The 1153433-nt window shown below is 42.8% G+C and overlaps 3 protein-coding genes, 1 long non-coding RNA gene, 1 other non-coding gene and 1 pseudogene across 7 annotated transcripts; 4 read left to right on the top strand and 2 right to left on the bottom strand.

Annotated features, from left to right (window-relative positions):
- Positions 1-18830: 18830 nt before the first annotated feature.
- Positions 18831-26199, bottom strand: GJA1 (gap junction protein alpha 1). Its single transcript, XM_040350331.1, has 2 exons — positions 26047-26199; positions 18831-20677 (listed from the first exon to the last, which is right to left on the bottom strand). The coding sequence occupies exon 2, from the start codon at positions 20659-20661 to the stop codon at positions 19522-19524; it is 1140 nt and encodes a 379-aa protein (XP_040206265.1). The 5' UTR covers positions 20662-20677; positions 26047-26199; the 3' UTR covers positions 18831-19521.
- Positions 26200-144436: 118237 nt separating this feature from the next.
- LOC120937265 lies at positions 144437-146900 on the top strand. The gene is made up of 2 exons (XM_040350330.1): positions 144437-144551; positions 144612-146900. Exons 1-2 carry the CDS (start codon positions 144469-144471, stop codon positions 146731-146733), a joined length of 2205 nt encoding a protein of 734 aa, XP_040206264.1. The 5' UTR covers positions 144437-144468; the 3' UTR covers positions 146734-146900.
- A 65903-nt stretch (positions 146901-212803) lies between these two features.
- Positions 212804-765795, top strand: TBC1D32 (TBC1 domain family member 32). 3 transcript variants are annotated; one of them, XM_040350328.1, is made up of 34 exons: positions 212804-212897; positions 225175-225360; positions 231932-232093; positions 268386-268563; positions 271874-271945; positions 279854-279979; positions 300784-300862; positions 328980-329083; positions 329184-329245; positions 331375-331510; positions 341105-341164; positions 346020-346119; positions 355838-355975; positions 359782-359871; positions 362943-363085; positions 371640-371761; positions 400182-400383; positions 455350-455432; positions 484528-484666; positions 500470-500557; positions 511142-511260; positions 515901-516017; positions 535284-535372; positions 583198-583320; positions 593056-593164; positions 603855-603948; positions 627570-627692; positions 638087-638170; positions 680108-680171; positions 682827-682942; positions 684281-684435; positions 688660-688800; positions 729084-729272; positions 764877-765795. In XM_040350328.1, exons 2-34 carry the CDS (start codon positions 225206-225208, stop codon positions 764988-764990), a joined length of 3876 nt encoding a protein of 1291 aa, XP_040206262.1. In that variant the 5' UTR covers positions 212804-212897; positions 225175-225205; the 3' UTR covers positions 764991-765795. The 3 variants fall into 3 exon arrangements, with proteins under 3 accessions (XP_040206262.1, XP_040206260.1, XP_040206261.1); XM_040350326.1 differs by having other exon boundaries at positions 359779-359871; XM_040350327.1 differs by lacking the exon at positions 212804-212897 and adding an exon at positions 220180-220329 and having other exon boundaries at positions 359779-359871.
- On the top strand, positions 449868-450599 carry LOC120937263 (annotated as a pseudogene).
- On the top strand, positions 468911-473211 carry LOC120937264. Its single transcript, XR_005748693.1, has 4 exons — positions 468911-469086; positions 470328-470440; positions 471752-471920; positions 472987-473211. It is a non-coding gene; the product is annotated as an uncharacterized LOC120937264 (long non-coding RNA).
- A 92441-nt stretch (positions 765796-858236) lies between the features above and the next one.
- TRNAT-UGU lies at positions 858237-858309 on the bottom strand. The gene has a single exon. It is a non-coding gene; the product is annotated as a tRNA-Thr (tRNA).
- Positions 858310-1153433: the final 295124 nt, after the last annotated feature.

The following is a 1153433-nucleotide window of genomic DNA, read 5'->3' as shown; positions in this document are numbered from 1 at the left end:
TGTTAAATAAAAACCTTGAAAGAGACTTTGTGTTGGTACAGACATTTCTTGTGGACAACTCTTCAAGGACAACCCCTGAAATGAGCATATGGAACAGTAAGGTAACGGCAGACCCTAAACGAAACCAGCAGCTTCTTCGGGGAGTAGTGCTACATATATATATACTGTATATGGCTCAGCATACAGAGTGCAGTGGTCAGGAGTACAGGTTCAGGAGTATGTATACAAGATAGTATTTAAAGACACTAACTATTGGAAATAAGAAAATAAATGATAAAATAGAAACTTCTTTGTGAAGTTGATTCATTTTCGAGTTCAGTAATATTTCCAGGGTCAGTTCTACAAAACTTGGGTCTTTTACTGTGATACAGTATTACTACTGCTCGATAATATCTTAAACCAAGAGTTTCCCAGACATAGGGTTTTATGGCTGGCAAAAAAGCCTGGCTGTGAAAGTTGCTCACTAGCCACCCATATAATGAACCTGCCACCTGGGTATATCCATAAATTCTTGGCCTTTATGTTCTTTCCCAGAAACATAGGGTCAGATTCACAGAAGAGATACGCCGACGTATCTCCTGATACGCCGTCGTATCTCTGAGTGTATCTATGCGACTGATTCATAGAATCAGTTACGCATAGATAGCCCTAGGATCCGACAGGTGTAACTTGTGTTACACCGTCGGATCTTAGGATGCAATACTTCGGCCGCCACTGGGTGGAGTTCGCGTTGTTTTCCAGCGTCGGGTATGCAAATGAGGTTTTACGGTGATCCACGACGGTTTTCGCGTTCGTTACGTCGTCGCTAGTAATTTTTTCCCGTCGCAAAGTTACGGCTGCTTTAACATGGCTTAACTTTAGATGAGCCATGTTAAAGTATGGCCGTCGTTCCCGGGTCGAATTTCAATTTTTTTATTTTTTTGCGTAAGACGTCCGGGAATACGAAAGTACGTTACGCACGTCGCCGTTCAAAAAAATGACGTCACTTCGCGCAAAGCACGGCGGGAATTTCAAAACGGAGCATGCGCAGTACATCCGGCGCTGGAGCGTGCCTAAGTGAATCAGGCACTTGCGCTGAAAACTTGCGGCGGTGTAACGTATAGACGATACGTTACGCCGCCGCAAGTATATGTGAATCTGGCCCAATGTTGCAATAACTTCACACATTCGTGTAACATTCACCCACATACCGCTCCTGCTTATTCATACATGAATATACTATTATAAAAAATTTTTTTCTTGTTAAATTACTTAATTCCTTATGAAATATTTTAAATTAGCAATGGAAGAATGACCGGTACCAATAAATGCCTGTAATGCAATACTTTCATCTGACTTGACTTTGGTAAACAGTTTTTTTGCTACAAGCATATATATTTGTTACCAGAAAAGTATAATTATTATATAATGTGTATGCAAGGATAATTGATTTAAGTGTTTATGTATTAAAATCATTTTAAATATATTTGCTGATTTTTTGTGACCCCAAAAATCACATAGAGTTTAATTACATCACCCTCCAATGTTTATGCATGAGCACAGTATTGAGGTACCAGTGCTTAAATGCCTCAATAGATGTGAAAGCAGACCTAGAGACCCATCTGGTCACTGGCACTACAGATCCCAGTGCACAAAGCACATCTTCACAAAACAACAGTCCATGAACCTCACACCATAACATCATTAACGTGAGGTGGAAAGGGTGGAACCAGGAGATTTGATGTGCCACGTAATCAGATGTTAATTTCATATGATCAGTAGGTCCTTTAATCAATGAGCGAATGAAAAATGTTGCCTAACAGAAAGGCTCACCATCATAGTAGCATAAAAGAGCAGGCCTCTGGTTGCTAGGGATGCGAGCAGGACATTTGTTTACAAATCCCAGCTCTTCCTTTATGAGATCCAGCCTACAGCTATCTGAGCCAATTCCTTGCCTGACAGAGCATGCTGCTTAATTAACACAACAATTTGTTTGGATTTATTTAAATGAATTGTGCTATACTGCCAAAGAATCCAGTACAAGGCCAGTGTTCGGAAGTGCTTGTATATATAGTATGTATAACTGTACTGTGTAGAGTATATATTAACGCATAAGAATGGCCACTGACTGGATCTAGATCTAATAACTTTCTTTTGATGCAAAACAGGCCGTGAAGTCTGCAAAATAAATGTAAACCATTCTTGTATAGTCACCGATATACTTTCAGTTTCACAAACATCTACAAAGTGTTGTCAGTTCTCTGCAGCATGATGTGCTGGGTCTTGCAATGTTTCATGTGGAATCTAGCATGTCATTATATCTGGCTAGGAAAGCTAAAAATAAAAATTTGAATGACAGTCTGTGGGTTGGAGTGAGGTTTTATTTTGTTTGCTTTTACAGGAAGTAATTATTCCTAGGCAAACATAAATGTTGAAACTGCTGCATTGCACACTCTTCATGCCATATCCAACTCCATGTTTTAAGTCAATAACACCTAGGAAATATATTTCATATTCTGCTTCTGTATTCTTGTAAGCGGCATTAACGCATTTTTTTCAATTCTGTTTATTGAACAGTTGTGAACAAGTATGAAGGCACACAAATAATAACAGTATCAATGAGAATTTGGAATCATCTGAATATGGAAGCACATCATAAAAAAAAAAAAAAAAAGAAATCTAGAAGCAATGGCAGTCTCTCTTTAATTCTTGGGATAATGGTGAGCTTTTGGTTCAGGTTGACCATGAGTTCGACCCAAACACAAGTCATTCACAGTTTGGAAAAATGGCAAAGCTTTGCCCAATCAGGGCACAGTGTAAGCTGGTTGTTAAGGAGTGGGGTCGGGGATCTGGCCGCGACATCCTTAACAACTTGTCTACAGGGTACTTACACCCCCTTCCTGCCCAGGCCATTTTTCAGCTTTCAGTACTGTTGCACATAGAATGACAATTGCACGGTCATGCTACACTGTACCCAAATAAAATGTTTATAATTTTCTTCACACAAATAGAGCTTTCTTTTGGTGGTATTTAATCACTGCTAGGTGGCTCTTTACAGAGATTGGGGTCGTGACGTGTCCTAGCAAAACGGCATGGCCACGATCGCAGCTCACAAGAGCAGCAGTTCTGGGACGACATCATATGACGTCATCCCAGAATGAGAGATGCATCGTCTCTCTATCATTTGAAGGTAGGCAGGAGGCAAGTGGTAAACAACTGATGAGTCATCAGCTGTCGATGGGTTTACCCGCTGTCAGCCGTGTCCAATCACAGCTGATCACGATGTAAACAGGAAGAGCCGTTGATCGGCTCTTCCTCACTTGCGTCTGACAGACGCGAGTAGAGGAGAGCCGATCGGCGGCTCTCCTGACAGGGGGGGTTTGCGCTGATTGTTTATCAATGCAGCCCCCCTCGGATGCCCACACTGGACCACCAGGGAAGCTCACACTGGATCACCAAGGAAGGGAGCAACAATATAAAAAGAAGAAAAAATGAGAATAGATGCCAATCAGTGCCCACAAATGGGCACTGACTGGCAACATGGGCACTGACTGGCATAATATAGGATAAAAAAGTGATGCCCAGCAATGCCATCAGTGCCACCCCTCAGTGTCCATCAGTGCCACCCCTCAGTATCCATCAGTGCCACCTCTCAGTGCCCATCCATGCCCAGTGCCCATCTATCATTGCCCATCTGTGCCACCCATAAGTACCCATCAGTGCCACCCATAAGTGCTGCCCATGAGTGCCCATCAGTGCCGCCTATGAGTGCCCGCCAGTGCCACCTATGAGTGCCCATCAGTGCTGCCTATGAGTGCCCATCAGTGCTGCCTATGAGTGCCCATCAGTGCCGCATACCAGCGCCACCTATTAGTGCCCATCAGTGCTGCCTATTAGTGCCCATCAGTGCCACCTATCAGTTCCCATCAGTGCCACCTCATCTGTGCCCATCAGTGCCACCTCATCGGTGCCCATCAGTGCCACCATATCAGTGCCCTTAACTGAAGAAGAAAACTTACTTATTTACCAAAAAAATTAACAGAAAAAAAGAAATAATTCATTTTTTCAAAATTTTCGGTCTTTTTTTAGTTGTTGCGCAAAAAAAAATCGCAGAGAAGATCAAATACCACCAAAAGAAAGCTCTATTTGTAGGAACAAAATTATAAAAAAAATTGTTTGGGTGCAGTGTAGCATGACTGCGCAATTGTCATTCAAAGTGCTAAAAGCTGAAAATTGGCTTGGGCAGGAAGGTGTGTAAGTGCCTGGCATGGAAGTGGTTAATAAAGGATTTGTCAGAAAAAAATTGTCTCCTGTTTTTATTTTTTGTATACTTTTTTGGTGAATGGGTAGGGGTACTACCCCTACCCCAAAGCACCCACCATGTTGAGGACATATGGCCTGGTATGGTTCAGGAGGGGAGCCACTCACTTGTCCCCTCCCTTTTCTGACCTGCCAGGCTGCATGCCCGGATAAGGGTCTGGTGTTTTTTTTTTACATTTTGGCGTGGGGGTTCCCCTTAAAATCCATACCAGACCTGACTTGCCTGGTATGGACTGGGGGGGGGGCACACAGTTTTATTTTTATTTTTCAATAGCCATGTGCCTGCAAATGTAAGCATGAGTAATTTTGAATGGGATTTGACTTTTTTTTTTTAGAAATGTCAGTTTTGCTACAGCATGTTCTGTACATGCTACAGATGTGTCACTTTACAGGCAGACTAAGGGGACCCCCCCCCCCCCAGCACTGTATTTTAACACATTTTTTATTTGTATTGTTGCACTTTAAGCATAATTAAAATCACTGCTCCTGAAAAAATATGTTTTTAAAATAATATTTGCATTGATACATGTCCCCCAGGGCAGTACCCAGACCCCCATACCCCTTTTAATTACTTGCATATAAGCCTTTAAAATGGGCAGTGTAGGGTCCAGGGCCATGTAAGATACAGCACAGAGCGCAGTAGCATTTTGCGGGTTACTACTGGTAAATATAAGCAAAGATGCCTCTTAGTTGGTGTAAAAAATGGCTAGTCCCTCCCGCATGTGTCCACAGTGAACCCCCAGTCCCTGCTTGTCTGCACGGGTGCACAGTGTGGGTACACAATATGGAGGAACAGCATCTCACCTCTTTCCCTCTCAGCAGCTCTTTCACTACTTCCTCTCCAGCTTCAGACCAGGACCCAGATTCACCCCCTAAGGAGGCATGCCTTGCTCCTCCACCATTTGCTGACACATAAATGAGCCAATTGATTAAGATGCAAATCCAGCAACAAATTCATATGCAAATTCTGATGCTTGTTCCTGGGACACAGCCATGGGGGGGGGGGGGGCAACCAAAGAAAAATCGGGACTGTCTCACCAAAATAGTAAACCTTCCTAGTGTCTCCCTGCGAAACTGCAGCCTAGTAAAACCTGATTACATAGGGCCAGATACTCGTAGGAGATACGATGGCGTAAAAATTTCTCTAAGATACGACCAGCGTAAGTCTCCTACGCCGTCATATCTTAACTGCATATTTACGCTGGCCGCTAGGGGCGTGTATGCTGATTTATGCTTAGAAATAAGTAAATAAGCTAGATACGCCTATTCACGAACATACACCCGGTCGACGCAGTACAGATACGCCGTTTACGTTAGGCTTTTTCCGGCGTAAAGTTACCCCTGCTCTATGAGGCGTATATGAGGCGTACCAATGTTAGGTATGGACATCGGAACAGCGTAAAAATTTTCACGTTTTACGTCGTTTGCGTAAGTCGTTCGCGAATAGTGCTGGGCGTCATTTACGTTCACGTCGAAAGCATTGGCTTTTTGCATGTTAATTTGGAGCATGCGCACTGGGATACTTTCACGGACGGCGCATGTGCCGTTCGTAAAAAGCGTCATTTACGTGGGGTCACAATAAATTAACATAACACACGCCCACATCTTCCACATTTGAATTAGGTGGGCTTACGCCGGCCTATTTACGCTACGCCGCTGCAACTTTGCTTTGAGAATACATCACTTGCCTGTCAAAGTTGCGGAGGCGTAAAGTAAATAGGATACGTTACGCCCGCACAAAGATGCACGCTCCTACGTGAATCCGGGCCATAGTGTGCATTGAGCCAATACAACATTTCTGGCTAATTTCTATAAAATAGCACACTGTAATTTCAAATTTCTTTGTTAAAACCTGCCTGGTGTCTTGCTGTTAAACTGCAGCCTAGTAAAGACTATTTACTTAGTTTGCATGGAGTCAGTATAATTCAGTTTTTTTTCTGTAAAATAATACATTCTAAATTTTGTTTCTGGATTAGCAACCTGGCAGCTTTTTTCAATATTCTTGGATTTTTCTGAAATAATAAATTCTAGCTTTGATTTCTTACCTATTGTCTCCCTCTGAAACTACGGACTACTGATGCTGCTTACATAGTGTGCATGGAGTCAGTACAAGCTTTCTAGCTTTTTTCTGTGAATTAATATACTCAAATTTTTATTTATTGAATAATAATCTATCTAGCCTCTCCCTCTAAAAATACAGCCTAGTTAAAGTGAGCCTGCACAGTATTCCTGGCTTTTTCTTTGTGAATTAATACACTGTTGATTTCTTGATTAAAAATTACCTGGTCCCAACCACTTAAATTGCAGCATACCAATCCATTTACTGTACATAATGTGCATCAATTCTGTACAGTTTTCATTCATTTTAGCCCTCGTTCATTTTGGTGTGATTTGACATGCGATCAAATGCCGGCAATGGTACGGTCCTAATCGGTGCGATGCTGCACCGACTTCAAAAAGTACTACTTTTTCCAATTTCAGGGTGCAATTTTCATTGGCATATGTGCAGAAACCCCCACAGATGTCTGTGAAATTGCAACCGAAATTTGGGACTGACATGCAGGAGTGAAAATCATACGAGTTAAGCTGAATGGCTTCATTCCTGCAGCTCATTGTGAACCTGGGCTTGTCTCTCCCTACCAAATTGCATCCTAATAAATCTGCTTATATACTGTCAGTTGACTGTATAATATTTCTAGCTAATTGTTGTGATTTTCTTTTCAATTCAGTAGTGGATATATATAGCCAGATTCAAAAAGACTTACGACGGCATATCAGTAGATACGCCGTCGTAAGTCCGAATGCGCGCCGTTGCATATTTAAGCGTATTCTGGAAACCAGATACGCTTAAATTTGGCTAAGATACGACCGGCGTAGGAGACTACGCCGTTGTATCTTATGTGCAGATTTTTGCTGGCCGCCAGGGGCGTGTACGTGGATTTACGTGTCGAATATGTAAATGAGCAAGATACGCCGATTCACGAACGTACATACGCCCATCGCAGTAAGATACGACGTTTACGTAAGACATACGCCGGCGTAAAGATAAACCACCAAAAAGATGGTGCAGCCCATGCAAGGTATGGACGACGGAACAGCCGTCGTATTTTACGTTGTTTGTGTAGGCGTACGTGAATGGGGCTAGGCGTAGATTACGTTCACGTCGAAAGCATTGAGCCGAAATTTGTGACGTAGGGAGTATTTGCGACGTGATTCTGAGCATGAGTGCACATGCGCCGTACGAACAGCCCTCATTTACATAGGGTCACGGGTAATTTAAATGTAGCCCGCCCACTACATGCCTACTTTGAATTAGGTGGGGTTACGCCAGGCCATTTGCGCTACGCCAACGTAACTTAGGGAGCAAGTGCTTTGTGAATACAGTACTTGCCTCACTATGTTACGTCGGCGTAGTGCAAATGGGATGCGCTACGCCGGCATAAAGATACGCCGCCATACGTGAATCTGGCTAATAGTTTTTATTTGTTTGCTTCAATAAGAAAAATCTCTTTATTAATCTTCTTTTCAACACTGTTGTATGTGTTACTTATTATTTCCTGTACTCTTTTATTGGGTTCCTTGAGTTACACTTTTAACTCCTTTGATATGTCATTGTTCACCTTTTCTATAACCCTATTAATACCCTCCTTCCACATTGTCAGAAAAGTCCAGGTAAGCAGTTGAGACAAAATCAAAAACTTCCTATTGCCATTATCTATCACCCAAGCCAGGCTATTGTCTGAGCTATATGCCTTATCTTGCAAGCACTAATTGTTTACATTTTACCATAGGGACAATGTGGTGCTGAGGCTAGTGCCCAGGTTGCATTGCCATTGCATCCAGTGTTCATTTTAACATGGCAGCGATGACAAGACAACAAAAAATAAAAATATTATTTAAAACATTTAAATACAAATAACGTTATAACAAAAACACCAAAAATGACCTTCTATCCTATGTGTAAAACACATGCAACTCACTTAGGCCTAGCAGATCATATTTTAAATGAGGAGGATTTTCTTAATGTCATGCAAAGTTGGAGGGAATCCTCCTCACCGCCAAAACATTTCAACCTTTTTTCTCTTATTGCAGTACTAGCAGAAGTGGAGGAGTGGGTGGGAGGTAGGGGAGGGCTTATTAGCTGTTTTTCTAAAATGTGAGTAGGAAGAGTAGAAACAGGAAGAAATAGGGTACACTAACAGTACTCTAAAAGAATATGGATGTTTTGCACACTTGAAGAACAAGAAGGATGCTTCCATCTTGTCTCATGGAGGTGCTGCTCCCATCTAGCTCTGCAGTACAGAGTTATGTGTTTCCTTATGCATTTTTTACCCAAATGAATGTTACTTTTACCAAAGTTGATATGCTTCAAGCAGAGGCTACAGATCACAATGGTGCTGTTGGCAGCAGATACAGTATGTAAAAAAAAAAAGGCCACACTACAGAGCCTTTTCTATTTGCTACCTATTAAAGTTGCCCACATACTGTCCTGTGTCTGGACAATTCAGTGTATGACAGCTGGAAGTTCTATCCAGGATCCCCTTGTCAATTTTCCCATTGTAGGAAGATGTGGGGAAAGTAGGGCAGCCTATGGCCATACACCTATTTTTTGTTGTCTGCCCTTCCCTCTAGCCATATAATTTCCCCACTGATTTTAATGCTGCCTAACCTTCCCCTTGTGCTATGGAAGGGTAAGTGGACGTTTTTATGTTTCCTACACTCCTCCTTCCTAATGGCAGTACCACATCCCTCCTCAAGGTCACCAACACTCCAACCCTAATTTTTTTTAAGTTTTTTTAAGTTTTATGGAAGGATTAGCAAAAGAGAAAGAGAAAAAATGGCACATCAGCAGTCCTGAAATTAACTGCTATACACCCTGGTGGAAGTAGAAATAGGAGCACTAACAGTCCTCAAAATAAAACACAATGAGATCAAGGTAGCACACTGAACTAGAGGACGCAGAGCCAGAGAAAGAAGGACAAAACAATGCAAAGGGCTGTAACAAGTCCAATAATATTCAGTCTTTGATATCAATGGAGGACAATCCTTCTGAAATTTATCCTAGGGCTACACCATGGCTGCCAGCTTGATAGAGTAGAAGAGGCTCTGTAAAAAGTCAATTAAAATCTCTGCCCACCACTGGAGGTCCCTCTCCAACCTTTCTAGCCATAAAAGGGATGTAGCATTGTTGTAAACGCTTGTGCCTCACTTGCAAGCATGTTCATCACAGACAAAAAAAATTCACTACAAAAGGCAAAACCTACTCATTGGATGCTTTTTACAACTGCTCTTCTGAGTTTCTCATCTGCTGCCTTTTGTCCATGTGGCTTGCTTTATGTTGGACGTACCATTAGAACCCTCGTGAAAAGGTTTGGCGAGCATCTGCACTCTGTAGAGGATGGTACTGACAAGTAGAATGCCGCTAAGCAATTTTTGGACATCCACCAAAAATCCTCAGCTGACCTGAGAATTTGGGTTATAGAATCTATTTCCCTAGGGCAGAGCATTTTAAACACCTTTGCCAGAGGGAGACATTTATACCCTTGACACTATGGCCCCAGGTGGTCAAATTTAAGATCTGGAGGTTCATTCCATTTTATAATATAAGCATGCCATTTGTATGTGTCTACACATATACATGGATGTTTAAATCTATACCCTTTCAGTTATTTTTTCCTCCCCTCACCACCTTACCTTTCATATAATATATTCAGATTCATGTATTAATACCAGGGCTTTTTTTCAGCAGGAACGCGGGGGAATGCAGTTCCGGTACCTCCAGCTCTAAATGTATGTAATGGTGCTCGGAGGTGGGTAGAAGGTTGAACCAAGGAACGGTGCTCAGAGGTGGGTAAGGGGTGGAACCAAGGAACGGTGCTCAGAGGTGGGTAAGGAGTGTAACCAAGGAACGGTGCTCAGAGTTGGGTAAGGAGTGGAACCAAGGAATGGTGCTCAGAGGTGGGTAGGGGGTGGAACCAAGGAACAGTGCTCAGAGGTGGGTAGGGGGTGGAACCAAGGAACAGTGCTTGGAGATGGGTAGGGAGTGTAACCAAGGAATGGTGCTTGGAGATGGGTAGGGAGTATAACCAAGGAACGGTGCTCGGAGGTGGGTAAGGGGTGGAGAAAAGGAATGGTGCTCGGAGGTCGGGAGGGGTGGAACCAAAAAATGGTGCTCGGAGGTGGGTAGGGGTGGAACCAAGAAATGGTGCTCAGAGGTGAGTAGGGGGTGAAACAAATGAATGGTGCTTGGAGGTGGGTAAGGTGTGGACACAAGAGGTGACAGAAGGAGGGAGTTCCTGCACCTATTCTCTGAGAAAAAAAGCTCTGATTAATACTAATTTTGATATTAAACAACCTTTATAGTACCCCATATATTCCTTCTCTGCGAGAGTGAAGGAGGTTCCTCCCTCTTATAATTTTTACCACCACCTCATACATCCATAATAATTATATATATATATATATATATATATATATATATATATATATATATATATATATATATATATATATATATATATAATTGTATTACAATCTATTCTATACAATGCATTTCATTTAATCCCATTTATTTGCTGTTTAAAAATTGCCTATAAAAGCTTTTTTAAAGCGGGGGTTCACCCTATATAAAAAAAAAAATAATTTTTTTTTCCTCTAGCATTAAATTTGGCATAGTAGCGCGAGCTACAGTATGCCTGTCTGTATTTTTTTATCCCCGTACTCACTGTGTAATTGTATATTGAAGATTCCGGGGAATGGGCGTTCCTATGGAGAGGGAAGGTGATTGACGGCCGGCCCTGGCACGTCACGCTTCTCCGCAAATAGCCAAAATAGACTTGGCTCTTCACGGCGCCTGCGCATAGCCTGTGCGCAGGCGCCGTGAAGAGCCGAGACCTACTCCGGCTGTCTTCGGGGAGCATGACGTGCCAGAGCCGGCCGTCAATCATCCTCCCTCTCCATAGGCACGCCCATTCCCCGCGGGAGTCGGAATCTTCAATAAACAATTGCACAGTGAGTACGGGGATAAAAAAGTACAGACAGGCATACTGTAGCTCGCGCTACTATGCCAAATTTAATGCTAGACTGTTGTTAAGGAGGGTGAACCACCGCTTTAAGTTGAAATGAATCAAATTGCTGTGATGCTGCGCCATTTAAGCTAAGCTAAATGCGAAAGCTAAAAAATAAATAAATGAAACATTCAAAATATGTAAAGCCAGACATACGGTGTCGCTGGTATTGTCCATCCCATAACACCACATACAGCTTAAATGCCTCTTCTTAGCATGTAGTAGAAAGGAACAGTGTTTTTTCCATGTCACCCTCAAAGTCATTTAAAAAAAGAGAACTCCCTTCCTGGTCTACAGTATTTTTTTTAAATGTTTTTTGGTATTGGTATATGTCCCCCATTGTAGTGCTAAGCTCCCTATGCCCTTTTTAGACGATACAATTTATTTTAGTCTTGAAAATGGTAACATTGTTTTGCACTTCATAGACTTCAGTGGGGTGGATAAAAGTTTGCAACTTTCAGACTATACGATAGGTTCATAGTAATGAACTGATCCCTGGCCAATTTGCTTATCCCTAGTGGTCAGTGGTTAAGTGCCCTCTTCTTTTGGTGTTCAGTGAAAGTTAAAGCAGGTACTCTGCGGGGGTGGATTGGAGTTCCTCTTTAAGTACTCAAAGCACTAAATGATGCTTTTATTTTATTGAACTATGCAAGAAGAAAAACACAACTCAAGAACACATATTACTAAAGTAGAACTTTACTGTCTAAATTAAAAACTTTGGAAACCATATGTTGACGATAAACCATGACTGCATACATGCAATAAAGCTGAAATCAACAGTAGTTGTACTTGACAGAAAAAATAAAATGTGTATTTATTTTTTGTCTGTATGGTAAATCTTTTTCCTGACGGCTCCATGTCAGCACAGCTGGTTGAGGCCCCGCCCACCCCCACGTCATCAGGACTTAACTATACATTTTTAACTCACCTCGGCCTCAGCATTGGTGTCCTTGGGGTTTAGAGAACCGATACTCGCGTACTTCCCAGACAGGACGGTTCTCATACCAATGCTCAAATTTGTGCCTGAACTGACCTTCGGAGTCCATATCACACAAGAGGTTTTTCCTCCTATGTTCCCTTTGGGGAGTATTCAAGAAGTTAGCCCATTGGTTGTGGGCTAAGCTCTAAAATATTTAATCAAGGTGACTCCTGCCATCAGGAAGTCTGTGCATCTGTTTGTCATTTTCAGGTGGAACACATAATGATTTCATGGCTTCCAGCAAGATCATTATCTCTTGGTTGGTAACCTCATCTCCTTGGCCTGCAGGTTATAGGGCAGGCTTTGCCAGGAGAATCACAACACTCTCACTAGAGGTGGTCAGGACCGTGAGAGTGACAGCAGGCGGGGTGTCTCAAACTATCTGCAATGCAGCTATGTGGACACCTAGTCATATTTATGGCTTAATGACTATTGAGTTTGTCAGGGGCATTATGGCACTGTTACTGTTTTAGTCAAAGTTGTGGAGTGTGTAGCATTATCCCTCCCCTGTTTTGGCTAGTTAAATCCCAGCTGTGCTGACATAGAGCCGTCAGGAAAACGGAAAATTGAATTCAAATACTTACTGTAATTTTACTTTCCTAACGAGCTCCATGTCAGCACAGAACCCACCCAGATAAGTAGTAATAGTTACGAAACGCTGAAGCCGAGGTGAGTGAAAAATGTATAGTTAAGTCCTGATCACGTGGGGGTGGGAGGGGCCTCACCCAGCTGTGCTGACATGGAGCTTGTCAGGAAAGGAAAATTACGGTAAGTATTTAAATAACATTTTCTGTTTTTTTTTTCATAATTATTTATAGTAAAACATTACATCTGGATCTTTATCACTAGATGCTGGCACTGTAATTTACCAGTAGAGATGGGTAACCCCAGGTGCTGTATAACTGTTCACACAGACAATTTAGCAGATGCAATGTTTTTAAATAAATAAGTTCTATGTGTTTTGATAGACAAGTATAATTCCAGACTTGCTTGCATTCTAAAAACATCCCAGTGCAAATATTACAATGGTTGCAGCAACCAGTCCATAATAAGATGTACACAATTAGTCTTTTAAGAGTAATGCATTTTAGTTTACAGTACAGGATTGCAACATATTTCACAATTGTGGGCTCTTTAAGAGGGAAATAAAACCTTCCAAATTGTTGTTGTCAAACATATATCAGTATGCCATTAGTTGCACAAGAATTTTTTAGAACTATTACCTACCATATTGTACAAAATGTCTCCATTGTAGGCTACACAGCTATTAAGAGAGTCAGGTTTGATGAGTATGCTAAATATAACTGTTAAATGGATAGACCTTTTTATATTGATATTAGTCAATCATGTACCACTGTACCTAGTGCACACCACAAGGTAAGGGCTTGAGATGGTAGCCCAAGACTGAGAATCATGAAAGAGGAGATGGGGCTTCTATTTGCCATTCAAGACTTACACATTTGAAACAGTAATTGTGGGCTCCAATGTTCATTCTGACCTGATGTCAGCTTACTGGGAGTCAATAATCTGCCAGCACATTTAGGAAAAAAAGGACACCGTGAATAAATAGGAAGGCAGGTAGACAATTAAAGCAGAAGTAAACCCAGATTTATCCGTTAAAAAAAGTTACATTTCCGGCATGTGCCAGGAGTGTAACTGTCATAATGGACGGCTCTCAACCAAACTGTCAAACCATCCAATGGCTGGTGTCAAAACTGGTCAAATCAAATGTGCAGTGTCATGGTAGTTGAAGATCAAACAGAGGTCAAGATTGCAGCTTTCTTTGCTGAAAACAATAGGAGGGTTTACTTACACTTTAAAGGAGAAGTCCAGCCTGAGCTCATTCTGCTGGGCTTTCCTATGGATCACATGAGTGCAATTCGTTTTGTGACCCGTTTTCAGCAGAGAGTGGTCTGAAGTCCGCTTTCTGCTGACGTCACCAAGATCAGTCCAGGCATCACATCACTCGGATCCGCCAGGTGCCTGGACTGATAGGCATCTCAGCGAGCCGCTGAGATGGCCGTTCCCCATCCCTCAACAGCTCAGCACTCCAATGAGCATGGAGGAGCAGAGCAAGAGAGCTGCTGACTGCTCTCCGCTCAGGGAGGTGAGAGAACCGAGCCATCGGTGGTGTTTGGTGGCTCGGTTCTCAGTGAAGAGGCGGCGAGGGACCAATGCAGCATCCGACCAATGCTGTATCCACCTAGGTAAGTATGATTATGGGATAAAAAAAATCCCATACTTCTGTTTTAAGCTAACATGATTAAAAATATAGATCTGTGAGGCCTCGTACAGATGACCGGATCTATCCGCTGGGATTGATCCGCGAATCAGTTCCAGCAGATAGATCCGGTCGTCTGTACGTCCGAGCGGACATTTCCCGGCGGATAAAAATCCAGCCGACGGATTCCCAGCGGATAAAAATTTTGTAGCATGCTACAAAATCTATCCGCTGGAATCCAGTCCAGCGGACTGATCCGGTCGTCTGTACAGACTCACCGGATCAGTCCGTCCGCTCCCTCGCATGCGTTGTAATGATTCGACGCATGCGTGGAAGTATTTACCTTCCAGCGTCGCGCACAACGCCACGTCATCGTCGCAGCGACGGCGCGACACGTCACCGCGGATGTATTCCGTGCGGATTTCGATCTGATGGTGTGTACAGCCATTAGATCCAAATCTGCCAGAGGATTTATCCGCTGGAAACGGTCCGGCGGACCGTTTCCAGCGGATATCCTCTCGTGTGTACGGGGCCTAAGGGCCTGTGTATGATATATTTAACATGTAGGATTCCCATCCTATCTGTGAACAGAGAGAAGATGAACCTCAATATATTATAAACATATTACTTGCACTGAAACTAGTAGTTCTTAGACTTTTCAAAAGTTATGTTAACCGACCAATGTATACACCAATATAGTACATTTATGCCAATTATATATTTTGAAAAATAGCCAAGTTTGGTAAATTGTATTGTTTATGGCACACTGCTATATATTTATCAGCATCTAGAAAGTCATATTTTCCCCCTTATGCCCATCCAGCTAAACAAAATCATGTTCCAGCGCTAAGCATTATTGTTAAATTTCTCACATAGAAAACACTTAAAGTAGGTGTTTTCTTTACTACACTATCTCTACAGTATTATTCAAGCATCTTTTGGTTACTTATTAAAAATGAAATCATTTTTAAGCCATAAATCTATTTCTCTCACTTAAAAACACATAAAAGAGCAACATTAAAATACCACATGCCAATCATTCGTATCCTAAATAGAATACATAAAAAAAATATGATTCTGAATAATGAAAATTAAAACTAAACAAGCAATAAACAAATGCTTCAATGGCACACCAGGGTAAACACCATATCATCAACTCTTCTCTGAGATACACATTGCTTTATCAAGCATGCAAAACTCTTAAACAAAATCTAATCATATAGTACAAAACAGCTGTGCTGTATCTGGTTTTTAATGATGAGCTTTGATCAGTGAAAAAAAGACCTTTAGATTCTATGTGCAAAGAACAAAGTTGGTAACCCTTAGTAAACATTCAGAAATAATCTTTTATTATTCTGGAATATTGGAAAAAGATTACCTCGGACTGGTTTCTAAGGGTTACCGAACAACTCTGTGTTTTGCCCTGTGGTATGTAAAGTCAAATGAGAATGACTGCTTACAGTAAGTCAGATAAAGACTTATTTCAATATAAATCTTTATCTGTATGGTAATCATGACATAAGTAAGCATTAAGTGGTCTTAACGAACCATTAACACTCTGTGAGGCCCCATACACACCATAGAATCTATCCGCAGATAAATCCCATCAAATGGGTTTCTGCGGATAGATCCTATGGTGTGTACACTCCGTCGGATATTTATCCGCAGATAAATCTCCCCTGGGATGGATTTCCAGCAGATGGATATTTGCTGACATGCTCAACAAATCCATCTGCTGGAATCCATTCCAACGGATGGATCCGCTCGTCTGTACAGACTTACCGGATCCATCCGCCCAAAGGGATTCCCCGCACGCGTCGTAATGATTTGACGCATGCGTGGAATTCCTTATATGACAGCGTCGCGCCCGTCGCCGCGTCATAATAGCGGCGACGGCGCGACACGTCATCGGCAGAGGATTTCAGCGCGGATTTCAATGCGATGGTGTGTACACGCCATCGCATAGAAATCTTCTGAAATCCTCGAGAGGATTTATCCGCGGATACGGTCCGCTGGACCGTATCTGCGGATAAATCCTCTCGTGTGTATGGGGCCTGAGTGTCACTATACATACACAAGGAGGGTTTCACTGCTAAGAAAATCCTACTGGGGTTACAGGTCTCTCTATTCAACAAACAGACTGACAAGCCAGTGTGCCACCATGACTGGCAGCTTAAAGTAAACCTATGTGAAGGATATCCCAATCAAAGTAAAAGTAACACAGTACAGCACACATTGCAATGTGCTTTTTTCCTATCCCTTTCAGGGTTGTTCTTGTCTCTCCCAAAAGCGAATGCTAAGTTTATGAAAATTGGGATTTGCATAGAACTTGCTACCTCTTAATTTTCTCTGGACAGTGTACAAGTATAGTAATGCCCCACTTAGGCACCAAACACTGAAAATAACATGTAAAGAGGGTGCAAAAGTGTGCCTATGCGTGAAAGAATCAGAAACCATGCTTATAAGTGTAGACACCTTATGATGTTTCGTTCATGTCTCACTCTTACATTGACAAGTTTATCCATAGTGCATGTTTACTTTAAGTTGTCTTTTGGCACTTAGCAAGAAGACTCATCAAAGAGCTTTGTTTGCTTAGTTAACATGTGATTCAGTAATATAATTATTACTGAATTCCAGTTTCTGCAAACCCAAGTCTTCTGACTCAAGTTTTTATTGAATCCAAAATTATTTTCATGGTGGTTTGAAAAAGTAAAAAAAGGCATCATCAAAAAGAAAACACTTTATACAGCATTTTACAGACCTATATCGTACCTCATTTTTGACCTGCTAATATGTCTGACATCTTTACAACTATAGATAATTAGTGCAGGCACTTGTCTATGATCACTTTAATTACATTGGTCACTATCAGTAATGATATGTATAAAGAATGTGTATAAGTAGAGAAAATCCATATATACATAATTAATTTTCACAAAAATTAAATATAATGTATCACTAGAACTAATATGAGACATATCTGAGAATGCACTGCAGGAAATACATTCAAAAACCCAAACAATCATATTCTGAATAATTTCCTTTTGTGCTATTGCTGTCAAAGTAGTGTTATCAGTCCAGAACATAAGCATGAAACTGAAATATGTGGTTTGTTTCAAAATAATAGGGTGCATAAGAACAAACTTAAGTAAAGTTTTTAGGAACTTGACCATAATAGGACTAACAATGTTTACCATATCTAGGAGTGCAACAACAGGTCCTGTTGAGTAGACAGTTAGGAATTGGACTGAAGAAATGTTCTCTTTCTTCCCCTCATTATGCCATAGAGTAGTTAGGCATTGATGACAGGTTTAATTAACCACGAGGACATGGCATGGGACCCTAGGTCACCTTTTTCAGTGGGCACCAGATATATTTAGCTACTCCTTATACTATAATGCTCAAAAATTATTAAATGTATTTAATTTTAAAATTTTACAATCAAGTTTATATTAGTAAATAACCCTCAGCATATTTAAAGTGGGACTGGGTTTTAAAATAAAAGTGTGGCCCTGTTGCACACACCTTTATAAAGTAATATGCAGGATTTACATCCCATACTCCCCATATGTAATAATGGGTGTGTGTGTATTTTTTTTCATTTACATCTTTCAAAGGCACCCATTAAATTGCATTGTGTCAGAATGGGTGGATGTAATACCAGTTTCTACCTGCAGCAGCTCAGCAGATAAATTGTGTAGTTGCAGCTCCGGATGTGGTAAAAAAACATTGGCTTAGTCAAGATTCACATCTGTGTGGGGGTTTTGCGGCTTCCATTTGCACAGGCACAGCAGCCCTTCATTTGAATGGGTTGATGAACCTGCATTTTGCGCAGGGAAATACCCTGACTCTATTTTTATAATGTGGGCGCATAGAACTGTGATGCATTTTCCTATGCGTGTGTGGTCCTAATAAGAATTAATGGCACCCCTACGTGTCTGCAAAAGAGCAGTGCATTTTGGCTGCAGGTGCCTGCGGGTGCAAGAACACTTACAATTTACACCTAGGAAATAACCTAAACCTCCAAGTAGCTATTTGTAGGGGTCAGTTGTTGGAATCCATTTTTAGTTTAAAGTGAGATAAATCTTTCAAATTTATGTTTTTAAGGGCAAAGGAATGTTTATGCATTTTACTAAGTGTGTGGGTTCACATTTAAGGAAATAGGGATCATGATAACAGCTACCAAAACATTGACATTTCAACTGCTTTTAGTAACTTGTTCACAGTGATGGCTAAAACTAAAGTGACTGTTGCAGAAAAAAGGGACAGAACATGTGAAAATTTAATTCAAGCAAAACATTCTGCTAATTCCTTGAAAGATAAAACAAAAAAAAAATATTTCCAGATAGTGGTAATCAAGGCAACGTGTGCAATGCATACTTTGTAAGTCAACTTTTTGGTGTCAAATTAAAGGTGCTTTTTCTGGAAGATGTCATTGTGCACCAGCTAAGTGTATTAATAATGGGTTGCTTTAGTTAATTTATTTAAAAAAAAAAAAATCACTCACACTAGACACCTTGAAAAATCACTGCTAAAAAAAAAAAAAAAAAAAACTCCTCATAGTGGTCCTAGGCTCTGTTTCAATCACAATATGGCCAAAACTTTTCCAGACAGTCAGAGTATTATTTATCTAGCTCACAAGATATCCCTCTTCTTATTCTAAGAAAAGTAGCCACCAATCAGGGCTGTGATACCAGAAATTACATGAACAGTTCTTCTTGTGTTGATGAATACAATACATGTTCATGATCTACTAAAACCTATGCTATTCCTGCTCTTAAAGTCTTTTAGTACTGTAAGGAATGCAAACCACTACTTAGACATCAATATGTACCTCCAACATAAAAAAGTACTTGACAAAAAAAGTCTTTCAGTCTTTGAAATCTCTGCTTTGAGACTGTGAAGCATCTCCTCCACTGAATAAAGTTTGCCTTCCAATAAGCTATGAGAATTAATTAAATCTCCAGGTCATCGGGTCTGGGCCTGCTGCTTGCATGGCTACTTGCTCTGCTTGATGGTCTGTGGTCCAGTATACTGAGAGGCTGCATTTCGTGTCCTGCTGGCATTTTTTTTACATTCTGGTGTTCATCTGCAAAATCAAATGGCTGAGCGTGAGTGTTTGAAATAGTGCTTCCAGCTTGGCCCATCCTGGTTTGTTCTGCACTATAATTAGCCCAATTTTGTTCACTTGCTTGTTTGTTATAATTACGACAAGAGGATTGGTTTCTGTCTTCAGTAACAAGCTTGTACCCTGGTGGTGACATAGGTGCAGTTGGAGAAGGACAGCCATTGAAATAAGCATACTTGGGGGAGCCACAATCCTTGGCAGGATTCACTGTATCGTTGGTGGTGGCATAGGGGTCCCTTTTTCCTTTAATGCCATCCTTGGCACTTTTAAAAGCAACATAGAACAACTCAATAATGTTTAAAGCAAGTGATACCATAGACACCACCAGCATAAACAAGATAAAAATGGTTTTCTCAGTGGGACGAGAAAGGAAGCAGTCAACTTTATGTGGGCACGGAAATCTTTCGCAGGCATAGATAGCTTCTAATGTGAACCCATAGATGTACCATTGGATAACAAGGAAAGCAACCTCAAAAAATGATTTAAACAGAATGGTTATTATATAAGTACGAAGTAGACCACCACGCATCTTGACCTTTCCATGTTCTTCCAAGCCATATTTGAATTTCTTTATTTCAATTTGCTTGAGATGCATGTCCACATTTCCTCCATCATTCTGGACAACTTTAAGCTCTTCTTCTTTTCGGTTCAGTTTCTCTTCTTTACGCATCAAATAAAACACATGTGCTAAATATAGGAGAGTAGGTGTAGAGACAAATATAATTTGGAGAACCCAAAATCGTACATGTGAGATTGGAAATGACTTGTCATAGCAGACATTTTCACAACCAGGTTGTTGAGTGTTGCATCGGAATGCAGATTGTTCATCACCCCACGCAGACTCTACAGCAGTACCTAATAACAAGATCCTGAAAATGAACAGGACTGACAACCACACTTTCCCTCCAGCAGTGGAATAGGCCTGGACCTTATCAAGGAGTCTTCCTAAGGCACTCCAGTCACCCATCCTTAAAAGCCGTTACCTAAAATAAAAATAAATAAAAATAAATAACTTGCGGTAATAGTACATGTAAAATCCCAGTATTTATTTTCACTTGCATTCTGAAAATATTTTTTGTAATGTTTAATCTGATCAACTTCTGAATAGACCGAACTAGATACAGTTAGTAAAACATTACCAAGTTCTTTTGGGAAAAAGACAAGTGCTTTATAAACTGAAAGGATGTTCACCTGTTTCGTTTATGTTGAAAATTAGGCAAACTATATTCATTTTAGGGCATCTGCAATGTGAAAAGTACTGTAAGGCTGGAAGACTGAAAAGACTGTGGGGACTGTTAAGCCCCGTACACACGATCGGAATTTCCGTTGCAAATTCCATCTGTGTGTATGCCCCATCAGAGTAATTCCATGGGAAATTCCGATGAATTCCATCAGAGTTTAGATAGAGAACATGTTCTCCTTTACTATGAAAATCATTATCTGTTGTATGATATTCCCATGATTCTGCCTGCCTATGTTTAAGAAACATAGTAACAAAAAGATTTGTGTCGGAATTCCAATGTGATTTTAGTCGGACAAAGGTCCGGTAGTGTGTACGGGGATTTACTGCTTGCATGCAACTGCTTATCTTTTTGTTACTATGTTTCTTAAACATAGGCAGGCAGAATCATGGGATTATCATACAACAGATAATGATTTTCATAGTCAGAGAGAAAGGCAAAGGAGATTGAAGGAGAGGTTATGAGAATAGAGGAGAAGGGGTGAGAGGAGAGGTGAAGAGACTCAGGCAGAAGAGAGTGGGGGAGAGGAGAGTTGGAGAGAGTACAAGAGGATAGAAGATAGGGTATGATAGAGGACGTGAGGGAAAGGGAGGAGAATAGTTGAGAAGAGATGTTAGAAAACAGGCAAGTGGGTAAGAGAAGAGGGCACAAGAGGAGGAGAGTAGAGGACAAAAGAGGTGGGTAAGAGGAGGGAGACAGACAAGGGGAAAGAAAAAAAAAGGTGGTTAAGAGATAAAAATGGGGAAGAAGAAAAGAATTGTGGGGGAGTGAGGATGGCAGCAAGTAAAGGAGGGGGGTATGAAGTCTGTCATTCCAAATATCTTATGCATGAATTATTCACATTTTTTGAGCACACGAGGAACATTTAAAGCATGCTTCTTTGTTCACTAAGAAATAGTGCTTGCATCTTTGACTCATGTATGGATGACTGCTCCAATAACTCGAAAAAGAAAAGAATGACAAATTTTATCTTTGAGGTCATTTTGTTGACCTTAGGACTCTAGGGATCACATTAGTATCCTCATTATATTATTAGTTAACGGAAGAATCAGTAGATTCTACTTCTTGCATATAAAATTAATATATCACTTTAGCAGGGTAAAGTGCATGAGCTAAAATGTTTAAATATATTTCATATATATCACATTCTCTGTTATTTAAACCCAAATAAAGATCTACAATTAAGCACTAAGTTAAAGCATTATTAAACCCAAAACCAAAAATGTTGTATATTGCAACTTGTGTGGCTGCATTTGTTTCTTAGGCTTTTTCCCTGTGTTTTCACCTGGTGGAGGGGAGTGTTAGATGTACTAGCAGATTTAGATACACTAACAAACTGAAGCCAAATTCCAGCTCGCACTGCAGTTACACAAGCAGTTACAGCAACAGTTTTTTTTTTCTTTTTGGACAAAGGTTTTACTTTAATAAGTAAAAGATGATCAATATAAGCACCCTGTTGGTGGTAAATGGTTTGTCTCAACACTCTAACGGATGCATTTGCAGGAGAGCCTGTTCTGCTGAAAAACAACAGACTTACTGGCCAGATCACCAGGTGAAAATAAAGGAGCGAAAGTCTAAAAAAGTAAACAAACGCCATCACATCTAAGGATTGGTACACTGCAATATTATAAACATTTGCTTCTGGGTTTCATACTGCTGTAAGGTGTCACCAAACACAAAACCTTAAGCCCCATACACACTATCAGTTTTCCTGCAGGTTTTTCTCTTCAGGTTTACCAAAACCATGTAGTGCAAGGGCCTGCCTGATTGCATACGAATTGAAACTCTTAAGGTTTGACCTCATATTAGATGGTTTTGGTAAATCTGAAGAGAAAAACCTGCAGGAAAACTGATAGTGTGTATGGGGCTTAAGAAATTGTTCATTATAAGGACCACCATATCTGAAAACTGATAAGTTCTTACTGAAATCAGTATATTAGTTTCTTTTATATATCTCCTGTGGTAGTTATGGATGATACTTCAAGTTCGCTCAAAGAAAACAACTGTCTAAAATCAGACTGAACTAATTACTCCATTGCTGATAGCCAGGAGGACTGCCACGTACAACAGAGCAGCATAGAGATAGATAGATAGATAGATAGATAGATAGATAGATAGATAGATAGATAGATAGATAGATAGATAGATAGATAAATAGATAGATCAACAGAGCAGCATATATATATATATATATATATATATATATATATATATATATATATATATATATATATATATATATATATAAAATAGATAGATCAACAGAGCAGCATAGAGATAGATAGATAGATATATAAATAGATAGACCAACAGAGCAGCATAGAGACAGATGTATAGATAGATAGATAGACAGACAGACAGACAGACAGATAGATAGATAGATAGATAGATAGATAGATAGATAGATAGATAGATAGATAGATAGATAGATCAACAGAGCAGTATAGAGATATATTGATAGATATATAGATATATAGATAGATAGATAGATAGATAGATAGATAGATAGATAGATAGATAGATAGATAGATAGATAGATAGAGTGATCAATCAACAGAGCAGTAGATAGATAGATAGATAGATAGATAGATAGATAGATAGATAGATAGATAGATAGATAGATAGATAGATCAACAGAGCAGCATAGAGATAGATAGATAGATAGATAGATAGATAGATAGATAGATAGATAGATAGATAGATAGATAGATAGATAGATAGATAGATAGATAGATATATAGATAGATCAACAGAGCAGTATATATATATATATATATATATATATATATATATATATATATATATATATATATAAAATAGATAGATCAATAGAGCAGCATAGAGATAGATAGGTATATAAATAGATAGACCAACAGAGCAGCACAGAGATAGATAGATAGATAGATAGATAGATAGATAGATAGATAGATAGATAGATAGATAGATAGATAGATAGATTGATTGATAGATGGGTAGATAGACAGACAGACAGACAGACAGACAGACAGACAGACAGACAGACAGACAGATAGATAGATAGATAGATAGATAGATAGATAGATAGATAGATAGATAGATAGATAGATCAGCAGAGCAGCATAGAGATAGATAGATAGATAGATAGATAGATAGATAGATAGATAGATAGATAGATAGATAGATAGATAGATAGATAGATAGATAAAGAAAGAGACAAAAAAGAAAGATAGAAAGAGAGAGAAAGAAAGAAAGAAAGAAAAAAAAAAAGAAAGATAAAAAGAAAAAAAGAAAGAAAGAAAGAGAGTAAGAAAGAAAGAAAGAAAGAAAGAAAGAAAGAGAGAGAGAGAGAGAGAGAGAGGAAGAAAGAAAGAAAGAAAGAAAGAAAGAAAGAAAGAAAGAAAGAAAGAAAGAAAGAAAGAAAGAAAGAAAGAAAGAAAGAATGCTGATATGCAGTGCACTGTTGCAGTGTGCCAGGACAAATGGTGATTATGTGCTTGTTAAACATTTATTCAGATTTCAAGTAGGTCGTATGTATGTCTGAAATTCTATATTGCCCAATGCAGTATCACTACCAGCTTATTACCAAGGCTCAGGGGCCCTATGGAAATGGGCCAATATTTCGATTTTTAAGTTTCTAAGAGAAAAAAATGAATAAACACTGTAAAATCTGGAAGTTTCAGTAGTTGAAAAGCAAAGTATGCTTAACAGATGTTATAATAGCAAAGCACAGAGAAAAGTTGTGATTTGTAAATGGGAAGCAGAGGATATGTGCATTGCAATGTGCAGCTTGGGTCTCCTCTCTCATTCCACAGGACAGCAGGGAAATGTGGGCATGACAGCCACTGCACAATGAACTTAATAAGTGCTAAATCTTACTCAGCGGGATTACTGACAATTAGTGCCTGAACACAGTAATATGAAAATTCCAAGTTCTGCATATTCTCACTTCAGGCATCTATAAACCTGGATCAGATTTGTAGAACAGCAAAACATGCACGTCTGTTTTTGTTTTGTCCTAGTTTTAAAGCTGGTAAAATCTAATTCCGTACAAAGTAAGGCAAGTATCCAGCTCTTAGCAGGAGCAGGGGAAACCACACAGTAGGTCAAGCATATAGCTTTAAATAGAGCAAAAGAAACCACACTGAAGCCATGATCTGGAACAAAAAAAACAAAAACCGTGGGCGTATTACCTGAGAAAACTTTGTGTAACTCTTCCTGAGTCTAACCCAGTTCAAATGAACCTTTTTAACTAAATTCAAAGCAAAGAGAACAGTAGAGTGCTGTAACCCATAGCAGCACACAATGCCAGCTTTAGGCGGTGCTGCTACATGAAAGCAGGCGTCTAACTGGGTACTATGGGTTACAATCTGTCATCTTTTTTTTTTTTTTTAAGGGAATATATTATCAATGGAATTTTTTTTAGGATGTGAAAATGCACTCTGAGAAAATAAGTAGAGATCACAATGATATCCACTTTCTAATAGCAAACTTGCATATTAATTAGTTATTATGAAAAGCTATGATGGCATAGAAAGCTATGCCATCAACATGTTAGCTTTCCTATGAAGAACTGCAGAGCTACAAGTTACTTGTATATTTTATTGTGTAGTAGTCTTCCCTTGGAAAAGCTGTTTGTAGCATCATCAGAAGTTGGCACAGTGTTGATGTGGTTGATCACTGCCAGGATACAAAACAGCCAGGAACAAAATGCAGCTGGCACACACACAATGCCCTACATGCCACATACAGTATATACTACCGGTACCATGGCATTATATATTACTAACATACATTGATACAGTTATTCTATTTCTATTACAATGTTATGTCAAAAATACATTTTTAGTCAAGTTAAAAGGTATTTTATGCCAGCCTTGGGGAAAATACAAATCCCTTTAATCCTGAGCAATCAGAGGAATAAAGTGAATCCTTTTGCAGTGAATTACACTGGTCCATTACTTCCAGTAGACTGTAAATGGGCAGTATTTATCATCAGCACTGCCATGTCAAGTCCTTACTGAAGGAAAAGTTTCTTTCTGAATAAGTGGTTTACTCTATCTTAAATATAAATCAAATCATTTAAAGTCAAATAACGTAAAGACAAGGGGGGGTTTATAGGAGCCAGACAATACCTTTCTTGTCCAAAGTGCTGAAAACAAACTCCAGGGAGTCCTTGGAAAGCAGCGTGAAAAAGTGACAGCGTGTCTTTTTAAAGTTTAAAAGCCTTTTGCTGACTCCAGACTTCCTTCTCCCAAAGAAGCTGTTGAACTTTTTTTTTTCAGCTGACTCTATCAAGGCTTTTAAAAAGTTTGCAATGTTCAACTCCACCTACAGGATGGACAGCCTGGACAGAAAAGGGAGGAGAAAAGAAGGAACGAAGTGATTAAGGAGTGAACAATATTAAAGTTTAGAAAGAATGAGTAAGGAGACAAGAAAGTTGAGAAAGAAAAAGAATCACTGTATTTAATATAATATACTGTATAAACCTGGATGAAGTTTATTAATGAAACAATACAATGATAAAAAAAAAAAAAAAAAGTAAATAAACATAAGATCGTATACTCTTTCCCCCAAAAAATGTAGAGCCCAACGTTTAAATATACAGGGCGTTACGTAAAATATCAGTGCTTAGATTATCATTTAAAGAGACCCTATCACACACCCTTTAGACTGCTGTATGGTGGACAGACATGTCACGGACACCGTATTGCTTTTATAATTCATGCTGCTATTTCTGATCCAGCATTGGAGAATCAGCAGGCATGGTGTCATTTTATAAATATCTTTGCTGACATTGGTCAATATAGTTTTCTAGAATGATGTGCATTAGATTTTAGCATTAAACTTAAAGTGATTGTAAAGTCTCGTTTTTTTATTTTTTTCAATTAAAATAACAAGCATGTTGTACTTACCTGTTCTGTGCAGAGGATTTCCACAGAGCAGCCCAGATCCTCCTCTTCTCGGGTCCCTCTCCTGTGCTCCTGGCCCCTCCCTCCTGTCGAGTGCCCCACGGCAAGCGGGGGGAACTCAAGCCGAGTCACAGCTCTGTGTGTCCTCTCAGATGGCCGAGGAACTTGTGGACATCACTAGATAGCGATGGGGCTCAGGTAAGAATTAGGGGTGCTGGTACAGAACTTGTGGACATCACTAGATAGAGCTCAGGTAAGAATTAGGGGTGCTGGGACAGAACTTGTGGACATCACTAGATAGAGATGGGGCTCAGGTAAAAATTAAGGGTGCTGGGACAGATCTTGTGAACATCACTAGATAGAGATGGGGCTTAGGTAAGAATTAGGGGTACTGGGACAGAACTTGTGGACATCACTAAATAGAGATGGGGCTAAGGTAAGAATTAGGGGTGCTGGGACAGAACTTGTGGACATCACTAGATAGAGATGGGGCTCAGGTAAAAATTTGTGATGCTGGGACAGAACTTGTGGACATCACTAGATAGAGATGGGGCTCAGGTAAGAATTAGGGGTGCTGGGACAGAACTTGTGGACATCACTAGATAGAGATGGGGCTCAGGTAAAAATTAGGGGTGCTGGGGCAGAACTTGTGGACATCACTAGATAGAGATGGGGCTCAGGTAAGAATTAGGGGTGCTAGGACAGAACTCGTGGACATCACTAGATAGAGACGGGGCTCAGGTAAGAATTAGGGGTGCTGGGACAGAACTTGTGAACATCACTAGATAGAGATGGGGCTCAGGTAAGAATTAGGGGTGCTGGGACAGAACTTGTGGACATCACTAGATAGAGATGGGGCTCAGGTAAGAATTAGGGGTGCTGGGACAGAACTTGTGGACATCACTAGATAGAGATGGGGCTCTGGTGAGAATTAGGGGTGCTGGGACAGAACTTGTGGACATCACTAGATAGAGATGGGGCTCAGGTAAGAATTAGGGCTGCTGGGACAGAACTTGTGGACATCACTAGATAGAGATGGGGATCAGGTAAGAATTAGGGCTGCTGGGACAGAACTTGTGGACATCACTAGATAGAGATGGGGCTCAGGTAAGAATTAGTGGTGCTGGGACAGAACTTGTGGACATCACTAGATAGAGATGGGGCTCAGGTAAGTATTAGGGGTGCTGGGACAGAACTCGTGGACATCACTATATAGAGATGGGGCTCAGGTAAGAATTAGGGGTGCTGGGACAGAACTTGTGTACATCACTAAATAGAGATGGGGCTCAGGTAAGAATTAGGGGTGCTGGGACAGAACTTGTGGACATCACTAGATAGAGATGGGGCTCAGGTAAAAATTTGTGATGCTGGGACAGAACTTGTGGACATCACTAGATAGAGATGGGGCTCAGGTAAGAATTAGGGGTGCTGGGACAGAACTTGTGGACATCACTAGATAGAGATGGGGCTCAGGTAAAAATTAGGGGTGCTGGGGCAGAACTTGTGGACATCACTAGATAGAGATGGGGCTCAGGTAAGAATTAGGGGTGCTAGGACAGAACTCGTGGACATAACTAGATAGAGACGGGGCTCAGGTAAGAATTAGGGGTGCTGGGGCAGAACTTGTGGACATCACTAGATAGAGATGGGGCTCAGGTAAGAATTAGGGGTGCTAGGACAGAACTCGTGGACATAACTAGATAGAGACGGGGCTCAGGTAAGAATTAGGGGTGCTGGGACAGAACTTGTGAACATCACTAGATAGAGATGGGGCTCAGGTAAGAATTAGGGGTGCTGGGACAGAACTTGTGGACATCACTAGATAGAGATGGGGCTCAGGTAAGAATTAGGGGTGCTGGGACAGAACTTGTGGACATCACTAGCTAGAGATGGGGCTCTGGTGAGAATTAGGGGTGCTGGGACAGAACTTGTGGACATCACTAGATAGAGATGGGGCTCAGGTAAGAATTAGGGCTGCTGGGACAGAACTTGTGGACATCACTAGATAGAGATGGGGCTCAGGTAAGAATTAGGGCTGCTGGGACAGAACTTGTGGACATCACTAGATAGAGATGGGGCTTAGGTAAGAATTAGTGGTGCTGGGACAGAACTTGTGGACATCACTAGATAGAGATGGGGCTCAGGTAAGTATTAGGGGTGCTGGGACAGAACTCGTGGACATCACTATATAGAGATGGGGCTCAGGTAAGAATTAGGGGTGCTGGGACAGAACTCGTGTACATCACTAGATAGAGATGGGGCTCAGGTAAGAATTAGGGGTGCTGCACACAGAAGGCTTTTTTATCTTAATGCAAAGAATGCATTTTTTGTTTTTTGCTGTCACAATGTAGATTATAAGATTTCCTATCATCTGTGCCCCGTCTTGCCACAAAGAGTTTTTGCTCTCTCCTTTTCACAGTATCTGGTTGATATGTTGTACTAAGGGAGATGCATTCCAAGTCCACTCTAATGTATTCCAGCGGATGACCTATTTTCTCGCGTTTTAACCTGCCTGGCGGTATTCCAGAGTGTGGCTCGGGGTGAGATTTTCAAGCTGCGATCGGTAACCCCGAGCCACACTCGGGCTTTCCTCGCTGGATGCAGAAAGAAGGTTTCTTACCTTTTCTCCGCGATCCAGCGATGAATCCCCGCAGTGTACGGCGGCCAGATGTCCGCCCGATGCTCTGTGTTCCCCTGATTCCCTTCCCTGCGAGCGTCGCGACGCAGGGGGGGCGGAAGGAGGGGGCGGCGCGAAATTCAAATCCTATAAGTAGAAACAATGTAAAACAAAGTAAAACACACTGATATTATTGGATTAAAATTAAAAAAAAAAATACAGTGACCTTTGATTGCCCCCCCCCCCAGTGCTTTCCAGTGCCCTGTCTGCAGAATTACTATACCAGTGTCTGTATACTGCACAGCAATCATGGGCGTCCGCTCCATAGGGCAAGGGGGGGCAATTGACCCCCCCTGGAAAATCGAGAAGGTGTTGAAGAGTTTTGCGACCACGGCTGTCTAAACGGTCCCGGGTTGGATGTCACACAGGCACAGCGATCAGAGTGAAGCTGCCTCCCCTCCAGTGTTTATGTGTACACAGGGGGAGGAAACCTGCTGTGCCTGTGCTGCGCTGATGGCTCACCTGAGGTACTGAATGGGATGGGGGAGGGGGGTTTGTGCTGAAGGGGGGTCTGTACTGAAGAGGGGTATTTGCTGAAGGGGGGTCTGTGCTTAAAGGGGCTCCGTCTGTACTGAAGGGGGGTCTGTGCTGAATGGAGGGGTCTGTGCGTAATGGGAGGGTCTGTGCTAAAGGGGGGTCCATTTGTGCTGAATGGAGTGTTCTGTGCAGAATGGGGGGTCCATCTGTGCTGAATGGAGGGGTCTGTGCTGAAGGGGGAGTCTGTGCTGAAGGTGGGGTCCACCTGTGCTGAAGGGGGTTCTGTACATTCTCTAGGCTATATTTATATGGGCATGGAGTGAAGCTAAATTATCTCAAGAGCTATTTCACACTGCCAGCTGGCCGCGTTATCGGTAAAGTGGCGCTTTACCATCGTTTTAGCTACGCTATTCGGCCGCTAGCGGGGCGCTTTTAACCCCCGCTAGCGTTTGAAGAAAGGGTTAAATGCGACTGTGTATCGCCGCTGCCGAAGCGCCCCTCCCTGAAAAAATTTCAGCGGACGCCCATGACAGCAATCATGGCAAAGCGTGCCTTTACTTCAAAATCATTATGCGACCTGCTGCCAAACAGCGACAGCGATACCGAATCCATTGCGGAGGAGCTGAGCGACAGCAACGTGTGGGAAAGTTCAAAAAAAGAGAAGGTTTTAATGCATCCTCACATGTAGTGAGCATGTGGATGCATAATAGTATTACGTGTGCCACGTCCTGAATAAATTCGAAAAAGAAAAATGACCTAGGGGCGAGTCATGGACTTTGCGGGCACTATAGGTTAGTAAAGATAATAGTCACCAAAAAGTAGGGATTTTGATAAAAAATATTTATTACAAAATGTATATAAAGAACAATAAAAAATCTCCATATAATTAAATTCACACAGTCACAGAGTTAACAGCGCAGCAGTATTCATTGAGAGCCTCCAGGAATTAATAATTAAACATGATCACATGAAAAAATAAAGTGAAAAAGGTTATTAAACATATATTGATAGAGGCAAAGACCAGCCTTCAACCACTTATAGATTGTATAACTCCTGGGAAGGGCCCGCAGACTGCATAGACTTGAGGTCTAGATGATGGCACAAAAATTGCTGTGGCCTGACATGTTTCGCGCTGAGATATGGCGCTTCTTCAAAGGGCTTTTTGTGACAGTGTGCTACAATAATGGAGAAAAGACATAAGTACATAAATAGAAATGGGAAAGTTCGTCGTCGGATGCAGAAAGCGATGTGAGTGACGATCCTGCACCTGTGCCCAGCGATGTGCGGACCTGGTGCGCAATTGATTGCGCTACGGAGCACGTAGCGCCCCCTAGGTTTCCATTCACAGGATCACCTGGGATAAAAGTGGACATAGAGGATGACAATCCCTTAGAATACCTCCGACTTTTTTTGACGGATGAGGTGATCGACAAAATCGTTTTGGAGACAAATCGGTATCAAGAACAGCAATCTGCTACCCACCAGCTATTTTCAAGGCGCAGAAATTGGGAGCCTGTGACCAGTGGCGATATATGGAAATTCCTTGGCCTCCTAATTTTACAGGGAGTGGTGGGGAAACCACTCCAAAAGTGGTACTGGACCACAAATAAATTATTGGCCACACCTTTTTTTGGAACTGTAATGTCCGAATATAGGTTTTCATTGATAATGAAATATTTGCACTTTGCAAATAACGAGGAATTCGATGAACGTTCTCATCCAGCTCCAAAGCTTAAAAAAATGTGGGATATTTACCAAATGATTCTGCAGAACTTCCAGCGGACCTATATACCTGAGAGGGACATTACAATTGACGAAAGTCTCATGGCCTACAAAGGTCGCCTCAGCTGGATTCAGTTCATTGCGTCTAAGCGCGCTCGCTTTGGAATAAAATCCTTTATGCTATGCGAGTCCAGCTCTGGATATATTTGGAACGCAGTACTGTATACTGGCAAAGGGACCAAATTCTCCCCGAGATTCAGCGATTATGGAATGGCAACCGCTTCAGTCCTTTCATTGATAGAGCCCTTGCTCAACCAGGGCTACTGTATCACTACGGACAATTTCTATACGTCCCCAGAACTATACGAGTTCCTTCTTCTAAATAGGACGGAAGCTTATGGGACTGTGAGGCCTAACCGGCGTGACATGCCGTCAGCATTTCCAAATAAAAAACTCGGGAAAGGAGAAGTGGCTGCATGGCAAAAGGGGAAAATGTTGGCTCTGAAGTGGCGGGACAAAAAGGACGTTTCTCTTTTGAGCACGGTCCATAACACCTCGACCGCCATGGTCCATACCAAAGGTGGAAAAGATGTTCGAAAGCCACAGGTTGTGTTGGACTACAACCACACGATGGGAGGTGTGGACAGGGCTGACCAGGCCATGACTTTTTACCCAGCAATGAGAAAGCAGCAGAAAAAATATTATAAAAAGATTTTCCGACATCTTTTGGAGCAATGTCTCTGGAACTCTTTCATCCTGCTGAAAAAAAAATGTCAGGTCTATGGTCCATGCAGACTTTATGTGGAAGATGGCAGAACAAATTTTCCTGAAACACCAAACGCCAACGGTGGTAAACCCTTCTGGACGACGGGCTTCTGAGGTTGCAAATCCTGAGCGACTGACTGGTCGTCATTTTTTGGACCACGTACCACCCACTCCAAAAAAACAGCACCCACACAGATGTGTGTGGTTTGCTGCTCCAAGCGCGACGCCAGTGGAAGGAAAATACGCAAAGAAACGCGCTACTGTTGTCTCGACTGTGATGTTGGACTTTGCACCATACCGTGCTTTAAAGATTTTCATACCCGAGACATTTACTGAATTATGATTTTGCACCCCTGTTTGACCCCCCAAAAAATCAGAGTATCTGAATATATTATTTGTTAAAATTTATTGAATAAAAAGTATTGTTATTATTAAATTATTATTTGTTATTATTTATTATATTATAATTTATGATTTTATGTTTCAAACTTTGTCATAGTCTAATAGAGACTCTGGTTTGGACAGATTTAGGTGAGTTATTCCTAAGAATTGCAGGCCTTCAATCTAAAAAACGCCAAATTTCCATGCAAAATAATGGTACCGCTTTCAGCACCTTTTTTCTGAAAGAATCATACCGCCAGGGAGGTTAAGGTATGTTACATGCCCATCTCCCGGCTGCCTTCAGCTGTCAGTACCCCCAAATCACGCCAATATTTAACCTTTAAATGGCTGTTAGCGCACAGTTGTGCGCTTAAACCCCCTTTTTGTGAGTCAGTTGGTTACTGATGGAGATGGCCGGTGTGTGGCTTTTTCCTCCTGCATGTATGTCTGGGCATTGTTTTACACACAGGGATAACCATGGTGAGGGAATGTCAATGCCTTCTGATGTCTATTTCTGGTATTCTATTTTTGCATCATTATTTATGTTTCCTTTTCCATTTCAGATTACACAGCGACAACCTTGCATTACCTTCGCCCTGATGAAGAGGCTCTACTCTCCATAGCCTCGAAACATTGGCACATCTGTCTTTACCGCAATAGACAGCTCTTTAGGGGGTCCTCTTGCATGCAATTTTTTCGCTATTATATATTGTTATTTTTGATGTTTTAAATCCTGTGACTTTTGTATGTCCGGATCTACATGTCCTCTCCTTTGGTCATTTGGATGCTTTTATTATATTTTGTAACTTTGGCCTTGATGTTTAGGGACACCTATACCCCCTTTTTTTGCCACAAAGAGTTAATCCAGCTCTGAGCAGCTCTTTTCTTTTTTCAGTGAGATAAACAGACAAACAGGAGAAAACTTGTCTGTTCTTCCCCTTGCTGTCAATGACAGGTTATTTACATATCTCATGCACTAGCCTGAAACAGGCATTATTTTTTAATTCCCACCCCCACTCCTTTTTTGAAGTCATGTGGTGACTTTTCTGAATTTTGACTGGATGTTAGTGATCATAGCAGAATTTAATGTAAGGAATACACAAGAGAAAATGCATGTTGACAAGGGGAGTGTAGAGGTGGGCGGGGAGTCTACTGACATCACGACTCGACCCACCGAGCTCCAGACAACAGACCCACCCACAGAATCTGCAGTTTTTCATTTCTTATAACAGACAGAGGGGAGACATTTGACAGGTAAGGATACATGCAGGAGGCATCTATATCCTTATAGATCAGCACTATGGCAGTAGTTTAGAAAGGATCAGAGTGGCTTTACATCCACTTTAAGATAAAGAACCTTCTACCTTTACAACTCATCTAAAGCTGTAACTCTTGTTTAAAATATGTTTAAACATTATTTTAGTGACAGATAATTAAAAAAAAAAGTTTAGTTTTAGTTTCGGATAGAGTGGGAAATTATTAAGAAGAGGAGATTCATCCTTGTCTTGCTTTGTCATAGAAACCACTGTCACTGTTACTGAAAAGTGGATGAAGAAATCCTCCCACTGTGTTTTTGTATTCTGATTCAGGGACTCTTTGCTGCCAGCATACACTAATCAGTACTTTGGCCAATTGACTGTAACTAACACATTTTTTCCAATAAGCCCGTTTATGAGAGGTACATTTTTAGATTGACTTCACATAAACAGGAAAAAACACAGATGGATCGAAATTCTGCCAGTACCTACCAAACTGGTCAAATTTTGATCCATCGATGGCTGGCTGTAGAGGGAGTTTTCCTTTAGGCTGGGTTCATAATGATGTGGCTGTAGCTCACAGCACGATTGATCGTATAAGTCTTCTGCTGTGTGTATAGTATGCAGAAGATATCGCCAACTAACTGTTCTTGGGAGAATTTTCAATAAATAGTGTTAATTTTTTATTAGGTTGGCAGTTAGGTTAATAGGCTTCTCTCCCCATTGCTCTTCTCTATCAACATGCACAACAGCCAACCAGTGCAATAAGATCAAAAGCAACAGGTTTGTTTTAGCCCCCCTCTTCCCAGGTGGCATTTACTTACCTTTCCAACATGAACCCGCTGCTCCATTCATCCCCAGGGGTCAAAGAAAAAATGTAGTAGTTCAAAGCCTATGGCAGAGTATGTGGCTTAATCCATGTAATAGTGCTTTCCAAACATTGCTGTCACACAGGGAGTCCATAGTCCTGTGTAAAATATGACATTGATGACTTTTAGCTTACACAAAGCTATACAGGACACATTTGATGTCTATGATTAGCTGAAATGTTTCTGCTTGTAATACAAGTGAGTTTTTAATGCATTCTCTGCAAACTGGTGATGAGAGCACATTAGTAAAGGGCCCTGTAGTGTTAAGTTCCTGGTTTTGGATCACAATGGTACCAATATGGAGTTTATATGTCCTTCACATTTTGTTTATTTCCTTCAGGTAACTCAGTTTTGTTCTTCCCAGTGGCGTACCAATGGGGGGTGGGGGGCGGTCCGCCACAGGTGCCACACATTGGGGGGTGTCAGAGGGGTCTTATTTAGCAGGTCAGCTTCCCTTTTTGAGCATAGTGAGCTTGTAGCGGTGAGCTAGTAGCGGTCTCCACAAAGATGGTGACAGCCCACGGAGGACAAATTATGCATACAGCGGCAGGAAGTGTCCACAGGCATTTATGTGGTAAGTGTGCCCACAGCGGTATTTCACTTAGATTATTGCCAGATTGGGGGGTGCCGGATGGGGGGGATGCAAGGTGGGGGGGGGTGCTAGATGGGGGGTGCCAGATATTGCCACCCTGGGTGCCAAATGTTCGAGGTGTGCCCTGGTTCTTCTAACTAGGTAAAATAATTTAACCCCTTAACGCCCGCCGCACAACTATTTACGTCCGCAAAATGGCACGGACAGGCAGATGGGCGTATATATATACGTCCCTGCCTTCTAGCGGGTGGGGGGTCCGATCGTGACCCCCTCCGTTGCGTGCGGCGGGCGGATTCCCTCGGGGAGCGATCCGGGACGACGGCGCGGCTATTCGTTTATAGCCGCTCCGTCGCGTTTGCTCCCCGGAGCTGAAGAACGGGGATAGCCATATGTAAACACGGCTTCCCCGTGCTTCACTGTGGCGGCGTATCGATCGAGTGATCCTTTTTATAAGGGAGACTCGATCGATGACGTCAGTCCTACAGCCACACCCCCCTACAGTTGTAAACACACACTAGGTGAACCCTAACTCCTACAGCGCCTAACTCCCAAACTGCAACTGTCATTTTCACAATAAACAATGCAATTTAAATTCATTTTTTGCTGTGAAAATGACAATGGTCCCAAAAATGTGTCAAAATTGTCCGAAGTGTCCGCCATAATGTCGCAGTCACGAAAAAAATCGCTGATCGCCGCCAATAGTAGTAAAACATTTTTTTTTATAAAAATGCAATAAAACTATCCCCTATTTTGTAAACGCTATAAATTTTGCGCAAACCAATCGATAAACGCTTATTGCGATTTTTTTTACCAAGAATAGGTAGAAGAATACATATCGGCCTAAATTGAGGAAAAAAAAAATGTATATATTTTTTGGGGATATTTATTATAGCAAAAAGTAAAAAATACTGCATTTTTTTCAAAATTGTCGCTCTATTTTTGTTTATAGCGCAAAAAAAAAAAACGCAGAGGTGATCAAATACCACCAAAAGAAAGCTCTATTTGTGGGGAAAAAAGGACGCCAATTTTGTTTGGGAGCCACGTCGCACGACCGCGCAATTGTCTGTTAAAGCGACGCAGTGCCGAATCGCAAAACCTGGCCTGGGCATTTAGCTGCCTAAAGGTCCAGGGCTTAAGTGGTTAAAGCAGAACTTCAGATAAAAAAATGGTCCAGCTATTGTAAAAATTATTAATAAAGCTTTTGGTGCAATTTTCACCATCAATAGATGGTGGTGGTAATTGCTTTGCACCACAAGATGTTGCCAGGTTGTCCTTGTTGAATGATGTCCAGCTTAGACTATAAACCCTTTTTGGAGTATGAATTTATATGAAGGGGTACTACATGTTCAGAACCACATAGTATGTTGGTACCATATAACTACAGGAATAAAAAAACAAGGTCAGGGTACTGTTTTACATTGGTGCTGAGCCTGTTCTGACCAGAAGAGGGAGGATTCTTATGGATGTTTTTTCTGACGGAATTCTGCTCAAGCTTGGCTTGCAAACACACGGTCACACAAACATTCTTTGAACTTTTGACCATCAAGAGCGCTGTGACTACGACGAGCCGATAAAATGAATTTCAATGCTTCCGAGAATGCGTCAAATTGTTTCCGAGCATGCGTCAGAATTTTGCGTGTCGGAATTGCTACAGACGATCGGATTTTCCAATAGGAATTTTTTCCTTCTGAAAATTTGAGAACCAGCTCTCAAACTTTTGCTGGCGGAAATTCCAACAGCAAAAGTCCGATGGAGCATACACATGTTCAGAATTTCCGTTTAAATGCTCACATCGGACTTTTGCTGTCGGAATTTCCGATCGTGTGTGAATGAATGAATGAATGAATGAATGAATGAAAAACTTATAAAGCGCGGCGCATGCGAACTGAATCGCTGTGTACGGGGCATAAGAGTCTGCCTCATGAGGCATCTCTTCTATAGTTCCTCAATCCCTATTTAATAGGTTTTGCTCAGTAAGGTTTGTGCAGCAAAGTGCAGTATTACAGAATTGAATCACAATTCAGAATACTGAAGTCAAATTAATTAGGATTAGATTTCTGACTGGTTCCTACTAAATGTGTTCCAGCACTTTACACATTTGCATTACTTTTGTTGCTGCATTATTTAATGCATTTCTCCATGCAATATAAACATAGGGCCAAATCCTCAAAAGAGATACGACGGAGTAACTGCTGTTACTCCGTCGTATCCCTGGTCATAACTATGGAACTGATCCACAGACTCAGTTTCCCATAGTTAGGACGAAGATCCGACATGTGTAATTGAATTACACTGTCGGATCTTAAGGATGCAATTCTAGGCCGGCCGCTAGGTGGCGAGGCCATTGCGGCCGGCGTAGAATATGCAAATGACCAGTTACGGCGATCCACGAACGCTCCGACGGGCCCGTCGCTCTAAATCTACGTCGTTTACGTCGAGTTCCGCCATGTAAATCTAGGGCTGAGCCCTAGTTGTCTTAAGCCATGTTAAGTATGGCCGTCGTTCCCGCGTCAAATTTTAAATTCTACGTCGTTTGCGTAAGACGTCCGTGAATGGTGCTGGACGCCATTTACGTTAACGTCTAAGCAAATGACGTCGGAGCGACGTCAGTTAGCGCAATGCACATCGGGTAAGTTACCCGACGGAGCATGCGCAGTACGTCCGGCGTGGGAGCGTGCCTAATTTAAATGGGACTCGCCCATTTGAATAGGAACGCCTTGCGCCGGACGGATTTAAGTTACAGCGCCGCAAAGTTCCAGGTAAGTGCTTTGTGGATCGGCACCTAACTTGGGAATTTTGCGGCGGAGTAACTTAAATCCGAAAAGTTACGTTGCGCCGCGGCTTTGTGGATTACCCCCATAGGGAGTAAGGTAATAACTAATATTTCGTGAAGTATTTGGAGTCTGTTTTTACATATGGGCCCCCTCTGACGCTGGTTTCACTTTATAGCTAACATCTTTTTGCTTTAACTTTGGGCACAAGCCTTGCCACCTACAGCTATGTTTCATCTACCTGCTATCCCTGGCTCAATGAGAGTACAGTAGTACAGAAGGTATTTACATGTCATCACTCCCATTACAAATCCAAAAAATAAGGGGTTTATTCCGCATTATGAATTATTATTTTCTTTATGCCCTTGGCGAAAGGCAGAAGGTATGGTTGAGGCTGGGTTCACACTGATACTACACAACAGTCATACGACTGTCATCCTACTTTGCTCTGCGACATATTTACTGCGGCTGTAATCACCATGTCGGATGTCACAAGTCAGATGGTTAGGACAAGGATCCTATTTTGATCTGACTTCAATGATCTTCAATGGGCTGAAGTAGGATCAAAGTCGGACCAAAGTAGTACAGGGAGCATTTTCAAAGTCGGACCGACTTGTGTCGGACCAGTTAAGACAGCTCTCATAGGGAAACTTTGATTTTCACACATCATGCGACATGAGCTCCCAATGTCAGAGCGTTTGTCGTGCAAGTGGGAAACCAGGGTAATAGCAGCGATGCACTCAAATGTTATAGAGTCATTTGATCCAAACTGCAATTATGGCCCCTATGGAGTAGGGTTCAGGGAACGATCAATTATTAAGCCTAGAAGATTATGGTGAATAGAGCTTCAAATTGTTTTTGTCATACAAGTGAGTATAAATTTTGCTGGATTGAAAAGTGGGTTTTAAACTAAGGATTTTCATGTGTTGACAGGGTCTCTTTAAATGTTGTGTCAGACCCCCAAAATGGTGTCCAGTTAAACAATCAAGTACTACTCTTAGGCCGTGGATATGTGCGGCTGCAGTTCCCAGCATGGGGTCCGGTGCGTCCCTGTTCACCAGTTCAGGTGCGATTCAGGTCTGAATTTTTGCCTGAATTCGCACCTGAACCAGACCCAAAGATGCGGAGGACCCTGTTGGATCTGTCCTGAACCTGTGTGAACCGGATCCATTGTGAGCCAGGCACACTCGCAAGTCATACTTATACATTTTAGACTAACAATTTTCCAGGCTATATAATACTACAGATACTATTACTTTAAAGCGGAGCTCCACCCTATAGTGGAACTTCTGCTCATCAGAACCCTCCCCCCTCCAGTGTCACATTTGACACCTTTCAGGGGGGAGGGGGGTGCAGATACCTGTCAAAGACAGGTATTTGCATCCACTTCTGGGAGTCCTCTCTGCGGGGACTCTGCGGGTAGTACATGACTTCCCGCCCCCGTCCGTTGTGTTCTGGGAAACACTCGGCTCCCAGAACATAACGGAAACCAGTGAGGACGGCGCTGCGCGACTCGCGCATGCGCCGTAGGAAATCGGGCAGTGAAGCTGGAGCACTTCACTTCCTGATTCCCTCACAGAGGATGGCGGTGGGGGCAGCAGAGTGACGAGCGATCGCTCGTCCTCTGCTGCCAACGTCGCTGGACTCCAGGACAGGTAAGTGCCCTAATATTAAAAGTCAGCAGCTGCAGTATTTGTAGCTGCTGGCTTTTAATATTTTTTTTCCGGCGGGGATCCGCTTTAAGTTTGAGCACTCTGTGCTGAGTGCTTTTTTGACACCTGCCAGCTTTTTTAAGGGAATATTTGCAACAGGGACACAGACATAAATACAAATCTAAGAGGGGTTCACGCCGTTCCCCACAGTCAAAAAGCAAAACATTTTTACGTCTGTCTGTTTTGCTGTTGGAGTGTTATCCTCACTTATATTTTGGTAAAACTTGATTTTTTAGGTAGCTTTAGCAGTAACGTACATTTTCATCAAAGTTTAAAAGACTTTCTTTGACCAGCTGATAGATATTAGCCAATATTTCAATAAAGCTGTCCCTGATCTCACTGATGCAAAACTGTCCTGCTGCAGGCTGCTCTCTATCAAGTTCTCATTAGGAAGTGGGAGGTCGTAGATAATACAGCAGTGTAAAACTTAAATACAATGAATGTAAGGGCGTGCATTAAGGTGCAAAATCTTTTGTGCTTCAGGTGCCCCCCAGACACACCCCCCCCCCTTTTTTCTTACCTGAACTCCCATCGTTCCAGCGACAAGCATGAGCCCAGCAGCTACAGCCGCTGTCTTGGGTCCTCATTGGATAGATTGATAGCAGCCGCTGCTGTCAGTCAAATTTAGTGACACGGGAGCGGGGGTGGGGTTGAGTCCTGCTGTCTGTATCAAAAGACGCAGTAGCAGAACTTGTGAACGCACCCGCATGGGTGCCCCCAGAGAAAGTGGCTTTCCGTGGGGGCAGGAGCCAGGAACGCCGCCAGGGCACCCCCAGAAAAGGAGGATTGGGGCTGCTTTCCGCAAAACCCTTGCACAAAGCAGGTAATTATAACATGTTTGTTATTTGACCACTTCAGCCCCGGAACGAATTGCCCTTTTAATGACCAGGCCTTTTTTTTGCGATACGGCACTGTCGCTTTAACTAACAATTGCGTGGTCCTGCAACGTGGGACCCAAACAAAATTGACGTTCTTTTTTTTCCCACGCATAGAGCTTTCTTTTGGTGGTATATTATCACCTATGCATTTTTTTTTTTCACATTAAACAAAAAAAGACTGACAATTTAGAAAAAAATTTTTTTTTTCACTTTCTGCTATAATACATATCCCAAAGATTTTTCCTCAAATATTTATCAGTTTAGGCATATTCTTCTACATATTTCTGGTAAAAAAAAAAAATCACAATAGGTGTATATTGATTGATTTGCGCAAAAGTTATTGCCTCTACAAACTGTGATAGATTTTTAGGCACTTTTAGTTTTTTTATTGTTTTTACTGGTAATAGCGGTGATCTGCGATTTTTAGCGGGATTGTGGCAGACAAATCTGACCCAAAATGACACTTTTTGGGGACCAGTGACATTATCACATTAATCAGTACTAAAAAATGCACTAATCAATGTAAAAATTACACTGGCAGGGTAGGGGTTAACACTAGGGGGCGAGCAAGGGGTTAAGTGTGTTCCCTGGGTGTGTTATAACTGTAGGGGGGATGGGCACATAAGATCTCTGACATGTCATCTGGCCTTGTTTACATAGGCAGCTCCCTGTTTTGCCTCTGTACATCGCGATCACGGGACCCGCCAGACCCATGGGTGCCCTCCCGTGGCGCGCTGACTATCTCCTATGCAAACACTGACGTACACCTACAGGGGTTTGCGCAAGAGAGCCGACCTGCCACAGTATAATGACAATGGCTGGTTAGCAAGCAGTTAAAGGGGTTGTATAGGTAAAAGTTTTTTCACCTTAATGCATTCTATGCATTAAGGTGAAAAAACATCTGCGGACTGAAGGCCCCCCGAACCCCCCTTTTACTTACCTGACCCCTCAAAAGTCCCACGCAGGATTCTCGGCCGTCTTCCCGGTCCAATCATTAGTTGATTGAAAGCAGAGCAGCCATTGGCTCACACTGCTGTCAATCACATCCAATAACGTGGCGCACCGGGGGGCGGGCCAAGTGATACAGTAGGCTATGGCCTCCGGCTGTATCACGGGAGTGTGCTCGCAAGAACTCAACACCATGCAAACTCGCTCGCATGAATGTGTTGAGTCCATGCGGGGGGCCGAGACAGCCTCCGAGGGACCCCAGAAGACCAGGTTCGGGGCCACTCTGTGCAAAATGAGCTGCACAGTGGAGGTAAGGATAACATGTTTGTTATTTAAATAAAAAATTAACTTTACTGATCCTTTAAAAAGAATCACTTTAAGGACATCCAGCATCTTCTAACCTGTTCCTTTCAAGGCTTATGCAGGCCATACACAGTTTAAATCTTGGTCAGTTCAGCAGGAACTACTGTCCCTGGCCTGCCCCTTACATTCCTTGTATTTTAGTTTTTTTAGTCAATGGTCTTAATTTGTGTAGGGGGGAGGCAGGGAAAGCATTATATGAGCAAAAAAAAACCTTATCTTTAAATATTATCCCAAAGATAATTTTATAATTAAAATGCATTAAAAAAAAAATGTCCATTTATTTGTGTCATGCATGAAATCATTAATGCAATGTATGAAAGTATTCATATGATTACATGTTATGTTAACTGTTAAGAGAGTTAACTAAGTTGCCATTTTAACACACATTTTACTTAAAGCATTCATAACAACAAAAGGCAAAACAAGCGAATTCCAAATATTTTCCAACATGCCTGTTTCAGTTTATATTGACAGGCAACAAAAGTTTTTACTAGGACTTAGCTAAATGTTTATATCTTTGGGCACATAAGAGTTTACTTCAATGTGAGCTGAAGCATGACAGTGAAAATACCTGCCACCAAGGAATTGGTGTTTACTATTCTACTAATCTGTAAAGGGTTCTTTAGCAAATATAAAGAGGTTTATTCAGTAAGACAGAGAGCAATAACCCAGTAAACCATGGAAATGTATCCGCCACCGATGTTTCTATAATAAATTAAAATATAATGACATACAACAGTTAAATACATTTTTTGGCATCATCTTTGCACTATGCTCCATCTTGATAAATAATCGTCATACTGTTGCACCTTTCTCTCTATATATTTACATATATAAGCAAACACGCATGTACTGGCCATTGGGACTACAGGGAGTTTCCCGGTGGGCCGATGGCTCAGCGGGCCGGTTTCGTGACATCCTGTCAAAGTAATGGCTGCGCGGCCCAATAATTTGAGCACCGCTGTACTGCCTATAAGAGAAATCAAGTAGAACTGCTAATGGCCAGTGTATAGGGGGGGCTTGGGTGGCCATCGAGGTTGGCTGGCCGGGGGGGGTGGGTTTGTCTGGCCGGCCGGGAAATAGGAGAGACCTTTCATCCGCACTGCCCATCACCTCACTTTATAGTGCGCAACCCAGGTCAGCTTCAGCGTCGCTGCATTGCTGAAAGGCAGCCAATGGCTGTGCAGCAATGCCGTTTTCTGAAATTCCAGCCAATGAGGCTGAAGCAATGGTCCTGCATGGCGTTAGCCCTCCTGCTTCACTTGTTTTTGTGCGTGTTTGCAAAATTAAAGTGGGCTGGTCCGGATGAAGTTCAGGGCCACATTTTTGTCCCAGTCCAGCCCTGTAAGCAAATCTATTCTACTTAATGCAGCTTTTAAGTTTATTATTTTCACAATTTCTACACTTTCGTAATAGACAACAAAAAGTTGCATGTCAAACCAAATATGACTTTCACGAAGAACCAAGTTGTTAATAGGATATTAAAGCAGAATTTGGGTCATCAGAAATATTAGACTATTGTTAAAGCAATGCCTTTTCTTATACTATTTTTTTTAATATATTCTTGCAGCTTCGAAGTGGCTTTGCCCAGTGTTGTATGATGACCAGTCACTTCTGCTTTCTGTATGAGCAAGTTAACTGGTCTATTTACCACCACCTTGTAGCTCTTATCTGGAATTGGTAGATCTGGCCTACAGTTGAACCCAGACTGTTACAACCTATAACACTACATTCCTTAAGGCTTATGGAAAATGTAGTCCCATCAGCACAGCTAGGTCCATGGGATTTGACATTGAGTCAGTGGCGGCCCATCCATAGAGGGCGCACGGACGGCGCCAGCCAATCTTTTGACAGCAGTCTATGGGAAGTTTCCCAGCTTGAAATTAGCTGATTGCAAGCTGGGAAGCTGATTTGCCCATGTTCAGGGCATGTTTGGGGTGCAAGCAATGCGCCCGCCAACACCTCTACTCTCCAGTGATTTGTCCCTGGCTCCTGTCCTGTTTTTTTTTTATTGACTGGGACCGGAGGGCGATGTCGCGTCACTTCCAATTTCCCGGCTGGCTTACTGTTGTGGAGTGCGGAGACTTGACTGCAACTGTCTGGGACCCTGTGATGTGAGGCAGGGAATGATCACAGATGCAGTGGATGGGTGTAGAACTGGTAGTGTACCAGAGCACCAGGTGAGTGCAGGGATCGGAGAGGATTGCAACAGCTGACCTTCTCTATTTGCTGTTGGCATGTCTCTCCCGGCATAGTGCTTCCCCCTCTTTGGACTCCTCTGCAGGGTGGCTACTGAGTGACTGCTACACCCAGGAAAGTACTGTGTCCTGCTGTGCCCTCCCAGCCTCTCCACCCTAAACACCCCTCCTCCCTGCCTCTCCACCCTAAACACCCCCCACCTCATCACCCTAAACAATAACCCCCCTCACTGCCTCTCGACCCTAAACAATAAACCCCCTCCCTGCCTCTCCACCTTAAACATCCCCTTCCTGCCTTTCCCCCTTAAATACCCCCTCCCTGCCTCTCCACCCTAAACAACCCACACTCCCTGCCTCTCCACCCTAAACACCCCCCCGCCTCTCCACCCTAAACAATAACCCCCCTTACTGCCTCTCGACCCTAAACAATAAACCCCCTCCCTTCCTTTCCACCCTAAACAACAACACCCATCCTTGCTTCTCCACCCTAAACAATAACCCCCTCCCTAGTTCTCCACCTTAAACAATAACCCCCACCTCTGCCTCTCCACCCTAAACAATAAGGCCCGGTACACACGAGCAAACATGTACGATGAAAGCGGTCCGTCGGACCATTTTCACCGTACATGCCTGCCAGAGGGCTTCTGTACGATGGTTGTACTAACCATCGTACAGAAGTCCGCGCGTAAACAATAAGCGGGGCGTGTCCGCGTCGTCGCCGCGACGATGACGCGGCGATGACGCGGAGACGTGGGCGGGCCTGCCATTTAAAGGCTTCCACGCATGCGTCGAAGTCATTCGACGCATGCGAGGGACGGCGGGCGCTCGGACATGTACGGTAGGTCTGTACTGACGACCGTACATGTCCGAGCGGGCAGGATTCCAGCGGATGGTTTTAAAACACGTCCAGGAATATTTGCCCGCTGGGAAAAGGCCCGGCGGGCAAATGTTTGCTGGAATTCGGCCCGCTCACGCCTACACACGACCAAACATGTATGCTGAAACTGGCCCGCAGACCAGTTTCAGCATACATGCTTGGTCGTGTGTACGGGGCCTTACCCTCCCCTCCTTGCCTCTCCACTCTAAACAATAACCCCCCTTTCCTGCCTTTCCACCCTAAACACCCCCCTGCCTCAACACCCCATCCCTGCCTCTCCACCCTAAACACCCCCCCTCCCTGTCTCACCACCCTAAACAAATAACCTCTGTGTTTAATGATGGGGTTTGTATGAGGGGGTCCTGTGTAACAATGGGGGGTAGTGTTGAGGAAGGGGTCCACTAATAACAGTTTGGCCACACCCACTGTTTGGCGTGATGTGTGTGCATGCTTACATCAGCCTCAACTACTAAAGTTGGGAGGTATGTACACTGTTATGTGATGCTGGGGCTGTATACTCTGTCCTGTGATGCTGAGCTGTATACTCTGTCCTGTGATGCTGAGCTGTATGCTCTGTCCTGTAATGCTGAGGCTGTATACTCTGTCCTGTGATACTGAGCTGTATACTCGGTCCTGTAATGCTGGGGCTGTATACTCTGTCCTGTAATGCTGAGTTGTATACTCTGTCCTGTGATGCTGAGCTGTATACTCTGTCCTGTGAGACTGAGGCTGTATACTCTGTCCTGTGATACTGAGCTGTATACTCTGTCCTGTGAGACTGAGGCTGTATACTCTGTCCTGTGATACTGAGCTGTATACTCTGTCCTGTAATGCTGGGGCTGTATACTCTGTCCTGTGATGCTGAGTTGTATACTCTGTCCTGTGATGCTGAGCTGTATACTCTGTCCTGTGAAGCTGAGCTAAATACCCCTGACACTATGGGTGGAAGCTAGTGGAATAGAGGGGACTGAGTAGGTATATTCTATAAGGAGGTGGGGCTTATGAGAAGTAGAATGGGTCAAACAGGAGGGGCGGGGTCAGGTGCCCCCCATCCTAAAACGTCACCAGCTGCCACTGCATTGAGTGCCTCAAAAAACTCTTAATCTGGTGGCCAAAGAGTGACAGGGTATTCTGGATTTAATGGCCAAAGGAGAAAGACATTTTAAACAATTTTTTTGTTTGCACATGTAAAAGGGAAGGGGAGGGGAGCCTTAATCCCAGAGTTCAGCTTTAAGCAAAATATTTTAGTTATATACTATAGGTTTGAAGAAAAAGAAAGCAATATATATATATATATACATATATATATATATATATATATATATATATATATATATATATATATATATATATATATATATATATAGGGCCGGATTCAGATACAACTTACGATGGTGTATCTCCAGATACGCTGTCATAAGTGTGAGGCGTCGTATCTTGGCGCCTGATTCAAAGAATCAGATACGCCTCACGGTTGCCAAGATACGAGCGGCGTAAGTCTCCTACGCCGTCGTATCTTGGGGTGCATATTTACGCTGGCCGCTAGGTGGCGCTTCCGTTGATTTCCGTGTCAAATATGCAAATGACCTAGATACGCCGATTCACAAACGTAGTTCCGTCTGGCGCATCTATATACGCCGTTTACGTAAGACGTCGGTCCGGCGCAACTTTACCCCTCATAAAGCAGGGGTAAGTCATGTTAGGTATGGACGTCGGAAACGTCGGAACAGCGTTGTATTTTACGTCGTTTGCGTAAGTCGTCCGTGAATGGGGATGGGCGTAGGTTACGTTCACGTCACCTAAACATTGAGCCGACGTATCTTAGGGAGAAAATTTGACGTGATACTGAGCATGCGTGCGCATGCGCCGTTCGTAAAGCGTGTCATTTACGTGGGGTCACAAATCATTTACATACAACACGCCCACTACCAGCCTAGTTTGAATTAGGCGGGCTTAATCCAGCCCATTTACACTACGCCGCCGTAACTTAGAGCGCAAGTTCTTTCTGGATACAGGCCTGCCGCTCTAAGTTATGGCAGCGTAGTGTATCTGTGATACGCTACGCCCGCCTAAAGATAGGCGATTCTCTCTGAATCTGGCCCATAGTTTTTAACAATGTTCACTTTAAGAAGCCTATCAGTTAAAGTGAAGCATTTACCCCAACAGAAAAACAAATCATTGTTGCATGCAGCTCTGCATGATGATATGAAATCATCTTAGTTTCTATAGTAAAATAAGGAATTAATCTGTTATTTACTACACTGCCCTTCCTGGATTCTAGAGGCACTGTGATATGGCCAGGGTCTATAAAATATGCATTCTGGGAAGGTTATCTCACTCAGTGCCTTCCTGGGAAATCTCATGTATGCACTGTAAAATCCTGCAAATTTTCTAGCAAAGACATTTTTTTCATTACCCAGATGATGTCTAGTGTCCATGGCCAAAAAGGTAGGTTAGAACTCCAGAATATAGGGAGGTTGAATTCTCTATCTGTTTCTAGAATTGCTGTTTGGAAGAGAATGCTTTAGAGAAGTAAAGTGTGAAAATTCACTAAAAGAAAAGGCTTCAACAAATTGTACGGGTGTTTTTTTTTGTTCCATTATGTATTTTTATAAATGTTTTCATTTTTCATGGTGGCTTTACTTTCATTGCTATGGTCCAAGGAAAGGTCTGCTTTAACACGATTGATTGCAAGGTGAGAACACATATTCAATCCTTTGGTAAAACTTAAGTGTAACGAGACCCTTGCTCGCTCGCTTCCGCTCTCCCGACACTCCTCTGCTACTAGTGAGTCAGCTTGCAGATTGCAACGTCTGATGGTTCGGTCATCCAAGGCTCCGGGATCCGAACTACAGCTATGTGCCATTCGGAATCCATTAGAACAAACACCAGGCAGGTTGTATGTAAGTTCAAACAAGAAGACCTTTATTGGAAGTACACAACACACTTTTAAACAGAATTTGGAACATCCCGCCCCCAACAATCGCTTTCCTATTGGTCAATTGTAAAGTACACGTAGTCCTCCTTCAGGTCCTTCTTAGCCATGAAAAATGAGGACTTGAAAATTAGTCAGCAGGGATTGGTCCGATAGCTTGAATGGAGGGACTGTTATGTGTAATGAGACAGAAGCCCCAGGGGTCAATCAATGTACACAATAGCCAGACACAGAACAATGGAGCCGTCTGGAGCTTTAAGACAGAGAAGAAGACCACCCACTGTGTAACAGCTTTCAAGGAGGAACACTTCTGCATTCCTAGGTCCATGACATTAAGTAAATACATTTAATATAGAAAACCAAACCACATTTTTAGCATTATCGACCTGTAACCTATTTGACTGTAGTGAGGCATGAATTGTTGAGATAGCTACGATGATTGCACAATTTGTTATTTGAGCAGAAAATCATGTAAGTCAAAAATAAATATTTCAGTGATTTTTGTTAAATTTGGGGTTCCTTTTCCTAATGGTAACAGATGCAAAGAGGCAGTTACTCATGTTATAATTATCATTCATGTTTTCCCATTATTAAAAACATATTTTTACATTCAATATTAACTTATTTCTACATAATTTCTAGCGTTATGTATTGTAATATTCAAAAACAATAAAACAAGTAATTAGGAGTTCCCAAATTACAGGGGCCCAGGGTTGCCAACCATCAGTAAATTTACAAACAGTTTGTAAAATCCGTAATTTTTGCATCTGTCCATAAATGTCCATTTCGGACATGCAGGCCCGGATTCAGAAAGGAGTTACGTCGGCGTATCTCCAGATACGCCGTCGTAACTCCGAATGCGGGCTGTCGCATCTCGGCACCTGATTCATAGAATCAGATACGCCTCAATGTTGCCTAGATACAAGCGGCGTAAGTCTCCTACGCCGTTGTATCTTAGGGTGCAAAATTTGAATTACGCGGGCTTACGCCGGCCAATATACGCTACGCCGCCGTAACTTTAGGCGCAAGTACTTTCTGAATACAGGACTTGCCTCTCAAAGTTACGGCGGCGTAGCGTATATGAGATATGCTACGCCAGCATAACAATACGCATTTGTATCTGAATCCGGGCCACAGACTACACATCCATAATGGACATTTATGGACAGATGCAAAAATTACAGATTTTACTAATTGTTTGTAAATTTACTAAAAGTTGGCAACCCTGCAGGGGCCTGACTACCCCGATCCAGGCCAAATCTAGAGGGGTGCTGGGGTGGGCTGCATCCCCAAGATTTGGCCCTCTAAGTTCTTACTTTTATCTCAATACTGCACAAAGACTGGACACAGGACATGCAGCAGAGCTCCTCCTTTCTACACAGAAAACAGCTAAGATTGGATTATTTTACAGACACAGTTTTGATCTGCACAATATGTAGTTGGTCACTATGTTAAAGTTCTGATCTGTGAAATTCCCAGTTCAGAATAGCAGTGAAGCTGCAGTAGCCAGCTACACACTGTGCAGATCGAGGGTATTTCTGTAAGTGAATCCGATCTCAGCTATGTGCTGTGTGAGGAGAAGAAGCACTGCTGAGTGCTCTGCCAGCAGTAACCTCTGTCCTCTGCTCTGCTGAACTCTGTACACTGTCCTAATGACCCCTGTACAATGCCCTGCTGATCTCTGTATACTGCCCTACAGACCCCTGTCCTCTGCCCTGCTGACCCCTGTCCTCTGTTCTGCTAACCTCTGTCCTTTGTCCTGTTAACCCCTGTTCTCTGCACTTCTTACCCCTCTCCTCTACACTGCTGACTCCTATCCTTGGATCTGCTGAGCCTGGCCTCTGCACTGTTGACTTATTCTTGGATCTGATGAACCCCTGTCCTCTGCCCTGCTGACCTCTATCTTCAGATATGCTGACCCCTGTACATTGACCTAGTGAAACCCTGTTTTTTACACTGCTGACCCCTGTCTTCTGCCCTGCTGCCCGCTATCTCCATATCTGCTGACCCCTGGCCTCTGCCCTGCTGACCACTCTACACTACCTTACAAACTGATGACCCCTCTCCTCTATCCTGCTGACCCCCTCTGCACCCTACTGACTTCTGAACACTGCCCTGCTGACCTCCCATTCTCTACCCCCCTGAATTTTGTTTTTTACAGTACCCACATACCAGACATTCTAGATCCTGCCCTGCTACTCTCATGTCTGGGCAAAGTCCCATCCACCTGTTTGCCACCAAATGCTCTCACTGGGCAGTGGAATGGCAATCAGGTAGGATTTAGCCATACAACCAGGGAATTCATGCCCAAATAACAAAGTGAAACTAACTCAAAGACTCAGGCAAATGAAAATTTTCTGATTAATAAAGATAGTAGTAGACAACTTGAGCTATTACATATTAGCTTTACAATTTTAAAGCACTTTAAAATATAATATTTATTAAATGGGATCTTGAATGGGCCAATCTAAACTTGAAAGGATAACAAACTGACAAAGCAGTAGTTAAAAAATTACTGCACATGCATACAGTATGTATAACACCTTTGTATGACACCTTCTAATATATTTTTAGTAAATATAGTTTGGGATGCACATATCTACATATGGAAGTGACATACTCCCCCTCCAGCAGCGCTGTAATTTTTTCCTTATTTCATTGTTTTCCTTATTTCACATATCTACATATGCCACATATGTAGGGCAGGACCACACAACCATACCCTAGACTAGGCAAGCTGTAAAATGTTTGTTATTATACATAGCCTATGATTTGCATGTAACTAAACTGCTATATTAGGCCGCGTACACACGGTCGGACAAAACCGATGAGAATGGACTGCAGTTCAGTTTCATCGGTCCAAACCGACCGTGTGTATAGCCCATCGGTCTGTTTTCCTTCGGTCAAAAATTTTAAAACATGCTTCAAAATCGAACCGATGGACCGCTGCCCGATCGGTCCAAACCGATGGTTAGTACAGAAAGCATCGATTCAAAACCCGCGCATGCTCAGAATCAAGTCGACGCATGCTTGGAAGCATTGAACTTTGTTTTATTCAGCACGTCGTGTGTTTGACGTCACCGCGTTCTGACCCGATCGGTTTTTGGAACGATGGTGTGTACGCACATCAGACCATCAGGCCACTTCAGCGGTGAACCGATGGAAATGGCCCGTCGGACCATTCTCATCGGTTTGGAACGACCGTGTGTACACGGCCTAAGGGTTCTTCTTACAGTAGATGTAACAGGTTGATGGTTTTAAAAACACATTATCATTTTCTTTTTATATTGTTTTGCTAAAACATAAGAAATACTTAGGGGTGTATTTCTAAAATATTTCAGAGCTATTCGTCCTGTAAAACTGCATGAACACTTGTTCTCTGAGAGTGCCAGCAAAACTGAATATTACTAGGCTATTTTCTCCCCAAGACGGGTGTTCTTCTTTCGCAAGAAAAGTGTGAATCAGGAAAATACTGCAGTATAGCCACTGGATGAAGGTGACAATTATAGTAACTATGTATTTTTTTCTGTTATCATCAGCTCCATCTATTATGGCCCTGCTCATAAGAGCTTACAATTTCGTATGGGGGGCCAAGTGGTTCAAAATATTCTAACTGTGGAGGATGAGCTGATGTAAGTGCAAAAAAAATTGTTGGAGGCGTGAAAGGTTTCCCTGAAGAGAAGAGTTTTCAGGGTTTGCCTAAAGGCAGCCAGAGTAGGAGATAGCTGGACAGATTGAGGTAGAGAATTCCAGACAATGGGAGAAGCTCTGAAGAAGTCCTGGAGATAAGCACGGGAGGAGGACATGCTCGTGAGCATGCTAGTGGGCATCATGCAACATTTTCCTGATTCATGCTATTTTATTAAATGAACATCTGACCAGGAAAGAAAAGAAAGCTTAGTAACATTCTATTCTGCTGGCATGTACACAAATAGAATGTATATGTAGTTTCACAGGATGAAAAGCATTTTCTTTTATAAATACATTCCTTAGAGAATTTTGTAATATTTTCCAACTTTCAAAAGCAGCCATGGTTTTATATTTTTATGTTTTATATGACCTGTTCTTTCTGTCAATCCCATTTCTGTGCTGTAAATGTTTTCTTAAATGACTGCCCTCTACGGTAGACAGAGACATCATGTATTGGAGGTCAGCACTGTTACACACACACACGGGTGGATGAAATAATGCCCTTGGTTGCAATATGTGCCCTTGCAATACAAAGCAATACATGCATTCAATATTCATACATAACATCCAAGGGAATTAGGTCATTTTTGTGCTTAGAATTCAGAGCATCCATCTAATGTTTAGGGTCCTTGAAGAGAACAGTTCAAACAAAGACCTTTCAGCCTTTGTTTTTAAAAGATATTTGTCTGGAGTACAGTACCTAAAATTCGAAGGGAACCCTTAAAATATCAGTACACGATTAAATGGATTTAAAAAAAACAACATGTCTTCTACGAGGATACATTTATTAGCAAAGTACTACATTATTTGATTGGCTAAATATCACACAAAATAATAAGTACATATTTGAATACGGGATCCAGCTGTAATAAATTTGCTAAAGCTATTTGATGAACTAATTCTCTTCTCTACTAATTCTCAGGAAAGCTCTGTCAAAACACAGATACTCTTGGCTTACTGTCCTAATCTTTCTGGAAAGTTTTGGTGTTTAGCCTTGTGAAATATTAAGACAAAGAATTGGAAGGACTTTTCCTGGCACAGCTGGGATATATAGACTTATACTTTTCTGATTTTTAGAAGAAGTTGATTTCGGCCCTGCTGAGTAGAACACAAGGGGATGTCTTGGAAAGTCTTTGATATTTCATCGATATTTCATTAAAAGGACTCTGTTCTAATGGAGTTCACCTGTGGAAGAAGCAAGTTTAATCCTTTCTTGACAGCTGCAACCCTAGGCTGTGTTGTAGTTTTTTTTCCTAAGATAAGCATGATTCAGATCTAATGTTAGCAGTGAAAGTAGCCATAGCATATAGAGGAGACCCAGCGTGGCAGGATCTCTTTACAAGGCTAAATATTGTTAAGGTTCTACAGTAGGCACTAATAAACTGGACCTAAGCTTTATATCAATCAGGAATGCTAGGAGTAGGACCAGTAAAACAAAAAATGTTCTAAGTAAAAGTATAATTCTCACATAGGGGTGTAGTTTTGGACACCGATGGCTTTGCACCTATGGTGACAGAAATCTGGTCCTGCTGTCCTTGATCTAGCCACAAATGAGAAATTTAGAATATGTAGGGTGCCACTGGCTGGGATAGTAAAAAAGAGAATTTAGCACTGTACCACCCTTTTGCATTTAGCAAAGCTTTAAGGCTCGGTTCACATATATGCGAATTGGATGCATTTTTAATCATAACCGATTCGCATAACATGTGAATCAGACTGGCTTATAATGTAACCGGTTCTCACATGTCTGAGATGGCCACGGTCCATATCTGAAAGGGGTCCTGTGCGATTTTGGGTCCAAGTTAGGATGTGAATTCAAGTAAAAATTTGCACCTGAATCGCACCTGAACCGGTGAACAAAGCCACACCAGACTCCAGACTGCAAACCGCAGCCGGACATGTGTGAACCTAGCCTTAAAGGGGTTGTAAAGGAATCATTTTTTTTTCCCTAAATAGCTTCCTTTACCTTAGTGCAGTCCTGCTTCACTTACCTCATCCTTCCATTTTGCTTTTAAATGTCCTTATTTCTTCTGAGAAATGCTCACTTCCTGTTCTTCTGTCTGTAACTCACCACCGTATGCAAGGCTTTCTTCCTGTTGTGGAAAAAGCCTCTTGAGGGGGCGAGCAGGCAAGACAGGACACTCTCTACTTTGCAGATAGAGAAAGGATCTGTGTGTTAGTGGGCGTCCTGACACTCCTGCTCGCCCCCTCCCCCCTCAAGAGGCTTTCTCCACACCAGGAAGAAAGCCTCACATTACGGTGGTGAGTTACAGACAGAAGAACAGGAAGAGAGGGTTTCTCAGAAGAAATAAGGACATTTAAAAGCAAAATGGAAGGATGAGGTAAGTGAAGGAGGACTGCACTAAGGTAAAGGAAGCTTTTTAGGGGAAAAAAATCCTTTACAACCCCTTTAAATGTATCATTTTATTCATTACATTAAAATATATAGCACAGTTTATGCGTACTTTACATACAGTATATATTGTACATTCATACCAGTCCCTTCCCTCAAGGAGCTTACAATCTATGGTCCCTAACTCACATTCATATATATACGTACAAGGGCCAATTTGGACAGGAGCCAATTAACCTACCAGCATGTCTTTGGAGAGTGAGAGGGAATCCAAGCAAGCAAGGGAGAACATGCAAACTCCATGCAGGTAGCGTCATGGTTGGGATTCCCACCCACGACCCAAGTGCTACCAGGCAGTAGTGCCACTGTGCAATATTTATGCAATAGGTTAGACCTATTAAAACTATTGAAAGAAAAATATATTTTTTTTTCCAAAACCTTCCAAACGGAAATCTGGTTTTATTTTTAACCCACCCTAACAAAAACATCTGGGCTCTGAATGGATGCTAATCTTTGTTTTCTCCAGTTTTTATAAATTAGACTCATCAAATTTAAAATAGCCTATAAAATGTTGCTGATCATTTTATGTTCTACTAGTCATCCATACCAAATCTTTAAGAACAAGTCCTACACGTTTAAATTTCTTTACATTTCCAAAACATAAACTGTGTATATAAATTTGCTTGTAGCTCCATCTTCTGTACAAAAAGAGAATGTCCATACACTACGGAAATAATGGAAGTAGTGTAGCTATATATCTGGACTGATGTTATAAACAATGCTGCTATTACCACTGTAACAGCTTTTTAATGCGTAAATTAAATTTGTAGTAGTTCTTGACACTGCACCATTGTTCAAAAAGTAGTATGTTACGTGTGGTAAGGCATAGCACATAATGTAAATTCCTCTTTTGTCCCAGCTGTACTAACCGTTGCAGAAATCAAATATTATTGGCTGATATAGGTTGTCCGTTAACCACTTACAAGGACCGGAAGCACTTACCCCCTTCCTGACCAGGCAATTTTTTTGATGCGGCACAGCGTTACCTTAACTGACAATTGCACGATCGTGCGACGCTGTACACAAATAAAATGTATGTCCTTTTAACTTTTTTCCCATGAATAGAGCTTTCTTTTGGTGGTATTTGATCACCTCTGCGGTCTTATTTTTTTCGCTATAAACAAGAAAAGACTGACAAGTTAAAAAAATATATATATATATTTTTATTTTTTGCTATAAAATATACTCAATAATAAAAAAAAAAAACGAATTTCTTCATCAATTTAGGCCAATATGTATTCTGCTATATATTTTTGCTAAAAAAAAACAATAAGCGTATATTGATTGGTTTGCGCAAAAGTTATAGGGGCAGATCCACAAAGATCATCCCCGGCGCATCGTATCTGAGATACGCTACGCCGCCGTACCTTACCTGGCTTTGGTTCGAATACATAAATATTTTGCGTCGTAAGTTACGGCGGCGTAGTGTATCTCAAGCGGCGTAACGACGCGGAATTCAAGTCGCGCCGAACGAACTGCGCATGCGCCGTCCCTAAATTTCCCGCCGTGCATTGCGAGAAATGATGTCGCAAGAACGTCATTGTTTAGACTTGGACGTAAATTACGTCCATCCCGTGATTCACGGACGACTTACGCAAACAAAAAAAAAAATTCAAATCAAACGCGGGAACGACGGCCTTACTTAACATAGCAAGTCTAACTATATGCCACGAAACAGCAGCTTTAACTATACGCCGTAAAAAGCAGACTAGAGACGACGTAAAAGAATGTGTCGGCCGCTCGTACGTTCGTGGATCGTCGGAAATAGCTAATTTGCATACTTGACGCGGAAAACGACAGGAACGCCACCCAGCGGACGCCAAAGAATTGCATCTTAGATCCGAAGGCGTACGAAGCCGTACGCCTGTCGGATCTAACCCAGATGCCGTTGTATCTTGTTTTGAGGATTCAAAACAAAGATACGACGCGGGAAATTTGAAAGTACGCCGGCGTATCAGTAGATACGCCGGCGTACTCGTTTTGTGGATCTGCCCCATAGTGTCTACAAAATAGTGCATAGATTTATGGACTTTTTATTAAGTATTAAATTTTTTACCAGTAATGGCGGGGATCAGTGATTTCTCAGTGATGGGACTGCGACACGTGCGCACCCACAGAGCCTCATGCACGAACCGATGTACACTTACGGTGATTCGCGCAGCCGAGCCAGCTTGCCTAAGAATAACTGCGGCGGCTGGTCGGCAAGAGGTTGAAGTGGTATTAAGACCAAAACCAAAATATAATATATTATAGCTTACCAATCAGTAGATCTTTTCACACTGGGGGACATTCCGAAAAGTCCTGCAAGCAGCATCTTTGGGGCGGGTTGGAATGAATGGGCAGTGGTTTCAAAGCGCCGAAAAAGTGATTTCAAAGCGCTACAAAACTGGAGTTTTTAACCCTTTTTTTGGGTTAAAAGCACCCCACTAGTGGCCAAAAAGCAAAAGAGCTTCTTAAACAGCGCTAAAACAAGCTGTGCTTTAGCACTAATGGCCAGCGCTTTCAGTGTGAAAGCAGTCTAGTTTACAGATATTGTCGTTTTTTGCAGGTTATACATTTATATTTCTAAACAAAATTGAAGATTACGGTAGGTTGTATTTTATATTATAAAATGTCTATTTTGTATTTTATATTATAAAATGTTATTTTGTATTTTATATTATAAAATGTAAATTTTGTATTTTATATTATAAAATTGTATTTTGTCATGTAAAACTACATCATATTGAATACATTTAATTATATGTTTAATAAACGTATCTGTATATTTTGATTCAATGGGTGCTCTATTTTTAGAAAATATATAATTTTGCAAATTTTAAGCAGGAAAAATGGCAAAGTTAACTCAAGTGCTTCAGCCCCGCACCATTTTGTAGCTAAAGGACCGGGCCACTTTTTGCGATTCTGCACTGAGTCGTTGTAACTGAAAATAGCGCAGGCGTGCGACATGGTTCCCCAACAAAATTGGCGTCCTTTTTCCCCCACAAATAGAGCTTTCTTTTGGGGGTATTTGATCACCTCTGTGGTTTTTATTTTTTGCGCTATAAACAAAAATAGAGCGACAATTTTGAAAAAAAGGATGGAGTGCCCATATTTACACTCCAGCCTCAGTGTGCTTCTGCAGGACAATTAACTACTTAACCCCCGGACCATATTGCTGGTCAAAGACCAGAGCACTTTTTGCGATTCGGCACTGCATCGCTTTAACTGACAATTGCGCGGTCGTGCGACGTGGCTCCCAAACAAAATTAGCGTTCTTTTTTCCCCACAAATAGAGCTTTCTTTTGGTAGTATTTGATCACCTCTGTGGTTTTTATTTTTTGCGCTATAAACAAAAATAGAGCGCCAATTTTGAAAAAAAAATCAATATTTTTTACTTTTTGCTATACTAAATATCGCCCAAAAAAATATAAAAAACGTTTTTTTCCTCAGTTTAGGCCGATACGTGTTCTACATATTTTTGGTAAAAAAATCGCAATAAGCGTTTATTGATCGGTTTGCGCAAAATTTATAGTATCTACAAAATAGGGGGTAGTTTATGGCATTTTTATTAATATTTTTTTTTATTAGTAATGGCGGCGATCAGCGATTTTTATCATGCCTGCGACATTATGGCGGACACATCATACACTTTTGACACATTTTTGGGACTATTGTTATTTTTACAGCGTTCAGTGCTATAAAAATGCACTGATTACTGTTAAAATTACACTGGCAGTAAATGGGTTAACCACTAGGTGGCACTGTAGGGGTTAAGTGTGCCCTAGAGAGTGATTCTTACTGTAGGGGGCATGTCCTGGCATGACACATCACTGATCATCGTTCCCGATGACAGGGAACAGACGATCACTGTCACTGCCACTAGGAAGAACAGGGAAAGGTTTGTTTACACATTAAATTTTTGGACGTTTTCTTAAATGATCCCTGGTGTGCTGGCGAATATGTATATATAAACAAAAATAGAGCGACAATTTTGAAAAAAATGCAATATTTTTTACTATAATAAATATCCGCCAAAAATATATAACATTTTTTTTTTTTTTACTCAGTTTAGGCCGATACATATTCTTCTACCTATTTTTGGTAAAAAAAAAACGCAATAAGTGTTTATCGGTTGGTTTGCGCAAAATTTATAGCGTTTACAAAATAGGGGATAGTTTTATTGCATTTTTATTAAATTTTTATTTTTTTACTACTAATGGCGGCGATCAGCGATTTTTTTCGTGACTGCGACATTATGGCGGACACTTTGGACAATTTTGACACATTTTTGGGACCATTGTCGTTTTCACAGCAAAAAATGCATTTAAAATGCATTGTTTATTGTGAAAATGACAGTTGCAGTTTGGGAGTTAACCACAAGGGGGTGCTGATGGGGTTATGTGTTCCCTGAAGTGTGTTTACAACTGTAGGGGGGTGTGGCTGTATGTGTGACGTCATCGATTGTGTCCCCCTATAAAAGGGATGACACAATCGATGCAGCCGCCACAGTGAAGAACGGGAAGCCGTGTTTACACACGGCTCTCCCCGTTCTTCAGCTCCGGGGACCAATCGTGAGTCTCCAGCGGCGATCGGGTCCACTGGTCCCGCGGTCCCGGTCATGGAGCTTCGGACCGGATCGCGGGAGCGCGCCTGCGACCCACGGCTGGGTACTAGTACAGGACGTACATGTACGTACATGTGCCCAGCCGTGCCATTCTGCCGACGTATATGTGCAGGAGGCGGTCCTTAAGTGGTTAAAAGGTAAATTACAATTTTCTGTTAGTACACTCTTCCTCTTTTAGCTGACCGGTTTGAAGCCATGTTGGAAGTGCATTCTCATTCTCGAGTTCGTGCTGCGTATGGGCTGTCTTCTGCAGTTCATAATGTTTCCTGATCTGTGGCCGTGAACAGGACGAGGAGGAGTTCATGGGCCAAGAATTTGTTGCGCCAGCTTGACCAATTTTCTCATATGCCTCTGCTTAGGGAAATCCAGGAGAATAACCCTGATGATTTCAGGAACTTTCTCCATATGACGGACCCCGTTTTTCACCGTCTTTTGCATATTCTGTTCCCCTATATCATGAGGCAGGACACTGTGATGCGCCAAGCCATCACGGCCGAGCAGAGGCTCATTGCCACGTTGAGGTACCTGGTGACTGGGAGAAGCCTGCAGGACCTCAAGTTCTCAACAGGCATCTCCCCCCAGGCGCTTGGGATCATCATCCCAGAGACATGTTCTGCCATCATCCAAGTGATGCAGAAGGACTATATTAAGGTAAATGTTCTCCTTTAACATCACAATCTATGTCTTTAATGTATGCTAATGTCTTGTATTTCTTGCATCATTTACTAATTACCATGATTGTAATATGCTGTGAATGTCCCCTTTGTCCCCATGCATGCTGTAAGCTTTGAATGCTCCTTTTTTGGCCTACATTCTCCCTTTCGTGTTTGTCGCGGATGAAGCTTTCGGGCTTGGACCACACCTCATGAGGCCGTTTCTCCAGAGAACCCTCACCCCGGAGAGGAGGGTTTTTAATTACCGGCTGGCCAGAGCCCGGAGGGTTGTTGAGAATGCCTTCGGGATAATGTCCAGCCAGTTCCGCCTGTTCCTGACAGCCATACACATGGCGGAATACAAACTGAACAGTATCATATTTTGCTGCTGCATACTTCACAATTGTTTGCGCAGGCATTCAGAGACCTACCTTACAAACCTTGGGCCTGAGGCCAGACATTCAGACAACCTTACTGGCCTGGACACTGGCCGTACTGGCTTGGCCCCCCGAACTGCTCAAGATGCCCAAGATAGATACGTGAAGTACTTCACGGGTAGGGGGGCCATCACTTTGCCAGAGCATATTTCTTTTTAAAAAAAATACAAAAAAACACAAAATAAACACAAAATTTGATCTTTGAAATTACAGTTTTGTCATTCTTGCTTGTGTTCCTTTTATCTGTCTCCCTGGTTCTCCTAGTGCACTTGTAGTGCCAAATGTTTTCCTGTGTTTTAGTAAATCACCACAATTGTCACATCATTCATAATCATTCACGTTTTAAATGTAGAAACTGCTATTGAGCATAGAAAGAATAGGCCACACAAATTTTTATTTTTTGGGGGTTTTATTCTGTGCACAACTTGTGCAATCTTAACATTTTCAGGTCGCAAACTCCCTTTTTTTATACTTTTTTGGGGGGGTTTTATTCTGTGCACAACTTGTGCGTTTTTAAAATTTTCATGTAGAAATTGTTTTATTTTTTTTGGGCCTAAAACCAGGATTTTTAAAAACAAGCAAATATCTACAAACAATGGAATTTACAAAGTTCAACCTTATTAGAAACACATGTGATGAGATGATGTCACCCCGAAACAAGCCAAAATTTGAAGATGCACACATTTTGAGCGGCAAAATGGGGATTTGTATCCTGATCCCATGCCAAATGTCAACATGTGCTATCTGCCATCATGGGGGATCAATGGATGTGTTTTGGGGGTGCAAACCCTTCCTCTCACCTACTTGAGTAGCGAGGAAGGGGTTGCACCCACAAAGCACAGACATAGATATCCTGTGATGGTAGATAGCACATGTTGACACACTGTGTGCATCTTCAAATTTGGGCTTGTGGATTATCCAATGCAAAAATTGGCGCAAAACACATCCTAGAAAAATATTTGGGGGGGGGGGGTCAGTCTACTATACGCCCCATCATGTCAATGATGTTTTTATATTTTTGTTCAATGACATTCATCCTATTCCTCATAATGTCCATTTCACTACTGCATTCCATTTTTTCTTGTATCACGATTTTTGCACTAGCACTGGAGAAAGGTGTACTAGTAGATGCTGTGACACCACTATGTTCATCCCCTAAAACAAAAAAAAGGGTTTATTAGAAATATGCAGGCCTACATCTCTTTACCTGAAGCTGTGGTGACAGACACTGACCTGTTGTGCTGATAATCTCCACTTCCCCTTCTTTCACCTCTCTTTCTTCCACACCTCCTTCTTCCACACCTCCTTCTTCCACCTCTCCTTCTTCCACACCTCCTTCTTCCACACCTCCTTCTTCAACCTCTCCTTCCACATCTACCTCCTCCACATGCTGAGGTTGGTGGTGTTTTTTCATGTCAGTGCTTCTTTACCTTCTCCGAATGATGTCCTCCCATTCTTCTATCCCCTAATAAAATTAAACAAAAGGGCAGAAATATAAAACATTATTTGTAAGTGGGGTACAATTGTCTGTTTGGGATCATTCCTAAAATCATCATCTTTTTTTTCTGGAGTTTCCACAAGCTGGAATACTGACGCTTTTTGTCAAAGTGACACACATGGGAGCACCCCAAAGTATCCTTTGTGTGAGACCCTAATAAAAAGCTTATTTTTGGGGGACACACAGGTGCTCCTGAGTCCAGATGTTTAACCAGCTGCTTATTATCCTCTCCTTTACACTGTGAATGAATCCGGTTTGCATTTCACATTCTAGTAAGGTCGAACAAACACATCATATTGACAACAATGTTTATAAGCGCTATTTTACGCCAAATAGGCATGACCCTGTGTGGTTTTCCTGGATCTGCGGAAAACATCGGATTTTGGCGGAACGATGTTTACTACGAACGAAAAAATACTACACTTTGCCCACTAACCTGAAAGTTGCCATGTTCAAAAATACAATCTGGCCAAACAAGCACATGGAGAAAAACATGCAAAGATATAATAAAGATAATTGCAACAAACACATAAAAAAATACCTACTTTTGTCAATATTTTTCTTGATCTTCCTATACTGCTCTGGCTCCCGCAATTTCAGGTCAGACCACCTTTTTCAGAGCTGCTCCTTGGACCTCCTGACCCCAAATTTCTCGTAAAGACTCCTCGCCACTTTGTAGATTATTTGAGCCTTCTTCCGATTAGGGGTGTGGTATGGGCCATGATCGCCATCGTAATATTTCCTCCGCAGTATGTCCACCATCTCCACCATCTCTTCAAGTGACATATTCGTGGCTTTGTATCGTCTGGGCCTGGACTGGGACGTTCCCGCCTCCGGGCTTCCCTTGTCGGTACGGGGTATACCACGCACCTGTGACACCGCCATATTGTCGTTTCACACTGAGAAGGAGAGTGGAATAGAGGAAAAGGTCCGTCATGGGCGGGCGAAGAGGGCAGCATTTCACGTATGCGCGGGGTATATAAGGAGAACGACGTGACTACGTTGGTTACGCGGAGTCTAGACGAGCGGAAGTGACGACCGACAGAAACAAAGGTAAAAAAGAAAATGGGGCCAGCAGAGGCCTATATATACTTGAGTCATGATATCAAGGCAGGGATGGGGGGTTTATGTTGATTTAACCCTTGACCAATTTAATCATGGGGCCCCCATGCAATTTTGCTCTCCATCTGCTCTGAGACATCTACAATATATATATATATATATATATATATATATATATATATATATATATATATGCGAGACTCAAAAACATATTATTTTACTGTGTATCAGATTAGGCAGTGATTGTGATGGTTGGACAGAGCTAATTAAGCAGTGTATCATCTCATCAATGCAGAGGGGCATGATATATACACATGAATGGTGCCTTGATGAATGCTCTCATTACTTTTGCATTTTAATGCCACTTATTTATTTAGATGTACACAGGGTCTGCAGTTAAATCATCATTACACAACAATGGGGCAGAGCTGGGCAGCATTTAGTGGCAGCAGTAGACACTGTGTTTAAAGGTCAAGATTGTGATAAGATTATGACAATTTAACCACTTGACCACTGGGCACGTAAACCCCCTTAATAACCAGACCAATTTTCAGCTTTCGGTGCTCTCACAATTTGAATGACAATTACTCAGTCAAACAACACTGTACCCAAATGAAATTTTCATCCTTTTTTTCACACAAATAGAGCTTTCTTTTGGTGGTATTTAATCACCGTTGGGTTTTTTATTTTTGCGCTATAAGAGAAAAAAGACTGAAAATTCTGTAAAAAAAAAAAAAAATTCTTTGTTTCTGTTATAAAATTTGGCAAATTTGGTATTTTTTCTTCATTCTTTTGCTTAAATGTGAAAGATGAAGTTACGCCGAGTAAATAGATACCCAACATGTCACCCTTCAAAATTGCACACGCTTGTGGAATGGCGCCAAACTTTGCTACTTAAAAATCCCCATAGGCGACGTTGCAGGGTATTGTGGAGTATTGTGGGGTATTGTAGAGTATTGTGGGGTATTGTAGAGTATTGTGGGGTATTGTAGAGTATTGTGTGGTATTGCAGGGTATTGCGGAGTATTGCGGGGTATTGTGGGGTATTGTGGGGTATTGCGGAGTATTGCGGGGTATTGTGGGGTATTGTGGGGTATTGCGGAGTATTGCGGGGTATTGTGGGGTATTGCGGAGTATTGCAGGGTATTGCGGGGTATTGCGGAGTATTGCGGAGTATTGCGGGGTATTGCGGGGCATTGCGGAGTATTGCGGGGCATTGCGGAGTATTGCGGGGCATTGCGGAGTATTGCGGGGCATTGCAGAGTATTTTGGGGTATTGCAAAGTATTTTGGGGCATTGCAGAGTATGGGGGCATAATTGCACAGTATGGGGGCATAATTGCACAGTATGGGGGCATAATTGCAGAGTATGGGGGCATAATTGCAGAGTATGGGGGCATTGCAGAGTATGGGGGCATTGCAGAGTATTGCACAGGGAGGGATGGCTGGATCTGTGACTGCATGTGTCACAGATCCAGCCTGCAGCAGCTGCTGCTGCATGCGCTCTCTCCCCTCTCCTCTCTCACACTGTACCGTTCGGTACAGAGAGGAGAGGGAGGAACCGGCGTCATCACATGACGCCGGTTTCTTTACTAGTGATCGCTCCGTCATTGGACGGAGCGATCACGTGGTAAATCGCCGCTATCAGCGGCGATTTACCGTGATCCGTGATCAGCCGGGTCCGGAGGACCCGGCGGTCACGGAGACTCCCGTGTGCGCGCCCCACAGGGCGCGCGGGAGCGCGATTCTGGGAGGACGTACATTGACGCCCTCCCAGAGTTAAGCAACCGCCTTGTAGACGTATTTCGTCTATAGGGCGGTTGCTAACTGGTTAAAGCGGGGGGTTACCCTAAAAAAAATTAACATTACATTCAGCTCACTAGCGACATTGACTGTATGCAGATCTTCTTTTTTTGCTGTACATACCTCATATAGCTATTTTCTTAGCTGGCTTCCGGGTAGTGAATCCTGCGGGAGTGGGCGTTTCTATGCAGCAGTTAGTGATTGATGTGATGACAAAAACTACCCCCCGTCGCATAAGGAGCGTCATGAGTTGCCGAAAGAAGCCGAATGTCGAGTCGGCGCTATACGGCGCCTGTGCACAGACGAATGATTCAGCAGATGAAGTACAGGAGCCAAAGCTGTGGTACTATAAACACCTCTGTTTTCTGGACGATCAGATCGAGGCCAGAGAATCACTTTCCAGTCTTCCTTCCACCCTTCCCTCCACCGTTCCCTCCAGCGTTCCTTCCACTGTTCCCCCACCCCTGCAGAGTGTGCCGAGGAGTTGGCTGAGATTGAGGAGCCAGATCTGAAAATCTTCAGTCAGGTATAGTAGTTTACAACATATTTCTTGGCCTCAAATTATTATTGTTGGTTTAACGAGATGTTTTTGAACCAAATTGAAAGCTTGAAAACAAAAAAAAAGTCGTGGGCAGAAATTATTGTGACAGGGATGCCAACTGCAGGGGTCAGATTGAGAGTCTGTTCAATTTACAAGAAAAAAGAAATGCAACAGTCATGAGCTTTAAAATGTGTGTGATTGATGAAGCAAAAAATAAAACCATGTCCCTTTTTTATACACAGGAAGAGCTCAGCCAAGAGGAGGAGGAGGAGGCTCCTCCTGTGACAGCCAGGAGGAGGAAGGGGTGAGTGGCAGACAGGAGGAGGCTGGGCCAAGTGGCAGTCAGCAGGTGCCCAGGCCCAGTGGGAGCACTGAATCACAGGTGCCTCCCCTCCAGATGTGCCCAAAAAGACCGAGGCGCATTTCACAACTGGAGGAGGAGTCTCTGCAGGTCATTAGGGAGGCAGCTGCAATTATGAAAACCCCCCTTAACCCTGTAGAGGGCTACAGCACCTACCTTGCTGACCAGCTGCAGAGAATGCAGGAGGGACAACGGGCACTGGCAGAGGATCTCTTTGCTTCTGTGATTCAGAGGGGGCTGCTGACTGAGACCACACACCTCAGTGACCTGGCCCAGTCTCATCCTCCTCCTCTTCCTCCTACTGCCACATTCTCACCACCTGCAAGGGGCCGTGGAGGGAGCCGTGGAAGGAACGCTGCAGGGAAGCGTGGAGGAAAGGCTTCAAGGAAGACCAGAAAGTGATTCCCTGGCTTCAAGCTGATCTGCCAGAAAACAGAGGTTGTTGTTGTAGTACCACAGCTTGGGGACATGTATGACATCTGCTGCTGCTTCTGATTTCTGGGATTTGGGGACCAGATTGGGATCCCAATTAGAGGGACTCCTCATGTTATTGATTTTGTTGTTTATCATGGTGAAATCTGCCTTTGGGGTCCAAAGTCTGCATATATTTGGCTGATTGCTCAATTCTTGCCCTTCATGTTAATTGTTTTGGTCCAGAATAAATGGAGATTTAATTTAAGTTAAATACTTGTCTATGTGTTTTTCTGGTGAATAGCCATAACATATTTCAGAAATACAATGTGTAATTAACAAAGGACACGACCTCCTTGAGGGGGGAAAAAATAAATAAAAACATAATGTTGTTGTGATAACTGAAATAAAAAAAAAATGTGGAGTACAAAAAAATATTTTGGAGATCTGGCTTTTTAAAAAAAAAAAAAGTATTATTCATGAGATCACAAGCAAAAAATAAAATAAGTCAGTATGTGAGTCTAAATACCATCAGCAAAACAACATCTTTATTCTAGCGATAGAACAAAGAAAAAAATGCGCTGCAATAAACAAGGCACTAATTTTCAAAATGTTGAATGTGCCAGCTCCATAACGAACATTAGTTTTACCAGAACGAGTGCTCCCGTCCCCCAATTTAGTCTGAGCATGCGTTAATTTTTAACTGATGGAGGTGGTGTCTATCCTGTAATCCACCGAGAGGTTGTAATCTCTACACATTACTAAGGCACCCTTTTGGATTGTGTTAATTTTATGAAACAATTTCTTTAGGAAGCAGAGTTCATGGGAGTTGGGTGCATAGAGATCCACAATGGTGCAGGGCTTATTGTTGAGTTCTCCTATCAAGATTAGTCATCTTCCCTCCAGGTCAGTCTGAACCTCCTGCAGGGTGAATGCTACAGAATTCCTGATGGCGATGATTGTGCCCTTTTGTTTTTTAGGCGCATAAAAATGCCATAAAAATGTGTGGAAAGATTTTGTGGTGAAAGGAGGGAGTATTACAGGTTGAAAAGTGTGTCTCCTGTATGCACAGTACATCAGTGTGATGGTTGAGGGCTTCTTTACAGACTGAGGGTTTAAACTGTGCACATTTAAGGATACTATTTTAATTAAATACCATAGGTGACAGGTAAATAGAAATGATGACAGTACCTTAACGGATCCATGGTGGTTTCAAGAGGGGCCAGTTCCAGAGGGTGAAGAATGGTAGTGAGAATGATTAGACAATTCCTGGAAGAGTTGTAGTCCATCTCAGGTAGGTCAGACCGGTGAGGAATAGGAAAAGAAAAAAACATCAAGGAAAAAAATCAAACAGCATGTATGTGAACAACTTGGTAAGAAGGTAGGATTTGAACGTGAATCTGGAGGCAGAATTACTGCCCATTACCCAGGAGGAGAAAGTTTGTGCTCTATAGGCTCCATAGTGCTGGACGAATTAAGTAAGTTGCTAATCATTTTGGGGATAGGGGGCCAAATTCTCAAAACCATGTGTAAATTTAGGATTATCTAACTTATGTCATTTAAGTTACGGCGCCCTAAGTTGGTGTCGTAACTACCGTATTCTCAGTGCATTTGCGCACAAAACTGCGCCATCCTTAACTTAAGTTTCAATGCGTAAGGCGTGGTTATGGCAAGTGGGAATGAAGTGGGCGTGCTTCATTGTAATGAGCCGTGACCCCATGCAAATGAAGTGCCGGCCGTACTGCGCATGCGCGCACAAATCTGGACCTCAATGCGCATGTGCAGAACTTTGGTCAGCGCAATCAGTGAGATAGGTAAAAGGCCAAGCGTACTTAGTTTGAAGATCGCCCTGTGTCTAAATAGCCCCAGTCAAACACACTTCAATTGCAAAAGTATTTCCCTGTGTTCCCTTCCTAAAGCAAGTTGCTTCTGCTTTGAACGTTTGTCAGTGTTTGTTGGTAAGATTGTTTTGTGAGAAAAGTGTTTGTGGAGTTGGAGGGTATAGTTGGTGTTTGTTTTTGCTAATTTGTTTTTTGTTTTGATTGTTTGCCTGTTTGTTTTTCCTAATTTTTTTTTTGGGGTTTTGTTTATATTTTTTGTTTTCCTTTTTTGCCTGTTTGTTTTCGAATTAATAGTAGCTGTCTGTCTATTTTTTATTTAGGCTTGTTTGTAGTTTCTTTGGTGTGTGTGTGTATTGTTGTTTGTTTGTTGGGTGAGTTCCCTGTTGCTGGGTGTTGTCTGTCATGGCTCCCAAGCGCAGGAAGCTAAATTTTTCACCGGCAGAGAAGCATATACTTGCTCAGGGCGTCATTAAATTTGGGCGATTTCTCCATGGCCCTGAGAGCCACACCACCACCCCGGCCAGGAGGAAGGAGATCCTTCAAAAGATCACCGATCGGATCAATGCGGCGGGGGGGGGGGAGACCAGGACCATCGCTGGAGTTCAAAAAAAAATAAATGACTTGAGGAGCGTGTCCCGGAACAAGCTGGCAACGCTGCATGCCCATACCAGGGGCACTGGAGGAGGGGGACCCTGCCCAGTCAGGATGAGTGAGGAGGAATGGGCAGTGGCCCAGTGTTTCCACCCACAGCAGGTGGTGGGCCTGCCTGGCTTTGACAATGATCCTCTTATGAGGACAGGTAATTTTTTTGAATTTCTATCTGGTGATTAGCATGTGTGGGTGGGGGAAGGGAAGATGTGCCAAGTGTATGGATCCAACAACCTGTGATTGTTTTGTGTCCTCCCCAGATGGCCAGGAGGTTGCAGCCCCATCAGCCCAGGAGGTGGCAGCCCCATCAGCCCAGGAGGTGGCAGCCCCATCAGCCCAGGAGGTGGCAGCCCCATCAGCCCAGGAGGTGGCAGCCCCATCAGCCCAGGAGGTGGCAGCCCCATCAGGTCAGGAGGTTGCTGGCCCATCAGGTCAGGAGGTTGCTGGCCCATCAGGTCAGGAGGTTGCAGGCCCATCAGGGCAGGCTGCTGCACCACCCCCAAGACAGGCTCATGCAGAGTCCCAAGAAGGGCAGGATTCGCCATGGGAGGGGAGTGCCCGCAACTCCCCTAATTTGGATGTTGAGTGGGAGGAGGATGAGGGGGAGGAAGATGACAATATTCTGATTGGGCAGGAAATAATGATGGGCCAAGATATGACCTTTGAATCATCCCCTGAGGGAACCCCACAGGCGCCCAGAAGTCAGGCCACCATCATGGGTCGCCCCTTCCAACCCTCCTCCAACATGCAGCAGCACCCATGGCTCACTCCAACTCCTCCTCCAAGGCCACAAGCCTCAGGGGCAAGTAGGATGCCGACCCCTGAAAACAGGGGGGGGTTGGTGCGTCTGCCGGTCAGTCTGTTGAGGGACAATGTCCGGCAGACCCGCAGTCTGTCTGCAATACAAAAAACAATGAGCAAGGTGGAGCGCAGCCTGGGTGCAATGAGGGAGTCACTGGGTGACGTGGCCACCAACTCCGTGGGGGTCATCACCTGTTTGTGGGACCTGAGGAATGCCACAACAGGTGTGGCCCAGGAGGTGACTGCCCTCACCCAGGCTGTGCAGGCCAATACCCGGGCTGTGCAGGCCAATACGGCTGACATAACTTCCTGTCTGACAAGGATAGCCGTTGCCTTGGAGGGAAGGCCAGCAGGAGGACAGACACCAGGGGAGGCTGCTTCCTCCCCTGTACAGTCCCCCCGCCCTGAAAATACTCCCTCCCCTGCACAGTCCCCCCCCCCCCCTGAAAATACTCCCTCCCCTGCACAGTCCCCCCCCCCCTGAAAATACTCCCTCCCCTGCACAGACCCCCCCCCCCGTGAAGATCCCCCAGTCGGCCGTGGCCGTCCCCGTGGCCGTCCCCGTGCCCGTGCCCGTGCCCGTGGGCAGCCCAGAAGGAGCACTCGGCAACATCCCTAATTTGCAGGGGTACTTTTTTTTTTTTTTTTTACACTGTACTTATGATTTGGTATATGTGTGTGAATGATGTGTGAATGTGGGGGGATGGCATTCCTGAAAACATAAGGGTGTCACCCTCAGTTTTGGTGGAGTAGGGATCCCCAGGACCAGGGAGAAGTCATCCTAGGTTCATGAATGGTGTATGAATGCACAGTGACATAATTGGAGCCGTGGCGGGGCGTTACTGCTCCCAAGTACCAAAGGGGGGGGGGGGGTACTTGGATCTAATCCAATTCGATGTGCATGTGATGTGTCTGTGCTAGGGACCACAGTGACGTGCATTCATGCATTCTCATTGTGAGATAATTAATGTGCGTTTTGTAAATAAAAATAAACATTCTCTTTGGCATATAAGTAATGTGCATTTATTTACCAAAATAAAGATTTAAACGTCACATAATCTCTGTGATTTGGTCTTGGCAAATCAAAAACAAAAATAGTATTAGGATGCATTTACTGGGCAAAGATGCCTTCAGACAGTTGTCTCCTGATTGCCTGGCCCTCAGCAGACCGGGTAGAGGGGTTTGGGGGGGGGGGGGTTGCCTGGGTGGGGGGTTAGGTCAGGAGATATCTCCACATGCATGCCCCTTCTTAATGCAAAATTGTGCAGTATGCAACATGCACCAATAATTTTGCATACAAAGTCTGGGGAATACAATAGTGTACCCCCAGTCTTGTCCAGGCATCTGAATCGTGACTTTAGCATGCCAAAAGTCCGCTCTACTATAGCCCGGGTCTGGCTGTGCACCTCATTGTATTTTCGTTCTCCGGGTGTTTGGGGGTTCCTAAAGGGGGTCATCAGGTGGGGTCCCAATGCATATCCTGAGTCACCTGTAAGGGAAAAGACAGGAGGATATTAGTCATGCATGTGCCCCTTGTGATGTCTCCATCATGGGGGGGGCATACCTGACACCAATGTCACTCACCAATCAGCCAGCTGTCTCCATACACGTTCATCTCAAAGTCTCTGTAGATCTTGGTCTGCCTTAGTATGAAACTATCATGGCACGAGCCGGGAAACTTGGCACAAACGTGCCAGATGAGGCCATGTGCATCTACGATCATCTGGACATTGATCGAATGCCAGCCTTTCCTGTTTCTGAACAGGTGTTCAGTATCATGGGGGGGCTGGAGTGCCACATGGGTGCAGTCAATCGCCCCGATGATCTTAGGAAAGCCAGCAATATTGTAAAAGTCTGTCATTGCTTGCACACGCTGGTCCTCCTGGGTGGGCATGACAAACTGGTGGCTCATGCGCCGCAATATGGCAGGGACCACCTGATGTAGGCATTTACTCATGGTTGACTGCACCATGCCAGCCACACCTCCAGATGCTCGCTGGAATGAGCCACTCGATAAAAAATGGAGGGTTGCCATAACTTTTTCAAGAGGTGTCAGGGCATGGGAACGTAGGGTTGGGGCGATTAGATCCTCATGAAGGAGTTGGGTGATCTCCAGGATGGCCTCCCTATCAAATCGGTAGTTGCCGATGACCTCATAAACTGGCATTTGCCAAATATCACGGCGTGGCCGATAAACACGCGCCTGTGCCCTCATCCTCCTCCTCTGTGCCCTCCTCCTCCTTTGTGCCTGTAAGGCAGCAAGTGCCGTCAAAATCATTGCTGGTCCTGGCATTTTTCAACAACAACCTTCACAACTAGAGCTGTAACTCCCTTCTGCAAACCCTTCCACAGCATGTGTAAAATTAGGGCTGGTTTTATAATGTGGAAATTTAGTCAGAAAAACTAACAGGTGCGCACAGGGCGGAAAATACGGCACACACACTTAATTCTGAGAATCGCCCTAACTCCCTCATTTGCATCTTTGCCTATCAAAAACAGCGGCGAGCCTAGCGTAATTTGCGCCCGGGAATGCGCAGGCGTAACTAATTTAAGTACGGCTGAAAATACGGAAATCTTTGCTTAAGTCGTTTTGACGATCGCGCGCAAATATACGCGCCGTGTAAAATTAGAAAAATGGAGTTAAGTCTGCGTATCTCTTTTGAGAATTTGGCCCAGAGTGTTTAAATGTTGTTTTTAGTTTTTCTTCTTATGTATTACCACTTGCCAATTTCAGCCTAGGAGGGCTTGGTCAGGTAGAATGCCCCAGGAGTGGAGCAGCATGAGGCCTTCATCTAGGCTTGTAATCATTGAGGAGTTTCCATCACAAGTAAAGGTTAGTCGGATAGACCCAGTGATACACAATGTTATGATTGAGCAGTGCGTTCATCACAGGTAATATGGATTTGCACTTTTGCATTGTGTATTGTGTATCGCATATAGTTGAATGCCGGAGTATTTATGATGAGGTTGTGCCTTTTTACAAAAGGCCACCATAAACTGCACCTTCATATGAAAAAAATTTACTCACATCAGCATATCCTTAGGGATGTTATCTGGGAGATGGGACGGCTTGGGTAGCTGGTGGATTCGATCAATGACCAGGTCTGATTTAGGTACTGAAGGCAAGGAAGGTTTTCATGAGGTCATGGGCATTTTTCTGTAATTGCACAGGTTGTATGGCCCCAGGAATCCCACAGATTTTTACATTGTTTCTATGTTACCTATTCTCAATGTCAGCTACTTTAGCGCTAAGCCAGGTTATGTCATCAGACTGATACTTGTGGGCATCCACCAGAGAATTATAAGGAGGCGTATTTGCCTCTTTTTCTTTTCAATATGATCAATCCTTCCTCCCATTTCCCCCACTTCAGCTTTAATGTTGCTTGTGCATTCCATCATGTCTGCATGTAGGGAGCTGCCAAGAGAGTGCAGTTTCACTTTTCAAAGAAACCCCAATGTGCAAAGATCATGTTCTTTGGCAAAAAAAAAGTATGCATATATATATATATATATATATATATATATATATATATATATATATATATATATATAGAGATATATATATATAGATAGATACATATACAGATAGACCTTTTCATACCACCTTCATGCAAAAAGTACCACTAACATTCCCATCTCTGCCCATATTCTACTTAAAGTGGTACTAAGGCCTTACGTTTTTTTACCCTAATACATGCTCTGCACTAAGGTAAAATACCCTTTATGTCCAGGAAAGCCCCCTTATACTTACCTGAGCCCAATCTTGGTCCAGGGTTGTGGTCTCTCTCCCTCCCCACAGGGCAGTATGATAGCAGTGGGAGCTATTGACTCCTGCTGCTGTCAGTCAAATCCTTTGATGAGGGAGCAGGGGGCAGGGTGTGGCTGTGTTTATGGATGCAGGCAGCAGGTCTTGGGAGCGAGGCCACATGAGTACTCTCCCTAGCAAATGCCTTGCTGGGGGGTATTTGGAGGAGCCAGGAGCACCGTCAGGGGACCCACAAAGTGAAGGATTGAAGCTGCTCTGTGCAAATCCATGAATCACTTTCAATTTCTAAAAGGCCAATTGTCTGTCATGCTGATCAAATGTATACAGTCCTTTTCTAAAGCACATATATGAGATATTTAAACAGATTGGGAGTTCTGACTTGACTGAATTCCTAATCTGCATGCTTGTAAACAGGAGGATTGGTATTCTTAGAAAAGGGTCAGCAATGAAACCCCTGCATTTCTCTCTGTAGGATATCAGGGCCAACACACTGTCGAACTGTAATCTTACAACCCAAGAATGGCCTGGGCAGAGACGTTTGAACATTTTTTAACTGATAAAAATAAATCATGTACTTACAATCACACAATCCAACTCTTTGATCATCAATTAATATTGAATCTGCATCATCTGTTGGCAGGAAGCATACAACATTGCACAATTGCTAGGCATCTCACCAAATCTGCCTTTTACAAATACCGGTAAGTTAAAGTAGAAAAATATTGATCCTTATTTGGTAAATCCTATGATAGAAAAGTGTAAACATTTTAGGAATGTAACATAAAAAATCTGACACTGATACCTATAACTATGAGATCAAATACACATAGGGGAAATATGCTAGAACAAACACTATTATTTTTAGAATATCTAGATCTTGCTTACATGACACCAAAGCACGGTTTTTAGAAAGTAGTATCAAACACCTAATGGAAAATATGGCATGTTCATCCCTGGCATTATTTATAATAAACATGTCAGTATCATATGATAGTCAATATACTGTTTGTCTTGTGGGCCTGCAAGTGATTTTTCCACTTCAAAAATTGTTTTATGATGCATTCAGAGAAGGTCCTGGGAGAACACTATAAAGAGGCACTTCACATAGGGATAGGAGTTTTTTTAAATGTTTTTATTTTTATTTTGGTAGGCCAATCTGTGCTTTACACATATAGGGCAAAGTGGCAGCATTTACATACTGGTAGACTTCTTTAGACACAAATGCTTACCTTCTTTTCACTCCGTCATTACTCTGTTAAATTACCATGAGTAAATAGAAAGCCTGGTGTAAGCTACTAGTCTCTGGAGTTTCAGCCTACATGGAGTTATGCACTCCAATTGTGACTGTTCATTCACCTGCAGTGCAGCTAAGGCTACAGATAAAGGTTTGGGTCTCTATGTCCTCAATCCCTTTTTTTGGCCCAAAATTAAGACATCAGAGGTCTGTAAGAGTCCCCCCTTACAGTGAAATAGAACTCTGTGTGTTCAGATGTAAAAGTGGAACTCTGCAGATTCAGATGTAAAAGGGGAACTCTGCGGATTCAGATGTAAAAGGTGAACTCTGTGGATTCAGATGTAAAAGGCGAACTCTGCGGATTCAGATGTAAAAGAGGAACTCTATGGATTCAGATGTAAAATGGGAATTCTGTGGATTCAGATGAAAAAGGGGAACTCTGTGGATTCAGATGTAAAAGGGGAAATCTGTGGATTCAGATGTAAAAGGGGAACTCTGCAAATTCAGATGTAAAAGGGGAACTCTGCAGATTCAGATGTAAAGGGGGAACTCTGCGGATTCAGATGTAAAGGGGGAACTCTGCGGATTCAGATGTAGAAGGTGAACTCTGTGGATTCAGATGTAAAAGGCGAACTCTGCGGATTCAGATGTAAAAGAGGAACTCTGTGGATTCAGATGTAAAAGGGGAACTCTGTGGACTCAGATGTAAAGGGGGAACTCTGCGGATTCAGATGTAAAGGGGGAACTCTGCGGATTCAGATGTAAAGGGGGAACTCTGCGGATTCAGATGTAAAAGGGGAACTCTGTGGACTCTGATGTAAAGGGGGACTCTTGTGATTAACTTCATATGATTTGAAATGTTATTTAATAGCAACATCTACACATAGTTTATCTATGCATACTATGAAAAAAAATTGACATGGAACATTAAGCCTCTGCGCTGTCTGTTTGACAACCAAAACAGCAGGGAGGGAGCTCAAGTACCTTGAGGATGGAGTGCCCATATTTACACTCCAGCCTCAGTGTGCTTCTGCAGGACAATTAACCACTTAACCCCCGGACCATATTGCTGGTCAAAGACCAGAGCACTTTTTGCGATTCGGCACTGCGTCGCTTTAACTGACAATTGCGCGGTCGTGCGACGTGGCTCCCAAACAAAATTAGCGTTCTTTTTTTCCCCACAAATAGAGCTTTCTTTTGGTGGTATTTGATCACCTCTGCGGTTTTTATTTTCTGCGCTATAAACAAAAATAGAGCAACAATTTTGAAAAGAAAATCAATATTTTTTACTTTTTGCTATAATAAATATCCCCCAAAAATATATATAAAAAAACAAATTCTCAGTTTAGGCCGATACGTATTCTTCTACATATTTTTCGTAAAAAAAATCACAATAAGCGTTTATTGATTGGTTTGCGCAAAAGTTATAGCGTTTACAAAATAGGGGGTATTTTTATGGCATTTTTATTAATATTTTTTTTTACTAGTAATGGCGGCGATCAGCGATTTTTTTTTCGGTACTGCGACATTATGGCGGACACTTGGGACACTTTTGACACATTTATGGGACCATTGGCATTTTTATAGCGATCAGTGCTATAAAAATGCATTGGATTACTATAAAAATGCCACTGGCAGTGAAGGGGTTAACACTAGGGGGCGGGGAAAGGGTTAAGTATGTTCCCTGGGTGTGTTCTAACTGTAGGGGGGGTGGCCTCACTAGGGGAAATGACCGATCTTCTGTTCATACATTGTATGAACAAAAGATCAGCATTTCTCTCCCTGACAGGACCGGGAGCTGTGTGTTTACACACACAGCTCCCGGTCCCCGCTCTGTAACGAGAGATCACATGTGCCCGATGGTGATCATGCCCGCAAGGCACGCGCACGGGAGTCGGGGGCAGGCGTGCGTGCCTCCTGCGGCGCGCACGCGCCCCTAGTGGCCTGCGCGAGAGCCGACGTATAGCTACGGGCTCTCGCGCAGGGGAGCCAACCTGCTGGCGGCTGGTCGGCAAGTAGTTAAAGGGATTGTAAAGGTTCACATTTTTTTTTAAATAACAAACATGTCCTACTTACCTCCATACTCACCTACCTGCATCTAGTTTTGCACAGAGTGGCCCCGAATGCCGTTTTCTGGGGTCCCTCGGCAGCTCTCTCGGCTCCTCCCCACAATAGCTATCCCCCTCTGGGAAACTCTCTCCCGAGGGGGTTACCTTGCGGGCGCTCTCCTGTGTCATACACTTGATGTACATAGCCGCCAAGTGTATGATTCGGTTCTGATCCCTGATGCCCACATCATTGGATTTGATTGACAGCAGCGCGAGCCAATGGCTGCGTTGCTATCAATCTATCCAATGAAGAGCCCAGAAGCCCGGGCAAAGGAAGAAAACGTTCGCGACACGGGACTTTCCAGGGCTCAGGTAAGTAAAACAGGGGGCTGGGGGGCCGGAAATTGTCAGATGTTTTTCATAGGATGCATTAAGGCGATAAAACATGAACCTTTACAACCCCTTTAATGTTTCTTTCCTTCCAAAGGGTACGTGAATGACTCTTCTTTGGGATATGTGTCATAGATTTAACAAACTGTTGAAAACTTTTTATATGAAGTAGGAATGGGATTTTAAAGGTGCAACAACACAGAAATATATACAAAAATATAAATGTATTGAAATACATGATAAAATGATATAAAAATTCATCCAGTATTACTGTACAATTGATAGATGTGCAGACTGAGAAAATCTCTCTACATATGTTTCGCCACACTTATGGCTTCTTCAGGGTAATGAGTTTGTCAGGCACTATCTACCTAGAATAAAGAGACACAATAATCAAAACACATAGAAGAACAAAATATACATAATTAATTATTGAGCAATACAAATTCAATTAAATCCAAACCCTGTTGGCTGGGAGACGAATAGAAGACCATATAGGAACAAACAATTACCTGCAGGTAGAATCAATCTGCCTATGGATGGAAATAGAGGCCAAGAGATCAGAGGGAGCCCTAAGAATATTGGATCAGAGGCCAGTAAATAGATAAATAGCCCATCTGAAGCCTGATCAAAGACCCGTTTTAAGTGTCTATTGGTGAAAGATCAAAAAATCTGTGTTCCAAAAATGGAAAACATAGATGAAAGGTGCCAATCAATGTAGTTGACTAGCTGACAATTTTTCTCTTAAGGTGTTGGAAACATTCCTCAGAGATTTTGGTCCATATTGACATGATAGCATAACGTAGTTTCGGCAGATTTGTCAGCTGCACATCTATGATGCAAATCTCCCGTTCCACCACACCCCAAAGGTGCTCTAACTGATTGAGATCTGGTGACTGCGGAGGCCATTGGAGTACAGTGACCTCATTGTTATGTTCAATAAACCAGTTTGAGATGATTTGAGCTTTGTGATATGGTGCATTATCCGGCTGGAAGTAGCCATCAGAAGATGGGCACACTGTAGTCAGGGATGGACATGGTCAGGAACAATACTCAGGTAGGCTGTGGCATTTAAAAAATGCTCAATTGGTACTAAGGGGCCTAAAGTGTGCCAAGAAAATAAACCCCACACCATTACACCACTACCAACCTGAGTCATTGATACAAGGCAGGATGGATCCATGCTTTCATGTTGTTTATGCCAAATTATGACCCTACCATCTGAATGTCGAAGCTGAAATTGAAAATCATCAGATCAGGCAACATTTTTCCAATCTTTTTTTGTCCTAGTTTGGTGAGCATGTGCGAATTGTAGCCTTATTTTACTGTTCTTAGTTGACAGGAGTGGCACCCAGTGTGGTCTTCTCCTGCTGTAGCCTATCTGCTTCAAGGTTCGATGTGTTGTGCATTCAGAGATGGTATTCTGCATACCTTGGTTGTAACAAGTGGTAACAAGTGGTTATCTGAGTTACTGTTGCCTTTCTATTATGTCAAAGTAGTCTGCCTATTCTACTCTGACCTTTGACATTGACAAGCCATTTTCATCCACACAACTGGTAAGAATATTTTCTCTTTTTTCAGACCACTCTCTGTAAATTCGAGAGATGGTTGTGCATAAAATCCCAGTAGATCAGCACATTATGAAAGACTTACCTGCAGGGCTTTTTTTCTGGCGGAACGCACCGGAACGCAGTTCCGCCACCTATTGCCAGAGCATTCATTTCCCTCCTCTCCTCCTTATTGTATAGCCTGCGCCCTGCCATGCTGCCAACGGAGGAATCAAACGCAGGGGAATCTCCGCCAGAGCACTCCACCCGTATCCTGTGTAGCCCCGGCTCCTCCTCCTCCTACAGTATGTAACCTGTTGTACACTGCCACTGCCCGGAGGGATCGAATAGTTGCATGTGAGAGTGGAAGGCTGAGTGTACTCCGAGGCTCTACCCCGCCTCTCAGTGCTGTCCAGGAGATCGATTTGGCGCTGTGTGTCACGCTATCTGATCGTGGATCAGGTAGGTAGCCAGATGGTCCTCCTCCCCACTAGCCTCCCTCATGTTATGTAATCTGGTCTGTTACTATTGTGACTGTGAGCAAAATGCTGCTAATGGGTTTGTGCTGTGGACTGGGCTGGGTGGTCTGTGGACTGGGCTGGATGGTCTGTGGACTGGGCTGGCCTTGGCAGTCTCTTTGCTGGACTAAGCTAGGTGGTCTCTTTGCTAAGCTGGGCGATCTCTTGCTGGACTAAGCTGTCTCTTTGCGGGACTAAGCTGGGCTGTCTGTTTGCTGGACTGAGCTGGGCTGTCTCTTTGGTGCACTGGGCTGGGCTGTCTCTTTGTTGGGCTGGGCGGTCTCTTTGCTGGACTAAGCAGGGTGGTCTCTTTGCTGGACTAAGCAGGGCAGTCTCTTTGCTGGACTAAGCAGGGCGGTCTCTTTGCTGGACTGGGCTGGGCTGTCTCTTTCTGGACTGGGTTGTCTCTTTCTGGAATGGGCTGGGCTGTCTCTTTCTGGACTGGGCTGGGCAGTCTCTTTACTGGACTGGGTTGGGCGGTCTCTTTGCTGGACTGGGCAGGCTCTTTGCTGGACTGGGCTGGGCGGTCTCTTTGCTGGACTTGGCTGAGCGGTCTCTTTGCTGGACTAGGCTGTCTCTGCTGGACTGAACTGGGCTGTCTCTTTGCTAAACTGGGCTTCGCTTTTTCTAAGGCGTGGTTCTAGGGGGTGGTGATGGGCAGTTCTACGGGCAGGGAGGGGGCGTGGCCTTGGAGGGGTGGGGTGAGTTCCTTCACCTTTTCTCTGAGAAAAAAAGCCCTGCTTACCTGTAAAACAGATCCCTCCAGTGGTGCACTGTCACTGCCAGGGCTTCCATCTTCACCCAGTCTTCCTTCCAGGTTTGCTGGCTCCAGCCATTTGAATGGCCAAACCACAAAGATGTTACTCCCGGGCATGCACACGGGAGTCACTGTCGTGGCACAGCGTTCTGGGTTGATGGCACATTTAGTGTGCCCTCAATTCAGAGCACATGTACTGGTGACGTCACCAGTTGGAAAACATGTGAATCTCCTAATGTGCATCATTTTACCTACAGGTGAGCTCTATTATAAACTTACCTGTAGATAAAAGGGACAAGGAGGAGTTTTACTACCATTTTAAAGAAGATATGTGATCTAAATAATAAACTGCATTGAAGTATTATTTGGTAAAAGCTTAAGAAGGTAAAACAAGTCATATAATAGAATAGAATATTCTCTGTTATTAACACAGAATTATACTGACTTATTGTTGATTCTGCATGTAGATACTTATCACTGCTTATACAAGGCACCGTGCAAAGTGTAAATCTTAGGGAGACAGGCATGTCCAGACTGAACAAGCTGTCTTATGTGTACTTAACTTAAGTGCGGTGGTCTGCCATCTTTATACTTTTTTCCAATAACTGAACCTACGTTTAAATTCACACCGTAGAAGCATATTTTGGACACTCAGTAATAACTGTTTATACACGGCACTTATTTCTCTAAGATATTATTATGTTAAAATAACATCAATAATCTTAATCTCTTCAGTACAACACTGAGCTAACTGTGAATAAAAATGAGTCAACACGGAAGAACGATATCCACAAGATCCTTTTTGCAGACAATAATCTCAAAAAAATATTTTAATTAAATGTTGGTACGCCATAATTATAGGAGAAATGAGACCCAAGGATGAGACCATAATGTTGTACAAAACCAATCTTTGGATCCCAAGGGTGAGAAATGGAAAGAGCTGGTATCTCTTGGGAAAAATTAAGTATGTGTGAAAAGTGTCTGACAGTTTAGCATGCTTATTGGGATAGAAAAAATGTACTTGTAAGACATAGTAATGATAAGTCATATCATTCAGGCCACCACTGCAATAAAATATCCTTTTGGCTCCTAAATTGATGACTTGCAGTTACAGTACTTAAAGCGGAGGTTCACCCGTATATATGACTTTTTCCCCATAGATGGATGCTCGTTTTGTCTAGGGGAATCCATACCGGAAGCGACGGAGAAGATGCATGGGGAACTTTCAAAGCCGTAAAGGTAATGGTAAAGTATAACTAAAGGTAAACCTTTTGTTTAGTTTTGTGGAGAGAGTGAAAAGGGATTTTTTTGCTGTCTGTGCCCTGTTTACTCTCTCTATTTGTCATGTTTACCATAGTCATTAAAAGTGAAAGTAAAAGAAAATCCCAAATTTTGGGTTGACAAGAAATTTTGGGTTAACAGGAATAGAGGGGAAGTTTCTCAATGGGAACACTAGTTCCGGTGACCTTAGTGACAACCAAGGATTCCCTTACTTTGGAAGGATTTCACCTCACTTCCTGTTTTGACTATGGGACAGAAAGTGAAAGGAAATCTTCCCAATGAGACACAGATGGCAAAAAACCTGATGGGTTATAACCCTCTCTTACTTTATCCAAAATAAAAAAAAATCCTTTAGTTTTACGTTAAAGCGTTTATTACCCCAAAACTTCATATTCCTGATATGTGCCTGGAGTACCATCTAATTGTATCTGAAAGTATCCTGTTCTCTTTGTATTGTTTCCTTTGTGTGAAATTCCTGGTGTTCCTGCCAGTCCCTCTGCTTTCCTATTTAAAACTGACCACACCAAGCATGAGAGCACAGCATGGTCAGTTCTCTAGCTATGCTGGGAACTCAGTGTACTCTTCTCCAATGATCAGACTTGTCTTGACACCCCCCCCCCCCCCGAAAATCCATTCACTGGAAAGCTCAGTGCTTCTCCTCCCCCCAGCTCTTATACAACTGAGAACAGAGGGAATGTGATCACTTATAAAGAAGGTAAAAAGGTATCATCTTGTTAGCTGAGGATTTAAATTATGTGCTGGAAGCTTCTTGGATGCAGCAATAGGCTTTACTTCAATGGAGAAATACATCACATGCCTTTTATCATAGAACAGGAAGAGAACACAAACAAGTGCATATACAGTAACACAATAAGGATGGTACTTCCTCTGATTACCTCATATCATATCATAGAATACATGAACAATAATACTTCAGTGCCACCTGCTGCATAGATAGGTATAATGCATACACTATATAGTCAGTTTATATGCAACCATGCTATTGTTCTTCCAACATTTATAATGTTTTTCCCAAAAATGTTTTGCATTTGAGTTCTATTTTAAACAAATGGGTTGCTTTACAAGGTGATCGTTTACAATCACTTTAACTCTTTAAGGAAGGATGCTCCACACTTCAACACAGGAATTCTCACATGGTCCGGACATAGAAAGGCTTGACAGATTGATATTTTCTTCTCCCTCTTTCTGTGGGTGGTGGTACATGGCCATTCTTAGTTGGCAGAGCAATTTGCCTGCTTAATTTTGATGACAACCGAGTCTCCTCCATGCTAACTAATTATGCAACAACTGACTACAACTTCTTTATGTTCTTAAAGTGATTGTAGTCTTGTTTTTTTTCTACAAATAACAAACATGTCATACTTACCTGCTCTGTGCAGTGGTTTTGCACCTAGGGCAGCCCACATCCTCCTCTTCTCGGGTCCCTCTTCAGCTCTCCTGGCCCCTCCCTCCTGTCGAGTGCCCCCACTGCAAGCAGTTTTCTATAGGGGCACCCGAGCCAAGTCACAGCTCCCTGTGAGCTGAGACTGAGAGTTCTGGATGGCCGAGGAACTCATTGACATCGCTGGAGAGAGGTGGCTCAGGTAAGTATTAGGGGTGTTTTTTAGAATACCTGTCAGCTGTAAATCGTAGGCATCACATCCCTTGCTTACAGAGTATACATAGAGAGGTTAAATGGGATTTTTAAGATGCAGAGATAACACGAAAAGCCTAAAAATCTGATTCAAAGCCGTAATTAAGTAAGTATTAGGGGTGACGGAGAGCGACTGCTGCACACAGAAAGTTATTTATCTTAATGCATTAAATGCATTAAGATAAAAAAATCTGACTTTACAACCACTTTAAACTTGGAAGGGGTTAGACCAGGGGTGTCCAAACTTTTTTCAAAGAGGGCCAAATTTCATGAAGTGAACATGCATGAGGGCCGACCATTTTGCCTGACTTTCTTTGAATCATTAAAATTAAATATTTTATGCTAAGTTTATAGCAAACGGCATACTTTTCATTTTGTAACATGGATGACAAATTTAAACAGGTGTTAAATTACTCTGACTTTCATATCTGAAGGCCGGATAACAAAAAAAAAATCCAGGAAATATAGTATACCAGTTCCTCTCACCAAGAAAGAGCTTGGGTGTTTAATGTACTTTTTTTAAACAATATTCTTTCCTTCTGCAGCCAAGTCTCCTTCAGCCAGCCAGCCAACCAGTGCATCTCACGAAGGATTAGCTTGGGTGTTTTATATATGTTTTTGTATTTTTGCAGCAAAGTCTCCTCCAGCCATTTAGCCCTCTCACTGCCTGAAAAGAAGGTCGGGCGTGTTCACAAGTAGATGTGCCCGAGCCCGCAAAGGAAGATGACATCGTGCAGCCAATCACAGGCACTGTGAAATTTTCCCCCCATCTCTGGCTCTGCGTGCCGAGCGCCGCTCTCATTGTTAGGATGAACGGGGCATGTAGTTGGGCGTGTATTTAGATATACATTGTAATGTGGCATTCTAAGTATATTCTCGTGTTATTTATTTTTTGGGATACATCTTCAGCATTACAAATCCCGAGCACCACTCTCAGTGTGTAGCGGGGCGTGTAGCTGGGCGTGTTCAGAAGTCTATTTGCCAGAGGCGCTTCAGCATTACAAATCCCGAGCGCCACTCCCACTGTGTAGCTGGGCGTGTTTAGAAGTCTATTTGCCAGAGCCGCTGTGAAGCTGACAGCGCGCAGAGCCAATCACAGGCACTGTGACATTTCCAGGTCTCTACATCTGCGGATTTGTAATGCTGAAGATGTATCCCAAAAAATAAATAACACACAGGTATACATGGAGGGCCACATTAGAATGTATTCCTAAATCCCAAGCGGGGGCCACATCAAACCGGAACACGGGCCGCAAATGGCCCGCGGGCCGGACTTTGGACATGCCTGGGTTAGACTGAATACTCCTATCTTTATTTAAGCAACAACATCCCTACCCTTGGTCTCTTGCAAAGACAATACATGTATATCAATAGCAAAGAGAACACAAGACACTAGATATCTAAGGGCAGGTTCCACATGCATATTCCCTAAGTAGGTTTTAGTCACTGGCACCTACTCTGCAGCACCTGCTTCTAATTGGTTGTAAATTTTGGCTACACTTCCATGGAAGATTTAGCCCAGCGGGAATTGCAATAGCAGGAATCTTCTGAATCTTTCTGCTACTGTAAACTCAGATGTACCTGCTGATCATGTTCACTATAATGATAGGTCACCAGCAGCTGCAGCTATTTGTGGCTGTCCACAGAGCCAGCAATTACCTGTGATGATTACGGTACTTCTGGATGCACTTTGTGTATGTCCAGCTGCGATCACTGCAGGTAATCATGGGCTTTGCCGATAGCTGCAGATAGCTGCAGACACTGGCTACCTGTCATTTTAGTGAACTGGATTGGCAGCCATAGCTAGCCGCTCACAGCAGCAGAAGGAATCATAAGAAAAAGAAGAATTTGCAACAGGCCAAATCACCCCTGTGAATGCTGCCTAAGGAAAGTACTTATTCCATGTGACAAATCTGCATTACCATTATGTTAGATCATTAGAATGAATACCTCATTTCAATTTTTTTTGTCAATTGTTCAAGTATATCACCTTTGTCTGTAGGCACGGTTGCATGAAGATCAAGTTTGCCAAATATGTTGAAAAAGTGAATAATTTTAATGGGGTGTGCTTATTTTTTCATATGACTATGTAAATTCAAATTTGGTATGTTTATTTATGAATTTGTTTATTTGTGTCACTTGATCTATTTTTAAAAGGGACAATGCAACAAATTTGTTATTGAGTTTGTATTTCCTGTTATATTCTGACAGCTGAATTAGTGCAGTTGCCCAAATTTATTTCTTGTCACTAAGTGCAGAGTTTTTGGTTATAAGTGTGTTCCCTTACTGCAAATTTGACAATCTGCGAATCCAAAAAAAGGTACGTTGCATATTCCACACCAATATAAGAAAGCTTTCAGTTCACAATAAAGGTGATGTGGCTTTTTTTTTGTTTGAGTAAGGAAGAACTAAATGTCAAAGAAATCACTCTGATTGCTTGACATAGTTTAAATATAGCTGCAAAAGATGAAAACCAGCTCTGCACATGTTGCTTATACCAAGCTTCCTCGGTTGATCAAAGCTGTGTGAGGCTGTGGTTAAACTGCAGAGACAGATCAGCAATCTATTCAGTGTGACATATGTCTTACATTTTTTACTTTTCCCAAACAATGCAGAGAAATATTTAACCTTAAAATATATATTGAATGACTGATATTATCAATATAGTATATGATACATTTGTTGCATACATGATGATGTTTTATTTCTTTAGCACATGTTTCTGCATAAGTAGGCAACAGAAATTGTCAGGTCGTGGTGGGAGCTATTGTAAACTCAAGATTGGAATTTGCAAATGCCCTTTACCTCGGACTCCCCAAGTACCAAATCGCTCGTCTACAAGTCGTTCAAAATACGGCCGCTAGACTTGTGACTGGGAAAAAACCTTGGGAATCAATCTCACCTTCACTGAGAACCCTTCACTGGTTACCAGTAAAAGACAGAATCACTTTTAAAGCACTCTGTCTAACGCATAGATGTATCTATGGGAATGCTCTCCATTATCTATGCGAAAAAAATAAAAGCTCATAATCCCAATCGCGTTCTGCGATCCACCAATCAAAATCTCCTCCAGATACCGAAAGCCAACTACAAGTCCAAAGGAGAAAGGAGATTCGCGGTCCAAGGGGCCTAGACTATGAACGCTTTACCAACCAGCATTCGGTTGGAGGAGAACCACTTGGCGTTCAGGAGAAAGATCAAAACTCATCTCTTTTGATACCAAAGGAGACAGGAACAACAAGCGCCCAGAGGCGATTAAGTTCGCATGTGTTGCGCTATATAAGTTTTCATTCATTCATTAATGACAATAGAAACTTCATTACATTTTTTGGGCCATTTACTGGAATCAAATGTCCCTTTGATGTACAGTAGATGACCAGCAATGCCCAAAAAAAATGCCTTAAGTAAAATCCAAATAAGCATATATGACTATGGCCTCGTACACACGACAGAGAAACTCGTCAGGTGAGACACATCGTTTTCCTCGACGAGTTCCTTGTTAGGCTTGTCGAGGAACTCGACAAGCTTGCTTTGCGTACACAAGACAAAATCTCCTTGTTCTCAAACGCGGTGACGTACAACACATACAATGGCAGGAGAAGTTCGATTCCACTGGCACAACCCTTGGGGCTGCTTTTGCTAATCTCATGTTACTGCGTGTTAAGTGAAAGTTTGGTCGGAGACGATTTGCACTTTTCAGTCTGTTACAGCGTGAAAAATGTGTTATCTCCATTACAAATGCTACTTTTACTCCTGTCTCATACTTTATTCTGAGCATGCAAGGGTTTCTTAGCATACACACGCTCGAGTTTCTCGTTGAAAACCAGCCCGACGAGGAACACGACGAGGAAATTGAGAATCCCGTCGAGGAAAAAGAGAACTCTCTTTTTTTCTCGTCGAGTTCCTCGACAGTTTCCTCGATGAATAACATACACACGACCGGTTTCCTTGGAAAAAAAGCTCTCCCACCAAGTTTCTTGATGGATTCTGTCGAGTTTTCTCAGTCGTGTGTAGGTTGTTTGCCTAACAATGTGAATATCACTAAATATGGGAAACTTTTGTTTACTTTGGCTATCCAATCATGTACAAGAAAAATGAAGCACATGATTGGGCTTATAATGTGCCAACTCAAAACTGCGCCTGGATGGTAATGCTATCCACAGTAAAAGATGACAAAAAGCAGCAGCTCTGCTGTGAGATATCTTCCACAGAACAGTAATAAAGTATGTAAAAAAGAGCCAGTGGTGGGCAAAATGTATAAATCAAAGATGAATCAAAGTTAAATTCCATAATACAATGATAATACAATGATAATTTAAATATTATATAATCTATTGTATAACACCTGTGCACAACAAAGTCCAAGTGCAAATGGAGCAATAAAGTGCAAAAAACTATGCAAAAATGAAAAAGGTGAAAAAGACTTATACAAATATAAAGTTTGTGAAGATTAGAAGTGATCCTCTTCTGAAATGTATAGGCAGTGAACAACCAATAACCATTCAGACCTCCAAAGTTGTGACACTGCCACCAAAGTAAAAATGCAGGCTTACCAAATTCAGTGGACTTTCTAATAAATGAGAGGTCCGATGGGCATGTAGCCAAACACCCTGGCCAGGGTATTCCCAAGGTTCTCATACAGGATTCACTCAAAGGTAGGGATATGTATTGTAATGCTCATCTTGATGGCATCCCAATAAGACAGTAATTAAACATGAAAGGAGAAGCTCCACATAATGTAAAACCCATCTAAATGTTTTATTAAAAGTAAAAGTTGCACATAGATCAAGAGGTACCGTAAATCACATAGTCCAAAGTTGCCGGCCAGCTAAGAGCAAAGAAACATCCCACACTTCCTGAAACATGCGATGATGTCAGCACTTTGCTCCATCCTATGTGTTTTGTCACAAGTGACATAGTTCAGGGCACCTTGATTGGGCTTACAAAGTGAACACAGCTTCACCAACATTGATTTCAAGTCATACAGATCATATTATTGTGTTGGTTTAGGTTTTTAGTTTAAGGCTTAGTATTTTTTTATCATTCAGAGTCTCTTAGCAGTGTTCTGTCTAGTATACTGTAGGTTTTATGGCTTTTATGTTATGATGCAATAAAAGACAAATTAGTAGAATTATAAATGTTGTACTCCCTGGTTACATTTATATTTGGCAAGCCAGAATTCACAGTACATTCACAGATTTGTGGCACATAAAATAAGGCAAAAAATACTTTTATTATAAATATAGTACTTTGTTCCAAAAGTAGAAAGAGAGAGTTATTTAAAATTGAATATGAAAAGCTTACATTTTTCACACGTTTTCAAGCATAGAAATCAACAGTATGTAACCATAACCAGCATTAAACAGCATTTTAATACTGTAAAATTATTTACCTAAATTTATATAAACACCTTTACCTTATTTATTTTTTACACTCTGCTTTACACCTGCTCTACAGGTCTGCTTTTTCATAGGTAAAATAATTTCTTCACAGCTATATGTTTTTTTACAAGAAAATTGACTAATTGGGGTTTATTTACTAAAGGCATATAATCTCTATTATATTCTTTATTTAACAAGGTCCATTTTTAAATGTGAATTTTAATGTAGCTTAGTAAAAAATAATGTAATCTGTATTTATTTTAAATACCCAGTCTTATAAAAGGGCAACTTAAGTTAAAGAAACATGAATTTCTCCTTGCACACGATCAAGTGAATGAAAAATCTCATTGCCCAAGCTAAATGCATATTTACCTTGTAAACAAAATATTCAGTTTACTAAGTGAACCGTCTATACATTCTTAGTAAATCAAGTCTATTACAGGTAGGGGGATTTTAATAAATTAAATATGTATAGCAAAACATAAAACATAATCATAAAACATAAGAAAGCTATAGTAGAACAATGGAACTAACAGAACTAAAATGAAAGTGAAGAAAAAATGTCTATCAGCACACCTTTTGGTTGTAATCATAATGAACTAAACATAAAGTTTAATAGTAAAAGAACAACAAAAAACAATAACAAAAAAAGCACAATACTTGTCTAAAAAATATATAGCAATAGGCACTTCTATATATTCATGTATAGTTCACAATTACATAAGGCACAGATTTACCTCCAGTACTTGTCTCTCCAGACATGAATATATTCCTAAGATTTTGAAGCCTTTATAATATCACAGATACTTTCAACACAGAGTGCCAACCCGTGGCTGTAAAAACTGCAAAGCACTTGTATCAGTATTTTAAGACAGAAGGACTATATTTGAAGCAAGATGTCTTGCTGTATGGTTTTAAAAAGGATCACATACATTTTAGAGAGAGAACATAAAATAATAAGAAATAAACGTTATCTGTTTTTTAATAGCGTATGTTTATTTTCGAGGCTAAAGCTGTTATTGTGTAATCTTCATCGTGGGCATTTCATCTTGGAAACTTAAAAAAAATGACCTATTTAGCTGAACATAATTTCAACACTTCAGGACTTATTCACAATACTGTTTATAGAATTACACACCAAATGTATCTCATCAGACAGCCATTATTTGGCTAAACAACGAAAGATCATTTCCCAAGACAGAGTGCTATAAAATATCATCTCAAGGACTGTTGACAGTTTAATTAGCATCTTGAATTGCTACTTCCTCCAAAGGCTACCACCTGCACTACAGCCATCCAGACTATCTATATAACAGATACACACCGTAGATCTCTGTGTACACAATACTGTATATCTTCTTAAAATATAATGCCCTTTGTAAGTTATTACTTTTAAACTAAAAAAATTCTGGTTGAATGAACAAGACAAGACTAAACACGGAAAGCTCAGACAATTGATACACTTTAAGCTGTCTTTTGAGATTAACATTGCTACTTTATTCCTGGAGCTGTTCCTCCACAGTGCAACATAAGCAAATGAGGGCATGGTCAAAAAGGTGAACAGCTAAAATTAAAGACGGTATGTGGAGTGAGAGTCCCTACTCGAAGTTGGGCAGAACATTAAAACATGTTAGTGACGATGTCTGTATGTTGAGGCTGTCACATAAGGGGTTCAGGTGTTTTATCCCTGCAGTGTTGGTCATTGTCAGGCTGTTAGCACTTTTCCTCTTCTCTAGATGCATACTTTTATAGAAGGAGAACACCAAGTCTGCAAACACTGATCCATGCTGTGAATTGTGCACTGTGGTGACAACTCTCATGCTTTGTGAGTGCAATTCTTTGCCCTTTATTATTGTTAATACATTGTTTTTACCTTTACTATCCAGCCTGCTTCGCTTGTTATTTTGTAATTTTTTTAAAATAACTGAAATATACTGTAGCACTTACCTCCGCTGGAGCCACCTGATGTAATGGGTTCTCTGTTCTGCCATGACACTTTAAGCTGCTAAGTTCCCACTGACACACCTGGCTATAGGAATGACATACCTGGCTATAGGAATGAAGGCTGCTCACACCTTTGTAAAGAGTTAGTAGGCTACCGCTCTATAACATTACACAGAAAATAGGCGTTTTTAAAGTGGGCTTCGAGATTCCAATAAGCCCCCTGCCCGCAGACCCCCACGACCACAGCTCAGGGTTGTGGGGATGAGGCCTTTGTCCCCATCAATATGGGGATAGGGTGCAGAGCCCCCCTGCCCATATGTTAACCACTTTAATACCAGGCACTACCCCCTTCCTGCCCAAGCCAATTTTCAGCTTTCCGCGCTGTCGCTGTTTAAACCACTAGCCGACCAGCCGCGCTATCTTTCCTTTTACTATTATTATTATGTCTATTTTTACCACTGTCAATCCGACTAGTATAAGGCATCTGGGACCACCCACTTGGGTGGGAGGAGTTGGTGATGACCCCTGGGAGGTCCTCAGTGACTTGCAATTGTGTATGGACTCTCATGAGTGCTCATATGTATATAAGGGGAGCCTGTGGAAGGGTCTGCACTGCTGGGCTCTGATGAAGAGGTCTCTGTAGGCTCGAAATGTGTCAGCCGGCAGTGACACACCTTCATTCCCCCTATTTGGAGTGTGGTTCGAGGGGTATCCACTACAGTGTTGTCGACAAGCCTACTATGTTGCTTCCTTTGTGAGTAGTTTTTATTACATTTTTAATTCATTAAATTGGTAACACACTAAATAATTCATTAAATATGGAACACACTAGGCTGGTGCGCCTTTTTTCTTCTCTTCCCCTCTTACTGATTGGCAGCTGCCTGGGTATTGATTGGCAGCTGCCTGGGCACAGATATGCATTTCCCTGGTGATCTATGGGGGGCATACCTGGTGGTTCAGTGTGGATGGCCATTCTGGTGGTCCTGGGTGGAATCCTGGTGGTCCTGGGCGGGATCCGAGGGGGGCTGTGCTGATAAACAATCAGCACAGACCCCCCTGTCAGGAGAGCAGCTGATCGGCTCTCCTCCACTCATGTCTGTCAGACTCGAGTGAGGAAAAGCCGATCAATGGCCTCCGTCAGAGGCTCTTTACCAAGATTGGTGTGTCAGACTGACACACCGCACCACCGATCACCAGGATGCGCTCCCCCATGGGCGCGCGGCAGCTGTTATCCTGCTGGATGTTCAGTCAGGATAATGCAACCACCACCTGGCCGTCATTTTGCTATAGGATGGGCGGTATGTGGTTAAGGGCATGTGGACTGGTATGCTAAGGGATGGCCCCCTTCCTGTTCTAGCATGATGCGCACCAGTGCAGAAAGTAAGGTCTAAAAGACATGGATGAGCGAGTTTGGGGTGCAGGAATTTGACAGGCCTGCACAGAGTCCTGACCTTAACCCAATAGAACACCTTTGGGATGAATTCGAGCAGAGACCGCGAGCCAGGCCTTTTCGTTCAACATCAGTGCCTGACCTCAGAAATGCGCTTCTGGGGAGAATGGTCCAAACATTCCCCTAGACACATTACTAACCTTCCCAGAAGAGTTGAAGCTGTTATAACTGCAAAGGGTGGGTCCAACTTAATATTGAACCCTACAGGGGGGCATGGCCTAACGGAGCATGGGATGTCTTTCTCAGCAGCTCCTCTGCACAATTCTGCGCAATCCTATATACTTGGCCGTCCATTTCGACTGATTTCTGGCTCCTTGGAGAGGGTTATAAAACATTCCCTCAGTGGTTTGGTGGATGGGAAAATGGAAGAAGAAGCAGATCCTGGCCAAGATGAGTATCTCCACCCGCTCTGGTCAAGGTAGCCGCCACTCCACCACTCCTCACTCCTCAATGGCATCCACCCTGTTTGGAGTGGCATTTAAGGAAGGTGAGCTTTCTGCTTCTATGTGTAAGGCTTTGATTGTAGTGTTGCCAAACCTGAGAAAGACAAATTGTTATGTGGGTCTTAGGCACCGTACACACGACCGGTTTTCTCTGGAGAATTCAGCAAGAAACTCGATGGGAGACGTATTCTGCAGAGAAAACCGGTCGTGTGTACACTTTTCGCCGAGGAAACCGACGAGGATCTCGTCGGGCCAAAAAGAGAACATGTTCTCTATTTCCTCGTTGGGCAATGGGAAAATTTTGCTCGCCGAGATCCTCGGCGGCTTCACAAGGAACTCGACGAGCAAAACGATGTGTTTTGCCCGTCGAGTTTCTCGGACGTGTGTACGGGGCCTTATAGTGAGTTGAAACTGTATACTTCTTTATTATTCACACTATATATATATATATATATATATATATATATATATATATATTTACACCGCGCAGCTGAATTGTCTAATTGATTGATGTGGGTTACTGTGCTTCCCAATGAGTATACATTTTATTTAACAAAGATGTAAGTTACCACTTACAAATGTTTCAGGGCATTACAGTATTAATGTAGCTAGAAGCTGAGATGTCGTGGTTAAATGAGAAATGTATCCTTTGTTACCATTTGTACAAATAATACATGGAAATCAGTGGTTACATCCACAAAGGTGATATTATCCAGATATTTGCAAGAAAATAAAGCAGATCACCAGCTAAGTTTCATAATCCTAACTTTTTATGCAGCTCTAAAATCATATTAATATTCATCTTAATATCTGACCGCTGAGACTGTTTTGAAATGTTGCTATGAAAAGGAAATGCAAGGCAATAAATCTAACTGTGGAAAAAAACTATGAGAATTCTATTTTTATTCGTCTATGTAAAAAAAAACAAATAAACAGCTGTAAGCACTGCCCTGCAGGGGCTGCTGAATTGACTTCCTGATTTCCCCACTGGTAATTTTCCTTGAAGCTGCACCAACACTCACCAACCAGGGTGGATCCAGGGGGGGTGCAATTGCCCCCCCGAGAAATTAGTTGCGGTTGAGTGTACGGGCAGCGTGGTGGGTGAGTCAGCGGGTGGCTCGGCGTGCAAGTGAGTGTGCGGGCGGCGTAGTGGGTGAGCCGACAAGCTACCTGTCCGCTTTGCACAATCATTCTGACTGTGCGAGCAGATGAATTGAGAGGGGCGGTCAGAGAGCGGGCAGGAAGCTGCCAGCTGGGAGGCTTGATGGGTAGACTGCCCAAACAGCGGGTGGTGGAGCAAGGAGAATTACATCATGTCTGAATTTCTCACTTCCTGTTTCTCCTCAGTAAGCTTGCCCCAATCATCTGGCTGGGGGTTAGTCAGCGAGAACAGATTACTGAGGAGGAACAGGAAGTGATAAATTCAGACAAAGAAAACAAAGAAAAAACATAACATTTAGAAGGGAAATCGACGGAAAAGGTTAGTGAACCAACAATGCACTAGCTTAACCACTTAAGACCCGGACCAATATGCAGGTTAAGGACCTTGCCCCTTTTTGCGATTAGGCACTGCGTCGCTTTAACTGAAAATTGCGTGGTCGTGCGACGTGGTTCCCAACCAAATTTACGTCCCTTTTTTCCCACAAATAAAGCTTTCTTTTGGTGGTATTTGATTTTTTGCGCTATAAAAAAATAGAGCGACAATTTTGAAAAAAATTCAATATTTTTTACTTTTTGCTATAATAAATATCCCCCAAAAAGATATATAAAAAAATTTCCTCAGTTTAGGCCGATATGTATTTTTCTATCTATTTTTGGTAAAAAAAAAATCGCAATAAGCGCTTAACGATTGTTTGCGCAAAATTTATATCGTTTTACAAAATAGGGGATAGTTTTATGGCATTTTTATTAATAATTTTTTTTTTTACTACTAATGGCAGCGATCAGCGATTTCTTTCGTGACTGCGACATTATGGCGGACACATTGGACAATTTTGACACATTTTTGGGACCATTGTCATTTTCACAGCAAAAAGTGCTGTGACGCACGGCTGGGCTATTAAGGCGGCGTACCTGTACTTGCCTGTGCCCAGCCATGCCATTCTGGCCGACATATATGTGCAGGAGGCGGTCCTTAAGGGGGTTAAAGGCGACGTACATGTACGTGCCTGTGCCCAGCCGTGCCATTATGCCAACGTATATGGGCGTTAGGCGGTCCTTAAGTGGTTAAAGGAACATATTTAGAAAATAAAAAACAAACCTTTACAACCCATTTTAAGCATTATTAAAATCACTGCTCGCGAAAAAACTGCAATTTTTAAAACTTTTTTTGCATTGATACATGTCCCCTGGGGCAGGACCCAGGTCCCCAAACACTTTTTATGACAATACCATGCATGTAAGCCTTTAAAATTGGCACTTTTGATTTCTCCCATAGACCTTTAAAGGGTGTTCTGCGTCTTTCGAATTTGCCACGAACACCCCCAATTGTTTGCTATTCGGCGAACAAGCGAACCCCCGATGTTTGAGTCAAACGTATGTTCGACTCAAACATCGGGCTCATCCCTAATAGGGAACTGCTCTGGGTTTGGTTTGAGTGGGGTTCATTGAACTTCAGTAGTTCAGATGCTAACCCAAACCTCATTGAAATTAATGGGAGCCAAATCTGTCAAATTAAAAAATTACCACTTCCTTGGCTAAGTTGAGGAGTCCCAGGGATTCCCATAAACCCGGGGTCTCCAATGAAAAAATGTGGGCAGGAAGGACTATACCGGTACTCTATGTAAAGGTTCAGAAAACCTAAGTAACTCATTTATAAGTAAGTTTAAGAAAATGTTTTTTCACATATAGACATTAAGACAAAAATAAATAAAAATTACATCACATTAAAACCATTACATACAAAACAAACTTGACCACAATCAGTCACCGTTGTGCAATCCCCATTTTGTGACAGACGGGGTAGGGTATCGGTGAAACAATTGGGGTCGTGAGACCAAATCTCGGAGTCTCGACTAGTTCGCTTTTTGCTTCGTCAGGAGACGTGTTTTTTATTATAAACGATGTTAAATTACCAATGTATTGAACTACCCGATACTACTTGATCTGTCATGTCTCCATACCCTAATTGTTCTGGGCTTCCATTTGGATTAGTTTACCCAGTTTTTCCCTTTCTCCTCCCACCCTTTCCCTTTGCAATTTGTTTCACCGAGCATTTGTATTTACTAAATGACCGCAACGATCACAAAACCAGCACATACTTTTGTATTGAGTATAAATGTTGTGCTTGGCCCTGGTTCCTTTTTCCTCTCCCTTTTGTCTCATGATGTTGTTCTTTAAAGAGCTTCACCCATAATTTCCTGTTATATGTGGAGATCAGCTGTTTCAGCATGGACAGACAGATTAGCCACGCTAGGCTCTATCTGCTCACACGCCCACTGGTGACGCCCACCAGCGATCACCTTGACAGCAGCGGGACGCTGCCTTCCCTTCGCTTCTTGGATCTGTATGGCTGTGTTTGGACGGACTAAGATTGTAAGCTCCGTCCATTCACAACGCCCATTGGCGACGCCCATCGGCGATCACCATGACAACAGTAGCTACGCTGCCCTCCTTGTCCACCGCGATTGCATGACTATGCACAGCTCCGCCCCTCATCTTTCCCATTAGACGTATCCCTTGCCTCTGATTGGTCAGCTGGACCTATTGGGTCCAGACCTAGTCAGGGGCTCGACTCCACCCTATGCACGGCGGCACGCTATTGCCTCCTCGGCGTCCCAATTAAGGGGATATGTAAACGCAGCTCCAATGTTGCAGCTCGCACCGGAGCCAAGTCCCAGGACATACAGGCATTACCACGCAACAAAGTAAGTTAATGGGGTGGGGGGCCCAGTGGTGCTGTACTCTGATACCACACTGTGGAGATCGCTGTTATATGTCTTGGCCTCATTTGATTTCCATTATTATTTTGTTTCTCCATCAGGCTTGCTCTCTGGTTATCCCCATGGTTTGGTGATTGCTATTTCACCAGTTTCCTGTATTGGACACTCATCCATAGTGCCATTACTGAGAGCATCCACACAGTCTGTTCATAGGACTTTTATGTCCTGGGACTCATACATACAAAAAACCCCCTAAATATTTTATGCCCGCCCGGGCATGCAGGTACTATTAAGATTATTCTTAAGCTTTATATCACTTTTCTGTGGGACTTGGGATAGATGCTTTTTCTTTCCTGCTTGGGACAAAAAAAAAACCTTTCTCCCCCCCCTTTTTCTCCCTTCACCAACCCCCCCCCCTTTTTCCCAAATAACCCCCCCTCCCCCTTTAACCCCCCCTCCCCCCCCCCCGTCCCCACCAACTCACTCACTCTTCCCCTTTCCCCCCTCTCCTTTCTCCCCCCCCCACACACTCCCCTATAAACCCCCCCCCCCTTTCCCCCCCCTTTCCCCCCCCCCTTCCCTCACTTCCCCCACTTTTTCCCCCCTATTCACACCGTTAATTCACCATGGGTCTTTTTGAATGTTGGTTTCACCCACTTCTTGGGGATCTTCACTTGTTCTTTTATTTTTTAATCCACTTCATCCAAGTCCACTCTGGTCTTATATCATCCTTATCACTTATTATCAATATTTATTATCCGCTGTTTCCCTCCCCCTTCCCCAACCTTCCCCTCCTTTCCCCCAACCCCCCCCCCCCTCTCACCACTTTACCCTCTTTTTTCCCTTCCCCCCCCCTCCCCTCCCCCCCTTTTTTTCCTTTCTTTCCCCCCCTTTTTTGGTGGTATCACTTCACCTTCAGCCTCGTTTGTGAGGTACACACTTGAGAACTCTCTCTCAATTGATTCACATCACTGCACTTCACACCCACTCGTCTGTAGTAGCTTTCTGCACTTACCACAGTCACAGAATCCATGCAATCAATTTATTATTTACCATTCTATTATCCAGGTCTGTTTGATTAGACTTTGGTCTTGGTTCACGTGTGACCTACCTCTTCACGTTTCAACTGGAACTCTCTCCCTGGGGCCAAGGAACTTTGTGCCTCCAGGTAGGAGACATGACATGAACTAATTCCCTCCCCTCCCCTATTATATACTATATTGTTCTTTGGGGCGCTCTTTTACACAAAGAACCCAAGATACAAATAACAATGTGTTGTTTCTAATGCCTAATGTTTATTTTATGTTATGTTTTTAGACCGTCTCCTGACGAAGCGAAAGCGAAACTAGTCGAGACTCGAGACTTTTGGTCTCACGATCCCAATTGTTTCACCGATACCCTACCCCGTCTGTAACAAAATGGGGATTGCACAACCGGTGACCTGATTGTGGTCAAGTTTGTTTTGTATGTAATGGTTTTAATGTGATGTAATTTTTATTTATTTTGTCTTAATGTCTATATGTGAATAAACATTTTCTTAAACTTACTTTAAATGAGTTACTTAGGTTTCTGAACCTTTACATAGAGTACCGGTATAGTCCTCCCTGCCCACATTTTTTCATTGGAGACCCCGTGTTTATGGGGAATCCCTGGGACTCCTCAACTTATATCATAAAACTAGGACGATGGTACACCCCCTATTATATTATATGCTTTTTTTAAATAAAAGGTTTAATCATATTCCACTTCCTTGGCTAAGGCAAGGGGTTGTCAAAAAAGCAATTGTACCAAAGTAAAAAAAGTTTTAAAAATTCCATTTGGCTGAAAGCAGTGATGTTCTGAATAAATGCCCAATTACTTTAATTGCCATGTCTGGGGGTGCCCAATCCTGCTTGTGAGGGGGGTGAATCTCTATGGTGTACAGAAAGCACTGACATTTACAATGGAAACAAGTAATTTAAATTGCTGGCAAATTCAATTTCTCTGTTGACTGCTTTAAAAAGAAAATATGTATCCTTTAAACGTCGCTTTTGCTGTAATACATCATACAGTGAGAATAACAAAATAAACCATAACAAATTAAAAAATATTGCACGAGGTTCTGCAGAAAATCCATAACAGACCCCCTTCAAAGGCTGGTATAGATTTTAAAGGGTATGACTACATAAAAAAATTTGTGGAATCCCTCTAAAAATCCATACCAGACCCTTTTTCCAAGCATGCACCTTTTTCCAAGCATGCAGCCTGACCAGGAAACAGGATTTGAGCGTGTGCACCCCCTCACTCCCTCCAGAACCTTACTGCGGTTTCTCACAGATAAAAAGGTAACAGAAGTTCTCGATTCTTCCCACTTACTGTTTACATGCACTGACTCCAGCATCAGCTGCAAAAATAATTATAAGCAATGAAGCAATGAAACATAAAATTCAACCTATGTAAAATTTGGTGTAGTTAATGTTATGGTATGTTGTTAAAGCTGAACTTTACCCATAACAATTTGATAAAAAAAACAATAATCTTTAGCAAGGAACGTACATTCCACATTAATAATTATGCTACCAAAATTAGTGCGTGCTGTAAATTGCCTCCAGCATTGCTCCTGTTTCTTCTTGCCGGAGGCTGCAACTTTGTTTAAGTCCAAAGCCCTATTGAAAAGAACAGTACATTCCTGGAATGCTAACTGTCACATTTGCTTTGCTAACTGTCAAACCATTAAATGGCCGGTGTCATAACTGATCACATGTGCAGCATCACCATGGCAGTTGCAGATCAAACAGAAGCAGCTTCATTGGCTGTAAAGAATAGGAGGGTTTAATTCCGCTTTTATGCTGGATACACACTATACAATTTTTTGTAGATTTTTTCCTTCAGATTTACCAAAACCATAAAATATGAGGTCAAACCTTAAGAGTTTCAATTTGTATGCAATCAGGAAGGCCCTTGCACTACATGGATTTGGTAAATCTAAATGTAGCACTACCCCCGAAGGAGCTGCTAGTTTGATTTGGGTGGCATGTTAGCTCTTGTCTGGTCACCGTCTGGGGTACTGAATGAGAGCTGCAATAAAATCAATGTCCACATGTGCTTTTATTATCCAGCCGGGTAAAAACGGTAGAAGTAGAAATGGGTGAAGGGATAGAAGAAATGGAAATGGCGGATTCAGGGTTAACTGGCGTGAAAACAGTCCTGCTTCCCTTGAACAAACTTCTTCGCCACTCTAGCCAGAGTAGGTATAGTGCACCTGGATAGGCCTCTCTCACCAGCCTAGCAGCCGGGGTGTCACTCGGAACTTCAGGTTAAAGTCTCTGCCACAGACTCTCCCAAAGGTGGAGACAATCTCGGTCCAAAATCCTTCTCAACTGGATTCAGCACCCGGATCTCCTTCAAAACAGCTTCAATTGCATCAATAACTGACAGGTGACCACCGTCCAGTCTCTCAGGTACGAAGTGTGCTTCGATGAGCAGATAGGCCTCTCCTGCGACACCAGCCTCGTGCTCGGTGTCCCTCAGACAGGTTCTCCATCAACCTGCTTCTTCCACTTTGGACAGACAGCACAGGACCACTTGTACATCTGTAGACCCAGTCTGCTTACTGAGCCTACGAGGTAGATTTGACACTCCAGACCAACGTGGTCCCAGAGCCAGGAACACAGCAACACCTGCACACTCCTCAGTCAGGAGGGCCACACCCAGGGGTGGTGGGATGACTGCCTAGGTGGAAGGCGTGAGGTGACGATGACCCGAACCAATGGCGTCTAACCCTTAAATACCCCTCCCCAGCATGCACAGCAAGGCGATCAACCCTCCTGATTGGCCGCCTAGGAGAAGTATCCACACTACCCTGATTCCACTGCTGCCCCCTGCCGTCTGGGGGTGACTGAAGTCCCCAGACGAAAGAATAGACATACAGCACAGCCAGGGCTGGAACAGAAGCCTATACAATTTGGCTAAATTAACATGGTCAAAGCCAATTAACTCTCTGACCCCCTCTAAATTTACAATAGCACCTGACATAAAAGTAAGCAGGCGCTACATAAAGGAAATCAGACAACAACAAGTTGTATAGTGCATAGGGTCTAAGACTGTCAACAGATCTCTACAATCTTGGCAGTGCCTAAAAATGCCTAAAAATGGAGAGAAACTGAGCATGTGAGGAGCAGAGTGAGACAATCTATTACTGGATTTTAAGCAATATAGACATTTATTTTTAATGTTTTACATAGCTATACCTGCAAAAGGGGCCATCTTAAAATGATGTAGCAGGACTTAATTTTCTGACTAAAGTTCCACTTTAAAGTAAGATATACAGTACAGTGCTTCACAGACAGTACAGTTACAATGCAATTAAATACAGAAGGAATCAGAGGGCTTTGCTAGTTAAGGCTTACAATCTAAAAGTTGGTAACACACACTCAGCACATCAGTGATCTTAGGGAGTACATGCCCATGATTCCGTGTGTGTCGTTGCACTGCACATGCCCAACACAGCACCAGCATTCTACCCTTCCTACTGTGTATGGACGCACTGGCAGCACTCTTGTGCTTTGTTCAGGCGAATGTGCAGTACAGGCAGTTCTCTGGTGCTGTGTTCGGGAATACCAGAGTGCTGCCTGTACTACATACTTGACCAAGCATGGCTGGGCCAGGAGCAAGCATGTAAAGGTGTTTCCAGTGGAACAGGTAAAGTAAGCATACCACCCTTTCAGAACCAAATGATGTTGCAAAGGCTGAAAATAAAAGGGTCGGGATGCAATAGTTATTAGTTATTTGTCTAAGATACAATATATGTTGCTTCATTACTTATTTTTATGTTTCAATGGAGGGTTTATCGACACTTTATTAGTCTGTTGTTATAAATCAAGTAACAGCTGTATTGGTCCAAAATATGATAAAGAGTCACTTTACCATGGTAAATAACAACCATTTGACTAAATTTACTTCAGTAGTTATGTAGCACCCAAATGCATAAAGCCAGGAGAAGTAAATTAAATTAATGAAATATCATGGCTTGAAAAAAAACCTGGAAGCTGATTGTTTTGTATCCGGATTTTGCATGCTCCCGTTTTAGTAAATAAACCCCATTTTTTTTTAGAGATGTTGGCAGTAGTTCAACAAATAGTATACAACATTTTTAATAAAATGTAATACATTTAAAATTTTAGTATTTAGTAGTATTTTGCTGAACTATTACCCAACTCTGATCATAATTTCTCAGTTCTTTGTCCCCATTGTGGCAACTTGCCTTCACAGGTAGTGAGGTGATTCCCCCCCCAAACAGGGCCCAATAAAAGCAACAGAGGTTCTATCTATTTACTCTTTTAATACAATTATATTTATTATTGTTTCCCTGTTATAGAGATTTCTTCACATGTTTAGTCCTGGTAACCATAAAATTGCTGGAAAATCTACCGTTTGTGAATGTATCTCAAAAAACTGAGAGAAAATTTCCCCAGTGAGAACACAGGCAGTGGCAGTAAAAACAAAAGTACACAAAGACTTATCAAAGAACAGATACAGTACACCATTAGGCTATAATTATATTAGCAGATACCATTACGAGACCTTAAAAAGTTAAATACAGAAAAAAAAGGCCTTTAATTAAAAAAAATAAAGTTATTTACTGACCATCAGAAACTAGATGGAGTTTTTCTTACATGTATAATGTGGCTTTTGTTCAATTATTAAGACCAGCCAACAAACGGCTTTGCATTTTTTACGTAACTATCATCCTTCAGGCAGAAGAAGAAATAATTTCCTGATGATATTCTGCCAATTTACACAAATCAGACCCAAAAACTCATTCCACCAGCAAATATCTGACCCATGATTTGGCAAACAGGAAAGTAAAGAATTAAGGCATTTTAAAGGAAAACTCTGATTTAATTTAAAAAAAATTATAGAACATATTTAATTGCTTCATAAGCCCATATGTATTTTTTTTTAATGAGCTGCTTAGTCTGCTGCCATTTGACTTTTAAAAAATGCCAAAAATAAAATGTTTCTTCTTTTTAACTATGGTATTGACACATTTCCAGCTCATGTGATTGCCCATCTTTTCCCAGCAGATTTTTCATCAGAAACATGTCACACCAGCGAGTGCAAAAATGTACAGTGAAAACATTCACCTTTTTTCATATGTCACTTTTAAGTAGGTGAGTATTTTACTGCCCTGCTGTGTCCTGCATTGCGATCCTACCTCTGGCCAGTTGTCACCAAGGACAGGATTTCTAACCTGACATAGCCCTTAGTACAGCACTGGGACTAATTATGTTATTATAGAAGACATCCAGCAGTCAAGAATTAGCAAGTGACTGGAATGTATGTGTCAGTTCCAACAGACCAGCAGTAAAACCGCAATAAAGAAAAGGGATCTTGTTGGAAGTGGAGAAAAAGAATGCACATCATGTGTGATTAATGTCTGGCACCATAAAAGTCCCACTAAAACAAATGTTGTAATTTTTGGTATTTTAAGGGATGCGGTGTCTATGATTACCATCCAATCTACTAGGTATATAATTAATTCATCCTACAGATCTTTCCGGTGTGTTTCATGAATTGGAACCCACCCACAATACTGTAATTAAAATAAAGACAAGGTCTAACTGACCTAGTGCATTAAAGATCCTTTAATCCCCAAAAAATCCAATAATTAAATGCGTTCACAAATGACTACAATGAATAGTGTTTTTTTTTTGTTTTTTTTTACCTAACAAGTAATCCTCTGTAAAAAAAAACAGGACTGCTTATGCCATAGTCATTGAAAGGGCAATTGGAACAGCATTTGGGAACACCAGGATCAGTAAGAAGGAATAAGCATGGAGCACCTGATCAGCAAAGGTGGACCTCATATATCTTTTATGTCACATTTTACTTAAGTGCCTTTAGAAACATTTTTTAATGGCCTTAGCTAGTGTGATATTTAAATAGTTAAAACAGTGTGGGCAAATTAATTACAGTCATATTTCTAAACAATTTGTGGTAACCCAATAGCATATGTTATAAATGAGTAGAATATTTGGTTACATCTATTAAATCTTTCATCATTTACATATGTCTCCATATTTGCTTGTGGTTCTCATTTATTTTCATAGCATTTTATGATGTGTTTTCATTTTGTCCTGTTTCTGCCTATAAAATGGACTTCAGACAAAACAAAAAATAAATAGAAAAAATAAAAAATAAAGACTTGCAAGTGTCAAGACGCTTGAGTTTAGTATCTCACAGATGAAAAGGTACCAGAAGTTCTCACTTCTTCCCACTTCCAGCTTACATGCACTCGCTCCAGCATAAGCTGTAAAACTAATTATAACCAATTAAATAAAATATAGAGTCTAAGTTCAAGCACAATGTTATGGTATGTTGTTACAGTAAGACATACACCCAATTATTAAAATTTCTTAGAAATTATATCTTGTCAAACAATGTTAAAGCGGAGCTCCACCCTAAAGTGGAACTTTCCGCTCATCGGATTTCTCCCCCACCCTTCGGTGCCACAATTGGCACCTTTCAGGGGGGAGGGGGGTGCAGATACCTGAAAAAGGGGCGGAAAACTGTGCTAAGCCAAAAATGTAAGTGAAAAAGCTGCCAGCACACAAACAAACAAAGTATAAAACAATAATGAAATAAAAGTGCAGCGCTAATAAATTGTGATCACTGATGGTAAACACAAATAATGAATATACAAAGATGTCTATAAATAAAGTCCACGTGAGAGCCTGGAAAGCTCTTAATGCTGGGTGAATAGTTGAAACACACCAGTGCATAAATGAATTCACAGTCCAACAAAGAAGTGACAGGTGGATGTAATAACGTGAAGCATACAGTTGCCTGAAGGGATCATCACAAAACATCAACTGGAAAGGTAAGTAAATGGATACTCTTACCGAAAGGTGTGGACTCCACTGTTAGTATTAACAACAAGTCTCAAAGGCGTGGTGGTCTCAGCGGACCTGGATGACTGCATAGATGGCCCCTCCGGGTGGCGATGGTTGTATGAATCCGATGAGACGAATACTACCAATCACGAAAACCTTATGGATGCAACTTCCAATGCAAATCGTATGGGAAGCCCCAAAGAATTTGTAGGGCAAGGATGAACACAAAATGGAAGAAAAAAGAAAAAGAGTGCTCCAAATGCTGCAGGTCAAATTAAACCATGACAGGTTTTATTTGGATATAAAAGTCATAAAAACACGTGCAAAGAAATAAAAGCAGTATGGGGTGCTGTAAAGCGAACTCAATGCGTTTCGGCTGAGAGAGCCGTCAACAGGGGCATATGAATTAATTTTAAAGATTGGGTTGATTTTCTAAAGACAAACAGACTTTTCACTTGCAGGGAAAGTCACACTTTGCAAATTTTGAGTTTTCCCAAGAGCTTTTTCAATGCAGTGAAGCTTTCCTGACTTCCATCATCCAATCATGCGCAAGCAAAAATGCTGTTTTTTTATTTTCTTTGCACAGGATTGGGTGCTCTTTACAAAGTGAAATTTCACCACATTCATTAAGCTCTGGAGAAAATTCACCTGCAAAGTGCATCTTCCCTTGCAAAGTGAACAGCCTACTTGCTGTAGGAAATCAACCCCATGGTATTTATTTATATTGACATGAATTTGTAACATATCTATCTGACTGACAGCGATCCGGTCAACCAAGGGTTCATCTATCCCACTAAACATATTATGATTGTGAAGGAGTACATTCCCTGTCAGTTTCTTGCAAAGTAAGTATTTTAGCTAAACTAAAACCTCTGAAAAAAACAAAGATGATGTTATATTTTCCTTCAGCAATTTAGAATTGCTGGTTTTGCTGGAGGAACAGAAACACTTAAATCTCCAGCTGAGTCAAGATGTGCAGAGGAAAAATACAGCAAGTGATGGAACATCTACAGAAAAAGCAAACATGCTATCTAAGATCACTGAGAGAGCTGAGGGGAGAGTATATAGCTAGGTTCCCATTAACTTAATAATAAAGATACAGTATAGACACTCTAAAATGCTATCAAATGCAATTTCGGTTACCTGCACGAAACAAGGATTAAAAGAAGACATTTATTCTAATTTACAAGTAATGGAGAATACTGAAAAACAAAAAATAGTTTTTCCCGGTGGCAAGAAGACATCGAGAATCTAGATGAGGAGGACTTGGCACGTGCCCTAGAAACACTTCCCAGGACATCTCTCTCACCCTCCCAAAGGTTATATCTTTATTATACATAGGGCTCATTTTTCCCCAAAAACTCTATGCTTGGGGAAAATATATAACACCATTATGCCCGCGATGTTCTCTATTTATCCACATGCTGTGGCGCTGTTCAAAGCTTCATCGTTACTGGGAAAAAAAATGATAACCCTAAATTTACTATGCTCCACTGAGATAACAGGGACACCCAAACTTGCACTATTGGGAATAATCTCTGATGGACAGTTACCAATGCAGATGCATACTATGTGGATAAGATTCTTATATTTAGCACGTAAAGTTATTTTACAAAAACGGTCATCTGCTGATCCTCCAACCCATAAACAATGGGTTGAGAAACTTAATTATGGAGAAATTTCCCCCGGTGGCTTTTAAGCGACATACTGTGTAAAGTATATTAAATTCAAAGACATGGAAATGTATAAAAGAAATCTTTACTAGGTTTCTGTATCACAGGTAATGCAGATGCAGATAGTTGTAATATTAAATACATTCAGGTTTCAGACAGTTTGAGACCTATCTCAACAATAATTAAATATTAAATGATACAATGGAATAGTATATAGTGCCATTGATAAAGTAGCTTCCATAAGAATACCCAGATGCGTTTCGACCACAAATTGGTCTTCTTCAGGGGTATTTGTATTCTGGAAAGATGTACAAAAAAGGTATGTTAGGATACTAACATTCAAGCTAAATGCTGGCACCCATAGTACAAATAGTGGGGATATATTTACAATTCGAAGCATATAAAAGATGACATGTAACCAAAGATGATGGCCGTGGTGCAGACAAAGGATCCCAATATCCCCATGAGGAACATCCCCCATCTCTTCAGGCGGGAGTCAACCAAACAGAGGCTTGCAGGGAGTCTCGGGTATAGACCTGCGAAGGGGGGGAGGGGGGCTAGGAAAAACAGACGACACCCATAATGATTCAATATGTATTTGTAATAAAAATGTAAAGTCATTGTGTACTAATAAGATCTTGGCATAAATATGTATAAAGGAATATGGTAGAGTATGAAGGTATTGTTGATACTAAAATCAAAATATCATGTTATTATTGTTTTTAAATATACCAGAACCATAGACATGGTAGGTATAATATATAAGTGAATGCAGAGTGAACATGCTGCAGGTGGATAAAGTGATTAAAAAATGACAGAAAATGTGTGGTGCAGAAGTAGGTATAATGTTATGATAAATAAGTGAATGCAGAGTGAACATGCTGCAGGTGGATGAAGATCTTTTATATGCTTCGAATGGTAAATATATCCCCACTATTTGTACTATGGGTGCCAGCATTTAGCTTGAATGTTAGTATCCTAACATACCTTTTTTTGACATCTTTCCAGAATACAAATACCCCTGAAGAAGACCAATTTGTGGTCAAAACGCGTTGGGGTATTCTTATGGAAGCTACTTTATCAATGGCACTATACACTATTCCATTGTATCATTTAATATTTAATTATTGTTGAGATAGGTCTCAAACTGTCTGTAACCTGAATGTATTTAATATTACAACTATCTGCGTCTGCATTACCTGTGATACAGAAACCTAGTAAAGATCTCTTGTATACATTTCCATGTCTTTGAATTTAATATACTTTACACAGTATGTCGCTTAAAAGCCCCCAGGGGGGAATTTCTCCATTTTTGTCTATACAACATTTTGGGGTGTGCGACCCTTGAACTCTCAATATGTGCGTTTTTTCTTGTCTCGAGAAACTTAATTATATACTTAAAAGAGAAAAATTAACATATAAGCATAAAGGTACAGCCCCAAAGGTTTGGTAAAATATGGTCATGTTGGATAGAACCTAGTAATCAATTATATGATGGTTTACCTAGTGGAGAGGAGCGAAGGTGGAGAAGATAGATGGGAGTAAAGAGCAGAGGTAGAGGGGTAAGGAGTTGAAGAGAAGAAATTAGCATGTCAAAGAAATATAATTTGATGTTGCATTGAGGAAGGTGCCATAGTCTGATGGTTGATATTAGGGGTGATCGATTTAAAGTTTAAAATGTATCCATGTTTCTATTATGTTTTATTTATTTTAATTTTTTTGATACTTTATGTGTTAATTTGACATATAATTTGTTTGTACGTTTAATAGTAAAAATAAAAATTATTTGATTAAAAAAAATTAAAAAAATACTTAATAATAAAGATAAGTTATAACTCCCAACTAGGCAGTTCACTTATATTATTGCTTTACAACCTCATCTAGATGAAAAACAGTAAGAAATATTTGTGAGTACAAATAGGGTTAACATGTACTTCTGCTTCAAAAGACATCTGCAGTAATGCACACAGGTATACAGTTTGTGATGTGCATATATGTTTGTACTAGAAATGTAAAAACACCACTTTTTTTAGTGTGTCAGGACTAACCTTGTGATGTTCTGAGACATCAACAATATTCCTTATTCCTCTAAATCTCTTCCACTTTGCACATTCTTGTTATTTACTGGAGGTCCTGTGTCTCTGGCTCATGCATTAGCCTGTCTCCCATGCACTTTTTTGGTTATGCATTTTCCATCGATCATCATTCTTTCCATAGTGGCTTCTTCTTTTCCTGTCCAGATCTATGCAACCAACTTGGTACATTAAGTAATCAAAAGTAGCCCATATGCTGTTGCCACAAATACTTACCAATATACCTGCAGTTTACTCTAATGCCGCGTACACACCATCACTTTATGTGATGAAAAAAACAGACGTTTTTAAAAACGTCACTTTAACCACTTAAGCCCCGGACCTTTAGGCAGCTAAATGCCCAGGCCAGGTTTTGCGATTTGGCACTGCGTCGCTTTAACAGACAATTGCGCGGTCGCGCGACGTGGCTCCCAAACAAAATTGGCGTCCTTTTTTCCCCACAAATAGAGCTTTCTTTTGGTGGTATTTGATCACCTCTGCGGTTTTTATTTTTTGCGCTATAAACAAAAATAGAGCGACAATTTTGAAAAAAATTCTATATTTTTTACTTTTTGCTATAATAAATATCCCCCAAAAACATATATAAAAATGTTTTTTTTCCTCAGTTTAGGCCGACACGTATTCTTCTACCTATTTTTGGTAAAAAAAAATCACAATAGGCGTTTATCGATTAGTTTGCGCAAAATTTATAGCGTTTACAAAATAGGGGATAGTTTTATTGCATTTTTATTAATTATTTTTTCTTACTACTAATGGCGGCGATCAGCGAATTTTTTTTGTGACTGTGACATTATGGCGGACACTTCGGACAATTTTGACACATTTTTGGGACCATTGTCATTTTCACAGCAAAACATGCATTTAAATTGCATTGTTTATTGTGAAAATGACAGTTGCAGTTTGGGAGTTAACCACAGGGGGCGCTGTAGGAGTTAGTGTTCACTTAGTGTGTGCGATCGCGACGGAGCGGCTATAAACGAATAGCTGCGCCGTCGTCCCGGAATCTGACCGCCGCATGTAGCGGGGGGGTCCCGATCGGACCCCCCACCCGCTAGAAGGCAAGGACGTACATGTACGCCCATTTGCCTGTACGTGCCATTCTGTGGACGTACATTTACATGCGGCGGTCGGGAAGTGGTTAAATGACCGTGTGTGGGGGAAAACGTTGTTTTATGTCTTGTGAAAAACGACAAAAAAAAATTTAAGCATGCTTCAATTTTATGTGTCGTTTTTCAAAACGTCGTTTTTTACTTCACAGAAATTGACCGTGTGTAGCAAAAAACGACGTTTAAAAACGACGTTTTTACACCCGCGCATGCCCAGAAGCTAGTTATGAAGTGAGCTTCAATGGAAAAAAGTGGTGAACGTAACCTCGTTTTGCTAGAGCATTGTGAAAAAACGATGGTGTGTAGGCAACTTCGTCTTTGAAAATTGAAGTTTCAAAAACGTTGTTTTTTACTTCACAGAAAATGTCATTTTTTTTCATCACATAAAGTGATGGTGTGTATGCGGCATTATTTCTGGCAAGAAATACAAAGTTGAACAAAATGGCAAGATACAGATTGTCAAGCTCGTTGGTTGCTAAAATAAAAATAGCCCCATTTTTCTGTATTGGCAAGATTGGTCTGATATATACCCAATGTATGATAACATTTTTTTTTCCAATACAATAATATTGTAAACAGTGGTATAGGCGAGAGAGAGAGAAACTTAGGGCCAGATTCACATAGAGCGGGCGCAGCGTAACGTAACCGGTTTACGTTACACCGCCGCAATTTTTCCGATTTAGTGCCCCGATTCACAAAGCACTTACCTGGAAATTTGCGGCGGTGTATCGTAAACAGGTCCAGCGCAAGGCGGCCCAATTCAAATGGGGCGGGTACCATTTAAATTAGGCGCGCTCCCTAAGATCCGACAGTGTAAAACAATTACACCTGTCGGATCTTCTGGCTATCTATGCGTAACTGATTCTATGAATCAGTCGCATAGATAGAAACAGAGATACGACGGCGTATCAGGAGAAACACCGTCGTATCTCCTTCGTGAATCTGGCCCATAATCTTTAAATCTAGAAAACAATAGTAAGTTCTTACAAAAGGCAATTCAGTTTTTGTGTTAATTAACAAAAAGGATGTTCTGAAACTGATGCCGCGTACACACCATCACTTTATGTGATGGAAAAAAACGACATTTTCTGTGAAGTAAAAAACGACGTTTTTGAAACTTCAATTTTCAAAAACGACGTTGCCTACACACCATCGTTTTTTCACAATGCTCTAGCAAAGCGAGGTTACGTTCACCACTTTTTTCCATTGAAGCTCGCATCATAACTAGCTTCTGGGCATGCGCGGGTTTAAAAACGTTGTTTTAAACGTGATTTTTTGCTACACACAGTCAATTTTTGTGACACAAAAAACGACGTTTTTGAAAAACGACACAAAAAATTGAAGCATGCTTCAATTTTTTTTGTCGTTTTTCACAAGACATAAAAACGACGTTTTCCCCACACACGGTCATTTTAATTGACGTTTTTAAAAACGTCGCTTTTTTTCATCACATAAAGTGATGGTGTGTACGCGGCATAAGAGTGCAGAGAAGGGTAACCAAATGAATAAAGGATGTGAAGGACCTTAACTATAAGCAAAGTGTAACCAAAACTGAAGCAAAAGATATGGATGAGCGAGTTTGGGGTGGAGGGACTTGACAGTCCTGACCTCAACCCGATAGAACACCTTTGAGATGAATAAAAGTGGAGACTTGCGAAACAGGCCTACTCATCCACATCAGTGTCTGACCTCACAAATGCGCTTCTGGAAGAATGGTCAAACATTCCCATAGACACACTCCTAAACATTGTGGACAGCCTTCCCAGAAGAGTTGAAGCTGTTGTAACTGCAAAGAGTAGGCCAACTCAGGATTGAACCCTACGTACTAAGACTGGGATGCCATTAACCACTTAAGCCCCGGACCAATATGCTGCTAAATGCCCAGAGGCGTTTTTTACAATTCGGCACTGCGTCGCTTTAACAGACAATTGCGCGGTCGTGCGACGTGGCTGCCAAACAAAATTTGCATCCTTTTCTTCCCACAAATAGAGCTTTCTTTTGATGGTATTTGATTGCCTCTGCGATTTTTATTTTTTGCGCTATAAACAAAAATAGAGCGACATTTTTTTTTAAAAATCAATATTTTTTACTTTTTGTTATAAGAAAAATTGAATAAACAAAATTTTAGTCAAACATTTAGGCCAAAATTTATTCAGCCACATGTCTTTAGTAAAAAAAAAAAACGCAATAAAAAAAAATTCGCTTCCTGGCGGCAACAGTGACACTAATACAGCGATCAGAAAAATGATCGCTTAGTGACACTGGCAATAGGGAGTGAAAGGGTTAACTAGGGCGGTGATCAAGGGGTTACAACTTTATTAGGGGGGGGTACGGGGCTACCCTGGACCTAACACTAACTGGCTGTCACACTAACTGTCACACTGACACTAAATGCAGTGATCAGTACATATATGAGCACTGCATTCAGTGACAGTGTGACAGGGGGGGGGGGGGAGAGGGGAAGGGGTTAAATGTGCCTGCGTGTGTGGTGTCAGTGTAGTGTTAGGTGTGACTCTTCTCTCATCTTGGCGGTTTAAAAATACCGCCGAGATGAGAGCTGCATCACTTCCTCTGCCTATGTTTACATTTTACAGGCAGAGGAAGTGACACGACGGCGGCTCACAGGATTGGCTGGAAGCGATCACGAGGGGACGGATAGAAACGAACAGCCATCCCCTCGAGTCGGATCGCTCCCGGAGGTAAGCCGCCCGCCACACGCAGCGGAGGGGGTCCCGATCGAACCCCTGACCCGCTAGAAGGCAGGGACTTATATATACGCCCATCTGCCTGTACGTGCCATTCTGTGGACGTAAATAGTCGTGCGGCGGGCGTTAAGTGGTTAAAGTTCATGTGAGTGTGAAGGCAGGCATTCTAATACTTTTGACAATATTGTGTAGTTCTGAAATACAAGACCAAATTTATGTAGGTGAGTGCTAATTGAGGAGATGTGCTAATGCATTATTTGGCATTTCTTCTTCTCTAAATGACAAGGGGGTTTATTTACTAAAGGTAAATCCACTTTGCACTACAAATGAACTGCAAGTGCACTTGGAAGTGCAGTAGTTGTAGATCTAAGGGGAAGATCTTAAATGAGGGGAAGCTCTGCTGATTTTTATCATCCAATCATGTGCAAGCAAAAATGCTGTTTTCTATTTTCCTTGCATGTCCCCCTCAGATCTACAGCGACTGCACTTCCAAGTGCACTTGTAGTGCAAAGTCTTTAGTAAATAAACCTCCATGAACGCTAGTTACATACAAACATGCATGCATAGAAGCAACTGGAGGGAGATGGTATTTTGGTGAGTTTTTTTATGGCTATAAATTTTAACTTGTGGGCTTGGTTAACTTAGATGGATTAGCATAACCACTTTAGGAGTGAAATCAAGTTAAAACAACGTTCTTACTCAGGTCATGTATAAAAGGCCCAGGACAGCTGAAGAGCAAAATGTTAGTAATTTAGAATTCACATAGTGCGGCAGAAAGAACATAAGGAAACACATGTACAGTCTATGAAATATTAATCAACAACATTTTGTCTGCTGTTGTCTTGCTTTAGTTCAGCTGCCAAGTAGAAATGTATCAAGTGTGTCATTTAATTTCATGCTGAATAAAAATATATAATTAGTGCAGTTATACAGTAGATAGAATGAAACATTTAGCACATATATGTATATAGTATATATCAACACACCTCATTTACATTTCAAGCTGCCTGTACGTTTAATGCAACCATTTGCAACTCTGCTCTGCAGTACAATCTCTTGGCAGTAGTACAGTCTCCCTTTTCTCTCATTGTGTACATAGATACATAGTTAGTCTGGTTAAAAAAAGTCCATCTAGTTCAACTAATAAAAGGGAAAAAATATCCTAAAAAATTTAAATAAAAAATCATACAATCCTAGATACACAATCCTATAACAAGAGGAGGGAAAAAACCCCAGCAAAGCATAAACTTATTTGCTCCAGCAAGGGAAAAAAAATTCTTAGTTAGTATGCAGTTATATTATGTACCTAGAGGTAACATATTATTATGGGGTTGATTTACTAAAACTGGAGAGTGCAAAATCAGGTGCAGCTGTGTATGGTATCCAATCAGCTTCTTACATAAAACAATAAATGCTAGCGCTGTCCTTACTTTGATGTAAGAGAAAAATGGGGATATGTGGGACTTTGAATGAGAACGCAAAGGGGGATTTTGCGCCTCCATCCCTAATTGCTATGCAAAAAAAGAAGCAGGGAGGGTGGGATTTTGAATGAGGTGCGTGGGATAGAGCCAGACAATTCCATACATGATTGTAAAAAATGATATTTAATAATAAACCAAAGGACATGGATCAACCCATATAAATGGAAAAAAGCACATTGGCATATGAAATACAAAATAACAGCATACATATTGTGAATTATAACCAACATGACACAGAAAATAAATATTGTACATCACAGTCCCCCAAGTGGAGTAGACCCTGACATTATATCAGGGTTGATAAGGCTAAAAAACCTTCTAGAATCATAAATATGAAGTGGATGCATCAAAATAAGCTCAACAACGTTTCATGGACTTCTATCCACTCATCAGGAGAAAGTGCATCGATATACTAAAAGGGGGGATAAAAATTGCCATTATAGTATGATGTAACTACCAATCTTGTGGGGGGGGGGGAGATATTAGGATAATGATAAACAGAAAGACGGCCATAACTGAAAATACTCACATAAGAACTGATAATGAGAACATGCGTTACCACCTGCCGGGGGTCGGCCAGATAAATATGTCCAGCACGGGAGCTGAGGAAAGGACCCAAGCAAGAACCAGGAGCACATACACAGTCCCACAAAGATGTGTTCATATGGGAAAATTCTTGATATAACTGTAGATTGGGGTATCTATATTGTATACAATAAAGTAAGTGGTTCGTTACCATAATGGTATAAATAGAAGGCAATGCACTATAGAATAAGCCCATCATCCCAGTATAAAAATATATATTTACCCACATGGGTCCTGATGGGATATGAACCAAAGCTGGAGTACAGCGTGAGTGTAACAAGTGCCGCCTCGCTACTCCTCCTCTCCCTGTTTGGGCGCTTCAGTGCCGTACTGCGTTCCACGATGCAGCGCATACGATGCTCGTGCGATGATGTCATCGCCTGGCGCCGTAATGCGTTCGAGCGTGGAACGCGAAAGTGCGTCCTATACGGCGCTCTATTGCAAACCTAACTGCAATGTGTTACACCTGATCTACTGCCTATAAAGGCCTGCATAGGAGATACAGGTGTTGTGCTATTATTGCCAGCCGTATCCCAGCCATTGCCAGTCGTATAGCAGTAATAGTGGGAGCTACATCTTGTCAGCATGGAGGCCCTGTTACACCAGTCGCTTCTTCAGCTCCCTATGCTGCAACACCGTTCCTGGAATCCACTACTCCTTTGCTGCTGATGTTTTCTCTGCAATACAGCTCTCTGCAAGGCAACTACAGGGCATTTGGCAACCATCTTCCTTCATGAGAACTTTGTCTCCAATCTATGGAAGCTACAAACGGATAAGTAAACTTTGCTACATATATAGTCCTATAGAAGATCTACTATTACTGTTCCAACTGCTACCATAATGTTACTACATATGCCGTCCACTTATCAACATATTATATGGAATATACTACTATGCTAAATCCTGCTTGCTAAATATTACCTTAAAGGCTCAGCAACCTACAACATACCATTGCTATGTCTACCTAATATATCCTGCTATAAATACCTCATCTATGCATAATACATACCTGAGCTATACAGCCTTTCTCATGCAACTAATAATGAGCTATACTGCCTCTCTCAAACAATACTAATGTCTCAATAGGAATTACCTCAAGTATGCTACTGTAATTACCTAAACTACTTTATTACGTATACGCAGGTGCTACTATGTTCCTATAGTACATGTGATATACAAGTAACCAGTTGTTACTACACCACTCAAATACGAGTACACATGTCTTATCGGCCTCGGCCTAATAGTTCGATCTTGTTCTCGTTAAAACTTTTCTTGGCTAAGGATTGATGCTATTTCCTGGCATCACCCTTAGTAACCTTATACATCCTTGCATGTTGCAGGTGATATCATGTAGTCAACCTCCAAACTCCTACTAGGAGCGACGCCTGGGGTTCCCTACTGGAATCACGTGCATTAAGCGGTGTATTGGAAATAATCCTTGAAGCTAAAATATATTTGGAAAAGAAAATGTAGCGCCCAAAAATATAAATAAACCCCTAAAAAGGGTGAATATGGTGTGTACCCTGAAGGTAAATGACTTAATATCTAAGTCTGGTACCTCTTAATACACAATGGTGAAATTGTGAGGTGGGTATTGGGAGCTGTGATGTGAAAAACTGCTCCTATATAGCAAACTTACATACAGATCCGTGCTATAAAGAATCAACAGGCAAATATACAAATGTGAAATAACTATGGTGTGATCACCATACATGTGTAAAAAAATATAATATACAACAAAGTGATAAATAAAACTAAACTGGATGTTTAGTGATAAAAAGAAAAAAAGTCAGTGATAAGGACAGTCCTCCAAGGCCAACGTTCCACTGTTGATCAAGTGTGCCTTAGTATTAAAGGCGTAAACCCAATCCTGTAAATATCAAGAAGTCTGCTAGGAAATGTGGAGTCTAAAATTGTGCATATAAACTTCCAATGTTGGGTGGAGCAAATATCTTCAATACCAAAGAATCTTCAGTGCTGGACACGTAAATAAATAAATGGGTGGGTACCCTTACCAGAACTGGTGGACCCTCTCAACCACCATACGGTGGGAGGGTCGTCAAGGCTTGTATAGACCGATTGTCTGGGTCCAGTGGTCCTCACTCCGCGTGTCCAATCCAGAAATGGTTAATGAAGCACTTGTTCTTCCAAGATAGATAGCCAAGGTTGGTTGATCGATAGTAGCTCAAAGCACCCAAAGTGGTAAAAAAGGAAAAATATAGAGGTGCTCCTCATAGTGTAAAAACATTTAATAAAAAAAGCATTGCAAATACACACACGTGGCAAAGAATGCAGTAATAATATAAAAAACTTTAAATAGCCACACGAGAAATAGATCACTCTGCTAGTAATCAAATGAAAAAATAGCAAAAGTAAAAATAAAAATATAGCAGCAAACTCCCACCTTGGATAAAGGTGTGGGGAGTGTTCCAACAAAGTTGAGAGTGCAATGGGGATGCAATGGAGTAATCACCCGACCGGTTTCGTCGCTAACGGACTTCTACTGGGGTATCTGGTCCTCCTTTGCTCCCCCCATTGCATTAAATACCTTACATCCAGGTCCCTGATTGCTGGCATCTGTTCGTCCATGTCAGACCGGCGTGCGTTCCATCGCAAGGAACCGGAAACACCGTCTGCGTTCCAAAGGCCGGAAGTAGTGGGGCGGGGCTTAGCGTAAAAACGCCAGCATCCAGACGTGCTTATCGTCAGGACATCCAGGATGACTCAGTCACTCCCCCTCTCCTCCTCCATGACAGGCAGGAGGTGTGGTAGTCAGCCGACCAATGGGCATTAATCAGCAGCCCTTCCGCAGCGTCATGACGTCAGCGCCGTACGCCGCGCTCCACGATGCGCTCCAGGCATGTCACAGGCAGACGTCAGTATCAACACACAGACGCTCCAGGACACACAGCGTCATGTATCAGCCCAAAGGTGGCAAAGAACCCGCCGGGGTTATCCAAGGTCACCCTAAGTCACCCCAATCTAGTTGGACTTTACAAAGAACAAATATAGTCAGTATATAAATACTATATATGGATCAGATAAAAGCAAGCAATCAAGGAGGTGAACTAAAGGCCCCACTTAGAAATGTAATAATTAAAGAGACATGCACATATAAAAATTCATCTTTAGAACCTCAAAAAAACTTATTAACTTATTGCCTCTGAACCTCAAAAAATTGACGAATCAGAAGAAACAAAATTAAGTATGACAAAACAGGTGATCCTAAGAATCGATTAAATTATAAAATTAGGACTGATTAATAAAAGCATTCACGTCCCATTCGACGTTGAGTCCAAATGGGGCGTAACTCTTGAGGGTATAAATCCAATATACTTCTAATTTCGAAACCCCTCTGGTACTCGGTTCACCCCTCCAGTGAGGAACAAATTTGTCGATAATCAAAAAGGAGGTACCTGTCAATGATTTGTTGTGAACCTGTAAATAGTGTCTGGGCACTGTGTGTTTATCGTTGCCTTTCTTGATTTTTGCAACATGTTCACCTACCCTTGTGGAAAAACTGCGGATAGTACGACCCACATATTGTTTTCCACAAGGGCAGGTGATCAGATAAACTATATATGTGGAAGCACAGGTGGAAAATTGCTTCATGGGATAGTCCATCTGAGTGACACTAGACCGGAAAGAGATGCTTTTCTTTCTCCCATGAATATTTTCAAGGCATACCTTGCATTTCCTGCATGGGTGATAGCCTTTGGATAAGGGAAAAAAAGTTGGTTTTTTAGGCGGGTCAATAACATTGGGGGCAACCTGATTCTTTAAGGAAGAAGCACCCCTATAGATAACTGTGGCATTGCTTGGCAGGGAAGGTCCCAACACTTGATCCTCTTTGAGGATCCCCCAATGTTTGCAAATGATATTCTTAATTTGCTTATGTTGACTCGAGAACGTAGTAAAAAATGCGTTCCTAAATTTAGGATCTGGTAACGCTTTAGTCCTTTCAAGTGTGAGTGTTGTACGGTCAACCCTTCCAATGTGTTGAATTTCTTCCTCAATTTGCTCTCTCGAATATCCCTTATCTAAAAACCTCTGTTTCAAGACCTCTGCTTGTAAGTAGAAGTCTTTAGTATCAGAACAGTTGCGTCGTATACGCAACAGCTGACTCTTAGGGATGGACTTCAGCCAGGCTGGATGATGACAACTGTCCGTAGGGATATAGCTGTTACGATCGGTGTTTTTAAAATATGTTCTAGTTACCAAACGATCATTCTTGGCTTCGATAACGAGGTCTAGGAAATGGATGTTGGAGAAACTTGCCTCGTATGTAAGAACAATCCCTACCTCATTATTGTTTAATGTGGCCATAAATGAAGCCAAAGAGTCCTGGTCACCCTTCCATAGGAGGAGGATGTCGTCAATGTACCGAGCCCAGAGGACAATTTCTGGTCGGTTTAAAGCATAGACGACATCCTCCTCCCATTTGGCCATAAAAATATTGGCGAGGCTGGGGGCAAACTTGGCCCCCATTGCGACTCCTCTTTGTTGCAGGAAAAAGTCACCGTTATACCAGAAATAGTTATTGGTAGTCGCAAACCTCAACAGGTCCATAATAAAATACTTCTGTACAACCGGGATGTTATCATTTCGACGAAGGAAACATTCCACCGCCTGGAACCCCAAATGATGGGCGATGCTGGTGTAGAGAGAGGACACGTCTGCCGTTACCAGCATAATGTCCCCACTATACACAACGTCGTTAAGGCGAGCAATAGTATGTCTCGTATCCTTTAAATATGACGGAGCATCTTTGACCATGGGTTGCAAGTGAAAGTCAATATATCTCCCTATTCGGGAGGTGATGGAATTGATCCCACTAATAATGGGTCTTCCAGGGGGGTTAACAACATCCTTGTGTATTTTTGGCAAAAAATACATAGTAGGGATGCGAGGAACTTTAGGCATGAGGTATGCTCGCTCCTTTTTGTCAAGTATCCCTTTTTGTGTTCCTGCAGTAAGTAATTTACACAATGAGGCTTTAATTTTAGAAGTGGGGTTTGAGGGTAATTTAACATAGGTATTAGTGTCACCCAAAATCCGAAGCATCTCTGCATGGTAGGCGGATTTGTCCAACACAACAATGCCACCCCCTTTGTCCGCTGGGCGGATCACCAAATCTTTGTGTTCACAAAGACTTTTCAAACCAGTCCTAATACTAGGGTCTGTGAAAGTTTTCTTCAGAGGTAACACCTCAAGGTCCTTGAGGACCATATCTCTGAACACCCTCACATTTGGAGCCATGGGGCAGGAGGGGTTAAAAAGGGAAGGATTAGAGAATCCTGTGTGAACAATTTGGGAGGAGGTATCTGGAAGGTTGGGTCTACAAGGATTACTAATAAAATATCGTTGTATGTTTAGTTTCCTTATATATTTTTGCACGTCAATAAACGTAGCAAATTTATTCAACGTTTTGGGTGGAACGTATTTGAGTCCCTTATCCAGTACTGCTTTCTCTGTATTTGACAATAGGACTTTACTGAGATTAAAAATCCCTGTCCCCTTTAAACTTTTCTTTTTTTGCGACCGGGCTCGTCGCCCCCCTCTCGAGCCCCTTTTGGTTCTCTTCCCCTGGGATGGTCTTCCTGGTCCCGATGAAAATCCCCCTGGTATTCCAACCTGGGTTGATCTTGATTGTATGTATATGGGGACCTGACCTGACGGTAGTCCTCTCTTTCCATATAGCCATATGTATGGTTAGACTGTTTATGGGGGTTGGGTGGAGGAGGTCTCCATCCCCCATATCCAGGGGTAGACTGTGGATATCTGGTGGAATATTCATAATAATTGTGACCACCATAAGGGGAAGAATCATAGGGGCGGGGATCATGGGGGGTATCCCTTCGGTTCTTGGATCTCCCCCTAGGTCCTTTGCCCTTACCTCTGTTAGACTGTCCTCTTTGTTGAGGATTGGGGGTTCTTGGGCCTGTTCCTCTATTGGTAGAGCCCTCATTTCTCCCTAAGGGGCCTAATGATGGACCGGGTTGGGAAAAAGCCAAAACTTTACCCTCACTGGAGGAGGGTTGGGATACCTCCATATCAAGATTAAGATGTTCGGTTTCATCATCCCTCGTAATAAGACTCTGCCATCTAAAAACTATACCATTTTTGTAATCAGCAACAACTTTATCTAAGTGGGTTTTTAAACTTTGGGACAATGTGCTGTATTCAGGTGTGGACTTGGAAGTGGATAATTTTTCTTTAATGTCTTTTATCTCTTTATCCAATACCTCCATTTTAAGTTTTTTCTTATCGTTTAAAAAATTCAAAAGTGATACCCCTTGATTATTAAAAAATTGGTACCAGGATGTTAGATCGAGTTCACCCTGTTGTGGGTGAACATCCCATCTCAATCCTCTGGGGACCATACGTTCCTTAATATATTGTTGTAAGAACGCCTGGTCCCACTGTAGGTGGAGTTCTGAGGTCATAAGATTTTTAAGCCTCATAAAAAGCCCCCCAATCTCTGAATCATTATCTGAAACAGAGAATACCCCCTCGATGTTCAACACCCGACTATTACGATAGTCGAATATATCCATGGGGGTGATTGAATCTGGTTGCTGCCATGTAAGTAGTCCAAAGAAATGTAAAAAAGTGTATATATAATGATGCGCAAACCAAATATTTAGCGTAGATCAGGCTGCCAACATACCATATGGATGTAAGGTGAAAAATGTGGAAAAGAAAATGTAGCGCCCAAAAATATAAATAAACCCCTAAAAAGGGTGAATATGGTGTGTACCCTGAAGGTAAATGACTTAATATCTAAGTCTGGTACCTCTTAATACACAATGGTGAAATTGTGAGGTGGGTATTGGGAGCTGTGATGTGAAAAACTGCTCCTATATAGCAAACTTACATACAGATCCGTGCTATAAAGAATCAACAGGCAAATATACAAATGTGAAATAACTATGGTGTGATCACCATACATGTGTAAAAAAATATAATATACAACAAAGTGATAAATAAAACTAAACTGGATGTTTAGTGATAAAAAGAAAAAAAGTCAGTGATAAGGACAGTCCTCCAAGGCCAACGTTCCACTGTTGATCAAGTGTGCCTTAGTATTAAAGGCGTAAACCCAATCCTGTAAATATCAAGAAGTCTGCTAGGAAATGTGGAGTCTAAAATTGTGCATATAAACTTCCAATGTTGGGTGGAGCAAATATCTTCAATACCAAAGAATCTTCAGTGCTGGACACGTAAATAAATAAATGGGTGGGTACCCTTACCAGAACTGGTGGACCCTCTCAACCACCATACGGTGGGAGGGTCGTCAAGGCTTGTATAGACCGATTGTCTGGGTCCAGTGGTCCTCACTCCGCGTGTCCAATCCAGAAATGGTTAATGAAGCACTTGTTCTTCCAAGATAGATAGCCAAGGTTGGTTGATCGATAGTAGCTCAAAGCACCCAAAGTGGTAAAAAAGGAAAAATATAGAGGTGCTCCTCATAGTGTAAAAACATTTAATAAAAAAAGCATTGCAAATACACACACGTGGCAAAGAATGCAGTAATAATATAAAAAACTTTAAATAGCCACACTGGGCTCGGTACATTGACGACATCCTCCTCCTATGGAAGGGTGACCAGGACTCTTTGGCTTCATTTATGGCCACATTAAACAATAATGAGGTAGGGATTGTTCTTACATACGAGGCAAGTTTCTCCAACATCCATTTCCTAGACCTCGTTATCGAAGCCAAGAATGATCGTTTGGTAACTAGAACATATTTTAAAAACACCGATCGTAACAGCTATATCCCTACGGACAGTTGTCATCATCCAGCCTGGCTGAAGTCCATCCCTAAGAGTCAGCTGTTGCGTATACGACGCAACTGTTCTGATACTAAAGACTTCTACTTACAAGCAGAGGTCTTGAAACAGAGGTTTTTAGATAAGGGATATTCGAGAGAGCAAATTGAGGAAGAAATTCAACACATTGGAAGGGTTGACCGTACAACACTCACACTTGAAAGGACTAAAGCGTTACCAGATCCTAAATTTAGGAACGCATTTTTTACTACGTTCTCGAGTCAACATAAGCAAATTAAGAATATCATTTGCAAACATTGGGGGATCCTCAAAGAGGATCAAGTGTTGGGACCTTCCCTGCCAAGCAATGCCACAGTTATCTATAGGGGTGCTTCTTCCTTAAAGAATCAGGTTGCCCCCAATGTTATTGACCCGCCTAAAAAACCAACTTTTTTTCCCTTATCCAAAGGCTATCACCCATGCAGGAAATGCAAGGTATGCCTTGAAAATATTCATGGGAGAAAGAAAAGCATCTCTTTCCGGTCTAGTGTCACTCAGATGGACTATCCCATGAAGCAATTTTCCACCTGTGCTTCCACATATATAGTTTATCTGATCACCTGCCCTTGTGGAAAACAATATGTGGGTCGTACTATCCGCAGTTTTTCCACAAGGGTAGGTGAACATGTTGCAAAAATCAAGAAAGGCAACGATAAACACACAGTGCCCAGACACTATTTACAGGTTCACAACAAATCATTGACAGGTACCTCCTTTTTGATTATCGACAAATTTGTTCCTCACTGGAGGGGTGAACCGAGTACCAGAGGGGTTTCGAAATTAGAAGTATATTGGATTTATACCCTCAAGAGTTACGCCCCATTTGGACTCAACGTCGAATGGGACGTGAATGCTTTTATTAATCAGTCCTAATTTTATAATTTAATCGATTCTTAGGATCACCTGTTTTGTCATACTTAATTTTGTTTCTTCTGATTCGTCAATTTTTTGAGGTTCAGAGGCAATAAGTTAATAAGTTTTTTTGAGGTTCTAAAGATGAATTTTTATATGTGCATGTCTCTTTAATTATTACATTTCTAAGTGGGGCCTTTAGTTCACCTCCTTGATTGCTTGCTTTTATCTGATCCATATATAGTATTTATATACTGACTATATTTGTTCTTTGTAAAGTCCAACTAGATTGGGGTGACTTAGGGTGACCTCGGATAACCCCGGCGGGTTCTTTGCCACCTTTGGGCTGATACATGACGCTGTGTGTCCTGGAGCGTCTGTGTGTTGATACTGACGTCTGCCTGTGACATGCCTGGAGCGCATCGTGGAGCGCGGCGTACGGCGCTGACGTCATGACGCTGCGGAAGGGCTGCTGATTAATGCCCATTGGTCGGCTGACTACCACACCTCCTGCCTGTCATGGAGAGGGGGAGTGACTGAGTCATCCTGGATGTCCTGACGATAAGCACGTCTGGACGCTGGCGTTTTGACGCTAAGCCCCGCCCCACTACTTCCGGCCTTTGGAACGCAGACGGTGTTTCCGGTTCCTTGCGATGGAACGCACGCCGGTCTGACATGGACGAACAGATGCCAGCAATCAGGGACCTGGATGTAAGGTATTTAATGCAATGGGGGGAGCAAAGGAGGACCAGATACCCCAGTAGAAGTCCGTTAGCGACGAAACCGGTCGGGTGATTACTCCATTGCATCCCCATTGCACTCTCAACTTTGTTGGAACACTCCCCACACCTTTATCCAAGGTGGGACTTTGCTGCTATATTTTTATTTTTACTTTTGCTATTTTTTCATTTGATTACTAGCAGAGTGATCTATTTCTCGTGTGGCTATTTAAAGTTTTTTATATTATTACTGCATTCTTTGCCACGTGTGTGTATTTGCAATGCTTTTTTTATTAAATGTTTTTACACTATGAGGAGCACCTCTATATTTTTCCTTTTTTACCACTTTGGGTGCTTTGAGCTACTATCGATCAACCAACCTTGGCTATCTATCTTGGAAGAACAAGTGCTTCATTAACCATTTCTGGATTGGACACGCGGAGTGAGGACCACTGGACCCAGACAATCGGTCTATACAAGCCTTGACGACCCTCCCACCGTATGGTGGTTGAGAGGGTCCACCAGTTCTGGTAAGGGTACCCACCCATTTATTTATTTACGTGTCCAGCACTGAAGATTCTTTGGTATTGAAGATATTTGCTCCACCCAACATTGGAAGTTTATATGCACAATTTTAGACTCCACATTTCCTAGCAGACTTCTTGATATTTACAGGATTGGGTTTACGCCTTTAATACTAAGGCACACTTGATCAACAGTGGAACGTTGGCCTTGGAGGACTGTCCTTATCACTGACTTTTTTTCTTTTTATCACTAAACATCCAGTTTAGTTTTATTTATCACTTTGTTGTATATTATATTTTTTTACACATGTATGGTGATCACACCATAGTTATTTCACATTTGTATATTTGCCTGTTGATTCTTTATAGCACGGATCTGTATGTAAGTTTGCTATATAGGAGCAGTTTTTCACATCACAGCTCCCAATACCCACCTCACAATTTCACCATTGTGTATTAAGAGGTACCAGACTTAGATATTAAGTCATTTACCTTCAGGGTACACACCATATTCACCCTTTTTAGGGGTTTATTTATATTTTTGGGCGCTACATTTTCTTTTCCACATTTTTCACCTTACATCCATATGGTATGTTGGCAGCCTGATCTACGCTAAATATTTGGTTTGCGCATCATTATATATACACTTTTTTACATTTCTTTGGACTACTTACATTGCAGCAACCAGATTCAATCACCCCCATGGATATATTCGACTATCGTAATAGTCGGGTGTTGAACATCGAGGGGGTATTCTCTGTTTCAGATAATGATTCAGAGATTGGGGGGCTTTTTATGAGGCTTAAAAATCTTATGACCTCAGAACTCCACCTACAGTGGGACCAGGCGTTCTTACAACAATATATTAAGGAACGTATGGTCCCCAGAGGATTGAGATGGGATGTTCACCCACAACAGGGTGAACTCGATCTAACATCCTGGTACCAATTTTTTAATAATCAAGGGGTATCACTTTTGAATTTTTTAAACGATAAGAAAAAACTTAAAATGGAGGTATTGGATAAAGAGATAAAAGACATTAAAGAAAAATTATCCACTTCCAAGTCCACACCTGAATACAGCACATTGTCCCAAAGTTTAAAAACCCACTTAGATAAAGTTGTTGCTGATTACAAAAATGGTATAGTTTTTAGATGGCAGAGTCTTATTACGAGGGATGATGAAACCGAACATCTTAATCTTGATATGGAGGTATCCCAACCCTCCTCCAGTGAGGGTAAAGTTTTGGCTTTTTCCCAACCCGGTCCATCATTAGGCCCCTTAGGGAGAAATGAGGGCTCTACCAATAGAGGAACAGGCCCAAGAACCCCCAATCCTCAACAAAGAGGACAGTCTAACAGAGGTAAGGGCAAAGGACCTAGGGGGAGATCCAAGAACCGAAGGGATACCCCCCATGATCCCCGCCCCTATGATTCTTCCCCTTATGGTGGTCACAATTATTATGAATATTCCACCAGATATCCACAGTCTACCCCTGGATATGGGGGATGGAGACCTCCTCCACCCAACCCCCATAAACAGTCTAACCATACATATGGCTATATGGAAAGAGAGGACTACCGTCAGGTCAGGTCCCCATATACATACAATCAAGATCAACCCAGGTTGGAATACCAGGGGGATTTTCATCGGGACCAGGAAGACCATCCCAGGGGAAGAGAACCAAAAGGGGCTCGAGAGGGGGGCGACGAGCCCGGTCGCAAAAAAAGAAAAGTTTAAAGGGGACAGGGATTTTTAATCTCAGTAAAGTCCTATTGTCAAATACAGAGAAAGCAGTACTGGATAAGGGACTCAAATACGTTCCACCCAAAACGTTGAATAAATTTGCTACGTTTATTGACGTGCAAAAATATATAAGGAAACTAAACATACAACGATATTTTATTAGTAATCCTTGTAGACCCAACCTTCCAGATACCTCCTCCCAAATTGTTCACACAGGATTCTCTAATCCTTCCCTTTTTAACCCCTCCTGCCCCATGGCTCCAAATGTGAGGGTGTTCAGAGATATGGTCCTCAAGGACCTTGAGGTGTTACCTCTGAAGAAAACTTTCACAGACCCTAGTATTAGGACTGGTTTGAAAAGTCTTTGTGAACACAAAGATTTGGTGATCCGCCCAGCGGACAAAGGGGGTGGCATTGTTGTGTTGGACAAATCCGCCTACCATGCAGAGATGCTTCGGATTTTGGGTGACACTAATACCTATGTTAAATTACCCTCAAACCCCACTTCTAAAATTAAAGCCTCATTGTGTAAATTACTTAATGCAGGAACACAAAAAGGGATACTTGACAAAAAGGAGCGAGCATACCTCATGCCTAAAGTTCCTCGCATCCCTACTATGTATTTTTTGCCAAAAATACACAAGGATGTTGTTAACCCCCCTGGAAGACCCATTATTAGTGGGATCAATTCCATCACCTCCCGAATAGGGAGATATATTGACTTTCACTTGCAGCCCATGGTCAAAGATGCTCCGTCATATTTAAAGGATACGAGACATACTATTGCTCGCCTTAACGACGTTGTGTATAGTGGGGACATTATGCTGGTAACGGCAGACGTGTCCTCTCTCTACACCAGCATCGCCCATCATTTGGGGTTCCAGGCGGTGGAATGTTTCCTTCGTCGAAATGATAACATCCCGGTTGTACAGAAGTATTTTATTATGGACCTGTTGAGGTTTGCGACTACCAATAACTATTTCTGGTATAACGGTGACTTTTTCCTGCAACAAAGAGGAGTCGCAATGGGGGCCAAGTTTGCCCCCAGCCTCGCCAATATTTTTATGGCCAAATGGGAGGAGGATGTCGTCTATGCTTTAAACCGACCAGAAATTGTCCTCTGGGCTCGGTACATTGACGACATCCTCCTCCTATGGAAGGGTGACCAGGACTCTTTGGCTTCATTTATGGCCACATTAAACAATAATGAGGTAGGGATTGTTCTTACATACGAGGCAAGTTTCTCCAACATCCATTTCCTAGACCTCGTTATCGAAGCCAAGAATGATCGTTTGGTAACTAGAACATATTTTAAAAACACCGATCGTAACAGCTATATCCCTACGGACAGTTGTCATCATCCAGCCTGGCTGAAGTCCATCCCTAAGAGTCAGCTGTTGCGTATACGACGCAACTGTTCTGATACTAAAGACTTCTACTTACAAGCAGAGGTCTTGAAACAGAGGTTTTTAGATAAGGGATATTCGAGAGAGCAAATTGAGGAAGAAATTCAACACATTGGAAGGGTTGACCGTACAACACTCACACTTGAAAGGACTAAAGCGTTACCAGATCCTAAATTTAGGAACGCATTTTTTACTACGTTCTCGAGTCAACATAAGCAAATTAAGAATATCATTTGCAAACATTGGGGGATCCTCAAAGAGGATCAAGTGTTGGGACCTTCCCTGCCAAGCAATGCCACAGTTATCTATAGGGGTGCTTCTTCCTTAAAGAATCAGGTTGCCCCCAATGTTATTGACCCGCCTAAAAAAACAACTTTTTTTCCCTTATCCAAAGGCTATCACCCATGCAGGAAATGCAAGGTATGCCTTGAAAATATTCATGGGAGAAAGAAAAGCATCTCTTTCCGGTCTAGTGTCACTCAGATGGACTATCCCATGAAGCAATTTTCCACCTGTGCTTCCACATATATAGTTTATCTGATCACCTGCCCTTGTGGAAAACAATATGTGGGTCGTACTATCCGCAGTTTTTCCACAAGGGTAGGTGAACATGTTGCAAAAATCAAGAAAGGCAACGATAAACACACAGTGCCCAGACACTATTTACAGGTTCACAACAAATCATTGACAGGTACCTCCTTTTTGATTATCGACAAATTTGTTCCTCACTGGAGGGGTGAACCGAGTACCAGAGGGGTTTCAAAATTAGAAGTATATTGGATTTATACCCTCAAGAGTTACGCCCCATTTGGACTCAACGTCGAATGGGACGTGAATGCTTTTATTAATCAGTCCTAATTTTATAATTTAATCGATTCTTAGGATCACCTGTTTTGTCATACTTAATTTTGTTTCTTCTGATTCGTCAATTTTTTGAGGTTCAGAGGCAATAAGTTAATAAGTTTTTTTGAGGTTCTAAAGATGAATTTTTATATGTGCATGTCTCTTTAATTATTACATTTCTAAGTGGGGCCTTTAGTTCACCTCCTTGATTGCTTGCTTTTATCTGATCCATATATAGTATTTATATACTGACTATATTTGTTCTTTGTAAAGTCCAACTAGATTGGGGTGACTTAGGGTGACCTCGGATAACCCCGGCGGGTTCTTTGCCACCTTTGGGCTGATACATGACGCTGTGTGTCCTGGAGCGTCTGTGTGTTGATACTGACGTCTGCCTGTGACATGCCTGGAGCGCATCGTGGAACGCGGCGTACGGCGCTGACGTCATGACGCTGCGGAAGGGCTGCTGATTAATGCCCATTGGTCGGCTGACTACCACACCTCCTGCCTGTCATGGAGGAGGAGAGGGGGAGTGACTGAGTCATCCTGGATGTCCTGACGATAAGCACGTCTGGACGCTGGCGTTTTGACGCTAAGCCCCGCCCCACTACTTCCGGCCTTTGGAACGCAGACGGTGTTTCCGGTTCCTTGCGATGGAACGCACGCCGGTCTGACATGGACGAACAGATGCCAGCAATCAGGGACCTGGATGTAAGGTATTTAATGCAATGGGGGGAGCAAAGGAGGACCAGATACCCCAGTAGAAGTCCGTTAGCGACGAAACCGGTCGGGTGATTACTCCATTGCATCCCCATTGCACTCTCAACTTTGTTGGAACACTCCCCACACCTTTATCCAAGGTGGGAGTTTGCTGCTATATTTTTATTTTTACTTTTGCTATTTTTTCATTTGATTACTAGCAGAGTGATCTATTTCTCGTGTGGCTATTTAAAGTTTTTTATATTATTACTGCATTCTTTGCCACGTGTGTGTATTTGCAATGCTTTTTTTATTAAATGTTTTTACACTATGAGGAGCACCTCTATATTTTTCCTTTTTTACCACTTTGGGTGCTTTGAGCTACTATCGATCAACCAACCTTGGCTATCTATCTTGGAAGAACAAGTGCTTCATTAACCATTTCTGGATTGGACACGCGGAGTGAGGACCACTGGACCCAGACAATCGGTCTATACAAGCCTTGACGACCCTCCCACCGTATGGTGGTTGAGAGGGTCCACCAGTTCTGGTAAGGGTACCCACCCATTTATTTATTTACGTGTCCAGCACTGAAGATTCTTTGGTATTGAAGATATTTGCTCCACCCAACATTGGAAGTTTATATGCACAATTTTAGACTCCACATTTCCTAGCAGACTTCTTGATATTTACAGGATTGGGTTTACGCCTTTAATACTAAGGCACACTTGATCAACAGTGGAACGTTGGCCTTGGAGGACTGTCCTTATCACTGACTTTTTTTCTTTTTATCACTAAACATCCAGTTTAGTTTTATTTATCACTTTGTTGTATATTATATTTTTTTACACATGTATGGTGATCACACCATAGTTATTTCACATTTGTATATTTGCCTGTTGATTCTTTATAGCACGGATCTGTATGTAAGTTTGCTATATAGGAGCAGTTTTTCACATCACAGCTCCCAATACCCACCTCACAATTTCACCATTGTGTATTAAGAGGTACCAGACTTAGATATTAAGTCATTTACCTTCAGGGTACACACCATATTCACCCTTTTTAGGGGTTTATTTATATTTTTGGGCGCTACATTTTCTTTTCCACATTTTTCACCTTACATCCATATGGTATGTTGGCAGCCTGATCTACGCTAAATATTTGGTTTGCGCATCATTATATATACACTTTTTTAAAATATATTTAAATCGCTAAGGTCTGGTCGCATGTTGTAATGCTTCCATCCTTAGTAAATCAATGCCCTTCTATATGTGACAGGAAGATGATGCAGAGACCCCCCAAACTCCTGTTGCTAGGAGTGATGCCTGGGGCTAATACTGAGTTGTCGCATACAGAAGCGCATTGAGGTCCTTGCATCCGCAGTTGTGATTCACTCCCGTTTCTCCAGTGCTGTTACAGTGAGACTGCTTAGCACTGAAGGGGAACTGTAGGGAGAGCCCAGCGTCCAGGGTCCCATCTAGCGTCACACTGGCATGACAATGAGGGAGAGACAGCACGGCAGCCGGCGGATCTACTCCCCACATGTCAGCCCAGCTACTTTGATGTAAGTGTTGGATACTTCTATTTTTATTGTATAGTAAACATTGCACTAAGAGCTTCTAATTTCAGCTTTTTCTATTAGGCTGGGTTCACACTACTACACTACTTTCATCCTACTTTGCTCTGCTACATTGGTCCTACATTTATCCTACATTGGTCCTACATCCATCCTACTTTCATGAACAGGATACTACTTTGGTCCGACTTCAATGATATTCAATGGGCCTGAAGTAGGATCAATGTAGGACCAAAAGTAGTACAGGGAGCATTTTCAAAGTCGGACCGACTTGTGTAGGACGCTACAAGACGCTCTCATAGGGAAACATTGAACACAGAGCAAAGTAGGATGAAAGTAGTGTAGTAGTGTGAACCCAGCCTTAAGCTGGGTTCACACTACTACACTACTTTCATCCTACTTTGCTCTGCTACATTGGTCCTACATTTATCCTACATTGGTCCTACATCCATCCCACTTTCATGAACAGGATACTACTTTGGTCCGACTTCAATGATATTCAATGGGCCTGAAGTAGGATCAATGTAGGACCAAAAGTAGTACAGGGAGCATTTTCAAAGTCGGACCGACTTGTGTAGGACGCTACAAGACGCTCTCATAGGGAAACATTGAACACAGAGCAAAGTAGGATGAAAGTAGTGTAGTAGTGTGAACCCAGCCTCAAGCTTTAACAATAAAACCTGGAAGCTGATTGGTTTATATGCAGAGCTGCGCCAGATTTTGCATTCTCCAGTTTTAGTAATTCAACCCCATTGTGTACATAACCATTGCTATATAGTTACTCATTCCAACCTCCAAGAACATTGGTGTCAAGCCATAGTTTAAATCAATGTGCTCCTTCTAATATCTGCAGTACTTGCCATGTCCTGCCACATACTACTTTATAGGGCTCATTTATAAGGGATATTGCTATCTGCTCTCTGTTATGCACTACTGCTCTACTAAAAATGGAGCCCACTTGTTAGGGATGTGATGGGCCATGTTTAAGTAGCACATGTTAACTAAATATTAATTTTAAAGAGAAAATGAAAGGTCTTTTTCTTCATAAACCCACTTGAGTCCTAAGGCTTCTTTATGAATGTTAACACATACAGTATCTTTTTTTTTATTAGAAATAAATGGTATACAATTAGGGTAAATTACCCTCAGGGTAAAACAGGTAACATGTTGCTAAAGATGAACGTATCTTTTAAGTACTATTCTGCATGTTTCATGTGATTGAAAACATCTGGTAGACTTATAAAAAGAGAATTGATTCAGCATAACAAAAACAATGTGCAACAGAAGAAGAACTAGAGCCTTTATAAGTAAAAAGGTGTAGCAGGACATCCTCCAATGGGACCTGCTGAATTAATTATGACGATGACTTGATTTCTCCCCTATTACAGAGGCTGCCAGCTCCCCAAAGTGCAATCTTAAGCACACAGACAAAATAAAAAAGTCAAGGGGAATGTATTTTATGATTTATTACTAAAACTTGAACAATGGAAGAGGGTGCAATGTTTGGGATACTCCCCGCTGTACCCTTCAATTTGAAGGACACGCTTCTCGGTGATAGATCTCCTGCTAAACATCAAAATGCAGTTCCCTTTGAGAGACTAAGGGAAGGCCAAAGGTAGGGACTCCATGAAAGAAGAACTATTTGGCTCGGATATCCCAATAGTACACAGTCACCAGAATCGTACAGCACAGTCAGTAACTATGTAGCCAGGGAACAGCTGTGCCCATTCAGCTTCCTCCAGATGCCTTCTCCTGAAGCTTTGCAAACCGGACCCGTCAGGAGAAGTCTCAGGGTGTTGAAGATAACTTTAGGTGTAGGCTCCCTAGCTCTGTCACAGCTGGGACCTCAAGAGGTGCAACTTAACTCAGTAGAACCCGATACACAGGAGGCGGTAGCCAACCCCCCCAGACTAGTGGAATCCCTACAACAGGAAGACCCTGTTGCTCTGGGTTTCACACTATGTATCAGCCTCTCCAGCCACCTACTGGGCCACCCCTCCCCAGGGATTAGCTGGCACTCAGTAATTATTAAGCTACCTATTTGACTCTCCTTTCCCTATGTTTCAGATGCCTTTAGAAACCAGGAAGTAGTCAAACCTACAACCTGCAAGACCCAGAAGGGCCCAAAGAAATCAATAGCTGATCCAGTGATTACAGAGGAGCAAAAAATAACTACATTTTCCTACTGTCCTAGCAGCCTATTTAGGTGTTACATCTGAAATATGGCTAGCCCCTTGTATAGTATATACAATATATTATTACAAACTGTTATATATAACAGCACCCAAGGAGGACTCCCTTCTGATCCTACCAACCCCATATTCTCTGACTTGACTTTAACTCTGCTCTAACACACATTGATAACTGTGTACTGTATACCTTTCAGTGATCTGTTCTATACTAAAAGAAAAACAAAAGATAATATTATATTTCCCCTTTAAAAAGACACTAATGAAATCAGGATTTTTTTAAATGTACATATGATGCATGTTGCCTTTATTGGCTAGTCCAAAAGAAATCCCAACATTGTGTTACAAAAAACAGCATTTGTTTCACTAGCAATAGTAAACAGATTTGTCTTTAAATGGATACACAAGTTTAATATTCCCAGAATACAAATCTGCATTTCCAGGCTCATCTGTCTTTACTGCTTGCTGTGTTGATGACATCCTCAGTTATTTTATAAAAGACAAACATAAATCATTTCCCTTGTCTTGTGTTTCCCATATTGTAAGAACTGTAAAGTCAGGTCAGTGCAGTAAAAGTTTAAAATATTAAAGCAGAGTGTTGTGCTGTGTTAACCATGCATGGAAGCAGAAAAATAGAAGTTCAAGTACTAACACTTGTATAAATCAATGCAGTGAAAATGGCAGATTTTGAAACATGTTAAGATTTTTGTCAGGCATACCACAATTCTAAATACAGGAGCTGTACATGTAAGGCCTAATGAAAGGCAAGATCTTCATCTAGGTAAGAAGCAATGGCTGGGGTGGAGTCAGGCCCACAATTGCCAATTGCCAGCTTACCTTAGGGATACTAAGCAGATAATCCAGATACTTGCCACTATCCCCAGCACTCCCAATACCATCTTGGTGACTGCTGATGTGGGGTCTCTCTATACGATCATTGGGCATGAAGCAGCTTTGACAGCGGTGCGTTGGGCATTGGAATCCACTTTGCTTAGCCATGATCATGTATGTTTCTTGTTGGATTGCCTTAAATTTTGTTTGTGTAGGAACTACTTTTGGTTCGATAGGGAATTTTTCCTCCAACTCTGCGGAGTTGCGATGGGAGCCCGTTTCACTCCCAGTGTGGCCAATATTTTTATGGCCCACTGGGAGCGTGATGTGGTGTTCCAAGATAGGCCGCCTCAGTTAGTATGCTACCGTAGGTATATTGATGACCTCATTATGGTCTGGGAGGGTGATTTACCTTCACTGCAGCAGTTTATGGATAAATTGAATTCCAATAATAAGAACATTGTTTTGACCTGGACAGTGTCTTATGAACAGATCAATTTTCTTGACCTGGAGATTTTCAAATCCGGTGATTTGCTGATGACTAGAAATCATTTTAAAACAGTTGACCGGAATGGGTACATCCCTTTAAGTAGTTGTCACCATCGCTTGTGGTTATGTAACATTCCGCGAGGCTAGTTCGTGAGGTTACGCAGAAATTGCACTCTTGAATCTGATTATCTTACTCAGTCACAAGAGTTATCTAGCAGGTTTTTATCTAAGGGTTATTCCTGCCCATCTATTATGCAGGGAATTGAGAAAGTCAGGGTTTTGGAGCGAAATAGTATTGTTGCTGACAAACCTAAGAATGACAATAAAGAACTCGCCAATTACAAAATGCTGTTGGATTATAATATCCAGCATAAAACATTTGAAAGAATAGTGGCCAAGCACTGGCCTATTCTTAAAGGTGACGCTATTCTTGGCTCTGTCCTCCCTGACCGCCCCCAGTTTGTTTACAGAAAAGCCCCCTCTTTGAGGGATAATTTGGCCCCTGGTGTCATTGATCCACCAGTGGTTGCACAACCTAAACTTTTTGGCTTCTTATCAGGTTTCTATGCTTGTGGTCGCTGTGCGACCTGCAAGCATGTTAGGCATAACATTAAGAAGCGAAAGAGTTTCTGTTCTAATGTGACCCAAGTTGAATATCCGATAAAACAGCTTATTACGTGTACCACTATTGGAGTAGTTCACATGCTCGAATGTGAGTGCGGTTTACAGTATGTCGGCCGCACTTCACGTGCGTTACATGTAAGGGTTGGGGAACACATTAGTAACATAAAGCGGGGGATCAGGAATCATAGTGTTTCTAAACACTTTAGGCAGTGTCACCAGAGAGATCCTACGGGCCTTAAGTTTTGGGGCATTGAAAAAGTGTCAAAACATTGGCGTGGTGGCCACTATATTAGCCAATTAAGTAGGCGCGAATCTTATTGGATTTATGAGACAAAAGTTTCTGCACCAGCTGGCCTGAATGTAGAGTTCGATTTAAATTGTTTTATTTCCAATAGGTAGTGTTTACATATTTTCCTGCAAATTTTTTAATGTTTTAGTTTTTTATTTTATTTTATTTTATCATTAATATTTTATTAATACGTTTTTTCATATATATGAATATTTTACATATAATGAATTTTTTTGATATATATATCTGTGCATATCTAGTGTTTAAAATGTCTTTTTGGACTTCTATGGTAATAATGCCCCTGGATGGGCTGTTCCATGGGTGTCTTTTAAGTATACACTTTGGGCCAGATCCTCAAAAGAGATACGCAGGCGGATCTGCTGTTCCGCCTGCGTATCCCTGTTTCTATCTTTGGAACTGATCCACAGAATCAGTTTCCAAGAGATAGACAGAAGATCCGGCAGGTGTAATAGTTTTACACTGCCGGATCTTAATATGCAGTACCGCGACCGCCGCTGGGGGCATTCATCGTCGAAATTACGCGTCGGGTATGCTAATGAGGAGTTACGTCGATCCTCAAAGCTTTTTCGTGTTCGCTACGTCGCCGCTACGTTAGTTTCCCGTCGCTTAGTTACACTTTTGTAAAGCAGCCCTACTTTTACACAGCAGGCGTACTGCTGTGTAAAGTATGGCCGTCCTTCCCGCGTCGAATTTTTAAATTTTACGTCGATTGCGTAAGCCGTACGGGAATACAGAAATACGCTACGCGCCGCGCCGATCAAAAAATGACATCACGTCGCGCAAAGCACGTCGGGAAATGTGCGTCACAAGCATGCGCAGTACGTCCGGCGCGGGAGCGCGCCTAATTTAAATGGGACTCGCCCCATTAGATTAGGAACGCCTTGCGCCGGACGGATTTGAGTTACACTGCCGCAAATTTCCAGGTAAGTGTGTTGTGGATCGATACCTAACTTAGGAAATTTGCGGCAGTGTAACTTAAATCTGTTAAGTTACGTTGCGCTGCGGGGCTGTGGATCTGGCCCTTAGTTTATATGTATTATGGTGTAATTTTTGTACTAGGTTGACGACTGCGGCTGTCGTCTTGTAATTTTTCATTTATTTTTAATCATAAGTGTTATCCATGATTGGCATTTCAATATGATTTGTTTTTGCCATTAATATTGTTGTATATTATTTACACCTGAATCCCCCCTATTGCTGCTCAGTTTAATACTGCCTTCCCGTTTGCCTACTTCCTTTGGCTGAAGGCTAGCATTTACATAAGGCTGTGCTTTTAGTATTAGCCTTGGGAGGAGTTACTGGGCATTAATGGTGTTCAGGCATTAGCTGTTTACATAGTTGTCATGGCAGCGCCTTTCTATATATACACGATGTGAGCGGGACGTCTGTTATCCCTTCTCTACCCCGCACTGATGAAGTCCCACCTATAGGGACGTGACGACGTATGAGGGGGAGGGGCTACGTGACGTCACCCGCGAACGTCAATCTCAGAGTTTTCTGAGCCGTCAGGACACTCGGTTATGTGTCCTTAGTCCTATGCTGTTTTAATTGCACTCATTGGAGAGTGCATTACCATGTGAGTGTTCATTACCTTTTAATTGTCGCAATAAATGTGTTACTGGCTTCAGAGAGCACTAGATATCCTCTCCTTTCTTTACATGCCCTGATTGCCCTGATTGCCTTGCTTATTGCCTAAGTCCTGCTGCTGTGCTATTGTGATCCCTGCTGCTTCTGGCTGCTTTTACTAAACGTCTGATTGCTGCTGTCTGCCTGAGAACAGGAGGTTCCCTGTCTAAATGCTTTGTGACCCTTAGCAGGTCAAATCATTAAGGTGAGAGGCCATTCCTATCATTTGGTGGAGGTTCTGTCAATCTTTTGGACATCACCCTCATCACCCTTTGGATTGTTGCACATTTTTTTGCTGGACTTTTTGAACTTTAGCACTTTATGGACTTAATTTCATGATGGTTTTCTTTATATATATTTTTTATCTTAGTTTATATTTATTGTTTTGCGCTGCACTATTATTTTTAATATTTTAATTTGTTCATATTTTGTGTCTGAGGTTTACAATCACATTACTATTGCAGGATGGGGGCTCAGATAGAGGGTTAAACTGATTTAGCTCCTGCTATAAGATTTTTCAAATACAGCAAGGTTACAGATCATTCACATAGTTGGCTGAATGAAACATACTGTAACACTGTCCCTAGCGGTTTCACAAAGAAAAATGGTGCACAAGAAAGATAATGTGGCCATACCTGAATTAGATAATGTTCATAACAACAAAAGGTTATATGTTTACCGAGTACATCAATGAATATCCAGCTCTGGAATTTCTGTATAACTTTTGTCATGTGTTTGAATGGAAAGCGAGTTCATAGCCAGCAGTAAAATATAATTTTATTTTAAGTAATGTATAACTTGTTTGTCTCTATTTCTGATGCAGTTCAGTGTTCTAAATCATATGTCAGTATTAGTTTACATAATTTTTGTGGCTTAAAGTTACTCATCAGTACCAGTCAGCAATGACAGCTAAGCAATTCATATATTAATCAGGAAATGTCAGCAAAGGCACCTGTCATGACAGGTTTCCTTTAAACTGGGAACCAGGGTTAAACAGACATATCAAAGAAAGGAACATAAGGTATGAATTATTAACAATCTTCTAAAACTCAAAACGTACACATCATTCTTTCTCTAAAATAAGTTGAAAAGTATTTTTTCATAGCTGAACATTAAAAAAATATATAATTCCAACCAGTACATGTACATGTTAACTGCCAGTGCCATCTAGTGAAACATAAAGGCATTAAAAATCTAATGTATGTTTTTTTAATAGCATTGCCACATTTTTACCATCTGAATGACATTTTCACAACTTTACTTGAGATACAAGACTCTAAAGTCTGGATATATCTGTATTACTCTACCTATAGGTACTCCCTGTCAATGCTGTATCCTGGCCTAGGCCAACAAGGCCCAGGTCCAGGGCAGCACTTTGTAGGGGGGCAGCACGATAAGAGTCCCCGACGGCTTGCACTACACTGTTAGTGTAACACAAGCTGCTTCTAATTTTGACTGTCCTATCATCCTGGACCACAAACCTTCCTCACTGTGCTATATGTTTTCTGCTGTACTATTGGCATGGTTATATCTTCTTAGTCCTCTCCATAAAATTATCAGAAATTTGTGCTTAAATTAGAACTATAGGCAACACTTTTTTTTCCATTTTGGATAGAGTAAGGGAGGGTTATAGCCCCTGTCCGTTTATTTTTTACCATCCCTGTCCCATTGCAGAGATTTCCCTTCACTTCCTGCCCCATAGCCAAACAGGAAGTGAGAGTAATTCTATGCAAATTAAGGGAGTCCATTGCCCCCTCCCCCAGGCCCTAAGAACTAGTTTCCCCACTCAAAAATTGCAGGGCGGGTTTTAAACAGAAAGGGGTGTGGCCTTGACAGGAAGGGCGGGTCATATTTTAGAGGGTGCACGAGTTTAGTCAGGCCTAGGGCAGCACAAAACCTAAATACACTACTGCTCCCTGTGAAGATGAGTGACTGCATTCTACTACTCGCAAGAGAAATGAGTCCATGAATGGTGGACCAGAAAATAGTGTATGAAATGTCTTCAAAGGACTTACAGTATGCAATAAATATTGTGTAAAAGACATAAATCCATTGGCTGCTACTATCAACACAGTTCTTCTCTCGGGCTCTTTCCCAACTAATTCTCTATAAGGGAAGAGGTAAGGAAAATATGAAATACTAAAAGTAATCTCAAATTCTCCACCCATACAAGTCAAGCCCCATACACATCAGTTTTCCTGCAGGTTTCTCTTCAGGTTTACCAAAACCATGTAGTGCAAAGGCCGGCCTGATTGCATACGAATTGAAATTCTTGAGGTTTGACCTCATATTAGATGGTTTTGGTAAACCCGAAGACAAAAACCTGCAGGAAAACTGATAGGGCCAGATTCACAAAAGAGATACGCCGGAGTATCTACTGATACTCCGGCGTATTTTCAAATTTGCCGCGTCGTATCTTAATTTGTGATTCACAAACAAGATACAACGGCTTTTGGCTAAGATCCGACAGGCTTATGGCTTTGTACGCCTTCGGATCTTAGGCTGCAATACTTTGGCCGCCGCTGGGTGGAGTTTGCGTCGTTTTCCAGCGTCGGGTATGCAAATTAGCTTTTACGGCGATCCACGAAGCTACTCGCGTGCGTTACGTAGTTTTTTCCCATCGCAAAGTTAAGCTATCTTTTTCATGGCTTAACTTTATACCAGCCATGTTAAAGTATGGCCGTCGTTCCCGCGTCAAATAAAACAAAAACAATCTTGGCGTAAGTACGGCGTAAGTACGTTACGCACGTCGCCATTCACAAACACGTCGGGGCTCTGTAATTTTGCGCAAAGCACATCGGGAAATTTACTAACGGAGCATGCGCAGAAGGTTTGGCGCGGGAGCGCGCCTAATTTAAATGGTACACGCCCCATTTGAATTAGGCGGGCTTGCGCCGGACGTCTTTACGTTACTCCGCCGCAAGTTTATTCTCAAGTGCTTTGTGAATCAAGCACTTACGAGGAAAACTTGCGGTGGTGTAACGTAAAGACGATACGTTACGCCGCCGCTGAAAGGAATGTGAAATGATGGAATATTATGTGTCTGACATTAGCTACTCCATTTTGAGATCTAGGATTCCATTTTATATAATATAGGTCTCTGTAGAGACATTTCAATATGTACTTTTGTTTTTTGCTTTTATTCTAACATTTAAGTTTTGCGGTTTTCATAAATAGAATATGTGCTAGATGGCTAGTTCCGGAGCAGGCATTCTGTATGCAAGTAACGTGTTCTTCTGTCTTTAAAGTTTAACAATTGTTCCATAAAATCCTCTGAAATCTGTAAGACTGAAACTTGTGAACTTGTTCCCCTTTTTCTAAACATGTAAGGAGGAGGAGATTTCTGTAACTCTCTGTATGTGTGTATAAAAGCTCTGTCGAAAAATATAGCAATTTGCAATCATCGATACAGCATAAGTGTCTGTGTCATCATTGTCTCGCTAGCGAAGGGAGTCCCACCTGTCAAAGGTCCAGCCTAGGCAACAGGATCAGAACCGAACCTAACAGAACTGGTTCCAGAAGTTCTCACTGCACTAGAGTGCATCGAGTGAATATACACAATCAGATACCGTTCACCCCACAGGAAAGTCTTAGAGAAGGCCTGTCCCCGGACGAAGTGAAGGAGATTGTGCAAAGGACAGGACAAACTTTAGTTGTCTGTCCCTTTTCTTTACCAGTGTCCCAAATATTTTAAGGAGGACTTGAAATACAGAGTACCGACATGGGTAATAAATTTGGGAAGGAAGATTCAGAAGGTAAGCTGAAGCAACCCTCCCCTATAGAGTTTGTTAAGAGTGAAATACCAATTGTATATTGTGATCCTTTTTGGGACTTGATAATGAAACAAAGCCACCAGTTGCATATGTCAGGATATAGTCCCGTGGGCCCCACTAACCGACAGCAATGGTATGAGGTAGAGAAAATGTGTGGAATAGGAAAGAACATATATCCACCAGGGGACTGGGATACGGAGTATATGAAAAAATGTTGTAAGAAGTGGAGGCCTTTAGTGGAAAAATATGAAAAGAAATATGCGGAGTTGGACCAAGGTACTGCCCTTACTAGGGAAGTTCCTCCACCTTATACCAGGCGCCCACCCCCAGTGCCAGCCGCGCCAACCCCACCGTCTTATGTTTTTGTTAAAGAGGAAGCTCCTCGCAGAAAATTATACCCCGTTCTTTCAAATCCTCAAGTTGCAATCATGGCTAATGGCTCAGCAACTGACCAGCAAAAACAACAATGGGAAGATAGAGCCAAGGAGGAGGCAGATAAAAGGGCATCTGAAGAGGGCAGGAGAATAAGAGAAGCTCAGAGAAGAGCGGATATAAAAAGGGAGTTTGAGGAGTTGCAAAGGGACTTAGACTCAGTTAATACTCAAACGAGAATAGCAGACATGAGAAATAAGAGAGATGAAATAGAAGAAGACGTGAGACGCCTTCGGGAACAGCAGAGGGAAATAAACTTAAGACATGAACAGATGAATGAACATAAACAAAGTCTAGATGCACAGGCCCAAGAGGTGAGGGACTATGGGGAGCAACTTAACAGGGAAAAGGAGGAGATTTTAGCACGAAAAAGTGACCTCGACCAAAGAAAACTTGAGTTGGAGAAAATTGCTAGGGAACAACAGGAGCAGTTGCGTTTAATAGAAGAGCAGCGGGTGCTTACTGCCCCTCGGACTAGGTTAGAAGCCTCTAAGGCTGCCAAGGCTTCAGCTCAACAGGCTGAAACTATACGAGAACAGCAACCTGACAGAGAGAGTGGTGATGAGGAAGAGATTACTGCTCCAAGTTTGGAGGGAGAAATGAAACATATTGCCATTACACAAGTAAAAGTCCAAACAGAACCCCAAGTTTCTCCACAACTTCCAGGGACGGGGGAATTCCCAATGATGACCATAGGCACCATGGAAGTGTATGTCCCCTTTACCATGGGTCAGTTAAAGGATCTTAGAGATACCTGTCCTACTCCAAAAAAGGACCCTAGAGGCGCAGCTACTTTCTTGGGTAGATTCTGTGCTGGTGCGGGAATGACAAAGGAAGACTTACTGTTAATCATACAGATGATCGACCCTGACCCTGGCCAGGATTTTCCTTTTGATAACACCTACAAATCTGCTCTTACAACTGAAGGACCGATACACCTCCAGGAGTTCTGGAGACTGACTGGCCATCATTGGATGACCATATACAAGGGTACTAGTGCACTCACATCCTTCATAACAAGCTCTCAAAAGACAGGGGAAGAGTATTTTGCATATGTTAAACGTATGCATTTAGCTTGGAAGGATGCGGGTCTAACAGACCATACCCTTTTTGTAACCACCACACTTAACGGGGGAAGCCAGAAGATAGCACAAATGTTAAAAATATTAGACCCTAAAATTATGAACATGACTCCGGAGGCCTTTGTATAACAGGTAAAGGTTAGGCATCAAACAGTCCTCTTTGAAGCGAAAGGAGGACTTTTCCCAGCTTTAACGGGAGAGCCCATGCTGGAGGAAACACCCCTGTTGGCGGCGCAAATGCCTTACCAACAACAGAATCAGTACCCTGTTGGCAATCAGTATCCTCCACGCTCTGTGCCATACCCTCGCCAGGGCCCACAAAATGATCAAGCATGTTTCCATTGTGGTGGCTTTGGCCACTGGAAGGCTAACTGCCCACAAAGGAGACAAAATTATAGAGGTAAAAAGGGAAACAGGGGAGCTTATAGAGGTCAAAACCCTAACTGGAATGACAATAGACAGATAGCCCAGTACCCACAGTGGAACCAACAGGCACAATCTCAAAACCAACCACAGCAGCTACAAGCTGGTGCCGGGCCTCTTCCCTCTTCCCAAATACCGGTACAATGGCCAAACAGACAAAACCCATAGGGAGGCCCGGAGCGTATCCCGTCCTTAGTTCTTTGCTCTTATTCTGGCACTTGGCAGGCTTTACCTATTATAAACCTTGTTATAGAGGGGGTGGACATCGCACTCCTCACAGACACGGGGGCTACGACCAGCTCCTTGAACAACAAGGCTTTTGCCAGTAGGGCTATTACACAAGGACGCTCTGTGGGAATTAATGGGATACCAACATCACACGACATAACATCAGATTTAGAAATCTGTAACCAAGATGGCAAGTTCCTATGTAAATGTAGTTTTGCTCTGTTATTTACTTGCCCAGTCTCTCTAGCTGGTAGAGACTTACTATCCAAACTACGAATCAAAATAATTTTTGAGCCCAATGGCACCGTGTCAGTTAAATCATCAGACTGTGATGTGTCAGTGCAGAAACGGGTGGACATCAGATCTTTCTTTGTGGCTCTACCCCCACCAGTAGGTCAGCATAAAATATGGGCAGAGTCCAAAGATTCTGTGGGTTTCCTAAATTGCACACCCTACCGGCCGACAATCAGACAGGGATGTCTCCCCATTTTTCAGAAACAATATCCCCTGTCTGAGGAGAAGTTGAATGGTATAGACCCACAGATAGAATTATTTTTACAAAAGGGCATACTGACTCCAGTCATCAGTCCTTGGAACACACCCATTAACCCCGTAAGAAAGGCAAACGGAACATGGCGCTTGGTACAAGATTTAAGGCCCTTGAACAAATGCATTACACCTCTACCTCCCCTCGTTGCAGATATTAGCACCATCTTTGCTCCTCTGACACCAGAACACAAATGGTATACGGTGATAGACCTTGCCAATGCATTTTTTAGTGTGCCCGTTGATGCTGCTAGTCAGCCCCTCTTCAGTTTCTCATGGAAACGTGGCCAGCTAACATGGACCAGGTTACCGCAAGGCTTTGTGGATAGTCCAGCCGCCTTCAGCATGGTGTTAAATCAATCCCTGACTGACTGGGTGCCTGAACATGGTTCAGTTCTGATCCAATACGTGGACGATCTTCTAATAGGAAATGGGACAGAAATTGGCTGTAGTAATGACTCTGTGCATCTGTTAGACCACCTCGCTGACAAGGGTCACTTAGCATCTTTCAAGAAGGTGCAGTGGTGCTCGTCTCGGGTGGAATACTTGGGAGCGGTCATCTCGGAAGGTGCCAGGCTGTTATCCCCTGCCAGAGTAGAGGCCATATCGGCACTGAGCAGACCGAGCGACAAGCGCTCACTGCTGTCTTTCCTAGGCTCAATAGTGTACTGTAGGCAATGGATTCCAGACTGTTCATTTCATGACTCAGTCCTTAGGAAGGCTACACTCGCCACAGCCCCCAAACAAATTACCTGGACCCCTGAGATGGTCACTGCCTATGACATGCTGGTGCGTTCACTTCGTAATGCACCCGCTTTGGGGCTGATACAACATGGTAGGCCTTTTTCACTGTATTGTCTCGTTATGGGGAATACCATGGCTGCTGTTCTGACTCAGGAGCATGGTGGTAAGCAAAGACCTGTAACGTATATTTCAAAAAAACTACCTGTTCAGGTTCAGGGTATGCCCGCTTGTCTTCAGGCACTGGCCGCCTGTGCCTTAGCAGTACAGGCGGCAGAGAAACTTGTTCTAGCATCACCCATGACCCTTTTTACAACTCACACTGTCACACAACTGATGCAAAACATGAACACGCAACATATGACAGCACAGAGGTTAAGTGGGTACAAGATAATTCTCTTAAACACACAAAATTTAGAGATTAAAACTTGTCCATCCACTACTCCTATAGTACGGTTTCTGCACTCCCTCCTTAAATTAATGCCTGAATCAGAACCAGTGCCAGAGCATAATTGCGAAGACCTAATTTCCCAAACAACCTCCCCAAGAGCTGATTTAAGGGAGAAACCCCTAGAAGGGGGCATTGACATATATGTGGACGGGAGTTGTACGCGCCCCGATGATAAAACCTACCGTACTGGTTATGCAGTTGTCCAGCTTCCTAACATTATTCATGAAGCAAAACCCTTAGTCGCAAAATCTGCACAGGAGGCTGAACTTACTGCATTAATACGTGCCTGTCAGCTGTTTGCAAACCAAATTGTAAATATATATACCGACAGTCGGTACGCTTATGGAATCGTATTCGATTATGGGAAGATCTGGCAAAGACGCGGCTATCTAACCGCAGAAGGAAAACCGATAGCACACCAAACCCTTATTGAAACATTACTAGATGCCATACACCTGCCTAAAGCGATTGCAGTGATTAAAGTGAAAGCTCATACTACGAGTAGGACCACGGAAGCACTTGGCAATGCATTTGCTGATAAAGTAGCCAAACAAGCAGCGGATACTATCCCTGCACAAGACACCCCTGTGACCTCTATGTTTTACATGAATGATTTTAGTGCACCAGACTTCAAAACTACGGTTATGCTTTTACAGTCCATGGCTTTGCCCATTGATATCTCTGACTGGATGCAGCATAATTTGGCCAAAGATCCCGCGGGTCTTTGGACAAATAAGGAGGGAATCATGGGTATTCCTAAGTCTGTGGCACCATTGATCATCTCATACATTCACGGTCCAGGTCACATAGGCCGTAAGCCCATCTTAAAACAGTACAGAGACCATTTTCAAACAGAAGGACTCATAAAAATAATACAAGACTTTGTAAGCTCATGCGTTACATGCGCACAAAATAATGTACAGGGAAAGGCAATGGGAAGACACGGAAATTTGCCCCCTCCATTAGGACCTCTTACAGACTTACAAATAGACTTTACGCATATGCCAAAACAGAAAGGAAATGTAAAATATCTTTTGGTAATTGTGGATAAATTTTCCGGGTGGGTAGAAGCAGTGCCCACTACTGGGGAAACGGCAGGAATAGCGGTACGAGCTATTATAAATAATTGGGTGAGTCGATTCGGACTCCCAGTGAATATCTGGTCTGACCAGGGACCAGCTTTTGCCTCTAAACTCACACAGGAATTCTCTAAGATTTTGGGGATACAATGGAAATTGCACATCCCTTATCACCCTCAGAGTGCGGGAATTGTCGAACGGATGAATAGAAATATTAAGGATAAACTGAATAAAGCTACTCAAGGTACTATGAAAAATTGGTCCTTATATCTCCCAGGTGTACTTTACCAGATAAGGGTCACTCCTAATTCTAGAGGGTATTCCCCTTTTGAGGTACTCATGGGAAACCCTCCAGCTGAGAATAGTGTAGGAAAGGATAATGATTTGTTTTCTCAACAGGAAATTTGGATGAAACATCTGGTAAGTACTATTCAACATACCCAAGAAGGAGTTGCTGTCACCTTTTCTCCTCTTTCCACAGATCCAACTCACCCTTTTATACCTGGAGATGAGGTATTGGTTAAGCAGTTGGCCGTAAGAAGAAAGACGGGCCCCATTTACCAAGGCCCATATACGGTGGAAAAGGTCTCCCGGACAGCCGTAAAGGTTGAAAGCCTAGGACCATGGATTCATGCGAGCAGATTGAAAAAGGGTCCCTTGAAGATAAAGACCCCAGAAGCCCCGATGGCTCCCCCCTTGGAGCGAGGGCTCGAGAACAAGGAGGACACAAAGCTAGAAGCCCCGATGGCTCCCCCCTTGGAGCGAGGGCTCAAGAACAAGGAGGACGCAAAGCCAGAGACCCTGATGGCTCCCTCCATAGAGCAAGGGTCCGGGAAAACCAGCACTTAACTGCCAATCAGGTGTACAATAGAATGATAAGAGGAGGGAAATACTGTGGACTATTGCTTATATTGTTTGTGGTGACTGCTACGGGGGTTTGCTACTTCACCCCAGGTTGCCATGGGATACATGGAATGCATGGGGTGGGAAAAGGCCAAGACCCAAAATTAGTCATGGTAGGGAAGAGATTCATTAGATGGCGAACCAGAGATCAATATTGGGATTCAAAGGGTAATATCTGGAAGCTTTGCTGTGTCAAATTTGACTGGGTGAGGAGGATTCCCAAAGGCCACCTAACGGGTTATACAGAGACGGACCTAGCCTGTAAAATTAAAGCAACCATGTTTTTCTATAATGACACAGTAGGGAAACCGCTTAGGTTCTGTATTCCCAGGGAACATACGGTAACTAAAACACTGGTGTCACGTTTGAAAAAGGTAAACGCAGGGTTGTCCACAAAGGAGGTGGTGGATGATCCTCTGTTCTTTCAAAGAATAGATGAATCTCTTAATATCAATCAAAGAGATAACAAACCTATAAAGAACAATGTTGACAAAGCGAAAGTGTATGGAACAAAGGTGTTTAAGTCCATGGGACCTGTGGGGAACCCAAAGAAATATGAGGAGGTCCCCACTGTTCCCCACCACTGGGCATTAATGTATAAATATGGACAATTAACAGGGCAGAAAGAGAACTGCTGGGTATGCTCCAAAATACATTCTAATGAGGGTAAGATCCCGGTTATAGGCTTACCAGTGACATTGCCTCAATTTGTGGCCGCTGCAGGTAAGACCCCCATGAGAAGGGTTACCAGGACTGATAGACCAGTGTACTTTAGAAAATTTTCTAAACACCCCAACCTCTGTTTTTTGAATGGTGTGGTAACACATGAAGGTCAGATAGCAAATGGAGAATGGTGTCGAGAATCTGTGATGAATATGACTATTAGGAATGTTGCGGCATGGGAGGAGGACAAGTCCTTAGAAATTGAAGGATTGGGAATTAAACTTACTGAGATGAATGATGGAGATGAGAGAGTGGGAAATATGAGTTTGTATAACATAAGCCATTGTTTTAGGATGAGGAAGCCCAATGACACTGTTAACCAGGTTCTCTCCTCCCTACATAATGTAAGTACTCCATGGATATCCCCCCAATCTGAGTTTGTGCCTCTTGTAGACTGGATGTGCCTGACGGGTCTACGAACTCCTATGCATGGGGAGGAGGTGGTGGAAGCACCACACCTTCCCCAGGGATTTATGGTCTGTTGTGGACTGGCTTGTCATACCACCATCCCATATCCCACCGATAGAAACACAGGGGGATGGTGTTCCCTTATGTACATGGTTCCTTATATGGGAGTAGCAAGTGGAGAAACCATGATGGAAATGAACAAACCGTCAGGGAGTTTGAAAATAAGATCCAAACGAGATGTAACAAGTCTCTGGGAAAAATTACTGACTTTACTCCCAGGAGGAAGTATTAATGCCCTAACCAGAGTAGATGAATTTTCAAGTCTGGTAATGTCTTGGATGAATAAAACTGACAAGGACATTACTGATTTGAATGAGGAAACTTATAAAATAAGACTGTTGCAAGAAATGACAAACCTACAGTTGGAAAAGATGGGAGATATTGTTGTAGGGCTATGTATATTACATGAACAAGCAGATATGTGTTGCACATTCATGAAAAATCTTACTAAGGCCATTGGAGAAATTACTGTTCCTGATTACCATGACCAAATAGAAGCCCACCACAATGAGAGAATGTCCCTGGTGAATCAAATGCAACACATGGGAGATGCTTGGGATCCTTTTTCTGGATCTCTGGGAGGATTGTGGCCTAGTATTGTGGGTTTCTTTAAAAAGGCAGGAATATTCATTATAATGATCTTGCTCCTGGCCTTGTGTGCATTCCTTTCAGTAAAAATGATATTCTGTATAATTGGGAAAACAACAGGATTAAAAATAAAGCAGAATCCCGAATCCAGCCAAGATTCCCAGGAGTCATTCATGCTGAAAAGGCAAAATTGGTATAGTGAGTGATCCCAGGAAAGTAAATATCCTTGGGATCAGAGGAGGGAATTGAAAGGAATGTGAAATGATGGAATATTATGTGTCTGACATTAGCTACTCCATTTTGAGATCTAGGATTCCATTTTATATAATATAGGTCTCTGTAGAGACATTTCAATATGTACTTTTGTTTTTTGCTTTTATTCTAACATTTAAGTTTTGCGGTTTTCATAAATAGAATATGTGCTAGATGCAGGGGCGGACTGACCATTGAGGAACTCGGGCACTGCCCGAGGGCCCCATGCCACTAGGGGGCCCCATCATGGTTGCCAGGCTCATTAAAACCAGGGACAGTATGTAAAAATCTGTGTTTTTTTTACATCTGTCCCTGATATGTCCAAAACCTACATGCTTTTGATGTGAAAATCCCGAGATCTTAGCTGCTCCGCCTCTGTACTGCTACCTGGCTTGGTGGCCATCTGTAAGCCTGGGGGCCCCATAATCTTCTATTGCCCGGGGGCCCCATGAGTTGTCAGTCCGCCCCTGGCTAGATGGCTAGTTCCGGAGCAGGCATTCTGTATGCAAGTAACGTGTTCTTCTGTCTTTAAAGTTTAACAATTGTTCCTTAAAATCCTCTGAAATCTGTAAGACTGAAACTTGTGAACTTGTTCCCCTTTTTCTAAACATGTAAGGAGGAGGAGATTTCTGTAACTCTCTGTATGTGTGTATAAAAGCTCTGTCGAAAAATATAGCAATTTGCAATCATCGATACAGCATAAGTGTCTGTGTCATCATTGTCTCGCTAGCGAAGGGAGTCCCACCTGTCAAAGGTCCAGCCTAGGCAACAGGATCAGAACCGAACCTAACAGCCGCATTTGTACCTGAATCTGGCCCATAGTGTGCATGGGGTTTAAGGGTGTAATAAGGATATTTAATTGCCATTCCTAAATAAAATAAAAAAAAGTATACATAAATGAACTAAATGAGGTGAACAAAAATAAAATCAAAGACAAATAAAGAAAAAAAAAACGTTAAATCTGTAAACATAATTCATGAGCTCTACCTTGTCCAATCAGAGAAAACTTGGAATTCACTGAAAAAGGTGTACTCCGAATGAAACAAGCAACCTCCTGTGTTCAGTAAGCATCAGGGCAGCTGCTCGGCATGGGACCGAAAGCTATCAGGAAACACTTTAGTAGATGTGCATACAGTGATTTCTAGCTTGCATGGGCATATGGAAGTTGGACCAATGTAACTACAGTATATACAATTTTGATAAAGTTAAACAGCTTTAAAAAAAAGTATTGCTATCTCCACATCTTGCTAATTGGACAGCAAAGAGCGGTAGAAGACTGATGAGATTATCTCTTTGCTCACTTTTCTTTCTCTCCCTTTGCTCTATTCTAGTGCTGCTCCTCCCCTACCAGCTTGAGTATTGTTTTGAAGAGGATTGCAAAAGGTCAATGTCAAATCAAACTGAGATACTTACTTTAAATATGTTTATTGTAAGAACGTATGGCACAAAAATTAGAGTTACCATTAGTGATGGATGAACATCCGATGGGACAGTTCGTCGCAAATGCTAACCGCAAACTTTCGCAAATGCAAATGCGGCAGGCCCCATAGACTTTAATGGCAGGCGAATATAAAAAACCTTCAGGTCATATTTGCAGCCACAAAATACTGACTAGCTGTGCACAAATAGTCCCAGAGCATGGACACTGACCTACCAGAAGTATTAAGGGAAAAACAGGATACATACTGTAAGTAAGTGCCGGCCATTACAAGCCCCAAAAATTAGCCGACAGGCGTTCACCTGACAGCAAACAACTTTGTATTCTGTGGCTGGAGGTACATTAAGCTATTCACTGGATACAGAAGTGTCGGCCATTACAGGCCCCAAAAATTAGCCCACAGGCGTTCACCTGACAGTAAACAACTTTGTATTCTGTGGCTGGAGGTACATTAAGCTATTCACTGGATACAGAAGTGCCGGCCATTACAGGCCCCAAAAATTAGCCCACAGGCATTCACCTGACAGTAAACAACCTTGTATTCTGTGGCAGGTGGTACATTAGGCATTCAACGGATACAGAAGTAAGTGTCGGCCATTACAAGCCTCACAAATTAGCCCACAGCCACAGGTGTTCACCTGACAGCAAACAACCTTGTATTCTGTGGCTGGTGGTACATTAGGCATTCACAGGATACATAAAAAAGTGTCGGCCAGTACAGGCCCAAAAAATTAGCCCACAGGCATATCACCTGAATTTGAATGAAACATGGTCTACTGGTCACATGTGTTGAATTCCTCCGAGATCCATGCTTCATTCATTTTTATAAATGTGAGGTAGTCAACACTGTTGTGAGCTAGGCGAGTGCGCTTATCGGTCACAACCCCCCTTGCTGCGCTGAACGTCCTTTTGGACAGGACACTGGATGAGAGGCAAGCCAACAGTTTCATTGCAAATTGTGAAAGCTCTGGCCAGAGGTCAAGCCTGCCCACCCAGTAGTCCAGGGGTTCATCACTTCTCAGTGCATCCACATCGGCCGTTAACCCGATGTAGTCGGACACCTGTCGGTCTAAGCCAGGGATCCTCAAACTACGGCCCTCTAGCTGTTGCGGGACTACACATCCCATGAGGCATTGTATCACACTGACATTCACAGACATGACTAGGTATGATGGGAATTGTAGTTCCTGAATGACTGGAGGGCCATAGTTTGAAGACCCCTGGTCTAGGCGTTCCCTCATGCTGGATCCGGAGGACAGCTGACGATGGGTCGGCTGAAAGAATCTCATATCATTAGTGACCAAGACATCTTCAAACCGCCCTCTTCTTGCAGGCGCTGTTGGATTGGTACCCCCGAAACTGTTTCTTTGTGAGTGGAAATTCCTCTGAAAGCCCTCGCAAAAGCAGAATGAAGCATTTCTCGAAGCAAGGCCTGGAAGTGCTGCATTCTGATAGCCCTCTGTGATGGTGGTAACATTTCCACCATGTTTTGTTTGTACCGGGGGTCTAAGTACGTTGCCACCCAGTACTGGTCCTTGCCCTTTATGCTTTTTATCTAAAAACACTGGAGCATGAAGGCCCCTATTTGCACTAAACTGGAAGCGGTGTACTGGCCTGGCTCCTGCTCATCATCCAGGATAATGTCGTCCTCGTTCTCCTCCCCCCATCCATGGACAACACCAGGGATCCCAGAAAGGTTTAAAGCATGCTCTTCACCATCCTCCTCTGACTCCTCTTCAGACTCCCGTTGACAAAAAGTATATAAATGTATTACACACTATCGTGTACTGCAGTGCAGAGCAAGTAGCACACCTATACCAGTGCTTGAAAGGACGTTTGTGGACCTGTTAGGTAGCGATTTGTGTCGCTAAACTCTGTCCCTGCTGGAAACGCCAACCTCGCCCTACACTGACAAAAAGTATATAAATGTATTACACACTATCATGTACTGCAGTGCAGAGCAAGTAGCACACCTATACCCAGGGGCGGACTGACCATTGAGTCACTCGGGCATTGCCCAAGGGCCCTATGCCACTAGGGGGCCCCATCAGGGTTGCCAGGCTCAGTAAAACCAGGGACAGTATGTAAAAATCTATGTTTTTTTTACATCTGTCCCTGATATGTCCGAAACTGACATGCTTTTGATGTGAAAATCCCGAGATTTTAGCTACCCCGCCTCTGCACTGCCTCCTGGCATGGTGGCCATCTGTAAGCCCAGAGGCCCCATAATCTTCTATTGCCCAGGGGCCCCATGAGTTGTCAGTCCGCCCCTGCCTATACCAGTGCTTGAAAGGACTTTTGTGGACCTGTTAGGTAGCGATTTGTGTCGCTAAACTCTGTCCCTGCTGGAAACGCCAACCTCGCACAACACTGACAAAAAGTATATGAATGTATTAGACACCTATATACTAGAGCAAATAGCACACCTATACCAGTCCTTAAAAGGACTTGTGTGGACCTTTTAGATAGCTATTTGATTGAATACAGCCTGTCCCTGCTCCAAACAGCAGCCTCTCCCTACACTGACAAAAAGCAGAATGTAAGATGGCCGCCAGATCAGGTCTATTTATAATGTAGGGTCTATGTCCATGTGCTGAAATGTCTCAATTGGCTGTCCTGCACCACCTGATGGATGTGTCATAGGTCAAAGTTCTTACCCATGTAACATTGCGGACCGCCGCGAACATCGCCAGATGTCCGCCGGTTTGGTGGACCGCGAACGACCAAAGTTCACCGCAAAAACGACCGCCAGGCGAACCAGCAGGCCATCTCTAGTTACCATGTCTTGCTTACTTTTAAAAGTGCTTGCTCCAGGGCTGTCATGCTTATCCTTCCTTTATTACGTTGTATTTTGGAGTCTATTATTTGTGCGTATGTGACAAACATTCACACAATCAGGATGAAAATTGCCATACTTATTATATTATGTGTGATTCCTATATTGTCAGGGCCACCTAGTGGCCACACTGCATTTTTTCCAGAAATATCTAAGCTAGGAGAGACAATATATTGTGCCCACCAGGTGGTACTGACAATATAAGAATCACACTTAATAGAGGAAGTACAGCAATTTTCACCCTGATTAAGCAAATATTTGTCACACCCACACAATGAACATTTTATACATAGACCCCTTTGCGTGTCACTGACTCAAGCCCTGTACACACGGGCCAGAAAACGACGGGAAAAACTATGTTTTTTCCTGACGAGATTCTTGGCAAGAATCTCTTGCCGCACGAGTGTACAGACACTCCTTTTTAAAAGAACCGCGGTTCTTTTGGAAGGCATCGCGTACGACGAGCATGTGCTCATCACATTCGATGCCATAGCCGCCATCTTGCTGCACCCTACCTATGCCTAGGAAGCTACCATGAATGCGTCAAAGTCATTTCGAGCATGCGCGGGGGTTTCCACGGCGACAGGTAAGTATACACACTCTTGGGTTTCTCGGCAGGAAAACACTGCCGAGAATCACGACAAGAAAATAGAGAGCAGGTTCTCTATTTTTCTCATAAAGATTTTAGGCAGTTTTCTTGACGAGAAACCTGAAAGCCTCGTACACACGCACGGTTTACTCGGCAAGAAAGCTCTGCCAGCAGTTTTCTTGCTGGTTCTTGCCGAGTAAACCAAGCGTGTGTACGAGGCTAGAACAAGCTGGTATGGGTCTTGGGACTATTTATGTGCACTTTCTTCTTGCTTTGGTTCCTTTACTCCCCAAATAGGATGAAACGCCTTGAACCAGCGCCTTCAAAAACAAGTCACTCATGGCAGCTCCCATATTTGTATCTTGCCATATGCTCTTAAAACAGAACTATGCTTCCTCCTTTTTATTAGACCAAATAGTTCCTATTTTGTTTGGGAATGGACTTTGCCAATGCTCACATTTTGAGAGCAAGTCGAGCATAATATAACATGAATGCCTCTTACTGTATGGACACCTTGTTAAAATCTGCTAAACCGTTTTTATATTTGTTATGTTTATAGCTCAGGGAAATATGCTCAGCTTTAGCTCAGTTGGCTTATAAAATAAGTAATAATTGGCCAAGGTATGAAAGCTGTCTATAAAATGTCTGTGTGTGGGGGGGACAGAATTTTATTGCAAGTATATATAAACAAAACGTGGTACAAAATAATGTTAACACTTAATCCTACTAACTGCCAGAATATCTACTATGCTCAGCAACTGCATATTATAAGACTATATTTAGCATCCCAAGTTATACACTTGCTTAGAAGCCTATCTAACTCACTAATATGAATAGTAATGCCCTCACACGTGTATCTGTGAAATGCATACATACAGTATACTTAGTTTGGAATGATGTACATGAAGATTCACTAAAGCCAAACATGTACTGTCTGTAACTCAAATGATATAAGGCTGAAAAGTGTTTAAAGTGGATGTAAACCCGATTCATGAAATTTGAGCTGGGCACATACATCTGCAGTGTTTTGTTAACTCTTTTCAATGAGCTAAGTCTTATAGCTCTCTTCTGAACGGTTCCTCTGTTATCAGACTGAGAACTCCTGACATATTTTTTGACTTTTTTGACAAAAGCAGCCTGAATCTTTTGTCAAAGGAGGTTGCTAAAATAGATTAGCAGAGAACAGCTCCTATTACAAAGAAGGTCTGAGAATCTCTGCCTATGAGAAGAGGGGGTGTGTGCCTTTCCACCAATGTTGGCTATCTTGGCTGTATGCCCAGACATCACACATAAGCCCCATACACACTATCAGTTTTCCTGCAGGTTTTTCTCTTCAGGTTTACCAAAACCATCTAGTATGAGGTCAAACCTTAATGCCGCGTACAGACGGTCGTTTTTTTGTGATGAAAAAAAACATCGTCTTCTGAAAAACGACCAAAAAAAAATTAGTCTGTGGGCAAAACGACGTTTAAAACGACGTTTTTAAACCCGCGCATGCTCAGAAGCAAGTTATGAAGCTAGTTTCAATGGAAAAGAGTGCTGAACGTAACCGCGCTTTGCTAGAGCATTTTGAAAAAACTATGGTGTGTAGGCAACGTCGTTTTTGAAAATGACCGTCTGTACATGGCATAAGAGTTTCAATTTGAATGCAATCAGCCAGGCCCGTGCACTACATGGTTTTGGTAAACCTGAAGAGAAAAACCTGCAGGAAAACGGATAGTGTGTATGGGGCTTCAGTGTTAACCAGGAAGAGAAAATCTCCTAACAGGATCTCAACTTTCTAAACTGTATATAAATGTGAAGACAGCAGATATACATATAAAACCTATGCAGGGAGATTTGGTTAATCTCTGTGTATCATCTGAGGCTGTTCACTTCACTGGGTGTATGGAGGGTTTACATCCACTTTAATCACAGAGTTTTAGCGTATCTATAGCCAAAACTTGCAATAAAATTGAAAAAAGTTGGAGGTTGGGGGGGTACTGACCCCCTGCCTCATGTGTGAATGCTGCCTTAGTGCTGTCTTTGTTTCAGCTTGGGAAATTCATCTTTTCAATTTTTACTGGCTACCATTGTTAGTGGAAAAAAAGTGCAGAGAAATCACAAATTTTATCATCTTATCGGAGCAAGAAGTCAGGAGAAATGTTCAAATGGGGACACCTGTTCCATTGACAACAAGATTTCCCCTTTCTCCTCCTCTGAGTAATGCCACAGTCATGCTGACTGTCCGTGTAGCTGTCGCTACCCCCAATACGGGCAAACATTTATACTCTGACAAGAAGCTTAATGAATTTCCTAAAGTGATCAACAGCACCCTAGTAGTTACCCCCCTAAGTCCTATCACACTCCCCAGATACCCCCACCCTGATCACACCTCCCACACACCCGCACTCTTATCACACCCCCCAGATCCCCCCACCCTTATCACACACCCAAATACGCCCCACTCTAATCACCCCCCAGATACACTCACCCTGATCACACCCTCAGATACCCCTCCCCCACTTTGATCTCACCTCCAGATCCCCCATTGTTTCCTTTCACTCTGATCACACACCCTTCCCAGATCCTCCTAGAACCCTACATTCTGATCACACCTCCATATACCCCACCAAATCCCTCCACAAGAAGGGAGAATGGTGAAGTCAGCACATAAATCACTGCTTGATACTAAAGTCTCCTTTTTTTTGTTAAAAGAAAAAAAAACATGTTATACTTACCTGGCCTGTGTAGTGGTTTTGCACAGAGCAGCTCAGATCCTCCTGTTCTCGGGTCCCTTTTTCAGCTCCCCTGGACCCTCCCTCCTGCTGAGTGCCCCTGCAGCAAGCAGCTTGCTATAGGGACACCCAAGTCGACCCGCAGCTCCCTGCGTCCATTTAGACACAGAGCCCTGCCCCGGTCGGCCCCTTTCTCTCCTTATTGGCTGACTGACTTTAACAGCAGCAGGAGCCAATGGTGCCGCACTGCTGTCTCAATGAGGAGGGGAGTCCCAGACAGCCGCATCTCTTGTGCAACATCGCTGGATCTAGATGGGGCTCAGGTAAGTATTGGAGGGGGGGGGGGGGCTGAGGGGGACTGCTGCACACAGAAGTTTTTGTATCTTAATGCGCAAAATGCATTAAGATTTAAAATAAAAAAAAAAACTTTCTGCCTTTACAACCACTTTAAGCAACTGGGACTGATTAGGCAGGTTTAAGGAAATAGATTTGTGTCCTTGAGCTGGAGCATTACTCTAAAAAGGATTTCCAGTATGTTAGCTTCAATAACTTTTCAGTAGCACAACCATTGCACATTCTGTGTTTTAGATTTATGAACTAGCTATTTATGGAGCATTTTTTTATTTACTGTAAGGCAACAGTACCTCTGGCAAACATTATGGTTTTAAGTCAGGATGTATAGCTCAAAAGTTAAGTCGCCAGATACTTAAATACACAATGAATAAAATGACAGTCTGAGTCATTTGTGATTTTGACAAAAATATTAAGCTACCAGATAATCCTTATTGTTTACTAAGAACTTCTTATTGCATTATGATATACACAGGGAACTGCTCTCCATCAAGAATATACAATAGCTTAAAGCGGGAGTTCACCCATTTCTAAAAAATTTTTTTTTCTTCCCCTAGATTCCTGCTCGTTCGGTCTAGGGGAATCGGCTATTTGTATTAAAATAGGTGCAGTACTTACCCGTTTTCGAGCTGCATCTTCTTCCGTCGCTTCCGGGTATGGTCTTCGGGAGCGGGCGTTCCTTCTTGATTGACAGTCTTCCGAGAGGCTTCCGACGGTCGCATCCATCGCGTCACTCGTAGCCGAAAGAAGCCGAACGTCGGTGCGGCTCTATACTGCGCCTGCGCACCGACGTTCGGCTTCTTTCGGAAAATCGTGACGCGATGGATGCGACCGTCGGAAGCCTCTCGGAAACCTGTCAATCAAGAAGGAACGCCCATTCCCGAAGCCCATACCCGGAAGCGACGGAGAGGATGCGTCTCGTAAACGGGTAAGTACTGCACATATTTTTAAATAAATAGCCGATTCCCCTAGTAATAACGAGCAGGAATCTAAGGGGGAAAAGTGCCCTCTAAGGGTGAACCCCCGCTTTAAATATGACATACAAATGATGTGAATTTCCACATTATGCAATCTATGAAAAAGAGCATTAGAAGCCTTTTTTTTAAAGAGGCTAATCATCTATTTTACGTTTCAGAGGTTCATTTGTTAAACATATTTATATATATATATATATATATATATATATATATATATATATAATAAATACTAGAACGCATAAACAATATTGTTTTCTCTTTAGTGTATATGGGTGGGAAAATATTTGTATAACTAAAATACTATGTGGGGTAGAGGGGCAGGCAGGTGGTACCTCCTCCATGTTTCCGGCCTCGTACACACGACCGTTTTCCTCGACAGAATCCATCAAGAAACTTGGTGGCAGAGCTTTATTGCAGAGGAAAACGGTTGTGTGTATGTTTTTAGTTGAGAAAACTGACGTGGAACTCGACGAGAAAAAAAGAGAACAAGTTCTCTTTTTCCTCGTCGGGAGTCTCAATTTCCTCGTCGGGCTGGTTTTCGACGAGAAACACATTCGTGTGTATGCTTAGAAACCCGCACATGCTCAGAATAAAGTATGAGACGGGAGCGCACCTTCGGTAAAAGTAGCATTCGTAATGGAGATAGCACATTCGTCACGCAGCAACAATTATTGCATCGTTTAAATGCTGCACATTTAAATCATCTTTAGAATGGTCCAAAAATGAACAATAATGATCTTCTTTTGCTGCTGATATTCACACAGAGTTCTGACTAACTTTTTGTAACATTTTCCATGCTGATCTCATGAATATTTTTGAATAATTTATATAGCCTGAAAAATATGTTTTTGTTTCAAATACAGATCTTCATTTTTAATTTGAGATTTTCCTAGCTTGTGACGGAAAATATTGATTATATGAAGACAGGAGGCGGTTATCTTATGCATTAATCTTCCTTTATTAATGCTCACAGCAGAATGTATTTCTAAAAATTCAATGTAAAAAAATTCTTAAACACACTACCACCCCCAGCAGTCCCCACAGTCACTAGCCCCACCCCTACGGAGGTCTCCATAAAAGGGGGCTGCTTGTGGTGGTTCCTCCTCTTTCTTGATGCGAATCCATCTAGGTAAACGGTACCACAACGGAGGATCCAAGCATAAACATCGGAGTCCAAACCGGCCGGTCGACGTCCGAGAACTTCCGAAAGTGAAGCACTAACCGTGACCCAACAGGGGTCTCAGGAACAGTTGATCCCAACGGGGTTCTTCAGGTGAGTTGTGTTCCAACGTGAAGGCAAGATTCACTCATTCTCCAAATTGGAGTATCCGTCTGCAAGATCCGAATCGTCGATCAGTAACCTGAGAATATGAAAAACACTCGTAATAGGGGGGGGAAAACGGGAGGGAAGATACTCGCCTCCTGTCTTCATATAATCAATATTTTCCGTCACAAGCTAGGAAAATCTCAAATTATATATCAGACAGGAGGCTCATATCTTATGCAAGTTCAAAGCTAGTGTTCACAACATGTAGATATGAAAAGTACATACAATATAATTACTGATAACCTTAAGAAAGGACCGACATAGAAATGTGGTCCTGTGGTCTAAAATAGAAATGACGGAACGTGGTCTCTGAAGACCAATCCGCCGCTCTCAAGAGATCTGAAAGAGAGCCTCCTGATACGATCACTTTGGTAGCCATGGCACCTCTGGTGGAATGAGCAACGAATAGGGTAATGTCGATCCCTGCCATATCCATGGCGGTTCTCACCCAGCGTGCTAGAGAGGCAGCTGAGACGGGAAGGTGAGGTTTGACATAGGAAATAAGTAATTGAGAGGAATCCGTGGGACGCAGAGCTGAGGTCTGGGACTCGTATGCCTGCAGACAACGCACTACGCAGAGTGAGGGATGTGGAGGAAAAGCAGGGTAGAATACTGACTGGATTCTGGTCTTGGTCCTGCGGACTATGGAGAATTCAACACCCTGCGGCGAAAATTGCCGCCTGGAGATGTCCAGAGCCCTCACATCTGATACTCTCTTGATGGAAATCAGACATAGAAGGACCGTAAGTTTTATGGATAAAAGTCTAAGAGATAGGTCCGTATTCTCCCCCCAATTGGCGAACATATCAAGCACCTTGGAAACATCCCAGGTCGCTTGGTATCTAGGCCTAGGGGGACGTTGAAACTTGGCGCCTCGCAAGAGTCGACATACTAACGGATGTCTGCCGACTGGTAGGGAATCCACGGGGCAATGGTATGCTGAGATAGCTGATCTATAGATATTGATAGAGCTGTATGACTTACCGGATTCAAAGGAATCCGCCAAATAATTCACTATCAGTGTTACAGGGGCGTGAATGGGATCAACCTGTCGTTGATCACACCAACGCACCCAGAGCCTCCAGGCCGATCGATATGCCGATCTAGTCCCGGGGGCCCAGGCCAGGGCGAGTAGGTTCTGAGCTGATTCTGAAAGGACTCTACCTGGGGTTGGGATCCCGATACCAACCATGCCAGAAGTGGAAGGTTGTTGTCGCGGATCAGTGGGTGGGGGTCCCCGTTCGGACTGGTGAGGAGATGTGGCAAGGGGGGGACAAGCCTGGGAAGGTCTATCGCCATCCCCAGTAGCATCGGGAACCATGGTTGGGAAGGCCACCAAGGTGTAATCAGTACTACCACCGCCCCCAGATGATTTATCCGTAGGAGGAGTCTGGGAATCAATTGGAAAGGTGGGAACGCGTAATGTGTCCCCTCTGGCCAGGATTGGCGTAGAGCGTCCACCGCATATGCCTCCGGATCCGGCCTCCAACTGAAGAAATGGGGCAGCTGATGATTGAGGCGAGAGGCGAAGAGATCCAAGGACAGCGGTCCCCAGAGACGCTGCAAGCGAAGAAATATAGATCGATCTAGTCTCCAGTGGCTGGAATCGCAAAGATATCGCGAATTCCAGTCGGCAACTGAGTTGGAGGTTCCCGGAATGTATTCCGCTATAGGGGTAATGTTGTGGGTTAAGCAAAAGTGCCAGAAGTCTTTCGCTATGTAAGCCAGTGTTTTGGATTTGGTTCCCCCTAGACGGTTGACGTATTGTACCGCCGCCACATTGTCCATGCGGAACAGGATACAGCCTGTGGGGGTATGAGGCATGAAGCTCTTGACAGCGAACAGGGCTGCCAAGAGTTCTAATGCGTTGATGTGCAAGGAGGTCTCCGCTGCGGACCATGTTCCTCCCGTGGAGGCTGTCCCGCACCGGGCACCCCAGCCCCGTCGACTGGCGTCCGATTCTATGACGACGTCCGGGCTGGGGTTGAAGATGGTCCGGCCGTTCCATTCGACGGCGTGGTGGAGCCACCATTTCAACTCCTCGATAGCCTCCTGACAGAGGGGAATCTCGTCTGAGTATCTGAGGCCCTGTCTTAGATGCATGATCTTGAGCCTCTGAAGGGCCCTGTAATGTAACGGGGCCGGAAATATGGCCTGGATGGAAGCCGCAAGAAGGCCCACCAACCGTGCCAGTGTACGGAGGGAGAGGCAGTCTCGGCGTAGTGCTGAACGAATCTCCTTGCGGATGAGGGCGAGTTTGGGTTTGGGAAGACTGAGGGTGGATAAAACGGTGTCTACCGTGAAGCCCAGGAATTCCATCTGTTGGGATGGTATTAGGATGGACTTGTCGTGATTGATAATGAAGCCCAGTGACTGAATCAGTTCCAAAGTCCATGACATGTGGAGGAGAGATTGACTCCTGGAATAGGCCATGATGAGAATGTCGTCCAGATAAATAATCAGGCGTACACCTCTGCTTCTTAGAGCTGCCACCACCGGTTTCATGATCTTGGTAAAACACCATGGGGCGGACGACAGGCCAAATGGGAGGCAAGTGAATTGCCACATCCTGTCTCTCCACGGGAACCGGAGCAGATGTTGCGAGTCTGGGTGTATAGGGACCGTTAGGTATGCATCTTTTAGATCTATCTTTACGAGCCAGTCCCCAGTGTGGAGAAGGTTTCGGAGGAAATGGATTCCTTCCATCTTGAAATGTCGATATTCGACGTATTGATTTAGACCCCTGAGGTTTATTACAGGGCGGAAGCCTCCCCCTTTTTTGTGTACTAAAAACAGGTTGCTCATGAAACCTGGGGAAGAAGGATCCACTTCTATGATTGCCTGTTTGGTCAGGAGGTCTCGAATCTCCTTGTCTATGAGAAGACAGTTCTGTGTCGTAAACCGAATGGGGGGAGGGATCTGGTTGAGGACCGGAGGGGACAGTATGTCTATAACAAATCCCTCTACTGAGTGTAATATCCACGCGTCTGCCGTAATCGCAGACCAGGCGTGGGTAAAATACTTCAGACGACCCCCCACAGGAACTTGACTGAGTGTGGTGTAAGGTATACTCACCGGTAGGAGGTCTGGATCGTGGGTATCCCCGTCCCCCGCGTCCGCGCCAGGGTCTGCCTCGGGGAGGAAAGAATGGTGCTGATTGAGCCACTGGGGCGGCATAGGACGGAGCCTGGTACTGATATTGAGCAGGGGGTCTGCCCTGCGGCCTATAGAAAGTGGCACGGCCGGCAGAACGGCCTCTATTTCTGCCGGCCCTGTTAAAAACCTTATTGGTCCCGGTTCGTCGTAAGGAGTTTTGGGCCTTGTCCAGGCTGGTGAACAAGCCCACAAATTTATTTATGTCCTTTATAACCGTTTCGCCAAAGAGCATGCCCTCGGCCGAGGGACCAGGCTCAGATTCCGCCAGGTGAGACAGCTGGGGATCTAGGCGCATGAGGATGGACCTGCGCCTTTCTACAGAGCATGCTGTGTTTGCCGTGCCGGCTAGACATAGGGCTCTTTGGGCCCAGCCTCTTAGTTGAGGTAGATCCACCGGTTGTCCGGAAGCCGCAGCTTGCTCGGAGAGGTTAAGGATCTTGGTGAGTGGGCCCATAAGGTCCAGTATGCGGTCTTGAATTGACCGAAAGGATCTTTCGATACCTTTCTTTTGGAACTTTCCCGTTTTGAGAAGATATTTGGTTAGGATCGGGTCCACCTCTGGGGTGGCCACAACCTTTTTTGGGATTGAGGGCCTAGGGCATTCGGCTCTCAATTTATTACGGCCCGCTCTATCCAGGGACTTCCTTGCCCACAGCTCAACATATTGTGATACGTGTGGTAAGGGAGTCCACTCCCCGGAGCGCGGGTGGGTAATTGCGTCCGGGGAGAAAAAGGGTTCTCCCAGGGCGTCCAGGAGGACTTCATCCTGCGTGGCAGGAGTGGCAGCTGTGTCAAGTGCCATGGCCCCAGCATCTTCCGTACCTGATTCGGACTCCGAGATCTCCGACCCATCAGAGGGGTCGGCAGAGTCATCATCAGAGGATTCGTCATAGGAATTAGGTTTAGCCCTTCTAGCGGCTTTGTACCCCGATTGTTGTTTCTCCCTGGGGTCCAGGGGTCGAGAGATAGTAGACTGATGCTGGGGTTGGTAGACCGTGTTAGGGGCTACCTGTGGCAAGTTATTTCCTTCCCCTGCCGGGGAGTCATGCACCACCAGGGTGTGCTTCCTCTTGTGAGAGGATTTGCCCTTTTTTGTAGGTGGTTCACTGTCCTGTGGTGGCAGTGGTGGAGCAATTGTGGGTTGTTGAGTCCAAGGAACTGGAACAGTGGAAGCCAGTGCAGCTTGGATGGACATCTGGATTATGTCCTGTAACTGGGAAGCGCTAAGTGTGTGTGAGTTGCCTGAGGGGGAGATTTCCCCATTGGGACTCAATTGAGTGGGGTCAGCCATGTGTTAATAGGCAAATCTTTCAGTAGTGAGAGATAGTCTGGTTGGCTAGCTCAGGTGGCTACAGGCAAAATAGCGCTGGATGGTTTGGGTAAGAGTGGCTAAATGTGGGTTTACCAGGGTGCAGAGCAGCGTTACAGGCTCCAGTCCTATCCTCCCTTCCGTTGGCGCCGGACTGGCAACGGAGGGGAGGTGAAAACGATAGAGAGGAGCGGCCCGTGGCGAGATATCGCGATATCTCGGCCGCTGTGTTCCGATTGGTTGAGCGGGGCGGGAGCCGAAAGCCCCGCCCCCCCGCAGCGCGCGTGTATTGTGGAGAAGAAGGGGAGAAGGTAAGATGGCGCTGAGGGAGCGGTCGCATAGGGAGAGTGACCAGCAGTGGGGTGGAAGGAACACAACTCTGTCACAGGGAGGGGGCGGACCCCCGAATTCTCCGATTGTCAGGAAAAGACAGTGAAGTAAAGAAAAGAATAGATGGCTGCAGAGACAGTCAAATGACAGAAATAATAGATATAAAAAGCGGCTGTATCAAACAGAAATACTAATAATAATAACATTTAATTAAATAATCATAAATTAAAACAATAATAAAATTAAATAATAATAAGTTAATATGATAGAATATTCCAATAAAATACTAGTCAAATACTGGTATAAAGTCCTGCTAAAAAACACAGTATTGACGAGTATACTTATCTTATCTAGCTGTGAGCAGAAAGAAAGAGGAGGAACCACCACAAGCAGCCCCCTTTTATGGAGACCTCCGTAGGGGTGGGGCTAGTGACTGTGGGGACTGCTGGGGGTGGTAGTGTGTTTAAGAATTTTTTTACATTGAATTTTTAGAAATACATTCTGCTGTGAGCATTAATAAAGGAAGATTAATGCATAAGATATGAGCCTCCTGTCTGATATATAATTATTAGTTAATTTCTATCTCCATGAGTTATTTTTTATTTTTGTTGTGTCAAGGTACCACTATTGTAACATTATTGTTTGGTCTTATCTGTTCCTTTATAATTAGACCTTTTGTCGTTTTTTTAAAGTTACCCTGCCTACTCAGCTATATTTTTGGGTTGATTAATAACACACAGGCAAGTATGAACTGTAAAACAAAATGACCATTTATTCTGGTAAAGAATATAAATAAAATAAATACAAGGCAGCATTGAAGAACCTGCTGCCATTTGTGCAACTCTGTGTGGACACTAAAATTGGGACATTGAGAGGCACATACAGGAGGGAGCCCAATCTGGTCATGGACTCCCAGAGGTCAGGAACAGCAGCAGGTCAGATAAATGTCCTAAGGTTGTGGTACTACATCAGGCTGCCTTATGTCAGACCACCTTGAAGCAAGGCCATCACTTCCTGGTCTTCCTGGTATCCTTCCCTGCAGCCTTCCTCGCTACCTTCTCTGCAGTCTGCTCTGCAGCCTTCTCTGCAGCCTTCCTTCACCGCTTGGCTGGAGGCTGTGCCTCTGGAGGTGTACTCTTGACAGGAGGAGGAGAAGAAGGTGGAGGAGATAAGGTGGAGGAGATAAGGTGGAGGAGATGAAGGTGGAGGAGATGAAGGTGGAGGAGGAGAAGGTGGAGGAGGTTGAGAAGAAGAAGGTAGAGGAGAAGAAGGTGGGGACAGTTGAGAAGAAAAAGGTGGAGGAGGTTGAGAAGAAGCAAGTGGAGGAGGTTGAGAAGAAGCAGGTGGAGAGGTTGAGAAGAAGCAGGTGGGGGAGGATGGCCGTGGCTACAAATGACCATGTCCTCAGTAAGTAGCCCCCTCACCCCCTTATTCTGCAAACTTATGAGTAGTGGCTCAAATATGAGGCGTTGTTCCTCGGTCATTTGGCTCATTTTGGCCATTACGAGGGTGCCATAGCCCTCTTCAGGGGTGGTAGGCTGCTGCAGGGTGGCCTGTGCCTCTCTAATCAGGGCCAGTGCTGCCTCACTCACCCTCATATCCCTCCTGGCCCTTCTTGTAGGAAGGTGGATGGGAGGCACTTGGCAACTTGTGCTGCCACTTGGCCCTGCCACCTCCTCTGTGCCACTCACTCCTGCCACCTCCTCTGTGCCACTCACTCCTGCCACCTCCTCTGTGCCACTCACCCTGGCCTCCTCCTGACTGACACTTTCCAGACCCTCATCCTGGCTGATGTCCTCCTGTGTTTAAAAAAAGACAGTTTGAGTTTTGGGTTAAAAAATCACACACAATTTCCAGCTCATGACTGTTGCAAATTGATTGAAAATAAATAGAAAAGACAATCATTCTGACCCCAGCAGTTTTTATTCTTTTCTCCCCAACTTTTTGAGCCACTTCTGTCTATTGATATGGAAAACACTTTTAGATCAAACATTATATATGTTTTACATATTAACATCTATTTGACAGCATTTTTTGTCCATAATAAATACATTTAAAATACTATACCTGGTTCCAGACAGCCAAATCCGGGTCTTCCTCCAGGATGGAAGGCTCCTCTTGCTCCTGAGAAGGCTCACCTTGCTCCTGAGAAGGATCAGCTTGGCTGCAGGGAAGGCGGAGGCTTGGCTGGAGGGAAGTCTGGAGCTTTTTCTGGAGGGTTGTCTGGGGAAAGGCTGGAAAGTGATGGCCTTGTTTCAAGGTGGTCATCAAGAAAGGACATTCTGCCATAGTGCCACAACTTCGGTACATATACCTTCCCTGCTGATGCTCCAGACCTCTGAGAAGCCAGGACCCTGTTACACGCAGTCCTGTATGTGCCTCTCAAGGTCCCAATTTTAGTCTCCAGCTGTTCAGCTGTTACATGGGGCATGCGAGTGTGCACAAATGGGAGCAGGCTATTCAGTGCTGTTGTCCTTAGTTCTTTATTCCTGTGGATGGGGTCTGTTGTCGCCCAAAGAACGGGCAGCTCCCTTAGTCTATCAATAAATTCACCCAGGAACTATATATATATATATATATATATACTAATGTCAATCACAGTCTATAAACTCTAGTAATCTTTATCCCCATATATCCCTTAAATCTATTTGAAGTATAGGCCACTGATGTCCCAAGTTCAAATCATACCTTCGTTCACACGTTCGTCGTTTCTTCCTCCGCACACCGAATGTACGTACGACACATGTGTGTTAAGCTTTATATACACTACGCATGCGTGACACTCCGCACACGTCACCCACCCATGACGTTCTTACTCGATGTTTCCCCGCTCCTTCTCTTTCGGCGCGCTAACGATATGGCGGAATCACATGAGCAGGTGTGTGATAATCGGCCAAGTTCATCAAAACACGACGACATGGCGGAATTAGATAAGCAGGTGTCTGATATTAGGCCAAGTTCATCAGAAAACAAAGATATGGCGGAATCAGGTGAGCAGGTGTCTGTAATGAGGCCTAGATCATCCAGAAAAGCCAACATGGTGGGATCAGATGAGCAGGTGTCTCCAATTCCGCCTAGATCATCCAGAAAAGCCAACATGGTAGAATCAGATGAGCAAGTGTCTGTAATTATCAATTTGTCTAACGATGACACAACAAGCCTGGAGCCTGATGAGGAAACGTTAGAAACGCGGAGCAGATACAAAGCATCTAACATGTCCTAAGCGGAAATGGTGGGCATCTTACAAAAGTCTGATTACAATGGCAAGCATGGGCCCTATACCCACCCTAATTTAAGGAAGGGCAAAATTATGGATAAAGTGCAAAGAAGTCTGGATCGTCATTTTGGGGTGAAACGATCGAAGGAGCAGCTCAGAAAGAGGTGGTCAGGCCTCAAACTCAGGGAGCCGGAACAGTTAAGAAGCATTAAGAGAATGCTTGAAAAAAGTAAGTACTTCTCCTGTGTCCCTATTATTATTATTGTTTTTCTGAACTTGCATGTTGCTCCATGTTGATGCTTTTGCATATATGACCTTAGAAAATAACGGTCGTTTCAGACACATCCGTTCGTCCACTACATACAATGTTTTCTGAAGATACAGGGTTAAAGGGGTTGTAAAGGAAAAAAAAATATTTTTCATAATAAGCATCCTTTACCTGCAGACATTCCTCTTTTCACTTCCTCATTGTTCGTTTTTGCTCAGAAGTCGCTATATTCCTTCTCTGTTCTGTTCACTTCCTGCTTGTCTGATTTTACTCACCACCGTGATGGGAGGCTTTACTGCGGTGGTCAGTAACGTGCTCACCCCCTCCTCTCTACGTGTTAGAGACTTCAAGGAGGTGTGAATTACTGGGCGTGCCGCAATTCATACTGGGAAATGTAGTTCTTATATGAACAAACGATGCAAACCAGGAAGTGAATGAGAGAACAGAAACTAAAATGCCGGAGGTGATATAGATGAAGGAATATAATAGGTATTTACTCGTTTTTTAACAGAATCATTACACTATTCTGTCTGTCTATCTTGCAGACATTAATTTTAGGCCAAATTTTTTTTTCTTTAGTGACCCTTTAACTAAATTCATATAGGCTTGATTATATACAAGAAATATGTTTAAATATGTGTCTAGCTGATGTGTTTGTAACTAGAATTCAAATCCAAATTACATCAGTCTAAAGGAGAGGGCACTCAGCAGCTGTTTACACATCTGCACTCAAGAGCACTAGTGTGTGCCACCAGAACAACCTTTTTAGGGTGACCCACACAGGTGCTCCTGTGCATTTTTGGGGTGTCTACATGTGTGAAACATGTCCCAAAAAGGTGAGTATTTAAGAATATTGTTTTGCCATAAAACATGTCTTCTGCTTGTAACTGGCCAAACAGACACTTGTACCCCACTTCCAAGCAATGTTTAATATTCCTAGTTTTGCCCTCAAATATGTGTGTGCTAAGTGTACTTTTTGTTTCATTCTCATAGGGGACAGAAGACCACTCCTCCGAGCCAGGAAAACACAGACCTCGCCAGGACCCCTCACCTCAGTGCCCACCTCGCAAGGAGCCCACACCTCACCGCCCACCTCACAAGGAGCCCTCACCTCAGCGCCCACCTCACAAGGAGCCCACACCTCAGCGCCCACCCAGACCTCAGGATGTGGAGGAAGGAGAAGTGGTTGAAATTACCACAACAGGTCAGTATCTGTCACCACAGCTTCAGGTAATACGAGATGTAGGCCTGCAGATCTCCTAATACCCTTTATTTATTTATTTTTTTAGGGGATGATTATGTGGCAGAAGAAAGGCCTCGATCCTCCCATTCCAAGACCCAAAATCTACTCCTCCAAATAAAGGCGTGCAGTAGGGAGATGTATGTAATCAAACAAAAAATTGCCTTTATTGAGAAAAGCTTGAAGGACATAATTGAGGACTTTGGGGGGGAAACTAAAAAAAAAAAACATTTTTTGTTCCCAGTTTTACTCAAAAAAAATTTAACTTTTTCTAACAAGCCAAAATTTGAAGATGCACACAGTGGGTCAACATGTGCTCTCTGCCATCTCTGGATATCTATGTCTGTGTTTTGTGGGTGCAACCCCTTCCTCACAAGTCAAGTAGGTGAAAGGAAGAAAACAAAACACGTCCATTGATCACCTATGATGGCAGATAGCACATGTTGACAATATGGATCAGGAGGGAAATAACCATTTTTAACCCTAAAAAGACTGTGTGCATCTTTAAATTTTGGCTTGTCCAGGGTTGACAACACCCCATCTTACTATGGGCAGGTAGACAATTAAAAAAAAATACAGGGCCAAATTCTCAAAAACTCGGCGTAACTTAAATTTCAGCAGTTAAGTTACACTGACTTAAAATTTCTACCTAAGTGCCTGATCGTCAAAGCACTTAGGTAGAAATTACACGCTGTGTAACTTAAGTGCCGCCGTCGTAAGGCGGTCCTCCTCTCCTGGGGGCGTTTTAAATTTAAATGAGGCGCGCTCCCGCGCCGGCCGTACTGCGCATGCGTGTGACGTCATTTTCCCGACGTGCAGCGCGCGAACGTAATTAACGCCGGTCGGCTTTGAGAATTTCGACGGGACACTAAAGTTGCGACGGGTGAAAAAAAAAGACGCGCCGGGAAAACAATTAATTATAAAAAAAAATGACAGCGTCGCTCAGCATGCATTCCTGAGAGGGAGAACTCCATGCCAATTTTCAAAGAAAAAACCGGCATGGGTTCCCCCCCCAGGAGCATACCAGGCCCTTAGGTCTGGTATGGGTTGTAAGGAGACCCCCCCACGCCGAAAAATTGACGTAGGGGGTCCCCCTACAATCCATACCAGACCCGTATCCAAAGCACGCTACCCGGCCGGCCAGGAAGGGAGTGGGGACGAGCGAGCGTCCCCCCCCCTCCTGAGCCGTGCCAGGCCGCATGCCCTCAACATGGGGGGGTTGGGTGCTCTGGGGCAGGGGGGCGCACTGCGGGCCCCCCCACCCCAGAGCACCCTGTCCCCATGTTGATGAGGACAGGACCTCTTCCCGACAACCCTTGCCATTGGTTGTCGGGGTCTGCGGGCGGAGGCTTATCGGAATCTGGGAGTCCCCTTTAATAAGGGGGCCCCCAGATACCGGCCCCCCACCCTAAGTGAATGGATATGGGGTACATCGTACCCCTATCCATTCACCTGTAGGCAAAAAGTAAAATGTAGTAAACACACAACACAAGGCTTTTTAAAATATTTTATTATTCTGCTCCGGAGGCCCCCCCTGTCTTCGTTATTAGCTCAATTACCAGGGGGGGCTTCTTCTTCCACTCTCCGGGGGTCTTCTCCGCTCTCCGGGGGTCTTCTCCGCTCTCCGGGGGTCTTCTCCGGACTCCGGGGGGCTTCTTCCATCTTCTCCCCTCTTCCGCTCTTGACTCGGCGAACCCCGGTTCTTCTGCAGCTCTCCGGTGCCTTCTTCTTCAGCGCTGGCTGCCTGCTATGTTTGTGTGTTAGCTCGATTTCAAACAGGCAGCCGGCGCGGTCTTCTGTGACGCCAGGGTCTTCTGGTCTTCTGTTCTTCCGATGTTGCCTCGTCGCCTGTTGTCGCTGTAATGATGGAAGCGCGCCTTGCATCACATTTATATAGGCATCACCGTCCCATCATGCTCCGGCAGGTACCCACGTGGTGGGTGCCTACCCACGTGCACCCACCACGTGGGTACCTACCGGAGCATGATGGGACGGTGATGCCTATATAAATGTGATGCAAGGCGCGCTTCCATCATTACAGCGACAACAGGCGACGAGGCAACATCGGAAGAGGGGAGAAGACCAGAAGACCCTGACGCCACAGAAGACCGCGCCGGCTGCCTGTTTGAAATCGAGCTAACACACAAACATAGCAGGCAGCCAGCGCTGAAGAAGAAGGCACCGGAGAGCTGCAGAAGAACCGGGGTTCGCCGAGTCAAGAGCGGAAGAGGGGAGAAGATGGAAGAAGCCCCCCGGAGTCCGGAGAAGACCCCCGGAGAGCGGAGAAGACCCCCGGAGAGCGGAGAAGACCCCCGGAGAGTGGAAGAAGAAGCCCCCCCTGGTAATTGAGCTAATAACGAAGACAGGGGGGGCCTGAATAATAAAATATTTTAAAAAGTCTTGTGTTGTGTGTTTACTACATTTTACTTTTTGCCTACAGGTGAATGGATAGGGGTACGATGTACCCCATATCCATTCACTTAGGGTGGGGGGGCCGGTATCTGGGGGCCCCCTTATTAAAGGGGACTCCCAGATTCCGATAAGCCTCCGCCCGCAGACCCCGACAACCAATGGCAAGGGTTGTCGGGAAGAGGTCCTGTCCTCATCAACATGGGGACAGGGTGCTCTGGGGTGGGGGGGCCCGCAGTGCGCCCCCCTGCCCCAGAGCACCCAACCCCCCCATGTTGAGGGCATGCGGCCTGGCACGGCTCAGGAGGGGGGGGGACGCTCGCTCGTCCCCACTCCCATTCCTGGCCGGCCGGGTAGCGTGCTTTGGATACGGGTCTGGTATGGATTGTAGGGGGACCCCCTACGTCAATTTTTCGGCGTGGGGGGGTCTCCTTACAACCCATACCAGACCTAAGGGCCTGGTATGCTCCTGGGGGGGAACCCATGCCGGCTTTGAATTTCAAAATTGCCGTGGAGTTCTCCCTCAGGAATGCATACCAAATGCCGTCGCTGAAATGGGCCTTTACAAGGTTTGGCTAACTTTCCACATTGTAAAACCAGCCCTAATTTTGCGCCGGCAAATTCGGAACTTAGGCAGAAATCAAAGTGCTGAAATGCTTTGAAAATCTACTTAAGTCCTCATTTGCATACGCAAAGCTGGATTTCAATGAGAAATGCCCCCAGTGGCGGATGCGGTACTGCATCCTAAAATCTGACCGTGTAAGTGTCTTACACATGTCAGATTTTCTGCCTAACTTTGGAAAAAGCCTTTTGAGAATCGTTTCCAAAGTTAGGCACAGAGATACGCAGGCTGAACAGCAGTTAAGTCTGCGTATCTCTTTTGAGAATTTGGCCCACAATGTCTGAGTTATTGCCTAGAGGTTTACATTGTTATATTTTGTGCTATGTAATATTATGTTTTTATTTTTGTTAAAAAAAAAGCCAGTTTATGGCAAATAATAAAAACCTAATTAAAAAATAATAATATTAAACACCACAAATATTTGAGAAAGACCATGTGTGTGAATATGCACCAAGTAAAAATTTGGTCAAACCAACAAGAAAGTGTGTCTTCTTTTTCTTAAATACCCTAGAAATTATGATGTGTTTTGTTTTGGTGTTACCTATGAAATGGTTGTTAGTTCATAAAGAAAATACACTTGACACTACAAGCAGTACACTAGGAAATACTAGGAGACAGTAAAATAAACACAAGCGAGACATCAAAAATTGAATTTTAAAATATTTTTTTAGGATTTGGCTCAAAATAATAAATTACAGATTGGCTGGCATATGAATGGTCCCCCTACCCGTGAAATATTCAACGTACTTATCCCGGACTGCACGGGCACTTTGGGGGGGCAAGCCAGTACGGGCATGTTCTAGGCCCGGCAAGGCAATTGCACCTGAGGTAAGTCCGGACTCGGGCCCAACTGTGGCCATATAGGTAGGAGACTCCTTAGGAAATTATGGAGAATACAGCAACAAAAAATAATATAGTTCCATTTATATTCCGCCATATGCATTGAGGTTAAAAACAGGCGGAACCGGCTGGCCATTATTCCGAAGGCATTCTCCACAACTCTTTAGGCCCCTGGCCAGCCGGTAGTTGAACACCCTCCTCTCTGGGGTGAGGGTCCGCTGGGGGAATGGCTTTATAAGATGCTTTCCCAGTCCAAAGGCTTCATCAGCCAGAAACATGAAGGGGAGTCCTTCCACATTCTCTGCATCCGGTGGCAATGCAAGATCATCACTCAGGAGATGAAACGCAAACTCCGTCTGCCTGAAGGCTCCCCCATCCAACATCTGGCCATTCTTCCTCACATCCACATAGAGGAATTCGTACTGTGCTGACACCACCGCCATCAGCACAATACTATTAAACCTCTTGTAGTTGTAGTATTGGGAACCAGAACGGGGTGGTGGCACGATGCGGACGTGCTTCCTGTCAATGGCTCCCCCGCAGTTGGGGAAGTTCCACCGCGTAGCAAACTCTGATGCCACAGTCTGCCATTCCTGTTGCGTGGACGGAAGCTGTGGAATCAAACAAGAAAAACAAAAAAAATTTACTTTTGCACATAACATTGCAAGCAGATTATAGAAACACATTATTGGCCAACATCATTCTAACATTTATTTTAAGGAGCATTTAAACACAAAAATATAACGCCCAATTATCACAATCCTCACCCCCTCTGATGGACCATTGTAAAAATTTTAGGGGGGGGCCTAGGTGAGTTTGGGACCTCTAAAAAATAAAAAAAGGTGAAGCTATACTGTGAAACACATTTTAGGGGGGGATAAAGCATTACCATGGATCTTACCAAATACATTGGGAAGTTACTAGGCTAGGTGTGTTTGGGCCCAGGATAGCATGCTGGAGAGGTTAGTGAAGGGAAATATGCATGAAGGCCAAAAAAGGGGCATTAAAAGCTTACAGCATGCATGGGGGCAAAGGGGTCATTCACAACATATTACAATCATGGTAATTAGGTTAGGGAAGGAAGAAATAAATACAATACATTACCTCACATTAAATACATTAAATGTGATATTAAAGGAGAAAACTTACCCTCATATAGTCGTCCTGCAGAACCTGTATTATAGCAGAACAGGTATCCGGGATTATGAGGCCCAGAGCCTGGGGGGAGATGCCCGTCGTGAACTTCAAGTCCTGCAGGCTTCTCCCAGTTGCCAGATAGCATAACGTGGCAACTAGCCTCTCCTCAGCGCTGATGGCTTCCCGCATAACGGTGTCCTGCCTGGTGATATATGGCGACACCAAAGCCAAGAGGTGCTGGAAAATGGGGTCAGACATCCTAAGGAAATTCCTGTAATCATCAGGATTATTCTCCTGGATCTCCCGCAGCAGAGGCATATGAGAAAATTGGTTCCTACGGAGCAACCAATTCTTGGTCCATGAACGCCTCCTCACCCTGTTCATGGACTCGTCTAGGTCTAAAACAAGAAGACCAACACACACCGACTGCATAACACAAACTCGACGATGAGCAGGTGCCTGCAACATGGCTAGAAACAAACGCACTAAACGGAAAGCACTGAAGAACAGCAAGTCCTATGAAGAACGACCTGAAAACCAGAAATGAGCGGACAGGAACGCACTGTAAAACAAATACGACCTGACCACACGCCCTGAAAGACAAGATACGAACCCAAAGCACAAACTGAACCGCAGAAAACGATCTGAAAGCACGAAGACTGAAAAGCGCGAATCGTGACCCACCAAACTTTTACTAACACGCGGCAACACGAGATTAGCAAAAGCAGCCCCAAAGGTGGCGCCAATGGAATCAAACTTCCCCTTTATAGTGCCGTTGTATGATTTGTACATCACCGCGTTTGAGAACGACAAGATTTTGTCTTGACAGTGTCTACGCAAAGAAAGCTTGTCAAGATTCTCGACAAGCCTGACAAGAAACTCGTCGAGGAAAACAATGTTTATTTTACGACAAGTTCCTCGGTCCTGTGTACGAGGCCTCCCTCTTTGTTGGGTGCCAAGTGTCGGTCACATATGAGGCCTACCCCAAGGTGAGTTTTTCTGGGCTACACTAGGCACCTTGGAAAGGGTCACTACCTTATACATCGGGTACCTTTACTTGAACAGATGACAGAACCCTAGTTGACTCTCTTGATGTTAATGTACACCACTACTGTCACTTGTTACATTCAGGAGGGAAATGCAGAGCCAATGTCCTTTCCACCCTTCCAGCATATCTCCACTACCTCAATCCCAGTAATAAAATGGCTGGGCACCTAGCGTGGACTCAATGGCCCGGATTCACAAAGCACTTACGCCGACGTATCTCGAGATATGCCGCATAAGTGTAACTATGCGCCGTCGTATCTGTGCACCGTGCCCACAATCTGAGATACGTCTAAAAATAGGCTTCCTACGACCGACGTATCTTGCCTACGCCGTCGTATCGTGGGCGCATATTTACGCTGGGCGCATTTTCCGCTCCCATTGATTTTCTATGCACATATGCAAATATGCAAATGAGGGAGATACGCTGATTCACGAACATAGTTGCGCCCGGCACATAATATACGTGGTTTGCGTAAGTCATACGTCCGGCGTAAAGTTATTCCCCATATAGGAGGCGCAACTCATGCAAAGGTATGGACCTGGGAACAGAGCCGTCGTATTTTACGTTGTTTACGTAGTACGTGAATATGGCTAGGCGTAGGTTACGTTCACGTCGTAGGCAGTGATTCAAAGTATCTTCGGCTGATGTTTCGACATGATTCTGCGAATGCGCACAGGGAGGGGCCACGGGATGGCGCATGCGCCGTTTATTTTAAGCACTTCTATGGCGCTTGGCCCATCATTTGCACGGGGTCACGCCTCATTAGCATGGCTCATGCCCACTTCCACCTATGCTGGCTTACGCCGAGGAAACCCAGCGTAGATTTGAGAGCGAGTGCTTTGTGAATACTGTGCTTGCCTCTCTGCACTGCGTCGGCGTAGCGTATATTCGATACGCTATGCCGGCATAAATATGCGCCGATGTATGTGAATCCGGGCCAATGTGTGCACTCACCTAACTCTTGCTCTTTCATACCTTTGCACGGGCTGTGGACCTACACAGTGCTGATTTGCTCTGATTGTGATGGACCTGCTCACGGAGAGAGAGAGTGCTGACAACAACTTCTCCAGCTATCCCACCTGCCACATGTACACACTTACAACAGGCTGCTAAAGAAATCTTTGTTACCCTCGGTACCTACTTTTGTTTTCACACTGTAATAACTGTTGTGCTGCTGTCTTCCTATCCCAATGTGTTTAACTGATCCAAGCTGTAGACTATATCTGCTGATCATTTGCATTTCATCCCTTTAGTAAGTCTAGACCAGGCAAAGGCAAAGTTTCAAAAGTTTCACTTATATAAAGTGCCATAACAGTAGAACAAAATAACAACAGTCTTTCTCTAAATAAATTCCTAACTCAGGCTTGTCAATGCCTCAGCGTACCAGCACAGGATAAAGTCCATTGTGGTAGAATTCTAGCATTGATGTCTTCAGGCATTTTGTAATTCTCAGTGGTCCCGTACTCTGTAGAGGTTCTTGATTCATAGGTAAAGAAAAAGAGCCGCTGCTCCAGGTGTATGATGATAACCTGAGGTGGAATATCTCGTAGAGTGCCAGCCCCAGCCCGCCTCGGTGGGAAACTTGTAAGAAAAGAAATGGCTACCCATCCAGGAATTTCCGATTGCCTTTTATTGTTCAAAGTGATAACGCGTTTCACACAAACATCTTGTGCTTAATCATTTTGATTCATAGGTGCTCCAGAATCGACAGAAGACCTTGTGGATGAACCCCAATAATGCCAACATGATGGTAACATGCGCACCTACTCACTCATTGAGCGTCCTCGAGCTGGGCCTCTGTCCATTTTTATATACAGTAGTACAGGACCAGGGTCGGTGCAAGGATTTTTGCCAACTGAGGCGAAGGTGCATTTTGCCGCCCCCCCCCCCCCCCCCGGTGCGCATGCACACACACGCGCACACACACACACAGGCGTATCTAAAAATGAAAATGGTGCCTATGGCAAGCACTGAGACTGCGCCCCTGTCAAAACATTGAATATCCATCTTTCAGAAAACCTTAACAAAAAAAAACAGAAAAAACAAAAATACAAGTGAAGCTCTTTAATCTTTCAATTAACAAATTATGGATACATAAAAATTACAACTGCAATTACACCGCATGTTGCTTTTAGCAGGTGTTTACAAATTCAAATGAATGGCAGCGCTCTTGCAAGCTCTTCAAAACTACGTGCAGTGTGGTGTTCAAGGGGTTAAAGCGCACAGTGTGGAGGAGATATGCCTCCTCACCACCTCTCAAATGCACGTGAAAGAGCCCCTACATATTCCTGCATCATGTCAATGGTGAAGGGCAGCTATACTGTATGTACATTGTGCATTTGCTCTTCCCTCTTTGGGTGCCAGAAGGATCAGCAAGGTGATCTCTATCCCAGTGTGCAGTGACTTGGTGTGCTGGTTACTTGATTGTGCAGTATGAGCTGAACACACAGCTTACACCAAAGCTGGGGCACAGGAATTTTGGTGACTCTTTACTATGACATAGATGGCAGCTTGGCATTTTAATTGGACAGGGGGCCTAGATTCGTGACAAGAGGGGCGGTACCTTGGCAGTGTGACAGGGCTGGGGGGTACCTGGGCATTGTGATAGGAGGGGGGGTACCTGGACAGTGTGATTGAAGGGGGGAACCTGGGCAGTGTGATAGGGGGGGTACCTGGGCAGTGTGATAGGGGGGTACCTGGGCAGTTTGATAGGGGGGGTACCTGGGCAGTGTGATAGGGGATGTACCTGGGCAGTCTGATAGGGGGGGTACCTGGGCAGTGTGACAGGGGTGGGGGGCACCTGGGCAGTGTGATTGGAGGGGGGTACCTGGGCAGTGTGATAGGAGGGGGTGCCTGGGCAGTGTGACAGGGGTGGGGTGGGTACCTTGGCAGTCTGATAGGAGGGGGGGTACCTGGGCAGTGTGATAGGAGGGGGTACCTGGGCAGTGTGACAGGGGTGGGGTGGGTACCTGGGCAGTGTGATAGGAGGGGGGGAACCTGGGCAGTGTGATGGGGGGTACTTGAGCAGTGTGATAGGGGGGGTATCTGGGCAGTGTGATATGAGGGGGAGTACCTGGGCAGTGCGATAGGAAGGGGCATAGTAACACAAGGACAGACAGTGTGACAGGAGGACACATGGAATGGACACACTATTCACTTTCATGTGCAGGGCACTGTGTCTTATGCTGACGCCACACACAACACACAGTAATCACAAAAAATGCTCCAGTGTGCAGAGTGATCTGACAGGTTGCAGGCCAGGCTCTGAAGAGGGAGTGGGCTGGACAGAGTTCACTGCCAGAATCCCTTTTCTTCAGCGGCTTCTTCCTCAGCATAAGCTGAGTTCTCAGTAAAGTCCTCCAGGGTTGGGATGCTCTCAGCTGAGGGTTGGGATGCTCTCAGCTCTTCTCCCCCCTGCAGGATCCTGGCATCCAGAGAGATGCCGACAAGGAGAGGAGGAGGAGGAGGGAGGGGAGCAGTGAGCACTCTGGCGCTTGAGCGCCCCCACCTATGTGGCGCCTGGGTGAACTGCACCCTGCGCAGCCGTCTTGGATCGGCCCTGCAGTTTTCCGCCCTGATCCCCTGGCGGCGCTGGCGCCGTAAGGCAAGTGCCATTGTACAGGGCCAGTGGTTTGGACCCAAGAAAGCCTGTTAAGAAGGAAGCAGGAAACATATTACCAGTAACCCTCCTAGCTGGGGCAGCATGATAAAACTCAACCTGCCTACAAATACATTTTTTATATACTGTAGTATGTAACTAAATATAGCCTACTCATTAGTGAGGCATGAATAATTGTATCTAAACCCAAGAACATGTAAAACACTGCAGCTTACCAGTACTTGAATGTGGTTGACTGTGCTATTTTTTTTATTACGTTATTTTTACATTGTGATCCTGCCAGTTACACAATCTGGAAGCTGGAAACAATGCTAATTGAAAATATGGTAATTGGGGGAACCAATGCGCAAACCAAAATAGACTGATAAATAAGGTGGGAAGTAGCTGCCACAACCAAAAAAGTGTTCACACACTCAAAATGTCATGAAAAATTGGGGGTGTTGTGGCGCTCACTACCAATTTTAAAATCAAATATAAATTAATAATATAAAAAGTGCTGTAATAATAAAATTCAATGTGCAAAACAGCAATTGTGCAAATAACTCTAGTGCAAAAAAAGGAGCTGACAGCAGTAAATAACGCTGGCAGAGATAACGTGCAATAAATGCTAATAATACAATAAATTATGGTGAAAAGTTCATAATGATGTCCAAACGTGAAATAAATGATGGGAAAAAATATTCTCAGTGCAAGTACAAGTCTCATGCAGTAATAACAAAGTGCAGCTGTGAATCTATGTGTAGTCAGGTTTCCAATGTCCAATAGCATGCAGAGTATTCCACCATCCACAAATAATCTACAGGTGCAGGTACTCCAATCCAAGTGACCCTATTTCCCCCAGCCTCTCACCTTGGCTGGCAATCAAGCCTCTTTTAATCCCACAACGGCAGAAGTAACTCCTCAGCAGCAGTCAACACCTTAAGGCCGGGTTCACACCTATGCGAATTGGTTGCGGCTTAAACTGCATCCAATTCGCATAACATTATAAAATACAATGATTTCAATGAGGCTGGTTCACATATGTGTGATGCATTCGCACTGTGCGTTGCCGAAAAAACGTGTGCGTTTTCTAGGCATTGCGGTGCGGCTCAGGTGCGAATTCAGGCCCATTATCTTCTATGGGCACTCATCTGATTGGCAGATGTGTTAATTTCTCTTCAGGATTTCTCTCATTCACCTCAATACACTTCCCCCCTCCCCCTCCCCTCTCACAGGTCTCCAAATTCTCAGCTAAAACGGAGATGATCTGCTGAACAGTTCACTTATCTCTCTGCAGAGATAAGAGAGCTGAAATTCGCACCGCACAAGTGTGAATCCAGCCTTAACCCAGGATGATGGCTCTCAATCGCAAATAGGGAACAAAAGGGACTCCTTAGTGTGATAACGTAATGATAAAATGTAATAAGTAGACATCAATACACTTACAGTTAGGCGATATAGCAAGCGCATATAACCATTCCACATAAACACCGGCACTTCCGCTCTCGGCCGCAAGCAAAAATGTCACCACTGGCTCTCCTCCCTGACCTCCCTTACGCGTTGCGTGGCTGTTCACGCCACTTAAGTGCTGTGAACAGCCACGTAACGCGTAATCGCGCCGAGAGCGGAAGTGCCGGTGTTTATGTGGAATGGTTATATGCGCTTGCTATATGGCCTAACTGTAAGTGTGCACCGGTTGGTTATTTGTGGATGGTGGAATACTCTGCATGCTATTGGACATTGGAAACCTGACTACACAGAGATTCACAGCTCCACTTTATTATTACTGCATGAGACTTGTACTTGCACTGAGAAGATTTTTTCCCATCATTTATTTCACGTTTGGACATCATTATGAACTTTTCACCATAATTTATTGTATTTTTATTAGCATTTATTGCACCTTATCTCTGCCAGCGTTATTTACTGCTGTCAGCTCCTTTTTTTGCACTATCGTTATTTGCACAATTGCTGTTTTGCACATTGAATTTTATTTTTACAGCACTTTTTATATTATTAATTTATATTTGATTTAAAATTAGTAGTGAGCGCCACAACACCCCCAATTATTCATGCTAATTGAAAATAGTCAGCAGAAGTGGAAAACACAAGAAGTCACCGGTCACAGGATTAACTTTTTTATCAGTGAATTTACTTTAAACTTGTAATCAAGAATCATGTGCTGTGCATGAATAAATTAAATGTGGGTACAATTTGAAATCCTCCAGAATAATTATTTGAACCCCTTCCCGATCAGCCACCGCTGCGGCAGGTTTAATCCCCTGGGCAAAATGACGTTACCTCTCAGGGGTGAGGAGACTGATCGTGTGTTCATACTAAGTATGAACACCGATCTCTCTCTCTCCTCTTAGTCACTCCCACCCCCCCCCCACACACACACAGTTAGAACACATCTAGGGAACACAGTTAACCTCTTGATTGCCCCCAAGTGTTAACCCCCTCCCTGTCAGTGACATTTATACAGTAATCAGTGCATTTTTATAGCACCGATCGCTGTATAATTATCACAGGTCCCAAAAATGTGACAAGTGTCCAATCTGTCCGCCGCAATATCACAGTCCCGATAAAAATATATGATCACTGACATTACTAGTAAAAAAAAAATTATAATAAAAATTCCATAAATCTATCCCCTATTTTGTAGATGCTATAACGTTTGTGCAAACCAATCAATATACGTTTATCGGAATTTTTTTACCAAAAATATGTAGAATATATATCGGCCTAAACTGAAGACATTTTTATTTTTTCAAATTTTTTTTATATTTGGGATATTTATTAACTACTTGCCGACCAGCCGCCGTATAACGGCGGCAGGTCGGCTCCCCTGACTCCCGTGCATGTGCCCGGCGGGCGCGATCGACCGCCGGGCACCCGCGATTGCTCGTTACAGAGCAAGGACCGGGAGCTGTGTGTGTAAACACACAGCTCCCGGTCCTGTCAGGGGAGAAATGCCTGACTGTCTGTTCATACAATGTATGAACAGCGATCAGTCATTTCTCCTAGTGAGGCCACCCCCCCTACAGTTAGAACTCACCCAGGGAACATACTTAACACCTTCCCCGCCCCCTAGTGTTAACCCCTTCCCCGCCAGTGGAATTTTTATAGTAATCCAATGCATTTTTATAGCACTGATCGCTATAAAAATGCCAATGGTCCCAAAAATGTGTCAAAAGTGTCTGAAGTGTCTGCCATAATGTCGCAGCACCGAAAAAAAATCGCTGATCACCGCCATTACTAGTAAAAAAAATATATTGATAAAAATGCCATAAAACTACTACCTTTTTTGTAAACGCTATAACTTTTGTGCAAACCAATCAATAAACGTTTATTGCAGGGTTTTTTTACGAAAAATGTAGAAGAATATGTATCGGCCTAAACTGAGGAAAAAAATATTTTTTATAAATATTTGTGGGGGATATTTATTATAGCAAAAAGTAAAAAATATTCATTTTTTTTTCAAAATTGTCGCTCTATTTTTGTTTATAGCGCAAAAACTAAAAACCGCAGGAGGTGATCAAATACCACCAAAAGAAATCTCTATTTGTTGGAAAAAAAGGACGCCAATTTTGTTTGGATACAGCGTCGCACAATGGCCTGGCCATTGAGCAGCCAAATCTCCCAGGGTTGAAGTGGTTAAAGTAAATAAGAGGCTGAGATGAAGAATAGAGAGGCATAAGGACCATTAAAAGGAAATTCCTGTCAAAATTGAAAATGTGCCCATGATTAGTATGTTAGATATGTTTAACTTTGATATTAATTATTTTCAGGTCTGCTGATTGTGTAGCTTAGAAAGTCTAATCTGAGCCAGACAATGACAATCGGCTGCTTCTTGTTCCTTACCGACAACACTTTGCCTGCTGAGTGCTGTCAAGCACTTCCTGAAAAGTCGATCTCTGTGTGTGAAATCCATCCTAGCTTTCAGTACACCCGCCCTGTCCTGCCCAGCACTGCCCAGCACCACCCCATGCCTTCTGCAGACTGTGCAGCAGCTCTTCTTTTCCAAACCTTGTTTTGACTGAGAGGAGAGAGAGAGAGAGAGAGAGAGAGAGAGAGAGGGAGAGAGAGAGAGAGGTCATTGTAAGGCTGCAATGCAACTGCTATCTGCCATGTATACACCAACACATGACACACACACACACTGCAATTTATACACCAACACATGGCTCACACACTGAAATGTATACACCAACACATGACACACACTGCAATGTATACACCAACACATGACACACACACTACAATGTATACACCAACATATGACATGCACACTACAATGTATACACCAACACATCACATGCACACTGCAATGTATACACCAACACATGACATGTGGCATTCTCTGCTTGTCATGTGTTGCACTCACACTACAAGGTGGTATTATATGGCGTTCTCTGTTTGTAATGTGTTGCACTCACACTACAAGGTGGTATCATGTGGTGTTAATGTATAGTTTTCATTATAGACTGTGAGCTGAGACCCCAGTGCACTTCCAGCTATACTTACAGTTCCCCCTGCGTCCAGAGCCCTTTTCCTGTGGTAGTTTTAATTCAAAGCCCTGCACAGCTATACTGCATATGTGCACTGGACCTCCCAGCCCTCCTGTGTGAAAGGTTTTTGTTATATTTCTTCATTTTCTCATGAATGAAGATGCACAATGCATTCTTATTGATGAGAAGAACCTATGACCAGCTCCTCCCATCCTGTACACACCCACTGGCTACACAGGGGTGTAGCCAGTAACAATATAATCACATATTACTGTATACTTCACAGGTGTTATTGTAGTTTCAGCTAAGAAGGGGACTTACAATACATTTGCATTCATCTGGTGTGCCAAGGGAGGGTTCGAGCCTATTAGAGGGGTGGATAGGTCAGAGAGTAGGCCAGAAAATCAAACCAGCGGCTCCTTCGGGGGTAGCGCTACACAAACAAATGGCAACCACTCCAACCTATAACTGGCCTTTACAACAAAGAGCACATGGAAGGGTTCTGCATGTCAAAGAACAACAAAGAACAATTCTCAGCTCACTTACCAACCAGCCTGCAACAAACCGACTTTGGAGACTCTCAAAATTTATAGAAATGGGACTGCAGTAATCTGGGTTTCCAGTGAAGTGGCCCTGCAAATTACTCATATATTTGCAAAGCTCCTTGCCGTAAAAGGCCAGGTTGGGGGTGGTTGCCATTTGTTTGTACTGTTGATTCATTGGTGAGGGGATTCACTGGATACCTTTGGTGCCATTGTAAGGTGAGATGGGCTCCCTCCAGGCATACCTGCCCTCAATCTATCAATATATATATATATATATATATATATATATATATATATATTTATATATTGTGACAGTATGCGAGGTGCGATACATGATCATAGGTACATTTCACCTCGCATACGTTCCATTATGAGAGACTGAACCGGAATCCATTCCGGGTTTTACAGCCTCTGGGCCTGGCTAGGATTCCGGTCCGGATGTTTGGGTCCACTGGAGTCCACAATCAGCTGGACTTTAAATGTCCAGGAAGAGAGCACAACAGGGCTCTGGCTTGAAACTCAGGAAGGGACCTGAGTGAGGGGAGCGCTGAGTGCTGGATTGAAAAGGTTTGCTTTACTGCATGTTTTGTGGGTGTCAGGGACTAGCCCCACACTGTATAGAGAGGAGATCCTGTTTGTTTAGTTTAGCGCCGGACGGCAAGGATTTAATTTACTGTTTTGTTTATTTTAATCTGCAAACCGTTTATAAATAAAATCTGGCATCCGCCAGACTTAAAAGAAAGTGCCTGCTTACAGACTGTGATTTCAGAAAAGGTGATCCCCACGAGCTAATCCCTCACACGTGGTGGATTCAGCGGGCACTTTTCTGAAAATGGAAGAAATGTTAAAGGCCCTGCTACAGGCCAATGCAGCCCAGCGGGAAACCAACCGCCAAGTCGCAGAGGCCGCTGCAGCACAACAGGCTGCCCAGCAGGAGATAAACCGCCAAGTCGCAGAGGCCGCTGCAGCACAACATCGCCAAGTCGCAGAGGCCGTTGCAGCACAACACGCTGCCCAGCAGGAGATGAACCGACAGTTCGCCGAAGCTCTGGTGGAACTGAAAAAGGGGTCCGCACCTCCGGTGTTAGCGGAACCAAAGATTGTACGTGCTTCCTACCACCTGCAAAAGATGACACCGGCGGATGATGTTGAGGCGTACATGGCGACTTTCGAGAGAGTCGCTGACCGCGAAGGATGGCCAAAAGAGCAGTGGGCGGGACTATTGGCCCCATTCCTAACAGGAGAACCCCAAAAGGCCTATTTTGACCTAGAACCAGATAAGGCCCAGGACTATGAGACTCTAAAGACAGAAATACTCGCACGCTTGGGTGTCACCATGGCAGTCCGGGCCCAGCGCGTGCATCAGTGGTCCTATTCCAGCAACAAGCCACCTCGGTCACAAATGTTTGACCTGGTCCACCTCACCAGGAAGTGGTTGCAGCCAGAGACTCTGACCAGCCCCCAGATTGTGGAGCGTGTGGTAATGGACCGGTACCTGCGTGCGCTCCCTGCTACCCTGAGAAAGTGGGTCGGACAGGGGGACCCCAACACTGCAGCCCAAATGGTGGAACTAGTGGAGAGGTACAGTGCTACTGAGGACTTGATAAACCCACCTACGCCCCACTTCGGTGTGTCTCGGGGTGCAAGATCTCCCAACGGTTCGGGTAAGACTGTTCCGGGGTTCAAGAGTTTGGGGAGAGTGGATAAGACTGTTGTTACAGCAGATGAGACTGTAGGTCCTAGACCTGGAGACTGGCCAAAGAAGCCAGGAAGGTTTTTGGGACCGTTAAAAGGACTGGGGGTAGGGCAAATACGGTGTTTTCGTTGCCATGCATTAGGCCATATTGCTGCAGATTGCCCTCTAAATGATGAACCTATGCAATGTGATTATGTTGATAGGGTAAGACGCATTTCTCTGTTTGCACAGGTCGCATGTGTTGCGACAAGTCAGAGTCGCCTTGAAAAACAAATGTGCGTTATTTCAATAGATGGCAAGCCTCTTACAGCCCTGCTAGACTCTGGTAGTGTGGTGACCTTAGTCAGGAGTGCGTGTGTAGACCCCGCAAAACTACACCCCAGTTGTATTGGGGTAATATGCATCCATGGGGACACTCGGGACTACCAGACAGCGGTGGTTGAGGTTGATACCCCCTGGGGCTGTGTAACACATTCAGTGGGGGTGGTACCTTCACTGCTCCATGAAGCCTTAGTGGGGAGAGACTTTCCTCATTTTTGGAAGTTATGGGAGAGTGAAGGGAGGCCCGTAGATAGCGCTCCCCCTACTGGGGAAACACGGGAACTCTCACCAGACCCGTTTTGCCAAAGGGAAGGGCAGGCTGTTGGTGGGATCGAGGAGGCCGGAGATCCTCCACCATTCCCTGCCATGGCTGGGGAACCGGAGGACTTAGAAGCTAGCACCCAGCCTGAGGGTAACGAACAGGAAACCTCGCCTGACCCTGACATGGAGAGTAGCCAAAATGTGGTACCCGACTTGGAGGTCAGGAGGGAGGATTTCTGTACCGAGCAGCTGCGAGAGCCCACCCTCATGAATGCCAGGGAAAATGTTAAGGTGTTGGATGGGGAACCGGTGGATCCTAATTGGGTGGTGTCCTTTCCCTACATGGCAATTAAAAACAATTTGTTATATCGGGTGATAAAACATGGAGAGGAAGAGGTAGAACAGCTACTGGTTCCCAAACCCTTTCGCAGGGTGGTGCTAGACCTGGCTCATGGTCACGTAATGGGGGGACATCTCGGGGTCGAAAAAACCAGGGAGAGAATCACCCAAAGATTCTTCTGGCCCGGTTTGCATGCAGAGGTCAAGGAGTACTGTGAATCGTGCCCCGAGTGCCAAATGTCAGCACCATCGCCCCATTTTCGCAGCCCCCTTGTTCCTCTACCAATAATTGAGGTCCCCTTTGAAAGGATTGGCATGGACCTGGTGGGGCCGGTCGTGAAATCTGCCCGAGGTCACCAGCATATTCTGGTGATCCTGGACTATGCGACTCGCTATCCTGAGGCCATACCCTTGCGTAACACCTCCGCCAAGGTTATTGCCAAGGAATTAGTCCAGGTGTTTAGTCGAGTGGGGATCCCAAAAGAGATCTTGACCGATCAAGGCACCCCTTTTATGTCAAGGGTTACCAAGGAATTGTGTAGATTGTACAAAATCTCCCATCTCCGTACTTCTGTCTACCACCCCCAGACAGATGGTCTGGTCGAAAGGTTTAATAAAACATTGAAGAGTATGTTGAAAAAGGTGGTCGACAAGGATGGGAGAGACTGGGATTTTTTGCTACCATATCTCATGTTTGCCATACGAGAGGTTCCACAGGCCTCCACAGGCTATTCCCCCTTTGAGCTCTTGTATGGTAGGCATCCCAGGGGCCTGCTAGATATTGCTAAAGAAACGTGGGAAGGAGAGGTCAGTCCATATAGGAGCATCATAGAGCATGTCTCCTTGATGCAGGACCGAATCGCAGCCGTTCTGCCCCTAGTACGGGAACATATGGAGCGAGCCCAGGAGGCCCAAAGGAGGGTCTATAACCGGGGTGCCAAGGTCCGTACTTTCAACCCGGGGGACAGAGTGTTGGTACTGGTTCCCACGGTAGAAAGCAAGTTTTTAGCCAAGTGGCAGGGTCCCTTTGAGGTTGTCCAAAGGGTGGGGGAGGTAAACTACAAAGTCTACCAGCCAGGGAAAAGGAAACCACACCAAATTTACCATGTAAATCTCTTAAAGCCCTGGAAGGACCGAGAGACTTTACTGGCCACGTCCCCACTTCCAACAGACCGGATACCCGTGATACCTGACGTTCCCATCACGGATTCCCTGTCCGTAGCACAGCAAAGTGACGTTAGGGCATTCGTGCAGAAAAATAGAGACTTTTTCTCCCCCTTACCCGGACTGACCAACACGATCCAACATGACATAGTGACGGAACCAGGGGTTCGGGTAAATGTAAAACCATATAGAATTCCAGAGGCCCGGCGAGAGGCAGTTGCGGAAGAAATAAAAAATATGTTAGAGTTGGATGTGATCGAGGAGTCTCACAGTGAGTGGTCAAGTCCCATAGTGCTGGTCCCAAAACCTGATGGCAGTATTAGGTTTTGTAATGATTTTAGAAAACTTAACAGTGTGTCCAAATTTGACGCCTACCCGATGCCCCGGGTCGACGAACTTGTGGACAGGTTGGGACAGGCTCGCTACATAACGACCCTAGACCTAACGAAAGGTTATTGGCAGATACCGCTTACTGAATTGGCCAAGGAGAAGACTGCCTTTTCCACTCCTGAGGGCTCGTTTCAGTATAAGCGGATGCCGTTTGGTCTGCACGGAGCCCCTGCATCATTCCAGCGAATGATGGACAAAATTTTGAGACCACATCGCTCGTATGCAGCGGCGTACTTGGACGATGTGGTCATCCACAGCCCAGATTGGGAATCGCACCTGTGGTATACCTGAGCAGGAAGCTGAACAAGCACGAGAAAAATTATGCCATCGTAGAAAAGGAGTGTCTCGCCATTAAGTGGGCCTTAGACTCCCTGAGGTATTACCTACTGGGGAGGTCATTTAAGCTGGTCACAGACCATGCTCCCCTGAAGTGGATGTGTGACAACAGAGAGAAAAATGCTCGTGTGACAAGGTGGTTTCTGGCTCTACAGCCTTTTAAATTTGCGGTGGAGCACAGGCCAGGGAAGCTCCAAAATAATGCAGATGCCCTCTCCCGTGTGCACTGTATGGTTGGGTCAAGTGCTCAGCCGCAGGGGCTTGAGCAGAGGGGGAGGATATGTGACAGTATGCGAGGTGCGATACATGATCATAGGTACATTTCACCTCGCATACGTTCCATTATGAGAGACTGAACCGGAATCCATTCCGGGTTTTACAGCCTCTGGGCCTGGCTAGGATTCCGGTCCGGATGTTTGGGTCCACTGGAGTCCACAATCAGCTGGACTTTAAATGTCCAGGAAGAGAGCACAACAGGGCTCTGGCTTGAAACTCAGGAAGGGACCTGAGTGAGGGGAGCGCTGAGTGCTGGATTGAAAAGGTTTGCTTTACTGCATGTTTTGTGGGTGTCAGGGACTAGCCCCACACTGTATAGAGAGGAGATCCTGTTTGTTTAGTTTAGCGCCGGACGGCAAGGATTTAATTTACTGTTTTGTTTATTTTAATCTGCAAACCGTTTATAAATAAAATCTGGCATCCGCCAGACTTAAAAGAAAGTGCCTGCTTACAGACTGTGATTTCAGAAAAGGTGATCCCCACGAGCTAATCCCTCACAATATATATATATATATATACATATACACAGTATGTGCTCCAACTTTGGAGACTCTCAAAATGTATAGAGTTGGGACTGCAGGTTACCTATACATTTGCAAATGTGTACAAATGAAACCCCTGCTTTTAATGTGAACTTTTAGAAAGAACAATTCAATTTGTTACAGGATGGGTTTTTTAGTTTGTTTTTTGACAAAAATATTTATGTCCCTGGCTTTTTTTAATTATTTTAATAGTTTTTACAAAGCTCTTAGGTAATTTAAGTTGACACACAATATATACAAAATGGGATAGTTTCTAATTCTTTTTCCTATTATTATTTTTATTATTAATAAAAGTAAGCCAACATTTGTTTTAGTTCATATGGAAAGCCTGTTTTGTCATACAGCCAGCTTTATTTTTTTACTTTATACTTATATACTGAGTTATATCAGACTGCAGATTGAAAAAAATGGAAATCTAATACTGTTCCCATTCCAGTCTTCTGGCTATATCTTCTTAACTTTCTGGTACTGGATCAAGTATGAAAATTACTTTCTAGTCTGCAGATTGTGGCAAGATTTTGCATCACTGAGGCCAAAAGACAATATCCAGTCGGTAAGTTGCAGAATATGGTAATATAATCTGCATTTATTGAAAGCTGGCATCAGCAATTTTATATTATTCCTTTCATTTAAGTGTTTTTTCTAATGCAAAACTGACAAGCTAATGTTTAGAACTGAACAATGATTGAAATGTCTAATGGAATGTTTGGGTGGGTTAATTTGAAATGAGACCAACCATAATGTCTGGCAATTTCACCATACTGTGCAAGGCAGAGAGCGAAAAGCATGTAAATGCAACCACTAAGGTATGTAATAATGTTGCAACCAGGATGGACCTTTACCACTAGTGACGTTCCTGATTACATTCATGTTTGAGAATTGAAAAGGTAAAAAAAATATAAGCTATAAACTTGACCACAAATTCAATTTGAGCTTCTGAATCATATTCACAGTTCATCGCAGGTTTCCCAGAAAGAATAAAATTGTTATCCAGAAATGACACATACTTCTTTCTTCTCGTAGCCTATAATTTTGCCTATTGATTTGTGGCTTGGAGCGTTGCAAGCAACACACCATCAGCATCAAAAGCAGCTGACTAAGAGCTGGTTTCAAAGTTTGTTTCAATAATCCAGCCCCATTATCACACACTTTTTCTTTGGCATGCTGTCTCCATGCACATGTGGAAATGACAACAGCATTCAAAACAGAATTATTTTTTTAAAGCACAAATATTTTGTTCCCATTACTTTTCATTTAAATGTAAACTTTGTGAACAGATCCTTCAATGACAGGACAGGGTTTAACATTTAGGGACATAATCTTGACTTCAAAAGAAGTTGTGGTGGCCCTATGTACAGTCTAGATGATGAATCTGAGGACCCACTAAAAGGGTAAGAGGGATCAACTAGAACGGGGATATGCAATTAGCGGACTTCCAGCTGTTGTCAAACTACAAGTCCCATGAGGCATAGCGAGACTCTGACAGCATCAAGCATGACACCCAGAGGCAGAAGCATGATGGGACTTGTAGTTTGGCAACAGCTGGAGGTCCGCTAATTGCATATCCCCGAACTAGAAGAAGAAGAAGAGCACAGGTACAGTACCTGCAGGCACCACAAGAAACCCACATTTTAGTACTATTTTTACCCTCCAAATATCTTAAGCCAGGAGGGGTTTACTTTAAGCAAGAGAATAATGTAATGTTTACACACTGAGAGGTGAGAGGGTATGCCTCTTTGCTGGATTTGGATGCTTATTGGCTGGATTAGGATCTCTCTTTGATGAATATATGGGGATGTCTCTGCTGGATTGGGTTGTCTCTTTGCTGAATATATGGGGCTGTCTCTTTGCTGGATTGGGATATTTCTTTTCTGAATATATTGGGATGTCTCTTTGCTGGTTTGGGGTGTCTCTTTACTGAATATATGGGGGTGTGTCTATGCTGGATTGGGCTGTCTCTTTGCTATATGGGGATGTCTTTTTGCTGGATTGGGAAGTCTATTTGCTGAATATATAGGGGTGTCTCTGCATCCCTATATATAGAATGCACTCTGCACCACTCAGCCCCTTATGCCCTAATGCATTCTCCACCCCCAGCGTCAGATATTATTATGCACTGTCCACCCTCCAGCCCCAAATGTCATTGTGTACTCTCTACTCTCCACCACTGAGCCTGTACTCATTATGCACTATTCACCACTGAATCTGGGACATGGTTATGCACTGCCCACCACCTAGCCCAAAGTGTATTTTTTATTTCTTAAAAATGCAATACCTGTTGGTTCCATAAATAACAATAGTAAAAGTTGCTCCAGTGATTTGTTTACTAAATCTCAGAAAACTTTTGGACACATCGACCATGGATTTTGTTTTCGATTTTATATGCAGTCTTATACTAAGTTATCCACCAATTAGTGCAGAATGTTTGAAGTTTATAGAAAAAAGTACCGGTATCCAATAGTCTGTAAGAGACTCCCATTGTGTGAACCACTTCTCAGAGGTTATTACTTAGATAGTTCTAAGGTCATTAAAAATGTTCCTAAAAACTTCACAACATGTTCTGATGATGACTCCTTCAGTTATTCAACTAAATTACCAATTTCACATATCTTAATAGCCAAAAGAGTGGCTTTTGCCAGAAGATGGAATTTAAGTGACACATCCAATATACATGAGTTAATCCAGATTTTAAACTAAAGTTAAAAAACTCATAAATACATGATTTATATTAAAAATCGTAAGACTCAAACATATTTTAAGATGACATCAGTGTTACTTCAGCACTACGGGGATGAGAGTGATTGATGACTGCCTGCACTGCGAGTCCACAGGCCACACATGTAACCCATCCATGACTCACACTCGTCCTTGTCAGCTATAACTAAGCACTGTGCCTGGTGTGAAACATGTCAGAGGATGTGCAGTTAGTCTGTACCTACCTTTGATGCCTTGATTTAAATTTTTCAATAAAGGTGAATATTTGGAGTGCGGCTATCCAGCTATTTATTTTTTCCATGATCTCTGTTGCAAACAGAGTGGGCACCCCGCTTGACTGTGGAGACAGCTGACCTTAGGAGAGATAATTACCCTGGAGCGGTGAACTGCCCCACTGCATCTGCATGCTAATAAGTTGTGCAGCACAAGGACCAACATTGTGAAGTCATCCTACCACCTCCTCTTCTCAGCAGTACCCGCACAGAGTGGTCATCCACTATAAAAACATTGCCACAACAGATGCAACTTGGGAGCTGCTGGAGGGTGCACTGCTGAGCTGGCCGGTCTTTCTATACGGGGTGTCCAGGTATCCAAGAACAGCTACCTGACATAGTTACATAGTAAGCCAGCCTGAAAAAAATAAGTGAATCCAGTTCAACCAATAGAAACAAAACATTTGAATACATATGTTGAATAGAAAATCTATATACACAGAACCCTATACTCACAGATGATCCAGAGGAAGGCAAAATAAACCTCCTAAAGCATGACCCAATTTGGTCCAGTATTGAAAAAAAATCTTCATGATCCCATAGTAGAAATTAGATATTTCTGGGTCAACAATTTCAGTTTTTTTAACCTATACATGATAATATCCAGTTGTAATTTGCATTTAAAATACAGCTAGGTCTTTTTTTTAACACTCTACTGTGCTGAACAGGACTAGTTTCTGAGGGAGCCTTTCCATATGTAGAGGTTAATTCCCTTTTCTTCCAGATCTAAAGAGTGCCACCCTTATCCTTTGTCATGACCTTAAAGTGGATAAAGTAACACCAAGTTAACTATATGGACCATTTATGTATTTATACATGTTGAGCAAATCCCCTTTAATCACTTCTTCTCAAGGGAGAATACAATCAGTTCCTCTAATCTGTCCTCATAGCACAGACAGCAATAAAAAAAACTCACAAGCGTTCTAATCCATCTTCCCTCTATTCAAAACAAAAGAAAAAGCCTTCAGTTATTCTTTAAGTCTATGATCTATCACAGGGGTCTTAAATTAAAACTCACGGGGGTCCAGTTGGTAAAATGTTCATCCAAATCTCATGTTTGCACTATAACACCACTCAGGCCCATTTTATACCACCCCTGTACATCAGCGTTCTTAGCCCCCTTCACATCATAGTCCCCTATTTACATCACTGTCCTCAGCCCCCCTTCACATAACAGCCCCCCCTTTACATAAGTGTCCACAGTCCCCCTTTACACCACAGACATCCTTCACATCACATCTCTCCTTTAAAGCAGTCCAACAGTGTCCTCAGTTCCCCTTCATATCACAATGCCCATTTACATTACAGTGCTCCTTTTAGACATCACAGTGCCCCCATTACACGTCACAGTGCCCCCTTTATGCATCATCGTACCTCTTTTTTTTATTTATGTTTTATTAAATTTTCAGATTGTACATACAGTTGTAGCCCACGCATGGGCAAGAACTAAAGGTCACATTAAAATACAATAATATGCAACCTAAGATCTAACCTAAAACAGTCTACTAAACTACTACCCCAATGTGGGGAGAGGTTCCAGTTCAGGATTAGCTATGCTCAAACCTGTGATATCAGGATAGGGTAAGGCAGTTACACCAGCATTAAGTGTGCATTAAGATAACAAAACTGTGTGCAGCAGCAGCCCCACCGCCCCCCTAATACTTACCTGAGGTCCCTCTAGCTCCAGAGATATTGTAGGAATGTCTCGGTCATCCAGGACTCCTATCATCATTGGCTGAGACAGCAGCGTGGCACCATTGCCTCCCGCTGCTATCAAAGTCAGTCAGCCAATGAGAATAAAAAGAGGGTGCTGTGACCAAGTCATTTATGCAGTTGAGTTGAAGTATCCTTTAAAAGAGGATCAGTAAAAGTGTAAGGAAGGTCCAACTGGCTCTAACATATTGAAACAAGTGCTGGCACATGCATGTGCATACAAAGATGTTTGACCCTGTGCTCAGGAAATGTGCCAGAAATGCACTAGCGAGCACATTTAAGTGTGCTAGACTGTGTGCCTTATAAAAATTTGTGTAGTGTTCATGCATGCTTGACATTTGTGTTGATACCAAACAATCTATAAAAACTGGAGCCTTGCAGAGAGAATGCTGAGTGATTTTCAGCTAATTCCTAATTATCAGTGATCTGACTTGCGAATTCTGCCTATGTATGACTTGGCCTGCCTTCTGACCTGCCTGTTGACATTTGCGTACTACTTGTGAGCACAGACTGCCTATTGGTCTCTGCTTACAGCCTTCTACCCTGTACTTCTACTGCCTAGGTGTGATCCGAACTTGGCTTGGCTTGACTTCCCAAGTTTATACCTTGCTGTCCACAGATACTGCCCTAAGCTTGTGCACCTGAATCTGCTTCTGTCTCATCATTTGGTAGCCCTTTGTCTGGCTCTTAGTGGTCTTGGCTTGTGTTAATGCTACATTCACCTTAACCAATTATGGTACCTCAGTGTACCTCCATTTGGTTCTTGCCCTTGGTCTACAGTCATTGACAACCTTACAGATAAAGTAAAGCCTTCAACAAAGGTAATCATGCCACTCCATGTCCTCACATTGCCTTTCACCAATTCTAGTTGTGGTGGATGGAAGGTGCAAGAGAAGTTTCCTCATCAAGCCAGTCTCCACCAGGTATGTGATAAGGTGAAGCGTTTTCCTGCTCTGTGTTACATCATGCTTGGTGACTATTAACTTGGGGGTTGCATCAGGAATGGGGCAATCAATGCTGCTTGACGACATTGCTTGATGCCTTTTGACATGAGAATGGCACAAGGAACCAAGCAATGCTGCTGGAGGATGTCACTGTGCTACATCATAATTGACCTGGGGATAGACTCAGGAATGGTTCTGTTGAAAATTCAGAGGTTTACAAATATTATGAATCCAGGTAAAGTTCTATACAATTTATAATGTATATTGTAATACCTTGCAAACAAACAAAAAAAAGAGAGAATAATTAACATACAACACTGACTATACTACATAGTTATGTGAGACCTGCAGGTGGAGCTCTATGACTCACCTCGGGTGCCAGCAGGGAGCTTTGACTCAGCTCGGGTGCCCTCAGAGCAAGCTGCTTTCTGTGGGGTGACCCAACAGGAGGGAGGGGCCAGGAGAGCCGAAGAGGGACCCGAGAAGAGGAGGATCTGGGCTGCTCTGCGCAAATCCACTGCAACAGAGTAGGCAAGTATAACATGTTTGTTATTTTTAATAATAAAAAAAAAGACTTTGCAATGACGCTATATACTGTAGATACCTGTAATAAATAAAGATAAACAAAAATTTAAGAACAGTGTTTTCGAAATCAGCAATCTACCAAAGTGAAAAGCACACTACTTAACCTCATCTAATTTACTAAACCTTTAACCTAAACCACAATAGATCATTTATTTGGGGGGTCACACAGGAATGTGTGTGATCTGGTCATATAAAAATTTGTAATCCACCAAAGTTAAAGACATATTTATTTCTTGGTTCAGTTAAAGTGGTTGTAAAGCCTTTTTTTTTTTTGTTAAAATAAATAAGATGTAAAAAAGATGTTATACCTAACTGCTTTGTGCAATAGGATTTCAGAGAGTAGTCCCTTACCTCTTTTGGAGTCCCCTTCTGGCACTTTCAGCTTCTCCTTTCCAGTATGTGCCCCCAAAACAAGCCATGTGCTATTGGGGAACACATGCAGGTGCGCTCTCGAGCTGGGATGTGTGTGTCCAAAGACACACACAGAGCATGGGTCAGCCCCACTTTGGGTCATAGGATTTGTCAGACAGCAGCAGGAGTCAATGGCTCCCACTGTTATCAGAGTATCCTGTGAGAGCAGGGAATGAAGAGAAAAGAGATGCAGCCAGGCAAAGCACTGGATCGATATATGACTTAGGTAAGTGTTGGGTGTGGGGGAACAAGTGATAAAACATTTTTTACCATAATGCAGGGAATGCATTTAGGGAAAAAATGTTTTAACTTTAGAACCATTTTGAGGCTGATTCTGATCTGAAGTGAGGGATTGGTAGGGAAGATATGGTGTGAATGACTGGTCTAATGAGCTAAGAGCTCCACCTGCTGGCCTCATCTGTAATTCCCATTATAAGGTACTAATTGAAGCTATATGTGACAAGTAGCTAAGAGCTCAACCTGCTGGCTAAAATAATTGCAACATTTACTATGTTTAATCACATGATTAAACATAGTAAATATGTAGTATAGTCAGTGTTGTATGTTAATTATTCTCTCTTTTTTTTTTTGGTTTGTTTGCAAGGTATTACAACATACATTCTAAATTGTCCTTGAATCATAATATTTGGAAACCTCACAATGTTCAACAGAACCATTCCTGCGTCTATCCCAAGGCCAACTATGATGTAGCACAGTGACATCCTCCAGCAGCATTGCTTGGTTCCTTGTGCCATTCTCATGTCAAAAGGCATCAAGCAATGTCATCAAGCAGCATTGATTCTTGATTCTTGATGCAATCTCCAAGTTAATAGTCACCAAGCATGATGTAACACAGAGCAGGAAAATGCTTCACCTTATCACATTCCTGGTGGAGACTGGCTTGATGAGTAAGCTTCTCTTGCACCTTCCATCCAACACAACTGGAAGTGGTGAAAGGCAATGTGAGGACATGGAGTGGCATGAGCACCTTCGTTGTAGGCTGTACTTTATCTGTGAGGTTTTTAATGACTGTAGACCAAGGGCAAGAAGAAAATGCAGGTACACTGAGGTACCATAATTGGTTGAGGTGAATGTAACATTAACACAAGCCAAGACCACTAAGCGCCAGACAGAGGGCTACAAAATGATGAGACAGAAGCAGATTCAGGTGCACAAGCTTAGAGCAGTATCTGTGAACAGCAAGGTATCAACCTAGGAAGCAAAGACAGTGTCAAGGATACAAGCCAAGGTCGGTGACACCTGGATAGCAGATGTACAAGGTAGAAGGCTGTAAGTAGAGACCAATAGGCAGTCTGTGCTCACAAGTAGTACGCAAAGGTCAGCAGGCAGGTCAGAAGGCAGGCCAAGTCATACATAAGCAGAATTCCCAAGTCAGATCACTGGTAAATAGGAATTAGCTAAAAAACACTCAGTATTCTCTCTGCAAGGCTCCAGTTTTTGAAGATTGTTTGCTATCAACACCAGTGTCAAGCATGCACAGTACACACATTCTATAAGGCACGCAGTCTAGCACACTTACATTTGCTCTCAAACACATTTCTGTCATTTTTTCTGAGCACAGGGTCACACATTGATGTATGCACACACAGGGCTTTTTTTCAGCAGGAACGCGGGGGAACGCAGTTCCGGCACCTTCCAAACTGAATGTATGTAATGGAAAGAGGTGCTGTGGTGTGCTGGAGAATCTATTGATGCTGGCTACTGGGGGATATATTGTTGCTGGAGGGGATTTATTTTTACGAAGGAAGGGTGTTTATTGTTGCTGGGGAGTTCTTCTGTTGCTTGTGGTGGATCTATTGTTGCTGGGGGGTCAGTCGTTGCTAGGAGGTGTGTACTGTTGAGGGAGGGGTCTTTGTTGCTGGCTGCTGTAGGGTCTATTGATGATGGCTACTGGGGAATCAATTGTTGCTGGATGGGATCTATTTTTGCAGGGGGTTCTATTGTTGCTCGGAGGTGGGTAGGGGGCGGAGTATAGTGTGGCTTGGAAGGGAGAAGTTCCTGCATCTATTCTCTGAGAAAAAAAGCCCTGTGCACACATGTATGTGCCAGCACTTGTTTCATTATGCTGGAGCCAGTTGGACCTTCCTTACACTTTTACTGATCCTCCTATAAAGGATACTTCAACTCAACTGCATAAATGTTGTGACAATTCTTCTTTTACTTGTCATAAACACTTACAGGATCGTGCAAAGCATAAAGCCTGAGGCCAATACCTAAAGCAGAACTCCGGGCAAGTTTTATTTTTCCTGAGCAGCGGGGCTGTTTTTGCATTCCTTGGGTTAACTCAACACTGTATCCTGGCATAGGCCAATAAGGTCCAGGCCTAGGGCAGCTTTTTGCAGGGGGGCACCATGGAAAGAGTACCAACCGGCTTGCGCTACACTGTTAGTGTAACACAAGCTGCTTCTAATTTTGGCTGTCCTATCAGCCTGGACCACAAACTGTCCTCACTGTGCTATATGTTTCTGCTGCACTATTTGCATGGTTTTATCTTCTTAGTCCTCTCCATACAATTATCAGAAATTTGTGCTTAAAGTAGAACTATAGGCATTTTGGATAGAGTAATGGAGGGTTATAGTCCCTGTCAGTTTATTTTTTTACCATCCCTGTCCCATTGCAGAGATTTCCCTTCACTTCCTGCCTTATAGCCAATGCTGTATCCTGGCCTAGGCCAACAAGGCCCAGGCCTAGGGCAGCACTTTGCAGGGGGGCAGCACAAACAGTGTCCCCGCTGGCTTTGTGCTACACTGTTAGGCAAATTAGTTTAGCACCCCCAAAAATCGGCCGCACTGCTTCCAGTATGTGGGCGGTTAGCATTCTGCAACTGTGGGGGGGGGGGGCTCACTTCTAATTTTTTACCATCCCTGTCCCATTGCAGAGATTTCCCTTTACTTCCTGTCCCATAGCCAAACAGGAAGTGAGAGGAAATCTATGCAAATTAAGGGGATCCCTTCCCCCCCCCCCCCCCCCAGTGTCCCCACTAAAAAAAAATCAGGGTGGGTCTTAAACCGCAAGGGGTGTGGCCTTGACAGGAAGGGGTGGGTCATATTTAAATTAGGGGGTGCACAAGTTTAGTCAGGCCTAGGGCAGCACAAAACCTAAATACACCCCTGCTTATAGCCAAACAGGAAGTGAGAGGAAATCTATGCAAATTAGGGAATCCAATGCCCCCTCAGGCCCCAAGAACTAGTGTCCCCACTCGAAAATTTCAGGGCAGGTCTTAAACAGAAGGGGGTGTGGCCTTGACAGGAAGGGGTGGGTCATATTTAAATTAGGGAGTGCACGAGTTTATTCAGGCCTAGGGCAGCACAAAACCTAAATACACCACTGGGTTAACTGCTCCTTTTCTACTAGGGGAGAGGACAGCAGAGATATTCTTACCTGACATGTCAAACACCTCTGCACAAGACTGGTCCGCCACGTCCTTGCTCCAGCGGTCTTGAGAATGGACTGGTCCTAACGTCAGCACGCCCAGAGCATGCACCATTGACAGTAACAGTCCGTCGCTGGAACATGGGGGCACAGTTTTCCATAGGATCTGTGGATCAGGTGAGCATAAACTTTGTGCTCACCCTTAGAGAAAATGAGCAGTTGACCCATGCGGTGCAGGCACAGCCCCACTGCATGGGGGGAAAAAATGTGCCCGGAGTTGGGCTTTAAGCTTAAGCAAGGTTTCTCCAAAAAATCTATAATTCTGTATATTTTAAAAATTACATGTGGGGTAATTTATTTAGACTTTATGTAGTATCATATTTATGTTACTTTTTCCACTTCTAAGTAGCAGTTACTTAAAGGTGAGTCCAGTAAAAAAAACGTTTCGGGACCACTGCAGCCATCACTGCGCAACATGACATCAGGAAATAAATGAGCAGTTAGGAGTCTCGGTGACAGAAAAAGACAAAGCAATGTTCTTTATTAGATACAGAAAACTTTGCTAGAAATAGTAATTAGAGTTTGCAGTTACGTAAATATTTTCAGTCTTAAAGGTAACTGCTGCCATCTTGTGTTAACAATGAAAAATGAAAACAATCAAAGTGGCATAAAATATTCATACACTATAGAAGAATTGTGGTTCTGCAGCAATCACCATACATCAAGACAGCCCAATTTAATTATACCTTGATCAATAAACCACTGGCTATGAAGTGGGGAGAATTGATATCCCTGGGGGCATGACCAAGCAGTGCTGCTACTATTTGAACGCATTTTATAAATCACCCTGCTCATTTTAAAGGTCTGCGTAAGTGGAAAACATTCACTTAATCAGTTTTTTTTTAATGAAATAAAAAGAAAACACCATCATAAGTGGAATGGTAAATCTGATGCACATTTATGAAGACCTAAAGGTGCAACAGGCTAGCTTGTAAGTATTATGCTGCGTACACACAATCAGTTTGTCTGATGAAAACGGTCTGATGGACCATTTTCATCAGACTAACCTATCGAGTGTGGGCCCCACCAGTTTTTTATCCATCAGTCAAAAAAATAGGAACTTGTTTTAAAATTATCTGATGGATAAAAAACCTATAGACAAAACCGATCGTCTGTAGGTACGTCCATCGGTTAAAAATCCATGCATGCTCAGAATCAAGTCGACGCATGCTTGGAAGCATTGAACTTCATTTTTTTCAGCACGTCGTTGTATTTTACGTCACCGCGTTCTGACACGATCGTTTTTTTAACTGATGGTGTGTAGGCACGACTGATCATCAGTCAGCTTCATCGGATAACTGATGGAAAAATCCATCCACCGTTTTCATCAGACAAACTGATCGTGTGTACAGGGCATTACTCCAAAAGAAAATATACTAAAGTTATTTTTAGGGCACACAAACACAATGGCCCAGATTCAGCATAGCTTGCGCTATATTTGCGGGGGAGCAGGGCAACGATTTTGCCCTGCGCCCCCGCAAATATTTTGCGCTGCCCTCGATTCACGGAGCAGTAGCTCCGTGAACTGCGAGGGCGCGCCGGCAAATTTGCCCGGCATAAGCGCGTAAGTTAAATGATCCCGCCGGGGGCAGGAATCATTTAAATTAGGCGCGCTCCCGCGCCGAGCGTACAGCGCATGCTCCGTCGGGAAACTTTCCCGACGTGCATTGCGGCAAATGACGTCGCAAGGACGTCATTTGCTTCAAAGCGTCCAGCGCCATTCACGAAGCACTTACGCAAACGCCGTGAAATTAAAATTTCACGGCGCGGGAAGGCCGGCTATACCTTAGCATTGGCTGCCCCTGCTATTAGAAAGGGCAGCCTTGCGCTAAAGTTGCCGTACGGTAACTCCGTACCTGGCTTGCACGGGGCCCGCGCAAGCTTGTGAATCAGTGGTAGTATGCAATTTGCATACTACACGCTGATACACGCTGATACACAATGAGAGCGCCCCCTAGCGGCCCCCGCAAGAATGCAGCCTAAAATCTGCGAGGCATAAGAGCCTTATGCCGCGCAGATTTTAGGCTGCAGCCGGTGTAACGAGGTTCCTGAATCAGGAGCACTCGTTACACCGGAGCAAGTAAGCAATTGCGCCGTGTAACTTATGGTTACACAGGCGCAATTGCTTCTTGAATCTGGGCCTCTGTACTACCCAATTTTTGATAAAATATAAAATATGAGGCTCCACCGAGTAAAGGCTCAACATGTCAAAAGACAGAATGTAAATGGGAAAAAAAACTGCACTTAAAAATGACAAAAGGTAAGAAAAACTAAATAGACAGCAGCGACTCAAATGTGTGATATCACAAAAAAAGCATAGTATAAAACAGAGTCAGACTTAACTAACACACATTATCCTCTTGACCACTGGGCACTTAAACCCCCTTCCTAACCAGACCAATATTCAGCTTTCGGTGCTCTCACAATTTGAATGACAATTACTCAGTCATACAACACTGTACCCAAATGACATTTTTGTCCTTTTTTTCACACAAATAGAGCTTTCTGTCGGTGGTATTTAATCACCATTGGGTTTTTTATTTTTTGCGCTATAAAAGAAAACAAACAGACTGTTTACATTCTGTAAAAAAAAAAAAAGATTTTTTCTTATTTCTGTTATAAAATTTTGAAAATTTTTAATTTTTCTTCTGACAGTTTGGCCAAAATTTATACTGTTACATATCTTTGGTAAAAATAAGTACTAATTGGTGCATATTATTAGGTCTTTGTGAAAGTTATAGCGTCCACACCTGAAGTACTGACGTCCTATCTCATTTCTTGAGACCCTAACATGCCAGAAAAGTACAAATACCCCCCAAATTCCAAGTTATTTAGAAAGAGGCATGGTGAGTTTTTTGAAGTTGTAATTTTTTCCCCACAATTCTTTGCAAAATCAAGATTTTTTTTCACAAAATGTTCATATTAGCAGGTTATTTCTCACACACAGCATATGCATACCACAAATTACACCCCAAAACACATTCTGCTATTACTCCCAAGTATGGCGATACCACATGTGTGAGACTTTTACACAGCGTGGCCACATACAGAGGCCCAACATGCAGGGAGCACCTTCAGGCGTTCTGGAGCACCCAGGACAATTCTGACATTTCTCTCCTACATGTAATAATCATAATTTATTTGCTAGAAAATTACATAGAACCCCCGAACATTATATATGCTTTTTTAGCAAAGACCCTAGAGAATACAATGACGGCCATTACAGCTTTTTATCTGGTACGGTATTTGCGCAGCAATTTTTGGAACGTGTTTTTTTTTAAAACTGTTTTGTGCTTAAAAAAAAACAAAACAGTAAAATTAGCCCAATGTTTTTGCATAATGTGAAAGATGTAGTTACGCAGAGTAAATAGATACCTAACATGTCACCATTCAAAATTGCACACGCTCGTGGAATAGCGCCAAACTTAGCTACCTAAAAATGCCCATAAGCGACGCTTTCATTTTTTTTATTGGTTACATGTATTTAGTTACAGAGGTCTAGGGTCAAAATTATTGCTCTCGCTCTAACGTTCTCAGCGATACCTCACATGTGTAGCTTGAACATATGTCGGCGGGAATTACGTATGCGTTCACTTCTGCATGCTAGCACACGGGGACAGGGGCGTTTAAAAAAAATAAATGTATTGTTCATTTTACTTTATTTTTGTTTTTAGTTTGACACTTTTTTCCCCAAAAATACATTTTTTGATCACTTTTATTCCTATTATAAGGAATGTAAACATCCCTTGTAATATAAATATATGGCATGACAGGTCCTCTTTACAGTGAGATGTGGGGTCAATAAGACCCCACATCTCACCTCTAGGCTGGGAAGCCTGAAATAAAAAAAAAAAAAAAAATGATACTGGCTTTGATCGTAGCGGTGAGTCTGTAAAAGCACCGGAGGGTGGTGGGAGGGGGAGGCGTATTGCGGAGTATTGCAGGGTATTGGAGTATTGCAGGGTATTGGAGTATTGAAGGGTATTGGAGTATTTGAGTATAGCGGAGTATTGCAGGGTATTGCAGAGTATTGTAGAGTATTTCAGGGTATTGCAGGGTATTGAAGAGTATTGCAGGGTATTGCAGGGTATTGCAGAGTATTGCAGGATATTGCAGAGTATTGCAGGGTATTGCATGGTATTGCAGAGTATTGCAGGGTATTGCAGGGTATTGCATGGTATTGCAGAGTATTGCACAGGGTATTGCAGAGTATTGCACAGGGTATTGCAGAGTATTGCACAGGGTATTACAGAGTATTGTACAGGGTATTACAGGGTATTGCAGAGTATTGCACAGGGTATTGCAGAGTATTGCACAGGGCATTGCAGGGTATTGCAGAGTATTGCACATGGTATTACAGGGTATTGCAGAGTATTGCACATGGTATTACAGGGTATTTCAGAGTATTGGGCAGGGATGGATGGCTGGATCTGTGACTGCAATTGTCACAGATCCAGCCCACAGTGCTTCTGCCATCTCTCCCTCTCCTCTCACACTGTACCGATCAGTACAGAGAGGGGAGAGAGGAACCGGCGTCATCACATGACGCCAGTTTGTTTACAAGTGATCGCTCCGTCATTTGACGGAGCGATCACGTGGTAAATGGCCGCTATCATCGGCAATTTACCGCGATCCGTGATGCGCCGGGTCTTCTAGACCCCCGGTCACGGATGATTCCGGGAGCGTGCCCCAGGGGCTCCCAGGATAACTTGACCGTGCTGTAGACGTCTTTTGTCTATAGCGCGGTCGGCAAGTGGTTATACAGCATAAAACATCTAATAGTGAACAGTCCTCGTTATTGGAAAAAAGTGAAGAGCAGTGTGATAAGTAGACAGTAGTGCCAACATTCTGGAATTAATAGTCCATGTGTAGACTTTCAGACACAATATGAGATCCCCTGTGCAATGGACACCATATGAGACCACCACCGGTTATAAGAAATGCCTGCTTATCAGATATACGAGACCTTTAGAAAGGCCAGTAGCACTTGTGGCTGATTACCCCGCCAGGGCCTTTTGGTTGCAATCCGACCAAAGATCTGTAGTCCTGAAGGCAATCTCTCTCTCTTCCGATGTTAGGAATGTCCCACTGAGTCCTGGAATGAGACCTCCTCTCTTCTGGCTGGGGCACCTCTGACCCCTGGATGAGATCTCCTGTCTCTTAGCTGGGGCTACCCTGACTCCTGGGTGAGACCTTCTGTCTTCCACATTGAGAGTTATCTCCAAACATGTCAAGCCTTAAATTTGTGTGTGCCCACAAAATGACGATCAACTTCGGTACCTTATATTTTCCATAGGTGACACTTTAAAAGCCCCTACAGGTCATCACTGTAGAGTTAACCATGAATATTGGCCCTAGAATGATTGGGCTTACTCCTGTGTGCGTGGTGATATATTACATGCGTATTGGAATCAACATTTTAGTATGTAGGCACCCACCATGGGTGTGTTTATGTTTGTGTGTGGGGTGTTTTTTAGGAAGGGTGGGGGGTTACGTGCTTGGAAAGGAAACGGAAAGAAAATAAAAAGAATTGGAAAAGGAAGGGAAAACAGAAAAGGCAAAGGGAAGTTAAAAGAAGGAAAGGAAAAGAGAAAGGAAATTAAAGGAAAGGGAAGGAAAAATAGAAAGGGAAAAGTAGGAATGGGAAAGGAAAGGAAATGAAAGGGAAGGAAAGGAAAGGAAAAGAAAGGAAAGGAAAGGAAAAGAAAGGAAAGGAAAGGAAAGGAAAGGAAAGGAAAGGAAAGGAAAGGAAAGGAAAGGAAAGGAAAGGAAAGGAAAGGAAAGGAAAGGAAAAGGGAAGGGAAAGGGAAAGAAAAAGAACAAAAGAAAGTTTTATTTTTTAGGCTTTCTTTTCTTTATTTTCATCTGATGAACCAGTCAGCAAGTCTGCTGCTTTTCAACAGAATGTGCTCTACTGCAAATGTATCTGTTACAGGGCTGAGGCAAACCATTTACCACTGACAGGGGTGCTAACAATGGTCAGAATGGGAAAGGGGAAAAGAAGGGAAAGGCAAAAGGAAATGGAGATGAAAAGGAAAGGAAAAGAGAGAGAAAGGAAAGCAAAAGGAAAGGAAATGAAAGGAAAAGGGAAGGAAATGAAAGGAAAAGGAAAAGGAAAGGAAAGGAAAGGAAAGGAAAGGAAAGGAAAGGAAAGGAAAGGAAAGGAAAGGAAAGGAAAGGAAAGGAAAGGAAAGGAAAGGAAAGGAAAGGAAAGGAAAGTTAGGAAAAAAGAAAGGAAATTTGTGAGTGGGAAAAGTAGAGTTTCGAGAGCTCGCAGAGGATGCTACAAAGAGCTGAAAAGCACAGTAAGCAACAATTTCATGAAAAATAGGTCAGAGGGCCATTAAGTATTGTCTGTGTGTATGGAATACATTTGGAGAATAAGGATATTATTTAGTGTGACTTTAAAGTAATTGTTAATTAAAATAAAAAATATTTTATACCTACCTGCTCTGTGTGATGGTCTCATATCTCCTATTCTGGGGTCCCCCTTCAGCACTCTCTGCTCCTCCTTTCGTATGGGTGCCTCTCATCAATTCTTGTTCTCTAAGGCACCCGTGCAGGCGCCCTTCTGAGCTGGGCTTTGTGCATCCATAGACACATGTACTGTATCAGCCCCCCTACTCACAGGACTTGACTGACAGCAGCAGGAGTAAATGACTCCTAATGCTGCCTCTGTGTCCTGCGAGGAGAGGAAAAGAGAGGACAGGACAGCAGACAGGACAGCACTGGATAGAAAGAGGACTCAACATGTTAGTCAGCTGTTAGTGTAGGACACTTTAAGTTTAAACCTGAGCTATGAATCTGTGTCAGAGTATAGTGAATCAGGGCTGGGCGACTCTTCAGAGCAGCTTCTCTGGTAACTCCCCCTGTTTTCTGGGACATTGGAGAATGTTCCAGACGTAGTGGGTGGAGGTTAGGAGGAGCTTCTTGGAATATGTATGAGCTCATTATGCTGACTTCGACAAAATGGCCGCCGCTGTGTCCAAGCAATCGGACACTATTTAAAGATGATACAGTGCTCTAGTTACCATCCCCTGATGAAGTCACGTGATGTGACGAACACGCGTCGGGACACCAGAGCACCAATCAGGAGCAGCACCAGACGGACGGCAGACGAGCGCGGCGCTCGTGGATTTGCGATCGTTCCATCACTGCTCCATGTGAGTTTTTTACCGCACCTTTGTGTTTCCATATACCTTTGTTGTACCATTCACGCGATGTGCCCCCCCTCTCTCACTTCTCCCTACCCCGGTTTCTTCCATCTTACCACGAGCAATCGGCTTGGAGGACACTGAGGGATTGGAGCTGAGACGGAGAGAAGTCAGAGAGACGAGCTCGGCGCTCGTGGAGATAGGCTCCCTTTTCTTACACGTTGTGTAAGTAGTGTAAGTGTATACTTACCCACCTTGGCTATACCCTTTTTCCTCATATGTGATAGGAGGACCAGGTTACACCTCATATTTTTTCTCCCTTATGTATGGCTAATCACCGATGAGTACACAGAGTGACAGCCACCTAACAGGAATTTGGAGCATTGGTAATTATCTTTGGCTTTAAGTGACAGCTGGGAGGTAAGCTGACAAGATCACTTATGGTGTGGGCTGCATGCTTTTGTGGATTTGATCAGACTGCACATTTTCCACCCACGTGCATTTGGATTTTGTTTTCACTTTTAACCATCCACTTACTCCATTAACTTCACCTGGAACTGTTTTGTATTTACTTGGACTAATCCGGGACTTTTCTTTGTGCATACTTTTTATCTTCATTTTTATATTTTCACATTTTTTCCATTATTCATATGGTTTTTCACTGAAGCATTTTCACCATGGATTTTTAACACAGTCCAGTTAGGACTGTACCTATAGATTGTCACTAAGGTCCCTTCCATTTTCTGTCTGTATAGTTTTTCACTTCCCAAGTTCACATCACTTTACCCCTTCCCCCCCCCCCCCCCTCTCCTTCCCTTCGCTCACTTATAACACCAGTTTAACTCACAGCGCAGACACATACACTTTTTAACCATTATTCACTGTCTGTATTGGACAGATTTTTTCTTTGTTTGCTGCAGTGTCCACATTCACTCCCTGGCCCCCCATCACCTCCCTCCTTTTCCCATTTATCCTACACAGCGCAGGAGTATCACCTAGTTCTATACATCACGTTATCCTTTACTCACTCCAGCAGCAGTCATGGATATTTTCAAATTTATTGAACAACGAGAGGTCAACCTTGACCTGGTGTTCAATAATGATGATCCCAAAACAGACAGTAATGTAGAACACCTCATTCGGAAACTAGGACATGGCCTAGAGAAGAAAATCAATCTGTGGTGGGATATCCATACCTTTGAACGTTATATCAAAGCCAACCTAGTGCCTAGACGACTTAGGTGGGATGTACCCCCTAATGATGGGCTAGGAGATCCAGAATCCAATGAGGAATGGTTTAGATTTTTCAATGGCAAAGGTATTGAACTTTTACATTTCCTGATCAAAAGGAAACAGAAAAAAGTTAAAAAAATAGAACAGGCCCTAGCAGAATTGAAGATAAGGTTGGACATACATAAAGACACTGAGGAATTTAAACGCCTCACTACCTTACTCAACAAAGACTTGACCAAAAAGGATTCTGAAGTACAGCAAAGGAAAAGCAAGAAGTATGCCAGGGACATTGGCGACTACAAAAATGAGGTAGTATACAAATGGCAGGCCAACAAAGGACCCACTGACCCCATTTCCACATTTTCAACACCAGAGAGAGTGGCTTACCAAGGTCTACCACCCCTAGAGGGTTTACCTACAAGCATTCCGCCAGGGATGGCCGACACCCATAGAGAAGTTAGGGAAGATGCCGTAAGACAAGGTCAATATAGGGACGGTCACAGAGAGGAGAGACAAGAACACCCTAGTGGTTATACTCCACGGAATTCTTGGAGGAAGCCTTCTCAGACAGCACCGACTCCCCAGCAAGGCTGGAAAAAACAAAAAAATCGGAAAAATAAAAAAACACACAATAATTGGAACAAAGCCAATCAAGGACCTAAAGACACAAGAGGCCCACCATATGAGCGAGAAAGGAGCCCAGAATACCGCACAAGGACTCAGGACAATAGAGAGTATAGAGGTGACCCGTCATATGACTATAGACCCTATAGAAGAAGTCCGGGACCAGCCCCATATTATGAACAAAGAGAGAGACATGGTCCACCCCCTCTACTTCCTAGACCAAGAGAAAGAAGTCCAGAATATTACTATAGTCAATATATTCCCCCAAGGGATCCCCGGGATTGGTACAGAGAAGAAAGAAGACTTCCTGAACATCGATATGAAGAAGGATACAGCAGGTCTTTTTTAGACCGGGACACGATTTACCATCCCCCGAGGAAAACAGAGGAAACAAGACAGAGAAGCCCCCCAAGAAAAGAGGATGCAGGGCAGGTAAAAGAAAACAAGAAAGAAAAAGAGAGAAATTAAGAACAATAGGAGAAGGGATTTTTAACCTTACTGCTACACCACTGACTCAAGAAGAAATCCTAGTACTAGACAAGGGACTAAAATACGCACCAGCCAGGAACATGGACAAATTTCAGACCTATATTAGTATAGAAAAATACACTAGGAAACTGAATATTAAAAAATACATGACTGGCAAGTCCTTCAAGACTACTAGGGGGGAGAACGATGCAGTGGTGCACAGTGAACTCAGGAATAAATCTACCTTCAACCCAAAAGTAAAAGACGGAAAATATATAGAAGTATTCAGGAATATGGTGACAGAGGAAATAAAAAACCTAGTGATCAAGAAAGTAGAGGAACCTACATCCATAAAGATTGGCATAAAGAAGCTTAGAACAAACAAAGATCTGGTGATTAGACCCTCAGACAAGGGTGGGGGAATTGTACTAATGACCACAGAACAATATCATAACGGCATGTTGAAAATTTTAGATGACCCTGAGACTTACAGTCCATTGTCAAAAAATCCAGTTTTCAAATGGAGAAAAGAACTTGAACAAGTCGTGCACTTAGGCCTTAAAAAAGGAGTCTTAGACAAAAAAGAGGCAAGGTATCTGATCCCAGAGGCGTGCAGGACCCCTATCATCTACGCACTGCCCAAAATCCATAAGAACAAGGAAAATCCCCCCTTCAGACCAATTGTAAACGGGATAGACTCCATAACAGCTAGACTTGGGCAATATATAGACCGCTTCCTCCAACCGGCCGTCCAACATACACGTGCATACCTAAAAGACACAAAGGAGATGCTGCAATTGTTGATTGAGATAAAAGAAGATGGGCCTCTTCTGATGGCCACGGCCGATGTCTCATCACTTTACAGCATTATTCCCCATCATCTGGCCTGTGATGCCACCAAATGGGGACTTCGGAACTTCACCAATCTCCCTTGTGTACAAAGGAAGTACATAATCAAGTGTTTAGATTTCTGTTTAAAACACAGCCATCTATGGTACAAAGATCAGTACTATCAACAACGGACCGGGGTGGCGATGGGAGCCAAATTTGCGCCAAGCGTGGCAGGTTTATTCATGTCACAATGGGAAGAAGAAGCTGTATTCAATCATCTACCAATGGATCTTTTATTATATAAAAGATACATTGATGACATTTTTATCTTATGGAAAGGGGACCACCAATCACTCGAGACTTTCTTGGAAAGTTTGAATATCAATTCGAGAAATATCAAACTTACTTGGCAGATAGAAGCACATAATATCGCGTTTCTAGACTTAGAAATCTCCAGGAACCATGGGATTTTTGACACTAGGACCTTTTTTAAAAATGTGGACAGAAACAGTTATCTCCCCCTCACCAGCTGCCACCATAGGAATTGGCTCTACAACATACCCAAGGGCCAACTCATGCGCCTACGACGCAATTGTACTAAGCTGGATACATTTCAAGTACAAGCTAAACTAATTGGTAGGGTTGTCCCGATACCACTTTTTTAGGACTGAGTACGAGTACCGATACTTTTTTTTTTAGTAGTCGCCGATACCGAATACCGATACTTTTTTTAAAATGTGTCTCCATATGCAGCCATGTCCCCCCACAGATGCAGCCATTGTCTCCCCCCATATGCAACCATTGTCTCCCCCCATTATCCAGCCACTGTCTCCCCCCCATATGCAGCCATGTCCCCCATATCCAGCCATTGTCTCCCCCCATATGCAACCATTGTCTCCCCCCATTATCCAGCCACTGTCTCCCCCCCATGCAGCAATGTCTCCCACCATATCCAGCCATTGTCTCCCCCCATTATCCAGCCACTGTCTCCCCCCATTATCCAGCCACTGTCTCCCCACATTATCCAGCCACTGTCTCCCCCCATTATCCAGCCACTGTCTCCCCCCATATGCAGCCATGTCCCCCATATCCAGGTATTGTCTCCCCCCATATGCAACCATTGTCTCCCCCCATTATCCAGCCACTGTCTCCCCCCATTATCCAGCCACTGTCTCCCCCCATTATCCAGCCACTGTCTCCCCCCATGCAGCAATGTCTCCCACCATATCCAGCCATTGTCTCCCCCCATATACAGCCATTGTCTCCCCCCATATACAGCCATTGTCTCCCCCCATATACAGCCATTGTCTCCCCCCATATACAGCCATTGTCTCCCCCCATATCCAGCCTTTGTCTCCCCCCCATATACAGCCATTGTCTCCCATATCCAGCCATTGTCTTCCCCCATATCCAGCCATTGTCTCCCATATGCAGACATTGTCATCCCCCTTACCTGCATCCGCTGCTGCCGCCGACTGTTTAACATGCGCGGGTAGTGTAATGATTGGTGCCGCGCTGCGTACAGACACTCCCCCTTGCTCGGGATTGGACAGTTCACCCGAGCAAGGGGGAGTGTCTATACGCGGCGCCAATCATTACAGCTGTAATGATTCGTGCCGAGCTGCGTACAGACACTCCCCCTTGCTCGGGATTGGACAGTTCACCCGAGCAAGGGGGAGTGTCTATACGCGGCGCGGTGCCAATCATTACAGCTGTAATGATTCGTGCCGAGCTGCGTACAGACACTCCCCCTTGCTCGGGATTGGACAGTTCACCCGAGCAAGGGGGAGTGTCTGTACGCTGCGCAGCGCCAATCATTACACTCCCTGCGTGTGTTAAACAGTCGGCGGCAGCGCGGATTTGGCGGGATGCGACGTAACGGCGGCAAGTATTCTATTTCGGTATCGGGGGGATTTGCGGGAGTACGAGTACTCCCGCAAATACTCGGAATCGGTCCCGATACCGATACTAGTATCGGTATCGGGACAACCCTACTAATTGGAGAGAGATTTATACAAAAGGGATACAATGACCTATACATCGAGCAAAACATAGAAGAAGTATCCAAGATGCCAAGAGAAAAACTCCTGGAGAATAAAACATCCACAGTTAGGGAAGATCTGGTCCCTGTAGTACTGGATTATAACGCACAATACAGGAAAATCGAAAAAGGTCATCCGAAAACATTGGCACATTCTGAAATGCGACAAAGACCTACAGGACCTTCTACCTGAGAAACCTAGGTTCATATATAAAAGAGCCCCCACACTACGGGATCATTTGGTGAAAAGCGTAATAAACCCTCCGAAGAAACAATTTACCTTCTTCACTGGAAAGAGTTTTTACCCTTGCAAAAGATGCTACTCTTGCACACACACCAATAAACCGAACAAAAAAGTGTCTACATTCAAGTCCAACAGTAATGGGACCGAATATGAGATAAGGGACTTTATTGGCTGCAACACGGAAGGGGCAGTTTATGCCCTTGAATGTAGTTGCGGACTACAATATATTGGTCGCACAAAAAGATTGTTACGGACACGCATCAAGGAACACGTCAAAAATATCGAAAGCGGGTTCCCTAACCATAGCGTATCCCGGCATTTTGCCAAAGTACATCACAAGGACCCTACACATTTGAAGTTCTGGGGGATAGTTCCATACTCCAGACCATGGCGGGGTGGCCACAAAGTTAGGGCCCTAAGCCAACTGAAATCCAAATATATTTTCAATATGGATACTTTCACACCCAGAGGCCTCAACATAGAGTTCGACCTGAACTGTTTCCTGAGTGATTTTTAACAGTGTGCTACATCTTCCCCTGGCCCACCCATGTTATGTCATCATTATTTTTGCAGTATGTGTATTAGATTTATCACTTCTAGTGAGATGCTCTCTGCATGCTTCGGTCGTGCGTCTGTTGTGCGTTTGGTGTTGCTCTATATGGTGCTACACTAGGCCTATGCCCCCCCTTTACCAGATGCTTCAGAATATCTGTGCTTACCCACAGGGGTGCTCTGCAGATACCTGTTTTTAATACACTTGTTTTTAAACCTCGTTTTTATAAATATTTGTTTTCACTATCTCTGCCTTTTGTGCTAGTTCACAATAGGTTTTTAAAATACATATGTGTTTTGACCGTCGGAGCTGAGGGCAACGCAGTGTGCTGCATCCCTATGCGATGGTCATTTTTACATTATTATACCAGATGGCGGTGACAGCATTTGCAGCACTTGTGCATCCAACTTGTGACGCTTTCCCCATAGGGATTATATGCTGCCGTCCACTCTGGCTGTAGTATTATTATTTGCTCCCGTTTTTTATAACCAACACACTATTAAAATGTTCTCCTTTTTTTGTACTCGCTCCTAGCATATGCCATACAGGCCCCTATGTTGCCCATGTCCCTGCATTTTTGTCCACTCCCCTCCCTGTCTGGCTTGTTCAGCAGTGTGTGACATTTCCAGGTAATTCAATGGTGCAAACACCGCGCCTGTCAGCTCATTATGCTGACTTCGACAAAATGGCCGCCGCTGTGTCCAAGCAATCAGACACTATTTAAAGATGATACAGTGCTCTAGTTACCATCCCCTGATGAAGTCACGTGATGTGACGAACACGCGTCGGGACACCAGAGCACCAATCAGGAGCAGCACCAGACGGACGGCAGACGAGCGCGGCGCTCGTGGATTTGCGATCGTTCCATCACTGCTCCATGTGAGTTTTTTACCGCACCTTTGTGTTTCCATATACCTTTGTTGTACCATTCACGCGATGTGCCCCCCCTCTCTCACTTCTCCCTACCCCGGTTTCTTCCATCTTACCACGAGCAATCGGCTTGGAGGACACTGAGGGATTGGAGCTGAGACGGAGAGAAGTCAGAGAGACGAGCTCGGCGCTCGTGGAGATAGGCTCCCTTTTCTTACACGTTGTGTAAGTAGTGTAAGTGTATACTTACCCACCTTGGCTATACCCTTTTTCCTCATATGTGATAGGAGGACCAGGTTACACCTCATATTTTTTCTCCCTTATGTATGGCTAATCACCGATGAGTACACAGAGTGACAGCCACCTAACAGGAATTTGGAGCATTGGTAATTATCTTTGGCTTTAAGTGACAGCTGGGAGGTAAGCTGACAAGATCACTTATGGTGTGGGCTGCATGCTTTTGTGGATTTGATCAGACTGCACATTTTCCACCCACGTGCATTTGGATTTTGTTTTCACTTTTAACCATCCACTTACTCCATTAACTTCACCTGGAACTGTTTTGTATTTACTTGGACTAATCCGGGACTTTTCTTTGTGCATACTTTTTATCTTCATTTTTATATTTTCACATTTTTTCCATTATTCATATGGTTTTTCACTGAAGCATTTTCACCATGGATTTTTAACACAGTCCAGTTAGGACTGTACCTATAGATTGTCACTAAGGTCCCTTCCATTTTCTGTCTGTATAGTTTTTCACTTCCCAAGTTCACATCACTTTACCCCTTCCCCCCCCCCCCCTCTCCTTCCCTTCGCTCACTTATAACACCAGTTTAACTCACAGCGCAGACACATACACTTTTTAACCATTATTCACTGTCTGTATTGGACAGATTTTTTCTTTGTTTGCTGCAGTGTCCACATTCACTCCCTGGCCCCCCATCACCTCCCTCCTTTTCCCATTTATCCTACACAGCGCAGGAGTATCACCTAGTTCAATAAATAGACATGATCATGCTGGTGGGGGGGGGGGGGGGGGTGTCAGATGGAGATGGAGTGCTAAGGAGGCTGTCGGTGGCCTTCAGGGTGTCCTGTAGTCTGGGGAGGGAGAACTCGGGCCGGGGCTCGGGTGCCGGAAAGATACTATTAAAACACACCAAGTAATCCCTTCCTGGAGGCACGAGAGCAAGGAGAGAGGACAGCAGGTCAGGCCTCGGGTTCCTGCCTGTAATGGGCCACCCATTGCTTCATTCTGACTGGGTGACTGTCGGGTACTCACAGTGTTCCAGCTGGGTTCTGTAAGCATGTGTGTTCTGGAGGAAGAAGGGGAGCTGTATATAGAGACCGTAAATAGGAAGTTGTACCTGAAGTTGTTGAAGTCAAGTGGGCATCCCATAATCTCCCATCCCTATATAAGTTATTACCCTCAATAAATAAAAACTGTTTAGTTTTAGTCTCTGAGCGCCTGTGAAAATTTGGTGTGCCTGGCTGTGCATGGTGGTTGATCCCAGATTACTTAGTAAGTAAGGATGAGCTCCAGCGTGTTCGCATAGTACACATGCAAAGCCCTCCAGGAAGTCGGCACGGTGCTGCGCTAACCACAGGCAGGGAGACATTCCCCGATCTCTGCAGCCGAGCATCGGGACAATGTCTCCCTGGCTGTGATTAGCGCAGCGCCGTGCTGACTTCCTGGCGGGCTTTGCATGTGTACTATGCGAACACGCTGGAGCTCATCCTTACTTAGGAGGTGCACTACAACTAGTTGAATGATTTTTACCTTAGTGCAGATATGACATTATGGTTAAAAAAATAAAAAATGTATTTGTTTAGAAACACTTACATTTTTACACGTGGAATATGCCTTTAAAATCCAGGTAAACCCTGCTTAGTGTGTTCCAGCACTGTGTATAATAAACAATTGTCACTGAAGGTATACACAGCTCTCTATATGAGCCTGACACCGTCCCTTCACCCAGACCTATTGCCGAAGGGGCACGCTGCAAGGACCGTACTAGGTGGAGCCACATCCATAGTGATGACGTTTCTTATAACTAGTAATACAGAGAGCCGTCTCATTGGCTACCTGCCCGTGAGAGGCGGCACACAACGCCCACCCTGTGTAAGCCCCGCCCATTATTGTGTAGGCCATGTAAGGAGTGCGTTCCACGCTGGTTCTATCAGGATCCATACAGACACTTGGGAGCAGTGGCCACGGTGAGTGTTTCCAATTGGTGCAGCGGCTGGGTTATGTAATGAGGGGTCCCCGTATGTGTGATTGTGTTCTATAGTGACAGGCTCATGGATTGCTGAGCTCGGTGATGTAACTGTATGGGCGATCGCAAGTGTCTGGGGGCATGATAGACGGCAGGACATGCTGGATCCGGTCACTGATGAGCGATGTCTGTACATTACAGTTGGTAGTAAGGCAGGGAGTGCAGCGTGCTCGGGTTCTATGGAGATCGGTGGAGCAAACATAGACGAAGCTATGTTGTTACTATAGCAATGGCAAACAGTCCCTGACTCGGCCTTACGTGACGGATGTGGGCGTGTCCGCTGTCAGTGTATCCAATACAATACACTGAGCTGTCCCTAGACTGATCTCCTTAGCATCCCTATAAGATCTGATCAATATATATATATATATATATATATAATATATACGCTGTCACTGTTAGTGTATCCAGTACTGTACACCGAGCTGTCACCTAGACTGATCGCCATAGGATCCCTATAAGATCTGATCAATATATATATATATATATACGCTGTCAGTGTATTCAGTAAAATACACTGAGCTGTCACCTAGACTGATCTCCTTAGGATCCCTATAAGATCTGATCAATATATATATATATATATATATATATATATATATATATATATATATATACACTGTCAGTGTATCCAGTACAGTACACTGAGCTGTCACCTTGACTGATCTCCTTAGGATCTCTATAAGATCTGATCAATATATATATAATATATACGCTGTCAGTGTATTCAGTACAGTACACTGAGCTCCCACCTAGACTGATCTTCTTAGGATCCCTATAAGATCTGATCAATATATATAATATATATGCTGTCAGTGTATTCAGTACAGTACACTGAGCTCTCACCTAGACTGATCTCCTTAGGATCCCTATAAGATCTGATCAATATCTGATCTCCAGTGCACAGCTGTGCAATTTCTGGTGTCATCTGTCTGCCAAGGTTGTAACAGTTGTGGTCTGATTCTATGTGTAGTGGGAGGAGCAAGTGCATCCAGTGAGGATGAGAGAGAACAGAAGTTGTCAGGTTAGGGCAGGACAGGAGTGAGATATTATCATAGAGGTGGTCAGTAGCAGAATAGAGAAGAGATGGGTAAAAGTGGTGAAGAATTCTCTGGGTAACAGTTTGATGCTTGGAAGGAGAGGTGGGGACACTAGTTCCGACCCTGGTGACAGACATGGATTCCCTCACTTTGGAGGGATTACTTCTCACTTCCTGTTTTGGTAATGGGACAGGAGGTTAATTTTAAATCTTCCCAATGGGACATAAGATGGAGAAAAAAAAATACTGACCAAAGCGAAAAAAATGCAGTTTATGCAGTTTTCTGACAAAACTAACAAAAATGCACTTTTTTTTTCTTTTGATCAGTGTTTTTTTTAAAAAAAATGTGTTGCTTTTGATAAAAAGTAAACATTTTATTTTATAACTTGTCCAGTTCAAAATTATAATTCAAGTAAAAAGTATTATAAAGTTATTATAAGTAAAATAAAGTTGTGTTTTTGTTTATTTGTTTTTTTGTGCTTTTAATGTGACACATTTTTATACAAAACAAAAGTAAAAAAAAAATATAAAATATTAATGGTTAATTTTTTTTTTTTAAATTGTATGTAAATATTTGATCAATAATTAATAATTATTGGCTGCTTGTTAAGGGGCTAAACAGAGACCTATTTTGTATTTATTTTTTCTTACTTGTCAGGTTCTGTTTACTGGCGCCATCATGTAATGAAACCGAGTAGATCTAAAAGAAACAATGTTGCATAGCTCTCTATTTCCTATCTGAACAGTGTACATTGTGTCAAATGGCTTTTTATTACAGCAGCAGCTGCTAGTGTAATTATACAGACACTCCCAACTTTTAAAGTGTAAACCCCAAACCAAAAATGTGATATTGCAGCTTACTATTTCTTGGTGTGGTGGCTACATTAGTTTTTCTTTTATCGAGCTTTTGATTTATTTTCATTGGGTAATCCTGCAAATAACACTTCCTGTCCGGGGGTGACACTTTATCTGTAGAGGGAGCCCGAGCCATGGTTGTTACCCTAGGCTGCTCTCTTCCTTATTTGGACTACAAACATGTCCCTATCTCTTCATATTTATTACGTGGGGGGGGGGGGGGGCTCAGGTAAATCTGTAGTTTACAGAAGACGACTAGGAAGTAAGGAAGGAAGCTAAAGTATTCTTCAGTGCAGTGTACAGAAAGTAACGAAGATACTGCATTTCTGTCAGGATCATTTTCTGTATTTGCTGAAAATATTGCGTCTGAACGCATTGATGCTATATACAGCATCAAGCTTTTTTAAAGGATCACTAAAGGATTTTTTTTTTTTAGCTAATTAGCTTCCTTTACCTTACTGTAGTACTGGTTTCATTACCTCATTGTTCGTTTTTGCTCTCAAGTTGCTGTAATTCTGCTCTGATCTCCACACTTCTTGGTTGCCTGTTTCCTTATAACCATGGTACTGGGAACTTTTCACTGTGTGTCTAAAACTTAACAGAACCAATCAGATTCATTTTTTTTAGAAACAAAACACTGCCCTGGATTTGTTTGTTTTTGTTCTGTGGGTCTCTTTACTTCACAGAAACATGAAACCAGTTTAAAACCGAAAGTGAAACTAGAGGCACATTATATGATTGAATTTAATCTATTTTTAATCATTTTTAAAAGGAATCAGTTAACTTTTATGTCTCTATACCCTGTAAACAGTCATTTCAGCAAAAACATTTTATTTTCTTTTAGTGACCCTTTAAGCCAGGGATCCTCAAACTACGGCCCTCCAGCTGTTGCGGAACTACAAATCCCATGAGGCATTGTAAAACTCTGACATTCGCAGACATGACTAGGCATGATGGGAATTGTAGTTCCTGAACACCTGGAGGGCCGTAGTTTGAAGACCCATGCTTTAAGCTGTAGTAATTGGATTTGGGAGTGGACAGTAGAAGAGGGCAGAGAAACGCTGCTAAAAGCTCATTAACGCCAATACAAAACACTTCTAAAAACGCGTTTTTACAGCCACTTTTTACTGGTGTCAGTACTGGTTTTGCAGCGCGTTTTTTTTTTTTTTTAACGCCCTGTGTGCATGAGGCCTTATATGGGCATGATCAGCCAATATAAAGTTTGTATTTACAGTAGAATAATGGTCCGTTACTTTGAGAGATGTTGGGTCCTTTCATTTTAGTAAGATTACCTTTCTGGGATAAAAGAGCAGTAGCCACAATAGCTTTTTGGGGTGTTTATCCATTATATGACATATAGAAAGTAGACGTATTTTCAGTAGGTAAGGGCAAATCACTGAGTGTGTCAATAGCTGGTGTATTTGTTGGCAGTTAGGTGATATTTAAACACAAGACATGTGAAATCATCTGTTGGTGTTGTAGAGCAATGGTAACATTTGGCCCAGTGGCTAATTCCTAGTTCATGCAATATGTAGAGGGTATAGTATAGAATTACCGTATTTTTCGCTCCATAAGACGCACTTCTCCCCCCCCCCCCCCACCCAAAAAAAAATGGGAGGAATTGCCTGTGTGTCATATAGAGCAAATACTGACCAGGACCGACTTCGCCGCCACCACCACCACATTAGAATACCAGGCGGCCGTCTCCTACGAGTGCCGGGCCACCTCCCGGCTGAGCCTGTCACCTGTCATTTGGCTTTGCCTGTCACAGACAGAAGACAGAACAGGCTGAATGGAGTGCGGCCGCGGCGCCGGCTCGGGCTGCTTTTTTGGATGTGGTGATGTCCTCGCCAGGCACAGGTCAGGCTGCAATGTATGGCACTGGTCAGGCTGCATTAATGGGCACTGGTAAATATTTTAGTACACCATTTGGTTCAGAATATTTTTTTTTCTTGTCTTCCTCCTCTAAAACATAGGTGTGTCTTATGGTCAGGGGTGTCGTATGGAGCAAAAAATATGGTATATAGACCTGCAAACAAAGAACTTGTGTATTGATAACTTTTAAGAAAAAGTTTTCCTCAACATCCTTAGTCCTGTTTTGTTGAGGTTGGAAAGTCTTTAGTCCACTTTGGCCAGACTATGTTGGGGTCTGTTGTTGGAGTAAATTGTACAGATTTGGCACTTATTTAGGAATAGCTTTTGCACTTAGGAGTCTTTCAAGACAATATTTAAAAGAATAGTTCACTTTTACAAACCAAATGCTTATGCAGGCAATGGATGTATGTAGATTAAAATTAACACAAAACTTAAAGGGGTTGTTTTTTCCCTAAATAGCTTCCTTTACCTTAGTGCAGTCCTACTTCACTTGCCTCATCCTTCCATTTTGCTTTTAAATGTCCTTATTTCTTCTGAGAAATCCTCACTTCCTGTTCTTCTGTCTGTAACTTCACAGAGTAATGCAAGGCTTTCTCCCTGGTGTGGAGAAAGCCTCTTGAGGGGGAGGGGGCGAGCAGGCAAGTCAGGACACTCTCTACTTTGCAGATAGAGAAAGGAGCTGTGTGTTAGTGGGCGTCTTGACACTCCTGCACGCCCCCTCCCCCTCAAGAGGCTTTTTCATCACCAGGGAGAAAGCCTTGCATTACTGTGTGGAGTTACAGACAGAAGAACAGGAAGTGAGTTTTTCTCAGAAGAAATAAGGACATTTAAAAGCAAAATCTAAGGATGAGGTATATGAAGGAGGACTGCACTAAGGTAAAGGAAGCTATTTAGGGGGAAAAAACAATTCCTTTACAACCCCTTTATTATAAAAATGACCAAGCGGACAATACAACTGCTTTAAAGGGATAGTTCACCTTTACCACAAAACTGCCTATGCATATAAGGGGATTCTGTAGATAAAATCAAACTGTGCAGCTCTGACTAAAGATGAATAATACCCTTGCTATAGGTCTAAGCCATTTACATACCTTATGAAGCCTGACTGGAATACTCCCAGGACATTGCCAAGCGAGGCCTAGTCATCACTGCTCACCTCCGCCCTCACAGGAGTGAGCTCCTTCTCTGATTCAAACCCTCTCACATGCGCGCTCTCTCTCCCCGATGCAGTAGCTCTGAGCTCAGCATTTAAGAGCTCACTCCAGTGATGGTGGAACCGTGGAAGTGAGCAGTGATGACTAGGCCTCACTTAGCAATGTCCTGGGAGTATTCCAGTTTGGCTTCATAAGTGCCTTGCGAAAGTATTCACTCCCCTTGGCATTTTTCATGTTTTGTTGCCTCACAGCCTGGAATTAACATGGATTGTTTGAGGATGTGCATAATTTAATTTACAGAACATGCCCACGACTTTGAAGATGTGTGTTTTTTTTTTTTTTTTTTATTGTGAAGCACACAACAATGAGGACAAAATAACAGAAAAAGTCATTGTGCATAACTGTTCACCCCCCTAAAGTCAATACTTTGTAGAGCCACATTTTGCAGCTATCACAGCTCCAAGTCACTTTGGATAAGTCTCTAGGAGCTTGCCACATATTACCACTGGGATTTGTGCCAATTCCTTCTTGCAAAACTGCTCCAGCTTCTTCAAGTTGGATGGTTTGTGCTTGTGAACAGCAATCTTTAAGTCTGACCACAGATTTTCTATTGGATTGAGGTCTGGGCTTTGACTAGGCCATTCTAACACATTTACATGTTTCCCCTTAAACCACTCAAGTGTTGCTTTAGCAGTGTGTTTGGGGTCATTGTCCTGCTGGAAGGTGAACCTCCATCCTCGCCTCAAATTAACACACAGAGTGGTACAGGTTTTGCTCAAGAATATCCCTGTATTTAGCGCCATCCATCTTTACCTCAACTCTGACCAGTTTCCCAGTCCCCACTGCTGAAAAACATCCCCACAGGATGATGCTGTCACCACCATGTTTCACGGTGGGGGATGGTGTTCTTTGGGTGATGTGTTGGGTTTGCGCCAGTCATAGCGTTTTCTTTTTGATGGCCAAAAAGTTAAACTTTAGCTCATCAGATCAGAGCACCTTCCTCCATACATTTTTGGAGTCTCCCACGTGCCTTTTCGCAAACTCAAAACATGCCATTTTGTTTTTTGCTAAATGTAATGGCTTTCTTCTGACCACTCTGCCATAAAGCCCAACTCTATGGAGCGTACAGTTTATTATTGTCCTATGTACAGATACTTCAGTCTCTGCTGTGGAACTCTGCATCTCCTCCAGGTTTACCTTAGGTCTCTGTGCCACCTCTCTGACTAATGCCCTCCTTGCCCGGTCCGTGAGTTTTGGTGTGTGGTCGTCTCTTGGCAGGTTTGCGGTTGTGCCATGCTCTTTCCAATTGGTTATGATAGATTTAATGGTGCTCCTAGGGATCATCAAAGATTTGGATATGCTTTTATAACCTAACCCTGACTTGTACGTCTTAACAACATTGGGGTTGATTTACTAAAGGGAAATCCACTCTACACTACAAGTGCACTTGTAAGTGCAGTTGCTGTAGATCTGAGGGGAAGCTCTGAAATGAGGGGAAGCTCTGCTGATTTTATCATCCAATCATGTGCAAGCTAAAATGCTGTTTTTTTATTTTTCTTGCATGTCCCCCTTAGATCTACAGCGACTGAACTTCCATGTGCACTTGTAGTGCAAAGTGGATTTGCCTTTCGTAAATAACCCCCATTGTCTCCTACTTGTTTGGAGAGTTCCTTGGTCTTCATGGCAGTGTTTGGTTAGTGGTGCCTCTTGCTTAGGTGTTGCAGCCTCTGGGGCCTTTCAAACAAGTGTGCATTTGTAATGACAGATCATGTGACACTTAGATTGCACACAGGTGGACATCATTTCACTAATTATGGGACTTCTGAAGGTAATTGGTTGCACCAGAGCTTTTTATGGGCTTCATAACAAAGGGGGTGAATACATACGCACATGCCAATTATCAATTTTTTATTTCTAAAAAATAATTTTTCTAATTTTACTTCAACTTAGACTATTGTGTTCTGATCCATCACATATAATTCAGATTTAAAAAAAAAACATTGAACTAAAGGTTGTAATGTAACAAAATAGGTAAAAAGCCAAGGGGGGGTGAATACTTTTACAAGGCGATGTATCTGTCATGCTATTTGATGAAATCCAAATTGAGGATATTTATCTATGAAATAATTTTACTTTCCTGTATTAATGTGTAGTATAAGAAAGGGGGCACATTAGGAGCCCACTTGAGTGGGATTGTGGCCAACACGGGGTTAATAGGTTAATAGTTGCTGGAGTATGGGTTGTATCTGTTTAAATGATGTATGTAATTAATATGCTTCTGTTTCTTTAAATTCTGGGATCATCAGCCAGCCAATAGGAGGTGTCGGAAGTTTCTAGGAGCCTGGGAAGGCTTTATAAGGATTGGCTGGGCTGGGAATCTCCCTCTTTCCCTTTGGCAGCAGCAGCTGTGGAACTTGGACTTCTCTGGTCTAGCTGCCCTTCTCTTTAAGGTATGGAGTCCCTCTTTAAAAAACTTTTGGAAAAGGCAGGCAGTGAAGGGGGGGAAGAGTGGCTTAAACGCTGCTTAACTCTGGGGGACATTGTCCCTGAAGAACAACCTGCAGAAGTGGCGTCAGACTCTGGGTTTGTGTCACCCATTGAGCAGCTGAGTGAGAGCGCGTCTGGGAGCAGGGAGCTCCCTGTCAGAGCACGGAGGAGTCAGCCTCCAGAACGCGCAGGGGAATCCCAGTCAGCTGTGGAGGCGGAGCGGAGGAGCGGCGAATGTGAGGAGGAAGATGGCGGGGGCGGACCCGCAAGCGTGCGCCACTCAGTGCGGCAGAAGAGGAACATTTCTCAGTCCCCTGCGAGGGGGAACGCCAGGAGAGGCAGGGCTGTGCAGCCCACAGCAAGCGTGGGGAGGGGGCGCCCGCCCCCCCCACGTTCACCCAGACAGCCGCAGGTCTCCGTTTGGGGACAGGAGCCACAAGTCTCACCTTTCAGGCAGGAGCCTGCAGCAGCCATGCTGTGTGAAGAGCCTAGTCCAGCCGTCAGTACACAGCCTCAAGCAGTGGGTGAGTGTGCTCAGTTGCAGGCTCTGAATGTCATTGTAGATTCTCTTTCTTCCCTAGTCAGAACAATGACCCCTGCTGGTCCTGTGCAAACTGCAAGTACTGTGTCACATTTAATGATTAATCCTTTACACAGCACACATCCCATTGCTCCAGTACATCAATCCCCCAATATGGTTATGGCCCCTGGGAGTGTGTCGGGGGAGGGTAACTCCGCCGGGAGGGGCAGCGTGCCTGAGGCATGCATGAAAGAAGTGATGCCCTGCGAAATGTCTCCCCTGGGGTATCACTTGAGCACGTTAGTGAAGGAAAAAATTTGGAGGGGGGAATTTATGGACATTCTATCCCTTTTACCCTCCCAGAAGGACTTTATGGCCAAAACGGAAAAAAACGACAAACATGATGATGACAGACGCAGACCCATACCTAGGTCTTTCAATAACTGGTTGCAAGCGTTTTGCATCTTTGCTGGTGTCATGTCGGATAAGTACCCGGAACGCAGTAGTGGTTTGTTCCAACATGTGGATCATATATTGGAGGCATACAAGAGTTTTGGTGGACTTGGCTGGTTCTATTACGATGAGTCGTTTAGACAGAAATTGGCGGTCCACCCCTCATTGCGCTGGGGTATGAAGGACGTCGGCCTTTGGCTAAATCTGCTGGCCCCGCAGAGGTCTGCTATGCCAAAGCCAGCTGCGGCTTCCACTTCTGGCGCAGTTTTCAGGAAAGGAAGCTGTTTCGCGTTCAATGATAGTCAGTGCCGCTGGAATGCGGCTTGTAAATACAGACACGAGTGTTCGTTTTGCGCAGGGGCTCACCCTGCGGCAAAGTGTTTAAAGAAGTCGGCAAATGCTGCTAGTCAAAGTACTAGGGATATTTTTCCAAAAAGCCTGCACGCCAGTGAGGCTGGAAAGTATGCGCCCATGGCTGGAAATCTATCCAGACCAGGAGACGGCGCAATTCCTCAGTAGAGGCTTTGAATTTGGTTTCCCCCTCCCTTCATTCTCAGGGGCAGGATGCACAGTGGTGGATAACTTAAAATCAGTCAGTCAGTTTCCGCAAGCGGTGAGGGAAAAGGTTGTAAAAGAAATTGCGGAAGGTCACATTGCGGGTCCTTTTGAGCACCCCCCCTTTGACAATTTCCGTATATCACCTCTAGGAGTGGTGCCCAAAAGGGAGCAGAATACCTATAGGATTATACATCACTTATCCTTCCCTAAAGGGGATTCGCTTAATGACGAGATTAATGTGGAACTTTGCTCGGTGAAGTATGCGACTTTCGAGGAGGCGATTGTTAAAGTACGGCAGTGTGGCCAAGGTGCGTTGCTGGCAAAAGCCGATATTAAATCGGCTTTTCGACTGTTGCCCATTGCCCCTGAGGCATTTAATTCGTTTTTATTTTGACGGGGCCTATTTCTTCGATAGGTGTCTGCCTATGGGGTGTTCAGTTTCTTGCTCCTACTTCGAGGAATTTTCGTCCTTCTTGCATTGGGTGGTTGGCTTTCGTTCAGGTAGTGACAAAATCGTCCACTACCTGGATGACTTTCTGTTTATAGGACCACAGGATTCGGGGAGTTGTCAGGAGTTATTGCAGGCGTTTCAGGATATGGCGGCGCAGTTTGGCGTCCCGCTAGCGGAGGAGAAAACGTGTGCCCCGGCGACAACCCTGGAGTTTTTAGGCATCTGTATAGACACGTGTAGGATGGGGTTTCGTTTGCCAGAGCAAAATTGTTGAAATTAAATTCATTAATAGCTTCCTTTCTATCAAGAAAAAAAGTGCTGCTCAAAGAGATGCAGTCGCTGCTGGGAGTCCTGGCTTTTGCGAGCAGGATCATGCCTGTTGGGCGTATTTTTTCGCGTCGTTTGTATTTAGCAATAGCTGGTTTAAAGTCCCCGTTTGCCCATGTCAGGCTGACGAGTTCGATCAAGGCAGATCTGTTGGTCTGGGCTTGGTTCCTGGAGACGTACAACGGCAGATCATTTTTTCAGGAGGAGTTTGTGGCAGCGCCAGATTTCAGATTATTCACGGACGCGGCGGGGTCCAAGGGCTTTGCTGCAATATGGGGAACACACTGGTGCTGTGCAGCATGGCCAGAGTCCTGGGTGGTTCAAGAGGTCACAAGTCACCGTGCACAGCTTACTTTTCGGTGAAACAGGCCTTAAAAGGGTATAGAAGGGCTAATTTTGTTCCAGACGACAGAAGGCCGATTTCACTTGACCTTTTGGGCAAGTTGTGCGAGACAGCGTCGTCCGTTTGTTTTTCAAGTTTTGAATCCCTACTTTTCAGAACGGCGTTTGTGCTCGCTTTTCACGGGGCGTTACGGATATCGGAGCTACTCCCAAATTCTAAACGGGGGGGGTCGGGCATTTTAGTCGACCACGTAACGGTAGATCCCACGGGAATTCAGCTATGGTTAAGTCGTTCTAAGACCGACGCTTTAGGTAAAGGCGTTAGGATTCGGTTGGCGGCCCAGGGTGTCAAGGCCGTTTGCCCCGTTGACGCGGTGACTCGTTTTTGGGTGTCAGGCCCCCAGTTCCAGGGTTATTTTTAGTTCACCAGAATGGAGGGCCGCTTACCAAATTTCAATTTGATGCGGTACTGCATAAGTGCCTGGTAAATTTAGGTTTGCAGAACATGCGAATATCCTCCCACTCTTTTAGAATTGGCGCCGCATCAGAGGCGGCCCGGAGAGGAGTATGTGAGTCAGCCATTAAAGACATGGGGAGGTGGAAATCAAATTGTTTTAGAGTTTATGTTCGTCCTAACTTGTTTGTTTAATTTTCAGGTCAGCCCCGCACGGTTTGGATTCTGGGGCATTCCTACATTCACTGGGCGCATAAGAGAGCGGCCTTGCGGAGGTATTCAACTAATTTATCACTTTGTCCAGAATCATTCCAGGTCTTTTGGAAAGGTGTGCGGGGACTTCAGTGGCACCAACTATATTTTCACTTAAGTAGGCTTAGTCAGCAATGGCCTAAGCCGGATTTATTATTAGTTCATGCTGGTGGGAATGATTTGGGTAAAGTAAGAACCCTGGATTTACTTTTTTTGATGCAAAGGGATCTGCAAAGGTTCTCGTTAGCCTCTCCAGGTACAATTTTAATTTTCTCAGAAATCGTTCCGCGCCTCTCTTGGCTCTCCTCTCCACAGAGAAGGGCCATGGAGAAGATAAGGAAGCGTATAAATCAGGCCATGTGCAAGTTCATGACCCAAATTGGTGGTTTGTCCTACAGACATGTGGATTTAGAAGGGGGTTTTAACGGGCTATACAGGCAGGATGGCGTCCACCTCTCGGACGTGGGAATTGATATATTTAATTTGGGATTGCAGTATGGAATCGAGAAGGCCGCGGAGGTGGGGTGGGGCCGGGCATGATGCTCAGGCCCGGCTTGTGGGACGTGATATGTCAATTATAATTTAAATTCTGCTTGAGTTACAAAAACTGAGCAGTTACACATATTTTGGTTTTGCTTGATTAATGGCAATTTATTGATGGTTGAAGTTATGTAATAAAAATGGATTTGAATTTTAAAATTCTTTGTGTTTAAACCAATAAAAGTTACCGCGGCCTTTATTCGCCAATAATTGGTCAGTGTGTTTATTTGTTATTGTGCCTGGAGTAAGGTGGTTGGTGAGGAGTATGGCCTACAGTCCCATAAGAAAGGGGGCACATTAGGAGCCCACTTGAGTGGGATTGTGGCCAACACGGGGTTAATAGGTTAATAGTTGCTGGAGTATGGGTTGTATATGTTTAAATGATGTATGTAATTAATATGCTTCTGTTCCTTTAAATTCTGGGATCATCAGCCAGCCAATAGGAGGTGTCGGAAGTTTCTAGGAGCCTGGGAAGGCTTTATAAGGATTGGCTGGGCTGGGAATCTCCCTCTTTCCCTTTGGCAGCAGCAGCTGTGGAACTCCCTCCCTCCTCCCCTGTCGCGGTAAAGTTTATGTGGTATGCGTCACCTTGGGATCCAGGGGGGACGTGATATGTCAATTATAATTTAAATTCTGCTTGAGTTACAAAAACTGAGCAGTTACACATATTTTGGTTTTGCTTGATTAATGGCAATTTATTGATGGTTGAAGTTATGTAATAAAAATGGATTTGAATTTTAAAATTCTTTGTGTTTAAACCAATAAAAGTTACCGCGGCCTTTATTCGCCAATAATGGGTCAGTGTGTTTATTTGTTATTGTGCCTGGAGTAAGGTGGTTGGTGAGGAGTATGGCCTACAGTCCTATGTCCCATTTATAAAATAATGCAACGTTTTGTTTTTGTTTTTTTAGGGGCTTTTGGGAAAATTTTCAGCTGCGTACAATGGCCACTCTTTCAGTTGATGATGAAATCTCGCTCCAGACAATGGTCAGACAGCTGCTTCAGAGTGTGAAAGAAAAACTGGCCACTGCACCGTCTGCTGAATGCGCTGAGGAGATCTTGCTGCACCTGGAGGAGACGGATGAGCATTTTCACAAGTAATTCCACCGTGTCTATGTATTTGTTCACAATACAATGTTTTTGACGAATGATGTATGTAACATGTGACAATGTGCAATCCGCAATCTGCATTTTAAAGGAGAAGTAGGGTCAAAGCTCCTTTTGGTCCTACGACTGTAGGTCACAGGAATGCACTTTGTTTTGCACTCCTGTGACAGGTATTCAGCCGACAGCAGGCTCAGGCCGCATTCACACCTGAGCGTTTTGTCGCCTGAAGCATGAAGCTCCAAAACGCTAGAGGGGAAAAAATACATTATTCTCTATGGAGATGGTTCACATCTCCACTCCAAAACGCCTGAAGCTCAAACAAGTTCCGGACCCTTTTTTGTTGCGCGAATTGGGCAGATTTGGGCGTTTTAGAACGTTTGGATTCCCATAGAAAGTAATGGGAACGCTCGATTCTAGCGCAACAACTAGCGTTTCTACGGGGGTTTTGTCGCTTTAATCTGTTCTGTGAAATAGAACATTTCACCCAGGTAGAAGATAAAAAAATCTACAAACATAGCAACAAGTGATGAAAGAGAAGAGCATATTTGCTAAAATAAAAAACCTCGGACAACGATGTATGCAAATGCGCAAATACGCACGACAAAACGCCAGAAAAAAAGACCAAAAACGCTACGCTCAGGTGTGAATGCAGCCTCAAGTCAGCTCTCGGCTGACGTCACTCAGCCAGTCCAGACTCTGGAGGGATCCTGACTTTAAAGGGGTTGCAAAGGTACAATTCTTTTCGCTTTTTTACGCTTCCTTTACCTTAGTGCAGTCCTCCTTCACTTACCTCATCCTTCCATTTTGCTTTTAGATGTCCTTATTTCTTCTGAGAAATCCTCACTTCCTGTTCTTCTGTCTGTAACTCCACACAGTAATGCCAGGCTTTCTTCCTGGTGTGGAGTGTCGTGCTCGCCCCCTCCCTTGGACTACAGGAGAGTCAGGACACCCACTAAAACGCAGCTCCTTTCTCTATCTGCAACAAAGAGAGCGTCCTGACTCTCCTGTAGTCCAAGGGAGGGGGCGAGCACCACACTCCACACCAGAGAGAAAGCCTTGTATTACTGTGTGGAGTTACAGACAGAAGCACAGGAAGTGAGGATTTCTCAGAAGAAATAAGGACATTTAAAAGCAAAATGGAAGGATGAGGTAAGTGAAGGAGGACTGCACTAAGGTAAAGGAAGCCATTTAGGGAAAGAAATTGTACCTTTACAACCCCTTTATGTTGGGATCCACTCAGATACCTGAGTCACATGCTGCTAAGAGCCTGAGCCAGCAGCTTCCGCCCCTGCGCAACCTAGCTCTGGAGAGACAGAGCAGAGAGCCGGTGACTGACAGTCACTACTCTCTGCTCAGTAATGACCGAGAACTGAGCGATCAGCACTGTATGATCTCTCAGTTCTTGACGTAGAGGCAGCAGGGATACAGATGCGGCATATTTTTTTTCAAAACCTACACTTCTCTTTTACAAATGGAACTGCATTGTAATCTCCCACTTACTAAAGCTCATGCTTCCTGCCGATTACAGAGCTCCAGCTCTGATTTACAGGGGCTTGTCGAACTGTTGCTTCCACATGGAGAGCAGCAAACTTTTTCTGCAGCATGACAACAGAGGACAGGCTATTTTACAATGACTGTGGCTTCTTTACTAAGTGAATGATAAGCCAGTGATCAATTAGGGTCTGCATTCCTGTGCATTTCCTTTGTGCTTCTGTGCAGTGCAATTTTGCAGCCCATTCATTTGAAAGGACTGGAAAGCATGCACTACTTTCCAAACATGTGCTGCACCAAATTGTTTGGTACTGCAGTGCCATTCGATCTGATCTCCTCCTAAATACACTGCATTTGCGTTATGGGTGCCGTTACCATTCCATTGGCATCCGCAGCACATTGCAATGGCATTGTGTTGTTGCGCACAGTGTGGGAAACGCGCACAGAAAGCGCCTTTCCCGCATCACTTCACTGTTTTGCTGCACCTTAATTCTATTCTCCGCATTTTACAGAAGAGTCCATTTGAGCTTTAATGACATTAGAGGTTTGTAATGGTATCATGTGCTTACTGACCCTGCATGTGTGCTTTTCTATAAGGGCAAGACTGCTGAAAGAAGAAACCAAACTCAATAGCGTTTGTACATAGTTTTCATGTTTAAAACATATCTAGGCTCAAAAACAAAATGCAATCTGTTGTAGTTTATAATGCCGCGTACAGACGATCGTTTTTTTTATGAAAACAATGTTTTTGAAACTTCATTTTCAAAAACGACGTTGCCTACACACCATCGATTTTTTCAAAATGCTCTAGCAAAGCGCGGTTACGTTCAGCACTCTTTTCCATTGAAGCTCGCTTCATAACTTGCTTCTGAGCATGCGCGGGTTTAAAAACGTTGTTTTACACGTTGTTTTAGCTACACACAGTGATTTTTTGTGACATAAAAAACAACGTTTTGAAAAACGACACAAAAAATCGAAAAAAAATGTTGTCGTTTTTTCAGAAGATATAAAACAACGTTTTCCCCCACACACGGTCATTTAAAATGACGTTTTTAAAAACGTTGTTTTTTTACATCACATAAAGCGACCGTGTGTACGCGGCATAAGTCTTTAGATGTGATGACTGCACTAGTTTCCTCTTCTCTTTTTTTTTTTTTTTTTTTTTTTTTTTTTTAGGCTTTTTCTCTTTTGCTTTGATTTGATGATTTTGCTAGTAGCATACTTCCTGTCCTAGGGTGACAACACTCACTGTACTGTATTAGGACAACAGAAACCGAACAGGAGTACTGAATCTTTCTCCTCTCCTCTTCTCCAGAACATAAATTGGTGACTTTCTGTAGTCCTCACAATAATGTAACTGAAGAATCAACAGATTATTTTTGAATTTATCAAACAGATTTAACAAAAATCCTTGAATTTGTTTATTGAAAAAGGCCAAGTGAGAGCATATTAGAAAAGTTTATTGTTGGGGGTTTACATGCAAGTTAGCACTAATGTCAATAGAAGCCACATACTACACAGTAAGTAAAGATCGAAGCTCCTGGCACATGCTTTTTTTTTTTTTTTTTTTTTTTTTTTTTTTTTTTCCAGACGTGGAGCTAAACTTGTCTGCAGGAAAAATTAGTAAAAGTGTGTACAGCTGAAGAATGTCATAGCACCTTTCAGCATTCAGTCCAATGTACAATGCACAAAGACATTGGATAGTACAAAGGAGTATTAATACAATAAAGAGACAGACACCACTTGAACTTAGGCTGGATTCACATCTATGCATTTTTAGTTATTTTTTGCATTTTTCAGATTTGCAATTCGGAATGTGTTCCATAGGGAACAATGTTAAATGGACTGTAGTGCAAATATGCAAAATGCAAAAAGCACTAAAAATGCATAGGTGTGAATCCAGCCTAAGTTCAAATGGACATAGGGGGGGCAGATTCAGATAGAGATACGACGGCCTAAACTTTTTTTTTTTTAGATCTTTTTTTGGGGATATTTAATATAGCAAAAAGTAAAAAATATTGCATTTTGTTTTCAAAATTGTCGCTCTATTTTTGTTTAAAGCGCAAAAAAATAAAAACCCCAGAGGTGATCAAATACCACCAAAAGAAAGCTCTATTTATGGTGAAAAAAAGGACGCCAATTTTGTTTGGGAGCCACGTCGCACGACCGCGCAAATGTCAGTTAAAGCGACGCAGTGCCGAATCTCGAAAAGGGGCCTGGTCTTTTAGCTGCATAATGGTCTGGGGCTTAAGTGGTAATTAAACAAACTGAAGTTAGTAGCTGATTGGTTACTATGCACAGCTGCACCAGATTCTGTGTACACCAGTTTTAGTAAATCTCCCCTATTGATTAACACTCTTACCGCAGTGCCCAGCATTATTTATTTAAGCTTTAAAGAGTAATGCTGGCCATACACTATATGAAAAATCGGCCAAACCCATTTTCGAAAAAAACGAACATTCGGCCATGAGAGCAAACAATAGGGCCATCATGTAATGACCGATAAATCTTTCATAAATGAATGCCTTTTTTTTGTTTTTGTTTTTTACATATACCTAGTGCAAACAGTTGGGACGAGAAACACATTAACCTTCCAATTTATCGTTTCTTCGGCAGAAAATTTCCAAACTTAGTTTTTTCGGCTCAAAAATGTCCCAACGATTATCGTATTTGTGCCCATTAACTGGTCGAAAAACAAGTGAACTGGCCAAATGACTGAATTTCGGAAGATTTTTCGTATAGTGTACAGTATGGCCAGAATAAGTCCACACACCACTAGATGCCTAAAGGGTCAGTCAGTTCTGTGTTCACAGAAGATTCAGGTATCTTTAAATTCTGGTTCACACTAAGGTGAATTGTTAGGCGACTGAGCTGCCAGACAAGTCCCGATTCACTCTAAGGCGACCGGTTAGGTGACTTAGCTGTTGGACAAGTCCCGGTTCACACTAAGGCGATCGGTTAGGCGACTTAGCTGCCAGACAAGTCCCGGTTCACACTAAGGTGACCTGTTAGGTGACTTAGCTGTCGGACAAGTCCCGGTTCACACTAAGGTGACCTGTTAGGCGACTTAGCTGCCGGACAAGTCCCGGTTCACACTAAGGTGACCTGTTAGGCGACTTAGCTGCCGGACAAGTCCCGGTTCACACTAAGGTGACCTGTTAGGTGACTTAGCTGCCGGACAAGTCCCGGTTCACACTAAGGTGACCTGTTAGGCGACTTAGCTGCCGGACAAGTCCCGGTTCACACTAAGGTGACCTGTTAGGCGACTTAGCTGCCGGACAAGTCCCGGTTCACACTAAGGTGACCTGTTAGGTGACTTAGCTGTCGGACAAGTCCCGGTTCACACTAAGGTGACCTGTTAGGTGACTTAGCTGCCGGACAAGTCCCGGTTCACACTAAGGTGACCTGTTAGGTGACTTAGCTGCCAGACAAGTCCCGGTTCACACTAAGACGACCGGTTAGGCGACTTAGCTGCCGCACAAGTCCCGGTTCACACGAAGGCGACCTGTTAGGCGACTTAGCTGCCGGACAAGTCCCGGTTCACACTAAGGCGACCTGTTAGGTGACTTAGCTGCCAGACAAGTCCCGGTTCACACTAAAGCGACCGGTTAGTCGACTTAGCTGCCGCACAAGTCCCGGTTCACACGAAGGCGACCTGTTAGGCGACTTAGCCGCCGGACAAGTCCCGGTTCACACTAAGGCGACCTGTTAGGTGACTTAGCTGCCAGACAAGTCCCGGTTCACACTAAAGCGACCGGTTAGTCGACTTAGCTGCCGCACAAGTCCCGGTTCACACGAAGGCGACCTGTTAGGCGACTTAGCCGCCGGACAAGTCCCGGTTCACACTAAAGCGACCGGTTAGGCGACTTAGCTGCCGCACAAGTCCCGGTTCACACGAAGGCGACCTGTTAGGCGACTTAGCCGCCGGACAAGTCCCGGTTCACACTAAGGTGACCTGTTAGGCGTCTTAGCTGCCGGACAAGTCCCGGTTCACACTAAAGCGACCGGTTAGGCGACTTAGCTGCCGCACAAGTCCCGGTTCACACGAAGGCGACCTGTTAGGCGACTTAGCTGCCGGACAAGTCCCGGTTCACACTAAGGCGACCTGTTAGGTGACTTAGCTGCCAGACAAGTCCCGGTTCACACTAAAGCGACCGGTTAGGCGACTTAGCTGCCGCACAAGTCCCGGTTCACACGAAGGCGACCTGTTAGGCGACTTAGCCGCCGGACAAGTCCCGGTTCACACTAAAGCGACCGGTTAGGCGACTTAGCTGCCGCACAAGTCCCGGTTCACACGAAGGCGACCTGTTAGGCGACTTAGCCGCCGGACAAGTCCCGGTTCACACTAAGGTGACCTGTTAGGCGTCTTAGCTGCCGGACAAGTCCCGGTTCACACTAAGGTGACCTGTTGGGCGACTTAGCTGCTGGACAAGTCCCGGTTCACACTAAGGTGACCTGTCACAGCTTGCATTGACTTCTATTAAAGAAGTGGTTTTCAAGCCACGCTGAAGTCACGCTGTGCGGGGCGGCTTCAGAGTTGGACGAATTTGAAGCCTCCCCAGTGTGAACTGGCACTAAGAGATCATATTTCCTTTTATATCCCAGTTCTGCTCCACTTAATTGGTCATGGCTTGTCACTTGCAAAGTGGCTAGACATGTATTCAGATGCCAAAAGTTGCAGAGGGTTGGCCAGCCCCACCTTTTGAGTATATACAGTATATGCAAAAAATTGCGACAGAGCTGTTTCCCTTAAAATAGTCTGATTTATGTTTATCAGACATCTCAATACTCTAAAAAAAAAGTTACAGGATCCCAAATGTTCACGTTAATACAAATAGTGGTATTGTTTTAATTTGTTACAGATATCAGCAGTTGCACTTACCAAATGTACCAGAAGATGGCAGCACAAGCTAACTCATAATCATTTCATTTTGTTCTGATTTGTTCACATTACTTGTTTCACCTGTAACCATGGAATTTAATTCTTGTCAATGTGATTCCCATTATCATTAATAGAAAGTAAAATTGTCTGATTATTTTATTTCACAATTTCCTACATTTTGTTTTCAGCTATGAACTGGTGAAGTACCTGAGACATTACATCAAGAGCTCTCTAGGATCCGTAATAGAAGATGAGACGGAGAGGTGCACCTTTGCACAAAGTCAAGGAGAGGGATCGGGCTACGACACGCTCGTACAACGTGTTACCAGGCGGACACGTGAATCCAAGGAGTGAGTTTTCGCACATTTTAATAATCCTGAGGCCTCATTAGGTAGAGAATGATGTATTGCTTTGCTGCTGACAATAGGATTACACAAGGGGTTGGCAACAAACAGACATTTTATTGCCGGAAGGTATTAATTGGTGCTATCTTAATATTTAAATAGTTGTCCTTTAAGGCATATGTGAACTATAACAGTGAATGTCTCTTTCCTGGAAAAAACAAACAAACATTGGAAGTGTTTTGTTAGGCTTCATGTACACGGGACATTGTTCAACCTCTCCTGAACGATGAAATTGAGCTAGAAACCCGCATCTAAAATCGCCCGTTTAGTCGCGTTTAGCCAGGTTTGCGTCTAGAAGCATTTGAGAAAAAAAATTACAAATTTTGTTTAACCGCTTCAGCCCCAAGCCATTTTGGTGGTCAAAGACCAGGCCACTTTTTGCGATTCGGCACTGCGTCGCTTTAACTGACAATTGTGCGGACGTGCGACTTAGTTCACAAACAAAATTGTCGTCCTTTTTTTCCCCACAAATATAGCTTTCTTTTGGTGGTATTTGATCACCTCTGCGATTTAAATTTTTTGCACTATAAACAAAAAAAGAGCGACAATTTTGAAAAAAAAAAATCAAATATTCTTAACTTTTTGCTATAATAAATATCCCCCAAAAAATATATATAAAAAAACTTTTTTTTTTCTCAGTTTACGCTGATATGTATTCTTCTACATATTTTTGGGAAAAAGTATCCGCAATAAGCGTTTATTGATTGGTTTGCACAAAAGTTATAGGCCCAGATTCTCAAGAGATACGACGGCGCATCTCCAGATACGCCATTGTATCTCTGCCTAGCGCTGTCTTATCTATGCGACTGATTCTTAGAATCAGTTACGCATAGATATCCCTTAGATCCGACAGACAGATACGTCTCTTACGCCGTCGGATCTTAACTGCAATTTTTTTTTTTGCCCGCTAGGTGGCGCTTCCGTTGATTTCCCCGTCGAGTATGCAAATTAGCTAGATACGCGAATTCACGAATGTACGCGCGGCCGACGCAGTAAAGTTACAACGTTTACGTTAGGCTTTTCCCGGCGTAAAGTTTCCCCTGGGTCTATATGGCGCAGTCAATGTTAAGTATGGCCGTCGTTCCCGCGTCAAATTTAAAAAGTTACATCGTTTGCGTAAGTCGTCCGTGAATGGTGCTGGACGTAATTTACGTCCAGGTCAAAACCAATGACGTCCTTGCGACGCTGGGATTTTTTAGGGACGGCGCATGCGCCGCAACTTTACACGCAAGTGCTTTGTGAATAAAGCACTTGCCTGAAAAACTTACGGCGGCGTAACGTAAATCAGATACGTTACGCCCGCCCAAATTTACGCCCATCTACGAGAATCTGGGCCATAGTGTCTACAAAATAGGGGACCGTTTTATGGCATTTTTATTATTATTTTTTTTTACTAGTTATGGCGGTGATCGGCGATTTTTATCGGGACTGCAACATTATGGCGGACACATCGGACACCTTTGACACCATTTTGGGACCATTTTCATTTTTACAGCCATCAGTGCTATAAAAATGCACTGATTACTGTAAAAATTACACTGGCAGTGAAGGGGTTAACCACTAGGTGGCGCTGCAGGGGTTAAGTGTTCCCTAGGAAGTGATCCTTACTGTTAGGGGGCCGTGGCTACACGTGACACGTCATTGATGACCGTTCCAGATCACAGGGAACGGTCATCAGTGTCATGAGGCAGAATAGGGGAATGCTTTGTTTGTTGCTGACCGCAATCGTGGGACTCCCGGGAACATCAAGTTCCAGTGACCCGCGGCATCACTCACGAGGCACGCGTGCCCGCTGGGCGGCAGATTTAAAGGGACGTATCAGTACGCCAATCTGCCTGCCCGTGACATTCTGTCAACGTAATAGTCGTGCAGCAGTCGGCAAGTGGTTAAAATGAAAAACGTCTGTAAACGAAACGCTGCTAAATGCGAGTTACCACGTTTGGCGCTGAAATGCCTCTGAACGCAGCTTCTAAACGCATTTTTTTTTTTTTTTTTGGGGGGGTTCCAGAAAAAGTCTCTAAACTCACACTGCCTGTAAACGACTATAAACGACCCTGTGTACATTTACTGATAAGATAACATAGAGGAGAGTTCAGGAGCAGTTGAAAAAAAATGCCCAACTTCTCCTAAACGTCCGTTTACCAGCAGCAGTGTACAGGAGGCCTTAGATCTGTTCAGAAGGTGCAAAAATGCCTGTTGATCCTGCCAGAAATTCTATCAGTTGATAAAGTCCTGTGCTCTCTGCCAGTGCTACACTCTTATTAGTTACATTGACCCCTGCTTTCTCTAAGGATTACAGAATCCCTACCCCCGGAGCAGAGGAGTGATGGTGGTGGTGGTGAGGGGGGGTTCTGTGGATTTGTATTATGATGACAGCATTGCTTCTCTATAGATTAAGTACAATGAATGAGTGTTGTCACCCTAGGACAGGAGGTGGGTTGCTGGCAGGACAACTAGGTGAAAAAAGGGGGGAAAAAGGCACCACATCTAAGGACTGGTAATCTACCATATGTTCCATTATATGTCTGTCAAACACATTTACGGTATTGTTTTTCATTAAAGTGGTTGTAAACCCTTATATCTACCCAGCGAAGTGACTAGCCTCAGGGGATACACATTGTACCTGTTTATCTGCAGTATTCTCTCTATCTGTTAAAAGTGCTGAATTATAAGCTTGTCTGAGCTTTTAGAAAAAAGGTGGCATAGAGCTGAAGTTACACTCTGCAGAGCTCAGTGGGGAGAGCTCTGACAGCTGATTGGAGGGAAGAGACACACCCCCTTTACACAGCACACAGGAACAGAGCTGAGGCTGCCAATCTGCTGGAGCTCCCTCCCCTGTCTCCATTTTTCTCTTGGTGTCAGGAAAATTTGTCAGAAGTGATTCATGCTGATAGAGGAACAAAGCAGCAGACAGAAATGAAACTTAGCCCCCGCTCCCACCAGTGTGACATGTAATGCGATTAGACAGGTCAAATTGCATGACAAGTCACAGTCTATTGTTGGTGCGACGCCGACTTTGCTTTCTTGCACTGATTTGAAAAAGTAGTTCCTGCACTACTTTTGGTGATTTCAGGTGCAAGTTACTCCACCCCCATCTCACTCATTCATGTCCTTATGGACCTTGCTTTGTACACTGGTGAATAGTCATGTTGGAACATGAAGGGGATGTCCCCAAACTGTTCCCACAAAGTTGGGAGCATGAAATTGTCCAAAATATCTTGGTTCCCTTCACTGGAACTAAGGGGCCAAGCCCAACCCCTAAAACACACACACACACACACATACATACATACATACATACATACATACATACACTACAGTATATTGTCAAAAGTATTGGGACACCTGCCTTTACACACAAGGGGTCAGATCCACATAAATTTGCATCGGCGCAGTGTATCAGAGATACACTACGCCGCCGTACCTTACCTGGCGTATATTCAAATCCTCAGCGAGTTTGCGCCTTAAGTTACGGCGGCGTCGTGTATTTCTGGCGGCGGATTTCGAATTGGGCGGGTTGGGGGCGGGTTTCATTTAAATGAAGCGCGTCCCCGCGCCGATTGAACTGCGCATGCTCCGTTTTGAAATTTCCCGCCGTGCTTTGCGCGAAATGACTTTTGCAACGACGTCATTTTTTTAACTTAGACGTGAGTTACTTCCATCCCTATTCACGGACGACTTACGCAAAAAAAATAAAAAATTCAAATTTTGACGCGGGAACGACGGCCATACTTAACATGGCAAGTCTATCTATACGCCGCAAAATACCAGCTTTAACTATGCGCCGGAAAAAGCCAACCTACAGACGACGTTAGAAAATGCGACGGCCGCGCGTACGTTCGTGGATCGTCGTAAATCGCTAATTTGCATACCCGATGCGGAAAACGAACTCCACCCAGCGGACGCCGAAGTATTGCATCTAAGATCCGAAGGCGTACGAAGCCGTACGCCTGTCTGATCTTGCCCAAAAGCCGTCGTATCTTGGTTTGAGGATTCAAACTAAAGATACGACGCGGGAAATTTGAAAGTAAGGCGGCGTATCAGTAGATACGCCGGCGTACTTCGTCTGTGGATCTGGCCCATGAACTTTACTGACATCCCAGTCTTAGTCCGTTGGGTTGAATATTGAGTTGGCCCACCCTTTGCAGCTATAACAGCTCCAACTCTTCTGGAAAGACTGTCCACAAGGTTTAGGAGTGTGTCTATGGGAATGTTTGCTTATTCTTCCAGAAGCTCAACCTGATGGAACACTTTTGGGATGAATTAGAGTGGAGAATGCGAGCCAGGCCTTCTTGTCCAACATCAGTGTCTGACCTCACAAATGTGCTTCTGGAAGAACGGTCAAACATTCCCATAGAGACACTCCTTGTGGACAGCCTTCCCAGAAGTGTTGAAGCTGTTATAGCTGCAAAGGGTTAGCCAACTTAATATTCAACCCTACGGACAAATGGCCCGTACACACGATCCGAATATCGGACGAAAACTGCCATCTGAGGAAGAATCGTATGATTTTCGGATCGTGTGTACACTACTTTCAAGAGCCGATCATGACAGTTCATCCGATTATTATTCGATCAGACAAGCACGAAAATTTTCTTTGTACGATACCAGATCGTACGATTTTCGTTTAGTCAGTAAAGTTGTCATCCGAAAATACAATACAAATACATTACAACACATGACATAACTTCCAATATTTTTTTTCTTCTATCGTATGAGAATTTGTGACTTTAGTAACCTATTCAATTTCGACTTGCGACTATTAAGCGAAAAAAGTCTTACGATCTGTCGTACGATATTCAGATCGTGTGTACGGGCAATAAGACTGGGATGCCATTAAAGTTTTCAAATGCTGTGCCTGAGTTAGTTTCGGTTGTCAGGCTTTCTTTTATTTTCTCCTTTTTTCTATAGTGATCCTGCCTCCTAGTTATTTCCTGTTGGCTTTCTACTATATTTATGGAGGAGCGCTGTTGTCACCCTAGGACAAAAAGAACAGGATGTTTGTGTAGGGACTACAGATAAGAGCTCAGTGCAGAGGACACAGGATGCTGGATTTCTGCCAGGGTAAACTGGTATTTCTTTGCAGTTATCGAACAGCTATAACAAAATAGGTTCAGTAGTATTTAAAGTGGAGTTCCGACTACAGAATTCTTTTTTTAAGGCATCCCCTCACACTGCAGTAATAACACACATAGGGCCAGATTCTCGTAGAATCCGCGGCGGCGTAGCGTAAGCCATTTACACTACGCCGCCGCAAATTACTGGAGCAAGTGCCGTATTCTCCAAGCACTTTCTCCATAATTTGCGGCGGCGTAGTGTAAATGGCCCGGCGTAAGGCCGCGTAATTCAAAGGGGGGCGGCTTGTATTTAAATTAAGCGCGCCCCCGCGCCGATCGAACTGCGCATGCGCCGGGCGGAAAAATAGCCCAGTGCGCATGCTCCAGCTCACGACGGAAAACGTCAATGACGCCGACGTGAGCGTCATTGACGTAAAGTCGTATTCGCGGACGACTTAGGAAAACGACGTAAACTATGGAAAAAGACGACGCTGACCCGACGCCATACTTAACATGGCATACGACGGACCTTCGTAAACTTACCCCTCATATAGCAGGGGTAAGTTTACGCTTACGGAAACGTCGTAAATTCACTGCGTCGTCCGTGCATCTCGCGTAAATAGCTAATTTGCATAGACGACGGGGAAAACGACGAGGCGACACCTAGCGGCGGGAAAAAAAATTGCATTTAAGATCTGACAGCGTAAGAGCCTTACGCCTGTCAGATCTAATGGATATCTATGCGTAACTGATTCTAAGAATCAGTCGCATAGATACGACGGCCCAGATTAGGACTTACGACGGCGCAAATGGCGTTGCGCCGTCGTAAGCCCTTTGAGAATCTGGGCCAAAATCTATATGTATTTGCTAGTGTATAGTAAGCATATTTAAAAAAAGTTTTTTTCTTAATTGTCTTCTGACCCTTGCCATGATGAGTGTGTTCATATGAAGCCCAATCGCAACCACTTTCTGTATAACCGATCGAGAGGTGCATGCTTGGTAACCAACATGCACCTCTCGATCTTGCGCATGCGCGATGCTCCGCAGGCCGTAGAGCTGATTGTTTAGCAAGTTGCCATAACAAAGGGCGGCGACGGAGGAAGGTCCCGCCCCGGTGTTATGACAGCATAGATAACATTATCTATGCAGAGGAAAACCAGGAAGACTTATCCTTTCAAGCAGTTAAATAATTTGCAGCGCTTGGATAAGGTGAAGTATTCCTAAAATCTTGGAACAAATACTTTAATATACTATAATATAATTATAGATCTATATGTAGACAATGGAACCTTGGATTACGAGCATAATCCGTTCCAGGAGAATGCTTGTAATCCAAAGCACCTGCATATCAAAGTGAGTTTCCCCATAGAACTCAATGGAACTGAAGACCATTCGTTCCACATTGATTTCTATTGTATGCAGTACAGCATGTGACCAGAGGTGGGGGGGTGACAGAGAGACTCGGAAATACTCGGAGATCGTTCGGAGCCACTCGGATGCACTCAGAAGCTCTCGGAGAGGTTTGGAAACACTCAAGTGTTTCCGGATGCATCTGAGTGTCACCAGCACCCTCCCACCATTGGCAAAATGGGGTGCTGCACACCGCAGAGGCTTGAATCCTGCTTGTTTTGTGATACAACTCTCGGAAACCGAGTTAGGATTAAAAAAAAATAATAGCTCGTAATGCGAAACTAACCCTGTTACTCGCACTATTACTGTATATATAAAACCAAACACAAAGATCGCCGCATTTCACAGAGGTCCTTCTGCTCGGCTGCTCTATATGGGACATCCAAGTGTTCTGCAAACAAAGGGCTTTGTTCCCTTTTTAAAAATGGCGCTGTGATCCGCCGGTCAGGAAATAACGTGATTTTTTTTTTTTCCACACACTCCTGCCCACTGACTCTTGGGAAACGATGACTCACATTTCCCAGGAGCACAGGCGAGGGAAGAAGTGACACGGAGCACCGCGGAGCCGGAAGTGGCAGATTAGGAGCCCCCACCTAGCAACAGGACACCTTTAGTAAATAAAAAAATAAAAATAAATTCACTGCAAATGTTTTTTTATTATTAATAAAGGACTGATAAAATGTGAAATCGGTTTCAGGGTGGAACGTCGCTTTAACAGGCCAAATGGCAGCAAATAAGAGAAGATCGCTGTTAGGGTTTACTTATACTCTGTAAATGTTGCCTTTGATGTAAAGACTTCATTCCCTTGGTATTCTTTGCAGAACAGCAACTACCGTAGTGTTCTGCAGCTCAATATTTAAAGTGGTTTTAAAGTAGATAAAGCTGTAGTGATATCCACTATTGCAGGAAGTTGCAAGCAGCAATGAGCCCATATAATTACAGCTGTACTCCAGACAAAAACATAAATGGAGCTCATTTAATTTCCAAAAGATTTGTATCTCTATCCATCCAGTACTGAGATTTATACAGCCCAGTCTGGCAGGGTAGGAAACCTGATTTTTCTCTGTAGCAGTTAAAGTGTCACTAAATCCAATTAAAAAAATATATATATCTTGTTCAATACCTTCATTTGAAGTACTCTATGTTCTAATGGTAGCATCAGACTGCACATCATGAACAAGTTCATTTACAGCTTTCTCTACCTCTGCATCCTTTATGGGGGAGGATTTCTGTTATTCTCCATTGTCTCAATAAATGTGGTAATGGAGCCACCCTCCTTGGTGAGTCTGAAAAAATGGTATATGAAATTATTTTGATTACATTCAAGAATGTAAAGTACTGAAAACTGGATTAAAATGTTATTTTTAGAATGAGAGTTCAGTGACACTTTAAAGCCCAACTTAAAAAATGATCCTTTGCATTGGGGTTTAACCCCCGGAAGAATTTACCCACTTCACGACCAGCCCATTTTTTGCATTACGGCACTGTGTCGGTTTAACTGACAATTGCGCGGTCGTGCGACGCTGTAACCAAACAAAATTGATATTTTTTTCCCACCACAAATAGAGCTTTCTTTTGGTGGTATTTGATCACTTCTGCGTTTTTTTTTTTTTTTAAATATTATTTTGTGCGCTATACACAAACAAAAAGTGACAAAAATCCAATTTTTACTTTTTGCCACAATAAATATAAAAAAATAAATAAAAAATGTCTTTATCAGTTTAGGCCAATATGAAAAAAAAGTGACAATTTTGAAAAAAACAAATTTGTTTCACTTTCTGCTATAAAACACCCCCCCCCCCCCCCCCAAATGTAAAACAACTAATTTATTAATCAGTTTATGTATTCTTCTACATATTTTTTTTTTTTTTTTAATCGCAATAAGCGTATATTGATTGGTTTGCACAAAGGTTATAGGGCCAGATCCACAAAAGGGATACGCCGGCGTATCTACTGATACACTGTCGTATCCCTGTTTCTATCTATGGAACTGATCCACAGAATCAGTTTCTCATAGATAGGCAGAAGATCCGACATGTGTAAGGGACTTACACTGCTGGGGGCATTTCGAGTCGAAATGCCGTGTCAGGTATGCAAATTAGCACTTACGGAGATCCACAAAGCTTTTCAGCTTCGTTTTTTCTCCGTAAGTATTAGTTTGCAAACGCAAAATTAGGGCTGCTTTTACAAGGTGTAAAGTTAGTACACCATGTAAAAGTAGACCCTTCTTTCCCGCAACGCTGTCTTTTTTTTTACTTTTTTTTTTTCCCGACGCAACTTTTTTTACCCGGCGCGATTCACAAAACTCGGCGTAACGTAAAACCGCGCAAAGCACGTCGGGAAAATGACGTCGGGAGCATGCGCAGTACGTCCGGCGCGGGAGCGCGCCTAATTTAAATGGGACTCGCCCCATGAAATTAGGAACGCCTTGCGCCGGACGATTTTAAGTTACACCGCTCAAAATTTCTAGGTAAGTGCTTTGTGGATCGGGCACTTAGGTAGAGATTTTGCGGCGGTGTAACTTAAATGGAAAAAAATACGTTGCGCCAGGTTTTTGTGAATCTGGCCCATAGTGTCTACAAAATAGGGGAAAGATGTATGGCATTTTATTTTTTTACTAGTAATGGCGGCAATATTTTTTTTTTTTAGCAGGACTGCGACATTGCGGCGGACAGATCGGACACATAATGGACATTTTTTACACTTTTTGGGAACCAGTGACATTATAACAGTACTGTAATCAGTGCTATAAATATGCACTGTTATTGTACTAATGACACTGGCCTGTAAGGGGTTATCAGGGGTGATCAAGGGGTTAAATATGTTCCCTGTTTGTGTTTTCTAACTGTGTGACTGGGGGAACACTTAGATCCATCTTCCTGCTTAGTAGAAAGACCGGATCTGTGGGATCTCCCCTGTCAAAACGGAGATCTGCCTTGTTTACACAGGCAGCTTCCTGTTCTGTCACTACGGGGAACAATTGCGGGTGGTGCGCACCCACAAAAGCGAGTTCCTGAGCCAACGTACAGAGATTTGTGGGAATGAGCCAACCTGCTGGAAGCAGCAGACTGATGAGTTCATCACTTTGTCATTCCGGGACTTTGATATTGTGGCGGACATTCTGACACTAATTGACACTTTTTCGGGACCAGTGACACTAATACAGTGATCAGTGCTACAAAATATGCACCGTCACTTTACTGACACAGGCTGGGAAGGGGTTTACATCAGGGATGGTCTAAGGGTTATCTGTGTGCCTAGCCAGTGTTGGTGCACTGTGTGGGAGGTGGTTTTACTAGGGGAAGACATGGATTCATGTCCCTGGTTTGCAGGAACACAGGATCCATGCCTTCCCTACTGACAGAACTGCAATCTGCCTTGTTTACATAGGCAGACTGCCTTTCTGCCTCTGTACTGGATGATCATTGGGGTGCCGGCGGACACCCGCAGTCTGTAGTACCCGCAGATCAGCTCCTGCTGTGTACAATCACAGTGGGAATGGGCTACTGGCAGGGCTCGTGCGCACCCCCACCCCGGAAGTGTCAGATCATGTACTAGATACGTGATCTGAGGGAAACCTTGCCGCCTTCCCGCTGTATGAGTGAGTGAGTAACTTGTATAGCGCAACAAATGCGAACCAAATCGCCTCAAGGCGCTTCCCGTCCAGAGTCCTTCCGGTCCTTCAGAAGAGGTGGGTCTTTAGTTTTTTCCTAAAGGCCTGATGGTTTTCTTCCAAGCGGATTGTAGAGGGTAGAGCATTCCAGAGCCGTGGTCCTTGGACCGAAAATCTACGTTCTCCCTTCGATTTGTAGCGGGATTTAGGAATTTGGAGAAGGTTTTGGTCGGTTGACCGGAGAACGCGCTTGGTGACGTAGGGTTTTATTTTCTCGCTTAAGTATTGGGGAGCGTTCCCCTGTATACATTTGTGGGTGAGGCAGAGTGTCTTGAATGTCACCCGGTCCTGTACGGGCAGCCAGTGGAGGGATCTCAAGGCTGGGGAGACTGATTCCCACGGCTTTTTACCTGTTACCAGTCTGGCTGCCGTGTTCTGGACGACTTTTAGACGAGGAATCTGGTATTTTGGTAGTCCTAAATAGAGGGAATTTGCGTAGTCGAGTCGTGAGTTGATGATCGTTCCCACAACTACTGCCGTGTCCTTTTCTGGAATGAAGGGGATGAGTCTACGTAGCATTCGGAGCAGATGATGAGAACCGCTGACAACTGATCCTATTTGTGCATCCAACGTCATGTCAGAGTCAAAGGTGACTCCGAGGCTTTTGGCTTTATTGCTTGGTGCGATGGTTTGTCCGAGGATGGTGGGTGGTGTCCCGGTTGTCCTAGAAATGGATTTCCTATTTGCGTGAAGGGTGAGTAGTTCTGTTTTGGATCCGTTAAGTTTTTAAATATTTGTATATTTAAGTTATACGGTCGACAAGTGGTTAATAGCCCATGCATCTATTGAAATCATGCTGCTACCCTTGATAGCCCTTGATTAACAAGATGAGATGGAGACTCATGCTCGGATGACCCCAGTATTCAGATATTCAAACGTCCAAGCAGAGAGAGAAAAAAAAACAGCACCACAAGGTCTCAAAAATAAAACATATATACAGTTTTATTAGATCTATCCGATAAAAGGGAATCAATACCTGTAATTAGTGACACATTTCAGCCTCTTACATTGGCCATAGCCATAAGTTATGGCTAAGGCCTATGTAAGAGCATGAAACACGTCAATAATTACAGCTTTTGATTCCTTTTATTGGATGGAGCTAATAAAACTGTATATATGTTTTATTTTTGAGACCTTGTGGTGCTGGATTTTTTTTCTCTCTTTGATTGGAAGTGGTTAATTGCCTGTAATGCACAATTTTAGGAAAACTTGATTACAGGGCTTACTCCACTTTTAAGTACACAATGGGACCAGAGCATGTATGTAAAACTAAAATGTACTTAAAGTGAAGCAATACTTTTTTTCACTTCTCAATGCATGCAACTGCATTGCAATAGTCATTTACAAGCATAACGGATTATTTAGGCAAGATGGCCGACCCTTTCACTTATGGTTTGGGAGAAGAGCCATGTCAAGCTGACCACGATTTCCCATAGACGTCAATGTTAAAAACCGGGAGCAGTGCCATGTCAAGCTTACCAAGATTTCCCATAGATTAGACATGTGCACACTGAAATATATATACATTTTTTTAAATGTATTTATTCAGTTTCTCCCAAAATTATTTTTTATTTATTTAGCTTTGTTAAAAAATGCATTCGTCCGAATATCCGAATGAATTAAGGTCGAATCTGTCATTGAAGGCTTATGGTGTCTGTCGAATGTTCTAAGAAGATTTGACGGAGCAGCTAAACTGTACAATGCCGCAATTGTACATATCCGGTCGAATGTTCCGCCCACAAGCAATAGAAGAATTCTAATGTTTTGTATGACACTAGTAATAATTATATTCATAAATTATTACTAGACAACCAACATTCAAATTCTTCTATTGCCCTTTGGCTCGAGCATTTGACCAGAAATGTACGATTGCGGCGTCGTACAGTTTAGCTGCTTGTCGAATCTTCTTAGAACTTTCGACAGAGACCATAAGCCTTCAATGACAGATTCAACGTTTGTATGTTTTTCGCTGCTTTGTCAAATCTTTGTCATTCATGTCATATGGTCTACCCCAACACTGTCTCTATAATGTCGACTCTTTCCTCTCTATGTAGAATACTCTTGGAGTAATAGAGTTAAGGTTAGGCACATTCGACCACAGGTTTGATAGGCACAGACAGGGATGGACTGGCCATTGGGACTACAGGGAGTTTCCCGGTGGGCCGATGGCTCAGTGGGCAGGCTTCAGTGACAGCGGACCGCTGCCCCCCTCCGCTCCTCTGTCTCTCCCTCCCCGCAGTGCTCACCTCCTCTCCCTCCCTGCAGCGCTCACCTGGGGGGAACAGAGAATCGGGGGGAGGAGCAGGGGGGGCGACAGAGGAGCATGGGGGAGGGGACAGACAGCTGACTCAACAGCTATGGCCTGGGAGTTTCTCACTTCTGCCTAAACTTGTCCCGGGAGCACCGAACTGATTCTTTGCCCCGGGTGAAATAATGTCTAGCTTCCCTACTGGTACTGCCTATAAGAGTACCAGTACCAACTGTTCTATTCTAATAAAGTAGAACGGCTAGTGAAGGGGAAGAGGGGGCTTGGGTGGCCGGGGGGGGGGGGGTGCGGGAGTTGTCCGGCCGCCATAGGAGAGACATGTCAAAGTGGGCAAGTCTGGATGAAGTCCAGGGCCAAATTTTTGTCCCAGTCCAGCCCTGGGCACAGATTGCTATTGTCAGCATCATGTCGAATCTTCTATCCATATCGAACTGTTGTAGCTACGAAAACAATTTTTTTTTTTAATGTCTGATCTTTCGGATTTCGTATTCTGCGCGTTTATTTTTGTTTGTTAAAACGATAACGAAAATACCCAAAATTTGGACGAAAATGCATTCGGACGAAAACGAATACACATGTCTACCATAGATGCCAATGTGTCTGTACTCGTGAGGGTATGTAAAGTGGGGTATGCCTGTACTGTGTTTTTCTGCCTTCTTATAACGTCCTCCGTGAGGTCTCAAGCTTCTTCGCCTTTTCCCCTTCACTTCTGTTTGTTTGGAACAGGCAGCACACATTAGTTGCAGTCATATGCCCACTACAAATCCCATAGTCCATGGTCCATCTCAGTAGCAAGAAAGAGAGGGTGGCTACCTTCCTACATAAAGTGGGACTTTGGAGAACGAGCTTAGCCACCCTCTAATTCAGTGGTCTCCAACTGGTGGCCCTCCAGCTGTTTGCGAAACTACCAGTCCCATCATGCCTCTGCCTGTGGGAGTCATGCATGTAACTGTCAGCCTTGCAATGCCTTATGGGACTTGTAGTTTTGCAACAGCTTGAGACCCCTTGATCTAATTGGAAGTCGGATCACAGGATCTTTGCAGATTTGGTGGAGGCTGAGAGAATAGGAGGTATATGTTGAGTTAAAAATAAATACTTGAATAGAATTTTTTTTTAACTAGAGTTTAGTTTTGCTTTAACCACTTGAGACCCGCGCTATTGACAAAAGACGTCAACAGCGCGGCTCTCAAGTGCCAACAGGACGTCTTTGGACGTCATTTAATAGCATTATCCGCGCACGCCACTGGGGGGCGCAGCGGGTAAACACTGTCCCGGCGCATAGCTGGGAAGCCGATGCGTGTACCTGGCGGCCGCGATGTCGGCCGGGTACACGCGATCGTCGGGAAGACAGCGGGGACGTGGAGCTCTGTGTGTAATGATGGAGTGTAAACACAGAGCTCCACGTGCTGTCAGAGGAGAGGAGACCGATCTGTGTCCCTTGTACATAGAGACACAGCATCGGTCACCTCCCCAAGTCACCCCCCTCCCCCCACACAGTTAGAACACACCCAGGCTACACATTTAACCCCTTCCTCACCCCCTAGTGTTAACCCCTTTCCTGCCAGTCACATTTATACAGTAATTAGTGCATTTTTATAGCACTGATCGCTGTATAAATGTGAATGGCGCCAAATTTGTGTCAAAAGTGTCCGATACGTCCGTCGCAATATCGCAGTCCCAATAAAAATCGCAGATCGCCGCCATTACTAGTAAAAAAAAAATAATAAAAAAAAAAACGGAAAATTGTATACTCACCTTTCCGTAATTTTCCTTTCCTGACGCATCTTCATGGCAGCACACAATGGGTTGTGACTCCGCCCCCACAACCTGACAGGATTGGTTACCTATAAATTTGAAGAGGGAACACCCCGCACCATTCTCTGTATATATCATCATTAAACAGCAGGGTGGGATCTGTGTGCTGCCATGAAGATGCGTCAGGAAAGGAAAATTACGGAAAGGTGAGTATACAATTTTCCGTTTTCCTGACGCATTCATGGCAGCACACAATGGGAAATAACTCGCCAGTCGGGAGGGTTTAATGCAATAGTATTTATTTCCTAGTGAGCGGAAGAATTGGCCCTGATGATGGATCTACCAAAGTCGGCTGTAGACAAAAGAGCAGCGTCCACTCTATAGTGGGATATAAACGTATGCCTGGAAGACCAGGTTGCTGCCCTGCAGACGGATTCTGATGAGACACCACAATATGCTGCCCAGGATGTTGCCACTGCCCTGGTCGAGTGCGCTCTGATGCCTTCCGGAACTGTAAGTTGTTGAACAGAGTAGGCCTTCTCAATAGTTTTGACTAGCCAGGAGGCGATGGTACGAGAAGTAGCTGCTTGGCCGCGTCTGGCTCCGTGTGGAATGATCAGGAGAGCCTCTGTCTTTCGAAGGTGAGTGGTAGCCGAAAGGTAGCTGGATATGGTAGTTTTAATGTCCAAGGCGTGAGGTTCGCCGTTCTCGTCCGTAAGATGTGGAAGGACGATATCCTGGTTGTAGTGGAAGGCAGAAGCAACCTTTGGTAGGAAACGGTCTGAAGGCCTTAGTACCACTCTGTCGGATAGGAAGACTAAATAGGGCTCCTTGGCCATCAGAGCCTGGATCTCTGACACCCTTCTGGCTGAAGAAATAGCGATGAGGAAGGATAATTTCAGAGTCAAGTCCCACAGGGAAATGGAGTCAAACGGAAAAAAGGGTGGTAAGGAGAGGGCCTCTAGAACCACCGAAAGGTCCCATGTAGGAAAGGATGGTCTTCTGGGGGGTCTGATCTTCAGACAAGCTCTCATGAATTGAATAACCAGAGGGTGAATAGCCCATCTAGTGCCTGTTATGGCAGACAGGGCGGATATCTGTACCTTGAGGGTACTTGAATTCAGTCCCTTATCAACGCCCGACTGCAGGAACTCCAGAATTTGGGATAGAGCTGGAGAGACAGGATCCCAGCCTTTTAATTGTGCCATCAGAATGAATCTTTCCCAAACCTTAGTGTAGGTAGTATTTGTGGAATTTTTCCTGGCTTGCATCAGTGTCGCTATCACCTCTTGGGAGCAACCTTGTTCTCTCAGCCTAATCCTCTCAACCTCCATGCTGTTAGGTGCAGTCTGTCCGGGGCCGGATGGAGGAACTGGCCTTGATATAGGAGATCTGCTGAGAACGGCAGGTGGATTGGAGGCCGGGTGTTGAGCTGCAAGAGGGTCGTGAACCACGGCCTCCTCGGCCAGAATGGCACCACCATGATTACTGTGACTGAGGACCTCCGGAGCCTGGCTAGGAACCTCGCTATTAGAGGAGTTGGGGGAAAGATGTACCCCAGGTTGAAGTCCCAAGGGTGTACTAGGCAGTCCGTCCCCTCGGCTGACCGAAAGGGTGCTCTGGAGAGGAACCTCGGGCATTTGGCATTCGCTGGTGTTGCTGCCAAGTCGATCTCTGGGATGCCCCATGCCTTCGTTAGGAGGGAAAATGCTCGGTGGTTCAGAGACCACTCGTTGTTTGAGAGCGATTCCCGTCTCAGATAGTTGGCTAGCACATTCTGCGCTGCCGGAACATATACTGCATTCAGGTCCAGAAGGTGTACCTGAGCCCACTCCACTATGGGACGAACTTCTTACAACAGCGTGCTACTCCGGGTATTACCGTGTCTTCGAATGTAGGCCACCGGGACCTTGTTGTCTATCCGGAGAAGGACACTCTTCCATCGTAGTAGAGATGCGAAGGCTAAGAGGGCTTGGAAGGCTGCTCGTAGCTCCAATACGTTGGAGACTACACCCTGAGCCGGAAAGTGCCACTGACCCTGGACCACATGGTCCTGATAATGAGCCCCCCAACCTCTCTGACTGGCGTCTGTTGTCACTATCTCCGGACTTGGAGGGGCTATAAGCCTGAATCTTCTGAGGTTGGGGTGGTGAGTCCACCACCAAAGCGAGTGCTTCACCCAGTCGGGAATACGGATGGACTGGGACATTGAGGTCCCGTTCCACTGTCTGAGGAATGCGTTCTGCATCGTTCTTATGTGTCACTGGGACCACTGCACCATGGGTATGGTTGACGCCATGGAGCCCAGCATGCTCAGGCAGGTTCTGGCTGACGGACGTCTGGAGGACATTAGATTTTGTACTTTCTGCACCAAAGGTACTACCTTCTCTAACGGGAGCTGTACCTTGTTCCGCTTGGTATCCAGCTCTGCCCCCAGGAATATCATGACCTGTGAAGGTTGCAGGCTGCTCTTCCGCCAGTTGATCAACCAGCCAAAGTTCTGGAGGGTCGATATTAGGGTCTCCCGCTGGAGGAGCAGAGTCTCCCGATCTTCTGCCAAAAGGAGAATGTCGTCTAGGTAGTGGTGCACCCGTAGCCCCTTTTCCCTGAGGAGTGCAATGAGGGGAAGGAGAACCTTCGTGAACAATCTGGGTGCCGAGGAGATGCCGAATGGTAGACATCGGAACTGGAAGTGGCACTTGTTGATGGAAAAACTGAGAAATTTCTGGAAGGCTGGATGGATTGGCACATGGAGATAGGCGTCCGACAAATCTACGGACAGCATCCAGTCTCCCAGATTCACTGCCAGAAGGATGGACTGGAGGCTCTCCATCTTGAAGGCCTCTATTCTGATTCTTGCGTTGAGCCGCTTGAGGTCCAGAACGGGCCGAAGATCCCCCGACTTCTTTCGCACCAAGAATAAAGGGGAATAAAATCCCCTGCACCTTAGGTGCGGAGGAACCTCTATAACTGCCTCTTTCTGAATTAACTCTGAGACGTACTGCAGGAGCAGTTTCCTCTTGTCCGGGGAAGAAGGTACTTTGGTAGGACGAAAGAAACTTCCTGGAAATGCCCCCATAAAATTCCATTTGTGGCCATATCTGACCGTGGAGAGTGTCCACGGGTCCCTTATGTGCTCCGCCCAAATTCGTGCAAAACTCCTGAGCCTGGCACCCACCTGAGCTGGGTGGGCAGGCGAGCCTTCAAAAGGACTTCTGCTGGTCTCCGGCGGTGAAGGCCTTGGATTTCTGGACCCTCGCAAAAGGACGAGTCGACCTCCAATCCCTTCTGAAATCCTTGCCCGGGCGATAGGATCTAGTATCCCTGTACCTGTCCGGCAGATTGCGCCTGAAGGCAGGGCCCTTCTGAGGCTTGGGTTTTCTGTCGGAGGGAATAAGTCCAGACTTTCCCCCAGTGACCTTAGAAATTAGAAGTGACCTTAGAAATTGCTGAGTCCAGCTTCGCACCGAACAGGTTCGTGCCGTCATAGGGTATTTTACACCAATTAGATTTGGAAGCAGAGTCAGCGACCCAGGGTTTCAGCCCCGGGAGCGGCTGCGATGTGATCGGCTATGCCTAGACCGATAATGACGAGAGGGTGATCTTGACCGACTTCTGCGTGAGCGTTTGCTAGATGCATGGCTGGATCTCCTTCTTTGCCGTGGACTTGCATCTCTAGGCCTGATGGGACTGCAAAAACAATGCAGTGTTAGTGGCCGGCACTCTTTTGTCTCTTCACTACTTACCAACTTGGACGGCCTCCTTACCTTGTTTGCTGGTGGTGGTCTGCTAGGGCAGTGGGCTCCATGAAAAGGATGCAGGGACAGCAGCAGGTGTCTGAAAGGAGAAAGGAAGATGTTAGGCTTAGGAGAAGGAGAAAGGAGCAGAAGGGCCTGAAAGGAGAGAAGCCCCCAAGTACCTGGAGAGCTTTCCTGAAATTTTTTAGGCAGAGCAGCAGCCTAGAGGGAGGAAAAACAGATTTCCCTATTTTTAAAATTGGCGCCGTAGTCGCGGCGCTGATGACGCGGCCACGCATGCGCAGTAGCGTCCCGCGCAGAGCGCCGCCATCTTAAGTGAGGGCGAAGGGAACCGCCGACGCCATCAGCCTGCTGCGCACATGCGCAGAGCGACCAGGAGACGCGGCGGCGAGAGGGACAGCAAAGCCCAGCAAAGCCCAGGTAAACTATTGGGCAAACTGGGAACTAGAAGTAAAAATAGACCACTAATAATGAGCCAGAGCAGCACAGCAGCCTCTAGAAAGCATAGAAGATAGCAAAAAAAGGAAAGGGGAGCCATGCCATATTAAGCTTATTTAAAGCTTGTAAAACAGCCAGGATAAATTGCCAGGATGAGACCTTGGACAGACCCCTGAGACCACCAGAGCGGGGTTCCCACCATATAGCTCTATTAGAGACTGTACAGGAGGGACTTCCAAACAGGAGAGGCCTGAACCTGCTGGGGCGATTGCGGTAAGAGGCAAATCTTCTTGTAACGTCCAGTCTTGTCAGGTGAGGATAAAAAAGAGAGTGGTGCGGGGTGTTCCCTCTTCAAATTTATAGGTAACCAATCCTGTCAGGTTGTGGGGGCGGAGTCACAACCCATTGTGTGCTGCCATGAATGCGTCAGGAAATCATAATTCTGTCCCCTATTTTGTAGGCGCTATAACTTTTGCGGAAACCAGTCGCTTATTGCGATTTTTTTTTTTTTTTTTTTTTTTACAAAAATACGTCGAAAAATACGTATCGGCCTTAACTGAGAAATTTTTTTTTTTTTTTTTAATTGGGATATTTATTATAGCAACAAGTAAAAAATATATATATATTTTTTTTAAATTGTCGCTCTTTTTTTGTTTATAGCGCAAATAATAAAAGCCGCAGAGGTGATCAAATACCACCAAAATAAAGCTCTATTTGGGTGGAAAAAACGACGTCAATTTTGTTTGGGAGCCACGTCGCACGACCGCGCAAATGTCAGTTAAAGCGACGCAGTGCCGTAAGCTGAAATTTTGCCTGGGAACAAAGGGGGTTTATGTGCCCAGTAAGCAAGTGGTTAATGTAGATTTACAGTTGTACATTGAATACAGAATATTTGTGTGCCTTATCTTGCTGGTAACTTTATCTTTTGGATATTCATGAATTGCGTTAAGCTGATCTGAGCAGTTCTATAATGCTCTAGAACAGCCACTTGTGTTCAGCCTGTCGTTCTCAGGTTCAGGTCTGATTGATAGTTGTGGCTTAATGCAAATAGCCCCTAATTGTGACATTTTCATATATGATGTCCTCTGTATTCAACCTGCCATTATCTTTCTATATCTGAATAATTTGCTGAAATGCATTTAAGGCGCCTATATATTATTTAGTAAGATAATTTGATCCCTTTCTGTAAAAATCAAAGCATATGCAGGCATTTAGTATATTTTGAAAAAAATAATAATAATTAGGCAGTGTGCAGTATGTCATTTTAATCTTGGAGACCATTTGCATGCAACATATAAAGCTTGCTCTAGTGAACATGTTAATAAAATAAAAACGTTCAATCGCCTTTTTTAGTTGTAGTCCAAATAAAATGCAGACGTGTGGAGCACCATAGACTGAGAGCCTTTGTCAACATGATTGGAATTTTCAAGTGAATAAACGGTACGCAATTGCGCGGCTTGCATTAGCCTTCATGGTTTGCGATGATAAATCATACACATAAGAGGCACTTAGGTAGACCTTGAAACCTTTCTGAGAAAATCATGTGAATGTAGTCAGGAATAGGAATACATATGAAAGAGTGTTTGTTTATGTTCTTAGAAAGTGATGTAGCTGGAAATATACAAAGTACACTTGGTTCGTTCGTTTTAATTTTTTTTTTCTGTATTGAACCGCTTGCCGATCAGCCGCCGTGATTATACTGCGGCAGGTTGGCACGGCTGCACGAATCAATGCACGTGGCGATGTCCAGCTGCGAATCGCGATCGATCCTCAGAGAGCCAGAACAGGGATCTGTCAATGCAAACGGACAGATCCCCGTTCTGTCAGGGAAGTAGAGAAAGATCTGCTGTACCTAGTGATCAGGAACAGCGATCTCTCTCTCTACTCCCTGTCAGTCCACTCCCCCCACAGTTAGAAACACCTCCCTAGGGAACACCTACCCCTTGATTGCCCCCCTAGTGTTAACCCCTTCCCTGTCAGTGACATTTATACAGTAATCAGTGGCTAATATATATATATATATATATATATATATATATATATATATATATATATATATTAGTGTGTGTGATGCAGTGTTTTTTTTGGGGGGAGGGGGGATATTTATTGTGGCAAAAAGTAAAAATATATTGTATTGCAAAAAATGACCTGTTCATTATGGGGGTACATTTTTCCGGTCCTTAAGTGGTTAAAATTCTGTCTCTTACAAATACGTGCGCAATTCCTTGATCAGAAATAAGTCCAAAATATTGTAAAATTCAGTTAGCTCAAGTGATAATAATTTAGATCATCTGGCTTGCAAGCTTATGTTATCAGAAAGGTAGGTTGCCTTCCCTACTTCAGGTCCACCCTATAGCAGTTTTACTGCTACAGTGTGGCACCAAGGGCTGTCTTAATGAGAGGGCACACCTGGGCACTGCTCAGGGGCCCCAGCTGCATGGGGGGCCCCTGCTCTTTCCCCAAAGCAGCTGGTTCTTGAGCCCGGGCTGCCCCAAAATTGGGGCAGCCCGGGATGCCCCTCTACATCACAGATATCCCTCCCCAGCACTCTGACCCCTCTACACCCTAGATATTCCCTACCTCCTACCTACTTGATTTCTGTTTACCTGCACTGTCTCCATTGTAGGGGCTCCAGAGCATTACTTTGCCCAGAGGCCCATAATGTTATTAAGACGGCCCTGGTGGCACCTGTGGTCCGAATCCTGTGTGTGTGTGTGTATGTGTATGTGTATGTGTGTGTATATATATATATATATATATATATATATATATATTATACATGATTTGGATCTTCTGAGTAGGGGGTGTGCATAGTCTGAGCCCAGCAGCAGGTACCGCAGACTCTGTCTGCCGGCACCTGCTGATGATCGAGCAGAGATGCAGAACGGCAAAGCAGGGACATGAATCCATGTCTTCCCCTAGTAAAAGTACCTCCCACAGTTTAGAAAAACACAGGCTTTGCACACATTTAACCCTTTGATCACCCCTGATGTTAACCCCTTCCCAGCCAATGTCAATAGTACAGTAACGGTGCATTTTTTTAGCACAAATCGCTGTATTGGTGTCACTGGTCCCCAAAAAGTGTCACTAACATGTCATTTAGTATCAGAATGTCTGCCACAATATCGCAGTCCCACTATAAGTCGCTGATTGCCCCCATTACTAGTAAAAAAATAAAAAATATCCCATAGATTGTAGATGCGATAACTTTTTCCCAAACCAATCAATATATGCTTATTGGGATTTTTTTTTACCAAAAGTATGTAGCAGAATACATATCAGCCTAAATGAATGAAGACATTTTTCAATTTTTTTTTATTGGATATGTTTTATAGCAAAAAGTAAAAAAAATGCTCTTTTTTTTTTTTTTTTTAATTGTTAGGGCAATATTCTCCTAGATTTCCCGCGGGTGGCGCGTAAGCCATTTACACTCCGCCACCCCAACCTACAGGAGCAAGTGCTGTATTCCCCAAACACTTGCTCCGTAGTTTGGGGCGGCGGAGTGTAAATGGCCCGGCGTAGCCACGCGTATCTCCAAGGGGGCGGCTTCTATTTAAATTAAGCGCGCCCCCGATTCTAACGAACTGCGCATGCGCCGGGCTTGAAATAGCCCAGTGCGCATGCTCCAGTTCTCGGCGTAAAACGTCAATGACGCCGACATGTGCGTCATTGACGTAAAGTCGTATTCAAGAACGACTTAGGGAAACGACGTAGCCGACGGAAAAACACGACGCGGACCCGACGCCATACTTAACATGGCCTACGTGGGACTTGCGTAAACTTATCCCTCATATAGCAGGGGTAAGTTTACGCTTACGCAAACGACGTTAGCGACGGTTACGCGACGCAAATTTGTTCGGGAATCGGCGTATCAGGCTCATTTGCATAAACAAATGAGACCTGAACGTAAACGCCATCTAGCGGCGGGCGGAGTAATTACATTTAAGATCCGACAGTGTAAGTGACTTACACATGGCGGATCTTAAGTGTATCTATGCGAAAATGATTCTAAGAATCAGTCGCATAGATACACGGGCCAAAAAAGAGAGATACGATGGAGTATCCTGAGATACTCCATCGTATCCTTACTCAGAATATGGCCCTTAGTATTTTTTGTTTATAAAAAAAAAAAAATGCAGAGGTGATCAAATAGCAACAAAAGAAAGCTTTATTTGTGGTGAAAAAAAGTACATCAAATCGCCGCATGACTGCGCAATTGTCAGTTAAAGTAACACAGTGGCGTATCGCAAAAATGGCCTTCTCATGAATGGGGGGTAAATCTCCGGGAGGTCAAGTGGTTAAAGAGACTCTGCCATTAAGAACTGCTGCAGGTAAAAAATGCAGGTACATGCTGGGATGGCAGACATTTGCTGTATCAAAAGTGAACTTAAAGAGTAGATCCAGTCGTTTTTGTGTTTATTAAAAGTGAGCAGCCACAAAAAGTGTTGACTTTTAATATGCACACACTCACCTGTCGCAGGATCCAGCGATGTGATCATCTGAGCCAACCCATTCTCCCTCTTCTCCAACCCATTCTCCTTCTTCTCTGCCCATCACAGGCATCTCAATTGTAGGCACCTGGCTGTGACAGCTTGCGGCTTTACAGCCAGGTACCCACTGCGCATGCTATGAGTAAACACTGAAGTTGGTGTGAAACGCGTCAGCTGTCCCAGGTTCCGCTGTTGTGACTTGTAGTGCCTGTTTCCATTTTTATACATTAAAGTTACGTTGGATTGGAGTGCGGCTGTCCTGATCATCTTTTGTTCTTATTTACCCACTGCTCATGCGTAAGTCGTGCTGTGCCTCCTCTGGTACCCCCCCCCCCCCAAAAAAAAATTAATGCCAAATGTGGCAGGGGAGAAGTGGAGGAGTATTTAAAGAGAAGCTCTGCTTTAAAGTGTATGTGAACCATAACATTTTAATATACTTCAGCTTACCAGCCTACGATATGGTGGATGCACTAGTTTTCAGACTTTTTTGCCTTAATTTTCACCCGGTGATACTGCAAATAACACGATTTCCTAATCATTGTGTAGCGTAGCGCTCATTTGTCCATTGTGTTAATTATTTTATCAACTTTATTTACTTGTTAGGACTCTTAAACAAGCGGTCTTCCCAGCGGAATCCGCTTTTCTCAAAGGCGGGTCGCTCCGCTGATCCCTGCTGAGCAGGTGGATGACAGGTCAGTTTCTGCTCACTGCGCTGAGACAGACCTGTCAGGGCCCCGCTCTCTTCTATGGGGAGATCGGATGAAAACAGATCTCCTATCCGTTTTTTTTTTTCATCTGATCCAATCTGCCAGACGGATGGAAAATGGGGTCACCATCCATCTGGATTTCACAAACGGGATTGGATCGCATAGCAGTGGGCGTCAGCGGACATATTATGGCTGACATCCGCTGCCCCATAGAGGTGAATGGAGTGTCCTCCTAAAAAAAACTGACAGGCGGACCTGATCGGAAAGCTCATGTGAAAGGGGCCTAAGGTTGCTTTACCTGACATCATCTGCAGATGAATGAATAGAAAGATACAAACAATATGTTAAATTGTATCTTTTTATACTCTCAGTCTGCAGTTCAGACAGTTTCTTTTGTTTTTGACAGCTAGAACTACTGCTATAGTGTAATGCTGAATTTGATTAATCATAGCTGCCAATTATGATATACTTGGAGAGGGGGGTCCTAGAAGCGGTGCAAATATGACATTTGTACAATTTATGTCATTTGTATGGTCGTGTAGCCCACTCACATTCTGCAACTGGTTAAACTCATAACCCACCTATGTTTATATTATCTTGAGAGACTAATGCCCCGTACACACGATTGGAATTTCCGATGGAATAAGTCAGATGGACTTTTTCCATCGGATTTCCCGATCATGTGTAGCCCCATCTGAGTTTTTTCATCGGAAATTCCTATTAATTCCATCGAACTTTAGATATAGAACATGTTCTATATTTTTCCGATGGCATTCCGTCGGAATTCCGATGTGATTTGGCCGGGTAAAAGCCCGATCGTGTGTACGCGGCATTAGGGCTTATTTACACTCATAATTCTCTTTTTAGAGGGTATTTACATGGTGGCTGGGAGGCAATATGTCGCTTCCTCACCACCTATTTTAATCCTGTAAAGCCTACACCACCGCGCTGCGACTGCATGCATATCATGTCCATTTACTTGAATGGGTTGAGTTTGGTGGACAGAGGGTATGATTTTTGCTGAGGCTGCAAAGTAAAGAATGATGGCCACAGAATGTATACAACCCACTCCAAACACTGTGTTAGATTAAGGGGGACAGTAAAACCATGTTTCAACTGCCCATTTTTAACCCCCCCCCCCCTCCCTATCACAAGTGTAAACTAGGCTTAAATGTGTGTATGTCACTCTACAACAGTAATGGTAGTAGAGCTATATGGGACGTATGAGTTAAAATATTGGCCTCATTCACAGTGTTACTAAACCCACAACAGTAAAATCAGTGTGTAAATCATTATGTAACCTAAGGGGCAGTGGCGTAGCGTGTGTTGACAGCACCCGGGGCAAGGCAAGTAATTTTGCGCCCCCTAACCTTCCCTTCCTACAATAATACTTTTAGCACTTCCTGAGTCCCTTTCCCTTCCTACAATACACTACACTGTCCACTACACTACCCACAACATTACCCCATACACAAACTACACTACCCCATACACCCACCACCACACTACCCCTTACACACACCACCACACTACCCCCTACACACACCACTACACTACCCCCTACACACACACACCACTACACTATTCACTACACTATACATTACCTACTACACTTTACAAACCACTACACTACCCACACACCACTACACTACCCACACACCACTACACTATATACACCACTACACTATATACACCACTACACTATATACACCACTACACTATATACACCACTACACTATACACTACCCACCACACACACACACACACACACACACTACACTACATTACACTATACTGTACTACACCACTACACATTATACTGACTTACTAGCTGCTTCCTCTTCCCAGACCGTGTCCACTCCCGTGGCCAGCCTGAGTATTACCATGGCGGCCGGAGCACAGGGACACAGGAAATTAAAATTAGGACAGAGCTGGGGGTGACACACACTGGCGCAGGAATTCGCCCCCCCCCCCCAAATGTTGCGCCCGGGCCACAGCCCTCTCGCACCCCCACGCCATGCCATTGCTAAGGGGTTAATCTTCCACATTGTGTAAAAAGGCTGTTTTATACTGTCTTCTCTGATCCTCCCCTCCCTCCACTGTCCCCACTCCTCCACAACCCATCTCCTGATAAGACAGAACCTTTTGCTAGAGTTTTTACTCGGGAGGGTGCCAATCAGCAGACAGAGGGTCAGGGGTTCTGCAGCCTCATAGGATAGCCAGAGTGGAATGGAATCTCCTCCTACAAGCTTTAACGAGACACTGATAAAAGTCACAAGACTGCTATATACTGCTGATGAAAAAAAGTATTTAGCAGTTTATATTTGCTAAACTAATTGATTTCCCAAGTTCTGTTTAATGTGGGAGACCAGATATAGTGAATGCAGGTTCTGGGTTTAGTAATACTTTAAAGTATAACTAAAGGCAAAACGTTTTTTTTTAGTTTTGGATAAAGGGGAGATGGATTAGAATGCCATTTTCTGCAGCTTTTTTTGTCTTCAGATTTACCAAAAACCATATAATATGAGGTCAATCCTTAAGGCCGGGTTCGCCGGGTTTGGTTAAACCGCATCCAATTTGCATAACATTATAAAATACATTGATTTCAATGAGGCTGGTTCACATATGTGTGATGCATTCGCACTGCGCATTGCCGAAAAAACGCGTACGTTTTCTTGGCATTGTGGTGCGGCTCAGGTGCAAATTCAGGCCCATTATCTTCTATGGGCACGCATCTGATTCGCAGATGTGTTAATTTCTCTTCAGGATTTCTCTCATTCTACTCAATACACTTCCCCCCTCCCCCTCCCCTCTCCCAGGTCTCAAAATTTGCAGCTAAAACGGAGATGATCTGCTGAACAGTTCTCTTATCTCTCTGCAGTTCGCACCGCACAAGTGTAAATCCGGCCTAAGCGTTTCAATTTGTATGCAATGAGGCAGGCCCTTGCACTACATGGTTTTGGTAAATCTGAAGACAAAAATCTGCAGACAATCTAATAGTGTGTATGGGGTCTTAGGCTCCGTACACACGGTCGGACCAAACCGATAAGACTGGCCCGTCGGACCGTTTTCATCGGTTCACCTCTGAAGTGGCCGTACGGCCTGATATGTGTACACACCATCAGTCCAAAATCCGATCGGGTCAGAACGCGGTGACATCAAACACACGACGTGCTGAATAAAACGAAGTTCAATGCTTCCAAGCATGCGTCGACTTGATTCTGAGCATGCGTGGGTTTTGAACCAATGCTTTTCTGTACTAACCATCGGTTTGGTCCGATGGGGCAGCGGTCCATCGGTTTGGTTTTGAAGCATGTTTAGAAATTTTGGACCAAATGAAACCAGACGGATAGCCTATACACACGGTTGGTTTGGTCCGATGAAAATTAACTTGGGTTCATTCTCATGGGACAAACCGACCGTGTGTAGGGGGCCTAAGGCTCCATTTATACTTTTACAACTTTGGATAGGTGCAACTTTGGCTTTGACCAATGATCGTGGACAACTGTTGCGCAACTGCCGCATGTATAACATTCAGGTGCCACTGTGTTGGTTTTGGGAGTTGCAGTCTATAGCATGAAAGTCGCATGAAAGTCAAACTAAAGTAGTGCAGGAACCCTTTTAATGTCGCTGTGATTTTAAGTCGCACATATTTGAACGCTTGTCATTGAAAAACATAAGGTCCGACAAGTGTGAATGAAGCCTAAAAGTGGGAGCCCCGCCGATCATTAGAAGTGACTTTTTACAGAACAGTATGCGGCAATTTGTACCTTACCTTCAACGAGACAGTCGGCTTGCTATTTTTATAGTTTTGCAGAACGGTTTAGTTAAATTTTAAACACCTGTCTGCAATGAATGTAAACATCCAATTAGTAGAAAAGACAGAGGAAACTGGAAAATGAACACAGCAGGTTGAGTGATTTCCCAAAACATATGCTGTGTGCTTTAGGAAGTGCACTTCAAATAACAGGCAAATAGTTATATTTAGGCATTTCGCTGTCATTGTAATACTTTTTTTTCTTTCTTTCTGGCTGCAAATATTTCTAGATTAAAAACCGGAGAAAGCGCAAGAGATTGAAACCTAACTAGTGTGAGACCTTGAGGCTTTTCATCTTTAATAAACAGAAGGCATCTAGCTGAATTGGTTCCAGTAATAATTTATTACCTTGAGATTTTTAGAAGTGCTAACGAGTCGTTCTGAGAAACTAATGAAGCTTGCTTTTGGATTTCACTCTCCTGGCTCGGTGTTGTTAATATTCTGCAAATGGTATCACTTTTTAGTCCAACCAATTCGAAATGATTGGCCTTACTTTAAAATGAGAAGAGCTGTTCTTTTTCCACTCATTGATTTGTTTAAGAAATCTTCCTGCCCTAACAGTTTTACATGAGTTAATCTAATATAAAGGAAAAAATACTAAAAGTGTTACTAAACCCACAACAGTAGAATCAGTCTGTATATTCAGTAAAGCAGCCCTCACATTTTCCACTCGCATTTTGCAAGTGGACAATGAGGGCTGGCAAGCTTAGGCTGCCTGGGGAGGGGGAGGGGGGTAGCACCGCCAGCAGGTGGGTTTAATGGGAGTATGTCTCCAAGCCATCACTCCAGGGGAAGAGAGTGTGGAGGAAATGGAGCGCTGACCGGACCATAGAGCGGGAATAGCCTGCTACATTAGAATTGCCTCCGCTCGCGGTCTCGCACAGCCCCACCTCCTTTGACAGACAGTACGCCGGTCCAATGCTGGGATGTGTTCTGTCCGGTCAGGAGGTGGGGCTATCCCTGCTCTGTGATCCGGTCGGCAATCCCTTTCCTCCACTCTCTTCCCCTGTGATGATCCGGCCGCCCTCTCTCTTTCTCAGGACAGGTCACGCTCCAGTGGGGCTGCAGTGGTGGACGCAGGTGGGGCTGCAGTGGTGCATGGGCACAGGTGAGGCTGCAATAATGGGCACAGGTAAAGCTGCAATGGTAGCCACAGTTCACACTGCATTGATGGGCACAGGCAAGGTTGCATTGGTGGGCGCCGGTCACGCTGCATTGATAAGCACTGACGAGGCTGCATTGATGGGCAAAGGTGAGGGTGCATTGATGGGCAAAGGTGAGGGTGCAACGATAGGCAATGATAAAGTTGTTGTTAATATTTATTTTTGTAACTTAATTCTGCACACAACATTTAAGTGTAATTTCATTAGATAATTTATGAGGGTGTGTTTAGGGGCGGTGCAGAGTAGTGATTGCGTGAGACAACTGGTGACAAGTAACCCTTAAGGCTCAGGACTTGAAATTTTGAGCCCTGCAGTGAAACATGCTTGTCATACACATACTGTGAAACCAAACCATCTCCTGATAGAACAGAGCCTTGGGGGGAAACTGCACATGCTCAGTTTGGTGTGTATTGCTAGAGTGTTTTTATTTTTTATTTTGCTTGCGAGAGTTCATGTGATCAGCACAGGGCAAATCGGCACTGTCCAGACAGAAGGTCAGGAGTCCTGCAGCCTCATAGGACAATCAGGGGAGAATGAAAACTCCTCTTACGAGAAGCTCTGCAGGACACTGATCGAAGTCACAAGACGGCTCAAACTGCTGATGAGAACAGATCTTTAGCAGTTTATATTTACCAAAATTATGCATTCTCATGTTCTGTGTAATGTGGGAGACCAGATATAGTGAATGCAGGGTCCTGGGACACTGGGACAGGGGCACTTTAAAAAAAAAAAATGTTATTGTTAATTTTCCATATTTTTTTTTTTTGACACTTTAAAACAAATAAAAAAAATAATTGATCACTTTTATTCCTATGTAAACATCCATTGTAATAGGAATATGACACAACAGGACCTCTTTACAGTGAGGTATGGGGTCAATAAGACCCCACATCTCACCACTAGGCTGGGAAGCCTAAGAAAAAAAAGATCACTGCTTCACAGCCAAAGCGGACGTGACATCATAACATCGCGCCCGGCCTCCGACGATCATAGAGACTCCGGCGACCATCCGGTCCGCCGAAAATCTCTCTGATCATCATCCGGTGCCGGCGGATCCATTCTCTGACTCACCAATCGCAGCAGTGAGTCGGGAGAAGCACCGGAGGGAGGGGGGATTGTCCCCTTCCGCTGCCCGTAAGAATGATCAAGCGGTGGAACAGCCGCTATGATCATTCTTCTGGTGTAGGGAAACGCCGGCTGAAATCGGCAATATCTGGATGATGCCTGTAGCTGCAGGCATCATTCAGATATACCACCACAAATTCCAGTACGTTATATGACGTACCTTGGGCGCCAAGTGGTTAATATCACTTAAATTCAACACTAAATTCATTAATAAATCATTAAATGCAGGGCTTTTTTAGCAGGGAGTAGTTGCCAGTACTCAACCCTCCCCTGGGTCCCTTGGAGTAGTGAAGTGAGGCGCATAGTACCAGGGCGCAGGAGTGTGCACTGCGCAGGGCGCAGGGCTCAGGAGTGTGCACTGCGCAGGGCTCAGAAGTGTGTGCACGCCGCAGGGCTCAGGAGTGCGCAGGGCTCAGTTTTTATTCCGCTGTCGGCAGGGAAACCCATTGACTGCTAATGACTTGTCAGTTGTTAAGGACGCTGCGGCCGTTTTCCCGGCCCCACCCATTAACAACCAGCTTACACTGTACCCTGATTAGGCAAAGCTGTGCAGCGCGCAATGCATTGCAGGGTGTTTGGTGGTGCAAACACCTTACAAATTCGGGTGTTCAGCGAACGTTCTAACAGGCAAATGTACGGCCAACAGTTGAACAGGCAAATGTTCGACCCAAACTCGTGCTCCGGCCGAACCGTTCGCCCAACTCCAATAACAATCACAAATACAAACTATATAATGCAAACTAATGCATTAAAGCAGTCACTAACTGTATGTTTTAGTTTAATATGGTAAATATTGTTTTTGCATTTCTGGATTCTTATGGTCAGAAATAACTAAGGTGTTTGCATTTGTTCTAAGAAATATTACCCTGGGTTTGGAAATGGACATTTTACTATATGATGATCTTTTGTACCTTCTTTTCCAGCCTATTTGAGAACAGAGTCAAAGAGCAAACAATCAGGCAATTAATGCAATAGTATTCTTCATCTTCAATGAAAGCTAATGACAGAGTGGAAAAATATTTGAATGCCATAACTACATTATTGAGTATAGCATAAGAGAATATATGAGAGTTAACCAGAGTTCTCTGACAGCGGCTGATCTTTGACCACATTAATACAGCAGCCAGACATCATAAAGTCATTTTGATGAGAAGTGCTGTAACATCCTGAACATCTAGATGACTCTGGCATTGAAACTTTATGGCCACGTTCTCTGCACTGAAAAATGCAAGAAAATAAGCAGTTTTTTGTCGGCTGTATGTTCACTGAAATCAATGGGTGAATAAACATTTTTTTGCAGGAAGATAATCGCATAAAGATATACAATTTAAGTGTTTAAGGAATTCGACGGTGACATTTTTCAAGCCTGGGTAGTAGAATTAGAAGAAAATCCGTAGCAAAGTCATTTGTGTCAGGATCCTCGGAGGAACGAACAGAGCTGAGGAGCTTCTCGTGGAATTGACTGTGTACCACAGTGACAGGTGAATACTAATTAAACTGCTACTTGGCCACCACGAAGCAGTGAGAACCAGGGGCTGCTACAACATTGTCATCTAGTGACATATATCTGTGCTGTCTGAAAAATGACACCTCAATGATGTCCTGTGCTAATGGTTACTGAGAAAAAAAAAATTGGTATTGGATTATTGGAAAGAGGTTATCTATGTGGATCCCTGCTGTGTGCATGATACCAAGATCAGTTAATGTGTGTTATGAATCAGGGGATTGAAGTTATTTGTGCAGTGTTGTATGACCGTTTTATTGAAACTGTTATAAACATTCAACTGAAATTGGAAAATATTATTTTTCTTATGAAAACCGACATCAGGATTAACCACTTGCTTACTGGGCACATATACCCCCCTCCTGCCCAGGTGAAATGTCAGCTTCCCGCACTGCGTCGCTTTAACTGACAATTGCGCGGTTGTGCGACGTGGCTCCCAAACAAAATTGACGTCCTTTTTTCCCCACAAGTAGAGCTTTCTTTTGGTGGTATTTGATCGCCTGTGCGGTTTTTATTTTTTGCGCTATAAGCAAAAAAGAGCGTAAATTTTGAAAAAAAATACAATATTTTTTACTTGTTGCTATAATAAATAGCCCAATTTAAAAAATAAAATAAAAAATCTCAGTTTAGGCCGATACATATTCTACATATTTTTGGTAAAAAATAATCACAATAAGCGACTGGTTTGCGCAAAAGTTATAGTGCCTACAAAATAGGAGACAGAATTGTTTTTTATTTTTTTTATTTTTTTTTTTTTTTACTAGTAATGGCGGCGATCTGCGATTTTTATTGGGACGGCGACATTATGGCGGACACATCGGACACATTTTTGGCGCCATTCACATTTATACTGCGATCAGTGCTATAAATATGCACTAATTACTGTATAAATGTGACTGGCATTGAAGGGGTTAACACTAGGGGGTGAGCAAGGGGTTAAATATGTTCCCTGTATAGTGTTCTAACTGTAGGCGGAGAGGGGTGACTGGGGGAGGTGACCGATCTGTGTCCCTATGTACAAGAGACACAGATCTGTCTCCTCTCCAGAGACAGGACGCTGTCTCTGTGTGAGCCGGCAATGAGAGATGATCTCAAATGTTTACATTTGAGATCATCTCTCATTGGCCGCACAGATCGCATAGCAAACGGCCACTCTGATTGGCCATTCGCCGCGATCTGTGATTGGCTGTGTCCAAGGGGCGGACGTCAATTGACGTCCAGTTGGATTTTCAGGTCCGCGCTGTAGCCCTCATTCGGCTATAGCACGGGCCTCAGGTGGTTAAGGAGTATGAATATAAAAAGTAGTGCTGAGCTGTTGATAAAATTTTACGCACAAGCAAAAAAGCAATGAGTATAAAAAAGCACAAGCATAAAAGCTGTGATAATAGGTACAAAGTGCAAAATATTGTGCAAGTGGCAAACTAAATAACGTGCCAAACAACATAGGCCCGGATTCAGAAAGGAGATACGATGGCGTATCTCTGGATACGTCGTCGTATCTCTGAGTGTTCGTGGTCGTAACTATGCAACTGATTCAGAGAATCAGTTACGCACATATTTCCCTAAGATCCGACCGGCGTAAGTGTCTTACACCGTCGTATCTTAGGCTGCATATTTACGCTGGCCGCTAGGTGGCGCTTCCATATAGTTACGAGATGAATATGCTAATTAGGTAGATACGCCGATTCAGAAACGTATGTCCGGCTGGCGCATTTTTTTACGTCGTTTACGTTAGGCTTTTTTCGGCGTAAAGTTACCCCTGCTATATGAGGCGTAGCCCATGTTAACGGCATGCGCCGTTCGTAAAATACGTCAAATACGTGGGGTCACAGTGAATTTACATAAAACAGGCCCACATCATCCCCATTTGAATTAGGCGTGCTTACGCCGACACACATACGTTACACCGCCGTAACTAAGGGCCCAAGTTCTTTCTGCATACGGAACTTGCGCCCTAAGTTACGGCGGCGTATCGTATCTGCGATACGTTACGCCCGCCAATAGATAGACAAATCTATCTGAATCCGGGCCACAGTGTCCAAATAAACCTCAAATGCTGAACAGGTATGTAACACAATGCAAAATAATCATGGAAAAAACTTTAAATAGTACAAGCACAAATAACATCTGCTCTGAAACAATCACATCTGCTGTGAAATATGTAAACAAGTATGAAATGAAATGCAAAGGTGCTTTAGGTGAACGTGGTAAATTCCAAAGTGTGATGCAATAATAAAATAAGTCCAAAATGTGCAATCGCACATAAAAAGCGATGTGTGCAAGGTGATGGCTTTTTCAGTGCCTTCTACTAAGGTGCAAATGTGCAGAGTGATGGCTCTTCGGTGCCTTCTGCTAAGGTAAATGGATGGCCCCTTACCTCACTGCTGTGAGGTTACAGTATATAAGAAAAGCCTGAGTGTATCCAGCGTAATGCAGCCTGCCTGGATAATGCCTTGGGTAATCCCTGGTTGTGGGGAGCGGCTGTTACGTCCGTGGTGTAAGGGGTCTCCGGATGCCGTGCATATATGATGGCAGGGAAGGTTAAAGGAATCTTAGGATAGTGTAGTATGTTTTAACTACAATTGTGTTTTATTGCACAAAAAGTTAACAAGGTACTCACATTCAAACAGTAAACAAAATGTGTATCCACGAGTGCCTAGCTCGCCTGCGTCGCTTCCGGTTGCCTCTACGTAGAGCAATACATGCCAAACTGAGTACGTGGAGCTTGTCTCCTAGTCTCTGTACTATCCAGTGATGGTTTGAGGACTCTGAAAGAAGGGGAGGAACAGAGGAGACCAGATCAAACAGCCTTTTTACACAATGCAGAACATTACCCCCTTAGGTTCCACATCAAGTATAACAAGCATGCTTGACTGTATCTACTGACTGATTTTACTGTTGAGAGTTTAGTAACACTTTTAACCGTTGGAAAGTATCTCACCGAACAGGATACTTTTATTTTTTTGCAGAGGATGCCTAACTTGTTTTTTAGTACAGAGTTTTTCCTCACGCACAGTATTTTATTTTATTTTTTTACCTAGGCACATACATCTGTAGCGTTTTCTTATCTCTTTCCAAAGTTCTAAGTACCGTGTGTTTCTGCTGCTCTGTTCTTCTGTTATCAGCATGATAAGTTCTGACAAGTTCTCTGACAACTGAGAGAAAACCAGGCTGAAATTTGTGTCAGGGTGGGTGCTATAAATAGATTGGCAGAGAGCTGGTCTATTCACAGCACATTCCTTCCTTCATCTGTCTATGTGGAGTGGGAGGTGTGCCTTTCCTCCAATCAGCTGTCACACAGTGTATGCCAAAACTCCACTCCCAGTGCTGAACAGGAAGAAATAAATCTCTATTACCATGTGCCCTTTGTAAAGCATATATAAAGCTGAAGAGAGCATATATACCGTATTTATCGGGGTATTGCGCGCTCCGGCGTATAGCGTGCACCCCTAAAGTGGACCCGCATTCCGGTAAAAAAAAGATTTTAGTACTTACAGTTTTGGTGTCTTGTGCGGCGGCCTCGTCGGGTCCGGCGTCCGTCTGCGGCTTCGGGGGTGTCCTCCTCGCCGGGTCCGGCGTCCTTCTGCGGTGTCCTCCCCGCTCGATCGCCGCTTCCCGCGCTGAGTTTGAACCACTGTGCCGGCATATACCGAGCGCAGTACACTTGGGTATAGTCGGGCAGGCTCGGCTCCTCTCGCGGTCACGTCCGGTGCGTCCTGTACGTCCAGGACGTGACCACGAGAGGAGCCGAGCCTGCCCGACTATACCAGAGTGTACTGCGCTCGGTATATACCGGCGCAGTGGTTCAAACTCGGCGCGGGTATCGGCGTATATCGCCGGACCCACGATTTTGCCCTGTATACGCCGATAAATACGGTACATGTAAAACTTAGGGAGATTTGTTTAATCTCTGTGTATCATCTGAGGCTGTTTATTTAACTGGGTATATGTGAGGGTTTACATCCACTTTAACTTGCATGTCTTGTTTACCAATTGTATGTCCTATATTCGTTTTTTAAAGTTATCCTTTAAGCATGCAGTTCGAAATTCCTCAAAGACATCCCACATTCTATGTTTTAATATTTTACGAAGCTATTTGTAAAAAATGTTTTTCAGTATGATGCTTTTATAAAAGGAAACGGTGCATGTGCTGTGTCATTTGGCCCCCTGTATAACCTTAAAAACCTGGCTGATACTGCCTGGCTATGCCCTCCCCCTTGTAAACTGACCACATTTTTTATGGCTGCTGAGCCCTGACCCCATGGTCAGTTTTTGTGCCTCTGTGATCCACAGCCCTGCTCTGTCCTTGTCTGTCCTCCACCCCCCCCCCCAACCCCTGCCTGTCTGCTCGTGTCAGTCCCCGCCTCCTCCCTTTCTGCTGCTCTTATAACTCTTATATTTATACCATCCCTACCATGTATAATGCTATGTGTCCCAGTGCCTGTGCTGTATAAAAACAGTGGTGATTTCTACCTCCTCTCAGAGCGTTTCTAGGTACCTGCTCCCCCCTCCCCCTCTCAAAAAACACCTTTCAAATTATGTAGAGGGGGAGGTGGACTTAAATTTGAACTTCCTCTTTAACATCCTTTACCCTATTTAACACAAATAACAAGGCTTATTTGACCATCAAAATTGGGAATGGACTTGGCAAAATTAAGAAATATTATGTCACAGAAACCTGTTGGGATGATACTGTTTTGTCTTTTTTGGCTTAAGAAGTGGAAAGATAAGATATATGTCCAAAGTAATACAATTCTTAGTTTGCTATTTGTCTAGCTAGGTATTGACCTGTACTATGTACGGTACCTTAGGTTTGTATCAATGTCCCTATAGACTTCATTAAAACTGACTGGTATAAAAATGAGGTCTCCTGCGTATGTGTTTTGAGAATCTCTTCACTGCAGCAAAGTATAGTGATACAGAATATCATTTATGATGGAACTCTATAGTGGGTATAGTTGAGTAGGAAAAATAAAGAAATCTATTGATGTCAGATTCCCAATAAAATACAGTATTATTGCAATTTAACTTAGAATAACAAGTATGCAATACGATATTGATTTTTTTTTTTTCAGATACACAGAGATGATGCTCTCACTTAAGAATGTTATGATGGCAGTTGTAGAGACATTGGTCAATAAATTTGAAGAGGACCAAGCCAAAAACCGAGAAATGCAGAAAAGGGCACTACATGAACAGTCCAGCTGTAGATACACTGATAATTGTTCCGACAGTGATTCGTCTTTCAATCAGGTATGTGTACGTGTGTTGCATTGCAAAAGAAACGAAAAATGGTCTGGTGCTACCCATGACAAAACTCCATTCCTAAAATGCATACAAAAAAACAACATTTTGCCTGTAGGTCTTTGAATGAGAAGAGCTATGTGAGGCCAATAATGGTAAATATAAAGAGTAATCCTATTGTCACAATTTATTGTAGACGTACACCATTGTATATTGGCTACATAGACATAATTGCCAACCAACTTGAGAACAGCATAACCGTAATGGAAATGATTCACATGTTGGCAAATATTGATCTAAAACAATATACAAGCATCTGTGACTCATAACTTGATGTGTTTCGCATACCTCAATGTCCATCCTCATGTATGGCATTTAAATATAAAAATATTTATGAAAGGACATATCATGGTCTCCCAAGATACACCTTCCCTCTGCTACAAATTCTTCCTTGCCTGCTTCTCACAGTTGAGATGGAGAGCATTCCTATAATCTTGGTAGCAGCAAATTGACCCAGTGGACTTAATGTGCAGACTCTCTGTGAGCACTTCCAGACCAATCAGATTTTCTGTCTCAAGGATCAGTCCTGCTTCAACGTCACTGGCTTTGATGACTTGGTTGTTAAAACTCAAGTCCTGAGATATCAGGTTTTCTCTGTTATTCCCACGCTGCTTAAAGCTAGGAAATCAACCTCTTGCAAAGTCTATTGCTGCTCTTGAGAAGGATTACTTCCCAAATTTCACCCTAGAGGATACTCTGTGGGATGCATCCTGTTCTAGCTCCAGTCTAGGCTGGTGCGACATTTGGCCTTGAGCAACCTGAAGGGCCAAATTCTCTTTTTGAAACTGCTGGCCACTCATTTCCTGACAAAAACCTTTGTTCAGGGGTTGGCTTGCATCATTCCTCCTGTTCATTTACCAGTCTCACCTGGAGATTTTAATTTGGCTTTACAGAACGTTGCTTTTGAGCCGGTTTGGGATATTTCCTTGGCTGACGTTACTCGTAAGGTAGTTTTTTTCTTATGGATACCACATCAGCAAGACGGGTCTTAGAACTGGCGGCCTCATATACAAAAACCCTTCCTCGTTCTTCATTAAAACAAGGTGATTGTGAAGCCCCGGGCCTCATTTCTTCCCAGGGTGGTTTCCTCTTTCAACCTTCATCAGTAAATGTTCTTTTTTCTGTTTGTGCTGCTCCCAAAGCACCCAAAAAAGATCTCTATACATTGTTTAGATGTAGTATGTGTGGTGGGAGCTTATCTATCACCCACTGCATCATTCTGAACCTAAGGTTCTCTGTTTTTCTTGCCTGCAGATGTCCTGCATTTAAATTACTCATCTCTAAGTGGATTAGGTATGTTTTCTCCATGCTTCAGAGAAATCTGGAGGTGTATAATGTTTATCTATGTGTATAGGCACAGTCTGGATATTAGTATTTTGGAATACCACTATCTATGCAATCCACCACTTGAAATATCTGGCCATCATACATATAGAGGACCTCTATGTTTGGGTCCTTTTCTACCTTTTCTTCATTTTGGGCTGTAGTCTCTAGGGCATCTCTCTTCCATTCCTGGAAAATATACTGCATCACTTTGTGACTATACCATGTTTTTATAATGTCACCCTGCGGTTCCCTGAAGAAGCAATCTATCACAAAAAGTGCCAGAACCTCTTCTTACATCCTACAGCTGCAGAGCCTTACCATACCGAAGATATGCAAATTGTATTAGTATGACTTATAGACATCTGGTTCTGGCCTGATAGAAGTGAAATATAAAGTGTGAGATCCATGCTCTATCTAGAGTAATTTTGTATACACCTTTGGTGGTTGTTTAAGATAATTTTATTATTCTATACACAATAAAATGTAATTGTCATTCAAAACTCTGCAGTTGTGGTTCTATTTCTGAGAATGTAACATCATTAAAAATCCCATCCTTTTCTTCTTTTTGTGTTTTATATTGTTATTTGGGCATGTAATGCTATTTGTACCAAACTACATCCTTGTGAGATTACATTGTATAATTGTTTTTCCACTTTCAGTCCTCCAGCACCTCCCACAGCTATGGTTATAACTGGGCAGTAATACTGTCCCGCACATTTTTGATAAACCTCAGCCCTGGTTCACACTGGGTACGATTTGGAATGATTTGAGATGCGATTTGACATGTCAAATCGCATCTCAAATCGGCGGCAATTATCGGCAATGGCACTGTCCTAATCAGTGCGACGGCGCATCTGCGATTTCAAAAAGTAGTTCCTGTACTACTTTCTGCGATTTCGGGCCGCGATTTACATTAAATTGCGGCCGAAATCGCGGCAAAATCGCGCATTTTACCGCGATTTTGAATTCGCAGCAGTGTGAACCTAGGCTAAAGGAAATTTACAATCCGAGTGTAACGTGTATGGTCAGTTTCTGTTCTTGAAGTAACTTGCACCCATCTGCAGCAGCCATGACACAGCCATGTTAAGAAAGTTGGGCTCAGTGGGTAGGGGACAGCTTTGTGTACATGGGAGTGTGGCTTTACTATTGCTACCAGGGACTGATGTGGAGCATCTGTGGAACAGTGCTCACAATAATAAAGTAAGCGTTTTATAAGGCCCCGTACACACGACCAAACATGTATGCTGAAACTGGTCCGCGGGTTTCAGCATACATGTTCGGTCGTGTGTAGGCGCGAGCGGGCCGAATTCCAGCAAACATTTGCCCGCCGGGCCTTTTCCCAGCGGGCAAATATTCCTGGATGTGTTTTAAAACCGTCCGCTGGAATCCTGCCCGCTCGGACATGTACGGTCGTCAGTACAGACCTACCGTACATGTCCGAGCGCCCGCCGTCCCTCGCATGCGTCGAATGACTTTGACGCATGCGTGGAAGCCTTTAAATGGCAGGCCCGCCCACGTCGCCGCGTCATCGTCGCAGCGACGACGCGGACACGCCCCGCGTAGTGTTTACGCGCGGACTTCTGTACGATGGTTAGTACAACCATCGTACAGAAGCCCTCTGGCAGGCATGTATGGTGAAAACGGTCCGACGGACCGGTTTCACCGTACATGTTTGCTCGTGAGTACCCGGCCTAAGATTCTTCATTCCTGTGTCTGTAGCTGCAGCAATCTTGTGTATTGAGAACCTAAGTTGGAAGTCCCTTCAATTTCTTACATAAGGGTGGAATTGTTGGAGGACCCGACGACTGGAATGAAGAAATTCTGCACTACTTTGTATATTACCTTAAATATTACACATGGCAATATTTCAAGGTATTTAGCGTCTGTATGTTTTATTTTTTTATTTATTTATGTACTTATTTTATTGTTGCAGAGTTACACATTTATGAACCAGGAACAACTGCAGCTTATTGCTGAACAGTTAGATCCAAGTCAGCCTGAGGAGGTACGTACAATTTAACAACTTGCTGTTTAAAGATGGTGTCGCATGGCCCCTGCCATTATTCAGGAAGTGTTTGTAGACAGAGACGTTGATTAGCTGGTTCTGAGTAACCAGCTTCAAAGCGCCAGCAAACCTCTTATGTGAGATTTCTAAATGGTCTGTTAATAACATGTTATTATAATTATGTAGACATTATTATAAAGTAGGATTTTTTAAATAAAGCTGTAATTGTAGAGGGGCAATACTCTGCGCTGCACACAATTGAGTAACTGAATTATAAGCTGCAGTAAACCGTTCTTCAGACCTTCCCAAAATGAAACGACTGTAACACAAAATTGGTTACCTTTTAACCGCAGTAAAAATGACTAGTGTGGGCTGGATTCAGGTAGAATTAGGCAGGCGTAGCGTATCTCAGATACACTATGCCGCTGTAAGTTTGAGCAGCAAGTCCTGTATTCACATAGAACTTGCGCTGAAACTTAAGGCGGCGCAGTGTAACTGGGCCGGCGTAAGCCCGCCTAATTCAAAATAGGCTGGTTGGGGGCGTGTTCTATGTAAAATACTACTGACCCCATGTATTTGACGTTTTTAATGAACGACGCATGCGGCGTCCATGGACCTATCCCAGTGCGCATGCTCCAAATGCCGTCGGCAAATGGTCATGCTTTCGACGTGAACGTAAATTACGGCCAGCCCCATTCATGGACGAGTTACGCAAACAATGTAAAATTTTTAAATTTCGACGCGGGAATGACGGCCATACATAACATTGGCTGCGCCATGTATTTGGTGGAATAACTTTACGCCTGAAAACCCCTTACGTAAACGGCGTATCTTTACTGCGACGGCCGGGCATACGTTCGTGAATCGGCGTATCTAGCGGATTTACATATTCTAGGCGTAAACCTAGCGGCCAGCGTAAATATGCAGTTAAGATATGATGGCGTAGGAAACTTATGCCGGTCAGATCGTAGCAACATTTAAGCGTATCTCAGTTTGAGCATACGCTTAAAGTTGCCACGGCGGGGATTCGGACTTACGACGGCGTATCTACTGATACGCCCGTTGTAAATCTATGTGAATCTATACATTTTTATCAATGTATGTAAATATTGCTGTTCTTTCTCTATTTGTCAACTTTGGTGCTTTGGATTAATTTAGGCAGTCCTACAAGTTTTTCTTATTTAATTACTTTACATATTAAGTATCTACCTGTTGTTTCTAAATGTATTTATATGTCGTAGGAGCATCACATAACAACTGCAAATATTATACTAAAGATACATGGTATAGTGTTCTTATGGAATTAAATTCTTGTTTAAATAATTTTTGAGGTTGGTGGTGTAGATTAGTGGTTGTCAACTGGAAAACTACTTCTAGACAGCTGTATAGCAGTAGTGCATTTTCACACCTCAACACCCAAATATTTTGGTCATGCTGCATTTTCAGCCTATCACAATGCACACTGAAGTTGGAGTACAATTAACCCCAACATTGGTGTCTGAGGATGCAATAATAAGCCCCAATATTGGTGTCCGTGCACCCAATAATAACCTTCAACATTGGTGTGAGTGGATGCAATAATAACCCCCCTACATAGACCTCAGTGCATGTAATAATAACCCCCCCAGCATTGGTATCAGTAGACACAATAATAATCTCCAGCATCAGTGGACACCGAGTATTGTTGTCAGTGAAGACCGTAATAGCCCCCATCACTAGTGTTAGTGATTGCAATAATAGCCTCCAGCCCTGGGGTCAGTGGACGCAATAATGGCCTTGAACATTGGTGTAAGTGAATGCAATAATATCCCCCCAACACTAGTATTAGTACTATCTTTGGTAGTCACTGGTAGTCAAATTTAAGCCCCTCTGCATTGATGGGCAGTGGCAGTGGAAATTAACCCCCTTTACATAAGTATGCAGTGGCAGTGAAAGTTAATAACACAAACTCCCCTTCAGTGGTGGTCTATGATAGTTAAATTTAACCCCCACCTACATTGATAGTCCCTAGACATTAGAGTTAATCCCCCTTCCCTCCACCAGCATTGCTGGTCAAGGCAGTGTAAGCTAACCCGCCTGCTCCCAGGCATTGGTGGACATGGCATTGAAAGTTAACATCACCATTATGCCCTTCCATTGTTGGTCACTTATACATCACACGCTGTTACGCTGCTCCCTTTCCGGAGGCTGGGACTTTAATTGTACTTTGGATGGAGATGACTCTCCCCACAATACAGTCTCTGTTATGCCCCGTACACACGATCTGGCTTTTGCCCGGCCAAACTCACATCGGAATTTTGACGGAATTCCATCGGAGTAAAAGAGAACATGTTCTCTATCTAATAAAAGAAAAGGGGTTCCCCTGGGTGGACTTTTAAGGTACTAATAGTATTCCAAAATATAGTTTTATTCACAGTTGCACATATTTATCAAAAAAAATTAAATATTGAATTAAAATATACATTTCCAATGATTGTCGCCATATAAGTAAATACATGAGGAACCTTCTTTTTACCACTGACGCGTTTCGGGATTAACCTTCTTTAGGGGTGTGTAGAGAAGGACAATAAGTTCATCTAAGCATAACAATACATAAAGTTAATTACATGCGTTTAGAACATTATTAAATATATACAAAAAGTTTTCTTTATATGTGATGTATATACATGTAATCATTCACTTGCGTATTATAAAGGATGATGAATATTTCATTGGATACATTTTTTTTTTTTAAAGAATTGAAAATATAAACAGCACGCTGGGTTCAATCAATGAGGTTGCCAGTCAAACAAGGAATGGGTATCAGGATATACAATTAATGCAGGTTTGAGACAGACATTTATAAGGAACAGGTGTTCATCCCAGTAGGGAGAAATTATTTCAAAGACCGAGAAGCCGGTGGATCAGCCAGAAGAGATATACTGGGACTGGGATGGAGGTCCCTAAAAAATATAAGATAACAAATACAAATAATAGATTGTACCCCAATAGGGATAAATGGTATATATTATATAGAAAGAGTAATGATTTGCTACAATAACAGTTTGAATGTTAATAAAGGATAATGAAATGTTTTATATATGTATAAACACCTGTTCCTAATAAATGTCCGTCTCAAACTTGCATTAAATGTATATCCTGATACCCATTTCTTGTTTGACTAGCAACCTCATTGATTGAACCCAGCGTGCTGTTTATATTTTCAATTATTTTTAAACAATCATATCCAATGAAATATTCATCATCCTTTATAATACGTAAGTGAATGATTACATGTATATACATCACATATAAAGAAAATTATTTTTATATATTTAATAAAGTTCTAAACGCATGTAATTAACTTTATGTATTTTTATGCTTAGATGAACTAATTGTCCTTCTATACACACCCCTGAAGAAGGTTACCCCGAAACGAGGAACCCCGAAGGTTCCTCATGTATTTACTCATATGGTGACAATCATTGGAACTGTATATTTTAATTCAATATTTAATTTTTTTTTAAACATATGTGCAACTGTGAATAAAACAATTTTTTTACTCTCAATATCCTGTATATTTTGGAATACTATTAGTGCCTTTAAAGTCCACCCAGGGGAACCCCCTTTTTCTTTTCTCGTATACACTGGATGTGGTACAAGCATACATTTGCCATTCACCCCCCTTTCTTTATGTTTTCTATCTAAATTCTGATGGAATTCCTTGGAATATCCAATGCAAAATTCTCAGATGGGGCATACACACGGTCGGAATTTCCGATGGAAAAAGTCTGTCAGACTTTTTCCATCGCAAATTTTGATTGTGTGTACGGGGCTTAAGTCAGTGCTGTTGCTGAAACTCAAAGAGTTATGGCACCCTTCTGCCACTCTGCTTTGTACATGGTATCCAACAACTTGCTGGCTGCATGTGGAGGGCCAGTGGGACCCATGTTCAGCACCAGGGATGTAAATCCTGAATTCATCTAATCATGCTCATTAAAGGAAAGGTCTATTGGGAGAGATTACTTAATCTGCCTGTATTGCTCTAGGAACCAGTGTGATTTTTACCTTACTTTATTAAATGACACGTGTGAAATAAGAAGAGCCTGATTAGATGTTTGAGATAACAGATTCCTTGATAAATAAAGTCTGTTGCTTTCTCACTGTTCTGTTATCAGACACCTGTCAAATAACCTCTCTGAGGTTATTGGGAGTCAGAAGAGGTAAATCTGTTCTCATGGTTGCTTTACAAGTTACCATTATAGGACACATTCATATGGGTGATGAGTCCTCGGTAGATTGATTCTGCTCACTGTCCATCATTTTCACATGGATTAATGCAAGTGTGATATGTTTTATTCATCTCAATGAGGAATGTATATTTTAGTCTCACACACTTAAGATAATCACTCTTGAAATCACTGGAAGTCCAAAGATTGACAGCAATATGTCTGCGTAATTGTAAATGACAGGTAAAACACTATCATGCTCTTTGTGTAAATAACAATTTTTTTCCTGATAGATAATAAAGAAGCCTGTCAAACATGTGCTGCTATATAAATGCAGAGGTGGTTCATCACTCAATGACTCCATAGCACCTTTGGCACTTGGAACTAGGTGTCCCTTAAATACATGTTTAGATCTACAAATTCCCAACCCACTATTATTTTCTAACTTTGACGGCTGACATTGCTCAATGGACCTCCATTAATCTCTTTGTTCAACAAAGATACCTTTGTCAGCAAATCAGGACACGTCGCAATAGAACTCTGTACAATTCTGTGATAATCATAGGTTCCTGGGGAGCCCAACAGGTTTCATCCTAGGAATCCATATAATGACAAATGCATAATGTAAGACCGCTGTATTTGGAGTGCACCAATGTGCAAACCATGCACATTGTGTCCTGGAGAAATGTCCACGTTATTATAGAGAGATTGAATGCTTCACAGAACAATAAGCTTCGCATTACATTTCAAACTAAGATAGAAGTCAGGTACCTTGGGAGGAATTTTTCAAAGCTGGAGCACCCAAAATCTGGAGCAAAGAAAAGTATACCACTCTATAAATCAATTTATCCCCGTTGCTTCTGTCCCAACAAACCAAGAGGGTGCTGGCTGTGCTCAATTAGCATGGGATGAAAGAAAAATCCTGGATCGCCGCACTCCTCAAAAAACGATGTCTTTATTCAAAACATGAAAAAACAACAAAATTTCATATGGAAAAAAATCTGGAGCAACTGTGAATGGCAACCAATCATTCATTGTCAAAGCTTAACTTGAAAAATGTTGAACCTAGAAGCTGATTGTTTACTGTGCATATCTGCTTCAGATTCTGGCTGCTCCAGTTTTAATATACACTATATTACCAAAAGTATTGGGATGTCTGTCTTTACACGCACATAAACTTTAATGGCATCCCAGTCTTGGTTCATAGGGTTCAATATTGAGTTGGCCCACTCTTTGCAGCTTTAACAGCTTCAACTGGGAAGGCTGTCCACAAGGTTTAGGAGTGTCTCTATGGAAATGTTTGGCCATTCTTCCAGAAGTGCATTTGTGAGGTCAGGCACTGATGTTGGACAATTAGGCCTGGCTCGCAATCTCCGCTCTAATTCATTCCAAAGGTGTTCTATCGGGTTGAGGTCTGAACTCAAGACTGGTCAAGTTCATACACCCCAAACGCGCTCATCCATATCTTTATGGACATTGCTTTGTGCACTGGTCCAAATCATTTGGTGGAGGGGGATTATGGTGTGGATTTGTTCTTCAGGGGTTGGGCTTGGCCCCTTAGTTCCAGGGAATGAAACTCTTAAAGCGGGAGTTCACCCAATGATGTTTTTTTTTTTTTCTCTTTTCCCCTTAGATGGATGCTCGTTTTGTCTAGGGGAATCGGCTAGTTGTTTTAAAATATGAGCCGTACTTACCGTTTTCGAGATGCATCTTCTCCGTCGTTTCCGGGTATGGGTCTTCGGGAGCGGGCGTTCCTTCTTCATTGACAGTCTTCCGAGAGGCTTCCGACGGTCGCATCCATCCCGTCACGAGTAGCCGAAAGAAGCCAAACATCGGTGCGGCTCTATACTGCGCCTGCGCACCGACGTTCGGCTTCTTTCGGAAAATCGTGACACGATGGATGCGACCGTCGAAAGCCTCTCGGAAGCCTGTCAATCAAAATAGGAACGCCCAGTCCCGCAGCCCATACCCGGAAGCGGCGGAGAAGATGCATCTCGTAAACGGTAAGTACAGCTCATATTTTTAAACAACTAGCCGATTCCCCTAGACAAAACAAGCATTCATCTAAGGGGAAAAAGTGTTATGTACGGGTGAACCCCCGCTTTAAGGCATTAGCATACCAAGACATTTTGGAAAAATTCATGACAATTTCATGATAGCCCCTTCCTGTTCCAACATAATTGCGCACCAGTGTACAAAGCAAGGTCCAAAAAAACATGGATGAGGGAGTTTGGGGTGGAGGAAATTGACTGACCTGCACAGTGTACTGACCGCAACCTAAGAGAGCACCTTTGGGATAAATTTGAGCGGAGACTGAGAGCCAGGCCTTCTCATTCAACATCAGTGCCTGACCCCAAAAATGCGTTTCTGGAAGAATGATCAAACATTCCCATAGACACGCTTCTAAACCTTGTGCACAGCCTTCCCAGAATAGTTGGAGCTGTTATCGCTGCAAAGGATGGGCCAACTCAATATTGAACCCTACAGACTAAGATTAGGATGCCATTAAAGTTCATGTGCATGTAAAGGCCGGTGTCCGAATAATTTTGGTAATGTAGTGTATATGTCTTTTTTTTTTTTTTCCCCCTGCATTCATGTAACTAAAGATCCGCATGCATATCCAGTAAGTAGATTTGATTATCCAGATGTGCATATGTAAGTAAAAACATGTCAAATAATTATTTTCAACGCTAACACACTCAGTTTATTCATTTTATAGTAACCAGGTAAAGGGGTCTTGCCGAATGGAGCATGACCCAATCCACAACCCATATAATAGTAAAATAAATGTAGCCTTATTTGGAGTCCACCTCTGTGCAAACCAGCGCTGACATACACTCTGCCCTGCAGTTATCGCTGCTTTTATGGAATGATTCCTGTTAACAGCCCCTCAATCTTTTTGCAAAATTGAATGTGCAAACATATCGAACATTCCTTCCTAATTAAAGCGGTTCTTCAGTCTAAAAAAAATTAAAATTAAAAGTCAGCAGCTACAAATACTGTAGCTGCTGACTTTAAATAAAAGGACACCCGCCTGTCCAGCTGTCCAGGGCTGTCCCCACCTGAACCGATTATTTGCCAGTCTTCAGGTCCCCGGTGCCAGCATGTTTACTATGGGAAGACGGATGTGGTTCCTTGAGCCAAGCTGCACTTTGTGAATGGTCCCGCAGCCTTCTGGGACCTGTTGCGTGTCCCAGAAGGTTGCGGGTGGAGAGGTAGGAAAACTTCCAGTGGAATCTCTGTGGGAATCTGATTAGAAGTGGGTGCGGTACCTTTCAAACCAAGCACCTGCTCCTCCCCAAAGAAAAGAAAAATGCCAAAAGTAGAAGAGGAGGCTGGAAGGAGGGCATAAAGAGGAACTGCATTAAAGTAAAAAAACATTTCTATAGCTCTTCTTCCCACTTTATCTCAAACAGTTACAGTACCTGACACCTCTTACGATTCAAAGCTCTCTTTGCGGGCACCCCTGCGCTCCTCCTTTCTTGCATTCACAGGCTTCACTGAGGGCAGTGGGAGCCATTGACTCTTGGCTGTCTCTGGAGCGTGCCGGTACGAGTGCCCCCACAGCACAAGGCTTGCTATTCGGGTACTCGGAGAAGAGGAGTGGACAGTGTCGGTGGGGGACTAAAAATAAAAAAAGGTGCATTTAATACCACTTTAAGGAAGTTCACTGATCAGAATATGTTTTTTATCTTTAAAGGTGCGGAAAGAAGCCATGCAAACCTTATGCTCTGCTCCTCCTTCTGATGTTCTGAACTGTGAATCCTGGAGCGTCCTGCATAAAAACCTCACTTTATCACTGGCGGATCCTGACTCCACATTTACTGTAAAAGCAACTATTTTTGTATTCTTTCTTTCCAAATAAGTATTCCCCTTGTCAGTATAACTAGATTTTAAACACAATTCATTAAAACATAATCAGGCACCATGTTTTTCTATTATTAATTTTTCTACTTCATTTGAACATATGAGGTCATATGTTTTTATGTTTAAGTCATATTTTTTTAAACCACATACAGCATTTTATTTTCTTGTTTTTAAAGAGTTCATTAACACAACTGAACATGTAGTGACTAGTATGTCATATTGGATCCCAGACCCAGTGTAATGCCGTGTACACACAATCGATCAAACCCATGAGAACGGTCTGATGGACCGTTTTCATCGGACCAAACCGATCGTGTGTGGGCCCCATCGGTTATTTATCCATAGGTTAAAAAAAAGCAATCTTGTTTTAAATTTAACCGATGGATACCTAACCGATTTGAAAAAAAAAACGAAAAAAATCCACGCATGCTCAGAATCAAGTCGACACATGCTTGGAAGCATTGAACTTAGTTTTTTTCAGCACGTCGTTGTGTTTTACGTCACCGCGTTCTGACACGATCGTTTTTTTTAACTGATGGTGTGTAGGCACGACTGACCATCAGTCAGCTTCATCGGTTAACTGATGAAAATGGTCCATCAGACCGTTTTCATCGGATAGACTGATCGCGTGTACAGGGCTTAAGACGGCTATGTGTGTGCAGTGGTACTCTTTTGAAGCTTTTGTAAACATTATGGTTTGTTTTAGGCAAAAAAATTCAGTGAAGTCAATTGCATGTAGTAATATTGAATTTCAGATATATTAAATCGTTATTTTGTATTTTAACCTACTGTTTTATTGGGATGATATGCTAATGTTGATGTTTTAATAATGTTTATATGGCCATATAATGACATGCTCCTGTGAGATTTAAACATCTTTAAACATTTGACAGGTGTCTGATAAGCACTTCTAGATTTATCCCAGCATTCCCTGTAAGCCATGAAAGATAATATACAAGTTACCTAGATAAACAGCTTTCTGCTAATCACAATTTTCCATCAGAGGGAGGAAGTGTAGTAGATACAAATTTGCATATTCACTGTGTGATAGGGGCGTCTGAAAAGATATCTGAATGATCTGCAAAACGCTCAGGAAATAATTTGCTGAATGTCTAGAGAGCTTTACAGGGGATAAACAAGCATTTAATAGAACCTTGAATGTCCAGGAGAACCCAATCTTTAAAGTTCATAGCAACTTCTAGGAACAAAGAAGGTTGGGACAACTGTCACAATCACCCCTCCCCCCCCCCAACCTTGCCACCTGAATAATTAAATAAATGTGAGCTCAGCTGAGCAGATTCTACAAGAATGTGACCACTAATGGCCCGTACACACGATCCTAATATTGTACGAAAAATGTCGTCCGAGGAAGAATCGAACGATAATCGGATCGTTAGTACAGGGCTTCCGTGAGCAGATCATGACAGTTCATCCGACATTATTCGATCAGGCAAGCACGAAAAATTTTCTCGTACGATACCATAACGGACGATTTTCGTTTAGTCAGTACAGTTGTCGTCCGAAAGTACAACATTACAACACATGACATCACTTCCGATTTCGTGCAAGAATTTTCGTGACTTTAGTAACCTATTCAATTTCTACTTGCGACTAGTAAACAAAAAAAGTTGCACGATCTGTCGTCCGATTTTCGGATCGTGTGTACGTGGTGGCATTAGTACTGAATAGCGAGATAGCGCAGTTGGGTTCAGACTAGGATCAGATTGTGCCTAATCTCATTTCAGGTACTGAGTGTTGAAGGATTGTGGGTTGGCATTTGACCAGCCTCCAAAATCTTGGGTAGCCTAGCTTCTAGATTATTTGAATGTTCCACCCAAAAATAACATTTACATAAAAAAAGTAAAATAGAAGGTAGGGATATTATTTTTGTTGGATTCATGTTCTTAACCACTTAAGGACTGCCTCCTGCACATGTACGTCGGAAGAATGGCACGGCTGGGCACATGTACGTGCTGTGCTATTGTCCAGCTGTGGGTCGCGCGCACGTGCCCGCGACCCGGTCCGAAGCGCCGTGACCGGGACCCGCGGACCCAATCGCCGCTGGAGTCCCGCGATCGTTCCCCGGAGCTGAAGAGCGGGGAGAGCTGTATGTAAACACTGCTTCCCCGTTATTCACTGTGGCGGCGGCATCGATCGTGTGATCCCTTTTATAGGGATTCACAATCCATGACGTCACACCTACAGCCACACCCCCTACAGTTGTAAACACACATGAGGTCACACATAACCCTTTCAGTGCCCCCTTGTGGTTAACTCCCAAACTGCAACTGTCATTTTCACAGTAAACAATGCATTTTTTGCTGTGAAAATGACAATGGTCCCAAAAATGTGTCAAAATTGTCCGAAGTGTCCGCCATAATGTCGCAGTCATGAAAAAAATCGCCGATCGCTGCCATTAGTAGTAAAACATTTTTTTTTATAAAAATGCAATAAAACTATCCCCTATTTTGTAAACGCTATACATTTTGCACAAACCAACAGATAGACGCTTATATTTACCAAAAATAGGTAGAAGATCATATCGGCCTAAACTGAGGAAAAAAAACGTTTTTGTAATATATTTTTGGGGGATATTATAGCAAAAAGTAAAAAATATTGAATTTTTCTTTTAAATTGTCGCTTTTATTTTTGTTTATAGTGCAAAAAAAAAAAACCCTGCAGAGGTGATCAAATACCACCAAAAGAAAGCTCTATTTGTGGGAAAAAAAGGACGCCAATTTTGTTTGGGAGCCATGTCGCATGACTGCGCAATTGTCTGTTAAAGCGACGCAGTGTAGAATCGCAAAACCTGGCCGGGTCCTTTAGCTGCAAGTGGTTAAAGTGGGGTTCCACCCATATAAAAGTCAGCAGCTATAAAAAGTATAGCTGCTGACTTTTTATAATCAGGCACTCGCCTGTCCCATGGTCCAGCGATGGGGCGAACGCAGCGCTGTCATTCTGACTGTGGACGCCCAGCTGTGGCTGCACAGCTGTGAAGTGTCCCCAAAGATTGCACAGAGGGAGGGGGGGAGAGGTGAACTTCCCTCTGGTGCCGCGGAGCCCGGCTGGGGCCCCTTGAAGAAGTCAAGGGGCCCCAGTAGATGCTAAAAACCTGTGCCGTTTTGTAAAATAATCATTAATTTTATTGTTTTACCTGTAGGACATTTGGGTCCCCTCAAAAGCCTGGCTAAAAAAAATCCTATTTAGCATCTCTCACAGCCTGCCTTGTTGCTAGGACATGAAAACTGTTCGTTTTCACTTCTGAAATATTGGGCGTAAGCATCCAAAGCTTTTTACGTCCTGAGCAAATGTGGTTACTTAGATGTGCATATGTAAGTTAAAGTGATATTAAAGGCTTGTTTTTTGTTTTTTTTTGCTTTGTTTTTTTGCTTTGTTTTTTAAATAACAAACATGTTATTCTTCCCTGCTGTAATGGTTTTGCAGAGAGCATCTCTGATCCTCCTCTTCTCGGGTCCCCCATCGGCTCTCCTGGCTTCTCCCTCCTGCCAAATGCCACCCACAGCAAACAGCTTGCTATGGGAGCACCCAAGCTGTTGCTAGGTGTGTACATTCACACATTGAGCATGGCTTGGCACCGCTCCCGCTCTTTCTCCTTGGCTCACTGGCTGTGATTGACAGTAGCAGGAACCAATGGCTACCACTGCTGTCTCAGCCACTGAGAAGGGAGACTCCCAGGAGAGCTGAGGCTCTCGCGTGCATCTCTGAATCGGGATGGGGCTCAGTTTTGCTGTTCTGCTGAACACAGAATTTTTTTTTACCTTCATGCATACAGTGCATGAAGGTAAAAACCCTTGAGCCTTTAAAAACTACTTTTAAGACCAGAAAACTACTTTGTATTAGGCCCCATACACACGGGAGGATTTATCTGCGGATACGGTCCAGCGGACCGCTTCCGCGGATAAATCCTCTCGAGGATTTCAGCAGATTTTAATGCGATGGAGTGTACTCACCATCGCATTGAAATCCGCGCCGAAATCCTCTGGCGATGACGTGTCGCGCCGTCGCCGCGATTATGACGCGGCGACGTGCGCGACGCTGTCATATAAGGAATTCCACGCATGCGTCGAATCATTACGACGCATGCGGGGGATCCCTTCGGACGGATGGATCCGGTGAGTCTATACAGACCAGCGGATCCATCCGTTGGGATGGATTCCAGCAGATGGATTTGTTTGGCATGTCAGCAAATATTCGATCTGCTAGAATCCATCCCAGGGGAGAAATATCCGTGGAAACAGATCCGCTGGAGTGTGCACACCATAGGATCTATCCGCTGAAACCCATTTGCTGGGATTTTTCAGCGGATGGATTCTATCGTGTGTACGGGGCCTTAGAGTTATTTTGTAACAATACATATGCTAATAATGAAGAATATAGTCATTGTCCAGTGATGTAAATTTCTTCAGGGTGCATTTACTCTATGAGAAACAACAAATGTCCCAATGAAATAGAACATTGCGCCATCCCCCGGTGAGGTGAATAAATCTTAAAGGTATGACCAAACTCCCTTCACCACAAGTAAAAATGGCCTCTTACCAGATAGTATTAATCCTTTTTAAAAGAGAATAAGCATGCATGTAGATAACAAGCCTCTAGACATCTGCTAGTATTCACAGCAAACTGCCCACTGTAAACGCCAGCGACTGCAAAGGTCAGCATACCATGCCGTACCTCTGTTTTATTAGTTATGTTCCTATGGAACCCAATCACACTTCATAACTTCTTTCTTTTTGAAGACGTTGCTGTTTGTTTCACCTTTCTCGCACTGATTTCTCAATGGGGGGGGGGGGGGGGGGGGTCTGCACTCAGAAAGCGAATGAAGCTTTTCTGTCCATATTCCTGAAGACTGGGAATCTATATTTGTCAATCCATATTTTTATCTTTTCTGTAATTTTGAAAAATGCAATGCATCTCTTTCTGTGCAAAATTATTTTTGTACACAATATAGTCATGGCATTAGTAACTGTTTGAAAAAAAGGAGTTGATGAATGGCAGATTAATATTTGAAAACAAGATCTGCCTGTCTGTGAAAGGTCTGTTACCTATTTCCCTGATATTTTGCAGTAATTCAAGCACTGTAAAGCTAGGCATTCATTATTCAAATGTAACGCCTACCCCAATTTTTTCCAGGAGTCTGATGGTGACTACCGGGGGAAGGGATGGTTGGCATACATTCTCAGGGTGCAGGTTTGTGGGCATGGTGAGTGATGAACAAGAGAGAAATTGGGCGCCGTCTTGTTTTATGATTAAAACAAGAGAGAAGATTATTTCTCAAGCAGGAAAAATGTGGGATTGGACACAAAAACACTATTAGTATCGATCAGCAACAGTCAGATTGGCAGACTCCTTAGACAAAAATAGATGAGATAAGATAGACAGCAGTACAGGAGAAAGGACCTTTTTAATCTGAACCAGCACATCAATACTTCATAGGACAGTCTGTCTCCTCTAGTAACTGAGCTTTAGCTTCATACACTTAGATTCCCTTAAATGATTCTCTCTGAAGTCCTCCCAGCCACTTCATAGCCTCCAGCTCATCCCTCTGGTGCCTCCTTTCAGAACTCCATCCGTCTAGAATCAGTTCTGGATCTTTGGCAGGCTATCCTCTGCATAAACTCAGGCCTAGCAGCCAGGAACTGTACACGCATCCACCCAGGCCCAGGAAGACTAACCCTGATCACCTGACTTCTTTCCATTAAATAGCTTTTCCCAGCATGCTTAGCTAAAAATGATTGGCTGAGAAAAGTATGTTTATCCATAACTTTAATATACTGTAGCTCATCATACTAGTGTCAAAGGCAACAGTACCACCTACTGACAAAAGGGAGAAGCCACCACTAAATGGAATTAGCACAGAAGTCATTTGAACAGTAAACACTACAAATTAGCCAGGCTGGCTACCACTCAGCATAACTACATTTACCTACAGCCCTACTTTTAGGACTACACAAATTTCGTCCAGTTCTTGATGAAGAGGCCAACATTTGCTCCATGGCTGGCCCTGTCACCACTCTCCTGCCTAACATCCCTTGATTGAAAAATTTAAGGGAACCATTTTGAAAATTGTTGGGCAAACAGCAGCTTTTTTCAAATCAGATGCAACCGCAGTTAGGGTATTCAGACAGCCAGCGGTGCCAGCTGTCAAAATATCATCACCCCAGCCAGAGAATTGTCCATCAAGGGGCAAAAAAAAACAAAAAAAACTGTGTGGCCAGCTTAAAGTAGTTGTAAAACCTCACATATACCTAGTGAAGTGAACAGCCTGAGATGATACACAAAGATAAAACAAATCCTCCTACATAGGTTTTACTTGTTTATCTGCAGTTCTCTCTTCCCTACACCCCTTCAAAAAGGGCAGATTGTTTTAACATCTTTCTTCATCTGTCAGAAGCACAGAGGAGAGGGCAGAGAGGCTGCATTGGAGGAAAGTAACACACCCCTCCTTCACACATTGTGTTCCGAATAGACAAGCTTGGTGCCTATCGCCCTCCCCGACACAAACTTATTTAATGTTTTGGGAAAACTTCTCAGAAGTGACTCATGTTGATAACAGAGGAACGAAGCACCAGAGAAACGACACTTATGCCTCGTACACACGACCGTTTTCCCGTTGGGGGGGGGGGGGGGGACAATGGTTTTCCCGACTAAATTCCTCTCAGGCCTCGTACACACGACCCAACATGTCTGCTGAAACTGGTCCGCGGACCAGTTTCCGCAGACATGTTCGGTCGTCTGTACGGCCGACCGGACAATTTTCCGGCGGATCGTACAGGTTTCCAGCGGACAAAGGTTTCTTAGCATGCTAAGAAACATGTCCGCTGGAAGCCTGTCCGTCGGACATGTTCGGTCGTCTGTACGACTAACCGGACATGTCCGCTTGGCCGAAAACCCTCGCATGCGTCGAAGTGATTCGACGCATGCGTGGAAGCATTGACCTTCCAGGGTCACGCACGTCGCCGCGTCATCGTCGCGGCGACGGCGCGGCCACGTCACCGCGTTTGCTGTCCGCGGGAAATTTGGTCTGATGGTGTGTACAGCCATCAGACCAAAATCCGCCAGCGGACATGTCCGATGAAAACGGTCCGCGTGTGTACGAGGCCTCATGCCTGCCTTGCATACACACCATCACACAAAAGTTCGATGAAATTTTGTCTGCCATGAATGCGGTGATGTAAAAGACTATGACGAGCACACAAAATTAAGTTCTATGCTTTCAAGCATGCGTCAAATTGTTTCCGAGCATGCACTTTTTTTCCCGTCTGAACGGTTTTTCCTGCTAGGATTTTTTTCCTGACGGGGGGAAAAAGAGATCCTGCTCTTCTTTTTTTTTTTTTTTTTTTTTCGGCAGTTTTCCCGTCGGAAAAACTGCAATGGAGCATACACACGGTCGGAATTCCCAGCCAAAAGCTCTCAGCGCAGTTTTTAAGACGGGATAACTAGGCATTAGAGCTTTGGAGAGGGACAAGTAAACACTATAGATATGTGTGCTTTGTTCAGATTCCATGACTGAGGTTTACTGCAGCAGCAAAAGAGTTAATGCAGTATTTTTCATGTTCTTTTATCACAGTACAGACTGGAAACGTTTCTTACCTGCAAAATAAATTCACAGACATTAGCCAAATTGATTTTATTTCTATGTCTAGCAAGTCCTAAATATGCTTGTGAGCGATGATTAAAGGACATGGTTACATGAGACATTAAGTGGAATTAGAACATAGGCACAGAGCAAATTGCTTTTTCCTCTAGTTAACTGTAGGAAATGGATAAGTGGAAAGACAATTTCAGTCTTGTGTACGATTGGTGCGTCTTGGAAAAGTAATTTACAAGCCAAGTAAGTAGAGAATTGACTTCTTTTTTGCCTGTTGAGTTTGTTGCAGATAGTGAATTAAGTATTACTTGGATGCTTGCTTTTTATTGCATCTGCTCCAATACTTCCCATCTGTTAGTCACAGAAATGAAAACCTGTCTAATTTTCCCATACATATAAATTACCATTTTCTTTCATTTTTATTTGTTTCACTTGACAAATACTCGTAGAGGGGCAGATTTGCTAAATTCAGAGAATTCTGAATTTTCGCACAAAAAATTGTTTGAATATTCATTTAAATTACCCAGTTATGTGCAGATAAAAACGGTAAACAAAGATTTTCATCTTACATGATTAGATAATGAAGTGAATCTTCCTACAATTTATAGTGTGAACATTTTCAATTCCTTTAGTAAGTCTGCCTTTAAAAAGTCGCTACAGTAAATTTGAATATTTTTGATAGATCACTGTGACAATCTCTATATTCTAGAACAATCCCGACCAATCAATAAAAATCTCTCTGCGATATGTACTTTGTACTTTTTTATCATTACATGTTAACCCCTTGCCATCTGCCCTATAGCAGTTTTACTTCTACAGGACGGGAGCTGTGTGCTGGATCACGTATGTGCATATGTGATCCCGCTCTTTTGGGTAGGGGGTGCGCATGCACGCCACCACCGGCTCGCTTCCGCTGTAATTGCACACAGCAGAAGCCGATCAGTGGGTTCCGGGTACTTTGTCCGCCGACACCTGCCAATTGTCAGTCAGAGAGACCGAACTGTGATCTGCCTATGTAAACAAGGCAGATCGCCATTCTGACAGGGGGGAAGGAATGGAGTTTGTGTCACTGCAAAGCAGGGAGTAAATTCCATCTCTTCCCCTAGTAAAAGCACCTCACACAGTTCATATAAACACTGGTTAAAGACACACAGTTATCCCTTTGATCGTGGTGATGTTAACCCCTTCCCATCCAGTGTCATTAGTACAGTGACCGTGCATATTTTTAGCACTGGTCACTGTATTGGTGTCACTGGTTCCCACAAAGTGTCAGTTATGCCACGTACACACACGACTGTTTTTCATGACGAGAAAACTACCATTTTACCAATTTGCACACACATCTCCCGGTTCTTGCTCTATAACAAGCGATTGCGGGTACCCGATGGTGATCGCGTCTGCCGGGCACACGCATCGGCGTCAGGGGCGAGCAGGGGACGCACGTTCCTATTGGCTAAACGGCGAGATGACGTAGATCTACGTGATCTCGCCCAGCAGAGCTGACCTGCCGCCGTATAACTGTGGCGGCTGGTCGGCAAGCAGTTAATGACCAGGCCATTTTTTGCGATATGGCACTGCGTCACTTCAACTGATAATTGCGCAGTCGTGCGATGTTGTACCCAAACAAAATGTGGGTCTTTTTTTTTTTCCGGACAAATAGAGCTTTCTTTTGGTGGTATTTGATCACCCCTGCGGTTTTTAGTTTTTGCACTATAAACAAAAAAAAGTTTTTGAAAAATAAAAACAATATTTTTTTGCTATAATAAATATCCCCAAAAATGTTTTAAAAAAATATTTCTTCCTCAGTTTAGGCCATCATGTATTCTTCTATATATCTTTGGTAAAAAAAAATTGCAATAAGCATATATTGATTGGTTATAGCGTCTACAAACTATGGGATAGATGTATGGCATTTTTATTATTCTCACATTTTTTTTTTTTTAACTGGTAATGGCGGTGATCTGCGATTATTATTTTTTTGTGGGACAGTGACATTGCGGTGGACAGATTGGACACTTTAGACACTTTTGTGGAACCATTGACATTTATACAACAATTTAAGTTAAAAATGGCCACTGATTACTGTATAAATGTCACTGGCAGGGAAGGGGTTAACACTAGGGGGTGATCAAGAGTTAAGTGTTTCCTAGGGAGGTATTTCTAACTGTATGGTGCCTGGGCTGACTGGAGGAGGAGAGAGATTGTTGTTCCTAATCACTAGGAACAGACGATTTGTCTCCCCTACCCTGGAAGAATGGGGATCTGTTTGTTTACACTGACAGATTCCTGTTCTGCCTCTTTCTGGAGCGATCGCGGGTGGCCGGCGGACATCGAGTCGGCTGGATCCGCTGGTTGACTGCCCTGCTCGTAAATGAGCACACGTGCCCACAAATCGCAGTGTACGCGCCCGTTGTACAATGACGGCGATTTGCGCTGGGGAGCCAACTTGTCGCAGTACAACTGTGGTGGGCGGTTGGTAACTAGTTAAAGTAAGACTGTGCCATATTGCAAAAAGTGGCCTGGTCATGAAGGGAGGTAAATCTTCTGAGAGTCAAGTGGGTTAATTCGAGCAGGACTAAACTGCATCTAAACACTACAAACCAAAAATGCTATTAATTTTGTTTTAATCTTAAAAGCAAACTCCCCCATCCAGCCATGTCTCTATGCTTTATTTTGCTGAAAAATCACTTAAAAAAACAAAAAACACCCCTGCATTTCTGAACGCAATCATTTTGAGTAAGGGAAAATGATTAACCCTTCCCACCCACCCTGGTGTCCCCTTTAAAAGTTCTTAACACCTGTGGGGGGCAGGAGCCGTCGGCAATCATGTGACCACTGTGATTGGCTGTCACAGTAATCACATGATTGGAAGCTGATTGCACTGTCCACCGATGTTTTCTTGGGGCCAAAAGCCATTTTGCAGCAGCTTAGTGTCTGTGGTGGGAGTGCACATGGAGCGTGCTCCCTGCATATACTCATTGCCTGTCCAAAGAAGCATATGTGCAATGTGTGGGCATTCAAGCCCAGTTTTTTGACACCGCGCATATGGGTTACAGGGGCATAAAGGGGTTAATGTAGCATCTTGAAAACAAGTCAAATGGCAGCTTACATAGTTCTGTCTTGACAAGGTACAGACCTTTTTTTGAGCATTTTTTTTTTTCGTATAGAATTTTAACTTGGACCTCTACAGACTTTTCTTAAAACAAATACTGTTGTGGAAATAGGAATAAAAAAGTTTGTCATTGCATCTGTCTTGTCATGGGTTATGATTGTATAGGCTTGGTAATTTGGCTTTAAGCTTTTCTAGATCCAAAACTTATTTTGCTGCATCATTGAGTTCGCCACTTGTGAGCATTTATTTTTTATTTTTGCAAGCAGCAATAAATTTAGAATTCAATGTATGTCAAACACAATGGAATTTTACATATTCTAGTCCTACATATGGGCTTCAAAAACAGCATCACATTTAAAACGGTATTAAACTCAAAAGCAAACATTTTATTATATTTTAGCTTACCATTTCGGAATCTGAATTTTCGATGAAAAAAGTCTGGACTTTTTTTCATCGTAAATTCCGATCGTGTGTGGGCCCCATCGGACTTTTTTCCGCCGGTTTTTAGAAATAGAACATGTTTTATTTTTTTCCGATAAAAAAAACAAAAAAAACAATAGGAATTTCCTATCTTCTGTGTGCAACTCAGACAGAGAAAAAACCCACACATGCTCAGAATCAAGTCGATGATCGGAAGCATTGAAATTTAAATTTTCTCGGCTCGTCTTAGTGTTTTACGTCACCGCGTTTTGGACAGTCTTCTGACAGTCGTCTGAAGCCTCGTACACACGACCGAGGAACTCGACGGGCGAAACACATCGTTTTGAAGCCGTCGAGAAACTCGACAAGCCAAGTTTCTCCATTCCCGTCAAGGAAATGGAGAACATGCTCTCTTTTTGGCTCGTCGAGTTTCTCGACAGTTTCCTCGACGAAAATGTACACACGACTGGTTTCCTCGGCAAAAAAATATCTCCCAGCAAGTTTCTTACTGGTTTTTGCCGGTCGTGTGTACGAGGCATGACAGTGTATATGCAAGACTGATGGAAGTTGGCTTCATCGTGTGTGTACGCGGCTTTAGATGTCACAGCTGCATTCGTTTTTTTTCTTTTTCAGGCTTTGTTTTTTTTTTATTTTCACCTGGTCATCCAGCCAGTAAATAATTTTATTTTTCAACAGAACAAGCTTTTCTGCAATTGTATCAGTGTCAAAACAAACCACTTACCAGCAATGCTCATCTTTTATTTCTTCGTGTAAAACCCTTATCCCAAAATAAAAATAAAAATTTCATTGTAACTGCTTGTGAATCTGCAGTGTGAGCTGGAGTTGGGCTTCAATTTGTTAAGCCTCGTACACACGACCGAGTTTCTCGGCAATAACCAGCAAGAAACTTGCTGGGAGATATTTTTTTGCCGAGGAAACCGGTCGTGTGTACATTTTCGTCTAGGAAACTGTCGAGAAACTCGACGAGCCAAAAAGAGAACATATTCTCTATTTCCTTGAAGGGAATGGAGAAAATTGGCTTGTCGAGTTCCTCGACAGCCTAACAAGGAACTCGACGAGGAAAACTATGTGTTTCGCCCATCGAGTTCCTCGGTCGTGTGTACAAGGCTTTAGTTTATCTAAATGTTCTAGTCCATCTAACACTCCCTGCCTTCAGATACTTTCCAAAGATGCCCCTGTGCTCCTTCATCCAAAGTGGTGGCATTCTAATACAGGAGGTACGTTACTGGCCAGATCACCAGGTGAAAACCAAGGGGGAAAAGCCTAAAATATAAAACTGATACAGCCACCAGATCTAATGATTAGTAGGTTGCTATATATTACATGTTTGGGTTTAACTCTGCTTTAGGACAGCACATTTTAACCTGCCTGGTGGTATTCCCGAGTCTGACTCGGGGTTAGATTTTCCTGCTGCGAGCGGTAACCCCAAGTCAGACTCGGGCTTGCCTCGCTATATCCACAGGCACTGTTTACTTACCTTGTCCCTGGATCCAGCGATGCCACCGCGCTGTGTGAGCGAGCGGGACCTCGCTCGATTCACACAGCGTCCTCCTGTGCCGCCGATCTCCGTTCCCTGCGACGTTACGACGCACGGGGACGGAGAACGGCGCCAAATTCAAAAAAGTAAACAAACACTTTACATACGGTATACTGTAATCTTATAGATTACAGTACTGTATGTAAAAAAAAAAACACCCCCCCCCTTGTCCCTAGTGGTCTGCCCAGTGCCCTACATGTCATTTTATATAATAAAAACGTTTCTTTCTCCCTGCAAACTGTAGATTGTCCATAGCAACCAAAAGTGTCCCTTTATGTCAAAAATAGTTTTAGATCAGCTAAAAAACAGCGATAATAAATTATAATCACTTGCAGAATTGTGCGATAGCGATTTGTGGGGAAATTTGTCATAAAAAAAAAAAATAATGACAGCGACAATTCTGCAACTGAGCACATTTCAGTGATTTTGATTTGATTACATTATTGAATAATTTTTATTATTATTATATTATTATTTGTTATAATTATTTATAATTATTTATTATATTATAATTTATCATTTTGTTTTTAAAAAAATGTCATACCCGGGATGCCTACTAGAATCTTGTTTGGTCAGATTTAAGTGAGTTTTTTCTAAAAATTACAGGCCTACAATATAAAACGCCAAATTTCCTTGCAAATAATGGTACCGCTTTCAGCACCTTTTTTCTGAAAGAATCATACCGCCAGGGAGGTTAAATAAGAATTTCTGGTATGGCATTGAAAAGCTTTCTCTGATTAGATAAAGTGGAGAGTGTTTTGTTTCATTATTTTTGGTTTATTTTACTTTTGATTTATAGTAATGTGTTAAAAATCCGGAAACAAAAAGTAAAGGATGGGCTACCAAATAGAACTTTTTATTTTTTTGTAAATGTTAAATCATAAAATGTGTTATTCATGGTGACAAGTCCACTATGAATCACTGTGTTTGATGTTGATGCAGATAATTAGTTCTTCGTTAATTGAATTTAAAAAAAATAAAATGTAAATGTTTCCACACATCATTATTCATTAATCATGTTCAATGATGTAATGGCTTACCATTTTTAAGGGCACTTTGGCTCACAACAAATTATTCAAGACTGACCCCTGTTTTTTTTGGCTGGCAGTGTTTCTTTAAGTGCCAGCTTTCCGTCATTGTATATGGCAGCTTTTTCATATCGCTACAATACTGTGAAATTGTATCTTAAAACTCGAGCATTTTGTGCTCAACTTAACATCTCTGCACATTGATGCTGTCTGCGTGTTTGATCAATATTTAGATCAGATTATATAATGTACTCCATAACATCACATAATGGCTTGCAGGGTCCAGGAACTTAGAACCACCTTTTCCCCATATATTTCCCTACTTAGCTGTCATTCATTACCATTGGCAAACTACTTGTGCGCTTTTTATTTTTTGGAAGTAAAGGCTAAAGTTTCTCTTCAGTAAAACATTATTTTTCTATGGACACAGCCCAGAAGATATACAGTTAACCATATAACCATAAGGGAGCATTCTTTATAGTTCTAATTCTGCTTGGAAAATGCAGCGCAGGTTATCACAAGCATTGCTCAATTTTATTACGATGCTTCTAGTAATGTTCTTATGCTGCACCCTCCTCAGCAGGATCACATTAGTGGGGTATGGATCCAGACACTACCTAGACAGCTTTAGGATTCTATAATAAGTGCAACCGACTAGAAGTCAGAATCTTCACTAACTTTATAAAACTGTGGAAAGAAAATCATTAAAGGCAGGTACATGCAGAGACATGGCACAGTAGTAGTACAGTGTCTGCTAAGCTTAGACCAAATGTACTGTGACTTTTCGGTCTCTTTTGTGATTTTCCCCCTGTATTGGTCAAGAATTTCATTGTGACAATTATTACATGTCACCTGCGTTTTCACTAGCAAGGGACTTGATTTGTGCTGCTTTTTTTCCTGTGAAGACCTCCCAAATGGGATTTTTTTTAAAGTTATTGTTATAAAGTAGAATTGCCTAGCCGGCTCCAGCCCAAACTTTTCTTAGGTTTTGGATAGACTGGGAATAAAGAGTAAATCCAGTACTTATGTCAAGTTTATTTCTTATTTTTATTTTGTTTTGTTTAGTTGTCACTATGAAGTGACAATTATTGCCTACGTGGCTCCAGCCAAAAATTTTCTTAAGTTTGAATAGACTGAGAATAGACTTGAATAAATATAGTACTTATGTCACTTTATTTTTTTCCGCTGTCCTTGATTTGTGCTGCTTTGTTCTTGTAAATGCCTCCCTTATATTATTTTTTTATTATTATTTTAAATTAGCCCTATACAGCAGATGGCTCCAGCCAAACTTTTCTTAGGTTTGTATAGACTGTGAGTAGACTTGAATAAATACACTACCTATGTCAAGTTTTTTATCTTTTTTTATTTTTTCTGCCCCTTGATTTGTGCTGCTTTTTTCCTGTGAACACCTCTCATGTGTGCGTGTGTGTTTTTTTTTAAGTTATTACTATAAAGTAGAATTGCCTAGGCAGCTCCAGCCCAAACTTTTCTTAGGTTTGGATATTCTTAGGTAGATTCAGTAAGAGTTAGGCCGACTTATCTACAGATACGCGGCGTAGGTGTAAATGTGCGCCGGCACGCTTTTGTTCCGTACCCACAGAACAAGATACGCCTGAAAATAGGCTTCCTCCGACCGACGCAACTTTTCTAAGCCGGTCTAACTTGGGCGCATATTTAGGCGCGACGTATCTTCCGCTCGCATTGATTTCCTATTTAAATATGCAAATTAGGGAGATATGCCGATTCGCGAATGTAAGTGCGCCGGACGTAGGCTAAGTCCGGTGCGCGCAAGTGTTACGTCAGGCCTAAAGTTATTCCATCAAAAAGGTGGAATAACTTTGCACCAGACGGACACAGGTCAGCTGGAGAGCAGCTACAGCACCGTTACAGAGGAGCTGAGCAAGCTGAGCACCCACACTAGCAGGACAAGGGGATGGTGTCAACCTCCTGAAGTCCCGTTTCCGATGCCTGGATCAGTCTGGGGGTACCCTGTTGTATCTACCAAACTTTGTGTGCCAGATCATCGGTGCATGTTGCATGCTGCACAACTTCGCCGTGAGAAGGGGCCTGCAGATTGACATACGTGATGACCTGACCCCCCAACCACACAATCCCCCCCTGCCCGAGGGTACCCCGTCTGCTGTGGGAGCAGAAATCAGAAGACGCCTCACAGAAGACATCTTTTCACGTTAAAAACACATATTAATCATGTCACAATGAGAATGTATGCATGCTCACCACTGTGGTCCCTAGCACAGACACATCACATCCTCATCGAATTGGATTAGACCAAAGTACACCGCACGGGACTTTGGAGCAGCAACGCCACGCCAAGGCTCCAATTATGTCACTACATTCATACACCTTTCACACGGCAGAGGGTGACACCCCTTTGCCAGCAGGAGTGACACCCCCCCCCATTCACACACCAGTCACACTGTAGCAGCACTCCTCACCGTGTGCTTGCAGAAATCAAAGGAAAACAAACAAAAAAAGCTCATCACCTGAGCATAAAACAAACAAAAAAAGCTCATCACCTGAGCAGAAAAGAAACAACAAAAAAAGGGGCATTTATTTTCCCTTCCGCTGGCTGCGCCTGGTGCCAGGTGTTTGGCTTCTCAGCTGCCTGGGGGGAGCCTGGGGTGGGGGGGGGAGGGTGGGAGATCTGGAGGGGGCTCATCCGCAGGTGGCCCAGTCCTGGCAGGTGACGGCTGCCTGGCCTCCAAGGCAACGGCTTTCCGGCTGAGGAACTGGTTAGTCTGGGCCTGCATCCTCAGCTGGCGGGTGAGGTTTGCCCTCTCAGTCCGCTGCCTCTGTCTCCCCTCCTCCTGTACAGCAGTGGTATTTGCCTTAACAGCCTCAATAAGGCAATCCACTTTGGTGACCAGGTTGGCAGTGGTGGCCTGCAGGTCAACCACACAGGTGGTTACTGCAGAGCTGTTGCAGCTCACCTCCTGCACTGCCTCCCGTAGTTGTCCAGCATTCTCAGCCATCTTCTGCAGATGCCCGGCGATATCCCCCATATGCCGAGTCTGCTGGCTTTGATCCTGGGCAATCTGGTCCTGTACATCCACCGCTACACCCCTCGTCTTCCTGCTCGCCTTCCTGGGGCCAGAAGAGGCAACTGAGCGGGTGTATGGGGAGCCCCTTGAGGTGGTTCCCCTGCTGGTGGGTGATGCAGAGGGGCTTCCTATCATGGGGGTGGAGGTGTTAGAGGGCCCAACCATCAACATGGACTCCTCAATGATAAGCCCAATCTGGCTAAGGTCCACTGAGTCATCCAACACAACCTCAATAGGAGAGGTGTGGACAGTCCCCACCACCACAGCATCTTGGGGGTCTTCCTGAGGCTCCTCGGACGATGTGGTGGGACGGCCACCAACACCAGATGTGCCCGCCCCTTCCTGCACATCTGTGGATGACATAAAGCAGTCACATGTTGGGGGACCCACACACTTGTCACATGTTCCCTTCCCCCACCCACACATGCTACACACCAGATAGGAAATATAAAACACACTTACCTGTCCTCAAGACCTCTTCCCGGGAATCAAACCCCTCAACACCCTCCACCTGCTCCCTATGCAGACACCGGGCGATCCGCTCATCCTCCGGGGTCAGCTCTACATCACAGGGTGGTCCACCCCCAGTGCCAGTCGGGGGTTTGTTTATTTTGGCAAGTTTCTCCCGCACACGAAGCCACATGTCATTGATCTTTTTGGAGATGTCCTTTGCAAGGCGGGCATTGACCCTAGTGGCTATGGTGTCCAGGATCTCCTGCTTCCTGGCACGGGTAGTATTTCGGCTTTCAAGTCCATGGAGGAACTCATCAAACTCCTCCATCCCAGAGATGATGATAGCCCTCTCCTGGGCAGTAAAAATGTTTTTCCTCTTGCTGACAGGAGTAGCCATCAGACAGAAAACAAAAAAACAAGCCGGGGGCAAAATTACCACACTCAGGGGGGGGGGAAGCCGGATGTAATTTTGCGGCGGACGGACGCATGTCTGGGCGTATTTATGCGCTCGATGCAAGCCAATAGGCCGGTGTACAACGGGAAGTTGGGCTGACGTAGATGCGCGCATGCGCACAAGAAAGCTCTCCGGCTTGGACATCACTGCGCATGCTCCGTTGAAGTTAGGCCGGGCGTAAGCCACTGCACCACGCTCACACAATCATTTGCATAAGTTCACACCCACTTCCACTTACACCGGCTTAAGCCTCCAATTTTAAGTTCGGCTGGCGCACATTGGCGAGCAAGTGCTTTGTGAATCATCAACTTTGCTCTTATGCCGGCGTAGCGCATATACTTTGCATTACGCCGGCCCAAATATGCACCCATCTACCTGAATCTAGCTATCTGGGAATACAATTGGCCAAATACAGTACTTAAGTCAAGTTTTTTTGTTTGTTTGTCTTGTTGTCTTTGATTTCTGCAGATTTTTTCCTGTAAACACCTCCCACGTGACTTTAATTTTTTTTTTTTAAGTTATCATTTCGAAGTAGAATTCCCTACATGGCTGTAGCCAAAACGTTTCTTAGGTTTGGATAAAGTGAGAAAAGACTTGAGTAAATACAGTACTTGCATTGCTTTTTTTTTTTTGCTGTCCTTGATTTGTGCTGCTTCGATCTTTGATTTTTCTTTTTTTTTTATATACTGTGTTTCCCCGAAAATAAGCCCGGGTCTTATATTAATTTTGTCAACAAAAGACACAGTAGGGCTTATTTTCAGGGTAGGTCTTAACATGTAATGTGCTGTCGTGAGTTAAAAATGCTTGTACAAATCCTATAATCCACAGTATTATATAATGTACAATGTGTTTGTTTCTGTAATATAATTGTGCCAAATACCTTTATTATAACACCGCTCTGCGCATCTATGACCCCTGCGGGGCTCTCTTCCCCGCAATTATATTACAGAAACACATACATTGTACATTATATACTACTCTAATAGAGTGTATTATAGTATTTTACAAGCATTTTAAACTAGGGCTTTTTTTCGAAGTAGGGCTTATATTGCAACCCTCCTGGAAAATAACGCTAGGTCTTATTTTTCAGGGTAGGTTTTATTTTTGGGGAAACACGGTTGCCCATGTAAAGGAGGTAGCTCCAGCCCAAACTTTTCTTGGGTTTGAATAGACTGGGAGTAGACTCAAGTAAATACAGTACCTATGTCAAGTTTTTTTTTTTTTTTTTTTCTGCTTCAAAATGTTGCTGTTTTCTTCCTGTGAAGTTATCACTATAAAGTTGAATTGTCTAGACCGCTCCAGCCCAAACTTTTCTTATGTTTGGATAGTCTAGGAATAGACTTGGATAAATACAGTACTTTTATGTCACCTTTTTTTGTTGCTGTCCTTGATCTGTGCTGTTTAATTAAATACCTCTCATATGTGATAATTTTTATTTTATTTTTTACATTATTGCTATAAAGCAGAATTTTCTAGATAGCTCCAGCCTAAGTTTAAAGTTTTTTTGCCATCTGTGACGTGGTCCAATATATTTCCCCTCAATTCCTGTCTGTCACAGCAGGACAAGAAATGTGGGGGGGGGGGCAATTGTCACCAGTATTGGAAGACATGGACAGTAATATTACCCTGACAAAAATGTTAACCCTTGTCCGGTTTATTGAAAAAACACATTCTTGCAGTCTATGTCCCTACTGCATAGATTTCCCTCCCATTTACTGTTAGGACAAGAAGTAATGGTAATACTAAGGCTACACGCCGAAACGCGTAAGCCCTGTCTTATTCTGCGGCACACCTATATTAATAAACCTATTCATTGCGGCAGATTGAGCTGCCAGCTTTCTTTTATCTACAAGGAGTGATAGTAAGGCTGGCTATGGATGGACCAAAAACTTGGCAAGTTCAGCAGGAAAAGGCCAAATTTCGATGGCCATTCCCATTTGTGGGACGTTAATCTAATGGGTGACTTCTCACAAACAAGCTTGTTGGAAAATTGGCTACAGTGCTGATCAATGTATTCTAAAGGAGGAGGAGAACCCCGCTGTCAATACAATAACGCAGAAGGAAGAATTTTTCATGCCACATTGAATGTGTGGATGGGGAATCCATTCCATTTTCTGGATCATCCCATTGGCTGATTGAAAAAAAAAAACTGATCCATGCATGCCCAGCTTAAAGCGAACCTTTTTTTCAACTGTCCATCTATTAAATCTTCTGCCCTTGTTGTTTTAACTTTGGATAGTAAAATATTTTTTCTCTGCCAGTTAATACCTTATTATACAGCCCACTTCCTGCTTCTTGTCTGGTAAAAAGCTTAGTCTCTCTCTTTCTCTCTTTTTCTCTCTTTCTTTCTTTCTTTCTTTCTTTCTTTCTTTCTTTCTTTCTCTCTTTCTCTTTCTCTTTCTCTTTCTCTTTCTCTTTCTCTTTCTCTTTCTCTTTCTCTTTCTCTTTCTTTTTTTCTCTCTCTCTCTCTCTCTCTCTCTCTCTCTCTCTCATGAAAGTTTGCCAGGAAGGGAGGGGGGGGGGGGTGATAAGTAATACGACATAATAAGGCCAATGAGAGCTGCAGAGCTGGAGGTGTGTCTGTGTAAATCCAGGAAGTGATCAGGCAGCAGCTTCAGCTGCCCACAGTTAAAATGGGTGCAGCCCGACTCAATGGAGGGAGATTTCTGCAGCATATTTGGCAAGTACAGAATCACAGTATATATAACATAATATGCAAAGTGGTTAGAGGGAAGCTCCCGCATGGCAAAGATCTTTTTATTACAAATTATGTGAGCAGACTGCAGTTCCCCTTTAAGTCTGTCTAGTGGAGTCACAAAATGCAGTAAAAAGCTAAAACAGAGGTTATATTCCATGCACATGCTATCTATGGAAAAAAATAGGCATTAAGGACAATAGTAATGGTCAGCACCACAGTATAGACTGTCCAAGTGTTTTCCTCTTCAGATTTGGCAAGTGAAGAGAATATAGATAAAATATGTCTTTCTGATGTACAACCTTGGTAGGGTTACATGCTGCTTCTTTGTCACTGGGTGAACACCGCTAATATATATGTTGTTAATTTTAGGAAAGGATTCTACGTTTTTATGCCAAAACATTTTCTTCATCACCCCTGAATATGGCAAGAGAAGTCTATACAAGTTTAGGTATGTACTGTTTACCTTATCTGATTATATTACTATGTTATATGCATAGTATGAAATGACAATGGTATACCACTCGACTATAGCTTGCCAAGTTTGTAACTAAATAATAAGATAAGAGTATCCTTGACCTTTGGAAAGAGCCTGTATCTTTGCATGGAACGATTCACTTCTCAAAGGCACTTTACAAGGCAGATGATGGACAATGCAGAGCATGTTTTCATTTTTCGATATTCCTGTCAGATCATCCAGTTATGTAATTGCTTTTCTGCATTGAATCAACATCTCACCATTGAGATAAATGTTCTTCATATGAGTATGCATTTCTCTTTCATTCATCTGTCAAATAAGGGAACAAAGGTTAGATTGAAACAAAGGCATAAACATATAGATAGATGGCATCAAGGCCCCTAATGCATTTTCCATATCTTTTAAATTAGATAAATGATATTAAGTGGGCAAGAGATACACAGCGATATGTTCAGTGAAAAAATGTCCATATATATGCCTGTTCTAGTGTTTATTTAAGCTGATCCTGATATCAGCTAAAACGGTTAACACATTTTTAGTTATTTATTTACACCAGTATTTTTAATGTACCTTACAGTGTGAATTTTGGCGTTACAGTTCATTCATTCAGATTAAGCAACATTATACTGGGGTCTGATAGGAAATATACTTGCTTCCTGGGGTCTCTAATATGATTTAGCACTGTGTAATTCATGCAGTGACATTTGTTGATCTTCTAATTCTGAGCAAGAGCTGCTTGGATGGAGAACTGTTGCCTACCAGGATTTCTAAGCCAGATTTCTGCATAGTCTACATAGACTATGGCTCGGGGTAACAGGGCTGCCAGGGGTGGCAAAAGCAACCCACACATCACTGATAATACAACTAGCCAGTTGACTGGAGTAGGTGAGGATCATCGGCACAAGACATAGGCTGAGTTGGGGGGACGACGATGACAGGAAACCTAAATCCAGCCCTATCTACAATACAAAGTGCATCACAGTTCAGGTACTACTGTAACGTCATTTAGAGATGATGTATTCTATTAAGCCTGTAATGAAAAATGTCCTCTCTGATAATAAATAACGACTAACTTACAAGGAGAATTATTCTTAAAAGGAAAGAACGTGGCATAGGCTGCTGCAAAATAATATTAAAGCAAAATAATATTAATAAAAAATAGTACATCTCTGCATCACATCCACATCTACCATATACACTCGAGTATAAGCCGAGTTTTTCAGGACATTTTTTTTTTGTGCTGAAAATGCCACCCTCTGTTTGTACTCGAATCACCTTTTTGCGCCTGATCTCCTGGACTTTGGGAACCTGGTACTGGCCAGCCGTAAGTCCCCTGGACCCCAAACTTGGAACACATGTAGCCCCACTCTTTCTCAAGTGTGCAAAGTTTGTTGTCTGGAGGACCTACGGCCGGGGAGCACCGATTTTTCAAAGCCGGGCACCCCTTCCATGGACTCCCATTTTAAACGGTAATTTCTCCGGTGAATTTGGGGACCCAGTACCGGCTGGCCGTAGGTCCCCTGGACCCCAAACTTGGCACACATGTAGCCCCACTCTTTCTCAAGTGTAAAAAAAGTTTGTTGTCTGGGGGACCTACGGCTAAGGAGCACCAATTTTTTTTTTTTAAAGCCGGGCACCCCTTCCATAGACTCCCCTGTTAAACGTCAGTCTAGTCATGGGCACAGTGATGCATGGACACAGTGAGGCATGCAGATGGACACCCTAGGCTTATACTCGAGTTAATAAGTTTTCCCATTTTTTTGTGGTAAAATTAGGTGCCTTGGCTTATATTCGGGTCGGCTTATACTCGAGTATATATGGTACTTTCTCTCTAAACACATTGATGTGCCAGAAATAAAGTGTGCTCCTTTCTTTCTGCTTGAGATCAGAAATTCCAAGCACTTATTTCATATCTGATGTATTGCAAAGGACATGGACTTCTCCCCATTGTCACCCTTTCTTTATTTCCATAACCCAGCCCTGTACACAGGAAGTTCTCAGCTCACTTCTGGCATAATAAACTGTTATTTTTGCTCTTATTGAACAGATATAACAAAACTTTCTAACTGTATATTTCGCAAAACAAAAGGGAACAAATAAGAGAAGTTTATTGTTAATGTTAAAAAAAAAAAACACTTTAACTAATAGCATTATCCAGGTTGGTGAAGGAAGGGAGGAAAGGGAGTGGGACAGAAGAAGGGGGTGGAGGACAAAGCCCGGGAATAGAGAACCTGAGGCCGGGTACACACGAACAAACATGTACGGTGAAAGCGGTCCGTCGGACCGTTTTCACCGTACATGTCTGCCAGAGGGCTTCTGTACGATGGTTGTACACACCATCGTACAGAAGTCCGCGCGTAAACAATACGCGGGGCGTGTCCGCGTCGTCGCCGCGACGATGACGCGGCGATGACGCGGAGACGTGGGCGGGCCTGCCATTTAAAGGCTTCCACGCATGCGTCGAAGTCATTCAAAGCATGCGAGGGACGGCGGGCACCTGGACATGTACGGTAGGTCTGTACTGACGACCGTACATGTCCGAGCGGGCAGGATTCCAGCGGACGGTTTTAAAACACGTCCAGGAATATTTGTCTGCTGGGAAAAGGCCCGGCGGGCAAATGTTTGCTGGAATTCGGCCCGCTCGCGCCCACACACGACCGAACATGTATGCTGAAACTGGCCCGCGGACCAGTTTCAGCATACATGTTTGGTCGTGTGTACGGGGCCTGAGAGTGAGCGCAAGGAAAAGAAAGGCTCTCATCTACTGTATACAAGTTTGTTTTTTCTGTAGGACCCTACCAGTACCCTTGGATACAAGTTTATTTTCATATTAGTGCAAGATCTGAATTGAATGCATGTTTACAGATTGCAGTGGATGTGTATTTAACGGGTATTAAAATCACAAACACAAATGTAATCTATTGCAGCTTCACTAATCCTTAAAGCGGTAGTAAACCGCAGTTGAAGAAAAAAAAATCCCCTGCAAGGCAATGTCATAATGTCTAAACAGCGCTGACCCCACTACGTCCAAAAAAACTCACATATATATTATATATACACATACACATACATATCAATAGATACACTGGTAACTAATGCAGTAGCTAGCTCAATCGACAATTGTGTCTGAGTGACAATCTGTGAATTGATGACTCAAATATTACAACAATATCTGATTATTGAAACAAACAGGAGGACTAAGGGTTGAGACTTTAAATCAAGCAAGCAGATGTAAGCAGTTTAAATTGATTGGAAATCAATGATAAGTTGCATGAGGGTATTCATGAGTATACATAGAAAACCAATATATTTCATTCAGTGAATATACATACAGCAATTGCAACTAGACAATGCATTTCCTGAGGAAAATGCGAGTGGGAATGCTGAATAGCTGAATTGCTGAGCCCGCACAAAAGCCATTCACCATAACCACTACAGTATCTTTAGGACATACAAGCAGTGTTCCTTCAGTACTTATAAAGCCTAATATCACACAGCTCCTTTCTCTATCTGCAATATAGAGAGTGTCCTGACTTGCCTGGTCGCCCCTCCCCCCTCAAGAGGCTTTCTCCACATGAGGTGGGGGAGGAGGACTGCACTGAGGTAAGGAAAGCTATTTAGGGAATCAAAATACCATTAGAAACGCTTTCATCCACACACAAAATCAGTTATCGAAGCCTTCAAACAAAACGTAATAAATCCACAACCGTACATGCGATCGATACAGCGACTTCACCGTTTGAAAGACACGGCCCTTGTGAACGCATCGATATGAAATTTATGTTGATAAACTTAAAAATGTGGCCATGTCAGCGATTTAGAAAAGAGCGTCTTTGTGTGTTTTGCAGAAACATTTTTTAGACTTTTTAACATGACTCTTGTCCTTTAGAAGCTCCTGGAACTAAAACTAAAATACGTATCACAAAACTGATCACATTGCCTGAAACCAGACAAGCATACCTACGTTTTGATATATAAATTGTGTATGACAAGTAGATCTTGTGGGCGTGAGAGCAATTTGTTCCCCCTTTTTTTAAAGATAATATTTTTTGTGGATGATCTGCACTCTAAAGGTCACATGACACACTCTAAACCTGCTCCATAGGATTACATTATAACCGATAAAATATCACTAAACGTAAATTGCGTTTTCACAAAAACCGTAAAAGATATCAATCTAAAAAGTCATGTTTGGATAGCTGAATATTTTGTGACCGCTTTAAAGTTTGTTTGGTGTCTGTAAGTGAAAGTATAAAGGAGCTGAAACTTTTGGCAGAACGTGTGTTTTGAAGCGGGAAAAAGGATGTTCTCATTGACTTCAATGTTAAAAAAAAGTGTCTAAAAGCTTAATATTTTAAAAAGTATAAATAGTACAAAAAAACTTGAAGAAGTCCCATCGTTAGCTGAACAAGACGAACATTTTAATAGTTGAATGGTCTCAATAGCTCAAAGTATGCAGAAGTTACGCAGAGCCAAAAAACGTACGGAATAAAGGATAAGAATAAAAAGAACTAGACAATGCATTTCCTGAGGAAAATGCGAGTGGGAATGCTGAATAGCTGAATTGCTGAGCCCGCACAAAAGCCAATCACCATAACCACTACACTATCATTAGGACATACAAGCAGTGTTCCTTCAGTACTTATAAAGCCTAATATCACACAGCTCCTTTCTCTATCTGCAATATAGAGAGTGTCCTGACTTGCCTGGTCGCCCCTCCCCCCTCAAGAGGCTTTCTCCACATGAGGTGGGGGAGGAGGACTGCACTGAGGTAAGGAAAGCTATTTAGGGAATCAAAATACCATTAGAAACGCTTTCATCCACACACAAAATCAGTTATCGAAGCCTTCAAACAAAACGTAATAAATCCACAACCGTACATGCGATCGATACAGCGACTTCACCGTTTGAAAGACACGGCCCTTGTGAACGCATCGATATGAAATTTATGTTGATAAACTTAAAAATGTGGCCATGTCAGCGATTTAGAAAAGAGCGTCTTTGTGTGTTTTGCAGAAACATTTTTTAGACTTTTTAACATGACTCTTGTCCTTTAGAAGCTCCTGGAACTAAAACTAAAATACGTATCACAAAACTGATCACATTGCCTGAAACCAGACAAGCATACCTACGTTTTGATATATAAATTGTGTATGACAAGTAGATCTTGTGGGCGTGAGAGCAATTTGTTCCCCCTTTTTTTAAAGATAATAGTTTTTGTGGATGATCTCCACTCTAAAGGTCACATGACACACTCTAAACCTGCTCCATAGGATTACATTATAACCGATAAAAAAATCACTAAACGTAAATTGCGTTTTCACAAAAACCGTAAAAGATATCAATCTAAAAAGTCATGTTTGGATAGCTGAATATTTTGTGACTGCTTTAAAGTTTGTTTGGTGTCTGTAAGTGAAAGTATGAAGGAGCTGAAACTTTTGGCAGAACGTGTGTTTTGAAGCAGGAAAAAGGATGTTCTCATTGACTTCAATGTTAAAAAAAAGTGTCTAAAAGCTTAATATTTTAAAAAGTATAAATAGTACAAAAAAACTTGAAGAAGTCCCATCGTTAGCTGAACGAGATGAACATTTTAAAAGTTGAATGGTCTCAATAGCTGAAAGTATGCAGAAGTTACGCAGAGCCAAAAAACGTACGGAATAAAATTAAAATTAAAATTAAGAATAATAAAAAACGAATATCAATACTGGGAATGCTTATGAAAGCATTCCCACTAATTAAAACTAGAAAATGCATTCCCTGAGGAAAATGCGATGCGTGGGAATGCTGAATTGCTGAGCCCGCACCAAAGCCATTCACCATAACCACTACACTATCTTTAGGACACACAGCTCCTTTCTCTATCTGCAAAGTAGAGAGTATGCTGACTTCCTGGTCGCCCCTCCCCCTCAAGAGGTTTCCCCTCCCCCCAGGTCAGTGAGGAGGAATATTGCACTGAGGTAGAAAGCTATTTATGGAAAGAAATTCCATTACAAACGCCTTTTAATTCACAGACCAATACATTAATTACGCCTCCAAACAAAACGTAATAAATCCACAACCGTACATGCGATCGATACAGCGACTTCACCGTTTGAAAGACACGGCCCTTGTGAACGCATCGATATGAAATTTATGTTGATAAACTTAAAATTGTGGCCATGCCAGCGATTTAGAAAAGAGCGTCTTTGTGTGTTTTGCAGGAAAATTTTTTAAATTTTTAACATGGACGGTCAATGAGAGTGGTTTTGTCACTCTTGTCCTTTAGAAGCTCCTGGAACTAAAACTAAAATACGTATCACAAAACTGATCACATTGCCTGAAACCAGACAAGCATACCTACGTTTTGATATATAAATTGTGTATGACAAGTAGATCTTGTGGGCGTGAGAGCAATTTGTTCGCCCTTTTTTTAAAGATAATTTTTGTTTTCAAAGATCTCCACTCTAAAGGTCACATGACACACTCTAAACCTGCTCCATAGGATTACATTATAACCGATAAAAAAATCACTAAACGTAAATTGCGTTTTCACAAAAACCGTAAAAGATATCAATCTGAAAAGTCATGTTTGGATAGCTGAATATTTTGTGACCGCTTTAAAGTTTGTTTGGTGTCTGTAAGTGAAAGTATGAAGGAGCTGAAACTTTTGGCAGAACGTGTGTTTTGAAGCAGGAAAAAGGATGTTCTCATTGACTTCAATGTTAAAAAAAAGTGTCTAAAAGCTTAATATTTTAAAAAGTATAAATAGTACAAAAAAACTTGAAGAAGTCCCATCGTTAGCTGAATGAGACGAACATTTTAAAAGTTAAATGGTCTCAATAGCTCAAAGTATGCAGAAGTTACGCAGAGCCAAAAAACGTACGGAATAAAATTAAAATTAAAACTAGAAAATGCATTTCCTGAGGAAAATGCGAGTGGGAATGCTGAATTGCTGAGCCCGCACAAAAGCCATTCACCATAACCACTACACTATCATTAGGACATACAAGCAGTGTTCCTTCAGTACTTATAAAGCCTAATATCACACAGCTCCTTTCTCTATCTGCAATATAGAGAGTGTCCTGACTTGACTGGTCGCCCCTCCCCCCTCAAGAGGCTTTCTCCACATGAGGTGGGGGAGGAGGACTGCACTGAGGTAAAGAAAGCTATTTAGGGAATCAAAATACCATTAGAAACGCTTTCATCCACACACAAAATCAGTTATCGAAGCCTTCAAACAAAACGTAATAAATCCACAACCGTACATGCGATCGATACAGCGACTTCACCGTTTGAAGGACACGGCCCTTGTGAACGCATCGATATGAAATTTATGTTGATAAACTTAAAAATGTGGGCATGTCAGCGATTTAGAAAAGAGCGTCTTTGTGTGTTTTGCAGAAACATTTTTTAGACTTTTTAACATGACTCTTGTCCTTTAGAAGCTCCTGGAACTAAAACTAAAATACGTATCACAAAACTGATCACATTGCCTGAAACCAGACAAGCATACCTACGTTTTGATATATAAATTGTGTATGACAAGTAGATCTTGTGGGCGTGAGAGCAATTTGTTCCCCCTTTTTTTAAAGATAATATTTTTTGTGGATGATCTCCACTCTAAAGGTCACATGACACACTCTAAACCTGCTCCATAGGATTACATTATAACCGATAAAAAAATCACTAAACGTAAATTGCGTTTTCACAAAAACCGTAAAAGATATCAATCTAAAAAGTCATGTTTGGATAGCTGAATATTTTGTGACCGCTTTAAAGTTTGTTTGGTGTCTGTAAGTGAAAGTATGAAGGAGCTGAAACTTTTGGCAGAACGTGTGTTTTGAAGCAGGAAAAAGGATGTTCTCATTGACTTCAATGTTAAAAAAAAGTGTCTAAAAGCTTAATATTTTAAAAAGTATAAATAGTACAAAAAAACTTGAAGAAGTCCCATCGTTAGCTGAACGAGACGAACATTTTAAAAGTTGAATGGTCTCAATAGCTGAAAGTATGCAGAAGTTACGCAGAGCCAAAAAACGTACGGAATAAAATTAAAATTAAAATTAAGAATAACTAGAAAATGCATTCCCTGAGGAAAATGCGAGTGGGAATGCTGAATTGCTGAGCCCGCACCAAAGCCATTCACCATAACCACTACACTATCTTTAGGACACACAGCTCCTTTCTCTATCTGCAAAGTAGAGAGTATCCTGACTTCCTGGTCGCCCCTCCCCCCTCAAGAGGTTTCCCCTCCCCCCCAGGTCAGTGAGGAGGAATATTGCCCTGAGGTAAGGAAAGCTATTTATGGAAAGAAATTCCATTACAAACGCCTTTTAATTCACAGACCAATACATTAATTACGCCTCCAAACAAAACGTAATAAATCCACAACCGTACATGCGATCGATACAGCGACTTCACCGTTTGAAAGACACGGCCCTTGTGAACGCATCGATATGAAATTTATGTTGATAAACTTAAAATTGTGGCCATGCCAGCGATTTAGAAAAGAGCGTCTTTGTGTGTTTTGCAGGAAAATTTTTAAAATTTTTAACATGGACGGTCAATGAGAGTGGTTTTGTCACTCTTGTCCTTTAGAAGCTCCTGGAACTAAAACTAAAATACGTATCACAAAACTGATCACATTGCCTGAAACCAGACAAGCATACCTACGTTTTGATATATAAATTGTGTATGACAAGTAGATCTTGTGGGCGTGAGAGCAATTTGTTCGCCCTTTTTTTAAAGATAATTTTTGTTTTCAAAGATCTCCACTCTAAAGGTCACATGACACACTCTAAACCTGCTCCATAGGATTACATTATAACCGATAAAAAAATCACTAAACGTAAATTGCGTTTTCACAAAAACCGTATAAGATATCAATCTAAAAAGTCATGTTTGGATAGCTGAATATTTTGTGACCGCTTTAAAGTTTGTTTGGTGTCTGTAAGTGAAAGTATGAAGGAGCTGAAACTTTTGGCAGAACGTGTGTTTTGAAGCAGGAAAAAGGATGTTCTCATTGACTTCAATGTTAAAAAAAAGTGTCTAAAAGCTTAATATTTTAAAAAGTATAAATAGTACAAAAAAACTTGAAGAAGTCCCATCGTTAGCTGAATGAGACGAACATTTTAAAAGTTAAATGGTCTCAATAGCTGAAAGTATGCAGAAGTTACGCAGAGCCAAAAAACGTACGGAATAAAATTAAGAAGAAGAATAATAAAAAACGAATATCAATACTGGGAATGCTTATTAAAGCATTCCCACTAATAAAAAACGAATATCAATACTGGGAATGCTTATGAAAGCATTCCCACTAATTAAGAAGAACTAGAAAATGCATTCCCTGAGGAAAATGCGAGTGGGAATGCTGAATTGCTGAGCCCGCACCAAAGCCATTCACCATAACCACTACACTATCTTTAGGACACACAGCTCCTTTCTCTATCTGCAAAGTAGAGAGTATGCTGACTTCCTGGTCGCCCCTCCCCCCTCAAGAGGTTTCCCCTCCCCCCAGGTCAGTGAGGAGGAATATTGCACTGAGGTAGAAAGCTATTTATGGAAAGAAATTCCATTACAAACGCCTTTTAATTCACAGACCAATACATTAATTACGCCTCCAAACAAAACGTAATAAATCCACAACCGTACATGCGATCGATACAGCGACTTCACCGTTTGAAAGACACGGCCCTTGTGAACGCATCGATATGAAATTTATGTTGATAAACTTAAAATTGTGGCCATGCCAGCGATTTAGAAAAGAGCGTCTTTGTGTGTTTTGCAGGAAAATTTTTTAAATTTTTAACATGGACGGTCAATGAGAGTGGTTTTGTCACTCTTGTCCTTTAGAAGCTCCTGGAACTAAAACTAAAATACGTATCACAAAACTGATCACATTGCCTGAAACCAGACAAGCATACCTACGTTTTGATATATAAATTGTGTATGACAAGTAGATCTTGTGGGCGTGAGAGCAATTTGTTCGCCCTTTTTTTAAAGATAATTTTTGTTTTCAAAGATCTCCACTCTAAAGGTCACATGACACACTCTAAACCTGCTCCATAGGATTACATTATAACCGATAAAAAAATCACTAAACGTAAATTGCGTTTTCACAAAAACCGTAAAAGATATCAATCTGAAAAGTCATGTTTGGATAGCTGAATATTTTGTGACCGCTTTAAAGTTTGTTTGGTGTCTGTAAGTGAAAGTATGAAGGAGCTGAAACTTTTGGCAGAACGTGTGTTTTGAAGCAGGAAAAAGGATGTTCTCATTGACTTCAATGTTAAAAAAAGTGTCTAAAAGCTTAATATTTTAAAAAGTATAAATAGTACAAAAAAACTTGAAGAAGTCCCATCGTTAGCTGAATGAGACGAACATTTTAAAAGTTAAATGGTCTCAATAGCTCAAAGTATGCAGAAGTTACGCAGAGCCAAAAAACGTACGGAATAAAATTAAAATTAAAATTAAGAACTAGAAAATGCATTCCCTGAGGAAAATGCGAGTGGGAATGCTGAATTGCTGAGCCCGCACCAAAGCCATTCACCATAACCACTACACTATCTTTAGGACACACAGCTCCTTTCTCTATCTGCAAAGTAGAGAGTATGCTGACTTCCTGGTCGCCCCTCCCCCCTCAAGAGGTTTCCCCTCCCCCCAGGTCAGTGAGGAGGAATATTGCACTGAGGTAGAAAGCTATTTATGGAAAGAAATTCCATTACAAACGCCTTTTAATTCACAGACCAATACATTAATTACGCCTCCAAACAAAACGTAATAAATCCACAACCGTACATGCGATCGATACAGCGACTTCACCGTTTGAAAGACACGGCCCTTGTGAACGCATCGATATGAAATTTATGTTGATAAACTTAAAATTGTGGCCATGCCAGCGATTTAGAAAAGAGCGTCTTTGTGTGTTTTGCAGGAAAAAATTTTAAATTTTTAACATGGACGGTCAATGAGAGTGGTTTTGTCACTCTTGTCCTTTAGAAGCTCCTGGAACTAAAACTAAAATACGTATCACAAAACTGATCACATTGCCTGAAACCAGACAAGCATACCTACGTTTTGATATATAAATTGTGTATGACAAGTAGATCTTGTGGGCGTGAGAGCAATTTGTTCGCCCTTTTTTTAAAGATAATTTTTGTTTTCAAAGATCTCCACTCTAAAGGTCACATGACACACTCTAAACCTGCTCCATAGGATTACATTATAACCGATAAAAAAATCACTAAACGTAAATTGCGTTTTCACAAAAACCGTATAAGATATCAATCTAAAAAGTCATGTTTGGATAGCTGAATATTTTGTGACCGCTTTAAAGTTTGTTTGGTGTCTGTAAGTGAAAGTATGAAGGAGCTGAAACTTTTGGCAGAACGTGTGTTTTGAAGCAGGAAAAAGGATGTTCTCATTGACTTCAATGTTAAAAAAAAGTGTCTAAAAGCTTAATATTTTAAAAAGTATAAATAGTACAAAAAAACTTGAAGAAGTCCCATCGTTAGCTGAATGAGACGAACATTTTAAAAGTTAAATGGTCTCAATAGCTGAAAGTATGCAGAAGTTACGCAGAGCCAAAAAACGTACGGAATAAAATTAAGAAGAAGAATAATAAAAAACGAATATCAATACTGGGAATGCTTATTAAAGCATTCCCACTAATAATAAAAAACGAATATCAATACTGGGAATGCTTATTAAAGCATTCCCACTAATAAAAAACGAATATCAATACTGGGAATGCTTATTAAAGCATTCCCACTAATAATAAAAAACGAATATCAATACTGGGAATGCTTATTAAAGCATTCCCACTAATTAAGAAGAAGAATAATAAAAAACGAATATCAATACTGGGAATGCTTATTAAAGCATTCCCACTAATAAAAAACGAATATCAATACTGGGAATGCTTATTAAAGCATTCCCACTAATTAAATATAAAATTATAATATAAAAAATCACAAATCAAAATATAAATCACATAATACAAATGAGAATTAAGTTGGGTAAAACATATACTTTGGCATAAAAACACAGCATATAATAGCTCTATGCATTTTGTGGATTCATCAATATCTGATTATTGGTGACTTGTTATATTAATTATAAAGTGACTCGTAATAAACTGTGCAAATATAGCTGAGATTAAGTTCTTGGTGCTCCGTGCTCCAAAGGTGACTTTATTTCCACCGCTAGTGGTTCCGCACTCACCAGATGAGTTGGACTCCTCTGCCGTAGGGCTGGAAAGAGTCAGCTGTGATTTGAGATCACTTAAAGGGGGAACTATCGCTCTACCGTGGTCGCCGGATGCTTCCGCTGTGTAGGTGGACTTCTTATGGTAACACAATCAGATATTGTTGTAATATTTGAGTCACCAATTCACAGATTGTCACTAAGACACGATTGTCTATTGAGCTAGCTACTTTGTTAGTTAACAGTGTATGTATTGAAAAAAAACACACATTTTTTTTGGACATAGTGGGGTCAGTGCTGTTTAGTCTAAATCTATGGTCTCATTTGTCCCCCAGTCAGGGGACAGTAAATACAGCCGCGGCCAGATACAATCACACTACACTACCAAGGCGCAAGTGTTACTTAATTTAATGTCATAATGTGCTAGTATGCATCACATAGTAGCACATTATGAGAGACTTGCCTTAAAACAAAGCCCTCCAGTGCTGCGCTCCTTCCGAGCTTGTGTACTTGAGTGGCCAGGACACAATGACGTCACTCCTGTGCATGCACGATATGCCAGACCTTCAGAGCGCATGTGCCGTGATGTTACTGGCTGCATGTACTCTGAATACCTCCTAAACAGTGCAAGTTTAGGATATATTCACAGGCCCGGATTCACAAAGCACTTACGCCGATGTATCTCAAGATACGCCGACGTAAGTACAAATGTGCGCTGTCGTATCTATGCGCCGACCCACATACTAAGATACGCCTAAAAATAGGCTTCCTACGACCGACGTAACTTTCCTACGCCGGCGTATAGTGGGCGCATATTTACGCTGGCCGCAAGTGTCGCTCGCATTGATTTCCTATTCAAATATGGTAATGAGGGAGATACGTCGATTCACGAAAGTACTTGCGCCCGGTGCATAATATACGCAGTTTGCGTAAGTCGTACGTCCGGCGTAAAGTTATTCCCCATATAGGAGGCGCAACCCATGCAAAGGTATGGACCAGGGAACACAGCCGTCGTATTTTACGTCGTTTACGTCGTACGTGAATATGACTAGGCGTAGGTTACGTTCACGTCGTAGGCAGTGATTCGATGTATCTTAGGCAGTTGTTTCGATGTGATTCTGAGCATGCGCACTGGGATGCGGCCACGGGACGGCACATGCGCTGTTCATTTTAAGTACTTCTATGGCGCTTGGCCCATCATTTGCATGGGGTCACGCCTCATTAGCATGGCTCACGCCTACTTCCACCTATGCTGGCTTATGTTGAGGAAACCCAGCGTAGATTTGACAGCGAGTGGGAGCAAGTGCTTTGTGAATACTGTGCTTGCCTCTCTGCGCTGCGTTGGTGTAGCGTATATTCGATACGCTACGCTGGCATAAATATGCGCCGATGTATGTGAATCCGGGCCACAGTACCTACAGGTACGCCTTATTATAAGCAGAGTTTACTACCACTTTAAATGTGGCTGCATTTGTTTTGTTTTTTTTCTTAAAAGTTTTTTTTTTTATCTGGTGATCCAGCCAGTGACATACTTTTTGTCTTAGGGTGGCCAGTATCACCATCAGCCAACAGCACTGTTTGGAGAGGGGAGTATGTTGGGATAATGTTGGGATCCACCCAGATACCTGACCGGTTACTGGTTCAGCAGTCTTATATCTCTAAGTTCTCGGTCTTATGCCTAGTACACACGATAGGATTTATCCGCGGATACGGTCCTCCGGACCGTTTCCGTGGATAAATCCTCTGAGGATTTTGATCCGATGGAGTGTACACACCATCGGAGCGAAATCCGCGCCGAATTCCCATCGCGATGACGTGTCGCGCCATCATATAAGGAATTCCACGCATGCGTCGAATCATTACGACGCATGCGAGGGATGGGTTCGGACGGATGGATCCGGTGAGTCTGTACAGACCACCGGATCGATCCGCTGGAGCCGATTCCAGCGGATAGATTTCTTAGCATGTTAAGAAATTTTTATCCGCTGGAAATCGGTCGGCCCGAAATATATCCGCAGATAAATATCCGCTGGATCGTACACACCAGCGGATCTATCCGCTGAAACCGATCCGCGGATCAATTTCAGCTAATGGATCCTCTCGTGTGTGTACGGGGCCTTAGAGGTAGCAGGGGACAGTTGCTGCATCGGAACAATGCTTGCAACCATGTAGGTGAGTATGTATATGTGTGTGTTTATGTATATGTATACGTGTGTATGTGTATGTGTGTGTGTGTGTGTGTGTGTGTGTATATGTATGTATGTGTGTGTGTGTGTATATATATATATATATATATATATATATATATATATATATATATATATATATATACATATATATATATATATATATATATATATATATATATATATATATATATATATATATATATATACAATTAGGTGCAGCCTTGTGCTGCCCCCAGCCCATATCTCCCTGTTTTAGAAGTTTGCCATACAGGTGTTGTCTCACACAGGACAGATACCACACTCCCCAGTCTACACAAACACAGAACTGGTTACAGGATGGAGCATTTTCCTAAGCATGCTGTTTTTTTATAGAGGTCTTAATGGGCCTACTCAGTTCAGCTGGGCTCATTAACTCTTCCCCTGCAGGAATCCCATCACTTCCCCCTAGTGGTATAAGTCGGAATAAAGTCTGAATCTTGGACATACATATTTTCCATCCTGGATGCAACCAGGCAATTTTACCTGCCTGCTGTCACATACCCCTTCCCCCCCCCCCGTTTCAACCTTGGGGTTTGAACACAAACGGTCATGCATGCATGTACCCGAGACAAAGCATCCACATTCCCCATTTGAACGCCAGGGCGATGCTTTACTGTAAAGTTGAATTACTGTAGGGCCAGGAACCACCTATTTACCCTTCTGTTGGTCTCTTTATTTGAGCCATCCACTTTAAAGGAGCATGAACAGTAACCAGGTCAAAGTGCCTCCCTAGCAGATAGTACCGAAGGGAATCCAGAGCCCACTTCACCTCTAATCACTCCTTCTCAATCGTGGCATAATTTACCTCATGGGACTTCAATTTCCTGCTGAGGTAAATGACCGGGTGCTCTTCCCCGTTCCAGACCTGGGACAACACTGCTCCTAACCCAACGTCTGATGCATCAGTTTGTACAACAAAGTCCTTAGAGAAGTACAACACTGGCTGGCTACATAAGGCTTTTTTTTAAAGGCTGGAATGCTGCTTCAGCCTCTGGGGTCCATTTAACCATGACAGACTCTTTCCCTTTTGTCAGGTTGGTTAGGGGCACAGCCTAAGAAGCAAAAATAGCCAGCGATTTCCAGAAAGGCTCGTACCTGCTTCTTGCTGTTGGAACGGAGCCAATTCTGTATGGCCGCGACTTTATTGACTTGGAGTTTTATCACTCCTCCCCCATTATGTACTCAATATATTTGGCCTCCTCCTGTCCAATTGTAAACTTCTTTCGATTGGCCGTAAACCCAGCTTCCCGGATGGAGTCTAAGACTGCTTGCACTTTTGGCAGATGTGAGACCCAATCTGTGCTATGGATAATGACATCATTGAGGTAAGCTGCAGCATATTTCTGATGGGGCCTCAGAATCTTGTCCTTTCCCTGCTGGAATGTTGCCGGTGCATTCTGTAACCCAAACGGCATTCTTTTATATTGGAATGCCCCATCTGGGGTTACAAACACAGTTTTCTCCTTAATATATAATAGTATATTAATGGGGGCACTTGAAAAATTAATAATACATTTGTTTTATTAACCTCCTTAGCGGTATCCCCGAGCGTGACTCGGGGTGGTTTTTCTATGCTACTATCGGTATCCCCGAGTCACGCTCGGGGTAGATGTGCAGAGCGTGCAGTGGCGCGGCTTACCTTCTCGCTGAATCCACAGGCTTGGTTTATTTACCTTGTCCCTGGATCCAGCGATGCCACCGCGCTATGTGAGCTCGATTCACAGTGTCCCTGTGTGCCGCTGATCTCCGTTCCCTGCGACGTTACGACGCACAGGGGCGGAGAACGGCGCCAAATTCAAAAAAGTAAACAAACACATTACAAACAGTATACTGTAATCTTATAGAATACAGTACTGTATGTAAAAAATACACACCTCCTTTTGTCCCTAGTGGTCTGCCCAGTGCCCTACGTGTACTTTTATATAATAAAAACTGTTCTTTACTTAAATTATTATTTGTCATAATTATTTATAATTATTTATAATTCTTTATTATATTTATAATTTTGTTTTTAAAAAAAATTCATACCCAGGATGCCTACTAGACTCTTGTTTGGTCAGATTTAAATGAGTTATTTCTAAGAATTGCAGGCCTACAGTATAATACGCCAAATTTCCTTGCAAAATAATTGTACCACTTTTGGTACGTAATTCCAGACAGAATCATACCGCCAGGGAGGTTAATTAGTGACATAAACACCAGCCTGTTTATCTCACTAATTTTTTTTTGTATTATTAATTTTTCGAGCGCCCCATTAATATACTATTATATATACTTTTTTTTCACTACGTCTTTCCAGTTTGGTTAGTTGGGGATAGCAGCTTATACATATTAATTTTTATTTATTAGACGCAAGGTTTTTCACATTTTGCAGTTTTCTCCTTGGCCGACTCAGCCAGGGTGAATTTACCAATACCCTTTGGTGAGATCGAGAGATGTCATGTCTCGGGCTGTTCCCAGCCGTTCGATCAACTCATCTATATGCAGCATGGGGTAGGTGTCACGTTTTGTAACTTTATTCAATTGTCGAAAATCGATACAAAACCGCCAGCTCCCATTGGGTTTGGGCACTAGTACGATAGGACTGGACAAGTCACTCTGGGACTCCTCTATCACACCCATTTCAGCATCCTTTGAACCTCCCCACGTATTGCCTCCCATTGGGCCTCTGGTATTCTATAGGGTTTTAGTTTGACCCTTTCTCCTGGTGGGTTGATAATGTTTTGCTCTACACCAGATTTTTGTCCCGGCAGCTCAGACAAAACCTCTCTGTTGGGGTTTAAGATGACTGCGATTACAACCTCAGGAACTAAGCAATCAGACTGGGCCGATGACAAAGTCTCTGACTAGGGATTCCCTATCCCTCCAGGCTTTCAGCAGATTGATGTGATATATGTGTTCCAGCTTTCGCCTTCCTGGTTGTCTGACCCTATAGTTCACCTCACTCACTTTCTCAATTATTTCTTATGGAATTTGCTTTCAACCGTAGGGACTAGCACCAATACCCTATCCCCCTGGAAAAAGGTACATGTCTTGGCCCTACGGTTGTACATTCTCTGCTGTGCTAACTCCGCTTGGGCCAAATGTTCCTTTACGATTGGCATTACCTGTGCAATTCTGTCTTGCATCAGGGCGACATGCTCAATCACACTCCTGTGGGGAGAACTCTAATTTTCCCAAGTCTCCTTGGCGATATCCAGCAGCCCTCTTGGGTGTCTTTAGAGTAACTCGAAGGGTGAGAAACCCATAGAAGATTGGGGTACCTCCCTAATGGCAAACATCAAATGGTATTAGACAATACAAATCATTTACATCTCTATCCACCACCTTCTTTAAGATTTGTTTTAAGGTTCTATTGAACCTTTCAACCAACCCCTCTGTTTGGGGGTGATGCACAGATGTACGCAAGTGTGTCACTTTGAACAACTTGCACAGCTCTTTCATAACCCACAACATAAAGGGTTTTCCTTGGTCCATAAGCAGTTCCTTACAAATACCCACGCGGCTAAAAACAAGAGATAGCTCTTTGGCTATGGTTTTGGGCGAGGTATTTCGAAGAGGAATTGCTTCCGGATAACAGGTAGCATAGTCCAATATAACCAAAATGTACTGATGCCCCCTAGCGGACTTCATTATCGGACCTACCAAATCCATTGCTATCCTTTCAAAGGGGACCTCAATGATGGGAAGAGGTACCTCCAAGAATGTGCCCATGGGCCAACTCTAATACCAACTTCCTGTAAGGTTTGGCCACCACAAGTTGCTCAATAGTTTCTTCTGACCTTTGAGCCACTCGAAAAAAGCAGGTCCATTTCCACAATGAAGTACGGGTAAGTGCAAGTCTTATCTGGGTTCACTAACTCACCGTCTATTTTCACCACATTTTCCCGTGCCTTTATTAGGGTCTTTTAACTGTTCTGTGGCAAAATTTTCCCTGTGAACCTCGAGATCCGAAAACTCCACAGACTGCATATCTTCGTCTGAGGATGTTGGCTCCTCCCCAGGTTCTCGAGTCTTCCCTGCCAATACTAACCAAGGGAAATTTTGGTAAGTCCACACCACTCTCAGAGAATTTCTGGGATTCACCTTCCTGGTCTATAGGGACATCAGTGGGGGGCTCAGGACAATCCCAGAGTTCCCAGAACTTTGGAAAATCCCTTCCCATAATGGCATCATGCGGGAAGTGAGACACTAACCCCCACCTGATGAGAGAGGTTACATTTGGGGGTTTAAAAAAAACGCTGTGGGGGGCGTGACCGGAAGCCAGCCTGGAAGGAAGCATCCCCTGAGAGCTCCTCTCCAGCCCGCAGCACTTAGGCAGAAAACCGGGGGATTCTGCAGCCATCCATGGGCGGTTCGCGGACCACCAGATCCACAAAGGCACGGGGATCATCCCAACCCCCGCCAGGCTCCTCCACGACCTTCGAGCGCTACTTTAAGCCACCCGACATGCCGCCGGGTGAAGGGGACAAGATGGCGCCGGACGCGGCCACGTTCAACACAGGGACATCTCCCCCTCGCTCACCTCAGACCAGCCATCCAGAGCCATCCCCGACCCGATCGCAGACCTCGGCCTCCTCTGAGAGCCCGGATGGCTCCCAGCAACGGGTGAGTGGAACCCCGCACCCCTGCCCCCCTGCCGCGGACCATGCGGCACAGGCCACAACCATCCCCGACCCCCGGGACCGGGACACCCAATGTACGGGGGCCTTCCCCCGTCTGCTCCGCACCGCCCCGGATCAGGACTTCCAAAACGGGGCCCAGCACTCCTCCTCTCCCACGTTCACTGGGGAGGACTTTCCGGCTCTCCAAGCCCCCACCAACTCCCAGGCCTCCATGAGCTCCCCAGAGCAGGGCAGCGTCTCAGCCAGCGCTAGGCCTCAATACACCTCCCCTGCAGCCAGGGGACAGATCCATCAGGCCATCCAGCCCGAGGTCGGAGATCGGAGAGGGATCTCTCCCCCTTCATATGCAGCCATGGCCAGCAATAGCACCCCGTGGCACGGAGGGGCCCCCACCTCACTGGGGGATCAGGCTGAGGCCTGGTCCGAACCATGGGACTCATCCCATCAACCCCCCCCCCCCCCTAGAGCCCAGAAGGCACGCAGAACTGGTCTCCAGCCACCGACCGTCCCCCACCGATCCACTTTATAACCCCACTGGCACCAGAGGAGCTCCCCAATATCCTCCCCCGCCATGGCAGTCCTATATGCAGGCCTTCCCCACGAAAGAGGATTTCAAACAATTGATTGAAGACGTTAAGGCGACATGCCGCACTGAAATACAGGCCCTACACACAGGCCTCAAGCACTTAGCTGACAGAGTGGAGATGGCGGAGGAGGAGATACAAGAGACTAAACTGGCGGTGCACCGCACCCAAACTCAGGCATCAGACCATCACCTTATGCTCAGGGACATGCAGCGGCACATTGAAGACCTGGACAATAGGGGGCGCCGCAACAATATCCGCATACGCGGTCTCCCCGAAGTCGACGGGGCGGAGGACCTCCAGCTGACCCTCCAGAATTTATTCAACGACATACTGGGCGCACCAGCTGACAAGCCCATTGAGATGGATAGAGCCCACAGAGCCCTTAAGCCAAAGGGTCCTGCCTCCAAACCGCGCGATGTTATATGCCGTGTAAACTCCTACCCGATGAAGGAAGCTATAATGCGTAAAGCGCGCCCCATTCGCAACCTAATCTTTCACAACAACCCACTACAGCTCTACCCGGACCTCTCCTGGATCACCCTGCAGAAACGACGGCTACTACAACCCCTGCTCCGTACCTTACAGGACAGAGACATTGTCTACCGATGGGGCTTTCCCTTTAGCCTGTCCGCCACCCACCAGGGGACCTCTGCCACCTTGCGTTACCCGGAGGACCTAGACGCCTTCTGCAGAACCCTGGACATCCCCGTCCCCCAGTTGCCGGATTGGGACCTTGTGGCCACGCCACCCCCTCCACCAGTGGTCTGGCAGAGAGTCCCCCCGCCCAGACGCCCCAGGGGACGTGACCCTGCCCGAAAATCCCCCAGGCACAGCCCCACCTGAGACGGCCGCCCTGGCCACAAGAGCCGCCCAGAAATCTACATGAAGCCCTCTTGATTTATTTTTTTTTTTTTTTTTTTGTTGTTATTCAGTTATTTTACCCCCCGGTTGCCCCAGCCCTACCTTAACGCTATACATCGGGCCTGTCTTGGACGAGACACCGTAGAGGCTGCCCTTCTGAGTACGGACCCCCCCCATGGCTGATAGCCTGAGAGTTCCTTCCTTCCCAATCCCCCTAGTGGAACCTCTCCACGCCACCCCCTTGCCCCCCCGACCCACATTTTTGGACATTTCGGTCGGGAGGTCCTTAAGGAACTGTTGGGACCTGAGGGCCCCTAGGCCACTCGGGCCCACGTTGTTGAATGTTGATGTGTGCTTTTTTTGGTCTTTTGCTCTCATCTTTCTCTTTCTTTTCAGACACCTCTCTCTCCCCCCCCCCGCAGGCAGGACCCGACGGCGCGTCCAGGTGGCTGTCGGCCCGGCGGCTCCTCCACTCGCCCTCCCAGAACCGAATGCAACGCACCTGACTCCAGCTAAGTATGAACCACGGTCACTCCACCCACAGTATGGCTAAGTTACTATCCCTGAACGTCCACGGGCTTAACTCCAACAGGAAACGTCATCTGGCACTTAGGGAATTTAGGCAGTCAGGGGCGGAGATAGTAATGGTACAGGAGTCGCACTTCTCTAAGGGCGACTCCTTTGCGTTCGCGTCCAGATATTTCCCCTTAATATATCAGGCCTTTAGCTCACGGAAACGGGCAGGGGTAGCAATTTTGGTAAAAAAGGGCACCCCCTTCACCTGCACAGATTCCTACATAGACCCCCTAGGCCACTTCATTATACTGCGGGGAACGTGGCACTCACGGGACATAACCCTATGCACGCTGTACGCCCCCAATGCACATCAGCATAGATTCCTAGGTCGGGTTTTTGCTCGTCTGGCCAGATCCCCCCACGACCTATTGGTAGTGGGAGGGGACTTTAATCTACCTCATTCGGCTACCTGGGATCGCCTGGTGGTGAATCCTCGGGCCTCGCAGGCAAGGGCCTTGCGGGACTCTAGGCTCTTCCGTCAGCTAACGAGGAGGCATGCTTTGTTTGATGCTTGGAGGGCGCTTCACCCAGGGGACCGCCAGTTTACATTTTACTCATCCCCCCACCATACGCACTCGCGCATAGATTATTTCCTACTAAACAACACCACGTTACGTGTTACTGAGACAGCACGGATTCTGCCCATCTCCTGGTCCGACCATGCCCCCATTACCTTGACCCTTGACCTGAACGCCCCCACCCGTAGGCCCTATAACTGGCGTCTAAATGATTTCCTTCTCAAGCACACCCCCTCTAAAATGGAAATAGACTCTGCCCTTCAACTCTACTTTAACGAAAATGACACCCAGGACATTTCCACTGCCACTCTATGGGCCGCGCATAAAGCGGTAATCAGAGGACGTTGCATGGCCATCTCTTCGGCCCTAAAACGGAACGCTGAGTCGGCTAGAGAGCAGGCGGAAACGCAGCTCCGAACCCTAGAAAATCGCCTACTGACCTCACCCTCCCTAATGCTCCTTAAACGTATCGCCCTGGTACGGTCAACACTCAGGGACCTGGCGCTGGGTCGAGTCGAGAAAGCCCTAGTTCGCCTACGACAGGTATACTATGACAAGGGCAACAAGGCGCAAGCTTTATTGGCAAGGAAACTAACAGACCGCGCACTCGCCTCCACCCCGCACCAGGTCCAGGACAGATCGGGTAATATTGTATCACACCCCCAAAGTATTGCGGATGCATTCGCAGCATTTTACGCGGACTTGTACAACAAGCCAGAAATCCCCCATAACCCCCCCTCCCCGGACCTGTTAGATAGGATGACACGATACCTGACACAGGCGGGCATCCCTCGGCTAAAACCGGAGGACCTGGCCTCCCTAAACGCTCCCATTACAGGAGAGGAACTGACCTTGGCCATTAAGGCCCTACCCGCTCGCAAATCCCCAGGCCCAGACGGGTTCCCATACGAATATTACAAGACCTTCCTCCCCACACTCCTTCCCCATATGACGAAGCTCTTCAACGCCTTTCTACAACGCACCCCCATCCCACAAGACATGCAGCGATCATTTATCACCCTTATCCCTAAACCAGACAAGGACCCCGCATTATGCGCCAGCTACAGGCCAATAGCCCTGCTGAACTCAGATCTTAAGATCTTTACGAAGGTCCTCTCCCTCCGCTTAAACGTAGTCTTACCCTCCCTGGTCCATAAAGACCAGGTGGGCTTTGTCCCCCTCCGCCAAGCGGGAGACAACACGAGAAAGGTGATTGACCTAATTGACGTGGCGGGCAGGGAGGGCTCGGAGTCCTTGCTCCTGAGTCTAGACGCAGAAAAGGCGTTTGACCGCCTTGGCTGGCCCTTCATGCTCGCCACGTTAAGACACATGGGTTTTGGGGGACCTTTCCTCCAGGCGGTCCGACACCTCTATACTAATCCGATTTCACAGGTGAAAACTCCCTTTGCCACTTCATCCACCTTCCCCGTTACTAATGGCACTCGCCAGGGGTGCCCTCTGTCCCCCCTCCTCTTCGCCCTTTGCATAGAACCTCTAGCAGCAACGATTCGCGGCAACCCGGATATTCGGGGTATCCCAGTAAGGGGAAGGGAATTTAAAATTTCCCTCTTTGCCGACGACATCATTCTGACCTTGACGCGTCCCCGTATCTCCTTACCCAACTTACAAAGGGAACTGGAACGCTACGGGGTCCTTTCGGGTTATAAAACCAACACGTCCAAGTCTATGGCCATGCCAATTAATATGCCCGGACCCGAGGCCTTGCACTTACAGTCCGTTTTCCCGTACCACTGGGAGCGAACCTCCCTGAAATACCTGGGGGTCCAGCTCACCCCGAACTTCGCATCCTTGTACCAGGCCAATTTTCCCCCCCTATACAGCTCAATAAGGGCGTTGATCCATAAATGGAAGTCTCACCAGATATCCCTTTTGGGCCGGATAGCAGCCATAAAGATGGTGATCCTGCCAAAACTGCTGTACCTTTTCCAGACCTTACCAATCCCGGTCCCGTACGCTCACCTGCGCGCCCTACAAGCGGACCTCCTCCGGTATGTGTGGAACTACAAGCGCCACAGGATCCCACGTTCGGTCATGACGGCCGCGCGCACCGAGGGAGGACTGGCCTTCCCTGACCTGGTCAAATATTACCAGGCCTCGCAACTTCGAGCGGTGGCATCTTGGTTTCCCCAGAAGTCCTACAACAGGTGGACGGAGGTGGAAAAGATTTGGCTGGCCCCAATACACCCCAATAATCTTTTATGGAACGCAAACGCGACGGTGGAACCCGGACGCTTGCTGGGTTCCATGCGGCAGCTGCAAAGTACCTGGAGGAGGCTAGCCCAAGACTGTCGACTCACGTCTGATAGCTCCCTGCTGACCTCCTTCCTCTATAACCCTAAACTACCGACGAGTCTCACCCACCAGATGTCATGGCCCTGGGCATCGCGAAATCTGTTTCACTTTGGTCACCTAGTAGACCCCAGATCCCGCACCCTGCACTCCTTCACTGAGCTCCAAGCCAAACACGACATTCCACGACAAGCCTTTTTCAGCTACCTACAGATCCGCCACTACGCCCACACGATGGCCCCCCGGCTCCTTTTCTCAAAACCGACCCCATTTGAGCGCATCATACTCGAGGGCACAGCCCGCAGGGGCCTCATATCAGATATCTATCAAATTCTAAATGAATACCCCTTACAAACTAAAGGCAAACACACCTACATGCTCCGTTGGGAGAAGGAGCTGGGAGGGGAGCTCGAAGAGGATGAGTGGGGGGCGGTCTGGAGGCAGGCGGCCAAGAGCTCAATCTGCACCCTCTATAAGGAAAATACATATAAAGTGCTGTTCTTTTGGTACCTGACCCCAGACGTCCTCCACAGGATTTATCCTTCCACCTCTGACCGATGCTGGCGGTGCAACCAGGCCAGGGGCACATTGTTCCACATTTACTGGACCTGTCCCTTGATAGTCCAGTTTTGGACTCGGGTGCAAGAGCTCCTGACCCGCCTCGTGGAGGCACCCATACCCCTCTCCCCGAAGCTGTTCCTACTGGGCCTATCCCAACCCCGCATAGCTAAACCCTATAAGAAACTCCTGAGACACATAACCACAGCTGCGAGGTGCCTGATAGCACTTTATTGGAAGAAACCAACGCCCCCACCCCAGGAAGCCCTTTATGCTAGGGTCAAGGATGTAGAGCTTATGGAAAAAATGACAGCTAGGATTCGGGATAGGCTGGAGGACCATGACCTGGTCTGGGAGAGGTGGCATTCGGTGGAGGACCCGCCGTGAGCTGACAACAGACCACCAAGGTACACTACCTCACCCGACACTCCTGCCTGCTCCCCCCCCCCTCCCCTTCCCCCAGTCTCCCCCCTTCTCTTTCTTTTTTCTCTCTCTCCTCCCCCCTTTTTTTTTCTTTTCTCTTCCTTCCCCATCTTCTTCTTCTACTCTACCCTCTCACTTCTTCTCCTCTCCTCTTTGCTACCTAGTTGTTTTATACGTTACTGAATGTATAACCAAGGATGTGGCCGCTGTGTAAGCACATTCAGCTGGAATTTTTGTATTACCTCTATTATCTTACACTTGAAATGCTGCTACATTTTGTATTGACCTTTTTTCGAAAATAAAAAATTGTTATTTGGAAAAAAAAAATAAAAAAAACGCTGTATCCACAGGATACGCTTGGTTGTCCCCAGATCACAAATAACAGCCATGTTGTTATCCCCAGAGACCTCTGTAGTAACTAATTCAGCTTTTATTAATGTCACCAGGCTACCTGAATCCAGCAACACAACCATATTTCTACCATTAATACACATTTTGCATAAATGTTTCTCAGTTCCCCGAATGGCAGTGCATGCAACTGTCGCAAACAGCGACTGATGTCTGTCCCTTATAAAGTCTCACATTGCATAGGTTCATCCACAACTGGGCAATTGGCTGCAATATGTCCCTCTTTTTGACAGCGGTAGCAAATAATCTTTTTTGCTGCCTCTTGTGGCCTTGACTTCCCGGGCTGCTCTCGCCAGACATTAGGTAAAACTCCCACCCTCTCACTCTCTCCCCCCCACCCATTGGAGTCATCTTAACCTCCGCTGGGGATAGTCTGGTCTTAGGGTGGAAAGTCTGTGAGTCCGTGGAAGAGGTGGTCAGGTTCTCTGTAGCCAAGTACCTCTCAACCAGATCCACAAGCTTGTCAGCAGTTTCTGGGTCTCCATGGCTTACCCACTTTTGGATGGCAGTAGGAAGAGCTCTCAGGAAACTATCCATCACAACAGGTTCCACAATCTTTGGTGCAGTCAAAGTCTCTGGCTGCAACCACTTCCTGCTCAGGTGAATGAGATCATACATTTGAGACCTGGGGGGTTTTCCAAGCCGGAAAGTCCAGTTATGTACACTCTGATATAAAGAATGGGAAAGGGAAAAGGGGAATAGCCTGAGAGAGGCTAATAAAAGGGGTTACCTATAGCAACAAATGATGATCCGAACAAAAAATTATACAAAATTAAATTTATTCCAGTATCAAATTAGTATTAAAAAGTGAAAAGGAAATATTGTTTTCATCACTACACCTGTGGACTGCTGTATAAACTGCTTGGCCTGTCTGGACTGTCAATTTGCCCATACTAACTGAAGAGACACTTATGCCATTTATTAGCTATTCATAATATGCACTTACCCCATTGAGGGTGATCATCACTATACATAGAATTGTTTATTTTCACGTACTGTTTATTTTCATTAATCACTGGTGTTTCACTGTATTTATATCAATTTAATTAGCGCGACTTCCCCTTTTTTACTAGTATTAAAAAGTGCAGTTTTAAAGAACCTTTCGAAAAATGGAATCATTTGAGATTTGATTACCATGGACATAAATGCGTTGGTGCGGACGTGATGGTCCAGCCACAAGTTGTAAGCACTCCATCCAATTGGATGCCTAAATTTGGCTGATAGGGAGAAATAGAATTTACTTAAAATAACGGGCACTGAGTAGCCCCTCCCTTAGCGAGGCCAAAAGAGAGAGAAGAGAGAGAGAGGGGGTGCTGGGGATTTAGCTAGGGGACATCCTAGATTGCTTGGCTCCTCATGATAAAAGTAAGGATCAGGGCATACGCTAATTAGGCTGATTCACTACCTAGGCGATATCAACATTCGGTGGTCCTAATTAATAAATGAACGGATAAATAAGCCGAGAAATAATTATGCGATTCTGCAAAGTGGGTTGTTAGTTTTGTTAGTAGAATAGTCCCAGCTGGAAATTATTGGTTTCCTGTGAGTGGAAGTGGGGTTAGTCCATCCATGTAATTTAATCATGCATAAATAGTCCTGTCACAGAGGTATCAGGGGGAAGGTGCTGGTAACCATGTGTGATTAATAGGACATAGTAAACCTTGGTACTAGAGGAAATGAAAATATGTACACGCTGAGCCCGGATGGCCAGGGTGACACCCAGCCATGCTAATATTTCAGTTTTTAGCACATCATAGTCTTTTGCTTGGTCAGGCTCTAGGTCATAATAGGCTTTCTGCCATTGCCCACAGCGATTGCCCACAGCCACCTAAAGCAAACATTTTACACTGCATCTTTGAGCTCTAGCGGGGGCAGGGATCTGATGTCACACATTGCAAGCACATAGATGGTGAGCTGAGTGTAATCTGAGGCCTGAGTGGAGGGAAAGCACCCCCCCCCCAAACAGATCATAGGGAAGCATGCACTGCTGAGACTGTCAGTCACCTACTGTGTGCTGGATTGGGGAAGGTGGCGTCCCACAGGATTTTGTGTAGTTCGCATAAGCTGTCAGGAGTGACTCATTCAGATAGCAGAGGGAAGAGAGTGGCTAGGAACCACACTGTACTATGGATTAAGGCTAGTACACACTTTAGAGGGATATGTGTTGTTCATTTGAGGTCTACAACCACTTTAATGCTCCCTCTTTCAGGTCGGTGACATATTAGCCAGTGTAGTCATTATCAGGATGTTACCTATGTTACCTGTACTATTTAATAACAAGCCAACTAGGATAGCTTCCATATTTCTTTCTCAATGTGTCATTGGATGAGGCTAGATTATGATATCACTATCCCTCCTCTCCACCTCATCCAATCAGAGAAGGCCTAGTGTTCAATAGAAAAAACATACAAGGCATTCAGTAAATGGCAGCAGTGCTGAGGGGGAACTGTTTGCACAGAACCCAGAAGATCGCAGCTGTCACTGTGGTTTACCAACTATACTTTTGAAACATATGTTTAGTCAACGGTCACGGTAACTTATTATAGGAAAACTTTATCTCACAATTCATAGCTCACCTAGCAGTTTCTGTTTTTACACTGCATGCTAGGTAGTCAGATTTAATTGAATTTTACAGTGCGTAATAAGTCATTCTGCGCACAGCTGAAGTATCTGACCCTTGAGGCTGCAGGCAAACCAGAATGTTGAATAATTCACATGTGCAGAACTGCAGTTGTGCATATTGTGTGTTTTAACTCAAAACTTTTGTGTTTGTTATTGTGTTGACCCTGAACCTTGTATTTTTTTTTTTTTTTCAGCCAAACATTTGGAATTGTCATTTGTTTCTAGAGAAAGCCGCAAATCAATATTAATAACTGGAATAGATATTAACAACCCTGAAGTAGTGCGTACTTTAAAAAAGGTACTCAAAAAACAATTTCTATACTTTTTTCTTTGATTCAAGAAAAAAATGCCAATTATTTATACTATTTGCATGTTAATTTGTTTTCATGTTTCTTTAGATTCGACTGTTAAATGACTACCAAAAGGAGGTTCCATCTTTTTGGATTCGACATCCAGAAAAGTACTGTATCCGTGTGTCTTATATTTATACAAATAATCGATTTAGATGTTATAATTAATGCTATACTCCAGACTGATATAAAAAAAAGTACAGTTATGTATAAAAGGGATTGTAAAGTCTCAATTTTATTTATTTATTTTAAATACCAAACATGTTATACTAAAACTGCAATGGTTTTGCAAAGAGCAGCCTTAATCCTCCTCTTCACGGGTCCCCCGCCGGTGCTTTTGGCTCCCCCCCCCCCCCCCCAACTGAATGACCCAATAACAAGCCAATGGCTTCCACTGCTTTATCTGAGCCAATGAAGAGTGGGAGAGACGAGAGCCTCTGCTTTCGTACACATTGCTGGATCGAGATTGGGTTTGGGTATGTATTTAGGGGTGGCCGCGGGGAAAGCTGCATGCAAAAGGTGCAGAAAGGTAAAATAAAAAAACCTTCTGCCTTTTACAACCACTTTAATTACAAATTAATGAAAGTTATTTGAAAACGCAAATAGTGTAAGTACTGGATTCTGTTTTAATACCTATCCCTGTACAGCAGCAGGTAAAGGAAGGCCCAGGATTAGGGGTCACGCAAGCTTTGCTGCATGCACATGTGCTGAAAATGAACAACAGAAGTAACAGATGAATGATCTTATCACACTGTTGCCACATTTCCTAAGTCCAATCAGGGTAGAGTAATTGAAGTGACAAAGCCGTTTTGGTTTATTGCGATAGGAAAAATGATAGGTCTTCAACCAGCGCTGTCTGTCAGAGCTGTGTAAATCTCAATAATAGATAAACAAAAATTCTAATAATTTAAAAAGCTCCCATATAAAAAATGAACTCTGAATTCAATAGTTTGCCTGGAGTTCAGCTTTGAAACAAGCTTCATTAAAAAGTGGAAGAACAAAAATGAATAAAATGAACCATTTGATGTGCTAAACTCCTGTGATGATTTTCACTTGCAACCCTAGACTGGCCATTGGGGTTGTTTTGAAAGTATTTATCTGTTGGTTTAAGGTCTTGTGACATATGCAGCCTCAGATCAAATTCAGGTACTGGCACAGCTTGCATTAAAAAATACAAATAAATTAAGGATATACTGATAACTACAGAGTTGAATTAATATGTGTCTTTTAATACATGCTTAGAATTCAGCTTTGAACTATAAAATTATTTTATATTATACTTTTTTAACAAAACACAGGTGTACATGTACACTTACACTAGAATCTTAAAGAGGAACTGCAGTCTGCTCACATCATTTGTAATAAAAACATATTTGCCATTCTGAAGCTTCCCTCCAACCACTTTGCATATTATGTTATATATATATAACAAAAAATATAACAAAAAAACGTCAATTACGTGGGGTCAAGTCAAATTAACATAAAACACGTCCACATCTTTATCATTTGAATTCCGCGCCCTTACGCTGGCAGATTTGTGAATACAGCACTTGCCTCTCAAAGTTGCGGCGGCGTAGCGTAACTACGATACGCTACGCCTGCCTAAAATTACGACCTGCTACGTGGATCTGGCCCCCTGTCTTTTGAGTGCACCAGTGTCCATTCACCCATAGGTGGAGTATAACCCACATAGTTATTACTGCTCTGTGTCCTGTGATGTACTCCAAGAAAAGGATTTTACGTGTAAGCTGTTATAAAAATCCTATTTTGTATATGTCCCATTCAAACTGAAAGACTGGAGTGATGTGCGATGTGGAAAAAAACAGATATGATATCATTTTCCACACCGCATTAGAGGACACAGTAGCTTGCCAGACTACATCACAGCACAACGCACGGAAACTTGAACGAAGTGTAACTTTGTACACTCCCAATAAAGAAAAAAAAAAGGAATCAAACTGTAAACTGTGTGATACGGAGCATTTTATCATGCAGCTAGTGTGAACAGACCCCAAGTGTGCTTATAGAAGTGATTTACAGTATCTTGCCACCCAGCTTCCTTTTGGAATGATAACCCTAAGGACACATTTATAGCATCTAGGTGGGGGCCTAACAAATAAACCTGCTTTAATTATGTTTATTTAAAAGAGCTAAAAAAACAAACAAATATGCAAATTTACTTTTAGTGGCAATTATTTGCTCATTTAGTTGATTAGTAACATTGTTTCTCTCCAATTAGGTACATGGAAGAGATTGTAGAGAGCACATTATCCCTATTAACTGTAACTCAGGATTCAAGTTCTCAAATGCTATTGGAACCCGTCTTTTACTTGTCTGTGATTGATACAAAGGCTGTGTGGTTCAAGAAATGGATGGTAATTGGAAAAAACAATATTTCAATTTATGGAGTTGCTTGTTATGGGGGTGGATGGGAAGGAGGGGGGCTTGGTACTATACAACTGGTAATATCACTTGTATTTAATAACAAACAAACAAATACTTTATATGAATCTGAAAAACTATAGTCTGAATAATAATGTACAATCTTTTTTTAGGTATAAAATATCTTTGAAAATATGCAACAGGACCACATATAATAAGTGATATTGAATTTAACAAACATAGAAACATGCCTAGTAGATACAAATTGAGCATTTGGCAATCACCAGACTTTCATCCCATGACAATCGCTGTACAACCTGGCTATGCACAGCGTTTCTATACTGGCACAGGATTTTTTTTTTGTTAGTTTGTAACTGGAATTTGTTATTATCGGAGAATATATCCTCAGAGAATTGGTGCAGGGATTTGCCCCCCTCACTTGGATCGCATTACTCTCTGCCCCCTATGCACCTATCAGCGCCTCCTCTTTTTAGCGAATACAGAACCAAGTGTCATTTTGTGATGAAAAAAAAAAATTCTAAAGAATTTAAGAAAAAAATGTAATGCAATAATGTACCACAAGCAGCAGTCATAAAATAACACCCATTGTTCCCACCAATAATAGACTCCCAGCAGCAAAGAAAGACCCCCAACAGCAACAAAAGGTCCCCCAGCACAGCAATAGCCCTCCTAAGCTATTACGCATGAACAATCTGTCAGTGCGGGTAGGTGTAGTTCAGGGTTAAAACATTAGCTCAGCCAGACAGAAAATAGACAAGGAGAATGGCCCACCCAACAGTCAGTCAGGAGAAGTCGCACTACTGTATGCAGTATCAGGCTGTTCCAGTCTGAATATTAGTCATTTATATTTAATATTTGCAGCACTGTATGGTCAGCTCTAGATTTTGTAGCCCTCATTGCAAACCATCAGCTTCCCTAAGCCTGGGTTTACACTGATGCCGCATCCAGACCTGAAACTGAGCCAAAGACGCATAGGACTCCTGTGCAAGCTGCTCTGCAGCAGCCACGGAGATGTGTTAACCGGCTCTATAGGGAGCCGATCACAATCTCCCATCATGCAAATTGGATGCAAGGAAAGCCACATCCAATTTGTATTAGTGTGAACCCAGCCTAAAGGTCACACTGTTCTTCATACAATGGCGTGGATACACTTGTAAATACTTGCCAGTCTCTTAAAATGCTTTTTCTCCAAGGCTATCTATTGGAACTGCACCATGTGGGCATGAGGCCCTTGTCCCCATTAACAAAGTGCTTTGGTGTCCAGACCCAAAAGCATCCTCCCCATGTTGAGGGCATGTGGCCTGCAGCCCGCCAGGTTGCGTGCTCGGATAAGGATCTGGTATGGATTTTTGGGGCCACCCCCTACTCCATTTTCTTTATCGTACATCACGGGACACAGAGCCGCATAGCCATTACATGTGGGTTATAGAGTCTACCTTCAGGTGATGGACACTGGTGTAATCAATTAAACAGGAAGTTCCCTCCCTATATAACCCCTCCCCTACTGGGAGTACCTCAGTTTTTTCATCAGTGTCTAAGGTGTTGATCACGAGTTAACATGTGCTCTTAGGAGCTCCACTGGAGGGATCCATGCTGGATGTAAAAAGCCTCCATAAATCCGGATCCGTCCAAGGTGCTTCATAGGCAAAGTGGACGGTACCCGGGCCTCGGTACGAAGAACGAGGTTTAGCCTATAATGCCTCTCTGCGGAGGGCTGATCCTGGGTTCCAGAACTTTGTGCCTTCTAAGGACCAGATGTTTTTTCTGCTGCCAGGGTGCTATATAGGTCCAGGGGTGTGGTGTTCCTGCCATGGACCCCGGTCCCTGAAGGTCTAGGACTATACCCACGGTGAAGGGGGAAGATTGGGCCTCTTGCTTGGCAATACCCTGCAGCGTGGAAAGGTAAGAGAGGGACCTACGGGACTTGGTTCGACAGTAGGTCTTCTGTAGGGGACTATGGGTCTCGCCTATATTATGTTTCTATGCATGGGCAATGTAAACCACTATGTCTTCTGATACGGGATGGCTCAGGGCACCCATATACCTCCCCTAGCCGGCATGTAGCCTGGGCCACTATGTCTGTTCAGACAGGATGGCTGTAGTACCCATATATCTCCCCTTGAAGGGGCTGGTACATAAAAAAAAATGCCCTTAATCCTATGCAAAGGATTGTCTTCCATGAGTAGCTGCAAGTCTTATCTGTTTTTCCACTACTATGGGCAGTAAAAGACATGCCTGATGTTTTCGCTTACCATGCTTTCCAAAGACGGAAGCTTAAGTGTTAGCTGGTCTATTGTGCGTCCCACTTCCTCAGCTTCAGGCTCTACCATGTCGCACGTGCTCACCGGCTCAGTGCAGTCACAGAGAGGGCTCTTCAAAAAGGCCCAGACGTCAGAGCTCTGTAAAGCTAGGGGGACACAAACGTAAGCACCTTGTGTGAGTTGGATACAGAATATAAGACGCCTACTCTGCATCTAGCTGTGCAGATTAGCAGGCATTGTTGCTGCCAGACTAAGTTCAGCTGTTGATGCACCTGGGTTAAGCTCCTCTGCTTTTAGCTTAGGACTTTTGTCTCCCCATTGAATAAGGTCAGGGGTAGGAATATAAAAAGGAATTGCCACCTGAACCTGGTGGCCCCTTATTCTCCCCTGTAGAGACTTAAACAGCTCACAGATTGAGCCATCAGACCTGTCAGGCAATCAATGCAGCCTCCCCCAACATTGCAGCCACTCTGAGATAAGATACATGAGTTTGGAATGCATGTGGGATAAAAACAAGTAACAGAGCATGTTTTATTGTGGATCGCATAAGGATACATGTTTCTGTCTGTATGGTGTTGCATGTTTGTTAGAGTTGCATAGAAATGCTTGAGTGCATAAAGATGCTAGTTACCTGATCACTCAAGTCCTGGATTACCTAAGGATATTTGGTCACACAGAGAGACTTGTTTCCACAAAAAGGCCTAAAATCGCATAAAGACGTTTGTATGCATAAAAATGCTGGATCACACATGGTTATCCGATCACCCAAATCCTTGATTACCCAAGGATGTTTGGTCACACAGAAGAGGTTTGTTTCCACAGAAATGCCTAAAATTGCATAAAGTTGCTTGGATGCAAAAAAGATGCTGGATCACACATGGTTACCTGATCATCCGCGTCCTGGATTACCCAAGGATATTTGGTCACACAGAGAGGCTTGTTTCCACAGAAGTGCCTAACTTCACATAAAGATGCTTGTATGCATAAAAATGCTGGAATCACACATGATTACCTGATCACCCAAGTTCTTGATTCCCCAAGGATATTTGGTCACACAAAGAGGCTTGTTTCCACAGATATGCCTAGAATCGCATAAAGAGGCTTGAAGGCATAAAAATGCTGAATCACACATGATTACCCGATCACCCAAGTCCTTGATTACTCAAGGATATTTTGGTCGCACAGAGAGGCTTGTTTCTACAAGAATGCTTAAAGATCGCTTAAAGATGCTTGAATGCAAAAAGAAGCTGGATCACACATGGTTGTCGGATCAAAAGCGTCCTGGATTACCCAAGGATACTTGATCACATAGAAAGGCTTGTTTCACATAAATGCTTAAAGTGGCATTAAGATGCTTGAGTGCAAAAGGAGGCTGGATCGCACAGGGGTGCTTGGTCACAGAAGAGTCCTTGGTCACACAAGGGTTCTTGTCCGCACAATAGTGCTTAAAATGCATAAGATGTTGATTGCATGGAAGATGCTGAATCGCATAAGGATGCATGATTACTTTAAAGTTGCACATGGCGGCCTAATTAAGCAATACAGGATTCCTTGTGTTTGCATAGAAATACGTGTCTGCATGGGTTCATGTTGCACATTGTTGCATAACACGTTTATAGCGCATGCTTGCTTGCAAGATGCTTGTTCCAGAGCACACATGCTATATGCATGTTTTGCTTAAAACATATTTATATGAATTCATGCTTCCAGGAACACATGCTGCCATGTACACACACTTCCATTGAGGCATATGGCTTTAACACTTGCCACATACACATATGGGGAGCCAGTTGCATATGTGTTTATTTACTTGGATCTGCAGAGGTTGTCTGCGTTTCGCAGGGGAACAGCACTATCTCCAGTTGGTGGTCTTGCCCTTTTGGGTTAGCCTCCATGCCTGGGTTGTCAGGGTGCTAGGGCCCGCCTCTAGCAGGTCTGTAGGCCCAGGGTATAGCGGTAATGGCATACCGAAGCAAACTCCTGCTGATGGGTCAGTCAGTAGCATGGCTGGACCTAAGGGTGTCCAGCATGGTCAAGTATCTGGAACTCCTGGGTTGGGATTCCAGTCTAAAGATACATTCTTTCATTTGACAAGAAGCTGGGTATGTTTGGCACAGTCCAAAAAGAAGAGTTTTTTTTGGCCTCAGACAAGACCATCGCTATAAGAAAACTGGTCTATGTGGTCACGGCAAGGAACAGTTCCTTACTTTTGGCCTTTTGATTAAGGCACTAGGGAAGATGCTGGCTTCATTCAAGACAGTTCCCTATACTAACTAACTAACAATCAGACTATGCCATACTACTGATTTACTTAATTTACCAAGGAGGAGCTTGTGCCTTGCCTATTGACATTCGTAATTTCATGAAATGCAGAATTGGCAGGCGATTCGCTGGAGCCGTCAACAAGTGTCTCCGGGAGAATGACCTCTACACCCCGACTGTTTTCCTGACCAAATGTCACAGAAATAGTACCCTGTACATAAGATGTTTTGGCGTCCAGGCTCAATAAGAAATTGAACAGCTTGGGGTCAAGGATAAAGGATCCACCCGCATGCGGGGCAGATGTGTTTGTAATCTGGGGGGGCCAGTTGTCACTGGTTGTGTCTCTCCCCCCAGTGCCGCGACTTTTGTGGCTTCTATGCAACATTAGAGGAGAACGGAAGCTGGCCTGATTACTCCGGCATAACCCTGACGACCTCTCGGTGCAGGAACAGTAAGGGTGGTAGTAGAGGACCCACGGTCTCTTACATCTTGTCCAGGCCTACTTTGCAGGGGGTATTACATCCTGCCTTGCAACAGGTGAATTAATGGTCTGGCTATTATAGCCCACATTCTTGAGGATCGGGGCTTTCAGAATCAGCGGCAATTCCCTTGATTCATACAAGAGAGCTGGCCTCCAGGACCAGATATCCTACGGTCTGGAAGGCCCATGTTCCTGGTGTGAAACCATATGGTGGCATCCGTGGAAGTTTGTCAAAGGTAAAATTCCTGCCTTTCTACATTTGGAAAGGAGACGGAGCTAGCCTTAAGTTATATCAAGGATCCGATCTCGGCCTTGCTTCCAAAGGTCGCTTACTTCACACTCTCCGGGCTGTTATACAAGGGGTGATGTGCATAAGTCCACCAGTTGGGTCGCCCTTGTGCTCGGAGGATTGGCTCTAGTTTTGTCGGCTTACAGGATCAGCTCCTTGGGCCGATGCACCATATTTCCCTTCATCCTTTAACAAGGGAATTGGTGTTTTTGGTTCTGGTAGCCTCCAAGAGAGTTTCAGTATTGGCAACTTTCTTGGTATAGAGCCATACTCAATTATTCTTACAAGTAGAGTGATTTTCATCCTCACCCATCCTTATTTACTAGAAGGATCTAGTATTCATTTGAATCTAGATATTCTTACCTTCCCTTTTTTCCAAACCTTGTTTCACGGAAGGAAAAGTTATTGCTTTTCTCTCAATTGAGATGAGAGCAGTTAAATTACCTATCTGAAGGTTTCAGATATAGAAAGCTGACGTTTTTATTGGGCTGTTAAATTATAAAAAAAAAAAATAGGATTTTTATAACAGCTTACCTGTAAAATCCTTTTCTTGGAGTACATCACGGGACACAGCCACATAGCCATTACATGTGGGTTATAGAGTCTACCTTCAGGTGATGGACACTGGTGTAATCAATTAAACAGGAAGTTCCCTCCCTATATAACCCCTCCCCTACTGGGAGTACCTCAGTTTTTGTAGCAAAGCAATAAGTGTCCCAATATCCCCAAACAAGAGGGGTGGGAGCTCTGTGTCCCGTGATGTACTCCAAGAAAAGGATTTTACAGGTAAGCTGTTATAAAAATCCTTTTTTTTTTTTTTTTTTTTATAATTTTGGTGCAGGCTTCCCCTTAAAATTTATACCAAACCTGAAGGGTGTGGTATGGATTTTAAGGGGGACCCCTACACCATTTTTATTTAAAAAAAATTGCACAGGGTTCCCCTAAATATCCATACCAGACTTGAAGGGCCTGGTATGGAATTTGGGGGGGCCCCCATGCAATTTATTTTTAAATTTTGGTTCAGGATCCCCCTTAACATTCACACCAGACCCAAAGGGCCTGGTAATGGACTGGGGGGAACCCATGTTGTTTTTTTTTTTTCAATTACTTGTATCTATGTTGCCGGGACCCGACAATTCATTACAGCCGCAATCAGTTTTAAATGACCTTTCTTCCTTTTTAGAAATGCCATTTTGCTATGGGACTGTTCTAATTACGGGAAAATGCTCCGCTTTACAGGCATACTATAGACGCTGCTCCCAAAAAAACGTCAGTTTTTAAAACTTTTTTTTGCATTGATACATGTCCCCTGGGGCAGGACCCAGGTCCCCAAACACTTTTTATGACAATACCATGCATATAAGCCTTTAAAATTAGCACTTTTGATTTCTCCCATAGACTTTTAAAGGATGTTCCGTGGCTTTCAAATTTGAAGCGAACACCGCAAATTGTTCGCTATTCGGCAAACATCCGATGTTCGAGTCAAACTTATGTTTGACTCGAACATCAGGTTCATCCCTAGTTATAAATACAATGACTTAAGTGATGGAAAATATGTTTTTCACAAACAAAAAGAGGCTAGGCTTTGCCATGTTGCATTGATGTGCTGTAGAAGGTTGTTTGTACCTACAGTATATCTGTAAAGACAAGTAGCTTGAGCAGTTTTTCCTAGTATTTGAAAATTGTTTGCAGTGAATCTTCTCGCTGCCAAGACTTCCTTCCTGTGTCTTGTCCCCTCTAAGGCCTCGTACACACAGGACCGAGGAACTCCTCGTAAATAAAACATAGTTTTCCTCGATGAGTTCCTTGTCATGCTTGTGGAGAAACTTGACAAGCTTTCAAGACCAAATCTCCTCGTTCTCAAACGCGGTGACGTACAACACATACAACGGCAGGGGAAGTTCGATTCCACTGGCACAACCCTTGGGGCTGCTTTTGCTAATCTCATGTTACTGCATGTTAAGTAAAAGTTTGATAAGAGACAATTTGCACTTTTCAGACTGTTACAGCATGACAAATGTGCTATCTCCATTACAAACGCTACTTTTACCGAAGGTGCGCTCCCGTCTCATACTTTATTCTGAGCATGCACGGGTTTCTTAGCATACACACAAACGTGTTTCTCGTCGAAAACCAGCCCGACGAGGAACACGATGAGGAAATTGAGACTCCCGTCAAGGAAAAAGAGAACTTGTTCTCTTTTTTTTCTCGTCGAGTTCCTCGACAGTTTCCTCGATGAAAAACATACACACGACCCTTTTCCTCGGCAAAAAAGCTCTGCCACTATGTTTCTTGATGGATTCTGTCGAGGAAAACGGTTGTGTGTACGAGGCCTGAGTCTCACTATCTAACTGCAGGGATGGTTGGGAAGTCACAAAACCAGTCTGTAGATATACTTACCACTGTATAGGCAACACAACAAATAGTGATTGTGAAATACACATGTTCACCCAGCACAGTATGCAAATGTTTACAACATGATCCAAGCTGGCCACAATGGAATATACAGTCACTATAAAGAGTCCACACACCCCTGTTAAAATGTCAGGCTTCTGTGGTGTAAAAAAAAAATCAAAAATAAATCATTTCAGAATAAATAAATAAAAATAAATAAAATAATATAGTTGCATAAGTGTGCACACCCTTCAACAATACTTTGTTGAAGCGCCGTTTGATTTCATTACAGCGCTCAGTCTTTTTGGGTATGAGTCTATCAGCATGGCACATCTTGACTTGGCAATATTTGCCCACTCTTCTTTACAAAAACACTCCAAATCTGTCAGATTTCAAGGGCATCTCCTGTGCACAGCCCTCTTCAGTTCACCCCACCGATTTTCAATCAGATTCAGGTCTGGGCTCTGGCTGGGCCATTCCAAATCTTAAATCTCTTCTGGTGAAGCCATTCCTTTATTAATTTGGAGGTATGCTTTGGGTCGTTGCTGAAAGATGAAGTTCCTCTTCATGTTCAGCTTTCTAGGTGAAGCCTGAAGGTTTTGTTCCAATATTGACTGGTATTTGAAACTGTTTAGAATTCCCTCTACCTTGACTAAGGCCCCTGTTCCAGCTGAAGATACAGACCCCAAAGCATGATGCTACCACCACCATGCTTCACTGTGGGTATGGTTTTCTTTTGGGGATGTGCAGTGTTTTTGCGTCAAACATATCTTTTGGAATTATGACCATAAAGTTCAGCATTGGTTTAAGCAGACCATAACACATTTTCCCACATGCTTTTGGGAGACTTCAGATGTGTTTTTTGCAAAATTTAGCCGGGCTTGGATGTATTTCTTTGTAAGAAAAGTCTTGTCACTTTACCCCATAGCCCAGACATTTGAAGAATACGGGAGATTGTACCACACGGCCAGTATTTGCCAGGTATTCCTGCAGCTCCTTTAATGTTGCTGTAGGCCTCTTGGCAGCCTCCCTGACCAGTTTTCTTCTCGTCTTTTCATCAATTTTGAAGGGACGTCCAGTTGTTGGTCACTGTTGTGCCATATTTTCTCCACTTCATGACTGTCTTCACTGTGTTCCATCTTATAGCTAATGTCTTTTCTTTTTTTACCCTTTTACTGACTGATACATTTTAACAATGATAGACCCCTCTGATGCTTTGGAAGTTCTCTGCAAGCAATTGCTTTTGCAGTAGGATGCAACAAAGGAAATGTCAGGAAAGACCTAATAGAACAGCTGAACTTTATTTGGGGTTAATCAGAGGCACTTTAATTGATGGCAGGTGTATGTGACTTCTATTTAACATGAGTTTGAATGTGATTGCTTGATTCTGAACACGGCTACATCCCCAGTTATAAGAGGGTGTGCACTTATGCTAGTTTGTTTTTCAATTGAGTTGTACAGTTTATAGGTCTCATTAAAGGTGGAAAAAGTTCTGAAATGATTTATCTTTGTCTATTTTTTTTACATCACAGAAACCTGAAATTTTAACAGGGGTGTGTAGACTTTTTATATATACTGTATCTTCTTCCTCTGCAGAGCTGCGAGTCCCAGCACTCTTTACTTGTATTTTTCTTCTATTATGTAAAATTTGAAGTCCCAGCACACTATACTTGAATTTATATTGTACAGGATCTATAGAAGTAAATGTCCCATAACACTATTGAATTTCTTCCTTATTTGTAGTAGTCCCAGTACACCATATGTACATTACTTTTAAAGCACATAACACAACATACACCAATAATGCATGCTTTTGTTTTCCCTTTATGCATGGACGCTTTCAGTACAACATCTACATTTCCTTGTTTTTGCCTTTCAGCATTCCCATTATAGCAGAACTGTGGTTTTAAGACTTCTGGAAAAAAAGTACAAATCATTGGTAAGCAGTTTCTTTTTAGTCAAGAAATGTGTAAATTGTTTGCTATGACTTTTTTTTCATTTGTATGTCACTATTAAGAAAGGGAAATGCTTATTTAGTTACTGTTTGTTTTTGATACATTGACTGCAATAGAGTAATAAAGTATTTTTTATTATAACGGGTAAAGTATAAAAAGTGAAGTATTATAGTATATGTGAACCCTTAGCTTTTATTAAAAAAAACACATTCAGTTTAATATAGAAATAGGGCATGTTTATGTGTATATACAGATATTAGGGGGCAGATCCACAAAAGAATTACGCCGGCGTATCTATTGATACGCCGCGTAATTTTAAATTTCCTGCGTCGTATCTTTGTTTTGTATCTACAAAACAAGATACGACTGCATCTCGGATCGATCCGACAGGCGTACGTCTTAGTACGCCGTCGGATCGTAGATGCATTTTTCCGCTAGGTGGCGTTTCCGCCGAATTCCGCGTCGAGTATGCAAATTAGCTAGTTACGGCGATCCACGAACGTACGTCCGGCCGGCACATTTTTTTTTCGTCGTTTGTGTGCGGCTTTTTCCGGCGTATAGTTACCCCTGCTATTATGAGGCATACTCAATGTTAAGTATGGCCGTTGTTCCCGCGTCGAATTTTGATTTTTTTACGTCGTTTGCGTAAGTCGTTCGCGAATAGGGATTTGCGTAGAATGATGTCACCGTCGTAAGCATTGGCTTGTTCCGGTTTAATTTTGAGCATGCGCACTGGGATACCCCCACGGACGGCGCATGCGCCGTTCAAAAAAAACGTTGTTTACGTCGGGTCACGATGTATTTACATAAAACACGCCCCCATCACATCCATTTGAATTCCGCGCCCTTACGCCGCCAAAGATACACTACGCCACCGTAACTTACGGCGCAAATTCTTTGAGGATTCAAAAAAAAAAAGTTACGGTGGCGAAGTGTATCTTAGATACGCTACGCCCGGCGGATTTATGCGCCGATGTACGTGGATCTGCCCCAAAGTGTGTAATAAAATGCAATGAAAAAGTATTGAAAATGCTAACTGAAATGTATTTAATACCTCATACAAAATCCTTCAAGACACCTCATGTGTGGAGAAACTAGTCACATGCATTGCTCAGATGGGATTTTAGCCCGTTCTTCCACACAAACAGTCTTTAAATCTTGAAGGTTCCGTGGGCCTCTTCTATGAAAGCTGATCTTTAGTCCTTTACATTTATTTTCTATTGGTTTCAAGTCAGGTGGTTGGCTGGGCCATTCTAGCAGCTTTATTTTCTTTTTTATTTAAACCAATTGAGAGTTTTATTCGGCTTTGTGTTTGGGATCATTGTCTTGCTGAAGTGTCCACCCTTGTTTCATCTTCATTATCCTGGTAGATGGCAGCAGATTTTTATCAAGAATGTCTTGGCACATTTATCCATTCATCCTTCCTTTAATGATCTGAAGTTTGCCAGTACCGTATGCTGGAAAACCGCCCCACACCATGATCCCCACCTCCAAACTTCACTGTTGATATAGTGATGTGCAGTGCCATTTGACCTCCAAAAATGGTGTGTATTATGGCATCCAAAGAGTTCAATTTCAGTCTCATCTGACCAGACTATATTCTCCCAGTATTTCACAGGCTTGTCTAAATGTTGTGCAACAAACTTTAAACAAGCTTCAACATGCTTTTTCTTCAGCAATGGAGTCTTGCAGAATGAGGGTGCATTCAGGCCATGGCAGTTGAGTGCATTACTTAATGTTTTCCTTGAAACAATTGTACCTGCTAATTCCAGGTCTTTCTGAATCTCTCCACAAGTGGTCTTGGACAACTCTTCTGATAATTATTTTCACTCCTCTGTCAGAAATCTTGCGAGAAGCACCTGGTCATGGCCGGTTTATGGTAAAATTATGTTCTTTACACTTTCGGATTATGGCCCCAACAGTGCTCACTGGAACATTCAGAAGTTTAGAAATCCTTCTGTAACCAATGGCATCAGTATGTTTTGTAAAAGTCTTGAGAGAGTGCTGTGTGACACGTCAGTAATGAGACATGTCAGTATTGAGACATCTTTTTATAGGCCATCAGTTGAGACTAAACCAGCTGATATTAATTTTCACTGACAAGGGACAGAATTGCTTTCTAATTACTGATAGATTTCAGCTGGTGTCTTGGCATTCAATGCATTTTTGGACACCCCTGTCTTCATGTGTTCAATATTTTTTATTTTTTTTCCCCTGTGTCATTCCATTTTAGTACACATAACTTAATATATATATATTATTTTTTAAGGGCGGATTGCAGGCGCTATTTTTAACGCTATAGCACCTGCAATACACCCTCAGTGTGAAAGGGGTCTTAGAACCAATTACGCATTGTTTAGAAGCCACAGCCTACCTGAGTATTTTTGCTGACCATGTCCATCGCTTTATGACTACAATGTACCCATCTTCTAAAGACTACTTCCAGCAGGATAATGCACCATATCCCAAATCTCAAATCCTCTCACCACTGGTTTCTTGAACATAAAAATGAATTCATTGTACTCCAATGTCCTCCACAGTGTCCAGATCTCAATCCAATAGAGCACCTTTGGAATGTGTCGGAATGGGATATTTGCATCATATGGATGTGCAGCCGACAAATCTGCAGCAAATGTGTGATGCTATTATGTCAATATGGACCAAAATCTCTGAGGAATGATTCCAACACCTTGTTGAATATATGCCACAAAGAATTAAGGCAGTTCTGAAAGCAACAAGGGGTCCAACCCAGTATTAGCAAGGGGTACATAACTTTTTTTGTAATTTTATAAGTGATCACATGACCCCTGTTCTCAGCTGCATAAGGAACTTAGAGATTTGGGGGTGAAGACCTCAGGGGGCGTGTCAGCAGGAGGCAGAGAAACAGCAGTACACTTATTTTTCCAGTATAAAGCTGTGCAGGGGGGCATGTCAGCAGAACTCTGACCATTGATGTACATGCAGGCTGTGCCCCAAAGTAGAATGCAAAGTAGAAAACTGACCACGCTGGGATGGAAGTACTTCCACATATTTGTTGGGATAACATACACTTTAAGATAGCCATATTTACACAAATTGTAGGTACTGTGTTTAGGTTGTGTACACGGTGCTCCATACATACGTATAAACAAATCTGACACATCTGGACATTTGACATTCAAGCCAAATTTCGGATCCTGTTGAGGCTACACATATACAGTATAAAGCCCTAAGAAAACGTGAAGAAAGCAAGGGAAATCATTTAAACCTGTATGCACTATTTACAGTTCAAAATAAACAGCCAAAGACTCAGGACTCTGACTCTTCCAAAATGGCTGCTGGAGATCATGACTGCAATTTCTCCCTGTTTTCAAGTTGTGGTTTCCAGTTTGGTCACAGCAATTGTAGTCCTGAAGTCCTGGCTTTGTATTTCCTGAATGGATATGGTCTTCTCAGGAGAGTTAAAAACTTGCAGATATGATGTTGTCTGTGCTGAAAAAGTAGGGCCAAAGCTCTATGCTATGGATCTCAGGAGTGCACTATTTTCTGCACTCCTGTGACCCATTTTTGTCGGTATCCACCCAGATGCCTGGAACAGCAGCTGGCTCAGCCTGTCAGCGAGCTGCGTAGAGACCGAGCCAGCCGCTCTAGTGAAGACCGAGAACTGAGCGATCAGATGTAGCATTGGACTGTTGCTGTATCCACCTAGGTGAGTATAAATGTTGTTTTTAAATTTTTCCCAAACTTCTCTTTTAACACCTCCTGCATACATGTGCTTATTACATTTCTCAACAGATTTTGGTTTTGGTCAAGTCATTTTTATTTTACACAGTCGAGCTTCCATAGTATGCTAAAGCAGAGACATTGTTGACTTGAATGCAGAAAATGCATTTAACATACCAGATTTCACCTATAACTAAAACAATTTTTTATAAGTGAACTATGTGAAGGATATGCTTCAGTTAATTCTCCCTGCTAGTAATGCTGTGTATTAAAGGGTAATTGATCTAGTGTGTTGTGTGAAGAAGCCCTGTGTTTACTGTTTACTGTGATTAGAAGGGGCTCATGTTAATTATTCTGATTGCTTCATTGTGGTAATTACCTCTTCTATATGCAGGGCCAAGCTGTCTAGATAACGTATTCTGTTACAACTAGTAATTACCTTCACTGATGTCATTATCTAAAGAAATGGGTCTTCAGAGTCGGCGCCAAAGTGTCTGCCTATAATCTGTATGAGAGCCCCCACTGTGTGTGGAAAGGGGGTGGAGATTTCATTGTTCTTTGATTGAGGATTTAGCTTGTAAACTGCATATATACCAGCAGCATGCTGCCATTAAAGTGTCTTGTTCCAGCAGTAAGCTTGGGCTCATGTGTGGCTTATTGGGCGATTCCAGGAATATTCCTCCACGTGGAATATTGGGTGATCTTCGTTATGGGAAGAAGGGAATGTTTGACGGGCATATCATTCTAATTCCGTCACAAACTATCTCTCAAAGTTTTTATATACATTTCCAAAATGTGTTTTGGAATAATTAAAATCTAACTACAAGGAATTTCAATATCAAACCGCACTAGCTTCTTTATCAGCTGGGTGAGGGAGGAATTTTAGTGATTCTGAAACTAAGGCATTAATTACAAGGCATTTACATCTTCATATTCTTAATCTGTTAAATGAATATTACTTGTATAGATTTTTTACACAAAGTAGTTTTTAATGCTGGGAAAAAGCACTGTCTAGAGAGGACGACCTGAAAAAGAAGAGATGGATTTAATTAACTAAATCTGTTGGCTCCATAAAATGTTCTCTGTGAGTCTTAAGAGGACCATTTTGGTCATTGGTATTGTTTTGCTGTCTTCCAGATTATTGCAGCTATTGAGCAGTGTTTCTATTATTATGAATCATCACAGTCAGGAGTCGATGAAAACACTAAAACAACAGCGTCCTCGCAGCCGCATCCTGGTGAGTCTAATGGGGATTTGTTTGTAGCTTTGCACTGGAAACAGATATCTTTTGCATTTTCAGAAGTCTTTCTATATAACTAACTACAACTAATACACCTTTTCGATTTTCAACCAAGCTGGTGCTTTAACAAAGTATAGATAGCATGCGTGCTAATTCCATTTTACCATGCCAAGCTCCTTACCTTAAATCAATTTAAAAGAACAGATAGCTTTACCAGATTCTAGCAATGACCATAAAGCAGGCCTGTCATTGCTTTGAATGTGATAATGTACTTGCCCAGAGTGTGATTTTATCACTTGAAAATTCATTACAGAAGCATATTTGACTGTAAGTCTCAACCTACACTGTCCCAAGAACACTGCCCTTGTATCTGTTGGAATTTGTGTGATCCCTGCTGCTAAAAAATGGTACAACTACAAAGACTTCTCAAAAATGTAATTAAATATATTATTAAGGACACTTTCACACCAGCCCTGGTGATAAAACAAAACATACACATTGGTGTACATTGTGAAGGGGCATTGAGGAAACAATTAAATGCATTGTTAAAAGACATCACACTGTAACGTGCTGTGGTATGGTCACAAGTGCTTCCCTGCACTGCATAAAAATGTAGACATGCTTCACATCAATGCAGTGTTATGGTGTGAACAGGGCACATAGAAAATAATTGTTTTCTTTGTGCCCTTGCATAAGATCTCCCCTATCTTTGCAACCTTTGGGGCATAGGGGATCCTGGCGTAGGTCAATATTATATAGTTTGAGAGGAGTCCGGTGTACCCTCAGTATAATGTAGAGTTGTGATATTCTACTTGAGAGATTCATGGAGCTGAATTTGTCCACAGAGAGTTCACCCATATGCTTTCATTTTTTAATTATATTTCAACTACAAAGTATATCTAAAGTTTATTTTTATTTTTTTATATTCTGGATAGAATAAGGAAGGTTTATAACCCCTGTTAAATTCAGGTGTCTGCGTACCATTGGGGAGATTCCCCTTCAATTTCTGTTTCGTAAGAGAAATCTTTTCAAAATTAGGTAAATTCCCTTTTAGACAGTTGGTACTGCAACAAGTGTCCCTATTACGTGATTTTATCCTCAACTCAACAATTTAGTTCCAATCACAAAGGCCACCAGGACATATCCAGTGGGTGAACTGCGTCAACAGGGAAACAGACCAGAGTAAAACTTTGACAGGGTTTGCCAACCCTTCATTTTGGCTTTGATACACTAACAAAAACAAAGCAGACTTAATATATTTTCATAGGTAGTGACCTCCTGTCACTTTCAGTTGGGCATAGCTTCTGCCAAACCTGTCCCATTCAAGTGAATGGGGCTGTTTTGCAAGCACCCTGCAACCACTTGCAAGACACCTGGTGCAGTGATCAAGGGGTTAAAGCAGGAGATGAGGAAGCGATATAACATCTCTTCACTGCCTGTAAAATGCTTCTGTGTTCTTCAGAGACCTAAACTCATGTGAACAACTCATGAGTCCAGCCATGCTACCTCTAATTCAATCCCTCTCTGTTCAGTTGTTTTGAGGCTTGTAGATATCATGGACATTTGAAATAAAAAAAATGTCTGTTATGACTACAGTTTAATCTATCCTGCACAGGTAAAAGGGACACATGTATTAGTTATGCTCTTGTATTTATTAACCACTTAAGGACCGCCGCATGTACATATACGTCAGCAGAATGGCACAGGCAGGCACATGCACGTATATATACGTGCTCTGCTTGACGTGGGTCGGGGGTCCGATCGGGACCCCCCCCCCGTACATGCGGCGGTCCCCGTGGCTTCAGGAGCGATCCGGGACGACGGCGCGGCTATTCGTTTATAGCCGCTCCGTCGCGATCGCTCCCCGGAGCTGAAGAACGGGGAGAGCCGTGTGTAAACACGGCTTCCCCGTGCTTCACTGTGTCGGCGCATCGATCGCGTCATTCCCTTTATAGGGAAGACACGATCGATGACGTCATTCCTACAGCCACACCCCCCTACACTAGTAAACACACACAAAGTGAACCCTAACTCCTACAGCGCCCCCTGTGGTTAACTCCCAAACTGCAAACTGTCATTTTCACAATAAAGAATGCAATTTAAATGCATTTTTTGCTGTGAAAATGACAATTGTCCCAAAAATGTGTCAAAATTGTCCGAAGTGTCCGCCATAATGTCGCAGTCACGAAAAAAATCGCTGATCGCCGCCATTAGTAGTAAAAAATAAATAAATAAATAAAAATGCAAAAAAACTATCCCCTATTTTGTAAACACTATAAATTTTGCGCAAACCAACCGATAAACGATTATTGCGATTTTTTTTACCAAAAATAGGTAGAAGAATACGTATCGGCCTAAACTGAGGAAAAAAAAAATGTTATATATGTTTTTGGGGGATATTTATTATAGCAAAAAGTAAAAAATGTAGCATTTTTTTCAAAATTGTCGCTCTATTTTTGTTTATAGCGCAAAAAATAAAAACCGCAGAGGTGATCAAATACCACCAAAAGAAAGCTCCATTTGTGGGGAAAAAAAGACGCCAATTTTGTTTGGGAGCCACGTCGCACGACCGCGCAATTGTCTGTTAAAGCGACGCAGTCCCGAACTGTAAAAACCCCTTGGGTCTTTAGGCAGCATTTTGGTCCGGGGCTTAAGTGGTTAAAAGCCTTGTCTCCAGAATATGTTTGCATGAAACAATGTTCAACCTGTCCCAAGACAATTTATCTCAAAGTATTTTAAGTCATTGAATTAGGTCACTTTTTTTTAATTGTATCTACTTCACGAAAACATATAAACCTGCTATTATAGATGTTTCTTCTGCAGACTATTATTTTGGGCCAATTTAGAGATCACCAACACATCTAATAAATGTCAGGTTGATAAGAGCAGCCTGTGTGTTTATTTGTCATCTATATCTAACCTATTGTATATGACATATGACAGAAAGAAAAGCAAAATACTTAATTACATGACATTATCAGCTGCTCAGTGACTCTGACATTTTGCTTGAAAACTGCAAGTTTTTGACTGCAGAAGCACACAAAGGAAATGCCAAGTTATGTTTTAAATTGTTGCTGTCTTAAATCTAAATGCATTGAGTTGGCCATATGTGAGTCATTTTGGTTATTTGTAAGATACAACCATTAAAGAATCCAAACTACCTCTAACACAATGGCATTTTGTATATTCTATTATTTAGGCCTGATACATGGGCTTCAGAGACAGCATCACATTCAACTCTTCCATAGGACAACACATTTAACTAGTTGGAAATATTCATTCCAAACAATTCAGGTTTTCATGTGTCATATGCTATGTTTACTATGGTTCATTATTGAAATAGTAGTCACCGGTGCTGGGACAAGGTACTCGGACACCCAAACCATACATGCCAAATACTCCCCTTCATGCTTTTGAATTTGGTGCTACAAAAAAAAACAAACACAAATGTTTACACACAAACGGTAGTAAAAAGGAAGGAAATTAAGTAGTTATTAAACTTGAATTAGTGTTAACAAAAATTTCCCCAACAATGTATTTGTTACATAGTTTTAAGAGCCAAGAGGTGTCAGGAGAAGGGGAAGATGGGAATTATGATTAGGGGAGAGATGTTCTGAAGAAATTAAAGACATAGCACTGCTTCTACACATGCGGATATGCTGCAACATAAGTGTTCCTTCGCTGCCAGTCTGTGCAGTACTCATAGGGTGCTGAAAGAGTAGGAACTCTTTCCTCCCTTACATTACTGCATCTGGCAAAAGCTCTTAGCCAGAATTCTAACCCTGAGCTGCCCAAAAAAGGCAGAGCTGCAGCACAGTGACCAACTGGCAACTTTCACCAGTTGAGGTGCTCCAAAGGGAAGCTGGGAGGAAAGGTACCTAGGAATGCAGGGGGGGGGGGGGTTGGAAGAACCCTAATGTGGATTAGGTGGTGCCATGGCAGAGCTAAGGAGCAGGGGGTGAGGTGGTACCAGGGCAGGAATTGGCCAGACATTGCAGCTCTAAACTGGCATAACATCCTGCAGCATGATGCCAGAGGGGAGAACCTCCACTGTTTCTACCTCAGCTCAACTTTGGCAATCACAGTAGAAATTGCGACTTGAGGAGTTAGGAGGCCTTCACAGTGACCCTGTGCTCCTAAATCTGTGGAAGATTGCTTAAGTGATTAGCACTTCCACCTAGCAGCAATAGGGTCGACACTACCTACCTGGAGTTTGCATGTTCTCCCTGTGTCTGCATGGGTTTTCTCTAGGTATGCTGGTTACCTCCCACATTCCAAAAACATACTGGTAGGTTAATTGGCTCCAGTCTAAATGGTATGTGTTTGAATGTGAGTTAGAGACCATCTATTTTAAGCTCCTTGAGGGAATGACTGATGTAAATGTATAATAAGTATGTGTAAAGTGCTGCATAAATTGACAGCGCTATATAGGTACCTGTAATAAATAAAATAAGATGCAGTGGGGAAAATAATTATTTGATCCCCTGCAGATTTTGTAAGTTTGCCCACTTACAAGGAAACAAAGGGTCTATAATTTTTATCATAGGTAAATTTTAATTGATAGAAACAGAATATCAACCAAAAAAAAAAAAAAAACATGTGATACAAATGCTACACAATTGAGTTGCAGTTCAGTGAGTAAACTAAGTATTTGATCCCCAAGCAAAACATGACTTAGTATTTGGTGGAGAAACTCTTGTTGGCAAGCACTGTTGGTTACCAAGTTTGAACACATCTCAGGAGGGATTTGATTCACTCTTCTTTACAGATCCTCTCTAAAGCCTTAAGATTTCCTGGCTGTCACTTGTCAACTCAAAGTTTCGGCTCTGTCCATACATTTTTTATAGGATTAAGGTCTGGAGACTGGTTGGGCCACTCCATGACCGTAATGTATTTCTTCTTGAGCCACTGTTGCCTTGGCGGTATGTTTTGGGTCATTATCATGCTGGAAGACCCATCCATGACCCATCTTCGGTATTCTGGCTGAGGATAGAAAGTTCTCATCCAAAATTTTACAATACATGGTCCCGTCCATTGGCCCCTCAATGTGGCAAAGTCAGCCTGTACCTTTAGCAGAGAAACAGCCTGAAAGCATAAGGTTTCCACCTCTATGCTTGACTGTAGGGGTGGTGTTTTTAGGGTCATAGTCAGCATTTTTGTTCTTCCCTTTTGAAATGTAATTTTGTGAAGAGATTGTTATAAACACGGGAAACTTTACATGCATACTATAGACACCCCAGGTATGAAATTTAAAAGAATATTTCACTTTTATTGTTTCACTTTAAGAATTATTAAAATCCTGGGGCAGGATCCGGGTCCCCAAACACTTCTTATGACAATAACTTGCATATTAACCTTTAAAATGAGCACTTTTCATTTTTATGTTTGTGTCCTCTAGACTTTAACCACTTAAGCCCCGGACCTTTAGGCAGCTAAATGCCCAGGCCAGGTTTTGCGATTCGGCACTGCGTCGCTTTAACAGACAATTGCGCGGTCGTGCGACGTGGCTCCCAAACAAAATTGGCGTCCTTTTTTCCCCACAAATAGAGCTTTCTTTTGGTGGTATTTGATCATCTCTGCGGTTTTTATTTTTTGCGCTATAAACAAAAATAGAGCGACAATTTTGAAAAAAATTCTATATTTTTTACTTTTTGCTATAATAAATATCCCCCAAAAACATATATACATTTTATTTTTTTCCTCAGTTTAGGCCGATACATATTCTTCTACCTATTTTTTGTAAAAAAATCACAATAGGCGTTTATCGATTGGTTTGCGCAAAATTTATAGCGTTTACAAAATAGGGGATAGTTTTATTGCATTTTTATTAATTTTTTTTTTTTTTTACTACTAATGGCAGCGATCAGCGATTTTTTTCGTGACTGCGACATTATGGCGGACACTTCGGACAATTTTGACACATTTTTGGGACCACTGTCATTTTCACAGCAAAAAATGCATTTAAATTGCATTGTTTATTGTGAAAATGACAGTTGCAGTTTGGGAGTTAACCACAGGGGGCGCTGTAGGAGTTAGTGTTCACTTTTGTGTGTGTTTACAACTGTAGGGGGTGTGGCTGTAGGACTGACGTGATCGATCGAGTCTCCCTTATATGAGGGATCACTCGATCGATACGCCGCCACAGTGAAGCACGGGGAAGCCGTGTTTACATACGGCTCTCCCCGTTCTTCAGCTCCAGGGAGCGATCGCGACGGAGCGGCTATAAACGAATAGCCGCGCCGTCGTCCCGGATCGCTCCCCGAGGGGATCCGACCGCCGCATGTAGCGGAGGGGGGGGGGTCGATCGGACCCCCGACCCACGTCTAGGCAGGCACGTACAGGTACGTTGATGTGCCTGTCCGTGCCATTCTGCTGACGTATATCTACATGAGGCGGTCGGGAAGTGGTTAACGGTGTTCACATGTTCAAACAAATGATTTGCCTGTTCACATGTAATGCTGCGAACCGAACCAGGGGGTGTTTGGCTCATCCCTAGGTGCCAGTACATCTTTCAGACTCAGAGTTTTGGTTTATTTTATATAGAACATTAGCTTTATCTGGAAGTTTGGGCCCTAGTATTTTATCACTCTTTAAAACTTGCCAGTGTTTTTTGATTATTTTATTTACCCACCAATATTGGGACGAGAAAGTAGTTAAAAAGAACTACTCAAACGTATTATTATTCACCATATCCTTATTTTTGGGAGCCAGCAAACTTTCTATTTTCTATTTAGTGAGACATCTAGTAATTCTTTATCCAAGCATCTAGAGTCCTATGCTTTCTCTATAAACCAATCTTTTAATATATTGGCCTGGGATTTAGAATCTTCTAAGCAAGAACAATTTCCTATGATAAACTGACATTGTCCCTTGGGTATGGCCTTAAGCCAATTTGGGTGATGACCGCTGTCTGTTGGGATATACCCATTTTTGTCTGAAGATTTGAAAAATGTTTTAGTTAACAATTGGCATTCATCTTTAAAAATAACCAAATTCAAGAAATTCACTGACCTACTACATTTATATGTGAATCTATCCCCCTATTGGTTATTATTGAAACTCTGCATAAATCAATATAGAGATTCCTCATCCCCCTTCCATAAGAAAAATGCATCATCTATATAGCGACGCCAAAAAAGGAAACGGGAATCGTTAAGGGAGGAAAGAATGTCATTCTCCTATAAAGCCATAAACAGATTAGTGAGGCTTGTTGCAGATCTCCATAGCAAATTGTAATAACCTCAGAACAAAATCCAAAGTGAAAGCATTCAGGGATTAATCCCTAGTTAAGGAAAATCTTGCCGCTTGATATCCCAACTCATGTGGGATGATGGTATATAGAGAGGAGACATCTGCCGTCGCCAGTATATATACCATATATACATTCTGATCTGGTAGCACAGTTCTTCCTTTCTCAGCTGTCATTTAAAAATCATACAGAGAAGAAGAAAAAATTGAAAAATATTAAAAATAAAATACTAATACGCTACCAAAAAGTGTTGATAATATGTAAAAGTGCTATTTAGTAAAGTGCTAAGGGAAAATGTAAAAAGCAGCTAGAACTTTTGTAGTGTTGCCAGCACCAGTAGGTATGTGTGTATATAGTGAAGTATCGCTAATTACTAAACAATAAAGTGCTAATGAGCAAAGATACAAATATTCCTCAAGTGTATAATAATAATATAAAAATTTCAAAAATGGATGAAATAAGAAAAGGATAATCCAATAAAGTGCATCACAACATAATAAGCATCACATCAAAAATGGCATCTAAATATAAATATTTTTCAATAAAGTCCATTTATATAGAGCAGCCAAGAAAATCTGATAATGAAGAGAGAAACTCAGTTCCTTATTCAAAATTAGATCTCCTCCTAGGCAGACAAATAGGGATGAGGGAGAGAGGTAAGGGAGTCCAAATTGCAAATGGAAAAATAAGATGTATAGGTGTCCTTCTAGAATCCTCCCCCAGTAGTGCTAGCCTCTCACCTTATGGAAAGACCCCAATGGGTCTAGTCGTGCATCAAGGGATGTTAATCACCAGGGACAGTTGCTGTATCCTCCTTAGGGTGTCCAGAACAGCGGATCACTGCAGCCTTTCATCCGCTCTCTCCGGCCTGTTTTCCCTTTAGGGATGGTGTCTTCCAATTCACGAAATCAAGAACAAACAAAAAGATTCTCCATAGTGTAGTAGATTAAAAACTCTTGCGTTTATTAATAAAATGGCATAACAGTTTAAAAATGGCAAAAAACAAACAAACAATGCAAGGACTTCCGGTCATGGCCGTAACTGGAAGTAACGTCACCAAGCTATCTGCCAGCGCGTTGCGTCATAACACACGTGACTTTATCAAGACTTGGTGGTGGTCTGGGGGAATGCAGTTAAAGCAATATTAAACCCAAAAGCAAACATTTATTATATTTCAGCTTATCAGTTCTTAGATGTGGTGGCTATGTTAGTTTTCTATTTTAGGCTTTTTCTTCCTTTATTTTCACATGGTGATCTGGTCAGTAAGTCTGTTTTTCAACAGAATAAGCGGTCCTGCAGATGTAACAGATAGGGGGTTGAGACAAACCATTTACCACTGACAAATGCGCTTACAATAATTAGCTTTTATTATTTTTTTGGTATAACCTTTATCTTTATCTAGCTGTTAGCTAGTTAGATTGTTAGCTGGAGTTCAACTTTAATTTATTTGTGTATTTAAATCTGCTAGTACATCTCGCACTTCCCTCCCCTGAAACTGACAGTGCCGCTGTGTAAAGGTGCCCCCTGTGCTCCTTCATACAGAATTCTAAGGAGGCAGGCATTCTAATACATGCGGTTTGTTACTGGTCAGATCATCAGGTTGAAACAAGGAAGGAAAAGAGCCCCCCAAAAAAATTAATACAGCCACCAATGACCGGGAAGCTGCAATATGTTACATTTTTAGGTTTAATACCACTTAAATAATTATGCATTAACTACTGGTAAGCTAGACAGCCTGTGACTTTCTTACCACCATGCTATCACTACTACTATTTGTATTTAGAGAAAGGAGAATTTTTTTTTCTACTTTTAGATATAAAATAATTTTAACATAACTGCCACTTTTTGCAATATTCGAAGCTTTAAACAGCTGGCATGAGCTAGAGAAGAGCAGTGGAGGGTCATAACCAGCAAGATGACAGGCATACATTATGCACTTATAAACTGTGTAGTTTAAGTGGAATTGTCAGTAATAGTAAGCCAGCCAATGACAGCTTGACATTATTTTGATCTTATGCCCCGCTGAAGCATTTCAACATATACCGTAGTTCAAGTGCATTGCCCCTAGAACTTAACTGGCAACCAATAAAGTATGATTTTAGCCGTGGTGTCAAAAGCACATTACTTGTGGCAAATATGCAGAGAAATACATGTAAAATTATCCTGCTTTTCTGTGACTTCGTAAATCAAGTCCACTAAAGGATATTCCCCGAAATTCTTAGTGATGTTTTGTTGACTTGTGCGTACATCTGTCCCTTGCAGCAGTAAACACGCTGGCTGATGGGAATTATTTATTAGTTTCATGTTCGGTTAGACTGGTAATTTTGACCAAGACTAAGATCTTTTTTGACAGAAAGTGAAAAATCTATTATTTTCTATGCTGTTGGTGTCAGTCAAAGAAAATGTCACATTTCCATGTGCATCTACAGAACCTTAATTATGTGTCTGTCTCCTGTTTCTCTCCAGGCACTAAACAGAAGACATTCTACTCCAGAAAGGAATTACATTATTTATACTTTGTTCATTCACTTAGCCTGCTCGGAAGATTGTTGATATATAAGCATGGCAGGAACCTGTTTCCTATAAAATTGAAGAACCGAAAAGGTACTTAGGAGTAAAATAACTTTTTCTACTGATAACAAAAAATGCAAATTCTAATGGTACTTACGATACATATACTGGCACCTTACATTTGTATCTTATTGGTATAACTTGTTCCACATATTTGAAAGAATAGTCTGTCTGAAGCTACAGTATGTTTCAGTCTCACATCTAGATAATTCTCTGACCCTGTTGGGGTCCCTATTATGTTTGCATCTAAAATGCAGTGACACACTGGCCCAGATTCAGGTAGGAGATACAACGGCGTATCTCCAGATACGCCGTCGTATCTCTGAGTGTGAGGCGTCGTATCTTGGCGCCTGATTCAAAGAATCGGATACGCCAGAATTAGTCTAAGATACGACCAGCGTAAGTCTCCTACGCCGTCGTATCTTAACTGCACATTTACGCTGGCCGCTAGGGGCGTGTACGCTGATTTACGCCTAGAATATGTAAATCAGCTAGATACGCCTATTCACGAACATATGCCCGGCCGTCGCAGTACAGATACGCCGTTTACATTAGGCTTTTTCCGGCATAAAGTTACCCCTGCTATATGAGGCACAGCCAATGTTAAGTATGGACGTCGGGCTGGGCGTAATTTATGTTCACGTTGAAAGCATTTGGCTTTTTGCGGGTTAATTTGGAGCATGCGCACTGGGATACTTTCACGGACGGCGCATGCGCCGTTCGGAAAAAGCGTAATTTACGTGGGGTCACAATAAATTTACATAAAACACGCCCACATCTTCCACATTTGAATTACGCCGGCCTATTTACGCTATGCCGCCGCAACTTTGCTTTGAGAATACTGCACTTGCCTGTCAAAGTTGCAGAGGCGTAACGTAAATAGGATTTGTTACGCCCGCACACAAATACAAGCTCCCTACCTGAATCTGGGCCACTGTGGTCAATATCTAAAGAGAGAGGTTCTCACAAGGTGCAGTGATGGGATTCTGGGATGAAATAATGGGCCAGATTCAGGTAGATCCGCGCAATATTTGCGTGGGCAAAGGGCAACGATTTTTGCTCTGCGCCCACGCAAATATTTTGATATGCCCGCGATTCACGGAGCAGTAGCTCCGTAAATTGCGCGGGCGATATGCTAAATAGCCGGGCGTAAGGGCGCCTAATGTAAATGATCCCGCCGGGGGCGGGAATCATTTAAATTAGGCGCGCTCCCGCGCCGAGCGAACAGCGCATGCTCCGTCGGGAAACTTTCCCGACGTGCATTGCGGCAAATGACGTCGCAAGGACGTCATTTGCTTCTAAGTGAACGTGAATGCCGTCCAGCGCCATTCACGAATCACTTACGTAAACAACGTGAAATTTAAATTTCACGAGCGGGAAGGGCGGCTATACTTTAGCATTGTGAATAGGTGGTAGTATGCAATTTGCATACTATACACCGATCACAATGGCCGCGCCCCCTAGCGGACAACGCAAGAATGCAGCCTGAGATATGAAGGCATAAGGAGGCTTATGCCTGTCATATCCTAGGCTGCAGTCCGCGTAGCGATGTTCCTGAATCAGGGGCATTCGCTACGCGGGAGCAAAACAGCTATTGCGCCGCGCAACCTATGGTTGCGCGGGCGCAATAGCTTCTTGAATCTGGCCCAATATGTTTTGATCCTTATAAAATACAAGATATATGAACTATTTTAGGACACTTGCAGTGTTTTATTTTGTATATTTAAAGGCACATAGGGTGGAATATTCCCGAGGAGCACTGCTAATGCTTTTATTTTCAGTAAGGATTTAAAGGCATATATTATGAATGATGGATATTATTTATAGCAGGTGCAATGAACTTTGTATTCCTAAATATTATATATTTGTATTCTGTGTGCCCTGGGAGAAAGTGATTTATTTGCTACTGCTAATTTCATACATTTTTATACAATTTTTTGACATTTCACATATGATGCACAAAACGTGTCTGTGGATTAATCAGATTCAGATCCTAATGTATGGAATTCTTAAAAAAGGGGCGTAAATTTAAAGCTGGCAAAAAAGATTGCAATCTGCACTTACCGGGCCAGATTCTCAGTCAGCGGCGTATCTTTGCCCGGGCGTAACGTATCCGATTTACGTTACGCCTGCGCAACTTAGACGGGCAAGTGCTGTATTCTCAAAGCACTTGCTCTGTAAGTTGCGGCGGCGTAGCGTAAATCCACCGGCGTAAGTCCGCCTAATTCAAATTTGGATCAGGGGGGCGTGTTTTATGTAAAACTACTGTGACCCGACGTGATTGACGTTTTTGCAGAACGGCGCATGCGCCGTCCGTGGAATTTCCCAGTGTGCATTGCTCCAAAGTACGCCGCAAGGACGTCATTGGTTTCGACGTGAACGTAAATGACGTCCAGCCCCATTCACGGACGACTTACGCAAACGACGTAACTTTTTCAAATTTCGATGCGGGAACGACGGCCATACTTAACATTGGTATGCCGCACTTATGCCACATATAGCAGGGGCAACTATACGCCGGGAAAAGCCTAACGTAAATGTCGTAACTTTACTGCGTTGGCCGCACGTACGTTCGGGAATTTGCGTATCTAGCTAATTTGCATACTCAACAAGGAATTCGACGGAAGCGCCACCTAGCGGTCAAAAAAAAATGCAGTTAATATCCGACGGCGTAAGAGACTTGCGCCTGTCGGATCTAATGGATATCTATGTGTAACTGATTCTAAGAATCAGGCGCATAGATACGACGGGTCGGATTAGGACTTACGACGGCCTACATGGCGCTGCGCCGTCGTAAGTACTTTCAGAATCTGGCCCACCAAGTGTGAATGGGGCCTTAGCTGGAGGATCAACATGACAGCCAGCCAACTAGCATTTTCAGAATGCTATATAGTAGATAAGGCTTAAAAAAGACAATAGTCCATCCAGTTCAACTTGTGAAGGTGTATGTGTATCAATGTCTATAATTTCCCATATCCCGGTATGTTTTGTCCCTTTTAAATGTACGTCTAAAGCCCTGTACACACGATCGGTCCATCCGATGAAAACGGTCTGATGGACCGTTTTCATCGGTTAACCGATGAAGCTGACTGATGGTCAGTTGTGCCTACACATCATCGGTTAAAAAAACGATTGTGTCAGAACGCGGTGACGTAAAACACAACGACGTGCTGAAAAAAATGAAGTTCAATCCTTCCAAGCATGCATCGATTTGATTCTGAGCATGCGTGGATTATTAAAAAAAAAAAAAATTAAAACAAGATTGCTTTTTTTTTAACCTATGGATAAATAACTGATGGGGCCCACACACAATCGATTTGGACCAATGAAAACTGTCCATCAAACTGTTCTCATCGGTTTAACCGGTCGTGTGTATGCGGCCTCAGAGTCTTTTAAAAATATCCATACTCCTCGCAAGTAACCACTGATTGTGGGAGAGAGTTCCACATACTTATAGCCCTTTTTCACAGAGGGAACGCAGTTCCCTTTGCAGGACTAGAGCAGCCGAGAGCAGCCGAGCCTCCCGAGCCAATCCTTCACTAAGCGGCGATGCCCAGCTCGAGTCACTGTCAGGGGCAGGCGAACCTTAGTAATCCTTTATGTTATATATATATATATATATATATATATATATATATATATATATAATTGGGGTTATTTTTATTTTCCTTCGCTATGCATCTCTCGTAATCTTTTTGAGCCTCCCTGATTGCATTTTTACATTTCTTATTGCATTCCTGCATGTAATGTTACCAATGGCAGCAATGAAGCTTCCATCTGGTTACCTTTTAAGAGAAAACAAATAAAAATTAATTTGGTTTTTACATTTGTTCCAGAAGCAGTGCCACTGTCTGACTTGGTAGTGCTGTTTACCCATATTATGTTATATTGCCCAAACCGACAAAAGAAGGCTGCTGGAGCATATGCAGGTATTTTTTTGTACTCTTTATACTAATATTATATAATATAATATAATATTCCTTTAAACCTATACATTTGCTTCATGAATTAGGACTTCCAATTTTAAAGAGTTACATGTTGGGTATCTATTTACTCGACTTAACATCATTTGTTCATGTTATACAAAAAATGGGGGTAAATATTTGTTGTTGTTTTTTTCCAAGAAAGTGTTTTTTTTTTATCGAGTTTTAAAAATTGCTGTGCAAATACTGTGTGACAAAAAATTGCAACCACCACCACTTTATTCCCTAGGGTGTCTGCTAAAAAAAAAAAAAAAAATATTTACAGGACACCCCTCAAATTTTAGTAAATATTTTATTATACCTTTTCATGTGACAACACTGAAGAAATTACACTTTGCTACAATTTAAAGTAGTCATTGTACAGCTTGTATAACAGTGTAAATTTGCTGTCCCTTCAAAATAACTCAACACACAGCCATTAATGTCTAAACTGCAGGTAACAAAAGTGAGTACACCCCTAAGTAAAAATTTCCAAATTGGGCCCAATTGCCATTTTCTCTCCCCGGTGTCATGTGACTCATTAGTGTTGCAACGTCTCCGGTGTGAATGGGGAGCAGGTGGGTTAAATTTGGTGTTATCACTCTCTCTTATACGGGTCACTGTAAGTTTAACATGGCACCCCATGACAAAGAACTCTCTAAGGATCTGAAAAATAAATGTTGCTCTACATAAAGATGGCATGGGCTATAAGAAGATTGCCTAGACCCTGAAACCGAGCTGCAGTGCGGTGGCCAAGATCATACAATGGTTTAACAGGACAGGTTCCACTCAGAACAGGCCTTACCATGGTCGACCAAAGAAGTTGTGTGCATGTGCTCAGCGTTTTATCCAGAGTTTGTCTTTGGAAAATAGACGTATGAGTGCTGTCAGCATTGGTGCAGAGGTTGAAGGGGCGGAGGGTCAACCTGTCAGTGCTTAGACCCTACGCCGCACACTGCATCAAATTGATCTGCATGGTTGTCGTGCCAGAAGGAAGCCTCTTCTGAAGATGATGCACAAGAAAGCTTGCAAACAGTTTGCTGAAGACAAGCAGACTAAGGATATGAATTACTGGAACCGTGCCCTGTGGTCTGATGAGACCAACATAAACTTATTTGGTTCAGATGGTGTCAAGCGTGTGTGGCGGCAACCAGGTGAGGAGTACAAAGACAAGCGTGTCTTGCCTACAGTCAAGCATGGTGGTGGGAGTGTCATGGTCTGGGGCTGCATGAGTGCTGACAGCACTGGGGAACTACAGTTCATTGAGGGAACCATGAATGCCAACATATACTGTGACATACTGAAGTAGAGCATGATCCCCTCCCTTCGGAGACTGGGCCGCAGGGCAGTATTCCAACATAACGACCCCAAACACAGCTCCAAGACAACCACTGCCTTGCTAAAGAAGCTAAGGGTAAAGATGATGGACTAGCCAAGCATATCTCCAGCCCTAAACCCTATTGAGTATCTGTGGGGCATCCTCGAATGGAAGGTGGAGGAGTGCAAGGTCTCTAAAATCCACTAGCTCTGAGATGTCAATCATTTAGGAGTGAATGAGGACTTCAATGGCAACCTGTGAAGCTCTGATGAACTCCATGCCCAAAAGGGTTAAGGCATTGCTGAAAAATAATGGTGGCCACACAAAATATTGACACTTTGGGCCCAATTTGGACTTTTTCACTTAGGGGGTGTACTCACTTTTGTTGCCAGTGGTTTAGACATTAATGGATGTGTGTTGAGTTATTTTAAGAGGACAACAAATTTACACTGTTATACAAGCTGTACATTCACTATTTTACATTGTAGCAAAGTGTCATTTCTTCAGTGTTGTCGCATGAAAAGATATAATAAAATATTTACAAACATGTAAGGGGTGTGCTCACATATAATGTTTGATTTTCTAGCAAGAAAATTGATTTTTATATGTAGGAGGAGAAGAATGCCAGAATTGACTTGGGCTGAAAGTGGTTAAAGTAGAGGTTCACCCATAGCGAACACATTTTCCCCTTAGATTCCTGCTCGTTTTGTCTAGGGGAATCGGCTATTTGTTTTAAAATATGATCCGTACTTACCCGTTTACGAGATGCATCTTCTCCGCCGCTTCCGGGTATGGGCTTGCGGGACTGGGCGTTCCTTCTTGATTGACAGTCTTCCGACGGTCGCATCCATCGCGTCACGATTTTCCGAAAGAAGCCGAACGTCGGTGCGCAGGCGCAGTATAGAGCCGCACCGACGTTCGGCTTCTTTCGGCTACGAGTGACGCGATGGATGCGACCGTCGGAAGCCTCTCGGAAGACTGTCAATCAAGAAGGAACGCCCGCTCCCGAAGACCCATACCCGGAAGCCAACGGAGAAGATGCATCTCGAAAACGGGTAAGTACGGATCATATTTTAAAACAAATGGCCGATTCCCCTAGACAAAACGAGCATGAAGCTAAGGGGAAAATAGAAAAAAATAACGAATTGGGTGAACTCCCGCTTTAAATAATCAACTTCTTCTAAGTTGGGAGCAGTTGAATGACAGGAGTTCCCTTACCCATTCACAGAATGTGGGAGTGTAGTATTATGAGGTCTGTGAATGGAGGTGAGGGAAGAGGAGGGCGGGCCAGTGGCACAACTTTTCTCAGAAGCAGCAGCTGCCGAGATTCAAACCATCTATGGCTGGCCTAACTCTCATATCAATGGAAGACAGATGCTGAGAGCAGTATTTGGTGGCTGTGAGGAGGCTCAGCAGGGATAATTTTTACAAGATGCAGCAGCTTTCAAGTAATGGGATACATAATATTACACATAACTAATATCTGTGGTGATGTATCCCAAAAGAAAAAAAAAAAAAAACCTTCAGATTTAAACATGTAAATAAATATTTGTTTTTTACAGGAACTCATTTGGTTTCTCAGACCATACATTTTCTTTATTATGAATATCTTTCACCATGGAAGATGCAAATTATTACTTTATCAACATTCCCCAATACATAAATTAATTGTACTGTCTCAAAGGCCATTAACATGTGCATTGATGTTTTTATTTCATAGGCAATTATGCTCCTGCAAGCTTGGCTATGGAAGTCCTCAGAATGCTTTGTGACCGCAAAGAATGTGCCAGTGAATGTTTGTACACTGGGGTTATTATAGACAGCCTCCTTTCACCAATACAAAAATTATTGAAAGGAAAAAAGGTTAGTAACAGGGAGTTATTAAAGGTTTTTTTTCCCCCCCATCTAAGGACTTGTTTGTAAATGACTAAAGATTTAATTTTCAGAACTAGCGTATAATTTTATTATTATAATGTAAATAAACATAAGGCTCAATCTACAAAGCTGATACACCAGAATAAGGAGTCCAATGCGTATTGAAAAGTACAGTATTATGGCTAAAATAAAGATCCTTATCTCTGTGAATGGAATCTAAACAATGTAGCAAAACATTAAAGTTCAACTTAATCAAGGTTTAGATGATATTAGACTAGCAGCTGGGATTCAAACCTGCTGTACTTGCAAATTGCACTTTTTTGTTTTAGTTCAGTTTTTTTTTATTAATAATTTTATTAATTTCAGTGTCATTTGTGCCAGAAACATAACCCTAATGCTTTTTATAAAAGAGAAAAATAATGCAGATTTCATTTTTTTTTTTTTTTGGTGGCTCTCGATGCTATCAGTATACACCAATCAGCAGCTGCAGACTCTGATAAAAAAAAGCGCTCCAGCATGTCCATTTGACTTCTGTTGAGCAGGGACGTCCACACACTGAATGAGATTTGGCGGGTAGCTGCTGAACCGACCAAATTTGTAAAAAGTCTATGGCCAGCTTAACATAAGTAAAATTGTACAAAAATGCAATTGTACAATTGTAAAACTGTGCAAAAATACTGTAGACTAATGCTGCAGATGTAGTCGGCTTGTAATGAAATGCATATCAACTAAACGTAAGCCTTTAAACGTTAGATAGTTAAACAATTTATTTACTACCATGAGTTACAGTGGCAGGACAAGGACCTCTAGCAACCAAGGGGACCACTGTGAACGACCACTGTGAACAGAGGCTCATGATGAGGCGGTATGGATGGCACTAAATATAATTAAGGGTGGTCGAATTGTGCCTACACATTGACATGTACAACCAACAGACCACTGCAGTGCACAGAAATTAGAGCATTTTGCTGGCCTCAAGGGTGACCAATTTTGGTGCATAGAAAAACAAATGAAAGGGAAGGTGCTTAGTCATGGATATAATGAACATGGGTGTGGTATATCAGAAGGTAGCATGGCCTAATAAACATGGGTAAACCATTAGTTGTAATGAGCATGGAAAGGACTTGTAACACATCAATATGCTATCTCCATCCACCTTGTTTGTGTGGATGGAGGAACCTGTTCGCTCAGCCTATGAAAGAAAGAAAGTTACCGCTCCAGGTGGATTGTGTTAGGATGAGCAGTATGGTCTCAGGAGATCAAGGGTGCTGGCAATGCACAAGGCAACAAATGGAAAAAGAAAATATGGACAGCCGCACTCCAAAAAACCTTGATGGTTGTCTTTATTTAAAAAAAAGAAAAATGGACAACAAGTCACAGCACACTACACAGGAGTAAAACAGTTGACGCGTTTCGCACTATAAATTAGTGCTTAATCATAGCTATGATAAAGCATTAATTTATAGTGCAAAATGTGTCAGCTGTTTTACTCCCGTGTAGTGTGCTGTGACTTGTAGTTTATTTTTCCTTTTTTAAATAAAGACAACCATCAAGGTTTTTTGGAGTGCGGCTGTTCATATTTTCTTTTTCCATTTGTTCGCTCAGCCTGCAGGCTGAATGCAAAAAATAAATGAATAAATACTCATCGGTGGCCAGCTTTAGGCAGAACCAATTGTCCGACCTCTAGACTTGTGCCTTGTACACACGATCGGAATTTCCGATGGAAAAAGTCTGACGGACCTGGTATGGTCTTGGAGGGGGAACCCATGCTGGTTTTTTATTTAAAATTTGGCGTGGAGTTCCCCCTCATGATAAGCCACTGACAAAGTTCCCTGTCCTGGAAGCGACTTCAAGTCACGTTGTAAGTCGCCCCGAGTTGCGCTGTGGTTCACGCTCAAGTCGTGTCCAAGTGGCCTCGCAAAGTCACGCACAAAGTTGTGTTGCCCCTGTGTGGCTCCTAAATGTTTTTTGTTTTGCTAATTTAAGATTCAACTTATCAGTGTTCTCTACTAAAAATTCTGTCCCGAAGGTACTTTCTTACTCCTCCTTTTAGCATATTAAAAAGTTATCTGACCTGCTTTATAAACGATGCAGTGCCAGTGTTTTACAGCTGCTTTCTCAACATTGCACAGCTCCAGCCTGGAAAGCCCTATCCAATGGGTTGTCTGAACTTGAAGCTGGGTCATAAAAGCTCTCTGTTTTCTGTCTTCTCTGACTTTGGTACTGCCATAGTATGAAATAAATATTGTCATCTTTTGATTATGTAGTATTGTAGCTCTTATATTTGTTCTTTTCCTAGAAAGCCTTGGTATGACAAAAGCCCACCGTTGAAAGGAAATTTGTTCCACTGTGACAGAAGGACATCCCTTTAGATATCAAATTTAATATGCTACACTGATGCTGAGTGTCAAGGGGTTTATGTACCTGTTCTCTACTTTCTCAACAAAACACCTCTGTGCTTGGAGAGGGCATGGTAGCATGATGACATTGAAGGCAGGATTTTGTGATGAATAACCAGCCATAAAAAGAGAGGCACTGAAATGTCCAGTACTGATCTGTTCACACACTTCTATTTACACCTTTATTAATAAAAATAGATTTCAGGAGTCCATTAGACAGTTTGTTATAGTTATATTTTTGCAAGCCAACAACTGCATGACAGTCAGTTGGAAAATTCGTTTGAAGAATATTGCCTTTTCTCTTAATCTGTCTTTTCTTTTGAAAGTATTCCAAGTTATTTGTTTTGTTATAGATTTCTCTTTATAGCCCAACAACAGTGAAAAAAGTTTTTCTTGCTTTGCATAGAGTTAAAAAAAAAAAAAGTCTTTAACACTGTCTGTAGTCAGTGTCAGAGAGAGTTTTCATTTCACTGTGACAGGAAGTGAGCAAAACAAGGCCACAGATTGCAAACACAACAGTCTCTGTAGTAGAGTGAGGCCCTGTACACACAGGCAAGAATCTCGTCGGGGGGAAAAAAACTTTGTTTTCCCTGACGAGATTCTTAGCAAGAAACTCTTGCCGCCCGAGTGTACACACTGACCTTTTCAAAAGAACCGCGGTTCTCTTGAAAGGCAAGAAAGCGGTGACATAATCGCGTACGACGAGCATCCGCTCGTCACATTCAATGCCGTCAATATGCTTCACCCTACCTATGCCGTGGAAGCTACCGCGCATGCATCAAAGTCATTTCGAGCATGCGCGGGATTCCGCGGCGACAGGCAAGTATACACACTCTCGGGTTTCTTGTCAGGAAACAGGCAGACAATAATCCCGACGAGAAAAAAGAGCGCAGGTTCTCTTTTTTACTCGTCGAGATTCTGGCCAGATTTCCTGACAAGAAACCTGAAAGCCTTGTACACATGAACGGTAATCTCGGCAAGAAGCAGTTTTCTTGCTGTTTTTTTGCCGAGAAAAACGGTCGTGTTTACGAGGCCCGAGGAAGAGTGTCTGTCTTTTTTTTATATGAATACTTAAAACCAAAAATATAGTGTAGTCCCAATCTATATTAAATTCAAACAAATAATGTCCATAACACATAGTCCATTAGAAATATCTTCAATCACCACGGTGTATAAAGTGCTTATGCCGCGTACAGACGGTCGTTTTTTGTGATGAAAAAAAACGATGTTTTAAATCATGAAATAAAACGACGTTTTTGAAACATCATTTTCAAAAACGACGTTGCCTACACACCATCGTTTTTTCGCAATGCTCTAGCAAAGCGAGGTTACGTTTCACCACTTTTTTCCATTAAAGCTCGCTTCATAACTAGCTTCTGGGCATGCGCGGGTGTAAAAACGTCGTTTTAATCGTCGTTTTTTGCTACACACGGTCAATTTCTGTGAAGTAAAAAACAACGTTTTGAAAAACGACACAAAAAATTCAAGCATGTTCGAATTTTTTTTTTAGTTTTTTTGAAGACATAAAACGACGTTTTGCCCACACACTATCATTTTAAATGACGTTTTTTAAAACGTCGTTTTTTTTCATCACAAAAAACGACCGTCTGTATGCGGCATTAGAGTCCTCCAAATTCACAGTGCAAACGCTGGGGTAAGGGCTACACTTCCAACTCTCCTCCACTAGAAGCAGTGCTCAAACTCATAAAATATACAAAGATAAAAAGGGTTCTCCACACAATGTATTATTTGGGCCTCAAAATGGGCGTGGGATGACCCCTATATGCATTATGTCTGTAGACAGGACTTCCTCGTTAGGTTCATTAGGTTCAGAGCTATCACATCCCCCAGCCATTTATATAAACTCTCCTCCATTATCTCTCTATCATGGTTACGAAAACAAACATCTGCACCAGGGGTCAAGTTCTGGGGAAAAAAGTGTGGGAACTCCCATCCAAGATCCACTCCCCCACCAAAAAAAAAATGATACGCTCATATGCATAATTACTAAACAGCATTTTTTTTTGTTTTTTTTTTTCGATCCACTGTACCTTAGTTATCCTTTATGTTACTGGCCGCTTCCTGTATATGGATTCATCGGGTAGTGTGCGGGTATTCCGTCACTTCCTCAATGCCGCAATGTCTCCTGGGAGCTTTTGTCATTGTTCCTAGGAGACATTGCGGAGGTCTGCCGCGAGTTATCGCAGGATTTAGAAAGAACTTCTTTCTAAATCCCGCGATAACTCGCGGCAGACCTCCGAGCTGGGCATCGCCGCTTAGTGAAGGATTGGCTCGGGCGGCTCGACTGCTCTAGTCCTGCAAAGGGAACTGCGTTCCTGCTGTGAAAAAAGTGCAGGGACTCCGTTCCCACGCGTTCCCGCAGGACTTGAGCCCTGATCTGCACCATGAAAACCGGAAGTGAGGAATATGAAGACTGGAAGTATGTGCCTGGACACTGTAACTTCCCCAGACTCCATAAAGAGACTACTGTAAATTACCTACATCTGCTCTGGGGACATGATAAATATAAAATACAGTATATAATTGCAAAAAAATTATGACAAATAGCAACGAGTGCTCACACACGTGCTAAAAATACTCTCTTAAACCGCTCTGAGTTTTGTGGCTATAGTTCATGTCATACATTCATTTTTCCTATCAATACCAATAAATACTAACATAAAAATTGTCTTATACTGCACATATGAAAGTTATAACCACATGCAACACTTCACTTCTAGCCTCACACACTGGCCCCCCTCACTACGCACAGAATAAAACTCCAACCCCTTCAACCTTGGCAAACAGATGACACTAGAAGTCTGAAAAAACATAGCTGTGTTCATGAGCGCCTGTGGCGTACGACTAATGCCTCGTACAGACGATAGGACTTTCCGACAACTAAACTGTGGATTTTTTTTCCCAACGGATGTTGGCTCAAACTTGTCTTGCATACACACGGTCACGCAAATGTTGTCAGAAAATCCGAACACCAAGAATGCGGTCACGTACAACACGTACGATGGCACTATTAAAGGGAAGTTCAATACCAGTCATGTTAGTAGAAGTTTGGTGAGAGACGATTCACGATTTTAAGCCTCGTGCTTTTCAGTCCGTTACAGCGTGACAAATGTGCTATCTCCATTACGAATGCTAGTTTTACCAGACTTCCGTCTCGTACTTGATTCAGAGCATGTGTAGAATTTTGTGTGTCGGAATTGACCACACACGATCGGAATTGACGAGAACAGATTTTGTTGTCGGAAAATTTGAGAACCAGCTCTCAAATTTTTGTTGTCGGAAATCCTGACAGAAAATGTCCGATGGAGCTTACACACAGTCGGAATTTCCGACAACAAGCTCCCATTGAACATTTGTTGTCGGAAATTCTGAGCGTGTGTACGTGGCACAAGTCTCAGAAAGATTTCAGCCAATATACATCTGCCCTCCAAAAATACAATTCAATCCCCCTTACTGCCAAGCAGACCTATTTTATCACACTCATTACCAAATTATCATCCAGTCCCCGTCAACTCTTCTCTACCTTCAACTCTCTATTTCGTCCTCCACTGCCTCCACCCTCTAATGCCGCGTACACACGGTCGGAATTTCCGACAACCAATGTTCAATGTGAGCTTTTGGTCGGATATTCCTACTGTGTGTAGGCTCCATCGGACATGTGCTGTCGGAAATTCCGACAACAAATGATTGCGAGCTTTTTCTCAATTTTTCCGACAGCAAAAGTTCTTGTCGGAAATTCCGATGCACAAAAATCCTACGCATGCTCGGAATCAATTTGTCGCATTCTCAAAATCATTGAACTTCATTTTTCTCGGCTCGTCATAGTGTTGTATGTCATCGCGTTCTTGACGTTCGGAATTTCCGACAACATTTGTGTGACCGTGTGTATGCAAGACAAGTTTTTGTCATCGGACTGTCCGATCGAGTGAACGTGCAATACAATACCTGTCGCCGGGAATGTGTTTCCAGCACAACGGCATCGCGCTGATTCTCGGCGACATGGTGCCGACATCTCGCACTCGCTGGAATAGAAAAAGCACATTCCAGCTAGCGCGTCATAAAAGCGACGGGGATCCGACTTGGATTCCCGCCAATTCTAGTCGCAGCGTTTGGTATGAATCATGAGGGGGAACTTCACACCAAATTTTAAATAAAAAAACGGCATGGGTTCCCCCCAGGGGCATACCAGGCACCCTGCGGCCCCCCACCCCAAAGTACCCTGTCCCCATGTTGATAAGGACAGGGCCTCTTCCCGACAACCCTGGCCGTTGGTTGTCGGGGTCTGCGGGTGGGGGCTTATCAGAATCTGGGAGCCCCCTTTAATAAGGGGGCCCCCACCCTAGGTGAATGAATATGGGGTACCTACCCATTCACCTGGAGGAAAAGTGGGGGGGTCTTCTCCGCTCTCCGGGGGGGTCTTCTTCCATCTTCTCCGCTGTCATCTCGGCACTCCCCGGTTCTTCTCCCGCTCGCTCTCCGGTGCCTTCTTCGGGGCTGGCCGCTGCTATCTTCTTTTTAGCTCTATTACTAGCGGCGGCACAGCCCGCTCTTCTTTGCCGTCTTCTGCCTTCTTCTTTTCTTCCGATGTTGACGCAACGCTTTTTCCCGCTGTAATGCCGGGTGCATGGCTCGCACCAATTTTATATAGGCCTCTTATGGCGTCACAGTCCCCACATGCTCCGGGACCACATATTTTCTATTGGATTGATGTCTGGGCTTTGACTAGGCCATTCCAACACATTTACATGTTTCTCCTTAAACCACTCAAGTGTTGCTTTAGCAGTGTGTTTGGGGTCATTGTCCTGCTGGAAGGTGAACCTCCATCCTAGCCTCAAATCACACACAGAGTGGTACAGGTTTTGCTCAAGAATATCCCTGTATTTAGCAACATCCACCTTTCTATCAACTCTGACCAGTTTCCCAGTCCCAACTGATGAAAAACATCCCCACAGCATGATGCTGCCACCACCATGTTTCACTTTGGGGACGGTGTTCTTTGGGTGATGTGATGTGTTGGATTTTTGCCAGACATAGTGTTTTCCTTGATGGGCAAAAAGTAAAATGTTAGTCTCATCAGACCAAAGCACCTTCCTCCATACATTTTGGGAGTCTTCCACATGCCTTTTCGCAAACTCAAAACATGCCATTTTGTTTTTTTGCTGAAAGTAATGGCTTTCTTCTGGCCACTCTGCCATAAAGCCCAACTCTATGGATCGTGCGGCTTATTGTCGTCCTATAATTCAGTGTTTGCTGTGGAACTCTGCATCTCCTCCAGGGTTACTGGAGGGAAAATACCTGTGCAAGGTGCAACTTCTATTGCAAAGTGAACATTCTATTTTCCTTTTAGCAAATCAACCTCGTACTAAATATCTTACTTTGTCATGTGCAGGTATGTTTCTTTACCAGCTTTCATTTTTGTATCTTGGACAGCTACCATTGCTGCAGCTTTTGACTGGTTACTGTGCATCTCTTTATCAAATACCAGTAATAATAGTTGAAGCTCAACAAAACTAGGCATGAGACCTGGGTTTGTGTTGCCTCTGGAGTAGACTTTCTGCGTGGTGAATGCTTTGCTCCAGGCTATTAATTGTTTAAATGTGTCACACGGTACCCATAGGTCTCATAACAGACGGTACCGGTGAGAAGTTGTCAGTGCTTGGGAACATTGCACAGCTGCAGTAGCAGGAAAATGTGTTTCATAGATAAACAGATTTATTTTAAGAATTGTTTTAGCCTTGTAATTGTTTTTTTTTTGTTTGTTTGTTTAAAGCGTTGATTCATTTTATAAAAAAAAAAAAAAAAAAAGGTTTAATTTTAATTGTGTACATTATTGCTGTTCCTATAGAGGCATATAAACATGCACAAATCAAGCCTTTGCATTTAGTTTTCTAACAGACTTCTTTATATAACCTGTACTCTTTTGTTAATTACTCAGCTTTGTCTTTTTTACGTTCATATAATAGCACATGTTAGGCAAGGTGTATTCACATATGCTGTTTTTTTTTTATGTGTCAGCCCAGTTCCTAATGAATGTTTTGCACTATAAACAGTGTGCCTGTTTCTATTGTTTCCTAATACACTTTCAATTAAGATCTTACAAGATTTACTGGTTTGTTTTCCAGGTTCATGTTAACTGTGATGAAACCACTCTTACATTTATTGCTGATGTTTTAGCAAGAATTGCTTCAAATGAAGCAGGCCTTTCGCTTCTGCTCTATGGTGAAAAGGAGTACACCAAAAACAGGTATTGTGTTATCGGTGTATTAAGGATAAAAAAGTGATTTTTTTTTATAATCGATAAATGGGGGGGGGGGGGGGACTCTTTACAGCGATGGCTTATTCAAACATATTGCAGAATGAAGTACACATGTTAAAATACAGCATAATAATTATTAGAGACAATAAGTCAGTAGAGCTGTAGCAACAGCTTGCTGTAATTTCCCATTTTGAAACCCACTTAGACCACAGGAAGGAAGCGACAAACCCTATTCAGTACTGTGTGTTTATTGCCCCTGGCAATATATATGTGTTTGCAGCCACATGGTGTTCCCCAACTCCTGATGAATGATATATTACCATGAGGCACGTGGATTCCTGGGAATGTTGATTGTGTTCCTTATCTTTTATGTTGGTATGCTCCCCACATAATTCATGATCTTAAATATAATATGTACTTCGACCTGTTAACTCTAACAACCCCCTTAACCCTGTTTAATTTTTGGCACCTTTAATATTTCTTACACACTCCCATTTTGTCTCTTATCAATACATATCAAGACTTGCTAGTCAAAGTAGACATGCACAACTGGGAATCCTGCTTTGTATCAGCATGAGGGCGGTTCACCATCTGTTAGTGGCCTGTTAAGTCTTCCCTATCATTTGGGGAGTTTGTTTTGAAAAAGCTTGCAATTCTTCTTTTCATGCTATTGTTACATTATTACATAGCAGCTTTGCTTTTTGTCATGTCTTGCTCGCCAACTCAAACTGTTTATTGCATTTTAAAAAATGAAAAGGGATTCCTAAATAAATATGCAGGGTTCTTCCTTGTCCAAAATACCTATGTAAGAGTTTCTGTTCAAATTTTTTATTGAGAATAAAGAACACAGAGTATTGTAACAGATAGTTTTGGTTGGAACCATAAAGGAAATACCATGGTACATCTTATATAAAGTGGATACAAACATAGCAACACGATCATATAATCACAGATAACCAGTAATCGTACAAAGTAAGGTAGGTCGTTACAATGGGAACAACTGAGGACGTAGTATCAAGGGACATATAAACGTAAGATAGCAAAGAAAATAGCTCCAATCCAAGAGCATTGTAAAACGAAAACATATACTCTGTAGGTTCAAGAACTAGGAACCGTAAGCTAATTATTGGCAGTAAACCTCAGCACTGCCTTAGTACTCACAAGTAAGGTATTTTAAACAGGGAAAAAGGAAAGCCCAGAGAAAGGAGGGCATGAGGGGAGAGGTGGGAAAGGAGAAGCAAGGAGCCAAAAGAAGAGAAAGAAAGAAAAGTAAAAGAGAAAGAATGTCGGCAGGGTCGCACAGACCCCCGGAAGGTCATAGTTTCAAACTGAGAAATCTGCTCAATACTCATGGTGTAAGTAGAGTAGTGTCAAAATCAGGAGGGAGAAAATTCTCCACCCAGGGTGTCCAGATATTGTTATGTTGGGGGACTCGATCCAAAATTTTTGCCTCAATTTTACTGTGAATCATTGCTTGGGGTCACTCTATTTTCACCTCAACTATATGAAGTTTAGGAGTCTTCCAGGCCCTAGCTATGGTTTGCTTAGCAGCTGTAGTTAGTTGAAGGAGGAGGCGAACCTGGGCCCTAGTGTAATCTTTATGGACATGGTTTAGGAGGGCCAAGGACGGATCAGGGAGCAGAATATGGAGTAATGTGGAGGCCATGTGAAATATTGTTATCCAAAATTGCTGTGCAATAGGGCAAGACCACCAGATATGTGCATGAGTACCTCTCTCCCCACAGCCTCAAACATACAGGTGGGTAGGATGGTAAAAATGTTGATATCCTAGCAGGGACAAGATACCACCGCATGAGCACCTTATAGTTAGCCTCCTGGGCTACCACATTTTGAGTGGAGGATTTAGTGCAGGCCCATATATTCGTCCAATCATCTGTGTCCAACGTTTCCTGTAGGTCTTTGGACCACTGTGCAGCGTATAGGGGAAGATCAGCTGGTGGGGCAGTGAGCTGATTATATATGCGCAAAATAATACCAGGGGCATGTGGGTCTGAGTTGCAAATACCTTCGTAAAAAGACATACCATCTAAGGAGGTGCGGGTAAAATGAGCTATTTGGAGGTAACGGAAGTATTCAGTAGAGGGCAATTTAGCCTGGGACTGGAGTTCCAGGAAAGTTTTGAGGGTGATTTTGTTAAATAGATCACAGATCTGGTGTAACCCTGCTTGGGACCAGAGCCGAAAAGATTCTGGCTCAGTGAAAGCAGGGTAGAAAAGCAGGTGACCAAAAAAGGTAACGGGGCGTGGGAAGAAACTAATTGGAAAGGACCACTCAAGCTATCCCATATTTTAAGCGAATGACGTGTAATCGGGTTTAGAATAGGAGAGCGAATTGATGGGGGTAACCACAATAGGTTGGATACTAGTAAAGGAGAGAGATCTACAGCTTCCAAGCTGACCCATATTGGGATTTCGGTGGATGCATGGAGTAAAGTGATTTGGGCTAGCTGAGCAGCTTGATAGTAGCGAAGAAAATTAGGAAGCCCGAGGCCTCCACTAAGTCTATTGCAGAGAAGAATGGATCTAGACACCGTAGGTTTTACGGGACCCCATATGTATTTAAAAACCCGGGACTGCACAATCCGATGGAATTAGGATGGGACAGCTACTGGTAGGACTCTATAGAGGTATAGTAGTTTAGGAAGCAGGGACATTTTGACAGCAGCAACTCGTCCCAACCACGAAACGCACAATGGCTTCCAGTTATCTAAAAGGGATGATAAATGTGATAGCATAGGGAGGTAATTAGACCTGTAGAGAGAAGCTGGGTCACTAGTTGGCTTTATACCTAGGTATGGTAGAGAGGAAGTGGACCAAGTGAAGGGAAAGTATTCCTGAAGGTGAGCTACTTCCTGGGGGGAAGAGACACATTGAGAGCCCTCGACTTAGATTGGTCAACTTCTAGGCCAGAAATCTTAGCAAATTTCCCCAAGATTAGTTATAAGTTCGGAAGGGTTATATGGGCAGAAGTTACAAACAAAAGCGCATCATCGGCGAACAAGCAGATTTTATGGGAGGTAGAAGCTATTTCTAATCCTTTAATATCTGGGATAACCCTGATTAGGGCAGCAAGGGGTTCAATCGCTAAAGCGAAAAGTAGGGTGGATAGGGAGCACCCCTGTCTAGTGCCCCTACCTATCTGGAAACTATCAGAACGAAACCCAGATTACTTGACATACGCCTGTGGCTGACTATATAGGGATCTCACCCATTGTAGGAAATGTGGACCAAAACCCCAGCGGTTAAGTATGAAATTTAGGTAGGGCCAGGAAACCGTATCAAATGCTTTCCTGATGTCTAGGGATAACAGGTGCATAGTAGTGTTGCTCACGAATATTCGCATTGCGAATATTCGACTCGAATATAGCATATTCGAGAAATCGCGCTATATTTCGAAATTCGCGGTGAATATTCGCAATTCCGAATATTCGATTTTTTACAATTTTTTTTTTGAATCAGATCACATCCTAGATATCTCCATCGACGTCTAAAAGCATTGCTGGTATCATTAGAGACCCTGGGCCGAGTAGCTGAAGCGTTCATTGAATTTTCCAGAAAGATCGCAATGCGATTATTCGGCAAACGCAATATCGCGCGATTATTTTCTTCGCCCCTATCTTCCGCATCAGAGCGATTTTTACAGTTTCATTTTTAAAACAGATCACATCCTAGTGATCTCCATAGACGTCTGAAAGCATTGCTGGTATGATTAGAGCCATTGGGCCGAGTAGCTGAAGCGATCATTTTATATTGCCGAATATTCGCAATGCGAATATTCGGCAATAGGAATATTGCGCGATTATTTGCTCCGCCCTTTTGCATCAGAGCCAATCAGAGTTCTCCTTCCACACTCGTCACAGGTTAGCAACCAATAGGAACCTGCCTGCATGGACATTATATAAGCTCACTCCCAGCACCATTTCATTGCAGATTCAGAAGCTGGCTATAGAGTGTGGAGGCTGTTTCTGTGTTCCTGGTTTCCTGTGTCTTTGTTCTTGATTGATTTAGATCATCACCAGCATTGCTATTTAGTGATTCCAGTGGATCTTTTCCAGTATATCAACTGCTTTTTTCAAAGCAATAGACCCAAGAGCTTTTTTCAAAGCTACGTTTTGTGCTGTTTTGTGCTGTTTTTTTCATTTGTGTTACTGTTTGATCCTGCAATCCTCCCTGTTCAGTTATATTTGCAAGAGATTTCAGAACACATATTGCTGAGCTTTATAAAAGAGCTTTTCTAAAAGCTAAGTTTTGTTCATCTTGTGTTACTGTTAGATCTTGCAGGTTCGCTGTTCAGTGATATTTGATAGGCATCTCAGTTCAAATTTTGTTTAGTTTTCCCTAAAGAGCTTTTATAAAAGCTAAGTTTTGTGTTCAGTTTAGTTAAATTTTGTGTAGTAAGTGTACACACTGTTAGTGTACATTTATTTCATCTAGCTTAGCTTAGTGTGTGTTTAGTGTCTGTGTTTTGTGTTTAAAAAAAAAAAAAAAAAAAAAGTTAGTGTTTGTTTAGTGCTTTTTTTTTTTTCTTTAATTTTGTAGTCCTTGTCTGGTGTACTACTTTTCTTATAGTTTAGTAGCTGTCTGTGTACGTCTTTGTCTGCGTGCCTGTCTTGTAAAAAAAACACAAAAACACATTTTGTTCACATTTTCCCCCCCAATAAAGTTTAACCCCCCCACACACATATCAGCAATAATGAGCGGCATCCGTGGCCGTGGCAGCAGGGGTAGGGGAGTTACTCCCAGTGCTGGATCGCTGCCAGCACGGGGTACCTCTCGTGCCCCTACTAGTGGTAGAGGATCGGGTGCAAGGGGAGTACGCCTGATCCGGGAGTTCTTCCCATCGGGCAGCCGCCCGATATTGCCATCTCAGGCTCAAGTAGTGGTGGACTACATGGGGCACAGCAGTGCCACTGAGTCGTCGGTCCCGACTCACAGTAGTACCACCATTACACCGTTGCCTGTACTACCCCCCCCCAGCCCCCAAGAGTCCAGCATCTTACTGTTCGACAGCGACAGTGATAGGGATCTCTTGGGGGAGGCCATGCATCAGGCAGACCTCCAGCTCTGTCCTGATGGTCAGGACCTTTTTGAAGGGATGGATGAGGAGGATGGGATACCTGCTGGCAGTATCCCAGAGACATCCCTTCAAACTGGTGCTGCTGTTTTGGTGCAGGAAACAGCAGCACCTAGTCAGACCCAGGCGTGGGTGAGGGGACAGCGGAGCCAGGCTAGAGGCTCCATGTCACGTGGTTCCCTCAGACCAACACATCTCAGCCCTTGGTCTGACATCTCTGGGGGCGAAGAGGGTGACCCATCATGGTTGCCATCTGACGCGTCGGCTCACTACGTCAGTGACGACGGGGAAGGTAGGCACCCTGGTGAAACGGTGCGCCAGGTCACCACCAGGGAGACCATCGTCAGGGTCTCCACTGGTGATGGCAGCAGGAGGTGTCAGGAGGAGGAGCAGCAGCAGCAGCAGCAGGCAGCTCCACCTGTGCGCACCGAATCCCAGCAGGTGCAAGTAAGCGTCACCCCATCTGACAGGAGGGCGGTGCTGAAGTCACCTGTCTGGAATTTCTTTACCCTGGTGGCAGACAACCCTACCGTGGCCATCTGCCGGATTTGTAAAGTGAGGGTGAAGAGAGGGAAGTGTTTGGCTCGGGTGGGTACCACAGCCCTGAACCAGCACCTGAGGATAAACCACTGGGCGTTGTATGACGAGATGAAGCGTGGTGGTGGTAGCAGCGCCACCACCACAAGTGAGCAGGGTACAGCAGCCCCTGCCACATCTTCATCTGTTTCCAGCAGGTCATGCCCCCCCGCTCCCTCTAGTAGAGGTACTGGTACCGGCAGCCAGACCTCTACTTCCACAGCACCCTCCACGTCTGTGTCCCGCACTGCCGTCCGGCGCCAGGCGTCGATTTCAGACGCCTTTGACCGCACCACTCCCTTCCCCCCTGGAGACCGACGTGTGCGTTCCCTCAATGGGCTCCTGGCAAGGGTTATTGCCCAACATCTGCTGCCCTTCAACATAGTTGACAGCAACCCCTTCAGGCAGATGTTGGAGCAGGCCCAACCCCAATGGCGTGTCCCCAGCCGCCATTTCTTTGCCAGGACTGGTGTCCCTGCCCTACACCAGCACATTGTGCAGAATGTAACCCTGTCGCTGGATCACGCTGTCAGCGACAGGGTTCATCTGACAATGGATGGCTGGACCAGCAGGCATGGGCAGGGACGCTACATCAGCTTCACGGCCCATTGGGTTTCCCTCCGAGGCGTCGGTGAGGGATCGTCGGCAACCGATCTTGTGGTGCCGCCCCGGGGTGTCCAGGGGAGAACTGCTGGTCTCCCTCAAGCCACTGTCTCCGCAGCTGCTGAGCCTCCCAGCAAGCGCCCCCGTAGCTACTCAAGTGTGGGGCACGTGCGCTGTCAGGCCGTGCTCCAGCTTGTTAGTTTAGGGGACCGGAGACACACTGCAGAAGAAGTGCTGAAAGCACTTCAAGCTCAGGTCCAGAAGTGGCTGACACCCCGAAGGCTCCAGCCAGGTATGGTTGTCTGCGATAACGGCAGCAACCTACTCGCCGCCCTCCATGCTGGCAGTCTGACGCACGTGCCCTGTCTGGCACATGTCCTCAACCTGGTGGTGCAGAAGTTCCTGCGCACTTATCCAGGGTTGAGTGACATTGTGGCAAAGGCGCGTAGGATTGCCAGCCACTTCAGGCGCTCCCCAACCGCTACCGCGTCCCTGTCCAAATTGCAGCGGAAGTACAATCTGCCCCTTCACAGGCTGATTGTGGACAGTGTGACGCGGTGGAACTCCACCCTCCACATGCTGAAGAGGTTGTGGGAGCAGCAAAGGGCGGTGAGGGAGTACCTGATGGAACTAGGCACTGAGAGGGCTTCACCACAACTCCCTTTCATCGCCTGTGCGCAGTGGGGGCAGATAAACCAGGTCTGCCAAGTGTTGTCCTCCTTCGAGCAGGCGACCAAGATGGTCAGCAGTGAGCAAATTGGCCTCAATAGCGTGCTGCCAATACTGTTCATGCTGGAGAGGACACTAGATCGCCTGCTCGAGGCTGGGGAGAGTGCCTTGGTGGAGCAGGAGGAGTCAGCAATGCTCCACCGAGACCAGGGCCAGGACCAGGAGGAGGAGGAGGAGGAGGAGGATGATGATGAAGAGGAGGAGGAGGTGGTTGCTGGTGTCGTCCCGGAGTCAGGGCCTGGTCAGGAGGGAGAGCCGGTGTTGGGGGCACCGATAGTCCGGGGGTTGGGCATGTCTGAGTTTGACCAGCAGCGCCTCAGGGAAGAAGAGTCGCACCTCATTCACCTGGCCAGCATTGAGGAGTCACAGCGGGCTGTGCTCTTCCCCATGGCTGCCCACATGCTGAGATGCCTCAGGAGGGACCCCCGGGTTAAGACCATCAAGACGAGGGATGATTTCTGGATGGCCACCCTTTTGGATCCCAGGTGCAAGGGGAAACTGGAGCAGTTCATCCCAGCCAGCCGGAGGCAGCACCGGATGGAGGAACTGCAGGCAGCCATTGTCAGACGGTTGGAGCAGGCAACTCCCCGGCCTCCAGTTGTCCCCCCTCATCTCACCCAGCAGGTGGCTGCACCCAGCTGCAGCCGAGCAGGGGACCTAATGGAAGAGATGAGGATGTTCTTCCAAACCGAGCGACCCAGTACCACCACCAGCAGCAGCAGCAGCAGTCACCACCAGCGGCTGGCCCACATGGTGGCAGACTACATGGCGTCCGTCGGTGCTTCTGACAGTATGAGCACCGACGACCCCATGGAGTACTGGGTTGCCAGATTGGACACCTGCCGCGAGCTCGCTCAGTATGCGCTGGAGTTATTGTCTTGCCCCCCCTCCAGCGTACTATCTGAGCGGACATTCAGCGCGGCAGGTGGGGTGGTCACGGACAAGAGGACCCGTCTGTCCACAGACTCCGTGGACAGACTCACATTCATAAAGATGAATGAGTCCTGGATCGGCGGTGACTTTCTGGCACCCGTCGTCGGTTCAGGGCGCTGAAGGGTCCCTTGCCATGCATTCCCTGATGAAGCCCCGGACCTGATGTATTTACAGTGCTGAATATAACTATTTCAACATCAGAGAAAATCAATGTTAATATTTGGTACAGTAGGCTTTCTTTGCAATTACAGCGGTCAAACATTTCTTGTAGTTTTACACCAACTTTGCACACACTGGAGGAGGGATTTTGGCCCACTCCTCCACACAGATCTTCTCTACATCAGTCATGTTTCTGGGCTATCGCTGAGAAACACGGAGTTTGAGCTCCCTCCAAAGATTCTCTATTGGGTTTAGGTCTGGAGACTGGCTAGGCCACGCCAGAACCTTGATATGCTCCTTACAGAGCCAATCCTTGGTTATCCTGGCTGTGTGCTTTGGGTCATTCTCATGTTGGAAGACCCAGCCTCGACCCATCTTCAAAGCTCTAACTCAGGGAAGGAGGTTGTTGCCCAAAATCTTGCAATACATGGCCCCGGTCATCCTCTCCTTAATACAGTGCAGTCACCCTGTCCCATGTGCAGAAAAACACCACCAAAGCATGATGCTACCACCCCCATGCTTCACATTAGGGATGGCGTTCTTGGCATGGTACTCATCATTATTCTTCCTCCGAACACGGTTAGTGAAATTATGATCAAAAAATTATATTATAGTCTCATCTGACCACATGATTTTCTCCCATGACTCCTTTGGATCAGTCAAGACAATTATGTCAGCAGTTATTTCACACCCTATATACTCTTATTAAGACTGCTGTACATCATGGCAACTCCTGCCCATGTGATATGACTCTGTATCAACTACTACTGTTAATACTACTACTGCTGCTTCTGCTGCTGCTGCCGCCCAGTCAATACACCTATGTCAGCAGTTATTTCACACTCTATATACTCTTATTAAGACTGCTGTACATCATGGCAACTCCTGCCCATGTGATATGACTCTGTATCAACTACTACTGTTAATACTACTACTGCTGCTTCTGCTGCTGCTGCCGCCCAGTCAATACACCTATGTCAGCAGTTATTTCACACTCTATATACTCTTATTAAGACTGCTGTACATCATGGCAACTCCTGCCCATGTGATATGACTCTGTATCAACTACTACTGTTAATACTACTACTGCTGCTTCAGCTGCTGCTGCCGCCCAGTCAATACACCTATGTCAGCAGTTGTTTAACACTCTATATACTCTTATTCCTACTGCTGTTCATCATGGCACCTCCTGCCCATGTGATATGACTCTGTATCAACTACTACTGTTAATACTACTGCTGCTTCTGCTGCTGCTGCCCAGTCAATACACCTATGTCAGCAGTTATTTGACACTCTATATACTCCTATTCCTACTGCTGTTCATGATGGCACCTCCTGCCCATGTGATATGACTCTGTATCAACTACTACTGTTAATACTACTGCTGCTTCTGCTGCTGCTGCCCAGTCAAGACACCTATGTCAGCAGTTATTTGACACTCTATATACTCCTATTCCTACTGCTGTTCATCATGGCACCTCCTGCCCATGTGATATGACTCTGTATCAACTACTACTGTTAATACTACTGCTGCTTCTGCTGCTGCTGCCCAGTCAAGACACCTATGTCAGCAGTTATTTCACACTCTATATACTCCTATTCCTACTGCTGTTCATCATGGCACCTCCTGCCCATGTGATATGACTCTGTATCAACTACTACTGTTAATACTACTGCTGCTTCTGCTGCTGCTGCCCAGTCAAGACACCTATGTCAGCAGTTATTTCACACTCTATATACTCCTATTCCTACTGCTGTTCATCATGGCACCTCCTGCCCATGTGATATGACTCTGTATCAACTACTACTGTTAATACTACTGCTGCTTCTGCTGCTGCTGCCCAGTCAATACACCTATGTCAGCAGTTATTTGACACTCTATATACTCCTATTCCTACTGCTGTTCATGATGGCACCTCCTGCCCATGTGATATGACTCTGTATCAACTACTACTGTTAATACTACTGCTGCTTCTGCTGCTGCTGCCCAGTCAAGACACCTATGTCAGCAGTTATTTCACACTCTATATACTCCTATTCCTACTGCTGTTCATCATGGCACCTCCTGCCCATGTGATATGACTCTGTATCAACTACTACTGTTAATACTACTACTGCTGCTTCAGCTGCTGCTGCCGCCCAGTCAATACACCTATGTCAGCAGTTGTTTAACACTCTATATACTCTTATTCCTACTGCTGTTCATCATGGCACCTCCTGCCCATGTGATATGACTCTGTATCAACTACTACTGTTAATACTACTGCTGCTTCTGCTGCTGCTGCCCAGTCAAGACACCTATGTCAGCAGTTATTTGACACTCTATATACTCCTATTCCTACTGCTGTTCATCATGGCACCTCCTGCCCATGTGATATGACTCTGTATCAACTACTACTGTTAATACTACTACTGCTGCTTCTGCTGCCCAGTCAAGACACCTATGTCAGCAGTTATTTCACACCCTATATACTCTTATTAAGACTGCTGTTCATCATGGCACCTCTTGCCCGAGTGATTTGACACTGTATTGTCAATGTCTACTACTACTATTACAGCTCAGTCAAGACACCTGTGTCCCAATTTTTTGGTACACTATTGACTACTATGACCACTACTGATGCTGTAAAGTATTCCCCAAGTGTTTTTATGCTATGTATTACTATTACCACTACTGCTTGTAAATCATGCCTGTGTGATACTTAGTGGGAATGCTTTAATAAGCATTCCTAGTATGGATACCCGTAAATGTATTAATCTTAATTAGTGTGAATGCTTTAATAAACATTTCCAGTATTGATATCCGTAAATTTAGTAATCTTATTATTCCTTACGTTTTTTGGTTCTGCGTAACTTCGGCATACTTTCAGCTATTGAGACCATTCAACTGTAAAAATGTTCGTCTCTTTCAGCAAATGATGGGACTTGTTCAAGTTTTTTCCTACTTTTTACACTTTTATAAATTTTTTGCTTTTAAGACCGTTTTTTTTAACAATGAAGTCAATGAGAACATCCTTTTCCCCTTTGAATTCACATGCCCTGCCAAAAGTTTCAGCTACTTCATACTTTCACTTACAGACACTGAAAAAACTGTAAAGCGGTCACAAAATATTTAGCTATCCGGCTATGACTTTTCAGATCGTTATCGTTTACAATTTTTTGGTGAAAACGCAATTTACGTTTTGCGAATTTTTCACAAAAATGCGATAGGTTATAATGTAATCCTATGGAGGGGATTTAGAGTCTGTCATGTGACCTTAACATTCTAGATCTTTGTAATTAAAAATATCTTTACAAAAAGGGGAAACAAATTGGTCTCACGCCCACAAGATCTACTTTTCATACACAATTTTTATATCAAAACGTAGCTATGCTTGTCTGGTTTATGGCAATGTGATCAAGTCTGCGATACGTATTTTAGTTTTAGTTATTGGAGCAACAGCCAGAAATTATGTCTCATAGACTCTCATGTTAAATTATCTAAAAAATGTTGCTGCAGAACTCACAAAGACGCTCTTTTCTAAATCGCAGACATGGCCACATTTGTAAGTTTATCTACATAAATTTCATATCGATGCGTTTACAAGGGCCGTGTATTTCAAACGGTGTAGTCGTTGTATCAATTGCATGTACGTTTGAGGATTTATTAAGCTTTGTTTGGAGGCTTAAATCATGTATTAGATCTGTGAATTAAAAGCGTTTGTAATGTTATTTCTTTCTATAAATCACTTTCCTGACCTCAGTGCAATATTCCTCCTCACTGACCTGGGGGGGAGGGGAAACCTATTGAGGGGGGAGGGGCGACCAGGAAGTCAGCATACGCTATACTTTGCAGATAGAGAAAGAAGCTGTGTGTCCTAAAGATAGTGTAGTGGTTATGGTGAATGTCTTTGGCAAGGGGCTCACCAATTAAGCTATTCAGCATTCCCACTCGCATTTTCCTCAGGAAATGCATTGTCTAGTTATATTATATTTTAATACTCCTGCTGCTGCCTCCATGCTGAGTAAAGCTTCATGACCTCTCTGGCACAGCGGATCCACCAACAGCCTCCGCTACAAGCTACCAGACCGGATCTAAACAGCAAGTGTAACTATAACAATGAACCTTATGTTAAACACTGTTTTGCGGCATTTATACTGCAACCATTGGGCTGTCTGCAAGAGCTCATCTGCATTCTCTCTCTTTCTTGCTCTCCCTCTCTCTCTCTTTGTATATATATATATATTGTTGCTTTTGTTATGTTCATTTTTCAACTGTTTATTTTGTGTTCGTCGTGTCTGTGTCGTGTGCTTTAGTTTGTCCTAGGTTACTGTTAAATAAAATAATAGTATAAAATGTTTTTGCTTATTATGAAGTTAAATGTGTTGATGTTGATTTGTTTGATGTTAAGTTAGATGTGTTGAAAAACCTACAAATCTATCTCAAAAAGAAATTAAACATTTCCAAAAAATAATATTTATTAATAAAAACATAATTTCAGATATAACTCTGATTGAGCTTCTGAAGGCGCTCCAGCTTCTCTATATTTTTTAATTGCTGCTGCTCCAGCAGCACATTTTGCTGAATAAGGTAGCGGATCTGGCGCTGATTTGCCTGGATCCTCTGGTGGGTTGTCTTTATGAGCGCGGTCTGCCTCCTCATCTTTCCTGATACTGTTAGGATATAATAAAAAAAAAATTTGGATTTAAAATAACGTTACCAAATAAATAAAATTTTTTTTTTGCTTATTAATCAATCATTATCATGTGTATACACTTGTTATGTGTCTAACACATCCCGGGAGTGCAGAATTATTAGGCAAATGAGTATTTGGACCACATCACCCTCTTTATGCATGTTGTCTTACTCCAAGTTGTATAGGCTCGAAAGCCTACTACAGATTAGGCATATTAGGTAATGTACAACTCTGTAATGAGAAGGTGTGTGGTCTAATGACATCAACACTCTATATCAGGTGTGCATAATTATTAGTCAATTTCCTTTTCTTTGTCAAAATGGGCCAAAAAAGGATTTGACAGACTCTGAAAAGTCCAAAATAGAGAGATATCTAGCAGAGGGATGCAGCACTCTTAAAGTTGCAAAGCTTCTGAAGCGTGATCATCAAACAAAAGAAGCGTGTGGAAAAACAAAGGTGCAAAATAACTGCCCATGAACTGAGAAAAGTTAAGCGTGCAGCTGCCAAGATGCCACTTGCCACAAGATTGGCCATATTTCAGAGCTGCAACATCACTGGGGTGCCCAAAAGCACAAGGTGTGCAATACCCAGAGACATGGCCAAGGTAAGAAAGGCTGAAAGACGATGACCACTGAACAAGACACACAAGCTGCAACGTCAAGACTGTGCCAATAAATATCTCAAGAAAGATTTTTCTAAGGTTTTATGGACTGCTGAAATGAGAGTGAGTCTTGATGGGCCAGATGGAAGAGCCCGTGGCTGGATTGGTAAAGTGCAGGGAGCTCCAGTCCGACTCAGACGCCAGCAAGGTGGTGGTGGAGTACTGGTTTGGGCTGGTATCATCAAAGATGAGCTTGTGGGGCCTTTTCGGATTGAGGATGGAGTCAAGCTCAATTCCCAGTCCTACTGCCAGATTATGGAAGAGACCTTCTTCAAGCAGTGGTACAGGAAAAAGTCACCATCCTTCAAGAAAAACATGATTTTCATGCAGGACAATGCTCCATCACACGTGTCAAAGTACTCCACAGCGTGGCTGGCAAGAAAGGGTATTAAATAAAAAAAAGTAATGACATGGCCTCCTTGTTCACCTGATCTGAACCCCATTGAGAACCTGTGGTCCATCATCAAATGTGGGATTTACAAGGAGGGAAAACAGTACACCTCTCTGAACAGTGTCTGGGAGGCTGTGGTTGCTGCTGCACGCAATGTTGATGGTGAACAGATCAAAACACTGACAGAATCCATGGATGTCAGGCTTTCGAGTGTCCTTGCAAAGAAAGGTGGCTATATTGGTCACTGATTTGTTTTAGTTTTGTTTTTAAATGTCAGAAATGTGTATTTGTGAATGTTGAGATGTTATATTGGTTTCACTTTTAAAAATAAATCATTGAAATGGGTATATATTTATTTTTTGGTTAAGTTGCCTAAAAATTCTGCACAGTAATAGTAGTCACCTGCACACACAGATATCCCCCGAAAATAACTAACACTAAAAACAAACTAAAAAATACTTCCAAAAAAATTCAGCTTTGATATTAATGAGTTTTTGGGGTTCATTGAGAACATGGTTGTTGTTCAATAATAAAATGAATCCTCAAAAATACAACTTGCCTAATAATTATGCACTACCTGTATACTTCTAGCATCAATACCATATTATGGTTCTACAATCTGACAGGTGCGCTTTATATGTTGTCCATTTTTATATCTACATTTTATTGTTGAAATGTTATTAATCATTGTGCACATATTTACCTTCCTGAACGAGGCTCACAGGACCGCTCTCTTCCTCCTGCTCTTCTGCTTGAGAAGTTGGGGTGGTGGGGGGGGGAAGCTCCTCAGCTTGCTCCTCAGCAGGAGCTGGGGTTGGGGAGTGGGAGGGCCCTGGCTGCTCCTCTTCATCCATCTCCTCCTCTGCCGCATCCTCCTCTGCCGCATCCTCCTCCTCCTCCTCATCGGCCTGGCGCCTTCTGCGCTTGGCGCGGATAACTGGCATTGGAGCTCCTATAATAACACAATGTTCATATATTATAAAAATGTTTTCTAATGACGTATGCAAATTCTGTGTACTCTGCTGTATTGTATATGAATACAAATTGATTTATATAGACAGTTAACCAATGGGACAATGTTATATTAAAGGGTCTTGTGGGCACTACAGGGGACTGAGCGTGAGCTGGGATGCAACCATGTTAAAATGAGCTGTTTTTGTCTCCTTTGTTTTGTTCAGACCATCTCATGTTAAAAAAAGGGCCTGATGGAGCACACGGGATTACTATAACAACCCCACTCCTAACACAGGAATTTAGTGGTAATCTATATATATAAAACTCAACGTGTGTGTGTGCATAAATGTATGTATGTATGTATGTATGTATGTATGTATGTTCCAGCATCACGTACAAACGGCTAAAGATATTTATATGAAACTTGGCACACAGGTTACTTATATGTCAGCCACAAACATAGGATAGGTGGTTTAAACCTTACCCACCCCCACTTGCCATGGTCGGGGTTTTTCTTTAAAGTCCCATGCAAAGCAATGGGAAAATTATGTTCCCACATAACTTCTGTGTTCCTGTCTGCTGTCCCATGTCTTTTTTCAACAGTACTATGAATACCTTGGCCGGTGGTGATATATGTTAGCACAACATGGCATCTTGGTTAACAACATCTGACCTTACATGAATTACATATGACCTTACATAACTGTCACCAAAGGAGCTGCGGTGGCTCCACACGATTGCCACTGCACTGACAAGTGATTCACCTCTGCAGCTAGGGGTTCGGATCCCGCTCTCGGCTACCTGTGAATTGAGTTTGGTGGTCTCAGCCCCGCCCCTGGTGGGTGTGCTATGCGAGGTTGGGTTGGGAGGACCCCCTCACACCCGCCATTGCCAACCGGGGCATGGAGAAAGGTGGCAGATTGCCTCTGGGGGAGGCCTCCCAACTCCTGCAGGCCGGCTCCTCTCTCTTTCGAGTTCACGCACAAAATACACTTTTTAAAAAAAAAACATAACTGTCAACAATAACTTACCTGGATGATATTTAGCCCGAAGACGTCTGACCTGAACCATTTGGCGCCTCTTCAGGTCAGACCACTTCTTAACAATTGCCTTGTGGTCATGTTGGCCGCCAAAGTCAGCGATTAGGGCGCTGACCACAGCCCTTTTCTCTGGCTGCCTCCGCAGCTCATCGTATCCTGTTTCCAGGAACTTCTGCAAGATGAAGAACAAAGTATATTGTAATACTTCTGTTGACAGCCTTATGGATATATGACGTAAATGTATGCTATTCAACAATTGGAAGCATTCTCGCCTTATTAATCAATGACAGGGGTAACATGAAAGATTTTATATCCTGCCATTTCGGTCGCCACCTTTTTTGCATAAATATAGCAGCCATTATCATTTGCATAATTATGAATATATTATTAACAACACAGGATACACGTATAGGGGAGATATGCGTTGCTAACTCTTTTCCCTGTCAGGAGCCTAACGCCCCGGGGGGTCAGAGACGGGACCTTTTTCGGAGGACCACTGACGTATGTACCCGTCGCAGTTTTTTGTGATGTCACTCTTTAGGTGTGTGCACATTTTTCACTGCATCCGGGTGGAGTTTTTGGGTTGTGTTTTGCACGCCACAGGCTTTTCAACAGGAAAAAAACAGCTGGAGGCAGAATGGTTGCAAAACACTACGTGTTTGTTACTTAACTCTGGGTTTCAAGACCAGTCCACCTCCAGCTGTTGCAAAACTACTACTCCCATCAGCCACGGTCTGTCAGTGCATGCTAAGAATTTTACTTTTGCTGCATCTAGGGTGCCACAGTTTAGAGACCCGTGCATAAAGGCCTGAAAAATGGGGGCCTGCAGAACTTACAATACTAGAAGTGCCAGCATTCCCAGGCATGCTGGAAGTTGTAGTTCTGCAACATCTAAAGGGCAATATGTATTCGAACGTCCTTGGGCCTTGAGGACACTGAAGTCAGGACGTTCGCATACGTCCTATGTCCAAAAAATGTTTAAATTCATTATGCTAAATAACAAGGAAAAGTGCCTAAATACACATTTGCCAACCAGGGTGTCTGCAGCTGTCCAGGCATGCTGGGACTTGTAGTTTTGTAAAAGCAGGAGACACATTTTTTGTGAAATACTAATATATGATCATATATACTAACTTTTAAACTAGACTAAAATGCTGGGCTGGGCTGGGACTTGTAGTTTTGTAAAAGCAGGAGACACATTTTTGGTGAAATACTAATATCTGATCATATATACTAACTTTTAAACTAGACTTAAATGCAGTTGAAGATGATGAAATAACAGTGGTCAAAATACTTACACAAATCAGCAACTTTTCCTCAGACTTAGTGAAATTGCTTCCAACCATGTTGCTGTGTGATTGCGCTGCGATCATAAGTTGGAAACTGGCAAGGCTCCAGGAAATGGTCGCGTGTTGTTCGCGTGTTGATTGCGCTGCTTGGACCGAGATGGGTCCATATGGCTTCGGCTGTATGGACCACAGTAACTCTTTTCCCTGTCAGGAGCCTAGAAGCCTAACGCCCCGGGGGGTCAGAGACGGGACCTTTTCGGAGGACCACTGACGTATGCAACCGTCGCAGTTTTTTGTGATGTCACTCTTTAGGTGTGTGCAAATTTTTCCTTGCACCGGGTGGAGTTTTTGGGTTGTGTTTTGCACGCCACAGGCTTTTCAACAGAAAATAACCAGCTGGAGGCAGAATGGTTGCAAAACACTACGGGTTTGTTACCTAACTCTGGGTTTCAAGACCAGTCCAACTCCAGCTGTTGCAAAACTACTACTCCCATCAGCCACGGTCTGTCAGTGCATGCTAAGAATTTTACTTTTGCTGCATCTAGGGTGCCACAGTTTAGAGACCCGTGCATAAAGGCCTGAAAAATGGGGGCCTGCAGAACTTACAATACTAGAAGTGCCAGCATTCCCAGGCATGCTGGAAGTTGTAGTTCTGCAACATCTAAAGGGCAATATGTATTCGAACGTCCTTGGGCCTTGAGGACACTGAAGTCAGGACGTTCGCATACGTCCTATGTCCAATAAAATGTTAAATTCATTATGCTAAATAACAAGGAAAAGTGCCTAAATACACATTTGCCAACCAGGGTGTCTGCAGCTGTCCAGGCATGCTGGGACTTGTAGTTTTGTAAAAGCAGGAGACACATTTTTTGTGAAATACTAATATCTGATCATATATACTAACTTTTAAACTAGACTTAAATGCAGTTGAAGATGATGAAATAACAGTGGTCAAAATACTTACACAAATCAGCAACTTTTCCTCAGACTTAGTGAAATTGCTTCCAACCATGTTGCTGTGTGATTGCGCTGCGATCATAAGTTGGAAACTGGCAAGGCTCCAGGAAATGGTCGCGTGTTGTTCGCGCAATTGCGCATGCGCGATCGAAAAATCGCAATATGTATTTTGGTTAAAATATCATACATATTCGATTTCAGAGTGCTGCTACAGCAGTTTTCGAAATATCTGCAATCAATTTCGCATTCGCATGTTGCGATATTTCGATAAAATATCAGGAATATTCTGAGCCAATCAGAGCGCTCCTCCAGCATATCTCGAAATTGCGCAATAAATATCGCATTCGCATGTTGCGATATTTCGATAAAATATCACGAATATTCTGAGCCAATCAGAGCGCTCCTCCAGCATATCTCGAAATTCCGCAATAAATATCGCATTCGCATGTTGCGATATTTCGATAAAATATCACGAATATTCTGAGCCAATCAGAGCGCTCCTCCAGCATATCTCGAAATTCCGCAATAAATATCGCATTCGCATGTTGCGATATTTCGATAAAATATCACGAATATTCTAAGCCAATCAGAGCGCTCCTCCAGCATATCTCGAAATTCCGCAATAAATATCGCATTCGCATGTTGCGATATTTCGATAAAATATCACGAATATTCTAAGCCAATCAGAGCGCTCCTACCGCAGTTATTAAAAAAATCGCAATTATTTTCGCATTCGCAATAGCGAAAAATCGCATTCAATTAATTTCGATAAAATATCACGAATATTCGAATTTAGCGAATATATCTCGAATATTCGAATATATATTCGAGATATATCGCGAAATCGAATATGGCATATTCTGCTCAACACTAGTGCATAGGGATTTTACGAGTTCTGGCTACATGTTGGAGTAAAACAACCCGTTGAATATTGTCACTAGCCTGACGGCGGGGTATGAAACCCACTTGGTCTTTGTGTATTATCCCACCAATAACGGGGTTAAGGCGCAAGGCCATAATCTTTGCCAAAAGTTTGATGTCCAAATTAAGTAAGGAGATGGGCCTAAAGTTGGACCATAGAGTATTATCCGAATTGGGCTTGGGTATCATGGCTGTGATAGCTGTCAATGTGTCCCGACCAAAGGAGTGTTGCTGAAGTAAAGCGTTAAAGGATTTAGAAAGAAGCAGGGCTAGAGTAGCAGCAAATATTTTAAAGTAGGTGCTCAAGAGCCCATCCGGACCCGGCCTTTTATGGGGTTTAAGGCTCTTGATGGCTAAAATGACCTCCTCGGCCGTGATGGGCTTCTCCAGAAACTCACTGTTAGAATCAGAAAGGGTGGGCAAGGGGTAATCCCGAAACAATAGATATAGAAAGGAAAAAAGTGCGCTTACCAATAAAAACAAATAGTGAACAAGCTGCTGACTCAAAAATGTTATACTAACATAAAATCTGATACAAAAAAATGGAGTAGCGCTGAATAAAATGGAATGAAGGCCTTCAAAGGACAGAAGGCTATGTGAAAGAACAATGTCAATCAAAATAGTGTGGTACACATGAGTGAAGACAATTATTAATAGTCCAAGTGAAAATCAGGTTTGGAGCGTGACACCCCAATGTGAATCAAAAGAGTGAAGTCTGGCTCCAATATAGGAAATACGACTTGCTGACCCTTACCACAAAGAAAGATCCTAGCGGACCTAGTCAAGCTGAAATCACTGGGTATGCTGAAGTAGACCTTGTCTGTATATACAGTCCCTCCAGGGGTCACCAATCGATCAATGAAGCAACCAAAAAAGACAAAAAACTCATATAGTGTAAATCCGTGTATGATGAACACATAAGTGCATCCCCCAGTGACTGGCAACAGACGGTGTGAACATGAAAAAACCACCACCAGTACACACACTGACCCTTACCAGAGCCTATGATCCATCAGGATCAGTCAGAGCATAGGGGATATACACAGTAGGCAGCAGTGGAACGTCTCAGCCAATGGTGGAACGGGAGATGCGGCAGGTCCGATATGTGAGAGGAGGAAAGAAAACTCACATAGCGTAATATCGTAAAAATATTTAATAAAAAAAGGGTAGTAACACTTACAATTGGATAAAAAATAACAGCAGAGTATGAGAAAAGCCGGCCGGCGTGTCAGAACGGATCCTCAGATTGCGGTGACGTCAGCACGTCGCCTCCCAACGTTTCGTCTGCTCTAGACGTGGTCACGGGAAGCCCGAAACAATGATTCGGCATTAGAGGGGGAGAAGGAAGATTGAGCCTTATATAGTTCTTCCAACCTTCGAAGAAATACAGCCAAAACTTTGACTGGATTGCTGGTGTACAAGTTTTTGTCTATCCGAAGCCTGATGGGAACATGGGTCCGATCTGGACGACGAAGACGCATTGCCAGGAAAGTATCTGGTTTATTAGCCTTAGTATAAATGGTATGGTTAGACCTACGGATGGCCTTGTCAGCCGACTCAGCCAACAACAGGTCCAATTCCGTTTTTGATTTCTCCATAGCTATCCTATGAGGCTCGGTAGGGGAAGACTGAAATTGGAGGAAGCATAGATGGTATTCATGTTCCAGTTTGGCCAACTGGAGTTTTTTGTTGCGTTTTAAATGGGTGGACACTGAGATACATTTACCCCTGATCACCGGTTTGTGTGCTTTCCAGAGAAGAACAGGAGAGATATCAGGTGTAGAATTGTGTTTTAAATAATCCGCAAGGGCAATTTGGATGTCAAGACAATAGGATTGATTAGTGAGGTGGGCTTCGTTTATGCACCAGGTACGGTCCCTGGAACGGGGGATCAAGGAGGAGACTGTAGTAAGTACTGCACAGTGGTCTGACCAAGTAATTGGTTGGATAGTAGAATTGAGCAATATAGGGGAGGATGCAACCGAAACAAAGATATGATCAATCCTGGAAAAGGATTTATGAGGATAGGAGTAAAACGTATAATTTCTCTTCGCTGGTTTGCATTCCTGCCATGTATCAAGCAAGGAGGCTTGTTGGAGAAGTTTCCGAAAACGTATGGAAGGTGAGTATTGGTCAGGAGCATACAGGGACTTGTCTAGGTGAGGTTGTAATATTAAATTTGAGTCACCACATAAAAACAGTGTACCTTTACAGTGGGAACGCAGAACTTGAAATAAATGTGAAAAAAAAAAGGAATCGGGTTATTATTCGGGGCATAGTAAGAAACGAGGGTAGTTTCTACTTCCTGAAGCAGACCTAATAGTATAATATAGCGGCCTTCAGGGTCTTTAATTTCTGAGGTCACTGAAAAGGGAAGAGTATGATGTAAGGCAATTAGAACCCCCCATTGTTACCCATAATGAGTCGGCTTGAGAAAATTAACAGACTGTGAATGAAATCGAAAATGCGGGCAGGAAAAAAGAAGCAAAAACAAAAATAACTTAAAGCGGGAGTTCACCCATAAAACAAAACAATTTTTCCCCTTAGATGGATGCTAGATGGATGCTTGTTTTGTCTAGGGGAATCGGCTAGTTGTTTTAAAATATGAGCTGTACTTACCGTTTTCGAGATGCATCTTCTCCGTCGCTTCCGGGTATGGGTCTTCGGGAGCGGGCGTTCCTTCTTGATTGACAGTCTTCCGAGAGGCTTCCGACGGTCGCATCCATCGCGTCACTAGTAGCCGAAAGAAGCCGAATGTCGGTGCGGCTCTATACTGCGCCTGCGCACCAACGTTCTGCTTCTTTCGGAAAATCGTGACGCGATGGATGCGACCGTCGAAAGCATCTCGGAAGACTGTCAATCAAAATAGGAACGCCCAGTCCCGCAGCCCATACCCGGAAGCGGCGGAGAAAATGCATCTCGTAAACGGTAAGTACAGCTCATATTTTAAAACAACTAGCCGATTCCCCTAGACAAAACGTGCATCCATCTAAGGGGAAAAGGTGTTATGTACGGGTGAACCCCCGCTTTAACAAAACTTATGGTAGACAAAATTATCATTGTCCGTTAACATACTATAACATACCTGACAAGAAGTACCTTGGGTCAGGTGTCTGGTGTTAGCATTGCATATAGAAATAAAGGGGTAGGGCAGGAGGGAATAACGAGACAAGGGAGAGGATGGGGGAAGGAAGGGGAAAAAGGAAAGTAACAGAAACAAGGGGAAGGGATGTGGAGTTGGGGAATGGGGAAAGGAGCGTGGGAAAGGGAAGAAGGGGGAGGGAGGGGCAGAGGGGGGGGGAAGGGAGAAAAAGGTAAAATAAGGTAAAATAACATTTCAGAATATCATGGGCCCTGGTAGGGAACTACCTCCAAGGTGTATGATGGTCCTAGAGTGACAACCGTGGATAATCCAGGTGATCACAAACAGTTATAGGGCTACCATTATATATAAAAGAGAAATCTTCACTTAAGAAAAATAAGCGAGAAAAGCAGATATGAGGATAAAACAAAAATAATCTCAAACTGTATAAAGCATCATCGTGGAATATAATGAGAATAGACAAAAACAAAAAGAAAATGAAAAAACTGGACCTGAGCAACCCCCACAAGTAGTAAGGGGCTGTATAGATCTCCCCCAGGTACGGGGGGAGACCCAAGGTGGGCAGTCCCTGTGTGCCTTGATAGAAGAATCTTCTGCAGATGAGGCACAGCATATCCAAAACTTCAGTCCATAAGTCTGGTCCGGCACTGGGGGAAAAGACAAAAAGGAAGAAAAAAGACCTGTGAAAACAAAGGTAGTCAGACACACTCAGCGAGGCGAGTACAGTTGACGGTCAGAAGCTCCATCCCTGGGGTTGCGAGCAGGGGTCCCCTTGCGAACAGAGGACGGGCCCGGCTGGGACCTTTTTGGGGTGAAGGCATACGGGTGGGCAGTGTTGCGAGCTGGGGTGCGAGGCATATTAGTCTCTGATGATTGCCCTGGGACGGCAAGGTGGAGAGATTCCAGAAGGCGTTGAAGAGATTCAGGCGAGGTGCAGGAGTGTTGCTACCCCTGGTAAGAAAACTGCAGGGTGAAGGGGAATCGCCAGGTGTATTTCAGCTGATGTTGAAAAAGGATTTGCAGTTGGGGCTTCATCGCTCGTCTCTTGGCAATTGTGAGGGGGGCTAGGTCGGAAAAGAGTTGGTAGGTATGACCCTGGAACAGGAGAGCATCCTTGTTGCGTGCACCTGCAAGCAATTGTTTTTTCGTGCGGAAGAAATGCAGTTTTATAATGATGTCCCGAGGATCCATCCTGTTGGCGGCGGGTAAGGGACCTGTGGATCCTGTCAAATTCCAATCGCTCGATCGGAATGGAAGGTGAAAGTTCTTGGAACAGGGCCGTGGAAAAGGATTGCAGGTCATCAACGGTTTCAGATATACCGCAAATACGCAGATTCGACCTGCGAGAGCGATTCTTTGCATCCTCCAGACGTGAGAGGAGTGCGGCATTCTCCTCATGGAGAGCTGCCTGCTCTTGGGCCTGTTCTTGGAGAGTAAGCTCAATATCATCTACTCGAGTCTCCAGGTCTGCTGTGCGCTGGCCTAGCTCCCTGATCTCACGTGACAGTCTGTTAGTGATCTGGTCTGAAGTTGTTTTAAGCGCTTTATGCAGCATGGTTTCCATGTACTTGAAAAAGTCACCTTGGGACATACCTGAGGGCGGCAAGGTTGGAGAACCGCCGGTATGTGGGTCAGCTCCGTCCTCTTCATCGATATCAGCTGGAGTAGATCTGTCCGGGGAGGCGGCGAGCTGTTTAGCAAAGGCCTTCGCCCCCATCTTTGATGAGGCGCGGGCCAAGGCCTCTTTGATGGGTTTAGGCTTAGTTTTGCCACGATGGCCGGTCAATACCATCCCGGGAGATGTGGTGCTTGTTCCGGAGGCGATTGCCAGGTAGAACGGGGTTGCTGGGTGGTCCAGGGAGATAGTTAGATCCCGAAGTTGTGGCGGGGAGTGCGGAGCTCTACAGGAACACGTCTTCCATCTCGAGCCTTGCGCATTGGCGCCCCCCTATGTAAGAGTTTAATTGCGGAGAAGGGTAATATTGGCTATACCAATTATAATGTAATTTGTTTGCCTCATTTAGATTTATCAACCTTCTGGGATACAAATTAAATGGGTTTAGGTTGGGTATCACTCTTGCATTCACCAACAACTACAAAGAGTAGAAATAGGAAAATGCTAAATATAAAGATTTTTTATCAGTGCAAATTACTAGAAATTGCCAACATGTTGTAGAAACTGTCAGACCAGGGAATGTCATAGACTACTGCCATGTTACTAAAGTCTAATAAAGAGAGAAAAAAGTAACTAAGCAGAGAAAGACCAAAAACAATCTTCTAAAATATGAGACCAAAAGAAAGAAGGGGATCCTGCCTTAGCCTTGTTTTCTTTTAGTACTTCAGATTATGTTACCCAACCAGCACTGCCACCTTTCTTCTCTACAAAGCTCTGAAGATATCAGATTCACGTAAGCCATCAGTGACATCTTTACAGACACTGTCCTTGTCAAAATATTTTATTGGGTTTACAAATCATAACCGAGATGAGAAGTATGCAAACCTGAACTAAGAAAATTAAGCTTAGTACAGTGACGTCAGCTAGACGTCCAGAACTTACTATGTATAATGAGAGATCATCATATAATCGTGTATTAGGTCATTTGAGAAACGATGTGCTCCGTAACAGTGGAAATACAAGCAAAACAAATTTAATTGAGCAGTAATCGAATGGGCTGTATCTGGAGTGAGGGAGTCTGTGTTACTGAAGAAGGGGAGAAGAAGGGGAGAGCGTTGTTGCTAGGGTAGAGAAATGAAAAAGGAGAGAAGAGGGAAAAGGAGAGGGAGTCCACAAGGGTGACCCGGCCCGCCAGAGGAACATTCAGTAGGGACTGTGTGAGGTGTGCTACTATGGCAAGAGAACTGTTTGATCAAAAGATTGCGGTAAGCCATGATAGACCCAGTGAATGGGTGATAGTAACTGCGCTGTCTGTCTAAGCGAACAAAAAGTGATACAAGGCTCACTGAGTGGGTAAATTGACCACTAGGGGCAATAAACCTCTTATTGAGTGAAATAAAGTATACACAATGTATACCAATAAACATAAAAGCAGTATGAACTACCAGTGCAAATGTGTGGATGCTCAAACAAGCATAAGGCAAAACATAAACAAAAATAAATCGTATAGAATAAATAAATGTAAATAAGTCCAGTGGGTACACATAAACATGAAATGATAAACACACAGGTGTATGATGAAGCAAAGTCTTATGCACAGTGATTCCAAAGAAAAGCCAAACTCCAGTGTTGGGAGAACAAACTTCAGTGCAGACACCTCTTGTGGTTCCTAAATGCTCACCTCACGGCTATAGCACGGACAGTCAAAGACACCACGGGTGTATCCTCAAAGATGCAGCAGGCTTGTGTATAGCTGGGGGGGGCTCCACATCAGATAAGCATAAAAAAGGGAAACGGCAAAGGGATAATGGCGTAATACTGTGAGGGTGCTTGGGAAATGATAAATCACATAGACATGCACTCACATGGAGGCCATGAGTAGTGGGCCTATCTCCAACGAACGATGAGTTCGCAAGTGATCCTGTGTGTGTGTTCCTGAGTGTCTCTCTTCCACTTCCTCCACCTCCTGGCTTGCCGCGTAGTATCAGGTGTGTTGCCCAGAGGATGTGGGTAGAAGGAAAGAGAGGGAGGCACATAGTACAGTTCTGCAATAAAAAGTATTTAATGAAAAAATAAAAGTAGCACTCACATTTGAAACAAAGGGACAATGTCAAAACACAAACAAGCGGCGAGCTTGTCTCCCTGCCGTCAGAACGTGTAGGATCTAGTGCTCCTGGTCCCTATGCGTGTCGTCACACCACGTGATCCCCTGATGAAGTCACGTGGTGTGACGACACGCGTAAGACTTTGCTTCATCATACACCTGTGTGTTTATCATCTCATGTTTATGTGTATTCACTGGACTTATTTACATTTATTTATTCTACACAATTTATTTTTGTTTGTTTTGCCTTATGCTTGTTTGAGCATCTACGCATTTGCACTGGTAGTTCATACTGCTTTCATGTTTATTGGTATATATTTTGTATACTTTATTTCACTCAATAAGAGGTTTATTGCCCCTAGTGGTCAATTTACCCACTCAGTGGGCCTTGTATCACTTTTTGTTCACTTAGACAGACAGCGCAGTCACTATCACCCATTCACATTTTCTATTTTCTGGCGAGGACAGACTATCAGGTGACTGCAGCAGTGCCCCCTAGCTTTAGTTACCGATAGCACAGGAGCTTTTTCATTTCACATAGTGAGTCAAATATGGAGACCTGATCTTTTTCAATGGCTTCCATTTTGGCATTTATCAATTGCGCAATTTTCCCCTGTGTTTAGCCTCAACTACCATCAATAAGGGGGGTTTCCAAGCTTTAGCTATCATTTGATTGCTGCTGTGAGGAGTTGGACAAAAAGCTTTAATTGTTTGCGTGATAGGAAATATGGTTTTAGACTGAGACTGTGCTGTGTCTGGGTCTGGTTGTATTGATGTGTTGAAAATTTTGGAGGTGAGGGCAAAGATATTATTCCAGATTGTTTGTGCCATTGGGCAAGTCCACCATATATGCATATGCGTGCCTTGTTCCGTACAGCCACAAAAACAGAGAGCTGAGTAGGAAGGGACAAATTGTAGCTATTCTGGTGGGTACTAGGTACTAGCGGGTTAGTACTTTATCATTAGCTTCCACTGCTAATACATTGGGTGAGGAGGATTTGGTTGTTGAACAGATCTGGGACCAGTAGGCACCAGTGTGTACTGTGGCCTACCAGAGTCTGGCTTGGCTACGAGGTGGGAGTAGAGAGATAAAAGTAACCCCCTAGTTTTAGTAAATCAACCACCAGTGTGTCCTAGTCCACCCCCCCTAAACTAATGATGCTGTGCGGCAGATAGGGGTAGGGCACTCTGCAGCTATACCGAGTCATGTGGGTCGTGACTGAATTATGGGGAGTGGGTTTAACCCTTTCCCATACCCCCTAACATCTGGCCCTGTTCCTCCTTGTCCTAAGGTTTTTTCCTCTTGGAATTCTGAGAAATTCATGGGATCCAGAACCTACACTGCCATTGCACTTACAAAGAAAACATAGAAACGGCAAAGTATACCACTGAATCTGCAGATTTCCAAAAGACCTCTCGACCAGATTCCTAGAGCAGGGGTAGCAACTTATATGCACCCACAAAAAAAATTGGTATTTCCACAAAACTCTTACCTTGAAGCCAGAACTTCCTTCTGTGGTTATGGAGGTATCAACGAAACCTACTGACTACCTTCACAGGGTTGACTTTTTTCAATGGGTCTCCTTGTAGCATCTCTAGTGCTAAAATACATTTGGATTGGTACCAGCAAAAAAAGGTTGCTTGCATATTTGTGTGCCTGCAGGGATTGCCGTATCAATTTCTATCTCTGGTGTGGCAGATTAGTATCATTCTGTCAGGAACCATAAACCAGACAGAGACAGAAAATGCAGTTAAAATCACACCTTTAATGTAACGGCAAAAATAACAACAGTTCAGGGATGTAGTCAAAAACATAATCCACGGTTTGGAAGCCAGAGCGGGTAATCAGATGAGCCAGGATCAGTGAACTATAAGTCAACAATGTCCGGAGCCAAAAATCAGGAGCAGGAATCGGAACAGAAGTCAGCCAGGCCAAGTCATACACAGGAACACAATGTGGATGTTGACAACGCAAGGGCACGGAGGGAATAAGAAAAGCTGTTTTAAATGGCCAAAGGGGGCTGGCTGAACTAAAGTAATGGTAACCGGGTGAGTCACTGTGGAGAAACATTGAATGGCTGGTAATTAACCGACAGCTGAGCAGGCTCTGTGCACTGAAAAAAAAGAGCTGCTAGTAAATAGCAGGAGCCCAGCCCTGACACATTCGGGTTGGGGAAACCTTTATTTTGTTAAATAGGAAGTTTAAAAAAAAATATGCTGTTGTCTGCCTTTCCATACCATATACAGTTAACCAGGTAGAAATATAAAATCCCATATAAAAATTATTTTAACATTATTCTTTTCCTTGTTCACTAATTTCAGTAAAAATACATAAAGACACATGGGAAAATCAAAGTGGTAATTTACAACTATATGTTTGATTATTTTACATTTTATATGATCTGTATACTCTTTATGTTCATTTTTATTGAAAGTTCCTGACATACAGCTCATTAACCCAATTATAATTCATTGGGGCAATCTAAAGCCGATATAATATATTGATAGGTTTAAAAAGATGAATTACTTTTATCTTTCAATACTGTTTTTGTTGGTAGAAATCTTTGTCCATACACAGTTTGATTCTCTTTATCTCTTTTTAGTACCATGGGTGCCCATGTGATCGCCCAGTTTTCCATGAAACTTCTCAGTGAAGAAATTACTGCCTTATCTGAGTCAGACATGCTGCCTGTAGTGAAAGGTTCCTTCATATTCGTGTGTCGCCAAATGTACCATACATGTGAAGGACTTCAAGTGCTGGAACCTTATCAGTTGCATGAATGCATTGCTGCGGCTTGGAAAAAGGTACGTTCTGAACAAAAAATTATAAAAAAATCCAAATGTTTTGCTGAAATAGATTTCCAGTGTCTGCACGTGAAAGTAGTGTACATTTCCTTTTTCAGAAAAAATCCTTATGATTGGTTAAAGTTGCTTATTTGTTCACTGCTTGCTGAAGTATAATAGAAAGGCAGAGGTGAGCAGCATTCACTTGGAAGCAATTCCATCTCTGTTCCAACCACACTGTAACACGTGCTGCATGAAAAAAGAGGAATCTTTTCATTACAACGAGCATAGAAAACTGTATTTCAGTAGTCGTGCATTCTTTTATACCATCGTTTATTTTTCTAGTTGTTTATCCGAACATTACAACCTTCTCTTGACCTTTTAGTATTATATATGCTAACCTTGAGATTTACTTCTACTGGCATTTGTCAAACAATATCACGTGCAGTCTTCACTGCACAGATACATTTGTAAGATGAGATGTTTGTAGAGATGTATTTATGTTAATCCCATGACACATATCACCCTTCCATACTTACTTACATACTTAAATTGTCACTTTAACTTAAATAATAATAAGCTTCTGACAGGTATATCGTATACATAGATATGCATGTGTATACCTGCAGCAACTTTAAGTCTTCCCCTCTGGAAATCATTTATGCTTCTGACCATCAAATTGTATAACTCTTCTATGTGAGTGCTGAATGCGAGGATTTGATCTGGTTTATGATCCAGATTTTTATGTTGTTTTTATATTATGTTGGTATTAGGTTAACTATGTGTAATGATCCTTGAGTGATGGTAAAGAAAGTGGAGTAATCTGCATGTTGGATGTTTTGATTTTCTGTTCTTTTTTTCAAAAGGTGTTATTCTATGTAGTATTTTAACCACTTGCTTACTGGGCACATATACCCCCTTCTTGCCCAGGCCAATTTTCAGCTTTCAGCACTGTCACTCTTTGAATGCCAATTACATGGTCATGCTACACTGTATCCATATGACATTTTTTATTATTTATTTCACACAAATAGAGCTTTATTTTGGCGGTATTGTATCACCACTTGGGTTTTTTTTTTTTTTTTTGCCAAACAAAACTTTTTTGCAAACAGGTGATCTTTTTCCTTCATTGATGTGCACTGATGATGCAGCACTGGTGGGCACTGATCAGGATGCATTGATAAGGCTGCACTGATGGGCATTGACAGGCAGCACTGAAAGGTGGCACTGATGGGCACTGGTAGGTGTCACTGATGGGCACTGATAGGAGGCAATGGTGGGCACTGGTAGGTGGCAATGGTGGACACTGGTTAGCAGTACTGATGGGCACTGGTAGGTGGCACTGGTGGGCCCTGGTTAGCAACACTTGTGTTTACTGAGTCGGACTGATGTCTCTCTTACAGAAGCCATCAATCTTCTTTATTTTTTTCTCCTTGCACTGTAATCGTAAGGAAAAAAAAGCTGATTACCGCCTTCTGTTTGCATCATGTCATCAGCTGATCACGTGGTAAAGGGCCAGGCTGTTATTGGTTATTTTTTTTTTTATTGTTGTGCCTTTTTGTGATTTTTGTGTTGTCTTGTTGAATGTAATTGTATTTTAGTAATTTCCCTTTGGGATTAATAAAGTATTCTGAATCTGAATCATGTCACAAACCATTTATTGCTACCCCAAATCCCATCTATGATTTTTTCTTATTTACATCTATAAATGTCTGGGTGAGAAGATGGTGTCAAGCTTACTGAAGACCTCATTGACGAGCGTTATATACATTTCACACATTTTTTAATGCAGTAGTTAATACTTTTAATAGTTTCCATTATGTCAAGTTTACTTTAACCCCTCAGCGTTTTTTAGAGAACTGTTATATTATGTTTACAATACAACAGGTTTGGGGCAACTAGTAAATTACAGACCCGATTTTGACTGTATGAATCTGTTTAATCGTGTCATTAAAATTGTCCCATTAGCATGAGACCATCTACTCACTACAGTCTTTTACAGATCTGTGAACTGTTCATCCAAATGATTAGAAGCAATGTTATGGAAGTGATTTGGAGTAACAGTAGGTAGTTTGTGACATGATCTCTATGTACTCCTGGGGCCATGTTGCCTGACGCTCTGCCACACCATTTCCTATAATAATTTATTTCAATAGATCACTGTTTTAGAAAAATGCATTGCAAATAGGCATTAAGCAAATGGTTTGACATTCTAATTATCTTTCTGACATCATTTCAGATGTAATAGAAATGCAGAATATTTTAGTATTCATTCAAGCATCAGTTTTACTAATTGCGATTAATCTTCTTGAAGAGCAAGCAGTCTGATATATCTGAAAGCAAATTTCCACGTTCACAAATATGGGTCTGGACAGAATAAGTCTAGTGGTGCTTAAAACACTCAGATTACCACACCGATTCAAGTGTTCCAATAGTTAACAGCTACAGTTTGACTGTCTAAAAGGCATTCATTAGAAGAACATATCATTTCGAATAAAAAGCAGCAGAGAACGTTCAAACACTCCTATCAGGACTTTGAGATCATCAGAGGCATATCCTGCCCAATCCAGCCTCTGATTATTGGTTTACACTGGCGGTGTCATTGCTGGAGTCAGACCTAGAAACAAGTATTTCCTGATGATAGCTTGCACCTTTAATACTATTGTGGGAGCCTCACTGTAACACAGCATTGTGAAATGAATGAGAGTGGGCCTGGCAAATGAACAGCTGCAGAACGCCTACTGTAACTACTGTAATCATTCACAACTGACTTGCCTCAAGCTGTTTCAAGGATAATGTTGCATAGGTTTACTTTCTTCCACTTCGGGCTCATAGTTATTGTTTAAAAAATACAATAAAAAATGCGTGATAAACCTTGTCAATGCCTATATAGTTTTAACAAGCATTCTTTAACATTTCTTATGGCAGAACAAAGCCTAGAGCAGACATGGGTAAGGGCTGCAGATATTGGAGATAATGTAGAAGAGAATGTCTTGTGGGTATTTTCTGGGATATTAGGTAGTGTGTTAATAGACTTGCATCATCAGCACCAACAAAGCCAGGAGCCTGAACAACTTTGCAGTGGATATTTTACCACAAAGTGATGCTGAAACTGTAGTAAGCATAATTGTATACACATATGAACACTAGCATTACAAATAATGGCATAAGGTGTTTTTTGGTTAACATTGCTGAAGCTCAAAAGAGAAGTATGTTTTTTTTTTTTTTTCAGATTAATACTTCCGATGCTGCATCTGTCCCCCACCGGCTCTAACACTGAGAACTGAGCAATCAAACACTGCTGATCACTCGGTTCTCAGAGCTCCCTGAGCAGAGAGCAGGCAGCCACCCATGCTAACTGGAGCGCTGGGCTGTGGAGAGGGGCAGGAGCAGCTTGCTGAGAGGCTGAGCCGGATGCCAGTCCAGGCATATGGGCGGATCCTGACCATATGGTCACAATACTTCCCAAGCCTTAACTGGCTCGGTGGCTTCAGATTGCTGTCTGCTGAAAACAGATCACAGGAGTACAGAATGAACTGCACTCCAGGGATCCACAGGAGAAGTACAGCCATGTGAGCTTTGGCTGTACGTCTCCTTTACAAAAAAAATCGGTGAATTGATGCCAATATGTGTTGGCACTCCCTGATTTGTATCTGACCTATTTCCAAGGTGATTCTAACTGCCTTTGCATTCCTATTGAATTGTATTAGGAGAGAAGGAAACCTGATGTGAAGAAAAATACCTGTGTACACAGGCGTATAGTGTAGACCAGTTTAGGATTATGACATTTTGGATGGCACTGAGCTAGATAGGTATCTATTTGAATGAAGGACAGCTAGGATGGTCGTTGGGGCCAAATATATACAATGGCATTGGTATGTGTGGTGGTCTTTGCACAGCCTGCTTCTATTCTCCATGCACAATCTTAAAGCAGGAATCTTGGCTTATTTGTCTCCTTCCCTTCTATGCTTCCACATTTAGTACCTTTTGGGGGGTAGGGGGGAGCGGGTACTTGGTTTTGACAGGTATCTGCTCCCACTTCTGGCTTACTTTGCTGCATTGGACTCATCCGGGAGTTCGGCCCCCCTCATTCTCCCACTCCTGGGCCATTCACATAGGACAGCACACTTTGTGCATGCCCAGTAGGAAACCAGCTATGAAGCCACAAGGTTTCACTGCCAGTTTCCCTTACCCAAGATCCCAGCAATAGATCCCGAGAGCCGATTGAAAAATCGGCTCGGGTGAAGACGCTGCTGGATTTCTGAACAGGTACAGTGAGGGAAAAAAGTATCTGATCCCCTGCTAATTTTGTATGTTTGCCCACTGACAAAGAAATGATCAGTCTATAATTTTAATGGTAGGTTTATTTTACCAGTGAGATACAGAAAAACAACAAAAAAAAATATCAGAAAAACACATTTACAAAAAAGTTTTAAATTGATTTGCATTTTAATGAGTGAAATACGTATTTGACCCCTTCACAAAACCCTTGTTGTGCATCCCACATACTGTATTTTACAGGTACTGCAATCCAATAAAATAAACAATTATCTTTGAGTTGCAATTAATATAACTTTTAACTGGATATGTTCTACCTGTTGAAAAAGAAAAACAGACTTGTTTTTTTGTATGTCTTTTACACTGTTTACAAGTGGTATAACCACAAAGGTAGGAGCCCACTGTCCCTAACCATGAAGTTGGAGGTGGAGTACTACAGGGATGAAACAAAGAAGGGTAAAATATTGTGCCTAAAGTAGGAGCAGTCCCACTAGAAAAATTACATCCCTGTCTTAAAATATCATGCATAGTTTTGTCTGCATACAGGACAGGGTGGCAATGTTTAATGATGGCGACAATCTGGTTGTATTGTTAGTAAGTGGTCACAAAGTGAACACCTCCCCTCCCACAAGACCGTGTCCACTTGCTAGTGGCAGAAAAGTTCCCAATCAGATCACTACGATATCTATTTTCTGCCAACTTTCTGTCTCTATCAAATGTGCACTATATCCCCGTTTTCTCTCAACCTGTTGGAAACAATATTACATTCTTTGGCAAAATCCTCGTAAGAGGAACAATTTCTCCTTGCTCTAATAAACTCACCTGTTGGCAATGCCCATACCGTATTGGCTGCATGACTACTCGATGCCAGAAGTGAGTTGCCTGCACATTTTTTCCTATAGGTTTTGGTAGAGCCTACTACTTAGTTTAATCAATGTTATTACATGGCACAGCCTGCCTTTCTCAAAACACTTGAACAGTGATCTATATCTTTGTGTAGACAACATACAGTATATAGTCACACCACACAACAGGCACTTGGAAAAGCTGTTTTGCTTTGATCAATTCATATTCACATTTAGTTGTTAGCGTTGGGATTTTATGAAAAAACATAGTAGGAATTCTAGAAACCTACAGACTCAAATATGTATGTAAAAACAATCTAACCTTGCTTTCAAATGACACGACAGAAAGCAAACTCGGATAATAAGCATTTCACTTTAAAAAAATATATACTGTATATATATTTTGCCTACAGTGTTGTGCAGTAAAACAATTAATACATAACAAAGGATTCCCTGAGCACTGCAAGTTTTCTTGAAAGATAATTTAGCTTTCTTTCAAAATGCTGTCTCTGAATAAGTCCTGCCTTTGAATTTTTCACTTGGGTGTCTAAATTCTAGATTGAGCTATTCAACCCTGTAAACAATCTGCTTTGTTCAGCAAGGGACTAGCTGTAAAATTCTGCTAATTGGCTGATACAGGTAAATATGTCCTTGTTCTGGATGTACTATGATCAGCTCAGGAGTCATGAAATACACTGAAGTTGGAATTGTTTGCTAATATTAGCCAGCCAGAAATGCTTATTCAACTCTTCTCACAGCTGAGCTCTTTAGGACAGGTGATAAATCTGATACTATTAGCAATGAGGGATGTCTGCTATGCTTCTAGTTACTCAAACCTAAAGCTTTTTTGTTGTGCAAGATTCTGCTAATCCTATCAAAGTACTGATTAAGGGTGTTTTCAGCTAAAAAGTTTGTTAATTGTACAAGGTGCTTTCCTGGGATTATGTATTGAGAAACACTGCTGCCATCTATCTCCTAGAATTTTGAACATGGCAGTATACAGCGCTGCACTTTGGTAGTGATATGGAGTGTTCTGTCCCATTACCGCGACAAATTGAGTTAGGCTGAACGCTGCTGTTACGTACCTTGTAGTAGAACCTGACTTGTAGGAGCAGACCTCTCTTACAGCCCTGGCTCTGGAGTCACTGGAGTGGGAACAGTGATCTCGTGAGCACAGTGAGGTAAGAGTGCCTTTGGAAGTTGTAGTGACCCTCCAGGGATGATTGGAACTGCAGATGACAGCAGAGGCAGGTGCAGGTCAGCGACCTGATGAGCTGGTGGGTGCAGGATCAGCAGCAACTGGAGCAGGGTGAGACAAGCCAGGTCAGATGCAGGAGCAATAAAGAGCAAAAGCAGCAGGCCGTATCAGGGTCAGACAAGCCAGGTCAGAGTAATGCAGCAGGCTGAAGCATGGTCAGATAAACAGGCAGAGGTTTGGCAGCAGGTAAGCAAACAGAAGATATAAGCAGGGTCAAGGCAAGCCGAGGTCAGGGTTAGAGATAATGGGTATTCAACAGAGCCAGGTCGGTACAGGTAATAATTAGACAGGTTCACAGGTTACTAGGCACAGAGCTGCCGATCAAACAACACTGCACAAGTGCAGCTGCTGTCTTTTTCAAGGCCCATTAGCGGCAAGTAGCGCTAGCGTGAACGCACCTGTTGCGCACACATGCGTGCCTGAGGCCCGCGCTGGTGCACAGGCACACAGAGGCCGTTGTCTCATGCAAGTATCTCCGTTCTGTACCAGCAAGTCCCTGACAGCTGCTCAGCCATTATGAATATATACAAGGCTTTCTTTGAATGGCTGAGGTGTAGAGGTGAGCAGATAATGTCATAATCTCCACTTTAGCCAATCAGAGGAAGTCTTGTATTCATTCATAAAATACCATATTTTTTTTCGTTGGCTGAGCAATTCCAGCCTCTGAGGGTCATAGAGCTGGCCGGGAACCATCTGGTCCACGGCCAGCTCTATGCTAAACTGCTGCATTCATTCTTCGGCTCACAGATCGTACGGGCGAACCAGAAGAAGCACGGGAGGGTGCATCCCCAGCCATCTCTATGACCCTTGGAGGCTGGAAGTGACATCACCAGCAAATGTAAAGACTGTAATTTTTTTCCTGGGAAGCCTGAGATCGATTTTTTTTTTTTTATCTTGGGCTTTCCAGAATAGAAGAGACATGTGGGGAATTATATACCTCAGATCTTTCCACAAAAAGGACCTGAGATGCTCTATTCCTCATTCATTGTAATAGGAATAAAAGTGATAAAAAAAATGTTTTAAGGAAAAGTGTAAAAATGAAAAATAAAGAAAGAAAACAATAAAAAAAAATAAAGCACCCCTATCCCCTTGTGCTCGCATGCAGAAGCGAACACATGCGTAGGTCATGCCAGCATATGTAAACGGCATTCAAACCACACATGAACGTTAGAGAGAGAGCAATAATTCAAAAGACCTCCTCTGTAACTATAAACTGGTAACCTGTAAAAATGTTAAACTCCTGGAAATTTTTAAGCACAGACGTTATTGCCATTTCACAAGTGGCCAATTTAGTGCATGACATGTTAGGTATCTGTTTACTCAGCGTAACATCATCTTTCACATTATGTAATAAAAATTCGTCTCACTTTAGTGTTTTTTTTTTTTAGTTATGAAAGTGTTTTCTTTACAAAAAAATCATGCTTGAAAATTTAATGGGCAAGTACTGTGTGACATAAAAAAATGCAATGACCACCATTGTATTTCCTAGGGTCTCTGCTAAAAAAAAAAAAAAAAAAAAAAACAATATAAATATATAAAGTGTGTGTATGTATATGTGTAATATACTGTATATATAAACGTTTAAGGGTTCTGAGTAATTTTGTAGCAAAAAAAAATAAAAATATGCTTTTTACATGTAGGAGATGAGTACCAGACTAGGCCTGGGCTGGAAGTGGTTAATCAACTCTAATTATAGCCAATAAAATAACATAATGAGCAATCTAGGTATAGGCTTGGAAATCCAGCTACAAGTTCAAAACATTGTGTATTTCTGATTCAAGAGATTTGGTAAGGCTTTGCCTTTCCTTCTTCATTAATGTCTGCACTGGGTTTTGTAAATCATTGCTTGAAATAGTATGGGCTTAAAAGACCTTTTCTAGTAAATTAATTCATTACTAATAACTCAGTATTAGGCACTAAATATTGATGTGCTATAAATAAGTTGGTACAATGAATTATGAGTTGGCTAATTTGCTGTAGTAATGAGGAAAGAATTTAAATCACCAAATAGGCCAGCATTTTACACATTTAATTTACGGTAAAATAAGAATTATTATTTGGCATAAAACACACATTGCATAATTAAATAGCATTTTTCTTTCTGTGTTCAAAAATGATAAATTAATTTTGTAATGGAAAAAATCCTCTAAGTGAAATTTGAAGATATTTCTTGAGTGCGGATATAATTATGGATACAACCATAGTATGGAAAGACATGATTGCTCTATGGCTTTCAAGCGTGATTGCTCTCCTAAGACGTAAACACCTTGATTTTCAAGATCTAAGTGGGAAAAGGGGAAGTCAGGATTGCATACTGTACATTTCTTAATAGTAATTTGTAAGTCATTGAAATGTCTCTTGGGGGCCTAGTCATAATCTATGTAATTTTAGTTTCCTGCTCACCACTGTTTTCTAAGTCTCATTTGCACTGATGTATTAAGTTTGAAAAATAAGAGGCTTTCTCTTCATATTCGATTAGTGGGTGGAAGCATGCAAATGATTTGCTTTTGCCCCAGGCCAACCATGCTTCTTGTGCTAAGTGCATAGATTCAGCATTGTACTACTGTACACAGTTAGTTGGGATACTGGTTAGCTACAGCTATTTTGTGATTACTTGTGAAAGTGTGTGTGACCTTATGGAATCAGAGGAGTTCTGGAAGATTTCAGGTTGATTAGCAGCTTCTGACATGACTGTAAATTGCTTTTGTACTTTTGCCTTAAATTACCAGTAGAACATAAAAGGAGCATTAATAATGTTCAGATATCCAAACCAGCCAGTGGAGGACTAGGAACAGGAGGACATTTTCCCCTTGGGTCAGTTAAAAATGATTATTATTATTATCATTATAATACAGGATTTATGTAGTGCTATCAGTTTGAGCAGCACATTACAACATGGGGCGTGAGGTTACAATACAATTCAGTACAGGAGGAATTAGGGGGCCCTGCTCATTAGCGCTTTTAATATAAAAGTGAGGATCAAACAATACAAAAAGTAATAACTGTGGGGGATGAGCTGATGTAGAAAATACAATTACAATTGTTAGATGGAGGAAGGATAGGCTTCTCTGAAAGGGAGGGTTTGAAGGAGGGTTTTCAGGGATTGCCTAAAAGTGGACAGAGTAGGAGATAATCAGACAGATTGGGGTAGTGTTGGTTGTAGATTAGGTGTTCAAGGAGTTTGGAGGTAAAGGGGATCAAGGAGATGGAACATCAAATGTTAAGATTGGTGGAATCCAATAAGGACTTTTTAAGTTTGGTGGTGCATGTTTTAGAGAGTTGGGAAAGATTGAAGATGTGAATTAGAGAGTGTAGGGCAGAGCCAGAGGGTGAATGTAGTATTTGTGAGGAAAGAGGATCCAGGAGGCAGGAGGTTAGGTAGGCATTAGAAAAAGTTTATCAACCTCATCTATAGTAAGTTAAATGAGGGAATCTAAAGTAACAGAGTTAAATGAGGGAAGTATTTTGTTTACACATGGACATAGACAGTTAAGTGGAAGACATATCTTTACAGTGGAGATCTCGTCACAAATTGTAGCAATCTTATGTTTTAACGCGGGGGTTCACTCAAAAAAAAAAAAAATAACATTACATTCAGCCGAGTTGTCAGAATGACAATAGGCTGTTTTTTTTTTATTATATCCCCAAACATACCGTTTTTTTTTTTTTTTTGGGTGAACCCCCGCTTTAAGGAATTGTCCTTGTGATATATTCCTTACAATAGTACTACTTACGTTCCCACATGCGTTTGGTTTGGGTGTTTTGGACTGTTCTCAATCATCATACATAGGGCAGACTATTCACTTGAATGAGCTGCCCTACACACAACAATCTCCCCAGAAAAGCTCCAGAACTTTGGTGCGTTTGCTGCACTTGGGGAGCCTTCTACATGTAATGACAACACAAACACAATGCATATTTGCAGCGTTTCTGAAACTCATGGCAAAACGCGCTTTTTCTTTATCGTACATCACGGGCCACAGAGAAGCATAGTAATTACTATGTGGGTTATAGAGAGTACCTTCAGGTGTGGACACTGGCACGCCCTTAAGGCAAGAAGTTCCCTCCCCTATATAACCCCTCCCATACCGGGAGTGCCTCAGTTTTTTGCCAGTGTCTAAGGTGTTGGTCACGAGTGAACATGTGCTCCAAGGAGCTCCACTGGAGGGATCCATATTGGATGTAAAAAGCCTCCATGAAATCCGGATCCGTCCAAAGTGCTTCTGAGCCAAAGTGGACGGTACCCGGGCCCCGGTTAAGAAGAACGGGGTTTGGCCTGTAATGCTTCTCTTTGAGAGCTGGATCCTGGTTATTCAGTACTTTGGTCAATTTCCTAATACCAAAAGTTTACTGACAGGGTGCGATATGGGTCCAGGGGTGTGGTGTTCCTGTCCATGGACCCCGGTCCCTGAAGGTCTATAGACGCTGCTCTACGTGATGGGTGAAGATTGGACTGCTGTTTTTGCAGAGTCCTGCAGCGTTGGATCAGGTTAGTGAAGGTGCTTCAGGACTTGGTCCTAGGAGTAACCTTCCTTTATTTGAGCCATTATGTTTGCCTAAAGCTATCTGTCTGTGCTTCTCCTATATGGTCCTGTGTGTTGTGGGGAGGAGGGGTATCTAGTCAGGTAGTTAGCCCCTCCTGTGCAGGTTAAAGCAGAAAAAAGTTGTCCAAAATGTTTGGCTTCACTTGGCTTACCTGGTCCTCACATGGAGCTGTGGTGTTCCATCCTCATGCACGAGCGCGTAAGCGTCATGCGCGCGCGACATTGATGTGTCTTAGGCGCACGCGCGCGCACAAATGAATTTTTTGTACGCTGCTTCAGTGCGCACGAATGTGCGCGGCGTGCTCCGTGAGATGCGTGTGACGACATGTGCGCGCGTGCGGCTACGTGTGCGCGCGTAGCCTCGTGGTGCACGCCTAACAGCGGCGCGCGCGTGCGCATGCGCGCAGGGGGTCTATCTCAGCTGTTCTCTATGAGACTTGAGATTACAGGACAGAGCAGGTCAGGTGATTACACCTAGTCCTTATATGCTCCAGTCCACCTAACTGGTTCTGACTGACGGTGGACACAGAGATCTTGTGCACATACTTTCAGTATTTAGTACTGGTGGTGGACAGTGACATCTGCTTAAGGCGCATAGTGGGCTCTGCACCTTGCCAACCATCAAATAGCAGCGTCAGTGCTGGTCTATAGGTTCGCAAGTAGTTGCAACTATTGTGAGTACCTCAGCTTTATCATGGCTAAAGGCTCAGGGACTAGAAGCAAGAAAGCAAAGGGATCGCCATCTGGCTCAGAGGATCTCGGGCATGCTCCTGCGGCTGCTTCCTCTCCTGAAAAATTGAAGGAGGCCCAGGGTGAACCATCAGGGCTGTCAGATGCCTGTTCTGCCCTTGTCCCACCTGCTCCAGTTTTTGTGACACAGGAGGCTCTGGCCTCAGCTATGGGGGGTCTGGAGCAGAGATTAGCGACCTTGATTGCATCCTCTCTCTCAAGGGAAAAACGCACAAGGTCCCCCTCTCCCTCTGAGGAGTCCCTCGATTTGGGGCATGCATCCTCAGAAGAGGTTGATTTACCCTCTGGAGATCTGGCAGAAGGTCAGCTGGAAGTAGTGGACTCTGAGGATTCCACTTTGGGAGAACCCTTTTCGGCGTCGCAATCCGAAAAATTGTTGGTCCAGTCCCTCACTGAGATGGTCCGTTCGGCCTTCAAGTTGCCACTTTCAGAGCCAGCTGCAAGTGCAGTCTCGTCTTTAGGCTCCTTAAAAGCTCCTCAAGCTAATTATTCCTTCCCGGTTCACCCCCTGCTGGAAGGGCTTATCTACAAGGATTGGGAACATCCAGATAGATATTTTCTTCCTCCTAAGAAGTTTTCGGTTTTATACCCCATGGAGGAACAATTCACTAAAAAATGGGGCATCCCCAAGGTTGACGCAGCTGTGTCCTGCGTAAACAAATCTTTGACCTGTCCAGTAGACAACGTTCTGGTATTCAAAGATCCGACAGACAAGAGATTAGAGACTTTATTAAAAACCTCTTTTGCTTCGGCGAGAGGAATAACCCAGCCTGCAATTGCGGCTATTGGGATTTGCCAGGCCTTGAAAGACCAGTTTAAAGGGGTCTTAAAGGAATTGCCGGCAAAACAGGCCCAGAATTTGGCTGAGTTTCCCAGAGCATTATGTTTTGCCATAGATGCTATTAAGGACTCCATTCAGCAGTCCTCACGTCTCACTCTCTCGCTAGTTCATATGCGCAGGTTACTCTGGCTGAAGAACTGGTCTGCTGAAGCCCCGTGTAAAAAATTACTGGCGGGGTTTCCCTTTCATGGAGAGCGTTTGTTTGGGGAAGATCTGGATGCTTATATTCAGAAAATTTCCAGTGGCAAAAGTACACTGTTGCCAGTAAAGAAAAGGTTTAGGGGTTCCCCCTCCTTTAAGAGATCCTCCTCTCCTATCCCTAGTACTTCCGGTACCAGGCAGTTCCGACGGCCTCCTGGACGATTCAATGCAGGTGGGAAGCCACAGGGCCAGCCTCAGGCTTCCAAAAAGCCTTGGAACCGTAAGCCACAGGCCAAGCCAGCAACTAAGTCAGCATTATGAAGGTTCTCCCCCACTCAGCCGGGTGGGGGGAAGGCTTCAGCTGTTTGCGGAGGCTTGGCTAGACAGGATCCAAGACAGGTGGGTCCTCTCTCTACGGTCTCCGGGGGCTACAAGCTGGAGTTGAGCGAATTTCCTCCACCGCGCTTCTTAACCTCGAACGTCCCAAAGGACCTCGGCAAAAGAAGGTCCTTAGCATTGACCTTAGATCATCTGTTATCCCAAGGGGTAATCGGAGAACTGCCAGTGGAAGAACAAGGTTTGGGGTTTTATTCCAATCTCTTCACCGTCCCCAAACCAAACGGGGATGTAAGACCCATCCTGGACCTCAAGGCCTTAAACAAGTTCCTAAAGGTCCAATCATTCCGGATGGAATCGATCAGGTCAGTGGTGGCCTCCCTGCAAGGAGGGGAACTACTAGCATCCATCGATATAAAGGACGCATACTTGCACGTTCCTATCTTTCTCGACCATCAGAAGCTGCTTCGCTTCGCGGTAAATCAGCGCCACTTCCAGTTCGTGGCCTTACCTTTTGGTCTGGCCACCGCTCCTCGTGTTTTCACGAAAGTATTGGCTCCACTGTTAGCCTATCTAAGGTCTCAAGGCATATCCATAGTAGCCTATCTAGACGACCTATTGGTAGTAGACCGGTCAGTGGCCGATCTAAACTCAGCGGTACACAGAACCGTAAAATTTCTGGAATCCATGGGTTGGGTTCTCAACCTGGACAAGTCAGCCTTAATGCCTGTGCAAAGGCTCGAATATTTGGGTCTACTCATAGACACAAAGCTAAAAAGGGTCTTCCTGCCCCAAAGGAAGTTCGAGGCTTTAAGAGAACTAGTTCAACTAGTCAAAGCAAAGCGTCAGCCTCCCATTCGCCTCTGTATGAGGTTACTGGGAAAGATGGTAGCCTCGTTCGAGGCCTTTCCATTTGCGCAGTTCCACTCAAGGGAGCTTCAACATGCCATTCTGTCCGCTTGGAACAAAAAGGTTCAAGCCTTGGATCTCCCTATGTCTCTCTCCTGGTCAGTCCGGCAGAGCCTTTGTTGGTGGCTGGTTCCCCGGAACCTGCTAAAGGGGAAGTCCTTTGTTCCCGTGACATGGCAGGTTGTGACCACGGACGCCAGTCTGCTAGGCTGGGGTGCAGTCCTGGGAGGAGGTTTGTCTCTCCAGGGGAAATGGTCAGCCTCCGAGAGGTCTCTACCCATAAATCTGCTGGAAATTCGAGCAGTCTATCTAGCCCTGTCAGCTTGGTCAGACAGGTTGAAGGGTCTTCCGGTCAGGGTTCAATCAGACAATGTCACTGCCGTGGCATACATAAATCACCAGGGGGGCACAAGAAGTCGTGCAGCCCAAAGAGAGGTGAATCGAATCCTGACCTGGGCAGAGAAATATGTCCCATGCATATCTGCAGTGTTCATTTCGGGAATAGACAATTGGCGAGCAGACTATCTAAGCCGCCAACAGGTGCTTCCAGGGGAATGGACTCTTCACCCCGACATCTTCCAGAGCATTTGTCAGAGGTGGGGAACACCAGATGTCGATCTCTTTGCATCGAGGTTCAATGCAAGGGTGGGCAACTTTCTGTCCCGGACAAGGGATCCACTTGCTTACGGCACGGATGCACTGGTGTTCCCATGGGACCAGTTCTCCCTAATGTATGCGTTTCCTCCGCTGCAATTATTACCCCGTCTTCTTCGCAGGGTAAAGTCGGAAGGAAGACCAGTGATTCTGGTGGCTCCAGCGTGGCCCAGAAGGGCCTGGTTCGTGGACATTGTAAGGATGTCCGTGGGGCAACCGTGGTCCCTTCCGCTTCGGCCGGACCTATTGTCCCAGGGGCCAATATTCCATCCTTCCTTACCGTCTCTCAATTTGACGGTTTGGCTATTGAGTCCCATATCTTAAAGAAAAGGGGTCTCTCTAATGCGGTGGCATCTACTTTGATTAATGCCAGAAAACCGGCATCCAGACTTATCTATTACCGAGTTTGGAAATCTTATGTGGCCTGGTGCGAGACCAGGGGTTGGCATCCCCGGAGGTATCTCATTGGCAGAATTCTGGAGTTTCTGCAGTTAGGGGCAGACATGAAGTTGGCCCTAAGCACCATTAAGGGCCAGATCTCGGCCTTATCGATTTTTTTCCAAAGGCCACTAGCTACACATTCCCTGATCAAAACCTTTTTGCAAGGTGTGATCCGGCTTAGTCCACCAGTCAAGATTCCCTTGTGTCCATGGGATCTGAATCTGGTCCTTTCTGTCTTACAGAAACAACCATTTGAGCCCTTGGCTCATATTCCTTTGGTCCTTCTGACCAGGAAGGTGATATTTTTGGTAGCCATAACCTCCGCCAGGAGGGTTTCGGAGTTGGCGGCCTTGTCTTGTAAGGAACCGTACCTTATATTCCATAAGGATAGAGTGGTCCTACGGCCCCACCCGGCTTTCCTACCTAAAGTTGTTTCAAAATTTCATTTGAATCAGGATCTTGTTCTCCCATCTTTTTTCTCAGAACCTAGTTCTGCAAGGGAGAAGTCTTTACATACGTATTAAGAGCAGTTAAGATCTATCTTAAGGCTACTGCTCAGGTCCGGAAAACTGATACATTGTTTATCCTGCCAGAAGGTCCCAGATGTGGGCAGGCAGCGTCAAAGTCCACTATCTCCAAATGGATTCGGCAGGTCATTACTCAAGCCTATGGCTTGAGGGGAAAGGTTCCCCCGTTTAAGGTTAAAGCACATTCCACTAGAGCGGTGGGTACTTCCTGGGCAGTGCATCATCAAGCCTCCATGGCTCAAGTCTGCAAGGCCGCGACATGGTCGTCTGTCCATACTTTCACTAAGTTTTATCAATTAGACATAAAGAATGAGGAGAGCGCCTTTGGGCGCAGTGTGCTGCAGGCTGCAGTTTGATTCCTCATGTCTGATGCCGCCCGGCTTATTTCTTGGGGTCTCCCTCCCCTCATAGCATTGCTTTAGGACGTCCCACATAGTAATTACTATGCTTCTCTGTGTCCCGTGATGTACGATAAAGAAAATAGGATTTTTATAACAGCTTACCTGTAAAATCCTTTTCTTGAAGTACATCACGGGACACAGAGCACCCGCCCCTCTTTTTGGGGTATTTGGGACACTTATTGCTTGCTACAAAACTGAGGCACTCCCGGTATGGGAGGGGTTATATAGGGGAGGGAACTTCTTGCCTTAAGGGCGTGCCAGTGTCCACACCTGAAGGTACTCTCTATAACCCACATAGTAATTACTATGCTTCTCTATGTCCCGTGATGTACTTCAAGAAAAGGATTTTACAGGTAAGCTGTTATAAAAATCCTATTTTTGGTTCAGTTTGCCACACATTTGGAAAATCACAATTGTGAATGGAGCCTCATTGTAGATGCACCAATTTCACTTTCAGGCCCCATTCACACCTAGGGTAGTAGGAGTGCATGTTTTTTGGCTCATTTTTCTAAAATCTTTTTTACTTAGAGAAACAACCATTTTTGGATTGAAAATGAAACAATATGACATTGACTTATCGCAAATGACATAATGCAGGTCCAATAAATACACTCCTTTTGCCAAAGCCTCCATAAAATGTTGGCCTTTTTAACATCACATTACTTAGACACAGATAAATGGCTTTATATTATATTTTGGGTTTTTCAGCTTGTTCTTTTGATGAGGGGATGGCATCACTTTACTGTGTGGGTTAACAGCTGCCAAGACAAATAGGTCAGCCGAGTGTTTTAATTAAGAATGGCTAAGCTCCAAGATTGTGTTTTAAACCGACAATGAATAGTGAGCTCCTGGCATTATCAGGAGTTCATAGTATTAATAAAATTGCTATTTAAATGAAACTTTTCTAGAATTACTTTATTGAATTGGAATCTATTAATTGTTTTAGGCTCAAGTCACTCAAGCATGAATCACTGCTTGCTGACCAGCATAAATAGTGATAGCAGTGTTATATACCTTCAGCTGATGTAAGCCTGGGGCTGTCTGGTTGTGCTTACCCCTCCCTGCTCTATAGGAATAAACATGCACATTCAGGATTTGTAAGTCAGCATCCTTATGTGAATATATGTAAATAAAAAAATGGCATAATGAGACCTCTTCTAATGTATGTAGATATTTCCAGTTGATGCTGTATTTTTCTTGTTTTACTTTACAGTCTTGTTTTATAAATGTTTCTTTTCCTAATTTCTAAGCTCTCATTCTTAAATGCTAGATACCGTATTTATCTGCGTATAACGCACACTTTTTTCCTCTGAAATCAGAGGGTAAAACGTGCCTGCGCGTTATACGCCGATATCATGTTCTACCAGCAGGGGGGCGAGGATCGGGACATGGCCAAAACGAAGCTTGTAAATGTCTATATAGCTCCGTTTTTTTCAGGCTGCCTCCTCTGAGTGTAGCTTTGATTGGAGGAGAGCAGTCACATGCCCATCAGGGGAGAGAAGTCATGTGACCAAGATCAGTGGAAAAAAACGGAGCTATTAAGGTAAATGAAAGCTTCGTTTTTGCAATAGGAGACACAAGAGGAACAGTGTGGTAGGGACTGACAGTGATTTTTTTTTTTTTTACTTAACTATAGAAAATGCTGGCAGCACTGTCCCAGGAGACTGGGGGTCTCCTGTGATTGCAGGGGGGGGGGCTGTGTACTGAATGGGGGATTGTATACTGGGGAGGGGGGATGTATAATGTATGGGGGGGCTGTGTACTGGATGGGGGCTGTATAATGTATGGGGGGATGTATAATGTATGGGGGGGCTGTGTACTGGATGGGGGATGTATAATGTATGGGGGTGCTGTGTACTGGATGGGGGGCTGTATAATGTATGGGGGTGCTGTGTACTGGATGGGGGGCTGTATAATGTATGGGGGATGTATAATGTATGGGGGGGGCTGTGTACTGGATGGGGGGATGTATAATGTATGGTGGGGGCTGTGTACTGGATGGGGGGATGTATAATATATGGGGGGGCTGTGTACTGGATGGGGGGATGTATAATGGAGGGGGGCTGTATACTGGATGGGGGGATGTATCATGTATGGGGGGGGGCTGTGTACTGAATGGGGGATGTATAATGGATGGGGGATGTATAATGGATGGGGGGGCTTTTTAATGGATGGGGGGATGTGTACTGGATAGGTGAGGCTTGTACTGTAAAGGGTGCTGAGAATTTTTTTTTCCTTAAACTCCCCTCTTAAAATTGGGGTGCGTGTTATACGCCGGCGCGTGTTATACGCCGATAAATACGGTACTTGGATGTCATTTTACTCTTTTGCTTTGAAACTGTAAAGCAAGACAGTAAAGCTGGCCATAGACCATTAGAATTGTGTTGATAAACTTTTCATTTTGAGGACGTTCGTTTGATTTTCTTATGGGTAGTGCGGTTCATTTAACAATCTTATTATTTTATTTTTGTCTTTTGTTCAGGTTAATCTTGTTTTTCTTTTTAAAGTCATGCACAAAGCAATTTTTTATTTTTCTTCTGTTTTATTTTTTTATTTTTAAAGCTCCAACCCAGGGTAAGAAAAGGTGTCAGAGATAATCTGAAGACAATAGGTAACGAGAACCGTGGCAAGACAAAAGAGTAAAAAGCAGGAAAGAAGACATAGGTTGCAGAGACTGTTGCTACGATAGGGTGACATATGCTGCGTACACACGATCGGAATTTCCAACAACAAATGTTCGAAATTTCGAACATGTGTAGGCTCCATCGGACATTTGCTGTTGAAATTTCCGCCAACAAAAATTTGAGAGTTGGATCTCAAATTTTCCGACAACAAAATCCATTCTCGTAAATTCCGAGCGTGTGTAGACAATTCCGACGCACAAAATTCCACACATGCTCTGAATCAAGTATGAGACGGAAGCTCTCAGTCTGGTAAAACTAGCGTTCGTAATAGAGAGCACATTCGTCACACTGTTTTTTTGTTTTGTTTTTTCTTTTAATGCAGTGCATTCTCTTCTAACGGACTGCTCTTCTAATGGAGCAGTAACGGACTGAAAAGCACGAGGCTGAAAAGCGTGAATCGTCTCTCACCAAACTTCTACTAACACAAGATTAGCAGAAGGAGCCCAAAGGGTGGCGCACTTGGTATTGAACTTCCCATTTATAGTGCCGTCGTACGCGTTGTACGTGACCGCGTTCTTGGCAATCGGAATTTCAGACAACACTTGTGCGACCTTGTGTATGCAAGACAAGTTTGAGACAACATCCGCCGGAAAAAAATACACCGGTTTTGTTGTCAAAATGTCCGATCGTGTGTACGCAGCATTAGAGTTAGAGCAGACGATAATGGGGCTTCTAGTGGTACTCCCAGAATCCACGTGCTCAGGTTGCCCCATAGGAATATAGGTGGATTCTTGTCCCCACAATGTGTTGTATGAGGGGTTAACCCACTCACACAATTGTGAGATCATAGTGGCATTGTAATAGTCTCCGACATTGATATATTCAGATCCTCTTCCATTTTATGAGTTTAAAATTAGCGCCTCTTCTATTCCCTATTAACTGACAACCCATCAATTTCTCAAACCCCCACATTATGCACGTGGGCTTCCGATCTGGGAAAACTTTTACTGAATTTATGTGGCAGAAGGCATTTCATTTTACCAGCTCTGCATCCCACTACCCCAGTCAGTCCAGTCACTATCTAGAAAGTATCCTGGGTGAGATTTACCATGTTGGAGAGACTGTAGAGAAAAAAGGCTGCTTTATATATTGTGGTCTTGTAAGTCCCTTCATTCTTTCTGTCTTATCTTTGCCATTGTAAGGACTTCCACCCCAACCCCCCAGACCTCGCTTCTACTTCATGTTGGGGTTGAAACATTTCCTCCCCAGACTAGAATGATGGTGGTCCATCTACTCTTGGCTGCAAAAGTAATTACAACCAGACTGTGGAACTCTTATACAACCCTTCCTTAACCAGTTAAGGACCAGCCACAACAGTTATACTGCGGCAGGTTAGCTCCCCTGGGTGAATCGCTGTAGCTGTACGTCGCAGCTTTAAAACCACTAGGGGGCACACCTGCAGTGCGACAATGGAGCCGATGTGTGTCCCCGGCAACCACGATGTCTGCTGGAGTCCTGAAAGAGACAGAACGGAGATCTGTCAATGTAAACAGACAGATCTCCATTCTGTCAGGAGAGAGTAGACAGGTCTGCTATGCATACTACTTATGAACAGCGATCGGTCTCCTGCTCCAGGCAGTCTCATTCCTCCACAGTTAGAAACAATCCCTAGGACACACATTTTACCCCTTGATCTACCCCCTAGTGTTAACCCCTTCCCTGCCAATTTACATTTATACAGTAATCAGTGGCTTTTTTTTAGCTCCGATCTCTGTATAAGTGTCAATGGTCCCAAAAAAGTGTCAAACGTGATCTGATCTGTCCGCAATGTCGCAGGCTCACTAAAAATTGGTGATCGCTGCCATTACTAGTGAAAGACTAATAATTAAAAAAATTCCATAAATCTATCGCCTATTATGTAGACGCTATAACTTTTGCACAAACCAACCAATATATTCTTATTGCAATATTTTATTATTTTTTGTATTACCAAAAACATGTAGAAGAATATGTATCGGCCTAAACCGAGGAAAAAATGTGTTTTTTATTTTTATTTTTTGGGGAAAATTTAGTATAGCAAAAAGTAGAAAATATAATTTTTTTCAAAAAAAAAAATGTTTTTGTTTAAGTTGCAAAAAAACAAAACGTAGAGGTGATCAAATACCACAAAAACAAAGCTCTATTTGTGGGAAAAAAAGGACATCAATTTGTTTGGGTACAGCATTGCACAAACACGCAATTGTCAGTTAAAGCAACGCAGTGCCGTATCGCAAAAAAATGGCCTGGTCATTGAGGGGGCAAATCCTTCCAGTCCTTAAGTGGTTAAATACACTTTAGACAACCTTAGTTATCAATGCGAGATGGGAAGATTGTTTGCCAGAAATCTGCTAAATCTCCCCAAATTTTCCTCCCGATTGGAAATATGGCTTTCACACCCTAGCTACACAGTTGTAATGTAATTTATACAGCAGTCTTAATGTAGCAAGTCGTGTTTCCCTCACCTTTCCCATGTCCTGAACCCCTCCCCCACACCCCCTCTCCTCTACCCACCTTCCCTCTATTTCCAACTTCCCCTCTTCTACCGCTTTCCTCTGTTTCAGCCCTACACTGGTCTGTACTGTTTGCTTCTGTTCATGATCTTTGTAATGACTGCCTACCTATGGTTCATTTGTATGTATGTTTGTGTTTCTTTGTTCCATATTTCTTTATTGAAGTTTTTCATACAATGTGCGTATCTGGGTTTATTTCCCTGCCATATGTAAGTGTTAAGGGAGGTTTAAAGTATGTTCAGGGAATGAGAATATGAAGGATTCTAAATAAATAAAGCAGCTGGGGAAGAATGGACACAGAAATCATGTTTTTGAAGCGATTGTAGATCATGTTGCATTTTTCAGAGGAATGAAGTATAGTTGACCAGGAATAAACCTTTTACCTATTTTGTCAGTTGAATCTCTATTTAGGGAACACAAATTTTTGCTGTCAGATATTTCTATTAATACCATCTATTAATACCATCTAGACCTAGATCCAAAATAACTGATTTAGCCTCATTATCCTTATAATGCGATACCTTACTAAAACATTTTAGAGTGTGATATACCAGGGAAGCCAGTAAGAAGTTAGGTTAGTAATTTATAACAATGACATAATCCACAAATAAGCTAATTTTATATGTGGAATGGCAATTGGAAATCCTGAAATATGAGAGTTGGAAATTGAAAATCAATGGTGATAGGGGACACTCTTGTTCCGTATCAGGAAAGGAAGCGAGAGAATGTTGGAGGCGTATACTTTAGCTGATGGTGTAGTGTACAAGGCGAGGGTTGCCCTGGGGATTTGGCCTTGGAAATCAAATTTAAATAGTACCCTGTGTAGATACATCACATCCACTCTATTGAATGCCTTCTTTGCATTCAGAGAGGAGAGCAAAGAAGGTGTTCGAGAGATCTCTGCATGCTGTAGAAGATCGATTAATCGTCTAGTTGCATCAGATGTTTGGTGATGTTTCGTAAAAACCAGATTGATCCCAATGTATTAGGTTTGGTAGGATGTAATTTAGTAGCTATTCGTTTGGCGTATATTGTAAAATCGAGATTTAGTAAAGAGATTGGCCTGAAATTTTTCAAGGAGGTAGGCACCTTCCCTGGCTTTGGTTGGGTTATTATGAGGGCTTGTAACATCTGAGGGGGAACGATGAGGAGGCAACGTTATTATACACCAAGCACAAATGGGGGGTGAGAACAGATTGATATCGTTTGTAGTATTTGCCCGTTAGGCTGTCAGGCCCAGGAGATGTGCTGGTTGTGAGAGTCAGGCCCCATACACACGGGATGATTTATCCGCGGATACGGTCCAGCGGACCGTTTCCGCGGATAAATCCTCTCGAGGATTTCAGCAGATTTTAATGCGATGGAGTGTACTCACCATCGCATTGAAATCCGCGCCGAAAATCCTCTGGCGATGACGTGTCGCGATTATGACGCGGCGACGTGCGCAACGCTGTCATATAAGGAATTCCACGCATGCGTTGAATCATTACGACGCATGCGGGGGATCCCTTCGGACGGATGGATTTGGTGAGTCTATACAGACCAGCGGATCCATCCGTTGGGATGGACTCCAGCAGATGGATATGTTGTGCATGTCAGCAAATATTCGATCTGCTGGAATCCATCCCAGGGGAGATATATCCGCGGAAAAAGATCCGCTGGCGTGTACACACCATAGGATCTATCCGCTGAAACACATTTGCTGGGATTTATCTGCAGATGGATTCTTTGGTGTGTACGGGGCCTTAGAATTATAGAGGTTAATTCTTGTTGAGTGAATGGAGCATTGCGGGAGGTGAGCTGTGCTTCTGATGAGGTTGGTAGTTTAATCTGGTCAAGAAAGGTGTTAATTTCAGCTAGGGAGGGTTGTTGAGTTAAATCGTCAAGTTTGATGTTCTATAAGAAGCTGTAATAGGTGCTGAAGCCATCTGCAGTGCTTTGAGGGTTGTGGACTTTTTTTTTGGAAGTGGGGTATTATAAAAAAAAAAAAAAAAATTACTTAGTTCTCTGGCCTTTGATTTGACAAGCTAAGGCTTTCCCTGATTTCTTAGGCCCCGTACACACGATAGAATCCATCCGCTGAAAAATCTCAGCGGATCGGTTTCAGCGGATAGATTCTATGGTGTGTACATTCCAGCGGATATTTATCCGCGGATATTTCCGAATTCCAGCAGATAAAAATTTGTAGACATGTCTACAAATCTGTCCGAAGGGATCCCCCGCATGCGTCGTAATGATTCGACGCATGCGTGGAATTCCTTTTATGACAGCGTCGCGCACGTCGCCGCGTCATCATCGCGGCGACGGCGCGACACGTCATCGCAAGGGGATTTCGGCGCGGATTTCGATCCGATGGTGAGTACACTCCATCGGATCCAAATCCGTGGAAATCCTCAAGAGGATTTATCCGCGGATACGGTCCGCTGGACCGTATCTGCGGATACATCCTCTCGTGTGTACTAGGCCTTAGAAGTTGAGTAAGAGGTAGTTTGCATTGCATACATTCTAAGGATTCTAAAAAAGAGGAATCTGGGTTCCTGGTGCAATTAGTCTTTTAAGAATTTGGTTGGGCTTGGATTTATTTTGATTTTTGAGGTCTTTGATAGATTCCAGTTCAATAGATAGTCTAAACGCTGCATCCTCCTTCTCCTCCTCACACGACATCCTAATCAGATGAACATTCCTCTGATAAATGCTTTGTGCGAGTTCCATACCATAAAGGGGTTAGAGACCAAGCCTTCATTACGAGAAAAAAACTTGGAAAGATGCTAGGAGGGTGTTGCTGCGTGCTTAGGATGTTCTAATAGGTAGATGTTAACTCGCCACATAGGTGTTCGATTGCGGGGGAATCTGAAAGAGTAATACTGGTTGGCACGTGATCTGACCATCATTTCTCAAGAAGTAACCATTTGTCAAGAAGAAAGATCGATCCTGGAGTTAGAGTTGAGGAAAGGAGAAAATATTGTGTAGTTGCTCTCACTAGAGTGGTAACACCTCCATGCATCAAAGGTCATGGGTGTGCAGGAATGTTTTTAGAAATTAGTCTTGGTGTCTGGAGGCAGAGGTGGAGTCCATTTGGTTGTCAGGGACAATGTTAAAGTTTTCGTAGAGGACCAAATGACCTGTTGCACATTTCTGGCTTTTCTAAGGGTCCTGGTGATAAAGGCAATTGGTCGCTTGTTGGGGATATAGCGGACATTTTTGATGGTGCAGATCAGATTAAGAAAGTGCCCATTGAGGTCTGCTATTTGATGGTGTAGCTGGAAGTGCCCTTAATTGCAATCATGACCCACCTCTTTTTAACTGTGTAGCATGCATGGAGGATGTGGGGGAAGTGCTTGTTTTGGCAATATGGCTTGGCTTATTGGGGGATAATATGTCTCTTGCAACACAGAATGTATCACATTGGTGGGATTGCGCAGACTTCAATATGGAGGTGTGTTTAGCAGGATGATTCAACCCCCTGACATTGATAGATAAATCTGAGAGGGCATAATAGCGTAAGATATGGGCAAAGGGACAGGGCCAATGCACTCAGTTTAGAAGCTCTGGTAAAAAAAAGGCACTGATGAAAGTGGAGTATGACTTGGACACAGCTTCTCTGGCCGAGTAAAAACTCTGGAAGCTGGCACACTGGCATGAGACTGAAATCTGATATAAAAAGGCATAAGTTAAACTGTTACTAACCCCAGGACCCTGCATTCACTATATCTGGTCTCCCACAGTACACAGAACATGGAAATTCAATTTTGTTTTGTAAATATAAACTGCTAAAATACCTTTTCTCATTAGCAGTTTAGAGCTATCTTGTGACTTCTTCTCACTCTGCAACTACAAACAAATCCCCAGGACACCGTTCATATACTACTCTGCTATAGACCACCTGGAACTAAAACGCAGCTCCTCACCCCTTTGACAGAATTAATTTCCACCTATACCTTAAACATCAAACATCTCCTGCTACTCGGGGACTTCAACCTCTGGGCCAACTCCTGACAGGACCCCGTCGCCGACGCCTGCATTGACCACTTGGAGGGATTAAGTCTGCAGCAACTAGTATGTGGGCCCACACATGCTTCAGGTCACATGGTTGATTTCATCTTCAGACAAGATCTGGAAATTAACATTAACAGGAAAATGAGCCTCTACCATGGACAGATCACCATGCAATCAAATTTATAATCCCTACAAACGCCCCCTTAAAAAAAACAATAAAACCGGTGACAACACATCGGACAAGATCTCAGAGGAAACTCCACTCAGAACTCTTCAAAACTACATTAGGGAACAAAATAAAAACAATTCAACAAGACCAAACAGCGACAGAAATACTCAACTTCATCAACAAAGCTCTTTTACAGACAGCAGACATGGTAGCACCAAAACGCAGAACGTGCATCCGGAAAAACAATTGCAGCTGGTTTAACGACAAGCTCACGTTACTGAAGCAAGAGTGTAGAAGAGCGGAAGCAGCCTGGAGAAGAAGCTCAACAGAGGAAAACCACATTATTTACAAGGTAATAACTAAGAAATATCACAAAGAAATCTTTAAGGCCAAACAAGATCATTGTTCTAATATCATCGCAAATGCCCTGAACCGCCCTCGCAAACTCTTTAATTTAGTCGCTTAGTCCATGAACCCAGTCTGCCTAGAGGCCCCGAATTTTGAATCACAAGAATTTTGCAACAAATTATTGGATTATTTCATTAACAAAATTGACAAAATCTGTGAAATTATTCAGCAAAATAGAACCTTCATCGACCCCCCTGTAAATCAAAAAGCTAATATCCACACAAATATGCCGCAATCAACTAATTTCACTTTAAAGCCCATCTCCATCGATGCCACTAAAAATATTATCAGCACTCTGCGAGATAGCACAGCGCCTAATGATATCATCCCCACCAAATGCTGAAAGAATGTGCCGATATTGTGGCACCAGCTATCACGGATCTCATAAACCAGTCATTCAAGGAAGGCATGGTGCCAACCTTACTGAAACAAGGCATAATCAAACCAATTCTAAAAAAAAACACCCTTGACCCCCAAAGACCCAAACCATTGTCGACCCATAACAGGCCTAAATGTCTTCTCCAAGATAATGGAAAAAGAAGTTGTACAACAGCTACAACATCACTTGGACACCCATAAATTACTTGATCCGTTTCAATCGGGTTTCCGTCCTGGTCACGGAACAGAAACAGCACTACTCAAAATATGGGAGAACGCTCTCGAAGCAGCAGACGAAGGAGAATCTTGTCTTCTGGTACTGTTGGACCTAAGCACAGCATTTGATACTGTAGACCACAAATTATTACTGACTCGCCTAGCTGAAGTAGCTAGAGTTGCGGACTCGGATTTATCCTGGTTCTCCTTCTTGGAAAACCGATCACAAATAGTGAAACTAGGTCCTTTCACTTCTGAAAAACGCACAGTGTCATGCCGAGTCTCTCAGGGATCCCCCTTGTCGCCTGTATTGTTCAATATCTATCTCCGCCCTCTTTTTGAAATAATCAGTAACCAGAAGTTACTCTACCACTCCTACGCGGATGACACAAAACTATATTTTCGCATCTGCAACAATAAGGATCATTATCTCGGGACTAGAGAAATGCCTTACTTTGATAGAAAATTGGATGACAGAGTTACCTTAAACTCAACGGCTCAAAAACAGAACTTCTCCTGTTTCACGCTAACCGAAAGAGATCTCCCGCACCAACATGGACACCGCCGCCCATTCTGGGACAAACCATCTCCCCCAGCACCAAAGTCAAAAGTCTCTGAGTCATTTTTGACACCCACATGACAATGGATGCACAAATAGGGTCAGTAGTCAGCGGATCCCACCATCTGCTGCGCCTACTACATAGACTTGTTCCCTTTTATCCCGAAAGAAGACATAGCTGTCGTGGTGGGAACAATTATGAACTCCAGACTCGACTATGCAAATGCCCTTTACCTCGGACTCCCAAAATACCAAATGTCTTGTCTGCAAGTTGTTCAAAATACGGCCGCTCGACTCGTGACTGGAAAAAAAACATGGGAATCAATCTTGCCTTCACTGCGATCCCTTCATTGGTTGCCAGTAAAAGACCAAATTACTTTTAAGGCACTCTGTCTGACACATAAGTGTGTTCAAGGAAATTCCCCCTAAATATCTATTGGAAAAATTAAAAAGTCACAACCCCAATCGCGTTCTCCGATCCACCGACCAAAATCTACTCCAGATACCCAAAGCCAGATACAAGTCCAAAGGAGAACGAAGATTTGCAGTCCAAGGACCTAGACTATGGAACGCTCTACCAACCAGCATCCGAATGGAGGTGAATCACCTGGCCTTCAGAAAAAAACTCAAAACCCATCTTTTCTGAAGGCAAAAGGACAGTAGGGAACGGATACTAAGCGCCCAGAGGTGATTAAGTTTGCATGTGTTGCGCTATATACGTTTCTCACTCACTATCAGTACCTGGTAAAGCTTGTAGGAGATTTAATTTTCCCACAATTGTCCTATCAGGCTTCAGGACCCCTGATCCTCTGGACAGTGCTGAGTGTCCCTGTGCTGATCACATGCACTCTCCCAAGAAAATAAAAATTAAAAATCTCTAGCAATACACACCAATCTGAGCAAGTGCAGCCTGACTTCAGTAACTGTATTATCTGAACATGTTCTGGAGTCAGTGGAAGAAGGATCTCTGCATACAAGATCAAACAGCCTTTTTACACAATGCAGATGATTACCCCTTGGGTTCCACAGTGAGTATAACAGGCATGTTTTACTGCATATACACACAGATTTTACTGTTGTGGGTTTAGTAACACTTTAAGTGTGTATGAAGGAACATCTGTCCATAGACAAACAAAAAGAACAAAGTAGCAGGGACTCACACTAAAAGTTTGCTGAGGCAATAAAGGTGAGCATTGGAATGGAGAGAAGTCTTCTTGGTAGCCTCTGGGTAGGCCCAGGGATCATGGATGGTTTCTGCATCTTCCCAACGTGGGATGCAATGAGTGTTATGGAGCAGGCGAGGCAACTGGAATACTCCTCTCCTTGGGTGTATCTGAGATAATTCCCCAAGTATGTAGGAGTTTCATGCCGCTGTTGAGAGACGTGATAATGTGTGAGGCATCATTGCGGGGTAGCCAGATGGTGCCATTTGTGGGAAATCTTGTGATTTTGCAGCTCTTTTGTACTTGAATTCAGCTGTCTGAGTTTGAGGCCTCGTACACAGGGCCGCCATCAGGGGGGTACAGGCATTACACCTGTAAGGGGCCCGGAGGTCCCCAGGGGCCCGGATGGCAACCCCCTTTAAAAAAAAAAAAAAAAAAAAAAATTTTTTTTTAGAGGTCCGGAGGTCCCCAGGGGCCCGGAAGCCCCGGATGGCAACCCCCCTTTTTTTATAAAAAAAAAATTTTTTATATATATTTTTATTTTTAGCCCGGGTCCCGTAAGTAAACAAAGCCGCGATTGCGGCTGCTAAGCAACCACAAGCATGAGATCGGTGAATTTTTTTTCACCGATTTCATGCTTTCCAGCCTGGAGGAGAGATGTGGGGTCTTACTGACCCCGCATCTCTCCATAAAGAGTACCTGTCACACACATTCCTATTACAAGGGATGTTTACATTCCTTGTAATAGGAATAAAAGTGATAAAAAAAAAAAAAAATTAAAAAAAAAAGTGTAAAAAAAGAAATAAATATATATAAAAAAAAAAAGAAATAAAAATTTATTTTTTTAACGCCCCTGTCCCCGGTAGCTTGCGCGCAGAAGCGAACGCACACGCAAGTCCCGCCGACATATGTAAACGCCGTTTAAACCACATATGTGAGGTATCGCCGCGTGCGTTAGAGTGCCAGCAACAATTCTAGCACTAGATCTCCTCTGTAAATCTAAACTGGTAACCTGTAAAAAATGTCAAATCGTTGCCTATGGAGATAAAGAGACATTTTTTTTTAGAGGTCCGGAGGTCCCCATATATATATAATATTATTATTAAAGGGCCCAGAGGTCCCCAGGGCCCCGGATGGCAACCCCCCTTTTTTATAAAAAAAAAATATTTTTTTTATATATATTTTTTTTATATATATATTTTTTTGTCTTTATATATATTTTTATATATATATATATATATATATATATATATATTATTAAAGGGCTCAGAGGTCCCCAGGGCCCCATGTGTGGCCCCCTTTTTTTTAATAAATGTTTATTTTTTTATTTTTGTTATATATATATATATATATATATATATATATATATATATATATATATATATATATATATATATATATATATATATATATATATATATATATATATATATATATATATATATATATTTTTTTTTTTTTTTTTATTATTATTATTATTAAAGGGCCCTGGATGGCAACCCCCCTTTTTTTTCATAAATGTTTATTTTTAATTTTATATATATATATATATATTTTTTTTATTATTATTATTAAAGTGCCCAGAGGTTTATTTTTTTCAGTTTTATTAAAGGGCCCAGAGGTCCTGGATGGCAACCCCCCTTTTTTGCAATTTCTTTATATATATATATATATCTATATATATATATATATCTATATATATATATATATATATATATATATATATATATATATATATATATATATATATATATATATATATATATATTATTAAAGGGCCCAGAGGTCCCCAGGGCCCCAGATGGCAACCCCCTTTTTAAAAAAAAAAATATATTTTTTTTTATATATATTTTTTATTTTTATTAAATGGCCCAGATGGCTACCCCTCTTTTTTATATATTTTTTTCTTTATTTCTTCGTTTTTGTGTAAAGGCCTTCTCAATCCGCGGCAGCCCCCCCCCGCTTCTCAATTTATGGTGGCAGCACCCCCCCCCGGTTCTCTGCTCCAGGGGGCCCATGTCTGAAGCTGTGTAAGGGGCCCCATAATTCCTGATGGCGGCCCTGCTCGTACACATGACAGAGTTTCTCGGCAGAATTCAGCGAGAAACTCGGTCAGAGCTGGATTCTGCCGAGAAACTCTGTCGTCTGTACACTTTTGGCCCGATGGAGCCGCCGAGGAACTCGTTGAGAAAATAGAGAACATGTTCTCTATTTTCTCGTTGTTCTATGGGAGAAGGCGGCCCGCCGAGCTCCTCGGCGGCTTCATCCCTGAACTCGACGAGGAACTCGACGTGTTTGGCACGTCGAGTTCCTCTGTCGTGTGTACGAGGCCTGAGAGTATGTTTGAAGAGATCCGTGAATAATTGTAAATTTTCAAAAGAATCGGGTAGTGATCGCAGAAATTTTATCTACAGAGAGTAGTTGCTCTTTCATCTGGAAAAAAATAACCCTTATTGGCACATTTCTGGGCACCGAATCTGCCAAATGGGCTGCCTTAGGGATGCTGTGGATACGATCAATCGTAAGTTCTATAGGGAAGATCTCGGGTAGAATGACAGACATGTTGCAAGCATAGGCCTAAAACTCGTTCTGCAAGAATGACTCCTGTATCCCCTTTAATTTGAGGTTATTACGCCGAGACCTGTCTTCAAGGTCTGCAAGTTCAGCCTTTATCCACAAATTATTTTTCTATAGTTTCTTCATATGCATCCACTAGGTCATTAACCTCCCTGGTGGTATGATTATGTCAGATTTTTGATGCTGAAAGCGGTACATTGTTTTGCATTGAAATTTGGCATTTTATATTGTAGGCCTGTAATTCTTAGGAATAACACACTTAAATCTGTCCAAGCAAGAGACTAGTAGACATCCCGGGTATTCTAAAGTTTGAAACACAAAATCATAAATTATGATATAATAAATAGTGTTGAGCAGAATACGCCATATTCGATTTCGCGATATATCACGAATATATAGCCGAATATTCGAGAAATATTCGCTAAATTCTAATATTCGTGATATTTTATCGAAATGAAATGATTGCGAAATTTCGCTATTGCGAATGCGAACATAATTGCGAAATTTCGGTAGGAGCACTCTGATTGGCTCAGAATATTCTTGATATTTTATCGAAATTTCGCAAAATGCGAATGCGATATTTATTGCGGAATTTCGACAAATGCTGTAGGAGCACTCTGATTGGCTCAGAATATTTGTGATATTTTATCGAAATTTCGCAAAATGCGAATGCGATATTTATTGCGGAATTTCGACAAATGCTGTAGGAGCACTCTGGCTCAGAATATTCGTGATATTTTATCGAAATTTCGCAAAATGCGAATGCGATATTTATTGCGGAATTTAGACAAATGCTGTAGGAGCACTCTGATTGGCTCAGAATATTCGTGATATTTTATCGAAATTTCGCAAAATGCGAATGCGATATTCATTGCGGAATTTCGACAAATGCTGTAGGAGCACTCTGGCTCAGAATATTCGTGATATTTTATCAAAATTTCGCAAAATGCGAATGCGATATTTATTGCGGAATTTCGACAAATGCTGTAGGAGCACTCTGATTGGCTCTGATGCAGAAGAAGGGCGAAGAAAATAATCGCGCGATATTCCTATTGCCGAATAATCACATTGCGATTTTTCGGCAATATAAAATGATCGGTTCAGCTACTCGGCCCAAGGTCTCTAATCATACCAGCAATGCTTTTAGACGTCGATGGAGATCTCTAGGATGTGATCTGTTCTAAAAATAAAATTGAAAAAATCCGAATATTCTGAATAGCGAATATTGACCGCGAAATTCGAAATATTCGCGAATACTCGAATATGCCATATTCGAGCCGAATATTCGCAATACGAATATTCGTGAGCAACACTAATAATAAATAACTATAAATAATTATAACAAATACTAATATAATAATGATAAAATGTATTCAATAATGTAATCAAATCAAAAACAGACATTTGCTCAGTTGCAGAATTGTAGCTGTCATTACTTTCAGTGTTTGATGACGAATTTCCACACAAATCACTATTGCTCAATTCTGCAAGTGATTCTAATTTATTATCACTGTTTTCTAGCTGGTCTGAAACTGCTTTTGATGTAAAGGGACACTTTTTGGTTGATATGGACAATCTCAAGTTTCCAGGCAGAAAGAACAGTGGGCCATATTCTTATACATCTAAGGCGGCGGAACGTATGTACTTTACGTTACTCCGCCGCAAGTTTAAGTGGAAAGTGCCTGATTCACAAACCACTTACCTGTAAACTTGCGGCGGCGTCGCGTAAAGTCCACCCGCGTAAGCCATCCTAATTCAAATGATCCTGGCAGGGGGCGTGGATCATTTAAATTAGGCGTGCTCCCGCGCCGATCATAATGCGCATGCTCCGTCGGGTAAATTACCCGACGTGCATTGCGCTAAATGACGTCTCACGGACGTCATTTGTTTTGACTGTAACGTAAATGGCGTCCAGCGCCATTCACGGACGACTTGCGCAAACGACGTTAAATTTTGAAATTTCGACGCGGGATCGACGGCCATACTTAACATTGAGTACGCCACCTAGGGGGCATCTTTATCTTTACGCCGCTTATCGCTTACGGAAACGACGTTAAAACACTATGGCGGGCAAGCGTACGTTAGAGAATCGACGTGACTAGTCATTTGCATATTCTACGCTGACCACCTAGCGGTCAGCGTAAATATTGCAGCCTAAGATACAACGGCGCAAGCCGTCGTATCTTAGGCATGTTTAAGTGTATCTCAGTTTGAGAATACACTTAAACATAGGAAACGGACTTACGTAGGCGTATTTGCTGATACGCCTACGTAACTTGTTTAAGAATATGGCCCATTATATTTTATATAAAAGTGCATGCAGGGCACTGGACAAAGCATTAGGGACAAAAGGGATGTAAAAGTATTTTATACTGTAATGTAATCTGTAAGATTACAGTGTACTGTATGTGTTATGTGTTTTTCACTTTTTGAATTTGGCGCCAGGCTCCGTCCCTGTGCGTCACAACGGTCACAGGGAATGGAACCTGGCACTGTGATAGATTAAGTGGAGTACACAGCCTGGGGACACAGCGGGGAGACATTGCAGGATCCTGAGGACAAGGTAAGTAACTTTGCCTGGATCCTGTGATGCAATCCCGAGTGTGGCTCGGGGTTACTGTTTTTGGTAATGAAGATTCATTCCGAGCCACACTCCTGGATTATCGCTAGGGAGGTTAATAGTCTCAGTGCATTTGCCCATTTTGTTTTACACATATTGGACTTCATTCACGAAGCTGAATGGGGAAAAAAAATTTGCCCACAATTAAAAATGTGGAAAAAAAATGCGTAGGGTCTCCCCCAAATTGTTTAATCTGTTAAGGTGTGGGCGGCCGCCGACGTCCTTAACAACCAGTAACTGTTATGGTTATTAAGGTAGCATGTCCTTAACAACCGATGAGTTATCAGCTGTCATCCCGGTCCCCCCCCCCCCCGCTGACAGCTGGATGGAAAAAATAAATAATTGTCCACAATGAAAAATTAGGGTGAAAAAAATCTGTGGTGTATCCCCCAAATCCATATGTCGCGGTAGCCGGTGTATTTATTTACAGTAGTAAAAAACGCAAAATTAAGGAGTGGGTGGCCACCGGCATCCATAACAACCAGTAACTGTCATGGATGTTAAGGAGCGGACAGCTGATGTGTCCTTAAAGGGTCACTAAAGGAAAAACATTTTTTTGCTGAAATTACTGTTTACAGGGTATAGAGACATAATAGTTAACTGATTCCTTTTAAAAATTATTAAAAATAGATAAAAACCAATCATATAATGTACCTACAGTTTAGTTTCGTTTTTGCTGTTGTTTCCTGTCTCTCTGATGTACAGAGCCAGAGAGCAAATAGAGGGCAGTGAAGGTTTTGCAAAACGAAACTGGATTGGTGCTGAAGAGTTTTAGACACACAGTAATCACACCTCATTGATTAGTCACCACAGTGAGAAATCTCCCAGTACTGTGGTGATCAGGAAACAGACAACCAGGAAGTGTCCAGAATATCAAAGGAAACAGACAACCAGGAAGTGTCCAGAATATCAAAGCAAAAACGAACAATGAGGACATGAAACCAGGACTGCAGTAAGTTAAAGGAAGATATTTAGCTAAAAAAAAATCCTTTAGTGACCCTTTAATGACTGATGAGTCATCAGCTGTCAGCAGGATTCCCCGCTGACAGCTGAGTGAAAAAAAAAAGAATTACCCACAAAATAAATGTGTGGGGTCTCCCCCAAATCCAGGACCTTTGGGTCTGGTATGGATTTTGAGGGAAACCTCCACACCAATATTTTGAAAAAAACAAAAAACGGCATGGGGTACTTTCAAAATCCACACTAGACCCTTATCTGAGCACCCAGCCCAGCAGCTCAGGAAAAGGGAAAGAGGTGCAAGCTCTTCCCCCCTCATTTACCATACCAGGCCACATGCCCTCACATGGCTGGGTCTGTGCACGGGGCTTATTGGAATATGGAAGCCCCATTTTAACAAGGGGGGGGGGGTGCCAGATCCCAGCCCCCCATGTGAATGAGTATGGGGTACATAGTACTCCTATTCATTCACCAAGAAAAAAAAAGTTTAGTGTAAAATAAAAAAATAGAAAGTAGGCAGTTTTTGACAAGTCCTTTGATAAAAAATAAAATAAATGTGTGATGTCACTATCTGGGGCATGTTAGTTTGTAGCCAGTTTGGGCAGCAATCTTATGTGTGTGGCTCAGACAAACTGTCTCTGTCCAGTCTCTTTGGGAGCAATCAGCTGGCCGGGAGGGAAACCAAGAATGCTTGTTTACCAAAAAGTTGGATTGTGCCAGCACACCCTGTATCCCTTATATGTCTGTGGCCACCTTTAGAAAAAGGTGTTGCAGAGTTTTTACGTGAGATTTTATTGTACTAATAAAGTATACTTGCCATATATTTGTATGAAGGCTAATTCATTTTGTGTTTGGAAATACTGTAAAAAAAAAAGCCATGACAAAAAGAGCAATATACATACAAAGTGCAGTTACTCATAGATAGTCAGAAGACATCAATGACTGAAGTAAATTCAGTTCTGCGTGATTCTTTGTAAAGGTTTTTTTTTTTTTTTTTTTAATGTGCACATTCCTATTACACTGCTTTACTTTTTTGAAGAGACCTGTAGGTGAACTGGTAATTTAAAGGTACACTACAGCTAGATACTAAAGTCATGTCCTAATTTTCATCCTGCCGTTTATCTTCAGTATGGCTGCCGTGCTGATTAAATCTTTATATTTTCAAGATCTTTAGAATTTTTTGACATATGATTTTATGAAAATCTGGGCAGGTGTGTTTAATGGATCGGTCTGAGCTCAGCTCAGCTTTTTGCCTAGGTTTGAGCATAAGGGGATGTGATGTGACATCCAGGGCTGGACTGGGACAAAAATTTGGCCCTGGACTTCATCCAGACTGGCCCACTTTGACAGGTCTCTCCCACAGCGGCAGGACAACTCCCGCACCCCTCCCCCCCGGCCACCCAAGCCCCCTCTCCCCCTTCACTAGCCACTAGCCGTTTTACTTTTTTCGAGTACAACGGCTGGTACTGGTACTCTTATAGGCAGTACCAGTGGGGAAGCTAGACATTATTTCTCCCGGGCAAAGAATCAGTTTGGTGCCCCCCCTTATGGGACAAGATTAGGCAGAAGTGAGAAACTCCCAGGCCGATGTCACTGAAGCCGGCCCACTGAGCCATCGGCCCACCGGGAAACTCCCTGTAGTCCCAATGGCCAGTCCATCCCTGGCTACATGCCAGAGGAGTGCAACAATTCAGATGACTTGGATGGCAAGGAACTCTTCATCTCTTAATCAGATTAAAGTGTATGCATGCCCAAAATGTTTTATTCATATGGATAGCATAGAGAAGAGTTAAAAAACCCTTTCAGATTTTTGTCACTTTCTGTGTAACTGCTATTTAGATGCATTTTTTCTCCTTGTCTTGGTGGCCAATGTAACAGGGACTGAATGTAATGAAACATCCAACATTTGACACCATAACAAGAGGTTAGGGGAATTTTTCCAATGGGTACATCTGGTTTGGTGACAACGGTCTAAGAGGGAAAATCCACTCACTTTGTAGAGATTCCTTTTTTTAAACATCATGTTGCATCTCCCCAACATGAACCCTTCCTGACTCTATCAAGACTGAGAATAAAACATTTTTGGTTGGCTGTACATATACTTTGAAAGTATTGTCTGTGTGTTCAATTTAAATCACTGTATTGGTAGATTAGTACATTTCATTATTTCTCTGCATTGAGATAACCTTAGAAGGCAGGAATAATGAGGAGATAACGTGGCAGGCATAGAACAGTTGATGTAAATATCTAATGAATACAAATCCCTATGGCAGGTAAAACAGCTCTCATATATGTGTTTCATCTATGTAATTAGTTATTCCATGGTGCATAGGTAACTGGTCTAATTATTTAGAAAAATAAAAAAAGGGCTAGCTTGCTTGCAGTCCCCCATTTTTTCAGGTTATTTGCGTTTGTGCTTGCTGTGCTAGGTGCCATTTGCTGGTGTAATTTTTTGTTTACCAATATGAACGAAAAAAAACAACAACATTTGCTGGTGCGATTTTTATTTTTATATTTTTTCAATATAAACTAAAAAATTATGTGAAATTGAAGATAAAATGGGTTAGGTTGAGATACTAAAACTAAATGTTTTCTAGACATATCATAAATCTGTTATCTTGTTGCGCATGTAAAGTGGATTCTTCAACTTTTGATAGCTCAGAGTTTCTACTTTTTTCCTGTTATTTCCTGGTATGTGACACTACATCAGTATGCACAAATCATAGAAGACCCAAGCTAGTCACTCAGATCCAGTACTGATTTACAATAAAATATTTATTATTCTAGAGTCACACAATCCAAAAAAGCCTCATCTTATCAAAGTATATATAAAATCTCTGAAATCAAGTTATCTAGCTGGATGGGTTTAATCTTTTTCCTCTAGTATATTATTTATATATATATATATATATATATATATATATATATATATATATATATATATATATATATATATATATATATATTGTAATATGGGGGTGTTTAACTCAAGTGGTAAATGCGTTTTTTAGCGAGTCCACGGCAGTTCGTTGTCAGTTTTGAGGGCATGGCAGCCCATTTTTATTTAAAAGGAAACAAAATAAAAGTTCACACATAGGATTTCCCACGCAGGGGTTCTTCTCCAGTACAGTTCATATCATCAAAAATACTAAGCCTCCTGGCTCCTAGGCTTACTTTGCCGTGCTGTTACCTGTTAAACCTGACCCACTCCTGGCCTCAACAGGATTCTCCAGCCCACTGTCTCCCAGACTTCAGGACTTCCTTCAGCCCCCCTTGGACTCGCTAGCCACCTCAGGTCTACCAGCCTCCAAGTCCGTCAGGCACGAAGTCCCCCCACACCAGGGATGTAGTCTTCCACAAGGCAGACAGCTTTCCACACACAGTGTCTTGAAACAGCAGCCAGCTGCACACACTCCACCTTCCTCCTTCTTCTGACTCTCCCCAGCCCTTTATTATATATGAGCTGTTTGAACCTGGGCACACACCCTGCAGGCTATCTGTAAGCTCTGGACACAGGGTTGGAGATCCTGTGTCCATTTCAACACCATCTTCATTTTTATTGGGACAGAGCCTCGCTCTGCCACAATTATATATATATATATATATATATATATATATATATATATATATATATACACACACACACACACACACACACACACACACACACACACACACACACACACACACACACACAGATTATTTATTCAAATATAGAAAATGTTATTTCATGTTAAAGTGTAAAGGGCATGCCATTTAATTAACAGACAAAACATGTTCATTTTTAAACATGAACTGGTTTCATCACAAGCTGTTGATTTACAAGAGACATCTAGAGCAGTGGTCGTTAACCCATTGCTAGGCTGCAGACTCCACCCTCCCCAGGCCACCAGCTACCTGCAGATCCTCCCACCTCCTATAGTGCTTCCCAGAACCCATAGCACCACCCAATTTGTCATAGTGGTCCATTGTGCCCCTCAATCTCCCACAATGCCCCCAGGCACCTGACAACTTGCTGTAGAGCCTCCACCCCCTTCCCACACACATATGGGGTTGATTTACAAAAAGCAAACGGGCTGTTCACTTTGCAAAGTACAGCTTAGTAAATCAGGTAAAGCTTCACTTTGCAAAGAATACCCAATTGTATGCAAGGAAGGTAAAAAAAATGTATTTTTACTTGCACATGCTTGGATGATGGAAGTCAACAGAGCTTCTGCTCATTTACTAAGCTCTGGAGCAACTACTCTTTCAGAGTGTACCTGCACTTTGCGAAGTGCACAGTTTATAGAAAATCAACCCCATAGTGTCTGTAGCTTCCAACAGTGTGCCACGGTACCTCCTAGTCCCCGCAGTGCACTCAGTCTATCACAGAGCTCCAACCTCTTGGCGTGACCCAAATCCACCTCCAGAGACTCTATCCTCCACAGATACCACCCTTAGCTACATCCAGGATCCCCTAGTGAGCCACCAAGGCTGCTGCAGAGTTCCAAAACGTCCTTCAGAAGCCCCCCCCCCCCCCCCCCAGTGACACTTGGCCCCATCTATCGCCTTCTAGCCTTTCAATAGATATTGTTTTTATTTCCATACTGTTATTGTGTTAGCATAAACTTTTAGGCCACGTACCCACGGTCTGACAAAACCGATGAGAATGGACCGAGGTTCAGTTTCATCGGTCCAAACCGACCGTGTGTATAGCCCATCGGTCTGTTGTCCTTCGGTCCAAAATTTTAAAACCTGCTTTAAAATCGAACCGATGGCCCGCTGCCCGATCGGTCCAAACCGATGGTTAGTACAGAAAGCATCGGTTCATAACCCACGCATGCTCAGAATCAAGTCGACGCATGCTTGGAAGCATTGAACTTTGCTTTATTCAGCACGTCGTGTGTTTGACGTCACTGCATTCTGACCCGATCGGTTTTTGGAACGATGGTGTGGCCCGTCGGACCATTCTCATCGGTTTGGAACGACCGTGTGTACGCGGCCTGAGATTTACATTTTTTTGTTTTGTTTTACTGCTGGGGCAATATAACATTTTGGAATAATTTACCAGGTCCTGGTCTGGTAAATAAAAACTTCTGATCTAGAGCAGCCGTTCTCAACCGGGATGCCACCTAAGGTCCCCAGGGGGTGCTGTGGCAGCCTGCTTGAGAATGGCATTCAGATTCGACTGAGCTCCCACTGCTTTTCTGAAGTGTACATTGGCACAATGGGTGCTCAATCCGGGCAACAGAAGGAGCAGCCCTGCCAGTGGGCCAGATCCTGCACCAATATCTGGATGAGCGAAAAGTCCAGGCAGATGGGGATGCTGAACTTGCTGTACTATTTGAGTGAAGGCAGGGGATATGCAGAGAGCACCAGCACCAAAACAGATGGCATCAGTGGTCTGCACCAAGTGAGGCTGACAAGATTGCACAGCCCAAAGGTGACAGAAAGGGACAGTGCCCAAAACAGCCTGCTCTGTACTCTGTTACATATAGGCTGCCATTGATGTGATAATTAGGTATAGGTGTCTCCAGGTAATGGTGAAAGTCATGGAGAAGCTGTGTGTTTGCCTACTGACAAGGACAGATAATTAAGAATTAATGGCACCCCTGCATGTCTGGTAAAGAGCAGCATGTTCGTCTGTGTGTTGGGAATATGATTGATTTTGCTTGCGTACCCCAGCAGTACTGTGAACCAAGCTGTAGTCTGGGGTGCCTCAAGGCCAAAAATACTTTTCAAGGGTGTCTCGACTGGAAAAAGTTTGAGAAACACTGATCTAGAGGATCTGTTAGTTAACGTACTATTGAACATAGAGGTTTTATATATGTTTTCATTTTGAAAACCTGAAAATCCATATTTACTTTGCAATTTCACTACATAAATGGACATGTGGGTAGAAATGTATTTTTCCAATTTACTGCAAATGTTCTCTCCAATGTGTTAGCACTGAAATTGTGGCTGTTATTATTTTACACAGAGCTTTCTTCTTTTTTTTTTACCATTTCCAATACTCTCACTGCCTCTGGTTTTTCTCTCTACTTTGTTGCTGTTTTCTGTGGTCCAGTGGTGCCATTTGTGTACTCACTCATGTTCCTCAGTGATTATATTTGTTCTTCTTATGTGCCCTGTACGATAAGATAGCTAGTTCTTTCATGTATTCCTTGTCTTTTCCTGTTCTTTAACCCTTGACTGCTTTTCATGCTAGACTTTTCAAATCATTTCACTACTTTAAAGCTAAAGTTTAGGCAGGAAAAAGTTCCCTGCAGCTTTAGTCGCATCAAATACCTGTGCTGCAGAACAGCAGTATAGATAGTTTTATGGGGACATACCCACTCCTTCCTTCACCTCCATTATTGATTGCTCTGCCGGTAGCACCATCTGTAAATGGCAGAAGAGTATGATCAGTCACAGGATTATTTGCCCTATTCACAGAGGGCCGGATTCAGATACGAGTTACGACGGCGTATCTCCAGATACGCCGTCGTAACTCTGAGTGTGCGGGTCGTATCTATGCGCCTGATTCTTAGAATCAATTACGCATATATTTCCCTAAGGACCGACCGGCGTAAGTCTCTTACGCCATCGTATCTTAGTTGCATATTTACGCTGGACTCTAGGTGGCGCTTCCGTATATGTATGTAAATTAGGTAGATATGCCGATTCAGAAACGTCTGTCCGCTCGGCGCATTTTTTTACGTCGTTTACGTAAGGCTTTTTTTAGTTGTAAAGTTACCCCTGCTCTATGAGGCGTAGCCAATGTTAAGTATGGACGTCAGGCCAGCGTCGAATTTTGCGTGGTTTACCTCGTTTGCATAAGTCGTTCGCGAATAGGGCTTTGCGTAAGTTACGTTCACGCCGAAACCAATGAGGCTTTGCGGCGTAATTTGGAGCATGCGCACTGGGATACGTCCACGGACGGCGCGTGCGCCGTTCGTAAAAAGCGTCATTTACGTGGGGTCACGAGTAATTAACATAAACACGCCCATCTCCTCCACATTTGAATTAGGCGGGCTTACGCCAGCCCAGTTACACTACACCGCCGTAACTTACAGCACAAGTTCTTTCTGAATACGGGACCTGCCGCTGTTACGGAGACGTAGTGTATCTGAGATACGCTACGCCCGCCAAAAGATACGCAAATGTATCTGAATCCGGGCCCGAGTGTGTTAATCTTAGTGTAATCAATGAAAAAACATTTCTCAATGGAGGAGGAGGAAGGAGAGGGCATATCCCTGTCGGGCCATCTGTACTGCTGTTCTGCCTAAAGACCTAAAGCTGTTAACCATTGTAACACCAGATGTTCAGAGACAGGAAGAGGACAGGCAGCACTGAAATGAAGATTTGTCAAGGATCCAGGTGCATGCATGTGAGACACCGCTTTAGATGTGCGTGATGTGAATAAAGTTGCAGATATTTTTTCAAAACAAAACACGGTTAATAATAAGATGCCGCTAAGTACATATGTAAAGTCCTAACTAAACGGTCAAATACAATCGATTTGAGCATTCAGTTTTGTAATGGCATGATTAGGGTATGTTCAGCTTTGTTGTGACATAACTGAGGAATATTTGTTCAAATAGTGAAATCAGTTGGAGACCTTTCACCCATCTCACCTCAATATTAACCCAGTTTTTTTTTTATTAGAATATGCACAAGGACATTTTGTAGGGCATTGTAAAGCAAGCCTAGATTTCAATGGCTTGCAAGAAAACTAACCGTTGATTGGTGCTATAGTTAACAACATCTGCCTTTATTTATTCATATTTCAAATAAAATTGCCCTGATTTCTACTGCCATATGCCCCTCTTTACAAATAAATTGCCTATATAATATAAGCATTTAGGCGCTATGCTTCCTTGTTTGGTTTTGAAATCACAATTCAGTGTGCTTATAGTCTTCACTCGGTGGTTTTGTTTCTTTTGCATGTCTTTGTCCCCACGGCACTCTTCCAGAACACAATATTAATTTTTAATAAATAGATTTCAGAGCTGATTAAATATTCATTAAACATAAGAAAAATCATTAAAATGAAATATGGTAATTCGATTCTAAAGGGGTTGGTAAATAGATTTACCGTTAGGAATAATAATTCATGAACCCATTTGTTAGTAAGGAGTACTCAAGGGACCCTAAATACTAGTCCAATAATAAAGTTTTTTTTTTTTTTTTTTTTTTTTTTTTTTAGTAAGGCCTAATTCTTTATTATAGCTATAATATCAAATGTATGCTGTACCTATGGATGTATACAAGTGGCTTAGGGACCCTCGTGCATCTGTGTAACTAGGGGTGGAAGCGCAAACTCCTACTAGGAATCCTCTTGCTGCTATGTTTGTGTATGTGTTTTTTATGCGTGTGTGTGTTTTTATGCATTGCATTAAAACTCATATATTTTTTTTTTTTTATCATGACATTTTTATTGCAAAGGGTTAGCCAGTCATACAGAAAAAGGCAAACTTTAACCACTTAAATACAGAGCACTTTCACCCCCTTCCTGCCCAATTTTCAGCTTATAGCGCTGTTGCATTTTTAATGACAACTGTGCAGCCATGCAACACTGTACTGAAATGTATATCATTTGGTTTCCACAAATAGAGCTTTCTTTTGGTGGTATTTGATCACCACTGGATTTTTATTTTTTTGCTGAAAAAATAAAAAACACAATTTTGAAAAACAAACGTTTCTGTTATACAATTTTGTAATTAGTAGGTTTTCTCCTTCACTGATGGGCACTGATGATGAGGTGGCACTGATATACAGCACTGATGGTCACTGATAGGCCGTACTGATGAGGGGGCACTAACAGGCATCACTTATTGGCACCCCTTATGGGCACTGATTGGCATCCCTGGTGGGCTCTAGTGGGCATCCCTGATGGGCTCTAGTGGGCATCCCTGGTGGGCTCTAGTGGGCATCCCTGGTGGGTCTGTACTGATAATCAATGTGCTGATTATCAGTGCAGACTCCGCTACTCGCGCCTTGTCAGTGCAAGTAAAGGAAAAGCCAATATGCAGCACTTCCTGGTTACCATGTGATGAGCTGTGATTGGACACAGATAATCACATGGTAAAGAGCCTACATTATTGGCTCTTTACCGGGATCAGAGATGCTGTGTGTCAGAGCCACACACTGCACTACCGATCGCCGCGCTGTGCGCACTCATGGGCGCGTGCAAATGGCTTATCCTGCTGGACATCATATGATGCCCAGTCAGGATAACTTAACGACTTTGTGGCTGTCACTTTGCTATATGACAGGCTGGAAGTCATAAAGCATACTAGAAGTACAGTCGATATATGAATCAAGTCAAAGATGAGGCTTCCAAAAAAGTCCACTAGGAGCTTAACTGCATCATAGTATCATAGAGATCACCATGGGTAACAAATGGCTTATTTACACATTTATAGAAATAAGCATATTACAAATATTAATAGAACTTGACAACAGAAACTTAATTGTCTTGCCCCAAACCATCAGAATGCCTTTGAAAGCTTACGCCTTGACAACTGAATTCTAGGTTTAGATTCAAAATAGAAAGGTAAAGGGGAGGAGACCCCAAGCAAAAGGAGAGACGGTAACAGAGACCGGAAAAGAGACAGAGAAAATATGAAGGAAGAGGAGAGAGAGAAAATAGAGAGTAAAAAAAAAAAGGGTGGGGGGAAGCCAAGGTGGTGGGCAGGGAAGAAGAGAAGGTAAGACACATAGTGTGCTGGTACTTGCTTACACGGGCTGACACAGGTGTGTTTGGAATTCTGCAGATTCCTTATAATCAATCCAACAATACGAAGTCCTTGTAAATTTGGACATCTTATCCTGAGAAATGTGGATCAACTCTTCCATCTTCTCCATATGAGTAATCATATAGAACCATTCATAAATCGATGGGACAATTGTGGAGCGCTAATGGCTCGATATTCCTAGCTTAGCAGCGCTAACCATGCACATCGCCAGTGATTTGTTGTATACATGTTGTGACAGGGAGCTGTGGTGCAATAGAAATTGCACCGGGGTGTAATTCAAACTATAAGAGAAAACTTTGCAAATAATACTTGTTTCCAAAAGGGCTGAAGAATGGGGCACAACCACCACATGTAGAGTATGGTGCCAAGAGATTGGAGATGGTAGGATAAAAATTATGAATTCTAGATTGGATCTGGTACCACCGAGAAAGGACATTATTTCTGTTTTCTTGAATTGCATCATTAGACGAGCATGAAATGTGATTACAAAAAAAGACCCACTACTATCTGTACTACATCTTTAAAATGGAAAGTAATGTCAGGTTTACTTTTTAGTAAAAGGCCCCAGAACCCTGCAGACTGTGAGTTTGTGATAAGCAAGCAACTTCTTTAGACCAGCTCTGCCCCCTCCTTCTGCACCTTGCTTTTGGCTAGTGAGGCTACTCAGCACAGCCATTGGCTTATAGTAAGATCTAGGAAGCAGGAACAGGTGGGTGTTTGTCAAACAGGGTGACACAGGAGGTGACTGCCTTTTTCCTGCCTCACCAACTCATTGATCCTGCAGCATTAATCCAAGAAATAGGTGCCACATGCAGGCATGAGGTTAGTGCTATACAATTCAAACAGCAGATATAACTGTTTAGTATGGTCTTAGGAAACTGGGGAGAACCTTTACCGAGAAAATCCATGTACCTTGAAGTGATTGTAAACCCTTACATATACCCAGTAAAGTGACGGGCCTTAGGTGATAAATAGAGATGAAACAAATCCTCCTACATAAGCTGTACCTATTTATCCGCAGTATTGACTTCTCTACATCTATTCAAAGTGCAGAATTCATAAAGCTTGTCTGAGATATCAGAAAAAAGGGGGCAGGGAGCTGAAGTAGCTAAGATAGAACACGAAAGACACATAGCGGAGGAGAGCAAAAAAAATCCCAATACATTCTTTAAGTATATAAACAGGAAAAAAGGCCCTGTAAAAAATGAGGAAGGGAATCGGGTTACAAACGATCGTGAGATGGCAAAGGTATTGAATTTATTATTTTCCTCAGGCTTCACAAGAAAATCGGGTAGGGGGCTTCAGTAACCAAAAATGCAGTGCTTATCTTCATGACACATCACAGGAAGTACCCTCATGGTTAACAGAGGACAGAATTAGAAATAGACTTGAAAAACGTAACAATAATAAGTCACCGGGACCAGATGGTTTGCACCCGACGGTCCTCCAGGAACTCAGTAATTGCCAGACCACTGTTCCTAATTTTTATTGACAGTCTACTGACTTGAATAGTACCAGCTGGTTGGAGAAAAGCCAATGTAGCACCTAAATTTAAAAAAGGGCCAATATACATTCCTGGGAATTACAGACCAGTTAGCCTAACATCAATAATATGCAAACTCTTGGAGTGGATGATACAAGACTATATACAAGATTTTAGTAAGGAAAACTGTATCATTAGCAGTAATCAGCATGGATTCATGAAGAATCGTTCTTGCCAAACCCATCTATTAACCTTCTATGAGGAGGTGAGCTGCCATCTAGATAAAGGGAGGCCCATAGTTGTGGTGTATCTGGATTTTGCAAAAGCATTTGATACAGTCCCCCATAAACCTTTACTGTACAAAATAGGGTCCGTTGGCATGGACCATAGGGTAAGCACATGGATTGAAAACTGGTTACAAGGGCGCGTTCAGAGCTTGGTGATAAATGGGGAGTACTCTGAATGGTCAGGGGTGGAAAGTGGGTCCCCCAGGGTTCTGTCTTGGGACCAATTTCATCGAATTTGTTCATAAATGACCCAGAGGATTAGGTAACCAGTTCAATCCCTGTATTTGCGGACAATACTAAGCTAAGCAGGGCAATAACTTCTCCGCAGGATGTGGAAACCTTGCAAGTATATCTAAAAAATGTATGGGGTGGGCAACTACATGGCAAATGAGGTTTAATTTGGACAAATTTAACCACTTCCCGCCCGGCCTATGGCCGATTTACGTCCGGGAAGTGGTTATGAAATCCTGACAGGACGTTCTAGAACGTCCTGCAGGATTTCATGCCGCGCGCGCCCGTGGGGGCGCGCATCGCGGCGATCGGTGATGCGGGGTGTCAGTCTGACACCCTGCATCTCCGATCTCGGTAAAGAGCCTACGGCGGAGACTCTTTACCACGTGATCAGCCGTGTCCAACCACGGCTGATCACGATGTAAACAGGAAGAGCCGCCGATGGCTCTTCCTCACTCGCGTCTGACAGACGCGAGTAGAGGATAGCCGATCTGCGGCTCTCCTGACAGGGGGGTTAGCGCTGATTGTTTATCAGCGCAGCCCCCCCTCGGATCGCCACACTGGACCACCAGGGATGCCCACCCTGGAGCACCAGGGTGGGCAAAAAAAAAAAAAAAAGCCCAAAAAAAAAAAAAAAAGTCTAAAAAAAAAAAAAAAAAAAACCATAAAGAAAAAAGATGCCAGTCAGTGCCCACAAATGGGCACTGACTGGCAACAATCAGTGCTGCCACCCCAGTGTCCATCAGCGCCACCCCAGTGTCCATCAGCGCCACCCCAGTGTCCATCAGTGCCACCCCACAGTGCCCATCCATGCCCAGTGCCCACCTAGCAGTGCCCATCTGTGCCACCCATAAGTGCCCATCTGTGCCGCCCATGAGTGCCCAGTGCCGCCCATGAGTGCCCATCAGTGCCGCCTATGTGTGCCCATCAGTGCCGCCTATGTGTGCCCATCAGTGCCGCCTACGTGTGCCCATCAGTGCCGCCTACGTGTGCCCATCAGTGCCGCCTATGTGTGCCCATCAGTGCCGCCTATGTGTGCCCATCAGTGTCGCATACCAGCGCCGCCAATCAGTGCCACCTCATCTGTGCCCGTCAGTACTACCTCATCGATGTCCATCAGTGCCATCTCATCGGTGCCCATTAGTGCCGCCATATCAGTGCCCGTAATTGAAAGAGAAAACTTATTTACAAAAAAATTAACAGAAAAAAATAAAAACGTAATTTTTTTTCCAAATTTTCAGCCTTTTTTTAGTTGTTGCGCAAAAAAAAAAAAATCGCAGAGGTGATCAAATACCACCAAAAGAAAGCTCTATTTGTGGGGAAAAAAGGACACCAATTTTGTTTGGGTGCAGTGTAGCATGACCGCGCAATTGCCATTCAAAGTGCGACAGTGCTGAAAGCTGAAAATTGGCTTGGGCGGGAAGCTGCGTAAGTACCTGGTATGGAAGTGGTTAAAATAATGCATTTGGGTGGCAAAAATATGAATGCAATCTACTCACTGGGGGGAGAACCTCTGGGGAAGCAAGGATGAAAAGGGACCTGGGGGCCCTAGTAGATGATAGGCTCAGTAATGGCATGCAATGCCAAGCTGCTTCTAACAAAGAAAACAGAATTTTGGCATGCATTAAAAAGGGGATTAACTCAAGAGATAAAGGGATAAATCTCCCGCTCTGCAAGACTCTGGTCCAACCGCACCTAGAGTATGCAGTCCAGTTCTGGGCACCAGTCCTCCGTAAATATGTGCTGGAAATGGAGCGAGTACAAAGAAGGGCAACAAAGCTAATAAAGGGTCTGGAGGATGTTGGCTATGAGGAAAGATTGCAAGCACTGAACTTATTCTCTCTGGAGAAGAGACACTTGAGAAGGGATATGATTTCAATTTACAAATATCATACTGGTGACCCCGCAATAGGGATACAACTTTTCCGTGAAAGGGTGTTTAACAAGATACGTGGCCACTCATTAAAATTAGAAGAAAATATTTTTAACCTTAAACTGCGCAGAGGGTTCTTTACTGTAAGAGCGGCATGGATGTGGAATTCCCTTCCACAAGCGGCGGTTTCAGCAAGGAGCATCAATAGTTTTAAAAACCTATTAGATAAGCACCTGAACGACCACAACATACAGGGATATATAATGTAATACTGACATATAATCACACACATAGGTTGGACTTGATAGACTTATGTCTTTTTTTTTTCAGCCTCACCTACTATGTAACTATCTAAGTTACACTCTGCAGAACTCAGTGAGGAGAGCTCTGAGAGCTGATTGGAGGGAAGGGACACCCCCTGCCCACTTCTGCACAGCACATAGGAACAGAGATAAGGCTGTCAATTTGCTGGAGTGCCCTCTCCTGTCACCTTTTTTCTCTTATGCCGCGTACACATGATTGGACATTCCGACAACAAAACCATGGATTTTTTTCCGACGGAATGTTGGCTCAAACTTGTCTTGCATACACATGGTCACACAAATTTTGACGGAAATTCCGATCGCCAAGAACGCGGTCACATACAACACTACGACGAGCTGAGAAAAAAATTAAGTTCAATAATTCCGAGCATGCATCAAATTGATTCCGAGCATGAGTCAAATTGATTCCGAGCATGCGTAGGATTTTTGTGCATCGGAATTGCATACAGAGGATCGGAATTTCAGACAAGAACTTTTCTTGTCGGAAAAATTGAGAACCAGCTCTCTAACATTAGTTGTCGGAAATCCCGACAGCAAATGTCCGATGGAGCATGCACACAGTCGGACTTTCCGACAACAAGCTCACATCGTGTGTACGTGGCATTGGTGTCAGGAAAACCTGTCAGAAGTGATTTATGCTGATTAACAGAGGAAGGAAGCAGCAGACAGAAATGACACTTGGCACTCCTAATTGAGACAAGTACACACTATAGAGGGATATGCTTTGTTCATATTTCATGTCTGAGGTTTACGGCTACTTTAACATATGAAGCCACTCATGAGTTATATTGAATTTATTCATTCCTTAATCTGCAGCATAAAATATATATGGGCTGTCTAAGTCACGGGAAAGCTGCCAATTTTTTTTCCTGCTGCAAGGCAACAGAGGCAGTTCTGAATATATGGGAAGACAACATAAGGCCAAGCTGAGGATGAAGCAAGCTGTAAATGCTAAAATCTTTTATGCCAGGTGTAAATTGGCTGTTATTACATTGAATGTAATTAAATTGTATCTCATAATAACTTTTAACTGTATGAATAATTAGGGCTTATGATTATTATGTTGTAAATTGTTCACAGTTTTTTCAATTCCCCTGGCTTTGGCTACTGATTTACTGATACAATATCTTGTCTGTACCGAGTGATTAAAGCTGGCTATACATGGGCAGATCTCTGCGAGCAAATTATAATAGGTCTCTCTCACTGTTATTTAATAAATATGCTATGCTAATCAATATCGCACCTCGTAGTTTATCCTTGACTTAGGTAGCATTCAGATGCATCTTGGCTTTGTTCCAATTGTAAAATGTGACTTGTGTTCAACTTACCTAATTTCGGGGGCCTCAAGTGTGGCTCTTGACATCAATAAAGAGCTAGAAAAAATGGAAAGGGAAACCCAAAAAAGGGACCCTAGGTCGGACTTTGATGACACAGTAAACAATTAAAGTTTAAAAATATTTTGCTTTGAGTGGCCACTCCCAACCACGTCCTCATCTGCCTGGAGCCAAATCTGTTGCGGGCACTCGGCTGTGCCTGAGAACTTTCCGTGGAACTGATACCATGTAAACAAAGAAAATCCTGATTCATTCAAGAAACAAAGACTGCAAAGATGTCTACAAAAGCTCCCATCTACCTGAAAAGAGGAAGCTGTAAAGGAAAACTAAGATGTGCTTTCTCCAGATATGATCAGTGGAGACTTTAGACACACTATTCATATTGGCAGTGGGGAAGGAGATGTTTTTGGGGATGTTTCCTTCCTGCAAGGTAAATTCCATCTCCTGCCTCAATCGCATCCTGGATCCTCCACCTCCTCTTCACCTGATGCAACCCCACCGCTCTCCCATTCAGAGGTGTCCTCTCCTATCCTAAAGAATGCCATCTCACTTCCTGCTATAGGAGAGCCACAAGCACTTTCCCTTCTGCAGGCTCCTCCACCAAAGCCACCAAGACTTCATCTCGAAGAGAAAAGTAGGACCCCATTCACAGAGATGGCTCCTTGTGGAGGATTTACAGCAGAGGGAAGGGAAGAAAGGTTTCTTGCTCATGCCGGCTCTCTGCTTTCCCTACATGTGGATTTGGGACCTTCCATTTTGGATGATGTGCTGCAAATAATGAAAAAAGAGTAAAGACAGATGGGCACCTTTTTGGGCTACATCAAAAAGTATTTTAGTTTTACACACTACAGAATGTCTTAGTTTTCTAAGTGGACACAAACAAGCCAATGCTGCCTAAGTATTTATACAGTGTTTATACTGCATATACTGATGCTGAGCATCTACACGCTGTATAGTTTTGGGACCTTTTACTGGAAGTAAACAGCATTCCATAAGGAATATTTACTGTATTTGCTGGCGTATAAGACTACCTTTTACACTTAAAAAAGATGGCAAAAAAGCAGGGGTCGTCTTATACGCCGGGCCTGCTGGATGTGTGGTAATACTTTATGTAGCTTTGGCTAAATACAGTATATTCCGCTTAGCCAATCCCGGTGAGCGATGTATTCAAATGAATACAGAGCCTGCTCGGATTGGAGTAACAACCTCTACCAATCCAAGCAGGCTACATACAGTAGCCTGCTTGGATTGGCTTTGAGAGTCAGAGAGGCGTGGGCTGATGATGTTACAGCCTCTGCCAATCCAAGCAGGCTTTGTATTCATTAATAGAATATATTGCTTGCCGTGATTGGCTCCAGCTCCAGCAAGAAGGAAGAAGAACATGGCTCCAGCTCCAGCAAGAATGAAGGAAGAAATATAAAGTGTCGGAAGCCTCGGAAGGGGGGTCGTCTTATACGGTGAGTACAGGCAAAAAATCTTAAAAAACTGTAAAATTAGGGGATCGTCTTATATGCCCGGTCGCCTTATACGCCGGCAAATACGGTACATTATACCTATAGAGTGGTACACCTAAAGCATATACAGATTTCTTTGTTACTAAGTGAGGTCATTCTTTAGTGTCTTCTTGCAGAAAATGTCACTTTGTTTTTTATTTATTTTATTCTTTTTATGATCAAAAGCTGTAAATTGTTTATTGGACCAAATACAGAACAATATTTAATGTTGGATGTCATTTATTTGTGCTAAGCTGTGAAATGTATTTTGGTTTACTCCTTTTAGGTAAATGTGAGAGGTTACTACAAAACGGAAACTCCTCTCGTCATCACAATATGTAAATATATTAAGTGGAAACATTCGGTAAAGGATACTGGACTTTAAGTTGTCAAGGAAATACGTAGAGTTACGTTATCTTTAGTACAAATAGTTTTTAACTTAGCACGTATTTATCCACCTGTACCACAGTTCACCTCCCACAAGAAATTGTCACTTGTTAATTTACAAGCATAGGAGTTTCCATGTCGTATTCTTATTTAGGTAATGCCTATACTGTAACAACTTTACACTGTATGTATAAAACTTACAAATATGTCTAAATAAAGATATTTTGCCAAGGAAATGTATTTTGGGGGACTTATGTGAAAATGCAAAAAAAACTAACGATTTAGATGTTTTTTTCCTCTTATTTCCAGCGTATTCATTTTTGAATCCCAAATAAATGAAACAAAGATGACCAGCATTAACCTCCCTGGCGGTAAACCCGAGCGTGACTCGGGGTTGGTTTTCAATGCTAAGATCGGTATCCCCGAGTCACGCTCGGGGTGGACGTGCAGCGGCGCGGCTTACCTTTCGCTGGATCCACAGGCAAGTTATTCACCTTGTCCCTGGATCCAGCGATGCCACCCCGCTGTGTGAGCGAGCGGGACCTCCTCGCTCGATTCACACTCTCCCCGTGTGCCGCCGATCTCCGTTCCCTGCGACGTTACGACGCACGGGAGCGGAGAGCGGCGCCAAATTCAAAAAAGTAAACAAACACTTTATATACAGTATACTGTAATCTTATAGATTACAGTACTGTATGTAAAAAATACACACCCCCTTGTCCCTAGTGGTCTGCCCAGTGCCCTACATGTACTTTTATAAAAATAAAAAATTTAATTTCTGCCTAAAAACTGTAGATTGTCCAAAAGTGTCCCTTTATGTCAAAAATGGTTTTAGATCAGCTAGAAAACAGCGATAATAAATTATAATCACTTGCAGAAATGTGCGATAGCGATTTGTGGGGAAATTCGTCATAAAAAAAAAAAATAATGACAGCGACAATTCTGCAACTGAGCACATTTCAGTGATTTTGAGTTGATTACATTATTGACTAATTTTTATTATAATTATATTATTATGTGTTATAATTATTTATAATTATTTATTATATTATAATTTATAATTTTGTTTTAAAAAAGAAATCATACCCGGGATGCCTACAAGACTCTTGCTTGGTCAGATTTAAGTGAGTTATTTCTAAAAATTACAGGCCTACAGTATAAAACGCCAAATTTCCTTGCAAAATAATTGTACCGCTTTTGGTACGTAATTCCAGACAGAATCATACCGCCAGGGAGGTTAAAACATCCGAAAAAAATATATATATATATATATATATATATATATATATATATATATATATATATATATATATATATATATATATTTTGTGTTTCTGAAACTTGGGCCCCTTTCACATTAAGGCGTTTTTCATGCGGTACAGCGCTTAAAATAGCGCTGCTATACCACATGAAAAAATTGTGCCCTGCCGGCTTCAATGGGAAACCGCGGTAATACCGCCCGCAATGCGCCTCTACAGAGGCGCATTGGGGGCAGTATTAACCCTTTATCGGCCGCTAGCGGGGGTTAAAACCGCACCGCTAGCGGCCGAATATCGCGGTAAATACGCCGGTATAGCGGCGCTAAAAATAGCACGGCTATACCGTCACCGCACCTCCACTGCCCAATGTGAAAGGGGCCATAGACATGTACATGGTATACAAAGTGACAGACAAAAATTGATTAAAAAAAAACATAATCAAAGAAAGATATGAGCCCAAGTGCATTAACGTGTTTCACTGTTAAGCTTCATTAGGACGCATTTGGGTTTTGCAAGAACAGAAACGGCAGGTCTCACTATCTTACAGAAGGATAACTCTTGACCAATATCTAATAAAATATGTATAGTCCAATCAGAAAATCAACTAAGGAAAAAAGGGAGCAAAAATGTACTATATTACCTTAAAAAAATTGGGAGGTGTGAGTCATATTTAGACACCCTGCTTGATTGCTCTAACAGTAAAATGGAGGTAATGGATATGGAAATTATTAGTAAAATGTCTATCTGTCTGCATATCTTTTTCTCTGACTTGAATTGTGCTTTAAACTGAAGAGCAGTATTTATTTGTGGTGCACTGTTTCCACTACCGTGGCAAGAAATCTATAACCTAGGTAGAAAGTGACGAATAAATGCTGAATAGACACTATGGGGGTTATTTACTAAAACCGAAGCGTGCAAAATCTGGTGCAGCTGTGCACAGAAACCAATCAGCTTCCAGTTTTTATTGCCAAAGCTTAATTGAACTAACTGAAGTTAGAAGCTGATTGGCTACCATGCACAGCTGCACCAGATTCTGTTTTGCACCAGTTTTTGTAAATCTGCTCCTGTGTACTTTAACCAGCACGTGGAAATCTTGTTTAGCATTTAACCTCTACTACAGAGCCTGATTGTCCTAGGTAATGTTCCAATTGTTTGGTTTGCCTTTCAGTAAACAGCAGATAAGATTGGATATCTGTGTGTATTATGATGAGTATTTTTTATTTTTTTCCAAGTGTGAAGAGATTGCTATCATTATATGGTACTTTTCTGACCTGGAGAACCACCTTCTGAGCTTCCATGTTATTGAGTTATAAATCTGTTGTGTGCATGCCTAGCATGAAGTATCTATGTAATGTTGTTACAGATTTTTTTACCTGGGCTTGTATTGCTGTATACTGAATAAGCTGATGATACTGCTATGAACTACTGATCTGTTGGCACCCATAGTTGTTTGTAGTTGTGACATTATCGGTACAGTGTTATTAAGCCTGGTAATAAATTGTTTGAAATATGTCAACTGTTATATATTGTGGCAAGCTTATCTTTTATTACTGCACTGCTCGTAACAGTTATAGCATGTCAACAAGCATTGTTTCTTCATATGAAGGGCATTTTCTCCAGAAGTTAGTAAATGAGGGGAAACTCTACTGACTTTCATTCAAGGTGTACAATGCTGTACAAGCAAAAATGTGGTTATTTTTTCCTTGCATGTGATAAGATATTTTTTGCAAAGTGAAAGTAATATTACCATGTTAATTTATTATTTGTTATAAAATAGGAAACCTGTTGTGCTTACCTGCTCTGTGCAATGGCATTGCACAGAGCATCCCCGGTCCTTCGCTTCTTGGGTCCCGCGTTGGTGCTCTGGGCTCCTTCCCCGCACTGGTTGCTCCTATAGCAAGCCACTTGCTATGGTGGCAATTGTATGTGCTTGCGACCGCGTGCTTCTTTCAAAATCCTAAGCCCCCCCCAACTTCTGCTTACATCACATTCTGTCCTCTGCTCAGCTCCTAACCCAATCCGACTGGTTTATTTGCATATCAGTGATGAGATCCTTAGATTCTCAAAACAGCACATTGGCTTAAAAATCTAACTATGCAATATATATAAAAAAAATAACAAATCTGCTATAAAATCACTTAAATATCCATAGCAACACAGGGGTATGAATACTTTTTCAAGGCACTGTATATATACAATCTTCCTTATATATCAATAAACAATGCTTGTCACAGGTCCAGAAGAGGTTTATAACATCCAAGCACAGATATTGTTATTCTAAGCATTTTCTCAGCGTCTGTGCATACTGCTGTGAAAAATATTGTCTGCTGAGCTGGAAAACAAACATTTATTTAAATATGCACAGAATATGTAAATGTTCACACATGGCTGTAATATTATAATACAAAAATGACATTTGCACAAGTTTTATTCTTTGTCGTCTTCCTTCATTCACAGACGGTTTTGATGTCTGAAAGAACCCCAACGCCTGTTGCTGGATCTGCTTCTCTTTCATCTGGGAGCCAGGATTCACAGGGGACGTAAGTTATGCTGCTCTCTTGTAGACTGCTAGATGCAGTCCTGGAACTGTCACCTGCCTTTCTAAAGCTGGGGTGCTCAGTAGCATACCGGGAATTTACAATAGGAACATAATCATTTATCTCAGTTAGCTTAATATAGAATAGCCATCTCTCAACAAGTACGGTGTTGTACAGCATGCAGTAGTCAAAATAAACGATTATACATTTTAAAATAACAGATAACTTCTATGCTTGTTTCTTTTACATTTTTTTTTTTTTTTTTTTTTGCTTTGTTAGGCCTCATTCAAGCAGGTGGTCAAAACAGGTGGTTGAGTCAGTTTTACTGCCCTCCAACCTGACACTTAACCATTTCGCTGTCAGAGCAATTTTTGCGTTTTTTGCACACATTTAAAAAATTATTTTAGGCCTGAAGATTACACAAAAACCCCAAACATTATATGTTTTCTGAAAGCGGACACCCTAGAGCAGTGGTCATCACCCCTGTCCTCAGGGCCCACTAACAGGCCAGGTTTTATGTATGGCCTTGGGGAGATGCAGACTAGAATACTGCAATCACAGGGTAGAAAATGATATCGCCTGTGATATATTTCACCTGGCCTGTGAGTGGGCCCTGAGGACAGGGTTGATGACCACTGCCCTAGAGAATAAAATAGCGGTAGTTCAAATTTTTTATATCAGAAAATATTACCGCAAAGGTCTAGGAAATGCAATATTTTAGTAAAAAAACACAGTAACGTGTATTTTAGGTCATACAAACACAATACATTACCCAAATGTTTGGTAAAATATAAAAGACAAGGTTATGCCAAGTAAATAGATACCCAACATGCCACATCTTACATTCTTTTTGTGCCCGCAAATGGGTATAGGGTATGCTTCAAAGCCCCCCCTATAGGTATCCGTTAGTGTTACAGAGGAGGTCTTGTCTTAGAATTATTGCCCTAATGCTCATCCTCGGTGTCATGTGACTTGTTAGTGTTACAAGGTCTCAGGTGTGATTCAGAAGCAGGTGTGTTAAATTTGGTGTTATCTCTCTTACTCTCTCATACTGGTCACTGGAAGTTCAACAAGATCTGAAAAAAAGAATTGTTGCTCTACATAAAGATGGCCTAGGCTATAAGAAGATTGCCAAGACCCTGAAACTGAGATGCAGCACGGTGGCCCAGACCATACAGTGGTTTAGCAGGACAGGTTCCACTCAGAACAGGCCTTGCCTTGGTCGACCAAAGAAGTTGAGTGCACATGCTCAGCATCATATCCAAAGGTTGTCTTTGAAAAATAGACATATGAATGCTGCCAGCATTGCTGCTGAGGTTGAAGTGGTGGGGGATCAACCTGTCAGTGCACAGACCACACGCCACACACTGCATCAAATTGGTCTGCATGGCTGTCCTCCCAGAAATAAGCCTCTTCTAAAGATGATGCACAAGAAAGCCTGCAAACAGTTTGCTGAACATAAGTAGACTAAGCACATGGATTACTGGAATTGTGTCCTGTGGTCTGATGAGACCAAGATAAACTTATTTGGTTCAGATGGTGTCAAGAGTGTGTGGCGGCAACCAGGTGAGGAGTATAAAGACAAGTGTGTCTTGCCTACAGTCAAGCATGGTGGTGGGAGTGCCATGGTCTGGAGCTGCATGAGTGCTGCCAGCACTGGGGAGCTACAGTTCATTGAGGGAACCATGAATACCAACATGTACTGTGACATACTGAAGCAGAGCATGATCCACTCTCTCCAGAGACTGGGCCACAGGGCAGTATTTCAACATAACGACCCCAAACACACCTCCAAGATGACCACAGCCTTGCTAAAGAAACTGACGGTAAAGGTGATGGACTGGCCAAGTATATCTCCAGACCTAAACCCTATTGAGCATCTGTGGGTCATCCTCAAATGGAAGGTGGAAGAGCGCAAGGTCTCTAAGATCCACCAGCTCCATGATGTCGTCATGGAGGAGTGGAAGAGGATTCCAGTAGCAACCTCTGAAGCTCTGGTGAACTCCATGCCCAAAGGGGGTTAAGGCAGTGCTGGAAAATAATGGTGGCTACACAAAATATTGACACTTTGGGCCCAATTTGGACATTTTGACTTAGGGATGTACTTTACTTTTGTTGTAAGCGGTTTAGACATTAATGGCTGTGTGTTGAGTTATTTTGAGGGCAGCCATTTTAGACTGTTATATACAAGCTGTACACTATCTAATTTGCATTGTGGCAAAGTGTAATTTCTTCAGTGTTGTCGCATGAAAAAGTATAATAACATATTTTCAAAAATGTGAGGGGTGTACTCACTTTTGTGAGATACTGTATGCATTTATCCACTTTTGTCTTGACATTTTTATATGCTATCTTTTGCAAATAGCCGAGTCTAGATTCTGACTACTCTAGCTCCTCACCGATATTGTGTGCTCCATCTCTTATGCAGCTTTAGAGCTCTATCCCCTCCTCTAGTTGACAAATGAGTGCTCATATCCATAAATGCTGCTGTATGTTATTTAACCTTCAGTGTTATTGCAGGATTAATCTAAAATTTAGGCAAGCTAACTAACAGCGAGGATAGAGACAAGGTGGGAATAAGGATTAATTTCCCATGCATAAAGAGGATGTTTTCACTCTGTGTATTCTTAAAGCATACTTTTATTTAACTGCTGTCGCTTGCATTGTATACTTGCTCAGAATGATAATTATTGGTAAAAATTGCATTTTCAATCCTAATTAGCACTTTATGTTATACCAAACCTAGGATTTTGTGCTGGAACATGAGATTTTACTAGCAGTCGGCAATTCGGAGAAGGAATCCATTATAATCATCTTTATTGCTTAATGTCCTGCTAGCTGAGTGGTATTAAACCCAAAACCCAAATTCTATTGCAGCTAACCAATCATTAGATGCGGTGGCTGCTTTAGCTTTTTTTTTTTAAACTTACTGGCCAGATTAGCAGGTGGAAATAAAACATTTCTAAAAAATAAAATGGATGCAGCCATCACATCTAAGAATTGCTAAGCTGCAATATAATAAGTTTGCTTTTGAGTATTATAATCAGATTTTTTTCTCCATCTCTGTCTCATTGAGGATATTTACATACACTTCCTGTCCCATAGACAAGATAGGAAGTGAGAAGAAATCCCTGCAAATCAAGGGATTTTCTTGGGACCCCCCCAGGTCACTAGAACTAGTGTCCCCATTGGAAAATTAGATTTTACTTTTACTTGCAATGACAATGGTAACCAGGATAAATACAGCAAACAAATCTCCCTAGCGGAACACAGACAGCAATTAACCTCCCTGGCGGTATGATTCTGTCTGGAATTACGTACCAAAAGCGGTACAATTATTTTGCAAGGAAATTTGGCGTTTTATACTGTAGGCCTGTAATTTTTATTAATAACTCACTTAAATCTGACCAAGCAAGAGTCTTGTAGGCATCCGGGTATGATTTTTTTTTTTAAAACAAAATTATAAATTATAATATAATAAATAATTATAAATAATTATAACAAATAATAATATAATTATAATAAAAATTATTCAATAATGTAATCAACTCAAAATCACTGAAATTTGCAGTTGCAGAATTGTCGCTGTCATTATTTTATTTTTTTATGACAAATTTCCCTGCAAATCGCTATCGCACATTTCTGCAAGTGATTATAATTTATTATCGCTGTTTTCTAGCTGATCTAAAACCATTTTTGACATAAAGGGACACTTTTGGACAATCTACAGTTTTTAGGCAGAAAGAACAGTTTTTATTATATAAAAGAACATGTAGGGCACTGGACAGACCACTAGGGACAAGGGGGGTGTGTATTTTTTACATACAGTACTGTAATCTATAAGATTACAGTATACTGTATGTAAAGTGTTTGTTTACTTTTTTGAATTTTAGCGCCGTTCTCCGCCCCCGTGCGTCGTAACGTCGCAGGGAACGGAGATCGGCGGCACAGGGGGACACTGTGAATCGAGCGAGGAGGACCCGCTCGCTCACACAGCGCGGTGACATCGCTGGATCCAGGGACAAGGTGAGTAACTTGCCTGTGAATCCAGCGAAAGGTAAGCCGCGCCGCTGCACGTCCACCCCGAGCGTGACTCGGGGATACCGATCTTAGCATTGAAAACCAACCCCGAGTCACGCTCGGGTTTACCGTCAGGGGGGTTAAACACAAATGGGTGTTCTAATCCATCTTCACTCTATTCAAAACAAAACGGAAAAAAAAAAATATATATATATATATATATATATATATATATATATATATATATATATATATATATATAAATAATATTTTTTTTTGCCTTTACTTATACTTTAACTTAAAAGCCACACACAATAGTAAAATAATTGTCATGGGTAGTTTTAGATGTGTAAATTGGCTTGGATGGTTTTAGTGTGGTAATTTCAGAGCACAAACCTCCTAACACCAAAATCACCACGCTATCCACAACTAAAACAAAAGGATTTGACTTTAGGAACCTTTTTCATTTTAAATATTAAATATATTGTGTCATTGTAACTAGTGATAAACCTTTCTTTGGAATATATATGATGGCAAAGTTTTTGATCGTGTTGGAGCCTGTAAGTAATCGCTTGGGATATGTATTCAGTCGTTTTAATAAATACCCTGGAAATGTGAGTTTCTGTAGAATGGATCCGTGAGATTTTCATTTCTTACTATGTGCTTCTGCATTTAAAATAAAACTCTGTCTGCGGAATGTATCATTCTTCATTCACTATCAGGTAGGATAAGCTACATAGAAGCCTGAACTGACTTGGGCCTCTTTCACACATGTGGACTGTTCGTCGGATCAGTTCAGTCTGGATCAGTATCCCCCAAAAATGTTCGTTGGATCAGTTTAGGCCGATCCATATTCTTCTACCTATTTTTGATTAAAAAAATCGCAATAAGCGTTTATCAATTGGTTTGCGCAAAATGTATAGCGTTTACAAAATAGGGGATAGTTTTATTGCATTTTTATTAATAATTAATTTTTTTACTACTAATGGCGGCGATCAGCGACTGCAACATTATGGCGGACACATCAGACAATTTTTTAAAAATTCATTGTTTACTGTGAAAATGACAATTGCAGTTTGGGAGTTAACCACTAGGGGGCACTGAAGGTGTTAAGTGTGACCTCATATGTGTTTCTAACTGCAGGGGGGGCGGGGCTGGACGTGTGACGTCATTGATCGCCTTTCCCTATATCCGGGAACAGACGATCAATGACAGCGCCACTGTGAAGAATGGGGAAGGTGTGTTTACACACACCTCTCCCCGTTCTTCAGCTCCTGTGACCGATCGCGGGTCCCGCGGTTACGGAGCTTCGGACTGGGTCACGGGCGTTTAACAATCACATACAGGTACGTGATTGTGCCCAGCCGTGCCATTCTGCTGACGTATATAGGCGTTAGGCGGTCCTTAAGTGGTTAAAGAGGACTCAAACTTAGGGAGTTGTGCCCAAAAGGCTAGCAAAGGGCAAAGGACCAGTGACTAGTATTACTATAGACTACCTGCAGATGATCTTTTCCCCTCCTTGTGGAAGCAGTCATCATGGTGCAGGGCTTTTTTCCTCCTGTCAAAGCTGCCCCCCTGATAACTGGTAGGGGAATATTCAAGAAGCAGTTATAAAGGTGGAGGAAGCACAGATCCACAGAATAGATTAAGCAGACAAGAAGCGATGCTTGCACTGCAGGTCCTCAGATACAGCTTCCTCCATCAAGGAAAAGGTAGAGTATTGACACACCCAAACTATGTTCCAAATCTCACAGTGACTGCTATTGGTCTGTAGGCATAAGAAGTACACTGCTAATTTTTAGGACAAACTCAAGACAAAAGCTTAATCTTTAAGGTTACTGCTTAAGCACATTTAAAGATGAAACGTAACTTTTATTATAGAATACAACACCAGTACATTAGTTATGTGTAAAGCCTCATACACACGATCGGATTTCCATCGGACAAAGCCATGGAATTTTGTACGAAGGGAGTTGGCCGTGATCTTGTATTGCATACAGACGGCACAACCTTGTCAGCCAACAAACACAAACGTAGTGACGTACTAGACATACTACATGGTTTTTAAGCTCTTTAGCGCCACCCTTTGGACAACTTCTGCTAATGTTGTCTTACGGTTGGCATTGGTTCGGAGCATGCGTGTTTGTACTTTTGGATTTTTTTTCACACGATCGAATAATCCGACATCACACATTTGTTGTCGGAAAATTTTAAAACATGCTAGCCCACATTTGTTATCGGAAATTCAGACAAAAATTGTCCGATGCAGCATACAAACGGTCGGATTATCTAACAACATCCTGCCATCACACAATTCCTGTCAGAAAGTCAGATAGTGTGTACGGGCCTTAAAGTGGAGGTTCCATCAAAAATATAACTTTGCTTTATATTGTAGCTTAGACCTGAAAAATAAAAAATAAAAAAATGTTTTACTCACCTCGAAATGCCTGTTGCTATGCGGTCCCACGAAATCTGCCTTCCTATTCACCTCGGATCCTGACATCAGCTCCCTCGGCTTCCAGGATGCCATGCGCTTCACCTGTGTCTCCCGGCTTGCCATCACAACGGCATGCACTTTCGCCGCCGCCGCTGCTCGAAGTGATGGCAACCCAAGTGTTTGACGGCGAGGCGCTGCAGGTCTATTGCAGACACACGAGAATGGGATGGGACGCGCGGCCCTTTCAAATAGTCATCCCCAGTATTCTCGGAAGTAATTGCTTGTGGGCTTCACAATGCCCACAAGCAAAATGAGAACGTTCAAGAGGCAAAGATATAAAGTGCTCCTTTACAATAACTCGGCGGGACATTTTAAAATAGTAAGTGACACCATAGAGACGTATAGAAAGAGAGATGAAAGCAGATATTTTTTAAATTTGAAAAATGTAATAGGAACCCCACTTTAAGAATCTATATTCCATTACCTGCATCTTCTAAAAATAAATCTTTCCTTCAGTGCCTTCATCACAGCAGTCGCTGCCAATGTGAAGAGTGGCACCACTCGGACTCCCCCTTCTGCCCTCTCCAATATTCACTATGCTTGTATTACTATTTTCTCTCAACGCAGCATAGTTTGTGCATGGAGAAGGAGCAACTCAGCAAAAGGATCCCCCCCATGTGTAGGGTTCTTCTCCTCTGAGTGCAGCTGTGCAGGGCAGCTGCATTATTCAGAGATCTCTGAATGAATAAACTACAAGTCCTGTCTGCGGGGGAACGTACAAGGGGTGGGCAGGAGGGGAGGCTGCCCTGGGCACTGCAGTTTCATGAGGGGAAGATGATTAGTGTTGGCAGGGGTGTAGTTAATTTAGCATTGACACACACAGCAGATCACATGAACGGAGTGCGATTTCAATGCAGTGCGGGAAACGCATATGACTCGCAATGTTTCTTGCATTGCAATAGTAAGAACCTAGGCTTAATTATGTATTAATAAATACAGAATTGCGCTGTTTGTGTCTTTTATATCTGCCTAGAGTTCAGCTTTAAATTGTATAATTGAATCCCTAAATTAACTTGGTGTTTGTAAAGGAAACCTTGTGTTTATCGTTACTTTATCTCCCCCTGCTATCATGAATGTGCAGTGAAAATCATTTTCCCAGCAAGTGTGTGTTTCTTCTCATTAGTAGGTATGATTTAGACATTTTGTTTTGTGGTAACCATGTTCTAACCTTTTGTTTTACCCCAGCAGGAAGCTGGATTTTTTGACAGTCTTGCCACAGTTTTGTATATGTACACAAGAATTGTCCTAATTTAATAGTTAATTATAATGCTTTCATTAGCTTTCCTTGCAATTTATGTTTTAATCAAACTCAATTAAATAAACTATATTGCAATATATGTTTCTGCAGTTGTAGCTAGTGAAAGTTTTATGACCCATATCATGAAGCAACACCATTTCTTTAATTAAAAATAAATGAATTTTACAAATTCCCTGCTTTTTAGTATTGGTTTAGTTCCTTAACAAATAGGAAATACTTTTTATTTGTAAGTACTTTATTTGCAGATATTTTTTTATGTAGCTTAAGGGTTTTATTTTTTTTTATTTCTAAAAGTTTTTTTACAACATAAAACATTAAAACAGTGGGGGAGATTTACTAAAACTAGAGCACACAGAATCTGGTGCAGCTGTGCATAGTAACCAATCAGCTTATAGGTTTTATTGCCAAAGCTTAAAGTAATATTAAAGCTTCTTTTTCTTTTAAATAAAATAACAAACATGTTATACTTGCTTGCTCTGGGCAAAGGTTTAGCACAGATCAGCCTTGATCCTCCTCTACTGGTGTCCCCCACCCCACCGCTTTAGTGAGTGCCCCCATAGAAAGCTGCTTTTTATAAAGGCGCTCATGCAGGCTCGCTCCTGGGCCACCCTGTCTGTGTCTATTGACACAGTCAGGATAGCTTGGTCCCCACTCACTCATCACATGATTCGATTGAAAGCAGCAGAAGGCATTGGCATATCAATATGCTCACTGAGGAGAAACAGAGATGAAATAGCTAATTCATTCATGCACAGCGCTGGATTGGGAATGTCATAGTTGCTAACATTTCAAAAAAGTTTTTAGGGGCACCTTTTTTCTTTGTGTCCAGAAAACCACTCTAGGCGGGCATGTACTTTAGTTAGGGGTGGAGACATAATTTAATATGGGTGGGGTTCCACAAGAAGCATAGCGATAAAATATGAATCTATTTATCGCAGGCATATTTATAGCACCTACAATTTATTCGGGGCTTTAAATATCCCAGTTCATTAATGACACACAGTCCAGAATCCCAGGACACATTCCTCCTCCACTGAAGCACGCACACCTCCACCTTTGACTGAAATCCAGGGAACCTCAGCGTCTCCCTAAGATCACACTTTGCTATTTACCAGACCTCTTGATGTAACAAGGTCAACCTGCTGCATATTTAACAACCTGAAATCCACCACCATCCTCAAGTCTGTCAAAGTCTCTCCGTGCAGCTTGGGCACCAGAGTTGGACAGTGCACGATCACCTCCGAGGCTGGCCACATCCCCTAGACAAATCCTGTCCAATCAAAATGTCTACAAAAAAGCAAAAGGGCACTAGAATTCGTAAAACCGATAAAAGCAGCATGCATTTGTGTCTTAATTATGCATTTGCCCATATTTATTCCTTGTTTACATATTCCTTTGTAAATTACACATGCAGTAGTACTCTAATTAAATTGACCCATACACCTTTTGTTCTGCTATTGATGACTTACAGCTTCCTTTTCCTGCTTGTGTAAATCCTTGCTTTTCCCCGGATTGGACTGCTCGAGAAAGGATCAGAACCCCAGAAACATGTAGAGATCCACCCTGTCCCCATCCCATTGGCTGTCAGTTGACAGCTGCTCCCGACCCACCTACCCCCAACATCACTGCTCAGTTTTGACAGCTGGTGTTCTCTGCATGCAAGCCATTATTCTGCCAGTTTTATGCACTGGTCCTTGCAAGCCTCAGCATCTGCTGCATGTGGAACTGTTTCATCTAGCTGTGCAGTTCTCACTCCTGAGTGAGTCCTCGGGTGCCCTGATCAGTTGGCGGGGTGGAGAGGGAGGATATCTGTCCCCAGCATGTGCGCCCCCCCATATGGAAGAAAAATATATTTCCAATATATTTATTAAAAAAATATATATATTTTAAATATATTTACAATATATTGGCCTACGCAAATATATTTTTACATCTATTCCAAAAATGTAAATTAAAATATATTTTCCAAAGGCATATATTTGAAAATATATTTTTTTTAATATATTTGCCAGATATTTTTGAGCATCTAAAAAAATGCATTTTAACATATATTTTTAAATATACTTGTAAAGGCATTCCAAAATATAATTTAAATGCATTTTCCAAAGACATATATTGGAAAATATATTTTTAAAATATATTCTTCAGATTTTTTTTAACACATAAAAAAAGTAATTTCAACATATATTTTTACATATATTTGTAAATGTGTTCCAAAAATATAATTTTAATATATTTTCCAAAGGCATATATGTGAAAATATATGTTTGTAAATATATGTTTCAGATATTTTTGAACATATAAAAAAAATGCATTTGAACATATATCTTTAAATATACTTGTAAATGCATTCCAAAAATATAATTTAAATGTATTTTCCAAAGATATATATTAGAAAATATATTTTTAAAATATGTTTTTCTGAAAATATTTAGGGGCAGATTCACAAAGCGAGTACGCCGGCGTATCTACTGATACGCCGACGTACTTTCAAATTTCCCGCGTCGTATCTTTGTTTTGAATCCTCAAAACAAGATACGACGGCATCTGGGTTAGATTCGACAGGAGTACGTCTTCGTACGCCTTCGGATCTAAGATGCAATTCTTCCGCGTCCGCTGGGTGGCGTTCACGTCGTTTTCTGCGTCGAGTATGCAAATTAGCTATTTCCGACAACCCACGAACGTACGAGCGGCCGTCGCATTCTTTTACATCGTCTCTAGTCGGCTTTTTTCGGCGTATAGTTAAAGCTGCTATTTGGTGGCGTATAGTTAAACCTGCTATGTTAAGTATGGCCGTCGTTCCCGCGTTTAATTTTGAATTTTTTTTTACGTTTGCGTAAGTCGTCTGTGAATCGGGATGGACGTAATTTACGTCCACGTCAAAACAATGACATCCTTGCGACGTCATTTAGCGCAATGCACGGCGGGAAATTTAGGAACGGAGCATGCGCAGTTCGTTTGGCACGGGGACGCGCTTCATTTAAATGAAACACGCCCCCTACTCGCCGCATTTGAATTCCGCGCCGTTACGCCGCTTGAGATACACTACGCCGCCGTAACTTACGGCACAAAATCTTTAAGGATTCGAACCAAAGCCAGGTAAGGTACGGCGGCGTAGCGTATCTCAGATACGATGCGCCGGGGCAGATCTTTGTGGATCTGCCCCTCAATGTCTAATAAAGACATTTCAACATATATTTTTTCTGACATTTTTGTAACTATGACATAGATAACATTCTGAATACATTTATAAGAGAGCCACTCCCATTTTAAAATGGTTTGTTTTACTCCTTTTAAAATAAAAAAAAAAAATAAAAACCAAAAGATTCAAATAAAATATAAAACATTTTTTATAAGATTTTAAGCACATAATCCATTTAATACAAAGCAGATAAACCTCTCGCATCCACTTTCTATTCCCAAAGAATGTCATTCTGAATTGAGAACGCTTGTCGGCGGACCAGCAAAACGTCTTAAAATACAGCAAGTCCAGTTAGTTTGATTTATTGATTGACCTGAATGAATGAGAACCTTCACAGACATCCACATCCACAGTACAAGGGTCTTGTCTGCTTACAGGGTACCGAGAGAAACTCCGGATATAAATCATCAATGTTCTGTCTAATCCATGAATCAGAAGTTACACTATTATTACCAAACTCGCTCATCAGTGTCTTTATGGACCTTGCTTTGTGCACTGGTGTGCAGTCATGTTGGAACAGGAAGGAGCCGTCCCCAAACTGTTTGCACAAAGTTGGGGGCATGCAATTGTCCAAAATGTCTTGGTATGCTGACGCTTTAAGAGTTCCCTTCACTGGAACTAAGGAGCCAAGCCCAACCCCTGAAAAACAACCCCACACCATAATCCCCCCTCCACCATAATCCCCCCTCCACCATAATCCCCCCTCCACCAAATGATTTTGACCAGTGCACAAAGCAAGGTCCATAAAGACATGGAGGAGCAAGTTTGGGGTGGAGGAACTTGACTGGCCTGCACAGAGTCCTGACCTTAACCTGATAGAACACCTTTGGGATGAATGTGCTTCTGGAAGAATGGTCAAACATTCCCATAGGACAGCCTTCCCAGAGGAATTGAATCTGTTATAGACTGGGATGCCATTAAAGTTCATGTGCGTGTACAGGCAGGTGTCCCAATACTTTTGGCAATATAGTATATATACTGTATATTCTTTTTATACTAAGTCCAGTCCATTGTTTGGACTTAGTACCTGCCGAAGGGTAATTCCAGCAGCCAAATAAAAGGAATTGGGATATTAAAGTTCTCCCCAGCACAAAATTAAAACTCAGCAGCTACACAATGGGGGTTATTTACTAAAGGCAAATCCACTTTGCACTACAAGTGCAAACTACAAATGCAAAGTGCACTTGAAATTGCAAGGAAAGTGCACTTGGAAGTGCAGTCGCTGTAGATCCGAGGGGAGAAAGGAAAATAAAAAACAGCATTTTAGCTTGCACATGATTGGATGATAAAATCAGCAGAGCTTCCCCTCATTTCAGATCTACCCCTCATTTCAGATCTACCCCTCAGATTTAGAGCGCCTGCACTTACAAGTGCACTTGTAGTGCAAAGTGGATTTGCCTTTAGTAAATAACCCCCATACTGTACACATACTGCAGCTTCTGACTTAATATTAGGACACTTACCTGTCCTGGAATCCAGCGATGTTGGTACCCCAGCCAATGCTTCCGATGGCTCTCGGGGTGCTGCTGCTGCCATTCCCTATAGGGGCCAATTCACACCACATGCAGTCCAGTGCGTTTTTTTTTGTCTGCATGGAAAGTAGGTTATATGGTTTTCAATGGCATAATTCAAACCAGTGCTTGCAGTTCCAGAAAAAAAGTAGAGCATGCTGCATTTTTCCTGCACTGGACTGCAATGGAACACTGTAAAGCACATAAAAAACGCACTAGAATGCACCTGAACGCACTGGAACACACATGTCCTTATCTAAGGTTAAGAAAAAAAGAGGGGTAAATGCACTGGAATGCTTTAAAAACACACCAAACATGCCCTGGAATGCATCAAAAACACGCATGCAGAAAAGCATCGGAAACGCATCCGCCGCAGCGAGATCTCTCGGAAGTGGGGACAGGTACCTGTCAAAAACAGGAACCTGCTTCCCTCCCCGAAAGGTGGCAAATGTGGCAAAGTGGGGGGGGGGGGGAGGCAAATAAGTGGAGCTTCCACTTTTGGGTGGAACTTCGCTTTAAATGTCATATCCCTGCCCAAGCTGCACTGTTGTCATGGGCCAATACTAGGCTGGGCTGGAAGATAAATATGTAAGTGATGAGAGCTGCATTCTTGTGTGTGTGTGTGTGTGTATACACAGTATATATGTGTATATATAATATATATATATATATATACACATACATACACACACACACATAGAGTATATCTGATATATATATATATATATATATATATATATATATATATATATATATATATATATATATATATATATACATATACATATATATACATATACACACACATATAGCAGAATGAAGATACAGTGTGTGTATATATATATATATATATATATATATAATGCCTCTCCCATCACTTACTTACATGTATAAATATTTTTCTCATTTCTTTTTTTTCATTCCTTTTATTGGGATGTGGGTCTGTGATTTCTGTGCCTTCAATCTTCTAATATGTAAATCCTGCCCTGGGAAAAACTCTTCAAACAGACAGACTTCTATCATAATACAGGAAGACAGGAAGTGACCCGGGTGGGAACCAGAGGAGTGAACCTTCACCTCTCACTTCCTGTAAGGCCTAGTCTGAAAAGGAAAGCATGGCATGGTGGAGACTCTCTGTATTCTCCTGGATGGATTCTCCTGGATTAAAGGTATGTCTTCTATCAAATAATATCAGAATTGTGACAGTTTGGTGCATGAGTTAAGTTTTATTTGTCTATTTCCTGCTGAATAGTTCTCATTCTGTGTGCATTCACCTTCCCAGTTACCATGCAGCATGTGCACAGTAATGTAATATTATAGAGCTCCTCTTCCACAGCATGTCACTCTGCTTCATATAATATGTGTGGCTTCCACGTTATATCCAGTAACTGTGTAGCATACTTTCAGTGCACATTGCTGCATATAATATTATACGGCTTCCATTCTATATCCACTCATCATGCAGCATAGGGGTTGATTTACTGAAGGCAAATCCATTTTGCACTACAAGTGCACTTGAAAATGCAGTCGCTGTAGAACTGAGGGGAAGATCTGAAATGAGGGGAAGCTCTGCTGATTTTATCATCCAATCATGTACAAGCAAAAATGCTTTTTTTTTTTTTCATGTCCCCTTCAGATCTACAGCGACTGCACTTCCAAGTGCACTTGTAGTGCAAAGTGGATTTGCCTTTAGTAAATATACCCCATTATAATGTCAGGGCACAGTGCTACCAATGTTTTATGTCTCCCTCCCCCTTTGCATATTATCTGCCCTGCTACTAGGTGCCAACAGATATGGATTTTTCCATACAGATACCAATTATGGGCCACCTTTCAGGCCGATGACAATATGAGGTACTGATATTCTGTTTACATCCAGCTGCCCCAGAAGTATAGCCTGATATCAGTTGACACCTAGGCCTTTTTTTGTATTCTAACAGCCACTGGCCACTGTCAGAATACAGGAAAAAAGCAGATAGCAGGGGAATCAATAGCCAGGTTGCTATTGACTATTTTAAATTGCAGTAGCCAATAGCTAGTGTGCTATTACACCCGCCCACTGCCTGTTGTCAATCAGCAAAGGAGAGGATTTGAAGGAGAACATTCTTCTTCAGGTCTTCCTCTGCTGATTGACAGCAGGCAGTGGGAAGGGGGCGCAATAGTCAGCCTAATTTTAAAATTGAAACAGCCAATGGCAGTCTGGCTATGGTTCCCCCACTACCTGCTGTTTACATTCAGCTGCCATCAAATAAATTGTGCAGAAGGAGGTTAGCGGTGTCTGGGGTGTGTGTGTTTGTGGGGGGGTGGATGGGGTGTGTGCGTGTGTGTGTGGGGGGGGGGGGTGGATGGGGGGTGTGGAGGTGGAAAGCTAAATGTATTTATTTATTTATTTATTTTTGGATTCTGACAGATGGGCCGCCAGCCGCTATCAAAGCTCCTGACCAAGACTGACAACTGGTGAATGGAAAAACCGGAATAAGCACTTGGAAGAAGAAAACCAACAACTGAGACAACTTGCCTTTGGTAAGCGGACAACTTAATTACGGTGGTGGGCACCTTCCGTTTTTTTATATCACTGCATTCAACTGACACTGTATCTGATCATCATATCTGCATCATCCATCATTATTCATTTGGTCATCAGTGTTTGAGTTTTGTGGTGATATCATTAAGAACTTTTGAGGTTTGGTTTGCCAATTGTGTGCTGTTGGCATACAATTTTGGGATCACCGATTTGGCGTATTAACCTCTCATTGTTTACACATATAATTGGACATTCATTTTGTGAATTTATATACTAATTTTTCTGTGCACTCTGATTTTTTGTTTTGGTTAATTATTGTGCACCGTTTTTGGCATATCAGCCCCTGGATGCCAATCTTTCAATGTGAATTGGTATTGGTGAAATTTTTTTATTTTAATTGAATTTTTTATATTGGTGCAGTCTTCATTTTTTTATCTATTTATTGTGTGTTATTCCACCAGTACTGCTTCCTTTGTTATTATTTTTTTTTTTTTTTTTATCTTTATTTTCTCTTTGACCAATCATTTGCCCTTTCATTCTACAGTGTTTTAAGGCAGAGTTAGGCAACCTTAGAGAGGTGGAGATCTACCTGAACAACATGGGAGAAGTCAAAGATCACAGGGCACAGTGTCCTCTAATGTTGCCTCCTCACACCTGACTAAAACCTATAATTGCTGTACTACCGCGCTGCAATCACGTGCCTTTCACTGCAATTATTGGTGTTAACATTTTGCCTCCTCACCACCTTGCAGAATTTCTCAGAGGCGCATTGGAGCATTGCATACCGCACTTGTGAATGAGCCCTTAGTTGCATTTGGCAATAGCACTTTTAAGGCTCATTCACATGTGAATTTGGGGGTAGTAAAACCCTGCCCCAAAGCCCTACCCCCTTTAGCTGCTAAGTGGGAGGGGGTCAGGGTGCCATGGGAGATGGGTGCTTGAGAGTTACTATTAGCTCTCAAGCAACCAGAAACAGTACCAATGGGGATCGTTGGGTAACTGGGAGTTTACTGTACTACATTCATTATAGTATGAGTGAGTGCACTGAGGTAACTACATACTATATGCACAAGTAGGATTTTTGTTTTGTGGAACATCCTTACTTTTACCTTGGGTGAAACCCTCCTGGAATATTTTTGATCTAGTGGGGGGGGGGGGGGGGGGTGGTCAGCAGCAGACTGGAGGAAACCCTCTAATCATGTAAAAGTACATTTTTCCACAAGTCATCAATTTCTAACAAATGAAAGGTATGGATATAGTGAGAAAATAGGCCATTATGTTACTTAAAAAGTTTTTATGCATTTCCATAGATTTGCCTGGCATAATGGATACTTTAAAACTACAAGAGCGCAGCTAATAGCACTGAAGAATGATGGTGGAAGTTCATCCTGTGTGGGTGTATCGTGTGCATCACCTTCTGTCCCGCCTGAAGAGTTGAACTTATCTCCTTGTCAAGTGTCGTACTCAGGGCCTAAACAGGTAGGTTTTCTTTTGGTACCGAAACATTAAAACGTATTTTTTTTAAATATCAAACATGTCCTACTCCTATTTACCTGCTCTGTGTAAGGGTTTTTGTACAGAGCAGCTCAGATCCTTCTCTTCTCAGGCCCCATGCCAGTGCTCCTGAACCAGAGCTCTGTGTGTCCAATCACACACTGAGCCTTGCCTTGGCCCCATCTCCTAATTAGCTCACTGGCTGTGATTGATAGCATCGGGAGCCAATAGCTCCCACCGCTACAGAAAGTCCCTGGAGAGACAAGGCTCTCGTGGACATCGCTGGATCGAGAGGGGACTCATGTAAGTATAGGGGGGCTAAACCCTTGTGTCTTTACAACCACTTCAATAAAAAGTAACCTTTAAGGCGGTGCCTCCAAGCGGCTGACAGATGGAGAGAAGCAGGTACAGTTAGACCCTATGAAAACATCAGCTTTGACATGTAGACTGTAAGCCAATTTGACTGTTGTGTCAACATGAGATATCTTGCTCAGTCTGGTAGTAGTCTGAACTAATAAGGCAAGTTGTAGGCAAGATGTTGATTTTTATACTGATTTTTGAAAAGTCTACAATATTTTGATGTTTTTATACATGCTTAATTTTGTTAGTTTTATTTACTCAGCTGCATCTGTTAGACTCCTTTCACACTGAGGCAGTTTTCAGGCATTTTAGCGCTAGAAATCGCCTCTAAAAAGCTCATAAAACTGCATCCCTTTCAGTGCAATGAGTAATTTCACACTGGGGCGGTGCGCTTGCGCAACATTAGAAAAAGTCCTGCAAGCAGCATTTGGGGCGGGTTGGGAGCGCTATAAATAGCGCTCCTAAAACGCACCTGCCTATTGAAATTAATGGGCAGTGCTTCCAAAGCACCCTAAAAGCGCATTAAAAACTGGACTTTTTCCCTTAAAAAAAAAACACCTAAAAAGTGCTACAAAAACACTGCAAAACCGACTGAGCTTTAGCATCGCTGCAGTGTGAAAAGGGTCTTATATGGCTTTTGATTCACAGGGAAAATCTAATAAGTCTAATATTTCCCATTTACTTTTTAAAGCTGCTACTTTGGCAAAGTTTCCTGGGACTTCATAAGCTGTGATCAGTGACGCTGTTACGAGAAAAATTGCGGCGTTGAAATATCACCTGAAGGGAAACATCAGGAACCTCAGCAGAATACCACAAACTTTTATGTCATTGTCATTTACCATAGTTAACACCACTTTCTATTCCCTGTGTTGTAGTTTTTGTATATTTACATGATAATAAAGTTGTGTGTATTGTACTGTGTTATTGTTTTTTTTCCAAATGTTTGCTAGTTTTATAGGCCTACAATATATAAAATACAATATATAAATACACAGCATTTCCAAATTTAATAGGAATGTATTTTTTTAAATTTTGCATTCAGAAGTACATTTACATATATATTTAAAATATATTTTAAAAAAACTTTCTTAATATATTTTTCCGAAATATATTGCCATATATTTGAAATGCTACAATTTTGGCCAGATTCAATATATTTCAAAAATATATTTCAATATATTTGTGCATATATTTCGGAATGCATTGTGAAATATGTTGCAAATATATTCATAAATATATGTTAAATGTACTTCTGAATGCATTTAGCAATATATTTTTGCAGCCATAAATATATTGCAAAGTGCATTTTGGAATGCATTGTGAATATATTCATAAATATATGTTAAATGTACTTCTGAATGCATTTAGCAATATATTTCTGAATATATTCACAATGCATTCCAAAATGCACATTGCAATATATTTATGGTTGCATAAATATATTGCTAAATGCATTCAGAAGTACATTTAACATATATTTATGAATATATTTGCAACATATTTCACAATGCATTCCACAATATATTCACAAATATATTGAAATATATTTTTGAAATATATTGAATCTGGCCAAAATTGTAGCATTTCAAATATATGGCAATATATTTGAAAAAAATATATTAAGAATGTTTTTTTAAAATATATTTAAAATATATTTTACTTCTACATGGGCCCTATTGTGAAATAGACTGCCATTCTGCACCCACGGCACTGAGTGATTCCCTGAGTGCAGCCTTTTCAGCTGGGTGTGAAGGAGGGAAGGATCTCTATCCCTGGCATGTGTAACACAATGTGAAACACATTGTCTGTCATCTATGGGCACCCGCTGTCACTGTCAGTGATCGCCCTTCATTTCCGGGACTCAACCCAGGACAAGGTCGGTTCGGGACATCGCCATGACTAAGCTCCAGGGGCGGAGTGAAATTCATTGAGGGCGTGGTCTGATGGGAGTCCGGGATGAGGTTGTCTCTTTCAACTTAATACTACTTGCACAGATGTGCGGCACTGGATTCCTTCTATCTTCCCTTCATCAGTTCGGGACAATGTTTAAAAATCGGTGACCATCCCAAGCAAATTGGGACAGTTGGCAACTATGGGAATGGGCTCAGGTGAGTATGGGGGGGGGGGGGTGCATGGGGAATTCTGTCACACATAAGGTATTTTACCTTAATGCAAAGGATGTATTAAGGTAAGGAAACTTTAGGCTTTATAACCACTTAGATTCACAAGATTCTGTGTGCGTCAGGTTTAGTAAATCTCCCGCATTGTATGCTTTTAAGTATGTACTTTTTTTGATTATGTCATTGCTGACCATCTAAAAATGCTATCTGCTAGACTCACTTTGACTTTAATAGTTTCTGAGACACTGAGCTGAATCAAACATTCATGTTCTGAAGGTTTAGGCTTCTAAACACATACCTGTCTTAAGTTAGGGATTCTAAAAATACTGAAGGCACTGAATCAGTATAAGAGCCAGGGAACTAGTATTTAAAAAAAAAAGCCAGTGATGGCCTATTAATTGCAGCCATACTCCCTCATTGAATTGCCATAAATATATTAAAACTGCCTTCTAATGCAACTTGATACAGAATGGTGATCTAATGTAGCAATGTGTGCTCCAAAAGAAATAAAGTATTGGGTAATTTTGTACCATGATGCAGTTTTCAATATGGTCTATAATGAGACTACACCACAATCATTTTAACTATAACCTCAACTAGTGCCAAGCTCTGATCAGTACACAGATTCTTGGCCTCTTGACTAAATTCCCAGTTACATTTGTTTCTCCAGCTATGTTGTATCATTAGAGGTAAAAATATAGCCAGGCGTGCTGGAAGGAGACCCGTCGTCTATCATTTAGTATATATTGGGGGTGTGACACTTCCCTGGAAAGCTGTACAGTGAAAGTATTTTTTCCTCTCCCAGCTGGACTAAGTGCAGAAATCCCCCCTTGAAATTCATACACAGCTCACATAATTGAATTTCTGCAGTGACACTCTGCTAAGTTAGAACAGGATACTTATTTAATTTATTACTAAAATTTTTATTATTAATAAAATTACTTATTTTATTTATCATTGTATAGCACTGCTGCATTGTACATTCACAGCAGCCCCTGTCACTAATAAGCTTGCAATCTAAGGTGCCGATTTCACATGCATACACACACATACACACACATACACACACATACACACACACACACACACACACACACACACACACACACACACACACACACACACACACACACTGGACACAAGAGCCAATTAACCTACCAGCATGTCTTTGGATACTTTCTCTTGCTCTGCAGGTTAGTCTCTTTCAAAGGTTAGCCTTGCTTGCTTGTCTTATCAATCTTGCACATTCTCCTGGACAGTCCCATTATCTCCCCAGAGCAGCAATTTTATCCATATAGAAGACTCCTCAGGGGCAGTCTCTGTTTTTTCCAGGGCAGTATTTTCCCATGGCATGCTACGGGTTTGGTACTACAAGTTTTATATTTTTTATGGATTCTTGGAGACACTATCATCAAGAACCACTTTTCTGGCTGCCAGTGCTCACATAAATGAAATGTTTAGAATTAGCACTTACTGATGCTGCCCTTGGTATAGCAATTTTCTGTGCCTTTTTTTATTATGGCTCCATTCCTATTTGGACAATTAGGAATTGTGGGCAGAATCATCCTAAATGGAACCCCAAATGCAGTGTGAATTTACTGAGATTGTTGTACAACAAAACGGGCAAGAATCACGGCAAGACACGTGTGTAAAATTGCGCCTGGCTCGGAGCCAAGATTTGATCCCTCAGCTTCTTTGGCGTGACAAACGTGCATAGGGCAGCCCATTCAAGTGAATAAGCTGCCCTATTACGGCATGCAGAAAACTGTGTGAATCATGCTTTTAAAATTGCAAGTGGTATGTGAACAGGGCCTAAGAGCCCTGTAGTTTTCTTCAACCACTGGCACTTGTGAACAGACCACACTGCTTTCTCCTCTTCTCACCTCCTGGCCCACCATGGCACCCAGCTGCTGCCTATGAAGCCTCCAGTGGTTCTGTGAGTAACAGCAGGGACATTGGAACTCACTGATGTCACTGATTGTGTGCATCCACATACATACAATGCAGTGAGGGCACCAAAGAAACTTCCAAAGCCCTGTACACACGATCGGTTTGTCTGATGAAAACAGAGCGATGGACTGTTTTCATCGGACAAACCGATCGTGTGTGGGCCCCATTGGTTTGTTTTCCATCGGTGAATAAAAATAGAACATGTTTTAAATTTTTCCCATGGATAAAAAACCGATAGAAAAAAAACGATCGTCTGTGTGGAAGTCCATCCGTCAAAAATCCACGCATGCTCAGAATCAAGTCGATGCATGCTCGGAAGCATTGAACTTCATTTTTTTCAGCATGTCGTAGTGTTTTACGTCACCGCATTTTGGCACGGTCGGATTTTTGACTGATGGTGTGTAGGCAAGACTGATGAAAGTCAGCTTCCTCGAATATCCGATGAAAAAATCCATCGGATTAGATTCCATCAGATATCCGATTGTGTGTACGAGGCTCAAGAATTTTATTTCAGAGATCAAACGCACTCTCCCTTCATCAAGTATTTACTGCTTGGGACAGTTTCAGTAGAGAAAGTTACGCCAGTGTTGGTGAATGCTGCAAACACCTCCGAAAACTGCACATTCAAAATTCTTAAGAGTTGTAAAGGCAGAAGCTTTTTTATCTTAACCACTTCCAGACCTGCGCACGACGATGTACGTCCATTTTTTAAAGATTGATATCTCGGTAACGGCAGCAGCTGCTGCCACAACCGAGGTATCAATCTTTAGTGTGCGCGGTCTGGTAAACGATAACGGCGGTCTCCGCGGCGGATTGGCCGCGAGATCGCCGTTATCGGTGGCGGGAGAGGGGCCCCCCCCTCCCGCCGCTCTCCCGCGCCCTCCGCCGCTTACCGGAGCCGTCGGTAGCGGCGGAGGCGATCAGGACCGTTCGGCAGCTGAGCGGGGACGAGACTGAAGGAAAAATCTCCTTCGCCCGTCCCCATATCTCTGCTGGGTGGAAGTGACGTCAAAACGTCAGTCCCGCCCAGCCTCTTAAAGAGACAATTTTTTTTTTGTCATTTGAAAAAATGACATTTCCAATTTTTTTTTTTTTTTTTTGCATTTAAGCCCAAATATGAGATCTGAGGTCTTTTTGACCCCAGATCTCATATTTAAGAGGACCTGTCATGCCTTTTTCTATTACAAGGGATGTTTACATTCCTTGTAATAGGAATAAAAGTAATCAATTTTTTTTTTCAGTGTAAAAAGTAATAAAATAAATATAAATAAATAAGAAAACCAAAAAAAAATGTTTTTAAAGCGCCCCGTCCCGACGAGCTCGCGCGCAGAAGCGAACGCATACGCGAGTAGCGCCCGCATATGAAAACGGTGTTCAAATCACACAAGTGAGGTATCGCCGTGATCGTTAGAGCGAGAGCAATAATTCTAGCCCTAGGCCTACTCTGTAGCTCAAAAAATGCAATCTCTAGAATTTTTTAAACATCGCCTATCGAGATTTTTAAGGGTAAAAGTTTGACGCCATGCCACGAGCGGGCGCAATTTTTAAGCGTGACATGTTGGGTATCATTTTACTCGGCGTAACATTATCTTTCACAATATATAAAAAAATTGGGCCAAATTTATTGTTGTCTTATTTTTTAATTAAAAAAGTGAATTTTTTCCAAAAAAAAGTGCGCTTGTAAGACCGCTGCGCAAATACGGTGTGACAAAAAGTATTGCAATGACCACTATTTTATTCTCTAGGGTGTTAGAAAAAAATATATATAATGTTTGGGGGTTTTAAGTAATTTTCTAGCAGAACAAACTGTTTTAGTCTTGCAAACACCAAATCTGAAAAACACCTAAGGTCTGGAAGTGGTTAATGCATTCTATGCATTAAGATAAAAAACCTACTGTATGCAGCAGCCTCCCTCAGCCCCCCTAATTGCTTACCTGAGCCCCATTTCTCTACAGCGATGTCCACAAGTGTCTTAGCGGCCTGGGATACTTCTCCTGATTAGCTGAGACACAGCAGCAGTGCCATTGGCTCCTGCGGCTATCAATCTAAGTCAGTTAGCCAATCAGGAGAGAGAGGGGGCAGAGGTGAGGTCAGGGCTCTGTGTCTGAATGGACACACGGAGCTGTGACTCAACACGGTTGCCCCACATAGCAAGCTGCTTGCTGTGGGGACTCTCGACAGGAGGGAGGGGCCAGGAGCAATGAAGAAGGACCCAAGAAGAGGAGGATCCAGGCTGCTCTGTGCAAAACCAACTACACAAAAAAGGTAAGTATAACACGTTTGCTATTTTATTTTTATAAACAAGACTTTTATCACTTTAAGCCCTAATGAAGGGAAAGTGTGTTTGGCCTTCAAAATGAGCTGGCTTTATTCTGCTATGAATCCATTTTAGCACTAAATTAGATTTGACTGTTGGAAGTTTGTTTGACACTCTCACGGTATTGTATGTATATGGATTCTCTGGTTCCTGTCCCTATTTCTGGGGTTGGTCCCCATTTTGTGGAGTGCTGCTAAACTTCTCAATCCAGCACTCCATCTGTTTGTGTTTGAACTGATTTTGTACGGCACTGTCCTGCATACAGCTTTCAGGCATTGGAATAAAGCCATCATGAATTGTGTGATTTTTAAATGTAAATAGCCTCCAAAGTTTTATTTAATGACAACATCTATTTAAATAAAATACTTAAAATGCTCAAAATTACAAAATGATCAATTTGTACTAAAAGATATTACTAGTATTTAAAAAGAAAACAAATCCACAGTTATATGTTTTGAAAAAATACTTTATGGAACCCGATCCTGCTGTTGCATGGTGCAAAAAAATATTTTATTAACAAAAAATCACTGCCCATGTTTGTAATCTTGTGAGTATTCTAAGTTCTTTTTAAACAAAGTGTTCTAAAATAACCCTAAAGAGAGATAAGATATTGGCGAGAGTATGCATCTTTTCTCACTTCATAATAACTTTTTAAAGTTGCATTGTCTTTCCATCAAATATCTTCTACACCCACTGCATTACGTAAGCCATACAAATATAATAAAGAGAGAAAACTAATTAGTTAACAGATTGCAGCTCTATCACAAGCAGAGAAATATTTAGATTGAAATTGCAGCTTGCCTAGATAAAACAGGAAATTACTTTTCTGCCACAGCAGAAATGTTGATGTTATAAATATCTAATTTAAAATTGCGTTGAAAATGCTAATAGTAATCATAGTGTAGGGGAAAATTATTCTTGCTTTACTTGGCAAACATAACAAGTATAAATAAGACTTTCAGTTATGGATTATATACAGTACATGAATACAGATTTTATTTTTTTTCAGTTGCTTGAGCAACCTAATCAACACAAGTATTATAATTTTCATATTGATGATGGAAAAATACGTTTCTTTTTTTTTTTTTTCCAGCTAACTTGTTTGCCAAATGATACTGCTTATTGTTTCAAGACAGGAAAAGGTTCCCAAGGTTTTCAAAGGGAAGAGGATATAATCACCTTAAAGTGCATCTAATCAAAAAGTTTATATATTGCAATTTACCAATCCCTAAATCTAATGGCTGCATTCATTTTATTATTTCCTTCTTTTTTTTTTTCATCGGGTGATCTGGCCAGTAACTCTCTTCCTGTACGTTATCATTGTCAGCCCATGGTGTCCATTGCCCATTGTCAGCCCAGTGTTCAATTTGCTATCAAATTTAGTTGGGCTTAACTAACAAACTAAAACTGAACTCCAGCTAACGTTTTCTATTTTTAGATAACGGTTTCACATAAATGAATACAAGCTTGCCATTGTAAGATTGTAAGCACCCCTGTCACCAGTAAATGGTTTGTCTCAACCCTTTAACTGTTACTTTTGCAGGACAGCTTGGTCCTATAAAAAAAAAAAAAAGTTTAAAAATAACAGACTTGCTGCTAGGATAAAGAGGTAAAATAAGTGAAAAACTTAAAGTGGATGAAAACCCACATTTTTATATTTTTTTGCTGTCACAATGTAGAGTACAATATTTCTTATCTGTGCCCAGTCTTGCCACAAAGAGTTAATCCAGCTCTGAGCAATCCACTTTTATTGTTCAGTGAGATAAAACGGACTAACAGAGAAAAACCTTGGTCCGTTCCGCCCCCTTGCTGTGAGTGACAGGTTATTTACCTATCTCATGCACTAGCCTGGAGACAGGCATTATTTTTTAATTCCCACTCCTTTTCTGAAGTCCTGTGGTTACTTTTCTGGATTTTGACTGGATGTAAGTGATCATAGCATTTTATTGTTCAGTGAGATAAAACGGACTAACAGAGAAAAACCTTGGTCCGTTCCGCCCCCTTGCTGTGAATGACAGGTTATTTACATATCTCATGCACTAGCCTGGAGACAGGCATTATTTTTTAATTCCCACCCCCACTCCTTTTCTGAAGTCATGTGGTTACTTTTTTGATTTTGACTGGATGTTAGTGATCATGGCAGAATTCAGTGTAAGTAATACATAGTACAAAATGCATGTTGACAAGGGGAGTGTAGAAGTGGGCAGGGAGTCTACTAACATCATGACTCCACCCACAGACAACATATCCACCCACAGAATATGCAGTATTTCAGTTCTTATAACAGACAGAGGGGAGACATTTGACAGGTAAGGATACATGCAGGAGGCATCTATATCCTTATAGATCAGCACTATGGCAGTAGTTTAGAAAGGATGAGAGTGGGTTTACATCCACTTTAAGAAAAATACAACTACTAATGCAGCAACAACTTTTAAATGGTTTGTAAAGACTTGTTTTACCATTCTCTACATTAAGTTAAAAAAATCTTCTGTGTGTCCCCCCCTCCCCCCACAGCTTCCCCTTATACTAAGCCAGGTCTCGGCTCTCTCACTCTTCATTGGCTCAGATACAGCAGCAGGGGCCATTGGCTCCTGCTCCTGTCAATCACAGCCGGTGATAAGGGGATGGGGAGAAGCCTTGCTCTGTGTGTCTTACAAATTTGTAGACTTATGTATTTGAATTGATATCATGTAAACTGATTATAAACATTTTAGAGCAATGTTAGGTGTTTTTCCTGTACCTGTTTTAGCCACTTAACTTTATATAATCTGGTTTTAGGACTTTTGCTTTGTGTGGTCTTATGGGCTATCCCTGGGTTTATTTGGTAGGGCAAAGAATGCCTGAGGTGTTCATAAAATTGTCCGAGAGAAGATCTGTATCAAACAACTCATAGTAACAAGTTCAAATGTGCACTGGGTAACGATAGATAGACAATCAATATAATTGGATGCTATGTGCTTTGTAAGACTGCTCTACCCTTGGTTGTCTTGACAGGAAGTGAGGGGCTCTGCCCTTGGTTGTCTTGACAGGAAGTGAGGGGATATCTCCCCAGAAGGGGCCCAGACCACAATAAAATTTGTCAGGCTTAAATCCTTCCCTGCTCTATCAAAAGTGCGGCTTTGAAGTGAGCACATATTTTGCGTTATGATTGTAAAGTTTTCCTATTCAAGCTCATGCACACTGCACACTGCAGCTCAAAAAAAAAAGAGAAACTGCTTTTAAAGGTATTTGTGATTTTATTTCAGCTTGAAGAAGCTTGTGCTTTTTTTGTGCTCTTGTGCACATTTTTATTGAGCTCCTTCAAGCTCTTTTTAGCTTGTTTGGGCTTCTTGAAGCTTTTTTAAGCATTATTTTTCACAAACACTCTTAGATAGTATTTTTTTAACCACTGTATAAACAAAACAAAAAGCTGGAACAAACGTTTTCAAGCTTTTGTGAGCTTTTTTAAGCTTTCTTGAGCTCTTTGGGTCACTAGCTCCTCTCTTAAAACGCAAATTTGGTGGGGGTTTTTTTCTGCCTGTAAGAGCATATGCCTGAAAACACCTGGAAAAGCCAAAGGGGCAGATCCACAAAAGGATTACGCCGGCCTATCTACTGATACGCCGACGTAATTTTAAATTTCCTGCGTCGTATCTTTGTTTTGTATCCACAAAACAAGATACAACGGCATCTGGGATCGATCCGACAGGTGTACGTCTTTGTACGCCGTCGGATCTAAGCTGCAATTTTTCGGCGGCTGCTAGGTAGCGTTCCCGTCGAAATCCGCGTCGAGTATGCAAATTGGCTAGTTACGGCGATCCACGAACGTACGTCGGCCCGGCGCATTTTTTTACGTCGTTTGCGTTCGGCTTTTTCTGGCGTATAGTTAAAGCTGCTGTTCTGAGGCGTACTCAATGTTAAGTATGGCCGTCGTTCCCGCGTACAATTTTGAATTTTTCGATTTCGTAAGTCGTTCGCGAATAGGAATTTGCGTATAATGACGTCACCGTCGTAAGCATTGGCTTGTTCTGGGTTAATTTTGAGCATGCGCACTGGGATACCCCCACGGACGGTGCATGCGCAGTTAAAAAAAAACGTCGTTTACGTCGGGTCACGACGTATTTACATAAAACACGCCCCCATCACTTCCATTTGAATTCCGTGCCCTTACGCCGCAAAATATACACTACGCCACCGTAACTTACGGCGCAAATTCGTTGAGGATTCGAACCAAAAAAAGTAAGTTACAGCGGCGTAGTGTATCTTAGATACGCTACGCCCGGCGCAATAATGCACCGTTGTACGTGGATCTACCGCAAAGTGTGCATGGACACATTGGCTAATATAGAGGGGAGTTTTTAGGCAGAAAAAATAAGAGCTCAAAAGAGCTCAGAAGCCTGTAGGAGCCCCTTCTTTGAGCTCCTTTGAAGTCCCAAAACACCCAACTTTGGACGGCCAGTTCTCCCAAACCGTAAACGGTAGCGACTACTTCTCGATATCGGTTTTTGGGCTATAACATTCGAACGGAACGTGCTACCGACTTCAAACTTGGGGAGCATCTTACTGAATAGCAACCGGAGCATATCGAGAATTTGGAGTTTCTGGGACCTTTTACCGGGAAGTTACCGGTCACACTAGGTACCCTCTGGCCTTTGCATGAGCCCTTAGTAATTGTTTATGTTCTGTGATGGCCGCCCCTTATTTCAATTATTCTGCTACATGTACAATATAATAAAAGGTATTCTACTTCTAATGTCTCTATTTTAGTACAATCATTTAACCTTCTCAATAATCAACTGCAAAGATAAAATTCCAGCCATATATTGCACAAACGCTGGAAGAGGTCAGAGACATTATGGCTAGTTATAGTCCTTAGATGGTGGTTTAGATGTTCAGGTGTGACTTGACCACCACAAGGGGCCCTCAGTCCTAGCTTTAAAAGTTGGGGGCTGCTATTAGGAGAGTAATAGCCAGCAGGCTGAATGAAAAAATAAACAGATTCCCCATCCACACAAGCAAGGTGGATGAAGGAATGTTTCCCTGCTGTGCCATTGTGTTCTGACAGCTTGACTCCTCTACTGTCCAAATACACTGATCAGCAGCTGCAGCTAATTGATTGCAACCTGCTGATCGATAAAAAAAAAACGTTTTCCAGCCCTTCCATTTGACAAAAGCCATTCGATAGATTGACTTGTCTCGAGTGGGAACAGCCATAAGTGGATCAAAAGTCATCTGGTCCCTGCTAAACTGAATGAATTTGAATACATCTTTGGCTAACTGTATTCCTCGCTCCAGCGGGGTCCCTCTTGTGACCAGTCCTCTGCAGCCTGCTCTGTAAGATACAATTGCCCTCAGTCACACTTCACCCTTCTCACTAGACATAAGAATCTATTACCCCTGCAGTATGGGGGGGCCACTTGCCACCGTAGATTTTTTTATTCCAAGTTTTTTTTTTTTCCACAGGTAAGATCCTTAAGATCCTTTCCCCGCATTTGATTTGCATAGCAGGAGAATGTGACTGGGTCTCTATGGAACCGGTATACATATCTGCGCAGCATGTCCGGTGCAGTGTGCCGGAAAAACGCATGCTTTTTTGGTGCGTTTTTGTTTCGATTTGAGCCCAAAATTCGGGCTGAAATCGGACCTGAATCGGCGAACCAGCACGCACCGGACCCCTGCTGTGAGCTGCATGCAGGGACAGTGTGAACCCGGCCTTAATGTGTCTGAGAAATGCTAACATTGTTAGTGCCTCCGTTTGAGCTTGTGTGGGTTTATGTGTGAAATGTATCAAGTGATGTTCTTGGTTGTTGATTTATACCTGTTATAATGTGTTATTAATCTTAAATCCTATCTAACGTTGTAGGATGGTGTGGGAGGAATCTTTACTGGACAGCTTGTTAAACTTTGCTGCTACACCCAGGGGACTTCTGTTTCTTCAACAAACTGGAGCCATCAATGAATGTGTAACTTACATGTTTGGTCGATTTACAAAAAAGCTTCAGGTATGTTTAGAATATATTTAGCCTCTTTATCTTCAGCGTTTGAGAAAGGCCAGAGGAGAAAAACTGTTCTTACAGCGGCATGCTCATAGGGCATGTCATAGTCATTTATGAGGAATATCCAAATGATTTGGAAGATTACTCAGAGAATGTATTTACATAAATTAATTTTAATGTTGGATTGAAAATCCCTGCTACATTTTAAATTATATTTGTAATAAAATGCCCCTATATTTATTCAAGTTGTACTGAAAAAAAGGCCTGTTTATTCAAATATGAATTAAAATGTATGTATGGCCAAAACATTTTGTATAGAAAAAAGGTTTAAAACCTCTATTGGCTATTTTTTGCAGTTTGTGTCTCAAAGATTTCACCTTCACTTCTGTCCCAAAGACGCCACACAGAATCAGAGGACATTTCACCAAAGGGAGAAAAATTCTGTATTGAGCTGTAATGTTGCAAAAAAATCTCTCTGAGAATCTGTCTTATTGTACATGTTTAGCATTGACTTGCTGTGTGACAGAATTGATACATGCCCTTCTCTGTTTTCATGTGTAATTCATGGGCAGCCATACAGTTGTGCTTATAAGTTTTACATACCCTGGCCGAATTTATGATTTCTTGGCCAATTTTCAGAGAATATGAATGATAAAACAAACATGTATTACACTCATGGTTAGTGTTTGGCTGAAGCCATTTATTATCAATCAACTGTGTTTACTCTTTTTAAATCACAATCACAACAGAAACTACCCCATTCAGAATGCCAATCAGCAGTGTTTAAACTCTAATCAAGAAGTGGAAAATGAGGGGTTCTGTTGAAACCAAACCATGGTCAGGTAGACCAACTAGAGATTCAGCCACAACTGCCAGGAAAATTATTCGGGATGCAAAGAAAAACCCCCAAAACTTCAGGACAATGCCACAAAGTATCCCACTTACAATACTCCAAACAGCACAATGACTCCAAAGTCATTTGGAGTGATGAGACCAACATTTTGTTTTTTGGCCACAACCATAAACACTAGACATTTGCAAATAATTTGTTTCGGAATTTTGTTTTCGTCCAAAAAAATTATTTATTTAGTTACTTTAGTAAAAATTTTCGTTAAAATTTGCATTCGGCCGAAAATCCGAATTAATTAAGGTTGAATCTGTCATTGAAGGCTTATGGTGTCTGTCGAATGTTCAAAGAAGATTCGACGGAGCAGCTAAACTGTTCGACGCCGCAATTGTACATTTCCGTTGAATGTTCCGCCTACAAGCTAGCTATAGTAGAATTTTATTGTTGTACGATTGACTAGTAATAATTATGTTTATTAATTATTATTACTAGTCAACCAACATTAGAATTTTTCTATAGCCTATGGGCGGATGCATTTGACCGGAAATGTACGATTGCGGCGTCGTACAGTTTAGCTGCTTGTTGAATCTTCTTAGAACTTTCGACCGACACCATAAGCCTTCAGTGACAGATTCAACGTTTGTACGTTTTTCGCTGCTTTGTCGAATCTTTGTCGTTCATGTTGAGTAACAATCATAAGTGAAAATAAGTTGGCTGTACGTGTGTACTTAGTTCTAGCTATTTTACTGCTCTTCCTCTTTGGTTACAATCAGCCAATAACATTCGTCATCGTCATTATTTTTATTTTACTTTCCCCACCCAATTCCAGCAGTGATCTTTTCTCTCTATAATTTCGAATCTTTTCTCTCTATATAGAATAATCTTGGACTAATAGAGTTAGGCACATTTGACCGCAGGTTCGATAGACACAGAGGGCCAGATTCTCAAAGGCGTTACGACGGCGCAACACCATTAGCGCCGTCGTAACACCTCATCTGGCCCCGGGTATCTATGCGACTGATTCTCAGAATCAGTTTCGCATAGGTACCCATTAGATCTGACAAGCGTAAGGCTGTTACGCTGTCAGATCTTAAAAGTAATTTTTTTTCCCGCCGCTAGGTGTCGCATCGTCGCTTTTCCCCGCCGTCTATGCAAATGAGGTAAGTACGGCGATTCCCGAACATACGCGAGGTCGACACAGCAAATTAACGTCGTTTGCGTAGCGTACCCGACGCGTAAGGTTGCCCCTGCTAATTAGCAGGCGCAACCAATGTTAACTATGGCCGTCGTTCCCGCGTCGAATTGAATAAAAATTACGTCGTTTGCGTAAGACGTCCGTGAATGGCGCTGGACGCCATTTACGTATACATCTAGGCAAATGACGTCGGGGCGACGTCATTTAGCGCAATGCACGTCGGGTAATTTACCAAACGGAGCATGCGCAGTACGCTCGGCGCGGGAGCGTGCCTAATTTAAATGGTGCCCGCCCCATTTGAATTGGGCGGGCTTGCGCCGAGCAATCTAACGCTACACCGCCGCAAGTTTACAGGTAAGTGTTCTGAGAATCAGGATGTAAACCTGTAGACCTGCGGCGGTGTAACGTAGAGCTCATATATTACGCTGCCCAGGAGCAGCGCGAATGTATGAGAATCTGGGCCAGATTGTTATTGTCAGTGTCATGTCAAATCTCCTATCTATATCGAACTGTTGTCGCAAGGAAAATTAAAATAAAGCATTTGTTTAGGTTTTCATATTCTGCGCTTTCCTTATAGTTTGATAAAACAATAATGAAAATACCTGAAATTTGGACAAAAATACATTCAGACAAAAACAAATGCACATGTCTAATAAACACTACATTTGGAGAGGAGTCAACAAGGCCTATGATGAAAGGTACACCATTACTACTGAGAAAAACACAGAGGTGAATCGCTGATGCCTTGGGGATGTGTGAGCTACAAAGGCACAGGAAATTTGGTAAAAATAGATGGCAAGATGAATGCAGTATTTTATCAAAAAATACTGGAGTAACATTTGCATTCATCAGCCAGGAAGCAGCACATGGGACGCACTTGGGCATTCCAACATGACAGTGATCCAAAACACAAGACCAAGTCGACCTGTCATTGGCTACAGCAGAATAAAGTGAAGGTTCTGGAGTGGCCATCTTAGGCCGTGTACACATGGTCGGTCCAAACCGATGAAAACGGCCCGAAGTCCATTTTCATCGGTCCAAATCGATGAAAATGGCCCGAAGTCCAGTTTCATCGGTCCAAACCGACCGTGTGTACGGCCCATCGGTTTGTTGCCCTTCGGACAAAAATTAGAGAACTTGCTTTAAAATCGAACCGATGGCCGGCTGACCATCGGTCAAAACCGATGATTAGTACACAAAAGCATCGGTTCAAAACCCGCGCATGCTCAGAATCAAGTCGACGCATGCTTGGAAGCATTGAACTTTGTGTTTTTTCAGCACGTCGTGTGTTTTACGTCACCATGTTCTGACCCGATCGGTTTTTGAACTGATGGTGTGTACGCACATCAGACCATTGTTCTGCTTCAGCGGTGAACCAATGAAATGGGTCCGTTGGACCATTCTCGTCGGATGGATCAACCGTGTGTACGCGACCTTAGTCTCCTGACCTCAATATCATTGAGCCACTCTTGGGAGATCTCAAGTGTGCAGTTCATGCAAGACAGCCCAAGAATTTACAGGAACTGGAGGCTTTTTGCCAAGAAGAATGGGCACCTTTACCATCTGAGGAGATAAAGAGCCCCATCCACAAATACCACAAAAGACTTCAAGCTCGACATGTCAGAAGGATGTTGACCAGGGACGGGATGGCGTGGTGCACGTGATGCACGCACGTCGGAGGGAGGAGCTGCAAGCGCCACGGGTCTGACCCAGGAGAGGCTGCGAGGGATGGAGGGACCTCGACCCGGCGGTGTTCCAGCGACGGCAGGTGCCTCGCAGGGAAGGTGGTCACCGAGCGGGTAGTCCGTTCACCCAGCAGCCCACGCCGACCTCCTCCGCTCTCCGGAAATCTTTTTTCATCCTCCACCCCCCCCCCACCGTCCCCCCGCCGGCAACAGGGGAAGCTCACCAGGAGGGAACAGCTGAGAGGCTTCCAGCTGGGGCACGTTGGTTGGCCGCCCGCCCCCCCCCCCCCCTCCTGCTCGGATCAGATCCCTGGAAACCCTGGCACCAGGAGGAATAAAGGAAAGGGTAAAAACAAAGTTTCCTCTGCAAGAAGACCAGTGAACGAGGTAATATTAACCCTTTTGTCTTTGGTATATGACCTTGGGAAGGCAGCATGTGGATCTGGACCTAGCCCAAGCAGCGGAGACAGGGTGAGAAAGAGGAACCTAGCTATTTACCTTATGTGTTACACTTCAAACGTCATAAAAGTGACTTGTAAACTTGTTTTTTTTTTTTTTTATATATACCTTTTCTCAATATATTCCCTAAGAGTTTAAACGCTGATGGTTTCAAAATTTCAGCCCTGTTTGACGTGGACTTTAACGTGGTCACATAGTGGTTAAATACCAGACACCCTGGTGTCACCGTACCTACCTCTGTTAAAAAATATATATAGCCCTGTTAGACGTGGACTTCAATGTGGTTACTTAGTGGTTAAATATCAGACACCCTGGTGTCACCGTACCTACCTCTGCTAAAAACTATATATATTAAAAAAAAAAAAAAACATGTAGGGCAATCAGGGCTGGGGGCTTTGTACTGGATACAGTAGGCAAACATCAGAGGCATACATTAAATTCACTAAATATGCACTATGCTTATGGTTAAGCTTGGCTGTCTACCAAAAATAAAAGAATACTGTGACGGTATCGGTATGATATCCCCGTCAACGTTCCCTTCTTCCCATAACGAAAATCACCCCAATATTCCACGAGGAGGGATATCCCTGGAATCGCCCAGAAAGCCACACATGAGACCAGCTTACTGCTTGAACAACACAGACTTTAATGTTATAACACACAGCTTATATGTCATTTCCAAAACTGTTACAATGACAAATCTCCGCCCCCCTCACACTGGGGCTTCCATACAGATTATAGGCAGACACGACGGGGCCGATGCTGAAAACACATTTTCTTTAGACAATGACATCAATGACGCTGAGCACTAGCTGTACTGAATACATCAACCAGACCGCTCGACCCCGCATATAGAGAGATAATTACCACAATGAAGCAATCAGAATAATTAACACAAGCCACTTAAACCCAGCTCTCCTTCACACAACACAATAGATCAATTAACCTTTAGAAATAGTGAGGGGACATTAGCACATCAATAACCTGGCTAGCAGGGAGCAGTAAACTGAGACATATAGGCACATGTATCACAATGGCCCCCCTTTTGCTCCCTGCTCCGGCAAACCCGGTTGGACCTTCCCTGGTCCAGTAGGGTTGACGGGTTCAGAGCTATTAGTCAGAGGTTAACTCCGTTTGGCATGACTGACCTCCCTTGGCAACTGCTTCAGACTCAGGTATGTCACCGGGTCGTCAGATCACACGCCGGTCAGTCCCCAAGTCTTTGTGCGATCTGCAAAGTCACCAGAAGTCAGTGTGAAGACAGCGAATGGGTCTGTGCGCCGCCGTCTAGATGTCCCGCTATGGGAGGGGGCAGGTTATGGCTCTGAAGTGACAATCCCAGGAGATTCATAAAAAGAAAAAGTTATATTTGTTGAAATGCTGTAGCACTGTTGCTCAGAGTCCGGGGGGGGGGGGGGGAATTAGAGCCCCATAAGGTCAGCCACCCCCTGCTCCCTCCGCAGCCGCCGGTTCTCCTCTTGGAGCTTCTCCAGCTCCATCTCCAGTTCATGCTGCTGTGACCTCAGGTGGTTGTTCTCCTCCTCCATGCGGCTTATGCACTCCTCCAGCTCTATGTACTCACGGATCAGCTCCTGCTTGCTCATGTCCTGCAGGCTCTCCACGTGGTCCTTCATCATCAGGAACTGGGTGGTGGTGTAAGGGGCCACCGGTGGGCCCTTGGCGAACATCTCGGCACGCATCTGGGACGCCCGCTGCGACTCCCTCTCCTCCAGTCGCTTCTTCTCCTCCCAGGTCAGCTTGTTATACGGCTTCCAGGACCTCTTCTTCTTGAAGGGTGGCCGGCGGTGCCTCTTTCTGCCCAGCTCCCTCCAGGGCCCCTCCGGCTCAGGGCTGTCGCCCATGACCAGCTGACAATGGTGTTCCCTGTTGTCCGTAATAACAGATTGTACCATGAGGGCTTCGTAAGGGGTGCCCAATGGTTCTTCCTGACCCAGCTCCTTTGGATCCCAAGCCGAGTCTACACAATGGGCTGCTGCTGGTGGGCGGTACCCAGGTTGAGACCAATTTGACCTGGTGTTGTCATTCATGGGGCAATTCTGCTTGAAGTGACCCAGCTGTTTGCACCGGAAGCAGCGTTGTTCGTTGCCCTCCTGGCGATGATAGCGAGGGCTAGATGTCACCGGTCTGTTAGGAGGTTGGTATCTAGCGGTTGGTGGGTGTGAGGGCACCGTTTGTGGTGGAGGTTGTTCCTGTGGTGTGACCTGGTTCGTCTTGCGAGTATCTGCATATTCATCCGCCAACTTCGCGGCCTCTGGTAGAGTCATGGGCCTGCGATCTCTCACCCAATCTTTGACGTCCGTCTGGATGTGATTGTAAAATTGCTCCAGGAGCATTAGTTGCAAAATGTCCTCTGCGGTGGTGGCCTGGCTGCTGTTAGCCCAGTTAGAGGCCGACCGGGACAATTGGCATGCCCATTCCGCATAAGAGTCTTTCGTGGTTTTGCGTGAGTCCCTGAACTTCTGTCGGTGGGACTCTGGGGTTACTGCATAACGAGCCAGGAGCACTTCTTTAACCCGGGCGTAGCTATGGATATCCTGATCTGGCACGGTCCGGAAAGCATCAGAAGCTTTGCCTGACAGTTTGCCTGACAATATTGCAACCCAGTCTCCTCTAGCTATTCGGTGCAGGTTACATTGTCGCTCAAAATCCGCCAGGAAGTTATCAATCTCACAGTCCTTTTCATCAAAAGCTTTAAAAGCGCTAAACGGAATCTTCCTTGTGTCTGCTGTGCTGTACTCACTGTTTGGAGAATGTGCGACTGCTTGTTGGACTGCTGCCAGTTTTAACTGTAGTTCTGCGTCCCTTATTTGTTTATCCTTCTGTAGCTCCGCGTCTCTTATTTCTTTAGCCTCCTTCGCTAACAGGTCCATCACTTTCAGTACCACATCTGGCGTTGGGTTCGGGCCGAACCACGCTAGCTTCTCTCTCATTAGCTTGTTGGCTGGCGATTCCTCCTCCTGAATCACTGGTGTCTCCATCTCTTGTACTGCTGGCGTTGCTGCAATCCCGTCCTCCTGGTCTATCTCCATTGATTCCGCTATGATGACCCGCTTGGTTTTGTTGCTAGCAATCCTTCCACGAACTTCCAGTAGTTCTTCCAGTGTCTGCTTGGAATCCGGGTGTGAAGGGGAATAGAAGGGAAAAATCCCACTGCTACCAACCAATTGTGACGGTATCGGTATGATATCCCCGTCAACGTTCCCTTCTTCCCATAACGAAAATCACCCCAATATTCCACGAGGAGGGATATCCCTGGAATCGCCCAGAAAGCCACACATGAGACCAGCTTACTGCTTGAACAACACAGACTTTAATGTTATAACACACAGCTTATATGTCATTTCCAAAACTGTTACAATGACAAATCTCTGCCCCCCTCACACTGGGGCTTCCATACAGATTATAGGCAGACACGACGGGTCCGATGCTGAAAACACATTTTCTTTAGACAATGACATCAATGACGCTGAGCACTAGCTGTACTGAATACATCAACCAGACCGCTCGACCCCGCATATAGAGAGATAATTACCACAATGAAGCAATCAGAATAATTAACACAAGCCACTTAAACCCAGCTCTCCTTCACACAACACAATAGATCAATTAACCTTTAGAAATAGTGAGGGGACATTAGCACATCAATAACCTGGCTAGCAGGGAGCAGTAAACTGAGACATATAGGCACATGTATCACAAATACGATTAAGGAAAAGAAAAATTTCCTATACTTGAGGAGCATAAGAATGTATGCCCTATAGGTTTGCATACCATACGCACCTGTAGGAACCGCCACTTAGGTGTTAGCTGGCAAGTTCTAGTCACCCAGGAGATACCTCACTTACCTCCGCAGACCTCTGCGAAATTACCGGGGGACTTGTTCGGCATACTAGAGACAAAATCAGAGAAATTTTTTTTTTTTACCCCCCCATCGGGCCAGGCCCGGAATGTTGGACTGACGCGCTGGAAAGCCCGAGGGTCATTTAGTAACCTAAGAGCAGAGGTAAATAACAGGGCACAGGGCGTAACAGCCCAATTGATTTTGTGGTTTCTGGTTATCACAGAAGGAGAAAGGAGGGGTGCTATAAGAGAGGAGAGAAGAGGTAAGAAAAAGAAGGAAATAAGTGGCATATAAGGGGGAGGAGGAGATACAGCCCCCCTACTCGGCCCGTTGTTGCGTTGTTGCGGAAAGATTGCTGGATCCCTATTGAAGACGATCCCTAAAGAAGGCTGGTTCAAACGGGGGTAGTATCACCTTTGATGTAAAACGTACGCAACCCCTCCCTTATGAGTTTACCCAAATGCATGTGGGAAATTAAAGAAATATTCAACTTTTAAGGTCGTCCGGAATTGCCGGGTCAAAACATCCTTCCTTTGCTTCCTTTTTTTTTTTTTTTTTTTTGCATCAAACTGGGGAAACGCATCAGACAGACAAAAAAATATAATATGAACAGGTCAACTAGGGGGGCGGCCCCGAAAATCCCTAAAGAGACTTCCTCCACAAGTACGATCAGACATTATATGACTCCGGACGGGAGTACCAAGAGCCCAGGTCAGATAAAAAAGATGGAAAAATCAGGGACAATGAAAAAGGGAGCGGGGGAGGTGGCCACCCCAATTGCTGACATTTCAATTGAATCAGAACAAGCAGCCAGTCAAATGCATGACATCAGCCGGGAGTCTCACGTTCCCACTATGGGAGAAATGGAGGCCATGTTAAAGAGGTTGGAGAATGTAATAAGAGAGGAAATCGGCACATTAAGAACGGATTTACATCACGTGTTAGAACGAGTAGAGGAAGCCGAGAAAAAGATTGAAAAGCAGGACCTTGACCTTATTGAAATAAAAAACCAACATCTGTCGTTGAAACAAAACCAGAGGTGGTTGCAATATCGAATAGAAGATCAAGAGAACCGTAACAGAAGGCAGAACTTAAGAATACGTTCTATTAAGGAGGAGAAGGGCGAAGACTTGAGAAAAATTCTCAATGACCTGCTCCTCCCCCTCCTCGATAAAGCCTCGGAGGGTCCCCTCAAATTAGAACGGGTCCATAGGGTGGGAAAGATCAGAGAGGGAGGAGGCAATTGGCATAGGGATATTATTGCTAGGTTCAGACATTTTGAACATAAAGAGGAGATTTGGCGAAAACTGAGAAAAAAACCGCCGCTATCCTATGCTGGGACTGAGATTCAGATCTTCTCGGACCTGGCCTGGGAAACCCTGGCCAGAAGAAGACACCAAAAACCCTTATTGGAACAGATGCGCTCACTTAATATTAATTACCAGTGGGGATTCCCGGCCTGCTTGATAGGCCATAAGGAAGGGGTGTCAGCAAAATTAATATTTCCAGAGGACCTGGTGGGATTTTGCCGCAAATTCAATATGCCTGTGGTGGACTTGCCCGGATGGGAGGAATAGCTAGTAGAAAGATGCTTGACCCCCAGGGTGGTCCTGGGGGATAGGTCCTGGGGGATACTATCCGGTATCGGGGGGAAGGGGTGAGGGAGGGGGGGGATGAGCGGAGGGAGGAGGGGGAGGGCAGATCTGTTACCCCACCCACTAAAGATCAAGTCCCCGGAAGTTCGGGAGAAAAGAGGGTGGGAGGGGCGTAGAGGAGCTCCACCTCAGCCATAAGAGCCGATGGGTAGGGGGTACCAAGGATCCCTACGGTTCAGAGGCGAGGTATTGGCCTGGGTAGGGGGGAGGGAGAGGGGGAGAGGAGGGTGGGGGGTGGGGGATGGGGAAGGGAAAAGGGAACTTGGCTCCCAAGGAATCTCAGGGACAGTTCATTAAGAAATGATCCAGCCATAGAATAATGACTGAAGTAAAATTTCTATCTTACAATGTTAAGGGTTTGAATTCAGCCGTTAAAAGACTCAAGGTCCTCGCAGAGATTGAACAACTTAAAGCGGATGTCGTGTTTATTCAGGAATCCCACTTAACCATAGAGGCGAATATTAAGCTTTTTTCACCCGCATATCCCACTTGGTTTTACGGGGATTCTATCTCGAAACGCGCTAGGGGCGTGGCAATTGGGTTCTCAAGGGGGTTTGGATTTACCCTAGAGGCAAGGAAGACAGACCCAGAAGGGAGATTTATATTCCTTAGGGTAAGGATTGACAACATTGTCTATACCTTAGCAAATATCTACGCCCCAAATGTTCATCAAACCCAATATTTAGGGAAAATTCTGGGAAAGTTAAAAGACTTCGCCGAGGGTTATACGATCCTGATGGGGGACTTAAATTTCGTCCTGGATCCGAAAGAGGATAGTACGTTCCGTGGGAGGGAGACAAAAAATGGGCTTCTACAAAGAATTAAACAAAAGATTCATGACCACCAATTAGTCGATGCCTGGCGGATTCTTCATCCTAAGGAACATGACTACACGTTTTACTCCCCCCCCCACGGAACGTACTCCAGAATCGACTACATCTTGGCGGACCACAGGCTTCTGGACTCTATAACGGAAACGGACATAGGAATTATGACGGTGTCAGATCACGCTCCAATCTCTATGAAAATTAAATTGTCCACACAAAAGAGACAGAGGCCGGTGTGGCGCCTGGATGATAGCCTGATACGCGATGAAGGAGGGGCAAGCAGGGTGGAGGAGGAATTAAAACAATTCTTCCTCATCAACGATACAGAAGGGATAACCAGCGCAACCCTTTGGGAGACACACAAAGCCTACATCAGAGGAATTCTAATTGCGGAGGGCGTAAAAAAAAAAAAAGAGTTGAAAAGTAAAGCAAACACCCTGACTAAAGAGATAGAGACCTTAGAACGCGAACATAAAGCGCAGGGATTAAAAGAAACATACCTTAACTTAACAATAAAGAGAGACGCCCTCAAGGAGACCATGGAACAGGAAGCGAGAAATAAACTTAACTGTATCTCTAAAGAGAGATACGTATGGGGTAACAAACCAAGCAAGCAACTAGCTAAAATGGCTCAAAAAAAGAAAGCTAGAAACTATATCGAAAAAATAAAAAGGAAAGACGGGAACATGGTTTACGCAAATAGAGAAATAGCGGATACTTTTAAAAATTATTACGAGGAACTTTATACACTAAAAAATCCAGGGTGGCAGACAGGGGAAAGGGAGGAGAAGATCCGAGAATTTCTAGACAGGGCAGGACTTCCTAGTTTAGAGGAGATGGAAAGTTTAAATATGGACCGCCCCATAACTGAAGAAGAAATAAAAGAAGCTCTAAATTCCACCACGGGGGGTAAAAGCCCGGGGCCAGATGGGTTTTCTCCCCAGTACTATAAGAGATTTAGCAACATTTTGATCCCAAAGATGTGCAAATACTTCAACGGGCTAGGGTCTGAATTTGAAATCAGCAGGAATGCTACTGCGGCTATGGTCGCAATAATTTTAAAGGAAGGGAAAGATAGCTCTCTCTGTTCGGCGTACAGGCCTATCTCTTTGTTAAATACAGACACTAAGCTCTTTGCCAAGATTCTGGCGGGGCGATTAAAAGGGGCCATGCACGTTTTGATTCACCCCGACCAGGTAGGATTTGTGCCCAACAGAGAGGGCAAAGATAACAGTCTCAGGGCTATCCTCCTGCTTCAGACCATAAGGCAGAATGGGCCCCCAGGTCTATTCCTGTCAGTTGATGCTGAAAAAGCTTTTGACAGGGTAGACTGGGGGCTCATGATGGAGACTCTCAATGCCATGGGAATAGGAAAAAGGATGTCCCGCTGGATTAAGACACTCTACCATCACCCTTCAGCAAAAATAAAAATTAATGGGACACTATCGGACCCCTTCGAGATGAAAAACGGGACAAGGCAGGGATGCCCCCTGTCCCCCCTTATTTTTATTCTTTCTTTAGAGCCTCTGTTGTCTACTATTCGTAACGACCCCGACATTAATGGAGTCAGAGTAGAAGGGGAGGAACATAAATTATCGGCTTTTGCCGATGATATTTTGTTTTATCTAACCAATCCGGCCAAATCTATCCCAAAGCTCTCCAAAGTGTTGCAACAATATGGTGCCATTTCTAATTTTAAAATTAACGAAACTAAATCTGAAATTCTGAACATTAATTTAAACAAAAAGGAGGTGGGTCGGGTCAAGGAGATCTGTGTGTTCCCCTGGACCAAAGAATTAAAGTATCTAGGAGTCAAACTGGCCAATACAACCCAGAAGATGTATAAAATAAATTATATTCCCTTACTAAATGAGATCAAGAGCGAATTAAAAAGAACGGTTAATAAACCCATTTCATGGATCGGACGCATTAATATGCTGAAGATGGTTGTAGTCCCAAAAATTCTTTATAAATTTTTATTACTCCCCATAGCACTCCCTCAGCAATTTTTGAGAATTCTTAATTCCTTGTTACTAAACTATGTCTGGAAAAACAAGAAGCATAGAATATCCCTCTCTATCCTAAAACAGGGTAAGCCACTCGGCGGTCTGGCAGTTCCGGATATTAAAAGTTACTATAAGGCGGCGGTTTTAGCACGTGCGGTAGAATGGGCACGGGATAGGAAGGACAAAAGGTGGGTGCAAATTGAGAAAGCACTAACTAGTAAATATTTGAATAATATTATTTGGATTCCTGCACAACACAGAGCACTAGACCACAAAACACATGATTTAACACGGGACACTTTAAGAATGTGGGACAAGACCCTGTCACAAATAGAGGGTAAATTTAATTCCCCATTAATGAACCTTAAAGAAAATCCTTATTTTGCACCAGGGGAAAATAAAATTGGAGGGAATTGGATTAAGGTAGACACGGTATATTTAGGGGATATTATTAAAGAGGGAGAGATAATGACCTATGAAGATTTGAGATCCAAAACGGATTTTTGGAACTTGGATAGGTGGCATTACTCCCAGTTGTATCACTTTGTGAGGCACCTCCCCCGTCCATTACGGACGGAGGCGGAGCTAACTCCACTCGAGAAGATTTGTAAATCTAAGAATACTAAGGGCACTATCACTAAATTATATGGATTATTGGTAAAGATAGGTTCACGGAGCGAAGCACCCTTTATAGGTAAATGGGAAAGAGAGTTAGGAACCACAAGAGGGACAAACAGTTACAAGAGGATTATGCATCTTACCCATTCATCCGCAATTGACGTACGAACCGCCGAAACAAATTATAAGTGTATCTCAGGGTGGTATATTACACCAGACAAAGCAAATAAATATAAAGCAGATCAGACCGCAGAGTGTTGGCGGGGCTGCTCTGAAAGAGGCACGATGGCCCACCTTTGGTGGTTATGCCCAAAAATACAAACTTACTGGGACATAATTTTGAGTCAAATTAAAGTTATTACGGGCAAAGATTTAAAGAAAACCCCTGGGTCGTGCTCTTTCATTGTAGCCAAGAGGGGAAAAAAAATATAAGCAGTCTTTAATTCCTCATCTTCTAAACGCCGCTAAGAAACTTATACCCAAAAAGTGGCAGGAGACGGAAAGTCCACACGTTTGGAACTGGATAGACGAAGTGGAGGAAACGTACAGGCTGGAAGAGTTAAAGGATAGTCACCTAGAGACGAGCGGCGGACATAGGGAAAAATGGGAAAAATGGAGGGAGTATAAAAAAACATGGAGTTATGCAGAAAGAGTTAGGGCATGCTACTAACAAGCCATGGGTCGGCAACATGGAAATTATAACACTTCCCAGGCTAGGGTCTTTCCCTAGAGCGAGTCACATACTATTCATGATCAATGAACGTTAAAGATTGTTTTAGTTTGCGAAGGAAAAGTTAGGAGATTCCTGGGAGCCAAGAGGGGGGGGGCGTTAAATAATATAGAGCCACAATGGCAAGCTATTGTAATAATCCATTCCCGCCATTATTATAGTGTTGGCCTATATTTAAAAAAAAAGAAAAAAAAAAAAAAAAAAAAAGGAAAAAACATAAGGAGCATAGTAAATATACCACACATGATGCAAACCACAAAATGAGACGTAAGACGCATCAAACCATGAGCCGGTCTCTAGGATTTGGTAAAAGCTGAGGTGGTAAAAAAAAAAAAAAAAGACTTCAAGCTGTCATTGATGTTAAAGGAGGCAATACACAGTATTAAGAACTGGGGTATGTAAACTTTTGATCAGGATCATTTGGGTAGTTTCTGTTGTGATTATGATTTAAAAAGAGTAAACACAGTTGATTGATAATACATGGCTTAAGACAAACACTAACCATGAGTGAAAGAAAAGTTTTTGTATTATCATTCATATTCTCTGAAAAATGGCCAAGAAATCATAAATTCTGCCAAGGTATGTAAACTTTTATAAGCACAACTGTATTTTTTCAGCCTTTACTTTTTTGCTTTAAAGTGCTACACAGTGGTTGTGCTTTACTTTTTCTTCTCAAAATGCAGTCAGCCAACTCATTAAAAACAACACATTCCCTATTTGGGTGATATCTTAACCCAGGTAGCTGTTATTAAGCAGTTATGGAGCTTTTGTACCTTTTAAATGTGGCAAATACAGAAAAATACTTATTGGTCTGTTCAGAAATTTAGTGACATGTTTACTTTTTGTAGTGAGCTGACAATACCTTTGCTGTACTGCAACCCCACAGTGTTTTATGCCAGGCCTGTGTCCTCCCCTGCTCAGCTACAGATCACTCCCGTATGGAGATGGGGAGAGAGAATAGCTCTATAGTTTAGCAGAAGAGAATTTAAACAAGGCTGAGAACACTGTTTGGGATTTCAGTGCAACAGAGGCAGGGGAGCACAGTTGTTTGGCATTTCAGTGCAACAGAGGCAGGGGAGCACAGTAGATTTTCTGGCTGTTTACGATGCAGTGTGTCGCAAATGAGAAAACATGGGGGGGGGGGGAAGCATGTATTGCAGAGACTGCATCATTTTATTTTCTCCAGGCATACACTTTAGTGTAAGCACACATAATTACTCAAAATTAACATTTTATGAAAAAATGCTAAGGGTCTATTTATAAAGGTTTTTACACAATGTTCACACAGCTTTCTCCCAATTATCTAACTGGGTTCTGTTGGGAAAATGTGTAAATCCCTAAAGTGATTGTTAAGTCTCAGTTTTGTTTTCCCTATAAAAAATAACAAACATGTTCTACTTACCTGCCCTGTGCAGTGGATTTGCACAGAGCAGCCCAAAACCTCCTCTTGTCAGGTCCCTCTTCTCTGCTCCTGGCCCCTCCCTCCTGTTCAGTGCCCCCACAGCAGGCAGCTTGCTATGGGGGGCATTCAAGCCCGAGTCACAGCTCCCTCTCTCTCCTGATTGGCTAGCTGACTTTGACAGCAACGTCTCAATCAATCAGGGGGGAGAATCTCAGATGGCTAACACCCTCGTGGACAGAGAGGGACCTCACATAAGTATTAGGGGGGCTGATGGTGGCTGCTGCACACAGAAGGATTTTTATCTCAATGCATAGAATGCATTAAGATAAAAAAAAAAAAAAAAAAGCCTGCCTTTACAATCCCTTTAACAGAAAGTTATGTGAACACATTTATGAATAATTATTAATGTATCCAACATGGGACATGTCCTAACGTTTCCCATATTCCCATTTATACAGCATGTATAATTAGACATTTTATATTTTGGTTTATGTTTGTTTATTTTAAAATTATTTCTTTTCAGGTTAGCAGATGTGAAAAATTTGGATACGGAGTTATGGTGACACAGGTAGCAGGGACAGCCGCTGGTGCAGTTGCCCTGCAGAAGTCAGGTAAATGCTGGTTATGCTAAGAACAATTATTTTTTGTTTGGTTAATGTCAAAACAATACAATTTTTTTGCTTTTTAAATAAAAAAGAAACATGTTCTGATCAGCCTTTTTGATACATTATTGTTACCCCAAAAACAGAAGATGTCATCCCTATTTGCTATGTCAGATTGCAATTAATTCTGACCCAAAGTGCTAAATGATGTTGCCACAAAATTAGAGGGTGAACTAAACCAAAGGGCATGAACATGTATATTTATGCAGTAAAAATGTATATCTGCACTAGGTAATTTAAGTGAAATTGAGTAATGTACAATAATAACAATTATGACCTGCAGTTGAGCACTGTAACCCAGATATTGGGCACCAAATAGTAGTACAAATAATAAAGTGCAGCGCTAGGTTTTGAACAAAGTAACCCTATGCATGAATACAGTCAGGGCCCGATTCTCAAAGGACTTACGACGGCGGAGCGCCATGTACGCCGTCGTAAGTCCTAATCTGACCCGTCGTATCTATGCGACTGATTCTTTGAATCAGTTACGCATAGATATCGATTAGATCCGACAGGCGTAAGTTTTTTTTGCCCGCTAGGTGGCGCTTCCATCGCATTCCGCGTTGAGTATGCAAATTAGCTAGATACGCGAATTCCCGAACGTACGCGCGGCCGACGCAGTAAAGTTACAACGTTTACGTTAGGCTTTTCCCGGCGTAATGTTCCCCCTGCTATATGAGGCACAGACAATGTTAAGTATGGCCGTCGTTCCCGCATCGAAATTTGAAAAAGTTAAGTCGTTTGCCTTATTCGTCCGTGAATGGGGACGCGCTTGATTTAAATGATACATGCCCCCTACCTGCCGAATTTGAATTCCGCCGGGTGATTTACGCTACGCCGCCGCAACTTACGGAGCAAGTGCTTTGAGAATACAGCACTTGCTCGTGTAAGTTGAGTCGGCGTATCGTAAATCGGATACGTTACGCCGCCGCATAGATACGCCAATCTACCTGAATCTGGGCCTAAATGTGCAATGTGGCCTAAGACATAAATGACAAATGTCCAATAAAGTGCAACTGTGCAATACAGTAAATAAACAATACTATATATAATAATAATAAAAAAAATGGCAAAGTTGTGTAGTTCTATGCGACTATGTATAGTAAAACCAGAATGCACAAACGTGCTAAAGTGATATATGAATACAAAAAAATGAGTTGATATCGAAAGTTGATATATTGCTGGAATCCAATAAAGTGTCATGTGGAACGTAGATGAAGTGCTCGACACCTGTGATACCCATCACCTCATTACTCAGAGGGGTCAAGCTTAGTAGAATCACAGATCCGCTGACAAAGTACTCTGGCGTTCCCCTCCACAGAGATCCATAGACATCAGATGGAATTCCAATAGTATAAACAGCAGGAAGTGATATGTTAAAAAAAAGAAAAGAAAAACTCCCATGGTGTAGAAAGTCTTCCTAAGGCGTTTTATTAATAAAAAGGAGGAGTCAATACATAAAAACTCCAATTCAGGTGTAAAAATGCAGCAGTATTCCTTGCAAGGAAAAAAAGGTATACAAATCTGTTTGTATCAAATCACACACGTGCAGAACGTGTGTGCGTAAGGATGCTACACACACACGTTCTGCGCATGCGCAATTTGATACAAATGGATTTGTATACCTTTTTTGATTTCAACGGGCAGGGGCGCTGTACGATGTGACTAGCAGGACTTTTTTTGACATCCGGCTGGTGCACCACTCCAGTGTTTCACATTGGAGAGACAGGGGAGGCGCTTTACAGGTGCTATGCAGGCGCTATTTTTTTTTTTCAATTTAAATTTTTATTGGAATTTTAGTGCATACAAAAGAATGTCATACATCATCGAAACAAGTAAACATACAGGAGTATAGGACGACATCACATGGAAGGCTTAGTATTACAGCTTGAAGATAACTTAGATTCATAGTAGGATACAGCAAATTAGTTGACATCCTTAAACAAGTCTAACAGCTAATTTTATATGTCCCCACATGGACATTTAGCGTTGGTAGACGATGCATAACGGAAGTACAATTGCAACAAGCAAAGGTGAGGCATCGAACAGTGAAATGAATACAAATAGGGAAATAAATGGAGAAATAAATAAAAAAATAAAAAACACCAATAAAAGAAAAGGAAGTGAGGGAGGGCAAGGGCCCGGGGGGGGGGGGAGGGAAAGGGCAAGGGAAATGAAGGGGGGAGGGAAAGGGCAAGGGAAATGAAGGGGAGGGTGAAGGAGAAGGGAACGGGAAAGGGAGTGGGAGTGAGATGGACCTAGTAGTTAGGACCAGTACATAGCGTATTAATACCAGGGCTGGAGGAAGCCTCCGCTGAGACGTAAGTAATCATTAATAGCTCGTAAGCAATCGGTTAACTAAGGTAAAACAAGGTAAGGTCACTCCTTATACCATTCAGTCCATATCTGCCATCTCCTATCAAAGCACCTCCTCTGTCCAGCTCTAGATGCGATCAGGGATTCATAAATGTAATTGTCTCGAGTGAGGGAGATTACGTTTGAGAGATTGGGGACTACGTTGGATTTCCAGTTCCAAGTGATGAGGGATCTGGAAACTAGCAAGAGGTGTGTAACCACAGTTCGGAACTGAGGGGGGAATTTGTCAATGTGTAAACTCAGCAGAGCCAGGTCAGGTCCCGGCCTCGTAATAATACCTGTCATAGAGGATATACATCTGAACACACTGTTCCAAAAGCTAGTCAAGTGTTTGCATTTCCAAAAGACATGCATAATGTTACCCACCTCTCCACATCCCCTCCAGCACAGAGGCGAGTTAGCCAGCGAGAATTTGGACATCCTGTACGGTGTGGGATACCACCGTAGAGAAATCTTCTGGGCAAGTTCCCAGTGGTTTGAGCATTTAGAGGCCTTGAAGACCGAATTAAGAGCGACCTGCCACTGTGAGTCTGTGTAGGTCTTGCCAAGATCCGCCTCCCATTTCAAGAACGGGGGGGGGCCTTGACGAAGGTGCGTCTATGCTGGAGTAGAGTGTAGAAAAGTGGTATCCCTTTGACAAGGGGAGTGGGGGAGGTTAAGAATTTCCACACTTGGACCGGGAGGAGAATTTTGTGGCTGTTAATTGATTGAAGGAAATGGGATACTTGGCAAAACCTGTACATGTCTTTCAAGGGGAGGTTGTACATGGACTGGAGGAGCTGAAAGGAGGCGAGGCGGCCCTCGCGGAAAAGATCCGAGATATGGGTGATGCCCCTGCTTTTCCAGTCTCCAAGAGTGATATTAGGGATAGCGCTCATTAGAGTCTCAATGGGGATAGGTACTTCCACCATTTCATCCCGAGGGTCGGAGATGAGTCCGAGGTCCCTCCAGGCCCCCAAGGAGGCCCGAATGGACAGGGGAAGCTGGTGAAGGGAGAAGGGTCTCAACCTGTCAAGGAATAGTAGGGAGGGTAGGTCCTTAGTGGGGCTTAGTGACCGTTCGATGCTGCACCAAGGGACCACCGGAGGATCAGTAAACCATGACTTTAGTTGGTTGAGGAGGGTTGCGCGATAGTAGTCCCTTATATCTGTAAGACCCATGCCACCAGCAGCTCTATGTCTAGTTAGTATTGTTTTAGAGCATCTGGGTCTTTGTGCGCTCCACACGTATGTCTGCAGTATAGAGTTCAAGGATCTCAGGTGGGGGGGCTTTATGGGGACAGGAAGTGTACGAAAGACGTACAGGATCTGGGGTAGCAATAACATCTTAAAGGAAGCAAGACGCCCAGACCAGGAGAGTTCTGTCTTAGCCAGCCGGGTGGACTCCTTCAAGAGTTTCCCTATTAGAGCCGGGTAGTTGGCATCCGCTAGTCCCGAGGGGTCTGCCGTGATCTGAAGGCCTAGGTATGAGATGCTATTTGTAAACCACGCATATGGGAAGGCACCTTCCAAATATGCCCGGTCAGAGGGAGGGAGATGGATAGGCAGTATGACCGACTTGGAGCAATTAACTTTGTAGTAGGAGATGTTACTGAAGGACTGAAGAACATTTTGGACGTGGGGGAGTGATTTAGCCGGGGATGTTATGGATATGATGATGTCATCGGCGAATAAGTTAATCTTATGGAGTGTATCTTGGATAGAGAAACCTAGGATTAGGGGATGGGATCTAATTTTTTCGGCCAGTGGTTCGATCAAGAGATTAAAAATCGATGGGGAATGGGGGCACCCCTGACGCGTCCTATTAGTTATTTGAAAAGGGCGGGAAAGGCAATTAGAAGTGTAGACCTGGGCCATGGGATGAGAGTAGAGGGCTAGGATAGCTGATACGATAGGACCCCGAAACCCAAACTTAGTTAAGGTCTGGGACATATAGCCCCAATGGACCCTGTCGAATGCCTTCTCTGCATCCAAAGAGAGGAGCAGAGAAGGCGTTCGAGAGGCCCAAGCATGCTGCACCACCCCAATAATCCTGCGGGTGGCATCAGACGCTTGTCTGCCTACCGTAAAACCGGACTGGTCAGGGTTGATTAATGATGGCAGAACAGTTAAAAGTCTGTGGGCGAGGATTTTGGCATAGAGCTTAACATCAGTATTTAATAATGAGATGGGGAGAAAGTTGGTAGGTACATCAGGGGGCTTGCCGGGTTTGGGTATGGTCACAACATAGGCATTTAACATCTCAGGGGGGAGGTTGGCAGAGGACATAGCCTGTGAGAACACCGAGCGCAATTTGGGAGCAAGGAGTTTGCCGAACGTCCTGTAATAGTCGTTCGGTAACCCATCCGGACCAGGAGATTTACCTAGGGGCATTTTGGCTATCGTTTTCAGAATTTCCTCCACTGTAATTGGGGCATTTAGGTCCTCAAGTTGAGAGGGGGACAGGGTGGGTAGAGAGAGATCGGCCAGAAACTTTTGTATGTCTTGGTCTGTGGGCTGTGGGGTGTCACCGTCATTTTTTAGGTTATATAGGGATGAGTAATAGTCAGCGAATGAGTTGGCAATGTTATTCGGGTCATATAGCTTGCTATCATTCGTCGGGTTGCAGATAAAGGGGATTTTCGCCCGAGTCCTCTGGTCCTTAAGGTGACGAGCTAAAAATTTGCCAGCTTTGTTACCAGAGGAGTAGTACGTCATCTTCAAGGCTTTAACTAACTTATTGTGGGATTCTAGGAGAACGCGTCTAAGGTCACATCTGAGTTTAACCAGTTTGGCTGACAGATCTGGGTTAGGCGAGGTCCTGTTTTGTGTCTCTATGGATCTGATCTCCTGCAGGAGAAGGTCAACTTTCAAGGTCCGTTGGCGTTTCAACCTCAAGCTAATTTGGAGTAGAACGCCCCTGATGAAGGCTTTGTGGGCACGCCACAGGACAGCCGGATCAGAAACCGAACCCTCATTAAACTCAAAAAATTCAGTCAGCTGTTTAGTAATATTATTTACCTGATCTTGCATTTGAAACACTCCCGCATTGGCCCTCCACACACGAGCAGGGTTGGGGGTCAACTCCTCCTCCAACACAACAGAGACAGGTGCATGGTCTGACCACGAGATGTCGTGAACGGAGGAGGAGGAGATCACCCCAAGCAGGGACCTATCCACCAAGATCATATCAATACGGGAGTAAGAATTGTGCCTTGCTGAATGGAAAGTGAAGTCGCGTTCATTGGAGTGTTGACACCTCCAGACATCATAGTAGTCCTCTCTCAGGAGTGTGGGGAATAGTGTTGGAAGGGGGCGTTTAGATTTTGAGGTTGTGTCAACACCGCAATCAACCATCATGTTAAAGTCACCGCATATAATAACCTCTCCTTTTTTAACAGAAGAAAGAATCTTGAACACCCTATTGACAAACCTAGTCTGGTGAACATTAGGGGCATAGAAATTAACAATAGTATAGGAACGATTGTTGAATTCACCTATAACAATCAAATATCTAACAGCAGGATCAGAAATCACCTCCCCAAGTTTGAATGTCAGAGAGTCTCTGATGATGGTGATGACCCCTCTATGCTTCCTATTGGGGGCAGAGGCGAAAAACAAATGGGGGTAGTTCTTGTTTGTAAGGGGAGGGGGCTTAGAGGAGAGAAAATGGGATTCCTGTACGCACAGAATGTCGGCCCGCAGTTTCTGGGCTTCCTTCCATAGTGCCGATCTTTTAATGGGGTGGTTCAGTCCGTGAACATTAAAAGAGACTATTTTAATCACCATGGTGTAAGGGGGGAATAGAGAAACAGTACCTTAGGTTGAAGCCGCACTCTAAGCTCAGATGAAATCCAAGGTGTTGTTGGTCGTAGGCAGAGGGCTTGCCACATCCTGGCATGTGGGAGGAGGTCCATCTCTTGGCAAGGGGAGGAAGTTGGCAAAAAAAAAAGAGAACAAAGAAAAAAGAAAAAAAAAATGACAAAGTCACATGAAAGCAAACAGTCAGATAACATAACGGCTCGAACAGAGCAACTCTGAGAGGTAAAAAGGGAGATTCATTTTTGAATCTGAGGGCAGCCATGCTGCTCAGTTAGTACGGAGGGGAAAGTGTCTTAGTCAGTAGGTACAGAGTAGTATAGTGATGTTTTCGAAGCCGGAGCACCTAGGAGGACCGCTTCTTGCCCTTCTTTTTGTGGGTCACCATCTGCCAGGAATCTTGGGTGCCAATTTTAGAGGTCGAGGGAGGGTCCCCATCCGCCTTTTCAGGGACAATATTCCAAGACCGCAAGAGATCGAGGCCTTCAGAGAGGGTGTTAATCACGGATGTGTGGTTGTCTCTTGTGATGGTGAGTTTGGCTGGGTAGCCCCATCTGTACACAATTTCGTGGTTGCGTAACGCTTTGGTAACTGGGAGAAGGGACCTGCGTCTCTGCATAGTAAATTGGGAGAGATCTGCGAACAATTGGATGGATGAGTATGGAGCTGGCGGGTCCTTGTTTTTCCTGAAGGACATCATAAAACGCTCCTTTATTTGAAAAAAATGCACCCACATCAGAACGTCCCTGGGTATGGTGTCAGGCAGGTGTGACGGCTTAGGCAGGCGATGTATCCTATCAATTGCTAAGTCTGCAACAGACAGATCAGGGACAATTAGCTTCATAAAGTCCTGAGCATATTGCAGCAGTTGTTGAGGGAGGACAGATTCAGGGACGCCACAGATTTTGACGTTATTTCTCCTGGATCTGTCCTCCAGGTCCGAGACCTTAGCTTTGAGCCATGCTATTTCATCAGCCTGATCGTTGTGGGCATCTACTAAGGAGTTGTGGGAAGAGGCAAACTCCCCCATCTTCTGTTCCACATGCTCCACTCTTCCCCCCAGCTCCTGTACGTCTGCCTTGAACCCCCTCATACAGTCCATCATGTCAGCGTGGAGGGAACTGCGGAGGGACACTAGCATATCCCTCAACATAGTGTCAGACAGGGGTTTGTCAGTGGTGGGGAACAAATTGATCGCCTCCGCCAGCTCCCTGGTATCATTAAGGGAATCCTGAGCACTGACCTGCTTGTTGTCTGAACACTCGGGGGACAGCCACGGCTTTGACTTAGCTGGGCTGCGTGTCAGTGGTGTGGAGGCCTCCGGGGATCCGTGCGCCGCTCCCAGCAGTGGATTCGGGCTGTTAGGGGATGAGCTGGAGCCGCTGGAGGAGGACGGCGAGGCGCCGCCGGCGCCATCTTGGATTCGGCCTCGAGGAGTCGGCGGGAAGAAGTGTGAAAGCTTCTGGATCTGGGGGGCTGTCTTCCGTTTGCGGGCCATCCCGGGGGTCCAGGCAGTCCGGAGGAGCGATCCAGGCAAGTGTGAGTGGCTGAGGGTGCTTCGGCACGTTGTTTCACCTACTGCTGGCACGGAGCTCACTGCTCAGGCATCCATGCAGGAGCTCGGTAGCCACGCCCCCCTGCAGGCGCTATTTTTAGCGTTATAGCACCTGTAAAGCACTTCAGTATTAAAGGGGTCTAAAGGAAAGCAATGGAAGTAAGTGCAACTATCACATCTTTCTTATGTGTGCCCTCCCATCTAAAACTGTTTTTGTACTCTTTCATTTGCAACATATATTTTATTATTAATACTTAATGATACATAGGGGTTGATTTACTAAAGGCAAATTGACTGTGCACTTTCACACAGACGTAACACACATATGCAACCTCACTACACTGGGCTTTTTTAAGTTGTGCTGCATATATGTGTTCCTCCCTTGTGTGCTGGGAGTGCACTGCACCAACGATACTGACCCGGATCTCCCGATTCTGGGTCACCTGATCACTGTGCTAGTCTCTGATTGTTTTCCACAGTGATCAGTCACTGTGAAGCCCGCCCCTGTTTTTTTTTTTTTCTGTGCATGAAGAAGGATACAATGCATCTTTCTTGTTCCTTGCAGAAAGAAAAAAAAAGTGCTTGTATTTTATATATATATATATATATATATATATGTATGTGTGTGTGTGTGTGTGTGTGTGTATGTATGTATGTGTGTATATATATATATATATATATATATATATATATATATATATATATATATACACACACACACACACACAGTCATGGTCGAAATTGTTGGCACCCCAGAAATTTTTCCAGAAAATCAAGTATTTCTCACAGAAAATTATTGCAGTAACACATGTTTTGCTATACACATGTGTATTCCCTTTGTGTGTATTGGAACAAAACAAAAAAAGGGAGGAAAAAAAGCAAATTGGACATAATGTCACACAAAACTCTAAAAATTAACTGGTCAAAATTCATGGCACCCTTAACTTTGGAAAAAAATTACTGAAATCTGTTGCTTTCAATAACCATCAATAGGCCACTCTTTGCAAACTGCTCCAGGTCTCTCTTATTGGAAGGGTGCCTTTTCCCAACAGCAATTTTAAGATCTGTCCACAGGTGTTCAATGGGATTTAGATCTGGACTCATTGCTGGCCACTTTAGAACTCTCCAGCGCTTTGTTTCCATCCATTTCTGGGTGCTTTTTGACGTATGTTTGGGGTCATTGTCCTGCTGAAAGACCCAAGATCTCAGGTGCAAACCCAGCTTTCTGACACTGGGCTCTACAGTGCGACCCAAAATTCTTTGGTGATCCTCAGATTTCATGATGCCTTGCACACATTCAAGGCAGCAAAACAACCCCAAAACATCATTGAACCTCCACCATATTTCACTGTATGTACTGTGTTCTTTTCTTTGTAGGCCTCATTCCATTTTCGGTAAACAGTAGAATGATGTGCTTTACCAAAAAGCTCTATCTTGGTCTCATCTGTCCACAAGACATTTTTCAGAAGGATTTTGGCTTACTCAAGTACATTTTGGCAAACTGTAGTCTTGCTTTTTTATGTCTCTGTGTCAGCTGTGGGGTCCTCCTGGGTCTCCTGCCATAGCATTTCATTTAAATGTCGACGGATAGTTGGCGCTGACACTGATGCTCCCTGAGCCTGCAGGACAGCTTGAATTTCTTTGGAACTTGTTTGGGGCTGCTTATCCACCATCCGGACTATCCTGCATCGCAACCTTTCATAAAATGTTCTCTTCCGTCCACGACCAGAGAGATATGCTACAGTGCCATGGGTTGCAAACTTCTTCATAATGTTGCGCACTGTGGACAAAGGCAAATCTAGATCTCTGGAGATGGACTTGTAACCTTGAGATTGTTGATATTTTTCCACAATTTGGGTTCTCAAGTCCTCAGACAGTTCTCGTCTCCTCTTTCTGTTGTCCATGCTTAGTGTGGCACACACAGACGCACAATGCAAAGACTAAGTGAACTTCTCTCCTTTTTATCTGCTTTCAGGTGTGATTTTTATATTGCCCACACCTATTACTTGTCCCAGGTGAGTTTAAAGGAGCATCACATGCTTGAAACAATCTTATTTATCCACAATTTTGAAAGGGTGCCAAGAATTTTGACCAGACCATTTTTTGGAGTTTTGTGTGACATTATGTTCAATTTGCTTTTTTTCCTCCCTTGTTTTGTTTTGTTTCAATACACACAAAGGGAATACACATGTGTATAGCAAAACATGTGTTACTGCAATACTTTTCTGTGAGAAATACTTGATTTTCTGAAAAAATGTCTGGGGTGCCAACAATTTTGTCCATGACTATATATATCTAGAAAGAAAAACACCTAGATCACAATTTGATCTAGGTCTGGGTTAGTGTTTAGGTCAAAGGTCAGGGGCAGTATATGTTGTACAAGATTTATTTATTTATTTTTGTTTAAATTAGCATCAGTATCTGTCAGTGCCGGTGTGTTTTTTAGATGGGCCAAAAAAAAACTAAATGCAAAATGCGCACTATTGCTTCTGGCCTTACTACGGGTACAAACAACAAATAACATACACATATGTGGTATCATTGTGATTTTAAGGTTGTTCTTTGGCTTTAGCTTATGGTACTAACAAGATAATAAAAAAAAAGTTGGGATGATATGTAAGGTTTTACTAACACATATCAAAATTAAAAATTGAGCTTAGACATTTAGATTTTTTTTTACCATTAGGTGTGAAAGGGTTAAATAGCTGAATGTCAGTTGTATCCCTGGTTACGTAGCAAAGAGCGAGAGACATGTACAAATATATTTCTGTGGTTACTGAGCACTTCTCTCTTTTATGTTTATAGGCTTTATCCAGGCTTTTGTCTCTGACTTGTGGTCTGCTCTTGAATGTGGAAGAGATGATGTCAGGGTCACTCACCCAAAACCCACCCCTGTAGATCCCATAGACAGGAGCTGTCAAAAGGTAAAATGGTAATTATGACATTCTTAGGCCTGGCATAATATATATATATATATATATATATATATATATATATATATATATATATCTATATATATATATATATATCTATATATAAACACACACACACAATAGATATAAAAAGTCTACACACCCCTGTTAAAATATCATCAGGTTTCTGTGATGTAAAAAAAATGAGACAAAGATAAGTAATTTCAAAACTTTTTCTACCTTTAATGTGACCTATAAACTCTACAACTCAATTGAAACACAAACTGAAATCTTTTTTTGGGAGGGGGGGGGGGTAAAAATAAAAAATAAATTAATAATGTGGTTGCATAAGTGTGCACACCCTCTTAAAACTGGGGATGTAGCTGTGTTCGGAATTAAGCAATCACATTCAAACTCATGTTAAAGCGGTTGTATAGTCCCATTTTTTTTCTTGTCACCTGTAAAGCAAAAGGCATAATGATCTAGTATGCTAGTACACATACTAGCTCATTATGAAATACTTAACTTAGAACGAGGCATTAGTAACTTACCTGGTCAACGCCGAGGTAGCTAATATGTTGCCTTGGTGTGTCTTCCAGGTTTCGCGGCTCTAGCACTGCGAGTGGCTGGAGCTGCGATGTCGTCACTCCTGCACGTGGGAGACTTCTTTCCAGGAAGGTCCGGCGTCTGCTGGGCCTTCAGCCAAGAATCCCCTGTGTGCATGCGCCGCTGCAGTCAGCGGCTCATTGCAAGGGGAATATCTCCTAAACCGTAAAGGTTTAAGAGATATTTTTTTACCTACAGGTAAGCCTTATTATAGGCTTACCTGTAGGAAAAAGTTCAAAACATGACTATATAACCACTTTAAATAGGAGTCATTATACACCTGCCATCATTTAAAGTGCCTCTGATAAACCCCAAATAAAGTTCAGCTGTTCTAGTAGGTATTTCCTGACATTTTCTTGGTCGCATCCTACAGCAAAAGCCATGGTCTGCAGAGCGCTTCCAAAGCATCGGAGGGATCTTATTGTTAAAAGGGATCAGTCAGGAGAAGGGTACAAAAGAATTTCCAATGCATTAGATAAACCATGGAAAACAGTGAAGACAGTCATCAAGTGGAGAAAATATGGCAAAACAGTGACCTTACTAAGAACTGGACGTCCCTCCAAAACTGATGAAAAGACGAGATGAAAACTGATCGGGGAGGCTGTCAAAAGGCCTACAGCAATATTAAAGGAGCTGCAGAAATATCTGGAAGTACTGGCTGTGTGGTACATGTGACAACAATCTCCTATATTCTTCATATGTCTGGGCTATGGGGTAGAGTGACAAGACAGAAGCCTTTTCTTACCAAGAAAAACATCCCAGCCCGGCTACATTTTGCAAAAACACATCTGAAGTCTCCCAATAGCATGTGGGAAATGTGTTCTGGTCTGATAAAACCAAGGTTGAACTGTTTGGCCATAAATCCAAAAGATATGTTTGGTGCAAAAACAGCACTGCACATCACCAAAAGAACACTATACCCACAGTGAAGCATGGTGGTGGCAGCATCATGCTTTGGGGCTGTTTTTCTTCAGCTGAAACAGGGCCTTAGTCAAGGTAGAGGGAATCATGAACAGTTCCAAATACCAGTCAATATTGGCCCAAAACCTTCAGGCTTTTGCTAGAAAGCTAAACATGAAAAGGAACGTCATCACGACAACAACCCAAAGCATACATCCAAATCAACAAATGCCTATACCAGAAGAAGATTAAAGTTTTAGAATGGCCCAGTCAGAGCCCAGACCTGAATCAGGTTGAAAATCGATGGGGTGATCTGAAGAGGGCTGTGCAAAGGCGATGCCCATGCAATCTGACAGATTTGGAGTGTTCTTGCAAAGACGAGTGGGCAAGTTGACAAAATATACCATGCTGACTCATACCAAAAAAGACCGAGTGCTGTAATACAATCATAAGGTGCTTCAGCAAAGTATTCGTTTAAGGGTGTGCTCACTTATGCAACCATATTATTATTATTATTATTATTATTATTATTATTTTTTTTTACTTCCCTCCACCTAAAATATTTCAGTTTGTTTAACTGAGTCATACAATTTATAGGTCACATTAAAGGTGGAAAAAGTTCTGAAATGATTTATCTTTGTCTTGTGTGTGTGTGTGTGTGTGTGTGTGTGTGTGTACAGTGCCTTGCTAAAGTATTCACTCCCTTGGATTTTTACCTTGTTTGTTACATTACACCTTTTATTTTTATTTTTATTTTTTTAAATCTGAATTATATGTGATGGATCAGAACACAATAGTCTAAGTTGGTGAAGTAAAATTAGAAATATAGATGCATAAAACTGATACATGGCATGTTCATATGTATTCACCCCCTTTGTTATGAAGCCCATACAGAGCTCTGGTGCAACTAATTACTCACATAATTAGTAAAATTATGTCCACCTGTGTGCAATCTAAGTGTCACATGGTCATTACATATACACACCTTTTTATAAGGCCCCAGAGGCTGCAACACCTATGCAAGAGGCACCACTACCAAGCACTGCCATGAAGACCAAGGAACTCTCCAAACAAGTAAGGAACAATGTTATTGAGAAGTCTATTATAACCAAATAGAAAGAACATGGCACAACACCAAACTTGCCAAGACGGACCAGGAAAGGAGGACATTAATCAGAGTGGCAGCACATAGACCTAAGGTAACCCTGGAGGAGCTGCAGAGTTCCCCAGCAAAGACTGGAGTAACTGTACATGGGATGAAAATAAGCCGTACGCTCCATAGAGTTGGGCCTTATGGAAGAGTGGCCTGAAGAAAGCCATTACTTTTAGCAAAAAAACTAAATGGCATGTTTTGAGTTTGTGAAAAGGCACGTGGGAAACTCCCAAAATGTATGGAGGAAGGTGCTCTGATCTGATGAGACTAAAATTGAACTTTTTGGACATCAAAGAAAATGCTATGTCTGGCGTAAATCCAACACATTACATCACCCAAAGAACACCATTTTTTTCCGGCAGTCGGGACTGGGAAACGGATCAGAGTTGAGGGAAAGATGGATGGCGCTAAATACAGGGATATTCTTGAGCAAAACCTGTACCACTCTGTGTGTTGATTTGAGGCTAGGGCAGAGGTTCACCTTCCAGCAGGACAATGACCCCAAACACACTGCTAAAGCAACACTTGAGTGGTTTAAGGGGAAACAAGTAAATGTGTTGGAATGGCCTAGTCAAAGCCCAGACCTCAATCCAATAAAAAATCTGTGGTCAGACTTAAAGATTGCTGTTCACAAGCACAAACCATCTAACTTAAAGGAGCTGGAGCAGTTCTGCAAGGAGGAATGGGTAAAGATCCTAGTGGTAAGATGTGGCAAGCTCATAGAGGCTTATCCAAAGTGAGTTGGAGCTGTGACATCCGTAAAAGGTGGCTCTACAAAGTATTGACTTTAGGGGGGTGAATCGTTATGCACATTGACTTTTTCTGTTATTTTGTACTATGTTTTGTTTGCTTCACAATAAAAATAAAAAATAAAAAAACATCTTCAAAGTTGTGGGCATGTTCTGTAAATTAAATGATGCACATCCTCAAACAATCCATGTTAATTCGAGGTTGTGAGGCAACATAACACGAAAAATGCCAAGGGGGTGAATACTTTTGCAAGGCACTGTGTATGTATATTTTTGTTTAATTGTGTATTTATTGAGGATTTGCAATGTTATATATATTTTTTGTATTTTAGTAAAAAAATGGCACAATGTTAAAATGTATTATATTGCAGCTCACCAATAATTAGATGTGGTGGCTGCATCAGTTCTCTTTTCTTTGGCTTTTTACCTCTGTTTTCAGCTGGTGATCTGGCCAGTAACAGAACTCCTGTATTAGTGAGATACCACTCTTGATGAATGAGGCACAGCAGGCAACAGCATTGTCAGTCGAGGTGGGGGGTAATGTTAAATGTATTAGTAGATTTAAATACACTAACAAATTGAAGAAAAACTCCAGCTCGCACTTTATAATCAGTTACAGCAAACAGTTTTTTTTTTTTTGTCTCTTTGGGATAAAAGTTTTTACATGAATAAATAAAAGCTGATCATTTAATCACCCCTGCCAGTGTTAAGTGCTTTGTCTCATCTATGTAAACTGATACATTCTTCTGGAGAGCTTGTGCTTTTGAAAAACCACATACTTGCTGGCCAGGTCACCGGATAAATAATTGAAGAAATCCTCAAAAAGGAAACTAATACAGCCATTGCATCTAAGAATTGGTAAGCTGTAATATAATAAATGATTGCTTTTGGGTTTAATACTGCTTTAAATGTTACTAAATGTATTGTCATTGTGAGAAAATATGTGAATTTTATAGTATTCTTCGAAGAAGGAATTGGTAACGCTGAATGCAGAAATCCTGTTTCACTCTTACAAATAATTAATGTACTTAATTGATGTGCTAGTCTTATGTGCTCCTATGGCTTAGCATCAGAAATTCCCTATAGACTTGTTCTCCTATGCATCTAGATGCAGAATGGTAATACAAGGATAAGTGCATTCTCATCACTAAATCAATCTCCTCTTAGTGAAGTTGCGCCTTTTGTTTCCAAATAAAACACATCTGAGGTTTAATTATTTTATCTCTTATCTTTTTATTATCAAGTCCTTTCTAGCAATGGTGAATTTGTCTTCATACCCTGCTGTTTATGAGCTGCTAGGAAAGCAAGTCTTGCCTTCGAAGAATGAATACTCTCTCCGTGAAGTTCCCTCCTGCTTTGTTGTAAGTTAAAATGCCTTTATGCAAGTACCGTAACTGTTTTCAGTGCTCTTAGCTGCAAAAACAAATGTATCTTGACATATTTGCTATGTAAATATAATTTTCTTAAATACTGTTAAAGGAGAACCTTGATGAGCAATATTTGCATTTAAACTGGATATGTAATTTAATTACAGTGCAATTTCAGAATAAAATCCTGCTTTCTGAGGGCCTGTGTTTATGGGCTTTGGACTTGTGTTGCAAACATAGTGTACCAGAAGTTATAGAAGATGGTTTTAATTTATATTTAAGCCTTAGGTTCACATCTAAAATTCCAAGCTTCTTTTGATTAAATATGACTGTAGGTTGCTTTGGGCCTTGCCTTGTATAGAGCAAATTGGCTAATTACCCAGTTTCACTCAATATGCTACTCAGATTTGTGCATATCAGGTCTATTACAGTTCTAGACTAGCTTATAGTCTTTTAACTCATTTTACGGTAAGCAAGAAACATTGTGTGAAGTATAGTAAAACATTTCTTCCATTTATTGAAACCAATGCATTTAAGGATTTATATGCTTGTCTCCCTTAGGCCAGCTACCTTGTGTCACCCCTCTCTAACACATAAAACAAGCAGAACCAAAAATACTATAACCACTTCAGCTCTGAGCCTCTTTCTGAGATTTGGTGTTTACAAGTTAAAAACTGTATTTTTTTTTGCTAGAAAATTACTTGGAACCCCCAAACATATATATATATATATATATATATATATATATATATATATATATATATATATATATATATATATATATATATATATATATATATATATATATATATATATATATATATTTGTGTGTGTGTGTGTGTGTATATATATATATATAACACCCTAGAGAATAAAATGGTGGTCTCTCACACCGTATTTGCACAGCAGTCTTACAAGCGCACTTATTTGAATTAAAGAATAAGACAGCATGAAAGTTAGCCCAATTAATTTTTTTATATTGTAAAAGATAATGTTACGCCTGAGTAAATTGATACCCAACGTGTCACGCTTCAAAATTGGACACGCTCGTGGAATGGCAACAGCTGGCGGGCCATGAGCACCCATGCTATACATGCTCTGGTGAGAAGGGACTAAAGAGGTGACCGGCAACCTGTCAATCATGATCTACAGTACCTGTCGCCGAGAATGTGTGCCAACATCTCGCACTCGCCGGAATAGGAAAAGCACATTCCAGCAAGCGCGTCATAGAATCGACGAGGATCCAACTTGGATTCCCGAACCGGAGAGCAGAGAAGATAGAAGAAGACCCCCAGAGAGCAGAGAAGACCCCCCTCCTGTGCCGTACCAGGCCGCATGCCCTCAACATGGGGGGGTGCTCTGGGGCAGGGGGGCCCCCTGTGCCCCCCCCACCCCAAAGTACCCTGTCCCCATGTTGATGAGGACAGGGCCTCTTCCCGACAACCCTGGCCGTTGGTTATCTGGGTCTGCTGGCGGGGGGCTTATCGGAATCTGGGAGCCCCCTTTAACAAGGGGGCCCCCAGATACCAGCCCCCCACCCTAGGTAAATGAGCATGGGGTAAATCGTTCCCCTACCCATTCACCTGGAGGCAAAGTGTCAATAAAATAAACACACAACACAGGGTTTTAAAATAATTTATTAGTCAGCTCCGGGGGTCGTCTCCGCTGTCCGGGGGGTCTTCTCCGCTCTCTGGGGGTCTTCTTCTATCTTCTCTGCTCTCCGGTTATTCTCCCACTCGCTCTCTGGTGCCTTCTTCGGGGCTGGCCACCGCTATCTTCTTTGTAGCTCCATGGGTCCCGGAGCATGATGGGACTGTGACACCATAAGATGCCTATATAAATCGGTGCGAGCTGCGCACCCGGCATTACAACATCTGAAGAAAAGAAGAAGGCAGAAGGCGGCAAAAAATAGCGGGCTAAGCTGCCGCTAGTAAGAGAGCTACAAAGAAGATGGCGGCGGCCAGCCCCGAAGAAGGCACCAGAGAGCGAGCGGAGAAGATGCCCCGGAGAGCGGAGAAGATCTCCCGGAGAGCGGAGAAGACCCCCGGAGCTGCCTAATAAATTATTTTAAAACCCTGGGTTGTGTGTTTATTTTATTGACACTTTGCCTCCAGGTGAATGGGTAGGGGTACAATGTACCCCATACTCATTCACCTAGGGTGGGGGGCCGGTATTTGGTGGCCCCCTTGGTAAAGGGGGCTCCCAGATTCCGATAAGCCCCCCACCCGCAGACCCCGACAACCAACGGCCAGGGTTGTCGGGAAGAGGCCCTGTCCTTATCAACATGGGGGCAGTGTACTTTGGGATGGGGGGGCCGCAGGGCACCGCCCTGCCCCAGAGCACCCACCCCCCATGTTGAGGGCATGCGGCCTGGTACGGCTCAGGAGGGGGTGGGGCGCTCGCTCATCCCCACTCCTTTCCTGACCGGCCAGGCAGCGTGCTTGGATACAGGTCTGATATGGATTGTGGGGGAACCCCCACACCATTTTTTTGGTGTAGGGGGTTCTCCTTACAATCCATACCAGACCTAAGGGCCTGGTATGCCCCTGGGGGGGAACCCATGCCGTTTTTTTATTTAAAATTTGACGTGGAGTTCCCCCTCATGGTTCATACTAAACGCTGCGGCTAGAATTGGTGGGAATCCAAGTCGGATCCCCGTCGCTTCTATGACGTGCTGGCTGGAATGTGCTTTTTCTATTCCAGCGAGTGCGAGATGTCGGCACCCTGTCGCCGAGAATCAGCGCGATGCTGTCGTGCTGGAAACACATTACATAGACGGGAGAACACTGGTACACAAATTGGCATTCATGTTTCCCCTGCCACAGCATATGGAGATTATCATGATGAGGTCGCTGACTCAACTTGGGTGCCAGATAGAGCAGAGGAGGAAGAAGAGTAGAGAGCAGCCACCATATTCCATCACATTTCTGGAGCTGTTATCTGCCGGCCCACTTCCCACAGCTCAGCTGTCTGGGGCTTTTTTTAGTACACATGCAGTCGATCGTACTGTTGCTATTTGCAAACTTTGTCTCAAGCACATCCAGCGTTGCAAAAACACCAACCATTTGGGTACCACATGCCTGATAAGGCATTTAACCTCCCACTACTCAGCCCCTTGGCAAGAGCACCTAAAAGCCACACAGAAGGGGCACAAATCTGTCCCTCCTCCTTACTCACCTCAGTCTGTCCTTTCTATACCTCATGGCCTCTCAGCAGCCTTCGCTGACTGGGATGGTTATATAGCACAGGGTGTCCCAGTTCCTTGCAGCACATCTACCAGCAGCAAACCACCAGTTGTATACTATAGCCGATTGCAGCTGAAAAAACCTGCTTGTAAAACCCCTGATTTGTGACATGCCCATCAGGTGGAACTCGACTTTAGCAATGTTGCAGCGGCTGAACATGCAGCAGAGGGCCATCAACAAGTACCTAAGTGAGTATGGCACAATGACAGGCTCAGGCCACAAGAGGAGGCCACAAGAATGGTGAGCCGTGACAATGCATACATCGGTGACACAATCCCTGTTGTGTTGCCTCTTCTGGAGCAGACTACGTGGCATCATGGACAGGGCACTCGAGGCAGAGCAGCGGGTTGTAGAGGAGGACTTCCTTTCCTCTCAAGGCCCTTTTTATACAGACACCATTTTTCCTATGCTACAGAACACACGCGGATAATGAGGAGGAGGATACCTGGCAGTTTCTGAAGCATTGAAGCAGAGAAAGACATACATCAAACAGTAAAATATGTTTTTTCATCCCCAGAACCCTTTGGAGTAGTACATGGCTGGGAGGAGACAGTTCCAGAAACTGTAATCCTTGGTGACCCAGAGGAGTCTGCTTCTCACGCCTCCGCATATTTGCCGTGTATGGGCTCCCTCATGTTTCAAAGCCTGCAAAAGGACCCAAGAATATGTGGCGTAAAGGAAAAGGATCACTATTGGTTGGCAACTCTCCTTGACCACCGTTATAATGGGAAAGTCTCATAACTCATCACATCCCCACGGAGAGTACAGAGGACACCTTGAAGAGGAGTTTATCGAACACTTTTTATGACTCTGGAAGATTACAGTGTCATGAAAAATGTAGTTTTGAGGCTTCTGCTGGTCAAGAGAGGAGCGGTGGAGAAGTCAGCCACCTATGTGATGCATTTTTCATTTTTGTAGTGCTCTTCGCCCAGGCCTGTCGGCTTCCATATCCCATCGGCAGCGTCTGCACCACATGGTGGAAAATTATCTAGGGGCAAAAAAAAGATGGAGCGCTTTCTAGTCGACGATCCACTGGCTTACTGGGTCATGAGAATAGATCACTGGACAGAAGTTGCCCAGTATGCTATTGAGCTGCTGGTCTGCCCAGCATCCAGCATGCTTTCCAAACAGGCATTCAGTGCTGCTGGAGGCTTTGTTGCTGATCATAAAACGCATCTGTCCACAGACTCCGTGGACCGTCTGACTTTTATCAAAATGAATCAGTCCTGGATTACCAGCAGCTATGAAGCTCCTGATGCCGCCGATGAAGTGTTTTTGGGATGTGAAATCTCTATAGGACTTCTAGGCTGCTTAGTGTTGTGGGTGTTGATTTCACTCGGAAGAATGTTTTTGGTGTAGGTTTCATGGGAAAAATTAACACCCAAAGAAAAATCTTTGGGTGAAAACCTGTTTGACAGATGCATATTATTGTAATTTTTAACAGCAAGGCCAATTCTTGCTTTCACCAAGAGTATCTCTATAGGGTTACGGTGTGAAGGCACTACTGACACCCAGAGACCAATTTTTTCGCACCCGTTACTTCTATAGAAAGTTTGGGGTAGAGACACCAGGATTTATCCAAAAAATATCTAATCTTGTTCCCAGTGCACTACATTGTGGCCTCCTCATACAGACTGGCTCCCCAAGCCATTGCTTACAAAATAAAGAAAGCTTGCAGAGAAAATGTCATTGTTTGGGCTTTATAAATGCAATTATTGCTGCAGCACACACAGTACAGATGTGCCACCTTACAGATGGACAAAGGGGATCCCCCAGGCACAATATTGAAATGAATTTTTAATTGTTATGCTTTCCGTTGATGCATGTCCCCCAGGGTAACACTGGACCCCCATAACCATTTTATGCCCGATTACTTGCATATAAGCCTGCAAAATGGTCAGTTTTGACTTATCACATTTGGGTCCCATAGACTCCAATGGTGTTTGTTATTCCGTTCTGAACTTTCACGATGTTGGAAAGTTCTGGTGCAAACTGAACAGGGTTGTTCGGCCCATCACTATTAATCAACAAAGGTTGCCTACCCTAGAACTAAAGGAATAACAATTTCCTCCAACTGAATTAGGCTCCATGCACACTGGACTTAAAAAATGTATATTCTACAGGCGTTTGACCTTTTTTTCTCCTGCCTCTAGAAGCACTTCTATTGTGCTCTATGTGTCTTTGCACATTATTGACTGCTACAGGAGTTTTCTGTCAGGGACGTTCAGAGGCAGGAAAAAAAACCCTTCTCTATCGCGTTTCCTGGAGGAGTTTAGGAGCTGTAAAAACGTCAGTCTCTCCTAAACTCCTCTTATCTCTTCTGAACGTCAAGTGCCAACGTTTTTTTTAGATGTGTTGTGGGAGTAAAAACTTTTGCAGAGGGGAGTGTAGTGCAAAAAACGCCTATAAACTAAACTCTCATAGACTCGCCTAAACTTTGTACAATATGCTTTCATTTTGCGTCTTTTATGCCACGTTTTTCAAGCTAAAACCTTTGACATTTTTTCTGCTCCTAGTGTGCATGGAGCCTAAGTGTATAGCTCAGTAAAACCTTCTTAGACCAAAAGGAATTTTAATGTCTCATTCCATCTCGTATCTCAAAAATAATTATTCCTCACTTTAGGAAAGTGAGTGGAGCCATGCAAATCAATACTTTATACACCAGAAGCCAGATGCGCATCCAAAGCCACTGATGTATAGTGCAAATATAGCCTAATATAGAGACATTTATTTATAACTGTATACAGCTGTTTTAGGCCTTTTGACCATCATAGTTACATAGTAATTGTTGCAGTGCATGGAAACCATGGTTTCCATAGAGTAGGACCTGGGACCCAATGAAACAGTATAACCATAAAAGTTTTATAGTGAGAAAGAACTAAAAAAATGTAAAAGCCCTCCACCCGAATCAGTGTGCAATACAGTGAAACCTGCTTAAAACCTTTTTTCGGGCTCCAAGCCCTACATAATAGAAGTCATGGTTTCCATACATGAGATGGCCAGATAACTGTGGTTTTCTAGTTATTAGACTTTATTAGCATATAGACAGAACAGGTTATAGGGTTTTAGGGCAGCAAAAGGTAGCCCCTAGTTGCCAAAGCCTATAGAGCCTAATGCTAAATCCAGCCCTGTATATCTGATTGCCATGGCTTTTTGAATATTTTGCCTCTTTGCAATCTCCAGAGATTACTTGATTTATTTTTTAATTATTTACTAGTATTTTTTAGAGCACAAGTGTCAGACTAAGCATTATACAGTGAAGCCGGTCATACTGTACATGGATTGAAATCCTACCAGTTAAGCAGGGACCTGCCAGATCTCGATCCATGCATGGGCAGGCTTGGTTGCACACAAGTTGATCGACCTGTTTGAAAATTGTCTCTCAATCATAGCCATCAGCTATAGCCTTAGTAAGTAGCCTTAGGCTGGCCATACACAAGTCATTTTCTTTAGTTCAACCAGTGGGTTGAATGAAAGAAGATTACTCCATTTCCCCATCCACACACTCAATGTGTATGGGGGAATCAAGTAATTTGCTTTTGTGCAACCTGTTGGTGGAACAAAAGAAAATGACTTGGCCAGCAAAAGGCCATTCTGTCTCCTGCCTAATATCAGTGCTGATAACAAACACTCATAAAACTATTGTGTAATAAAGGTGTCAGCAGAATTAACAGGAAACAAAATAAAAGGTTTTGCAAATTGACAGGTTTATCCTTCTTCAGTTTTGGATAGTCAGTTGTCATCACTAAGCTCAGGCAGCAACCTGACCCTAAACTCACATTTCAACAGGGATATAATACAACTAAGCAATGGGGCACACACAGTTGTCCCCGAGAGGCAAGGCTGCATTGTTTATGTTGGGAATAGAGGTTGTGCACACTTGTCATTTACTGAGTAAATTGAAGTTGTGCACAGTTTTCATTTATTGAGTACCGGTAAATGGATACATTTACCATGACACATCATACTGTTAACAGTAGGTTATATATGGTGAGTGCTGAGTTAATATTACATTGGTGTAGGCTTTGTTATCCTTGTTGTGCTGTGCAATTCTGATCAACAAAAGGGAAATGCAGAAATCATACTTGTTCTATTTGACCTCACTTTCCAAAGGCTTTATTTATCTGTCAAACCCAAAATGCTTGCATTTTTTTTTTTTTTTTTATGAAAACTGTTTTATAATAAGGATTATGCATAATATTTAGACACCATGAAAAAAATAATTTGGCATAATCTGTTGCTACTAAATACTCATTGTAGCGAAGCAGATGCCATAGTAACAGATTTGTTGGTTGTCGATGTGCCTATATTTATTTGTAACTTTTTTTGATGGAGAAGAATGAAAATTACCAGCCAATATCAGTGGATAACTTGATACTAAAGTCATTTTTTTTTCTTTAAAAATAATAAACTTGTTATACTTACCTGCTCTGTGCAGTGGTTTTGCACAGAGCAACCCAGATCCTCCTTGTCTCAGTTCCCTGGCTGAAGCTCCTGCCGAGTGCCCCCCACAGTAAGCAGCTTGCTAAGGGGGCACCCGACCCGAGCCGCAGCACTGTGTGTCCATTCAGACACGAAGCTGCAGTTTGGCCCTGCCAAAGGCACTGCTGCTGTGTCTTAGCCAATCAGGAGGGAGAGTACTGGTGGCCGAGGCACTCATGGACATCGTTGGATTGAGATAGGCTCAGGTAGATATTAGGGGGTCGAGAAGGGCTGCTGCACACAGAAGGTTTTTCATCTTAATGCATACAATGCATTAAGGTAAAAAACCTTCTGCCTTTACAACCACTTTAAAAAGGACCAGTAATGATTGGGTTTTATGAGAAATCCTGTAATTTTTAAAGCTGCCTCACCCTGAAGTCTTGTTGTATCCCCTGACCCTCTGCTCTACAGTTCTTCTCAATTTGCCCAAGCTACTTCTTTATTAACGAGACTTTAAATGTATAGCAGTTTAGGCTTGAAAGGTCAAGGATAAGGTGTGTTGACACACAGGAAATATGAGTTGCCTGATCTCCCTCAGCATAGTATCCTGCAATGGTGATACTAGCAGATTATTCAGTGCTCTTTGATCAAACAGTGCCCCTTTTCATACTCATGACATCAGTGAATACTAAGAGTGTATGCTACTGTTTTATGCAGGTGGCTATTGAGGAGTAGCTTCTGTGAGGAACAATACATATTGATACACTAGCCAAACCACAGTGCACATTAGTACAGACCAGCAATTGAGAGACAAAGGAACAGATAGACACAAAGAGACAGATACATGAAGGGCAAATTTAGGGCAAACCAGGGAAATGAAAGATACATGGGTAGGGATGTTAGGTTCAGGGACAAACCCAATTAGTGGCAGACAGGCAGTAGGGACATAACAAAAATTAGACATAGTAGGGCTAATGTGAATAAAGATGAAAAAAACAAGACATGATCAAAATAAGAATGAGAAATAGTAGGGAGATACTTAGGCTGGGACACATTCACAAACACAATGCATTTAATATTCATCTTTTGAGACAAGCCTGGGTCAATCACCTTCTTACTGTAGCGAACAACTGTGCTCTTTGCTGCCAGTAAAACTATAAAAAAAAAATCAATAGTATGTGTTTCCTAAATGGTTAAGGCTTTTGCCCCACCAATAGTATATCGATTGGCTCTGTGGCAGCCACAAGTTCATTTAAAAATAGGCATATATAAAAAAAATTATTGTGCTCCTAAAAAATACAAAATGATCATATGAACTCAAGTGACCTTCAGCAATAGTGTTCAAACCAAAAACAATAACGTGTAAGTTCATAAATAAAAACTAAAGGGTTAACAATGAAGATTCATTCCAATAGGTAAATACAGGACTTTTTTTCAGGGGGAACTTGGGGGAACTCAGTTCCACCACCTCTGGCTCAGACCCTTTGGTGCCTGTTCACCACAATCACCTGTAAACACAGAAGTCTGGTTTCTGTGTTTACAAGTGACAGTTTTGTAACCCCTTGAACTCTGCACTCTGTATGTAATGCAATTCTGGTATTTAATGCCCCTTTAAGACCCTTCTACTGTTTGTGAAATCTGAACAGGTCGTGGTTGAGTTCCTGCACCTATTTTCTGAGAAAAAAAGCTCTGGGTAAATATGAACGGACTCATAAATAGCAAAGTCCATGTAAATTAAATGGGATAAGGAAAACTTGATAGCAGGTGAATCTACTTTGGTGTTCTGTTCCTCTAGTAAAAGAAAGGTGTTTACCGCCGCTTACTAGATAGAAGATCATATAGCGCTCATCAGAATATACTCCAGCCACGCCAGGATAGTCATCCGGGGATTCCTCCTCCAGGACACACTGTTTGCGTTGTACTGAATTCCGTTCGGCTTACGCTGGATTCCTGCTGCGGTATACTCCTCACAGTTTCATCCGATCAGATCACCGATCACCAGTTCCGTGTAACATTTAGGCAGGATAAAAAAAGAAGAAAGCCTCATGGTGAAGGTTCAAAGGTGTTTATTTAAAAAAACTGCACTGCACTGCAAACACACCGCAAATACACCAAAAGACATGCAAAGATGAAAAAACACAGCCGCGGCTGACAGTCCGATCGGCTTGTGCGTGGTGACGTATAGAGTACTGACTCCACCCAACGCGTTTCCCCGTAACAGGATTCTTCTGGGAAAGGAGATCTCCTTTCCCAGAAGGGGAACTGTCAGTCGTGGCTGTGTTTTTTCATCTTTGCATGTCTCTTGGTGTATTTGCGGTGTGTTAGCAGTGCAGTGCAGTTTTTTAAATAAACACCTTTGAACCTTCATACTACACCATGAGGCTTTCTTCTTTTTTTATCCTGCCTGAGTGTTACACAGAACTGGTGATCGGTGATCCGTTTGGGTGAAACTGTGAGGAGTATACTGCAGTAGGAATCCAGCGTAAGCCGAACGGAATTCAGTACAAACCGAACAGTGTGTCCTGCAGGAAGAATCCCCGGATGATTATCCTGGCCTGGCTGGAGTATATTCTGATGAGCGCTATATGATCTTCTATCTGATAAGCGACGGTGAACGCCTTTCTTTTACTAGAGGAACAGAACACCAAAGTAGATTCACCTGCTATCAAGTTTTCCTTATCCCATTTAATTTACATGGACTTTGCCATTTATGAGTCCGTTCAAATTGACCTATTGGAATGAATCTTCATTGTTAACCCTTTAGTGTTTATTTATGAACTTACACATTATTGTTTTTGGTTTGAACACTATTGCTGAAGGTCACTTGAGTTCATATGATAATTTTGTATTTTTTAGGTGGGATCGCAAATAATTTTTTTAGATATGTATGTTGACATGAAGATTTAAGGTTTTTTGATTGCAGCACCACTTTATTTATCAATTTATTTATATTTTTGCAATTTTTCCTTTTTGCACGTTGGTGTAATTTTTTTCATTATTATTTATTTATTAAGGGTTTCAGCGCTTTTTTTTTTTCCCTTTACATTTAAAAATAGGCACCTTTTGGTCATGTACCATTTTCGCTATGCATTTCCTACAATAAATTAGCTAATTTTACTTATGTATGCTTTTCCATGGAGAAGCGTATGCATGTTAACTTTAAATTAAATCAGACCAAAAATTTTCATTGGTGTCAATGCGCATTTAGCCACGTAAGCGCTTAGCAGCGTTTTAAAATAAATAAATCCCTCTTCTATTTTCCACTGCCAAATTTACCACCATGCCAAATAAAATAAATAAATATGTTAAATTAGAATGTGTCAGTGCCATTTTGGTTGGGGAGAGAGATAGAGGAGAGAGCATTTGAGAGTAGCTGTGAGTATGTTGGAATTTATTTGATATTCATAGAGGTTTGTGGCGTTTTTGATTATGGATCCCGTCGTTCATAAAATAGATGAGGTAATCGTGCTGATTGTCTTGCGGCGGAGAAGGAGACAGTTGGAGCAGGAGAGAAGCAGCAGGCGTTGTTGGTTCTGGACACATCCAATCGTATCCCAGTGTCTTTCTTTGGGGTACTTTAACAACATGTATGCCCAACTTCACATGCATCCGGACAAATTCTATAAATTGTATGTGAATGTCTGTGCCAGCCTTTGATGACCTACTGGAGAGGCTCAGGCAAAGGCTGGCAAAGAATTGACACTTTGATTCGAAGCAGTGTGTCACCCGAGGAACGGCTGCTTTTGACACTCAGGTAAGTGACTTTTTTTGATAAGGAATATGTGGATGGGGTTAGGAATTAGGGTTAGGAGTTAGGGGTTAGGACTTGGGGGTTAGGACTTAGGGTTAGTTTAATTGAAGGTCAAGGGTTATGAGATGTGGCTTGAAAGGTCAAAGGTTAGGAAGCTTGTTATTTGTATGATGATTTAAAAAAAAAATTATGGTATTTTAGGTTCCTTGCTACAGGACAACCCTTTGTGTCCTTGCATCATTACTTCCTTGCATCATTACTTCCTCCTCCTACTTCCTTGTCTCAATTGTGTCCGGGGTAACAAGAGAAACCTGTGTGACAATACGGGAGGAGTTAAAGGGGTTGTAAAGGCTTTTTTTTTTAAATAACAAACATGTCATACTTACCTCCACTGTGCACCTCGACTTCTGGGGTCCCCTGGGTGGTCGGTCACTGCCAGGTGTTTTTTCACCTTAATGCATAGGATGCTTTAAGGTGAAAAAACACAAGGGTTTACAACCCCTTTAAAGGAAGTGGTAATACCAGAGCCTACAGAAGACCTCTGGGAAGCAGATGTAGACGCGTTTTGGCAGAAAACTTAGTTCCCCAATTGTATAGGTTCCCTTGATGGCAAATACATCAGGGCAGAGAAACCTCCCCACTCAGGATCGGCGTATTTCAATTACAAAGATATTTATATGTGGTCCTCCTGGCATTGGCTGATTCCCATCTATGATTCTTTGCTGTGGATGTTGAAGCGTATGACAGCCAAGGTGACGGCCACATATTTTGTGAGTCAGCCTTCAGATGTCGTCTACACGAACGATGGCTCAACATTCCACTCAGCAGGCCTCTACCCTGCACTGAGGAACCCAGCTTGCCATTGGTTATGGTAGCAGACGAGGCCTTTAGACTGGCCTGGAAATCTCATGAGGCCATACAGCGGCTATGGTCGCACTGATAAAAAATAATAATAAGTATTTCCTCAGCCATGCACGCCATGCTGTGGAATGTGCTTTTGGTGTGTCTTGTATGCAGATCGATGTGTAAAATGCCATCAAAATGGTCCTGGCATGCTGCATCATTTACAACTTTCTGTGGGACAAGGAGAGAAGCACTGTAGAACCGGAGCCCTGTAACAAAAGTCAGTGAGTGCAATAATTGGACTTGCGGTCAACGTCACATGACCATCCGGAATCATTTTGCAGATTTTTTCATATCATCTAATGGAGAAGTGTCATGGCAAAATCAATACGTGTGAAATGGTGAATCTTTCATTAAACAGCTCTGCTTTCTGTCTTCTGAATAAAGCATTTCAAATTTATGTCAGTTCTTTTGATGTCTATTGTTTCTCTATTTTTCCATATGTCCTTTTCCTCTGCATGAGGCAAGTGTATGCTATGCCTTTTTGGCCTGCACATATGTTTGCCCTAGGCAGAGGAAAATGTACCCTTTTCCTCTGAGTGAGGCAAGCGTATGCTACCCCTTTTTGGGCTTTGCATACATTTTCCCCCCCAGGCAGAGGAAAATGTGTCCTTTTCTTATCTAAGTTCTTCGTGAGATAATGTGCATTACACATACTGATGTGTAGATGTACTTTATTTTAAACACACAAACAGAATATTTCACTAGTGCTGTCGTGCATCATACGAAACAAAAAGAAATACTACAAAGTATCATTTTAACCGCTTAAGGACCGCCGCACGATGATATACGTCGATAAATGTCACGGCACAAGGGAGTACACGTACGTCCCCTTTAAGATCCCAGCCGTGGGTTGCGAGCGCACCGCTGGCGCTGCACTCTCAACCCGGTCCTCTTCTCCATGACCGTCCCTGCTGGACCCGCAGACCCGATCACTGCCGGTGTCCCGCGATCGGGTCACAGAGAGGAAAAACAGAGAGAGGTAAGTGTAAACAAACCTCTCCCCGTGCTTCCTAGTGAGCCTGTCACTGATCGTCTGTTCCCTGTCATAGGGAAAGACGATCAGTGACGTCACAAGCACAGCCACGCCCCCCCCCCCCCACAGTAAGAACACTCCCTTGAGGGCAAACTTAACCTCTACAGCGCCCCCTCCTGGTTAACCCCTTCACTGCCAGTGTCTTTTTCACAGTAACCAGTGCATTGTTATAACTACTGTTCGCTGTAAAAATTACAATGGTCCTAAAATAGTGTCAAAAGTGTCCGATGTGCCCGACATAATGTCGCAGTCATGTTAAAATCGCTGATCGCTGCCATTACTAGAAAAAAAAATATTAATAAAAATGCAATAAAACTATCCCCTATTTGGTAGACGCTATACATTTTGCGCAAACCAATCAATAAACGCTTATTGCGAATTTTTTTTTCAAAAAATATGTAGAAGAATACGTATCGGCCTAAACTGAGGGGAAAAAAATGTTTTTTTTATATCTTTTTTGGGGATATTTATTATAGCAAAAAGTAAAAAAATATAGATTTTTTTTCAAAATTGTCGCTCTATTTTTGTTTGTAGCGCAAAAAATTAAAAAATAAATACCACCAAAAGAAAGCTTTATTTGTGGGAAAAAAGGACGCCAATTTTGTTTGGGAGCAACGTTGCACGACCGCACAATTGTCAGTTAAAGCGACGCAGTTCCGGATCGCAAAAAGGGGCCAGGTCCTTTACCTGCATAATGGTCCGGGGCTTAAGTGGTTAATACGTTTATTTCGGAATAAAAAATAAATGAATGGGGAGAATTACAACTGGTGCTAGGAAGAGGATGATAGGTCACCATGGCTTGTACATTGGCATTGGGGAACAGGGGAAAGTTAATTCAAGATGTGAGTGGGTAGCTTAGGGCAGGTGTTCATGCCCAAAATCATGGTGGTAGGGGGTCCTGGAAATGAGGGAGGTGTGGGATCTGGGTAGAAATGGGAATGAGCAGAATGTTGAGAATGAGGAGGAAATTCAACAGAGGGGTGGGTGATACAAGGTCTGGGACTGGATAGGTCGGGGCTGGCATTAAGGAGGGGGCTGATATTGAGTATGGGGTGCTAGCACTGCTGAGGTCCCAGGGGCCATTGGGGGAACCTATAAAGCATTATATGGATCACTTGGTGATGGCCCACCACTTAATTTAGCATGTCAGTATTGCATTGCAATACCATGCATGCAATCCATACAATGCTTCTCCTGGTCTCCCCCAAGATGCCAGCAACCCACGCGCCTGCTTCTGCCGCACTTTATATCACAATCTGGAGGACCCAGGATGTAATATAAAGTACGGCAGAAGCAGGCGTGTGGGTTGCTGGATCTAAGAAAGCATTTACACTGCGACTCTCCTGCTGCACTTCCTGCAGCAATGCTAGCACCCTGTACTCGGTTTCAACACTGCAGCCACCTCTCTTATGATTTTAATTGAGGCCACACACACTGCCACGGCCATGCACTTCACCCCATCCTTGGCTGTCTGAAGCCATATCCAGGTTCCTGGATTCCTGCCAAAAAAATGAAAATGTTTAGATTTGCACATAGACAGACAGACAGAGATAGACAAAAAAGTTAAGCAATATCCCTGCCTAAAAATTTAAAAACACTTGCAGAATAGGTAACATTTTTAGCAGGAAAACTATGGTTGCCGAGGTCTGTATGACAAATCTCAGGAGTGGAGGCCCATGCAGCGCTATTGAATGTTTTTCATGGCCTGTATAATGAAAGGTTCCACAGGTATGGACATTAGTTCAGCGCTAACACCCAAGCGTGATCGTTAGAGCAATGCACAAAGGAAAATATAGGAGAAAAAAAACCATACTCTATATTGCTGTCGATCATTGCTTGGCAAAGGAAAGCCAAATGGTTATGGTACGCATGTGGCTTTTTTTTTTAAGAAACTGGTGCTCCACTTCTCTGCACCTTCTCATTCTCAGTCAAATCCCTCCTCATGCGATCGTGGAGTGATTTCCAGTGTCACTGAAATATTTTGTCTAAAGAAAAAGAAAAGAAGGGTTACTATGCATTCTTGATTTTATTATTTATTCATTACACAACAAACATATCATGCATTCAATAAAAATAAACTTCTCACTTTTTTTTTCTCCATTGGCCATACAGTCCCAGCCTGTTGTCAGTGCAGAACTAATCTCCATCCATGTTTTGCCCTTCTTTAGCCAGTTACTGTAGAAGGGATATGACAAATCCCACAACTCTGGATGTGCCTCCATTAAAGATATGATCTCTGCTTGTGAGACATCAGCAGCCATCTTCCCTGGCCTCTTCCTCTCCACACACAACCACACGGCTGAGCAAAGGACTCTTGGGTAATGTAAAGACAGGAATTTCCTGGTTTTACAGTGCCCAATCACATATTTACAGCTTAAAAACGTCTGATGTGGTTAAACGTTGTATACAGCGTTAAAGGCATGTTTAGCCGCGTCAGGCGTTTTTACAGCTGTAACGCTGGTCCTCAGAACACTCTGGCCCTGGGTTTTTTTGCAGCTTAAAAACGCCTATGCCACTTACAGCTCCTAAAAGCCTGTGTGTGTGCAAGAAGCCATAGAATAATATGAACAGGGTTTAAGCTGCAAAAAAAAAAAAACCTGATGCTCCCAAAAGCAGCAGTAAAAATGCCCTGTGTGCATGAGGACTAAAGGTCAGATAAAGGACCTACCTAAAAAAAACTGTACATACAAAAAAAAGCTTGAAAAGCTTAAAAAAAAAAGTTTAATTTAATATGCTTGTTTAGATTTAAAACTCTTTTATATATTTTTATACAGTCCCTACTAGATTTGTTTATTGGTGCAAGCCTTTTTTAAGTTATGCTTGATGCAACTGATGCCTTCTGAAGACACATATTCTTTATACTTCAAATGTTACTAGTATTACTTTGTGTGCTTATTTACATATAACATGGCATGACATTTGTAATTCATGAAGCTTTTATCTAGCGGTTTAGTACTCCTAGCTTTATGTGACGCGGACACAAAATTCTGATGCAAAGCACAAATTCGCTGCACAGTCACAGCAGACTGGCGTCACTGAGTTATAGGCTTCATCTGAAAGGAAAATCATAACATTGTGAATTCTCTTTCTTTCTGCAGAGGATAAAAACCACGTTCAGAGAGAAGCTATAAATTAGTTCAGGTAGACCATCTCTGGATTAAATCTAAATGTACTATATAGATAGAATTTCTTCCTGCAGTAATATTTTGTATAAATGAATATATGAATATTATTGCTGTGATATACAGTATTGTCAATGGAAAGATTGATATGTTTAATGTTCAATAGCAAATGTGCAATTTAAGCCTCTAAATCATTTTATGATTTTTATTTTTGTATTGGGTAAAGAAATGTGTATTACATCAAAATTTAGTAATGTGAATAACTTAAATGGTTAGTCTACCCAAAACTGATTCAGTTTTTGGTAGCTGCTGGAGAGGTAAACTACCTAACATAATCTTATATTTCTCGTGAATGTTTGTAGTGAGATCTCTGAACTTAAAGTGAAACTCTCAACCATTAAAAAGCCTAAAGCTATTGTAGTCAAGTTTGAGAAAACCCCTCTAAATGTCTTATGTGTTCCTGTTCCAAAATGTATAAAGCATACCAAAATATATATAATATATTTCTTACCTTTTATATGTTTCTAAGGTGTCATGGCTGATTTCTATGAATTTCTGGACAGTCTCACAGTATCTTTGTCCCCACACTGACCCTTATTAACACACAATGCAGGAGAGCAGTTTCTAAACTTCTAGGGCTAGATTCAGATAGAATGGTCTATCTATGTGCCGGCGTAACGTATCTCAGATACGTTACCATAAATTTGGGCGCAAGTTCCGTATACAGAAAGAACTTGCGCCCTTTTTTATGGCTGCGTAACTTATGTCGTCCGGTGTAAGCCCGCCTAATTCAAATGTGTTTGATGTGGGCGTGTTTTATTTAAATTCTCTGTGACCCCACGTATTTGACGTATTTCACGAACGGCGCATGAGCCGTCCGTGGAATATCCCAGTGTGCATTGCTCCAAAGTACGCCGCAATGACGTATTGGTTTCGACGTGAATGTAAATGATGTCCAGCCATGCTCGCAAACGACGTTAAATTTTCAAAACTCGGCGCGGGAATGACGTCCATACTTAACATTAGCTTACGCCAGTCGGATCTTAGGAAAAACTATGCGTAACTGATTCTCTGAATCAGTCGCATAGATACGACGGCCCGCACTCAGAGATACAACGGCGTATCTGGAGATACGCCGTCGTATCTCCTATCTGAATCTAGCCCACAGGGTGCATTTACACCTGTAAATTTACCCTGCCTTCAATTAGATACAAGAACACCAGTGGTTAGCTATAAAAGGCAGTCCAGTTGAAAGCAATAAAAGGCTGCCATCTCTCGTAGCTTATCATGGCAACTTCTATGTAGTGATTGGCCCTGGATGCAGACTTCCTTAGAAAAATGGTAAAACATTGCTGGTTACCTTTTTAAATTATGATATATTAATGGAAGCATAAAACAAACAAAAAGCAGGTATCATCTAATTTTTGGCACTATAATGGAAATACTAAGTGCATCCTAAGCACATACGATCACTTTATTAGCCAAAAACCTATCTTCTGTGTACATCTCTGAGACTAGTTTCACACTGGTATTCCTATTGGCTTTGCCTGGTCTAGGCAAAGTAGCAGTTTTCTTTTGATAGCTGACTTCTCAGTGAGTCTATCTTTCCCCTCTGCCCAGTCTGATCCAGTACTGCAGCTTCTGAAAATGTAAGTTATTACTTTCTCAAATTTCTCAAAAAAAAAATTCTCAAAACGTACTTAGTACTTTAACAACCCACTGCCAAACACAGGTGACATTACTTTCAAACAAAACGGCGTGTAAATAGTCCGAAAAGGATGATTAATTGCAACCTGTAATTTTTTTTTGAAATAGCTGAAATAGTTTTGGCCATTATGATGCCATGATTAAAAATACATTTCTTGTAATATATCTGATCTCTTCTGGCAGAGAATACTCTCTTACACCGCCAAAGCCTGTACAAATCACTGGGAGTCTTACTTAAAATTCCTCCACCTCTAGTATGTAACACCTTTGAAAATCTCCACAATGTACCCCAACTATTCACTACACTGTTGGCACCAATGTGCAGAACAAGGCTCATTACTACATATCATGTGGGCCTGTAAATCCCTAACATCCTGTTGGAATGACATTTTCAAGTTGTTAGCAGGGGTGACAGGGAAAATGGTTAACCCAAACCCTAAACTGGCCTTACTCCATGTAGGCATAGATGCAATCCCCCTATTACTATCCACATGCCATGCAGCAAAATTAGTCATTACTAGACTATGGAAATCATTCAAAGTACCCACGATAGCCGAAACAGAACTGTGTGTCACTGTGACATGGGAAGGATATTTGCCTTAAATAACTTCTTTTACTCCAAATTTGTCCAAAACGTGGTCACTATGGACACACAATCCAAACTGTAGAGTATTATGTTGATAATTTACTTCACATTGAAGTGAATATGTATACATACATGCTATGTTTGACTGGTATGTTGATTTACTGAATACTCTGACCTATGTTTTCCCCTCCCCTCCCCTTGCCCCCCCTCCCGCCCTCTATCTTCTCTTCTCCCTTGCCCTCTCAACTTCTTAACCAACCCTTCCCTTGAGTTCTTGCTCTCATTGTCAACTGGCCATATGGCCATATGCTTTATGAAGTTGTTTTCATTCCTGTTTGTTAAAGATGTTTGCACAGATCTTCTTGTACCATTTCTAAGATATAAACTCAAGTAATTACTATGTCTCATGTTTATGTTTAAACGTAATAAAAACTACTTGAACACAAAAATACATTTCTAAAATGTTGCTTTTATTTAATTTGTTTTAGGATATATTTGACCGGCTTGTTATTGTGGATTCAGTTGCTAAAATTAACTCATTATTTAACTATGAGCAGTCCCACATTTTTGGATTGAGGTAAGAAGCTATTTCTTATCAGAGTATTTCATTTGTGTAACATGATATGAAGGTGTGACAATGCTATTGTTTTAAATGTGTCCTTGAGCATAACTTATATCAGATGAAAAGTAAATTTTATCTTCACAAAGAATGTGATAGATTCCCTCTTTCACATTAGAAGTGACTGGGACTCTACTTGTCTGCAGTGCTGCCCTTTCTTCCAGATTACATCACCAAAGTGAAGATAGAGATTTCCAATACATAAACAGTGATTTCAGCAAATGCAAGCTTTAAAGAGAAAATATTTGAAATATGGAAACAGCCATTGCTGACCCGTACACACGACCGAGGAACTCGGCGGGCGAAACACATCGTTTTCCTCGTCGAGTTCTTGTTAGGCTTGTCGAGGAACTCGACAAGCCAATTTTCTCCATTCCCGTCGAGGAAAAAGAGAACATGCTCTCTTTTTGGCTCGACGAGTTCCTTGACAGTTTCCTCGCTGAAAAATGTACACACAACCAGTTTCCTCAGCAAAAAAAATTCCCCACCAAGTTTCTTGATGGATTCTGCCGAGGAAACCTGTCGTGTGTACGAGGCCTCAGTTGTAAAGGTGCAAGTTCAATCTTGTTCCCTGACATCACCAAGGGCTGGCAAATATGATGCAGTATATGTAATGCTACAGAAGACTCAGAGACTGAATTCATATTGCACTACAGGAGATAGTCAGAGTTTGGAGACATGTTTCTGGAGACAGAGACTGGGGACATGTTATGTGATAGCTTTCCTTACAGACCCTTTTCTGATCTATTCCCACTCTTGCTAATTGGTGCACCAAAGAGCTTTATGCAGACTCTGTGCTGTAGTTTGTGCACCAAATACCTAAGGATTCCCTGACCTAGGAGAGGTATGCAGGAGCAGACTTGAAATTTGAATAGCACATTCATGTTTCATGTCATTGACTCACTAAATAGTGAGGTCTGGATCAGGAATACACACTAAGTTTTCATCTTAAAAAACAATTTATCAAGAGCCTTTCATTTTGGCAATCACAGGGTAACTGTAAGGCCTCGTACACACGACCAAACATGTATGCTGAAACTGGTCCGCGGACCAGTTTCAGCATACATGTTCGGTCGTGTGTAGGCGCGAGCGGGCCGAATTCCAGCAAACATTTGCCCGCCGGGCCTTTTCCCAGCAGACAAATATTCCTGGACGTGTTTTAAAACCGTCCGCTGGAATCCTGCCCGCTCGGACATGTACGGTCGTCAGTACAGACCTACCGTACATGTCCGAGCGCCCGCCGTCCCTCGCATGCGTTGAATGACTTTGACGCATGCGTGGAAGCCTTTAAATGGCAGGCCCGCCCACGTCGCCGTGTCATCGCCGCATCGATGACGCGGACACGCCCCGCGTATTGTTTACGCGCGGACTTCTGTACGATGGTTAGTACAGCCATCGTACAGAAGCCCTCTGGCAGACATGTACGGTGAAAACGGTCCGACAGACCGGTTTCATCGTACATGTTTGCTCGTTAGTACCCGGCCTTAGACTCGAAATTGGCAGATGTTCTCCTATTATTATAATAATTTATTATTGTTCTTATTGATAAGGTGCGACTGCTTTCCTTTTAGAAGCATCTGCAACATACGTGCAAATTGATATTGCATATGGATATACAGTACAGTTGTTAAACTGATTTCAGTGGACAGCGTAAGCTGTAGTTTGACCAATTTCAGTTCATAGATCCGACAGTAGGTTGAATTTGTTAAATTTGTTTTGCTATTGTCTTTTAAAAATATAAATATATTTTTGGAAGTTCTTACATAGTTAAATCAGGTCAGGTCAGGTTGAAAACAAACAAGTCCATCCAGTTTAACCAGAAAAATAAATAAATGAATAAAAAATCATACAATCCCATATACACAATCCTATACCCACAGTTGATCCAGAGGAAGGCGAAAAATCCCAGCAAAGCATGATTCAATTTGCTACAGCAGGGGAAAAAAATCCTTCCTGGTCCCCCGAGAGGCAATAAGATTTTCCCTGGATCAATTTTACCTATAAATGTCAGTACCCATTTATATTATGTACATTTAGGAAAGAATCCAGGTCTTTCTTAAACCAATCTACTGAACTGGCCAGAACCACCACTGGAGGGAGTCCATTTCACATTTTCACAGCTCTTACTGTGAAGAAACTATTACATATTTGGAGATGAAATCTGTTATCCTCAAGGTGTGAAGAGTGCCCCCTTGTCTTTTGTGTTGACCGTAAAGTGAATAACTCAACACCAAGTTCACTATATGGACCCCTTATATATTTGTACATGTTGATCATATTCCCCCTTAATCGCCTCTTCTCAAGAGAGAATAAATTCAGTTGCTCTAATCTTTCCTCATAGCCCAGTTCCTCCATGCCTCTTATCAGTTTGGTTGCCCTTATCTGCACTTTCTACAGTTCCCTGGTATCCTTCTTGAGAACTGGGGCCCAAAACTGAACTGCATATTCCAGATGAGGTCTTACTAATGATTTGTACAGGGGCAAAATGTTATCTCTATCTCTGGAGTCCATACCTCTCTTAATCAAAGAAAGGATTTTGCTCACTTTGAAAACTGCAGCTTGGCATTTCATGCTATTATTGAGCTTATGATCAACTAAAACCCCCAGATTCTTCTCCACTATAGATCCCCCCAGTTATACTCCCCCTAGTATGTATGATGCATGCATATTCTTAACCCCTATTGCATAACTTTACATTTTTCTACATTAATCCTCATCTGCCACATAGTCGCCCAATTAGACAGAGCATTGGGGTCGGCTTGTAAGTTGGAGACATCCTGTAAGGACGTTATTCCACTGCATAGTTTGGTGTCCTCTGCAAAGACTGAAATGGTACTTTTAATCCAGACCCTACATCATTAATAATAATATTAAAAAGTAAGGGTCCCAACACTGAACCTTGGGGTACACCACTGATAACCTTAGACCATTCAGAGTATGAATCATTAACCACGACTCTCTGAATTCAGTCTTTTATCTAGTTTTCTATTCAATTACAAACTGATCTTTCCAAGCCTGTAGTCTTTTCCTTACAAAATTAGCATGGGGAACTCTATCAAACGCTTTTGCAAAATCCAAGTATTAAGTATAATAGGCAATAAGTTTAAAAGGCTAAAAAACCTACAGTATCTCACAAAAGTGAGTATACCCCTTAAATTTTTTGTAAATATTTTACAATATCTTTTCATGTGACAACACTGAAGAAATTACACTTTGCTGCACTGTAAAATAGTGAGTGTACAGCTTGTATAACTGTTGGCAACAAAAATGAGTACACCCCTGAGTGAAAATGTCCATATTGGGCCCAAAGTGACAATATTTTGTGTGGCCACCATTATTTTCCAGCACTACCTTAACCCTCTTGGACATGGAGTTCACTAGAGCTTCACAGGTTGCCACTGGAGTCCTCTTCCACTCCTCCATGACGGTATCACAGAGCTGGTGGATGTTAGAGACCTTGCGCTCCTCCACCTTCCGTTTGAGGATGCCCCACAGATGCTCAATAAGGTTTAGGTCTGGAGACATGCTTGCCCAGTCCATCACCTTTACCCTCAGCTTCTTTAGCAAGGCAGTGGTCGTCTTGGAGGTGTGTTTGGGGTAGTTATCATGTTTGAATACTGCCCTGTGGCCCAATCTCCAAAGGGAGGGGATCATGCTCTGCTTCAGTATGTTACAGTACATGTTGGCATTTATGGTTCCCTCAATTAACTGTAGCTCTCCAGTGCCAGCAGCACTCATGCAGCCCCAGACTATGACACTCCCACCACCATGCTTGACTGTAGGCAAGACACACTTGTCTTTGTACTCCTCATCTGGTTGCCACCACACAGGCTCAACACCATCTGAACCAAATACGTTTATCTCATCAGACCACAGGACATGGTTCCAGTAATCTATGTCCTTAGTCTGCATGTCTTCAGCAAACTGTTTGCAGACTTTATTGTGCATCAAGACAACAGCCACGCAGACCAATTTGATACAGTGTGCAGCATATGGTCTGAGCACTGACAGGCTGACCCCCCACCCCTTCAACCTCTGCAGCAATGCTGGCAGCACTCAAATGTCTATTTCCCAAAGACAACCTCTGGATATGATGCTGAGCATGTGCACTCAACTTCTTTGCTCGACCATGACGAGGCTTGTTCTGAGTGGAACTTGTCCTGTTAAACCGCTGTATGGTCTTGGCCACCATGCTGCAGCTCAGTTTCAGGGTCTTGGCATAGCCTAGGCCATCTTTATGTAGAGCAACAATTTTTTTGTTTTCAGATCCTCAGAGTTCTTTGCCATGAAGTGCCATGTTGATTTTCCAGTGACCAGTATGAGAGAGTGAGAACAATAACACCAAATTTAACACACCTGCTTCTCATTCACACCTGAGACCTTGTAACACTAATGAGTCACATCACACCGGGGAGGGAAAACTGCTTATTGGGCCCAATTTGGACATTTTCACTTGGGGGTGTACTCACTTTTGTTGCCAGCGGTTTAGACATTAATGGCTGTGTATTGAGTAATTTTGAGGGGACAAAAAATGTGCACTGTTATACAAGCTGTACACTCACTACATTGTAGCAAAGTGTAATTTGTTCAGTGTTGTCACATGAAAATATATAATAAAATATTTACAAAAATGTGAGGGGTGTACTCACTTGTGTGAGATACTGTATGTGACTCACGGCCAAAGTAAAAAAAAGCTATAAATAATAAGAAAATAGTGTTTAAAAAAGTATAAAAATTAAGGAACACTATCATTGTATAATGTTACAAAGAATATAACATAATATGTAAAAAGGAAATCAAGGACGCAAAAATTCGAAATGAATGACAGATAGCAAAAGATAGGACATGCCCCCAAAAATTATTTAAATATATTAATAGTAAAAAGGTCAGGTCTGAGCATGTAGGCCCTTTACAAAATAACGTAGAGTGGGGACAAAGAGAAGACAAATGTATTAAATACTTCAGCTCTGTGTATACAAAAGAGCATGGGGAGCGCAATTCCATAATGGGGTGGTATTGGCACAGCCCCAAATGATCCACAATGGCTCAAAAGTGATATGGTCCAGAAATATTTAGACAGAATAAAGGTGGATAAAGCACCTGGACCAGATGGCTTCCACCCACAGATCCTAAAATAATTGAGCTCTGTCATTTTAAAGCCATTGTATCAACTTTTAGGGACTTATTAATGACTGGAATAGTACCACTGGATGGGCATAAGGCCAATGTGGTGCCTATATTTGGATTTTGCCAGTTCTGTGCTTGCAGCCAACATAGTCATGCTGCTTTACAATGGTCTTCACCTCTTTAACCTATATAAAGTAGGCAGCAACCCAATGGTAATGATTAGGATCCCAGGCAAGGTAAGCACAATAGTTAATCATTATACTATTGGCCGATGATCTTTTTTTTTATATATTTTGATACATTTACTTTAACAGATATTTGTCATAAAAGCAATTATTGTATTGTGACAAAGGAAGTTTAACTGTGTGACAAGTCCTGTTTAAAATAAAAAAAATGGCATCAGCAATAAAATGTACCCTACAGTGATCCAAACATTATAAACTTGTATTGCATGGAATTCTTAAACAAGTATCAAATGCATAGTATGCAGTTCAGTTTAAGACATTGAATCTCTGGCTTTTATACACACTGTTGTATACACTATAAAATACTGTTTGTTATATTTGGAGAATGTTTATTTATTTGTTTTTTAAGCATAAATTATTACATTTGCATGCAGATATGTTAGAAAACAGCAATAAGAGTAAATGAAACACAAGTCTGTATGGTATATTTAATTGGGAAATATATTATCTAGTAATTACACTTATAGATTTAGAAATACGAAATATGAGCATCCCTTGTTGTAATTTTAATTCTGTATTTCATTATTAGTCATTACTGAAGAATCTGTGGAAAGGGTTTTTTATGTTATTCACAGGATGCTTCATAAATATTCACAATTTGTAACTAATTGGCAATTGCATTTGGATAACAGAGCCACAAAGTTCAACTTAACCTGTCCGATAATGAATTTGAAACAACATAGAACAAGATGGTTTTGCAATGTCATCGACATTCTTCTATCCTAATTAATGACATGTCACCCTGAAATTTGGAAAAACCTTCACATAATAAAGTGAAGGTAATAAAAATAAAAGTCACTGTAGAGTTTTGTGCAGTAAGTTAACCAACTTAGTTTACCAACTTATCAGTATTGAACATAAAAAAAATGCTGTGCTAAATATAGCTACTTATTTAAAAACAAATCTAAACAAAAATACAATAAATACTGCTATATGAATACAATTTTTGTAAACCTGTTTTTTAGTGCTATTATCATTTGTGCACATATTAACGTCATATACGAGTACTTAAAAAAAAAAATATATATATATATATATATATATATATATATATATATATATATATATATATATATATATATATATACAGTATGTTACAAAAGTAAGTACACACATACATATATACACACACATACAGTATCTCACAAAAGTGAGTACTCCCCTCACATTTTTGTAAATATTTTATTATACCTTTTCATGTGACAACACTGAAGTAAGTAATGACACTTTGCTACAATGTAAAGTCGAGAGTGTACAGCTTGCATAACAGTGTAGATTTGCTGTCACCTCAAAATCACTCAACACACAGCCATTAATGTCTAAACCGCTGGCAACAAAAGTGAGTACACCCCCAAGTGAAAATGTCCAAATTGGGCCCAATAAGTAGTTTTCCCTCCCCGGTGTGATGTGACTCATTAGTGTTACAAGGTCTCATGTGTGAATGGGGAACAGGTGTGTTAAATTTGGTGTTATCACTTTCACTCTCATACTGGTCACCGGGAGTTCCACATGGCAACGAACTCTCTGAGGATCTGAAAAAAAAAAAGAATTGTTGCTCTACATAAAGATGGCCTAGGCTATAAGAAGATTGGCAAAACCCTGAAACTGAGCTGCAGTGCAGTGGCCAAGACCATACAGTGGTTTTCCAGGACAGGCTCCACTCAGAACAGGACTCGCCATGGTCGACCAAAGAGGTTGAGTGCACATGCTCCCCATCATATCCAGAGGTTGTCTTTGGGAAATAGACATATGAGTGCTGCCAGCATTGCTGTAGAGGTTGCAGGTGTGGGGTGTCAGTCTGTCAGTGCTCAGACCATGAGCACTGTATGCCCCTACTATCCCGGTCTTCCGCGGATTACTGAAGACTTGGCTTTTCACGCAAGCCTTTCCTGCGTAGCCTCTTTCTTCCACCCCTTCTGCCACTTTGTGCTACTTTTGGTTCCTGGGTCCTCTTTTCCCAGGAACTCTGCTATGCATGTCGGGACCCTTCGGGGGAAGATCGCACTATATTAAGATGCCTCACACTGCATCAAATTGGTCTGCATGGCTGTCATCCTAGAAGGAAACATCCTTTAAAGATGATGCACAAGAAAGCCTGCAAACAGTTTGCTAAAGACAAGCAGACCAAGGACATGTATTACTGGAACCATGTCCTGTGGTCTGATGAGACCAAAATAAACTTATTTGTTTCAGATGGTGTAGAGTGTGTGTGGAGTACAAAGACAAGTGCGTCTTGCCTTGATTCAAGCATTGTGGTGGGAGTGTCATGGTTTGGGGCTGCATGAGTACTGTCGGGACTGGGGAGCTACAGTTCATTGAGGGAGCTATAAAAGCCAACATGACATACTAAAGCAGAGCATGATCCTCTCCCTTCGGAGACTGGGCCGCATGGCAGTATTCCAACATGAAAATGACCCAAAAGAAAGGGTAAAGGTGATGGACTGGCCAAGCATATCTCCAGACCTAAACCCTATTGAGCATATGTGGGGCATCCTCAAACGGAAGGTGGAGGAGTGCAAGGTCTCTAACATCCACAAGCTTTGTGATGTCATCATGGAAGAGGACTCCAGTGGCAACCTGTGAAGCTCTGGTGAACTCCATGCCCAAGAGGATTGAGGCAGTGCTGGAGAATAATGGTGGCCACACAAAATATTGACATTTTGCGCCCAATTTGGGCATTTTCACTTAGGGGTGTACTCCCTTTAATATCAGCGGTTTAGACATTAATGGCTGTGTGTTGTTATTTTGAGGGTACACCAATGTTACAATGTTATACAAGCTGTACTACACTACTTTACATTGTAGCAAAGTGTTACTTTTTCAGTGTTGTCACATGAAAAGATAAAGTAAAATATTTACAAAAATGGGAGGGGTGTACTCACTTTTGCAATATACTGTATGTGTGTGTGTGTGTATATATGTATGTGTGTGTGTGTAATATATATATATATACACACACACACACATACACACTCAGCATCTACTTTATTTGATATACCTGTTCAATTGCTTGAAAAAAGAAAATATCCAGTGAGTGGAAGTTTTATGGAAGAAAAGGCCTTGTTGATATCGGAGGTCAGAGGAGAATGGGCAGAATGGTTCAAGATGATAGAAAGACAATAACTCAAATACCACTCGTTGCAACCGAGGTATGCAGAATCCCATCTCTGAACACACAATACATTGAACCTTAAAGCAGATGGGCCATGGCAGCAGAGACCACATCGGGTGCCACTCCTGTCAGCTAAGAACAGGAAACTGAGGTTAGAATTTGTACAGGCTCACCAAAATTGGACAATAGAAGATTGAAAAAAAGTTGCCTGGTCTGAGGAGTCTCAATTTCAGCTGCAACATTCAGATGGTTGTCAACGACTTACTGGACATAATTTGGCATAAGTAACATGAAAGCATGGATCCATCCTGCCTTGTATCAACAGTTCAGGCTGGTGGTGGTGGTATAATTGTGTGGGGGATATTTTTTTTAGCACATTTTGGGCCCTTTAGTACCAATTGAGCATCATTTAAATGCCAATGGTATAAGTGGGAAAAAATTTAAAAATAGTGTTAAACACTCTAGTGAACATATAAATCTTACATATAAGGTGTCTCTACTAAATTGTGTACAATAATTGATCATACAAAAAAATATAATGAATGCAACAAAAACAAATATCTTATAAAATTACGGCCAGTGAAAGTGCAGAAATCACACTATGCGATTATGCGTCTCTTGAGTGACACCTCAAAAACGCAATACACAAAAGAAATGGAAAAAACACAGTCCATATGTGATTGTCTCTACAGGTGAAATCAATCCAAAAGCCCATCAAATCATGCAAAAGGTCTTGGGTATTACTGCAGCCACCACCATCTTTTAAGACTTCACCCGAAGTGATCTTGACAGGAGATAGGCTTACCAGATGCAGCGGACCCCTTTAGTGAAAAATGGGTCTAATGAGCTGAGCAGGTCTAAGTGCCTGCACACTGATCACCACCGTTCAGACTGCTACCGATTTTTTACCAATGGTATCCAGGAATCCATCCAAAAAATTAAACAGGAGAGAGCTATAGTGCATTAACTTTTATTAAAATATGACACATCTAAAAAGCTGATTGGCCCCTTACTTGGAGGGTGCCTGCCCGGCACTAGGACTGCATGCGTCTTTGTCAAGGACTCAGGCTGCTTCCCGTGGGTCACTGTATGTGAGAGGCGCGTTCGTTGTTGCAGAGTATCAGCGCGGGATCAGCTGGTATGCTGGAATGTCAGACTAGCCTCCGACAATTGTTTTGTGGGTTACCACGTCATCAGGGGGGCGCAAAACTAAAAGCATATATCAATAAATTAACCAGTTACCAACTGCGCTATAGCCGAGTAATGGTTACAGCGCAGCTCGATAACTCTGGGAGGGCGTACCATGACGTCCTCCCAGAATCACGCTCACGTGTGCCCACTGGGGTGCACACCCGGGAATATCCGCGACTGCCAGGTCCGGAGGACCCAGCACATCACAGATCATAGTAAATGGTCAATGACAGCGGCCATTTACCATGTGATCGCTCCGTCAAATGTCAGAGCGATAACATGTAGACAAGAAGCCGCATGCCCGGATTAGCTCTCCCCTCTCCATGCCAAGAGGGTATGACATTTTATATACTGTGTATGTGTATATATTATATAATATATATTACTGTATATACATTTTATATATAAATAAATATGCACTATTTACCTGAACCTCCTCTCCCAGGGTCCATGTGCTGGTGTTTTATGCTCCTCTGCCATTCCATGTGCCCATATAGCAGGTGGCTTGCTATGGGGGCACTTGTGCAAGCTCAATCCTGAGCTGGTCTGTGTGTCCCTAGAGACACACACAGTGTAGCTGGGCGATGCCCGCCACTCCCTTTTCACAGGATTTAATTGACAGCAGCAGGATTCCAATGAGGAAAGAGAGAGAGAACTGCTGTGTGTAGTGGCAGTGTCAGTCTGAGCCTGGACCCCTGCTAGGCCACGCCCCCAATGTGTTTCACTCCACTTACTGGAGCTTACTCATGGGGAGTGGCCTGGTGGAGGTCTAGGCTGAGACTTTCACTTGTCTACACACAGCAGGTCTTGTTTTGATGTGTGGATTCCTGGATCTTCCTTCCCAACCAGCACTTGCAGCAGCAGGCACAGGACTGCATTTACTAGCAGCCTGAGCGGCTCACAGCCATGGATTCACACTGGATCAAGATAGGACTCAGATAAGTATCTAGGGAGTCTGTATAGGCTTTGCTGAAACTTTTTGAGGGAGGATCCTCTTCTTCAAAGCAAATGACCCACCACAAGTTTAAATAGGTACTATTAAATATTGACAAAAACAGCAGCGATGGTAGCTAGGGTTACACGGAACTCATACTTCAAGACCGTGAATATGGATATGAACAGAAATGTATTTACAATTACGCCAACCTTTTTGTGGTGAGTGGATATTGTGGGATCATAATTGGCTTCCTCTCAGTGTATACAGCTCGTGTGTTGGATCCGTGTACTGGGGCTCGTAGTATTAGCACTTTGGGCTTCATCTCGTGTGCCTGGAAGGCACCCCCAGCATGTGCGGGCAAATCTGCATTCCACTGCCCTACACGTCACTTCCCGGTGTGCAGTGATGTAATTTCCAGGCTAACCGGAGGCTGCCCTGCACTATGAGTCAGCCATAACAACCAATGGCGAGAGCATCCCAGGAAAATTGCTGATGTAACTGGGTACGATGGACCCTGATGGAATGACGTGAGAGAATTGGAAATTACTCCCTAAGTGCTTTGCAGTGCTGGAATATAAGGAGACTCAGTGTGCCGCAATGTGTACTATTGACCTCAAAAACTGAAAAACTTTACCACAAAGGGCACAGTATTAGTTAAAAAGTGTATGTGTGTGTATGTATATATGTATATATGTATATATATATATATATATATATATATATCTACAGGGTTCGACGAAATCCAGGTGCCAGGTCGCAATTGCGACTAAAATTAGCGACCTGGCACCTAGGGTGGGGGCACACGGAGACACAGGATACCCCATCCTGTGTCTCCATGCGCCCCCACCTCCCCCGCCGCGACATCGCGTCGGGCCGCACCGGCCAGTAATTTGCGGCCCTCTGCAGGCCTATGCTTCCCTCTGTGATCTGGCGCCATCTTGGTTGGTATGACAGACAAGACGACCAGCAATGCTAATGGAGCTTCCCCTGTGTTTTCACTGCCATCTCCTTCCCTCTAATTAGAACCCCCAAACATTATATATATATTTTATTCTAACACCCTAGAGAATAAAATGGCAGTCGTTGCAATACTTTCTGTCACACCTTATTTGCACAGCGGTCTTACAAGCGTACTTTTTGGGGAAAAAATACACTTTTTTAAATAAAAAAATAAGACAAAAGTAAAGTTAGCCCAATTTTTTTTATATTGTGAAAGATAATGTTATGCCGAGTAAATTGATACCCAACATGTCACGCTTCAAAATTGCGTCTGCTCGTGGAATGGCAACTTTTACTCTTTAAAATCTTCATAGGCGACGTTTAAAAAAATCTACAGGTTGCATGTTTTGAGTTACAGAGGAGGTCTAGGGTTAGAATTATTTCTCTCGCTCTACCACTCGCGACGATACCTCACATGTGTGGTTTGAACACCGCTTTCATATCCGCATGCGTTCGCTTCTGCGCGCGACCTTGGCGGGGCGGGACGCGTTTCTGGCTCCTAACGTTTTTAGCTAGCTCCTAGATTCCAAGCAAATTTGTCAAACCCTGATTATATATATATATATATATATATATATATATATATATATATATATATATATATATATATATATATATATATGTATATGTGTGTATTATACATGTGTGTGTGTGTGTGTGTGTGTGTGTGTGTATGTGTATATATATATATATATATATATATATATATATATATATATATATATATATATATATATATATATATATATATATATATATATATATATATACATATACACACATTAAAGTTGAGAAGCGGGGGGGGGATGGGGGCGCTGCCGACGGTGGCGTGTCAAAATAAAGGGGGTATTTTGCTTTCTGAAATGACATCGTACATTATAGTGAGAAGTGGGGGGTGCTGACTTCTTACCTCTTCTCCCATGCAGCCAGCAAATTGAGAAGTGGGGCGAGAGGCCGAAAACCGGAGTTAGGCTTACCGGTAACTCTATTTCTAGGAGTCTTCCAGGACAGCCTCTGAGACCTTGGGCTCCTCCCTCCGGGACAGGAAACACACACACCCCCATTTCTTTAAAGGCGGTCCTCCAGGCCTCCATCTTCAGTTCATACAAGAAAACCACCGGAAGGCTCTGAAAGACATAATACACTAACACAATGTTAGTTCATACCTCAGATACCTAGGTAAAGACCCCGGGTGGGAAAACCCCGGCTGTCCTAGAAGACTCCTAGAAATAGAGTTACCGGTAAGCCTAACTCCGGTTTTCTCAAGTCGTCTTCCAGGACAGCCTCTGAGATGATAAGCAAGAAAACACTTACTTGTTAGGGGGGGGCAACTGCCTGGAGGACCTTGCGTCCAAACGCCTGATCCTTGTCTGATAACAGGTCTAGCCTGTAGTGTCTGGCGAACGTGGAGGAGGATGACCATGCCGCTGCCTTGCAAATGTCTTCCATTGATGCTCCGGCTTTCTCCGCCCATGATGCCGAGACTGCCCGGGTCGAGTGTGCTTTAACCAAAGGTGGGAGCCTGCCCTCTGACTGGTAAGCTTCTGTGATCGCTGACTTGAGCCACCTTGCCATGGACGATTTTGAAGCCTTATATCCTTTGCGGACTCCCGCAAAATTAATGAAAAGGGATTCAGAGTGCCTAAAATTCTTAGTGGCCTCTAAATAAACTAAAAGACATCTTTTGACGTCTAGTAAACTTATCGACTCCTCTTCATTAGCTTCTGAAGTGGAGAGAAAAGTGGGTAAGATAATGTCCTGTGTCCTATGAAAATTGGACGACACCTTGGGCAAAAAAGAAGGGTCTGTTTTAAGCACTATCTTATCCTCTAGAACTAACAGAAAAGGCTCCTGGATTGACAGGGCCTGCAGATCACTGACCCTCCTGGCCGACGTGATCGCTATCAAAAAAATAGTTTTTAAACTTAAATTCTTTAGAGAAGCTTTCTCCAGAGGTTCAAAGGGGGATCTGGTAAGAGCCCTAAGGACTAGAGATAGATCCCAAGAAGGACAAGCTCTTACTCTAACTGGCTTGGACCTTACTAAAGCTTTGAAAAAATTCTTAATGAATTGATTTTTCTGGAGGGAAAATTCAAGGAACACACTCAGGGCCGCTGTCTGAACTTTTAACGTACTGGTAGATAGGCCTAACTCGACCCCTGCCTGCAGAAAATCCAATATTTCCGAAACACCAGGCTGGACAACCCTTCGTTCTGCCTGCCAAGAACAGAACTTTTTCCAGACCTTGCCATAAATGGCCCGGGTAACCGGTTTGCGGCATTCTAGGAGTGTTTTAACCACCTTCTCTGAGAACCCATGAGATCTCAACAGCTGTTCCTCAGATACCAAGCTGTGAGATTCAATTTCTCTATTTCTGGGTTGAGAACTGGACCCAGGGAAATTAGGTCTTCCTTCCATGGAAGAGTCCAAGGAGGGTCCACAGCTAGCCTCCTCAGGTTGGCAAACCATGGTCGCTTGGGCCAGAATGGTGTTAATTATGATCAGGTCCGTGGGTTCTGTCAGAAACTTCTGGAGGACTCTGGCTATCAGCCTTATTGGTGGAAAGGCGTACGCTAGTCTGAAGTTCCAAGGATTGGCAAAGGCGTCTACCCCTATGGCTAGATCCTGAGGATGAATAGAAAAGAATCTCATTACTTTCCTGTTTTTTTGAGATGCAAAAAGGTCCACCTCTGGTTCCCCCCAGTGGGACACTATCTGATTGAGTATTTAAGGACCATTCGTCCTGGCTGACTGGCTGGCGGCTCAGAAAATCCGCCAGAGTGTTGTGAGAGCCTTTTAGGTGAACTGCCGAAAGGAAAGACAAGTTCACTTCTGCCCAGTTCATAATCTTGTCTGCGATAGCCTGCAGGGGAGGACTCCTCGTACCTCCCTGCTTGTTTAAATAAGCGACGGTCGCCGCGTTGTCTGTCCTGACCTGCAGATGCCTCCCTGATATCAAGGGCTGGAAGGACTCTATTGCCCTTAGGACTGCGAGAAGTTCTCTCTGGTTTGAAGACCGTTGAGCCTCTCTTGGAGACCAGGAGCCTTGAGCCAAGCTGCTCCCTAGGTGGGCTCCCCACCCCAGCGCGCTGGCATCCGTAGTCATCACTATGGCCGTGGGCGGATTCCAAGACAATCCGATCTCCAAATTGTGGTGGTTCCGCCACCACCACAGGGTTCTTTTTAACTTGGTCGGAATGTGCATAGGGAGGTCTAGGCCTTCTCTTCTTCCATCCCACTGTCCTAGCATCGCATTCTGTAAAAAACGCTGGTGATGCCTGGCCCACGGCACTGCTGGAAAGCAGGCCGACATCAGTCCCAACACTCTCATAGCTTCCCTGATTGGAGTGATCTGATTGGTTTGTATCTGAGCCACTGCCTGCCCCACTTTCTGAATCTTCTCTACCGGAAGAAATACTTTCCTTTCCACCGAGGAAATCCTGTACCCTAAGTACAGGACTTCCTGGGACGGAATAAGCTGGGACTTCTCTCTGTTCACCAGCCAACCCAGGGAGCGGAGTAACCTCTGGGATTCCTCTAGGTCCTTTTCCAACTGGGGACCGGAGGAGGAAACGAAAAGCAGATCGTCCAGGTACGGTATTACAGTGATCGCCTTGTTCCTTAAGGGTGCTAGGGCTTCTGCTAGTACTTTTGTGAAGATCCTCGGAGAGGAGGCTAGGCCGAAGGGAAGTGCCCTGAATTGGTAATGGACCACTTCCGAGCCTCTCTGTACTGCCAACCTCAAAAATCTTTGGTATTCCCGATGTATGGGGATATGGAGATACGCATCTCTGAGGTCTATTGTTGCTAGGAAGCAACCCGGGAACAAAAAATTTGTTACTGAAAATATCGATTCCATCCGGAATCTTTTGTATCTCAGGAATCTGTTCAGGGGGCGGAGATTCAGGATCAACCTGAACTTCCCAGATGGTTTTTTTACTACAAACACGTGTGAGTAATTCCCCTGCCCTTCCTCCTCTCGAGGAACTCTCACCAAAACCTTTTGGTCTTGAAGATCTCCCAATAACAGGTTTAGAGCTTCCGCCTTCTCTCGGTCTCTTGATAACCTGGTCAGCAAAAACATAGGAGGAGGAGTTACATCGAATTCCAGCCTGTACCCGTTCCTGATGATATCTAGAACGAACGGGCTTGGCGTACACTGAATCCACTGTGGGAGGAACTCCCCCAATCTTCCTCCCACAGGGACTAAGGCGTCACTGGGGTTTTGGGGTGGCTTGAGGAGGATTGAATAAGATGTTTCCTCTACCACGCCCTTTATTCCCTGTCCAGTGCTTCTTGGGGTGACCACGCTCTGGCCCTGACCTCTGTTGCCTGAAGCCACGAAAAAACTGTTTATTGTCGCCTTTTTTCTTTTTCTCAGGAAAAGATTTCTTTTTATCCTGGGTTCTTTCTAGGGCTTCCTGCAGACCAGGCCCAAACAAATGATCGCCTGAGAAAGGCAGCCCACAAAGTTTTAATTTGGAACCAGAGTCCCCCGGCCAAGTTTTAAGCCATACAGCCCGCCTGGCGGCGTTGACTAAGGCCGCCGATCTGGCTGCCAGTCTGACAGACTCAGCCGAGGCATCTGCTAAAAATCCCACAGCTTTAAACAATAAGGGAAATGAGCCTAGCAGTTGTTGCCTAGAGGTACCTGCTGATATATGTGACTGTAGCTGTGTAAGCCAGCATTCAAGATTCCTGGCTACACAGGTAGCCGCTAGGGCTGGTTTTAAACCAATGGACGAAGCATCCCATGCCCTCTTGAGCAGCACATCTCCCCTCTTATCCATGGGATCCTTCAGTGCGCCTAGATCATCAAAGGCCAAATCTGTATTTTTTGATATCTTGGCCAATGGTGCATCCAATTTTGGAATTTTATTCCATGGTTGGGAGACATCGGATTCAAACGGAAATCTCCTTTTAAGACTTCCCGAAAAAAATGGTCTCCTTTCTGGATGTTCCCACTCCAGCAAAATCAATTCAACAAGAGATTTATGTACTGGGAAAACCCTGGCTTTCTGTGCATTAGACCCTAGATACATCTGGTCATGCTTAGAAAGAATGACTTGCTCCTCCTGAATTTCTAACGTGTCGTAGACCGCTTTTAGCAGATCTCCCACGTCTTCTAGTGTCAGTCTATACCTAGATCCCGTGGGGACATCTTCCCCGTCCTCGGACCCCGAAGCGGAATCTGCTTGGGAAGAGGTCGGACCTGAAAGAGACCACCCACTTGATCTGCCTTCTCTTTCTAGTTCCTCTTCTTGTACTGGAACCGATAAAGAAGGGGTACTGGCTGCCCTGGGTAGAGGGACTGGTACTTGTACTCTATCCATCATTCCTCTAAATGATGAAAAGGTGGACGCTAATTCATCCTTAACAGAAGACAGGATCTTTCTGCACTCTGCTGCTGAATCGTCCTTAACTAGGTCATTGACACATTCTGGGCATACTGGCTTCTTCCAATTAACGCTCATTTTAGCCCCACACACAGCACACTTCTTCCTGGGAGTCTGAACAGGAGGCACCTTAACCTGAGAAAGACAGACAGGAAGCTATTAGAACATCCCTTTAACTAACACCTCTGTGCAGTAAGGAATAAGTGTGCGCTAAAAAACCCCTCCACCACAGGTTCCCCACCTTAGGAGAGTGAATAATAATAGAGTGCCACCCTCCCAGTGTAAGAGTAGTCTACCCTCACCACCTTACCTGGGAGGTACCGGAGCTTGCTGTGCATGGCTCTGTGGCCTGAATCGCCTCTTCCATGTCGCTGGGTATTTTTTCACGGCCTGGCCGAGGATCACCCTGCTCCGGGCCTGTCTCTTGTGCCGCGCCGTTCCTTTAAACCAGGAGATCGGAACGCATCTCCGCGGCGCCCTCCGATGACGTCGTTCCGGCGGAGGTGAGTCACTTCCGCCCCTTGGAACGCAAACCCGCCCCTCGGCTTCCGGAAACACGGAGCTTCCGCCCTCACTCGCTTCGCAGCACGGAGGAATGATCCTGGCTGGTAAGCGTCTCCCGCCTCCGCCAGTCCGCCGAACCTTAAAGGTAAACAGGGGTCTTTTAGGGTAAAAGCGCCATCGATGGTCCCACTCTCCCCGAGCTAAGGGCAGCATTAGATACGGCACCATACTCTACCCCTAACAGGTCAGAGGGGTGCCCAGGCAGAGGAGGTCATAGCCAGGTGCTCCTTCACAGGACAGTCCTGAGACCTGGAGCTCCCATGTTCCTTGCGTGCGTGCTCCTTCCCGTCCGGTAGGAAACACAAATAACTGAAGATGGAGGCCTGGAGGACCGCCTTTAAAGAAATGGGGGTGTGTGTGTTTCCTGTCCCGGAGGGAGGAGCCCAAGGTCTCAGAGGCTGTCCTGGAAGACGACTTGAGAAAATGTATTTTCACCAGGCAGGGCCTCTAGTAATTTGGGGGGCCCTCCGCAACTTTGCGGGGCCCTAAGTGGCTTGCATAGTGTGCCTATAGGGCGGATCGGCCCTGGTCACGTATCTCCGGCCACTCCCAAATCCAGAGTCCACAGCCCCGAAAGGAAGATGGGAGAAAATGGATGCGGCCTGCAGCGGGGACGATGCAGGCTTCGTTTGCAAAGTAAGTGTCGCATAATGTGCTAGTATGTGATGCATACTAGCACATTATGCCTTTACTTTGCAGGGAAGAAGAAAGGAAGAGAAATGCACCAGGGTTTACTTCCTCTTTAATGCAAAACATGCATTAGGGTAAAAACAACTTTAGATTTTATAATCACTTTAATATAGTTCTATCAGTATTGGCAGCTTGTCTAAGAATTGAAGATAAGCAGTCTCCAATGGGCACCTGTAATAATCTGAATCTCCACTCTTGACTTGTTATATTACTGCAGCCTTTTAGCTATGGCTTGTTTTTGTGTATCATTTACTTGATTTAGAACATTTGACCAGCAGGGATAAATCAGCACTGTGTAGATTCCTTTGTGGACAGCCAAATGAATGGGTGTTCAGCTGAGCAAACCTCCAGCTGCAGTGTGAAATGAAACATTTGGCAGCAATATAACTGCCAAAGACAAATGTGACAGCTTGCCGCTCCGGGCCCCTGATTGTTAGGGAGCTGACACCCTAAGTGTCTAGCTGTACTAAGGTCTTGTTAGACAACGTTTTCCCAACTTCATCATTAAAACGATGTTGCCTACACACCATCGTTTTTAAAAAATGATCTAGCAAAGCGCGGTGACGTACAACACCTACGACGGCACTTTAAAGAGGAAGTTCCATTCACCTTTGGGCTGCTTTAGCTGATTCCGTGTTAGTAAAAGACTATTCACGCTTTTTTGTCTGTTACAGCGTGATGAATGTGCTTACTCCATTATGAACGGTAGTTTTACCAGAACGAGCGCTCCCGTCTCATAACCTGCTTCTGAGCATGCGCAGGTTTTTTTCATTGTTTTAGCCCACACACGATCATTTTTTACAACCCGAAAAACGATATTGTCTAAAACTACGCTAAAAAATGCAGCATGTTCGAACAAAAAATGTGTCGTTTTTCAGAACCTGAAAAACGATGTGCAGCCCACACACGGTCATTTTAAATGACGTTTTTTAAAAACTACGTTTTTTTAATGCTGAAAAATGATCATGTGTACGCGGCATTAGGCCCTGTCACAATCAAGGAAGGAATGTGTTAATGCATTTGAAATAAATGGGCTTAGAGGAAAAGATTTACAAACACTTGAAAACAGAATGTGGAGATTCAGGTATAAAAATGCACTTTATGGAAACTATAAGGATAGGTGAGTAGAGAGTGATCCATATTTCTAATAAAAAGTTGGAATATGTGTGAGATTATTTGCTGCGGGGGCAAAGAGATACTGTAGGCCCCTATTACACTACTGCAACTTCAAAATCGCGTGGTTTTACTGCAAATTCGCGGCCGTGGTTTTGCCGCGATTCACGGCCACGATTTCAGGGAATGCCTGTGTAAGTGGTATCAAAATCGGACCAAAGTAGTGCAGGGACTACTTTGAAGTTGTGCTAATATGAATGGTTGTCATTGTAAATTATGGGAAACAACTTGTCATGCTACAGTACTTTGCCATCACAAATCGTGAGACAAGTCGTATAAGTGTGAAAGGGGCCATAGACTTTATCTCCCACATATGCGTTACTGGGCAGCCAATGTTTCTCTGCTGAGAGTATGCTCACTGTGCACTCCCAGCACAGAGACTGAGCTTTCAAAGACAGACCTCTGTCCCCACTAACCGTTGGCCAGTGGGACCGGATCCTGATTATGTGACCATTGTGATCAGCCAATCACGGTGGTCCCGTGATCGCCTAACCTCCTATCCCCCCTTGGATTTTCAGGAAATGCTGGAGTAGATAGGAAGAGGTTAAAGGGGTTGTAAAGGTAAAAAAAAAAAATCACACAGTAATGTGAGGCTTTCTCCCTGGTGTGGAGAAAGCCTCTTGAGGGGGGAGGGGGTGAGCAGGAGGGCTTGTTGATGTCATCAGTTTGGAATCAGTTTGAGACACTTATAAGATTTTTTTTTAGAAATCATTGACAGGTGCATTTAACCTAATGCGAGTTCAGAAGTCTCATAGACTTCATTCACACTGGCAGTGACATACTGTAATTTTTGCTCCCTAAAACATACCTAACCTGGGTTTTACACTAGAAAAAAATATTCTGAACCAAATGGTGCACTAAAATATTTATAGCTAGATTCAGATAGCTTTACACCGTCATATCAGTAGATACGCCGTCGTAACTCTGAATCTACGCCGTCCTAAATTTAGGCGTATTCTGGAAACCAGATACGCTTAAATCTCCTACGCCGTCGTATCTTAGGGTGCATATTTACGCTGGCCGCTAGGTGGCGCTTCCGTTGAGTTCGGCGTAGAATATGTAAATGACTAGATACGCCGATTCAGAAACGTACGTGCGCCCGGCGCATTTTTTTACTCGTTTACGTATGGCTTTTTCCGGCGTAAAGTTAGTCGAACAAATAGCTGGCCTAGTCAATGTTAAGTATGGTCGTCGTTCCCGCGTCGAAATTTGAAAATTTTACGTCGTTTGCGTAAGTCGTCCGTGAATGGGGCTGGACGTAATTTACGTTCACATCGAAACCAATACGTCCTTGCGGCATACTTTGGAGCAATGCACACTGGGATATGTCCACGCATGCGCCGTTCGCAAAAAACTTCAATCACGTCGGGTCACATGTAATTTACATAAAACACGGCCCCCTCATCCTCATTTGAATTAGGCGCGCTTATGCCGGTCCATTCACGCTATGCCGCCGTAACTTAGGCAAGTGCTTTGTGAATACAGCACTTGCCTCTCTGACTTACGGCGACATAGAGTAAATACGATACGCTACACCGCCTCAAAGATGCACACATCTACCTGAATCTAGCTATTAATATTCTACTACTTCTAATACTACTGGTGGACACAGCAATACCACCCCCCTATCAAATCAGCTCAGCCACACTATACCTGGGTGGTGGACACACAGCAATATTACCCCCCCCTATCAAATCAGCTCAGCTACACTATACCTGGGTGGTGGCGGTGGACACATCAACCTCCCCCTTCCCAGGTCAGCTCAGGGTGGCAAGGCAGACACAAACACCCCTTCAGCCTCTTCTGACACCAGCTCAGGTGACTGGGCGGTGAATACCATGCCAGCCCACACCTCCCACTGCCTTATCACCAGCTCACCTCAGGCAGCGGAGGACACTGTCACTGCAATCCACAACCCCCTCACCCGGCGGGCGGCTAGCTGGCTGTCAGCCTCAGATACACCTGGATGGGCGGCAGCTAGGAAGGTCCAATGGAGGGGGGACACAGTTTGCAGCAGCAGCTGCCAGTGGGAGAAGCAGGAAGTTATAGACTGGACCAGGCCATGATGCCGGGGGTGTTCAGGCTGAAAAAAAAAACTACCAAAGGGAGTAGCCAGGGCTCTTGCCGCTCTCGGGTTGGTGTCACCTCTGGCGGGTGTCACCTGACCTGAGTGCAGAGCGGAGCCCCATAGAGACGCCATTGACACACCCCCTCTTGGTATGCCACCTCACATCCTGTCCTCCTCTCTCGTTCACAGAGAAGCCGAATGCCAGTATTCTGATAAGGAGGGGGGGGGGGTCAGTATTCGCTCCATATGACCCAGTAACATTTCCCCCCCATTTTTATGGGGTGGGGGAGTGCGTCCTATTGAGCGAAACATATGGTATGTGCATTTTTATAAATTTAATGCATATAAGAACATCTAATGATTTAATGATTTTAACCACTTCCCGACGGCCGTACGACTATATACGGCCGCAGGGTGGTTCTACTTCTCTGGGGCGCCGTCAATTGACGTCCGCCCCTTTCTGCGTTCCCCGCGTGCGCTCCCGAGTGCGCAGCGGGGAACTTCTGTGCTGGCCGTGTCCCTTGGACACAGCCAATCACAGATCGCCGTGAACGGCCAATCGGAGTGGCAATTTGCTAGGCAATCTGTGCGGCCAATGAGAGATGATCTCATATGTTTACATATGAGATCATTTCTCATTGCCGGCTCTCACAGACAGCGGTGCTGTCAGTGAGAGAGGAGACCGATCTGTGTACATAGAGACACAGATCGGTCACCCCCCTTCCCCCACAGTTAGAACACTATATAGGGAATACATTTAACCCCTTCCTCACCCCCTAGTGTTAACCCCTTCCCTGCCAGTCACATTTATACAGTAATTAGTGCATATTTATAGCACTGATTGCAGTATAAATGTGAATGGTGCCAAAAATGTGTCAAAAGTGTCCGATGTGTCCACCATAATGTCGCAGTCGCAATAAAAATCGCAGATCGCTGCCATTACTAGTAAAAAAAAAATAATAAAAAATAATAATTTTGTCCCTTATTTTGTAGGCGCTATAACTTTTGCGCAAACCAGTCGCTTATTGCTTATTGCTTATTTTTTACTAAAAATTTGTATCGGCCTAGACTGAGGATAAATAGCTCAATTTTTTTTTTTTTTTTTTTTTTTTTTTTTTTTTATAGCAACAAGTAATTTTTTTTTTTTTTTCAAAATTGTCGCTCTATTTTTGTTTATAGCGCAAAAAATAAAAACCGCAGAGGTGATCAAATACCACCAAAAGAAAGCTCTATTTGTGGGAAAAAGAGGACGTCAATTTTGTTTGGGAGCCACGTCGCACAACCGCGCAATTGTCAGTTAAAGCGACGCAGTGCCGAATCGCAAAAAGTCCTCTGGGCAGGAAGGGGGTTTAAGTGCCCAGTAAGGAAGTGGTTAAATAGTATAATTTACATGCATTTAGATTACTTGCGTTTTGGAGAAAATAGCGTCCAGGGACATATTATGTAAACTACCAAATTCATGTAAATGCATTTAAACACAGGTGAAAATGATCTGAGAAATATAATGTAGTCCTGTGTAGAAAGGGAAAACCTGTCTTTCACAAATACGTTATTGACACAGGCCATCATTGTGTTAATAAAGCATTCCCACCTTTCAAGAACTCACTACTGTGAGAATCTGTGTTCGTAGAGGTTTCAATCCAATCTATATGAAAAATGAGTTGTCATAGTGAGAGTAATCTAGGTTTAATCTAGTTGCGCCATTTTTCTAGAGCACAGACAATGGGATAGTAGAGAGCAGTTTGACAAAAGGCCAGCTTATGTAACGCTCATCATCATTGAGTGCCTGAACGTAGAGAGTAAGCCTCATTTTCCACTCTTGGCAGTTCCACCTGGAAGTTAACTCCCAATACACACATTAAAAAAAGTGCCAATTAACTTTATAGCTTGCATGGGTCCAGAAAGTTTTCATTTGGACTTGTTTTAACCTCATTGATTAGATACCAACATATAGTTAGAAAAAAACACTGATAAACAAAAATGAACATAAGGTATTATTAGAAGGAAATGTTTTCTAATGTTTGAACCAAGCTGCTATAAAAGCAGATGATGCGGGCCATTGTTAACTATTACTAGAAGAATGAGGAATAAAAGCATATGGGGTTGGAATGCATACTGCATGAAACATTTAATTTTGATTCAATTATGAGATTTTACATAAACAATCTAGAGGGAAAGGGTACCTTAAAATTACATTTGCATCTGGCTTTGACAGATGTGCCAAAGTCATTTATTTTTACTGCTGCTTCTATGGGAAGCAAAGTGATTGCATGTATATGATGTTCCTATTGCTAAAGGGCTGAGTTGTTTGTACAAGATATTAACATGGTAGCTAAGAAACACTGATCTACTTTATTTTGTTGCAGTACATTCACTGGCTTTTTTTGAAGTAAGGGCTTAATTTCAGACATTAACATTAGCAATGCAATTAATTTGTGCTTTAACCACTTTATGAGAACTTGGTACACGTGCTGCTGCAACGTATGTAGAAGTTCACCAAACTGGTGAGCCTCTTCAAAAACAAAAGTGATGATCCGAGATGTTGCATTCAGGCACATTTCAATAATCTGAATAAAAACGTGGCATTTTAGACATCCTGGCCCGGATTCAGATACAATTGTGTATCTATCGGCGGGCGATACTCAGATACGTTACGCCGCCGTAACTTAGGGCGCAAGTTCCGTATTCAGAAAGAACTTGCGCCCTAAGTTAAGGCGGCGTAGCAGTGGGCGTGTTGTATGGTATGAAGGCTGACCCCACGTAAATGACGTTTTTGGCTAACGGCGCATGCGCCGTCAGTGAACGTATCCCAGTGCGCATGCTCCAAATTAACCCGCAAAAAGCCAATGCTATCGACGTGAACGTAAATTATGCCCAGCCCTATTCGCGAACGACTTACGCAAACGACGTAATCGATGGAAAATTTTACGCTGGCTCGACGTCCATACTTAACATAGGATACGCCTCATATAGCAGGGGTAACTTTACGCCAGAAAAAGCCTAACGTAAACGACGTAAAAAAAATGCGCCGGGCCCCTGTGTGCAAGAGGCCTAAAGCATTGATTTTTTTTTTCTTATTTAATGGATGAAGTAAAGCTAAATAAAACCTCTATTTAAACCCAATATATATATATATATATATATATATATATACACAGTGGTAGGCTTAAAGCGGTTGTATACCCTCTGATACTACTTTCACCTACATTAAGGCTTACCTGTAGGTGCTTGCAATATCTCCTATGCGCACCATACACAACGGCGCAGGCGCACTGAGCGTGCCGGGTCTTGAATGGAAATATCCCGGAAAGTTTCCGGAACGCGTGCATGCCCTGGAATTGTGCCGGTTCCCCGCAAATGCGCGGGAGTGACGACATCGCCACTCCGGCCAATCACAGTGCCGGAGCGGCGATACCCAGAAGTAACTTCCGGGAGAGGTGGCTTTAGGGGAAGACGAGGACAGCTTTGGGGGGCTTCGATCTAAGGTAAGTAATACATAATGAGCTAGTATGCCAGTCATACTAGCTCATTATGCCTTTGTCTTTCAGGTTTTTATTTAAACAAAAAATGTATTTTGGGTTTACAACCGCTTTAAGTGATCATCTTATACTCCACCCTATTAGTCATTATATTTAAAAACCTAAAGTATATTAACTCAAAATTTTAGGGGATTTAACTGCTGTCTGGGGTTCCATTTGAGAATTTTTTCCTCACTTTTTGTCCTGGTGACAATGGGTTCACCAGGCAGGAAATGAACAGAAATATGCAAGATGGACACAAGTTGCAAAATAACATTGACAAGGGTTCCAGTCTTCCTCTAATCTACCCAATATTTTTTGTCTTTATTGTTGTTGATTATCTTCACTTTTTGCCTGTTAAAACTATTGTCACCAAGACAGGAAGTAAGGAGAAATCTCTCTAATGGAGTCCCAGAAGGCAGTAAAATATTCTACGTTATACAAAACTAAAAATTAAAGTGGTACTTTAGCCATAACAACTTGGTAAAAAAATATAATGTTCTGTATTTTATTTATTTCAGGTACTTATATAGCACTGTAAATTTGAGCAGCGCTTTACATATACATTGCATATTCACATCAGTCCCAACCCTCAAGGAGCTTGCAATCTAAGGTCCCTAACACACATTCATACACATACTAGGCCCAATTTAGACAGGAGCAAATTAACCTACCAGCATGTCTTTGGAGTGTGGGAGGAAACAGGAGTACTCAGAGGAAACCCACACAGGCACAGGGAGAACATGCAAACTCCAGGCGAAAGTGCTAACCACTACACCACTTTAGCAAGGAACATACATTTCACATTAATGACTATGCTACCAAGATCAGTGAGTGCTGTAAATTGCCTCCAGCATTGTTCTTGTTTCTTCTTACTAAAAGCTGCCATGTTGCTGAAGCCCAGAGCCCCTGAGCAGCAGTACATGTTCAGGCTCTCAGCAGATTGGCCTCTACATTTTTGGCACAGTGCCAACATTTTTTGAAAAACTGAGCATGTGCTGAGCAGGGTGAGCCTGTGTATTACTGGATTTTAAACAGTATAGGCACTTATTTTTAATGTTTTACTATGTTTTGATATACCTAAAAAAGGGGCAAACCTGAAGTGATGTAACAGGACGTAATTTTCTGACTAAAGTTCTGCTTTAAGTTTTGGCTAAACCTATATCTAAAAAAAAAAAAAAATCTTATGGAAAGAAATTAAAAATAAAATAAAACTTGCCCTCAAAACCATTACATATACAGTAGTTGCCTTTTAATCTCTTTCATATCTATGCATTTACATTATTAAATGTTTAACTGCTTGCCGACCAGCGCACGACTATATACGTCGACAGCATGGACGAGTATATACGTCCCCTTTAAGAAGCGGCATTGTGGACGCGTGTGCCCACCGCAAGCTCAGTAAACCCGACCGTGGGTCCCGTGGACTCGATGTCTGTGGCCATACTCGCGATCGTCTCGCGGAGAGGAAGAACGGGGAGATGTTACTGTAAACACAACATCGCCCTGTTCTGCCCAGTGACACTGTCACTGATCGTGTTCCCTTTCATCGGGGGCAGTGATCAGTGACGTGTCACAGCAAGCAATGCCCCCTAACAGTTAGAAGCACTCCCTAGGTTACACTTAACACAGCGTCCCCTACAGGTTAACCCATTCACTGCCAGTGTAATTTTTACAGTAATCATTGCATTTTTATAGCACTGACCAAAATGGTGTCAAAAGTGTCGGATGTGTCCACCATAATGGCACAGTCATGATAAAAATCGCTGATTGCCGCCATTACTAGTAAAAAAAAATATTAATAAAAATGCCATAAAACTATCCCCTATTTTGTAGACGCTATAAATTTTGCACAAACCAATCAATAAACGCTTATTGCAATTTTTTTTTACCAAAAATATGTAGAAGAAAATGTAGCGGCCTAAACCGAGGACAAAAAAAGTTTTTTTTTACATATTTTTGGGGGATATTTATTATAGCAAATTTTGTTTGGGAGCCACGTCGCACGACCGCGCAATTGTCCGTTAAAGCGAAGCAGTGCAGAATCGCAAAAAGTCACCTGGTCTTTAACCAGCCAAATGGTCTGGGGCTGAAGTGGTTAAAGACAATTTAACCTATTTCCAAAACATTTAGCAAAAAAACTACAAACACACATTAAGAGAGCAAGGTGGACTACAATAAGAAAAAGTTCAGATCTTTTATATTGGGATGGGGAATAACGTGCTATTTGAAATCAGTAACTCCCAACTAGACTGCACTAGACCTATAAACTTCCATAGTAATTATCATAACTGATCATTGAGATTTGTTAATGATTAGTTGTCTGTAGAGGATACAGTATACTAAAGAAAATATATTTTACATTTTAATTATACAGATTTACTGCACTTTTACTGCACAATTGATGTTGAAAAGAAAATGTATGTCTGCTACAACTTTGTATAACCTCAAGGCACAATCAGTCACATTTCCCTGTGTTAATTCAAAAATGTAGTTTGTTGCACAGTAAAGAGAAAAACAGTTTTACAGAGTTGCTAGAAGGAGCTATTTATTCACATCTCAAAGGAAAAAAGGAAGACATTTTAATGACAAAAAAATAATCATATTTGTTCTCTGTTTTCCACACCTTACTGTATCTATAAATCTTTAATGCCATCATGTATGGATTTTTTTTTCCATATTGTTTATGTACCACTTAACAGTACAATATAAAGCATTTGCTATATTGGTAAATGTACCTGTTGCAATTTTAAGGGCTTAACCACGTCTGCTGTCGTACCTGTATACCCCAATTTTTACATTTCCACTATGGGCCTGTTTATTCTTCAATAACTTATTGTTATTGTTGAAGATAACAAAGTAATACATTGTTTTTGAGAGGACAAACTAGGTGTTTTGTTGGCACTGTTGTCATGCAAAAACTATTTTACGTCCTATGTAAGTTTTATAGACAAAAAGATGTAACAAAATAAATAAATGTACAACAAAGTAGATTTACTGTATATAATTATTATATACTGTATTTATTGGCGTATAACACTCACTTTTTTTACCCTGAAAATAGAGGGTAAACTGTGCTTGCTTGTTATATGCAGGGGGCTGTGGAAAGTTCCTTCTTAAAGTTAGGGTGCGTGTTATATGCCGATAAATACGGTATTTAAAGGGGTTGTAAAGGAATTTTTTTTTTCATAATAAGCATTCTTTACCTGCAGACATTCCTCTTTTCACTTCCTTATTTTTCGTTTTTGCTCAGAAGTTGCTCTATTTCTTCTCTGTTTTGTTCACTTCCTGCTTGTCTGATTTTACTGACCACCGTGACGGGAGGGTTTACTGCGGTGGTCAGTAACGTGCTCACCCCCTCCTGGGAACTACATCTGTGCAGCAGGACGCTCTCTACGTGTTAGAGATCTCAAGGAGGTGTGAATTACTGGGCGTGCCGCAAATTTATACTGGGAAATGTAGTTCTTAGGCCCCGTACACACGACCGAACATGTCTGCTGAAACTGGTCCGCGGACCAGTTTCAGCAGACATGTTCGGTCGTGTGTACGGCCGATCGGACAGGATTCCAGCGTACATTTGCCCGCCAGACCGTTTTCGAGCGGACAAATGTTTCTAAACTTGCTTAGAAACATGCCCGCTGGAATCCTGTCCGTCGGACATGTTCGGTCGTCTGTACAGACTTACCGTACATGTCCGAGCGGCCGCAATCCCTCGCATGCGTCGAATGACTTTGACGCATGCGTGGAAGCATTGACCTTTCAGCGTCGCGCACGTCGCTGCGTCATCATTGCGGCGATGGCGCGAACACATCACCGCGCTGTCTGTCCGCGCGGATTGTCTCTCATTTCTGTATGATGGTGTGTACAGCCATCATACAGAAATATCCGGGGCGGGCATGTCCGCTGAAAACGGTCCGGCGGACCGTTTTCATCGTACGTGTTTGCCCGTGTGTACGAGGCATTACATGTATGAACGATGCAAACCAGGAAGTGAATGAGAGAACAGAAACTAGAATGCCGGAGGTGATATAGATGAAGGAATTTAATAGGTATTTACTAGTTTTTTAACAGAATCATTACACTATTCTGTCTGTCTACCTTGCAGACATTCATTTTAGGCAAAACATTTTTTCCTTTACAACTCCTTTAATTCTATAAGTTGTTCCATTTTAAAATATGTTTCTGCCACAAAACATGTCAAAGTTATCTGCAAATGAAAAGAAAGGGCCTTTTTTTTATTTTAGGAAAAGTTTTGTGAGTTACCGGCGCCAAGATGATATCAAAATTCTTATTAAGTCTTGCTGCAATAAAAATGCAACCTCAAAGGTTGGGTTTAGATTTGTGTATTTGTGAAGTAAATTGCGCTAACTCTGAACTAATCCCCCCCCCCTCCACTGTTACAGCAGTTAAGTTATCAAGCGGTGAAATTTCCTCCGATAAAACCGTGATATTAACCACTTCCATACCAGGCACTTACGCCTCTTCCCGCCCAAGCCAATTTTCAGCTTTCAGCACTGTCGCACTTTGAATGACAATTGCGCGGTCATGCTACACTGTACCCAAACAAAATTGGCGTCCTTTTTTCCCCACAAATAGAGCTTTCTTTTGGTGGTATTTGATCACCTCTGCGATTTTTTTTATTGCGCAACAACTAAAAAAAGACTGAAAATTTTGAAAAAAAAATTATGTTTTTATTTGTTTCTGTTAATTTTTTTGCAAATCCGTTTTTCTCTTTCAATTACGGGCACTGATATGGTGGCACTGATGGGCACCAATGAGATGGCACTGATGGACATCGATGAGGTAGTACTGACGGGCACAGATGAGGTGGCACTGATTGGCGGCGCTGGTATGCAGCACTGATGGGCACACATAGGCGGCACTGATGGGCACACATAGGCGGCACTGATGGGCACACATAGGCGGCACTGATGGGCACACATAGGCGGCACTGATGGGCACTCTTGGGTGGCACTGATGGGCACTCGTGGGCGGCACTGATGGGCACTCTTGGGCAGCACTGGGCACTCATAGGCGGCACAGATGGGCACTCATGGGTGGCACTTATGGGTGGCACTGATGGATACTTATGGGTGGCACAGATGGGCACTGATAGGTGGGCACTGGGCATGGATGGGCACTGTGGGGTGGCACTGGACACTGGGGTGGCACTGATTGACACTGTGGGGCAGCACAGGTGATTTACCCAGGTTGCCAGTCAGTGCCCATTTGTGGGCACTGATTGGCATCTTTTTTTTTTAATGCTTTATTTTATTTATTTTTACATTTTTTTTTTTTCAGGCTTTTTTTTTTTGGCCCACCCTGGTGGTCCAGGGTGGGCATCCCTGGTGGTCCAGTGTGGCGATCCGAGGGGGGGCTCCGCTGATAAACAATCAGCGCCAACCCCCCCCCCTGTCAGGAGCCGATGGGCTCTCCTCTACTCGCGTCTGTCAGACGCGAGTGAGGAAGAGCCATCAACGGATCTTCCTGTTTACATCGTGATCAGCCGTGATTGGACACGGCTGATCATGTGGTAAAGAGTCTCCGCCGGAGGCTCTTTACCGAGATCGGAGATGCAGGGTGTCAGACTGACACCGCGCATCACCGATCGCCGCGCTGCGCGCCCCCACGGGCGCGCGCGGCATGAAATCCTGCAGGACGTTCGTGAACGTCCTGTCAGGATTTCACAACCACTTCCCGGATGTAAATCGGCTATAGGCCAGGCGGGAAGTGGTTAAATACTTTTAGAGAATTTTTTGTATCTCTTTATAGCTCCAAGAGAAGGGTGGGGACTGAAGGACCGGAAATTTTTTTTCGGGGATTGTCCGTCCCGACTCGGAGGAAGATAATATCGACATGGAGGCGCCAATTACCCTAGGAGAATTAAAACAGGCAGTGGCGGGGATGTCAACTCAAAAGTCACCAGGCCCAGATGGGATGCCCTTAGAGATCTATAAAAGATATGGGGATACCCTGCTATCAGAACTCCTAAAGACATTAAATTGGGCATTGATTCACGGAATACTTCCCACCTCTATGACAGAAGCCACTATTATTGTCTTACATAAGGAGGGGAAGGATCCAACTGAGGCTTCATCTTATCGCCCTATCTCGCTTCTATGTACTGACGCCAAGATTTTGGCCAAAGTGTTAGCAACTCGTCTTAACCGGTATATCCAAGCGCTTATACATCCTGACCAATCTGGCTTTATCCCCAATAGGTCAACCAGTACCAACATCAGGAGAGTGTTCCTGAATATGCAAATTCCAACAGAGGGAGTGGGCTCCAAAGCCGTTTTAGCCCTGGATGCTGCCAAGGCTTTTGACAGCCTGGAATGGGACTACCTATGGAAGGCCCTAAAGAAATTCGGGTTTGGCCCCAGGTTTATGAGTTGGGTGAAGCTGTTATATAATCAACCAAGAGCAAAAATTAACAATGAATTCTCAGAAATTTTTCAATTAGAGAGAGGAACGGGTCAGGGTTGTCCCCTTTCCCCCCTTTTGTTTGCTCTGGCGATGGAACCATTAACTATCAAAATTAGAAATACTAAAGATGTACAGGGGTTCCGCAGACAGACTATAGAGGACAAGATCGCACTGTTTGCGGACAATGTCCTCTTCTTTCTGGACGTTGAAACCTTGTTAAAAAATGTGATCAAAACAGTGGACGAGTTTGGGCTATGCTCCGGGTTGGTCATTAACTGGGAAAAGTCAGCACTATTGCCAATTGACCCCCTTGGCGCCCAGATACCTCATGGAATCCCTCAGTTAAAAGTAGTAGTTATGTTGAAATATGTCGGGATTTGGATCACGAGGGACATCAATAGCTTTGTCCAAAATAACTTAATCCCTCTATTATCTAAATGGGAACATAAAAGAGACACCTGGTGTAGATCAAAAATGGTTCAAAAAGATAGAATCCCTCTTCAGAGAGTTAATCTGGAAGAAGGGATAAGCTAGGATTTGTCTCCAGACCATGCAGTTACCAACTAAAGAGGGGGGAATGGCAGTACCACACCCGAAAACATACTTTCTAGCCTCGCAGTTACAACATCTTGCGAACTGCGGACTGGAGGGAAGGGGGAATTCCGGTAGATTGATGCTAACAGGGGCACCACATAGGACAATAGTGGAGGCACTTGAGGCGGGTTCGTTCGTCCATAAATGTCCAACTATAAAACTTAGCCTTAAAGTGTGGCAAACAACAAAAGTATTGATGGGCTATAAGGGAATAACAATTTTTACCCCTCTCTGGTGCAATCAAAACTTAAAAGAATTAAAGGACATTGAGAGATGTAAAGAATGGGAGAGACAAGGGATAAGCCATTTAAACCAATTGTACAATGGAGAACAGATAAAATCCTTCGCAGACTTGCGACAGGAATTCAACATAACAAATAAAACATTTTACAGATATCTCCAGATCCGACACGCCATCCAAGCTCAGTTTGGGTTACAACCCATTGTATGGTCCCCGGCCCCCACCCTCCTGAAAATAACCTCTTCAAAAACAACTAAAGGCCTGATATCCGAGTTGTACTCTAGAATAGGAGCTAAAACCATAAGTAGGGCAGGCCTCATTAAGAGCAGGACAGGATGGGGGAAAGACTTAGGTCAAATGTCCACGGAACAATGGTGTGCGATCTTGAAGAGGGGGGTATTGGTCTCGATCTCCCCATCTCAGAAAGTATCACACTTGTTCCTCTTGCATAGAGTATACTATACCCCCAGGAGAATGTTCAATCTCGGGTGGAGAAGTACTGACGAATGCCCAAGGTGCAGAGCGACAGGCAATCTTATCCACATGCTATGGAAATGTCCTAAGCTATTTAGATACTGGGAGGAGGTGGTTGCCAAAATAAATACAATTTTCAAAACTAAGCTAGAAGCTAAGTCTAAGATATGCTTGCTAGGCAGCATAGAGGAAAATAGACTGCCAGCCAGCTCCCTTGAAGTGGTACTGAGATGCCCCTTCCAGGCAAGGAAGTTAATTGCATTGAGGTGGCAGGCCCAGATGCCACTCACTGTTAAATCTTGGGTCGAAACCATTAACACAATGATTTGGAGCGAGAGTGTGACACTCACTAGGCAGGGCAATTATAGAAAGTTTGTGAGGATGTGGAAACCCTGGCTAGACGAAACAGGATGTTCTATATAAAAAGAGGACAGTCGTCATTCAAATTCAATAAATATCTTAACCCGCTATCGGGCATTCCTGTATGGGGAAGATTCACCCAATAAAGTATATTAAATTTAAAAATTGGCTTGCGGTGTGATGGGAGGGTGGGTGGGAGGGTGAGGGTGTGTGGGGTGGGGGGGGGGGTGAGGTAAGACAGTTTAGAATAAAGAGATTTGTCACTTATTTAAAATGGTACAAAGAAAGAGGAGAGGACAAGATAGGGGGAAAACTGTGAAAAATTTATGGTTGTGTATTTTTTATACTAAGCACGATGATGTAACATTTCTTGTATCTTTTTGTATGCAAACAACAATAAAAAAAGTATTGAAATTAAAATTGTGCTAACTTATATTTATATGAACATTTTACCACAACTGATCCTGTGAACTTGTTACTCAAAAAAACAAAAAGTATATACATGTATCTATGGTTATTAATGTGCAAACAAAATGGTGTGCAATAAATACCAATACAGTGCCCTGTGCCAAACTATAACATATGAATCTCTCAATCCATCCAAAAATTTGAAATAAATCCAAAAAGATTTCAAATATGCTACAGTTACAATACACCGATTGAATGTGCCCCAAGAAAGCAAGAAAAATGTATTATATACGAAAATATATATATAATATATATATATATATATATATATATATATATATATATATATATAATGTCCTAAGAAAGTCCTTAATAGATAATTGTTTGCAGTGATGCCCAGCTGTGTCTCCACCTTCACCGCAAATAGTGCCTACACCATCACCGGATAAAATGGCCACTCACCAGATGGGCCCAGAAATCTGCCTTTGGTTCATATGGATAACCACTCCATCCCTCAGGTTTATCAGCAATCACTCCCAATGCTTTGGCTGTAGTCTCTTTCTATATCCACTCATGTAACATATAAAAGACTATCATGGTGTAGTATAAGAATTTATTATGATTAAAACATATATAGTTATTCCACTCACATGTAAAAGTACATGGGAGCCGGCACTGAGCTAATCCAGCCGTAAATAGGAGTATACAAATGTACGAGTATGTCCTGGTCCCCACGTGTGATGCCTCACTTTATCGCTTGCGATCCTAGACTCGTTATACTCAGACTGGACATGACAAGCTGGCAATGGTCCTGCGGCCTCTATGCATTTTGCAACTTAATGCGTCATCAGGAAGCCTGTATACCCCAATTTTTACCCCAATTGAGCCTGGCCCCCCCGCCGCACCCGCAGGCTCACCGCCGGCACTGGAGAACGGGCAGCCAGACACAATGTCCTCCCTCCAACCCCTGGAGGTCGGCGTGCTGGACCAGGACATCAGGGCACTGCTACAGGCCCTCCCCACACGGTCTGACATTGAGACCCTGATCCTCCGCTTAGAGTAGTGGCTCTCAACCATCTAGTGCCGTGACCCCTTGATAACATTTCCCAAGTTGTGGGGACCCTAACAGTAGAATTTTTGTAGCGTGGGTTGTCAGCACCCAAGGCAAGACAAATAATTTTCGCCCCTAATCCACAGACATTTAGGGCTCCCTAAGTCCCTTACACCCCTTATGGTACATTTTAGGATGTTCCACTCTCTCTATGTTCTCCTTTCTTTCACTTTTATCTCTCTATCTTAATTTCTTGACCCCCCCCCCCATCCCTCTCTCTAGGAATCTTTCCTGTTCTTTCTCTTATTCTTTCATTCCCTTTTTTCTTTGTTCCTCCCCCTTTTTTCCTCTCCTTTCCATGTATTCCCTATTTGTATTCCTTGGGGGGGTGTGCTGGCAGTGCCGGCGGGGGAGTTCTGATCTGCCAGCTTAGATGCTCTTGATCAAGATCATCTGCTGATCTGAGAACTGTAGTGGGGACTTTAAATGGCAACTCTAATCACAGTTAGTGTTACTCAATGTGTATCCAGCTCTGTGGTGTCTCGCAGCAGTGACACCTATACCGAAATCAGGAGATAGCCCCTCCCACTTCACATTTCTCACCAGTCAGCTCACCTCTAGTCTCTGCCCCCCAGCCAAGCTGTGAACTGAAAGGGCGGGCAAAGGCTCCAGGGACAGCCCTGCCGGATGGCTGTGAAAAGGCTGAGAGTGCTGCGGGCTTCGGGAACAGCCCAGAATTCTGTGACCCCTGGCAAATTGTCATTTTTTTTTTTTTTTTTTTTTTTTAAAGTGTATTTTGTGCGTGTGCTCGAGAGAGGAGCTGGACTGCAGGAGTTGGGAGTAGGCAGGCCTCCCCCAGAGGCAATCTGCCACCTTTCTCCATGCCCCGGGTGGCAATGGCGGGTGTGTGAGGGGGTCCTCCCACACAGCCCGCCCTACCTGCTCCGCTTTGAAGCCCAACGGGGCAGAGGGACTCCCTATAAGGGAGTGAGAGGATTAGCCCGCTCAACCAGCCCCATTAGTCCTTCGCCTCTCTTTAGAGACCGCGTGGTCAATGTGCGTGTTAACCCAATTTAGAGTGCGTGTGTAGGTGTGGTGGTTTTTGTGGGAGGGGGGTGGGCGTACTAAGCACAGGCTTACCTTGCATAGCACACCCACCGGGAGCCGGGCTGAGACCACCAAACTCAATTCACATGAAGCCGAGACCGGGATCCGAACCTCTAGCTGCAGAGGTGAATGGCTTGTCAGCGCAGTGCCAATCGCGTTGAGCCACCGCAGCTCCTTGCAAATTGTCATTTAACCCCCGAGGGGGTCCCAACCCCCAGGTTGAGAACCACTGGCTTAGAGGAAACACATCGGCGGGACATACAGGAGGTGAGAGGGGAGATTGCGAATGTAGTGGATCGGGTGACCACTGGGGAGACTTTGGTCACTGCACTGGAGAGACGGGTGCAGGCGCTGGAGCAGTCCCGCGACCAGCAGCGAGATATGGCCATTGCGCTCCAACTCCACTTGGAAGATATAGAAGACCGGAGCCGTCGCAATAACTTGCGGCTCCGAGGTATTCCTGAGGACGCGGGCATGGAGGACCTGGGCGAGACGGTGAGGACCATCTTTCACGCAGTCCTGGAAGACCCGAGCGCCGGCGTGGTGCTGGATAGAGCGCACAGGGCCTTGGGCCCCAGGCCTGCGGATCCGAGTAGGCCACGGGATGTAGTGTGCCGGCTTCATAGATACACCCAGAAGGAGGCCATGGGACTGGGACCCATAGAGGCAAAGGGCTCACAGGTCACGATCCTCCCGGACCTGTGCAGGGCGACGCTGAGACGCAGGGCCATTCTTTGCCCCCTTCTGGATTTAGCGAAACACAAGGGCATCACTTACCCATGGGGATACCCCTTTGCGGTGACATTCTGCAAAGAGTCCAGTGCTTTCAGTTTGCTGACCGCCGCTGATCTCCCGACTGCGGGTCGATCAGGCTTATCCACGTTTCAGGGCCCACTACCCCCCCACCAGCTGAGAGGCAGATGGCGACAACGAGCCGCATTGGGGGACGCACGTGAATAGGCCCTGGGCCGCCCATCCGTTCCTGCTCCCCATTTCCACCCCCTACGCTATGCTGTGTGACGCCGGAACTTGACTGAGAACCTGAACTTCTCCCCTGTTACTGGTGGGTGGGCTGTGGGTAGCAGTGCTATGGTGGATCCGCTAATACCCCCCTGATACTTGGCCGTCGGGCCTGATTTACTGCACCCTAGAGTAGTGGGGCTTCCCAGGTGGGGGAGCAGGAGACCCCGGTCATTGTTGGCGCTGCGGAGAGGGGATTGCACCACCTACCAAGATGCCTCATAGAACTGCCTCTGAGACTCCCGTTTTTCACCTTACCCTGGCGCGCTTTTGGAGACTGAGTCCCCCCCCTTTCCCTTAACTAAACTAATACGCCTCACACTTGTGGTTACAGGGGGCTGGAGGGGCAGAGGGTCTCCCCCTGATGTGCATCGAGAGGGTGGGAATAACGGGAAGGCCCAAAGGGGACTCTCCCTGTCTCTGGAGTTGACGGGGGGCGTGGGGGTGTTTACCCAGGGGGTGCCCACTTTTTGGTTCCCTGGCGCTGCTCACCGGTGGCACTCGAATAGAGACTGGTGGCACTCCAGAAGTCGGGAAATAAGTGCGCCTCCGCCACGGGCCAGAAACTGTCACTTCCCCAGCAGATTTCACAAGAATTCAGGTCCTATACCTCACTGTACAACCTAGACACCCCGGCGCTCGGGCGGGACAAAGTGACTGAGTACATTACCACATCCCTTATGCCCTCACTGTTGCCAGAAATACGGGACATTTTGGAGGAACCTATCACTCTACCCGAACTCCAAGCCGCCTTAAATAGTGCCAAGCCGGGCAAAGCCCCAGGGCCAGATGGTCTCAAGGCCACCTATTATACGACTTTGCTCCCTTCGCTGGGACAACATTTGGTTAACCTGTACAATGCCCTTGGCTCGGGAAAGTCATTCCACACTTCCACGCTACAAGCACAAATCTCTGTTATCCCGAAAGATGGCAAGGACCCGGCCCAATGCGGGAGCTACCGCCCGATCTCCCTACTGAACGTCGACCTTAAAATATTCACCAAGATCTTCGCATCAAGACTGCAATAACATCTCCCACACCTAATTCACCTGGACCAAGTAGGCTTCATCCCATCTAGAGAGGCTAGGGACAACACCACCAAAGTCCTTAACCTCTTGCACCTAGTGAGGAGCAGTAAAACACTGTGTATATTTTTAGGGACGGATGTCGAGAAAGCGTTTGACCGGGTGAATTGGCAGTTTGTTTTTGACGCTAAAAAATGTGGGTCTGGGAAACAGTATGTTAGGCTGGGTCTCTGCAATATACAAAACACCGACAGCTAGGGTCCGGTCTAATGGGATACTCTCAGAGGTTTTTCCAATCACTAATGGGACCAGACAGGGATGCCCCCTTTCCCCCCCTCTTGTTCGCGCTATCCCTAGAGCCCTTCCTCTGTCACGTCTGCCGTAATCCAAACATTACGGGTATTAGCGCCATCGGAACGCAATACAAGGTATCTGCTTATTCAGATGACCTAATGTTCACCCTCACAAACTCTGCCATCTCCCTACCGAACCTTCTACGAGAGTTTGACAGCTCTCCAATTTGAAGATCAACCTGACCAAGTCGGAAGCGATGGGCATAGGGATCCCACAACCACTCCTTACGAGACTCAAACAACTTCAATCTAAAATGGACTGAAACAGCACTGAAATACCTGGGGACTTACCCACATCCTTGTCGCAACTGTTTGACTTAATTTCCCACCCCTTCTAAAAGAAGTGCAAAAACTGCTTGACCAATGTTACAGCGGCCCCCACTCCTGGCTGGGCCGCTGTAACATTCTCAAAATGTCAATATTGCCCAAATTCCTTTACCTTCTGCAGGCACTCCCGATTCATATACCCGGGAACTATTTTAAATAAATAAACTCCACATTTATTCAATTTGTCTGGGTAGGGAAAAGGTCACGCATACACAGGAAGATACTTTCTCTCCCCAAACTGCAGGGGGGCTTAGCCCTTCCGGAAATCCGCACCTACTACTATGCGACACACCTTAGTAGGCTCCTTGATTGGTGCAGGCATAAGGACACAAAGCTATGGACGCAATTAGAACAGGAACAAAGTGTGGTCCCCCTTCACAGAGCCCCTTGGTGCCACTCCGCCCTACCTCCAAATCTTGCATGACATCCGTTGATAGGCAATACTGTCAGGGTTTGTGCACAACTGATGTCACAGTTCTCCTTGTCGACCCAAAACTCAGTACCCCAGATGACGATCGTTGGATCGAAACGCGTCGGGACCCGCTGACCCCACTGTTCACGTTTTTATATGCTTGTATCGTCTGAGGACATGTGAGTGTGACTTTTTACTTGTTCATCTCCAGTAAAAAAAAATATACAGTATCACACTATGTCCATTTCCTTTTTTCCTTTCTGGGATATTATGCTTTGAACCTCTGGATATTCTATTTTGTGAGCTCATTTCTACTGATCAATTGTCCAGCACTGGCCTGTGCTTCTATGGTTTGATCTCACACTGCATCAACTGGAAATCACCCTCCTGTATTGCTGAAGTCACCCTGAAGCTAGGACATCGCTACCTTTAAGCCTTTGTGACCTATTAGGTATATGCCTATTTAGGTTCACATCATCTGGTAAGCCTCCGATTCATTTTGGTGGTGGTCCTCCTGTTTATTATCTACTACACCTTCTCAGTACTCAGTCACTTTGTATTGGGACATTACTATTGTATTTTAATATTGGACTTTAATCATTTCATTATTATGTTTTATTGTTATCAAGTTTAAGCACCTTGTTTTTCTGTGGACTTTTATCACCTATGTCCTTCACGCATGAGGGTCTTATTTGTTCATAATTTTGCACGTATTAGTAGCGCTACTCTTTTTTTCTTGTTTTGCTGTTTTTTTTCAGAATTTGATCTAATTCTGTAGTGTTGGCTGCCACTTCTTTACGTTTATTGGTAGTGCAGTGATTGATATACTTACTATATTGTATTTTTTCCATTGCGACCCAAAACGAATCCCTGAGGCCGATAGTGGGCCACCCTTAATTTGAGCCGGGTCTCTTAGACAGGAAGTTCCGTGACCTATGGGGAGCGGGACTCTTCCAGGCATCCCACTTTAGCAGTATGGGACAGTGGAGATCGGTTACGGAGCTGTCGGATCCCACTGGCCCATATGGCCTTGACTTCATGCGAGCACTGCAGCTCGGCCACTTCCTGAGTGGCTTACCCCCACCCCCTGCAGCACAACAATCTCTTACGACGCTGGAGGAGCTCTGTTCAGGGACTGGGGCGATCCCGCATACACTATCCCTGATGTATGCCATGCTGATTGCACTCCCCAGAGATTGCCAATTACTTGGCCTTACCAAATGGGAAAAGGACCTCCAAACTCACTTCTTGGCCACCAAAAAACAAAACATAATTAAATTCACCCACAAATCTTCCCTATTCTCCAAAATTAAGGAAACAAACTACACGATCCTTACAAGATGGTACAAAACACCAGATTTATTGAAAAAAATCTGCTGGAGATGCCAAATGGAAAAGGGCACACTCCTGCATGTGTTCTGGTTTTGCCCCCAGATCAGAGATTTCTGGGGTGAGGTCCGTCGAATAGCCCAAAAATTCACAGACCACACGGTACCTGACAACCCAGCCTACTTCCTCTTACATGCGACATGCCCGCATGCTCCTACAAAAAAATTGGTTGTGTGTCACTTGCTAGACACGGCCAAAGCCTGCATACCGCTCCACAGGAAATCCCTACACCCACCGTCCAAAGGTGGATGACATTAGTCGCATGGAGAACCTTATCTTCACCAGCCAGCAGAGACAGGAAACATACTCCCAAACGTCGCAACAGTGGAACATCTTTAAATAATCAGACGAGGGACAGAATCTGAGGGGGAGTGCCTGACCCTAGACCAATCCGCGGTGGGGGTTGCCTGAACCCCCTCAAAATTAGTGATATATAGCGAGATGCTTACGCCCTATGGGGCGCCTTACCTTACACATGCTTGTGCACGGTCCCCCCCCCTTCTCCCCCAACCTCCTGCTCACACCCCCCCCTCATCTCTTCCTCCCTCGGGGCCTCTCCCCCCCCCCCTTGCTGTCTTCTCATTCGGTTGTATACCTTTCTATTATTCCCTGACTGCGATTTCTTTCCTATTCTTTAGAGGGGAAAAAATATATATGTTTTGCCACATATCACATCGATACACGGAAACACTTCACTACACTCTTGGGATACTATTGTACGTGGGGTTGGCGACCCCGGAATGGGTGGTGCGTGAATACGCGCCACTTGGTTGACTCCCCGGGGGTGATACACCCGGTGGGATAACAGTTGAAATCAATGACGGTGATGGTGATGTGTTTAATAGATGTATGAACCCGATTCTGTGACATTTGTAGCATATTGACTGTAATGTTGTGGTCCATGTGGGCTGACTTCTCTGTTCTAAATAAACAATTTAAAATGAGCACTTTTGATTATGAACGTTCGAGTCCCATAGACTTCAATGGGGTTCTAAAGTTTGCGCAAACGTTCGGTCCGTTCTGGTGCGAACCGAACGGGGGGGGGGGGTGTTCTGCTCATCCCTAGTAAGGAGCTAATAAGAATATATTTTAATTTATTTTAAAAAAGTGTTCCTTAACTGAAGTCATATGCAAAGCATGTGTAACACTTTTGATCTACATACTGTATGAATAAAATAGCAACTACTATGTTGGTGCCAAAACTATACAAGCACTATCAGGCGGAAAATCACTCCACCACTGCTTAAAGCACAAGAAACCCCTATCAATCTCTGGAAGAACTTTTGATTCTGAACGTTCGAGTCCCATAGACTTCAATGGGGTTCTAAAGTTTGCGCGAACATTCGGTCCGTTCGAAGGTTCTGCTGCGAACCGAACAGGGGGGGGGGGGTGTTCGGCTCATCCCTAGTAAGGAGCTAATAAGAATATATTTAATTAAAAAAAAAGTGTTCCTTAACTGAAGTTATATGCAAAGCATATGTAAAACCTTTGATCTTCATACTGTATAAATAAAATAGCAACTACTATGTTGGTGCCAAAACTATACAAGCACTATCAGACGGAAAATCACTCCACCACTGCTTAAAGCACAAGAAACCCCTATCAATCTCTGGAAAAACTGTAGGGTTCCCCAGAACCCTGGTTGAGGAAGGCTGCAGTACAAGATCGATCTCATTCAGTGCCAGATTGGAAGTAATCTGACATATAATGAATACCAGTGGACTTCTGATCACAAAACTATACTAAGCTCTAGCTTTATTATTTAAATAGTTAAGTAAAGAATAGAATATGCTTTGTGTGAAATCAAGCTGTTTAAAATACCTTTAAAATGGTGCTGCATTAAGCTGCTCAATGTATGTCAGATTATTTATTTATTTAGCTTATTTATTTGTATGTAGTAGAAAAAATATGTATTTCCTTAATTTACAATGCTTTTTTAGAGTTAACCATATTACTGGATTTACCGCCATGTGTTACACGACTGTTAGAGAACAGGTATAATTTGGGGGCTATGCAAGTAATTTATTAATAAAAAGCAATGTAGTAAAATGCAAAAAAAAAACATTATAAATATCCAGCACTTACCAAAATAAGCAAAAAGGCACTTCCAGATAATTTCAACTGGCCCATATCCCTTAAAGAGACAGCCCCATCTCCGGCTCAGAGACAGACCCAATCCCAGAGACCCTCACAGACCCACATTCAAGCAGCATTAACAAAGCCCCATTCTGCTTGAATAAATTACCAAGAAAGGCTGCACAGCTTATATGCAGTTAGGCACGTGTCATGCGCACGCAATCTCTCACCACAGTGCTCCGAGAGCGGCTGTCACCGAAAGGAGAATCCAGTCTGAAGGGAGAGGCAGAGTGGGGATGATATCACTCCGCCCTCCACTGTCTTAGCGGTAATTCCCCTCCACTGTCTTAAGCAGGCTGGAGCCACAACTATATGCGTTTGCCGGCCTATGCAGCCGCCCCTCATTTTACGGCTGCCCCTCATGTTGTGGCTACCCTACTTCATCATCTTACTAAATTAACATGTCTGGCAGAGGTGATGTTCCGGTACTTTCTGACAGAAAAAAAAAAAACCCTGGTGATGCAAACATGCAAAAACAGCATGATAACATACCCGCGTGATAGTAAACACCACACATGATGACATTCCCACAGATGTAAGCAATGTACCCCCAGAAACTATAAATACTGACCACATACAATGCCCAAACTAGAGAAATCAAGTACTACTCACAATATAAATAAAAAACAAACACAAAACAAAATATTATGTCAATATAGAAAAATAATATAAAAAGGGCCAGATTATTCTAAATATTTTTTTTTTTTATATTTATATTTATCTATGAGGTTTCTTGCACACAGTACTGGTTTATAAACGTCATTCCTGGCAGAAATGTGAGGATGGGCTGTATAATAAATGTGTATATTTGCTTAAATGTGCTCACACAATGCGTAAAGGGGGTGTGGCATACATATTTTTTTTCTGATCTATATGCAGCACTATTTTCCACGTCTGTGTACAGGCCCATTCAAAGCAATGGACTGCATTTAGCTGCATTTAGCTTGGTAAAAACAAAACACCTGAAGGCCTAAAAAGACTATGTCAAGCATCCATGTGCAGGTGCCCTAAGTATACAGTCCACTCTATTTTTTAAAGCCTAACAAAGGAGAATAACTTTCCCTCTTAACCACTTCCATACTGGGCACTTAAACACCCTCCTGACCAGACCAATTTTCAGCTTTCGGTGCTCTTACATTTTGAATGACAATTTCTCAGTCATGCAACACTGTACCCAAATGATTTTTTTTGTCCTTTTTTTTCCCACAAATAGAGCTTTATTTTGGTGGTATTTGATCACCTCTGCGTTTTTAATTTTTTGCGCTATTAATGAAAAAAGACCGAAAATTTGGAAAAAAATGATTTTTTCTTAGTTTCTGTGATAACATTTTGCAAATTATTAATTTTTCTTCATAAATTTTGGCCACAATTTATACTGCTACATGTCTTTGATAAAAATAACCCAAAGTTTTTGTAAATTATTTGGACTGTGTGAAAGTTTTAGAGTCTACAAGCTATAGTGCAAATCATAAAAAATTATCACATCTGATCACACCTGATTTACTGAAGGCCTTTCTCATTTCTTGAGACCCTAACAAGCCAGGAATGCCCACAGATGGCACTGATGAGGTGGCACAGATGGCACTGAGGCAGCACAGATGGCACTGAGGTGGCACAGATGGCACTGAGATGGGTACTGATGAGACCCATACGTACGGTCGTCAGTTGGTGGTTAAGCATTGATCTCAAAAGCAGTCAATCAATATATACATTTTTAAATTTATAATTTGAATGTAATTGAATTTAATCTCATGAAAAAATGATGTACCATGTTACTGCATTTTACATTTTAGACATAAATGACGATAAACTTACTCCAAAATTAAGCTAAATTTAGGCCATCCTTCAGATCTGGTGGACTGCTTGCTTCAGGTTCCCAAATCCAAATATGTTGAGTGCAAATAAAGAAAGCTCCACTGCGGTGCCTAAAGAGGAAGTTCACTCCCCCTGCTCATTTTTATTTTTAATCCCCTCTTACCTGTCATACTGGGTTGTCCTCAAGTAGTAAACTCACTCGCCCCTGTGCCACAATATTCTCATCAGGGAGCTGTCTCTGTTCCAGGTTCTTGCAGTTGGCCCCCTGATGGCCATGAATTGTGTGAATTGCTAGAGAATATATATATATATATATATATATATATATATATATATTTTTTTTTTTTGTGAAGAGTGCATGTAATCGGCACAAGATCAATCAGCTCTATCCAGGCAGAGGGTCAGGGGTCATGCAGCCACATAGCACATTAGCCTATGCCTCTGCACGTGAGTCCCATGTGATGGGGGACAGCTTTATATGGACTAATATAGAGGAATGTTATGATATGCTTTTATTCAAGTCTTTTTTTTTTTTTTTTGTTATTATGAAACCTATTTTTGGCTAATAATAAAGCCTTTGCTTGGGGATAAGGCGCTAGGCCTACGTGCCTTCTATTTTTTTTATGTTCCAGTACTTCGGATTCCCCAGCCTGTGGAAGCCAGTGAGGTATGCATTATCCACTTAGAAGCGTCAGAATAGAAGTTCACAATTGTATCAAGGCCCAATGCACAGCACAGGAGATGGAACTGTGTGTTTTTGCCACATAGAACAATCAGAGGAGAATGCACACTCTTCCCACAAGCTTTAAAGCGGGATTCCACCTGCAATTTTTTTCTTTTTAAAAGTCAGCTAACACTTTAGCTGCTGACTTTTAATAAGGACACTTACCTGTCCTAGGCACCGGCGATGATGGGACCCCGACGGTGATCGCTCGGTCCTGGCACCTCCATCCTGACTAAGGTTAACAGGCAGTTAAGCCTTACGGCTTCACTGCGCGCTTCCTACTGCGCAACACTGACTTGCATGGCGCTTTGTGAATGGGCCGCTGCCTCCTGGGATACACACAGTTCCCAGAAGGCAGCGCGCCCCATTCACCAGAAGACACCGCGATGGAGGACGAGGAAGAAGATGACCGCCATGGAGGAGGAGGCAGAAGAGCTAGTTCCGCATAGCAACAGCCCTTTCTGGTAAGTATATTTTTTATTTTTTTCAAAAAAAAATCTATTTTTTTTATTTTTGGTAAAAAAAAATCTGGGTGAAACTCCACTTTAACCTTGCAGAGACATAATGAAACCTTACAAATAATGAATATTGTCTACATTTCTTATACACAAAATCCAATAGAATTTGTGTTGTTACTAAATAACAATTATTTATAAAAGTTTTAAATATTTCAGCTGTTTTCATTTTTTATAAAAAAAAAATCAAAAACGGGACTGAATAAAATGGGAAGGCTGATCTTCTGCCATCTCCTCGGCATCGCATATGTCATGCAACTAGTCAGAATTCTTGATCTGTGTACCTGTTCTGAGTCACTGACCAAGTATTGGATCAAAATAACAGCCAAGCAACCATCATTGTGGACAGGTCAGGTCACACTTTTCTCCTTTTAGCAACCATCATTTTCTAAAGGAGAGTTGGTCAAATAGATGTCAAGTTCGAAACATATTTTTATTTAAACAGAACATTTGTTTCCATAAGTCTATATCGGATCTGACAAAGGGACAGTTGAAACAGAAGGGTTTGGGTTTTTTAAGTAACTATTCCTCGAACAAAGGAAGCAATGTTTAATGGTGCTTTTGTGACCACAATTTCACATGTAGTAAAACTGATTTTGGATTGAATTTACAAAAGGTGTGGTAAGTGGTTTAGCTTTAAAGCGGTGGTAAACTCTTGGAATAATAAAAAAAAAAGAATAATGAATGCATGTAAATAGATTTGTAGTTAATAGAACTGTCATGCAATGGAAGCTTGACCTTTAATTATACCTTTAATAACAATGGCTTGCAATTGCCCAAATGCCTTATAGAATTTCACTGTAGCACTGAAGATTTCCTTCCTATGCAATGGTTTATGTATGACTTGAAACCTCTTGGCTAGATATAATGTTCAAGGTCACTTATAAAGGGCTTCTGCTCGACATGTTCATAATTCTGCACAACCAATACAGTTGTTAGTGCACTCCAGTCTAAGATTAATGGCATTGAGTCAAGATTCAGAACTGAAATATGGGCAATTTTGTTTCTGGATCATTTCCTCCATGACTGCTTGCTGTAATAAAACAACTGTCATAGTCAGTTTGTGTTGTTTGAGTACAGAACAGTACTGCAGCATTATTTGGGAGTAAATGCAAAGCTTTTACATTATATTGTATGTAAACAGTCTATTGTTTCCTTAATGTTTTTTTTTTCTCAGAACTATGGTGTGGTTAGTGTGAGCAAATTACATACAATTTCAACTATATGATTTTTATAGTTTATTATCAAACTAAAGTGCACATTTTTGTGTTTAAATCATACAGTCTTTTAGTGAAATTTCAAGCTAACAGCTTGAAATAGTTACTGTATATGGAAAGTGTTTACCTTCTAAAGATTTTTTTATTCTGTTATGATTCACAAACCGCTGTTGCAGTTGACCCCATGTAGCGTTGCCTCTCTTCCTGTAACCTGCTCATTGGACTGTAAATCAGGATTATTTCCTATGTCCATGGAGAAGAGATCCAGCAAGCTGGTAAAGTACATCTAAACCCAGTCACAAAAATCTTAGCCAAACTTTTCATTTCAAAAGTTGTTTACAATCTTTTTAAATACCGTATACAGCCTTCAATTAAAAAACATCTAGTATTCTTGCCATGAAGGACTTTGTTCAGACACATAGGGTGACAACCGTCTCCCAGTTGTGCTCCTGTGTTGTCACCCTGTCACGTACATCCCTCGTTAAAAAGTGTCTTTACTTTTGTTTTAAAAAAAATTGCAAATACTGTAGCTGCTGACTTTAAGGAAATAGATGCTTACCAGCGTTGGCTTCCTCATAGCCGACTCTTATCAGACTTTGGCCTGCGGCACAGGAATATTGGATATGGGAGCTGGCTATGACTACCACAAGTCTCCCCACTGAGCAGACATAAGGCAAAGCATTGGTGCGGGACTAGTCTAACGGCCTCGTGGGACTGGTGACATGTCTCAGGAGGTTGTGGTTGGGCGGACATAATTTATGCAAATATTACGGGAGTGGTTACCTGTCACAAACATGTTGCCTGAAAAGAAAAAAAAATGTTAGAGGAAGAGGATGAGCAAACGTCTAGTTTTAGGATTACATTGTTCAAGCATGGTCCATCATTAGAAAGCCGGTGCAGAGCAAATATATGCGTCTGATGCGAGTAAATGAAGGCAGGAAGTGATTAAAAGAGGCAGAAGGCAATTGGCAGCACTAATATGCAGCATAAGGTTGAAAAAAAGATTAAAACTGTTTAGAAAAATTACAATTCTTTAATACACATGCTTTATGACAGTAAATACCATTCAATTAGAGTTGCTGTATTTGATTTAACCTATAGAAACAGAGAATGTGGATGATCATTTTTAATAATTCATATGTTAATAAAGTATTTTCTGTGTTTTTCAGATTGCTGAATGTGTTATGCTGTAATCTAGACACCTTATTACTTCTTGAGTCACAGTACAAAGTGTGTGAAATGCTTTTAAATGCCCAGAAAGAAAATATTCCAGATTCCTCACAAGCTTCAGGGTAAGTGGTACACCGTTTTTTTGTCCCTTGAGCTATAGAGTATTTCTAAGTGCATGTAGCAAAAACAATTGAGTACTGTCCATAATACTTTTTTTATTTGTGCTAACATCCCAGTTTTCAGGACAAGCTACTGGCGTGTAACCCCTCGCCAAAAATATTAAAGGAACAAAAAAAAATGTATCCCCCAGATCCACCAGAACAGTAATGGAGCTTGGATTGTTGTTCCAGAAATGAGCTCCTATATTGCCCCCCTACTCTACGAAGCCAAGAAACCCTTTTCACTTTCAAACCTTTAAAAATGATAAGCCCAAGAAAGCTGGAGGGGGGAGGGGGGTTATCCTCTCCTGCCGCTTCTTAACCACCTCAATACTGGGCACTTTCACCCCCTTCCTGCCCAAGCTATTTTTCAGCTTTTAGCGGCGTCACAATTTGACTGACAATGCTACTATCCAAATTTGATTTTTATAATTTTTTCGCCACAAATAGAGCTTTCTATTGGTGGTATTTGTTTACCTCTGCGTTTTTTTCGCTATAAACAAAAGAACAGCGACAATTTAAAAAAAAAAAAGCAATATTTTTTACTTTTTGCTATAATAAATATCCCCAAAAATATATATATAAAAAAAAAATTCCTCAGTTTTGGTAGATACGTATTCTTTTACATATTTTTGGTAAAAAAAATCGCAATAAGCGTATATTGATTGGTTTGTGTAAAAGTTATAGCGGCTACAAAATATGGGATAGATTTATAGCATTTTTTTTTTTTTATTAGTAATGGCGGCGATCAGTGATTTGTATCCTGACTGTGATATTGCTGTGGACACACCGAACACTTTTGACACTATTTTGGGACCATTCACATTTATACAGCGAACAGTGTTATAAAAATGCACTGATTACTGTGTAAATGTGACTGGCTGGGAAGGGGTTAACATAGGGGGCAATCAAGGGGTTAAATGTGTACCCTAGTGAGTGATTCTAACTGTAGGAGGAGGGGACTGACTGGGAGAGTTGACCGATCTGTGTCCCAGCATCAATTTGGGACACGGCATTGGTCTCCTCTCCCTGACAGAACGTGGATCTCTGTGTTTACACACAGAGATCGATGGTCCTGCTCAGTTACTGCGCAATTGTGGGTGCCCGGCGGACATCGCGGCTGCTGGGCACGCGCATCGGGTTCCCAGTAACGCGGTTGGTGCACGCGCGCGCCCCCTAGTGGCTCTGCAAGGCGAGGACGTCATATGACGTCCTCTCAGAACAAGAGCACTATCGTGCCCCCGTCAATTGATGGAGGCCGGTAGTAAAGTGGTTAAAGCTATACATAGTGATGGCTAATAAGCCACTTGGTCCACTTTCAGGAGAAAGCTAGCCGTTGGCTGAAGACAAAAAATACAGGGGTAAACCACTTGTAAACTACATCGTATATATTCATATTGCGGTCAGCAAGTGGCTAATACATTAAGGCATATCTTTGCGTTGTGGATAGAATAGGAAATAGTTATAACTTCTATCAGGATTTACTGTGCCCCCACTAGTGAAATATACCCTCTTTATTTCTCCTAGTAACCATTGTCACCGGGACTGAAAATCGAAAATTGTGAACCTTCACTAGAAGTAAAATAGGGGGATATCTTTCAAATGGCACACTTGTTCCAATGACAACTACTTACAGTATTTTGGGAGATCTCCTCTCTTTTCTTGCTGGGGTTAAATTACTAAAGCCAAATTGGTTGTTTACTTTGTAAGGAAATTTTTCCCAGAGCTTACTGAATGTGGTGAGGACTTACTGTGCAAACAATACCCAATCATGCGCAATAAAAAAAATATATTTTTGTTTGAATATGATTGGATAATGGAAGTCCGCAGAGTCTCACATCATTCACTAAGCTCTGGGAATATTTACAGAAAAAAAAAAGTCAACCCTAGTCTATCAAAAATTAAAAAAAGGTTTGGCTTTGAAGGTAGGTTTTAACTAACATCAATGTGACCCTAAATATGTTGGTTCAAATTAAAACAAAAAAAAAATCGTAATTTTACATCCAGTTTTAACAATCATCCTAAAACGTTTTAGACACACAGCTTTAAAGTGGAATTCCAGGAGCAATCTAACAAAGTTTAAACCTACCCCCAGCCCCCTTCTAACCCCTATACTAACTACCCTGTAGATTACAGGCGTCTCAAACTGGCGGCCCTCCAGCTGTTGCAAAACTACAAGTCCAATGAGGCATTGCAAGAATGACAGTTACCAGCATGACTCCCACAGGCAGAGGCATGATGGGACTTGTAGTTTTACAACAGCTGGAGGGCCACCAGTTTGAGACCCTTGCTGTAGAAGGAAGATGCTTATACTTACCTATTCTTAGGGCCCTCCGATCTGGTCATATGATCTCCGTATTAGCCAGCTTCAGAGGAGAGGGGAGAGCAGCAACAACAGATGGATTTCCTGGGTGGTGACATCACCCATATGCTTACTATGAGGAATTCGTTGTCGGCTGTTCACTCTTCTCCCCTGTGGCTGGCCACTGATAGTTGATCTCATGATCGGACCTCTGACAATAGGGGAGTATAGGCATCTTCATTCCACAGGGTAGTTAGTATAGGATTTAGAAGAGGGTGGGAACAGTTTTAAACTTAATATAGATTTATCCTGGAATTCCAGTTTACTATTTATTACCCTCACAAGGTACAATTTTTTTTGTGTGTTTTACAAAGGTATTGAGGACTCTCATATTCTTTTCTTTGGACCAATGTTTTAAAGTGACCCTGTGGAATTTTTATACTTATGTGTAAAGTAGGTAGTATATCAGTTACTAATAAGCAGTAGCAGGAATTTTTTTCTCAGGAAATAGGTGCAGGAACTCCACCTTCCAAATCATCCCTCCTACCCACCTTCGAGCACTGTCCCTTGGTTCCACCCACCTCCCAGTATCATCCCTTTTAAGGATCACAGAACCAAGTAATTTGTATGGAATTTGACACTGATAACAAGAAAAGCAATAAAATAGATCGCCTGCAGCCAACAACAATAGGCCCCCCCAGCAGCAATAGACCCCCCTTGCAACAATTGTCCCCCTCCAGCAACCGTAGATCCCCCACTGGCAACAATAAACAACAATAGGGGTGCCCAACCAGTGGCCCGGGGGCAATATGTGGCCCGTGGAGCGCTCTGATGTGGCCCGCGACCTCCTGCTCTGGGATGGCTGGTTGGCAAGCCCAGATTGCAGGTTGCCGACCTGCCGTCTGAAAGCATCAGTGTTGTAAATAAAGCCGGCGGTAGAGGAAGCAAGCGGCTTTTCAGAAAGTGCACCACACCTGCAAGATATATTAGACGTCTATGGCAAAGTGTAGCTAACCGACGGGAAAACCTGAGGTACACTACGCCGCAATAGACCACAGACCATCAGTATAAAAGCAGCCTTAGGCCCCTTTCAAGCGATCAGTCCGACCCAATCGGACCCGCCATTCACCTCTATGGATCGGCAGATGTAAACAGACTTTTGTCTGTTTACACCTGCCTACCAATCCGATCTGCTAAAAAAAAAAAAAACAGAAGTGGATCTGTCCCATTCCATCTGATTGGATCAGAGGGCCCATAGAGTAGATCGGGCTGTGTCTGCTTGGCATATCCAGACTAGACACAGACCTGTCATCTGCCCTTGGGCCTTCAAAAAGTTGGGCACCCCTGCCCTACAACAATAGATCCCACCCAGTGACCATAGTACCTCCAGCAGCCAACATCAATAGACCCTCCAGCACACTCTAGTACTCCTTTCCATGGCATACATTCTGTGCTGGAGGTCCCGGAACTGCTTTCCCCCGCGTTCCTGCTGAAGAAAATCCCTGAGCAGTAGTATCTCAGTCAATAGTAAAGATTATAATCATTAGATGACCTCTTTGCAGGAGTAGATGTACCTCCTTTACATGGGTTTTCTTAACCACTTCCATACAGGGCACTTATACACCTTCCTGCCCAGACCAATTTTCAGCTTTCAGCGCTGTTGCACTTTGAATGACAATTGCGCGGTCGTGCTACACTGTACCCAAACTAAATTGTTATTTTGTTCCCACAAATAGCGCTTTATTTTGATGGTATTTGATCATCTCTCCAATTTTTATTTTCTGCAAAAAAAATAAAAAAATTACTGAAAATTTTGAAAAATTAAACGTTTTTTTTTGTTTCAGTTACAAAACATTGTAAATAAGTACGTTTTCTCCTTCACTGATGGGCACTGATGGTACTGCACTGATAAGGCGGCACTGATGGGCACCGGTGAGGTGGCACCAATGAGGTGGCATTGATGGGCACGAATATGCGGCACTGATAGGTTGCACTGAAAGGCGGCGCGGATGGGCACTGATAGGCGGCATGGATGGGCACTGATAGGTGGCATGTATGGGCACTGATAGGTGGAACGGGTGGGCATAGATGGGCACTGATAGGTGGCACTAATGTACTGCAATGTGTTGTACTAATGGATGCCAATCAGTGGCAAACAATAATGCCTGCCAATCAGTGATGCCCATTGTGGCCATTGATTGGCATCCATTGTGGTCTAGGGTGGCATACCTGTGGTGGGCATCCCTGGTGGTCTAGTGGCGACCCCTGGTGGTCCAGTGTGAGCATCCTCGGGGGGGGGGGCTGCGCTGATAAATGATCAGACATTTCTGAATACCTCCAGGAATCATTAAAGTGATCCACTTGTTTGACTATTTTTAATTAATTGGCACTTAATTGAGTTAACCAGTTAGTATTTTTATAATATTTCTATAACCTGGAGATGACCTTTGGTTTGCTGTTAATAATTCTAATCTGTAAATGTAATGCACACATCACCTAGTTCATTGTACCCAGCAAACCTATGTTGCATCTACTCCTTCATTTAAGTGATAATGTTGAACTGAAGTCTCAGCAAAAAAAAAATAGACTACATTAAGTAATCGAAAATCCATTCCTTTTTTTCATTGAAAATATATTTCTACAAATATGTTTCCCAACAGTTTATCAGCAAGTGTCAGTCATTTTGTTATCGGGCAGGTTTAAACTTGTTCTTTTTTTTCTCTCCAATTTATACCTTTTTTGTTATTTGCTCTAGGTGTAAAAATGAAAAAGCTGACTAGCGCTTAATCCACAAATCCTCGTTTTATTTAGTTTCATTTTTTTCTGCTCCTTGGTGTGCTACTGTAGATGATCTGAGATATAACTCATTTTATTATCAAATGCTCTTAGCACATACTGTAAGTCACAGGTAATACCATTGGCAGCTAGTTACCAGACTCGGTGCTTGATTTGTATTTTTTTTTTTTTTTGTATTTGTATTTGATTTGTATTTTATTTTTTACCTTTTCTTACAGAAAAAACGTGTTTTGACTTAACCGCTTGCCGACTGCACGCCGTTGTTTGACAGCGGCAGAATGGCTCCCCTGTACGGCGCCCGTCTTAAGGGGTATAGGCGGCGATGTTAGCCGGGCATCCACGATCGCTCCTGACAGAGCTAGAACGAGGATCTGTGTGTGTGTATATACACAAATCTACGTTCTGGCAGGGGAGAGATGACAGATCGTGTGTTCCTAGTATATAGGAACACCGATCGGTCTCCTCCCCCAGGGAGTTCCATCCATCCTACAGTTAGAACACGCTGAGGGAACACATTTAACCCTTGATCGCCCCCTAGTGTTAACCCCTTCCCTGCCAGTGAAATGTATACAGTAATCAGTGGCTATTTTTAGCTCTGATCGCTGTATAAATGTCAGTGGTCCCAATAAAGTGTCCAATCTGTCCGCCGCAATGCCGCAGTCCTGATAGAAATCGCTGATCGCCTCCATTACTAGTACTATTTTGTAGACGATATCATTTTTGCGCAAAACCAATCAATATGCGGTTATTGCGATTTTTTTTTTTTACCAAAAATGTGTAGAGTATATATCGGCCTAAACTAAGGAAGAAATGTGTTGTCTTCTAAAAAATGTGGGTATATTATAGCAAAAAGTTAATAATATATATATATATATATATTTTTTAAATCGCATTTTTTTGTTTATAGCACAAAAAATAAAAACTGCAGAGATGATCAATTATCACAAAAAGAAAGCTCTATTTGTGGGGAAAAAAGGATGTCAATTTTGTTTGGGTACAGCGTTGTATGACCGCGCAATTGTTCGTTAAATCGACACGGTGCCATATCACAAAAAAATGGCCCGGTCAGGAAGGAGGTAAATCCTTCCAGGACTGAAGTGGTTAAAAATGAATCTTGCTAGTGAATTACTTATTATTACTGTTTGCATTTTAGAGAAATTTACCAGATGTGGTGAGCATAATGCCTTGTTTGCGTTTTAATGTAGTACAGCTGTCTTAGAGCGGAGCACCACCCAAAAAGGAAATTCTGCTTTAAAGCCTACTCCCCTGCTCCTGTTTGTGAAACTGAGCTTTTGGGGAGGAGGTGGGTACCTGTCAAAATCAGATACCTGCTTTCACTTACTTTCCATTCGCCTTAGGCGATCGGAAGCAGAAGTTCTCCTACTAAAAGTCTTCTGGGACACATATAACAGGTCCCAGAAGACTTCGGGACCAGTCAAACAGCGCAGCATTGCTTGCACATGGGCAGTGGGCACCCAGCTGTGAAGCCGCAAGCTGTCACAGCCGGGTGGCCATAGTGAAGATGTCGGCGCCACTGAGGAAGGACACAGGGAGAAAACGGCTGGGGAGAGTGCACCACTGGATCGTGGAACAGGAGAATGGCTGTTTTTTAAAGTCAGCAGCTACACTTTTTGTAACTGATGACTTTTAATAAACATAAAAATGACTGGAACTCTGTTTAAAAGTGGTTGTAAACCTCAGACATGAAATATAAACAGAGCATATCCCTCTATAGTGTGTACTTGCCTCAGTTAAGAGCACAGAGCATCATTTCTGTCTGCTGATGGGTTCCCCTGCTATTAGCATGAGTCACTTTTGACACGTTTTCCTGACACTAAGAGAAAAAAGGTAATTGACAGCCTCAGCTCTGTTCCTGTATGCTTTGTGAAGGGGGATGCGTCCCATCCCTCCAATCAGCTGTCAGAGCTCTCCTCACTGAGCTCTGCAGAGTGTAACTTCAGCTCCCCTTCCCCTTGTTTCTGACAGCTCTGACAAGCTTTTATACATTCTAAAATTTGAACAGATGTAGAGAAGATGAGACTGCAGATAAACTGGCACAACTTATGTAGGAGAATTTGTTTTATCTCTGTGTATCACCTGATTCCAGTCACTTCACTGGGTATACGTGAGGGTTTGCAACCACTTTAAGCCAATGGCTTGTGAAACAAATGTGATACCAGTCTGCCTGTTTTTTTTATCTTGTATCTATTGTCTGCATAAATGGAGGGTTAGAACTTATGTCAGGTTGTTATTGTGGTCTGCATTCCAGGTAGGGTGGTTTTCCCTCACTTCCTTTTCCAGGTACCCAACAGGAAGTTAGAGGACATCTCACATTTTTTATATTTGTCACCAAAACTAGTGTATGCATTGGAGAATTCTCTGCTACTCCTTTTTCGATGACAACTGTAACATTTTTTTCTTTTTCTTTAGGTTATGTTGAAAATGGTTCCCAGGACAGGAAATATGTTTTTTTTTTTTTTTCATACTTGCCTAGGTGGTCTGATGCTGCATCTGTCCCCTGGCGCCTCTAATACTGAGAACCGAGCAATCCAACATCGCCAATCGCTAGGTTCTCTGAGCTCCCTGAGCAAAGAGCTGCTGACTGTCAGTCACAGCTCTCTGCTCTGCCCCCTCCTCGCTCACTGGAGCGCTTAGCTGTGCAGGGGGTGGAAGTGGCCGGCTCAGGCTCCCAGTGGCTCGCTGAGAGGATGAGCTTGGGTGTCAGTCCAGGGATCTAGATGGATTCCGACTCCGTGGTCATGATAACGTGGACCCTGGACCGACTCTGATGTCCACAAAACAAACTGCACTCTTGTGATCCATAGGAGAAGTACAGCCAAACAAGTCCCCATGTCAGAACACAATAGCTGAATAGCTAACATTGCATAGTTGGTACGTGAGCTCCTCTGGGTTGAGCGGAAAAAAAATGTCTGGGTGTACCAGACATGTGAATCAGAGTTAGCCTTTCCACATTACCCAAAACCATATTAAAGCAAAGTTCACCCCCAAAAATGTAACTTCCACTTATCTGGTTCCAGATACCTATCTAATACAGGTATTTGCTCCTACTTCCAGCGATAGATTGACACAAAATCTGCCGCGATCTACGCCATGTCTGGCCCCTCCTCTGTCCCCTCCACTGTCTTCTGGGAGACACACAGGTCCCAGAGTACAGCAGGGACCAGTCAGGATGCGCGTGAGCAGTAGGGAACCAGACTGTGAAGCCACAAGGCTTCTTTTTCTAATTCCCTTACTGAAGATGGTGGCCCCTCCACCCGGGAGTCGAGGAACGTGGGCGGATTCGGGTGAGGACTAGGGATGAGCTTCGAGTTTGAGTCGAACACATGTTTGCCTGTTTGTAAACAAGGCAGATCGCCTTAAGATCCACTAAGCAGGAACATGGATCTCTGTCTTCCCCCAGTCAAAGCACCTCTCCCCACAGTTGGCAAGCACTCCCAGGGAACACATTTAACCCTTTGATCGCCCCTGATGTTAACCCCTTGCCTACCAGTGTCATTAGTACAGTGACTGTATTGGTGTCACTGGTCACCAAAAAGTGTCACTTAGTGTCAGATTTGTCCCCCGCAATGTCGCAGTCCCGCAAAAAAACGCTGATCGCCGCCATTACTAAAAAAAAAAAAATCCTAAATCTTTTCCAAAGTTTGTAGACAGTATAACTTGTGTGTAAACCAATCAATATACGCTTATTGGGAATTTGTAACCGAAAATATACATATTGGATATAACAAAACCAGTGTAGCACAACCAATATATTATATAAGTCCCAGTAATGATGTGCATATTTTACACATATTTATGTGAGTATTTCTAATCTCTGTTCATAGTTTTACAAGAAATTTTCAAGCAGAGCGCACTATGGTTTCTACTACTTATTTTTTGGTTACACATGAATGATTAAAATACCAAGAGGAGGTCAGTGTTGTCAAGGCACGTCTGTTGGAGTACCCTTGTGATATCCTGGGAGACATACTTACAGGTGATTGGGACTCTGTTATGGGGTCATAGTTTGGAGGTAAACAGGCATTTCAGTCAGAGGTGGTGGTCACTGAAGTCACTGGATTTTATTAACTATTATTTCAAATATTCACTTTGAGTGACACTGAGGTGGAAATTTACCAAAAATTGGGACTTTATATTGTATTTAATGTGTTATGACATATATTGGTTGCACTACACTGGTTTTGTTATCTTGAATCTTATATGAGAGTCAGCAGTGTTACCTTTTTATAACTTGTGTGTAATTGGCTGTGCTACCTCAGTCCTTGCTTTCATGTCAAATAAGTCTATGTCATGTCTGATCCTTTGGCATCTCCTCTATGGCCTTAGCTCAAGATCATTTTAGTGATGTGTATAACTTGAACTTTTGCAAGGAAAGAGGCAAATTTGCCACCCATGTGGTTAATAAGACTGCAAGCAGTATTGTTTTAAATACTTTCCGGCCAGAACTCCTTCTCACATTATAGCACCAGCATTGTAAGTCGTGACTGTTTTTTTTTTTATATATATTGTAATGAGACTTTTCTTTTAAAGCTGGTCACATCTTTTGATATTTAGAATTTAACAATTGCATGTATTTTCAGAAATGTAATTATCGATGGCTTATCTGTGGAGAGAAACCATATTTTGGTTCGGATGAATGTTATTGGAGGTCCACATGAGCGTGTGCTACCTCCCAGAACCTTGCTCCAGGTATTGCTTTTCTTCGATATGTTAACAGTGTTAAATGTTAAATGTGAAAGCTAAAAAAAAAGTCCTTTATGAATTGGGCTTTAATAAGCAAAAGCTTAAGGAAAGGAATATAAGCAGCGGTTGTAGCATGCAATTTAATTATGTGTATAATTCTTCTAGTGGAAGTTAAAATGGTAACAAATATCTGACTGATTTTAACGGGCAGCACTCAGTCCTCCATTTTAGCCAGTTTATTACCCAAAGTCCATTTGTTTTACACAAAAAAATGTGCGCGAAATAGCAAAAAACAAGTAAATCAAATTACTAATGGAAAATCTGACATTTTCTGCAAAGTACAGGTACATATGTTTTTTATTCCCCCCCCCCCCCCCAAAAGATATGTTTAGTAATGTACCTCCTCATAAATGCACTCCACTCCCAAGTAGCACCCCTTTTGTAACAAGTGGTTGCTCTGCCTACCCTTGTACCCTATATTATTAATAATTTGGCTGGTGGTGAAGGATCTCACTAATCAGATATTGAGGTATATGAGGGTATATACGAAGTCAACCAATTGAAACACACAGCAAGCATGTTTTTATTGGCCCAGGCACTACCAATATCAGATATGAAGGAGGACTAATCTGACTGTCTAGTCTTTGATGAGCAACCTTACTATAAGCAATAATAGGTGGTGCAGCCCTGGCTTTGGAGGTAAGGGTCATTCTGTTGACTTTGATTACCCCTACTTAGGTACCATAGACACAGCAGAATGTCAGGTCTGTTTGAGCATTGTAGCATCCAATGTTATAGAAAACTGAAGGCAGATATTGAGTACAATCGATAGATTAAAGGTCTGTAGGGGCAGATCGAAACAAACTAGATAATATGACATTCAATCTGTATTATTACCCCACTGTGCTCTACAATGTTAGAATTATCAGAATAATTAATTGAGCAGTGATCTGCAGTTGGCACATACAAATTTCAGTGCTTTAAGCTGTATTTCTTCTTTCTGTATAGGAAAGAAATCTGGAAAGATTATATATTAGTTAATGTTTGGCTTCATGTTCCCTATAATATTAAATATGAGTAAAAACTACCTGCAGTATATTTCAAATGAGCAGATCACAGTGTAGACAGTTAACCTCTTCCATACCGGGCAGTTATACACACTTCCATACCAGGCCTATTCTGGCACTTCTCTCCTACATGTACAAATCATAATTTTTTTGCTAGAAAATTACGCAGAACCCCCAAACATTATATATGTTTTTTTAGCAGACACCCTAGGGAATAAAACGACGGTCATTGAAACCTTTTATCTTGCACGGTATTTGCGCAATAATTTTTCAAACGCCTTTTTTTGGGAAAAAAATTGTTTCATGAATTAAAAAATTTTAAAAACAGTAAAGTTAGCCCAATTTTTTTGTAAAATATGAAATATGATGTTACACCGAGTAAATAGATACCTAACATGTCACGCTTTAAAATTGCGCACACTCATGGAATGGCGCCAAACTTCGGTACTTAAAAATCTCCATAGGCAACGATTTGAAATTTTTTACAGGTTACCAGTTTAGATTTACAGAGGAGATCTAGTGCTAGAATTGTTGCTGGCACTCTAACGCACGCGGCGATACCTCACATATGTGGTTTAAACGGCGTTTACATATGTCGGCGGGACTTGCGTGTGCGTTCGCTTCTGCGCGCAAGCTACCGGGGACAGGGGCGTTAAAAAAATTAATTTTTATTTCTTTTTTTTTTATATATATTTATTTCTTTTTTTACACTTTTTTTTTTTAATTTTTTTTTTTTTTTTATCACTTTTATTCCTATTTCAAGGAATGTAAACATCCCTTGTAATAGGAATGTGTGTGACAGGTCCTCTTTATGGAGAGATGCGGGGTCAATAAGACCCTGCATCTCTCCCCCAGGCTGGAAACCATGAGATCGGTGAAAAAAAATTCACTGATCTCATGCTTGTGGTTGCTTAGCAGCCGCAATCGCGGCTTTGTTTACTTACGGGGACCCGGGCGTGACGTCATCACATCGCGCCCGGGTCCTCCGACGGTCATAGAGATGACTGGTGACCATCTGGTCACCAGTCATCTCTATGCTTCCTGCGAGCGCCGGACGATTCGTTCTCCGGGCCCCCGATGGCACGGGAGAGCCCGGAGAAGCACCGGATGGCGGCGGGAGGGGGGGGATGTCCCCTCCCGCCGCCTGTAAGAACGATCTAGCGGCGGAACCGCCGCTATGATCGTTCTTACGTTGTGCAGAATCGCCGGCAGTTTAGAAGGATATCTGAATGATGCCTCTAGCTGCAGGCATCATTCAGATATCCACCCGGAAAGCCCAGGACGTCACATGACGTCCACTCTGAACGGCAGAAGTTCTTTGTGGACGTCATTTTACTATGGGCCGGTAGGGAAGTGGTTAAGGGAAACTATTCTCTTTCATAAACTATTCTCACTTTGTTAGAAATACATCATTATAACATTTCCAAAAGCGGATACCCTAAAGCTTTTGAACCTTATTGTTTAAAAACCATGAACAATTATTTGGAAATGTAACAGATGCCAATGTTATAGTATTTTTCATCATATCACAAAAATTGATTTGCAGATGTATAGCCTAAAAAAAAAATAAAAGCATAACCCAAGGGCAGTAGAACTGAATTGTAAACAAATAAGAAAGAGAAAAGTAGACATCACTATCTGCTTGTCAGATTATGGGTGTTATTTTCCTATTATTGGAGATAAATACAAATTGAAGTTAGGTTCTCTTAAATCTTATTACAAGTGGTAGTCGGGGTCTGCTCTATGTCTCATGGAGCCCCTTCCTGACATTTTCTCCTTTGTTATCGTAGGCAAATTACTGTCATGTTGCTAAATCCATAGTAGTACTGTTATCACAGGATTAAAATGCAATATGTTTTACCAACGTTATCAAATTTTACCAGGCCGGTGTCATATTCCAAGTATGATAAATGAATACTGGCATGATGGAGTTTTACCAATCAGTAATACATACCCAAGATGTGCAGCCCACATGTGCTTTCTGAATAATTTGTTGGATGGCAATCAAAACTTAGCAGCGTGCGATATACAGGTGCATCTCAAAAAAATTTGAATATCATCAAAAAGTTCATTTATTTCAGTAATTCAATTCAAAAAGTGAAATTCATATATTTTATATAGATGCATTACACACAGAGTGATATGTTTTTAAGCATTTCTGTCTTTTAATTTTGATGATCATAGCTTATAGCTAGTAAAATCCCCAAATTCAGTATCTCAGAAAATATTACATAAGACCAATAAAAAGGATTGTTAATACAGAAATGTTGGCTACTGAAAAGCATGTCTATGTACAATATAGTATGCACTATGCCAATACTTTGGGGGTGATTCACAGAGAGTTAGGCCGGTGTATCAGTAGATACGCCGACCTAACTCGGAATCTACGCCGACGCAAATTTAAGCGTATTCTGGAAACCAGATACGCTTAAATTAGGCTCAGATACGAGCGGCGTAAGTGTCTTACACCGTCATATCCTAATGTGTAATTTTTAGGCTGACCGCTAGGTGGCGCTTCCATTGCGGTCGGCCTAGAATATGTAAATGAGTAGATACGCCGATTCACGAACGTACGCTTGCCCGACGCAGTAAAGATACGCCGTTTACGTAACGCACTTTCAGGCCTAAAGTTATTCCATCAAATAGCTGGAATAGTAATGCTAAGTATGGCCGTCGTTCCCGCGTCGAAATTTGAAAATTTTACGTTGTTTGCGTAAGTCGTCCGTGAATAGGGATTTACGTAATTTACGTCCACGTCGAAACCAATAGGACTGTGCGGCGTACTTTGCCGCAATGCACACTGGGATATGTACACGGACGGTCACCCTCCATTAGCATAAAACACGCCCCCTCAGCCGAATTTGAATTAGGCGCCATTACGCCCGCCCGATTTACGCTACGCCACCGTAACTTAGCAGGCAAGTACTTTGTGAATCATGTACTTCTCGCTAAGTTACGGCGGCGTAGTGTAAACACGATACACTACGCCGCCGCAACGATACGCCTGCCTACCTGAATCTAGCAATATGCCTCTATTGTCAAGAGGAAGATTAGAGACACCAGACCCAACAATGTCAACAAGCTGAAGGTCACTATCAAAGCAGCCTGGGCTTTCAGAACACCTTAGCAGTGCCACAGGCTGATCGCCTCCATGCCACCCTGCATTAATGCAGTAATTCATGGTATAGTGCATACTATACCGTACATAGTAGCCAACATTTCTGTATTAAAAATTCTTTTTTTTATTGGTCTTATGTAATAATCAAATTTTGGGTTTTCACTAGCTGTAATCCAAAATCATCAAAATAAAAAAAAATAAAAAAACGCTTGAAATACATCACTCTGTGTGTAATGCATCTATATAAAATAAATGGGTTTCAATTTACTGAAATAAATTAACGTTTTGATGATATTTAAATTGTTTGAGATGCACCTGTACATTGGGGTTGATTTGCTAAAACTGGAGAGTGCAAAATCCGGTGCAGCTCTGCAAAGAAATCGATCACCTTTCAGGTATTTTTGTCAAAGATTAATTGAACAAACTGAAGTTAAGTGTTGGGCAATCTAACAGCAAATAGACTATGCACTTTGCAAGTGTGATGATGTTACAAGCTCCGCCCCCCACATTTCTGTCACTGCCCACGTGGAACACTGCTTGATAAAGTCACGTGATGAAATGCGTCAGTAGGAGCTTGTGACGTCATTATGTACTAATAGAAAGAATACAGCTACCCACAAGGGAAGCTGGGCCGAGGACTTGCAGATGTTTAATTGATCCTAGGGGCCCAATCACCATTGTACAGAACAAATTACCTGTGTGCACCAGGGCTAGTGCATTTATGAGAGTCATGCTGGGAGGTGAGCGCATAATGTGTCTGTTGGAGGGCACACTCGGTGCACATACAAGTTCACCACTAGTATTGAATATCCACAATTGCATGTTTTTTTAAGCATGTCATTTGTTTAAATTATACAGACTCTAATAGAGGTCATTATTATCTCTGCATTATCTTACTGAGGCATTTTTAGTTTGGGGTTTTCATCTGTGAGGTAGTGCTTCACTTTGGATCTTTGTCATATATTGAATTTATTATGTTTATCACATCTTGCCAGTATCGGGACAGCTTTGGGCATCTCCAAAACAAATTTATGAAAGAACTAGGGCATTTTGCACATCTTGGACATTCAGAATTTTGCCTCCTGCCTACTCTATGCAGCAGCTCTGGTGTAGGATACGCCCTGTACAAAATAAATAGTTGGGTCATTCTAGGGATAAAACGTTTCTACGGAAGGGAGTTTAAAGGGGTTGTAAAGACAAAAATATTTTCCTCTTAAATTAAAGTCTGACAGTAGCTGATAAAGTAAAAAGTAATGTTTTGCATTATAACTAGTTTGATACCTGTTGAAATCAAGCTTTTATTCACCTCCGGCACTCCTGAATCGTTATTCTCACTGACTTCCTGGTTTGCGGTGCGCATTCATTCTTGCTACATCACGGCCTAATGGGAACTACAGTAGAGGTGGTGTATACAGAGGGGGTTGTTAATCAATTTCAGCTGCTTTGCTGTTAATCGAAACTAACAACAGGTGCACTAGATAGGCAACAATGAGACAACCTCCAAAACAGGAATGTTTTTTCGGGTGGAGGTTTCTGACATTTTTTTCCCTACTCATCTTTTTTTGATTAGGGTCAGTGTCACTACTGGTAGCACGAGGCGATACTTGGACCCTGTGAAAAAAATATATAACGTGTTTTAAACAAATAAACCAAAAAATTATATACAAACAGCGCTCAAGTGTGTGTGAATCACACTGTGATAAGGTGATAGGTAATAATAATCTTCAATATAAATTCAAATGAATCAAAAACCTGTGATAAAAGTGTTCATAGGAAAACATAAAGTTCATGGAGGAGCAAAAAGGAAAAAACGCTTCTTTGCTTCTTTCAAGGTGTAAAATCTTCAAATTATATTCAAAATAATCTTCCACCACACCCGATGTGAAACAATAGTGAATCCTCCACCAATAGAAATGGCCACTCACCAGAACAATATGCCTAGCACTCTCGTGTTTTGGCACAGAAGCTTTGTTATAGTTAGTTTAAATCAGCAGGCGAGCTTCCATTCCCAGACAGGTGGACAGATAAATCCTCAAAAATGAAAAGAGTGTAACATAGTGTGATACCATAAAAGCAATTTTAATCACAAACCACAAACAAAATCTTCAAAGAGTGCACTCACACAGTGCCAAAATTAAAAAAGCGTGATAGATACACATCAAAGATTCCTCAGTATTGTGCGGCTGAAATGCAATGGTCTCGGCGGACCCAAAAATGAACTAGGCAACTCACACCACTCGATCTCCACACTGTATTGGAAATAAACTGAAGCTGGCGTGAAGAGAAACCGGACGCTGGTCACTGGCGAGCAAACATACGACTGGCCTGTCTTCTCACGTTAGCAATTGGTCACTGATCAGATGATAACCAAGCTCCCGACATGTTTCGTCGTAAAATTTGACTTAATCATGGGATACTTGGACCCTATAAAGGTTGTATAGGCATACCAACTCCTCCAGGATGGCACATCAATACGTGTCATTGCCAGAAGGTTTGCCGTGTCTCCCAGCACAGTCTCAAGAGCATGGAGGAGATTCCAGGAGACAGGCAGTTACTCTAGGAGAGCTGGACAGAGCCACAGAAGGTCCTTGACCCATCAGAAGGACCGGTATCTGGTCCTTTGTGCAAGGAAGAACAGGATGAGCACTGCCAGTGCCCTACAAAATGTTTTTTTTTTTTTTGTAGTTGAACTGGATGGACTTGTGTCTTTTTTCAACCTGACTAACTATGTAACCTCCTGCAGGCCACTGGTGTGAATGTCTCTGACCTAACAATCGGAAACAAACTTCATGGGGGTGGCCTGAGGGCCAGGCGTCCTCTAGTGTGCTCTGTGCTCACTGCCGGACACTGTGGAGCTCGATTGGCATTTTCCATTGAACACCAGAATTGGCAGGTCCGCCACTGGTGCCCCATGCTTTTCACAGATGAAAGCAGATTCACCCTGCGCATATGTGACAGACGTGAAAGGGTCTGGAGAAGCCACAGAGAACTTCATGCTGCCTGTAACATCGTTCAGCATGACCGGTTTGGTGGTGGGTCAGTGATGGTCTGGGGAGGCATATCCATGAAGGGACGCACAGACCTCTACAGGCTACACAATGGCACCCTGACTGACATTAGGTAATGGGATGAAATCCTTGGATCCATTGTCAGACCCTATGCTGGTGCAGTGGGTCCTGGGTTCCTCCTGGTGCACGACAATGCCTGGCCTCATGTGGCGAGAGCATGCAGCCAGTTCCTGGAGGATGAAGAAATTGATACCATTGAATGGCCCCCACGCTCACCTGACCTAAATCCAAAAGAACACCTCTGGGACATTATTTTTTGGTCCATCCGGTGCCGCCAGGTTGCACCTCAGTCTGTTCAGGAGCTCAGTGATGCTCTGGTCCAGATCTGGGAGGAAATACCCCAGGACACCATCCGTCATCTCATTAGAAGCATGCCTTGATGTTGTCAAGCATGCATACAAGCACTTGGGGGCCATACACTAAGGACTATTTTAAATTGTTGCAATGAAATTTCAGCAAAATGAACTAGCTTGCTGCATAATTTTTTTCACTTTGATTTTCGGGGTGTCTTTGAATTCAGCCCTCTGTACAGTAGGTGAACGCGATATTGTGTCAATCTCGCTCCCTTTCTCGGCGAGATTGAGCACCTACGAGCCCCATCGCGGGAGCCAGCGCCGAGCTGGCTTGCCGCGATGGAGACAGAGCCGTCATAGAAGCGACGGGAGATCCGACTTGGATTCCCGCCAATTCTACACGTGTGCAGCGTTTGTTATGAATCCTGAGGGGAAGTCCCCGCCGGATTTTAAATAAAAATCCGGCATGGGTTCCCCCCTCAGGAGCATACCGGGCCCTTAGGTCTGTTATGGGTTGTAAGGAGAGCCCCCCTACGCCGAAAAAAACGGCGTAGGGGGTCCCCCTACAATCCATACCAGGCCCGTATCCAAAGCACGCTACCCGGCTGGCCAGGAAGGGAGTGGGGACGAGCGAGCGCCCCCCCCCCTCCTGGGCCGTACCAGGCTGCATGCCCTCAACATGGGGGGTTGGGTGCTCTGGGGCAGGGGGGCGCACTGCGGCCCCCCCCACCTCAGAGCACCCTGTCCCCATGTTGATGAGGACAGGGCCCCTTCCCGACAACCCTGGCCATTGGTTGTCGGGGTATGCGGGCGGGAGGCTTATCGGAATCTGGGAGCCCCCTTTAATAAGGGGGCCCCCAGATACCGGCCCCCCCACCCTAAGTGAATGGATATGGGGTACATCATACCCCTAACCATTCACCTGTAGGAAAAATGTCAAAGTTAATAAACACACCACACAAGGGTTTTTAAAATAATTTATTTTTCTGCTCCGGAGCCTCCCCCTGTCTTCTTTATTAGCTCTGTTTACCAGGGGGAGCTTCTTCTTTGACGTCTTCGGGTGGGTGGGGGCCGCCGTCTGGTTCTCTTCCACCGCCGGGGGGGGGGGGTCGCTTTTAAAAAAGCCCCCACCCCCCGGCGGGTTTCCTCCGGCGGGGGGGCTTCTTCTTCCGCTATCCTGACGGGTCTTCTCCGCTATCCGGGGGGTCTTCTCAACTCTCCGGGGGTATCCTTCTATGTTCGCCGCTCTCCGCTGTTGACTCGGCGCACCCCGGTTCTTCCTCTCGCTGTCCTGTGCCTTCTTCCGTGCTGTACGTCTTCTTCTCCTTCCGTGCTGTGAGTTCTTCCGTGCTGTGACGTCATGTTCTTCACTTCTCTTCTTCTCCCGATGTTGGCACGTCGCCTTTCCTCGCTGCAATGACAAGTGCGTGGCTTGCATCGGATTTATATAGACCTCACAATCCCATCATGCTCTTTACCTACCCATGTGATACCTACCCACGTGGGTAGGTATCACATGGGTGTACCCCATACTCATTCACTTAGGGTGGGGGGCCGGTATCTGGGGGCCCCCTTATTAAAGGGGGCTCCCAGATTCCGATAAGCCTCCCGCCCGCATACCCCGACAACCAACGGCCAGGGTTGTCGGGAAGGGGCCCTGTCCTCATAAACATGGGGACAGGGTGCTCTGGGGTGGGGGGCCGCAGTGCGCCCCCCTGCCCCAGAGCACCCAACCCCCCCATGTTGAGGGCATGCAGCCTGGTACGGCTCAGGAGGGGGGGGGGGGCGCTCGCTCGTCCCCACTCCCTTCCTGGCCGGCCGGGTAGCGTGCTTTGGATACGGGTCTGGTATGGATTGTAGGGGGACCTCCTATGCCGTTTTTTTTCAGCGTAGGGGGGCTCTCCTTACAACCCATAACAGACCTAAGGGCCCGGTATGCTCCTGAGGGGGGAACCCATGCCGGATTTTTATTTAAAATCCGGCGGGGACTTCCCCCTCAGGATTCATAACAAACGCCGCACACGTGTAGAATTGGCGGGAATCCAAGTCGGATCTCCCGTCGCTTCTATGACGCGCTTGCTGGGATGTGCTGTCACTATTCCAGTGAGTGTGAGATGTCGGCGAGATCTCGGCACCATGTCGCCGAGAATCAGCGCGATGCTGTCGTGCTAAAAACACAATATCACAAACACTTACTGTAGGTGGATAATTTTCATTTCCATCAAATGATGTGCCATCTTTTTTCATTCCTAAGACCTTACCCAGTCCATATCAGTATAGATATCCAGCATGAGATTTTTCCCGTTGAGATCTGATATGTTTCCAAAGTGTTCCTTTCATTTTTTTTTAGCAGTGTACAATGTAATACTGACATATAATCACACACATAGGTTGGACTTGATGGTCTTTTTTTAATCTCACCTACTATGTAGCTATGCGTAGGGAATATCGAGACCAGCTGAACATTCTTCATTATTTGGTCCCATATATCCTCTAGGTCCACAAAAATATCCATCTCCCATTTTGTCGACAGGGAATTGGAAATGAAATTTTTCCATATTATATAAATATAGATAAAGACGCAGACCTACCATATGGCAGCTATGGCACTTTACCTAATAAATCTAAACATCTTCTATATCTCTTCCACAGCATGTCCACTGAGCTCATTCTGCATTCTGCAGCTGAACTGTTCATTAGACAGATTCTTTTGTTAAGTGCCACACTCCTATGCATGCTGTCAGTCTCCAGTTGATTAGATGGAAATTGCTCTCGACTCAAAAAAGAGAAAGCAAGATTGATGTGAAAAATTGGAAATATAGTGTCTTTAGAAAGCTGTTACCTTCATTTTAATGGAAAAAAGAAGGAGGGGGAGACATTGATAAACACCACTTTTAGAAGATACTTGTTATAAGTGATAAATCTGTCACACCCATAGAATTTAATGCCTTCATTGTTTTTTTAATCATGGCAAAGTACAGCATTTAACTTTGTAACTTAATGTAGTTTTAATTTGATAGCAGTCATTTTGACAGTTATTGGAGACACATACTGCTGGAATTAATATATTCAGTTTGTACAGGAGAAGTGTGGGAAAGCTATTAATCTGCTGAATATGTTTCATGCATGTGATTTTTTCTTTTTGTCTAGGGAAATGATCCGTATCCTTGGCCAATGTTTTCATCTTATCCCATGCCAAACTTCTACATACCAGAGATTTCTGTGCCCGATGACCCTAAACAAGGTAAGAATCAATAATTCAATGTAGGTCTCAATTTGATGTTATCTGGTTTGCACAATAATGAGTTCACATGCCTTTCATTTGAAATCAATAGCCCACCAAAATTCCAAAATATGTGCATATTAGACATTGTGTGTGATTAAAATGTATTTATTCAGATTTAGTTTGTCTTTAAGATATAATTAGCCTTAAAATGTAAAAAAAAAAGCATCTTTGTCCTGGTCAGAATTTAATTAAAATGTGCGGGTGCATTGTATCAAAGTATCAAAGAAAATTCTCTAACAAATGAGTTTTGACCTTGCAAAAAAAGCCTTCCAAAACACAATATTGTTTATTAATTCTAGCCGTACATTTGCATGCTAAGGGAGGATCCCAGAGTAACCAGTCATACCTAAATACAATTATTGTATCATAATCCTAAAACTGCATCTTAAAGGAGAAGTATGGCCAAAGCTCTTTGGCCGTACTTCTCCTATGGGTCACAGGATTGCAGAACTAAGTGCACCACTTAACCACTTAAGGACCGGACCAATATGCTGCTAAATGACCCAAGGGGTTTTTACAATTCGGCACTGCGTCGCTTTAACAGACAATTGCGCGGTCGTGCGACGTGGCTCCCAAACAAAATTGGCGTCCTTTTTTCCCCACAAATAGAGCTTTCTTTTGGTGGTATTTGATCACCTCTGCGGTTTTTATTTTTTGCGCTATAAACAAAAATAGAGCGACAATTTTGAAAAAAATGCAATATTTTTTACTTTTTGCTATAATAAATATCCCCCAAAAACATATATAACATTTTTTTTCTCTCAGTTTAGGCCGATACGTATTCTTCTACCTATTTTTGGTAAAAAAATATCGCAATAAGCATTTATCGATTGGTTTGCGCAAAATTTATAGCGTTTACAAAATAGGGGATAGTTTCATTATTTTTTTTTTTTTTTTTACTACTAATGGCGGCGATCAGCGATTTTTTTTGTGACTGCGACATTATGGCGGACACTTCGGACAATTTTGACACGTTTTTGGGACCATTGTCATTTTCACAGCAAAAAATGCATTTAAATTGCATTGTTTATTGTGAAAATGACAGTTGCAGTTTGGGAGTTAACCACAGGGGGCGCTGTAGGAGTTAGGGTTCACCTAGTGTGTGTTTACAACTGTAGGGGGGTGTGGCTGTAGGTCTGACATCATCGATCAAGTCTCCCTATAAAAGGGATCACTCGATCGATGCAGCCGCCACAGTGAAGCACGGGGAAGCCGTGTTTACATACGGCTCTCCCCGTTCTTCAGCTCCAGGGAGCGATCGCGAGGGGGCAGCTAGAAACGAATAGCCGCGCCCTCGTCCCGCATCGCTCCTGAAGCCAAGGGAAACGCCGCATGTACGGGGGGGGTCCCGATCGGACCCCCGACCCACGTCTAGGCAGGCACATACAGGTACGTTGATGTGCCTGTCCATGCCATTCTGCCAACGTAAATGTACATGCGGCGGTCCGGAAGTGGTTAAGTACTAGATTCAGCCATTAGCGTGCTAAACCCGTCTTCTTGGCTGGTTTAGGCTCTGCAGGGATCCTGACAAAAAGTCAGCACGGTGCTCCAGTGAGCAGAGCTCAGAGCGGTGACATCGGTGTAGGGGCAGAGCACAGAGCGTGACAGTCACCTTTCTCTGCTCAGAGCGGATCTAAGAAGTGAGTGATCAGTGATCTTTGATCGCTCTGTTTACGGTGTGGAGCTGGTGGGGGATATCTGCAGCATTGGATAGCTGTGGCAGCCATCTAGGTGAGCATGAATGTTTTTTTTTTTTTTTTTGTAACCCGCACTTCTCTTTTAAAACATTATTTAGTCAATGCCTTCTAATAACCTTTAACACTGTTATTGTAAGTAATTAGGTCTTCGCTTACAATATTTCTTTCTCTACCCTGTCTTCATGGTGGTTTGCTTAACCAATTAAGACCCGGATCATTACGCAGGTAAAGGACCTGGCCAGTGTTTGCGATTCGGCACTGTGTCGCTTAAACTGACAGTTGCGCGGTCGTGCGCTGTGGCTCCCAAACAAAATTGGCGTCCTTTTTTCCCCACAAATATAGCTTTATTTTGGTGGTATTTGATCACCTCTGCTGTTTTTATTTTTTGCGCTATAAACAAAAATAGAGCGACAATTTTGAAAAAAAAAACTATATTTTTTACTTTTTGCTATAATAAATGCCCCCAAAAAAGATATAAAAAAAATGTTGTTTCTCAGTTTAGGCCAATACATATTCTTGTACATATTTTTGGTAAAAAAATCACAATAAGCGTTTAACGATTGGTTTGCGCAAGATTTATAGCGTTTACAAAATAGGGGATCGTTTTATGGCATTTTTATTTATTTTTTTATTTTTATTTTTTAAAGTGTATTTTCTGCGTGTACTCGAGAGAGGAGCCGGACTGCAGGAGTTGGGAGTAGGCAGGCCTCCCCCAGAGGCAATCTGCCACCTTTCTCCATGCCCCGGGTGGCAATGGTGGGTGTGTGAGGGGGTCCGCCCGCCCTACCTGCTCCGCTTTGAAGCCCAACGGGGCAGAGGGACTCCCTATAAGGGAGTGAGAGGATCTAGCCCACTCAACCAGCCCCGTTACTCCTTCGCCTCACTTTTTAGAGACCGCGTGGTCAAAGTGCGTGCATGTTAACCCAATTTCGAGTGCGTGTAAGTGTGGTGGTTTTTGTGGGAGAGGGGTGGGCGTACTAAGCGCAGGCTTACCTCGCATAGCACACCCACCAGGTTTACTAAGGTAAAGGAAGCTATTTAGGAAAACAAAATGTACCTTTACAACCCCTTTAAAAGCAAAATGGAACGTGTTAGATTAGGGGTTCTGGGGGGATGGCGTGCACGTGCATGTGAGGACGTGGCGCGCTCGTAGGTGGGGGGAGTGAAGAACGATGGGATTGCCTGACAGGAGGGACGGATCGCGCTGACTGAAGGGAGGAGACGACGGCACCGCTCTACACGCCGACAAGCACACCGCATACCGGAGGACCCACGCTGACACTACCGCGGCATGAGCCGCAGACGGAGGTTACATCACCCCGGGGACCCATGAGAACGGCCGGTGAGGAGCGGGGACGGACGGCTCAAGGTAGGAGACGTGCTACACAGTGGGTAGACGGAGCTGGATGGGCTGCATGAATGAACTCCTCCACCCTCGCTACAAGCAGAAAATGTCAGTCCGGGAGGAATCCCCCATATAACACCATATAAGCACCATAACAGCGCAGGAAACACGGAGGTAAGGTAGGGAGTACACCCTGATCGAGAAGCAAAAGGAAGGTCTGGAGAAGTATGCCAATCGGCTAAAAGAAAGAGGTAACAGGTTTGAAAATATCTAGGAGTCACTTAACCACTGAAAAAAATTAGAAGCTTGAAATGAAGTTTTGAAGTGGGATGATAAAATTACCCTGAAAAATATATATTTTTTTTTTTGTAAAATTATTTTTATTGAATTTTTCAAGACACATACACAATAACAGGCCACAAACGCGACCAACAGTTACCGGTCATGACACAGAGACCGGTGTACAAACCAAAACCCAACCAAGAGAAAAGGGGGAGGGGGGGGAGTGGGGGGGAGAAGAGGGAAGGGGAAAAAAAAAAAAAAAAAGGGGGGGGGGACAAATGCTTGCATTAGACATATTCAACACCGGTCAAATGTAATGAGATGGATTATAATGCAGTGAAGTCCAAGCTTGACCGTTCCCCCTTACACAGTATAAATAACGCCTTCTTGCCGACCCTTGACCCCAGTACCGAGCTAAGAGACGGATGCTCGCACTCCATCATGGAGGACCGAACCCCTCCATAGTAGCATAGTAACAAGTACCCTCTTCAAAGTGCACAGTCGTCATGAGACATATCCTGCGCCCCTACCCACAATTTCCCTGACCCCCTCAGCCGTCAGACCCCGCATGCCTCCTACCCATCCAGCTTAATCTGACACTGTATCCACAGAGGCCATCCAGCCCCCCCATACCTTATCAAACTTGGTCAAAGCCCCTCTATTCAAGTAAGTTGCCTTATAGAATGGGATGGCTTTGTTGACTAACACCTTCCAGGCTGTCACAGTTGGGGCTGAGGAGCTTTTCCACGAAAGGATGATTCTTTTTTTGGCATAAAAAAGCAGCAGAATGAGAAGAGTCCTTATAGCCCTGGTCGTGGCCAGGGGTTCAACTAGTTGCAGCAAACACACCTCCACAGTCATGGGGATCGAGATAGAGGTGACCGACCTAATGCAATCTACCACCGCCCGCCAGTATGCCCTGACCTGGGGGCAATCCCAGAAGACATGCATAAAACCGGCAGAGGGCATGGAGCACCGCCAGCAGGCAGAGCCCTGACCTCCGAACATTCTAGCCAGTCTGGCCGGAGTCAGGTATATCCTATGCAAGAACTTGTAGTGTATAAGCCTGTCCCTAGTGGAGACCAGGGCCTGAAATGCCGCCCCCCAGACATCGTCCCAGTCGTCCCTGTCCAGTCCCGGGGCCACAGCCACCCAAGCACTCCTGCAGGGCGACAGCAGCCTGGTAGTGTCCTGAAAGAGCTCCTGATAGAGGCTAGATACCGTCTTAGGAAGTGATTCGCTACGGGCCAGCGATTCCAAATCCCCGATCTCTAAAGTCAAAGGGACCCCACCAAATTGAGCCAGGAATGCATGGCGCAACTGCAGGAACCTAAAGAAATGGGTATTGGGAAGGTCATAGCGCGCCTTTAGTTCATCAAACGTCAGAAGTATACCGTTCCCCACAATGTGACTTAAGGTCTTTATCCCATAGGCCGCCCACACCACCGGGTCCGGGTAGTCCAGAAAGTGTGACAAATTAGGGTTTTTCCATAGAGGCGTTTTAGGGGAGAGGGTGAGGCGATCAGAAGGCCTCAATTCTTGTGCCACAGACCATGCTCTGATCACTGACCTCATGGAGTGCGTCAAGGGGTAAGGGGCCCTCGGGCCTCTATAAACTAAGTAGGAGAGCGCCTCATAGGAACCCACACAAGCCGCCTCCAACGACACCGCAGCATCGTCCGGAGCAGAAGTCAGCCAACGGTGTGCAACCGTCAGCTGGCCTGCCAGGAAGTACCTATGAAAGTCGGGTACCGCCAAACCCCCCTCCCCCCAGGGTTGTTTAAGGATGGCCAACTTGAGACGAGGGAGATTACCCTGCCACAAGAAGGAGGAGATCATACCATCTATGGCCTTAAAAATGGACTTTGGGATCCACACCGGAGTGTTCCTAAGTGTATAAAGCAGGAGAGGGAGAATCTTCATTTTAATAAGATTGACCCTTCCAATGAGGGACAGGGGGAGATTCTTCCAGGAGTTTAACTTCCTGGAGACAGTGCTCAACAATGGGGACACATTGAGGTTAACAAAGTCTGACACAGTGTTCGTAATTTGTAACCCCAGGTACCTAATCTGAGTTACCCACTGTAGGGGATTAGAAGGATCAGCTTGTCTAGGCGACACATGGGACCGGAGTGGGAGGATTTTTGATTTGGTCCAGTTGACCTTGAGGCCCGAGACCACAGAGAACCTGCTCATCAATGAGAGTGCGGCATGTAGGGAAGGACCGGTATCCCCCAGAAACAAAACCAGGTCATCTGCGTAAAGCGCTAGTGACTCAGTCAAGGTGCCCACCTTGATTCCCTCAATTTGAGGCGAGGATCGTAGTGCAATTGCCAGGGGTTCCATCACCAGGGCAAATAAGCCCGGCGACAAGGGACACCCCTGTCTGGTGCCTCTGAATACCGGGAAGGTGCACGACACCTCACCATTTAAACCAATTGCCGCCACCGGACTACTATATAGCAATGATATCCATTTAAGGAACACAGGGCCGAAGCCCATACGCTCCAGCACCTGGGTCATGTAGCCCCAATCAATGGAGTCAAACGCCTTCTCAAGATCGAAAAACACCAGGGCCCCCCCCGTGAGATATGTCCCCGTCAATCTGTGTGTGGGCGTACACTCTGCGTAAGTTAATATCTGTAGCCTTCTTGGGCATGAACCCTGTCTGGTCAGGTGAAATTATGTGTTCTAAGCAGGGCATCAACCTATTAGCTAACATCTTGGTCAAAATTTTTAGGTCCATATTTAGTAGAGCAATTGGCCTATATGAGGAGCAATGGAGGGGGTCCTTCCCTGGTTTGGGAAGCACAACCACCTGGGCCTCGTACCACGAGGGGGGCAAACTTCCCACCTCCAAACATTCCCTGTAAAGGGTCAGCAACCTGTGCGAGACCACATCAGAGTAAGTCTTGTACCACTCTGCCGGAATCCCATCAGGGCCCGGTGCCTTTCCATTTGGGAAGGAAGCAATAGCCACAGTCAGCTCCTTAGGAGAAAAAGGGGCCTCCAGGAGCTCCACCGCCTCCCCAGGCAACACCGGGATCGGAAAGGAGTCCAGCAGGTCCGTCAGAACCTGATTGTCATACTGTGGGATAGCCGCATAGAGGTCAGAGTAGTAGGACACAAAAGCCTGCATTATCCCCTCCCTGTCCCCCACCAAGGCTCCTCCTGCCGTGTGTATGCAAGGAATTGCCACATGAGGCCTAGCATCTGCCGCTAAGTATGCCAGCAATTTTCCGTTCTTGTCCCCCTTCTCAAATAAGTCTTCCGCCTTACATTTAAACATGCATTGCGTAAGAGATTGCTGATGAACCAAGAAGGCCCTTCTGGCCATCTGCAACTCCGCGAGTGTGGAGGCAGAGGGCGCCTCAGCATGAGCCTTCGCACACCGAACCTCATGGACCTGGAGCGCCTCCGACTCTGAATTCTTCTCAGTCCTAGCAGCCTTGATAGCAGCAATGTACACACCCCGGGTGGTCGCTTTAAATGCATCCCATACCATGTGCCTACCCGTAGAGCCGTCATTGACCTCCCAGTACTCAGCAATATGGCCGGCAACCAGCGGCTCAACCGATGGTTCATCAACCCACCCCGGGTGTAGTCTCCAGATCCTCCGACTACCCCCCCCCAGGGCGGCACAGCGTCACCTGCAAGGGGGTGTGATCCGAGAGACCCCCGGCCAGGTAACCAACATCGGTCACCAGCGGCAGGAGGGCCGGATTCGCAAAGGCCAGATCAATACGGGAGGAGGATGAGCTGACGTGGGAAAGATAGGAGTAACCTCTCTCACCAGGATGTTTCCACCGCCACACCTCCTCCAAAGCCGCCACATCTGCCCAGTGCCCGAGATCTAGATTCCGCACCCGGTTCGGGTTAGAAGTGTCCAGCTCATAATCGATCACATTATTAAAATCCCCAGCCACTAGCAATTTTAGTGGACCAAAGGTGGCAATCTTCTCTAAAATCAGGTACAACACCTCCTTGTGAAAGGGGGGAGGGATGTAAACATTTGCTATAGCCAACAGCTGAGAGTCTACGGTGAGGACTATAATAGCATACCTCCCTTGAGGGTCCGTCACCACATGTTCTATATTACATTGCAATTTCTTATGCAGCAAGATGACCACACCTCTGGCGTATGAGGAGTAAGTGGAGTGCACTGTCCTCTGTATCCAGCTCCTGTTCAAGGAAAGGGTTTTACTACCCACCAGGTGGGTTTCCTGCAGGAGGACAATATGGGGGTTCAGGGATTTGAGGTACTGCAGGACTAAAGAGCGTTTGAATTTAGAGTTTAAACCGCGGACATTCCACGATACTAGTTTAATATCATTCATTGGGTCTGGAAAAGAAAAATATTTGAAGGACAGGAGGGGCACACGAATCAAGCCAGTCAGGGGGGGGGAGTCTGGACACAGAGAGCCACAGGGTAACATATTTCAATGGTTCAATATACATGTCATGAAGGGTATCACACACTAACACGCACATGGGGCGAGGCCCCAAAGCAGGGGAAAGGTGAAGGCAAAAAGTCAATGTCCCAAGGGTAAAAAAAGGAAGGGGGGGGGAAAGGTAAAAAAAAGGAGGGGGGGGGGAAACAAAACATGCCAGTAAGAAAAATTAAAAACATCTGGCAAAAGTACAGTGAAAAAAACATCACACAAGCCCCAACGCCCTGTTTGCTCCAGGCGAACCAAACTAAAAAACGGTTTCACCGCCGGAGAAACTTTGTACCCAAAACGTATAGAACAGCCGTGGAACGTCTCAAAAGTCCATCCACTTCAAGAAAGAAAAAAAAAGGTTGTGGGGGGTTTCAGGGAATCACGCGGGATTTTCAATCCGTGCTTAACCGTACCTGCTGCTCCTGTCCGGAACGGATGATTGACCGCTCGTAACATTCCAACCAGCTTTCAGCTATGGAGTTCCACAACAAAGTGTAACCGGAGCATATCATTCAAACACTGCAGCATGGAACCACTGCTCCCAGCAAGGACATCGTAGACAGGTAAGTGACTTCTCCTCCCAGGTCGATCACATCGCCACCTCAACACCTCCTCAGGCCAGTGAATCCAGCCAATCCACCGCTTCCATCGGAGAATCAAAACATTTTGCTGAGCCCCTGTGAATCACCTTCAGACGGCTAGGATAGAGCATGCTGTATACCAGGCCCTTCTCTCTCAAGCGTCGACGGACGTCTGTGAAGGAGCGCCGCTTCTTCTGCAGCTCTTGTGAGAAGTCAGGATACAGGTGAATCACAGCATTTTCATGTTTCAGTTCAGGGTGTTTACGGGCCTCGGCCAGGATCGTGTCCCGGTCCCTGAAGTTAAGCAGGCGGACAAGGAAGGCACGCGGCCATGCGCCTGCAGGCCTCCTACCGGCAGGTACCCTGTGGGCGCGTTCCACCACATATACAGGTGACAGGTTCCGCAGGCCCAGAAGATCTTTAAAGAAGGATTCTGCAAACTCCACCGGATTGGCGCCCTCTGCGCCCTCAGGGAGCCCAACCACCCGCACATTATTGCGGCGCAGGCGGTTCTCGGCATCTTCAGAACGGGCCATCAGGACTCTGACCTGCTGTTGTAGTTCCCCAACAGAATGAGAGGTGGAAGCCACTGTGTCCTCCATCACTGACAAGCGTTGCTCTGCCTCAGACAGGCGGCCCCTGAATTTATCCATGTCCTGCCTTATGAGCCCACACTCTATAGCCAGCGTGTCTATCTTACCCTCTACAGAGGATTTACTGTCTGCAATGGCCGCCAGGATCGCGGCGGTGGATCGGCCTTCCAGCTGCCCCGGGGGACTCCTCACCTCCATCTGTGACTCGTCCAGGGCCTCAAGATCCGCCATCCAGGACTCTGTCTGCACCGCTACCGAGGCCGGAGAAGATGAGGAAGGCTCCAAGATGGCCGCCGCGCGCGTGGTCAGCGGCGGAAAACGGGACGAATAACTCGTCACCTTCTTAGCCGAGTTGCGCTTGCCGGGCATCGGGAGGACCGGGGGAGCCCCCCAGACAGGAGGGAGAATTTTGCTGAGCAGGATGGCTCTTGGAATCGAGGATGGGGACGGATACTGTGCACGGATGGCAGGAGCACAAGCTTAGCACGTCCGTTCCTCTCTACATCCCGGCCACGCCCCCCCTGAAAAATATTTGATATTGTAAAAACTGATTCAAGTGTATGGTACCAGCACAAGAAAATAACGCGGGACGGGTAGGACATTTCACTGAGGGGCAAAATCTGACTGTATAAGAGAACAAGTATCTTTCGCATATAGTATTGTAAAAGTCAGTAAAGCACTACAAGAGGACTAGGTGGAGAGTTCGGAGGGCAAGAAGAGGTTAAAAAGTAACCCCCAAATTAAACAAGGACTTGCATTCACAAGGACACAATCCCTTCCCTTGTATAAGATATAAGGTAACCAACACAGCATAGTTAAAAAGCCTCTTCAAACCTAGAACCCCGAAACCCGTCCAGCAGGCCCGGTGGCCGTCTGTTGGGTGCCTATCTTCCATCTTGGTCTCTTTTTCTGTCTCGGTTTCTTTTTTTTTTTTTTTTCCTATGTAGTAATCCAGGGATTGGTCAAAGAATTTATTCGCACGACTGTTGGGACATATATAGTAGCATCAATACACAAGGTGTGTCTGAGAAAAATAACAAAAACCTTGATTGGGGAAAGGACTGTACTTGGAAAATTGATCTGATACGGCGGGGAGGGGGAAGGGGAAGGAAGGGAAAGGAAAGAGAAAAAATTATTGCCCCCCTACCCCATTAACATATAGCTACATAGCTCCCCCTGCCCAAAGACGTGATCAGAGACACGTATAAGCTTAGAGGACAAAACTTAAAAGAGGGGAGCAGAGTAGATAGGAAAGGGGGTCGAGCTGGGTAAGAGAATCAGAAGGAGGGGGGAGGAAATGCACAGGATGGCAAGCAGATCCACAAAAGGGGGACCCCCGAAGACCCCAAACGATAAAACAACTACAAGCTCAATCAGATCATTTATGATAAAAGACGACACCCCGCGATCACAAGGAGCAAAGCAACAACAGGGAAAAAAGGAGAGGGAAAGGGAAATGGTAAACAAGAAATCCCAAGGCGGAGACTCAAGAGAAGCTTCAATGGACCTAAGAGAAGGAGGCGCACAGAGTGACGCAGAAGCTAGTAGGATGGAAGAACCCCGGTCAGCTTCACAGTCTCCATCAAAGGATGAAATGGAAGACATGCTTCTTAGACTAGAGGCTAGACTAGAGAACGCAATTAAAGGGGAGATACAGACTCTACGGACAGATCTGGGACACCTGCTATCTAGAGTAGAGTCAGTGGAAGAGAGGACGGACAAGCAAGAGAGGGAATCCAACACTTTAAAGGCTCAACTTGAGCAGGTACAACTCCAACAGAGACAAATCATGTACCGACAGGAGGACCAGGAGAACAGAAATCGGAGACAGAATCTGAGAATAAGATCTATACCAGAGGAGAAAGGAGAAGAGCTTAAAACAACAATACAGAAGATATTCAATCCCTTAATGGAATGTGCACTAGAGGAACCAATCAAGATCGAAAGAGTACATAGAGTGGGAAACCCCAGAAGAGCAGAGACCGATCGATCTAGAGATGTAATCGTAAGGTTCCAGCTATATGAAGATAAAGAAAAGATCTGGAAAAAGCTGAAGGGGGTCCCCCCGATAGTGTACCAAGGATTAGAACTCCAGATATTCGCAGACCTTGCTCCAGATACATTGGCAAGACGGCGGCTGTTAAAACCACTCCTAAACCAACTTGTAGCCCAGAAAATTAAATATAACTGGGGGTTCCCCGCTTGCCTAACGGCAACAAAAGAAGGGAGGTCAGCGATTCTAAGATTTCCCGAAGATTTAAAGGACTTTTGTAATAGATTGGGAATCCAGCCCCCTGACTTACCTGGATGGGCGTAGACCCCGGAGAAAAATTCTGTCCTTTGCTTGTTCTCCTCCCATTTCTTTCTGTCGTATCTTTTTTTCTCTCTCCTCTCTTCTTTCTTTCGCTTTGTGTCTTTCGTTTTTTTTTTTTTTTTTTTTTTTTTTCCTTTCTTTTTGTGGCTCTCCTTTCTCTCCTTTCCCTATCTCTCCCCTCTCTAGGAGGGGGGGGATTGGGTGGGAGAGGGAAGAAAAATGAGGACCGTACCCTACAAAGAGGAGTAAGTAGGATCCCTCTTGGCCCACTCTAAGCCAACGAGTGGGAGGGGAAAATCCCAGCCCCACCTGGAGAGACCCAAGCCAGGACATGGTAGCTGGCTTGGAGGTCAAAAGGTGGCCAAAAAGGGGGAGGGGGAGAGGGAGAGGGGAGGGAGGAGAGGAGTGGGGAGGGAGGGGGGGTTTGGGGGGGAGGGATAGGGGATGGGGGGACCTCACCAGATTGGCCAATAAGGAAAAGTATAGGGAAAATGAAATGATAGTTACAGGGAGGAAGAAAAAAAAAAGAAGAAATGCCGGTAGTCAAATGCTTATCCTATAATGTAAAAGGCCTCAACAATCCCGCGAAAAGGCATAAAATATTAAAGGAATTGAAAAATTACAGAACAGACATAGCATTTCTACAAGAGACGCATCTCACAATTGATTCTAATATCAGGTTATACTCTCAAGATTATCCAACCTGGTACTATGGGGATACGATCTCAAAAAGAGCCAGAGGAGTGGCAATAGGGATAGCTAAGGGTACACACTTTACATTGTATAACAGAATGGCTGACCCAGAGGGGAGATATCTCTTCCTAAAAGGGAGAATAGAAGAGATGGAATGTACCCTCGTGAACATATACGCACCAAACGATCGTCCAATAAAATTCTTTGAAGAGATCTTAGGAAAATTAAGAGACTTTAGGGCTGGAAAGGTGATCCTGGGAGGAGATCTAAACTTCTGCATGGACCCAAAAATAGACAAGACCTCACAGATCCAGGAAATCGGGAACACACAGACTAGAAAGATAAAAAACAGCTTATACAGAAACCAACTGATAGATATATGGAGAATCCTAAATCCGGGACACAGAGATTATACTTTTTTTTCACCGGTACACGGAAGTTATTCTCGGATCGACTACTTCCTACTAGACCACAGCATATTGGAGATGGTAGTCGAAACAAGAATTGAAGTGATGACAACTTCGGACCACGCGCCAATCAGTGTATCCCTGAGAATCATAGGTAACCAGAGGCCGAATACGATCTGGAGACTCAACGAGGCCCTATTGACGGAGGAGACTAGCCTTAAAAGGGTAAAAAAAGATCTAGAAGAATACTTTAAGACAAACGACACAGATGGAATATCAACAGCTACCCTATGGGACGCCCATAAAGCGGTAATTAGGGGGACCCTAATATCTGAAGGAGCTAGGAATAAAAAAGAAAAAAGCCGCAAAAGGGAAAAATTAATAACGGAGATACACAGATTGGAGCAAAAACATAAAGCAATGGACACTAACCGATAACTATATCACGACCTGGTGTTAAAAAGAAACAAACTTAATGAACTTATGGATCAGGAAACGAGAAGAGAGTTCCATCTCATCGCCCAAGAAAGATACAAGTGGGGAAATAAAACAAATAAACACCTTGCTAGGATGGTACAGAAAAAGAAATCAAGAAATTACATCGAGAAGATCAAAGATGAGAAAGGGAAGGAGGTACACACAACAAAAGATATCGCGGAAACTTTCAGAACATACTATGAAAAACTATATGCAGTAGAGCAGGCGACCTGACCGGAGGAGGAGAAAAGAGACAAGATTTCAACATTTCTGGAAGAAGCAGGACTGACAAAAATGAGTCAAAATGACAGGAGTCTGATGGATCAACCTATCACAGTTAAAGAAATTCAAACAGCCTTGACGGCCAGTGCGTCAGGTAAAAGCCCAGGGCCAGACGGCTTCACCGCCCTATACTATAAAAAATGCAAGGAGATCCTTCTCCCAGTACTTTGCAGATACTATAACGGAATTGGAAAAGACTATTGCCTGGGTAGAGAAGCATCGGAGGCTACTATTACAGTAATTCCCAAAGAAGGCAAAGATATCAAAAACTGCGCAGGATATAGACCTATATCCCTGTTAAACGCGGATATTAAGTTGTTCTCCAAAGTACTGGCAGAAAGAATTAAAAGAGAGATGAGCAAATTGATCCATCCAGACCAGACGGGGTTCATCAAAGGGAGAGAAGGAAGGGGCAACGGACTCAGAGCCTTGCTGATCCTTCAAAAAATGAAGGAAAATGGGTCCCCAGGTCTATTCCTGTCGATAGACGCCGAGAAGGCATTCGACAGGGTAGACTGGGGACTCATGTTACAAACCCTAGAAAACATGGGCATCGGCCTGAGGATGCTAGACTGGATTAGAGCCCTTTATCGGTCACCAACGGCAAAAATAAAAGTAAACGGTAGCCTTTCAAAATCATTCACGATGAAGAACGGTACAAGGCAAGGTTGCCCCTTATCCCCACTTCTATTTGTATTTTCTCTAGAACCTTTATTGGCTAGGATACGCAAAAACCCTAGCATAGAGGGAGTCAAAATAGATCAAGAAGAACATAAGTTATCTGCATTCGCAGATGATGTCCTCTTCTATGTAGTGAACCCTATAACATCAATCCCTAAGCTCCTGAACCTATGCGAGGAATATGGAGAAATCTCAAACTTCAAATTAAATCTTACTAAAACAGAAATCCTAAATGTAAACATCAATAGAATAGAGGAAAGACTGTTAAGAATGGTGCTCCGACTTCCATGGGTAAAGGAACTCAAATATCTAGGGATCCGGTTGGCAAATACAATAAGGAAAATCTACGAGATCAACTATGTACCTCTACTGGACGAAATTAAGGGTGAAATCAAAAGGGTAAAAAACCGACAAATTTCATGGATTGGGAGAATAAACTTCTGTAAAATGGTCCTATTGCCCAAAATCGTATACAAATTCCAAATGATTCCCATGGCCCTTCCAAAGCCGCTCCTTAATATGTTAAAAAAACTTATTATGAATTACATATGGAATTCTAAGAAGCATAGAATCTCCCTACAGACTCTAAAACAACCAAAAAATAAGGGGGGACTCGCAGTGCCGGACATAAAAAAATATTATGAAGCAGTGGTGATATCCCGTGTAGAAGAGTGGGCCAGAGTCAACAAAGAAAAAACGTGGGTCAGTCTAGAGAGCGCACTATCTAAAGTGAGATTAGACACAATAATATGGAATCCCCCCCAACACAGAAAATTTAGCACGAAAATACACGTAATAACAAAAAATGCACTTAAAATCTGGGACACAGTAAATAAAAAAATGGACAGTAAGTATAATTCACCCCTTATAGCACTAAAAAATAACTAATACTTTGCACCAGGGAAAACACAAGTGGGAGGGAACTGGATAAAGAATGACACAGCACGACTAAGAGATGTAATTAAAGATGGACACTTGTTAACATATGCAGAGTTAAAACGGAAAGAAACCCTGATGGAAATTAATGAGTGGAGATACCAACAACTCAGTTGGTTCGTTCTGAAATTACCATCCCCATTGAGAACAGGGGAACAGTTAACAGAAATGGAAAAATTATGTACAATGGAAAACGCCAAAGGCACCATATCAAAAATATATAGAATATTATTGCAGACCGACGAGAGGGAGATACCACCATTCATTAAAAAATGGGAAAAGGAACTCAAATCACAGCACGATAGGACCCAACTACAGAAAATGTTGAAACTGACACACTCCTCAGCAGTAGATAGCCGAACGGCAGAAACGAACTATAAATGTATGGCCAGATGGTATATAACACCTAACAAACTAAGCAAATTTAAAGAGGACCAATCTGAAAACTGCTGGAGAGGCAGCGAGACCCTAGGAACCATGACACATCTATGGTGGGAATGCCCTAAAGTAAAGATTTTTTGGGAGAAGATCTTGAAGTATATAGAAGTGATAACAAAAAATAAAATAAAAAAAGATCCCTGGACGGTTCTATTCCACGGAGGCGATATAGGCATAAGAAGATACAAGGAATCAATGGTGCCACACTTACTGAACGCGGCAAAAAGGTTAATCCCCAGAAGATGGCAAGAGACAGAATAGGGATGGAAGATCTAAGGAATGGGCTGGAGGGGAACGATATAAGTAAAAGCAAAAAATGGGATGATTGGAGAAAATTTAAGAGGTCATGGAGCTATGCCGAAAATCTGAGGGCCGGTACAGAAATCCCTGAGAAGACTTGATAAAGTGGCCATATCTGGTGAGGAGGGGGGGGATTAGGGGGGAGGGAGGGTAGGGAGAAAATTAAATAGCAAAATATATGTTGTCTGTATTCAAAATAATTAAATTATAATAATATACATAAACAAAATAAAAAATAAAAAATAATTAAAAACAAGAAATAATATCAAGAAACTAAAAATGAGCACAAAACAAAAGTCCCCCTTTACTAATGATGTAAAACCAAATAGAGACGCTATGTGGGCTGACAAAAACGAAAGCTGAGCGCTCTAAAGATACTCTAGGAGGTGGAACCTGAAGTAAGGGGAAAAAAGAAAAAAAAAGCAAAATGGAAGGATGAGGTAAATGAAGAAGGATTGCACTAAGGTAAAGGAAGCTATTTAGGGAAACAAAATGTACCTTTACAACCCCTTTAAGAAACGCATCCAGTGTGTTGACAACTATCACTCAACAGTAGGTTGCAGCATAGCAATAAGAGAAGAAATAAACTGCCATGGTGAAGCACGTATTTTCTCAGTTTGTTAAAAGGTAGTCACAAACATTCACATGTCACTGTACACAAAGAAAATCCAGCAGGCTGGTGGTTCACATTTGGTTCCTTTTTAACCCACCACTTGGAAGGTTTTACCCCCTTTCTGACCAGAGCACTTATTACAATTTGGCACTGCATTGCTTTAACTGTTAATTATGGGTCATGCAATGCTGTACCCAAATAGCACAAATAGAGCTTTTTTTTTGGTGGTATTTGATCACCTCTGTGGTTTTTATTTTTTGCACTATAAACAAAAAAAGAGCGGCAATTTTGAAAAAAAACTATGGGCTAGATTCAGATAGGTTACGCGGATCTCATTTACGTTACGCCGCCGCAAGTTTTTCAGGCAAGTCACTTACACCTGTCGGATCTTAGGGACATCTATGTGTAACCTGATTCTATGAATCAGGCGCATATATATGACGGCCGGATTTAGAGATACGACAGCGTATCAGGAGATACGCCGGCGTATCTCTTTTCTGAATCCGGCCCTATATTTTTAACTTTTTGCTATAATAAATATCCCCAAAAATTGTTTTTAAAAACAAATTTCTTCATCAGTTTAGGGCAATATATATTCTTCTACATATTTTTGGTAAAACAAAATCACAATAAGCGTATATTGATTGGTTTGCGCAAAAGTTATAGCGTCTACAAACTATAGGAAAGATTTGTGGCATTTTTATTATTATTTTTTCGTTAACTAGTAATGACGGTGATCTGCGATTTTTATTGGTATTGCGACGGACAGATCGGACACTTTTGACACATTCTCACTAAATGGATAGAAATATAAGTCATATATTCTTCTTAAGTTGTGTCACTAAATCAGTTTGTATCCTCTAGCGCTACATTTTTTTTCTCTTGAACATATCAGAAATGGAAGGTTATGTGCCAGTATGCCCAAGGCCATATTTTCAGCTTCATCAGAATTCATCTTAATTGCTAATTCTAAAACAACTAGAGCAGTTAGAAAGTTACACTGCACAATCTGCCTTTTATTAAATTAAAAGGTGATTTCTGTCTATTATTCCCTACTCAATCACAATTTTGCCAGAGGCATAGTGCTATGGAGCATATCCTTTACAGCAGTCAAAGTCTACATCTCTTTCTTAGGCACTTTAATGATTTGGCAAACTATCAGTAGCTTTAATACCAACAAGGTATCAATTTATATCATATATTTTGCAAAAAGTACAAGAGTAGAGACTGATAAATTGGTACTAATGGTGAAATCCTACTAACAGAACAAATTCAAAAATGTCCCAGTTTTTTTTAACCCTGTCCTCTATCTATACCATCAAATAATTCATGCTGTTATCCCGACAAGGAACACATTTGTATACATATTAGTTTACTTTTTTGTATGTACTGTATCTTAATGTCTTTCCTTAATTTGTATGGTTCCTGACATAGAACCATACAAGCGAGGCTCTGTCCCAATAAAAATGGTATTGAAGTGGACACAGAGTCTGCATATCGGCTGAGTGCAGAGCTTAAATTTTAAAGACAGAAAACTGCACTGGCAGTTTTCTCTGATTTTCCTATTTCTACATGGGGCTCTATGGCTTGGAGATCCTTCAGAGACTTTAGTGGGACGGGATCTCCAACCCTGTGTCTGGGTTTTAAAGACAGCCTGCAAGCTGTGTGCCCAGGTGCACACAGCTCATATAATGAAGGGCTGGGGAGAGCAGAAGGGAGAGGAAGGTGGAGTTGGAGCAGTGGCTGCTGGTGTCTCTGTGTTGAGACAGACGCTGTGTGCGGACAGACACTTTGTGCGTTGAAGGGCTTCAAAGCCGCGTGCACCCAATACTGGGGGTCTGGAGGAGCTGCTGGTTTAAGGGACCAGTACCTATGGCAGTGGTACTGTCAAAGAGTAGCCAGGTGGGCTAGTATTTTCAGTTATTTCTGATCATCATTTAAACCCCTGCGAGGAATTCCTGAATGGACTTATGTTTTGTTTTTCTAATTTAATAAACGTGGGCTACCAGGTCCTTAACGATACATGCCTGTTTGGTGTCGACTCACTACACGAAAACGCATCTACCATGAGAGTTAAACACCCCCAACTTTACAATATATATATATATATATATATATATATATATATATATACATACATATATACAGAGCTTTTTTTCTCAGAAAATAGGTGCAGGAACTCAACCACGACCCTGTTCATATTTCACAAACAGTAGAAGGGTCTTAAAGGGGCATTGAATACCAGGATTGCATTACATACAGAGTGCAGAGTTTAGGGGGTTACATATAGAGTGCAGAGCTGTCACTTGTAAACACAGAAAGTAGACTTCTGTGTTTACAAGTGATTGTGGTGAGCAGGCACCAGAGGTGGTGGAACTGAGTTCCCCCAAGTTCCCCCTGAAAAAAAAGCAGTGTGTGTGTGTATATATATATATATATATATATATATATATATATATATAATTAGGGCTGTTACTGATCAAAAATTTTCTGTTCGATTAATCGTTTTTGTTTTTAATAGATTAATCGACTAATTTTGATTAATTATAACGCACAAAAAAAACACAAAGGCAGCGCTCGATGGGAATAGCATTAAAACTTTTATAGTCTTCAAGTAGGTAACCAAATAAATAATGCACTGGAGAAAAAATCAATGTAGCTACAAAAACTGTAAAAATGGTGCGAGTATTACCAAACGGTACCAAAAGCAGTCATAAAAACATGTAGCCAAGTAGGATGCTGGTATAAAAATGTGTACAACGATACCACTGCTGAATACAGATGAGGAGAGGTTAACATCAGTCCGTCGGCATGTAGATGTCCCGTGAAGGGAACTATCACAACTCCCAGTGGATGGTTGTAGAATCCCAGGTTAATAGAGGGAAGTGATAGAGGGAAGTGTAACAGCCCTTGCGTGTGGCAGATAGTAAGGTCCCGCCGGCATGCAGATATGAAGGCACAGCAAAGGAGCCCTTCAGATGGACACGGCAAGCCCCGCCAGTGTCCGTGACGTTACTGGATCTCCGACGGAACTCAGAAGCCGGCGAAGAGGTAAGTACCAATCAAAAGAATTTTAATCGATCAAAAAGATTTTAATCGATCAAAAAAATTTGAGATTAATCGATTAATTAAAAGTTAATTTGCACAGCCCTAATATATATATATATATATATATATATATATATATATATACACACACACACACATCCTATATATTAACCACTTAAGCCCCGGACCATTATGCAGCTTAAAGACCTGGCCACTTTTTGTGATTCGGCACTACGTCGCTTTAACTGACAATTGCGCGGTCATGCGACGTGGCTTCCAAACAAAATTGGCGTCCTTTCTCCCACAAATAGAGCTTTCTTTTGGTGGTATTTGATCACCTTTGCGGTTTTTAGTTTTTGCGCTATAAACAAAAATAGAGCGACAATTTAAAAAAAAAATCAAAATTGTTTACTTTTTGCTATAATAAATATCCACAAAAAATATATATAATTTTTATTTTTCATCAGTTTGGGCCGATACTATTTTACTACATATTTTTGGTAAAAAAAACGCAATAAGCGTTTATTGATTGGTTTGCACACAAATTATAGCGTCTACCAAATTAGAGATAGTTTTATTGCATTTTTATTAATCATTTTTTTAACTAGTAATGGCGGCGATCAGGGATTTTTTTATCGTGACTGCGACATTATGGCGGACACATCGGACAGTATTTTGGGACCATTGCCATTTATACAGAGAACAGTGCTATAAAAATGTAAAATAGTAAAAATCTCCTCCAGCAGCACACAAGTGCTGGAAGTTTTAGCAGAGGAGTGTTAAAGGGAGGAGTGGAGGAGCCTAAGGAGGATTTATTTATACAGAAGGAGTTGGACTTGATATTTATATTGCACTTGCATTTTACACTGAATGTTATATTTGAAGGTTGATTGTTATATTTGAAGATGTTTCACACTTCACATATAGGGCCAGATCCACGTAGCCTGGCGCATTGTTGCGTCCGGCGTAGCGTATCTCTGATACACTACGCCGCCGTAACTTTCAGCGTATTTTCCTTATCCTCAAAGAATTTGCGTCGTAAGTTACGGCGGCATAGTGTAACTTTGGCGGCGTAAGGGCACGCAATTCAAATGGATGTGATGGGGGCGTGTTTTATGTAAATACCTCTTGACCCGACGAAAATTACGTTTTTTTTTTTTACGGCGCATGCGCCATCCGTGGGGGTATCCCAGTGCGCATGCTCGAAATTAACCCGCAACAAGCCAATGCTTACGACGTGAACGTCATTCTACGCAAAGCCCTATTCGCGAACGACTTACGCAAACGACGTAACAAATTCAAAATTCAACGCGGGAACGACGGCCATACTTAACATAGGATACGCCTCATATAGCAGGGGTAACTATACACCGAAAAAAGCCTTACGGAAACTACGTAAAAAAATGCGCCGGCCGGACGTATGTTCGTGGATCGCCGCATCTAGCTAATTTGCACACTCGACGCGGAAATCGACGGAAACGCCAACTAGCGGCCAGCGTAAATATGCACCTTAGATCCAACGGCGTACTAAGACGTACGCCAGTCGGATCTAGCACAGCTTCAGGCGTATCTTGTTTTGTGGATACAAAACAAAGATACGCCGGAGCAAACTAGAAGTTACGCGGCGTATCAATAGATACGCCAGCGTAACTTCTTTGTGGATCTGCCCCATAGACTTTTCTTTAATAAAGTAAAATTTTTCTTTCCTCTAATATAGAGGATAGATTTTCCCAGAAGTATCAATTAAGATACAATTCATTTTTGGTGAGATACTCCCAAAGGGAAATCATGTCTGACCCTACATCTTTCCTCATTTGAGCCCTGCACGTGCAGCAGCTACTTGATGATTATTAAATTACTCCCATACAGATTCACTTTGCACATGGTCAGAGACAAACAACAGTTGTTTTTTCAGAATAACCAAAAGTAGGAATCTGCAACAAAAAAACATCACAGTTGTTAAAATCCTTGTAATGTACACAGAGGGGAATATGTTTTTTTTTCCAGCAAATGCAGAGTTACTCTTTAAAATGATCTATTATCACATGATAAAAAATGCATATACAATATGCGTATACTCAATTACTGCTTTTTATAAAATTCTGCCAAACTAGTTAATACTTGATTTTAACAGGATTTTACTCATGTTTATATTAATAAATGATTTTTTCCAAAGTGACATTTCCCCTTTCATTTAAAATCTTATTCTTTCTAATACCTACATCTTATTTTTTTCCTGCACATCATTTCTTTCTTGATCCTTTAATCTATCTTCCAAGTTTTTAATCTTTTTGTATTTTAGCAGTCATTCTGACTAATAAATGTGAACATATTAAAGAAAAAATTTGTAAAAATATTGTAATTGCAGCCTTTTAAATTGTCTCAAGTTGACATAATCCTGAAGTGAACTTCAAAGGTTATATGCAAGTCATTCAAGAAAAAGCATAATCTTTTAGATTGTCAGCCCATCGTTATCTCCATTTAGGTCACTGCCCCTTTCTAGTTTATTTAGGGCAGTGGTCTCCAAACTGTGGCCTGGGGGCCGGATGTGGCCCTTAGCTTGCTTTTATCCAGCCCTTGGGGCATTTTTCATCCCACTATCAGCAACAGTGAGGCTTAGGTCCTGCTACTGACACCAACAATAGGGAACAAGTCTGCTCACTGACACCTTTGATATGACACTATTCCTCCCACTGATACAAGTGATGGGGCACTATTTCTCCTACTGACACCAATGATGGGACACTATTCTTCCCACAGACACCAATGACGGGACATTATTCTTCCCACAGACACCAATTAGGGACACTATTCTTTCCACAGACACCAATGAAGGGATGCTATTCTTCCCACAGACACCAAGTACGGGATGCTATTCCTCCCACTGACACCAATGACGTGGCACTATTCCTTTCACTGACACCAACAATGGGGCACCTTTCCTCCCACTGATACCAAAGATGGGTCACTATTACTCCCCCTAATACCAAAGATGGGGCACTATTACTCCCCCTAATTCCAAATATGGGGCACTATTGCGCCCCCTAATACTAAAGATGGGGCATGGTTTACTACCACTGACCCCAGGACATTTTCTTCTCCCACTGGCCACAGTCCGGCCCCCCTAAAGATTAAAGGATAGTAAACTGGCCCTTTGTATAGAAAGTTTGGAGACCCCTGGTTTACAGTATCTTTTAAAGGATATTATACCTAAAGCCGGACTCCAGGCACAGGGTATTTGCAATGTTACCTTTGCTGAGGTGGTACGCCTTGGCTAGATCGATGTGTTGTCCTTTAAAATCAATACTTCCTTTATCCCTGATAATAGAGACCCCACTGTACTTCCGACCTGTTCTGCATATGTGAGCTGTGGGTCTCATAGATGGAAGAACTAGTGTCATTTATCTCCCCTTAGCCATTCTCAGAACACTGTGTATTCTGTAGTTTCTTCGTAGACTAAATGGTTCTCTGTAAATGGATAATGCCACGTACACACAATTTCTGATGGAATAAAATCCGAAGAAATTTTTCGTCTGAATTCCGATGAAGCTGACTTTCATCAGTCTTGCATACACACTATCAGACTAAATTCCGACTGTGCCAAAACGCGGTGACGTAAAACACTACGACAAGCCGAAAAAAATTAAGTTCAATGCTTCTGAGCATGTGCCGACTTGATTCTGAGCATGTGTGGATTTTTCTCCGATGGAGTTTTTTCATCTGAAAAATTTAAAACATGTTCTATTTTTTTACACCGATGAAAAAAAGTCAGATGGGGCCCACACACAATTGGTTTCTCTGATGAAAAAAGTCCATCGGACATAAGAAGAGAAGGGGGCAGATAATTGACACCAGCGTGTCAGCACTATGAGACCTGCAGATTTCGTATTTGAAGCTGGCCAGAAGTACACTGGAAGCTGTACTATCTGGTGTTAAAGCACAGAGCAGCAATCCGACCATGGCATATACCTCAGCAGAGGTAACATTTGTTTACACTCTGGAAATGCCTGGAGTCCTAATATTAAAGTCAAATTCTGTCCAGCCACTTTCGAGATTCATATGCGAATTCCAGAGAGCACAATCAAGAGGGTGGCACCACATACTCTATTAAAGCAAAGGAATACAGTGGTGTCACTACCCTTATTAGCTCTGCTCACTCTGTTATCACCCCTATCAGCATTTTGCCATCAGCATGCGTATGCAGCAAAGTCAGGTTAGCTCCTAGTGCTGCAGTGCAAGAAATGGCAGAGACTAATATCTAGACAGGTTTGGGTCACTACTAGGTGTAAAATGTGTTTAAATATTTTAAAAGAATACACAGCTGCATTCAATTTTTTTTGTTTTTTGGAGTTCAACTTTAAATACTTTATATTTTACTATTGCTTATACTAAATAATCTTAGAATATGCTATGGTGTATTTGTACAAATGCTTACATTTTACTTTTACAGAACATGAGCTGGTGAAATTCCTCTCTTCTGAAAGCACAGAAACAAAAACAAGTTGGCTAGACACTTGTAAGAGATTATTCTGCAAGACTATCAAAACGAAACCAGAAGTGTTGTGGGGATCTGGTAAGTGCACGTTAGGCACCAAGTTTGTTAAAATTACTTACCATCAATTACACTTTACAGCTAGGAGTGCACACCAAAGGCTCAATTTACAAAGCTAAAACACCAGAATAAGTATCCTTATTTTCAAAAAAGGCACAGATGTTTTCAGCAAAGTCCAATGAGCTTTTATAAAAAGTTCAGTGTCTGAAAATATCCTTATGCTCATGTAAAGCTTTGTGAGTAGATCCTAAAAGTGTATATAATCTCAAGAACAAACATAATACATTGCAGCTTACCAGTCCTTGGGTATGGTGCTGAATTGGTGGTGGCTGCTTCTTGTCCTAGAGTGACAGCAATCCCTCCCTGGTTGGTAAAGTATCTCACAAAGTCAGTACACCCCTCACATTTTTGTAAATATTTTATTATGTCTATTCATGTGACAACACTAAAGAAATGACACTTTGCTACAATGTAAAGTAGTGAGTGTACAGCTTGTATAACAGTGTAAACTTTCTGTCCCCTCAAAAAAACTCAACACACAACTATTAATGTCTAAACCGCTGGCAACAAAAGTGAGTACACTCCTAAGTAAAAATGTAAAAAATTAGGCCCAATTGCCATTTTCCCTCCATGGTGTCATGTGACTCGTTAGTGTTGCAAGGTCACAGGTGTGAATGGGGAGCAGGTGTGTTAAATCTGGTGTTATCGCTCTCACTCTCTCATACTGGTCACTGGAAGTTCAACATGGCACCTCATGGCAAAGAACTCTCGGAGGATCTGAAAAAAAGAATTGTTGCTCTACATAAAGATGGCCTAGGCTATGAGAAGATTGCCAAGACCCTGAAACTTAGCTGCAGCATGGTGGCCAAGACCATACAGTGGTTTAACAGGACAGGTTCCACTTAGAACAGGCCTTGCCATGGTCGACCAAAGAAGTTGAGTGCACATGCTCAGCGTCATATCCAGAGGTCGTCTTTGGAAAATAGATGCAGGAGTGCTTCCAGCATTGCTGCAGAAGTTGAAGGGGTGGGGGATCAGCCTGTCAGTGCTCAGACCATACACAGCACACTGCATCAATTTGGTCTGCATGGCTGTCATCCCAGAAGGAAGCCTCTTCTAAAGATGATGCATAAGAAGGCCTGCAAACAGTTTGCTGAAGACAAGCAGACTAAGGACATGGATTACTGGAACCATGTCCTGTGGTCTGATGACACCAAGATAAACTTATTTGGTTCAGATGGTGTCAAGCGTGTGTGGCAGCAACCAGATGAGGAGTACATGGACAAGTGTGTCTTGCCTACAGTCAAACATGGTGGTGGGAGTGTCATGGTCTGGGGCTGCATGAGTGCTGCCAGCACTGGGAAGCTACAGTTTATTGATGGAACCATGAATGCCAACATGTACTGTGACATATTGAAGCAGAGCATGATCCCCTTCTTTCAGAGACTGGGCCGCAGGGCAGTATTCCAACATATAGACCCCAAACACACCTCCAAGATGACCACTGCCTTGCTAAAGATGCTGAGGGTAAAGGTGATAGACTGGCCAAGCATGTCTCCAGACCTCAACCTTATTGAGCATCTGAAGAGCATCCTCAAACGGAAGGTAGAGGAGCGCAAGGTCTCTAACATCCACCAGCTTGGTGATGTCGTCATGGAGGAGTGGAAGAGGACTCCAGTGGCAACCTGTGAAGCTCTGGTGAACTCCATGCCCAAGAGGGTTGAGGCAGTGCTGGAAAACGTTTGTAGCCAGCAGTTTAGACATTAATGGCTGTGTGTTGAGTTATTTTGAGGGGACAACAAATTTACACTGTTAAACAAGCTGTACACTCACTACTTTACATTGTAGCAAAGTGTCATTTCTTCAGTGTCATATGAAAAGATATTATAAAATATTTACAAAAATGTGAGGGGTGTACTCACTTTTGTGAGATACTGTATTTATTAGGAAGGGGTTTTGTTGCCATAAGAGAGCACATTTTTCATTACTACAGAACAGCTTCCATTCTCCTCCTCTCCATATTACCAGGGGAGAGTTATGTAGTCCACAGAGAGAGGAATGCACATAATGTTAAAGAGGAGCTCCAGGTTCCCCCAAAAAATGTAAAGTCAGCAGCTACAAATACTGTAGCTGCTGACTTTTAGTATAAGGACATTTACCGATCCAGTGATGTCCTCACCCAAGTCGATTTTTCAGTTGGTTTTTAGTGCAGGCGCCAGGCATCTGAAGTAAGAACAAAAGATATGATCCCCCTTGGGTGGGACTTTGAAAGCCAAACACACTGTGATGTATATAGAAACAATAATTTATTACATAGAAAATACGATTAGACAAAATTACAAATGTTTAAAAGCATAGACCATTATGATGGTATGCATGTAGCAAACAAACCAAATATAGACTGTACAACAGAACATATAACTGAAATGACACTGTAACTCTCCTGTGAGTGATGTTCCCTGGTACCCGACGTGTTTCCGGTATACAACCTTCATCAGGGGTAACAAGCAGGGCTGAGTATGGTCAAAGTTCTTTTATACTCAATGAGAGTGGCTCCATGTGGAAAAAACTAGTAGAGCAGCTGTGGAGACGGGGGTTGTAAAGAAACACCAGTCCAGGACCAGCATAAACTAGAAGTCATAGATTCTGGTCTTTTGATTAGGCAATAGGTAGCACTGGCCGAATCCCACCGACCCACTGTGGGCAATATGGGTTAAGCAGACAGGTTATAGAGCTAACCGGGACCTTCAATGTGGCGCCCCCCAGGTAAGTGGATGGCTCCAAAACGATTCCTGTCTTCTGTTGATTCCCAATTTGTATAGATGTGTGAATCCCTCCGTCTAGGTGGTGTTACCCCTCTTGCTGGTGCATCTGAAGTAAGGAAACAAGAAAGTGAAGCCTTGTGGCTTCACAGCCAGCTTCCTATTGTGCATACTTGAGTCGTGCTGCACCTTGTGAATGGTCCCATAGTCTTCTGGGACCTGTGATGTGTCCCCAGAAGACTGCTAGGAAAGGAGGGGGGTGCCTAACATCAGGTACCTGTTCCCCTCTCTTCCCCAAAAATTGCCAAATACAGGAAGTTATCACTTCACAAGGATCAACAGGTATTGTTTAAAGTGGAGTTCCACCCATAAATATAACATTACATCAGTAGTTTTAAAAAAATGCCATTAGTCCTTTAAGAATTTTTTTTTTTTTTAGATGCCTTCAAAGTGTCGTTGCTAGGCAGAATAGTTATTCTTCCCACTTCCTGCACCTAGGTGCTTAACCTACACCGCACAGACTCCTGGGAATGTAGTGGGTGTAACTTTCCAGGAGTCTGTGTACTCCCCAGTCTCGAAGAATCATGTGACCCAAGTCAAACAGTACAAACAGCCAAACAGTACAGGTGCTGAAACCTGATCTGAAACCTATTACACTGCTTGTGCAGCACTGAGCATGTGCGAGATCTGCAAGGCTGAAATCCAGGAAGTCATACAGTCTGGCTTCATGATGCCCACACTTAAGATGGCCCCAGTCAATTTCTATTTTATAAAGTGTCTAAATGCTGTAACAACCTAACAAAACGGACCTTAGTTTACAGACTAACTTTACTAGAATACATTAAGCTTGTGTATTACAGGGGTATTTATATTTAAAAAGTGAAATTGTGGCCGGAACTCTGCTTTAATGTTGTATAATATTTGGAAGCAGTAATGTGGTGCAGTAACTATGAAACTGTATATGATAGGCTGCTGTAAAAAGCCCGAGTGCTTTTTGCACTATTTTTAAATAACACCCAGCAATGTTGTTCCAATAAGTTTTCAGCTCATTTAATAAATATGTAACTAGAAAGTGCTCAAAACCACAAATTGAAAATGAACACCTTCCAGGAAAAAACATTTGACTAGTAAACATACTTTATGGGATTATAGTTGAGTGATTTTTATTACTATCTTCACCAAACTACTTATACTTGTAATAAGTTATATGCGAATGCCAAATCTAGTTCAAATATTATTTGTGCATCATAAAAACACTATGGCTATAAATCACTCTTCCCAACAGAATTTCATTTTTCAGGTATTGGACTACACTAGCAATAACAGCATACTACTTCCCACTTTATTTAATTAAAATGCTTAGTTTAACAGAGAATTTCTGGAACCCGTTATTCCCAGTGTTATACCAGTTTATATCCAGATAGATATTTTTTTCTTTTAGAATCAGCAGAAGTGTTTGTCCTTTGGCAGGACTGATGTTTCTAAAACGACTTCTCTTTAATAGTTTGGCACCAGATTATTTTTAAATTATCATTAAGGCATGAGTTCTAACTTGTTTATGATTGTGGAAGACATTTTAATTATAATCGGTTCTATAACCACTTCCCGACCCCGCATGTACATATACGTCCACAATATGGCACGTACAGGCACATGGGCGTATAGGTACGTCCTCGCCTATTAGCGGGTGGGGGGTCCGATCGGGACCCCCCCCCCCGCTACATGCGGAGGTCGGGTCCGCTCGGGGAGCGATCCGGGACCACGGCGCGGCTATTTGTTTATAGCCGCTCCGTCGCGATCGCTCCCCGGAGCTGAAGAACGAGGAGAGCCGTGTGTAAACACGGCTTCCCCGTGCTTCACTGTGTCGGCGCATCGATCGCGTCATTCCCTTTATAGGGAAGACACGATCGATGACGTCATTCCTACAGCCACACCCCCCAACAGTTGTAAACACATACTAGGTGCACCCTAACTCCTACAGCGCCCCCTGTGGTTAACTCCCAAACTGCAACTGTCATTTTCACAATAAAGAATGCAATTTAAATGCATTTTTTGCTGTGAAAATGACAATGGTCCCAAAAATGTGTCAAAATTGTCCGAAGTGTCCGCCATAATGTCGCAGTCACGAAAAAAATTGCTGATCGCCGCCATTAGTAGTAAAAAAAAAAAATTAATAAAAATGCAATAAAACTATCCCCTATTTTGTAAACGCTATAAATTTTGCGCAAACCAATCGATAAACGCTTATTGCGATTTTTTTTACTAAAAATAGGTAGAAGAATATGTATCGGCCTAAACTGAGGAAAAAAAATGTTTTTATATATGTTTTTGGGGGATATTTATTACAGCAAAAAGTAAAAAATATTGAATTTTTTTCAAAATTGTCGCTCTATTTTTGTTTATAGCGCAAAAAATAAAAACCGCTGAGGTGATCAAATACCACCAAAAGAAAGCTCTATTTGTGGGGAAAAAAGGACGCCAATTTTGTTTGGGAGCCACGTCGCACGACCGCGCAATTGTCTGTTAAAGCGACACAGTCCCGAACTGTAAAAACCCCTTGGGTCTTTAGGCAGCAATATGGTCCGGGGCTTAAGTGGATAATATATGGGTTCTAATATGTACTTATTTTAGTTTATCGTAAAGTAAACAAATGTATTTATTAATTTTGTATATACACTGGGAAAAAAAGTGTGGGGGGGGTTATTTTGACACTAAAACAACTTGCAATGTAACCTCCGGGCACTAGACTCTGTGTTTGGCGCTTTCCAAATCTCAGTGTACTGTGTTAGTCACTGGGTTCTCTTCAGGTCAAAAGCTATGGTACTGCCTTTGATGGGACTTTGAGCACTGAGCTCTGCGTTGTGGTGCTTCCCAGAACTTGTGTACTGTGTTAGCTAGCTGCAAAGTGCTATCCAGTTCCAAAACCATGGCACACCATTTATGCTGTGACCCAGACTCTCATGACTCACTTAGTGAATAATGCCAATCGGGCTACAGCAGTGGGAGCTATCTCATAAATAGGAATGCTGGGTGCCATTTTTTTTACTTTCCAGCAAACTTCATTTTAATAAGGGAAAGGTTTAAACTGATGGGTTATACATTCTCCAGTTTTGTTACACTGCTCTGCCTTCAGTGACCTAGTCACCTCCTGTTGCCTATGACCCTTAGTCACCAATTGTGTTTTAGTGTGTGAGGCTGAGGTTCACTATGGGCCCAGTTATTACCTTACAATGCTCGGCGGACAGTCCCTGTTATAATGAATAACATTGTCCCTTATTTTTCTACTGTTTCTGGAGGTGATTTTCTGGTATTCTAGATGGAACTGACACCCCAGTTTCTGAAAGTTCGTCCTTAGCAGCTTCTAGGTCTGCAGGGTCTCTTATGTCCACTTTGGATTTTCTTCTTTTTTTTTTGATCCTTTAATCTATCAAAAAGGTGAACAATATATTTCAAAAGAACAACATACATTTCACAGTAGGGCTAAAAAAAAATTATACTGTATATAAAAAAATGTCCATAAGGATATATAATTCAGTGTCAATATATAAATGTCAAACAATATCATGCAGTTTAAAACAAAAAACATAAATTCCAATCCACTTGAATGTGATAGATGAGTGCAACAAACTGATGTTACAACACCAATAATCCTCCACCACAGTGATTAGTGCCAATTCAGCTCCCTTAAGAAAAAAGCTCACCAGATGCTGTTGCCATTCACTCCAGTTTCTATAGGTTTGTCCTTCACAGATTCCAGGTCCCCAAGGTCTCTTATGTCCACTTTGAATCCTTTTCATTTTTAAACATTTAATGGAACATATTTCTCATAGATGCTCTAAATGTGCTTCAGTATCATTCATTGCAAAATCAAATTTTTCCTTTTTGGGCGCTACTATCAGTGTGTCTAAGGACCCTATTACCTTACCTGATTCAGAATCAAAGGGGTAGATTCACGTACGGGCGCCTAAAATTAGGACGGCCTAGCCTACTCTTTTTAGGCTACACCGCCGAAAATTATTTAGGTTAGAAGTGATTCTCAAACCACTTACCTTCAAATTTTCGGCGGCGTAGCCTAAAATGACCGGGCGTAAGCGCGCCTAATTCAAATGACTGAGAGGGGGGCGTGTAGTATTGAAATGAGGCTTGACCTCACATTTTTTGACGTTTTTTACACTGCGCATGCGCTGGGCGACTACATTTCCCAGTGCGCATTGCGGCTAAGTAGGTCATACGGGCCTACTGATTTCGACGCGTACATAAACAACGTAAATCCCGATTCGCGGATGACTTAAGCAAACGACGTAAAAAATTTGAACCTCGCGGCGGGAACGGCGGCCATACGACGTAACTCGACGGTGTAGGCCCGGCGTACGCTCGTAAATCGTCGGGAATCGGCGTATCCCCTCATTTACATAATCTAGGCCGGCCGAAATGGCAGCGCCATCTAGCAGCCAAAAGAAACATTGCAACCTAAGATAGAATGGCGCAAGCCAGCCTATCTTAGGTATGTTTAAGTGTATCTCTGTTTTAGAATAAACTTAAACATAGGCCGGCTTAGATTCAGAGTTAAGTCGGCTTATCTGTAGAAAAGCCGGCCTAACTCTTTGTGAATCTACCTAAAAGTCTTTACAGTCTACTTTTGTAGTGCCTGTATTTGAACAGGTTACATATGACTCTGACTTGATGTCAACATTTTCCAGGCTGTTTGCTGCAGTGTGCTCTACTATGCATCTAGGGGATCAATCTGCTTTACTAGTTATAGGGCTTTGTATTTCAGACATTCCCTAAAAGGACTGGGATTGGACAACACAGTCATTGCCTTTTCCTGACAATGAGTGGCAACTTTTTTCTATTCAATAGGGAATTTACTGATAAATGCTCCCTGACTAATATGGACCTTTATTTATCCACCTCGGGTTGATCGTGTTTATTCCATTTGGGATTTTACTGACAGGTAGTTGGATTCCTTATTTATGTCTAATGCCGGAACTCCCCTCACTGTAAGCAAGGTGACATTCTTCTACTACTGAACTCCTTTAGTATATCCTTGTATCCACTCTATTTTAATTGTGTCTAGATATTATATTTCATCACTCTAGTCAATGAGGGTTTTATATATATGTCACTGTTTTCTTCTCTCCAGAGAAGTACAGTATGGCCCGGATTCACATACATTGGCGCATATTTATGCCGGTGTAGCGTATCTAATATACGCTACGCCGGCGTAGCGCAGAGAGGCAAGCACCGAATTCACAAAGCACTTGCCTCCCAAACTGTGCTGGGTTCCCTCGGCGTAAGCCGTTGTAGGTGGAAGTGGGCGTGAGCCATGCTAATGAGGCGTGACCCCATGCAAATGATGGGCCGAGTGCCATACAAGTACTTAAAACGAACGGCACATGCGCCGTCCCGTGGACGTATCCCAGTGCGCATGCTCAGAATCACATTGGAACTACTCCCTATGATGCGACAGATCGCTGCCTACGACATGAACGTAACCTACGCCCAGCCCTATTCACGTACTACGTAAACAACGTAAAATACGACGGCTGTGTTCCCTGGTCCATACCTTAGCATGAGTTGCGCCTCATATATGGGGAATAACTTTACGCCGGACGTACGACTTACGCAAACCGTGTATATTATGCGCCGGGCGCAAGTACGTTCGTGAATCGACGTATGTCCCTCATTTCCATATTTGAATAGGAAATCAATGGGAGCGCCACTTGTGGCCAGCGTAAATATGCCCCCACGATACGCCGGTGTAGGAAAGTTACGTTGGTCGGATGAAGCCTATTTTCAGGCGTATCTCAGTTTATGGGCACGGCGCATAGATACGATGGCGCATATTTACACTTACGGGGCGTATCTTGAGATACATCGGTGTAAGTGCTTTGTGAATCCGGGCCTATATCTGTCATTTTTAAGACCACTGTGGGCTCTTCTACTACGAAAATGTATTCATCTACCATGACTGAGTAGTTATCCTTCAAGAAAACCTTTGGAAAAAAATTAGGAAAATATTATTTCCTGTTTCCATTTTTTTCCCCTGTGATAAAAGTTTGTAGTGCCAACTCTAGGATTCCTATGCAGGACCTTTGAATTAGTCTGAAGGATTCATGCAATCATATTTTATCTATAGGGCAGGTCACATGCCTAAAACCCCTTGGAGTGTTTTTTGGACACACTCTGTTATTTTTAATTCCTGCTCAAACCCCTCTTTTATCCAGATGTTGATGGTCATCCTTCCCTACTGCCATTTAGGGCTCAGGGATAGTACCATGAAAGTTGTATCCTCTTTCAAAAGTTGCTTTCCGATTGAGGTTCATCCGTTCTAAGAAGTTATGGGTTAGGGATAGTCTATTGAGCTTCTAGCAGCATCTGAATGGTTCTTTATTTGGACATATCTTGTTTTATTTATTCTTCTTCTCTGGATCAAGGGTCAAGGATCAGACATGACCGGTTTTCCCGATGGGAAAACTGCGAGGAGAGCTTTTGGTCGGGAATCTCGGCCGTGTTTATGCTCCTCGCAGCTTTAAAATGTATGTGTGGGCAAATGTTAAAATGAATAGTCAGCACAATTCTCCAGTTCGTTTATATTTCCCCATGTTCTGGCATTTTAAAAACACTGCAAACCCTGAAAAATACCCAATGATTCTGCCATAAAGGGAGTCGATGCCTGACTTCCTGTAGCAGTGTGACAGCACTGCGACCAGGGAACTGAAAAATCAGGAGAGGGGGAGAAATCACAGACTGCGGAATGAGTGCCTTGAGAGAGGAATAAGAAGAATCTTAACAAGGAGGAGTTATGAAGATGAGGAAAAAGGGTAATGCGGTAATGTAGTGCATCAGGAGTGAATTCAAGTAGGGCAGGCACAGCTACTTTCTGTGCTGCAGTGGCAATGTTGTCAGAATCAATACAAGACATTAGAAGCCAACAATATTTTTTTTTGGGGGGGGGGGGGGGTTTACCAGGTATTTTTTAGTACTTCGTGTTTTTAAGAGATATAACATGGGAAAATGTGAATGAATTTGAGTGCTGTGATGAATAATAATCAATGATCAATGAAAATAAGAAAATAAGGCGCTTTTGCTGCCTCTGGAGGCACCAAGTAATAGTGATGTTATCTAGTGTTCAAAAGGTGATCAGACAATAAAAGCATATTACAACAGTTTTAATCCCAGTTGAAATTCTGCCTACACCATTGAACACAATAATGAAAATATATATATACTGTGTATGTGTGTGTGTGTGTATATATATATGTATATATATATATATATATATATATATATATATATATATATATATATATATATATATATATATATATATATATATATATATACATATATATATATGTATGTATGTGTGTGTGTGTGTGTGTGTGTGTGTATATATATATATATATATATATATATATATATATATATATATATATATTTATTTATTTATATACATATATATGTGTGGGTGTGTGTGTATATATATATATATATATATATATATATATATATATATATATATATATATATATATATATATATATATATATATATGTGTAAAACAAAACAGATTAACTTTAAACATTTTATTGCAGCCAACACTCTATTGTTGTTTGAAGGTTATTCTTCATTTGATTTTCTTTCTTGCAGTGTATGGTGAGCTGTTGGAAAAATATGTGTCCCATCAATGTAAAATACCTGCCAGCTGTATTTTTGAGTGCTCTGAATATAAAGGTATTGTATTGCTTGTTTCTTATCATAGCATAAACCAATAAATGATGAGTTTGCCTAAGTCAGCATTGTGACATGCTGTATAGATCTCCCATACATTTTGTAAACTATATTCTTTGGAAAGACCTACAGCGAAAGTATTTCCAGAAAATGTCAAATTTTGCATTTAGGGCTCATTCACATTATGTGGAGACTGGCATCTTTTTTGCACTAGATGGATGCCAATCATTGCAAGGGCACATGGTTTTCTATGTGCCTCATTAATACAACAAAGCTGGTGTGATGTGCAGGGCAGTGTGGGAAAATGCAGTATCGCACCGCAGTGTAGCACTACGCACCACATAGTTGCGCAAAGATATAAATGAAGCTTCAATTTGTGTATTTTAAATAAAGTTCACAAAGTAAACAGTGTAGTGCGGTGAAACGTGCATCACACCGCTGCCTAACCTCAGCTCATCAATAGGAAAAACGAACAGCTGGAACATGTAGCATGCAGGCCGTGTGAGCAAACCTTCAGTCTTTTACTCAATTTTTAAAGGCATCTTTTTGAAGAGTCGAATGGTAACCTCATGCTGCCTACTGCAGTTTAACAGACCACAAAGGTTATTATTAGAAAAATACGTATACTTTATGCAAGTCATTATATATACTGTCAAAATCCAGAGTTCAGTTAGGGATTTGCACAGAGAACACACATTTATAATTAGCCTTTCTGAGAAAAGAAGGCTTGGAAATGTTTAATGCTCTGCCAAATGATTGTGCAAATGACACTGAACTTTTTACTGATTGCATGCTTACAGGATAAATGGGTCTAAGTCTGTTGTTCACCACAAATTAATGCTTACATAAACTCTAAACACTGTCGCAGTCAATCAATGCATTGTCCACTGAAATTATGTGTTTCACTGATGCTATCTGTGGAGACTAATTGTATTTTTAAATACATTTGATTAGTGTATTTTGTAACTTTGATAATAGTTCTTACATGTTAAAAAAAGAAAGCTTTTGTCTATTCTTTACAGCAATTGATTATGTTAATGTGGCAGATTTTCAAACCCTTTAGGTATCTTGAATTACAATAACAAAGTAATCCATCTGCTGCCTTGTCTAATGGGAATACATCATAAAACTTGCAAATTTGAGAAAAATTAGATTACTGTTGTGTTCTCTCCCCCTTAAGCATGAAACATGCCACAAATATGAAACGCTATATTTTTCTTTAATTAGTGCGCTGTTTTGTTTTTCTCCACTGCAGTACAATTCCTTTTTGTCAAACTTTCCATATTATTTGCCCATCATATCTAAAGATGAGAAAGTAGAATGTATCTTCAAGGATGTTAAGGAATTAAGTCAGTAATGGGTTTTTTCCTGTCCGGTTGTTCAATCCATATCTTATGATCGATTGAGAGTATTTTAAGAGACAGATTTGCGATCATGGCACATACAATGTAATAATGACTTTCCCTCAATTCATTTTAAGGTCAACTTTAATTCCTGATAATGATTTATTTTTATGTACAAATGTAATAGATTGAACTTACTGCGCACTCACTCAGCAGTTCCTTAAATTGTTCCATACACCAGCAAATAGCTTTTTCTAGGTTTATCTATTGGATTTACCCACAAGCATACAGTGATCAGACAAGAGAGAAAAAAAAATGTAAATGTGCTTAAATGTCTTGGCTTTCTTCTCCTTTCCTCTTCATATGGTTATTTCTCCTGTTTTGCCTTGGCTAGCCCCAAGCTCATAGATTAGTATGTTTTTGGTAGTCAAAACCACTATGCTTATTGTGTTTACTAGCATGGAAATTAATTACCGATGAAAATGTACCCATCGTCTGAAGGCGCTGTAGACGTCTTTAGAAATTGCCTCTATTGTTCTGCACCTCTGCAGAGAAATCAGGGAAGAAAGATACTTTCACACCATTATTCAGTACTTCTTTACATCCTTTTTGTATATTTTAGGGTAAGCTCCTTATCTTTATAGTTCAAGATTTTAGCCAGAATCGATCTGGGAGGTATACCATGAGTCAGCAGGCGAATAGCTGTTTTATAAGGCCTCAACACTGAAAACACTGAGGGGAAGGCATCCCTTTCAAAGATATAAAGAAGCCATCGCTCTACAACAGGGCCACATATAATTTTTTCCATGTGAGTACAGGTGTGTGTCCCTGAATCCATAAGATGGAGCCCTTTGCACCTGCTCAGTAAAGTTGCTTATTATCTAGTCTTTGATCTCATTTATATGTCCTAAATGGCCATGGTGCTGCAAGTATACTGCAAATATTTTACTATTAGGGACAAATGCCTGACCCTGGATACAGATAGATTGCTTCAAAGGACAAACATTGATCCCTATCCGCAGATGACTACTGTATGTGCAGATGCGAAAACCTTGCAGCAGACTACACTGGTTATTTCAGCCTGTTTTCAGGTGTACAGCCTCAGTGGTTGCAGATGATTGGAAGACTGAGGCCCCATACACACGGTCGGACCGAACCGATGAGAATGAACCGAAGTTCAGTTTCATCGGACCAAACCGACCGTGTGTATAGGCCATCGGTCTGTTTTCCTTCGGTTAAAAATTTTAAAACATGCTTCAAAACCGAACAGATGGACCGCTGCCCGATCGGACCAAACCGATGGTTAGTACAGAAAAGCATCGGTTCAAAACTCGCACATGCTCAGAATCAAGTCGACACATGCTTGCAAGCATTGAATTTAGTTTTATTCAGCACGTCGTGTGTTTGACGTCACCACGTTCTGACCCAATCGGTTTTTGGAACGATGGTGTGTACGCATCATCAGACCATCAGGCCACTTCAGCGGTGAACCGATGAAAACGGTCCGTCGGACCATTCTCATCGGTTTTGTCCGACCATGTGTACGGGGCCTTAGGTTTCCAGTTGCAGCTATTCAAAGGAATACATAGAGTGGTGGGCAGGACTTAAAAAGCACTGCAGGCGCCAGGTCATATGACATAACATTATATACTGCTCAGCTGCATATGACTTTTCTTGTCATCTGGTGGGCAATTGTATTGCACTGACTGCTGCGCTTTTGCTAAGCGGCATTGGACATTTCGACTTTTTTCTTTTTAATCCCCCCTTATATACACCCCTGCTCTACAGATAGTGTAGTGTGTGAACCCTAAAAAACTAAATATATAGTAAACCTTGCGCTAGAAGACTCGCAAACAGACTGCTGCACTTTTTACAATTCTGAATACAGGATAAAACGAACTATAAGTAAACAAGAAAAAAGATTGCGCTGTCTGATAAATAACAATCAGAAATTCATGAAACAAATCCAAAATACAAGTGTAACATTAATGATATCAATCAAATTATTAATGACAAATACAATAATTAATCATGCATGTGATGCAAATAAATATGTGTAAATATATATTAGGTAATTAAATACAAAAAAGTCAGTTTTGAATAAATTCAGAAAAATTATTTAAAGTGCGCTGCTCCCAGTGCTCAAATCTCATAAGTGCACTTGTGCTCTATCAGTGCTGAAAGAAGTATAATCCTTTTATCAGACAATTATGATCTCCAGATTATAAGAGATCACAATAGGCATAGGGTTAAAGGAGTTGTAAAGGCAGAACGTTTTTTAACTTAATGCATTCTATACATTAAGATAAAAAACCTTTTGTGTGTGGCAGCCACCCAAACACCCCCTAATTACTTACCTGAGCCCCGTCCCTCTCCAGCGATGTCCACAAGTGTCTTAGCCTTTCGGGACACTTCTGCTGATTCGCTGAGACAGCATCAGTGCCATTGACTCCTGCTGCTGTCAATCAAAGTCAGTCAGCCAATCAGGAAAGAGGGGGTGGGGCTGGGTCAAGGCCCCATGTGTGAATGGACACATGAAGCTGTGATGGCTCCAGTGCCCCCATAGGAAGCTACTGACTGGGGGGGGCACTCAATAGGAGGGAGGAGCCAGGAGCAGCAAAGAGGGACCTGGGAAAGGAAGGATTCAGGCTGCTGTGTGCAAAACTACCTGCACAGAGGAGGTAAGTATAACATGTTTGTTATTTTTTTATTTTTTTTTTAAACAAGTCTTTACTATTAGTTTAAGATAACAAAAAATCTGTGTGTAGCAGCCTCCCCAGTATCCCCTAATTACTTACCCGAGCCCAATCTCTCCCCAACAAAGTTCACAAGTGTCTTAGCTGTTCAGGACACTCCTTCTGATTGGTTGAGACCCAGCAACAGTGTCATTGGCTCCTGCAGCTGCCAATCAAGGTCAGTTAGCCAATCAGGAGAGAGAGGGGTGCGGGGCTGGGTCGGGGGTCCATGTCTGAATGGACTCCGGGAGCTGTGACTGAGCTCGGGTGCCCCTATAGCAAGCTACCTGCTGTGGGGGCACTCAACGGGAGGGAGGGACCAGGAGCAGCAAAGAGGGACCCGAGAAGAGAAAGATGCTGGCTGCCCTGTGCAAAACCAACTGCACAAAGCAGGTAAGTATAACATGTTTGTTATTTAAAGAAAACAAATACTTTACAATCACTTTATGATGCATCCTTAAGTAGCCAATTTCATTCTCACAACAACGCTGGTCTTAACATATCCATGCATGATGGTTAGTGTCCCAATCTCCAAACATTCATACCTGGACTCGCTGAAAACCACAGATCACCCCTCCCTTTCTCTCGGGCAATGGCATATGGTTTATGTACAAAAAGAAGAAGAAGAAGACTCATAGCATAATATGTTTATACTATTTAAAAAAAAAAAAAAAGAAAGAATATTACACTTACAGGTTAAAAGATCATGTATAGCGGTGAAAGATAATCCGGCCACGAGACACACCTGCAGGTCCGGGTGTAATGATATCACAACTCCATGCCATACCCCTAATTTCAACTGTGTTGATATATATATATATATATATATATATATATATATATATATATATATATATATATATATATATTTATTTATTTATTTTGAATAATAAAAAAAAAAGTAGGAATTGGCACATACTGCACTAAACCATGATAATATTTGGTCGAATACCAATCTTCAAAAAAGCAGAGTGATGTGGGATTTATTTTATTGGATTTATTTTATTGGTATTATTTTATAAGGTCACACACCTGTAGCTTTGAAATAGTGTCAATGATCGAATATTTTTATTTCTCTCCATGACCCCATTTCACTTCCTGTTCCTATGACAACATGACAAGAAAAATAGGGAAGTGATTGTCAATGAGACTGACAATAATAACCTGGCATTGTTTTAAAGTGATACTAAGCAAAGAAGTGTTAAAGTGGTTGTAAACCCTTATGCCGCGTACACACAATCATTTTTCGGCTTATAAAAAACAGTTTTTCAGCCTCTAGAAAAAACAACGTTTTTTCCAACTTCATCATTAAAACGACGATGCCCACACATGATCATTAAAAAAAAAATGTTCTAGCAAAGCGCGGTGACGTACAACACGTACGACGGCACTATAAAGGGGAAGTTCCATTCAAACGGTGCCACCCTTTCTGCTGCTTTAGCTGATTTTGTGTTAGTAAAAGACGATTTGCGCTTTTCTGTCTGTTACAGTGTAATGAATGTGCTTACTCCATTACGAACGGTAGTTTTACCAGAACGAGTGCTCCCGTCTCATAACTTGCTTCTGAGCATGCGCGGGTTTTTAACGTCGTTTAAGCCCACACACAATCATTTTTTACAACCCGAAAAACAACATTGTTTAAAACGTTATTAAAAAATGCAGCATGTTCGAATTTTTTTTTTTTGTCGTTTTTCAGAACCCGAAACATGCTGTGAAGCCCACACACGATCATTTTAAATTACATTTTTTAAAAACATTGTTTTTAAATGCCGAAAAATGATAGTGTGTACGCGGCATTACATATACCATGGTAAAGTGATTTGCCTCTGGTGATACACAGAGATGAAACAAATCCTGCATAAGTTGCACCTGGTTATCTGCAATTGTCTCTTCTCTACAGTGGTTAAAATGCAGAATTCATAAAGTGTGTCTGAGCTGTCAGAAAAAAAAGCGAAGAGCTAAAATTACACTCTGTAAAACTCAGTGAGGAGAGGTCTGAGAGATGATTGGAGAGAAGGTACCCACCCCCTTCACACAGCTCGCAAGGACAGAGCTGAGGCTGTCAATCAGCTGGATCTCCCCTGTCACTAGCTTTAATTTTGTTCAGACAGCATCTGTATCCAAGGGTCTTTTTTCTTCACAGAGGTTAGCAATTAAATTCAATATCTTTAATACTGATTTATATTAAAAAATATATTTTTTTGAGTGTCTTAGTGAATGTAATCAATCAGGATAATATATCCAGCCCACAAAGTGTTTAGCAATAGGACGACATGGAGGGGAGTGTCATTTACCACTCTGTATATGCGCTCATTTATGACTCTATAGTCACATGGGCTGCACTGATAAAAAAATAAGGAAATTAAGAATTTAGAAGGGAACTGAAATATTAGCATGCTCCATAGAGGACACCAGCTGGTCTAGATAATCTCAGGGGACAGTGGGGAGAAAATGGGAGGGGCAGCTGAAGGCAGGATCAACCAGGTATATTTCACTCTACAAAAAAAAAGGAATTCTTTAGTGGCTTTGTGAGTATGCACACTCTGTTAAATAGCATGTAAAAAGAGTTTCCATAGTCTGTGTTTAACCGCTTAAGGTAAGTGCCCAGCCGTGGGTCGCGGGCGCACGCCCGCGACCCGGTCCGAAGCTCTGTGACCGTGGACCGCGGGACCCGCAGACCCGATCGCGACTGGAGTCCCTGATCGGTCCCCGGAGCTGAAGAACGGGGAGAGCTGTGTGTAAACACAGCTTCCCCGTTCTTCACTGTGGCGCTGTCATTGATCGTGTGTTCCCTTTTATAGGGAAACACAATCGATGTTGTCACACCTACAGCCACACCCCCCTACAGTTAGAAACACAAATGAGGTCACACTTAACCCCTTCAGCGCCCCCTTGTGGTTAACTCCCAAACTGCAATTGTCATTTTCACAGTAAACAATGCATTTTTAATGCATTTTTTGCTGTGAAAATCACTGGTCCCAAAAATGTGTCAAAATTGTCCGAAAAAAATCGCTGATTGCCGCCATTAGTATTAAAAAAAATATATATATTAAAAATGCAATAAAACTATCCCCTGTTTTGTAAACGCTATACATTTTGCGCAAACCAATCAATAAACGCTTATTGCGATTTTTTTAATCAAAAATAGGTAGAAGAATACGTATCGGCCTAAACTGAGGACATTTTATTTTATATATATATTTTTGGGGGATATTTATTATAGCAAAAGGTAAAAAATATTGAATTTTTTTCAAAATTGTCGCTCTATTTTTGTTTATAGCGCAAAAAATAAAAACCGCAGAGGTGATCAAATACCACCAAAATAAAGCTATATTTGTGGGGAAAAAAAGGACGCAAATTTTGTTTGGGAGCCTCATCGCACGACCGCGCAATTGTCAGTTAAAGCAACGCAGTGCCGAATCTCAAAAACTGGCCAGGTCTTTTAGCTGCCTAAAGGTCCGGGTCTTAAGTAGTTAATGACACTTCAACCCTTCCACTGAAAAACTGTTTTGTTTCAATCTGCGTCCCCACCATTTGTAAAAAATAAAAATAAAGAAAGAAAAAAAGAGTTTTGGCTTGACATAGACTGAGGGAACCATGTACTGAGAGAAATATGTTTAGATCAACTAATGCCTTCCTAGTAAATGGCCAGATTAGAAAATCTGAGTGAATTCATATTCTATGTATGTATTCCAAGTTATTTACTCAATAATGAATCAAGCTTGATAGGCAGGCTACTAGAATTTGTGAGAGTGGATAGCAATGGCAGCCTGACATTTTCTCCCAGTACTTTAGAAATAAAACCGAGTTGTAAAAACAGAGATATTCTGAGCTTTTAGATCCATTGATTAGAACATTTTCTTTAGTGAAATCTGCCCATTGTGATTATACATATTTGGAGCTAGATGAAGTTTCCACTTGAAGACAGTTTTGTCAGAAAGGTTTATCAGATAAGTACTTTGCAATTTCATGGAATTATTGGCAGTTAGTGAGTAAATGTGGGAGACTGGAATAATTTTCAAGCAAAACTAGACTGTGTGTACAATTAAATAAGCTGTTAACGTATGTTTTCAGTAAAAAAAAAAAAAAAATGGTTACGATTTTTTTTCCATAGAAAAGCTGCTGCTCAGTTTGATAGTTTGCCAAAACCCTAGCATAATTTAATGGACCACGTTCAAGAAAATATGTTTATGCATAAAAACCCTCATGGATATAGAATACAAATATGTTCATATTAAAAGCTTTGCTAAAACAAGTATACAAGATACTAATGCCCTGTACACACGATCGGTTCGTCTGATGAAAACGGACCGATAGATTTTTTCATCAGATATCCGATGAAGCTGACTTTCATCAGTCTTGCCTACATGCCATCGGCTAAAAATCTGATCGTGTCCAACACGGTGACGTAAAACACAACGACGTGCTGAGAAAAATGAAGTTCAATGCTTCCGAGCATGTGTCGACTTGATTCTGAGCCTGAGTGGATTTTTGACCGATGGATTTCCCCACAGACGATCGTTTTTTTTAACCATAAGAAAAATTTAAAACAGGTTCTATTTTTTTTTCACCGATGGGGAAAAAAAAACGATGGGGCCCACACACGATCGGTTTGTCCGATGAAAACGATCCATCAGTTTGTTTTCATCAGACAAACCAATCGTGTGTACAGGGCATTACAGTTGTTGTAATCTTAAATCTTTCCAGTATGCTAGACACCGGGTCTAGGCTAATGGATTAGCAGAAGATGCAGCCATCTTAGGAGCAACAGCCAGAAAGGGGGAGAAAGAAAAATGGCAATGCAACCAGACTGGTACTTTAGGTTTGTTGCTGATAAATTTCACAGCTTTATGCCTATAATGGTCCTTATGCTGCTGCTAGCTGATGGTGTAACCTTGAGAACCTAAAAAATAACATAATCTGTAGCCCCTTGCCTACTGTACAATAAATATTACCCTTGTGTTCCACTGAATATTATTAAACCTTTTTCTGCTGGAACCATTTTTACACACATTGCACATTTTTTCTGTCATAGTAAAACCCCTAAACATTATATGAAACCCGACACAAGAAAACCTGGAGAATAAAATGGTGGTAGTCCCAAATGTTTTATGCCACACAATATTTGTGCAATGGTTTATCAAGTGAAAAATGTCAGTAAAAAATATACTAGTTAATATTGGGGCACACAAACACATATATCGCCCAATTTCTTGGTAAAATATAAAAGATGAGTTTGGGCCAAGTAAATAGATACCCAACATGTCAAGCTTAAAAGGTATGCACATTAAATGGCGCTGAACTTCAGTACGCTATATTTTCTATATTTTAAAAGCCCCTACAGATCACCAGTTTAATGATAACCATGAATAATGGGCTTATAATTATTGCTTTCACTCCAGCATGCACAGCAATAAGTAGCATGTGTATAGCAAGCAACATTTTACTATGTAGATGTCCCAGACAAGTTTTTTTTATGGGGGCAGTGTGGGTTAAAAAAAAAATTGGGAAAGTGCTTGGGTATAACTATATTTTTTTACTTTTTTTACCCCTAAAAATGTATGTCATTTGGGGACATATCCCCCTATGTGATATAATATTTTTAGACATGTTCTCTTTAACGAGCCATCAGGGGTGGCCTTCCATTACCGCTAATGGAGTGCAGATTGTGTGACACCAAAAAATTACACTAGAAGTGCCTTTTTACATGTTGCTTCCAGGTTCATTCTAGTTAGAGAATGGATGGTCTCTCTCTATGCAGCAACACCTACCATGGTGGGACAGTTGGGGGGGATATAGGTGCTCTCCATGGGTTATAGAAAGCGATCCGAGCAAAACATTAGATCCTATTTGATACCTTGTTTTTTTTTTCAGATATGCTATGCGTTTTCTCCTGGTGAGTGGCAACTGGCCAAGAAACGCGTCAAGCCTATCAAAGTCATGTTCCCAACACATAGCTTGACCTCAACTGTGGTTCATTTTTATCCATTACTCAATAAGCATTTGGCTTTTTATACTAGTTACTTCCATGGGATATTATGTGCGATTTCAGATGCGTGTGTGTGTGTGTATATATATCACATGTTTACGATGTTGCTTTGTTTATATGACACGTGGTAGGAGAAATTATAAAATTGTCCCAAAAAAATCCTTATTTTTTCTGATTTAGGGATGGAGGTGCATGTTATCATGCACCTTATTTAAAGTCCCAAAACCCCTTTGCTTTCTATATTAATAGGGATGGAGGCACAATTGACTGGTTGTTCTGTATTAATTTGTTACCTTTTTGATCAATTCATATTGGTGTATGATTTGGATGATACTATACATGTTGTCTGCATATGCTGTCTGTTTTTTACTATTTCCACCGAGTCTAGTTTTTGGAATACACACTTATTAGTTCATTCCATTTAGTGATAGTTTCCATTTTAAGTGGTTTTTGCTTGTCCGGCTGCGTATCTGTCTGTATATCCAGGAGCTGCAATGCACGTTGGGTGACCTCCCCCATTGCTGTGTTTCACACCGTGGTGCTGGCAGGTTTCTTAACGTGCATCGTGCCACGCCCTGCGCCATGTGTTGTGCGTCCTGGCGGATGTCATGACACAGACATGTGAATCGCCTAGCATGTACACAGGGGAGTGGTTGGGCACTATCAGCGGACGGTGTTGCCACTGTGGCAAGGCCATCTCTCCTCGATCTTCCAAGCTTAGCATGATGCTGGGAGGAGCCTGGGGAGTATCGGCATTACTTATACCCCCTTGGGAGCCTTGTTCACACTCATGTTTCTCCTCACACATGCACGTCATGTGTCAGAGCACATCTCTGTGCAATGTCACTAGGTAACTATTCCTGTAATTTCCTCTTTATCGCCATTCTTTTTTGTGGTATATGTTTTCTTTCACTTTGTATCCACTACACTTTTCACTTTTCCAGGCAACAATGGGCGTTGGTTTCTTATCCATGATTATATATGGGAGGAGGCCTTTTTATGCTGGACCTTTTGGCTGTGAGGTGATCTGACCAGAATCCAGTCAGTATTTACTAGGGTTGTCCCGATACCACTTTTTTAGGACTGAGTACAAGTACCGATACTTTTTTTCAAGTAGTCGCCGATACCGAATACCGATACTTTTTTTTAATGTCATGTGACCGTTTTCAAACCACAATACAGACCAAAGATATTTTCTTTAGAATTATGAAGAATTGGTACATCATGGTGTGGGGCTGTTTTTTAGCATACGGTACTGGAAAACTACATATCATTGAACGAGTGATCACTGTCAGTGCAGCTCATCAGTGCCAGTGCCCAAAAGTGCAGCTAGCCAGTGCCACCTATCAGTGCAGATCAGTGCCCATTAGTGCATCAGTGCAGGGAGGCAGCTTATTAGTGCATCTCATCAGTGCCACCCAATCAATGCCAGTGCCACCTATCAGTGCCATCCATTTATGAGTGCCATTCAATCAATGCCAGTGCCACCTATCAGTGCCATCCAATGGTGCCATCCAATTTGTGTTCGATGTCACAAAAAAAAAAAAAAAGTATTCTATTTTGGTATCGGGAGTATTTGCGCGAGTACGAGTACTAGTGCAAATACTCGGTATCGGTCCCGATACCGATACTGGTATCGGTATCTGGACAACCCTAGTATTTACCATAGCAGTAGTTTATATGAACCATCAAGGAGGCACAAGAGGTTGCACCTCTTAAGAGGCAGACCTGATTCTGATTTGTGAAAAACTATTTCGTATTCCAGCCCTGTCTGCCCTTCACATCCTAGGTGTGGAAAATTGACGGTTGGACTTTATCCCCAGTATTTTGCCATTTGTGGGGGATGCTGGATGTGGATCTTCTTGTGTCTGGATTCAGCAACAGACTGGACAGATTTGTTGCCAGGTCTAGGGACACTCAGGCTTTTGCAGTGGATACTCTGTTGACTCAATTGGATCAGTTCACTCTGATCTACGCCTTTCATCATCTACAGCTCCTCCTTCATCCTCCAGGATTGAGATGGAGGTCATTCCAATGATCCTTATTGCACTGAATTTACCCAGGATAATGTACTCAGACTCTCTGTGGATCATTATAGATTGTGCAAACCTCCTGTCCCAAGAACAGGTCCCCCCATCAGTTCCTGGCTTTTATGACATAGTTGTTGAAGCCCAGCTGCTTAGGGACAGGAGCCTATGGGATTCAGTCATCCCTGTGCACCTAGTCATCTTCTTACAAAGTCTACAATTGCATCTGGAAGACCTACTTTGTTTGCTGTGCAAGACTAGAAAACTACATTCTAGAAAGTACTCAGTGGGACACATTTTTTCTTTCTCCTGTTATGTTCAGCACAGCATCTGGCATTAAGTACCATTAAGGGCTGAATCCCAGCTCTGTTCTGGATATTCCCTTGTCTGACATCATTTGCAAGGTTTTTCTTGTTGCTGTAACTGCTGTTTGATTGGTCTCTGGATTAGCAGCTTCATCTTGTAAAGAACCTTTCCTAGTGTTACACCCCCTCTTTTTGGCTAAGGTTTTTTCCTCCTTCCACCATAACCAGGACATGTTTTCTACCCTGATGTTCTGCTCCAAAATATCCCAAGGAAATGTTTTTCTCCTGTCTCACCATGACACACCCTGTAAACGTCTACTGCCCCGTACACACCATCACTTTATGTGATGAAAAAAACCGACATTTTCTGTGAAGTAAAAAATGACGTTTTTGAAACTTCAATTTTCAAAGACGAAGTTGCCTACACACCATCGTTTTTCTCACAATGTTCTAGCAAAGTGAGGTTACGTTCCACCACGTTTTTCCATTGAAGCTTGCTTCATAAGTAGCTTCTGGGCATGCGCGGGTGTAAAAACGTCTTTTTAAACAACGTTTTTTGCTACACACGGTCAATTTCTGTGAAGTAAAAGTTGACGTTTTGAAAAACGACACATAAAATTGAAGCATGCTTCAATTTTTTTTGGTCGTTTTTTAGAAGACATAAAACGACGTTTTCCCCCACACACGGTCAATTAAAGTGACGTTTTTAAAAACGTCATTTTTTTTCATCACATAAAGTGATGGTGTGTACGGGGCATTACTCTTGGATACAGCTTCTTTTCAACAATCTGATTCCCTCTTTATTCTTCCTGCAGGAGTCTTCCTGCTTCTCACTCCACCATTGCTAGGTCAGCTAGATGAGTCGTTGTTCGAGCATGTGGCCTAAAAGGTAGGGTTCCACCCTTCCCTGTAAAGGTGCACACTATTAGATCTGTTTGGGCTTTTCAACATCAGGCATCTATTTTTTTCAGATTTGCAAGGCTGCCACCTGGTCTTCTGTTTGCAAGTTTTGTCAGGTAGATTTTCAGCCCTTATCTGATGACATTTTTGGGGGGTAAGATAAATCAAGCTGATGCGGGCCTGTTAGTGTTCATTGTATTGCCCATGACTCAGTTGGAATGCTTTTGGATGTCCCATGGTTAAAGCAGTTAAAGCAGTTGTAAAGCTTAATTCCTTTTTTCCTAAAAAAAAAAAATATATATATATATAAAAAAATGTAAAGATCATCTTACCTGCTGTGTGCTGTGTCCAGTGGCTCCTGCTGCTGTGTCTCAGCCAATGAGGCGGAAGGGAACCAAGAGAGTCTCTGCTCTCCTGCACATCGCTTGATTGCGCTCAGGCAAGTTTAGGGTGGGGGGCGGGCTGAGGGGAAAAGATGTATACAATTTTTTTTTTTACCGTAGTGAAATTAAAGGCATTTAACCACTTAAGCCCTGGACCATTTTGTAGCTAAAGGACCAGGCCACTTTTTTTTTTGCGATTTGGCACTGCCTCGCTTTAACTGACAATTGCGCGGTCGTGCGATGTGGCTCCCAAACAAAATTGACGTCCTTTTTTTCCCCACAAATAGAGCTTTCTTTCGGTGGTATTTTATCACCTCTGCGGTTTTTATTTTTTGCGCTGTAAACAAAAATAGAGCGATCATTTTTAAAAAAATTCAATATTTTTTACTTTTTGCGATAATAAACATTCCCAAAAAAAGATATTAAAAAACATGTTTTTCCTCAGTTTAGGCCGATACGTATTCTTCTACATATTTTTGGTAAAAAAAAACGCAATAAGCGTTTATCGGTTGGTTTGCGCAAAATTTATAGCGTTTACAAAATAGGGGATAGTTTTATTGCATTTTTATTCATTTTTTTCTGTACTACTAATGGTGGTGATCAGCGATTTTTTCCGTGACTGCGACATTATAGCGGACACTTCGGACAATTTTGACACATTTTTGGGACCATTGTAATTTTCACAGCAAAAAATGCATTTAAATTGCTTTGTTTATTGTGAAAATTACAGTTGCAGTTTGGGAGTTAACCACAGGGGGCGCTGAAGGAGTTATGTTTCACCTAGTGTGTGTTTACAACTGTAGGGGGGTGTGGCTGTAGGTCTGACGTCATCGATTGTGTCTCCCTATAAAAGGGATGACACGATCGATGCAGCCGCCACAGTGAAGCACGGGGAAGCCGTGTTTACATACGGCTCTTCCCGTTCTTTCGCTCCGGGGAGCGATCGCGAGGAGGCGGCTAGAAACGAATAGCCGCGCCCGGATCGCTCCCAGAGGCTTACCGACCGCCGTATGTACCGGGGGGGTCCCGATCGGACCCCCGACCCACGACTAGGCAGCGACGTGCGGGCACGTCGTTCTGCCTGTCCGTGCCATTCTGCCGACGTATATGTACATGCGGCGGTCGTTAAGCGGTTAAAGGGGACGTACAGGTACGTCCCTCTGCCTGCCTGTGTCATGCTGCAGATGTATATCTGCGTGCGGCGGGTGGCAATCGGGTAAAAAAAAGAATAACAAACATGTTAAACTTACCTGCTCTGTGTAGTGGTTTTGCACAGCCAGTGAGGAGGGAGAGTACCTAGAGATCTGAGGTTATCGTGCACATCGCTGGATTGAGATGGGGCTCAGTATTATGAGAGGCTGCTGCACAAAGAAGGTGTTTTATCTTCACGCATAGAATGCATAAATGTAAAATGCCTTGAGCCTTTAGAGCCACTTTAATGTGGAAAATGCAATAAAGTAAAAGACCTTCAGTCTTTAGAACCACTTTAAATTGCAGTGCTCCAATGCCAGACTTGTATAGCAGAGGAAGAAGGGCATAGCCAGGCTAGCTCTGCTACTGTGTAATGGTTATTGGGTGCAGTGGGTCTGAAGCTGGCCATACATGGTACATTTTTTCAGCTTGAGACTCCTCAATCTACACAAACAGGCTGGATGAAGGAATCCTTCCCACAGTGACATTGTATTCTGACAGTGTCACAGGAAAGTGAAGGGAAGAGTAGAAGAGGTGGTTGTTAGTACATTGTCTGTGTGGTTGGATATCAATTTTTTTTACTGTCTATAAGTCATTTATGCTTACATAGGAATACAAATAAAAGTTTTTATTTGCATATGTCATTTAAACAATACATTCCAGGAAAGCTAATGTAAAGGTTATGGGAAAGAGAAGTTGGATAATTGAAATCCATCTCTGATTCAATTGTGTTGGCATATTGAAAGGAGATAAAAGGGCATTAATTCCAATGTATATGACAGTTGGAGAAGCGTACCTTTGCTGAATTTCTACATGTTGCTATAAAAGCTGTGTGCTGTTATATGGTTCCAAATATTCCAGTTCTGCTGTACAAAGTAGATCCACTAGAATGGCATGCATTAGCAAAGGTATTATGTAATCTGTGTCATATTTCCTATTAGCCTCTATGTAGTTCTGCTTTGATATTATTTCTGTTTTTTTCTACTGTACGTATAGCACATTGCTGGTAAATGACAGCTCGGAAATGGCCTCCTCCTGCCTGCCAGGAAAAGTACGCACTTGGTTGTTTAGAAGATTAATATGGAAGAGCTTTTGTCTTGAATACCATTGTATATCAAAGCTTCAAACTGTGTCATGGGCTATCAATATATTTCGAAAGTTTTGTGCAAAAAACAAAATGGCATTAAATTGAATACTGGTTCCTGAAGACCACTAGTTTGATTAAATAAATCAAATCCTTTTTCTTCATGTAGCTACACTAATGTAGCTGTCCATGTATGAACCATAAAACATTATTTTGCTCTCGTCATGAGAACACAATTGAAGATATATATACAAGACCTTTTTCTTATTTAATGACTTATTTGTTCCTTCAAGTCCCTAGAATGTGTTTCCAATCTCCTTTTTTTTTTTTTGTATTATACGCTGGGAGTTCAGACTGAACATTTAGTTGGCATGCTCATACTCTAAGAAAATTAAAGGCACAACAATGTTGTTGATTATACTTAGTAAGACTGCATATGGTTTAACCACTTTTATTACTGCCTAGCGCAATGCAATCTACTGTTTGTTTCTATGATTGATTCGCACCAATTGTAGTACTATCACATGTAGCCTCTGAGAGTATGCACACTTTATGTATGTCAGTACATATTAGTACATGTATGTCAGTAAAATTTGGAGGGCATTCAGCGTGTGTTCGCTCCGCTGAATGCCCTGCGATGCACTGTGCACTGTACAGTGCATTCTAAGCCCTGATTGGACAAAGTTAGAAACATTTCTGACCCAAACAGCAAACCCTACTCAAGTCTTTGGAACCCAATCTTTGGAAACATGTCCACAGGGCAGTCTGGGTACTGCCCTGGGGACATGTATCAATGCAAAAAAAAAGTAAAAAAGAGGAGCAGTGATTTTAATGATGCTTAAAGTGAAGCAATAATGATGAAAAAAAAATCCTTTAACTATAGTGGTCCCCTTAGTTTGCCTGTAAATTGGAAAATCTGTACAGTGGATAGAACCTACTGCAGCAAAACTGACATTTCTAAAGAAATAAAATGAATGAAATGACATTTAAATTGCTGGCAATAAAATACCACTGCCGGCAATAGAAATTTTTTATTTTTTTTTAACGGGAACCCCATGCCAAAATAAAAAAAAGTGTGGGGTCCCCCCAAAATCTATACCAGACCCTTATCCGAGCATGCAGCCTGGCAGGCCAGGAAAGGGGGTGGACGAGCAAGTGCCCCCCCTCCTCCTGAAACATACCAGGCCACATGCCCTCAACATGAGGGGCGCTTTGGGGTGGGGAGGGGCTCTTCATGACAACCTTGGGCGGTGGTTGTTGGGGTCTGTGAGTGGAGGGCTTATCGGAACCCCCCTATGTGAATGAGTATAGGGTGCTTAGTACCCCTACCCATTCACCAAAAAAAAGTGTCAATTCCTTTATTAAAAAAATCACAAAACCAGTGCATGCTGTGTCCGTGATGTCACAAGGGGGCAGTGTCGCCAGGTGATGTCGCCAAACGGCAAGCCAGGCATTCAGAGGTTTGCCTTATTTGACAGCCGAGCATTTCTTTTGTTTTTTGTTTTTCGGGTCCAGCGGTGGCGGCGTGATTGACGATGGATCTACATCAGAAGACACTGATTTTTCATTTTTAATAATTGTTAAAGGAATTGTTAAAAACTGCCTCGATAAGCCCCCTGCCAGCAGATCCCCACAAACATCACCCAGGGTTATTGGAAAGAGCCGCTTGTTCCCATCAACATGGGCACAAGGGGCTTGGAGCTCTGCCCCCTGCTCCAAAGCACTCCCCATGTTGATAGCATGTGACCTGGTATGGTTCGGGGGGGTTACTGGTTCCCCTCCTTTCCTGACCTGCCTGGTATGAATTTTAGGGGGGACCCCACGCCGTTTTTTTTATTATGGCATGAGGTTCCCCTTAAAATCCATACCAGACCCAAAGGGACTGGTATGGTTTGGGGGAGGACCCCCACGCTGTTTTATTGCCGGCAATTTAAAAGGCACAATATTTCAAGGAAATTTTTATTTTTATTTTTTTGTTAAAATCACTGCTCCTAAAAAAAGTATTTAAAAAAAATTGCATTGATACATGTCGCCCAGGGCAGTACCCAGACCCCCATACCCTTTCTATGGCCAATAACTTGCATATAAGCCTTCAAAATGGGGACTTTTGACTACTCAACTTATCCTTCTATTAAATGGACAAATAAAACAGTAGTAGATTATAATTAGTTAGAGAATACTCAGCAGTAGATTAAACAGTAAAGGCTAAATGTACACAGGACATTTTAAAACCTCTCCTGAATGATTTAACCTGACAGATAGATAGTAACCAACCAATGAACAATGAAAAATAATTACTTTTGGGCTAACAATCAATTTTTTAATCAGGTGGGCGGTGTAGCAATGGGAGCTAGATATGCTCCAAGTGTCGCAAATATTGTTTTGAATAAGTGGGAACATGAGACAATTTTTTCAAACAGACCAGAATCTTTGCATTTTTACAAACGCTACATCGACGATATCATTCTTTTTTGGGAAGGTTCTGAGGAATCTCTCGAGATATTCATTGCCCAAATGAATTTAAATAATTATGGACTTACTTTTGTAGCTGAAACCAGTAAAAGTCTGGTAAACTATTTGGATCTTACTATTAAAAAGAATGACTTGAAATTTGAAACACTTACCTACTTTAAATCTACGGACCGGATTTGGGTTTGTACCCACTCATAGTTGCCACCATCCCTCCTGGATAGGAGCAGTCCCGAAAGGGCAATATATGAGGTTAAAACGGAACTGTGATAATAACGATGATTTTGAGACTCAGGCTAACATACTAACCACTAGATTTTTAGAAAAAGGTTACTCTGAAACTACACTAAACCAAGCGTACAATCAAGTGGCAGTTCTCGATAGACAATCTTTATTGGTCCCCAAACCGAGAAAAGAGTATAAAAATGAAGTACCTTTTATTAGTGGATTTCATAGGCAATATCGACAGGTAGAAGCTGTGTTCAAACGACATTGGCATATTTTGAGGAAAGACAAAGACCTGATCACATCCATCCCAAAGGTGCCAAAGTTCATCTATAAGAGGGCTCCAGGCCTCAGGAACAAAATTGCTCCCAATGTTCCTGATCCACCAAAGAAATTGGTGACCTTTTTGGATGGATCTGGTTTTCACCATTGCACTAGGTGTAAAGCGTGTAGAACTACACGGAACCCTGGTGATAAAAAGAAAAAAATTGAGTTCAGTTCTAATGTAACAGGCGAATCTTTTAAGATCAAACCCCTAATCACATGTGGATCTGATCATGTTACTTATGTGCTCGAATGCCCATGTCATTTACAATACGTTGGCCGGACCACTCGCCAACTCAAGACCCGCATTAATGAACACTTAACAAATATTAGAAAAAGTTTCCCTAACCATAGTGTCTCAAGACACTTTGCTAATCACCATGGAAGTGACCCTAGTTTATGTAAGTTCTATGGCATAGACAAAATCGAAAGGAACTGGCGAGGTACACATATGTTACGGAGTGTCTCCCAAAACGAAATGAAATGGGTACACAGATTACGTACCATGCAACCTTTGGGACTGAATGTGGAGTTGGACCTCAATTGTTTTCTGACCGATGATTGAGTGTTCTCTCCTCTTTTCAGTCTCCAGTTCCTCACCCCCCTTATTCATCTCCTTCTCCTCATTTATGCACTAATTTTTCTAATTATATTTATTTTTTATCTAATAATCTATAGTCGTTAGTGACAATTTAGGATTGTTAGATATTTACCAATGGTTTTATTTATATAATTTATTTTTGCGCGCTGGAATTTGGCTGGGGTTAGCCAATAGTGAGATCCCCCTCTTTTAGAGATCATCATTATATCTAGGTATTCCATACCCTAATTGTAGATAAGATCTAATCATTTTGAATACTTTTATAATCTCCATTCATCCACATTACATGTCTGGAGGGATCCAGTGACATTTGTGATACATCACCAATTATTGTGAGATAATCCTTTTTACCCTGTTTGAGTCTGGTTTTTTATTTTTATATATATATATATATATATATTTTATAATTATATATATTTATTTTTTGGTTTAATCAAGTTGATTTTCCATTAATAATCATCTCTAGTGATCATGATCTAATTTTTATGGAGTTAAGTTATATTGTTTTTTGGCACTGATTATTGAATCTGCACGTCCGGAGGGATGCGAGATCTGCATTTTATCTAATATGTATTTCAACAGTGTAATACCCTTGTATTCATGTTGTTTGGCAATCTTAAACTTCTGTGTATCTCTCTAATTTCTTGTTTAAATATGATTAATTTAATGTAATGGAATTTACCTACGGTGTTGTATTTTATTGATGACACACGGCACCGAGGCTGTATTTGCAATTAGTTTCAGTCCACCAATCATTGCGTTTTCTCGACTACATTTACCATCATGCTTTGTGACCAGGCACGCCCCCCTGATGACGTTAACATAACGAAACGTACGTCGGAGGCAGCCTGGTCACGTGACGTACCCCCCGTGCTTTGGACTGTCGGAGAGATCGTCTGGTTATACATGTGAGCGGCGGCTTTCATTCCCCAGCGAATCCCACTTAGGAACCGCTTTGAGCGGTGATAGGTCCGCAGCCTCAGTGCCGGGTGGGCACCCCCTAATGTAAGGAGCCATTTGGCTGTTTTTTATGTATATTTTAAAATTTTAATTAAAACGGTATCACGCTATTTGGCTATCTGGCCTCTCTTCTTTTACATACAATCCCGTGTGAGGTTCCTGGATTTGCAAAGTGGTCTGTCCGTATCTCCATGTGTTGCAGGCACAATCCTGCATAAGCTTAGTTGACCATCTTTTTCATTAAAGAGGTCAACGAGCTCTGGTAAGAGCAAACCTTATCTAAAGCACCTTGGGTGGAATTGAAAATTATACTGAAGCGGTGGTGGCATTTCTTCTTTCACAGAACTACTGTATCATTACAATTGGACTTTGTTCACTGTTTTATTTTATATTTTTTTATATTTTATTTTTTGATCATATTTGAATTCACTCGCGTGGTTTCAAGTGCAGCTCTGACTGCAATTGTTGGGACTTATTCATATATTATTTGTGTTATCTATGTTGCAATTTTATTGTTAAACAGACACTTTTTCACGGCACTATACTTATTTTGTATGGGCTTAGCGCCCTCTATTTATATTCTATCATGTCCACATATCACTTGTGTTATTGAGGAGCAGCTTATTATTTATTTATATACACCCAAAATATTTGTATATATTTACAAATATCTATATATAATTTTAATTTCTTTATATATTTAGTTAGGCGCGGAATTTCACTTTACACAGATAGTAACCAACGTTTAAAAATGTCTGTCTTTGCTGTGTTTACATGCCGTGTTTGCATGTAGAAGTGTTTAAAATAAATAAATAAATAAATATAATAATATAAAGGACATGTATATGTTCTGATAACATAGCATAGAGGAGAGTTCAGGGGCAGCTGAAAAAAATGCCCAACTGCTCCTAAATGTTTGTTTACCAGCAGCAGTGTACATGAAACCTAAAAAAAGATCTTAAGGGGGTTGTAAACCTCCTGTGATGCAGCAGCCCCCCTTTTACTTACCTGGTCTTTCCAGTGACAGGGACAAGCACACCAGCTCCAGCCGGTGTCTCAGGTCCTGATTGGATAGATTGATAGCAGGGCAGCAATTGGCTCCCGCTGCTGTCAATCAAATCAAATGACGTGGGGGGCTGGGGCAGAGTCTTGCTGTCTGTGTCAAAAGACGCAGCAGCAGAACATGGGAGCACACCTACATGAGTGCCTATGAGGGAGATCGGCTCTCCAACAGGGCACTTGAGAAGAGGAGGAGCCAGGAGTGGCACTAAGGGACCCCAGAAGAGGAGGATCGGGGTCACTTTCTGCAAAACTAACTGCACAGAGGAGGTAAGTATGACATGTTTGGTTTTATTTTTTGTTATTTTAGAACCTAAGAACCTTTAGAAATTCTTTAACCAAAGCTAAGAACTACATTTTCCTATGCTCACATACATGCGCTCACTTATTTGTTAACCCATTGCTTTAGAAAATTCAAGGAAATTGTAAACAGGGGGCATCTAGCATGATACAAAACTAGTTTTATTGTACTTTAAAGCAGTATTATACCCAAACCCCCCCAAAAATTCATATTGTAATTTACCAATCCTTAGATGTGGTAGCTGTATTTTCCTTTTGTAGTCCTCTTTGGTGTGAGGGGGGTTATGAGAAATGACCGTCCCCCCCCCCAAACAGGATAGCACACAAAATAAGAAAAACAGAACTAAGAAGAGTGGGTTTGATAATACAGATGGCAGTGCCTCCACCCAGGGCAGGGCCTCTGTGGACAGAGGGAATTTCCTTCCTGTGAAATTAACCCAAAATCTAATCTGAGTAATTTGGAACAGAGGAACTACTGCAACCCACATATACTAATCATCAATATATAGATGCACACCTATATGGAAAAAATACAAGCTTTATATAAGAAAAGATTAATAATAGTGCATACATCCAACAAGAATCCATGTAAAATTGTATATAAAAAACAGACATATCTTCAGATGAATGTTGCATCAAAGTCCAATTGCAGGAGCCCCAAGGATGATCACAATGCAGCATCTGTCTTTATGTTGGAGACCTGAAGAAATGGCCAGTGGCACTGGGGAGATCCCCTGTTGTCCAACCAGCCTGGAATGCAGCTTCCCCCATGTAGGAACTGTGGTGTGGCACTTGAACTCAGAGTCAGCCTATCTATTCTGTACTTTATTCTCTACCTAGTAGTTTCTAATCTGACATGCAACCAGACCCAGTGGTGTATTTTGGTTTTGTGATGCCCTAGCCAAGACTAAAATCGGGTCCACCTAATTGTATCCCACCCTTGTTGTCTCGGGGTCTGATGAGGAAGCTGCAGCCAATCGCAGTGAACAGCTGTGGCTTCCCTATCAGACACTCCGTCATGATTTGTTAATGTTCCACATATGTGGTCAATATGGGGCAGAGGATGGAGTCAGTGGCACATAGGACAAGGTCAGCAGGGCAGGGGATAAGGCAGCACTGATAGGCAGCACAGAAGCAAACTGATAGGCGGCACTGATGGGCACTGTTGGGGCTGTACTGATAATCAGGGGGTGCAGTTCTAGGGGGATGTCAATAGATGCCCTCCCAGAATTGGACGGCCATGCTGTAGCCATCATTCAGCCTTAGCGTTGTCGCCTGAGGAGCAACGCTGCCCCCCCCCCCCTGAAAAATGCTGCCCCAAGGCTTCCGCCTTATTTGCCTTGTGGTAGATATGCCCCTGACCAGACCTACAAGAAGTGGCCATTGGATGCCTAACCTTGCTCTAGTCTGTGCTTGTTATCAAGCCCTAATCTTAAAATTAGCCTTTAGAATCCCAGACCAGAAGAGACAGGGTTAACTAAAATAACATTAAATGTATATAAACTCTATTGCAATAAACAAGTTCACCACTAATATACATAAAATTGACAACTACATACATAAAGTAGCACATACCTAGCTGTCTGGCACTGAGCGTGAGAAAATAGCAACAGGACATAAGTAGATACTCTGTCAGTCACAAAGATTTGAAACACACTCAAGAAGCTATGGGCAGATATTAGGCCTGATTTACTATGCTCTGTGCGCTGCGCTGGTTCATGCGTTAATTAGTACTCCGGGTGGAGGCTTAATTGGGCGCATGAACCAGCGTAGCAGCCGGCGCATTGAAAGTAATATGTTAAGCCGCGCCGAACTCCCTATAGAAGTCTATGGGAGAAATCAAAAGTGTTCATTTTAAAGGCTAATCTGCAAGTTTTGTCCTAAAAAGTGTTTGGGGACCTCAGTCCTGTCCCAGGGAACATGTATCAATGCTTTTTTTATTTTTTAAAACGGCCGTTTTTTCGGGAGCAGTGAAATTAATAATTCTTAAAGTGAAACAATAAATGTGAAATATTCCTTTAAATTTCGTACCTAGGGGGGGTGTAATGTCAGCATGTGAAATAGCGCATTTTTCCCGCACTTAGAACTCCCCCTGCACAAAATGACATTCAGAAGGAAAAAAGTCATTTAAAAATTCACACGCGGCTATAATGAATTGTCGGCTCTGACAATTCTAAAGGGATTCATTCATAAAACAAACAAAAAAATGTGTAGGGGTTCCCCCAAATTAAATTACCAGGCCCTTCAGGTCTGGAATGGATATTAAGGGGAACCCCGCCGTAAAAAACAAAGAAAAAAAAAGACGTGCGGTTCCCGGCAAATATCCATTCCAGGCCCTTCAGGTCTGGTGTGGATTTTAAGGGGAACTCCACCCCAAATTGAAAAAAAAATGGCGTGGAGTCCCCCTAAAAATCCACACCAGACCCTTATCCGAGCACGTTGACCTGGCCGGCCGCAGAAAAGAGGGGGGGACAGAGTGCGGCCCCCCCTCTCTCCTGAACCGCACCAGGCCACATGCCCTCAACATGGGGAGGATGTCCCCATGTTGATGGGGACAAGGGTCTCATCCCCACAACCCTTGCCCGGTGGTTGTGGGGGTATGCGGGCGGGAGGTTTATCAGAATCTGGAAGACCCCTTTAACAAAGGGGACCCCCAGATCCTGACCCCCCCCTGTGTGAAATGGTAACGGGGTACATTGTACCTCTACCATTTCACCCCAAAAAAAATGTCAAAGTGTTAAAAATGACAGTAGCCGGTTTTTGACAAATCTTTTAATAAAATCTTCTTTTCTTCTTTCCTTCGGGTTTCTTCCGCTGCTTCTTTCTTCTCGTCCACATCTTGCCCGACGTCTTCTTCTATCTTCTCCGTCCGTCCTTCAGCCTTCTGGTCCCGCATCTTGTGTCTTCTGCGGTCTTCTTCTCGGTCCGCCAGCCTTCTCGTCCGCATCTTGTGTCTTCTCCGGACCCAGCGTTTGAATTTGAATTGGCCGTCGTCTTCCCGCTCCTGGGACCCGCCCCCCTCTGACGCCACAAGTAAACTCCTTAGAAGGTCATGTGCGTCAGAGGGGTGCGGGGTCACAGAGCGTCACACAGCGGGGGAATTCAATTTCAATCGCGCCGCCCGGAGAAGAAGTTCCCGCCGTGTCACACTCATGTGACCCCGCCCCCCTCTGACGCACATGACCTTCTAAGGAGTTTACTTGTGGCGTCAGAGGGGGGCGGGGTCCCAGGAGCGGGAAGACGACGGCCAATTCAAATTCAAACGCTGGGTCCGGAGAAGACACAAGATGCGGACGAGAAGGCTGGCGGACCGAGAAGAAGACCGCAGAAGACACAAGATGCGGGACCAGAAGGCTGAAGGACGGACGGAGAAGATAGAAGAAGACGTCGGGCAAGATGTGGACGAGAAGAAAGAAGCAGCGGAAGAAACCCGAAGGAAAGAAGAAAAGAAGATTTTATTAAAAGATTTGTCAAAAACCGGCTACTGTCATTTTTAACACTTTGACATTTTTTTTGGGGTGAAATGGTAGAGGTACAATGTACCCCGTTACCATTTCACACAGGGGGGGGGTCAGGATCTGGGGGTCCCCTTTGTTAAAGGGGTCTTCCAGATTCTGATAAACCTCCCGCCCGCATACCCCCACAACCACCGGGCAAGGGTTGTGGGGATGAGACCCTTGTCCCCATCAACATGGGGACATCCTCCCCATGTTGAGGGCATGTGGCCTGGTGCGGTTCAGGAGAGGGGGGGGGCCACACTCTGTCCCCCCCTCTTTTCTGCGGCCGGCCAGGTCAACGTGCTCGGATAAGGGTCTGGTGTGGATTTTTAGGGGGACTCCACGCCATTTTTTTTTCTCAATTTGGGGTGGAGTTCCCCTTAAAATCCACACCAGACCTGAAGGGTCTGGTATGGATATTTGGGGGGACCCCACGCCATTTTTTTTCTCAATTTGGGGTGGAGTTCCCCTTAAAATCCACACCAGACCTGAAGGGTCTGGTATGGATATTTGGGGGGACCCCACGCCATTTTTTTTTCAATTTGGGGTGGAGTTCCCCTTAAAATCCACACCAGACCTGAAGGGTCTGGTATGGATATTTGGGGGGACCCCACGCCATTTTTTGGGGGGGGTTTTACGGCGGGGTTCCCCTTAATATCCATTCCAGACCTGAAGGGCCTGGTAATTTAATTTGGAGGGACCCCCTTTTTTTTTTTTTTTTTTTTTTTTTTAATGAGCAATGACTGTATTCTTTATAGCCATGAGTACTTTAAACTTCCTTTTTTTTGTTTCACTTCAGAAATGACATCTTGTACAGGGACAGTTCTAAGCACGGGAAACATGCGTGTACCCCCCCTCCCCCCTGTATGAAATTTAAAGGAATATTTCACTTTTATTATTTCACTTTAACCACTTCCATACCGCGCCTATTCTGGCACTTCTCTCCTTCATGTAAAAATTATATTTTGTTCCTGGGAAATTAATCAGGACCCCCAAACATTATATATAATTTTTTAGCAGACACCCTAGGGAATAAAGTTAGCGGTCATTTTTTATTTGATTTCCAACGGTATTTGCGCAATAATTTTTCAAACGACTTTTTTTTGGCCAAAAAAAAAAAACACGGTTCATGAATTAAAAAAAAAAAGTAAAGTTAGCCCAATTTTTATGGATAATGTTAAAGATGATGTTACACCGAGTAAATAGATACCTAACTTGTCAATACCTCACATGTGTGGTTTGAATGGTGTTTACATATGTGGGCGGGACTTACATGCATATTTGCTTCTGAGTGCGAGCTTCTAGGGACAGGGGCGTTATTTGATTTTTTTTTTTTTTTTTTTTTACCTCATATTTTTATTCTTGCACTTTTTTGACACTTTTTTTGATTTTGGATCACTTTTCTTCCTATTACAAGGAATGTAAACATCCCTTGTAATAGGACTAGTGTGTGACAGGTCCTCTTTATGGAGAGAGGCGGGGTCAATAAGGCTGGAAAGCATGGTATTGAAAAAAAAAAAAAAGTTCTCATGCTTTCAGCTGCAATCATGTTCGTTCAGCACAGTGGTGTAGTGTATAGCACTTTGACCTAGCAGCAAAAGAGTCGTTGGTTCGAATCCCGCCCGTGACAGCATCTGCATAGAGTTTGCATGTTCTCCCTGTGCCTGCGTGGGTTTCCTCCCACAATATAAAATCACGCTGTAAATCGGATCCGGTCTAAATAAGCCCTAATATGCAGTAGTATATTTAGGTTTTGTTCTGCCCTAGGCCTGACTACATATCTGCACCTCCTAATAGAAAAATGACCCACCCCTTCCTGTCAAAGCCACACCCTGTTTTTGTATGACCCGCCCAGTAATTTTCAGGGGACCCACACACTAGTTCTGGGGGGCACTGGATTCCCTTAACCACTTCCGTACCAGGCACTTACGCACCTTCCCGCCCAAGCCAATTTTCAGCTTTCAACACTGTCGCACTTTGAATGGCAATTGCGCGGTCATACAACACTGTACCCAAACAAAATTGGCGTCCTTTTTCCCCCACAAATAGAGCTTTCTTTTTTTGTTATTTGATCACCTCTGCGTTTTTTTTTTGCGCAACAACTAAAAAAATACTGCAAATTTTAAAACAAAAAAACGTTTTTATTTTTTTAGGTTATTTTTTTTGTAAATAAGTTTTTCTCTTTCAATTACGGGCACTGATATGGCGGCACTGATGGGCACCGATGAGATGGCACTGATGGACATCGATGAGGTAGTACTGACGGGCACAGATGAGGTGGCATTGATTGGCGGCGCTGCTATGCGGCACTGATGGGCACTCATAGGCGGCACTGATGGGCACTCATGGGCGGCACAGATGGGCGGCACTTATGGGTGGCACTGATGGATACTTATGGGTGGCACAGGTGGGCACTGTGCATGGATGGGCACTGTGGGGTGGCACTGATGGACACTGTGGGGTGGCACTGATTTTCCCAGTCAGTGCCCATTTGTGGGCACTGATTGGCATCTTTTTTCTTATTTTTTATTGCTTTTTGTTTTTTTGTTCTATATTTTTTTTGTTTTTGCACACCCTGGTGGTCCAGGGTGGGCATCCCTGGTGGTCCAGTGTGGTGATCCGAGGGGGGGCTGCGCTGATAAACAATCAGCGCGAACGCCCCCTGTCAGGAGAGCTGCCGATCGGCTCTCCTATACTCGCGTCTGTCAGACGCGAGTGAGGAAGAGCCATCGATGGCTCTTCCTGTTTACATCGTGATCAGCCGTGATTGGACACGGCTGATCACGTGGTAAAGAGTCTCCGTCTCCGTGAGAGACTCTTTACCGAGATCGGAGATGCAGGGTGTCAGACTGACACCCCGCATCACCGATCGCCGCGCTGCGTGCCCCCACAGGCGCGTGCGGCATGAAATCCTGCAGGACGTCCTGTCAGGATTGTGTAACCACTTCCCGGACGTAAATCGGCCATAGGCTGGGCGGGAAGTGGTTAATTTGCATAGTTTTTCTCTCACTTCCTGTTTGGCTATGGGGCAGGAAGTGAAGGCAAATCTCCCCAATTGGACACAGATAATACAAAATAAACTGACAGGGCCTATAACCCTCCCTCACTCTATCCAAAATTAAAGAAAATAAAACTTGTTGATTATAGTTCTTGTCAGGGGCGGACTGACCATTGAGTCACTCGGGCACTGCCCGAGGGCCCCATGCCACTAGGGGGCCCCATCCGGGTTGCCAGGCTCAGTAAAACCAGGGACAGTATGTAAAAATCTGTGTTTTTTTTACATCTGTCCCTGATATGTCCGAAAATGACATGCTTTTAATGTGAATATCCCAAGATTTTAGCTGCCCGCCTCTGCACTACCTCCTGGCGTGGTGGTCATCTGTAAGCCAGAGGGGCCCCATAATCTTCTATTGCCCAGGGGCCACATGAGTTGTCAGTCCGCCCCTGGTTCTAGTTTAAGCACAAATTTCATAGAGTTTTGAGAGCCCTAAGAAAATATAACCATGCCAATAGGCCAGGATAGAGCGTTGCTAATATGTAGGAATGTGTGCGTTAGAGCACCCCACCCAATGTTAACTAAAAAATTATTAATTTGCAAATAAGTATTATCTGCTCATTTTTTGGGGATGTCTGCACCCCTGATAGTGACAACATTTGTGAGGTGTCTTCACCCTTTCTAATTCATTCACTTCCTGTCACATAGCCAAACAGGAAGTGAGGGTAAAACCTTACTAATATCTTTTCTTGGGGACACAGAGATCAATCTAAATAGTTTCCCATTATGTAAATTGCACTCTTGCATTTTGCTGTGTACACCCCAAATTATTAGGGATCTTGGACTTTGGGGTCCATTGACTAAAGGCAAATCCACTTTGCACTACAAGTGCAAAGCAAGGAAGAAAGAAAACAAAACAACTTTGCTTCTACAGGATTGGATGTTAAAACCATCAGTGCTTCCTCTCTGATTTTCAGCAACTATGCTTGTACTGCAGAGTGGCTTTGCCTTTACTAAACCCCAAACTAAATAATCATTTGGGGCAGGGATCCTCAAACTACGGCCCTCCAGCTGTTTTAGAACTACACATCCCATGAGGCCTTGTAATGCACTGACATTCACAGACATGACTAGGCATGATGGGAATTGTAGTTCCTGAACAACTGGAGGGCCGTAGTTTGAAGACCCATGATTTGGGGTGTACACAGCAGTGCTGGAGTGCAATTTGCTTAATGGGGACACTAGTTAGATTGACCTGTGTCCCCAAGAAATGACACTGGTAGGGTTTTAACCTCACTTCCTGTTCAGCTGTGTGACAGGAAGTGAAGCCAATTTTAAGAAAAGGGACACAAAGCTCAACACAAAAATAAAAAAACACAAAGCAGGGGTTCTAACACTCACTTGGCTTCCCTCAAACACCCACAATTTGAATAGGATTGCCTTGCGCTAGATTTAAGCACAGTGCTGTAAATCAGCACGTCAAGCCTGTCCACCAATAGCAAACCCCCCCCACAGGCCATGTTTGCAGGTTTTCCTTCATCTTGCACATGTGCTTTAAAATACAGTCTGGAGAGCAATTCTTGATAAGAGAAATCCCCAAAACATGTCCTGTCGGGGGTACTTGAGGGCTGAGGACCACTGCAGAATAAATAAAATACTTACCAGTTTTTGTCTTTAAAGTCATGGAGAATAAACATGGCAAACATTTCATGATTACACACCAGGAAAGAAGCTTAGACAAAAATCACACATAATTTGTTAGGCCCAAACCTAGTTCAGCTGCAGCTGTCAACATATGTAGCATGAAAAAGTAACAAAAGACAAACTTAACAATTTTAAAGTAATTTTTATTGGTCAACAAAACAAGGAAAGCAAAAAAAGACAAACAAACAAAAATACATTTCAAAATTCTAAATAACCATAGCTTTACACATTTTTCATAAAATAAGGCCACATAGACAAATACATCAAAGTGAACATCATTTAAAAATAAACCAAAACCATTGGCAAAATAAAACAAAACCCATGCAACAAACCACATTTGTGTTTAGCAACAGCATTTCTGCCAGCCTGCCCCTTCTGAGGGCAGCTGAGGACTGATCGATCCAAGCTTTTTATAACAGTGCTAGTAATGAAGCAATTGAAATCACATGAACAAATTGCAGTCTCTAGTTTGGGTGAGCTTGTAATTGGGCACACCTGCAATTAATCCAAACCACGCTCTATGAGCATCCAATGAGTGTTTTTCACCTTTTAAAAAGAAAGGATATTTTTTTTCTAAGTGTTTGAGCATGCTCAGTTCATCACACATGTAGGAACCAAGCTGCAATGGAATGAGAGCTTTTTTTTTTTTGTTTCCCCTGATCTGATGCTTTCCAGCCTGAAGGGGAGGTGTTAAAGACAGAAGTAAACACGCACATTTAATAATCTATTTGTGTGAAAAAAAAGGTTGCCAATTTTGTTTGGGAGCCACGTCGCACGACTGCGCAATTGTCAGTTAAAGCGACGCCGCGCCGAATCACAAAAACTTGCCCGGTCATTGACCAGAAATATGGTCCGGGCTCAAGTGGTTAAAAATTAACAAAACACAAAAGTGAGCCCAATTTTTGGGGATAATGTGAAAGATGATGTTACACTGAGTAAATAGATACCTTACATGTCACGCTTTACTATTGGAAACACTCCTGCAATGGGGCCAAAATGAATTCCGTGAATATCCCCATAGGCGACCTTTTTCTTTTTTTTCCAGGTTACCAGTTTATAGTTACAAAGAAGGTCTAGTGGTAAAAGTATTGCTCTCGCTCTAACGCACACGTCAATACCTCACATGTGTGGTTTGAACGATGTTTATATATGTGGGCGGGACTTGCGTAAGTCCCGCCCACATATGTAAAAATTATTTTTACTTTTTGCTATAATAAATATCCCCAAAAATATATATTCAAAAAACTAAAAAACCCCTCAGTTTAGGCCGATACGTATTCTACATCTTTTTGGTTCCAAAAAATCGCAAATAGCGTTTAGTGTTTGGTTTTTGCAAAAGTTATAGCGTCTACAAATTTTTTTTTTTTGTTGTTTTAACTAGTTATTGGGGCGATCAGCGATTTTTATCGGTACTGCGACATTATGGCGGACACATCGAACACTTTTTTGGAACCATTGGCATTTTTCTAGCGATCAGTGCTGTAAAAAATGCATTGCTTACTCAAAAAATGCCACTGGCAGGGAAGGGGTTAACACTAGGTGCGAGGGAGGGGTTAAATATGTTCCCTGGGTGTGTTCTAACTGTAGGGGGGGGGACTGACATGTGTAAATGACAGATCGCTGTTCATGAAGGGGAACTCCAGACCCCCCAAAAAAAAAATAAGGTGGGTTCCCTCCAGGTGCATACCAGGCTCTTAGGCTTGGTCTGGAACATAAGGGGTTAAACCCGCGCAAAAAAAATAGCGTGGGGTCCCCCCCAAGATCCAAACCAAGCCCTTATCCCAGGCACGCAGTCTGGTCAGACAGGAATGGGGGTGGGGACGAGCGAGCGCCCCCCTCCCTCCTGAGCCATACCAGACCACATGCCCTCAACATGGGGGAGTGTGTGCTGTGGGGGAGGGGGGCACTGCCCCCCCACCCCAAAGCACTCTTGCCCCCATGTCGATAGGGACAAGAGCCTCTTCCCGACAACCCTGGCCGTTGGTTGTCGGGGTATGCGGGCGGAGAGCTTATCAGAATCTGAGAGACCCCTTTAATAAAGGGGTCCCCAGATTCCGGCCCCCCACCCTATGTGAATGAGTATGGGGTACATCGTACCTCTACCCATTCACATGGGGGAAATGTAAAGTAAAAAAAACACACCACACAGAATAAAATATTTTATTAATCTGCTCCGGAGCCCCCCCTTTCTTCTTTAGCTCTCTTAGAAGGGGGGGTTTCTTCTCTCCCGATCTTCCGCCGGGACCCTGGGCTTCGGTGATTTCTGCCGGGGGAGGGCGCCATCCCTCGGTCCTCTCCGGAGCCTTCCGCCGGATGCCCCCACCCCATTTAAGCTCTTTTTCATTAGGGAGGGGCATCCGGACTTCGGGGTCTTCTGCCGGGGGATGGCGCCTATCCCCCGGTCTTTCCGGTGCCTTCCGCCAGGGTTCCGGTCTTCCTGGTCTTCTGCCGGGGGTGCGCCAACTCCCCGGTCTTTTCTCTTCTGTCTTCTCTGCTCCCTCTTCTGCCTGGCTCCGCGGGGGAGCCAGGGCTTTCTTCCGTCTTCTTTCTTCTCTCTTCCTTCTTCTGCCTGTCTCCTCCGGGAGCACAGGGCTTGTCTCCGCTGTCTTCTTCCTTCTCTTCCATTGGATGTTGACACGACGAGGTTCCGCGCTGACATGCCGTGTCAGCGGCGGGCATGGACTTATATAGGGTAATGCCACCATGTGACCTCAACCCATGTGACATCACATTCCCTGGGCATGATGGGAATGTGATGTCACATGGGTTGAGGTCACATGGTGGCATTACCCTATATAAGTCCATGCCCGCCGCTGACACGGCATGTCAGCGCGGAACCTCGTCGTGTCAACATCGAATGGAAGAGAAGGGAGAAGACAGCGCAGACAAGCCCTGTGCTCCCGGAGGAGACAGGCAGAAGAAGGAAGAGAGAAGAAAGAAGACGGAAGAAAGCCCTGGCTCCGCGGGGGAGCCAGGCAGAAGAGGGAGCAGAGAAGACAGAAGAGAAAAGACCGGGGAGTTGGCGCACCCCCGGCAGAAGACCAGGAAGACCGGAACCCTGGCGGAAGGCACCGGAAAGACCGGGGGATAGGCGCCATCCCCCGGCAGAAGACCCCGAAGTCCGGATGCCCCTCCCTAATGAAAAAGAGCTTAAATGGGGTGGGGGCATCCGGCGGAAGGCTCCGGAGAGGACCGAGGGATGGCGCCCTCCCCCGGCAGAAATCACCGAAGCCCAGGGTCCCGGGGTCCCGGCGGTTGTCGGGAAGAGGCTCTTGTCCCTATCGACATGGGGGCAAGAGTGCTGTGGGGTGGGGGGGCAGTGCCCCCCCACCCCACAGCACACACTCCCCCATGTTGAGGGCATGCGGTCTGGTACGGCTCAGGAGGGGGGGGGGCGCTCGCTCGTCCCCTCCCCCATTCCTGTCCGGGCCAGACTGCATGCTTGGGATGAGGGCTTGGTTTGGATCTGGGGGGGACCCCCGCGCCGAATCGGCGTGGGTTTAACCCCTCACGTTCCGGACCAAGCCTAAGAGCCTAATGTAGCCCTGAAGGGGGACCCGCGCCGATTTCAAGTTTGAAATTTGGCGCGGAGTTCCCCTTCAGGGCTGAAAACAGCTCGGAGATTCCCGTGCGCCGCGTCACGCAGCGCAATCACGGGTACGCCGCTTGGTATTTACCAAGATTTTCACGGCGTACTGACAAGGCGCACGGGAATCCCTGACTTTTCTCTCTGCGCATGCCCAGTATGCAAATGAACCTCCCGAGGTTCAGGCGCACTGTGCAAGCGTACGGGGATCTGTTTTCAAAAAACACTTTCCCTTTCAATTCGGCCCGCCAAACACTTTAAAACACATGTCACTTCACTTCCCCTGCATCCCCCCACCTCCCCCCCTAATAAACTCCCGCCCAAACCCCCGCAATTTACAGTTTAATGTGCCGTGCGCCAGGTCTGTACTGGTGCACAATGCACCCTCTCCTGGGCGCACGGAGCACATTAGTAACTAGGGAAATGCACTGCACTAGCAGCGTATTTCTTTAGTAAATGGCCAAACGGCTGCTACTCCTGCTTTTACTCCATGAGTCATGGAGTAAAGGCTTGGTAAATCAGGCCCATTCTCTCTCTCTCTCTCTCTCTCTCTCTCTCTCTCATAGATAAAAGCTTGTTCTGTTGAAAAACAACAAACTCACTGGCAGGATCACCAAGTGAAAATAAAGGAAAGAATGCGTAAAAAAATAAATCAAATTCAGCCATCACATCTAAGAATTGGTAAACTGAAATATAATAAATGTTTGCTTTTGGGTTTAATATCACTTTAACTTTTTATAAAGCTGTGAAAGTAAAGTAAATAATGCAAAAGGGAAACATATTCAGAAATTTTCCAAATAAATAAAGCAAATAATTGTACAGTTCCTATTTAATATCTAACTATACACAGTGTCCACTAATGGTGCATCTTTCGGGTTTCATCATAGACTCTTTGGTTAAATCCTTTTATAGTGTTTCTAATACTCTTATGCTCCTCATGAAAACGTGTTTGTTTTACTTAAGGCTGGATTCACACCTATTTGAATTGGTTGCGGCTTAAACCGCATCCAATGAGCATAACATTATAAAATACATTGTTTTCAGTGAGGCTGCTTCACATATGTGCAATGCATTCACACTGCGCATTGCCGAAAAAACGTGTGCCTTTTCTAGGCATTGTGGTGCAGCTCAGGTGCGAATTCAGGCCTATTATCTTCTATGGGCATGCATCTGATTCGCAGATGTGTTCATTTCTCTTCAGGATTTGTCTCATTCACCTCAATACACTTCCCCCCTCCTCCTCCCCTCTCCCAGGTCTCCAAATTTGCAGCTAAAACAGAGATGATCTGCTGAACAGTTCTCTTATCTCTCTGCAGAGATAAGAGAGCTGAAATTCGCACCGCACTAGTGTGAATCCGGCCTTCGAGCTAAGGCTGAAAAATATAGTGGTGTAGGGTAAAGTCCATAAATAATAATGCATCTGATTATTACATTTTTTGGAATTAATTTGTTAACTTGGTGATTAATGTTATTGTAACATCAGTTCTTCACTTCATTTTACCCTTTTTTCTTTTTACTGAAAGCTATAAAGAGCCCTTACCAGAACTGGCCCTCTTGTTAACGAGCCTGTTATTTATAGAATATCCAAAATTGTTTCTGACACATAAAGTAATGTCTTGCTTTTGACGGAAATTTGCGGGGACAGAGAATAAATTATTTCTGCGCAGACATTTAAGGAAACATTGAGGAAATGTCAGCAATCTAGAATGAAGAGTAAAAGAGGCGGTGTTGGCAATAAACAATTATTTTACAGAGATAAAATCTTTACATATCACATTACTCTGAATGATAAAATGAATTCACTTAAATGGTAATTGCGTTTTAGTTTGAAAATTCATTATTGCGTCCTCCTTCTCCTGACCTCTCCAGCAAAACAGATTAGTAGCAAGTAGAGCCTTATGCCGTGTACACACAACCATTTTTAATGGTCTAGAAAAAACGTTTTTTTCAACCCGATTCTTGTCAAGCCTGCCTTGTCTACACATGATCGTGAAAAAAAAAATGCTCTAGCAAAGCGCGGTGACGTAAAACACGTACGACGGCACTATAAAGGGGAAGTTCCATTCGGATGGCACCACCCTTGGGGCTGCTTTTGCTGATTTTGTGTTAGTAAAAGTTGTGTGAGAGACGATTCGCAATTTTCAGTCTTCGTGCTTTTCAGTCTGATACAGCGTGATGAATGTGCTATCTCCATTACGAATGCTAGTTTTACCAGAACGAGTGTCTCATAACTTGCTTCTGAGAATGTGCGTTTTTTTCACATTGTTAAAGCCTACACACGACCTTTTTTCACAATGTGAAAAACGACGCGAAAAAATAGAGCATGTTCTAAATTTTTAATGCCCATTTTTTACATCATGAAAAATGCTCTGGAGCCTATACACGATCATTTTTAATGACATCATTTTTTTAAAAATTTTCACGTCATGAAAAACGGTCGTGTGTACGCAGCATTAGATCTACAGAAATCACGTATTTACTGCCCAGCTTGCCTGAGGTGAGTGCAAAGTGTTCCAACTCTAGGGCCTCGTACACACGGCCGAGGAACTCGACGTGCCAAACACATGGAGTTCCTTGGCCAGTTCAGCCCTGAAGCCACCGAGTAGCTTGGCTGGCCGAGAGCTCCCATAGAACAATGAGAAAATAGAGAACATGTTCTCTATTTTCTCGACGAGTTCCTCGGCGGCTCCATCGGGCCGAAAGTGTACACACGACAGAGTTTCTCGGCAGAATCAGGCTCTGACCGAGTTTCTCACCGAATTCTGCCGAGAAACTCTGTCGTATGTACGAGGCCTAGGACTTATCTACTTCCAGTGTATTCATGCGCCAAGCTCTGGTCAGAATAGCTATTATCCTCCTTGGTCATAACCCATCTCCAGGTTAGGACATACCATTTTTTTTTAATGGAGCTACACAACACATGACCTGGAAAGCACTAAACTGGCTTCAGGCAAGGCAGCTAGCGAATGAGAGAAGTAATGTATTCAAGGTACAGTAGGTTAGGGCAGAGGGGCAATTTTAAAGTATATCATTTTTATAGAACCACTGTCAGAATTGTATTGCTCTATGTGTCCCTAGTAGAGAGATTTATTCTTTTTTATTGTCCTGATCAATAAAGTCACTAGGAAAGTAAGGGTAGATCCAACATTTTGAGTTGCCACCAGAACAGGAATAGAAGGGAGTTTTTCCAACGATGACACTTCTCAAGACAGCTGTGTAAGAGTGGATTTCCCCCGCATTTAAAAGATAACCCTTTATCCTATGCATTAAGATGAAAAAACACCTATCAGTGACCGGCCCCCCAGTCCACCTGTCTTACTTACCCGAGCCCCAGAATTTCCCACGGCGAGGACGTGCGGTCCCTCTGCCGGGGTTCTCGGCACTTAAATGGATAGATTGATAGCAGCATAGCCATTGGCTTCCGCTGCGGTCAGTCAAATCCAATGACACTGGCACCAGGGGGGCGGGGCCGAGTCATACATTCCGGGGCTATGGACGTCGAATGATAGACTCGTGAGCGTGCCCGCAAGATAACCCCATCGGGAGAGCACTTCTCCTTGTGGGTTATCTGATGTGGGGAAGAGCCGGAGAGGGACCCCGGAAGTCTGTGTTCGGGGCCACTTTGTGCAAAACGAACTGCACAGTGGAGGTAAGTATGACATGTTTGTTTTTTGTTTTTTTTTGTTTTTTTATAATTGAAGCTTTACAATCACTTTAACTTTTATTGAGCCTAAGAGAGGAAGTGAACCAAAATCTTCCTAATGAGACACAGATAGCAAAAGCAGTTTTTCTTTAGCTATACTTTAGTTTTTCAAATTAAAGTATACTTATCCTTTAATGTTAATTGAGTAGGGTAAACAACAAGGGGCTAGATTCAGGTAGGGGCGCGCAATGTTACGGCGGCGTAGCATATCGTATTTACGCTACGCCGCCGTAAATCAGAGAGGCAAGTGCTGTATTCACAAAGCACTTGCCTACTAAGTTACGGCGGCGTAGCGTAAATGGGGCCGGCGTAAGCGCGCCTAATTCAAATGAGTATGAGGGGGGCGTGTTTTATGTAAATGGGTGGTGACCCGACGTGATTGATGTTTTTTTACGAACGGCGCCGTCCGTGTACATATCCCAGTGTGCATTGCTCCAAAGTATGCCGCAAGGACATATTGGTTTCGATGTGAACGTAAATTACGTCCTGCCCTATTCGCGAACGACTTACGCAAACAACGTAAAAAATTCAATATTCGACGTGGGAACGACGTCCATACTTAACATTGCGTACGCCTCATAGAAGCAGGAGCAACGTTACGCCGGAAAAGCCTTACGCAAACAACGTAAAAAAATTCTGCCGGGCGCACGTACGTGTTTGAATCGACGTATCTAGGTCATTTGCATATTCTACGCTGAAATCTACGGAAGCGCCCCTAGCGGCCAGCGTAAAATTGCACACAATTATACGCCGGCGTATTCAAGTTACGTCGGCGGAGGAAGCTTATTTTTTAAACGTATCTGCCTTTGAGAATCGGTGTAAAGATACGACGGCGCAGATTTGAAATTACGGCGGCGTATCTGGAGATACGCCCCATATCTTGTTGTTGAATCTAGCCCAAGGTTTTTTTTTCTCCTTGGTGAGTTAGTAGTTACCAATCAAAAGTTATAATATGCCAAAATGAATTATTTTGCGACATGAAGAAGTACTTCCATATAGAAAATATTTCACATTTTTTTTTTTTTTTTTTTTTTAAAGCCTAACTCCAGTTTTTGCAAGTTGTGGACAGAATAGGGAAGGATAAGAAGTTTACGTTTTTTGCTGTTTGAGGTCCTTTGGGAAGGTTTTTCTTTATTTCTTGCATCCATCTCGAGAACAGGATGTGGGGAGTTGGGAAATGTTCCCACTAGAAACCAACAGAATGCCCACAGAAAAAAAGATTTTTTATTAGGTTACGGAAGGTTTACAATTTAAAAATGAACCTACTGTATTATTACTGTTTGTGTTTGGGGTTTTCCTTCAAACATCCTACCCATTTATACTCAATGTATTAGTTTATGATGGAGTATTTAGGACAGAAAGTTAGGGAAATATACCCATCAGGGAAACAAAATAAAGACCTTTCCCTCTCTATCCAAAGCCAAAAGGGTTTTGCAGGAGTTACACTTCAGTGTTTGAATGATTGGTCATCTACATATAATTTCTATTTGAATGCTTAGGAAAAAATAACGCTGCACACAAAGTTGCCATTCATGTTATGCAAAAGCTGGCTTATATCCTAAGTGCCGGTTCACACAGAGGCAACCCGACTTACAGCGCAACTTTACAAGGCGACTTCAGCGCGACTTGAAGCAACTTACAACATGACTTAAAGTTGCCTCCAGGACAAGCGATCATAGAATAATCAGCTCTGTGAGAGGAAGGGGTTTGCCTGAGTAAACAATTTTATTTTCCTGTAAAGTTGCTTCAGTTAAGACACAGATCCGACTTTGGAGGCAACTTCCATTGAAATCAATGGGTACAAGTTGCCTACAAGTTGCCTAGAAGTCGCCTTGAAGTAGTACAGGAACATTTTCTAAAGTCGGAGTGACTTCAGTAGTGTGCATTGAGACGTCTCTCATTTACTTCCATGGAATTTCTCATGTCGGGCAACTTGGGGCGAGACAAGTCAGATCCCAAGTCGCTGTAGTGTGAACCGGCACTAATATGAACGTATACAATTTGTGTCTTATTTGTTGCATAAAGTTATACTATGTTGTGATAAAATAACATACGATTGTATGCTTTGCTTTGCAATAAGTAATGTAGCTTGGAGATTTGGGTCCATTGTCAAGTGATATTAAAGGCTTACTTTTAAAAATTAAAATAAAAAACATGTCATGCTTACTTGCATGGTGCAGTGGTTTTGCACATAGCAGCCCCAACCCTCCTTTTCTTGGGTCCCTCGCCAGCACTGTTGGTCCGTGCTCAGTGTCCCCAGAGCAAGCAGCTTACATTGGGGGCACCCAAGCAGGCTTTTTCCAGAGCCATGGCTTTGTGTGTCTATTCACATACAGAGCTGCTGCTCAGTCCCACCCCCCTCCTCATTGGCTCGCTGGCTGTGATTGACAAGGGCTCCCACTCCCAAGGGCTTCCACTGCTGTCTCAGCCAATGGGGAGGAAGGGTCCCTGGATAGCAGAGGCTCTCGTACACATTGCTGGATCAAGATGGGGCTCAGGTAAGTATTAGGGAGGGCTGGGGGCAGAAGAGAGAAGGTTTACCTTTATGCATAAAGTGCAAGTTAAAAAAACTTGATCCTTTAGAAATACTTTAAACCAGGATGTCCAGCAATAAATCTTAATATATTAAAGCGCTATTAAATCCAAAACCAAAAAATTTTATAAATTGCAGCTTACCCATCATTAAATGCTGTGGCTGCATTTGTTTTCTTATTTTAAGCTTTTTTTCCTCTGTTTTACTTGGTGATCTGGCCAGTAATACATCTCATGTATTAGAATGTCCTCAATCTAGAGAAAGGAGCACAGGGGGCAGATTTGGACAGCAGCTTTGTCAGTCCTGGGGAGGGGTGTGTTAGATGTACTACCAGTACAGATTACTGTAAAAAAATTGAAGCTGAACTCCAGCTAATACTTTACAATCAGTTACAGCAAACAGTAGTTTCCTTTTGGGATAAAGGTTTTACAAATATAAATAAAAGCTGATCATTTTAAGCACCCCTTTCAGTGTTAAATCCCTGTAACTGCAAGAGAGCTTTTCTGTTGAAAAACAGACTTACTGACGGGATTACCAGATGAAAACCTAAAGAAATAAAACAAGTGCAGCCATCACATTTCAGAATTGGTAAGCTGCAGTATAATAAATATTTGCTTTTGGGTTTAATAACATAGGGCCATATTCTGAGAGAAGTTACGATGGAGTATCTCAGGATACTCCACTGTATCTCTCTTTTTTGGCCCGTGTATCTATGCGACTGATTCTTAGAATCATTCTCGCATAGATACACTTAAGATCCGCCATGTGTAAGTCACTTACACTGTCGGATCTTAAATGTAATTACGCTGCCCGCCGCTAGATGGCATTTACGTGAAGGTCTCATTTGTTTATGCAAATGGACCTGCTACGCCGATTCCTGAACGATTTTGCGTCGCGTACCCGTCGCTAACGTCGTTTGCGTAAGCGGAAACTTACTCCTGCTATATGAGGAGTAAGTTTCCGCATGTCCCACGTAGGCCATGTTACGGATAGCGTCGGGTCCGCGTCGTGTTTTTCCGTCGGCTACGTCGTTTCCCTAAGTCGTTCTTGAATACGACTTTACGTCAATGACGCACACGTCGGCGTCATTGACGTTTTCCGCCGAGAACTGGAGTATGCGCACTGGGCTTTTTTAAGCCCGGCGCATTCGCAGTTACTTAGAATCGGGGGCGCGCTTAATTTGAATAGAAGCCGCCCCCTTGAAGATACACGTGGCTACGCCGGGCCATTTACACTCCGCCGCCCCAAACTACGGACCCAGTGTTTGGGGAATACAGCACTTGCTCCTGTAGTTTGGGGCGGCGGAGTGTAAATGCCTTACGCGCCGCCCGCGGACATTTAGAGAGAATATGGGCCATAATAATTTTATGCTATTGCACACTTTAGATGTGATTTTTCAGCAGCAGTGATCTCTTTAAAAGTGGAAATATATATAAAAAAATTGCAATTAGAAAATGTATACTAACAAGTACAAAATGTTAGTTGAGCATCTTTGAAAATCCTTTGATTCCCTTTATTTTTTTACTAGTATCAATGTATTACAACAGCCTGTCTCCCCCTGAAATTTTCAGATAGCATGTTGGAAGATCGGAACTTTTGGTTGCCTGCACCCCCACTAAGTTAAGGGTCCTGTCACCTCCTTAGGGACAGAAACAACAATATAAACCTGATAAAGGTTCTAACCTTTCCTCATACCAGTAAAATTGTGTTTTGTATTGCGTTTTTGTGTCTGCTGACACTTTTAAAGATATCTTTTATGACAGCACAGAAAATTGGGGGGAAATATAGCAGAATATAGCAGAAAAAAAACAAAACCGAAGCTCTAACCTTTCCCCAATCTATCCATAACTAGAAAAGTTTTGGCTGGAATTACATTTTAATTACCATCATAAAATATTTCATTTAAAAGTTCATTTTTCTATCCAGGAAAGTGCACTGTTAACTGAGCAAATAACTTTTCCAGATCAGCACACTGTCTCCTATGTGTTGACATTTAAAACATTTAAACCATTTTTAATTTTGCTTAGATACGAACATCAAGAGTGGAAGTCTCTCTTCATCTCAGCAGCTTGGTGTAAAGTTGGTTATCAGGTATTTTTTTTTTTTTTTTTATCAGATAATTCTATATGTTCTCTAAGTTTCCCATTATATTCCAGACAACCTTTGAAAATTACGGAAGTCGCAGTCGGTAAAAATAACATTTTAACAGTATTTCAATTTAACCATTTAAATGTAAACAGGAGGAAAGCAGCATAAGCACTGGTTCACACCAGAATGCGGTGCAGGGAAGGCGTGTTCTTTGCGAGTTTTCCCACATCGTCGATGAATGTGCTGCGATTGAGATCTGCACGCGGGTGCCAGTGTATTGTTAATTGCACCCCAAAGACAGATTACCAACGCAGCACGTTTGCGGACACCAATCCACATAGTACCGCAGTACCATGCAGTTTGTGCAATGCGTTTTTCAAAGTAGTGCGAGTACTACTTTTTCAGTGGTCCAGTGCATTTTGCAGCTCATTCAAATGAATCAGCTGTTAAAATACACCGCACGCGAACCAGCCAGCGTAAACCACTACAGAGAGGCAAAAGGGTTGATTTACTGGAAAAAAATAAAAAAATATGCTATTCACTCTGCAAGGGAATTTTTTCTTAGCTTGGTAAATGTTACAACCAGTCATACCAAACACTATCGCTATTTCTTTAGTAAACCACCAGTTATGACCATGGTCTATAATATATCCACACAATTAGACCACTTAGTTTTCCCAAACCAATTTTTTTTCCAACCCAGTGAACGAAAAAAAAAAAAACCTGACAGATCACTGTACTAACACACGTGATGTTAGTACAGTGATCTCCTCTGCAGTGCTATTGAGTTCTGACAGGGGAAAGGCCCCCCACCGCCAGGATACACTGATCAGCACTCGCAAGCACTAATTGGATACTGGTTTTCCAGCATGCCCGTTGGACAGAGGACGGTTGTGAGACAGGCTGAAAGTCAGGCGGCTCCTGCCGAACCAACCAGTTTCGGACAATTTTCAGTCCGTGTGTACTTGGCATTATGCCGCGTACACACGATCGTCTGTAGGCACGTCCATCGGTCAAAAATCCACGCATGCTCAGAATCAAGTCGACGCATGCTTGGAAGCATTGAACTTCATTTTTTTCAGCACGTCGTTGTGTTTTACGTCACCATGTTCTGACACAATCGTTTTTTTAACTGATGGTGTGTAGGCAAAACTGATCATCAGTCAGCTTCATCGCATAACTGATGGAAAAATCCATCAGACCGTTTTCATCGGATGGACCGATCGTGTGTACAGGGCATTAGAGGAATGTGCAGTTTTTTTCAGTTATCAGCTAGATCAGGGGTCTCCAAACTTTTCAAACAAAGGGCCAGTTTATTGTTCTTCAGCCTTTAGGAGGGCCTGATTGTGGCCAGCGGGGGTAGAAAAATGTCCTGGTGAGAATAAATATGGCCTCAGAGTTTGCGATCAGTAGCATAAGGAGTAGTGCCCCTATTAGTAGGAGTAATTGTATCTCATCATCGGTATCAGTGGAAGAAAAAGTGCCCCATTGTTGGAGTAAGTGGAAAGAATAGTGCCTCATATCAGTGGGAGGAATAAAGCCCTGAGGGCTGGATAAAAGCTAGCAAAGGGCCACATCTGGCCCTTGGGCCACAGTTTGGAGGCCCCTGAGCTAGATGAAAGGGCTTGTTACACCAGCAGCTGTGCCTCATGCATCATATGCCATCCCACATCAAATTTGCTGGTATGATGCAGTGCCATTCATTCTGAATGGCACCCCAATTTCCCTGGCCAAAGGATGTATGTTTTAGAGCAGGGATATGCAATTAGCGGACCTCCAGCTGTTGCAAAGCTACAAGTCCCATCATGCCTCTGCTTCTGGGTGTCATGCTTGTGGCTGTCAGAGTCTTGCTATGCCTCATGGAATTTGTAGTTCTGCAACAGTTGGAGGTCCACTAATTGCATATACCCGTTTTTAGAGCAACACACAGCAACTAACTAATTTGCAGTGCGGTGTGTTGCCAAAAAATATTTCATGTACTATTTTTTGGCAGCGCATCACAACAACATTTTGAATAATTTCATTCACCATGCTAAGAGAAAAAATGCCTTTCAAAGTGAAAATTCCCTTGCAAGGTAAATAGCCTATTTGCCCTTAGTAAATCAACCCTTATGTTACATAAAGCCTCGTACACATGACCGAGGAAAACTGCCAGGAGAGCTTTTGGCCGGGAATTCCGGCCGTGTATATGCTCCCTAGCAGTTTTCCCGTCAGGAAAACAGACGGGAAACCCATCGAGAAAATAGAGAACCCTGCTCTCTATTTTCTCGTCGGGTTTCCCGACAGAGTGTTTCCTGCCGAGAAAAACGGTCGTCTGTATGGGTGAAAAAACGTGCATGCTCGATAACACTTAGACGCATGCGCAGTAGCATACATGGTTAGTGTGGGGTGTAGTAAGATGGTGGCGTCAGCATCAAATGTGACGAGACCCGAGATCGTCGTAGTCGATGACGTCACCGTGTTCTTGCCATTCAAAAAAACCTCAAGGTATCCTATGACTTGATATGGTGGTATTTCTGCCACCCTGTTGCTGGTTAAATTTTTGCTTACATGTTTTTTGACATCATGAAATCCATTTTAAACAGTTGTTCAAAAGGCTTTTCGATTTGTTGATACTACTGTCCATAATCTAGTCATTATTTCTGTTATTTTCTCTAGGTACGGTAGCCATTTAAATCTCCTGGGCAGCGGTGGTGAACAAGATCTTACACATCTACTGCTGCAGTGTGAGAATTTCCTTCAACAACAGCAAGTAGTTGTTACCTCTCCTCTGAGTATCCTTTTATAGAAATTCCACCATTTAGTGAACCTCTAATGCTATCCAGGTTATATGACTGTGCTTAGGTTATGCTAATCTGGGTCTATATACATTTTGCATGATTCCTTTCGGTCCAATTGAGCATGATTTCCTTAGTGTCTCTGGCACAACTGTAGCATATTGGCACCTTTTTTTTTATACTTAGCCTAGTGATGAAAGCTGAGAAATCCCAAATGATTGCCTGGTGTGGAAAAGAATTACTAGCATGAGCTACAAAAGCCTTAGTTAGTATCTGTGTGTACAGGAAGTAAATAGGCATTCCTGCAGTTAAGATTTCTCCAGAATCCAGCTGCATCATGGGACATCCTTCATTACAGGTAAGCAGGTCTTTTTTTCAGCGGGAACAGTGGGGAGCGCAGTTCTGGCACCTTCAGCACTGCATGTATGTAATAGCAAGGGGTGTGGAGCGTGCTGGAGGGTCTATTGATGCAGGCTGCCAGGGGATCTATTGTCACTGGTAGGGATCTGCTTTTGTGTACAAGCAATATATCACATGCAGAACTGGCAGGTAGTGTGTGAGTTAGCGCTCATTGGCAGCTAGGCAGGTATGAGGTAGATCATAAGGAATCGATAACAGATGGGGGGGGGGGACAAGATGTACTTCAAATACAAATAAATTATAGACAAGGCCTGAAGAAGGAGGCATCGTCACCTGCCACCCTTCCTGTGTTTGGTCTTGTGCTAGCTCTGTGAGAGCATACTTGGGGCAGTCCTGGGAGGTGGGTAGGGGTGGAACCAAGGGACGGTGCTCAGAGGTGGGTGGGGGGTGGAACCAAGGGACAGTGCTCAGAGGTGGGTAGGGGGTGGAACCAAGGGACAGTGCTCAGAGATGGGTAGAGGGTGAAACCAAGGGACAGTGCTCAGAGATGGGTAGGGGTGGAACCAAAGGACGGTACTCAGAGGTGGGTAGGGGGTGGAAACAAGGGATAGTGCTCAGAGGTGGGTAGGGCCCACGCCAGAAAGGAGTTCCTGCGCCTATTCTCTGAGAAGAAAAGCCCTGCAGATAAGCAATGTTTTTTTTAGATAGACTTCAGCTGCAAAGAAACTGGAGAAAGGGAGGCACCAGAATAAAGAGTGTAATGATGTGGAGAAGTATGGCAAGTAAAAGTAATTAAAACAATTTTAAATATATAGCACATGTTCATATTTTTAGAGCAGTATTTTCCCTTTCAAATTCAGAAGGTCTACTGTGGCCTTAGTTTGTAAAGCCACAATCCTAAACAAATGCAAAACATTTGCTGTCAGCTAGAATCCAAATTCTGTTTAAAACTTCCTTGACTGCTCTTGTGCCCAGGGTGTTTGCACAGAGGCTATTCTGGTCATGACTGGTTTGCATCTTCTATGTTTCTGATAATGTCAGGAGACGGTGAAAAAACATTAACATTTCTACAGAAATTTTCCAGTCTCCTAGTCTCAGCATATCTCTGGCTGCCACGGCTTCACATTTCTGTAAGTAATCTTGTAAACACTAGCAAGAAAAATCTAAAATTCATTGTGCTCGTTCTATAGGAAATTACAGTTTTATAAAAGCACTTCTGCTTGACTGCTTTGACTATATTTATTGTGATAGCTATTGTATTTATATATGCAAAGGAGAAAAAACAAAAAGTGGAAAAAAAGGTGTGTTGTTGGTGATTTTGAAATGATCTCTCTGCATTAGAGCTTTAAAGGGAAATTTTGTTTATTTAATTTTTGTTTAATTAACATGCAATGTATTTTGAATGTTTACAAGGTTATTATAAATATATTCTTGTCATGTTTTTTACTACTTATATATTCTTATTTAACTGCTTAAAGCGGGGGTTCACCCCAAACATTTTTTTAACATTACATTCAGCCGAGTTGTTAGAATGACAATCGGCTGTTTTTTTAATCTCCTTGCCGTACACCGTTTTTTATATATATATATATATATCTATATATATATATATATATATATATATATATATGTTCACCGCGGCTTCCAGGTATGGAATCTGCGGGACTGGGCGTTCCTAATTGATTGACAGGTTCCGACCGACGCATACAGCGCGTCACGAGTTGCCGAAAGAAGCCGAACGTCGGTGCGCAGGCGCCGTATAGAGCCGACTCGCAGTCCGGCTTCTTTCGGCAACTCGTGACGCGATGTATGCGCCGGTCGGAAGCATGTCAATCAATTAGGAACGTCCAGTCCCACAGATTCCATACCCGGAAGCCGCGGTGAACACACATATATATATATATATTATATATATATATATATATATATATATATATATATATATATATATATATATATATATATATATATATATATATAAACGGTATGTACGGCAAGGAGGTTAAAAAAAACAGCCGATTGTCATTCTAACAACTCGGCTGAATGTAATGTTAAAAAACATTTTGTCATTTTTTGGCATACATTTGCTGCGGCAGAGAGGCCCTTGGGCACAAAATCGGGTACCTGTACATGATTCCTTCTTTGGGGTCTGGTGCGCGCCGGAGACCCGCTCTTACTGTCATCGGACATAGTGGGAGCCAACCCGGGTATCGTTCGTAGAAAGGCAGAACGGCGGTCTGCCTAGATAAACAAGGCAGATCGCTGTTCTGCTAGTAAGAAAGACAGAGATCTTGTGTATCTGCTAAGCAGGAATACAGATCCCAGTCTTTCTTCAGTTAAGCCATCCTTCACACAGTTGGAAAACACTCCCAGGGAACACACTTAACCCTTTGATCACCCCTGATGTTAACTTCTTCCCTGCCAGTGTCATGTATACAGTGACAGTGCTTTTTTTTAGCACTGATCACTGGTTCTTAAAAAGTGTCACTTGGTGTCAGTTTTGTCCGCCGCAATGTCGCAGTCCCTCTAAAAATCACTGATCGCCGCCATTAGTAGCCAAACACTACTTTATCACTCATATGCAGACGACACGCAACTGTATTTTCGCATCCGTAACAAAAAGGATCATCATCCAAATCTAGAGACATGCCTCTCTTTGATAGAAAACTGGATGACTAAGGCCCCGTACACACGGCCAAGGAACTCGACGTGCCAAACACATCGAGTTCCTCGGCCAGTTCAGCCCTGAAGCCGCCGAGGAGCTCGGCGGGCCGAGAGCTCCCATAGAACAACAAGGAAATAGAGAACATGTTCTCTATTTCCTCGTCGAGCTCCTCGTCGGCTTCCTCGGCGAAATTGTACACACGGCCGGGTTTCTCGGCAGAATTCAGCCAGAAACTCGGTCGGAAGCTGAATTCTGCCGAGGAAACTGGTCGTGTGTACGGGGCCTCAGAGTTATCTTAAACTCAACAGTTCCAAAACAGAACTTCTTCTGTTACACGCCAGCCGTAAGTGTCAACGGACAACAACCTGGACACCCCCGCCAATTCTGGGCCAAATCATCACCCCTAGCTCCAAAGTCAAAAGTCTCAGGGTCATCTTCGACACCTACATGACAATGGATGCACAAATAGGGTAAGTAGTCAGCGGATCCCACCATCTGCTGCGCCTACTACGCAGACTTATTTCCTAAAGAAGACGTAGCAGTCGTGGTGGGAACAATTGTGAACTCCAGACTGGACTATGCTAATGCCCTTTACCTCGGACTCCCAAAGTACCAAATCGCTCGCCTGCAAGTCGTACAAAATACGCCCGCCAGACTTGTGACTGGGAAAAAACCGTGGGAATCTATCTCACCCTCGTTGAGATCCCTTCACTGGTTGCCAGTAAAGGACAGAATTGCTTTTAAAGCACTCTGTCTGACACATAAGTGCATCCATGGGATGGCTCCGAAATATCTATGCGAAAAGATAAAAGCTCACAACGCCAATCGCATTCTGCGATCCACCAACCAAAATCTGCTTCAGATACCCAAAGCCAAATTCAAGTCCAAAGGAGAAAGAAGATTTGCGCTCCAAGGTCCCAGACTATGGAATGCTTTACCAACCAGCATTCGGTTGGAAGAAAACCACCTGACCTTCAGAAGAAAGATCAAAACTCATCTCTTTTGATATCAAGAGAGACAGGAACAACGAGCACCCAGAGGCGATTTAGTTTGCATGTGCCGCGCTATATAAGTTTTTCATTCATTCATTCATTACTAGTAAAAACAATAAAAAAAATCAAAAGTCCATAAATCTATCCCATAGTTTGTAGACACTACAACTTGTGGGAGGGAGAGTCCCGGACGGCCGAGGGACTTGTGGACATCGCTGGATAGAGATGGGGCTTAGGTAAGTATTAGGGGGGCTGCTGCACACAGAAGGCTTTTTATTTTAATGCTTAGAATGCATTAAGATAAAAAGCCTTCTGCCTTTACAAGCCCTTTAATAGTTAGTAAGGCTTAATAAAGACACCGGTCCATCCAGTTCAACCTATGAGCATGTTCTGTGCACATGTCCTATGAATTCCTATATCCTTATATAATTTGTTCACAGAGAAGCACATCTAGCTTTCATTTTATTTTTTTATACGTTACCTACACTCTTTACTGAGACTACTAACTGTGGAAGGGAGTTCCAAGCCCTCCCCTACAGGTCAGAGAACTTCCTGCTGGGGCAGAGGGAAGGTATATTGGTGCAAGCTCTGACACAACCATTGCAGAGTTTATTTAGGACATTCTCATTAAAGCAGGCTTTACACGGTCGAATTTCGAACAAATTTTCTTTTCAAAATCAGAATTTTTATTATTTTTTGTGATCCGATGATGCCACCATTGATTTTTGAAATTCGGCCGACCAAACCTTCATGTTGCCGGGAATATTCCCTGCAGCCCACTAACGGTGCAAAATTCGTACGAAAATTCTTTGATACGATTTTTGAAAGAAAATTATTTCGAAATTCGAACCGTGTATTGCCGCCTTAAGACTGCAGCAGGCAAATGGGGTGGCAGGAGTACAGGAAAACTGTTAGTAGCAGAGAAGGTGACCTACAAAGAGAACCTCTTAGGCCCTGTACACATGATCAGTCTATCCGATGAGAACGGTCCGAAGGCTGATGGTCTGATGTGCCTACACACCATCGGTTCAAAAACCGATCGAGTCCAACGCGGTGACGTAAAACACACGACGTGCTGAAGTTCAATGCTTCCAAGCATGCGTCGACTTGATTCTGAGCATACCCGGGTTTGAAACCGATGCTTTTGCGTACTAACCATCAGTTTTGACCTATCGGTTACCAGTCCATCAGTTCAATTAAAGCAAGTTCTAAATTTCTGGACCGAAGGATAACAGACTAATGGGGCCCACACGGTCGGTTTGGACTGATGAAACGGTCCTTCAATACGTTTTCATCGGATTGGACCAACCGTGTGTACAGGGCCTTAGTTTACTGTGCATGGACAACTTGATAGGTTCACTTCAAACCAGGAGTAGACAACCTGGAGCCCTCCAGCTGTTGTGAAACTATGTATCCCATGAGGCATTGCAAGGCTAGCAGTTACAATTACTCCCAGAGGCATGATGGGACTTGTAGCTCGTCAACAGCTTGAGGGCCCCAGGTTGCCTACCCGTGCTTTAAACAAATCATACAAATGCAAACACATTCAGAAAAGAATGAAACCATATTTTTTCAAGCAGTCCCCTTAATTTGTAAGATAATAAAGCATGCAACTCACAGCACTAATGCAAATAATGATTTTATATGGTTCACTTTTACTTAAGAATTCTAATCACGTATCCATGTCTTTGTTGCAGAAACACCTGCCAACTGAAATAGCGCAAGCTGGAATCCACCCGATCTATTTCTGCGCTGCTTATTACATTGAGATGTTGATGAAGGCAGAAATGCCACTTGTCTTTTCAGCGTTCCGCATGTCTGGTTTCACTCCCTCCCAGGTAATATTATAGACATGTTCAACTTCTTTCTGATTATTATTGTATTGTGTTAAACATGGTTTGTAATGCCTTGATTAGGGCTGCCAGTGAATACAAAACTACATTAGGTAATATCCAAGAATGCTAAAGTCATTGCTCTGAATAATTACTTTCTGACTTTTGACTGCATACATATTAATTAAAAGTATCTCACCCCTCATAAAACTAGCGATACACTCTGTAACAATTTCAATTAGTATTCCACAGTACAATTCTTATTTGCATTGTTGAATATCCATAGCATGATAATGTCCTTGGAGAGAGACAGTGATCAGTAAAGTTTATTGCTTTAATACAGACAGCTTAAAATGTACCAGTGTGTAATACTAAATACTTGATTTTTTATTTGTAACCTGTTTAATAAAAAGATACAGAAAAGTGACAAGGACATTCTAAGTTTGCTTAATGCATTGGATTATTTTCATTTATCCATATTATGCTGTAGAAGTAGGTATAAAGCTAAATAACAGGCAAATGTAAAAGAGACAACTCAATGCAGCTCGTCATTATTATCTTTATTTTATTTAATTAGTGTAAGCATCTTATTTTGATCTGGCACCATCAGCTTCATGTATAGCTCAGGCTGGGTCAGGGAGAAGCAGGACAAGGAGACTCTCAGTTGTGCTGCAGTGCTCATGTGCAATCAGGGGATGTGCTGATAGAAGGAGAGAGCAGATTAACTGAAAGATAAGCTCATCAGGCTGCTGCTTTTCTCTCACTTTCTTTTTACAATGTAGGGATAGAAGAAGATCTGTACTTAAACTACAGTAGAGAAAAATCAGATATCTTGGCCTGAGTAAATCTCAGTATTGGATATAAAGAAATTGTGATGGATTGATTGACTTGGGTACAATCAGCCATGGGCGTCCGCTCCGTAGGGCAAGGGGGGGCAATTGACCCCCCCTGGAAAATCAAGAAGGTGTTGAAGAGTGAAGAGCGCCGTGGTGACAGGCAGGTTAGAACAGGGAGAGAGAGGCAAGCTGCTCGCCGTGGCAAATGTAAAAGAGACAACTCAATGCAGCTCGTCATTATTTATCTTTATTTTATTTAATTAGTGTAAGCATCTTATTTTGATCTGGCACCATCAGCTTCATGTATAGCTCAGGCTGGGTCAGGGAGAAGCAGGACAAGGAGACTCTCAGTTGTGCTGCAGTGCTCATGTGCAATCAGGGGATGTGCTGATAGAAGGAGAGAGCAGATTAACTGAAAGATAAGCTCATCAGGCTGCTGCTTTTCTCTCACTTTCTTTTTACAATGTAGGGATAGAAGACGATCTGTACTTAAACTACAGTAGAGAAAAATCAGATATCTTGGCCTGAGTAAATCTCAGTATTGGATAGAAAGAAATTGTGATGGATTGATTGACTTGGGTACAATCAGCCATGGGCGTCCGCTCCGTAGGGCAAGGGGGGGCAATTGACCCCCCCTGGAAAATCAAGAAGGTGTTGAAGAGTGAAGAGCGCCGTGGTGACAGGCAGGTTAGAACAGGGAGAGAGAGGCAAGCTGCTCGCCGTGGCATTTCGGGGGGGGGGGGGTGGTAAGGGGTGACAGCACTGCACCTGACCAACCAACCCCTTCTCTTGCAGCCACGGGCTGTCTGAGCGGTCCGGGCCGGATGTCACACAGGCACAGTGAGCAGAGTAAATCCACCTCCCCCTCCAGTGTTTATGTGTACACAGGGGGGGGGGACATGCTGTGCCGTGCTGATGGCTGATCTGAGGTACTTAATGGGATGGGGAGGGAGGGTGTGTCTGTGCTGAAAGGGGGGGTTTGTGCTGAAGAGGGGGTCCATCTGTTCTGAAGGGGGGTCTGTGCTTAAAGGGGGTCCATCTGTGCTGAAGGGGGGTCTGTGCTGAGGGGGAGGTCCATCTGTGCTGAAGGGAGGGGTCTGTGCTGAATGGGGGGTCCATCTGTGTTGAATGGGGGGTCTGTGCTGAAGGGGGGTCTGTACATTCTCTAGGCTATATTTATATGGGCATGGAGTGAAGCTGAATTATCTCAAGAGCTATTTTACACTGCCAGCTGGGCGCGTTATCGGTAAAGCACTTTACCATTGTTGGGGCGCTTTTAACACCCGCTAGCATTTGAAGAAAGGGTTAAATGCAACTGTGTATCGCCGCTGCCGAATCGCCCCCCCCCTCTGAAAAAATTTAAGCAATCAGCATGCCGGGCTTTACCTGTGATTAGCGTTAGTGGCTGCAATAGCCGCTAGCAATAATCACTTTATTTTCCTGGCAGGGATGGCTCCCCCCGCCCACCAGGAGAAGACAATTGCCTAGCAGGAGGGTTCCTGCATCAACACTGTCTATGTTGATGGGGGAATTGAGCCAATTTGCTCCGTATATGGCAAAGTTTAAAGTGTTTGTAACCCTGCTAAGCCCTGATTACTATGGTCAGTTTACGTGCCTCTGTCATCCGCAGCTCTCCTCTCTCGCCCTCCCTCCCTACCTGCCAGCTCCTGTGTGTGTGAGCTGCTTCGTTAAAAAATGCAGCATGTTCAAATTTCTTTTTTGGGCGTTTTTCAGAACCCGAAAAATGATGTGAAGCCCACACACGATCATTTTAAATGACATTTTTTTTCATGCCGAAAAATGATCGTGTGTATGCGGCATTAGTGTTTTTTTCTTATTACAATGGTTTTGTATTACCTTCACTGAGTGCTGCTAGAATGCACAGCAGAAGCAACACATCTGGTTTCTGAATCACATTAGAACTGGGTCTATTACTGACACCAATCCTGATGTGGTAACACACATGCAAGATAATGGCACTGCAACTCAATCGTGAAATCAGGGTCGGCAAGAGCTCTCTGTTTCCACTCCCGTGCCTGACTTGCACTCTTCACCCCGCATCACAAGAATCCTTCCATGTAGATAAAGTCGGCAACCAGGTGAGGATGAATAAATGTTCTCTTCATTTCGTCCAAGGGAGTATACATGTTCCAAATAGAGTCAACACTAATGCGTTTCAGCCTATCAAGGCCTTACTCATAGTTTAGTCTAGCTTTTATTCATTTGTACCTGGTTGCCAAATGTATCTATGTGGAATTCCTGATGTGGTGCCTCCGCACTCTCCCTCTGCTTAGCCATTCTTAAAGCACTGTCCTGTCATGACACTGTGGTTGTGGTTTATGAATGATTAAGAAGAGGGAGGGGACAGAGGCATAACTCTGAAATCTGTGTTGGTTAGTAATAGATTCTGAAGTGTCTGGGTTGCTCCTGTTGTACAATTTGGCAGTGCTCATTTGACCTAAAAGAATACCACTATTGCAGGAAAAAAAGGCTGACTGTTCTATCAGTAGTAAAGAAGATCTAAAAATGTAAAAATCTATGTACCTGGAGTTGTGTCAAACGCAGAACCTCCATACTGAATCTGGGCTGCCAGTCCATTTCATATGACCCTTTTCATACAGCTGCAGCAGTAGAAAGAAGGACAGAATGCCTCAACCAGATCCTGCGTGTCTCCGTTCTGTTGACGGCAGAGAGGAGAACAAGACTTCTATAGATACTGCACCTTTCTGTGCAACCTCCCCTGGTCTCAGTATTCAGTAAACACAGGCAGCTGACTCCAGTCCGCCTCTGGTCCTCCACTTTTTGTTTCTTAGCATCACCCTCAGCCTCCTCCCGGCAGCAGCACAAGGAAATAAAGTCTCCAATAAAGTTTCCTGTGGATGATCCTATGCATGAAGGTAAAAAAACACCAGGCAATCGCTTACCTGCACCAGTTCACCTGCTCTGCGCATCCCTGGCGTCCTCTTCTCCACGGAAGAGGGTGGGGTAAGAGGGACCCCACCCTCTTCTGTTGTTACATACTTCCCCGGATGATGGTACACCCTTATTGACTATTAATCTGTTTACGTGAGGCTATACTCAAAATTCTTGTACTCTTCTCCACAGAGTCCTGGCGATGATTGGATAGATTGATACAAAAAAAGGAAAAATAGTGATGCGCTGAAATCAACTTTTGCTGATAATAGGTGTACAATATGTGCAGAATTGATACCAAATATACACACTGGCCCGGATTCACAAAGCACTTGCGCCGACGTATCTCGAGATACGCCGCGTAAGTGCAAATATGCGCCGTCGTATCTATGCGCCGGACTCAGAAACTAACATACGCCTGAAAATAGGCTTCATCCGACCGACGTAACTTTCCTACGCCGGAGTGGGCTCATATTTACGCTGGACGTATTTGGCGCTCCCATTGATTTTCTATTCACATATGCAAATGAGGGAGATACGCCGATTCGCGAACGTACGTCCGTCCGACGCAGTGCGCGTAAAGTCATACGTCCGGCTTTAAGTTATGCCCCATAAAGGAGGTGTAACTCAGCAGCATCCATGCAAAGGGCTGCAACAGGGAACACAAGCTGACGTATTTTACGTAGGACGTGAATATGACTAGGCGTAGGTTACGTTCACGCCGTAGGCAGTAATCCAACGTATCTTAGGCAGTTGTTCCGACGTGATTGTGAGCATGCTCACTGAGATGCACCCACGGGATAGCGCATGCGCAGTTGGCCATGCCTCATTAGCATGGCTCACGCCCACTTCCACTTACGCCGACTTACGCCTTGGAAACCCAGCGCAGATTTGGGAGGAAGTGCTTTGTGAATTCAGTGCTTGCCTCTCTGCGCTGCGCCGGCGTAGCGTAAAGGAGATACGCTACGGTGGCATAAATATGCGCCAGTGTATGTGAATCTGGGCCTTAGTGTATATTTGGTATCAATTCTGCACATATTGTACACATATTATCAGCAAAAGTTGATTTCAGCGCATCACTATTTTTCCTTTTTTTGTATCATTCTGGTTTTGTACACCTGTATGCAGCGTTATCATTTGGGTATTTTTGTTTTTTTTTTGTTTTTTTTCCTTTTTAAATTTAATTAATAGTTAGCGCTGTAGTACATTTCTCACATGGATAGATTGATAGCAGCGCAGCCATTGGTTCCTGCTGCTGTCAATCAAATCCAATGACCCGGGGGGGGGGGGGGGGGGGGCCGAGTCATACACTTTGTGACTATGTACGCTGAGTGTATGACTCAGGAGCATGCCCGCAAGGTAACCCCCTTGGGAGAGCTTCCCAGAGAGGGGTTATCTATTGCAGGGATCTAGGCCACGGACTGCACAGTGGAGGTAAGTATGACATGTTTTTTATTTTAAAAAAAAAACACAAACCTATAGTGTCAGTTTAAGTTATTACTAAAACCAGTAATAATTTAATGCAGAGGCAAATATTTAATATGATTAGGAGTATATGCATTTGCATAGTCTTACAGATACTATCGGCCCTTTAAGGGCAACCATAATGCTGATGCGGTTGCCTTAATCTATATTTTACTGATATTTTACTCAGCATGCATTACTTAAATTGTTCCAGTAAGTGTTAAAGTGGATGTAAACCGATTCATGAAATCTGATGTGGGCACATGTATCTGTAGTGTTGACGTATTTATTCCCAAAGTCCTGTGTCTTTATGCTGCTTTGTTCTTCTGTTATCAGCATTATAACTTCTGACAAGTTCTCTGACACAGGAGATAAAAGCCGCTGGAAATTTGTGTCAGGGTGGGTGCTATAAATAGATTAGCAGAGAGCTAGTCTATTCACAGCACAGCTCTGCAAGTATCTTCCTTCATCTGCCAATGTGGAGGGGGGGTGTATCTTTCCTCCAATCAGCAGTCACAGTATATGCCAAGACTCCCCTCCCATAGCTAAAACAGGAAGACATTTTTTTGAACACGATGATCACTTTCTAAACAGTATATAAAGCTGAAGACAGCAGATATACAAATAAAACTTATGTATGGAGATTGGTTTCATCTTTGTGTATCCTCTGAAACTATTCACTTCACCTCACTGGGTATAGGAGAGGGTGTACATCCACTTTAAGAATGTTAAGTGTTATTTCACCTTTCCTAAGAGAAGCATGGGGCTTCAATTGCTGAGGTATCATTGAGAAAATACTAGGCGCCAGGCTGACATGCCCTACCCTCTTGATTCAATACATAGAGTCCCTAACCAGTATGCAGAAAAGGACCTCTGACTTTTCTCTGACATTCCTGCTCTACAGGTCAGTGACATAATACCTTAGAAAATATTGAAGTCAGGGGTAAACATAGGCATACAATTTTCATTTTTCGATGGAGGTCAACAATTGCAGCCACCATGTTTCTTCCCTGAAATGTTTACTTTCAATACAACATGTTATGGTAAAATTATTAAGGCTGCAATTGCTGACATCTTTTCAAAATGTTCTTTATGTAAATGGCATACACATTAATGTAGTATTACAAAGATAGCTCACTCACTATATACACATATGCTAGTTGCCAATGTGTTTTTGGATACCTGCTGTCTAAATGAAATACTGGGGTTCTTCCTTTATAGGGCATGCTCAAATACACATTATTAATCCTAGCTAGGCTGCTTTGTGCAAAATAATTACTGTTTACTTGTCAATGACAGTATAAAAAATCAGCATACAGTATGTAAGGATCATGGCACTTCAGAAACAAAAAATAAGCAAAAAAGCCAAAAATTAAATTGAGAATGGAGAAATAATTAAACTGGTTCCCACCATTCCTTTTGTTTCTAGCAATCTTCAGAGAATAAAATACTCAGAACAGACTTTGTCATGCTACCAGTATGAGGCTGTGCAATTCCTAAGTAATATTTTCCTAATCTTCACAAAACCTGGATTAATCGAGACCTTTTTCTGATTTCTTTTGTAAGTAAATACACTTGTGTAGGTAGCTGGCATTTTCAGCAGTGATCTCCCACTGCTAAATTTGTCACCATCCTGGACGTGCTGAGAACTGCTATTGAAAATGTATTAATATACAACTTCAATTAACTTTGAATGTAGTTGAAATATGTGAAATACACGCTGAGGAAATTAAAAGAGCCATTTCACTTGCATTTTAATTCCAGCCTTCTTTAATGTGAACTAAATATATTCAAACAGCAGCTCTAGTCCTTGAAAAATAACAGTAGCCCTCGTTTTCGGATAATCAAATATATAAATAAGAAATGTTCATGCTGTATTTTCCACACGGCTGACAGAGGGAGGCATATGCGCATAGCAGGAAGTAGGGGTTTCTAATATATTGTACTGAATCTCCTGCTAGCACATGCTTTTAGAATTTTGTGATTGACTTTAGTTATAAGGAAGAAGTCAATTTGTTCAGGGTCATTTCAGAGATCACAGCAACTGCAAGTTATCTTTTCAGCAATCTGTTGTGGTAATTGTATTTTTACAGTTTTAGGTTTTCTTATGTTATATCTTTAATAACATAATTCAGCTGGTCATACAGTAGGTTTATGTGTGTTTGAATGTTCTGGAAGAGGATCTTGGTGCCCTAAACATTGTATTGTAATCAGATGTTCCATATACATGTTTGTGCCAGACACTGGCATCATCTTACCTTGGGACAAAAATTGTGATTAGATAAGGATATCTCATTTGTCTTTTCAGTCTTCTCCTGAAAGATTTGTTAGCTAAGGCCAGCCATATGTAGCACTACCCCCGAAGGAGCTGCTGGTTTGTTTTGGGTGGCAGGTTGCCTCTATTCCTCCGCCGTCTAGAGAGCGGAGAAAAAACTGCAATGTCCACACTTTAGATGTCTTTTTCTGTGCTGTATTACCCAACAGGGTAAAATGATAAAAGTGGTAGTAGTTGAGAAAGGTAGAAGGGATAGTAAGTAGTAGGTTCAGGCATATAACTTTGTTCGGAAACAGCCCTGCTTCCAACGGTAAACTCTCGTCGACCACTCTAGCCAGAGTGGGTATAATACACCTGGATAAGCCTCTCTCACCAGCCTAGCAGCCATAGTGTCACACGGAAAGTCTCTGCCACAGACCTTACCAAAGATGGAGATTAGAGATATTCTCGGTCCAGAATCCTTCTCAACACAGGATTAAGCACCCGGACGTCTCTTGAATAAACTTTAGTCAATTCAGGACTTACAGGCGATCATCATCCAGCCTCTCAGTAATGGTGCGTTCTTCGATGAAGTCTAAGGCCTCTCCTGAGATACCAGCCTTGTGCTCGGTACTCCCCCAGACAGGTTCTTCATCGGGCGGCTTCCTCCCTCAGGACGGACAGCACAGGGCCACCCTGCAACTGTAGACCCAGTCTGACAACCGGGCCTACATAGTAAATTACAACTCCGGACCAATGTGGTCCCGGAGCCTAGAACACTTAAACACACCCCTGGCCATGAGGGCCACACACGGGGGGTGGTGGGACGACATCCAGGGACAGCCTCAACATGACGTCAACCCAGAACTAATGACGTCTGTCCCCCAGCATGCACAGTGGGGTGACCAACCCCCACTGTTTGGCTGCTGAGGAAAAACACCCAATACGCCCTGACCGGACTGCTGCCACCCTCGGCCTGGGGTGGTACAGGCACCCCAGGCAGCAATAGTGGTCACTCACAGTACAGCCATGGCTGGAACAGAGGCCCAAATTTGGCCAAAATAACATTGTCAGTGGTAACTAAATCTCTGACTACACTCTAAATTTAAGCCAGCACCAGCTATGAAAGTAGCAGAGCGCTACACATATATAAAGTGGGGATCGAAAGTTTGGGCACCCCAGGTAAAAATTTGTATTAATGTGAATGACGAAGCCAAGGAAAGATGGAAAAGTCTCCAAAAGGCATCAAATTACAGATTACACATTCTTATAATATGTCAAAAAAAGTTAGATTTTATTTCCATCATTTACACTTTCAAAATTACAGAAAACAAAAAAATTGCATCTGCAAAAGTTTGGGCGCCCTGCAGAGTTAATATCTTGTACTGCCCCCTTTGGAAAATATCACAGCTTGTAAACGCTTTTTGTAGCCAGCCAAGAGTCTTTCAATTCTTGTTTAAGGTATCTTTGCCCATTCTTCCTTACAAAAGTCTTCCAGTTCTTTGAGATTTCTGGGCTGTCTGTCACGCACTGCTCTTTTAAGGTCTATCCATAGATTTTCAATTATGTTGAGGTCTAGTTTACGCCTCTTGATGTAATCCCTTGTGGATTTTGAGGTGTGTTTAGGATCATTATCCATTTGTAAAAGCCATCCTCTCTTTAACTTCAACTTTTTCACACATGGCATCAAGTTACCATCCAAAATTTGCTGAAATTTTATTGAATCAATTTTTCCTTCTACTCAACAAATTTTCCCTGTGCCACTGGCTGCAATACAACCCCAGAGCATGATTGATCCACCCCCATGCTTAACAGTTGGACAGAGGTTCTTTTCATTAAATTCCGTGGCCTTTCTTTTCCAAACGTACCTTTGCTCATTCTGGCCAAAAAGTTATATTTTAACCTCATCGGTCCACAAAACTTGTTTCCAAAATGCATCAGGCTTGTCTATATGTTCGTTTGCAAAGTTCAAATGCTGATTTTTGTGGTGAGGACGTAGAAGAGGTTTTCTTCTGATGACTCTTCCATGAAGACCGTATTTGTACAAGTATCTCTTTATAGTGGAATAGTGTACCACAACTCCAGTGTCTGCCAGATCTTTCTGGAGGGATCGTGCAGTCAAACATGGGTTTTGAATTGCTTTTCTCACAATCCTGCGAGCTGTTCTGTCTGATATTTTTCTTGGTCTTCCAGATCTTGCTTTAACTTCCACTGTTCCTGATGACTGCCATTTCTTAATTACTTTCCGAACAGAGGATATTGACATCTGAAAACGCTTTGCTATCTTCTTATAGCCTTCTCCAGCTTTGTGAGCGTCAACTATTTTCAGTTTCAGTTTTCTAGACAACTGCTTAGAAGAACCCATGGTGCTGATTGTTGGGGCAAGGTCAGATGAGTCTGGGCATTTAAAACCTTTGAGATTGACATCACCTGGTCTTCCCAGACAATGATTGAGAACAATCCATGACACTGACAGGTCTCAGCTTTGCAAAGGGGGCAGTGCATGCTATAAATTCTGCAGGGTGCCCAAACTTTTGCAGACGCCATTTTTTTGTTTTCTGTAATTTTGAAAGTGTAAATGATGGAAATAAAATCTAACTTTTTTTGACATATTATAAGAATGTCTAATATGTAAAAAAAAAACAGCAAACAAACAAGAAAAAATTGTCTTACATAAAATATTGTAGCAGGCTGATAGTTTGGGCTTGGAAGGATGCCAGATCAGACTGGCAAATAGCACGGACCGGCGCCAGTACGTGATGGCGTCACGAACAATCCCCGTCCAACATGTTTAGTCAGAATGATGTCTTTGGGGGACAGGTTTTGTCAAAGTGGATGTGAACATTAGTATTTATGAAGTAAAAGAGATTTTTTTTACATTTCTCCACAATGAGATATTGTATAATCTTTTTTAGTGGTGATAATGCTGGTGAGAGTGAGTCTATGCCACAGGACGTCGTCTCTGGCTTTGATACAGTGAGAATATTATGATAATTTATAATGTGATGGTCCATTAAATCTGGTAAGGGGTCGCTTTTTACTGTGTCACAAGGTGGTGGAATCTCCTCTATTATTGGTGGATTACTTTGCATGTGTTAAAGAAGGGTGATTTCTATATACTGTACACTTTGTAGAGAGAACTCCCACTGACACCAAAGAACGGGCATTATTTCCCCCATTGACATTGACAATGGGGCACTATTCCTTCCACTGATACCAACCATCGGGCACTATTCCTCCCACTGAAACCATTGATGGGGTACTGTTCCTACCATTGACACCAATAATGGGACACTATTTCTCCTCCTACTGACCACAGGTGCTGTGCAATTTTCTACTCCTACTGACCATCAAGCCTAAGACATTGTTTTCTCCCACTGGCCCTGGGGCTTTTTCTACTCACATTGGCCATAGTCTGGCCCCCTAAAATCTGAATGACAAAGGACTGGTGCTTTGTTTAGAAAGTTTGAAGACTCCTGACATATTATGCACTTGATTTATAAACATTCATATATTAGACAGTGCCTTGAAAAAGTATTCATACCCCTTGACATTTTCCAAAGGCGTAAATGTATTTTATTGGAATTTTATGTGATACACCAACACAAATTGGCACATAATTTTGAAGTGGAAGGAAAATGATAAATGGCTTTCCACATTTTTTATAAATTAATATGTGAAACGTGTGGCATGCAATACTTTGTAGAACACCCTTTCACTGCAAATACAGCTGCAAGTCTTTTTAGTTTGTTTCTACCAACTTTTGCACAGCTAGAGAGTGACATTTTTGCAAAATGGCTCAAGCTATGTCAGATTGGATGGAGAGCATCTGTGAACAGCAATTTTCAAGTCTTGCCACAGATTCTCAATTGGATTTAGGTCTGGACTATGACTGGGCCATTCTAACACATGAATATGCTTTGATCTAAACCATTCTATTCTAGCTCTAGCTGTATGTTTAGGGTTGTTATCCTGCTGGAAGGTGAATCTTGGCCCCAGTCTCAAGTCTTTTGCAAACTCTAACAGGTTTTATTCTAAGATTGCCCTGTATTTGGCTCCATCCATCTTCTCATCAACTCTGAGGCCTCGTACACACGACCGAACATGTCTGCTGAAACTGGTCCGTCGGACCAGTTTCCGCGGACATGTTCGGTCGTGTGTAGGGCCGACCGGACAGTTTCCCGGCCTAGAGGACAGGTTTCCAGCGGACAAAAGTTTCTTAGCATGCTAAGAAACTTGTCCACTGGAAGCCTGTCCGTCGGACATGTCCGATGGTCAGTACGACTCATCGGACATGTCCGCTGGCCCGAGAAGCCTCGCATGGCGTCGAAGTGATTCGACGCATGCGTGGAAGCATTGAACTTCCGGGTTTGCGGACGTGGTGGCGTCAACGTCACTGCCACGTCACCGCGCTGTCTGTCCACGGGGATTTCGGTTTGATGGTGTGTACAACCATCAGACCGAAATCTCAGAGCGGACATGTCCGATGAAAACGGTCCGTGGACCGTTTTCATCGGACATGTTTGCTCGTCTGTACAAGGCCTGACCCGCTTCTCTGTCCCTGCTGAAGAAAAGCATCCCCACAACATGATGCTGCCACCACCATGTTTCACGATAGGGATGGTGTGTTTAGGGTGATGTGCAGTGTTAGTTTTCCACCACACATAGCATTTTTCTTTTAGGCCAAAAAGTTTAATTTTGGTCTCATCTGACCAGAACACCTTCTTCCACATTTGCTGTGTCCCCACACATGGCTTCTCGCAAACTGCAAACTGGACTTCTTATGGCTTTTTTCAATAATGTCTTTCTTCTTGCCACTTTTCCACAAAGGCCAGATTTGTGGAGTGCATGACTAATGCCGCGTACACACCATCACTTTATGTGATGAAAAAAAACGACATTTTTAAAAACGTCACTTTAAATGACCGTGTGTGGGGGAAAACGTTGTTTTATGTCTTGTGAAAAACGACAAAAAAAAATTGAAGCATGCTTCAATTTTATGTGTTGTTTTTCAAAACGTCGTTTTTTACTTCACAGAAATTGACCGTGTGTAGCAAAAAACGACGTTTAAAACAACGTTTTTACACCCTCGCATGCCCAGAAGCTAGTTATGAAGCGAGCTTCAATGGAAAAACGTGGTGAACGTAACCTTGCTTTGCTAGAGCATTGTGAAAAAACGATGGTGTGTAGGCAACATCGTTTTTGAAAACTGAAGTTTCAAAAACGTCGTTTTTTACTTCACAGAAAATTATGTTTTTTTTCATCACATAAAGTGATGGTGTGTACGCGGCATAATAGTTTTCCAGTGGACAGATTCTTCCACCTGAGCTGTGGATCTCTGAAGCTCCTCCAGAGTTACCAGGGGCCTCTTGGCTGCTTCTCTGATGAATACTCTCTTTGCCCGGCCTGTCAGTTTAGGTGGATGGCCATGTCTTGGTAGGTTTGCAGTTGTGTCGTACTCTTTCCATTTTCCGATGATGAATTGAACAGAGCTCCGTGAGATGTTTAAAGCTTGGGATTTTTTTTCTAACCTAACCCTGCTTTAAAATTCTCCACAACTTTATCCCTGATCTAGAGAGAAATAGGTGTTTGTATATGTGGCACATATACTAGTGCGCTGATTCTGTGCAAAAATGCTTTTTACCCATGTAAATATAACACTAACCAATCTATAATTAATATCTACAATATACTTATAAAACACCAATGTGATCCCACAATTTACAATCTCAAGAAAATATATATATAAATAAAAAGATGTGATGTGACATCAAATAAGTGTCCAATTTTTCCAAACTCCAAGGATTTGATGCCAGAAAATATAGATCAAAATTCCGTGGCTTCCACCCTTATTTTGTGTCACCACCACCTCTTATGTGCTATGCACTCACCAGATCAAGGTAGGTATATATCCTGTATAAATATCCAGGTGTGTATCTCCTCAAGCTGCAGGGATGATGCCGTTTCCCCTCCAAAATATGTATCGGACCAATATGCAGAAAATGCCTTGCATTAACACCAACCTCCAATTTCTTTCCTTACTCCAAAAAGAAAAAGCCTCATATGGTGTAGTATGTATAAAAAAGGGGCAGTTTTATTCATAAACATAAAAATTGTGCACTCACATGTACCTGGGCCTAACCGACACTAGTCTGTCCAGCGTTACTGCTCAGTGTCCCTTCAGCGTGCGTTCCATGCCTCGGTTGTGTGCTGTTCAGCGTGCGGAAGTGCCGTGGAGGTGACGTGTGATGTAGTTCCGTTCGTGAAGTAATTACCCATAGGCCTCTACGCGTTTTGCATGTGCGCATGCATCATCAGGAGGCTGTGGGTGTCTACTTCATGTGGGTATTTATAGTGGATATTCATAGCGATAGCCAATTACGTATTAACGGAAATGGTTGTTCTGCCGTTACTATATTATGTTATTCCCGGATGTTCACCTACCGCCATTTTTGTTGTGGGTCTTGGTATTTTGTGTACCAAGCAGTGACTATGGACAGACTTTACAAAGTTTAAAACATTAAAGCATTAAAATTTAAATTCTGTCAAAATTCTGTCATTTTCATTTTCATTTTATTTTTCATTTTTTTTTTATTTCTATTTTAATTCCACAGATCTATAAATTTAACCCCCCTAGAGCACCTGTCTTGAGCTACCCTTTCTCAGTTGACTTGGTAAACCTAGTATCATACCAGATACCATAGCCAAACTAGGTATGATCAGGATGGGGCATAAAGGCTCTGTTTAGTATCAGAATACCTTGAGGTTGTAATAAATCTGTTGTCCTACTTCTAGCAATGTAATTATAGATATATGGACACAAAGTGGGCACATTCTATGTATGTAGCAAACTAATCTACCAACGAGAGTTCAACAGAAACAACCGAGCACTGTCCATGATACTTTTTTTGTTTGCACTAATCTTTCAGGGTGTGCCCCCATCTTCAAGGGAGAAGCTTTAAGAAGGGAGCAACCCCCAAAATCTGGATGTTAGTGTAAATAAAAAAAGAGTCATGGACAGTACTGAATTGTTCTTGTTGCAAGTGCATTAATATGGCTACAATCACCTCATACAAAAGTGCACAAACTCTATAGATATAGCAAAAATGAGCACCCATGCAGATTGCAATGGTAGACAGGAAGAAAGACTGGACAATTTAATCATACCGGAAAATATGTTAGTTTCAGCCACATGATGTGTTGGTGACTATATGCCAGCCCTGACGACTTTGCCCAAGGTCACAGAATATGCTGCCTATGCCCCTTTAACAGATTGTTAGAATTCATCTTAACTCATCTTTATAATAACACGTATTAGTACCTCTTGGAACTTGCACAACAAAAAGTTCTTCTTTTCTAGGCTCTGCAAGAACATTCAGATGTAAGATAAACACTCAATGCTACCAGTAGGAAGCCTGCATTTCAGTTTAAATCATAATTGATTTACACTAAAGTTGTTTTCTTCCCATTCACTTTGCCTGATGTCTTTTGATTATTTAATTTTGCTGTTTGACAATTTCATGAACAAAGTTAAATTACATTTCTGTGTAGTTATCTAGTTGTTAGCTATTGTTCAGCCTGAAATTGGTAACCCTTTGACCCAGAATTCAAAATATTTAAAGTCTTTTACAAGTATTAAAAGCTAAACTACAGGCAAACAGCTAAATACTCAGTTGAATTATATAAAATGTAATTGTTTTGCCTGCCAAAGGATGTGGATTTCAGTTTATGCAGTACTAAAGCAAAGTCAGGCATCACTTGCTGGTACTTATAAAAGGAATAGTGTCCACTCTCTCTCCCCAACCATTAGGTTGAACAAAAAAAAAAAAAGAATGATTCCACCATTTACACATTTGAGGTGGATGGGGGAATCCTCCCCATTAAGCCTTTTGTATTCTAGCAACAGGGATACTTCCCACCCTGGTGTGTTCAGGGTGATAAGCAGTGTTAGTTTTCCGCCACACATAGCGTTTTGCCTTTAAACCACAAAGTAACATTTTGGTCTCATCTGACCAGAGCACCTTCTTCCACATGTTTGTTGTGTCCCCCACATGGCTTCTCTCAAACTTCAAAAGGGACTTCTTATGGCTTTCTTTCAGCAATGGCTTTCTTCTTGCCACTCTTCCATAAAAGCCAGATTTGTGGAGTGCACAACTAATAGTTGTCCTGTGGACAGATTCTCCCACCTGAGCTGTGGATCTCTGCAGCTCCTCTAGAGTTACCATGGGCCTATTGGCTGCTTCTCTGATTAATGCTTTCCTTGCCTGGCCTGTCAGTTTAAGTGGACGGCCATGTCTTGGTAGGTTTGCAGTTGTGCCATACTCTTTCCATTTTTGGATAGTGGATTGTACAGTGCTCTGTGAGATGTTCAAAGTTTTAGTTTTTTTTATAACCTAACCTGGCTTCAAACTTCTCCACAACAATATCCCTGACCTGTCTGGTGTGTTCCTTGGCCTTCATGGTGCTGTTTGTTCACTAAGGTTCTCTAACAAACCTCACAGAACAGCTGTATTTATACTTAGATTAAATTACACACATATGGACTCTACTAATTAGGTCACTTCTGAAGGCAATTGGTTCCACTAGATTTGAGTTAAGGGTATCAAAGTAAAGGGGCTGAATACAAATGCATGCCACACTTTTCAAATATTTATTTGTAAACGATTTTGAAAAACGTTTATCATGTTCCTTCCACATCACAATTATATGTCACTTTGTGTTGGTCTATCACATAAAATCCCAATAAAATACATTTACGTTTTTGGTTGTGACATGACAAAATGTGGAAAAAAAGGTCTCTGACATCCACCAGCTCCGTGATGTCATCATGGAGGAGTGGAAGAGGACTCTGGTGAACTCCATGCCCAAAAGTGTTAAGGCAGTGCTGGAAAAAAAATGGTGGCCACAAAAAATATTGACACTTTTGTCCCAATTTGGACATTTTCACTTAGGGGAGTACTCACTCTTGTTGCCAGTGGTTTATATATATATATATATATATATATATATATATATATATATATATATATATATATATATATTCTCAAGTTATTTTCATTTTTTTATGATTGCACTGTTTTGTTTTTTATAATATTTAAATTTGCTATACTTTACATAAAACAATGTTGTTGAACTGGAAAATAAACAATGCAATAGTGGATGCCATATGCAAAAATATTTTTTTGTGGTCTGAATTTTTTATTTTTTTTGCAAACTCCTGATACAGAAAACTGCAGCAGAATCCTTGGCACATCAGTTTCCCCAGACAACAGAGGTTTGTGAGTTTGCAATGTCAACCCAGCCTCTGGTGCCCAAAGAGCCATATCAATACCGTAAAAAGCTAGTATACTAGAGTATTTCATTATAGGCTGCAACTCCCAGTGTGGTGCTACTTCTGCTGCCTTTTTCCAGTCTGGCTCTAGGCACCACTTTTAATTAATGTGTACGTCAAACCCTAAAGCTATTGTAATATGTTTGGCATCTTACATCACTGTTTACAGTTTTTTGTAAATCTGTCTCAATGTTCTACCTGGAGATCCTACCAGTGACAACATTTCCTGTTTCAGGTCAACAAAGATTCTGGTTGCCTTACATTTAGAAACAGGGTTGTCCGCTTGCCTTGCTTGCTTCTTCTTTGGGTGTCGGTCTATATGATAGACTTGACAGGTAGCCTAAAGGCCAACTTAAAAGGTGCACAGGGCAGGCTGAGACAAGCTAGCAATGCTGCTGCTAATCCAGCTTGGACCAATGTAACTATGCATACTGTACACCATACTCATGGATACCCCTAAAACAATGATCCCCCTAACTTCCAGAACCTGTGCTGAGCAGCTGCCCTGCTGCATTCTGAACACACCCGATTGGCCCTGGTGCCAGATAACGATTGCTTAGCATTTTCTTAATGTATGCAAAGCATTCTTTGATTGCCAGGACCAATCCTGGGCTGGTGCGTGGGGTGCCGTAGAGGTGGGGTGCCAAAGCTTCAGAGTGTTCCCCTCCCTCCTCCTCTCCATGTCTGTGTCCAGACGCAGAGCGCATGTAGCAGGTGCTGCAGATCCCCATCCCGCTTGCTCTTGCCACCGGCAACTGACAGGAGCATATCGGAGGAGGAGAGACTGTGCCGTCGCCGCTCTGTGTTTCCTGCCCACCCCCCGTCCCTCCTCCTGTCAGAGGAGGAGAGCGAAGCAGCCGGAGATCAAAGCGTCCATGTTTCTGAGTGGAGATAGAACAGCCGTGGGCTTCTCTTCCCCCCTCCCTTTCCTCCTCGTCCTGCTGTACTAGTGAGCGGTGCTTGCCAGCACATCCGCCCACTATGTTTCTTCTCCCTCCTTTATAGAAGAGGATTGTGGGACATGTAGTCCTCAGGACTGCCGGCCCTACTGTAACCCGGAAACTGAAGCCCACACAGCATGCCCAGCTGAATGGGAGAGAGAGAGCCAGGAGCCCAGGAAATCTTTCAGGGAAGTGCACCCAGGACATTCTATGGAGAGGACAGTGCTGAGGGGACGCCATCAGAGAGAGAGAACCCTGCTGCCCTGTGCCACCAGAGGGAAAGCCATACAGCCTAGTGCCATACCTGGTGAAGAAAGGAACAGAGTCATTGCCAGAATCTAGATCTGAGCGCTACCCAGCAGAGTCACCACGGGCAACTCAGAGTGAGCCGACTCCTAATCAGAGGAACCATTGTTGCTGTATCGCTGGGTCAGTCAAGAAGGCCAGTCGGCCTTTATCTACTTGCATCAATAGGAACTGCAGTCTCTGACCACCTCTTGTATCATGTCTGCAGTCTCTGATCGTCTCCTCTACTATCTTTGCAGTATGTCTGGGGGCTCTTTCTAACAGACTCTCTCTAACAGAAGCCCTCTCTGTGTGCATCAGTGAGACCCCCCTCCAGGTCCCATTAGTGTATTCCCTTTCCTGTATTTTCTTCATTGTCAAAAGTTAATGGGAGGACCCCAGGGTAACAAAGACTTCTTAGGGGAGAATCTCTGTGTTTGAGTCGTTGCCATAGAAACATTTGTAAATGGGAGAAGTTAGTAAGATAACCACCCCCATGTGGGGGCGCCAAAAATATTTCTGCACCCAGGCGTCTGTGACCCTAGGATCGGCCCTGCATTGGACAAGGTGGAGATGCAGAGCAATGATGTCATGTGTTCCACCTTGTCCAGTCAAAAAATAAATACAAAGCATTTTATGAATGGTATTTGTGCCTAGAGGTCAACCTTCTTTGTTTACAATGCAGCATGGCAGCTTCTTGACACAGGACCCAGAAACTAGTGGAGATCACTGTGTTAGCAGTTTCTACTACAGTGATTTTCAGCTTCTAGAGTAACTATGTAAAAATATCCATACATCTTATTTAGCAACATCAACAAATTGGAATAGAGACATAATATAGTAATCATAAAGGATATGTATAATTACCTCCATCTTGTCCCTGGCTCACACCAGGGCAATTTGTCATGTGATTTGACAGTTCAAAATTGCATGACAAGTTGCACCCCATTGCTGGCAATGGAATCGTTCAAACCATTGTGTCTCAATTTGCCATGAATTGAAAAGGTTCCTGCACTATGTTTTTATGATTTCATTGCAACTTGCATTGACTTCTGTTAAATGAATTCACAAGCCGCAGTGAAATTCAAGGTCCAAATTGCACTGATCGGTGGCTTTGAATTTGCGCTGAAGTAACGCGATTTCAAAGCTGCACTGGTGTCAACCAGGGCTTAAGGGAGCTAAACAAAACATAAACAGCAGACATGCTTTTTGCCTTTGTTAAGAATTCTTACTATCTGGATGAGGCATGGACTAGTGCTAAGGGTCACTATGGCTACTGAGTGGCTTAAATACCTTCCCAAAGCCAAACACGCCACAGTGCCTGTTCCAGCCTAGATACTTTACTCTCCTGCTGGTTTCCTTTCTCCACCAGCACATACAGATCTCCCTTAATCCTCATGCAACATAGTCCATATTGCCCCAATAGAAAACATGCTTATTAATGTAAAAATTTAAAGAAAAAGTTAAAAAGCAAAAATTTCCTTAACCCAACATGTTTTTGCCTCAACTACATGTGTAGTTGTGTTAAAGAAACCACATGGCAAATGGAGATATTTGCTCTATGATTACTATATCATGCCTCTGTATCTGTGAATTCATTATACCTTACGTGTTTTACATAGTTGTTTAATAAAAGCCAAGTTTTAGGTTACGGGGTAGTTTGGTGTGTGGGTTCAGTGCATCCCTCCTGGTGCTAATTTAGCAGCACCAACAAGTATCGAGGGGCACAAAATACAAAAACTTGCATATTAGAGAAGAAACATTTCTGTTGCTATAGATTTAAGTGAGAATGTTGCAGATTTTTACATCAGTTGTTATGGTGTTGCTGCAGTTTAGTGTGGTATAGTATAGTATAGGAGCTGCATGCATACAAAATTAGAAATTTCTACCAGATTTTTACCACCATACAAATCACAAGTGCAGAAATTAGAGATAATCCTCCTTAACAGGGGCAGAGAAAGCAATACAAACCTGGGGGGTTTTATCTGAAGTTTTATCTGAAATTCTACCTTAAATATCTTGACTTGTAAATGTGCATTTACAAATCATATTTCCTGGTGTGTACTATAGGTTGAGGCTTTTTTATGCCCAGTTCAGTTAATACATAAACATTATAAATCAGTGCTTTAAAAAAAACAGGCAGTCTTTTTTATGGAAGCTGGAAAGGATCGAGCCTTTATTGGCAGAGCTTCAAGGCACTCTATTAGTAATTATACACATGCCTAGGGTTACAGTGTCAAGCTGGGCATATAAAGGTGTATAGATTTTCTTTTTATGATACTTAGTCTTAGTATTACCTAATACTTATTTTACATGTGGATGTGTAATGAAAATTATATATCTTTTTACGAACATTTCTTAGGACAGTATTGCCTGTAATTGCAACTCTGTTTTAGAGAAAATCATTCAGATCTTCCTTCAAATAATTTTGCACCTTTTGAGTGTGTCAGTTACTTCCTTTCCCCGCCACACTGCGGTTTCTTCAGTCCCTAGGTCTCTACCTAATCAAGCCATACATTGATCGATGGCTGGTTCAACAGAAAGCACTTTACAATAAATGTTGCATTTTATTTGTTAAAAAAGGAGTATGTATATTATACAGTATATACACACACACACACTTTTTTTTATTTTTGAGGTGTGTGTGTGGGGGGGGGGGTCTTGGGTGAGTTCCCACAATTTTTTTTTTATCCAGGACTCTGAACTCTCCTTTTGGCCCCACATCCAATCCCTTTTCAAAGCTTGGAGCCTCAACCTCCACAACATCTCCAAACTCCGTTGTCACGAATGCTGGATAACCCCCGCTTGGGCACCTCACTCCTGTCTCCTTTTCTCCAAACGCACCCGCAGCTGGCAGACTCACCATAACCAGTCCTTAACCGCCCAAACACTAGGCAAACCACACAGATGTTGAGGGATAAACATGCAGAGCATAAAACTGTTTATTAAGTAAAAAACATACACCTCTAAAACAGTTAGGGACACTAGTGGACAAGGAAGAACCAATGGGACTCAACAATTGTACATTCAAACAGAGACTACAGTTGAAACACATAAAGAGATTATGATAAGCAGGCAGCCCCTCCTTACACATCCCCCACTGGGATGTATCTCCACAACTTTTGTCTACGTGACGTGACATAACATACTTAAACACAATAACAAGAGGGGGGGGGATGGGATGCAGCTCATATAGGGACCTTCATTACATTATCTCAATGCCATTTTATCCCTGAGTCTCGTAGCCTCTCGCTTTGGGCATACCACCAACTTGAATATGCCTTTATCAGCTAAAAGTACATTGTTTTGTGGAATTAAAGTATGTATTTATCCTGAACCGTCGACTGCAGACACAAATGTCTGGAGGTGGCGTTGTCTCCTGTTAGTGGGAGACGGCAAATAGCCCTCCAAATCTCCTGTTTTCTGCTGGGCCATAGTTTGTGGATAGGAGGCCAGCCCACAGCCCCCTCCAAAACACACAGTGACAATGGGTTCTGCCACATATGTCCCTTCCTAACCAATGAAACTGCAAAGCTCCTGATTCACTCCCTGGTTATCTCTCGCCTTGACTACTGCAACTCCCTCCTCACTGGCTTACTGTTTAATAGACTACCCCCCCCCCCTTCAGTCCATCATGAATGCTGCTACCAGACTCCACCTTACAAACCGCTCAGCGTCTGCTACCCCTCTCTGCAAATCCTGCCATTGGCTGCCACTCACCCCAACTAATTAAATTCAAAATACTAACAAAAGGTTACAAAGCCATCCACAAATATGACCCCAGCTACATCACTAGCCTAGTATCAAAATACCAACCTAATTGTCCTTAATTGTCCCAAGACTTCCTGCTCTCTAGCTCCTTCATTGCCTCCACCCATATTCACCTCCAGGACTTCTCCCGAGCCTCTCCCATCCTCTGGAATACCCTGCCCCAATTTGTCAGACTATCTATCTATCTTATTTTAGGCAATCACTGAAAACGTTTCTCTTCGGAGAAGCCTGCTCTGCCTCCACCTAACAACTGCACTTTTATTTTCTTCATCAGCTCATCCTGCACTGTTATTACCCTTCGTATCACTTGATCTTCCCTCCTAGACTGTAAGCTCTACTAGCAGGGCCCTTTGATTTCTCCTTTATCGAATTGTATTGTATTTGTACTGCCTGCCCTAATGTTGTAAAGTGCTGCCCAAACTGTCAGCGCTATATAAATCCTGTATAATATTAATAATAATCATATCCCCCTTCAGGGCTCAAAATGTCAAGTCCTGAACCACTAGCCAAACCGTAAAGGCCCCGTACACACGATAGAATCCATCCGCTGAAAAATCTCAGCGGATCGGTTTCAGCGGATAGATTCTATGGTGTGTACAATCCAGCGGATCTGTTTCCGCAGATTTTTATCCCCTGGGATGGATTTCAAGCGGATAAAAATTTGAAGACATGCTTTCAAATCTATCCGCTTGAATCCATCCCAACGGATTGATCCGCTGGTCTGTACAGACTCACCGGATCAATCCGTCCGAAGGGATCCCCCGCATGCGTCGTAATGATTCGACGCATGCGTGGAATTCCTTATATGACAGCGTCGCGCTCGTCGCCGCGTCATCATCGCGGCGACAGCGCGACACGTCATTGCGAGGGGATTTCGGCGCGGATTTCGATCCTATGGTGAGTACACTCCATCGGATCCAAATCCGCTGAAATCCTCAAGAGGATTTATCCGCGGAAACGGTCCCCTGGACCGTATCCGCGGATAAATCCTCTCGTGTGTACTAGGCCTAAGAGTTACTCGCCACCAGTTGCCCCACCCAACCTCTCCCCTGCCCCACCCCTAAACAAGCCCTTGTAAATGATCTCATGAAATTACACTGGTAAATGTTTTCAGCAGAATTAAGTTCCAAAAATAAATAACAACTTTAATAATATTAACATAAAGCATATCAGTACCCATCAAATACAGCCTCATTGTGCCCATCAAATGCAGCCGCACTGTGCCCATTAAATGCAGCTGCACTGTGCCCATCAAATGCAGCTTTACGGTGCCCATCAAATGCACACTCACTGTGTCCATCAATGCGGCCTCCCTGTGCCCATCAAATGCAGCTTTATGGTGCCCATCAATGCAGCCTCACTGTGCCCATCAATTCAGCATAACGGTGCCCATCAAAGCACTCTCATGGTGCCCACTAATGCACTCTCATGGTGCCCATCAATGCACTCTCACTTCAGAGGGCCCATATGTCACCCCTGTACACCTGTATAGGAAGAGGGCGGGGGCAGCATACAGAGGAACCGATCCCCTTCATTTTCCCATCCCCGATCCCATTCCCCTATCACTGCTACCACCGCTCACTGTCACACATCCCAGCCCCATGCTTCAGGGGGCCCATGTCTCACCCCTGTACACCCGGATAGGAGAAGCAGCGAGGGGCATATAGAGGAACCAATACCCTCCATTTTCCTCCTGCAGTCGCGGCTATTGGTTCCTCTATATGCCGCCCGCTGCCCCTCCTCTCTGGGTGTACAGGGGTGAGACATGGGCCCCCTGAAGCATGGGGCTGGGATGAGTGACAGTGAGCGGTGGTAGCAGTGATGGGGGAATGGGATGGTATCAGTGGTGGTGGGTTGATGGGGTGAGTGGCAGCAGTGGTGGGGGGGATGGGATCAGTGGTGGGTGTGAGGGCGGTTAGATCACTGGCAGTAGTGACGGTGAGGGGTGATGGAATCAGTGGTGGGCATGGTGGGATTGTGGTCGTAGTGGGATCAATGACGGGGGTGGTGGGATCAGTGGTGGTGGTGGGAGGGATGGGATCAGTGGTGGCTGTGAAGGAGGTAAGATCACTGGCAGTGGTGACGGTGGGGGGTGGGATCAGTGGTTGTGGTGGGATCAGTAGTGGTGGTGGGATCAGTGGCAGGGGTGGTGACATCAGTGGTGGTGGGTGGGATCGGTGGTGGTAGGATCAGTGGCAGGGGTGGTAACATCGGTGGTGGTGGGTGGGATCAGTGGCGGGGGTGGTGACATCGGTGGTGGTGGGTGGGATCAGTGGTGACATCGGTGGTGGTGGGATCGGTGGTGGTGGGGTTGGTAGTAAGAGGCAGAGGTGGTGGTGGGGGAGGATGACACCAGGGATAGGGATAAGATCTGTGGTGGTGAGGGGGGTCAGTAAGAGGCAGAGGTTGGGATCAGCTGCACTGACTATTCTTACTTTCTCAGTCGATTTTATCCTCTTCATCATTACTACCATGCCTCCAGGGATGCTCCTGTGTCATGGGATCTCCTGCATAGGGGAAAGCTTCTCCCCCTTCACTGCATCAGTGTCAGCTGGTCCAACTTCTTACATGGCTTTCCTTTCCTGAGGCTTTGCCTTTCAGCAGGCAAACAACCATGGCAGCACACACACTGGGTTGTGACTCCGGCCCCACAACCTGACAGGATAGGTTAACTATACATTTTGAAGGAGAGGCACCCCACCACATTCTCTGTAGCTATCATCCAATGAAGGGTGGGATGCTGTGTGCTGCCATGGAGATGCATCAGGAAAGGAAAATGACAGAAAGGTGAGTATACAATTTTCAGTTTTCCTGACGCATCATGGCAGCACACACACTGGGAAATAACTCGTCAGTCGGGAGGGTGCAATTAAAGTAAAGAATTTATTCATTATATGGCAGTAGATTTGACCTGAATAACTGATCTACCAAACTCTACTGTTGATAACTGAGCCGAATCTACCCTGTAGTGGGACATGAATGTACGAACTGTGTACTAAACACAATAATGCGACACTTTCTCCCTGGTGTGAAGAAAGCCTCTTGAGGGGGCGAGCAGGAGTGTCAGAACGCCCACTAACACACAGCTCCTTTATCTATCTGCAAACTAGATATCGTCCTGACCCTCCTACTCGCCCCCTCCCCCCTCAAGAGGCTTTCTCCACACCAGGGAGAAAGTGTCACATTACTGTGTTTAGTTACAGACAGAAGAACAGGAAGTGAAGATTTCTCAGAAGAAATAAGGACATTTAAAGCGGATGTCCGCTGAAAAAAAATATTAAAAGTCAGCAGCTACAAATACTGCAGCTGCTGACTTTTAATATCGGCACACTTACCTGTCCTGGAGTCCAGCGCCGTCTGCAGCAGAGGACGAGCGAACGCTCGTCACTCTGCTGCCCCCCTGCCATCCTCAGTGAGGGAACCAGGAAGTGAAGCGCCTGCCCGGTTCACTGCCCGGTTCCCTACGGCGTATCCGCGAGTCGCGCTGCGCCTGCTGTCTGGCTCCCGCTGTGCTCTGGCTCCCAGAACACAGGGGAGGGGGGACAGGAGGTGACGTCCTGCCCGCAGTCTGTGGCCGGAAGTGGGTGCAAATACCTGTCTTTAGACAGGTATCTGCACCCCCCCTCCCCCCGAAAGGTGACACCGGAGGGGGGGAGGGTTCCAATCAGCGGGAGTTCCACTTTAGGGTGGAGCTCCCCTTTAAAAGCAAAATCAAAGGATGAGGTAAGTGAAGGAGAACTGCACTAAGGTAAAGGAAGCTATTTAGGGGGATAAAATTACCTTTACAACCCCTTTAAGCTTCTTTAAAGCTTGTAATATGCCAGAATGTACCCCAGAGAGCACCAGATTGGGGTTCTCTCCACAGAGGCTCCTTTCCTGGCTGAAAGTCTCTCCTGTACAGCCTCTAGAGGCTTAACCTCGTGGGGGGAATGCAATAAGGGTGCTGAGTCTGTCTTCCATCTTGTCAGGTGAGGATAAAAAAAAGAGAATGAGGTGGGGTGCCTCTCCTTCAAAATGTATAGTTAACCTATCATGCCGGGTTGTGGGGGGCGGAGTCGCAACCCAGTGTGTGTGCTGCCATGATGCATCAGGAAATATCTATTTTCTCTAGCTCCATTCCTTGTCTTCCACATAGCATCACAAAAATGTGGTCTTGTCCTTAGTATTAAGGAATGGTAGAATGCATACCTTGTAGGTGTTTCCTGTCTGTCAAATATGTATTTTGTCCAAATCACGTTAGATGTGTTACAGAAGAGTACTTGCTATGAAATATATTATTTCTTAACAAGTGAATACATGAAACATCTCTTGAATGTTTTATTTATTCTTTAAGGATTAACTTTTCATGAAAAACAGCCTAAATCTCACTTGGTAATCTTGATTACAGTATGATGCTCACTTAAGGAATACCTCCTGTTGATCAATGTTGGATATCTTTCTAGAAAGACTGATGTACAGTACAACCCAGATATGCAAAAAGGGGTTGTAAAAGGAACACTGGATCAGATTTTCAAACCAATTTAGCATTGATATTATATAGGAGACAGGTTTCTTTAACTTAGTTTTACTTGCACTTAAGTCTGCAATATTTTGGGCACATTTTAAAATCGCATTTTATTCTTGTTTGTGAGATTTTTCCTGACCTCCCATCCCAGTGAAACCATTGGATTGATTTACTGAAGGAGTAGAGGCTGTTCATCTAAGGTGAAGATCACAATTGCAAAATGTGTGCGAGGGAATGAAGAAAGGGTGTGTTCACTTTGCATACCCAAACACGTGGAGGAAAATTGTACAAAAACAGATTTTTTGTTTTTTTCTACACCAAAAATGTTATGCAGCTTGCCAGTCCTTAGATGTGTTGGCTGCATTCATTTTCTTTGTTTCATACATTTTGTTCTTTATTTTCACCTGATTATTCTGCCAGTTGTTACACACTGTGGGCCAGATTGTCAGTCAGCAGCGTATTTCTGCGGCGGCGTAACGTATGCGATTTACGTTACGCCTCCGCAACTTAGACGGGAAAGTGCTGTATTCTCAAAGCACTTGCTCCGTAAGTTGCGACGGCGTAGCGTAAATCGGCCGGCGTAAGCCCGCCTAATTCAAATTTGGATCAGGGGGGCGTGTTTTATGTAAAACTACTGTGACCCGACGTGATTGACGTTTTTGCGGAACGGCGCATGCGCCGTCCATGGAATTTCCCAGTGTGCATTGCTCCAAAGTACGCCGCAAGGAGGTGATTGGTTTTGACGTGAACGTAAATGACGTACAGCCCCATTCACGGACGACTTACGCAAACAACGTACCTTTTTCAAATTTCGACGCGGGAATGACGGCCATACTTAACATTGGTACGCCGCACTTATGCCTCATATAGCAGGGGCAACTATACGCCGGGAAAAGCCTAACGTAAACGTCTAATGGATATCTATGCGTAACTGATTCTAAGAATCAGGCGCATAGATACGACGGGTCGGATTAGGACTTACGACGGCGTACATGGCGCTGCGCCGTCGTAAGTCCTTTCAGAATCTGGCCCTGTGAGTGCACAGGAGCTTGTAAACTCACTGATTTTCTAGAAAGAGTAACTGTTTTTTTATTATTGCACTTATCAAATAAATATGACAAAATACTTTCAGCGCATTGTAAAATGACGCCGGCAGGAACCCTCCCTCGATGCGGGTGGACGTTATATGACGTCCTGTGTTCCCGGCGATCTAGGGCGCGTGTGGCAACGCTCGTGATCCGATGCGGGTGCCCGGCAGCCGCGATTGCCGCTGGGCACCCGCCATTGCCGATGATCACGGCAGGAGTGTGGATCTGTGTGTGTAAACACACAGATCCACCTCCTGTCAGCGGTGAGGAGACCAATGTGTGTTCCCAGTACAGAGGAACACACATCGGTCTCCTCCCCTTGTGAGTCCCCTCCCCCCTACAGTTAGAACACACCTTAGGGAACATATTAACCCCGTCAGCGCCCCTAGTGGTTAACCCCTTCCCTGCCAGTCACATTTACACAGTCATCAATGCATATTTATAGCACTAATCACTGTATAAAAGTGAATGGTCCCAAAACGTGTCAAAAGTGTCCGATGTGTTCGCCGCAATGTCATGGTCTCAATAAAAAATCACAAATCGCCGCCAATACTAGTAAAAAAATAAATTAAAAAAAAATGCCATAAATCTATCACCTATTTTGTAGACAATATAACTTTTGCGCAAACCAATCAATATACGATTATTGCGATTTTTTTTTTTACCAAAAATATGTAGAAGAATACATATCGGCCTAAACTGAGGAAAAAAATTTTTTTTTTTTAATTGTGATATTTATTAAATAAAAAAGTAAAAAATATTGTGTTTCTTTTAAAAATTTCGCTGTTCTTTTGTTTTTAGCGCAAAAAATAAAAACCGCAGAAATGATCAAATACCAACAAACGAAAGCTCTATTTGTGGGGGGAAAAAAACATAAAGATTTAGTTTGGGTACAGTGTTGCATGACCACGCAATTGTCATTCAAAGTGCAACAGCGCTGAAAACTAAAAATTGGTCTGGGCAGGAGGGGGGTGAAAATGCCCTGTATGGAAGGGGCTAAGGAACGTCAAAGAACAGCTTCATTAGGATTTGCATACACTTTAAAGTGGCTTTTATTTTGCCTTTCCTTGTCTCCCCCTTCTATATGCTAATACCATTTTTAAAGTGATTCTAAAGGCTCATGGATTTTTACCTGAATTCTATGCATTAAGGTAAAAACATTCTGGGTGCAGCTGTCTCCAGCCCCCTCCCCTTATACTTACCTGAGCCCCATCTTGATCCAGCAATGTGCATGAGAGCAGAAGCTCTTCCGGGTCTCTTCCTTCTCACTGGCTCAACACAGCCAGCAATTCAATGAGAAGAGAGCGGGGGGGCTGAGCCATGCTGTGTGTGTGAATAGACACACAGAGCGTGGCTCAGGAGCGAGTCATCGCAAGTGCCCGCATAGCAAAAGGCTTGCTGTTAGGTGCACTGAGCAGTTGGAGGAGCCAGGACAGCCAGTGGGGTACCCAACAAGAAGAGGATTAGGGCTGCTCATGTTTGTTGTTAAAAAAAATAATCCTTTAGAGTTACTTTAAATAAAAGTTCTCAATTTTCATTGCATACTTTATTTTAGGCCCAGTGCCATTATCTGTCCAGTGCTGGCAGATCATAACTGGGACAAGGAAGCAACAAGGTGTGTAGATTTAGGTTTCAAAAAACATCACAGCACATTGCCTTGGTACTCCTCCAAGGAGCCTTCAACCCTGATGCAGGCAATAGGTTAGCTCTTGGTAGGAGTTATGCAAATATCAAAATGTCTTCAAGTGTAAGTAAACCCCCCTATTCTTTTCAGCCAAGGAAGCTGACATCTTTGTCTCTGTTTAATCTACAACTGCCATGATATGCCTGTGTGATCAGTTTAGACACCAGCCATTGGATGGCTTGACAGTTTGGTTGAGAGTACAACCAATAAGAGTGTTACATTTCTGGCACGTGCCAGAAATGAATGTGTTTTATGGATGGGTTTACTTCCGCTTTAATGTGTGGATTTCATTCTAAAGCAGAGCAAAGCTAGGCAGAATGCATATAAATGCAAACTGTCCTCAGTAATGGTCACTATATATGATGATAATTTAAATGCAATGAATGAAAGGGGCAAGCCAGGGACATTAGGGTTGGGGAGGAACTGGCTAGACAATGCTGCATGTCCTTTAGCCAAGAAAGTAGATGAGCACTTTCTTGCTGCAACTCCTGATGCACACAGGAGCTCACAGTGTGCAGTGAAATCAAAGTAAGCAATTTGAGTACAGGGGAGTAGCCTGTACAACCACGTAGGACTAAAGTAGGGTGCCCAGACATCCCCAGTTTCAGGGGACAGTCCCCGGATTGAGGACACTGTCCCCGGACCAAATCTGTCCCCGGTTTTGTCCCCGGATTGGATTTGAACAGGGGCTGGGGCAATTTCAAAGACATTCAGTGCAGAAAAAAATATCTGAATTACACACCTTCACTCTGCCGCTCCTACTAGCTTGGGGGGGGGTGTATTTGTTTCCATTATCTGTGCCCCTTTCTGATGATCATGTGCTTGTTGGAGCGGAGGGAATATTTCTCCAGTTTCGGGTGCATGCCCATTCCACTCCACTTCTGTTCTTCTGCCTTGGCTCAAGTCCCGGCCAGCTGCCTGCCTGCCTATCACCTTGCCTTCCCTGAGGAGGGATCTTCTTTCGCTCCCCATCCAGTAGTAGCCGGGGACCGGAGAGTGAGACTTGACAGGCTGTGAGGTGGGCGGCGACGGGCAGAGAGTCAGTCAGTCAGTCAGTCAGTGTCAGAGGTGGAGTAGGGTGCTTCGGACCTTCTGCTTACGAGCCTGCTCCCACCCAGACCTGGCAGTCAGAAACTAGGCAGACTTCCATTACCTGTGCTGCACAAGGAACAGCTCCTAGGAACCAGGAATCCAGCTCTTTTCTCTCCTCGTGGACTCCTTCTTTCTCCGCAGGTAAGACCCTGTCTCTCAGGGCCTACCATCCTGGGGAACCACTGACGGCCGTCCTTCTCAGGGCAGCCGTCACACAGACCCCACACTGCGGCTCTCTATTCCGTCTTTTGCTCGGCATCCCCACTCGCACGGCCACCCACGATTGTGGTGGCCCCCAGACACCCCCCCTGGGTGTATTTTCGGCGCTTTTCTGCGTTTTTACACGCCCGCGCCAGCCTGCTACTTTTCGCGGCCGCCGCGCCTCAGGAAAGTCCGCGGCTTCAGCCGCGGCCTACCGGCGCTCCGACCGTTTCTCCCTGCACCTGCCACCAATAGTGCAGTTCTCTCTGATTATCGCCCCTGCACCCCTAGAGGTCCCCTCCACCCCCCTGTTTAGCAACCAGATCGGTGGAATCATTTTTTTACCAACCTGATTGCCCCCCCAGCCTGGGTCCTGTGTCTTTGCCTGGCGGCCATCTTGGTGCACCCCAGCAACAGTGACACCCAGCATCCCCCCCCCTTTTTCCCCTCATTAAGTCAACAGTCTTTGATCCAGGGCTTGAGCCGATCGCCTTTAGGGATCAGGAAGGAATTTTTTTTCCCTGCCGCAGCACATTGGCAAGCTTGCCCAGGGCTTTTTTTGCCTTCCTCTGGACCAAAAATTGCTGAGAGCGAGGATTCTGCGAATCCTCTCTCACCGAACACCCGCACCCCCGCCCACGGTGACTGGCAACAATGGTTAAATTGCGATACTCTGCAGAAACCATTTGGGGTCTGAGACAATTCGCAACAATATTACCTGCCGTCACCACAAAAGCCTTAAAATCAGATCAACTTTTGAGAGTCGATCGACGATCGATCATCAAAAATTTCAACCATTCAACACAGCTCAACCACATATCATGTGCGTTGCTTAACACTAGATCGGCAGTTAAACACCGTTCAGAAATCCATGATTTCTTACTACAAAACGATCTAGACTGCCTCTTTATTACAGAAAGTTGGCTGTCAGACGACTGCAACACCATTCTCGGAGAACTGGTACCAGCAAATTATCGCATCCTAACGGAAAAAAAAGAATAGGGCAAAGAGGAGGAGGCCTGGCGGTGATTCATAAGTCTCATATTGCAATCACTGAACCGGTCCTTCAAAATCCTCTACCTTTTATGGAAACCCTTACGCTTCAACTTCAAGCTCACTCCCAGGAAACCGTTCACATTCTCCTCTGCTACAGGCCCCCTGGGCCCAAATCGCAGTTGCTTTCAGCATTAACGGAGTTCATATCCACTTACTCCCTTAACAGCAATCATCTTTTGCTGCTCGGGGATTTCAATCTGTGGGCCAACTCCTCACAGGATCCCATCGCGGAGGCCTGCATCGACCACCTGGAAGGGTTAGGACTTCAGCAACTTATATGCGGACCCACGCATGCTTCAGGTCACACACTCGACCTAATTTTCAGACAAAATCTGAAAATAAACATTTTGGGTAATGAACCTTTGCCATGGACAGACCACCATGCAATTAGCTTCATAATTCCCAGAATTCCACTAGTTATGAAAGTACCCAAGCCGGTGACAATACACTGGGCTAGATCTCAGAAGAAGCTCCACTCGGAACTCTTCAGATCTACCCTGGGAAACCGAATTGGGGCTATTCCTCCTCAGCTAGCAGCCTCAGATACATTGGATGCCATAAATGCAGCTCTGCTACAGTCAGCCGACTTAGCAGCACCAAAGCGCAAAGTCCGCAGCCGGGCAAAAAAGTCCAGCTGGTTCAATAACCAGCTGTCGCTATTGAAGCAAGAGCGCAGAAGGGCGGAAGCCGCCTGGAAAAGAAGTCCTTCAGAAGACCGCCTCAACTTCTACAAAGCAGTAACAACAGGATATCACAAGGAAATTTTCAAAGCCAAAAAACTTCACTTTTCCATGGTGATTAACAGCGCAATGAATCGCCCACGCGAACTCTTCAGGATGGTCACCCAGACCATGAATCCGGGATGTCTTGAAGTCCCCACTTCAGACACCCAAGAGTTCTGCAATGAACTATCGGATTTCTTCATCAACAAAATTGAAAAAATTCGGGTAAGTATTCGGCAAAACAATACTCCACTCAGCCCCCTCTTCAATCAACTACAAAACACTGACAGAAAGCCTCTACAATCAACTAAGTTCACTCTGGAACCCATCTCCATCGATACCACCAAAAAATTCATTGGTGCGCTGTGCAACAGCACAGCACCCAATGACATCATTCCCACCAAGCTACTGAAGGAATGTGCCGACATCCTGGCGCCTCCAATCACACAGCTTATAAATCGGTCATTTAAGGAAGGCATAGTGCCTTCCCTGCTGAAAGAGGGCACAATCCTGCCGATCTTGAAAAAACCTAATTTGGATCCTATGGACCCAACTCACTGCCGTCCCATAACAGGTCTAAATGCTCTGTCCAAGATAATGGAGAAAGTGGTGGTAAATCAGCTGCAACAGCATCTGGATACCCACAACCTACTCGATCCATTTCAATCCGGGTTCCGTCCCGGACACGGGACAGAAACGGCCTTACTGAAAATATGGGACGATGCGCTCGAGGCCGCAGACGAAGGAGAATCGTGTCTCCTGGTTCTGCTGGACCTAAGCGCAGCCTTCGACACAGTAGACCATAAATTGCTACTGAGACGACTAACAGAAGTCGCCGGAGTCTCAGAAGATGCCTTACCATGGTTCTCCTCTTTTCTCGGAAACCGATCACAAACAGTGAAACTGGGATCTTTCACGTCAGAAAAACGCACGGTGCCATGTGGGGTCCCCCAAGGATCCCCCCTATCACCGGTGCTGTTTAATATCTATCTTCGTCCTCTCTTTGATATTATCAGTAGCCAAGAACTACTCTATCACTCTTATGCAGACGACACGCAGTTGTATTTTCGCATCTGCCACAAAAAGGATCATCATCTCAGATTAGAGAAATGTCTCTCTTCAATAGAAAACTGGATGACTAAGAGTTATCTCAAACTCAATAGCGCTAAAACAGAACTCTTTATGTTCGATGCCAGTCGGAAGAGACAACCGGCAACAAACTGGACACCATCGCCCATCCTGGGACAAATTATCTCCCCTAGCTCCAAAGTCAAAAGTCTAGGAGTCACGTTTGACACCTTCATGACAATGGACGCACAAATAGGGTCAGTAGTCAGCGGGGCGCACCATTTGATGCGCCTACTACGCAGACTTATTCCATTTATCCCCAAAGAAGACGTAGCAGTCGTGGTGGGAACAATCGTGAATTCCAGACTGGACTATGCAAATGCCCTTTACCTCGGGCTCCCCAAGTACCAAATCGCTCGTCTTCAAGTCGTACAGAATACGGCCGCTAGACTGGTGACTGGGAAAAAATCTTGGGAATCAATCTCACCTTCACTGAGATCCCTTCACTGGTTGCCAGTGAAAGACAGAATTGCATTCAAAGCACTCTGCCTGACACATAAGTGCATCCATGGGAAGGCTCCTAGATATCTATGCGACAAGATCAAACCGCACAATTGCAACCGCATTCTGCGATCCACCGACCAAAATCTGGTCAAGGTTCCTAAAACCAAATACAAGTCCAAAGGAGAAAGAAGGTTTGCTTTCCAGGGCCCCAGGCTTTGGAATGCTTTACCAACCAGCATTCGGTTGGAGCAAAACCACCTGTCTTTCAGAAGGCAGATCAAAACCCTGCTTTTCTGAAGGCATGAGACACAAACAACTAGCGCCCAGAAGCGATTCAGTTCGCATGTGCCGCGCTATATAAATTTTTCATTCATTCATTCATTCATTCATTCATTCAGAGTTGCTGATTGCTGCAATTACTATTAAAAACTAAAAATGTCCCCGGATTTCATTTTAGAAATCTGGTCACCTTAGGCCTCATACACACGACCGAGGAACTCGTCGTAAATGAAACATTGTTTTCCTCGACGAGTTCCTTGTTAGGCTTGTCGAGAATCTTGACAAGCTTTCTTTGCATACACACTGTCAAGACAAAATCTTGTTGTTCTCAAACGCGGTGACGTACAACACGTACCACGGCACTATAAAGGGGAAGTTTGATTCCACTGGCGCCACCCTTGGGGCTGCTTTTGCTAATCTCATGTTACTGCGTGTTAAGTAACAGTTTGGTGAGAGACGATTCGCGCTTTTCAGTCAGTTACAGCGTGACGAATGTGCTATCTCCATTACAAACCCTACTTTTACCGAAGGCACACTCCCATCTCATACTTTATTCTGAGCATGCGCGGGTCTCTAAGCATACACACGAATGTGTCTCTCGTCGTAAACCAGCCCGACGAGAAACACAACAAGGAAATTGAGACTCCGACGAGGAAAAAGAGAACTTGTTCTATTTTTTTCTCGTCGAGTTCCATGACGAAAAACATACACACGACCGTTTTCCTTGGCAAAAAAGCTCTGCCACCAAGTTTCTTGATGGATTCTGTCGAGGAAAACGGTCGTGTGTACGAGGCCATAGACTAAAGATGAGGCTGGAGTTCAGCATTAACCACCTTATTTAGTAACATTCACTTTGCAAAGTCAATAGACTTTACTCCATTAGAAAATCAGCCACCATGTTTGCTATCACATATGGCACTTGTTTTATGTTTGTTAGAGTATAGTTTATTGTCTTTCCAAATTGTACTTTTACAACATTACTACTATCTTGCTGGAGTTTATCAAAGTGTATAAAGCCACTTATTTACTGAGTAATAAATGACAATGTTTTAAAAGCATGCCTTAATGTCTCACTATAAGTGTTTGCTGTTATAGGAACACAGTAAATAACAATTTTATGGCCATTTAAAGTCTCTTAAGTAGCTGCATTACACAATGATGTATCCATTATCATATTATTTCATTTACAAAAGCAGTTTTTGTTCTAGTACGTGGTCTAACTTCAGTTTTTCAATGCTAGGCTAAGAATAATAATAATGCAGAAATATGAAAACTTCAGGACTAACAAAGCTATTCAGCCTGAAACAATACACCATATCAAATGTTCTTGTTATTTTTTAGGAGACAAGATGCTACTTTAATTAGGATAGCTTTAATATATTTTGGGATTGTGCCTAAGCTCCTAGTGTTGCCATGACAGCTTTCAGACAGGATAGGAACAGAGCTTAAACAAGAATCAAACATGGTTTAAAGATTTCTTCTAAACAATATTTGTATCTAAATTGGATACCCAACATAAACCGCATTTTAATTTTTGAAATCGATGAAGCATGCTTTGATTCTGTAAATAAAATTTTATGTGCTGCTGGCAAAGGGCTATTTTAAGTGAACTTGTTGCTTTGGCCTGCACACATTTTAGTTTTGGTTAACGTGGAGAAGGATTTGAACATCTGTTAATTAGAAATGTTCCTTCTTAATGTCCTAGTGACCACCAGTCTTTAGTAGAGAAAGTAATGCCGCGTACACACGGTCAGAATTTCAGACAAGAAAAAGTTCAATGTGAGCTTTTGGTCGGAAATTCCAACCATGTGTAGGCTCCATCTGACTTTTTCTGTCAGGGTGGTTCTCATTTTTTCCGATGGGAAAAATTCTTGTCGGAAATTCCAATCGTCTATATGCAATTGCGACGCACAAAAAAACACGCATGCTCAGAATCAATTCAACGCTTTCTCGGAATCATTGAACTTAATTGTTCTCAGCTCGTTGTAGTGTTGTACGTCACTGTGTTCTTGACAGTCGGAATTTTGTGTGACCGTGTATGTGTGCAACGCAAGTTTGAGCTAACATTCCGTCGGAAAAAAATCCACGGTTTTCTTGTCGGAATTTCCGATCGTGTGTGTGTGGCATAAGGGTACATTTCCAGATGGAGATGCAATTTGTATTTATTTTTTTAAATAAGAGAGGTGCTAGCCATCTCCGCTCTATTTAAAAGGTGTTTTATTAACATATGTGTCCTAGTTAAAAGGATTTTCCTTGACTTCCTGCTCTAGTAGCTGTATGTCACCAGCACAAGAAAATAGTGGAGGTTCCCTAAAAGGGATTCTGTCTTGAGAGAAGTATAGGGACTGCCATTGCACTCCTTGTTTTAAAAATGCTAGTTGCTTAGCTGTGTTTGGCATTGGTATGTTTCAGTCACAGACCCTGAACAAGCATATAGTAATAAAGTGTCAGAACTACTTATCTCCATAGATGTTCTAGATCAACAACACATCAATGTCAAAGTATCTGATTGACCAACCACAGATGAAATGAAAATGTGACACTGTACCCATATCTTTATTGTTAGCTATGTTGAAGAGCTTTTGGTAAAGATCAGTAATGGGAATATATGTGGAAAAGTGTTACTTTTCTGTATGGCAGTGATGCTTACACTTCCTGGCAGGATTAAATATGTGATCCAAGATTATACCGGAGTAGTTTCAGTTCCTTCAAATTAAAGGGGTGTTCCACTGCTCCACAAAATAAAGGAAATCCCTGCATCGAACCCTTGATTTGATGTAATGTAGGTATTTAGTCCTTCAAAAATCAGCTGCAGCACTGATGCAGCATTTTCCTGTGTGGTAGAGCACTGACCTTTTCAGGACAGCTGGATTCTGAGCTTTGCATGAGTTGCACCAAAGTTGGCAGATCATTCCAAGTGCAGCAAAAGCATCAGACCTGCTTTTGAGAACTGCTTGACTAGGGCTTCAAACATTGACAATGACACTGTTCCACTACCTGAAAAAACTGCAATGAGTCTCAACACATTACAATTCAACGTGGAAAATATATTTTAAGCTCAACTCCAACAAAACCATTTTAAAGATGTTTTAGGATACAATCCGCAAACACAAGAGCCTCTGGCAGTTTTTCACTGAAAATGTGTAAAGTTATAAAACTTGTAAATACACAGACTTTGTATATACAGAATTAGTAGGTATGATGCCTGGTATAGAGATGCGACTCGGTGTACATCTTGCGGCATTTATGCATTCCTTCGATCGAGGGCGAATACTGCTGTGCAAAATGTAAGCACATTGTTTCCTGGAATCCCAGGTTCTGAATCTGGGTAAGCAACTGTCAGCACTGAGAAGACCCTCCATACGAAAGGAGAGTCAGGAACGTACCCAGCAGGTGTCAGCAGGGGCCAGCACAGAGGCGGGTGGAGACAAAGATGTGCAGGCACTAGAAAAGAGTAGATGGGGGATAGTCAGGAAGGGTAGAGGGGGAAGTGCCAGGGAGGCCGATCCAGAGCTTGACCATCCCAATAAGTATGCTCCAGCAACATAAAGTTCAAATCTGGGATTTTTTTAATGATGCCTAAGAAAGTGTAAAATAAAGTAGTAGCTCTGGCTGCAATACTCACCTTCTCTCTGTCACTGTCCTCTGGAGTAATTTATCCTCACCATGTTCTCAGTCTTTCATATGGAATGATGCCAAACATTATTCAACCCACTGCTGTAAGTGCAGGGCCCCATGTGCTGACAAACTCGGATGGACATCATCATAGCGCGCCTTGCACTCACAGTACAATGCACAGTAGAGAACATCCCAGCATCACAGAAGAGGACCCCTCTGTTTCATGTGAACAGCTTGAACACATTTGGAAATAGTAGGTTTAAATGAAAAACATCCTTGTCACACCCACACACCCACGGCTTCACTGGAGCAGGAAGTGAGGGGGAATCTTTTTAGTGGTGACGCAGAAAAAGACAGAGGTTTTACCTTTACCTAGTTGGTTTTCGAGGATTCAAATTGTGCAGCATTAATTCTGAAGTTTGATAAAGGCCGGCCTTACACATTGTTTTCCCTGCAAGCCGACCCCATCCCTGCAGAAGACCGTGATTATCACTAGTGGCTATTGCTGCCGCTAGTGATAATTGCAAGAGAATCCAGAAGGCTGGTTGTACCCAAGTTGATCAATCAACTAAGTACATTTAGCCTGCCCAATAACGATTTGAACCATGTATGGCTGGCCGAACTTCTTGGTAAATCACTGACCTGGAAGGAGCATGCAGCAAGAACATTTCATATGAGCATACTTGTTTTAGATACATGTAGTACTGACACAAGGATAAACAAAGACAACAACAATGTCAATATATCTGTCCCTTGAAAGGCTTTGGACATAATTGTCAGTCTCTAGAATTGTTGAATTCTATTGCTTTGTGGAAGAAAAAGGTAATTGGGTAAGTAAATGACCTCATAAACCACACACTATTAAATAAAAGTAAAAAAAAAAATGAATAAATTGATGCATTTATATTATGATCACAAATTGAAAACAAGTGTTCAAGCACACCATACACATCTTAGTTTGATAAGATGATATAATAAAAATTTCCATCTCATTCAACTAATAATATTCTGTTTGCTCTCATCAGAAACCCCAAACGCATCTGACTTAAAAGCACGACACATGTTGTAATCTTTGAACAATCAGATTACTACATCAAACAAAACATTGTATCGTGTTGCATGTTGGCCTTTTTAAGGTTTAAGCAGATTGTGATGTGTGTGTGATGTGGTTATCAAGTTCTACAAAGCGTTCTTTATGGCTGTCAGTGAGATTGTAAAATCTGCAGTCAGGCGGGAGTGGTCTGTGATGCCCCTGCAACCCCCCTCTGGGAGTGATGGAACAAGATGTGATGAGTTGGGATTAGTGGAAATGTTGCTTTATATTTTACAATATCAAAATCAAAAAAATCTTTTCATCGCACAGAGGATCTGTATTCAATGTACAAAACAATATCTGATGCTGCTGCTGTTGTTTTTAATTAGAAGCTGAAGTTTACAATTAGTTGCTTAAAAGAGTGACAGATACTTTGACTGGATCATCATGGAAATGAATAACTGTATATCTGCACTTTGTCATCTCCTCGCTATACTCCCTTTGGGAGGTTTACATGCGCTTTATCATAAATAAAAAACAAACAAAAAAAAGTCATAATTGGAAATAATGTTAGTAGCCAATTCAATTATTGTCATTATTTGTTTCCATCAACTTTATCTACATCTTCATATGTTTCATCTAATTAAAGCCAAACTCTGTAAAATCAGAGAATCCTCTCTTGCAAGGGGGGTAATCAAACATTTTTTTACCCAATTCTACCCTCCCCTGGCAGATGGTGCTCACCCATGCTTCTTCAGTGGAATGTCCCTCGGTGTCATCACATCCAATGAAGGGCTACAGACCCTGCCTTGGTCTTGATGACATCAAGACCTAAGACCAGTGGAGCATAGGGGAGAAGATGCTGCAGGGACTGGTCTGGCAGCATGGAGGACCAGAGGATTGGGTAGGTCGATCATCTTGTCTATATCCTGTAGACCTATGCAAAGAATTAAACCTTGCAGTGAGGGTGTAGGCCAGAGTTGGGCTTTAAAGTGTAATTATAATCACATATAGGGAAGAGAAGGATTAAAACCCCTACCAATTACATTTTTGCTGGGTGTGACCCATTGGGGAGGCTTCCCTTCACTTCTTGTCATGGAGATGCAAGAGAAGGTGAGAAGAAATCTTTACACATTCATTTCTTAGTTGTCACTGGAAAGGTTATGCCCATTGGAAGGTTTCCCTTCTGTTCCTTTTCCAGTGTCACCTCAAAATGGTGATTGTTCTCTTAAAATTCTGGTGAGAATAGTTATTTGGACAAATAGAGTGGGGGTATCTCCCTATAAGGACCAGAGAGCAGTAAAACCTTTTAGGTCTTGAATAAAGTGGAGGAGGCTTGGAAACTCTGTTTGATTTTTTTTTTATTATTTATCCTCATTGTGGGATTTTTTTTTATCACTTTCTGAATCATCTTTGGGACAAAAAGTGACAATAAATCTCCCCCAATGACAAGACCTTCTGTTTTTGTTGGTGCGTTTTCAACTCGCATCTTGTGTGGACCCCTCAACAGGAACACTGGTAGGTATAAAGACCCTACCCAAAGTCTATAAAATGCTTTGGCTTGTAATGCACTTAAAAAAATGCACTTTAAAGGGTTTTTTTCAATTTTATTTTGTGTTTTTTTATGTTTTTTTTTTTTTTTCAGATCTGTCAGCACTGGCTAAGCCAATGTTTCTGGAATTACCTGGACTGGAGTGAGATATGCCACTACTTTGCTGTGTGTATCCTTCTTGGGGTGGATTATCAGGTATACATGTGCATAGCAATATTCAGGCACCTACAGCAAGAAATTCTACAACATACACAAACCCAGGACCTGCAGGTCTTCCTGAAAGTAAGTCTATCTAAAACAATTAAATAAATAAAAAACTATTTTTTTTATAACCTCACGACTATACATTATAACAATCCAGACTGCAGTGTAAATTTGTGTAAAATACAAGTAGATTGGGAAAGATAAACATACAATTCATATTTTCATATGTTCTGGCACCTGCATACAATGTCACCTGTCACCCCTGAATACAATGCTAACTGAAGGCAAGTCTATGAAGTACATAATCTAGAGCAAGTACCCTCTTGCACATCTTCTAAATCTGTCACTGCAACCCTGAGGTACAGGCACTTCCTGAAACATGCACATTTTTATTGTTTATTTATTTTATCTTGTGCAAGCTTCTCAACAGCCTTGAACAAGCATTACATTTTCAGATTAAACAAGGTGATGGGTAGGCAGAGCCTGCCCTCTACAAGTGACAAAGACTGTAAAGATGATGGTACCAGCAAAATCTCAACCCTGGCAACTGTCTGTGGAGCATCTTTTCCTTCATGGCAATCCAACCACTTCAAACAGATTCAGAAACACTGGATGCCATAAATACAGCCCTATTACAGTCAGCCGACTTAATAGCGCCAAAACGCAAAACCTGCATCCGGAAAAACAACTCCGGCTGGTTCAACAACCAGCTGTCGTTACTAAAGCAAGAGCGCAGAAGGGCGGAAGCCGCCTGGAAAAGAAGCGCTTCAGAGGAAAACCTCACCATCTACAAGGCAATAACAAGAAAATACCACAAAGAAATCTTCAAGCCAAAAAATATCACTTTTCCAATGCCATCACCAACGCCATAAACCGCCCCCGCGAACTCTTTAAGCTGGTCACTCAGACCATGAATCCAGACTGTCTTGAAGCCCCCAATTCAGATACCTAAGAATTCTGTAATGAATTATCGGATTACTTCATCAATAAAATTGAGAGAATCCGGGAAAGCATTCAGCAAAACAATATCCCCCTCAATCATTCACACAACACCCATAGAAATTTACTACAATCAACAAAGTTCACTCTGGAACCCATCTCCATCGATGCCACTAAAAATATCATTGGTACTTTGCGAAACAGTACAGCGCCTAATGATATCATCCCCACCAAACTGCTGAAGGAATGTGCCGATATCCTGGCACCGCCCATCACGCAGCTTATAAACCAGTCATTCAAGGAAGGCATAGTGCCCTCCCAGTTGAAAGAGGGCACAATCCAACCCATCTTGAAGAAACCCACCCTAGACCCCAAGGACCCAATTCACCGCCGTCCCATAACAGGCCTAAACGTTCTCTCCAAGGTAATGGAGAAAGTAGTGGTACAACAGCTGCAACAGCATCTGGATACCCATAATCTACTTGATCCATTTCAATCGGGTTTCCGCCCCGGACACGGGACAGAAACAGCATTGCTCAAAATATGGGATGACCCCCTCGAGGCCGCAGACTAAGGCCCCGTACTCACGACCAAACATGTCTGCTGAAACTGGTCCGCGGACCAGTTTCAGCAGACATGTTTGGCCGTGTGTAGGCCCGAGCGGACCATTTTCGGGCGGATCGGACAGGTTTCCAGCGGACAACTGTTTCCTGGACTTGCTTTAAAACAGTCCGCTGGAAACCTGTCCGCCCGGACATGTACAGTCGTCTGTACAGACCTACCGTACATGTCCTGCCTCCCGCCATCCCTCGCATGCGTCGAATGACTTTGACGCATGCGTGGAAGCCTTTCAACGCGGCATCAACGCGGCGACATCAACGCGGCGACACCGTGGACACGCCCCGCTTATTGTTTACGCGCGGACCTCTGTTCGATGGTGTGTACGGCCATCGAACAGAAGTCCCTGGGCAGTCCCCGGGCAGACATGTCCGATGAAAACGGTCCGCGGACCGGTTTCATCTGACATGTTTGATCGTGAGTACTCGGCCTATGGAGAATCTTGTCTTCTAGTTCTGTTGGACCTAAGCGCAGCTTTCGACACGGTACACCACAAACTGTTACTGACTCGGCTGGCCGAGGTTGCCAGAGTCGCAGAAGGTGATTTATCATGGTTCTCCTCCTTTCTGGAAAACCGATCACAAACAGTGAAATTGGGACCTTTCACTTCTGAAAAACGCACGGTGTAATGCGGAGTCCCTCAGGGATCCCCTCTGTCACTGGTGCTGTTCAACATCTATCTTCGCCCTCTCTTTGAAATCATCAGTAGCCAAAAACTGCTTAATCACTCATATGCAGACGACACGCAACTGTATTTTCGCATCTGCAACAAAAAGGATCATCATCTCAGTCTAGAGACATGCCTCTCTTTGATAGAAAACTGGATGACAAAGAGTTATCTTAAACTCAACAGTTCAAAAACAGAACTTCTTCTGTTTCACGCCAGTCGTAAGAATCCACTAGCAACAACTTGGACACCTCCGCCCATTCTGGGCCAAATCATCACCCCTAGCTCCAAAGTCAAAAGTCTCGGGGTCATTTTCGACACCTACATGACAATGGACGCACAAATAGGGTCAGTAGTCAGCGGATCTCACCATCTGCTGCGCCTACTACGCAGACTTATTCCATTTATTCCTAAAGAAGATGTAGCAGTCGTGGTGGGAACAATTGTGAACTCCAGACTGGACTATGCAAATTCCCTTTACCTCGGACTCCCAAAGTACCAAATCTCTCGTCTGCAAGTCGTTCAGAACATGGCTGCCAGACTTGTGACTGGGAAAAAACCATGGGAATCAATCTCACCTTCACTGAGAACCCTTCATTGGTTGTCAGTAAAAGACAGAATTGCTTTTAAAGCACTCTGTCTGACGCATAAGTGCATTTATGAGAATGCTCCGCAATATCTATGCGAAAAGATAAAAGCTCACAACTCCAATCGCGTTCTGCGATCCACCAACCAAAATCTGCTCCAGATACCCAAAGCCAAATTCAAGTCCAAAGGAGAAAGAAGATTTGCGCTCCAGGGTCCCAGACTATGGAACGCTTTACCAACCAGCATTCGGTTGGAGGAAAACCACCTGACCTTCAGAAGAAAGATCAAAACTCATCTCTTTTGATGTCAAAAGAGACAGGAACAACAAGCGCCCAGAGGCGATTTAGTTCGCATGTGCCGCGCTATATAAGTTTTTCATTCATTCATTCATTCATTCATTTACTGTAATCCCTTCCCACCCATCCACGGCATCTAACATCTAATTCCCCGTACACAAGATCAGGCTTTTGCCCGGCCAAACTCACATCGGAATTCCAACGGAGTAAAAGAGAACATGTTCTCTATGTAAACTCTGACAGAATTCCTCAGAATATCCGATGGAAAAACTCTGATGGGCATACACACGGTCAGAGTTTCCGATGGAAATTCCGATCATGTGTACAGGGAATAAGAATTGTCGGCCGGCATTCGGCCCGTGTGTGCAGAAGCCAGCCGTTCAGCCAGCTTCCGGCGAAGACTCATGACCGAAAAAGGTCTGCTGACCTGATGGGCTTTCTCAGCTGATGGTGCTGACCGCAGTGTATTGGCGGGGGGCCATCCTCATGTCAGGACACAAAAGCTTAGCAGGGGAGATTGCTGCACTAACATCGGCTTGTCAGTACCTGAGCTGTTTTTTTTTTCATTCAACCCGCTGCACAGGGCTTACAAACCAAGTGTGGTAACAAGGATTTGAACATCCTGTGCATTAACAAATTGGTTTTGCAATGTTTGCTGTAAACATTGCAGAACAAATTTACAAAAACTATAGCAAACTGCAAAATAAATAAATACATACATTGGCCCGGATTCACGTAGCACTTACCATCGCCCCTTGGTGCCCCAGAGCCCCTCCTCCCTACAACCGGGCCTCACCCAGCTGCACAGCCCCCGGCTCGGGCCTAGTCCCGGTCGGCGGCCATCTTGCTACACCCCAGCAACTGTGATATTGCTGGGACATAGCCCAACTCCCCTTCCCCAGCCCTAAAGCTGGGATTTGGCTCCGACCCCCACATCCTCAGGTCCAACAGCTCCAATTCCAGGGTCCGCCACCACTTAGTGTTTGATCCAGGGCTCCCCCGATCGCCCTTGTGGGATCAGAAAGGAATTTTTTTCCCCCGGTCACGGCAGATTGACATAAGCACGGCCAGGGTTTTTTCGCCTTCCTCTGGATCAAACGGGGAGGAAGATTTGCCGAGTGGGGAACCCACTTGGAAATCGCCCTTCCCATCATCATTGAATACCTCCCCGATCAATTATCACTTTCCCTGGCGTTTTTCTGCAATTATGCCTAATCATTTGGGGTCTAAAGCCATTCACCTCAATATTACCAGACGTCACCAAAAAAGCTCTAAGGAATGAGCAACTGTTAAGAATCAATCGACGATCGACAGTCAAAAATTACACGCATTTACCCCAACCTAAGTATATATCGTGCGCTTTGGTCAATACAAGGTCGGCAGTAAAACACAGACAAGAAATCCATGATTTCATTCTACAAAACGATTTAGACTGCCTTTTTATCACAGAAAGCTGGCTCACAGCCGACTGTAACACCATTCTAGGAGAATTGGTGCCAGAGAATTATCGCATTCTAACAGAAAACAGAGTGGGGCTAAGAGGAGGAGGCCTGGCGGTGATCCACAAAACTCACCTCTCGATCACTAAACCAGGTCTTCAGTACTCACTTCCATTTATGGAAACCCTCACTCTGTAACTGCAAACAAATCCCCAGGATACTGTTCACATACTCCTGTGCTATAGACCACCAGGTCCAAAAACGCACATGCTCATCTAATTGACAGAGTTCATCTCCACCTATACCCTAAACACCAAACATCTCCTGCTGCTCGGGGATTTTAACCTCTGGGCAAACTCCTCACAGGACCCCGTCGCGGAAGCCTGCATTGACCACTTGGAAGGATTAGGTCTGCAGCAACTAGTATGTGGGCCCACACATGCTTCAGGTCACATGCTCGATCTCATTTTCAGACAAGATCTGGAAATCAATATTCTGGAAAATGAGCCGCAACCATCTACTGATCACCATGCCATTAAATTCACAATCAACATAAATGCCCCCTCAAAAAAAACTGTAAAACCGGTGACAACACACTGGACTAGATCTCAGAAGAAGCTCCACTCGGAACTCTTCAAAACTACATTAGGGAACAAAATAAAAACAATCCAACTACATCAAACAGCCACAGAAACTCTTGATGCTATAAACAAGGCTCTGCTACAGTCAGCCGACTTAGTAGTGCCTAAACGCACAACGTGCATCCGGAAAAACAACTCCAGCTAGTTTAACGACCAGCTGTCGTTGCTAAAGCAAGAGCGCAGACGAGCTGAAGCAGCCTGGAAAAGAAGCTTTTCAGAGGAAAACCACACCATTTATAAGATAATAACCAAAAAATACCATAAAGAAATCTGTATTGCCCAAAAAAATTTTTTTTCCAATATTAGCACCAATGCCCTAAACCGCCCCCGTGAACTCGTCAATCTATTTACCAAGACCATGAACCCAGTCTGTCTAGAAGCCCCTAATTCTGATTCACAAGAATTTTGCATCGAATTATCGGATTATTTCATCAACAAAATTGAAAGAATCCATGAAAGTATTCAGCAAAATACAACCTCCATCTACCCCCCCTAAATCACAAACCTAATACCCACATAATTCTGCCGCAATCACCTAACTTCACTCTAAAACCAATTTCCATCAATGCCACTAAAAATATCATCGGTACTCTGCGAAATAGCACAGCGCCCAATGATATCATCCCCACCAAACTGCTGAAAGAATTGTGCCGATATTTTGGCTCCAGCTATCATGCAGCTCATAAACCAGTCATTCAAGGAGGGCGTGGTGCCACCCTTGCTGAAACAAGGTATAATCAAACCAATTCTAAAAAAAAAACACCCTCGACCCCAAAGGCCCTAATCACCGCCGACCCATAACAGGCCTAAATGTCTTCGCCAAGGTAATGGAGAAAGAAGTTGTACAACAGCTACAACATCTCTTAGACACCCATAAATTACTTGACCCATTCCAGTCCGGTTTCCGTCCGGGTCACGGGACAGAAACAGCATTGCTCAAAATATGGGATGACGCTTTAGAGGCCGCAGACGAAGGAGAATCTTGTCTTCTAGTACTGCTGGACCTAAGCGCAGCTTTTGATACGGTTGACCACAAATTATTGCTGACACGGCTAGTCGAAGTAGCCGGAGTTGCGGAATGTGATTTATAGTGGTTCTCCTCCTCCTTGGAAAAACGATCACAAATAGTGAAACTGGGCCCTTTCACTTCTGAAAAATGCACAGTGTCATGCGGAGTCCCCCAGGGATCCCCTCTGTCGCCCTGTTCTTTTCAATATCTATCTCCGCCCTCTTTTTGAAATCATCAGCAACCAGAAGTTACTTTACCACTCTTATGCAGATGACACACAACTATATTTTCGCATCTGCAACAAAAAGGATCATTATCTCGGACTAGAGAAATGCCTTACTTTAATAGAAAAGTGGATGACAAAGAGTTACCTTAAACTCAATGGCTCAAAAACAGAAATTCTCCTGTTTCAGGCCAATCAGAAGATTCATCCCATAACAACATGGATGCCCCCGCCCATTCTGGGTCAATCTATCACCCCCAGCACCAAAGTCAAAAGTCTCGGAGTCATCTTCGACACCTACATGACAATGGATGCACAAATAGGGTCAGTAGTCAGCGGATCGCACCATCTGCTGTGCCTTCTACGCAGACTCACTCCCTTTATCCCCAAAAAAACATTGCAGTCGTGGTGGGGACACTTATCAACTCCAGACATGACTATGCAAATGCCCTCTATCTTGGACTCCCAAAATACCAAATCACTCGTCTGCAAGTCGTTCAAAATATGGCCGCTCGACTTGTGACTGGGAAAAAAACATGGGAATCAATCTCACCTTCGTTGAGATCCCTTCATTGGTTGCCCGTAAAAGACAGAATCACTTTCAAAGCACTCTGTCTAACACATAAGTGTATTCTGGGAAATGCCCCCCAATATCTATGCGAGAAACTAAAAGCTCACAGCACCAATCACATTCTGCGATCCACCAACCAAAATCTACTCCAGATTTGCGGTCCAAGGACCCAGACTATGGAACGCTCTACCAACCACCATCTGATTGGAGGTAAACCACCTGGCCTTCAGGAGAAAGATCAAGACCCATCTCTTCTGAGGGCCCAGGGAATGGATACCAAGCACCCAGAGGCGATTCAGTTTGCATGTGTTGCGCTATATAAGTTTCTCACTCACTCACTCAGTGATCCGTCGTATCTTGGGGAGTAGTTTCGACGTGATTCTGTGCATGCGCACTGGGATGCGTCCACGGGACGGTGCATGCGCCGTTCGTTCGGCCCATCATTTGCATGGGGTCACGGTTCATTTAAATGGATCACGCCCACTTCCACCTACTTTCAATTAGGCCGGCTTACGCCTATGAATTTACGTTACGCCGGCGCAACGTTGGGAGCATTTCCTTTGTGAATACTGTGCTCGCCGCTCTCTGCGCAGCGTCGGCGTAGCGTATACTCGATACGCTACACCTGCATAAAGATGCGCCGAGGTATGTGAATCTGGGCCATTATGTGTAAGTAGGTACCCCTAAGTACATTTAAAAGCAATGTGAAGGTTAAAGCCATGTCTTATAGGCTGTTGTGAAGAGTCTATGGGCCAGATTCACAGCGGAGATACGAAGGAGTATCTCATATACTCCGTCATATCTCTCAGAGTATCTATGCGACTGATTCATAGAATCAGTTACGCATAGATAGCCCTAAGATCCGAAAAGGTGTAATTGTTTTACACTGTCGGATTTTAGGATGCAGTACCGCGGCCGCCGCTGGGGGGAGTTTGCGTCGTAAACCAGCATCGGGTATGCAAATTAGGAGTTACGGCGATCCACGACGGTTTTTCGCGTTCACTACGTCGCCGCTAGTCTAGTTTCCCGTCGCAAAGTTAGTCGTCGTTTTGGGTGCCTTAACTTTACACAGCAAACGTATTGCTGTATAAAGTATGGCCGTCGAAATGTAAAAATTCACGTCGTTTGCGTAAGCCGTCCGGGAATACGGAATTACGCTACGCTCGTCGCCGTTCGAAAAAATGACGTCACTGCGCGCAAAGCACGGCGGGAATTTCGAAACGGAGCATGCGCAGTAGGTCCGGCGCGGGAGCGCGCTTAATTTAAATGGCACACGCCGGCGTAATTTTTCACGCAAGTGCTTGGTGAATCAGGCACTTGCGATGAAAAATTGCGGCGGTGTAACGTATCTACGATACGTTACGCCGCCGCGATTCTACCTGAATCTGGCCCTATATGCCTACCTTTCTTAGCCTCATTTATAAAAAAATTAAAGTGGAGTTCCACCCCTAAATATAACATTACATCAGTAGTTTTAAAAAAAAAATCATTAGTCCTTTAAGAAAAAACATTTTTTTTTTAGATGCCTTCAAAGTGTTGTTGTTAGGCAGAATAGTTAATCTTCCCTCTTCCTGCACCTAGGTGCTTAAGCTTCCTAACCTACACCGCACAGACTCCTGGGAATGTAGTGGGTGTAACTTTCCAGGAGTCTGTGAACTCCCCAGTCGCGAAGAATCGTGTGACTTGGACAGTACAGGTGCTGAAACCTGATCTGAAACCTATTACACTGCTTGTGCAGCACTGAGCATGTGCGAGATCTGCAAGGCTAAAATCCAGGAAGTCATACAGTCTGGCTTCATGATGCCCACACTTAAGATGGCCCCAGTCCATTTCTATTTTATAAAGTGTCTAAATGCTGTAACAACCTAACAAAACGGACCTTAGTTTACAGACTAACTTTACTAGAATACATTAAGCTTGTGTATTACAGGGGTATTTATATTTAAAAAGTGAAAATGTGGCCGGAACTCTGCTTTAAGCAAGGAAAATGGTGCTTATGCTCTTGGGAACCAACTGTCATTTTTCCAGGGTGGGCCAGAAATAAAAGCTGACACCAGATTACTCACCTTGTGCCACAACAACCTTGTTTATTCTTTCTGTAGATTTTTATAAATCAGCCCCACTGTGTGTAGGATGTTCTAGTCTTTTTTTTATTTTTTTGCGGTTTTATTGTCCACACAATATGTATTATATATATTTCAAAATAGTAGTGATATATATATATATATATATATATATATATATATATATATACACATATATGGCCCGGATTCACATACATCGGTGCATATTTATGCCGCCGTAGCGTATCTTTTTTTACACTACGCCGGCGCAGCGTGGAGAGGCAAGCATGGAATTCACAAAGCAAATGCTCCCAACGTTGCGCCGGCGTAACGTAATTTCGTAGGCGTAAGCCAGTGTGGTGGGTGTGACCTTATGCAAATGATGGTCTGAGCGTGGTGCAATGCTTTACGCCCGGCGTATCATGAACGGCGCATGCACAGTAACGGCGATGTATGGTTTCCACAGGTGGAATGGAGCTTTCCCTAAAGTGATCGCTAAATAGAATTTTTATACAGTTGCATCTTTTTGTTAGCTCACAAGATGAGAGACCGTAGGGGAGCGAACATGTTCGCTTTAACAAATACAAACTTATGTCAAGCACGTAGTTAGTATGAATAGTGATAGCAACTAGTATTTGCATAAGAGAGGCATATATAGCTCAGCTTATTTAAAGTATTTGTTCCTTTAAGATGTTTCCACAGCAAACAGCAAAAACACAACTGTGAGTCCCAAGTTAAGATGATAGTTTACAAGCCAACATTAAATAGCATCTGCCTTACAACAATATCTGTAGCAGATATTCCTAAAGCACTACAAGTAAAAGACATGCTACTTATCCGTTTGCAGGGCTTAAGACAAGGGATTCCGTAGTGTAGGGTGTCAGCAAGGAATTCCTCTTAGGGTGCCAGCAGGAATGGTTGTTTGGAGGTAAATAGCATAATGGCTATTTTGGCATGGAGATTCCTGGTCAGGTTGATCTGTAGCGTGGAGAGCGCTGGCAGTAGGATTGTAGCATGACCAAGCTACGGCTGACAATAATAGAACAGCGTGTACCATACACGCCATTCTGTTTATAGAAGAACAGCATGTGTGCCGAATGCAGCTGATTGCACTGATTGACGGCACTAATTGACGCACACGGCGCCGGGCAATGACGTCATTGCGTGGTCGCCGTGCTGCATTCCAGCGTGGAACGCATTACGGCGCCAGGCGCTGATTACAGTTGGACAGACATTTGTACACCCTGCCAAGAAAAGAAATACTACTGTTTAAGCCCAAACCCATTAGAGTAAACTATAACATAGCTGTTAGTGCTACACTTTTACATTATTTAGCACATATGCAATAAATATAATACCATATATGAGCCTAGGTAAGCTTTAACCACTTGCCGCCTGCCGTATGCAAAATGACAGCTGCAAAGTGGTTCTATTATCCTGACTGGGCATCGTATGACATCCAGCAGGATAAGCCGCTCGTGATTGCCCTTGAGACACAGAGTGCGGCCATCAGTAGTGCGGTAAAGAGCCTATAATATAGGCTCTTTACCATGTGATCAGCTGTGTCCAATCACAACTGATCACATCGTAACCAGGAAGTGGCGTTTATTGGCTTTTCCTTTACTCACGCTGACAATGCGCGAGTAGAGGAGAGCCAATCAGCAGATCTCCTAAAAGGGGGGATCTGCGCTGATAATAAAAGCATTGATTACCAGTGCAGACCCACCAGGGATGCCAATCAATGCCCATTTGGGATGTCAATCAGTGCGAATTAAGGATTTCAATTAGTGCCCATCTTTAATGCCTGTCAGTGCCTCCTCATCAGTGTTGTTTACCAGTGCCACCCATCATTACCCATCAGTGCGGCCTATCAGTGCCATCTATGAGTGCCCATCAGTGCTGCCCATAAGTGCTGCAGTTTAGTGCCTCATCACCAGTGTCTATCAGTGCCTCCTCATCAGGGCCCGTCAGTGCAGGTTCATCACTGCTCATCAGTGAAGGAGGAAACTTACTTATTTACAACATTTTATAACGGAAACAAAGAAAAAAGTTTTTTCTTTCTAAATGTTCTGGTTTTTTTTTATTTAGCAAAAAATAAACTGTGGTGATCAAATACCACCAAAAGAAAGCTCTATTTGTGGGAAAAAAAATTCTAAAAGTTTTTTGTTTGGGTACACTGTTGCATGACCTTGCAATTGTCATTCAGAATGCAACAGCGCTAAAAGCTGAAAATTGGCCTGGGCAGGAAAGGGGTAAACGTGGCCAGTATTAGTGGTTAAAGTAAGGTTAATCTTAGATACGTGAGTAATCAATTTTTTTAAATATTATTCCATAATAAGTAATGATTTTCTCTGTCCAAAAAGTTGTACATTTAAAAAATATTCACATGACGGTGTCAGATATTATTGATCTGATGCTTCCTTGTAAAGGACATGCATACGTGTATTGCATAGCTGGTTATATATTAAGACAGATCAATGGACAGATTAGGTTGCTCCTCAGATGAAGAAAAGCTAGAAAAAAAAATCAGCCGTGCAGATACATTTTTCTGGAGACATTGGGGCTGATTTACCAAGCCTTTACTCCATGACTCATGGAGTAAAAGCAGGAGTAGCAGCCGTTTTGCCATTTACTAAAGAAATACGCTGCTAGTGCAGTGTATTTCCCTAGTTACTAATGTGCTCCGTGCGCCCAGGAGAGGGTGCATTGTGCACCAGTACAGACCTGGCGCACGGCACATTAAACTGTAAATTGCGGGGGTTTGGGCGGGAGTTTATTAGGGGGGGAGGTGGGGGGATGCAGGGGAAGTGAAGTGACATGTGTTTTGAAGTGTTTGGCGGGCCGAATTGAAAGGGAAAGTGTTTTTTGAAAACAGATCCCCGTACGCTTGCACAGTGCGCCTGAACCTCGGGAGGTTCATTTGCATACTGGGCATGCGCAGAGAGAAAAGTCAGGGATTCCCGTGCGCCTTGTCAGTACGCCGTGAAAATCTTGGTAAATACCAAGCGGCGTACCCGTGAATGCGCTGCGTGACGCGGCGCACGGGAATCTCCGAGCTGTTTTCAGCCCTGAAGGGGAACTCCGCGCCAAATTTCAAACTTGAAATCAGCGCGGGTCCCCCTCCAGGGCTACATTAGGCTCTTAGGCTTGGTCCGGAACGTGAGGGGTTAAACCCGCGCCGATTCGGCGCGGGGGTCCCCCCCAGATCCAAACCAAGCCCTCATCCCAAGCATGCAGTCTGGCCCGGACAGGAATGGGGGCGGGGACGAGCGAGCGCCCCCCCCCCCCTCCTGAGCCGTACCAGACCGCATGCCCTCAACATGGGGGAGTGTGTGCTGTGGGGGAGGGGGGCACTGCCCCCCACCCCACAGCACTCTTGCCCCCATGTCGATAGGGACAAGAGCCTCTTCCCGACAACCCTTGCCATTGGTTGTCGGGGTATGCGGGCGGGGCTAATCGGAATCTGCGAGCTCCCTTTAATAAGGGGGCCCCCAGATGCCGGCCCCCCACCCTATGTGAATGAGTATGGGGTACATCGTACCTCTACCCATTCACATGGGGGAAATGTAAAGTAAAATAAAACACCACACAATAAAATATTTTATTAATCTGCTCCGGAGCCCCCCCTTTCTTCTTTAGCTCTCTTAGAAGGGGGGGTTTCTTCTCTCCCGATCTTCTGCCGGGACCCTGGGCTTCGGTGATTTCTGCCGGGGGAGGGCGCCATCCCTCGGTCCTCTCCGGAGCCTTCCGCCGGATGCCCCCACCCCATTTAAGCTCTTTTTCATTAGGGAGGGGCATCCGGACTTCGGGGTCTTCTGCCGGGGGATGGCGCCTATCCCCCGGTCTTTCCGGTGCCTTCCGCCAGGGTTCCGGTCTTCCTGGTCTTCTGCCGGGGGTGCGCCAACTCCCCGGTCTTTTCTCTGCTCCCTCTTCTGCCTGGCTCCCCCGCGGAGCCAGGGCTTTCTTCCGTCTTCTTTCTTCTCTCTTCCTTCTTCTGCCTGTCTCCTCCGGGAGCACAGGGCTTGTCTGCGCTGTCTTCTTCCTTCTCTTCCATTGGATGTTGACACGACGAGGTTCCGCGCTGACATGCCGTGTCAGCGGCGGGCATGGACTTATATAGGGCAATGCCACCATGTGACCTCAACCCATGTGACATCACATTCCCTGGGCATGATGGGAATGTGATGTCACATGGGTTGAGGTCACATGGTGGCATTGCCCTATATAAGTCCATGCCCACTGCTCAGACGGCATTCCAGCGCCGGACCTCGTCGTGTCAACATCGAATGGAAGAGAAGGGAGAAGACAGCGGAGACAAGCCCTGTGCTCCGCGGAGGAGACAGGCAGAAGCGGAAGGCATCGCAGAAGCCCGGAGAGTGGCGCCCTCCGGCGGAAGACACCGTACAAGCCCGGGACCCTCCCCCAAAGGCAGGAGCCTCCCTGGTGAAGGGGGTCCCGGTGAATTACGTCGCTGAAGACGGGGGTGGGGTGCCAGTGCACCCCCCCCCGCAGAAACCGTCGTGGAAGCCCGGGACCCTCCCCCAAAGGCAGGAGCCTCCCTGGTGAAGGGGGTCCCGGTGAATTACGTCGCTGAAGACGGGGGTGGGGTGCCAGTGCACCCCCCGCAGAAACCGTCGTGGAAGCCCGGGACCCTCCCCCAAAGGCAGGAGCCTCCCTGGTGAAGGGGGTCCCGGTGAATTACGTCGCTGAAGACGGGGGTGGGGTGCCAGTGCACCCCCCCCGCAGAAACCGTCGTGGAAGCCCGGGACCCTCCCCCAAAGGCAGGAGCCTCCCTGGTGAAGGGGGTCCCGGTGAATTACGTCGCTGAAGACGGGGGTGGGGTGCCAGTGCACCCCCCCCGCAGAAACCGTCGTGGAAGCCCGGGACCCTCCCCCAAAGGCAGGAGCCTCCCTGGTGAAGGGGGTCCCGGTGAATTACGTCGCTGAAGACGGGGGTGGGGTGCCAGTGCACCCCCCCCCGCAGAAACCGTCGTGGAAGCCCGGGACCCTTCCCCAAAGGCAGGAGCCTCCCTGGTGAAGGGGGTCCCGGTGAATTACGTCGCTGAAGACGGGGGTGGGGTGCCAGTGCACCCCCCCCGCAGAAACCGTCGTGGAAGCCCGGGACCCTCCCCCAAAGGCAGGAGCCTCCCTGGTGAAGGGGGTCCCGGTGAATTACGTCGCTGAAGACGGGGGTGGGGTGCCAGTGCACCCCCCCCCGCAGAAACCGTCGTGGAAGCCCGGGACCCTCCCCCAAAGGCAGGAGCCTCCCTGGTGAAGGGGGTCCCGGTGAATTACGTCGCTGAAGACGGGGGTGGGGTGCCAGTGCACCCCCCCCGCAGAAACCGTCGTGGAAGCCCGGGACCCTCCCCCAAAGGCAGGAGCCTCCCTGGTGAAGGGGGTCCCGGTGAATTACGTCGCTGAAGACGGGGGAGGGGTGCCAGTGCACCCCCCCCGCAGAAACCGTCGTGGAAGCCCGGGACCCTCCCCCAAAGGCAGGAGCCTCCCTGGTGAAGGGGGTCCCGGTGAATTACGTCGCTGAAGACGGGGGAGGGGTGCCAGTGCACCCCCCCCCGCAGAAACCGTCGTAGTAGCCCGGGACCCTCCCCCAAAGGCAGGAGCCTCCCTGGTGAAGGGGGTCCCGGTGAATTACGTCGCTGAAGACGGGGGAGGGGTGCCAGTGCACCCCCCCCCGCAGAAACCGTCGTGGAAGCCCGGGACCCTCCCCCAAAGGCAGGAGCCTCCCTGGTGAAGGGGGTCCCGGTGAATTACGTCGCTGAAGACGGGGGAGGGGTGCCAGTGCACCCCCCCCGCAGAAACCGTCGTAGTAGCCCGGGACCCTCCCCCAAAGGCAGGAGCCTCACTGGTGAAGGGGGTTCCGGCAGAAGATGGCGAAGCCCGGGGCCTAATGGGGTGGTGGTGGGGGGCCCCGGCAGAAGACCCCCGGCTGACTAATAAATTAATTTATTCATGTGTGGTGTATTATTTTTTTCCATTTTTTTCCCCAGGTGAATGGGTAGGGGTACAATGTACCCCCATACTCATTCACATAGGGTGGGGGGCCGGAATCTGGGGACCCCTTTATTAAAGGGGTCTCTCAGATTCTGATAAGCCCTCCGCCCGCATACCCCGACAACCAACGGCCAGGGTTGTCGGGAAGAGGCTCTTGTCCCTATCGACATGGGGACAAGAGTGCTTTGGGGTGGGGGGGCAGTGCCCCCCTCCCCCACAGCACACACTCCCCCATGTTGAGGGCATGTGGTCTGGTATGGCTCAGGAGGGAGGGGGCGCTCGCTCGTCCCCACCCCCATTCCTGTCTGACCAGACTGCGTGCCTGGGATAATGGCTTGGTTTGGATCTTGGGGGGGACCCCACGCTATTTTTTTTTGCGCGGGTTTAACCCCTTATGTTCCAGACCAAGCCTAAGAGCCTGGTATGCACCTGGAGGGAACCCACCTTATTTTTTTGGGGGGGGTCTGGAGTTCCCCTTCATGAACAGCGATCTGTCATTTACACATGTCAGTCCCACCCCCCCCCTACAGTTAGAACACACCCAGGGAACATATTTAACCCCTCCCTCGCACCTAGTGTTAACCCCTTCCCTGCCAGTGGCATTTTTAGAGTAAGCAATGCATTTTTTACAGCACTGATCGCTAGAAAAATGCCAATGGTTCCAAAAAAGTGTTCGATGTGTCCGCCATAATGTCACAGTACCGATAAAAATCGCTGATCGCCCCAATAACTAGTTAAAACAAAAAAATATATATTTTGTAGACGCTATAACTTTTGCAAAAACCAAACACTAAACGCTATTTGCGATTTTTTGGAACCAAAAAGATGTAGAATACGTATCGGCCTAAACTGAGGTTTTTTTTAGTTTTTACAATATATAATTTTGGGGATATTTATTATAGCAAAAAGTAAAAATATTTTTTACATATGTGGGCGGGACTTACGCAAGTCCCGCCCACATATATAAACATCGTTCAAACCACACATGTGAGGTATTGACGCGTGCCTTAGAGCGAGAGCAATACTTTTACCACTAGACCTTCTTTGTAACTATAAACTGGTAACCTGGAAAAAAAAATAAAAGGTCGCCTATGGGGATATTCACGGAATTCATTTTGGCCCCATTGCAGGAGTGTTTCCAATAGTAAAGCGTGACATGTAAGGTATCTATTTACTCAGTGTAACATCATCTTTCACATTATCCCCAAAAATTGGGCTCACTTTTGTGTTTTGTTAATTTTTAACCACTTGAGCCCGGACCATATTTCTGGTCAATGACCGGGCAAGTTTTTGGGATTCGGCACGGCGTCGCTTTAACTGACAATTGCGCAGTCGTGCGACGTGGCTCCCAAACAAAATTGGCAACCTTTTTTTTCACACAAATAGATTATTAAATGTGCGTGTTTACTTCTGTCTTTAACACCTCCCCTTCAGGCTGGAAAGCATCAGATCAGGGGAAACAAAAAAAAAAAAGCTCTCATTCCATTGCAGCTTGGTTCCTACATGTGTGATGAACTGAGCATGCTCAAACACTTAGAAAAAAATTATCCTTTCTTTTTAAAAGGTGAAAAACACTCCTTGGATGCTCATAGAGCGTGGTTTGGGTTAATTGCAGGTGTGCCCAATTACAAGCTCACCCAAACTAGAGACTGCAATTTGTTCATGTGATTTCAATTGCTTCATTACTAGCACTGTTATAAAAAGCTTGGATCGATCAGTCCTCAGCTGCCCTCAGAAGGGGCAGGCTGGCAGAAATGCTGTTGCTAAACACAAATGTGGTTTGTTGCATGGGTTTTGTTTTATATTGCCAATGGTTTTGGTTTATTTTTAAATGATGTTCACTTTGATGTATTTGTCTATGTGGCCTTATTTTATGAAAAATGTGTGAAGCTATGGTTGTTTAGAATTTTGAAATGTATTTTTGTTTGTGTTTGTTTGTTTGTCTTTTTTCGCTTTCCTTGTTTTGTTGACCAATAAAAATTACTTTAAAATTGTTAAGTTTGTCTTTTGTTACTTTTTCATGCTACATATGTTGACAGCTGCAGCTGAAATCGGTTTGGGCCTAACAAATTATGTGTGTCTAAGCTTCTTTCCTGGTGTGTAATCATGAAATGTTTGCCATGTTTATTCCCCATGACTTTAAAGACAAAAACTGGTAAGTATTTTATTTTTTCTGCAGTGGTCCTCAGCCCTCAAGTACCCCCGACAGGACATGTTTTGTGGATTTCTCTTATCAAGAATTGCTGTCCAGACTGTATTTTAAAGCACATGTGCAAGATGAAGGAAAACCTGCAAACATGGCCTGTGGGGGGGGTTTGCTATTGGTGGACAGGCTTGACGTGCTGATTTACAGCACTGTGCTTAAATCTAGCGCAAGGCAATCCTATTCAAATTGTGGGTGTTTGAGGGAAGCCAAGTGAGTGTTAGAACCCCTGCTTTGTGTTTTTTTAGTTTTGTGTTGAGCTTTGTGTCCCTTTTCTTAAAATTGGCTTCACTTCCTGTCACACAGCTGAACAGGAAGTGAGGTTAAAACCCTACCAGTGTCATTTCTTGGGGACACAGGTCAATCTAACTAGTGTCCCCATTAAGCAAATTGCACTCCAGCACTGCTGTGTACACCCCAAATCATGGGTCTTCAAACTACGGCCCTCCAGTTGTTCAGGAACTACAATTCCCATCATGCCTAGTCATGTCTGTGAATGTCAGTGCATTACAAGGCCTCATGGGATGTGTAGTTCTAAAACAGCTGGAGGGCCGTAGTTTGAGGATCCCTGCCCCAAATGATTATTTAGTTTGGGGTTTAGTAAAGGCAAAGCCACTCTGCAGTACAAGCATAGTTGCTGAAAATCAGAGAGGAAGCACTGATGGTTTTAACATCCAATCCTGTAGAAGCAAAGTTGTTTTGTTTTCTTTCTTCCTTGCTTTGCACTTGTAGTGCAAAGTGGATTTGCCTTTAGTAAATGGACCCCAAAGTCCACGATCCCTAATAATTTGGGGTGTACACAGCAAAATGCTAGAGCGCAATTTACATAATGGGAAACTATTTATATTGATCTCTGTGTCCCCAAGAAAAGATATTAGTAAGGTTTTACCCTCACTTCCTGTTTGGCTATGTGACAGGAAGTGAATGAATTAGAAAGGGTGAAGACACCTCACAAATGTTGTCACTATCAGGGGTGCAGACATCCCCAAAAAAATGAGCAGATAATACTTATTTGCAAATTAATAATTTTTTAGTTAACATTGGGTGGGGTGCTCTAACACACACATTCCTACATATTAGCAACGCTCTATCCTGGCCTATTGGCATGGTTATATTTTCTTAGGGCTCTCAATAAAACTCTATGAAATTTGTGCTTAAACTAGAACCAGGGGCGGACTGACAACTCATGGGGCCCCTGGGCAATAGAAGATTATGGGGCCCCTCTGGCTTACAGATGACCACCACGCCAGGAGGTAGTGCAGAGGCGGGCAGCTAAAATCTTGGGATATTCACATTAAAAGCATGTCATTTTCGGACATATCAGGGACAGATCTAAAAAAAACACAGATTTTTACATACTGTCCCTGGTTTTACTGAGCCTGGCAACCCGGATGGGGCCCCCTAGTGGCATGGGGCCCTCGGGCAGTGCCCGAGTGACTCAATGGTCAGTCCGCCCCTGACAAGAACTATAATCAACAAGTTTTATTTTCTTTAATTTTGGATAGAGTGAGGGAGGGTTATAGGCCCTGTCAGTTTATTTTGTATTATCTGTGTCCAATTGGAGAGATTTGCCTTCACTTCCTGCCCCATAGCCAAACAGGAAGTGAGAGAAAAACTATGCAAATTAACCACTTCCCGCCCAGCCTATGGCCGATTTACGTCCGGGAAGTGGTTACACAATCCTGACAGGACGTCCTGCAGGATTTCATGCCGCACGCGCCTGTGGGGGCACGCAGCGCGGCGATCGGTGATGCGGGGTGTCAGTCTGACACCCTGCATCTCCGATCTCGGTAAAGAGTCTCTCACGGAGACGGAGACTCTTTACCACGTGATCAGCCGTGTCCAATCACGGCTGATCACGATGTAAACAGGAAGAGCCATCGATGGCTCTTCCTCACTCGCGTCTGACAGACGCGAGTATAGGAGAGCCGATCGGCGCCTCTCCTGACAGGGGGCGTTCGCGCTGATTGTTTATCAGCGCAGCCCCCCCTCGGATCACCACACTGGACCACCAGGGTGTGCAAAAAGAAAAAAAATATAGAACAAAAAAACAAAAAGCATTAAAAAATAAGAAAAAAGATGCCAATCAGTGCCCACAAATGGGCACTGACTGGGAAAATCAGTGCCACCCCACAGTGTCCATCAGTGCCACCCCACAGTGCCCATCCATGCACAGTGCCCACCTATCAGTGCCCACCTGTGCCACCCATAAGTATCCATCAGTGCCACCCATAAGTGCCGCCCATCTGTGCTGCCCATGAGTGCCCATCAGTGCCGCCTATGAGTGCCCATCAGTGCCGCATAGCAGCGCCGCCAATCAATGCCACCTCATCTGTGCCCGTCAGTACTACCTCATCGATGTCCATCAGTGCCATCTCATCGGTGCCCATCAGTGCCGCCATATCAGTGCCCGTAATTGAAAGAGAAAAACGTATTTACAAAAAAATTAACCTTAAAAAATAAAAACGTTTTTTTGTTTCAAAATTTGCAGTCTTTTTTTAGTTGTTGCGCAAAAAAAAAAAACCCAGAGGTGATCAAATAACAACAAAAGAAAGCTCTATTTGTGGGGAAAAAAGGACGCCAATTTTGTTTGGGTACAGTGTTGTATGACCGCGCAATTGCCATTCAAAGTGCGACAGTGTTGAAAGCTGAAAATTGGCTTGGGCGGGAAGGTGCGTAAGTGCCTGGTATGGAAGTGGTTAAGGGAATCCAGTGCCCCCCCAGAACTAGTGTGTGGGTCCCCTGAAAATTACTGGGCGGGGTTATACAAAAACAGGGTGTGACCTTGACAGGAAGGGGTGGGTCATTTTTCTATTAGGAGGTGCAGATATGTAGTCAGGCCTAGGGCAGAACCAAACCTAAATATACTACTGCATATTAGGGCTTATTTAGACCGGATCCGATTTACAGCGTGTTTTTATATTGTGGGAGGAAACCCACGCAGGCACAGGGAGAACATGCAAACTCCATGCAGATGCTGTCACGGGCGGGATTCGAACCAACGACTCTTTTGCTGCTAGGTCAAAGTGCTATACACTACACCACTGTGGTGAACGAACATGATTGCAGCTGAAAGCATGAGATCTTTTATTTTTTTTTTCAATACCATGCTTTCCAGCCTTATTGACCCCGCCTCTCTCCATAAAGAGGACCTGTCACACACTAGTCCTATTACAAGGGATGTTTACATTCCTTGTAATAGGAAGAAAACTGATCATTTTTTTTGTATTTTTTTATTTCAGTGTAAAACATTATAAAACTAAATAAAAATAAATAAGAAAACCCCCAAAAAAATTTTTAAAGCGCCCCGTCCCGACGAGCTCGCGCACAGAAGCAAACGCATACGCGAGTAGCGCCCGCATATGAAAACGGTATTCAAACCACACAAGTGAGGTATCGCCGCGATCGTTAGAGTGAGAGCAATAATTCTAGCCCTAGACCTACTCTGCAACTCAAAAAATGCAACCTGTAGAATTTTTTAAACGTCGCCTATCGAGATTTTTAAAGGGTAAAAGTTTGATGCCATGCCACGAGCGGGCGCAATTTTTAAGCGTGACATGTTGGGTATCATTTTACTCGGCGTAACATTATCTTTCACAATATATAAAAAAATTGGGCAAAATGTATTGTTGTCTTATTTTTTAATTCAAAAAAGTGATTTTTATCCAAAAAAAGTGCGCTTGTAAGACCGCTGCGCAAATACGGTGTGACAAAAAGTACTGCAATGACTGCCATTTTATTCCCTAGGATGTCTGCTAAAAAAAAATATATAATGTTTGGGGGTTCTGATTAATTTTCTAGCCAAAAAATTGTGATTTTCACATGAAGGAGAGAAGTGCCAGAATTAACCCGGTGGGCAAGTGGTTAAAGTACTCATGGCTATAAAGAATAGAGTCATTGCTCATTAAAAAAAAAAAAAAAAAAGGGGGTCCCTCCAAATTAAATTACCAGGCCCTTCAGGTCTGGAATGGATATTAAGGGGAACCCCGCCGTAAAAAAAAAACCCAAAAAATGGCGTGGGGTCCCCCCAAATATCCATACCAGACCCTTCAGGTCTGGTGTGGATTTTAAGGGGAACTCCACCCCAAATTGAAAAAAAAAATGGCGTGGAGTCCCCCTAAAAATCCACACCAGACCCTTATCCGAGCACGTTGACCTGGCCGGCCGCAGAAAAGAGGGGGGGACAGAGTGCGGCCCCCCCCCTCTCCTGAACCGCACCAGGCCACATGCCCTCAACATGGGGAGGATGTCCCCATGTTGATGGGGACAAGGGTCTCATCCCCACAACCCTTGCCCGGTGGTTGTGGGGGTATGCGGGCGGGGGGCTTATCAGAATCTGGAAGACCCCTTTAACAAAGGGGACCCCCAGATCCTGCCCCCCCCCCTATGTGAAATGGTAATGGGGTACATTGTACCTCTACCATTTCACCCCCAAAAAAATGTCAAAGTGTTAAAAATGACAGTAGCCGGTTTTTGACAAATCTTTTAATAAAATCTTCTTTTCTTCTTTCCTTCGGGTTTCTTCCGCTGCTTCTTTCTTCTCGTCCACATCTTGCCCGACGTGTTCTTCTATCTTCTCCGTCCGTCCTTCAGCCTTCTGGTCCCGCATCTTGCCCGTTGTCTTGTCCTGTCTTCTTCTCCGTCCGCCTCCTCGTCCGCATCTTGGGTCTTCTGCGGTGTTCTTCTCGTCCCCGGACCCAGCGTTTGAATTTGATTTGGCCGCCGTTTTCCCGCTCCTGGGACCCGCCCCCCTCTGACGCCACAAGTAAACTCCTTAGAAGGTCATGTGCGTCAGAGGGGGGCGGGGTCACATGAGTGTGACACGGCGGGAACTTCTTCTCCGGGCGGCGCGATTGAAATTGAATTCCCCCGCTGTGTGACGCTCTGCGACCCCGCCCCCCTCTGACGCACATGACCTTCTAAGGAGTTTACTTGTGGCGTCAGAGGGGGGCGGGGTCACATGAGTGTGACACGGCGGGAACTTCTTCTCCGGGCGGCGTGATTGAAATTGAATTCCCCCGCTGTGTGACGCTCTGCGACCCCGCCCCCCTCTGACGCACATGACCTTCTAAGGAGTTTACTTGTGGCGTCAGAGGGGGCGGGTCCCAGGAGCGGGAAAACGGCGGCCAAATCAAATTCAAACGCTGGGTCCGGGGACAAGAAGAACACCGCAGAAGACCCAAGATGCGGACGAGGAGGCGGACGGAGAAGAAGACAGGACAAGACAACGGGCAAGATGCGGGACCAGAAGGCTGAAGGACGGACGGAGAAGATAGAAGAACACGTCGGGCAAGATGTGGACGAGAAGAAAGAAGCAGCGGAAGAAACCCGAAGGAAAGAAGAAAAGAAGATTTTATTAAAAGATTTGTCAAAAACCGGCTACTGTCATTTTTAACACTTTGACATTTTTTTTGGGGTGAAATGGTAGAGGTACAATGTACCCCATTACCATTTCACACAGGGGGGGGGTCAGGATCTGGGGGTCCCCTTTGTTAAAGGGGTCTTCCAGATTCTGATAAACCTCCCGCCCGCATACCCCCACAACCACCGGGCAAGGGTTGTGGGGATGAGACCCTTGTCCCCATCAACATGGGGACATCCTCCCCATGTTGAGGGCATGTGGCCTGGTGCGGTTCAGGAGAGAGGGGGGGCCGCACTCTGTCCCCCCCTCTTTTCTGCGGCCGGCCAGGTCAACGTGCTCGGATAAGGGTCTGGTGTGGATTTTTAGGGGGACTCCACGCCATTTTTTTTTCAATTTGGGGTGGAGTTCCCCTTAAAATCCACACCAGACCTGAAGGGTCTGGAATGGATATTTGCCGGGAACCGCACGTCTTTTTTTTTTTTGGTTTTTACGGCGGGGTTCCCCTTAATATCCATTCCAGACCTGAAGGGCCTGGTAATTTAATTTGGGGGAACCCCTACACATTTTTTTGTTTGTTTTATGAATGAATCCCTTTAGAATTGTCAGAGCCGACAATTCATTATAGCCGCGTGTGAATTTTTAAATGACTTTTTTCCTTCTGAATGTCATTTTGTGCAAATGCGCTATTTCACATGCTGACATTACACCCCCCCTAGGTACGAAATTTAAAGGAATATTTCACTTTTATTGTTTCACTTTAAGAATTATTAATTTCACTGCTCCCGAAAAAACGGCCGTTTTAAAAAATAAAAAAAGCATTGATACATGTTCCCTGGGGCAGGACTGAGGTACCCAAACACTTTTTTAGGACAAAACTTGCAGATTAGCCTTTAAAATGAACACTTTTGATTTCTCCCATAGACTTCTATAGGGAGTTCGGCGCGGCTTTACATATTAGTTTCAATGCGCCGGCTGCTACGCTGGTTCATGCGCCGAATTAAGCCTCCACCCGGAGTACTAATTAAGGCATGAACCAGCGCAGCGCACAGAGCATAGTAAATCAGGCCCATTGTCTATGACAGATCTGACATTTATATGAACCACCATTTGGCTTGAAATTGTACATTTCTTCAAATTGCTTTTATATAAATCTGTCCGGTGGACGAATGTGTACATACAGTTTTATACAAACATTTGGAGAGGTAAAAAGTTAGTTAAATACATATTGAATCATTTACTTGTATGTTTTCTATTAATTTAAGGATTAAAGGCATCTTGTGCTTTGCCAAAGCAGGACAGAGCAACAGACTCTCTTTAATTTTTTGCCTCGATTTTGTTATCCCCTATTTAATCTCCCTCTGCTATGTTTGCCTTGCAGATTGAGGTGAAGTACTCAGTACTTCCAAATATGAGGGAGCATGTGACTAGAGATGAGCTTTATGTTCGGGTCGAACAATTTGGGGTGTTCGCGGCAAATTCGAAAAGCCGCGGAAAAAACCCTTTAAAAGTATATGGGAGAAATTTAAAGTGCTAACTTTAAAGGTTAATATGCAAGTTATTGTCATAAAAAGTGTTTGGGGACCTGGGTCCTGTCCCAGGGGACATGTATCAATGCAATTGTCAGGTCCCGACAATACAGATAAGTAATTGAAAGTCATTGAAAAAAAATGTGTTGGTGTCCCCCCAAATTTCATTACCAGGCCCTTTAGGTCTGGTATGGATATTAAGGGGAACCCTGCTCCAAATAAAAAAAAAATGGGGTGGGGTTTCCCCAAAAATCCATACCAGACCCTTCAGGTCTGGTATGGATTTTAAGGGGAACTCCGTGCCAAAATAAAAAAACTGGTGTGGGTTTCCCCCCAAAAAAAACATACTTATCCGAGCGCGCAACCTGGCAGGCCGTAGAAAAAGAGGGGAGGACGAGAGAGTGCCCCTTCCTCCTGAAATGTACCAGGCCACATGCCCTCAACATGGGGAGGATGTCCCCATGTTGATGGGGACAAGGGCCTCATCCCCACAACCCTTGCCCGGTGGTTATGGTGGTCTGCAGGTGGGGGGCTTATCGGAATCTGGAAGCCCCCTTTAACAAAGGGGACCTCCATATCCCGGCCCCCCCCATTTCACAAAAAAAGTGTCAAAATGTTAAAAACGACAGGAGACAGTTTGGGACAAGTCCTTAAAAGTTACAAAAAAAAAAAAAAATTCCAGCAATGTCATCCATTCGTAATCTCCAGGGATGTAATCCATTCTCGATCTACATCAATGATCTCCAGCAAGGATACGACGCACACGATCCTGCCTCAGCCGGAGGCACCCGACGAATGATGCACTGCCAAACAAAAGTCCACTCGGGAATCCCACACATGGGTTTAAACGTCATTCAGACATAACTGAAAAATACAAGCCCACGTGGCTACTCTTCCACAGCACTGCTGCTATAGGTACTGGTCCCTCAAACCACCAGATCTTCCAGGCCCACGGTCTTGGATGCACACAGCTTTGGGCTTCTTAAACGCACACAGTTTGAAGTCCCATAATGCACACAGCTTTTGGCTCCTTGGACGCACACAGCTTGAAGCCCTTCAATGCACACAACTTTGAACTACTTAATGCACACAGCGTCTATCCTTACACAGAGACTCTCTCACTAGCAGCCACTGCTCCAACTCCTCCTTCCTTCCACCTTCTGCTCTTACAAAACCCTCATTATATGGGCTGTGTGCACCTGGGCACACACCCTGCTGGCTATCCTTAAGACTCGGACACAAGGTTGGAGATCCTGTCCCACCCAAGACTCTGAAGGATCTCCAAACCACAGAGCCCCATGCAGAAATAGCAATATCCGAGAAAAATTCAAATTTACGCTTTGTAGCGATGCACTCATCCGATATGCAGACTCTGGGTCAGATCCACATACATCTGCGCTGGGCGCAGCGCATTTAAGATACGCTACGCCGCTGTAACTTACTTTTAGTTGGTTTGAATCCATAACGAATCCGCGCCATAAGTTATGGCGTCGTACGGTATCTCTCGCGGCGTAAGGGTGTGGAATTCGGCGGGTAGGGGGCGTGTTTCATTTAAATGAAGCGCGTCCCCGCGCCGAACGAAGACGTACGCCTGTCGGATCTAGCCAAGATGCCGTCGTATCTTGTTTTGAGGATTCAAAACAAAGATACGAAGCGGGAATTTTGAAATTACGCCGGCGTATCAGTAGATACGGCGGCGTAATTTCTTTGTGGATCTACCCCTCTGTGTCCACTTTAACCCCATTTTCATAGGGACAGAGCCTCGCTCTGCCAAAATAAATATATATATATATATACAGTGAGGAAAATAAGTATTTGAACACCCTGCTATTTTGCAAGTTCTCCCACTTGGAAATCATGGAGGGGTCTGAAATTGTCATCGTAGGTGCATGTCCACTGTGAGAGACATAATCAAAAAAAAAAAATCCAGAAATCACAATTTATGATTTTTTAACTATTTATTTGTATGATACAGCTGCAAATAAGTATTTGAACACCTGTCTATCAGCTAGAATTCTGACCCTCAAAGACCTGTTAGTCTGCCTTTAAAATGTCCACCTCCACTCCATTTATTATCCTAAATTAGATGCACCTGTTTGAGGTCATTAGCTGCATAAAGACACCTGTCCACCCCATACAATCAGTAAGAATCCAACTACTAACATGGCCAAGACCAAAGAGCTGTCCAAAGACACTAGAGACAAAATTGTACACCTCCACAAGGCTGGAAAGGGCTACGGGGAAATTGCCAAGCAGCTTGGTGAAAAAAGGTCCACTGTTGGAGCAATCATTAGAAAATGGAAGAAGCTAAACATGACTGTCAATCTCCCTCAGACTGGGGCTCCATGCAAAATCTCACCTCGTGGGGTCTCAATGATCCTAAGAAAGGTGAGAAATCAGCCCAGGACTACACGGGAGGAGCTGGTCAATGACCTGAAAAGAGCTGGGACCACCGTTTCCAAGGTTACTGTTGGTAATACACTAAGACGTCATGGTTTGAAATCATGCATGGCACGGAAGGTTCCCCTGCTTAAACCAGCACATGTCAAGGCCCGTCTTAAGTTTGCCAATGACCATTTGGATGATCCAGAGGAGTCATGGGAGAAAGTCATGTGGTCAGATGAGACCAAAATAGAACTTTTTGGTCATAATTCCACTAACCGTGTTTGGAAGAAGAAGAATGATGAGTACCATCCCAAGAACACCATCCCTACTGTGAAGCATGGGGGTGGTAGCATCATGCTTTGGGGGTGTTTTTCTGCACATGGGACAGGGCGACTGCACTGTATTAAGGAGAGGATGACCGGGGCCATGTATTGCAAGATTTTGGGCAACAACCTCCTTCCCTCAGTTAGAGCTTTGAAGATGGGTCGAGGCTGGGTCTTCCAACATGACAATGACCCGAAGCACACAGCCAGGATAACCAAGGAGTGGCTCTGTAAGAAACACATCAAGGTTCTGGCGTGGCCTAGCCAGTCTCCAGACCTAAACCCAATAGAGAATCTTTGGAGGGAGCTCAAACTCCGTGTTTCTCAGCGACAGCCCAGAAACCTGACTGATCTAGAGAAGATCTGTGTGGAGGAGTGGGCCAAAATCCCTCCTCCAGTGTGTGCAAACCTGGTGAAAAACTACAAGAAACGTTTGACCTCTGTAATTGCAAACAAAGGCTAATGTACCAAATATTAACATTGATTTTCTCAGGTGTTCAAATACTTATTTGCAGCTGTATCATACAAATAAATAGTTAAAAAAATCATACATTGTGATTTCTGGATTTTTTTTTTTTGATTATGTCTCTCACAGTGGACATGCACCTACGATAACAATTTCAGACCCCTCCATGATTTCCAAGTGGGAGAACTTGCAAAATAGCAGGGTGTTCAAATACGTATTTTCCTCACTGTATGTATATATATATATATATATATATATATATATATATATATATATATATATATATATATATATATAATATATGTGTGTGTGTGTGTGTGTGTATATATATATATATATCTATATATATATATATATATATATATATATATATATATATATATATATACACACACACACACACATTATTAAGGTTATATCCAAGTGTATTGAATATTAGTAGATTAATAAAACTACTGTACTGTAATGCGACAAATCACATTTAAAGGTTCTTTTTTTCCTCTCTAATTTAATTAAACAACTCTTAGCTCCAATGTACTAAGAAATATAATTGAAATCTGGACTATAATATAATAAGATCATAGAATCCTTCCTAACCAGCTCTATCATTTTCCCCAACCAGTGTGCTCTCATGTGTGGCACAATAATCTCTGTTTAATTACTCCGCTTTAATCTAGGGAATTCTTTGCCAGTTACATTAACCATAAAGGCTTATTATAATTGGGTGATGTTTTCTAATTTACTGCAGCCTTTTCTTCAACTCCGCTGCTTGTCTGTATGTTTTACATAAATAATTATGGCCGCAAGTGGTCAAAGTTGTCTTTAGAAAAATCCCAAACTTTTTTTTATAAACAACCAATCCTGAAAACAAATGTACAGTAAATGAAAAATGCAAAGCAAGTTTTAGATTTCAATCTCTAGGGAGTATGATGGATTATTGTTTTTATTTAGCCTGATACCACTAAGCCTTTAAGGCTTTCATTTATCTACCTCCTATGTCTTCCTGAATATCTAATTTTAATGTGTTTTCTGGCTGTATATTGTTGTCATATTGTTTTTCATTAGATACTATTATTCAACCACATTTACTTCCCTACAGCAGCCAATCAGGTTGTATCTTTCAAATTAAGCCAAGTATCTGCTGTAGGAAATTGCCGAAATTGCTGTACTTTTTTCTTTGACACTAAAATAGTCAGAAGTAACACTTATCTTTGCCGTCTTTGTGTTGAGATATTTGTGAGCTACAGTATTAGTAAAAGTACAAAGTAAGAAGCTACAGATGTCTGTGTATACCGTTTTATAGCCCTTCATTACCAGGCCCCTTTTCAGTTTTCAGTTTTGTGATGTCTGACTGACAATTACTCAATTATGCAAATTAGTTGATATAATTTTTTGAGATGGATAGAAGTTTCTTCTGGTAATATTTATTAACCACCAAGTTTTTTGTTTGTTTTTTTACTATAAAAAGGAAAACAACTACCAACAATTTTGAACAAAAATCTGTTCCCCTTAATTTTTTGTTGAACTAAAAATGCAAAAAAATGTTGACACAATTTTTTAGAAATTGGGGAACATGCTGATACTGAGGGGTGAAACATGGAGCTTGAGAATGGTGCACTAGATGCATTAAAGGAGAAGTCCAGCTTGAGCTTTTTAGGCTGGGCTTCTCCTAAGGGTCACAGGAGTGCATTTTCTTTTGCACTCCTGTGACCCGTTTTCAGCAGAGAGTGTTCTGAAGTTCGCTCTCCGCTGACGTCACTGCCATCAATCGAGGCAGCGCATCATCCCCACTTCCCAAGTCTGGATCTGCCCGCTGCCTTGATTGATGGCAGTCTCAGAAAGCCACTGAGAAGGCCGCTCCCCCGCCCCTCCACAGCTCATCGCTCCAATGATCATGGAGAAGCAGACCAGGAGCAATGCTGACTGACAGTCAGCATCACTCTGCTTGGGGAGGAATAAGAACCAAGCCATCAGCAGTGTTCGGTGGCTTGGTTCTCAGTGCAGAGACGCCGGGCATAGCTGCAGCATCGGTCTGATGCTCCAACTGAGGTAAGTAGGATTAGCAAAAAAAAAATATATATATATACTTTTGTTTTAATGTACAGGTCATACAAAGGTAGGATAATGTGAGAAGGATTGAAATGTAAGCGCCTCACCACTGCTAAGAGGTCCAAATACAACTTTATTCTATTAAAGGTCAGGGGTACAATTCAAGAAATAGCCAAGGCATTTCAGGGGTCTAAGTGCCCCTTCATCAAGGTGGCTGGCAGCAAAGTGAATAAACCAGTAGTGAACTGGACTTACACTGGTATTTATTCCAGTGTGAATTGAAAGTACAGGCCTAACCAGCAGCTTGTTTGGCAGAAACCAACTCACACTAATTTGATTAACAGCATTTTAGTTTTAGTACAATTATATTGCTTAAAACTATGTGAGAAAACTAAAACACCCTTTCCACTTGCCTACTGTGCCCTTTTACCCTCTTCCTGCTCAGGCCAATTTTCAGCTTTCAGCACTGTCACTTTGAATGATAATTACTCGGTCATGCTATTCTGTACCCATAAGAAATGTTTTGAATGTTTTTCACACAAATAGAGCTATATTTTGGTGGTGTTTAAACACAGCTGGGGTTTTTAGTCTTTTGTATAAGTGTGTTATTTCCGCGCTATGGAAAAGTGTATTTGGCTGCGGCCTCCCCTCTGAGTCCCTGAGCCCAGAGCTACTGTATTTGTAAAGACATTTATGGGGTGTGTGTCGCTGCCTGCCAGTTAGTGTTGTAAGTGAAAAAAATTAAATAAAAGTATTTTGTGCAATAAATGTGGTATAAATCCCTATGTGCTGCTTCTCGTCAACTGTGAGGACACCGTTAAGTGTAGAAAGTTGTGCCCTTAGTACATCCACCCTGCACTGGATGAACTATTTATTAAAGTGATACAGGGTATGCTATGAGGTGCTATCTACAGTATAGTAAACAAACCTTCTTGATTGAGACCAAAGGGTCTGTCTTCCAAGTGAATCCTATAATGTGAGTGATAGTGGTCACTACTAAACTGCAGTCAATAGTGATACCTCCAATCAATAAATTGATATATAAAAGCTGTCTCATAATTCCGTGAAAATCCATGAATTATAAAAGTTAGATCGACTGTACCCCTAAACATCAAGTGTATAAATACAAAAATGATATATATACCCAATTCACAAATATATATATATATATATATATATATATATATATATATATATATATATATATATATATATATGTATATATTAATATTAGCCCTCAGTCCACAGATAGGCACTGCGTGTCACTGCTGTTGGACCGCAGCTATGACTAAGCACTAGTTTCAGTGCGAAACGCGTCAGCAGTCAGGTTATATTTTGCTGTGACTTGTAGTGCTGTCCTTCTTTTAATAAAAGGCTACAATTTGTTCAGAGTGAGTATCTTTGGTTGCTGGTATGCACTTATTGCAGATCAGGGTGACTTTTGTGCTCCCCTTTTAGTTCCCCACTCACCAGATCCAGTCACCCCTGCAGGGGAAATAAGCAAAAGGTGAGTGTCTTTTCTTCTCTCTGCCCGGCTGCTTCAGCTCCGTTCAGTCACTCACCATCCCAAATCGCCGCCCAGATATGATGGATCGGCTTTCTGGTATAAACGCCCTGTCTCCTGATGTCTGATATCCTCACAACCCAAATAAAAAAATAACTGCCATAGTGTAACTCCGATTGGATTTATTAAAAAGACTGCATATTAAAAAGCGAACTGATCGCATTAAAGTTTAAATGAAAAAAAAGCAAAAAAAGCTATTTCTTTTTTTTTTAAAGCCCTAAGGCTGAATTACACACAATGTCCACAGTGTGTGATGAGCAGCGGGTCAGCGTGCGTTCCACCGCTCTGCTCCCCGTAACCGGAAGTGACATGCTAGCGTGTGTGATGACTGTAACTGACGAGTTTTGTCATGTGACTTCTGAGAGGAATCATTAGTATCAGTGGTTACTTAAACTGGGGTAACAGGAAATTTTCTGCTGGTCCTGTACCACTGGTTCTGCTGAGTGATATGGGTGCTGAACTGTGGCAGGCACTGTTGGGGCAACAAATAAATTTGACTACATGCTGGGAGTCCTTGTGCATGGCCCTATGAGCTCAGATTTGACAATGCACTTAAATATAAGCAGTGAAGTATGGGTGATTATTTTCTAGGGCAATAGTAGACCAAGGTTGAATTGTTTTGACTCGCTGCTGTTGCTTCATCCTGAAATAAAGTTGAAGAAAGGGATATCTGCACAGTTTTTTCCAATGCAGTTATGCATACCTTAATTAAACACATAGGACTGCTGTTGAGTTTCCAGATCAGGAAGTGAAGGGAAATATCCTGATTTCTCACCCTTCCCTACTCCTTCCAAAAAAAAGTTTTTGCTATACATAAACAAACTTTAATGCTTCTTTAGTTTAGAAACATTTTAAATCGTATTCAGTGTTTCATTTTCAATAAAATCAGTTTAGGTATTATGAATTATGTTAATTTATTATATAATTCTGCATATAATTTAGCAAGGACTTTAGTAAAGTTTTACGTAAAAAAAAAACTGAACCTTTTTATAAACCAGTAAACACTGTGAAGGTGATTATGTTCATTCTTTTCTGAAAAGTTGAACTTGTTATTTTTTTAGACATCAGTTTAAGATGTACATAATTTCATAGATTTGCCTGAATATCTGTTAAAGCTGGATTTTGAACTTGTACTTACAGCCAATCCATGGATTCCGAGGTAGGGAGGTAGAAGTCTTTGATGTAAAGCCAAAAGCTGTGTGTTCTGTGCAAAATCAATCCTATTTCAATCCATGAGATGTTTTCAGGCAAATGCCTTCTTACATCTCTTTCTAGAGGCATAAAAAGAACACAACTACTATGAACTTTTTCCCCCTAATGCTCTCATTTTAATACTTTTTACGTCTTAAAACTAGATGTTCCAGTTCTTCTTTTACATACTGGTGATTATCAATTATGACACTGTCAATTATAAAAAATATGGTGTTGGCTAAATATACTTTAAAGAAAATTTACAATTTTACAGTATTTTTTATATACAGTATTTAAAAGGAATAGGATTTATATAAAATGTTTGTTGTGATAACCTTATTTCTATGTATAGATTATTTTATCTATTATAAAAGCTAAATTTGCTTATTACATATGTAGGCTATAGTCTACCAAGCTACGTTTATAAACATCCTGATTGATTTTTTTTGCCAGTTATTGGCTTCCAAGTAAAGTGGTCCTGGCAGTTTTAGAGCCCCCCCCCTGTTCACTGTTAAAGGAATGTTCCTAATGTTATGCCCCCTCCACTTTCCGGCAATGCCAACAGTAAAATGTTAAGAGGGGAAGACGCTCAGGGTAAGTGCACTGGTTGATCGCCTCTGTAACTAAAGAACCCAGAATTGATGAGGATTTTGGCACCCCTGAGTTCAGAGCTGTCAATCCCTGGCTACTAAAATCAAAAAAGTAATACAAAAAATCAAAAGTAACCCCATCACCCCATACATACCCAAATGTAAATGTGCCCATAGAGCGCACACACAAGTAAGGTATCAATGTGAATGTTCAGAGTGAGAACAGTAATTCTAAAGCCAAAAGTCATGGTTAATTCTAAACAAATAATCTGTAACAGCTCACCTATGGACAGTTTTGAGTACCATAGTTTTTTTACAACCTGTCTCATGCACATTTAAGATTTGGCATGCTTGGTATCTATTTACTCAAGGCAACCCTATATTTTAGATGCTACATTGTATTATTCAACTGGCATTGAACATATGGTTGAGGGGGATAAAGCATTAAAAAATAAACATTTTATTGCGAAGTAATTTTTTTTTTTTTTTGCCCTGACTTATATTTTAAGCACAGACAGGGAGATTCCAGTAAGCCACATAGAGCTCTCTCTGGTGGCTAATCTACAGATACCTATAATACAATAACCGTAAAAATAGAAGAGTGAGAATGTCATAATTTAAAAATGTTATATAAAAATAACTGCAATAACAACTAAAATATATGTTCACTCAAAATACACTAAAATTTCATTTTTTTCCATTTCCAGCATTACCCTTGAACACCATGCTCACCTTTTCACTACATGTTGAGCTTATGCAGGATCCAAGCCAAGAAAGCTCTAATTATGGCATGGGAGCTGTTTTTTTCTCAGTTATTCGGCCCAGTTATGAACTGCAAAGTAGCAGTTGTCAGAGGAGCTAGGATTTAAATTTGTGAATGCAGATCTGGTAGTTAAAGTTGTTTTCAAAGAACAGAAAGAAAACTTAAACTTACATGCCATCTGCATAGTTTGTATTTGACAGGTTTGCATGGTTTACCAGAGTGCCCTAGATTCCTGCCACAGAGAGGAAAGAACACAGTACAAAAAACTGTTTCTTTTTATAGGTTACCTAAACTCTGTCACATACAAAACCCAGGCGCCCCTTACTTGCCACAGAAAAAATACAGTAAGCACTGTTTAATTGTGTTTGCAGGTTATTTAAATACAGCCTCTTATGCCTCGTACACACGATCGGAATTTTCTGTGGAAAAAGTCAGACAGACTTTTTTCATCCGATATTCCGACCGTGTGTATGCCCCATCTGACTTTTTCAGTCGGAAATTCCAACGGAGTTAGAAAGAAAATATGTTCTCTTTTTTTCCGCCAGAAAAAAATTCTATCGTAAATTACGTTTGTCTGTATGGAACTCCGAAGGAGAAAAAAACATGCATGCTCAGAAACAATTCGACGCATGCTCGGAAGCATTGAACTTAATTTTTCTAGGCTTGTCGTAGTGTTATACGTCAACGCGTTTTTGACGGTCGAAATTTTGTGTGTCCGTGTGTATGCAAGACAGCTTGAACGGAATTCCGTCGGAAAAAAATGTCTGAGTTTATTCAGAGACTTCGATCGTGTGTACAGGGCATAAGTGTCCCCTGCATTATTTATCAAGCAGGTGGTCTAATACACATTTTGTTAAATTGTCCCAAAAGGTTACAACAACCTACTGATAACATAATTTTGTTGAGTCAGGAGGCATTTGAAGCCTTTCACGCCTCCCATTCAAGTCTATGGTAATGCTTTGCAAACGCTCTGACAGGCAGTTGCGGTGCTGTTGCAGGGCGTTAAAGGGGTTGTAAAGGTAAATGTTTTTTTACCTTAATGCATCCTATGCATTAAGGTGAAAAAACATCCAACGGTACCCCCCCCCCCCCTGAACCCCCCGTTTTACTTACCTCACCCCTCGAAAGTCCCGCGCGTGCCCCTGTGATCTTCTTCGGTTCCCAGTCTGGCCGTTGATTGGCTGGGCTGGACGGATTGATAGCAGCGCAGCCATTGACTGGCGCTGCTGTCAATCACATCCGATGACGCCGGGGGGCGGGGGCAGAGTGATACAGTCGGCGGCTATGCTCGCCGCTGTATTACGGGAGCGCGCCAGCAAAAGCTTTTCATGAAGGTGGAAAGCTCTTGCAAGGAGGAAACGAGACAGCCGCCGAGGGACCCCAGAAGACAGGGTTCGGGGACACTCTGTGCAAAACGAGCTGCACAGTGGAGGTAAGTATAACATGTTTGTTATTTTCCCCCAATTTTTTTTTAACTTTAGTGTTCCTTTAAGATTAGCTTATTAAATGTAGTGGAATAGCCATTTGCGGAGCAGTTTTAACACACGTTAACGCTCAACAATAGCTTCAAAACTGCCCATAGGGCGTTTGGGGGAGCATTTTTAACTCATTAACGCTTGTAAAACGCCAGTCTAATGCCCATACTGAGGCTAATTAAAGCAAGTCTAACACCCATACTAATGCTATAGGAGCGATTGTTAAAAATTTGAAATGTTGTCAAGTGTGAACAAGCCCTTATAATAATACTACATCTCTTAGCAGAAATAATAATATATCACATCACTTAATAGCCCTATTGTATTACTACATCCCTCAACAACAACATTATCATATTACATCCCTAATTAGAATTATTAAAATACTACATCCATCAGCAAAACTATTATTATACTCATTCATTTTAAAATATTACATCCAGTTGTAGCACTAGTATAATATTACCTTTAATACATGAGACCAGTATTGCTAAATGTGTGAATCCTTGAGTGGATATTATTTGAATTAATGAGCATATACATTTAGTATTATAATCTTTTTTTTAATAATATAAATATTAATATACAGTAACCACATCAATCAATCAGTCATCTCTCAGTATAAGTGTAGATGCACACTTATTTGCTACTCTGCCTTTAAATATACTCTTATTCATTATGATATAGATTCAGTGGTGGATTAATATTACTTTTTCTTAATAGGAAGAAGCCATTCGTGGATTCCAAGTTGGGGATTATCTGGAATATATGGAAAGCTTGGAACAGAAGTACAGGTCTGTGGTACTTAAAGAAATGAGAAACTTTGCACTTGATTGAAACATGAAGACTAAGAAGACCACATATGGAAAACAGTGTTTGTGTGAAGCGTCTTTCTAAAATAATAAAATAAGAACATTTGCATATACCTACATTTATGTTAAAAGCAATCAAGCTAAGTATGTGACATGATTATTATTAATATCTAGAAGGAAAAAAAATGTTTTTCTCTGCAAAAACAACTTCTAGATTAAACACAATAAACTTAAATGGCACATACTGTAGGTGATCAACTGAGTAATTCCTATGTTATCAGCAGGAATATTAAAAATATTTTGTAGTATTTTTGTACAGTATTGATTTGATAATATTTTTTAATACATACTAAATAAAATGAATGAAAACAATTGTATGTGTTATTTCTACATGATGGGAAAGTTATCACATTAAAAAGCATGTTCGCTCTGATGACACATTATTCATGTATCTAAGTTGGTGTGCTGATTGTACATATAAGGCTGCTTGTGTCTCAACACAACATCATGATATTAATAACAAAGGGCTGTATTATCCCGCACTACCAGTGCTAATACTTAGAAATATGTGAAAACAGTCGAGTAGGTGACTGCAGGCAACCTTATTGTGTTCCTGCAATGTGAATCATTATATAAACCAAATAATTGTTGCTGTGCCTGTACCCTTAAAGTTCATAATAGTGATCATAAATAATAATACTCCATTATTTGTGTAAATCTGTAGTGAAATAAAATCATTCAAACATAATCATTTTTACACGCTTAATATGTGATCATCTGTAAACAAACTGAATATATCCAGTGCAAGCAAATAAAAAATTGACATGAAAGTGTGGTGATTTCAAGTGTCCTCATTCTCAGTCCAAACATAAGTTGCAAATTGTATGGTACAAAATAACAATTTGTCACATGTGCGCCAGTGCGCCGGTGACTTCCACCATTTTAAAAATGCTGCACTCACCTCCACCTTTGACATGCTGTCCCAGGTCAACTCACACCTTACCCTACTTTGGGGCACTAGACTGGGGCTCCTTTGCTTTCCTTCTCCTTCACCTATGAATTCTCTGGGCTCTGGATCATTTCCTCAAAATGGTATGTGTGGCCCTTTAAGACCGCGCTACCTCCACTCTGGACGGGACTCGCATACCAAGGAATATCCTCATAGTGCAATAGTGTTAAACAAATTATTTTTCAAGTATTTAAACACTTACATTTAGGTACACAAACTCTTTGTAACCGTATCATAGCGGGGCTCAGAGGCTCCTGCGTCACTTCTGGTATTGGCGGTGTCACCTGGCTCTACTGAACATGTGTCGTCTCGGTCACGTCCCTTCCTCGGGGGCATGGGGCCAGGCAACCATACAGGGATTTTATGCTGGTGAAGATTAAGCTGCCATGGAAACATATAAACAACATTCCGGTCACATGTGTGCTGCAAATCCTATTACAAACAGATAATAGAGCCTCCTCATCCACTCATACTATTTTGAAATCACTCATGTATCTGTAGCGCAGTCTTAAAGGGCCAAACATCCCATTTTGAGGAAACGATTCAGAGCTAAGGGAATTTATACGAGAAGGAGGAGGAACGCAAAGTCTAGTGCTCCAAAGTAGGGGAAAGCGCAAGTTGACCTAGGAGAGCAGGTCAAAGAGTGAGCGCAACATTTGTAAAGTGGTGGAAGCCAACGAAGCACTGGTGCACGTGTGACAAATTGTTTGCCGTCCCCGCCCCCCAAAAAATATTATTAGCATTATTAAATTATTAAAAGTATTATTGTTTATGATCACCATTATGCACTTTAAGGGTACAGGTGCAGCGACAATTATTTGGTTTATATAACATCACGATATTGGCCAACATTTGCCTCTGAATCGTGGCATGGTTTGATTATGGGCATATTCTACAATCTTGCTTTGATTTGAGTAATTTGATATTAAGTTGGGCTCACTGGCATTGGATAAAGTAACCTTGATCCACATAAAGGTATTGTTACTGGTCATCGATTGGTACAGTAAGGATATAAATGTACATTCCGGTTTACGCATGAAACTTTAAGCTTAAACTTCATGCTGATGCTTATGGATGATTATGCATTTATGTAGCCTTCATACTTAAAGCGGAGTTCCACCCAAAAATTAAACTTCCGCTTTTTGGAATCCTCCTCCCCCCTCCGGTGTCACATTTGACACATTTCGGGGTAGGGGGATCAGATACCTGTGTAAACCAGGTATTTGCTCCCACTTCCAAGCATAGAACACTGTGGTGACCTATGCCACGTCCGGCACCTACTCTGTCCCCACACTGTTTTCTGGGAGACACACAAATCCCAGAACCAGAAGACAGCAGGGATCAGTGGGATCGCGTATGCGCAGTATGGACCCAGGAAGTGAAGCCGCAAGGCTTCACTTCCTAATTCCCTCACCGAAGATGGCGGCAGCACCCGAGAGCTGAGGGACCGATCGGCTTCAGGTGAGGACATTGCGGGCGCCCAGGACAGGTAAGTGTCCTAATATTAAAAGTCAGCAGCTGCAGTATTTGTAGCTGCTGACTTTTTTTTATTTATTTTCGGCGGAACTCTGCTTTAAGAGCAAATCCATGTTATTTACCTAATATAATTCTATTCTGTTTCTATCTCTAAGTGCACTATTGGCTTGCTTGTAATCTCTTTAAACACTGGTGCTGGGTGATGTTTGATATGTGTTCAGTCATTTGTTGATGTTGAATTGAAACCACCTACAAAGCCTTGAACAGATTTTGACATACAGTACAAGGGTTCAAAGAGCACTCTTTGTGCTTTAATGCATATGTCAAAGAGAGTTTGACTAATATGCATTCACGTGAGCACTAAGTGATACCCAAGTTATAGAACTAACTTTTTACATGTGTAACCGAAGATACTACCTCCTGGCATAGCATATGCAACCTTGTGCGGTCAACTTAGGATAACCGCTTTTATTACTAGTGAGATTCAATATCTGCAGGCATCTATGATTCATATTTAGAGACATGCAGAAGTTGTAGTATACCTAATTATTAGCAATTAGTTATAGTTTAGGAATAGCACTGTAGCAGACTTTGTTATGAAATATTTTGACATTTCCGTATCACAGGGCCCTGCAGGCAAGAACAAAAATAATTTTTGATCATGTGTTTATGGAAATTTGCTTTTCTAGTTTGAAACAATAAAATCAAATATACTTTTTCTTTGTTGTTGCATCTTAGATGTTGGGGGCAGTTAAATCTTAGGTCTATTCAATTTACTCCCATATCGTCTCTTAATAAGACAAAAATTCATATGTGTAGAAATCTGAAAATAGGTTAGAGATTACTGTAAGCAAGTGGAGATTTGTTTAGCACAAAGCCAGTTTATTATTGGAATGCCTTCTATATGCATGGTGCTCAAGCTTTTGGCTCAACCAAGATGGCCAGTGGTTGTTGTAGAGGATCTATGTAGTAGCAGCACTTGACTCATACTTTTGTTTCTGCAGCAGCCTGGCATGAATCATTAGACTCTAGGAAAGGCTAAATGGTAAGTATTTTCAAAAGAAGCCTTGGAGTATATGGTTAGCAGGGCCGTCTTTAAGGCAGGGCAAAAGGAGCAGCTGCCCTGGGCCTTGTCATTGTTGTGGGACCCAAAGCATCTGCCTCATACTTGCCAGCTATCCTAGTTTAAATTCCCTTATCCCTTGGAGTTTTAGTCCTGTGCTGTGTCCCGATATCTCAGTGTAAAGTGCTGCTACTAATGCTGCCCAGCTCTGCCCTACTGTTGTGTAGAGATGACTCACCTGCAGACCCTGTGTTTACATGTAAATAAATGTCATTCATATGCAAATAATGTTATCATTCATATGTAAATAGCAGAGTCCGGCAGCATTGATATGTAAATAAAGGTGGCATTCATATGTATATTATGCCCCTCTGCAGTGAGGAGATGATGTGCTGTAACCTCTAGCAACCAATCAGTGAGCAGTATTACTGTACAGTAATCTCTAGCAACCGATCAACAAGCAGAAATCATGTGCTGTGACCTCTACCAACTAATCAGTGAGCCGTAATGTGTGCTGTAACATCTAGCAACCGGTCAGTAAGTGGTAATGATATGCTGTAACCTCTGGCAACCAATTGCAATCACTGCCTGATCTGATACAGTAAACTGATTTTAAGTCTAGCTGATATTTATTGTATGTCTCAGAGCATGTGGAAAGCGAAATTGCATGGGTGGGAGGGGGCCCAAGAATTTTTTTGCCCAGGGTCCAATCAATATTAAAGACGGCCCTGATGGTTAGGATGAGGGTTAGCAGGAGAATAAAGGTTAGGGGTTGCTTTTTGCTCTAAGAGTCCTGAGCCAAAAACAAATTGCTTTCTAACATGAGAGTGATTGTTGGGTAATTGCAACACTCTCTGGTTATATAATAATAATTAGTCAGGTTGAAAAAAGACACAAGTCCATCCAGTTCAACCATAAAAAAATAAAAAAAATTATAAAATAAAAAAAATCGTACAATACCATATACCCAATTCTATATCCACAGTTGATCCAGAGGAAGGCAAAAAAAAAAAAAAAACAGCAGAGCATGATCCAATTTGCTACAGCAGGGAAAAAATTCCTTCCTCATCCCCCGAGAGGCAATGTTAGTACTCAGTTATATTATGTACATTTAGGAAAGTGTCCAGGCCTTTCTTAAAGTAATCTACTGAGCTGGCCAGAACCACCTCTGGAGAGAGTCTATTCCACATTTTCACAGCTCTTACTGTGAAGAAACCTTTCCGTATTTGGAGATGAAATCTCTTTTCCTCTAGGCGTTGACCGTATAGTGAATAACTCAACATTCAAAGTTCACTATATGGACCCCTTATATATTTGTACATGTTGATCATATCCCCCCTTATTCTCCTCTTCTCATGAGTGAATAAATTCAGTTCCTCTAATCTTTCCTCATAGCTGAGCTCCTCCATGCCTCTTATCAGTTTGGTTGCCTTCTCTGCACTTTCTCCAGTTCCCTGATATCCTTTTTGAGAACTAGTGCCCAAAACTGAACTGCATATTCCAGATGAGGTCTTACTAATGATTTGTACAGGGGCAAAATGATATCTCTCTCTCTGGAGTCCATACCTCTCTTAATACAAGAAAGGACTTTGCTCGCTTTGGAAACCGCAGCTTGGCATTGCATGCCATTATTGAGCTTATGATCTACCAAAACCCCCAGATCCTTCTCCACTACGGATCCCCCCCAGTTGTACTCCCCCTAGTATGTATGATGCATGCATATTCTTAGCCCCCAAGTGCATAACTTTACATGTATCTACATTAAACCTCATCTGCCACATAGTCGCTCAATTAGACAGAGCATTGAGGTTGGCTTGTAAATTGGCGACATCCTGCAAGGACGTTATTCCACTGCATAGCTTGGTGTCATCTGCAAAGACAGAAATGTTACTTTTGATCCCAGACCCTATATTATTTATAAAGATAATAAAAAGTCAGGGTCCCAGCACTGAACCTTGGGGTACACCACTGATGACCTTCGATCATTCAGAGTAAGAATCATTAACCACTACTCTCTGAATTCTGTCTTTTAGACAGTTTTCTATCCATTTACAAACTGATATATCCAATCCTGTAGACTTTACCTTACACATGAGCCGTGTGTGCTTTGCAAAATCCAAGTATACCACGTCCACCGCCACGCCTCTGTCCAAGGTTTTGCTTACCTCTTCATAAAAAGATATCAGGTTTGTCTGAAAACTTCTGTCTTTCATGAATCCATGCTGTCTGTTGCCTAAATAGTTTTTTTTCCAGCAAGAACTCCTCTATGTGGGCTTTTATTAATCTCTCCAGTATCTTCCCGACTATAGAAGTTAAACTAACAGGTCTATAGTTACTTGGTAAAGACGTTGTTCCCTTTTTAAATATAGGCACCACATTGGCTCTGCGCCAATCCAGTGGTACTATTCCTGTCTTTAATGAGTCCCTAAATATTAGATACAGTGGCTTTGAAATTACAGAGCTCAATTCTTTTAGGATCCGTGGGTGGATGCCATCTGAACCAGGTGCTTTATCAATCTTTATTCTGTCTAAATATCGCTGGACCATATCACTTTTGAGCCATTGGTATTTCTAGGAAAAGGGAATTCTTGTTGAGGTGAAACTGGTCTTTAGACTAGGCTTGCAGTAAAGTATTCTCTACCATTGTTCAACATGCACAGAATATGTAATCCGCCCTGAAATTGATTAAAGGTTTCATTACTAAAGCTAAATTAAAACTTTTGTTCTTGCATATTAGAAACCAGCAGTAATTAAAATTTTCCTTGTGATTAAGTAGCTTTACTTGAGCATAACTTTCTGGTCTGGCAGCACAGCATACTCAGTTTAATTAAATTGTCACTTACAAACCAGTGGCTATCAACATCTCTGATTATTTCACCTGCTTCCAGCCTTTTTGTGCTGGACTGCACATTGTACATGATAACTAATATTTCAGTTCTGAAGCTTAACGATAAGAACACAATACATGAAGTAATCACTTTTTTTTTTTGCTTTAGCTATTACTTGCTAATCTTGCAGTGCCCAAGAATGCGCAAAATGCAGACTAGGCTGTTCTTGCTGCTGTTGTTGACTAAGGGGTTGTATTCAAGTAAAAGTGTATTAAACTAAGGAGGTCGTTTTAATGTAAAAGTGGAAAAGCACTGGATCATGGAAATATTAGAACTTCTTGAGGAATAATGTTGCATAAGTCAGCACAGTTTACACCTTTTAACTTTTTTTTTCATTTTGGGAAGATTTTTTTTTTATAACCGAGTAAAACTGTGAGGCATTATTTGTTGACATAAACATGTGTAGTTGCTTTATACAACGTTTTTTCCTTATTATGATTATTAAAATATTGCAATTGGTTTTCAGTCAGGTAAATATGAAACATTTTATATTAATATTTAGCATTCTCCTTTTGACCTAGGACTTGGAACATTGGGCTCCTTTTCACATTATTCAGCCTTTTTAATTGCATTTGTTGTTTAGAGACCTCAGTAGCACAAGCTATAGTTTACACGCACAGATGTTTATTTGCACAATCAAACATTTAATTTCCCCATACCATAACGACATCACGGAGCTGGTGGATGTTAACCACTTAAGACCCGGACCTTTAGGCAGCTAAAGGACCCGGCCAGTTTTTGCGATTCGGCACTGCGTCGCTTTAACTGACAATTGCGCGGTCGTGCGACGTGGCTCCCAAACAAAATTGGCGTCCTTTTTTCCCACAAATAGAGCTTTCTTTTGGTGGTATTTGATCACCTTTGCGGCTTTTATTTTTTTGCGCTATAAACAAAAATATTGCGACAATTTTGAAAAAAAATCAATATTTTTTACTTTTTGCTATAATAAATATCCCCCAAAAATATATAACATTTATTTTTTTCCTCAGTTTAGGCCGATATGTATTCTTCTACCTATTTTTGGTAAAAAAAAAACGCAATAAGCGTTTATCGGTTTTTATAGCATTTACAAATAAGGGGATCGTTTTATTGCATTTCTATAAATAAAATGTTACTACTAATGGCGGGCGATCAGCAATTTTTTTCGTGACTGCGACATTATGGCGGACACTTCGGAAAATGTTGACACATTTTTCGGACCATTGTCATTTTCACAGCAAAAAACTGTGAAAATGACAATTGCAGTTTGGGAGTTAACCACAAGGGGGCGCTGAAGGGGTTATGTGTGACCTCATGTCTGTTTCTAACTGTAGGGGGGTGTGGCTGTAGGTGTGACATCATCGATTGTGTTTCCCTATAAAAGGGAACACACGATCGATCACGGCGCCACAGTGAAGAACGGGGAAGCTGTGTTTACACACAGCTCTCCCCGTTCTTCAGCTCTGGGTACCGATCGCGGGACTCTAGCGGTGATCAGGTCTCACGGTCACAAAGCTTCGAACCGGGTCGCGGGCGCACGCCGCCCGCGCTCTCCCGCGACCCACGGCTGGGCACTTAAAGAGGAAGTACCTGTACGTGCTTGTGCCCAGCCGTGCCATTCTGCCAACGTAAATGTGCAGGAGGCGGTCCTTAAGTGGTTAAAGACCTTGCGCTCCTCCACCTTCTGTTTGAGGATTCCCCACAGATGTTCAATAGGGTTTAGGTCTGGAGACATGCTTGGCCAGTCCATCACTTATACCCTCAGCTTATTCAGCAAGGCAGTGGCTGTCTGTGCATTTAGGTGTGTTTAGGCTTGTTATCATGTTGGAATACTGCCCTGTGGCCCAGTCTCCAAAGGGAGGGGATCATGCTCTGCTTCAGCATGTCACAGTACATGTTGGCATTCATGTTCCCTCAATGAACTGTAACTCCTCAGTGGCGGCAGCACTCATGCAGCCCCAGACCATGACACTTTCACCACCATGCTTCACTGTAGGCAAGACAAACTTGTCTTTGTACTCCTCACCTGTTAGCCACCACACGCTTGACACCATCTGAACCAAATAAGTTTATCTTGGTCTAATCATTTAACAGGATATGGTTCCAGTATTCCATGTATTTAGTCTTCAGCAAACTGTTTACAGGCTTTCTTGTGCATCATCTTTAGAAGAGGCTTCCATCTGGGATGACAGTCATGCAGACCAATTTGATGCAGTGTGCGGCGTATGGTCTGAGCGCTGACAGGCTGACCCCTTCAACCTCTGCAGCAATGCTGGCAGCACTCATACATCCATTTCCCAAAGACAACCTCTGGATATGATGCTGAGCACGTGCACTCAACTTCTTTGGTCAACCATGGCGAGGCATGTTCTGAGTGGAACCTATTCTGTTAAACTGCTGTATGGTCTTTGACACCATGCTGCAGCTCAGTTTCAGGGTCTTGGCATTCTCATAGCCAAGGCCATCTTTATGTGGAGCAACAATTATTTTTTTTCAGGTCCTCAGAGAGTTCTTTGCCATGATGTGCCATGTTAAATTTCCAGTGACCAGTATAAGAGAGTGAGAGAGATAACACCAAATTTAACACAGCTGCTCGCCATTCACACCTGAGACCTTGTAAAACACTAATAAGTCACATGACACTGCGGAGGGAAAATGGCTAATTGGGCCCAATTTGGACATTTTCGCTTAGGGGCGTACTCACTTTTGTTGCCAGCAGTTTAGACATTAATGGCTATGTGTTGAGTTATTTTGAGATGACAGCAATTTTACACTGTTATACAAGCTGTACACTCGCTACTTTACATTGTAGCAAAGTGTCATATATTCAGTGTTATAACATGAAAAGATATAATAAAACATTTACAAAAATGTGAGGGGTGTACTCACTTTTGTGAGACACTGTATATTTGTGTTCTATTGATAATGTGTTGTAGATTAAGTAATAATAAAATGTGTGAGCATGTGTATCTATATATTAATGTGTGTTACTAGGAGTATAGGTAATACAAAAATGCTATAAAATGTACTGTAAGTAGCATACTAGTTAATGCATAACATTCTTAATTCATGTTCATTTGCATTAAACAGTTACCATAAACATATTTTGAAATTGTTGTGAACACTGCCTACTTATTATTTTAGAGTACTTTCTGTACAAATTTTTGCTAGTATTATCCTATCAATGTCAATAATATTTAGTAAAATCAATATTTTCTGAGATTTGATAATGGCGGTTCATTAACTTGGCTTTTATTTCTCACAAAAGACAAAACCTTGTGATAATTGTTGCAAGTGCTCAGGCTGGAAACATTTTGTATCTCTGCATATAAACACAGAGAACCCTCTGGAGCTGTCTGCTGTACAGTAGCACAGTGAAGTCAAGGAAGGAAGCCATGGAATTTTTAATAAGAGAGAGTTATAGTCTGTATTGTCAGTACATTTTCTATGTCAAGAATGTCTGAATGCATTAGTGTGACAGTATTATTTGTCAGCAACCAAACAAAACAATGTTAGAATAAATTAAAAACATCAAATGAATGACAGAATAAAAAATATCCCTTTTCTAATGCTAACTAGCTCATTAATTATACCATGTCTAAATCAGTCATTGCTGAATCTGATTATAATTCAATATACAACTTTTCATATTTCTACAAGGAATTGACTTTAATTTTTTTGGTGTGATTCACATTTTTATTGGCACTTGAGAAATTGCTTGTTTTGTTCCAAGCGGTAATTCATTCCAAGGGTCAAGTCATGCAATCATATGTTTATTTCTAGGTCCTAGTTGATGAGAGTTGGTAAAAGATAATTGGTCTTATTCAATAAAGAGTGCACATTTCTTAAGTGCATTGGCAACCAATCAGAAATGACTGGTCAGTGATTAATAACCTAAATCATTGGTAAGATTAGTGGCCTTGTTTAATAAAGAGAACATGTTTCTTAACACTTGGTTCACACTGCTATGTGGAGTGGCTCACAGCAAGGGTCCGGTGCCACTCTATTCAACTTTTCAAGGATGAATCGGGCCCAAATTTTTGGCTGGATTTGGACCTGAAACAGACCAGAAGACGCACAAGACTCTTCTGCAAACCGCTCCGCAGCCGTACCGAAGCTGCGTGAACCGGCTCCATTAAGAGACGGTCAGTCTCCTGACATGCAAATTGGATGCAAGGAAACCCTCATCCAATTCGCACTAGTGCGAACCCAGCCTAAAAGAAGTAACCCATAACCAATCATAATGAATTTTACTAAATTCTAGTAAAAGATTCATTCTGATAGTATGTTCAGTAACCTTTAGCAGACAATTAAGATGAAAGAATAACCGTACTTAGTAAGTCTTATACTTACCTGTCCCCTGAGATTTACCTCTGGGCAGCCTACTGAAAGCCAAACAGCCTCCCAACTGTCCCTCCCTTTTCCATACATCCATTCATTTATATGGAATGTTTGCCCCATAGGTGGATGACCTTTCCATATCAATTAATGAGTATTCTTCTGCACATGCATAAAAAAAACAGAGCCTAGCTTGAGTGACTTTTAGACTCTTCCACAGGTATAGATAGCAGGTATAAATACACTAAAGTACTAGATCATAAATGGTAAACCACTAAACCAATTCTACCGGTTGCATATTTTGAGTTACGGAGGAGGTATAGGACTGTAATTATTGCTCTCGCTCTACCGATCACATCGATATCTCACATGTGTGATTTGAACACCGTTTTCATATGCGGGCGCTGCTCGCTGTACGCCAGCTGGGCGGGGTGCGTTTACATTTTTTTTTCTTATTTATTTTTCCTTTTATTTTATTTTTTATTTTTACATTGTTCTTTTTTTTTTTTCACTTTTATTTCCATTACAAGGAATGTAAACATCCCAAAGCATGACAGAACCTTTTAAATATGAGATATTGGGTCAAAAAGACCTCAGATCTCATATTTACACTGCAATTAAAAAAAAAAAAAATTATTTAAGAGCTGTGGGCGGAAGTGACGTTTTGACGTTGCTTCCACCGTACAATTATGTGGAGACGGGTGAGGGCCATCTTCCCCTTACTGATCTTCATACCAAGCCAGGGAGAGGATGCGATCACCGGCGGCTCCGGTAAGCGACGGAGGGCACTGAAGAGCGGCGGGAGGCCCTCTCCTGCTGCCGATTAAAAGTGATCTTGCGGCAAATCCGCCACAGAGACCACTTTTATCTGAAAGCGGTCCGCCCGCTGAAGAAGAGGTACCGGGTTTATGGTAGCTAGCTGCTACCATGACAAAGACATTTCTCTTCAAAGTACCAACGTAAGTACTGTCTGTAAGTGGTTAATCACCAGGCCATTGTTTTGCGATTCAGTACTGCTCTACTTTAACTGGTAATTGTAGGGTCATGCAACACTGTATTTATGTTTTTTTTTCCACTGGGTTTTTTACTTTTTGCGCTTTAAACAGAAAAAGAACTGACAATTTTGCAAAAAAAATTGATCATTTTTTACTTTCTGCTATAAAACAAATCCAATAAAAAATGTAAAAAATCAAATCTCTTCATAAATTTAGGCCCATATGTATTCTGCTACATATTTTTGGTAAAAAAATCCCAACAATCGTATATTGATTGGTTTGCGCAAAAGTTCTAGCGTCTACAAACTATGGTATATATACTGAATTCTTTTTTTAAATTAGTAATGGCAGCGATCAGCGACTTACAGTATAGCAACACTTTAATATCGCAGTGGACTTTCTGACACTTTTGACACTTGTGGGAACCAGTGACACTAATACATGATTAGTGCTAAAAATATGCATAAGCACACTGGCTGGCAAGGGATAAACATCTAGTTGCGAATGTGCCCCCTACCCTGGCGCACAGATCACTTACTAGGTACGTGATCCAGCTCGGAGCTGCCTCCCGGCCACAGTATATGTATGGTGAGCGGTTTGCAATCGGTTAAAGTGGAAGTTAAGTCAAAACCTAAGCTTAAGTCTACTCTCATCCCCATTCTAAGCCTATTCTATCTACTCTGTAAAAGGAAAGATGTCTGTAATACTTATTGTAACGGTCACCACTGTTTATGATATTCCATTCCATCGCCCCACGGCAGCTTATCCGACAATCCAGCCGACAGGCACGACCCATTCCATTTTTCCAGAATAACAAGACATCACACAGCTCTGTTACTGGTTCCAAAATGAATGAATCTTTAATGGTTAGCTCTCAGGTTTTTATACAGTTACAAGCATGCTTCAGTAAGCACGGGGACAATGAAACTCTCCACCCCCCCAACATCACACAATGGGGCTTCACTACACATTCAGATGGGCTAATTACTAATCATTATCCAGACAGCATTGCTCCGCATTTAGAGGAGGTAATTACTACAGTTGACAAGCCACATTCCACATCTTATCATCAATAGACTTTTCACACCAAACAGTGTCATTAGCATCCACAATGAAAGGTCTTTCAGAAGCCAGACTCAATTAACACCTCAAAATTAGACATCTGACCTTTACAGACTTAATTAGTACAATAGACACAAAACGGTATTAGCATCACACAATGGACAATGGAATATCTTAGAGCACGCCTCCATTAACACCTCAACAGTCTATTGACCTGTTCATAAGGTACAACTTGTAATATTTCAAGATATCCTGTAAAACATGAATTATCATTAATGTCTCATCTCATGTAATCCAAGATATCAGTTCTCAGTCATCCTATGCCCAAAAGGGACATAGGCTGACCCTAGACCACAAGAGTCTTAAAGTGGAGTTCCACCCATTTTTTTATGTTTGTCTGTGCTGCATGCTCTAATCTCATAGTGTTCAGAATGGACAATTTTTATTTAATTTGTTGCTTGTAAATACCTTTATTTTGTACTCCTTCATTACTTCCTCCTCCTTATTTGCCTAGGCTATTTGCAAGGGTTTCTGGGATAGGCATCATGTATCCCAGTAGTCCTTGCAAACCTGACTGAAACCTATTACATTGCGTGTGCACTGAGCATGTGCGAGATTTGCAAAGCTGAAATCCAGGAAGTCATACAGTCTGGCTTCATGATGCCCACACTTAAGATGGCCACGGTCTATTTCTAGATTATAAACTATCTAAATGCTATAACAACCTAACAAAATGGACCTTAGTTTACAGACTAACTTTACTAGAATACATTAAGCTTGTGTATTACAGGGGTATTTATATTTAAAAAGTGAAATTGTGGGTGGAACTCCCCTTTAAGTGAAGCTGGCACAGGTGTACCCCACATACAAAAAAAGTCTCTGGGTGTCATGGGCCATTCTGTTACACTTATCTATTCTGAAATTGCTCTGGTCCAGTCACATGATCTTTCCAGTATTAGCTTGAGTGTAGAGGAGAGATCACCAACGACTGCACAGTCGGCCTATTGTGGAGCATCCATTGTCAGCTGTCCCTCCTTTTATCTGGCCCTGATGATGGCACAGGGACCCGATCATGTGACCGGACTGGGACAACTTTAAAATAGGCAAGTATAGACTTCTTTCTTTTTACATGGTAGAAGGAATAGACTTAAAATAGGGGTTGGTAGTCAATTTAAGCTTAGTTAGGTTTTGACTAAACTTTAACTAAAAGGGGTAAGCACAGGCACGGTATGTTATCAGCTAGCATGATTTCTGGCAGGATCAACAGATTTTTTTTTTTTACTTATCAAACATATATAACAAATGATATAATTAACAAAACAAAGCGGTCCAAATAAGAGAAGTTTATTGTTATAATTTAGATATGCTTTTTTTTAAATATTACTGGTTTTAATTTTAAATGGATTAGGTCTAGCAACACTATTTAAATACAACAGACAAAACCACCAAGTAGGTCACTTTGAAAGTGATATGCATAACTCAGACATCACTAAATGGTAACTGTTGTAATGAGTCATGAATTTTTAAAATGATACATGCCGTTTGATATGGCTGAATGAACCTTTTTCTGTTTTTCACATCTGAGGATGATTTTCAGGCAAGCCATTCCTTCCCTCATCATCTCAATACATGATTTTATTTGTAATGGATTGAATAATATACTCAAATAGACAGTTTTATAAAACACTTGTTAAAGAATAGATTATCTTGTCATTTTGCCTTACTTGGCTTTTCATTACCCTGCTGTCAAGAATTGCCATTGTTGGTACTGAATAAATAAGGTTGTGAATATTAATTTCTCCGAGAATAGTGAAGGTAATAAAAGCAACGGAAACTGAAATAAATCTTTAAAAAAGAGAGGAATTTTTTTTCTAGAATCGCTAGGATATCAAATGTTCAGAAGATGGGAAAACAAAACAAAAATCCTGCTAAAAACAGTTTTTCACTGTGACGTGTGTTAAACTATTTGTGAAATGTAAATGCGTAATTTGTATAAACTAAAAACCTAAGGTACCATATTTGCCGGCGTATAAGGCGACTGGGCGTATAAGACGACCCCCTAATTTTTCTGCTAAAATTTGGGATATACTCGCCGTATAAGACGACCCCCTTCCTACTAGTCTGTCTGGAAGCTGAGGGGTAGCCGGAACAACCGCTGACAGGAACATGCTTTATTCAGCTTTTTTTCACAAATCTCACTTTGCCCATTACATGCCTTACTGTGCCATCCCATGCCTCACTGTGCCCCAATGTGCCATCAACATGCCTCACTGTGCCATGCCATGCCTCACTGTGCCATCAACATGCCTCACTGTGCCATCAACATGCCTCACTGTGCCATCAACATGCCTCACTATACCATCAACATGCCTCACTGTGCCATCAACATGCCTCACTGTGCCATCCCATGCCTCACTGTGCCATCAACATGCCTCACTGTGGCATACCTTATCCCTGTACTGCGGGCGTCCAATTTTCAAAACCTGCGCCTCCTCCTCGTGCTGTTCCGTGATAGGCGGAACACTCAGTTTCCCAGCAGCGCCTGTGTTCGGTGTTCCGCCTATCATGGATGTCCTCTCGTCCAAAGCCAAGGATGAGAAGACATCCGTTATGGGCGGAACACCGAACAGAGGCTCTGCTGGCAAAACGAGTGTTCCGCCTATCACAGGACAGCACAAGGAAGAGGCGCAGCTTTTGAATAATGGATGCCCGAGGTCTGGCACCGGCGTATAAGATGACCCCCGAGTTTTGAGGCAAGTTTTTAAGCACAAAAGGTTGTCTTATATGCCAGAAAATACGTTTTTTTTTTTTTTTTTTACAAATCTTAGCATGCATTAACTAGAAGCTCACTTTTACACAGCAATAAAACCAATGAGCATAACTCAGACTTATCAGCTTTGCAATATTATTACAGTATATCCCAGTTCCCTAAGGAGATATTTATTACATATGCATTGGTAGCTATGTAATCGAAGCACTGCTAGGAGGATGACAGCTACAGTATAGTGTAAGATTTTACGGTGATCTTTTGTGCATTATCCTGCTGGAAGTAGCCCTCAGAAGATGGGTACACTGTAGACATAAAGGAAAGGCATGGTCAACAATACTCAGGTACATAGTGGTGTTTAATTGATGCTCAACTGGTACTAAGGATCTCAAAGTGTGCCAAGAAAATATCCCCCACATCATTACACCACCAGCCTGAACATTTGATACAAGGCAGGATAGATTCATACTTTGTCAGTCATTTTTCCAATCTTCTATGCTCCAATTTTGGTGAGCCTGTGCAAATTGTAGCCCCAGTTTCCTGTTCTTAGCTGACAGGAATGGCACCCGGAGTGGTCTTCTGTCGCTGTAGCCCATCTGCTTCAAGGTTTAATGTGTTGCTCATTCAGAGATGGTATTCTGCATCCCTTGGTTGCAACGAGTGGTTATTTGAGTTACTGTTGCCTTTCTACTATTTCAAACTCGTCTGTTCATTCTTCTCTGACATCAACAAAGCATTTTCCAATTTTTAAAATACTTAGACCAGTCCATCTGTCACCAACAACCATGCCACGTTCAAAGTCTCTTAAATCCTGTTTCTTCCCCATTCTGATGCTCGGTTTGAATTTCAGCAAGTTGTCTTCACCACGTCTAGATGCCTAAATGTGTTGAGTTGCTGCCATGTGATTGGCTAATTAGCAATTTGTGTTACCAAGCAATTGAACAGGTGTACCGAATGAAGTTGCCGATGAGTTTATATACCCTTATATGTCCCTCCCAACCCACACACATGTATCACCATAAATGTCTTTATTTTATTTTTTTTATAAAAAAAAAAAATCCATACAGCTATAAAAACAGATTAATGAATTGAAAATGTATTCTGTTTACTTTGTGTGTGTTTTTAGTCTAATAGTTCTGTTACACAATGACATTATAAACATTGGGGGTAATCCACAAAAGGGATACGCCGGCGTATCTACTGATACGCCGTCGTATCCCTGTTTCTATCTTTGGAACTGATCCACAGAATCAGTTTCCAAGAGATAGACAGAAGATCCGACATGTGTAATTGAATTACACTGTCGGATCTTAAGGATGCAATTCTAGGCCGGCCGCTAGGTGGCGAGGCCATTGCGGCCGGCCTAGAATATGCAAATGAACACTTACGGCGATCCACGAACGCTCCGACGGGCCCGTCGCTCTAATGCTACGTCGTTTACGTCGAGTTACGCTGTGTAAAAATAGGGCTGAGTCCTATTTGACTAAGCCCTATTAAGTATGGCCGTCGTTCACGCGTCGAAAATTCAAACTCTACGTCATTTGCGTAAGACGTCCGTGAATGGCGCTGGACGCCATTTACGTTACAGTCTAAGCAAATGACGTCGGAGCGATGTCAGTTAGCGCAATGCACGTCGGGTAAGTTACCCGACGGAGCATGCGCAGTACGTCCGGCGCGGGACGACGCCTAATTTAAATGGGACTCGCCCCATTAGATTCGGCACGCCTTGCGCCGGACGAATTTGAGTTACACCGCCGCAAATTTCCAGGTAAGTGTGTTGTGGAACGATACCTAACTTAGGAAATTTGCGGCAGTGTAACTTAAATCACTTAAGTTACGTTGCGCTGCGGGGCTGTGGATTTGGCCCATTAAAACTATCATGTGACAAGCACCACGGTTGCTTAGTAATTTATGAAAAGCACCGGCACCAAACAAAGGAGCTGAACTAAAGAACCTATACTGTGCTCAGACAAAATCATGCTAGGTACAGTATGTCTTTGTCTTTGTTATTGTAGCAAACTTAAATAGAGGCTTTATGAAGAAGCGCTAAACACGGCGCGAAACATGTCAAGCCACAGCGTTGTATTTACCAACTCCCAGACATCAAGTCTACTGTTCCTCAATTCCTTCCAGGATGTATTCAATATGTAAATGGTTGGAGGCTACACCTCCGAAAGTGTTTCTCTAACATTAATATTTATTATTATTACTGTATACAATTTCCTGCCGGTCTTGAAGGACTGTTACAATGCTGTTAAGTTTGTTTGTTTTTGTACAGTTCCTAGGGAACTGAGCTTATATGTGTACAATTTTTGTAATAAATCTTTTGTAAGATAAAAAAAAAACCTCTTCTCTTGACTATATCCTTACCAGATTATAGTGCTCAAAAAGTCTATGACTTGCCCATAGGTCATTTCTCTTTTGAATCTATTTAGGACGTGGCACACTGAATACCTTCATGTATCCACATGACCACTACATGTGATGATACATTTCAATTCTTTCTTTTTAAATTAGGTACAGGGGCCCAGATTCACGTAGAATCGCGGCGGCGTAACGTATCGTAGATACGTTACACCGCCGCAAGTTTTCATCGCAAGTGCCTGATTCACAAAGCACTTGCGAGAAAACTTCCGCCGGCGGCCTCCGGCGTAAGCCCGTGTAATTCAAAGGGGCGTGTTCCATTTAAATTAGGCGTGCTCCCGCGCCGGACCTACTGCGCATGCTCCTTTTTAAATTTCCCGCCGTGCTTTGCGCGAAGTGACGTCATTTTTTCGTACAGCGACGTGCGTAGCGTACTTCCGTATTCCCGGACGTCTTACGCAAGAAGGAAAAATTTTCAAATTTCGACGCGGGAACGACGGCCATACTTTATACAGCACATACGTGTGCTGTGTAAAGTTAGGGCACCAAAAACGACGACTAACTTTGCGACGGGAAACTAGACTAGCAGCGACGTAGCGAACGCGAAAAACCATTGTGGATCGCCGTAACTACTCATTTGCATACCCGACGCTGGTTTACGACGCGAACTCCCCCCAGCGGCGGCCGCGGTATTGCATACTAAGATCCGACAGTGTAAAACAATTACACCTGTCGGATCTTAGGGCTATCTATGCGTAACTGATTCTATGAATCAGTCGCATAGATACTCTGAGGCCCCATACACACGAGAGGATTTATCCGCAGATACGGTCCAGCGGACCGTATCCGCGGATAAATCCTCTCGAGGATTTCAGAGGATTTCTATGCGATGGCGTGTACACACCATCGCATTGAAATCCGCGCTGAAATCCTCTGCCGATGACGTGTCGCGCCGTCGCCGCTATTATGACGCGGCGACGGGCGCGACGCTGTCATATAAGGAATTCCACGCATGCGTCAAATCATTACGACGCGTGCGGGGAATCCCTTTAGACGGATGGATCCGGTAAGTCTGTACAGACGAGCGGATCCATCCGTTGGAATGGATTCCAGCAGATGGATTTGTTGAGCATGTCAGCAAATATCCATCTGCTGGAAATCCATCCCAGGGGAGATTTATCCGCGGATAAATATCCGTTGGCGTGTACACACCATAGGATCTATCCGCAGAAACCCATTTGATGGGATTTATCTGCGGATAGATTCTATGGTGTGTATGGGGCCTGAGAGATACGACAGAGTATCTGAGATACGACAGAGTATCTGAGATACGACAGAGTATCTGAGATACGACAGAGTATCTCCGCTGTGAATCTGGGCCAGTATGTGTTGGTATTTAAAATGTGAAGTATTTTTTTATTTTGGACATAAAGGGAATTTTTAAGACCCCAAACTGTTATATTAAGAAAATTATTTTTGCCTTATGAATTCTGCCTACTTCCTCAAAAGAAATGAAAATCATTTTCTAAGTAAAATGTCGAATTTTAAAAGGATAAATGTTGTTTTTCAGAGAAAAGTCTGCAAGCCATGACTCTAAATAACTGAAACCAAACCAAACTCTGAAACCATTGCTGCTACTTCATTATTACAGTAATTACATTTAGTATGTTTACTGTATTCAAGATTCTCCTTGGACAAAAAGCATACACAATGGTTGTCCTTTTTCTATCATGTAATGGCTGTACAAGGATGTTTTGGATCCCACCAAAGCACTCAGATCATGGGCTTCTTGGACAGTACTGGAGCTCTAGTGGCTGGCAATCTGCAGTTGCAGCAGTATGGAGAATTTTGGAAGATAAAAGATGGCCTGTCATCTTATTGAACCTAGGGCAGTAATAGAGCCATAAGGTACAGTTAAAGGGGTTGTAAAGGTACAATTTTGTTTCCTAAATAACTTTACCTTACCTTAGTGCAGTCCTCACTCCCTGTTCTTCTTTCTGTAACTCCACACAGTAATGCGAGGCTTTCTCCCTGGTGTGGGGTGTCATGCTCGCCCCCTTCCTTGGACTACAGGAGAGTCAGGACCCTCTCTGCGTTGCAGATAGAGAAAGGAGCTGTTTTAGTGGGTGTCCTGACTCTCCTGTAGTCCAAGGGAGGGGGCCAGCACGACACTCCACACCAGGGAGAAAGCCTTGCATTACTGTGTTGAGTTACAGACAGAAGAACAGGAAGTGAGGATTTCTCAGAAGAAATAAGGACATCTAAAAGCAAAATGGAAGGATGAGGTAAGTGGAGGACTGCACTAAGGTAAAGGAAGCCATTTAGGAAAGAAAATTGTACCTTTACAACCCCTTTGATAATAATGTACAGTTTGTAGTAAACTGAAACTGCCTCTACATTTTCAGATGACACCAAGATACTTATTGGAATATCGAGCTCGCAAGATGTATATTAATTAAAAACTTGCTATCTGCTTTTGTTGGTATGGCTACTGCAAAGCAAATTAAATTAATTGTTGATAACTAGAACTTTACATAACTGAGCAATGCTTCATACAATTTAAGGGGAGGAATACTGGGGAAATCAATGACGGAGAAGGATCGGTGTATCCTGGTAGTTTCAAAATGGCATGCGGTCTTCAGCAAGGGTTAGGCTAGGTTCACATCATGATTTTTACATCCGATAATCGGACCGTTAAATCGGATGGAATCGTATATGACAAAATCGTATGTAATCGTATGTCAAAATGTATTTTTTAAATCGGATTCATAAATCGCACAGCTAAATTTTCCATCCGATTTTCACAAAAAAATCGGATCCTGATTTTAAATAATGTCTGGCAATGGCCATAAAGTTTTGGCTATTTGAATGTTTTTTTTTTGTTTTGTACAATAAAGCTTGTTTCAATGAACAAAAGGGGTGTGGTTTAGAGCGTGGAGAAAGAGAGACGAGCTTCTGATTCAGTGATCAAGCATTTCTGTGTTTTATAGCATGATTACCTCATTACTTTTGAGATTGAGGATGCTGCAATGGAGGAAGAGGCAAAGGAGACTGCAAAGGAAACTTTGCAATAATACAATAGTATACTCACTTTCTATCAGGGTAGGAGTATCTTCAGGGGTGGGCAGCCTGTCTCCTCACGTACTTCCTATGTGTGTGGGAGAGAAGCCACGCCTTTCAATTATGTAGAGAAGTGCTTTCTGGGAAAAAGAAGATTCTTGAAGTTTCTAGCTCGTTCCAGTGTCTAGTGCGCATGCGTAATAAAAAATCGGGTACGATTTATCGGATAAAAGCGCACAGTCATCCGATTTATTACAATTTAGATTGACCACAATATAAAAAAAATCGGACACGATTTTAATACGATTTCAAATCAGGACCAAAAATCGTGGTCAAACACGATTTTTGATGTGATTTTAAATCGTATCAAATCTGATGCGGATCAAATCGGATGCACTTGGGGACCTACATTAATGAATGGAAGTGAATGGATACATTTTGCCATACAGATTTGTACGATTTCAAACCTAAGAATCGTGAGAACAAGTAGGATGATAAAATCGTGGTGTGAATGCACCCTTAGCAAAAACGTGTATTAAATGAGGCACATAATCAATGTTGGATATAGTAGGGATGGGTAGAAATCCCTGTAAAAAAAAAAATTCTGTCAGTGTCCAGCTGGGATAATATCCTTTCACTTCCTGTTAGGGAAGCAAGTCAGGAAGTGCAATGAAAGCCTCGTACACACGGCCGAGGAACTCGACGGGCGAAACACATCGTTTTGCTCGTCGAGTTCCTTGTTAGGCTGTCGAGGATCTCGACAAGGCAAGTTTCTCCATTCCCGTCGAGAAAAAAGAAGACATGCTCTCTTTTTGGCTCGATGGGATCCTCTACAGTTTCCTCGTCGAAAAATGTACTCACGACCGGTTTCCTCGGCTAAAAAAAAATCCCAGCAAGTTTCTTGCTGGTTTTTGCCGAGAAACTTGGTTAATCTCTACAAAGTGAAGAGAAGACATTTCCTTATAGACAATTGTCACCGAAACAGATTCTTCTGTTGGAATATTTCCCTTCACCTCTTGTTCTGGTGACAACTGTAATATTTTGGATTTTTCATCACTTTCTGTCCCTGTGACAGTGTTCACCAGGAAAATACACAGGCTGAATCTTCCTAGTGGGGACAAGGTCAGGAATAAAAAAACATTTACCGAGATTATATTCCTTCTCAAAAAAAAAAAAGGTTTTGCAATATATACTGTACAGATTTTTAGCTTATTTTTATTCCAAAGTTGCTGAAAACAGTTCTAACAAAAAAAGCCTACTATGAAGTATGTGCCACATCAACAAGCTCATCAAGGTAAAGGGGAAGATAGCAGCGGGCAAGGAAATCTTTTATATTTGTGAAATGATGTCATCTAATGTGATTTCAGCTGTTCTTGTATCTTTTCTCACAGAAAGTTGAAGGGATATTTCATATTTATTTTCGAAAGTAACAAGTCAGTCTCCAGCTTTTAGAAAGTCTTCCTTAATCATCTCACCTTCTTCAAATGGCTTTTTTTTTTCTTTGCTATTAACAGAGACGCACAGTGATAAAAAGCAAAAAAAAAAAACTGGCTGTGCTTTTCCTTGCAGGCTTAGTAAACATTTCATGCTCAACACAGATAGTTTAGTTTTTAATTGCTGTACTTTCTGTTTTCTTAAGTCAGACTTAAGTGGAAAGTTAGTATTCATTTCAGAATAAAGTGTTTTGAAGAGTCTCTCAACGTTTTCTTTCTTGGTAAAAGCAATTGGAGTCATGCACAATAAACACACACATGTCCTGTTCACATTGATGACAAATGAACCATATTCCCATTAACAATAAAAATGATGGTTTCAGCAGGCAGGAGATGGAGAGAAAACAAGCTAAGGTCTGTATCAGCAGGGTAGTTGGTGAAATCTAGCAGGCAGGGTGCATACATTCATTACTATATGAATTAGTTGTGTATTTATAAAACCTTTGGATAGCAATTTGCCCAGTAAAAGTGCATGTACATTCATTCAATGTGAATAGGGTAAAACATGTATGTTATTAGGCTATTTTATATGCTGGTTAATTTTTTTTAAGGCTGGGTTCCGAACACTATTGCGAATTGGATGTGGGCTTTTCGGCATCCAATTTGAATGACAGAAAAGTGTGCCCATCTCTCTATGGAGCCAGTAAACACATCTCCAGAGCCGCTCCGGAGCGAATTGCACAGGAGTCCTGTGCGTCTTCTGGTCCGTTTCAGGTCTGAATTCAGCCAAACATTTGGACGAAAATTGGAGCAGAAATGGTGAACAGAGACGCACCGGACCCCTGCTGTAAGCCACTCCGTACTGCAGTGCGAACCCAGCCTTAAGCGGTCGCATACCGCTGGATGTTTTTTTTCCCCTGCAAAGTAAAGTCATATGCCTAGATTCACATAGATGGCCGCAACTTTAAAGCGGCGTAGCTTAAGGCATTTAAGCTATGCCGCCGTAAGTTAGCGAGGCAAGTACATGATTCACAATGTACTTGCCTGCTAAGTTACGTCGGCGTAGCCTAAAGCGGGCGGGCGTAAGGGCGCCTAATTCAAATGTGTCTGAGGGGGCGTGTTTTATGTCAATGGGGCTTGACCTTACGTTTTTTACGTTCTCTACAGACTGCGCATGCGCCGGGCGCCTACATTTCCCAGTGTGCATTGCGGCCAAGTGTGCAAACGACGTAAATCCCTATTCACGGACGACTTACGCAAACAACGTAAAAATTTAGAATTTCGACGCGGGAACGGCAGCCATACTTTTACATTGGCTACGCCACCTAGGGCCAAGCTTTAACTTTAGGCGGCCTATCTCTTACGTAAACGGCGTAAATGTACTGCGGCGGCCGGGCGTACGTTCGTGAATAGGCGTATCTACTGATTTGCATATTCTACGCCGACCGCAATGGAAACGCCACCTAGCGGCCAGCAGAAATATTGCAACCTAAGATAGGACGGCTCAAGCCATCGTATCTTAAATATGTTTAAGCGTATCTCTGTTTGAGAATACACTTAAACATAGGTCGACGCAGATTCTGAGTTAGGTCGGCTTATCTGTAGATAAGCCGGCCTAACTCTTTCTGAATCTAGCTAATAATGTGCTAGTAAACTAGCACAATATGTTTAACTTACCTTAAAATGAAGCCCTCCTGCGCCGAGAAGTCAGCACTGCCAATGACATCCCTCCCGAGCATGCGCCCGGGAGCCGCAGTTCACGGTAAAGTGCTCTGAAGGACCCGCCCTCGTGGCCATTCCTTTAGAGTGCATGCTTCAGTGATGTCAATGACTGCATGTAATGTAAATATCTCCTAAACAGTGCAGTATATATTTACACTACCTACAGTCATATTATAGGCATACCTATAAGTAAAAGCCAGCAAAGGAAGTTTACTTCCACTTTAAATTGTGGCAGTGAGGGGGAGAAGATCCCCTGCTCACAGCCAAAACAGAGAATTAGGGGGGGGGGGGGGGCAGTACATTTGTAACACGTTACAAAAAGTGAACTTTAATTGAAAAACTGTCAGTCGAGGATGTGCACATAAACAATGCCACTGCAGAGTACATTGTCTTAAAATGGCTATAACCAGCACCATGCCAGTGAGCACAAACATTGTTCAGGAACAGAGGAAATTCTACACAGGATGCACACACTGCAATAAATGAGAAGCCCTAAGAAGAAGAAAGTAACCCCACAGGAACTGCATCTTTAACAGAAGACTGTTTTTAAATAAAGTATATTTTAGTTTAAAAATAAAAAGGCAAAAATTGCACTCTACACACAGTAACAATGCAAGGCTTTGCAACGAGGGCAGTACAGTGTGAATAGGCCCTTCAACCTATTTTTTTTTTGTCTCAATCTTGCTGTACCTGTTAATTAACGTGGATGTAAATCCTCTGCTATACCCAGTGAAGTGAACAGCCTCAGATTAGAAACAAATCTCCCTGCATAAGTTTTACATGCATATCTGCTGTCTTCAGATTGCTATAATCTTTAGAATTCTTACATCCTGTTAGAATTTTTACTTCCTCATTCAGCAGTAGGAGTGGTGTCTTGGCATACACTGTGTGACAGCTGATTGGAGGAAAGGGACACAACCCCACTCCACATAGCCAGAGGAACAAAGATACTTTCAGAGCTGTGCTGTGACAAGACAAGCTCTCTGCTAATTTATTTAAAGCACCCACCCTGACACAAATTTCAGACTGGTTTTATATTGGTTGTCAGGGAACTTGATAGAAGTTATCATGCTGATAACAGAGGAATGAAACAGCAGAAAGACATGGGACTTAGGGCTTTGGAGAGAGATTTCATGAATTGTGTTTACATCCACTTTAAGGGTTGGAGCTTTCCCTACTTTATACTCTTTTTCTGCTTCAACAATGAGTTGCGAATGTGCCTGAACTGCTTTGTGGGTTCAACCACCAATGGCTTTAGAGTAAGCACCTTGAATTACCAATTTCACTGTACTTAGAGTACTGGAGGTGTTTGCTAAAAAATTTAGTAGCAACAGTTTTAGAAAATACAGTCTATGACTGATGTCTCAGGTCTGGCAAAAACTGTTGTTGGCTCAGTTACACTTTTACACCATTTTACTGATTTTTTTTTATCTAATGAAAATTTGCGATTCGAGTTACTTAATGGGGTATTAAACTTAAAACCATAATGCATTTTATTGCAGGTTACTAAATCTTAGATATGGTGGCTGCATCAGTTTTCTTATCTTTTATTTCTCTGTTTTCAACTGTTGATCTGGCCACCAACACTCCTCCGGTATTAGTGAGACACCACTCTGGATGAATGACACCAGGAGGCACAGCAGGCAGCAGCATTGTCAGTAGAGAAGGGTTAAATGCATTTTAAGCACCCCAGACAGTTTTAAATAATTCATCTCAGACTAGACATCACCCATGTGTTACAAATATCCCTGCTTTTCTCTCCAAATTGCAACCACAAGTAACACTTGTTGTTCTCTTGTTTAGCTTAAAGTGGATGTAAACCTGATTTTTTTTTTGCTGTCACAATGTAGAGTATTAGATTTCCTATCATCTGTGCCCAGTCTTGCCACAAATAGTTAATCCAGCTCTGAGCAATACTCTTTTTTCTTTTTTAAGTGAGATAAACGGACAAACAGGAAAAAACTTGTGTCCGTTCTTCCCCCTTGCTGTGAATGACAGGTTATTTACATATCTCATGCACTAGCCTGAGACCGGCATTATTTTTTAATTCCCACCCCCACTCCTTTTCTGGAGTCATGTGGTTACTTTTCTGGATTTTGACTGGATGTTAGTGATCATAGCAGAATTTAGTGTAAGGAATACACAGGAAAAAATGCATGTTGACAAGGGGAGTGTAGAGGAGGGCGGGGAGTCTACTGACATCATGACTCCACCCACCGAGCTCCAGACAACAGGCCCACCCACAGAATCTGCAGTTTTTCAGGTCTCATAACAGACAGAGGGGAGACATTTGACAGGTAAGGATACATGCAGGAGGCGTCTATATCCTTATAGATCAGCACTATGGCAGTAGTTTAGAAAGGATGAGAGTGGGTTTACATCCACTTTAAAGAGGACCTTTGAATATGAGACCACTTGTTTAAGGTCCCTATCACGCTAGCACTCCTATTGGTTTCTCCTGTCAGTTTTTTAGGCACACATGATTGCATCTAAGCATGCTAAGAAACATGTTCGCTGGAAGCCTGTCCGTCGGACATGTTCGGTCGTCTGTACAGACTCACCGTACATGTCTGCTCGGCCGAAAGCCCTCGCATGCGGCGAAGTGATTTGACGCATGCGTGGAAGCATTGACCTTCCAGGGCCGCGCACGTCACCGCGTCATCGTCGCGGCGACGGCGCAGCCACGTCACCGCGTATCGTGTCCGCGCGGATTTCTGTCTGATGGTGTGTACAACCATCAGACAGAAATCTCCGAGCGGACATGTCCGCTGAAAACGGTCCGGCGGACCGTTTTGAGCGGACAGTCCGTCCGTGTGTACGAAGCCTTACAGTAGATTGCCCATAGAGGAGAGCGGGCTGTGTCTATGTGCCATCTGCCTGCTAAAGGGGGTTCATTGGCAGATTCTCAGCTAAGCAGGTGAACTTCATCGGAGCCTGTCCCATGTGGAAGGTACCTAAATTTTGACCATTCTTCTGAAAGGTTTACATTATCCAAATTCATTCATTCTGGATTTCTGTGTACCAGTAAACTCAATTTTCTTGCCCGTGTGCTTTGTGCTTTCATGTTTTCAGTTTCTTATGCTCCAGTCCTTTGACACCTTGTAATATTCTACTGAAATATTTCTGTGCTTGGCTTCTGGTCACAAGGGACATGCTACTGCATCATACTCTGTATTTAATATCTAACTTGAACAGCATAGATCCAGCATGAAAATATAAAATAATATATATATATATATATATATATATATATATATATATATATATATATATATATATATATAAATAAATAACAGTTTAAACGTCATTAAAACTGTCATTAAAAGCTCAACAAAAACCCATAAACTATTATTACTATTCTGGCTAGCAGCCACTTCCCGAAGGCACTGGCGACATCACTGTGTCTCACTGCTACATCTAGGGAATAGTGGAAAAAATGAAATGAGGAAGATCCCAAGAACGTGCTTCTGCACTGTGAAAGATGTGTTTTTCGCCTCACTGTGGGCCAACAATATACTGTATAAAGTTAGGTAATATTATACTATGACATGCTGCAGTGTATTTATCACAAGATACGCCATCAACTCAACAGCCACACTACAACTAGACATCATTTGCGTCTTCCTCTTTAGAATACATTTTAGGGTTAAGTAGAAAAAAAAGTTTTCTTTCCGCTATGCAGTAGTTGCCAACATCTACCTGTATCTCATTATGTCTTAAGGTTCTAGTGCTGGTCCCATAGTGACAGCATTGGAAGTTCAGGCACAGTTCAGTGACTGCTGTTTCATACATTATACAGGATTAATAGCCAGTTATAGGCTTCATAACCTTTTATATAACTGATCTTGTAAAAATATTTCTGCTCACACCGCAATTCACTGTGGCATGTCAAGCTGAAATCATATTTAGTTTTAAGCTAGCCCAGAGTTTGATAAAACATAAATGTAATGTAATTGTTAGCTTTTCTTAATCTTTGGGTGAGTTCAAAATGTCAAGCCTTGCTACTGTATGGTACAATGCATTATAGGTACTTCAATCAAACCTAATACAACTGAATTTAAAGAGGCCCTGTCGCCAGACCTTCCATTTCAGCAACAACCCTTCCATAAGATTATATGTGCATTTTATGTATTTTACACATCCTCTTTACTTGTAAAGCCTCCCTTGTGTAATCATCCAAAAGACCTGAGACTGCTGCTGGCTGCTGCCATCTTGGATGTGATGTCAGCATTCCCAAAAGACTCACTCAGACACTCTATAGGTTTCTCTTTTACTTTTCCCCTGGCAGCTACATAAAAGGTTATGTAGGAAGGTGAGGGTGGAGAAGGTTGCCCAGCACAGACTGTAAATAGATGGCTATGACAGGAAGGTAGGGGGCTGCAATATTTCATTGACTCTTTTCGGACTAGTCAAAATACTTAGTAAGCTCAAAGGCTTTATGCAAAGAAAAAACACTTTAGGCATTTAAAGATTTTTGTTCTTTTAGTTGATATTTTTTTCCAGTTGATAATTAGTGTTGCTCACGAATATTCGTATTGCGAATATTCGGCTCGAATATGGCATATTCGAGTATTCGCGAATATCTCGAATTTCGCGGTCAATATTCGCTATTCCGAATATTCGGATTTTTTCAATTTTATTTTTAGAACAGATCACATCCTAGTGATCTCCATCGACGTCTAAAAGCATTGCTGGTATGATTAGAGACCCTGGGCCGAGTAGCTGAAGCGATCATTTTATATTGCCGAATATTCGCAATGCGAATATTCGGCAATAGGAATATTGCGCGATTATTTTCTCCGCCCTTCTTTTGCATCAGAGCCAATCAGAGTGCTCCTACCGCAGTTGTCGAAATTCCGCAATAAATATCGCATTCGCATTTTGCGAAATTTCGATAAAATATCACGAATATTCTGAGCCAATCAGAGGGCTCCTACCGCAGTTGTCGAAATTCCGCAATAAATATCGCATTCGCATTTTGCGAAATTTCGATAAAATATCACGAATATTCTGAGCCAATCAGAGGGCTCCTACCGCAGTTGTCGAAATTCCGCAATAAATATCGCATTCGCATTTTGTGAAATTTCGATAAAATATCACGAATATTCTGAGCCAATCAGAGGGCTCCTACCGCAGTTGTCGAAATTCCGCAATAAATATCGCATTCGCATTTTGCGAAATTTCGATAAAATATCACGAATATTCTGAGCCAATCAGAGTGCTCCTACCGCAGTTGTCGAAATTTCGCAATTATTTTCGCATTCGCAATAGCGAAATTTCGCAAACATTTCATTTCGATAAAATATCACGAATATTCGAATTTAGCGAATATTTCTCGAATATTCGGCTATATATTCGTGATATATCGCGAAATCGAATATGGCGTATTCTGCTCAACACTATTGATAATAGTGAATAAGGGAATGTGCCAGCATAAACTGTAAGTCTGGTAAAGGTTTCCAAGACCTTCAAATTTAATTGTAGTGCTTTGAATTGTCATCTGTATTCCTAATCTGTAGATACTGTATCACTAATATGTAGCCAGGTAGGGGTCAGGATAACTGATATGCACATCATAGGTGTGCCAGGTTAGGCACACCCTAATCACCTTGTGTTAGCATTATTACTCTGTGTACAGATGGGAAATATCTCTCTCTTATTAGTTCTGCCATAAGAAAAGTGCTTACGCCCTACAGTATTGCAAGGCTTTCTCCCTGGTGTGGAGTGTCATGCTCGCCCCCTCCCTTGGACTACAGGAGAGTCAGGACGCTCTCTACGTTACAGATAGAGAAAGGAGTTGTGTGTTAGTGGGCGTAGTCCAAGGGAGGTGGCGAGCACAACACAACACTCCACACCAGGGAGAAAGCCTCGTATTACTGTGTGGAGTTACAGACAGAAGAACAGGAAGTGAGGATTTCTCAGAAGAAATAAGGACATTTAAAAGCAAAATGGAAGGATGAGGTAAGTGAAGGAGGATTGCACTAAGGTAAAGGAAGCTATTTAGGAAAAAAAAATGTACCTTTACAACCCCTTTAATATCTGGATGGAGACCCCCTTCTCAAAAAAAACCAAAAAAAAAACGATATTGCCTTGGTCCCCTTGATTGTTCTCTTCATTGGCTCTCGTACCTATCTCTCCGCAGCTTCAGTGTCACAACTCTTCCTCCCCTCCTATTCCTTCTTCATCGGGGTCCCCCAAGGTTTTGTCCTTGGACCTCTCTTATTCTCAATCTACACATCCTCCCTAGCTTCCAGTGGCTTCCGATACCATTTGTAAGCTGATGACATCAAAATCTATCTTTCAACCACTCTGCTCATCCCATCACGTTTCCTCACGTATCACTGATTTACTAACACACATATCAATATGGATGTCACACCACTTCCTCAAACTCAATCTATCCAAAACCAAGCTCATAATATTTCCTCCCCCACATTCCACTTCCCCTGACTTCTCTGTCAAGACTGATGGCACAACTATCAGTCCGGTTAAGGGTAACCCTGAACTCTGAACTCCCCTTTTGGCCCCACATCTCATCGTACAATATTGTATTGTAACTGTAATGTCTGTCTTCATTTTGTAAAGCACTGCACAAACTGTTGTCAGCATATGATATACTGTAAATCAAGTTGACAGCCAAGATGCACTATCCTTCAAATTATATACCGTGTAACCTGGGGGCAGTGAGTACATGCTGTTGAGCTGTCTACATACATTAATATGGGGCACCAGACTATCTTCTTGTATGCATTTATCTATGATAAAGTCTAGTTTAAGCATAATTAAACCCTTAGAATGCTTAGTTTTGTAGCTGTACATGCATGCTGTTCTAGCCACATACATTAATAAAGGGCACCAGGCTATTTTATTCTAAGTACTGTTTTTATGTATGATTCTGTCTAGTTCAAGAAAACCTGAACTCTTAGAATATCTGATTTTGTAGCTCTCTGTAAATAAATGATCACATTTATTTTATTTATTTTTGTTAGAGAAAAATACAGTTTTTCGTATTTTGTTAGTTTTTTCTCCCTGCACTGTGCACATCCTATAATTTTTATGAAATTCCTGTACACATATGCACACAGTGTGTGTTTATGTGTGTGTGCATGCACAACTGAAATCTGGGGGGTGGATCCAGCCATGTTACACTGCCTGAAATAGGATCTGTGAAATGGGGAGAGAATCCTGTGACTGATGGGACTCCCCTATTCACAGATCATGATACTTGCAGTGTAATCAGTGAAAGAACTTTTCTCAATGCAGGAGATGGCAGGAAGGGCCATGTCCCCATCTAATCATCTTTAGTGCAGCTGACCCTGAGGCCTTGTACTCACGGCAGGACATGTCCGATGAAAACGGTCTGCAGACCGTTTCCATCGGACATGTCTGGCCGGGGACTGCCCGGGGACTTCTGTTCGATGGCTATACACACCATCGAACAGAAGCCCGCGCGTAAACATTACGCGGGGCGTGTCCGCGGTGTCGCCGCGTCGATGACGCGGTGTCGCCGCGACAATGACGCGGCGACGTGGGCGGGCCGCCTTAAAAATGCTTCCACGCATGCGTCGAAGTCATTCGACGCATGCGAGGGATGCGGGCGGCAGGACATGTACGGTAGGTCTGTACAGACGACCGTACATGTCCGGGCGGACAGGTTTCCAGCGGACTGTTTTAAAACAAGTCCGGGAAACAGTTGTCCGCTGGAAACCTGTCCGATCCGTCCCAAAATGGTCCGCTCGGGCCAACACACGGCCAAACATGTCTGCTGAAACTGGTCTGCGGACCAGTTTCAGCAGACATGTTTGGTCGTGAGTACGGGGCCTGAGACCCAAAGTTGTTAATCCTCACAGCGTTGGAAGTTTAGCAGCAGGAAGAGGACAGGGCAGCACTGCAGTGAAGATTTCCACATAATCAAGCAGCCTGCACTTCATGAGAAATACTTGATTACAGACGAGTAAGGATGAGCCGAACACCTTCCGGTTCAGTTCGCACCAGAACTTGCGAACAGGCGAAAAATTTGTTCGAACACATGAACACTGTTAAAGTCTATGCGACATGAACATGAAAAACCAAAAGTGCTAATTTTAAAGGTTTATATGCATGGTATTGTCATAAAATGTATTTGGGTACCCGGGTCCTGCCCCAGGGGACATGTATCAATGCAAAAACAGTTTTAAAAACTCAAGTTATTTCGGAAGCAGTGATTTTAATAATGCTTAAGGTGAAACAATAAATTTCTTGCCTGGGGGGTGTCTATAGTATGCCTGTAAAGTGTCACATTTTCCCATGTTTAGAACAGTCCCACAGCAAAATTATATTTCCACAGGAAAAAAAGTAATTTAAAACTACTCGCGGCTGTAATGAATTGTCAGGTCTCGGCAATACAGATAAAACTCATTGAAAAAAATGGCATGCGCCAATTTAAAATAAACAAATTGCGTAGGGGTCCCCCTCAAAATCCCTATCAGACCATTAAGGTCTGGTAGGGATTTTAAGGGGAACCCTGTGCCAAAAAAAAAAAAAGGCGTAGGGGTCCCCTCAAAATTCCATACCAAACCCTTATCAGAGCCCGCAACCTGGTAGGTCGCAGGAAAAGAGGGGGCGAGATATTGCCCCCCCTCCTGAACCGTACCAGGCCACATGCCCTCAATATGGGGAGGATGCTTTGGGGTCTGACCCCAAAGCACCTTGTCCCCATGTTGATGGGGACAAGGGCCTCATCCCCACAACCTTTGCCCGGTGGATGTGTGGGTCTTCGGGCAGGACGCTTATCGGAATCTGGAAGCCCCCTTTTACAAGGGGACCCCAAGACCCCCTCTTATGCCACAGGGGTTTCCGACAATTCATTACACCCCCCATGCACGAAATTTAAAGGAATATTTAACTTTTACTGTTTCCCCTTTAAGCATTATTAAAATCACAGCTCCCAAAAAGTTTTTTGCATTGATACATGTCCCTTGGGGCAGGACCCATGTCCAAAAACACTTTTTATGACAATAACTTGCATATGAGCCTTTAACCGGTTCTCGATTGGCTCCTGTACATATACATCGGCAGAATGGCACGGCTGGGCAGAGTAACGTATATATACGTTACTTTAAAAGTCCCGCATGTGCCCCTGCCGCGAGCTTCATGACCGTGCCCGTGGGACTCGCAGACTCGATGTCCGCCAGTGTCCCACGATCGGGTCACAGAGCTGAAGAATGGGGAGATGTCAGTGTAAACACAACATCTCCTCGTTCTTCCTAGTAACATGTCACTGATCGTCTCTCTTCCCTGTCATCGGGAACAGCAATCAGTGATGTGTCACGACAAGCCAAGCCCCCTCAACAATTAGAAAGCACTCCCTAGGTCACACTTAACCCCTTCAGCGCCCCCTACAGGGTAACTCCTTCACTGCCAGTGTAATTTTTACAGTAATCAAAGCATTTTTTATAGCACTGATCGCTGTAAAAATGACAATGGTCTCAAAATGGTGTCAAATGTGTCAGCCATATTGTCGCAGTCATGATAAAAATCTTTGATAGCCGCCATTACTAATAAAGAAAAAATATTAATAAAAATGCCATAAACTATCCCCTATATTGTAGATGCTATAACTTTTGCGCAAACCAATCAATAAATGCTTATTGCAATTTTACCAAAAATATGTAGAAGAATATGTATTGGCCTTAACTGAGGAAAAAAAATGTTTTTTTTTAAATATTGTTTTTTTTTCAAAATTGTTGCTCTATTTTTGTTTATAGCGCAAAAAAACGCAGAGGTCAAATACCACCAAAAGAAAGCTCTATTTGTGGGAAAAAATGGATGTCAATTTTGTTTGGGAGCCACGTCGCACGATCGCGCAATTGTCAGTTAAAGCGACGCAGTGCCAAATCACAAAAAGTCCTCTGGTCTTTGGCCAAATGGTAAGGGGGTTTAACCACTTAAGGACCAGCCCATGTACATATACGTCCACAATATGGCACGTACAGGCACATGGGCGTATGGGTACGTCCTCGCCTATTAGCGGGTGGGGGGTCCGATCGGGACCCCCCCCGCTACATGCGGAGGTCGGGTCCGCTCGGGGAGCGATCCGGGACCACGGCGCGGCTATTTGTTTATAGCCGCTCCGTCGCGATCGCTCCCCGGAGCTGAAGAACGAGGAGAGCCGTGTGTAAACACGGCTTCCCCGTCCTTCACTATGGCGGCGCATCGATCGCGTCATTCCCTTTATAGGGAAGACACGATCGATGACGTCATTCCTACAGCCACACCCCCAAACAGTTGTAAACACATACTAGGTGCACCCTAACTCCTACAGCGCCCCCTGTGGTTAACTCCCAAACTGCAACTGTCATTTTCACAATAAAGAATGCAATTTAAATGCATTTTTTGCTGTGAAAATGACAATGGTCCCAAAAATGTGTCAAAATTGTCCGAAGTGTCCGCCATAATGTCGCAGTCACGAAAAAAATTGCTGATCGCCGCCATTAGTAGTAAAAAAAAAATAAAAAATAAAAATGCAATAAAACTATCCCCTATTTTGTAAACACTATAAATTTTGCGCAAACCAATCGATAAACGCTTATTGCGATTTTTTTTACTAAAAATAGGTAGAAGAATACGTATCGGCCTAAACTGAGGAAAAAAAATGTTTTTATATATGTTTTTGGGGGATATTTATTACAGCAAAAAGTAAAAAATATTGCTTTTTTTTCAAAATTGTCGCTCTATTTTTGTTTATAGCGCAAAAACTAAAAACCGCAGATGTGATCAAATACCACCAAAAGAAAGCTCTATTTGTGGGGAAAAAAGGACGCCAATTTTGTTTGGGAGCCACGTCGCACGACCGCGCAATTGTCTGTTAAAGCGACGCAGTCCCGAACTGTAAAAACCCCTTGGGTCTTTAGGCTGCATATTGGTCCGGGGCTTAAGTGGTTAAGTGATTAAAATTACCACTTTTGATTTTTCATGTTAATCTCCCATAGATTTTTAAATGGTGTTGTGCGGCTTTTGAATTTTCTGCAAACATTGCATAATGTTCGCTATTCGTAAAACAGGCTAAGACTCGAACATCGGGCTCATCTCTACAGATGGGTAATATAGAAAATAATTTTTTTTTTTAACTAAACTTAAGCTTTAAGTCTTTGGATTTGGTTACCCTTGTAGTTACAGTGGCAGATATGTCACTTGCCATATTAAAAAAAAAATATCCAAGGGGACCACTGAACCTGGTGATTTGTGGATTTGGAACGATCATGTCCTAGCACCTAATATGCACAAGCTTGTTCCAGGTAAGTATCTTGTGTGAAGCAAGGATGACATTGCAATTGCAGTCCCGATATGTACACCCTGTCCTCTTAGTACCAGCAATAGAAGTTAAGTATGGCCAGGTGTTATGCACATTTAACTACAAACATCCCTCTTCCTCTGGAGCAGGGGTAGGCAACCTTTTTTCGAGGTAGAGATTTACTTGAACAACATGAAAGACATTAAAGATCACCAGGGTTTGACACCCTGTTTGCAAATAAATTAAGTAGCAAAGCCTAACTAAATAATAAGAAAAATAAATGTCACTGTAAAAATATAAATTTAGCCTAACTTAAAAGTTAACAGTGTCAGTCATTAGAGCAGTGGACAGGGCAATGAACAGTGCATGGGAAGTGTCAGTAGGGCAATAGTTTTTTATTTGTATTATTTAAAGACCCCCAATGTCTCATGTTTGAGACAGAGAAAGGGACTGATTCACCAGTACCTTTCTCTGCAGCCTCACCTGCACTGGACAGCGAATGAACAGGAAGTGCTCTATGCTGAGCAGCTTCCTATTCATTCTCAAACTGGAGCATAGTAAACACATGTTATTATTATTATGTTTCAGTTATGAATGGACAGAGTTAGTGGTCAGTATGGATCAGTGACTGCGTTCGTTCGTTCGTTCGTTCGTTCATTCATAAAAGGAAGGGGCCAGTAAATTACACATTTACCAGCCCCTTCCCTGCTCTCCAACCTGACATATCCCTGAGAAACCGAGCACACAGGGGGCTAGGCAACACCAGGCAGTTGAATCTAGAGAGGGGGGGCAGAAGGGACTGCATTTAGTGGAATTGATGGCTGTATTTTTCCCCCTACAGCAGCTGAATACTGGCGGGAGGGAGAGGAAGATAAGTGAGTATTGCCAACATTCAGATGCAGGGAGGAAAACACAGCGGGTCCACTAAATGCCTCCATGGCCCCTTCAGGTTTCGGGGTCGGCAACCATGGAATGCGTTCTACCCATTACTTGTCCGATATCGACTGATTGACGACCCTGGCTTTGGCACATGTCCCAGCATTTTTTTTCCTTTTACTTTGTTCCTGTAGGAAGAAACAGCTTTTTTTTCTCTCTGTGACATTATCATTAGGCTTGAAAAATTCTTGCAGGGGCAGGTGCTGGTGCAGGGAGCTCAGTTTCTGATGATATAGGCACACTCCCATAACTACATCTCCCATTAAAAACACACTGGGGTTGTTTTACTAAAACTGGAGAGAGCAAAATTTGATGCAGCTCCACACAAATTTCAGTTTTATTTTTTTTGTCAAAGCTTACCTGAACAAACTGAAGTTAGAAACTGATTGGCTACCATGCACAACTGGACCAGATTTTGCACTCTACAGTTTTAGTAAATCAACCTCATTGGATTTCAGATATTTCTCTGTACTTGCATTGTTTTCCTAGGAATACAACATGAAAAAATGTGCATGCATTCTATAAAGGTATTGATTTTTTGCTCACATACACTTTAATATTTTTTGCAGTGACATAGAAAACAAAATAAGTAATTAAAGTCGCTTTTCAGTAGTTGATACAGAAAGCAGCCAATGATTGAAAACAGATTAAATAATTAGCCTTTTTGCAGGAAATCTACAATAAAGAAGTCTAAAGATAGTAAAACGTGTATTTTGCCTTGATACAAGCTATAGACCAACTCTCTACAATTTATGCTGATTCTTGCTGAATATATAAGCTTTTCTTTATCGTTTCTTTATCGTTTATGACCGAACATTATAAAAATGGTCTGCAAATTTTCCAAGGATTTCTGTCCTATTCAACTGAATGAAACATCAAATTAGTTTAGAGCATGCAAAATGATAACATTTTTGCAAGAAATTGCAAAGTAAGCAGGTCTCCACGCCTTGTTGTTGTAAATCAGTACTTTGCATGAAATTTTAACCAAGTTCCTTGCTCTGTATCAGTGGTTCCCAACCTTTTCAAGTCATAGCACACCACAATGAAACATCAAAAGTTTGTGACACGTAGCTTCATACATTATGAATGAAAAAAACAGAATAATGTCAAAATGTTAAACAGCAAACCAGCACAGAATAGCAAGTACTTAACTATGTGTGAAACAAATGATTTTGTGGCCTCATGTATTCTACAATAAAGCAAAAAAAAAAAAAATACAGATTTTTTTACTTTTTAAATCTTTTTTATTTTAGGATAGGGGCATATTTGCTACATATAAAGAACCTTTAAAATTGAGTGTTTATGCTAAAAGTGTTAGTAATCTCACAACTTTTATTGAATTATTTTGTTAATTATTTATGCATCCATCTTTAATTTCTTAAAGAGGGCAATGCGGTGATGTCACTAACTCCTTTAAAAGAGCGCACACAGTTCTATATGCCAAGAGTTTTTCACAGGAAATATGACCGTTTAGTATACAGACTAATAAAAATGTTTGCTGGACTTTTTATGTTCATTAATGCAAATATATGCGAATTGAAAAATATCTGTAATTGTGAACTTGAGGGCAGGAGGTAATACTGTATATCATCACCTGTGTTGCTGCAACACATACTGTAAATGTATCATGGCACACAGATTGGTGGTGTGCTGAGTGTATTGGGGTGTCCTTTCTATACGTGACTAAATCTAGACTGCTCCATTCGGTGAACTGTGCAGTACATCACATACAACACACAACTATATAACTGCAACCTGTAATATACATCATACTGCTAGCCCTAGCATTACTACTGCTACAAAATGACAATATGTGTATATGTGTTGGCTACAAGCATCTTTGAATGATCGAGCGCAAATGGCTGTCTACCTCCTAGCAACTGAGAATGCTGTGCAGGTGTGCCCAAAACCATTTACACCATCAGTTGCTAGGACGCCAGTGGCCACATGATCTTTGTATGATATGGTGCACCATAACCACCAATGATGGTTCAAAAGAAGAAAAAAAGATGTGGGGTTGCCCCCAAAATTTCTACCAAACCCTTATCCTAGAAAAAGGCCCGGTATGGATTTTAAGGGGAGACCCCATGTAAAAGAAGGCATGGGGTCCCTCAGAAATACATACCAGATGTACCATATAACTTCAACATGAGGAGGTAACCTTGCAAGTCATGTGATGATGACAAAGGTTCCTTCTTCACAACCTTGGCAGAATCCGTCTACCGTTTTTTAAAAATAAAGGTGCTCCAGATAACATCCCCCAAATGAATGAATAATAAATGTGTAGCATCCTTTGTTACTCATTGTTACTGGCTTCCAGAGCCTGGTATGTTCCCGCACAGACCTTCACAACCACAGGGCCAGGGTTGTGGGGACCCCATGTTAAAGGCATGTAGCCTTGTATGGTTGGGTGGGGGGGAGGGTGCATGCTTGCTGCCCTCCTATCCTGGCTGACTAGGTTGTATGCTTGGATAAGGGCCTGGTATGGACTTTGAGGACACCCTGTGCATTTTTCTTGTTTTTTGTGCAGTTCTCTCTTAATATCCATATGAGGCCAGGAAATTCTTGTTTCAAATTTGAACCCCCCATGCTGTTTTTTTGTGCAAAGTCCCCCCTAAAATCCATACCAGTCCCCAATTAAGGATATGGGCCTATGACATGGCTCTTTAACCATGTAATTGGCTGTGTCCAACCACAGCCGGTCACATGTAAATGCAAAAGTGCCATTTATTGTCTCTCCTTGCCTCACACTGACAGAGTGTGTGGCGAGGCAAGCCGATCAGCAGTATTTCCTCACAGGGGAGACCAGGACAGGTAATCAGGGCACTGATCATCATTGCCCCGATTACAGAAAATCCTCAGCAGTGCCCATCAGTAACACCAATCAGTGCCCATTAGTGATGCCAGTCAGTTCCTGCTCATCAGTAGTGCCTATTCATGCTGCCAACAGTGCCACCTATCAATGCCACCTATCAGTGCCACCTATGAGTGTGGCATATTAGTGTCTCCTGATCAGTGCCATCTAATCAATGCCCTACAGTGTCCACTGCCCATCAGTGCAGTCTTTCGGTGCCGCTTCATCAGTGCACATCAGTTATTTATAACATTTACTGACAGAAACAAAGAAAACCTTTTTTTTCCTTTCTTTTCTTTAGTAACAAAATAAAAATAAAAACAGCAGTAATTAAATACCATCAAAAGAAAGCTCTATGTGTGTGAAAAAAATAATAATAATTTCATTTGGGTACAGTGCACAATTAGCATTTAAAGTGTGAGAGCGCTGAAAATTGGCCCGGGCAGGAAGGGGGTGAAAGTGTCCAGTAAGCAAGGGGTTAAGCTGCTCCTTTTTAAACTGTATTTTTTTGGGTTGTTTTTTTCATTGGTACATGTCCTTCTCTTGGCAGTAGCCAGTCCCCCATGTATTTGGTGAGAAATGATTTTCAGATTTTGCCTCTCATTGAGTTTAATAAGGTTTGCATTAAAGTTTGCAATTTATCGATCTTTGGACATGTTTGTCGAACCTGCTCTCAAATCTAAAAAAAGATTTGCTCATCATTGCATATTACACTTCAATGATGATTTTAGTCATATTTTTGGAGCAATAACATCTGATTAGGTTTTAGAAGTATGTCTCAAACAAGGTACCAAGTCCCAAACCAAGTCCAAGACCAAGCCGACCAGGCTGAAGACAAGGATGAAATGATAAGAATGGTGACCTTGGAGCATAAACTTTCCCAAGCAGGTCATTCATTTCAACTCCTCATATATCTAGCCTGACATATTCCCTTAAAATAGTCCCATTTCTAAAAGAACATGTATAAATCAGAAGCCAAAACAATAGTGCCAGAACAGCCAGAGATGGCTCTCCATAACCTTTTCCTTTTTTTCTCTGCAGCCGAAACAATACCACATAGATCTAGCATTCCCAGGACAAAAACACAAGTAAAGACAGAAGAGCCAGTTACATGGAGTGCAACATGAAAAATGCAGAAAGGTAGCAAAATGTCTGCACAGCTTGAACAGAGATTCAAAGCCACTGCTTTCTGAGCAGCACCATACTTTGTCATTTTATACATTTATGTCTTTACTCATGTGTGCTAAGATGATTGATTCCTATTTAAAGAGTGTGTATAGGGGTTTTGTATATGTTTTTGTATTTAATATAGTCAGGTCTAAAGAATAAAAATACATATGTTACTGTTATCTACAGCCATCAAGCTGTGTCCATTTTCATGACAGTATGTAAAACAGTAAGTGCTGAATTTTTTGTTCATCGTGCAAATTACACAAAAATAAAAACAAACACACAGAAACACATTGTAGAAGGTGGTGTATCAGCATATATGTAGCAGGTACTTATCCAGACTTATACAGTATATAACAAAAGTGAGTACACCCCTTACATTTTTGTAACTATTTTATTATATCTTTTCATGTGACAACACTGAAGAAAATACACGTTGCTACAATGTAAAGTACAGTGTGTACAGCTTGTATAACAGTGTAAATTTGCTGTCCCCTCAAAATAACTCAGCACACAGCCATTAATGTCTAAACCACTGGCAACAAAAGTGAGTACATCCTTAAGTACCGTATTTATCGGCGTATACCGCGCACTTTTTTGCCCTGAAAATCAGGGCAAAATCGTGGGTGCGCGATATACGCCGATAACCGCTTCCCGCGCTGTGTTTGAACCACTGCGCCGACATATACCGAGGGCAGTACACTCGGGTATAGTCGGGCAGGCTCGGCTCCGCTCGCGGTCATGTCCTGTGCGTCCTTTACGTGAGAGGAGCCGAGCCTGCCCGACTATACCCGAGTGTACTGCGCTCGGTATATGTCGGCGGAGTGGTTCAAACACAGCGCGAGAAGCGGGGATCGAGCGGAGAGGACACCACGATGGCCGCAGAAGGAGGCCGGACTGGACAAGGCCGCCGATGGACGCGATGGACAGTGGGTAAGACACAGACGAGGGGCATCCAAACTGTAAGTATTTTTTTTCCCCAGGAACTTTCCTTCTAGGTTGGGGGTGCTCGCTATACGCCGGGGCGCGTTATAGCAAGATAAATACGGTAAAAATGTCCAAATTGGGCCCAATAAGCCTTTTTTTCCTTCCGGTGTCATGTGACTCGTTAGTGTTACAAGGTCTCAGGTGTGAATGGGGAGCAGGTGTGTTACATTTGGTGTTATCTTTCTAGCTCTCTCATACTGGTCATTGAAAGTTCAACATGGCACATCATGGCAAAGAAATCTCTGAGGATTTGAAAAAAAGAATTGTTACTCTACATTAAGATGGCCTAAGCTAAAAGAAGATTGCCAAGACCCTGAAACTGAGAAACTGAGCTGCAGCACAATGGACAAGACCATACAGCGGTTTAACAGGTTTAACTCAGAACAGGCCTCGCCATGGTCAACCAAAGAAGTTCAGTGCATGTGCTTAGCATCATATCCAGAGGTCGTCTTTGGGAAATAGACGTATGAGTGCTGCCAGCATTGCTGCAGAGGCTGAAGGGGTAGGGGGTCAGCCTGTCAGTGCTCAGACCATACACCGCACACTGCATCAAATTGGTCTGCATGGCTGTCATTCCAGATAGAATAGATATATATATATATTGTACAGGACGCCAGGGTTGGGTCCTGGACGGACGCTATGTTGCACCAATATTTGGATTGTGGTCCCTTTAAGGCAATGGTATAGTGTTCAGGGGGTCACCCAGAGGGGGTGAGAAAATTAATCCAGAGAGGACGGGCCTACAGTCCTCTCTGTCCTTGTTAGAGTGTAATTTGGGGCCCGGAATTTCGGAGGCTCTAAAGTGACGTTCGGGAGGGAAAGAGCCTCTTCTCCTGACCACTGGCAGTCAAGCACACAGGGGGTTAAGAACTTCCAGAAGAACAGCTTAAAAGACAGGAAGTGCTGATAGAGGGTGTGGAGGAGTATGGGAGTGCACCTGTCTGAAGAAGCTGTGTATCTCTGAGAAGCTGATAAAGGGTCAGCAAGGACTGGAAGTTCTGGAGTGAAGACCTACCTAAAACCGTATGTGCCTTTGCTTTGATTTATTGCTGTGCTGAAGACAAACAGACTTTTTGTTTATGCTGGAGACAAGCGGACTTTTACTTTATATTTTTCCCCGTGTGCTGAATGAAGTGTTGTTTTTTGGTTTGGTTGCAAATAAAACCATTTTTGGTTCAACATTAAAGGAACACTAAAGGTTCATTTTTTATTAGATCAATTGATTGCTGTAAGCTAGAGCATTTAAATATCACTTACCTCGTTTTTCCTTTTGACCTCCAAAATACAGTAATCCAGGTTTGAAAATGCCATTTCCTGTCTCTCCTCTTCTTGCTTTCCACCAGCATCTGAGCTGTTTTGCATGGTGGAAAGCGGAATGTGCTCACCCCCTCCCTATGACTACAGCTCTGCGTGAAGATGCTCTCTTATCCCTTACAGGCATTGAGGCTAAGCCTAATGGGAACTGTAGTTCCCATTAGGCCGTGATGTAGCAAGAATGAATGCGCACCGCAAACCAGGAAGTCAGTGAGAATAATGATTCAGGAGTGACGGAGGTGAATAAAACAGCTCGATTTCAACAGGTATCAAACTAGTTATAATGCAAAACATTACTTTTTACTTTATCAGCTACTGTCAGACTTTAATTTAAGAGGAAAATATTTTTGTCTTTACAACCCCTTTAACGGTTTACGCACTTAATCCCGCAGAGCTAAACAACCCCCAAAGTTCACTATATATATATATATGTACAGGGCTTTTTTTCAGGGGGAAATTGGGGGAACTCAGTTCCACCACCTCTGGCTCAGACCCTTTGGTGCCTGCTCACCACAATCACTTGTAAACAGAGAAGTCTGGTTTCTGTTTTTACAAGTGATAGCTCTGCACTCTGTGTGTAACCCCCTAAACTCTACACTCTGTATGTAATGCAATGCTGGTATTTAATACCCCTTTAAGACCCTTCTACTGTTTGTGAAATTTGAATGGGGTCGTGGTTGAGTTCCTGCACCTATTTTTTGAGAAAAAAAAGCTCTGTATATATATATATATATATATATATATATATATATATATATATATATATATATATATATATATATATATATATATATATATATATATAGATATATACCCTCAGGGTTTACTTCCTCTTTAATTCACAAATAAGACTCATAGGGGTTGATTTTCTAAAACTGCTCTGCACTAGATTTTGCACCAGTTTTAGAAAATCAACCCCTATGAGTCTTATTTGTGAATTAAAGCTGCCTGTGAATTGTACCATCTCAGCAAGTTACCATACTGTCCACGCAGACTTGGTCTCAGGAGATCATGGACGATGAGGAGGGAACACAGGACAGAGAGCTGACTCCATCGTGAGGCTTTTCACCCCTGCAGGGGTACATCTTTTCGGTAAGTACGGACCTGAGGGTTGAGCACGTGTGAAGATTCACTGAGTTTTATACATCACAATATTCATTCAAGCACTAGTCACTTTTTTGAAGATGATTACCTATGTAGAATTATAAGTGAAGGATAGAGGGCGCTAGACCACACAATAGTGGATGTGATTAGTAATTACCACACTAAATGTGCAACATAACAAATAATAAAATTCAATAAATACAATTGTTTTGAAACAACTCTACGACATAAGTGAACATTGAACACTGTGTTAGAGGGAAGAAATATAAATCAATATAAATCAAATTGTCCCAAACGAATGTGTATAATTGAGCAGATTGCTCTGCAGTGTATATAGACAAAAACACTAAAGTTCACTGGCCCAGATTCAAGAAGCACTTGCGCCCGCGCAACCATAGGTTGCGCGGCGCAAGGGCTTACTTGCTCCGGTGTAACGAGTGCTCCTGATTCAGGAACCTTGTTACACCGACTGCAGCCTAGGATGTGACAGACATAAGCCTCCTTATGCCTTCACATCCCAGGCTGCATTCTTGCGTTGGCCGCTAGGGGGCGCGGCCATTGTGATCGGCGTATAGTATGCAAATTGCATACTACCACCGATTCACAAAAGTTGCGCGGGCCCTGCGCACGCAAGGTACGGAGTTTCCGTACGGCCACTTTAGCATAAGGCTGCTCCTGCTAATAGCAGGCGCAGCCAATGCTAAAGTATAGCTGCGCTTCCCGCTCGCGACGTTCAAATTTTACGTCGTTTACGTAAGTGAACCGTGAATGGCGCTGGACGCCATTCACGTTCACTTAGAAGCAAATGACGTCCTTGCGACGTCATTTGCCGCAATGCACGTCGGGAAAGTTTCCCGACGGAGCATGCGCTGTTCGCTCGGCGCGGGAGCGCGCCTAATTTAAATGATTCCCGCCCCCGGCGGGATCATTTACATTAGGCGCCCTTACGCAGGGCTATTTTGCATATCGCCCGCGCAATTTACGGAGCAACTGCTCCGTGAATCGCGGGCAAAGCGCAATATTTGCGTGGGCGCAGAGAAAAATGTTTGCTCTTTGCCCACGCAAATATTGCGCGATTCTACCTGAATCTGGGCCACTGTGTTGTAAAAAGAGGGAAAAAAAGTCCCAATATTAAACATAGAACGCCAAACGAATCTTCTTAGTTTGTTATGATCTTCCTAATGGAGAAAAGTAGAGAATGCCACCACCATACTTTTCAATTAGCTTTTTCCACCCAAGGTGTGTTGTATATTAAATGCTCTTACCAGAACTTGTTGACCACTTTAATTTAAATAAAAAAACTATAAACAGAGAGATAAACCATGGTGGAAAAGGGGCAAATACCAGCCCGGGACCCTATCCAAAAACCTTGGTTGCTACCTCTACCCCAGGATAGGAGGAGATAAATTAAATTGAATAGACAACTAAATCACCCAGATGGCAGATAGGGCGAATAAGAAGATTAATAAACCTGGGCCTAAACAAAAATGGAAAGTCAGTCATTGGCCAAAAAACAATTGAGATCCAGCTCAATGTTAAGGCCTGATGGTTGCATAGTCCGTAATCTATGGACCCATTTCATTTCATTTTGAGAGACACTACGTGTCATATGTGTCCCTCGCCAATTCCTAGTAATTTTGTCAATACCATAAAAAGTGCAGAGGCCAGGATCACTCCCATGATGGTTGGCAAAATGCCTCGAGACGCTATGGTTGGGAAAACTCTTTTTTATATTGGCCAGATGTCCATTAATTCAAATCTTTAACTGACGTGTCGTTCTCCCCATGTACTGTAAAGAGCAAGGACACTCGAGGACATGAGTGACATGGTCCGATCCACATGTAATGAGAGGCTTAATCTTGAAAGATTCTCCCGTTACATTGGATTTAAATTCAGTAAATTTTTTACTAGCTCCAGACTTGCGTGTTGTTTTACATGCTTTGCACCTGGTGCAGTAATGGAACCCCGATCCATCCAGAAAGGTTACCAATTTCTTGGGCGGATCAGGGACATTGGGAGCAATCTTATTTCTGAGGCCTGCTGCTCTTTTGTAAATAAATTTAGGCACATTGGAAATAGATGTCATTAAATCCTTATCCTTCATAAGAATATGCCAGTGTCGCTTAAACACTGCTTCGACCTGCCGATACTGCCTATGGAACCCAGAGATGAAAGCTACCTCATTCTTAAACTCCTTTTTAGGTTGGAGACCAGCAGAGATTGTCTATCTAGGACAACAACTTGATCATATGCTCTTTGAAGTGCATCTGCTGGATATCCCTTTTCTAGAAACCTAGTCGTCAGGAGTTCAGCCTGTGCCTCAAAATCTTCCCTAGTGTCGCAGTTGCGCTTGAGCCGCATGAACTGCCCTTTAGGGACTGCCCCTATCCAAGAAGGGTGGTGGCAGCTATGTGTGGGTACAAACCCATTCCGGTCCGTTGGTTTGAAGAAAGTAAGAGTTTGAAACTTAGAATCTTTTTTTCTTATAGTGAGGTCCAAATAGTTAATGGAAGACAAACTGGTTTCTGCCACAAAAGTAAGACCATACTTGTTAGTATTCATTTGCGCTATAAAGGTTTGCAAACGTTCCTCTGATCCCTCCCAAAACAAAACAATGTCATCAATATAGCGCTTGTAGAATCTAAGTGATTCATGTTGGTCCAAAAAAATTGTTTCATGTTCCCATTTATTTAAAACCATATTTGCCACACCTACTTGATTGAAAAACTGATTATTTGCCCAAAAATAATTATTTTTCATGGCTAATTCTAGCCCTTTAATCAAAAAATTAATCTGGACCTTTTTTAACTTAGAATGTCGCTTCAGCGCCCACCGGAGGGCAGTCAAGGCATCAGTGTGTCTAATGTTGGTATAAAGCGATTCAATATCCACTGTGACCATCTTCTAACCGCGAGAAGAGGGCCCCTATCCCGCTAATTATAGGTCTTCCTGGAGGGTTCTCTTTATTTTTATTAATTCTTGGGTAGAGTGTATAGGACCGGAATCTTGGGTGCATGAAGGACAAGGTAATCCGCCTCTTTGGGATTAAGAATCCCTCTATCAAGTCCCTCATCCACCCAATTTTTTAAAAGATCTTTAAGTTTATGGGTAGGATCACTGCCCATGGGTTGGTAGGTATTGAGGTCTTCTAATTGTTTTTGCATTTCTTGATAGTAATACTTCCTTTTAAGTATGACAAGGCCCCCGCCCTTATCGGCCGGCCTCACTACTATATTTTTATTACTTTCTATCGTTTTGATTGCTTCCTTAAACTGTATATTCGAGGTTTGGGAAACAACCACCATGTCTCATATATCGTCCTGAACCAAAGAGCGAAAAACTTCAACATGGTGGTTGGAACCTTTATGGGGATTAAATACGGATTGATTCCTCAAACCGCTATGTGCAAATTTTTCTGGGCTTTGTGGTCTAGGTTGGTCAATATTCCCTGCAAAATGTTTTTTAATATTTAATTTCCTAATATGTTTCTCTACATCGATAAAAACATCAAATTTATCAATATCCTTGTTAGGGGCGAACTTCAAACCTTGTTGGAGAACTGCATATATGTAGAATTATAAACTGCAACTTTTTGCTGATACATTTGTTTGTTTATATATTGAACACTCTTTCAATGAATGGACATTAATTAGATTTGTATTGCTTTGCACTATTAGCACTTGAGCACTTTGTTTACAGTCAGTAACTGATGCCAATAGACAGCAGAGTTGCACCTGCACAATTCACACACTTACACATTAGTGTGTTTTTTCCATTTAAAGTGATATCACATAAATTAACTATTCAATTATTTTTCACATTATATTTACTATCACCAAGCAGTGCCACTTCACCCCTTTATTCTCTTATAACTTTCCTCTAATCCCACACCCATGGTTTTAGCTGGGGTGGCAGCAGCTACTATACCTTCATAGCGTGGAACATAATATATTTTTTAATAATACGTGGATTGGTGGCCGTGATCTTCAAGCTTACTTGAAGAAACAAAACTTTTTGTCACAATTAGTTGTCAGTCTTCATCATCAAGTAAGTGTGAACTACACAAAAAAAAAAACACTTTTATTTTGGGGCCTAAGGTTCTGTTTTAGTGGTGACAGCTGATACACTGACAGGAAAAAAAAACAAAGAACTGAATTGTTAGGTATAAGCATACTATGTAGACAAGCAAAGGTCTGCATAGCAGAAATGAAAGATATGGCAGGGGTTATATTAGCCAGCATACGCATACATCCCAACTTTGGAACTTTGGAGAATGAGGGACACTTAAGGATGAAGAAGATATGCAGAGCACACCACAGTGAAAATAGGCATGGCTAAAATCTGTTGAATATTGGGATGGTTTAAAAGAGCATGGTAAAATAGAGTTTAGGCCTACATATGGAATACAATATACACAGTTTACTGTGCTATGAGTAATACCCTGTACACACGATCGGTCCATCCGATGAAAACGGTCTGATGGATTTTTCCATCAGTCGTGCCTACACACCATCATTTAAAAAAAACGATCGTGTCAGAACGCGGTGACGTAAAACACAACGACGTGCTGAAAAAATTTAATGCTTCCAAGCATGCGTCGACTTGATTCTGAGCATGCATGGATTTTTAACCGATGGACGTGCCTACAGAGGATCATTTTTTTTCTATAGGTTTTTTATCCATCAGATAATTTTAAAACAAGTTCCTAATTTTTTAACCGATGGATAAATAACCGATGGGGCCCACACACGATTGGTTTAGTCGGATGAAAACGGTCCATCAGACAAAGCAATCGTGTGTACGCGGCATAAGAAACAAACTTACATATACCTACATTAAAAAAATCCTGCCATATACACATGATTGGAAAAGGGGACCTGGAAGTGTGATCAGAGAGGAGGACCTGGAAGTTACATATAGTTACATAGTTAGTCAGGTTGAAAAAAGACACATGTCCATCCAGTTCAACCATAAAAAAAAAATTAGTTCTAGTAAAAAAAAAAAAATTACGGTGACAGTCTTGCTATTTGTGCTCTATTGCCAATGATACGGGGCCATATTCTCATAGAAGTTACAATGGAGTATCTCAGGATACTCCATCGTAACTCCCTTTTTTGGCCAGTGTATCTATGCGACTGATTCTTAGAATCATTTTCGCATAGATACACTTAAGATCCACCATCTGTAAGTCACTTAAACTGGCGGATCTTAAATGTAATGACGCCGGCCGCCGCTAGATGGCATTTACGTGAAGGACTCATTTGCGTATGCAAATGATCCTTCTACGCCGATTCCCGAACGAGTTTGCGTCGCGTAACCGTCGCTAACGTCGTTTGCGTAAGCGGAAACTTACTCCTGCTATATGAGGAGTAAGTTTCCGCAAGTCCCACATAGGCCATGTCACGGATGGCGTCGTGTTTTTTCGTCGGGTACGTCGTTTTACTAAGTCGTTCTTGAATACGACTTTACGTCAATGACGCACACGTCGGCATTGACGTTTTCCGCCGAGAACTGGAGCATGCGCACTGGGCTTTTTGAAGCCCGGCACATGCGCAGTTCATTAGAATCGGGGGCGCGCTTAATTTGAATACAAGCCGCCCCCTTGGAGATCCGCCAGGCTACGCCGGGGCATTTACACTCTGCCGTCCCAACTTACGGAGCAAGTGTTTGGGGAATACAACACTTGCTCCTGTAAGTTGGGACAGCGGAGTGTAAGTGCCTTAAGCGCAGCCCGCAGATTTTTAGAGAGAATATGGGCCACTGTATGTAATGACTGTATTGTTGTATATTATCTCTGCCAAAATTATTTTCTGTTCTCATTGCCTACTTGATGTATTATTTACAATGTATTATGCACTATTGTTCACCCAATAAAGACTTTGTGAAAAAAAAAAAATATTGTACAATCCAATATACCCAATTATATACCCACACTTGATTCAGGAGAAGGCAAAAAAAGCCCAGCAGAGCATGATCTAATTTGCTACAACAGGGGAAAAAATTCCTTCCTGATCCCCGGAGAGGCAATTGGATTTTCCCTGGATCAACTTTACCTATAAATGTTAGTACTCAGTTATATTATGTACATTTAGGAAAGTATCCAGGCCTTTCTTAAAGCAAGGGAGGGAGTCTGTTCCATATTTTCACAGCTCTTACTGTGAAGAAACCTTTCCGTAATTTGGAGATGAAAACAGTGCCCCCTTGCCTTTTGTGTTGACTGTAAAGTGAATAACTCAACACCAAGTTCACTATATGGACCCCTTATATATTTGTACATGTTGATCATATCCCCCTTATTCTCCTCTTCTCAAGAGAGAATAAATTCAGTTCCTCTGATCTTTCCTCATAGCTGAGCTCCTCCATGCCTCTTATCAGTTTTGTTGCCCTTCTCTGTACTTTCTCCAGTTCCCCGATATCCTTTTTTGAGAACTGGTGCCCAAAACTGAACTGCATATTCCAGATGAGGTCTTACTAATGATTTGAAGAGGGGCACAATTGTATCTCTCTCTCTGGAGTCCATACCTCTCTTAATCCAAAAAAGGACTTTGCTCGCTTTGGAGACCACAGCTTGGCATTGCATGTTATTATTGAGCTTATGATCTACCCAAACTCCCAGATCCTTCTCCACTATGGATTCCCCCAGTTGTACTCCAGTGTGATAGGAAAAGGCGACCTAGAAGCGTGATTAGAGAGGGGAAGGTGGAAGTGTGATCAGGCAAGTGTACCTGGAAGTGTGATAGGAGAGGGGGACCTGTTCAGTGTGACAGGTCAGGGTTACCTGGGCAATGTGAAATGAGGGGGGCAACTGGGCAATATGACCCTTAACTAACACCTGTGCATTTTAACAGTAGAGTGGCACCTGGGAAGTAAGACAGGAGGAGGGCAACTAGCAGTGTGACAGGAGGGGAGAGTGTGACAGTAGAAGGACCCCTGTATTCTTTTCTCCAGTGTTGGGGTTTTGGACGGGAGTAAGGAATCTGGCAAAGAATATCCCATATTTGTAGGTTACCGGGTGGGAGAAGCCTGGGGCAGTGTGTGAGTCCTTCTACACCACCGGACAGGAGCCTATACAGATTCTTAATTTACTGGATGGAAGCAACCTGGGGCAGGAGCAATCCTTCTTCATCATCACCGGATGGGAACCTATACAGAGTCTTACTGTACCTTACTGGATGGGAGTGACCTGGGGACAGGAAGCGGGAGCTGAAGTTAGGGGGTACATGGTTGGGAGGCAGAGCAGAGCTGCACAATGGTGGCTTCCTCTTGCTGTGCATGCCCGCAAAGTGTGTCATCGGTTGCTAGAACACCTGCAGTCCTAGCAACCAATAACTGCAAATGGGAGGGGGAAGCAGGGCACAGGCATATCCTGCTGAAAGGAATCCTCACAGGGTGCAGTGTGTCATGAACATGCTACAACTGAATGGAGCTCTGTACCGGAACTTGTTTCAGCAGTGTGCTCTGGGACTCCAGCCTAGTTCCACGAGCCCCCGGGACTTTTTTTGAAATTTCATGACTGTCCCGCAGAATCTGAGATGGTTGGGCAGTGTGGCATATGTACTAGAAAAACAACACAACAGGATACTGCACAGGCTCTAGTGCAATACCCTTTATTTTTGTAATAAAGAACATAATAAAGGAGGCCATGCCCTCTGAAACATGTTGTCATAGCAATAGCTTACACACCCCACAATCAGCCAGCTGCCTGCATCACGTAACCACGGAAGGCTTCTTGTGTATGTGAACTGTCAGTGTGTATGTGATCAAACTTAGTGGTGTCTGCATTCGGTCCAGGACTGCTGCCTTATCTACACTGTCAGCTGGAGCGCCTATTAAGGGTAGTGAAAGGGTTATGGTGCATAGTAACAAGGTGGGGGATGTGATTGATAAGCTCTGATTTAACTTTGCTTGTAAATGCATTTGTATCAAGTTTTTTTCATTACAAAAATAAAGGATATTACACCAGAGCATGTGTGCTCTTCTCTTCTGTTTGTGTTCTTGCAGTTTCCAGTGCCCACTGGTTGTAAGTGCCAAGTGGTTGTGGTGTGATTGAAGAGTAACCTTTTCAAGGCTGAAATCATATTAAACTTTTGGAACCTTCTTGTGCATTTCGTGTTAGCACAAGTACTGGCATATATGTGTACACACACAGCAGGATACTGAAATGCTAACAGGAACCAACGCGGGCCTAACCTCTAACTATCCTAGTGCACTGAGCTGAATTTTAGATTTGCCCATAATGCTGCCATGTACTTATAATATGTGCATCTAGCCTCAGGAGAAGGATGGAATTGCCAGAATGTGCAGAAATGCCAGGGGAAGGAGAGGGTCTGTACCTTTAGTGTGCACTCAAAGCATAACTCACATAAACTGCAGTAATACCCAGCAGCCTTAAATGAATAATTTTAGCAAGGGTCCATTTGACCACCCTTATTTTGGCCATACTTTTGGCAATATCAACCACTTCTGCAACCACTTTTGGCAATATCAACCACAATATCAACCACTTCACATAAACTGCAGTAATACCCAGCAGCCTTAAATGAATAATTTTAGCAAGGGTCCATTTGACCACCCTTATTTTGGCCATACTTTTGGCAATATCAACCACTTATAACCAGTTTTAGAGAGCAAAAATTACAAAAGATTAAGGCAACCTTCCACCCGCAGTGGTACCAAAATCATTGCAACTATTGGTTTGCTCTTTTGTTGCTTTGATCCATTCAATGATATTTGTTTTAAAAATTTGGGCAACATTTTTTGAAATTGTAACAAAATTTCCTAGTATTAGACTTTGTTTGTCTTATTTAAAAATAACATTAATATTGTGTCATTAAAAGAGAGATAATTATATCCAAATCCCTTAATTAAAATAACTTTAGCATATGGTCAAGATTGTATAATTTTTTTGTTAATTTTAACAGAATATTGCTGTATTAGTAAAGCTGATTTGCTACTATAAAGGCTGCTGTATGTAAAAGACTAAACACATTTCCTGCTTTTTGGTTTTAACTTTGATGTGCAGAAGCTCATTACCATAATATTGTAATACAGTTCAGAGTGCATCTTCAATATTTTCTAAACAGATGGATCTTTACAATTCTGTCTGAATTCATCTTTTACACAGAGGGGATGCTTTATAGGGAATTTTAGTAACTAATTTTTGACAAGCAATGTCATACTGGTACCAAGTGCCCACTAGAGGAAGTGAAAACTTGGGGCCCACCTCCAAGCTGAAGCTTGTCTCTGTGTTTGGCTTGTTACATAGTTACATAGTTAGTCAGGTTGAAAAAAAGACACAAGTCCATATAGTTCAACCTATAAAAGGAGGGGGGGGAATAAAAAAAATATAGAATCCCATAAACACACAACCCTATACCCACAGTTGATACAGAGGAAGGCAAAAAATACCAGCAAAGCATGATCCAATTTGTTCCATGAAAGGGCATAGTTTAATAGTTGGTTTAAGAGCAGCTACTTATTCCAAGTCAGTATAAAAAGTAGGCAACTTTAAAAAGTGTCTTCTTACATTATTAGGAAGAAGACCCCTTATATAGTCTATAGGGTTTTATCTGTTCTAATGGGCTGCTGTGACTTGTGGCAGACAAATTGACTGAAGGTGACATAACTTCTGACAGTATCTGTCTTCTAGGTATCCCTGGTTCCTTCTGCTATCATCAGTGGTTCTCAACCCTTTCATTAAGTACCCCCAACAGGCCATGTTTGAAGGTTTTCCTTTATCCTGCATAGGTGCTTTAAATCAGATTCAATGGCTTGGTATTTTGGACATCTATTTTATCTAAGAGAAATTCCCAAAACATGGCCTATTGAGGGTTTTTGAGGACAGGATTGAGAACCACTGCTTTACATCACTATTATGTCCTGTAATGCCTATAGTTCAGCAGTAAGAACCAGTGAAAGCTGGGGGGACTAAGGAAGATTACAATACTAGAAATGTTTGTAGAAGGGGCTAACTGAAAGCAAGAATTATGTACTTTTCATTGTACGCCACCAGCAAGTTTCAGGCCTCCTTCAGGCTAGCTTGGATCAACACTCCCATAAGCAGCAACAGCACCAACAGTCCTCAGGGCCATGTTACACACCTGGTACATGAAGCTGTTGGGTCTCAGGCACAGGAAACTATTCCTCACATATTCTAGGCTGAGCCAAATGCATACTTGGTCCTCCAGGTATAGGCCACAGACAAAGTGAATGAGAAAATTCAAGCCTAAGGCCCCATACACACGAGAGAATTTATCCGCGGATACGGTCCAGCGGACCGTTTCCACGGATAAATCCTCTCAAAGATTTCCGCAGATTTCTATGCGATGGAGTGTACTCACCATCGCATTGAAATCCGCGCGGAAATCCTCTGGCGATGACGTGTCGGGCGCGACGCTGTCATATAAGGAATTCCACGCATGCGTCAAATCATTACGACGCGTGCGGGGAATCCCTTTGGACGGATGGATCCGGTGAGTCTGTACAGGCGAGCGGATCCATCCGTTGGGATGGACTTCAGCAGATGGATTTGTTGTGCATGTCAGCAAATATCCGATCTGCTGGAATCCATCCCAGGGGAGATTTATCCGCGGAAAAAGATCCGCTGGCGTGTACACACCATAGAATCTATCCGCTGAAACCCATTTGCTGGGATTTATCTGCGGATGGATTCTATGGTGTGTACGGGGCCTAAGTCTTCCATCTTTACTGAAATGTACCAGAAAACATTGCAGTCCTTAAAGTGGTTGTAAACTCTAATTTTCTTTTCAAGAAAAGTAACAAACATGTTATACTTACCTGCCATGTGAAGTTGTTTTTTCACAGAGCAGCCCCGATCTTCCTCTTCTCGCGTCCCTCTTTGGCTCTCCTGGCCCCTCCCTCATGTTGAGTGCTCCTACAGCAAGCAGCTTGCTATAGGGACACCTGAGCCAAATCACAGCTCCATGTGCCCATTCAGACATGGAGCTGCGGCCCGGCCCCCTCTCTGTCCTGATTGGCTGACTGACTTTAATTGACGGTAGTGGGAGCCAATGGCACCGCTGCTGTGTCTCAGTCAAAGTTGAGGGGAGTCCTGGACAGCTGAGGCAGTCATGGACATCACCAGATAGAGACAGGGCTCAGGTAAGTATTAGGGGGGCTAAGGGGGGCTGCTGCACACAGAAGACTTTTATCTTCATGAATAAAATGCATGAAGATTAAAAACCTTCTGCCTTTACAACTCCTTTAAATCACAAGACACTATCCATGGTGTCCAACACTTGCCTACTTTCCATTTATTCTTGATTTAGTCTCCCTCTCCTTAAACATATTACACTAGGGGGAAAATGTATACAATGTTTCCCAGCTGGGGAAGGCCAATATCTGGAAACACTTCATCTGGACGCAGGAGACTCCAGGTATTCCCATGGGTGCCAAAACAGGAACATAGCAATGTTACATCTTCAGGACACCTTTTATGTCACCTACTACCTGAGGCAGCTCTATTTACTGTAGATCAAATTCTAGAGAGGAAAGGGAAACCTCTAGTGCGCAAACTATTAGAAAAATAAAGCTGTAGAGAAAGGGTAAAAATATATACTTACCTCACCCCCAACTATCACTCTGCGTGTGATGTCATGATCCTTAATGCAAGATCTTGAGAATGCTAAGTATTTTATAAATTTTGTGAGAAGACAAGGGTAGTAGGGTAGGGAAGTGCATGGTAATCTCACAAGATTTGAGACTCTTACCTAAAAGAGTTTTGTTGGCAGGATCACTATGTCACCCTTACTCTGATACTGTGAGCTGGGTTTAGGGTAAGTATATTTTCTAACTTTACTTCAAGGATATTTTTTAAAGGTATGATGAAGCATTTTGATATGGGATTGGCACCTAACGCAATAAGAAGTCATTGCTTTTTATTGAAAGGTCCACTTTAGCGACTAATAAAAATAAGATAAAACAACTCACATATAATTCACCTAAACCATTTTTACAGTAGTTAAGAAAAAATGAAAAGTAAGGCTCTAACACATATCTAATGTTTACATAGGGGAATAACAATCCAGTATTCTTAAAAACTTAAAACAGAAAAACAAATAGTAAAAACTGCACAGTCCATAAGAATAAAAATTCACAACAATGTGTACAAATTGCACTCTAAGAGCCGGTTCACACTGGGGCGATTTTGGATCCGACTTGAAATCGCCTCAAGTCGTCCCAAGTCGTGCTGTCAAGAAAAACAATGCAAGTGAATGGGAGTGGTGTTAATACACACTACTCAAGGCGATCCGACTTCAAAAGAAGTTCCTGTACTACTTCAATCCGACTTGTAGGCGATTCCTACCCATTGATTTCAATGGAAGTAGCTTTCAAGTCTGATCACTGTTCATAGTGAGGCGATTTTGCCAGAAGCAGAGAGGAATTTACCAGAAGCCACCAGGTACTCCCCTGTCCCCAGGCAGCCCCCACCTTCTTGGCACGGATTACTTTCACTTTCTTAGTACGTTGTCTCTGTTTGCAGCATGACTGTCAGAGTTAGGAAAGAGGCCGTGGATAATGAGTCCCTTATAAGGCTGGTAAAAAAGAGACCATGCCTCTACGACAAGAGGGACCCCTTTTACAAGGACCAAATGAAGAGGGACAATGCCTGGCTGGACATTTCTCGCCTGACCTTTGAGGATTGGGGCATATTGTCTGAGACCGACCGCACTGCCAAAAGTACATTTAACCTTTTTATTATATGTCTATTTTCCTTGCCTAGGCATGCTGGTTGTAGTTCCATACATGCCACTTGTTTGCACAGAGAATGGCGGCATGAACTCCCTCTTGAAGACAGCAACAATAGAGCACACCGGCATCAATAGATCCCCTGGCAGGAACAGTATATCCCATGCTGGCAATAGTAGATGCAGACAGGAACCATAGATTCCCCAAAAAAGTAGATCCCTAACAGGAACACTACTTCAAATGACAAGAACAACAATAGATCCCTGATCGGAACACTAGTTCACATGATAACAACAATCGATCCTTGACAACACTAGATCCCTGGCATGAACAATAGGTCCCCCAAAAACAATGGATCCCTGAAAGGTACACAAGTTCGCATGAGAACAACAGTAGATCCTTGACAAAACTAGATCCCTGGCAGGAACAACAGATCCCCCAACAACACTAGATCCCTGATCGGAACACAAGTTCACATGACAACAACAATAGATCCTTGACAACATTAGCTCAATAGCATGAACAATAGATCCCCCAACAACAATAGATCCCTGAAAGGAACACAAGTTCACATGACAACAACAATAGATCCTTTACAACATTAGCTCAATAGCATGAACAATAGATCCCCCCAACAACAATAGATCCCTGAAAGGAACACAAGTTCACATGAGAACAACAATAGATCCTTGACAACACTAGATCCCTGGCAGGAACAACAGGTCCCCCAACAACAATAGATCCCTGATCTGGACACTGGTTCACATGAGAACAACAATAGATCCTTGACAACACTAGATCCCTGGCAGGAACAACAGATCCCCCAACAATAGATCCCTGATCGGAACACAAGTTCACATGAGAACAACAATAGATCCTTGACAAAACTAGATCCCTGGCAGGAACAATAGATCCCCAACAACAATAGATCCCTGATCGGAACACAAGTTCACATGAGAACAACAATAGATCCTTGACAACACTAGATCCCTGGCAGGAACAACAGATCCCCCAACAACAATAGATCCCTGATCGGAACACAAGTTCACATGAGAACAACAATAGATCCTTGACAAAACTAGATCCCTGGCAGGAACAACAGGTCCCCCAACAACAATAGATCCCTGATCGGAACACAAGTTCACATGAGAACAACACTAGATCCCTGGCAGGAACAATATAATTGAAAAACTTGTCCTCAAAACCACGCATCTTATCATACATGGCCCAGAAATGCCCTCTGTTAGCTCTATTAGCAATAATTGGATGGATCCAATAGCGCCGTCTTCTTCTCATCCTCATCCTTCGCTTCCTTTCTTCCTCTTCCTCTTCTGTCAATACTGCCAAACCAGCTGTTATGACAGCTGCCATTAGGTAACGCACAGAGAGCATTTTAGACACAGGAAAACAGGGAACAGGGAAGAAGAAATCAAACAGGAAGAATAATGATGTCAGAAGAGCTTAGTAGCTCTGATTGGCCATTTCTGACATTCCCTGTCCTGGAGGCGATTTATAAATCGCCCCAGATCGCCTCAGATCGCCCTGTGGTTCACATTCAAGTCGTGTCGGAATCGCCTCTGGAAGTCGCGCTGGAAGTCGGATCGCCCCAGTGTGAACCGGCTCTTACCGACCACATCAATAACATAAACCTTGGGTGTCTTAGGGAACAATTCTTTATCCATTTATCCAATAAAAGTGAACTATTTCTTTACATTTCGTACCTGGGGGTGTCTATAGTATGCCTGTAAAGTAGCGCATGTTTCCCGTGGTTAGAAAAGTCCCTAAGGGGGAACCCATGCTGTTTTTTTTCAATGACTTTTATCTGTATTGCCGGGACCTGACAATTCATTATAGCTGCGAGTAGTTTTAAATTACTTTTTTTCCTTTAGAATAGTCATTTTGTGCAGGGACTTTTCTAATCACGGGAAACATGCACTACTTTACAGGCATACTATAAACACCTCCCAGGTACGAAATTTAAAGGAATATTTCACTTTTATTGTTTCACTTTAATCATTAATAAAAGCACTGCTCTCGAAAAAACAGATGTTTTTAAAACGTTATTTTGCATTTATACATGTCCCCTGGGGCAGGACCCAGGTCCCCAAACACGTTTTATGACAATAACTTGCATATTAGCCTTTGAAATTAGCACTTTTGAGTTTTCATATTCACACTTTTTTTGCCTGTTCGCTTCGAACCAAACCGTGGGGGGGGGATTCCTAATAATTAATAAGAATCTGCCAACTGCTGTCTTCTGAAATGGTTATCTTCAAACATCAATACCGAGACCCAGGAAAAAAATTATAATCCAGGATAGTGTAATACCCTTTATTTAAAGGCAAAAGCAGGAATAAAATATGAATTTACACTTACATTTGCAGGTGCAGTAATCAGCAGCAACACAAACAGCCTGGTTTCAGTTGTCCTGCACACCGCTCAGTCCGAGCCAGCCTGTGTTCCAAACAGCGGAATATCTTAACCAGATCCAACAGGAAGTGATGTCACTTATGGTGGACACGCAGTCTCAATGCATTTCGCTTATCAGCATCATCAGGAATGATGCAGCATTTTGATATGGGATTGGGGGACCTTATGCAATAAGAAGTCATGGGTTGGTTGTAGTGACTGTCAATCAGAGTGACATCATCACGTAGATCGTGATTCACGCAAGTGAGCTGGCATGGTCTGACAATGGAGGAACGGAATACCGCCCTGATATGCTCCCGCTGCACCAATGCTATGTGATGTATCGCTTTTGTTTTTTTTTATACATTGTAAGTGCGTTTTTAAAGGGGGTATGTTTTAAATAAATAGTGAATACAGTATCACACTATTGTGGCTTCTTTTACCTCTACATATGAGCACTAGTTGCTGGATGTGTTCACGTGCCCTATAGAATCTGAAGAAGTGAGTTCATACAACACTGTTTTCACAGGATTGTTTGGTAAGAGTAATTACAACAGGGGTGGATCTAGACCCCGACTTATCTTCACGAGTGTTGGTGTTGGTGGAAGAAGATTGGTTAATGGACTTTTTATCTTCATTTTATCTTCATTTTTTTAATAGATATTGTACTTAATAATAAGACTATATATACAGACATATGTTCTTGTGTAATGCTGCCTTGATATGTGATGTATTGTATGATCCATTATATATTGTATTGCAATAAGAAGTCATTGCTTTTTTATTAAAAGGTCCACTTTAAAGACTAATACACATTAGATAAAACAACTTACATAAAATTCCCCTAAACCATTATACAGTAGTTGCCTTTTAACAACTGCATTTATTTTTAATTACCAATTGAATAATTGCAACAGTATTTAAATATTCTTATCATTGTTTTGGCAACTAATGGTTTGCTCAATGCCAAGCTAGGTTGTTATTGTCAAATGGGAAATCAGATCAGGGCCAGAAAAATAATTAGTTTTTAACATGTTTCATATGTTTCCTGAATTAATGATAATCATTCATGACTTAAAATTAATTGTGTCACTACCCTACCTCGGAATGTTTCTACTATATTGGTTAGATATGGTTTAAATTATTGTGTTCGTTTTAATAGAACATAAAAGTACATGTTATATGTTCAGTAGCTAGGTTCAAATTATGTATGATTACCAATAATGGCTGTTTTAGTGAGCAGGCTGAATAATTAGTAAAATGTTTACAAATCTCGTGCCATCTTTTCTATCACCTTAGAGAAATATGATGTTTCAATAACCTGTCTGACAATATTGACAAAACAGGCAATAAAATATGTGGTGATTTCAAACAAAAATTCAAATGGATGTTTGAATTGTCTTTAGCTTTTATATAATGTGATTAATAAATTCATTTTTAGAGCAGAAGCTGTTTCTGCATTATTAAAAAAAAAAAAGAGAAGAAGATGCAAACGGATCCCCTGTCCTCTGTCTAAAAGATAACACATTTACCATAGATGTGTTAAGAAAATAAACTGCATGCACCCTGAAGTACTAATACATATTTTGAGTTTTTTACAGTGACCTTGAAGAACATCACATGAACACCCAAAATGAAGTATGCCATTTTTTTTTAAAAACATCTCTATTTTATTGCTCACTTGTTAAACAAGATATACATGGAAAAGTAATTAGATTAGATTTCTGTTCATTTCTTTTCTTTTATTTTCCTAGTTTGTAAAATCCATGATTTTTAAAACCATGTCTTGTACTGTCTCTTTTTCTCTGTACTAGTCAGCTCTCACTGAATAAAACCTATACACCTAACTACAGTATATATAATAATAATAAACCTCTGCACAAATTAAATGACAAAAACTGTGGAAAGAACTGCATGCCTTCATTCTTAAAAAAAGCCAGCAATTATCAAAATTATATAGGAAGACAACCCGTGCTCAAAAATTGTAAATGACTGTGAATAAAATCCCAATGTCTGTGCTTATCCTAAATTCATAAGTGTATCAAAATTATATCTCAATTCATAAACAATAAAAAAAACATGAAAATTGTGTAAAGTCTATGGGCCGTAATCCACAAAAATCAATCATAAATTGCTTGCTGTAATACAAGAACCGAAAGGTGATTACGTTTTCAAAGGTGAAAGTCAAAATAAAAACTGTGCTCTTGATTTTTCTCCCAGATAGAGACACTCTGCACTTACCAGAGATATATGACCTCTATTCTCAAAGAAGCTTTCAAACACTTTTGGTAAGTATTTCCCCACAAATATGTCATTTACTCAATCCTCCAACACATGTTAGTGAATAAATGTGATTTTAATTGTTTCATAATAAAAGCCTAATATACTACACCATGAGGGATTCCTTCATATTTTCCCCTTTTGAATGCACCATGTACAGGATAGTTTAAAGGCACAAGAATACATTTTAGGAGATGGCAATATCCAACTGTCTAAATGCTCATGATATCAGTGGAGGATTAAGTATATTACATCTTCATGGGGAAATACTTACATTGGAGACCTTTTAAAAAAGAGGTGTGCCTCTAATTGAAAGAGTGCCTATTGATAAGGAAGGCTCCTAGGGCAATATAGAAGGCAGCTGTGAACATATTTAAGCCCACTGAAAGCCGACAAGTGTATGAAGTTCTTAAAGTGTTTCTTTTAGGAAACAGCCACAGCCCGAATAGAAAAAAATTGTCCCTTGCCAGCATACTGTAGAGAATGACCCTTGCTCTCTGTGTGTAGAAATTATTTCTCTGCAGAGGTCCTACAATGTTGAGTCATTGCTAGTGCTCTCCGATCGGTGGGAAACATGAGCTTTGCTAAGCTATGGATATTATTAGAACTTTATGTATGAATCAAAAAGGGGGCAAATCAGACCACTGTGGAGAGATCATTGATTCCACACAAAGCGCAATCTTCCTTCTCTACAGTATGCTGGGAATAGCTTTTTCTAGAAAGCAAACTATGTTATTGCATACCTAGAATGTCTTTAGTTGGTTTAAACTGAAATTTTAATAACGTACTTATTATATAAAGCTTTTCTTGTGTGTTATGTCAGCTTCCCCAGTATTCATAGTCACTAGTCTTTCCTTTTATTTAATCTTCATTGTGTCACGCTTACCCTTAATGCAGGTGGTCAGACACTAAGGCACAGTGACTGCCTAGTGCGCATGCGTCCCCTTTAGTGAACCGAAACCCCTCCCTCCTCCCCCCAGTGAGCCGGTGCTTGGGGTGCGCGCTCGCTCTCGCGGTGTCTGGAGAATCGAAGCTGGGTGTCGGAGTGTCGCCTGTGTCCCCTCTTCACCTGCGGCAGTACACAGCGAGCATCCCCCACCTCACTTCCCTGGCTGTCACGTGACCGGAGCGATCGGCCAGAATCCAGGAGCGGCACAGAGACCGGGGGAGTCATGGTGTTGCCTTGCTTATTGCCCGCTGGTGCCATCTGGTGGATTCTTTGGAAATTGAACCCATGTAAAGCTGATTACCATTCTTTGGAGATTTTGCTTCTTGCCTTTTGACCTAGCCACAGGTCGAAGTATTGAGGTGAGAGGCCACCCTTACTCTTGGTGGAGGTTAACCCTTTCCTGTGGGTCACGGATCTGTTGAAGATTTTTTGCACTTTTGATCACCATTGATTTTTTGGAGCACTTTTATCACTTTGCACTTTATGGACTTTACCAAATTTATTTATTGATTTATTATTGTATTTTTTGTATTATTTGCGCTGCACTATTTTTCTACATATTCACTTTGAGATATTTTTGAGTTATATCTACAGTGCTGGCTTGCAATTTAGTTTAATTTTTATTTATTTTCCAGCGCTGAATCACTTTTTACTTGGTCAGACACTATAGCTATCTTTGGCGTTCTTCACCTATGGCAGCCCCTTTCCCATAAGGCAAGCAGGCCTACCGATACTTGGTTGCCCTCAGGTCTTATACACAATGCTATAGTGCCTTGCCACCATGTGGTTGGCAGACAGGCAAAGTGGTACAATTACAATCCAGGTACAAGGCAGGCAAGGTTCAGAATACTCAGGGTCAATCCATCGTCAAAAGACTGGCAGAGTTCAGAGAATAGTTCAATTTTGGATTTTAGGTCATCAACAAGGGAATTCAATCTAGCAGAGCAAGGCAGACAAACAGGGAGCTTGGAACATGTGTAACAAATGCAATATCATGACCATAAAACTGCAGGCTTGGCTGGCTTAAATTAGGTTTGGTCTCCACTCAGAGACTGGCCACATTAATCACCTTGCAGGTGGACAGGCAGACACGATCTTGGTCTAGGTACCAAGATGCTTGGTACCACAAAGAAGGGGTTAAAAGCTCTGCAATGTGGTGCTTCCAAAGCGCTTTTTAGGTGCTTTGGCAGTGCTGTCCATTCAATTCAATGGGCAGGGCGTTTTGGGAGCTCTGTATACATCCTAAACTGCCCAAAGATGCTGCTTGCAGGACTTTTCATAACGTCCCACAAGTGCACCACCCCAGTGTAAAAAGTCACACTTAAATGAATGGGAGGAGGTTTTTAGGGGTTATTTAGAGGTTATTTCTAGCACTAAAATGCCTGAAAACCGCCTCAGTGTGAAAGGGATCTTAACTACTTGCCGACCAGCCGCCGCAGTTATACGGCGGCAGGTCGGCTCTGCTGCGCGAGATCACGTAGCTATGCGTCATCTCGCTATGCAGCCAATAGGGGCGCGTAGACACACAGCTCCCGGTCCTCTCAGGGGGAGAAATGACTGTTCGCTGTTCATACAATGTATGAACAGCGATCTGTCATTTCTCCAAGTCAGTGCCACCACCCCTTCAGTTAGAACACACCTAGGGAACATACTTAACCCCTTCCTCGCCCCCTAGTGTTAACCCCTTGCCTGCCAGTGGCATTTTTATAGTAATCAATGCATTTTTATAGCACTAAAATGCTAAAAATGTGTCAAAAGTGTCCGAAGTGTCCGCCATAAGGTCGTAGTACCGATAAAAATCGCTGATCGCCGCCATTACTAGTAAAAAAAAGTATTAATAAAAATGCGCAAACCAATCAACAAACGCTTATTGCGATTTTTTTACGAAAAATATGTAGAAGAATACGTATCGGCCTAAACTGAGGAAAACATTTTTATTTTTATATATTTTTGGGGATATTTATTACAGCAAAAAGTAAAAAAATTTCATTTTTTTTCAAAATTGTTTATAGCGCAAAAACTAAAAACCACAGAGGTGATCAAATACCACCAAAATAAAGCTCTATTTGTGGGGAAAAAAAGGACGCCTATTTTGTTTGGCAGAGAAAAAAAAAAAAAGGGGGGGACCACCCGAAGGTGTTTGGGACTTTAAATAAGAATACCTCTGTGATGCATCTCCATCCTTGTGTCTGGACTTTATATGAGATTGCATTCATACTATATCTCCATCCTATATGCGGAAAATTGCAACGAAGGGAATTTGGGACTTTAAATGAAACAGTGGGCTAAATGGGGACAAAGTAATGAAACAAACCATAGATGAAATGTTCATGTATTGAGAAAATAGAATATTTGGTAGAAACAAATAGCTTGTACAAAAGTACAGAACATACATTTCATACATAATACAATAGTTGGTATAAAAATACATTGAATAAATAACAGTTGATGACAACATATATAACCACATAGAGGTTGAGCATAACCACGCAATAGGTGAGGGTATAAAATGTAAATAGATCATAAAAGTACTGGTTGATCAGAATGGGTCCCATAAACGCGTATAGCTACATCTTTGTAAGCCCAACGCGGCGTTTCGTGTATATGAAAAACACTCATCAGGGGCGGATGTAGTGGGATATCTGGAATACAGATTTGATTAGTGATCAAGGTATTAAAATTGGATCCACCAAAAAAGAGGTAGTAAGTCAATTCTGGTTACTTACATAGTATGCCAAAGTGGTAATATAAATACAATTAAGACCAAATATATGCCCGTCCCGGGACAGAGGTGGCAGACCAGCAGGCAAACAACAGAGTGCATAAAGCATCCTTCCCAGACAGCACAGCGACCATGGGTAAAATAAAATTATAGTGTATCCTCATAGTACAGGTAGGTATCTGTAATGAATGAATGAATAGGTCCATCAAACAGTGACCCACATGGTAAGGGTCACTGTGGTTATATATGTTGTCATCAACTATTATTTATTCAATGTATTTTTATACCAACTATTTATGTATGAAATGTATGTTCTGTAATTTTGTACAAGCTATTTGTTTCTACCAAATATTCTATTTTCTCAATACATGAACATTTCATCTATGGTTTGTTTCATTACTTTGTCCCCATTTAGCCCACTGTTTCATTTAAAGTCCCAAATTCCCTTCGTTGCAATTTTGTTTGGGAGCCACGTCACAGGACCGCGCAATTGTCAGTTAAAGCTACTCAGTGCGCGAATCGCAAAAAAGTGGCCCGGTCATTGACCAGCAATATGGTCCGGGGCTGAAGTGGTTAAGAGAAACTGTTAGGGAATACATGTATAATTATGCCAACTCACTAGTTTGCAGTGTGGTCTCAATGGTCTACATATATCTTACCATACAAAAAGCTACTATATTTAGAGACAATGTGGCATCTACTCAAAAATAATATGCAAAAATGTATCTAAATAATTTATTGATACAAAAATCGCAATGGTATAGTATCACAATTATAACAATAAATATAAAACTAATGGTGTCTTTATCATAGTCCACACTTTTTATATAGTAAGGGTAATCCAAGAGCAAGCTTAGAGAGGAAGTCAGGTCAATAATAGGATCAAGGATGTGTATCAGGATTTGAATCACAAGGGCAAGGATGAAAACATACAGCAAGGAACTAGTGCAGAATTTAGGTTTAAACAGGCTGCACACACATTGGAGTGTGCACATACTCATACGTGTGGATGATGATATACTGTACATACATTCCCTCTTTCTATGCTCATAGATATGGGAACATCCATGCCTATGCACATGCACATTAGCTAGACAACAAGTTTTATATTGATAGCTGTCACTATGTTTCCGACACCCTGTCATTAAGAAAAACCACATAGAAATAGATTATATTACATGCTTACTTGCAGTTATCTTCCTTCCCATAGATTTTCTTTTTGACTTGCAATGTGCTTTTGAACTTACTAGCAAATTAGAATTCACCTGAAGAGTCTATTTCAAGCACTGTCCCTTCCTTCCTTTTGCATCATAGCCTTCTACTCTTCTGCGAGTGTCTATCTGTGCTACCCCACCCCTCACCCTCCAACATCGCTGTGCGGATGATTAGAAATGGCTGAGAAGTGAGTACTCATTTGATATGCTTTAAAAAATATAATGCCCAAAAAAAGGGGGGGGCCGCGGGAGAAAATTACTTATAACCCCCAAACATTATATATTTGTTTCTAACACCTTAGAGAATAAAACGGCAGTCATTGCAATACTTTTTGTCACACCGTATTTGCGCAGCAGTCTTACAAGCGCACTTTTTTTGGAAAAAAATAAGACAACAGTAAAGTTAGCCTTAAAAATCTCCATAGGTGACGTTTAAAAAATTCTATAGGTTGCATCTTTTGAGTTAAGCCCCATACACACTATCAGTTTTCCTGCAGGTTTTCTCTTCAGGTTTACCAAAACCATCTAATATGAGGTGAAACCTCAAGAGTTTCAATTCGTATGCAATCAGGCAGGCCCTTGCACTACATGGTTTTGGTAAACCTGAAGAGAAAACCTTCAGGAAAACTGATAGTGTGTATGGGGCTTTACAGAGGAGGTCTAGGGCTGGAATTATTGCTTTCGCTCTAACAATTGCGGTGATACCTCAATTGTGCGGTTTGAACACCTTTTTCATTTGCGTTCGCTTCTGCGTGCGAGCTCGTCGGGACGGGGCACTTTAAAAAAAAAAATGGTTTCTTATTTATTTTCATTGATTTTATTTATTTTTACACTTTTTTTTTTTAAATGGGTCACTTTTTTTCCTATTACAAGGAATGTAAACATCCCTTGTAATAGAAAGACGCATGACAGGTCCTCTTAAATATGAGATCTGGGGTCAAAAAGACCTCAGATCTCATATTTAGACTAAAATGCAATAAAAAAAATAATAATTGTCATTTGAAAAAATGACATAAAAAAAAGTGCCTTAAAGAAGCATGGGCGGTAGTGACGTTTTGATGTCGCTTCTGCCCTGCTATGCTATGGAGACGGGTGGGGGCCATCTTGCCCTCACTCGTATCCACACCAAGCAGCGAGAAGGACCCGATTGCCTCCGCCGCTGCCGACGGCTCCGGTAAGCGTCGGAGGGTGCGGGAGAGCGGCAGGAGGGGGCCCTCTCCCGCCACCGAATCCGCTGCGGATACCACTGTTATTGTTTACAGGACTGGCCACGGTAAAGATGAATGTTACGGTTGCGGCGGCATCTGCTGCCGCTACCGTGATATTTATCTTTAAAGTGATGACGTATATGTACGTGAGCCGGTCCTTAAGTGGTTAATTAAAAATGCCTCACTCTTTTTGTATTGTAGGGGGACAAATATGCAATAATGTCTATTTCCTTATTTTTTTATATATTTTATTAATGCAACTCTATCTCAATTACACTATTAAATAGATGGCACTGCACACGAACACTTCATTCTAAGTATCGATCTCTACTCTAAAGGGTTTTATTTTTTTTTTCAGTGAAACATTCAGCCTCCATATAATCACTGTTTTTGAGCTAAACTAGTCTTTACATGATCAGAAACCACTCAGTGGGGACCCTGGCTGCATATGGCATCATGCTGGGGAATGTTGAGAAACAGTTTGTTGGCAAGAAGAGTTTAGATGATCACAACAAATAAATAAATCCAGTTTTGTGTAGCATGTAAAGTACTACAGTTAGAAAATAACCTGTGATATAATAGTATGGATTAGGCCAGAATATTTGATTGCTACATTGCAGTACATGAGATCTATTATTGTCTGGCCAATCTATGGCTTATTCAGGAAGCAAAAGCATTTGGTTGGTCATTAAGATAAAATGAATTAACTACATATGGTTCAATAACCCAGTTTCATATTATAAGCCTAGGACTCTGGGCTTGTGACAGTGTTGACCTTCCTGGCTCCCATACCTAGTGTCTTATCTCTCGACTGTTTCAGCCTACTTGGCCCCTTGCCTGGTGACAAATTTCCTCTCTGACTGGATTTCAAGTTATTTTACTAATTGCTGCCCTCCTTGCCCTTGCCTGGACTTTGAAATATGGTACTGATTGCCAGTGCCACCTGCCCCCACCACCGCTAAGACTATACTCAGCTCCCAGGTAGTCAAAAGTCTAAAGCCTTGTACACACGATCAGTCCATCTCATGAGAACGGTCTGAAGGAGCGTTGTCATCGGTTAACCAATGAAGCTGACTGATGGTCCTTCGCGCCCACACACCATCGGTTAAATAACCGATCGTGTCAGAACGCGGTGAAGTAAAACACAACAACGTGCTAAAAAAAAATGAAGTTCAATGCTTCCAAGCATGCGTTGACTTGATTCTGAGCATGCGTGGATTTTTAACCGATGGACATGCCTACTAATGATCGGTTTTGACCTATCGGCTAGGAATCCATCGGTTAAATTTAAAGCAAGTTGGCTTTTTTTTTAACCGATGGTTAAATAACCTATGGGGCCCACACACGATCGGTTTTGACCGATGAAAACGGTCCACCAGACTTTTGTCCTCTGTTTAACCTATCGTGTGTACGAGGCCTAAGATTATTCCAGCATACGGTACCTGCAATGAAACAAACCAGTTCTTGTAGCCATATTATGTTGTACATAAACTATTTCTCTGGCTGCTGGGGAGTGTCCCAGCCTGAAAACATAGTACATTGTGCATAAAAGAAAATAAACAAACCCCCTTGGGGTGCAGGGATTTTATCAAACTTTATAGCATATTGCCACATTACTTTGCTGTGAAGAAATTGTTCTATTTAGGAAAGCTGCAGTCTGCCGTATATCCCCTTAAAACTGATTAATCCTTGGGTAGTACCACACCAAAATGTACATATCTATTGCAGGGGCGTGCTTAAAATCTCATTTGTTCTTAGCCTTCTGGGAAAATCAGTAAACCACTCACACAAGCAGTAAATTATATTTTGAAGACATTCTGTACACCAGCTGTGTACAAAACACCTTCAGGTTATTATATTTCATTGCATTTTACATTTCAGAGGTTTTATGAATAAAAATAAGTCAAATAGGCCTCAAAATACATGGTCATCTTCCGGTCACAGTGTCCACCATAGACAGTCTGTTTTTCCAACTGAATCAATTTGGTCTACACACAAGCTTGCTTACAGAACAAAATGCCAGAACAATGGAGTTTCAGGTATGCACACAAACCTGAAGGTTGTGAAAAGAGTCTCTTATTTCTTTCGAACTGGGCTATATTTACGATCCAACAAATATTATTTGACCAGATAGAAAAAACAGGAATTCTTGTATAGGGAGAAGTCTATGCATTGGGTCATTTGTGGACACAACAATTAACAAGCCTGTTTATCCGTAGGCTCACCATTGTCTCAAATGCAAGAGAGAAGACCTACACTAAAAATAAACTGGTTGTAAAAGTCCACTATTTCTGTAGCCCAATTATAGGTTGGCCATTCTGGGGGTAAATTTAGCCCCCATGGCTACCCTTCTATTTTGCACATAGTAGGAGCCATCATGCCAGAAGTAATGGTGCTCCATGGTATAATTGAGGAGCCTCAAAATAAATTATCTCTGCTGGGCATGAAAAGTATTTGTTCTTAGAAAGTATTCTACTGCTTCCCTCCTATGTTGATGTGTAATTATAGTGTAGAGTAATGGGCCGTACACACGACCGAACATGTCTGCTGAAACTGGTCCGCGGACCAGTTTCAGCAGACATGTTCGGTCGTGTGTAGGCCCGAGCGGACAGGATTCCAGCAAACATTTGCCCGCCGGGCCTTTTTCCAGCGGGCAAATATTTCTGGACTTGTTTTAAAACAGCCCGCTGAAATCCTGCCCGCTTGGACATGTTCGGTCGTCTGTACAGACCTACCGTACATGTCCGAGCGCCCGCCATCCCTCGCATGCGTCAAATGACTTTGACGCATGCGTGGAAGCATTGAACTGGCAGGGCCGCCCACGTCGCCGCGTCATCATTGCGGCGACGGCGCGGACACGCCCCGCGTATTGTTTTACGCGCGGATTTCTGTATGATGGTGAGTACAGCCACCATACAGAAATCCCCGGGCATACATGTACGGTGAAAACGGTCCGGCGGACCGGTTTCATCGTACATGTATGCTCGTCTGTACGCGGCCTAAGGAGACATCTGCTGTTGCAAATATAATGTTTCTTTCGATTCCAACTGTTGGAGTGCATTAATGACTTGAGTAGAATCACTCAAATATAAAGGGGTCTTGGTGACCAGAGGTTGCAGAAAGTGATCTATGTATTTGCCCACCCTGGAAGTAACCGAATCAATGCTGCTCACGATCGGCCTTCCGGGGGGGGGGGAAATAGGGTCCTTGTGCACCTTAGGTAAATAGTATATCACCGAAACCCTTAGGCCGCGTACACATCATCGGACCAAACCGATGAAAACGGACCGAAGTTCAGTTTCATCGGTCCAAACTGTCCGTGTGTACGGCCCATTGGTCAAATTAGAGAACTTGCTTTAAAATCGAACCGATGGACCGCTGACCGATAGGTCCAAACCGATGGTTAGTACACAAAAGCATCGGTTCAAAACCCGCGCATGCTCAGAATCAAGTCGACGCAGGATTGGAAGCATTGAACTTTGTTTTTTTCAGCACGTTGTGTGTTTTACGTCACTGCGTTCTGACCCGATCGGTTTTTGGAACGATGGTGTGTACGCACATCAGACCATCAGTCTGCGTCAGCGGTGAACCAATGAAAACGGTCCGTCGGACCATTCTCATCGGATGGATCGACCGTGTGTACGCGGCCTTAGTGCTTTTGGAATCAGAAAAGCTTTCTAATTCTTGGAAACAAAGGGCCAGATTCACAAAAGAGATACGACCGCGTATCTCCTGATACGCTGTCGTATCTCTGTTATCCGCCCGTCCTAACTATGCGGCTGATAGCCCTAAGATCCGACAGGTGTAATTGACTTACACTGTCGGATCTTAGGATGCAATTCTATGCGGGCCGCTAGGTGGCGAGGCCATTGCGGTCGGCGTAGAATATGCAAATGACTAGTTACGGCGATCCACGAACGTCCGCGTTACCCGTCGCTCTAACTTTACGTTGTTTCCGTCGAGATACGCGTCATAAAATTAGGGCTGAGCCCTAGGTGTTCTAAGCCATGTTAAGTATGGCCGTCGTTCCCGCGTCGAAATTTAAAAAATCACGTCGTTTGCGTAAGTCGTCCGTGAATGGCGCTGGACGCCATTTACGTTAACGTCTAAACAAATGACATCCTTGCGACGTCATTTAGCGCAATGCACGTCGGGTAATTTGCCCGACGGAGCATTGCGCAGTACGTTCGGCCCTGGAACGCGCCTAATTTAAATGGTGGCCGCCCCATTTGAATTAGGCGGGCTTGCGCCAAGCGGATTTACGTTACACCACCGCAAGTTTACAGGTAAGAACTTTGTGAATCAGGCACTTACGCTGTAAACCTGCGGCGGTGTAACGTAAATGGGATACATTACGCTGCCGTGGAGCAACGTAAATGTATCAGAATCTGGCCCAATTTTTTGGAGCTAGAAGTGGGATTCCCTTTCAACGATAAGTATGTGGTTCGGTCGGACAAAACCTCAGTATCTCAGCACTGTAAGCTTCCTTGTCCAGGATAAAAATCCCCCCCCCCCTTTGTCTGTAGGGTGGACAATGATGTCATCTCTGTCCTTGAGCATCTCAAGGCCCTTCTTAAATGTATATTCCCTCCTATTTTTCTTCATTTATAACAGATGCAAGTCCTTATTTACCAGATCCCTAAATACAGAAATAGCTGGTGCCAGAGGACCTGAAGGATTAAACAATGAAGCATTGGTCAATCTCGTATTCCTTATATTCACCGAAACTGCAACATTAGAGTGATAAGGGTTGCTAATCATATGGCGCTGGATGCTAACTTTACAAATACATTTTTGAACATCAATGAATTTATTCAAAGATTTAGATGGAGCAAACTTCAAGGTGTGATTAAGAACATGCTTCTCTACATTAGAAAGAGTAGCTTTACTTAACCACTTAAGGACCGCCTAACACCCATATACGTCGGCAGAATGGCATCGCTGGGCACAATCATGTACCTGTACGTGATTGTATAAAGCCCAGCGGTGGGTCGCGGGCGCGCGCCCGCGACCCGGTCCGAAGCTCCGTCACCGCGGCCGCGGGACTCGCGGACCTGATCGCCGCTGGAGTCCCGCGATTGGTCCCTGGAGCTGAAGAACGGGGAGAGCTGTATGTAAACACAGCTTCCCCGTTCTTCACTGTGGCGCTGTCATCGATTGTGCGTTCCCTAATATAGGGACGCACAATCATTGACGTCAGACCTACAGCCACACCCCCCTACAGTTCTAAACACACATGAGGTCACACATAACCCCTTAAACGCCCCCTTGTGGTTAACTCCCAAACTGCAACTGTCATTTCCACAGTAAACAATGCATTTTAAATGCATTTTTTGCTGTGAAAATGACAATGGTCCCAAAAATGTGTCAAAATTGTCCAAAGTGTCCGCCATAATGTCGCAGTCACGAAAAAAAACACTGATCGCCGCCATTAGTAGTAAAATATTTTTTTTTATAAAAATGCAATAAAACTATCCCCTATTTTGTAAACGCTATAAATTTTGCGCAAACCAACCGATAAACGCATATTGCGATTTTTTTTTCCAAAAATAGGTAGAAGAATACGTATCGGCCTAAACTGTGGAAAAAAAAGTTTTTTTATATATTTTTGGGGGATATTTATTATAGCAAAAAGTAAAAAATATTGAATTTTTTTCAAAATTGTCGCTCTATTTTTGTTTATAGCGCAAAAAATAAAAACCGCAGAGGTGATCAAATACCACCAAAAGAAAGCTCTATTTGTGAAGAAAAAATACGCTAATTTTGTTTGGGAGCCACGTCGCACGTCCACGCAATTGTCAGTTAAAGCGACACAGTGCTGAATCGCAAAAAGGGGCCTGGTCTTTTACCTGCATTTTGGTCCGGGTCTTAAGTGGTTAAATTAAAAAGACCTAGGTCTTTTAGACCCGCCTCCTTTTAGTGCGGATCCTCCTCCCCCCTCTGGTAACCCTTTTGGGTCTATGCCCCTTTGGTATTTTGAACCCTGGGAAAAAAAACCCTATCGGTTCCACCCCCAACTGGGCCACCCCTCCCGGAGTGACTGAATGCAGGTGGATGGTTGGGTTCCTGCCACCAATTCCCTCCGGAGGGTGTTCTTGGGGAATGATTATATTGTTAATAATAATCATTACCCAAATTGTTATTGTACTCTGTGAGATAACTGTATCCCTACAAGGGTTATCCCTGCCCCTCCAATGGTCCAAAACGATTCTGTACATTGGTGGGGAAGGGAATATGAGGCATATGTTGCCCTCCTTTTTTCTTACCACTGCCTCCCCTAGGCTCTCTGTGGCTGAGGTTGGTTTAAAGCTAAATATGGTGGAGGAACCTAGGATGTGCTGGAACCCAGACTATGGGTAGCAACCACCTCCCCATTGGTTTCACCCCCTAATACATTAGTAGTGATTTTGATTTTCCATTTAGACACTTCCTTATTTTTGTAGTCTGCCACATGCCTGAGAAATGTTTTCTTTTTTTATTCCTCTGTTCATACTCCTCCTTCTCAAGGTGCTTTCTTAAAAATTCTGATTTTTTAACATAATCCTCAGTATCTTTAAACGGATTCAGTTTTTCCCTGAGAGTGCAGATCTCTGCGTCCACTTTCTGCTAGTTATTATTGTTTTAAATTTGAACTTTCTTAGGTTCTATTTTTTTTTATAATATTCTCCTTTTTTGCTGTAATAGGCAGAATAATTTACCCTTTTAATTAGTCATTTGACTTTTTAATCGGATTGCTCTCCTTTTTAGGACCATTTTAATGTTCATTTCGATCCGTGATTGGGCCTGTTCGAGCTGGACCTATAGGGTAGTTGCCTTTTCGGTGAGTGGGACGTGATTACTTCCGCCATTTGGAATGTATGTTACTATAAGTTTCATATTTGTTCCTGTCTTTGGAACACAGTATGCTTCCAGGTTATGGATGTTGATTACTTCCGGCCCGTGAAAAGCATTTTTAACTATGCTGTGTTCCCTCTTGAGAGGCGTGGTTCTGCAGCCGGCAGCCAGGAGCTGATTACTTCCGCCCTGTGGAACGCACACAATTTCCGGTTTTCTATCCACTTCCGTTCCCTATATAAAGAACAACGCCACACGTCATAGCCACGCCCCTTAAGGTGCATGGGGGTGATGAAACATCGGGTGGAGGGACTATTGATGTATTGTTGTTTGACGGAGGAGTGGTCGCCATCTTTTCGTTAGGAAGCGCTGGTCGATTTCCTTTCATGACCGTTTATCTTTGATTACATGTGAGTGTACTTGTACCTTTTTGCGCAATGAAATGCTTTCTTTCAATCCCCCCATGCATTTTACCATCGGTATATCTCTGGAGTATATCTTTAGCCGAGCCTTTGTTGTGATTAAGTTCACTTATATCTGGTTAGTGGAAGAAGGATCATTGGTGGATTGTATAGGAGGAATTATTTGATGAACGGGGAGATTTGTGGTTATCACCTTATTATTTATTTTATGTGTATTTCCCATACACTGGCGGTAAGGGTCAGTTTTTTTGGGTGTTGGTGATGGCTTTCTTCACTTCCTCAACTTATGGTTTTCTCTCCCTTGATGGACTATGCTTGGATCCAATTTGTAGCTTCATGACTTTGGAGTTATTTCATATGAACGTTTTATAATACTACAATATTTTTAGCGCTACACCTCTACCTCCCAAATTTTAGCACAACGTGTTTTCCATAAGCAACCTAGGCCTGTTTTGATCAGTGGATGTAGTAGCTGCAATGCACCTAAATGCAGAATGGGAAGCCACAGGAAGGCTTTTAAAAAAATAAAGCTAAAGACCTTAGGTGTAGGTGGGTAAAAAATAGCAAGTGGCAACACAGTTTGATGGCAGTTTGTAAACAACATTGCACTGGGAAGTGTTAACAAAAAGTGCACAAAAAACACTTCACACCACCACCTGACATTTCCTATTTATGATGCTCCATTCCTACTTTTTCAAACAATATTAGAGCTACAGCCAAGTATAATTTAGTAGAAATTGGCCAGTGGTAGGCCAGTTTTTGGCAGTAAGAACAGGTCCAAATTGAGAGACATAGGGCAAAAGGCTTTGATAAGATTTTTAACTTTAGTCCTCAAATGCAGGTATTTAAAAATTGTGCAGTGGCAACAGGGAAAATTTAGGTGAAGGCACATGCTGCTATTTGTCAATAGAAAATAAAGCTTCATCCCTCAAGTATGTGCATATGGTGGGATCAGCAGAGGTAGAGAAAGAAGGCAAATCAGCAGTGATGACTGAATACTGGCTGCTCTATGTCTAGGAAGAGAAAAAAGTATACAGGCTTTGTTGGCCAGTCAGTTATGTTTTCTGCCTACTGTAGCTGATTTTTTTGGACTTCTCTGCTTAAGAAAATGTGACTGCCTTGCCTCTGTAGCCCTACCACCATGTAGTCATGTAGGGCCTGCTTGTGGAGTATGTTGGTGCGTGGTTGATGCTTCCCTGGGTTGTATACTGAATCCTACTCTATCCATACCTGTCCTACAGAATATTGGACTATATACAGCCACACCTTTCTGTGACAGAGATGGGTCTGGCTGTTACCCATAGTAACAAGACCTATATTTGTCTAAATTGGTGAATTTTCAAGTCTCTGATACTACCTACCAAACACGGTTTTGAAAGGCCTTGGATATACCACCCCCCTTTTCCTATTTCTTTCTTTTTAATCATGTTATTTTGATATACGTTACTCTGCAATAAACCTTATAGGAAGAAATATTTTCGTTCCTTTGCCACACAATATTTGGCCATTAGCAAAGGTAGAATACCTTTTTGTCTTTCCTCTTCATATGCCTTGAAGTCCAATCTGGTGTCTCCCATATGGGTTAATTGTGTGCTAATAAGATAGTGAGACCTATTCTTTTCAATCATCCCTAAGTGTGTCCTGACGAAGCAAAATAGTGAAACACGTTGACTCAAAGGGGCATACTGCTGTCCATTTGGTGTCAACCTTCTGTTCACATCATAGTTGTATATATCTTTCTGTGGTCAATGTATTTTTTTTAACTCTTTCTATACTTGATCTGTTCGTGAGTGATTTGTTATTAATAAAACATTTTTTTTTATTATACTCTCGTCCATCTTGCCTGCAAAGTCCGACCCAGAGTCTTTGACTCTTCATTTTTTCACAGAGTTCGTTGCTTGCTACTGCTGTCATGCTTGTTGCTGATACAGATAGCTGGCCTAATAATAATATGTGAGCACAGGGGTGCACATAAGATGATTTACCCTAACATTACAATTCACATAAGTAAGACACAGTTTGCTATCAGATCCTTCCTTATGTCATCAGTAATCTCTGCTTATCCTCACCTTACAGCAATGGATACACACTGACACTATGGCTGTACTCAACCCACCATTTTATAGTGAGGGGCTGGTTTATCAAGTTCCCACCATCATTAGCTACAGCGGTTAAAGGGTGATCACAGCACAGGGCATTGAGGGTGGATACTACAATTTACCCGCTCCAAATTTGTCCTAAATCCACTCAACCAAGGCCAGCTTAAACCCCTGCAAATTGCCATGAATTCATCATCATAATTTACCATAAATGATCAGATAAGGCAAGACAGGGCAAAAATGTATTCTCAGTTTTTTCTGTTGTGCAGCCACCACTGACCTTGGTAGTCTAGCTTCAGGGCCAAAATGGGCCTGATGGTAACAGACAATTAAGACAAGATATATTGCTGTGCTCAGTATTCTAAATTCAAGTATTCTCAGATTGAAAGCACAATATTTGCATTCAGTGAGTGTCTCAGATCTTTCCTAATACTGTTCTTGTCATGAGAAGAACTTACTGTACTCAGCAGGGTTGAATTTGTTCTCCTCTTGTCTTGTCGTTAGCTTCTCGAATGCAGTAATACAGTGATAAGATGACAAATCAATAATGCAATTTCAGATTCTATTTAAGGTAATGACTTTCAATAACTTACTCTTTTATGTACTTGCTTTGTTCAAAAAGAAAACACTCAGATTAACTCATTGAAACTGCAGCAATCATACAACACATTCATCTTGCAGTGCACATAGATTAATGTGTGCTAGCTAGAAAGAGATACAGTAGGAATAGCAGAATATTTCATTTAGCATTTGTTACCACTGATGATCCAATGTGTTAAATTGCAACATCAATATTAACATTGTTTTAGGTAATTATAATGGTTAAAGCATTTAAACCCATTTAAGATTTGTATGCATATTAAATAAAGAAAATGGCTTCCTGCTGTACTAATAAAATAATTACTCAATTATACAAGAGGGGGCGTGTCCGGACCAAGCTAGGAGATGGCGGCTTGAACTCTGAGCTCCTGCCACCTCAGAGCGACTTTTATCATTTGCCGTGATTTCTACCCCAAATTCTCCGCTCCACGATGGGTACAGCATCGAGGCAATCCTCAACGTCTCGTTCCCGTTCCCCCAGGGAACAAACAGACGCTCTCGGCCAGCACATCCCGGAGATGTTCCGGGCAAGCCGAGGAAACATGGCGTCTTCCCGCCAGGGAGAGCCCCGAGGCCGTACTCAGTCCTCGACTACTCATACAACGGAGATTGTACTCTCCGCGGCTCAACTCGCTCCCTCACCCCCGGCGTCGGATGGGGGTACGGGGACATCGCAAGTCGCAGCCTCCGGGACGCAGCACCTGACCATCCATGACCTGAGGGCGGTAGCTGCGGATATTAAGGACGCGCTCACGGCCGCCATTGCGGACCTCCGCCTGGACATTAGAGCGCTTGATGACAGGGTCTCAGCAACGGAGAGAGTAGTTGAGGACCATGACAGGGTCCTCCATCGCTCCACCCGGAAGATTGATGACCATACCCTTCAGCTGAGGGAGGTCAACCGGCATTTAGAGGACTTGGAGAACAGAAGTCGGCGCCAGAACTTGCGCGTGAGGGGGCTGCCCGAGGCCATCGAGGGTGAGCGAATCCAGCAGGAGGTAGAGGGAATATTCAACTCAGTCCTCAACAGACCCCCCTCCGCAGCCATCGCCATGGATAGGATTCACAGGGCGCTACGCCCGAAGGGCCGGGACACAGACCCCCCTAGGGACATAGTCTGCTGCCTGACAGACTTTGGGCTAAAGGAAGAGATCCTGAAGAAAGCAAGGGGTCAGCGTCTCCAACATGGTGGATCCCCCATTCAAATATTCCAAGACCTGTCTGGGATTACCCTTAAGCACCGTCGTGACCTCAGACCCCTGCTGGATGCCTTGAGGGCGAGGGAAATACGCTACAAATGGAAGTTTCCATTCTGCCTGTCTGCTTCCCATCAGGGCCGCACCGCACTGCTGAAAGTGCCGGAGGATTTGCCCCACTTTTGTGAGACCCTGGGATTACCACTTGTGGCGGTCCCAGAATGGTATGCTGTCTATCGCCGGTCTGTGGGCAGATGGAACGGGCCCCAGGATGACAAGATGGAGACGCAGGCGACTAGGTCCCGCAGGAGGAGATCCCCTTCGGTTCCCCGCACCACGACCACTACTGCCGACTCCAGGAGGGACCGTGACCCCCTCTCCTCACCAGGAGCGAGGAGGGCCCGCAGGGACTGCTAAATACCCTGACGAGCTAAAGGCGATGCCGCTGTATGCCTCACTGTTGGATGAGCCTGTTTGCTCCCACTCAGTTCAGTTAACACTTTATTGTTCTTTATTTTGGCTTGAAAGGGACCATCGCCTTTAATTCTTATGCAGCCGGTGCCTCCTCCCGCTTTCACCTAGCGGGTGATTTGATTGCCCCCCCTTTTTTTTTTTTTTTTTTTTTTGCTTTTTTGTGACTTTTGGCGGGACGCGGGTAGGCCCCGCCCACGGGACTACATTGCCCAGGTTGCACTACGACAGGAGACCACTTCCGAGGCTACAAGCGGAACTACGGACTGCCTCTCTTCCGGCGGCTTCGGTCGCGGCTTCAAGGGGGGCGGCGCTGGCCTCGCACGTTGCGGAGGGTGAGCCGGTGTAGGTTTGACTCTGGGAGACTGGGTACTAATCGCAGCCCAGACCTGGTACTCGCAAGTAACTCTCTACAACGTTCTGCCGCTGTGATTGGCGGTCTGCAGCAATATTGACTGAGTCCCGTTGGAGGGGTGGCACCCCTAGCAACGGGTTGTAGCCCGCTTTACTGACTTCCGCTGCCCCCCCTCTCCAGCGGGACTTGAATTGCATTGGATTACTGTAGTCTGGACTGCTGCCGACTGCCGAAGACGGCGTTTACCTGTCACAGCACGGAGCGGCTGCAACCCTGGGTCCCGTGCACCACGGCTGGAACCCCCGACCCAGATCAAACGCCAACTGGCGGCTCGAACTATGGACACTCCACTGGACGATGCTACTGGTCGGGTGCTGGCGGGTGCAGCAAACGCTTGGCAGATAGGTATCCTCAGGCATCACTGCATACTGGTCTGCTAGCCTCACGAACTTATTGTAGGTCTTGATGCTAGGTTTAATGTTCTGTTTAATGATTTGTTGCATTAGCTAGGTAGGGGCACACATTCCATGATCTACCCATTCTTGGTTGGCTGGGTAGGGGTGAGGTGCCGCGTAAATCCGCTCCCCCCCCCCCCCACGGGGCTGCCTGTACTAGCCGGGCTGCCTTTGATCAGGGGGGGGCTGAGGGTACCATATGTTCGGGTGGGGGGTGGTCACATGCCCCGGTCTATAGGTTTCAGTATATGGCTCCGTTAGCTTGCTGGGTTATAGTAATGTGGCCCAGTGCTATGGTAGGTCGGCCCCCGCAATGATAAAGGGCCAGGACTAACACTTAGGTAGACCCTTTACCCACCACGCCATATGTATCGGTCGGGTATCACTTCACTCTAGTTTAGGTCACAGTTTCGTTCTGGGGTGGCACGGCACAACACCACGTTTTTTGACTACACTTGCTGAGCTGCTCTCTGGTAGGGTCCCGGGCAACTCCCAAGGGGTGACGTGCAGTGATACTTGTGCCCTGTGTGGGACACGGGTGCCCTGTTCGGCCACACAGTTCCGATTGATTACCACCCAACGTAGGTGGGGGGTTTTGTAACCCAACACCTAATCGGTCTCGTACATTCTCGCCCCTCCTAAGGGGTTTTTTTTTTTTTTTTTTTTTTTTTTGTTGTGTCTCTCCCTTTCACCCTCCTACCCACACTCCCGCCCCACATTATGTCTGCCGCCGTGGCGGGACTCCCCACTGATCCGGTAGGAAATCTGCCCTTCACACACCTCAAACTGTACTCCCTGAATGCACGGGGGCTCAATACCCCTGAAAAACGCTCTCGCACCCTGTATACTCTCTGGAAGGAGAAACCACATATTGCGCTGCTACAAGAGACGCATTTCAGGACCGATAGTATCCCTAAGCTTCAGGACCGCAACTTTCCGCTAGTCTACCATGCATCGAACGACACGGCCAAGTCAAAGGGGGTGTCCATTCTAATTTCGAGACACTGCCCCTTTCGGGTTACAGATGTCCAACGAGACCCGCAGGGTAGATTCCTTTTCGTCAAAGGCTCTATTCATGACCTACCTTACACGATTGCAAACATATATGCACCGAACTCGCGACAGGTCCCCTTCTTCCGTAAAGTGTTTTATCAACTGACAGCGTTTCAATCGGGCACGCTAGTGGTGGGTGGCGACTTCAACGTCCCCCTAAATCCCTCCCTTGACGCTTCTAACGGATCTTCCTGCTTGACATATAGGGCCCTACGCGCGATAAAATCACAACTGTCTACACTCATGCTGCATGACACTTGGCGAACACTCTACCCGAACGTTAAGGATTTTACCTACTTTTCCCCGCTGCACACCAAATACACCAGGTTAGACTACTTCTTTATCTCTCAGAACGACCTCACCTCTCTCGTGGGCGCAACCATAGAGCCCATGCTTCTAGCTGACCACCATCCGATCACTCTGACCCTGGCGCTCCCAGAGCGACGTGCCAAATCTATGATATGGAGGTTAGATGACTCTCTGTTGCTTGATGCAGAAAACTCCAGGCAGGTTTCTGAATCCTTGGGCCACTACTTTCGGGAAAACACTGTTGACGACTCCTCCCCAACCATGATATGGGCGGCCCATAAATGTGTGGTTCGGGGGGTGTTTATTTCGCTACAGGCCAAACGCACTAAACTTAGAAAAGCTCGTATAACCGAACTATCGGATCGGGTTAAAACGCTTGAACGTGTCCACAAACTAACGCTGGCGCGCAGCACGCACAAGGATTTACTGGCAGCCAGGGAGGAACTCCTAGAGGAACTCCAGAAGACGCTGAAACGTAAATACGCCCTCTCCAATAAGCTCTTCTATGAGTTTGGAAACAAGGCCGGGAAGCTATTAGCGTCGGCTCTGCAGAAGAGAAAAGCGTCTCACACAATACACAATATAACTTCGGCGTCGGGAGCCACGATTACGAAAACAGAGGAGATCGCCAATCACTTTGTACGATATTTTTCCAATTTATATAACCTGCCCAAGCCCAAGACGTCCCCGACCGCGGTAAACAGAAAAACGCTTATTGACGACTTCCTTGCGGACTATGGCCCCAACATGGGCCCACTCGAGGACATGTCACACTTAGACTCCCCTATCACGACAGAGGAAGCCTTGGTGGCTTTGAAACAACTGAAACCCGGGAAGAGCCCGGGCCCAGACGGCTTCCCTACTAGTTACTACAAGACCTTCGCGGAGGACCTCATCCCTAACTTTTTGGCAGCATATAATGACCTTCCCGACTCAGTCCCACACAACAAAGAACTCCTTGAAGCGCATATATCCCTGATCCCTAAACCGGGTAGGGATGCCACATTGGTATCCAACTATCGTCCAATCTCCTTACTCAACGTCGATGTGAAACTCTATGCCAAAATCTTAGCGAACCGCCTGTTACCTCTAATCTCCACTGCAGTCTCGGTGGATCAAGTTGGTTTTGTCCCCGGGAGGGAAGCCAGGGACAACACCATCAAAGCCCTTAATGTACACCACTGGTTAACGACGTCTAGCGACAAGGGGTTCTTTCTGTCTTTGGACGCCGAGAAGGCGTTTGACAGGGTGGCCTGGGACTACATGGAGGCGGTTATCCGCAAAATGGGACTCCCGCCGCGTGTGGTCCAAATGATCATGGCACTATATTCTGTACCTACTGCCAGAGTTAGGGTAAACGGCCGACTGTCGAGCGCCTTCTCGATTACAAATGGAACCCGACAGGGGTGCCCTCTATCCCCCATTATTTTTGTTCTCACTATGGAACCGCTATTACGTAAACTGAGGGACAATCCGACCATTAAAGGCATTGTGGTTCAGGGGAAAAGATGTAAAGTTGCGGCATACGCTGATGATGTCCTATTGTTCCTCTCTGACCCTATCACCACGATTCCTAACTTACTACAAGACTTCCGACTGTTTAACCTTCTTTCCAACCTCCAAATAAACTTTGACAAGTCTACAGCCCTGAATATCTCCCTCCCTGACTCGCTGGTCTCCCTATGCAAGCAATCATTTCCCTTTAAATGGGAAACTCAGAGCATCACTTACCTGGGCATCAAGATTCCCCCTGACTTGAAGGACCTTTACACTCTTAACTTTTTGCCGACCCTCGCAGTCATCAAAGAGGATCTGCTGAAGTGGACCAAGGGTCATTTCTCCTGGTTTGGTAGAGCGGCAGTACTGAAGATGAACGTCCTCCCCAGAATTCTGTATTTGCTGCAGGCAATCCCGATCAGACTCCCACAATCTTTTTTCTCCGCTTTCAAAAACTGCTGTAGGGCGTTTCTATGGTCCAGCCGCTCCCCGAGACTGAGCTGGGACAAATTGATCCTCCCAAAACGAAAGGGGGGTCTAGGTTTACCAGATGTTGCTCTCTACCATAAGGCCTGTCTGCTCGTGAGGCTTGTCGACTGGCATCTCCATGAGAACAGCAAGGATTGGGTTGCTCTGGAAAATGAATTCCTGCCGTTCCCCATTTCCCATCTCCCATGGATTGACCCGCACTCTGCCCCCAAATCTTGCATAAACCATCCTCTAATCGGACCAACGGTCCAAAACTTCAGAGCAGTATGCCGTAAATTTAAACTGACCCCCTCACCGGGTCCTATGACGCCCTTGTGCCAGAACCCCGACTTTCCTCCGAGCATTGCCGTAAGGGAACCAACGGTGGAAAGGGGGCCTGCTCAGGTGCGGGCTAACCAGTTCTTCCGTAATGATACTCTCCTCACCCAATCGGAGATGGCTAATGCTCTCCCGCAGTTAAATATCCCTTTCTTTAAATTCCTACAAATTAGACACTTTCTCAACAGTGCCCAGTCCCCCTTGCTCTGGTGCAGAGAGCTGACCCCTCTGGAACACATATGCAACTCTCCAGAGCCCCAGCGCCACTTGATTTCATCCCTGTACTCACTGCTGCTGTCCAAATCGGCCTCCCCGACTGCGATCCGAACGGCATGGTCTACGGATCTGTCCTTAGACTTGTCCGACGAGGATTGGGAATCGATATGGGAACACACACACAAGGGCTCCATTAACGTATCCGCACAGGAAAATAGGTTTAAGCTTTGCTCTCGCTGGTATCGAACCCCGGATAAATTGCACAAGATCTTCCCAACTGTCTCCTCTGACTGTTGGAGATGTGGCTCCGCAACGGGCTCGCTTCTCCACATTTGGTGGGACTGCCCCCGGATACAGCCGTTCTGGAAAGAGATCCACGACCTTATTGTCCGGATTACCACGTACTATCTGGAATTCTCCCCAGCACAGTACTTGTTGCATCACACGACCCTACCGAAATCACAATACCGTAAATCTTTGGCGCTTCATCTTATTAATGCCGCTACCCAATGTATCCCATTGAAGTGGAAATCAACGTCCCCTCCCACTGTGCTAGATTGGCACCGTAGAGTGGAGAAAGTGGCAGACATGGAGCAACTTATACACAGTGCCAATGATACCCATGCAAAGTTTACTGAAACTTGGTCATGCTGGATTCTCTACAGGGACTCCATGGGTCAAACGGACCCGCCGTCCACTACAGCTCCTCCCGCCGTGCCAGTGACGATGGATTGAACGGTCTGCACATTTCCCTACCATACCCCACCTTTCCGCTCTCCCCCCCCCTTTTTTTTTTTTTTTTTTTTTTTTTTCCCCAACCAGGGGGCCTCCTTTCACTCACAGATTGATCCCCATCGGGGTGGGTGAGATGGGGGTGACCCTTTCAGAATCTTGAGCTTCTCAGCTCCCAAGAACTTCATTTGGGGCAGGGTTGCAGAGGCAGACTTAAGGGAGTACATGCCTCTCCCCCTAATACGAGGGCAGCTGTTATCTGTTAGTTTATGCTCGTACTCTTGTTGCACCATGCTATGTATGACTTAGTTGACCCTTCTATGTACCTGCTCCACTGCTGGTCATTATAGCTTACTGGTTGCACCCAGTAACGATACTGTATTGATATGGATGTAAGACAAATTCTCAATAAAAATTGTTTTAAAAAAAAAAAAAAAAATTATACAACACATAGTCAGATTATGGCTTCATCAAATCAATGCATATTTATTGTGTAACTGTAACACAATGCAGTTTAGCCAAGGATTCCAGGCAAACACTACCTCCTTTAATACATGTAAAAAAGACCGTTTAATTATTTTAAGCAGATATATTGTAAGCAATGTTGTACGTTTTATGGAGTTATTATTACTGTAAAGATAATCAATTTTAACATGCAACTTACTTAATGAAATTTACTTCAAGATTTAGAAATAAGTACATTGATTGCAATTGATTGCACATAGGCCTTGGGAGTACCCACATGCGCTGTTTCATAGTCCAAAGCCACTGTGATTATGGAATTTTTTTGCTTGCAAATAGCACACAGTGTAGACTTCAAATCAATTTAAAAAAGGGACTGAATTGATCTATTTGTTCTTTCATTGAAAATTGAGAGAACATTTAAAAAACATATTTAAAGTGACCTTGTTTGCATAGGTGCATAGGTGTTAATATGCAGCCTCCTATCATTCCCACAGATGCTGGGATTATTGCCACTTTTGGGTTTGTGGAATACCTGCTCTCTAACCGCATGCTGTGGTTTCAGCTGCCAACTTGTATGTCACTACAGGAACCACTGCCTGTGTAAGGCCTCGTACACACGACCGGATCTGTCCGTTGGGATTTATCCGCGGATCAGTTCCAGCAGACAAATCCGGTCGTGTGTACGGCCTAGCGGACACTTTTCGGCGGAGATTTCTCCAGCCGACGGTTTTCAAGCGGATAAAAATTTCTTAGCATGCTAAGAAATCTATCCGCTGGAAACCTGTCCGTTGGACTGATCCGGTCGTCTGTACAGACTCACCGGATAAGTCCAAGCGATCCCCATCCCGCTTGTATATGAAGTGTTTATAATGTGCGCCCTTCCTTCAGATAAACACTACTCAGCGCACAGGAAATAGCTATAAAGATATATGGTGACCAGGGAAAATAGACACAATACAAGCAGCCGCTTATAAAAAATGCAATAATATAAAAAAACAGTAAACGTGAATGAATGCAAATGACTAAAAAGTCCAAACAGTTCAATGTGTACTGTAGCAGCGCTGAAAGATCAAAACATGAGTTCTGATTAAATACTATGAAACCATAGGTGTTCAATAATGGTGCAGATGAACATCAGCTGTGCAAAGTGTCTTCCATAACATGTGCTCCTTATCACCAAGGGGGTTGAATTTTCACCACGTGGGGGGATACTATCCCCTAATGGGGATGCACTCACCAGACCGAGGATAAACAACAGCATGGGATACACAATCAGCCTTTGTCATTGGTCTTGCACACTCCACCACTCTGCAGGTTTAGATCTTGTCCGTGTACATATAAAGGAATAAACTCTGATAGTATAGTACTGTTTTCAAAAAGTTTATTTAGCAAAAAATAAGCCCCCCCTTATAAAATGTGCGTACCACAATGTAAGATAAAACGTGCATGTAAAGTACTGTGCCTGTCTCCTTTGGATGGGCTGGTAAGAAATGGCGCTCCGGCTCTGTTTCACAGTTCCTGATCCCTGGAGGGTACAGTGTTTGGATCGTCCGTTGCTGGCCACGCCCTGACGCGTTTCGTCATTGGCTGACTTCGTCTGAGGGCGTGGCTACAACACTCGGCGACCCATTATATAGCCAGAGGTATTCCACTCATTGATCGCCGTCATGGCGTCATTCTCGCGCATGCGTGATGGTGCGCATGAGGCATCAGCCCGTAGTAGGGCGGAAGTGGGAAGGCGGCGCTCTAGCAGACATCAAAATGCTGCTATGGGTTGGATAGAGCACCGCCCACTGACTCAGCGTCCTGGCATAGGTCCCGCGCCTGCTCTATGGCACGCGTGAGACCACTGCCAGGTCTTGGGCGGAAGTGAGACTTAATCTCAAACCCCACCCCGATCCCCATCCCTCGCATGCGTCAAAGTGATTCGACGCATGCGTGGAAGTATTTACCTTCCAGGGTCGCGCACGTTGCCGCGTCATCGTCGCGGCACGTCACCGCGTATGTTTTCCGCGGGGATTTTGATCTGATGGTGTGTACAGCCCATCAGATCAAAATCGGGAGCAGAAATGTCTGCTGGAAACGGTTATCGGTTATCCTCTCGTCTGTAAGAGGCCTTAGGGAACACAGTTATTTGACCCACCCAACCAAATACTTGCAGTGATGGATAAGAAGTGAATGGGTGTCATATTAACAAAGATGAGTATAGTGCCTCTTCTATTAAAAGTATGCTTTAACATACAAATTGGCCCTGGGCAAAGGGAGTCACTTTCAGGAGGAGAGTTGCATGGGTTTTAGTATAAATTAAATGAATCTTCATACCCTCCATTCCAATGATTAAGTAATAAGATCATCCACAATGCAATTGGAGATTTGTAATTTCTTTCTTTATTTACTATGTATTGGACGTTATGCTCCTTTGTTCTCTTTAGCCAAGTAGGTATACAATATTGCAAAGACATCTTTTGCATTATTTATGTGGCCAGCAATTGAGCTTTTTTTTCTCCTTTGCTCTTTTCTCCTTACTTTCTGTTGTAAAAAGCCTTTTCTCCCTACTTTCTATTGTAAAAAGCCTTTTTACAACAGACGTGAATGAGGCAGAGCAGTAACTCATCTTTATTATTCCCCTTCTGTCCAAGGTTTTAATCAAAGGTAGAATATCTGAAAAATGCATCTTATTTTCTTCTTTCTCTTTACAAACTACAAAGTTCAACAGCAGAACTCAGACTACGAGTGGTAGGGCAAGGTATACGTTAAATTACCCACCCATAACAAGTATGCAGATAAGTACTTATTGTTAAGCATGAAAAATCCGTGCTACCCCCATATGTATAAAAAGTGCATGTAGTGCAACAAGATTGTGTGAATGCAAAGAGATGGTGCAAACTGCAAGAAACAAGTGAATTCTTGACAATAATACTAATTTATATTAAAGTGACAGTGCTGCAACTATAAAGATAACTGGAATATTCAGTAATATAGGTATGTAAAAAAGTATAAATAGATGCGCAACCCAAAATATTGCAAAACACAGTGCAAAAAATAAAGAAAAATATTTTTAAAAATGATTCTGAAATAAAAGAAAAAAGTCCATAGGGAACAACAAAGCAATACAGGGGAACATATGTATGAAGAGGAAAGATAAAAAAAACACTTTGTGGTGCAGTACTTTGGTAAAAAAAAGTGTACCCTTTTTTACCATGAAGTGTTTTTTATCTTTCCTCTTCATACATAGGGTCCCCTGTATGAACCACTCCACTTGCACTGAGACGGTGAAGGATTTTTTGGTAAACACACACCCAGCTGACCAGTGGATTCAGTGATGGAAGGTTGACCAGATCGTTGCTGTTAATTTACTAGTTAACTGTAATTTAACTGTAATTTACTAGTACCCCCAGATCCTTTTCCATCCTTGAATCCCAGAGGTTTCCCCCTAGTGAGTAACTTGCACTCATATTTTTGGCCACCAGTGTATTACTTTACATGTTTCAATATTAAACCTCAAGTATCATATAGTGCCCCCCCCCCTTTGTTTAGGTATTTTTGAAAAGTTGCAGCTGTGAAGTTATTGCTCTGCTTAGCTTTGTATCATCAACAAATACTGAGGCTGAACTATTTATTTCAACCTATATAAATCGTTTATAAACAAGTTAAACAAAATTGGTCCCAGGACAGAGCTTTGGCCTACCCCACCTAAAACTCTAGATCATTCAGAAGATAAGCTATTTATCCCCACCCCCTGGACACACTCCTGTAACCAATCTTCTCTCCAGGTACATACACTATTGTCAATACGAACAGACCTCAATTTGTAAATTAAGCGTTTATGGGGTACTATATCAAATTCTTTGGCTAAAGCCAGATACACTATGTCCACCGGCCTTCCTCTATCCAAATTACAGCTTACCTCCTCATAGAATGTTAACAGGTTTGTCTGGCAGGAATAATATTTTTAAAAAACAAGCTGGTAATCATACTATTTTTATCTGCAAATTCTTAGATATGGTCCCTTATTATCCTCCCAAATAGTTTACATACTATTGATGTAAGACTTACTGGTCTATAGTTCCTAGTTGTATATCTTGTTCCTTTTTTTAATATTTATACCACGTTAGCTTTTTGCCAATTAGCTGGTACCATTCCAGTCAGTAAGATGTTCTTAAAATTGGGAATAATGGTCTGGCTATAATAAGGCTAAGTTCTTTGAGCACTCTCAGGTGTAAACCATCTGGTACTGGTGATTTATTCCCACAAATTTGTTTAACCACTTGACAACTGGGCACTTAAACACCCTTAATAACCAGACCAATTTTCAGCTTTTGGTGCTCTCACATTTTGAATGACAATAACTCAGTCATACAACACTGTAACCAAATGAAATTTTTGTCCTTTGTCCCCACAAATAGAGATTTCTTTTGGTGGTATTTGATCACCTCTGCGGTTTTTATTTTTTCCGCTATAAATGAAAAAAGAAAGAAAATCTTGTAAAAAAAACGGAAAATTGTTATTCTTACCTTCAGTCATTTTCCTTTCCTGGCCTGTCCTCACGTCAGCACATCATGGGTTAATCCCCTCCTCCGGTCCACCAGTACCACCTTCTTTTAGCTAATAAGTAGGGGGCCCCTCCTCCCAGTCCTTGTTCCACTAATTTGGCGGACGACAGACTATAGGGAGGGAAAGGCTGTGCTGACATGAGGACAGGCCAGGAAAGGAAAATTACCGAAGGTAAGAATAACAATTTTCCGTTTTCCTGGCCAGTCCTCCCGTCAGCACATCATGGGATTTAATTTAACACCCTAGGGCGGGAAAATGTATATAAGACTCGGACGACAACTATAAATGCTGCTTAAGTGAATCTTTCTTTATTTTGCCTGCAAAGGTGCCGATACCACGGCATTTCCGAAACTAGACGCCTTAGATGACGTCACGTCTAGATTTCTAATGCTTTGCGAAGGTCTTGCAGGAACTCCAACTGGCCGTCTTGCATATTTCCTCAACTGGTATTTTGGCAAATGCTGCCCAGGAGGCTGCCACCCCTCTGGTAGAGTGAGCTCTAGTTGCCTGAGGAGGCGTCAGCCCTTGTTTCTCGTACGTGAGCTTTCTTACTTTGGTGATCCAGGTTGAGATTATTCTTGTTGAAACGGCTTGTCCTCTTTTAGGCCCAGATGGTAAGATGAAAAGGGAATCCATTTTGCGCACTTGTTGAGAACTGTGCAGGTAAATTGAGAAAAGGTTGACCATGTCTAGAGGTCTGAGGTCCAGTTTTTCTTCCTGCCTAGGAGGTAATGTAAAGCTAGGTAGCACTGCCTCCCAGTTAAGGTGAAATTTTTGAAACTACCTTGGGCGTTGCTATTGGTGAAGGCCTCAGAATTACTTTGTCTGGAAGGATGATACAGTACGGTTCCTTACTGGACAGGGCCGCTAGCTCGGATACCCTTCTTGCCGATGTTACGGCGGTGAGAAAAAAACAGTTTAAGTGTTAGGAACCAGAATGGACAAGATTCTGCTGGTACAAAAGGATGCAGAAGTAGTGCTCTTAGCACTGTGTCTAAGTCCCAGGCCGGAAATAGAGACTTCCTTGGAGGATTAATTTTCATGGTCGCTTTTAAGAATTGTTTTACCAGTGGTTCGTCTGCCCACCTGTATCCTGTAAAACACGACAAAGCTGAAATTTGTACCTTCAATGTACTATAGGCTAAGCCTTTGTTTAGAGCAGATTGCAAAAAGTCCAATACTTGTGCCACATTCGGATCCACCGAAGCGAAATTTTTCTGTAACGCAAAAGTTGTAAACTTTGCCCAAATCCTGTTGTAGGTGACATTGGTCGAGGCCTTTCTAGACTTTAACAGTGTTGAGATTACTTCCTTTGAAATGCCTTGTGCCTGGAGTCTGGTTGATTCAGCAGCCAGGCCGTCAGTTTGCAACCTGTTCGGGTTGGGGTGAACACATTGGCACTGCCATAGGAGATCTCTCTTTAGCGGCAGACGTCTTGGGGGAGCCGACGCCATGTGTAGGAGTAGAGGGAACCATGGCCTCTGCGGCCAAAAGGGTAGAATTATTATTGTATGAACCTTTTCCCTCGCAATCTTTAACAAAGTCCTCATTACTAGCGGCACCGGCGGAAAGATGTAAACTAGGGGAAAATCCCATGGAATGGAGAAGGCATCTTGGGTCAGGGCTTTGTTGCAACGGAACCTGGACACAAATTGGGGTGTCTTTGTATTGACTCGGGTCGCCATTAGATCCACTGAGGGTGTCCCCCACTCAGAAAAGATTGGTTTTAGGAACTTCTTGTTCAAGGCCCATTCGTTCTTGTCGGGGAACTCCCGACTCAGATGATCCACGATGGAATTCTGGCTGCCCGGAATGTAGGCTGCTGTTAGGGCTTCCAGATGTGCTTCGGCCCACACAAATATTTTGGTTGCCACCTGCAGAAGTGGCAAGCTCTTGGTTCCGCCCTGTCTGGCTATATATGCTACTGCTGTCTTGTTGTCTAACATTAGTTTAACTCGAGCTCCCTGTACCAGTTTCTCGAAGGCCTGCAGGGCCATGTATGCTGCTTGCAGCTCCAAAAGGTTGGAGTGTCGGGATTCCGTCTTGCTCCAAACTCCTTGCACCTGCCTGCCGAGGCAGTGAGCACCCCAGCCCCGGAGACCGGCACCCGAAGTTATCGGAACCCAGTCCCCGGGGCTGAGGGGCATGCCCCGCGACAGGTTCTCTGATGACTTCCACCAAGCTAGGTTCTGTCGAATCCGGCTTGGTATGAGAATCCTCTGGTGAAGAGAGGTACCGTCCTATTGGTTCAGGAAGGTTGCCTGGAAGGCTCTTGTGTGGAATCTTGCCCAAGGAATGGTTGGGCTTGCTGCAGTAAACATCCCGAGTAGGGTCATACAATCTCTTGCCGTTAGCGATGTTGACTTCATCACGCTGCTGACGCAGGCTACCAATTCTGCCTTCTTTCGTTCGGGTAGGAGGACAAGGTCTCTGTTTGTATTGAAAAACAGTCCCAGATATTCCATCTGTTGTGAGGGAATCAATTGGCTCTTTTGCCTGTTGATGATCCGGACAAATTTTGATAGGATTTCTAGAACCATGTCGCGTTGAGACGCCAGTTCTCCGCTCGAATGTGCTACTACCAGGATGTCGTCTATGTAGTGAAATATTTTTATGCCTTTCAGGCGAATGATGGCAATAATGGCTAGTAGGATTTTGGAAAACACTCGCGGAGCTGTGCTGATGCCGAACGGCAGACACCTGAACTGGAAGTGATCTTCCCCTACCAAGAATCTTAGATATCTTTGGTGGCTCTCATTGATTGGGACGTGCAAATATGCATCCGTTAGATCGACTGATATCAACCAGTCTCCTGGTTGCAACACAGAGATGATTGTAAATACAGACTCCATCTTGAACGTCTTGGGTTCTATAAAGTGGTTTAGAATTCTCAGGTCCAGAACTGGTCTGAGATCCCCCGATGGTTTGGGAACTAGAAAGATTGGAGAGTATACCCCTTTTCCTTGTTGGGATAGGGGCACCGGCGAAATTGCCTTCTTTTGCTGTAAGCCGTCTAAATATTCTTGTAAGCAGTTCCGTTTCCTCTGATCTGTCGGTTATTTTGTGTGGACCACCGTATTGGGTGGTTTCTTCTGAAAGGATATTTTGGAACCTTATCTGACCGTCTTGCGGACCCACTGGTCCTTGACCTCTTCCGCCCATACTTCCCTGAAGGACATTAACCTGGCGCCCACCTGGGGGGGGGGGGGTGGGCGGTTAACCCGTCAAAAAGATTTTTCAGGTTTTTTCGCGGTCTGTGCCGCTCTAGACTTTACCTTCTGCAGAAAATAATCTTGTGGATTTTTCCAGTAGGGCCTTGTATATTCCCGTCCTGGCCTGTATGACCTGGCGTCATACGCCTTTTTGTAGTCTGGTTGGGCTGGCCGGGTGGCCTGCTGTGTCTTCCTAGGTCTCTGTGGCATTAGACCCGACTTTCCCCCTGTAGCTCGACTAATAGCTTCTTCTAGGGTCTTTCCGAACAGCACCTTGCCATTAAACGGAATATTGCAGAGACTCAGTTTTGAGGTGCTGTCTGCTCCCCAATGTCGCAACCAGAGGGCCCTCTTTGCCGTCACTGCAAAAGCCATGATTTTTGCGAGTAACTTTGTCAGGTCCATAGAGGCTTCCGCTATGAAATCGGCAGCAAGATCGAATTCCTCCATTGTCTGTATGATTGATTCTGACCCTGTATCTGCTTTTAGGGCTGCTTGGGTTCTCGTGGTCCAGACCTTGAGTGCTCTGGAGACTGAGGTTAGGGCAATAGCCGGGCGGCACGCTGCACCTGCAGCTGAGAAGACCTTTTTTAGGTCTGTGTCTGCACGTCTGTCCATTGGGTCTTGCAATGGCAATGCGACCTGTCGGGCCAGGCGCTGTAAGGCCACATCTATGCCCAATGGGGAGTCCCAAAGGTCTGCTTCTGGTGGAGGCCCCAGCGAGATCTGAACTTGCGACCCCTGGTTTACAAGACCAGTGCTCTAACCCCTGAGCTATGGAGCCCCCAGTCAATGGTGTCTCTCACGGCTGTGACAAATGATTCAATATATTGAAAATCAAATAAATATTCTGAGGGCTCTTCAGAGTCCGATGAGCCTAGTGATTGCGTCTCCCGGGCAGGTGATTCATCGCCCACTGATTGATTGGCGCTACTAACTTTAGATCTTCTAGGTGTTTTGGTGGCTGCGGCTGACTGAATACCCTCTGCCACCTGTAGCCACGTCCTTAATGCAGCCGGTGCATAGAAGTTTGCCAGGTTTGGATGGTGCCGAACATGCCCAACAAAGACCATCGTCTGGGCGGGGTCTTGATGCATTTGGCTCTGCTACAGTCGCAGAGTGACTGGATTTGCGTGCTGGACTAGAATGGGACTTATGCGTTGCCCGAGAGCCAGACGCTTGCGGAGATTTTGAACGGTGGCGGGACTTTTTTCTCCGTTCCTGTCTTATCTTAGGGCTTCTGCTCCTAAAAAGACAACCAAGAAACATTATCTTTAGCTCTTGGTATTGCACTCTTTTATGTTGTGGCCCCCGTTGACCCCTCCTACCTGTCCGGTGACTTTGGTGCATCCTGAGGCTGTGGTGAGCTCATGCTGTGTAAAGAAGCAGGATACGCACATCAGGCGGTGTACCAATTGATACCTAATTTTATTTTATTTAATTTTATTTATTTATTTATTTATTTATTTAATTTATTTATTTATTTTTTTTATTTTTTTGCTGAAATGACTGTTTACAGGGTATAAAGACATACCAGTTAACTGATTCCTTTTAAAAATGATTAAGAATAGATTAAATTCAATCACACAATGTGCCTCTAGTTTCACTTTTGGTTTTAAAGGTACATACATGAAGTTCCGGGTGAGAGGTGAGTCGGGAAGAATCACAGAACAAAAACAAACAAATCCAGGGCAGTGTTTTGTTTTTAAAATGAATCTGATTGGTTCTGAGGAGTTTTAGACACACAGTAATGACAGCTTAGACCATCGTGAAAAGCTCCCAGCACCATGGTTATAAGGAAACAGGCAACCAGGAAGTGTGGAGATCACAGCAGAATTACAGCTACTTCAAAGCAAAAATGAACAATGAGGACATGAAAGCATAGTGCAGCGCTGACACAATCTCACACAATCCTCCTCAGCTGGAGGCTTACCTAGTGCTTCCTTTCCCAGACAGTGGCAGACCACACTGAGCCTCCTGTCCTGGAGAGTCTGTTAAAGCCGATTTGTGCACGCCCCCGGCCCCGCCCCCCCCTGTGAGGTCACCGCCGACTAACATAAAGTGGAGGAAGGAAGGGCGGCGCGCTCCTACGGAGCTCAGATCTGAGTAAGGAGAAGGAGCCAGCATGTCCTAGCAGAGGACAGGAGACACACCACAGCCTCTATGATCACAGTAAGCTTCCTATAAGCTAAAAACGCCCGCAGCTCATGCACCTGAGCGTCCAGTGTCATAAAGGGGCATACCTTTATTACTTCTGGACCTTCCAACCCGAGGAGAGGCTGAACCTGGGTGGGGATGGTTCGGCAGGGGGGTTTTCTTTCTTCCTCTTCATTCGTAGCTTGATTGTCTGGAAGAGTCTTAGGTGGTCTGATCGTCCGACCAAAAAAAAGGAACAAGGACTGAGAGGAGGGGCCCCCTACTTATTAGCTAACTGGTGGACCGGAGGAGGGGATTAACCCATGATGTGCTGACGGGAGGACTGGCGGGAGGACTGGCCAGGAAAATTAATTTTTCTTCATTTCTATTATAACATTTTGCAAAAAAGTTTTTTTTTTCATAAATTTGGCCTAAAATGTATACTGCTACATATCTTTGGTAAAAAAAAAAAAATTGGGTTATTATTTAGTCTGGGTGACAGTTATAGGGTCTACAAGCTATGGTACCAATTACTGAAAATTGATCAATTTGATCACATCTGATGTACTGACAGCCTCTCTCATTTCTTGAGACCCTAACATGCCAGAAAAGTACAAATACCCCCCAAATGACCCCTTTTTGGAAAGAAGACATTCCAAGGTATTTAGAAAGAGGCATGGTGAGTTTTTAGAAGTTGTAATTTTTTCCCACAATTCTTTGCAAAATCAAGATTTTTTTTTTTTCACAAAATGTTCATATTCGCCGGTTATTTCTCACACACAGCATATGCATAACACTAATTACACCCCAAAACACATTCTGCTATTCCTCCCGAGTATGCCGATACCAAATGTGTGAGACTTTTACACAGCGTGGCCACATACAGAGGCCCGACATGCAGGGAGCACCATCAGGCGTTCTGGAACACCCAGACCAATTCTGACATTCCTCTCCTACATGGAAAAATCATCATTTATTTGCTAGAAAATTACATAGAACCCCAAAACATTATATATGCTTTTTTAGCAAAAACCCTAGAGAATACAATGGCGGTTGTTGCAACTTTTTATCGCGCACGTTATTTTCGCAGCAATTGTTCGAATGTGTTTTTTTGGAAATAAAACGGTTTTGTGCTTTTAAAAAAAAAAAACATTAAAGTTAGCCCAATGTTTTTGCATAATATGAAAGATGAAGTTACGCCGAGTCAATAGATACCCAACATGTCACCCTTCAAAATTGCACACGCTTGTGGAATGGCGCCAAACTTCGCTACTTAAAAATCCCCATAGGCGACGCTTTAAATATTTTTACTGGTTACATCTTTTTAGTTGGAGAAGAGCTCTAGGGCCAAAAGTATTGCTCTTGCTCCAACGTTCGCAGCGATACCTCACATGTGTGGTTTGAACACCGTTTTCATATGTGGGCGGGACTTACGTGTGCGGTCGCTTCTGTATACGAGCACGCAGGAACAGGGGCACTTTAAAAAATGTTTTTATTTTTATTGTTCATTTCACTTTATTTATTTTAGTTTGATACGTTTTTCCCCAAAAATAAATGTTTTGATCACTTTTATTCCTATTACAAGGAATGTAAACATCCCTTGTAATAGGAATATAGCATGACAGGTCCTCTTTACAGTGAGATGTGGGGTCAATAAGACCCCACATCTCACCTCTAGGCTGGGAAGCCTGAAAAAAAATAAAAAAAAATAAAACGATCCTGGTTTCGATCGTAGCGGTGAGTCAGAAGAGGCACCGGAGGGAGAAGGGAGGGGAGACGTCCCCTTTCGCCTCCCGTAAGAACAATCAAGAGGTGGAACAGCCGACATGATTGTTCTTATGGTGTAGGGAATCGCCGGCTGAAAAAAATGATATCTGAATGATGCCTGTAGCTGCAGGCATCATTCAGATATCCCTGCACAAAGTCAAGGACGTCATGACGGCCGGTGGGCGGGAAGTGGTTAAAACGCATTTTTTTCCCAAAGTATTTTCTGGGTACTGCAGAGTATTAGCCGGGGTATTGCAGAGTATTGGTGTTGGGGTATTGCATAGTATTGTGTTGGGGAATTGCAGAGTATTGGTGCGGGGGTATTGCAGAGTATTGGTGCGGGGGTATTGCAGAGTATTGGTGCGGGGGTATTGCAGAGTAATTGCGTAGAGTAATTGTGCAGGGGTATTGCAGAGTATTGCCGGGGAGTAATGCAGAGTATTGCCGGGGAGTAATGCAGAGTATTGCCGGGGAGTAATGCAGAGTATTGCGCAGGGGAGTAATGCAGAGTATTGCGCATGGGGGTATGCAGAGTATTGAGCAGGGGGGGTATGCAGAGTATTGCGCAGGGGGTGGTATGCAGAGTATTGCGCAGGGGGGTATGCAGAGTATTGCGCAGGGGGGTATGCAGAGTATTGCGCAGGGGGTATGCAGAGTATTTTGCAGGGGGGTATGCAGAGTATTGCGCAGGGGGGTATGCAGAGTATTGCGAAGGGGGGTATGCAGAGTATTGCGCAGGGGAGGTATGCAGAGTATTTCGCAGGGGGGTATGCAGAGTATTTCGCAGGGGGGTATGCAGAGTATTTCGCAGGGGGTATGCAGAGTATTGCGCAGGGGGGTATGCAGAGTATTGCGCAGGGGGGGTATGCAGAGTATTTCGCAGGGGGGGGTATGCAGAGTATTTTGCAGGGGGGGGTATGCAGAGTATTTCGCAGGGGGGGTATGCAGAGTATTTCGCAGGGGGTATGCAGAGTATTTCGCAGGGGGGTATGCAGAGTATTTCGCAGGGGGGTATGCAGAGTATTGCGAAGGGGGGTATGCAGAGTATTGCGCAGGGGAGGTATGCAGAGTATTTTGCAGGGGGGTATGCAGAGTATTGCGCAGGGGGGGGTATGCAGAGTATTGCGCAGGGGGGGTATGCAGAGTATTGCGCAGGGGGGGTATGCAGAGTATTTCGCAGGGGGGGGTATGCAGAGTATTTCGCAGGGGGGGTATGCAGAGTATTTCGCAGGGGGGGGGTATGCAGAGTATTTTGCAGGGGGATATGCAGAGTATTGCGCAGGGGGGTATGCAGAGTATTGCGCAGGGGGGTATGCAGAGTAATGCGCAGGGGGGTATGCAGAGTATTGCGCAGGGGGGTATGCAGAGTATTGCGCAGGGGGTATGCAGAGTATTGCGCAGGGGGTATGCAGAGTATTGCGCAGGGGGGGTATTGCAGAGTATTGTAGGGGGTAATGCACAGTATTGCAGGGGGTTTCAGGGATGGCTGAGCAGGGATGGATGGATCTGTGACTGCAATAGTCTGTGACTGACACCCGCGCTCCCCCCTCTCACACTGTACCGCTCGGTACAGAGAGAGGAGGGAGGAACCGGCGTCATCAAAAGACGCCGGTTTGTTTACATGTGATCGCTCCGTCATTGGACGGAGCGATCACGTGGTAAACGGCCGCTATCAGCGGCCGTTTACTGCGATTCGTGATCGGCCGGGTCCTCTGGACCCGGCGGTCATGGATGTTCCCGTGTGCGCGCCCCAGGGGACGCGCGGGAGAGAGACTCTGGGAGGACGTACATTGACGCCCTCCTAGAGTTAACCACCCGCCCTGTAGACGTATATTGTCTATGGGGCGGTTACCAAGTGGTTAAGCCTTTTTTGAACACTGGCTTTTGCTAGTCATAAAGGTACATTCCATGCAATGTTACGGACAATACTGTCTTGTTTATTAGACCCCCTCATTTTCCTTTTTAAAAACACAGGAAAGAATATGTTTAATACAGTAACCTTCTCCCTGTCACTTGTGATCAACCTCCCCATATCAACTTTTTTGAGGCCAATATGCTCTGACCCTGCCTTTTTACTACTAATATATTTAAAAAATATATATTTTTTTTTACTCTTCTCCGATATGTGTCTTTCGTAGTCTATTATAGCTGCCCATGCTGTTATATTTCTTCTTGCATTATATGTAGTGTCCGAATGCCAATAGTAATCCTTCAGCTTTATGTGTTTTAAAGGACAGCTTTTCCTCATTAATATGTCTTTTTTTGTTAGGATTTAGCCACCCAGGTAAAATGTTTGTCCTTTTATGTTTTATGCGCATTGGAATGCATTGGCTAATACCATTATTTAATATGTCCTTAACCACTTCCCTACCGGCCCATAGTAAAATGACGTCCACAAAGAACTTCTGCCGTTCAGAGTGGACGTCATGTGACGTCCTGGGCTTTCCGGGTGGATATCTGAATGATGCCTGCAGCTAGAGGCATCATTCAGATATCCTTCTAAACTGCCGGCGATTCTGCACAACGTAAGAACGATCATAGCGGCGGTTCCGCCGCTAGATCGTTCTTACAGGCGGCGGGAGGGGACATCCCCCCCCTCCCGCCGCCATCCGGTGCTTCTCCGGGCTCTCCCGTGCCATCGGGGGCCCGGAGAACGAATCGTCCGGCGCTCGCAGGAAGCATAGAGATGACTGGTGACCAGATGGTCACCAGTCATCTCTATGACCGTCGGAGGACCCGGGCGCGATGTGATGACGTCACGCCCGGGTCCCCGTAAGTAAACAAAGCCGCGATTGTGGCTGCTAAGCAACCACAAGCATGAGATCGGTGAATTTTTTTTCACCGATTTCATGCTTTCCAGCCTGGAGGAGAGATGTGGGGTCTTATTGACCCCGCATCTCTCCATAAAGAGTACCTGTCACACACATTCCTATTACAAGGGATGTTTACATTCCTTGTAATAGGAATAAAAGTGATAAAAAAAAAAAAAAATTAAAAAAAAAGTGTAAAAAAAGAAATAAATATATATAAAAAAAAAAGAAATAAAAATTAATTTTTTTAACGCCCCTGTCCCCGGTAGCTTGCGCGCAGAAGCGAACGCACACGCAAGTCCCGCCGACATATGTAAACGCCGTTTAAACGACATATGTGAGGTATCGCCGCGTGCGTTAGAGTGCCAGCAACAATTCTAGCACTAGATCTCCTCTGTAAATCTAAACTGGTAACCTGTAAAAAATTTCAAATCGTTGCCTATGGAGATTTTTAAGTACCGAAGTTTGGCGCCATTCCATGAGTGTGCGCAATTTTAAAGCGTGACATGTTAGGTATCTATTTACTCGGTGTAACATCATATTTCATATTTTACAAAAAAATTGGGCTAACTTTACTGTTTTTAAATTTTTTTAATTCATGAAACAATTTTTTTCCCAAAAAAAGGCGTTTGAAAAATTATTGCGCAAATACCGCGCAAGATAAAAGGTTTCAATGACCGTCGTTTTATTCCCTAGGGTGTCTGCTAAAAAAACATATATAATGTTTGGGGGTTCTGCGTAATTTTCTAGCAAAAAAATTATGATTTGTACATGTAGGAGAGAAGTGCCAGAATAGGCCTGGTATGGAAGTGTGTATAACTGCCCGGTATGGAAGAGGTTAAAGCACTCACATTTTTCCTTAGTAACGTTGGCTCTTTTGAAATTTTGTGTTCTTGTCCTACCCAAGTGTTTTCTTTTCCTATGATTTACTACAAACATAAGTACTCTGTGATCACTGTTTCTTAAGTTATCCTTTACTTTACATCTGCAATCAGCTCTGTGTTATTTGTAATTAGTAGGTCTAGTAGAGCATTATTTCTAGTTGGGGCGTCTACCAATTGACTCATGAGTAATTCTGTCTGCCTAGTCAATATCAGGAAAAATTGCAGCCCCCATGATAATAATATTGCCCTGCCTCGCTGTTATTTATAACTGTGAGAGGAGATTGGTCAACTCTTCATCCTTCAGGCTGGGGTGCCTGTAGCATACACCCACTATTATTTTATCATTAGTTTCTTGCCTTTGAATCTTCAACCACAAGGATTCCACCTCTGTTAGCAATGTTAACTCTCTTATTCACAATCAAATCGCTCTTGACATACAGGCACACCCTTCCTCATCTTCTACCTACCCTGTCTATTCAAGATACAGAGAGTTCCTCTGGACAGTCACAAGCTAGTCATGTGAGCTATATGTGAGGATGGGTGCGCTATTAATTAATACTCTATACATATAACAAGTGTTGCTAGCTTATATATAAATAAAGTGCATAAATACAACAACACCTAGGGATTGACAAAAGTGATAAAAATGATCCGGCACAAATGTCCGTTGTTGCAGTAATCGCACTGCCAACACAACAATGGCCAGTCCTGTGCCAAACAAAATGAAACAAAAATAAAATCTCATAAAGATTTAAAGTGCAAAAAGTGCATAAGTGATTCTTTGTCCATGAAGAATCCTTGATGATTGAAAACAGATACGTGCTCACGAAAATCACAATGTTGTTCCACCGTCACCAGTTATACTAATAAACACCCGAAGTGAATATGTTTAGATGGTTCCTTACCAGATGGTAATGCTCCTTATTTTGATACCAAAAAAGGAGTCATGTAATGCTTTACAGGTTAACCTGTGTAATCAGATGCGTCCTGGCACTTGGAGTTCTTGCAATCACATGTGTCCCAGTTTGTGCATGTAAGAATAGAATGATGTCAACATAGTGTAACTTGTTTATTTAAAAGGATATATATAAAAAAGCCAAATGGCCGCTTACTATTTGGTGTGCCTCAAACCCGGCACTGAGGCTTGCTCGCGCTGGTTTGGTTAGGGTCACAGATCCTGAGCGCTGGACATGTGTCCGGGGCGTGCGTTCCACCTAGATGGTAGTCCGAACCAGCGGGACAGGAAGTGAGGAAATGCCGTGCATGGATAGGTACCGCCTATCATGTGAGCTGTCAAAATAGGCTTCTGATATTCCCACAAAGTAAAAATACTCTTCATGTTTCAGCAGTTCCATTTATTCTCGCATCTGTGAACATGCCTTTTAATTTTGTACAGACACATTATTTTCTCCTTGTTTGTTCTAAGGCTCTACGGTTTAGGAGATATTCACCTTGCAGGCAGCCACTGACATCAGTGGCGCATGTGCTCTGAAGGTCCGGTGGACGCTGCCGGAAAATTAGAGCTCCTTGCCGGAAAGAGGACTCCTGCACACACGTGCGGGAGTGACAACATCGCGGCTCCGACCACTCACAGCATTGGAGCCGCAGACCCGGAAGAAACACCTCCTCAGAGGTGACCTGGAGGTGATGCTCGTGCTTTGTTCTAAGCTAAGTATTTCATAATGAACTAGTATGCAGTGTATACTAGCTCATTATGCCTTTGCCTTACAGGTTTTTTTTTTTCAGTTTTTTTTTGCGGGTATACAAGTTTTATTAATTTTTTTTTCCCTCAGAGGTGACCGGGAGGTGATGCTGGTGCTTCGTTCTAAGGTAAGTATTTCATAATGAGCTAGTATGCAGTGCAGGTTTTTTTTTTCGTTTTTTTTTTGCGGTTATACAACTGCTTTAGGTTTATTAATTTCTGTTTTGTTTTTTTGGGCTGGAACTCCCTTTGAAGTTTCACACTTAATTAAAGGTAGACCTAGAGTGTATGAAATAATATGGAATTCTGAAACTAAACTATGATTGTAGTGGTTAATTTAGTTAAGTAATTCAGTTACTTGGCTACTAAACAAAACTCTTTTCTTCCAAACAATTACGAATATGGGTCGTGTAGCAAAAATGAACATTCTGTGATGGTGCTCAACTAGGATAATTAACTCTGGGATTTAATAAATATACGGTGGAATGTGATTATATCAGTTGTTTCCACTGTAATCAAATACATTTTATCATTCAATGAAATAAGTAGAATAGGCACATAATCATCTGCTCATCTGGCTCTTTTTAATGGCAGGCTGTACTCCTTCATTATACATGCTTTACAGACTCGTATGAGAAGTTAGTCTAGGTTCACATCCATGCATCTGCGCTTGATGCGTTTTTCAGGCACGTTTTTTAAACCTGCGTTTTGTATATGTTTTTGTGTGCAGTTTTCAAGCATTTTTAGTTTTTCTTGTGTTTTTTCTCTTTAAACGCACTGTAAACACACTGTACTGTATATAGCTGGTTGCTAAGGAGGGGGAGCTGGGAAGTCGCTTGTCACGTCATTAACAAAAACGATAAATCATCAGCTGAAAGATGAATGTAAAAAAAAAAAAATGCCGGCAAAAAAATTGCGGTTCCACCCCAGGTCCATACCAGACTCTTCGGCTCTTTTGGTTACATACCAAAATCCATACTAGACCCTCATCCAAGCATGCCGCGTGGCAGGTCAGGAAAGGGAGGTGATGAGTGAGCACCCCCTCCTGAACCATAGCAGGCCACATGCCCTCAACAGGCTCTCTGAGCGACATCATTGGATGGCCATGCACCATGTCTATATAAGAGCTTCAGGACAAGACAGTCATTTTTTCTTTAGCGGGTAACTGGCGGCGATGAAGAAGATGGTGGCAGCGAGGAGGAAGAAGACGGCAGCGGTGAGGAAGAAGATGGCGGTGGCGAGGAAGAAGACAGCATCGGGAGAACCTGGGAGATGACGGCACTGGGAGAGGACGGCTCTGGGATTATTATTTAGTAAAGGACTTGTCAAAAAACGGCTTTTGTAGTTTGTTAATACTTCAGTTTTTTTTGGTGAATGGGAAGTGGTACACAATACCCATTCACATAGGGATCGGGATCTGGGGGCCACCTTATTAATGGGGGCTTCTAGATTCCAATAGGACCCCGCCCACAGACCCCAACAACCACCGGCCAGGGTTGTCGGGAAGAGACCCTTGTCCTCATCAACATGGGGGTGCCCACCCCCCCCATGTTGAGAGCATGTGGCCTGATATAGTTCAGGGGTGGGGCGCTCGCTCGTCCCCTCCCTTTCCAGCATTCTCGGATAAGGTCTGGTATGGATTTGGGTCCCCTCCGAATCCATACTAGACCCGAAGGGCCTGGTATAAACCTGGGAGAGAACCTCACAGCATTTTTTTTAATGTCTCATTACTTTTTTGGAATGCTTCTTTGCAATAGTATTATTTATAATACTACAAATAAGGGCACAGTGATAATAATTATCATGGGTATATTGGTGGCTGATATGTTCTTTTAAACACAGAATACCTTTTTTTTCCATAAATCTATATATATATATATATATATATATATATATATATATATATATATATATAGATATAGATATATATATATATATATATATATAGATATAGATATATATATATATAGATATATATATATATAGATATATAAATCTACAGGGTATATATATATAGCAAACCCCAGGAGGAGATGCTTTTGTTTGTTCAGTCCGTTACTCTGCCTTTCAACCCCAATGAACTCTGGCACACCTAGCAATGTGATTAATGGAATAAATCAACAAAAATACAAAACACAGTTCTGTTCTTCAAGTTTACTTGGAGGAGAGTAAAGTTTAGGTTAACATTAGTCAGCCAAGACCTGTATAAGTATCCAGGACTTGGTTGAAACAGTTTAAAGAAAAACAGTTAGTAACACTATACAACAAATAAAGTGTAAATAACAATATGCACAGATTAAATGAACTCCCCAAACAAGCTTTTGATGTACATAGAATGCTATGGCTAAAGGGGGACCCCAGGCCAGCCTATGATACCTTTAATACACACAATGAAGACATTTAAACACCAGTGTCCCCTTTAAGAGCAACACCAGTAATGTTCTATGAGCAAAGCTTTGCGTTTGTTCTCTTCACCGGCATGTAGGAGCTCTGTGGACAAAGGTCCCTCAATATAACAGGGTGATGATGAGGAATGTGAAGTAGCTGATGCTGTGATTTAACATTCCTCTGTGTGATCCCGATAACAGGTGTCTGTGCACATTATTTAGAGGTGGTATCTTATGGAAGGCACTAAAGTTTCCTGGGCAAAGCCCCCTCACCAATACTACACACAATCAGGGGGTCCTCCACAGAGCGATCGATTCTCCTGGATGCAGGTGTGTCGCAGTGGCATTCAGTCTCTCAGCTGTTGCAACGGCCTCTTCTGTGACAGGGCGTCCTTCTGCTGCAGGGCGTCCTTCTTAAGCATGGACGATCTGTTCCTCTGGGCTGGAGTTGAAGACTGTGTGCCCCTTGGTAGGCCGCGATCCCCCTCACACACAGCAACCGAGGGACTGCTCTCCTGATGGGATCCAGAAACAAAGAGGCTCTGGCCTAGTCTCTCTTAGCTGGATTCAGGTAGTTGAGCCTAACTTTAGGCAGGCGTAGCGTATCGCATATACGCTACGCCGCCGTAAGTTAGAGAGGCAAGTGCTGTATTCACAAAGCACTTGCGTCCTAAGTTACGGCGGCGTAGCGTAAATGTGCCAGCCTAAGCGCGCCTAATTCAAATTGTGAAGAGGTGGGCATGTTTTATGCTAATGAATCGTGACCCGACGTGATTGACATTTTTTACGAACGGCGCATGCGCCATCCGTGGACATATCCCAGTGCGCATGCTCCAAATTACGCCACAAAGACTTAGTGGTTTAGGCGTGAACGTAAATTATGCCCAGCCCCATTCACGGACGACTTACGCAAACAACGTAACATTTTTAAAATTTGACGCGGGTCCGACGTCCATACTTAACATTGGCTGCGCCATCTTTTTGGTGGAATAACTTTAGGCCTGAAAACGCCTTATGTAAACGGCGTATCTTAACTGCGACGGGCAAGCGTACGTTCGTGAATAGGCGTATCTTGCTGATTTACGCCTTCTAGGTGTAAATCAGCCTACACGCCCCTAGCGGCCGGCGGAAATAGGCAGCTAAAATACGATGGCGTAGGAGAATTACGCCGGTCGTATCTTAGCAACATTTAAGCGTATCTCAGTTTGAGCATATGCTTAATGTTACGACGGCGCGGATTCGGAGTTACGACGGCGTATCTACTGATACGCCCGTCGTAAGTTTCCTGAATCTGGCTATCTGTCTTTTATATTCTCTCCCACAATCCTCCTCTCTGCAATGCAGTCTGGGATTAGCAGTCCTATTCCCCCTCACAGTGAGTCAGGCTGATTTGGGCTGGACTTCATACTCCACAGTGCTTTGCTGCTGCCTGATCATTGGTCCTCAGCTCTTCCAGTAGGGAGGTTTCAAACACTGCAGTTCTGATTGTCTCTCTGTGTGTGAAGAGAGGGAGGGGGGTAAAAAACCCATGCAGATGCAGCAGACAGTTCTCTCATGGTTTTCACCATTCTGGAGAGGTACCTGCTACTCACATATATAGATCTATCTATCTATCTATTTGTTAACTAAAGAGTTTTAAGTTTGTTTTCATTGAAACGGTTCCTTTCTTAGACTTAAAGTGGTTGCAAACCCTTACATATATATACCCAGTGAAGTGACTGGCCTCAGGGGCCAGTCACATGAAACCAACCCTCCTCCATAAGTTGTACCTGTTTATCTGCTGTAATTTCTTCTCTGCATTTTATAAAGCTTGTTGGAACTGTCAGAAAAAAAGGGGCCGGGCAGCTGAAATTACTCTCTTCAGAGCTTAATGAGGAGAGCTGTGAGAGTTGATTGGAGGGAAGGGACACATCCCCCTTCAAGCAGCACACAGCAACAGAGCTGAGGCTGTCAATCAGTTGGAGATCCGTCCCGTCACCTTTTTTCTCTTGGTGTGAGAAATTACTCATGCTTATAGCTGAGGAATGAGGCAGAAAACATAGCAGGAATGTCCTATGAAGTCACTGCGCACTCCGGGGACTCTGGGATTCAGGGATGGGGTGTAGTTTTATGTCTTTGTCCTGGACAGTGGGTGACCTTATCCTCGCACAGATCACAAACTAAATACTTCCACAGTGCAGGTTTCTTTTAAAGCTTAGTTCCCAATTATTCAGATCATTTCAAGGTCTGTATTATTTAACAGATGCATTAAAAAAAAAAAAAAGTGTTATTATACTGTGGCATAATGTGAAAATAAGGATTAAATATGTAAGCAAACACTGCAGTTACAAGCTCTATTCCTGATTACTTTGAATGGAAAAATCAAGCAATATAAATGAGAATGAGCTACAGCTGCAAAAGATATGCCTTTTATCACAGTAATGGGAAACAAAAATGCAAATTCCTGTTTCTTTGTTTATCTCAAATATTATGGTGCTGCTATTCAGGTTTGACATGGTACGTTTTAACACAATACCATTTGCTAAACAACTTTTGCTTTTGAAAGACTGCGTGAATGCCTGTGAATACATTGTCTGCAGGGGGTTAAAACATCTCTGCATGAAAATACATTATGTCATGTTGATCATTGTCTCAGTTACACAGGTGAGCTGTAAGTGGATGATAATGAATTTCATTAATAATGTCTATGCCTTGCACAATACACAGGGAGATGATGAATATTTACACCTGACCTCCAAAGACAGATGGTTTCCCACCTGGCTATTGGCTGCTAGATACTTGCTTAAATGCAATTTCCTTACATAGATATGGTTCAGGAAACATACTGCTTTCAGGGAAAGGAGACGTAGGGTGCTTCACAGAATAATAACTCCAATCTTATATGTAGGCAAGTGATTAAACCTCATATAATAGATTTCAAAGTGTCACCTGCCTTTATACTTGGTATCTCATTAAGTATTCAAAGTAAAGTTGTCAATATATGGATAGGTTATAAAGGTCAACTGAATTGGAAAAAGAGCACTTCTTAAGAGTGATTTGTGATCTGAATTATAGAATGGTAGGTACGATGACTACATATGTTGGTTTGTACAGGCCATGTAGAACCACTTCTTTGGGCCCTTGTGTAATACACAAGCTATAGATTAGTAGCAGAATGGCAATATTTTCAAAAGTATGGCCAAATCCTCGAATATTTTGTAATGTCACAATAAAGTCATGTAGCTGACTCTTGACACGGGTGGACACATATTTCTCAATCAGATGTATGGCTGCATGCTGTTACATGTGCATATTCTTGTAGGAAAAACAGATGGTGCAGCACCCAATGCAGTGTAGTCATTTAGCAGGTGTAAGGCAGGAAACCGCGAAGGGTACTCTGGCTCAGACGTTTCATCATAGATTGGTAAATTTACAAATTCAGAAGATAGAGCCGGAAACTCAAATTGTCCTTCATCCATTTTAGTTTTCAAGTTCTTTATTGAGAAAATTAGTCATGGTACAATAATTGTGTAGTGACTAAGGCTGAGGCTTCATTCAGGCGAGGCGGACTCCATCGCTGCGGAGTCCGCCAGCTCAGTGGGAGATCTCTCCACTGATCTCCGCTGAGCTGGCGGATGACAGGTCCCTCTCTGCTCCCTGAGCGGGGAGGTGCTTGTCGAGCGCCGCTGTCTCCTATGGAGAGATCTGATGAAAACAGACAGCATGTCCGTTTTCATCAGAGCTCACCCAATCCAATCCGCCATGGATGGATGGCGACGTATTACCATACGTCTGATTTTAGCGGATCGGATCAGGTCGGATGTCAGGGGACATGTCACCGCTGACATCCGATGCTCCATAGGCTTGCATGGAGGGGGCGTTCAGGTCCGTCGACAAAACTGACAGGCGGACCCGAACGTTCCGACCGTGTGAAAGGGGTAATAACAACGTAAATGTTGCAAAACAATACAAGGAAATTGTACAATAACAGGTGTGACCCAAAATCAAAATGGTCTAGTGTTCAGGTTATTATTTTCTTAAAGAGATGGGTAATAGGAATAGGAATAAGTGAGGGGAAAGAAAGAAACCAGGAAAGCGGTGGAGGAAGAGGTTGGGAAAGCATGTCAATGGTTTAGCAATATCAACTTATACTCTACAATGAACAGTAGATGGCTACAATGAACATTCCTAGATGGCTCAGATCGAGGCAGGCGATTATGAGTATAGATGATCCTCTATATGGAGGGCATCCTTAATCCATTTTATTGACACATGAAGAAGATTAACCCTTTTGCCGCCAGGTCCGTAGTCATTCGGACCTAACAGCGGGGGGGTATCTCACACAATCCGGTAGCTGAAAACACCGGGATTGTGTGTGAAACTGGCAGGCAGACTCCTGCATGGCCGGTGAGAGCATTCGCTCGCACACACCCTGGTACCGGCACTCCCCCCATGACTGCGCCCCACCATGCTCACCGGGCACTGCTTGCCCAATAGCGGGCCTGGAATCTCCATGGCAGGTGCCGGCAGTTAGAGTAGGGTTGCCTATTCATCCCTTTAAACTTGAACACATATTAATTACACAGGTTCTGTGGCTGATTAAGGTGGTAATTAAACTCGGAACCTGTGTAATTCATATGTGTTCAGGTTTAAAAGGAGGAGGTGGCAACACTGGGGTAGAGGGGAAGGAGAAGAGTGGACACACATCCTCTCTCCTCCCCTTCTTCTTGTGACCCGGAAAGCGACATCTCTGACTTCACTTCTGGGTCAAGCTCTTGGTGTCCCCGGCTCGCTTTGCCAGGAAATAATGTTTTGCAATGCAATCTGTATTGCAAAACATTCAATGGAGCACAGGGGAGATGTGCAGGGTCTTTTAGACCATTCATATCTCAATAAAGAGAACCTGTCACCTAAAAATGATCACATATGGGAAGGTGTGTTTTTACCACCCTTGCCCCCACCACACCCCCTTTAGCTACAGTGGCCAGGGGTGTACACATTTCACAGCTGCAGCGGGAGTTACACACCCTGTCATGATCGGTGGGTGTAGCAATGAGGCCAATCTGCAAGTGCCCTGTGTGCAAGTGTATTTGTGAACCTTTTGTTAACCCCTTGGGCATCACAGAAGCATGCAGTTTGGCCAAATGTACTTGAATGGGTTGCATTTGGCACCCAGCACCTCAACTTTATGTGTGAATGAGCCTTAACGGTGCCGCTGACCAATGCAACTAAGGGTTCATCCACAAGTGCAGCAGGCACTACTGCTCCTTTGATAAGCAATCCCCATGTTGGTTCCTCACCATCTGATTTAAACCCATGATTGCCATGCAATGCAATCTATTGAGTATAGAATATTGGAAAGTATAAAGACATGGATGAGCACGTTTGGAGGACCTTGAATGGCCTGCACAGGGTCCTAAACTCAACCTGATAGAACACCTTTGGAATGAATTAGAGTGGAGACTGTGAGCCAGGCCATAGCAGTGCCTGACCTCGCAAATGCGCTTCTGGAAGAATGGTCAAACATTACCATAGACACATATTCGTAAACCTTGTGAACAGCCTTTGTAGAAGGCTACCGAGTTAGGTCGGCGTATCTACTGATACGCCGGCCTAACTCTCTATGAGTCCACCTAAGAGAGTTTTTTTACATCCTGCTAAATCACTGATAAGCTTTTTTTCAAGGAGTTGCTCAGTTTTGCACCCTTGGTATTTTTGAAACAACATCCTGTGGTTATTTTTTTCATCATCTGTATCATCCATATTATTTAAATGTTGAACCATATTCTTTGTTTGTCACCAGTTATATTTTGATATTTTTCTGCACTGATTATTAGTAAATAAATATATATATATATTTTTGCACACTTTTATATTCCTTTTGTCTTCAGGTTAGCGCAAATAAACAAACTTACGTTATTTTGTTGATTTGTGGAAATAAGTTGGTAATCTCCTTAATTATAGATTCTTGCTTATTTTCCTTAAATATAAAACTGATTAATATTTCAGTATAAACATTTTGACAGTCTTTACCTATTATACTAGAGAGGTGCTCTAAACTCCTTGCTTGTCTTGCTAATATAGGCTTTTTGACAGGGGCATACAATTCTATACAGTATACCACATATGATGATATGCAATTAAGAAAAAAAATTAATTGATAAGTATGCCTACCATCTAAGTCTTGCAATTTTGAAAACATTCCTTTTAGGGGAGGTTGGATACAAAATGATCCTTGTAAACTTCTCTTCAACTCACTGTACATCAACTCATCACCCGTGCACCAATTCATCACCCACCAAGCAGCTAAACAGAATATGGGTGGGGTATTACATCTTGATTGATGGAGTCTTCACCTCCCTTTTTTCTAAGACACAGCCTGGATGAGCGTGGCAAAGCCTGTGATTTGCAGACATTTTTTTTTTTTACTCCTTATCCCAAAGGCAGTTTTTTGGACATGTGACCAGTATCAGAGGACTAGAAGCTGCCACTGTTTCCCTACAGACAGGCTGGGGAAAAAAACTGGGTAATGTGACAGTTGTATACTGATTAGGAAAAAAGGGATTTTGAATTGTTATATATATATATATATATATATATATATATATATATATATATATATATATATATATATATATAGGTGTGTGTGTGTGTGTGTGTGTGTGTTTTAACAGGGTACATTTAGGTAATTCATTGTTAATATACCCCATCAATATAACTGTTAATAGTGTTTAAGTGGCTTATTGTAAAACACATATTCATTTATTTTTCTAGTTTCATAGTCCATACTTTCACATCATTTTATTGTGCCTAAAAGAATATTTGCATTGAGAAGTGAATCTCAGGACATATTAATTTGTCAGCTTACATTTTTTTAATATTTTTTTTTTTATTGGTTTCACATTGATCAATTAAGCAATCAATATCGCTTACTCAGTTAATCATTCAAACATCCTGACAAGCAATATGAAGATACACCCATTTATATTGACAGATCACAGTTACTTTAAACATGTATTTCCTGAGTCAAAAATAAAACAGGTATTCAATACAGACAAGCTTTTGAGAAGTTTGTGTATGTCAGCTTAACACAAGGGTAATAGATGCCGACCGACATTTCATCTTGAACGTGTTATCAACAGCAGGTCAGCCTGAACACCTACTTGCTAGTCATGCTGTCTGGAGATCTGTTAGCCGCACATCTTAAAAGTACATACAAGCCTGCACTGGTCTCTGTGGACGGCTTTTGACTTTTCCTTCCATACACCTATTAATTGCACTGCCATAAACTGAGAAGAGAAAACAAGTATGATGATAGGAAGCTCGCTACATTTTGAAGGTACTGTGAAAAATAAAGCAATGAAAAGAAGAATAACCTTAACTGATAAACTGTATAACACGGTATCCCTTGTGTCATGTATAAAGGACATTTATTCTTGTAGTTTCTTGCCCAGCACAGTTCTCCTGGAAGCCTTCGGGCTGTTTTAGCAATACATCTGCATTAAACATTTAGGGGCTGTTATTACTAATATATTGTCAGCACCTCTGCCAGCATCATTGAACACTTAGGGCCAGATCCACATACAATTAGATAGGCGCAGCGTATGTGAGATACGCTACGCCGCTGTAACTTACTTTTTAATTCTTTGAATCCACAAAGAATTTGCGCCGTATGTTACAGCGGCGTAGTGTATCTCTCGGCGCGTAATTCAAATTGTCAAATAGGGGGCGTGTTTCATTTAAATGAAGCGCGTCCCTGCGCTGAATGAACTGCGCATGCGCCGTCGCTAAATTTCCCGCCGCGCATTGCGCTAAAAGAAAATGCGACGGCCGCGCGTATGTTCGTGGATCGTCGGAAATAGCTAATTTGCATACCCGACGCGGAAACCGACGCAAACTCCACCCAGCGGACGCCGAAGTATTGCATCTACGATCCGAAGGCGTACGAAGCCGTACGCCTGTCGGATCTAACCCAGATGCCGTCGTATCTGGGTTTGAGGATTCAAACTAAAGATACGACGCGGGAAATTTGAAAGTATGCCGGCGTATCAGTAGATACGTCGGCGTACTCTCTCTGTGGATCTGGCCCTTAGTGTCTTTCATTCTAGGGATAGACTTTAAAAAATACCTGTTTTAATTCCTGTGGGTGTTAAAAAAGGGTGTATAATTGTTTGCTTCTAATTTACACTTTATAAGTGAAAATTCCGCTCATCCCTTTCCTTCCCCTCTGCTCTAACAAAATTGGTGTTTTTCTTCTGACAGTTGACTGTGCCACATGGTCTCATGCATGCACAGTGGAGATTCTACAGTGAGACTTTAGGAAGTCACAGCTGGCTCCCACATTCAATGTTGCCACTGGGAGTCTGAAGCCTTGTAAAAAATTGTCTCCAGTGAAGAATTTTGATCCATGTATGGGAAGGTTAGTTGTACAACAGTTGATTTACCAATCAACTGCTGTACAACCAGCCTGTTGGGTTTTTCCCAAACATTCAGTGCTGCTGGCCATAGCCGGCAGCACCGATCATGGTATTCAGATGGTGGGGAAGGCTCCTTATTGTCAGAATACAATAACTAAGAGGGAGTGAGTCCCCATCCACCTCGAATGTGTGGATGGGGGAATTGAGTCTGTTTTCTTCATTCAACCTGCTAGTTATATACTGTATGAAAAAAATGAATGATGTTTGGCCATCCTACATTTTTTAAAGAAGGACTGAAGTTCTTTTCAATTGTTTTCTTTCTTCGATGTTTCCTTCAAATCTTTTAATTAACATAATAAATATACAGTTTTAACTAACTACCCAAACTTTACAGTACAGCAAAATATATGAACATTGAAGTAGAACTATTTGTAACACTCGCCTGATCTCCGCTCAAGAGCTGGGTCTTATCTTCAATGTGTGGTGCCACAGCCAATCAAATCCCAGGTGCCTCCTTAAACAGCTAGGTGTCACCATGAGCCCATGTGTTTTCAGTACTTGTCTAAGCCTTTTAACTGTTACCAGTTACTGACCAGTTAGTGACCCCTGTGCACTCCATCAACACATATCAATGTGCCTGCGGCAATGCACCACAACAGTATAATTCTAGTCTAAAGCGGCGTACACACGATCAGTTCATCTGATGAAAACCCACTCTATCTTCAGTATTGGTGTGCAGAGTAAAGATCATAATGGGAGTGCTGGTTGGAACTTTAATCAAACTTTTAGCAGACATTATCTGGCTTTAACACAGATTGGGGTAAAAGTTTCAACCAGCACCCCCATGCTGGAGCTAAGGGGTGTTATGAAGGTTTCAAGAAAACAGCTTAAGGGCTGGTTCACACTGGTGCGTTTTGACATGCAATTTGGCATGTCAAATCGCATGTCAAAACGGCGGTATTTGCCGCAAATTGCCGGCAATGGCACTGACGCCGCATCTGCAGTGCTGCACTGATTTAAAAAAGTAGTTTCTGTACTACTTTTTTCGATTTCCGCCTGCGATTTACATTGACATCTGTGCAGAAACCGGCACAGATGTCTCTAAAATCGCAGCCGAAATCAGGACTACCAGCGGGAGTGAAATCGTGCAAGTTCAGCTGAACTTGCACGGCTTCACTCCCGCATCCCAGTGTGAACCTGGGCTAATAGTTACTTTGCAAATGCCTGCTGAAGATAATAATCTTTAGACTAACAATTACAAACTTAGATCAAATAATTTCTGTTTGTTTGAAACATTCTACTGTGTGCTGAATATGTTGTGGAACTTGTAGCCAAATTGATGAATGCAGAGTTGAAACACTTTCACATAACTACTTTCCTTGGCAATATATAATAAAGCTCTACTGTGACAGTGCTAGGCCCCGCCACGGTATGATTATAGAAAAACACACACAGGATCCATCTTAGGGAAGTGTGTGAAGCTCCAGATGATGATTTATGATTGTTCTCTGGGTTTTGTAATCCAGGATCAGAGCCTGGAGTTTGAAGGTTTCTAAAGTGTCTTGGGTGGGATGGGACCTTAAATCTTGTGTCCAGGTTTTGCCTGTGTAAATATACAGAAGTGTAAGGTCATTTTAAGCCAAACCTGAGGCTAGCTTGAGGCTCCAATATTGCAGACAAAGCCCAGCCAAGAGGGATGTGTGTTCCTGTCATCGACTGCATTTTAGGGGGGACTCCTTGCCCACAGGACTGGAAAAGTTGGGACAGCTATGCAAATTTGTTGAGACAGAAAAAGCTGAGGTGTCTAGAGAGTGCAAGGGGCTGGAGGAAGTCCGCAAGTCTCAAGAGAGTGAGTAAGTGAGTGAGTTTGGGGTGTCTGGAGAACTCCTATTGAGACACCAGGAGTGGGCCTTTGCATCAAGGTGCTTTACATAAGGCTGAGTGAGCCAAGAGAGCTAGAGAGCCCAAAACTCAAGAACAGCAGTGCTGCTAAAGCTTAGCCAAGTGGCTTGGAGTTTTCTTTTGTATTTTTAATTTGACTGTTTTTCTAATGACTGTAAATCATTCCTTTTTTTGTACAGTAATAGAGTAGGATTCCTAAATTAACCCTGCTAGCCAAATCCCCATAAAGGGAACAAGACAAAACTGTATAATGTTGGCCAGAGGCCTCTCACTCCAGGCGCTGGATAGGTGTCTTAAAGTTGTCAGTCACTTCACATGTCCACTCTGATGGCCAGGCCACACTAAGGCCCCTTTCACATTGAGGAGTTTTTCAGGCGGTACAGCGCTAAAAATAGCGCTGCTATCCCGCCTGAAAAACTCCTTCACTGCAGACTCAATGTGAAAGCCTGAGGGCTTTCACACTGAGGCGATGCGCTGGCAGGAGACAATAAAATCTCCTGTCAGAAGCATCTTTGGAGCGGTGAGAGGAGCGGCGTGTATACCGCTCCTTCACTGCTCCTTCCCATTGCGGGCGGTATTAACCCTTTATCGGCCGCTAGCGGGGGTTAATACCGCACTGCTAGCGGCTGATTTCTGCGACAATCCCGGCGCTATAGCATCGCTATTTTTAGCGGCGATATAACGCCACCGCGGCTACAGGTCCAATGTGAAAGGGGCCTAAGAGGCTCCCCTCTCAAACTAAAGATATCTCCCTCTATGGAACCCCCAGCAAAAGTCTCAGGCAAGATCAATGGGGGTGCTCTCTCCTGCTTTCAGAACTCAGTACAGTCTCCCCAGGGCCTCCCCAATCTCTGCACTCTGCAGGATGTGTCAATCTTAAGCTTCCTGCAGGCTCTGCTCACTTGATTTCTCTCTTTCTCAGAACCACATAGCATCCATGTTCTCTCTGTCCTGCAGTGTAGGCTGTTTTGTCCTGCTTGCCCAACTTTAGAAAGGCAGACAATTCTAGTCTTGCTTTTTTTTGGTCTCCAGCAAAATGGGCACCACTCCTCTGTCACTGAGGGAACTTCCTCATGGTGCCAGTGGGCAGGGCTAAAGTCCAAGGCTGCCACGGTATTCAGTCAGGTTTCCTTCATTCCTGATTGTTTTAAGGCCACACTGTCCAATCCAGCAGCATAGAGAAAGTGATGTGGTGTGGCCAAGAATTCCTGGGCTATGCAGCTCTTGTCCGATAAAGGGCCACTTGCTAGGGCTTCAATATCAATCCTTGACATCACTCTATGAGAGCAGGACTAATGCCTGAATTCTCTGTTCAAGTTCAGAAGGATTTGAGAATGTTTCTGTGGCGTTTTCATTTAATTAACATTCCAAGTGGCAGAGAGTTGTCATGAATCATTGAGGAGGACAGAATGTTTTAACCTTTATTGCTGCCACAACATGTGGCAGACCCATGAACTGGCATCCAGAGATCTCACCAGGGCTCAAGTCCTGCGGGAACGCGTGGGAACGGAGTTCCTGCACTTTTTTTACAGCAGGAACGCAGTTCCCTTTGCAGGACTAAAGCCGAGAACAGCCGAGCCGCCCGAGCCAATCCTTCACTAAGCGGCGATGCCCAGCTCGAGTCACTGTCAGGGGCAGGCGAACCTTAGTAATCCTTTATGTTACTGGCCGCTTCCTGTATATGGATTCATCAGGTAGTGTGCGGGTATTCCGTCACTTCCTCGATGCCGCAATGTCTCCTGAGAGCTTTTGTCATTGTTCCCAGTAGACATTGCGGAGGTCTCCCGTGAGTTATATCGGGATTTAGAAAGAAGCATGACAAAAGCTCCCAGGAGACATTGCGGCATCGAGGAAGTGATGGAATACCCACACACTACCCGATGAATCCATATACAGGAAGCGGCCAGTAACATATTAGATTACTAAGGTACAGTGGATCGAAAAAAAAAAACATGCGGTTTAGTAATTATGCATATGAGTGTATCATCTTTTTTTTTTTTTTGGTGGGGGAGTGGACCTTGGGTGGGAGTTCCCACACTTTTTTTCCTATGACTTGACCCCTGGATCTCACCAACAGAGTCTCAAGGAAATATAGGAAGCCACAAGGTTGTAAAATGCTTGAGCATCTACCAAACAATAAAAAATAAACTGTTTTTGTGAATGGGCTCTTTAACCTAAGAAAGAGACAGAAGTTAACTGAACTTCAAGTTGGTAAATAATAAGCAATGTCATCTATAGTGGTACTTCACTTAATTACTAAACTTTCTACTTCCAGGAACACTATCTGACCTGTATTCCTCACACACATATACTATCACATCCTCATTAGGACTTGCAGCAAAGCAGCTTTGGTGATACTTTCAGTACTGTCTGATGTCAGTTTTATCAATAACCTTATTCAGTATGCTGTAAGATTGTGCCTTGTAACGGACACACTAGAAATTGCTGAAAAGATTTTCTGGAGCATCAAATAGAAACATAGATGAGAATAGTCCTGTTTAATGGCAGTATCTTGTCAGATGTGCCTTGTTTGATTTTAGCCAATTAGGAAATAACTATAGAAAGTTGCCCTTTAACTAAATTATAAATTATCTTCCCAGTAAATATTTTAATGACTGTATATGAGAAATAATTACATCTGACAGCAAACACCTTTTCAAGATTTTTTTCTTTATTCACTTTATGAGCACCATTATTTAGCTAACCTTATTATAAAGTTATATCTACAACTCAAAGTCAAACTTCTACTCTGCTGCATTACATGAAGTGTTTTCAATTTTATATCATTTTTATTGTCTGACTATTTTTCCTGTAGCATTTCAAAGTCCAGCTAGTTACAACAACTATTATATGACAAAGTGAATTAAAGCAGAACCCTAGGCACATTTTTAAATAATTAAAATACATACATTCGACCAAAAGGCCCAGACATGCCCCTAATTTGTTGAATAGCAGATGAAAGAAAAGCAGAATGCGAAAGTTGTCATCACTCTGCTTTCTCCTCCTCTCAGCATGTTCACTATGAATGAGCTAAAGGTTCAGTTCAAACACAAGTTGTTTCATCCGAATATTGGGCTTTTAGCCTGTTCACTGGAAGCCATACATAATATACTGTAAGGGATTAGCTCGGTAGCGGGGTGTGTGACCCCCTGGATGGGTTCACTACACACTGATTTATACAGAGAGACAGCCGAAGACGGTTGAAAGCAAAGATTTTGGTTTATTCTTCCATCTTGCTGGAAACAAGTGCAAGCATCCAAACAGTATAAACAAAATCAAACATAAAATAAACCCTGGCCACTTGGGGCGTCTACCTTCACCACACAGGAACCTATCTATGGAGTCTGGCACAGCCTAGTGCTGGGCAGACACTGCTGGTCCTACAGCAGAAAACAATAGTCTCTTTTTGATTTTTATCACACAGAAAAATCAACAGCACCTCACCTCTTCAGAAGTATTTTCGCTCACTGCTCTCCTTCACTCAGAAAGCCTCAGGATGCAGCAATCAGTAGTAATCCTCTGGATTACTTATATAGGCCTTAATTGCCTCATTCTGAACAGCTGAATTTTTCCAACGTCCTTAAATCTTTCTGGCTGCTTCTGCAGCCGACACCTGATAATAATTGGTATATTGTCTAAACAAGGCAGAAATGTATCTCCCGTCTGTGACAACACCCACAGATTTACCTGACTTCATGTCACAATACAGTGTTGTTTTTTTCTACTGCTACTTAGACATGTGCAGACTGGAATATTTCGTTTTCGTTTTTTCATTTTCGTTTGGAAAATAAATTTATTTAGTTACTCCCGAAAATCATTTTGATTTATTTAGTTTTTCGTTGGGGAATAGCTTTCGTCTGAAATTCAATAATACTTGGTTTCTGTCGAATGGTCAAAAGAATATTCGCCGGAACGTCGAATCTTTGTTAGTTTCTGGCTAATGTCAAAAAATTCTTCGACGGAACGTCGAATCTTTACGCCAAATCGTACATTTCCATTCGAATATTCCGCCTACAAGAATTCTAATGTTGTATGACTAATAATAATGTCGAATCTATTCTCTATAATGTCGAATCTATTTTCTCATAAATCAAAATCTATTCTCTGTAATGTCGAATCTATTATTTCTATAGTATCGAATCTTTTCTCTATAATGTCGAATCTTTTCTCTATGATGTCGAATCTTTTCCCTATAATGTAGAATCTCTCTATAACGAATTTTTACCGCAACGAAAACGAAAATAAAGCATTTTTTATGTCGGATCTTTCGGTTTTCGTTTCTTGCACTTTCGTTATCGTTTGTTAAAACAATAACGAAAAAAAAAATGATTTTCGGACGAAAATGCATTCTAACGAAAACGAATGAACATGTCTACTGCTACTATATATGACAGCTTCCCCCCTTTAAATGGTTGTTAAAAAGGAAGTATGGCCAAAGCTTTTTTGGCAATACTTCTCTTGAAGACTGCAGTACACAAATGGTCACCATCAATTTTACCTGAACTTGAGCAGTTCTGCAAAGAGTGGGCAAATATTGCGAAGTCTAGATGTGCAAAATTAGTAGAGACATATCCCTACAGACTAAAGGCTGTAATTAAAGCTAAACATGGTCCAAAAAAATACTGAAATAAGGGAAGGGGGTTGTGATCCTTTTTCCAACTTAATGACTCTGTTTTTTTTTTTTTTTTTTACATGTTGGTGGTATATCTTTCTCTTAGTAATAAAGCTGGATAAGGCACAAACTGTGCCTACCTTCAATTCAGGCTGCAACGCAACAAAATGTGATTATTTTAAAGTGGAGTCATTCTTTTCCATACCCACGATATATATATATATATATATATATATATATATATATATATATATATATATATATATATATATATATATATATATATATATATATATATATTAGGGCTGTTACTGATCAACATTTTTGTGTTCGATTAATAAAAATTTTTTAAATCGATTAATCGACTAATTTCGATTAATTATAACACACCTACAGATCCAACTACTTTAGCTGATCTCCTTGCAGGCTGATTCCCAGTGCAGCTACCAACTGGATAGCAGAATACAAAAAACACACAAAGGCAGCGCTCAATGGGAATAGCATTAAAACTTTCATAGTCTTCAAGTAGGTAACAAAATAAAAATTGGAGATAAAATCGATGTAGCTACATAAACTGTAAAAATGGTGCGAGTAATACCAAACAGTAGCAAAAGGAGTCATAAAAACATGTAAAAAACATGTAGCTAAGTATGATACTGGTATAAAAATGTGTACAACGATGCCACTGCTGAATCCAGATGAGGAGAGGTTGACATCAGTCCGTCGGCATGTAGATGTCACATGAAGGGAACTATCGCAACTCCCAGTGGATTGTTGTAGAATCCCAAGTTGACAGAGGGAAGTGATAGAGGGAAGTGTAACAGCCCTTGCGTGTGGCAGATAGTAAGGTCCCGCCGGCATGCAGATATGAAGGCACAGCAAAGGAGTCCTTCAGGCGGAGAGGTGAGTACCAATAAAAAGAATTTTGATCGATCAAAAAAATTAAAGATTAATCGATGAATTAATAGTTAATTTCAACAGCCCTAATATATATATATATATATATATATATATATATATATATATATATATATATATATATATATATCTCAGTGGTGGCTGGTGTTTTTTTGGCTCCGAGTCCTCTCCTCCATGGTGGCTTCCCTCCTCCTCCTAGGCATCCAGTAGGATTGCCTGTCCTTTCAGCCAATCAGGTGAGCGGTGTCAAAACCCACTTCCTGATTGGCCGGGAGGAGGATCAGTGCTACAACAGCAAATATCCATTCGCTGCTGTAACACACCTGGGTGGGCTCGGAGCGCACTCTCTACAACCCAAGCCAGATTCACAAAAGAGATACACCGGCGTATCTCCTGATATGCCGTCGTATCTTTGAGATACGATTGTCGTATCTATGCGCCTGATTGATAGAATCAGGTTACGCATAGATAGCCCTAAAATCCGACAGGTGTAAGTGACTTACACCTTCGGATCTTAGGCTGCAATTCTAGGCCGGCCGCTAGGTGGCGATTCCATTGCGGTCGGTGTAGAATATGCAAATGACTAGTTACGACGATTCACGAACGTCCGCTTTGCCCGTCGCTCTAAATTTAAGTCGTTTCCGTAGAGATACGTTGCGTAAAACTAAGCATGCCCTCTAGGTGGTCTAACCGATGTTAAGTATGGCCGTCGTTCCCGCGTCGAATTTTTAAATGTCACATCGTTTGCGTAAGTCGTCCGTGAATGGCGCTGGACGCCATTTACGCTAACTTCGAAACCAATGACGTCCTTGCGACGTCATTTAGCGCAATGCACGTCGGGAAATTTTAGGGACGGAGCATGCGCAGTACGTTTGGCACGGGAACGCGCCTAATTTAAATGGTCCCCGCCCCATTTCAATTAGGCGAGCTTGTGCTGGGCGGATTTACGCTACGCCTCCGCAAGTTTACAGGTAAGTGCTTTGTGAATCAGGCACCTAAACTGTAAACTTGCGGCGGTGTAACGTAAATGGGATACGTTACGCCGCCGCAGCGTAGCCCATTTCTACGTGAATCTGGCCCCAAGATTTTATTTCCATTATTTACACTTTCAAAATTACAGAAAACAAAAAAATGCAGAATTTATAGCATGCACTGCCCCCTTTGCAAAGCTGAGACCTGCCAGTGTCATGGATTGTTCTCAATCATCGTCTGGGAAGAACAGGTGATGTCAATCTCAAAGGTTTTAAATGCCCAGACTCATCTGACCTTGCCCCAACAATCAGCACCATGGGTTCTTCTAAGCAGTTGTCTAGAAAACTGAAACTGAAAATAGTTGACGCTCACAAAGCTGGAGAAGGCTATAAGAAGATAGCAAAGCGTTTTCAGATGTCAATATCCTCTGTTCGGAATGTAATTAAGAAATGGCAGTCATCAGGAACAGTGGAAGTTAAAAGCAAGATCTGGAAGACCAAGAAAAATATCAGACAGAACAGCTCGCAGGATTGTGAGAAAAGCAATTTAAAATCCACGTTTGACTGCACGATCCCTCCAGAAAGATCTGGCAGACACTGGAGTTTTGGTACACTATTCCACTATAAAGAGATACTTGTACAAATATGGTCTTCATGGAAGAGTCATCAGAAGAAAACCTCTTCTACGTCCTCACCACAAAAATCAGCATTTGAACTTTGCAAATGAACATATAGACAAGCCTGATGCATTTTGGAAACAAGTTCTGTGGACCGATGAGGTCAGAATATAACTTTTTGGCCGGAATGAGCAAAGGAACGTTTGGAGAAGAAAGGGCACAGAATTTAATGAAAAGAACCTCTGTCCACCTGTTAAGCATGGGGGTGAATCAATCATGCTTTGGGGTTATACTGTAGCCTGTGGCACAGGGAACATTTCACGAGTAGAAGGAAAAATGGATTCAATAAAATTTCAGCAAATTTTGGATGGTAACTTGATGCCATCTGTGAAAAAGCTGAAGTTAAAGAGAGGATGGCTTCTACAAATGGATAATGATTCTAAACATACCTCAAAATCCACAGGGATTTGCCATGGCCTTCACAATCTCCGGACCTCAACATAATTGAAAATCTATGGATAGACCTTAAAAGAGCAGTGCGTGACAGACAGCCCAGAAATCTCAAAGAACTGGAATGCCTAGTACACACGAGAGGATTTAAGGAATTCCACGCATGCGTCGAATCATTACGACGCATGCGGGGGATGGATTCGGACGGATTGATCCGGTGAGTCTGTACAGACCAGCGGATCAATCCGTTGGAATGGATTCCAGCGGATAGATTTCTTAGCATGTCAAGAAATTTTTTCCGCTGGAAATCCATCCCCGGGGACAAAAATCCGTGGAAACAGATCCGCTGGATCGTACACACCAGGGGATCTATCCGCTGGAGCCGGTCCGTGGATCAATTCCAGCGGATCAATCCTCTCGTGTGTATGGGGCCGAAGACTTTTGTAAGGAACAATGGGCAAAGATACCTCAAACAAGAATTGAGACCGCTCTGCCCTTATCCATTCGAGCATAAAAAAACAACATGGAAACATCAATTCTGTTAGAATAGTGACACAGTTCTCGCAACAACACGTGCAAATGAGACAGATCTTTAAGAAGCTCTGGCCTTTTCTTTAGAGCAGACAATATAATCTCCAAGTACAGTATGTTAAGCCATACCCAGATATTACATTCAAACAAACTCCATCTTTAAGGGATCGTCTTGTAAAAAGTCATCACACACGAAAGGATAGCCAGATATCTACAGACAGGGGTACTTTTGCCTGTGGTCACTGTGATGTTTGTCCGTTCATTAACCACTTGCTTACTGGGCACATAAACCCCCTTCGTTCCCAGGCGAAATCTCAGCGTCCGGCACTGCGTCGCTTTAACTGACAATTGCGCGGTCGTGCAACGTGGCTCCCAAACAAAATTGGCGTCCTTTTTTCCCCACAAATAGAGCTTTCTTTTGGTGGTATTTGATCACCTCTGCGGTTTTTATTTTTTGCGCTATAAACAAAAAAAGAGCGACAATTTAAAAAAAAAATATATTTTTTTTTACTTGTTGCTATAATAAATATCCCAATTTTTTTTTAAAAAAACTCTTTTTTTTCTCAGTTGAGGCCGATACGTATTTTTCGAAGTATTTTTGTAAAAAACAAAAAAAATCGCAATAAGCGACTGGTTTGCGCAAAAGTTATAGCGCCTACAAAATGGGGAACAGAATTATGATTTTTTGTATTATTTTTTTTTTTTACTAGTAATGGCGGCGATCTGCGATTTTTATTGGGACTGGGATATTGCGGCGGACGTATCGGACACTTTTGACACAAATTTGGCGCCATTCACATTTATACAGCGATCAGTGCTATAAAAATGCACAAATTACTGTATAAATGTGACTGGCAGTGAAGGGGTTAACACTAGGGGGTGAGGAAGGGGTTAACTGTGTAGCCTGGGTGTGTTATAACTGTGTGGGGGGAGGGGGGTGACTGGGGGAGGTGACTGATGCTGTGTCTCTATGTACAAGAGACACAGATCGGTCTCCTCTCTCCCTGACAGGACGTGGAGCTCTGTGTTTACACACAGAGCTCCAGGTCCCTGCTGTCACCTGCCGTGTCACCGACGATCGCGTGTACCCGGCGGACATCGCGGCCGCCAGGTACACGCATCGGGTCTTCGGCGATGCGCCGGGACAGTTTTTACCCGCCGCGCGCCACCCAGTGGCGCGTGGGTAATGCACATAAAAGGCCGTGTTTAAACGGCCACTTGGCACTTGAGAGCCGCGCTGCGGACGTATTTTGTCTATAGCGCGGATCTCAAGTGGTTAATAACAACAATGTTACTCTTTTACCAAATGGCAGAATCCACAAACCTAAATTTCGCATCACATGTCAATCTGTAGGTGTTGTTTACCTGGCAAGTTGCCAATGTGGATGCTTTTACGTTGGTAAAACAAAAAGACCATTTTTGAAACGCATTAAAGACCATGTCAACCCACTGTACAAACGGTTAATGACCACTGCTCTAAATAGACACGTGGGGTGTCTACATGACTTCGACATTAACGCTGTATACTTCTCAGCTTTGGAACATGTACCATTGCATGTTGGAGGCAGAGGAATTGATCAGACTCTGCTCCAACTTGAAACTAGGTGGATACATCAGTTAGATGCCATTAATTTCCCCGGCTTAAACAAATACATTAGTTTTAAGCCTTTCTTATAATTAATTCTCATATAATATGTAATGTATTTATGGCATCTGTTCTTTTGTCCCACCTATGAGAGCCTTTGTGGTCTGGTCATCATTCTTCTCCTCCCACACTATATTCCATCTTGTTTCTTCTCCCCTAGCCTGACCTGAGGCTGATCATTCTGGTAACCAACTAATGCCCTACATTCTACCTTTGGGGCACACTCGGGTCTCGGCTGACTCAACTGAGTTGTCCCCTTTTATTGGGGGCTGTATCTATATTATAATCTAGGGGAAAAATGGATCTTTTGCCTTGATTCATATATAACCGTATCTGATATTGTATTTACAGTGTTACAATTGCTCTGGAATTTGATTTTACAAAATGTGCATAATTCACAGTAGTATAATATATTATATATATCTTTTATGTCAATTAACTGTTCTTTTTTGGCTCGGATCTCTGGCTAGGCGTCACTACCCAAATTTGGGTCCTCCCACAAGTGGGAATGGGATGGATCCTAACTGGTCCCTTATCTGGTGCATATGTGCCCCTCCTCTTCCCCCACCCCTCACATATCCCTCCATCAGTCTCTTCATACCCCGGTTCGCTTTCTCCTCAGTTCTTGTTTATTCCCTCTTCTCCCAAACCACACATAAAATAAACGGCGTGACTTTGGATATATTTTTGTTATTTTTACTTTATGTCAAAAGAGGGTTATGTATGGCCGTGCCCGCTATAGGCACTAGGCACTAGTTAGCATAGACATCGCTGTTCTTGTTCTGCCCTTATTTGTTGATCTGTGCCCTTTTTGCATTCTCTTTTGAGATGTGCTCGTCATCTCCAGGTGCCGCGCTGCCTATTGGCTAATCATGATGCGGCGATGCGGCTGCTAGGCATTGTGGTGTTTGTAGGCACGACGGTTGGACAGTGATCACATGGTCGATCAACGTAATCACGTCCGTGCCGCAAGCCGAGTGGGCTATAAATGGCGCCGCTCGCTCTATTCTGTCTGCTATCGGCAGGGATACTGTTGCTTTGGTCCTTCCCGGCAAACGGTAAGCTTTGGCTATGGGATTCTTGCTATGGGACTTCTCTGCTACCCTGCTAAGAAGCACTATTTAAAATCCTCTTGCTTTTTTCAATTTTTTTCCCTTTTAAAGGACTCTTCTCTGATTCCTGCATTAACCAACTGTATGCAACCGCTATTAACTGAACCCTGCTTGCACCCAGGCTATTCAGTCGCTTTGCAAGTTATGTAAGTTTTGATTCAAATACTTTTGGAAATAGACACACTTTGCCCACTTCTTTCTAGTATGAGATATATATATATATATTCTCTCTATTTATCTCTTTTAGATATACTCTGACCATCCAGTGTCCCTGCATTTACTCTAAGCCTGCTTTAAATTGATTATTTTGATTTTACTCATCACGTTTCCAGGTAGGCTTTGGCCATACAGATACCCTCCTTCTATTTAATATTTCTGTGACATCAATATACTCGCTTTTAATTTAGTGTGTGGTTTCATCTCCATAATATATAGAATTCTAATCCTTCTATTTAATATTTATCTCAGCTGCCTCGTTTGGGTCAGGATTTACCATCCACCTCGGGGGGTCACCCTACCAGGCTGTATGCGGAGCTATGGGTAGGTTTTTTCCATCTATCCACCCTAAGGATATTTTCTGTCCACCCCTCTTCTAAGGGTGGTTCAGTATTTGGGTAAATGGGGAATTATGGGTCACCTAGGGCACCCATTCTTTGGGACTATGGTTTTCGAAGCCTCACCACTCACCCCAGCCAAACTATTTAGTTTTGAATTTATTGTATAAAATGATCTACAGATTTCGTTGTAATTTATGTTTGATGGAATTGCTAAAATTGTTTTCTTCTATTTTAGAGCCTTCCACTGAGATGATCTAGTCTTAAATCCCCTGACGAAGCCAGTGTCTGGCGAAACTAGTAGGGTAGACTTGATCCACAACTTTATCTCTATGTACAGCTCCCACGATCTACTTTGTTCTATTGTTTTGTGAATCAGATTTTATCTTGTAAAACTTTAATAAAATATTTTCTATTTTTGATAAATAAAAAAACATGTCTGGTTTCTATTCTGGCACCGTGATAATCCCCTATCCTCCTAATCCCTTTAAGAATTGAAAGACTCTTGGCTGGCTACAAAAAGCGTTTACAAGCTGTGATACTTGCCAAAGGGGGCAGTACAAGATATTAACTCTGCAGGGTGCCCAAACTTTTACAGACGCCAATTTTTTTGTTTTCTGTAATTTTGAAAGTGTAAATGATGGAAATAAAATCAAACTCTTTTTTAACATATTATAAGAATGTCTAATCTGTAATTTGATGCCTTTTGGAGATTTTTCCATCTTTCCTTGGCTTCGTTATGCACATTAATACAAATATTTACCTGGGGTGCCCAAACTTTCGATCCCCACTGTATATATATCTATATATATTGTGATATTGCGGGTGTTTAGCTCAGTGGTAGATGCTTTTTTTGTATAGTGAGTCCAGGTCACACAGGCATTATCGTTGAAGGGCCTGGTAGCCCATGTTTATTAAACGGAAAAACCAAAACAAAAGTCCATCCAGGAATCCCGAGCAGGGGTTTAAACTTCATTCAGACATAAATGAAAACATACCGAGCCCCCTGGCTCTCTCTTGTCAGCAGTACCTCTGCTTGCTCCCAACCAACTTCTCGATTCCTTTCAGCCCCTTGGACTCACTGGCTACCTTAGTCTCCCAGACTCTCAATGCTGGCCAGCCTTTCCCAGTCCCCCTTTTATGGGCTGCAGTCTCCCACAGGCAGACAATCTTGATGACAGAGGTCTGTCTTCAAACAGCAGGAGCAAGCTGCTCGCACTCCACCTCCTTTTGCTCTCACCAGCGCCTCCCTTTATGGGTTGTGTGCACCTGGGCACACACCTTGCTGGCTGTCCACAGCACCCGGACACAGGGTTGGAGATCCCATCCCACCCGAGACTCTTATCGATCTCCAAACTACAGAGCCCTATCCAGCAATAGCAAAATCCGGAGAAAACTACCAGAACAGTTTTCTCCATTTCAAATCTATACTCTGTAGCCTTGCTGTCAGCAGACATGCAAACTCTGTGACCTTTTCCAACCTATTTCCACAGGGACAGAGCTCTGTCACAATATATATAGATATATATATTTTATATATAAATCTATATATAGCTATATATATGTATATATATAGATATCTATATGTATATTCCTGGTTTGCCCAACAGGACAATTCTATGAACCACTGATCAATAGTTTCTTTAATGTCTTACTGAATAGGAATGAGTAATTTAACCTTAATTACTTATTTGTTATTTGCAATTATGGAATTGTAAAGTACGTTATCCATTTCCATAATTGGGCACATACTGAAGAGTTCAAACATTCATAATGACTTTTTCCTTATTTGAAAGTTGGATGATATCATCAGTTCTGGTCAATATGTATCTTTTAACCATCTTGTATTTTATGTACTAGGATTTACTTTTACATAAAATGATTCATGAATATTTCCTTGCCATGTGGGAATAGGGAAATGTCACTGCTCATCTTAATCTACTTAATTAGGTCTGACTTTTCTAACTGGCAACTTCAAATAGTTTTGTTCATTGACCTCAAAAGAACAAAGTTTGGTACATGCAATGTATCTATCAAAATAAAGAGATATCATTCAGAGTAGCTGTCCTTGTTTATTTTCGGCTTTTAAATTAACTTTAACTATTTACCTGACAGACCGAAACAGGATGACATTCATACTAGAACCTGATGTAAAATGTATGTATGTATGTGTTTTATATGCATATATTTTTATATACTGTATATTTATATATACAGGGTGGGCCATTTATATGGATACACCAAAAACAAAAGTTGAATTCAAAATGGCCAACATCAAAATGGCCACCATGGTCACCACCCATCTTGAAAAGTTTCCCCCCTTACATATACTAATGTGCCACAAGGAAGTTAATATCACCAACCATTCCCATTTTATTATGGTGTATCCATATAAATGGCCCACCCGGGTGGATCCATATAAATGGCCCACCCGGGTGGATCCATATAAATGGCTGTATATACACAAACACACTGTGATATGGGAGAGCCCGTGTTTACCAGCCAGCAGACATCTTTATTTTTAAAAACAGGCAAATCAAAACTACTTCTCATCAGCAAAAACAACATAAACAGTCCATACAGTAGATTCTGGTATTTAAACAAACTACAGCTCACCACCTGTAACACTCATCTCTTAAACAGGGGTTTGAAGTCCCCACCTGTTCCAGGGATCAGGAAAGATTGCAAGAGCCTAGCAGGGTTTCTACTGATCAACAGCCTCCAGTCCCCTCACAACTGTTGCTGATCCATACTACACTTCTGAGTGACCTCCTGTTTCCTGCTCCATTTCAGGCCTCTCCTGCAGGTTGACCCTTTAAGACCACAGTCCCCGTAATCAGTGTTAGGGGCTCCTCTGGAACGTGCAGGTGATACCACCTCACCAAAACACTGCTTCCTGGGACTAGAAAAGCTGGGCGATAAACATCCAATGACTTCCATGCAGGTGATTGGGCTGCGGGTTGGCCCCCTGCAGAAAAAAGTGTCACTATATGCAGATGATACCCTGTTATATTTGCATGACACAGACTCCTCCTTGAGGGCTGCTATAGTCCTCTATGATGAATTTGGCCGATTCTCTGGAGTTCAAATTAACTGGTCCAAAATCTGTACTCTTTCCTCTAGAATTGCTGGTGGTTCGTATGTTCTAGAGCCAACGCAGCTGTGTGGAGGAGGCCTTACTGGTATCTCTCAATGACTTGGGGAACCTGTTGTACCGGGGACCTGGGGCCTATGCTGACCTTCCACAGCCGACTAAGATGACTCTCAGAATATGAGTGGTAGCTAGGAAGAGGTTTCCCAGACAAAATTCCTTGTCGCCCTTTCAACCACTTTGGGGAAATCCTAATCTCCCACACTTTCATTCTATCCCGGATCCGCAAGTTTGGACAAAGTATGGTATCAAGACCCTAAGGGATATTATGCCGGCTGAGACTTTGCTTGGATACAGGGATATTCTAGGTAGATTTAGTTTTCCTAGATGGATGTACTTCCGGTACTGCCAGTTGCGTCACGCAGCTAGGGCACAATTTTCTGGGACTATTGTCTTGGCCATGGATCCCATTGAGGAACTCCTGGCACAGGAGTCTCTGATCAAACCTCTCCCCTCCCAATATATGTCGCTACTTAGTTTGGATTCCCCTGAATTGGAGAGACTTTGGGAAGCCTGGAAAACGGATATTCCCACACTAGAGAGAGAGAATTGAAATGAGTGCTTTGAAGATAGTTTGGGGCTGGTTATATCCTCCAGGGATAAACTGATACAAACTAAGTTCCTTCACAGGGTGTATTATACCCCACATAGACTGCACAGACTGTACCCTCAAAAAGATCCAATGTGTTCAAGATGTCACCTAGAAATTGGCAGATACTTTCATATGTTTTGGAGTTGTCCCAGAGTGGCACCCTTTTGGGTGGCAGTTTTTGAAGCTATTAATGAGCGCCTTCAACTCTCCCTGGCAGTGTCTCCCGAACTGGCTCGCTTTGGTATTCACAAGGATGATCAGAGGCTCCGATATACTAAACTTTTGATATCTTACCTTATGTATTATTCAAAAAATCAATTCTACTTAAATGGAACTCTGCATCGCCCCCAACGATGACTCTTTGGGAAAATGTCATCAATAGTGCTTTACCGTTATATAAAATGACCTATATAAACAGGAAATGTCCCAAAAAGTTTGAAGGTATCTGGGTACCGTGGACGGTGTGAGAGGCCTAATAGCCCCAGTGTCTGACACCAGGCTGCCCTTCTCCCCCCTTTTGGCTCCCCTCCCCCATCCTCATCCTTCCCCTCTTCCCCCTTTCCTCAATCCTTCTAGTGTAAATTAGGTGTGCAGACACTGAATTACTAAAGCTGGCTAGGAATGTGAAACTTTTGATACCTTGCTGAAGACTATATCTCACTCATTATGTATGTTCTTTGTTCAGATGTATATACTCTGTATGCTTGATCTTTTTGTAGTATGCTTACTGTCATTTACTTATTATTGTACCATACTTGACTTTTCTACAATAAAACAAAATTTAAACCGTGAAATGTCACCTGAGCCTCCTCAAAACATTGAAAGCTGGGTCCGAGTTAGGTAATTTTCTTTTTTTTTATATTCTTTTCTTTATTATTAAACATAGTTGCCAGGCGTTTTGACTTCCAGTAGAGCAAACCTTCCATGTGCATGTTAATATGTCTTGGCATCAGCAAAAAAGCTTTACACCAGGTGGTATAGAAGCCATTGAAGTGCCAAACTGGCATACAGTTTCTGAATGCATGGGGAGTTTTTTTTCCCTCTCCAGTAAAAACCTAGCAAAATGGGAAGTTTGTTATGAGAGACAATGGGGTGGGTATTAGCAAGTGTGGCTCTGAGTTTCCTTTGGAAAATGGATAACTGCCTAGGGCTGTAGCATTGTATGCATTTCCATATTTTTTTCTGCTGCCAGTTCTTCTCAAATGTGGTGACCTCACAAAATCAATTTGGGTCCTCTTTTCCACCTGATAATAATTTTACTGAGGTGGCATTGCTGTTCCTGCCAGTGTTTTTTGACCAATAATTGGTGTGCAGTCAGCCACCTCTCTTTTTTGCCATTCTGAAGCTTCCCTCCAACCATTTTGCATATTATTTTATACTGTATATACTGTGATTCTTGCCAAATATGCTGCAGAAATCTCCCTCCACGGAGTCTGTCTTCAGCCATTTTAACTGTAGGCAGCTGAAGCTGCTGTCTGTTCTATTCCTGGATTTACATAGACACACAGAGACACACCTCCAGCTCTCATTGGCTCTCATTGGCTCTCATTGACCCTGCAGCTGTCATTGGCTCTCTTAAGGTATTTACTGTCAGGAAAAAAATACTATCCAAAGTTTAAACAACAACATGGAAAGATGAAAATATGACTAAAGATCCGCTTTAAAGACTTCTGAAGTCCTTTCCTGCTTTCCCAGTGGTGAATCTACTAGGAACAGCTGTAAATTTTCTGTTGATAGCTATTTCAGGGCTCGGCAGCAACTTATATGAATGTTACAATGTAAAAAAAAAACACTGTTGCAATGTAGCTAACTGTCTTTCCCCTTAGCAACACATCATAAGGTATCTGTTTTGATTTTTGGCCAAATCTTAAAAAAAAAGAATACTGGTCACAAAAAATAATTTTTTGTGTTCTTATTCACTTTCTTTAATTGTTTGTATAACCATAAAACAATATGCAAAAGATAGAGGGGGGCTAATTGAGCATGCTATATCTGTAGTAATAATAATATGCTTACATTTATCACTGGCCAAACTGAAAAAAAAAACAAAAAACATATTGTTTCTGTTTTTATTTTTTCAAAGAAAGCTGTGTTTGTGCCAAAAAAAAAAATGTACACTAAGTAATAACATTGGTATTGCTGAATTAATAAACCAATTTCTGAGGTAGGAAATAGCACTGGAGCTTAATTAGTTAAACTGAACAGAGACAACATATGGTAGCGTTGGAACCAGTTTAAATTAAATTCCTACACATGCTGAACATTAATTCCACGTTACATGTAATGATGGTTTTGTTGGAAGATAGAGAATATATGTCTGAAAGAATTTTCATAATCTCTTGTGTCCTATAAATATGTTTTATAATCTAGCTGTGTGTCATGAAATTTATAAAGCCTGAGGGCTCTCTGTCCCTGACTCCACATATCATTGATCTTTTCTAACAAGTAATCAATAGAAGACATTCAGTGCATGTCCACACTTTGCTCTCAATCTAAGCAATTTCATGTTGCTGCCTAACTTGTTTCACTATTTTATGAAAAGTGTAAAATATGAAATACAAATCAAAATTGGATCAATTGATTTTTTAAATGTAATATTACACATTGACAACATACTGTTTTTATCCTTTATATTGTATATTCTTAGTAGTTTCTGGAATTCATTCTTAAAAAAGAGAAATACGAAAAATGAAAGGCATGCATTATTAAAAGGTACCTGATGTATACAGGTAACACAGACTATGTGCAATCAGTGTTCAGTTTCATCCAGATATTGCCATAGAACACTTGTATCTGCCACTCCCCTGCTTGTGATGCAGCAAAACTATTGCTAAGCATACACATTGTAAGGATCCCTACAGTTCATTTCTTACAGAAAGTCTCACTTTAAAAAGTCAGTGCTGGGGGCGTAACTAACTGCCGAGCAAGATGGACATCTACCTGCACCAAGATAAGGGTTACCTAAGTAACAGTCAAACCCCTGCTCATTGCAATTAGTTTCACAAACTTACACCCAATTAGCAACCCTTGATACTAGATGCTTTTTCTCCTCTGTTTACTGTCCTCACATTATATTTTGCTTCCTGCCTGGGCAGGTGGACTGCCGCTTTATCAACATTTATAAAGCTTTCTCCCTTTCTCCCCTATCTGCAACTCCTACCCTGTGAGAACAAGAGGAATTCCAAGGCAACCTCTATCTCGATACTTAGCCAGTGATTCCCAACACTTGAAGCATAATCTACAATTGCTCCAACTCACCTGGTCACTCAATACCATCCAACTGAGTAACTAATGAACTTCGACAACTACACCTCTCATACCCAACATGATGCCGAACTTCCTTTTGCTCAACACCAAGGGATTAAATCACCCAGCAAAAAGAGCATCCCTTTGGCGTACAGCACACGACTCTTATTGTGAAGTCCTTTGCATACAAGAAACACATTTTAAATCCAATGAAGAACCCCAATGCACTAACAAAACTTTCCACACATCTATAAGGCCCGCAGGCCCTACCAAAAAGAACGGGGTATTGATAGCGTTTAAAAATATTATCTCCCTCACACTTTCTTAATTGCTTAGCTGACCCTGAAGGCAGATACCTTGCTCTCGACTGAACCGTAGACAGCTCCAGATGTACCACTGTGTGTGTATATATATATATATATATATATATATATATATATATATATATATATATATATATACATATATATACTCTCCTAATTCCGGACAAATTTGATTCTTGAATAAGCTGATGAAGAAAAATTAAGATATTCTGCCAAGGCCACCTCATTATGTGTGGCGACTGCAACATTGTACCAGACAACCTAATGAACACTTACTCACGTACAACCAGACTCCCCTCCCCAATGGGGACTTTCATAGGGAATAATGACTTGTATGATGTATGGAGATGTCACCATACTACCGAACATGTTACGCCTTTTTTTTTCTCACCCCCACAATTCATATACCCGAATTGTCTACTTCTTGGTAGACAAGTGGATTTTACCCGCCACCATCTCAAACTTGTCTATATCCACAATTACGTGGTCTGATCATGCGCCAATCACCATCACCATTGATACATTCTCAAGCCCTTCTACAAGGATATGAAGAGTCAATTCATCACGCAGAACACCCCATAATGCACTGCATTGCTGTATGATGATTGGTCAAACCATGCACCTGACCTGCATGCTTTGGCCAATCACAGCACACTCTGCTGAGAGAGCCATAATTGGCCAAAGGCAGGGTGCAAGTCCACGCCCCACACTATATATGGCTGCTTACATAGCAGCCGTGTATAGTGTATAGACAGAGATAGATTGAGCTAGATTAGGCAGGCAAGTTGCTCGGTGGTTGTGGGCGGGGGGCTTATTGGAATCTGTAAGCCCCCTTTAACAAGGAGGCCCCCAGATCTTAGCACCCTTTACGTGAATGGGCATGGGGTACATTGTATCCCTACCCATTCCCCCAAAAATTTAAAAAAGTAAAATAGACATCCGGGATCCGACAATACATTACAGCCGCAAGCAATTTAAAATGAAATTATTTACTTTAAAAATGTAATTTTGCTGCGGTACTGTTATAAACATGGGAAAGAGCTGCAACTTTACAGGCAGACTAATGGGACTCCCCAGGCACGATATTTAAAGGAATATTTAATTTTTATTGTTTCACTTTAAGCATTATTAATATCGCTGCTTCTGAAAAAAACAGCTGTTATAAAAACTTTTTTTGCATTGATACATGTCCCCTGGGGCAGTACCCGAGTCGCCAACACTTTTTATGGCAATAACTTGCATATAAGCCTTTAAAATTAACAGCTTTGATTTTGTACGTTTGCGTCCCATAGACTTTAAAGGTATCCGCACAAATGTTTTTGTCTGTTCGCATGTTCTGGTGCGAACCCAACCGGAGGGGGGGGGGGAGTGTTCAGCTCATTCCTACTCTCTATGCTGAATGCTCCCTTTAGAATCCTAGAAATTCTAGAGGTAACTTAATCCCTACCCTCAAATACATCACCTGGTCCAGACAGACTCACTGGAGAATATTATAAGCTATTCAAAACAACCTCAGCACCCTCTTTGACACATATATGCAACAATGCTGCCTCTTCCTCTTCTCTCCCTCCAGAAATGTTAAAAGCGCATATCATAAAATTACCGAAGCCGGGAAAGAACCTACCTCACTACGCAGCTTAAGACCTATATCCCTATTCAACATTAATACAAAAATCTTTGCAAAATGGATAGCAACTAGACTAGTTGATATCATCCCCTTTACTTATAAACCAGGATCAATCCGGCTACACCTGTAGACTTATCAACATTCTACAAAATGCAGAGAGCACTCGAATGCCTTCTCTGCTTCTATCCTTGGATGCAGAAAAGGTGTTTGATAGAGTACACTAGGCTTACCTACGAGTGACACTAACCAAGTGTGGTTTCCATGGTCACACCTTTTCTGCTATCATGGCATTATATTCACACCCTTGGCCCAAGTCTACACATCAGAGATGCTCTCTAAACCATTTAATATTACTAATGGAACCAGATAAGGCTGCCCCTATCATCACTTATATTCAATTTACTGATGGAGCCCTTAGCAGAACATGTCAGATCTAATAGAAGCATCTCTGGATTTTGAATTGGCACTACAAAAACACAAAATTATCTCATTTGCAGATGGTGTGATTCTGATGATTACAAATCCAATCTCTTCCTTGGCTTTGGTACAATCTGTCTTACAAAGATTTAGCCATATTTCATATTATAAAGTTAACGAAAATAAATCCTTTATACTTGACCTAGGAATAGATGGTACAACCAGCAACCTATTATGTAAGCTCTATCCATACCCATGAGCTTACACAGGTATCACATACTTAGGGATCACACTTACCAAATCTACAAAAGCACTGTTTAAAAACAACTATATAGATGCTACAATTTATTAGCATCTAGGTTACAAGGAAATGCACTTAAAGACATGTGTTAAAAATGGGCTCATCTATGTATGGTAATCACGGTGCGGTCCGGTTTCAGGTGCATCCAGGCTCACAGGTAAGGGAAGTGTTATTGTTCATCCTGTGGCCATCAGGAACCCAGCCAGAACCAGCGTGGAATGCAGACGATGACGTCACCGGTGGCGGAACCAGAGAGAGCACCGTGGGAGAGACATTATGGGACAAACCACTGAGGAACTAGGCTGCGCATACTATAAAAATATCTAAAAATATAATGGAAGGGTATAGGTATAAGAAACACATATAGGCCCAGATTCTCAAAGGAGATACAATGGCGTATCTCCAGATACGCCATCGTATCTCTGAGTCTCAGCCGTTGTATCTATGCGCCTGATTCTTAGAATCAGTTACCCATAGATTTGTATTAGATCCAACCGGCGTAAGTCTCTTACGCCGTTGGATCTTAACTGCATATTTACGCTGGCCGCTAGGGGCGTGTACGCTGATTTACGCCTAGAAATATGTAAATCAGCTAGATACGCGAATTCACGAATGTACGCCCGGCCGACGCAGTACAGATACGCCGTTTACGTTAGGCTTTTCCCGGCATAAAGTTACCCCTGCTATATGAGGCGTACATGCGGCGTACCAATGTTAAGTATGGACGTCGTTCCCGTGTCGAATTTTGAAAATGTTACGTCGTTTGCGTAAGTCGTCCGTGAATGGGGCTGGACGTAATTTACGTTCACGTCGAAACCAATACGTCCTTGCGGCGTACTTTGGAGCAATGCACACTGGGATATGTCCACGGACGGCGCATGCGTCGTTCGTAAAAAGCGTAATTTACGTGGGGTCACATAACATTTACATAACCCACGCCCACATCTTCCACATTTGAATTAGACGGGCTTACGCCGGCCTATTTACGCTACGGAGCAAGTGCTTCGAGAATACTGCACTTGTCCGTCTAAGTTGCGGAGGCGTAACGTAAATAGGATACGTTACGCCCGCTCAAAGATACGCCGCTGTATGTGAATCCGGGCCATACTGTATATATACATATGCACATACATATATATATATATATATATATATATATATATATATATACACACACATGTAAAAAATAAATATACACAATATATATATATATATATATATATATATATATATATATATATATATATATATATATATATATATATATATATATATATAATATATATATATATATATATATATATATATATATATCTTTATATAAAAAAACTTTTTCATATATAAAAAGTATATAAGACGTGTGCATATGCACTGAATAAAATGACTTCTTATAAAAAACATAAATATTAAGACTAATTAAAACGAATTAGTAGAACACATATCCACATTAGAACACTGATATTCCACATGAACTGGGACGCCCTGTACATAAATAATAAAACAATACGATAGATATTATGTGCATTGTAGCGTATGCACACTAACATATTCATGTGTCATATTGTAGACAATATAAGTGAGTATGACATGGCATCCTATATATAAGTGGGTGTAAACAGTATGGGTGGATATGGCACAGTGTCTGATTCACAAAAGAGTATGAATGGGATATGTGATCCACTATTTCGTTTTAATTAGTCCTAATATTTATGTGTTATATGAGAAGTTATTTTATTGAGTGCATATGCACATGTCTTATATACTTTTTATATACACTCTTTACGAGTCTTCCGAGTTTTGCAGTTGTTCCGCTTTGACTCGCTTGCCAGTTTCAATTTATACCGTTTATACATTATTCCCAGTCCTTTCCATCCCCCGTTTTTTTTTCCCCACTCTCCCTTTCTTTTCCCCTTCCCACTCCCTTTTCCCCCCTTCTCTTTTGACCTGGGTCCTGGTATCTTAACATATTTTCCTTGTCAATTGTCAACTGTCTATTTTGTGTGCTGGGATCTGTTGACCCACTGATGGTCACAGCACATAAATAGCACAACAACTGCAGTACTGTGTTAGGCCTTTAGAAGGAGCAGAAGGCTCCAAGCAAGTAGCCTAGTTTCTCAATGGTTTGTCCCATACTGTCTCTCCCCCGGTGCTCTCTCTGGTTCCACTTCCAGTGACATCATCGTCTGCGTTCCACGCTGGTCCTGGCCGGCTTCCTGATGGCCACAGGATGAACAATAACACTTCCCTGCCTACCCGTGAGCCTGGATGCACCTGAAACGGGACCGCACTGCGATTACCATACACAGATGAGCCCATTTTAACACATGTCTTTAAGTGCATTTCCTTGTAACTTAATAAATTGTGACTGACATATTGCACTTAGGTGGTGCTTCCTGTTTTGTTCCCCTACCCTCAACTAACACCCTCTTGTTGGAGAGACTGTGGCCAAACAGGCACCTTATTCCATATTTTCTGGTCTTACCCATGTGTGACCACTCTATGGCCTGAAGTTGCAAACATGATAAATTACATCACACAGCTTTGCATCACACTAACTTCACAATTAGCCATTCCAAAAATAAACATTGATCTAACTCCACCACAGTTTGGATAAGTGATTACATACTCCTAGCAACCAGACTACTCATTGCCAGAAATTGGAAGACGAGTAACATTCCAACAGCCAAAAATGTTGTAGCCCTAGTGCAAACCCATTACACCTATGAATTTTTCAAAGTGTCCTTAAATAAATCAAACAATGTATTTAAAAATAAAGTGCAGTGTGCAAATTTTCCATATAATGTCCTTATATAAATCAAACAATATTAGAAATATTGTGCCAGTCCATTATATATTATATAAATATATAGATATCTCCTCAATCATCCACCGAGGACGAGAAGAGATCCATATATTTATATAAGATATAATGGACTGGCACAATATTTCCAATATTGTTTGATTTCTATAAGGCCATTATATGGAAAATTTTCACACTGCACTTTATTATTAATTACTATATATTGTTTGATTTATTTAACTAGTCAACCTCACTTCTGTGCTCCCTTCCCCCACCCTTGTTGTTTGCCTTTCCTCTCCCTTGTTTTTCTAAACTCAACTATCTCCTACAATGCCAATGCATGCACGCATTACATTTTCTTGTATAATGTTTAACACTACCAATACAAGTTCAAGGTACATGTACTGGTAATTATTTTCTGTACAACCTTTTTATCTGAAAAAACTCAACCATTTATGCATTATATGTTTGTAAAATTGTATCCTGATAAAATTCAATAAAAAATATTTACAAAAAATAAATAAAAAAATGAATAAATAAAAAGTCAGTGCTAAGAAGTTTCTCCTAGTCAATGTAATCAAACCTACCTTGTAAATTTGAAAGCAGAGAGAGAGGGGAAGTCATGCACAATTCACTTAAGGAAGCACATCCCCAGTATTCTTTATGTAGACTGCAAGGAGGCCGGTTGTTAGGCTGCAAGGGAGCTAATTGACAGGTGTTTCCTTTTTTGGCCTGATCTACTGCCAGCCTGAAATCAATGCCAGCATGAACCAGCACAGCAACCTGTACTATTGCCAGCCTAAATCATGTTCAACCTGTACCAGTGCCAAACTGAACCAATGCCTGCCTGTACCAGTACCATTCTAAACTAGTGCCAGCCTGATCCAGAACCATCCATTAGCAATGCCAGACTGAACAGTACCATACAAATTAGTCATGTCTGGTATAAATGTGGCATTGCTAATTGAATTGGTGGAACAAAACCTGAAATTGTGCAATCCCAGCATTCCAAGCTACTGCAATGCATTTAAGAAAAATAAATTACATAACCCAATATATTATGTCATTAGACTAGGAAAATCTGTCTGCCAGGGAGCATGTGAAGAAATGTAAGTATCAATCATCGTGTTCATCATTCTCTCACTGTTACAGTATATATGTAGACATTAACAACTCTATTTACATATAGATTATGTAAAAATCTAAACAATTTGCATCATCTTGCATTGGTTTAATATTAACAACATATGCTTTATATTTCCCAGTCAAAAGTGTTAAGACAAGATGTAAGCCTCTTGGAGACCAGTACAATACGGACCTAATGGCCATGTGAAATCAGCCCAGGGGATCTGTGGCACAGAAGCTCCAAACCCATAAGTACTGTATTAAGAAATGTGGGCTATGCCCTGCTGAAACTATGACAATTTCTCCTGTTGTAAGTCCCGTTTAAGTGCACTTACTGTCTCCTGCATATTATATATATACTGTATATATATATATATATATATATATACTGTATATATATTTTTTTTTTTACAAACTCCTCTTCCTGAGATCCTGAGAACAATTATCGAATGGAGGCTCTGAGTGTTTTCACATTACATAGTTACATAGTAGGTGAGGTTAAAAAAGGACACAAGTCCATCAAGTCCAACCTATGTGTGTGAGTCCAATCTATGTGTGTGTAACATTTTAGGATTGATCTAGAGTCATGTAAGATGTGTTGTTGGGGACCTTGTCTTGCATTCTAGAAATGTCTTAGGTTTCATGTACACTTGACCGTGATGTACCCAACCGCAGGAAAATTAAAAATGTAGCAAAAATTTTGCTGCGGTTTCCCACGCCCATCAGTCAAAATGTTCCTATCCTGAACGTGCTTCTTCCATGTTCAGGAGAGGTAGGTTGAACCTCCCTTAACTGCAGAAGCTCCATAACATTGCTAAAAGCCTACGTGGACACTTATGCCGCGTACACACGGTAGGAATTTCTGACAAGAAAAGTTTGATGTGAGCTTTTGGACAGAAATTACGACCATGTGTAGGCTCAATCTAACTGTCGGAATTTCCAACAACAAAAATTTGAGAGCTGGTACTCAAATTTTCAGACAAAAAAAGTTATTGTCGAAAATTCCGATCGTGTGTACTTTATGGAGTTGAGTTTAAGAACTTTGGCAACAAAAATGCCAAAAGCTCCTAAATTTAAGTTTAGGAGCTGTAATATACTTGAAGCCTTAGAAAAGAAAGTAGGCAGTGCCATATTGGTGCCATGGTTTCAGAATGGGATTTCCAACTAAGGTGTGATTGTCAGTTGTCCACTAATTTTTGATCACATAACATAAACAAAAGTTGGTTGGTAAGTCAATAGCATGTAAGAACATTATTAAGTACAATTAAAATAAAATAGTGTTTATTTTTCAATAATGTTTGTAATTTAACTATGACAAAAAAATTGGAAGAATCTAGTTTTACAGTACACTCATTGTAATGCCCTGTACACACGATCGGTCCATCCGATGAAAACAGTCTGATGGCCTGTTTTCATCGGTTAACCGATGAAGCTGACTGATGGTCAGTCGTGCCTACACACCATCAGTTAAAAAAACGATTGTGTCAGAACGCGGTGACGTAAAACACAACGACGTGCTGGAAAAAAATGAAGTTCAATGCTTCCAAGCATGCGTCAACTTGATTCTGAGCATGCGTGGATTTTTAACCAATGGATGTGCCTACAAACGATCGTTTTTTTTCTATCGGTTAGGTATCCATCGGTTAAATTTAAAACAAGATTGCTTTTTTTTAACCTATGGATAAATAACCGATGGGGCCTACACACGATCGGTTTGGTCCGATGAAAACGGTCCATCAGACCGTTCTCATCGGTTTGACCGATCGTGTGTACGTGACACAAAAGTAACACTCCTTCTAAAAGGTGGAATCTAATAGGGCTTGTAAAGCTGCCTGTCTAATCTTTATTAATAAGTATCCATACATTTGAAATACTCTATAGTTCCTACCTATGTCAGTATTACTTACTCCATACTTACATACAGTGGCCCAGATTCAAGAAGCACTTGCGCGGGAGCAAGTGTGATTTGCGCCGCGCAAGTACTGATTTGCTCCCAGGCAAATTTGCGGCTGATTCTGTAAACCAGTTAAGCCTGAAATTCTGCCTTTTTCCCGCGCACGCAGCCTCGCTGCTCCGGCGCAATTATTGCACAATTTTGTGCGGGGTGTAACTTGCGCCTTCATGAAATTCCCTCAGCGAATATGCAAATTAGGTACTGCCGATGATTCAGAAACATGCGCGTGTGATGCGCATCTTGCGCTGGAAGCGTGCAAGCTTTTTTCCCCGGGCAAACTTGCTCCTGCTAAATGCAGGGGCAAGTTAGAAAAAGATGGCCAAATGTCATCTGCAGGAGCGCGCAACTTCAGCAGCACCTAGACAGACGAGCTGAACAAGCAGAGCACCCACATTTTCGGGACCTCACATCTGTGCACCAACATGCCAGGGGCAGCTATGGTTCTTGATATTCTATTGACTGAGCCGACTCGTAGGAGGGCATGGGAGAGGATTTACAGAGGGCGCTACAACCTTTTTGATATGAGTGATAATGAGGTGTATCGCATGTTTCGCTTCAGCCCTGAAGTCATCCTTGAGTTGGTAACAATCCTGCAGGATGACATCAGCAGCCCGACCCATCGGGGACAGGCAGTGCAGCCACTGGTGAAGGTAGTGGCAACCCTTCATTTTTTGGCAAGTGGCTCATTTCAGCGCACAGGTGGAGTGGTGGCGGGGATGTCCCAATCCAGCATGAGCAGGTGTGTGCACCAAGTGATCCCTGCAATACTCAGACGCATGGGCACACAATTTATCAAACCAACCACGGCTGACCTGCGGCAGAAGGCAATCAGTGATTTTTATGAAATAGCCAGATTCCCACGCACTGTGGGTGCAATAGATTGTACCCATGTGGCACTACGCCCCCCCCGGCTCCTCGAGCATATCTATTGCAACAGGAAGCATTGGCATTCGATAAATGTGCAGGTGATTGTGGATGCACATGGCCTCATATGGCATGTCCGTGCCAAACACCCAGGGTCAAGCCATGACAGTTTTATTTACCAACACAGCCCCATCCCAACCGAGTTTGACCAGAACATGTATGGAGACAGCTGGCTGATTGGTGAGTGACATGGGTGTCAGGTATGACTGCCCCCCCCCCCATGATGCAGACATCACAAGGGGCACATGCACGACTAACATCCTCCTGTCTTTTCCCTTCCAGGTGACTCTGCATATGCCCTGGGACCTCACATGATGACCCCATTTCGTAACCCTCAAACACCAGGAGAGGAAAGATATAACGAAGCCCATGCACGTACCCGTGCGGTGGTGGAGCGCACATTTGGCATCCTTAAATCTCGATTCAGATGTCTGGATAAATCAGGGGGGACCCTGTTGTATTCACCCAACTTTGTGTGCCAAATCGTCGGGGCATGTTGTATTCTCCACAATTTTGCTGAGAGAAGGGGCATGCACATTGAGCTACGCAATGACCTTACCCCCGAACCATGCAACCCCCCCCCCAATAAACACTACCGGATCTTCTGAGGGAAGAGCAATCCGGAATGGTCTTGTGGAACGTCTCTTTGCACATTAAACACACCCTGATCTTGTCACAAGTATAATGCATGTATGCACACCACTGTAGTCCCTAGCACACAAACGACACATGCACCCCAAATTGGATTAGACCCAACAATACCCCATGGTATTAGGGAGCAGCAACGCCGCGTCAAGGCTCCAATTATGTTGCTGTCCATTCATACACCTTTCACATGGCAGAGGGTGACACCCCTTTTCCAGCAGGAGTGCCACCCCCCCCCCATTCACACACCAGTCACACTGTAGTATACACTCCTCACCGTGTGTAGGGACTACAAATAAATATAAAAGCTCATATTCTGAGCATCTAACCAAAAAAATAAAACTCATATTCTGAGCATATAATAATTGTTCAAATTATATCATTTTTTTGATTTCTTCTTTGGGCCAAGGGTGCCCCGGCTCTGGCTCCTCAATCTCCGTGGTGCGGAGGAGGCATGGGGTGGGGATGGAGGGGGGGAGGAGCATCAACCCCTACTTCCAGACTCCTCGCAGGTGGTGGCTGCATGCCCTCCATGGCGTTGGCCAGGCGGGCGAGGATGGTGTTGGTCTGGGCCAACATCCGCATTTGGCGGGTGGTGGTGTTCCGCTGATGACGGCGGGTAACTCTCCCCTCCTCCCGCACTGCAGCGGTGTTGGCCTGCACAGCAGCGGTGTTGGCCTCCACCGCAGCTGCCATCCTGCTTAATAAAGCGGGGGCGTTCTGCTGAGCCACCAAGCAGGTGACTATGGCCTTGGAGTTGCCACTTATTTCAGCCAGGCTCTGTGAGACATGTTTGTCCCGGTCTGCATGCAGGGTGAGGGCATGCTGCACAGAGGTGGAGGTGGATTCCATGCTGTCCGCCAGACGTCTAACATCTCCCACCATGGCCCCTATATGGCGGGTCTGCAGGGCCTGCTCCTCCAGCAGACCGTCACGGAGGCTGGAGGGTATATGCCTGGTTTTGGACAGAGCCTTCCTGGGAGGAGAGGCTCGGGAACGGACAGAGGGAGAAGGGGAGGGGTCCACAATGGAGGGGCTTGCCCTGGAGGGGCTTGCCCTGGAGGGGGATGACGTGCTGGCCGGGGGGGGTGGTGGGTTGATCAGGGATGGTGGTATCCTCCTGGAGGGAGCCAGAGTCCTCCTGGATGAGGAAAAAGGAATCCTCCTCCAAAACCACTTCCTCCACCATACTTGGCCCCGGTAGGATCTCCTCCTGTACCAGCATTGCCATAATGTCCATGGGGCCTGACTGGACCCCTGGCTCAGGTATGGATGGCGTGGGTCGCCCCGCAGCCGAAGATGGCCCAGCTTCATCATCCTCATCACCACCTGTGGATGACACCAAAAAGAAAAATTTTGCTGGTGCAACACACTGCTCACATGTTCACTTCTACCCCCTCCCATGATGCACAGCAGATATGAAACAAAAATAATAGTTCCATCTTCACTTCTACCCACAAATATGTTCACTTCTACCCCCTCCCATGATGCACAGCAGATATGAAACAAAAATAATAGTTCTATCTTCACTTCTACCCACAAATATGTTCACTTCTACCCCCTCCCATGATGCACAGCAGATATGAAAAAAAAAATAATAGTTCCATCTTCACTTCTACCCACAAATATGTTCACTTCTACCCCCTCCCATGATGAACAGCAGATATGAAAAAAAAATAATAGTTCCATCTTCACTTCTACCCACAAATATGTTCACTTCTACCCCCTCCCATGATGCACAGCAGATATGAAACAAAAATAATAGTTCCATCTTCACTTCTACCCACAAATATGTTCACTTCTACCCCCTCCCATGATGCACAGCAGATATGAAAAAAAAATAATAGTTCCATCTTCACTTCTACCCACAAATATGTTCACTTCTACCCCCTCCCATGATGCACAGCAGATATGAAAAAAAATAATAGTTCCATCTTCACTTCTACCCACAAATATGTTCACTTCTACCCCCTCCCATGATGCACAGCAGATATGAAACAAAAATAACTTACCAGTCCCCAAGTTCCCAACAGTGGAGTCGTACCCTGCAAGTCCCTCCACCTGCTCCTGCACAAAAGTTTGGGCAATAAGCTCCTCCTCATGATTTAGGCGGATCTTACATCGTGGTCCACCTCCCGTGCCACCGGTATGTTTGCGGATAAGAGCCAGTTTATCCCGGACCCTGCGCCTCATATCATTCAGTTTTTTCTGGATGTCATCCCAGGAACGATCTTCATTACCCAGGGCATTGATGTCCAGGGTTATGGCTTCATAGATAGCCCTCCTTTGGGCAACGGTGGTGTTTGACCGCTGGGCACCAACTATGTTGCTGGAGTGCAGCAATTAGGATGTCCATCTCCGCAGCCACGAAGTTTGCCTTTCTTTTTTTAGTTCCTTTGGGAGGTGCCATCTCTTCAAAATGGGCTGAATTTCCTTGCTCAGGGGGGGTTGGAAAAAGCAGGATGAAATTCAGCAAAGAACCTGCGCAAGTCTGCTCCTATTTATTTGCTCAGTGCAAGCAGCTGAGCAGGATTTGCCCTGAAAGTATGCTAGGCGCAGTTTGACGCATGCGCAGACGGCAGCGCTCTAACTGCGCATGCGCGCGCCCGGCGCAAACCTCTGCTGAGCCGAAAAATGCTCATTTACATAGGGGCACACCCACTTTGACTTGCGCGGCCCTGCGCCCTCAGCTTTGCCTTAAACAGGAGCAAATTAAATGAACAAACGATTCCTGAATCAGGTGGCAATTTGGCTAAATTGCCCCAGCGCAGAGAAATTCAGCTGAGCAGCTCATGTGTAAGTAATGGGCAAATCTACCTGAATCTGGGCCAGTATGTCATTTTTTATGTATTGGCATTCATATCCCACAGCAAACTGACTGCTGTAATAGCATGTCACTAAATGAACCTTTGAAACAATGCAGTCTGAAAGACTAGATGGACATAATTTCTTCTAGGCTCTATAGCAGTGATGGTGAACCTTGGCACCCCAGATGTTTTGGAACAACATTTCCCATGATGCTCAACTACACTGCAGAGTGCATGAGCATTGTGGGAATTGGAAATGTAGTTCTAAAACATCTGGAGTGCCAAGGTTTGCCATCACTGCTCTATAGTATCAATGTAGTAAAAAAAAATAAAAACACAAGAAAAGGCACACCAGCTTTGTACATTGCTTAAGGTACAATTTATTTAAATATATATAAAAGAAAAGCAATGTACTCACAAACTCATTTGGGTATTAGGCTTAGATACATATGTAGCATTGCCCCCAGTGGAGCTGCTGAATTTTTGGGCGGCGTGTTACCTTGTGGCTCCTCCGAAATTCCTAGGGGTGAATGATGTGTATTGCATGTAGTAGAAGTAAAGGAATGTCCAGACAGGTGCTCTTTGCTGTGCCCTTTATTACCCAGCCAGGTAAAAATGATAAACTTGTGGTGAGGAAAGTAACGCTGAAGAAGATAGGAGAATAGCAGATAGGAAACAGTCCTGCTCCCAAACGTAACACTTCTCTTCGCCACTCCCGCCGGAATGGGTTTAGTGTACCCGGACAGGCCTCTCTCACTGACCTGGCAGCCTGAGTATCACTCGGACAATTATAGGATGAAGTCTCTGCCAAAGACCATTCTTGGTGAACTTGAACTTGGGAGAAAGTCTCTGCCACAGACCCCTCTCAATGAGCCTCAGAAGATACCTCTGCCACAGGTCCCCTCTGGGTTGAATTATTGGAGATATGCCTCCTTAATTGAGTTACGTCTGGATCTCCTTCAACTTGCCCCCAGGTACCGACCGACAGGTGATCAATCCCTCGGTGTCCGGCTACCTTGATCCCTGGTGGTTTATCCAGGCCCTTTTGGACCGCCAGCCTCTCAATGGCACTCCTCAGACCGACTCCCCACCGAACAGCAGTAGCTTTGGATCTTCAAGAATGGGAACCCAGTCACTCACTGGATCCCCGTCGCTGTTCAGATGTTCCGGGTCAGCATGGCCCCGGAACCAGGAACACCGCGTGGCACGCACGCCCCCCAGCCAGGTAGGCCATAACGCCGGGGCGCCATGATGTGGCCACCCTAAAGGTGTGTGCCACACTGGACGAAGAAGACCCAGAACCAATGGCGTCTGTCTCATAAATACCCCACCCCAGCATGCACAGCGAGGACAAACCCCACGTGATTGGCTGCTGGGAAGAGCACCCAAACCTTTACTCCACTGCTGCCACCTGCAGCACCGGGGCTGGAAGAACACCCCAGTACCGCAGAATGGACTCATAGCACAGCCAAGCTGAGACAGAGACCGCATTTTGCTACTAACAATCTGGATCAGAGTTTAACTACACTCTGATCTACCCTTAAATTTTATTAGCACCAGTACTGTAAAGTACATAGGCGCTACACATATAATGAAACAAGTGCCAACAAGAGACTCGGACCACAATTCTAGGTTTGCATCAGGGAAATCACAAAGCAGAACCAGAACATGCAGTGGTTAAAGGGGTTGTAAAGGTATTTTTCCCCCCTAAATAGCTTCCTTTACCTTAGTGCAGTCCTCCTTCACTTACCTCATTCTTTCGATTTTGCTTTTAAATGTCCTTATTTCTTCTGAGAAATCCTCACTTCCTGTTCTTCTGTCTGTAACTACACACAGTAATGCGACACTTTCTCCCTGGTGTGGAGAAAGCCTCTTGAGGGGGCGAGCAGGAGTGTCAGGACACCCCCTAAAAACACACAGCTCCTTCCTCTATCTGCAAAGTAGATCGCGTCCTGACCCTCCTGCTCGCCCCCTTCCCCCTCAAGAGGCTTTCTCCACACCAGGGCGAAAGTGTCGCATTACTGTGTGTAGTCACAGACAGAAGAACAGGAAATTAGGATTTCTCCGAAAGAAATAAGGACATTTAAAAGCAAAATCGAAGGATGAGGTAAGTGAAGGAGGACTGCACTAGGGTAAAGGAAGCTATTTAGGGAATTTTTTTTTTACCTTTACAACCCCTTTAAAGCAGACATGTAGGGCATCTCCAAAAAAGAACAGACTCAGTAACTATGGCGGTGCACTGAAGCCTGTAGACACACATCCTTTGGCATACAAACCAATCCGCGTCTGTTAACATCAAGAACATTTTCTTTCTTTTTCATCCTAAGGTGGCACAATGCATACATTTTTTTTACAGGAGATGTCTGAAGTACTAATGATGGTAAAATTTATTTGGCAGAAAAAATACACAAAGGGAGGATGCAATCTTGTCTCTACTGCCTATATTGTTATGGTAGGACAGACAGCAGTTGGCAAGCTCTGCAGCAGGCAAATAATATAGAAAAACACCCAAATAAATAGTGAGTGCCAGAGACCATGCAGCAGCTAGCAGTGCTTACAATAAAGCATATAAACGTGTGAAAAAAATAAGAAAAAAGTCAAAATATTGATACAGTATTAGAAAAATTGTATTTGGAAAATGTGCAAAAATGGTCACGCCGCCACCTCCAGTTCTTGGAACAGCGCCATCTTTGTAAGTCTGGCCAGCTGAAAGTTTGTTTTTACATTTGTACATATATATTCTGCAGCATTTTTTAACACTTTAAAAACTTTAAAACTTGATACTAAAATACTACACTATATAGTTTATTTTGGGCTCTGTGTGGTAAGCTTTTTTATGCAGCATAAGAGTCATAAGAGGAATATTATATTATAAACCTAAAGAAAGTTTTAGAAGCTCTGGCAGGTTGATTGTCAACAGAGAAAGCAGTGTTCTATGCTTTCTCCAGATGTGATAGTTCTGGATCAGGCCAGGAGCTTGAAGGTTTCAAAGAGTATTGGACAGGACGTAACCTTCAATCCGGTGACCAAGCTTTGCTTGACACTTGCAGCCTGTGTAAGAAATGCGTGTGCAGGGTCATTATAAGGCAGATCTGAGCGTAGCTTAGAGCAGGTGGAGTTGGAGTTGTTTCAGTTGCTGCAAAAAGGAGGGAGGTGTGCTTCTGTCAGGAGACCAAGGCAATATCCTTATTATCTGGGATAATAGAGCTGAGGCAACTGGGAGAGAGTCCAGGGGACCAGAGAAATCTGTCTCGGAGGAGTGAGAGTACCTAGTGTATCAGGAAAACCTCTACCTATAGGCTAAAAGTGGGCATGCGCAGCTAGGTACTCCAATCAAAGCTGAGTGAGCTTAAGAACCAGGTGGCTCGACATTTCTGTTTGGTGTAAAGCTGAAACCCCTGTGTGGGAAACCTGATGTTGTAAGGACTTTCTTTTCTGTTTCCTTTTAATAAACTATAGTTTCTGTCTGCCGTGGGCTCACTGTACAAATGCATCAACCATGAGAGGTAACAATCCCCATATCACAACATATATATTTAACTAGGTCAATATGTTAACAATAGAACATAATAGATACATGCTAACATGGGCAGAGAATTATGATGTGAGCCTTCAGTAAAACAGGTGTAGTATAATTACTATGTTAAATTCATCTGAAAGCCTAAATTTCAGATTTTTATTGAAATATATGTTGGCGTATTTACATAAGTATGAACACTTTTCTACATGACAAAGTCAGTTGTATGGTATTGTTTAGTAAGGCTGACTGACCTTAAGGTTGTAAAATGTTTCTGTTCAATAATAAGTGCCTCTAACCCCTGTAGTGCTCATAACCCTTCAGCAAATGAAATATGGCCTGATAATCAAAGGCAATGCTTGAAATCACGCAGCTATAGAAAAAGGTTAGTTAGAGGATAATGCTGTGAGAGGTCACTGAACTGTCTTTTGAATTAAAGTAGACCCATTCTTTAAAATGCAATACTCTCCATGTGCTCCTATGGGGGAAGTGAGGGAAGAAAATCCCTTCAATTACAACAAATTGTTTTTTTTTAACTTTCTCTCCATTTTCTGACAAAGGTAGGGATTTAAAAAAAAAAAGTATTTGAATTTTTATGTATAGTAATACAGTTAAACCTTGGATTGCGAGCATAATTTTTTCCGGAAGCATGCTTGTAATCCAAAGCACTTGTATATCAAAGCAAATTTTCTCATAAGAAATAATAGAAACTCAAATGATTAGTTCCACAACCATTTATTCATAAGTCCTTCAGTTTATTTATTTATTTTTTTTTTTTTTTTTTTTTTTTCACGTCAGACTCTGCTCGCATGTAGCCGAGAGGCTAGCTCACGGTTCGACCGCCCTTAGCATCTCTCTTGCGGCTTCGCATCATTCGTGGGTTTTGGTATTTGTATTTTTTTTTTTTTTTTTTTGTTTTTTTTGACATTACGGATTTAACATTTTTAAACTGTTAGGTTAGTATTTTCCCGCTTGACGAATCTAACTACATTCTTTGATAGCATATCGTAATTAGCATATCATAATTAATCCCCCCTTTTTTTTTTTTTTTTTTTTTTTTTTTTTTTTTTCCCCCCCCCCTTTTTCTCCCCCCTTTTCCTTCCCCCCCCCCCCCCCCCCGGATCTGTGTGCCATGCAATCCTCTCCACAGTCTCTCAGCTCTCTGCTTCTATCGTTCCCTGGACGAACTTCTCTGTGGATTTGAACACTTTCCACTTTTCCCAAACCCTCCTGTTTTTGTCCTCTTCTCCTGACTCTCTACAGGCAAGATACTCCATCGCTTCTATATATTCCACCCTTTCTATCCACTCTTTAATTGATGGCCTCTTTGGATGTAGCCAATTTTTGGGGATCAGAGCCTTAGCTGCGTTTAACAACACTGGGACCAGAGTTGATCCATATTGTTTTTTTGTTTTTTCAGTTCCGTGAAACAAACAGGTCAGCGGGCTACATAGAATTGTTTCTCCTGTTATTTCTACGATATATTTCAAGATTTCTTTCCAAAATTCCTGCATTCTCGGGCAGTCCCACCATATATGTATCGTTGTTCCTCTTTGTTTACAGTTTCTCCAACATAGCTCTGAATTTCTAGGGTGGATCTTATTCATTCTTGATGGGGTCATGTGCCATCGCACCATACATTTATAGTTTGCTTCTATGGTGGTGATGTCCGAAGCATGGTTATATACTGCACCTATCATTTGTGTTTTATCAATTTTTCTACCAATGTCGCTCTCCCATTTTCCCAAAAAGGGCAATGCTTCCTGGGTCTCGAGTTCTGTTAGTATCTCGTATACCTTTGATATACCGTGTATCAGGGGCTTGTCCATGCTGCATATTTTTTCTATTGGGTATAGTGTCTTATCTTCCCTAATTGGTTGTGGTAGCGTGCTCACGAAATGTTTTAACTGCATATACTCCCATTCACTCATGGTTTGTTCCCCTTCCCCTATTTTTATCTCTTGTCTAAGTTTAATTTTTCCCCGTGTAACAATATCTTTTAGTTTTTTCTCCCCTAAGTGTTTTCCAAAACGTGTTCCGTTACCTGGTGGAAAAAAATTTGTGCCTGCTAATGGGATTAATGGGGAGTTATACTCCCATTTTTCCCGTCTCAATATTGTGTCCCATATCCTAAATACGTTCCTTGTAATGTTGTGTGTATTCGTGCTCATTTCCCTCATTTTCGGTGGTATCCATACGTTTCTTTTTAATAGTGTCCCACTTAATATTTCTTCCATACGTACCCATTTTTTTTGTGTATGTGCGTTTGTCCATTCTACCAGCCTGGCTAAGTTTACAGCAAAATAGTATCTTTTTATATCGGGGAGCCCCAACCCCCCTCCTTTTTTTTTCATGCTCAACAATGAATAGCTTAATCTAGCCTTTTTACCTGCCCATATATATTTCAAGATTACTGTTTTAATTACTTTAAAGAAGCTTTGCGGTATTTTTATTGGGAGCATTTGAAGTTTGTATGTTATCTTTGGTAGAATCATCATTTTAAACGCATTTATCTTGCCTATCCAGGAAATATGTTTTTTTGCTAGGTTTTTCAGGTCTTGGTTAATGTCATTGATTAAGGGGACAAAATTGGCCGAGTATAGTTTTTCCACTTTAGATGTAATTTTTATACCCAAGTACGTTATAGCTTCTTTTTCCCATGTAAATGGAAACTCTTTCTGTAGTTCTTCTGCTTCTTTTTTTTCTATCCCCAGATTCAAGATTACCGTTTTTATCGGGTTTATTTTAAAATTTGAAAGTTCTCCATATCTTTTTATTTCCTTTATAACATTAGGGAGAGATACTCTAGGTTTGGTCAGATATAGGAGTATGTCATCCGCATACGCCGCCACCTTGTGTTCTTCATCTCCCACTCTCACCCCTCCTATCCCCGGATTTTCCCGGATTTTTGCTAACAACGGTTCCAAGGCTATTACATATAGGAGAGGTGAAAGCGGGCACCCCTGTCTGGTTCCGTTTTCCATGTTAAACACAGATGACACACTCCCATTGACCTTCACCCTTGCCGTCGGGTGACTGTACAGGTTCTTTACCCATTTCATGAACCTTGGGCCCAGGCCTATTTTTTGTAAAGTTTCCATCATAAACCCCCAGTCGACTCTGTCAAATGCTTTTTCGGCATCTAAAGACATGAGTACGACTGGGGGTTTCTTTTTTGGGTCTTGTTGTAACAGTAACAGGGTCCTTATACTATTGTCTCTTCCTTCTCTGCCTGCTACAAAGCCCGCCTGATCCGAGTTTATTAATTGCGGCATTAAACCTTTTATCCTGGTTGCTAATATTTTCGCGTATACTTTCAGATCTGCGTTTAACAATGCTATTGGACGATAGGAGGAACACAACGTTCCATCTTTTCCCGTTTTAGGGATAATAGAAATATTTGCCAAAAGAGATTCTTTTCTTATTTCTTCTTCCTCTCCTATTTTGTTAAAATAGTTACACATCTCTGGGACCAGGAGTTCGCTAAATGTTTTATAATATTTGATCGGCAAGCCATCGGGGCCTGGACTTTTCCCACACGGGGTTTCCCTGAAGGCTCTATGTACCTCTTCTTGAGTTATTGGGGCCTCTAGGGAATCAATGTCGTTTTGAGAAATTTTAGGTAATTTCGCTTCTTCTAAGTATTCCCTGATTTTCCTTTTTCTCATCTTTTCCTGCTCTTGTGTTTCCTTGGTTCTTATCGAATATAATGAACTATAAAAAGTCCGAAAGGATTCCGCTATTTCAGACGTCTTATATTTCATAAGGCCGTCTTGATTCTTTATTTTTTCGATGTAGTTTTTTTTTTTTTTTTTCCCTGGATATTTTGGCTAAGTGTTTCCCTGGTTTGTTCCCCCATTTATACCTCTCCTTTCTAACATTTTGGAATATGTCTCTTGTTTCGACCTTCATCAGATCTCTAAGCTGGGTCCTCTTTACAATAATTTCATGATATATTTCATTTTCTCCTCGTTCTTTATGCATTTGCTCCAGTTCAAATAACTCAGTTGTTAATTTTTTCATGTTTAGTTTCCTTATCTTTTTTTTCCCTGCTCCTATTGAGATTAATTTCCCTCTGATGTATGCCTTATGGGCCTCCCAAACGGTAGCTACCCTTACTTCAGGTGTGTTATTAAGGGTGAAATATTGATCCAATTCCGTTCTCACTATGTTGTTTACCTCTATATCCTCTATAAGTTCTTCATTCAAGTTCCATGATCCTTTTCTTTGCTCTATTTCTTTGAATCTAATTTCCGCTATTACAGGAGCGTGATCTGAGATTGTAGATACCCCTATCGAAGTTTTAACTACCTCTTCCAATAACTCATGGTCTACCAATATATAATCCAGTCTTGAGTATGTTCCGTGCACGGAGGAATAGTAAGTATAGTCTCTTTTATTTGGATATGTAATCCTCCAGGGATCTATTAAACAGTAGCTATGCATTTTTTTTTTTCAATATTCTAAGCTGTTTAATATTTCGCATCTGAGCCCCGGATGTACTATCTAGTTGATAGTCCATTGAGAGATTGAAATCTCCTGCTAGTATTACATGTCCAAATTTAAAGTCCATTAAGGCATTCAAAATCCCCCTCAGATATTTATGTGGTTGGCTGTTTGGGCAGTAAATATTTGCCAACGTGTATTTTTTCCCTTGAAGTACTCCTTTTAGGAACAAATAACGACCTTCCGGGTCTACTTTCCTATCTTCTACTGTAAAGGAGATGTTCTTCCCTATTCCTATGGCGACCCCTTTTGCTCTCTTCTTTGGGGAGTCCCCGTAGTACCAACTAGGAACTGCCCGAGAATACAATCTGACATTAGAGTCCAGCGTTATGTGTGTCTCTTGCAGGAAAACTATTTCAGCGGAATACCTTTCAACTTCTCTTAATACCATATGCCTTTTTTCGGGGCAACTGAGACCTCTTACATTATATGTTAAGAATTTTATGTTTGTCATATTTTTTTTTTTTTTTTTTTTTCCCTCTGTCTTGGGTATATATGTTCTTTCCTACTGCATGACACACAGATCTGAATCCCTTTCCCCCCCTCTCTAATCTTCCCCTCTCCCTTCCCGCCCAATCTCCTCCCCCCCCTCCCTTCTCCCTCCCCCCCCCTCCCTTCCATTTGTACCTTGCCCCCTTGTTCTTCTATTGGGGCTTTCTCCCCCCCCCCCCCCCCCCCCGCTCGATCCCTGACCTTCTGGTCATTTTTAGAGCTTTTTCTGTTTGGCGCTCCTGGCGCTCTTTTGCTCCTCAGGCTGAGGTGGAGTTCTGTTTTAGCCCGGTCTCCTATCCCCCTATACTGGGGAACTAGTGAAGAAGCACTCTCTGGGTCTCCTCTCTCCCCGGTCCCACTCCGATATTTTACTATCTTGACCCTCCCCATCTCCCTCCCACCTACAACCCCCCCCACCATTCCCCCCTCCCTCTACCGGTCAACACTAATAATTTTTTGGTGTTGGGATGCCTAAACTATGACAGAATTCTGGTGTTTCCTCCAGAAACCTCAGTCTTGCCGAGACACCATTTTTCCTGCCTATTAGGCACGCTGGGAATCCCCAATTATACTGAATATCGTGCTCCTGCAAGACACCTAACAATGGTTTTAAGCTTCTTCTTCGTCTTAACGTCTCTTGTGACAAATCTTGATAAATTTGAATATTATGTTGATCATATTCTAACGGCGACTTCCCTCTCAATTTTCTCCATAGCTGGTTTTTCTCTTCCCAGCTTTCAAAACGCACAATAATGTCCCTTGGGTAGTCCTGTGCTCTCTCCCTAGGACGTCTTATCCTGTGTGCTCGTTCTATTCTGAGCGGGGAAGTTGTTTCTCTCTCTAATATTGGGTTACAGATTTTTCTTATTATTTCTGGGAGGTCCTCAACCTGTGTCGTTTCTGGAACTCCGCGTATTCTAATGTTCTTTCTTCTGTCTCTGTTCTCTTGATCTTCTAATTTATATGCCTGTTCTCGTTGGTTTATTTTTAATGCTATTATTTCATCTTCTAGCTTTTTAAGTGAGATTACATTGTGGTCAACTTTTTTCTCCACTTCTTCCACTCTTTCCAATATATGTCCCATATTTCTCTCCATTTTTTCCATTTGCGTTTTAAGAGATCTTTCTAAAGCAGCGAACATTCCTTCCATTTCTCTTTTTGTTGGCAAAAGTGTCATATCCTGCGTTTCTCCCTTATTTCTCTGATCTAAATCTGTTTCTTTATCTGTTTCACTATCTTGGTCTGTTCTGCTCTCTAGGAGTGATTCTGCGAGTGTTTCTGAGTCCGCCAGGGTATAAGCTGGCCCTTTTTTCTTATCTTTTTTCTTTTCTTTTTCTGCTTGGCCTGCTCTGCCAGTCGATGGTTTTTCTATGTGCTGGTTATCCCCGTTTGTCCCATGTGTCACAAATTTACACATTGGGCCTGGGCTTTGACTTAAACGGGGTACCTTTGGGATTGCCCCCCCTTTCACTATTTTTCCTCTTGTAGTCATCCTTGCGCCTGAATTGTAACTACGTCACTTTTAGAGAGGTTCTGAGGGAGAACCGTTTGCACATGTGATAGGTGTGTACTGCACAAAAAAAAAAAAAAAAAAAAAAAAAAAAAACTCTTCGATGTTTCTTATATCACAACCTAAAGTTGTTATAGTGTTTCTTCTCTTTGGCTTCTCTTTGGCTTTGACTTGGAGCTATTAGGGGCACCCGGCTCATGTACTGACCTTCCCTTTCCTGCCCGTCTCCGGCGCCCGTATATCTCTAGAACCTCCTTCTACGGGTTTTCCTGGCTCTGTAGTCTGATTACCTGCAGTGTGTATAATGCTTTTACCGATACTTTTACTGATACTTTTACCGTTTGATGTTTCATTTATCACGGTTTAAGGTTGCTGTACTATTTCTGTTCTTTGTCTTTGTCTTTAGCTTTACATAAAGGTATCCAGAACCATAGACATGTATACTCGCCCCCCTCTTCTATCGGACTCCAGTGTCAGTCTATCAGATATAGTGCAAAAAGAGTTCCGTATGTCTTGTACACCAATTAATACCCATTAGAAAAAAAAGGAAATTATCCAAAAAAGGGAGCCTCCAAAGAAACTATAAGGTTACCGACCTCCTTACTGGAGCCCAAAAAGACAGTGCTGAACTCATGTCTCTTATATCACATTTTTTTTTCCATGTTTTCATATCAGTCCCAATCATTTATCAGTCTCCTCAAAGAGGGGTGTCCCATTTGATTATTTCTATTTTCTTAGTTCTTAGTTCTTAAACAGTAGGACGTTTGTACTCACCACTTCGATGGTTGGAGTGCACTGTGGTATGTACTCACCCGTCCAATAGTTGTCTGCATGAGAGGAGCTTACCGGCTGCTGTAATAGGTTCCAGGGTTTTCCAGGGTTTTCCCCACCTACTATTGTGGCTTGTGAAGTGATGGAAATGCCGGCCGCAGACTGGATCCTCTTGGGCTTAATCCAGGGCTGGTACCCCTTTCTGCTGGACTGCAGGGACTGCAGGGCCACAGAGCCAGAGAGCCGCCCAGCACTGCGTGACTCCCCCCCCCCCCGAGCCCCCCTCCCGGAGCCGCGCGACACGCCTGCACGGCGCATTCGCTCGCACGCTCCAGGGACCCGGGCAGACCAGGCAGACGCCACACCAAGACGCAGGCGCCGCTGCCTGTCAGCCCGGAGAATCAGGGGAGACAAGGGAGACGCAGCGCCGCGACAGGCTAGTCAGCCGGGAGAGTCGAGGGAGACGGGGAAGCCGCCCACGTGACCGCCCACGTGACAGGTACACAGAGCGGAGGAGACCCGTGCAGGTCCGCTCCAGCCAGCGAGAAGCGAGAAGCTGTGTTCCGAAGAGGGAAGGGAGGTGGAAGGGGGGGTTCACCGGCGCCCTAGTGGAGGGAGCGGAGGAAGCGGGGGATCCAGTTCTCTCTCATTTCAGCGTGGACTCGGAGCGTGGCTGGGGAGCAGGCATCCCGTCTAGCTACTCCTCCACACTGACCGCGCCATCTCTAGACTCCTCCCTCTCCAGTCCTTCAGTTTATAGTCCATATAAAAAGATTATAGCAATGTGATAAGTTGTGTAAACATAACATTTCCACAAATGGCAGCCTCCACAAGGGGATTAAAAGCAAAATCCAGCAGGAGCTACAGAGTATAAAAGAGAAGAGAGGCGCCTCTAAGTGTAGAAATATGGTTACATTTAATGAAGGTATAACATTTAGCAACTCACATGGTTGATGATTAAAAGAGGCACATCTAAGTATGCAGGCATCCGAGATAAAGCGATCCACATAGACCGTCCTCCTTATCGCCGACTCTCTCCACTATCAGTCTGCAATCGTGACTGGGAAGACTACCCTGTAGTACAGCAATCTAAAAGCGAGGCTTGAACCCCTCATGGAAGGGACAACATCAATGGCGGTGAGGAGAATGGTCTATGTGGACAGCTTTACCCCGGATGCCTGCATACTTAGATGTGCCTGTTTTAATCACCAACCATGTGAGTTTCTAAATATTGTACCTTCATTAAATGTAACCATATTGCTACACTTAGGCCTGGATTCACGTACGAGTTACGCCGGCGTATCTCCAGATACGCCGTTGTAACTCTGAGTCTGAGCCGTCGTATCTATGCGCCTGATTCTTAGAATCAGTTACGCATAGATTTGTATTAGATCCGACCGGCGTAAGTCTCTTACGCCGTTGTATCTTAACTGCATATTTACACTGGCCGCTAGGGGCGTGTACGCTGATTTACGCCTAGAAATATGTAAATCAGCTAGATACGCGAATTCACGAACGTATGTCCGGCCGACGCAGTACAGATACGCCATTTACGTTAGGCTATTCCCGGCGTAAAGTTACCCCTGCTATATGAGACGTACATGCGGCGTACCAATGTTAAGTATGGACGTCGTTCCCGAGTCGAATTTAGAAAATGTTACGTCATTTGCGTAAGTCGTTCGCAAATAGGGCTGGGCGTCATTATCGTTTACATCGAAAGCATTGGCTTTTTGCGGGTTAATTTGGAGCATGCGCACTGGGATACTTTTACGGACGGCGCATGCGCCATTCGTAAAAAGCATCATTTACATGGGGTCACATTAAATTTAAATAACACACGCCCACATCTACCACATTTGAATTAGGCGGGCTTACGCTGGCCTATTTACGCTACGCAGCCGCAACTTTGGTTTGAGAATACGGCACTTGCCTGTCAAAGTTGTGGAGGCGTAACATAAATAGGATACATTACGCCCGCACAAAGATACGCGCATCTACGTGAATCCGGGCCCAAGAGTCCAAGTGTGAGACAAACAAGCTACTGCCTGCATTTATTTTATTTTTTTCAGCAAAGGTTTTTTGGTGTATAGAATTTTTTTTTACTTTCACTATGGTCATTCGTCTAATATGGAAGAAGGTTCAGCAAGTTGCAATTATGGCAATTCAATTTTAACATGACACAATTCTGACTTACTCACTTCAGTATTTCAACTGCTTTTAGCTTACAGTCTGAGCAGTGTCATCTGCTGAATTTTCTCCAAATATCTTTTTATTACTCTATGCGACTGCCTGCCTGTCTTGCTTAAAGCAGTATAAAACCCAAAAACAAAAATGTAATATATTGTGGCTTGCTTTTTCTTTTAATTAACTTTGGGTGTCTACATTCTGCATAAAGTAGTAAAGCAGACACTTTTGGATAGTAGCATTGTCAGTCCGGGAGAGGGTAGCATTAAGCCTAGTACACACGGCCGAATGTCGGGTGGCATCGTCTGGTTCAATAAAATTGTCCAGCGATGGGTGATCTCCACGCTCCAGCGATGATGTCCAGCGAGGAACACGATCCTTACTCCACCGGAGACACCCCAGGAATGACTGCGGCTTGCCTGGCTGACATCTCTTATGTAGCTGAGGGCGGGGCCACCCGTCATATGACCCCACCCCCCTCTGACGCAAGAGGAAACACTGGGCTTTCCCATTGACATGGATGGGTGGTTTCCATTGCATCAGAGGGGGCGGGGTCACCCATCCACGTCACTGGGAAAGCCCAGCGTTTCCCCTTGCGTCAGAGAGGGGCAGAGTCACGTGACGGGTCACAAATCCCACAAGCATCCTCCCCATGTTGAGGGCATGTGGCCTGGTACAGTTCAGGAGGGGGGGCACTTTCTTGTCCCCTCCTCTTTTCCTGCGGCCTGCCAGGTTGCGTGCTCGGATAAAGGGTCTGGTTTGGATTTTTGGGGGGACCCCACACCATTTTCTTTTATTTTGGCACAGAGTTCCCCTTAATATCCATACCAGACCTGAAGGGCCTGATATGGAATTTGGGGGGGCCCCCACACATTTAATTTTTTTTTATTTTGGTTCCCTGCACAAAATGTAATTTTTGAAGGAAAAAAAATCATTTAAAACTACTCCCGCTATTAATGAATTGTCGGGTCGGCAATACAGATAAAGGTCATTGTCATTTTTTTTAATTACTTTTCTCTGTATTGCCTGGACCGACAATTCATGAATAGCCGCTAGTAAATTTAAATGACTTTTTTTCCTTCAGAAATGACACTTTGTGTAGGGACAATTCTAAGCATGGGAAACATGCTCTACTTTACATGCATACTCTAGACACCCCCAGGTACGAAATTTAAAGGAATATTTCATTTTTATTGTTTCACTTTAAGCATTATTAAAATCACTGCTTCCGAAAAAACGGCCATTTTTAAAACTTTTTTTTTGCATTGATAAATGTCCCCTGGGGCAGGACACAGGTCCCCAAACACTTTTTAGGAAAATAACTTGAAAATTAACCTTTAAAATTAGCACTTTAGAATTCTCCCATAGACTTTTACAGGGTGTTCCGTGGCTTTTCGAATTTGCCGCAAACACCCCAAATTGTTCGCTGTTCGTCGAACTGGCGAACAGCTAATTTTCGAGTTGAACTTATGTTCTAAGATCATCCATAATGGTAATAAAGTGTCACCACATAGAAATAGAAGCCAGATTCCAGCAGGGCTGAAAGGTAAACAAAAGGAGAGGCTAAGTGTAGAATTTTTAAAGCAGTTTAATAATCATCCAATTAGCAACTCACATGTGTACAGAAATTAGCAGTCACATCATGTAAGAAAGGTCCCAAGAAAGTTCATTGTCAGCAAGAGGTCAGTATCCTCCACTCCTGTCTCTGCAAAGCACCTGGATCTCCGTGGAACACTGCTGTGATGATAAACGGCCATGCGATAAAGGAGGAAGCCAACATGATGCTTAGTGCGCAGGTGGCTGGGTGGCATGGATGGATGACATCACCAGAGTGCGATGCATTTCCGAGCATGCGTGCTGCTTGTAGTACAGCAGCTGAGCTCCTTTATCAAGTATATTATGCTTGATAAAGAGTACAGCTTCCGTACCACACGAAGCACACGCATGTTCACTCTGGTGATGTCATCCACACAGGACATGATATTTCTTGGGACCTTTCTTACATGGATATGCCTGTTTATTTCTGTACACACTTGAGTTGCCAATTGGATGATTATTAAATTGCTTTTAAAATCCTACACTTAGAGGCGCCTCTCCCTTTGTTTTTCTAATTCAGCTGAGAACAGAGGAAATGTGATTTTTTTTTTATTAAAAAAGCCAGTTTATTAATGCAAAGACAACGCACACTTTCAAGTTGTACAAAATCTATGTTGTAAGCGCTGCCATTGATGTGAAGAATAATCTGCTTTCCACTGAGTTGTGCTGCCATCTCACACACATGTAAAAAGTGCACAGACTTTTAACCCTCTCAGAAGGAAAAATAACGGTGTTTATATTAGCCAGAATGTCTATAGAGGATTACTGGCTAAGCGATAATTGTTTATGTCAGAAAAATTGTATTTATAATTTTTTTTTATATCTATATAAACATGTTTCTATTTTAAACGGAATAGGGTGTTTTACAAGATGATAGTTTACAATAAATTTCATTAAATGTAATTAGTTGTAATTTGATTTTTAACAAACTTTTACTTGCTGTTCACAAACATGTTAATATAATGACGCCTTTTCATTCAGCTGTTTTAAAGGCACTGCTCCTTTCCCCAAAACATGCAGCCTAAGCAGACTAAACAAAACTATTACCGATATGCTCACAAACAAAGGTTTTACTGTATTCACTTTTTAAGTTCAGGTCCATTTTACACATACTTATATTGACATGTCAGCAGTACAGAGAACCACTAGTTTTTAAGTTGATGTTCTCCTGCTCCTGTGACCATCTCTCTGGTGCCTTCTGCATTAGCTCTGGCACAGGTGTCATCTGCTGGCAAAATAGGTGCTACAATACAGGCCTTCTCCAGCATGCATGTTACACTGGCTGATACATTATTTTGGAATTTTCGAAATATTTTTTTAATTGTTTTTATATTTATGGAATGCAGTGTGGTATCATTCACAACAGGGGATGCTTGGCCTGAATGGTTTATAGACTGTCTATGTTTTTTTAACAGTCAATCAATATTAGAATTTTGGTTTAACTACTTGACATTTCCCTTTTCCCTGGCAGCTGTCACTATAATGAGCATAGATTCAATTGATCGGATCCACCGAGCATTGACAGCCCCGAGGATGGATGGATTGCCGCGGGACGTTATTGCTAAACCGCATTTTTACCGTATCAAAGAGAGAATGATGTTTGTGGCCCGTAATAAACCAGATTTGTCACTTTTCGGTACTCCCATACAGCTCTTTACGGATCTGGCACCGTCCACAGTACAGAAACGTAGGATCCTTCGCCCACTGCTCCAACAACTACAGAACAAGCAGATCAAATATAGATGGTCGTTCCCGTTTAGACTATCATTCACCTATAAGGGACGGTCGCACTCCTTTTCTACGTTTCAAACGGGGGAGGACCTGCTGCTTGAACTTGGAATCATCACACAAGACCCCCAGACATCTTCTTCTTCGCGCCCAGGTGATCGCCCTCTTTCGCCATTATGGAGGGATCGCGGGCGTGCTCAGGCCAAGAGAGCTCAACGCGACACCTGAGTGCCTTCACGGTCCTTTGTCCTCCCTTGGAACTTTCTACAACGGGGTCATCTGGATCCGACCCAACATCGGTTTGAGTTCCTGACCTTGCAGGGTCACTGTCGCTCTCTACGTAATTGAGGCTTTGCCAAGCCACTGGTCCCTTTTCTTCTTCCTTTTTACTTTTTGATTTTGATTTTTAATTTTTATTTCTATGGAAGGAACTGCCCTGATGATAGTTTGTTGTCCCTCCGGACTCTAATAAGGCTATCGGAACTGTATTTCCCAAATCTGGGAATGGGGTTGGGGGTTGAGTTGGCTAATTGTTCCCCTGTGGGGGGGCCGCAGGGGCGGGAACAACCGATGGGGACTCTTCCTGCCTCTGTGTCGCCCCCATCTGGGATATGTGTCGCCGTGGGCAGTTTGCGGTGTTGCACCAGACACGTATGTTCTTGTTACCCCTGATTGTCCTGTTCCAGTAAGTTTTTTTTTTACATGTTTGAGTCGGGGTGGTCTTACATGCCACTTGATTGCGAGACTACTTATTCTCGGACGAGAATAGTACCCTTGCACTTAATGTACCGGATATTGTCTCCGGTGGGGGTTATCCCCCAGGTTCTTTTATACAAAAAACGTATATTTCAACAATCTCAGTTAGGTTGCCTAGGCCTATGGCCTACTAAAATTTGTCTGTCTTCTTACTGTCCTTTTCTAATTCCCTCTTGTTCTCCCCTTTTTCTATGTGAGCCCCGGATCGGCACGCTCTCCCCACGCATCCTGGTCTTGGGAGCCTTGGAGGTCAGCCGCCGCTGTTCCAGCGATCCAGCCCTGCTTTCATATACACGAGGTAAGAGTGCTCTGCCCTGCCACGATGGCCACTGCCTTGTCTGCTGAATATTCTGTCATCAGCCACAACGTCCATGGATTCAATTCCCCAGTTAAGAGGACTAAGGCCTTTCAGTATTACCATAGGCAGAAGGCTGAAGTCCTCTTGCTGCAGGAAACCCATTTTTCTAAAACCTCAGCTCCCCGCTATTTAAACGCTAAATACCCACAATTTTACTTAGCAGGGGGTCCAGAAAAGAAGGGGGGTGTAGCCATCTGTTTTTCAAAGCGGACGCCTTTTACTCCCATCTCTATAATCAAAGACAAGGGTGGTAGGTACATTATGGCGGTGGGACGGTTTCATGATCAGGAGGTCTCCTTTATTTCGTATTACGCCCCTAACACAGGACAGCTTGACTTTTTTAGTAAGATGCTCCGAATATTGTTGCCTAAGGTTCAGGGCCAGGTAATCTTGGGAGGGGATAGTAATATTCCTTTGGACAGAATTATGGACAAATCCGACTCTCTTAAGCCTGTTTTAAGACGTCCACCGATAGCGAGCAGCAAGGTGGCACGACTATTTAATTTACACGGCCTGATCGATGCCTGGCGGGAATTTAATCCCACAGCCAGGGACTTCACACACTTCTCTCAAGCCCATCATACATATTCCAGGATTGATCATCTCCTGATACGCACCCCCTTGCTCCCTTACATTAAATCAGTGAAAATCTTGTCAACCCCCTGGTCAGACCACTCTCCGCTTCAGATCTTCACTGCTGGGCTGTGGGCTAAATCTAAACCCTCCCCATGGCGACTGAATGTGAGCTTATTGAACGACCCTATAACCTGCGCGGAAATCGGTAAAGAGATAGAAGAGTACTTTCAGATTAATAAGACACCGGACACATCCCCTGCGATTACCTGGGTTGCTCATAAGGCTACAATACGGGGGAAACTTATTCAAATAGCGGCTAGGGCGAAGCGGAACAGAGAACGAACGATCGAGCAGTTGGAAACACATTTAGAGGAACTACTAGAAGAACAGCGTAAAAACCCTCAGATTGATATTAGACATAAAATAGACAATGCTAGATTGGCACTCAACCTCAGTTTGACTACACAAGCTGAAAAACATATAAGTTGGTCGAAACATAGGTTCTATACTATGGGGGATAAGCCGACCACAATGCTGGCCAGAAAACTTGTCCCCCGGCCATTTTCACCGACATTGCCAAAGTTGAGACTATCTACAGGTCATACGACCCAAAACCCCGAGAAAATAATTAGCGAATTTTATAAATTTTACACTAAGTTATATAACTCACCAAAAACATTGGATCGTTCCAAGGAAGAGGCATTCTTCAACGACTTGCAGTTGCCAAAATTGACACCAGCACATACGGACCTGATGGATGGAGCCTTTACGGAACCTGAAATCCGAGCCGCAATCAAATCTACTCACCCTACTAAGGCACCGGGGCCGGATGGCTTCCCGGGCCACTATTATAGAAAATACTCAGATGTCTTAGCGCCCCACCTTTGCTCTTATTTTAACGCCTTAAGAAGTGGTAATAAACTCCCCTGCCATGAGAACGCTGCTTATATACATATGATTCCAAAACCGGGGAAGGATCATGGGGACTGTGCCAACTACCGCCCGATTTCTCTTATCAATACAGACTTAAAGATCCTCACCAAAATTCTGGCCCAAAGACTAAATACAATAATTCAAAGCTATATTCACCCTGACCAGGCGGGTTTCATCCCTAATAGGCAGGCTTCTGATCAAACCCGTCGGTTAATTAATCTTATATCCGCGATCCAATCTGATTGGGACAATGGAGGAGTCAGGAGGGGGATGTTGCTATCATTAGATATCCGGAAAGCATTCGATTCCATCTCATGGGACTATTTGTTTAATGTTTTAGAACGTTTTGGCTTTGGACAGTGCTTTTTGGATCTCCTTCGTACATTATATGACTCCCCGAGTGCTTCACTGGTGCTTAAGGGATATTCTTCCCAACCTCTGATGATCAAGCGTGGTACGAGACAGGGTTGTCCACTGTCACCGTTGCTATTCGCGTTGGCGATCGAACCGTTAGCGATCAAAATACGTGCCAGTGTGGACATTCGGGGCATCAACTGTTGCGACTATGAACATAAATGTTTGCTTTTCGCGGACGATTTATTGCTGACCTTGTCTTCACCGATCACCTCCCTCCCCAATTTACTTGCCATTTTACAACCATTCTCTGACATTTCGGGATTAGAAATCAACCACAGTAAATCCAGGGCTCTGAACCTATCGTTACCTAGTAATATCCAGGCTACACTTGAACAGTGCTTCCAATTTCGATGGGAACCGGACGCTCTCCCCTATTTAGGCATACACTTGACCTCCTCCATTAGTCAGCTATACAAAAGAAATTATCCAGGCCTTTTTAAACGATTGACGGACGATTTGGCAAGGTGGCAGTTGCACCCCCCATCGTGGCTTGGCAGATTACACTCGATAAAGATGAACGTTCTACCTCGATTATTGTACTTTTACCGCACATTACCTATATCATTGCCCAGTAATGACCTTAAGCAGTTTCAACGTAGAGTCTTACAGTTTATTTGGGGGGACAAGAGACCTAGGGTGAACAGGGTAACTCTATACGCACCAAAACGAAAAGGTGGACTCGGGTTACCAGATTTGCTGAAATATTTTTACGCTGCACAGGTAGCACAATTGTCGAGATTCCATTCCCAGAGGGCACAAGCTATCTGGATGACCATGGAATCTCATTCATGTCACCCCAGTCCAATCTCCCACCTTATGTGGCTCCCAACTAAGGAGAGGCCGGCCATCCTATGCCCTACTTTGTCATTATCTTTAGATATATGGGACAGACTCTCCAGAACTCATAAATTTAGGTCACCTCATACCCCAATGGCACCATTGTTGCTGAACAAGGCCTTCACCCCGGGTCTCACCCCTCAAGCATTTAACTGGTGGACTAATAAAGGCCTTCTGCGGATAGCTGATTTGTGCGATCATAGGGGTATGCTGACCGAGAGGGCCATGATCGACAAATACCACATGCCCCCAACTGAAGGTTACAGGTTCACCCAACTCACCCATTTCATACAGACTTTGGCTCGTAGGGGCGATCTATCTACCCTTACGTCCATGGAACAATTATGTAGGCAATACGACAAGCTTAAAGGCCACATATCTGTTATATATTCTATATTATCACACGTAGCAGCCAAATTGAACTACATGGTCCAGTGGGAAACCGATTTGCAGGAAACCATTGATCTAGAGGACTGGTGTGAAATGGCGGAGTTGGCTTCCCGTTCTCTCATTAACACCTCTATCATAGAGGCCAACTATAAGGTCTTGCTGCGCTGGTACATGGTGCCAGCTAGACTGGCAACCTTCGTGCCAGGAGCTACGCCTTACTGCTTTAGGGGATGTGGCCAACTAGGAACTATTTATCATATCTGGTGGACGTGTCCCAAGGTCAGGAGGTTCTGGATCAGGGTGTATAATTTTGTTTACTCCCTCACCCGGATAAACTTGCCCAAATTGGCGAAGCAGGCGCTGCTGGGGAGTGGGGGGGTTGAGGCCTCTAAATCCAGCAGACGACTACTAACATTTATTTTTATTTCGGCTAAAATCACCATTGCCAGAAATTGGAGGTCGGCGGCTCTCCCATTTGAACAGCTTAAGGGCAAATTATCCTGGCTGATGTTAAATGAGAGGCTGTCAGCCCTGACACAAGATAAAATGAAATTCTTTCATCAGGTGTGGGATCCTTGGATTCGATACCTCACTAATGACGCCAGTGGGTGCGGGACTTAGTTACAAGTTTCAGTTCTGTGGTTTGGAAATGCCGATCCGTGGCTCCCCCCCCTCTCCCCCTCTCCCTTTTTCTTTCCCCTTTCTCCCTCTCTCTTTCCTTTCTATCCCATTCTCTCTTCTTGACTTCTCTGTCTCGGCTACCTTGATATATCTTTATTGGTATGACCGGATTAAGCCCATGTAGGGTTTCTTAGGCTTTGATATCCTCTTTCCTGGCTTATCCACATTGTACGATCGTTGTCGGTCAATGATTCGAAGCTGAGGGAAATATTTGTTCATAGATAATCTATGCATTCTCTATTGGATTTTGAATTTTGTTTTATTTCTTTGTTTTTTCTTTGCTTATCCTTTGATGTTTTCCTGGTATTCCAACTGGGAACTTAGGGCATTGGATCCCTCGGTATTAGAATTCCATATGCTGTTATGACTGTACAATGACCAGATATGGTTTTTTCCTTTTTTTGAATGTCTATACCATTTTATCCTTTCTAATAAAAAACATTGAAACATAATGAGCATAGATTCTGTGTAAGAATATGTGCACCGTTATGAAAGCTGTGAATCGTATAGAGAGAATAGTACCAGGAACCACTCAGCTATGGCCGCATTCAGTGTCCGTTCTGTACACAGATGTGTCCTAAGTCAGTTAGACATCTTTCTGAAGACTGGGATTATGGCACATGAAATTGCATGAGAAATCCAGAACCAGAAAAGATTTTACATGTATTCAATTAGTGACATTTGAAGGTACATCTCAAAATATAGCTGTCACAGAGTAAGTAAGGGGGGACAGCATTTTTACTCGCCAGGTATATTCTTATTCAGTAAACTGGGAGTTGTTTATAACATGTATGTTATTTTGAAGGGTTGAGAGTTATCCCCTTCTTAGGGTTGCTGCCTTATTCTACTGTTGTGACTGACCTACATACACAATCACTGACCTGACCTGCACACACTGACCTGACTACACTGACCTGCATTGCATACACTGACCTGACTACACTGACCTGACCACACTGACCTACATACACAATCACTGACCTGACCTGCATACACTGACCTGACCTGCATACACTGACCTGACTACACTGACCTGACTACACTGACCTGCATTGCATACACTGACCTGACATTTTATAAATTAAAATGATGCCAAGCAATGTTTGCACACTGATATATACTGCTGCATTATAAACGTATAACTTTTTTTTTAAATTATATGTTATTATATTTTATAGCAATATAGAATGATATAAAGGAAACAGTAAGGACTATACTCTGATAGAAGCATGTACAGCCTGGTTCCTATATAATTACTTTTTAATACATTTCATCTATCTGCATGAGGCTCACCTGCTCTATTACTACTTTGAATTTTAATTCAAGAATAAATTGCCTGTTCTCCAATATCATATACAGTCCTTGAATTACCATTAGTTCTTCTTGAGTGAGAACGCTATGTGAGGCCACTGGGACTTACTTTTCTTAGAGCCAAACTCCTGAGTGTAGAGTGGTAGCAGTTCTAAATTAATCTGGGTCACAGGAATGATTAGCCTGTGCAAATAGCAAGTATACCATAGGAATTCCTGAACAGCTAATCAGATTCATATGTTACTGAACTGTAGACCTTAGAATTAAATCTGGACAAGATTGGAAAACAAATGCGAGCAATATTTTGTAATACATTGTATAATGTGACTAACACTGGAGAGTTGTAATAATGCAGGAACTACCCTATACAGCTAGTATTCTTCAATATTTAATGCCTTCTATAATTCAAATGGAACTTATTGCCTGTTAATATTAATATCTGAAAGCATGGCTCAAACCCAAGAGCATAGCACATGCAATGCACATTGCTCATACGGTATGCACTATGGAGAATTAAAGGCTGCAAGGTACTGCTTTATGATAAATAGGTGAGATATCTCAGAACTGGCAAATTATTTATTATTCCAAGACATTGCTATTGTAAATTATAAAATTCCTGAAGTTTCCTCAGGCATGTTATACTGTGCAAACAGCTCGGACTGAATGACTGAGATCTATGCTGCCCAATTCCTTTAATGACATGAAGGATGTTTATGGAATATAAAACACTATAAAGTACACTGACAAAACTACAAGTGTGATATGTTCTATGTTCTATGTACCTACTAAGATAACAACATAGGAAAATGTTTATTAAAATATATGAAATAGATAACAAAATTATATAGAATGTGGAAAAAGCAGAGTATGCTACATGTCATGCATCACTTCATACCTATTCACATATAATTTAAATGTTTTTACCAGCATATTAAACTCATGTACAGTGGGTGACCGCGATATTGTGTCAATCTTGCTCCCTTTCTCGGCGAGATTTACCACCTACGAGCCCCATCGCGGGAGCCAGCGCCGAGCTGGCTTGCCGGGATGGACACAAAGCCGTCATAGAAGCGACGGGAGATCCGACTTGGATTCCCGCCAATTCTAGCTGCAGCGTTTGGTATGAATCCTGAGAGGGAGAACCCCACGCCAAATTTTAAATAAAAAACTGACATGGGTCCCCCCCCCAGGAGCATACCAGGCCCTTAGGTCTGGTATGGGTTGTAAGGAGACCCCCCCCTACGCCGAAAAAACGATGTGGGGGGTCCCCCCACAATCCATACCAGACCCGTATCTAATGCACGTTACCCGGCCGGCCAGGAAAGGATTGGGGACGAGAGAGCGCCCCCCCTCCTGAGCCGTACCAGGCCGCATGCCCTCATCAGAGCACCCTGTCCCCATGTTGATAAAGACAGGGCCTCTTCCCGACAACCCTAGCCGTTGGTTGTCGGGGTCTGTGGGTGGGGGCTTATAGGAATCTGGGAGACCCCTTTAATAAGGGGGCCCCAGATACCGGCCCCCCACCCTAGGTGAATGAATATGGGGTACATCGTACCCCTACCCATTCACCTTGAGGCAAAGTGTAAAAGATAAAAAAACACACAACACAGGGTTTTTAAAGTAATTTATTAGTCAGCTCCGGGGGCCCCCCTGTCTTCTTTAGCTCTTTTAGCAGGGGGGCCTTCTTCTTCTGCTCTCTGGGGGGCTTCTCCGCTCTCCGGGGGTCTTCTCCACTCCTTGGGGGTCTTCTCCGCTCACCGGGGGTCTTCTCACATCTTCTCCGCTGTCATCTCGGCCCCGGTTCTTTTTCTGCTCGCTCTCCCCTTATTAAAGGGGTCTCCCAGATTCCGATAAGCCCCTGCACGCAGACCCCGACAACCAACGGCTAGGGTTGTCGGGAAGAGGCCCTGTCCTTATCAACATGGGGACATGGTGCTCTGGGGTGGGGGGCCCCGCAGTGTGCCCCCCTGCCCCAGAGCACCCAACCCCCCCTCATGTTGAGGGCATGTGGCCTGGTACGGCTCAGGAGGGGGGGCGCTCACTCATCGACACTCCTTTCCTGGCCGGCCAGGTAGCGTGCTTTGGATACGGGTCTGGTATGGATTGTGGGGGGACCCCCCACGTCGGTTTTTCAGCGTAGGGGGGGGTCTCCTTACAACCCATACCAGACCTAAGGGCCTGGTATGCTCCTGGGGGGGAAACCCATGTCGTTTTTTTAGTTAAAATTTGGCGTGGAGTTCTCCCTCTCAGGATTCATAACAAACGCCGCAGCTAGAATTGGCGGGAATCCAAGTCGGATCTCCCGTCGCTTCTATGACGCGCTCACTGGAATGTGCTTTGTCTATTCCAGCGAGTGCGAGATGTCGGCACCCTGTCGGCAAGAATCAGCGCGATGCTGTCGTGCTGGAAACACATTCTCGGCAACAGGTACAGTATGTGACCAGAGAGAGGGATATCATTTTTCCCCTGTACAAATCATTAGTAAGACCTCATCTGTATATTGCAGTTCAGTTTTGGGCACCAGTTCTCAAAAAGGATATTGGGGAACTGGAGAAAGTACAGAGAAGGGCAACCAAACTAAAGAGGCATGGAGGAGCTCAGCTATGAGGAAAGATTAGGGGAACTGAATTTATTCCCTCTTGAGGAGATTAAGGGGGGATAGGATCAACACGTACAAATACATACGTGGTCCATATAGTGAACTTGGTGTTAAGTTATTTACTTTAAGATCATCACAGAGGAAAGGGGACACTCTTAATGCCTAGAGCAAAAAAAGATTTCATCTCCAAATACGGAAAGGTTTCTTCACAGTAAGAGCTGTGAAAATGTATAATAGACTCCCTCAGAGGTGGTTCTGGCCAGCTCAGTAGATTGCTTTATAAAAGGCCTGGATTCTTTCCTAAATGTAATCTAACTGGGTACTGACATTTATATGTAAAGTTCATCCAGGGAAAGAGGATTTTTTTCCTCTGATGTAGCAAATTGGATCATGCTGGGGTTTTTCACCTTTCCCTGGATCAACTGTGGGTATATGGGATTTCATTTATTACATTTTTTTTGCTAAACTAGATGGACTTGTGTCTTTTTTCAACCTGACTAACTATGTAACTATGTAAGACAACCAGAATAGCTCTTGGCACTTGCCTCGCATTAGGGAAATTTCCCATAATTTCCAATCCTATAGCCAAAACAGGAAGTGAGGAGAAATCTGTTATAAAAGGGGAATTTCTGTTTGCCATGCAAACTAGTGTCTTCACTGGAAAAAAAAACACATCTATCCCTGCTCTGGTGACAACCTAATATTTGGGATTTTTCTTTCACTTTTGGTGATAATAGTAAACAGCACATATAGAGAGGTTCAAATGTGTTCAAAGTATTTAAAGCCCTCGCCACTCTAGTTAGAATCAAAAAAACATGTTGGCTTTAGTTGCAGATCTGCTGGTGAGACCAGCTTCAAGCAGCTTTTTAATACTTTTTTACAAAATGTTACCAAAGACAGTACAGCAACTAAGTTTTATTTAATTTTTTGGTGGGGGGAGGGGGGTTTAGATCTGGTTTTACACTAGGGGCACATCTCCAATGGAGAGATACACTCACCATCCACCTTATTAGGTACACCTGTTCAATTGCTTGGTAACACAAATTGCTAAGCAGCCAATCATTGCATTTAGGCATTTAGAGGTGATGAAGACAACTTACTGAAGTTCAAACCGAGTATCAGAATGGGCAGGAAAGGGGATTTTATTGACTTTGAACATGGCATGGTTGATGGTGCCAGACAGGCTGATCTGAGTATTTAAAAAAACTTCTGATCTACTGGGATTTTCACACACAACCATCTCTAGGGTTTATAGAGAATGGTCCAAAAAAGAGAAAATATTCAGTGAGCAGAAATTGTGTGGACAAAAAGGCCTAGTGAATATCAGAGGTCAGAGGAGAATAGGCAGACTGGTTTGAGATAATATAAAGGCAATAGTAACTCAAATAACCACTCATTACAACCAAGGTAAGCAAAATACCATCTCTGAATGCACAACATGTCAAAACTTGAAACAGATGGGCTACAGCAGCAGAAAACCACACCGGGTGCCACTCCTGTCAGCTAAAAAAAAGGAAGCTGAGGCTACAATTGGACAATAAAAGATTGGAAAAACATTGCCTGGTCTGATGAGTCTCTACTTTCGCTCTGACATTCAGATGGTAGGGTCAGAATTTGGCATAAACCACATGGATCCATCCTGCCTTGTATCAACAGTTCAGGCTGGTGGTGTAATGGTGTGGGGGGAATTTTCTTGGCACATTTTTGGCCCCTTAGTACCAATTGAGCATTGTTTTAATGCCACAGCCTACCTGAGTACTGTTGCTGACAATGTCCATCCTTTTATGACTACAGTGTACCCATCTTCTGACGGGAACTTCCAGCAGGATAATGCACCATATCACAAAGCTCAAATTATCTCAAACTTGTTTCTTGAACATGACAGTGAGTTCACTGTACTCTAATAGCCCCCACAGTCACCAGATCTCAATCTAGTAGAGCACCTTTAGGATGTGGTGGAATGGGAGATTTGCATCATGGATGTGCATGCCCAAATCAGAAGCAACTGTGTGATGCTATCATGTCAATTTGGACCAAAATCTCTGAGAAATGTTTCCAACACCTTGCTGAATCTATGCCACAAAGAATTAAGGCAGTTCTCAAGGCAAAATGAGGTCCAACCCGGTACTAGTAGGGTGTATCTAATAAAGTGGAGGGTGAGTCTATATAAAATAAGGTTCGAAGTGGCAAAACTAACCCTCACTTTTGCAGCATATGTATTTTATTCTGAAGCATTATCTGGTCCTTTTGGAATGCTTTGCATTAAGGCATAGTCCACCTTTTGCATAAAAATAATACATGCTTCCATACTGATAAATAAATAAAATGCAGTTGCGCTCAGTGTAACGTGGGTGCAATGCACAGATTCCTATCAACTATACCTGAAGTCATAGTTCTGTATTGAGGTGTGTACCTTCAGTTATGGGGCTGGAGAAAGCATCATAGGACCAGGGCTCAAGTCCTGTGGGAACGCGTGGGAACGGAGTTCCTGCATTTTATTCACAGCAGGAACTCAGTTCCATTTGCAGGACTAGAGCAGCCGAGAGCAGCCAAACCGCCAGAGCCAATTCTTCACTAAGCGGCGATGCCCAGCTCGAGAACTTGTTCTTTCTAAATCCCGCGATAACTCATGGCAGACCTCCGCAATTTCTCCTGGGAACAATGACAAAAGCTCCCAGGGGACATTGCGGCATCGAGGAAGTGACGGAATACCCGCACACTACCCGATGAATCCATATACAGGAAGCGGCCAGTAACATAAAGGATTACTAAGGTACAGTGGATCGAAAAAAAATCAAAAAACATGTGGTTTAGTAATTATGCATATGAGCGTATCATTTTTTTTTTTTGGTGGGGGAGTGGATCTTGGGTGGGAGTTCCCACACTTTTTTCCCCAGGACTTGACCCTTGCATAGGACTACAAGTAGGGCAGGATTTGCTCTCCCTGCCACCCCAAGGCCAGGTTCCGCAATGCACCCCCTCCCTGATCAACGGAAAATGGGCGGCACGGTTAGTTAAAATATGTTTTGTTTTGTTTTTTTACTTGTTTATCACTTTTTTTATTATTATTATTATTATTATTATTATTATTATTATTATTATTATTATTATTATTTGTAGCTTGTCGCTTACTTTTTTAAATTTTTGTATAATTTTCTTATTTTTTTCCTTATAATTTTTCTTATTCTTTACTTTTTAATTTTATTAATTTCATTATTATTTCTTATTATTTATTTATTTATTATCAATTTTGTTCACTTAACTTTTTTGCTATCACACAGGAGAAAACAATTCCCTGTGTGATAGCAATTGGAGGTGACATGTTCTCTTTATTGACCCTGTCACCTCCAAAACAGGAGTCCTAGCACTGTGCTAGAACTCCTGTCACAGCTGAGATGGGAAGAGCACAGCTCTGTTGTTAACGAGCGAGCGGATTCCCCCATAACTTACCGCCCTTAACTGTATGTTCCGGGCGTCGGGGGACTCCATGCCACTGCCCCAAGGCCTGGCCTCAGTGGCCTTGTGGGAAATCCGGGCCTGACTACAAGTGCAGTGATGTCAATTCACGCATGCTCTATTGAAGAGGATACGTTCCTCTGCCATGATGCCAGACGTGATATGGAGTTTTTGATTCACAGATCTCTGTAAATGGATAATGCAACAGTGTGGGCAGAGTCACACACAGCAGCACTTTATTTAAATAAATACAGGACCCGTCAGGGAAAAGAACCCCCAAATTTCATTGGATTTGTGATATATAAAACATGGTTGGGAAAGGTGGAGTTCTCTTTTAAGTGCAGGGAGCCTAGTTAAAGGGGTGAGGCTTTAGGGGCCACAATATTGGCATATTTATATGGTCAGCATTTAATGTTTACTGATAAAAGCAGGTTCACTTTTACTGCCATTGCAAGAACACTGACATACAAAGAAGCATGGCTGTACATTGTATTGGACTCACTGCTGTGCAGGTCCTAAGGCCTGACACTTGCATGCCTCTTCACAAGACTTAATTAACCCAAATTGCTTTTGGTGTGCAGGTAACAAACCATTATGCGAGAGCCTGTTATGTGTCACTCCTTATATCTTTCAATTTTCATGCTAAAGAAATGTACTCTGATAGGAAAGGACTGTGAAATCATGTATTGTTCTTGGATATTATCAAGTGACTAAATATTCATAACAGCTTTTGTAATCCAGAAATTGATTTTTGAACAATGTTAAACACTGTTCCCTGAAGGAGTATGCATATTTGATTATCTTTCAGTAAAGCTCCACTCTCTGCTGGTCAGCAGCTACAGTACACAACAAGAGATATGAATTTCACAAAGAAACTTTTGTGTCTCTTAATGAGTTCATTTAGTCAATCATGAAGAATCTTCACTAAGCCACTAGGCTCAAAATGCAAACACTGTAATTGGTAAATGCAGGAAAGATAATAATGTAGAAATGCATCCTGAAGGTATTTATTGCGTCAAATACAAAAACAGAAAAACCATTAACATGTTTTATTACAGTTACAAAATAAAACAAGCATTGTCACATGCACTTTGGCAATGGCGTTGGCAATATTGCTAGCCTGCAGGGTTGTATCTCAGCAAGGTATGGTGAGGGGGAGTAGGATATTCCTAGATTGGCCACTATGGGAATGAGGAGTGGAAATAAACTGCACAAGACCTATTTTCAGAATATAGACATTCTGCCTGTAATGGTTGTGCGCATTGGGCCCATAAAAAGCTGTATGCGGCATCCATTTTTTTCATGCCTCAGCTCATCTCAGCCATGTTATCATGTGAGGGGCATGAGTACAGTGGACTTTCCCTCTCTACCCCTCGTTTCAGTTCATACAATCCACAACCCTTAGTGGCGCCCTTATCAATCTCTTAATACACATCTCAGGGGCCGTAAAACTTTCCAGCCTGCTTGCTTGAGTGACAAGAGCATTAACAGACATTTGGTCATAAATATCTCAGTTGGAATCTGTACAATACACATATCTGTCTCTCGGTATAATCCATTATCCGAGTATATGCCATAACTTCTAAAATAATAATACACACAGCCAGAATATAGATATAACACTATATTGTCAAAAGTATTGGGACACCTGCCTTTACACACATTGGGCCAGATTCACATAGAATTACGCCGGCGTATCAGCAGATACTCTGACGTAAGTCCGAATCTAAGGCCGTCGTATGTTTAAGTGTAGAAATAAACAAAAACCAAAAGGTTGACGCTGCGCTAAATTAAATATTGAATTATAAATGTAAATAGCTGCTAGCACTAAATTGTGTACAACAACTTGGTAACATAAAAAAGAAAAAAACAGTGCAGCGCTAGTGAGTGATATTGTGCTCATATAAATTAATAATAAACAAAAAAAGTCATTCTGGAATAAACTGAAAATATAGCCAGAATAGGAAAAAACATAAAAATGCAGATGGATATATGAAGAAAAAGTCTTAAAAAGCCACGAAACAAAGTTCATATGACTCTATCCAGTAATTTTCCTTGTGAAAGAGAAGTGGATTGTGCAGACAATGTGAAAGACTCTTGATTGATGTGAGGTAAGCTGTCACCAATACACCCGTGAGGAAGGATAAGATTGCCTGCTTACCAGATGAAAAGACTGTTTTGCATCAGTCTAATAGGGCCTGTGGGAAGTCTGGTCTCCCAATACCTTAGCCGTCAAGATAACCACGGTATAGCTCAGCATACAATCCGAAGAGTCATAAACCAAAAAAAAGAGAAGAAGGACCTCTCATAGCGTATAACGTTTAAAAATAAAAGAGGGTTTAATAAAAATTGCACTTACAATTAGGCAATATAAATACAGCATGGATAGCAAAACGTCTCCGATCTCTTGTTCCGATGCTTCTCGCTACTCGGTCAGGAAAACACAGCCGGCGTTCAGGACGGAACGCGATGACGTCACGGCACCCTACGATCGTTTCGTCGCTAATGGACTTCAACGGGGGAGTAAGCCGTTGAAGTCCATTAGCGACAAAACGATCGTAGGGTGCCGTGACGTCATCGCGTTCCGTCCTGAACGCCGGCTGTGTTTTCCTGACCGAGTAGCGAGAAGCATCGGAACAAGAGATCGGAGACGTTTTGCTATCCATGCTGTATTTATATTGCCTAATTGTAAGTGCAATTTTTATTAAACCCTCTTTTATTTTTAAACGTTATACGCTATGAGAGGTCCTTCTTCTCTTTTTTTTGGTTTATGACTCTTCGGATTGTATGCTGAGCTATACCGTGGTTATCTTGACGGCTAAGGTATTGGGAGACCAGACTTCCCACAGGCCCTATTAGACTGATGCAAAACAGTCTTTTCATCTGGTAAGCAGGCAATCTTATCCTTCCTCACGGGTGTATTGGTGACAGCTTACCTCACATCAATCAAGAGTCTTTCACATTGTCTGCACAATCCACTTCTCTTTCACAAGGAAAATTACTGGATAGAGTCATATGAACTTTGTTTCGTGGCTTTTTAAGACTTTTTCTTCATATATCCATCTGCATTTTTATGTTTTTTCCTATTCTGGCTATATTTTCAGTTTATTCCAGAATGACTTTTTTTGTTTATTATTAATTTATATGAGCACAATATCACTCACTAGCGCTGCACTGTTTTTTTCTTTTGTATGTTTAAGTGTATTCTCAAACTGAGATACACTTAAACATGCCCAAGATACGACGGCCAGCGCCGTTGTATCTTAGGGTGCAATATCTACGCTGACCGCTAGGTGGCGCTTCCATTGCGGTCGGCGTAGAATATGCAAATGACTAGTTACGCCGATTCACGAACGTACGATTGCCCGTCGTAGTGATTTTACATCGTTTCCGTAAGAGTTACGCGGCGTAAAGATAAACATGCCCCCTAGGTGGCGTACTCAATGTTAAGTATGGCCGTCGTTCCCGCGTCGCAATTTGAAAATTTTACGTCGTTTGCGCTGGACGCCATTTACGTTAACGTCGAAACCAATGACATACTTGCGACGTAATTTCGCACAATGCACAGCAGGAAAATTTGAGACGGAGCATGCGCAGTACGAACGGCGCGGGAACGCACCTAATTTAAATGATCCACGCCCCCTACATGGATCATTTGAATTAGGCGGGCTTGCGCAGGTGGACTTTACGCTACGCAGCCGCAAGTTTACAGGCAAGTGCTTTGTGAATCAAGCACTTGCCGTAAAAAAACGCGGCGGTGTAACGTAAAGGAGATACGTTACGCCGCCGCAGTTATACGGGAATCTGGCCCATTAACTTTAATGGCATCCCAGTCTTAGGGCTCATTATTGATTTGGCCCACCCTTTGCAGGTATAACAGATTCAACTCTTCTGGGAAGGCTGTCCACAAGGTTTAGGAGTTTATCTATGTAAATGTTTGACCATTCTTTCAGAAGTGCATTTAATAAGTCAGGCATTGAAGGGGACGAGAAGGCTTGGCTGGCAGTCTCAGCTCTAATTCATTCCAAAGGTGTTCTTTCGGGTTGAGGTGCAGGCCAGGCAAGTTCCTTCACCCCAAATTTGCTCATCCATGTTTTTTACCTTGCTTTGTACACTGGTCCAAATGATTTGGTGGAGGGGGGATTATGGCATTGGGTTGTTTTTCAGGGGTTGGGGTTTGCCTCTTAGTTCCAGTATAACTCTTAAGGCATTAGCATACCAAGACATTTTGGACAATTTCATGCTCCCAACTTTGTGGGAACAGTTTGGGGATGGTCCCTTCCTGTTCCTACATGACTGCGCACCAGTGCACAAAGCAAGGTCCATATAGACATGGATGAGTGAGTTTGGGGTGGAGGAACTTAAACCAATAAAACACCTTTCGGATGAATTTGAGTGAAGACTTTAAGACAGGCATTCTTGTCCAACATCAGTGCCTGACCTAAAAAATGCGCTTCTTGAAGAATCGCCATACATACCCATAGATACACTGCTAAACCTTCTAGACAGCCTTCCCAAAAGAGTTGAAGCTGTTATAGTTACAAAGGGTAGGCCAGTTCAATAGTCCTGCGGACTAAGACTGGAATGCCATTAAAGTTCAGGCTGGATAATAATTTGCATGTTAGCAGGCTGTACCCAGGAGGTACGCAGAGATATAAGTACCTATAGAAAACTGTATTTGATACATAGTCACAAACATAATCATTCCCAAAAACAACCCCTTCTTTAAACGCTTAATTGGTCAGATGACCTCTATTAACACCCATTTGATGCCAGAGAAAAGGGAATACCAGGACAGTTTGACAACTCCCGTTAACATTAAACCAAGGAACACCTAACAGGACTTGTGAGAGCCACCGTTTTTGCTTATTCGCAGGACTTTGCTGAAACCAGGATTTGCAAGTATTCTTTCATTTCAACAATTTTTTTTTTTTTTAATTTCTCTGTTGTTTTATTGTCACTTTATTTATTTGTAACACCCTTTTTCTGTAAATATCTTATTTGCACCATTTTAAGCTTTTCATTATTAAACCCTATTTTAAAAAGTGTTGGAATTGTCTCCATAGCTTTTAATGCCAATTAAAATAATCCCTGTCTCTTAACTACTTCAGCCCCGGACCATATTGCTGGTCAAAGACCAGGCCACTTTTTGCGATTCGGCACTGCGCCACTTTAACTAACAATTGTGCGGTCGTGCGACGTGGCTTCCAAACAAAATTGGCGTCCTTTTTTTCCCACAAATAGAGATTTCTTTTGGTGGTATTTGATCACCTCTGCGGTTTTTAGTTTTTGCGCTATTAACAAAAATACAGCGACAATTTTGAAAAAAAAAAATTTTTACTTTTTGCTGTAATAAATATCCCCCAAAAATATATAAAAAACGATTTTTTTCCTCAGTTTAGGCCGATACGTATTCTTATACCTATTTTTCGTAAAAAAAAAAAATCGCTTTAAGCGTTTATTGATTGGTTTGCGCAACATTTTTAGCGTTTACAAAATAGGGGATAGTTTTATGGCATTTTTATTAATATTTTTTTTACTAGTAATGGCGGCGATCAGCGATTTTTATCGGTACTGTGACATTATGGCAGACACCTCGGACACTTTTGACACATTTTTGGGACCATTGGCATTTTTATAGCGATCAGTAATATAAAAATGCATTAATTACTATAAAAATGCCACTGGTAGGGAAGGGGTTAACACTAGGGGGCGAGGAAGGGGTTAAGTATGTTCCCTGGGTGTGTTCTAACTGAAGGGGGGGTGGACTGACTTGGGGAAATGACTGATCACTGTTCATACATTGTATGAACAGACAATCAGGCATTTCTCCCCCTGACAGGACTGGAAGCTGTGTGTAACGAGCGATCGCAGGTGCCCGGCATTGATCGCGCCCGTAGGGGCACGCACGTCAGCATCAGGGGCGAGCGGGGGGCGTGCGCACGTCCCTATTGGCTGCTCGGCGAGATGGCGTAGATATACGTGATCTCGCCCCGGAAGAGCCGACTTGCCGCTGTAAAACTGCAGCGGCTGGTCGGCAAGCGGTTAAAGAGTGATACTGTATATAATCTGCTGAACACATCTGCCTGTGGTGACAGTGTGTGTACAGACGTTTATTGTTCATAATTGTTATTGCTAATCTTGTCATAGTTCTGACTCTTTAGTAAAAGTTGGTGGTGGTAGTTAAAGGCTTAATTGCCTAATTAACTAAACCCAGTGCTCACAGGCGCCTGGCATCTGGATTGTGGTCCCGCAAGCTGTAAAATCTTTGTGCTGGGTGCAGCTAAGAGTTGCATTGTTACTTAAATGACAATCATGGTGTGAGATTGGCCAGTCCTTTTTCACTAGTTGGTGAGGGGGGAAGGGGTTTGAATGTATAGGCAGTCTTGACAAGATGCATTAAGCAATGGTCTACAGTGATTTCCCCACCCAATCATCTCACCAGTGTTATGTAACTCTTTCTTCTAAGCAGTTGCGTCTAGTGTCTGTACAGTATTCACTCTTAATATTGAGAGCATATGCCCAACTATGACAATAACAAAAATAAGGGGTTATAAAGAATGATCATAATTTCTGCATCTGCTATCTTTTTTGCTGCAAAATTCTGGTTGACAAATTGTCCAGTTTAATGTGAGGTCAATACAAAAAACATATGTCACTGCCCCTACCTATGACTGGTCTATACAGTAGGGAGCGATGGAAATGGCGCGTATACATACAAAAACAAGATAGAATATCCAAGCTCAAACTTACTGACCAAACAGCAACCAACCAAATTCACCTGTCTAACAGTATGCGTTAAAAACAGAGGTTTAGTTGCACGCATTTGCAAATGCATGTGTAAGCTGCAGGCCCCGTCAAGGATCTCTGTGTACTGCAGTCCTAACTCTAAAATTTAAAGTCTCCTCAGTGGAAGCACATGCTTGCTGATGGATAGATAAAGGGGCAGGTGACTGGAGGTAGCCTAGCCCTCCTTAAAGGGGCAGGAGCACACTAAACACCCAGCACATCGAAGCAAAGGTGCCAGTGCGTTGCCTGACAACAATGACATCAATACAAAAAACAAATGTCACTGCCCCTACCGATGACTGGTCTATACAGTAAGGAGCGCTGGAAAGGGCACATATACATACAAATTGTCTAGTCTAATGTGAGGTCTGCATAAATTAGTGGTCTCTTTTACAAATGACTGGAGAAGAATGAATAGCCATGCTAGCATGTAAATTCTGGCAGTGTGATATTATGGCTCTAATGGTATTAATGAGTGTGTGGTGCAAGTTAAGAAGTTTTTACTTAAATTCAGATTTGAATCTCTATTTCGGATTAATGTAATAAATAAAGAGAACATTCCAGTGAAAATGTGGCATTGTTTGAAATCATCAGGGAATGGACATTAATGCATTTTAGTTTTTTGTATCCCTAAATATTCTCTCATTAACTGAGAACACAACATCATGGGGTTGAACTACTAAAAGTAGGCTGTTCATTTTGCAAGAGAATTTGCACCAGAACTTAGCACAGCTTTGCTGACTTGCATCATCCAACTACACACAAGCAAACATGTTGTTTTGTACCTTACTGGGTATTCTTTACAAAGTGAAACTTCACCACATTCACTAACAATACAATCTCTGCATAATACAACTTCCCTTGCAAATTGAACAGCCTATCTTAACTCCAATGCTAACTCTCAACTAGCAATGACATAGTAATCACTTTGTTATGTTGATCAACAAAATCTTAGGGGCAGATCTACTGATACGCCGGCGTACTTTCAAATTACCCGCGTCGTATCTTTAGTTTGAATCCTCAAACCAAGATATGACGGCATCTGGGTTAGATCCGACAGGCGAACGGCTTCGTATGCCTTCGGATCGTAGATGCAATACTTCGGCGTCTGCTGGGTGGAGTTTGCGTCGTTCTCCGCGTCGGGTATGTGAATTAGCTATTTCCGACGATCCACAAAAGTACGCGCGGCCGTCGCATTCTTTTACGTCATCTCTAGTCGGCGTTTTCCGGCGTATAGTTAAAGCTGGTGTTTTGCGGCGTATAGTTAGATTTGCCATGTTAAGTATGGCCGTCGTTCCCACGCTTAAGAAAATTCGTACAAAAATTGTCATCGACAAAGGCTTTTTTTTGTTGTTTATTGTTTCTGATCATGCGCAGTCTTTTGTTTCTGATTTCACTCACACAAAAATTGTACAAAAATGGTACACATTAAGTAAAAATCGTTCATTCTTTTCCCCTACGAGAACATTTTGGAGCTTGTCCCTTCAGAAGGTCGAAATCGGCTGTAAAAAGTTGTGAACACACTATACGAAAATCTTATGAAAGTTCTTTAGATGAAAATTCTCGCCTGATTTTCTCTGGTCGAATTTGTTTATTGAAATTTTTAATTCAGGAACAGGTTCAAAAGTGATACAGGAATATACAATAGTAAGGTACAGTTTAACATTATAATATGACTAAAGATACTGTTGTCTCATACTTTAATCAAGAGATTGTAAACTCAGAATGCATGTCTAAACCTAGACTATAATAGAATAATGGCGCTTTAAAATAAATATAATTTGAGAATACCTAAAGTTCTTAGTAAAAAAAAAAAAAAAGTGTTGAGGGGTTATCGCTCTCTTATTTCAAGTGGTTAATTCCAACGGTTAGTAACATCATATAAGCAAGAGATATAATTACAAGTAACGCTATGCGAACCTGACAGAGAAATAAATATGAAAAACGAAAGGGAAAGGTAAAATAGCAATAAGATTAGAAAAGAAAGAAAAGAGGAGAGAGGAATGGAAATGAAATAGAAGGGATCTCCGAGGCAAGGCATGTTTCCAACATACAGTATGTTAAATGTGTGGAAATGAAAATGCATGAGAAATTTACCCAGGCATCAATAAGGTTACATAGAAATTAGAAGAAAGATAATGTGTCGATCAAAGGAAGCCATATATTCTTGAATTTAGGAATTTTGTCATGCCTTATAGTCTCTGTTTTGGCATGAACCATGGCTTGGTTATTTCTACATTTAGTTTCATTTAATATCAGGTTATGAGTTTTCCAGGCTTTATTGATTGTTTGTTTTGCGGCTGTAGTGATCTGTAGCATTAGCTTGAACTGGTTACTAGAAAGAGTTGTCGGCTTTAAATTCAAAAGTGCAATCAAAGGATCAGGAAGGATGGACATTGCAAATATAGTCGAAATCATGCAGAATATGTCGTCCCAAAATCCTTTGACAAATGGACAGGTCCACCAAATATTAAAATGTGATCCAGGTTCAGTACAGCCTCGAAAACAAGGAGTAATTGGGGGCAAATTTCACAAATTCTATTAGGAACTAAGGGCCAGATCCACAAAAGGGTTACGACTGCGTATCTGCTGATACACCATCGTATACCTGTTTCTATCTATGCGGCTGATTCATAGAATCAGTTACGCATAGATATCCCTAAGATCCGACATGTGTAATTGTTTTACACTGTCGGATCTTAGGATGCAGTACCGTGGCCGCCGCTGGGGGCATTTCTCGTCGTAAACCAGCGTTGGGTATGCAAATTAGCACTTACGGAGATCCACAATGGTTTTTCCCTTCGTGAAGTCGCCGTAAGTGTTAGTTTGCCGTCGCAAAGATAGGGCTGCTTTTACAAAGTGTAAAGTTAGTACACCATGTAAAAGTATACCTGTCTTTCCCGCGTGGCTGTCAAATTTTTGAAATTTTTTTTTTCCCCGCCGCATCTCTTTTTTACCCGTCGCGATTCCCAAAACTCGGCGCAACGTAACGTAACGCAAAGCACGTCGGGAAAATAGCGTCGGGAGCATGCGCAGTACATCCGGCGCGGGAGCGCGCCTAATTTAAATGGGACTCGCCCCATTTGAATTGGTCCGCCTTGCACCGGACTGATTTAGGATACACCGCCGCAAATTTCCAGGTAAGTGCTTTGTGGATCGGGCACTAACTTGGGCAATTTGCGGCGGTGTAACTTAAATCATGAAAGTTACGTTGCGCCCGCTGGTTGTGGATCTGGCCCTAAGGGCCAGATTCACAGAAAACTCCGGCGGCGTAACGTATTGTGTTTACGTTACACCGCCGCAAGTTTTCAGCGCAAGTGCCTGATTCACCAAGCACTTGCGTGTAAACTTACGGCGGTGTATCGTAAAGACGTCTGGCGCAAGCCCGCCCAATTCAAATTGGGCGTGTACCATTTAAATTAGGTGCGCTCCCGTGCCGGACGTACTGCGCATGCTCCGTTTTGAAATTCCCGCCGTGCTTTGGGCAAAGTGATGTCATTTTTTTGAACGGCGACGTGCGTAACCTACTTCCGTATTCCCGGACGTCTTACGCAAATAAAAAAAATATTTGAAATTCGACCCGGGAACGACGGCCATACTTTAACATGGCTCATTTAAAGTTAAGCCATGTTAAAGCAGTCGTAACTTTGCGATGGGAAAAAATTACTAGCGACGACGTAACGAACGCGAAAACCTTTGTGGATCGCCGTAAAACCTAATTTGCATACCCGACGCTGGAAAACTACGCAAACTCCACCCAGTGGCGGCCGAAGTATTGCATCCTATGATCTGACGGTGTAAGTCAATTACACCTGTCAGATCTTAGGGCTATCTATGCGTAACTGATTCTATGAATCAGTCGCATAGATACACTCAGAGATACGACGGTGTATCAGGAGATACGCCGTCGTATCTCTTCTGTGAATCTGGCCCTAAGTACCAACGTGTAAGTACTTTATAGTTGGTTCCTAAAGCAGTTATATTTTGAGAGGAAGATTTCGTAGTTGTCCAGATCTTATCCTATATTGCTGTTTCCAAAGAGAATCCAAGGTCAGATTCCCACTTAGCTACATATGTGGACGGGCCAAAATCTGATTTAGAAATGAGTTGGGCATATATGTTTGAAATTAGTCCTTTTGCATGAGGTCATTTTTACATATGTTTTCAAAGTATGATAATTTAAAAAGGAGGATTTTTAAGGAACAATAAGAGCGGATAATGAGGGGATTGCAAGTCACACAATTTAAATCTGTCCCATATTACGAGGGATTGTTTAGTTATCCGATTTGTACATTTTTTCCGGCAAGAGGGCTGTAACCACAAGAGATTGGAGATTAATAATGGGTTACAATCTATACATTCCAGAGCTACCCAAAGTGGTATTTTACTGGTTGTATGGTATTTAGATATTTGTGCCAAATGAGCCGCATTGTAATAAGAAGATATATTAAGAAATCCGAGACCACCTTCAAGTTTTGGAAGATATAATATATGTTTGGGCAAGCGGGGTTTTGAAGAACCCCAAACAAAAGTTGTTAACTTACACTGCATTATTCTTAAAAAATATGTTGGGACCGAGATAGGTAAAACCCTAAAGAGATAAATAATTTTAGGTAATATGGTCATCTTAATAACATTAATTTTATCAATCCAAAATATAGGGAGAGAAAATAATAAATTGGTAATTTGTCGTAAAATAGGTGAAAAATTTGTCTTGAATAGTTCTGAGAGAGGAGGCGTAAGATTAATTTCTAAGTATGGAAGACTGGTAGTGGACCATGAGAAGGGAGAGATGCTTGTGGCAGTTGGACATCTGTAGGGGATAGGGAGATATTTAGTGCCATATATTTTTGGCGATTAATGACTAGGCCAGAAAATTGCACAAAATTATCAAGTTTTTCAGATGAGAGTAGGAGCGAAAATATGTGGTAAGGACATAAAGATAAAAATGTCGTCTGCAAAGAGACAGGTTTTATGATGGTGTCCAGCTAACTCAAGGTCTTTGGTTGAGGGATCAGAGCAAATTGATGGGGAAAGGGGTTCAAAAAGTAAGGCAAATATAAGTGGGGATAGTGGGCAACCCTGTCTGTACGAGACAGGGTTGCCCACTATCCCCACTTATATTTGCCTTACTTTTGACATCTGCAGAGGTACGCTCTGCAGATGTCAAAAGTGTTTGAATTATACCCTGAATATTTTACATATGCTTTAGGCTTATCATATAAAGAGGAGATCCAACTAAGGAAATGAGGGCCAAATCCCCATTTTTGTGGGACATAGCGTAGGTAAGAAACTGTATTGAATGCTTTTTTGATATCTAAAGACAGAAAACAAAAGTGGGATCTTCCTTGATTTGGCAATATTCATCAATAGTGCCGCTCTACGGATACCGTCCCCCGATTGACGTTTTGGGATGAAGCCTACTTGATCTCTATTTATTAGAGAGCCAACTATATTATTTAGGCGAGTTGCTAAAATTTTCGCTAAAAGTTTGATGTCTAAATTAAATTAAGCAGTGAGATGGGTCTGTAATTAGAGCAAGATGTTTCATCAGATGGGGGTTTAAGTATCATTGAAATAATTGCAGTTAAAGTTTCATTTCTAAAGGAATGTCTGTTTAAAGGGAATTAAGGGCTTCAGTCAATATCAGAGCTATGATAGAAGCAAATTTTTTGTAGTACAAGGCTGAAAAGCCATCCGGGCCTGAGCGTTTTATTTAACTTAAGGGATTTAATGGCCATCAGGAGTTCACTAGTGGATATAGGGTTTTCAAGGCACTGGCGATGAGCAGGGGAAATAATTGGGAGAGTGAACTGTGAAAAGAAGGAGTCTGCTGAGGTCTGATCTAGAGGGTCTTCCTTGTTATATAGGGAGGCAAGATGTTTTTGGAAGGCACATTTTTATAAGATTACTGGTATACGTATCTTATATCTTAAATCGTATTGGTTTAGAGGGGCGATTTATCTTTTTAAGAGCACGGGCAAGGATTGTAGTAGGTTTATTGGCTTTAAAATAAAATAAGTGTTTTGGCTTTACTTATTGTTTTATCTGCTGAGTCCGAAAGGAAAAGGTCAAGATCAAGATGTGCTCTATCTAATTTAAATGTTATCGCTGGCGAGGGGTTAGATTGGAAGAGCACATGTGCAGAATTAAATTCTGCTTCTATTTTTTTTGAGACAAGATGCCCGGCAAATACAAACACCTCTGATCACCGGTTTATGCGCTTCCCAAAGTGTCATTGCGGAGATGTCAGGAGTTGCATTATTAACCAGATATTCCTTTAAAGCTTTCTCTAGTTCTAGGGAATGATATGGATGTAATAATATAGAATTATTGATAAGCCATGTGGGGTCTTGCGTTTTAGGAATTAAAGAGGTGAATTTTGTTAGTACAGCACTATGGTCCATCAACGCATATAAGTCCTCCGTCCACGCTGGTATAAGTGAAGAGGAAAGAAGTTCTGGGGACATGCCTATTGCAATCAGTATGTGATCTATTCGGGAGATCGACTTATATGGATGAGAATAAAAAGGTAATTGCCGTTTGGTAATAAGTAATTGTTGGAATGTATGTTTTTGCGAATTAGAAGTGACAGGTATTGGAGATTTGTCTAAGAATGGATATAGGACTTGATTCGAATCACCACAGATTAATAGCGTGCCCATTTTGTGGGTATCGATCACATGTAGCAAGTGGGAAAGAAACAATGTTGGAGTTTTGTTCGGGGCATAATAAGATACCACTGCAATTGGGGAATTGGAAAGAAACCCTGTTAGAATCAGGTATCTCTCTTCCGGGTCCTTGATCTCTTTTTGGAGAGAAAAAGGTGTTCTGCGATGGAATACCACCAATACTCCTCTTTGTTTGTTTCAGCAGAAGCCGTAAAAACTTGTGTGTAAAAAATATTTAGGAGTTGCCGTCACAGTAAAGTGAGTCTCCTGGAGATGTATGACATGTGCTTTGGTTGATGCCAGTGAGCGAAGTTAGTTTCTGTGGTACATTTAATCCCTGCACATTTAAAGTAAGTACATTTAAGGGAGCCCTAGGAAGGGTATAAAGGTCATATAGTCAATATTAGTCTTTACAGTTTGCGTAGTTGCACTTACCTCTGAGACGAGTAAGAACCAGTAGAAGAATAGGAAAAAGTAAGTAAGAAAAGGGAGGTGAATAAGGTCATAATAGGCAATTAACATTAAGCTTAATTATGTGGATAAGTAAGAAAGTGGCGTACTGGGTGTGCAAAAATACGAACCCAGAGGCCTAATAGCAATCCAGGAAATGTCCCCAAAATAACAGGCAGGAGAAATACCCAGAGATAGAAAGATGGGGAGAGCACTGACAGTCTCCCGAGACCACGACAGCTAAAATATATATGTATAAGATAAGGTACATTAACACCCAAAGCCGGCTATATTATGCTATAAGTAAGGGGATAGGAGGAAAAGGGACGGGTAAAAAGTGGGCAGGTAGAGAAAAAAAGGAGGGGATGGGAAAGGAGGGTGGAAAGGAGTAGGAAAACATTGAGCTGAAGCATATTACATGTCTATTGAGGGTATAAACGTATTTATTAGGTTAGTTAACCATTTAGTTAGTAAAGGTAAAAGGAAAGGGGAGAGAAAAAGGGAAGGAAGTTATACATTTCGTATACAAAAAGTATATTTTCTAGGAAAGATGAGGTTAGGGGTTAAAGTGAGCTCTATTCACTCATAATGTTATCAGTTTAGGATGAACTTAGGGTAACAATGTTAACATTTGCCAATACATCTAATGGCATAAAAAAAGGAAAACAAAAAGCAGAATATGCTGGTGAAATATCATCCAAAAAAGAAAAAAAGAGAGAGAATTATAAGGATCTATTAGTCCATTGTATCTGCTAGGACTTCATCGGGAGAATTGTGGCAAATGCGTTTAGATGAGTTATTGCGACTCCAGTCATCTTTGGTAGTAGAGGAATCGCGTGGTGGATCAGGTGTAGTGCGATGGCACGAACCACTTGAAGTAGAAAATTTATCCAAGAGATGCAGCATTTGAAGGGTATTTTGCAACTCATTATATGATCTGCAGGTGTATTTGGTACCTTGATAGGTGAAATGTACAGAAAACGGGAATCCTCATTGATAAGCTGTTTGATTTTGTTGAAGAATTTGAAGAAGAGCTTTTAAGGCTCGCCTTTTAGCGACTGTAATTGGGGAGAGATCAGCAAATAGCTGGTAAGGATAACCCTGAAAAGTGAGATAGTCTTTTCCTCTTGCTGCAGCCAAAATTTGCTCTTTGGTACGAAAAAAATTGAATTTGTGCGATAATATCGCGGTGTGGACCTTCAGTTTTGCATGGCATTTAAGGCCCTATGAATTTTATCAAGTTACAGTCGATCGATTGGGATTGACAGCATTAGTTATTGAAATAAAGCAGAGATAGTTAATTGAAGATCAACAATTGCCTCAGGATATCCACGGATGCGCAGATTTGAGCGCCGTGCCCTATTCTCACAATTTTCAAGACAAGACGCATTTGCAAAGTGAGATTTTCCTCTTTAAGATTTTCCAATTCACAAACATGAGACTGTACATTTGTTTCCACATCTACTCTATTTTCTAAATCTGATGTACGTTGGCCTAATGCCCCGTACACACGATCAGGCTTTAGCCCGGCCAAACTCACATCGGAATCCTGAAGGAATTCCATTGAAGTAAAAGAGAACATGTTCTCTATCTAAACTTCGATGGAATTCCTTGGAAAAAAGTCCGATGGGGCATACACACGGTCGGAATTTCCAATGGAAAAAGTCAGTCAGACCTTTTCCATCGGAAATTCTGATCGTGTGTATGTGGCTTTATTCTCCGATTTCTTTAGTCAGGCTTTCTGTGATGTGTTTTGATGTCTGCTTCAGTGCTTTTTGCAACATCTTTTCAAACTGCTTTATAATATTAGGATGTAAAGTACTGTATCTATTTTTGCAGTTTGTGAAGAAGTAGTGTATTCAATGTCAGATTCAGCTGTGTCATCCTGTGGCTGCTTTTTCTAGCACTGCTTAGCAGCACGAGAAGAGCTTGTGTGAGGTGAGGGGGAGGTGCCATTTTTGACATGGCCCTGGGCTGAGCATCGCTAGTATTCTTTTTTATTGTACTCTTTGGACGAGCCCCGCCAAACCCCATAATCAGGCCCCTGTACCTCAGTGAAGGTATGCCGCTCTTTGTATACTTCACCTGAAGCCATGCGGGTGTTTTATCTGGCCGTGGAGTCCCGGGAAATACAGAGCCTCAGCGGGACATGTCTGCCTGATTTTCTTATAGTGTGTACGAGGCTTTAGGATTTGGGTTTGTTTATCAACAAATACATTGAACACCATGGTACTACTGACATGATCACCACATGTCTTAGTAAGAAAACAAAGCCCTGAATTTTTTTTTTCAATAAATGTTTACTTTAGCAGTCCACTTGATAACTTTGAAACAAATTTCAACCAAATTTTGACCTCTGTGAAATTTGTAATTTCATAGCAAAATCAAGTTTGAAAGGTGAATTGAAGTAGAATTATAGGCATTTTTTTTACATTTTGGACAGAATAAGGGAGATTTTTTTTTGTCATTTGTGTCCCATTGTGGAGATTTCCATTCACTTCCTATCCCATAGCCAAACAGGAAGTGAAGGGAAATCTCTGCAAATTAGGGAAATTCCTTGGGGACCCCCAGGTCACCAACACTAGTGTCCCCATTGGGACATTTTCCCCTTATTACTTTTCTGGGGACCCAAAACTTTAAACCCAAAATTTAGGATTTTCTTTTACTTTCACTAAATAGGAAAAATAGAGAGGGCAAATCTCCATAACAGGGACACAAACAGCAATACAAACTGTCAGGGGCTATAATCCCTCTCCACTCCAAAAATAAAAAAAAGTTTTCCCTTTGTTATACTTTAACTCATTTTATTCATATCTTCCAATGCTCCATTTAGCCTCTGGGAAAGGGAAAGTCCTGCAGAAAACACCAGGTTGTGAGGAGGAACTTGTTTAGGACTAGGGTTTCTCTTTTCTCCCCAATGTGACAGCTCTGGGCTAATCACCATACCCCAGTACTTTAATCTGGGAGAAAGGGATATAAAACATTTGCAACCTATATCTGTATTTGTTTCCCTCTTGGTGGCTGAAATAACAGCAAAAATGCAAAGGGAATGTATATTCGGCTGGGAAGGAGGCAGTTAAGTGAACCTTTTACCCTGAATATGTGAAGAATAGGCTACTTTAAATCTATGGTTATTGGAAAGGCTTCACAACTCCTACAAGGAATATAGACAATTGTGAGCACAAGTGTTGCTTTGTACAGCTAATGGGATGGGGACAGCCAAGTAGGATAGGAAATTGGTAATAGACTGTACTTTTTTTCCCATGATTTTTGGTTTTGGCAAGGTCAAACCAGGGCAATTTTTAAACCAAATTTAGAAGCAAAATAAATATTAATTATATATTTCTTCTCATTAAGTACAGCTCTAAATGATTCTATGCAATTTGAACATTTTAAGTTAAGCTAAAGTAAATAACATTTTTTTACAAATTAAAATTTGATTTAAATTAGTTGAATGGTTTTGGTCAAACTGATTAATTCATGAATTAATGAAAATCCACTTTTTAGCTTATAATAGTTTTACAATTAGAAATATTACAGTTGATGTGCTATTATTTAAACTTTAGGCTGGATCAGGTAAAAAATGCGCAATTTTATTTTAAATTGAAAAATTAACCAACTGCATTTTATACATTCAGATAATTTAACCACTAATAAGAATGTTACAAGTGTAGTGTTATGTCAAATATTACATTACCATGGTCAAATACGAATGCAAAATTTGTAAAAAGATTAAACTTGCTGGGGTAAATATCAGTTTTATTTGATTTGTCTCTTTGTTCTCTCTCCATCCTACAGAGAAAACACATCTTATTTGCTGGACATTTGCAGCCATTGTACGTTGAACTGTAAATGCCAGTCCAGGAGGAAATGCCAAGAGATATCTTTTTTACCATAAACAAATGTAACATTGGACAAATAAATTACATACAAATAAAATAAAATAAATTATAAGCCCTACCCCGATCTTGTCCAATTAATCATGACTAGTTGCCTGTGACATTGTATTATTTACTTCACCATATTTCCTAACCAATTAAAGAACACAGAAATAGTCACTGATTTATTGAATACAGCTTGAGACTATAATTACCGCAGCATCGGCTGTCAGAGAGATGCATTTATTATGGTCAAATCTGCAGAGCACTTGAGTACAGTAAAGCCTATCACTTTAGCAGTTAAATGGGGCTAGTGAAATATGGCATTGAACATCAATAAACTAATTCACTAGCTGCTTTATAATCATGAATGAAGGATAGACAAATGTGAGAAACGGTGAGTTCAAAAAATACCAACCATTAAAGCCTAATAAACTTTTGCTCTACAACTGCTTTCAGCCTCAAACAATGTGTTTTGCTTGCTTATAATTGTAATAATCTGTTCCGTGTTCTTGCCATACAGGCATGCCTCAGTTTTTAGATATGACATTTTAAAAATGTTTTTATCTTAATCTGACATCATTTTTATTCCTTTACTTAATCTAGTTTTACTTTGTTTTTGTATTTCTAGGTGCATTGCTTAGATACATCCAGTCTAATATAAATGTAAATGCAATGTAAAACTGTAATAAAAAATGTTTCCTAAGTATATATGATAGTATGATCTGTCTGAACTAATGATGACCGTTCAATAAAAAATAAATAAAAAATGATTGTAATAAAGAGTACACATTCCACAATAGTAGCACATGCTGCCCTGGTGGTGGATTTATATAGTGCATATTATTTTTTCTAGTGCTACATATATAGGACCAATGCCAGGTTAGTCATTAGTATATAATGCAGATTCCATGGTAGGTAACTGTATATAACCTAGAGGGTTTATATAGCCCATTTCTTCTTATCTGCGAGAAGTGCCTAGCAGTTAGTGCTGATTTACTGGCAAGTAAGTGTCTATTTCTTGGCACAGTGTTCAAGTCACACCTTATTATACAGTATATAGGGCCCTTAATTCAGTCCGGATCTGTAAAGGAAATTTGTAAGTTCTGTATATAATTGTATTCTATTTTGTATGTATTGCATACTGCACTCATTGTACACATGGCACTAATAATGTTTTCATTACATGTTTGCATTCTTTTGAGTCCTGATTAGAATTAGCATGCCTATGTTACGCCCCTTGTTACCACAAAAGTACAATTGTAATATTAACGTGATACCTATGTAATCATGTGTATAAAAACCTTCAATTGCTTCATAATAAAACAGAACAGTTATTTGTAAATATGCAGAGTGTATCTTTTGTGTCTGTTCCCTACTGCAGTAGTTATTATTAACTTGGAACTACTAATCAATATGAGGATAGGAGTTGCCTATCTATTAAATTTCCAAAACAGATCCTAAAATGTTCAGTGAGTATTCTGAACTTCTAGTGGTAGCACTTGCAATTACCAGCTGTTGTATCTGTATCATTTTTGTTATTCACTTCTTAGGACTTTGACTGGTCTTCATATACTGTACTTCATATTTTGCATTATGAAAATATCAAAGGCTAATTTGCCAGAGGAGAAGGTATGGCAGGTTTGACAACAGATCAGTTGCTCTCTTATAGAAGCTTGGTATGTCAGAGAACTGACAGGGAAAAAAAGTATTGAGCAACTAACTGATCTTGTCATGAATATGCAACAAGCCTATCTGGTTACCTGATCTCCATGTGTCCATTAGAGGCTGACCCTGTTCTGGTTTCCCTTTTTATCACTTCCTCTTCCTGTATGGCTCCACCCTAGTCCATCCCAGGAAGCCTATATTAACCGTTGCTCTACAGGTCTGCAGTGCTGTTCAACAGTGTTCCTATGCTTAGTTCCTGTCTGCAGTGTAGTTGCTAGTTCCTGTTTGCAGAGTGCTTCGTTCATCTTCCGTGTACCGTTTTGGCTTGTTTCCGACTTCCCTGTCTGCCTGTGCCCCTGACTATTTGCATGTCCCACGGTTATCCTTGTCTGCCTGTTGCCCTGACCTCGGCTTGCCCATCACCACTGTTTGTCCTGCTGACTGCTTCCCCTTTCTCCCTGCGGAGTGTGACTTGAGGAATCTCGGGGATGCGACCTGGACCCAGTAGCGGCCAAGACCATCCTTACCATCAAAGGCTCTGGTGAATACAATACTGGGTCTTAGACTCCGCGCCCTGGGTGATCTTAGGTTCACGCTTCGTCTCTGCTAGCAGTAGTCGGCCATAGGATTCACCACCCTGTGGTGCATCCCTGACCCCTACGGGGTGCACTTGTCACCTGGCCACAGGTGACCTGACAGATCTGTTCATTATGGCAAAACAGGACAGACAAGGGGCTTATGGGAGTTCAAAGGGCAAGATGATAACACTGATTTGTTAATCAAAAAAAAAATATATATATATATATATATATATATATATATATATATATACTGTATTTAAAGTTCAGTAGTACACATACCACTTACACCAGACCCTATCCTGAAGCCTCGTACACACGACCGAGAAACTCGACGGGGGCGAAACACATTGTTTTGCTCATCGAGTTCCTTGTTAGGCTGTCGAGGATCTCGGCGAGCCAAATTTCCCCATTCCCGTCGAGGAAAAAGAAGACATGCTCTCTTTTTGGCTCGACGATATCCTCGACAGTTTCCTTGTCGAAACGTGTACACACGACCGGTTTCCTTGGCAAAACCTTGCTGGTTTTTGCAGAGAAACTCGGTTGTGTGTACGAGGCCTGACGTGAAGAGCAAAGATAATGAGGAGCCTGACTCAAATCATATGTAATAGAGCCAGTCTGGGTGTAAAACTAGTCATACATTAACCGAAATTCAGCTGGTTTAGCAGGGACCAGTCAAATTTCGATTCATGTATAGGTTAGCTGGTTGTACACAAGTCTATCTATCAATCTTTACCTGAACGATCAGTGCTGTCAGTTATAGCCAGCAACACTGATCACTGTATTCTGCCGGCAGGGAAGGATCCCTGCCGCTAGAATATAATGGCTCAGCTGGAGTGATTCCCCCATCCACAATAAATGTGCGGATGGGGAATTTTCTTTTAACCACTTAGGGACCGCCTCCTGCACATATACGTTGGCAGAATGGCACGGCTGGGCACAAGCACGTACAGGTACGTCCTCTTTAAGTGCCCAGCCGTCCCGCGATCGGTCCCCGGAGCTGAAGAACGGGGAGAGCTGTGTGTAAACACAGCTTCCCCGTTCTTCACTGTGGCGCCGTCATTGATCGTGTGTTCCCTTTTATAAGGAAACACAATCAATGATGTCACACCTACAGCCACACCCCCCTACAGTTAGAAACACAAATGAGGTCACACTTAACCCCTTCAGTGCCCCTTTGTGGTTAACTCCCAAACTGCAATTGTCATTTTCACAGTAAACAATGCATTTTTAATGCATTTTTTGCTGTGAAAATGACAATAGTCCCAAAAATGTGTCAAAATTGTCTGAAGTGTCCACCATAATGTCACAGTCACGAAAAAAATCGCTGATCGGCGCCATTAGTAGTAAAAAAAAAAAATTAATAAAAATGCAATAAAACTATCCCCTATTTTGTAAATGCTATAAATTTTGCGCAAACCAATCGATAAATGCTTATTGCGATTTTTTTACCAAACATAGGTAGAAGAATACATATCGGGCTAAACTGAGGAAATTTTTTTTTATATATATATTTTTGGGGGATATTTATTATAGCAAAAAGTAAAAAATATTGCATTTTTTTCAAAATTGTCGCTCTATTTTAGTTTGTAAAAAATAAAAACTGCAGAGGTGATCAAATACCACCAAAAGAAAGCTCTATTTGTGGGAAAAAAAGGACACCAATTTTGTTTGGGAGCCACGTCGCACGACCGCGCAATTGTCAGTTAAAGCGATGCAGTGCCGAATTTGCAAATACTGGCCAGGTCCTTTAGCTGCCTAAAGGTCCGGGTCTTAAGTGGTTAAAAACCCTGGGGTGGATTCAGAAAGCAATTGCGTCTGCGTATCCATAGATACGCAGCGTAATTGCTTAGTTGCGCCGGCGTAACGACTTTTCTGTATTCAGAAAGCTCGTTAAGCCGACTGCAGCCTAAGATATGACTGTCATAAGGCTCTTATGCCGTCGTATCGTAGGCTGCATTCTTACGATGGCCGCTAGGTGGCGTTCCCGTAGTGGTCAGCGTAGAGAATGCAAATTGCATACTCATGCCGATTCACAACCCTACGTGCGCCCGGCGTTCGCATTTTACGTCGTTTGCGTTCGTCGGGTTCCGCGTAAGGCTGCTCCTTAGCAGGGGCAGCCAATGCTAAGTATACCCGTCGTTCCCGCGTCGCGATGTTTGAAAATGACGTCGTTTGCGTAAGTGAATCGTGAATGGCGCTGGACGCCATTTACGTTCACGTTAAAGCAAATGACGTCCTTGCGACATCCTTTGCCGCAATGCACGTCGGAAAATTTTCCCGAAGGAGCATGCGCACTACGTTCAGCGCGGGAACGCGCCTAATTTAAATGATCCACGCCCCCTACGGGATCATTTAAATTACGCACGCTTACGCCGGCCATTTTTACGGAGCGCCCACGCAAATTACGGAGCTACTGCTTCGTGAATGAAGCGTAGCGCAGGTAATTTACGGAGGGGTAGCGTTAAAACGGTACGCTGCGCCTCCGCAAGAGTGCGCAGCCCTACCTGAATCTAGGCCCATGTATGGCCTGCCTAATTAACTGGGTGTAAATAACTTACAAGTATGATATAGAGTTGTGGGGTAATTTGCAAATTCTGGAAAATATGCAAACTACATGCAGACAGTTGCAAATTAATCCAATAAAGCCAAAGTCATAATGTTTAACCACTTGCTGGCCTCCAACAGTACATTTACTGCTGGCTGATGACTACCCATACATCACGGTGCATGTGCGCACTGCGCACACTCCTTGTGGCGTACAACAATGCAATCTGCAATTGCTGTGTCCCTGGGGTCAGCTGTCCAGATACGACATGATTCCTGTACGATCACATCACCTAGTAAACAATAGTCATTAATGGAATACATGCATTATATAATCTTTACCTACTGTGCATGATCTGTGTTTGGTCACCAGTGATCACATGGTACCTGGGCCAATCACAGCACCCTATACCATGTGATAGCTGTGGGCCAATCACAGCATCGGAATAGAAAATAATGAGTCAGGAATGAAAGCCATTCATGGAAAGATAAAATAATTGTTGTTATAATAATTATCACTGTAACAATCAATCACAGTGTAAAAAAAGATCACTGATAACTTCCCCAGAGTAGTACTGTGTCACTGTGGTGACACTGAAAGACTCTGTTTTCAGTATGTAAATAAAGAAGGAAAAAAATACATGTTTAAAAAGGAAAACATTAAAAAAAGTCAGTCATATAATGACGCTGTACTGCACTGATGACAGTATGGAAAAAAAATGCACAAAAAACGTACATTTTTTATTTAGAGATGTGTCACAGGTACAATAAAAAGTACAATCAATACATGTCAAGCTGATGAGGTACAACCAATACTTTGTGCTGTATTGCAAACAGTCGAAACAAGCATTGAAGGCAATAAGAAATACAAAACATTTGTATCTACATGTATGAAACCTTCCAAGCAGGTTGTACCGAGGGCAAGCTTGTTTGAGGGGGGGATACCCCTAAATTACCAGGGAAATCTATCACATCGTAGAAGGAAGTCTAAAGTGGGGTAGAGAACATTAGAATTAGAAAGGAAGCAAAAGAAGAAATAGTGAAGGGAAGGATAAGAGGAGAAAAAAAGGAAAGGGGGGTCTGGGGAGGAGAATAGAGGAAAACTATGGAGGGTGGTGGGGGAATGGACGGGTCACTTCCCAGGAGAAGGCATCAACAGCATCAGACAAGCAGTGGGAACCTCTGATGAAGAAAATTTGGTGTATTGGAGGGATTTATCAAAGAAGTGGAAGAGCTCCCAGTGAAACCATCTGGACTTATGTTCCTTTGATTTATCCTGCAAAGCCGAGGTCAGATCTTCCATTTGCTCTATGTCCTTTACTCTTGCAAACCACTGGGCCACTGTTACTTCCATAGAGGCAGAATGCAAGCCCGTGCAGCATTAAGGAGGCGTTTGAGAAGGCATTTGTGGTAACATTTCCTTGACAATAGGATAAGGTTACGCAGGACTGCAGCTGGGTTATCTTGTAAAAAAAATTCTGTAAATTTATGTATGAGCTTAAGCACTGGTTGCCAGTAAGTGGCAAGCGAAGGACACTCCAAAAAATATGAAGAAGGGTACCCGAATGGAGACCACAATGCCAGCAATGATCGATTCAAAGAGGGAATATCTTTGCCAGAACTGATGGGGTTCTATACCAATGTGTCATCATTTTGTATGTGGTCTCCTGATACCTACTGCATAGGGAGGACTTCTGCACAAAAAAATCTCTCTTTTTGGGGTTCAGTAAAGTAAAGGTAACTTGCAAGGCTCTCTCCCATTTTTCTAAGAACGGAGGCATGGAGATCCAACAAAGATTTATACAAGGTCGATAAGGAACTCCAGATTGGGCCCTCTCCCAGACAAAGCTCCTCGAAAGAGTGACACCCGCATTCGTCACACTGACCACCACTGCTTAAGAGTTATTATTACAGCCTGAGTTGGTCATTGACCACCAATGATAGGGAGGTCATTATTACAGCTACTGTTGTTCACCCTCCATCAGCTTAATCTACTCCACAGCGTGCATGATGTTTAATTTCATGATTTTTTTTTCACTGAAAATAGTTTTGATGTATGGGGGGCTATAATTAGCTACCCCTGTGCCAGATATGCTGGGTATGCCAGTGCAGGACATAAGGGGTAAAACATACTACTAGGAGAAGCTGGTGCTGGGATGAGTTTGGATGCTAGAATGAGGAGCAACAGTAGTTGAAATTCTGCATTAGAAAATGCTGAGCAAAGTATTTTGTGTTAAAGAAAACAACATTATTGTTTGCCTACGTGACTAGGCAGGTGTGAGTAGTTTACTTCATTATAGAAAATACAGCTCTCCTTATTGTGCATCTCAACACTACACTATTGTCCCCATCTTCATTTTTTTTCATTCTTCTTTCTGTTTTTTTTTTTTTTTTTTAAAGCAGTGACCAATGATCAGAACATATAATGTTTTATCTCAGTCTCATAGTAGATTACTCCATTATAACTAGGCATGTGCAATTTTTTAAGTTACGAATACGTTTTCCGTCAATTTTCGTTATTTTAGTTGATTCGTTAATATACGAATGAACGAATGGTTTAGCGCAATTGATTTTTCAATTTTCAATGTCACTTGAATTTTAATAATTTAATCCATTGTAAATCTTCTCATTTCTGTTAGGGAGACAACAATCTACAAACATGCTTTAACAAGCCATTGCACCAGTATTTGTAATCTCCACCATATGGATTAAATCTTTAGATGTTGTGCTGATCATAGCAACAAGCCTTCATTATACTTCCATCTAGTATTACAGCACAGACTTCATACTTTCTCCCATTATAGAAAAAAACATTCATTAGCTAAGCAAAGTTGATGAATTTATAATAGCATAAGTCAATCAAGCATAGTTTTTTTATTGCAGTCGCAAACACAGAGCTGTAAGCAGTGTTTCATCTTGCACAGAGATGGAGACAAGTTAGATATAATAGATGCAGCTAAAGGCAATTAGCATGAAACTTATATATCCATTTGAGGCAATTGATGCCTAGGTAATTAATTTTCTTCCAAAATTCTGGTCTGTAATTAACTTTTTTTTTTACCTCACTGTATGTCCACACACGAGGGCAGTCCCATAAAATTATGGTTACATGCACGTAATGATGAACGTGGAAGTCAAATTAATAGTTAAAATATTGTATATACAAGCTATCATGGAAAAAGTAATTGATAGTTGAAGGGAGCAGCACATGTGGCAGTAGTTTCAAGCATAGACAGTACAGCTGGAGATGATAGACACAGCAATGCAGCTAAAGTGATATGTAGATAACAGTTTGGAATTTATCCCTAGGTTTTACTCAACAGATACTTATACATACCTAGATTTATATATTTTTTATACTGAATATATATATATATATATATATATATATATATATATATATATATATATATATATATATATATATATATATATATATGTGTGTGTATATATATATATATATATATATATATATATATATATATATATATATATTTCTATTGGACTATTTGTGATCCTTGTTCATATGGCCCTCTAAGTTATTGCTGTGTGCATGTAACCAGCATTGTGTTGGACTGACCTGATGTTGGTACATATAGTGAGGTGAAATATATTTAATGATCACACCAGCTTGTGGAAGCACATTTATTACTTAGGCCTGAGTAGCCTCAAATGGATATGTGACTTTTATGCTAATTGCCTTTAGCTGCATCTATTATATCTAACTGGATTATAGCTATGTGCTTGTGACTGCATGATAAAATCCGGCTGGACTGGCTTATACTACTATACATTCATCATGTGCAGAAGTTTGTTTGGCTAATGAATGTTTCCTTTACTGACATTAGGGTATTTACAGTGGACTAAATTATATGAATTCAAGTAATTTTGCATTGAAGTAATTTACTACTTATTGTATTTAAATATGCCAGCACTTCCAACACATCCCTCCTCCCCCGGACTTACAATGCTGTTGTCCAAATCTGCCTCCTGTGCTCATGCATCAAGAGTGGGGGCACTCTAACACATGAGGTGTGTTACTGGCCAGATCACCAGGGAAAAGCAGGGGGGGGGGTTAAAAAAGAAAATGAATACGACCACGAATGATTGGTAAGTTGCAATATATTCAATTTCTGGTTTTGGGTTTAATACCATTTTTTTTAAAGATGTACACTATGTCTGGTCTGAGCAAAATAAAGACAGATTTGGTATTTTTGTATATATACACTGTATAATGTGTATAATGTGTTTTTTTTTCCTTGCAGTGGTTTTCTCTATGTTTGTTATCTCTTAATTTGACCAGAGTCTAATTACAAATATATTTATTGTAGGAGGAAATCCAAAAGAGAGTGATTAATATTGCATTAAAATGTTATTGCCCACATTTTTATTTCTTAAACTTTAGGATCATAAAAATACATTTTCTTATTTTAAAAGGTTTACCTTTTAAAAATCCCATTTACGCCACTTTTTATTCAAAGTAGGAAGTCACAGTAAATAACAGAAAGTTGTAGACTTTACCCTTTCATTCTAGACTTTTTTTCCCATGGCTACCAGTTAACACTGAATGAATGCTTTCTCTCACATTTTTTCACTTAGGTTTCGGCCTTTATAAGAGATGAAAAGTCTCCTAGGTCATGGTTATGCTCATCGGTTTTGTCAGCAACTCTGAAATGTGAAGCTTTCTTTAATGACTTGTCCACAGTTTATGAGCATGAGTAGTACCAGTTTTTCCTATAGGAAAAACATTATGCAGCCAATAAAATGTCTGTTATTCTAAGGATTAATGCAGTGTCAAGTCCAGAGAGGTCAGGCAGAGGACTTGGGTTGCTTCTAGTCAGTATTAAATAGCTAGGAATTTGTTTCCTTTTAGTATCTTTGTATTTTCACAGCTATGGTGCACTCTGCCAAATAGAAAGTCTAACAACTATTTTTCACAGCACTGATGTATTAAATGACAGATTTATTAACCATCCTGCTGAGAACAGTGTTGAGATAAGGATAATGCTTGTTATAAACAGTTCTTACTCTTAAGTGGTTTTCCTCTTCATTTTTAGCACCTCAGTAATTTCAGCAACTCAATCCAAAACTCTTATCATTGTGAAATACTGTCCGATTTCATCTAGTATTTGAATATATTAGTTTCCTGATTACAATGTGATAATAGCTAAAGCAAACAGCTAAACCTTTCTTACCTGAGCGCAAGAAGATTTTAGTGTTATGAAAAAGGCTGAGCTGTATTTGCATACTAAAGCTGTAGCTTGCAAATTCTAGACATATCTTAACTGGTATGAAAATCTTTGCGATCAAAGACTGCATTGTCACTTCTGATCAATGCTGATGTTCAATTTAACACAATGTAAAGTAAAGTTAAGGGCCAATTCCAGGGGAAAAAAAGGTCTCTTACCCCAGGCTCTTGGGGCCAGATCCAAAGCCAGCCGCCATAACTTAAATATTGCCATTTAAGTTACACTGCCGCAAAATTTCTACCTAAGTGCCCGATCCACAAAGCACTTACCTAGAAATTTTCGGCTGTGTAACTTAAATCCGGCCGGCGCAAGGCGTTCCTATTCAAATGGGGCGAGTCCCATTTAAATTAGGCGCGCTCCCGCGCCGGCCGTACTGCGCATGCTCACGACGTCATTTTCCCGACGTGCTTAGCGCGTTTTTACATTGCGCCGGGTTTTGAGAATCGCGACGGGCGTAAAAAAAATAATACGAGTTGCGCGGGGAAAAAAAATGTGAAAAAAAAAGACGGCGACGCGGGATAGAAGGGTCTACTTTTACAAGGCCTAAACAGTTTAGGCCTTGTAAAAGCAGCCCTAATTTTACGATTGCAAACTAATACTTACGGAGAAAAAACGAAGCGTAAAAGCTTCGTGGATCTCCGTAAGTGCTAATTTGCATACCCGAAGCGGCATTTCGACTCTAAATGCCCCCAGCGGCGGATGCGGTACTGCATCCTAAGATCCGACAGTGTAAGTCCCTTACACATGTCGGATCTTCTCCCTATCTTATGGAAACTGATTATGTGGATCAGTTCCAAAGATAGAAACAGGGATACGACGGCGTATCAGTAGATACGCCGTCGTATCCCTTTTGTGGATCTGGCCCTTAATACTTTTTTACCAAAGTCAGAAACCGCACTGCAGGCCAGCCAACTGGTCTTGTTGTCACCCTTTGTATTGGGATTTTATGAAGTTGCCAATGGAATGCTTCAGAACATTGTGAGAACTCTTTGAGGGTCCTGTGTTTGGAAATACTTTTAGTCAATTTGCTAAGCCAGTGCGTTTTGATATCAGCATAAGACAATGTGAGCTCTGCAAGAAGGACCCTACTACAAACCAGAAGAAAAAAGAACTAGGACCCAGGCTTTCAATTTTAGAAAAGTAATGGGGGATTTTAGCTAGATTTTTTATTTTTTTTGCAATAGATTATTATTTAAAAGTTTAACAAACTTCTTAGGATATAAACAGTATCATACAGATATAGCAATCTCCGTGCACCCTCACGGGTAACAAAGTGTCAGATCATTGTAAATATCTTACAAAAACCAAGTGTAAAAGGTTAATCCAACAGAATTAGGCTACCGATTTCCCTGGGCATATGTAAGATAATTATAATTACTCTGCAGCATAAACAGATCAGGAACATCAGGAACATTACTTTGAAAAACATTACTGGGGAATCCCCAAAAGATGATCCAACGATAATGCAGTAGCATAACCAGATATTGAAACACTCATCACTAAGGTTGATCTAGTGCCTCAAGGTACTTTACCTAGCTCTCATAGTGATAATGAAATATGAGAGGCTCTAGGACTCTCCATTTGCATCCATATGATAAATATCACAAAGCGTAAAAAGAGAAAAAAAGAAAGTGAAAGGAAAAAGAAAATAAATAAGAAAAAGAGGCAAGGGTAAATTTCCTTGGCCCAGGCCCCCAACCAATTAATTCCAGAGAGTTATGGGGCTTGAAGGTATTTAATCCAGGGGGGGCCACACACTTTCAAATCTGGCTTGCTTGTCTCTAAGGCCCCGTACACACGAGAGGATCGATCCGCTGAAATTTATCCGCGGACCGGTTTCAGCGGATAGATCCCCTGGTGTGTACAACCCAGTGGATATTTATCTGCGGATATTTTTCGGGCCGATGGATTTCCAGCGGATCAAAATTTCTTAGCATGCTAAGAAATCGATCCGCTGAAATCCAGTCCAGCGGATTGATCCGATGGTCTGTACAGACTCACCGGATCAATCCGTCCGAATCCATCCCTCGCATGCGTCGTAATGCGTGGAAGTCCTTATATTACAGCGTCGCGCACGTCGCCGCGTCATCATCGCGGCGACGGCGTGACACGTCACCGCGGAGGGAATTCCGCGGGGATTTTGATCTCATGGTTAGTACAACCATGAGATCAAAATCCGCCAGAGGATTTATCCGCGGAAACGGTCCTCCGGATCCTCTCGTGTGTACTAGGCCTAAGGATGCTGGTCAGTTTTTCATTTACCATGATCCAGGAAAGTTTATGTTTTACTAATGCAACACTGACCACTGGAGATTTCCATGCTTGCACTATAGTAAGTTTGGCTGGTAAGAAAATAAAAAAAATGAGTGTTCAGAGATGTCTAGGGATCTCGTCCAGCAAGTCTAAAAACAATGCAGTTTTAGGATTTTTAGCTATGTTTTGTCTTGTCACTGATTAGACCAGGGTGAATATTTTGATCTAAAAGCGCTGGACCTTCAGACAGGACCACCAGACATGGAACATAGTACCCTTTCGCCCGCACCCTCTGAAGCAAAGTGGTGAAGTGCCAGGGTACAATCTCCCCAGCCTCACTGGGACCAGGTACCATCTGCACAGCACCTTGTAATTCGCTTCCACTAATAAAGTATTGAGTATTCTTTTGTTTATCATGGTTGACCACTGCACCCATACCTCCTCCTCTATAGTCTTGTCCAGGTATTCCCATGCTGTTTGGTAGGAGGGCATAGTCCATTGACTATTGAAGAGGACATAGAGCTCTGAGATCCCCCCACGTGACTCGGGTCTGTGTAGGCATCTGTTTTTAAATAAGGTCCTAGTGGTTATGTCTGTCTGATCCGAACTTTGATAAAGGTGAAAAGATTCTGTCTGGGGAATCTGTAGCGTGTCCAGAAATTACGCCTAATCCCTTTGTGATCTATAAAATGCGCTTTCCTGTAAATGCCTCACTAACCAAATGGGATATGCTTAGCGGAAAGATTCCTCCAAAGTTTCTCCTTTTACACCACTCCTCCACAGGTTTATCCAATCTTGTGTTCTCATGCCATATTTAGACCAGCCATATGCATGGGGGAAGTAAAATCACCAAGAAATAGTGCTTAAATTGTTTAAAAACACTCTAGTTTATTCCCCAATTCTTCAGAATTACACTCACTTTAAAATGTGCTTGAAGCACACTTACCACTCTTAATCATGTGTAGAACATTGTGATGCTATGGAAGGGATTTTCTAAAATTCGAGTGTGCAAAATCTGGTACAGATCTGCTTAGAAACCAATCAGCTTCCAGGTTTTATTGTCAAAGCTTAATTGAGCAAAATTAAGTTAGAAGTTGATTGGGAAACATGCACAGCTGTACCAGATTCTGAGTGCTGCAGTTTTAGAAAATCTCCCCCATATTCACTTGATAAGAGGATCGCAAGCACTGAATGGTGATATTATTACAAAACATCAAGAAATTTATATTTGCATTGATGGTGGACTGTATATATACATCAATATATTAGGTGCATAGTATACATTGTTTTGGTTATATAATAACCTTAGATATGGGTTTATTTATGTATGTAATATATAGGGAAGTACAGCGGCATATTATTAGTGTATATACACAGTTATATGGGAATGTGGTTTGTGCAAGCAGCTCATAGATAAGGTCTATCTATATAGCAGCTCACCAGGTTACATACACATTTGTAGAACAAAAAGAGTATTCCAGCCAAACATGAGTCAATAATATGTAAGTACCAATTCCATGTGTCTGCTCTCTGTTTATAAAAACTTCTTTCTCTGGAAAAAAAAATCATTATCATTTTTCACAATTTATTGTGAGTGCCAACAGTTTACACTGTGTTTATAAGATGGGAGACATTTCAGTTACAATACAATTCAATACATGAGGAATCAGAGGGCTCTGCCCATTAGATCTTACAATCTAATAAGGAGGGTCAAGTGATAGAAAAGTTAATAACTGTGGATATGAGCTGATAAAGAAAGTACCATATATACTCGAGTATAAGCCAAGTTTTTCAGTCCTTTTTTTAAGGCTGAAAATACCCCCCTCAGCTTATACGCGAGTCAGTGTACCTGAAATTGTTGACAGGCTGCGAGTGTCCATTGTTTAAAAGTCACGGTCTCCTCCTGGTCCCTTCCATGATAGGCGTTTCCCAGCAGACACAGTTCCGCCTATTACAAACGTAATCTCATCCTCGTACTCAGTTTCCCAGCAGACACTGTGTTCAGTGTTCCACCAATCATAAACATCCTCTTGTCCGAGGGTGAAAGGATGTCCATGATTGGCGGAACACTGAACACAGTATCTGCTGGGAAGCTGAGTCCGAGGATGAGATTACGTCTGTGATAGGTGGAACTGTGTCTGTTGGGAAACGCCAATAACGGAAGGGACCAGGAGGAGACCGCAACTTTTAAACAATGAAAGGACACCCACAGCCTGTCAAGAATTTCAGGTACACTGACTCGCGCACAGTGAGGCTGCAATGGGCACAGTGAGGTTTCAGTGGGCACAGTTAGGTTGCAATGGGCACAGCGAGGCATGAAAATGGGCACAGTGAAGCTGCAAATGGGTATTGTTGACCCTCTTTTACGCTTACAGTAGCTGCTTCATCGTCACCCTAGGCTTATACTTGAGTCAATACGTTTTCCCAGTTTTTTGTGGTAAAATTAGGTACCTCGGCTTATACTCGGGTCGGCTTATACTCGAATATATACAGTAAAATTTTAGTTTATTAGTTAGAGGTGGGATAGGTCCCCCTGAAGAGATTTTCAGGCATGACTTAAAGGCGGATAGAGTTTGAGATAATCAGACAGATTTTGCAGGACATTCCAGAGGATGGGAGAGGCTCTTGAGAAGTCCTGGGGGTGGGCATTATGTTCCAAATCAGCATCTGTAGGTCGAAGCACATGGGTTTGATTTGCAGATGAATGAAACAGAGTATAAAGTAGCAAGTAGAAAAGATTGTATCTGTCTGTTTCGCTTCTGGACAGTGTGGATAAACACTGGGATTGACTTACTAAAACTGGAGAGTACAAAATCTGGTGGAGCTGTGCATGGTAGCCAATCAGCTTCTAACTTCAGCTTGTTCAATTAAGCTTTGACAAAAAAAAACTGGAAGCAGATTGGTTTCTATGCACACGTGCACTATATTTTTCACTCTCCAGTTTTAGTTAAGACAGTCAGACAGTTTCTAGGGCTACTGTATCTACATAGCAACTTCCAGCTTCCAAATTCCAATATTTAGAGACGTAAGTTTCTGGCAATTGAGGGGGTACACAGCAGAGGGGCAGAAGAACTGGACATGCTACACACGTCCTGTGTACTTGTGTACTGATGATTGTTTGGGAACATGTAACATGTTCAGTGTCCCCAACTGGTTTAATAAAACATTTTAAATATGACTTAGACCTTAACAGTTAAATTAAAGCTTTACTTAGACACTAACCTCATCCTTAAATCAATTCCCTCACAAAGAAACCCCATTGTTCTGCATTCTCAACGTGCCATACAACAAAAACCATTATGCTGAAAACTCACAAAGCCTGCGCCAAGAGATAGCAATGCTGATTTATCATTGCATAATACTACTAATCCCTTGACTGTTGGTAAGCATTAACTGAAAACCTACCTGTTGTAAGCTGAGAGAGTGGCTGCAGTGTTAGATGATCTGTATATAGGAGATGTATCCTTAGGACATAACTCTTAAATTTCAAAATCGTCAAGTGGGGTGAATTTCCAAACCCAAAAACAAAAATGTCATATATTACAGCTTACCAGGCCAAAAATGTGGTGACTGCATTAATTTTTGAAAGTAAAGTTGATCCAGGGAAAATCAGATTGCCTCTCACTTCACTGGAACAGGATGTTTTTTTATGTTTTTAGCAAATTGGATCATGCTCTGCTGGGGTTTTTCACCTTCCTCTGGATTAACTGTGGGTATAGAAATTAATATATGGGGTTGTATGATATATATATATATATATATATATATATATATATATATTTTTTTTTTATGGTTGAACTAGATGGACTAGTTAGATGGACTAACTATGTAACTGTAGTGGATGTGATAAAAATAGTCAAAGTAAGATAATGAAATGCCTATTTCAATGCACAAACACATGCTCTATATCACATATGTATCCTATATATCGCATATGCATATAGGTTATTGATTGCTATAGGAATAATCATATATAATGAAGAGCTTGAAATAAAAAAAAAGGAAGTAACTGTCTTCACAGAGCTGTGTGGATAATTTACTTTGATTTTGCGCAAACGTTTCTTATCAGATTTGGCCCAGGAAACAGATACCAAAAACCGGGCTTCCTAAGGGCCAAGCCGATCGAGAGGGGACAGGGACGGAGACCAACGCGGACGGGGCACAGAGACTGATCACCTCTGAGGACGGTAAGACACTTTTAATTTTGTCTACTGTTCATCCCGCCCATGGTTGGTTAGTTCCTGTTCCCGTGTCGGCTTGCCCTTGATCAGCAAAGCAGGCAGATAATATAGCTTGCCCGAAGGTCATTTATACATTTATAAGAACCTGCATAACTGGTATCTGCAGCCTGTATATTTTGTTTCCTGTTTTGTTTTGTCAAGCTTGTGACGGCTGTTGGGAATAAGGGGATTAATTATATAGTCACGGATGAGAATTGACGTGGTCAAACTCCTCCTGGGGGAATAAATAATTGTGCTGTGAAGCACGGATGACCAGGAGGGGGCGTCAGGAGAACGCATAGATGCGTCGGGATCCCATGAGGACTAATAATCCAATATTTCACTGCGGTTGTCACATATCTTGGTGTTTTGTTATATGTGCTGGCTTCTGATGTTTTGATGAGACAGGCAGAAAGGAATAGAGTCACAGATGCGATAACTGGCTGTGATAACGTGGTCAAACTTCTCTCTGGGTTGATGCAAAGTGTACCGGAGAGGGGGTGCACAGCTCAGGGTATCAGGAGGCTCTGCACAAGGTGTGCAGAGGAAATCCTGTGACGGTTGTTCTGGGGTCTCATCTTTTCATCACATGAGCCAGGGATGTCATGTCCTGAATGTGTCTGTGGGCTACTGTTAGGAATTCATTCAGAGGGCTGGGGGCTGGTGAAAGTGATAACCCCAGGATATAGGGAAGAGATTCTTGGCCTGAAACCTTTGTTGGTGGATGTTCCAGACGTGTTGGTGTTCAGATTAAACGTGCACTACCCAGTTAGAATTGCAGTCGGTGCATCATTGCCAGCGATAGAAGGTGAAGCTAGAGAGAGGGGATACTTACCTATTAGGTGTCCACTCCAGCCAGAACAGCCAGAAAAGTGTGAGGAGAGTGAAAAGGACAGAGTCAGAAGTTTGGGTTTGCCTCTGGGACACATAAATGACATTTAAAGGAACGCATTGAATTTAACTGCTGTTTTGAGAGCCCGTCTGCTGCAGGCTGAAGACACTTTCGATTTCAAAGAAGGAAAAAAAAAGTGAAAAGTGTACTTTTAAAAAGGGAAAGTGACAGCGCAGCAGCTCTGAGAGAAAAATTTCAAAAGAACAAACAGCCAAAACTTCAAACTTGAGTCCTAGACAGCCTCATAATACAAAATCCTGAGCCTGGACGTGTATCCCTCCATTAGATAGCGATGGGACAAAAATTACAGAAGCCAAAGGAAGGCAGCCTAGCTTACAGCTTGGTTTTAGAGAGGGAGGGAAGAACAGCAGTCAAGAGGATAAATGAACTTGCAAGAGTATGTGACATCAACATGCACATGGGTGGGAGGTTGCAGGCAGAAGAATGGCGGGTGTTGTTAAAACACCTTGCTACACCCAACACTGGTGACACACCCAGTCAACCCACAGGAAGACTCCCTATGACTGCTTCCTGTGACGGCCATATTGGTACACCCATACCTATATGCCCAGTGTTAGATCAGACCGGAGCATATTACAAGGAAGATGTTAACCCATTAATGATGTTCGAAGGTTCGAAGGTGATGAGGACGGGGCAGAGGCAAGCAGTGGCAGTCACTGCCACTCACCTGAGCTCCAAGAAGTACTAGTGACCAAGGGGGGCGTCACTCCAACTGGTACCACTCCCAGTTTAGCCAGTCACAGAAGCCATGGCCCAGCTCAGATTATAGTGTCTGGAGGCCTGTCGGATGTGAACACCAGGACAACTACACTTCCCTACCAGGGCCATGAACCAGTACATCCCCCCTTCCAGTCACCTCACAGGGCGCTGTAGGAAATCTGTATAGAATCTGACCGAATGACATCCTCACATCCCCATCCCACATCCACAGCAGCACGGCCTACATCCGCAGGCCCGTTGGGAGCAGTGCAAACAGCCAGAGTAGGTGCTAGGTACTCACTTCACTGTATTCCCCTCCTCATTCACAACCGTTCTCTGAGGACATGGCGAATGTCTCAGGAGGACCCACAGGTGATTCACATGACACCATACAGTATGGTCCCCCCCACCAAATAGGGGACTACCTCTTCAACCACCACAACAGAGAAATTACTGGAGACCTCCACCCAGTGGGTTGCAACCTCACATACCAAGGGGGGAAATGCAGCCTGCACCATTAGGCGCACCCCTGATGTATGTGACCTTTAGCCCTCAACAAGCATCATCCCTTGTAACCAGTCTACCAGATCCTGAAAAACAGCCCATGCCATTTTACAGAAGAATTGCCCAGATCCAGAAGGCATACTCCTGTGCCTGGTGGGACCTGGTAAGCCTCTGTGAAATCAAAGCAGGGGATGCTTACTGGCCAGTAATGGAAAGGTGTTTCAAGGTGGACAGTGGCATCCCTGACAATACATATGGTTCGGGATGTGAGTTTGTGACGCAGTTACAACGGTGGGTACGTGACCGCCTGGCAGACCAAGCAACAAGCATCCAAGACATTACACAAGACAAGGCTGAATCAGTTAAGAAATTCCATACTAGGATGTTACAGGTGTTCACCGATTTGGGATTCAGCACACAAAACAAGGCACATACGCAGATGCTATCCTCTGCATTTGTAGCAGGCCTCAGGGAAGCAATCCGGAAAGGCCTGCTACTATCTCGGCCAGAGTACAGAGTGTTACCTCTTGACACTCTACTACTGGTAGCAAAGGGCATAGAGTCCTCACAGGGTAATAGGAAGGCAGTCCCTCTCATGTTGGCTTCTGACACACCATACCTGCCACCACAAGCATGAAACCTGCGAGCCTGCTGTTACAACTGTGGGAGGCCCGGACACTTTAGGAGACAATGCCGAAGCCCGTGGAGATCCGATCGAAGACAGCCCGATCATGGGGACAACCAAAGAAGAGGAGATGCTCAACACCAAGGACAAAACATCATGGGGAATCCCAGCTCAGCACCTAATGATTGGCCTCCTCCTCCTCTGTTTGGCCATATGGATCCATAGGAATTCGGCAAGCCTGTGTCATACACTCCGACCATGATCGCAGCACACAAAGATTCAGGAGGACCTCTAGCCAAGATAACTCTCAGTATCGAGGGCCGGCCCACTACCTTTGTTTGCGACAGGTGCTGCCCGGAGTGTCATTCGAACAAAAGAACTACCTGATATCTCCTTCCTATCTGACAATGACATCACATGCGTTGGAGTGGATGGAACACCCCGAAAAAGTCGTCTAACCCGGTTTTAACCCGAATACCTTCCTGCCTGTGGTCTACAGGCCCAGAAGACATCGGTCATCTGAAAGTCCCGCCTGTCATGGTCAGAATGAAGCCTGGTGCCCCTTTCCCCAGAAAACCCCAATACCCCCTCAAGCCCTCCGTGTCAGCAGCAATCACTCGCCAGATAGAGGCCCTCCTCCAGAATGGGGCTCTTATACCCTGCACAAGCCCCTGCAACACTCCACTCTTCCCAGTCAAGAAGAAAACCCCAAAAGGAGAACCTGTGAAATATTGCATGGTGCAGGACCTCCGAGCAGTGAATGAAGCCACCATACTGGAAACGCCTATCGTACCCAACCTACACACCTTGCTGGCAGGAATACCACCCACGGCCAAGTACTTTACTGTGGTGGACCTAGCGAACGCCTACTTCAGTGTCCCCTTAGACCCGCGTTGTCAATTCTTATTCAGTTTCGTCCACGAAAGGAAAAGCCACACCTGGACTGTAATGCCGCAAGGTGCCCAGAACTCCCCGTCCCAATTCTCCAAGGCAATGAAATTCATTCTGGACACATGGATCAAACTCCACCCAGACGTTGTGCTTCTCGAATATGTGGATGACCTCTTGCTTTGCGCAATTACCCAAGATGAGGCTGCAACCCACTCTGAAGACCTTCTTTGTTACCTGGCTGAACAAGGCTGTAAAGCATCAAGACAGAAGATCCAGTGGTGCAAGCAAACAGTGGTCTTCCTTGGACATTGTATCTCACAAGGCGTAAGACATATTACTCAAGAACGAATAGCTGTGATCAAGGCAATTCCGGTGCCAGTTGGCCACAAGTCTCTCCATGCTTTTCTGGGCCTAATATCTTATTGTCGTTCATGGATTCCAGAAGCATCTCTGCTAATGCAACCACTCTATGATGCTCTAAAGACTGATCATTTCACACTGCCACCAGAGGCCCTTACAAACTTTGAAATTCTGAAACAGATCCTGTCTTCGGCCCCTGCCCTCGGCCTACCAGACTATGAAAAAAGATTCAAGCTATTTGTCTCAGAGAGAGAAGGACACGTCACAGGAGTACTGGCCCAATGTTGTGACAACAGACTCAGACCTATCGGGTACTATTCCTGTTGATTGGATCCAGTAGCTAGGGGGGCACCCTCCTGCCTCAGAGCCGTTTTTGCAGCCCAAGCCCTTCTGGACAAAACTGCAGATCTCGTGCTGGGGCACCTTCTCATCCTTCTAGCTCCGCATGACATATCAGCCATGCTAAACCAAGTACAACCAAAACATATGTCAGCAGCAAGACATCTCAGACTACAATGCACTTTGCTCTTCCCGGATAATATCACCCTCCTCAGATGTAACACCCTCAACCCATCCACTCTGCTCCCACTTCTCGAGGGGGGTGACGTCCCTCACGATACCCTTCACGACTGTCTTAAAATCATGAAGATGGAAACTACACACCTGCCAACAGTTAGCAGAGTGCCTCTGGACGACCCTGACCTGACTATCTATGTTGATGGATCAAGATATGCAGATCATGAAGGGAGGTACCACACCGGATATGCTGTCACTACCAAAGACACAATCCTCCATGCCTCTGCATTGCCCCCCTCTAAGTCCGTGCAAGAAGCAGAACTTCAGGCCCTAATCATGGCATGCAAGCTGGCGGAGGGGAAAAAGGCTAACATTTATACGGACTCAAGATACGCCCTTGGAGTGGCCTGTGATTATGGGGTCCTGTGGAAGAACAGGGGATTTCTTACAGCAGTGGGTACACCCATAAAACACAGCGCAGCAGTCAGGGACCTGATTGACGCTTTGCTTCTTCCTACCCAAGTGGCAGTTCTCAAGGTAAAGGCACATGGCAGACTGAACACTCAAGAAGCACAAGGTAATCACTTGGCGGACACTGCAGCAAAACACGCAGCAAAAGGTGTGCGAGAAGTCATACGCAGAGTGGACGTCCAAGACATTTTGGCACAAGCCACCATGATCTTGCAGAACCCTCCTGTGGATTGGGCACGTTTGAAGGAAATGCAAGAGGCAGCAAGTGTGGAGGAAAAAGGAACATGGACAAAGAAGGGAGCCATATTGAAGGATGGATTCATGGAAGTGAATAAGAGACCATGTTTACCACGGTCCATGTTCCCAGCTGTGGTGCAGTTAGCTCATGGTGCTTCTCACCTGTCGAAGACCTTGATGAATTCTTTGATCAATAAATACTACCTGGCCCCAGGAATTACCCCACTTACCAACAACTTCTGCAAGTCATGCGTCATCTGTGCCAAGTGCAACCCAGGAAGAACGGAAAAGACACCCATGAAACATCTAGCTAAAGCTCAATATCCCTTTCAACGAATACAGATCGATCACATTCAGATCCCGAAGAGTGGCCGGTATGAATACGCTCTAGTAATCGCTGATATGTTCAGTTCCTGGCCCGAAGCGTTCCCTGTGACCAACATGACAGCGAAGACCACAGCCAAGAAGCTTCTAACGGAAATAGTGTGCAGATATGGTGTCCCAGAGGTCATAGAGAGTGATCAGGGGCCGGCTTTCACGGCCTCGTTAACCAAAGAAATATGGACAGCCCTAGGGGTCACACTAGCTTTCCACACCCCGTATCACCCTCAGAGCAGTGGGAAGGTAGAGCGATTGAATGGCACAATAAAATCCCGAATGTTGAAAATGTCTCAGGAGACAGGGATGAGCTGGCCAGACAGTCTACCCATTGCCCTGTTCAGTGTGAGATACACTCCTAAAGAGAGCCATGGTTTATCACCTTATGAAATACTGTTTGGTTCAGCCCCGAGATTAGGGTGTTATTATCCACAACAATTACAGTTACAATCCGATGTATTAACTGATTATGTGACTTCTTTGTCTCGTGAATTAACCCGTATCCATGCAAAAGTTTTCTCTTCCATTCCAGATCCTGAGTTATATATAGGAACACACAAGCTGGTCCCCGGTGATTGGGTTTTGATAAAGAAATTTGTGCGAAAACACCCTCTTGAACCAAGATATGACGGTCCCTTCCAGGTCCTCCTAATAACAGCTACATCTGTGAAAGTTGCAGGGAAGAACACCTGGATACACGCCTCCCACTGCAAGAAGGTCACCATACCCAAGGAAACAGATAAAGATAAATCATGATCCTATATATCCTTTGTCTGTGTGGGTTGACTAGGGCACAGCATGCAGCCATTACTAAGAAGATGGGAAGGTCATTTTTTGGTATAATTCATCTGATACCCATGTAGCCACGTTTGACTTCCACCCGTGTAAGATACTCCCATGTCCTGAGCATAACAGCAGGTCAGAACGGTATGAAAAAGGTGATGTAGAGGGATATATATGTGTCACTAAAGGGTCATGGGGAAAACATTGTGACAGTTGGGGAGCAGCAGCTTGGAACACAGGGACACCCTGGGGATATAAACCTCAACCAGCCTATGACAGTAAAGACAGCCAGGGGGAGCCCTTGTTAACCCGTCTCACCCTCACCAAGCCAGGGTCCAGTATGACACTTGTCCTAAACATACGGAATCCAAGCCCATCCGATAAGGGAGAGTATGTGTTGGGGTGGTGGTTCGGAGGGGGTCACTGGGGTCATAGAGGGTCTTTCCGTCTAGAAGATATGTACAACAACAATGAATGGCAGCCAGTCAAGAACTTGCCCCCCACCAAACCCCTTGAAGCCCCATGTACAGACCCTGGGGGACATGGTTGCAATAGCGGATCCTACCTTCAAGGATACAATGGAGGTTGAAACCGGCCTCTTGGAAGTCAATCTCTGGCTAGAATGGATGAGATATAGCGCCAGTAAACATAATAAAACCAACTGCTATGTCTGTGGTAGTGCTAGGCCACATTTGGGTACAGTCCCATTAGTTATACCTAAAAAAGAGGAAGAGTGCTTCCTAAGCCTCTACGCTAACATTTCCACCAACCAGTTAACATGTGAAAAATGGAAAAAAGAAATATCCCATAGACACTAGGGCTTCAATACCTAAGATAGCTATCACCATATACCCTGGAAACTACACTTGTTATGATCACCATAAAGGGAGGGGTAAAAACCTAGGTAACTTTTCCAAAGGTTACTGTGCTTCTTACAGTCATGTCCCGGCCAACTTAGTACAGAATCAAAGTCAATCCCTGGAGGATGTGTATTGGATATGTGGAGACATGCACGTGAGGACCAGGTTGGAGGGGCAATGGAGGGGAGAATGTGCCCTTGCAAAGGCCATCATGCCTCTGCACATCCTAACGGAAGGTACTCACAACACACAGGGTAAGAGGACAAAAAGGGAAGCCCTTCCTGGAAGTTTTGACCCTCATGTGTATTTAGATGCCATTGGAGTTCCAATGGGGGTCCCTGATGAATTCAAGGCCCGAGACCAGGTAAAAGCAGGCTTAGAGGCCCTAATCCCCATAATAACTGTTAGCAAAAATGTAGACTGGATAAATTATATATATTACAATCAGCAAAGGTTTGTCAATTACACGAGAGATGCATTCCAGGGAATAGCCGAACAGTTGGAGGCCGACTCTCAAATGACTTTCCAGAACCGGATGGCTCTGGATATGATATTTGCAGAGAAAGGAGGGGTTTGTACTATGATAGACAAAATGACCAGCACCACTTGCTGTACCTATATTCCAGACAACACTGGTCCGAATGGCCAAGTCACTGTAGCTCTTAAAAAGTTGAAGAATCTGTCAGTTGAACTAAAGAAAAATTCAGGCATCACAGATCCATGGGACCAATACTTCAGTTGGATGAACGGGTGGCAGAGAATTTTAACTCAAATAGGAGTAACCATATTAATCTTCCTATTTCTCCTCGCTCTGGTAATTTGTTGCATACTCCCTTGTCTAAAGAAATGTATAGAGAAAGCAGTAGAACAAGGAATCCCTACGTTCGTGAACCAAGACATAGGGCACGAGGAAGATGAGTACGAAGAACCGCACATTCCACTACAGACATTCCCAGTCTCACATCACGAATAGGCAGGACGACAGGGACAGATAGGGTAGGAACCTCGAGGCTGCGACCTGGGTCCAGCTGCAGCGAAAGCCATCCTCACCACTAGAGGCTCTGGGGAAAACCTGCTGAGATTAAAAACAGGGACAGATTAAAATAGATTAAAATAGACATTTCAAGGGGGGGCTGTAGTGGATGTGATAAAAATAGTCAAAGTAAGATAATGAAATGCCTATTTCAATGCACAAACACATGCTCTATATCACATATGTATCCTATATATCGCATATGCATATAGGTTATTGATTGCTATAGGAATAATCATACGTAATCATAATTCATAATTCACCCTTGAACCCCTTGCTCATATGATATTGTATTTCAGACATGCATCACATGGTTTGAAGGAAACAGGAAGTCAGTCTGCAAAACAAGCTGAAATTAGATCAGTGAAAAGTCCCTGGAAACCGCACAACCAGACAGATACCAGACATCAGCATTGCTTCACCCTTCGCACCATCCTAACATGAAATAGTTAATAGCTTACAAATCAGAACGTCACAAGAATAATTTTACATATTAATGAGAATGTTGAATATTATGATCATGTGTTTGATCATGTGTTTGATCATGTGTTTGAATATGCTTGCAGAACCATATATAATGAAGAGCTTGAAATAAAAAAAAAGGAAGTAACTGTCTTCACAGAGCTGTGTGGATAATTTACTTTGAGTTTGCGCAAACGTTTCTTATCAGATTTGGCCCAGGAAACAGATACCAAAAACCGGACACTTGGCTCCGATCCAAAACATAACTACGTTTTCATAGATTGGATGATCTTTAGTTTGACATTTTATCTGGTCAACAGCTGGCCTGTTAAAGTGTTTATTTTGTATGAGACTTCCCTAGTGACCTTAACAACAGTTACTGATATTTATCTTGGTCCAGCATCATTGTGTGGGCAAACAATTTGGATCATGGTTCAGTTTTGAAGAACTCAGAAATTCCTAAAACTGAGATCATTCTCTCTTTGTAATGCCTCGTACACATGACCGGATTTCCGTTGGATATAAAAAAACGAAGGTTTTCCCGACAGAATTCCTCTCAAGCCTGCCTTGCTTACACACGGTCACACAAAAGTCCGGTGAACTTTTGACTGCCAAGAACGCAGTGACGTAAAAGACTACGACAAGCCGACAAAATTAAGTTCTATGCTCCCGAGCATGCGTCAAATTGTTTCCAAGCATGTACAGTTTTTTTCCCATCGGAAAAGCATACAGACGAATGGTTTTCCTGCCAGGATTTTTTCCTGACGGGAAAAAAGAGATCTTGCTCTCTTTTTTTCGGCAGTTTTCCCGTCAGAAAAACTGCGATGGAGCATACACACAGCCGGGATTCCAGGCCAAAAGCTCTCATCGCAGGTTTTCCAACGGGAAAACCGGTCATGTGTACAAGGCATAAGTCTGAATTTAAATGAGAGAAAATTACTTTTATCCAAGCAAGTTACTTTTAGTAATTCTAAAAGACTGGAGCATGATGTGCATGCTGTTGCAAAAGAAACATGTTCCTGTTTTCATCACTATTACTTTTTAATGCTAGTACCTTTTTATCATTATCAGAATCAATTGCATTTAGTCGGGGGAAAACCGTTGAAAGACCATGGTTGAGTTCACAGGGGCTACTTTTCAGAATGAATACATATCAAGAAAATCTAAGAAACATTTATCAAGCAGATAAGTGACAACTTCAAATGCAAATCAGGTGGCTTGTCAGGTAATAAAGTCTATGTGACAGTGTATTAGTGACCTCTGAGCCTGTAATCCTGGAAAACTTTGACAGACTTGCACAGGTCTAAAACTGATTTTTCACTGAAGATAAAACAGATTCTCATCAAGATAAGACAGATTTTCACTCAAAATAGAAGCACAATTAACCTATATTCTACCAAAATATGTATATGTATAGATATGTATATAAAAAATATGTTAATGTGTATATGTTAATATGTATTCTACCAAAATATGTTATTTTCCCAGCACCAGATATAAACACAGATGGAGAAAATTCCCTTGGGCGGGCTTGTTCCTGCTAATCACTTTGTGCCAAGCCATCATTAGAAGGCTTATTACACAGACACAGGGGTTGATTTACTAAAACTGGAAAATGCTAAGTCTGGTGCAGCTCTGCATAGAAACCAATCAGCTTTCAGGTTTTTTCGTCAAAGTCTAATTGAACAAGCTAAAGTTAGAAGCTGATTGGCTGCCACGCAAAGCTGCACCAGATTTTCCACTCTCCGTTTTTAGTAAATCAACCCCAATTGGTAAGAAACTGATCTGAGCGGCTCAGTACCTTGTGATTGTTGTGATAGTTAATCACAGGTAATCATATGCTACTGTTTACATGGTGACACCTCCCCTTTCTCTTACAACAGAGCAAGGAAAATAATCAGAGTAAGTCATAAATGGGAAAATAATTATTGAAACGGCAACATCATTAATTTATTTTCACTCATTGCTATCATTTTTAACCCTTTTCACACTGCTAAACTCTTTTTATGTAATCTGTATATTAACCCCCTCCCTTATCCTGGACATCTGCAAATGAACTCCTTTATCTCCATTCTCCTACTGTATGTGACCTGTATTTTACACCCTTCATCTCTTTCTGGGTATGACCTGTACAAAAATGTTTCTAGCGCACCATTACCAAGCTCTATGTTTTAACCTCCTCAATTCCAACATGTGGCTTTTACTAGCAAAAAGTAAAACAAATAGTTTTTTTGTTCACTATTTTTTTTTTACCCACTTGCCACCCAGGCCAATTCTGACATTTCTCTCCTACATGTAAAAATCATGGGCCAAATTCTCAAAAGAGATACGCAGACTTAACTCCATTTTTCTAAATTTACACGGCGCGTATATTTGCGCACGATCGTCAAAACGACTTAAGCAAACATTTCCGTATTTTCAGCCGTACTTAAATTAGTTACACCTGCGCATTCCCGGGCGCAAATTACGCTAGGCTCGCCGCTGTTTTTGATAGGCAAAGATGCAAATGAGGGAGTTAGGGCGATTCTCAGAATTAAGTGTGTGTGCCGTATTTTCCGCCCTGTGCGCACCTGTTAGTTTTTCTGACTAAATTTCCACATTATAAAACCAGCCCTAATTTTACACATGCTGTGGAAGGGTTTGCTGAAGGTAGTGACTAGAGGTTAGAGCTCTAGTTGTGAAGGTTATTTGTTTAAAAATGCCAGGACCAGCGATGATTTTGACGGCACTTGCTGCCTTACAGGCACAAAGGAGGAGGAGGGCACAGAGGAGGAGGATGAGGGCACAGGCGCGTGTTTATCGTCCACGGCGTGATATTTTCCAAATGCCAGCTTATGAGGTGATTGGCAACTACCGTTTTGATAGGGAGGCCATCCTGGAGATCACCCAACTCCTTCATGAGGATCTAATCGCCCCAACCTTACGTTCCCATGCCCTGACACCTCTTGAAAAAGTGATGGCAACCCTCCATTTTTTAGCGAGTGGCTCATTCTAGCGAGCATCTGGAGGTGTGGCTGGGATGGTGCAGTCAACCATGAGCAAATGTCTCCATCAGGTGGTCCCTGCCATACTGCGGCGCATGAGCAACCAGTTTGTCATGCCCACCCAGGAGGACCAGCGTGTGCAAGCCATGACAGACTTTTATAATATTGCTGGCTTTCCTAAGACCATCGGGGCGATAGACTGCACCCATGTGGCATTACAGCCCCCCCATGATACTGAACACCTGTTCAGAAATAGGAAAGGCTGGCATTCGATAAATGTACAGGTTATCGTAGATGCACATGGCCTCATCTGGCACGTTTGTGCCAAGTTTCCCGGCTCGTGCCATGATAGTTACATCCTAAGGCAGACCAAGATCTACAGAGACTTGGAGATGAACGTTTATGGAGACAGCTGGCTGATTGGTGAGTGACATTGGTGTCAGGTATGCCCCCCCCATGATGCAGACATCACAAGGGGCACATGCATGACTAATATCCTCCTGTCTTTTCCCTTACAGGTGACTCAGGATATGCGTTGGGACCCCACCTGATGACCCCCTTTAGGAACCCCCAAACACCCGGAGAACGGAAATTCAATGAGGTGCACATCCAGACCCGGGCTATAGTAGAGCGGACTTTTGGCCTTCTAAAGTCAAGATTTAGATGCCTTGACAAGACTGGGGGTACACTATTGTATTCCCCAGACTTTGTATGCCAAATTATTGGGGCATGTTGCATCCTGCACAATTTTGCTTTAAGAAGGGGCATGCATGTGGAGATATGTCCTGACCTAACCCCCCACCCAGGCAATCCCCCCCCCCCAAACCCCTCTACCCGGTCTGCTGAGGGCCAGGCAATAAGGAGACAACTGTCTGAAGGCATCTTTGCCCAGTAAATGGATCCTAATTATCTTTTTGTTTTTGCTTTGCCCAGAACTAATCACAGAGATTATGTGACCTTTAAATCTTTACTTTGCAAAATAAATGCACATTACTTATATGCCAATGAGAATGTATTTTTTTTGTTACAAAACGCACATTAATTATCTCACAATGAGAATACATGAATGCACGTCACTGTGGTCCCTAGCACAGACACATCACATGCACATCGAATTGGATTAGATCCAAGTACCCCCCCCCCCCTTTGGTACTTGGGAGCAGTAACGCCCCGCCACGGCTCCAATTATGTCACTGTGCATTCATACACCATTCAGGAACCTAGGATGACTTCTCCCTGGTCCTGGGGATCCCTACTCCACCAAAACTGAGGGTGACACCCTTATGTTTTCAGGAATGCCACCCCCCCACATTCACACATCATTCACACACATAAACCAAATCATAAGTACAGTGTAAAAAAAAATAAAAAAAATAAAAAAAAGTACCCCTGCAAATTAAGGATGTTGCCGAGTGCTCCTTCTGGGCTGCCCACGGGCACGGGCACGGGCACGGCCACGGGGACGGCCACGGCCGACTGGGGGATCTTCACGGGGGGGTCTGTGCAGGGGAGGGAGTATTTTCAGGGGGGGGGGACTGTGCAGGGGACGGAGTATTTTCAGGGGGGGGACTGTGCAGGGGAGGGAGTATTTTGAGGGGTGGGGGACTGTACAGGGGAGGAAACAGCCTCCCCTGGTGTCTGTCCTCCTGCTGGCCTTCCCTCCAAGGCAACGGCTATCCTTGTCAGACAGGAAGTAATGTCAGCCGTATTGGCCTGCACAGCCCGGGTATTGGCCTGCACAGCCTGGGTGAGGGCAGTCACCTCCTGGGCCACACCTGTTGTGGCGTTCCTCAGGTCCCACAAACAGGTGATGACCCCCACGGAGTTGGTGGCCACGTCACCCAGTGACTCCCTCATTGCACCCAGGCTGCGCTCCACCTTGGTCATTGTTTTTTGTATTGCAGACAGACTGCGGGTCTGCCGGACATTGTCCCTCAACAGACTGACCGGCAGACGCACCAACCCCCCCCTGTTTTCCGGGGTCGGCCTCCTACTTGCCCCTGAGGCTTGTGGCCTTGGAGGAGGAGTTGGAGTGAGCCATGGGTGCTGCTGCATGTTGGAGGAGGGTTGAAAGGGGCGATCCATGATGGTGGCCTGACTGCTGGGCGCCTGTGGGGTTCCCTCAGGGGATGATTCAAAGGTCATATCTTGGCCCATCATTATTTCCTGCCCAATCAGAATATTGTCATCTTCCTCCCCCTCATCCTCCTCCCACTCAACATCCAAATTAGGGGAGTTGTGGGCACTCCCCTCCCATGGCGAATCCTGCCCTTCTTGGGACTCTGCATGAGCCTGTCTTGGGGGTGGTGCAGCAGCCTGCCCTGATGGGCCAGCAACCTCCTGACCTGATGGGCCAGCAACCTCCTGGGCTGATGGGGCTGCAACCTCCTGGCCATCTGGGGAGGACACAAAACAATCACAGGTTGTTGGATCCACACACTTGGCACATCTTCCCTTCCCCCACCCACACATGCTAATCACCAGATAGAAATTGTAAAAAATTACCTGTCCTCATAAGAGGATCATTGTCAAAGCCAGGCAGGCCCACCACCTGCTATGGGTGGAAACACTGGGCCACTGCCCATTCCTCCTCACTCATCCTGACTGGGCAGGGTCCCCCTCCTCCAGTGCCCCTGGTATGGGCATGCAGCGTTGCCAGCTTGTTCCGGGACACGCTCCTCAAGTCATTAATTTTTTTTTGAACTCCAGCGATGGTCCTGGTCTCCCCCCCCCCCGCCGCATTGATCCGATCGGTGATCTTTTGAAGGATCTCCTTCCTCCTGGCCGGGGTGGTGTTGTGGCTCTCAGGGCCATGGAGAAATCGCCCAAATTTAATGATGCCCTGAGCAAGTATATGCTTCTCTGCCAGGGTAAAATTAAGCTTCCTGCGCTTGGGAGCCATGACAGACAACACCCAGCAACAGGGAACTCACCCAAAAAACAAACAACAATACACACACACAACAAAGAAAATACAAACAAGCAAAAATAAAAAATATACAGACAGCTACTATTAATTCAAAAACAAACAGGCAAAAAAGGAAATCAAAAAATATAAACACACCAAAAAAAAAACACTTATCAAAAACAAACAGGCAAACAATCAAAACAAAGAACAAATTAGCAAAAACAAACACCAACTATACCCTCCAACTCCACAAACACTTTTCTCACAAACAAATCTTACCAACAAACACTGACAAACGTTCAAAGCAGAAGCAACTTGCTTTAGGAAGGGAACACAGGGAAATACTTTTGCAATTGAAGTCTGTTTGACTGGGGCTATTTAGACACAGGGCGATCTTCAAACTAAGTACGCTTGGCCTTTTACCTATCTCACTGATTGCGCTGACCAAAGTTCTGCACATGCGCAGTGAGGTCCAGATTCGTGCGCGCATGCGCAGTACGGCCGGCACTTCATTTGCATTTGGTCACGGCTCATTACAATGAAGCACGCCCACTTCATTCCCACTTGCCATAACCACGCCTTACGCATTGAAACTTAAGTTAAGGATGGCGCAATTTTGTGCGCAAATGCACTGAGAATACGGTACTTACGACAACAACTTAGGGCGCCGTAACTTAAATGACATAAGTTAGATAATCCTAAATTTACACATGTTTTTGAGAATTTGGCCCCATATTTTTTTTGCTAGAAAATTACATAGAACTCCCAAACATTATAAACATGCTGATATGCTCCATGGCAGCATACGTGTGGGTTGGCCCCGCCTCCATAACTACCCAATAGGACCCCTCCCTATAAATTTCAGCAGTGGGCTCTCAGCCGTGTTCCTTTTTTGTCTTCCTCCGTAGGACCATGTGTTTTTGGTTCTCCTACCTGAAGACGATTGTTCCTACTATCAAGATCGGCCGATGATTTGGTGTCTCATCCCTCCGATAAGCCTTGACTGTTAAGCAGGGTATGGAGTGTATTGCAGAGTAGCGCTGAAGAGCTGGATTATGTCTTCCACTGGAGAGACGAGCGCGCACAGGCCTGAATACCTAGCAATGTGCAGGTGGCCATTATCTGCTGAAAGCCCGGTGTGTGTATGGATGCGGTGTCCCTGGCCGAATCGATCGTAGGTGGTGGTAAGCGGTATCGCCTTCATGGCAGCAGTGTTTATGTTTGTTTCTCTGTTCTCCATAATGCTATTTTTCATGATTGCTTCATGTCCAGTGAGCGGCTGGTATCCCGTGCATTCCAGCCGCCACCCCCACTTACTTCCGGGTTTCCGTCTGCGTTCTACGAATGGACGGATCCGGGAATGAAAGCGAGGCTTGGTTCGCACATGTGCGTGAGTATCACCATAATTTAAAAAAAATATATATTTAATAATGCTTAAAGTGAAACAATAAAAGTGAAATATTCCTTTAAATTTCGTACCTAGGGGGGGGTGTAAAGTAAGCATGTAAAATAGCGCATGTTTCCCGTACTTAGAACTGTCTCTGCACAAAGTGTAATTTCTGAAGGAAAAAAAGTCATTTAAAACCGGACTCGCAGCTATAATGAATTGTCGGCTCCCGGCAATTCAGAGAGAATTCATTCATAAAAAAAAAAGCGTGAGGTCCCCCCAAATTCAATTACCAGGCCCTTCAAGTCTGGTATGGATATTAAGGGGAACTCCACCCCAAATAAAAAAAAAAATGCCGTGAATTAAAAAAAAATGACATGGGGTTCCCCCCAAATATCCATTCCAGCCCCTTCAGGTCTGGTGTGGATTTTAAGGGGAACTCCACCCCAAATAAAAAAAAATGGCGTGGAGTTCCCCCAAAAATCCACACCAGACCCCTTATCTGAGCAAGTAACCTGGCTGGCCGCATAAAAGAGGGGGGACAGAGAGCACCCCCCCTCTCCTGAACCTACCAGGCCACATGCCCTCAACATGGGGAGGATGTCCCCATGTTGATGGGGACAAGGGCCTCATCCCCACAACCCTGGCCAGTGGTTGTGGGGGTCTTATCAGAATCTGGAAGACCCCTTTAACAAAGGGGACCCCCAGATCCTGCCCCCCCCCCTATGTGAATTGGTAATGGGGTATATTGTACCCCTACCATTTCACGAAGGAAGTGTAAATAGTTGTAAAAAAACACACACACATCGTGGAAAAAAGTCCTTTATTAAAAAAAATAAAATCCAGCGGTGGTAATCCACTCGGTCCCGGCTCCCCACTCCAACGTTGTCGGTATCCAGCGACGGGTGATCTCCTCTCCAGTCCAGCGGTAAGAAGATCGTCCAGGATCCAGAGCACAGCATCGCCGGCCACCTGTCTCCACCGGAGACAACCCGGCGAATGACACTGATGAAGCTGTGACATTTCTTAGATAGGTGAGGCGGGGCCACCCGTCACGTGACCCCGTTCCCCTCTGACGCACCCTCTGCTATGTCACTGGGGAAGCCTTGCATCAGAGGGGGCGGGTCACGTGACGGGTGGCCCCGCCTTACCAATATAAGAAATGTCACAGCTTCAGCAGAGTCATTCGGCGGGCGCTCTGGATCCCAGATGATCTTCTCATCGCTGGACCAGAGAGGAGATCACCCGTCGCTGGATACCGACAATGTTGGAGTGGGGAGCCGGGACCGAGTGGATTACCACCGCTGTATTTTTTTTTAATAAAGGACTTTTTTCCACGGTGTGTGTTTTTTTACAACTATTTACACTTCCTTCGTGAAATCGTAAAATGGGTCTTCCAGATTCTGATAAGCCCCCCGCCCGCAGACCCCCACAACCACAGGCCAGGGTTGTGGGGATGAGGCCCTTGTCCCCATCAACATGGGGACATCCTCCCAATGTTGAGGGCATGTGGCCTGGTACGGTTCAGGAGAGGGGGGGCCGCTCTCTGTCCCCCCTCTTTTCTGCAGCCGGCTAGGTTACGTGCTCGGATAAGGGGTCTGGTGTGTATTTTTGGGGGAACTTCAGGCCATTTTTTTTAAATTTGGGGTGGAGTTCCCCTTAAAATCCACACCAGACCTGAAGGGTCTGGAATGGATATTTGATGGGAACCCCACGTCATTTTTTTTTGATTGACAGCGGGGTTCCCCTTAATATCCATACCAGACCTGAAGGGCCTGGTAATTGAATTTGGGGGGACCCCACGCTTTATTTTTTTTATGAATGAATTCTCTCTGAATTGCCGGGGAGCTGACAATTCATTATAGCCACGAGACCGGTTTAAATGATTTTTTTCTTTCAGAAATTACACTTTGTGCAGAGACAGTTCTAAGTACGGGAAACATGCGCTATTTCACATGCTTACTTTACACCCCCCTAGGTATGAAATTTAAAGGAATATTTCACTTTTATTGTTTCACTTTAAGCATTATTAAATTCACTGCTCTCGAAAAAAACGGCAGTTTTATGCAATGATACATGTCCCCTGGGGCAGGACCCAGGTCCCCAAACACTTTTTAGGACAATAACTTGCATATTAGCCTTTAAAATTAGCACTTTAGATTTCAAACGTTCGAGTCCCATAGACTTTAACGGGTTCTAAAGTTCACACGAACGTTTGGTGTGTTCGCAGGTTCTGGTGCGAACCGAACAGGGGGGTGTTCGGCTCATCCCTAATCAAAAGTACCTCCACTTTGCGGTAGGCAATCAACACTTACAGTTCACCTGCCTACTATGTGGTCTCACGACGTCACCTTGGGTGTTCTCCAAAGTTCTGTTAGCCGTTGTGGCTCTCCTCCGAGTGAAAGGAGTTCGTACTACCTAGATGATCTCTTACTTCTAGCTCAAGACAGAAGTCAACTCCTGGAACATAGGGACCTAGTAATTGCCACTCTCCAAGAATTCGGATGGCTATTGAATTTGGAGAAGAGTCATCTTGTTCCAACACAATATCTGGTATTTCTAGGTGCCCTCTTCAACACAATAGAAGGCACCATTTCATTTCCCGAAGAGAAAATTGCAACAATCCAGGACAGGTCAACGCATCATGCTCACTCAACCCATGAGAAAGTCTCTTCTGTGGTGGCTTCAGGGGAAGATTCTCCGCAACTGTCATTTTATCCATCCCATCACTTCGGTTACAATAACCTTGGATGCCAACAATCAGGGCTGGGGCGCTCATTGCCTGTCAGAAATAGCTCAGGGCAAGTGGAGCACACCTTCTCAAGGAACAGTATCCAACATACTGCCATTTCAACTCTTCTTAACGCTAAAAGAAATAGTACTAATAACGTTTACGAGCGTATCTGGTCAAAATTTACAGATCATATGTCTTCCAGAGCCAGTGGCGTCTCCAGCTTTCATATTTAGGGGGGGCACATGGGGGGACAGGGACAAAAGTAGGGGGGCCAACTATAAAATGCAATTATATATATATATAGACAAGTGGGTGACTAAAGCGCTAGCCAACAGTGAAAATTAAAAGTGACCAGTGAAAAACAAAATGCTGCTCAAATCTAAAATGTGCTAACAACAAATAAAGGTCTGAATAAAGAATGATGAGCGCAAACTGAAAATCTAAAAGTGAATATAAAGACAGTCCATAGGGGACTGATAACAATCTATAAAGATATGCAGTGAATTCAAAATTAGTGAAATAACCCAAAACTGATAATAAATCCAAAAATAAAAGTCCAAATATATAAATCAAAGTTTGGATAAATCAATCTAGTGTGCCAGTGATAAACAAAACTTCTGCACTTCGGGCATCAATGTGGACAATCTTGATAACTCTTTGCTTAGCCTGGGCTCGCAGTGCGCTTACCTCCAGACACTAGGTCATGCGTGTCAACGAAATCCTCCCAAAACTGGAACAGAATCCAAACAGTGGGTAACACGTGTTGCACGGAATCTTCCCAGTGCTGAGATAGAATCGAGGGGCGTTCTCTGTATCCAATACCAGTATAGGTCCAGGCGCAGCGAAGTCGACTCCACAGGATAGCCACAAGGTGTATCAGGAGCAAATGTAGAAATAAAAAGCTCTCATGGTGAAGTATGCAAGCACTTTAAAATTTAATAAAGGTAAAAATGTGCTTACATTGAAAAAACGAATAAAACGCCAAACAGCGGCACTTCCGGTGGACGGTTAGATGTGACCGGAAGTGACGTGACACCCTGACCGTCCACCGGAAGTGCCGCTGTTTGGCGTTTTATTTGTTTTTTCAATGTAAGCACATTTTTACCTTTATTAAATTTTAAAGTGCTTGCATACTTCACCATGAGAGCTTTTTATTTCTACATTTGCTCCTGATACACCTTGTGGCTATCCTGTGGAGTCGACTTCGCTGCGCCTGGACCTATACTGGTATTGGATACAGAGAACGCCCCTCGATTCTATCTCAGCACTGGGAAGATTCCGTGCAACACGTGTTACCCACTGTTTGGATTCTGTTCCAGTTTTGGGAGGATTTCGTTGACACGCATGACCTAGTGTCTGGAGGTAAGCGCACTGCGAGCCCAGGCTAAGCAAAGAGTTATCAAGATTGTCCACATTGATGCCCGAAGTGCAGAAGTTTTGTTTATCACTGGCACACTAGATTGATTTATCCAAACTTTGATTTATATATTTGGACTTTTATTTTTGGATTTATTATCAGTTTTGGGTTATTTCACTAATTTTGAATTCACTGCATATCTTTATAGATTGTTATCAGTCCCCTATGGACTGTCTTTATATTCACTTTTAGATTTTCAGTTTGCGCTCATCATTCTTTATTCAGATATATATATATATATATATATATATATATATATATATATATATATATATATATATATATATATATATATATCCTGGGGCCCTTTACTACGATCCCACTATGGGCCCTTTCACATGTTCTGCAGTGAGCTCCCTTCCTACTATACTGGGGCCCCCCAGGGTGGCAAAAAACAAGAGATATATGTCACCAGCACACCAAGAAAATATAAGGGTCCAAAGCAGTGGGAGAACTATCAGGGTTGCAAAGGTTGTCTTGCCACCGGGCCCTGGTGTTCTGCCACAGTGGGGATCTCCAGCTGTCCTGTCCCTGCTATTTACAGCACTGGTCTGGCGTCTGTCTCCTTGGCAGCGGCGGCAGTCTATTAGGACCTAGTGCTGGTGACATTATGGGTGCATGCAGGGGAAGGCTGGCACTATTGGTTATAGAGAGCCGAGCCCCCAGCTGGTCACCTAGCAGCAGTAATGCTGTATAACCCTCTCTGTTGACATGCTGATCGGCATGTGATCCAGGTGATGCTCCCAGTCAGATCTAATAAACACAGTATTTATTAGCATCAAGAGTACAACCACATAAATATAATCAACCGTATGATCAGCAGCCATGTGGGCTCTATGCCTGTAAAGTGTGGGCTTTGATCAATAAAATCACTGATATTTATGACTAGGATTTGACTAAGAGCATCACCTGGATTGCATCCCGATCAGCATGTCAGAGAAGGGTCCACTGCTGCTAAGCAACCAGCAGGGAGCTCAACTGTCTACAACCAATAGAGATGGACTCGGGTGTGTTTGAAATCCCACATGCCCAATCCCGCCAGGAAGCCGACACTCCACAGTGCTAATCAATGTATGGGCTGCCTAAGAGCTAAGACCAGCAATAGACAGTTTACATCTCAGCTGGTTCAGCAGAAACTGGCTGAGATTTGAACCATTAATGAGCAGATTCTCTTATAATTATCACTAGTGGTTGCTGTATAGCCACTAGTGATAATCACTGTTTGTCGGGAGAATATAATTGCTGTTGTTGATGGGGGAATCATGCAAGTTTCTTTCCTGCAATCTGTGGATGCAGGAAAGAAATTTGCACCGTATATTATCTGCCTAACTGAAAGTGAAAGTAAATGTGAATGTTTTGAAAGAACAGGAGAGGGGGATGGAGACAGATGGGGGGGGAGAAGGGATGGAGATAATGTAGTTCAGTGATTACAGTGTACTGCAGTCTGCAGTGCACACACTTAAACACGGCCCAGGGTAGAATATCTGGTTGTGAGCGCTCGCACTATGCAGTGTCGGCGAGCACAGGGAGGGGGAGGAATCCCCAGCAGAGCTGACTGGGGACGCTCTCCCTCTCGGGGAGCAAAATACATGGTGACATTATGGGTGCATGCAGGGGAAGGCTGGCACTATTGGTTATAGAGAGCCGAGCCCCCAGCTGGTCACCTAGCAGCAGTAATGCTGTATAACCCTCTCTGTTGACATGCTGATCGGCATGTGATCCAGGTGATGCTCCCAGTCAGATCTAATAAACACAGTATTTATTAGCATCAAGAGTACAACCACATAAATAATCTCAACCGTATGATCAGCAGCCATGTGGGCTCTATGCCTGTAAAGTGTGGGCTTTGATCAATAAAATCACTGATATTTATGACTAGGATTTGACTAAGAGCATCACCTGGATTGCATCCCGATCAGCATGTCAGAGAAGGGTCCACTGCTGCTAAGCAACCAGCAGGAAGCTCAACTGTCTACAACCAATAGAGATGGACTCGGGTGTGTTTGAAATCCCACATGCCCAATCCCGCCAGGAAGCCGACACTCCACAGTGCTAATCAATGTATGGGCTGCCTAAGAGCTAAGACCAGCAATAGACAGTTTACATCTCAGCTGGTTCAGCAGAAACTGGCTGAGATTTGAACCATTAATGAGCAGATTCTCTTATAATTATCACTAGTGGTTGCTGTATAGCCACTAGTGATAATCACTGTTTGTCGGGAGAATATAATTGCTGTTGTTGATGGGGGAATCATGCAAGTTTCTTTCCTGCAATCTGTGGATGCAGGAAAGAAATTTGCACCGTATATTATCTGCCTAACTGAAAGTGAAAGTAAATGTGAATGTTTTGAAAGAACAGGAGAGGGGGATGGAGACAGATGGGGGGGGAGAAGGGATGGAGATAATGTAGTTCAGTGATTACAGTGTACTGCAGTCTGCAGTGCACACACTTAAACACGGCCCAGGGTAGAATATCTGGTTGTGAGCGCTCGCACTATGCAGTGTCGGCGAGCACAGGGAGGGGGAGGAATCCCCAGCAGAGCTGACTGGGGACGCTCTCCCTCTCGGGGAGCAAAATACATGGTGACATTATGGGTGCATGCAGGGGAAGGCTGGCACTATTGGTTATAGAGAGCCGAGCCCCCAGCTGGTCACCTAGCAGCAGTAATGCTGTATAACCCTCTCTGTTGACATGCTGATCGGCATGTGATCCAGGTGATGCTCCCAGTCAGATCTAATAAACACAGTATTTATTAGCATCAAGAGTACAACCACATAAATAATCTCAACCGTATGATCAGCAGCCATGTGGGCTCTATGCCTGTAAAGTGTGGGCTTTGATCAATAAAATCACTGATATTTATGACTAGGATTTGACTAAGAGCATCACCTGGATTGCATCCCGATCAGCATGTGAGAGAAGGGTCCACTGCTGCTAAGCAACCAGCAGGGAGCTCAACTGTCTACAACCAATAAAGATGGACTCGGGTGTGTTTGAAATCCCACATGCCCAATCCCGCCAGGAAGCCGACACTCCACAGTGCTAATCAATGTATGGGCTGCCTAAGAGCTAAGACCAGCAATAGACAGTTTACATCTCAGCTGGTTCAGCAGAAACTGGCTGAGATTTGAACCATTAATGAGCAGATTCTCTTATAATTATCACTAGTGGTTGCTGTATAGCCACTAGTGATAATCACTGTTTGTCGGGAGAATATAATTGCTGTTGTTGATGGGGGAATCATGCAAGTTTCTTTCCTGCAATCTGTGGATGCAGGAAAGAAATTTGCACCGTATATTATCTGCCTAACTGAAAGTGAAAGTAAATGTGAATGTTTTGAAAGAACAGGAGAGGGGGATGGAGACAGATGGGGGGGAGAAGGGATGGAGATAATGTAGTTCAGTGATTACAGTGTACTGCAGTCTGCAGTGCACACACTTAAACACGGCCCAGGGTAGAATATCTGGTTGTGAGCGCTCGCACTATGCAGTGTCGGCGAGCACAGGGAGGGGGAGGAATCCCCAGCAGAGCTGACTGGGGACGCTCTCCCTCTCGGGGAGCAAAATACATGGTGACATTATGGGTGCATGCAGGGGAAGGCTGGCACTATTGGTTATAGAGAGCCGAGCCCCCAGCTGGTCACCTAGCAGCAGTAATGCTGTATAACCCTCTCTGTTGACATGCTGATCGGCATTTGATCCAGGTGATGCTCCCAGTCAGATCTAATAAACACAGTATTTATTAGCATCAAGAGTACAACCACATAAATATAATCAACCGTATGATCAGCAGCCATGTGGGCTCTATGCCTGTAAAGTGTGGGCTTTGATCAATAAAATCACTGATATTTATGACTAGGATTTGACTAAGAGCATCACCTGGATTGCATCCCGATCAGCATGTGAGAGAAGGGTCCACTGCTGCTAAGCAACCAGCAGGGAGCTCAACTGTCTACAACCAATAAAGATGGACTCGGGTGTGTTTGAAATCCCACATGCCCAATCCCGCCAGGAAGCCGACACTCCACAGTGCTAATCAATGTATGGGCTGCCTAAGAGCTAAGACCAGCAATAGACAGTTTACATCTCAGCTGGTTCAGCAGAAACTGGCTGAGATTTGAACCATTAATGAGCAGATTCTCTTATAATTATCACTAGTGGTTGCTGTATAGCCACTAGTGATAATCACTGTTTGTCGGGAGAATATAATTGCTGTTGTTGATGGGGGAATCATGCAAGTTTCTTTCCTGCAATCTGTGGATGCAGGAAAGAAATTTGCACCATATATTATCTGGTTGTGAATATCTGGTTGTGAGCGCTCGCACTATGCAGTGTCGGCGAGCACAGGGAGGGGGAGGAATCCCCAGCAGAGCTGACTGGGGACGCTCTCCCTCTCGGGGAGCAAAATACAAAAATTGCAAAAAAAATAAAAAAATGTTTTGGGGGGGGCACATGGTGGGGCACAGCATGATGTTGGGGGGTCAGGGCCCCCTCTGCCCCCCCTAGGGACGCCTCTGTCCAGAGCTAACCCTTGCAGTTCCCCAGAGGTCCAAGATATACTCAGTTTCTTACAAACAGGTTTGGACTTGCCTTTAGCAATCAGTTCACTCCGAGTGCAAATCTCAGCCATCTCTGCATTTACTGGAATCTCTTGGGCCAATCATCCTTTGGTTCACCAGTTCTTCAAGGGTGCCATCCGGCTTAGACCCCAGAGAAAACCAAGGTTCCCCAAATGGGACCTGCCTCTTGTCCTGGACTATCTTACCACAATTAGCTCTGATCCAGATAAACCACTATCAGCTAAGGATCTTACTCTCAAAACCATCTTTCTAGTAGCGGTCACTTCAGCTAAAAGAGTCTCTGACATCAGAAATCTGGGTTCAAAAGAACCATTATTGAACTTCTTTCCAGATAGAGCATTGTTAAATCCTAGGCTGGGTTTAAATCCTAAAGTTACATCCATTTTTCATGAAAATCAGGAAATTGTACTGCCCACTTTTGGGTTATCTGAAGATCAAAGTATTCATCCCATTTATGAGGGGCACACATTAAGTCAATATCTGGAAATGACAGAATCTTTCAGACAAACAGATTTTTTTTCATTTTTCTTCAGCCCAGGTTCACACTGGGTACGATTTGAGATGTGATTTCACATGTCAAATCACATCTCAAATCGGCGGCATTTGCCGGCAATTTTCGGCAATGGCACCGTCCTAATCGGTGCGACGCCGCATCTGCAGCGCTGCACCGATTTCAAAAGGTAGTTCCTGTACTACTTTTTGCGATTTCGGGCCGCGATTTACATTGAACCCTGCACAGATGTCTCTTAAATCGCGGCCGAAATCGCGGCAAAACCGCACCCGCGAAATCACAGTAAAATCGTGATTTTACTGCAATTTTGAATTTGCAGCAGTGTGAACCTAGCCTCATGGAAAGAACAAAGGAAAACGGGCCTCAATCAGATCCATTGCAGCTTGGATAGTTCAGACCATCCAGAGGGCATACAAAGCCAAGGGCTTGGCTCCTTCAGAGGCAGTGTCTGCACACTCAAACTGGAGCATTTCGACTTCTTGGGCAGCCTCACGTCATATTGCACCTGAAGTTATATGCAGAGCGGCTTCGTGGTCATCTATTAATACGTTTTGTTTCCAACTATTGTGTTGAACCGGCTGCTTTATCTTCACTGAATTTTAATTTACAAGTGCTGTCAGTTGAATTAAATTAATTTATTTTCTTGCCCCAGCATTTTGCCCGCCCGCGTGTGTTTGGTGAGTTATTTCCCACACGTATGCTGCCATGGAGCATGTCAGGAAAACGGAAAATTTATTATCAAATACTTACCGTAATTTTCCTTTCCTGATAGGCTCCATGGCAGCAGGAGTCCCTCCCAATGCTTGGAGTAGGCTAGTTACGGAACATGGCTGAGAGCCCACAGCTGAAATTTATAGGGAGGGGTCCTATTGGGTAGTTATGGAGGCAGGGCCAATCCACACGTATGCTGCCATGGAGTCTATCAGGAAAGGAAAATTATGGTAAGTATTTGATAATACATTTTTAGTTTTTTAGCAGAGACCATAGAGAATACAATGGTGGTCATTGCAACTTTTTATCTTGCACAATATTTGTGCAGCAACGCGTTTTTTGGAGGGAATTTTTTTTATGCCTTTAAAAAAATAAAAAATAAGTAAAGTTAGCCCAATTTTTTTTGCATAATGTGAAAAATGAAGTTACACTGAGTAAAGAGATACCTAACATGTCACACTTCAAAATTGCACACGCTCGTGGAATGGCGCCAAACATCGGTTCTTAAATCTCCATAATCGACGCTTACATTTTTTTTTCTGGTTACATTTTTTGAGTTACAGAGGAGGTCTAGGGTTAGAATTATTGCTCCTGATCACCGTTTCCATATGTGGGTAGGTTTAAATTTAATTTTTTTTATTTTTTTATTGATAATATTGCTTGAATTTTTTTAGTTTGACACTTAAAAAAAATCACCTTTATTCCTATTACAGGGAATGTAAACATCCCTTGTAATAAGAATATGGCATGACAGGACCTCTTTACAGTGAGATATGGGGTCAATAAGACCAAACATTTCACCTATAGGCTGGGACAGCTGAAATACAAATAAAAAACGATCTTAGCTTCCCAGCCAAGGCAGGGCCATTTGTTTGAATGATCATAAAGACTCCGGCGACCATCTGGTCCATCAGAAATCTCTATGGTAAACATCCGGAGCTGGCGGATCCATTCTTCAACTCACTGATGGCAGTGGTGAGTCGGTAGAAGCACCAGAGGGTGGCGGGAGGGGGGATGTCCCCTCTCGCCACCCGTAAGAACGATCAAGCGACTGAGCAGCTATGGTGTAGGAAATGGCAATATCTGAATGATGCCTGTAGCTGCAGGCATCATTCAGATATACCCGCACAAAGTCAAGGATGTCATATGACGGCTGGCGGGCAGGCAGGAAGGGGTTAAATACTAGCAAAAGGAAGCTCTAATTGTCTTAAACATGGCATACATTTCATTTGGGTACAGTGTTTCATGATTGAGTAACTATAAGTCAAATTATTACAGCAATGGAAACTGAAAAATGGCCTGGTAATGAAGGGTTATGCCAGGCTGGTAAGTGGTTAAGAAGCATTTAGGGCAGTTTTTTTTTCTGTTCCAGTGCTATACTGCATTTTAGAGAAGTTAAAGGAAGTAAGGATAGACTGTCTAAATTTAGTAAATCTGTCTCACAATTGCCTCACTGCTTAAGTTCAGCATTGCCTAGCTGTAAGAAAAAACATATAAATGCCCACAATGGCTTTTAAAGTCATGTGATATTGAAAGTCTCTTTGGAAAAATGTATGGATACTCACAGTAAAGCCCCATACACATGATCGGAATTTCCGATGGAAAAAGTCTGACGGACTTTTTCCATCGGAAATTTCTACCGTGTGTATGCCCCATCGGAGTAATTCCAATGGAAATTACGATGAATTCCATTGGAGTTTAGATAGAGAACATGTTCTAGTTTACTCCGATAGAATTCTGTCGGAATTCCGATGTGATTTTGATTGGACAAAGGTCCGATCGTGTGTACCGGGCTTAAGACTCCACCTCAAATTTGCACATAATTATATAACTCTGCACTTAGCTTGCCTTTTTGAGCAGTTTTCAAACTATTAAAAAATGGAGTAAAAATGGAAAAAGCAGAATATGTAGACCCTTTTCTACCACCGTATGCTTTTATATGTTGGCTCAGTGGATGCTTATTTCTGCAGCGTCATTTTAGAACACTATTGCAAAAAACAAGCATTGGGTGCTCATTGCACCCATTAATGACTGAGAAATAAACTGTCCTCAGTTATTTAGCTCACAGTCAATGAGAAGAGAGCCAGTCTGAGAGGCTCTGTATCATGTATTTGCAGTGATTGGTCAAGACCAAGAAAAGACCAATCCCAAAGCACTTAGATGTACACAGGCTTCTGTTTATTTCTGGGAGCTCTCTCTTTCCTCTTACAACAGGGGAAGGGGAGAAACAGGAACTAATGAATCATTAATTGGTTCCTGATGTAAACAGATCATAGCAGCAGCCCCTCTCATCACCCCCATAGATATACAGAAACTCATCATTTTCAAAACAATAGCATACATATTTACATGAAATTGTTACCCTGTCATTCTTTTTACTTTGATGAACATTTGGAGGTTGGGCTACTAAAACAGTTGAGAGTTTTCGTTCAATGAATTGTTTAAATATTTACTTCAGTTATCAAATCTGTTATCCATTCACATAAACAGACAATTCATTTTTTTTTATTTAACCATTTTCTGTCCTCTCCATAGCAGGTTTACTGCAACAGGGTAGCAGCTGTGCGCCGGATCACATATATATACACAATCTGGCTTTTCGGCGAAGGGGGCGCGCATGTGCGCCGCCACCGGCTCACTCCCGCTGTACTTATACACAGCAGGAGCCAATCATCAGGCACAGCAGACTCGATGTTCGCTGTCAACTTCCAATCATTTGGTACAGAGGCAGAACAGTAGTCTGCCAATATAAACAAGGCAGATTGCCGTTTTGTTAGTAGGAAAAGCATGGATCCTGTGTTCCTGCAAAGCAATGACTAGGATCCATGTCTTCCCCTAGTAAAAGCACCTCCCATAGTACACAGAAACACTAGCTAGGCGCACAGTTAACCCTTTGATGGCCCCCGATGTTAACCCCTTCAAATCCAGTGTCATTAGTACAGTGTTAGTGCATATTTTTTTAGCACTAATTACTGGTCCCCAAAATGTGTCAATTCATGTCAGAATGTCTGTTGCAGTATCGCAGTCTCACTATAAGTTAATGTTCGTCGCCATTACTAGTAAAAATAAATATATCCCATTGTTTGTAGACGTTATAACTTTTGTGCAAACCAATCAATATACAATTATTTTTACCAAAAATATTTAGCAGAATACATATTGACCCAAATTGGTAAAGATATTTGATTTTGACAATTTTTTATTGGAGAGGTTTTATAGCAGAAGGTAAAAAATATAGTTTTTTTTCAAAATTGGCAACTTTTTTGTTTATAGCGTGAAAAAAAAACAACGCAGAAGTAATAAACTACCACCAAAAGAAAGCTCTATGTGAGGGGAAAAAAAGGACATCGATTTTGTTTGGGTACAGCATTGCATGACTGCTAAATTGTCAGTTAAAGTAGCAGTGCTGTATCGCAAAAAAAATGGCCTGGTCCAGAAGGAGGTAAATCTTCCAGAGGTTATTTGTTAATCTGCACTTGACCGCAGTTTGCTTTTTACAAGATTGAATAACTGAAGTGAATATTCATTCAATTTACTAAGGGAAGTTTCTCAACTCCTTTAGTAAATCAACCTCACAGTGTGTATGGCTTACTAATGGATTGATACATTTTATTTGAATGCACAGATACAGCATCAAGTGCAGGTCCTGAGCTATAGCAAAAGGTAACTTTTATTTTGCTATTAGAATCATTTGCAGAGCTTCTCCCATACAAGCCAGTGCTTCTGTAATAAAAAAATCGAAACTTCTGGCAAAATTACAATCCACTGACAGTCTGCTCATTTCAGCATTATATGCTGATTGATTCCTTCTGTTAAAATGGAAATACCTTACAGTTTTAGGAAGGGTGGTTGTAAAGTGATTTTTCACTATTGCAATTATTTCCTCAAATGACCAGTCATTTGGTTTGGCAGGGGACGCAAGGGAGTGAAAAATTTCAAAAGTCCTAGGTTTTATGACACTCTGCAACACAGCGTACTTCTGAACAGCTTCAGTCACCTTGTTAGCTTCTAAGAAGAAAATTAACCTTTCAGCATATGAGTCCCTTGATGGTGACCTGGAACATTAAACTCCTCCATGTGTCCCAGAGAAGCCGTACAGAAAACTGTTGAGTCCTAATACAGGATTTTAGTAACTCGGGAACACAGAAACTGTAGATGTGCTACTGCTTCCTGAATATTTACTGAAAAGGACAAACTAGAGGATATATGAAAACATTTAAAAACAGTACCGCAAAGTGTATATTAGAGACACATTTAGAGAATAACACCATCTGCTGATCAGGAGATACTGTCAATGCATTACCCATGCTCACAAATGCTGTGTGAAGTATCCCGTAAAGGCATTGTACACTTTCAGATGTTTTTGTTGTTTTAACTGGGTAAGGTAATTATATTTGTTTGTTCTACCTTGTAATGACATGCTCAAATTTATGGAAGCAGTTTGTAGTGCCATTACTGATTAACCCCCCCCTATGTTCATGTATCCATTTGCCTAGCTTGTCCCTTTTCACTAAAGGGACAAGCAACTTCTTGTTCCAATCTATGCCTTGCTTTCTCTTTCTGTTGCATCAAAATTGTGGGAGTGGTCGTGTGATGAAAGACTGCATGGTGATCTCTCTGTAGTTTGCTTTGCCTGCTTGTGTCTGCCAGATCTAATTACTATTCATCTTTCACCTGCAGAGCACTAGACTGGGAAATCCAGCGATTTCGGGATATGTAGATTCTTCACAGCAAGTGTCAGTTCCCAGACTACAGACAGAGTTCATGCATCAACCTAGGCAGTGCCATGCCACATGCCTGATGTTTGAACACAAACAGAAATTGCTTACACAAAAATTTGAAGACTTATGCCCTGTACACACGATCGGAATTTCGTGTGTACAGGGCACTTCCTGATTCCTTTACCCAGGATGGCGGCGGGAGCAGCAGAGGACCGAGCGATTGCTTAGCCTCGTCTGCTGACATTGCGGGCGCGCTGGACAGGTAAGTGTCCATTTTTTAAAAGTCAGCAGCTGCAGTATTTGTGGAAAAATGGAAAAAGAATCTGCGCTAGGATATAAATTAGAATAAATGCGGCCTGAAGCTCTAGTTAATAAGCAGCAACTAACCTGTAAACATAACCAGTGAGCAAGTGGAAAAATATATATATATAGTTGCACTAATTGTAAGAACCACCATTTAGGGGGGAAGTAACTCAATGACCACCACCGTATGTGTCGAATATATAGTGCAAATTATGAATAAACACTAGTCATACCAAACACTGGGGTTGGGTTGACAGAAATATTTGAAATACACAAATATGAATGTGAGTAAACAAAGATCATGGGATCAATGGTGAACAAAAAATGAACATAAAACCTATGATAAACCATGAATAGTACCATCAATAAAGTGACAATATAAAGTGCATGAATTTAAACAGTGAAACAAAAAACAAAAAAACAAAAATGATGGATAAAAGTCCATAAAACTCTAAAGTAAGTAAACACCCAGTGATGTTCCAAGATGTCAAGAAAACCAAAGTGAGTTCCACCACCATAATGTAGGTATTCTGCTTACCAGAGCCAAAGGTCCCTTAGGATTCAGGACCTAGACCAGCATGTATGTAACGCCCAGCAGGCAGGAGACAGCCACCAAATCCGTGTTGTTATGAACCGACAGATTCCACAGCATAGGCACCAATAATTACCATATCATGCAAGGAATAGAAACAACAATTAAAAACCAAACCTCGTTCCGGAACAGTACGCATGAGCATCCCCTCTCGAGGCATCTAAGCCTCGTTTTGGGAAGGCCGGCTGGACGTGACGCATCTTCCAATCCAATGCATGTAATAATATGACAGAGTGGTTGCAAGCCAATCAAAACCAGATGTGCGAACGCTCATCGGAAAACACCGCTATACTCTGCATCCCAGTATCACCCGCTAGTTCGCAGATGACCTCAGGTGCCAGAGAGACGGTTTGCATACGGCAAATAGAACAGTCTCAATACAAATCACTCAACAGCCTTATATTCCTCCATATGTTACGAATGGTGGGTATAATAAATAGCATTATGGGAAGTCATTCCCGAGTGTCGGGTCCAACCAGATCCGAGGGCAGACGGAATAACCTCTCATAAAGGCTGATAAGTACTGTATTTATCGGGGTATTGCACGCTCCGGCGTATAGCGTGCACCCCTAATGTGGACCCGCAATTCCTGTAAAAAAAAACATTTTAGTACTTACAGTTTTGGTGTCTTGTGCGGTGTCCATAGGCGGCCTCGTCGGGTCCGGCGTCCGTCTGCGGCTTCAGTGGTGTCCTCCCGGCTTCTCCTGCGCTGTCTCCCCGTCGAATCGCCGCTTCCCACTCTCAGTTTGAACACCTCCGCCAATGTATACCGAGTGCAGTACACTCGGCTACATTCGGCCAGGCTCGGCTTCGCTCGTGCTCACGCTCTGTGACGTTTATGCTTGAGCACGAGCGAAGCCGAGCCTGGCCGAATGTAGCCGAATGTACTGCACTCGGTATATGTCGGGGCAGGCATTCAAACTGAGCGTGGGTATCGGCGTATATCGCGCACCCATGATTTTCCCCTTATTTTAAGGGGAAAAAAGTGCGCGGTATACGCCGATAAATATGGTAGCTGCTTTAAGTATTTGTAGCTGCTGGCTTTTAAAAAAATAAATCGGCAGAACCTTGCTTTAACCTCCCTGGCGGTATCCCCGAGCGTGACTCGGGGTGGATTTTCCATGCTAGGATCGGTATCCCCGAGTCACGCTCAGGGTAGCTGTGCAGAGTGTGCAGCAGCGCGGCTTACCTGCTCACTGAATCCACAGACAAGTTACTTACCTTGTCCCTGGATCCAGCGATGCATCCCCGCTGTGTGAGCGAGCGGGTCCTCGCTCGATTCACAGTGTCCCTGTGTGCCGCCGATCTCCGTTCCCTGCGACATTACCACGCACGGGGGTGGAGAACGGCGCTAAATTAAAAAAGTAAACAAACACATTACATACAGTATACTGTAATCTTATAGATTACAGTACTGTATGTAAAAAATACACACCCCCTTGATAGCGATTTGTGGGGAAATTCGTCATAAAAAAATAAAAGTATTGACAGCGACAATTCTGCAACTGAGCAAATTTCAGTGATTTTTAGTTGATTACATTATTGGATAATTTTTATTATAATTATATTATTATTTGTTATAATTATTTATAATTATTTATTATATTATAATTTATAATTTTGTTTTTTTAAAAAAAATCATACCCGGGATGCCTACTACACTCTTGTTTGGTCAGATTTAAGTGAGTTATTTCTAAGAATTACAGGCCTACAGTATAAAACGCCAAATTTCCTTGCAAAATAATTGTACCGCTTTTGGTACGTAATTCCAGACAGAATCATACCGCCAGGGAGGTTAAAGACTTGGAGAGAACTGGCAAAGAGGAGTGGGACAAATTTCCTTATGAGATGTGTGTGGACAATCCAAGACACGTGGTCACCCTAGCTTGAAGGCACCATAATTAAGGATGAGCTCCAGCGTGTTCGCATAGTACACGTGCAGAGCCCTCCAGGAAGTCTGCACGGCACTGAGCTAATCACAGCCAGGGAGACATTTCCCGATCTCTGTTCCCTCGCTGTGATTAGCGCAGGTAACCTTGCAAGGCAGGCGCAGCCCCACTGCAAGAGAGAATTTCGATTTTTTTTTTCAAGGGTTGGCTTTGCATACAATACCAATAACAGGCCCTTTTTTGTTTTAAACTTTCCCTTTCTGGATCAAAAATAAAAAAGTTATTGAAACCAAAATGAGATGTGTGCAAACCTTGTCTGACCTGTGTTATTGTCAACAAGGGTTTTGTCACCAAGTACTAAGTCATGTTTTGCGAAGGGGTAATTTCACTCATTAAAATGCAAATCAATTTATAACTTTTTTGAAATGCGTTTTTCTGGATATTTTTGTTGTTATTCTGTCTCTCACTGTTAAAATAAACCTACCAGTAAAATTATAGACTGATCATTTCATGGTCAGCAGGCAAACATACAAAATCAGCAGGGGATCAAACATTTTTTTTCTCTCACTGTATATATCAGAAAAAATGCATACAACAGAAAGCATCTTACTACACAACTGTTTATAAATGTACATAATTGCTATTTTAATTGTTTCTGTTGCTTTCATAAAAATAAAATATTCAAATCCAACCGGTCTTATTAATTCAGAGAACTAAGTTGCATGTTTAAGCTTAATATTCGTGGATACCATTATCCAGTTATTTTTTTCAACAAAAATCTTTGGGTATAATTGGGCGACTTGCTCCATCAACTAGAACTCAAAGTGTAGACACAAAGCTCCAATCACGCTGGAAAACAAGGAAAGTCATCCATCCGTTACTTACATAAAATGCTGTTTGTATTAATAAAAACCCACACGAATTGCATAATTCAGCTCAGATCTAACAGCAAAAATAGCTATTACTGCTCCAGCAGAACACATCTCTGTTGCCTATACAAGAACATGCTTTACATCTAAATTGACACTGACTTAAACTTTGCATATATATTGCCAATCAGAGATTTTTAAATGGTTTTCTTATGAAAATGATGAATATTCAGTAAAAAACAACATCAAATGATAAATGAATCCGGTCTAAAGCGCTTTTCAAAAACAATACAGAGATGATTATTCCTCTAAACCATCATATCGACGTAGCGCAATAACGAGAATGTTTTATTCTCAGTTTAAAGACTCACCAGGTGCTGAGCAATAAGAATGTTTTTATGGATCTTAAACCGCGCAGGCAATCAAACATAATAATAACTTACTGGAATACCAGGTGTTATTATTACATCAATAAATCAAAAGCTAAGCAGTAGGAAATGATTTACCCCATGTAAAAAGGAGCATGATAATGCTTGATTCGTGTGGAAGTGTGTAAATGTCTTCATTGCTGGCTTGCTGTGTTTAAACGCAGTATTTAAAAAAAAAAAGTGGCTTGGTAAAATGTTGAAGGGGGAGTAGGCTTTATTCCTCTGTAATTTTATTAAATAATGATCTTCCCATGCTGTATTCAATACCTGGTCATATATTAATGCACTGTAAGTAAGAAGGTGTGCAGGGAATTTCTGCCAGATGATTGCATCATCGTGGCTTTCTGTAGCATGAATGAGCAGAAGCAATGGGATAATGGGGCACCATGAGTGCTGACATCAGCACTAAAACTGAAGTGCTCACCTTTTGCCGTGGGAATCTGCAGCAAGCCCTGGCAGTAATGGTTGTAGTACCTGCTGATTGGGTGTTGTCATAAGGTGCACCAGTCCGAAATTTTTGATTACAGTCTTCCCATAGGATCTACCAAACGTTCTTGGAAGTACTGTCAAGCCCACTGTAACAGCACCAGGTGGCCATACTAGAAGAGGTGATGTGTGACTTAGAGTCGTTTCATATTTTGGACAGTATTAGTTACTTGCAAGTTGTATATCTCTCTTGTCTTGTTCATTCCAGCTACAGTTTATTTTAATACAACAATTATATTTTAACTGTTCCATGCTACTTGCATGGATTAGTTTTGCTGTATCACCATGCACCCGGTGTACCCATCTATTTGACTGTATACTCCTCCATGCTTGTGTCTTTTTTTTTGGAGGGGGGGGTCTTTGTGGCTGCACAGTGGGCCTCTAGTGTGCCTCCTTGTCCACCTTTTGAAGAGTAATGTATATGAGGCCCATCTGAAAGGATTTATGTTTTTTCAATGAATTATTAACACATGTTTACATATCAAACAAGTGTTTTTACCCATCATTGCCCTGAAGAAAGAAGTCATCTTCCAAAACATGTAGGGATTCATCTAAGCATTCTACACAAGTTGACCAAACTATAACATTGTTGGCAGTTTTTTGGGTGCACCATAATGTAATAGGGTATCCATATTACTGTATGAGATTCTTTTCTATATATACTATTATGTCTGAAATAACTTGATGCTATTTTATCAGGACATCAGGTCCTTTTTAAGGCTTGTTTCCAACAAAAATTGGTATTCGCCTTTTAGCTACATTTTATGTGTTGTTTTGCCTCTAAAATCCCAAAGGGGTTTCTTTTTGCATATCATTTTTTTTATAAAATAGCCAATCCGTAAGATGCTGTCTTATTTGTGGGCTGGGAAACAGTTAACTATCCAGGGGAAATGAACTTTTTAGAGCGTTTCAGAAAAAAAAAAAAAACATAGTAAACAAAAATGTACTGCTTTTGCCTGAATTAGCTTTCACCAGACCTTATGAGCTGCAGTTTTGGAGAAATATGGAATATGGAGTTACCATTTAAACCTCCACTGGTAACCCTAATCCCTCTCCTAGGAATTCTGCTGTGTAGAAAAACACTTATACCTCTACACTAGAGATTGCTTATTTTTCAAGACTAAGGCACGGTCGGACAAAACCGATGAGAATGGACCAGTTTCATCAGTCCAAACCGACCGTGTGTATAGCCCATTGGACTGTTGTCCTTCGGTCCAAAATGTTAAAACATGCTTTAAAATCGAACCTATGGCCCGCTGCCCGATCAGTCCAAACCGATGGTTAGTACAGAAAGCATCGGTTCAAAACCCACGCATGCTCAGAATCAAGTCGACGCATGCTTGGAAGCATTGAACTTCGTTTTATTCAGCACATCGTGTGTTTGACGTCACCGCGTTCTGACCCGATCGGTTTTTGGAACGATGGTGTGTATGCACATCAGGCCACTTCAGCGGTGAACCGATGGAAATGGCCCATCGGACCATTCTCATCGGTTTGGAACGACCGTGTGTACGCGGCCTAAGGGGTTGATTTTACTGGAGACAAATAGATTGTTTACTTTGCAAACAAAGTTCCATTTTGCAAGAGAGTTTGCCGCAGAGCTTATTGAATGCGGTGACGTTTCACTTCACAAAGAATACTCAATTGCAAAATAAAATAAAAGCATTTTTTCTAGCACATAATTTGATGATGGAAGTCAGCAAAGCTTCAACTCATTCATTAAGGTCTGGTGCAAATACTCTTGCAAAGGGAACAGTCTATTTGCCTTTAGTAAAAAAAAGTCCACACATATCAAATAAATGTAATTATTCAGAAAGAGTCCATAGTGATGCAAAATTCATAGGATAATGATCTTCATGTGTTCTAATCAGATGAAGTATCCACTCCACAGAATTCCAGGATGCCCTAAAAGTGCAGCAAAAGCATTTGTATAGAATATTAGTCACTGGGATCACTTTCAATTCCTCCAGTAGGTTACACACTCAAAGCATCACGTTAAGTGGCTGAAATGTATAGAACATCCAAAGAAAGCCATTTATAGTAGTATGATAAGAACTATTGGCTGAAATAAAAAAACCATGAAACCCACTTAGTGTCACACTAATGCTGCGTTCACACAATCGGTTTGTCTGAATAAAACGGTCTGATGGACCGTTTTCATCAGACTAACCGATCGTGTGTGGGCCCCATCGGTTATTTATCCATCGGTTAAAAAACTAGGAACTTTTTAAAATCATCTGATGGTTAACTATCCGATAGAAAAAAAATATCGTCTGTGGGCACGTCCACCGGTTAAAAATCCACGCATGCTCAGAATCAAGTTGACGCATGCTCGGAAGCATTGAGCTTCATTTTTCTCAGCACGTCGTTGTGTTTTACGTCACCGCGTTCTGAAACGAATGTTTTTTTTAACCGATGGTGTGCAGGCACGACTGATGAAAGTCAGCTTCATCGGATATCTGATGAAAAGATCCATCAGACCGTTTTCATCGGATGAACCAATCGTGTGTACAGGGCATTAGTGATAGAAGCGTATTGAATCCAGCCTCCACCCACATGCAATGCACACTCACCATCAAGCAATTCTGGCCTTTGAGTGTGTAGCCAAATGAGCAAAACACTTGTATCAGATGCAGACATCAATCTAGATAGCTTCTTATTCTCCTTCTTTGATCTACTGGGGGCAGTGCTCCGCTGCTTGTGTTAAAAAACAACTGTAAGACAACAGACAAAAAGATGCCATATGGTGTAGTATTTATTGAAATTTAAGAAAAGCAGCAGAAACAATTACATGTACATGTGCATAAAACCAGGTAAAAAACGGTAAAAAGACACTTACATTGACCACCACCACTCGGATCTTCTTTTTTTCTTTTTTTTGTGGCCTACAGATGTGAGAACATAGCCTGCTGCAGCCACATACTTGGAAAAGATAGGCTGCAAGTGGGTTATTTTACTGACACTTTTCTTCTGTCTACAAACATTTATGGATAGGAGAAACATTCCTGCCCATAAATGTATGCACAGTTGGCAACACTGTATCTAGGGGCATAAGGAATTTGGACTGAAAGCTGTGCAACATTTTTTGGCATTCCTGAAAAGTGTTCTTTCTCCTCTTTAAGTTGTTTCGGAATACATGCCACCAAATCATTTCCTTTGTGAGTTTTTGCAGGGGCTCCCTCATTAGACACTATGGCCCAGATTCTCAAAGGGCTTACGATGGCGCAACACCATGTACGCCGTCGTAGGTCCTAATCTGGGCCGTCGTATCTATGCGACTGATTCTTAGAATCAGTTACGCATAGACATCCATTAGATCCGACAGGCGTAAGACTCTTACGCTGTCAGATCTTAAATGCAATTTTTTTTGCTGCTAGGTGTCGCCTCTGTCGTTTTCCCTGCCGAGTATGCAAATTAGCTAAATATGCGAATTCCCGAAAGTACGCGCGGTCGCCGCAGTGAAGTTACGACGTTTATGTTAGGTTTGCGCGGCGTAAAGTTGCCCCTGCTATATGAGGGGCAACCAATGTTAAGTACGGTTGTCGTTCCCGCGTCAAAATTTTTAAATTTACGTTGTTTGCGTAAGTCGTCCGTGAATGGGGCTGGACGCCATTTACGTTCACGTCAAAACCAATGACGTCCTTGTGACGTCATTTGGAGCAATGCACCCTGAGAGATTTTCCAGACGGCGCATGCACAGTACGTTCGGCGCGGGAACGCGCTTAATTTAAATGCTCCACGCCCCCTACCCGGCTAATTTGAATTAGGCAGGCTTGCGCCGGGTGATTTACACTACGCCACCGCAACTTTACAGGCAAGTTCTTTGTGAATAAAGCACTTGCCTGTAAAATTTGCGGCGGCGTAACGTAAATCAGATACGTTACGCCCGCACAGTTTTACGCCCATCTATGAGAATCTGGGCCAATGCATTTAAAGTAGTATTTTTCTGGATAGAGTATAGGAGGGTTATATCCCCTGTAAGGTTACATTTTGCCATCTTTGTCCCATTGGGGAGATTTCTCTTCACTTACTGTCCCATAGCCAAACAGGAAGTGAGAGGAAATCTCTGTAAATTAATGGAATTCCTTGGGGATCCCCAGTTCACCAGAACTAATGTCCCCATTGAGTTTCTCTATATTACTTTTCTGAGGACAACTCAAGATTTGTTTTTTCTTTCACTTTCAATGATAATGGTAAACAGGACAAATAGAGGGGGTAAATCTCCTTAATGAAGGCACAGACAGGAGGTGTGGTTATATCTACAACATGAGCGCAGACAGTCATAAAAACCTTAAAGTGTATGTAAACCCATTTATAGAAGACTTTGCCAGCCCCTCTAAAGACTGGCATAACACACTATGAAAGTTGTTTTAAAAAACAAATGTTCTAAATACCAATATGAGCTGTCTTCAGACTGGTCACATTACTCGAGGCCGCTGTACAGCTCTTATGGCTTCTGCTGGAGGGGCTGTGATCTTCCTCTGACGTCAGCTGGAAAGACCATGTGCCCTCTCGTCTCCTCCGCAGAAGCTCTGTCTTGTATCTGTAAAGCAGCCGCGAGTCACATGACCAGCCTGAAGACAGCTCAAAATTGGTATTTAGAATGCTCATTTTTTAAAACTAATCACATAGTGTTTTTTTTAAGAATAGCGGCAGGGCAGGGCGGAGACAGAGAATGAGATGAGAGGCAGGAAGAAGGGGGTGGGGGGAGAGAGGAGAGCAGAGGGGACAGCAATGTATGATGCAGGGACATACTCTGACCATGTGATCAGGGCTGAGCAGCCTGATTTTCGTGGTCAGCGCAGACAGGACATACAGGAAGTAGCAGATTCTGTTTTCACTGTCTTTGTCTTTTTTCTCCAGTTTCTTTAATAATTACTGTGATCTATCGGCCTCCTGAACCAGTATCAACTTTCCTTAATGACTTCTCTGCCTGGCTACTCTACTCAATCTCTCCTGAAATTCCTACAATCATTCCTGGTGGCTTCAACATTCTTGTCCATATTAAAAGTCCTGCTACTACTAAACCTTGTAGTCTAACCTCCTCTTTTGACTTGAAGCAAAGGACATGTGCTTCTACTCACTCATTTAATGGAAACTCCATTGACCTTGTATTCTCGTACCATGCACTCCTTGCAACTAGAGATGAGCTTTATGTTCGGGTCAAACATGAGTTAGACTCAAACATTGGCTGTTCGCCCTTTCGAATAGTGAACAATTTGGGGTGTTCACGGCAAATTCGAAAGCCACGGAAAACCCTTTAAACATCTATGGGAGAAATCAAAAGTGCTAATTTTAAAGGTTAAAATGCAAGTTATTGTCATAAAAAGTGTTTGAGGACCCAGGTCCTGCCCCAGGGGACATGTATCAATGAAAAAAAAAAAGTTTTAAAAATGGCCATTTTTTCGGGAGCAGTGATTTTAATAATGCTTAAAGTGAAACAATAAAAGTGAAATATTCTTTTAAATGTCATATCTGGGGGGGTGTCTATAGTATGCCTGTAAAGTGGCGCATGTTTCCCGTGTTTATTACAGTCCCTGCACAAAATGACATTTCTAAAGGAAAAAAAAGTAATTTAACTACTCGCAGCAATACAGATAAAAGTCATTGAAAAAAAGAACATGGGTCCCACCCTTCCCTTATAGATTGTAAGCTCTAACAAGCAGGGCCCTCTGATTTGTCTTGTTTGGAATTGTATTATAACTGCACTGCCTGCCCTCATGTTGTAAAGTGCTGTGCAAACTGTTGGTGCTATTTAAATCCTGAATAATAGTAATACTATTCATTTATTAAGATACTACTTCCCTTACTATCATAGTAAGCGTAAAAAGTTAATGGAGAAAAGTACCCAAAGCAAGGTATGTGAAGTCTAGAATACATTTTATTAAGAAGACACAGATCAAAAATAAATAAATAATTATATTAAAAATATTCTACAAATATATTAGGTACACAGAGTTTCTAAAGATTTGCAATCAAAAATACTTAAAGCGGGAGTTCACCCATTTCTAAAAAAAATTTTTTTCTTCCCCTAGATTCCTGCTCGTTCGGTCTAGGGGAATCGGCTATTTGTATTAAAATATGAGCAGTACTTACCCGTTTTCGAGCTGCATCTTCTTCCGTCGCTTCCGGGTATGGGTCTTCGGGAGCGGGCGTTCCTTCTTGATTGACATTCTTCCGAGAGGCTTCCGACGGTCGCATCCATCGCGTCACTCGTAGCCGAAAGAAGCCGAACGTCGGTGTGGCTCTATACTGCACCTGCGCACCGACGTTCGGCTTCTTTCGGAAAATCGTGACGCGATGGATGCGACCGTCGGAAGCCTCTCGGAAGACTGTCAATCAAGAAGGAACGCCCATTCCCGAAGCCCATACCCGGAAGCGACGGAAGAAGATGCAGCTCGAAAACGGGTAAGTACTGCTCATATTTTGATACAAATAGCTGATTCCCCTAGAGAAAACGAGCAGGAAGCTAAGGGGAAAAAGTGCCCTCTAAGGGTGAACCCCCGCTTTAAAGTGTATGTAATCAGTTATATGGAGAATACAGGGAGTATCTTCATCAAATAGTTGAATATTCATACGGCTAAAAATAGCCTAAACATAGTTATAATTAATATAATATCCAATGTTATTTTGTATGTTTAATTTAAATATTCATATTAATATTATATTCAACTTTATAAACATAGGCACCCCTCACATGAAAATGGTTAGACCTTCTAGTTGGTCCATCAGGCACCCTGCATTGCATTGTGGTATAGTTTTTCCCTATAAGGAAATGAAGGCACAGAACAAAGGAGTAGATGGACCAAAATTTTAATTTTTAGAGCTCACATAACACTCTGGAAAAAAGCTGGAAACTATGTGCAGCCACCCTGAATTGCCTTGTATTGTATCTTAGTAATATTTTGAAAATATATCTTAACACTTGTATTGTACATTAATATAACAGAGTTATGTACAGTGGGCCATATTCTCATACATTTCAGGCGGCGGAACGTATGTACTTTACGTTACGCCGCCGCAAGTTTAAGTGGCAAGTGCCGGATTCCCAAACCACTTACCTGTAAACTTGCGGCGGCATCGCGTAAAGTCCACCCGCGTAAGCCATCCTAATTCAAATGATCCAGGCAGGGGGCGTGGATCATTTAAATTAGGCGCGCTCCCGCGCCGATCGTAATGCGCATGCTCCGTCTGGTAAATTACCCGACTTGCATTGCGCTAAATGACGTCTCACGGACGTAATTTGTTTTGACTGTAACGTAAATGGCGTCCAGCGCCATTCACGGACGACTTACGTAAACGACGTTTAATTTTGAAATTTCGACGCGGGATCGACGGCCATACTTAACATTGAGTACGCCACCTAGGGGGCATCTTTATCTTTACGCCGCGTATCGCTTACGGAAACGACGTTAAAACACTACGGCGGGCAAGCGTACGTTCGAGAATCGGCGTGACTAGTCATTTGCATATTCTACGCTGACCGCCACCTAGCGGTCAGCGTAAATATTGCAGCCTAAGATACAACTGCGCAAGCTGTCGTATCTTAGGCATGTTTAAGTGTATCTCAGTTTGAGAATACACTTAAACATAGGAAACTGACTTACGTAGGCGTATCTGTTGATACGCCTACGTAACTTGTTTGAGAATATGGCCCAGAATATTTAAAATAAAAAAAAGTTTTAGTTGGTAAAATCATGGTGAAAGACCCTGTGGTATTTTTTCTACTACTGCTCGGTTCACAAGCAGCATAGTCACAGGTCCACATCTTCACACTGTGACATGACCAGTTGTCATTGGACTTCAAGTCCCATGTTCCCTTAAACTGCTGTTGTCAGTGGACAGTTCTGCCTGAAGTGAAAAGGCTAGTTGTGAATGCAAGTGCATGTCTGTCATAACCTTGTAGACAGTAATGGGAGCACACGTCCAAGGGTGATAACACTGTTCCTGTATAGATTCACACTAAGGCCTCGTACACACAGTAGGATCGCCAGAGGACAACGGTCTGAAGGACCGTTTTCATCAGTCCAAACCGATCGTGTGTAGGCCCCATAGGTTATTTAACCTTCGGTCGAAAAAAATGAGAACTTGCTTTAAAATTGAACCGATGGACGCCTAACCGATAGGTCAAAACCGATCGTTAGTATGCAAAAGCATCGGTTAAAAACCCACGCATGCTCAGAATCAAGTCGACGCATGCTTGGAAGCATTGAACTTAGTTTTTTTCAGCACGTCGTTGTGTTTTACGTCACCGCTCTCTGACACGATCGGTTTTTAACTTATGGTGTGTACGCACGACGAACCATCAGTCAGCTTCATCGGTTAACCTATGACAACGGTCCTTCAGACCGTTCTCATCGGATAAACTGATCGTGTGTACGAGGCTTAAGTGGGTATTTATAACCTAGAACAGGAAATGCCTGAGTGGGCTCGAACTGGCAGGATAACCTTTTTTTTATTTATTTTTTACATTTTAGGCTTCGATTTACTTTAAGCTGCAACTCATTAACAGCGCTGTGCTTTTCCATCTGTTCGGCCCCGTACACCCGAGATGATCTATCCGCTGGTATTTATCCGTGGATCAGTTCCAGCGGATAGATCCTGTGGTGTGTACGGCCCAGCGGATTTTTTTCGGGCCGATGGATTTCCAGCGGATAAAAATTTCTTAGCATGCTAAGAAATCTATCCACTGGAATCCTGTCCAGCGGATTGATCCGGTGGTCTGTACAGACTCACCGGATCAATCCGTCCGATCACCTCCCTCGCATGCGTCGTAATGATTCGACGCATGCGTGGGAAGTCTTTACCTACCAGCGTCGCGCACGTCGCCGCGTCATCATCACCGCGACGGCGCGACACATCACCGCGGATGGATTCCGCGTGGATTTCGATCTGATGGTTAGTACAACCATCAGATCAAAATCCGCCAGAGGATTTATCCACGGGAACGGTCCGGAGGACCGTTCCCAGCGGATAATCCTCTCGTGTGTACGGGGCCTTCGTCTTGGGAAACATTCACTGGTGGTTGTCAAGTAATAGAGATAAGAAATTCTAACTTGTATGCTGTAATATTTTATCATTTAATATTATTTATTATTGAACTTTTTTATACAGAGGAATAAAGTAATGAACTCAAACCATTATCATAAAGTACCGTAAACTTGGGGGTTTTCCATGGTTTAAATGTAATATTACTTTATAAAATAAAACATTTATTTTAGGATAGTACTATCCATTATTAGCAAAGCCATTAGGAAATGGAACTGTAAAATGTCTGCACTGAAGCACATTCAAGAAACTGAATCATTGCAGTGTTTTTTTTTTCTGTTATTTGACATTTTATATAGGAAATGTGGTACTTCCCTTAAATAAACAAATGAATAAACCAGAATTCATTATTGTCATCTGTAGCTAAGTACGGGTAAAACAATGTTGAGTTGTATCTTGTATCTTCAGGTTTACTAGCATGACCAGATCCAAAGTTAAAGATCAAGCTTGCTTTTTTGACAAATCAATAATCACAAATGTTGATACAAAGAAACTCATTGTCCCAAACACACTACTGGTCCTGATGCTATACTGATTCCAATTGCTTTTCCATGCATATAAAATAAAATAAAATTGTTTCATATGTCTCAGACCATATTAGCAACGAGAAGGGATTTTATTATTATTATTACTATAATGAATCTATTCTAAATGTAACAGTTTTCTTACTTAGGAAATTAAGTTATGTTGTCTTGTTGGAGTGTAGAAATAACATGTACATTATGCCCTATGTGGGTTTGCGAATAAACCTGGATAGGGAAAGTCAAAGGGCTGGAATGCATGCAAAGGTGAGTACTAACAGCACAGTCATTTCCATAGAGACCACCTGGCATTACAGTAAGAGTGTATTTTAAGTACCAGAATGTTTGTTCTAAACATAGTGTATACGATCAGAACACTTCTCAGGTGGTTGAAAGGATATTTTGAGAGCCTGGTCAATACAGAAACATGATTGTATCCTATTTTCTTAGTTAGATGTATATAGGAGCAATGTTTTGATTCCATTAGTAAAACCTGCAGTGGATGTTTGGTAATCTGTGATCCAGGTCTGATTCAGATTTTTAAAATTCAGCTTCTCAGTCAATTCCTTCTGCTAAGCAGACGACCTTCTCTAAAAAGACATTTTCAGCAGGGCAGGCTAGCACCTCAAGCATATACATTGACACCCAGTAGTTCATGGTATGATTGCTTGCAAGAGTTTTAATTAGAGCCTTGCCATCCCTACTTCTGCTCACTTGACCAGGACAGGCATGGTTTTACTAGGGAGAAAAAAACAATTAAAAATAAAATGAAAAGTCAAAAAAAGTAAATCTATATATAATGTTTAATAGAGGAAGGCTTGTTTTTATTAGCTGATTTGTAAGCAGTTGAAGTGACAACTGGCATACTGGCACGGGCATGTGTGGTGTTTGGGGATTTTTTTTTCTGCTCCAGCAAAAACCTGGCATGGGAAAATTGTTACTGGAGATGGTGGGATGGGTGTTGATGAATGCTGCTTAGAGTTTTAGGGCTTCACTTTGGGGAAGGGTGGGGTCATCTCTGACCATACGATTGTATTTTTAATGTTTGGCACTGCTTGCCTTTTCCCTCTTGTCCCTGGACACAGATTTGTAGAAAAATGTCACTGAGGAATACAGAGGGACTGAAATGTATAAAAAAATTAAAGGGACACTTTGAATCAGAACTCCTGGGATATTGATCTGGTCAGTTAAGTAGCAGAGGGGGGGGGTGTATACAGAGGGGGTTGTTAATCAGTTTCAGCTGCTTTGCTGTTAATTGAAATTAACAACAGGTGCACTAGATGGGCAACAATGAGACAACCTCCAAAACAGGAATGTTTTTTCAGGTGGCGGTGTCTGACATTTTTTCCCTACTCATCTTTTCTGACTGTTTTTCACTAGTTTTGCATTTGGCTAGGGTCAGTGTCACTACTGGTAGCACAAGGCAATGCTTGGACTGTATAAAGGTTGCACAGGCAGTCCAACTCCTCCAGGATGGCACATCAATACGTGCCATTGCCAGAAGGTTTGCCGTGTCTCCCAGCACAGTCTCAGGTGGCCTGAGGGCCCAACGTCCTCTAGTGTACTCTGTGCTCACTGCCAGACACTGTGAAGCTTGATTGGCATTTTCCATTGAACACCAGAATTGGCAGGTCCACCACTGGTGCCCCATGCTTTTCACAGATGAGAGCAGGTTCACCCTGAGCATATGTGACAGATGTGAAAGGGTCTGGAGAAGCCGCGGAGAACTTTTTGCTGTAACATCGTTCAGCATGACCGGTTTGGTGGTGGGCCATACAAACTGAGGACCATTTTGAGTTGTTGCAATGAAATTTCAGCAAAATGGACTAGCTTGCTGCATATTTAAAATTTAATAAAAGAATGGAAATATTTTAGGGCAACCACACACACCAACAATATGGACAAGCTCCAGATTACAATATAAGGTGTTGCAATGCACTCTTTAAATCAGTATTCCATATTGCTTACATTAATTAATAGTACAGAAAATATTATGCAAAGACACTCAACCAAGTGAGACCAATGCATGTTACTAAAAAAAGTCATTTATTTATATATGAATATGTTTTGTGTTTTTTTGTGTAACTATTAACTTGGTATAGAATGAATACTTATATATATTTACATCCTAGAATATATAATTTTCTTCCTGATGAAGACTCTTTATGAGTTGAAACGCATTGAGGTTCTCTTGTTGCTATCTGAATGCACCTTAATGGATGGAACTTCATTATGCAGAGCTTTACTAATGCATTGGTTGTTATATACTCAAAATGTACAGTTGTATTCAAAATTATTCAACCCCCACTGAAATTGATTGTTTTGGCCAGTTTGACATTAATTTTGATCATTCAGTCATCCTGCTTACAATTAAATCAAAGAAGCATGTGTAGGTCAGACAAATATAACATAACATTTATAATGAAATAACCACAAATGTCTTTTCTGTGCTCACATCATTATCAGTTTTATTCAACCCCCAAGTGACATTCAAGTCCTTGTAGGTATCAGGAACCTGTACTCACCGAGGCAGAGATGCTGAGGACGGCTCACCTTTGCGACCCTGCGCAGTCCGCTCCCTGGAGTTTGAGACAGAGGAGGGAAGGCACAAGGAGGCACCGGTGCCGGAAACTGGTAAGTAGACTTGGTGCAGCTGATGGAAGCAGGGCAGGTGCAGAAGACTGGAGACAACTGTAGGTCAGGCAGGAACTGACAGGAAGTCCAGAGGGATCTGTTATGTTTTCAAAGTGTTCCTTTAATTTTTCTGAGCAGTGTATATTACTGAGATTTTTTTCATGAATTCCTCATGGTGTATTATTCAGTGACACTATTCTTTACATAGGCATGTAGAAGGGGAAGAGGAGGAGAAGGAGGAAACTAAAGAAGAAGGGGCAGATCCACAAAGCGAGTACGCCGGCGTATCTACTGATACGCCGGCATACTTTCAAATTTCCCGCGTCGTATCTTTGTTTTGAATCCTCAAAACAAGATACTACGGCATCTGGGTTAGATCCGACAGGCGTACGGCTTCGTACGCCTTCGGATCTAAGATGCAATTTTTTGGCGTCCGCTGGGTGGCGTTCACGTTGTTTTCCGCGTTGAGTATGCAAATGAGCTATTTCCGACGATCCACGAACGTACGAGCGGCCGTCGCATTCTTTTATGTTGTCTCTAGTCGGCTTTTTCCGGCGTATAGTTAAAGCTGCTGTTTCGTGGCATATAGTTAGATCTGCCATGTTAAGTATGGCAGTCGTTCCCGCGTTTATTTTGAATTTTTTTTGTTTGTTTGCGTAAGTCGTCTGTGAATCGGGATGGACGTAATTCACGTCTATGTTAAAAAAAATTACGTCCTTGCAACGTCATTTAGCGCAATGCACGGCGGGAAATTTAGGGACGGCGCATGCGCAGTTCATTCGGCGCAGGGACGCGCTTCATTTAAAGGAAACACGCCCCCTAATCGCAGATTTGAATTACGCGCCGTTACGCCGCCAGAGATAGACTACGCCGCCGTAACTTATGGCGCAAAATCTTTATGGATTCGAACCAAGGACAAGTAAGTTACGGCGGCGTACCGTATCTCTAAAACGCTGCACAGGTGCAGATCTCTGTGGATCTGCCCCGAAGTCTTTAGCCTTCTCCAAATTATATTGGAGGTATAAGGGCTTGCAGTGTCACCTAATGTCTGTTAATTTGTTTTTTTTCAGACACTGATTTGAAGTCTTTGGACTTAACTGTCATTTTCTGTTTGGATGGTCCTGATTTTGCCCTGATTTGGGGAAAGGTCTCTCTATTGTGGTGGGGGCAGCCTGTATATTTTCAATTTTCAATGTAAAACTCAAAAATTCAATCACACATTCAAAATATGTGATGCCAGAATACAGTGTAGTTGTCAGCTAACATTATCCTTGAAAATCATACTGTTGAAAACCACTACATACATAACTAAATGCAAAGCATGTTTTCTCTTTGCATATAGTAAACAAGGTGATAACCTATGTTCGTTTTTTTTGCCTTCTTAATCACACTGGAGAGATTTCCCTTTGCTTCCTGTCCCATGGTCAAAACTGGAGGTGAGAAGAAATGACTCAAAGTGAGGGAATCTCTGATTGTCACTAGAACTAATGTCCCCATTGGAAGGTTTCCCATTTATTTGTGTTCTGGTGACTGCCAAAATTTTATATTTCTTTCACTTTCAGTGATAGCAGTAAACAGGACAAATATTGGGATGACTCTCACTAATAGGGGCATGGACAGCAATGCAAACATAACAGGTGTTCCAATCCATTGTCACACAAACAAAACAAAAACAGTTTTGTCTTTAGCTGCAATTTAAAAATAGTATGACAACCTAACATTTGATATTCCTGATATGTGCCTGCTATACAATGTACTTGTATGAAAAATATCCTGTTCTCTTTGTATTGCTTCTTTTGTGTAAAATCCCTGGTATTCCTGCCAGTCCCTCTGCTTTCATATTAAAAACTGACCACACCAAACAGGAGAACACACTGCAGTTAACTTACGAAGTAAAAAGACAAACTAGGGTGATTTTTTCCTGTGACACAATACGGCTTGCACTGCAGGGGAATGGCATGTATGGGTGTCATAAATGATGGAAGCCTCTCTTAAAGCCCATATGCAAAAATGCCCACCTGGAATTGGCCAGGTCCAATGCTGAAAAAGAAGAAGACTACTGGTGCTCTGGAGTGATGAGAACAAGATAAATGTTTTTGGAACTGATGGCTTCAAAACTGTATGGTGTTGCAAAGGTGAGGAATACAAAGAACAATGCATGGTGTCTACAGTGAAACATGGTGGTGGCAGTGTCCTTCTGTGGGGCTGTATGAGTGCTGGTGGTATCGGGGAGCTGCATCTCATTGAAAGTATCATGAATTCACAGATGTACTGCTCTATATTGAAAGAGAAGATGCTACTATCACTCCGTGCCCTTGGTTGTTGTGCACTTTTCCAATATGACAATGATCCAAAACGCACATCTAAGGCCACTGCTGCATTTCTGAAGAAAAACTGGGTGAGAGTGATTCAGTGGCCAAGTATGTCTCTAGATCTGAACCCAATCTGACACCTATGGGAAGTTATGAAGAGAAAAGTTGAGCATCACTCTCCATCCAGCATCCAGTCTCTAAAAGAGGCAATCCTTGAAGCATAGAAAAAGATAGATGTTGCAATATGTTGCCAACTTGTTCATTCCATGCCTAGACCTAATGCTGTCCTTACAAATCATGGAGGTCATACAAAATACTGGATGGAGTAGTTTTTGTCATGGGGTACATTCAGTTTTGCATCAACTAATTTGAGTAAAACTGAAGATTTAGTATTCTAAGTTATATTATTAACCTTACTTTCATGTATTAAGCTAAACAAATGTTCTATAAAACTTTTTTTTTGTCAACATTTTGAAAATTGTTCTGCTGTTCATTGAGATATTGATTACAATCTTACTTTCAAAAGGGGTGCATTAATTTATGCTGAGCACCGTATCGGTTTTGGGTCTATTGTGCATATGCCATATAATTGATGAGGCAGCAGCATTTTTGTGTCCCCTGCAAAGACCAATATTTCCAGGATTCTGAAGCAAGTGCTGGAGGTAATTCTCCAAGATATAGTAACTGTTTCCTCATTCACTTCCACAAACCATTGGCAGAGCAGCTAATGTTAAAGCTGGACTGTAGTGGGGGGTTACCCAATTTGATGGTTGTTATATAAGGTGTGATGAAAACATTTATTAAAATATATATATATATATATATATATATATATATATATATATATATATATATATATAAAAAAAAGAAACATATGCACTGCTTGGATGTGCAGATTGTGTATATTTTTCCACAAACATTTTATGAGTGTTTTTTTCCTGAGGTTGTCATGGCTTATACTTCTTAAGTTGGCCATCCTTACATAAACATTTCAAACAACTATAGATGTCAGAGTGCTGGCATGTGGGTAGGTTCATCTAGTCCAGGGGTGTCAAACTGGCGGCCCTCCAGCTGTTGCAAAACTACAAGTCCCATGAGGCATTGCAAGGCTAACAGTTACAATCATATACTTTTTCTACTAATTCACGTGTTTGTGTCACTTACAAAGTCCCACCCTTGAGGGGGTATTCCATGTTTTTTCCATAACCTTAGGGATGTGGTGACTTACAAACACTGACACTCTCCTGATTGTGGGGTCCCTTTTCAACAGTTACAAGCATGACTCCCACAGGCAGAGGCATGATGGGACTTGTAGTTTCGGAACAGCTGGAGGGTCGCCAGTTTGACACCCCTGATCTAGTCTGTTCCTATTCCCATAAGGAATTGAGCACTTGTTCTTTTTGTGTTCCACAATACTATTTTCCATAATAAGAACCGTTGCTGTCATTGTGCCTAAAGAGCAACCCAAGGACCTTTTTAATTTTATATACAGAATGTTGTGAGTTTGCACCAAGATATGTTAATTTTTCTTTAAAAACTTGTTGCCAGGTGTCAGTTTCTACATATAGAAGGTCACATGAGCCCATTTCCATTAAACTTATCCCAGTAAGCAGACACTTTGCAAATATAGGGAATACCTGCAGAGCATTGCGCTTTATGAGAAGATAACTTACAAACAGGGAAGGTTGAGGAGTTAAATTATCAGCCTGGAAAAATAAACTTATTGTGAATGTTTGGAAGAATACATTGCACATATAGATCTATGGACTTGGTAACAGCTTGCCACATTAAAAGGTATGTCCAAGCATTACCTACATGCCCCTCATATAACAACAATAATTGTCTTTTACATTGTTCCTATAGTGATAAATAGCTTTTATTACTCTCTGTGACATTATCACTAGGCTTGTAAAATTCTTGGAAGAGCAGCTGCAGGGAGCTCAGTTCTCACTGACACAGACACATCCCCAAAAAGTGCATCTTCCCTACACACACTCTGTTGGCAGGCTCTTGGGAGTCAAGGCAGCAGTATGGCTTTGCTGGGAAAGAAATTACTGCATGCAGGTGGAGTGGGGCAGAGAGGGGAAGGGGAAAGGTGAAGTTCTGCAGTTCAATAGGCAGGGCTGACAATCCTTCTTGGTATTTTAATTCAGCAAAGATGCTTTTTTGTAAGTCCAAACAGGAAGTTAGAAACACATAACATTTCTGGAACGTCACAAGTATGTTTCTGTTTATATAAAACAAACTGCACTTAGTGCCAACAAGGTAACCTATGGAAGAGCCCTGGGGCCATCATAAAAAAAAAATACTAAATTCTGAGTTTCAAAGTCAGAATTCTGAGATTAAAAAGACACAATTCTGTGTTTCAAAGTCAGAATTCTGAGATTAAATGTCAGAATTCTGTGTTTCAAAGTCAGAATTCTGAGATTAAATGTCAGAATTCTGAGATTAAATGTCAGGCCCCGTACACACGACCAGTTTCCTCGGCAGAATTCAGCTTCCGACCGAGTTTCTGGCTGAATTCTGCCGAGGAAACTGGTCGTGTGTACAGTTTCGGCCGAGGAAGCCGACGAGGAGCTCGACGAGGAAATAGAGAACATGTTCTCTATTTCCTCGTTGTTCTATGGGAGCTCTCGTCCCGCCGAGCTCCTCGGCGGCTTCAGTGCTGAACTGGCCGAGGAACTCGATGTGTTTGGCACGTCGAGTTCCTCGGCCGTGTGTACGAGGCTTCAGAATTCTGAGATTAAAAAGACAGAATTCTGTGTTTCAAAGTCAGAATTCTGAGATTAAATGTCAGAATTCTGAGATTAAATGTCAGAATTCTGAGATTAAAAAGACAGAATTCTGTGTTTCAAAGTCAGAATTCTGAGATTAAATGTCAGAATTCTGTGTTTCAAAGTCAGAATTCTGAGATTAAATGTCAGAATTCTGAGATTAAAAAGACAGAATTCTGAGTTTCAAAGTCAGAATTCTGAGATTAAATGTCAGAATTCTGAGATTCTAAATATAGTAGTCTCTATTAGGAGGATTTTAGGAGCAATTAGCAATAATGTAGTAACACCCATAGACCATCATTCTGCAGACATACAAGTCTGGTGCTCTAGATATAGATCTGTAAATCTATCTTAGTTACAGCATACAGTATGGGGAAGCAGGCAATGCTGGGCTCTCTGGTTCCTCTACAGTCCCACAGTTTACTGTCATTTGCTCTAACATAAAGAGGGATGCTGAAAACGAGTGTATTGTGTGTGTGAGTGGGGGGGGGGATGACACAGCTTCCATAGATAACAGAACACAATGCACCCCAACTTTTAGGAAACATTGCACTGTTGCCCCAACAAGAGGGAATTGTGAGCACAATGTGTGTCTTTGTTCAGAACGGATTGATTATAGCAATTACATGTCTGGACTAATTCTTACAGAGAATGAACCTCATATTACACATATCGATACCAGTATATAGCTTGAGAAATAGCTCAATGCATAGGGTGACAGACTTGTGTTTCATATTTTGTGGGTTCGAATCCAGGAGACAGTACAATTTGTTTTTTAGTTATATGTATATATACATATTATTTTATACATTGCTCTTAGATTAAAATAGAGATGTCCCAATACCAATATTAGTAAATCAATATATTGAAAATGTATATGTCTTCAAAAAATTAAGCTCTGAGCTGGATTCGAACCCAAAACTTAAAAACACAGAAGTCTATTACTCTAACCATTGAGCTATAACCCAAAGCATAAAACTCTGCTGTATTTTTAGGTTTAATATGGGGTTCATTCTCTGTAAGAATTAGTCCAGACATGTGATTGCTATGATCAAGCCGTTCTGACCATAGACACACATTGTCCTTCTGCCTTCTAGCCATTCACAATTCCCTAATGTTGGGGCAACAGTGCAATGTTTCCTTAAAGTTGGGGTGCATTGTGTTCTGTTATCTATGGAAGCTGTGTCACCCCCCCCCCCTCACACACAGAATACACTCGTTTTCAGCATCCCTCTTTATGTTAGAGCAGATGACAGCAAATGGAGGAACCAGAGAGCCCAGCACTGCCTGCTTCCCCATACTGTATGCTGTAACTTAAATAGATTTACAGATCTATATACAGAGCAAAAGACTTGTATGTCTGCAGAATGATGGTCTATGGGTGTTACTACATTATTCTTAATTGCTCCTAAAATCCTCCTAATCGAGACTACTATATTTAGAAACTCAGAATTCTGATATTAAATCTCAGAATTCTGACTTTGAAACTCTGAATTCTGAGATTCAAAGTCAGAATTCTGAGATTAAAAGTCAGAATTCTGAGATTAAAAGTCAGAATTCTGAGTCTCAAAGTCAGAATTCTGAGTTTCAAAGTCAGAATTCTGAGTTTCAAAGTCAGAATTCTGAGTTTCAAAGTCAGAATTCTGAGTTTCAAAGTCAGAATTCTGAGATTAAAAGTCAGAATTCTGAGTTTCAAAGTCAGAATTCTGAGTTTAAAAGTCAGAATTCTGAGATTAAAAGTCAGAATTCTGAGTTTCAAAGTCAGAATTCTGAGTTTCAAAGTCAGAATTCTGAGTTTCAAAGTCAGAATTCTGAGTTTCAAAGTCGGAATTTTGAGATTAAAAGTCGGAATTCTGAGTTTCAAAGTCAGAATTCTGAGATTAAAAGTCAGAATTCTGAGATTAAAAGTCAGAATTCTGAGATTAAAAGTCAGAATTCTGAGATTAAATGTCAGAATTCTGAGATTAAAACTCTGAATTCTGAGATTAAAAGTCAGAATTCTGAGATTCAAAGTCAGAATTCTGAGTTTCAAAGTCAGAATTCTGACTTTCAAAGTCAGAATTCTGAGTTTCAAAGTCAGAATTCTGACTTTCAAAGTCAGAATTCTGAGATTAAAAGTCAGAATTCTGAGATTAAAAGTCAGAATTCTGAGATTAAAAGTCAGAATTCTGAGATTAAATGTCAGAATTCTGAGATTAAAACTCTGAATTCTGAGATTAAAAGTCAGAATTCTGAGATTCAAAGTCAGAATTCTGAGTTTCAAAGTCAGAATTCTGACTTTCAAAGTCAGAATTCTGAGTTTCAAAGTCAGAATTCTGAGATTAAAAGTCAGAATTCTGAGATTAAAAGTCAGAATTCTGAGATTAAATGTCAGAATTCTGAGATTCAAAGTCAGAATTCTGAGATTAAAAGTCAGAATTCTGAGATTAAAAGTCAGAATTCAGAGTTTCAAAGTCAGAATTCAGAGTTTCAAAGTCAGAATTCTGAGTTTCTAAATATAGTAGTCTCTATTAGGAGGATTTTAGGAGCAATTAAGAATAATGTAGTAACACCCATAGACCATCATTCTGCAGACATACAAGTCTTTTGCTCTGTATATAGATCTGTAAATCTATTTAAGTTACAGCATACAGTATGGGGAAGCAGGCAGTGCTGGGCTCTCTGGTTCCTCCATTTGCTGTCATCTGCTCTAACATAAAGAGGGATGCTGAAAACGAGTGTATTCTGTGTGTGAGGGGGGGGGGGGGTGACACAGCTTCCATAGATAACAGAACACAATGCACCCCAACTTTAAGGAAACATTGCACTGTTGCCCCAACATTAGGGAATTGTGAATGGCTAGAAGGCAGAAGGACAATGTGTGTCTATGGTCAGAACGGCTTGATCATAGCAATCACATGTCTGGACTAATTCTTACAGAGAATGAACCCCATATTAAACCTAAAAAAACAGCAGAGTTCTATGCTTTGGGTTATAGCTCAATGGTTAGAGTAATAGACTTCTGTGTTTTTAAGTTTTGGGTTCGAATCCAGCTCAGAGCTTAATTTTTTGAAGACATATACATTTTCAATATATTGATTTACTAATATTGGTATTGGGACATCTCTATTTTAATCTAAGAGCAATGTATAAAATAATATGTATATATACATATAACTAAAAAACAAATTGTGCTGTTTCCTGGATTCGAACCCACAAAATATGAAACACAAGTCTGTCACCCTATGCATTGAGCTATTTCTCAAGCTATATACTGGTATCGATATGTGTAATATGAGGTTCATTCTCTGTAAGAATTAGTCCAGATATGTAATTGCTATAATCAATCCGTTCTGAACAAAGACACACATTGTGCTCACAATTCCCTCTTGTTGGGGCAACAGTGCAATGTTTCCTAAAAGTTGGGGTGCATTGTGTTCTGTTATCTATGGAAGCTGTGTCATCCCCCCCCCCCCCCACTCACACACACAATACACTCGTTTTCAGCATCCCTCTTTATGTTAGAGCAAATGACAGTAAACTGTGGGACTGTAGAGGAACCAGAGAGCCCAGCATTGCCTGCTTCCCCATACTGTATGCTGTAACTAAGATAGATTTACAGATCTATATCTAGAGCACCAGACTTGTATGTCTGCAGAATGATGGTCTATGGGTGTTACTACATTATTGCTAATTGCTCCTAAAATCCTCCTAATAGAGACTACTATATTTAGAATCTCAGAATTCTGACATTTAATCTCAGAATTCTGACTTTGAAACTCAGAATTCTGTCTTTTTAATCTCAGAATTCTGACATTTAATCTCAGAATTCTGACTTTGAAACACAGAATTCTGACATTTAATCTCAGAATTCTGACTTTGAAACACAGAATTCTGTCTTTTTAATCTCTGAATTCTGACATTTAATCTCAGAATTCTGACTTTGAAACACAGAATTCTGACATTTAATCTCAGAATTCTGACATTTAATCTCAGAATTCTGACTTTGAAACACAGAATTCTGACATTTTAATCTCAGAATTCTGACTTTGAAACTCAGAATTTAGTATTTTTTTTTTATGATGGCCCCAGGGCTCTTCCATAGTAACCCAAAGGAATCAAAAAATTTAATAAAAGAATGGAAATATTTTAGGGCAACCACACACACCAACAATATGGACAAGCTCCAGATTACAATATAAAGTGTTGCAATGCACTCTTTAAATCAGTATTCCATATTGCTTACATTAATTAATAGTACAGAAAATATTATGCAAAGACACTCAACCAAGTGAGACCAATGCATGTTACTAAAAAAAGTCATTTATTTATATATGAATATGTTTTGTGTTTTTTTGTGTAACTATTAACTTGGTATAGAATGAATACTTATATATATTTACATCCTAGAATATATAATTTTCTTCCTGATGAAGACTCTTTATGAGTTGAAACGCATTGAGGTTCTCTTGTTGCTATCTGAATGCACCTTAATGGATGGAACTTCATTATGCAGAGCTTTACTAATGCATTGGTTGTTATATACTCAAAATGTACAGTTGTATTCAAAATTATTCAACCCCCACTGAAATTGATTGTTTTGGCCAGTTTGACATTGATTTTGATCATTCAGTCATCCTGCTTACAATTAAATCAAAGAAGCATGTGTAGGTCAGACAAATATAACATAACATTTATAATGAAATAACCACAAATGTCTTTTCTGTGCTCACATCATTATCAGTTTTATTCAACCCCCAAGTGACATTCAAGTCCTTGTAGGTATCAGGAACCTGTACTCACCGAGGCAGAGATGCTGAGGATGGCTCACCTTTGCGACCCTGCGCAGTCCGCTCCCTGGAGTTTGAGACAGAGGAGGGAAGGCACAAGGAGGCACCGGTGCCGGAAACTGGTAAGTAGACTTGGTGCAGCTGATGGAAGCAGGGCAGGTGCAGAAGACTGGAGACAACTGTAGGTCAGGCAGGAACTGACAGGAAGTCCAGAGGGATCAAGCAGAAAACGAGGGCAAATCCGGGTCACAGGCCGTGGGTCAAGAGTTGGAGAAAACAGAGGAAGTCCGTAGGTACAAGCCAAGGTCAAAGGGCAGGAGACAACAGCAATCCAGGTAATGTTAGCCAAAGGGTCAAAGGTTCCAGGTGAGAGGAGAGTGGTCAGGAAGTCCGGGTCAAAACAGGCAGATATGGCAACGGGTAAACACATAGAAGCTGAAGACAAACCAGCAACCTGTTCAGGGGATGAGGCTGGTTTAAATAGGACTGTCAGTCCTCCGATTGGCCACAGGGCTGTCACGTGCGCGCCCATGCGCGCGTCCACGCACACGGCAAGCCGCTGTACCGCGCATGCGTGCGTGCACATTGCGCCCCGGCATGCGTCGGAGCCCCGTTGCCCTGCGCATGTGCGGGAGCCCAACAGAGACGGGAATGGTGCCCTGACAGTGCCCCCCCCCAAGGGGCGGACTCCGGATGCCCAAACTGGCCATTAACTCTGGGTGTTCCACATGAAAGGCCCGAATCAGGCGAGGAGCATGGAGATTCCGGGAAGGCTCCCAGGAGTTATCTTCAGGGGGATACCCCTTCCACTTAATGAGATATTGCAGTTGCCTTCCTCTCTTTCTACAACTCAAGATAGCTTCCACCTCAAATTCCCTTTCCCCCTCAATCTCCACCGGTGGTGGCGGCAGTTCTTCTCTTCCGTTGAAGGGGTCCGACACAACGGGCTTGAGTAGGGATGCATGAAACACGGGATGGACCCTGTAGGACTCGGGCAAAGCCAGCTCGAAAGCCACCGGATTAATTTTCCGCCTGATCTCAAATGGCCCGATGAACCTCGGACCCAGCTTTCGAGAGGGAATAGGTAATTTGAGGTTGATGGCGGATAGCCAGACCTTCTCACCCACTTTGAAGACTGGGCAATCCTTCCTCCCTTTGTCATAGAACCTCTTATAGTCCTCCTGAGCTTCAGGAATGGAGTCCGGGAGAAAGGAAGGGTGGAAACCAAAGTTAGCCCAGAACGGAGTTTGGTTTGTGGAGGAATGTATGGAATTATTATAGGCGAACTCGGCTAAAGATAACAAAGAGGACCAATCGTCTTGGGAGACTGAGCAAAAGCAGCGTAAGTATTGTTCCAGCGTTTGGTTCGTGCGTTCTGTCTGGCCATTACTTTGGGGGTGATAGGCCGAGGACAGACCGATCTCCACTTCCAGAGCTTTGCAGAGCTCCTTCCAGAATTTGGATGTGAATTGAGTACCTCTGTCAGATACTATGCTTGTGGGCACCCCATGAAGCCTGATGATTTCCTTAAAAAAAATTCTGGCTGTATCTGCCGCGGACGGTGTACCTATCATAGGCAAAAAATGCGCCATCTTGGACAGACGATCCACCACGACTAGGATCGTGGTAAACCCTGCTGATGGGGGCAGATCGACAATGAAGTCCATGGAGATGTCGACCCAGGGACGTTCCGGAATAGGTAGAGGTTTCAGCAGGCCCCAGGTCTTCGTGTTTGGCCCCTTATTCCGTTGGCAGCGAATGCAGGAAGAGACGTAATCTTTGCAGTCGGACCTCCATTTTGGCCACCAAAAGGAGCGAGAAATTAGCTCGGAGGTTTTACAGGCACCAAAATGGCCAGCCAATTTACGATCATGGAAGGTGCTTAGAATCAACTGCCTTGCTTCTGTTGGCACAAAAAATTTTCCTCGAGACCACAGCAGGTCATCCTTTTTCTCCAAGGAGGCGATCTCATGATCAGGGCACCGTCGGCAAGCTGTTTTCAGAGTTGTCAACAAATCTGCTTGAGGGAGAATTAGGAAATTTTGAGGCGACAGGATAGTGCTGGGTTCGGATGTATCGGGCGTTTCAGGAAACATCCTGGAGAGGGCGTCAGCTTTTCCATTCCTTGAGCCAGGACGGTAGGTGATATGGAAATTGAAGCGAGCGAAGCAAAGGGCCCAGCGAGCCTGTCTGGGCCTAAGGCGTTTTGCAGACCGTAAGTACTCTAGGTTCCTGTAGTCGGTGAAAATGATAATGGGATGAGCTGCCCCCTCCAGCAGGTACCTCCACTCTTCTAGTGCGAACTTTATGGCCAGTAGTTCCCTATCGCCTACGTCGTAATTCCTCTCAGGAGGACTTAGTTTCCGAGAAGCGTAGGCCACTGGATGAAGGAGTGACTTTGGCCCCTGTCTTTGGGAAAGAATAGCGCCTGTAGCAGATTCCGAGGCGTCAACTTCTAGGACAAAAGGCAGCATAGAATCCGGATGACATAGCACAGGTGCCGAGGAGAAAGCTGTTTTGAGTTTGATAAAGGCCTCCTGGGCCTCTTGTGGCCACTGAAAGTGGTGCCCCTGGCGGGTCAACTTGGTGATAGGGGAGACAATAGACGAGAAGCCGATGATGAATCGTCTATAAAAATTGGCGAAGCCAATGAAGCGCTGGACGCCTTTTTTGTCCATTGGCGGTGACCATTCTTGAATAGCTCTGATTTTCTGGGGGTCCATGGCTACCCCATTTACAGAAATGATGAATCCTAAAAATTGCACTGAAGTCTATTCAAATTCACATTTCTCTGATTTGAGATAAAGCTTATGTTGTCTTAAGATGGTGAGAACCTGCCTGACATGATGCCAATGTAATTCCATTGTGGCTGAAAAAATGAGGATATCTTCTAAGTATACTACGAGGAAGTCGTCCAGATATTGCCGAAAAATGTCATTGACTAGGTGCTGGAAAGTGGCGGGAGCATTACAAAGCCCGAAGGGCATGACCAGATACTCGAAGTGCCCGAATCTGGACCGAAAAGCTTTCTTCCACTCATCTCCTGCCCTTATTCGGACCAGGTTGTAGGCGCCCCGGAGGTCTAATTTAGAAAAGACCTGGGCCGATCGGAACCGTTGGAATAGCTTGGGAATCAGAGGCAGCGGGTATCGGTTCTTGATGGCAATTTTGTTTAACTCCCTATAGTCAATGCAGGGTCTAAGTGATCCATCTTTTTTTTCGACAAAGAAGATCCCCGCCCCAGCTGGTGAGGAAGAGGGGCGGATGAACTTCTTTTTTAAATTTTCCTCAATGTAGACCTTGAGGGCCTTCAACTCAGTCTCTGACAAGGGGAATATGCGCCCAAAGGGAATTTCAGATCCAGGCAAGAGGTCGATGGGGCAATCATATGCCCGATGTGGTGGGAGACTATTGGCTTGTTGTTTGTCGAAGACATCTTTGTAGTCTAGGTAGGCTGAGGGGACATGCTGTAGGTCTTCAGGTGGAGTGGTTAACGTGGAGCAGGAGGCTGAAACCGGTGCGAGGCAGTGCTGAGAACAATAGGCGGAAGAGAAACTGACTTCTTTCTTGAGCCAGTCAATGCAGGGCAGATGAACTTGCAGCCATGGGAGACCCAGGATAATGGGGAACATGGGGGACGGAATCAAGTCCAATCGAAGAAACTCACGGTGTCCGGAGTCTGAGATGGCACAGAGAGGAAGGGTTTCCTGGGTAATCAGTCCTGAACGGGGAAAGGAGCCATCGGCCAGGTGAACTTGCAGCTGAAAATCCTTGGTTCGGCAGGGGATGCGCAGCTTTTTGGCCAAGGATGAGTCCAGGAAGCAGCTGCAGGCCCCGGAATCAATTATTGCCGGCAGACGAGTTGCCCCTTCCGGGAGCTGTAGGGAAAGAAAGAGGACAACATAAGTCTGAGGCAAATTGGTAACATGGTAGTTGATAGCAGGTGGAGGTTTCGACTTACAAGGTCTCACTGGACAGGTGCGCAAGAAGTGTCCGGCGGCTCCGCAGTACAGGCAGAGGTTGGATTGACGCCTCCGGAGTCTTTCTTGTGGAGCGAGAGGGGCTCGTACTAGGCCAAGCTGCATAGGCTCCGGTTCGGGTAGTGAGGTGCTCGGTGGAGCTGGGGGAAGAGGTGGTGCTGGAGCATATCTGGGCGGGACCCAATTGGGACGGTTGGCCTGGAACCTCTCCGAACGACGTTCCCGAAGGCGCCTATCAAGCTGAGTGGCAGTTTGGATCAAATCCTCCAGGGAGGCAGGAGGTTCCGACCTCGCAAGCTCGTCTTTTAGGTTCTCAGAGAGGCCTTGGCGGTACTGGTATTTGAGGGCCACTTCGTTCCAGCCTGTGTCAGCGGACCACTTTCTGAATTCGGCAGTATAATCTTCCACCGGTCGTCTCCCTTGATTCAAGTTGTGCAGAGTACCTTCTGCTGTGGCTGCACGCAGAGGGTCGTTGTATAATTTAGCCATGTGGGTGAAGAAAGTATCAATGGTGTCAAGTATTGGACTTCGTTGTTCCATTAAGGAATGTGCCCATGCTTGGGGCTCATCTGAAAGGAGGTAGATGACGAACCCGACCTTCACAGCTTCGGAAGCAAAAGTTCTGGGTTGCAGGGCCAAGTACAGAGAACAGGCGTTTTTGAAGGCCCGGTACTTCCGGCGATCTCCTGCAAATCGCTCGGGCATGGGTACACGAGGTTCGGGGTTAGTCCCCATCATGGCAGAGCTTGCAGGAGCTTGAGGAGCTGAGGGTCCGGGTGAAGAGGTTAAAGCAGCAGCGGATGGACCAGGGGAGCCGCCAGGTGTTGGAGGCGGCCATCAATCTGGAGGTAGCCTTCCTGAAGTTTCTGAACTGCTTCTGTTAAAGCGAAAACCTGCTGACACAGTGTCTCAAAAGGTGAGCGCGCCCTGTCGGCCTCAGACATTTGGCTGGTTTGTACTATCAGGAACCTGTATTCACCGAGGTCGAGATGCTGAGGACGGCTCACCTTTGCGACCCTGCGCAGTCCGCTCCCTGGAGTTTGAGACAGAGGAGGGAAGGCACAAGGAGGCACCGGTGCCGTAAACTGGTAAGTAGACTTGGTGCAGCTGACGGAAGCAGGGCAGGTGCAGAAGACTGGAGACAACTGTAGGTCAGGCAGGAACTGACAGGAAGTCCAGAGGGATCAAGCAGAAAAACGAGGGCAAATCCGGGTCACAGGCCATGGGTCAAGAGTTGGAGAAAACAGAGGAAGTCCGTAGGTACAAGCCAAGGTCAAGGGCAGGAGACAACAGCAATCCAGGTAACGTTAGCCAAAGGGTCAAAGGTTCCAGGTGAGAGGAGAGTGGTCAGGAAGTCCGGGTCAAAACAGGCAGATATGGCAACGGGTAAACACATAGAAGCTTAAGACAAACCAGCAACCTGTTCAGGGGATGAGGCTGGTTTAAATAGGACTGTCAGTCCTCCGATTGGCCACAGGGCTGTCACGTGCACGCCTGTGCGCATGTCCACGCACACGGCGCGCTGCTGTACCGCGCATGCGCGCGTGCACATTGTGCCCGGGCATGCGCCAGAGCCCCGTTGCCCTGCGCATGCGCGGGACCCAACAGAGACGGGAATGGTGCCCTGACAGTAGGATTTCATTCTGAATACAATTACAAATGTACACTAAATTCCCTAAAACCCTTTACAGCATTGGGGGGTTGAATAATTTTGAACACAACTGTATGGTCATTTTTAGTAATTACAAGTGAAAGCAATTGTGAAAATAAAATACAGTGAAGATTATTCATTAAAAACAGTATATAGTCTGTGAAGATCTGTGACAAGGTGTCTGGTGTAGCAACAACAAATGCTTCTCTCCTGTGCAAGTGCTTCAGTGCTTAGCCATGGATACACTGCTTACCAAAGATAAAGACTTCAGAAATCAAGAGGTCTACCAGCGCTTATACCTTTGCATTATTTCCTGGTATTCCCAGCTGCAGTCAGATTGGGATATCGTTTGCCACTCAGGACGAAATTTTTTCATCGGATATTCCGACGGTGTGTATGCCCCACCTGACTTTTTCCGTCGGCAATTCTGTTTGTCTGTATAGAATTCCGACGGAGAAAAAAAAAACATGCATGCTCGGAAACAATTCGATGCATGCTCAGAAGCATTTACCTTAATTTTTCTAGGTTTGTCGTAGTGTTGTACGTCACTGTGTTTTTGACAGTCAGAATTTGGTGTGTCTGTGTGTATGCAAGACAGCTTGAGCGGAATTCCGTCGAAAAAACCCATCAGAGTTTATTCCGACGGAAAAAACGGTCGTGTGTACGTGGCATTATAGTGTAGTATTTCATAACACCAATTTATTAGTAAAAAATAAAGGTACTCACAAATTTACCAAATGGGGACAGCATGTTACAAAAACGCAGCTCAGGCCTCGTACACACGACCGAGTTTCTCGGCAAAAACCAGCAAGGAACTTGCTGGGAGATATTTTTTTGCCGAGGAAACCGGTCGTGTGTACATTTTCATTGAGGAAACTGTCGAGAAACTCGACGAGCCAAAAAAAGAGCAAGTTCTCTATTTCCTCGACGGGAGTGGAGAAACTTGCCTTGTCGAGTTCCTCGACAGCCTAACAAGGAACTCGACGAGGAAAACGATGTGTTTCGCCCGTCGAGTTCCTCGGTCGTGTGTACGAGGCTTCACTCGAGTGGACATGGTGATGTCAGCAACGCTAGATCCACCCAATGCATTTCTTCACAACAGACTTTGTCAGACTTTGTCAAGGGGCTTGGTTTAAAAAGGTTTTGGATCAAATAGGAGCACAGTGTAATTTGAGCCTTTGCATAATTTTGAAAGTTAGGCTGTACTTTTGCACATCTGCTGTTGTATTTCCATTACTATTTCCTTATTACAAGTTTTTGTTAACTTTGCTTGGAAATGCTAATCTAAGAGTACAATATGGTTTATCACATGTTGCCATGATCTGCTTTGTTAGTAAAGATTCCTGTTTCTTTTTTGATACATTGTAGTGTGTTAAAAGCCCCTTGACAAAACATATGCTGCCTTAATGCTTAATGTGCAATGTAACATGCATTAATGTGCCACAATGGATCTTTAAAGTGTGAATGGATCTTGACTCACCAGCAGCTACCAAAGGCCTTTAGCTTTGGGCGGACAGATCATTTAATTCCTAAAAACTACTAGAACTTTTCTGTTAGTTACTATCAATTCAGGGACTAACAGTGCATGACATTCCTGCAGGTATAGAACTACCTTACTGAAGGTACCTGATGTTAAATTAACTCCTGGAACCAACACCAACTGTGCAATAACCACAATCTAATTTAAGTGACTTTCACCTGACTTTCAGAAGACGAATCAAAACTCTGCTCTTTTGATGTCATGAGACACGAACAACTAGCGCCCAGAAGCGATTCAGTTCGCATGCGCCGCGCTTTATAAGTTTTTCATTCATTCATTCATTCATTCAAGTAAACCATTATTTTAGTTAAACACAAGGGTTAAACTGAATTTTCACAATTGCATACAAGTTTTAACATAATCCAGTTTTAACGTCTTTATTACAACATACTGTATACAGCAGTGGATTATTTTGCTATCTTGGTTTAGCATATAAATTTAGCAAGGACAAATTACATAGGTGTAGTTACACTTTGAATTTTATCTTGTTAATAATCTTCAAAATAAGAGTGATTACAAATGCTCTTGTTTCACAACCACATTTTTCAGAACAACAGAAAATAAGGAGGTTTCCAGCTCAATTTACTCTACATTGATGGAGATTACTTTTTCTTTTGCCTCATAGTTTGTGCCAAAAGATCAATGACCAAGGGTGCAATTTGATTTCACTAGAATAAAAACATATTATGATCTGGAAACAAAAATACACACAGCAAAGCATATTTTCAGATAATGAGGAATAAAGAGCTACTGATGAGAAGAAAACATGTTTCTATGAATTGAAACAGAAGGAGGAATTTTAATTGATTGCAATAATGAGCTACAATAAAGCCCAAAAGAGCTGGTGTACTGCACCATAATCGAGAAAAAGCTGGACTCTGCAATGAAGTGTATAAAACAAAGCACTCTACTTTTGTTACATTACATTATTATAAAAGAAGGATTTTTATGAGGCAACTGGGTTTTATAGGGGGACTTTTATCAGCTCCAGCTGTTCAGATTTAGGAAAGGCAATGAGCAATACACCACTAATCTCTTGATTTCTCTTAGCATTCTGTTGCAGCACATACAAGCTTTCATTAAACCATTCGCTCAAGAAGATATTACATTGTGCAAGAAAAAAGCAGCAACAAATAATTATTTTCTGAGGTATGGCTGGGTTCATGCATTTAGAAAAGCTTGATATTATGGATTAGAATCAATCCTTTCATGTGGTTTTGCTAATGTTAATTGTTCATTTTAAATGAATGTTTATGGGTTTTATCATGTAAAGTGGTGACTATAGGTATAGGGCAATATATTCTGATACACCAACTAAATAATGTCGCTATCTGCTGTATCCATACACGTTATTAGTCCTTTGTCCAGACCTTGGATATCCAAGATACTCTAAAATCCTGTATGAAATCAATATCAGTTAAAGTAATCAAAGAAAGAAGTAGGCTTGTTATATGTTTTCCTATGTAGTGCAGCAATAGTTTAACAGACACGCTAATGTTCAGGTGACCAAAGATCACTAGCATTAAAACTGTACGACAGGTCCAAGAAAAATGCATTTGTTATAAGGGCCTTTTCTACATTAGGCACATTTTCTTGTTTACTTTTCGAGGAAAAGGAAAGTATAACTGTTTTATCTTTATTGTGCCTGTTGGCTTTAAAGCTACCCTGTCATTAAACATAATCATTTACCTTTCCACCTGCTTGCACCATCAGAACACCACTAATGTCAGGACCTGGGTCTGAACCTGCAACTTCTTTGGTGTCTAGCTGTGGCTCTTATTACAGTGCACACCAGGTATGCTGGACAGTTACTTGCCTGATTCCTTAGGCCCCGTACACACGGTCGGCCAAAACCGATGAGAATGGTCCGACGGACCATTTTCATCAGTTCACCGCTGAAGTGGCCTGACGGCCTGATATGCGTACTGTCAGGGCTCCATTCCCGGCTCCCGCCGTGTGCGTGGAAGCGCGCACGTGCAGGTATGCGGCAACCCTGGGGCCAATCAGAGGCCGGACACTCCTATTTAAACCAGCAGCCTTCCCTGAACAGGTTGCTGGTTTGTCTTCAGCTCCTATGTGTTTACCTGTTGCCGTACCTGCCTGTTTTGACCCGGAATTCCTGACGACTCTCCTCTCACCTGGAACCTCTGACCCTTTGGCTAATGTTACCTGGATTGCTGTTGTCTCCTGCCCCTTGACCTTGGCTTGCTCTCATGGACTCCCTCTGAACTCTCCTGCCCTTGACCCTCGGCCTGTGACTCGGATTTGCCTTCATCTCCTGTGGACCCTACCAGACTTACCTACCAGTTCCTGCCTGACCAACGCTTGTCTCCAGTCTTCTGCACCTGCCCTGCTTCCGTCAGCTGCACCAAGTCTGCCTGCCAGCTCCCGGCACCGGTGCCTCCTTGTGCCGTCCCTCCTCTGTCCCAACTCCAGGGAGTGGTCTGCACAGGATCGCAAAGGTGAGCCGCCCTCAGCATCTCGGTCTCGGTGAGTACAGGCTCTGATACGTACACACCATCGTTCCAAAAACCGATCGGGTCAGAACGCGGTGACGTCAAACACACGATGTGCTGAATAAAACGAAGTTCAATGCTTCCAAGCATGCGTCGACTTGATTCTGAGCATGCACGGGTTTTGAACCGATGCTTTTCTGTACTAACCATCGGTTTGGACCGATCGGGCAGCGGTCCATCGGTTCGGTTTTGAAGCATGTTTTAAAATTTTGGACCGAAGGAAAACAGACCGATGGGCTATACACACAGTCGGTTAGGACCGATGAAACTGAACCTCGGTCTGGTTTATTCTCATCGGTTTTGTCCGACCGTGTGTACGGGGCCTAAGACAACCTTTCCCTGTGTCTTGTTTTTCTTAAACCCTTTGTTCCTCCTATAAACTTTATAATTTAAGCCATGTCTCTGCACTTCCTCTTTTTCCAGATTAATGTCCTCTCTCCATCCAATATCTTACTCCTTTGCATACCTGCTGCTATCCTTATATTTTCTACCACTCATTACATATCCTTGGCTTGCCATCAACTAAGCTTTTAACTTGGTTTGTTCATTGACTATGTATTCATCTAATCCCATCCAGCTACTACTTGTTACCGACCTTTGGCTTATTTACTACACTTTTGCTTGATTCATACCTGCTATATCTGTGACTGGATTCTGACTTGCTTACCTTGGGGTGGGGTAATCCTGAGGACCATGACCTGGTACTAACATGCAGCAAAACCCATCTCTGCCATCAGGAGCTCTGGTTAGTACTTAGACCTTGCGTTTCAGATCAGCCCTTATCATCCACTAGGGGGATCTTCTTAAACATTTCCAGCTGACTACCTGTAAACCTTTCTACTGCTGCAACCACTGGTCTCCGAGCCTGACCCCAGACTGTGACAACTTGGTTCAATAGGAAAAAACTGGGAAAGTGACATATTCAGGAATGTTGATCTGCTTTGGTTCAACACAGTGCTTAATGATTCCTTCCACCAACCTCTGTGTCATTACTGTTTCCTGTAGTTGTGAAGGACAAAGAAGATAAACACTTTGGGCCAGATCCACGTAGAACGACGTAATTTTAAGCAGGCGTAGCGTATCGTAGTTACGCTACGCCGCCGCTACTTTGACAGGCAAGTGCAGTATTCTCAAAGCAAAGTTGCGGCGGCGTAGCGTAAATAGGCCGGCGTAAGCCCGCCTAATTCAAATATGGAACATGTGGGCGTGTTTTATGTTAATGTATTGTGACCCCACGTAAATGACACTTTTTCCGAACGGCGCATGCGCCGTCCGTGAAAGTATCCCAGTGCGCATGCTCCAAATTAACCCGCAAAAAGCCAATGCTTTCGATGTGAACGTAAATGACCCTATTCTCGAACGACTTACGCAAACAACGTAATCGACGGAAAATTCTACGCTGGCCCGACGTCCATACTTAACATTGGCTGCGCCTTATATAGCAGGGGTAACTTTACGCCGGAAAAAGCCTAACGTAAACGGCGTATCTGTACTGCGACGGCCGGGCGTACGTTCGTGAATTGGCGTATCTAGCTGATTTACATATTCTAGGCGTAAATCAGCGTACACTCCCCTAGCGGCCAGCGTAAATATGCAGTTATGATACGATGGCGTAGGAGACTTACGCTGGTCATATCTTAGCAAAATTCTTTGAATCAGGCGAAAAAAAATACGACGGCTCAGACTCAGAGATACGACGGCGTATCTCCTACGTGGATCTGGCCCTTTGAGACTTCGAGAGAATGTTCGAGAGAGTGTTCTGGGAGCTTAATTTTCAAGGAGAACTGTTTAAAATTGTAAATTTTGATGAAAGAGTTAAGTTTTTTTGCCAGTGTTTTAAGGTGATGGCCAGTGATGTGCCTGTTCCAACAGGGATCAGGAAATTTGTGTTATCTGGATCCAATACTACCGCTGGGACACTAAGATGGATAGTGCCTTGGCTCTGCTACAATGAGATTTGAACAAACATGCAGGGATTACCTGTAATATGACTATTTGGCACTGGACCCTGCATATATGAGGGTCTACTTAGACATTGAAGGGTCTACTTAGACATTGAAGGTTTAATCTTGGTCTTCCAAGATGCTCTTTATATGCCCTTCTACATCCCTGGTTCTTCTCTTCTCTTCTTTTCCTTCTTCGTTTTTAGTTTTTTTTATTCCTTAGAGAATGGGAATTCACAATGTGTGATGCATAGAATCCTCTGACCCTAACCACTGTTTGCCTGTTTGAAAGGCACGTAAAGAATAAGATGGTGGGAAAATATATTTAATTATGTACCGACCTTTTGGATTTTGAATTATAATTATTAATAACAATATATAGGCTCTGTAAAGATGATGTGAAAATTGTTGGAAAAAATGAAAATAAAGAAATTGAAAAAAAAAAAAATCTTGGTCTTCCCAGACAGATTCTGCGACCAGATTGGTAGGTCCCTGTAAACCAGTTTTGGTATCTATTTTAATGCTGATTTTAAATTTTTCCAATTTCCTCCACTAGGGGCAATTGTGTTTGAGCTTCTCTATTCACTGTTTTGCTGGCTATAGCTTGATGTGTGTCCTCCAGTTGTATATGTGTGCCCTTTCTCTTTTCTCCTCTAGGAGGTGTATGCTATAGGCAGCCTGTGTCCACTGGGTGTAGACTGTTATTGTGCTTCCTGGTGACAGGAAGGCAAGTTTGATCTTTTGATCTGTTAAAAGCCTCCCCACAGCTGTGCCATCGTCTTCCCTGTTGGTGTTGGCCAAGCATGCACGATTGTCTGGTAGCATCATAGGTACGGAGGCTGAGCAACAGACAGCCATTTTGTTGGAGGCAAACAAATCCTCCTCGGTGCATGTGTGCATGTGAGGGCGCAGAATGGAGTGGCCATCTTTATTTTTAAATATGAGCATTTTTTTGCCCTAACATGGTGACAGGTGCAATACAGGGCACGTTGAAGTACTGGAGGAGGCACACAGAGACACAAGGCAGGCTCAGGGCAGCTTGTGGGTTATGTGAGTTATTGCCTGGGGAATTGGCACTAGCAGCTAGGGTTGCCCTGATGATGCCATATTGCTTCTTGCATAAATAGCCTTTTAAGTTGAGTGGGGCTGTCTTTTCTAGACACATGTCCTGTTACTCTTCTTTGCAGGCTGATGTCTCCTAAAAAGAGGAAGCATGGCAGGGGGAAGCATGCAACTGTCACCATCAGCTCACAGGGACACTAGACATAGCCCTGCTGATGCGTTTTTTCCTGAAAGGGGTTTAAAAAGAGTCTTATCCGTTATGCCTATCTGGTCTTGTAGCTAAAACTACATGTGTTACGAAGGAGGATTTGTCAGCTGCTTGGCGAGTTTAGAGAATGGGCTCTCCAATGTTTTCGCCTCTGTGGGGCGAGGTACTAAGAAACAGGTTCCCTTTCTTTCACCTGTTCCTTTTTGGAAAAGGACTGTGTGGATGATGGGGAGATAGTGAATATTGCTAAACTGGACATAAAAGGGGGAATTTTCCACATATGAGTCGCATGAGTCTAAGGAACCTCAGGTTCAAGGGTTTGACATCACTATCTGGGATGATTCCCAGTGATTACATTTACCACTTCCTGAATCAGAGTCCCTGAAGGCACATTTGGGTTCATGGTGGCCTCTACAAACTTCCCAGTAATTTCTCTTTCACACTCAATAAGAGAAAGTGATGTTTGTGGAAGGGGCTCAAACTAACAAGGTATTTGTTCCACCTAAAAGGGTTTGCTCAGATGTATCCTATGGAGTAAGAATTTGTTTTAGAGGGGGAGTATGCCCTCAATTGAGGCAGCTGTTTTTCTATCTTAACAAGAGTGACATGTCCTGTGGATGATGTTACCATCTTCAAGGATCCAGCAAATAAAGATTGGAAACATTGCGGAAGGCCTCTTTATTTGAATAGAGCTGCCACATAGCCAGCAGTAGCATAATTTTAGTGTCTGTCAGAGTCTTAAAGAGAAAGTCAATTTCCTCTGCTGACATTTACCTATAGGTAAGCCTATAATAAGGCTTATCTATAGGTAGTGTAAATATCTCCTAAACGTGTACCGTTTAGGCAATATTTACATTGCATGCAACCAGCGACATCACTGGCGCATGCGCTCTGAAGAAACAGCCATGAATGCCGTTCCTTCTGAGCCTTGTGCTGTGAACGGCTGCTCCTGTGCACCTGTGCGAGTGGCATCACCACGACTCTGGCCACTCGAAGCACTGGAGCCTGCAAACCCGTAGGTCAGCCGTCTCAGCGGTGTGTGGGCACAGCTGGAAGGCTTTTGAGTATTTTATGCAATGCGATGCATACTAGCTCATTATGCCCTTGTCTTGCAGGTTTTTTTTTAAGTTTACAACTTCTTTAAGAACGCATGTAGCACCTGTCTAGGAACTTGGATAACACTAATGATGTGAGTGACAAATGAAAACTTAGAAGAGTTATCTTGGGCGCTCTGTTTTACTATGGATGCACTGAAGGATTCCACTCAGCAGATTTGACGCTTGAGACTTTGTCCATTCACATGCAGAGGGCACTTTGCTCAAGGTACTGGTCAGCAGGGTTATCCTGTAAAATCTTTCCTTGAGGAAATCCTTTCTTCACACTCAGGGCTCATCCTCCAGAGAGAAGCTTCACCCCAGTTCCACAAGAGAACTTGGTTCTTGAAGGCAGAAAATGTCAGATTCCAGGTCTCCCTCTCTATTAAGAGGTGTTTCCACTCAGGTGGGGGGATGTTGCAGGCATTTGCAGATGTTCCCATGAATTCACAAAAAAAGGCACCTCCCTTGTCACCTGCTTGCTCATGGAAGTAATTGTGCCACATCCAGGACTGGACAGGGTCCTCAGCTTTTATCCATACCTGTTTATGGTTCCAGGCCAAATGGAAACAATCATCCAATTTTGGATTTGAAAAGCCTCAACAAATTTCTCAAAATACAGAAGTGTCCAGTGGCTTTGCTCCAGCCAGGGGATTCTCCTAACATCAATGGGCATTAAGGATACCTACTTACATGTTCTGGCCTTAATCCTCATTAGGGGTTTTAGGCATTTTGAGGTTGGGAGGGTTCTCAAATTTCCAGAAGTCAGCATTGGTTCCAATGCTTTACCACACCAGTAATAGGAGGTAATTCAGAGGTTGGAGTATCTGGGGTTCCTGAAGGACATGGATAGTTTTACTTCTTCATCCTCCTCCTGTGGCTCTGAGAGATCAGATATCTTCCCTCAGTTACCGGTTAGTGCTGAGGACCTGGTTCACATGGGAAGATAATTTACCCATTAGCAATCTGGAACTTTAAGCAATCTGCTTGGACCTCAACCAGAGGAGAATCATGGTAGAGGCCCAGTCGAAGGGTGCTGTGGCTGTTGTGTGTAGCAATCACCAGGGAGGTACCAGGAGCTGTACTTTTCAGGTAGAGATACATCTCATCCAGTCCTGGGTGGAACTCCATGTCCCTGCTCTTTCTACAGTTTACATCCCAGGGATAGAGAATTGGCTGGCAAGAGATTGCAATAGTCTCCAGTCTGGAGGTTTTCAGAGCACTATGCTGACAATGGGGCAAGATGCATGTGGATCTGATAGCATCCAGGTTCAATGCAAGGCTGGACAAGTTTGTCTCCAGGATCAGGGATCCTCTGGGATTGCAATAGATGCCCTGGTGATGCTAGGGGGCCAGTTCTCTCTGAATGTATGGCCTTTTCTCCTATATAATTTCTTCCACACCTGTTATGCAGAATTCAGTGGGAAGTTATATAGATGATTCTAAGAACATTGCCTTTGCCCAAAAGAACATAGTTTTCAGACATAGTAGATGTGTTAGAGGGTGTTTTCTGGCCTCTTCTAGCTCAGGAAGACTTTAGGGCCCAAAGTCCAATAGTACATCCTTCTTTATGGTTGCTGGATTGAAAGACATGGCTGTTGAAGCTTGAATTCTGAAGGATAGGGTGGTGTCAGAGACAGTCATTCCCACACTCTTGAAGACCAAGAAGACTAGGCTAATTTACCAAAGGACCTGAAAATCGTATGTGGTATGGTGTGAAGCTAGGAATCTGCATACTTGCAAGTATTTGTGGGCCTGGATTTTGGCTTTCCTCCAATCTGGAGTAGATTTGATGCTGGCCCTGGGTACGATTAAGGCACAGTTTTAAACCTTGGCTATTTTCAAAGCCAAATTGCTTCTCTGTCTTTGGTAAATCCACAAAAAAGGGCATCTCTGTTGTCACCTATTTGTTAATGGCAGTAATTGTGCCACTACTCCTGTTCAAGGTATCATCAGGTCACCTTTGTGCCCATCAGATTTCAGTTTTACAGAGACCAACTTTTGACCTGATTCAGGGCCTTCCATTAGTTATTCTTCCCTGGAAGGTTGTGTTCTTGGTTACTAGTACTATGTCAAGAAGGGTGTCAGGATGGGCATTTTTTTTTTTTGCTAAAAATACGTTTTCTGTTTCATCTCAATCAGGACATTGTTTGTATTCTTTTTTTCCTAGGCTTCAGTTGCCGGAAGACAAAGCCCTTTACCCATTAAATGGAGTTTTGGCTGTCAAGATGTAGTAGGTGTATCTTGATCAGTGAACTCAAACCAAGGCTGCTTGGGGCCTGATTGATTGACCATAGATCAAGAGAAGAGGAGAGGGAGGTTTGTTTGGGACTTTAAAGGCACTAGTATGCAGCTGTATAAAATATATATAAAAATGTATTTAACAATTGTAATAATACAAATTATACAAAAAGGCAGAACAATTGGGACAGACCCCACAAATCAGATCGATCACAGGACCGTTTTTTCTAATCGGTGGAGTCGTGGTCTCGACCGGTTTCGCAGTATAAAACTGCTTCTTCAGGAGAAATGTCTATAGGGTACATATGTAAGATATGAACAACATGGAAAAAATAACAAGCAATTGTATACAATAATTTAATAAAGAAATTTCATAAGCTCAGTGTTGCGTCTTGTAGGAGAGTCAAAGACTACTCCCCTTGATTTGCCAAAGTGGTCGTGGATTGGCTTGGGCAGTGGCCCCCTAGGGCGCACGTGGGGGATAGTAAAAACGGGCTCTGATAGAAAAGGTTAATAGGTTATTCCTAATACTAAATGTATTGGGGGACGGTTGTGCAGGAAGGGGGGAGGAGGGGAATGGGAGTAAGGAAAAGAGGAAAAAACAACGAAAACGAAGGAACGGAGGAAAGAGAAAAGGAAAGAAAGTAGGAAGTGGGGAAAAAAGAAAGAGGGGAAAATAACAAAAAAGGGGGGGGGGAGGAGGGAGGGTGAAAAAGTGAGGGAAAAGAGGTGTGATCAAAAATGAAGTGGGGAAGGGAAAGAGAGGGAAGGTAAGGAGAAGAAGAAGAAAGAAAAACAAGAGGGAAAAGAAGGAGTGGAGGGGAGGGGAGAAAAAAGGGGAAGGTGGGAAAGTAAGACAGGGGAGGACAAGAATTTGGAATAGAAAAAGTAGAGAAAGCTTGATCAAAATGCCATGAAAAGGGAAAAAGGGGGAAAAAAGAAAAAAAGAAAAAAGGGGAAGGGAAAGGGGGGAGAAAAAAAGGGGGGGGGGGGGGGGAAGGAAGGCGGGAGAAGGGGGGTGGGGGGGAAAAAGGAGAGAAGGGGATTGGTAGAAAGTGGGGAAGGAATGAGAAGGGAGGGGGGGGGAAGGAAATGGGTTAAAAACAGGGGGGAAAAAGAGAAGGGGAGGGGGAGGTTTAGTAGTGAGGTAGTGAATGGTGAAAATCAAAAATACCCGGATGAAAAAATTTAAAGTTAAAAAGAGCAGCCAAGAAAACTAATAATTCAGCAGCGGGACACCAGGAAGTGACAATCAGTGCTGGAATGGAAGGGGTTAAATTAAACTGCAGCTTACCGTCCAAAACAATGTAATCAGTTTAGTGGATACTGGGGTGGTGGACAATTAGATACCAGCAAGCAATGAGAGAGAGCCAGTGTGGATAAACACCAGCAAGCCAATCTAAGAAAGATATGGTATCAAACGATTGATTGTAATGATCTTAAATAATAGAATGGCACAGGAGTAGTTGATACAGGGTCAGTATAAATAATATGTGCTTACCACAGAATGTGTAGCGTCAGTCAATCCCCAGGGAGAGCACCGTGCATCTCACCTAAGCAGCTTAAATGAGGAATCCCAAGACACGTCATACGTCACATGGGCGTGACGCAGACGTGACTCACCGTTCAGACGGCCGCGCATTGGTCAATGTGCGGCCTTGCAGACATGACACCCAATGGCCAGAGGCCGGGTTCGATGCTGCAAACAGCAGGCTCCGATTGGAGCCCGTGGTCTGAAGGGTCCAGCGTGCGCCAATCAGAAAGAGGGGGCGAGGCCGCGGCCGGCCCGATCACATGACAAGGTCCTAAGCTGACAAGGCACAGCACTGAGGCGTACACAGGAAAATTACAATGTAAACATTGATGTGTAGGTATCACAAACGTTATCATTATAAATATATACAGGGGGATATACCTGCAATACATTAAATTGTGGAGTCATTAAACAGTAATAGTTCAAAAATCAGGGAAAAGACAATCAAAACGAGAAGATTCAATTGAGATGTAACAGGCATCTATAATGTAGTGATGACATTAGAGGGGGTAGAAATACAGACAGAAATAATATTTATAATTAGGAAGAGTTGCAGGGGGACAAAAAGGGTTTGTTTGGATGATAGTAACATTATGGTGGAACAATCAAGCATATCAGGTTGAAATTGATTGTAGGTGAATGAATAGTCAATCCATCAAAGTCCCCCCTATATGAAGGACTTGTATGAATTGACCTCATTCAAACCTGGATAAGTCATAGCGTTCAAATGTTCTATCCATAAACATTCCTTTTGGAGAATAGATTTGTCCCAATCGCCACCACGTGGATGCGGTGGAATGACCTCCAATATAAGGAAGCGTATCACTGTCGAGTCATACCTATGATAAAGTCCTATATGACGTCCAATAGTAGTCAGTTTACCCACTCTTGTGTCGTACAGGTGGTCACCAATACGTTGGCGGAATTCTCTGATTGTTTTTCCAACATAAAAAGCATTACAGTTGCACACCATTAAATAAACCACACCCTTGGTACCACAATCAGTGTAAAAGGAAGGAGAAAAAACTTCATTATTAGGTAAAATAAATCGTTTACCCTCCAGTACCCACGGGCAACACGGGCAATTGCCGCATTGATATGTTCCCCTGAGTGCTGGAGGGGATGAGCGTTCTTGTGTATAATGACTCTGGGTAAGTCGGTCTCGCAGTGAGGATGCACGGCGGTAGACCATTTCAGGATGTACTTTCACATGTTTGGACAAGGTATTGTCATCCGTGAGAATATGCCAATGTCTATTGAGGATATCACGTAAGACATTGTGATGAGCTGAATAAGTAGTGATAAAACGTACAGAATTGTTAACTGGGGTGGTTGTATTTCTCTGTTTAAGTGTGTCGTATAACAATGAATTCCTAGAGCGAGAGCAGGCCCTATTGTAGGCTTTTTTGAGATTTGTCCGGGCATAGCCACAGTCAAGTAGGCGCAACCTTAGTGCGTCTGCTTGTTTTTTTAAATCGCTGGGTAGTGTGCAATTCCTGCGTAGTCTTAAATATTGGGCAAAAGGAATACTTCTAATTAATGGCTTAGGGTGAGCACTGGTAGCGAACAATAAGGTATTTCCGGCCGTAGGTTTACGGTACAAGTCCGTATGTAGAATACCGTCATTTTGTTTGATGACAGTCAGGTCAAGGAATGGGACCCGAGTGTCATCAAATTCGACGGTAAATCTAAGGTTAAATTCATTTACATTAAGTAGACGTACAAATTCTAATAAGGACTCAGAAGTACCGGTCCAGATAATAAACAAATCATCTATAAATCTATAAATCTATAAATCTATACCAAAGTAAAACCTGATCCAAAAATCGAAAGGTGTCGTTAGCGTGTAATGAGCGTTCCCAGCCGCCAAGATATAAATTGGCATAGGCATGGGGCGCAGGATGTGCCCATCGCTACGCCCTGGTTTTGCAAAAATAATTCGTCGTTGAACGTGAAATAATTTTTTGTTAGGATAAATGATAATAGCTGTAAAATAAATTTAACCAGGGACCATGAGGTGTTTTCCTGTTCATATAAAAAGGACCCGGCCATTCTGACACCCTGCTCGTGGGGGATGCTCGAGTATAAGGCCTCGACATCCAGGGCCACGAGCAGGGCGTCAGGAGGGACTTGGGTCCCCTCGATATGTTTCAAAAGGTCAGAGGTGTCACGAATGTATGATGGAAGACTCGTGACATGGGGCATAAGGAAGGCATCTACAAATTTACTAGCGTTGTCTGTAAGAGATCCCATGCCGGACACAATAGGTCGGCCGGGGTTTTTTTTTACGTTTTTATGCATTTTGGGCAAGGAATAAAAAGTGGTTAACCGGGGAAATTTGGGGATCAAGTATTCTAAAGTATCCTTATCAATCAATCCTAAAAAATAGGCATCTGTACAGAGAGATCTGAGTTCTGTAGTAAAGTTAGAAACAAAGGTGGAGGGGATCCGACTGTACCAGTCGGTGTTGTTTAATATTGAATAGCACATGTTTTGATAAAATTCATGTGTCATGAGTACAATATTTCCACCTTTGTCCGATTGCTTGATTACAGTATCGGTACATTTCTGCAGAGATTTGAGGGCTTTGGTCTGTCTAACGGTTAAATTAGGAGATATTGTATGCCATTCCTGTCTTTTGAGATCTCGGATTGTAGCCTGTACAAACGACCAAATTGATGGGCAGGTCATAAGGTCAGGAAATCTCCTAGAAGGGAGACGAAAGAGTTTGCGTGGGGGTCTAGTAGTTGGAATGGATACAATTGGATCATCTACAACAGTCGATACTGGATCGGTATCATCAGGGTTACTCTCGTCATATAAGAGCATTAAGTCTCGGAGGGCACGCAATTCGTTCATAGTGAACTGTTTGGTTCTCTCCGCTAATTCACGCTCTAAATTAATTAGGCCACGGTCTCTATCAAAAATAAACTTATATGTCAGGTTGCGAGCAAATAAATAAAGGTCTTTGATAGTATGTGTTATCTTCAAAGAATCAAGAGGACAAAAACCTAAGCCAAGCTGTAATACTGAGGATTGATCCTCGGATAATATTAATGAGGTCAAATTAATTATGTTAAGGCTGGTATTTTCAGAGGAGTTGGTTGTAATGGGGGCAGTAGGTTTGGCATTGATTTTAGAACAAATGTATCTAGGTTTCCCTGCTGCTTCTTCAGGTCTAAAAAAATGGCCTCATCATTGATCTTTGTGTATTTGTTGGTCATCAAAGATGAGTTAAGGACTTTAGGTATTGCTCCATGTAGGGATGTGGATCTACCCAAGTTGTCAGTAGACAGGTTGGTGTCCACAAGATCCCGTGCAGTTGGTACCCGTGTCTTTGTTGCCTTAGCAGTTTGTCTATCCTTTTTAGCTGGTAAGGGTGGGGGGGTAGTCCCTCCATATCTCAGCCTTTTTCGGGCGGATTTAGTGCCTTTGGAAGTAGTGGGAGGTCTTGTTCCACTTTGTTGGGAAGTTAAAGAGGAAATAGAGGAGTCGGATTCCACTTCAGTGTTGGAATTACCAAGATGCTGAACGCGTCTGTTACCCCTCCTATTGCTCTGATTAGTAGACCATTTGTATGCATAGCCATCTGCATATGCTGATTTGTCTTTGTTGAATTTTGTTTGTTTACTCACTATGATGTCTCTGTTGAGTGTCTCTAAGCGAGTTTTTAATTCCTTCCATTTGTCGGTGTATATGGTATTGCCGATCAGATGCTGGAATTGACTGTTAAGATTATTAATTTCCATGTCAAGTAAAGTCATATCTGAGGTGTACTGAATCACCAATGATTTCATTAGATCAGTACTACACCCCAATAGGGTGGTTTCCCAATTCTTTTTGAAATCAGGTGAAGGTTCCTTGATGGTGGGGAAGATTTGGATGCGTAGTCCAATAGGACAAATGTTATCCAATAAGTAACGCCTGAAATATTCGATGTGCCAGTGTAAGTGGGATTTGCGTTTCAAAAAAGCAAAAATCTTCCCGAAATATACTTTAAGGTCGTCATCTATTTTGTGAGTATTAAGAGTAGAGGTTTGGATGGTAGTCATAAAACATGTCCAGTCAGTGCCAAGAACTTCCATGATATCTATCTCGACTAAAGGGTCACTCCCATCATAAAGAAAAATACAGAAAATGGATCTCCACAATGATAAATAAAATTAAACGTCTGCGTCACGCTCATGTGACGTATGACGTGTCTTGGGATTCCTCATTTAAGCTGCTCCACGAGCGGCTTAGGTGAGATGCACGGTGCTCTCCCTGGGGATTGACTGACACTACACATTCTGTGGTAAGCACATATTATTTATACTGATCCTGTATCAACTACTCCTGTGCCATTCTATTATTTAAGATCATTACAATCAATCGTTTGATACCATATCTTTCTTAGATTGGCTTGCTGGTGTTTATCCACACTGGCTCTCTCTCATTGCTTGCCGGTATCTAATTGTCCACCACCCCAGTATCCACTAAACTGATTACATTGTTTTGGACGGTAAGCTGCAGTTTAATTTAACCCCTTCCATTCCAGCACTGATTGTCACTTCCTGGTGTCCCGCTGCTGAATTATTAGTTTTCTTGGCTGCTCTTTTTAACTTTTAATTTTTTCATCCGGGTTTTTTTGATTTTCACCATTCACTACCTCACTACTATACCTCCCCCCTCCCCTTCTCTTTTTCCCCCCTGTTTTAACCCATTTCCTTTCCCCCCCCCTCCCTTCTCATTCCTTCCCCACTTTCTACCAATCCCCTTCTCTCCTTTTTCCCCCCCACCCCCCTTCTCCCGCCTTCCTTCCCTCCCCCTCCCCCCCCCTCCCCCTCCCCCTTTTTTCCCCCCTTTTTCCATTCCCCTTTTTTCTTTTTTTCTTTTTTCCCCCTTTTTCCCTTTTCATGGCATTTTGATCAAGCTTTCTCTACTTTTTCTATTCCAAATTCTTGTCCTCCCCTGTCTTACTTTCCCACCTTCCCCTTTTTTCTCCCCCTCCCCTCCACTCCTTCTTTTCCCTCTTGTTTTTCTTTCTTCTTCTTCTCCTTACCTTCCCTCTCTTTCCCTTCCCCACTTCATTTTTGATCACACCTCTTTTCCCTCACTTTTTCACCCTCCCTCCTCCCCCCCCCTTTTTTGTTCTTTTCCCCTCTTTCTTTTTTCCCCACTTCCTACTTTCTTTCCTTTTCTCCGTTCCTTCGTTTTCGTTGTTTTTTCCTCTTTTCCTTACTCCCATTCCCCTCCTCCCCCCTTCCTGCACAACCGTCCCCCAATACATTTAGTATTAGGAATAACCTATTAACCTTTTCTATCAGAGCCCGTTTTTACTATCCCCCACGTGCGCCCTAGGGGGCCACTGCCCAAGCCAATCCACGACCACTTTGGCAAATCAAGGGGAGTAGTCTTTGACTCTCCTACAAGACGCAACACTGAGCTTATGAAATTTCTTTATTAAATTATTGTATACAATTGCTTGTTATTTTTTCCATGTTGTTCATATCTTACATATGTACCCTATAGACATTTCTCCTGAAGAAGCAGTTTTATACTGCGAAACCGGTCGAGACCACGACTCCACCGATTAGAAAAAACGGTCCTGTGATCGAACTGATTTGTGGGGTTTGTCCCAATTGTTCTGCCTTTTTGTATAATTTGTATTATTACAATTGTTAAATACATTTTTATATATATTTTATACAGCTGCATACTAGTGCCTTTAAAGTCCCAAACAAACCTCCCTCTCCTCTTCTCTTGATCTATGGTCAATCAATCAGGCCCCAAGCAGCCTTGGTTTGAGTTCACTGATCAAGATACACCTACTACAAACAACAGGGATGTTGGCACAGTTTATAGACTTTGCTATTTAACTCTAACGAGGCAACACTCGCAATTTTCGCTGTCAAGATGTAATTGAAAGAGCCTACTGCAATCAGGCAGCTGCATGTATTGTTCATCTTTCCATGAGGATCCTAGGAAGGGTCAGGTAGTTACTAAATCGACCATTTTCTGGTGGATTCATTAGACCAAGCCTATGACTTGAAAGAGAAGGTTTCACCTTTTCAAGTGAAAGCACCCTCTAGCAGAAGTGTTGGAGCTCTTGGACTACCTGACATTAGGTGTCAGTGGCTCAGGTTTGCAAGGCTGCAACCTGGGCTTCAGTACGCATCGTTAAAAGATTGTTACCAGGTAAACACAAGTGACACTTTTTTTGCAGGCTGTGAAGTGGTTTCTTTGGGCCCGATAGTGGCTACTGTGCCCTTTCTGTGTGCCTGATAGTGGCTACTGTGTCCTACTCCCCTCATGTGCATTGCTTTGGGATATTTTAGCTATTTATAGCCTGCTCTGTGTCCCATGATGCGTGAAAAAGAAAATTGGATTTTTGTACTTACCTGTAAAATCCATTTCTTGGAGTTCATCATGGGACACAACCTCTTTTTGGTGGTTCATTGCTTGCTACAAAACGTAAGTACTTCCTGTATGGGAGGGCTTATATTGGGGAGGGCTTCCTGCCTGTTTGTTTCTGCCATTGTCCATTCACTTATTGGTGGTGCATAATCCAGGTAGTCATGATTTAGAAAAGTGTCCTGTGATGTACTCCAACATATGAATTTTACAGATATGTTCAAAAATCTAGTTATTTCCCCAACATGGGGCCATATGTTCATCAATGATTTAACTGCTAAACAAATAATTTTTTCAGCAATTAAAACATTAATATTTTACTATTATGTATATGTATGCACCTTGAATGTTAATGAGGTGCCTTCTGCCTCATTGCAGAGAATAATAATGGAGAACCATCTAAATATATAAGTTCAGGCCAATCGTACTTTAATCTGTTTGATGTTCCCAAAAGCTCTTTTCTGTTATCCTTCATAGAACAAAGACATAAAAATTGTCTTTGATGTTAAAAGCCATCTACTGTCCTTGGGCATGTTTACAGTTCAAATGACGAGTGCTTCTTGGAAAGTCAAGTAGCTTAATGGCACTTTTTCAGCAAAACTTCTCACATTACAGAATTAGCAGTAATGGAACTACATATCAGTTACTTCAGGATCAGCTCTGCCTTTATGCAAAAAAAAATGAATACAAAAAATATTTTTCTGATTATAGCTTGTATTGTATATTTAAACAACAATATTCTTCCAGTTCTGCACCTTGGAAAAGTTGAGCTGGGTTCACTGAAATGTTGATCTACTATTAAAGTTTAGTTTAAAATGTGAAGAACAGTTTCTTCTTCAGATGTTTTGCAATATATAAGTAGATATAATAATTATATATTTAAAATAAAAAAACTCCAGTTTTGTTAGGAAAAAAAATCTTTCTCTCTTTTGGGGATACTGATGTGGGTCTTTTAACACTCTATACACACTAAAACTGTATACAAGTAATAGAACAATGTTATATGAAATTTTTTCAGGAGAAATCCTAGACAAATTAAAATCTATAATAAAGCATAACAAGAGTTTGAATATAGAAAACCATGGACAAGGAATGAGCATTGTCCAAGATGGAGTAAGGATCACTCACCGATCAACTGGATACTGTGTTTCAGCACTGCCAAGTGTGTATATGAAAGTGTAATATACACACATGTGGAGAACTCATACATATAGAGAGTATATAAAATGACAACCCAGCTTTGGTACCATGAACAAACAGATCTGGAGTTTTGTGGGTATGGTGTCTGGATCTGCAGGAATCCCAGAAGGCGTGTTAGAGCTTAAAAGGGTCACCGATGGCAATCCGCCTATTGACCCTGGATAACTGGAGCAGGGCCGACACGATATATAAGGATACCCACGTATTCTGCAATGATATTTTGTATTGTTGAAGTGTTTGTTTAAAAATATGCATTTTTATAAATTGTTTAAAGATTGTCAGTACAGGTCCCCATCAATTGAACAAATTCATCAATTTTTACTCGTAGTGGAGTATGTGTATTATATGTGCATATACAGAAGGGATTTATACAATTTATATCCTAATCTGATGGACCGCTCATGCAGGAAGACGATGTGTAAATGCATATCAGAGGGTTAAATATTATAATATTGCCATCATATAGTAAAGGTGTGTCATTGATGTATTCCAGCATAATGCTCTAGTACTAATCTAGTGAAATATATTAGGATGTTAGACATGATCGTGAATATATATTGTTGTTAGATGGCATTGTATAGTAGACAGGAAACAATGTAAAAAGAAGGGAGTTAATGGTGTGACCAGCAGCAGATAAGATCAATCGCAGTCATGTGCTATATGTATTGAATGTCAGCCATATAATAAAGTAAAATAAAGCTTTAATATAAATCGTATCTAACCCCACCCAAATGCATTATACATAACAAAACTGCATGTACCTGTTGCTGAGATCTGGTTCACATATAGAAGTCCTGGTTGGCAGTGGCAACAAGATCACTCTGAGAGGCTTGTTTTATTACAAGGTGGCGTTGCATGTGCATTGGAATCGGCGCCAACGTCATACGTCTAAGATGTCGGCATCTGCGCAGTAACACCAGTGCCGTCGTCTGATGAAGGGATTAATATTGAGATCCTGAAACGCATTGGATGAAACAAAAGGAGACCAACAATTTCAATTACATCAACTGTATTGTTTTATCTTCATTTGTAATGTCATATATGGTCATGTATGCACCTATTTGTTTTTAATACTATTTCAATAAATTTTGCTATTTTGTCATATATCTTGATACTCTCTAATCTTTCTATATAGTTGCCCTAAAAGTCCACTGTGTACTCTTCCTGGGGGGCATATATATATATATATTTTTCATATATAGGATGTTGGCAACAACCTGGTTGTTTTAGGTGAATCCCCCTCTAAACCCTTAGGCCTCGTACACACGACCGAACATGTCTGCTGAAACTGGTCCGCGGACCAGTTTCCGCGGACATGTTCGGTCGTCTGTACGACTCACCGGACATGTCCGCTCGGCCGAAAGCCCTCGCATTCGTCGAAGTGATTCGACGCATGCGTGGAAGCATTGACCTTCCAGGGTCGCGCACGTCGCTGCGTCATCGTCGCGGCGATGGCGCGGCCACGTCACCGCGTTCGCTGTCCGCGGGAAATTTGGTCTGATGGTGTGTACAGCCATCAGACCAAAATCCGGCAGCGGACATGTCCGATGGAAACGGTCCGCGGACCGTTTTCATCGGACATGTCCCGTCGTGTGTACGAGGTCTTACATTTTACTTGAATCTCCATGTGCCAGTGAGTGAATAGCACAAACAGAAAGTTGTAAAATCAAAGCATCTAGAGATTTAAAATAGCAAGGCAATTTTTTTCATTATTAAATCTATCTTGAGGCAATATTGAATACCCCTCTAACCCATTTCCACTTTTTATTTTTTTCCCTTGGCAGCCCCATTTCCAGATGCAGGAGACAGTAATCCAGTGCTGCAGATGTGCCCTGCCCCTCCCTATGTCCCCTTATGCTGATATGATAGTGACTGGCACTGGAAAGCTAATAGTAAGTGCAACTGCCTAGGCCATTACATGGATGAGGATTTAAGTAAGTGAAATGGGCATTTTGTTTTATTTCAATGCCAGCAACTGAGCGGAGAGGCAGAGGGAAGGCAGGAGTTAAGCTTTAAATAAAACATTTTAATTTTATAGGTAATATCAATTTGAGCAAAAGTGGAGTTTTCTCTTCAAAGAACTTTTATTGTTACATAAATGTACAACATACAGAGCATTGCACTGAATTCTGTCCATAATATTTGCAACCTATCTTATTCCTATAAAGATATAATAACTCTGCTTATGACCATTATTGCTTTGATTAGTCATGAAAAACATAGATTATATTAATAACTGCCATACTAATAGCCCTAGCTTGATGAATATGATATTGAATGTGCTTATAATCACAGAGATAAACCATCAAGCTTATATATTTTGAATAATCAGAGGAACAAAAACAATTGTTTGCCAGAGCATGGTTCTTTATAGCTTCAACTGCACAATGAATAAAACATATTGCTGTGCCCTGTTCAATTCCTTAAAGATTCAGCTGTCACACAGTATTCCTGCATTTTGATCAATATTTCTACTATGCTAAGTCCAAGTATTCAAGTATTCATCATGTCCTGAGGAGAGTGTGTGAAACATGGCCACCCTGATTTATGACCAAGGTCAGGCATGGCAGTCCAACTATGGCAGTCCAATTAGAATAGCATCAGATTTGTCAGCTAGGTGTAAAATACCTCTGCGCTCTAGAGTGAAACCTTCGTTTCATAAGTAAATTAAATGTAATAAATATCAAGAAACAGTTGGTAAGCAAGCCAGCCATCTGTGAAAGGGGAATCAATGAACTGAAAAAGCTTTTAAGACGGTTTGGAGATAAATGTCATTTTAAAATAAACACTGCCCTGTTTGATGCTTTTAAAAGCCATCTTACAGAGAAAATAGTTTAATATGGTTGTGTATTTGGCTTGTGGCTTACTAAAATAGCAGATGTATTTCAGGGTAATTAAATGTAAAATAATTTTATATCATAATTAGAGACTGTGAAATGTACACCTTGGTATGACCAATGCAGCCAGATTTTTCTCTAGGTACAGTATTAAAACATCCAGTAAGCTATGCAAAAAAAGAATATAGAAATAATATAAATGAAAATAGAAACTCCACTTTATCCTAATTTATGAATGCTAAAATATGAACATTGTTCCGTAGGATTTAAATTGTTCAAAAGAAAAGCTCAATTTGTTTGAAATACAGAGCGACAAAGGGGAAGAAGGAACATTGGGCCAGATCCACAAAAACCTGACGTAACTTAAAAAATCCAATTTAAGTTACACTGCCTTAAAGTTTCTACCTAAGTGCCTGATCCACAAAGCACTTATCTAGAAATTTCAGGCTGTGTAACTAAAATTCCGCCGGCGCAAGGCGTTCCTATTCAAATGGGGCGAGTCCCATTTAAATGAGGCGCGCTCCCGCGCCGGCCGTACTGCGCATGCGCGCCGGCCGTACTGCGCATGCGCGAAGTTACGTTACGCCGAGTTTTGAGGATCGCGACGGCTTAAAGTTGCGTCGGGGATAAAAAAAATGACAGCGGCATGCATTCCTGAGGGAGAACTCCATGCCCATTTTCAAAGAAAAAAACGGCATGGGTTCCCCCCCCAGGAGCATACCAGGCCCTTAGGTCTGGCATGGGTTGTAAGGAGACCCCCCCACGCCGAAAAATTGACGTAGGGGGTCCCCCTACAATCCATACCAGACCCGTATCCAAAGCACGCTACCCGGCCGGCCAGGAAGGGAGTGTCGGGACGAGCGAGCGCCCCCCCCCCCTCCTGAGCCGTGCCAGGCCGCGTGCCCTCAACATGGGGGGGTTGGGTGCTCTGGGGCAGGGGGGCGCACTGCGGGCCCCCCCACCCCAGAGCACCCTGTCCCCATGTTGATGAGGACAGGACCTCTTCCCGACAACCCTTGCCATTGGTTGTCGGGGTCTGCGGGCGGAGGCTTATCGGAATCTGGGAGTCCCCTTTAATAAGGGGGCCCCCAGATACCGGCCCCCCACCCTAAGTGAATGGATATGGGGTACATCGTACCCCTATCCATTCACCTGGAGGCAAAAAGTAAAATGTAGTAAACACACAACACAAGGCTTTTTAAAATATTTTATTATTCTGCTCCGGACGCCCCCCCTGTCTTCGTTATTAGCTCAATTACCAGGGGGGGCTTCTTCTTCCGCTCTCCGGGGGTCTTCTCCGCTCTCCGGGGGGGGGGGTTTCTTCTCCGCTCTCCGGGGGGGGGCTTCTCCGGACTCCGGGGGGCTTCTTCCATCTTCTCCCCTCTTCCGCTCTTGACTCGGCGAACCCCGGTTCTTCTGCAGCTCTCCGGTGCCTTCTTCTTCAGCGCTGGCTGCCTGCTATGTTTGTGTGTTAGCTCGATTTCAAACAGGCAGCCGGCGCGGTCTTCTGTGACGCCAGGGTCTTCTGGTCTTCTGTTCTTCCGATGTTGCCTCGTCGCCTCTTGTCGCTGCAATGATGGAAGCGCGCCTTGCATCACATTTATATAGGCATCACCGTCCCATCATGCTCCGGCAGGTACCCACGTGGTGGGTGCCTACCCACGTGCACCCACCACGTGGGTACCTACCGGAGCATGATGGGACGGTGATGCCTATATAAATGGGATGCAAGGCGCGCTTCCATCATTGCAGCGACAAGAGGCGACGAGGCAACATCGGAAGAAAGGAAGAGAAGACCCTGGCGTCACAGAAGACCAGCGCTGAAGAAGAAGGCACCGGAGAGCTGCAGAAGAACCGGGGTTCGCCGAGTCAAGAGCGGAAGAGGGGAGAAGATGGAAGAAGCCCCCCGGAGTCCGGAGAAGCCCCCCCCCGGAGAGCGGAGAAGAAACCCCCCCCCGGAGAGCGGAGAAGACCCCCGGAGAGCGGAAGAAGAAGCCCCCCCTGGTAATTGAGCTAATAACGAAGACAGGCGGGGCGTCCGGAGCAGAATAATAAAATATTTTAAAAAGCCTTGTGTTGTGTGTTTACTACATTTTACTTTTTGCCTCCAGGTGAATGGATAGGGGTACGATGTACCCCATATCCATTCACTTAGGGTGGGGGGCCGGTATCTGGGGGCCCCCTTATTAAAGGGGACTCCCAGATTCCGATAAGCCCCCGCCCGCAGACCCCGACAACCAATGGCAAGGGTTGTCGGGAAGAGGTCCTGTCCTCATCAACATGGGGACAGGGTGCTCTGGGGTGGGGGGGCCCGCAGTGCGCCCCCTGCCCCAGAGCACCCAACCCCCCCATGTTGAGGGCACGCGGCCTGGCACGGCTCAGGAGGGGGGGGGGCGCTCGCTCGTCCCCACTCCCTTCCTGGCCGGCCGGGTAGCGTGCTTTGGATACGGGTCTGGTATGGATTGTAGGGGGACCCCCTACGTCAATTTTTCGGCGTGGGGGGGTCTCCTTACAACCCATGCCAGACCTAAGGGCCTGGTATGCTCCTGGGGGGGGAACCCATGCCGTTTTTTTCTTTGAAAATGGGCATGGAGTTCTCCCTCAGGAATGCATGCCGCTGTCATTTTTTTTATCCCCGACGCAACTTTAAGCCGTCGCGATCCTCAAAACTCGGCGTAACGTAACTTCGCGCATGCGCAGTACGGCCGGCGCGCATGCGCAGTACGGCCGGCGCGGGAGCGCGCCTCATTTAAATGGGACTCGCCCCATTTGAATAGGAACGCCTTGCGCCGGCGGAATTTTAGTTACACAGCCTGAAATTTCTAGATAAGTGCTTTGTGGATCAGGCACTTAGGTAGAAACTTTAAGGCAGTGTAACTTAAATTGGATTTTTTAAGTTACGTCAGGTTTTTGTGGATCTGGCCCAGGGTGCCTAATCTGGGCCGTCGTATCTATGCGACTGATTCTTAGAATCAGTTACGTATAGATATCCATTAGATCCGACAGGCGTAAGGCTCTTACGCTGTCGGATCTTAAATGTAATATTTTTTTGGGCCGCTAGGTGTTGCCTCCGTCGTTTTCCCAGTCGAGTATGCAAATTAGCTAGATACACGAATTCCCGAACGTACGTGCGGTCGACGCAGTGAAGTTACGACGTTTACGTTAGGTTTGCGCGGCATAAAGTTGCCCCTGCTATATGAGGGGCAACCAATGTTAAGTATGGCCGTCGTTTCCGCGTCGAAATTTGTAAATTTACATCGTTTGCGTAAGTCGTCCGTGAATGGGGCTGGACGCCATTTATGTTCACGTTGAAACCAATGACGTCCTTGCGACGTCATTTGGAGCAATGCACCCTGGGATATTTTTTGGATGGCGCATGCGCAGTACGTTTGGAACACGCTTAATTTAAATGCTCCACGCCCCCTACCCGGCTAATTTGAATTAGGCGGGCTTGAGCCGGGTGATTTAGGCTACGCCGCCGCAACTTCACAGGCAAGTTCTTTGTGAATAAAGCACTTGCCTGTAAAACTTGCAGCGGCGTAACGTAAATGAGATACGTTACGCCCGCGGAGTTTTACGCCCATCTACGAGAATCTGGGCCTATGTTTCCCCATGGCTGCCCTTTGTTTCAAATACTTTTCCATGTTCAAGTGACTAAATGATTGTGAATGAGATTGAAAATTAACACCAATGAATGCCAATTTAACATTGTTCACACCCCATTTCTATTGTGCTCACTCATAAATGGGAAAAATCAAAACTGCAGCTAGCAAATTGTTGTGGACGCTAAAGTTCAATGCAATACCTTTTAGCCAAGAGTTGATGTACAGCTTTAAAAACTGTCACAAAATGTTGCTGCTTGTTACATACCTCCTACAATGAAGTAGTTATGTTTAAATACTACTTGCTATAAAATATAAGTAAGAAAGGGGCCAAGGGCGGAGAACTGGCACACAACTGAATAAAGGGAAAAACTAAGAATACACTCACAATTTAGCAAACATGTTGAACAGTAGGTAGGGGGTATTCTTAGGATATTGACCTGTGAACACATAATTAAAAGAATTGACATTTTATTTCTTAACACCAATAGTTTGCTGAGACACAGCTGCATCTTGCTAAAACCTTGTTTCTAATAAATAGAAATTCCTTAGATTTTTGGAGGCTATGTTAATTCCCTTTCCTTTTAAAGGCTTTGTTCCTTTAACTTCCTGTCCTAGGTTGACAATGCTCACTTATTGTACTGTATTTGAGGAGAGCTACAAAAATCTCCAATTTTTCTAATCCTTATTTCATAGGTAGAAGGGGATAATGTAGTTCACAGAAGATAGCTTATAAAGCTGATAACATTGTTGGGATATCAGTTCAGGACACACAAAACTACAAAGATGCTGGGTTTTATCAGGGTCAATAATGAGTTTTTGGTATTTTTAGTAAATGTACTTTGAGGACTGTTAAACCTCAATATATTTATTTGTGTACATATAGTTCTGTGTTCTAGAATGCTAGAAACTGCTAAAATAAAATATAAGGATTAATAAATGAAGGCCGTGTACTGCATTAGTATGATAAACAGTAATAATAAGGAACACAACCATCTACACAGGAGGAGAACCACACCCGGTTTGTAGTAAGTGCCAGCAAAAAGATCTTCCCACCGACCTTACATATATGAAAAAAGTTCAAGAGTTGCTGCACATAAAAATCGTTTTTTATTTTCAAAATGTTCTCAAGCTTTTAAGTGCAGTAACTCTTGAACATATATATATATATATATATATATATATATATATATATATATATATATATATATATATATATATATATATATATATATATATATATATTCTGATATATTTGTGTACAGGACCATCAAATTCAAACAAGTAGGAAGTTGATGTTTAATGGTTTTGGGTATTTATATATTATTTTATTATTATTACGGTATATATATAGTATCTTTATATCTTAATCATACACTACAGGACGCAGGCTGGCAAAGCTTTGGGACATGCCCCATGGGCATACCCCACTTTGTGAGACCTCATTTTATGCTAGTGTCCTCAGGTGACCGCTTCTCCAATATGTTGAAGTTTTTCTATGTGGTTTAGGGGCATTCTACTATTAATATAAATTATTTATTTTACTATTAAATATTTAGGTTGTAATACCAGGCAATGGTGACAATGGGTTCATAAAGCATTATGCATTTTTCAAAATAGAGGGCTCAGCAGAAGCTGTTTGCAGTCAGACTTTCAGACTCTCTCTAATAGAAACTCGGTACCCTGTCTGCGAAGAGTAGAAAGAGGAATATGGGGGTTAAAGGGGTTGTAAAGGTTGTTTTTTATTTTCTAAATGGGTTCCTTTAAGCTAGTGCATTGTTGGTTCACTTACCTTTTCCTTCTATTTCCCTTCTAAATGTTTTGTTTTTCTTTGTCTGAATTTCTCACTTCCTGTTTCTCCTCAGTAAGCATGCCCCCATCATCCATGGGGGTTAGTCAGCCAGAACAGCTTACTGAGGAGGAACTGGAAGTGAAAAATTCAGACAAAGAAAACAAAGGAAAACATTTTTTTAGAAGGGAAATCGAAGGAAAAGGTAAGTGAACCAACAATGCACTAGCTTAAAGGAACCAATATAGAAAATAAAAAAAATGAACCTTTACAACCCCTTTAAGTTATTTCTCAGTTACCTAGATGTGTATATTTGGAGCTTCAGCTATTAGGCCCCTTTCACACTGGGCATTTTTCGAGCGTTATTTGAGTGTTTTTTGAGCGTTATTCAAGCGTTATTAGAGCGAAGCCTCATATGAAATCCCAATGTGCTGGTAAAGCACCGCTAAGACCCTAACGTTTTAGGGCGTTTTTGCAGTGCCTCATGTGTGAGAGGGTAAGGCTTTTTTACAACGCTTTCAATTAATTTCAATGGAGAGGGGCGTTTTTGGAGCGTTTTTTTTCAGCGCCCAAAAGCTGCTCCAAAGATGCTGCTTGCAGGACTTTTCTCAACGCCCCGCCAGTGCAACGCCTCAGTGTGAAAGGGTAAGGCGTTTTTACAGCACTTTCAATTCAATTCAATGGAGAGGGGTGTTTTTGGAGCGTTTTTTTCAGCGCCCAAAAGCTGCTCCAAAGATGGTCCATTGAGATGCATGGATAGCATTTTATGAGCATTTTAATAGCGCTATTTTTAACACTAAAACGCTGTAAAAATGCTTCAGTGTGAAAGGGGTCTTAAATTCTGTAAATAGCAGGCATTTTCAACTAATCAGATAAGGATAGTATGAGCCTTGAGTTCTAGAAACAAAGAACAGAGAGCATTGAATAGTGCAGGTATAAAAAACAATTTAATGATAAAAAAGAATTGCCTTTACATAGAAGGAACTTGATCAGTGCTTATCACCAATAATAATTAATCCTGAGGAACATCAGCATCTGTTGGTGAGCCCTGGCATTTGTCAGGAAAAGTTATTAATGGTAAATTTCTATGTCTATTGGCTGGTCTTGGCATATGTTGGGATATGTCATTGTTGGTAAAATGCACTGATCAAGTCACTTTTAAGTGCATTTTTTTTTTTATTATTATTTAATAAATGTTTCACCTGTTCTATCCAGTGTGCTCTGTTATTGTTTCTGATTTTACAAGCATATTTGGTCTATACAGAGATAAAAAGACACTTGATTTGGTTCCAGTAAAGTGCAATACATTTGAAGCTTTGATAAATCTAGTGTTCCACCTGTTCACTGGAAATGATTATACAAAATGCAATATTTTGCATTTATTTGACAAAAAAATATACAACTCCTTTAACCTCCCTGGCGGTATGATTATGTCTGGAATTTTGTACCAAAAGCGGTATAATTATTTTGCATGGAAATTTGGCGTTTTATACTGTAGGCCTGCAATTCTTAGGAATAACTCACTTAAATCTGTCCAAACAAGAGTCTTAGTAGACATCCCGGGTATGATAAAGTTTGAAACACAAAATCATAAATTATAGTATAATAAATAACTATAAATAATTATAACAAATAATAATGTAATTATAATAAAAATGATTCAATAATGTAATCAAATCAAAAACACTGAAATTTGCTCAGTTGCAGAATTGTCGCTCAATTCTGCAAGTGATTATAATTTATTATCACTGTTTTCTAGCTGTTCTAAAATCACTTTTGACATAAAGGGACACTTTTAGTTGCTATGGACAATCTACAGTTTGCAGGCAGAAAGAACAGTTTTTATTTTATAAAAGTACATGCAGAACACTGGGAAGACCACTAGGGACAAAGGGGTGTGTATTTTTTACAGTATACTGTATGTAATGTGTTTATTTACTTTTTTGAATTTGAATCGAGCGAGGACGCTGCTCGCTCATACAGCAGGGATGCATAGCAGGATCCAGGGACAAGGTAAGTAACTTGTGCCTGTGGATGCTGCGAGGTGGCCCCGAGTCAGACTCGGGAATACCGCCAAGGTGGTTAACCACTTGAGTCCCATTCATCAAAGCCATCTTAAAGAAAAATGCATATGTTCACTTTGAGCTACCATTCTTCTATGTTACACAAAAAGTTACACTACAAATTATGTAAATGGAGCACTGAGAAAACTCATTTTTTTCTAATGTTTTACTATTTATATAAATACTAAATAAATAAAAATACAGGGTTAAAATCGTGGTAAATTCATGGTAAAATAGCGGTGTTTTATCACGATTTTAAGGCTCCGCTATAGGCGTATCCAGTGTGAAAGGGGTCTAATGAAGAAACATCAGTGGCTGTCCTAGCTTCATTCAGCAAGAGCCCACAGCATAGCACTCGCCGCATGTCACTGGAGAGCACATTGAACACATTTTATAAGTGGTCAGAAATTTGTAAATAACAATAATGAAATAATAAAGTTATGTTAAAACCAAGCACACCATTGTTTTTCTTGTGAAATTCCCAATAATTTTGATGTGTTACATGACCCTCTTCCTATTGAAAAAACAAAAGTTGGATTCAAAATGTCCGACTTCAAAATGGCCGCCATGGTCACCACCCATCTTGAAAAGTTTCCCCCCTCAAATATACTAATGTGCCACAAACAGGAAGTTAATATCACCAACCATTCCCATTTTATTAAGGTGTATCCATATAAATGGCCCACCCTGTATATGTATTGGAATCTGCTACCAAATAAAAGGCCCACCAGTCCCTGAAAAAATGTATAATACTTTAGCGTAGGCTACAAGACCGAAAAGAGATAATGTGCAGAAGTGAGGCATTGTTGAAAGGAAAAATATGCTCCAAGTAAGCAGTTTAGGGAGAAAAAGGCCTGGGGACCCAAGTGGTTAAAAAATTGACCAAGTTAGTTAAAGAATTCCACCGTAGACAAAGTAAATATAATTATGACATCTGTGTTGTTACAGGTGACATAGGCAGAGAACACTAATGAATGTTTGCATTCTCTGATACTTTGCTGAAATTGGGCAGAGACAGATAGAAGGATATATGTACATGATGATACACGTGAGAAAGCTTTACAGGCAGTGAGCATCCCTTTTTTGTTTGTACATACAGTGAGTAAAGAAAATAATCACCCTGATTTAAAATAATCACATTCTGTTGCTTTGCAGCCTGAAATGAAGACAGACACACATTTTATTTTTTAATCCAGCTGTATTTAATCACATCAGAAAAAAATTATCAAAACAGAATCACTGAGTTGGAAAAGGGATCACCCCCTTGTGTCAGTAATTTATTGAATCACCTTTTTCTTTAATTACAACTAGGGATGAGCTTCGAGTTCGAGTCAAACTCATGTTCGATTCGAACATTGCCTGTTCGCCTGTTTAATAATGCTAAAAGTGAAACAATAACTTGGGTGTTATACTTTGCACTAGTAAATAAAGCTGTGTCTTCCTTTCGGGCTGAAAAGCAACCAAAATGTGATTATTTTAAAGGGGGGTGATTCTTTTCTATACCCACTGTATATCTAAATGATGTTTACTGACTCATAGCAAGCTTAAAATCTAATTCTAATAGACAGAAAGACACAGCATTTAAAAACAGCACCTTCCTTGGTGCCATATTGTTTTTGAATAATATTTGGTGCCATAGATCTGACTAAAGTGTTTTTTTTTTTTTTAATTATCAATACTCGTGTTAGAAAAAAAAAATCTTTCTGTCCCTTACTTTGTAAATATGTGAGCCAAGTATCTTCCAAGTCAGAAGTCATTGATTACAGCCCAGCTTTACTCAATAACACTAGTTCTGACATATTTAGTCTGTGCTAGTAGACGGCCTTCAATGGTAATGTTAGAGATGAAAACAAACACGCTTCTTTGTGATTAAAAAATATTGTGGAGACATTTACAAATTTAGCTCTTTAGCTAAAGGAACCTAAGAAAGCAATATGTGGCTGGAGCTAAAGGACAAAGTAAAACGCTATTTGAATGCATGTCTAAAACTATAGCATAATGTTAACTTTATGATAACGTCAGTTGGTATGAGTCAATAGTAATAATAAACATAATTTGTTTTTTCCAAAAATGACAAACCCACCAATTCATCAAAAAAAAACACTATCTGGTAAGTATGTGAGAGAGTCTAGGGCATTGTAATGACTGTGGAAATCACATTTAAGAACAATAAACTAAATATGAAAGTACATTAACATTAAGATCATGTTGCGATAGCATTCAAATTAAATCCTTAATAACTACAGAAGAGAACTCTATGTTCTTACAGTAATTCAGTAATCAAATATACAGAGAATCAAAACTTTTCTGCCTTTTAAATACTTTATATGGTCTTTCAGCAAGCAGAGCTTAGTGTCATCAAAAGATTACAATTTAGGAATTATGTTATAATGTAGCTCATTTAAAACATTAGGTGCCTTTGTCCCCATCAATTATTTAGCAGGGTTCTTAGGACAGACAAGCAGCTTTGTTCCTGCATATTTAATTTAGAGCGTGTTTTATAGCATACCTATCATACAGCCATTTCATATCACAGAACTGGTGATGGGAGAGAGCCGAGAACTGCTGGCAACCTCACATCAAAGTTGAGTAATGAGTTATGCGGCCAGTAAGAGACAACACTCTTAATAATAAATTAGCTATAACAAAGCTGGCAGACTACAAGATGTTTTTTAAGTCTGAGGTAGCAGCCAGCTCTGAATGCTCTTAGAAGCCAAAGCTTCACAGACAAATAATATTTGATGAAGCAACATTAACTGTGAGACATCTTCTGTTGTTCCGTGGTGTCAACATACTTGTTATCTTACATTATTTCAACCTGTAGGTCAAGACAATACCAGCTTGACTGACTTTCAGAATGTACTTGGAAGAGAAGGGTTTGCTGTGCAGACATACATTCATATACAGTACTTACAGATTTTTCTGTAAAATAGTTGTTTAAGGATGAACTCTGGGTAGCTCCAAAAATAAACACATAGAAGTTTAGTATTCTGTTATGTATCAAAAGTTACACCACTAAAAATCATTCAGTAAAAATTTCATCCCATAAACTTCCTTGCTGAGATTCCAACTCCTCTGCAAAGAAAAAAAAAACACCTAGTCAATATTGAAGGACTGTACTGCAATATTAGGATAACATCTTATAAGGAAATACAGCATACTTCTTTCCTATTGGACAATAACATTGCTGCATTGTCACTCCTGTGTGAATCAATATTGTGGTTAGAAAATATTAATTATTATTAAATATTATTAGAATAACCTCCTTTATAAGGTAATATGCTACTTCCTTAATAACAACATGACCAATGACATTGCTGTATTTCGATGCCTGTGTGCAATCAAAATTATATTTAGGAAATACTAGGTATGTAGGGGAATTTAGTGATATACATGTACAAGTGATGTAGTATTTTTTTTTTTAATTCCCCTTATGCATTTTTGTGTGTAGCAGCCTGCAGCCGGCCTAGCTGTATCTCTTTAGGAGTGTTCCTTAAATATTAAGTGCATTTTTTTCTGCCTGGTGCTGTTCAAAACATTCCAGCAAGCTGTATGTTAGAGGTTGCACCTTGGGTTGCAATTAAAGCACCCAGCAGATATCTGACTGGCTACAAAAGCCTTCTACATCCTCCTTGTCACAGAGCTGTCAATTGTCTGCTAGCATTACTATTGCACCCCATTCCCCTCATCCTCTCTGAGGCTGTCTATGAACATGTTGTTTCATAAAACTATGTACAGCAGCTTTAATACATCCCCTTTAAACCTGTAGTTTAAAAGATTTGTGCATCCTCAATGTATCTTTCAAATTTTGCATATGGTACATGTCCCCCATGGCAAGTCTCAGATTCCTACCACTCTTTTTTTTACAATAGTTTGTTTATTACCCCCACAAAAGGATGAATTGAATATTACATTTTTCGAGAAAGGTTTTACATTTTCCATTTTTTTTTTTAAACTGGCTAAGAATCGAACCTAGGCAGATTCACCCCCTACTCAGGAACTGTCACACTCAACAGTATGGTACTGCCCTCCCTAGGAACTGTAACACTCAACAGTATGGTACTGCCCCTCCCTATGAACTGTAACACACAACAGTATGGTACTGCCCCTTTCTAGGAACGGTAACACACAAAAGTATGGTACTGCCATCCCTAGGAACTGTAACACACACCAGTATGGTACTGCCCTCCCCAGGAACTGTAACACTCAAAAGAATGGTACTGCCTTCCCTATGAACTGTAACACTCAACAGTATGGTACTGCCCCTCTTTAGGAACTGTAACACACAACAGTATGGTGCTGCCCCTCCCTAGGAACTGTAACACACAACAGTATGGTATTGCCCCTTCCTAGGAACTGTAACACACAACAGTACGGTACCCCCCCCCCCCAAAAAAAAAAAAATAGGACTGGCATCCCTGACATGGAGTAAAATTTTACCACAGAGACTTCTCATGTTAATACACATTTTACAAGGTGCAATATTTTACCCTAGTTTACAAATCTGATGAAGATCAGTAGACTTATGCCCTGTATAAAAAAAAAAAAAAAAAAAAGAGACAGACTCCTGCACACCCTAAAGAGTTAACTACAAGTTTATTGAAAAAATATATCAAAAAGAACACACATGTATCAGGCATAAAACATGGGTCCCCTAAAAATAGATGGACCTACCCATATAATTCCCTAATGGACACCCCCCCCCCCACAGACCGGCATATACTGGTAACTAGAATGGGGGAATACTCGATCCTCCCGAAGGAGGGTCAGAGTAAATAAATAGCGCACCCACCCTTCATACAAAACACAGATACCCCCCACATAAAAAAGCCCAATTGCTAATACAATATATCTCTAATAGTTCCCACACAGGACAGTGGTTTCCTGAAATGACAGGTAAAAGTTACCACTATCTATGTGAGGGAACGCAGCAAAGAGGGAAACCAAAGGAAGGACATGAAAAATTATCCTGTATAATGGTAGTGGTAATATACCCCTCCACTAGGACTAGTGACCGACAAAGTAATCAATACTAACAAAACCAGAGGGACCGTGGGCCTGAAATAGCTGAGAAAGTCTCTCATGGAGATCACCGTTTAGAAACATATGTAGCTTCCATGTGAATCTGGTTTCATTAATTGAAAGTTATTAGGGAGACATTGAAGAGATGGCAGAGGCACTGTAGTTATAGTTTTTCTTCACAATCAATTTCACCTGAGATGCACTTAATGAGAATGCAACAATGTTACCACTGATAGATATCTGAACTGATTCCCATAAAGTGTGGATATAGTCCATTGGGTTGCTTAGGCAAGCATGTCCTTGAGGTGGTTCCTTGTGTTGCTTTTGCAGCTTACAGGTTTGGAGAGGCAATTAGTGATTAGACAAATGGTATGATGGTTGTAGGTGACAGTATTAGCAGCGATGTTTCACAACAGTGTAACACAAGATTTACTCACTGTTTGCTGTCAAATGATAGCTCGAGATCGTAGCTATTCCATCCAGTCTATAATCACATGTTTGCTCAAGGGGTCTGCAGCCAAACCATCCATCCATATATCTCCATAGTACCTGAAGTGCTGCTCATTATAAAAGTGCTTGTCCGGTGAGGTGTTAGTAGGATCTTATATGCAGTGAAGGACAATGATAGATGTCCAGTGTCTCTAGTGATAGTTGGCAGTGCCAATGTCCAGAATAGGATAATAAATCTTCAGTCTCCAGTTCAAAAAGTAGCTCAATGCAGAGCATGGCAGTTGTAGTCACTATGTATTGTTCATGTCTCCATAGGATGTCCTTCAAATGGTTGCATCAAAGCTCAAGGTGCAAATGTCACCGAGCTAACAAAGGGTAAGGTAGCAAGGCTAAGACATGTATAGGGGGGTCCCTGTACCCCACAAGTTTACATGTTTCGTTTCGCTACTCTCGGAAATTCATCAGATGTGTGTACGGGGCATTAGAGTCTGTAAGAATCAATAAATGAACCTTGATGACTTATGAAAGCTCACAAATGTTTTATTAAAATAATACTTTATTTGTAGCATGGTTTACAAACATAAGGACAATATCATGTTACGTTATTAACAAGGTTATATATTTTTTTTTTATTATACTGTGTGCTACTACAGAGACTTGCAACATTCAATACAGCAGTAATTGAGGAAATACGTTAATGGTATTGCTTTAATCAGTGTTCTGCTTTATTTGATGCCTTAATTAAGTTCTGCTTATAACAATAAATGTTTCATATATAAAACTAATACAAGGCAGTACAACCCTAAAGCCATCTAATTTTAGATTGGATTTCTAAGGACATTAAAAAACAACAAGCTATGGGTAAAATCTTCCAGTATAGTAAGTATAGTTTTGTCATACTGAAGTACGTGGGATGGTTTAAAGGTCCATTAAAAGGTTTTTCCAGGTAAATAGCATCCATGCATGTTAGGAAAGATGAAGGAAAATATACTACTTTACTTTCAGTATACCTGGTTTGATATGTGTGGGGGCTATAAGTTAATAATGTTTCCATGCTGCTTCATTATGACTGAATGTCCATAGAGGTTTCTGATGATTTGTGTTTGAAAAACTTCAACACAGGGCCTCCAAGATCCCGTTGTATTCTTAAATGTGCATGTGTTTTGTTTTCCAGCTTTGAGCTACAAACTGTAAGTATTTCAAATAATATATACAGTACCTTTATGAGTTATTTATATTCCTAACTATTTTTTTATTCCGACTTTCAAAAAGCAATTGTCCAAAAAAAATGTCAGGAATGCTGTATTACATATGTTCTGTGCAGCCATAGAAGGCCATCAGCCACTGCTACTACATGTATATGTTAATGCATAAATGTACATATTTGTTACAATTAGGTACTTTGTAGTATTTCTACATGTATACTGAATATACAAGAACAAGTCTCCTGCGCTCTGATATTTTGAAGGGAATACTATGCAGTGGTGCAGTTCAATTAAAAGTTATCATCTAGAGTCTTGCAGCCCTCCTCAGAATCGTGGGTATTCATGAAACTATAAAAGAGAAGAAAAAGAGCGGAAGGCGCACCGACCTCGTGTGATACTGATAAAAAATGTATTTATTCCAATAGTAAAATCAATGGTTATACTCACAAATTTGGAGTTAAAAACAGGCTTTAAAAATGAATACAGCAGATATCCAGCATCGTCAGTGGAACACGAATAATCGTTTGAACCAATCAGTAGAAATAAAAGCTGACGCGTTTCGGGGGCGTACCCCTTTCCTCAGAGCTGACGTGGTCTGCAGTGCTCCCTCGCCGTGGTGATTGTGGGACTAAATATACATACACACCAACAAGTGCCCATAGCCACACGCCCACAAGTGGGCAGGTAGACCTATGATGATAGGTCCCTGTCAGGTTATACTCCTCCCAGATAGGGGGGGGGGGCCGTTTTATCAAGGGCCACACCTCTACATCCTCAGAGCACCAGTCCCTTAAATGAGGGTGATCACAAAACAGTAGTGCAGTGTGTGTTGTATTTTTTGGAACTGTCATTTCAAATGTGCACTGCCTCCCATCTTTGGCTAAACTGTTTATTTACTTAATTATTTTTATTTTTATAGTTAGTAGATTGATTATAGGACGGGTATGTGAAGGAGTGCTCCTATGTGATGTCCCCATATGGAGAGACAATGGGGGCTTACCTGACTGCCCCTTTGCGCTGATCCCCACTGGATAGGTGTTGAAGCTCCATGCAAGTCCGTTGGAACGCACGCCAGCCAATTAGGGCAGCAGTGCGTTCCAGCGATTGGTGCGCGTGCGCGCGCCGTACTGTTCGCGGCGCGCGCGCGCGCCGTAATACGCGCGCCGCGCGCGCCCCGCATTCGCGACGTAGTGCGCGCTGCGCAACCTATCGGTGAGTCATCTCCCTATGTGCAGACGGGAGACAACCTGCTCCAGGCTCTGCAACATAGGGGCTGTGACGTCACTGCGGCTCTATGGTGGCAAGGAGTATAGATGGAGGACCTTGATGTCTGCCCTCTAGTGGTGGAGGGTGCAGAGAACACTTGTACTCCATACCTCTGAGATCCTAAGGGGACATTATCTAGATGGCCACCCTCTAGTGGTTGGAGGGTGGAAAGGCAATATTAAAAACACATTAGTTTTCCAGATAGGTGCTTTTAGCCAAACTCCACAGGAGTTTACATGGGGCTGCGTACATAAGGAAAATACAGTTGAAGCACTGTATCAATAGTAATGTGCATGTCTATGCTTATGCACAGACACACACATCTCACAAGGTGGTTGGCATAGGGGGGACTGCAGACCATCAGGAAATCTACATAATAACAAGATGCAACATACAAATAAATAATGACAAAAAATCCCTCAATGATGTTACATTAGTGCCCAACATGGTGTTTGCTGTTTTGTATCTATAGCTACTATAATTAGAATTAGTTTACATAATATGGTGTTAATTAACTTGCTAAATCTATCTACTCATACTAATATATTAGTGTTTAATAGGGTTTGTGATGCATAATCATATGCATCAGAAACAAAAGGGGGAAGAAGCCCTAGTGGTGGGGAACAAGAAGTGCATGAAGGATGTACTGTGATAGTGGGTAAACTTGAATCAGGTCGACCTCTTTCATTGTTGTCCCACTGGTGTACAGATCCTCATGTTACAGTGTGCAGTTCGATCTCTTCATTTAACCCATTCGGGACCATACTGCCCAGGGTGAAGATCCAGTAGGCCTCTCTTTTACAGAGGATCTGGTATTTCTTTCCACTGTCTAGACCGTTTTGAATGGCTTCTATGCCAAACACTTTTAGGCCCTCCACTTCACTACCATGGGCTTCTTTAAAGTGTTTTGGTATAGAGCCTTTGTCTTTTTTAGTTAGAATACTACTCCTGTGCTCGTTCATCCTAGTTCTCAATTGGCGTGATGTACGTCCCACATATAGTAGGCCACATGGGCATATAATGCCGTATATCACAAAGGCAATTCCGCAATTGATGAACTGTTTAATCGTGTGGCGTCTTCCATCCACCCCGATGACATCTTTTTTCCTGTGTTGCATATGTGAGCAATTGCCACATGTGTTTACACCACATTTGTAGCTTCCTTTTTGATCAAAGATTGTGGTCCATGGACTTTCCAATCCTTTGTTTTTGTTGATGTTTTTCTTCACCCTGCTTGGGGCAACCATACTTCTTAGATCCTTCGGTCTTCTGAATACCAGATTGGGATGGGAAGGGATACAAGTCTTTAGAAATGGATCAGCTGCCAGAATTTTCCAGTTTCTTTTGAAGATTTTCTGAATGGTTGGGGCTCTGTTATTGTATCTAGTGCAAAAACGTACCGTCTGGGTTTCATTCTCCGTGTATTTTACGGTTTTTTCACCTGTTGTCCCATCTTTCTCATAGAGCTGGAAATATTTTTGAAATGCTTCCTCAATATGTGATTCACCGTACCCTTTTTCCCTGAATTTTTCTCTTAGAGTGATGCTTAGTGCTTCGTAATCTTCCTTCTGAGTGCAAGTTCGTTTAAGACGACAGAACTGTCCAAATGGTACATTTTTGATCCATCTTGGATGGTGCTGACTTGAGGCGTGTAAATATGAGTTTCCTGCACTTGGTTTGAAATGGGTCTTAGAAAGTATCTTCCCGTTCTCATCTGCCCTTAGCTCTAGATCTAAAAATATCAGTGACTCTTGGTCCACTACATATGTGAATGAGATTCCGAATGGGTTGTTGTCACAATGTGTCAGGAAACCATCCAACTCTTTGTCGCTGCCATTCCATATAATTAGGATGTCATCTATGTAGCGGGAGTATAATATCAGATTCTTTGCAAATGGGTTGTTGGCCCATATGTATTTGGACTCCCAGTATCCCATAAATAGGTTTGCGTAACTGGGAGCAAACCTGGCCCCCATAGCAGTACCTCTTATCTGTCTGTAAAAGCAATCTAGGAAGGAGAAGTAGTTGTGGGTGAGGGTGAACTCAATACAGTCCCGGATGAATTGGGCTTGACGTGGATTGAATTGGTGTGCTTCTGCCAGATAATATTCTATGGCTCTTAGTCCAAACTCATGTTGTATACATGTGTACAGAGATACCACATCCAGTGATAGCCACCTGTATCCTTTTTCCCACTTGTATGAAGTGAGGATTTCCAGGGCGTGTCCTGAATCCTTGATGAAGGATGGTAGATTAATCACTAGACTTTGCAAGAAGAAGTCTAGATAACATCCCAAGTTGCTCGATAGGCTATCAATTCCTGCAACAATCGGTCGACCCGGTGGCCTCTCTAAACTCTTGTGAATCTTTGGTATATGATAAAAGTGTGGGACTACTGGGTGTTTGGAATACAGGAATTTGAATTCACTTTTTGTCAGGATCTTATCTAGTATAGCTCTTTCTAGGAGTTTCTTAAGATCCTTATTGTATAATGTTGTTGGGTCCCATAGTAGTCTCTCATAGGTGGTGTTATCTTCAATCAATCTATAAGCTTCTTCCAAATACTGTTCTCTATCTTGTATAACAAGGCCACCACCCTTATCTGCCTTTCTTATTATAATGTCTGAGTTGTTTTTCAGGCTATTTAGTGGTGCTTCGAGGTCTAACACCTATCCAGTGGGGATCAGCGCAAAGGGGCAGTCAGGTAAGCCCCCATTGTCTCTCCATATGGGGACATCACATAGGAGCACTCCTTCACATACCCGTCCTATAATCAATCTACTAACTATAAAAATAAAAATAATTAAGTAAATAAACAGTTTAGCCAAAGATGGGAGGCAGTGCACATTTGAAATGACAGTTCCAAAAAATACAACACACACTGCACTACTGTTTTGTGATCACCCTCATTTAAGGGACTGGTGCTCTGAGGATGTAGAGGTGTGGCCCTTGATAAAACGGCCCCCCCCCCCCTATCTGGGAGGAGTATAACCTGACAGGGACCTATCATCATAGGTCTACCTGCCCACTTGTGGGCGTGTGGCTATGGGCACTTGTTGGTGTGTATGTATATTTAGTCCCACAATCACCACGGCGAGGGAGCACTGCAGACCACGTCAGCTCTGAGGAAAGGGGTACGCCCCCGAAACGCGTCAGCTTTTATTTCTACTGATTGGTTCAAACGATTATTCGTGTTCCACTGACGATGCTGGATATCTGCTGTATTCATTTTTAAAGCCTGTTTTTAACTCCAAATTTGTGAGTATAACCATTGATTTTACTATTGGAATAAATAAATTTTTTATCAGTATCACACGAGGTCGGTGCGCCTTCCGCTCTTTTTCTTCTCTACATGTATACTGGGCATATAGACTTGTTGAGCTTTCACATATTTTAAAGGTACTTGTCTAAAAGAGCTTTACTGATGTTCATGCAAATCAGAAAGGCTTTGCCTTACTGTATTGGTCTGCCTTACCAATACATATGTTTCTATAATAGCATTAGTAAAATAAAATCTGTTGCACATACTTTTAGGTAGTTGACAGTTGTTTTGCAGGCTGCTCTAATTTTTTTGCTCACGAGTTCCTAGATATAATTTAGATATTTTCCATTGGACCCAAAGGAGAATTGATGGCAACAATAAAATATTGCTTTAGCTTTCTACACACATACTGTAGATTGACACATGGGCTGTGAACCAATTTATGAGTCATAAATTATTGCACACACAAAGCAGTTAACTCTTATACACAATGAAGGCTGTTATTTTGTACTGAAGAGCCAGGCTTCAAAACTTGACAAACACTGCTTATTACTGAGAAACAACTTGGGAAATTAGGAATCAACAATGCATTATATTGCTGTCTATGTGAGTAAGAGCCGGTTCACACAGGGGCAACACGACTTTCAGCTCGACTTTGGGAGGCAACTTGAACACGACGCAACTTACAACACGACTTGAGGTTGCCTCCAGGAGGGGGAACTCAATGCCAAATTTTAAATAAAAAACTGGCATGGGTTCCCCTCTAGGAGCATACCAGGCCCTTAGGTCTGGTATGGATTTCAAGGGGAACCCCCTACGTCTAAAAATTGGCATGGGGTTCCCCCCAAATCCATACCAGACTCTTATCTGAGCACGCAGACCGGCCGGTCAGGAAAGGGGGTGGGCAAGCACCCCCCCTTCTGAACCATACCAGGCGGCATGCCCTCAACATGGGGGGGTGCTTTGGGGCAGGGGGGCACCCCTGAGAAGTTGGAAGACCCCCCAAAGTCGGAAGAAGACTCTCCAAAGTCGGGAGAAGACTGGGCTACCGCTGGTAAAAGAGCATAAAGAAGACAGCGGTGGTGCCCGGCAGAAGACCCCGAAGTCGGAAGAAGACCCCTGGAGCTGCCTAATAAACTACTTTAAAAACCTGTGTAGTGTTTTTTTATTGACATTTATTTTCCACCAGGTGAATGGGTAGGGGTACGATGTACCCCATACTCATTCACATAGGGTGGGGGGGCTGGTATCTGGGGGCCCCCTTATTAAAGGGGGCTCCCAGATTCCAATGAGCCCCCTGCCCACAGACCCCGACAACCAACGGCCAGGGTTGTCTGGAAGAGGTCCTTGTCCCCATCAACATGGGGACAAGGTGCTTTGGGGTGGGGGGTCCACAGGGCGCCCCAAAGCACCCCCCCATGTTGAGGGCATGCCACCTGGTACGGTTCAGGAGGGGGGGGTCTCATCCGTCCCCACCCCCTTTCCTGACCGGCCGTTCTGCGTGCTCGGATAAGGGTCTGGTATTGTATGGGGGGAACCCCTACGCCTTGAAATCCATACCAGACCTAAGGGCCTGGTATGCTCCTAGAGGGGAACCCATGCTGGTTTTTTATTTAAAATTTGGCGTGGAGTTCCCCTGTGGGAGGGAGGAGCTTGCCTTAGAACAGGTTAACACTGGGGCGACTTACTGTAAAGTTGCTTCACTGTGAACGGGGATCCGACTTGGAGGCGACTTCCATTGAATGGATACAGGTCGCCTACAAGTCGGATTGAAGTAGTACAGGAACCTTTTCTGAAGTCGGAGCGACTTCAGTAGTGTACATTAAGACGGCTCCCATTCACTTCCATTTATTTTCTCGACCGCACGACTTGGCACGACTAAAACTGATCATGATGACTACTACAGATAGGTAAATAGGAAATATTTGACAAAATTAGCCAAACAAATTTAGTTAAAACCCTAATTTTCAGTGTGTAGGAACATTTGGGGAATCTATTGAGACCTACACCTTTCATAAATATTGACTGTTTGGATTTCCAGTAGGTTAGACATATCTGCATGCACATATTTAAGCACAGTAATAATGTGTGATTTTTAAAAAAGGTGAGCTTTTCAAGATTAATTATCTCTCTGTAACTGTAATGATTCTGTAATGTTTAAATATCCTATGTGGTCACATCACCATTGATTTACATGTTTGTAGGATCATACCAAACCATCCAGTTGTACTTCATTAAAGCCCATTAAAATCATTGAGGTTGACATCATTTAATCTTAAAAATGATTTCACTTGAGCAGTGTTAATTTAGTTGATGAAAACATTTTCGTCATCATTTTCGCCAGTTTCCATGATGAAGAAAGCTAACCAAAATTGACTCCACGTTTTCGCCAATTGATGAAAACTATGATGCAAATCAATTCCCATTTTTGTCCACGAAAAGAGAGTGGAAATGCGAGGGAAGGACTTTTACCCACGTGAATCTCAGGTTTCTCAGAGCTCCACCTTTAAAGCTTGTGACTGTTTCCCCTCCCAGCAAGCAAGGTAGTGACTGTAGCGTGCTTAGTGACATGGTGTGCTTAGCACTGTGCAGCATTAAAGGCCTCCTTTAGACAACCGTCCAGAGCACTGTGTGCATTAGTCTCCTCAAACCACTGTCCAGAGCACAGCATTTACAGGCCTGCTGACTGTCCAGAACACTGTGTGTATTACAGGCCTCCTTAAACCACCATCCAGAGCACTGTGCAGCATTTACATGCCTCCTCAGACCACCATACAGAGAACTGTGCATTACAGGCCTCCTCAGATCACTGTCCAAAGCACTGTGTGCATTGCAGTCCTCCTCAGACCGTCCAGAGCAAGAAGTGCATTATGGGTCTCCTCAGACCACCATCCAGAGTGCTGTGCAATGCATTACAAGCCTCCTTAGACCTCTGTTCAGAGAACTGTGTGCATTACAAGCCTCCTCGGACTGCCCAAAGCACTGTGCAGCATTTACAGGCCTCCTCAGACTACTGTCCAAAGCACTGTGCATTACAGGCCTCCTCAGACCACCGTCCAGAGTGTCTGTGTAGTTTGTTCAAAAGTAATACCATAAATAATAACATATTAGATACTCCAGGAGTATAAATGAGTTTGGAAATTCTAGAGAAATGCTTAAATAATGCACTACAATTGAAAGTGATACTAAAGTCTCGTTTTTTTTTTTTTTTTAATAGCAAACATGTTATACTTATCTGCTCTGTGCCGTGGTTTTGCACAGAGCAGCGCAGATCCTCTTCTTATTGGGTCCCTCTTTGGCACTTCACTGCTGTCTCAGCCAATGAGGAGGGAGAGTCCGGGCAGCCGAGTCTCTCGTGCAACATTGCTGGATCGACATGGGCTTAGGTAAGTATTAGGGGGCTGAGGGGGGCTGCTGCACATAGAAGGCGTTTTATCTTAATGCATAGAATGCATTAAGATAAAAAAAACTTCTGCCTTTATAGCCACTTTAACTAAACCCATTCGATTTTAGTCAAATAAAATGTATTGGAGATTTTATTTAAAGCGGTGTTCTGCCCCCCAAAAAATAAAAAAAAACAGCAGCTACACATACTGCAGCTGCTGGCTTTTAATAAATGTACACTTAACTGTCCTGGAGTCCAGCAATGTTGGCACCCGCAGCTGATGTTTGCATCAGCTGTCGGGTGCTGCCGCTGCCATTTCGGGTAAGGGTACCTGGCAGTGTAGCCGTCGGCTTCATGCTGGGAACTCTACTGCGCATGCACGAGGCCCGCTCCTCTCTCCTACTGGCCTAGTGGCCAGGGGAGGAGGAGGGATTCCCACGCTGATTTCGCGGGCCGCAGCCAGGACTCCCGGAAGTGGGAAAGGATACCTGTCAAACAAGCCAAGGTCAAAGGCAGGCAGAAGTCAGGAACAATCAGGAACAAGCCAGGTCACAGGAATGGATAGGCAAACAGGTTAAACGGGTCTCAGGAACGCTGTAGACCGAACAGAAAGAAGCCCAGGCATCAGTCCCTTTAAATAGCCCTATTTGGCCCAAGAGCCGTCACTGCACGCTCCGTGCGTGCCAACACGCGCCCGTGAGCCGCTACCACGCATGCGCGCACCAGAGCAAGCCGATGTGCCACTATCGAGCATGCGGGCAACAGCACGCGCCAACTTGTAAACTGGCTTGCCCTTCTTGACACCTTCTCGCTTCCTTAAAAGGTGACAGTTCAGTGCATGTATCTTTAATCAGCAGCCATTGGCGTGGGAAAAAAGCAGAGCTGCTCTGAGCCTGTCCTTGTGCCATACTCACACAAGTACTCATTGACGGCCCTCTGCTGCATTTGCAGCTGCTTCACCATTGTCAAAGTTGTCACAAATCAGGCGTTTTACAGGCAAGTGGAATTCTTGCTGAATTTCAGCCAACTGAACACTGGCTGTATATGACCTCCTGAAATGGCTACAGACACTTCCGGCCTGCTTTAGAGGATTTTGCAAACCTGGGTACCTGTTTAACCACTTCAATACAGGGCACTTTCCCCCCTTCCTGCCCAGAACAATTTTCAGCTTTCAGCGCTGTCACACTTTGAATGACTATTGTGTGGTCATACAACACTGTACCCAAAATACATTTTTATAATTTTCTCCCCAGAAATAGAGCTTTCTTTCTTCACCACTGGAGTTTTTATGTTTTGCTAAACTTACAAAACCAAAATTTTCGAAAAAAAAACGTTTTTCTTTGTTTCTGTAATAAAATTTTGTTTTCTCCTTCACTGATGGGCACTGATGAGGCGACACTGATGAGGTGGCACTTATGGGCACTGATGAGGAGGCACTAATATGTAAAATTGATGGGTACTTTTGGCAGCACTAATATGCAGCACTGAAGGGCACTGATAGGCAGCACTGATGGTCACTGATTTGTGGTAGTGATGAACACTGATAGGTGCCACTGATGGGCACTAATAAGTGGCACCGATAGGTGGCACTGATAGGAACTGATAGGCAGCACTGATGGGCACTAATAGATGGCACTGCTATGCAGCACTGATGAGGAGGTACTGACAGACATTACTGATGGGCACTGAATGACATCTATGAAGGGCACTGATAGGTGTTACTGATGGGCACTGTTTGGCACATTGATAGCATTGTGGTGAGCACCTCTAAGGGGCACTGCACTTATAATCAATGTGCTGATTATCAGTGCACACCCTCTCTAACAGGAGAGCTGTCGATCGGCTTTCCCTGTTAGCGCAAACCAAGGAAAGCCAATTACCGCCACTTCCTAGTTCACGCTGTGATCAGCTGTGATTGGTCACAGCTGATCACGTGGTAAAGAGCCTCCATTAGAGGCTCTTTACCACAATCGAAGATGCGGTGGGTCAGAGTGACACATCACAACACCGATCGCCATGCTGCGTGCCCCAGCAGCTTATCTTGCTGGATGTCATATGACGCCCAGTCAGGATAACTGAACCACTTCACGGGTGTCATTCTGCTATAGGCCGGGCAGGAAGTTGTTAAGAAATGCTGCACCACCAAATTGACGACATGTGCCAAGCATGGCACATGTGTAAATTTTCCCTGTCGAAGGGTGGACAGGAGGTTAGTGCCATTATCACACATAATTATTCCCGGCTCAAGTTTCCATGGCGTAAACCTACTCTTGGCCTGCCTTTGCAGAGCTGAAAGAATCTCTGCTCTGGTGTAGCTCCTGTACACTAGATGGACCAGCTAAAGCACTGCATGGTATCTTTTAGCCTGACTCATTGAATGGCCCCTTGAACGCTAAGGGGGTACTGGTGGTTCATAGGATAGTCCAGCAAAGAAGGGCATGGAGGAGGAGGAGGTGGAAGGGTTTGAGCTTGCAAATCTTGCATCATCACCACCAGATGTATTGAGACGTGGTGACAAAACAAGCTCCAGCACCCTTCCTAGTTGCAAGAAGAGTTACTCAGTGTATATTGTCCCTGACCATGCTTGCTGGACCACATGTCAGCAGTAATGTGGACCTTGCAGGTGACTGACTTGCCCAATGATGCCAAAATATTGCCTTCCACTTGATGGTACAGAGCTGGAATGGCCTTGCGTGCAAAGAAATAGCAATTGAGAACCTGCCATTATGGTAAATCCATTCACAGTAGAGGCAGAATCCACAAGACGGAAAGGCAGGAGCCAACAATTTGGACATTCTGGAATTTAGACACTGGGCAAGTTGGTGGCAGGGAGTGTATTTTTTTTGCTGCAGCAGATGGGGCAGAGGCATATTTTCCTGCTACAGTCTATAGTCTACATCTGGTGGTGTGCTGCTGGCAGACGTGTTGCAAAGACCTGTGACACCCTTTGCTATACTATCATTCCTGTCAGTGAAGGCTGCTGAGAGGTCATGAGATACAACTGCTCACGGCTGTATGTATTGTATTGCCGGACCCTGGCAATATAGATAAATATAGATAAAAATTATTGAAAAAAAAACAGCATGGGTTCCCCCAGTCCATAATGAGGCCCTTTGGGTCTTGTATGATTATTAAGGGAAACCCTGCGCCAAAATAAAAAAAAATGGCATGGGGTCCACCCTAAAATCCATATCAGGGCCTTCATGTCTGGTATGGATATTAAGAGGAACATTGCGCAAAAAAAAACAAAAAATTAATGGGGTGGGGGTGTCCCCTAAAATCTATACCAGACCCCCAGACCTGGCAGGCCGCAGGAAAATGGGGGAGAGAACGCCCCCCCTTCTGAACCGTACCAGGCCGCATACCCTCAACATGGGAGGGTGTTTTGGGGTCTGCGGGCGGGGGTCTTATTGGAATATGCAAGCCCCTTTAACAAGGGGACCCACAGATCCTGCACCCCCCCCATGTACATTGTACCTCTACACATTCACCAAAAAAAGTCAAAAAAGTAAAAATGACAGGAGACAGTTTGGGACAATTCCTTGATCAAAAAATAAAAATAATAAAATGTCCCGCGATGTCCATTCATCCTTGATCACAGCGCTGACGAATTGAGTAAAGGTCTAAACAACACAACATCACTATCATTTGATATGAGGTCACTCTACTCTTTTGCCAATATGACTGTTGCCCAAACACAAGTCTTAAAAAAATGACACCACAACCTTTTCTGGATCAGTTTCTATTTAACTTTTTATTTCTTACTTTTATTATTTTCCTTACCATTACAACCACTGCAACAAGACAATGTAAAATAAAATAAAGTTTAATCCTGCAAAAACAAAATATTAAAGATAGTACAGTCTCTTCAAACACTGAAATAATATAATTTTAAAACATGTTGGGTGAGAAAGGGACTTTAAGCTTAACAAAAACTGTTTTAAACACATACACTTTTCTTTGTAACAAGTGGATGAACAAAGATAAAAGATATAAATAATAGAGAGATTTAATTATATAAATTACATCTTTTATTGTGGTGAATCCAAATTAAATTTTGCTAATATATTAAATATCATGTCTTGTAATTACAAGACATCCAATTAAATCTTGGTATGAGATAAAGTATATCCTAGCTGGGTGATAGATATTAAATCATATCTCCCAGCTCGTTAGGAAATGTTCATTACATTAGGGTTTTGGGTATTCTGGGCATACTATTTGCAGCTACATCAACTCTCTAACTGACTGTAGCTTATTGTAATGTGTATATACTTTAAACCGTATTGTACAGCTGTTACTGCCATGCCATATGTTTTTTAATTGTTAAGTTGCTAAAAATACATATATACCTTATGTATAGTTTATGTAGATATGGATTTTGAGGGCCTGTGAAATATTTGTTTATCTTTACAGCTTGTTGGTTCCACTGGTGTTTCAATCATATATAGCTGTTTTATGATGGAAATTACAGGTATATGTTTAAATGAAATGTTTAGGGGATGTCTTATCCTATAAATCTATTAATATTTGGTTTGCAATCTTCACTCTGCCACTTTACAAGTGTTTGAACTGTGAATGGTTTTAACTGCTTCCAGAAAGCTCACTCTATACTGCAGCAGAGCGGCCTGGCAGCGCAAAACAACATACCTGTGTGTTGTTTCCTCTTCCTGGGTCTGAGGTACATGCCGCCGAAGACCCACTTCCACTGTATTTGGACACAGCGAGAGCCAATCAGCTAGTCCGATGGCCACGGGCCATCCACGATCATAAGAGAACAAAGCAGACCGTCATTCTGTCACAGAGGAAGAGAGAGATTTGTGATTCCTACTAAACAGAAACACATATGGCCGCGATTCAGATACATTGGCGCATATTTAATGCCGGCGTAGCGTATCTTTTTTACACTATGCCGGAGCAGCGCGGAGAGGCATGTAGTGTATTCAGAAAGCCAATACTCACCAAGATGCGCCAGCGTAGCATATTTTCGACGGCGTGGACGAATTGACCACACCCATCTGCCCATGCTCACAACTACGCCCGGCATAACCCCTAAGATACGCTGGCCCACCGCCTACGCCCAGTGCATAAATACGCCCAGACATGCGCCCATCAAGTGCAAAAGTACACAAGCATTTTTTGGTGCTAGTACTTTTGCATTTGGAGCCATGTCTGCACCAGTGACTACTAAGGATAGGAGGAAGAAAAATTTTAGCCCTGAGGAGAAGGCAATTATTATCGAGGCCCTCTCCAAGTATGGCGCGTGCCTCCATGGGGCACAGAGTGGCACGACCAGCAAGGTCCAGAAAGATGAGATCCTGCTGGAGATTACAATGCAGGTGAATGCCCTTGGCGTGGAGGTTAGGACCCCCAGGGACATAACTAAAAAAATAAATGATCTGCGTTGTTTGGTGCGAGAGAAGCTGGCCATGATCAGGAAGCATGCCAGGGGCACAGGAGGTGGACCAGCCACTAAGATCACCCTCACTCCTGATGAGCTGGTCATTGCCAGGTGCCTGGAGAGGGAGCAGGTGGAGGGCCTGGAGGGCTATGATTCAGTTGATCAGGCCTTGAGGACAGGTAAGTGTGTTTTATCTTCTCTCCAGTGTGTAGCATGTGTGGGGGTGGAAGGGAACATGTGATAAGTGTGTGGGTCCACCAACATGTGAATGTTTTGTGTCATCCACAGATGTGCTGGAGGGAGCTGGGCCGTCGTTGGCTGCTGGGCGACCCACACCATCCCTGGAGGAGAGTGCCCCCACCTCACCTCTAGAGGAAGTAGAGGAGGAGCACGTTACTATGGAGGAAGATTTCTACCTTGTGGAGGAGACCCCCATCCCAGGACCCTCCCAAACCTCCTCCCCCATCAGGGATAGCCCCTTAAGGGCCTCCTCCCCCTCAGGGATAGCCCCTCAAGGGCATCCTCCCCCCTCAGGGATTTCCCCTTAAGGGCCTTCCCATCCAGCCGGCCCCATGCATCTCCTGCCCCCAGGAAGGCGACCCGCAAAACCAGGGGTGATCCGGATGCCTTGGAGGAGAATCTGGCGAGGGACCAGGCCCGGCAGACCCGCTATATGGGTGCTTTAGTGGGTGACCTGCACCGTGTGGCAGAGAGCCTGGCCTCCTCAGCCCAGACCCAGGCTGCCTGAACCTTGGCTGCCCAGCAGGCCCTCACCCAGCAGGCTGCTCAGACAACCTCCATCACTGACAGCCTGCAGGGTGTGAGTGGAAACTGCACAGCTATTGTGACCTGCCTGGGGGAGCTGCAGGCCACCACATCAGGCCTTGTGACAGAGGTCAGGAGCCTGGAGGAGGCAGTCCAGGCAAATACAGCTGCCATGCAGGTGGAGGGGAGGAGCCTGGCAGCGGCCGTACAGGTGGAGGGGATGCAGACATGGCACCACCAGCTCAACACCACCACCCGCCAGCTGCGAATGCAGGCAGAGACCAATAACTTTCTCCACCGCATTGCCCTGGCATTAGAGGGCAGGCAGCCAGCCAGGGAGAGACCGGGGATGATCCTCCTGCAGATGCCCCACCCCCCACCTGAGGCTCCCCCCAGGCAACTGAGAACCAGGAGCCTGGGCACCAGACGTAGCCCACGACAGGGCAAATGTGTGCATTTTTTTATTTTTATTTTATGCTCACGTGATGAGTTTTTTGTTTCTTTGTTTATACTCAGGTGATGAGTTTTATTTTTCTTTGTTTATACTCAGGTGATGAGTTTTATTTTTATTTGTATACTCAGGATATGAGTTTATTTATTTTTGAAATGTATGCACACGGTCAGGAGTACAGGCTACAGTGTGACTGGTGTGTGAATGTGGGGGTGACATACCTGCCAGTAAGGTGTGTCACCCTGGGTCGTCGGGGAGAAGTTATCCCCACGACCGTGTGAATGTTGTATGAATGGACAGCGACACCATTGGGGCCTTGGCGCAGCGTTGCTGCTCCCAAGTCCTGCATGGTGGACTTGGGCTAATCCAATGTGAAGTGGATGTGGTGTGTGTGAGGTAGGGTCCCCAGATGGCACAGTGGCAACAATTGATGGCACAGTGGCGACAATTGATGGCAAAGTGGCTGTGTTTGATGGCACAGTGTCTGCGTTTGATGGCACAGTGGTGAAAATGAATGGCACAGTGGCGACAATTAATGCCACAGTGGCTGCGTTTGATGGCACAGTGGCAACAATTGATGGCATAGTGGCTGCGTTTGATAGGACAGTGGCGACAATTGATGGGCACAGTGGTGACAATTGATGGGCACAGTGAGGCTGCAATTGATGTTTTTTTTTCCATTTGTTTGCGCTCCCCAAAAATTTGGAGCGCCATCCGCCACTGCTGCAAAAACTACCTTAGACAACGGGAAAATCCTTGACCTCAATACTATTCTGTCACTATGCAGAACCATTTAGGGTTCCTTGAAGGATAGGTCCACCAGATCAAAAATTCACTTTGCAGAGGTCATGTCTATAAAGAATTTCACCTTATATGTGAGGTAAGAGAGGTGAATGTTTTAAAAGCAATTTATGAAGCAAGGAGAAAAAGAGATTCAGACTCAACTAGGAAATGAACAGAATGAGCTACATGGCAGATTCCTTGTAAAAAAGTCTTAAATGAAAGAGTTATAGGCCAATGGTCTCTGAAATAATATAGAAAGAGCACCAATCTGGCATTCTATAGTGCTAACGAGCCAATATTGGTTTAGACCCAGGTTCAGAAAAGATAGTATTCATCTCTAGAAGCAATTATGGTGAAAGCACTGGGTCTCACAACAATATTGATATTGTAATATATGGCTCCCATATCCAATTGGGAGCTGGGTTATATGTGAACAAAATTGTCCTGCTGAATCACATATTGGAAGGAAAAACCCCTTTCCTCAACTCCTCCTACACTTCCTTCTTCACCTCCCTTCTTTTCTTTTCCCATTAAGCTGCCTCTGCCCTGGCCAAGGCAACACCTGCAGGATAAGCAATGCAAACTGGGTAAAATTAATGGCAGCTGGGAAGGGAGGCCCAAATAGTTTCTGTGCGACCACCCCATTTAGACGGAGTCTCATTTAAATCTCCCTTGTTTCTCCTTAGTCTTTTCCTGTAAGTCTTTCTCCCTGTGGCCATAGACTGCCCACCCTTCCCCACAGTGAGGGTTTGAAACTCAGAGCAGCACCCACCAGCACCCACCGCACTATTACCATTAACATATGCTCAGGGCATGTATGTCAATTTGGCACTTCAGCTACTTCCACACCAGCTGGCAAAAACATCGTATTTCCTCTAGTTCAAGGCTTGGACCTTTCCCACAAAATAGATCAGACCTGGATCACAGGGAATTGCCAAATACCCACTGCAGATGTATAAAACATTTATTGTATATACGTTTAAGTAAGAAAAGACCCAAAATGTTTTGGTTATATAAGGTTTTGGTAGAGGGTTGCAGTTAACCTGGAGTGTGTGGTGATTTGGGTGCATTTTTTTTTTACAATTTTACTTTTTCAAAGGATGCAGTAAGGCGCTAAGGAAAAACAAGCTCTTGATTAAGCCTTCAGCAATAACTGGCTGATGCACATTAATCACCCCAAGCTAAAAGCTATAATCTATACAAAAAAAGAAAAAAATTATACAAAAATGTTGGCAATTGAAGAGTTAGCTATCAATCAGTTGTTGCAGTGAGAGACCGATCCTTAACCGCTTGCTGCATGGCTCACAACGATATACGTTGGCAGAATGGCACTCCTGTGCAAACTGATGTACCTATATGTCAGTCTGCAAAAGCAAGAAGGTGGGGCCGTGAGCCGCGGGAGTGTGCCCAAGGGTCCTGCGGACTCGATGTCTACAAGCGGCCCACGATCACGGCAAGAAGAGGCAGAACGGGGAACTGCCTATGTAAACAGGGAATTTTCCTGTTCTGCCTAGTAACATGACAGAGATCTTCTGTTTCCTTTCATTGGGAACATCAATCTCTGTCATGTCAGTGGTAACCCATTAGAACACGCTGAGGGAACACACTTAACCCCTTGATCGCCCCCTAGTGTTTAACCCTTTCCCTTGCAGTGACAATTAAACAGAAATCAGTTGCTATTTTTAGCTCTGATCGCTGTATAAATGTCAATGGTCCCAAAATAGTGTCAAATATCGCAGTCCCGATACAAATCGCAGATCACCACCATTACTAATAAAAAAAATAATAATAAAAATGCCATAATCTATCCCCTATTTTGTAGAAGCTATAACTTTTGCGCAAAACCAATCAATATACACTTATTCCAATGTTTTAAACAAAAATATGTAGAATAATACATATTGGCCTAAACTGAGGAAGAATTTTTTTTATATATATATATTTTTGGGGGTATTTATTATAACAGAAAGTAAAAAAGATTTTTTTTTTTTCAAAATTGTCGGTATTTTTTTGTTTATAGCGCAAAAAATAAAAACTACAGAGGTGATCAAATACCACCAAAAGAAAGCTCTGCAAACAAGCAGGGCACATAAGAAAATGTACCCCAGAACTGTGCTATACATAGTATACTGCAGCCCTCAAAATTTCAACTCGCCTGCTCGCATTTTGCGAGTGAAATTTTGAGTAGTGCGAGTAAGGACACAGGGCTGTACTGTCCCGGGAATGCACAGGCTTGCTGCGAGGGTCATTTCATCAATAGGAGGCGGAGCAGTCCATCGACTGGGACTGCCCCTCTCCACCTCCCTCATGCTGCTCGTCCTCGCCCCCATGCACAGTCTTGTAGCGAGGGGCATTTCCATAGGAGCAGTCGGCCACCTGGGACCGCCCCTCTCCACCTCCCTAATGACGCTCATCTCCGCCCCCTCGCACAGGCTCGCAGCGAGGGCATTGCCATAGGAGCAGTCCACCACCTGGGACCGCCCCTCTCCACCTCTCTAATGCCCCTCATCCCCGCCCCCTTGCACAGTCTTGTATGAAGGGTAATTTCAATAGGAGCAGTCCGCCGCCTGGGACCGCCCCTCTCCACCTCCCTCAAGCCGCTCGTCCCCGCCCCCTTGCACAGTCTTGTAGCGAGGGGCAGTTCCATAGGAGCAGTCTGCTGCCTGGGACCGCCCCTCTCCACCTCCCTCAGTGTTTACACAATGCCTGGCCCCTCGGCTGCAGGAGAAAGGTATGTTTGTGTGACAGTGTGCTGTGATTGAAAGCAGCACATGGAGGCGGTTGGGTGCATTGAATGGGGAAGTTAAAAAGATGTGTGCTGGGAGAAAAGTGGGGGTTAATTGGAGGTCTGAATCATACTTATGCCACACCAACTCCTCCCCTCCAATATCTATGCCTCCAATTCCACACTGATGGGCACTGACCAGGCTGCACTGATGGGCACTGACCAGGCTGCACTGACTTGACTGCACTGATGGGCACTGACCGGGCTGCATTGATGGGCACTGAAAGGGCTGCATTGATGGGCACTGACAGGGCTGCACTGATCAAGTTGTTGTTAAATGATTTATGCAGAATTCAGTTACAAAAATAAATATTAACAGTGTAATTTCATGAGATAATTCATGAGGGTGCATTTAGTGGTAGATTTAGGGGCGGGGCATGGTAGGTGTTGGGTGGGACAACTGGTGGCGAGTAACTCCTAAAGCCTGGCTAGTAGCTCAGGACTTGAAAATTTGAGCCCTGGTATACTGTATGTATTGGCTCTTATAGACTATTTGAAAGGAATGTTCATTGGAATGTTACTGGTTTTAAAAAGTATTTGTTATATTTTCTTAACAATTTTAAAGTGGGCAATTGGATGTCCATTAACCATATAGGGGGTGGCGTGGATAGAGGGGGCGACACCCGTGGGCCCCTAATAGACCGCCCCTGGTTTATACAGATTGCATTCCTCTGGGTTATTTGTTATTTAAGGGGTTTAACTGCGTTTTTGAGTTTTGGGTTTCCTAAAACTCTATAGACAACAAATTATTTTATTTTCCTGTGCTTAGGTTGCAGTAAAATGCATAACAAAGGCATGGGAACAACATGGTATTATTTTCATGCCCCTCATCCCCGCCCCCTTGCACAGTCTTGTATGAAGGGTAATTTCAATAGGAGCAGTCCGCCGCCTGGGACCGCCCCTCTCCACCTCCCTCAAGCCGCTCGTCCCCGCCCCCTTGCACAGTCTTGTAGCGAGGGGAAGTTCCATAGGAGCAGTCTGCTGCCTGGGACCGCCCCTCTCCACCTCCCTCAGTGTTTACACAATGCCTGGCCCCTCGGCTGCAGGAGAAAGGTATGTTTGTGTGACAGTGTGCTGTGATTGAAAGCAGCACATGGAGGCGGTTGGGTGCATTGAATGGGGAAGTTAAAAAGATGTGTGCTGGGAGAAAAGTGGGGGTTAATTGGAGGTCTGAATCATACTTATGCCACACCAACTCCTCCCCTCCAATATCTATGCCTCCAATTCCACACCAACCCCCCCATTCCTATGCCTCCAATTCCGCTGCACTGTTGGGCACTGATGGACACTGACCGGGCTGCACTGACCGGGCTGCACTGACCGGGCTGCACTGACTGGACTGCACTGCCCGGGCTGCACTGCTGGGCACTGACCGGGCTGCACTGCTGGGCACTGACCGGGCTGCACTGACCAGACTGCACTGACCGGGCTGCACTGATGGGCACTGATCTGGCTGCACTGACCAGACTGCACTGATCGGGCTGCACTGACCGGACTGCACTGATTGGGCTGCACTGACCGGACTGCACTGATGGGCACTGACTAGACTGCACTAATGGGCACTGACCAGACTGCACTGATTGGCACAGACCAGGCTGCACTGATGGGCACTGACCAGGCTGCACTGATGGGCACTGACCAGGCTGCACTGATGGGCACTGACCAGGCTGCACTGACTTGACTGCACTGATGGGCACTGACCGGGCTGCATTGATGGGCACTGAAAGGGCTGCATTGATGGGCACTGACAGGGCTGCACTGATCAAGTTGTTGTTAAATGATTTATGCAGAATTCAGTTACAAAAATAAATATTAACAGTGTAATTTCATGAGATAATTCATGAGGGTGCATTTAGGGGTAGATTTAGGGGCGGGGCAGGGTAGGTGTTGGGTGGGACAACTGGTGGCGAGTAACTCCTAAGGCCTGGCTAGTAGCTCAGGACTTGAAAATTTGAGCCCTGGTATACTGTATGTATTGGCTCTTATAGACTATTTGAAAGGAATGTTCATTGGAATGTTACTGGTTTTAAAAAGTATTTGTTATATTTTCTTAACAATTTTAAAGTGGGCAATTGGATGTCCATTAACCATATAGGGGGTGGCGTGGATAGAGGGGGCGACACCCGTGGGCCCCTAATAGACCGCCCCTGGTTTATACAGATTGCATTCCTCTGGGTTATTTGTTATTTAAGGGGTTTAACTGCGTTTTTGAGTTTTGGGTTTCCTAAAACTCTATAGACAACAAATTATTTTATTTTCCTGTGCTTAGGTTGCAGTAAAATGCATAACAAAGGCATGGGAACAACATGGTATTATTTTCAGGGGAAACATAGTTGATCTGTGAAAGTTGGACATAGGATACATATAGATTATTTGAGATGTACAGAACTGTAACTATAAATACACCATAGTTACAACTAAAGAGAATGCAAGTTGATAGTAATCGTGGATGCAGCTTTTGTTCAATAACAACTCAAAATCAGTGCAGACAATGTGGTAGTGTGCGAGTCATTTTCTTTGCTGCTTAACACACAGTAAAATGACAAATACGGCAGTGACTGTTTAAGTGCAAGGACCCTTGTTATGTTCAATCAAACAATAGTGCCACAGCCAGTGTAGACCACAGGTTGTGCTTTTTGAAAACTAGAAAAAGCTACGAACATGAATTTAAAAAGGAAAAAAAATCAAATAATATTCTAGTTATCAGTGGAAGTAGGAGAGCAAATCCTAAAAGTAAAAAAAATCATTGTACGGTGCATATTTCTATTTTGCTTCCACTGCTGAATCTTCATTTCTATTGTAATCCCTCCGAATCACTTATTTCAAATTAAGAAAAGTGACCCATGCTGTGAACTTTTCTTGGTCTCGTTCTAATAGCTGTCAGCAATTTTGAGTTACAAGATCATCAATCAATATTTTTTGCCTTTGTATTAAAGCTGTCACTGATCATATTTTTCTAAGTAAAGCTCAGAAATGACATATGACAGCTATGAATGTAGTCAGAGTCATAAGAAGCCCAGATGTTCAGGTTCAGAATTTCTTTGACCTGCATGCTGATTGTTCTGCAGTATAGTATTTATTCCCTACAACAAAGTGTTGAAAAGAAGACAGCGCTTTGTGCTTTATTATTTATGTTTTGGTAGTCGTGTATAATATTTACTTTGTGTTTGAAAATAAAATGCAAAACGAATTACACTGCATGACATTTAGCTTGCTAAAGCACTCTACAGGGCCGGATTTGCTCTTCCTGCTGCCCCAATGCCAGGTTCCCCAATGCACCCCCTCCCTGCCAACCAATCCAGCCCCCCCCCCAAAATCAACTGAGAATGGTAACCGGATGGCACGGTTAGTTCAAATATTTTTTTTTTACTTTTTTTATCACTTTTTTATTGTTATTTATTTGTAGCTTGTCGTTTACTTTTTTATTTTCGTATACTTTTCTTTTTTTTAATATTATTTTTCTTATTCTTTACTTTTTAATTACTTTTTTATTTTATTAATTTAATTATTATTTATTTTTTCACTTAACTTTATTGCTATCACACAAGAGAAAACAATTCCCTGTGTAATAGCAATCAGAGGTGACAGGTTCTCTTTATTGACCATGTCACCTCCAAAACAGGAGTCCTAGCACTGTGCTAGAACTCCTGTCACAGCTGAGATGGGAAGAGCACAGCTCACTCTTCTCACTGTGTACATCGGGGGGAGGGACGGGAGACAGACTTGGCGGCTAGGGGGAGGACAGAGTCAGCAGAGAGGGGTATGTGGGGGGGAGGGGGGAGGACGGAGGACGCACGGAAGCACACATTTTACAAGTGTTTTCGCCGACATCGCAGCAATCACTTGTTAACAAGCGAGTGGAATTTTCCTACACCACAATTAGTCCTGCTAGAAAGCAACTTACTGCCCTTAACTGTATGTTCCAGCCATCGGGGGACTCCATGCCGCTGCTGCCCCGAGACCTGGCCTCGGTGGCCTTGTGGGAAATCCAGGCCTGACTCTATATAAACATAAACAAAAAAAACATGTTTTTTTTTTGTTTTTTTTACTAAACCACTTTTGTGTAGCTGCCCCCAGACTCTATTTTTTCTTACCCGAGTCTGATCTGATCCAGCAATGTGCACAAGCCCAGCGGCTCCAGCCGCTGTCTCTCTCCTCATTGGAAAGACTGATACCAGCAGGAGCCATTGGATACCACTGCTGTCAATCAAATCCAGTAACATGGGAGCTGGGGCATGGCCGATTCCCACTGTTTGTGTCAATGGACACAGCAGCAGGACACAGCAATGGACATTGACAGCAGCGTGCAGCAGCACATATGATGAAACCTCATTCACATGACGTCCCCTCCTGAGTCACAGTGACAGTCTTTCTCCATGGCAGGTGGTACCTTCAGTCCACTCCAGTCCAAACAGCACTGGCAGTCCTGCTCCCATCTTGCTTTGTGTAATGACACTGCCTATGTTAAGTAATTAGAACTGTTGGATCACAGCTGCAGAGGCTTCTCAGGTCTAACCACCAAAACACTCTCTTAATTAGCCAGAAAGTTTGGGGTTAATTCATCACAACCTCAATCCGTACCAACATAAGAAAGCTTATTATTTCATAAGCCAAATATAATAAATGTCTATAGTAATAGAGTCTCTTGAAATGAAAAGGAATCCTACTGTATAGTTCCTAGTTCCTAGGGAGTAATATGTCACACTTGAATCTATGGCAGAGTACTAATATCTGATAATATATTGTTACTTCACAATATAGGCTTAGTACTATAGTAAGCAAAGTCCATCAATGTAATAAATGGGAAATAGTAACAGAAATACAGGTTCAATGCAGTCCTTTTGTGTAACAAGCAAGTGAGTGTGACTCAGTTCAACAGGTATGAATATGAACAGGATACTTGCGGTTGTGCTGGGTCTTGTGGTACACTGCTGCAGGATGTAAGTTGGAGAAAGCCAGGAGACTTATTGTGGAGGAGTCCTTGAAGGTCTAGAGTGAAGTACTGGAGAGTGGAGGTTCACAACCTGCTGGTGCAGGGGGTTAATGATCGCTCGGTAGAGGTGCTGGAACTGGGAAAGGTCCTTAGAGGCTCCTGGGTTCAGTGGTGTGATCCGCTCTTCCACAGGTGACGGCAGGCATCCGACAGAATAACCGAACACCCTGCCGTCATCTGTGGGAAGTTTAAATAGCCGCGATTTCGCGGGGAAAACGGGAAGGGTCCTGAGACGCACTTCCGCGTTCCAGCTTGGAACGCAAACGTCCGCGCACCGGAAGTGACGCGGACATCTCGCAGAACGGAGCGCAGCTGCTAGGATAGGGCACAGCTGCGCTCGTTCTGCGAGAAGTAACATCAAAGATGTTACATACTCCCCTCCTCAAGGGGGCACCACCAGTGCTCCCTGAAATAGAGGGTCGAGTAGGATATCTCGAATTATATTGTCTGATTAGACGTGGGGCATGTATGTCTGAAGAATCCTCCCAAGAGTCATCAAGTTGATCATAACCTTTCCAACGTATAAGGTATTGAAGAGTGGAACCACGTTTCCTAGAGTCCAGTATTTTCTCAACTTCGTATTCAGTCTCACCATGGACCTTGATTGGTGAAGGAGGACATGGCTTTCTATTAGGAAATGGATTAGAAACAAAAGGTTTAATGAGAGAAACATGAAATGAAGAATGTATCTTCCAGTCTGAGGGTAAAAGTAATTTGACAGCATTAGGACTGATTAAATGTGATATCTGGAATGGTCCAGTGAATTGGGTGCCTAGTTTCTTTGATGGTATTTTAAGCTGAAGATTGCGGGTGGAAAGCCAGACTAAATCCCCAACCTTATATTTAGGAGGTACCGATCTGTGAGCATCATAGTAGTGTTTTTGTCTTTGTTGAGCAAATTTTAAGTTAGAACGGAGAATCTCCAGTGTATCCTTTAAAGTAGATAGATAATGATCAGCTGCTGGAACACTATTTGGGAGGTAAGAGGTTGGTAAACTGTTGGGGTGGAAACCAAAATTGGCGAAAAAAGGTGTGAATCGAGACGAAGAACTGGTGGAATTGTTATAAGAGAACTCAGCAAGGGGTAGAAGTTGAAACCAATCATCCTGTAGATGTGTACAGTAACAGCGTAGATATTGTTCCAGGATTTGGTTGACACGTTCTGTCTGCCCATTTGTCTGAGGGTGGTAGGCAGTGGACATGCGGTGGTCAATCTGTAGAGCATTACATAGGACTTTCCAAAATCTAGAAACAAACTGACTGCCGCGATCCGAAATGATTTTTGAGGGTAAACCATGTAATTTGAGAATATTGGAGATGAATGCGTTTGCTATCTCAAGGGAAGTTGGTAACTTCTTCAAAGGGACGAAGTGTGCCATCTTGGTTAAGAGGTCTACTATGACCATGATGGTGTTGGCACCATTGGATTTAGGAAGATCAACTATAAAGTCCATCGACACAACTTCCCAAGGTCTATTAGGTACTGGGATAGAAGCGAGAAGACCGAAAGGAGGTCTCCTAGAATGTTTGTTACGAGCACAAATTTCACATGAACTAACATATTCATGGACCGTCTTAGCCAGATTGGGCCACCAGTAATCTCTCCTGATGAGGTGAGTAGTCTTGTTGATCCCAGGGTGTCCGGCTAGGGGTGAGTCATGAAGATGTCTAAGTAACGAGAGTTGTAAGTTAGGGGGAACGAAGATCTTGTCGTTGAAAGTATAAACTCCATCTGGTAATCTAGTAAGGTCTTTTGGTAGACAAGAGCGATCTTTGGAGAGTGATTGAGAAATTAATTGCCTAAAGGTGGTGGAAACGCCAATGAATCGGTTTGATGGAATGATAGAAAGTGGAGGAATCTCAGTAGTTTGGTCTTCATTCATACGAGACAAGGAGTCGGCTTTGATGTTTTGTGTGCCAGGCCTGTAGGATATATAATAATCAAACCTGTCAAAAAATAAGCTCCATCTGACCTGACGGGCAGAGAGCGTCTTACATGTTTTCAGATGTTGTAAGTTACGGTGATCGGTCAGGATTGTTATTGGATGAGTGCTACCCTCCAATAGGTGTCTCCAATTCTCTAAAGCATCTTTAATTGCAAGGAGTTCCTTTTCACCGATGGGGTAGTTCTTTTCTGCTGGCGAGAGGGTCCTGGAGTAAAAAGCTACAGGGTGAAGTGGCTCTGATAGACTTGGACGTTGGGACAGGATAGCACCCAAAGCATAATGAGAGGCGTCTACTTCTACAGTGAAGTGGTATTGGGGGTTAGGTAGTTGTAAGATGGGGGCTGAAGTGTAACAGTGCTTTAGGGTGTCAAAAGAATCCTGGGCTTCCTTTGACCAGGAGAAAGGTGTCTTCGAGCTAGTGAGAGTACTCAATGGTTTGACAATTGCTGAGAAATTTTTGATAAATTTGCGATAATAGTTTGAGAAACCGAGGAACCGTTGAAGAGCTTTTCTAGAGTGAGGTATTGGCCAGGAGGTAATACATTTTACTTTAGAAGAGTCCATTTGGATACCTTGAGGTGTAATTTGGTAGCCTAGAAAAGATATAGTTGTCTGGCTGAAAACACATTTCTCCAGTTTGGCATATAGGGAATGTGTTCTAAGTCTGGCCAAAACCCAACGAACATGTTTAGTGTGTTCCTCAAAAGTATCAGAGTAGATCAGAATGTCATCCAGATAAATTACTACGCAGACGTCAAGCAGATCCCTAAAAATGTCATTTATGAACCACTGGAAGGTTGCAGGTGCGTTACAAAGTCCAAATGGCATCACAGTGTATTCATAAAGACCATAACGAGTCTTGAAAGCAGTCTTCCACTCATCACCTGGACGAATCCTGATCAAATTATAGGCACCCCTAAGGTCTAATTTTGTGAAAACCTTTGAGGTTTGAAGACGTTCAATGAGCTCTGGAATGAGAGGTAAGGGGTAGCGGTTCTTCACAGTGATACTATTGAGGGCACGGTAATCAATGATAGGCCGTAGTGAGCCATCCTTGTTTTTGACAAAGAACATGGCGGCACTTGCGGGAGAAGTGGATGGTCTAATAAAGCCCTTTTTCAGGTTCTCATCAAGGTAACTCTTAAGGTGTACAAGCTCTGGTTGTGATAGGGGATAGATACGTGCAGTTGGAATTGGAGAGCTAGGAATGAGATCTATAGGGCAATCATAAATTCGATGGGGGGGAAGAACCTCTGCCTTGGATTTACTGAAAACATCTGAAAAATCTTGCAAATAAGTAGGGAGATCTTTATAGTAAATCTCCGTGGAGAGAATAGTGAAAATGGGGTAGCAAGTTTCTTGGCAAAATGTGGAGTTTAGATTGAGTGAGTGATTAGTCCAGAGGAAAGTAGGCTGATGTAAGAGTAGCCAAGGTAACCCGAGAACTATTGGAAAAAGCGGAGATGGAATGACATCAAAGACAAGGGTCTCTGTATGGTTATTCCCGCAAGTAACCAGTAGGGGTGTGGTTTGAGAGGAAATTGGACCTGAGGTGGAACTAGAACCATCAATAAATGTGACAGAGAGAGGATTTTGCTTAACCACACAAGGAATTTTATTTGAATTGACAATTGCTAAATCAATAAAATTTCCACAGGCACCGGTGTCGACCATCGCGTCAATGGTAGTTCTATTTTGATCCCACTGTAATGTAAGAGTGACATAAATAAATTGATTAGTGGTAGTTCCAGGTGGATTGATCTTATAAATGTTAGAAATGTTACCTTCTGAGTTCCTCTTTAGAAGTGGACAAGTGGAGACCATATGGTCTGGGGCTGAACAGTAGAGGCAAAGGTTATTAGCTCTGCGCCGTTGTTTCTCAGCCAATGATAAAGGACCTTTGACAGCTCCTAGTTCCATGGGAACATCCTTTGGAGGTGACTTAGATCTCCTGAATTGTGGAGGTAAGTAAGTGTTAAATCGTTCAGCCTTCCTTTCACGGAGACGCCGGTCAATGGTGAGAGATAAATGCATCAGATCTTCTAGGGATGGAGGAAGCTCTACGCGAGCTAACTCGTCCTTCATTGGTTCAGATAAACCTAATCTAAATTGATTACGGAGTGAAATGTCTGTCCACTGTGTCTCTCTGCTCCAACACTTGAATTCCGAAATATAGTCCTCCACATGTCTTTTCCCTTGTTTAAGGCTCCTAATGGTGTTCTCAGCTGTAAGCTGTTTGTTAGGGTCCTCGTAGAGGAGTGACATCTCATCCAAAAATGTATTAAATGCCCCCAGTAAATCACCATGTTCTTCGACATACGCATCAGCCCAGACCCTAGGCTCTCCTTTCAAATATGATATGAGGGTGAGGATACGAACCCTATCTGAATGATAAGTGCGGGGGCGCAGTTCAAACATGAGGCGGCAAGCACTAACAAATTGGCGGAAACATTTTCGTTCCCCTGAAAAGGGTTCAGGGGGGCAAACTTTGGGTTCAGGTCTCTCCCTGGGTAATGCAAAATTTTGGTTGCGTAAAGCATCATTTTCTTGACGTAAATCATTGACAGTGGCAGTGAGGTTATCCACTCTTTGTGAAAGTCCAACTAGGTGGTTAGCAAGCTCTGCTGGATCCATTATCCTTTTAAAAGGGTGTTCGGTTATTATGTAATGACACTGCCTATGTTAAGTAATTAGAACTGTTGGATCACAGCTGCAGAGGCTTCTCAGGTCTAACCACCAAAACACTCTCTTAATTAGCCAGAAAGTTTGGGGTTAATTCATCACAACCTCAATCCGTACCAACATAAGAAAGCTTATTATTTCATAAGCCAAATATAATAAATGTCTATAGTAATAGAGTCTCTTGAAATGAAAAGGAATCCTACTGTATAGTTCCTAGTTCCTAGGGAGTAATATGTCACACTTGAATCTATGGCAGAGTACTAATATCTGATAATATATTGTTACTTCACAATATAGGCTTAGTACTATAGTAAGCAAAGTCCATCAATGTAATAAATGGGAAATAGTAACAGAAATACAGGTTCAATGCAGTCCTTTTGTGTAACAAGCAAGTGAGTGTGACTCAGTTCAACAGGTATGAATATGAACAGGATACTTGCGGTTGTGCTGGGTCTTGTGGTACACTGCTGCAGGATGTAAGTTGGAGAAAGCCAGGAGACTTATTGTGGAGGAGTCCTTGAAGGTCTAGAGTGAAGTACTGGAGAGTGGAGGTTCACAACCTGCTGGTGCAGGGGGTTAATGATCGCTCGGTAGAGGTGCTGGAACTGGGAAAGGTCCTTAGAGGCTCCTGGGTTCAGTGGTGTGATCCGCTCTTCCACAGGTGACGGCAGGCATCCGACAGAATAACCGAACACCCTGCCGTCATCTGTGGGAAGTTTAAATAGCCGCGATTTCGCGGGGAAAACGGGAAGGGTCCTGAGACGCACTTCCGCGTTCCAGCTTGGAACGCAAACGTCCGCGCACCGGAAGTGACGTGGACATCTCGCAGAACGGAGCGCAGCTGCTAGGATAGGGCACAGCTGCGCTCGTTCTGCGAGAAGTAACATCAAAGATGTTACACTTTGATTCCATTCTGCAGACCCACACACGAGGCTCCGGCCGCTCCGCTCGGTTCCCTTGCACCATGGCATCACATGACGCACTCAGGCACTGCGCCAAACCCCCTCCTTAACTGGCGCCACTGTAGCAGGCACTCGGATGGTCTCAGCCAGCTCCAGATCAGATTTGCGCATGCGCAGTTCCGAGCCAAATGTCACAGCCCCATTTTTTATACTGGCAAACTTTTTCTGTCACTAGCATTTACTGGCAGGAGAAAAGTGTTCCTTTTTTACTGTCTGCCCAAAAAAAATACTTATGGTTGGCAACACTGCTTGTGACCAAGATAGCCATTGCAACTGCTTGGAAAAAGACACAGTTGACTTGGCTGTGAGGAGGAGTAAGCTTATCTGGATCATGACCATTGAAAAGTTGGTTAGCATCCTATGAGATACCTTCCAACAATGCCAAAGAATTTGAAATACATAGCTACAATATTTTCAATCTTCTTCATTTTGGTTGTTGGGGTAGCGACCGAGAAGGAATGGGTGGGTGGGCTATAGCTCTCTTCCTCTCTTTCCTCCCCCCATACCCGCCTTCTTTCTTTACTCTTCTTTCGGCTCTTTCCTTTTTCTTTTCTTTTTGTTGCTGTTATTTGCCTTCTACAAGATGTTAACCATCCATTTAGCCGGTGGTTACCAGGTTATCCATTCTTTCTGAGACTTACTGGGCACTTGTTTTTTTTTTCTGCTTGGGACTTTTTCCACTTAACTGGAGAGCGCTCACACTTTATGTTTCACTTTTCTTCGTATTATGCATGCACTGTTCTGTATCCATGCGTTGGTTTATGTAAAATTTTAACGACAGGTCATCATTATTGTTCTTATTTGTTTGCCAGTCGCACATTAAACCTGCATTGTGGACTATCACCTGTTTCCATATTTGACCAATGCCATTGTGTCTGTTATGGTCTGTACCTTTTTTTTAATGGAAATCTCCAATACAAATATTGAAACAAAAAAGAGCTAGCTACTGTACAATTTACAATAAATTATGTGAGTTGATTATGCAGCTGTCAGAAACCACAAATCAGACTGGGACAGATGTACAGTTAAATCACACTTGTTTAATAATAATAATAAAAAGATAAACAGAGTAAGAGTAGTCTAAATATAACCAGAGTTCAGGAACCGGATGTCAGAGAGCCAGAGATAGATGTAGTAGAACAGCAAGCAGAATCTGGAGCCAGAAGGAATCATCAGCCAAGTAAGTCTTTAACAGGAACGCAGGCGATAGTCTCTGTAGATGTTGACCAAGGTAAAGGCAGAGAGCAACTGAGCTGGAAGGCTAAAGTAGGCAGGACTGATGAGCAGGATCAACAGGTGAGTCACTGTGGAGAGATAGGAGCTGGCAATTAGCTAACTGCTGAGCGTCCAGAGAGTCAGGCCCGGATTCTAGCACTAGAAGAGTCAGGCCCGGATTCACGTAGAGCCGCGTAAATTTGTGCGGGCGTAACGTATATGATTTACGTTACGCCTCCGCAACTTACACGGGCAAGGGCTGTATTCTCAAAGCACTTGCTCCGTAAGTTGCGGCGTGGTAGCGTAAATCGGCCGGCGTAAGCCCGCCTAATTCAAATTTGGATCAGGGGGGCGTGTTTTATGCAAAACTACTGTGACCGGACGTGATTGACGTTTTTGCAGAACGGCGCATGTGCCGTCCGTGGAATTTCCCAGTGTGCATTGCTCCAAAGTACGCCGCAAGGACGTCATTGGTTTCGACGTGAACTTAAATGACGTCCAGCCCCATTCACGGACGACTTACGCAAACGACGTAACTTTTTCAAATTTCGGCGCGGGAACGACGGCCATACTTAACATTGGCTGTGCCTCATATAGCAGGGGCAACTTTACGCCTGGAAAAGCCTAACGTAAACTTCATAAGTTTACTGCGTTGGCCGCGCGTACGTTCGGGAATTCGCGTACCTAGCTAATTTGCATACTCAATGTGAAATTCGACGGAAGCGCCACCTAGCGGTCAAAAAAAATGCAGTTAAGATCCGACGGTGTAAGAGACTTACGCCTGTCGGATCTAATGGATATCTATGCGTAACTGATTCTAAGAATCAGACGCATAGATACGACGGGTCAGATTAGGACTTACGACGGCGTACATGGCACTGCGCCATCGTAAGTCCTTTGAGAATCTGGGCCTCAGTGTTTAGTGAACACAAAGATGGTGGTTATCACTAATTGGTGGATTGAAGTAGATGAAGCAAAATTGAAACACGATAAAGAAATTATTATTACATTTTTCTGCACATTATAATTTTTAGATGATATATATTTTCTGAATAAATATTTGCATGTTTTAGACTTTTGGTTGATAAAAGGACACTATACATATTTATTTTTTCAGCATAATGTTATTGTATTGTTATTTTAAAGAGCACCTGACATTTTACTTTTTCAAAATTGTATTTTTTATTGAGTTATAGAGAAAAAAAAAACAAGTAAGACATCACAGTATTATAAGATACAAAGTATTGAAAAGATCAACACAATGACGATACCGAGATTGTACAAAGAAAGAACATGAAAGTAAATAACATATACATAGTGTCCAATGATGCAGAACACAGGAGTGGTCTGCATGATTCAACAAGATCATATAAAACAAACAACTCTTAGGCATATATTGGAGGAGCAAACATAATACATATACTAAGGCGAGGGCAACGACACAGGGGTCCCGTATCTCGAGAGATCCCAAGGTTCCCAGATTTTATCAAATTGTGGTATGGAATCGTTAACAGAGGCTGTCAAATATTCCATCCTCCGGATTTCAGCAACCAGGTGCAGAAATCTGGGCCATGGAGGCGGGGCATCAGACAACCAACACAGCGGTATGAGCCTCCTGGCGGCCAATAAAATATAGGCAGCCAAGCGGTTAGCACCTTTGGTTAGACCTGGGAATGGGAGACCCAAAAGAAAGTGCAATGGATCAAATGGAAGGGACACTTCTATCACCTCCTGTGCCAGCAATCTCACCTCTTGCCAAAAGGGTTGAACTCTGGAACATTTCCAAAAAATATGAAACAAAGTGCCAATATCATTTCCACAACGCCAACAATGCGGCAGAACTGAGGGAACATATGTGTGTATGACATCAGGAGTCTTATACCAAAACATGAGAATTTTAATAGACGTTTCCCGATGGATCACACATTTAGAGGATTTAAAGGTAGAAGACCAAATCTTATCCCAGGATTGGACCGTAATAGGCTTACCCAATATGTGGGACCACTTTCTCATGTAAAGATGTGTGGTTTCAGAAAGAGGGATTGACTCATGGAGGATACGGTGGATAGAGGATATTAGGTGCAATTGGTGAGGGCCCTGGGCACATAAATACTCAAAAGCCGTTGGTTTATCGAGAGTCAGGGTAGAAGATTTGGATTGAAAGAAATGTCTAACCTGCAGGTAAAAATAAAAAAGGTGATTGGGTATGTTGAATTTTTTGTGTAAAATATCAAAGCTATACAATCTCCGTGTGACAGGATGGACCAGACTTCGAAATTGAAATAGTGGTGCACTGAGCCACGGAGATATCCTACCTAATGAGATGCTATCAGGTATAACTGGATTAAACAAAATATTCGCCAATGGAGGACAGGGTAGGCAAGGGAGTGGCTTTTGAGACACTTATGCCAGATGGCTAAAGTAAAAGCCATTGGGGCCGTGCATTGTCGTTTGAAAATAGGATCTAGGGATAAAGGGGCGCCCCAAATCAACGAACAAGGGTGGACCGGATACAACACCCCCTTTTCAATGGCGGCCCATTGATTCGGAGCGTGTAGAGAGGACCAGGAAACAACCGCTCTCAAGTGTGAGGCATAATAATATTTAACAATATCTGGGACTCCCAGACCACCCCTACATGTGGAAGCAAATACCACTGAGCTCGCTATGCGATGAGCCCCGCCGCCCCATATGAACCTTAAGAAACTCTGTCGTAGCGCTTTCAGCTGGGGAGAAGGTATTGCGACCGGTAGCGTTTCAAAGTGGTAGAGCAATCTGGGTAGGACTGACATCTTTAGAACGTTAATTCTGCCAAGAAGGGATATTTTGTCCAGGTCATCAGAGATATATTAATGTCTAAAACTAAGGAGGGATAATTAACAGAATAAAGAGATGAATAGGAGGGAGTCAGGAGAATACCCAGGTATTTAAGGGACTCAGTACACCACCTGTAGGGATATGATCCCTCAAGTTGAGACAGCAGTGCGGGCGGGATATGTATGGGGAGCGCTTCAGTTTTGGAAGTGTTACTTTGTAACCGGAAATGGCACCAAAGGAAGACAATAATTTATGTAGAGAAGGGAGAGAGATCAGTGGGTTGATAATAGTGAGCAGAATGTCGTCCGCAAAAAGCGACAATTTATATTCCCCCTGTCGCATCACCACCCCACGAATGTCTGGATGGGATTTAATGGACTCAGCAAGGGGCTCCAAACATAAAATGAAAAGCAATGGAGATAGGGGGCACCCCTGCCGAGTCCCATTCGTCATGGGAAAACGAGGCGACAGGAAGGACGACATCCGCACTTGGGCCGTGACTGTAGAATACAAGGCCTCCAAAGCTTTCAGAAAAGGGCCTTTAAAACCGTACAATTTAAGAGTGGCCTGACATTTTATTTAAAGGCACACACTGGATATTATTTATATATTTATTTTTTTATGCACTTTATATTTTGAAGGATTCTAAAGTTACCCTCCTTCCTACAGTAAGTATTATGCTTACATTTGTTATCTCTATGATTGGTTATCACAGCCATCACAAGGTACCAACTACCAAGCCACTTGGATTGCTTGGTAAACTGTGTTTGTGAACCAAGCCCTCTAATGATGGCTTGGTTTACAGCCATTAACCAGGGCAATGGCTGCCAAAGGTGCATTATCCAGTGCCATACTTAAACAATTGTTTACCACTTTGCCATTAATAAATATACTGTGGTAGAGGAATGACTAAGTCCACCTTAGCCACTCCTGACCACTAAAAGGATTTACTGATGGTCTAGTCAAGTAACACAAGAAGTGGGTATTTGTTAAACTTTTCAAATTACACCATACACATGAACTTTAATTTGTTATGATTACGTTTGATATAATGCATTAGTCACTCTTGCACTTTTAGAGTTTTAGGGCCAAATCCAAAGCCCCGCAGCGCAACGTAACTTAACCACTTCCAGACCTTAGGTGTTTTTCAGATTTGGTGTTTGCAAGACTAAAACATTTTTTTCTGCTAGAAAATTACTTAAAACCCCCAAACATTTTATATGTTTTTTTCTAACACCCTATAGAATAAAATAGTGGTCATTGCAATACTTTTTGTCACACCGTATTTGCGCAGCGGTCTTACAAGCGCACTTTTTTTGGAAAAAATTCACTTTTTTGAATTAAAAAATAAGACAACAATAAATTTGGCCCAATTTTTTTATATATTGTGAAAGATAATGTTACGCCGAGTAAAATGATACCCAACATGTCACGCTTAAAAATTGTGCCCGCTTGTGGCATGGCGTCAAACTTTTACCCTTAAAAATCTCGATAGGCGATGTTTAAAAAATTCTAGAGATTGCATTCTTTGAGCTACAGAGTAGGCCTAGGGCTAGAATTATTGCTCTCGCTCTAACGATCGCGGCGATACCTCACTTGTGTGATTTGAACACCGTTTTCATATGCGGGCGCTACTCGCGTATGCGTTCGCTTCTGCGCGCGAGCTCGTCGGGACGGGGCGCTTTAAAAAAAATTTTTTTTGTTTTCTTATTTATTTTTATTTATTTTATTACTTTTTACACTGGAAAAAAAAATTATCACTTTTATTCTTATTACAAGTAATGTAAACATCCCTTGTATTAGAAAAAAGCATGACAGGTCCTCTTAAATATGAGATCTGGGGTCAAAAAGACCTCAGATCTCATATTTGGGCTTAAATGCAAAAAAAAAAAAAAAAATTTGGAAATGTCATTTTTTCAAATGACAAAAAAAAAAATTGTCTCTTTAAGAGGCTGGGCGGGACTGACGTTTTGACGTCACTTCCGCCCAGCAGAGCTATGGGGACGGGCGAAGGAGATTTTTCCTTCAGTCTCGTCCCTGCTCAGCTGCCGAACGGTCGCGATCTCCTCCGCCGCTACCGACGGCTCCGGTAAGCGGCGGAGGGCGCGGGAGAGCGGCGGGAGGGGGGGGCCCTCTCCCGCCACCGATAACGGCGATCTCGCGGCGAATCCGCCGCGGAGACCGCCGTTATCGTTTACCAGACCGTGCACACTAAAGATTGATACCTCGGTTGTGGCAGCAGCTGCTGCCGTTACCGAGATATCAATCTTTAAAAAATGGACGTACATCGTCGTGCGCAGGTCTGGAAGTGGTTAAGTGATTTAAGTTACACTGCCGCAAATTTCCTAAGTTAGGTATCGATCCACAACACACTTACCTGGAAATTTGCGGCGGTGTAACTCAAATCCGTCCGGCGCAAGGCGTGCCGAATCTAATGGGGCGAGTCCCATTTAAATTAGGCGCGCTCCCGCGCCGGACGTACTGCGCATGCTCCGTCGGGTAACTTACCCGACGTGCATTGCGCTAACTGACGTCGCTCCGACGTCATTTGCTTAGACGGTAACGTAAATGGCGTCCAGCGCCATTCACGGACGTCTTACGCAAACGATGTAGAGTTTGAATTTTCGAACGACGGCCATACTTAATAGGGCTTAGTCAAATAGGACTCAGCCTTATTTTTACACGGCGTAACTCGACGTAAACGACGTAGCATTAGAGCGACGGGCCCGTCGGAGCGTTCGTGGATCGCCGTAAGTGTTCATTTGCATATTCTAGGTCGGCCGCAATGGCCTCGCCACCTAGCGGCCGGCCTAGAATTGCATCCTTAAGATCCGACAGTGTAATTCAATTACACATGTCGGATCTTCTGTCTATCTCTTGGAAACTGATTCTGTGGATCAGTTCCAAAGATAGAAACAGGGATACGACGGCGTATCAGTAGATACGCCGGCGTATCCCTTTTGTGGATTACCCCCTTCGTTTTTACACTGAATATTGCCATTATATATGTTGCACTGTGTATTTTGTCACATATGAATTAAAGGGATAGATTTATTTTATGTATGTATTTTTCACTATTAACATATGGCACTTTAATGTTTATCTCACTTTTTTTTATACATTATCACAATTAACACGTGCTCATATTATTTTATTTAGTAGTAGATTTCCCGTGTAGAATGAACAAATATATTACCTAATGAAAAGTCTCTATGGCAGAAATTGCCAGCTGTAATAGCCAGCTTCATTAGCTGCTCATGTTTTTTAGTTCAGCTACTGTGGACTTTGGGACACCAGCAATATGTAATAAATAAGCATAATACTATAGCTACTGCAGAAAATAAGCAAAGACCGATGTAGCAGCTAAACATTTTGCAACAAAGTTAGTAGTGTGACATCCCCCCATAGAGTTCATTTTGATTTTTCTAATAGGATCTTTCCAAATTTAACATTTAGAAGTTTTAAGACTATTGCAAAAACATTGGCCCAGATTCAGGTAGATTTGCACATTAGTTGCACATGTGAAGAACAGCTGATTTGCTCTGCGCTGGGGCAAATTGGAAAGATTGCCACCTGATTCAGGATTCCTTTTGTCTGCTAATTTGCTCCTTTGTAAGGCAAAAATCAGGGCGTAAGGCAGCGCAAGTGAAAGTGGGTGTGCATAGGGCAAATGATCTTTTTTCAACTCAGCAGTGGTTTGCGCCTATTTTCAGGGCAAATTTTGCCCACCTGCTTGCACTGAGCAAATAAATAGGGGCAGACCTGCGCAGGTCCTGTGCAAAATTACATCCTGCTTGTTCCACCCCCCCCCCCGAGCAAGGTCATTTTGCCCTTTGTTATAAGATGGCACCTCCCGGCCAAAAAAAAAAGAGGAAGGCTAATTTTGTGGCAGCGGAGATGGAGATCATGCTGGAGGCACTGACGCGCCATACTGCTGTTCTGTATGGCGCTGAACGCCAAAATACTACCGTAGCCCAAAGGAGGGCAATATTTGAGGCGATAACCTTAGACATCAATGCCCTGGGCTTTGAGGACCGGACTTGGATGGACATCCAGAAAAAGTTCACGGACATGCGGCGTCGCGTCCGGGACAAAATTGTCCTCATTAAAAAGCACAGCAGGGGCACCGGAGGAGGACAAGCCTGTTCTGTGCGACTCAATCCGGAGGAGGAGGTCATCTCTCAGAGTCTAGCGCTGGAGCAGGTGGAGGGACTGCCAGGCTATGACTCCACTGTTGGGGACTTGTGGACTGGTAAGTTTTTTGTTTCTCATATCTGCTGTGTATCATGGGAGGGGGTAGAAGTGAACATATGAGGGGGTGGAAGGGAACATGTAACAAGTTTTTGTTTCTCATATCTGCTGTGTATCATGGGAGGGGGTAGAAGTGAACATATGAGGGGGTAGAAGGGAACATGTAACAAGTTTTTGTTTCTCATATCTGCTGTGTATCATGGGAGGGGGTAGAAGGGAACATATGATAAGTGTGTTGCTCCAGCAACATTTTTGTTTTGTGTCATCCACAGATGTTGATGATGAGGCTGGGCCGTCGTCAGCTGTAGGGCGACCCACGCCATCCCCAGAACATCATGGGGTGCAGTCAGGCCCTCTGCAGATCCTGGGCATGTTGGTGGAGGAGGATATCGGCCAGAGTCCATCTAGGGAGGAGGAAGTGGTGGAGGAGGCCGTTATCCTCAATCTGGAGGAAGCAATGTCCCTCCAGGAGGATCCCACCATCCCTGACCGACCCACCACCCCCCCGACCATAACATCATCTCCCTCCAGGGCAAGCCCCTCCAGTGTCCCTCCCTCCAGTGTCCCTCCCTCCAGTGTCCCCCCTCCAGTGTCACTCCCTCCTGTGTGACCCCCTCCCCTTCTGCTCCCTCAGTTCGTGCCCCAGCCTCTCCTCCAAGGAAGGCTCTTTCTAAAACTAGGGGTGTACCCTCCAGTCTCCGTGAGGGTCTGCAGGAGGAGCAGGCCCGGCAGACCCACCATATAGGGGAGATGGTGGGAGACCTGAGGCGGGTGGCCGACAGCCTGGCATCCTCCTCCTCCTCTGTCCAGCAGGCCCTCACCCACCATGCTGACCGGGGGGACCGACAGAATGAGACCCTGGAGGATGTTAGTGGTAACTGCGCAGCCATTGTGACCTGTCTGGTTGAACAGCAGGATGCCACTGCATTATTAACTTCGGAGGTGAGCAGGTTGGCAGGTGCGGTGGAGGCCAACACTGCTGCTGTGCGGGAGGAGGGGAGACTTACCCGACGGCAGTTGAGGATCACCACCACATGGCAGATGAGGATGTTGGGACAGACCAACACCGTCCTCAACCGCTTGGCCAACGCCATGGAGGGCTTGCAGGCACCACCTGCCAGGAGAGATGAAGTAGGGGTTGATGCTCCCCCCCTCCATCCCCACCCCATGCTCCACCACGGCGTCTGAGGAGCCAGAGCCGGGGCACCCTTGGGCCAAGGATGTCCAAAAGAAAAAAATAATTTATGACCATTTTTTTTTTTTCAGATTATGAGCTTGTTTTTTGGTTATAAAAAATAGAAAAAGTGCAGCGCAAAACTCAAATATATAAAAGATACTGGTATACTCAAACACCAATACCATAAGTGTGTATATGCAGAAAAAATGAAAAAAAAAAAAAAAATAATAATATTAAAAATTAAATACAATTCAAACAAACAGTCCAAAAGTCCATAAGTGTCAGAAGATGAGTGAATTAAATGAAAATAAATCTCCACCACATGACAATCCACCAAAATTTTAAAGTGATCCCTCCACCGTTGTAGATGGCTACTCTCACCTTCATATATGGACCACTGAGTTAACAGATGGTCAATAAAGCAAATCAAATAGGCAGGTCATGAACAGGAACCAGGCTGATGTATTAGATCCTCATAAGACAACCAAACCGCAAAGGACAGGTGCATGTAAAGAGATAATCACAGACTAAGTGCTCACTGTTGCAATGTGTGGATGTATTCTTTAAAAGAAGCAAAAGTCAGGCTACTCACATTTGGCCAGACAAAAAACGGCATGAAGTAACAATCTTTAGGAATGAACAGCAGATGAGCGACGTGATGTTTTTTGGTTATGCTCAGATTTTGAGTTATTTTTTTTTATTGATGCTCAGATTATGAGCTTTTTTTTATTTTGTAGCTGCCCCTGGCATGTTGGCACACAGATGTGAGATCCAGAAAGTGTGGGTGCTCTGCTTGTTCAGCTCGTCCGTCTTGGTGCTGCTGTAGTTGCTCTCCAGATGACCTGTGGCCATCTGTTGCTAACTTGCCCCTGCTTTTATAAAGTGCAAATTTGCCCCGGCCAAACAGCTTGCGCGCTTTGGGCGCAAAATGCGCCTCACACGCGCAAGTTTATGAATCAGTGGCAGTTCCTCATTTGCATATTTGCTGAGGGAAAACCATGAGAGCGCAAGTTGCTCCCTGAGCAAAATTGCCCCTTAATTGCGCCGGGGCAGAGAAACTGCCTCCGTGCAAAAATGCCACATTTCAGGCTTAGCTTGCTTTTTGGGTCACCCGCAAATTTGCCTGGGCGCAAATCCGTACTTGCGCGGCGCAAATCGCACTTGCTCCCGCGCAAGTCGTACCTGAATCTGGGCCATTGATGACATTTTGTAGCAGACTACATAACATTTTATTATTTATTTAACATTATTGTTTAACCATTTTTTTTGTCCAATTAGCATTATATAATTTTTTTGTTTTCTGTGCTTGCACCTGCTCTGCAAAGTGATAGACTGGAACTATGCAGGTTGCAGTGGTCATTGCAGTAGTATGGTGGGAATTTTTGTAAACACTAATAATGAGTCAATGGTTCTGAAAAGGAGCCCTACCATGATGTGATACCTTAGCACCTTAGTTATAGTTCAGGTACTTTATATCCTTTTTCGTTGATCAGATAATCCAGTGTTTTGGGAACCAAAACTGCCCCATCAATAGCAAGCTTCTGTTCAATAACTTTCTCTAGCCTTGAAGCCAAAGCTTACAGAATTGGTAGTGAAAGCCTGAATTACCAGTGTTAACTAAAATAATATTTTACTCTACATCTTTTTACACGTTCAATTACATATTAACATCAAGCAATTAACATCAAGCAATTTTCTTTTTACATGTATTCACTCTAAAACAATATTAAAAAATAAATAATCAACATCCCAGGGATATGACATTACAGCATTTTGGTATATCACATACATAAAAAAAAAAAAAAATAGAACCAGAACCTACAGTAATTTTAATAACGCTGAAGTGAAACATTAAAAATTACCAGCTCATTGAAATAACATGTTTGGGGCATGCCCTGAGCCTGCATATGAATTGGTGAACCTGTACAGTGTATACAACATATTAAAGCAAAATTAAATTTAAAGTAATTAAATGACATTTACAATATATTTCCTGCCTGCTTGGTTTTCTTTGAAATAAAAAAGGAGCTGGTATAGAAATGTAAATCAAGTGCATTTTTTGCTTCGAAAATGTCACATAAATGTGGTGTTCCACCTAAAATGCATACCAGACATTTATCTAAAAGAACTTAAAGGGCAACCCCATAAAAGAATGCAATGGGGTCACACGCAAATTCCCTTCAGGTCTGGTATGGATTTTAAGGCATTACAACCAACCCTAGATGTTGAGGTTGGAGGCAGTGATGGGGGAACAGGACAAGAATTAAATTGAAGAAGGACAATGTATGTGGATAAAAGAAGCAGTAAAGAGGGATAATGGAAGAGGATGAAAGGCATAGTACAGGGAGGAGGATGAGGGAGAGGTGAAGAGAAGAATGCTACAATGGGAATACAATTGGTCAAATCTCAGTACAGAGAGATAAGCATGATTCCCATCAGTGTAAATTATACCACTTCTTCTCTCTTGGAACCTATTCCCACTAGTGTAGGCTCATTATGGTGAGCATAACTCATGTACAATGGTTTGTGTTGTGCATGTGCACATTCAATTGTAGTGTTTACTTATTTAATTTGAATTAAAATCAACAAAAACATAATTGAACTCAATGCATGACAGCATGTGCACATTGCAACATGGTTGTGTACATTGTGTTGCAAAAAAATTGTGATTTTAGTGCTGAAAACTCCCTCAGAACCTGGGATCCTCAGACTAATAGGGCCCTGAACAGCTGCTCCAGGGCTCAAAAATTCCCTGCCAGTGAGTGAAAAGGGACAAAAAATTCTGAAATCTGAAATTATAATGATAGGAGTAATTTTTGTTAAAAAAATCATCAAGCATTGACACATGCAATCTAAAGCAACCTATATATGACCAATCAAATATAAAATGAATGCAGAGAGATACATAACACTATACTTCTTAATGGTTGGTATGAAACACTATAACTTACAAATTAAGGCAGCCTTTAGGGTATTTTTTTGTGGTGTTTGCAAAACCAGTGGTTTCTTTTTTCTTTATCCACTCCTGTCATAAGTCAGTAAGAGCCAAACAGCTCTTGCTACAAAAGACATGTTTCTTTAATTTTTAAAACAAAATATGCATACATGTTTCTAAAGATTTTTTATGTATTGATCTTTGAACATAGAGTGCTGCATCAAACTTGCTTTAAAGTGTGTATTACCTTTTGACTTTATGCCATATTTAGAAAAATGTAATCTATACATATTGTGTGATAGCAATGAGCTATGGTAATATAAAGTTAAATCATGTCAATACAGCTGGCGCTTTCTAGGAAATACAAAGCTAACTTTTATTTTGGCAGAAAATCACAGTCATTTTTCTAAAAGTTAGTATCACAGCTAAACGTTTTAGCTCTTTTGCTTTTATTCCAAAGTTGTTATGTGTGTAGGGTGTTAAATAGCATTATCTCAGTGACAGCTACCAAATTCGTCTTACTTGTGTCATAAATATTTAATGTAATCTGTAGCAGTCAACAAGAACAAAGTAATCATTAATACAGGTTTTCCTTGCAGAAGTGAAGATCAGAAATTAGCATTCAGGTCTACTCAAAAGTAATCTGCCCTGAACTCTCATACAGTAATTCTGTTGCTCGCTGATTGAGGATTCATTTTTCCAGCTTGAAGTGGATGTAAACCTGAAAAAATATTTTTTTAATAAAGACTTCTACCTGGTAAAGTAGAAGATGACGTGCCATCTGTGCCCAGTCTTGCCATGAAGAGTTAATCCAGCTCTAAGCAATCCTTCTGCCTTTTTTTAGTAAGATAATAAACGACACACAGATACGTTTGTCATGAATATGCAATAGCCTGGCAGCTTACCTTTGTTTTCCATCTGTTCATTAGAGGCCTGACCCTGTTCTGGTTCCCTTTTTATCACTTCCTCTTCCTGTATGGCCCCACCCAGGCCATCCCAGGAAGTCTATATTAACTATTGCACTGCAGGTCTGCCTTGCCGTTCAACAGTGTAGTTTGCTAAGTTCCTGTTTGCAGTGTGCTACGATCATCTTTCCGTGTCCGGTTTTGGCGTGTTCCTGACTTCTGCTGTTTGCCTGTGCCCTTGACCATTTGCCTGTCCCACGGTTATCCTTGTCTGCCTGTTGCCCTGACCTCGGCCTACCCATCATGACCGTTTGTCCTGCTGGCTGCTTCCCCTCTCTCCCTGCGGAGTGTGACCTAGGGAATCTCGGGGGTCGCGACCTGGATCCAGTTGTGGCCAAGACCATCCTCACCATCAGACACCATGTGAATACAAAACTGGGTCTTAGACTCCATGCCCTGGGTGATCTTGGGTTCACACTCCCTCTCTGCTAGCAGTAGTCTGCTATAGGGTTCACTACCCTGTGGTGCATCCCTGACCCCAATGGGGTGCACTTGTCTCCTGGCCACGGGTGACCTGACAAGTTTGTGTCACCACTTCCCCCACTGCTGTGACTGACATCTGATTTATTTATCTCATGCACAAGCAGAGAGCAGACAGAGTCTCTATGATTACTTTTCCCTAGCCCCTGCAATAGCCTTGCCACTGCAACAGGCAATAGCTCTGAGAAAGAGTGGACCTCCCCCTCAAAACGCATCAGCTATTTTGGGAATTTGTCTCACTTTCTGGACTTTGAATAAAAAAGTGATCAGCGCAACTTTCTAATCACATGTATAAATCACATGTATGTGCTTAACTGACTAATAAATCATGTACAAATATCTACTGTGCAAAATGAGCAATAATAATACTGTGCAAAATAAGCAATATATCAAACTGTGCAAAATTAACAAAATGTCAAAATGACTGTGCAAATAAGCAATAAAAAGTCCAAAATAACTCTGATAAGAAAAGTGCTGAAATAATGTCCAAAATATCTTATGTAAACAAATAAATAAAGTGCTGAAGTGACTGTGATGAACGTAGTGTCAAAAACTGTGTCTTCTATAGGAAATCTTCGTGACCACCACTCAATGCTCTCTGGACTCTAACCTCTGTAAGGAGTATACATAGATAGCCTTGACGATTTCCTTAACTGGGGGGATGGGGGTAGATCTCCTGGTCTTTGAATCCAGTAATGGCAGGTGGTGTCTATCCTGGTTATGTGTTCCAAATAAAGATGATGGCTTCCAAACTCCCCAGCGTGATTTATTCGCAGGAGTCAGGCCTCTCCGATGACAGTCAAGAATACTCTCCCTGGAAACAACTGTTGAGAACAAATCTTCAGCTGAGTAATAGTCAGCTTCTGGGGGGGGGCTGTTCCTGAGAATGGTGGACAAGATGCTGGGTACAGTAGTGCTACAATTACTACAGGGAGAGTTGTAGCACTATTGCACCCAGCATCTCCTCCACCATTCTCAGGAACAGCCGCTGTGTCTGGTCCAGGCAAAGTCTCTGCAGACTCTTCCCCCAGAAGCTGACTATTACTCTCACCAGTTTCAGCTGAAGCTTTGTTTTCAACGGTTGTTTCCAGGGAGAGGAGAAGTACCCCCAACTCCGGTCCTGGTTGGAGATGAAACTGAATTTGAAGTGGAGTCCATTCTTGACTGTCGTCGGAGAGGCCTGACTCCTGCGAATAAATCAAGCTGGGGAGTTTGGAAGCCATCATCTTTATTTGGAACACATAACCTGGAGAGACACCACCTGCCATTATTGGATTCAAAGACCAGACCCACTTTCTCAAGGTCTTTTAGCAGATTCTTGCTGTTGTGAAGACCAGTCAGAGTTGTCATCCTTGTGCTGTGTTTATAGTGAACGAAATACATGGTTTAGTGTGGTTTATCAGCAGAAGAAGTAGTGGAAAAGTTTAGAATTAGGTGGCGTAAAATGGTATTTTAGTGTATTATAAAAGGGAAAAATGCTCCCACCCAAGATATTTGCCTGCTTTACTAATTTATTAAAGTGGTAGAAAATGTTTGAAAAAAAAATGGTCTTCCTGTAGGTTAATGTAATAATGTACTAGTGTACACCCCATACTAGCACATTATGAGAGACTTACAGTAAATGTAAAACAGATCCCTCCAGCAGCACCCTGTCCCCCCTGTCAGGGCTTCTATTTTTTACCCAGTCTTCCTTCTGAGTTGGCACATCCTGGCTTTTTGCATGGCATGGGTTGCAATGACATCACTCCCGGGTATATGCACAGGAGTCATGATCGCAGCACAGTGCTTTGAATGGATGGCACACACAAGTGTGCTGTCCATTCAGAGTACAGTGCCCATGCACCAGCTTCTACAAATGTGAATATCACCTCCTACAAATGTGAATAATGGTACATATTTAGGCTCACCTGTAGGTACAAGTGAAAAAATGGACTTTACTAACATTTTAAAATTACCTTAGCTAAAGAATAAAATGCTGCATTATGGAAAAACTGTAGCACAATAACATAATTATAGCACCACTAATGATATTGGTACAATGTGGGAACGAAGTACTCACAATAAACATATAATAAATAATCATCATGTGCCTAAAGCTGACCACACATTACAGTATATATTTTTAGGGCCATTTCACACACAATGTACAGCTGCCAGAGAGGTAAACCCCTGCAGTAGGGGGCGCTGTGTGGTGTGTGATACAGCACACACATGGCTCCTTTTTCTTCCCTCACTTAGCTTTTTTGAAGTGTATAAAAGTACACTTCATTCATGTCACTGTACAACAGCATGATGTGCTGTGATCCTGTACAGTGCCCTGCAATAAAATGTAGAATGTTTGCATTTTATCGCAGCTAACTTCAGGGCAGCTCCAGGCTGCTTTGCAGTGCGTATGGGACACACAGAAAACAATTGTTTTCTTGGTGTCCTTGCGGGGACCAGCAATTTACACTGTAGTAAAACGCTGGTGCTCCAACCACATTGGCAAGATATCAAGGCCCAGATTAAAATAATCCTAGATATTGAGATGCCTGACTCTCCCTTAGGCCCCTTTCACACCGGGGCGGGAGGTGCGGTGGCGGTATAGCGCCGCTATTTTTAGTGGCGCTATACCGTCGGAATTGATGTGGAATTGCGATGGTATTCGGCCGCTAGCTGTGCGGTTTTAACCCTCGCTAGTGGCCAACAAAGGCTGGCGGTATTACCTCGGTGTCCCATTGTTTTCAATGGGAAGGAGCAGTGGAGGAGAGGTAAACACACCGCTCCTCTCACCGCTCCAAAGATGCTGCTGGCAGGACTTTTGGAGCGGTCCTACCAGCACATCGCCTCACATTGAGACTGCAGGGCAGGAGTTTTTCAGGTGGTACTTAGGCGCTAATTTTAGAGCTAAACCGGCTGAAAAACTCCTCAGTGTGAAAGGGTTCTTAGAGTTTTTGCTTCACATGCCATCTATTCCTCTCAGCCATTACCCTGAGTCGATCTTGTCTCATCTTCTGAATGCAGCTAGACATTTGATCCCAGTCCACTGGAAAACAGTTTGTGTTCCTAGGCGAATTGACTGGATCTGCCTGGTAAATAACATCATGGCTGCAGAGAAGTGGATGGCAATGTGTTAGGGCTGACATGAACAATTCTATGGGATTTGGGTTATGTAGATACATTAGATACATTACATTTTTAGTGCTTTGCAAACCCCGCAACCATCTTCCTCCGAGTCCTCTAGACCTCCATAGTCAGTGAACATGGAATATTACTGAAATTATCATTTACTTCTCAGTTATGGCTGTTTTTATTTTGGTTAATTTTGTTTCTCTAATATTTCTCTAATATTCCTCCCTCCTACCACTCTCCCCCCACCCCACTTACCCATGCTCTTCCATACCTTCCTCACTTGGTTCTACAAATGGGCCCCTAGCTCAGGATAAGATATATAACCCTTGAGTGCTAACCCCAGTGTCTATCTTCTTTTTACTGTGGAATATTGTGGTATACTTACGTGATATATATAGAAAAATGTACCAATAAGCTCTGGTTATCTATTTCAAGTTTTTGCAATTCTTGCTCTTGTGCCCATTTGGGTTTTTCCTTTTTGTTCTATGTAAACTGAATGTTTGTAAAATTTTAAAGACTATTTTTAAAAAAAAACTGGTCACCGTGTGAATACAGCCTAATTGTGCAATTTATTTTTGTTCTATGGTCAGTTATGTAGTTCATGGGCCTGCCTGATTTGATACAAATTGAATGGATTGCTTAGGTTTGTCCTCATATCTCATAGCTTTGGTAAATCTAATAATGACTTTACAGAGATTGCACAATCAAATTATATAATGTATGGCCATTTAAACTCTAAAAGAAAATGCTTGTATTGCGGTTTTAACCCTCGCTAGCGGCCAACAAAGGCTGGCGGTATTACCTCGGTGTCCCATTGTTTTCAATAGGAAGGAGCAGTGGAGGAGAGGTAAACACACCGCTCCTCTCACCGCTCCAAAGATGCTGCTGGCAGGACTTTTGGAGCGGTCCTACCAGCACATCGCCTCACATTGAGACTGCAGGGCAGGAGTTTTTCAGGTGGTACTTAGGCGCTAATTTTAGAGCTAAACCGGCTGAAAAACTCCTCAGTGTGAAAGGGTTCTTAGAGTTTTTGCTCCACATGCCATCTATTCCTCTCAGCCATTACCCTAAGTCGATCTTGTCTCATCTTCTGAATGCAGCTAGACATTTGATCCCAGTCCACTGGAAAACAGTTTGTGTTCCTAGGCGAATTGACTGGATCTGCCTGGTAAATAACATCATGGCTGCAGAGAAGTGGATGGCAATGTGTTAGGGCTGACATGAACAATTCTATGGGATTTGGGTTATGTAGATACATTAGATACATTACATTTTTAGTGCTTTGCAAACCCCGCAACCATCTTCCTCCGAGTCCTCTAGACCTCCATAGTCAGTGAACATGGAATATTACTGAAATTATCATTTACTTCTCAGTTATGGCTGTTTTTATTTTGGTTAATTTTGTTTCTCTAATATTTCTCTAATATTCCTCCCTCCTACCACTCTCCCCCCACCCCACTTACCCATGCTCTTCCATACCTTCCTCACTTGGTTCTACAAATGGGCCCCTAGCTCAGGATAAGATATATAACCCTTGAGTGCTAACCCCAGTGTCTATCTTCTTTTTACTGTGGAATATTGTGGTATACTTACGTGATATATATAGAAAAATGTACCAATAAGCTCTGGTTATCTATTTCAAGTTTTTGCAATTCTTGCTCTTGTGCCCATTTGGGTTTTTCCTTTTTGTTCTATGTAAACTGAATGTTTGTAAAATTTTAAAGACTATTTTTAAAAAAAAGCTGGTCACCGTGTAAATACAGCCTAATTGTGCAATTTATTTTTGTTCTATGGTCAGTTATGTAGTTCATGGGCCTGCCTGATTTGATACAAATTGAATGGATTGCTTAGGTTTGTCCTCATATGTCATAGCTTTGGTAAATCTAATAATGACTTTACAGAGATTGCACAATCAAATTATATAATGTATGGCCATTTAAACTCTAAAAGAAAATGCTTGTAGTTTGTATACATTACCTTTGTATGCATAGCTTTTCCTTAAGCCTGGTACACACTAGTAATTATTTTTTCGTTCAACTCAGCAGGCTGAACGGGAAAAAACCCTGAAGAGCTCAGGAGGAGCCACTAAATTAACAATCCAGCTGAGCTATTGTGTTCTACCAAGGGGTCGGTCCCCCCGCCAGAACACTCCCTTCAGCTCCCTCAGCCATTGGATCTGGAGCTGATCGGCAAACCTTGTTTGGTCATGCACGTTCGACGGTAATTGTGTATTAGGCTTTAGGGTTTTCCAGTTTCTCCAAAACATATCAGTAGGGTACTTGGCCTCTATTTAAAGCTGTCCCTAGACCACTAAGCTGATTTACTAAGGGAGTTGAGAATATTTACTCAAATTGGTGTACATATTTACTTTAGTCATCCATTCAAGTGAATGCATCTGCACATTATTTGGTATTTAAAGTAAATGGAACTTACTTTTCACGTGATTGATTAAAATGAAGATTTTAAACTCCTTTACTAAATCAGCCTCTACTGTATATGGCTTTTCTAAAATCCTTAGACAGCAAGCTCCTTTCAAGGTCAAGGATTGCTATGAGTTGCTCTATGTACATGGGAATAAAGATTATATTCAGATTTTCCCTTTTCAATATAAAACACATTTTAATCTGTAGAACAATTTGCACTGGGTATGACTAATTCCAGAAAACATTGTTCAAACTCGATTTAATGGTGTATAAAAGAACTGAAGGAAATATTACACATTAAAAACCTAACAAATAAGGCAGGCACTATGCATTCCCCATTTCCTGCTTTCTGTTTATCTGCTCTAGAACTTCAATGAATAAGATGTTATTATCGCAAGGTTTTTGAAAGAACTGGAAATAAATGATAGCTCTGGAAGCTGGCTACAAACTGTATGTGTGGATTTATTTACTTCAAACAAACATTTGAAGATGAACAGATTTCTCCAATATGTCTATGTTTTCACAAAGAATACATTCATGAGGCGACTGTATTTGTATCTGTGCTGAATCTAAAATATGTAATCAACTTGTTATATTCTTGATGGTCTGTCAGAAGCAGAAATAAGCATGTTTTTTTCTCTGTGCTCTGTTTCTGAAGTGTCAATAAATAATTGCAAAATGATTAAGAGGAGTGTACTCATCAGTGAATGCAGCCTAAAAAGTCGCTTTATAACTGTCACTTGATTAGATGGAACACTGATGTACTTTTTGATTTTTCAAGTGAGCCAGTCAAATAAAAGATTAAACATGCAGCCATGACATTATATTGCAACGAATGGTAATGATGTAATTTTCTGTATTATTATCTTTATATCTTATTATCTACATACTTGCTCTTCAACAGAATTTTTCTGATCAGCAATAGTAAACTGACATGTATGAGTTCTTTGGTCTAGTCTCTGTCATTTCAATAATAGCTGCACTTAAACAGGTAAGCATTCTACTACGCCTAGGCTATGTGCACAAGATCTTAAGAAACTTACTGATCAAATAGGCATGTTTTTTCTGGAACAAAAGATCCTACATAAATGAGCACTAAAATGTTAGCCTTTGAAAACATAAAAAAAAATAGAGAAGTTCTATATTCTCTTGGTATTCAATACCAGGTGTTTTTTTGCATCTATGTATTGAATTATACATGCACAGTATTTATATTCGTAAATGCATAAAATGTCCTTAGATGCAAATGTTTCAATTTTTGATTACAGGTCTAAACACAATGCAGGTTTACACACCTTTGTGCATGTTCCCCTTGAAAACATTAAACCCTTGCAGCCAACTGTTGGTCTACAAGTACATGGACAAGGAGTCTTTGCTTTTTACTTACTTTCTTTTCGATATAGATGCTTATTTTGTGCTCTAGTGTTCTCCTCCAGCTAACAGAGGGTGAGCTCAAGTGAAGGAAGCCCATAGACATTAATGCAGAGCACCCAGAATCTTATAAAGTATAGCCCAAGATGGTGGCCCCGTAAAGAAACACATGACTTTCTGAACTACAGGTTCCAACAGGCTCTGGGCAGCAGGATGAGCCAGGTGGGGTTTTTTAATTGAACTTCCCAGGAAATCCTGCTCTCTTGGTGTCTTGGGAAACCATAGATGAGAGGCACTCATCTGTCAGCAGGAGGCCAAACCAGCCAGTGCTCAAGCTCAAGGTCGAAAGCAGAGACACTGGAGATTCAACATCCCTATCAGCATTGCTATCTTTGCATGGTTGCTGCTGGAAAACTCATCTCACTCCCCACTTCAGATTGCTGAATGACCAAATCAGCAGGATGAGACCAAGGGGGCCTAGAGAGCTTATCTTGATCTCCTGGGAGTTGGCGAGAGGGCAACTGGTGTACCTTTACACTGCTAGCAGAATTTGAACCACCAATAGCTGGACATTTAGTACACTAAATCTATACTGCACTTTCACCAAATCTATACCACAAATCTACCAACTCCATACCACCTCCTTACCAACACTGGGCTGTGGTTAAACCGTACGTCATCAGCTTTGGACTGCATCCCCAGCAACTCTTTGCTGAAAAGCTGAAAATTGGCCTGGGAAGGAAAGGGGCAAAACTGCCCAGTATTATAGCAGTTAAAGGGGTTGTAAAGGTAAAAAAAAATCCCTAAATAGCTTCCTTTACCTTAGCGCAGTCCTCCTTCACTTACCTCATCCTTCGATTTTGCTTTTAAATGTCCTTATTTCTTCTGAGAAATCCTCACTTCCTGTTCTTCTGTCTGTAACTCCACACAGTAATGCAAGGCTTTCTCCCTGGTGTGGAGTGTTGTGCTCGACCCCTCCCCTGGAATACAGAAGAGTCAGGACACTCTCTATGTTGCAGATAGAGAAAGGAGCTGTGTGTTAGTGCTCTCTGTGAATCTGGGCCAGAGTGTCTACAAAATAGGGAATATATTTATGGCATTTGTTTTTTTACTAGTAATGGCAGCGATCTGCAATTTTTAGCGGGGCTGCGACATTGTGGCGGACAGATCGGACACTTTTGACACTTTTTTGGGACCATTGACATTTATACAGCGACCAGTGCTATAAAAATGCACTGATTACTGTGTAAATGTCGCTGGAAGGAAAGGGGGTTAACATTAGAAGGCGATCAAGAGGTTAAATGTGTTCCCTGGGAGGAGTTTCTATTTGTGGGGTCGATGGGACTGACTGGAGGAGGACAGAAATTGCTGTCCCCAATCACTAGGAACAACATATCTCTCTCTCCTCCCCTGTCAGAATGGGGATCTGTCTGTTTACATTGACAGATCTCCTTATTACTGCTCTTGCAAAATGAACTTTTTTGCCTTCTGATGGAATTTTCTAATGCTTTTGATGTAATACTTTATTGGTTAATTTGTTGCTCTACTGGTTACCATTTTATATTGTTATGTACTCACCCTGTTCATAAATCAATATGTTTAGCTTTATTGCTATTTGAATATTGTACCACCATCCTTGTATGTGCTTAATTTGTCAATCTTTGTTATATTTAAAAAATAATAAACAAATTTAACCAGAAAATACAAAGAGAAGATGAAAACATATTTATGTACAATAAGAATTACAATTATAAGTACTTTAGGTTCAGTGGACGTTTTTAATGTACAGTATAGCTTTGTGCTTGAGTGAAAGGTATTTTTTCTTGCATATGCATACACTTATATTTGTGAAAAAAATTATTATCCTTTTTGAATATATCTAAAGCCAAAACTTTTTTTGTATATTTGAATAGGGAATGGTTAATACCACTGTCAGTGCCCCATTGTGGATATATTCCATCACTTCCTGTACTGTAAACAGTGAAATAATCTTTAAACAGTAAAGGAAATGCCCACTTAGGCAGTTGCCACTCGAACAAGTGCCCCATTGAAAGACGTATCTTCTATTTCTGTTCTGGCCACAACCAGCAATTTTGGATTTTGCATTTTCAGCTTCAGTAATGAACTGTACACACGATCGGTTCGTCTGATGAAAACGAACCAATGGATTTTTTCATCAGATATCCGATGAAGCTGACTTTCATCAGTCTTGTTGACACACCATTGGTTAAAAATCCGATCGTGTCCAACACGGTGACGTAAAACACAACGATGTGCAGAGAAAAATTAAGTTCAATGCTTCCGAGCATGCGTTAACTTGATTCTGAGCATGCGTGGATTTTTGACCGATGGATTTCCCCACAGACGATCATTTTTTCTATCGGTTTTTTAACCATATGAACATTTTAAAACAGGTTGTATTTTTTTTCACCGATGGTAAAAAAAACTGATGGGGCCCACACACGATCGGTTCGTCCAATGAAAACGTTTTCATCAGATGAACCAATCGTGTGTACAGGGCATAACAGTGGTGTCTAGGACAAATTGAGAGAATAAATGCTCTCAACCAGAATATAGATAGAGGGGATTCTGACTTTTCATTATGTTACGGAAAACTAAAATCAGTGCAATATACAGTCACTGCTGAAATTTGATCAAAGAGAGTTGATTTCTGATTGGTTGGTGTGGGTTAGCAATAAATACGCATTGCTGTTTGTCATTTTAGTTAAGCCTGCTAGAGCAGGGGTGTCAAACTCAATTTAATCGTGGGCCACATCAACATTATGATTGTCCTCAAAAGGGTCGTTTGTATCTGTAAGATTAGATGTCCAGCGCATCCCCTCCCCATATATTAGATGTCAAGATCCACCCCACCAACAGAAGTTGAGTCCCTCACTCTCCTTTACGCCACAGTGCACCCCCATTTCCTTATGCTTCTGCTGGGAAGAAACTGGATGCATTGCTTGTAAGCAGAAAGTAAGGGTCTGGAGGAGGACCAGAGAGGGGCTGCAGCTAGAGAGGTGCGAGGGCCACATGAAATGGCCTGGAGGGCCAGATTCGGCCTGCGGGACTTGTGTTTGACACCTGTGTGCTAGAGTTAAAATACTGTATAATAATTTTTATTGTAAGAACATTTCTAAACAAGAAAAAATAAGTTATAGAAAAGAATTATTAAACCAAAGAAGTAAGTCTAGGGCTTTAATGGATTATAAGCAGCCTGGAAAATGTCAAGGTCAAGATATAAACTTTATTGGTTTTTCAGCAAACTAGAATTACAAAGTGGTATGAATAGCAGAGTGTGGATAAAGTGTGTAGACCTCAGATAGATTTCACACTAATGCATTCAATCAACACACTTCTCTATGGAAGAAGTAAAGGACAAAAGCAAATAGCCATGAAAATTGAGTTATTTCCCAAACCAAATTTACATTTAAAATAATATCGAGGGAAAGGAAAAAGGAAGGATACTGATAAAGCTTTTTGCATTCACTGCTGTAAATGTCACTTTGTCCACAGAATGCAATCTAAACCATGAGCCAGTTACAAAATGATTCCCACTGTGCTGTATGAGCTAATAACCCATTCCTGATAGATACTCTATGCTGCCGCATTTAGTATGAAGTAGTGAAGTGACCTGTGTAAAGATTGCTCAATTAACCCAATTGCTTTCTTTGGAAACTCGATTTCTAGAATATTTAGAAAGCACTGTCAGGATTTGTTGTGTTATTTGCTAGGTGAATATATTACATATGTACACATTAAAAATACAACAAGCTCTTGATGTTTTCTGTGCTCACCAAGAAAAACAAAATGCTAATAGAATTTAGCATTCACGGGGAAAGATACCCCTAAGTTTTAAATCTACAAATTTACCTCTGCTTCCAGTTGGGTAGCAGAAGTATGGGAGACATTGGGATTAGGAAGCAAGTCCCCTTTCACACTTATACGACTTGTCTCACGATTTTGGACTGCAAAATCGTATGACAAGTCATTCTCCATTATTTTCAATGACTACCATTCATACTGGCACGACTTTAAGTTGTGCCTACTTCAAAGTAGTCCTTGCACTACTTTGGTTCGATTTTGATGCCACTTACACAGGCATTCATTGAAATCGCGGCAAAATCGCGGCCGCAAAATCGCGGGGAAATCGCGTGACTTTGAAGTCGTACAAGTGTGAAAGGGGGCTAAAGTATCCAATTTCAGAGCATCACTATCACAGCACCTCCTCCATTGTGTGCTCAAATAAATAATGCATGGTAGGGGCCCCAGCCACATGTGCAGTCCTTCAGCTATGTGTATGGCAGACCACGTTCCCAGTGTGCTAGTCTTATATTGGTATTAAAACACAAGATTTGAATGTGGTAGATCAGACAGTAGGAACTGAACAACAGCTCTAGAGATCGTTTATTATTGTCATTACTCAGGTTTACTTGGTCAACAAGTAAATGATAGCTAAAAGCAGCATTTACATCACACTTATAACTATGTTCAAATATAACATACTGTAAGCATGTATACTAGTGTATTCAATAAAGGTGTGCATACTGTCTAATAGAACATCATTATTAGAAAAATAAGAGTGCTTATATGAGAATAATAGTTAGCTATATATATATATATATATATATATATATATATATATATATATATATATATATATAAATATATACAAAATGTTGTTCAGCATACTTGTCTATGTATCTTTTCCACTGCAGACGAAAAAAAATCAATGTGTGGTTTTGACATTTGGCTGTGTATCATACATTTTCATGGATACTATTTCTTTCTAATGATGTTTTGAGCCTGTTGAATGCTTGCATATACAAAGGAGTGCCTAGGTACGAACTGGAACAGGGTAATAATAACTTAATTCAGGAGACAAATTTAAATGTACCACCTTTAATGTAATAATGCTGTAATTATTTAATTACTTCAGCCCCGGAAGAATTTGCCCACTTAATGACCAGGACATTTTTTGCAATACGGCATCTGCAGAACATCCACAATCTCCACTCTTTCTGCACAACCAGCCCCCCTTCCTCCCCCTTTCCCTCGTCAGATCTCTTACTGGCATTAGAGCAGTGCAGCAGACTTCCGTTCTGCTAGGCAGATCAGGTTTTTTTTCCCTCAGCCTGCTGTGCAGTCTCCTCTGTGCAGCTCCACCTGTCAGATCTGTGTAGCACAGAACTGAGGAGGAATTTTAGAGAGCTTCACTTGGCTCTGTGCTTCACAGACAGCAGGTGGGGATAGCTGCCTCTGGAATCCTCACTAATGCCGATAGTTGCAGCATCTGGACCCGATCCCAAGGCACCAATCAGTCAGCTGTGGGGCACATACCCCGGATGCCAGAGCTAGCATACAAAAGTCAGTGAAGGAAGTGAATGGTATAGAAAACTTCCTCTACCGGTTTGTGTGTTTTGTGACATGTTGCACAGGAGAGGGCTGCCTGAGGTGGCGGAACTGCGTTATGTCATGTTCCAGCAGAAAAAAAGCCCTGACTGGGCATAAGGGGCATGTGATGATGGAATGAGATATCCAAATGCCTTCAGTTTTAGGAAGGCTGCTACTATTGTGATGTTTAAGGCTAGGTTCACATGATGGCGAATAGGATGCGGTCTTCCCGCATACAATTCACAATAGCAGGAGATTGTGACTGGCTCTCTATGCCCTGTGCATCTTTTGGTCCACTTCAGGTCCAAATTCAGCCCAAAGTTTGGGTAGAAATCGAACCTGAAAATGGTGAACAAGGACGTACAGGACCCCTGCTGGAAGCTGCATCTGCATTAGGTATGAACCGTACCTGAAAGATACTTTTGTAATTTTCATATACCTAGACATTGGAATACTCAGCTTGCTCCCACTATTAAAGAGTGGGTGGCTGAACTGAATCACCTTTTTTAAGACTTTTCCAGGGGTAAGGGAGCGCCATCTTAAGTATTGTTTTACGAGTCCATAGTAGAGTGTATTTCCACCCTTTGATGAAGCCCTTTCTGTATTGTTAACAAAGCCTCCTTCTCGATCCAATGCTTCTATGGCAACCATGCTCCACAGATCATAACCGACTTGTTTTGCTCCACAGTATTTACTTGTGCCAATCTTGTAATGTTTGCCTGTCTCTTTGCAGTATGCAGTCCGATTTCCAGGTTTACACTCCATGTGGTGTAGGAGGAAGCTTTGAATGACTCTGCAGTCTCATAGGATTTGAGTGCACAGCATCCTGTCAATGGACAGACAGCACACAGGGCGTGCCATGAATCACGCGAGAAATAAGCATGCACCAGTGACGTCATTATAAAGAACAGGACGGATTACAACACTGAGAAAGTAAGAAGACATCTACAAGTAGTGATCATTAGGTTTTTTTATGCCCGTTTAAATGTGATAAAGTTGTGGGGGAGCGTTTGCAACCACTTTAAAAAAATGTAATATTTAAAAAAAACTTTGTCATTTTATTCTACACGTTATCGCTATGTGTGCTAATGTATTGTACAAATAATTAGAGATTCACCAGCCCTACTATACTTTCCTCAGTAATAATAACTATTTGATCCCCTGAGGCCCAAACTATATTTTAACATTTTGTAAGTATTGACGTTTATGTTTTTATTTTGTTTTAGCAGCACCTTAGACTACTAGGGTATAAAAATATAAAGATTTTATTTTAGTACAATAAAAAATACTATTCATGAAAATTCTTTGGTTTCGTTTTAAAATATAGCTCATCTCAGTTGACCTTTAAAACCAATAGATAAAAGTAACTACATAAATACATATAACTTTAATTTCGGTCTCTGCTGCATGTCTACCTGCCATTCCATTGAGACATAAAATACATGCTGCTTAAAAATAATAAGACACACTGGGGTTTATTTACTAATGGCAAATCCACTTTGCACTACAAGTTCAAACTACAAGTGCAAAGTGCACTTGAAATTGCACTGAAAGTGCACTTGGAAGTGCAGTCGCTGTAGACCCGAGGGGGACATGCAAGGAATATAAAAAACAGCTTTTTAGCTTGCACGTGATTGGATAATATAATTAGCAGAGCTTCCCCTCATTTCAGATCTACCCCTCTGATTTACAGTGACTGCACTTCCAAGTGCACTTTCAGTGCAATATCACTTGTAGTTTGCACTTGTAGTGCAAAGTGGATTTGCCTTTTGTTAATAACCCCTTCTATGTTACTGAAGTTAACTTTTCCCCCATGTCTCCATTATTATTAACTGAAATGGTAATACAACCCAAATATAGAGTAGTTCCTAGCCCTCTATCATTCCTGCTTTAGCTTAAAAGGTGATGAGAAAGAAAATCACTTCAGTCTGTGTTTTTATTATTGCAATTTTGAAAAGTTCTTGAACAATTAACGCAAGAAGAGCATGCACATGTAAGCTCAGGAGTTAGCAATTGCTGATGCAAGTACCATGTAGCAGTCCTCCCAGGATTCAGTTCAACGGCGGTTGTGCCTTCATACCACTCTTCATGGCAGTATTCATAATCTTTTACTGACTATCAATCATTTACTATACCTTAGTTGCTACCACACCTTTTGTAATAATGGTTTAACCTGTCAATAGTATTGCACTACTTGCAAGAAGAGAGCTGTGTATTTGAAATCTCTACATTTATTAGGAATTAAAAAATTACCTGTCAAAATAGGTAACATTTATTTTCTTTAACCACTTCCCGCCCAGCCTATAGCAAAATGACGGGCAGGCAGTGATTCAGTTATCCTGACCATCTCTGATGGAGGCTCTTTACCACATAATCAGCCATATCCAATCACGGCTGATCACGATATAAACAGGAAGAGACATTTATCGGCTTTTCCTCACTCTTGTCTGACAGATGCGAGTAAAGAGCCGATCGGTGGCTCTCCTGACAGAGGGAGTCTGTGCTGATTGTTTATCATCACAGCCCCCCACCCAGGACCACCAGGGATTGCCATAAAGGACGCCCACCGGGTATGCCACCCTAGACCATCAGGGATATGCCAATCAGTGCCCAGGCAGCTGCTAATCAGTGCCCATTAACAATGCCTGCCAGTGCCATCAGTGATGCCTATCAGTGCAATCAGTGCCAGCCATCAGTGCCGCCTATCAGTGTCACCAATAAGTACCCATCAGTGCAGCCTTTCAGTTCCCAGTGTCGCCTATCAGTGTTCACCAGTGCCACCTATGAGTGCCCATCAGTGTTGCCTATCAGTGCTGCATATCAGTGCCACTCATCAGTGCCACCTATTAGTTCCCACCAGTGCCCATCACTACCACCTCATCAGTGCCATCCTATTGGTGCCACCTCATCATTGCCGCCTTATCAGTGCAGCTCATCAGTGCATACCAGTGAAGGAGAAAACATACTTGTTTACAAAATTGTATAACAAAGAAAACACATGTTTTCCAAATTTTCAGTCTTTTTTTATTTGTTTAGCAAAAAATTGGCTTGGGCAGGAAGGGGGGTAAGTACCTGGTATTGAAGTGGTAAAAACCATGACAGATGGTAAAAAAAATCCAAATGTCCAAACACAGTTTTGTAACCTTGATATGTGTTAATAAAACTGTACATACCATCACAACTACAAGTGTATCCAAATAGATTATACCTTGATTTTTTTCAGGACAAATTGGGCTTTCATTTGGTCATAAATGGTAATGGATATCTCCTTATTTTTTTATTTTTATTATTATTATAAATGGAAAAACTGACTGTACAAGTTTTTTGTTGTTACCATATCCTACTATCAGATAACAACCTAAACTCTATTCTTCTGCTCTTGAAAGTTGCAACAATACCACATATGTGTATGTAATTTGTTGTTTGTACTTATAGTGTATAGCAGAAACAATAGTGTACCCAAAATACATTGACCCTGACCTTTAAACCCAACCTTTGAGTCTGACCCGAATCCTGACCTAGATCAAATCCTAATCTAGTTATATTTTCTTATTATTATTTTTTTTACCTTTTTTTACACATACTTGTTTGTTTGTTTTCTATCATTGAACCTTTTTATGAGGTATAACAATTTGATGTTGATTTACTAAAGGCAAATCCACTTTTCACTACAAGTGCAATGCAAGTGAACTTGGAAGTGCAGTCGCTGTAGATCTGAGGGGAAGACCTGAAACGGAGGGGAAGCTCTGCTGATTTTATCATTCAATCATGTACAAGCAAAAATGCTGTTTTTTATTTCCCTTGCATTTCCCCCTCAGATCTACAGCGACTGCACTTCCAAGTGCACTTCCAAGTGCACTTGTAGCGCAAAGTGGATTTGCCTTTAGTAAATAAACCCCTTTGTGTGTATAGCATGTGACCTGTTAAATGAACTCATATTTGGTGTCTGCTGAAATTTTTACAGGGTCAGCTCAGAATAACTCATAAACTACCCTGAATGTATTGCTAGAAGATATTAATGTTTCCAGTGTACTTATATGAAAAATATAAAACTGCTCCGATATTCTCTAAAGATTTGTTAGTTTGATGATGTGCGTAAATATGAAATGATGGCAAGATATACAAGGCATGTGTGCCATTTATAAAACCCAATTATATATATATCATCCTAAACCTCTCACAGTATATAATACAAAATCATTTTTCTACAGCAGCTATAAAGTCTTGGCTGATATATGTTGTCTGCTGCAAAGCCACCTTGGGTTTGATTAATAACACATACTACAGGAAGACCCACCTGGCACACAGGCATACATACAGTACATACAATAAATAAAGCAACATCACATTACCATTTTCATTAGAGTTTTGAAAAAATATGGTCTTTTTGAAGCCTGCAGTGAAAGTAAAGAGAAAAAATAAGGTACAATGTACTCTAATTAAATTGGACAAAGACGGATTATTAACTTGGAGAGTGAGACTGTACTGGGAAGTATATCATACTTCATACTTTTAAGTGGTCCTACAAGCTTGGACTACCTGGTTTCTCAAATTTGCCATCAGGGGATAGTTGTATAAAGTCAAGCATTATGAGCGACTGTTTCTGGGAAAAATATAACTTTTCAAATGTTATTTCTATTTTTATTATTCCTGAGACTTACATTAACCCTTTTGTGACCAAGACTGTTGAAGCCTAGATGCCCAGATCAAATGTTGGCTAAAGTCTACTGCCAGTGCTCAGGAGTTTTGTCATAACATGCAAGTATGCAAAGAACCATATGACAAACCTCAATCGGTCAAACGGTCAATCTTCCTTGTCATGGTAATGGCAGTTCCAGACATTCCCTCAAATCTATTCCAGTAAAAAAGTTGACAAGTAAAAAACCTACAATATTTTTAATGTGGTGAGTATTTACACTTAGAAGAGGAATGTAATGATTAGAAGAATGATTTCAAAACAGTTGCAACATTTCATATTATTAGTTGGCAGTGCTAGATGTCACCACTTTATCACTGGCTCAGGGCAACTTGACCATCATCAAACACACCTGATTTTGAAGTAAAGACAAATGTATGATCTGTTAGTTACTAGGGGACATGGGTAGGAATAGAAGTGCTATGGGCACAGTTTACCAATTCAATACAGGACACTTTCACCCCCCCCCCCCTTCCTACCCAGACCAACTTTCAGCACTCTCACATATTTGAATGACAATTGCACGGTCATGCAAAACTGTACTTATATGACATTTTTATAATTTTTTTCACAGAAATAATGGAGAGGCTGTGCTATATAGCCATGATGTCATCCCACTGGAATTCATAGCTTCCAAGGTTGTTGATGCATTGTTGGTCAAAAAAAGACAATATGACCACCAGCCGCAGAGAAATGAAGAGGAATGATTTGGAGCACTGCAGCTTTGCAGTATTGTCAGTACATAGAATAACTTTTTGAAAAAGTTATTCTTAAAGTAATTTATTAGAAAATGTAAGGAGAGAGGATTATAGCAAAGGGGAGGCATCACTTGTAATATGTTCAGTCTTTCATGCAGGCCATCAAGCAAATTAACATTTATTGAGCCTTTCGGTGAAACAGCCTACTGTTAAAAATTAAATAGTAAATATATCGGATTAAGGGTAATAAGGAGGAGATATTAGCGATGGTTGGTGGTGTTAAAGAAGATGCATTGCTGCAAAAGTATCACAGAATATTGCAGAAGTCTGTAAGCATTGTGTGATTTGTCAGGAGGGATATGTATTAGCTTTAGAATATGGCCTGTAGAAGCAGTTTTTATTCTGGGTATAACAGGATAACAATTCATCTCAATGTACAGTATGTCTTTGTCCTCTTTCATGCTGAATAGTTGACATCTGTATGTATGAAAAACAACAGGCTTCTGAATTAGATGCATGTGCTCTTTTATTCCCTGGCATTACCATAGGGACGTAAGGAAAAGCATTAGTTCACATAAAACATTTATGTTTTGATATGATATTGAAGAACCCTGTGATGACCACTTATTATACGTATCCATCTTATTTGTTGTCAAACTTGAGATTTGATCTATGTTGGTAATCTCCCACACTTGGAAGACCATGATGTTTTTGTGCTTTACCTGCTAGACCTTGCATATAAAAAAAAGTTTTAGTAATGGCTTATTACTATTACCTCTGACTGGCAATGTGCTGATTTATAAACATTTAAAACAAAATCGTCTTCATGCCATCTGTGTTTATTTCTCCCCAATACCAAAGAAAGTAAATTTTGCTATGGTTCACAACACATCTACAAAGCATGTCTCCGACTTCAGCAGGTTATTGCAAACAAACTACAGTAAATGCACCACAAACTATTTTTAAAATGTCAGAAACATTATTTTTTTCAAATTATTAACCAATTGTAAACCTTTTACAACCACTTAATGCTACAGGCAAGCCTATAATAAGGGCTTACCTGTAGATACCTAGGATATCTCCTAAACCTGCACGGTTTAGGAGACATCCCCTGTCCCCTGCATGTGCCAATGTCATTGGCTAGGGATGAGCTTGATGTCCGCCTGTTTGCCGAATAGTGAACAATGTGGGGTGTTCGCTGCAAATTTGATAGCCGCGGGAACACCCTTTAAAAGTCTGGTATCAATGCAAAAAAAAAGTAAAAAAAAAATTGTTTTTTAGGGAGCAGTGATTTTAATAATGCTTAAAGTGAAACAGTTTTTAAAACGTTTTTTTTTGCATTGATACATGTCCCCTGGGGCAGGACCCAGGTCTCCAAACACTTTTTATGACAATAACTTGCATATTACCCTTTAAAATTAGCACTTGATTTTTCACGTTCATGTCCCATAGACTTTAATGGTGTTTGAACAAATTTTTTGCTTGTTTGCATGTTCGGCTGCGTACCAAACCGGGGGGTGTTCGGCTCAACCCTATCATTGGCAAATGCGCACTAAAGCAAACTAAAGCAATGGCACATACAGTAGGTGTTTGTGATATTGTGCTTATTCATGCTCTGTACCTACCCATGTGATACCTACCACATGGGTATCACATGGGTAGGTACAGAGCATGATGGGACTGTGAGGCCTATATAGGTCCGATGCAAGGCGCGCATCCGTCATTTCAGCGAGGAGGACCGGCGAGTCAACATCGGGAGAAGAAGAGAAGTGAAGAACATGACGTCACAGCGCGGAAGAAGACGTACAGCACGGAAGAAGGGACCGGACTGCGAGACGAAGAACCGGGGTGCGACGAGTCAACAGCAGAGAGCGGCGAGACCCCCCGGATAGCGGAGAAGACCCGTCGGGATAGCGGAAGAAGAAGAGCCCCGCCGAAGACGCCGGAGGAAACCCGCCGGGGGGTGGGGGCTTTTTTAAAAGCCACCCCCCCCCGGCGGTGGAAGAGAACCAGACGGCGGCCCCCACCCACCCGAAGACGTCAAAGAAGAAGCCCCCCCTGGTAAAAGAGCTAATAAAGAAGACAGGGGGCGGCCTCCGGAGCAGAAAAATAAAATATTTTAATACACTGTGTGGTTTATTTGTGTTTTTACCACTTTTCTTGCAGGTGAATGGGTAGGGGTACGATGTACCCCATACTCATTCACTTAGGGTGGGGGGGCCGGTATCTGGGGGCCCCCTTATTAAAGGGGGCTCCCAGATTCCGATAAGCCTCCCGCCCGCATACCCCGACAACCAACGGCCAGGGTTGTCGGGAAGGGGTCCTGTCCTCATCAACATGGGGACAGGGTGCTCTGAGGTGGGGGGCCGCAGTGCGCCCCCCTGCCCCAGAGCACCCAACCCCCCCATGTTGAGGGCATGCAGCCTGGTACGGCTCAGGAGGGGGGGGGGGCGCTCGCTCGTCCCCACTCCCTTCCTGGCTGGCCGGGTAGCGTGCTTTGGATACGGGTCTGGTATGGATTGTAGGGGGACCCCCTACGCCGTTTTTTTCGGCGTAGGGGGGCTCTCCTTACAACCCATAACAGACCTAAGGGCCCGGTATGCTCCTGAGGGGGGGACCCATGCCGGATTTTTATTTAAAATCCGGCGGGGACTTCCCCCTCAGGATTCATAACAAACGCTGCACGCGTGTAGAATTGGCGGGAATCCAAGTCGGATCTCCCGTCGCTTCTATGACGGCTCTGTCTCCATCGCGGCAAGCCAGCTCGGCGCTGGCTCCCGCGATGGGGCTCGTAGGTGCTCAATCTCGCCGAGAAAGAGAGCGAGATTGACACAAAATCGGGTTCACCTACTGTATGTACCGTTGCTTTAGTCAGTGTGCCGTTACTGGTGGCTCCCGCGCACATGCATCATCGAGGCTCCGGCCAATCACAGCGCTGGAGCCGCAATTCCCGGAAGTCACTCCGGGAGAGATGTCGCCGGCCAGAGGGGGGTGCGAGAACCACTGTGGGGGCTTAGATGTAAGCTATTCATACTAGCTCATTATGCCTTTGTCTTGCAGGTTTTTTTTTCAATAGGGTTTACAACCACTTTAAGCTAAGTATTGTGCTCTTTGAACCTAAATAGAAATGCCCCATATTCTCTGAATGGGAAAGTCACCTACATAATACTGTATATTACGCAAGTGAATTTCTTTTTACATTAGTTAATAACCAATTAAATATACACATGTCAAACCTTTTACTGATACACATAAAAAATACAATTCATGAAAACCATTATACAATGTATGAAGTTATAATGCTTAAAAAAAACTGTATCCTATTTATTAATGAATATCAAATACATTCTAATTCAAAACAGCTATCAGCAACATAAAAAAAAATTCAACTGTCCAGCTTTAATCTGTTTCCTGGTCATGTACTGATATAGGCACTTCATATTTTAGACACATTCATGAAGTGAAAATGAAAAGCACATTAAAAGCTCATGTTAGCAGGAAGTGAAGTCATGCTTAAAGAAGGTGGACTCAAATGACCTATTTTTGTCCAAAACATTGTACTAAATAATGAGACTGTTAGCACAGTAAAATGTAATATGAGGGTAGATTACTAAAAACTTGCAGTTATACAGATTGAATATTACATAGCTAAAAATATCCATTAATTGTGTTGTACATAGCTAAAAATGCACATCACACTAAGAAGAGACAGAGAAGTCAATATGCACACAATGGCCCGGATTCACAAAGCACTTACGCCGACGTATTTCAAGATACGCCGCGTAAGTGTAAATATGCACCGTTGTATCTGTGCGCCGTGCCCACAAAACTAGATATGCCTGAAAATAGGCTTCCTACGACCGACGTAACTTGCCTACGCCGTCGTATCGTGGGCGCATATTTTTGCCGGGTGCATTTGTCGCTCCCATAGATTTTCTATGCACATATGCAAATGAGGGAGATACGCCGATTCACAAATGTAGTTGCCCTTGGCGCATAATATACGCGGTTTGCGTAAGTCGTACGTCCGGCGTAAAGTTATTTCCCATATAGGAGGCGCAACTCATGCAAAGGTATGGACCAGGGAACACAAGCCGTCGTATCTTTTGTCGTTTACGTTGTACGTGAATATGACTAGGCGTAGGTTATGTTCACATTGTAGGCAGTGATTCGACGTATCTTAGGCAGTTGTTTCGACGTGATTCTGAGCATGCGCACTGGGATGAGGCCACGGGACGGCGCATGCGCGTTCATTTTAAGTACTTCTATGGCGCTTGGCCCATCATTTGCATGGAGTCACGCCTCATTAGCATGGCTCACACCCACTTCCACCTACACTGGCTTACGCCGAGGAAACCCAGCGTATCTTAAGAGCGAGTGGGAGCAAGTGCTTTGTGAATCCAGTGCTTGCCTCTGTGCGTTGCGCCGGCGTAGCGTAAAAGAGATAGGCTACGGTGGCATAAATATGCGGCGATGTATGTGAATCCGGGCCATAGTATATGGGCAGTCTGTTTATACAATCTGTAATTAAAGACTATAAAACTCACTAGCATATAATAAATAGCTGGCATGGAAAGTAATCAAAGACATATATGTATTAGGTAGGAACAAAGGATTCTAAATAAAATGGGAATACAGTTAGGGGTTCTAATGGGGCATAAAAAGGATTCACATAGCAGAAATATCATCCCTGAAGAAAAGTAATGTCCGAGCTGAAGTGGGTTCAAGGTGAAATTCAATTTAAAGTCAGGCAGCCATATCTACTTATTACAAAAAAAATATATCACATAAAACATTGGCAGTAAGTATTTCATCTCATCAGCTCTCTTAATGTAAATGCTGATGTCCTTCATTTCAACCTTCAGTCTGTCATTCCCAATTATTTCAATTATTCTTTTTTAAGGGGTTGAACCTTCTAGTGTCCCTTAGACTTAGCAATTAAGCATCCAATAGGTCTTTATTTAAGGTGACATTTTGGAATAAATGCAAAGATAAAAAGGAAGAATGTGAAGGTTGGATGGAACAAATCAAATGGCTGGTACAGAAGTGACAGAAATATAGCTTACTGTGCCATGTTTTTCAAATGCAAAACAGCTAAAGAAAAGAGCTAAGTATACAGAATTTACAATATATATTTGCATGAACATTGCTAATGGTTTATTATTAGATTTGTGATATGTGTGTAAAAATTTTAAGCACCTTTCAAATATAGACATCATATGGTGCTCTTGAGTGCTAAAATCTTAACAAAGTGAAAACCACTGTTTAACAAGTGGTGGGTAACATATTCCTGCTTTTTATGCAATTGCTAGTGTGTGATTTGAAAGTAGAAAATTTGATCTTTGTGAGTTTAAATGAAATAATATCAAAATATTATTATTAATGTAATTTTTTTGTAAAGCGCTGAATAAGACATTCACCAATCATTCTCTGCAGGTGAACATGTACAGGTATGTGCATTTTAAATTACAGTGATTTATTCACCACCAATGATTGTTTGAGGAAATCACATTCATTGCTTTATAAATATGTTCCTAAGTGTTTTTTTTTTTTTTTTAATAATCTCTGTGCTTGAGGAAACATGACAGAAATATTTTTGCATGAAGCTATTCACGACCCTCTTAATCATTTACTAGTTCTGGAGCGGTTATGCTTCTCCTGCAATCTGAATTTGAGTTTTTTTTTTGCATAGTTACATTGGCCAAACTTGGACCAATGAATGTATGCATATTTAATACTCAGCCAATCCCTGCAGAAGTGGAGAATCACTGTAGAAGCAACCACTAATACAGTGATCACCATTATCTTCTTAGTCCTATGCTGAGTGGCCACCCTGCTGCATAGTAACCACAGGGGGGCAGTCACACAGCATGATTCAGGGAATGACTTGCCTTTTTCTTAGTGAATTCAAAGTGTTTTCTGATTGAATGAGATGAAGAGACAGGGAGGTGATGTCACAATCTCCACTTTACCCTATCGGAGAACGTATTGTATTCACTGAGACAAATACAAGGCCTACTCTGAATAGTTCCCATGCAGCAGGGCAGCCACTTATCCTGTGACCCAGAAAACCACAACTATCAATATTATCTATTAAAGATTCAAGTTGATATCCAGATATTTTTGTTGCATAGTTATGTCACATGCTTCTCCTCAGCCAATCAGAGAATGCCGAAGAAAATGTGTAGTACTCAGGCTAGAAGAGTGTGCAGATTACTGTATGCAATACAATCTAGTGCTCTGTAATACATGATCCAAACCTGCCAGAACAGTCTGGCACTGTAAGTAATTATTTGGTGATTGGATTTTGATCTTGTATTAAAGCGGAGTTCCACCCAAAAATGGAACTTCCGCTTTTTAGAACCCTCCCCCCTTCCGGTGTCACATTTGGCACAGTTCAGGGGGGAGGGGGGTGCAGATACCTGTCTAAGACAGGTATTTGCACCCTCTTCCGGGAAAAGACTTGTGCGGGAGTCACGGCCCTACCCACACTCCCGCTGTCTTCTGGAAAACACACTGCTCCCTGGAGAGAGCGGGGAACCAGTGATGGTGCGCTGCACTACTCGTGCATGCGCAGTAGGCAGCCGGTAGATGAGCAATTGCTTGTATTCTTCTGCCGACATCGCGGGCGCGCTGGTCAGGTAAGTGTCCATATTTTAAAAGTCAGCAGCTGCAGTATTTGTAGCTGCTGGCTTAAAAAAAAAAAAAAAAAATTGGCAGAACCTCCTCTTTAATATATTTTAGGTTAAATGTGTATGATGTTTTTTTTTTTTTTTTTTGTGTGTTTTGTCTTGTTTTTTTATCTGTTGAGGAAAATAAATAAAAAGATTTATCAAAAAAAAAAAAAAAAAGTAATTATTTGAACCATGCTGATCCAGATTAACGTTTTATGTTAACAGAAAACAGGGAGCTCTGGTTTAAGTGTTGATCATATTTTAGTGTTGTCTGGTGCCTTATCAAAGATTATCAAAGGAAGGAAGTAATGTTAAGTCTTGATATACAGTAGTAGGTCCAGCTTTAAAAAAAATACAGGGATTCTTACCTTTCTCTATTGTATCCACAAATAACATAAGTATTTGATTATGGGTCTCAATAAACATTGAAGGGTAGATCAAATAAAAGGAAAATGTTTCACAGAGTTTAGTGAATAAGGTGAAACTTTGCATACTTAATAATCCAATCATGTGGAAACAAAAATCCTGTATTTAAATACTCCTTCCATGTAACTGTGATTTCTTTTTAACTCCGTCATGCCTAAGGATAAAACAAATGTTAATGCCTAAGCACAATTTTGCAACTTAGACATTTTTTTAAAAAAACATATGTTTTTTTCATTTAGATGTATATTTCTTGTTAGTATCATAAACTGCCACCAAAGAACAACCCAAAAGAAATTCTGCTGCTCCCGATAGCAGCAATACCAAATATATGTATTTTAGTTGTTGTATGTACCCGTAGAAGGGCCCAGAAACGATAGTGCACATTTAGATTTTTTTATCCTAACTAAAACACACTGACGCTGATACAATTTTTTTGTCTTTTTGGCCCAAACACTAACCCTGGCATTGACCGAGATCATACCTTGATCTAGGTATTTATCTATTATTATTTTTAATTATTTTTTACACACAGTTGGTTATTTCTCTATCTTTGCAAGGAGAGAATGTATTTTTTTCCTCCATTCACAGAGAGAGAAACACAAGGGTGGACTCACAGAGGCTGATCACTATGATGGCCAATCAGAGGCTATCACAGCGATCAGGTGACCTAGAACCTGACATTTGTTAGTGCGGGACCTGGTAGGACTCCAGTCCCTGTGCTGGGAGCACGCTGTGCGTTGCGCTTCCAGCATAAAGACAGATACTCAAGAATGCAGCTCCTCTGAAAAAAGCATAATCCAGTGGGGCTACATTTATGCGTACTGTCGGCATGAAGGAGTTAAAATTAATTTTCAAAACATTCACAAAGCCAAGTGACTATTTTCTTTTCATTCAAAGTAAACCCCTGAAATAAATCAACACCCTTTTTTAGGCCAAATGTAGAGGAATTAGACTAAATGTAGGATTTACTGTGGTACAGAGTAGGGAATAGGTAACAACTTTTAGCCTTGGTTACTTCTTGCTGTTGCTCTCTTTTCTCTATAAATTCTAAACAACCAAGTAATTTACATGTAAACATTTATTTGTCTTTCATTCGCACAGCTGGTCCCTCGGAATCGGCTTTTATCGTATACATCATTTGAGGAGGATGAAGCTGTGGAGACCAGAAATTCTACCTCATCTTTTGAAGGAATTGAAAATTATCACACGTGGCAATCTTAACAAATTAATGTTTGTTTGTTTTTAAGTATATTTGTATGCCAAAACTTTACTTAACAATAGTCAAATATTGAATGTCTCTGATCGCCAAGTCATTTTAAAGAGGAGCAACGAAATACAACTTAGTAGCACACAGATGGTCCCCTAACTATAATAGGTAAAGTCTGAAAATTGTGACTAGCACATTATTTTAAACACCAATTTGACAAATGGAAAATGTTGGAGAAACACAGTAGTCCCTTTTCTGTGCAGGCTACATAGGCCACAAACTCCAGTGTATCTCATTTTGTTTATTGATATTAAATGAATAGGATGGAATAGCATAATTTTAATAGGTTAATAGGTTAGGAAACCATTAGCTTAGATATAATGAAGAAATCTAGCTTAGTTTGCTTACCCACTATGCTATCTTTTGAAAATGTCTGTAAGAACTGCCTCTTACAGCACACAGACACAGTTTGGCTGAGAATGTAGCACCCTGATCAGTAGATTTTTTAAATGACCTTGGACAAGCGGTGGTGCAGACAGTGCTACCGATGGCTCAAACTTTCTTGATTCTGCAGAATTCTGCCAAATTTGAACTGTGTCTGGCTAGTTTAGGCACCGTCAAATAGACAAAGGGTTAAGTAGTAGTAGTAGTCGCTTACTGAGGCAAGTAAATTAGCAATTAGCTAACTGAATGAAAATTATGTTTGAATTCATGTGGTTTACAGCATAGACTTATTTTTAGGCAGTCTAAGGCAGTATTATAATCTCACCTTATCACTATTTTGGTTGGAAGTGGACACAATGTTATATAAATGGATAAAGGGTTTCAATATGCTTTTAATGCCCATTTATACCTTTTTTCAAAACGCGCTGGAACAATTTCCTCTTTAGGAGATTATGGATTGTTTCATATAGATGCACAGTGTTATCTCCAAACTGGAGCAGAGTGTGCAATTGGACTTCCAAAAGCCAGCCTGCTTTGCTGATTTTTCTTTAACCAGTTTCAGTCCGGGCAATTTTGACATTCCTCTTCTACATGTAAAAAAAATCATTTTTGCTAAAAAAATAAAAAGTGTATTGTGACGGAATTAGAATATCCCCGTCAAGCATTCCCTTCTTCCCATAAAAGCAAATCACCCCAATATTCCACGAGGAGGAATATTCCTGGGATCACCCAATAAGCCACACATGAGTCAGAGCTTGCTGCTGGAACAAGACAATTTAATGGCAGCATGCTACCAGGTATATATGCAGTTTACAAGCTAAATCCTCAATCAAAGAACAATGAAATCTCCACCCCATTCCACACACAGTGGGGGCTCTCATACAGATTATAGGCAGACACTTTGGCGCCGACTCTGAAGACACATTTCTTTAGATAATGACATCAGTGAAGGTAATTACTAGTTGTAACAGAATACGTTATCTAGACAGCTTGGCCCCGCATATAGAAGAGGTAATTACCACAATGAAGCAATCAGAATAATTAACATGAGCCCCTTCTAATCACAGTAAACAGTAAACACAGGGCTTCTTCACACAACACACTAGATCAATTACCCTTTCATACACAGCATTACTAGCAGGGAGAATTAGCTGAAGCATATCCTTCACATGTATATTTTTGTTAAAGCAGAAGCCTAGTGGATAAAATGGCAGGTTTTGCATAATGTTATGCCTCATTTTATTTGTGCAGTCATTTTTAAAACGCAATATTCTTTTTAAATATACACTTATATTAATTTGAATATGCACAAAATAGTAAAAATAGATACCAAGCACGTCACACTTTAAAATTGTGTCCACTTCTGGAATGGCACCAAAATACGGAACCTAAAAATCTCCATAGATGATGCTTTAAAAGCCTTGACAGGTTACCCACTTTAACCTCCCTGGCTGTATGATTATGTCAGATTTTTGATGCTGAAAGCGGTAGAATTATTTTGCATGAAAATTTGGCGTTTTATATTGTAGGCCTGTAATTCTTAGGAATAACTCACTTAAATCTGTCCAAACCAGAGTCTAGTAGACATCCCGGGTATGATAAAGTTTGAAACACAAAATCATAAATTACAATATAATAAATAACTATACATAATAACAAATAATAAAATAATACTTTTTATTCAATAATATAATCAAAAACGCTGTATTTTTTTGCCCAAACAAGGGTGCAACATTACTAGTCATATTGCTTCAGTAAACATCCTGGGTATGATACATTTTGAAACATGGGACAGCTCAAAGTCCCACGTCACAAATCAGGACAATAGAACCGGGTTTCTTTTCTGATTTTCCTTCCAGTGTCATCACACTTAGAGCAACAAACCACACACATCCTTGTGGGTGCTGACTTATTTTCCATTGGTGGGATGTGGTCCATAAAGTGACGACCAGTCAAGCATTCCGGGTTGACGCCAGCAGCACGATGTCCAGCTTTATTTACAGTCGTTGGTGTTTGGTGCTTCAGGAATATCAGTCTGGCAATTTTCCAAACACTAACTACAGGCTTGCCACTCCTTATTTTTTAGCAGATTGAAGGCATTCCACATGCACTGTTCAAAAAGATGCCTGAAGATTTTCTTGTAATATTTTTTTTGTTTTTTTTCTCATTGCTGGATAAAATGTCATTGCCTGGCCAGCTCTGTCAACACCTCCCATTGTATTGTTGTAGTCCATCACAACTTGGTGTCATTATGTCTTTTCCACCTTTTGTGTGTACCATTACAGTGAAGGTGTTATGAATAGGGTTGAGCGAACCCGAACTGTAAAGTTCGGGTTCAGTACGGACTTTGGGTTTTTCCCGAACCCGGACCCGAACCCGAATAATTGAAAAAAGTTCGGGTCCGGGATCGGAGTTCGGGAAAAAAAAAATGTGCGGAGGTCCCCGCAAATTCAATAACCAGACCCTTAAGGTCTGGTATGGATATTAAGGGGAACCCCGCCGTCAATTAAAAAAAAAAATGACGTGCGGTTCCCGGTAAATATCCATAACCAGACCCTTCAGGTCTGGTATGGATATTCAGGGGAACCCCGCCATCAATTTAAAACAAAAATGACGTGCGGTTCCCCCTAAATATCCATAACCAGACCCATTATCTGAGCATGTTGACCTGGCCGGCCGCAGAAAAGAGGGGGGGACAGAGTGCGGCCCCCCCTCTCCTGAACCGCACCAGGCCACATGCCCTCAACATGGGGAGGATGTCCCCATGTTGATGGGGACAGGGGTCTCATCCCCACAACCCTTGCCCGGTGGTTGTGGGGGTCTGCGGGCGGGAGGTTTATCAGAATCTGGAAGACCCCTTTAACAAAGGGGACCCCCAGATCCTGACCCCCCCCTGTGTGAAATGGTAATGGGGTACACTGTACCTCTACCATTTCACGAAGGAAGTAAAAAGTATTGTAAAAAAAACACACTGACACCGTAGAATAAAGTCCTTTATTAAAAAAAACTCCAGCGCTGAAAAATCCACTCGTTCCCGGCTTCCAGCGTTGTCCTCATCCTGCGACGGTAATCTCCCGTGATGAAAAGATCCTGCGGCGTCCATGTCATCTTCGATCCATCGCTCAGAAGATCCATCCGGAGCGCAGCATCCCCGACCTCCTCATCGCCGGACACAGCCCAGCGGAATGACGCGCTGGGGCTGTGTGACATTACTTATATAGAGGAGGCAGGGGCACCCGTCACGTGACCCCGCCCCCTCTGACGTACCCTCTGCTACGTCACTGGCGAAGCCCGGCTTCCCTCTTTTTGGGATTCCCCAGTGACGTAGCAGAGGGTACGTCAGAGGGGGCGGGGTCACGTGACGGGTGCCCCTGCCTCCTCTATATAAGTAATGTCACACAGCCCCAGCGCGTCATTCCGCTGGGCTGTGTCCGGCGATGAGGAGGTCGGGGATGCTGCACTCCGGATGGATCTTCTCAGCGATGGATCAAAGATGACCCGGACGCCGCAGGATCTTCTCATCGCGGGAGATCACCGTCGCAGGATGAGGACAACGCTGGAAGCCGGGAACGAGTGGATTTTTCAGCGCTGGAGTTTTTTTTAATAAAGGACTTTATTCTACGGTGTCAGTGTGTTTTTTTTTACAATACTTTTCACTTCCTTCGTGAAATGGTAGAGGTACAGTGTACCCCATTACCATTTCACACAGGGGGGGTCAGAATCTGGGGGTCCCCTTTGTTAAAGGGGTCTTCCAGATTCTGATAAACCTCCCGCCCGCAGACCCCCACAACCACCGGGCAAGGGTTGTGGGGATGAGACCCTTGTCCCCATCAACATGGGGACATCCTCCCCATGTTGAGGGCATGTGGCCTGGTGCGGTTCAGGAGAGGGGGGGGCCGCACTCTGTCCCCCCCTCTTTTCTGCGGCCAGCCAGGTCAACGTGCTCGGATAATGGGTCTGGTTATGGATATTTAGGGGGAACCGCACGTAATTTTTGTTTTAAATTGACGGCGGGGTTCCCCTTAATATCCATACCAGACCTGAAGGGTCTGGTTATGGATATTTACTGGGAATCGCACGTCATTTTTTTTTTTAATTGACGGCGGGGTTCCCCATAATATCCATACCAGACCTAAAGGGTCTGGTTATTGAATTTGCGGGGACCTCCGCACATTTTTTTTTCTGAAAGTCCGTGTCCCATTGACTACAATGGGGTTCGGAGTTCGGGTTCGGATTCCAGAACCCAAACTTTTTTTTTAAAGTTCGGGTTCAGACCCGAACCCGAACATCCAGGTGTCCGCTCAACTCTAGTTATGAATAGTACTCATTAGGCACACATCTTTTTTGTCGCGCCATCTGAGTGCCATAATTTTGCCTTTCTGCCAGGCAACTATTTCTCCTGAAATTAGCTTTTTATTGTCAAAGGTTGGCGACATGTCACGCCGGTTAGCTCCAATGGTCCCAAAGGCATCCGTCTTGTTCTGTAGAAGGAACTCATAGAGTTCAGGGGAAGTGTAAAAATTGTCTGTGGTTACACCATAGCCCCGATTTAGCAATGGCTCAATCAAAGTAAGAACTGGTTCCTTTTTTTTTTTTTACATTTCTATATGTAATCTATTTTACTTTATGTCTTTTTTTTTTTTTTTTTATTGAATATAAAGTACATACATGGGCGTCCGCTGGTGTGGGCAAGGGAGGTCAAGTCCCCCCCCCCCCTTGGAATCTGCAAGGTGTCTGCACACAGACAGTGATGTTCCTGAGCAGTCCTTGCAGGCACGGCGGGGAGGAGAGGGGGCACCAGATTGCAAGCTGCACTATGCTCAGAACACTCAGGAGAAGCTCTTCAGCATCTTATCTTGCCCAGCTGTCACACTACTCCGTGTTCTGAACTCTTATACAGCCCGCACACTGAACTGAGTGCCTCCTTCTCTGTAGCTGCAGCCGTACCAGACAGGAGAAGGACGATCCTCACCATAGGGCTCTCGGGATCCTTCCGCTGTCTAGGGATCAAACTTTTCGCTGCATTTAGGAAATGGGGAAGTTAGTTTCTCATATACTGTTTGAATTTTGTTCCTTTCCTGATGTATAGGACCGAATTCCATATGTAACCAGTGCTCAATTCACATAGCATGAATTATTTTATGCCAAATCGTGCTATCTTTGACGCCATATACTGTATCCAGTCTTCCTTTGTAGGCCATCAGTCTTTCGTCAATACTGATGTCTCTATCTGGTACACAGGTCTGCTGGAAATATTTCTGAATAATTTGATATACCTCCCAAATCTTTTAGAGTTTTGGTGCTGGGTGAGTAGTCTCATCAATTTCTTCATTATTTTCAAAGTGCAAATACTTTATTATCAGAGAAAATTTGTACTCCGACATGACCATGCCAAAGAATGGAGTGGCTAGTAATTTATTGGTTGTCCAAAACCACTTCTGCAGGGGTTTCCTCACCACTCCCTGAAGAATTATTAGGCCCAGAAACTTCCAAATGTCCTCTTTGGTCACTGGTTCCCACTTTCTGCTCCTTGAAAACCTCTGATGCGTAGCAGCTTATTGCTCCTGGTACTGATTTGTCTCCGTAACAATTTTCTCAATAACCTCCTTGATCAAAAAGAGTTGGAGGTATGCCAATGGGTTGTAATCTTCACCATCCACTTTGATAGCAGATGCTCCAGTAAATGAGAATCTTGGGGGTGCTACGTTCTCCATAACGCAGTCAATAGAGCACCAAGTCTGCACATCACTGAGCACAGTCGCAGGATTATCGCTGAAATTGGTTTCCATGTCTGATGACAAATTTCCCCACGAATCACTATCACTCAATTCTGAAAGCGATTATGTATCGCTATCGCTGTTTTCCAGCAGGTCATAAACCGCTTTTGAGGTAGAGATTATCCATAGCAACCAAAAAAGTGTCCGTTTACATTAAAAGTGGTTTTAGACCAGCTAGAAAACAGCGATAATAAATTAGAATCACTTGCAGAATTGAGCGATAGTGATTTGTGGGGAAATTCTTCTTTAAATACTGAAAGTAATGACAGCGACAATTTTGCAACTCAGCAAATTTCAGTGTTTTTGATTTGATTACATTATTGAATAATTTTTATTATAATTACATTATTAAACGAAAAAAGTGTACTGAAGGCCTACAGAACACCTCCCAGCGCCAAACCCGGATATAAGCTGATTGCAATAAGCTAATAACTGAAAGAACGTAGATGACAGAGAATCTGTATACTACAATGATGGGAGCAGCCGTTTAAAACAATAAAGACATGATAAAAAATGATCACAATTAAAAGAGCATAAATGCACGATTAAAACAATCACAAACAGCGCTAAAAGTGATAATTCTGGTGTAAATGCTCAAGGCACCACTAATACACTATAAAAAAATATTGTGTGAAGGAAATCAGTCAGTAGAGGTAAAGTCCCATAAAAAGATGTGGTTCACTTTAAGAAAGGACAGACAGCGTAGCACCTTCCACCCGAACTCCTTAAAAGACACCGCGTGGGACAAAACGAGCCCCCTCTGGGGTACACACTTACCAAAAAGTAAGTTATATCAGGCGATGTATATAAAACTCCAGACTGGTATATATCCTTCAAACAGGGTAATCAAATGAATCTGTATGGAGGCTCCCAATTAATCCAAAAAAGACAAAAACAGTGCCATAGCATAATTCCGTTTTTAATGGGTTAAAAATATAAATAGCCCACAGATAAGACAAACCCTTCAAACATTACACGTACAATATAAAAGATAAACAAGCGCATAGTTTGTTTTTTGGACTATCTCTCACTCGCCCCCGTACGCCGTGGTTCTATGAGTTAGGGGGCGGGTTAAGCACCTTTGCCCGCCCTCGTCTCTACGGCGATGGGTGTGCCTGTGAGAGCAACATGTATTTAACTTGGTGGATTGCGTCGTGAGGCCACGCCCTCTGTCGAAGTCCTATGACGAAACGGCTACTCACGACGCTCAGGAAGTGACGCTTGCGCTCCACCAGGGCCTCGGCTGGAACCAACGTTTGCTAGCCTCTCTGAGACTGTAATAGGACCAGCACGACGCTCTACCTAGCATACAGGAATTGGTGACTATGCGCTTGTTTATCTTTTATATTGTACGTGTAATGTTTGAAGGGTTTGTCTTATCTGTGGGCTATTTATATTTTTAACCCATTAAAAACGGAATTATGCTATGGCACTGTTTTTGTCTTTTTTGGATTAATTGGGAGCCTCCATACAGATTAATTTGATTACCCTGTTTGAAGGATATATACCAGTCTGGAGTTTTATATACATCGCCTGATATAACTTACTTTTTGGTAAGTGTGTACCCCAGAGGGGGCTCGTTTTGTCCCACGCGGTGTCTTTTAAGGAGTTCGGGTGGAAGGTGCTACGCTGTCTGTCCTTTCTTAAAGTGAACCACATCTTTTTATGGGACTTTACCTCTACTGACTGATTTCCTTCACACAATATTTTTTTATAGTGTATTAGTGGTGCCTTGAGCATTTACACCAGAATTATCACTTTTAGCGCTGTTTGTGATTGTTTTAATCGTGCATTTATGCTCTTTTAATTGTGATCATTTTTTATCATATAATTACATTATTATTTGTTATAATTATTTATAGTTATTTATATTATAATTTATGATTTTGTGTTTCAAACTTTATCATACCCGGGATGTCTACTAGACTCTTGTTTGGACGGACTTAATATAAAACGCCAAATTTCCATGCAAAACAATTGTACTGCTTTCAGCATCAAAAATCTGAAAGAATCATACCGCCAGGGAGGTTAATGGGGGAATCAAGGGATTTTCTTTCCTGCCACCCATAGTCGTGTATTATCTATGACCTGCTAAAGACACTAGTTTTAGGAAAAAAGTGTGCAGTGTATTCGTCAAAGTGATTACTCGTGTAAATGAGTACATGCAGAAGTGCTTTTGCTTTAGTTCCCATACCTCCTAAGCAACATTTAAATTGACTGGTACTGCTGCATTAGTGATACTGGCATTATTCCATTAAGTACATTTTTCCAAATGTTTGTTTATTGACCATTTCCACTAAATAAAACTTTTAAGTTCAACAACCGAAGTATAAGCAGGTAGGCATGAGGAACATACTCCTAATGCCTCATTTTGATCATCCTGGCATCTAATCACCCCTTTATGTTTTCCTGGTCCTCTCACCATTGTCAAATAAATATGTCCTTCTTTTGGTATAGTTGGATATTAAACTTTTCTGAAAATGGGTACTGAATATAGAATAGCATCCAACAACTGTGCACCTATTGGCCTTTTTCTGCCTGGCTGTCAAATATCCATAAGAAATAAATATATAGGGCCAGATTCAGAAACGAGTTACAACGGTGTATCTCCAGATACCCCGTCATAACTCTGAGTGTGCGGGGTCGTATCTATGCACCTGATTCTTAGAATCTGTTACGCATAGATTTCCCTAAGATCTGACCTGCGTAAGTCTCTTAAGTCGTCGTATCTTAGTTGCATATTTACGCTGGACGCTAGGTGGCGCTTCTGTATATTTACACGTAGAATATGTAAATTAGGTAGATATGCCAATTTAGAAACGTACGTCTGCCCGGCGCATTTTTTTTACGTTGTTTACGTAAGGCTTTTTCCGGCGTAAAGTTACCCCTGCTCTATGAGGCGTAGCCAATGTTAAGTATGGATGTCGGGCCAGCGTCGAATTTTGCGTCGTTTACATTGTTTGCGTAAGTCGTTCGCGAATAGGGCTTTGCGTAAGTTACATTCACGTCGAAAGGAATGAGGCTTTGTGGCGTAATTTGGAGCATGCGCACTGGGATACGTCCACGGACGGCGCATGCGCCGTTCGTAAAAAGCGTCATTTACGTGGGGTCACGAGTAATTAACATAAAACACGCCCACTTCCCCCACATTTTAATTAGGCGGGCTTACGCCAGCCCAGTTACACTACGCCGCCGTAACTTACAGCGCAAGTTCTTTCTGAATACGGGACCTGCCGCTGTAAGTTACTGCGGCGTAGTGTATCCGAGATACGCTACGCCCGCCGAAAGATACGCAAATGTATCTGAATCCGGGCCAGAGTCTAAAAAATGTGTAGGTCTTGGAGTATGCTGTTTAATTTAGCCTTTATTATTGACCGTCTATCATCCACATATTTTTGTGAGTACGAGACCAAATTTTCTGACCTGTATGAGTGGCACAATGTAAAAAAAAAAGCTTTGTTCTATTGTGAGGGTGGTGGTAGTGGGGGAGAGTGAGTAACTTGTATAGCGCTACAACTGTATAGCTTTTTGCATCCAGTGTCATCCTGATCCTTCAGAAGAGGTGGGTCTTAAGTTTTTTCCTAAAAGCCCGATGGTTTTCTTCCATGCCGATGGTTGTGAGTAGAGCGTTCCAGGGCCAAGGTCCTTGGACTGCAAATCTTCGTTCTCCCTTAGATTTGTAGCGGGATTTGGGGGAGGTCATACAGTAGCTCTTCCATCCTCTTTATGACACTAAACTAGTCCTTGTAGCATTAGGCACTGCCATGGGTTGTCCACTGCATGAATCTTGAAACTCTTTTTTAAACCTATGCAATTGTAAAGTGAAATTATCATGGCTCTAAATTCATCTACACTTGTTTTGCACCAATATCTCATATAGAAACATTTTTTTTATTAAAATGCATTTATTCCACAAACTATAATGGATACTAATTAGGATTTCAACAAAAGACTATATGTGACTGGTAATATTATATTACAGTTGTGTGTGATACTATCCATTAACAATTAAAAAAAATGTATGAAACTAATAGTAGGAGATATATTAATAGATAGATCATGTTACAATGTGTTTTAAAAGCACATTATGAAACTCAATAAAAGACATATAAAAATCCTGACATTTAAAGCATAAGTGTAATGGCCTCCATGAAGGTCATTTATGTGTACAGTTTGATTCATGTGCAAAAAATATACAAATGACAACATTAAAGCATAACATACCATTAATGTAGAAGCTAAAATATATAAACAAATAATGTTAATAGCTTTAAGCAGTTGTCATGTTAATGCAGAATGCTATAAACAGCATACATTTTGTGCTTTAGAAAGGCAAAGACATTTCCTAAGAAAAATTGCCTTTTTGTTCCTTCAGTTAAATGGATTAAAAGATTTAATAAAAATACAATATCATTTAATTTAAATTAATCCAAGCTGATTACCATATATTACCGGTATAAAAATTATTCAGTAGACCATGCATTTTAAATCATTGTAAAATATATGAATGTCTCGATTACTTGAATAATTCTACACCGAGATTCAAATGTCCTTAGTTGTCGCTTTAAATTCCATGTTAAGTTCACATAGCCCATGATAACACTTACAAGCTTGTAAATCCATGCTGTACTGACCAATAATTAAAAAGTAACTCCACTTTTGTTGAGAAAAAAAAAAAAAACATTCCCCTCTGGGTGATCTATATACATTGCAAGGATTATAACAACCTCTGTTGCAGATTCCTACCTTTTGTTATGATTGAAGTAATCCCTGTATGTTCCTCTGAGCCTCAGTGCTGAGTGGGTCTAATGTGAGTGGTTTCATAATTATCTATCAGGTGTGCACCTGTAGGTCTCTAATGAGGAAATCTGCTGGACCTGCATCCCTTTAGACGTGTTCCTACTGGTAGTGTCTCACCAAAAATGAAATTTTTGTTGCAGGGGATGCCTGAAAGCTAAATGGTATGTTAGGCAGACTTCTGGGGAAATTGGTGTGCCAATCACAGAAGCAGGAAATGTTTCTGTAGGTAGTTAGTACACACCCTGTATAGAACATCTCCAGGTAGCCATATTGCAATGCATTTTTTTAACATCACAGTGGCTGCAGATTGAAAAGGAAAGTTAATTTGTATAACATTCAATTACATTATTACTTGTGTCGCAATTGTATATGCTATATTATTTTTTCTTTATTTGCTATTTTTTCCCCCCTAGGAAAATGGAGTTACCCTTTAAGATAAAAAAAACCCCTAAGGCTCGATTCACACCTATGCATATTGCTTTTAAGCTTTTTTGCCGTGC

This window comes from Rana temporaria, chromosome 4, assembly GCF_905171775.1.
Source record: "Rana temporaria chromosome 4, aRanTem1.1, whole genome shotgun sequence".
Lineage (NCBI taxonomy): Eukaryota > Metazoa > Chordata > Amphibia > Anura > Ranidae > Rana > Rana temporaria.
Note: the sequence above shows the minus strand (reverse complement) of the source record. Positions and strands in the feature narration are given on the sequence as shown.

Coding starts and splice junctions, on each gene's coding strand:
- GJA1 (XM_040350331.1), bottom strand. CDS start 20,661: ATGGGTGACTGGAGTGCCTTAGGAAGACTCCTTGATAAGGTCCAGGCC.
- LOC120937265 (XM_040350330.1), top strand. CDS start 144,469: ATGGATTCATGCGAGCAGATTGAAAAAGGGTCCCTTGAAGATAAAGAC. Junction 144,552..144,611: donor GGCTCCCCCCTTGGAGCGAG/GGCTCGAGAACA, acceptor CCTTGGAGCGAG/GGCTCAAGAACAAGGAGGAC.
- TBC1D32 (XM_040350326.1), top strand. CDS start 225,206: ATGGCCACTCTTTCAGTTGATGATGAAATCTCGCTCCAGACAATGGTC. Junction 355,976..359,778: donor AAAATTGAAGAACCGAAAAG/GTACTTAGGAGT, acceptor CATTTGTTCCAG/AAGCAGTGCCACTGTCTGAC. Junction 603,949..627,569: donor GCCCGATGACCCTAAACAAG/GTAAGAATCAAT, acceptor TTACTTTTACAG/AACATGAGCTGGTGAAATTC.